The sequence below is a fragment of the Athene noctua genome, chromosome 3 (assembly GCF_965140245.1).
Source record: "Athene noctua chromosome 3, bAthNoc1.hap1.1, whole genome shotgun sequence".
In the NCBI taxonomy this organism is placed as follows: Eukaryota; Metazoa; Chordata; class Aves; order Strigiformes; family Strigidae; genus Athene; species Athene noctua.
The window spans coordinates 17669899-18717399 of record NC_134039.1 but is presented as its reverse complement, the minus strand read 5'-3'; the positions used below and the strand labels follow the sequence as shown (position 1 = coordinate 18717399).

At 42.7% G+C, this 1047501-nt stretch overlaps 12 protein-coding genes and 1 pseudogene across 29 annotated transcripts; 6 read left to right on the top strand and 7 right to left on the bottom strand.

The window, feature by feature from the left end:
• Positions 1-15431: 15431 nt before the first annotated feature.
• Positions 15432-118406, bottom strand: CECR2 (CECR2 histone acetyl-lysine reader). Of its 4 annotated transcripts, none has more exons than XR_012633381.1 (19): positions 118168-118406; positions 68512-68606; positions 47642-47825; positions 46743-46882; positions 46113-46217; positions 45447-45496; positions 42913-43082; positions 42084-42161; positions 37152-37308; positions 33234-33363; positions 32908-32945; positions 32712-32803; positions 32310-32436; positions 30525-30958; positions 29266-29394; positions 28326-29148; positions 24846-26253; positions 22723-23995; positions 15432-16912 (listed from the first exon to the last, which is right to left on the bottom strand). XR_012633381.1 is itself a non-coding variant. In XM_074902163.1 (19 exons), the coding sequence occupies exons 1-19, from the start codon at positions 118339-118341 to the stop codon at positions 23602-23604; spliced, it is 4446 nt and encodes a 1481-aa protein (XP_074758264.1). In that variant the 5' UTR covers positions 118342-118406; the 3' UTR covers positions 15432-23601. The 4 variants fall into 4 exon arrangements, 3 of the variants coding, with proteins under 3 accessions (XP_074758264.1, XP_074758262.1, XP_074758263.1); XM_074902163.1 differs by having other exon boundaries at positions 15432-23607; positions 23890-23995; XM_074902161.1 differs by having other exon boundaries at positions 15432-23995.
• Positions 118407-147499: 29093 nt separating this feature from the next.
• Positions 147500-170606, top strand: ADA2 (adenosine deaminase 2). 3 transcript variants are annotated; one of them, XM_074902160.1, is made up of 11 exons: positions 147500-147648; positions 148685-149010; positions 151929-152154; positions 159113-159323; positions 162365-162492; positions 163617-163707; positions 164006-164114; positions 165036-165193; positions 166062-166264; positions 167191-167330; positions 168187-170606. In XM_074902160.1, exons 2-10 carry the CDS (start codon positions 148698-148700, stop codon positions 167297-167299), a joined length of 1548 nt encoding a protein of 515 aa, XP_074758261.1. In that variant the 5' UTR covers positions 147500-147648; positions 148685-148697; the 3' UTR covers positions 167300-167330; positions 168187-170606. The 3 variants fall into 3 exon arrangements, with proteins under 3 accessions (XP_074758261.1, XP_074758259.1, XP_074758260.1); XM_074902158.1 differs by having other exon boundaries at positions 167191-170606; XM_074902159.1 differs by having other exon boundaries at positions 147500-147652; positions 167191-170606.
• A 5081-nt stretch (positions 170607-175687) lies between these two features.
• HDHD5 (haloacid dehalogenase like hydrolase domain containing 5) lies at positions 175688-185365 on the top strand. 2 transcript variants are annotated; one of them, XM_074902156.1, is made up of 8 exons: positions 175708-175803; positions 175948-176148; positions 176363-176475; positions 177628-177721; positions 178209-178242; positions 178642-178816; positions 179123-179311; positions 179888-185365. In XM_074902156.1, exons 1-8 carry the CDS (start codon positions 175708-175710, stop codon positions 180255-180257), a joined length of 1272 nt encoding a protein of 423 aa, XP_074758257.1. In that variant the 3' UTR covers positions 180258-185365. The 2 variants fall into 2 exon arrangements, with proteins under 2 accessions (XP_074758258.1, XP_074758257.1); XM_074902157.1 differs by lacking the exon at positions 175948-176148 and having other exon boundaries at positions 175688-175803.
• Positions 185366-189792: 4427 nt separating this feature from the next.
• Positions 189793-191697, top strand: TMEM121B (transmembrane protein 121B). The gene is made up of 2 exons (XM_074901158.1): positions 189793-190044; positions 190297-191697. Exons 1-2 carry the CDS (start codon positions 189796-189798, stop codon positions 191350-191352), a joined length of 1305 nt encoding a protein of 434 aa, XP_074757259.1. The 5' UTR covers positions 189793-189795; the 3' UTR covers positions 191353-191697.
• A 3770-nt stretch (positions 191698-195467) lies between these two features.
• Positions 195468-218998, bottom strand: IL17RA (interleukin 17 receptor A). Of its 2 annotated transcripts, none has more exons than XM_074901297.1 (13): positions 218877-218998; positions 210293-210317; positions 207711-207854; positions 206443-206567; positions 205278-205404; positions 203272-203319; positions 203023-203180; positions 201681-201758; positions 201173-201248; positions 201074-201088; positions 200157-200258; positions 199045-199086; positions 195468-198432 (listed from the first exon to the last, which is right to left on the bottom strand). In XM_074901297.1, exons 1-13 carry the CDS (start codon positions 218991-218993, stop codon positions 196922-196924), a joined length of 2568 nt encoding a protein of 855 aa, XP_074757398.1. In that variant the 5' UTR covers positions 218994-218998; the 3' UTR covers positions 195468-196921. The 2 variants fall into 2 exon arrangements, with proteins under 2 accessions (XP_074757398.1, XP_074757399.1); XM_074901298.1 differs by having other exon boundaries at positions 195468-198429.
• Positions 218999-220713: 1715 nt separating this feature from the next.
• On the bottom strand, positions 220714-712336 carry CACNA1C (calcium voltage-gated channel subunit alpha1 C). Of its 4 annotated transcripts, XM_074902149.1 has the most exons (50): positions 711821-712336; positions 638283-638606; positions 634596-634699; positions 429217-429356; positions 421390-421529; positions 398288-398449; positions 396215-396411; positions 376460-376563; positions 369688-369860; positions 346750-346840; positions 338197-338223; positions 336033-336193; positions 335004-335229; positions 328583-328790; positions 327633-327753; positions 325580-325694; positions 324353-324473; positions 324156-324225; positions 317613-317745; positions 315743-315872; positions 312047-312106; positions 311851-311910; positions 308302-308408; positions 306723-306810; positions 305585-305692; positions 304830-304882; positions 304577-304723; positions 303513-303714; positions 302900-303058; positions 299892-300002; positions 281887-281970; positions 281198-281281; positions 260967-260999; positions 257820-257948; positions 254099-254164; positions 250848-250939; positions 249867-250032; positions 248845-248972; positions 247120-247216; positions 242947-243049; positions 240640-240741; positions 239074-239201; positions 237809-237943; positions 236529-236881; positions 235638-235664; positions 234131-234259; positions 233545-233654; positions 231509-231612; positions 228358-228681; positions 220714-228089 (listed from the first exon to the last, which is right to left on the bottom strand). In XM_074902149.1, exons 1-50 carry the CDS (start codon positions 711948-711950, stop codon positions 227793-227795), a joined length of 6663 nt encoding a protein of 2220 aa, XP_074758250.1. In that variant the 5' UTR covers positions 711951-712336; the 3' UTR covers positions 220714-227792. The 4 variants fall into 4 exon arrangements, with proteins under 4 accessions (XP_074758250.1, XP_074758251.1, XP_074758253.1 ...); XM_074902150.1 differs by lacking the exon at positions 235638-235664; XM_074902152.1 differs by lacking the exons at positions 235638-235664; positions 281198-281281; positions 311851-311910; positions 376460-376563 and adding an exon at positions 376939-377042.
• Positions 698506-749360, top strand: DCP1B (decapping mRNA 1B). Of its 3 annotated transcripts, none has more exons than XM_074902154.1 (9): positions 698506-698830; positions 699797-699837; positions 702335-702462; positions 723828-723894; positions 726038-726173; positions 735802-735930; positions 736684-737517; positions 743894-744142; positions 746402-749360. In XM_074902154.1, the coding sequence occupies exons 1-9, from the start codon at positions 698678-698680 to the stop codon at positions 746444-746446; spliced, it is 1782 nt and encodes a 593-aa protein (XP_074758255.1). In that variant the 5' UTR covers positions 698506-698677; the 3' UTR covers positions 746447-749360. The 3 variants fall into 3 exon arrangements, with proteins under 3 accessions (XP_074758255.1, XP_074758256.1, XP_074758254.1); XM_074902155.1 differs by having other exon boundaries at positions 698506-698791; positions 745980-749356; XM_074902153.1 differs by having other exon boundaries at positions 745980-749356.
• A 14770-nt stretch (positions 749361-764130) lies between these two features.
• On the top strand, positions 764131-895764 carry CACNA2D4 (calcium voltage-gated channel auxiliary subunit alpha2delta 4). Of its 3 annotated transcripts, XM_074902143.1 has the most exons (39): positions 764131-764572; positions 769746-769827; positions 776423-776539; positions 778002-778061; positions 779502-779664; positions 781874-782005; positions 784097-784157; positions 784754-784904; positions 786497-786571; positions 787772-787861; positions 796592-796705; positions 797791-797869; positions 799925-800058; positions 802996-803073; positions 804365-804445; positions 806888-806962; positions 808358-808444; positions 811970-812041; positions 816144-816205; positions 816883-816950; positions 817086-817131; positions 818595-818692; positions 820674-820767; positions 822097-822192; positions 824396-824504; positions 825617-825632; positions 827739-827822; positions 869773-869834; positions 872479-872523; positions 873471-873533; positions 878352-878422; positions 879241-879316; positions 881109-881161; positions 882140-882195; positions 883608-883628; positions 888826-888943; positions 891788-891900; positions 892534-892616; positions 893334-895764. In XM_074902143.1, the coding sequence occupies exons 1-39, from the start codon at positions 764466-764468 to the stop codon at positions 893418-893420; spliced, it is 3279 nt and encodes a 1092-aa protein (XP_074758244.1). In that variant the 5' UTR covers positions 764131-764465; the 3' UTR covers positions 893421-895764. The 3 variants fall into 3 exon arrangements, with proteins under 3 accessions (XP_074758244.1, XP_074758245.1, XP_074758246.1); XM_074902144.1 differs by lacking the exons at positions 825617-825632; positions 883608-883628; positions 891788-891900; positions 892534-892616; positions 893334-895764 and adding an exon at positions 870743-870757 and having other exon boundaries at positions 824396-824523; positions 827742-827822; positions 888826-888947; XM_074902145.1 differs by lacking the exons at positions 825617-825632; positions 879241-879316; positions 881109-881161; ... (4 more) ...; positions 892534-892616; positions 893334-895764 and adding exons at positions 801713-801730; positions 870743-870757; positions 878726-879148 and having other exon boundaries at positions 824396-824523; positions 827742-827822.
• Positions 842105-866157, bottom strand: LRTM2 (leucine rich repeat transmembrane protein 2). Of its 3 annotated transcripts, XM_074902148.1 has the most exons (6): positions 864894-866157; positions 854161-854292; positions 852546-852707; positions 848283-848873; positions 845946-846437; positions 842105-844198 (listed from the first exon to the last, which is right to left on the bottom strand). In XM_074902148.1, the coding sequence occupies exons 3-5, from the start codon at positions 852610-852612 to the stop codon at positions 845983-845985; spliced, it is 1113 nt and encodes a 370-aa protein (XP_074758249.1). In that variant the 5' UTR covers positions 852613-852707; positions 854161-854292; positions 864894-866157; the 3' UTR covers positions 842105-844198; positions 845946-845982. The 3 variants fall into 3 exon arrangements, with proteins under 3 accessions (XP_074758249.1, XP_074758247.1, XP_074758248.1); XM_074902146.1 differs by having other exon boundaries at positions 842105-846437; positions 864894-866156; XM_074902147.1 differs by lacking the exon at positions 854161-854292 and having other exon boundaries at positions 842105-846437; positions 864894-866156.
• On the bottom strand, positions 884096-885158 carry LOC141958351 (uncharacterized; annotated as a pseudogene).
• Positions 895765-902399: 6635 nt separating the features above from the next.
• Positions 902400-949589, bottom strand: ADIPOR2 (adiponectin receptor 2). Of its 2 annotated transcripts, none has more exons than XM_074902141.1 (8): positions 949480-949589; positions 926075-926310; positions 911977-912099; positions 910150-910321; positions 909303-909489; positions 908053-908240; positions 906647-906840; positions 902400-905146 (listed from the first exon to the last, which is right to left on the bottom strand). In XM_074902141.1, the coding sequence occupies exons 2-8, from the start codon at positions 926240-926242 to the stop codon at positions 905015-905017; spliced, it is 1164 nt and encodes a 387-aa protein (XP_074758242.1). In that variant the 5' UTR covers positions 926243-926310; positions 949480-949589; the 3' UTR covers positions 902400-905014. The 2 variants fall into 2 exon arrangements, with proteins under 2 accessions (XP_074758242.1, XP_074758243.1); XM_074902142.1 differs by having other exon boundaries at positions 911977-912096.
• A 6686-nt stretch (positions 949590-956275) lies between these two features.
• On the bottom strand, positions 956276-1030638 carry WNT5B (Wnt family member 5B). Its single transcript, XM_074902140.1, has 5 exons — positions 1030363-1030638; positions 972673-972815; positions 971693-971940; positions 965218-965510; positions 956276-957798 (listed from the first exon to the last, which is right to left on the bottom strand). The coding sequence occupies exons 1-5, from the start codon at positions 1030366-1030368 to the stop codon at positions 957340-957342; spliced, it is 1149 nt and encodes a 382-aa protein (XP_074758241.1). The 5' UTR covers positions 1030369-1030638; the 3' UTR covers positions 956276-957339.
• Positions 993762-997444, top strand: FBXL14 (F-box and leucine rich repeat protein 14). Its single transcript, XM_074902139.1, has one exon. The coding sequence runs from the start codon at positions 993946-993948 to the stop codon at positions 995146-995148; it is 1203 nt and encodes a 400-aa protein (XP_074758240.1). The 5' UTR covers positions 993762-993945; the 3' UTR covers positions 995149-997444.
• Positions 1030639-1047501: the final 16863 nt, after the last annotated feature.

Here is a 1047501-nt window from a genome sequence, read left to right as displayed (position 1 = left end):
TGCAACTATTTTCTCTATTGTTAGTAACTATTAAATGAAATCACAGTAACATAACTATATTCATTACCTAATCTATTAAGTTTTACTTACTCCTTTGCTTCTGCAGGATGACTAGTATTGTTTCCACCTTCTGTGGTGAGGAACAGAAAAATTCTTGAGGTGACTTTCCACACTACAAGCCTCTGCCAGAATACCTTACTCTTCACCTAGTGCTCAATTCTGAGACTTGTTTCATGAAATAAGAAACTGTTCAAATGAATTACTGCTTGAATATGTTTTGAAATCATCTTCTCTAAATACTGCAGTGATTCAGGAATGGTAGGAATTTTACGTTGTGCCATGAAGAATACTTGCCAAGCTGCAGCAAGATTGCTTTATGCAGTGTTTTTAACCTGAGGCCCTTTCTTCTCAAGCTGAAGTGCATGCTCTCATGTAAAGACTCTAAATGCTAGATAAGCCTTTCACTGCCTCATTTCTCTAAAATGGAGATTGACTGCTAAGAAAGTCCTGATTCCAAATTTATTAAATCTTTTGACTTCCTCTTGCAAAATAAGAGTCTTTGGCAAGGTTAGGTTCTTTTTTTTTTTACTGGTTCTTGCTGTTGCATTTAGGTACTAGGTTTTGTTTTCCATATAGATGTTTATGATATTTATTCTTTTAATGCTTTACTTTTCTATGACTGGGTGTATCTGGACTAAAGTCCGACTCTTTCTGGATTTTGGATAACCATTACAGCTTTCATCTTTGCAACTGTCAGTGATCAAGCTTCCTGACTAAGCACTGGGCTCTGGTTTTGGGGCACACCTGTAGAAAAGGAAAAGCCTTTATGTGTGCATGTTTAACTGTGCTGTTTCTTGGTTGAGATAGTACTTTTTGGAACAGATCTGGTTTGGTCTTTTCTGATAGTTTCATCCAACTCATCAGTAGGCTGTCTACCAGTGCTTTGGAAATTCAGTTGAACTTATTTGGGTCCTTATTTTCTCTACAGCTAGGGCTAGGAACAGAAATTAAATGTTGAAATAGAACACATCATATGCAAATGAAAAATTGAGGGGTAAGACAAGAGGAGGTTACTAAGTGATACACTATGAGTATTTTCTCTAGTGCTCAGTAAAAAGACTTCAAACAGATCCTGGGATCATCTCTATAGAAGTGAATGACCTAGGTTTGGCCATCATCATTTGAAAGTGTAGCTTTTATGTTTTCCTAGTGCTACTGTTTCCCTTGGAAAAGTGATACAAGCCATGGTGTAATGCATGTAGACAGAATAAACTGAAGGCTGGAACACAGAACAGACAGATGGCTCTTTTGTGCATCACTCCACAGTGATGGACCATATTATAACATTATATTCAGGTACATTTTATTCAGTAAAAAAATTTGTATTAAAAGTTATCAAGACTTTCTCTGATACCAGTAACATAAGCATGCTCAGCTGTGACAAAAAGTGATTCTTTGTACAGGGTCTGATGGTCTGCTGCTTTCATGAAGGTAGCAGGAGCTTTACAAACCCAGATCTTGTATATTTCTGAAAAGCAAAATAATAACTAGTTGAGTGTCTGATTCTGGAGCTCATAGTGGAAGATACCGGAGTTGCTATTTACTGTTTATTTTCCTCTGTTAGTTTTGTATCTCCTTGTATCTTTCTGTGCAGGAAAGAGGAAGAAATAATCACTGGTCATACTTAGATAAAATTAGTGGCCTCAAGAATGTTTTTAGTGTTAGTCAGTCACTTGGGCAGCAGTGATTCAAGACAGGTCCTTTACAAATGGTCTGAACACCTTATGTGTGAAGTCTGAGTGGTTTAGTGCCCCCTGCCCCACCTACCACAAGGTACTTGAAGCACTTAAGCTTACTCAGTTTATTAGTGGAATTGTAGACACTTCTTGGCTTGAGCCATGTCAGCTGTGACAGGAACTTCCTCCTGCACCAGCAGTTCCCTGCAAGTGTGTTACAAGAAGCACTAGTTAATTTTAATCTTGGGATAACCACATGAGATAATTTAATTACAAAAAAATGGTGTCTGCATTACCTGGAACATCCTTGTCCTTCGTCCCAGATAATAGGGGCTGTTACCAAATTTTATTACTTTAGAGATGCAGATTAAAATGGGACTATCCCATCCAGGTTTACCCAGTGTAGTTAGCAATCCTGTTGTGTCGTCTTCTCTTTCACATTTGGACACAGGGTTTTACAAGTAATATGTGAAACAAAAGCAGCATTTCAGGTGGATTTCAGAGTTTCTACTGCGGTGTCATTGCAGCACTGTTTTATTATTTGAACTGTACTGCTGATTTAAGCAAATGAAGTAGAACACACAATTTTTTTTCTTACTGACTTACCTGATGACCTAGGGCTAATCAATGAGGATATTGATCTTTATTTGTCTTTGTATAAGCATGCAAAATATTCCAGTTGGGTATAGTAAACAAACCCCAAGCCAGGTCAGCACATTAAGAAGCTGGACAAATAGAGGGAACAAAGGAGTCATTAAATCAGGGTTCAGGTAAAAGAATTAAGTTGTGATGGGAGAGGCAAACACTGCAGATTAATGGAGAGTGCTGAGCTGGTTCTGTCTAGTGCTGGAAAAGGAGTTGGAGAAATAGATAATGTTGCACTTGATCTGCACAGTTGGCAATGGAAAATTTAAGAGCAGGTCTGACACTAAGTGATCAGCAGAGGACTTAAAATGTTACTGCACATCTGAGTCACAACCTCTTTTTTAGTACTTAGTTTTCACACCGAGAGGTATTAACGTTAATCAGAGAGACACATGCTGTATGAATGATCCCTGGAGGTGCATGCAAGTGTCAAGGTGAGAGAAAGGCTAGAAGAAAACAACCAGAAAGTACTGAGAACTGAGGCCTTGATGACTTTATTAAGCCAGCAGCAGTTGATAGAGCTATAACTTCTGAAAGGAAGCTCTGAGCTGGCTGTCAGGGGGTGAGCATTACCCATCAGAAAAGTGGTAGTGACAGGGTGAGCATGCTGCAGGGAGGCAGGTGAAGTGCCCAGCTCCCTGCTGAGAGCCAGTCTTGGAGGGAAGTGTGGCCATGTTTTCCGTAACAAGCTTTGTTTAAAAGCTGGCAATGAGAATCTGACTTTTGGGTGAATCCTGACGTGAAGGCCCAGCTACTGGCCTTTGGGTGCTTGCTGTCCGGAGAGATCACACATCCCAGCGTGCAGCCAGAGGCGAGCTGGAGACCTTGCTTGCTGTATGCCCCTGTCCTGACCTCCTGATGTCAGCAAGCAGTGGGAAATAAGTAACAGAAGAATATGCAACCCTGTTGGAAAGTTCTGGAAGAGTGTTAGGTAATACCTTACATAGACCAGTAGCGTATGCAGTACAGTGAGTCTGGAGCCATCTCCATAGACTCACAGCCTGTGCCTAAAATAGTCTGGGAGATTAAAAGAAAATTATCCATTTATTTAATTCCAAATAAATTGCAGTAAATGAAGAACAGAAACATTTGGAAATAAAAGCAAACTACCCCAGAGGAAAATTCAAGGCAAAAAATTTTCCTTGGTTAAGTGAACTCTGAGCTGCTATTCTGGGGAGCAAAGACTTGAGACTGCAGTAAAGCAACTTGGCAAAAGGTATTTAGCCCTGAGCGAGAGCGCAGACAGGCTGCAGCGTGGTTTGGCTATGTTTGCCATTTGATACAGGCAGCTCAGAGAGGCATGTGGGGGCCCCCATCCTGCCTCTCAGACGTGTTCATAGGGAACAGGCCATGACAAGAACGCCTTTCCAGGGCTGGGAAGCTCCTGCTGCTCTCAGCCACGGTAGAGCTGGCTGGGAAACCCCAAATCTGTCTTCCTAGGTGTCTCATTCAGAGCATCCCATACCGCTTCTTTGGCTTTGCTTTAGAGAAAGCAAGAAAAACATCTGTAGAGGAGCATTCTCAGGTTAAGAATTATACTGACCATGTGCCAGAAAATGTAATTTCCCAGCACGTTACATGATGCAAATCAAAAGCTGTGGAAATCAAGGCTATTGCATTGTTTTAGGTAGTTCAAGGCTGATGTGTTGTGAGAAGACTGCCTAGTGAAACTGTTAAGCATGGTCCCTCCCAGCATTTCTGAAGGCCCTTTCCAACCCTCTATCCAAGAGTGTTTGCATAAGGTCAGCTCCTTTTTTCAGACAGGCCCTGGCCACGCGTCCCTGGGCGTAAACACTGAATGACTGCACATACTCAACCTAGTACCAGCTACAACCCCTGGGGCTGTTCAGGATCCTGGATTTCATCTGTCAGTGGCAGAAACATCCTTGGTTTTCACATGAAGCCGTTCATTAGAAGCCTTTTAACAGAAGGACTGGAAGATCATTGGTTTCTGGGTGGCTTTGACTTTATAGCATGAACCTCTAAGATCTAAAAGACTTGCTTCCCAGACCAGCTGCAGGTTGTGCAGGAAATTCACATTTTCTTCTCCTTCCTCTCTCCTGATTGCTGGCTGCCAGCTGCCCATATCTTCAGCCCTCTGTAGTAGCAGAGCCATTTCTCTCCCCACCTGCTGGCCTTCTTCCCTTAGCAGGTAGCTGCTGGTATAGAGCTGCCACCCCTATGTCTCCACGATGCTCTCCGTTGCTGCAGGGTATCAAATGCAGAGGTAGCATCTTGATGTCTAGCTGGAAATGGACAGGAGCAGGAGGGAACAACTGTCTTGGCTTGCCCTAGCTCATGAGCTGAACACAAATAAGAGAGAGGAACACATTGAAGTATTTCTGGTATTTGGAGGGGTAGTTATCTTTTGCAGAACTCTTCTTTCATTCAGATATGCACAGCATCTACTTGGCTTCCTTGGGATCACTGCCTGCAGTGCAATTGTAACACTTTTCTCCCAGCAAAGGTCACTTTTACCCAGATGGTCACAGTAACCCTGTAGTGGGGACTCACCACAGACAAAACCTTTTTGGAACATTTTCTGAAGAAAGGCTGATGCTTTCCTCTCAGAGGGCTCCAGAAGGAGAAGGGAGCCTCACTATCAGCAGCAAAATGCTAAAAGTTAGTCCCAAAGCAACTCCTGAGTGGGAGCACAGGAAAATTATTAATCTGTCTAAAAATGAAATTGAGTATTTTTCCCCCACGCACATGATGTTGAGCAGTTTAAGTGCAGCTGCTCATTCCATATTTCTGCTTTCAGCTCCAAAGACTTTGAAGGAAGATGGTAGCATTCCTAACCAGGGCTGGGACAGCAGGAGTTGGGAGTCTCCTGTTTTCTGCTGCCTGGGTGACTTCCCAGGCATCCCTGGGCTCTGTGGGGTAAGACTGCACAGCCCTCACTGAGGCACAAAGGGCTTATTGAGTATAGTGCTTCCCCACACCAAAGGGATTCATGACCCAGCACTAAGCAACAGCCTGGATGTCTCTTTGTGCCTCCCCAGTCCAAACTGGGTCTCACCCCACCCTCCAGGATCCTGAAGCTGAATTTTCAGCATCATCAGGGGACAAACAAGTCCCCGCCAGTGAGTCCTGGCTCCTCTCCCAACCACAGCCATCTTGACTTTCTGCAGAGGACTGCACAGGTACGACCGCACCATGGGGACGCAGAGACATGTGTGCACACACTGGCACACCGACCACCGAATGCAAAGACACCACTTTCCCGGCCATACTGGCAGCACCCACCCCTGCCCCTGCACTCAGAGATCCTTGGATCCCTGCTCCCAAAATACACTCACCTGCATGCACCAGCCCAAGGCTGCTCAGCAGCAGCAGCATTTCTGGTCTCAAGAATCAAAAAATGGTCCTGATGGTCTGTATGACAAAAAGAAATTCCCTCCTCACTTCAGCTGGTGATTGGCTTTGAGTCATGATGCTCAAGATACTTCTGGGAAGGTTTTTAGCACTTAAAACTGGGGTACTATTTTGTGCTGCTCTTAAACACAGAGCTGTTTCCTTGTTCAAATAAAGAAATCAAGGGATTTCTCAGATATCCTGCAATGAGCAGGGTAAGTACTGGTTAAAAAAGTTTTATAATAGATGTGCTTATTGGGATCACTTGATTTTCTGATGCTAGTCTAAACTTGGGTGACAAAAGCAACTATTTAATAAATTTACTCTCTGATAGTTATGTTCTTAGGTCTAAATGCTGTCCAGACAGGCAAGACTCCACAGACCTTGTATGTATAGCCATCAGCCCCACACACTCCCTGCATGTTTGTGTACCGATCAGTGTGAATCAAACACCCTGGAGGGGTGATACTGTTGGATCCACATATGCCAGAGATAAAACACCCCCGATACCTACACACCATCTGCACAGCACATAAAGGTATATGCAGCTGTCCCCATGGCTGTACAGGCATATTTATGTCTATTCACTATGGCATGCTTATGGCGCCAAGACACAGATGTGATTAAAAATGCATGTGAGCAACTGCATACAAATGTGCCCCCCCCCCCCAGCCGTGCACAGCATCTGTGCGTGTAAAAACAGCACGTTCACTGCGCAGCCTTTGCTAAGTGGGTGCTGCTTCAGAGCAGCGGCAGCTCTCGCAGCCCTCTAGACTGCCGGTGGGATGACATGGTGGGAGAACAAAGTTTGGGTCAATGGCAAGCATCCCACAATGCCTGCAGCGGCCCCTTGGCTACCACACGAGTGCTGGTTGAAGTGGGAGAAGTTGCTACAGTGAAATGGTCACTGAGAAGAAATGCTGGTGGAGCAAGAAGGTCTCCTGAGCCTGCAGCATCTCTGGACTTGTGGAATGGGCACAGGAGAATTGTTAACACCAAGGACTTCCGCATCTCACCCATGGCAATAAACCACACAGAGAAAACACTGCCATGCTGTGTGCAGGGGGAACCATTCTTCATCACTCATGCTCTAAAACCTTTGCATTTTGAAATTTTCATCCCAGAGTAACAGCGACTACTGCTGCAATGCAGGTTAAAGGTGCTAACCTATTAAAAACAATTAAAAATGTTATTACTCTAGCCATGTCAATGCCAATTTGCAGCAGGATGCTCCTCAGCCTCATACACATTATGCTGGCAGGCATGAAGTGCTTTCTTTCATTCAACCTGAAGCATTTACCTTTCAGTTCCACTAAGTGACCTCTTGTGAAGTCATCTGGAGTTGTAAAGTAAATTGGAGCAACAATCTGGCTTTTTTCGTCACCTTATTTAATATATTGCTACCATATCTCCCTGCATCTCATCGGTTTTATTGCTCTGTACTAATCACTCCTTTTTCATCTTGTGTTTCCCTTTTTCATTAAGCACCAGCTACATGCAAGGACTGGAGGCAATGGCTGCATGTGCTAGTGGGGTAGCTGGGCTGGAGATGGCTCTTGCCTTGCTGCCGTGATGGGCTGGCAGGAGGCTGGTGTCCATCCCCTGGGCCAGAGCATGAGGCCAGAGACTCCTCATACTCCCTGCAGAGACAGGCTGGCCACGTGCGGGGGCACCCCGGGCACTGCCAGCGCCCCGAGCCACCAGGGAGGCAGGAGGGGCACGGTTATGCCTGGTGGCAGCCATGTCTCTGCTGTACCTGCTACGACTTTGCTTTCATCTAAAGCAGGCTGGAGAAGCATGGGAGGGGACGCACCCTCTGCATGTCCCCCCCGGCAGCTGTAACTATAGGTTAGCTATAGCTAACCAGCACATGTGATTCTAAAGTGATGGCTGGCAGGAGCTGGTCCATCCTCCAGGCAGGAGGTGGCTGTCCTGCACCGTGCACTGGGGACATAGCATTTCTCTGAAATACAGGTAAAAAAAATAAAACCCATGACTTTTCTGCAAGAAGAGCTAGGCAAGAGCCCTGTCTAAATTATTAATTACCTTCCAGCTCAGGTGGAGGGGAGACCTGACACAGTGGGAAGATGGGGAAAACACGTTCCCCCCACCATGTAACTCCAAATGGGAATCCTCCATCTGCAGCACCTATCAGGGAGGTTTGCACTTGCTTTGGCTGTGTGCCTGAGGTCCCCATAAGCCTCCTGATCCCTCATGAAGTAACAGTGGGGGAAAAGAGGAGCGGGGAAAACCCAAAGCTCAGCTGCTACGTTTTTGTAGAGAGGTCTCCACGCTGCTGAGTTGCTGGCATTCAGGCATCCCCTTGTGCTTTGATTTTAACCTTTTGGCTGGTAATAGACCAGGAGTCTCCAAACTTTTTTGATTGTGCATCCTTATTACTAAAAGTAAATACATATATTGGGGGGGCATATGTCCCCGATATATATGTTTACTTATATACATGTACTACTGTACTAACATTATGTACGTTATAAAATGTAAAAAAGCTAAAAAAAAAAATAAAAAAAATCTGTTTTCCTCTGCATTCACCCCACTTTGGAGACATGTGATGTACCAAAAGGGTTTCTGTGCCGTTGGGTGTAGCAACCCCTGTGCTAGAGGTGTTGCATTGCACTCAGTCCCTGGTGCATCTCCGAGGGTCTCAGGGTTTCCCGAGAAGCTGAGACTGGGTAACCCCCACAAGACTACTAAGGAATCAGAGGGCTGTAGAAATTTGCAGAGAGAAAAGGTGGATATCTCTGGGGGGATTCCTGGTCACCATGTGGAGCTGTAACACCCCTCAGCTCTCTCAGCTGTGTGGAGTGGATTGAGAGGTGCAAGGGTACTGCAGACCCCCCCCCCCCCCCCCGGGTGACAGATCCCTTCATCTCCCACCCCAAGAAGTGGCAAACCCCAGAGGCAGAGAAGCAGAATGGAAAACCCACAAGGCACCCCCACACACACTGCTGGATGCTGTTAGTGGGAGCAAAGGGTGCCTTTCCCTGCTGGAGCGGCCTGGGCTGCAAGGAGTGCCAAAGATGAAAGGGGATTTGGAAAGCAAACAAAGGAAGGGAAGGAAAATATCTTGGACAGAAGATAGAGAGCATAAGTTATAAGTCTTTTGGGAGGCGCAGGGGTGTGTGTGTGCACACATGAACGGAGGATGCAGTGAGCAGCCACTTTGATCTCCCAGGACATCTGGCATGTGGGCATCCGCCATACATCTGCCTATAGGGCAGGCCCAGAGACATGCGTGACTGGGAGAGGAGGATGAAAACCCAAAGCAAGATGCTTGCTGTTTCTCATGCTCCATGCACCCTCTCCTTCAAAGCAGGCAGGCAGCATCAGCCCCAGAGAAAAGGCAGGCACTGGCAGAGCCAAGTGACTTCCATCCCCATCTCCCCACTGTTCCCATGACTGCCAGTGCCCTGGGGCAAGTGCTGCAGTGCCCAGCCTCCACCCCCAAACTGCTCTGGGCAATGTGGGAGCTTTGGCCACGGCACGGAGGGGCTCCTGGGCTGGAAGGAGATCAGCTAAAGCAGGGCCTGGGGAAAGCAGAGGGACCTTTGGGGCACGTGCCCTGGGTTTAATTTCAGTGAGGCCTGAAAATGGGCACTCTGAGCCCAAATCGCATGTCCCCTGGGATGGGCACAGGGTGCTGGGCAGGGTGGTGAGGAGAGGCCTTGTTTGGTGTTTTGGTGATGACAAATCCTGAAAGCCAGCAGGCCCAGGGCCAGTACCCAGAGTAAAAAAAAATCCCCTGCACAGCAGCCTGAGCCCACAGCTGCTGGCCCTGTTCAGCTGCAGCAGTGGTCACTGCATGGTGGGATATCAAAGATACTGAGCCCCAGTGCTACTGACTCAAGCGCTTTTAAACCCCGCCCCACCCTGAGATATTTGCTTGCAAGGGAAAAGGGTTTATTTCCCCTTGCTGTGTGAGCCAGGAAGGTATTCAAGCTTTTCTTTACAGGCAACATTTTTAAATGAATGATGACTGTCAAGTAACATCACCTGCAACTTGGCAAACAGAAACCAGCCCTGCCTCGACTTGTGTCAGAATCACAGGCTTTGGCAATAAGCACTGGTGGCAGGTTTCTGGCCTTTGAGGGGGATGAATTGGGGTACTTTTGTCCCTGCTGAGAGGAGCAGCCCTGTCCCTGCAAGGCCACCAGACCAGGGGAGCTTTCCCTGAACTGCTGCAGCAGAGCTTGCCCCACTGTGACACCACCCCCACCATGCTGCCAGATTGCAGGTATCCCCATTGCACGATGCCCACAGATGTTCCTGTCAGTTGCACACATGGGATGGCAGCTAGCACACGCACCTGTGCAGTGGCCACCGCCTTCTCCTCCCCCAGACCTGACATCTGGCTCGTGGTGGGTTGCACTAGCAAAGCAAGGACGCTTCCAGAAGAGCTGTTTCAGTCATAGGCTTTGCTCCTCTCCACCTGGAGAAGAAGCTGCCCCTGACCCTGCTCAGGGCATCCTCTTGATGATGGATGGGTGATGGGAGACTTAGCTCTCTCAGGGGATGCCACCACCATACTTGGTCTGTAACTGCCTCTCAGCAGCTGGAAGCAAGCAATGAGATGTTGGATGCGCTTGAAGCTGTCTCACATCTGGGGAATCTCACCAGGAACCACTGGGACCTTCAGGTCAAAGGGCAGGAGGCAGGTCAGCCAGGGGAGGGGATGTGGGCCAGGGAAGGGACTGTGGGATTTGGTGGGCTGGGCTGGCTCTCCGGGAGCTGGGCACCGAGCCAAGTGTTGGGGACATCCATGCGGACAAGGGCAGAGGTTTGGGTTTGGTGCGAGTCAGGCAGCAGATGCACAGGTGCAGAGGGGAAAATCAGATGGGGAGAAGAGGGCTGCAGAGGAGAAGTGGTGCTGGCATCCAGGCACGCAGGCTACAAAGCATGACAGCAATTGACATAGGGGAGAAGGAGGATGCCTACAAAGATTTCTGGTTCTATCTACTATAGACTTTCTGGGGGACTCATGCATGCCTCCCTCTTCTTACCCCTAGTCCATGGAGCTACCTCCCCCAGCAGAAGGTTTTCAGTTTGAGGTGTAAAAGGTCTTTCCCTTCCTTTCTCCTCCCTGAGCTCAACAGATCCTCATGAAACAGAGAACCAAGCAGCGCAACTCTTCGCATCATGGTCTGCTGTGCCTGGAAATTAGCACACAGCACCTTCCTAGGAAAAAAGGTAGCCTGGTTCCCATGCAAGTGGTTGGGTTGGAAAGGATGGTCTGGGTGTTGCAAGGCCATGCTTGGTGTTACACAAGGGTGCAGGTGACATATTTCATCCCTCCTTTTTGACCCAAAACCTAGGGGCTCTCCAAGGGCTTGACCAAGGGGGATTCATGACAGAGTAACTTCCCAAGGGAATCTGTATTTAGCAGCAGGGAAGTGCAGTAGGATGTGTTTCCCTAGGGAAGCAGAGATGGGAGATCAGAGGGAAGGGAGCTGGGGGCAGGCAGCCAAGGGAAGCGAGTAGACTGGTATGCACAGGTTGCATTTCCTCGGGGGAGATTTGTTTCATATGCAGGTATGTCTTCAAAGGGGACACCCGACTGCAGGGCAACATGTGCTCCTGGGATGAATTGCCCCCCTGGGAACTTGAGTGGAGAGACAGATGCCTATGAGAGCCGTTTCTCATGGGATGGTTCTGGTTTGCTGCTGATTTTCCTAACAAAATGCAGTGGTACAGGATCTTCCAAAAACCCGTGCAGCCTGGAAATGTCAGGGACTATTAACAGCCAGGGCTTTAGAGGTGGCAGCTCTGCTGTCATTTCACATTTTGTCCAAGCTCCTGCTAAAAGTGCAGTCCTGATGCAGCTGGCCAGTCTGCACAAGCCCTGCAAGACATCTTTCCCCACCCTGCTAATGCAGCAAATTGTGATCCAGCATCCCTCTCAGGAAAGAAAATTAAAGCAAACTCTCTCAAATCTCTCTAGCAGGAGTGTATTGTGTGCCACACGTGGTGCAGTTTCCCTCACTGAATCCCCCATCGGGAAGCTTGAACTGGCAGCTGAGCCAAGCAGTGAGGTGTCCCGCCTGTCTCTTGACAAAACCCAAGGGGCAAAGCAGTGTCCTTGTGCCCCCTGCCCCTTGTAAAGGCATCCCCCTCCACCGGCCAAAGGCAGCCCTCTCCCTCGCCCCTGGTGCAGTCCAGGCAATTGATGGATTGCAATCCTCCTCTGCCATGGTCAAAACAAAGGTCATGGCCTGAGGAAATTGCTAACAACTTTTGCCCACTGGCCCCGGAAGAACGGGTACATTCATGACAAGGGGGTGAACTTTTTACGATCTCTCCACCCTGGCAGCCTCTTTGGGAAAGGAATTTTAAAAAGCAGGCAAGGAACATGTGGCCTCCCGGTGCTGACAGGGGAGGAGGGGACAGCCCTGAGATGCTGCTCCAGGCCCATGGTGAGTCCCTGCTCCTTCCCACCTCCTCCTCCTCCTCTGTCAAAGCCACTCTGTCTCCTCTCTGCTGGGCATGCGCAGCGCCCTTGGGGCTCCCCATCTGGGGGCCAGCCTTTAGGGATCTCGTTATGGTCCAGAATAAGATTGCATTTTTTTGTTAGTACTTGGGAGACTCTAATGTTCGTTCTGTGTGTATAAATATATATACACAACAACAGTGCACCCTCAGACTGAGCTTAGAGCTGGAAGCAAGGCGTTCAGGTCTCTTCCCATCTGCCAAGGACGTGGACTGCCCCATGAGGCAGGCAGCTTTGCTTCGACTTTCTGTAACTGTGCCTTCTTCACCAAAATATTTCAACTTTAACGAATGAAGGAGCTATAGGGGAGGGTCCCACTCCTCAAGATAATCCCATCCGCATGAAGAAGTTGCATTTTACATCTCAACATGGGACAAAAATCAAAATCTTGAAATTGTGAGTGGATGTATTTTTTCTAATTCCTATAACTAAACATTCCTGCAAATAGAAACCATTCATTTTAGCCTAAAACTGAGTCCTCCTGAGCTACCCCAAGTGCCTTAGTAGTGCTTTTCTGTGTGAGGTGGTTTCTCCCATGCTGAAGTGTGGGAATTTTAATTACAGGTTTCTTTATTTTTAGGGAAATATACAAAACAAAAAAAACAAACCCTTCTCAAAACACTGGTGGGCGCCAAGGGCACTCCAGTTCTTCCCTTGCTGTTAGGCATGGCCCAAAGATGCACTGTTCATCAGCTCTAGAAAGCCTTCCTGGAGTCAGAGATCCCCCAGGGTCTGCCCCATGGTAAGGGTGAGCGGCTGCCATTTATTTCCATGCCCAAACTGGGCACTAAACTGGTCCCCATTGAAACCAATTTGTCCACCTGTCCCTGCTTCAAGCTTTTACGGATTAGTGAGCTGTTCTGAGATGGCTGGATAAAAAGCTGGAGGTGGGAAGCATCCCAATTCTCAGGGACAAGGAGGCTAGAAAGGAAGTCAAGAATTTAAAGCCTAAGAGATGAGGAAAGCTCTTTCTTGGTACAAGCATGTAGCTTTGCCATCCCATGGGCAGAAGGACTGAGGAAAAGTAACAAAAATTGTGGACAGCAGAAAGAAAGAAGAAAGGTAAAGAACTAGGGGGACACATGGCCTAGCTTGACACCATCTGTTAAGCTCACCATAGCATCTTGTCAAAGTTAGGATGTTGCACTTCCTATAGGACAGATAAGCTTTGTCTTTGCTTGGGCTGCAATGCAGCTCTAAAAGCAGTGACTTTCTGCCCCTTCCCCAGGGCTGGTTCCAATTAGCCTCAGCTCTGCTCAGTGCCGGCTTAGCTTTAGGATTAGAAATCTCCCCCTGCCAGTCCCCTCTGACCCAAACGCTTCCTGGGACTGATGGGGTGACCAAATTCCTCCCCTTCCTAAATTGGACAGCTTGCTCTTGTCACCCCGAACTCTGGCCCCGATAGAGGGGAGAGGGGGAAGGGGGGATACGTGACAGAGAGTAGCTTCTCACCTACCCCCAGGAACAACTCACCTCGCTCCAGCTCAGCGGGGCCAACGCCCTCAAACAGCCTTTGCAGGGCCCAGAGCTGTGGCCATGTTGGAAGCACTCACTAGGATGCCTGGCATCACCCGCCTGCCCAGGCAGCAAGGGCAGCTCTGACACCCGGTTGGGGTTTCGGGGTGCTCAAGGTGTCAGGGTGCAGCAGATCACATCTCAGGCTTCTCCAAATGCCCCGGGCTGAGAAGGTGCCAACATGGGATCCTGTGGGCTTCTTTGTGCATAAAATAGGCAAGTACGTGGCAGGATAAGTCACTCTCAGAACAAGCCATGGAGGGTGAAGCCAGTCCCTGACTGGCCCCAGGAGGGGATGTACTGGGGATTTACAGTCAGCTCTTGAACAATTCATTCACTGGGGCTCATTTACCCATCTTTGTAAAATGCTGGGAGCCTGACAGGATGAACTCGCTGCTTAGGGTGCACAGAGGGAAAGAAGAGCTATGAGGACAGGACAAGGCCCCTGGCTTAGACAGCAAGTGTGGGGTCTTGCATTACAGACAAATGTTTTTTGAGCATCTCCTTGCAGAGGCAGCTTTGGTGCCAAGAGCTGGGGGAGTACGCTGGGCTCAGGAGCAGCCCCGGCCCCGCGAAGCTCCTGCAGGAGGGGCAGATGGAGCGTGTGGCGTAAGCAGGCTACGCTGCAAAGCTGTTTTGGCAGGAGGAGATGTGAGCAAGAGCATCTGTTATCAGCCCTGGAAGAGACAGAGGGAGCTTTCACCAGCTAGAGCAGGGGAGGAAAGGGAAGGGGCATGCAGCGTGCTCCTGGGAGCCTTCATGCCCCCAGCCTTCTGCTGTTCATCCCATGCCTCCTTTTGATGGCCCCAACTTTTAAGGAAGATGACCTTGATTTTGTCCTGATGCAAAGCTGCTGAATCAGCAAAATTGAGCAAGTTACTTATTCAGGGACCAGCTGAGCAAAGGGCCATGTGCCAGCTGGACCTACACCAGGCACCTTCCCACATGAAACAGTATGACCGGTTCCTGGTTTTGCTGCTGAAACTCCTGTGAGGAAAAGCTATGTTGTCTCTAAACAGCTCTCTGCTAGGAGGACTTCAATCACTGCCCCATCTCACATGGGAGATTTAATAAACAGCTGGCAAGTGCTGTTTTGGGTCCAGTGTGGATTTGCACCACTGCACATGAGCTTGAAAGGCTTCCCATTCCTCGAACAGCCCCTGGGGGCCATCATACCCTATGCCGCTTAGCATTAAAGGAGCACAGAGGGGGAACCACATTGCCTGTATCTGATCCTCCTTTATAGCAGCATCACTCCCTAGGCTTTACTCAAGGGCAGAGAGGTTCCAGGTGAGTGCGGGGGAATGGACCACCTGCACCCCAAGACCACATGGTGTTTTGGGGAGGAAGGCCAACTTTCTAGTACACCTGGGCTGCAGAAAAACCTACAGCTCACCAGGGACATGGTGGGGAAAGCAGTGACACCATCTCATTTCCACAACTGGGTTGTTCCTAGACAGACAGCTGTGTTTCGGAAGGGGAAATGATCCCAATTATCTTTCCAGGTGCTCTCTTGTAAATGGATATCAGGTGGTACAACCATGTCTGCAGTTCAGGGCTTTGCCTCTGAAAAAAGCTCTGTGTTCCCCTCCCACCCCCATGCGCTCCCTCCTTACAAAGGAAGAGGGACACCATCCAGGAGACAAGAAAACACACATACAGCAAGGGTGATTGCTATTTTAAGAACGTACTTTATACAAAATAACCAATTCATATGGAAATAAAATCTACAGACCTCCAAGGATCAAGCTTTTAAAAAAGTTCTTTAAAAAAATTACCCAACACACAGTATTAAACTAACTATTGAGGTAACTGTCGCTCTTGGGGAACAAAGGTAATCAGCAGACCAAGACAAAATATACACAATATAAAAATAAATAGCATTCCCCTTTCCAGTATTGACCAGGAAAGTTCACACAACTTTGCAGCAGCAGGAGAGAGAAGAGGATCCCTGACACTGTGCTCTACGGGACAGGGAGGGAGGCAGGGGTGAGAGCTGGGGCTCCTGGGCAGCAGGTGATGGGGATGCAGCACCCGAGCCCCTACTGGGAGAGAAGTGCTGGGGAAAGCAACATCAGCATGAACTCCTCCTTGCACTGAGAAATTTAGGCTATCGAATCCAACCTTGTCTAAACAGCATGGGCAGCCAGCCAGCTCAGTTTCTAACTGAGCTGAAGACAGCAGGACCAGCCCTTGAGCATAACACCCCAGCACAGAGCCCCATGCAGGTCAGATTCCCCTCACTGAGGGACACATGCAGGGATCATTTTCACAGCTTGGTGTGGGAGGTCTCTGCTGCAGCATCAGCTCACTCCCCCGTTGCCCTGGGACAGTTACAAGCAGTTGACAAGGGCCAGACTTTTGCGCCCATGGCTGCCAACCCCTCCCTGCCCAACAACAAACAACACAGCAACATAAGAGCAGCCTCACCCAAAACGAGAAAGGCCCCCGTTTTCTCCTTGTGCCCTGACAGACAGATTACATTCTTTACAAACTTACAATAATACAAAAAAAACCCCAACTGTGTCACCCAACTTCAGAAAAATGGATGTAGTGGCATAGGTTCTCCTGCCACCTCCCCCATCAATGCTAAGTGAAGCAGCAGCAGGATGCTCTCCTCCCCCTCAAAGGCATTAAATCAGTGGTGAACCCACCCCTTGCTCCAGGGCAGCAACAGGCACCTTTTCCATGTGTTCTGCTTCATGGAAGAGGTTCAACTTTACCAACTTGCTCCCTTCCCTTTTTACTTTCCCAAACGGAAGCAGCAACCAGCTCTCTCCTGGCTATCTAAATCAATGCAACGGTTGCTGGGAAAGCAGGAACATGGTGTACATAAGATGCAGGGCTGCAAAAAGCACCTTACATGCTGTGAAGCCCCCCAGCATGTTTCATAGCCATCTGCTCCCTGAAACAATATGGGAAGGTCAAAGTTGCACTGCTGCACATTATTATTGCTCAGAAAAAATGAGGCAGCGGTGTTCAGTGATCTATCAAGGAAGAGAGGCAACAGTTTTCACGGTTGTACACAGTATATATTTTTAACCTAAGCCCTCTTGGAGGTAGACATGCCAGGATCACATGCAGGAATCCTGCGCCAGGGCCAGGAGCAAATCCTTGTGCTGGCAGAGGGACAGACATTGCTGTGCCAGGGTGGCAAACCCTGGGGGCACACAAGAGAACACTAGTGAGCCATTGAGGACAACTTAATTTCATAAGGAGAGTGAATGTGTACTCCCCACCTGCTTTCTATATGCATGTGCAGAGGAGGCAGATGGGAAGTTCAATCTTCTGCCCTTCTACTCGCGTGGGCAGTGAGCTTTCATCTCTGCATTTGACAGCAACTGACTGCTGCAAAGTGAGCAGAGGGAAAGAAACTTGAAAGCTAGAAAGCAAGGAGAGGGGAAGTGTTGGCGTATGACACAAGGGGATCAGAGGACTTTCCAGACTAAAAGTTGAGGCCTGAGATCCTGTAGCTGCCCGGCTGGCTTCAGAAAGGGAGCTCACTCTTCTGATGTATTCCAGAGCATTTGAGTGCACTAGGTGTCTGCTTGCCTCTTACCCATTTGAAGGCCAAAGGAGTCCCAGTCCCTAATGGCCATCTGGTCTAACCTTGTCCGCAACAAGGGAATTTTGCCCACACAGAGTCAGTTCTCCTATTATTTAAAAGATATTCCAGTTACTGCCCTTCTGCTAGTGAGCCAAATGTTTCTAAATAAAAGAGGCAAAGGACAGAGGGACTTGCTAGAGTTGGTGAAAATCTCAATCAATCCTCAGCCCTAATTAATCCTTCATCCCCTCTTCCACTGGTGGATGTGGCTCTTGCTCTTTCCTGGCTGCGCTGTCCATTTTTGACACCCATGTTTCAAAAAGAGGAAGACCTTTGCCTAAAGAAATCTTGGCCACTGCTGCAGTTTAAGGAAAAAAAAACCTCAGTCGATGCAAGGCCAGCAGTGTTAAAACTACAAAATGCTCCATGGTCTGTCAAAATACTGCATGTGAGCCGAGGCAGGAGAGTAATCAAAAAGGGAACAGCACCACACAGCTTGCTACACCTGTGCTTCAAAAGTACACTTGGATGTTACTATGTAGTTTCAAATACATACAACCCTGTCCTGAATTCCCTTGACTAAGGGTGGACTGAGCCTTGCTCTTGTCATCCCAGGAGCTCCGGAGACAGCTGGAAATGGGTCCTTCACCAGCTTTTTCAGAGAGGGAGGTGGGCAGCAGAGAGTGAAAACCAGAGCGCATTGTTCATTATGTGCTGGTTAAAAGCATTTTCCTTCCGCATGGGCGGCAGGGGTCCTGCCAAGCCCAAATGTGCTTTACCTCCATCTGTATGTTAAACAGGTACAGATGGGGAAAGGCTGGAAGGTCAACATTTGAGATGCTTTCTCAGTTACAATAAGCACATGCTCTTAAAGCCTGTCACATGGCCTGCAGCTGCCATGCTACTTTCATAGCCTGCTATCTCAATCTTGGCCTTACAGAAAGGATATGGTACTCACACACCTGCTCTTCAACCACCAGTGCCAGACTTAAAATGAAAGAGGAATCCTGCAAGAGCAAACTCTCCACCAATGCACCGCAGTAAAAACTTTTTAAGAGGTTGCTCTGATTAAGCGCAGACCCAGTGGCACAGTTGCTTTGCAGTGATGGTAACCAGGAGCAATCACACCATCAAAAACTCCTATTTGACCACACCATCACAAACTCCTGTTTGTCCTCTCCAAGCCACTCCTTGGGATGGCACTTCCCTGTCACTCAGTTTGGCACCTTCTCCAAAATTCCACAATGCATATGGCAACACGGTCTCCTCAGAAAAGGAAAGCGGAACAAATCCATCCAGAACAAAGCAACAGCCCTGGCTGAACACATTGATGCACAGAAGACTGACAGAGATCATAGAGGGAATAAAGGAAGGTTGTTTTCTAATTATACTTTCATTCTAAATGAAGAAATGTTGGGGTGACAAACTTCAGGAGAACTGACTCCGTCAGCAGAATGAAAGACAGCCTCTATGACTAGCTTTCAGATAAGACATCAAGAAGCTGATAGCTCTCCAAGACCCCGAGAAACCACACTTACAAAAATATACACATGAGATTTGTTTCGGAAAGTCTGTATGGGAAAGGCATTTGGCAGATGAGAAGGAATCAGAAGCTCTTCCAAGAAAAGTGTCTCCATGTACTTTAAAGTCACAAATCAAACCAGTCAAGCCTGGAAGCTTCAAATTTACTTTCCTCTTTTGTCCTTCTCATTGCAGGCTGTTGCACTGGATTGCTACAGAGTGGTTTGGTGGGTTACACCATGGAATTTATAGACTGCAAACTTCTGCTGGACACAGCTAAAAATCACTGGGAAGCTTCAGTGACTGGCCTTCTTAAAAGTACTCAGTTGAATTGCCAGTGCCTGTAGTACTTAAGATGCCAAAGCTTCCAGAGTCCCAGGAGGAGTTTATACAATGGCATTTATAATGGCAACTGAACATCTTGGGGGCTTGGGAACACCACACACCACTTGTAAAGAAGGTGGCAGTGGGGAGAGCAAGAGGCTGAACAAGCCAGAGGAGCGTACAAAACTCTTCTGATAATACTGGAAATTTTTGGCATGCCCAAGCATGGTCAACATTATATTTGTTCTACATATTACATACTTTCATTTAACATGCAATCCATAATTATAGCAAAACACATTCTCCATATGCAAAAAGTAATAGCTACAGGAAACTTTGCAAAGTCACTAACTCAGGATGCTTTCTGAAAAAGGACCAACTGGTAATGTATTATACTACAACAATGCTGGGGGATGAGAAAGAGGGCTTCCAACCAGAGGCTAGAATTTCTCTCTGTTGTGTTAAAATATTATTTAAGATAGTAACACAAGTATGGCACCCAAAAGTCAGGATATTTTAAAATGCAGCTACATTTCCCCTGCATTGCATGCCAACCCATGGCAAAAAGTACCACTCTGTAAAAAAAGAGCTGCCATTTTACCCTCTTCTGAAGCCTTCCTTAAGCCTGTCTCTTTTGCAATATCTATAAAGCAGCCCTGTGTAGCATGGGCTGGGAAACTATAAAATTTGCATTTTCTGCTCCTCCCTGTACATTTCCACTGGTGTTCCACCCTGGCAATCCACTCTCTGCCTCATGCCCTCTGAGGGGTGCCAATTTTCTGAGATTTGCTCTGATTGTACCTAGAGGAATAGAGCTCTGATTTTTGGGGCATCCCTAGATGTCATCATAAAAAGGAAAAAAACAACAACCAAATGCTTATGAACAAAGCATTTGAAAATCTAGTAAATCTTAGCTAAGATTACGCAAGAAGTTTGATCTCTTAGCACGCCCTGTCCCCAGGATAGCCCTGTACCTGTAGCCCAGACATAGTTCCCCCAAAGCCGTATTAGTACTTTTCTAATATAAACCATGTGTCCTCACAACAGCAGCTTGTTAGTTGCTTTAATAAGAATTACTGACTACATCAGAAGGCTTTTACCTAGAAACCCTCCCAGGAGGAGTCAGCTTCACTAATCTGTTTTGTCTACCATCTGCAAGTCAAATCCTTCTCCCAGATTTGCATTATGTCAGGTAAGGGATAATATCTTCATGTTGCACATTCCATATAGCATCCTCAGGGTGTCCATCACTGTCTAACACTCCACTATGCTCTCCAGGCAGACCACAAGCAATTCTTGTCTTTCTTATTTGTCCCCTGTTTTGATCTGGGCTTGGTACTCATCCAGATACCATGACCACCAGAACCATATTTTCAATGCCAGTTCCAGCTGAAGGCCGAGTGCTTCAGCTAGTTGGTGTTTTGTTTTGGTTTTTTTGTTTTGTTTTGTTTTTTCTTATAGCTTCTGAAAACTTCCTGTTCCACAAAGCTCACAATGAGCTGAATGAAAGGCACTTCAACTATCTGGGTAACTGTCTGTGATACAGAATACACAGGCTGAAGTTTGTTTGCAGAATCTACATTCACATTTCCAGAATTTTGAAAACTTTCCTACAAGTTATATTTTACAGTTCTTGTATTTTAAAATGTGCTATTTCAAATTATTTTTTTATCTACAATGAACTAAAGACTGCTTTACAAGAAGTAACTGGTTTCATTTGTCCCAGGTTTATTGTCTTGAAGACCAGTTATACTTGCAGTTTTTCATAAATACCTACTACTGCTTCAGAACCTCCATTCAGTGAAGGATCTAGACCTGCACTTCCGAGCAGTTGGGGCACCTCTGAAAACCCACTTCCAGCTGACAAACCAGCAACAGACCATCAGATCTGGGACAAATTTGGATGAGCCATAGCATAATGTTCTTGGCTGGGGAGAGCAGTTACCTGCTTCTCAGTCGATGGACAACCTTCAGGATCATCTATTCCAGTTACTACCAATCCACCAGTGACAACTGCTCCCTGACAGATGAACACAAATGAAGAAAAAAACCACCAAAAAAATCTCCCTTTCATAATATGTCATCTATAGATAGATATTGTAAGTAATTCACATAATACCGAAGTCTTCCTTTGCAGAGCAGCCAGCTGTCCCAGGCAACTCGCTGGACTAGTGAGTTGCTTAGTCACTAGACTAAGAAGACAACAGCTATAGTTCACAGGCTAGCTGCAGCAGTGGATAAGAACAGCATTTATAAACAAGCCTGTGGGAATAGCATGAAGTTTAACTTCTGTTAGGCTTGGAAAATGCACAGTTCATCAGAGGCAAAAGTACTGTAGCAACAGACTCACTCATAAGAGAGCACTAATGTGGTAGTCCTTCCTTGTTCTATTTCCAGAAAGAATATTTCTTATCTTTTAGGCTTTTTGTGCTTCCAAAAGCTTAGGAAGGAGTAAGGCTCAGTCAGATGCTACCTGCAAATTGCTCAAACAGCTTTGCCAGTACATGATAGATCTACACAGCAGGACAAAGGCGGTGCAGTTGGACATGTTAGTGCAAAAGATGGGTGATGGCACCATCCAAGAAAACAAAGCAGCCAGAAAAATCCTCCAGGAACCTGGAAACAAAGACCCTCCCTTAGTTGGTACCACAGACTAAAGGGCATGCTGCTCTGTCTTCACTTCCGCTGCCACTTGTACTTTTGCTAGCACAATTTCTACAACACATTGGCACATCCCCCTTTTAACCATACTGCTGTCCCCCAGGGCAACCAGCACTAGGGCTGTGGTCCCCACAGATCTTGCTGCCCCCTCTTGTCAGGTAGCAACTCCACCTTGTTTTACTTCACCTCCCCCAAGAATAATCAGCTGTATTTCCTTGTTAGGTTTAAGATGTGAAAAACATCTGCAGACAAGAGCCCTACCCAACTCCTTTGTCAAACCTGTATTTGAATATCAATGCCTGGTTAAGCACTGGTGCACAGGGCTTCCCCAGTGCAGTACTGCAACTGGTGAGGAAAGCCCCTGCAGACTGTGCACAGCCTCCAGGTGAAGCTGCTACTAGCCCTGTAGGACTTGCTGCTCTGGCATCAATGATGGCAGAGGTAAACCAAGTCAACTCGAGCACACGGTCCTCTTGTCCTCCACCCCTAAAGCCATGCCACCTCAACATCTGATTTTCAATCAGTGCTTTCTGATTCACCTGCAGCTTGCAAACACCAAACCCAGCTCCACAGGCCAACAAACAGCTCACGCTGCAGCAAACCAACTGTTCCCCTAAAGCAGACTCATGCTGCTCCTTCACAGCAATGAGGAGTGGTCAGGAACCCTGGGGTACCTTCTGTTTTGCTGCAGCTAAGAAATGAATATAGCCAAGGGACAGAGAAAGAAAGGTGGGCACTTGGCTCCACTCCTTGGGCAGCAGGGCAGTACAGATTTGCACAATATTTGTTCTACTGAATAGATGCTGCTCTACCGGTTTCACCGAAAGAAGTACAAGATGACCAGTTATGCCATTTTCTGTTTTCTAGAGCTTACATTTTTCCTATCAGAAAGGCATGGAGAAGGGTACTATACTAACAGAAAGAACAATGTCATGAGTGTCCTGTTCTGGTTTCAATTCCTGGTCCTGGTTTCCTTGTTCCCCCACGATGACAGGAGCTGGAAGTGCACTCGGGCCCCGGATCCAGAGCGGCAGAGATGGGGGTGAAAGGGGAAGGAGGAAGACAAGAGAAAGAGGAGGACACATTATGCTCCTGAGCAATTCCTGCTATTAAGTCAACCAACTGTTGGGTCGTGTCTCTGTTGCAGATGACAGGAAGGAGGACAGCAAGTCATCCATCACACATTCCCTCACCTCTCCCCACTCCCCCAAACCCTCACCCTATCCTGAAAGATTTCAGTGTGATATGATTGTAAACAGTAAAGGATTCCTCCAGTGCTAAGCCCACTACAAGCTGGGCCCACCCCCTCCCCCATTATGTACAATACATTCACCAACAACAGAAATTTATTTAAAAAGGCAACAGGTTAAATTCTGTAAACTGGATCCAGCTCCAAAACACACACATTAATACTACAAGTAAAATTCCATCATCATCCTCTTCCACCCTGAAAAATATACCTGAGTTTAGCAGTCAATGAAAGTTTCTGCCCCCACCCCCGCCCTCCCCACCCAAAAAAAAATCCCTCAAACCCTGAACAAGACCGCAGTCTCCAGTCACAGAAAGCCACTAGTTTGCAACGCCCGCCCTGCGGTGGCGAGACAGCTGCTCAGCTGGCTGGGGCCCAGCACTGCTCCAGGTTTCCAACACAAAAGCCGCCGTGGCACCATGTTCCACGGACCCAGGAAGCTACATGCTGCTTGGGCGAGGGGAGGGTGGGAGGAAGGCCTGCCCCTCCTCCCCCTTGTCCAAATCATGTGTGGCTTTCGTCTTCATGAGGTCCTTCCTTCCTCGGACTAGCTCTGGAAGAGGAAGAACAAGAGTTGAAGGCTTTAACTGGAAGCTTTAGAAAGGCATAACCTTGTGATTGCATGCACCTAGTTCAAAGCTAGCACTATCGGTTTGCCTAGGTTATGTTTTACAGCCAACTAAGATTACAGAGACATCCCCAACTCCTCTGCATAGCAGTAGTTCACTTCCCAGCTTCCTCCAGTGCTTCCCACTCTCATTAAAGACTTTACTCCTTTAACCAGTGGGAAGAGAAAGACTCGCATTTCAACTCTGCTCTCTCTAGCAGCCCTTACTTGATCCAGAGGCAACGCTGATGGTTTTTGTGATGTCAAATCTTCCCGGGACATGGTTGCTGTAGGCATCTTCGGGAAGGGAACTTGAGCCTGATGCATTTGCATTCTGAAGCCATGTTGAATGGAGAGAGTTTTAACACATGAACATCAAGAGCAAATCCCATCTACTTTGTTGAATGCATACACACAACATTCTCATACAAGCATGCATCTTGTACTCTTCTTTCTGTCTTCCCCAAAAAGCACCAGCTTTAATCCATGCCACTCCTCCAATGGCTTAGCTGTAAGCCAAGCTCCCTGAATACTAGAAGAAGGACTGTCATACTAAGACTATGACAAAACAGTAACAGTCAAAGCACATTTATAAAATCTGAACAGGGAATGTTTGGAGTAGCAGAATTTTCCACTCAGGAATAAAATGTGATATGTATAGTAGTCACAGTGAGAAGGAATTTTCTGTTTAGGGAAATTTAAGACAGAAAGGAAGGGGAAATCAAGAGGAGGGGAAAAAGGGGGCAACATTAAAGGAGTTCACAACAAGAGGCTAACTCTTGTTATGAACTTTTAAGTCAGCTACTTTGCCACAATATGAGAAAGATGCAATAAAATTCTTGCAGAGAAAATGGGAAGAGTCCATTTGATTAAGAGATGCACAACCCTGGATGACACATTACAAATCATGGTCAGATAAAACAAAGCACTGGTGTGGGGATTGGATGGGACAGTCTAATAGATCTGCATGATAGCAATTGCTATTTGTTCTAAGGAGCTGCAGTGAGACTCTCTCCAACTTAGGTGACTGCTTACTCCAAGGGTCTAAGAGTTGCCTTTCAACTTCGCTTGCCATCTCCTCTGACTTCAAGCCATACATATCCTTTCAAGGATATCCAACGCTTATCGCCACCCAGGCATCACCCCCCTCCCACCTTGCCTTCTCGCAGAAAACATGATCTTACCCCGAGGGTCTATACAAGTCCTGGGGTGGCCCCCCCATGCCACCTCCACTGCCTCTCTGCTCCATCAGCAAGGCCTGAAAGTGACCTATGTTCTCCTCTCGGCAGCGGTACAGGGGTCCCTCCTGAGAGAGGCCGTTGGCCTGGTTGGAGGCTGGATGATGAGACAGGTGAGCATTCATGGGTGATCCATATGTCCTGGGCTGGAAATGACTGGCAGGATGCCGGGATGCATAAGGAGAGCCAGTCTGTAGCATCACCCCGTGGGGAGGGAAAGCCGATGGGCCAAATCCCATCCCTGAACCCAGGTGCGGTGGGGGAGCTCCATAGAGGAACTCCCCCGCTGCCACCGAGCTTTGCCTCTTCGTGGCCGCGTTGTGGTTGTCCAAATCAAGAAACTCTTTGGGACTCTCTGGTCTTTCCTGCGACTCCTCAGACTTCTCGTCTTCAGGCCCCAGATCCTGGCCGTCACTCGGAGAAACCTCTTTGGCACTTGCTACGTCCATGCGGCTGGGAGAGGCCAGGGCGGCGCTCAGTGCCTCACAGCCCTGCAAGCCACTGGTGGACCCCCGGTCCGGGAAAGGGGGTCTGGCCAGGGATGGGTGGGTGGTGGGGTGCCCACTGGGGCTGGCCTGGGGGTGGAGAGGCCTCTGCCAGTCTGAGTAGCCCTGTGGACAGGCGTAGTAGGGCGGTCGCTGGTAGTGGTGGTAGGAAGGTTGAGGCTGCGGCTGGTAGGGGTAGGGCATGCCCTGGGGGGGCCGATACCGGGGGAAGACACCAGGGTGGGCACTGCTTGGCTGGAAACCCCGCGGGGGAAAATGCTGGGGGTGGGAGGCAGGAGGAGGAGGCTTTGCCCCCATCACAGGGCCGAACCCCTGCAGGCCCGGGTTGATGTGGTACCGCCCAGCCGAATTCGGGTATTCCAGACCAGGCATGTAGAGAGGGTGGAACTGGTTAGGGGCAGCCCCCATGGAGCCGGCATCCACACTAGGGAGGCTGGTGCCTTGTCCCATGCAAGGCACAGCTGCTTCAGGCAGAGCCTTCCCCCCACTGCAGAGGGGCTTCTCAAGCAGGTTGGTGGCTAGCCCCTTCCCCTCGGTGCCAGCTGCTGGCCCCTCCCCTGCTGCTCCATTCTCAGGCAGGGGACCCCCTCTCTCGGAGGTGGGCACCAGGTCCCTCACACAGCCTGGGCTGCCAGCATAGCCGCTCTCCACTGGCCACGTGCCTTTGCCCTGCCCTGCCTTCAGGTCACCCTTCACGCTGGAGCCGTCCCCCTCCCCGTCTGGGGGCAAGCTGCGCCTGGTGCACTCCATGGGCAGTGGGGGCTTGGGATGAGGTAGGAGTTTGGTGTAGGCCCCGTCGGGAATGCCAATGCACTGAGCCTTCTCGTCTATGCCTGTCGGTGGCTCCACTGGAAAGAGAGGGGGGAAAAGTCACACATCGGTGTAATTTCAGAAATCAGCCCTCCCTGCTTCACAAATACACATCCCTACTCATGCTCACCCAAAGCACACGTCTAAGAGTAATTCCTGCCAGCTTAATTAGGTCTACCAAAGTAGCCTCTCAGCATCCTCTTCTGTTGCTGACGCAAAGTTGCTGGACAGCCCTGCCTGAAAAGTCCCTAACTTCTAGGTGGAGAAAGCATTCCACTTTTGTGCGAATGGAAGATAAAAAAGAGTGACTTTCTAAAGCCATGAAGGTCCTTCCATTGTAAGTACTCCAAAGCCTACAATGTGCCATCCCCTAATCAAACCTCTCTACAGGACTGTTGGAGCATGGCACCAAGACAACTGCTCTTCTGCAGGGCTGCAGCCTCAGTCCCACATCCATCACGCAGTCTTTCCTTCAGAAACGTTTAGCAATTCTGAAGTGCATTTTTGCAAAGTTGGGTGCTCTTTACCAGCTTCTTTTAAAAGAGCTCTTTTAAAAAACTATTCATGAGGTTGCACCTCTCCTGGAAAGGTGGAACACGTGGATAGAACTCTCAGGATACAGGCACACTGTAGCTTAGAAGCCACCGATGAGTCACACCTCTACTGGAGTAACATTGCACTCATGGGTTTGGTCTAAGACATGGGTGTGCAAAGGCTACCTAATGGAGAGGCAGAGTTGGAAAATACAAGAGTGGGACCCACGTGACAGCAAGATGAGAAGCTGGGATAATGGCAGTTTTATTTCAGGCTGTGTTGCCCCTTCTGGTCTGCAGATTCAACTTGCCCACAGCTTGGGCAGAAGTGCTACCACACACTAAGATGCTGCAGAGCTGATTGCAGTCATATTTTAACCAACTGTGATCTGGAGATGCAGCTACTCTGCCCTGCAGTCACTCAACATCTTTCCCTGGTCTCTGTTCTATATCCAGCACAGCTAAATGATGATGACTTTTTCCTTGTGTGGCATTGCTTAAGAGTTTCCTCTTAGTGCAAGGCACACGAGGGATTGATAAAAGAAGCAAGGGTTTTGATCTCTAGTTTACCAGCTAGAATTAATGAAAACAAAATTTTTTTTTGATCTCTGGGGTTTTTTGATCTCTACTTTAGATTTGTTTTATTTTTAAGTTTTTTTTTTTTAATCTTTAGTTTGCCAGCTAGAATGAATGAAATTCAACTAGAAGGAAACTTGTGATGACACACACAACATGCTGCCATCCCATCTGAACTGACTCAGCTGGTCAGAAGCTTTTTCCTATTGTGTGAAGAGTTTGAGATGTTGAGAGTTCACAAGGCACATGTGCATTTCAGAGGAGAAGCCATACTCAAAGGAGTATATTTAAAGCATTTATCCACATAACATCTTCTTTCCTTGCCTAACTCTTTGCAGATCCAATTTTTCTATTAACTCCAAGTGAGCTCTAGGAGCATCACAACCTATGCTTTGCATTTGCACCCCATGGCAAACTGAAAACTTGCAGGTATAGCTGGAACAGAGGGGACCTCTGGCAGGCTACAGTGAAACAAAGAAAAATCTTAGAAAAATCTACGTGATGGCTGGAGCAGAAAATATATTCCAGTTTAGAGTAAAAAAGACATGCATAAAAGATCTGTGCCCCACAACTATTTAATCAAGAATTTAATTATTTTTCTAGAAAAAACTCTTCTTTTGTTGCTGAGTCTCTGCCACACTTTAAGACTGACTCTGGTAAGCCTGAAAGTCCGGGTGTATTTTCTGCTTCTCTAGCGGCACAAATCCAAATAAAGCCACAGTTTTAGACACAGGTTCTGTGCATCTGCAAGACAGTTAAATCTGTGACCCTCTGAGTTTGGAACCCAAGAGCAACAACACTAGCCTGGGGGTGCTCCCTTGCCCCCCTCACAAGCACACACCGGCAGGCAGAGGGTCTGCTCTGGCCCAGGAAATGGTGGCGCTGTGCAGCAGGCGGGAGGGATGCCTGGCAGCAAGAAAGGGCAGGTGGGCAGGGGGATGCAGGTAGGGGGATGCAGGCAGGGAAGGTCAAATGCTACCAGCAGGTGCTTGAGGGGTTACCTTGGTTGCTCTCTGTCTCCATGGTCTGACTGGTTGGATCCTGCGAGCTCCCGTTCCCCACAATGGGTTTCGGGGGCTGCACACCAGCGGTGGATGCAGCGTGAGCCAGCTGGGGAAAGGGTCCAGGGAGGTGCGGGGGGGGCGGCTGGCGAGGGTGGTAAGGCACACCCGGCGGGCACACGCGGGAGGACAGCTGCTGCATGGCGATCATCTCTGGGCTGTCCATCATGGATTCCCCGCCCTGGCACCCTCTTTGAACCTGAGGTGGTCCCCCAAACAGAGCAGCTGATGGCTGCTGCATCCTCTGGCCAGTAGCTTTCCCGGGCGGTCTGATATACCCTGAGGGAGGCACCCCATGAGGTAGGAAATTTGATTGCTCGGTCCACTGGCTGGGAGGCAGTGGCGGCCTCATGGCCCGGGGGTCCATCATATGGCCCAGGGTGCGGGGCTGGAGCGAGGGCCCCGGACCCATGGGTGCCTTCTCCTCCGGCCCCATGGTGCCCTGGCCAGTGGGGCCATGGCTGCCATTCCACAGTGCTGGGTGTGCACGGTTCAGGTACTTGTAGGGCCGGTACATGTGCCCTGGTGGGACCTCCGAGCCCTCCGGTGGCCGCATGGGTGGCCCGTTATGCCTTGGGGGGAGGAAGCCCTGCTGGAACTGGGCTGGTGGATAGACGGCATCGGGTGGGGGGCCACTCATGCGCCCCAGCTGCAGGGCGCCAGGCCGGTGGCCAAGGCTGGTGACGTGGGTCTGTCCTGCACATGCCTGTTTCTCCGGGACGGCCAGCCTGTGCCCGCGGTGCTCGCTCAGTCCCACGCTCGGCTGGGGAGGAGGGAGAGAAAGACATGGTGGGTCTCAATGAGAGCCATTACACCACGAGGAGCAGAGGGGGCCTTAATGTTCCAGGGTGCTGGATCCCTTGGCTGCAGCACTTCTTACCTGCATGGCAAAGTGCTGGTGCTGCTGGACCGGGTCTCCGGGATGGGGCTCAGGCACTCGCGGCGAGCCGTATAGCTTCGTGGGATCTGATCCACGCAGGGGACCAAAGGTTCCTGGCACAGCTGGTCTCTGGGGGACGGGGATGGGTGCGGGAAGGAGACATAAACCATTTTGTGAAGTGCAGAAAAGCAGCAGAGCTGCTGCAGGCAAGAAGAAGCCAAGGCTGAAGGAACGACACAGATGAGCAGATGGGCTTTTTGGAGATACCATGAAAAACCTGTAGCCTCTTTCCTATGAGGTGACACAGCTCCCCTGCCAAAGCCACTCTCTCACACCCCAGCCATGCATCCCTGAGCTCAAGGTTGTGATACACTCACTTGCCACCTGAATGCCTGGGAGCATGCGAGAGGACTGGGGGGACCAGTGGTTCACTCCAAGGAGAGGAGCAGACAAGAGTATGCAAGGAGGACAATGGGTGAACATGCTAGATTTATTCCAAAATACTCATTGCCTCCAGCTTTTCTACTGCCTCCCACTATCAGCATTACAAGAATTGCTCTAAAAGTTTTGTTTGATCTGTAGCTAAAAGGGTGAGGGACAGCCTGGATCTCAGAGGAGCACCAGATACACCACACCACAAGACATCACTGGTTAAAACGGAAAAGGCAGTGAAGAATGAGTGAGGAACAGCCCAGAGGAGAGGCAGGACAGGTGGCATTCAGAGAAGAAATGTTTGGCTAAAGGGAGGTCACTGCTGCAGTCCAGGGTGGCCTGCTGTTTGATTTTGTTTACTGCTTTTATAAATACCCAAGACACAAAATGCAGTAGTACACACAGATGGCACAAAGTTACTAGGCATCTGTAAACAACTGATACAAAAGAAGAGCAGCTTGTTCAGCATCATAAACTGGAGGCTGAGAGAGGAAATGTAACCACTTTCCTTGCACAACAGGGTAATTCTCCAAGGAGAGAAGAGAACTGAGAGAGTCAGGGCTGGCACAAGCCCACACAGGGACATGCCAGCCTTGGGAAACGTTAGGAGACTGTTCCCAGCTAGTGTCACAAAGATTGAAACTGTACCAGTTTAAATCTAAGGACTGAAAAGTTTCAGTTGCAGAAACCATAGCCCTGAACCTTATAATCTCTGGGAAAGGGTTCTTGCCATGCACTAGGAATTTCACAATAGAGCGCTTCATTCCCCTTTACCTCCCTCCCTCCGTGGGCCTGATGGGTGAAGAACAGCAGAAATTGCTCCTTACCATCTGGCCGGGATGTGGCACAGGGCTGGGCATGCCACCATACTGCAGAGAGCGAGGGAAACCTCGCCCATTGGAAGGGCCCACTTCTCGAGAAGGCTGCATTGCGTTGCCACTTGGATCCTCTGCAGAGGATGAGGAGAAGGAGGAGGAAGAGGAAGAGGAGGAAGAAGCAGGAGCCCTGGAAGTAGCTCGATACGGTGGAGGTTTTCCTCCATTTTCCAGGCGTTGCTGCCTTTTGCCTGGTCCATCTGGGTCTCGTGACCGAGTCCAAACAGTGCCTGTGCTGGAGCGGCCAGTCCGCCGACTCCTCTTCTCTCGTCTCCCATCTTCTCTGATCCAAAACTCTTCATCTGTGTCTCCATCTTCCCCAGGGAAGTGCTTCATCATTGCTCGGTGGAAACACCTCTCCAAGTTGTAAGCCATCTTGGTATATTCTGCAGTCAAAAAACCCCAACAACATCAGGGACACAGTCTTATAGTGAGAAACAATTAAGCAACGTCAGAATTTCCCCATGAGATAAATAATCTCCCTTCCACAAAGTTTCTTTGAGGAAGACTTTTGTTTCTAGCTAGTCAACTTTGCTTTATGTTCAAGCAGTGCAGCATCAGATTTATTCAGTAACCCCACAAGAGGACAAGCACATAGGCATGACAAAGTACCATTAGTGGCACAGCCTGCAGAGTCAGCATTAATTCAGCGTTCCAGCATAGCGCCAAGAATTACATTACGAGAAGCACCACTCTGCTCGCAGAGATGTGTGACCTGCACAGTTAACCAGCAGAGAGTGCTAAGAGAAGAAATGCGAACTTCCAACAATGCCATTTGATTACATTCAGAGACTTTTCTTGGACTTGTTCAAATCTCTGCTGTATGCTACAAGACAGAGGAAAATCAGCAAATATATTTATCCATGTACAGTTTCTAAAGCACTTGCTAACCCTGAAATGAAAGCTATTGCCAACACCAGCGTGTCACTTCCACAGGACAGTTCTGCTCAGAGGGGTTCCTACTTTTCATTGGAGTGGATAGGAAGGGAAAGACATGTGAGAAGTGTTAATGATAAGAGCTTGAAGCAAATGATTTTCCAGTTGTTTCCACTAAACCAACCCTGAATTTCCTCAGGAAACAGCTCTCCCAGTGGACTTTTACTTGCAGCCCAACAAGCTGGGTAGCTCTATTTTCCATTTCAAGGTGGTGCTGGTGCAGTGATGACCCAGCACACGGGAAGAGATTTCTTATGTAAGCAACATGCAGAAGTTAATTGGCATGGCAATTAAACCCAGTTTCCCATTTGCAGACTCATGTTTATTCAATGGGCAAGAAATCTAAAAACTACATTTTCCATCCAGAGGACTATAAGCCTAGTTCATTTCTCACTTTTCTGTGATACCCAACAAACAGTGTGAGCTAACCAGACTCCAATGCTTTTCAAAGTCTGTGTTAGATATTATTAAAAAAAGGGGGCACATGGAAACACACAAGCACATGACCGAATGAGCTCAGAAAGAAACAGACTTTCTTTTTTTTATGTTCTGCTTTCACCACCTACCAACATGAGAGTCCCTTAGTATGTCATGCCCAAACTCAACATGACCAAATTGTTCTAAAAACCTTGCTAAAACCCCAGGCCTTACTACTCAGGAGCTCCTACTCTGTCACCTGGCCTACCAAAAATACCCTGAAAGAAAAGAAGCACAAATCAAGTACTGGTGAGTAGGAAGAGATCATTGCTTGCTTTGACTGAGCACTGCAAATAGAAGAACTTAGCATCTCACTGCTCTTACCACTGCCTTCACCATTGTACTTAAGACAGTTCCTGAACATGGTCTTCATATCGCCCACAAACTCTTCCTTGGTGCAGTACTGACCTCCATTCAACTTCTTCTCCATGCTAGAGATGTCCATGGGTGCCTGAAATGCAACAAAACTTCCCTTCAGTTACAGTAAGCTTACAAAGTTGCATAGCTAGCTTCCTCACAGATTGGGGGTGGGGAGTAGAGGCTGCTTTCCTGAGAGACAGCCTCTCATCTTCAATTTGCTTGACTCGTAAGGCTGGAAGGGACTACTGGAGTCATGCAGTTTGACTGCAAGGGTAACACAGCCCACAAAACTTCAAAACACTTCCAAAAAACTGCATCCCAGTCAACAAAGTGCATCAGTCAAGATGGCTGGACCACTTTCCATACCTTAATAATCTGGTAGTAGTTGGGAGCATACGATTCATCAACAGGCTCCAAGAAGGGCCAAGAATCCTTGTGAGCCTTCACCACATCTAGAACTGTCAGTAACAAAAGAAAGGTGAATGGTTACACACATATACATCCAGGGGAGGATTTCACTTTAAGAAAGTCATGCAAAAGGGAAAAATGGGGCAGGACTAACCTTTGTACATGGCTGTGAACTCATCATCCAGTTCAAAGCTGTAACAAAAAGTGCAATAGTGAATGTGCAGACTGAGGACATATAAGACATGCTCTTGTATTTCATCTTCCCCTCCACCCCCATGCACAGTGCCATAATGCTGACAGATAGGCCTCATCACAAACACCCCTCTAGCCTGGACCAAATTCAGATGTTTCTCAGCTTACTGCTTGCTGTTCTCCAACCTCATGTCTGCCTCCTCATTCCTGTGAATGATCACACTCCTCTCCTTCCTGTATTCACTACTTCAATGCACTTGTGTGCTGCATGCCCAGCTGCATACTCACAGATCCTTGGTCCTTCGCTCTTCCCTGGTAGGGGAACTGGGATCCAAGTGGGAAAGCTCAGGGGGGAGCTCCTTCCCCTGCGCCAGCAGCCAGGCCCGCTCTTCGCGAAGCTTCCTCCTCCTGGCCCGTTCTGCAGTGGGGAGGAGGGAGAGGTGAAAAACCATTCAGCAACAACCTTGTCAACAACATCTTGCAGAGAAAATGAAGGCAGCTCCTGCAGCTCTTAAGAACTCCAGTGAAACCTTTCTCTTTCAGTAAAAGCAGCAAAAGCACAGAAGTAGAGGAGGTGAGAATACAGTGCACCATATTAACATGCCTCTTCATTTTCCCTTGACTTTACAATCATTGATTTTGAAGCATTACTGTGATACAGATGCTCCCCTAGCTAGCTTCCAGACAAATTCCTGACCATGGTGTGGTGCAAAGAGAGAAGTTCAGTGCACAGACCTAGGCATAGAATAGCACTATGGAAGGAGCTGGCTTGTTAAGTTACCATCCTTCAGATGCTTCACACCTCAGCCAGGTGAACTCAAGGCATCTGATTTTGCACTGAAATGGATGAAGAGCAGTGCCAAGGGAAGGGTGAAGTTCTACCAGCTGGGTGTTGATGAGTAACTGGGGTCATTAATATCCTCCACCACCATGGCTAGCTTTGGGAAGATTGCTCATGGCTATCTTCACGGCTAGCCTTCATGGCTAGCAGCCAGAGCGAGCAAGCTGCCACACAGGAGGGCCACTGGGACAGCTTTGGTTTAAGAGCTGAGAGACAGGAAGAAGCAATGTTGGTAATATAAGCTGTGGTTTGCAACCAGACAGCTGGCTAACAGATTGCTTCATAATAGAAAGTTTATGGGCTCTTATGAACCTCATTTCCTTTTTCTTATAGGAAATCTGAATTCATTTGACTTGCTAAACACCTGTGGTTGTACTAACTTTCTGTAGGAGTAGATTTCTGTGAAAGTAATGTTCAATGAGAGATGTCATAGGGGTAAGGCCCCAGAAAACATGCCACATCAGGGAACACCCAGAGTGAAAGAAAGATGGGGGACACTTGGCTAATCCGCTCTAGCAGAGGCTCCATCTTTGGAAAATGCCAAAGACTCAAGAAGCACCAGCTCTGGTGGAAGGGTATTAATTTACTGTCTTGCTCTCTCAGTCAAAACCAATCAGGGTTGAGGGCACAAGAAAAGCTGGAATAGCTAGAAGGTGGGTATATCCAAGGAGGTTTGTGGCCAGGCATGTCAAAGGCTGGTAAAAGAAAGTCCAAATTTCCTGTTAGAAGACTCTGGGTAGCACTGAAGTTGGGAGGACAGGACTTGTATTTAAGATGTCCTACAGAATGTAACAGCATCTATTACAACATTTAATGATGGTAAGTCCAACATCAAATTGCAGTTAACAGAGATTATCTGAGTCTGTCCAAGCACATCTCAGTACTTCATGTTTATTCCACAAAATTAGCATCACTTAGATGACATTGTAATGGATGCCTAAAGTGAGAAAGCTGAGGAAAACATAAGGCAATGATTTGGGCAGCAAAAGGAAAATCTCAAGACAACAGCAGCCAAGAGGTAAGGTGATGTAGATTTTAGAAATCCATCAAGGCCTACCAAGGATCTGATCTGGTAAACTGAGGAATCAGGGTGTGCTACCCCGGTACCAGACTGGAGCTCAGTCAGGATTAATGGCAGGTCCCTCTACCACAGCCAATGATTAATAGAGCATATGAAAGATCACTGGCAGAGCTTGTTGTCATGCTTTTGGCCTGGCTTGAGTCCTAACTAGCAGCTTTCAATGCCCTGAAAAGTACTTCAAACAGCTAGAAAGTTTTATGTGTGAGAGATAATGTTGAGCAGCACCTGGGAAGAGAACTGGGAAACTCTAATCTGGTGTTGTGGTAGAAATCTAGAAAGCTGCTTTAACTCATAAATTCAGGAAAGTACAGATGGGCCCAGCAGGAGGCTTGCTACCTGGGGTGTGCATTGGAGTGGGGGAAGTGAAATCCCAGACTGGAAACAGCAATGTGATCTAAAAACAGGCATACAGTCCAAAAGTCAGAAGGAGGTGAAGTGCTGATGAATTTCATCAGATAGATATTTCACCCTGTGTTTCATATCACTCTTCTACAGAAGACCTTACAAAATGAATGTTAAATACCAAACAGACTGAAAAATACAACAAAATCTTTGTTACCATAAAAATCTCTGTGGACAGATGTCCAGTTGTAACAAGTCTGAACCAGCAAAACGAATTACTTCATTTTAAAATCACTTTCTGTTCATTGTAAGAACATGAAAGTAAATGCTAATAGAGAGAGCACTTGGCAAAAAGGAAAAAATAGGTGAGAAGACAAGCTTTTACCTGGATAGATGAAAAATACTTCATTGATTTAACTGAACAGGTCAGCCATTTAAATAACCTCTCCAAACAGCTTTTGCACCAGCTTAAAAGGACACTTCTCCTGATTTAGCCTAAACTGACCAGGGACAAGTTTAAACCAAACTGAAAGAAACTGCACAAACCAAAATAAATGCATCTCTGACAAGTTATCATGAATGTATGCTAAACTGTCTTAAAACTGTTTACTGCCCAATCCCATGCCAATTTCTTTGAGTAGCTCTGGTGCCTTTGCATGAGACAATGTAGTTATTGTATTTACCCAGAAGACATGGCTTATACCAAAACAAGACCTTTGTACAGGTACATTTATCTTTGCAGCTCTTCTGGAACTTCAAGATTAATTTTGTCTATACAGATGGAGAATTGAAGAATATGCAATTTGCCAAGGTGAAACAGGTACCTGTGGCAGATATGGAAGCTGGATGATTTTCCATTTAAAGTGCCAGATTAGCTAGGACTAGCAACCAGGAATATATGAAGGCCAAGCAAGTAATTGGATTTTCTAAAGGTTAGAAAGGTAAGCAGGTAAAAGAGACTATTCTTAGATAACATCTGGTCTGCTGCCAAACATCTGGTAGCAGACCGTTTCATCTTAAAAAGTTTACAAGGTTTGCATAAGCTTAAATCTTTCTTCCTTTTCTGATTCTTTATCCACTTAAGGATTCATGATACTGATACTACCACACATTACCACCACAGTTGTCTGAAGATGTTCAGCTTTTCCCTGGAACTGCAACAGTCCAGGCAGCCACTGCAGCAAAAGTAGCAGAGAAAAAAATCCCCATAAGGGAGGCTGACAGAGAGAAGGTGGTCAAAATAAAGCCTGATCTTAGACACCAGTGCCTACATGTACTGGCTGAATGCCTGCTGTCTGTACCTCAATCTGATGTATTAAACACAACACGGCTGTTTCTTGCAGAAAAGCTTAAATCAACATTTAATTCAAAACCATGAAAAAACAAGACCAACACCTGAAGTTGCTACCTCTGGTGCTCTATTTAGCCTGGTTCCCTCATCTTTAGCTCTCCAGCTGATAAGGCCAGTAGCAATATAAAAATACTACTCTTGCTACTCCCATGTTGTCCCCTTCCCTCTCTCCTCAAAGGAAATCCTTCTTTCGTCATGCACTGGTCCAAAAGGACCAAATGCTATTCAGCAAGAGCAAGGTCAGCTAATCCTGCAAACAGGGAAATCCATAAGAAGGCCAGTGGGGAAACAGGAATTGAGAAACACCATGAATAGCTGGGGAAAAAAAATACAGCTTGGGTAAAGGAGAAAATAGGCATGATTTGAGGAAGATGACACAGTTAAAGGGTTCACTAGAGAACAGTCACCAACACTGTGGGAGACAAAGGAAAAGAAGCTACAAGTCAGACCAATTTATTCAAGGTAAGTGCAAGAAAAGATATTCCCATTAGCAGGTCTGGAAGAGGAGGAATGCAAATGGCAGATCTTAATTCAAGCCCTCAGTGTTGACTTTGAAAGCTTCCAGCCCTGTTTCACGTTGGCTGCACATACCTTCCACTGCTTTGACCTTCTCCTCCATCTCTCTCTTCCTCTCCTCCTTTAGCAACTGTTCCTGCTCCCTCTTCTGCACTGCTATAAGGATTTGGCGCTCCTCCTCTTCCTCTCTGCGCCTCTGCTTCTCCATTGAGCTTAGTACGTTTGGGTTTACCTGTGACAAAATGGTGCACCAAAAACTGTAATGCATTGGCTTATTGAGATTTGAGCAGAGGCAGGTTTACTTTGAGCAAGTATTAAAGCATACCTACAATGAATGGCTGGGGGAAAAAAACAGGAAAGAAAAAAGGATTTGTACATATGAATTCTTGGATGAAAAGAAACATGTAAAGAAAAGTTATTTGTCAAGCAATGAAATCCTACTAAGACAGGGACAAAGGAAGGAGAAGCAATGGGTTAGACAAGCTGCCACTCTGCCAGGGATGCACCATGTGTATTTCCCTTCCAGGCGAAGGATTCGGGCTGTTCACACACCCACACAACAACTCTACCTCTTCCAGTTAGCAGAGTCCAGAGCTGCAAGCACGAGTAGAAAGGACTACTCTACCGAACCTGGCTCTGCTATAAAACACAGAGTACTTAGGATAGGAAAAGAGACTGGTACAGCCTTGCATCAAGGTATCGTTTGGAGTGTTTTCCTGTTCAAAATAAGGCCTGCCATATTTCTGTGTGTTTATCTCCCCTGAACCAGCCCTTGCTTCTTTGTCTGGACAGTTGTCCTGCTGGGTCCCCCAGCCAGTTTTCTCATTCAAGGATGCCTGGCTCTTTATTGCCCCACTTCCCCACCTCCCCACTGCTAGCAGGCTGCAAGGCTGTGTTTGATCTTACTTAGACTGCAGGCTTCCCAGACCAGGAGATCGCCTGCTCCTGTTTCTCCAATAAAGTATGAGGTATATATATGGCAGTGTGGAATTACCTTTATTAGTTTTATTTAATGATAAGGCAAATTAATTGGTCATCCACCAGCCACTCCCACCTCTTTGACTTCTGCAAGAGCAATATATGCGTGCCTTATCGGTAGGGAATATCAACTATATCAACTGCAAAAGAACAATGTGCATATAGTTTTCTTCACCTTCATTTTCAGGGAATAACCAGCAACTACCACTTAGGCAGAAGGCATTTCCTGAGGATTAGCAATCAGCTGGGGTCCCTCGGCTGCTGCTCAGACCATCAACATCTCCAGGCCCATTATTAATCTCCAGAAAAAAATCTGGCACCATGATTACTATTTCATCCTTGTTTCATTGCCTAGAAGTAGAACCTGAGGGTGTTTTGATAAACACCTAGAAATGTTGTCTGGCTTCACTGCACATTCATTCCCCCTCTGTCTCCCCCTCCCTACACAGCACTGCCCTAAAATCTCCCCCTGAGGTTTTACTCTCTGTAGACAAGCATTGTGTATTATCTCCCTGTCTCCAGCAGCAACAATAAATTAAGAGAATTACACTTCAACCACCAACAGCCAGAAAAAGTGTCTAAGAGAGGGTGATGGTACTATTGACAACATTAGGACTATATCCTACATCTAGGGACAAACTGGACAGCAAAAACACCTATTCTGTACTGATCTTTTTACGTGAAGTCCACAGCACAATCTCATCACAAAGAAACTCTTCCCATCTTCTTTTCAGATCTTTGCCAAGCATTAGTAATACACTCTCCTAGAGCCTTTCTAAGGAAAACATTCTGTGAGTCCACAAGTGTTTAGCTTAGCCAGCTTCTCACTTTCAGTCTAAAGTTAATTTCTCATCGCCTCATTACATCCAATTATTCCTAGTTACAGTCTTCTGGCCAAGCATAAATTCTTCAGCCACACTTCAGCCTTTGTGGGCTTTCTCAGACACTTACACAAAACTCCTGTGTTGTCTCTCTCAGACCTTTCCTCCAACTGATCAATATCTGAACACCAGGATGCCCAGAACAAACTGCTATGCCAAGTATGAAGGGTCAAGAACATACAGAACTGGGGTTTACATTTCCACTTTTGATTCTTTTCAGATCCCTTTCCCATTTGCTCCACCATCCAATTTTCTACTCATACACTGCAAACAACTTCCTTTCAGGCCTGATCCTGTCCATTCTCATACAGTTTTCCCCTTGATCAATCTTTACATTGCAGTAGGAACCAAAAAAGTCAGGCTCTGCAGCAATCAGAAGAGAAAGAGGTGAGCGGGAACCAGCCACTGGCAGCTGGTACACCAAGATATTTTATTGGGGATGTGATCATCAGCTTTTAGATTCTCCAGCCAGTCACTAAGTTCACTATGCCAGTTTGGTGTGCCCAACTAGTTTCTTCAACTGTTGGTGCACAGGTCAGACCTTCCCTTTCCCTGGATTCATATAGCTTCCACCATTCACATCCTGTGGAAACATGAACACAACATCCAAGCCACCATGCTTGCACCAGGACCTCTCCAAGCCTGCAGGATGCATTCAGCACTCTAACGGTGTGACACAGAATCCATAGCATGTTCCAGATCAACCCATCACAAATATGGCATTGAAAAAGCAACAGCACAATTTTAAGCAAAGGAGAGTATGTCATCCTAGCAGATCTAGGAAAAGAAGAAAAGGGAAAAGCAGAAACCACAAATGCAGTGTAGTGAGCACCAAGGACTGCAGCAGACACCTACTACTGCACTTGGCACTTGCAGGGCAGCAGCAGTGTTGGCATGGGTTCTTTGATACACTTCAGATGCAGAAATAGCCTGATTTTCAGATGGACCTACTGCTTCATGTCACATTTAAGCCTATTGGGGATGAGTGTGCTCAACTCAGGGTTAAAAAATTAAGCAAACATGAACAAGTAAACTCCTACTAGATGTGATGGAAGCAGATGCCTATTGGAACAATAAAAACAAGAACCCAACACAAGTTAAACTTTATTCCCGACTGAAGATGCGGCAAAGCGACGTTTCTCCAGCTTCCTCCCTGCTTGGAGGATAAAAAACAAGCCTTGCATGTGTGACCATGGCATCACCACCTCCTTCCCTCCGCCAGAGAGCACTCCAGGACACAACATTGCTGCCGTCCCCCTTCTCCAGGACCCTGAAAGGTCCAAACGTCTGTCTTTTGCTTTGCTCTCCACACAGTGGGTAAGAGACTTCAGGAGCAGAAAGCCAGGCGGTATGGGTGCCCCAGGCGCCCTGAACCCCTCCAGCCATGCGCCCTGGCCTCTTGTCCTCCAAACCTTCCCTGCTCCAGTTTCCGTAGTGCTTCCCTAATGAGGGTGCTGCTCAGGCAGTGTTTTAATGAGGAGCTAATCTGAACCACCTGTTGAGAAATCCCCCGCAGGATTAGGAGCCCACAGAGCAGTTCTATCTCAGACCAAATTGGCATCCAGCTTGTCGGCAGGAAGGGGTCACCCCTGTACTGGGCTGAGGTTTTCTCGCCCAGACTCACCTGCTGCCCATCCCTCCCTCAGCAGACAAGCCATCAGACATGCTGGCACCTTCCCCAGCTCCCCTGTGGCAGGGATGATGGTCACCTCCTGCTGGGGAGCCGGCGCAAGAGTTGCCACCCTTGTGCTGGCTGGCTCCCTGTGCCCTGGCGCAGCGGGTGCCGGGAGGGCCCCCCGCTTGCTAGAAACGTTTCACTGGCCCACAGGCAGCAATTAACAGCCCTCTGCCGCCGCAGACCTGGAGCACCTGCGGTACTGATTAGCATCATTCAGGCTCCATGTGTTTCCCGCTCCCCTCCTCCTCTGGGATTTCTGCTGCCTGTGAACAAACACGTGTCACCGCGCTTCCTGCATGGTGGGCTTTGCAGAGAGTGATTCTGGGCCCAAACTGACCATCACTGGGGTCTTATTTTCCTCTCGGCAGGCTTTTATTTGCAGCATGATGAGAGGTTCTTCCGTCCTTTTATTTATCTGTTCTAAATAATTATATTTACTGTGGGGAACTGTATTTTCTCCTTTGTTTTGTGGGAACTGCTGACCCTGGCTCACATAGAATATTCCCTGCAGTTTAATTTCCCAGAGTTTGACAAAACACCAGGTAACTACGTTTTCATTACATCTACAGTAAGAGATTATGCCACGGCCTGACAGAATTAAGCCAATTTTTCCCTCCAAAGCTAATTCCATGTTGCCTGACTGATTGGCTTTGGGTAGCAGTTGCCAGTTCAAAGACTTCCCATCTCCACCATACAACGCCTCTGGCTGTGCCAGCATGACTGCTGGGGGCTGCATGGTGAACTGGATCGGGAAGCTGATCTGTTAAAAATAACCCCGACCAAAGAAAAAGGTTGTATTTAACTCCAGTCATTTTCCTGGGCCTGGCTCACTGCACAGACCTGCAAGCAGCAGCACTGTTGCACTGATGGGGTGGAGAGGAGACGAGGGTGAAGAGGCACGGAAAGAGCTGTTTCAGCCAACAAGGCTGCAGTTTGATAAGCATTTCTTTAAGAAGCCTAAATTGTGACTTCCATTTCCAGCTGACCCCCTCCTAGCTCAGCTCCATACGACATCAGTCATTCTTCTCTTCCTCCACACTATCTACACCCTCATGAGTTTGCAGCCTCACGTTTTCCCCTTGGCTGAATTTCTGTCATTTCCCTTTGTAAGCTGGTTCTTCTAGCCCTCTCATCCTTCTTCAACTTTTCTTTGAACTGCCTCGAATGTGCCAGCACTTTCATTGAAGTGGAATTCCCCAGACTGAGCACAGATTTCCATATGCAGCTGCACCGGAGTCTGCAGCAAGGCCAGTTACCTCTGCGATCCAGAGGGCAGCACCTCCCTGCTCGCCATAGAAACCCTGAGTGTCAGCCTGCCTTTGACAGGCATTACCACCCATCTCTCTTTCAGCACAAGCACTTTCAAATGACTCCTTCCCACTGAATAGCGATGCTGCGGTTTATTTTTTCCCCCAGGAGGCATCTGCTCTTGCCTCCCTCCGTCGTCCTCCCCCTCGCACCCCCCCTCACCTCCTGCTTGATTGGTTTGATGGGCTGATGGTCAGACATCCACCTGGGAGAAAACTCTGTCCGCTGCAGACGCTTCTCCTGAAACAGGGTTGAGAATTGAGGGAAGGAAAAAGAGAGTGGAGGAAATTAGGGCACATTGGTGATACTGGGAGGAGAAACTCTGGGGGCTAGAAGTGACCATGAAATCCCTATTAGTTTTACAAGGGTAGAAAACAAGCAAGCTGAACTCAATCCAAGAACATCACACTGACTGCAGAACCCATTTTACAAAGCCATGTAGCTGAAGGATCCCATTCCAAATCTGTCTCATCTGAAAACATTCAGTTGATGGACAATACCCTTCGGAGTTTTGGGGCTCTGACATACCAGCTCAAGCAGACTTAGCTAGGACAGCTAAAGCAGCCACTGCCCCTTCAGGAGAGCCAGCTGAGAAACAGCAGTAAAAGTGGAATCACAGGCAGTTTGCATAGAAAAGCTAGGCTGTAAATCGCAGCAGTTCAAAAGCAGACAGAGATTCCCTGCTAGCAGAAAAGGGACACAGAACATGGCTGAAGACAGTAACCCCTTCAGCCATCCTACCTACACTGCCGTGCAGTCATGAACCAGATCCTTAAGTATCAACTCTAGCCCTGCCACTCCATAGGGGGAGAGTGTCTCTCCCCATACACAAGCTGAACAGCCCCCGCATCCATGACACTTGCAGGCTGGAGGCGGGGGGGGGAGCAGGACGGAGTGACAGCTGCTTGGATTTAGCTCTCCTTCAATCAGCTAACGTCCAAGCTCTTAGAAGCGGTCAAAGAGAGGTAAACAGGATGTCATGACTCCTCACCTTCTGTGCAATCATGTTGCAGATCTCCGGCAGGAAGTCTTCACTCAAGAGTTTGTAGAGCTGCCGCTCTCTAAGGGAAGTCCTCTCTCTGAAGCTCTCTGTGACCTGCCTCCACTCCTCTTCCGTCTGACACAGCAGCCACCATGTCCCACGGCCAGGCCCTTGGGACCCTTCAACAACATGAAAGGATGTTATCTCCACAGCAGTTATGACTAAAAACTTTTCTTCATCCCTTCTCCTCTCTTCAGGGCTCAGGAAGAGCGAAGGTATGGCCAATGGCCACTCTTAAGAGAAACATACTCTTTGCTGTAGACCCAAAGCTCTCTTGATCCACCAGAAGTGCTGCTACCTTCTCTAGCGACACTGAAAGCGATGCCAAGACACAGAGGAAGTATACAGGTGAAGAAGTAATGGTAGCACTTTGCAACACATGGGTAATGTGACATCCCTATAGCCAGCCAGTTATGATGAACCAGAGAAAAGGATCTAAATTGTTTCTTGTAATGGAGGCTGTCAGCCAGAGCAGGACATAGGGTAATGCAAAAGTATGACTTAGTCTGGCAGCAGAATAAAACCATTGAAATTTAATGTATTTGAAACAAGGTGCTTTTTTTTTTCCTTTTTTTTTTTTTTTTTTAAGCACTGCAAACCTTTGCTGCGGTGAATAAAACCTCCCATTCTCCCCAAATGAAACATTTTGTTTGCAGGCACTTGAAAGAACAGAAGAGGAAGTGAAGGATGGGCTTCATCGGGCTGCCAGATGAGGGGGAAGTTCCAAAAGTTCATATCCCATCCCTGCTCAATACAAAGTGGGATCTGAAGCAGATCTCCCACCGCTCTGAGGCATGTCCCAACTACCAAGATACTCTGAGCTGTTCTGCCTTGTGTGAAACATTTGAATATTAATTGCGAAGGAAGGACTCTCTCACATGGTGGTTGGAACACCCACTTGGAGGGGGAAAATGTGGTTCCTGCTTCACAAATGTTTACACAGAGCAGAGAAGCCTCATGGGTTGCATCTTGCATGCTTTTGCCCTGGGATGCTCTCAAAGCAACAAATGTTGTGACTCATTTTTGGGGAGGGGGAAGACATTAGTTCAAACCCCTTCAAGCTGAGGGGTTCTCAGCTCCCTCTAGACTTTTCTAAAGCTAACCACAGGCTACTGTAAAGAAAGCAATGGTCACCACCCCCACTGGCAGATGTCACACGGCTTCTCAGAGCATTTTCAAGCAAATTAACTATGGAAAATTTAAAGAAGAAGAAAAAAAAAAAAAAGAGCTGACCCTGGGTCGTTTTGTGGATTTAAGCTGCCAGCGGCTCTGGCACACAAGCTATCAGGTTGCCCCAGGAAGACTGAAAAGTTGCAGCCTCCTTTCAGCCACCTGCTCTCTTGTCAGAAACCTCCATGCCGCAGCAGTGTCACAGAGCAAGAGTGTGCTAGCTCCAGGTCACAGGCCAGCCTACAGCTTAACCCACCCTTGGCTTCAGCTCCAGTGAACGCACTGGGGACTGGCAACTGAGATGGTGAAGGACCAATCACGTGCTGGTTTCTGCTGCCCTGGTTATGTGAAGTTGTCCCCTGCCCACCTGCAGTGGGGACCTTACCTGCATGCTGCCCCCAGAGCCTGCACCCCTGTTTCCCCTTCCCTTGCCAGCTGCCTATGGGTGACTCATTTCAGTAGCAACCAGGACTAAGGCATTGCTTTGTGCCACCAAAAGATTACTCTGCAGCTGAAGCAACACAATTTGCTGGAAGACAATGATATGATATGACCCCCAGTGCCTCATGTGCATTGCTTCAGCTCTGCTGCCCAGCTCTGGAGCAGCCACCAGGAAATCTGAAGACAAAGGGCAAAGGGAAGGAGGCATGGGAAAGATAATGCCACCCTTGCCTTTTACTATGGGGCAACAGGCAGGCTGAGCCCATGGGTTATGTGGAAGCCAATGGATTCACATGTATGACAAATGAGTCCCAGCCCCCTTGAACTCACTTTCATGTTATGTTGCCAACTTGCTTTTTCTGCTTGCCTCGTTAACCCTTAGGTGAGCATCCCCAAGATATCATTTACTGAGCTCAGCCACCTAATGGACACCAGGAAAGAGAGGCGAGCAGAATCAAAATGGTTCTTCCTTCCCTATCTTGGCATCACTGACCCCACTCTCTTCCCAGTCTGAAAAAATGCACCCACTCCAGACAGGGGACTGTGGTCACATCATTCCCTGAGGAGTAAGGGCCATTCACAGCCCATTTCCATCAACTTTAGTAAGTGGGTGGGCCCCCAGGACCTAGAGTAACCCAATATCTTAGGTTTCTTCTCTCAAACTAATCCATGATAAGATAGGAAGCCTGCGCAGGTGCTCAGGCTCCCAGCTGAAAGGCAGCCTGTAATGCCGACCCCTCCTTCCCAACTCTGGCCCCAACCACCAGCAGGAAGACTCTCTCTTTCCTGAGAAAGGCATCTCACTGGGCTTTGATAATTTAAGAGCCATGTTAGCTGATTATATCAAACCTGACCCCACAAAATCTCTTTACCATTTCTTATCTGAGTCTCGCGGATTAGCAAGTTTTCTTCTGCCTTCTCCCTACCAAAAAAGAAAGAGAAGGAGTGATACAATAAATACATTACCTCACATCACTGAAATGCAGCTGCTTCTGAGAAGAATGGGGGAAGCAGCAATTGTTCAATGCACAGCAGAACCATGAAAAAAACACTGTGCAGAAAACACATTTGATAGATATTTTCACATAGATATTTATCATAGCTTCATAAAATTTTGATAAGTGAAGGGTGCAGGCTGGAGTTTCACAAGGACAGTATTTCAATTCTTATAGGAAGCATCCCAAAATCTATACTGACTCAAATGGCCAGGATTTTTTGACTTCAACTGCTACACAATGAACGTGCCCTTTATCAGGAGTGTATCCCCTAGCACCGCATGGAGGACAGGCATTCGAAGTGAAGCGGTTGGAAGAGTGATATCTACTGTTTCACCAAGTTTGGCTTCCAGCTCAGTCAGAATTTTCTTTGGAGAGTGATCAAAGCATCCACCAAGTCTGAGCTTGCTTCACTTCAGAGATGCATTGAAATTATGGCTGCATGGTATATACATACTTATTGGGGGAACCCCAGAAGTACATCATACTTCCCCCTGGAAACACAGGCATTTTACATCTATTGCAGGAACAACCTTTCCATACCTCAGCAGATTTTCCTCCAATAGTTTTTTCCGCTTTGGGGGTCGCCCTCGTCTCTTGCCTGTTTTCCCAGGAGCGTTTGGGGTGTTTGTCTGCCCCCCACATCCCCTGTGAAAAAGCAAAACCACCATGAAGGATCTGCTGAGCAAGGGAACTGTGGCTGGCAGGATGGGAGAAGAGCAGGGAAATCAGAACAGCTGCTAGGAACCCAACCAAAGGAGGGATTAAAGCAGAGCAGCAACGGGATGGAGAGGGGAGGAGAGGAGGGATTCCCACTGGCTGGGAGCCTGATCTGGGAGCCGCCGGCACGATGCAGGGCAGACGGGGAGGAATGTGGTGGGGCAGGCAGCATCGCTCCCACAGCAGGCTCTCCTGGTGCCACAAAGGCTGCAGGCTGGCTCCGACACAATGTGCAACACGGGGCAGCTCGCAGTCTGCTTGGCAACTCCAGTCTCGCCCCGCACCGCCCCAGCCCTCTCCCAGGCCCCCCCCGCGCTGCCGCATGCTCCCCCCTGCTGCCCCCCGACACAACAGCAGTCAGGCGGAGTCCCCTCCAGCCAGGCTGGCTGTGCTGTCCCCCGCCTCGCCCCCTGCACCCAGACACGAGGAGGGGGGATGTATGGGGGCTGTTACCTGTCTGAAGCCAGCTCTCCGTTGGTTTTCCCCTGCACTGGGTCCTCCTTGTACATCCGTGTGCCATAGAAGTACCAGTACAGGGCACCGCTGCTGTCCTCACCCAGTGGCTCCACGCGGAGGCTGTCTGCATCCAAGCCCTGCGCCCACCAGGAGCCCCCCGCCAGACGGTGACAAGTTGAAAAGCGGCCACATTGTCACACAAAACATGATGACACCCCTCTGCAAACACCTCCCTCCCTCTCTCCTCCCCTCCCACCATGCCACAGCAGCAGTACAGCTGCTCCTCCGACCGAGCTGGGAAAATGTTACTCCAGGGGGAAGGCAACATTCGCTCTCTGTCCAGGGAGGGATTTAGATTGGCATCTCTAATTTGAATGGCCTCTCTCGTTTTAACATTTCATCTCTGGTGCTCCTGACAGGGAAGGTCTAATTAGTGCTGGCGACAGTCACGCACAGCCCTGAGAAGCTCCCTTCCCCCTTCCCACCAACACCCTTCCCCCCCAGCCTCCCCAATACACTTCAGCCCCATCCTTTCATCTCACACCATCCTTCAGCAAGGCAGTCTCAGCTCTCACAGCCCTGCCATTACTGTTGGAGCATCTCCAAATTCATTCTTCGCAGGAAGAGTAGCCAATGAAGCAAATTTACTTAGCAACTCTCGTGCTATGAATACATCTGTGCAGGACAAGGGCCCCATGAGACGTTCTGAGCACTTGCCTTGGGTCCTCTGCAAGGCAGGGGAGGAGATGGGGATCTGCCGACCCATGCACCACCACTGATTACCTGGCCTTAAAATACACTTAACAGCATCAACCCTTCTCTTCCCAGGAAGATTCACAGATCTGGCCCAGCTCCTGCAGCCACACCATTTCCCCCTTCCCTGCTGCCCAAAGCACCTTGAGGAGGTCGAAGACATCATCTGCATCGAGGCGGTAGTCACAGAGGCGGTGCAGGATCTCCACCCGGGTACGCAGGGGTAGCTCCTGGAAGGTGGACTCCCGCAAGGGGTTGGGTTTCCCTTCCTCCAGCTCCCAGCGGTAGTTGATGATGTCCTCCAGGTAGCTGTGAAATGTCTGGGATCTAACCAAGGAAACAAAGTCCCACACGCTCACTGTAGTTCACCATGCCAAAACCACCTGGTGCAACCAAGAAACTAGAACAAACACAAGACAGAGACAGCTAACACTTGAAGGAAAACTGTGCCCCATGACAGCTATGGTTAGGTGCAGCTCTGTAACTCAGGTTCCCAAAACACAGCAAGCTCATTGCAACACCGTGGGATTTCACATTCTACACATACAGCTTACAGGACTCTGCATTACTGTTATTTCTATCCAAGTTGAAAGAACAAGCTAAATATGATGCCAACTCAGCCTCATCCCCTTTCTCTCCCAACAGGCAGTGCCTTGTGCTAGCATCAACATCAACCCTTTACTAAAATAGGATGCAAGAAGCCAACAAGTCTGATCCCCTTCCACTTCTCCCTACTTCATGTGGAGACCCTCTTCTTCAGCTTTCCATTTGCTCCTCACATCTGCCATTGTCAAGCCCTGCTCTTCTCTCCGCTTCTTAAGTATTTTCCATGTCCTGGCTCAGTGCCTTGAAACTTCCCATAGTCGATTGTCTCCTCCCCACTTTGCTGTTGTATGCTTCCCACACTCCTGTTGTGGCCCCTGTTCTCCTCTCCTCCATCCCCAAAGGTGCTGTTGCTTTCTGCCTGTTCCTCCAACCAGTGGCTCTGGCAGGACATCTGCACAGCCCAGTTAATGCATGCAGCTTGGACCCTGCCACACCGCGAGCCTCATTCCCAACATGCGTGTACCTCCCAAATAGGGTTCAGCCCAGAGGACTCTCTCCTCTCTAGTCTCCCAGATGATCAAGCTGAACACTCAAGCTCTTCATAAACGCTGCTACTAGAACAATCTTTCTCATTTTCTAGCTGGGCCACATTGTCTCCCTTTCATCCCTAGCAGTTCACTGCATAACCCAAGGAAACACGCATTTCTTACCCTTATCTGGAATTGAGGGTAAATGTCCCCATCTGACACACATTAGACTGTTGATGGAGCTTAAGGCTAAAAGAACTCCTGTCTATATTTTAATGAGACTTAAGTCCTTATTCAGACTGATGAAAATTTCAGAGCAGGGAATGAAAAAGGGTTAGTGAGGCTGTGTGTCCTTAAATGTAAAACTTTCTTAAGATCTGTCCATTTCACTTGGAATCCTGAGACTTGCCAGGCTCTCAGCCTGCTTGAGTTGTGTACCCTGAGCACAGCAAAGGGGGACCCCCCCATGCCCCAGTCATTCTTGCACACACGGGAAGTCCATATGCCAGCAAGAACACCACTGGGTACACATTCCCACCAGCTCTCAAAAAGGCAGCTCAACTTGATAGGTTTTTGGCACAAACAGATTACTCTATATGATTAATGGAACCATGCCAGCACTACAGAATTACATTTGCCTGAGAAATTGCTAACTACTACAAAAGCTATTATTTTTTAACAAAGAGATAGAAGAGCACATCCAGCTGAAGACAGATCATTAAAAGTCAACAAGAAGTTAGATATTAGGCGGCTTCATGTGTTTGGTAAACACTGGATGTCTTTGCATGGACCATAACTGGACAGTGACTGCAAGAATGAAGGAACAGATGCCACATGATTCCTTAAGCCATGTCCACCTGGCAGTGTTCCCCTTCCTCTTTGAGTGGAGAGAAGTTGATGCTACCACCCTGCAGATCAATCCCCACCAGCCTGCTTCCTTCTGACGTCAAATGCAAGCTGACCTCTCAGAGAGATCTCCTCTCACCGGATGAGTATTACCATCTCTCTGGCTGTATGTAACAACAGATACTTGCAGGTACCTGGAACTAGTGCCTCCTGCAGCCTGGAGTTTGTTCTCTTGTGCATGACGCAAGAAAAGCATCGGTATTTCCAAGTATCATTGTTTTGCCACACTATATCAGCTATCAAACAAATGCAACTTGAAACAGTCCTCTACACTGACAAAGTTTACTCAACAAAAGATTGTTTTATGAAATAATTTCTGTGCTGCCTCAAGTACTAATTTTAGTAGATACAGCAACTATCTTTTAGACACAGCAACTACCTTTTCTTAAAATGAAATGTGGCACACAGTACACCTCCCTGAAGTAGCTGTGCATTCCCACATGTCACCTCATATACCTCAAGACCTAAGCCAACTTCCAGCAAGGACTTCAACTTGGCAAAAAGTGAGATACTAAATTCTCTTTGCAGACTTTTTATCTTTAAGAGTGTTATTTGATCACACAGTTTAAATGTTAGATGCTTACTGAAGCCATTGGATTAAAACAAAAAGACAGACAGATATAACTAGTTTTCAGAACAGAAATAGTGATGAAAACATCTTTTCCTGAAAGCATGAAAGCAACACCTATATTCGGATGCTTAGTCCATTGCAGAAGGTGTAAGCTCTCAGAGAGCATCCAAGTTTCAGCCCCTCAAGTTCAGTTGTTCAACTCCGTCAGAGCTCAAGGCAGGAGATTATTTAATCAGATCTGACAGAAAGGCTCTGGATATTTCCAGTAAGATTGACTGAAAAAACAGTTTCCATAGGATCCTGAAAAACTAGTGGGTGACATGGGATTCCAGGAAGAAGCAACAAAAGTAACAGGGTTTTACCAGATCCCGTTTTTCTGGCTAAATGTTTTTCTACCAGAAAAAAAAAAAAAAAGGCATGGATCAGACAGATACTTTTACTGCTTGCATGAGTTCACTTACCTTGCTCTACCATTTTGGCTACTCTCAAAGAAAACTGATCCAGGAAGTCCCTCAATTCCAGAACATCATCTGAAATCTTTGCCTATGTAACCCTCATTTCCTCTGGGGACTGGGTCTGTTGACTTAACCAATTTGGTTTGAGTCTGACTTTCACGTAAGTGGCTAACATCTGAAATTTCCGCCATCCACCCAATGTTCGATACATTACAAGCTCTGTTCTCAAGAGTACTTTGAGTTCCTACCCCCATCAGTTTTCAAAGACAGCTACTGTGCATTTGTCGCTTTGAATAAGGATAGAAATGAGAACTAGAGATGGGAACCAGATGTCTCAACGCATTCCCAATCACTCTCAATCTTACCCAATTTATATTTTCCCTTTTCATGGGGGCTAGCCTCTTTTTTCCAGACAAATGTGGGGTGCTCGTCTTCAACCTGTCTGCTACACCTATGGTTAGTCTCACTTAGTCTGTCACTTATTAAATTTCCCTTTGAAAAAGGTTTCTGAAACAGCGCCCTTGGTTTGGAGAAGAAAATCTGCAGGGAGCACAGTAGTCTGTGAGAACCCTGCCCTTAGGATTTTTCTTTGTGCAAAGCATAAATGCACAGGACTGTTTAGCATTATCCATAAAATTCAAAACCAAGAATCAGACAGACAGGGTCCAGGAGTGGAATGACCTGGATGCAGTCTATCAAATACCCTTTTTTTCAAGCTCACTAATAGCACAGTGAAACACCTGCAGGTATAGCAAGTCCTACAGAGTCTCTGCTACAACTGAGAACCTCTGAAAACCCTTTTTTAGGTGGGAAGGCAGAAAGGAGATCACCAAGCTGAGGACACAGATGTATCTCTTCTCCTGAGGCTCTCAGCATCACTGGGACTTGTGAAAACACTCAACCAATGGAGGCAATGTTAAGTCAGCAATGTCCTTTCTCTACAAATCCGAGTATTTCCAAGGAGGATCAGTTGGTACATGGGCACATTCTGTCTCAGGGCACATATCCAAACAAAAATCAACTCTCTCCTGAAAGTAAATTGGGGGTACTAGAAACAATTTATAAAAAAGTGTCAGACCATGGGCCACAACTGTCACCCTATCTCAATCACTTCTACCTTCCCCTGCCATACAGCACAAGCATCTTACATACAGCTCATTAACCAAAATATTACAGAAATCACCTACAAGAGGTCAGAAAAGTTACCTTAGAGTGCTCTGCAGCTGTAAAACTTCATCATTCCCACTGTCTTGCTCCCCATCCCAACTTCACTAGCACCATTAATATTTCAGAAAACTGAGACAAGTTTCCCTCACGTGTCACAATATCCCTTATCTTGCAGTTGCCACTCCATGTGCAAAGCAATTTGGATAGCTGTAGCATGGAAGTGGTGGAATAGTACCCGTGTATCTATGGATACATTTCTAGTGAGCCCAGTGCAATTCATAGCCTTGTCTCTGGCTGTGCTCTGAAACCACAGGGTTGTTGTCAGAGGTCCCTAACTTTTTTTGCAACGATTAGAAAGGAGGTCAAAGCTGAATTGTACCTGTGGTTGAAAGTTTTAATCATAAGTTGTGGACCTCTACATAAAATGAAATCTGGGGTACAGGGAAGGACACGACCTAGCACGTCAGTGTTAAAGGGAAGGAATAACAGCAGACAATCCACAAGAGTACCAACCAGTGAGGTTGCAGCTCAAGTTGCCTGTGATAAGTAGCAGCTGCAAGAAAATCATGGCATAAAGAAGATGGGAGCAAGTCAAAGGAGGGGCTCCACTCCAACACGGGTATCAACAGTCAGAGAAATGATACACCCCCTGAGAGCTCAGTGCTGCAGCCCGGCCATCTGCTGCCCGGCTGCCTCCCAGAGAGGGAGGTTTCTCTGTGCTCCAGGAGAGGGGAGCTGAGGACTCCTCCCCCTGCCTGGCGATCCCAATCAGCAGTCTGCCTCCGCGGTGGCTTCCCCTGCTCGCAGAAGAGGCATCCTTCCCATCGCCCAGGGTTTTAATGCACAGAGCCACACTGCTGTCGGAAATAGAAGCTTGGCCAGCGAGCCCCCATCCCACTGCTCAGCACTGTGCCCAGTTTCCTGGAGGGGCTCCTTTCAAGACCTCTGGAAGAGAGGGTGAAAATTCCACAGGGTTGACAGGATAGATGGAAAAATTTGGCCAGAGCTTCTGGTGAGCACGCTTGGAAGGGGACAGCTGCACCCAGAGACCTCAGCCCCACAGGGACTCTGTCAGGAAAACTCAATGTGAAATGCCTTCTGAGCAAACCCAGCATCACTGGGGCTGGAATTACATGTAGACACACACACTTTTTTTTTTTTTTTTTATCCTCATGCCTGGAAGAAGCAGAGCCACTTGTGCTTTTGGTTTTAAAGTCTCCAAAGTAAATCAAATCTTGGCTGGGAAACTGTAAACAAAATCAAGCCAAAAAAACAAAAGCAAAAACAAACACTGGCTCAGTAAGAGAGTCCCTGTGTCAATCTGCACTTCCCACAGGCAGGGTGCCACAGCCTGAGTGTGGAATTGCTGTCACAGCACACTTCTCTATCTGGTCTGTTGCTGCCAATTTTGTTACAAGCCCCCGCCTCCAGTCCCCTAAAAAAAACCCTAAAACCCCCCCGACAAAACTCCCAACTCTATGAGAGTAAAAACTGGATTCAAAGAAATGTTAGGGCACGCAATTGCAAATATTGGAGATGAAAATCTCTCAAGGATGCTCAGATACTGCTGGCACACATAGATAAGTCTTCTGAAAGTTCAGATGCCAAATAATTGCCTGGACCCAGTAGCTAGAATATCTATCACACTGACAGTGTTTTAAGTCTCTCGTTTCATTTAATTTACAAAATGCAACAGAAGAGTAAATACTGGAACGCTCTTGAACTAAAACTGCTAGGAAAATGGCAAGCCTGACCTGTGTCTAATCCCAGACATTATATTGTTCCGTACTTGTGATTAAAACCAAGAGCCCTGAGAAAAACAGAGGATGACGGAGAACAGGAACAACAATAGACCTCCTCCACCTCCTGCCCAAGAGCAGTACGTGGGAGGAACGTGGAAAACCAGACCTGGGAGAGCTCAGTCTTTCCTTCAGAGATTATTTAAACAGGAATATAATTACTGTAGTACTTTTTAGAGTTGGCCAGTAAGAATAATAATAGAGGTGATACTTCTGTCTAGTAGAAGCTTTAAAAGCTGAAAAAGACTTGGATTCCCTCCAGCCACCAAGCACAAGCATTGCTTTTACAAGGTTCTCAATAATAAGTGAAAAAAGACTTCTTGGGCATCTAATTCACAGCACACAAGAGAACTGTTTTTGTCTCTGTGATCTCTCTAGTTAAAAAAAAACCAACAACAACAATCAAGGTCTTATCAGAACAGACGTTTTATCATGTAATTAATATTATGGACTGAAGATATTTCACCTTATGGGCTGGCACCTTTTAAGATCTGAATTGGCAAAAAGACACCAGCTTGATGTTGGGAGTCACTCAGGTGTTAATGAGAGCATTAACTGACAGATGGCATTCAAGATATTTCTCCCCTCTCCAATGAAGACAGCTTCTTTGCTATAGCAGAGATCAGAAAAGCTTATTTCTTAACAAGCGTACAATGCTTTGGCACAAAGGCAAGCCCTCTAGAAGGTAATAGGAAGGATTCAGGGTTTGCTGGAATGACCTCAGTCAAACATCATTAACAGGGTCAGGAGAAGCAAAGCCTATTTCAGAAGAAAAAAAATAATGTAAGGGCCCCCATGATCAATCTATCGTGGCTTGTCACAAAGAGAAAGCTTAGGCTGACCTTAGAAGCAATATGAGTTACTACTACCAGCCTGACCTTGAGCTCTCATGTAACAATGGAGAGGGGTTTTTTTACTGTATTAATGAGCTTTCTTATCTGAGGTGGGGGAGGAAGCCTTATGAACCAGCTTGTACTTTACCTTCAAACAATTTACCCTACTGAGAAGCTAAGTCAGGCATGATGAAGGGGGAAAAAAGATACTACCTCATCCTTCTGGGAGAGAAAAGGGTTGGATAAGTATATTACCCATTTCCTTCCAAGCCCTCTGTGTGCAGCTCACTCAGAAGGTGTGTAAGCCAACAGAAAGCATGTATTCCTCAGACCATGGGCCAACTTGTCATCAGGGCAATCAGACTGGCAGAGGCTCAAGGACAACAAGCACCTTGAAGGGTCTCTCCTCAAAACACTTCACTGCAGCGGAGCAAAGTGACCAAGAAGCTGGAGATCCAGGGATCGTGACCTTAAATTTTACCATCCACAATCTGTTTCCAATTCAACTGTCAGTGCCACTAGCTGCACCACTCTCCTGCTCCATTGGTGGGGACAGACTTCACAAATTCCAGCCAGGGTCAGTCTTGAGAAAAGCAGTAACTCCCGGCCACACCAAACTGGTGACAGACCTCGGCAAGGTCCAACCCTGGCAGAGACCTTGTGATGGAGGAAACAAACACCCAGGCTCATCCTTCTTTTTAGTGCCCTCTTCTGATTCATGCCTGCAGAAAACCAGCTGGCCTACAACTGGCTGTAAACAAAAGGAAGACAGCTGACACTAACAGACCCTGAATGAGATCACAAAATGGGAAGAAAAAAAAGTAATCAAACTGGACGGATCAAAGCTCCAGAGCAAAGTTTCTCCTCCCAGACAGATGAGATTACTGGAGTACAAGACCACCACGAGGCATGTACAGCCCTGCCTCTTGTCCTCCACTGCTAGCGAGAACTAGTTTTCTGAATGCAGACATTACTCAAACCTCAAGTAATCCTGTGGCTTACTTGGGTGGCCATCACTGCACTGCACTGGCAGTGAAGGGGAGGAAAAAGACACCTGAAGAATTGAGCGGGTGGATTGCACGGAGCTCTACACACAATGACCTTTGTCTTCATCATTGCTGAACACAGGAAGACATTCTTTCTACATTGCATCCATGGTTTTGTTTCAAAGCATAAGGAAGAAATAGCCAGTTAGCAAATGCTAAGCAGTTGCAGGTCTTCACCAAAGTAGTAGTCTAAGTCCTGGATTTCACAGTCTGAAACATGAGTGATCAGAGGTTTCCACAATCGTGAAAGACACACCCAAGTCTTCCACAAAAGTAAAGGACAACAGAGTGATTTCAGCACCCTAGTAATTCCTGGTCCCTGTCTCTCACTTATCCATCCCATAACTTGTTTCCAGAGCTCAAATGTGGCACTGAGATGATCCCCAAGAATATGCTGAAGAGATGATTAGAGAAGACATCAGGGTTCTGAACCTTTCATCCCATATAACATAAAGTTAGGACAGAAGGTTCTCCAGCAGAAGGGCTGCTTGATCTTGCTAAGGAAATCTAATTTACACAGTTGGATGCTGGGGAATACATCACCTTCCCAGCTGAACTCCTAAAGTGTTCATGTTTAGGAGAAAGAAAAAACAGCTAAGAATAACCAAGGCTGTCAGCAGCTAAGAGTACTCCACTCCTGCTACTTGTCTTCCTCCATCTTACCTCAAGTGATCTTCCATACAAGAAGAACTGGGGAAGCTGAAAGGGGAGCTTGCAGATATGCTATGTCCCACAGAGAAGCAGAATAGGAACAGCTATGGAGAGAGGCAGTGTCTCCAGGGATGCAGAGAGAATGAAGAGCTGATGTGGGCTGTCTAGTCTAATAAGGGATCACACCACAGGAGCATGTGCTGGCTTGACAGAAGCAAGTGCAGCCACTTAACCTGGGTATGACAGCTGAAGTGGTAGCTTTTCTTTGCTAACGCCAAAAAAGGGGATCATGAAGGAAGAAAAGGAAACCACGAGGTCACCACAGCTGCCCACCCTTCAGGGAGGTTCCAGGTCTGCTCATGCAGACTTCTTCCTCCAGCCACAGCGAAAAACCTGAGCAACAAGCAAGTTTCCAGGTTGGGCTTCTTAGCTTTACTAGACCACACTCACCAACTCCTGAATTAGATGGAGATGCCCTTTTACCTACTGTGAGCTGATATGTGCTGCCTTCCACCCCTTTTCTTTCACACAAGGAACAGGAGGCAGTAAGTCCACCCCTTCAAAAGGGGATGCCGGCTGTAGGAGCTGAACTCATCTTACGCGCCAATGTGGCAAAAGGGCATGCACGCTCTGATCTCCCCCAGCTGCCTATGGTCCACGCTTCTCCTGTGATTTAGCTTTTATCTAGCAGCCACCCTACACATGACACAGCTACTGGGAGTGGCTTGTTTGTTATTTGGCTAAAGGAAGGCAGAAAAGCAGCAGAGATACTAGCGCAGATACAGCACTGTCCTGCATTGGCCTCTTCTGGAAAGGCTCTTCCCTTAGGCTGGCAAATGCCAGGGACAGGCAGGAGTGCTGAGATAAGTGTCTATTTGATCTTCTCTCCCCCATTCACCCTGGATTTTTTCACTGCTTTATGCTCACAAAACGCCAATGCAGCTAATCAGTGCTCTGTGACCCCTGTTAATTGGGCTGTGTGAGAGAAAGACAGCACTGGCAGGAGAAATCACACATACCTGCTACTTTGAACTGTCCTGTCATTTTCTGTCTCCCTGCTTGTAGAAGCTCCAAGCACCCTTCTGTGAGCCAGGGCTGCTCTATTTTCATCGCCATCCCCAGGATCAGCAGGAGAGGCCACAAGTGTTTTGTGTGGTTGTCCTACCTCTAACACCTCAAGGTACAGGAGGGCAACAAAGGCATGTTTCTGATTCTCCTTCCACGTGAGAAGGTGAAAGTGATTTCTGGTGAAGGAAACACAGTCTGAAAGCACTGATGGTCCTTCTTCCACCTATGTCCAGCTGCTCCTCGCTGACCTCATCTTGTGTCTCTGCTACTCTCCCACCCCACTCCACCCCAATACCAGGAAGAAGCGAGCAGATGCCCAGCATCCATCTCCCCGTCTCAGGAGACCAGAGCCTATTCGGCCAAGTAAGCCAGAGGAAGAAAGCAGTTGGTGTGAAGATGTGAAGCACTGTGGTTGGATTTGCCAAGCCTAGTGGATTTATGCAGTACTTGAAGGATGAGGAAGATGCATATGGTTAACTAGATGCACACTGGGTGTGGGGGCCTGCATTTGATTTTTAGGTAGGAGCAAGGGCTGCTGTGTGTCTTTGTTGTTTGATTAGGTAAAGGAAGAAATAAGAACATGAGCAGCAATAAAACCAAAGCAGCCAGAAACATCTCAAACAATGGCCAAAGGCCAAGGTACGTAAGGTACCAAAGCAAGATAAAGTCCTGGGAGCAAAGAGGATGAGCAGGAAGATGCATACACTGCCCAGACAGATTCAGAAAATATTAATGGAATTAACATAAAACTTAAAACGTGATGACTACCTGTTTGTTTTTCAATGCTAGTTCAACCCTTCCTTCAAACTCAGTGAGTCTCTGCACAGTCTCCATGAAGGGAAGATTTGTGCTCTCTATGCATGCAAGATTTTGGGGTAGTGGTGTGGACAGAGAAGCAGGATCCCCTTCCCCCACTACTGATGCAGCAATTTGTGTGAAAACTGATAGTGAGAAATCAACGAGTTGGATAACTGGATTAAAATGGGAGAAAAATAAGTCTGGTAAGAGATCCTGAGACATCACTGTGGTGAGTAAACAGTGTTGCTATATATATTTGTGAAAACATCAACTAAGGTAGCAATAGATGAACAGCAAGGATGAATACAAAGAAGAGACAATTTGAGACAGTTTAAAAAAATTGTATTTTTTCCTAATTGTAACTGCATAAATGCAATTAATTGTGATTATGCTATTTTCTACAGGCATTGCTGGGTTTGTCTCAGGATGACCGTGTTCACACCAAAAGTGTGTTTAAACACACCCGTCCAGCTTTGCCAGCATACTAACCCCACAAATAATCTGTACTTCACCTTTTATTCAATTTTACACTTAAGACACTACCCTGAAACCATTAATCAAAGGGCTCAATAACAAATCAGTTGCCTTCAGCGTGAAGTACAACCCATGAGAGTAGCAAGGGTAGGTTTAAATTCCAAGAGGAAACCATCTCTGTAATCAGCTACTAACATGCTCTTCCCACCTACCATCATAGGTTAAAACATGTACCACAGCTCCAGTATGGAGGAAGGCAGATGATATTGCAACTACTTTTTTTCTTCTTGCCTAAAACCAGAGACCTCAGTTCCTTGAGACGTGGCTGAAATTGTAAAATATTGGCAATCTGGAAATATATAGGAATTTATACAGAAAAGTCCTGGTAAGACTGCCTGTCAGACATTCTGCCTGTCTGATCAGGAAGACTTGAGTGTCTGTCAAGCAGTAAGTGGTTTCTGCTTCTTTGATGGGGGTTTCACTAGACAGTCCATCAGTCATAAAGGAGACAAGATCCATGCCCCCAGCAGTGTCAGCTGCTCTTTTCCTGCCTTGAGGAATCAATCTGTTGAGCTGAGGGAGCTCATGAAAGAGGCAATATCAGTTACTGAAGCTTTACCCAGAAAGGGAGGCAGAGCTGGTCAGAGAACAGGGTGGTACCAGTGCTGATGCCATCACTCATTATGTGTGAGGTGGAAAGGACCAAGGAAAGAAGCCATCTCACCCCAAGCACCTATGATAAATTAATGATTGAACTGAAAATGTCTCTCTATCACACCTAAAGAAATTTTGGTGTCAAGCTGGCATGTGATACTGTGGGAGGATGCAAGGGGGATGTCTAACTGTATATCACCTCTTGATGTGTGATGACATTGATCTTGCCTGGGGAAGGGCCAGGGAAAATGGCTTTCGTTAAGCAATAGCACCATAGTGAATAGGATCAGAGAGCTGAGGAGAGTCGGAGCCCAAGAATTCCCTATCCAATGGGATCTATCACTACAGCTAGACTAGGAACATGAATTTTTCCCTGAGAGTATGCTCAGATCAAATGGTAAGAATGTCCAGAGACCCTGACGTGCAGTTTTCTGTCAGGCTCAAAATCAGAAAATGAGTGACAAATGCCACTGGCAAAGGCAGAATGGCAGGAGGCAGAAGGGAGGTCCCAAGTTTCAGAGCCAACACCGGGGTGTGTACTGAAGGCTCTGGAGTGTATGCTGGTACAGGACAGGAAGATAACAGTGATGAGATGTCATGACGATCAGTACTTAAATTGGTGGTCCTGGTGCTCAAGACAGAGGTGCGGAGTTGGAGAGCCAGCTGAAAGAAGAATGCAACTGACCTGCAGGGCACAGCTGGTCCCCTGATGACGCATAAGATCACTAAGAGAAGATTAAGCAATACGGATGCCAAACAAGATTTTACAGGCACATCAGCAGGCAGCAGGCTTGATAACACTGACAGACTTAATGGTATCAGTAAATTATGTCACTTTTAGGATGCAACAGAAAAGCAAAGAACCCAGGTTCTCCTCAGAGCACGTGCTCATGAAGCAATAAATCCGAGACACAGCAGTTCCTGGGGTCGGTTTTAGAGACCAAGAAGCAATTCCTGGGCCTCAAAATAAAACCTGCCTGATCTGGACATTTCTGAGCACAATTTAACAAAGGGAGGTACCTTTTTCCCCACAACACATAGGAAGCCAGATTTTTGTCAGCCTTGTAAAGACAGGAGGGTCCCTAGGTGGGGTGAAATGCTGATTCTGAAAAAGCCCTGATCAGCAGGTGAAACTCCTCCAGTCCCTGCATGGATGGATGCCTCCAAGCACCCCTCTGGAATTTCGAGCACTGCATTTTTCTCTGCCCAGTTCTTTCCCAAGGCTTATCAGACAGAGGATGGGAATCACTTATAGGCATAACAATCCCACAGCCAGGACAGCGTTTGAAGCCTGGGGGCTTCTGCATTGCTTCTGTGTCAAGTACCTTGGCTTTGAATAATAAAAGGCAATCTCTTGAAGGATCAAAAAGGAAAACAAAAAGAACCAGTGTTAGAACTATTTATTAACTAACCCAAGAACTAGTAACAGGTCGTTAGACACAATAAAAAGGGAGAGAGAAGGATCTCGGTGCTCAAGAGGGAAACAACTACCTTGTGGGAAGTCAACTGTCAGTAAGTGGGGGGAGATTTGTGTAATGCTGGTGTGAGGTGAGAGGCCTGGTAAGAAGCAGGCTGCTGACTACTGCTTTGAAGGGTTCTGCTAGGGGAGACCGATTCACGCATGCTGGGTGCATAACCAGCACACACTGATCTGACCTGGGAAACCCATGCAGGGAGATGTTGATGGCCACACAGACAAAATGAAGTGTGAAAACCACCGCTGCACTCTCAGCTCTTGCTCCATGTGCACACTTTGACTCTTAAGGCATGGAGTTTTTCTCCTCTTGTTTTGTGTCCTGCTCTGTGTGACCCTGACAACCAACCACACAGTGTATGCCCCAAAAGCCACTCTGAATGTAATGAAATGAAGATGAAGCCATAGTAGCCTCTATTTCTGGAGGTATGAACACAGCCTTCTGGATGGTCCAAAATTAAGGAATGTATCTAGAGCCCAGCTTTCACCTTCTGAACTGATGTGGTAAGAAAGCAAGGGCTTTGGTTGGTCTATTTCACCTCTCCCATCAATTACCTTTACCTGCATCTAATCAGGCTTCAATACATGCTTGCCAATTTTCATCCACGTGTTTTTTTCTTTCTACTACTGTTATTTGACGGTGAGAAGCAGCAGATCAGCAGATCAACCCTTGGGAGTTGGAGGTGATTAACTTACAAAACACCCAAATACAACTCCTATATTCTGAAAGAGCAAATAGGAATGAGGCTTATTGTGCTCCACATTCAGACTGGAAGAGGATCATTACTTACTATTCATTCCTGGATCCTTGAAGAACAAGTGAAGCCAGCTTAATGCTGCATTGTTCATTCCTAGTGCCCATCAACAGAAAGCATGCTCCCGATTCATAGCCATAAGGAAACACAACAGTTTTGCTGTGCCACAGGCTCTCGAGTGTTTAGGGGCTGCAGAGAGTACCTTAGGGTATTACAGTGATGATGAGCACTGTGGGGAAGAAGCTAGTTATTGTCTTGATGACGATGATGGGGAAACAGGACACATGCATGCATTACAGCACAAATCCATATGAACCAAGCCTTTATGTGCCTTGCTACTCAGAGAAAAATATGCTTAATGTGGGAGAAGAGAGCCCCTTTTGAGGCAAAAAAATACCTAGCATGGGGTTGACTTGAAGCAAACAAGCTTAGCAGATTCATTACTATGAACCAGACCCACACATTACAAGTTTCTGGGGAGAATGGATAAACACAACTTTTTACAAATAAAAAAACGCGTCCTAAAGAAGTTCCTTTGGGGATTTGTTTCAATAGGTCTTTATACTTCGTTTCTCTAAAGCTTAAACCACTACACTGGTTGAGACAGAAAGAAACTGAGTGAGGAAGAATGGAGAGTAAAATGAGAAAAAAAAAGTATAGGTGACTTAGAACAGAGACTGATATGACACACCAAATTATCATAGTGGCTTAGCAGCTGGCTAGCAGCTGCCCCAGCTGTTCATCAAGCTCACTGGGGCTAAAAGGTCCAAGAAAATAATTTCAGAACTTCTCCAATATTCACCCTTGGACTAAAAATTGGTTTCTGAACCTGGCTGAGGTGCTGGGAGGTGGCCTGCAAAACCAGCTGTGCTGGAGCAAAAATCCTGCACCAGTGGTTTGGAGCATCACTACCTTGAAATGCAAGTCTCAAAAGTGAGAGCAAAGGTTTCACGTGGAGAGAACATCTACATCTTGTTCCCCTCTCTCCCTCATTCTTTGTCTTCTTCCTTCAAAGGAGAAGATGTTTTCAGTTGCCTTCTCAATTTCTTTCTTCATGATTGCTTTCTTCCTCCTCTCCAGAGTACTTGATTTGCAACATCAAGAACTTAAAACCACAGCTGTCCATTTCATATTTCAAACTCTGACATTGGCATGATGACATCACTGCAGTTTCCAAGACTCTTCTCTATTCATCCTTTTAGGTTTAGCCACCTAATTGCTCCCTGTCAATGTTTTGCGTAACTCCCTCTGCCCAGCTATCCTATTTGTCTCTCATCTATCTGCTCTGACAATAACAGCACAGCTTTCATGCTTTTTTTCTGCCACCATTTTCCGTCCTTGTTCTCCACCACATCTATGGAATAGCACTTCCAGAACATGCTACCGACTTTTCTCCAAATTCTTCTTTAAAGATTCATTTTATCCATCTGAGAATCAAAGACATTTACTTAGCTTTATTTATACTTGAACTCTATAATTTTATTCCACTGTGCTTCTCGTTAATCTCTGAATGACTGTGTTATTTTACTGCTGTAATCTCATCCTTCCTTTCCCAACACCTGCCAGCTGCCTCATTTTCAAGTTTTACCCTTTAAAAGGCTCACCTTGCATAGCTTGGCTATTATCATAATAAATATTAATATTAGATTCAAGATGACCAATGTAGCCACTTCATCTCCCTTGCCCCCTTCATGGTATCTCCTGCACCGATGATACTGAGTCAATTCCAGAGGCCATTCACCGATCTCCATGACGTATGCATGGCAGCACTTGTTAAAAAGTCAGACTGTAAACAATGCTCATCTTGTTGATATTCACTTGGCATTCGTGAATATGATTCTGAGTTAGTGAGGTGCTTTGTGGCTGGGCCACTGAAACAGTTGTTATAATCAAGGTTACTGGCACAACTGCAAGAGCCAGCTGTTAAACTCTTTCTGAAAGGTGGTGGTCCCTAGGTCTGCTGTGACTGAAGCCGGGGCTGGCTGCCCCAGATGTTATGGCACAGACTGAAGTGTTGAATTCATTCAGATTATTTTAGTAGCTTGGTTTAGCTGTTCCACAGCCCAGTTCACGACAGTATCTATGAGACTGAAAACCTGGCACTGGTTTGCCAGCTATCCCAGTTGATCTGCCACTTTATCCCAAAATAGAGGTTCTTAAAGGACACAGCACACAGTCACATGCAGAGGGGCAATTGCAAGATGTTAAGCGCTTTATTGAGGTCACTTTTACCAAAACATGAGATCTGGGATAACCCCCAAAGTAGCCTGTAAAGAGACAGTCTACAGAGAACAAAAGACAAGGATAGACAAAAGGGACAAAGCAGAAGGAAGAAGCAAAATACTCAGAGCTATTAAACACAGTCCTCAGAAACAGGCATTCTGCCCCAATGGGTTAGAAGATTTCAGACTACCCCTTATGTCTTTCTGATGGAAACTCAAATAAGCGATTACAGAACAAGTATTAGAAAATAAGCATAACAGGGGCAGTATTCTTGATTGGTAATTCAACAAGTAGGAAACAGCTCTTCAGATGCCCTACTGGGAGTATTTCTCAATGCCACCACCAAGGATATGAAAGAAATAATTGAAACAGCTGCAGGAGAGGGAAGAGGAGTTAAGGAATATCCTCTTATTATTCATATTAGAACAAATCACATGCAAACTATAAGCCAAAGTCTGCAAGGTTAGTTTACAGATCCAGAAAGAGCTTAAGGTGGGTGCAAAACAGATGATCCACTTGGGAAGAAAAAATTCCAATGCACTAAGGGAACAAATACCAAAACAAAAAAATAATTGAGGTTTCTAAGGAAGCAAATGCTGTCTGTGGTGCCACTGAAGTCAATTAGATAGTTTTCAGCTACAGTGATGGACCAATCTCTTAGGATAAAAAAAAAAAAAAATCTCATGGGGCACAGGCAAGGGCAGAGATACTGGTTTTGTTTCTCCTCACTTTCTGGCACCTTTTTCATGTTGAAAAAATAAAACATGTTATAAGAAAAAGCAAATAAAATGGTTTTTAAGAGACAATATCAGCATGAAAAATGCTTTCCAATGAGAAATATGAGAAAGTCATTGAAACTTTTTGTGCCATCACTTTAGAAAAATAGTGAAATTGCAATAACAGAGCAGTGAAGAAATGAACTTCTCCCAAAGAAATGCTGCACAGCAGGAGCTTTTCTGGATTATTTTAGTTGAGTGTACACATCCATGTCACACCATCATTTCTTACTTAAAAACAGCTGCAGAAGGCTCCTGCTGTGGCCGCTGCCGTTAGCTGAAGCTCTGATCTTCCTGTCTTGATACAACTCATCAAGTCGCATTTCCTGCTGGAATTAGAGTGGCAGCCCCTAGGGACTATGCAGCTGCCCAATTTATATCAGAGAGTCTAAAGCAAGCACTAGTATTTTTTCAAACTGCCTTTTTTTTTTTTATTTTTTATTAATCCCAAATTCTATTAAGAATTTTCTCCCTCTCCACTTTCCAGGCATTTACATTTTGAAACAATTAAAATAAAACATTCAAGGACTGTGCACAAAAGTTAGAGGCAGGAGAAAGTATAGCTAAACTCACTGGCATCACACCAAACCATGGCTATAGCATAAAACTGAGCCAACAGATCAAAAAGCTTCAAGAATATTAGTTATTACATCACTAGTAGTTAGATAGTAAGGATGGTATATGAATACTATGAAGGGTATTTATAAAACAACAAAAGCTGCAGATCATGGCACAAAAGTATTTAGCATCAGAGCAAAAAGAGGAGAGCAAGAGGGAAACTGTCCCGGCCAAGTGCTCAAACCATCTGCTGCCAGGTAAGGACAGCTACAGGGTCATCACTAAAGATGCTAGAAGCCAGAAATGCATATTACCATCTCTTTTGTTCTGTACTTCTACAGTGCTTAACAGAGCAAGAACCAAATCAGTGAAGAATCTTTCTAACAGCTATGATAGGTTATGATAAATAAGAGTTTGGAGAAGATCATGTGACATTCCATTAAGTAGTCTCCGAGTTAAACACAGATATCCGTAACTCAAAGAAACTCAAAGAAAGTTACCAGACATTCAACACTCCTTAACCACCAAGCAGTGTAAAAAACAGTCACTCTCTTGTACGTGATTCTTTTTTTAAAAAGGACTGTCACAAAGAATATCAAAACCAAGGCAAAGTGGCTCTACTTCAAAATCAAGAAACACAGAACCCTACAAAAGTATTAATCTCGTATTTTTTCAAAGAATAAAAAGCAAATCAAAGTAGAGTATGTTAAATTGTGCATTAGAAGGGCTCTCAGCTAGGTTCCACTTCCAAAATTACTTGAGAGCACATTATAATTAGTAAAGGTACGTGACAGTTTTATACCCCTCTATGATGCATGATTAAAGCCAGGCAGCCCAGCTCTGCCACAAGTTCTGCACGCCGTCAAAACAGATGTGACAAGAACTACAAGCTGCTCCCAGACACTGTGAGAAAGCATAGGCAGATAACATTTTGGCCATCAAAGAGGTAAGACACGATACAAAACTAATTAAAGCTCAAAACCCCTTGGAGAGGTAGATAAACTGTTTTATATGGGGTTATATGATGAATCTTATGCCTGTGCCGCAGTGCTCCAGCTGAAGAACAAGGATGAGAACAAGCTCCTACCTTCCCCTCTGAGGTGCAACTGGGAGCAAAGTTTACAGCCTAAAGATTAACAGATCACAGCCTCAGCACCAGGATGTGGAGCACAAATGACTGGAGAAATCACTGCTGTAGTGATCTGTGAAACTGCTGATTTTTCCCATGCAAGACAGATACCTATGATCTGTCTGCAACAGAAAAATATGGAGTCTTGGCTCATCATGATAAACCAAATCTAAACTCCACACAAATTCTGCCTCTTACATTTGCACATCTTTGTCCACTGAGCACTCAGAAAATCAGTTAGGGCCTCAACTCCTTACCATTAACTGTGAACAAGCTAGGTACAGTTGGGAAGCCATGCATCAGTCAAGGCCTATGCTCCCTGAACTCAGGTTAGAGGGAACAAAGGTGTTGGAAATAAACGTGTAAGGAGCAAGGAAAATTTGGTGCTCTAAAAACACACATTTATTTTGGGTAAGTATTCCATAACTGGTTTGTAAGCATGAAACAACAATGGGGCAATTTATTTATGAGAAGTGTATCATTTTAATTCTCACTTACCTACAGATTTCCGTATTTAGACTACATCTTAATGCTTCTTTCTTTGTGACATCCCTCTGCATATAGCACCGTTCCCTCGTTTCCAGATAGCTTCCCCCACTGCTTCCTCTGCAATGATTAAGAGCCCACCTCTCTAACACACCAGTGGCTCCAGGCAGTTTTCCAGATATAGCCCTTCAGCCATTTCCACCATGCTGCTCCTGTTGTGCCCTTTTCCTCATCTCCTCTGCAGAAATGACTTTTCTCGTTATTCCCCTGCCCACGAGGTAGTCCCCTTCTACAGGAGGTGCTGTAGAAAGGGTGCAACTGGTTTCTCCTTCAGGCACCTCATGCCTTCCTTAGCACGACAGTTTGGGTGAGGTATAAGTTCTCACAACTTTACTACGTGACTTCGCGATCCTCCGTTTCCTATAGCACCTCTTGTACACGGACAGACACACAGCAACAGCTACGCAGGTACCCACCTATGCCTCATACACACCCTGACTAGGCTGTGCAAAGCCTCAGTTGGGTTACCAGCTCTTCCTTCTGCTATGATGTTACCTCCCTGCAGTTTTTGCATCTCAGAGTTAACCAAAGCTCTATTTACACAGGCACAAAGTGAGAGCTACATGCAACACTGAATAACTACACACTGTTGAGCTGCCAGGTATATACATAACTATGCATGAATGCACACGCATGTGTAACTTTCCTCAGACAGACAACTTGCCAATGCCTGACTCACCCATGATTCATCCCTGAATTTTCTTAGATAAAACAGCTGAGAGAGGGGAGGTAGTTAAACTGTGCAATTGCTAAGTGAACACTCTTAGATCTGAAGAGTTTAGGAAAACCTCACAATGTTGAATTTATGAAATCTATCAAAAACAAAAAATTTCCACTGCTTCTACAAGGGTGCACTGGTTAAGGTGGGCAAAATATTTAAGCCACTACTTTCTGGTATGAAGAAATAAACTTGTTGAATATTTATAAGCAAGATTGTATTCCTCTGTGGCTATGTTGATGAAGGAGGTATATACGATTGCAGTCCCTTTACAATCAAGCTTCTCATCACATCAGTTTAATTCAGAGACAGTAAATAAAGTGCAGCTGCCTGGTTCAGGTCCTGACACCCAGTTACGCTGAATGTCAATGCAGCAAAGCAAGAGAACTTAAGTGGCATATATATATATATCTATTTATATATATATATATATATGAAAAACTCTATACAAATTTTGTTGAATATAATCAGATAATTAGAAATAAGAGCTTTCAACGCAAACACCTTGGTTATGCCTTTGTACAAGCGTAAGCCTCTGCACAACAGGGAAATCTTACAGAGCAGGACTGTTTAACACCTCTTCTAAGCAACTGCAAGTGTTGCCAAGCTGTCTCAATCTTCACAATTATGCTTTGCTATTAACATGATTCACAGAAGAACCAATAAAACACACTGAAACAAGCCTTTGTTATCACTGGGAGCACATTCCACTGCAAGAGCAGCAATCCTCTAAAGAATGACATTCTACAGATGTCCACCAAAGTAGCCTCCCAAATTCAGACACTAACAAGGTGTTTCTGGATGTTGAAAGATCAACAGAATGTGCCAAATCATTTTCCAACATCCTGGAGGTAAACTGATTTCAATACTCCTCTTATTTCTACACAAATTACTGTCCTTCTGTAAAGCAATGGGATCTTCCATACAAGTGAGGTGGCTGCAGAGCAGCAAGTTTTATTCTATGCAATGCATATAAAATGTTGAAAACATATGTGATGATTTAACGACTTAATGTGATATCACTAATTTGACCAGAGTGAAGAGCATAAGAGCAGATGTGAATGTTCATTGTATGTCCTAGTGCTACAGCAGAGCATCAAACACATTTTCATGGGATCTGAAAAAAGAAGTTTGCTTAACAACAGGTCTGTAAAATTAAAAACCTGCAACCAACCCAAGAAGAGCTGGAGTTCCCTTCCACTCGGTGAAGCATCTGGCCTGATTGCTGGTGGCTGCCGATCACTACCATGTCATCACTCTAAAGCCGTGAAACATCCCCGCAACCGCGTTAATTAGCTCCCCTTGCAAAGCGCTTAAGCCATAGAGCGAGGTTACTCACGTGATGTCTCTGCGCTGATAGCAACCTTGAAGAAGGCAGGCGATCAGGTCACTGATAAACTCCACATCATCCCTGTGAAGAGCAGCTTCCAGTTCCTAATGAGCAGAAAGGAGAGGAAAAAAATTCCAACCATCAAACTAATTCCTTAAAATTTACTGTTAGTTGATCAGGACTGAAAAGACCCAAGCAGCCTCAAGTACATGTACAGCAGCAGAGCATACACTGGGTAAGCCGACCTTCCCCATCATTAAAAATACTGCTACTACAACCACTACCTCTTCATTGCAAGAGTTTATGGGAAGACCTTGAAAGGTTTTTACTGAATGTCACTCTCCAGCCAGATGACTAATGTTTTTGTCTGGAAACAGAAAAATAGGGTTCAGTGAGGCTGAGATATTGCAGCCTAATAAGAAAGCCATGATTTCTCCCATGTTCAGCTAATGGGCAGGAATCAACAGTTTCATTCTCCTGCTTTGCTTTCCATTCGCTAAGGCTCATCAGTTCATTTAAAAGATGCGCTCAGAAAGCATGGCCCTAAAAGCCACTTACACAGAGAAATAGCAGTTTCAGATGGATAGCCAGAAATGGCTGAAAGCTAGCAAGCAAATGCCTCAAAGAAAAGTAGTCATTTGATTATTTAACTTATTTCTCTTTGGGTTTTTTATAGCTTTCAGTAAGAAAGAAAGGATGGTGGGATGTCAGAGACCTCATGACCCAAAATCTCAACCCTTGATGGAAGGGTGCAGAGTATCATGGCTTATTTCAGTATGATGGAGTTCACGTAAATGAGTGATGCAGGAACTGATCCACAAAAAGGATAAACTTCTAAATGTAGTTATTACAAATTTTGCGTATGTTGTGAGAAATATCTGTTTTTCAGCTAGCAATTTCAATCTGTGTTTTCAAAATATTACTAGGTTAACTCCAGTTTTATTTATATGCCAGAAAAACATTCACAGTAAGAAAACTCCACTTCCTATAAGAGTTATCATCAGTAGTATACAGCACTTAACAAGATTTAATATGGATAAACAACATAGGCATAAGAAGATATTCTTTTTGGGTTTCAGAGTAAATAATGGATTGAATACAAATTCCTACTTGAATGTTACTCGGCAGACTGTTACACAAATGGCTAAGCTAATGGCTATAGAATAAAGGTTAATGGCCAGAGAATAAAGGATAAACGTTTTGGCACTTACCCAATAAAGAAGAGAAAGTGCTTTTTTATTAGGCCACAGTAACTGCGGTAATAAAATTATTGATAACAGATTGCAGATTAAACGCCACTTGTAGTTTTTTATTGGAAATGTATTAATGGCATATTTTCATTATCAACACCACTCTTCTTTACCTCTTGTGCAACATCCAAAGTGCTTCACTAGTGGAAGCTTGACACTTGCCTTGTGAAGAATGTAATAAATGCATCTATTATACCTGGGGCAAGGAAAGGGTGGTGGGCAGCCAAAGCCTGACACAGCAACTCTGCTGCAGAGCTAGGAAAAGTCCCAAGAATCTCTGTTCTGGCCTCTACACGACTACTCTGTTTAATGACAAGTTAATACAAAAACTGTAGTTGCTGCTTGCCATCCCTTGGAGAGAGTGATATTATTGTACAAATAGTAATCACACTATATAAATAGCAATTACCAAGTGAATACACATGGTAAGCAGTTAGTATTTTGGAGGTGTTGATTTATTTCATTTGTAAATTACTTTAGTGGACATCTGCCTTCTGAGAAAATATACGGGGGGGGAAGAAACCCAACAAAGTGTGTGATGTGGTAAAACATCCCAGGTGTGTTACCACAGTAAACTTGCAGATTGTGAAAAATGATATTACGACCCAGAATAAAGGATGGGGGAAAGTAAGTCTTCAGGATGTTCCCCCACATTCAGCCTTTCCCTCATCCACATACACTCGTGCACTGAAGCTGTCAGTCAGCAGCCTGCCTCTGCTAGGATTCAGCAGCCTTTTGCATGAAGGCGTATTTAAATTGCTTCCCGAGAGCCTTTTCAGAGTGTTAGATTAAGCAGTGACTCTGATAGCCCCTATCTGCAGACATTGTTTTCCAGGCCTGGGAGTGACCTTTACATTTTAGGAGCAAGCAAGTCACCCTAAGGATCTGGGGAACATTCCTTGGGCACTGGGCAAGGTGTTGTCTCCTCGGCAGGGACCCACCAGTCTTCCCCAAAACACCTGCCCACCCCCCTTGCTGTTTCCTCTGTCCCAGACAGGTGATCCTGCTCCTTGCCTTCATGGCAGGTGCAGCACCAATCTGGGGACCCAACCTGGCTGCAGATAGATCTTGCAGCCACTAGCTAACAGAGGCACTGGGCATGCAGACTGACGTGGGGCTGGGTGCAAAGTCCAGGTGCCACACTGGGTTAAGGGACTCTGGTATAAATCAGGATTAATCAGCACACACATAGCATGGGGTTAATGAAGATCCATCATTAGCAGGCATGAGGCTGTCAGCACGTCTGTAGAAAGGTGCTTGCATTGCACTCCTCAGTGCCCTGGGTGCTGCCCACTCTGGTCCTCTGGTCCCTACTGACAGTTGCACCCAGTGCCAGGGGGTGAAGGCACTGTCCAAGTATTACCATGATTATTTGTTTTGGAAAAAAGATAATGACATTGTCCTGTAAAGTTTTTGTCTACTTTTTTTCTGTCATTGCTTGTGATAGGACAAAACAGTGAGAGGTGCTTTAATTTCTCAGGGCTGAGTCCCTTGGCCCTGTTTAACTGAATGTCACAATTTTCTATCCCACTGGATTCTCCATTTTTCTCCCCCCAGACACCTAAATCCTGAACTTTTCCCACATGCCCCAGGTGCTGTGGAAATGTCAGGGACCAGGAGGACACAATACAAATCTTAACATCTCAGGACCACAAATAAAGAATAAAACTTGTTTTTCCAACAAAGGGACAGCTAGTAAAGCGTCACGGTGGTCAAGCGGTGCATCTGAACAGAGGTGGCCGAAGTGACGCCAGGGATTCCCAGGAGAAAGAGGCCAAAATGTCCCTGGTCCTCAGAGCAAACCCTGCCTTGGGCAACTGTCCCCACGCTCCTCTGGCCTGGCCAGGGTGAGTGGCAAACGTCTGGGCTTCCTCCCTGCCACCATCCTCCCCACGCCTCCAACCCTTTTGTTTTTCCCCTTTTCTCTTTGAGCACTGAGCTGTGAGCACAGAAATCTGAACCTTGCCAAAATGCTTTGGGGACGGCACAGAAAGGAAACAGAAGAGGCAGCAAATCAGTGGAGGAAGGGGGACACACACACATCTCCTCCTCTAGCTGGAGAGAGCAACAAACAGGAGAAAAGCAGGATTCTCCCCCTCTCCAGCTGGCGTCACACCTCATTAGGGAAAAGCCTGTTTAACGTCTTTCCCTCCCCCCAGCCCGGGACTAAATCCCCCGAGTCAAGCAAGGGCTGCAGGGAAGAGGTGGCCGCTGGAGCAAGGGTGACCGCTCGCCCAGGAGGAGCACTGGCCTGAAGCAGGGTTAGCCGAGGAGGGTGACAAGGCACCATCCTGTCCCTCCCCATTCCCTGGGAAAATTGCTGATACGGGTGGGCTGGGAGAGAAGTTCTACTGCCCCACTCCTGCCTACCTACCCCAAGCCAGACACTTTGGCAGGTATGGTTAACTCCAGAGGGGTGCTGCTGGCCAAGGGTTGAGTCTGAAACAAGCACTGCACCCCTAGAGCTGCTTGGAGCACCTGCATTTTGTTGCCACTGATACTTTGGTCTGCTCTTGACAGCACCTAAGTGCTGTCACATCTGGATGCATGGTGACCCAAACACCATGCTGCCCAAAGTATACCCCCCTTCTCAATATCTGTGCAGATTTTTGAGAGGAAAGACAGTCAATTTCCCAGGTAAAAGTAAATGAATGAGTCCACAACTGTGACAGTAGTGACACCACTGTCACCAACACAGAGGTGACAGCAGGGCTGCTGCATGCACTGGCTTTTTGAACTATGGAAAGCTGCCAGTCAGACTTCAGCTCCTAGAAAGCTGTCTGCTTGGAGGGTGGTGTCACAAAGTTTGGGACCCTTGTTTCTGAAGACAGGGTCCTCTAAAACTGCAGGGAAGCCCAGCATGTGCAAGAGCCCAGTGTGAGCAGGCTGGGTGCTGAGGTACAGGGCTACAGTTCAAAGGCTTCCTCTGTGCTGGAGCTGAATCATCTATAACCGAATCTGATGGACATAACTAGTTTAAGCACAGCTAAGCCTTGTCCAAGTTAGCCATCAGTTAAAAAACCCTGATCCCTTCAGCTCTATTTCCATACCGCTGCCATTATCAGCTTTCCATTGCAATGCTTCCAAGTGACTCAACAGGCTTTTGCAGAGGCTTTAGGAGATCACCAAAAGCTACCAGTGAGCTGTGCTGAGGCAGCCCCAACCCATGCACTGAAATTTTAAATGAATTTGTCACTTAATCAAGTCAGGACATCCTTTTCCCCACACAGATAATTAACAGGTACCTGGGCAAATTAATGCAAAAATGTACAGTTACTGGGATTGGGCAGGAAGATGGGAAGTCAACTGCAAATCTGATATCCTTCCAACAAGCACCATTTATCCCTGTGTTGCATGAAGCCAGTGTGTGTGGTTCACATCTCTGGCTAGGAGCTCCTGCTGTCCTCCCCACCAAAGAGCCAGCTGTCCCAGGAGGATACAGGGACTTGTCGAGGGACCACTGCTCCCCCCATCACATCCCAGAGAGTAAAGTGTGGCACCCTCCTTTTGGCTGCAGAGCACAGCCAGCCAATTTACCCAAAGCAGCAGCATAAGGTCAATGAAGTGAATAGCAGGACATGGTCCTGGAGCTGAGGTGACAGGATCCAGCTACACCATGAGCCAGTTGCTCTGCCAACCCCCACAACTCAGTGTGTCAGTCTGTACGTGCACTCAGCCCCTAGGACATATGCAGCACGCCTGAAGAAACCATACCCCCACCCAGCAGCCAGAGAGCTTTCTATAGACCAGTACCACGATCTTCCTGCTTGTGACTGTTGCCATCATATAGAAATGTTTTTCAAAATATGAAACCTACTGAGAGTGCCTCACTCTGCATGACAAGTCAGAAGGGCACTGCAGGGAGTTAGGTGTATCCCTAGGGCCATGATACCCAAGGAGCGCAAATAGCAGTGGGTTTAGATGGCTGCCATAAAGTCAGAAAGAAGTTATGGCTCCTGATCCTGATGGATTCTCCCACTCATGTTATCTTAATTTTAAGCGGCTATTTGGAGACACCACTCATTATCCAACTTTGCAGCTGGATGCGCCTCTCCCAGCTTCCCCACAGTCCTGCAGAAGCCTGTATGCTGCCCCCTCTCTCCAGGGCTCTGTGACTTCCTGAGCCAACTGGGCCCTGCCTTCTTCACTCTGCTCTTCCACCACAGGGAGAGCGGGTGCTGGACAGGAGGGACCAAGTCAGCAGCTCTCCTCACAGGAACACCATCATCTTCACCTCACCCTCTGGGGACCATGAGCTGAAGGGAAGCCAAGCTGGCTTTCTACAGTAGCTTCGGGGGCACAAGGCGAAGAGGTTTAGTGACAGACACTTGGCACCACAGTGGTCCCAGCTCTTCTCTGATCTGCCAAACTGGTGTGTGAGGTCAAGGGATGAAGAGCAAAAACACCTGAGCGAGGAGAAAAGCTACTCTGTCAGAAGGGGACTATCATTTGTGGAGGGGGAAAAACGCAAGAGAACGAAAGGTATTCCCTTTTCCTGTTTCTTCAGGTTATCCGTTAATGTCTGTCAGTGCCTTCTGAAATCTCTACCTCCCTTGAGTTTCTGTGAGTAGACTTTGAAGGCTATTTCAAGCACATTGTAAATAGGGGCATAATGTTACTCCAGGGCTAAGCAGAGGTGTGACAGACAGCTCTGTATAAGGGAGATGGTTATAAACAGAAAGCCAGAGAGAATGTGTCGTATTGCCTCCACATTATGACTGTTTGCAAAGAACAAATCCCACGTGCTCCCCTCCCAGTTCCAGCAGCATGATGAGTAATGTCAGCCACCCTCCCCTCCAGCTCCCTTCAGCGATGAAAGGGGATGCACAAACAGTGAATTCTGCTCAGTTCAGCCCAAGTAGGTTTGAAAATGCAGACTCTTTCCAACATCAGTGGACAGTTTTGGTCAGGCTAGAATTTTCTAGGGTTGTTTTATAAGCATACTCCAGTTTTGTCCTTCTTTAGCCTATCAGGATGCTTAAAAATCAGAGACTACCACGCTATCTATCTACCACCTATCCCACTCATCTGAACAGTTGTGGCTTCTTGTTCTCCATCCATGTTAACCTTTGGGACAGGGACCCTCTCCTGTTTTTCACAGCATGCTACTGTTTGCTCTCCAACTGGAATTTTTCACTGCTGTGTAATACAAACAAATACGAGTAGCTCACACTAGGTGGCTAAACTGTACTGAAAAGAGATTTCAGTCTGATCAATCCAGTCTCCCCCATGCCCCATAGCACTGTACCAGTGCTAATAAAGCTTTCCTCTCCTAGCTCATCTTGCCTGCAGTGCAAGAGATTTGGGACAAGAACTGCATTCGTTAAAAATTTTATGCACTGTCAGCACTTAAAAGATGTAAAACTGTTGCTCATTCTGTTTCTTCCCCCTGCAAAGTACCTTTGCAGATGGACGCGGTACATCTGAAGCTCTGAAGTAACAAGCGATTAGTTTCTGTTTAATAGTTAGACATTAGTACTTTATGCCTCTAGAGCAGCTTTCATCCTAGAGCATCAAAGCATTTAAAGAACATTCACTAAAGCCTTGCAGCACCTGTGAAGGAAGGGGAGGCACACACCCACATGCAGAGCAATTTTACAGATGGAGAAACTAATACAAGCCCCAGCATCCATACCAGGGACATGCTTCACTCAGTGGCGAATGAGAAAAGCCATAAGGCTTGATAATCAATGCCACTGCAATCATCTTTCTTCTTCAGCAGTTTTATCAAAAGCATTTAGAGATCTTGCTATTTCTCTCCAAAGGATGTTTTCTCCCTCTAGAAATAATCCCCTCTTCCTTCAAAGCAGACAATCTACACTATTTACCATAAACCAGTCATGCTGGCTGAGGGGCAAACATCGCACTGGGCACTGACCTGGCTTTACATAGGAGAGAGACAGAAATTTCAGGCTCAGCAGAACCTGTGGTTTGCAAGCCTCTTGCAGACCCCATGGAAGACTTCCAAGAGGCCTGCGAAGGGCAATTAAGAAAAGCAAGCTTAACACCAACCAGTCGTCTTAAATTTCTAATCAGGGGTCCATGACTTTAAAGGAGAAGTACTGGGGTTGCGCCCTTTAAAAAAACCAAACCACAAAGTGACTGACCGCCACAAGTTCAACTCCAGCTGAAAATAACCTCCAACACAACAGTATGAGAGGAAGCACAGTCTGCTTGAATTGCATCCTGTTTACCTCACCCTCAGAAAGATTTATTATCACCTAGAAAGGATCTCTTCCAGTAGCTGTGCTTGTATGGAGTATCAGATGTATTCAGATCTTTGATCTACTTAAAGATTGTGCTGGTTTAGGCTTTTGGGGTTTTTTGCTGGGAAGACAGGCTGAGGAAAGCGGTAAGCAGAGACTAAAGATTGTGGCCATTCTGAAGCTAACCCATAATACCATATAGATTATATATTGTTAAACTCTCACAGTCCCATGCCAGTAGTACCTTGCTGGGAAAACCAAACCAGCCCCAAAACAACCCCAAACATGCTGGATTTAGCATTCCCATTTATGGACTAATTATGACCAGCAACTAAAGACTAAAAATTTTAGCAACTGGTTTACGTAGCATCTTGGGTGAGCACAATCACGTTGGTGGGGAACAGCGTCAGCACAGCTCTACCCATTCTTGATGTTGTTTCTGGAAACAACATCACCAGGTTAGCTATGGTCCCTCCCCAGACAATTTGGCTGCACAATAAATAAAAAACAGCTGATCCTGCCGTGCCACCATCTCCTGCGGTAAGAAGCTTCCTGGGTACCTAGTGGGAGTTCTGCTAAGCTTTTAAGCCCATTGGCAACGTGGGGAACAGTCTGTAGCTCCAAAGCCAAGAGGCTCGAAGTAATAATCCGATTTCAAAGCTCCTCCTCCTCTCCAGCCAAAGGCAGCAAGGGAGGATGAGATCAGACTGTAGATGCTCTTCATTTTAGGTCTGGCCATTGCACTCATCTGCTCAGCATGAGCACAGAGAAGGGAAAGGATGAGCGCCAAAATCTGGAATGGATTGCTTGGCTAAAGTTTCTACAAAGATTTCAAGACTTACTGGGAAAATAATTTTTTTAAAGGGATTTTCTCCACTCTCAATATAGCCAGACTGTCCATCTAAGCCAGCCTCCATTTTTCTAGTTCACGCCCTGGCCAGAACTCCTGGGGGATTTACTCCCTGCCATCATGCACTGCTGATGCAACATGGCATGCAAGCTGTGCAGCTGGTTTGTATTCGTGCCATGAAACTTCTCCAGTAACAGAAACGAGTGGTGCTCTGGCATTTACATCGCTCCTGCCCTCCAGGATGTTATTAGCTGCCAGATGATAAGTAAGCCATGAAAAAACTATCTTCATAGGCATCGAAGTAAACAGAAAGCCCAGACTGCCCCTTAAGGATTCAGGTAATTCCCTTACATCCCTTCTGTCCCCCAAACAAAAATGATGACCTGGTTTTGAATGGTGGAAGAAAGGTCCCTGCTCACCCTTGCCTGAAAAAGAGGGACAAAACAGTAAAATACATTAAGATAAAAAAAGGCTGTAAAGCCTTGCTTTTTCCCTTGAGTCTGATCTCCACAGCCAGCCATTCTTCTGCCTCCCCTTTGGATGCCGTGTGGAGCGCATACCCACCACAAACAAAACCCGGCTGGCAGCTCAGCGGGGAGATTGGCCTTAAAGTCCTGTCTGCACTAAAAACTCTTCCTCCTCGCTCTGGGTCAGACAAAAGAAAAGCTGTTGGGAGAGCCTGCAGCCACACACAGGTACACCATGGGTTTCTACCACTGCGCGTGCCCAAAATGAATGGTGGGTGAATTCTACCACAGGACTACAGTGAAATCCAAGTTCCAGCATTTTTTTTCTATTAATTTAGCAAAGAAGAATTTGCAAAAGTATGAAATAGCTGCCCATTGGTATCAACCCTGATGATGGAGCCAGCCAGCTGCTCAGATGCTTGAGCTGCCTGTTTGCACCAGGCTTAGTCTCAAGTCCAAGAATAAGTTTTAAAAACACACATCTACTCCATGGCATAACAGCTTGTGGAACCATAACTAATAGGTCTCTTCTGTACTCTCAGATAACAGTCTGCACTATTCTGGATAACCAGAAGCATCACCTTTCTTACCTATCAGACTATCTGAGCTTCTTCCAAGCTTATACAGTCCAAACATACTTCAATACAAAAATTAATGGCTTTTATAAAATTTTTAAAATCATTATAAGAAACACAGACACTACCACCCTAATGCAAAATATATGCACTAAGGGATAGCCTTGTCATAGGAAATGGTGTTTCAAGTCTGTCAAATATTGTAATGTGAATCACAGTTCCTTGCACAGCCCTGGCTTCATAACGCATGTCACTGCAGGATCCAGTGTCAAAACAAACACAAGAAGTTACCTCTTCCAGTATTCATGCTCTACCGTCAGCCCTGTCCAAATAAAATCTGTATTTCATCAGATATGTGGAAAAGTCCTCCAGAGCTTTTAAAGCCTGGTTGGGGCTCAGAGCCTCCACCCACATCGACTGCTATCTAGCACGCCTTCCCCAGCCAGCCTCCACACTTCCTTGGCTGTCCTGCTGAACACACAGACCTGCCCTGCTCTGCCGAGCCGTCATCTTCCACAGGATGCTAGTAAAACCCAAACACGACCTAATAGGGTTGCCTGGTGACTGATGAGACTACTCTCATGGCTAGGAGCTGCCTGAAGATGAGCAGCTGGGAGCCCCAGGGAACTCCCATCTCCTTCCCCACAGCTGGAGAAAGGCAGAGGGGAGAAGGGTCTGCTCAGAAAAACAAAGCAAAAAGCTGGCAGTCCCAGGGTTTTTAGGCTGAGTAAAGTGTAAAATCTCAGGAGCTGCTTCTTGTGACATACTGCAAGTAACTTGACATTCACACAAGCATCAGCAGTGCAACCATCCTGACTGAAGCCCCTCAGCCAAAGGTGGCCATGAACCACCAGTTCCATCCGCGTGCAGAAGGAGCTCAGCTCACATGTGTTTGCCAAGGGAAAATATACAGAGCCTTTTGTATGCTTAGGAGATGGACACTCCATGTTTTACTCCACATCTGGCAATGCTGCTCCATAAAAAAGGTGATGGAGTGCTTGTAGCTCTCCTTAGAGAGCACAGGATCAGTATCTTCTTCAACACATATGCTATACAGGAATTTTTCTCTAGTTTAATTTAATGTCATCTTTATAGTCAATAAATTTGCAGATTGCTACAAACACTTGGCTACTTTTGCAATATCATCTGCCAGAAACAACTAATTATTATTATGTTCATAAATGTTAATGCCAACTACACTCTTAAAATACATATTATAAACAGCATTGTAATTTGAGAGGTGGGCAGTAAACTATTGCCCAGACACAGAGGAAACCAGGTCTATTGCTACAGACATTAGGTGGAGTACCTTTTTCTCCTAAATTCTTTCCTGCCATCCAGAGTAAGAAAGAAGAAAAAACCCCAACTTGTTTCATTACATTTAAAAAAAACAAAACAAAGTTCTGTTACATCTTGTAAACGATAATAGCCTGCTTTGTTTTGCAATTCAGCGCAGAAGTGATGACACTGGATTATCCAAAGATCCGTACAAAATGCTTTGGTTGGATGAAATAGCTGATCTGCCTGAAGTGGGGAAAAAAAATAAAATGGTAACAGATAATTATATAACCAGCTTGTAAAAGTGTTATTAGTAGAGCATGGGATCAGGAAAGCCTTGGCTTTCATTCTCACTTCATGCATTCAGTGATGAAAGCTAAATCTCTGTCCGTCTCTCTCCTCCCCCACCCAAAAGTTAGATAATCTTTAGCCAAGCCTGTAAAACACTTGCAATCTTTGAGAAAAAGGAAGGCTTAGTTAATGTACTGCTACTTCTCTAACATTCAGATGCTGTGTTCTACCTCGATAACAGAAGAAAACTGGAAAAAAATTTCCTCTGCCATTCAGATAAGGTAGATCGAGGACTCAAGGGTAAACTCTAAAGTTCAACATTTTAGTTTGAAAGGATATTTCCAGTCATTGGCTACTGGAATTCAGATCTTCAGATCTTGACTGTATGATAAAATACAATAAAAAAGAGCTTTGCCAGAAGGTATCTCTTTCTTTCAAGGAAGGAATGGGAACATTAGCCATTCCGTACATTAACTAAGTATAGCAAAAAACCACACGTGGACCTTGTTTTCAGTTATCCACAACTGGATGTCTCTGGAAATCTTTCCTCAGGAGTACAGTTTTGCTCCTGCTTTTTCAGGAACAACAGAGGCAAATCCAAACAGGAGAAAAATTAAACTGGTGGCAATGGACCTTGAAGCGACCTGCAGCACTAAGGTCTTTGAAACTGCTTTCATTTGCCAGAACATAAATTAGATTCCTCCCTAGGTATGGCACAGGGGTTAATGGGAGCTTTATAAAGCCTTCTTTGAACATACAGATTATCCTTTTTGAAAAAGGACTAATCTTGTGGTTTAAAGTACAGTATTGGGAGCCAGGAAACCTATTCCCAGCTTTGCCAGGCTGGGTGACTTCAGGCAACCCACTTGACTATTCTCTGCTCTTTTTCAATACCCACGAACTAGAGACAAATACCTAAACCTCCCATGAGGCTTAATATTTGTAAGACAATGAGAACCAGCTTAACTATTCACAGATCCCTCAAAGTAGAAGAGGATGTCAGGCCCTTTTATATGCAGGTTCGTTCAAACCTCTCCAAACAGTAAGTCCCACAGGTAGCAGCAAAGGACACCTGCACTGGGCACTTCATACAGGCCAGAATCCCAAATTATAATATTACCAATTACATTTTTTTCAGCAGCAAAGGAAATGTCTCATCCTGTCTGGCATTTCTGTCCAAAGGAGGTGCTCAAAAGGAGCAAAGCTGAGAAACTAAGAAAAATACAAGTTTAGGGAGAGCCATGCTGGCTAGGCAACTGTCAAAGAACAGCTTTCCTCTGCAGAATCCAATTTCACTGCAAGAATGTTAAAAACAATTTAAAGACAACAAAATAAATTCAATTTTAAAAGTAATCAAGCATTTCAAAGGTAAAATAGAGAAAACTCCCCAACTGCCAGATGACACAGAACATTCAGCACTGGGAACAAGGATCACTGTTTTCCTTCCAAGAACAAATTCATCCTAGACATCTCCACTGTGAAAACCAATACTGGCTTAGAGTCTTCTCTCAGAAGGTGCCTGTCATTCCTCCCAAACTGTCACAGTTATATACTCTCCATATTTTAGTTTCCACATATTAGTCTCCTCCAAACTTTTAAATAAGATGTGTATAAAATATTTGGGTATAAAACAATCCCATGATTTCCAAACCTCCTTAAAAGACTGCACTCAGAGACTTACTTGTATTATGAACTACGATGCTTTAAAGACTCACTTCTTCCAAGACTGAGCACAGCTCTTTTCTGCACACCCCCACATTTTGATTGATGCATTAATATGCTGCTACTGTTTGAGACACCTACTTGGCCCATAAGCACAGGTGACTCTGACGTGGTCACTCCCCAAGGACTCAGTCCCACTGTGTTGATGAGTGGTATAATTTCCTGTGACTCCACCTCACTAATAAAGCTTTAACAAGCAGAGCTCCAAAGACTGTTTGCCAACTCCTTCCCTTCTAGCATGAAGAAAGCTCAGGAAATAGTTTTAAAATAACCTCCATGCCACTTCCAACAAAAAAGAAGAAAAGGCAAACAAAAGAATCATGTCCTATTCCACAGACTAGAAAATTTGTTCATTCCAGGGCTTCTTGCACAGAAGAAAGTTATCCAACCACAACAGTGTAATGTCACTTTCTTTTCCTCCAAAATAAATTTTGGTGTTGAAAAAATTCTACCTATGCATTTACCATGGGCAGCCTCAGTCAACCAGGAGCACATCCAGAGCCAACAATCAAGGAACAACATTCAGGACTAACTCTGTATCGATTTCTAGCTGGGGTGCAAAGTTAGGAATTTGCTTTTTTTCCTCACGATCTGTCCTTTGATCTGAGAAGAAAGAAAAAAAATCCAAAAATGCCCAGACTCACTTTCCTATAAACTGAGGTATCATAATTATTTTTCAAATAAAAAGCAAATTATTAGATCCTAACAGCACTTGCAAAAGAGCTAGAGCAGTTTGATCCATTGCTATTCATGCTTTCGAACACACTTCCAGTCCTTCAGTCACTCTGCGCTTATTGGCTATATGGAAGGTAAAGCAGCGAGGAACACTAAAGGATTAATTCTCACAATAGCGGGAAGCAGGAGTCCGGGCTCCTGGGGAGGGTGAGTGGGGGAGAAGGATGAGTGGGTAGGCTGCATCCCTGGTCATTGGACTATCTTGCCATGATTTTATCTTCTGCTTAAAGCTATCTGAAAAGGGAGCTACCACTGAAAGGGTGCCCCAATGACTTAAATGTAAAAGGTGTTATGGGAAGGTTATATGTGAAATAAATGCAAGGCATGGCTCAGTAGGGAAGGGAATAGCTAAGGCACAAACTGTTTGTACTCTGTCTGCTGGGAGCCACACGGTAGCTGAATAGACTTATGATTCAGATGTTTTAGTGCTGGTTATCAGTGATTAGCTCAAACTCTTAGAAAAACAGAGAAAGATTAAGCTTTTGTCCACTCCAGCCCTCATCCTTCCTTTGCCTGGCAGCAGGAGTTACTGATTGTTTCTGTCCCTTTTTTAACATCAGAATGGCTCCAAAGCCACTCTCACTAAAGAAGCAGATCACTCTGCCAATATAATCACAAACATTGGATTCAACAACTAATCATTTAAGTGAAACATCACTTACTCAGGTACAGCCTATGCAAGTATATTTGTAAGATTTGGATATATTGGAACTTTTATGTGTGAGGCTTTTTCCAACCATGGAGATCATCTGGGACACAGAAGGGGCTGACAAAGAGAGACTGGTTTTGATAACTATCTTCCATCTTTGTATAAGCCCAGTAACATATACACAAGAGGACTTCATGCATCTTTATGGCGTTTAACCTCACAACCACCATGTGGGCTTCTCATAGATAAGCTAAGTGACTTGCCCAAGATCACACAGGAAGCCAAATGCAGAGCACTAAAACTGAGCATAACAACTTTCAGACTAGACCTCTGACCGTTGCATCATTATTCCATTCCTAGTTTAGTTTAACTGAACTTAACACTCAGCTAACAGATTTATTCCAACCCACTGTTACATGGTGTGGAGCTATACATTAGAGGAAGAGATTCAGCCCTCTTTGTGAGTCACATCTCCACATGAAATGTAACGATGCAACCTTAAGGACAGAGCCATCCTCAGCACCTCCACAACTGGGGAACCTGAAAATGCTGCTGACCTTCAAAACCACACTGCGGCTAAACTCTGTGGTTGTGGAGAACAGGGGAACAAGGAAACATCCTGCCTCACTGCATCTGCAGAACAATGTATACCCCCAGCTCAGACTAAGGTTCAAAATTTATATGGGAGCAACTGAATACAACACTCAATTTTTCAAATTCTCAGAGCCCGTAACAGCCCCTTTTTGTTGAAACTGTAAGGGACTCTAGACTTTTAGGGGAGAGAAGGAATCAAGGTAATTTAATAATCTGTAATGGTAATGTAGCACTATAGGTTGTACTGCTATAAAAACACAGAGATCCCCCATATTGCCTTGGTTGTGGTTAAAACACACAGCAATACTAGCACTTGCACAGGAAGGCACCCAACAGTAGAGTCCTTTCTTACCGATCCAGCCAGGACCACGCATACAGGACAACTCTGGACAAATGCTTATGTGCTGACACAGTGTATAAGTGTAAGCAGCAAATACAACGTGCTTGGTACGTTTCCAACCTCACACGTATGTATTCACCGCTCACTGAGTCCGTCTGTGTACAGTCCAACACGTCTGGAAGGCAAACAGGCTGCACATCTGCACATCAGCAGTGCGGCGGGTCCAACACAGAGAAGGAACTTCAGACTTATTATTCAGAACTTAGACAGATCATCAAAGTGATTTCTATCCAAAAGCTCCCAGACAGGAATAGAGGAGGCCCCAGATGTCCCTGGACTGCTTCTTAAAATCTTGCAGTGCTGCTTTCCTTGAGATGCTGTGCATGGTGTGAGCAGATTAAGCTCTATTAACGTAAGACACTTTTAAACAGTGTAAACTAGAACTAAACTTGAAATTAACTGGACTGGTGTAAAATTATACCTTTATGCACACAGAAACAAGATTAGAAGACAGATGGTGAAGAGGAAAGGAGAAAAAAAGAAGAGTGGATTGGATATACATATGTGGATTTACATTCTGTGAGCTTGGCACACATCTTGGAGGCATTTTTTACTTCTAGCATAATAGAAAGTTGCCTGACAGTGCTGGTACACTAGATAAGGGGGAAAAAAGAGCAGATGCTTTTGAAGGCCTTTGTAGTACGAATCTTCACCAGGAATTTAGAGATCAAGGTGGATAGGAGCACTGGAGGAAGCAAGTTCTTTCAGATATGGTGGAGGCATAAAAAGGGAGAGCAAGAGGAAAAAGGAAATTCTGGTGAAGTAAGAGTTAACTGCCACTGTCCAGGTCATAAGCAAAAGTGCAAGGGAAATGCAGCAGAGATGCAGCTTGTGCATCAGCATGCAGAACCCTGAAAGTAGAAGCAATATAGTGGAAGCAGTCAAAAATGAATTAATAATAGTAGGCATGGTAAGGAAAGGAACATGAACCATCATTATACCTCTGTATAAATGCAGAGTGTATCTATACCTTGGACATGCAGTCGTAGTCCCCACACTTGGGGAAAAAAAAAAAGCACAACTGAAAAACTGGAGCAGGGTGACAGTGTTCAAACACATGAAACAGCTTCTGCAGGAAAAACAATTATGCAAAACAGTAAAAGACTACAACTAGAAATGGCATGGAGAATGAGTGCCTTCATCAGTCCCTTCTGAAAAAATAATGGATAGACATCAAATGAAATTATAAGGATAAAAACAAACAAAAGGAGACACTTCCTTGCACAAGCAATAATTTATCTGCGGGTGTCTTTGGCACAGAATATTATGGATGCTAAAAGTGTACACAGAGAAACAGGCAAACTAACAGAAGAGGGTGAAAAATAAAATCTATCAAGGGCTGTTAAATACAAAAGGAAGTTTCTGAGTTGCACATATGAGCCAGGGGCTGGGAGCACAGCCTAGGGAAGTATCATTGCTTGATTGCCCCGTTCTGACACTCTTCCCTGGGTATCCGCTGTACAACAAGAGACAGGATGCTGGGCTAGACAGACCTTTGATGTAACCCTGTACATCCATTTTTGTATACAAGGCAGAAAAGGGTTTGTATTCCACGCTGAATCAGGCTGGGGATAGTAGAATTCAAACAGGAAAGAATGTGATTTAGGTAGCAAATGCAGAAAACACTGGTTGCCTAGAGTTGACTGTTACAGAGGAGGGAAAATGTGAAGAGTCCTAAAAAAAAAAAAATCTTGTTACAGCATTAAAACAGAGGCTAGAGATTAAACTTTCAACAGCAAGTATGTGTATGAATACAGAAAACTGCATTTCAGATGTAGAAGGGAATAGATACTTGGTTTCACATGACTTGGGATGTAAGAAGGGAGGCAAAAAAAGAGGAGATAAAAGAACAGTACTGAAGAAGACTCCCAACATGTAAAAACTCCACTCTCCTCCAATGCCTCAAGCTATAAACAGAGGCAAGAGAAAAGAGATGAAAAATGCAGTTTGACACGCTCATTCCACTTCAAGAGATGAATTTGAGATGAGGCAGTGAAGATGATCACGTAATTAAGGTACTGGGCAGACATGGAGAGATCAGAGTTCGTTTCCCAGCTGTGCCACAGACTTCCTTCATGATGCTGGGCATTTTGCTTTGTTGTACCATAAAACTGAGAAAATATTTTCTTAATGTATAGGAAAGCTGTAAGGCTGAATTCTTTAAACATCTGAGATGCACTGTGGTGCCTGAAGAAGCACAGTTAGGATAGCAAATTCCAAACACTTGTATGCCAAGGACATCTCATGGGCTGCTGGGACCCACCGCAGCATGGGATGTAACAACAGGGACAGGAGAAATAATCCCATCGAAACAAATCGTCTTAGGGAAATTAATAAGGTGTGAGGGGAAGAGGTTTTGAAGCCAGCCAAAATATAAAATGTGGAAAGTGTGTTTAAGGAGTCAAAAAGTTTGCAACATCTCTGAAGGACAGCGTTGTGAAGTATAGGAAGGAATCAGCATGACACTACAAGGGTGGGAGATATATAGGATGACTTGGTATATAATGTGCCAAGTACTGCAATATCTGAGTCTATATCCAAGATGCATTTGAGTGCTTAGAAATAAAGAAACAATGCTTAGCCTAACATTTTCAATGCTTTCTACTGTTTTTTTTTTTCCCCCCCTGTGATCAGGAGTATAAACCTTAAATCATTTGAATATAAACTGTATCACTAAAGGAGATATAAACAGGCTTCGACTTAGGATACCAGCACCAGTGCAAAATCTTCAAGAACAGCAACATGGGATGTTCAGATACACTGAAACTTTACACTCAAATACTAAAGCTACAATAATACCTTTAAAACTTATCTAAAGCTAAACTTGAAATTACTATAACCAGTAACAGCTGAAGCTTTCTTTGACTTTTAATCAATCATTCAAATTATACTTAAAAACATCCAAACCAAATATTTGCCAAGAGGTGTAAAACGACTCCCAGATTGAACTGGCAGAAAACACATTAGAGCCCAGAATAGACCTTACTGATAGGATAAATTGAGCTTTGACATGTGTGGAGCCCATCTGCAAGCAATGAAGAGTATGCGCTTCATTTCTGTTTATTCCCTTCACCCTGGATGAAATTTCATGGGTAACTTTATAGCAACACTGCCAGGCTGGTGCCCAGCTCCCCTACCTGCATCCCCACTTCCGCTTGCTCACAGCTCTGCAGCAGTTCCTGGGCACCACTGATGACCAGGCAAGCTTTAGCATTAAAAATCCTAAAATCAGTTAGCTGGTTGAGTTTTCTTTGTTGTGTTATTTTACAGATGGATAAGCCTTTCTCTGCTCATCTCACATTCACTCATGGCAACGCACAGGGGAGGACACAGATCCCACCAAGCTCCTACCTACGACCTGAGCACAGGCCTTGGTGCACAGGGGAGCACTGATCTGCAAGCTAAAGATCTACTTTCTCCTTCCCATTTCTAAATAAAAGCCTTTATGCAAGATGCTGAGATGTTGATTTCATAGAGGCCAGACTAACTGAGAATTAGAAACCAACCAGACCACAGTTGTGTAACTGCAGTAAATTAGTTCTAGGTGCAAAGCATCTAATTTAACACAATTTAATACTAAACTTCATCACTAAACAGTTTTAACAGTTTTACTGCATTTTTAAATTCATTTTTTTAACCAAAAGCACTTTAATACAGATCATAGGTGAATAGTTTATTCTGTAAACAGGAAGAAAGTTATGATTTTGTAACTTAAAATATTAAAATGAATCCAAGTAAATGTACATTAAAGCCATAAATTGCTTAAACATGTATAGAAAAAAATACCTAATTGAATGTAAGGCTGAATTTGGCTGTAAATCACCAGATCATAGCAAGATCAAGAGATAATCCAACTTTTACTAACATAAAAGGCAAAAAATATTAAAATCATATTTAAATGATGATTTATGTCTTGCTTGTTTGAATTAAAAAGTGAAAATCTCCAACGTTAACAAACCTGTTTAAGCTTTCCAAAAGTTTGAGGGTAAGGGGTTGTCAAGATACTCAGAAGAGCTTTTCAAAGTGTATCTCCCGAGTGAGAGGCTGTGCTGGCTACACCCAACAGATCGGTACAGGAGGGCACTGCTGCCACAGAGAGCTGAACCCTGCAGGAGCCCTTGATGGGCACCGGTAACGAGCAGTTCGAGAGCAGGCGCTGTAAAAACCCAGGGCAGCCTGCCACTGATGCCTGGAGTCACATAAAATTAATTTAAATTGGAAACAAACTGGCCTGGGTAGCACTTGCCCAAGTTTTGAACAATGTTAAGAGTGAAGCGGCATATTATGTATTTTGCTGGCAGCTCGATCATTAAAATTAAATAGGAAGTGGCAAAGCTGCAGGGCAAGCAATACCATACATTCATGTATAAAAAGCAATGGTGAGCTTTGGAATTACAGACACTTGTAAACCTTACTTTAGTACCTGGTAAAATGGCTCAACTAGGTAGCTATGAAACTTAGATTAATGCCATGCAGGAGGCACAGATTAGCATGGTATTTCCATAAGAAAAATGGGCACCTCCGTATTTTCTATACGGAGAGTCAAGACAGCACTTAAAGAAAAACTGGTAGATATAATTAATTTGAATTTTCAAACAGCCTTTGGTAATATTAATCACCACAGCCTATTAGGGAAACTAGTCATGGGGTGAGAGGTAAACATCTGTCAATAGATTAAAGCTAATTTAGAAAAAACGAGCAGCATGAATAAATGGCCAGTTTTCAAGAAGGTTAATGGGGGAAGTCCCAGAGGTGGATACTATGATCAACATTTAATATATTAAATGATCTGGAAAGGGGCATATACAGTGTGAAATAGAAAAAAAAAAAAAATAGTTGATGATACTGCTCTATGGGTTAGTTAAAATCAGCTAGAATTAAAAAAATAAATCTGAAGGATCCACTCAAGTTAGAGCAAATAAATGTTAGTAGACATGAGTGCAAGATTATGCAAATTGGCAAAGAGAGTTTGAACTAATAGTAGACATGGATGGGTTCCACACTAATTGTAACCATTCGGAGAAAGATCTAAGTGCCCTTGTGGACAGCACAGGGAAGACATCTGCTTAGTTTCCAGTCATTGTCAAAACCACAAACCAGATGCAGGGCTTTGTATTAGAGAGAGATAAAGAATAATATGGAAAACAAATTTCAGTCTCGAACATTGTGTTCAACCCATTTGTCTTTGTAGCAAAACAAAATATCAGAAATTTAAAAGTCCAGAAAGAGTTGATATAAATTAGAGCTCCAGCAAGATGCTTGTCTAAGAAGTCAGTTACAAAATACACACATTACAAAACTCAGACTTGTTGAACCCTAGTTAGCATGACTTTGGATGGCCCACAGTCCATTAAAAAGTTTCCTGAATAAGAACTCTAATGATCTTCAAATTTCTGGGCTAAGTTCAAGGAACGATAAGTAAGAGGTGAAACGATCCAACCATATGATACATAAAACAGACAGAGAAAGGCATCTGGATGCACTTATTCTCCATTCCCACCCTCTTTTTCTCCCAATAAGACAGGAGCAAGGAGTTGTCCAACTAAATAAAAGACAATAGATTTAGAAGTGATGAAATAAAATACTGCTGCACCCATACAGACAGAACTTACCCACAGAACTCTTCTCTGCAAGCTATTTATTGAAGCAATAATCCTAGTAAGATTAAAAATCACAAAACATCAACAATGTCAGCAATTGGGAGTCAAGAGAATTCTGCAGTTTTCCCACTTGTCTTTGCATGATTTTACTCTTCCTTCCAAGGTATGTAATATTAGTCATGACTCAAGACAAGAAACAAGAACAAGCCAGGCCAGTGGCCTCATTCAAAACCTGCTCAGGAGGTTCATTCCAAGGAGGTGGACAAACCCTGGGCATGCAAGTAGCTCAAAATGAAAGAGGAAGGCAGAAGGGAAGACATGATTTTAACTTCATTGTGTGAGTTGCGCTCAAGGAAAAAATGGTTTAAGTCACCATAAGAATAGTTGAAAAAAATGCTGAGAAAGAGCTTTTCATGTCTAAAACCTTCAGCCTTCTCTGAAAAGTGGTAGGAGGAAACATCAATGCTACAGTTACTATCACCAATCTTCCATTCCAACCAAATTGGGAGGGTTTTTTGCCTAGGTCTTGCCCACACTTGCATATCCATTCAGATTAGAATGTGGACTTAAAAGTAGAATAGCTGTTGCTGAATTGTAATATGCACAGTCAAAACTTGGAGTGGACATTGTGGCGATGCTAAAGGGGAGCAGGGCTGTGCATCTCCCCTGCAGGTCCCATAATGTGGCCCACATCACATCATTTTAGGTCAAGAGAAAGGCGGGTATGAGATTACCAACCTGATGGGCATCCACCGCTGGAGGAAAAAACAGTGTTTGAGGAGATGCCAATTTTATGTCCTTAGTGCAGAGAAACATCTCCATCAAAAACTAATGAATGAGCATAGCCAGCTAGACTCCAGAGCATGACTTGCATAGCAAGATCATTGTATGTTTGCCATCTAATTCCTTCTTATACCTTCCAGTAAAACCTGAGTCACTTGTTTAGTCCAAGTCTGCCAAAGGAATGCACGTCTGAAGTGTCCCCACTCTCCTATTTTGTCAAATAATCCTGATACAGGTTACTGAGATGAGCCCACTACTGATTCATGATACTAACCATCCTCTGCCTTCCAGTTTGCTTTATTGAGGATAAAATTCAAAGGCACAAAAGGCATATGAGATCCTATTTCTAACCCTAGACTATTTGGTGGATATTCTCTGCCACCCTCCAATCTATTTGTCTAGTAGAAGTGTTTCAAGAGCAGACCTTCCTATTCCTGCTTAGGAGCCCTTCCTTGTGCTCAGAATCGTTTTTCTCCCCTTCCTTTCTCCTGTTATTTCTATCACCCGATTTCATTGGCTCCCTTGGTGTCTGTGTCCTTTAGATACAGGTAAATATCCAATATATTCAGACCTTTCAATCTTTCTTTACAATAGGACCATTCTCCCACTGTTACTCTGGTTGATACTCCACGACTTCCACACAATTTTAAAATCTTTATGTTATTAAGGTGTTCAGAAACAAGGTTACACAAAAGAGTAGGGGTTACTGCCAGTCTTAATATGTGTTATGGTCTCACATTCCTTTATATGCAGTCAGTAACTTTCTTTTGTATTAACACATGTTTAAGAAGAAAACATTATGCAACATTATGCTCTTATAGCCTCTCTTGAACAAGTGGTTTGCTTTGCTCTCTAAACAGTCAGAGCAAGGTGTTGGGCCCACAACAAATGACCTACAGGATTCACAACATTTTTAAAGTTATAATAAACACTGGGGTCAATTTGATTCTCTACACTGGGCATATAATTGGATCATACTTTCAAAGTATCTTCAAGAACTAAAGGTTCAATTAAAAGTTGAAATACTGCTTTTGGCCAAGTCACAAGACACAGCACACTTGTTCTCACATCTCCAATGTTTCCACCAACTAGCTCTTGTTTAGATGATTTATGTCCAGACATGATAACATATGCTTTCCAATTTGAATTTCTTTACCTATACTTCTAATCTCTCCCCTAGACTTTTGCACTTTTGAGTAGTACTTCTTTAGCAATTTTAACATCCATGAATTTAACTAATACACTGCCTATTTCCTTCACTGAATCATCAGTGAATTTGAAACAGGAAATACTTCTGGTAGCTGTGGCACCCTCATACATATCCTCTCACAGTGCAGTTTACAGTTACAGGCTTGCCCAGGTAGAGAGGGAGGACCTGGGGTTTTTTGGTTTTTGCTTTTACAGTTCTCAATATAAATTAAGCAGTGTTATTGAGATAAATAATTTTCCAGTAATAATTCTTTTCCAGTAGCAAAGTACCATGCATTATCTACCTTGAATGACAGCACTTAATACAACATCATATTAACAGTGCTTCACTTAAATTTCTGAACCAAAGGAAATTGCAGGAAACATAAAACTTAAGAAAAGGCTAAAAGTCAAGTTATTTTCCATCTGAAGAATTATTTTATGTACCTACATGCTATCAATCAGCATTAAGTCTCATTTTAAGTCCACTTTAAAAGGCACTGTGTTTTGAATGTACCAGACAAAGCAATTGGCAAATGAGGGTAGGTTACTGGAAGATGGGACTCACAAAGACACAAATTTTCTGGAAGTACATGAAGCATCTGGAGCCCATCCATGATCACTGCACCATGCACTCTGCAGAGCCTCTCATATGTCAGCAGGACAGTGGTTCAGCAACCCAGTTACCTTTCCTTCCCCACTGTCCCATTTCCTCCTTGTGAGCCCAGCAGAAGATGCTCTCTTCTGCCACCAGAAGACCTAGTATTGATCCTGGTTTTTGCTTGCAAAAAAGGGACACTGAAAAAGTACTCCAAAGGGCCACACACATCTCTACATGCTGTCAGCATTTCCTTAGCAAAACTGGGACGCCGCACAGACCAAAGGTCCATGGAGCCCAATATCCTGCCCAAGACAGCAACTAGCAGCAAATATTTGGTAGGTGTGCAAGAATAGTGCAGGCATCCCCATAAGACTTCCCCCCCTACCAGCTTCCAGAAAGATGTGGCTTAAGACTTCCTGTACCAGAGATTGTATCTTTGTGCTTAATTGCCCTCGATGAACTTCTCTTCCATGAATTTGTTTAATTGCTTTTTGAACCTATCCCGACTTCTGGCATCCACAACATCCTGTGGCAATGAATTCCATTTTAATTATGTCTTGCATGAAAAAATACTTCCCTTTTGTGTAGGAAATTACTTCCTTTAAAAAAAAAAACAAAAACACACCAAACAAAACAAAACCCAAACCAAAAACAAAACCCAAACAAAACACAACAAAAAGCCTCAACCAGCAACTATCACTATGTAAGACTACAGGTTCTGGTAAAGTATTGCAGGGACTTTAAAAGAAATCATTGCATTTAGTTGTCCTCTCTGGCCTTCTGCAGAATGTTACTGCCTGGAGTACTAGACAAGGCTGCTGGTGAAAAAAGGTGAAATGCTACATGATGGTGGTGGATGATGGTCCTATATTAGTTGCAAACTTGCAGTAAATGAAAAACAAACGGGTTGCCTACATTCCTGACCATTGTATACACTTGATACAAGATTTGTTCACTGCTAGACTGCAAGAAAAGGTCTGTGTTCTAAAAACAGTGTTCCTGTGTTACAGTTTTATAACTTAGGTGTTGCAACACAGTACAGATGATCAAATAACATAATTCTTTGCCTTGCCTGTACTATTATTAATTTTTGTAGGCTTAGTGGTGATTTATTCCCACTGTTTTAGATCCACAAGAAAAAAACTTGTAGATTTTTTCAGATCCACAAGAAAAAAACTCTGTAGTACAGAGAGAAAGAATGTAGAGATATTATTACATGAAAACTTCTTCTACTCCCCGCTCCTTTCTCAACAATCCAAATAGCACAAAGAGTCTTTCTATACGTTGGGTTTTTCTAGTACAGACAACTTTGGTAAACTGTATCTGCTTTCCAAAAGTGAAGTCCAAGGGAGTTATCAGGGCTGACAGATAGCTCTGTAACAAACCGAAGCACTGATTATCTTTGCAGGACCATGAGGCATGGCCATCAGCAGTTCCTCCTTACTACTACGTAGAGCATTAAAAGGGTTGACTAATTCCCTATCTCCTGTTCTCCTAATCTGCAACAGTGTTTGAACCTGGCCACTCTACATTATAAATAGGTCTACGTAACTCAGCAGAACATCATTTCACTTAACCTAAAATGAGTACAAGTGGCTACCCTGCAGAGTTATACACCAGTTGCTGGATTCTTGCAGGGGCTGATCACACTAGCACTTCCAGGGGCATTTCTCATAGCTCACATGCCGTGTGTGTAGCTGTTCCAAAATCATTTTCCTATAAACTCCAGGGGAATTTGTTAATCTTCTGAAGACACAACCCAACGCTTGCACTCACTGCAGGTGAGCCACCTTACCCCATCCCAAAGCACTTGCAAAGATCATCACAGTCCTTGGGGCAGGGGCACAGAGGAGAAGGGGAAGGGCAATACCCAGGGGAGATCAAATTCTCTGGTGAAGACATGCTCATCACTGACAGCTGGTCAACAGTGCTTTCTGCATGTTTCAGAGCACTCCTCCTCACAGGTAGCCCCCACATTTTATCTATTTTTGTTAACGCATATTGCCAATGTGCCCCAAGAGCAAGGCTTCTCTTTGGATGGGTGACAGCAACCAGATAACCAAAAAATAAAAAACCTCAGCATTTAGTTCTCCTGAAGCCAGGCCCTTCTTCATCAGCTGAACACAGAAGTGCACTCAAACCCCATTTTATTTATTTATACACATCGCCATGCTCTCTATTCCTGGCAACTGGTGCTCATGACATAGTGGCCCGCAACACACTGGAACAGGGCTCTGGGTCACCTTGTAAGTGGTGGCAGCAGCTGCCTCCAGGATCAAACGTTTATTAACCAGCAGCTCAGGAAGACTCTAAATTAAGTTCTCTGCTCCGTTCCCACAGAGGGGGAGGGAGAAAAACACACAGCCACTGAACCTCTATTTTCTTCCAGCAGGACTCACTGAAGTTTCCCCACTGCTCCATCTTAGCCTTGCTGTGATAAGCCACCCAAGCCCAGGCTTCTGTTGGCAGCCCTCCTGACTAGAGGGGACTGCTTGCTATTCCAGCTGCCATGGCTTTCTGTAAACTACAGAGACCTTTTTTTGGTTGGTGGCAGAGGCATGTGGATTCTTTCCTGGCACAGATCAAGGCCTTGGACTGCCTCTGCGATGCCTGCACAACACCGTCCCTATAAATCCCAGTGGCAGAGGGTTGGGCACCAAGGGTGCTTCGGGCCCAATATCAGTCATTTGGGAGGGGAGACTGTATAAATAGCTGGCACACACATACTCTGGAGGAGCAGCAGGGGAGGGAGGGAGGGGGATCTGAAGTGTTGGGCCCCAGCTGTGAACTCCTCTTGTTTTTGTTTTAGGGTAATTAATGTTCCCTTGAATAGAGCCAGGGCATGGGCTCCTGTTTCTGCAGCTTTCAATGCTATCAGCAGCCCTTATTGGACTGGGCTGGGAGCGGTGGGGGGAGGTTTGTATTTCCTGCCATCCCCATTAAATGAGGTAATGCGAGTGCGAGGCTGGGTGGCTTGGGGGGCTGGACGCAGGGTACAGGCAGGGGGAACCCACCCGAGCCCCACCAGCTGGGGGGAGCATGTCAGCCTGCTCCTGAGAAACCCCTCTGGAGAGCCACCCCTGCCTTCCCACTTCTGCATGCTTATTAATTTTGCTGCCAAGGCCAGGGACCATGTACCCCCATCCCATTACCACTCTGCCTGCTCCCCTCTCCCACCCCAAGCTTCCCTCATGCCTGAATTAGATACATTCCCCCTCAGCTCCCAGACGTCTCCATCCCCTCGTCCCCTGACAGAGCAATCATTTATCAAGTTGTTTCACGCGTTGTCGGGGAGGGGGGCCCCGGGGGACTGGGGTTTGTTTCGTCCCTTTGTTGGAGCTCCACAGGACCGTCCAGCTTAGTCTCCAGCCAACTGCTGAGAGTTGCCGGAGTCCGGGAGCAAATGTTAAAGGGGCTGCCTTTCATCTGCGGGCTGATCCTGCTGCCTTTTCATTTTATTATTCCAGCTTCTGGGATGTTACTTGCTTACACGCCCCCACACCCACCCTGCTATCATTCCGCATGCATGTCTTTGAGGAAGCAGGAGAGCTTATTCTCCATGTGCTTGTCTCTTCTCCCCCCTCAGCAGCTTCTCCTGTCACCAGCCCACTCAGCCTCTGGAGTTGTTGGGAGTTTGTTTGTTTGTTTGTTTTACCATTGGCCTTTTTCTCATCCTTGGATGTAAGATATCATAAACCAAATTTGATTTAAAGGCAAGTCCTGCTCCTGTAGCCCATATCTTCCCTGCATGTGCTTTGGTGTATTGCAAGCTTTCATACCCGTGCTCTGTGAGCCTGGGAGATGAGTAACTACTACAGCATACCACCATCAAAATACAGTATTTTAAAAATAAGAAAAAAGGAGAGACTGTTTGGCAAAAGAACTAAGTAATGCTAAAGAAAAAAAAAATAATGTTTTGAGTGCTCTCATGCTTTAAGTGCTCTTGTGTTTTCCACATGTGGGGCTGGAAGACAGATGATCTGATTTGTGCTGCAGACAGCCCAAGCTCACACAGGAAGCTTCTGGCAGGTCACCTAACCCCTCTGCACCACACCATGCCTCACCTGTGAGACCAGGATGCTGCCTGGCTCCTTTGGATACTGCTTGCACTCATTAACCAGCTGCTAACACCCTTAGGATTCCTGGGTGGAAGGAAACATGGAAATACAGAGTGCATTAAAGCAGGGATGTATACCTGCACCCCAAAGCAAAAGTTCTTAGTTAGCTGCTTGGGAACAGCTGAGTAACAAGAGGGTAGCCTAAGGAGCTGTGAATCCAAACACACCATTTCCTTTGTTTACCAAAGCGCATATGAAGTGCTTGCAAATCTTATGGCAGCATTTATTTTTGGACAATATAGTTAGTTAGTTTTCTAGCAAGCTGTCAAGACTGTGCTTATGTGTGAGCATTTCCTAGCTATAGCTTGTTGTAGTCCTTAATTTAAAGGATGGACATAACTTAAAGTCCAACAAAAAAAAAATTCTACTTGCTTATTAGCAGCTAAGTAGCCAATGTAAATTCCACACATCTCACACCAGAGAGGGCAGGAGCTGCCTGAGATCTGATGTATTCCTCTCGCCACCTTGCCTCCATAACTCTGGCTTGTGGAGGAAAGCTGGATTCATTTGCTTCCCAAGTCAATCAACAGAGTTCATGAGTCAGCCAAGGGAATGCAGAAAAGCAGGAGGGTATGCTCCTGCCCCCAGGAACTGATTACGGTGCCTCTTAATTGTTCCCAGATTCTATTATCCCCGAAGAGACAGAGCAGCACCAGCCAGCTTGTTGACAACATCCACTCCATACAGCCTACCTCATCAGACATACAGAAATTTGCAATTTTGCAAACCACGGATTTGTTGAGACTACAATAGACAGGTTGTTAAAAAGGAGGTTAGGTCTTACAGAAGTCTATCAGAAAAATCATCTGTCTCCTGAGTCAGAGCTGCATATCCTACAATTTTAAGTTTGTTCGTAATCACACAGTCCAAAAGCCATCTAATACCAGGGAAGTTCAAGCCTATAACCAGTAAGGCACTCTTGCATGTCACTGATCCAGACTCTCTATTCTAATTTTCTACCAGTTCCAGTAGCCTTTATGCTCATTTTTTTCCCGTTTCCCCTCCAGTCCTCACCCAAACAAGGACACCCAAAGCTTTATTTCATTATTCACTCATAGTTAACCAAAGTATTTTGGTTTTTACACCACTGCATGTCCTCACTTATTGGTACTTCTTTCATATCACACATGCAGACTGTTGAGATTCTGTAACGGTTCAGGGGATGGTGTATGAAGAAGGAAGTGCTACATTTAGGACTGTAAAAACAACCCCAGGTCTGTGCCATTATTCAAAGCCTTTATAATAGTTATTAAATGAGTAATCACATACATCTCCATTACACTTCATTCAGTACATGGGAGTATGAGACTAGGAAATAAGACAGCTGTTCAATATTGATTTTTATCCTTATTCTTTATGTATCCCTATGCCTAATTTGCTACATCACTTCCAAGCCTGGCCACCAAATAAGCTATTAATCGCTTCACAGACCTTTTTCTGTGGTGGCCTCCATGTAGCATCTCAATCCAATAAGCATTAATTATTTTCTCAACCTATTTACAAGTTAATGATTTTTAATCTAATTTGACAAATGAGAAATTGGGGGGGGGGGGGGGAGAACGACAAACACTAGCAAAACTCACCACTCAAGCATCCAGTAGTTGCACCTCTATTTGAGATTATTCCCCCCACTCTCCAAAAGAATCCCACAAGCCCCAAAAGAATCTCACAATGCCACTCAGCAGTTTTATGGCAGCATTTTAAACACAACAGAATTTCAATTTAGTTTTACCAGGACTACAAGAAGGTGGGTAGGTAGCAATACACCCCAGAGGCAGAGAAAGCAAGGCAGAGAAAGGTCCCTTGACCAAAGCTGCTCAGAGAACCTGTGGCAGAGGCTGGCTCTTCCCTGCAGCATTGTTATCAATTTCAACTTCAGCACCAAGCTCTCAGCACATTCTAAAGCTAAAGTTTGGCAATAAAGTTAAGATAGCTTCAGTGCTGAACCAGAAATGTCAGAGCAATACCAAGCATAAATGCAACTCCACAGTTTAGCTCTGTACTGGCTGGCACCCACAGCTGTTCCTCAGCTGGCTAATTCAGCAAATGAAAAACACATCCTTAACTGAATCATCTGGATGACCAGCAGCTGGGAATGGAGGTGTGTGGAAAGAACCAGGGCCCCAAGCCAGAGCTCTGGAGCCCAAATGCAGGGTGAGGGAGCATTTGCCCTCGGTGCTTCAGCTGATGCAGTAACTTACAGGGCCTGTCCGTGATGCAATCTGGGACTTCATGCCAGTCTCCCTTAGCTTCACCTATGCTCTTTCCCAGCTCCCACAATAGCTTGCAAACAGTTGTGTTGCCACAACTGTGGAAAAGAATATGTACCGAGCTGCTTTGGGGGAGAGCAATGCCACGAAGATGGATAAATGAAGGTTTCTTGTGAGAAATAGGGTGTAAGGAACTCACTCAGAGCCACAAGCCAGTCTGGGTCTCTGCAACAAAGATAAGTGCTGAGACTGAACAGGCAACTCTACATCAGTATGCTTCTGCTGACAAAACCTGTCCTTATTCCTACACCTCTTCCACTCATTTGAGGCCTTCATTTTAAGACAGGCAACCAAACCAATTTCAGTTAAAACCTCAAAAATGTAGCTTCTGCAATCTGGATCATTCCTGCCCCCCCCCCCCCCTTCATAAGCATGGCCCCACAAAGGTGAACTGTGGATGAAAAGGGGCTGTACTCTCTTAGGGTAGAAGAGGGGAGAGCAAAGGACCTCACATCTGCATTGTCACTGGCTAGACAGACATGGCACTACACCCTCACTTAACCAAAAGACATCCTTTCTTTTCCTGTAACAGCTCCCATTTCTCATGTCTTGCCCACCTTCTAACTTCTTCAGCAAATGAGGTGAGAACCACATAGGCAACAGCTTCGTTCGGTGCACACCCTTGGTTTACACTCTCAGCACCATCTGCCCCTACAGAGCAAGCACTGATATTCTCCTATAGAAAAAGCATATGATCCTGTAATTAAAAACAATCATCATCTGCAGGTACAAGGTGATGGATTAAAGGTTGCACAGGCAACAGCAGAACTATAGTTTACTCTCAAGTAATTGAATTTTGTAATCATTTAGCATCGGTTTCCACACAGAAAACAATAACGTACAATAAAACCATTACTAGCATGTCACAACAGTGGTTGGAAGCAGCCACCTTCTCTACCACTGCTGCCACTTGAGCTTAAGTACAAATTACATTGAAGCCCTCACTGCAGGACAGAAACCCTGAAAAGCATGCAAGAACAGCCCAATTTTATGGGCAGCCTACCCAAAGGCAAGCAGTTAAAAGTGGGTTTTTTTTCCCCAGAGCTAATAGTTAGCTCTTCAACCAGTTACATTATGGTTAGCAGTTGGATTTTCATGGTATCGCTATTGTCACAACTGTCCTATTAAGATATTTGGGATTCTGTTTTAGCTGGTGACATTTTCTATATTTTCAACAGCGCTGAAGGTGAAGCACTATTAACATTAAGCATGTGATATTTTCATTATTAAAATACAAGAGCAAAAATATAGGTTTAAGTTTGATGTCTTGTCTGAGCTGGTGCACTCAGTTCCTCTCCATCATCCACAGAGAAAAACACCTTCAGAGTGATTCATGCCAGGCTAAAGTAGACTCATCTCTCAAAGATCAGTTTCTTTCCACTGACAGTGATGAACACCTGCATGATCAGTCTGACATGACAGTCCACTTTGAACACTATATTATTCTTGCCCCTTTTCTCATCCCCACCACTTATTCCAACTTCTACGCCACGGTATGGCTCGCACAAGTGTTTGCCGGGCCACTCTATAAGCCAGCTCATTAAACTAATCCAGGCAAAAAATAACTGGAGGGAAGGGGAGTTGAGGTGTTTGGGTTTTTTTTATTCCACCAGTCAGATCAGATCCCTGACCTATTTCAGTATGGCCCCACAGAGAGTTGTGCTGGCACACCCGAGAGAGTGCTGATAGAGATGCAGGGACTAGAGAGTCACCTAGCTTTCAGACACACAGAAGCAGATGAAATGAGCTAGGTCTTAAAAAATCAAAGGCTAGAATTCTTGGGCTATCTGTTCTCAATAATTAAAAAAAAAAAAAATCTTCTGGTCTGTTCTAAAGTGTTTCTGGCAAGGCAACAGTTGCTATTTTGTGTGTTCCTTACCCACAGGTCCCATTTGGAGTGCTTGCATGACTCCTGAAGCACAGGCAACAACTATCCCTCAAAGGCAAACTATTCCATAAGAATGAGAAAAAGAACTGGTAGTTTCCAACCTTGTCTTATTACCAGTCACAGTTCAAGTCAAATTTCAAAAAAACACTAGCAAAATGTATACCCCCTCCCTCAGAACACCTTTGCTTCCCAGCTCCCCCCTTCTGATCAAACTGAATTTCAGCATTTTTAGACCATACATTGCTAAATGTTCCCTTAAAACAACTCTTGTGACAACTCTGCTCTCTTTTTTGGGGGGAGTGGGAAAAGGGAAAAGAACTGAGAAAAACATTATGCATTCAGACGGTGGTTAACCTGACCTACTCTTGGCAACAGCCTCAATCCAATCAAGAGGCTGGACTAGAGACTTCCAGCGGTTCCTTCTGACTATATATTTGTGATTCTATATTGGGGCTTCCTTACCAGTCTTTGCTGAAATCAAGTCCTGACTGGCTTTCCTTTCATAACAGTCTTCACAGATGATTTACACCTTCAGGGTCTTAGCCTCCATTTAACATCATGTCTCTGTTCAGATGCCTTCTTTCACCCTGTTCTCCATGTATGGCATAGCACAAAACCAGGTGCACGCCACGAATGGTCAGGTAAAGCAACAAGCAAAGCCATTACACCCAGGGCAGGACACCAGTGCAACAATACTCCATCCATCATGATGAAAGGAATATGATGGTGCTGGATGCATGTGTCTGTATGAATGCTAGGAGGACCACACAAAGGTATGGTTGAGCAATGTTCAACACACCTTGGATCTTTTGATGGAAGGAAAACGCATTCATGTACCCAGGGTAAAATGAACCCGTCTCCAAGCTGCTGCAGGTGCCACCTCCCATCCTGCTTCTTACTACATCTGAGAAAAAGTAGAAAAATAGATCAAGGAATCAGAATGGTTCTTTACTTCCCTCCCAGCCGTAGGGGAAAGGCCAGCAGAGGAGAGGATTCCTTCTTTCTGGTTGCAGAGGAGCAAGCTACTCTTGGGGTGCCACAGGTCAGACCTCATACACCGCCCCTACAGGGGAAGGAATGGAGACTCTCACTTGCACTCTTTCTGGACAGGAGTCCCAGACTGCAAACAGGAGGCTCTATTTGGCAGCTGGGTATTTGTCCTACAAGCGGGCTCTGTCCTAGATAACGTCAACCATCTGCCTGTTAACCGGAAAACATCATTACCCAAGTACATCAGTTCCTCAGGTCCTAAGGAACCCAGAAACATCCCCACGCAGTTCAGCATTCCCTACCATCCCTGGCTCCTCATCCTGGCCCTGCCAAGCCACGAGGCTACGCCAGGGCTCACAAGCAATGTGGTAACTTTTGTACAGGACACCCGGATAATTCCTCAACATCCAAGCACATTGTCTTGGCTCAAGTGTGTGTAACCCAGCTGATTTTTTCGGGTAGCAGTGGGGAAATCAGCACGCAAAACGAAAAGATGGAGAACTTGCAGATCCCCTGCCATTTGTTTAGCTCAGACACAAGCACTGCTGCAATTGTCTAGAAATCAAACAAGTGGTTGATAGCACCAATTAACACCTTCCAGCATAACAATACCTTCATCTCAACTCTCCCCATTCTCTCAACAGTTTAACATATTGGCACCCTGAACGACTTCTCTCCCAGACAGCAAACAGCAATGTGGAGGGGGAGCGAGGACTGAAGGTGTACACAGTAACTTAGCATGAGAAGAGAGGCAGTACAAAGTACTAGCAGTTATAAAATGTTATAATAGAATAAAAAATTAGGACTGGACTTGAGACAGCCAAGAACGTGAAACTAGGCTAGAGAAATATTTTTACTCAGATTCAAAACACTTTTTGTTAATAGCTACAAGCTGAGAAGATTTTTTTTTTTAGACTGACCTTTCACTAAAGAATACAGTGCCTTCTTCGCACAGGGGGTGAAAAAAGCCACACGAGCAATTTAAACTGGGGGAATATTAAAAAAAAAAAAAATCAGAATAAAGATGCAATAAGGACAAATAAGTTCTTATGCTTATGTTACTACTTTAAGCTTCTATTGTAAATGTAAGTTTGCATGCTCAACCACATGCAGCAGTCTTGCATTACAGAAGCACGCAAGACTGTTCCTATAGCACTCCATATTCAGAGTACAGATTGGGTACCACGTGGAGCAGCAGTCAGCTCTAGTTAACAGACAGGGGATATCCCAAAGAGAAAACTTTGATTTCAGATGAGACTCTGCTTTCTGTGATTAGAGCATAAATCTGGAGTACATCGACTTCAACCCACTGGACTTGCTCCAGATTTACACCACTGTGACTGAATACAGCATTATGCCTGACAGGGAGAAGAAAAGTTGAAAAAGCTTCAGTTTTGTTCAACACACTGTTTTATTAAAGTAATATGACCCTGGATGCGAGATTCCCAGGATTAAAGCAAAGGCAAGTTTGTGGACAGGCAACATCAGATTAGAACTGGAAAAAGTAAGCAGCTTCTGGATACAAAGCTGTTTTGTGTTTTTTTCCAGAACTTGTGCTACCATTTAAAACACTAAAAAAATTATTCTTGCCTGAAAAGAAGGCCAATTACCCTTCACGGTGACACTGCCCATCCACCTTAAAATTCAGCTGGAGGGGTAGCTGCAGCTTGGGCCCATTCCCAACAGGGAGAAGCCTCAGGCTTTGCTCCTCAGCAGACCCCGGGGAAGGATGGCTGCTGGGAAAGAAGCCGTAATCCCAAACCGGCTAAACCAGGCCGCCTTCCACCACAGCCCAAGGGCCTTCGCCTCCAACATTGAAATGCTAATCTGACTTTGTAAACCCATAAACAAAAACAAAGAGGACACAAGAGGTAAAAAGCCTCCCCTGAACTCCATCCCCACACCAAATCTCCAGCATTCAGGCTCTGTCCTGTGAAGCATGATTTTACCCACAGGAGTGGGTCCCACAAGCTCCGATATCAAAATTGCTGGCAGGCAGCATCTTTATGGCCAGATGCATTTAAATGGCCACTTTCACCACACACTAGAATATCCTTTGTTTCAGAAATCTCCTCAGAAAATAGCTTTTCACTGCAACAACAGGCCAGGCACAGACCGACTAGCCTTACTTATTGCCCTTTTACAACAAGACACCATCAAATATTAATAATACTAAAACCTAACTGGCTTCTCCAGCTGGGTTCAAGCTTGACCCTGCATGCACTGAACATACTTTCCCCGCCTCCCCCAAACCCACAATTTTAAGACCTATGCCTGCTCAGTTGCGCACAAAATGGGGGCAGCACCTTCCAGAGACCCTGGCTAGGAGTTGGAGGTGGGAATCATAGTTCTGAGTCTCCCACAGGATAGCATGGGGCAGGAAGGACAGCAAAGGTCAGCTGGTGGAGAGAACAGGTCTCGTGGCTTCCCTTGGAAGTGAAGATGCTAAATCTCAGGGATCTATAAGGACATGCAACCCCAAGGCTCACTGGCCCTTCTCTCTGCTTACTCTGCTCTTCCTTCAAACCCTGTCAGCATACCCACATGTTCAGAGAGTCAACACGGGATCATTTCTCACCAGCAAACGCTCCCTACTGGAAGGAGCACCACAACCATCTAAATTACCTTGAAAGCTGCCCTTTTGTTTTCCCATCCTCCCTGTTTTCTTCCGTCTCCTGACCTGTTTTTGCAGGCATTTTGGGCTGCCAGTCATGTGGAAGCCAGATTTCTAAAGACAAAGCAGTGTCTCAGATATTTATGTCTCCACCGAGGATCAGCTGATTCCAAGGGCACTGCTGCTACCGCTGACTTCAGGGGAGAAGAGGACAGATCCAGCAACACGGACCACAGGTAAGGGGAAAGCTGTACTGCATACCACAAATGGAGGAATGGCAATTCCTTACTAGGGTATCTGAAGCCAGCCATGGTTAACTTAGGCCAGAAGGTCCAAGGGCTCTTCCCTGCCAAGTTTAGTCTTGGATGACAGTGAAATGTGCTTAATTTGACAGTTTCATTTTAACATGTATGGGCAAATTCTAGAAGGAGACAGTGGCAGCAACAAGGGAAATGTTGGATTATTATAAAGTAGCTTTTCCTGTTGCCTCAATCCAGTGCTTCTCACAGGTTATAAAAATTAGCCTCTCACTATAAATTTCATCCTCTCTGCAACACCTCTAGCATTATGGAAGCTGAAAGCTTGGGCACAGCATTGGGGCTGGTAAACACAGGGAAACTTTCTGCTTATTACTCTTTCCTTTATTATAATTTTTTTAAATGTGAAAAGTTATGGCATCTATATTACTTCTATGTCCTCTTCAAACTATAGGAAATACACTTGCACATGCTCATAGGCATACAAAATGTAGTTCCTCAAGCAGCCACCGAAGCAACAGAAATAGGTGGTCAACAACAAATTTAATTGGTGGAGTCCTGTCAAATGCATGGAAACAACCTGGCTTGTTTGGGGTTGTCTGCCAGTGGGGATGGAGAAGAGTGCTTCAGAGGTACAGGAGATCTTCTGGTCTCCGCTTGACTTTCTCCTGAAGTAATGTGAAGTGCACCTTTCTCTGCGAATACTTTGCTCTTCATTAGGTGATACAAAGACATCGGCTGGTTTACAACATACGCCTGGGCACCAACTTCCATAAGCCCAGTGCATCCTCTAGGCTATTTGGGGACAAAATAGAGAGCATTGCCAGACATACTGATCACCCACCAAGTAGGCCAAACACCAACTAAACTGGGTGGTATAATAGTATGTCGTCATCTCCTCTCTAGGCTCTTGATAAGAAAAGACCACCTTGGCAGTCCAGCACTGGCTACTTCTTGACCATCAGCCCCCCTTCTGCTCAGTCCTCACATTGGGGAAGTTGCCCTCTCTATTTCACACAAGTGCACCCCAGGCACGCAGGGCAGTGAAGGGTTAATTTAATTAGTTCTCTGTGTGCTCAAAGAATTACAGGCAACTTCATTTAATTATTAAGTAGCCAATCAGGTAATCTCTGTATCTGATTAGCACACTAATGAAATAATATCTTCCAGTTCAAAGCTGTCATTCCAAATCAGGAGACAGCCCTTCAGCTAGAAGGAAAAGCTGGCCAGGTTTCCATGGGCTCAAGGCTTTGGATTTTGGAGAGGGGATGGGAGCAGGGAGTGGAAACATTTCTGTCGTCAGTGCCTCTGCACAGAACAGGGCGGCTCCCCCTTCCAGATGGGTGGGCACATTGGTTCCAGAGAGGCTCCCTGATGCTCCAGAGGCAAGCATCCTGTGTCACCACCACCTCATGTCCCTTCTCTTGCACTCCCAGATGCCCAGGAAGACTCCAGTCGACCAGAGCCTAGAGAGCGCCAGGCGGTTAGGGTATTGCCTAGACGCTGCCAACTGAGAGATCTGCTAAATATGTGGGGCATGACTCTGCTATGGTCCACATGGGAGAAGTGTCACACAGCAAAGCCATTATAGCACTAAGAAGAAGCCAGAAACCCTCCTCCCTCCCCCATGCCACGCTCTGCTCCTGTGTCATATGCAGTTATTTCCAGCCTGGGGAAAAGTGCAAGGCGGCAGCTGTCACACGAGGAAAGGACTTGCCCCTTTTAAACAGGGATTTCAGGACTAAATGACCCATTACAATTAACACAGCTGCAGGAACTGGGACATTTCCACACAGCCTGAGAAGGGCTTTGGGAGTGGGGGAGGAAAGGAGACAAGCAGAGGGTTAGGATCATACTTCCAAGACCTGGCGTGGAGTCTCCCCACCCTTCGGCTTTTTAAGTATTAGCTCAGCTGTCCCCTTCCAACTGTTACTGCTCAGCCTAAGCCCAGCGAGGCAGCCGAGCTGGGGCGTGCAGCCCAGCCCGAGCCCACCACACCACCTCCTCCATTGGCCCCCTTACTCGCATGACCACTCCTGCTCAGATCCAGCTCAGAAACTCCTTTCCCAAAGAGCAGTGCTGGCTACTCCATTACGCAACCGCAGCACGGCTGCTTTTTGCACAGCCACGCACGTGCTAACTTCTAATTAGCTAGCCCAGGTTTATCAAACGAGCTGCAGCAGGATGTGGTTCAGCATGACAGAACCATCTCAGCGTTTATCCGAGGAGCCTGGCAGATGTTGCTGTCCAAGCTCAAGGCTGTGCTGCTGCCTCTGTACTTCTGTGTGTCCTTTACTGCCAGTTTAAATGCTAACTCAGCTCCAATTGCTGCAGCTGCCAGCATGTCTTCACATTTCTGAGTGCTGGATCACCTTCCTGGTGACATTTCCCCTCTCCCAGAACATTTACCAGGAAAAGAGTGGAGCCTCCAGGATGCTCACACCAAACAGCACTAGTTTTAAGTCACCATGCTGAAAACAAATACAGAGACAATCCCAAGAGGAAGCAGAAAAATTGTGAGCAGTCCTCAGCCGGCCAGGCAGCCAGCTGGCTTTCTAGGAGAACGCTTAAGTGTTGACACTTTTTGTCGACCCTTTTTTTCCTGAGCATATCCTATGAACAAGAAACAGCACTGCTGAGAGGGAAGACTTATCTCCCTCTCTTCTGTCTGCTGACTACAGCCATTCCAAATGAAGGAAACCGGTTAGATCAAGAAATTCAGGCTTGGACAGCACAATGAAGCATCCACTAATAATCAATCCCTTCACAGCAGCCTTCCTGCCAACTGGCTACGGACTAGGCAATAATTATAAATCGCAGTTATTCCTCCAACAAAAAACAACACAACATCCTATGGCAGTCCATGTTCATCCTTTAATTCTGAAACCAGTCCCAGTTACAAAAAGAAGACAAATCTTTCTAACTGCCTGTCCTGAAAAAAACCTCAGCCCTGAAACCCAAAGCTGGGTTCATCCCAACTTGTGCTTCACTAGTCACAAAAAAAACCCCACCCAAAAATGATATTAAATTTAGCAGAAAATTCTAAAAACGCTGTGGGGGTGATATTGCCTACCAAGATACTGTTGTCACCCTCATACTTCTGGCATCCCACTACCTCAGGAAACACACACAGGAGAACCTGCCGCATCAGAGCTGCCCCAACACTTATTAACCAACACACAGATGCAATTCGAGCCTGACTTAAGCACAAGGACTGAAGTGGCCACCTGGGGACCCGCATTCCTTGACAGCTCCACCACCCTGCACATTCCTGCCCTCTCATCCCCCTGGCCCTGAAAGCAGATCAGGGAGGCACAGCATGACCTGATCTCCACCTCTGATAGCACCAAGCCCTGTCCCATCCCCTCTTGCCACAGCCAAGCCACATGCACCACCTCCCCCCTCTCCATGCAGAGCAAGGATACAGATACCCATCCATGCATCTGAAGGGACTCCCTCTCAATGCCACAGCTATTTGTGGATCAGCCATCATCCAAAACTTCCCCAAATGAGAAAGTCCGGACATTTGACAGGTCAAATGCTTACTACAGTGAGTAGTCTGTTCTGCCAAGGGACTCGTAACACCCTCCCAAATTACACATTGCCCTTTACGGGATGCTGCAGCAGCTGGAATCATCTCCCTTCTCACATTCCTTAATAAGCACTTTCATCAGAGAGCAGGGTGGATGCAAGGCATCAGCTGTAGTTAAACATAACCAAGAGCTGGGCTCCCCTTCCCCATCCTCCGCAGCACTATCTGTGGTCTAAGAATATCCAGCACCACCCGTTCTGTTGGGTCAGTGGGAGTCAAGTGGTCCGAGCTCCCAGACATTACAGGTCTCCCTGCTACAGGAGACTTTCACTCTGCCTCCCCAAAGCAGCAGCCTTCAGCAGGGCCCCTCGATAGCTGGTTGAGATCCTACAGATCATGGAAAGATAATCCATTGCACTACTAATGCACTACTGCAGCTGTCCATGGAGAAAATCCCCTTTCAACCAAAAAAAAAAAAACCCTCAAGCCCTTTGATCCTCTCCAACACACAATTATCTTAAGGGCAAAATAGTCTTCTGTGCCTCTGCACCTTGTATCAGGCTGAAAGAAAGGAAATCAAGACTGCTATTCCCTGTTTATTCTACATGGCTGCCCTGTCTGACAAGGCAAGCTGCTCCCGCCTCTTCAAGAAAATCCTGATGGATAGATACCTGCATTGCTGGGTGACCAGGGCCTAAGGGAAACTTTTTAGAGGAAAATGGCTGGGATTTTGTTTTTTTTAATAAAAGCCTGAGTTTCTGAGGAAAATTAAATTTTGCACTGTTTTGGTTTTGTGTCAGCTACAATGAATTTTAACCAATTTCAACTGCATGTTTGGGTCTGACTTTGGAGGGAACAGTTTAAAGGATCACCATCAACTTCTATTTAAGTTTTTCTAAACAGAATGTTAACTTAAGAAAAAATAAATATAGCAATATAGTATCAAAAAACAACCCCTAAAATTCTTTTACAAAGGCTGATTAGGGTTCTTTCCCTTCCTACATGACCTCTTGTTACCTGTGCAAGTCTCACTCCACCTGCTACCCAGGGCTGCAGTGTGATAAGCATTTCTTTCAGCAGAAGGGTCAGCTATAAAAAGCCCTTCCCCTCCCTGCTGCTTGTTTCCATTCCCATGCCACTGCTTCAGTCATGCTGGTGCAACCCTTTTGTGGAGCTGTGGAAGGAGCCAGCTGAGGGAACTGCTTCTGGTTAGATGTGGCTCACTTAAAGAAAAAAAGTGTTGTGGTTTTTAATCCAGGTGAGCAGTTTTACTGCCATCCATGATGAGTGTCAGGAGCTGCCGTGGGAAGGCAGCTTGAGAATTTATGTCCTCAGTTTCCATCAGACACCACTCGTGAGTCCACATGAACAACACAGGGAGAATGGCCACATGATGTCAAACTCTCCAGTGGAGAATACAAAAATAGGAAATAAAAAAAGCAACATCTCTAATGCCCTGAAATCCTATTAATTTTAGAGGTATTCACAACTGTACTTTATATAAGGATTTTTAGAAAATTCATCTAGAAATCCCAGCAAACTATTACTCCCTTATGCACATTTCTCCATCAATCACCCATTAGTAAGTTTTGAATCCTTGGATGCCTCAACCAAAAGCAACAGGAGTGCTGGAGTCTTTGACATGCAGTTTCTACAGAGTGCTCACCATACTTGGCCCCTGCAATCATCCCAAACATGCTTACATGCCAAAGCACACACGTGGCCTGGGAGCTGCATACGACAAGACATGAACTTCACAAAAGCAGGATGCAGAAAAGAGAAGTAAAGAGAAGCGGTGAGAAATATCAGATGCAAGGACATGAAGGGCTGCCATCCTTCATGGTCAGACTGGAAACCCTTCTGAAACCAAGACTCACTTTTACTTGCAAGTACAATATAGTTTGCATTTGAAAATGCATTTCACTTTTACAGAGTGCCCTTAATGTTACTTATTCAGGGGTCATGAGGCAACTTATGTGCTGGTCCATTAAGGGTTAGACCTAAGTGAGGTCTGAAAATAGCTCAGGAAAGCACAGAAGGGTCTTGCTTGCTGTTTTGTTTTGTTTTTTTCCTTGCTTATTTTTCAGCATTTGAACCTTCCCAGCACACCAGAAGAGGGAGCCTTTGACTCCGCTTCCATGTTCATTTGTTTTTTTATTGGCAACAATGACAAACTCTAATAGAGTCAAGCTCTTTAAGTGAAGTCTCACCCTTTGCCTCCTAAAACAAACAAAAATCCCAAGCAAGAAAACACCCCCTCCAACCCTCTTTGGCTTGTATTATGGATAAATATTTTTGCTGCCACACAACTCACTGTATACTGGGCTCAACAGAAATGAGAAAGCCGGCTCTGCCTTCCAACCCTTTGGCTATGCAAAGCTCCAGCCCCCTTAGGGCAGGCTTAGCTGCAGGGAAAAAGTCAGAGAATTAATGGCTTTGCCAACGAGGAGGAAAAAGACCCTCCAGAGTTCCTTTTACATCCTCTGCCTCAGCGACTGGAACTAAACTAATGCTAAAGTTTCAAGAGCCACAGCGGATTGACCCAGCAGCTTGCAGCCACCAAAAGCATGAGGTCCTCCTCCCACCACAGGACCACAACACACCCCTCCCCAACCAAAAGCCCAGCCAGGACCCAGCAAGCAGCTGGGCTGGCATTGGGGAAGACCACAAAGTCAGAAGCATGGTTGGGGTGAGGGCTTGAAAGGGAGTGAGATCTTCCTTCTGGCAGACCCCAAAACCCAAGTTTTGGGTTTCACTGCTCCCTCAGCAGCACATGTGCCCTCCTTCCCACTGGGCTGAGCAAACCTGGTCAACCACACTAATGTAAAACCCAAGGACTCCCCAACCACCACCCTCTGCTGCTTAACTAAGCTACCTCAATATAGGGAGGAGCTGAATCAGTAGATCTACGGTGAAGAGCTTGCACTGCTTAGATCAGTCCCAAAACTACATTAAACTGGTGGCCTGGCCCAAGGCAGAGGTGGCCTGAGGACTGTTACACACCCCTTATGTTTCAAATCGTTTGGTATTAACTTTACACACTGCCCTCTCCAGCCAGACCTCAGTAGCCCTACCCTGGATGATACCAGCAGCTTTGTTTTTTTCAGTGGAAAGCTGGTGTTTTAGCTAGGCATTTACAGTACATAAAGAGTTTGTCAAGAAGTTGAGACAGCTCTGAAAGGAGTTGCCCCTTTGGGCTGCAAGGCCACCTCAGAGCAAAGCAAAGACCTTGACCACCACCAGCCCCTAGCATCAAGCTATTCCCCCATCCCCGGTAAAGGCAGACTTAAAATTCCCCAAAAAAGCAGAAAAACGTGTTCTGGCAGTAAGTAAACTACACTAGGACCACTTTTCCCCATCAGCTGTTTTCTGTGCCTCGCACAAAAGGCCACAACAAACCCCTCCTAATTGCAGGAGCCCTCCACCTAACAGACCCTGCTCTCAGGGCCCTCCTCCCCAGGAACTGGGGGAGAACTGGGGCACAATAGGAAGGAGAGCAGCTAAAGGGAATAGATCTGTTAAATTAACACATTTTCTGTCAACCAAATCAGCTGCCCCTAGTGCTATTGTTGGTGAAACAATGGAGACCCCAGGAATGGGCACCCATTAAAAGGAACAAGCCTGCTGAAAGGATACACTCTGAGGCACAGCCTTGTGTGTTTAACAGGATTCTCTACTGTAAGGAAGGAGGAATCACTAGGCTGCATTGTTCCCACCACCACAGCAGATGCTGTTGCTTCTAGTAACGAGGAAGGGGGGAAAAAAAATAAAAAAATTTCATACCTACCTACAATAAGGTTTACATGACAAACTTTTAATTTGGGAACTTTTAACTCCCTGGCTGTTGTCATTTCTGCCTATAGCCCTTTTCTTGAGGAGATTTTTGCCTGAAAGAAGGCTATGAAAGCATCCATTGCCATTACAAAAGTTAATTCTTCACCCTTCAGGCAGGCACTTAACAGATGCCAGGGGCAGAATGGCACAGCTATGCCGGCATTATTCGAGGGGAGAGAAAGACCGCAGTTAAGCAGGTCTACATATAAAGCTGCAACACTTTTAACGGTGTTACTTTTAGCTGGTTTGGATAGAGCAATTTCCAAAAGGAACAAACTTTTGAGGCCTAATTTAGATGCGCTATGCAGAGGTTTACATCAGCTGCACTGAACTGGTGCAGGTTTGTGGTAGTGAAGTCTTTGTAAACAAAGCAAACTGTGAAGACATATTTAATCTACTACACAGGGTACCTCCCCCCCCCCCCCCCCCCCCGGGGGGAAAGACTTGCACCAGACTTTTTTAAATTGGTTTTTAAACAAATTCAGCTTATACCATTAAACTTGTGAGTGCACAAACATGTCAGCTAACACCAGGCATGATTTTCAGGGTCAGTTGTGCTAGAGGAAGAGGCAATTGCCTCCAACTAACACCACTAGAAAATCTGTAATATTAACCTTCACCTACTCCATCCAAATCTCAAAAATTCTGATCGCGTTCCTTTTTCTCTTCTGCCTTCCACTGCTACAGTCACTCCCCAACTCCCCTGTCACCTAACTCAGATCCATTCAAAGTGTTGCTGTCAAAATAACCTTCCTCGTCCATTGTTCAGACACCCTTTGGCTGTGTGCAGTCACTTCTTGTTTCTTTTCATAGGCTTAAGGTAATGTTTTAACTCACATATCAGCCTCCTGAACTACCTATTCCTTCTTTTTGTATCCAATTACACTAGAGTCTCATTATATAAAATGTAAACACTTGTTAAAAAGTTTAAGATCTACGGTTGGGAAAGATGTGACTTGCATTTGAAATGGAAACTGATATAATGCTTTCCAATTTGCAGACCACTTGAAACAACAGCTCTGAGAAGTATCTCTCTGCCTCCCCCTCCATTAATCTCAATGAACTCTAGAGCCCAATACTGACACGTAGAGTGTTAATGATTCTATTATGAGCAGAATAACTAAGGCACCAAAAGTGAAGACCAGCAAAGTAGGATCTGCTGCTGAAACAGACATAGGGAAAGGGATGGGGCACTGCCAAAGCAACAAAACCAAACAGTGGATGGGACAGGTAAAAAGAACAGTCAAAACAATACTAAACCTCCACTGCATTCTGTTTTTTTTAAACTTGATTTTCAAGCAACAAGCCTGCACGGTCTGCTCGGATTAGGTCAATGCTGCCTGGGGGAAGCAGAGTCACTGTGGTATATAACCCGAATTCATACACCTGTCCATAAATGGGTCTCTCTGCACAATGGGGTTGACACTTTCTCTTCAGTATGTTTGAAATCCATCATTTTTTCCAACTGTGTCTACTCACCGTACAGCACCTCTCCCTGCACTGCCAATTACTTTACCTTTCCTCAGACAATTTGCTTTTTCTAAAGCCAGGCACTTTGCGCAAGAGGGAAGTTTTAGTGAGCAGATCTATTGTTCACTCGCATTTCAGATAGTCAGTGCCCACTCCCTTCCACTTTAACATTGCCTACTGCCAACGGCAAAAGGGATGGACATACTAACGCCTGAACTATTCTACTGAAAAGGCATTTAAACTAGCTCAGACTTACCCTCTATGAGTAGAACTGACCTACATGAATTCACTGATATTTTGGTCAGCCTGCTGCACCTGCTTGTCACATTGATCTTAATTAGATTCTAAATTATTCTGATCAGCAATTACCTGGCCATCTCAGCCATCATACAACATAACAAAGCACCAGTAGATGTTGTACATGCTACTGTAATACAAATAATAATGCAGTACCAGACCAGAATAGCTATGGAGGGGTGAAGGCTTAGCACTCAGGTACTGTACCACACTACCTGTGCAATTAACTCCATACAAACCACTGACAGAACAGGAAAGTTGTGCCATTTTGGTGTCACAGATCACAAAGGACTCACCCAGGGGGCACAGAGCAGTGGGCTCCACGGAGAAATTGTAGCAGAACCTAACGTGAAGGAGAGTGGAAGTTCAAAGCATATTTGGCCATCCTGTCCTCACTAGGAAAAACACATTTTTCAAAGTATTAAAACTAACAGTCCTGGAGTTTAACACGTTAAACAATATTTTTGCTTTTAAAGCTCCACCAGGTTCACACAGATAGAACAACCCTTTATTCTTTGCTCTCTCCTCCACACAACCACAGCACAGTTCTCCCTCTTTCCACACTCTTCCTCCTCCTGGGGGATTCACAGGAACAGTAGCAGCTGCTGATTTGTAACAGCCACATAATATTTCTGACAGAAAGAGCCTGTTCAAGAACTGACACAGCAGATACCACACTACAGGAGGAAAAAGGTGGGCAAGAGCAGCGGTGCCCTGTCTGTGGGTGGGAGGATCGTACTTAAAAGGTAGAGCCAGAGCCCAAAGTGCTAGGAAGGGGCAAGAGGCAAGGAAAAGCATCTTAAAGCAGTAGTGAAGTTAACAGCAGAGGCAATTTGCCCAAAGGCGCTTTTAAAAACCACAGGAAAAGATTTATGTTTTCCCTGTGTAATGTGGCTTTTCCCCCTTTTCCAAATAAACTAAGTTAACAACAATGTTTTGACTATTTTCAAGCAGTTCTGGAAAGTCACCTCCCCTCGGCCTACCCAGGCAGAAGTTCCTAAATGTTTTAGTCCACAGCTCCTGAGAGCACATGCCAAAGAGCTGGGTGGCCATGCCACACTAGCTTCTGTCCAGTGTTTTCACGTTGTGCTGAAATACGGTTGAAAACATTAAATATTCTCCTAATATTTTTGATACAAACAATCCCTACAGCTGGCAGGAGGATATTTCAGTTGCAGCAGAGAGGGCACAAGGCCAGGAGACACTTTGCTACAAGGTGTCCCACAGTAAAGTCAGACCTGAAGAGAGAAACAATTCTCTTCCTACCATTGCCTGCACTAACTTGACTGTGGAAAGCATCCTTCTTGTCATTCAAGGCAAAGGCCTACCGAAAAATGACATGCCCCATACAGCCAGACCTTCTCCCACTGGACTACTGTTAGAATAGGTAGGGACAAACCTTCTCAAGCCAGATTTTTACAAACCACCAAGAAAGAAACCACAATAACCAAACCAACACAAGTAAAAGTCCACTTTTGAAATGACATGAAAGTTTTCTACAGCAGATGGCTGACAAGGCAGCCATTTAAAGGGGGGGGGAAGAAAAAAAATCCACCCCAGAAAGCAGAAGCACTCTGTGCCATCCTCAGAGATCCACGGAAAAATGGCATGAAGCCAACCGCATCCTGGAGCACCCGCTTCTGGCCCACTGAACTTTTGACCCGCTGGCAGTAGCTGAACCCCTCCCGAGTCCATCGCCAGGCGATGCTGCGGCAGAGATTTGAAAAGAGGAGCCCCGCGCCTCATCAGGCGCCTGCATCTGCCAGAGCCAGCATGGGGGCTGGCTGCGCCCACCCCCTCCCCGAACAATGCCCAGGGCCCGGCCTGATGGATGCGCTTCTTTCTTTCAGTTTTGGACACCCCTTCCCCGTAAGTCTCTGGCTATGCACTGGTCCAGCAAAAAGAAAAACAAAACATCTGCTTCCCAGGTTTCTGACATCCAGCTGCTGACAGCAGCCCCACATCTGGAAGCTTCACTTTCTTTTGGACCAATAAGGAGAGGGCAAAAGGTTTGCATTTAAAGAGAAGAAAAAAGAAATTTAAAAAGCTCCGTGTTGCCTCCCTGTACTAAAGCCCCCAAACTTCTCAAATACCATCAGCAAATCTGTTCGGCACAGGAGGGACGGGTCCAGATGGCCTATCATTACAGAGCCTTCCAGCTAGCTATGGACAGACCCACCAGAAGGAGAGAGAAAAAAAAATTTTCTGTGAGGAAGGGGGGGGGGGGGGGGGGGGGGGAGAGAGAGAGAGAAAAACAAAAGATAACTACAGCTTAAAAAAAAAAACCAAACAACAAAACAACACAAAAAACATATTGGAAGATCAGGTTTTGTCTGGTTTGGGGACTCAAAGACTGTAGCAGTGAAACCTTAACCTCACTACCTGCTAAAATCAGAGAGAGCAGGGGATATTTGTTCCAAGCAGAATTAAGATTTGTTTAAAACTTTCCCTTTCTGCAACATTGTTGTAAGAGTTTAGCACCAAACTCCCTTCTGGAGATACACCAGTATCAAGGAGAAGAAAAAAAAAAAGCTACCAACCAGGATTTAACTTAAGAGGAGCTCAGCCCTCCTATGAAGAAGAGAATATACTCCAAGAAGAGCCCACTGCATCCAGAGTTAGGCCATCCCTTAGAGATACTGGGAAGAATCAGACAAACATTTGCTGCGAAGCTCGAGGAGTCTGAGCACAACCATCCTTCAGCTGAAATCCTCTGAGGCTGAGATTTCAATATCTGCTCCCACACACAAGAAAACAGGTTCACTGAAACCACCTGTTTTACTTTGCATTCAAATGGACCAGGGCACTCACCCCTGGGTTACCCAAGAGGGGCAGTAACTTTTGAGGGAAGGGACAGTAACGTCTCAAACCACTTGCATTCGGCCACAAAGCACACTTCCACACAATAACCAAAGCTAAAGCAAGAAAGTATCATTTATAGATGAGCACCATTTCATTCACTTTTTGATAGCTCGCTTAGCTTTTATTTCCCCCTAATATTTGTCTCAAGTCTTAGCATTTGCCCAAAATCCTAGAAGAACGATCACCTCTGTTTTAATCTGACACCCCTGAAATGCAAAGCCCATCTCAGAGGCAACAGTGAGATGGCCAGAATGGGCATGGGCACTCCCAGGTCCAAAACCAAGAGGGGAAGCCTTCTTTAAGCAGCCAAATAAAAGTACAAACCAAAAATCACACAGAGCAGTACTCTTAGAAAAAAGATCAAGTCCCATCGCTGGCCATCGTTTTCACACCACGAACTGTTTGGGCAAGGTCTTTGTGCAAAGCACAGTTCTCAGTGATCCTCAAAACCAGTGACGAGACTGGAACAACTACACCCAGGCAAGGGGTAACAAGATGGTGAGCTTCAAAGAACAGCAAGTTTTGAATCTGCCTGTGCTGGGCTGCTCACACCATGCCCAAGAAGGATGTTTTACTCCACGTGCCTGAGGAGGCCGAGTTCTGACAGCTGCATCCGTCCTCTCACAGCATCCCGATTTTAACCGCGACTCCCACGGTCCTTCAGACAAATGCCATCCTTTAAAACCCATTTCTGCCAAACACTGCAGGCCATCCACGCGCACAGAGGTTTTTGGTGACGTTTTCAGTGGCCTGCTTCTGCTCTGCAACACCCCCAGAACCAACCTGCACATGCTCCTCATCCCAGGCAGCCCCCCAAAAAAGTAAGTTAATTTGTTCCAAGTGATGTTAACTCCCCCACCCTAAGCGTGCTCCGGGAACCAAAGGGGAGCCCACATGTACTTCATTTGTGAAGCAAGCCAGATGCTAATTGCCTCCAAAGGTGAAAGGCTAGTGCCTTGGCCCTTTTATCATTGTAAATTCAGGTTGCTTCAAGACTTTGCTGATGCTGGGCCCGGAGAGCCTCCCCCTTTAATGGTCTGGCATCAATAGGAGGGGGAGGGGAGTTCCCTTTCGCAAGAAGTTGCATCATTGAGAGACCTTATCCCCTTTCAAGATTTCGCACCGCATAAGGGATTCCCCCTCTTCAGAAATTCACATCCTGCTAGAGGAGTTTTACTCTTTAGGGCTTCGCGCATCCCATTGAACTTTTAAGCATCTTTGGAATTCGCATTCACGGGGCAATTACTGTCTTTAAAAAACACACGCCACCGCGTTATTCACCCGGTTTATTGCCAACGCGCTGGCAAGAATAGCTTTTCACAGCAAGCACAAAAGATATCCTACCAGGACACACTTTGTTTGTAACATTTGTAGCCGGAGCGCAAAATATTTACGGAACATTAGCCACGCACACAAAAATAAGAATTAAAAAGACACAAGAAAGTTACAGTGGAAAACGGGTAAAAAGGTACGAAAGCCGGGAGTTTTGCCTACGCGGGGGTCAGCGGCGGTGGGGGTGGCACCGTGGCTCCCCCGGAGCCGCCGCGGAGCCTCACAATGAGCGGCGCGGTGCCCCGCGGGGCCGCCCGGCTCGCTGGGGCTTGCTGGGATGCGGGAGAAAGACCCCCCCGCGCCCCCGCAACGACACCGGCCAGGTGGGGACCGCCTTACCCCCCCAACAAAAGGGGCCAACTTGAGCACGGGCTGAGCAGCCTGGGACCGCCCCCCCCCCCCCAACAGCCGCGGGTACCCCCGGGGGAGGTGGGGGGTTACCGGGCCGGGCCCGCCTCTCGCCGCCACCATTTTGGGCACGGGGGACCCACCGCCAGCTCCGTGCCGAGCGCGTCCCCCCCCGCCACCTTTGTGTGCGGACACCGGCCCGGCGGAACAATGCGGCCCGGCGGCGGCCGGCCCCGCTCCGCTCGCGGCTGCCCCCGCCGTGCGCCCCGCCGGGTACGGAGCTGCGGGGGGGTCGGGGGGGGGGGCCGGGTCCTCCCCGCCGCCTTCCACCGTCGCCCCGAGACGGGCGCGCCGAAAGTTTGCGAGCGCGCCCGGGAGGGCCGGGGAAGTTGTTGTATCTGCCGCAAGCGGAGGGAAGACCCCGCGCCGCATCACGCCGGGGTCCAGCGGCTCACCGTGAGGGCGCCCCCCGCTCCACCGCCCGCCGGCGCGGGGCGTGGGGAGCGGCGTGCGGGACCCGCCGGGCAGCGAGAGCACAGCGGGGAACGGCGCCGCGGCACGGAAACAGCCCCGCGGGGCTGGGGCCCGACCGGCCGGCGGGTGGCCGGCGGGTGTCCGGCGGGGCGCGCCTCGGGCGGGGGGACGGCGGCCGCGGGGCTCTCACCTCGATCTCGAAGTCGGGCAGGCGGAAGGCGGTGCGGAAGAGGGAGCAGAAGTGCGCGATGGCCGGGACTTCCCACCAGGAGCGGAGCTCGTCCAGCGCCACCGCCGTCTCGGGGCCGCCGGTACCGGCCACGCCGCCGCCGCCGCCGCAGCCGCCGTCCTCCTCCGGGCACATCTCCCGCGGCTGCCTGCCGGCCCGCCCGCTCGCTCGCTGCCGCACTCCGCGGGCGGCTGCGTGCCGCCGCCGCTCCGGCTCCGCCCGCCCCCCGGCGCCACGCCGCTCAGCGGCCGCCCCCCGGCGGCCCCGCGCTGCCCCCTCGCTGCCGCCCGCGCATGGGGCGGCTCGGCGCCGGCGCGGGGGCGCTAGGGCCGGCGGGGGCGCTGCTGCTGCCGCTGCCCCTGCCGCGGGCGACCGCCGCTGCGCGGGCCCATCCTCCTCCACCGCCCCGCGCCGCCGCCCGCGCCCTACAGCGCTGCCGCCGCGCCGCCGGGAACAGATGGGCCCCGGGCAGTGGGGGGGGGACACACGGGACCCGGGAGGGGGGCGGGGTCCCGCGCGGGAGGGGCCGGGCTCGGGGCGGGAGGGCGAATGGGCAGGCGAGAGCGGGCGGGGAGAGGGGCGGGCCGGGCCCGGCGGGGCGGGGCGCAGGGAGTGGACAAAAGGCGTGAGGGCGGGGCGGGCGGGGCCCGGGCGGGGCGGGGGGGGCTGCGCGGCGGTGCACGAGGAGGGGGCGGAGCCGCCGCTCATCACAACAACAGGCCCCGCGCCCACCCGGCCACGCCTACCGGGGCGTGGTCACCACGGGGTGGGCGGGGCCGGGCGCTGGGCGGGCGGCGGCGGCTCTTGTCCCCTCGCACGCGGCGGCTCCCGTGCCGCCCCCCCTCACCGCGCCGCGGAGGGACGGGGCGCCCCGGCCTCGCCTGGGCGCTGCCCGCTCGCTCCTCCGCCGGAGCGAGGCGAGACGAAGTGCCCGGGACTGAGCTCATCGAGGAGGTCTCGGAGAGCATCCCCGACGACCTGGGAGTCGCTGCCCCTCGCCTGCGGCCTGCCCCTCGCTTCAGGGGTCACCGGCCTTTGTCCCTCGCCGCAGCCCTCCACCCCGCCTCGGTTCTCGCCTCGGGCCTCGCCATTGCCCGGCCTCAGCCTCTTTCCTCAGGCCAGCTGGATGTCCTGCTCCGGTCCCCAGGGCACTGGGGCTGGCCGCCAGGCTGCACAGAACAGTGCCTCAGGCCCGGTGCCAGACCTGCATCCCCCAGCCCAGGCTCTCCGGCTGGTCACCAGGGGTGGCTGCGGCTGCTTGGGGTGGTGGGGAGCTGCTGGGTGCAGTGAAGGAGGATTTTTCTTCTCACTTTGTATTTTTGAGAGAGGGAGCCCAATGGGCAGCGATTCTTCACATGCTGCTGCGGTGAGGAGCCAGACACCCTCCGCTGTCCCAAGGCGCTTTAGTGTCTCACTGTATGCTCAGTACTTACATTTCTCCTGGCCCTGAAACAAAGAAGGTAACTCTGCCCTATTTTGAAATCTGTTATGGAAAAACACATTCAGCAACAGATAGGTATTACCTTCTCATGGGACTGCCCTAATGAGGCACAGAGCTTCAGTGAAACAACAGGTTGCTATAACTTTGCATGTTGTCACTGCATCACCTTACAACCTCTCCATTTGCCTCCATAGCCCAGCTTCAAAACAGTTGCAAAGTATGACTGTGTACAGCTGCACCAGCTTAGGGTCTTAACCTCCAGTGAAACCATTGTAAAGCTGGTGTTTAACCACAGTTCAGAACTTCCTTCCTTCCTTCCACTCCTTCCTACCTTAGTGGCCAGGGCCATTTTTGCACTAGTCCCACTTTTCCTAGCCTTTCCTTTATTTGGATACCTTTTTCATTTTTAGCCTCTCCCCTTCACATCCTACATTCCCTTGCTGTTTCCAGTGCCATCTCCTCCTGGCTGAGGGTGACAGGCTGCTCCTTGTGAATGCGCGGGCTCAGTGGAGAATGGCAGAGCAATGATGCACTGAGCTCAGGCTGGGGCTGAGGACAGCTAGTCCAGAACTGACTAGACTAATCCCATGGCCTGGTTATCACCAGCCCAGATGCATGGAAATGCCTGAGATGGGGTGGGAGGGGGAGCGGCACCTCCCCTTTCAGGAGCAGCCTGAAGAGAAGCTGGATTAGACTGAGGGAAAACCTCATTGCAGATGTCCTGCTCCATCTCTGACTTGGAGGCATCAGAGAGGGAAAGGCCAGTGACATTAGTCAGCATCATCATATTGCTGCTGAGTTAATACCAGCTGACACAGAGCAGTCTGATTTGAGAGTCTGCAACCTCAAGCATGTACTTTTGAGACTTTCAGGGTTTTTTTTCTCCCTGTTTCTCTTCAAAATTAACTTGGCAACAGAGAATAAGGGGAAGGCATAAGCTCAGTGCTGTGCCCTAGGCCACTGACTAACAGCCTGACCCAGGAAAACATTGGCTCAGGGTGCGAACAGCTAGTTTAGAGAAGAAAGAAATCAAGAAACAGCAGTGCAGCTCAGCAAGAATGACAAGCTCTAATTTCATTGCCCTTTTTTCATATTGCAGGATCAAGGGATACCCAGTGAAATTGGAAGGAAGCAAATTTAAAATGGTGCAAGGAAATATTTGTGCTAAGTGTAATTAACACATGGCGTTTGTTACCATGAGGTTTCATTGAGGCCAGGAGATTAGCAGGGTTAAGAAAATGATTAGACATTTATATGGACACTGAGAACGTTCATGGTCATATTTGACAGGATATAAATAAATTTTAGAAGGGACATACACCATCAGACTTCAAGGCACAACATAACCACTAATTGATGGTGAGGGATTAGGGAGAAACTTTCCTTGTGGGCAGGTTGTTCTGTAGTTGTCCACCACAGAGTTTATTGCACCTTTCTTTGAAGTATCAGAGAGGGCAACAGTTGAAATGAGAAGACTGAATCAGGAGGGCTACTGGGCTGATCCAGTACAGCAACTGCTTGCTCTTCGGAGACCTATGAAGGTCGCTTGATAAATGGAGTGGCAAATAGGATAAGTTGTAAAAGGTAGCATCAGATTTCTTATATCATTCCTCAGATGCAGACCTTGTTCTCCTTTGCTGTAAACTTCATACACGTAGCACAGATTTCCTAGGCCTTCACTACCAAGGTTTTTTGCAAAATGTACACCACATAACTGGTTTATTAGTTACCTATCTAAGTAAAGTGTTCGCATCTGTTTTCCCCAAAAACCTTATGACTTAATTGATTGTTTGCAGGAGAGCGATATGTTATACTGAAACCCTGACTGTCTTTTCAAGGCACAATGACTCCAAGACTTGATCTTGAGCAAAGCAGTATCTGATCTCTCATGTATTGTACTTACCTGCCCTGGATTAAACAAGCTCCAACTACAACACAGTAACTGCTAAAAAGGAGAGTGCAGGCTAATTTACAGTACTTTGTTAACATATAGGATCACTATAAAATACCAGTAGTTCTGTGTGAGAAATCTTGGAGTGAGAGATCTTAAGACACAGTTTCCTTTGGGCCAGTTATAGAATTCTACAGTATTACTTAATGCCTGATTCTTCCATGCAGCATACTTTTTGTCCTCTGGCCATGTAAGGGGAGTTTATGTTGCGTTTCTGTCTTGCTCTATCCTGACATTCCTCCCTGAATTCCTGTAATGTCCAGCCATGGCTTATCTTACTGCTGCATCTTTGCTTGTTCTTGACACTAGGTCAAATAGCTTTGTAGTATTCCCACTCTCTATCCTACTTAGACTTTTGTGAACCTTAATGAAGACTCCTAATCTCTCGTTTTGTCAGAAGAGCTACAGTCCCAATTTTGCCTAACTTTTTTTGGAATTATTTTGGCTCCCTCTATAGTCCCCGTTATTCCTGTTGGGCTGTGTTTTCTCTTATATTGTTCTTTCTATGCTAGGATGCTGGGGGTTGCCCATGCTTACTTAAGGCTGCTAGATTCTTATGCTGTTCTTAAATCCCTTCTTTAGATTAATTATTCAAGCACAAAAATCTCTGCTCTCCCCACTGCTGTTCAACAGTAGACAAAGACTTGGTGAATACAAAACAGCATTTCCCCTTCTTTGAGAAATATCTCTGTTCACAAATCCATGTGCTTCTCCCCATCCAAGCCACTTTTGGTTGTGAGTTTCCTGTTCATAACTAACAAAACCAAAGCCTGCTCTGACCAGTGTCCTTTCCCAGTATGCTATATTCTTCCTCTTGATAATTTTTTTCTAGGCTATTGGTAAATGAGGTGAAAATGAGGGTGAAGGTTTTTCTGGGTGGTGGTGGGGCTGAGGTCATGAAGGCAGCTGAAGAGATCACAGAAGAGGTGTGAAAGCAGGTGAGAAACTTTGCCTCCTGTACCTAAACCAGGAGAGTCGAGAGAAGAAAGCCATGATGGGTTTTGATAATTATTTTGAGCCACTAGTTGTAATTTTATAAGTAGAAACAGCACACAAGTGGCTGAAATAAGATGCATGAAAGCCAACAGGAGTGGAACAACAGGAAAAGTCCTGTTTCTTTGACCAGAAAGTGCTGAAGGAGAGGAAAACAGATTTGGAATAGAGGACACTGGTGTATTCAAGAGACTGTGTAGGATGAGAGAGACACAAGGGAAGCAGGGAATGAGAGAAACTGGTAAATACTGTGAGAGGTGGGAAGTGGAGGAGTCTATACATCTGCTTCCTAATTAGGAAGGAGTATGGAAAAGCCTGCAGTAATAAACACATGGGGAGTGGAAGGAGTGTAAATGCTGTGAGGAAAAAAGGGGCAGAGCAGGGAGTGGCTGAAAGAGGTGGTATAGACAGGGAAGGAGAAGCTAAATAGAAAAAAAGGAAGAAATGCAAAATGAAGGCAAGGTCAAGCAGGAGGCTGACCTAGTGAGTGAGGGTGAATAAGACGGTGTGATGCGGAAGGTACAAAATGTGAGGTTTGAGCAGCTTAACAATGTGAAAATTTAAATTATCAAGAGAAGAGATGAGGGAGTCAATAGAAAGGAGAGCCAGATGTTAGGGCAGGGAGTGCATGGGGAAGAGATGGATAGGCACAGACAACAGCTGCTGAGCGGAGGCATGAGAGGGAACAGGGTCTGCCTGGACAGTGCTCGAAAGTGTGAGGGACAGGAGTCGGAAACAGGAGAAGCACAACAAAAAAATCGGCATTCTCACTTAGCACTGCACTGCAGTGAACCAGCTTGCACATGGTCTGTTGCTAAAGTTGGGTCTATGGTATTGGTATATTTAAAATTCAGCTAACATAAACAGGACTGCAGATTTAGCTGGGACACAAACATGTCTCTAGCTTTGAGTAACCAAGAGGTTTTCCATGTTTCCTGCAGCCTGCATCATGGGTGATGTAGAGGCTCATCTGCTTAAGAACCTGTTGCTTGGTCAGAACATATCCTCCAAATTCTTACATGCAGACCTGAACCTTTATGCCACAGAGGGTGAAATTGCAAAAGTGTGATGCACTATTTGTTTCATATTCTGAACATACACAACCAATTTGCTCAATGTACAAGTTAATGTGAAAGCAGTCACTCCTGTGAACCTGACCTAGCATCTGAAAAACTGATAGATGCTCTTTGTAATTTCCCAGATATTTACTTCACAACACTATTTTAAGCTGAGCAAACCATTGGAAAGTAGGAGTAATTTCATGTTGCTGAAGTGTAGCCACTCTTTCCATGAAGCATACCAGCAGTCACACACATCAACATTGGTCTAGGCAGAAAATTAACAACATCGTGCCATTTTTAGCTTGCATTGACTCTGTTAGTCAAAAAACATCTACCTACTGGGAATCTGTCTAGCACTGATGTGGCAAAGCATCCTCCATCATGGCTCCTCTCCTGTGTGTTTTACTGAAGTACATATCAAACCAACAGATCTAAGACTTAGGTCTCAACAGATTTTCTGCTCTTAATCCATTGGGGCTGAAAACCACAAGTTGTAACTCGATGTTTTGTCCCCTAGAGAGCAATCAACAGGCAAATGATAATTTGTGGCAATGGATTTAAAGCAGAGAATCTGGATCTTTCCAAATCTTCCCCGAAGAGTAGCACTGAGAGGGCCCCACTGTGTGTGTGTTTGTTTGTGGTCAGCCACGCTCACAGCTGCTGCTGAGCACTGGTCCGTACATCTGGCAGAGAGATGAGTCAGACATGGGCTGGCTTGAATGGCCTCAAAACAAGATGGGGAGCTAGCAATGTGCCCTGGAAACCTCAGTGGGAAGCAGAGCGGAGAGACACGCAAACCCAAATGCTTTCATGTCTCTCCAGGTCTGTTGTCTCTGCTGTCGTCCTCAGCTATTCCACAGGCAGCAGTGCTACAGTGTAAACAGAGATATTTTAATCGTTTCCAGACCAGCGGTTAGCAGTGGTGCTGATATGCGTACTGTGCGCTCCAGTACTGGTTCCTGTAGATTGCCTCCAGACACCCAGTGAGAGGCTCATTGGGATTCACCACCACAGCCTGAGCTTGTTCGACTCAGGTGCAGCGTGCTGTGGAGGCAAGGCACTCATGGGCAGAGAACAGCCCCAGATGAAATGCAGAGGATGTTTCACAGCAGGGCTGTGCTCCATGCGTAGAGGAGCTCCCCATCAGTCACTCCAGGAAAGAAAAACTATGTTCCTTGAGGGGAATTAAAAGACCATTTTGCTTACAACCCATAATGATTCGGTTCTCTGTTCAACACCTTCTTAGATGGGGATTAGATGTATCAAAGCAGCTCTGGCAATGCAGCTGAAATTGCCTTTGTTGTAACCAGTCTTCCGTAGTCTGGACCTAAAGATGCAATATGAGGAGCTTGATTTCTTATCTAAAGCCGCTGATCTCATGCAGATATGAGAGGTTTTGCTGCGTACCTACCCGTGCAGAGCAAGAGGGTTCCTGTTCAGAACTAGTGCCAAAGCTGTGCTCTCCATGGAGGTTTCTGGGCCAGATTCAGTGTTAATGTAAACCACTAAGTCCATATAAATTAAAAAATGGTTAGTTGTATGCAAACCAATTACTGCAGCTGGGGCAGGGGTTGGAAAGGCAAGACCCAGGATGGTTTAAGCTAACGCAGTCCTTTCCAACACTATATTTGACACCCACCTGTTAGTTGCTTTTCCTGCTACGCTACTTCTGCGGTGAGTGCAACTCCCGAATGCTAACTTGTTGTGACTTCACCAGCATCCATTTTCAACCTCACCGATTAGGAAGCATTTCTTTCCAGAAGGGGTTGTTAGGCGTTGGAATGGCCTGTACAGGAGGTGGTGGAGTCCCCATCCCTGAAGGTGTTTAAGAGTCGGGTCGACATAGCGCTGAGGGATATGGTGTAGTTGGGAACTGTTAATGTTGGGTTGATGGTTGGACTGGATGATCTTCAAGGTCTTTTCCGACCTAGATGATTCTGTGATTTTGTGATTCTGTGATACCTCTGTTTGTTGCTGCTGCATTTGGCTAGGGAGATACTCAAATCCTATTCCTTCCATAGCAGTCAAAAGAAATTAGAAGTAGTCTATTTCTAAATCATGCAAAGAATGGGATACTAGGTTACACTGACACGCAGGTCTAGAAATAAGGCAGAGCCTCACAGAGGGCTGAGCAGCCATACAAACATTACTATGACTGAGTTGTGGTTCCATTTTTTTCACTGAATTGCTCTGTGTCTTTGAGTAAATCAATTCATATATATTTTCCTCACCTATAAAATGGGAATGGTCGTATTTAGATATCTCAGGGAAGTTGCAAAGCTTAATTAGTTAATGCTAGTGCCTTGTCAGCTCTCATTACCATGGTATCTCAGTGTTTATTGCTTTGAAATTGTAAACTGCTAATGTTACATGCTAAACATTATTATTTTGGGTGAGATGGAGAAACTTAATCTAGTTTCTCTGTAAATACCGAAGGCAGGGAGTTGACATTCCTAGTAATGGCTTCAGTATGAAGTCTGGCCTACTTGGAGAAAAGTTTCCCTGACATATAACAAAATTTATTTATTTCCAGGTCCCAGATGTAACTGTTCTTGAACCACTTTAAGCTGAACTTTTATTGGCTTACTTAATTCAGTACGTATAATTAAGCTCACCCAGCATAAACACAATTTAGACTGGTTTAGACACATCTTTGGTTCCAGTGCAAGAAAAACAGCAAGATCACTTCCTCTGGCATAAATAATCCAGGCAGGTCTCAATCAGAACAAAGTCCATGAAAGACTTTCAAAACCCATTTGGATGTCAAGTTGCTCAGAGAAAAGTGATTGTAGGCAGCTTGAAGTGGGAGATGGCTGGCAGATACATGGAGTGAAGGGATTTTAAGTGCCCAGCCTCAAAGGCAAAGAGCTGCTGACTAATCCAGTTAGTCATCTCCAGACCTTTCCCAGAACAGTCTTGTAACTAGGGAGTTTTAAGATACTCAGCTTTTCCTGTCGACCAGTTAAGGGAAAGCCTGGCTCTCCACAGGAGCACAGTCTTGACCTTAGGGGCTATTTCCTTTAGTGCCAAATGTGCTTAGAACAGACCTGAGATGCTGACAGCAGAGCTGAGGAGCTGCGTTCACCCCTGCTTGCCCCAGTTTCTCCAGTAGCTGTGTCTACTGAGCTGGAGTCAGGTGCCTGGCTAGCCAAGGAGTGACAGGCCAGAAATGGCAGGCTGCTCTTCCTACTGCATTTCCACAGGGACTGGGAAATGGTTTTACACTTTGCCTTTTGCATACACCAGCTTCATTCTCCCAAGGCACCAGCAGCACACACCCCTCAGCCTGGTACCCAGCGCAGAAGCAGTCCTCCCCAGGGTCTGACACAGCCTGAGCGCTGTGCTGTGAATGGGGGCAGGGGGGCTGCAGGGCAGCGTGGCTGTTACCTTTACTGTTGCTGCAGTGCACTGGGTGCACTGAGCAGTATGAGTAGTGATGTGGGATGCTACTGTCTCCTTAGACCCCCTGGTTCTCCCTTCCTCTCAGCATACTGCTTTGTACGTGCATCTAATACGAAATCCAGGAAACCTGGGCCACTGGTATGGTTTTTCATGTGCTTCTGCAAGATTTTGGCTCCAATCACCATGAAGATCAATGCCCTGAAGCTGCCCAAAGGATTGCTTCCCAGACATGCTTTGCATGGCAGTGGTCTCCTTACTGATGAAATAACTGTCTGCTGGGAAGTAACCCTGCCTGGCTGATGGAGCCCTTGTGTCCTCCATGGCAACTCTACTGTTCAGAGGCTTTCAGAGGTGTGGACTTAGGCCATGCGATGTATTTAAGACAGGCCACACAATGACAGCAGCTGGTCACCTCTCTTGGTCACTAGTCCAGTTTAAACCAGCAGTGTAGAAGTGGAAAGAAAAGACCTGCTTGAGCCATTAGTGACACTATCATCCACTGACTCCAGCTGGTTTTCATTTACTACCTTTCATCAAACACTTGAAGCTCAGCTCCGGGGTTTCCTGTGCTAATAGGATGTCAGTACAAGCTTCTAGCACTGCTTACAGTGAGGATTAGGCAGGAGGGATGCCATAGGCTCTTCAACAGAGATCTGATAAATGGATCACAGTCTTGGCCAGAGGAACCTCTAGCCTTTGGTTCCCAGCTCCCCAAACAGCTCTGTCAATGCACCTCCACTTTCCCCTGAATTCAAGATGAGGATCCTGCTGCAAAAGTGGTGGAATTGTGGCTCCTGTGGAAGTACCTATATTGTTTTAAACCTGTGACTTGATGAAAATACAAGTAAATATATAATGGAGAAAAGCCTGCATTGGCAGGGAGAAGGGCCAGCTGATTTATTCTTTCTTCTTCACTTAATAGCTTTCAAGTTTTGGGTTTTCCACATCCAGCCTTCCCAGTTCACCCTCATGTCTATGCCTCATTTTCCTGCTGGGAAGAGAGGGATATGTGCCAGCAGCTCTGTCTGTCCATCTCAGCCCCTAAGATGCTGTCTGCCCTGCTAGACCATGGCATCAAAAAAATACTGCTTGAAGTTAATGATGTATGTAATCACCTAAGATAAACAGTCCGATTTGCAAAAGTACTCGGCACCCAACCATCCTGCCAGTTATCTGAGTGGCTGTCTTTTCCTTGCCTGTTCCCAGGGGCCACTCCCAGACATATGCAGACAAAATAGGGTAAATTTGCTGGCAGCTGTGAGGGTGACCCCACTTTATGCTCTGGGTGAGGGCATAATCTGCTCCTGAGCCCCAAAAGGCAGCAGCAAGGCTTTGATTTATACATCTAACCAAAGCCCCACAGGGAAATAGCTACATGGAAATAAAAAATATTATGCTTTACAATTAGATAAGGAAAAAGGCTTGAGGGTTAAAATATGAAGTGGTCAAGCTATTAACCTTCTCATTTAGAAGCAATGGTCACTAAATTACAGGGCATGTCTCCTTCCTCCTCCTCCAAAGAGTGGGCCTTTGAAGATGATACTGGTCCGTTATGTGAACAAGCAATAAAGCGTAATTAATCCTGCTCTGAAAATATGATCAAATACTGGCAGTGAGTCACAGCTGAGCCTGAGGGGGTTAAGGAACTTAAATCAGAGGGCCAGCATGTCAGGCAAATAGCAAATCCTCCCACTGCCTCCTGTCACCCCAAACACCCAGCTAGGGCTGTCCCCATCCGTGACATGAAGCATGCTACCTCACATGGGCTCCATGGGGAAAAGCTCATTTCGTGCAAGCTCTTGTAAGGTGGGCTGGCTCCATATGGGATGGCAAGCCACTGAGGGAGACCCAGGAGAGCATGAGAAGTGCATCCAGAGTCAGTAATCATCCCTCTGGATCACAGCTGCATCACAGTGCTGGTGGGCGGGTGTATGTTTGGGGAGGGAAGGGGGACGAAGTTTCCAGAGATCCTATCTTTTAAGACATAATATTGGATATAGATCCTAGCCAGTCCTGGTGGTTAAAAACCCCTTGGTAGTGTTTGGGCACATGTGCTCTGGGCACATTGCAGCTTGAGCAATAGTGTTTTGCTGGTCTTAAAGCAATTCCAGACAGTTTCAGCTGGAAGAAAAATTAATCTTCCCCTTCTTTGGTGAAATGTGCCCTGCTGTTGCATGGTCTATGCTAGAGACAGCTGGACTACTGGGAGGAGGAGAATTGGCTTGTTAGTACATACTGTGGAGAGGCTTCTGAATGGAACATGCTTTGTAGTTTTGATCAGTGTTCAGAATGGACAGGGGAAAGTCTCCAGAGACAACACAGGTCCTTCAAGCCCCAACTCAGGGAAGTGGAAGTACATGATGTCCCAAGCTATGGGACAAGATATGGGAAGCTATGATGTCCCAAGACATGTAGATGGGACAGATCATCTTATCCTGGCCCACTTGTCATCCAGTGCCTGCTCTTCTCCAAATGCACTGCTTGGGCACATGTGTTCTCTGTGAAGCAATTAGATGGGAGAAAACACTTGACAGTGTGAGGGAGACGTGTCAAAGAAGTGACCTCTTGCTCACCATGGCCGGGAGATATATGGCGCACAGTTTACACACCACAAGATCGTGCCCATCACACTGCTCTTCTGGTCAAGACTCTACAAAAAGCAGAGAAACAAAAGCCACCCTTCTTTTTGCAGAGTATCATCTGTCAAGAAGCATTGCCTAGCTGCCAGTCATACTTCATGTTTAAGTCCACTGCTCTTTGATCTGGGGGTTGTGAAGAGGCAGGAGATGGGCAGGTGGGTTTTGGGTGTACATATTGAGCCATACTCTGCTCAGGCACCTCCCTCCAAATGCCTGCGTGTGTTCAGAGTGAAGTGGGATGGGGAGTGCGTCTCCAAGCCAGCATGTGTAGAGCAGCGGTGAAGAGGCAGCAGTGTAGGCTTTATCACGAACTGGACCAGCCCACATGAATATGTATTTGGTTTATCAGTGACAAGTGTCCCCACTCCTGTTACTACCCAGCTGGTGAGCTGGCAGCTAGTGTGGGTGTCCCTGCCCTTGCCAGAGTCACTCTCATTTGACTGTGTAGGCACACCTGATGTCAGCGGTCTCCAGCCTTCACCGGCCAAAGGGCACAACAAGTAACATACCACAGGCAGCACTGTGCTTTGCTACCTTTGTTGGAAGTGGGAATGATGCCAGTGGAGGATGAAGCATTGCTCGTTCCAAACACCTGAAGAGCTGTTTTTTTGTGGGACCTATTCGAGCTTTTTGGTTGGGATGACAATATACAATCTTTTGGGTGTTCTCTAATTTAAGATTCTAAGCAGCCACTGCATCTCGCAGGAGTGGGCCCTCTTCCCAGCTCATCTCCTCCCTAGGTCCATCAGCTGGTCCACTGGCATATAACATTCAACTTTAGCTTGTGCTCTCCCATCAGCCCTGTGGCCGTAAGGACCAGGTTGCCCATGAACTCTAGGCTGAGGCAACCACCTGAATGACTTCTGGTTCTGTGTGCTCAGCTTTCCAAGGCCTCAGAAAGGGGCCCCACATAAGGCCACCATTTCCTGGGGAGTCTCTTTGCTTAGAGAGGCAAAACTTCACTAATTTTGTTTTTCTTTTTCTTTCCCTCCCCTCTCTTTCTGATGTAAATAGAGTCTCAAAATACCTATCACAACCCTACCCTCATCTTTCTAAAGCAAGCGCTTTTCTCAAATGATTTCTCTTTCCTGTGAGAGAGGGGTACCATTGTTCTGAAGTAGCATCATAGGAGTCAAGTTGAAAGCAAAACCAAGCAAAAATTCATTTAGCAAAACATTCGGCTACCATTACGACATCGATAATAAATATAAACCAAACAGACAGTCAAAATTCCCCTGCAGTCTTTCCAACCTTGACTTTGAAGACTGCTAGAGAAGATTACAAACAGAAAGAGAAGTAAGGATGACTTGAAATAAAAGAGAAACCAGCCAAACTAATTCCTTTGATCCCGCTGAGAAAAAATACAGGATGGAGAGAACTAGCATAAATAGTAGCCCTTTTTTTAAATGCTATCAGTTTTAGTAATCCCAACTGCTGTTAGAGTGATCACTATGCCTCGAGATCGTTGTGTGTGAAATAAAGATGTTAATATATAGTTGTAGTTATATGCAATTTTATTAACAGGTCTTTGTTAAATGCTCTTAGATGCCATAGGTGGAAGACTATAAAGGGAGGCAACAAGTGCTGTAATGAACTGCCAATGTGTCACTGTTTGCTACAGGGTCTGCTTACCTCTGTGTTACAGGCTCCATACCATACTTCGGCTTTATTGCCTTTGTTGATAGCCTGCATGGTTAGGACAGGCAAGAAATTCCTACAGTGTTATTAACGTGAGGAGGCCTGTGTGTGCATGAGCACATATCTGTGTATGTAACACGTGTCACCTATATAGACTATGCCTTTTTAACCTTTCTGCTTAGGAAATTGCATGGAAATCTCAAAGCTGCTGGGTGAGGAACTATCTAGCAGCTCATGCCAACTGTTTGGCCCTTCATCTGAAGGAGCCTGGGAGAGGGCAGCAGTTGGAGAGGAATGTTTTACTTGCTGGCTAAAGCCAGAAGGCTGCTAGGTAGCTTGGGTCAATGGCTGTCAGCCTGTTACATCTATTCCTGGTATCTCCATGTTGGTGATCAATGCCGTGTGAGAAATGGTCCTCAGAAAAAAAAAGTCTGTGAGCAGTAGCTAGGGGATGACTTGAAGTCACTGGTCACTTGCTGACTTAGTGGCTTACTGCCATACTCTCATTTGTGTAGACTGCCCTAGGGGGTCTCAGGAGGGCTCCCTAACTGTTCTGCCCTGATTGCAAAGGATGAATGAGAGACAGGATAACATATTTATGGTATATCCAGCTTAATTCCCAGTCCTGGAAGGGGTGTCTTTCATGCCAGGCTCCACCACTGGCCTTCTATGTCCCAAATTTCCTCCTTTCTGTGAGGTGGGGGACACAGGAATGCAGAACTTCTCTTCAGCCTCAAGATTTGGTCAAAGTCCTGAAGTATTTTAAGCACTCTCCATCCTTTTCCTGCTGCTGGCTGCTGCAGCTGCTGTGCCCCATGCTGTTTCTTTGTACCAGATAGAAGGACAGAGGCATATTTTCTTTTCAGCACTTACTGCTGCTCAGTGTTCTTCACCATCTTCTGCCTGCAGGTAGAGCAGTTGCTCCTATTCCTCTCTTGTCCTTTCACAGACAGATGCCTTCTATGGTTTAGCACATTTCCTAAAAATAATAATGAACTTTACTGAATAAGGAATCACAGACATTTCTATTCTCTGGCTTATTCCGCCTGTCCATTTTGGGTGAATCTAGTGTGTAAGCGCCTTTACTTAAATGATACAGACAGCTTGAGGCAGTGATTGATTTGTCCCACGTGTTGTACCCAGCACCCTGAGCTCTAGACTGATGCACTACCACAGCTGAAAAAAATACCTGATCTGAGAGAAGCCTTGACACAGAAGGAGACAAATACTTGTATGATAGCACAGGGAATAGTTTTGGTGCTCACTTACCTCTTGTACCCTAACTTTAATAAAAAACACATCTAAGATTGCTTTTCTTTATTAACCTGGCAACTGGCATTGCTTAGCTCTCTTAAGTTATGGCTATGAAACATCAGATAAGTGCCAAGCCAAACTCTGTCACTGCAGTTGTACCCAGAATGCCAGAGCCTCTCTCCATTCCTACACAGACATACTCTGGGAGACGCTACCAGCAAAGCACTGATGGAACAAAACCAGCAAAAAATTGCAGCACTGTGCTTTGCAGCGTTAGAACAAATCTCTCCCCCTCTCAAAGTTCCCCTCCAAATCTGCAACTACTAGCACCTCACAGGGAGATTGGACTCTGTGGAGGAGCACTGCCAGCTCAACCAGCCTCCTCCTTGCACAACATCCTTACAGACACTGCTCCTGGCACAGCCACCCCAGCCCAAAGGCACCCTGCTCAGGGGCCAGGCTGCCTGAGGCCCTGCTGCCCAGACAGGCAGCCACAGGGAATGAAACTGCCTCTCACTTATTTATTCTGGAGCCATGTGGGGTTTAATGCTCCTCTTTCTTAGTTGCAGAGTGACCCAGGTGGGGCTAATGAGTGCTTGCCTTGCTTAGCTAATTAAGAGTCGCAGAGAGCAGCAGACTGCAGTTCTAGGCGTGGGGTACTTGCAGAGGGAATATAGTATGTGTGGGTTTTATTTCCAGCCTCTTTTTTTTGGGTCAGATAAAAACCTCTGGCAGGACTACCACAGCACAGATGGGAAAGAGCAATGAGATGAGGCTCCACAGCACCCTTCTCACCCTCCCTCTTCTAGTTTGCATTATTCTGGGGTTTCGGGAGGAGGCAGGAGCAAAAGATTAGGAAGGCTGGACCATTTGTTCCCCTTCAGTATCTGATCCAAATTAGCACAGTCCTTTGGAGTCCAGCCTAAGTCTCCCCACTTCAACAATTCACCCCTCTGTAGGGTCTAGCAGAGCATGCCATGGTGGCACACACAGCCTGGCCAGTTGCAGCCCTTGCAGAAGCCAGTCTCTGACCAGAGGTGTGTGAAGCTCACACCTTGAGCTTATGGTCCTCAAAGTGCTCTGCAGGCCAGTCAGAGAGGGCTTCACCCACCCTCCCTGCCTGCAATGTGGCTTCCCCATGAGTGGGGCTGCCTAAGGATGGTGAAGGAGAGCCTTCCCTCTCAGAAATGGTAGGAGAAACCAAGGAAGCCCTGATATGGCTGCCGGGCTCAGCGGCCCTGTCCAGCTCCTCCCGTTTGCAGACCCCGGAGCTTTTGCCACCGGGGCGCAAGACCTCTGACCGACAGCCAGCCAGCATGCACCGAGAGCCAGCACTGCCACCCGCTGCTGCCACATGCAGACTGACGGACAGGTCCAACCCAGGCCCCACCAGGGACTGGGTCTGATCTTAGTGGGGCCAAGGCTACCAGGGGCCACCCACAGCTACCCTGTGGCCTCACCAGGACATCCGATGCCCAGTCTGGGTTTTCCTTGCCCTGGCAGTAGTGGGGCAGAAGAGCTGGGGCTGGGGGCAGGAGCAGCCAGCCGCTGGCGGGAGGTCCGCAGCATGGACAGTGCCCACTTGAGCCGAAAACCTCATGTCTGGGAGGGTTTTGGTGTGTGGGAGCCTGGTGTAAGGGATGCTGCTTGCCCCGCATGTCTTGGCTTTGCCTGGCAGGGAGGTCACAGCTGGAGCTGCTAATGCTGCTCCTGGCCATCCCACTTGTGGCAGTGGGCTGGCCAGCACATGACAGCTCAAAGGGATCTGGATTTTATTACAACATCACCTCTATCATAACACACCCAAAGAAGGCCCTTATCTGCTGATGAGCCTGCCCTGTGCTCACAGGGTTGATCTCAGAAGTTGTGGTCTGAGCTCTCTTTCCCTTGCCTACCCAACCCTTTACATACGAAACGGAATAAAAAACCAGCTGCTGCTGAAAGGTGCTTACTTTTCCTCTCGCTCTTGCAAGCTGCATTTTCCTTGCCTCTTTCTAGCTGTTATTTAGTTCTGTTCATGTTGTTTTCCCCTGGCTTTTCCTTTGTTTCTTTCCTAGGGAAGAAGCACATCATTATGGCTGGTCTTTCTCTAGAGCTCTCCTAGCTGAGGTCATTACTTAGCTTGTGAGATCCAAAAAGGTTGCTGTTTGTATGGCTGTGAGACCTATGAAAAAGCAGCTAATCAATTCAGAAAATCATCTGGGTGGTAACCCCACTGTCAGCTTATTTTCTTCCCTTCCACTTAGACATCAAACTGGCTGAAGAGGGCTCTGGGGAATGAGGCAGGCACTGAGAGCTGCTCCTCTGCAGACACATCTGTGTCTTTCATCAGCAGGGCTCAGGGAATACCACTAACTGGAGGGGGGAAAATCTCTTTGGAGCTGAGATGCTTGCGGTCTCCATCCTCTCTCTCTGAAGAGACCCTACCCAGTGGGGAAGCGATTGTTTGAAAAGTGGCTAATGCACTAACATTGTTTGGCAGGAACTGTCACATTATAGACAGAGTTGGGGGAGGATGGGGACAAAACACACAGCAAGGAGGGTGGCGTTAGGATAGCCTCATGTCAGTCAGCAGACCCTGGTTGCCAAAATAGGTCACGATGGCTAAGTGGAGTGGCAATTGGCCACAGCACATACAAACGGTCTTCCAGCGAATGAACTTACTAATTGTTGCACTTTGCTTTCACCCTCTCTTTCTCTTGTTTTTGTCTTTGGGGACTACACCATAACAGTGCACAGCTAGAGCGGTAAAGCCTTTACCGCCACTGGGTTTAGTAATTAGAAGTATAGATGCACAGCACCTCGTACACTGGGACTCGGTGGTGTCACAGCTCATTCAGAGAAGATAAGTCACATCTGAAAGGCATTCTCTGGCAGACCAGCTAGCCCTTTGAAGGGTGGGGGTGGATGTGTGTGCGTGTGTCCTACCCACGGATTTGGCCAGCAGGCTGGAAAATGTCAAGGTTAGGAAAGGTTGAGCTTCATTTGCTTTTCACAGACCAGGGTAATGAATTTTTTATTTTAAAGTATTGTTCTACCTTGAAAAGTGAGTCTGTAGCACTGTCATCGTGGGGATTCACATCTGTCTCTTAGTTGCTCCAGACCATGTTTGCCCAATTTACTAAACAGGGAATTTTTTATGTTTTGCAACCCTGCAAACTAAAAAGGAGGCCTGAGGCTTTAGTAGGGTTTCTTCTTTATATGCTTTTATCAACGTGGCAGATTTTGCTTGCTAAACCTTTATATTAATCTCCTATGCTGGTTTTGCTTCTGCAAGGAGACCAGGCAAAACCAGGATGCAGGAAAGGGAAAAGCATCAAGAACTTACTTTTGTCACGAGATAAGTACTTTTAATTCTGAATACAAAGGGGAAGCAGAACCCCAAAGTAAAAACAGAGGCATTTTCCTCCTCAATCAGGGTTGAGTCAAAGTCTTTTTTCCCCTTCCTTTGTGGCTGCATCTTGATAAAACTCCATAAAAGAATGAGCAGCTCAAAAAGATTCACCGGGAGCTCATCTCCCTGCTTCATTGTGTGAAATCCAGAGATATTCAATAACATTAGAAATCATATCAGGACAATTAAAGGCAATATCTTTTCACACTTGCTTCTGCCATGTGTGATGGAGCCCAGGGGTCTTAGCAGGATTCAGAAAAGAGTTTAGCCGGTCTCAAACATTTTTACAGATTATATTAAAAGCTATAATTAATGTAACAAAAGCTTCTGGTGATGTAAGCCATGCTTACCAAAGCTGAATTCAACCTTTGCCTGTGGAGTTTAGGAAGTGTTTCATCAGTAGGGAAGTTTTTGGGCTCCTACCTACTGGAGGTTTTTGTGTCCCTGCCCATGATGCTGACCCCTGGCAAAAACAGAGCACTAGAAGAGAGGAAGAGTTAGTCTGATCCAATAAAAAACAGTTCCTCTGTTCCTACTTAAACTGCCGAGCACTGCATATGGCCACTGTAATACTAACCAGTCGGTCCTGAGGGCTGGCTTGAGGGTGATGCCTGCTGGGTTCTTAGTCCAGTAAGGCCTTGTGCCAGGGGCTTGTAAAAAGGTGCAAAGAATCCTTTGCCTTAAACAAATGTCTTGGGGCAGTGAGTTCCACAGCTTAGCTATCTGCTCAGGTGGGAATCAAACACGCGAACTTCATTTTTATCAGTTTTATTTCTCTATCAACTGCTCAGGTGAGAAGCAAAAAAGCAAACTTTCCTTTTAATCAGATTTATTTCTCCCAAAAGTTGGCTTCACTGGCTGTGCTGCAGCACTGCCATTTCCAAAGAGAAAGTTCCTAAATGTTTTCTCTCTAGAAGTGTTTTACCTGTTTTAAGCATCCCTGATGGGTGCCCGCATCACACCAGCAGTGTGTGTTTACCAACTGCAGTCATGGAAGGGCTGCTGGCAGCCAGAGCATGATTCCCCCATGTCACTGGCTGCTCTGAGCTGCAATGGAGACCAAGGATTTACTAGCACCCAAAAAGGGACCAGCCTGGTGCCTACTTGATCGTATGAGAACACCCAGAGTTAAACCACCATATCCACACAATTAGTGGTGTTCACACATGCGATGGCCTGTGGCAAACCAGTGGCTACTGAAGTACAGCAGATGAGCAATGGGGGAGAAGAGCAGCACCCCGGCCATGGCAGGACCACAGAGGGAAGCACCAGAGTTGCAGCCTAAGCAAACGTGAGCGCACACTTAGGGACAGTTCTTAATAGAAGCCACATTTGTGAGCCCATTGTTGACTAACCATGAACATCTCCAACAGTGGACGGACGACTGAGGCATCCTGTTTGTCCCTGTGCCTTTCTCCTGCCCGTTGCTGCCTGCCCTGCCTGACTGCACAGGGAGGAGGCATGCGTGGGGCTGACTTGCCCACCCTGGCTTGGCCAGCTGTACTTAAGAGTTTCCTCCCAAGGTGCCCACTCATTTCCTGGCCACTGCATGCTGCTTGATCAGCCCCATGGCTGCTGTGAGGGCCTGAGCCCCCCAGAAGGAGGGTGCAGCCAAAGGGGCAAAGCACTGAGTGTCCCTGGGGTGACTGCACATGGGATTTGGAGGTGGGGAGCAGGTGGCGCAGTGCTGAGCTGCTCAGCTGTTGTGTGGCTGGAGAGAGATGGACGCAGCTGGGCAAGGGAAGGAAAGAGCTCAAGGTCTGGCAGTCTTTCTGCTTTACAGGTCTGTAGCTGGCACAGAAGTGGAGAGCGATCCAGCTGGGATGCCAGGCCCTGGGTGCTTATGAGCCCATGAGGGGCTGTGCTGTGAAGCACCCTCGCAGCGGTGCAATGTGCACACACGGGGTCTGTGACAACCTCATCCCAAGGCCCATGCTGCTTTGTGCCTGGGCAAGTACCCTGGCAGCAGCCCCTGCTGCGTGCCAGCAGGGGCCTTGGCAGCAGTCTCTGGGGCATACATTTATATCTGCTCATGCAAATAACCTGGAAGTGTCCCCCGGAGTGGGACAGCTGGTCCCCGGCAGCGTTTTTGGGAGCATTCTTTATGTGCCCATGTAAGTACCCTGGCAATCTCTTTTGGGGCTTGCCAGCAGGGGCCCTGGCAGAGGCCAGGAGGCAGTGCCTCAGTGGCTGAAGCCATGCCAGCTGAAGCTTTCCAACAGCAAAGCTTTCTTCTGGCCCAAACAAAGAGCCAATGTGGCTAGTGTCATTGATCTGTTTCATGCCTTGCTGCTTTTAACGTGGCAGGAAAAGACCGAGAGGAGTTTTAATTTGCCCAAATGGTTTTAGACAAGGTTAATACAACTCATCAATAAATGCCACTTTTTATTAAGTTTTAATTACTAAGTCATTTCAACAGGCTGGACGTGTCCTGTCTCCTCAGTGTAGCTGGTGGGGTTTTTCTATAAGGTGTGCTTCCTTGAGCTTCAGTGATTAATTTCCATTGCAGACCTAGAAGCTGACAGGCTGCTGGAGAGCCTGGCTGCTTCAACGAATTCCCCTTGGCCCCAGTCCCCATGCTGGCAGTTATAGCTTTATGTCAGTGCTGCAACTGGCAATACATGCTGGGCTGGGACGGTAGCAGGAGGTGAGCTGGCAGTGTCAGAGACATTAAGATATCCACAGACTAAATGCAGTTGTTGGATCTTTCTTCACACTAATGGAGATGGTCCCTTCCAACAAGCTGCAGCCTGGCTGTGTCTCAGTGCCTGTGGCACAGGCCTCCGTATGTTTTATTAAGCTTGATTTCTCATACTGCAGTAGGGCCTCAATGGGGCAGAAGCTGGGTGCAGAGTTTAGACCAAAATGTTTGAACGTATCACACTGCTGTCCCTCCTACATCTATACCTTCGTACATCTTCATCCTGGTCTTAGAAAAGAGTTCAAAAGGGACACTGGTGACTGCTAGCCCCCTCTTCTCCTCAGGGACTGAGGATGGCATGAATGGTGAGCATTTCCTCTTTCCTGTTGCCTCCCAGAGGTAGGTTTTGAACAGCCAAGAGAGATGCAGATAAGATCTGGTTCAGGTTCAACTCACAACAGGGTGAATAAACAGAAACTACCAGAACCACTGGAGTCAGTTAGAAGTTCAGCTTGGCCTATAGCTCTTCCTCTCCAGAGCAAACTGTGAATTCTCTTAGCTTAAGAAGGTGTGTGCACACGCATGTATTACTCCTGAGGCAGAGTTCCCTCCCATGCACTGCACTGCTTTCTATCTCCAGCACTGTTTCAAAAACTTTGCTAAAACACAGTTATGTTTATGTGGTTGGAATTTCTCTATTAATTCCCTTTTTTTAACAGCAATTTACCACATCCTTTGCAAGCAAGATATTTGTAAGAGCAGAGAACTTCACTGTGCAGAAGGCACAGGGGTGCCAAACGCATCCTCCTGCCCTCCACTGCTCTGTACCTTCCCAAAAAGCCATGGAAGTGGCAAAGGGCACCTTACACAAACGGACAGGGAAACTAGAGCTCAAATTTGTAGAAAACTCACAGGGATGGAAAAGAAATGGCAGCCAGCCTTAGGTGGAATTTGATGTCAGATCAAAAGTAAGAGGGTAAAAAAGTCAGAGACAAGACTCAGTGGAACCACAATATACAGATACTACTTCATGGTTTGCCTTGGGTTGTATTATGCCAGGGCTTGGTGGTGTTCAGGGAAGCAGAATTGAGGATTAGACTGCTATATGGACACCAGTTATAACACAAGTTCATCCCAACCAGGCAGAGAGTTTGGGATACAGGTGAGGGGTGTCTGGTAAGGGTTTTTTCCTTTAAAATGCCCATTGCCGTTACCACGGGCATTTTTGGTGGTATGGTGCTTGATTCTGGAGATTGGCAGCAGATTATATTAATCCCTGGCATCTATACCTGCCTTGAGAAGGTTTACACAGTGTGGCAGCTAGTGTCAGGGCCCTGAACGCATCCCCTGGGGGGTTGGCTCCCTGGGTTCAGGGCTAACTTAGAGAATCATGCAGGTGTCCAGTGTTGAAGAGGTCTTTGAGAAAACTCCACTAAAAAGCCTCAGTGAGGGCCTGTTCTGATATTCACTGGCAAGGTGAGGATCTTGTCCTGGGTCCCCACCTGGACTACCTCGCAGTTGTGTTGCAGCCATGCCTATGCCATGTACTCAGTTTATATAGACCTTGTCCTGTGGACTTCAGTCCCTGACTTGACCTTGGATCTGTCTTATCATCATGGACTTGCCCAGCAATCACTGGACTCTTGGCTGAACCTGGTTACCTCTTACCAGACCTGTTCTGTTCTTCTTGCTGGGGTATTGTGAGACTGTGCCTTTGCCAGTGTGGCCACTGCCCCGGCCTGCCTTGTTGTTGCCCCCAGCCCCTTCCCTCATGGAGCAGCTGGCCCTTGCTGCTTCCTCACAGATGACACACAGATTGATTCCTACATCCCTGATGTTGCTGTCACCAGCAAAGTGAAACCACACTGGGAAATAGAGTTGTCCGTCTGCAGAAGATGTATCGATCAGGCAGAATATTAAGGAAGCAGCTCTCGCATATTATAATGCAAAGCAGCAATGGGCAGCATTCCTGCATGTCTGTGCCACATATCAAAATCTTAATGTGTGCTAGAGCCATGAGAGCTGTCTTAAACTGAGGAGAGCCACAGAAATGGGTAATTTTAGGCTGGTGGTGATAATGGCTTCCCAAGGCTCCTAACATGTCACTTTGGAGCGGGCTATGCTAGACATGGAGTGAGATCCCAGGATAAACCAGAGGGGTTGGGCCCTGCAGCCATGTTGTCTGCCACAGCTGATGATCCGGGTTACACAGTTGACTTCATAGCAGCACATTCCACGTCCTGTCACACAGTATATTACACAGGAGCCATTCTCAGAGCTGTCAGTGAGGTTCAAGAGCCAAGGCTTGTTCATCAGTGATTGAAAGAAGGTGGGCTTGAGCTATCTGTTCCCAGGGGGGGCTGAGAAGTGGTTGTATTCCCATGACTACCGAAAGGCATGGGCTGTTTGGTTTGAAGACCCTACAAGCCATATCCTTGAAGCCTCTGTCTGTGCCTCACTTTCTGAGGTCAGTGATGATATTGCACCTTGTTGCTAAAGGGCTTACAAAAGTGACACTTACTGTGTGCTTCATGCTTTTCTTGTCGCCCCCCGGGTTGTGGGGGGTGTGCACTCAGGGCTTCTCTGCTTGCTGTGTTGATGCAGGTAGTGCTGTAGTACTTCAGCGAAAGAGCATCTCTAGGGGTGATGAAGCGATTTAGGCAAGGATAAGATTGCACCTATCACTACCTGCAGGACAAGGTTGGGAGGTGCCAGGGGACAAGTGGCAAAGTGTTATGGGCTGGGCTGAAATGCCTCTGAAGAACTGGATGAACAAGTCTGAGCATGCCAGAAATGCCCTGAGCTTTTTCTGTAATGATCTCAAGTGGCTGGGCTCTGCTGTTGTGTGTGTACCCTGGGCAGGTGACTGTTGTGATGAGCACCCTTCACCTTAATTTAAGCTCTGTTGCTCAGGTGCTGCTAGAGTTGATAGCAATATAAATCCCTGCAGAGCGCAACCCTGCCTAAGAAGCTGGGTAATGCTTGGGGGATATGACTTTTTCTGGCAGTGCTGCTAGCACTAACTGGTGTGAGGCTAGTGTCTGCATTTGCAGTGATGGTTTATGGAGGTACCTGTAAAGGGAATGAGGCAGAAGCCTTGTTTTGACATCTCAAGGCATTAATAAAGTTTGGAGGTTTGCCTAGGCAGGATGACACTTGGCTACAGGACAGACACTTCGAAGCAGTCATGTTTTAACTCAAATGCTCCTCACTACTGTTAATTTTGTAGTATAAACCCATTCTAAATACTGCCTTGCTTGCTTCATGCACAGGAGGAAAAGAAACCACACACAGTGGGGGTGACTTCTGAGCAGCTGAAGGCTGGGTGTACCTGCCAGTGTGCTCCCTAGCCTTTTCTATCCTCTCTTCCAAAGCATTCCTGGAGCCTTAGAGTATAAGATATATCCATAGTTCTGGGATGCAGAGTAGCATGTGTGTCTTCTGGTGGGACTTCTGTGAAAGCCCAGGATGAAAGAGAGAGAAATCACGGTGCTATGCCATTTCAAGGTCTTGTACTTCTTACTGATTGGGCTTGAAGTCTATATGATGGTGGAGCAACCTGGATGATGTACAGAAAAATGGAGAGAGAGCCAGTGAGATGAGGAAATGGTTGATGTGGAGACACAGGGTGTCCTGGCAGAGGTCACAGGGGTGCTCACAGCTGCAGAGTGACCAGGGATGAACTCAGATCTTTTGTATCAAGGAGTGATGGACTCCCAGCGCAGAGGTGGAGGCATTAGGGCAGAAATGTGTTTTGCTTTAGATTCTAGTTGGGAAAATCAGGTGGGTGGAGTAGGAAGCTGTGAGTGGGGGGGATGCTTAGATGGAATATAGTTTTTAGGAACAGGAATTTTGCCCTGCTTGTTATACTAGGGCCACCCCCCTCCAAACCATGCTGATCCATGAGAGCCACCACAGTCTAGTGATAAATAGACACCACAGGTTAGCCAGGAAACCTGATTGTGACTAATGCAAAAAACAAGAAAACACTTCCTGCAGTGGCACTGGGCTTCTTCCCTCCCTAAAGTCATTCCCTAGAGAGAGTGAGTCAAGTACTTTTGCTAATCCAGGATATTTCAGTGTCCTAGTTTGTCTTCATTTTTGCTCCTAGTAGATAGGAGAGGGAGAGAACACAAGAATACAAATAATAAGCTTGACACTTCGCTAATACTCTCTGGGAAACTTTGCACAAAAACCTCAGAAACAGCTTGGGACCTGCCCTAGATGGCACCAAGCCTCTTCCCAAATACCCAGGGCTCTCAGCTCCTGCCCTGGTAACCTTGCCAGCCTGCCGTTTGCTCCCAGAGCAACAGGGTGCTAATACACACCGGCTTGCTTTGTTTTGTCCTTCCCTTTCCCAGCCCTCCGCTGCAGGGTGCCAGCAGCAGGGAACAACGCGGGGAGGGGGGTACGATTTTGAAGGATACGATGCAGTTTGACTTATTTATTTGCAAGCTCAGCGCAGCGCCAGCCTGGCGTGTGTGCGGGCTGCTGCTGGCGAGCACAATAGGCTCCACTTTTTAGAGGGCAAATGCCGATGAAGCTGTCGGGCTCTTGAAGCTATGAGCCTTGCTCTTGTGAGTGAGACAAATTTGAATTTTTGCAGGTGTGCTGGGAATAGCCCAAAGCACCTCGTACAGTCCCTGGTCAGAGGAATTCACGGCTATTATATTTGGGAGCCAGGCAATGATTACAAATCAATGACTCCACTCCCAGAGTGATTGATTCATCGTTAACCTGGGAGTTTAGCTCTTTCCCTAGCTCTCTCCATCACCAGCTCCAGTTCTTTTAGCATCTTAAGTGTCTTACTCATTTTAAATCATCAGGTAGCCACGGATGTAGCCGAGGAGGAGTGGAAGGACAGATGCATGGAGGCATGGTTGAGCAGCTAAGGGGAGGAAGGCTTTCTGAAGGGGGATGGAGGACCTCGAGGGTAAGTGGAGCTGTGCTGTGGGCTGGAGAGGAATGCTGCCAGCATGACCTATGGCAGACTGGCGTCCCCTCTGCTGCAGGGCTCCCACTGACCTCCTTGCTTGGCTGGTAAATGGCTCATATTTTTGCCTGGCTGGGCAGAAAGTTTGGGGGGGTGGGAATAAAAAAACCCAAACCTGTGTCCAGCCAGACCAAAGCAGAGGTTATTTAGCAGGCCAGTGGGGAGGTTTTAATCATCTCAAAACATCCTGGGCCAGTCTATTCTTAATAATAATTTATAGCACTTAGAATTTTTACACATTCTAAGCATTTTGCAGGCCTTAAATGGGGGCTGGGATGCCAGGACTGCTTTGGAGCAAGGACTGGTACTGTGATCACACCCAGGCCTAGCAGAGAGGTAGGGGTTCAAGGAGCAGGCTTTCCACAGTCTGGCAAACTTTCCACGGGTCATAGGCAGCCTGCTCTGCCTGCCCACCTATGGCAGTCTTCCAGCCCCTTGTCCCACCTCAATTTTCTTCTCAAAACAGGAGTATGTGTCTTATGCAGACTTGCTTTAAAACCACAGCCATCTAGCCACTGGCCTGGGAAGCGTGGCTATTTCACCAGCAGATACAGTAAATAATCACCACTGTCAAACAGGGCAGCTGTGCAGAGAATTGGTCCCATTTCACAAATGAAACAGCTGGCACTGAAAGGATGGCTGACTGGTAGAGCTGGGAACATATTTCCCAGCTCCAACCCTCTCTTTCTGGCCTTATGGTGATATTTCCAGAGCATGGTTTAGACTTCAGCGTGTTCAGAGAGGCTAGGGAGCTAAAAGACACCCTGACCCTCTGTACTATCAGAAATGCTCCTTGGTTTGGATTTGGCTTGTGCAAAATGGGTTGTCCACACAGGAAACACAAGCGGGGCTGCACCTCACAGTGATGGATTTGTCATCACTGTAGCTTTTGCTATCATCTACACGTGCTGCAGGGCTTCAATGTGGGGCTGGGATCTGCAGTGGCACACAGCATGCTGATCCTCCACACAGAGGCTGCTGCAGAAAGATGGACTTTTCAGGACACTATAAAGCACTGTGTGAGATGCCAGGATGAAAGTGAAAAATGCATGTCTGCAAGCCTGATGCTGCTGCTGCCTCTGTGGTCCTTCCCCTTTCCTGCACCCCACTGCTGGGGACTGCATGCATGCTCCCCTTTGCACCGCTGATGCTTCAAGGGATCAAATGATGGGAGCAGACACCCAGCTGGGGCAGCATGGGGAAGATGCAGAAGGGAGAGGTGAGGAAACGTGCTGGTGGAGATGGTAGCCATCACCTCCAAGAAGCTTGAAAGGTTTGAAAAAAACTGGTTCCCATGTGGAACTGAAACTGAATCAAGGGGAATTAACTGAGAGCACTAAGTGGTGGCCACCAGCTATTTAAAGCCTCACATGCATCTGATGTGCAGCTGGGCATAAAGAAAGGGTGTGCCTGCAGCTTGCACAGACATACCATGACAGTTTTAAAACAGGGCTTTTGAACACTGCTAAGTACAGCTGCAGCAGCCAAGAGGTCAGCATGGGCTAGAAACCACCCAAAAAAACAGAGAATATTGGAGCATTTGATGAAGGAGCAGGGCATGGCTGGTGCCCCTATGAGCCCTAGTTAGACAGCAAGCGGGACCAGAGTCAAGGAGTTCAAGATTATTTCAGAAGCCAGTCAAGACTGGACAGGAACTGGAATTGTGGTCTTTGGACAGACACACAGAGCTATTACACAACCTCCAGACAGGCTACCCACTTCTCAGCAAGAATTCAAACTAGCTGAGAGATGTGTCGGCATGGAAATGACCCCTATAACATTCCTTGTTGGTCTTTTATACAGGACAAGTCTTCCTATACATGCCTTGATTCCCAGGGAAGTCTGAAACCAGAGCTGTGAATGCCTACAGGCACTAGAGGAACCAAGGTCCTCCCACAAGTAGGGCTCCTGGCTGGTGCAACCATGCACTGGCTTGGGTTGTCCTGATCTCCCTCCTTCCACCTACCATGTCCAGACAGATCCTGCCTAAAAGCAGCTGTGGTCTTAATTGACCAGTGCTGGCCTGCCATGATTTTTTGTTTTCAGAACATAGAGCACATTTTAATAGTGAGCAAAGCATCTCAAACACCTTTTTATTTCCTAGTACAACCCTTGCAACATCTGTACAGCACTCTCCTGGCAATAGCCACAACTGTTTACACGGAAAAGTCTCATTAAAGAAGTGTTTTAGCGCTGGACTTTGGTTTTGATTTTCAGACTCAATTTGACAGGATGAACCAGTGCTGCAAATCTCTATGGCCCTCTTGCAGACATTTCCAAGACCCCTGCCTGGCTCTGAGCTACTATTTGAGGTCCTTCACACAGCATTTTAACCCCTCTCAACACTCCTCCCTGAGAACCTGTCTCTAGCACCCTATTCCTGACTGCAAAGATGGTTTTTCTAACTGCCTAGCCTGAATTTGGTTTTATGGTCCTAATGCCAGGCTTTACCACTCTGAGATAATTAGAGCAATTCCCTTACTTTGCTTATATTGTTCCCTTTAAGGTACTTGTAGGCAGAATGCTTGTCCCTACTGAACCATCTCTTTTCTACTCCACACATTTCCCTCTGCGGTCCCTCCTAGTACCTCCCATCCTCTAGTTGCTTTCATCAACTAATAGTTGATGCAGAGCATAGTTAGGTCATTTTCCACTCCTCTGATCTCTCTTTGGAAGCAGGATCATCTCAAGACTCAAGAAAAACCCCATCCTGCTGAGGAGCTGGCAAGGGGCCGCAGCCACCCTTCTGACACACTGCCCTGGCTGAGGCTTGGAGAGCATTGGGGAACCCTGGCTGATCCCTGCATGGATGCTGGGACTGATCTTGGTGACAGCAAAGAGTGAAGAGACCAGGAGAGAGGAAAAGCATGTCCAGCTGGGATATTCAGGGAGGTCTGTCCACCCCACTATCAATCTATTGCAGTGGTGCCAGCTAATGAAATTTAATGTATTATTAATCAGATTCTACTTTATCTGCCTTAAAAATGTTCTTTGTGACCGCTGCATGATGTTTTCAATAGCTCTTGGCTTATGAGATCTTTGGGGGTTTTATTAAAAAAAATAAAATCGTTAAAATTTTGATTAAATTAAACCAAATGGACTTTGTTCTCCACTGGAAGCTATTTATAAAACATCAGTTTTAAATAACCTTAAAACTCAGTCCATTCAACTATGCAAAATAAAAAGGTGAATTACAATATTTGTTGTGATCTAAAAAAAAAAATATCTGACTGTACCCACCTCCATCTGATTAACTCCCCAGGCACAAGCTTAGCCCTGTGTGCCCAATGCAGCCCTGGTGCGGCTGCTTGGATTGATGTCTGCCTGGTTCGCACAGCTGGCGAAGACTAGGCAAAATTATTTTAAAATTCTTTTCCAAATTACTTTTCTCAGATAAAAAAAACCCCAAAACATTAGTAAGTAGAGTTTGCAGTGTTGTTGGCATTAAATGCATGGTGCTCTACATCAGGTTAGATACCCAAGCTCGTGCATATTCCTGGGACAGCCTGAGCAGGCTTAAGAGTTTCCCCAGGAATGCATGCCTAAGCGTTTCTTCCAGGATATTTAAAAGTTGCATATGCATATCAGGGTATGTGGGAGGGCTGCACAGACAAGCCCCTGATCGCCTCACTAGCAGTCAACGATGGGTTAAAGTGTCCTATTCTGTGTGGGAGCTGGAAGTGTTCCCATATGTGACTCCACTGCTTCAGCGCCCCCGGTTCCCAGCCAGTTGCCCTCAGCTGCCTGCCTGGGCGCCTCTGTCCTGCTTTCTCATAACCTCCCCTGCCTCCTCCTTCTCTTTATATATTCATGAAGCGGTAGGGACGGGGATAAATAAAAGCTGAGCAAGCTGGAGCTGCAGCACAGGAAGAGGAACTGTGCATGCTGGTGGGTGCCTCGCTCTGCACCGCTGGGACGGATCCTGCCTCTTTATCTTTGCTGGGACAGTGCCGGCTTGCAAGATAGATAACTGTTCCCTGCTCTCTTGGGCAGCGGCTGGATGAGCTCTGGATGCAAGGAGGAGGAAAGTTAAAAGTAAGTGAGTCAGTCTCACCAGGGATAAGATATCACCTTATTTAGGATGTTTCTCTCTCTAAGTTCAGAGCCAGGCCTGACATGGGGATGCATCTACCTCTCCTCTGTTTCCAGCACATTGCTCCCCCAGCATGCCCTCATCTCCTGGGATGGGGCTGAGGGCATCCTGGTGGACCCATGGGTGAAAGAGAGACTGGAAGCAGAAGACACATGCTCAAGCAGGAACTTACTGCGTAATTCACATGGGACCATTTCAAAATGTTGAGCCTTTCTATATCCTGCTTTGCTCTGGAGAGACTGGTGTGGAGGGTCACTAGAGCCTGGTGTTGAAGGATTATATTGCAGCTGTGCTTTTTTGGGAAGGGCAGAGTTCTCAGAGTTCACATGTGCCTATCTCCTGTGATCTCTTACTACTCCCATGGTCTCCCTTCTGTCCTTTTTTGTGGAATTGCAAGGAAGGGACACACCTTTGTCACAGCAGAGGAACCTGTGGGGTTTTCTGCCTGTAAATTAACCCCTCTGATAGCTGGAATATACTATAAGGGTGCAACAAGGTCTTCTCTTGACTGTAAGGAATCAGGATCCAATTAGCTCAAGTAAAAAACAAAATCATCTCAAGTGCTATGGCCCCCTGCTTCCCTCCCTGAGACACTAGCAGCACGGCCAGCACCCTTTATTCTGAGGGGGCTCCATCCCAGCTTGCAAGCCAGAGTCCTGACCTCACCAATTCCACATTCCAGGGCTAGACTTTTGCCATATTGCAGATCTGTGTGATGTGCTGCCAGCCTGATCGGGGGAGGAATATCTCTTCTCCACCCTCCCCACAGTCTTGCTGTGTGCAGTCAGCATTGTGAGGAGTGTGCGAATGCATAGCCCTAAATACAGGGGACATTGGTACCAGATGCTCCCCCCAGTACTGAGCTCATTAACCCATTACTTCTGCAGGATGGGCCAACAGTTTAATATCCCAGTAGGTCATTGCTAAGGTATCACCTTCTGACCTGTGCTAATGCTCCAATCTTCTCCTCCTGCCTAGGTGCAGCTCTAAGATGAAGCCTCCATCTAGGCAAGGCATAAGGCTGGCATACCTTCTTCTGAATTTGGCTTCCCTCTGCCTTCCCACCCCACTCTGGAAGGACCGGGACTCCCTAATGCAGGACGAGAAAGCCCGTCAGACTGGCAACAATTTGGTGCTGAGTAGACAGGAACAGCAGCTCAGCACAAAGCTCATAAACCTCAAGAAGGAGGAGGTTGCAACAGCCATAACTACAGGACAGTTTCCTCCAAGCATGCACTTCTTTCGGGCAAAAGGCCTCATTGATCAGAGCATGGTGTTCAGCATCTTAAAGCACATGCCAAAAGGTAGGCTTGGCCTAGGGCTTGGTTGTCTTATTCATCCTCCTCTCACCTTTTGCTTTCTATGACAGAGCTGGGACAAAGCACAAGATGTGGCAGACAAGCTTATATGAGCTGTAAATCATGTTTGCTGGGTTCCAGGAAAAGCCCTGCCTCTGAGCCTGGGGACAGGGGGAGAGAGGAAGAGGGGGATGGATTGGGTGAATACACATTTCCAGCAATTGTAGCATTTGGTATAGCTTACAATATGGATCCTTCAGCCTTTCAAGTGTGGAGAAAGGGCAGAGGAAGCAAAGACACAAGACGCCACAGACATCCATATTTACTCAGCACATTCCAGCCAGGGTCTTTCCTTTTCCTACACACACATACCACAGACACACTACTGACCTTGTCTTAGCCCACATCTTAGCCAAAAATGCTGTATCCCCCAATAAGTCTTTCTGCAGGTGGTTCTGTAGCAGACCAGGAAGTCTACTGGAAAGTCTGGGGGCACTAGAGGAGAGGAAGGTGTTACCTCCAGCACTGCAACTTTATTTACTTGTTGAATGCAAGTCAAAACCTGTGTTGATGTTTGATACTATAGAATACAGTATAAAAACTACTGTATTAACTCAGTGTCTCTTCATCAGGTTTTGCTCTGTGCACTTATAGGAGACCTCTGCTTATAAAGGCCAGCATTTCTCCTCATATTTAGAGATGTTGTTTCTCCCGTGTTGTGCACCAACCTATGTTCTAACGGGCTGCTAGGCCCTATACCAAGAGGGTTTCTATACTCTGCAGGACACACGTAGTTTCAAAGGCATTTGGACCATTTTAGGTTAGCTAGCGGTGGGAGATTGTCAGGTGCCTTCACCGCACCATCCTGTACATCCTCCAACAAGCAGGTGGGACACAGCAGCATCTGAAAGCTCAGTATTCCAGGTTGCTATGGAAAGTGGGAGAGGATATTTTTAGCCAAGGTGAAATCCAAACTACCTAGGCTGGGTAGCAGAAAGCCTAAAGTCTCCATGTGCCTGAGCTGCTGACAGTCCAGCAGAGAGGCAGGGGGGTAATCATAGGAGAAAGTCTTTGACTCCCAACTGGTTTCTCCCTCTACATTTTTGGTTCAGTAAGGAAGTATCTGAACAAGGTGTCTTCTTTAACTAGAGATATGAAACAGCTGCAGGGAACATTGTCAATACTCCCGTGATTCTGAAGAATGAACCACCTGGAAGGGTGGGTGTCTTTTTTAGATTCAGAGTCCCACGGCCTTGCCCATGTGGCTGCCTGGAAACAGGTTGGCTTTGGAAGATTTGGGTGTCAGCTTCTCCACCTGAGTATTTTTCACTTGCAAGGCTATGACACTGGCATATGGATAAGAGCCATCTTTCTCACTTCCCAACTTCTCCCTCCCAGCCTCTGGTAGGATGAGGATCATTGGCTTGCAGCATCCTAATCTGTTACTGTAAATGATTGGTATGTCAGAATTGTCATTATCCTTTTATTGCTGGATTGAACAGTAAGGAATTCAAAATTAGTGCCCTCTTCACCTCCAGTGGGTTATCTCTGATACCAAGGAAGAATCAAAACAAAAAAACCCCATCCCACACTTCTCCATCCAGGAGATTTTAAAATGGGTTCTCAGAATTTTTGCAAGAGTGATAAGCTCTTAGGTCCAAGATCACAACCTTGTAACTGCTTGAGTAGGACCTACTTTTAGAGGCTTCAGTCTCAATCAGAGCCCCTGGGAATTACTGTTGTTTAAAGCACTATTGTAGTTTCTATTGCTGCTCCTATAGGAAAGAGGACAGTATTGCCAGCAAGAGGAAGGTCAGCTCTAGACAGCTGTGGCATGCTTATTCTGTTGAGGGCAGCAACCAGTTTCTCAGTATTTTAAGTCAGACACTCTGTAATGGGAGATCATAGACATTAGAGTCTATATTAGGTTAGCCCACTATAAATTATAGTCTTGAAGCTTGTCTAATGTCACATACATACCAGTCTTTTGTTCCTGCTACTCATGTTTTCCCTTTACCCCTAAGGACATCAAAGCTATTTTGACTATGAGGTCTCCCCTAGACTAAAACATATCTGTAAGTCTTTAGTGCTCTCAGTACTTTACAAAGGTGAAGTTTAGTTCAAGCACCAATAATGTAAGAAGTCTCTGCAAAAGGAGAGATTTTTAGCAAACAAAAGAATGGGCTGAGGAAGGTAAACATGCAAAGGATGCTTCCTACGCCAGGAAGACTGGCAGTTGCCAACATACAGCACAATAACAGAGTATCCCAGAGGCCCCTTTGTGCTGGCCAGCAGCAGATGTACAACGTAAGTGAGCATGATTTTGATAAGGCATAGAAGTAGATGGTGCTTCTGCATCTGAGTACAATTCCCCGGTGTGTCATGGTCTGGCATTTTGGTATACATCAGAGTTTCAAAGAGATAAGAGACACAGACTAGATGCAAAAATTGAGAGTAGGATTCAAATAGCTTAGATACAGAGGCTCACTTCAGGTCTGCCAGTCAGCTAGCACACCTTGTAAACCGCTGCCTACTGTGCAAGTTCCTCTTTAAATCAGTAGGGCCTGAGCCAGCTCACAGCAAAGTCTGTCTGAAAGACCTTTAATAACTCAAAGCATTTTCCATCCCAGCGGAGAAGCGGAGCTCCCTATTGATTTCCTCCCTCCCTCCCTCCACTCCCAGGGGGCTGTCATGCTCTGTCTTGCCCCGTGTTTGATGTGGAGGGGGCCATATCTCCCAGCATGGGGGAGCCAGAGCAGCTGCACAGTCTCTGCTGGGAGAGGTCACTCACAGCCACCTAGAAGCATTTCCAGATGCCCCTGGATGGGCAAACTCAAACCATTATCACATATAAACCTCTGTCCCTTCTTCTCAGCTCATTTTATCTCGCTTATCTCATTAGGATATACTTTTCTTCCCACCAGGTGCTGTCTTACACCTGCATGACTATGCCATCCTGAGCGTGGACTGGCTGGTGTACAATGCCACCTACCTCCCCGACTGTTACATCTGCTTCACTCACACAGGCACGGTTCGGTTTCGCTTTTCCAAGCCTAAACCTCCTCACCCAGTGCCAGCCCAGTGCTCTCAGTGGGTTTTGCTGGAGAATTACCGGAAAGAGCTGCACAATGTGACTGAGTTTGATAACAGGTGAGTGAAGAGGGGTTGCAAGCCCGCAGGTACTTCATGATAGCATTGTGTAGCCAGCAGCTTTCCCATTTGCTTCCTGCTCTGAAAGTGAGGAACTCCATTTAGGGCTGCATACACAGAACAAGCAAGTAGCAATATAGGAGCTTGAAGACTGCAGCATTAAGTACACCAGAAGTAAGGACCATCAAAATTGAAGTTTTCTGTGCACCCTCACTCTTGTTGATTGTACAGATATGTTGAAGACAGTGGTTTAAGTAGATTTATGTCACCTGCCCCCACCTCTCCTCAGCACCCAGGCTGCATGTACTTCCAGCATGGGACACAGGGCTGCATAGTGAAAGACCTTGCCTCGTCCATTAAGATACACAGGGACAGGGTGAGGAAATCAGGTAGCTGATGAACAGGCTCTCCTCAACAGCAGAGAAGACATTTGTAAAGTCATTGTCTTGATTCAGAGCAACAAGTTCAGCAAGCTACTTATGTTAGTTACTACACTAGCAAAAAAAAAAAAAACAAGACACCATAAAAGAAAACCCAACCTCTTTTTATGAGGACTGTCTTTGAAACCCCACTGGTACACACCACACTGAAGCATCAGGCACTTGTTCCCACCAGGAACCATGACTTGCCCTCCTGCCCTCAGATAAGGGGTTATGTATCAGCCTGGGCACAGCCAATGAACCCTACACAAAAGTCCTCTGCATTGTAGCAGTCCCCCTACCTCAACACCCTCCTGCTAACACTGCTTCTCCCCTTACAGGTGAGGCCTCCTATAACTGTCCAGGAGCTTACAGCTCAGATAGCGCCCCAAAGCCTCACCCACTCTCTCACAGGAGCTCCCCTCCTTGTAGACAACTCCTACCTTAACTGCTGGCAGCCTTTTATCAGGACCAGGTGTTAGTTGGCTGTTCAGCAGCCACCTACCATTTAATCACTTACAGGTGGGTGAGAATAGCCTGGTTCCCCCTCCAGCTGGTGGTGACAGGAAGAGGGAGGCCTATCTCCCTATCCAGGGGCTACAGATCCCAGGATAAAACCCTGCCGAAAAGGCCAGGAGGAAGTGTGTAGTTTTGCATGGCATGTAGGGGGGCTGGAGAGAGCATGCTAAATAATGCATGAAGTCAGACACTGAATGATGAGAACAAAGGAAAATATTGAGTAGCAATCCATTCAGAGGGCACCACCATTCACGGTGCTAGGGGGGCTGGGGTCCCATGGAAAAAAAATAGTATGGGGCGTCACGTAATTAAAGTCAACATTCCATACTAACACATGAGGCTGGATTTAGGTGATGTGGGTGACCCTAATTACAGCAATTCCTAAATGAAACTTGATGGGTTTTACTGTAGTGATCTTCAGTGAGGGTGTGTGCTTTTAAATAGAGACCTAACCCCTCTCCACATGGAAGCTGTCTGGGCTCTGTGCCCTACAGATCTGTGAGAGAGGTCAGGTTGAGAAGCTGCCAGACCTTTGGCATGGTATTGCCTTCCCTCCCCAACAACAGCAAGGGGCAGGGCAGAGGGAACTGACTCTCAGGGGCATCTACCAACTCTCTTCTACAGAGGTCCAGAATGGAAGGAGAAGGTAGTGCCAGAGCCAGGGCTCTTGACCTTTTATATCCTGAGGCTCAACTGCCCTGTCACATGATGGAAGAAATAAGATCCAGTGAGAAGTCACTTAGCTGCGTCTTCCAAAGAGAAAATTGGTTCCCCATTAGCTCCCTTCAAGTTCTACAGGGAGTGATGAGGAGGGAAAGACCACAGCACCAGCTCACTTCAACCCCACCAGGAGACCCATAAATAATGTACAAGAGATTGGATTTTGAATCAGCTTCACTTTCTTAAAGCCCATGCAATTGCACTGGGTATTTCAGAACTGTCTCAGGAGCAATCCTTCATTGTATTTGTTTTTGGTTGTGTTTCCATAGCATGACATCCCTTTCTGGCTGAGGCTAGAGGCCATGGCATCCTATACACCTAGGAGGATGGAGTTATGCATTATATGGTTCCCTATGTTCCTGTTTGGGAACATGACTTCTTTTCAGAGGCAGTGTTACCACATTCCTCTTCTTTTGTATGAGCTGTCTGACATCATCTAGTAGCCATAAGTCAGAGCAGGACTTCAGAGTGACAGGCACTAAACAGGGACACAAGACAAACCCTGCTACTGAGGGTCTCCCCAAGGGCAGAGGGGAAACTGAGGCAGAGATCACCGAAGTGATTTTCTTCAGCAAATGTGTGCCAGAGCTAGGTACAAACTTGGATCTTTTGCATCCTGGTGCTTAGACTTACTCATTTGAGTTATGTTGTCCTTCATTTCTCGCCCTTCTGTGCTCATCACCACAAAATCGCAGAGGAGCCATTGCACATAATGTGCGAACACACGAACAACAGCCACATTGAGGCGCTTCCTCTCCTATTTTAATCTAATCCCTGGGTACTAGTATAGGGGTTAGGAATGTTTTTTGGCCGTCTGGAAATAGGTCTCTAGCCAGGAATAGGCCCCAATCTGTTCTGCTTCTCAGTTTCTGGAAACTCTCCCAGTCTCTTGAACATGTGCATCCCAGGCTACCTCTTTCCTGCACTCCTCTTTGCCCTTGAGCACTGACAAGCTGAGAGAAAGCAGATGTCAGAGGAAGGAACGGATGGATAGTTGGGTGGTTTCAAGGAAGTATCAAGGGAATATGGCAGCAGGGAAGGGCTCTCATGCAAGACAGGGTGGATCAGCAAATGTGAAGGGAACAATGGAAATGTTTCTGAGACGCTGCACCTCTTTCACCTTACTGCATTCCTGAACATTTTTGCTGTTTGCATTTTCAAGTACATATGCATTCATATACATGTGTGTGTGTGTGTTTTGGAAGGAAGTCTTTTTGTTTGTTTCCCTCAAAAGAAGGTTTAATCATTCCTATTCAAAACATATATCTTATGAGCCAAGACCCTGAAGTATTCTGTTACTGGTAAGCTTCCAAAAGGGTGCTATTATGAGAGCCAGGAGACCACGGGACAGGAGATAAAGAAAGGAAAGGAATTTTGTTTTGAGACTTAAAAGAAAAAAAAAATCCTAACTTATTTATTTCACAATCAATTATGATATAGGAGAATGTAATTTTTTTCCTCAAGATGCAACATAATGGCCACTGTCTCTAAAGAAAGAGCATGCCCTTAGATATTTAGGGAAACAATGTTGACATTCCAGATATTTGTAAAATACCACCACACACAACCCCTGCCAGCAGCCCGAGGATTAAGGCCGTGCCCGGCAGCGCAGCTCCAGTGGCCCGGCAGAGCTCTCTATCACCAAGATGAAGTCATCTGTGAGGGAGCTGACACCATGGCCAAGGCTGCGGGAACAACTCCCCTGGGCACTAACGGCTGCCCAGACTGCCATCACCTTCCCCTCCGTGTCCTCCGCCTGCCTTATCTCACAGAAAAGTAGGGCAGTGTGTGTGTTACAAGGGGAAAAGAAGAATAAAAATCCACTACACAGAAACAAACCACTCCACTCCCTCTAGAAGTCTCCCCTTGGGGAGAAGAAGAGGGGACGAGAGAGAGAGAGAGAAAGCGAATGAACCACATGTGACAGATGTTAGTCACACTATTTAATGCACCACTGGAAGACATTCAGATACTACGGTGAGGAGAGGGGTATAATTACCCGTTGAGAACAGAAAAAGAAGCAGGAAAAAGAATCCCTTTAAAAACAAGGCAACAAAACCCTTCGCTTCTGTATTATATAGCACAAGAAAGAAAAATGGGGGGAAAAAAAAAACAAAAGAGAAAGCAAAATCACAGTTGAAAAGAAATAATCTTTAGCTGGTCATTTTAGCTGTGCCCCTTTGGGCATATGCATTGCTATAGCATTGTTCAGTGCATATATGACATGACGTGGAAGGCTATTTGTAGTCTGCACCTGATCACTGACGAGGGCCCATTCCAGAAAAGAAGCAAAAAATGTATTTACGAAGCTTTGCTTCATCTGCATGAGCTACTGATGGCAAAAGCCCCTGAACCCTTAGGAGATTATCCAGTTATCAAGGATGGATTACTATTACGCAATAAATCTTCAACATTTATAGGGATCAATAATCAGTCTCAAAGGGAAGGGGATTATAAAAAAAGCACAATTTGATTTATGTGCTTTTAGGAGCAGGGCAGTGTGAGGATTTATTGCTGTTTCTAGCCCAAGAGCACAGGCTAAGTAAACAACCACAAGTTTGTACAGCTAGATTTAAAGGCAGGGAGGGAAGCTCTGCACGCCCGTTGCTGGAGGAGCCGAGTTCTCACAGGACAAAGGGAGAAAGCTGTGGGAGCCCAACTAACCGCCCATCCTTATCTGAAATGAAGCTGCACGGGGCGCGAGAACGGGCTTGCACAGCCTTTTGATCCACCGGGAGGTTTTTCCCTCGGTGCTTGCAGGGCTGGTGGGAACAGCTCCGCTCGCCTCTTGGCTTTGGGCAGGTGCTCTCAGCTGGTGCACAGGGCTGACAGGGAGCTGCCCCTTGGCCAGGAGGGGACTGGAAAAGTCTCTTTTCCCCAGCTCTTCCCACACGAAACCTCCTCTCCCCTCCCTGCTGAGCTGCAGTGCACCCTCTCCGCCGGCAGCTGGCCTCCACCGCAGCTCCGGCAGCTGGATCAGCGCCTTCCAGATGCCCTGGCTCCTGCATTCCTGGTGTCCAGGGTGATGCTGTGGTGTATCCTGCTGCTGCGTGCTCCCCACTGCCCACCCCTGCCGTGGTCCAGCTCGGTCCCCTTTGGTTGCATGGATTACTGAAGAGTAGCCGAGGTTGCCCAGTGTCTAGTGATAATGGCAGCAAAGCCCCTATTGTAACGCACAGGAGAGCAGGAGGGTAGAGCCAAAGTTGCTGTGAAAACCTTAACCCTGAATTTTTCTGACTGTTGAACATTTAAAATCTCATCTTTAACGTGCTATGAGCGTCTCTTTATGTACAGTTTTGCTTCTAAAATTGTTCCCAGCAAAGAAATTGAAAGAGTGAAGAAAAAATGAAACTGCAGCCCCTGGAAGAGGGTCTTTAGAGCATGAAATGGCAGGCAAACACTGGCAGAACAGTCTCCATTTTATGGGCAGGATAGAGGAACTCAAAAGGGATGTAGCTGCCTGGGATGTCTTCATTTATGAGTTTGGACCAGATCACATTTTACATCTGTAGGAGGGAGGTTTTTAATTCCATCCACAGAAGCCTCCTGGAAGAAAGTAAGAACACAAATCAAACCCACACCTCCCATATAACTGAGCAGAGCACTGCACGAGGATGGGGGCCATGACATCAAACACGAAACAATATTAAAGACCAGTAGCTGTTATCAAGGGGAAACAATATACTTGGATGAAAGATGAAGCATGGTTGAAGGTTTTTCTATCTGAACCTGCTTAGCCTTTGATACTAGATAAGCATCAGGCCTGGCCAGACTGGTAAGCCCACCTTCCTGCAAGCAGAGAGCTCTGTAGCTTGATGCAATGGCTTCAGATTGTCCACACAGGAATGAAGTTAATCACCCCTGTATTGACATTTAGACTTTGCCCACCAGCCTGAGAAATTTATTACAAACTCTTCTTCAGGTGGCCACCAGCGGAGGGAAGACAGCTGTTGCCAGAGGCAAGGCTTCAGGTGGGATGAAGGCTATCAACTTGTCAGAGGACAGTATTGCAGCACAACGCTCACCCTGTCCTAACTACAAGCTGTCACCCACAACTAGATAATCTTGCAATTACTGGCTCCCTTAAACTGTGCTTGATTAAACTACCCACCGCCTCTCTGGATTTTTGAAAGAGGCTTATACACCAGCTGAGCCTATGGAGGAAATAAATACGTTTCTGTCCCACGAAGGAAAAGTCAGGACCCGCAATTCTTATCAGTTGTTTCCCAGCAGATGAATCTGAAGAAGGTATCAGCAAAGCAGGCAGGATATCAGGTTTGCTCCACTGAGGGGAAAAGGATTTCTGATTCACAATCATTTTCCCCCTGCTTATATTAGATGACATATTTTGACAATACGAAGGTACCAGGGCAAGTTCCAGGCTTAGTAAGCAGGTTGATGGTGGCCCAGTACATGGCATCTCCTGGAGACTCGGTCTGCCTTTAGATGGTGAACAAAGGGCCAGGTGCCATAAGTTTTTACATGCATTGAAGATCTTTGGGAGGATATATTGTCTACAGGAGTGATGTAATAGCCTACTTTTGGGTTAAGGATAAGGTGGTGAGGCCCTGGCACAGGTTGCCCAGAGAAGCTGTGGCTGCCCCCTCCCTGGAAGGGTTCAAGGCCAGGTTGGATGGGGCTTTGGGCAAGCTGGGCTAGTGGAAGGTGTCCCTGCCCATGGCAGGGAGGTGGCACTGGATGATCTTTAAGTTCTCTTCCAACCCAAACCATTCTGTGATTCTATGATACCCCTGGGTATTCTTATGATAATCAAAACTTCATACTTGCTTTTGTAACTCTATTACTGCTCAAGATTTTGCCCTCAAAAAAGAAAGGGACAGGCTTTGTACACATAGTCTTACCCTGCTTGTAGCTCAACATGTGGCATATGACCTTTTACCTGTCAGCTATTATCTGTACCAGCAATTAGAGGGGTAAATATATGTGGCAGAAAAATAACCTGAATGTTTCCTAGTTGCACCAGTCATTGTTGCGCCTGTTGTATTGCAGTGCCAACAGGCTCTGAGTTAGATCTTGGGCCCCTATTGTGGCAGAAACGGCTTTGCACCTTTTCTTGGTCCTGCCCAAAGAACACATGCCTCCTTCAGCACAGCAGCTGCCCTGCTGCACCCTGTGTCACGTCCACAAAGCTTGATCTCTAACAATAAAACCCACAATATGAAACCTATTTCCTCCTGTACTGAACACCCAGACACCAGCCAGTGACTTTTTGCATGCTGAAAGCCAGTTGTCTTGTTTGTTATTCTCATTTTCCCTCTTCTCTTTACCCTTTTCTACAGCTTACTGAGAAACTTGACCCTGGTGACGGATGCCCCTGAGCTGGCCTACCCTTCTCAAACTGTCATTTGGAAAAGATTTGAAGAAGTCTTTCTCATTGCCTCTGGACTTATCTGCTATGCACCTGTGTTCAAGGCCTATTTCTACCAGGGCCTGCTGGAGCTCTATGAAGATAACATACAGTATGTCGAGATAAGAGCTATCCTGCCTCCGGTACATATTTTTTGGCTTCTCTAGTATTCTTTTAAATCCTTATTTCTCCATAACTTTTCTCAAGCCCTATCTTGAATTTAGTTTTTGGATGTTTGCATACTTCCCTTTCTAAGGATGCTGGCAAACCTTGATCATATTCAAAGGTCTTTGTTGGAGATTTGCATAGGCAAGGGCTTGAAAGCGAGAGATACTTTGTTCTTCATGGCTGAGGAAGATACTGTGGCAACAGCACAAAACTGCATTGTAAATCTGACTGGGAGTTGTGTTGAAATCTTGCTGGTTGGGGAGATGTGTATTAGCTTTGTCTGCACCAGAACCACCTGTTCTGTGGCAGCTCTTCTGGAACAACTTCCCATCTTGAACAGAGACTTATTCTGGAATAGTTATATTTTAAATCCACAGCTTATTTCAGAATGATTTCTCTGAACAGGTTAGTAAACCAATTGGCAAAACATAGTCTTCCATAGTTTGCAGACAAAGTAAAATTTTGGCAAAGTATGTGAAGTATGAACGGCTCCTTTCATTGCTACTAACACTAAAATCTGTTGGTAATAGTTTAGGCCTTTCTCCCTGCATGTCACCTGGAGCTGGTCAGATTGCCCTACAACCCCATGCTGCCACAATGCCTTTCAAGCACCAACAGAGCCCATTGCTGTTCTTCAGCTGTAATGGTTCCCACTTTCCTGGTGGCAATTTCAACACTTCAGGAACACCTTTCCTATACAGTTCTCCAGACCAGCTCCAAGAGGGGCAGCAGGGGGGTGAGAGCTTTGTCAGCCTTACCAAAACAAACCAACTGGGGCTGCTGCTCCTCACTACACTGCCTACCTCTATGTTCTTAACAGTCCATTGCAACGGGAATGAAATTGCTGTGCAAGGTCCATCTGGCAGCACCTGAAGGACCAGGTGGTGGTGGGTTGTGCATGGGAACGCCAGTGGCATCTTGCTGCTGGCACCACGGCATCCAGTGGATGGAGCTGCCATGCTGACATCCCACTGGGGGCCTGACTCCTAAATGTGTCTGCCACAACTTCCTTAAATCATTGCTCTTGCATGCAATGGCTGGTGGGCTCCAGCCAGCTGCAAATAAATGTCAGTGCCCCAGCAACAACTGCGGCTGCCAGACAGGTCTCTATAGCCACCCCATCAGCAGACAGGAAGGTGCTGTGACAAATTTGGAGGCTGATCTGGTTTTGTGCATGCCTCCACCCCAACAGCTGGGGAGCAGGGCTGCTAACCCTGCCCTGTTGCATCTTGGGCTGGCCTCGTGGCAAAATAGGGCTCAATGTCGGGGCTGCAGGCTGGCACTCTGTTGTGCCTGAGATGAGAAGGGTGTATTGAAAAGGAAGGAAGGTAAGGGGAGAAGACCACACAGCTTGTACGTATCTTACTTTGCTGGGCTTTGGTCATGAGCCAGTTGCTCTGAACTCAGTCACCATCTGTCTTTGGGGTACCTGGAAAGAGAAAATAACAGCAATGTCAAAATTCTTGTGCTGTGAGACAGTGTGAACACTGGCATCCCTCCAGGTCACATAGGTTTCCGAGCCAAGAGTATCTGCGATGGTACAAGTGCGTGGGCCTGACTGGAAAATACCCTGCGTTTACCGGCAGCCCTTAGACATGGTTGTAATGTCTTTTGAACAGAAGCTTGGCAGGGAAGAGTTGCTTCCCATCCAGCCTCTAATGGTGGCTCCAGGCGTGGGAGCCTCCAGAGCCCCAGGACCTACAGGCACCCGGCAGCTCAGCGTGGTGTGAGGTACAGGCAGTCAGGCTGCCTGCAGCCTAGGTTGTTCTGTGAGGGCTGCAAGGAGCTGCGAGTGCACTGGGCCGCCAGCCCTGATGGGCAGCGCAGGCAAGGGGGATGAGAGAGAAGGAAGACACTTTGCTGTGGAAGTTGAGGTGAGCAGGGTGTGTCAGGAATAGCGACATGCTTGTGTGGCTGGAGTTCCTCTACAAGGTTCAGACAACAGTGCTGACACTCTGTAAAAGCTCGTCTTGCAGCAAAGCCCGCCAGAAGCGGCCCCTGAAGTAAAGTAAATGAAAGTCAGGATTTAGTGTGAAACAACAAACATTGTGGAAAAGCCCCCCAAACCCAGCTGTGTTTGCAAATTCAGCTATGTAAAGTTTCACATTCCCATGGGCTGTAGCAGGGGAAAATTCCCGCTGAGCATTTGTGGCTGCTGGTGTCTGCATGGGGGACACCATGGTGTGATGAGGCACAGGGGCTTAGGAAGGGGCATCACTGCAATGGGCAGCACCAGAGGGGAAGTAAGAAAGTGGGGTGGACCAGAAGGCTGAAAGAGGAAAGAAAGGTGAGGAGAATGAGAACGAACAGAGTGAATTCAGCCACTGTTTGTGAGTGACTCCTGGCAGGGTGTTTGCAGGTTAATATCAAGTGGGGCATGCAGAGTCTACACATCTGCTGAAATCAGGGCAGAAGCCCTGCATATAGCCCTGGTAGTGAGGAACTCACAAAGTTGATGAGACAGAGCATGCCAAAAGGATTATTTTTCCCACTTTGCAGCCAGAGAGCTGGGAAAATGTGGCAAGACTAAACAACTGACTCAAGGTCACAGAGCAAACCTCTGGCAGAGGAGAGCAGAAGCCCAGCCCAGCTGGTAGCTTATGGAGCCCGGCCCTCGTGTGCCTTGGGGCTGCCTTGGCTGACAGACTGCCACCACGAGGCACAGAGCGTGTGAGCCGCCAGACGGCTGGACAAAACACCCCAGCATTTGATACAGACATGAGTAAGAAGAGGTCACAGTCTCCTCTGGGTACTCAAGGGCACTTGCTTGCCATGTCTGAACATGGAGAAACTTGTTTCTTGTACGACACAGGAGGGAGGAAAACCAGTCTTTGGTTCTTGCCAGCTTGTAAAGGCTTCAAGAAGAAAATGTTCTGCACAGATTTAACTGGGTTTTTTTCCCTGTTGCCAGGACCGCAGCACATTGCTGCTTCACAGGTTTTCTTCAGTTCATTTCTCCCAACCTCCAGCAAAACCTCTTCCAACTTCTGCTTGTCATGTGCTTTTCATCCTGCAGGTGTATGAACTGGATGGCACCCGGCACAATAAGTCATGGTCCGTGGCAACCTATCGGGAAGTGACCAGGCAGTTTGTGAAGGAGCACCCTGACTTTCTTGGAGCCAAGATTATATTTACAGCACACAGGTAGAGGCTGAGCTGGGCTAAGAGTGGCTGTGTGTGGCTGGCTGTGCTGAGGTGGAGGCAGCAGTGGGTAGAGAGGAGTCCAGGCCAGGAAAAGTGATGCTAAGGGCTAGGCTGAAGTGCCACAATTGGTTAGCAATGCCCATGTCCATCATCAGGCCCAGGGTGTTGACTCCTGAAGCATTTCCTGGCACGTGTAAAGGGCTAAGGATGAGAAATCATCTATATAAGTCCTCATATATGCAAAGTGACCAAGGTTAGCTCATGGTGTGCACTGGAGAGACAAGTGTCTGTGAGCCCTGGGTGATGGAATGAGCAAGGGGAGGGCTGCTTGCATGCGTGTGTGTCCAAGCCATGTGTGCTCTCTTCCCAAGCCTGGACATACTGCCCCTCTCTGCGGAACCTGAAGCAACGACAGCATTGCCTGAGTATGGGCAGTTGGTATTGCAAAGGTCCTAGTGGGACCCTGCAAATGCTGTTCTCCTGGCAGCCTTTGTATGGTATGTTAGTTCTGCTGTTTGCAGGCAGGCACAAGGCTGTTCTCCAAGTCAGCCAGATGCCACGAAGTCATGTGAGGTGATCCTGAGCAAATATAACAGACCTCTCTCAGCGGCACTTACTTACTCCGGCTCGGCATGATGCCGTTCCCAGTTCAGACCTGGCTTGCCTCTGGCCAGCTTGGGTAGGGACAGTCCGTCTGCAAAATGCACCGTGATTTTTAAGTCCAATAGGGCTGGAAGAAATCTAAATTTAAAACTCTTGAAATGAAGCTACTGTCCCACCTCCCAGCAAAACAGTTGAGAAGAAAAAAAAATTTAAACATTTTCTCTCCATGCTGTTGTGTTCCCTGCTTGGTAGATGGGAAAGCCAGTGAGTCAGACAAGAATGTCTCAACTCCAGTGACAGCAGGGTCTAGCCAGGCATTTCCTGGTCATTCAGGGGTTTCCTTTCATAATATCAATTTTCTACTGCTGCTACTCTGGAGACCTGAAGCTGGTTGTCAGGTTTAGGAGCAACTTGTGCATTTTGGAAATCCCCCTGGGGGACCCATTTCACAAGTCAAACCCAAAGAAGGCAAGCCTTCTGGGAGTGAGCCTCTGCACTGCTTTCTCTCTCTTGCTCTTTAGGATGCTGAATGTTTCCCAGATTAAAGAAGCCATCGTCACTGCCATGGCACTCAGAGCCCAATTCCCAGACACCCTGGCAGGCTTCGACCTGGTAACTGTATTTCTTCTGTGGCTTTGTGTTAACCCCTAGAGGTGTGATATAACTACATGTATAACATGGAATATGTTTTATGCCAGAGCGAGATCCTCTGCTGTTGTACTGAAATCAGTGTAAATGAATTGGAAATCCTCCAGCTAAGGATTTTGTTGAGGGCAACTGACAAAATCACATCAAAGAATCAGCTCCCTATCCCACAGTAATTCAGTACACTTGGCACCTCAGTGATATATAGCTCTCAGTCCCACCGTCTTCCAGAGCGTGTTCAAAAATACCTTCCTCTTTCCCCCAGGTTGGTGATGAGGATGAAGGTCATTCTTTATGGGACCTGAAGGATGCTCTGACCATCCCGTATTCTCTGGGGGTCAATTTGCCATACTTTTTCCATGCTGGGGAGACTGGTAAGCATGAGGACTCAAGGCCTGTTATTGCTTGCAGAGGCAAGAGGTGGTCTTGCAAAGCACAGAAGCAGCAAGCCTGGCTGTATCAAGATGATGTGTGTGCGTGTATACACATGTATATCATTGGTTTTCCCTATGCTTCTCCCCATATCAGCTTGTTGCTGTAGCTTTCCTACATGGCACCTTCCCTTGTTCACCTGCTCCTTGCTCTTGACTGTAGGCATCATGTTGCTCAGTGTCTTTGCCCTGTGGTGACACGGAGTCATGCTGCACGAGTTATTGCTGGTAGTCATTTCCTCCTCAGAGCAGCACTTACGTCCCATCCACAGTGGCAGCAGAAATCCCCAACCATTATTTTACATTTTAAGGTGAAGGAATGTCTAAGCCAGCCTCAAGTCTTTCCTGAATACACTCATCAAAATAACTGATCATTACCCTTCATTCCTGGGGCAACGTATTATTATTTGCAATATATTATTCAGTCCACATGGGTGGGATTTATCCTAACTATGTATGACAGTTCTAACTTGTGTGTTATGCTTATTGCATGTTGATATCTACAGAGATGTCTACATCTGAACTAGTTACCCTATGCTCCCTTTATACATCTCATCCTTATGCACAGGCTGTTCCCCAGAAATCACTAGTTCTCTCCATTGACTGTGAATGGAGACCAGCATGATTAGCTTAGCTGTAAGAGCAATACTGTGGACATCTAAAGCCAGGTGAGATGAGTGGCTATCTCTATGCTGGGCAATGTCCTGGGCAGATTTGAATCCCTGTTTCACTGAAATTGGGAGCTCAGAGCATGAGCAACTCTCTCACCTTGCAACTGGGACATTTTTTTACAAAAACATCTAGCAGTTTGAGAAGATATGTTTCCTCACAGCATTGCAGTGATTCTTACCTGTCTTTTCTTAGTCTGGCACGGCACCTCTGTGGACAATAATGTGCTGGATGCATTGCTACTGAATACCAGCCGGATTGGCCATGGACTTGCCCTCACTAAACACCCAGTAGCCAAAAGTTTGTCTCGGAAGAGGGATATTCCTGTAGAAGTCTGTCCCGTCTCCAACCAGGTATGTTGGTAAAAGCTTAGATCTTGGAGCTGGGACACTGGAATGGGATTTACCATAGCAACTAGGAGCAGCAGGGAGCTGGGGGTCAGCTAGACATTTTATTGCACCCAGGTTGGCTCAGTTACCTTTGCAGCACATTACACTGCAGTTTGCTACGTAGACACATGCTGTGTATATATAATGCTTGCAATGCCAGTCAGGTCAAAATCATTTAAATTCCTATCTAGAGGAACCTGGGAAGGCAGTCCTCGCTAGTGGAGATGAGGCCCAGAGCCAGGGACGTGCCTAAAGACACATAACGGAAAATACTTAAGTCAGGATGGCCAGAGGCTGAGAAGCTGGGATAGTAACTGGAAGTCTTTTGGTTTTGTAGAAGTCATAACCAGGGGGAACTCTTTTGCTACACATTAGTGTGGTGCATTTTGTCCCCTGGGTGCAGCAGAAATGATGCTCTGGGGTAGAGATGTACCGGTGGGAGCCTTGAGGAAGAGAACTCTGATACCAGCTCCAGATGCCCTGGGCTAGGCATCATGGCACATACATAACCACAAGACTGTTTCTGAAATGCTCACAGTCAAATTGTTATAAATAAGCAGAAGTTATTCACCCCAGTGGCCTTAATTTAGATGTTTAATTTAAGAAACCAGTCTCCTTGTATAGTCAGTGGAGACAAGTAGGCTCCTCCTGCAGCAGTTCAGAGTAGAACGCCTAATATGCTCTGAACAGCCCCCTGGAGGCTCTTCCTCCCTTATGACTAGCTGTTGACACAGGCAGCTATAGCAGGTATGCAGTGTGAAGGGTGCCATAATGTAAACACGGCTACAGCAATAACCTGATGTGGTGCTGTCTCCCATCCTTTCCCGTGGAGGTCCTACTGTTGGTACCTGACTTGCGGAGCCACCCTGCAGCTGACCTCATGGCCGAAGGGCACCCCATTGTGATCAGTCCTGATGATCCCCCTATCTTTGGGGCAAAGGGAGTCTCCTATGACTTCTACGAGGTGTTCATGGCCATCGGAGGGATGAATGCTGACCTGAGGACCTTAAAACAACTTGCACTCAACTCCATAAAGTAAGTTCCTCACCTTTCTCACCTGGCCATAGTAATGTTAAGGAGACTATCAGCTTGCTTCCTGGAAAGCCACTGTACTTGGGTTTTGGCTGCAGGGTCTCTCCTCTGCCACATGAACTTCTGTTAATCCAATGTCTCCTCTGTGTCTCTTCCAAGGGCAGGATACATGGACTGCAGAGGCTCCTCTGCCTGTGCTCTTGAATGCCTTTCTCTAACTCAGTGTCTCAGTTTATTCCCCCTTTTCCATCCTCTGAGAACGTGCAACCAGCACCTGTTTCTGCCTATGGGAGAAATCTTATGTCTTTGTATCATTTGTCTATTTCTGCCAGAATTTGACTTGCTGCGTTGTTTGCCATGACCCAAACACAGGAAAACAATCTACCAGCATATAGTCTGCGTTTGTTTAACCACTTTTTCTATTTATCTGGACAGCTCTGAATGTCCCAAAATAGGGATATGGTGCCCAGGGTCTTTCTGTACTTTCCTAGACTCTTGTCTGTTTGCCAAATCCTGTGTCAATCCTCATGTCAATCCCAAGACCCACATGGCCAGGGAGACAACAAATACTCTTATTTCCTACCAATTTGGACCAAGCCCAGGGCACATCTGAAAGCAACAGCAGTGCTGTCTCTTCTTTCCTAGCCACTGGGTGCTGCCCAGTGAGCCTCCAGCTTATGCAGACTGAGCTGTTTGTCCTCATGGTGCAGGACTCAGTAGCTGTTGATACGGCCATTATGCTTCTTGTCCCAGCATGAGCCCAGTGGGCAGGAGCTCAAGGCTTTTTACACTATGTTAGTCTGTGCGGTGTAGGAATGTCTTGCAAGGGTTAATCTGTTGCTGCTTCCTGCCTTTTAATTTTGGTCACTGAACTTGAAATAGCTGCCCCCTTGTCAGCTGTCTGATACTGACTTTTCTCCTCCTCACAGATACAGTACCATGCTACCAGATGAGAAAGCAAAGGCCAAAGAGGTCTGGCAGAAAAAATGGGACCAATTTGTGGCTGACCTCTCTGATAGCTTTTTGAGGGAGCTTTAGAGGGGAGGAGACTCATCTCAGAAAACATTTGGTGAGCCAGAGTTAACTTATTTCTAAGAAGAAGACTGCTTCTTCCATGTCACTTGAGTGTATGAATGAACTTCAAAGTCTCACCTGACAATGGGTGATTCTGGTAAGGTGGGCTTGTTGGATTTAATGCTAAGAATGAGCTGTGCTATGCTGTGAAAGTCATGGACCGGAGGTGAAAGGGAACAGTGAGCCTTTATAGCAACAACGAAAGAACACCCTGCTCAGAATAGTCAAAACAATTAAAAATTGCCAGCGACCAAATCCTGATGTTCTTATTCAGGAAAAACATGCTTTCTAATTAGAGTTAGTGGGAGATTGCCAACGTGAGGATCTCCAAATTTCACCTTATTATTACAAAATGCAGACCTTTTCCGGAAACAGCTAAGACAAACATCCAACCATTTGGGCCACTGACCTTCAGGAGAGCAAGGACAGAAAATGACTCTTGTTATGTTTAACCCTGGGCCTGCTGCCAAAATAGCACTGCTAGGTTGAAGAACCAGTCATAGGTCTGATGTCTGCTATTTCAGGATCCACCATGGCTGGTAATGAGCTGATGGAACTTGCTCCCAGAACATTTAAGCCTGGTTGCACAGTGATCATAAAGCCAAAAAGAGGTGCCTCAGTTGCCAACAGGTTTTTGTTTTGTTTTGTTTGGGGGGTTTTTGTTTGTTTGTTTTTTGTTTTTTTTTACTGAAAAATCTTTTCCTGTCCTCTGGTCACAAGGAAGCCAAACCACTTTGCAGCTGAGAAAAAACACCATGGCTTCCAGATCCAGCTTAATTAAAACTGTCCCCCTGCACTGGGCCATGTTAACACAGGCCTGTGCATTTATAGGAAACACCTTTTGGTTTCAGGGGTTTCTACTACCAGCCTTTGTTGACTAACTCAGAGTGCAGTTGTGCCCTTATTCAGCCTGTCAGACAGATTTTCACCTTCACAGAGAACTACTCTCACACCTGTGGATATCCACAGTGTTCACTTGGACCTTTGTAGCTTTCAGCTCTTTGGAAATATGGTATTGCAGAAACTACACAATAAATAGAGACTGGACAAGCAGATTCCCTTTCTTAACATCATCAAAAATATCAGAGGAAGAACTAGTTGCAGGGAGATTAAAAAAAAAGAAATCTTAACCAGGATGATAAATAAATTCAGCAAAATCCTTCGGCACTCATACCCCAAGCCCACAGCCAGAATCAACCAATATCTCTCCCCGACTTCTGTACAATCATGCTGGTTGGCATCAGACAAGGCAGAATTTACAAAAGTTCCTGCTTAAAGACGTCTCCCTCCTCTGAGTCACAAACTTGCAAGGACTGTTGTTTCCTGATCTGACCAGATTGGGAAAATTGGCTCTTTTTATGTTTTCTGCTAATTGTCTCAAGCTGTCTGGCCATAGTGTTTATTTCCATTGACCTTGGTTAAAACACCTTAGCAGCAGGCAAATATACTTACTACAGAAGTGGATCAAGCTGCGCAGCCTGTGCGTCCCTTGTTAAACTGCCCATGTTTCACAGGCTGCAAGTTCATCTCTAGTTATTCCAGGGAAAAGAAACCCCACACTACAAACTCCATAACAAAAAACAAATAAACCCACAAGGTGTATGAAGGTGCCTGAGTTGCAGAAGCCAGAATCACAAACCACAGAAAGCAAAAAGTGAGAATGCAGTCACACACCTTGCTAATTGAGAGGGTTGAGTGCCTCACACCCTTTTTCAGCCACAGCTGCCTTAACTCCATCTCTCTCTGCCCACATGCTCCACACCTTTCTCTGAAGCACCAGCAGCTAATCTTTACAGACTGGCCTTTCCTGGGCTGTGATAGAGATTCGATCCTGGGATAAGCTTTATACTGGAGGAGGAACTAGAGTAGAGCTACTTTCCCTCCTCCGCCATGGGTGTTGCATACAGAACTCAGTCTAAAGTCCCCAGGGTAGGCTTTGGTCATGGTCAGATTATAAATGCTGACTTGGGAAAAGCCTTATTTATAATGCTGCTGAGGAAAACTGCTGCAAATCGGTGAAATGGCTGCTAACCAGTGACCCAAAGCCATGCCCCTCTGGGCTCCCTCATCTTTCAGCTTTGCTGTATGTGGATGGACAAAGATATTTTATTTGCCATTAGTTGATTCTCCCTTAACTGAGCTTCTTTGCTGCCAGAGTGAAGCTAATCACTACAGAGCCTGTGTGGGAGGAGCTAAATTCCTCAACACAGGTTAACCCATGTCCGTTCCTTTTCTGCTGCAGTGCAAAGGTTTCAGCTCTTCCTGCACATGGTCTCTGGAGGGCTTGAACCACCAATGGCCTTTTGGTTACCTGTAGTCCTCCCTCCTCATTACCTGCATTAGCAGCAGGGCTAGATCTTCTGTCTGCCAAACACTTGCTGGGACCAGTTTACCTGTTGTGTCCAGTTTGTTCTTGCCTTCCTAGGAAAAGCTTGTTGTTCATTTGGCCATTTACCTACTTTGCATCAGGAGCTGTGATGTGATGTGGCCCAGTGAGTGATGGTGTTCAGGATTACAGCACAGAAATCACTGGGGATTTAAAATTGTACAGATCTGAGGTGATCTTCAGATGAAGCCCTCAGAAAAGTGAATCTTGACTTTATAGGTTTATGTCTGCATTTGTGACTAGCCTAGTGATTCCACTTCTGCTGAAAGTATCCATCTTAGGGTTGGTCAGATAGCAGAAACTTTTCTGTCCTGATCACATTATGTTTAAATGTGAACCTGAACCACACGGAGAAGCCTGACTCTGGTGGTGTAGCCTTCCTTGGATCCCTCCTTGAACAGGGAATTGCGGTGTGTGGTGACGGGGGCTGTAGATGGGCTTCAACAACATTTAGGGCCTTAGCGAGTGTGACAGAAGGAGGGCCAGCCTGCTTTACTGATGGGGATTAACTCTTCTTAGAGCAGGCTTTAGCCTGAAGAAAGGTGCAAATTGAGAAACCCAGACTGCATCCACATCTCTCTAACTCTAGGTGTACAAAAAAGGAGGGATTTAGGCTGGATCACAGCAGTTAAGAAAGATCAGTCCATTCAGATATCCCCAAAGCTTTGGGTAAATTTGGCTGTGGGGCTTCACTGAGACTCAGCTCTTACTTAGCATTTGCAGTAGCATTTCAAGGATTTTGCTGTCAGCCTGTTCCCTTACCCTTAGTACCTTGGCTGCCTGCTCACATTCAAATACACATGCTCAAGTGCAAATACATTGCATATAATGCTTTCTTGCCTGTCTCTTTCAGAACATAGTATATATTTAAAATTTTAAACCTGTTTTAATTGTGGGATTTGTTTTCCTTTTTCTTTCTGTTAAAAATACTGGGGATACCTATATTTGATATAAGGTTTTAATCTGGAATGTGCAGTGGAGGGGGATGTTTCACATCACTCAGCCTGGAGTACAATTATCAGGGAGTCTGAAATGTCTTCACAGCATGCTGCAAAGGGCAATTTGATCCATGGGACTAACACGCTGTGAAGTCAAGCCCAAGCCACCTGGCAGAGACACGACACAGGTCCTCCAGCCCCCTTTCCCCAAACCACATGGTAGCTGCATCCAGCTCAGGGCTGCATTTTCATACAGAAACCACACAACGTACATGATTTGCTTGTGCTACGTCTTCTCGTGGTACAGTTTTGTACTGTCTCTGTGGTGGTTACAGCATGGGAAAGTGAAAGGAACTACTGAAGGTCATTTTACCTGCTTTTAGCATGCTTTTAACAGAGGGAAACAAGGAGAAGAGTAAATGCTGCATGACAAGCCCATTCTTTTTAAAGCTGGCAAGTGCCTTGTGGACCACCAGCTAACTACATGGTACATGTTGAGGCTCTTTGCCCAAAGTACTGGTAGTGGGCATGGGAAGAAAGGGTCAGCTAGAGAACTTGAAAACCTGAGATGAAGGAGGTATTTGGACAAGCAGGTCTGGAGGCAGCCACAAGAGTGGTGGGAGGCTGAGTAGGGCAGACCTAAAGGGGCAGAAAGAGCCCCCCCTTCAGTCTCTATCCAGACTCAGGAACAAGGAATGAGAGTAGAAAATCCATGGAATTTTCTATGATGGTCACTTCAAGCATCCATAGGAATACATCAAGCCTTATGCCAGTTATAACCCTCGTCTGTTTCTCCCTGTGGCCTCTTCAGGTTCAATTTGTTCAAATTAAAGGTGGATGGAGCACACTGTGTCACAGGTCTAGGTGTCTTGTTAGAAGCAGCTTTGACTGCCTTTGGGGCACTTGAGTGAATGAGATGTTTGCCTCCTGGCTACTCACCAGCAGGAAATGGCTGATCCAGCACTAGTTGTTGCTGTCAAAAATCATGCCGATAAAAACAGAGGAATAAAGTAGCTGGTTGAAAAGAGAGATAGGCCCAAGTGAGCAGCTGGATCTATATGTCCTGTGAACCTCTATCACTGCAGTGGGACTATGCAGATGCCAGATGCTAAGCAAAGCCCTCTGGCCATAAAACAGGGCTACAGATGTGTTGTCCACCAGCTCCCAGTGCTCAGCCTGCTCCAGGTTTTTCCTCCTTTAAGTCTCAGAATTAGTCTCTTCACAGGTAGCAAGCAGAAGGACACCTCTTTGGCCCGAAACTTGTGGCTCTAATTGGCTCAGTACTTAATTTCTTTTTTTTCCAGGCTTGCAGCAGTTGCAATCATGGCAGGTATATCAAGTGTTTTCTATCTGCTGAGGGACAGGCAGGTGAAGGGTCTGGCCCTTAATTCTTCTGGCTTGTCATTTTTATCAGGCTGTGTCCTCCCCCTTAGTCATTACAGGATAAGGCAGGCATTTTACCATTTTTTCTCAACCTTTAGCTTGTCCATCATTCCATGAGCAGGCTGCAGCAGAGAAAGAGATAAACCGAGGGGGGTGGGGATGCGTTGGTTTAGGCCATTAAAGCCTCTGCAATAAGAAAAGAGATGGAAAATATGGCTCCTTCTGAGGGGCATGTTAGAAGGTCAGGAAGGAGGGGGTAATGATGGGTCTCTGAGTCCAGGGAAAACAGAGCCGCAAAGTTTATGTAGGAACGCATGGGAGAAGGCTGTGGGCAACTGCCTATTTGATTGTGCTTAAAGGCAGCTATGAGAGGGGTGGGGGAAACATCTAAATACAGCATAGACAGGGGAAGAAGGAAGAGGGAGTCTCCTGTGGGCTGGTGTGAGAAGGGCAGACAGACCATCTCTAGGGGTATTAGGGGATATGGCTGTTGCCAGGTGTGCCTGCAGAAGAAATCATAAGGCACATCCATGTATAATATGCAAAATGAGATGCTCCTAATAGAGTCGCAGGGAAAGTCTCAACTTGTGAAGGGAAAATTACATGAGTGGGCATTTAACAAGGGATGATGGGCTAAAGTCTGCCTGCTGGTGCTGGAAGGAAGAAGGTTCATCAGGCAAAGCAGGCACTGCAGGGTGCGGTGCTCGGCAGCCGTGCTGCCGTTGGTCCCTGCTGTGCGTGCCAGGCTCAGCTGCTGCCCGACCGCTGGCAAACTCCCTCCGTGTTGGTTTAAAAATAAGCGCTTCAGCCTGTTGGACAGACTTCCTTGTAAAAATAAATACAGCAGCTCTGTCACCCTGCTGGGAATGCTCACTGGGGTACACACACGCTTTGGGGGGCACCTCTTCATCAGTGGGTACCCTGGCTGGAACCAGCTACCTTTCCACCAGTCCTCATGTGTTGGAGGCATGGTGGGCACAAAACCCCCCAACCAACCCCAGGCCCTCCCTCCAACAAACCACACCAGTGCTTTTCTGCTACATCTGATACACAGGAGGAAAATGTTGCAAAGCACACAAAAGGTGTTAGGGGGGCTGGCACCTCATCTGGGGAGGGGAAGGTTAGAAACCACCTCTCCGTTGCCCCACATCTCCAAAGCTGGCTTTGGAGCAGAACGCCGCTGCCACCACCACCATCTCCTCCTCCACCACCACCACCACCTTCTCCTCCTCCTCCACCTTCTCCTCTTCCTCCTTCACCACCTTCTCCTCCTCCTCCTCCTCCTCCACCTTCTTCTTCTTCTCCTCCACTTTCTCCTCCTCCTCCACCTTCTCCTCTTCCTCCTTCACCACCTTCTCCTCCTCCTCCTCCTCCTCCACCTTCTTCTTCTTCTCCTCCACTTTCTCCTCCTCCTCCTTCTTCTCTTCCTTCTTCTCCTCCACCTTCTTCTCCTCGCCCACCTTCTCCACCACCTCAACCTCCTTCTTCTCCTCCTCTTCCTCCACTCCCGTCCCCTGTCCGCAGAGATGCTCCCCACGGAGCAGCGCCGAGCCTTACCGGGGGGTGCGCGTACTCGCAGGTGAGCGGGGCCGGCCGGGCCCGGGCGGTGGAGCGGCGGGGCCCCCTGCCGGGCTCCAGGGGAGGTGCCGCCCCGCGGAGCGGCGCGAACAAAATGAAGTGAAAAATGCCCCCATCGGGGTCGGGGGAAGGGCGGGTTCGCCTCCGCCGCGCTTTCCCTCAGCGCCGGCCATAAAAGCGCAACAGATTTGGCTATAACGGGGGGGAACCCACCCCCCCAAAAACCCACACTCGAGGATATTTGGATACGCTAAACTTTTTTTCAATTAAAACCCCTCCACGGTAAGGAATCGGCTAGATTGGTCTCACAGCTATTTCGCAAGTCTCAGGAATGGGAAAAGGGCAAAAGTACCCTTACAGTTAAAAAGAAGGGCCTGGCAGATCCCGGCAACGCAATTTGGTCAGCCTGACTTCAGTGACGAGAGGCGCTGAGATCAGTGACCAAACCAACCCATCTAACTTGCAAGCACTTGTATCATTAAAAATCCATAAATTCACATTAGCCAATACTCTAGGCATAAATCACAGTAAATCAATCAATTTTTTTCTCTGTTAGGAGCAACTGCCGTGGATCGCCAAGAAACACTCTTGTGTTTGTCATTATTTAAGAAGTCTTTGCTCCTCTGACAGTATTCATCAGCAGCAGAGAGGAATGAGGGTTGGAGGTCCCTGGTTTGTAAGGGGGTGTGTAAGTAGTTGAGAAGTCACACTTCAAAGTAGCTGCAACCAGCTCCCTCATACTAGTGGATGAAGGTTTGAAGCCCAGTACTGCAGGGATCTAAATACTTTCAGTAATGTCTCCAAGGCCAGCATAAATTTTGCCAGAGCAGCAGGAGCTGCAAACACTTCTGAGAAATTAAAGTGATCCTGGCAAGTTGAGGAAATTATGTAAAATAAATGGTAGGCAATTCAGTTAAGGCAAAGGCATTTAAGGAGGAATAACCATCTGTACATACGTATAACCTTGAGTTGCCAGTGTTTTAATAGCTCTGTAGAAAGGGCTCTGGGTGTTAAAGTGGGTCAAAAATGAATTAATGTTGGTGTTCATGGCAATGGAAGCATAAAAACAAACAATTACACCGTTTGCGTAATTGGTGCCTGAAGTCATCTGTGTTAAACCTGCCATATCATAGCAGTCAGGAGATCTGAAGCCTAGCCAGAAAGAAAACAAACATTGTTTCGTCTCCACAGAGGTGAAGTGAACCTTTTGCTTTCCTCAGGTCTGGAAGGACCTCAGCTTAATTCAGTGTCAAGATTTCTGTCCCGTGTCACGGAAAAGAAGGAACCCTGGGGACATAGTCCATCAGGGAGCAAGAAAAACAACCAGAGTTTTAGAGAACTTTATGATCTGTGGGAGAAAAACCACAAGACTTGGGTTTGCATAGAAAACACTGAGCAAAGGCGGGGCAGCCGTTGGCAGGGATAAAAAGTTGCAGGGAAATCCTTTGTGTGCGCATTGAGGGCAGGGTAAATTGTAACCACCTTAGGCTGGAACCAGGCTGTATCCTGGGGTCGCCGTGAGGACGGGGCTGTACCGCACCGGAGCAGCTTCACTCGCGAATCTGAGAGTCTCCAGTTCTTTGATTTTGTGAACGGCTCGGATGAAGCCGGTGCGATTCCTTTGGAGGGGTCTGGGCCTTTCGCTCCCTGCCGCCCTCGTCTCCCCGGCAGTGCCTCTGCACGCCTCTCCGGCCGCAGGGCCGCTCCTGCCCGGTTCTCCAGCGCGCTCACTTCCCCTCCGCCGTGTCAAGCCCCGCCACCCTCGCTGCTCTGTCTCCCGCACCTGCTTCCGCAACCGCTCGCCGGCCCGTTTCTCTCCCAGCCATCCCCAAACCTGCCACCGCTTGCTCCGAAGCAGGCAGGACGTTGCACCCCCGCAGCCGACACCGGCCGCCCCCCTGCCTGCGCCCGGCGCCGCGGGCAGCTGCCGCCGCCCCGGCCGGGGTGAAGGCAGGCGGGCGTCCGCCGGGCCCCCGCCCCGATCCCGCCCCGCCGGGCCCCGCGCCTCGCTGGGAGCTGTAGTCCGCGAACTACGAGGCCCGGCGTGCCCCGCCGCCGGCCCCGGGGCCGGGCCGGGCGGGAGCGGCATGGCGCTGCGCGGCTGCCTGCGGGCCGGGCGGGGGCTGGTGCGCGCCGCGGGGCCGCGGGGGCCGCCCGCCCGCGGGTGCTGCGCTGGGGGCAGGGTGAGCGGCGGCGCCGGGGGCGAGGGGCCGGGCCCGCCGCCCGCGTCCTTGCCGCGGGCCGGGAAGGGCACCGGGGCCATGGGGGGCGGGAGGGAGGGAAGGGCCCCCGGCGGCGGGTGACCGTCCCCTCCGCTCGCCTTGCAGCCGCCGGCCTTCGGGTTCCTCTTCGACGTGGACGGGGTGCTGGTGCGGGGCAGCCAGGCGGTGCCCGCCGCCCGGCAGGCCTTCCGCAGGCTGGCGGACGGTGGCGGGCGGCTCCGGGTGCCCGTCGTCTTCCTGACCAACGCCGGGAACTGCCTGAGGTCGGCAAAGGCCCGAGAGCTCTCCCAGGCGCTGGGGCTGCAGGTACCGGCGGCGGGGCAGCGATGGGGGCGGGAGGGAGCCCACCCGGCGCGGCTTCCCCGGGAGGGGTGAAGGGCTGGGGGGCAGCACCACCGAGCGACCGGCCCTGCCTCGGACCGACGGGATGGAGGGTGGCAGCCAGGGTTAGGGATGGGACCGGACCCGACCCGACCGCAGGGAGAAGGGGGGGAAATGCAGCCTGTCCTCCCTCCCGCAGGTGTCCCCGGAGCAGGTGATCCTGTCCCACAGCCCCCTGCGGCTCTTCAGCCAGTTCCACCAGAAGTGCATGCTGGTGGCCGGGCAGGGGCCCGTGGAGGAGAACGCCCTGAAGTATCCTTTGCTGAGAGTGCCTGGTGGTGCTCTGCGCGTCCCACTGCAGCTTCCCAGCTAAACGGTGCTGCTCCTGCCCTGCGCTCACTCACTCAGCTTGGAGAAGTGTAAGGAGACAGAAAGGTCACTGGTCTCAACGGATGAGGAGGCATCCTCGTGGAGAGGCTCAAATGCAGGCACTGTTGATCTCCATCTCGGTTACCTCCTGGCTGTCCTTGGTCTGTGTTTGGCTTCTCACACTGATTACCTCTCCTGTGAGCTGCACTGCTGTTCCTGCAGGTCAGATGTCACTGTGAGGACTCAATTGGCTTTGAGCTTCTCTCGTTTTTGAGATAAAATTGTGCTCCTTCCCATTCTTTCTAATGCAGAGTCCTTTAGATATCGCTCCCAACTCTCCCACAGCTAAGGTTTTTCCCAGGAATCTGACAGCAATTGAAGGAACTCGAATATCATTAGAACCGGAGCGTCCCAGTACAGGGACATGGTCTAAACGACAGTTATGTGTATTGCCTGGCTAAGATGAGGGCACAGCAGGTCTGACGTACCCTGTGTCTGCAGGGAGGTAAGAGCTGCCTGCAGGGCTTGCGACATCTTGGCCTGTGCACACACAGTCACACCTTGTACTTGACATTTCACTTCATTTGTACAACACCTTGGCCTGTTTCTGTTTCCCCAGGAGCAGCAGGGCAAGCTAAGGGCAAGATGTTCTGCAAGTGAATGCAATTCATCCTTTGCTTGTATAGTTTAAGAGCACAGACCATTTTCATTTCACCAGCTGAGCTGACCAGAGCTTCACTGATTCTGCTTCTAGCCCAGAAGCCTGGCCAGCCCCCTGCACTGCACCGATATAAGAACCCTGGCCTTAAAGATCTCCTAAAACACATCCATTCTGTCTTGGAACTCTGCCTATTTCCAGGGATTGCTGATCGTAAAGTAAATCATCACAGTCTGGGTTTTTTATGTAAGCTTTAGGGCCACCTTTAGGCTGAAGTACAGCATGCAGTTTGAATGAAAGCCATGAAGTTATGCATTACCAGGTTAAATAACTGCTCTGCTACTAGGACTTGTTTTTCTTAATCCTGTAGATGCCTTTGCACTTAAAAAATAAAACAACCAACAGTCTCCACATCTTTCCTTGATGGTATGAAATAGCCTGGGATTCAAGCATGTGGTCACCATAGAGGCACTGAGGAAGGCCTATCCCCTGTTAGACATGGTGGATCAGAGCCGGAGGCCAAAGGAGCTGGTAATTTCCTCATGGGTGGTAGAATGGGTGGTCCGGTGTGGTGGCCCTTACAGCGTATAGCACGGGGTGGAGAAGCTGCAGAGGCACAGAGCAGCCTGCTGCTAGTGACCTGCTTTAGCAAGAGCTTGGGACTGGTACTAAGCCATCAGCATCTCTCTGCTCTTTCCAGCGTTTGCTCCTGCTGGAAGGGAAGTGACTTTCTCCTCTCCTTTCTTATGCCATACTCGTCCTTTGTTGCTGTTCCTTGCAGCAAGTGGTGAGATGGTTTGGTTGACATCTCCAGCTCTGACACAGGAATGTATGATCTGTGAAATCCAATCTGGGATGGGGGATGGGGTAGGAGAAATCTGTCTTTGGGATTCCGGGTGGCCTTGCCCTGCCTCTCTATGGAACTGTCTTGGCAGGTTCAAAGGAAGCAGTTTTAGTTTTGTTTTGGAGACGGCATTAGGTTTTGCATTACTAACCCAGTCTTTGTTTTTTCTGGCAGCCTCCTCCAACCACTGGCTTCCCCACTATAGAAGGTAAGCAATAGCCTTTGTTTACATATGAGCAGCAAGCAGAAATAACAGGCAGGCCAGCTGGGATGGGAGCTAATGATGTGCTGTTAGCTCATGGGTATCAACAGGCAGCTTATTCAGAGGATATGGTCAGGAGGTAGCCTTGCCACCCTCACACAGCATGAAGCAGAAGCCGATAAGTGCAAAGCCAACTTTTCTCTGTGCCAGCTCCAACATCTGGAAGCAGCGGTGCATGTGGTAGAGTGATACGCAGGCTGGAGCTCTGGCACAAGCCATGCTCGGGCCGTAGCTGTATTAGCCATTGCATCCCAGCAGAAGGGTGCTTTTGCTAGCGGGTAGCTTTTGGTAGTGGGTCTGTACTTGGATGCTGTGAGTTTCCAAGCGTCTCTTGAAATCTTCCAGGGGTGATTCTGTTCGGTGAGCCAGTGAGGTGGGAGACAAGCCTGCAACTTATTACTGATGTACTCTTGAGCAATGGGAACCCTGGGACAGAGCTGCAAGATATACCATACCCCCATCTGCCTGTCCTTGCCTGCAACATGGATCTCCTGTGGATGGCTGAAGCCAAGATGCCCAGGTGAAAAGCACGTGTGGTATTTGTTTTAGGCTACTTCATACAGCTCTCCTGCAGATGGTCTTTTCTTACTATATTCTTTAGCATTAAGACTGTATGGCATAATTAGCAGCAGAGATATGAAAACTGCATGAGAAGCAAAGACTAAAGCTTTCAAGAAGCAAAAGCCAGACCACTGCTTATGGGTGGGTAGTTACCATATCCAAACTAGGCAGTACCCTGGCTACAGCAGATGGTTCTCCTCACTGAGGAGGGTTTGCTACTTAAGTGGTGTGACTAGGGATACTGATGACCTCCTTTCTGGAGCAGGTTTGGCCATGGCACTTTTCTTCTGTGCTTGGAGAACATCTACAAGAAAGTGACAGGCCGGGAGCTGAAGTATGAGGCCTTGATTGGCAAACCCAGCACAGTCACCTACCGCTATGCTGAATACTTGATAAAACAGCAGGCAGAGAAACAGGGCTGGAAGTCTCCCATCCGACGCCTCTATGCAGTTGGGTAAGAGACTGTTTTTCCTACTGATCTCCTTAGGGAGTTGCATACTGACTTCTCCCAAGTGTTTTTCTGAACAGAGATTTCGAAAATGAATACCAAAATCCCCATGGTGTCTCTGGACCCTCACATACTAGAACAGAGGCTTGCTAGCTTTTTGCACCCTACATTTTTAATAATTTGGAGGGCCCTGTCAGCCTAGCAAGCTGTTTCCATAGGATGCAGAGTGCATGTAGCATGACTGGATTAAAGGAAGAGTTAAGAGACCCAGATGTAATACCATTAGCCTAGGTAGGCCAAACACTTTGGGATCATAGGGAATACATTACAGTAATGGCTGGGACTGCTTTGGACCTGTCTTTTCCCCTTTGAAAGATGTTTGAGAAGCATGTGGCCTTCACCACAGCTGAACAGGTCACACCAGTAGGTTGACTCACTGGCCCAGTCTGGGTGGTTCTCTTGATGTTAGCAAACATTTTGCACCCCATCCTCCCTTAGTGCTGCCTTAATCCTAGTCTGCCAGAGCCAGAAATTGATGCATGGGCTAGTTTCTCATTTCTGTTTCACACTGACTTTATCCAGGGATAACCCTATGTCCGATATCTATGGGGCAAACCTCTACAACAACTATCTCAAGTCAGCTCACCAGAACCAGGCCCAGGCTGGGGTGAAGAGGAGCCCGCAGGCAGCCAGTCCCCAGACTGTGGATGACCTCCATCTGAGGAAGGACTGCAACAATTCAGTGGAGAGTTGTGAATCAATTCTAGTCTGCACTGGGGTCTACCGCCACAATGCAGGTGTTCCCAGTAAAACAGAGGAGTACACGGCAGAGATAGTATTCCACGGCCATCGGGACTTCTGCTTTGACCCCAGCCTGGTGGAGGCATCTTACATAGTTCAGGATGTGAATGATGCTGTGCAACTTGCTTTCAAGAAGGAGGACTGGAGCTAGAGTTAAGACAGGTGTGCCTAAAGACCTACCAGCAGGGAATTTTCTGTACTGGAAAGGGAAGAGGGGAAGGACAGGGAGAGACCTGGGGTGCTCTTCTAATCCAGCCAACATGAAAGAAAACTCCCTGTCTCAGGACTAAAAGCCCCTTACTTTTACTGATACTTCTCCACAATCCTGACAGCTGCCAGCAGGCTTTCAACTGTGAACGTACGTTGCTCCTAATAATAATTGAGCCATAATGGAAACAGGGTATAAGGAGGAGGCTTTTCCCGGCAATCCCAGTTTTGTTCAGCCATCAGAGTTTGTTCTTTTCCACCCTTTGTGCATGAAGACAAGGCAAGCTCATCCTCCTTTTCGCAGCGTGTTTGAGGATGAAGCTCTTCCCTGTGCAAGGAGCCACCATCAGCTGATGTACCATTCGTACAACATACTATCCGTCCAGTCTGTGATGTGAGCACACCAGAAACTGTGTTGGTGGCACTGTGCCAAGGGAAGGCTTTTAAGTCTTAACATTCTCCTTATGAAGAGTAAGTGCCTATGGATTTTAACAAATTCTGTTTGCTTGGAGATTTGCCACTGCAGTCTGAAACAAGTCCCATTTTGCAGTTGTCCACCAGCTATGGAGAAGGGGGGCCCTCAAAGGAAGCTGCAGTAGACAGAGCAACATGCTGCAGGGCTGAGTGAAAAGTTACATTATTCTGTCCCTCTAGCATTCTGTGAACACTTCTGCCTTTTTGCATCCTGCCAGGGAGTCAGCAGCCTGCTTTCAATAGCAGAGGAAACCAGAGAGTCTGAAATTCCAGACTTGGCTTTGCCCAGAACTCAGTGCTGCAGCAAGAGGGTGTTTCAGCACCCACCTTGATCCCAGCTGTTGCAAGGGACATGCCCCTAGCCCAGCTGGCACAGCTTCCAAAGAGGGGCCCTTCTTTGAAACAAGGGCCAACCAGAAACAGTCACAGTCCACCTTCGCTCCTTCCTTGCATGCAAGGATTGAAAGAGGAGATCATCAAGCCAGGATGGTACCTGGGCCCCATATCCCCAGTCTTCATCTTTAAGAGTACAAGTGGATCTGTCCTTCACTTCCTTTTTGCCTCTTTTCCCTCCTATGGTTTGCAGCTCAGGAGTACCCCATATGGTCTGATCCCTGTTCCCTCCTTTTCCTTTAGCATGCAGGTAGAGTCCCTCCTAACATGAAGTAGTAGCTGGGACTTGCCTGCCCAGGAACATTTCCATATCCCTAATGACATGCACCTTCTGTTGCCTCTGTTCCCTTAATTTGGGCTATCCAGAGAATGATCAAGACCTGTGTTTCCTTAGACAGTCCAAAGAAGCTAAGCAAGCATTGCTTGAAAAACCCCGTGTGAAAGACTGGCTCAGCAAGGAGTGTCTTCATTCCAGAGGAGCATTGTGATTTTAGAAGCATAAATCAGTTTGTGTATGTGATGGAAGACCTTTGGAGCTAACACAACTAAGTTGGTGTTCCTAGTTATACTCAGCTCACACCACACAGAGATCAGAAATAGGTCTGCTCTGCCTCCTCTTTCTTCCTTCCTGCTTTACCACACAGCTCCATACACAGGGTACAAACAAGATGTTCTGCACAGAAGATTGAGTTGTTCTTTATTCATATCTCAGCATCCATGTGCACTGACATTCTACTTCAGCAGCTGTCCATCCTCTTAATACTGATTTATCTCCCTAGGAAGGTCACACTGCAGAGCAGGCTCTGTTCTTACGCCATTCCAGGCTCTGCGTCTGAAGGGGACTGGGTGACCCAAGCAAACAGGTCATTCACTGTGGCTTCTTTCTCTATACCTTATTTTCTGAATAGGAGCAGCAAAACACCTCTTTGGGCGAATTTCCCTCCTGTGAAATCCATAGTGGGAAGCAGTCACTTCCTCTCTTAGCGCTAGTGGGGGTTCTTCTTTGTCTTATCATGACAAGAATCGCTTGGCTGCTTCTAAAGGCAGCTGTAATGTGACACAATCTTAGATTTTAATCTTTTGTCTTTCACTGGTGAGAAAAAGAAATTACCATTTCATATACTTGCACAAGACAAGGGCTTGTCTCCAGTTTCCAGAAAAGTACAGGGAAGGACTTTGCATATAACAGGGAAGGTCCTTTAGCTTTCAGCATGTCTCCACTGTCACAACTGTGCTATGGACCCATTGTAAAAGGCCTGAAACTGGAGGTCCGAAACCCATTATTCATAAACAAGCTCCAGTGTCCCTCAGCCTCACTTTCCAGAGGTGCCATCCAGTGCAGAAAGGAATTCTCCCTTTCCTTGCAGTATTCGCTAACTTGGGTGGTATTTTTCACAGGATTAATCGGGAACGGTCTTCTAGGCCATGATTACATAGACCTCAGAGAGCTGGTTGCTGGCAATAACTGCTAGCCACACCCTCAATTTGGTAGGTACTTACTTATCTGCAGAAATACTGTCCGTCTGTCTGTGCAGTAACGTTTGGCAGAACTCTTTCTTGTTAAGACTGTGGTGCCAATTACTCTAAGACAAGGTACTGTAGTGTTCTTCAGGGGATTTAGTGCTGCTGAATCAGCTGTCCCAGGTGGAGCCAGATGCAGTGGCTGCTGCTCCGATGATGGTGGTGGATTTGTGGTAGGAACGTGCAGAAGAATTTTGAGAAATCACAAGCAGTTTCTAATTTCATATCAGCATGCACGGCACATCTCAGCCAGAAGTGAGGTAGGTAGCAAGAGATAGGAGATAGCACCTCCTTCAAGAAAGGAAAATGTTTGCATTTGCAGAAAGAGTGAGCCAGGCATCTCCATCTTTGGAATAGCAGTGGAGGTGAGCTGACTGATGTGAATCTGCTTCAGATTCCAAATCTGCTTTTAGCTCTAGATTTGTTTTTTTCACCATGTTAGCATTGAAACAGTGCTCAGGGAGTCTTAAAAATGAGTAGGAGGAACTTCAGTGGTAAGGCATTTAAGAAATGCTTCACTTGTGAGTTGAAATTGGACAGAAGGGAGAAGGAATCTAGAAGAGTTTTGTACCCTTTCCCAGTTCTTACCAAGTAAGCTTGCATAAAAGGCTCTGCTTGTTAGTCTGTGCACTAATAAGTGAGATGGGCTGTCCTTAGTCTGAGCAACAGAGAGACCTTTCCCTCTTCCCCTGCTCAGCGCCTTGAAACAGTGCACTTTGTCCAAGTCACTGCCTAGGAATTGCATCGACATGGTAGATGGAGTTACGAAATACAGGTTCTCCAGCTGCTGTTGAATACCAACTTGACTGTGGAAGGTTTCTACAGATGAAAGTGCTTGCCAAGTCTCTTCTGTTCCATGAATTTTGTGCTAGAGTGCTGTGCAGGCTTCTAGCTCATCTGCAGTTCATTTATTAATGGACCTCCGTTATTGCTAGAATTCAGTGAAATCCTTTTACCTTGGAATTGCAGCTTCCTGGAATTAGCTTCAAGTGTGGCTGAATCAAAACTTTTCCTTTGTTCCATGTATTGCTCAGAAATAGTATTTCTGAAGCTGTATTCCTCTTATTTGGAACAAGCATACTTCTGTGCAGATTATGGGACCAAGCAGGAGAGGGGACTTCACTTGCTGATCTAATTCCTTAATATTTATATGGTGCACTGCCCTGTACAACAAACACGGTGAAGACCTGATCCTAACAACTCTTGTCTTCCACAGATGGATGGGATTTATTTAGTCAAGCCTAAAGGGAGTATGCAGTGAGGTGAGGCAACTGAGAATAGCAGGGAGGAACTGGAGGAGGGTTAGACCTTGTTTTGGATCTGAAGCAGAGAACTTTTATGTCATGCAATAACATGGTGGCCAAAGAGGTCAATTCCTTTATTCCACAGGACATGTGCAACTACTAGCCTGGCATTCAGGGAGTCATAAAACACTACTGTCTCCTTTCTTCCCACCTTAAACCCAGTGTGTCTTTTTCCCTCCAATAAATGGGTAATGTTTCAGATTGTCGTGTGCACTATAGCAGAGTGATTATGTATCATACAGAGAAATCAAAAGCTGTGATTATTTTAGATTTCATATTAATTTCAACACAGTTCCAGAGTTTCTCCTTTGATCTAGCATATACATAAAATAATAAAACATGTTTTCTTTGAAATAAATTTTAACTTGCTGTGTGTACATTTCAGGAGTATTACTCTCATCTCTTTCACATTTTTGTCCTAGAAGGTTATCAGGACAAATTCTGTCTTTTGTTCTGTTCATCAAGCCATTCTTAGATTTTCTTGAGGGAACCACCCTGAAAGATACCCCTCCAGCCGTTTGTTTGACCAAGCCAAACTGATTCCCTGGAAGCTCCACATCTGCCAGTCACATAGGATGAGTGCAACTTTGACCATTCCTAGTCTGTAGGGTGAAAAAAAGGACACGTCACAAGCTATGATGCCCTGACTGACTGTTCACAGTCAAGACTGGTTTTGGGATGCCACCTGTGTATGAGATGCTTTCAGGGTGAACATTTAGTTGTGACCTGACCTAAGCAACTGCACTTGTAATTATTGCATCTGCTGCCTGGGGAAGCCGCAAGCTAGATGCCACCAACTTAATCTGCTATTGCAGATGAAGAACAAGCCTAAGGACATAGGAAAGCCATCCTTACCACTAGAAGCTTACTTGACTCTGTGTAAAACCCTTTGTGATTGCAAAAGAAACCCAACTTGTTTGACAAGAGCCATGCCCTGGTACCTTTTGAAAAAGGTGAGTGGAGCTAGGGAGGCATGCTAACTGGCAGGCTTTCAGATTAGAGCCAAAAGCTTCCACTGGTTTCAGCAAATGGAATATTAAAGATCCTGCTAGGTGGAAACCGTTAGCTTTAATGATCTAGAAACAGCCAATTCACTTGCACTGTTCCTATAAGATATTCTACCAGAAGGTTTTTCATCTACAAAATTCACAGCTCACAGGAGGCACATTAGACAGCAAAACAAAGCATGATTCAGAGTCCTGAGAACTTGATGTAGAAAGGAACAATTGATAAAGCAATAAAAGCAGTTTTGGAGGTACTGGACAAGAATTCCCATTCTCAGCAGAAAGAGGAATCAAATTGTATTCTACATCCTGGACCTATAGCCCTGACCTCTAATAAATAATAATAAAAAGCATTAACTAGCCTTGTCCTTTTATCCAGTATTCCGGTAGTTGGAGCACTTGCCCAAGATAGGGTGTATCAAGGTTTAGTTAGGCAGAAAGAGATCAAAACCTGACTGTCTCAGATGAATGCTTTTGATCACACTATAGTCAAAGCAGAAGGGCATCCTAGGGTTAAGGTGTCCCTTGTAGGAGACAGCCTTAGCTGGAAGCTAGAGTCCCATAGAAATCCTTAACCAACACAAGGAGCAGAGTTAAACACTGGCAACATGAAACACTGAAGAAGGAACAGCTTGAACCAGAGGGACTGAGCACCCTATTCAAGTTGGAGTTTGTTCCCAGGTAGATGCGGTGAGAAATGCCTACCAGAGTAAGCCATGAGAAGTGCTTAGCCTATAGATTCTGGTGGGCCTTGAACACAAGCTAAGCAGTTACTTGCTCACCCTGGTGCAGACCTTAGACCTTCAGGGGCATGCCCAAACCCTTCCTTTACCAAATCAACCTAACCTCAGTGATAAAGCACAGTGATAAAGCACAAGCAAGGATTTTTGCAGCCACGTGCTCCATTTCCTGAAAATTGAGCACTTAAAGACCTTTACTGATCCCGGCTGCAAAAGTTTAAAACTACACACCAGCAGGGCAGCTACATGTTCTCTAGGAGCCAAACAGTTCCATCAAGAAAGCTCTTTTCTCTAATTCACTATAATAAACCAGCTTTTCTCTTCCAGTCAGTTCTGCTACTAAGAGCTTTCACTTTTTCCTCAGTTACAAAACACACTGTGTACTAAGAGTAAATGCAAAATACTTACAGAAAACCCCAAATCCTCTTCACTCTCCAAACCCCTACCCTGCTACAAGCATGAAAAAAATCTCTTTGCGTTTTATGATGGCATCAAAAGCTCTTTGAACTGAAATGTAATTACAAGCGCTAGATTTTTACACTTTTACGCCCTTTTGAAGACTGTTCCCCAAACCATAGTACTGGTTCAGCAGTTCAGTCACAAAGTTCCTGCATTTGGAGGTGGACAAACCAAGGTGTCTTTGAATTTTGGTGCTGGCTAGGTGAAACTTTTCTGCACTTGCCTGTAACTTCAGCCCTGAGCATTTGAATGGATTAGAGAAGTGCAGTAAGAAACATGTGTCAGAGAATCCCAGACCCTTCCTTTCCCACACAAAAGGCATTTTAAGTATAGCTGGAGCAGATTATGCTCAAACTCACTGAGATCAGTTTTGCCTCCTTCCCTCCCACTGCTGCCAGTTTCTGACAGCTTACTGCAGGGTATAATTAGGGATTTAGTTTCTGATCTTTCTTTCAGGCATATATTTGCCTCCTTTTTTTCTTCTCCGAAGAAGTGGAGTAATTATTTTTGTTTCCTCTTGAGTTCTGCCCTCAAGAAAGTTGTCTTTATTCTTGAGGGTACACTACTTGTTTCACTAGTAGTGTAAACTAGAAATGGTAGCATTTTAGATATTCAGTATGACTACTTCACAAATCTCTGTTGTCTGCTGCTTGCCTTTAAATATATGTATACACACACACACACACACACACATATCTATGCATACACATAAATACATAAAGAAGCCAGAAACATAGCTTTGGAGCTGCTGAAAAGTAGAAGCTAATTATAGTTTAGCCTTTAAAGTTTTAACAGTAATGGTTAAGCACTAACGCTTCCAAGGGCTGCACATTGCATTAACTGGATCACACGGGAAGCATCAGCTTGTCATATCTCATCCTACAGTGTGCTACAAAAAGCTCTTCAGTGCTTTCTCAAGTAGAAGACATTTCTTCTCTCCCATTTTAAGGTACAGGCACAATTTCTGCTGCCTTCCCCACAAACAAGCTCTTTTCTTATTCTCACCTGTTTGTTTGAGTTGTGTTTTCCCTGCTGGAGCTCATGCTCAGCCCAAGGAAACCCTTGAGCTTCTACCCTCCTTCCCCGTGCTCCCCCATCCTTTGCTCGCAGCTCCCCTTGCCCTATAGCCACAGGTCCCTGTTCCCACCTGCCTACCTTGGATGCAGGTACCTTCCCAGACCCAAGAGGGATCCTTTGGTCTCTGCAGAACCGTTTCCATAAGGGTCCTCTTGCCCTACTCGCAGAGACTCAGCCCAGCAGGACCATGCTCCCCAGCATACAAAAGGTGCAAACCCCTTTGCCAGAGGCCTGTGAGCTGCCCAGACTAAATGTGAGCAGCACTGTACAGGGCTGCTGGGAGCCTGCTGTGAGAGGTCCTCAGCCTCAGGCTGCCACGGAGTCACCTGCTGGAAAATAAATGGCGACAGCCCTCTTTGGACTCACCTGATTTTGAACTTGTGAATGCCAGTGACGCTTGTCACAGTTACAAGGCTAGCAGTGCTGCGTCCTGGTCCCTCTGTGAGCATCTGTGTAGGTGTCCTGCCTGTTTTGCCCTGGGGTGAAGCCTCATGTCCTCCATCCTGGCACCAGACTAGGATACACCAGCCCATTCACTGCCCTCCAGGCTGCACTGTTCTTCTGAACACTCACGTTTCTTATGATACACTCTAATTACAGACCTTCCTAAAATGAAGTGTTTTTATTTGCTAATTGAAATGTGGAATTAGGGAGAAAGGGTCCTCAGACAGCAAGAGCGCACACGTGTGTTCAGTCTCACCCGATGCTACATACCATAAAAAGGTGTGTTAGAGGAAGGCAAAGAACACAGGTAGCACTGATGCAAGGTTCAATCTTGGCAAGTGTATCCTAGTGTTGAAAACACAATGTGAGGGTGGCAGAAAAATAGGTGTTCCCCCATCTTAGCTGTGACCCAGCCATGGAGGTAATGGCAGCAGAGATGCAGCAGCACGGACTTTAAAGCAGAATAGCAATCAGCCTGGGAGACCATGGGAATGCCTGAGTGTTGCTATCCCAGTTTAAAGGTTGTACCACTTCAGTACCGTGCTGTGCAAGTGCCTACATTAAAGCTTGCATAACCTCCGGTTAATCTTCCCCCGCCCCCCCCCCCCCCCCCCCCCCCCGTTTTGACCATGCTTTTAGAAAACCGATTTATCCATTCACAGTAATGCTTTTGCTGTGGTTCTTCTTCCCATTTTTCCTCTTTATTGCTATGTGTCTAAAGAAATCTTTGTGTCAACCCACCTCAAGTTCTCCCCTTTCCTTTCTCAATTATTTATTTGTTTCAGGTTTAAGCGTGAATTTTCCTGGTACCCCAGACTAATTTCTCCTTGTTGTCAAGAGCAGCCAGTGACATTCACTGGAGCAGGGCTCCTCAGGGAACCTGCACCAACATCTATTAGGCAGCTGTCACTGCTGTTCTGGATGTCCTTTCCCAGTACTAAGCACCTGGGTTTTGCTCAACCCTGTGTGTTGATTAGGAACACCCTCAAAAGTCAAGCCATTTTGGATCTTTATCACGAAGGGTAGTTAATACAGACATTTGGTTATGAGCTTGTTCATTATGCTTCACATCATTGACAGGCAGCACCCGGCTCATCACCAGAGGGCACAGGTAGGAATGAGGGACTGGTGATGCCATGCACCAAGCCACCCTGATACACGATGTACCATCATTAATGCTGGTGCTGTGACAGATCCATCCAGCCAAGCTCAATTCAAGGCCTTTATTAGTGGGTCAGTAATACCAATGGCCCCGGCTGGTGCTTTCAGTAGAAGTAGGAACTTTAGGGCTATTCACATCAAGTTAAGCCACTGTCCCATCACAGCAGGCTGGGCAGAGCCCTCAGTATGTGGCTTGGCTCAACTCCGGAGATGGAAGATCAGTGGGATAAAAGCCATTTACTTAGATGTGTCATTTACTTTGAAGTTCATTTACTTAGAACAGCCTGAAAGTCTGGACAGCCGAATGTCCAGCACCACAGATGAGGAGCCACAGGTGGGTGCTTGGCCGTGAGCTGTGCGCCAGGCCACTGGCCCTTGTCTTGCTCAGCCAAGAGAGATGAGGGGAGACTGAAGTACTTCCGATTTTCTGGAGTGGGTGCCGGGGGGCTGTGACATGTCCAGGCCCGGCTGGCTCCATTCACGGGGGTCTGGGGGGCAGGAGGCAGCCGTGCCGTGCCCCCGAGGTCTAGCTCTGTCACCGCCCCGGGGACAGGGAGGGGGGCGCCTTCCTCCCCCTCCCCTTCTCGCCCCCCTCCTCCCTCCCCCGGCCGCACAGCCGCGCTCCGCTCCCCCACCCCTCCCCCAGCCCACCCACCGCCGCCAGCGGAGACGCCCGCTCCGGCTCCGGCAGCTGCTGCGGTTGCGGCTCGGCGCCGCCCCCGGCCTCCCCCGCCGCGGCCCGCCGGCTCCCGCCGCTTGGGCTCTCCGCACCGCTGCCGCCGCCGCTGCCGCCGGTGCCGGTGCCGGTGCGGCGGCGCGGGGCTCGGGGGGCGGGCCGGGGGCGGGCCGGGGGCCGCGGCGCGGCCGTCGGGCCCGGCGCGCCGGCTCGGGGGCCGGGGAGGACCATGCACCGCGCTGCCTCCAACCAGCGTTCGGTCTCCTCCTCCTCGGGCTCCTTCCAGCCGCCGCCGCAGCCGCCGCCGCCGCCGCACGCCGCCGACCGGCAGCCTCTCTTCCTGGGGGGCTCCAGCAGCGGCGGCAGCCGGCGGGGCTCGGGGTCGAGCTTGGACTCGGCGCGGGCCCGCCGCCCCCACAGCCCCCGCAGCAGCACCGAGGAGGAGGAGGAGGAGGAGGAGGAGGAGGAGGAGGAGGAGGAGGAGGAGGAAGAGGAGGAGGACAGCATCAGCATCAGCAAGCCCCTAGTGCCGCCGCCCGCCGCCCCGCCGCCCGCCGCCGCCTCGCCGCTCCCCAGCAGCAGCGGCAGCAGCGGCAGCAGCGGCGGCGGGAGCCCGGGCCGCAGCATGACGGCGGCGGAGCTGTACGGGGCGGCGGCGGCGGGCGGCGGGGCGGCGGGCGGCGGGGCGGCGGCGGCGGGGCCGCTGCCGGGGCCCGGCGGGGCGGCGGGCGGGCGGCGCTGGGGCTTCCAGGCGCTGTCCCTGGTGCTGCTGCTGGGGCAGGGCGCGCTGCTGGACCTCTACCTGATCGCCGTCACCGACCTGTACTGGTGCAGCTGGATCGCCACCGACCTGGTGCTGGCGGCCGGCTGGGGCATCTTCTTCTGCCGCAACAGCCGGGCGCGCCGCCGGGAGCGGCCCCCGCCGCCTCCTCCCCCCGGGCCGCCGCCGCCGCACCCGCTGCTGCTGCACGGCCCCCCCGGCGGCCGCGGGGCCGGGGGCCGCGGGGCCGGCGCCCCCCCCCGCGGCGGCGACTTCGCCTACGCGCACCTCGCCTGGCTCATCTACTCCATCGCCTTCACGCCCAAGGCGGCGCTGATCCTGGGCACCTCCATCCTGGAGCTGATCGAGCTGCGCCTGCCGCTGGGCACCACCGGCTTCCGCATCACCCTGGCGCTCTCCGCCCCGCTGCTGTACTGCCTGCTGCGGGCCATCGGCACCGAGGGCTCCGGGCAGCTGCTCCTGCCGCCGCAGCCGCCGCCGCAGCACCGCGCCGCCGCCGCCTTCCTCGCCACCTGCCTCGACCTGCTCGACAGCTTCTCCCTGCTGGAGCTGGTGCTGCAGCCCGGCCGGCCGGCGCCGCTGCCCGCCCCGCTCCGCTACCTCCTCATCGCCGTCTACTTCCTCTGCCTGGCCTCGCCGGTGCTGTGGCTGTACGAGCTCAGCGCTTCCCGCCCCCCCGGCGCCGCCCGCCTCGCCCTCCACCTCCTGCTGCCCGCCGGGCTGCTGGACGCCCCGCTCCTGGCGCTCCGCTGCCTCCTGCTCCTGCGCTACCAGCAGCCGCTCTCCCTCTTCATGCTGAAGAACCTCTTCTTCCTGGCCTGCCGCGGCCTGGAGGCTCTGGAGACCTGCTGCCTCCTCCGCCCCTCCGCCGCCCCGCCGCCCGCCAAGTACGGCCCCGCCGCCGCTGCCCCCGCCGCCGCCGCCCCGCTGGCCCACGGGCTCTCCGACGCCGACGTGGGCCCCCACGGGTACGTCAACGCCTTGGCGGTCACCGCCCAGGGCTGAGCGCGGCCCACCCGCCCCTGCCCCGGGCCGCCATCGCCCCCGGAGGGGCTCCCGCCAGAGTCTCTCTGCGTTTCTGCTCAGGTTCCCGTCGCCGTGGCCGAGCCGGGGAAGGGGACGCGGGCGGCCCCGTCGGACTCCCGCTCCCCTCCTTCCTTTCCCGCGGACAAATCCAGCAGCGGAAGCTCAGCGCAAACCCGACTACCGGCAGGAGCCTACGGCTGATGCTTGTCCCCGGAAAACGCACCCTCCCTTCACGACGAGTCTTCTTCTAGTGCTTCTGCCTCTCCACGCTGTTTGGAGGGTCCCACTCTTCCCCTCCCGCTCCCCGCCAGGACACCACGTTGCTTTGTGACCATAAAGGTTTAGTTTTTATCTTTTCCTCCTAAACAACAGGGACCAGCGGATTTTGTCCCCTCCTTGAAGAACTCCTGCTGACCACAACGCTGAGATGTGAGAGTGGCCTGACCAGCAGAGACGTGCCCTCGGGGTGTGGGCTGCCGAAAAGAAGCACGCTTCGGTTTCGCTAGGACTTGCAGAGATGCCACCTCTGTTTCCCAGCAGCAGAGCTGCAGAGGGCCTTTGCATACCAGCTGGGGAACCTCTGGGAGCACGCCAGCCATCTGGTCATTTCAAGCCTAGGAGCCACTTTCTCCAAGCCGAAAATGTCTACCTCTGTGCTTCAACCTTTTGCATCTTCTGTTGACTTCACATGCTAAAGAAACATAATCCAGGGGCTTAGTCCCCATTTCACTACCACTGAGACATTTACTTCTGGTGAGAACAGGGTTTACAGCAGCCTACTGCTTGCTTCAGAGGGCAGCACCCAGGTGCCGGGGCTCTCAATTCTCTGTGAATATGCATGTTTATGGGATCAGTGTTGGTTTTCTTTTACACAGAGCATAGGATCTCCCTTTACATAGGCCAGAAAGGCTGGAAAGATTTCCTCTGGCCCCCTTCCGCATCTGTTTGAGAGCAGCGATGGGGCAAAGCCTGCAAAATGCCCCTGCTCAAACAGTGGGGCAGAGGATGTCTGTGCTGCGGGCCCTGCACTCAGTGAACCTCACTTTTCAATGCAGAAAGCAAAGTGCTGCAGGAGCCCTCGAGGCAGAGGGGCTCCCGAGCTTTGCTGAAAGCCCACAGACCAGCATCCTGTCCTCCATGTGCATGTGATTAAGGGTAGGCGGGGAAAAAGTTTATTGTTGGTAACCTCTCATAGAAACACAGTTATCTTTGGGTTTAAGCTCCATGAATGTTGGGTGGGGGTTAAGGCCTGCTCTTCTGCCTGGCTACAGCTGCTCCTGACACCAGCCAAATGGAAGCAGGAGCACAGAGGCCACGATTGGAGGAAGGACTTTGCCCCTCCCAGGATTATATTTTGTTATCTGGGCAAGGCTGCGTTCACTGGGAAAATGCGTTTCCTGTCCCGAGCCTTTTTTCGAGCTGTCCTGAGGGGAAGGGGAAATGAAGCACAACCAACTGCTACCCAGAGCCAACAGCAGGACTGCAGGCACAGCCCAGACTTCTGCACTCACATCCATTCTCTCCTTCAGGGCTCAGGCTTCAATGGGACTGAGACTGTCCCACCTCCCTTTTCACAGAGTGGGATCAACTGCCTGCTCCAGTGGACTGCTACAACAAAATGTTTACAGTCTGGTAACTTCCAGCTCCTCCAGGGCAGAAGAGGGGGTGCCATCAGGCTCTTCTCCCCCAGCTCTTGGGTGGCTGAGGAGTTTCAAGGGGCCAAAAAAGCCCCTAGAAAAGATGGGGCAATAGCACTGTTCAGAGCTGCAGCTAGGATGGGTGACTCACTGCTCTCCCCCACGCCAAACGGAGAGTCAGCAAAGGCTAGGCTTAACTTTCCCACCAGTGCTTTATTTTTAACCTGAGCCCTTATGTGGGCAGTTGTGTGAATTTTGGCCAGTGGCCTTTCTCTTCAGTAACTTCTTTTTGTCTGGACAATCTTGGTGCTGTGAGTGACTGTGATTGTAAAACTTGGTACTGTGAACTTTTCCTATGTGATGTAAGATGTGTTGAGGGGATGCTAAGTTCCTGGCCAAAGGAGGTGTGATCAGGTATATTACGCTTGTACAGATATTTATTTCCTTACACCTTCCTTTTCCATCATTAAACAGAGAGTAAAAGCTCAGAAAGAACAAACTACAGTATTATTCAAGAAAGAATGAGAGGATACCTGTACCTAGGAGTACACAATGCTTTCATCAAACAGCTGAAGAAAATAGAAAACAACAAACAACTTTGCCAAAAACTAGGTGAAAGAAAAGCTATTCACCCTCAACTATGTTCTGCTGTTCCTACAGCTAAGTTCACAATAGCACCAAAGCATGTAGACAAACATCCCTTATACACCGAAATGTAAGCATAGTTGAGACACTAAAATCACAGCAGAATTACTAAAAAGTCTTACTTCAGTACCCCTTCAAAGCACATAACAAAGTTGCTGTTTCAGCAGCAAGTGCCTTTTTCCATTTAAGACATTATTGAGAAAATGGCATATTTGAAATTCATCTAGCCATGGCACATTTAAACCATTGACAGTGAAATCACAGTTCAAATTTTTCCATGGATGCAGAGGTTGCCTGGGTCAGATGACCCTGCAAAATGATGCTTCTGTTGCATAGAATTGCTTTGTAGAAAAAGTTGTTCCCTGTAGTGCCATGGTTTCTAGGTTGTTAGTAAACGTGCTGTTTGGAGAGTGTAAAGCTCTCAGAGTAGCTGGCTGTCCAGAAGCCCCCTTGCAACTAAAAAGACAGCTCTCCTACTACTTCAGTTACTTCCTACAGAGAAAGATTTAAAGCTCCTCAATGTCTTGTTTATAAGCCTGCTCCTCCTTTTGAATTCCCTTCTTTGGTAATTGAGCTCTCACTTCCATTTAAACCCTTCTGCCACAGAATAGATCCCATCTGCAGAAGAGAGATAGTGGTACCATTAAAGTGCAAACAATACCTCACCCAATGCACCTTGCACACCTGTTGTATATTCTGCCAGCATTAAAATACTGGTCCAGGTCAATAACACTTTGCTAAACGAACTCATGCCATACTAAGACATACGTCCCTTGGGATTCTGTTACAAGCCTTGTAACACAACTCAGCTATTTAGCATTTTATTGCTCTCTGCTATCCTGACAAAATGACTACTCCCAGGAGGGGAAACTGAAGTGAGAGATAGGGCCTGTGGCCAGTAGACACTTGGCATCCCCCTGGCATTAATCAGAACTTGTATTTTTTAAAAAGCAAGATTGTTAAAATAAAATTAGAAACTTGTGACCAATTTTGCTATTTTTTTCCCCTCCTTTGAGTCTTGCTGGGCTATTCTATTTTGCATTCAGGGACCAGCAGATGCATTAAAGTTACTGGATTTCCTCATGTTGGATTACTAAAAGTGTCTAGATTTTTCCCTCAAACAAACTTCTTGCAAATGAAAGCGAATTCTAAAAGCTGTAACACCAAGGGAGTTATCTGATAAGGGAATGACTAATGCAAGAAAATCCAGATGACACTTCTGAGCTTCCGATTTAAATGATTTCTGGGAATTCATACCACTTGAAAAAGGCTCATGGGGAAAAAAAAAATCAGATTTACATGTTAATTGCTGTAAAATAAAAGAAACTAAGAAATGGGATCATCAAGATGACATTCACATAATCTGAGAAATGGGTTCTCACTGGAAAAGCGTTGAGACTGAAGCTGCTGGGTTGGAGGACCTGTTGGGGTGGGTCCTGTACAGACAGGAAACAAAGGTGGCACACAGCCTTAAGTCTGGATCTGTGCAGGGACTGTCCCTTTGTTAGTCTCTAGGCATCTGGCGGCAGAGAAAGCAAGCTGTCTTAACAGTCCTGCCTCACTGAGCAGCCTTGCACAAAAGTTACAAACATTCCCCGTCTTTTAACACCCATTTTGAGGGATCACCCACTTCTCACACGAAGGTCATCAGCCATATCCAGCTCAACTGGATACAGCTGCACCACTTTGCAGGAATGTTGTGGCAGTTGTCAGCCGGTTTAGCTCTGGCTCTCAGTTTTGCCTCAGATTACTACAGGAAATACTAACATAAGGAGTTAGAATTGAGGCTATAAACATGTTGGAGTAAATATATCCAAAAGTATTATTGTTTTTTAATTTAAAGGAACAAAACACAAGTTATAAACAAATACAATTATAAAATAAACATAATACAATATTGGTTGCAAGTCAGAAGAACAATTAACTTCTGAGATACCAGATTTTTAAAAAGCTGAAATAAAATTAAGATTTTTTGACAAGTAAACTTGAGAGAAAGATGACAAGCTTGTCTGAACACAAAAGAGAGAGAGAGAAGGTAAAGGCCTAGATGTACTTACATGTCAAGCTGTTATCCAGTGGGCCAGACTGCAGAAATTGTGACAACAAACAGCATAAACACCAGCCTCATCTAGTCTGCCACCTGGTCAGTACTAAATGGGCCAACATGCAATCAATCACAGGCATCAAGCTCACTTTTTAACAAACACTGGAATTGATACCATCACTGCTCCTGGAAGATGAACTCCTTGATCTGTTTTTCACAATGGTTAATCTGAACTACATGTGCTCAAGTTTATATCCACATAAGTTTTACACACATTTTAGCTCAGCCTCTGTTACAATTTCTAATCTAAAACAGCATCTGCTGAAGCTACACTTTTTTCTCCTCCAAAACAGTCTTTTTCATTTCCTTAATTGCTTGTCACTACCTACACCTTCAGTTCAAGTCTTCCTGGTGCTAAGATGTCCAAAAGCAAACAGCGCTGCAGCAGTGCATTACAGAACACACCAGATTCCCCTGATTCAGTTAATTCTGTATTCAGCCCTAGATCCTTCTTATAATTGTACAGTAAGTCCATTATTCCTCTTCCCTCCTTCCTCCTGTTGGTTTTCAAGCACATATCTCCCAGTAGGGAGAGAGATATGAAGACTCCTCGTTTACAAGTTTATCCCACTCAGTTACTGAATGGCCACGGAAATGCAGTTGCAAATGAATGAATGAGTGGCAAAAGAAAAAATTCTTCAGATACATCTATCAACCAGATAGACAGCCCTATCCTAGCTGAAGTTTAAGGCACATCTTGTAACACAGTATTTGCAATAAAAAATTTAAAGTGTGTATTAAAATGGCAATGTGAATTTTGCCATGTTATCTAAATTTATTTTCCAAACCCTGGCCATGACTTCTATCCAGTACAGTAGAACCAGTACAGCTGGAGGGCATTTTGAAGGCACAAGTGGATGAGCCACAACAACTTTTTTGCCATCCATCAGTGAGGACTCAATGTCATACGTTTCCGCAAGGAACAGAACTATTGCCTGTTCTTTCACAGTGGTGGCTAATATTCATCGCTTCTCACCACATAGAGTTGCAGTTGGAAGCAACGTTACCAGTTTGGTGGGCAATCCTGCCTCCTAGCAGACAGGACGATCCCACCAGTAAGTCACTGATAATACAAGGATGGTGTTAGAGATGCAGTTTCAGCACTGCACATGGTACCACCTTCCATCCCTGTATTTCAAATGAAGCAGGTCCCAGATGGAGTCTAGCAGTCCTCCAAAGCTTGGCCAGCGTCCATCACCTCAGCTCGATACCCCCAGTCAGAGCTTCGTTGAATGTCCTGGAAAAACAGCTGCTGCTGAAGACTCTTTAGACTGTTCAAGACCTCTGGAGAGAGTTCACGGAAGACCATCTGTTTTTCCTGACCCTCCTCCTCCTCTTCCTCCTCCTCCTCCACAAGGTCATCAGGAGGCAGAGGAGAACATCTAGAGATGTAGCCCTGGTCTGACTGCACTGACTGTCTTTGGTCTTTGCACTGGTCATCAAAGACCAATTGGTTTTGCTTGTCAGCCTCCTCTTGGCAGAGAGATGGCTCTGAAGGAATTACGCTCTGCTGATAAAGAGAGTACATGAGCCCATTCAGATGGTGTCTCAGTTCACCTGAGAGATTTGCAGGACTCTGGTCATCTATTGCTGAAACTTCAGAGTCGTTGTGGAGGATGATGTTATTCCTCATTGGAAAGCTTGTCTCCAGAAAAGGAACTCCTTCCATACTGTCCTCATTACTCAGCACATGATGACCAAGTATATTTGCATCTTCCGTGGAAGAGACTGGCTCTACTACCTGAACTAGAGGAGCCTCATCCATAGGAAGTACCATAGTCTGAGAAGTCGGATCCCCACATGGATTAAGTCGAGGTTGCAGTTTACAGCCTCTACTTTCACCTTCATGCATGTGGAGGTTGATGACATAACAGCAGTCAGGGTCAGGCTCCCGTAGGTGCAGCTGGTGTTTCACAATTCCACCTGATTCACTTAGCAATGAATCCACCTGGCTCTCTCTGTTTAGGGACTGCAACTCCTCATCATTATCCAAGCAGACAGTTTCATTCTCAAACCAGTCTGGGTGCTCTGTCTGCCAGTTCTTGAACTTTTGTATTGCCTCTTTCAACTTCCTCCCACTAGGGGTATCGATGTAATTTTCAGCTGTGATTTCCTGGATTCGATGGATGCGCCCAGGTTCAAACTTCTCCAAGTCCTGAATCCGAAAATAAATATCCTCAAATTTATCCATCAGTTGGTACCTGGATGTGACATTGAACAGATCAGGTATATCTTTCTCACTACTTATCCCCTCAAAATAGCAGACTATATACATTCCAAAACAGGCTGGCTTCTTGAAATCTGGCAGGATCAAATTCAAGGCTGGGGTGAACAGGTCACCCATTGGCTTTTGCTGATCTTGCTTGAGACACACAGGCTCACTCCCAAGCATGGCCTGCCATTTGGCCTGGGTGCCCTGTGAACATAAGATGATGATCTTTGAAGACAGGTCTTCCATTTCCTTCTTCTGTCGAGTAAGCCAAGGCAATGGCCCTAACTCTGAGATCTGATGATCTTCTAGCAGATCTAAGGCTACAGCAGTGCCACAGACGGTCATCAGAAACTCAGCAAACTTCAGCACCACATCCACGTACAGCAGGTGATCAGCAGAGTACACAATCCAAACCTTTCGGGGCTTCAAGGGTGGCAGAGGAAGGTCAGTATATGGTGCTGCTGAAAGACAAAAATATTTATCTCAGCTACATGCTCAAATTGTAAAGGTGCAAGCCAGCAGCAATCAGCATAGGAGAATATTAACAAAAGGTTCTAGCAACTACTAGTTTTGAAGCTATTTTGGCAGCATAAGCAGACACCATCTCAGTGTAGAAATTCAATACCAAAGTCCAGACAGTGGAGCTATAATTTACAAAAATGCCCAGATGGTTCATGGAATTTCACAAACACAAAAAAGTAATATACCAGCTTTAAGAGGCTTGAAAGTGTAGCTATATTCTCTGCTGGAGAGCTGAGTGCACCCACCACCAAAAAAATCTCCTATTGATATGCCTTAGACAATTAGCAAAGGTTCTTCTGCCAGTACAGCCTCGGCTGGGTCAAAAGCCTCACCACTTTACAAAGCAATTATCTCCCATCTGGCAAATACGGCATTCCAAATTCCATATACAGAGTTTCTTTTAGCTAAACAGGAGGTTCCTAAGGCTACCTTTTGGTTTTGAGAAACACACTACAGAATAGGAGAGCCTAAGAGAGCCCCTTCTGGACAACTGTGGGAGACTTCCAGAACACATTACACACGCTTGACAAAACACAGGCAGGACATCTTACCGGTCTGCAAATCATTGTGGTTGCATTTCCCTCTCCAACGTCCTGGAAGAGAGAGAAAGTCAGTCAGTTCTAAAAACACAAAGTAAGATTAAACCCTTAAAATGACAACCCCTTCCAAAGATTGGGTTAAAAACAAAATCTTTAACTGTGCAGGGATAAAACCATGGGGAGGAAGAAGCCTAATAAAAAATGAATAAATGAACAAAGACTCTTCTACAGCCACTTTTGCTATGTATTTCACTACATTTTTCCTTTGAGAGAAGGAATGCACTCAAAACCAGTTTTATCCATCTTCCCCACATCTGGCCAGCCTTAAGTAGTACAGAACCCCAATTGTTCTGCTACCTCCTCCTTAAGGAGAAGAGGCTTTATTAAAGATAGTTTTTTCTTAAGAGGCTTCTCTGAAGAGGTGACTAAAATGTCCCTAGCTACATGTTATCAAAGGTAAGTTTGATGTTAAGAAATTTTCCAAAAGATTTCCAATTACTCCTCTCAGGTAAAAAAAAAAAAACCAAACCCAAACCAGTGAGTTTCCCTATGATAACTCCCTCATAGTTGCAACACAAAAGACTAGAAATTAGTTCTCAAGTACCCAAATTTTCAACCTGCTCAGTATCAACCTCTGTGTCCTGTTTTTCTTCTTCCATCTTAATTGAAAAACATTATTTAAACTCAAAATAATATAAAAATGAATTTTGTAGAGACTTTAGGGGACAGAGGAAAGACTAGAGTCTGGACAAACAGGAAACTTCTGTCTTGCAAAACTCTCCTGCAACGCAGGAGAAAAATAAATGGAAAAGATATCTGTAGCAATCTGCAGGAAATAAAGGGGCTGAACTATGAAGTTCCTTTTTCTCCTCATGAACTCTGAAGCTCTATGGAGTATCAGACAGCATAACCAGTGGAAAGCTTTACTTAACTAAGTGGATGGTATTAGGATGTTACAAGTTGTATGATGTGAAACAGAAGGAAGTGTTTACCTAGGCATTATCTCAGTGGCAAGACATCAGAGCAGCAAGGAAGAAAACAGCAATAGGAACAGGTATAGAAGTAGGAAAAACCCCCCCAGTTTTAGCATTGAATCTTTTCTTCCTAGCTGGTATGAGTCTTACCTGCTCTTTTTTTGGTCATCCAAATCACACCTGCTATGACTGATCCCACCAGTAACACACAGATCCCAGTGATACACCAGTAGAGCCATATAATCATATCACCTGCAGTACAAAAGTAGTGCTCAGATATTGCTTTACACAAAGAGTTTCACCAAAGAACAGAAGTCTCTTGAGCAGTAGGAGCCAAGGGAGAAGGACCCTGGCTCTGCCCAAAACCACGGGTAGTCCAGCATTTCCCCCTTACAACATACCACAGTCTCTTCTCAAAACAAACTCCTGCATTGATGATGATGCTCTACATCATAAACTTGCTCCACAAAGAACCATATGTGCAGCACACTGAAAACACAGATCAATAACCTTCCTCTAAACAGCAACATTTATCTGCTTTGACAGGCATGCTGCCCATGACCTGCCTGTTCATGTAATCTGTCTTAAAAAAAAAAAAAAAATCACTATTTTGGGTGATGTAGATTTTTTCAATCTACAGGTGTGTTTTTAAATCTTGGGCAAACTAGCCCCTTACGGGTGTTGTGCAGCCAAAAAAAGATGTAAAATCATTGTGCATATGATTTATCTTGACATTCATAAAGATGAATATATGCAAGCTATTCTCTCCAAAAGCTGCTTTATATTATGCAAATTTTTTAACACTGAGCAAAGTGACAGAAAGTATTTTATATTAAGACTCTTCTTGTCAAAACTGTTTCTCAGAATTTTATGCAAGTGAAGTATCTCTAAAAAAATTGCTCTTTAAGGTTCACACTGCATACAAATACTTGCCTCATTAAATGATGGTGAAGTAACTCTTAACACAGTTCATTCTGAACTCAGTGTTACAAGGGGACATTTCCTGCCCATTGGGTCATTCCCAGGGAGGATTGTTAAATTTTCAGGGTACTGGAAGAACTTCTTACCTGATGGGTCTGTACCTGCAAAAGGCAAGAGATACATTACATATTCAGCTATCATCTGTAAGACAACAGGAATCTAATTTACAGAAAAGCAGTTCTCACTTGGAGCTGACGAACATGGGATGAAAGTAGAATGTCTCAGACAGTCTGTGCCACAGTTCACAAAGAATGGCTGAATCTGCAGTCAAAAAATTCAGAAAATAGAAGCTATTCTTAAAAGCAATTTTGTTCTTCACTTTATTTCCCCCCCACCTCGACATTCCCCGTATTTTAGCACAGGGACACAGAATTCCCATTTCCCTTCAAAAAACAAGATTAAACAAGGATTCCTACACTATACATTAAGGTGGCAGTGAGCTCCTGAGGTGGCACACTTGCCATTCCTACTCCATGTTCCCTGACTTGGCAACCCTATACTAAGGAAAAAACACTGTCTACAGAGAATACCTATATAAAAAAAATGGTCAGACATAATCATTATTTCCCCGATGCAGGTAACAGAGGTTAGCCAAACTCAGAACAAAACACTTTGCAAAACCCTGTAACATTCTTAAGCTGCTCCTTGCCTTGTTGGTGAAGGAAGGACACAGGGACAGCAGTGAGATTCTACCTGTATTTTGTAGTTGCAGCAAGCTCTTATGTTCTTCTCTATTTTGATTGTGACATTCACTTGCTGTTGCAATCCACCCTGCAGAATCCGATATGCAAATTATAAGGGAAGTAAGAAAATGGAATGAAAGCAGGAAAAAAGGAGCTGACATAAGAATATGGAGTGTTCTAAAGAAGCAGATTTTTTTTTTTTTTGAACAAGCACCCCACAGAGAACAAAATGGATAAATGGCCTGGCCACCATCACTGCAGGTGTCCTGTGCAACAGACATGGTAATACAATTAAGACAGCAGGCTAAAGTTGCACAGGTAACAGGAAATAATTAAGGATGTATGTTATATAACTTCAAATGTGTTAACTTAGTCTTACAGTTTCTTAACAATGTAAATGTCTTCAGTTATTTAATGTGTAAACATTAACAAGCTTCCTCGTTTAATTAAAACCAGCTGTCAACACTGCTGCTTCTGACACTAGAACAGACAAATAAATTACCCTTGTTACTTGTTGTATACAATCAATATGAAAATCTAAATACATTCTTTACAGTGATTAGCAGATACATACTCCAAAATGAGGTATATTCCCCCCTACCAGGGAAATATGCACACAGCCATACCAGCTAGTCAGTAGTAACTTAATACATATCAATGCATGTAGTACAAAGGGTTTAAGTATGGAAGGAATGGAAAGATTAAACAAACTGAATGCCAATATATCTGCCCTCCACCCAAGGAAGGGTGGGGACTGCTACCAAACATTCGGCATTTATCCTCCCTCGGATACCTGAAGGGGAACATTTCTTATGTCAAAAGACACTCTGGATCTACTTTTTGCTCTCAGCAACACAGGATGTTAAGACCTACAGGAATTGATTCTCACTTTGATGGATATATCTGTTACAAACCCACCCATTCTCTTGATCTAAAAACAATTTAATCAACACCCCCCCCTCCGCTATCACATTTGATAAACTATTTCAATGATTTATTGAAACTTTGCACTTCTGTTTTGGTCAATTTAGTCTCATCCCCCAGGCATTGGCTTGACAAAGGTAATAAAGCCCAGATAATCAAATACCAATTTTTGGTTTTTCTCTGCAGATGTTCACAGACTGCTCCATGCATTATAAAACCTCTTTCTGATCTTTTATTCACCAAATTCCTGAAATAAAGTTCCTCTTTCCAAAGGCAATTAAAAATCTATGAAAAGGACAGCTGTTTTCAAGGAACTTAAGTGCATTTGTTACGTCTCCTACATCATGGCTCCAAGTCCTTGTTTAGCAACCATTAGAGAAATCTTTGCTTAAATTACCACAGAGGATATAATTTAGGAAGGTAATTACCTCAGTGAAATCACGTGTGATCATTTTACACTTCTTCTCATTCAGGAAACTGGCCACATGAATTTGGTATCGGGTTGACTCCATCCATGGATTAAAGCTCACGAGCAGAATTGTATCATCTATAACTTTACCTTGGATCCTGGGCTCCCACAAACTGCCTGGAATTAGCGCAGATATTCCCAAGTTTTTCAACTGTCAGAAATATTTCGACAGAATACCCATGTCTACATGACTCAGACAAATTTTTACCTGTCTTTATACATGGGATGGTTCTTTTCATCAGAGAGTCCTTGCAGTCTGCAAGAAAGACCATCAGTGACTAGTCAGGAACATTGTACTTCCATTTTGAAAAACTCCAATTTCTTATCAGAAGCCAGACACCTAACCAAGCCCTCCTTGATGAGACGAGACTTTTGTTCAAAAGCAGCAGTAAAATTCCGCAGCAGAACAGTACTAGTTTCCAGTATATAAACTAGCCCCTCCACTGATGTTACATTTCTTTTTTCCCAGAACAGTGATAATAAGACAAGACTGAAAACTTAAAATACTTATTATAATGAGTAATATTTGACAGCCCTTGCTAATGTAAGACTTGTGCAGAGAGGGTCATAGTGGAATTAAAACTTCATATTGATCTCTGGACCTTGAGAGCGCCACAGTGATCAATTCCTTCAAAAGCATTCTTTCCCAGGAAAACTAGGAGTCTGGAATGTTTCTTGATCCCAAAACACTCTTCCATATTTATAATTCTCTTCACTTAATTTAGCAGATTGGCCCTGCTGTTTGCGAATTTCTTCAGTCAAATCCAGAGTTACATATTCAACATTTACCAATGTGTGATTTACAAGCCTCAGCCTACATTATGTCTCTCCTCCAGGGTTTGGACAAAGGAAAAGGAACAACTCCCTGCTTAAACAGTTGAAATAAAACATTGCATATCTTACATTTCCAACTTTCAAAGTTGGAAAATTTACAGTGCCCCTGTAATTCACGTATAAGTTCTAATCAGCAAAGTTCCCTGCAACTGCTGAGCTTCACACAATCCATGAGGTTTCTGAAGAACAGTGGAGAATAAAAGCCAGGAAGTTCTTAGAGCGAGCAGGAGTAAGAAAGGATAAGAGGGCTGAAAACCAAGTGCCCCCTCTCCTTTTCCAGATCACGTTGACTGACACACCATATACTTTGCCATTTTATAATGACAAAGACATGTTGACAACTGTAAGCAAGTTAAGAATAAAATTATGAACCAGTTTTAAATCTCTGTATTGAGGGTCAAATATTTATAAACTAGTCAATGCAGACAGGGCACTGCAGATGCTCAGCATCTTTGGGAAAAACAAAGATTCTTTTCAGTTATGGGAAAATTTTTACATACATAAAAAAGGGTCAGGCACTCAGCTCTATCAAGTTTCTTGGTAAATTATACCTAAGTGTGCCTTTGAAATCAAACTTCACATGTCTAAAAGTCAATATTAGAAACCAAATTTTACTCCTTTCAATGTGGGAATTCTGATCAGTATTTCCAGCTTCCACAAGTAGAGTAGCAACTTCGTAACACTTCAAACTACGTAAAAGCAACAGCAACAGTCTGCAGAAAGAACAAAAGATGACTCTACAGCCCCATTCATGTACATGAAGTATCTTTGCACCTGTTCCACTGATGAACATTTCAGCAACAAAATCCAGGAGATGTACCTTACCTTCAAACAACCCCTCAGAGGGGCATCTATATTAGTTTTCAGGTTTAACTATGAATTTCTCTTTAGCCGTAGCTGTAACAGAATTCTTGACAAGCTACAAATGCAAGTTCTCAGAAATTAGAGGCTCAAGTCCAAGGCTTTCTCCAGCTTTCTAGAGAGCATATGAAACTTTTTATAGCTGTATCTTCCATGTAGGAACTACAGTCAACCAGAATCAAAGGGTCTGTCCTTCACAGAATAGTCCCTCCAGATTAACCTTATTCTGAGCAGAGATCTGATAAACTTCTGGACACAGGATCCCAGAAACAAGGATAGTAACTTGTAGCACAAATGACACATGCATTTTGGATATATACCACGACAGTATTGTAGATAAAGCTAGCACCATGGACTTTCTAAACAGCAATACTCAGAAAGGACCACAGGTTTTTATAATACTGCCACCCTACCGCCAGACTTGCTCACAGTTCATGGATCTGGTCTGGACCCACCTGCAGGTCCACAAACCATCACAGTCCTAAGCTCAAGGCCTAAGTGAGCAAGAGTATCTCTTACCAGGCATTGTGACAGACATGGACTTGCAATTGTAGTCTCCGTCCACATCCAGTTTGGGCAGGTGGTAGACAGTCACTTGGTAAGTCTGGCCAGGTTCCACTTCAAAACGGTCAAAAGTGAAATTCCACTGAAAACAAAACACATTTACAAGGACTTAAACCAAGAACATTATTCTATAAAGGCACTGAAATTAACAGCTGACTTAGCCTTGTTCCACTGTGTTTCCTCATCCCATATGACCCCTTATTCTGAAGCTTGACTGTTAAAGAAGGATTTAAAGTGTATTAAATATACAGTCCCTTGGTCTGTCCCAAATTATTCTGTTTGTAATGAGAAATGTACAGTTATTTCTTGGGATCTTTGAGCTGATACAACAATCTTACAAACAACTGTGTGCAGTTTCCACTAAATTACATTGTGAACTAGAAGGAGATTAGACTAAAATATGCAGGTTTGAGTCAAGTATGAATCTTGCAGTCCAGTGCAAGTGCATTTAGAATTGCACTTATACATGTATAGTTCTGTACTTGGCCATGACATACACATCTTAAATCTATACCGTTTTCCACATCAGCAATGCTGTGCAAAATGCTGGAGAGGCACTGGCTCCATAGGGTAAGCTAACTATGGCCAAATTCTGTGTGGTAAGCAACGAACTCCAGATTCCTTTGTTCATAAAGGGAGATGTGGATGCTCAGCATTCTTCTGACAAGTTTCCTAGACTGAGTGTAAGCTGAAGGAGCATCCCCAAGGTTGGCGCTTGTCTCTACAGCAAGAGTACAAGAAAGAATTGGAAGTAAAAGGAAGGCTTGAGTTAAAGAGGCTATAAATGTCACTGCTGTCAAGCAGAATGCAAAAACTCCTACAATTACTTGCTTTAAGCAACATCCAGAATGATGATGTGCTAGGTATTGAGAGCAACAATTCTTAAAACCTGAAGGATGGGAAGGCTGAAAGAGAAGTCAAGATAAGGAAGCAGCTTGTATGTAATTACACACAAGTGTAAAACAAACTGGAAACGACAGCAGGTCTCAAGCCCAGTATCTTGTTTCACCAACTCTTCCAAGCAGTTTGTACTTTTTAATCAAGAACCTTGCTGTAAGACAGTGAAAGCAGAACTAAACCCATGGACTAGAAAAAGTAGTTTACAGCCCTTAGCACTCACCCGTCCTCCATCTGGTCGGACCTGAAGCGTCAAGTTGTTCTGAAAGTCAAACCGTGCGCAGACCTGTCGATTGCTGTTCACCTGCATCACAGCCAGCTCTGCCCCTCGGAGGTACCGGATGCTAGCTGCAGACACAGGGACAGAGAGAGATGCCTTTCTTTTCCTGTCACCTGCACATGTAGAGGTTGTAACCCTCACAGAGATTACCACCGTGCCTAGTCTTGTCACAGTCTTACTCCTTCGAAGCACTGAGGATCCCAACACAAAGATAACTGGACATAAAGAAGTGAGTGTGCAAGGTTGACTAACATGACTTTCACCTTAAAGATTGTCCTGTATGGCAAGAGCTCTATCTGGGCAAATGAAGGGGCAGAGTAGAAGACAACTTCATTCTTCTGGCATTTCCACAGGTTCAGTGTTGTGTTTAGCTCTGCCTCTTAAGGCTGCTTCAGGCAGTTTAGGCATTAAAGCAAATACGCTTTTATTTTGGTAAACAACCCCTGTGAGAAAGTTTATAACCATAGCTACACTAAATGGCTGGGTTACTTGAGTCACACCTACTACTTCACTACTACGGCTATACTGAGATGATAACTTTGTACAGCCCTCAGACAGGCCTGCAGAAGAAAGAAATGAATATGTTTAATTCTGTCTTGAATCAAGTGTAAAACAATGGACAAGAGCACACAAGGGAAACATCATACACTAAGATATTTGGAGCATGAGAAAATCTGACTTACTGGTACTCATTTAGGCTCCAGCAATGAGATAATTACTCCTTTATCATATAAGAAACCTAAGTTACAAGGACTGGATTACCTGAAATGGGAAGAACTTGCACTGGGTGCAACAGTGCAGAGTTTGTGCTCTCAAATTAATTCTCATTTGTTCCGTTTGTAAATATAATTCCCCTGCATGGGGCTGCTGCAATCATTACTATGCCCTGAAAAGGTGACGCCTGCAGTGCAAACCTCCTTCCTCCCTTCACTACCATGGTAAAGGAGCAGACCTCTTGATTCATTTTAAGCTGCTTTTCCCATTTTAAATGTCACTATCCCATACTAGTGGAAGCACTTTAAGCTCTTGAGCACCCATCACAAAAAGACTTGATTCAGTCATCAAGAGAAAAACATCCCCCAAACCCCCAAATTTCAAACATTTCACAAGTAGATCAGTGAAAGACTTCAAGTTATAATTCTCTTCTGTATCCTTTCTAGATCATGCCTAACTCCTCTACTACACGCTCACATTAAACAACCACCACTTACCATCAGTGGCCACTTTCCATTCTATCCGAAGCACAGGGAGCAGTTTTCCATCCAGCTGACGAAAAACATCAGAAGAGACATCAAGACTGCTTGGAGCAGAAGGAGTCCATGTGGACTGGAGCCAGCTTGCCTCCATGCAGGTACCTGTCCAGCAAATGAAACCCACCATTTAGAATGAGGCTGAGGAAGCTCTGCCAAGTTGCAATTATGGTCTGTCCTTTGGCTCAGGATTACCCAGAGGGCAAAACTAGATGGACTGTTTCACAGTTCAGAATGGCAGTTTTCAGCATGCAAGTACTTTATAAATTGCTTGTAATACTCTGAACTCACTCGTTCTAGTAACTTACACTTCCTCTTTTCCTTAAAATCCATTAGTAATTATCGCAATCAACGTAGGCAGGCTAAACAGGTCACACAAGTTTTCTCAGTATCTCCTGCAACAAGTCCATATCTTGCTGCTGAAACAGACCTATGTTAGAAGGCCTGTACTAATTTCCAGCCTTCCAATTATAAGAAGTCTGTCAGATACCCAGGGAAATTGTTCCAACGGTTAATTACTTTCTGTTTAAAAACTGCTTTCTAATTTGAATTTAGCTTCCAACAACCGCTTGTTATGCCTTTCCTAAACTAATGAGCTCTCTGGACAGAAAAATAATTTCTGCTAGTCAATACAGCATTAGGGAAAACTGGTTCTGTAATCTCACCAGAAAATGAAATCAGGTGTGACAGGCATTAGATAGACATGATCTACTTAGACTTTTGTAAGACATTTGACTTATCAGAGCGTATCAAAAATAGCTCTGCTGAATATCAGTGAAGCACAAACACAGGAAGAACTAGGCTGACAAATCAAGGAGTTTTAAGTGGGAAATCATTACTGTTTGAATGTCTTAAATAGCTCTGTGGGGGTGAGTGTAGGCCTAATGATATGTATTTTTCTAAAAATATTAACAATCTAGAAGAAAATACAAAATAACTTATGATACAGCATATGATAACTGTCAGACTTGGGGGGAGGGGAAAGCAGAACTACCAATAAAAACAAATCTGAGTCACTTTGTATACTGGACCCATTCAGACAAAACACTTTTGACACACTGTAATAAACATCTAAGCACATGTAGTAGGCCATATTTACCTAATGGAATTTATAACAGTATTTATTTATAACAATACTGCTAAAAAACTAGCAGAAAAACTATTGAACATGAGCTGAGTCATGCAATCTATGAATCATATGAATAGACCAGTGTGATCATGTAATACATCAAAAAAGAAGAAAAAAAGATTTAAAACCATTATACAGGCTTTGGAGAGATCACTATGATATTCTTTAACTACTTGTTGCATCCACACTAAACCACTGTAATACTGGAAAAAAAAAAACAAACAACAAACAATGAAGAGCAAGAGAATAAATTTGTGGGTTGAACTCCTCAAAAGCGGAACATGTTTTGCTACCAGTTTCAGCTAATAGAAAACCATGCTGCTAATGAAGGGTTTATTTTATATTTACTTTTCTAACCAAACCTGGTAAGACTGAAGTACTTTTCAGAAAATAATCTTTCCCCTAGAGCAGAACAACATAAAGAGAACCATAAGGCAGAATTTAAACTAAATATTCAAATAAGGCAGCATTTTAATGGTGAAACTGTAGTTTGCCTTAGCTGTGTTGTCAAGCTGTATTCCAACTGCTGTCTGCCAGAGGGAAATATGATCTGATGCCACGCAATCCCTCTCCTGCCAAAAAAATTTAAAATCTGGGTATTTTCAGGATAGTAATCTCCCTGATCTGGCATGCCAAGCATGGCTACAAAAATACTTGTGCCAGTACGATACAGGGTTGGGCACTGAGGCAGAAATGAGCCTGCTTACAATGATGACTACATAGAAAGGCCAATAAGTTCTACAGCACCGTCCAGATACCTCCATGTACCAAACGGACAAATGCAGAACACTGCTTGGTTTTTTAAGAACATTACCCATAGTGTTTCAGATGTGTGCCATTGCTAAGACTTGAGCCCTTATATCAGGTATGTCCAGTATATTTGTTCAGTGAGATTTACAGTAACTCTAGTTTCCCTTTCAAAATCATAGAATCATTTAGGTTAGAAAAGGCCTTTAAGATCAAGTTAATTCATGAACTTTATGCTGCAAAATTTACATTACTCTCAGCTGCACCCCTTTATGCCCCTTTTCTAATTCTAGTTCATATATTAATTTTTCAAATACTATCATAGATATAATAGCTTGAATGAACATTTACTGACAAACTTGTCCTAAGATTCCTATTTCTTTAAAAATTGACTGTCCCAGCTTTAAATAGAAACTAAACAAGTTGGTTCCAACCACCCCACCCCCCACCCCCAAACTCTATTCTGAAAAATACTTAACTTCCCATTCCTTTTTTAGCTGGAGCTGATTAAGGATCAAACCAAAAACTCCTAATGCAAGGCATGATAGCAGTGCTTCACTTTACATCTCTCCGACTCTAGCAGGAAGAACTTGCTGTATGAACCCAGTTTAAGAAGAAAAATGCTTGGTCTGCTGAGAACGCAACAAGGAAGAAAAAAAATACTTACTATTTCTTACGAGGCAGTTTAAATCCTGTGGAGGGAAAAGAAACAAGAATATTACTCTCAGAATAGAAACTGGATTGACAGTAATTTGCTTCTGCCTGGTGGCAGGAAGAAAGCCATTAAGTCAATAGGGATGCATACAAACTGGAAGAATTAACCATCAGGAAACGTTGTACAAACTTGTTAACCAGAAAACCAAAGTACACAGGGACAAAACCTGTGCACACCTGAACTGCATATCTGACAGTAATAGTTGCAATAACAGAAAGAAATTAAAGAGAGGCATAAATGCAACATGATGATGGTAAAAATCTTCCAGAATCCAGGACTGTGAAAAAAGAAACCAACCTGACATGAAAGACTGCTTGAAGTAGATGGGTATGTTTTTTAAACGCCATTGCAACGATCATGCTGGTAAGACTTGCAAGGTCTGAGCCCATGTGACTGGAAGCATGAGCTCTCTGCAGCTCGACTTGCCGCTGGAGTACCCACAGCCTACAGCAGGGCACCCCTGAACAGAAAGGCTGCATCAGTCACAGATGGTCTTTTTCCTCATGCCACGTAAGAAGTAGGGAAGGGAAAAGACAACATTTAGCAAGTGCCAGGCTTAAAAGTAGGATATGGTGATTTTACTTTCTAGAAATATATTTGAGAGGCAACCCATGAAGAAAAAAAAAATTAATCAGAATTGAACTCTTTCATGTTAAGGATAAAGATGTCCTGAACGTAAAGAAGCAACCAGAAGTTATGTGGTCTCTGGTTTCTCCCTGATATCTTCCAGGTATGTTTTGTTTATACTGGAAGACCCCATGGTCACCAGGAAAAAGCATGTAACCTTGCTTGGTTAATGGGATGCAAAACTCTAGCACTGTCCTAAACCTCCCTTCACTTACATGTCAGCACTGCCGCCGCCCTGTGCTGGCACAAGCATGCATGCGACCATGCAGGCACCTGGGCTCAAAGGGAGAAAGGGAAGTCAGTTGTGAACCAGACCTTCTGCCCTTCTCCTCTGCTACGCCTCTGTTCCTGCATGTATGCGAGAGGCTGGGAACAAACCACCAGGCCTGAGGAAGAAGGTAGATTGTGCTGGCTTTTGGCTGTTTATAACAAGACAGAACAACATCATGCCTTTAAAGGAGTCCTAGTGAAGACAAAACATCACAATAATTAATAAGCTTTCTATTATTTGAAGGAAATATAAAGTATAAGCAATTGGTGAAATAAGGTATCACACAAGCTGTGCTGAGCAACCGATTTCAAATGTGAGCAGAGTCCTATTAAGAAAATATTTCAGACATTAATGCTTATATTTCAGCTAATATTATCTGTGTTCCTACAAACCTTGAAGGAAAGCAGGCAGATTTGTCATTAAGCTCCTCACGCTTATATAAAAAACCCCAAAACCTGAAAATCTCTACCAGGCTTTTGATGTCAAGTCAAAACAATACAAAGGTATAAATCCAGTCTTCAGGCACCCTTCACAATAAATATATCCACACTCCAATAAGCAGTGCTACAAATGCACGCAAGATATAGGTATACTGAAAAAGATTCAGTGCAACACCCAAGTTGTGTAATATTGACCAACTTTATGATCATTTAGGAAACATTTAAATCAGTTCAAAGGAAGGAATTTGCCTTATTGGCCACCCTGAACTTCTAAGTATACAGAAAACTATATAACACTTTGCTTGAGAACTGAACTTTGGTTAAGACTTGTTCTCCTACCAGCTAGCTAGCAACATAGTATTTTTCAACATGAAATCATCTTTGGTGCACTAAATTAGGACTAAGGCAACATCCTATAGTTGGAACAAATATTCTGATTAGTTTTCACTGTTAATAAAAGCTTCTTTTATAAAAGAGGAAGGAAGGGAGATAAACAGTGACACAACGTTTCCTTGTCTTTCTCCCATCCTGTTTTCTTCCTTCTTTTTACTTCAGACTCCCAGGTGTTGGCAGCTCATCTGCAGAAATCACCTGCCTTCCCCCTTCATCTTTGCTCTGGATCTTCTTGAAGTTTTCAACTCACTGTTGGATCCCCGGCCTCACTGCTAAGCTGTGGCACTAACAACTCTGGAAACACCCAAACAGGGTCTGGCTAGATGGAAGTCTTGGGATAAGCAGCTCCAAAAGCTGTGTAGCAGTGTCCTGCATGGGGCAGAGGAGCTCTAACATAACCAAGAGCAAAATAAACCTATGGACTTAATGCCAGTATCTAAGTATGTAAGAGGTACTTTTCACTATTTTTGTTGTGCTCAAAAGGTCAAACCAGCCACAGCTAGGGGAATAAATTTGATCAATCTGCATATACATACCAGTTTAGTCTGAACTGTACTTTCACATTACACTGCACCTAATTATTGCAAGACAAATCCTCCATTGAATCTTTAGAACCTGTCAGATTTTAAAACTGATTACAAGTGTAGTTAGTAGAAATGTTATTGCAACTTTTTACCTCACAAATCAGGTTTCCTCCTAGCCCCTCCCTTCCCAGAACACTCCCATGTAGTGTCTAAATTCTTTGATAATGGGAAAAAACCTAGAAAGCAAGCAAGCAAATGCTGATTAAACCAAACCAGAACTAGCTAAACTACAATCACTGGAAAAAGAAAAAAAGAAATTGTAACTACCAGTATGGAAAAGCAGATTAAGCTATGGGAAAAAAAAAACCTCCTAACACTTCAAATGCTTAATCAGACTTTCTTAGGTAAATTATTTAACCTGACAATGCTCCTTGCATAAACAGGTGTAGTGGTTTTGGTTGGGATAGAATTCATTTTCTTCACAGCAGCTGGTATGGTGCTGTGTTTTGAATTTGAGACCAAAACAGTGTTGATAATACAGGGATGTTTCAGTTATTACTGAATAGTGCTTACACAGTATCAAGGCCTTTTCTGTTTCTCGCACTGCTCCCCCAGAGCGCATGTGGGCTGGGGGTGCACAAGAATTTGGGAGGAGACACAGTCAGGACCACTGACCCCAACTGACTAAAGGGATACCCTAGACCATAAGATGTTGTGCTCAGCAATAAAACTGGGGGAAGGAGGAGGAAGGGGGACAGGCATTTGGAGTTACAGGATTTGTCTTCCCAAATAACCTTTTCATGTGATGAAGCCCTGCTTTCCTGGGGATGGCTAAACATCTGCCTGCTGATGGGAAGTAGCAAATTAATTCCTTATTTTGCTTTGCTTGCATGCATAGCTTTTGCTTTACCTATAAAACTTATGAATTGAGATAAAGACAGTTTACTTGCTTTTGCCCTCCTAATTCTCTCCCCACCCCACTGCAGGAGAGGGAGTAGCTGCGTGGGGCTGAGCTGCTGGTTGGGGTGAACCCACAACAGGCAACAAAAATAACTGGCTACTAACCATGGTTTTTTGTTTGTAATTTAATGACTTCTGTTAAAAACTATCACTTAATATTCAGTAATTTTATCCTTGTTCTGTTACAGGTATCAGTAATTATTGTAAATCACATCATGATAAAGCCCTTATTTATATAAGGCATTATTTGCCTGAAGAGCAGCAACACCTGCTTTCATTTAGGTGCTGGTGTTTCTGTTTATTAGCAGATAAGACACAGTTAAAAGAGGAAGTGCTGCATTTCCCCTTTTTTGATTTACGATCAATATGAATATTGAACCAGCACAGCATATAAACAGATTCTCTCTTCCTCCACGTCTATTATTCTAGGTAAAGTGTTCACAATGACGTTCCCAGCATTGATGAGGTTGTGCCATTTCTGACATTCATTAAAAGGCCCAGAGCTTAATCAGGAACCATCAACTGGATGATGAGGATTCAGAACTGAAACTTGACAATTAAGATACCTCTTACCTTTCAACACTGGGTTTCTATGGGGACAAATGACAAGTTTTTCTGGTGCGTCACTGTTACCCAGTCCTACTCAGTATTTTCAAGGGGCTACCTACATATGGTTTTTTTCCTACCCCACACTAGCCCATTTACCCACCTTTTTTATACGGTGGAGTATTTTAAGCCACCGCCAGTTTGTCAGTAATTTAGCAGGTTTACCACAAGAAGTGGGGAAGGATTCTCCCATCATAGAGCAGCCTGCACCAACTCAATTGTTGGTCGACCCCCTTCCCAGTCCTCAAAGCACTAAAAGGATGACCTAAAAGCCAAAAATGCTCAGAAGAACAATTCATCCAGCCAGGAAGTCCTCACTATTGTCATAAGGAAACAAATATAACAGAAGGAGAAGATAAAGCCACAATGCAGGTGGAGGTATAACAACCCCAAAGGTACCTAGAAACAAGTCACCATGAAAACCCTCATCTCATTTTTGGATACTGCCCAGGTGAACAGGACTGGGCTGGGCTGCAGCTGAGGGCATGCTTATATCAAGGAAGCATAACTCCAGAGAATGATATCCAAAAGCCAGGAAGCAATCAAAGAAAGACAAGTCAGTTTTTCAGTAAAATAAGTCAACTACTTCCAGGTTTCACTGGCTACCTCCTCAGCACCAGGGGGAACACATGCTGCTTTTCCCTTGTTAAGGTTCAGCCAACACAAAACCTTACCTGATGCACTAGTTCATTCAGAGTGCATTAACAAAGCTGTGGTCAGCAGAAGTACTTAATGATTTCTCTATGAGAGCAAGCACAAATTTAGATGATACAACAGAAATAAAATTACAGTAATGATTGTTTTGCTCACCCACATAAAGCTAGAAGATGTAAGAAGCGTTGACAGAACTGAGATGTGTGTCACAGACAAGTAGACAAATGGGAGGAGAAAGAACAAAAATTAAGAGCTCTGCAAGAAAGCTGAAGATGGAGACCACAGCCAGATAACATGCCTTGCACATCATTATAGAAAAGGTGTCTCAAATTCAGATGTTCTCTTCTGACCAGCTTCCTATTGCCTTTCAGGCCCAACAAGTAAAGTTACAGACACAGGAGGTGTAAATATGACAAGACAGTTGTGAGGTGATGCCTGAAACTGTTACCAACAGAAGAGGACAGGCACAGTCAATTCTTCATGTTTACTTGACATATAACCACAGAAAGCTAAGCAACTGTTTATTCTGCTCTTTTCCTCAAGATTTTTCTTGCTTTTGACATAAAAAAAGAACAGACCATATGCCATGGAGAATCATATGAATCTGAAAAACAACCCAGGAAACTAACAGCACCATGTCATAACAATTCAATTGAATTAATAGGAGGCCAAGATTTCCCAGCAAGATGCTGAGGTAACTAGCAAGAAACTGCTGAGCTGGGCAAGCATCCAGTTTTCCTTTAAAGAGTGGCTGCTAACCAGGAAGGGCTCCAGCTTTCCAAAATCTGCCTATGACCCATTTTACGTATCTTCTGAGGCTTGGCCAATTTGAAGTTTACTGTAGTTTCCCTTTCCTGATTCCTTAGTTAAAAGAAGCAGAGATCAATAGGACAGAATACATTACAGAAATAACTGATGAAAGATGATCTGTTTAAGGCTGGTAGGAAACAATCTTTTACAAAATTATTTTGTTTTTTAAAGCATTTTTCTTTATAGTTTTTCCTCTTGCCCTCATACAAATTTTCAGCAAAAATCAAGTACAGACTCAAAAGTTGAAGTTTCTTCACAAAAATAATTTTTAAAGTTCTCTTTATCATATTTTCATAGTTTTGACACTAACCCTTCTTGTGCCAAATAGTCCACAAATATTTTAGTAGCACTAAGTGTGACCATGGTTTATAGTAACATCCTACATAGCAAAAAGATAACACAGAGGGGAATAAGAGAAGTCAGTCAATAGCAAAGGTAAAGGAACACATTCGTAAAGGCGGACCAGGAAAAGTCTTCCTTCATGTGCACCACCACCACTCACCTTCATGAGAGATGTTACATCAATTCTTCTCCAGAGACTTTTAGTGAATATCCATCAACCTGGCAAGATAGATTTCAACGACCAAACCCTGTACACCTATCCAGCCCCTTAAAGACGGCAGGTTTATAAACACAGAAGACTGAGGCATGACATGTCATGAAACAGTTACAGCCCTATGACTGAACACAATGATTAAACACTTGATGGTGAACAATGAAACAGGTATTTAAGCAATGGGATGTTTTTCCCCTGTGCATGGAAAAAAACCCAAAACCAAACCTGAATCCCACTTCCCTGCAGATGACATGTTCAAATAATAGTTACTAGAATGAATTAGATTTGCAGCTGTGCTATTCAGCCTTACAGCTGAGCAGGTTTGATGGAGTGGTGGTGAATAAGGCCCATTAAACATATTTCTTGGCATTTTAACAAGATGAGCTCTTAATGAGCATTTAGTTTTACTTTAACAATTTGTAGGTGTCTACCAATACCAATACTTTCTCTCTGCCACTCCATCTCCTAAACAGCCTCTGACACATGAGAGTTTTGCTGAAAAAAACTCCAGTTGTTGCTCACCCCGACCTACTATGAAGCTCAGCAACAGCAGCCTGAGTGTGGTGTGTTAGAAGAAGGAAGTGGGTCTCACTTGTGCTCAGCAACAGCTTCCCTTTTGAACCACACTCACTCACTCATTGGAAGGGTTACTGAATCATCCTCTGAAAACAGTGCAACCGACAGGAAGGGAAGGGGAAATTGTTTTCAACTGCCATAACTTCAGCTGATGGTACTTCTTCCTATATGTATCAGCAGCTTCACAGTTGCTTCCTAACGAGGCTGCTCATGGGCTTAAGCCATCCCATTTTTCAAAAGTCTCTCAGCACTTTAGAAAACACCTTACTGAAAGAAAAGGCTAAAGTAGCAGGCTTAGACATTCACTGATCGATGAGCACCTCCAGAGTGCAGGGCAACATGCTTCCTCAGTGAAAGTCGGTGATGAACTGGTGAACCCCCCCTCAAGTTACTGTGGTTCATGTTCCCTAAAAAAAGAGGTACTGCCAGGAAGACAAAGTCAGTCAAAACATCCAAGGACTCACAGAAACTCTCAAGCTCTGTGTGAGGACCCCCTAGGGTTATGTTAAATGCTTAAGCAATATTGTAATGTCCTATTCCTCCTTTAGTAAGATTTTGCATTTTGTAACTCCAAAATGCCTAGCCTAAAGTAAAACTGAATAAGTGGTCTATTTTCTTGGAGTATTTTAAAATAGGAGTGAAGACAGCAGAACAGAGGTCAGGTAAAATAGGGGTAAGCATATGGTCAAACTTTAGGAAGGGAGGCAGAATAGAAAAAGGACAGGAAATGTGTACAGGAAAAATTATAGAAGTTTTCATCCGAAAGGACACATTTTGGTTTACGTATGTCTATAGCTACACTGACTAGCCGCTTTCACTAGACTACTGAGAGCGCACCATGACATATAAAACTTTCTAGCTTAGAAGACAGCTGCCTATTATCCTGTTCACGCACACACCACTATTGTTCACAGAAATAAAAAGCAAAACCATAACTCTTCACCCTTCTACACACTCTTTACGTGTATCTCAGACAAAAAACCCCACCCCAAAACAACTCCCCAGAGAGAGAGACCAGCTAAGTGTTCATACTTTGTGGTGCCAAAGTTAGCTCAGGTTGTTTAGTTCACTTTTTATATAGACACCACATCTGCACCTCTCAAGCTCTATCCTCTCTGGCTGGTTTCACAGGGAGAAAGACTGACAAAATCTGCCTTTGTAAGTTTTCAAGTACATATAATATTTGTTTACTTATTCCTTCAGCAGAGATTCTCTGCTTCCTCCCAAAAATCCCTCAGCTGCAAGGAACAGGTTAAAACATTTAGGACATTAGGCAACCTCTTCTATGAGCAAAGAGTCACATCCTGCCCAGTAACTTCAGGCAGTTTTAGCAAATCCCAGCCACGGCCCCTTACAGATGTTAGGGACAGGCATTTCCTGGCAGCCATTACACGGCCAGGCTAATTCTGCGGTATTTATAATTCTGGTTTAACATTAAGTTAACGCAGATGTGCGGTGTACAGCTGCTCCAACACACACAGCCCACGTCAACCCCAATCAAGCCCCCAAGCCCTGCAAAAACAAGCACCGGGTCTTAACTGAGCAGCACAGCGTGACACGAGGATGAGGTCAGCAGCAGGACCGTAACCGCCACCGACCTCGGACGGGCCGAGGGCACCCACCGCCAGCAGCGAGGGCTCGGAGGGGAGAACCCGCCCGCGGCCATCGTCTGAGCCTCCGCCTGCCCGCAGCTCTCCCCGCTTCTAGGCTCCGCTTCGGACCGGCGCTGGCCACCAGAGCTCCTCTGGCCGCCGGGGCCGCGGCTGGGGGCGAGGCAGCTCCGGGGCGTCTGCCCCAGACCCCTCGCTGCTCCGGCTCGGGAGGGAGGGGAAAGGGCCCGGGCACCGGCCGGGGGCACCGCGCCCGTCAAGCCCTTTCCCGGGAAAGCGAGACCGCGCTGAAGCCCGCACGACCCACAGCCCCTGCAGCCGGGAAGCCGCTCCCTCATCCCAACCTCTTCGGCCCGCCGGCTCCTCGACCCTGTCCGCACCCCGGCGGTGAGCGGCCCCGTAACACCGCAGGAAGCGGGAACCCCCGCCTCCCCGGCCCCGCCACCGGTCCCCTGCCCTGCCCGGCCCCGCCGCTCGCAGGCCGGCGCTCCCGACCCCGCCGCGCTTACCGGCTGGGAGCAGGTGAAGGGCGGTGCGGCGTCCAGCAGCGGCCGCAAGACCGCGCCGGCGGGCGGGATGAAGAAGACGAGGAGAAGCAGCAGGCGCAGCTGCCCCGCGCCCGCCATAGCCCGGCCGCCAGGGCCTCGGGGCTTCCGGGCTCCGACCTGGGCGCGGGGCGGTGCCGGCCCTCACCTGAGGAGGGGCCGCCGCGGCGGGGCGGGGCTAGGGGCGGTGCTAGGGGCGGGAAGGGGCGGTGCTAGGGGCGGGAAGGGGCGGTGCTAGGGGCGGGGCGGGCCCGTCCACCGCCCGCTCCACGTAACCGTTGGGTCGGGTGTTTCGGGGGGGAGGGCGCGCCGTGCCGGGGGGTGCCGGGGGGTGCCGGGGGGTGCCGGGGGGTGCCGGGGGGTGCCGGGGGGTGCCGGGGGCGGGCCGCGGGCCGGCCGCGGGCCGGCGGTGGGAGAGCTGCTCGGGCTTGCGCCCAGGGCAGGCAGTGGCCTCCCCGGCCTGCTGCGAGCCCAGAGTGGCTCTAGACGGGAGGTCCCGCTGGAGGCAGCCCTGTGGGGGCCAAACCTGGCGTGTCTTCGGTTCACGAGTGAACGAACAGAGGGGTTCCCGAGGTCTGCGCGCTCATCCTCCCCGCTGCACGCCTCTAGCTTCGGGTAGATACCATGAGCATTACAAACCGACCCCAGCAGCGGTCTGCAACGACCCAATACAAAGCATTATAGGTGTGTGCTTATTTTTCCTGTTGTGGGGCTATTCTAAATACATCCGATTCACAGGGCTGCGCAAGCCTTTTACTCGTTTGTGATGCTCACTGCGTTTCAGCTGTCTCACAGGTTTCTCTCGGGCTTTCACACTGTTCTTGACGCTGCAGCACACACAGAGGCTTCCACTTTTTTTTTTTGACAGGGTTTTCGTACAAAGCTGTAGCCTGTCCCCAGGGAGCTCAGACAGGTTTCCAGCCCATCGAGCTCTTCTGCAAAGCCAAACCGTTTGCTGGGCTTCGATTGACAGCCAAGAGCACGGTGGTTTCATATGGTTTTGTGGTGGCAAACATCTAACTGAGGGCTGGTCTGAGCCTGGAGACAGCGATGGTTCTGCTGATCGTTCTGCCATTCCAACATCTCACACGGATGACATCCACAGGTTTTATTCACTTCTGGGGTTTTACCATTTTGTGACACCACAAATTAATAGTAGCAGCAAAGTCTGCAGTTCTCTCATTTGTGTGCATGTCAGGGAATAATATAATGGAAGTTTTTTTCGTTAGACATTGTTTTGCTCAATCTTATACCAATGTAATTGAACCGAGTACAGTGGTTTACAGTGCTGCAACAGGAAATACAGTGCTTAGTTGGCATTGCAGCGTAATCGCTTGATAACCACGGTAAAACAAATTTGTTCAGTCAAAAGAAAATGAGTGGTATGTTACTTATTATCGTTCCATTACCTTAATGGCTTATGTATTTACTAATTACACTGTATTTAGGCTGCAGGCATTTATTTTTTGTTGCATATGCTTGGTAAGAAAAAAATCCTGTGCAGAAAATACTGTGTGGTTATGCATGAGTCACACTGTGGACATCGTGACATGGCAGAATTTCTGTAGTGACAGCAGTACAAAGAGCAGTTGGATTTCCTAATTTACTGTTTAACAGGGCAGGCTGTGACTGTCCAAGACAGTCTGCAACCCCTTAAACACGGAGATAGTCCGTGAATGGCAGTGGGACTGATGATGGGAAATAAGGGGCTGCAGGAAGCTGTCTTAATTTTCAGCCACTGCTGAGAGAATGGAGCAATGTCAAAGCAGTTCTGATAATATTTACAATATTAAACAAATCGACATTGTTTAGAAATTTATTAGCAATTTTAAAATAACATCATTCCTTAGATAAAAATGCAATCTTACAGGAATATACATTTGTCCCACACAGAGATGACCCTATAGTTCACTGGCGGGCCATTCACTCTAACTTTCCTCTGTTGATTTTAAAACGTGCGAGAGGGCAAGACGGACTCTGGCACTGATGACAGGCTTACATGACGGTTACAAACTGTACAGCATTATTTACAAAAGCGTTTCTGTGGGTTCATGAAAACTAGATATAAAATTGTGGAAGGAGGTAAAGAATTGAGACGGGAAAGGGCTTGGGTGGAGGTGAGAGGGAGGGCTGCGAGGGTGGTCAGGGAGCGCAGGGAAGAGTGGGAGAGGAGGTTTATATCTGATTTATACTTGAGAGAGATCATTTTACAGCTCCGGGCAATTCAAATGAAGGCAAAACACTTATATTTATCAATATTTATAGCTGATGATCAGAGCAGGAAATGGTGCTCCAGGGCCTGAACTTAAGAGGTGCTGAGGAACCCCATCTTCCCTGAAGTCACTGCAAAACACAGGTATGCAGTACCTTGCTGGGCCAGACCCAAATCATGCAGATGCAGGCCAGATACAGTACCCCCCAGACCTTAAACGATTTTGATCCTGCAGTGCTCAGTCACTGGTACTGATGTGAATTCAGACTGAGAGATCAGCTCCTAAATTACACTTCCACTCCTGAAACTGGACTAGATTCCAACCACTTCTTGCCAGAATTCACCCAAAGCAACTCATCCCTTGCTCTACCAAGTGGCAATTGTTTTGAGGGAGATTTCATAATTCAGAATTGATTTTTAAGGCAGTTTTAAAAGTATCTCCCCCTTTTTTGTGTGTGATGCAGCAATGTTTGTCAAAGAGATATATACAATCTCACTCCTCCTCCTCTGAAATCTTCCCACATTCAAACTGTCAAGACTGAATAAGCCTGAACCAATCACTTCTATGAACAATCATAAAGTTGATGATGTTTAGGTAGTATTGGCTGCCAGTCTACCTAGGTGCTTGAGATGGGTGCAGACTGGCATTACAGCCTGTTTGGGAAAGAACTTGCATTTTGCCTGGCTGGGCAAAATGCAAAATGCAACAGAAAAACACAGGTATTTAATTGTCCAAATGATGAGGCTAATGAATGGTGTCTGGGTTTGTGGGTCTGTCTTGAATAGGTAAAGGGGCTGTTCAAACGCTGGCAGAAAAATATGTTGTTGGGCGGAGTGACACCTGCTCTTGCCTGGGCTTGCCTCGGCTCCACTGGGCCTGGGATGCAGCTGTTAACCCTGGCCTAATGTAAGGGCTGGGCAGAGTGCCATGAACTTCAGGCTGCAGGAGCGGAGGCTTGTCTGCGTGAGGTGGGGTAGAAAACCAACAGCATGGGACTGTGGAAATGAGCTCCTGATCCAGCCTAAGCCCTTGGTAATGCTAATGAAGATTCCCTTATTACATCAGTCGTTGGTGCTGCTTCTCTCAATTAGCCCTTTAGAAAGGGACTTGATTAAGTTGCCTAATTGTCTCCTGCCGCATGAGATCTTTGCCATCCACGTGGGGCTGGTGGCTGTGACACCAGCCCTGGGGAAGAGTTGTGCCTTTCTGGACCAGCTGCTGCAGGCCAGGCAGAGTGCTGTAGGGTAGCTCAAGTGGCAGTAGATGCTCGCATTTAGGCAACTGAATCGAGCCCTGTGCCCCTAAAGAAGGCCTGTTTTTTATGCTCAAGTGTTAACAGTTAAGTCCCTCATAAGGGGCAGGGGAAGAATGGAGAATTTAACTAGAATGCCGAAGTTTATATCAGAAGAGGGTTTTTTCCGTTCCAGTGTGATGCTACTGTCTTCTCTGAAAGCAATTGGAGCCCAGTCTGTCTTCAACACAGGACATACCTCTCAGCTGTGCTTCTGCCCTCAGCTGCCCCATCTCAGGGCGCTTTAGCAGCAAGGCCATAGTGGTTTTGGCTGTCCGGAAGCAAAGCAGCAACAAAGCTCCATGGACTGAGATCCCATTGGAAACTTTCTGGATCCCTGGGCTTGCTGACCCAGAATAAAACTTTTAAAACTTTGTAACATTCAGAAGAAGAAAAAAAAGGAAACTCTGTGTGGCTACTGAAATTTATATTCCTTAGACTTCTTTGGAGAAGAGAAAAAATGGAGGAAAGATATAATCAAATTTTTCTGGGCCCAGTTCTGTTTTCCACATTCTTTGCATGGATACAACCTCCTTGGCCTCTAGTGCCCTCCAGCCTCACGTTAGCAAGATGGAACTGGGGCTTCTGGCGGCCTGGAAAATTTTCTTTATATGCACTACAGTTTTCATTATGGGAACTGAAAAAATCTCACCACTACCAGAAGACCCCAACTGGATCCTACTTATTTGCTCAGTTTTGTTGTGCTCCAAATTCCCCATTCAGTGTTCCTCTCCCCCGCCCTGCCCCTGCCAGGGGGACAGTCACAATGGAACTATGCATATATCAGGATACTCAGTTCTGTCTCAGTAGGGCTGCCTCACTTCAGCTTACTGGACCAACGGCTTTCTCATCTACACATATGAAACAAGGCCTCCAATTTCATCTATGGCACAGGTGAACAACCTCATGGGCTCACAGGCCATCACCTCATACGATTGTGTCTGTGTGCAAACGCGCATACATTTCATACAATCTGAAACTATCAGGCAGAAAAGACACAGGAGCCTGGCTGAGACCCATACAACTGTTATATTGGCGTCAGTCTAAAGAAAGCAATGATACATTGCTTTGGAAATTATCAAGAAATGTAAAAAATGCATTTGCCCTTTTTTTGTTGTTGTTGATTTCATCATTGTTGTAGTCATCAGGGGGCAGGGTTCTGAGTCAGAAAACAAAGCAGAAATAGATGCAGTTCTGTACATGGCGCCTCTCTGGCTGTCCCTCCGTGCTGGGGTGTGGTGGGCAGGGTAATAAAACAGGCAGGACCCCTGCAGTAGCAGCAGCATCTACACCATCATCGTTCACATGTCCAGCTGAAGAGGCAGATGATACAGAAAAGGTCTGTGGATAATAAAACTCCAGCTCTGGATCATGAGTTCTACTTTCTTCCCCATCATGTCAGCCACACAGAAATAAGGAAGGAAAAAAAGAAATGCACCTGGTGTGGCTGGCCCAGTACTGCCTGGAATAATGAGCAGGAGTGATACAGGGAGGAGGTTTGTTGTTTTATAAGAAACGTCTTTAGTCTGCAGTGTACTCTTGCAAGTTAGAGATGCTCAGTGGCAAACAGCAGGTCATTTTTCCCATTCTTTCCTTTCCTTCCATGCCACTCCTCAGCCATCAGTTCCTTCAAAGCTTCCATCCACAGCACAGTGATTGTACCCACCATCCACTCCCATACACAGGGAAAGAAGGATGCTCCAGGAACTAAACCTGCCCCCGCCTTCCCACCATCCCCCAGACTCTACCTCACCTGAAGGAGGCAGTAGCTCTTTGCTCAGGCCTGTCACAATGTGCACATTGGAAGTACCTCAAAGGAATTAAAAAAAGCCACCCTCCCCAGAAAGAGAAATTTGCACACCTGGCACCAGCAATTACTAAATTTAACTCCTGCCCCTTAAACCACAAAAGTTATCTGCATTCTCTGCTAGCCATGTGTTTTCCACTCTGCAAGACCTAAGGGGTCTTCCAGCAGAGAGTGGGTTTGCCTTGGCCATTGTAGGCTCTGACCCCTGAACCAGTTGCAGCTATTAGATGCATGGGGCATCCTTTCCACCATTTTCCTTCCCATCAAGAAAAATCCTAAAAGATGACATGGGCTGTCAAACATCCAAAATGTCCATCGCCACCATTAGATCAGTACTTTGTTTCTCAGGAGCAGAGAACACCTCTGTCTCCCATGGGGAGGGTCAGATAGACTTTCTAGTGGAAGAAAACGAGATAGGGAGCTCTTACACTGATTTCATTTTCAGAAACAGCCAGGCACAGCATTATTTCCTTCCAAGTAGCTTTGGAGCACATCAGCGCTAGCAGCAGCAAACTTTCAAAGGGAGACAACGCTTGTGTGCCCATCCTGATAGTCATGAGGCATGGAAAGGATAGGACTGACTGACATCCGCTGGTTACTTTCCCCAGGGAAGTCTTGAATTAGGACTTTGATGGCAGATGGTTGTATAAATGGACGCATATTTCTCTAGTTTAAAATGATTTGGTTTTTTTTTCAAAGTATCTTGAGCTGCTACTGGCAAGTTCAAAATGACACTGAAAAAAGTGCACTGTCAAAAATACCCTTTGCTATTTCTGCTTTATGCTCCAGAGAATCAAGAAGAAAACCAAGGGCATTACAAAAATAATGTAATCAACATATGCAATAAATTATGTTCTCAGACATCTGCAGAAGCTCAAGATTTGAATGATAGTTTAGCTCTGAGTCAGATTACACCTCCTAGCTCAGCACTGATCTGCAAGTTTGTGAACCATCTTGAGAAGGGAGAAAAAACAGCAGTAGTCTAGACAAAAATCAGTTCCATAAAATCTAACAATGCCTGCCTGTTTTTTCAGCCTCTCTCAGGGGTTAAGGCCAAGTATCAGTGTGAGGAAAGTCAAGGGAGGTTCACACTCACTAGTAGGGAAATATGACTGGGACATGCTGTGCCATCAGATGTCTTGTGATTTAAAATCTAATCCAGCCACTAAAGTTCTGGGAAGAGGGATGAGACCGTGTATAGGAACGCAAAAAAGTCACTTAACATCTGCATCTTGACCAGACTGTGGCAATTCTCCTAAGAAATGATCCAGAGCTCTCTCCCTCACTCACCCTCTGCTTTCAGTGGTCTGGACTGAAAGTTAAATAATTTTACTTTGCTGATGATTCAGCCTCTTGCATTTGCTTATCCCAGGATCCTGCTATAATCAGTCAGGGTTAGCTATCTAATAAAAGAAATTTGAAAGCAGATTTTTTTTTTTTCCCCCGCTCCTTGAATTGCTAGTGCCAGCTGAATACATAGGATGGATCTGTCAAATGGGCTTGGGTGTCTTGCCACCCTTGAGAGAAACTGAGCAAAAAGAAAGAGAAGAAAGCCTGAATAAAATGTCCCAGTCTCGGGAAGAAAGATTCTTTACCAATAAAGTCATCATGCATGTTTAAAGGGAGTGAGGAAGAAGGAAAATGAACACAAGATATGCAAAATCAGTAACGTTCAACCTGTCAGTGGATTGCAGAATAGTTACTTACACCAGGTACACTTTGTTCATTGTACAAATTAAAAAAGGAAAAAAAATAGTACCCCTTTACCCAACCACACGTAGAAAAGCACTTAAAAGTTCAAAGGTAAAGCTTGGCACATTCCAAATACGAAATGATTCACCTGACATGCAGCAAAATATACAAGAAGTGATTGTTTTTTCTTTTTTTTTTTTTAAACAAACTTAATTCAATTCATTATCTTTGCTTGGCACAATTGCAATTCATCTTAAAAAAATATTTGAAAAATACTGAAACTGACCTGAATTCAAGTATAACGGTTTCTTCAACAGAAACATTATCAATGCAATAAAACATCACATGGAATATATCGAAGCGTAACGCCTTCTGGTTTTGTTTGTTTGTTTGTTTCCCCCCACCCCCGCAATTTTTCTTTATACAGTTTTAATGCCAACACAACTTACAATTGTATTTTTAAATTAATATTATTGCATTGTTTTTGCATATCTTGTGGAACAGAAAATGCAAAGAGTTACTGATTCCCCTTTCAAAAGCAGAGACAGTGGTTCGTTTTTGCATTCAAATGGCCCCAGATACAGATCTCCTGCAGCTCAAACCAGGATGTGGAGAACTGCATGCACTTACACACACGCGCGCGCGCACGCACACTTGCTTGGTATCGCTCCCACACTCACAGATATACTTAGTACTAAAAAGAACCCAAATCAATCACTCAAATGTGCAAGACTATATCAAGTGCATTGCCTACTATCTTTAAATTATAAAACAACAACAAAAAAAGGAGGTTTCAATTACTAGCAAATAAAATTACAAATTGTCGGTGTACATAATGGTTGGTAAAACTCATCTATCATTATACTTCTACCAAATTTCAATGGAGAAAAAAACCCAGTTTAAATAATACAACATGATCAAACCAATGTAACATTTGCAAAGGTGAAAATAAACCAAACCAAAAAGGTAGGTGATTACAAAATGTTGTAAACACTCCCTTCTCCCTCCAGAAAAATAATAATAAAATAGTCAAAATAAAAACTGCAACATGCTTTCAAGAAAATATCAAACTGCAAAACAAGGAGAGATCTACACAAGCCCACCACCCTCAGCAAGTGCGGGGCAGGTCGGCTCAGCCCCACCGCAAAGCTTGCTCCCACTCTCCCACTGGCTGGCATGGCTGGCTGTCTGAGCTCTGATGGGTCAGCAGGAGAGAGACTGAGCTCGGATTGGCTGGCAAGTGACTGCTTGAGCTCTGATTGGTTGGCAGGAGTGGCTGCCTGAGCTTGGATTGGTTGGCAGAGACCGCTGCCTGGGAGTCTCGGCAGGGTTGGGCAGCGCTGCCACCGGCCCCTCGGGCGCCCTCGGGCTTCTTCTGCTTCCTCCTCCCCTTCATGGTACGGGAATCCACAGCAGAAGAAGTCCTCCTCTCCTTCCGAATAAAAGGGCCTTGGCTTTATGGAGACGGTGAGGCTCATACAGAATATGTGCAAAATGATTTTTACAAGCAAAGTTGAAAGACACCCATTTGATGCAGGGTCCTTTTGGCTAGGGCCATCCACAGGAAGCTGAGGTTCCCCTTCGTGTTCTGGAGGCAGTCGTTGTTCCTTGTGCAGGGACTGGAAAAAAGAGGGAGCTGGCTCTCCTCTTCCTCCTCCTCCTCTCCTCACTCTTCCTTCACGGACACGTGCTGGGGTTATATCTGCTCCTGAAAAGCTTTCTTACACCACCCAACTCTGCGACTCGTCCCAACAGAAATGAATGAAGAACGCTGTTCCGGTTACTCCAGGTCACGAGAACAGTGAGGCACTTCTGAAACAAACCCATTAGGAACATTGAAACAAATAAAAAACCAGCATCGCTTCCAGCCCTGGCAACTACAGGCTGCTGATATATATCCTGCTGTCCTTGAGCTCCTCCTGACTTTTTCTACAATCCGGGTTCTGCACCTCTTCCTCTTCCTCTCCTGCACTGTCCTGCCCTGGGTCCCTGCAGTTAACAAAAGGCAAGAGGTTGCCATTGGGGCTCTGCTTGCTGTTACCATTGAGAATGTTGTCTGCTGCATTTTCCATCTCTTCTATCGTCATGTCACAGGCATCTGCGAGCTCCTGGGTTGTGACCTCAATGAACTTTGGATCTTGAGCAAACTGCATCAGTCCTTCTGAAATCAAGACCTTCAAAAGCAGGTAGGGAACCAGAGATAAAGACATATGTTAGTACTCTGCATCATCAACCCTGTCACACCCCTAACACAACTCTCTTTACTACTGTATTTTCCCCAGTGGTCCTCCTCCCATTTATGGTGCTAACCCCTGCTTAGAGACGGTCTTTCCTACTCCTGGCATTGTGGGCAGCAGTATATCTGTTTCCCCGCTCTTCCAAGGGCTGCATTTCTAGTTGGCCTTGACCCTGTCCATGTCCTTCGTGACTCTGCAGTCTTACCGCTTCAACCAGGCTGCCAGCGCTGCCGTGAAACTGCCTGCTGCTCCCTCCTGTCTGGCTGGGGACGGTGAGAGAGACCGGCCTGGCTCTCCTTGGGCTGCTGCAGCCGGTGTTGTCAGGGTACCGAGATCCGCAGTGTACTGATGGGAAGCTGCTGTTGAGCTTCTCACTGGACTCTGCCCCGTCGAGGCGCAGAGTCGGGATGGTCTGCTGCGGCCAGCCACGGCTGCAGGGCGTAGCGGGGGGTGTAGCACACAGCCGAGAGAACATGGTGGGGGAATGGCTTCGCTGGAGGAGGGGACTCAGGCCGGCCACTGCTAATGCCTGTGGACAGAGGAGGAACAAGACAAGTGAGAGCTTGCTCTTAGCAGCAGGGCTGAAACATGATGGTTCTGGAGAAACTACCCGAGAAAAGCCTGGAGTGTCCTGAAGCTTGGGTAAACAGCCACCAGCTCCTGGAACAGTTTAGCTGTTTCCTGTGAACACATTTTGCAAGCTTTCCTTTAAATGGTGTATCTTGCACTAGTGCCAAGCACCAGACTGCGAACTTTCACGACTGCAGTTCTTCAGCCTTGGAGCCATTGCACCGACAGGAGGGATGCAGCTCTGCTCCCCACAGCCTTGCCAGAAACACCACCTCTTCTCCAGTGAGCGAGACAGCATTCATTTTCCCACCACTGCCACCACCCATACTGCTAGGTTTTACTGCCAATTGCTGTGTTTTCTCTAAGTGTCTGGTGTGGAACCTGTATAAATACCAGATGTGCATTTTAGATGTGTTTGCAGTTGGCAATAACTATAAATCCACCACTGGATTTTAAGGCATCTGCTGTTGGTGGGAGGATCAATATCTGATGATTATACTTCAAGTCATCCAGTCCTTCTGTAATCATATACACAACCTCTGAGTCATCCAGCCTCCTTTTATAACAAATTTGGTTTTGCCAAGAAAGGTTGGACCAGATGATCCTTGAGGTCCCTTCCAACCTGGTATTCTATGATTCTATGAAATTTCTTAAGCAGCTCCTTGTTGTACAGGGCTGATCTGATGCCTTATTCATGGTGACTGCTGCCTTGTTCCACAGGCAATGCTGTCAAAGTCATAAACTCATCTCACAGAGGTCACTGCTGCCTCAGAAGAACAAAGATATAAATGCATAGAAAATACAAAAGCATGTGGATTGTGTTACAGAGAATCCTCTTATTTGAGCTGGGGTTAGTTTCACACAGTTTCAGCTATCTGGAGGCTCTATGTTTAGTCTAAACTGTGTAGAGACACCTCTCTTTGGTACCTGCCTGAAAATGCTGTCTGGAGGATGAGACTTAGACAAGACTTATACTTGCCCTTTGGAGATGCTCTTTTCCTCTGTTGACCACAGTGGGACTGAACTGACTATTTCAAACTAAAGAGCTAACTTTAAGATATCTACAGTTCAGTGGAGCTTAGTCCATCTGCCACTGAAATCTCTGGGAACTGACAACCATGCTGTGCTGATGAGTTCAGTGACAGATGAGCAAAGTAATTATTAGTCACCTACAGAGTTCACCAAGATTTTCTCAGGAATTAGATGTCAGTCACTTACTAAATTTCAGTGAGGAAGAAAGCCTTTAAAAATTCATCTGTATAAGTCATGCCCTGTAGGCTACGATGGCCTCAGCACATTCCTAAACCTACTAGGACTTCAATGAGAGCCCTAGATCTGTCAGGCAGGACAATTGAGCCGTTTTTTCAGCTTGTTGGCAGAAACATATGCATATGTTTTATCCAAAATGTAAGGTTCTGAAGAAGTTAAAAGAAGCTCTTAGGGATTTGTTTGGGCTTCAGCTGCATATATTTACATATTGTGATGTATGAATATTTTGTGAGAATACCCCTTCAAGCATTCACAAGCAACCGACTCCATTGCACTTAGCAGAGGCAACCTTTCCACTTTATGTTCTTGTTTTAAGCACTGTTGAAGGCTAACATTTTTGTAACCATATGAACACTGCTGATTGTTGCCAGCTGGAGGCCAGATGCCTATTTCAGGGTAACCTTTCAGTCTGGGTGAGTGACACTGGGGTGCGTAGATCCCCATCCCTCTAGGGTTGGAGTTGTATTCTGGGATGTGGAAGGGTGAAGTAGCTCCATCCTCTTTGTACAGGTTGGAGGGAGGTGATTCAGCTAGCTGGGTGGTCTGAGAGGGTGGGAGGCATATGTCTGGTCTGGTGTGGGAGGGCAGGAAGCCTCAGGAGGGCTGTTGGTGCTGTGGGGAATGTGGGAGGCTGTTTTCTGCCCACTTCTCCCTGACCAAACACATTTGCAGGTTGTCCCTGCCACAAAACTTGACCCTTAAAGGATAACTGGCTGGGAGTCGAGGTGAGAAAAGCCAGGGAGCCTCAAGTATGCTTATCTTTCATTCTTCTGCTCTGTCTTCTTATTCCTCCTGTCCCTGCCATGGGGCATTTTCGACCCCAGTGACAGCCTAAGGAGGTGTGAAGGCCATTCTGCCCTGTCCTAGGAGACTGCACAGAGCAAGATGCCTCACTTGCAAGGCTGGTGCTACCATCTGCACTTGTTTTTTTTATGGTGACAAAAAGTGGCATCATCAAACTAAGAGACACAAATCTACTTTGGACTATGACAGCTGGCTAATCATCTAGGTACGTGCCTTAGCATACATTTGCTAGGCTGCTGAATACATTTACAAATCAGCTTAAGAAGCTGATTAATTACATGTAATCAGTTTAGGTTTTAAAATGAATAATTACAGTTACTGGTTACCTTTAATTAACATGAAAGACACTGAACATTTTATTCCTATGTATGCTACCATCAAAGCCAGTGTAATTTCGCTGCAGCGTGCAATTTGGGCAGCTGTTTTTATCTTTTAGCTAGCTTTTTATTTTATTCTTTCATGGACATCAAAAAATGATAACTCTGCTGAATCGAAAGGATGTGTTCCTGTAGCATTCTTCTGGGAATGATAAAAATCCCGAAAGCAGGAATGAGCATGATGGCAAATACAATTTCTAAAAATTGAACCTGTGATATAGGTGAGAAACTACCCCAAATGGTTTTTAAAAAGTTGGTTGGGATACAATGTGGAGGCACTGCAGATGGTAGGGTCTCAGTTATATTGCTGGGCCCTTTGTCGTTATTAATGCTTACCTGATGATGTACCAGATGCAAAGGCAGAACAGTCTTCTGAGAAACATCTACGCCCTGGTTCTTCTGTCTTTTCAAACACTCTAAGTGAAAAGATGCTCTTCGACCTGAAACAGCAATCACACACAGCTGGGTCCATCACTCATAATACATTACAGGTAATCTGTTTTCAATTTCTTTTAGTGCAATCACATTGGTGATACAGCAAAGACACCCACATTTCAGGCTCTGTCCACTTTCCCTCAAGACTTTGCCCATTTCCAAAGCATTTGTATTTAGAAAAAGCAGTCACCCATCATGGACCAACTAGCACTACCTTCCAAGCAAGCGCCAAGATAAAATTCTGGACGATGATTTTTATTTTTCCTCTTTTAAAACACTGTCCTAATAGATACCATGCAGCTGATTTCCCTTCTAAGCAGTGGAAGTGTTCTCAGACCTCTCTGGTTCAGGTAAAGCCTGCAGTGGGACTGATGATGGCAGCTGAGGCTCTGGTGCTGTGCTTGGCTGTGCACAACATGCAGGAGGGGACATGAGGCTGCTCAGGTGACCTCGGCCTCCCGCTTGCATGTGATCTGTGTCCCTTAGCTGCCAGACATACCACAGTTTATGAGGCTGTGTCTATAGCAATGTCAAGTGGAAGTGAATTAATCAATGGTTGAATTCACTGGTGAACAGAAGACATGAAGCATTTTCAAAATTTGGAAAGAAGGGAAGAGAAAAAAGCTTATTTTCTCTTGGAAAAAAAAAAGATTTTAGGGGGAACTATTGAAACAGTTGCATTGTTTACTTGCTATAAAATTAAACTTCTGTAAATATGAGAAAGGTGCTCCCTATGCAGGAATTTAAAAGTACTGCGAAGCATGTTTATGAACAAGTGCTTTACTTCTAAAGAATGGTAAATCCAGTATTAAAGATAGAGCTGCACAGTACACTAAAATATTTTGTCGACTTCTTGATCCTCTTGAAATTTTTCTAAAGAAGGAAAGAAAATTAGAATTCTGAAAATAGTAAGTATCTATAATATTTATTTGTTGAGAAAAGGCCCTAACCCAGAGAAAGTATGCCACAATGCAGATAAAATGTATTTCCTCTTTCTAGACAAAAAACCTAGTAAAATGAGTATGACAGCACTGTATAAATATTCACTAGAATCTAGTTAATGAAGCACTGTATCAAGGCCTGCAAATTTGGCCTTACAGATAGATATAGGAATTGTCATTGCCTAATATTTTAAGTTTTGAAACAAAGTAAATGCTTTTAAAAAACTCAATTGTACAAGCATCCTGAAGGATTTGAGTGAAGATTCAGTAGCCTCACTTTAAACATTATACTACCTTATCTGTCATTTTTGTTTTGTGAGAATATATTTTATGTACAGGATTCATTTTAGTTTCTCCCCCAGATGTCCTTTTTCTCCACACCAGTACTCAGGAAAAAGGGTGAAAAATATTCTACATAAAAAAAGCTCATTTTCTTTCAGACTCTCACATTTGTCCTGCTTCTTTCATAAAATCTTGTGATTCATGGATTTCACCTGAGCGTAGTCTGCACACTCAAGCAACTGAAAATCTCCAGGTACAATTAAAGCAGAAAGCAAATGTGTATTGTATTAACTTAATCTGAGATTCACTGTTTTCCTCATAGTGGACAAAAGACAACCTCTCCTTTCTCCCTGCTGAACACACAGAGAACAGAACACCATATACTCAAGGCTAGTCCATTCGGTGACTCCCTGGTGATTGTTTGGAGAGTCTACAGTGCACTAATAAACTCCCCTAATTCACAGGAGGGCTTAATCAAACAGATCACAAGGACTATCCAAACAGCCACAGATTCATCTATTGACTGAGCATAAAGTCAGTAGAGTCATGTGCATGATCATGATCATATGCATCCCGTGGGATTCCTGGTCTCATGAGCTAAATGCAGCAAACAGCAACACCCGTGCCCACACACGCTGGGATTCCTCCAGCGAGATGCGAGAACTCAGTTGAGGCAGAGGAGAGCACAGCCTGCATGTCGTGCTGGGAGGTTACCTAGTGCTGAGGAGCACAGAAACCCTTTCTTCGGAGAATGCCGGGTGTCCTCTCCTTTGTTGTTTTCTGGTGGAGTAAGTTGTCTGTTTTCATCATCTTGGTATGAGAGCCTGTAAAAGGAGAACAGAGGGATTCTACAAAAGCAGCTGATATTGGGCAGAATAACCCCTCTTCCAGCAGGGAAGCCAGGAAGATCATGCTGTCAAATGGATGCAATAGCAAGCTAGCTTCAAACTGTAACTGTTCCAGGAGCAGTTACAAGAGACCTTGAGACAGAGAACGCTCTAAAGATGAGATCTGGGAACGTTAGATGATAGAAGTGAATGTGGGGGGAGGCCCTCCAGATCCAGATGTCTCATTCAGGGGAGAGGGAAAATCCTAGGTGAAAGATATCCTTTTCAATGTTACTTCTCAGTGCTGAACTTAATTTATTAAAAATTATTTTCTGATATCTGAGTTCTCCGACTAAAGACCTCTGGCCTTATCCCACAAATTGAAATATTTGTAGAAAAATGTCACCTCTTCCCACCTCTCCCCCTTAATTAAAGAACCACCCAACCATCTTGACTAAAGATGCAAAGCTCACATTTCGGTAGAGAGCAGACTTGGTTCACTACAGTACTCAATGTCTTCATTCAAATTTTCATCATAAGTCTCATCCTGAGACACTTCCTCTTGGCAAACAATTGCCAGCTGGCTGTCTCTGGAACTGGAGCTAATGAGCAAAAAAGACAAGTAAAGATACGGAGATGGTAAAGACAACCTGTTAAAAAGACAAGAATGACAGGCTCCATCTGTCTCAGTTTATTATAATGCTGAAGAGCTATCATAGAAAAAATCAATGTCTGAACAGAGCTGCAGAGTTCACAAATACAAAGCAACAACCTTTGTCTGTGTCCTCTTTCAGAGGAAGAGTTTCTTAAATCAATGCTGAACAATACTGTAAACGTATTATTGTCATTTGTGACTACATGTACTCTATAAATATGCACATCACGCTGACCACATTTCCAAAGATGTAACTCACTGAACTCGAAGTGAGTTACTCAGAAATCTGAGATGGGCTCTTGAAAATACAGCTTTTTCCCTTGTTGCAAAAGCCTTGGTTACAAATTTCAGAGAAGCCTCCTAGACACTAATAGTAATCCTCTCAGCTCAGTGGTGTATGGTCTCTGCCTCCTAAATCCATTCCTCTGCAGCATCTCTCCCCTCTTCCTCCTGTTCACGCTCTTGTTCCTTGCTGTCTTTTCCATCTTCAGTCCCCTTTTTCTCATCACTAACCACAGAGTGCTTCTACTGAATTCAGCAGGATCTGTTCAAACCCTTAAGTGTGACAGCCCTTAATTTCCTGCTTGTCTCATCTTTGTCCCTCTGTTTCACATGTCAGCCCTCATATTTCACTTAATTCTGAGTTTGTGTTTTCTGAGGAGTAAAGTAAAATCTGATAGTAGTATGAATCTTTGAGATACTGACATGGAGGTATTGGAGCCAATGTCAGTCTGTTACTAGCATTTACAGAAGAGAGCAGTGTGACAGGGTTTTTTTCATCTTTCGGGAATTGGATAGGAAACATTATTTTATTATTTGGTTTAAGTAAAAAGCATTGGGAGAAATGTGCATATGCATGGTATAAAACAGCCTGTAGGACAGTGCTTAAGTGACCTTTCTCCTGAGATGGGAGGCAAGTAAATCTGCTAAGGTACAGAGGGAAGAAAAATCAGTACATGGCAGCTCCCCTTATTCAACACTTTGTGTTTAGCCAAAACCATACAGAATTTTTGTATTAACACACCAGGGTGTACTTCACTGTGCTGTGACCAGAGAGTGTCTAGATGTGTGAGCCCAGCTAGAAACTAAAAAAACTCCAAATATAGAAACCAGCTAGAAACAGTCCATACACCTGACTGTGGGCAGAAAAGCCCTGAATTGGGAGTATTTTCTGGAGATGTTGTGGTGATCATTACCTCTTTTTCAGCCTGACTGACACCAAAAAGAAACTTTCATATTCATCATTAATAGGGATTTGGATTTCAATGGGATGAACAATGGGTCTTACACCCAGAGAGCATTAGAGCATGAGGGAGAACACATACCGTCCCAGTGTTTCGTAGTAATGCGTCCTAATTCAAGGAAGGTGTCCGAAGAAGCAAGGAGAGAAAAGAACATCATGTTAGCAAGTGTCACATCAGCACAAGTAAGCAAGCAGGAGGGTAGATGGTAACATACATTGTGCAACTCCTGTGGCCTCCCTCAGGAAGGCACAAAATAGAAAAACCACTGGACTTTTTATTTGGGCAGTTCTGCATGCACTGAATTTCTGCTGTCTTATTGTTCCATTCTGTTCTTTGCTGAGGCAGCATTTCTCTACTTTTTCACATTGTCCACACTCTGCACTGAAAAAATTTTTCCAGCTCCTTCCTCCTGTTACTGAAAGGGTTATCCCCCTCCCACCCCACAATAAAAATGATACTCCTTTCATATTAGTCATCTGTGTGTAGACATCCTGAAAGCTGTCCAGAGAAGGGGATGTTCTTTGCTTTGCACAGTGTTGCATTTCTGAAAACCTTGCCTTCCTCCACCCAGAATGCCTTTGGTGACCTTTGTAGGGATGTGACCCACTGAATGAAAAACGATTGACTTCCACAAAGCTCCCTATCAGTCTCTTTCAGTTACCAGTTGATAAAACACCTCCCTGTGAAGGAGGGATAAATAAGACTCCTTTTGGTTCTTACAAAGGTTTCTTCATGATAAAGCCCAAAGAAAGCAAGTGTATTGGTCAGTAAGAGTGCTGCTTCTTTGCAGTGGTCAACTGATGCATATCTGTTGTACTGTGGACTTTGGCACAAGTGGAGAACGCGAAGGCTCAATCCAGGCTGCAGGCTGGGCAATGTCTGCTGGGTGACTTCAGCTCGGCAGCAGTGCTCTGGTGTTTGCATGCATGTTCCTATACCTGGTCCATTGACTCACTCTGCTGTGAAGCTTACCTTTTGGAAGGTAGTTTCCAAGGAGCCTCCTGCACATGTATGGTGGGTGACAAGGGGGTCCCGTGGCCTTCCACTGTGCTTACAGTGCTTGGGTAGCTGGGTGGGCTGGGGAAACGGCACAGAGCAGTGTTGTTGGCATTATTGATGTTGGCATTGGACCCTGAAGATGAGTAGCTGCTGGGAGTGAAGGTGGAGTCCACCAGCTTCTCATGAGACGGAGACTCGGTATCTCCCTGGTTGTTGCCAGATTTGTTGATGTGCAAAGGTCGCTGGGTGGTGAATGTCTGGGGGAACGCACTCCTGCCATCACTTTGGTAATAGCTGACATGGTTTCCAAACAAGCCTCCGGCTCTCTGTCAGAAAAACAGGAATGATTTTCCTTTCATGTGTGAGAAGACCCAAGTGTGAGGACCATGCACACCTCTTCCAGAGGATAGTGCATGGACTTCTCTGTCAGACTTGGTACATGCTTTAGCTTCCTAAAATATTTCAGAGGACAGGCCAGGTGCATAGGTGAGGCAAAGGTGTCTCTACACCTCCCACCAGTCTTGGGAGTGCAGGACTAGGTAGGGATGCAAGAACCAGGTAACTGCTCTCTACTTTTCACAGTGCAGTTGCAAAGAAACATTTAGACATGAGAGGGAATTTGAGAAGAGCATCAGAAACTATTAATGACATGGAGGAGCAAATGAAGAAAGGTTTAATGAGCCAGTTATGATTTATATGGTTTATATGATGAGTGGTGAAAGGAATTGACAGCATCTTTCTATAACACAAGGAGGAAAATGCCAAAGGAGACGAAATATTACCAGAGGAGACAATTACAAGAAAGAGGTATGAATTAAGAAAGAGAAGATTTAGGTAACTTCTTCAGAAGGTTTCCTCCTTCCATAGGAGCTCTATTGGGTTTAGGTGTCCTTTTTGGAAGGATGCTACTTGTGCCACTGAAAGAAGGAGTAAACAAAACCCTGAAGTGTGCCTGGCTGCTGCTCTGCAGACTGTAAGGTGGCTGAACAAATCTGTTCTTCAGACTCTTTGGCCATTCTCATTCTGATTTTATTTAGGTTTTATGAGGGAAACTTCCTTTGAGAAGAAAATGGGATGAAAACTGTGCAAAGATCTTGGGACTTGGCACCCTGAATCCACCACTGTGTTTTTTAGTAGGGTCTAGAAAGCAAGAAGGATGGACCAGCTGAAATATAGAATGCATGAAAGAGGAGGTAGCACTCTGAGCTCAGCCAGTGGTCTAGTCTCAGCTTGCAAATTTATTCAGCACCTACCCGGAAGATATCATCTTCAGAGGCAGCAGAAACAGCTTCTTTCATGGCCTTATCTAGCTCTTCTTCAGCTGTCAGGTCTCCAGAAATTGCTCGTCGGATCTCTGGCCCAATGTCGTGAAGTGTGCGCAGACCAGCCTGCAAAACAGCAAACTATAGAGCTTCATATCTCCGAGTGGGTACAGGAGAAATAAATGCAGTGCTATTTCTTCCTAAGCACGGTGAAGACCTTTTACTTAATATAGCATCTCCAGCTCCTAGAAAAACACCAACAAATCTCCAGTTTAGAGAGGGAGAAACTTCGCAATCCAACCCAGGAATGTTTGTTGCTAGTCCTCTGGCTTCATCACAACAGGACATAGACATAAACCCACAGGCTTGACTAAACAAGTCTGCATGCTTTCAAATTTGGATTCTCAGATCCACAACCAGAAGCCCTAGAGCAGCCACAGTTCCAGCTGAACCATGTATTTCATGCCTCTGGAAGTCTTGCCTTTTTAATCAGCAGCTTAAATATGGATTTAATAGCTAAACTTCTGGCATCTGGACCTGGACAGTCCTCAAACCCCTCAATGACTGGAATCTGCTCCAGGGAGCCCATCCAGGAAGTAAGCTGTGGGTATGCTGAGACCTCAGTCTGTATCTGTGCCTGTGTCACAGCACTTTTTAGCCTGCTGGAACTCCAGAGTCACCCTTTTTCCTTACTGTACTCTTGAGAGACATAAATGGTGCTGCTTGTACATTAAATTCAGCTTTCTCATTCTTTCACACAGCTTGGTAGTCCACCCAGTGAACATTAAGCACAGTGGTGAACAGATCCCAGGTTTTAAAGCCTGATGCCCTGCCCATTGGATGGCCCTGGCATCCAGGTATGCTTTTTGCCCTAACTGATTTTGCCTCTTGGCAACATGCTCTTCCTGACCCAGTTAGAGTTACTCCCCTCAGAAAGAGTAGAATGAATCTGTTAATAAGCAAATCTCTGCTTGACACTTCATACTAGTTGTCTAAAAGGAACCCAGGTTTCAAATATTACTAGCAGATTGATAAACTCTGGATATACCTCACTTGTGCCTTCCACCTCCAGAGCTAAGAGGTGTGGCTTGTGGCACATACATGTATATCCAAAAGTATTGATGTGGTAATTCAAGGGGTCTACAAGCTCCTTTCCAGTGGGGATAGCCCATTACAGCCCCCAGAATGGTTGAGAGGAAAGTGGGGTCAAATGCCTCTACTGTACCACCCATGTTTGTCCTATTCCCGCTTGTCACCTGCAAGGAGAGGGCGTTGCGCTGGGAGGGCTTGCCCACCAGTCCCTGTTCTTTACGTTTTTTGAACTTCCGGAAATACTCCTGAATCAGGAAAGTGGCGTAGAACTTTCCGACGGTCACCTCGTCATCTGCAAAGGGGTATTAAAAATAAAATCGAGTAAGCAACTGATTATAAATAGTGTATTTGCTAATGTGAGCCTTGTGATTTGCAGCAGAAATGCTAGGCACCACAGTACATCTCTGCTTTTTACAGCATCAGAATGCAGGGCTGAAGGAAGGGATTGCTCCACAGCCAGAGCTTGCTGTATGTAGTCAGGAGCAGAGGTGCACATGGCATTTGGACAGACTGGCTCTCCTGGCAGAGAACCCCTATAGCTATGCACCTCTGGATGTACATCGTTTATGGTGAAGTGCCTCCAACTTTTGCAGTCTCTGGTATTGTATTGGTTTACCAGACAGGATCTTACTGTAACAGCAGCCTCCCAGTCTGGGTCAATGCATGCTGCTCTGTCTTATGATAGCCTAGGGTAATGCGTACTCAGAGTCTGTGCTCACCAACAGCATCTGACTGACCATCCATCCCAGACCTGATGTGGCCCTTCTCCGCACTGAAATTCTGTCTGGTTGTGCCTAGCATGGGTGTGAGCAAACCAAAATGATCACCTTTCCCCAGAAATGCAGTCATTGCTGTATTCTCACTCAATACAAACTGTCAGTCAGCCAAAATACGCACTAAGTTTTTAGTTTCCAGGTAACTCTCCTCCCTTCTCCAAACCCACTGCAAATTTTATAAGACATGGTCCACTGACTTCAGAGCAGGCTGAGCAAGGTTCAGGATCTGTCTGCAACTGTTAACTAACTGCCAAGTGCTTTTTTGTGCTATAGCCCCTGGAGCCACCTGGAAGGTCAGTGAAGGCCACACTGGATGCTCATGTACCTGGCATCCCAAGAAGCCTAGTAATTACACTCTACCAGGGACGCTGCATAGACACCCACAGCAGTCTGTACACCAGTTCAGACTGGCTGAGGAATGTCCCTAGGTACATGAGTCTTTGACAGGTATCATAGCAGAAAGCAGTTATGTGAATAAAAAAAGTGTTATATGCTGTAGTAGAGGTAGTTTTGCTAAATATGAAGGGGTTATGACATGGGGCTGCATCCTTAACTTGAGTGTAAGGCCTTATCTCTTATGCAGTCAGATAAAGTTCACATCATCCTCCACAGGAGCTACTTAGCTCTGCTCGCTTCCTTTGCCCCTAGCAAGCACCAGGTAATGTCCAGAGGAGCAAATGCCTACAATCAAACTGGGACAAGATCTAGAAATAAAGGTTTCTAACTCCTATTATGCACCTTTTCTTCCTTCTGTGATTTCTCAGCAGTAAGAACAGGATATTCATGTTAGTACAGGCAGAAAGAGACGTCAGCCTGATGAAATACAGGTAACAGCTTGTAGAAGAAAGCTTGTCCCCCATATTCCACCTAATGATCATGAGGTGCAGCAGGACATGTCAGGTGGGGGGAAGAAGACAGACAGATTCAGACTCTGGGACAAGATCCTACACTCACCACCTGCGGGGGGCACCACCTGGTCCAGCAGCTTCATACTGGTGCGCTTCCAGATTTTCTTAATTATTGCTCTCAGCTCTTCGTTGGCTTGCTCCAGGTTACCTGCAGGGTGAAAATCATCAGAGACAGGAATTAAATGGACCCTGCAGAGGAGCAATTTCATGTCTAGCATGGCAATCTTGGGAGAAAAATACCAGAGCTTTTTCAGTAGTGGAAAGTTTGGGGCAGAGATGCTCTGACCATTGCTAAAGCCCCCTCAGAACAAGAGGTCTTCTTCCTGAAAATGCATAGTTATCTCAGGGTAGGAAGGTGCCTGTGTTACTGACTGATAGTCTGCAACAGCCAGAAACAACACAACCATAGTGCCACTTCATCTCCAAAAGCAATAATCTCACCTAACACTTCAGATTTTAACTGAAATCCAGTGAAGACTGAATATGATAAGAATAGAGGTCAGTTAATGGGAAACTAAAGCTTGGGAAACACAAATAATTGGTGGTAAATATGCATCTAGAAATCTGAAGACCTGGGCCTGCTTGCAGTACTTCCCAAGAATTACCTGCAGCAATCCCTGCCTTCCAGCAGACATCAAGTTCTTCATACGGTGCCAAGAGTCTGCCCTGGAGAGCCTGCACAGTGCTGTGACAGGGCATTACAGGTGTGTGTAAGGCCTTCACTATCTGACTCAGAGGACTGTCCAAGGATACTTGTGTTTGCTGTCTGAAGAACAGCAGAGGCAATAACAAGCCTTTTATGTAACTGTCTGAACTTAGATTTTACATGTTCCTCCAAGGGACTCTGAGCTAAACGAGACATTAATCAAGCCACACTACCCCTCTGAGAGCATGTGAAGCAGATTTGTTTTATATCCTTTCCTTCTTGATACCCATTTCCTCCCAAACGACTCAGCTTCAATTTTATTTCTTGATTTATGTACATTCAAACCCCTTATAATTGAAGCTTTCTTCTCTCTCTAGGTGTATGAAACCACTCTCTTGTCCTCCTAAAGGTGCTGTTCCTGCAGATTTTCTTATTGCTCCCCAGCATTAAGGCTCAGTGTGCTGCACAGGGCTCTGCATGGCAGTAGCTCTCTTAATAGGATGCAGTGAAGTTAGGGACACCCAGTAACTTGTTAAGGATGGAATAGGTGGACAGCATCAAAGGCAGAAATCTGACTCAGAAGGACTAATTCCAAACTCCTGCCCCAACCACTTACAAGATACTGCTAAGCCAACAAAGCAAGCAAGCAGTTTGAGGCTTTAGGTGATTTCCCAGGAGTTCACTGGCAATGACTGTTTGAGGCTAAAATGGACAAGAACACTGAGTCCTTCTAGGGTCTCTATTTCATAAGACACAAGATGTCCTATGGGGGCTGTGGTTGGCTTTTTCCTCAGGAGAGCCTATTTGGCTGCAGTCAAATTTTGTTTAGCACAGCATTCAAGGCCTTAATATAATTTTTAAATTTTACCACTTTTTTTAGCTAAACTATCAGTGTAATCCTGGCACAGCAAGCTAGGGTTCTGCTGGTCTCTGCTTTCCTATGCCTGAAATGTAACACAGCCACTCCTGAGGCAGAGATGTTTAGCTGTGAATCATAGACCTGCATGCTCTTTTAGACCATCTCATCAATACAAAGCCAGGTTTGGACTCAGGACCAGTATCTTTCATTACAGCAGGCAACAGAGTGCAACAAAGGGGACAAGCTGAGCCCAAAATCCTGCCTGCTTTCCCCAGCTATACATGCTGGCCCTGGAAAGCTATTAAAAGCCCATTTGCTTCTCATCCGCCTTTATCCTACAACATTACTGTCACTACAATGTGATATTAACTCATGATGTTAACTGCTAATGGAAGCACAGGAGGAGTTTTAGTGAAGTGAGACCCTCCAGTCCAAGCTGTTTTGCCTTCCTTGGATTAGAAGATCAGTGATAACAGCAGTCAAAAAGTGGCCCAGCTCTGCAGCCAGTCTGCACAAGGGGAGGCTTCTTTTCCTTCCCCCTCATCACTATTTGAGCAGACACTGATCTAAAACTTTTAACTTTGAGACCATTGTAAAGAACATGATCAATAATCTGAGATGATACTATGGGAAGAACCAGCTTTCTAGGTAACTGGAAACACTGTTCTCTCCCTAGAAGATATTATTCCTCCAAACATCTTTACATGGCTTTTTGTACCATGTGCTGCATATGAGTAACTGAGATAATTTTACACAAGATGTCCTTATTGTTGTATTCCAGCTCAGCACACTTAGGTGTGAATACCACTCAGCTACCTTCGTAGCCTTGCAGTCAGCAAGCTTCTTACCTTCTGTCTTGATCCTCAGTGCTGTTCTGACCAATGCAAAGAGAGTGGCATTGAACATAACAGTCCCATCACTGTTCAGTGGCATATTCATGGAGACAAGGCGCTGTGGAATAAGAAGAAAGAAAACAAACATAGTGCCAACACATGGACTGAAGCATGCTCTTCCTTATGCCCTCGTGATGCCCTCCACACCTGCCACCCCTCTAATGTAAGCATCCATGGCCTGTGAATTTAGTTACACAATTATAAAAGTACTTATCATTTCCACTGATGGTCCCAACCATGGTGTGCTTGCCCTGCAGTCTCTCTCCCATTGCCAGATACCCTGTTTTCTTCAGTGTGGCTGTCACTTTCTAAACTTTGTTTTGCCCAGGAGCCAGTGGGCATTTGCCCACACTGTATTACATGGACAGAGATTTGTTCCAGTCCCCAAACCATTTGGCTTCTAAATGACACCTTTTTTCTTATGAAGAGAAAACTGATTTCTTTAAACCTTGTGAGGCACTTGCAAACTCACCTGCACTAAAGCTGTGCCTGGTGCAAATGTAAACAGAGCACCAGAATCTTTCAAGTGACAGGCTTAAAGATAGGGGATTAATGAACCTGAAAGCCAGTCTGCTTTATCCAACTATTCCCCCTCTCCCTTTTAAAACAGAATCACAAAATCACAGAATCATCTAGGTTGATAAAGACCTTGAAGATCATCTAGTCCAACCATTAACCTAACACTGACAGTTCTCAACTACACCATATCCCTCAGCGCTATGTCAACCCAACTCTTAAACACCTCCAGGGATGGGGACTCCACCACCTCCCTGGGCAGCCCGTTCCAACGCCTAAAAACCCCTTCTGTAAAGAAATGCTTCCTAATATCCAGTCTAAACCTTCCCTGGTGCAACTTGATGCCATTAACTCTTGTCCTATCACTTACTACTTGGTTAAAGAGACTCATCCCCAGCTCTCTGCACCCTCCTTTCAGGGAGCTGTAGAGGGCGATGAGATCTCCCCTCAGCCTCCTCTTCTCCAGACTAAACACCCCCAGTTCCCTCAGCCACTCCTCCTACGACCTGTGCTCCAGATCCTGCACCAGCTCCGTTGCCCTTCTCTGGACACGCTCGAGTCATTCAATGTCCTTTTTGTAGTGAGGGGCCCAAAACTGAACACAGGAATCGAGGTGCGGCCCCACCAGGGCGGAATACAGGTGTGAGATCCCTTCCCTGTGCCTGCTGGCCACGCTACTTCTGACACAAGCCAGGATGCCATTGGCCTTCTTGGCCACCTGAGCACACTGCTGGCTCCTGTTCAGCCGGCTGTCAATCAACACCCCCAGGTCCCTCTCTGACTGGCAGCTCTCCAGCCACTCCTCCCCAAGCCTGTAGCGCTGCTGGGGGTTGTTGTGGCCCAAGGGCAGCCCCCGGCATTTGGCCTTATGGAAACTCCTCCAGCTGGCCTCAGCCCATGGCTCCAGCCTGTCCAGGTCTCTCTGCAGAGCCTCCCTACCCTCGAGCAGATCAACACTCCCACCCAACCTGGTGTCATCTGCAAACTGACTGAGGGTGCACTCGATCCCCTCGTCTAGATCATCAATAAAGATGTTAAACAGGAGGGGCCCATCGTGACCGGCCACCAGCTGGATTTAACTCCATTCACCACAACTCTTTGGGCCCGGTCATCCAGCCAGTTTTTTCACTCAGAAAAGCATGTGCCCATCCAAGCCACGAGCAGACAGTTTTGCCAAGATAATGCTGTGGGAATGGTGTCAAAGGCCTTACTGAAGCCAAGGTAGACAACATCCACAGCCAACAAGCAGGTCGCCCTGTCATAGAAGGAGATCAGGTTTGTCAAGCAGGACCTTCCTTTCATAAACCCATGCTGACTGGGACTGATCATCTGGTTGTCCTGCATGTGTTGTGTGATGATACTCAGGATGATCCATTCCATCAGTTTCCCGGGCACCAAAGTCAAGCTGACAGGCCTGTAATTTCCCAGATCATCCTTCCGACCCTTCTCATATATGGGTGACACACTGGCTAATTTCCAATCTGTCAAGACCTCCCCAGTCAGCCAGCACTGCTGGTAAATGGTGGAAAGCAGCTTGGCAAGCACCCCAGCCACCTCCTTCAGCACCCTCGGGTGTATCCCATCCGGTCTCATAGACTTGTGTGTGTCTATGTGATGCAGCAGGTCACTGACTATCTCTCCTGGATTGTGGGGGGGTTGTTCTCCCAGTCTCTGTCTTCTGGCTGAGGAGGCTGGATTCCCTCTGTACAACTGGTCTTGTTATTAAAGACTGAGGCAAAGAAGGCATTAAGCACCTCAGCCTTCTCCTCATCACTCATTCCCATGTTTCATCCTGCGTCTAGCAGGGGATGGAGGCTCTCCCTCGTCTTTCTTCTGCTGTTGACATACTTATAGAAACATTTCTTTCTTGTTATCCTTGACTGCTGCAGCCAGATTAATTTCTAGCTGGGATTTAGACCTCCTGATTTCCACCCTGCATAGTCTCACAGCCTCTTTGTAATCACTGTGAGTGGCTAGCCCCTTCTTCCAAAGGCTGTAAACTCTCCTTTTCTCCCTGAGTTGCAGCCAAAGCTCCCTGTTCAGCTAGGGTGGTCTTCTCTGGCGTTGGCTTCTCTTAGAGCACCTGGGAACAGTCTGCTCCTGTACCATTAAGACTTCCTTCTTAAAGAGTGTCCAGCCTTCATGGACCCTATACCATTCAGGACTGTCTCCTAAGGGATTCTGTCAAGCAGGTGCCCAAACAAGTCAAAGTCAGCCCTTTGGAAGTCCAGGAACTCGGTTCTGCTGCCCCCTCTCCTGGCCTCTCTAAGAATACAGAACTCTCTTATTTCATGATCTCTGTGCCCTAGTCGGCCTCTGACAGCCACATCATCCACGAGTCGTCCTCTGTTCACAAAGAGGAGATCCAGCAGGGCACCTTCTCTGGTCGGTTCTCTCACCAGCTGCATTAGGAAGTTATCTCCCACACATTCCAGTAATCTCCGGGACTGGTCCCACTCTGCTGTGTTGTATTTCCAGCAGATGTCTGGGAGGTTAAAGTCTCCCATAAGAACAAGCCTTGCAGTAATTCTGTAAAGCCACGTAAGACAGAGAATGAGAGCTGAATACTGTTGCAGCTGCAGGGTGAACTTCAGTGAGAACAACAACTGAATATCTGAGACAGATGTAGCAGAGTCACCAGATCATACATCCTCACTTCTGTCTCAGAAGGTAAAAGACACCAGGGATTTGGTTTGGACTCCTATGCTTTCAGGGGTTGATTCTGTTTGAGTTCTGTTTTCTGCCACTTTCATGCAACAGGCCGGGTTCAGTACCAGATTGGAGGGAAGCATGTCATCCCCCCATCACTACCACTGCAATCTTAAGACTGGGGGGTTTGAACCAGGTCGAGACAAGGAACAACTGTTAGACAGCAGACTGAAAGGGATCGGCAGTAGGCCACAGAAGTCATACATTTCTGTCTGCAGGCCCCAGGCTTTGTATTTTGCTGTGAGACTGATATAAATACAAGTGTCACTCACAAACTCTGGGACTTGCAAGGAGATGAATGAAGAACTTCAAGTGAAGGAAGCATAAAGGTTATAAACATGTCATTGTTCACTAGAGAGAGTCCTTTTTCATAGTTGGAATCTTACAACCAAAGAAATGAGTGAGACATTTTCACAGAAAATCTGTCCTTGCCCTTTGTGTATTTTAATGCCACACTCACTTTGCTGTTTAGTATCTGTCAGTTATTTAAGGAAGAATGAGAGGTTAACACTAGGTTTCTGGTGCACTGCTTAGTCCCAAGAAAGTCTCAGAGATACTTGCCCTGTTATTGCTGTCTGTCCTAATCTCTCTTGGGATACGTGTTTTATACTGCAAACATGTGTGTGGTTGATTCAGCGCTCAATATTTGAGGGCTGTAGTAAGCATGGATGTTCTCTCCCAGCTCGAGAGAGGGCTGGCAGTGTGCTGATGCCTCTGACTAGTGGACACCCCAGCTGGGGGGTGACCCCCAGCCCTCAGTTAGGTTGTAGCTGCCCAGAGGAGCCGGGGAGGTGCGGCAAGGCAGCCAGGGAGGGGCAGTTCAAACCCGTGCTGTTGCCACAGTGGGGCTGCACAGGCTGCCTCTCCCGCCCCGGCCTTTCCCCCAGCTGCAGTGTGCCTTACTTTGCAAGCCACCCGGTGAGGGCAGAGCTTCCCGAAACCCAGGGGAGGCTGGATCCGTCGGAGCAATGTCACCACATCCAAGTGTTTGATCCGTCCCCTAAAGAAGAAAGCACAGTGAGGGTCGCATCCTCAGTTTGGGTCAACCTGCTGATGCGCCTGCAGAGTGCGGATGCAGCTAGAAGTATCACTGAGATCTCTATGGCCCCACAATGCACTCCCTGTAGCCTGGACATAGCTTCAGGTATTATTTCAGGCCTCTTGCATTCCATGCATTCCTCAGGATTTGCCCAGCACTTGTATAACTCCTACTAAAAAGCCAGCTGTCAGTCATACATGAGTCAATACTTGCAAGAATTTACTTCAATCAATTAGTGCATGAATGGACAATTTGGGTTGTCCTCTCACCACTGACCTGCTCAAAATCTATGCCTGCTTCTTTACTTGTAAGTCTTAGGGCTATAGCAGGCAGAGAGGTGCAACAGCTCTCATTTTTCCTGGCACTTTACCTCCCATATATATAGCCCCAAGCCACTGTCTTTTGATACTTGTTTATGCTTCAGGCTGTCACTGGAGCCTGTGCAGAACAAATGCTGAACTTCCTCCATAGCAGCAGGTGGGTTTCTTTTAAGTTCTGTAAATGGCATCTCAAAAGACAAACTCTCTCACGGAGGGAGGAGACCTACCAGAGCCAGAGGTGGGGCTTCAAGCATGGGACATGGATAGGGAAGACAAAAAAAAGAGCTTCTCATTTATAGATGGAAAGGAACAGGATGTCATCTGGACTGAGAGGCTATCTATTATATGGCTTCAGCCACAGCAGTCCTACCTTCAAACAAGCACAAATAGTAGCATCTGTTTTGTTAGGAAACAGTGTATTTATTAGAATTCTGTGCTTATGCCCTATCCATATTAAAAGTCTCTCTGGGAAGTCACCATGGATGGGAAGAAGGGTTTCAATTTATGTATCACTCTGATAATGTGACATGGCTTCACATATTGCAGAACCTGAGCCCAAATTAATCTTGACACTATGTCTCCTAAAGAGATCTGCTTTTAGTTTACACCAAGATTTCTTTCCACAGTTTTTGCATTATGAAGGGGGCTTTGCAATTACAATTGTCAACTGTACTGTAATACCAAAAGGATCTAAATGCACTTTAAGCCCGAGCATGTGTCAAACAGAGCATATAATACTGAATGTCAGTTAAGCCCTTGTGTGAGTTGTTCTTGTGTAACTTTAAATCCCTGCAAGTCTGCTGATATGAATAACCCTGCAGACAATGTAAAACAGCCATCTGAAGGTACAGGTTGTGATGGGCCTATATGACTTACGACAAAATGGAGATTTGAGCACAGCAGCTCTGCTGTGAGTAGAAAGTCAAATAGAAGAGTCACAGCTCAATATCCCTAACACATGCAACAATAAACCAACCTTACAACCTCCTTTGCTTAACTTCCTGCTGCCCCTCCCTAAACAATCTACATCTCCAATGTCCTGCCAGGTAACAGTTCAGCTTAAATGATGAGACTTCTGTGTGTATCCTTGCACTGCTGGCTTATGGATTGGCCACCAGATACCTTGTGAAGGTATCTATTTTAGGATTTTTGTAGAAAAAATAGTGTTCCTGAAGGGGGAGCATGGCGCTTACTGCACTGGGTCTAGAGAACAGAAAATAATGGGCCTGTTCTCCCTGGGAGCTCTGATATCCAGGCTGGGTTACTTACTTGGCTTCAGGGTCATACTCTGCCCAGATCCTTTTAAACTCATCCAGGTGGTGTGGTCCTAAAATGGACCAGTCCCGTGTCAGGTAATCAAAGTTATCCATTATAACAGCTACAAAAAGATTGATGATCTGCAAACAAGGAGAGAGATGACTTGATGGTTGAGGCAGGTAATTGTAGACTTCACTGGGTTCTCTATTTAAGGTCTGGATTTGGATTTATAAAACTAGGAAGCAATTGTGAGTGATTTCTCTGTTCCTCCATGCCAACCCCCCAGTTTAAATGGGAAGATCCAAGAGGCCAGATATTCTCAGCTGGTCACATTTTTCTCTTCCCTACTAAATGGATGAGGCCCAAGTTTGCTGAATGCTTAGACGTGCTGTGATGGCTTTTTATTCACCTGTGTCGTTGCCTGGCAGAATAGGATAGTGGTGGGACAATCTGGGATTTCTCCTCTATAGGCAGTGGGGCTGAGATAAGTCTTTTCTTCTGGCCCAGGACCAAAACTTTTAAAATGTTGCTGCTGTTCACTGGGAGAGTTCTGAGCACTGATGCCAGCTGTAGAGCATGTGCTGTCGTTCTAAGCAATGCTGCATTGCCAACATGGAGCAGATGCAAGTGGGATATGTGTATTCTCACAGTCATTACTGCTGGCAGGGGAGGAAAAACCTGCTCAGCAGCCAGAAGGAAGGTAGGAGGGAAGGTGGGAAGTGTGGCTGAGGCGTTGCTAGCCTCAGCACAGCCCACAACGTGCTAATTTGGTTTTCTCATCGAGGGGGAGGGGGAAAGAGTGCTCCTTTGCTGTGCACAAAGGATTGGGATTGGAAGCAGAGCATCCCCCAGAGCTGGAGGGAAGAAGAAATGGCAGTAATCAAGGGGGTGTGGTCACTGAAAGGGTGCTGCTGAGAAAAAACCCATGGGGAGATTTTCTCTCTTTGAGATCATTCTTCTGCTGTGCAGTGCTGATGTCTGGGGAGGCAGGGGCTCAGTCTGAGGGCAGGTTTTGGTTGCGGGGGTGAACTCACCAGGAAGGCACAGAGCATGTAGAAGCTGATGAAATAGAAGACGGCGAAGCTGCTGCCACAAGAGTGATCTGCTTCGGTGGAGTTGGCTGGCTCTGACTCTGGGTCGCACTTCTTGTCTGGGAGACATGCCAGCATGATTTCCTGCCAGGCCTCACCAGTGGCACACCTAGGCATGGCAAAGGGCAAAGGAAGACAGCAGTGACCTTTGATGTGACAAGGACTGGCACATCAGCAACCCATTCCTGCTCCCATGAACATTAATGGGAGTTTTGCCACTGAGGTCAGTTAAAAGCAAGTTAGGCTGATGACTCAGCTTTGACACACATTGGCATACCCTGCTGCTCTTTTTAGCTTTGTTGCCAAAATCAGTGTGTTGTTACTGACTGTCTTTGGCTAGTCTGGGTATGGGGCTATTATGTTCCAACCAGCCAGAGTCATCAAGACGTGTATGACACGGCTATGGATTGCATGAAAAAACTCCTTGAAAATGAGGAGAGAGCACTGAATTCGTGCCAACTCCCCACCTTGTCAGCACCCCTCCCTGGTGCCAGCACATCTGGCCACAGCTGGAGCAGGATGATGTGCTAAGCTCAGCTGGGCAGAGCCATGCCAAAGCATGAGTGGGAGTTTATGTCCCTTTCCCTGCTAAAATAAGCTGGAAGTCATACTGGCTAGGTTTGAACGGAAGGAGTTTGTGATGCATATCAACATTTGAGAGCACTGAAAACTGGCTACCTTCTTTCTGAGTAGGAGGACTTGCCTCCCTCCCCAGCACTGAGTGTTGGCCAGTGTCAGCTGGCAGGGTACAAAGCTTAAGGGACCAGTTGTTTCATCTGATGTAACTTCTAGGCTCCCCCGCTAAGGCACAACATGTTTCTACTCACCTCGTGAGCATGACACAGTAGAAAGAGATAATCTGTGCCCAAGAGCAGAGGAATCGTGCTCCCAGACTGACACAATCCAGAGCTGTCAGACACCCACCTGAAAAGCAGCAGCACTGCCTGGGGGAAGGTCTGGAAGTTGTTGTTGCGGTTGATTTCTGTGGTATCGTTCAGTGCAATTTTACCAAACACCTGGCAGAAAGCAAAGGTCTTTTCAGGTTAGCCCTGCAAAATCCCCAAATCTCTTGTCAGCTGTAGCTCTTGGCCTCACCCTGACTCTGATATTTAACAGAATCTGTTCTTCTCCTAAAAAAATTGTTCCCACAGGTCTTTCATATTTGCTGTTGCCTCCCTTGCTTGTACTTTATCACCAGAAAAGCACTCATTTTGTAGCAAGAAGCACTTTCTGTTAAAACAAGACATCCTTCCTTATTTCATATACGCTGTGAATACATGATACGGGGCCTTATTTTAACAGGTACTCATATGGGGAGGGGGGTCCAGCTCAAAGAAGTCAATAACACAGAAGAAAAGGCTCCTTCCTTCATTTCTTATCTGTCCTCACCAGAAGGAAATTATAGCAAAAGACCAGCAGCTGCAAAGCCATGAGCTTCCAACTCTGTGGGGTGCCTTGGATCTTCCCAAAACAACTGAAGTACATTGCCTTGTATCTGGATATTGTCCAAATGCCTGCCCTTCTAGTCTCCATCCTTGTCACCAGCAGGTGTCCCAGGCCCCCTCCTCCCAACTCCCCCAGAATGCAGCAGTGTGAAGATAATGACTAGATTTTCCCAGACAAGGATGGCTTACAGCTTCCTTCCATGCCCAACGAACCACTGCTGCACCAACTAGCTTATCCAGTCATAGCACAGAGCCTGCAATGATCACCAAACCCTTGTAGAGGTCTGTCCTTGGATGTGAAGTTCACTGTGCAGCAGAATTTCAGGCTTCTTTGGAAAAGTCTGATATAGGTTTGAAACTTTTGGGCACTGGGACTGAGAACTTAACAAACCTTGCCTGGCAGAAAGGTCTCTGCACAGCATAGTCAGTCAGGACTATATATTCCCCATCGATAGCAACGTGACAGAGATCTCAAGGACCAAGAGCTGTAATCTTGTAGCCAAAACAAGTAGCAGGAATAGAGCAGCTCTGAGAGAACATGGAGCTTCTTTTCAAGCAAATGTCACTGATAATTAATACCCCAAGAGAAACAACGATGTGAAATGAAGCACAGGGACAATGGTGGGGAGGCCATGGCAGGTGGGAGGGAGGGTCTGTACATGGCGGCTTTCTGCAGGGTGCCTCATGGACATGTGGGCCTTCCCAGCCCCAACCACCCCCACGCCACGGGTAGCAGTGACAGTCCCAGCTGCCCTCAGGAGGAGTAGGAGGACAGTTTAAATGCTCAGAGGCAGTTTGAGCTGAGGCAGCCCATATTTTTAATTTCAGCCAAGCGTAGGCAAGGGAACTTCCCATGCTGGAAGTCTGATTTTCCTTTCAACCCTGCAGCTCCCCTCACACACGAGGCACTGGTGGCAGCTACCAGGGGTGCTTTGCATCAGGCACCTATAAGGAGCTGTAGGTAGAGGTTCTCTCATATGGCCTCTCCAGTCTGTGCCTCCTGGGCCATGATGTGAGTGGCTTCATCTATCAGCATCAGTTTGGATTTTTCCACTTGAGCACATTAGGTAGTGAGGCTTGAATGTTGTTATGCTCCAGGTCAGGGTAGTAGCTGAGATAAAGTGGTAGGTCTCCTTTATATGGGAAATTCTTATATTTTCATCAGCTCTGGTACATCTAGTCTTTCAAGATAGCTGCTTAATGGAGTGAGGAAAGATTTTCCTTCCTACGTGTCCCTGCATGTGAGGGAACTCTATGTATAGTCAGCAGGTTCAAGAGAGCAGCACACAAAACGTCTGAGATGCTTTTTGGACAAAAAGTGATGATAATAGGTCTGTTGGCTCTAAGCAAAGAGGGAAAATGAGAAAAGTTGGCTTTCTCATTGGAAGACAGGAGGGCAGAAAGCAAGCTAGTAATCTAGATCAATGTGAAAGACAGATGTATGATCTTCAGGCTGCTGAGATGATTTAAACAGAGGCTTGAATGTAAGCCAAGGCTTAAATAGCCAACTTAGAACTAGCTGACAGAGAAGGGAATAGAATTACAGAATAAAACATCTAGCCCTGAGTGCCCTGGTCATTGTAGACCCCATCCACATGGGTGCTTGGAAGACATTTTTAATGCTTTGTGTAGCTACATAACACTAGTGTAATAGTCTCAAGTGATTTTCCTGTATAGCACAGGTAATCCTGTAAGATCTTGGCCATTTGAACTCATTAGGTATCAAAGGCAAAACTGTCAAGTTTACAGTATTAGCCTAGTAGAATAAAGGACAGCTGTAATTACTGGAGGCAATTGAGATAACCTGTGATAATTAAAAATAAAGTTTAGTTTTATTTTTCAAACTGGGGCAGAGCAGATGAGTCTATGAAAAGATATGATTATAATAACAAGAAACAAATTAAAACAAGGTCACAGAGGTCAGATGATTTTTGTCACAAATTCTGTCGGCATTGTGAAACCAAGAAGATTGTCACGTTTGATGACCTCTGGAAGCAATCACGCCATGCCTTTCTATACTTTAGTCTCTGGTCCCAGGTGGCTGACTTGTCTGAGATCTTTAATTAACACAGAAGTGGAAAGTGAAGCTTAGTTTGAAAAGCAGCACAGCAAATGAGGCTGAGACTGTTACAGACTGGGCCTATATCGCATCCATTCTTCACTGGTCTGTATGCAACAACAGTTCCTTGCATAGGTGAATGCTCAGGCTGGTCCCAAGTTCATATTGCAAACTGAATAGAAAATTGTATTGATGCAACTTCCTGAAGAACTGGCACAAACACAGTGTGTCAGTATGATGGGTTTGATCCCATTTTTACCTTCACAGGTGTAAATCAAAAGCTGCTCTTTACAACTCAGCAGAAGTTACGCCAGTGTGAAAGTGATGGGAAAGAAAAATTGGGTTTGTTCAGTGCAGCATGGCCATAAGCCCACTGAAACAACTACTTTGAACCAATGAGTGAGGCACAGTCCTTTTACTGTTTGCATATTGCATTCTGCCATTAAATGGGTTGTGGCTTTTCTTTTTTTTTCCTGGAGTGTGTTCTGCTCCTGTTGGAAGTGGATAGGCAGACAATGTTTTCCAACAAAGTTATCTGCTGTCTTACCTTAATGGGTAAAACATTCTTGTAAGCCCCTACAACCACACATTGATCTAGTTACTTTATAAGTCAGTTAACAAAACTCTAACGGGAGAAGACAAACACAGATGAGCTCTTTAGCATCACTTACCTGCATCCCGATCACGGCGTAGATGAAGAACAACATCACTATTAAAAGAGCCACATAGGGGAGAGCCTAGAAATGAAAGAAAAAAGAGAGAGCACTGTGTCTCTACAGAGCCCGACACACTGGAGCCTGGCTCATGCTCCTGGCTTTGGGAAACTGGGCGGAGGCTGTCCCCAAACATCGAGCCTGTAATTTGGCTAGATAGCCACTAGATGCCTCTACAGGCCCACATTTGCTTGCCCTCCCAGCCACCACGTGCTGCCACCCAGCTCAGGCAGGCTCTCCCCCTGCTCCCACTCCTGCCGGTGTAGCTCTGCTGCCTTCACGTCAGTCCTGCCCTTGACTGAGTGAGAAAAGCGAGGGCAAAACCAGTGTGTCTACATATGCTTACCATGAGGAGAAAACTCTGATAACCAGCATTATTCTGGCACTATAAGCAATGTGATTTTTTTCTGGATCCAGTCTGATGAAATAATAACGGCAACAGCTGCTGAGATCGAAATTCAAGGCTTCTGCTAACAATGCCTGGTACCTTCCTAAGTACCTAAAGCAGCATCTCAGCTTTGTTCCCTGTTCAGTGTTAGGTGTCTCCGATGGTGTCTGCAAAGCACTAAGTGTCTGTGATCAGCTGCTGAAGAGGAAATGCGGAGCCCTGATACGCAGAGCTGCCTCATAAGGAAGAGGCCTGTACAAACATCACTGAGTGCTATCAGTTTCCTCTGCCACTAGAAGGAATCAAGGGCACAGCTCAGGACCTCCCATGTTCAGGCTTTTGAGGAGGAATTTTCTACTCTGTTGCTTCTGAAAAATCTAGTCCTGAGACTAGAGATTTCAAGACCTCACTTCTGAGGTGATGGGCAGACACATCCTGAAAATGAGAGTACAGCCCCTGACCTGGATTCTGAACACCCCATTTCACAGAGCATAAGAAGCCTAAAACATGATTATTTTTTTTAATATAAGATTATTTACACATTTTAAGTTTATGCCTAAATTTAACAGGGCTAAATCCTATAGGAAGAATTGAGGAAAAATTTTCACTGATTACTATGGAGATTTTACTAAGATCTACAGAAATCATCTCAAAGAGATCTGAATATTAAAATGGCAAAAATTCAAACCTTTAAACAATGTCTGTAATCATGATCTTGAGGCTTAGGGACAGATTCTTGTGTGTTTTATGGGGTCAGACAAATCTGTATGGTTATCTCGCAATGTCAGTGGAGATACACCATGCTTCAAACATTTTGTGATGATCTATTTGATACTTAATACACAGAAGTACACAAGACCCAAGAAATGCTCCTGGGATAGTGTCTGGCCAGGACCTGAAGTGCATAACCTTACCAGTTCTTCTATTTTTTAAATGGGGATGGGAAAAGTGTTTTCTCTCTTGGCCATCTGGCCCTCCACTTCCTTTCCATGTTCTTCTCATCCTACTCTTCTCCACCGATGCACCTCCCTACTCATCTCTGCCACTTATTCTCCTTCAGCTCCCCACCTCCTGTATTCCACTCCTCTGGCTTTGTTCTCCTCTGTCTCCATCTTTCCCTGGCTTTACCACTTTGTTCTTGTGATTCCCACGGCCTTGCCTTGCCCTCAGCACCCCTCTCACTTCCTACTCCTCCCACTCACCAGCCTGGGCTATGTCGCTATCTCTGCAGGCGGAAACACTATTGAGCATTTTCCCACCACACACTCCTCTGACCAGTGCCCCAACTTGTATGTGAGCACTGTGCTCCATGCCCAGGGCACACGGGAATTACAATGGGATCTGAACGCCAGCAAAAGTTTGTTGCTTATTAGGCTGCCCTGTGTGAGCAGACGCTTCCTGGAAGCATGTGAGGACACAGAGGAGAGCCATGCCAGACAAAGTTTGGGGGGGATCTCAGATTTTGACAGTGGGAGTGGCCGAATTAAGAGCTCTGCACAGTGGCTATTCTTAGCTACTAGAGGAGCCTCCCAGTAGTCGCAAGAGGAGGAGCTCTGAGCAAAGAATACCATGTTATAAATGGCTAAAGGCTCTCAAGGGAAAAGGCACTTGCTTGCAGTGCCTTTTTTTTTCTCTCTGCTGTGGAAGATACCTCCCTTGATACTTTCTCCCATCACCCTACAACCCTGCCTAAAAGTGACTCTCCAATCAAAAAGGTCTGAAGGTCACTGGAGGGAAGTACCAGACACTCCCTTTCCCATCCATCTCATCCTCTCCAGCCAAGAGTAATGGCAAGCTGAGCTCAGGGTAAGAGTGAACTACTGCTAAAGAGGCTGGAAGGGCACAGGGGCAAGGGGAGGAGAAGAAGGAACTGGAAAGTGTGACTCTGTCCCCTGCATCAGGGGTGGCTGAGCTATGCCAAAGGAATCTCATTCCTATGCAGGCGTTCAAAATGGTTCCCACTAGAGCTGCTCAAATAACAACCTGGAAGTTAGCAACCATGTAAGCAATGGGAAAAGCTGATTGTGGTACAGATGTGTCGGAATACTGCTGTGCAGTATTAGATCCTCTGGCAGTCACGGAGTGTGCAAAATGAGAGCCCTTTGCATGAGCCTGGTGGTCTGGATACCAAGACCACCTGAGAGCTGCATCAGAAAAGATTCAGACTGATCCCTAGGGTACACATGTGCTACTTCTGCTGACAGAAACAAAAGTTGTGGGGATTCACAGCACTGCAGGCTTTGGTCCCAGCTTGTGTTGTAGCTGGTGAGGTTTAAGTTTTAAAGCGTAAATCAGCTCCTTTCCCATTTGAGTCAATACAAATGCTATTGACCATTTAAAGCCTCAGTCTGAGGGATATATGGCTGTTGTTTCAAGACTTGAGTGTTGCTTTTTCATGCTTTTTTCCAGTGGTGTGTCCTGCATCTTTTCTCATGCTTAGACCACAATATGTATTCCTGTGCTGTCTCTCCTTGACCCTTCCTCCAGACCTGCCCCAGCTAACATCCAGGTTATGCTGGCCCAGTAAATCCAGGTCAAGTACTTGTAAAATGCAGGAATATGCTATGTTTCATCTCTAACTACCATTTTTCTATAAATGGCTAGGTTAGGGTCTGGTTTGGAAGCAGTTTTTCTAGCAAATAGCTATCTCTTGGTGTTTGTTTTTTCCCAAAGGTGATGATTTTTATTCAGTCTGGTCTCCTTTGCCTTCCCCTATCCACTCTGGTATTTTACCTATCACAAAAATGTAACCTCGCTCTGGGGCAAAAGCAGCAGCAATTTAATAACTTGGCATCATTACCAGGGCCAAAAGTGTGAGGCCAAAAAGGTGAAATTCTTCCTGGATGAAAGCATGGAGGTCACACATCTCTAATACTCACTGGAAATCCTCAAAACAAGGCTTAAAGGAAACTTAATTGAGACCCAGGCCTTCCCCATAGCTGTGTATTTCGCTTATAGCAACAGATATGATATACAGCTAAAATAGAAAAAAAAAAAAAAAGGAAATTGAAGGGTTATAGACAGGTGGTAATTGAGTTGAACTGAACTATCAAGGTTGTTTAGGAAGGTCTCAAGCAATGACTCATGCTTTAAAGATGAAACTCATACCCAGGCAGCCATCCCCTGCAAGTCCTGTTTACTTGACTCTCATTCGTGCCCCCTGTCATTGGTGCATACAGTCCTGACCAGCATCTTTTGATCTCAAGCACTTGGGTGAAACCCATCCCCAAGAGGCCATCAAGGGGAAATAAAAAGAAGTTAGGTCTTACTTAAAGATAAGAAAAGGAATACCTGGAAGGACTTGATGAAGGTCCAAAGCAGTGTCCGGATGCCCTCCCCTCGGCTCAGGAGCTTCACAAGACGCATCACGCGGAAGAGTCGGAAGAAGGTGATTGAGATACGAGAGTTTTCCTCTGCATTCTGGAAGCCATTGGCACAGAGGCAGGAGTTACAACAGCACGGGAGGAACAGGGGCCCTGGGCCACAGAGGATGCTACGCTGAGAGCTCACTGCACTGTTCCTTGTCCTTGTACTGCTCCCTGGGCTTGCACTGCCCCAGCACGCCAGGGATGGGCCAAGGCTGGTCAAGCCTGCCCTCTCTCCCATGGCAGTGAGGCTACTCTATGAGGGCTCTTGAGGCCATCAGCTTCTCCCTTCACGTTGCCTGGACTTTTGGGGATTAGGGATATGTTATGGTATAAACCCCTCCATTACATCTCCTCCTCACATTTGAAAGATGCAATTCTCCTTTGACATTGTACTGGAGGAGAAAGACACTTCACTTTTGACCTGTCTTGGATGTTTTACTCCAGTGGGTGCCTCAGCCAGCAGTTCTGGTGAATCTGGTATCGGGCATCAGCCATGTGTCACTTGCTCTGCTGGGAAACAGTAGCAGGTCCTGGGTCTGCTCCAGGGTGTGATACCCTTTTGGGGCATGGCATGCACTGGCCCCTGCCCAGCTGCAGCTGTCCCTGGCACCTCGCTGTCCCTGTGCTGCTATGGCCATGCTTCTGGGGGCCAGGCCATGGTCGCTCACTCCTGCTGCTCTGTGTTCGGGCCTTTTGCTTTTCTCATGACCCCTTTGTACTTCCCACAGTCTGTGCACTGACTTCTGTTTTTTAAAAAATATTTTATTTTGGTTTCACTGCTACTGTTCAAGTGTGCAGTATTTTAAAATAGTCTTTCTTCTAGCCTGTTTTTTTCTCACAGCATCTGCTTTGTCCCTAAGCATTTTCCCCTGGGCCTGTAACCAGCTCTGACGTTCCTCAGCCTTCACACATGTGAAGGCAACATCCATCTGAGCACTGCTGTGGCCGGAGGCTCACCTGGGCCTTGGCAGCAGACCCTCTGCCTAACTCGAGGGGATGCAAGGCACAGAAAATGTTGTGTTTCCCAGTTCATTAACCCCCTGAAATACTGTGCAAAGCCTGGGGAGCTGGTGGTTTCTGCTAGCAGTACTGTGGGAATATGACCTTCTGTCACAGGGGGAGATAACACTGTCACCCTGCCACTTGAACTGCTGTGGAGCAAAGAAGTGCACAGAAACGCTCTCTTTCTCCCCACCCAGCCTGCAGAGACTGCAGTTTGCATCTAAACACCACCGGAAGAGCAACATTTAGGAGGAAGAAACAGTGCAGATCACCCCTGATGTTAACTACTCACCACTGTGTAAACCAAGAGAGAACAGACCCTTTGGATTTCCTGTCACCGGGCAGTGAAAACAAGCAGCTGCTTGCCTGTCTGCTCCTGATAAAACCCCAGGCACAGGAACCACCTGCATGTATGTTTCTGGGATTAAATGTCCAGATGAGGACACATACCTGTGTGCTGTGTGTGCTTCTGTTTCCATCCCAGGATGAGCAGACTGACGCTCAGCCCCTGCTTGTGCAGCCGTGGGGGCAGGCAGGGGCCATAGCTGCTCGCTAGTGTGTGCAAACCCCGCTTGCACAGAAAGCACAGCACTGTATGTGCAATAGTTCAGGATTACACTCCAGCTGCAGTTTGTCTTTCTGCCTGTCTGTGGTGAATCACCAGCAGTTATTTTGGGTAGCTTCTGCCAGTCTGCAGCAAAGGCTGATGCTTGCTACCCGTGCAGTAACTGGGTGAAAAATATTAGGGGAACAGGCTGTGACAAGGAAAAGCCTGGGTGTTCCCTACATCTCACATCATTCCTGTTTTCTGACTTGGACAACAGGCTGAGGGCTTCAACGAATCAGAGGGAATTGCTCTGAGGTGAGGATGGAATGTGACTCCAAGAAATCAAAAATCATAGCATTCAGTACTCTCAGCACTACAGTCCTAAAAGGCTAACTATAAGGTCACCCACCTCTCCCAATCCTGCAGAAGTCCTATGGCCTCCCTTCCACTTTCTCTAAGAATCTAAACTCAAATAACACGTAAAAGAAAGCCGAAGTCCAAATTTAAAAGTTGTGTGGATAACAGTACTGCTCTGGTTGTGACCAAAAAAAAAAAAAAAAAGAAAAAAAGAAGTGTTTTCTTATTCTCCCTGCTGCTGCTCTTGTTAGCTTATCTTTGGCTCGCAGCAAGCTCAGACATGGGTCTGGACAAAGGTTTTAGCATTCCTTCATCTTTTGCTGAGAGAAGTCAGCTACTATAGGCAGAAAATTATCCCTGTCCTCCTAGGGTCCTGGAGTAGGCAAAGTCTAAGCAGCAGATAAACTAGAACAAATTCCTCCCTGATGCAAATCTACAGTTTACTGGCATCTAAACCACTTAGCCAAAAACAGTGATGCCTCAGGAGATTATGGTCATTTTAAGACTAGGTGGCTACAGATTAGCTGGTGCTTGAGTAGCCTTGCTTGCTTTCTGCTGGCTTTCATGCAGCTTTTCAAGGCATATCCTTGTCAGAGGAGGGAAATTCTGCAAAGTGGCAATCAAGACACTGGAGTTACTATAACTCTATTGGGGTGGTGTGCAAACTGCCTTGTACACCAAGGCAGCAGAATTTGTGTGCACCATTGCACAGCATACTCTTTTTTTGTGCAATGTACGAACTCAAATGTTACAGTGAATCACCTCATTGAAGAGTAACTTCAGAGTCCCAATCCTTTCTAGTTTGGCCGCTTGCACGTGAAGTCACATTGCAAATTTATTCAGCATCACATTGATAGAGTCACAGCTTGTTGCTAACAAGAAATCTTACCAGGTCTAGTTCTCTCTTGGTGATTCATTAGAAGGCAGAACGACAGTTAACTTGACCAAAGGAAAGCTCAGGATGCACAAGAAATACACATGTGCAGCATATTCACAGCTCATGTGAACACCAGACTCACACCAATACACGACATGGCAGCTTCATGCACAAATAACTAGGCTGGGCTTGGAGAGAAAAGTCGTGATCACGGGGAAGAGAATAAAGGAGTGTGTTAGAAAGAGTGTCACAGAAGCTGGGAGGGTGGTCTGTATTTTTGGTCTTACCATAGAGGAAGAGCATTGGGTATGTTCAGCTGGCTTTAAAGAAAGGCAGACAGAAATAAGCTGTAATAAGTCTCCAATCAAGAGCCCTAGTAAACTAGGTCTTGGCTAACACAGGAGCAACAAAATCGTAGAAGAGGGCAAAAGGGAGTTTCAAAGAAATGCACAAGAGGCTGGGCTTACTCCCCAGGACACCCAGGATCAAAGCTGGCCATGGCAGAAGTAGGTACAACTCCCATTGAATTTGAGGTAAGCCGTACCTGCTATCACCACATGTGAATTGCACCCAGTATCTCCAGTGGAGGTATTGATATTATTAAAATGTTTCTTGTATCACTAGTATCATGTTCAACACAGGGACTGATTTAGCTCCTCAACTCAAATCCAGACCATGTCTGCATAGGGACCAGCCAGCTTCTAGTGCATCAGTCTGATTTGTAAACCCATAATATCCCAGTGTTGAAGCAACACTTTCTATTTATGTATCCCTATTCTCTTACAGATAATTCTGGGTCATAACATTGCATTACTAAGACAATGGGTTGGGACAGTCTAACCAGCTCTTAGCAACACTACAACACCCACCACCAGCTGTGGAAAGTGAGCTGGTAAATCTGGTTAGCTTGCTGTACCTTCACCTACCTCACAGCAAAGCTCCAGGGACCCAATGGATGTGTCCCTGAAGGCCAAGCTGAGCTGAGCCAAGCCCTGGTCATGCCTGGAAGAGTCTAGTTGCTGCAAACACTCTGCCTGACATTTCTTAATTAACTTCTGTGGCCATTTCCAATACCGAGAGCAATTCTAAAAACCACCCAAGTCTGCAAGTACCCTTAGGCATAAGAAGCAGAATTGAAAATTAAGTAAAACCAGCTTTATTGGGAGTCCTTCAGTTCAATAGTATCATAATCCTTCAGGCCTAAGCTCTACCATATGCCCCATTTGCCAAACCTGTCTGTCATTACTTCCTGTGACTACATTAGCAAAGCTGTAACTGATGTATTTTTTTTTCTGCCAGTGGCAGAAATCACCTCTAGTGCCATGGAAGACTCCTGCAGTATGCTTCTGCTCTCCAAGAGAACTGCACTAACCAAAATAAAAACTGTAGTTTGGATGCACAGCCTATTTGGTTATATAGGAAAATGACAAAAATTAAAAACCCAAGGTACACCTAAACATCTAAGTCTTTTGGGTTAATTCACTGGTTTGGTAGTGTTGGCTTTCATTACCTTTTTCTTCCTCTTTCACATGTTTGCTCTTGTGTTTTCTTTTAAGATCACATACAGGCAAAAGTTGACTTGAATACCAAAAAAAAGAGTGGTGCCTATAGAGAAATTTCTTACAGATCAGGCATAGGTTTTGATTTCATATTGCTGGGCAAACATCTCCTTTCCAGCAAAGAGTTTCCCTGTCCCATCCCCCTTCCTCTTTCTAGTTTTGCAAATCATCTTTTCTAACAATAGGAGGACCCTTATTCTGCTAGTTGCTGATCTTCAAGATCCTCTCCAACCTAGTTGATTCTGTGAAGGTACAAAGCCCCTTCAAACTAACTGAAGGAAGCCCAAAAATTTTCAGCACCTTTCAGGATTCTCCATCCTTCCTGGCTGACAGTGCTGTGACTGACTGGCTGAAGAAGCCTTGTAAATTACTGTGGATTATTATACGTCAACTGTCATTTTGATATTGTTAATATTTAATCAAAAATTGCAGATAATAGTAACATAACAGAATAAAAAAATCTGTATAAAAGGATATGACATAAGGCAGTGTTGATATGGGATGCTCAACTCGGAGGAGTTGGCATCATGTTGAAAAACTAAAAACCAAAGGTTCTGAGTGTCTTTGGCACAGTTAAGAAAGTAAAGTAGAGGTTGACTTACTTTTCTCTTATTTCCTGAGCTAACTAGCCTGTATTTTAAGAGGGGTCAAATATGTAGCAAATTATGTCACTACCTACACTAAAGGCTCAAAAGCAGCATGGAAAGTTTTTGTTAATGCTGACAGGTGGCATTTGTACAAACTGTAGCACTGTGGGCTGAAGTTCCTGATCTGCTTGTGCATACAGTATTTTATGCATGAACATATGAGGGGGAAATCAACCCCCAGCTGTGGGTTACTGAATAAATTTTCTGATATCCACGAAGTTTTCAGAGAGAAGTCAAATCCTGCCATTTCCACCTGTGTCAAAAAGTCACCATACGGACCTGAGCACAGATATCTGAGAACCTGTTACTGGGACTTCCAAGGGTGGCCAGTCCTAACTATAAAGCCAAGAGAGCTATTGCTAGATTTTCTGAGAACCTTCAACCTTGCAAGCGATGTGGGTATGCCAATTTTAGGACAAAGACAGGCACCTGGCACCTGAGAACATATTAGTCACATCAGTTCCCAGGGATGGAGGCTTTATGATAGGTATTTGGAATTAAAGCCAGTGTCTAATGCCCATCTGAAGTGGATGGAATTTCATTTCTACAAATCTCAGAACAATGTACAAAAGCAAATCCTCCTCTGTTTCATGTCTTTGAAAGAGCTTTTCGAGAAGCTACACCACTTAACAAAAGGTGGCCTTGACTGTACTCTGTTTTACTTGCAGCCATGTCTCCTCCTGCACGTGGTCGAACCTGCAAAGGAACTTCAGGTATTCTACCCTGCTCTTATCATTTGGGGGCTAAGTAGCATACACATAACTGAATAAGAAAGGGCAACAACAATAACAGTGCGATCAGTCAAGAGATGATGCTCTTGCACAATTTCTATCATAGAGAAAAGGGACGTGAAGTGTAAATCAGAAACAAGACCAGGGGCATATTAAGAGTAATGTAGAAGGGAACTTGCAGGCTAAGAGTGGGAAGAGAAGTATCTGAGGCAGGATGCATCCATGTAAAGACCCTCAATGGGGACAAGTGCAATGAAACTGCTTCGGTCATTACTTTTTTTTTCCCCCTCTTGATATTACTATATTAAAAAAGGTAATAGAGATTCGAAGGAGCAGAAGAGGTCAAGAAACAGAAAATCAGGTTCTAGAAGCCAAAGTAAAAATTCAGTAGGATAAACACTGAGGGAACCCTGAAGCATGTCTGAAAAGCTCCTCAGAATATTGTTGCCTGTATATATCTCATTTTAACTATGTTCAATGTGTACCAGAGCAGCAATATTTTAAACAGATGCATTGCTTGAGCTGCTGCTAACCTGTGTGCATCCTTAAAGTCCCTTCAGGCACAAAAATGAAAGGCACAGCTTATGCCCATCATGAATTCAGGATCTCCGATATGGAAGTCTCTGGGAAAGAAGACAGGTTTATTTAATGGAGAAAGACTTAAAATCTCAGAGACCACAGCACCAAATACGGTAACTGACAGTACTGTGTTCCTGATAATTGTGCTCCACCTGTGTAGGCGAGGCTTACTGGTGGCTACTTCCAAAGAACGTACCACCTCCATATGGGTACATCAGAGCCTCCTGAACCTCCATACTGACTCAAATATCAAACTTGGTGTTTGATCTTGCCATCAAGTCAAGGAAATAGTTTTTAACAGGTTGTGTTTATGGGTTTCCAAATCCTGATTATAGCATGAATGCTTTGGAAGCTAGGAGAGGATAAAATTTACATTCCAGGAGAACCAGTTTCAATGTTTCAAGAGCAGTATGTAACAGTCAATATTGTATGATGTTTATGCTGTAATATAATCCATCCTGAAATTCTGAGAAGGGATGACTTGGTTCTTCAGAGCTGTAAAGACAGGAGCAAAAAAATGAGCAAAAAGACCAAAGAGTTTGTGCCATCATGGTTGTATCAAAGCCCCCTGAAATGTCAATGGCTTAGAATATCTTCTGGATAGGTAAAGATTTGGAAATAAAAAAATAAGGTGTGTTAATAAATAGATTCCAGTGAAAGTTTCAGTGGAAAAATCCTGAGAAGAGATATCAATCCCACCTCATCCCTGTAGAACAATGGAGATGGAGGACCGTGTTGAGAGGTTTGAGTTCCCTGGGTGGTTTGCCGACAACTATAATGGCTATCCAGAGAAGCAGCACCTTGAAATGCCTGAAGAGGAGCTGCATTAGGTTTGTACAGCATATATTTAATATATCCAAGGAGGCTCCTTGACCTCAGTAGTTGCAGAAGCCTGAGTGCCACTGAGATGATGGTACAGGCAGGTGTCATTCCCATTACCAGCACGGTTGATGGTAGTAATTTTTTTTACACCGAAGGACACACTGAAGATGAATTCAGCTCCTTCAGAGGATCCAGTCTTTGCTAGGAAGTCTAAACTATCCTTTTCTGATGTTTAAGGAGTAAAACTTCCTTGCTAATAGTTGTTTAACTTTCTAACCAGACTTCTTCCATTCGTAGGCAAGACAGAATTCAACCTTTATGTTGTGGAGAACTTTGGTCTGGCTAGATCTGGGGAACATTTAAGCAGCCAAATGCACAGTGTTATTATTGCTTTGTTAGTCAGAGTTGTCTCAGTCAATAAGGTGGTACAATGGCAGACTTCTAATTTTGCCTGGTAGCCCTAGATTTGAAGAGATGAGAGGAAATCTGTGTTTGCGATTTTGGCACCATGATATGACAGAGTATCTTCATATTTCTCAAGAAAACAAATGGTCAGGTGCTTATGCTGCCTTTTGTGACAAACAATCTATAATGATATTTCTCTACTGAGGAAAATATGGCTTGTGGATGAAGTTCTTAGAGACCACCTGCAGTACTTTGTTGTTAGTGATGGATGTCTGCTAAGATGTTTCCTTGATTGCTGTTGACATTTGGAGAATGAAAAGTTACCCATGACAATTCCACATCTGTTGGAAATTTGTCCATTGCTCTATTAGCCTTCTGCCATGAGGAAGAGGGTGATAGATGTTCACTTCTTGCTTTTTTCTACTTATTGCAGGGAGGATGCCTCTGAGAATCCACACTGCAGAGTTCGCCTGAGCAGGGTGCAGTGCTGTGTAGCTCCTTTGCAGTTCTAGGATATCGGTCTTTTCTAGCTCAAGCTGTTTGTATCTAGATGTCCTCTAAGAGTCCTGCCTACTTCAGCCAGACTGCATCTGTGACCTTCTTGGAAACAAAATGAAGGGCAGAAAGAGACATTCTAGGGAAATTAACTCATCATACAAACATAGGTAAGATTTTAAGGGAAAAAGTTTCATTAAGGGATAGCTGATGAGCAACGGTGATTTGATTTTGTTGCTACAGGGAGCGAGAAGTAACTGAAGGGCTGTTGCAGCTGCTTGGCCCCTTCACCTTGACTGGATGTAGAGGGCACAAATAGGGCAATGACAAGCCAACAGCACTACTGTTCTGGAGATTTTTCTTTCACACATGTGGGTCACACTGAGATGGGATCTGCAAGGACATGAGCTTTAAGAAGAACATGATTTTAGCAGAGTATAGGAGAAAAAGATGTTTAGAAATTATCAGTGCCATCATATAAGAGAAGACACCAAACTTTCTCTACTGTTTGTAGTGTCTAAAGTCTGAAGTGACCTCAGGAGTCTGGCTGAGTAACACGTCTTTGTGGAGAGCTGGAAAAAGTCAGGGTTTCAAGTCAACCTGGCTGCTGGCAGGTAATAGCCTGCCATTATACTGGGGAGTTACCACAACACCTTCCAGAGTCATCTGTCTGCCACTGCTGTGTGTGGTTTTAATCACAGGAACTCGAGAGATAATCCACCTGCCACCAAAGTCTGTGAAGTTATTATAAGACCAGGCAAAAATGTATCTGGTATTTCTCTGACAGGGAATACTACTGGATTGCAGATGGCATAATTCTCAATTCCCACAAACTTACAGTGAAATCAAATAATTAGCAGGAAAAAAAACCCAAATGTGCCAGACAGGCTACTCAAACTCTGGATTCTTCCATTAAGTGTGCAGTACTTTGAGAATTTCTGGGAAAAATTTGAATAAAACTAGCCAGAATTTTGATTTTTTTTTTTTTTCAACAAAAATATCTTGTTAGAAGTATGCTGATGCTGAAAGTGAAATGTTCTGAAGAACCACGTCAATTTTGAAAAAAAGCATTTCAGAAGTGTAAGATTGAAATCTTACATTTTGTCCTTGCACATTTCAATTTGAGTTTTCATTTCCATTAGAAATGTTACATAACTACAAAACTCCCCCCAATATTGGATTAAACTGGTTTTACATTACTTAAGCAAATTTTTTAATTTTCCTCAATTATTTCTATTGGAATGACCTTTTAATGAAAATTTTGCAATTTAAAATTTTTATTCTATTTTAAAACAGAAAAAAATGTTACAAGAGGCTTTTGTGAAACAAAAAATCAAACCCTATAGCTCTAATCTGGGTTAAGCACCAGAGGCTTTCTGGATCATTTTCATAAATTGAGGTTTAGTTTTAATGTTTTAATGCCTATTAGAAAAGGGCACTGTCTTACAGGAGAACAGGAATCAAGGTGTATGATGTTACCTTTTCTGGGACAAATAGTGAACACCTTGCTGATTTTCCTGGAAAAATCCCTGACCTGTCCCAGTGCAATGTAACATACTAATCCTCAGACAGCTCTGCGGAAGAGATTAAAATCTCTTGCACTGGGAAATTAAAATTTTATTTGGTGCAATAGGGGAATTAGGAAAAATGTGACACTTGCAATGATGTTTGCCATTACATTTCTGCCTGCACTAACCCATATGGGTCAACAGACATCAAGTGCTAGCTCATACAAATGCAATATATATGCATTTATACTCGCATAGGTTCTACATGATCTTAGATCTCAGGGGAAATATTAGCATATCGGTATGCAACAAAAGCCTGTTTTGAATACAGTTAATAGGTCAAGGTAACTTTTAAAGCAAATGAGTCCTGCAGCTATCAGTTTTTTTCTGTTAATTTCCTATGTGTTCTACAATTTTGAAATTCTAGAGCTCACTTTTCTAATTAGCTTCAAATATGCAAATCATACCAATTTGAATAGCTTATTAATTAATTTAATATATATATCCATGAAATTGTCAGACAGTAATCTTATGGTTCCAAGTGCTTAAGGTAAATATAAGGAAAGTCAATTGTTTTAATTTGGTTATGCAGATTACCCTAGACTGACAATTACTGGACAGTTAATGAAAGAGTCACTTTTTACACAGCTGAAAACTATTTTTTTCCATGACTTTCAGAAAAGTAGAACAATTGGTAAAGTATATCTATGCAAATTAATCTTAATTTTCAGGATGTTTTAATAATCCTTCTCATTAGCTCTGGGTAAATGATGAGTTCAAGTCTTATGGTAATCAAGCCTGTGGGACTCCTGAGAAACAAGTAGATATTAAACACTATCAGAGATGTAGTGCTCATCTTCAGGTACAAGTAGTGGTCTGACTCAGAGAAGCAGGTGCAGCTTGCCTGTTTTATAATTTGTGTTTTGTGGGACAGGTAGTCAGAAAAAGCTCAAGAACATCTAGATAGGAAGGCTTTGAAGATAAAGCCACCCATGAAAATAAATGTTGAAAACCTACTTGTGTGCAGGACATTTTACTTTTTTTTTTTTTTTTTACAGGTGGAGTGACTTTAAGGATTTCCTGGTTTGAGTATCAGCTGAGGAGAGGTTTTACTGATTTCAACACTCTGCCAGAAGCCATGTGTGACAGAGCAGACTTTTTTAATTCACCTTGCCTTTTCTCTTGACCAATTCTTGATCAAAGGCAAGGGCAAGGGCTTCCCAAGGAGGTCATCAGGCTCTCCCAGACAAGAGGAGACTGAGGGGGATGACCCTGGGAATACAGAACTGAGCAAGATGGAGAAAGAGAAATGTGAAAATTTAGAGTTCCCAGGTCTCCAGCTTTCCTCAGCATTATTACCATCCATGCCAGTGGTTTCCTCATTGCTACTCCTAAGTAGTCCAATGTGCTGCCTTTCCTATGGCAAAGTTAATATGGCTTTTAAACACCAAACCCAGCAGTATATTTATCACTGCGATGGAAAAGGCAGTCTTCTTTTCCTCCACCTCTTTAGGAAGATTTCTGTTGTCTATAACATTGATCATTATTGTTTTTTCTTTTTTGTTTTTGTTTTTTTCATTGTCTGAGAGGGACAGAGGGAGGGAAATATGTGGGACTGGTTTTCCAAAAGGAGCACAGCCTGTATCTGATTTTGACTCATTCTACATGACAGTTCTTTTCATATCCATGTTCTCCCATCCCAAATACCCAAATAAATCATATCACAGAATCATAGAATTCTGTGATCATCATCTTGACTTCTTATCTGTAGCAGTGTTGTGAAAGCACAGCTGCTCTAGAAGACTGCAAGTAGAGAGATGATCTCTGACATGGATTGGCCTGCAAAGGTTCTTGTGTACTAAGACTGTGCCGCTGATTTTGGTCTTGCAGTGAAATAGAAGAAAGACTGTTCAAGGCATTCATATCAGTCTTAGTTACTCTAAAGACACACTGCTGTGCACTGTATAAGGTATTGATTTTTCCATTTCTTGTAACATCCCACAGCCTGTTTTGGAAAGGATAATAGCAGCAGAGTTATTCTCTAAGATGAATTTTCTGAGCCATGAGTAAGCAGGAGCTTTCCCTGTCTCCAACACCTTGCAATACTTTGTTAGTACTGAAAGCGTGAGTATCATCTACTGGCTTGAACTTCTCTGGGGGCTGATGATTTGAGAAATTAAGCAAACTCCCAGAAGTATGTCTTCCTTCTGTCATGGCTGTGCTTGTGCACTGAACATCTGAGCGCTTCTACGCCTATTCGTTAATTACTTATTAATTAGCTGATAGGATTCTATAGTGTGGGAAAAAGATAAGGTAGAAGGAAAAACGAAGAACAGATTGAAACTTGGTGCCTTCTGTGTATTGGTGTTACTGGGGTTTCTCTGGGCAGCCTCACCTGCCTAGGGCAGAAAGGAGGCTGGAGACCCTTGGACTTTGTGGGGCTTCATCTGTGAAGAGGTTTGCTGGGAGCTCAGTATGAAGGGTTTACTGTCATGTGGTTGGCAGGAGCACGTGAATGCGGAAGGAAGATTCAGCAACATCTCAGCAACTCCCATATAACTGATGGGGAATTACACTGGTGGTGCTAAGGTCAGAAGCTGGCTTGCAGACTGCAGCAAAATGCCCACTCCTTGGTATGATAACTCTTCTGGGGACTAATGGAGCCAGATGAAGACTAGATCATGAGCAGGTTTTTCCAGGGAGGAAGGTGGACACTCTACCAGCTCAAAGACTCTGCATGCAGTATTGCCAGGATCCTTTGTTTGGCAAGCTCAAAGGCTCTGGGACAAGGTGAAGATGAATGAGCCATCTTATGCTTTGAAGAAGGTGCTGAAAGAGACTGCACATGTCATTGAAAACAGGAAAAAACCCAGTCTGCCTCCATTCAAATGCAGCAGGACTGTGGATTGCAAGAGACAGTAGATACAGGTGAACTAGCAGCCCCTGTTACTTTTGGGTAATGAATCTCTGCTCAAGGGAGGACAGCCAGAGATACCAGCAGCCCAAAGCGAGAGTTAGTTGTGGACCATTTTCATGTGAGATTTGTAGCAGGTTAGTATTTACTTCTCAGGCTGTGTCTTTTTATTGCCTTTTAAATTAGAAAGTTATTTAATGTTGATGCAGAATGTTTCCTAGAAGAGAACAGCCTATAGAGCCATACTGGATTTCTGTATGTTAATATGGGATACAATAAAGCCTAAAAGCCATTCTGGGATTGGAAATGCCAATCACATGCATTATCAGTGCACGTTACAGGTAGTCATATGGAGACGGCAGCTAGCTGTTACAAAGCTACTGAGCAACATTTTTTTTGCAAGAATAAATGATCATTGATTTGATGAATTATTTGGTTAAAAAAATAGTAGGGATAGTTTGGATGATATGTAATGCTTACTGTGTGTGATTTACTGTATTCAAGTCTGGGCAAACAGTTGAGCCTCAAAATCCCTAGTTCTAAATATCAATTTGGTTTAGTGCCTTTCTATTAACAAGTGTTTCTTTACTGCTGAGGCATCTTTGCCTTGATGTCTGTTCAGTTTATAAAAAGATGTCACTTGATCTGGATTTGGTTGACACAGATTTTCTCCCAATCACTCAGAGAAGGCTCAGCAGACAGCACTGCTGACTGGTATCTGAGTTTAAAAGTGGATTTTGAGAGAGCGACTGGGATGTGACCAGCTGGGATGTCCCATTACTCTGCAAGAGTTTTACTAGCAAATAGAGCCAGAACCACATTTTTTGCCATCAATCAGCTGACCATAAGCAGCAATCCAGTCACTACAGCTAGGTTATCTGGATGCAGCAGGGAATGGGGCCTATTTAGCAGATGTCTAGGAAGATATATGAAGCAGAAATCATTTTGATGGCATGTTGTGGCAGACAGTCTTCACAAAGAACAGATCAGCGAGGGAAGGTAAGAGCATAGCCGTTTTAAAAACAGTTGTCTAGTGAGAAATAAAAAAACCCCTGTGTTTGCCTGGCTGGTATGTATGAGTGTAGAGGGAGTGGGGGAGGAGTAAATAAGGGAGATACACTGACTATAATAGAACGGGTAAAATTAGTTTATATGTGTTTACCTTTGATTAGAAATCTAGCTGGGAGGCCACATTCTCTTGCCTTCCAGCAAAAAACCCACAATCAGGCCTATATTTAATGGGAACCTCAAAAATTCCTGTTAGTCTGTGCATCTGAGTTTGCAAAAATCTCATCACCACAATGAACTGCTGCTGAATGCCTGCCACAAGAACCTTCACAAAGGGGAGTAGCCTTTCCCTTGGACTGAAGGTATCTTGGCTGAAGACAGACAGTAGGTGGAGGGGAGGTAATTACTGTCTTGTTGAAAACTACTACTAGTGCTCCTGGGAATGGGAAACATGATCTCTGCTACCCAAGATTTCAGCAAAATTTGGAGAAAGTCACTGGGGATAAAAGGATGGGGGAGAAGAGAAAGTTGAAGAGGAAGACAAAATACTTCTGTGTGTTTTCCCTTCTTCCATCATCTTCATTGCTTTCATTGCAACTGGCAGTGCAATCTGGAGCCCGTTAGCAGATATCTAAATATGCATAATAGTATGAGATGGTGCACGCAATGAGGTCTTGGAGTACCGATGTTAAAAGCTCTTGTAATTTGGATGAAGAACAGAAGCTTTCACATCAAAACTGAACGAGTGAAATACAGGGGATTGTGCACCCTTTATTACTGCAATCTGCATGTGTAGAGCAGTGACGCCAGAAAATTCCTTGGGCATTATCAACAAAGTAGGTCTTAGCAAAAGGAGAATTAAATGCCAGAAAACATCTTTAACTGCTTCGAGGAACTGCCTTAGATGACAGAACTAGCTGGATTTGAACTCACCTGAGCACCTTTTTGACCATCGAACTTACAGTGCTTAGGGAGCTATCATTAATTAACATAAATATATTCAGAGACTAAGGAATTGGAGTCAGAGATTTTTCTATGGATTCATATAAAGATACAATCTCTATTAGAGTTCAGGGAAAGTTAAAAGAAACTTTTGCTAAGCAAAAGGAATGATTTATCCTGGCTAGCAAGCCAATGGAAAATATAAGCAGCTTGAGGTAGTTCTAATGGTTTTTATTATCTTTTGAGCGTTTTAACTAGCTTTGTGGAAAAACATATTGGAATTAAAAGGAAAATTAAATATAACTGTATTATATCACAAATGTTGATGTCAGAATATCGTACTTTTTTTTTTTTTTTAAACTGATGTGATAGAAAAATGAAAAGACAAATACTGGTCAGAAAATTTGGATGTAGGCTTTTTAGAGCTCTTTGTATTGAAATCTATGTCACACATTTTAGAACTGAACCAACACAGGACTAAGTGTGTAGTGCTTTGTGTTCCTACTATTAGCTATCATTGTTATTGTAACAATAATTTACACTCAAATAAGAAAACAGGACTCCTTCACTAAAAGTCTTAAAACCTTCCAAGGTTTTGGGTATGTGAAAGCTTTCAGTAACTAAAAGCACAATCCACTTCTCAGTGCAGCCAGTGAGATGCTGTGCTCCACCATTTCAAAGACAGCTCTAAACATTTTCATTCAGAAAGATTACAGACAGGTTTGTGCATTAAGTCTTGCAGCTATAGGGCTATCTAGCTTTCTTTTTGCTGCTTTTACAATTAAAGAATTTGTTCTCCTGGAGTTTTTATCTTCTGTTTCTCATGTTTTAATTAACTAGCATGTGTGGTTGAATTTATCCAGTAAGGCAAATTTATTTTTATGCTAGTCTTAAATCTTCCCTGCATTAAAATATGTTCTGATTATTCCATGCTCCTGGAATAACATCAGAAGTCAAGTACAACAGGTAATTTTGTGGAAATCACAATATTGAGCTATTTCCTCAAAACTGGATAGTATGGAGAGTCTTTCAAAGTGGGAACTACATGCTTTCTTCTTATGGTGATAATATCACTAGTCATCAGCAACAGCTCAAATACTCAGGAAAACTGAGGAAGAAGTAATTTGCATTTACTATCTCATTTTCTGCAAAAAAGACATACTTTTTTTTCTGTTTTTTTTTTTTTTTTTTCATATAGATTTTCTTATAGAAAAAGTTGTGTGGTTACCAAAGTCACCTCCTTGAATGGGTAAATCACATTATGAACCCTGGAAATGCACTCAGAGTACCAACCTTTTTAAGCCAAAGAGAAAAAAAAAAAGAGGCCCCATCTTCATGACAAAATTATACATGAATAAAACAAAAGTAAGTCTGTTCAAACATGGTTGTGGTCAGATAGTCTTATCATACTTCTTTCTTACCAACACAGGGTGAAAAACATGCACTAGAATTGCTGATTAGCATGGGAGGTGATCAAATTCAAATCAATCTAAGCCTAATTTGGCAAAGAGTTCAAGGCAGCTCTCCTGATGTTCACTAAAGGCAAAATAAAGTGCTAGCAATTTCTACTGCTACGGCTTACAACCATGCTTCAACATGGCTTCCTACACACAGAAGCTGGGGCCACCACCGGATATTTTAAAAAGCATATTAAATCTACTCCCCCCCACACCCCCCGCCCCCATCAATTTCAGCAGTAGCTTTTAAAAAAAACCCCAAGTCATATATACACACATATACACGCACACAGGGATAGCTCAGGACTACATTCAAGTTCTAGGATGGCAGCAGTAAGGGTATAACAACACAAGATGTCAGAAGAAGCCACTGTGCTTCTCCTGCCCTTTGCTACATAATTTGGAGGCCTCTGCTACCCAGATGGCACTTGAGAAAGAGAGAGAGAAGGAGAGTGGGAGGGAGATGTTTTCTGCCTCTTCCAGAAGGTTTGGGTAAAAGAACTTGCAAGTTCTTGGACCTGCGAAGATTTATGTCCAGTGGCAGCTGATGGCCAAAATCTGAGCAGCAAAGGGCATGGAAGCAGACAAAATCAGACAGGCAGAGACAGAAAGACGGACAGACAGACGCAGCAACAGAGATGAACGCCAGTCCCAACTGAGGTGCAGGCTAGATGTATGTCGTCCTTCCACTGATCCTTGCTCCCATTGCGGGGGGGTGTGTGTATAGGACTGTGTCGCAGGGGCTGACTGCTCCAGTCCTTGTGCGGGCAGAATGCCCTGGGGCAGTTCAGCCTGAATAAGGACTGCAGGATTTAAGCCACTGGTTCTCTGCCTTCAGACACATTCATTGAGGGTGAAAATGAACTTGTGAGGTTTAGTGTGGCTGGAGACAAGGGAGAGGAAAGCAAAGGAGAAAAGGAAGAAAGGCAGTGGGTGGGTTAAAAGGGAGAAGTGTAGGAGAAGGTGAGAGGGAGACTTGAGTATAGGCTGTCAAATATTCCAAAGAATGGGAGCAGGAGCCCATGACAAATCATATGAAGCCTCTTGACACCAAAAGCAAGATGACTGTAAGGAAAGGCCCCATGCGGCTGATTTAAGCCTGAGCAACTTTACTTCAGAAATAAAAAAGGCTAAAGGAGAAATCACTGTACAGGTCTCCAAGTATTCTTGGGAGCTGAATGCTTTGGTATCTCTTTGGCCTTACTGCATCAGTACTCAGGAATCAACCAAGCTGCAACCCTCTGCCGACTTCCTACCAGAATTTTAAAACCTTTTCAGAAGTGCAAGCTGTAAAGTACTCAGCTCTCCTGAATATCAGAATATCTGATAGACAAACACCAAACCACTACCCAGCAAACCTGGGCACAACTGACCTGACCAACATTTTCTAGGGGAAGTAATAGAGCAAAATGGGTTTTGGGTTTCTCTAACCTTCTGCATAGGGGTGCTACTTCCTGAAGCACCCAGGTCCTTTGTCTCCCAGATGCCACCATGGATCAGATCACACACAACATTGTACTTTCCTTTTTTTCTCCTTCTGTCACCTCTCCCATTAAAACTCCCACCATTTTCACCAACCCTCAAACCAGTTGCAATACTCGTTCTTCAGAAAACATGTACTGCTACAACAGGAGCGCAACTTACGCAGGGAGATACTCCATTATTTCACAAAACCCCACAAGTCACCAGTTCCCTATCCCTGACAGTTCTCACCTTGTATCCATGCACACCCCCCTGGCTTATCACATCTGTGGTATCACATTGCGTACCTGTCACGGGTACCTCTCCTCCTCTGCACCTCGTGTGGTGGTCACAGACACACTCAGATACGCAAGTTTGGTCACTCAGTGGAATAGGCAGGATGGATACCAGTCCAGATGGTTTTGTCCAGTCATCCTCATGCGCTCCCAGACACAGCTGACAAACACGGGGGTACCCACACATGCAGACACACTCAGAAGCACAGGCAGAAGCCCCAGGTGACAGGCTGAGAGGTAGGTGCAAACCCTCCCTCCCCGACGTCCTTTCAAGACAGACAGACAAAGACACAACATCCCACTGTCACTAGTCCCTATGCTGGTGCTCTGGAGACACACATGCTCCCACCTGAACACGCCTCTGTAACTCTCACACATCTGCATGCCATGAACGGCCCGCTGCAGCTGGATGGGCCAAACTCTTGGGTGGCCACAGGGACTCATCCATCTCAGTGGTCACTGCTGTGAGCATTGTTTTGCTGGCAAACAAAGACTCAGCCACAGTCAATCTTTGGTCTGACACCAGCAGCGGAAGGGTGAAGGAAAAAGGACCCTATGGACCAGAGAGGTGTCAGCTTTTCTCTCTGACTGAGAGAAAGGAAGGTTAACATTAGCAGCTTTCCCAGTGACTCAGGGTCTGACTGTTTTTCTTTCATCACTTTGGGCACCATAGCACAGAGCACAAATCAAACTTGATTTCCCCCTTTGATACAGCACAACAAATAGTAATGAGCAACTTCTTTTGCCTGGAGGAGGGGACAGCAGGCTGTCAGTCAGCTTCACAGCGCTCAACTCCAGGCTGTGTCTGCTGATGTGGAAAGGAAGGAAATGCAAGTCTGCACCTGGGGCTGCTTCTGGGAGAATATATTCCAAGTTTTCTGGTTTTTCTTCAACTCCTATAACATTTTCTTTCCTATTATTATTGTAATAGATAGTAATAATTTTTACCACCTTAATGTTTCTTCTAAGGAACTTAAAGTGTTTTGTAAACACTAATGACAATGCTTTCTTAATGTAGGGAATAATAACAATCTCCAATTTCCTGATGGGGAGACTGAGGTTTAGGGATCTAGTCGAAGTACAAGGAATACAACCCACAGGCCCTACCTCCCAGGCCCCATATATTACATCATCTTTCATCTTATTCCCCAAAAGACATTCTTGGTCTTAGCATTTAAAGAGAATTGACACATGGTAGATGTGGTCTCTGCCTCAGAAATTCTTTTTTTAGTAGCAGATTAAGAAGTCCCCTTCCTCTTTACTTACTTAACTAAAGTGGCTTAAGAGTGGCCCAAAATGTAATAATGGAATATTTCCAGAAAATTTTGAAAAAAATCTTCATTTTGTGGCTCGGAAGTTAGTTGCGTGACACTAACTGAGAAGCAAAGTTCTGAAAATGCCCCTTGAAAGTAAGGCAATTTAAAAGTGAATTTGCCAGAAACTGTGCAACTCACTGAAGTTTTCAAACCCACCAGATTTTAATTTGCTTTGTGCCTTTTGCACTCACTCAGTTGTGTGAGATACATCTCAGCCTGTGGAGATAGTTGAGGGGACCTGGGAGATGTTCCCAAGCTGCAGTAAGCAAGTGGACCTAACGTGATGCAATTGGACTTATCGCTTGACAGATCTCCACACCACGGAGGTGCTTTATCTGGAGGCTTCCTAAAGGACTCAGAAATGTTGAAGGCAACCTGAGGGTGTGCCTCATTAGTACATGTCTTCTCACTACTTTTGAATTCACAGCCATGCTAACAAAAATATGCTGAGCTTGACATGCAAGTGTACACTCACCCACAGGCATGCAGATGAACATGCCTGCATACAGGAAACTCTCAGATATAAACACCCACCCATAAGCAGATCAAACTTGCACAGTAGGATAGCCACACTGGCTCAGAAAACACGTTCATAGACTCAGTTACATACACAACAACCCATGTGTCTCCATGAACAACCATTCACAACACAAGTAAGTATGAAATACCTACGTTAGCATACACACTCTCTTTCCCCCACACATAGATTTGTGCCTGTACACTCTCACATGGATTTGTAGCCCATACACAGGCATCCCAACACATTCAGGAACATACACTACAACCAATGAAGTGCACACACAGAGACCCACCCATGCACACTCACATATATCTTAACGAAGGTTTTGGTCTGGCAAATCCCTTTTTAAGAGACAAAAATAATTGTCAAAAGGAAAAAACAGAGCATGGTGAACTGCATAGATGCAAGCATATACACACATGCACACTGTGGAGCCTGTCAGTCAGGGTTCCCACCACAACTACAGCTATTGCATCTCAGGACCTGCTGGGTATTCTTCCCCTGACTGCAAATGTCTGGTGAACTTCACGGAGATTTCAGGCTTACATGCCTATGGCCACATGTCAAACTAACCTGTGACAGGTGTCTCCATCTTCCCTAACTGACCACAATGAAAACTGTCCCTTAACTCCAAAAGCAGCACCTTCCAAGGCCCTACCACAAAGGTTCTTCAGCTTCTAAGGGCTTGGGCAGAAACATCTTACCTGCACCTGACCAGGCTAAACATCTCCAATTAGTGGAGTTTATTAGCATTTTAGGTTTTTTTTTTTTCTTTCTTTTTCAGACTCCAAGTCTCTTGGAACAAGACAAGACAGTGTACAGAAACACAAGGCAGGGTTTTCTCAAACCCACAAACAGCAAGAAAGCAACAAGCTCCTGAGAAGGGGAGAAGTGTGTCTGAAAAACTGTCTGACACTGCTTGGGAAGATGACAACTGTCCGTCCAAGATGGGCTTCCACTTCCAAAGCCCATTTGCTACAGATGTAACATATCAAGTGCTGCTAGCAGGAAAGGAATCTGACAGGACAAACCAACATACAAAACATTCTCTTATTCAATACAGGTTATAAGTGCAAAGGGATTTCAGAACATTTCAGAACAAACTCCATCCATAGCTGCTGCTCATTTATCAGTGCATCAAAAGATTGTGCAAGTTTTTAGTAACAAACATTAGAAACTAGTAGCAAAGGACTTGCCTAGATAAAAAGAGAAGATTTAAACATGCCAGGTAACAAAAAGTCATGTGCGGAAATCTGTAAAAACTGTATAGAAGGAAAGGATTCTTTAGAGGAAACAGAGGGACCATCAAGTAATGCTCTTCATAACCCTTACTAAAAGAGTCAGGACCGCTCCTGCTGCCTCCTCAACTGAGACAGGTGATGGTTGTTTAGACAGAGGCACACCCTCATTTTTCATAGACTTCTATAACCAAAAACCAGATTCTGGGCCTTGGCTGACATGAACTTGAATTTAGACAGAGAATGGAAAAGAAAGGGAGCCTTGTCAGTGGTAATTAAGCACACCAATATGGATAGCCCTGGAGACTGAAGATCAGAATGTAGCGTAATTATCAGCAGCGTGACCTTCTCAGCAACATGCTGAGACTGAATGTGATTTATCCTGCTTAAATTTAGTGTCTGAGAGTCCGGTGTCTAGACAAACCTAACAAACCTAGACACTCACCAGTCACTGGATGCAAACCTCCAAAGAGCAGTTCATGTCCCCTGTCATAGACATGTACAGGGAGGCACCAGCTGGCCTGGGGAGGCATGCATTTCTCTCCACTAAGAGGAGACCTGGGTGACTGTCTTCCTTTCAGATGACTGAAGTTTTATGAGATGTATATCAAAGTGTCTTAAACCCATGATGGAAAAAGTTCTTTAATTTATAGGAAATTACTGTGAATTTCTTCCAAAGGATGAATTAGATTTTCCCTCCAGTACAGGTTTCTGACTATGATAGACCTCCACTTATTTATCAAAACACAAGGATCTCCCTCCTTTCTGCTTGGAAGACTTTTATATGGATTCAAATACATGTCAGGGAAAGCTTGTTGATAATAATTAATCTCCAGTTAACTGTACTTATTTCCTCAATTACCATGTACAGTTCTGCCTCTACGGATGAGAACTGAACTTTTCCACAATCTGAAGGCTATTGCCAGGCTCCCCATTTAGTTTTCCTGTGACAAGTGTGGCATAAAAAAGGCTTTCATTTAAGTCTCTAAAATTAACAACTTCAGCCTGCTGGTCATTGTAACTTCCCTCTACAAAGTCAGCCCAATCCCAACACGTCTCTACTAAAAGGGTAACCAAAATTGTTTACAACATTCTGGGGGAAATGTTGTAAGCAATTTTTTTGGGGTGTCCAGACAGGAGGACATTTAAGAGATGTAAAATAAAAGTTCATTTTCAGTTAGAAACTGTTTTCCATTCTCTCAAAGGACAACTAAAATAGACCAGTGTCAAAATATTTCATTTACTTTAAATCAAAATATTACAACTTGGATAAATGAGCCTGTTTCAGAATTAAAAAAAACAAAAACAAAAACAAAAAAAAAAAAACCCAGAAATTAAACTAGAACCAAAATATGAAAATTTTTTTTTTTTGAAAGTTCCAAGTAAGGCATTATGATTTTTTCAAAATGTTGCCTACATTTTTCCCTACACACAGCACAGAATTAATACTATGCTGTCACTTTTCTGCTTGCACTGGTTTGCCTGTACAGTACACAACAATTCTAAGCTGGAATGTTTATTCAACAGCCCCATAATTTTCAAATTAATGATTGATTTACTCTTCATTAACATATTTACAGCAATTTTCTTTCTATCTTTCTATTTTCCTGGCTTTGATAAGTTGGATTTTGCAGTGCAATTTTTGTCAATGCTCATAAACCCAGTGGGTCCTTCATAGTCTTTGTTTTGGAATCTGTGTGTTTCCTGCCTGTCTTTTGTCTGTTTATCCTTCCTGTAGTTTATCCTCTAATTTTATACCCATCCACCTCCAAAAAATGACAGAGGAAAAAGTTTGCCTGATTTGATTTACTCCTTGAACACCAGCTGCTCATTTCAGTCTCCGTGGCTCATTCAATCCTTCACCTGTCTGCTGAGATGAGCACCAGTGGGGCCAATCAGTGTCAATTGTGCTGGTGGAATTTGAGAGATGGAGTAAACTGGGTTGCAAACCCAAAAGAATGCATTGAAACTCTGGCGCTTTGTTTTCCCTTTGGGCTTTCTGTTTTGTTTTTATTTTATCTAGCTTTTTTTTTTTTTTTTTTTTTTTTCAGATTAGAAACTGAACATTAGGAGCAGGTTCCTCTAAACAGAGATGATTTGGTCTTATTTCTTTTGGAGGAATCCTGGGTGAGGAGGCACAGGGAGGATTCCTGGTTTGGTTCCCACAGTTCCACCTCGAAAGAACTGACCTTCAGATCTCTGTGGGGTGGAGAGTATTGAACTGCCATGAGAAGCAAAGCATAACACTGGATAGACCAAAGTGCTGGCCTGGGACTATTCTAACAGCTTCCCATGGCACAAATAGCTTTTGCACTTACACTCCACATTTCCCATCACTTTTCCTGCTATACAGTTTAATTCATGCGAGGCGGATTATGAAGGGAAGAAAATGATGCAACAGTCAAAAAGTCCTTTAAGTTGTTCCAAAAATTAAAACAGAATAAAGAGAAAACAAACCAAACAAAAAGTAAAAAAAGAGAGAGCTTCATATCTAAAAAAAAAAAAGCTCTGAAAACAAACTCAAAAGAAAGGAGGAAGGGGAGGAATAAAAACAAAGAACCCGGGAAAGACAAATGAATGTTAGAGCAGGCACAATCATGGACAGACGCCAGCTACTTACGTTCACCTCGGTGATTGCTATATCAACAATGCTACCCACAACAATCAAGGCGTCAAATGTATTCCATGCATCACAGAAATAGTGCTGCATGTGGCAGAGAAGCCAAGGAAAGAGAGAAAGGAAGAGAAAGAAAGAATGAGAGAGAGAGAAAGAGGAGGGAGAGAGAGAGGGAAAGGGAGAAAAGAGGGAAAATAAGTAAAAAGTAAAATAAAATAAAATAAAAAACAAAACAATAGCATGAAAGAGGGAGAGAAGAGGAAAAAAATAAGAAAAGAAAGAGGTTACGTGGGCATATTAAATAGTCTCTTACCACTCTACAGTATTGGTTGCTCAAACCTCTGTAACGTTTCACATGATGGAGGGTATCAACAAAAGCCTGGTTAGTCAGAAAGTTACACTCAAGCATGTCTACCTTTTGGAGGGAAAAAAAGCACACACACCCCAAACTGTGCGCTTTCACCAGTCACAGCCTTGGGGCCAGCTATGACAAGTGAAAAAGAAGGAGGCATTTTCCCCCTCCTTTTTTTTTCCCTGGGAGAAGGAGAAGGACGACGGCAAGTTCAATAAAAGCATGACTAGAGGAAAAAAAACCAGAAAAAAAAAAAGAGAGAAAGAAAGAGAGAAAGAGAGAAGGAACAGCAGAGGAGGAGGAGGTGGTGGTATCCTGGGAAGGGTAGAGTAATACTCACATTAGTTTCACTGAGAATGACGTCTATAATGCTGCCAATTACGATGAGGAAGTCAAAAACATTCCAAGGATCACTAAAGTAACCCTACATAAGGAAGGGGCAGGCAGGATGGGGATTAAAAAGGAATGTTAGACAGACAAAAACAGTTCAAAATTACCATTAGAATTACTGCCCTGATACATCAAGGGGCTTTCCTGTTAAGTCTACTTATTGCGTCTCAAGCTGTAGCCCAGTTCTGGGTTCCCTGACTTGTGCGAGCAGCCCCTATCCAGCTAACACGATCCCAGGGCACCCACCCCTCCCCTCCGACTCTGAGCCAGGGAGGGCAAAGGGAAGCCACATAGGTCGCTTTGAGCATGGCGGCTCACAGAAGTAGGGCTTGCAGGGCCAGGTCCTCCAGACATCTCCAGTTCCTAGCAACACAATGCCCTTCCCCATTTGGCTTAGATTTGGCTGGGGGAAGAGTACAGGAATGGTGTCATACAGTTCTCTCAAAAAATTGCTCCCCTTCTGCCAGCATGAATATCAATTCACCAGTCCATGTTCCAGACGTAACGCTCTGTGCTGGCACTGGGAATGACTGGCTGCTGCATCACAATGGAGCAGAGGGCACAGCTGAGCTGGGGATGTGCTACTTAAACCTCACTGGTTGTCACCTTTATCTTTACCCAGCCATAGTGAGTATTATGACAGTCATTAGCCTAACAGTTTCTGTTACTAATACTGTAGATCCCGTCTTAAAACTACAGAGCACGACTGGTATTTCTGTTACTCTGAAAGCATATCTGCACCACAAAATGAAGGTGTGAATATAGCATGTGCTAGCACATCCCACCAGGAAGTGGTAAGAATGAGAGCAAAGTTGGCTTTAGCATGTGCTCAGAGTGAGACCTGTTGCTCACTCACACTAAAAATAGTACCACAGCATCACTATCACATTAGCTGTCTAGGACAAGCCATAGCAAATCCACTAGCATGTGCTAAACTCATACCTTCACTTTGCTGTGCAGAATCACTTCAGGGGATATCTCAAACATCTCATTGTTCTAAGCAGAGCTCAGATGCTAATCATCACTGCTTACTGTCCCCATCCTGCATGACTTCTGGCTGGATAGGCTGTAAGGATACAGGACCCTTTTGGCAAAGGTTCTGTTCAGCCCAGAAGATGAGCTTCTGTATCTAAACTTCCTGTACTAGTCAATGTCATGATCAAAGAAAACTTATCTTGGCTCACTGAACACCTGTGCCAACTTCTTCCCCTTGTTCTGCAGTCTTCAAAGGAGGTGAACATACAAAATCCCCCATACTCCTTTTACATGTTTGGTTTTGTGAGCACGGGCTAATCTGACCTCCCTGTTTCCCAGCTGCAGCATGTCTCCAGTGAGACTGAACTCAAGTTGCACTGTGACTGCTATTCTTAGCCAGAGAGTCAGGTCATGGGTAAAGTGTGAGTCTGTGTTCCCAGGCAGTGTAGCAGAAAGCAAAAAGGAAGAAGAAAAAAAAAAAAAATCCCAGCACTGGCACTGCACAAGCCAGGCTTGGGAACCTGAAATTACTGTGGCTGTAACCATCACATGGAGAAAGCACTGGCAAGAAGTGTCTTTCGAAATGCTAAAACACTGCCTTCAGGATGCTTTGAGACTCACAGTTATAAGCTGCATTATGCTTGGGGAAGGGGAAAAAAATAAATAAATGAAGCAGAGAAAGCCACTGCCCAGCTGGTTCCATACCAGTGAAGGGAGCTGGTAGAGTGGATTTTAAAATTTTCTCCTCAAAAACCACAAAAAAACCCCTTTATTCTGCAGCCTAAAATAGGCAACTCTTAGCAGATCTGCACTGGAAGGAGTAATCATCCCATGGCTACACATTACTACACAATTAACTACAACAGGGAGGAAGGAAACAGGAGCAAAAGCAAATTCAGAGAATATTATTATTCAGCGTCCAGCCTAGGAAATACACAACAAATATTAGAATGAATTCAGCGGTGATGTCCGGCATCATTAGCAACCAGATGGACCTGGAATAAAACTGTAATTAGACTTTACCAAGAGAAAGGGGAGGGAGAGAACAGCAGATTAAATTGTAGAGGCAAACGCATTGTGAATAAATAAAGGACAGGCACAGATCATACAGAGTTGCAAAAAGTGCCTTTGCAGCCTGATGCGATCTTGGCAGACAGTACACTTGCAGAATCAAAGAGAATGAAGTAGAAGACAACAGACCCAATCCTCCTGCCCCTGTTCATGTGCACAGTCCCGCTGAAGGCAATGGCACTGCTCACATGCCAAATGAATATGTGCATTCAATAGCATGGCTATCTTCCATTTCCTTCTCAAATTGCATAGTTTAGGAACTATTAAGGATTTCAGCAGGAACCCAAACAACTCCAATAAAACAGAGTTTGTTTCTGGGCAGCTGCCAGGGTGAAGATACAAAGCATGTTGTTCAGGTTTTGCCCATGAAAATGATGACTATTTTAAAATCTGTGGTGATGGTTAGGTGGTTATTTCTACTATGATTGGCATCATACTGCAAAGAATGGTTTTGGTGTACCCAAATTCACAATTTCTTTTTCCTGAGCAATTTTTCACATAGAGCCCAATAGCCATTGCTGCTGGCAAAACAACATTTGCTGTTGGTGTAAAACCCAGGGGACAAGCAGCATCAAATCCTGTCCTCAGATGACCACTGAAGCCAGTGAATTAAATTTTGCTTCCAGCTGCAGTAAAGCAACCTCACTGGAAGCAATTACACTGCACTGACACAGTTGGCACATCTCAGAAGAGATTCAGGTCTGGAAAGAAAAGGTCCCTTTTTTCATTGCCATCACAAATAGCTGCTTTGGACCTTTGTGACACCACAGCATATCTGGAGTCACTCTCCTAATTTTGGTGGTGTTGCTCCAGATTTACACTGAGTTCTTTCTCCCAGCATGCTCTCCTGAGTCTCACCAGCCAGCTCCTCGCTTGAAAGCCATGGGCTGTTCTGCTCTGGGATCACAGAAAGAGCATTATCATAGTCTGCTATTGTGTGGCTGTAAGGTGGACTCAGAGAGCTCTTCTCTTCCTCCTGTACCTCTTAGATGAGTGATAGAGAGGAACCAAGGATATGAATGCAGTTTTACTCAACCCCACATCCAATATGCCAGTGTTGATTCAAGAAAACACATGAATTTTAAAACCTTCCTTTCCTCCTCACCTGCTCCCTCTGTGTTTCAAACAGAAGGATGAAAATAGGAGATATTATTCACAGCAAGAAAGCTCAAAGAAAACAGAGAACATAGATGCTTCATTTGTGTGCAAGGTAATGGATTCCTTTCCTTAAAAAGCCACCCTCTTTAGAGACATTTACCTATGAACGGCCATGTGGTTACTTAGCTTTGGATCAGATCTCATAATCTTGTCAGGAGTTATGGGTACATATTGAGAGTGAATTACACCCCTTTGGGACTTGCCTCTTGCAACCTCTAAGTACCTCTTCAAGCCACGTTCCTCACTGGAGTGTACCAGGGTGGCTAATGAAAGACAAGCTGAATGAAGGAAGAACTTTCACTCTAATAAAGAGGTTGTATTTGCAAACTATTTTTCCCACCAGAAAGTTCTGTGTACTTTTCCCAAGGGGGTGGAGGTCTGACTGGAATTGAACTGATGGCACTGTTTGTTTTTGCAATACAGGAATTTAGAGTGTAATACCATATTTTACCCTTAAAGAGAGAAGCTTGACCCTGATTTAGATGTACAATTGCATGTCACATAATGGCAGCCTCAGGGGCCTACTGGGGAACAGTAATCACCCTCTCTTGTGGGATGTCTTTGGAGATCCATGAAGCTTTTGCGGAGAAAGGAGGACAGAAAGAGACCAGGAGGATTGGACTGAATATTCAGGAAGCATGAAATAGCCCCACCATTAGAGCAAATTTTTTTCCCATTTTTTCATTTCCCCAAAAGTAGCAAAGGATAGTGTATCATCACATGATCAATAAGTTAATGAAAGGCTGAGCATAAATACGCAGTAGCTGACTGGAATGGAATCTCATTTGTGTGGGGGGAGCAGACATCATAGCATTCAGAATGAGTATGCCAATCATTTTTAGGTTTCCTAGTTGCTAGCTGTCAAAGAAGGTAGGGTTTGTTTTGGTCCTCATGGAGCCATTGAAATCTCTAGAGACCATTTCTTTTACTTTTTGTGAATATGAGATCCTAAATGCAGTATCTAAGAAGTTTCACTAACAGCAGGGAAAACTGCCCACAGGAGTCTATCTGAAGGTCTGAGTTCAGAGTCACCTGGGGCCCATAATAAGAACATGTGGTGGCCAGAGAGCTATGTATCTACACTGAAGCACAGAAATCCTCAGGGGAAGGGTGCTGTTGAGTCATGGTACCAGCTGGGTTTTGAGCATCCAGCCCTGTGGGAGCTGCAGGGTCGTCTGTGTGTTAACTGATGTGTGTTAACTCCGTCTCTAACGAGGTGGCTGGCAAAAGTTAACAAACCCCTCTCGGAGCAAAGTCTCTAAAGATGAAGAGCACAGCAAAGGTCAAGGCTATTCACTGGGTGGGATTTGAATGTAGGTCAGATGGTCCCTAGTGGAAGAAGATGGTGCAATGTCATAGGAAAAAAGGGAAAGACATGCATGCATGTATGAATACAGAAATGAAGCATCAAGGAGGAGAAACTAAGACATACAGATAACTACACAGCCTAAAAGAAAAACAAACTACCAAAGAACCTTGCTACTATTTTTCTGAAATAAACCTGCATGTTAAAACAATGAAAAGAAGCATAAGTCTTAATCAGTTAGAAAGAGTATATAGGAAGGAGAGCTGATACCCTGATACTCAGTGTGATTTCTTATCCAAAATATCCTGTTGATTGTAAAGGGCACCAAAGCAGACTTTGCTGGGGATTTGCAAAATGAGATGAACTGCTGGTTTGGCTGATAGTTGCTTAGTATGTGAATTCATTTCTGAAAATGCTGCAGGCTATTTGGAACTGTGAGAGTCAGTTCTCAGACTTCAGTAAAAGAGGCTTCCCCTAAAAGTATTTTTTGCAGAAGAGATAATTTCATTGGAAAACAGTATCGAATCAAATGACATTTACACAGGACTGTGACTCCTGGCATAACTTCTCACAGCAGATTTGAGTGATTTGCATGTTTCTTGAACAATCTTACAATGCTACAATAGCTCCCAACATCAAATGGAGATCTGTGTCAGATGCAAACTCTGTTATGCTAAGATACCACTTAGCCATAACAGCAATCAGGGAAATTAGCAAAACCTAATGGAGAAGGAATAAAGTGGAGGATGCAGCTGCTTGGAACTCCTGACAGGGTGTAGGAAAACAGCATCTATTTGCATACTATCTATCAGCTCTCATCCATTGATGGATTAATTCTGAGACACAGAATCCCTGCAGTTCACCTACCAGTCGCTGTAATGAGTCACTGCTGCAGGGAATTGCACAAGGCCCTCCTGTACTCCGTCAAATCTTTCCACAGACAGGGAGTGAGGAGAGGAGCTTTTCAGCTCCCAAACTATTCCAAAGGTCTGGTCAGTTCTGAAGAAGCCTCCTGCCTCTCTCTACTTAGTCCATAAGAAAACAAGACCAACTTGTAGACCAAGACAGGTGCTCAATAACTTTGATGTTTTCCTTTACCCTCTCTCACTCTTACATGCTCTCTCTCACAATGAGAACACCAGTGAAAGCAGACAGGTGTCCTGTGGGGTCTGAGGGCCTGCCTGGACATACTGAAGACTCTGCTTGACAGAAACAAAGGAGTTGGAGGACTTGAATGGCTCTGTGATCTGGAAAAAGACCCAAATGCTTATTTCTAGGTCACTGGTATAAAACTGGAGTACCTTGTTACTGGCTGAAAGTGGCCACCTTCTGATTATTTTTTGAGAGCCTGTAGGTCCTAAAGCAAACTACAGGTATCACCTGTGCTTCTAGTGCACAAAGATCTCCATCATAAGAAAAAACCCAAAAAAACCCACTGCCTGAATCAAGATCCCCAAACCACCATTTGACAAACATTTACGGAGACTGGAACTATATAATTTCTGGCATCACAGCAGACCCTTTTTATGCTCTCCATACCTACTGATAATTGACACTATCAGGGGGACATGCCTAGAAAAGTCTTTATCATACATTTTCTTTGAACTGAGAATTCTCATTTCCAGATCCTGCAACCCAGTTCATTCCACCAGTATTGTATTTTCTAGATGGTCCCATGATCCCCTCCATGCCTCCCTACACGGTGGTACATTTGTCTTACTTCTTCCCATATTTCATTTACTGCAAAGTGGCTAGTAGTACACAAGCACTCAGCCATGTGGAAGGCTTGAAGTGCAATGTTATGGACTCAGGTCCTCCAAAGACTGGGAAAGAAGCATGGCAAAGGCAGTAAGGAAACATCTATTATGGAAGCATCTTTTAGAGGTGACAAAGACTGTATTTTCAAGGCAACATGCTGAGAAGGCCTCAGGAAATGATAACAGAAAAACATGCTGAAACTGGATGATTCAACTAGCTGACCCTGATGTCATTTTTAGCCTGGAATACTGTCTTTGAAGGGAGGGTGAGTAATGCCTCAGAACAGTAATGCCTAAGGCCTCCTTGATATAAATGCATGAAAATGGAGGCAGAGTAACAGAAAGCTCTCTTATAAATTCTGCTGTCCACCTAGAAAAATAAGATAAACATTCTTGACTTTCCTACAGGTATGTTGTCACAATGATACCCTGTGAGGAGTTGGGTCCTTTAGTAATTACATAGTGATCATTTAACAATTACTGCCCTGCAGTCAGAAGCCAGACTTGTTCTCAGCGAAGAGAAACAAAACCAACACCAGTCTTACTGGAAAGACTGAAAAGTGATTGTGATGCCTTGCTATGTCTAAACAGATCATTTATCACAAAATGCATTCTGTGAGAGTTTTGCTGTCAAATTCCATTAGAAAGAAGCTGTAAATGCTCAAAGACTTTGCAAGGTCTAGAAAAAGCTGGTCTGGATGAAAGCCAACAAGTAATTCTTGAAAGCAATAAACAAAACCAGCAATATGAAACAGTCCTATGAAAAAAGCAAAAGGATGGGCTTTGCTCTTTAAGACAGTCTGTCTTCTAAAGTCAGACTGACATCCAAGCCCAGGGAAGAATGATTCAAAAGTAGTAAAACTCAAACTATAAGAACAGAAGCGGCATATCTATCAGAGAGAAGAGCCACTTACTGTTGTGGGAAGATAAGACAGTGGTAAGTAATGGATGAAGAAGCATTCTGAATATGGGCTTCCCTGTCTTCATATGCACCATGGGAAAAGGCTATGGACTGCTCTGATCTGGTTGCTGCGTGGACAGTGGATACTCACTGGAAGGAAGGCACAATCTTCTAGAAACAAGTCAGTAGGTATGAGCAATAGGTTTTTGAACAGTTTAATTTTTTTTGTCAGTTATCTCAATTGTTCAGAAAAGGCTTGATTTTATATGGATTAGAGTAGTTAATAAAATAATGCTTACTTTTGTGTAATCCATCAATCATAACTTTCCAAAAGATGATGGTTACTCTCATTTTATGCTTAGGGAAGCAGAAATGTAGAAAACTAAAGTTTCCAAGGTCCTACAAAAGCTAGATGCATGCTAGAGAAGAGAAATCAACACTCTTAGACTTCAGCCAGGTGACCATTTGGCAGCAGAAATTAATTTCCTAACATGATTAACAGTTATTAACAGGGGCTGTATCACAGTCAATTATCTGGTATCATTGTTATGTGAAGAGAAGATTCACATCTGTGAGAACTTTTGACTCTTTAAAACAACTTCACATGATGTGATAGAGGGTTAGGATTTTTCTTCTGAGAGTGAGAGCAAGTCACTTTTCCCTGGAACTGTTCCCTTTACATGCTGCTGATGCTGTCAATGCTGTTGTGAATGAGACCCCAGTTCCCCATCCCACTGGGCTTTTAACACTGTGTGAATAATTTTCTGTATTAAATAATTAAGTGTAATAGCTAATACAGTACTTCCCACACTGTTGCATTGTGTAGTCATATCATTATTTTTGATCATTTATAATGACATTAAAACCCGCAAGTGCCAGATTGAAAATAAATCTGTCACAATGTTGCAGCAATATGCAAATTTTCTGGGTACGTTTGCTGTGAAGGAAAAGGTCCTCTCTCACTGAAGCTCTTATACAGCTTTTTTAACAGGTTTTTTTGCCTACTGAATTCTCCACTGATCCTTCAGAAAGCTGGATGATTGCATAGCTCTGGCTGATCACTGTTAGATATTTCACACATTCTATATAGTAATTAGAGGATCTAATTGCGTGCAGAAAACCGGCCTGGTCCTCCAGGAATGAGAACATCCTGCATTTACACAACAAATGCAACATGGGAAGCAGCAGATCAAACAGCCTTTTTGTCCCTCACTAATTGCTTTCATCGCGACATGAAAGGACAAGTTTTTTGCATGAAGAGGGAAGTTTGTTCTGTTCATTTCATTTTTTGGGGGACCATCAAAGAAACCAATTGAGATCCACTCTGCTCATGCCTTTCTTCAGCATGTATTTTCCACAGGGAAATGGGAAAGAGACCAGTATACTTCATACAGGATGTTAACCCGCATTCAGAAGGAAGACACCCATGTTTCCTGACCCAGATTCAACTAGAGGTATGAGCTAGGATTTCCATTGAGAAATTCCATCTCACATCATCCGTCAAATTTCTTCTGTTACATTCACCTACCAAATGTTTTTCACACTGCATGACTTGTTTAGGTGGAGTCACGCCTATGCCATCTCAGAATACAAGCATATGCACAATAGAAAAACTTTAGACTGGCACTTTCTTCTCCTTCAAAGTGCTGGGAATGGCCAGACTTCCCCTCCCACACACGCTCAGGAACTGGTGAGGAACTCAGTGAAATCTAGAAGTATCAAAGAGTATTCCCTGTACTTTCACATGACAGAGGAGGCAGTTATTTGCTTGCTAACTCCTCATTTGCAGAAACTGTTGCTAAATCAACCTCATCCTTGAGAGTTCTGTTGCAAATTTTCTTCCTCCATGCTAACTGGAAGATTTGTTGTCTGAAGCTCTATATTTACAACAGGTGTACTGTTTAACTTGATGGTCCAGCACTGTAAAACACCAGGATGCAGTTCCTCTTTCTTTTAATGTCACTGCCCTGTAACATGTTGGCAGCACAGACTCATGAGTAGTTTTGAATGAAGACCTGGAATAACAAAAGCAGCTGTTTTGGCCCTTGGCTAGTGGGATGTCCATCCATGTTCTGTGAGAAAGTCTCAACGCTGAGCTGCTGTGTGAGTGCTGTGGCACAGAATGTGCTACAAGAGGCTCAGTTACTTTCTTAGCCTTTCTTCTCTTTCTCCTGGACATACTGGCAGATAGAAATTCTGTCAGGCAAGGAGCATCCAGGAGCAAGTCTGTCTGATGACTCTCTGTTCCAACCCACTGATGGGTATAAAGGACTGGGATGACCTGATCATCCATGTCCAGAATAATTATCCCAAGTATTTCTTCATATTAAAGTCACCTGAACATGCTGCTCTGACATACACTACTCTTAGTATTTACTTTTTCAGAAAGGGTTTAGAAAAGAGACTCATTCTTCCTCCTAGATCTGTGGACATGAAAGACCATATGGTCAAATCTCCGCATGATATGTATGCTATGTAAAATACACGAAACTCCTGGCAGACAGGTAATTGTGGTTAACAGAAAGCAGAGGAGTGAGTAAAGGGGGGTTTTCTAGAGTGTTTCTAAAACTCTTGAGCCTGATTCAGAAATTCCTTGAGAGCTTCAGACTAACTGCACACATACACTGCAGTGTCTGGTCATGCACTACAGAGATGTCAGGGATTCTGGTCATATGGCTGCTGGGCTTGTTGGAGCAGCTGAGTTAATTCCAGCTGGGCTACCAGCTGTACAGGAGATCCAGAGGAATATATAACATGTTCAGACTTCACCCAGGAAAAAATTTGTGGTGAAAAAGGAAAGCATTTCTGGAATAACATGCTGATGCATTTTTCAACAGGGCTGAGATTAATCCACAGAAGTAGGGAAATATATTTCACTCAATGGTTATTGTAAGTTATTCTGATTAGAAAGTACACAGGGAGGCTCTGTGGCTGAGACACTGATGTGTTTGAACATGGAGACCTGGGATGTCTGCCAGGGAGATTCAATCAAATGTAGAAGCAAAAAAGACGTTCAGTAACTTAAAAGCTACGGGTTTTAATTCAATTTTTAATTTTCTAAAAATCCCTTTCCATATTTACTTTTCCTTTCAGCTATGCTTCTGTTTTTATTTTCCTTGCATCATTTTTTCTCCAATCATTTTTTTCTCCATTCTAGTAACACTTTCCTCTTTCAAGGTCTTTGGTTTATTTTTTTTTTTTCTTTCTGCCTTGAAGGATATTCTGTCTGTTCCCACTGTCCATTATCCGTGTATGGCTTTTCATCCCCTCCAGGTTTGGTTTCTCTGTCTTTTCCTTACAGATGTGGTTCTTTCTGTTTGTTTAGTTCTATCACTTTCTTCAGTTCACACACTCTGTTACCTGACTATTTCCTAGTTCTTTCCATGCTCATATTTCTTACCGAATGTGCTGGGTTTGTGTGGTGGGGTTTTTGGTAGCAGGGGAGGGGCCTAGAGTGGTGGCCCCTGCAAGAAGCTTCTCCAAAGGTCCCCTGGCTTGAAGTCAGACCTGTGTCTGGCCAAGACCAAGCCAACTAGAGGTGGTGGCTGCACTTCTGTGATAATGTATTTAAGAAGGGGAACCTGAGAGGGGGTTGGGACTTGTGAGGAGGAGCTAGAAGAACACCTATGTGAATACCACGGTCAGTGGAAGGAGGAGGAAGGGGGGGAAGTGTACCAGCGCAGAGAGCCCCCCTGTATCCCTTGGTGAGATGGCAGGGCCACCCCTGACACCACAGAGGTCACTGGTGGAGCAGAGATTCGCCCGTGGTCTGTGGAGGACCCCACACTGGAGCAGGTGGCCGCACCTGAAGAAGGCTGGGTCTCCATGGGAAGAAGCAGCCCCATTGTTGTAGTTTGGCACTAGGAGGACTGCAACGTGTGGGAGTGACCCTTGTTGGAGCAGCCCGGGAATGGCTGCAGCTCACGGGAAGAACTCATGACAGAGAAAGTTTGTGGAGGAATGTCTGCTGTGAGAGGGGAATCACATGGAGCAGTAGAATAATTCAGAGGAGTGCTTCCCCCCTCCCCAAGAAGGAAGAAGCGGCAGACTGACTGAAACCCCCCTATTCCCTGGCCCTGCACTGCTGGAGGAAGGAGGTAGAGATCAGGAACAAAACTGAGCCCAGGAAGAAGGGAGGGGTAGGGAGATGTGTTTTTAAGATGTGGTAACACTCCTCACTGTCCTACTCTGTCTATTAAGTGCTGGTTTTGTTAGTGTTTGAATTAAAGTGATGGAGTTCTTTTCTTCCCCTAATGAGTCTGTCTTATGCCCGTGACCATAATTATTGGGCCACCCCTTCTTGTCCTTATCTCAATACCTGAGACTTTTTCTTCATTTTCTCCTTCTCAGCGCTGGGGGCGATGGGGTGAATGAACAGCTGCATGGTGCTTATTTGCCCTTTGGGCTCAAACCATGACACTCAACATCACGCAGAGCACACACTTCTTTTGTGTTGAATAAGGTATATCTTTTGCCCACTCACAGATCCTGAAACATATTAGCTTTCTCACTGCTTCTTCTGCCTTCTAAAATACTTGTTAAAACCAAAGGCAGGGTGGTGGTTGGAGACTGCTCTTTCTACTGCGCTGGGTAGATGACTCAGTCAGCAAATACTCCATATCTGGATGCTGCCCCTCCAAAACAGCAAAGGAAAACTGAGGAGAGGAAACAATTAGATGACTACTTAGGTTAAGAACCTGTCAAAACCAGCAGCGAAAATATGCAAACTAAGAGCCATTTGACAAGCAGAATTCTGTGGCCAAACTCCACGAGAGGGAGGCAGCTGCCTGCACCATGGGCTCATGTATACTTTTACACAACCTAAACTACTAATTTATACCACCATACTTCATCCCAGACCATGTGATTTTTAACTGAATGTGATTCCTATGTCTGTTGGATGGACCTGAAGCGTTTTTCTGCACTGAGAGAAAGACCACTCAACAGTAACCAGTTTTCCTGACATTTCTCTATCAGTGCAGAATGTCTTTACTTTGCTTTCTCTGTATAAGATGAAGAAATAATACACTCTGATGAATGATGCCGGGGCAGCATCCTAAGCTATACAGGTATCTAGAGGTACTAGAATGAAGAAGTACAGAAAACATTAAATTTCCAAAATTAACCAACCTTGTTTCTGTGGTGCAAGGGGATAGATTGGACATAAATTTCAGTTGTGAAAATGCTGAAGCCTCTATCCTGACGAAGGAATGGCATATTATGGTGAGAAAGAAGAATGCAAGTTGTATGAAGCAGCCAGTGTGACTTTAGGAGAGACTGCTCAAAGATCTGTTTATAGGCATAAATGTACAAGAAATGGAGTAGTAAAAAAAGAACAAAACCAGATGAGTCATTTTGCAGGTTTGAGAAGATATATCAGTGCATCAAATCCACAATAAATGCTGACTGAGAGGAATAAAGAAGGACAAATGCATCAGGGGAGAAAGAAACACTGAGGACACATAGATGCGTCTGTAAATGGAGACCAAGAAATAACCATGGGCAACACTCATGACTTCCACTACTCAGAGGGTCATGGCTCTTCCTGGGATCACATATCTTGTGCTGAATGTGAAAATTGTTTGAAACAGTGCGCAGAAGTCTGAACTTTGCTACATGAAAATGACATTAAAAAATGGCAAGAATTCAGAATAAAGTAGCAGTGATAAATGAGGCAATGAACTAAGTATCTGAGGCAGGACAGATGGCGGTGTTACAGGCTGCTTTAGAAGTAACATCCATAAACAACCAGAGAAAAAAGGTGCTGACAGTGTCTGGTAAATGGAATAGACTTGTGATCTGTAGCCTCTCTGATAGTCATAATTCCACAGAGGAAATCCCCAAGATTCCCTTTCCACACGCAGACCTGGATTTGACAAAATACATGAACATGTGCTCTATTTTGTGCCTGACAGCAGTTCCACTGATTTATCTTCCCTAGTTTGAGATGACAGGGACAGCAGTAGAAAATTCATAGCTCTTGGATTACTAGTCCTGCCCTAGCTAATAAGGGGATAGATGAAATGTCTCCTGAAAGAGAAAGTAGATGTGGTTCATCAGTAAAACAGCCCATTTCAGGGAACTGGAAGATCTGAAATTCCTGGAAGAATATTCATCCCCATGGCGCAGCTTCATATGAATAGGAATTTCAGTCATTGTCTTTGAGTTGAAAAGAAAAATCCCAGGCAGGTTTTGTAGAGCAGCTGAACCTTCATAGATTGCTGCTTGTGGGGATTTCTTTAAGAAGCTAGGACAGTGGTAGCTGTGAGCACCTCTCATTCGCTTTAGTAGTTTTCTCTGGGAAAAGCATGAAGCAGAAGCAGCTTTCTCCATGCAGGAACTGGAAAACAGCTCACCAGACTGGCTGGAGAATTTATAAAATTAGAAAAACAAAGCAGCAAAAGGCCTTGGCTCAATAGCGTTACTTTCAGACTGTCTGTCTCTTTGAACTAACTAGTCCTGAATCAGTTTATGAGCATCAGCCAAGACAAACACTCAGCTCCACTTGGGAGTTTTGCTTCAGAGCAGCACATTAATACTCTGTAAGGAGATGCAGGACATGCAGTGGATGTTTTCTTTATCAGCAGCCCTAATCATCCTAAATCTCTCTTGCTCATTGTTTGCACACCCTCCTGTCAAGACTGCATCAGACATAGATGAGCTGTCTTACACAGTGCTTAGATTTATCCTGAAAAAAACCTAGGATAACTGATCCTCTCCTCCAGAAAATGTGCCACACAGAAACACGGGGTCTCTCAGAGGCTGGCCTTGTCCCTGCCTGGCATGCACTATCTGTACAAGCAGCAGCTGCTCTAGCTAATGCACCCCTCTTCTCTATAGCCTCCCTGGAGACTAAAGAAACCAAAACACTGTTTGCAGAAGATGGCCAATAAAAAGGACAGGTATCAAAGGAACTTACTGACTAGAGCAACCAATCTCAACAGTAACAGTATGTTTAGCTGGGAAAGCCCTTGTCTTTCTATCCCCTTCACATACTTTCTGTAAGTGTTAGGAGATGAGCCCTGACTCAGACTTGGCTCCTTATTCCCACAGCTGGCCTTTCAATGAGTAAATCCTTGCTCCTGCCACAAGAACTAGTTGCAGGGCTGGATTATCCATGCTGATTCTTTGCAGTCAGGCACATATGTGATCCTACTTAATGTCTGTGCAACTGACCATGTTTACTTTTTTTCACCTTTACTATCAAGAGCAGCAAATAAGACTGCCACCTTTTCTATTGTTATGCATGCACAGGTAGCACTGTAGCACATTATATTACTTCACATAATAGCAATTGCCACGTCACTGCCTGCAGCAGGAATTCTGCATATTAGGCTTGTGCCAAAGCTGTTCTGAATGGATACATCTCTATGGTGACTTCTGTAAGAAGCCAGGGTGACAGCAGCTAGGGGACAGAGATCTGTTCCAGTTCCCTTAGTAATTCTCTCTGGTCAAGGTATGAATAAACAGTAGCTTGTTCTACCTTGCACAGATGGAGAAAACCATAATCTTCTGTTGCTGATGCAGACTGTTCATTCCAAGGTGCCTTTAGGAAGTGGCTGTGCAAGTTTGTGGCGGCTGCTTCAGGCTTACAAGTCAGTTACTGTGTTGCTTGCTGTAGTTGAAGGTTAGCTGCAGCACCCACTGCTGGGTTAAGCACTGCAAAGTTGGAGAAAACACTTAATTTTGCCAGTTTCAGTTCTGTGCTGAGTTCTGTTCTGCCACATTCTCCGGGTGCTTGTCGCTAAGGTGAAGACAAAACACCTTCAGCTAACTAAGTTTCGTGTTTTCTTGTTAGTCATAAATCTTACAGTTCCCTCATTTTAGGGTACTCTTCAGATAGAAAAGACTGATGTTTGGGCATAAATTCAAAATGAAACAGCATCTTAAACAAAGGCTGGTTCGTGTTTTATTGTTCAGGAAATGGCAAACAAATCTGTTTTCAGCAGAGACTTCACGAGCATTTAATCTTGCCATTTTACATCTGGGAAACTCTAATATCACTTAGTATCTTATTGTTTTGTCTGGGGGACTTGATTGGTTAGAGAGTAGAGGATGATGGCTGTGCTGTAGTAATGTTCACCCAGGTGACAATAAAATCCTTTTGGACTTTTTCAGCTGGTGTTCCTGGAGACAACCTCCATTTGCAAATGTGGTTTGTTTTTATACCTTGAGTGATAGGAGGACAGAAGATCTGGCCAAGCAGTGGGCTGAGATAATAACTTTCTCCATGCTGGGACACTCCCACATCAGAACATATTCTAGGCAAGCTCAGCTTCAATCCCAGTGTGCAACCTGAAGAGAAGCAGATTGTGCCCTCCACTGTTGGTCCACGTCAGTCCAAGTGGTAATCTGGGAGGGGGGGTTTCCTGCTTCGGAGAGCAGGTTGAGTCAATATGGAGCAGGGAATGAAGGCTGCAGGCCAAACACTTGTACTGAACAGACAATTGCAAGTTACACAAGGAATTTTGATGTTTCCAAACTCGAGTCACTGAACTGGTACTCAATCCAGTGTGAATAAACTGCTGGAGGCAAGTCTTTTTGCTGTATTAATTGTTTTCACAAGTTCATTCCTGTTTTTCTTCCCTGTAAGTCCTGTGTTTTCATTTTTTAAAAAATTGTTTCTTTTCCTGAAGGTATTTAATTAAAATAGCAGTTTAAGACTTAGTACTATTTTTGGCATACAGGCAAGACTAAGATTTGAAACAGATTTATTCTTTTTGTGGGCTATTCTTTCAGGATGGGCAGGCTCCAACTTGAGGTTGTTATCTGATCGTTAGCTGAGAAGACTTTACTAAGACTCTATTACTCTGGTCACAAGGAAAACTTCTTTTATAGTCTTAGTTTTACTATAGGTAGTAGCTGGGGATATATTTTGGAAATAACAGAATCATGGAAAATTGGGCTGAGAGGGGCCTTGTGAGATGATCTAGTCTATTCCCCTGTCTCAAGGCAGACCATACATTCCTAAACTGCTTCTAATGAAATGTCCACTTAATCTTAAAACCTCAAATTATGGATATTCCACAGTCTCTTTAGGCAATCTGTTCCAGTGCTTTGCTCTCTGGAGGATACATGTTTACCTCAGCTGATTTTTTTTAATACTTTGTTGTGCAGAAAAACTTGAAAAGGAGATTGAACACAGGAAAGTAAGACAAAGTAGAAAGGATCTCCAATATTGTCAATGCCAATTCCTTAAAGGCAATCATGTTAGGTAAAGCCTTCCTTGTATATGTACAGAGCTCAATATTTGAATGGGTTGAACTTTTGTCCTAAATGCTCAAAACATAACCTTATCTTGCTCAAAGTCAAAAATCTCCTGAAAAGTAGAACCATGAAATCAGAAGAACATCAGAAAGCCTGTGAGATACATTTGTGCATATACAGTGTGCAGATAATATTCTTACAAAATGCCAGAAGATTTGCTTGCTAATAGACATGGTGTAATCTCAAAGTGAAAAGTAGATTCCTCCTGAAAATTACAATCCTTTCTGAAGCAGGTGATGATACTTCTAAATTTCCCAAGACAGTGCTGGAGCTCTCACAAAAAAAAAAAAATCAGTCCTTCACCAAGACCACACAAGATGGTCCTAACTTTCAAGAGAACTACATCTGAGATAGGATAGTGATATTTGGCTCAGGTAAAAAATAGAATTGTGACTCTTCTAAGAAGAAGCCCTAGAAAGGGTGGAAGAAGGAGAGAGAGACTAGGTGGGAGTAAAGACAACACAGAGTTAACAAGTAAGACTGAATTCAGTAGAACTGGAGAGCAAAGTTTCTGAGCTGAAGATGAGGAAGATGTTAGGTTAGAGCTAGGAGGACCTCTTAACCTCAGTGATCCCTTAAATGTTTAACAAGAAGGACAAACAGGACTGTCATATAATGTCATATTACCAGTGTCATATCTAATGCTTCAAACAGTATTTGACAACCCCAATGTGTCAAGGTATCCTTAAAAATACAACCTCATGTGTCAAGGTATCATTGAAGATATGAAATGGCATGAGGTACCTCTGTTTAGGTATCTGGATTCCACCCCTTACAACACACCACTGAATTTAAACCCCTAAGAAGAAAGTCTTGTGTAATCTTAAACTATGTGAGGTCGGAATCTTTGTCTTTGTCCTGCAGCTGTGCCAATTTATTTGGAAGAGTTTGTAGGTTATAATTGTACCCAGCCATACTAGCAAAGAATGCCATGGCCCAATGGACAGGACAATACTTTCAGACAGAACCTGCTGGAGTACTGAATATTATCAATGAAGTCTTAAATTCAAAACTAAAGGAATCTAAACCATCACTGAAATGTAACCAACCCAGAAGAAACATATTTTTTATTCAAAGCTCATAACTCAAGTGAGTCATGCTTGATTAACTTCACTTAGGCCAGGAGACTAATCATGGGATGCTATTTCTAATTTCTTTAAGGAAAGTCAGAGGGGGCATTAGAATAACATTCAGAATTGAAAATATGTTATATTCTTACCACAGTGTCATTATTATAACTTAATGAAAACAGAGAACTAGGAACCTTCTCTATTAGGAAGTGTTGCTTGCTTTTATTTTTTTGTTTTGTTTTGTTTTGTTTTGTTTTTGTGTGTGTGTCTACTCTCCAGTGAAAAAGTTATTAAATATCTGTGAGACTCCAATCCAGAGAGCAACTGTCCAGCTCAGTTATTGGTGGGGTAATAGATCAGAAAGTTTCACCTCCTCCTTCTCCTCACAGCTGCCCCGCACACATGCACACACACACAGAGGCCAGGAAACTCTATGCCTATAGCACCTACCTTGGGTTTGAAGGCGATTAATTTCAGGACCATCTCAACAGTGAAGAGGCCAGTGAAGAGCATGTTGAGGATATTCATGGCTTCCTTGAACATGCAGCTCTGACCGTAGTGCTGAAAAATAGCATCCCAGCAGTAGCATGAGGAACAGACGTATCAGCTAGTTCGGAATCCACAGGGCCCCTCTTGATCTCTCTTTATGTTGAGGTTCTCTAAAATAACCCCAGCACACTCCATTTTTTCAATTTAGAATTCCCATCTCCCTTCACACATAAGTATTTCCATACCTCTAGCCATTTTTGCCATCTGGCTCTGGATCTCCTACATTTAAAAAAAAAAACTTTTTGAGTGTGGGCTACCAAAATCACACTTATCATTCCAGTTGAGGGCTCATTATAAATTTACATTCTGATACAAGATAGTCTCCAGTTATGTTTGTTATCTCACCCTTTCCTAACATTTGGATTACTTTTCTGTTTGACTGATATCACAGAGTGAACAGGGGTTTCACTGAGCTGTTCACGATACTAAGCTATTCCCAAGTCATTACACTTAATTCAGAATTCTGCAAAGTATACAAGCAGCTCAGATCATATTCAGATCATATTTTTCCAATAAGCATTATCTGGCATTTGTCAACTCTGAATTAAATTTGCAATCATGCTGCCCATTCACTTAACTTTATTAAGATCTTATGAAGTTACTCTCTGTCTTCTATTGATTAATTCAAGTAGCGTCTTCTGCAAATGTTGCCACCTCTCTCTTCATATCCTTATTTCCAGATCATTATACTTGAGACTGATTGCACTGCCTTAGTCTAAGGTCATCTTCCAGTTCATGATATAAGACCCATTTGTAGTTTCTTAACTCTGATAAACTTTAACCAGCTGGGATGAATTTTCATTTTCTGTATTGGGTCAGGGTGATATATTTAAAGGAGTTTCAGTTAAAACAGTTCAGCTGCAGCTGAAGGCCAGGCCAGGGAAGAATATATTGAGGCATTTTCAAAATATTTTGTAACATTTTCCTTGAAAGACTGAAGTACCTGCAGGACTCTCTTTAAAAACCTGGAATTTTACTGGAATATGGCTTTTGTGTTTGCTGTCCATGATGATGCTTGACCCAAATCTGGCCACAGTATAAACTTTTGAAAAACTGCATGTTTCTCAAGATGGATATAGACTTCCTAGAATCTCCAGAGATGTTGTCCTGCCTATGGGCTCACAAACGTCTCATGGCTTCTAGCTCTACCTGCTCTGGCCGTGCGCCATTGTCACAGCAACTGATCATGCTTCAAAGCTTCAGAGTGAACATAATAGCCCCAATTTATTGGTCAATGATAGCAGGGAAGTAGATAGTTCAGCTGAGAGCAGAGCACTTTCTTGTGCTCATGATGCCTCAATCCTTTCTTTGTACCTTAGGCAAGACAGCAGGGAAAGCTTTTCCAATGGGGATGGGAATGAGCTAGACAAGATGAAGAAAAAGTAGGGAGGTCAAGAAATCTGGTGAGTTTGGACTGGAGACAGTGAGAGAAAATAAGGAGAAAATTGATGGTGAATACAGACTTAGACTGTTAGTGAGTGATAGGAAACTGAGGCTAGTTTTGAGGGGACGCTGCGACTGGAGTAGTGGATTGAACCAGTGGAAAATGTAGTGGTGGGATACAACAGTCAAAAAGGAAGTTGGTGTAGGAGTTCATGGAGAGTTGGACTTGAAAGGAACAGAGCGTAGCAGATGATCAAATGGAAAGGTCAGAGAGAGACCAGAAAGGAAGTAACTGCAACTGGGAGTCTGTGTAGTGAGAAGAGAAGGACTGGTTGAAGAGTAGGGATCTGGACTGTCTGGGCCACAGACCAGAGAAGAGAGTTCAGAGACTGACTGGGTGAGGAGGAAGGATGGGTTTTAGGGAGAGGAGTGACAGGTAGACTAGCTCTTAAGCAGACAGAGTGTAGAAGACAATGGGGCTCGAGTGGCCAAGGAAACAGAGTGCAGACATAGGCTTAGCAGGTGGAGTCCAAGACTGACTGAAAATGAAAGTAAGATGAGGGAGGCCTTGGGCAGAGACAGAGTGGAAGGAACAAGCCAGGAAATACAGACTTGGGGAAATGTACAGAACAGTTTGCGTCTGTGAGACCCCATTTCCTGACTGAAATGAATGTAAGACTTTTTTGTAAGCTGCTTACTTAGTAAAGGTTTTGACTCCTTCCCTTTTACTGCTGTTCCACCTGCACATGGTAATTTACTATGTCTCTTTGGTATTCTTGTAGATGGCAGCTGCAAATGTTTCTTTGGTGGGTTCACATTAGGTGTTTGGAAAACCTTCTCACAGTAAGGAAAATTAATGCACAGTGTAGTGGGTAGTAAGGCAATCAGTAGCATCAGTAGTGAAGCAAGTTAGACAAACGCCTATCAAGAAATGCTTTAGGTGGAGCTGATCCTGCCTTTAGGTGATGGGATAGAGAATATGGCCTCTAGAGATTCTTCCTAGACAGTTTCTATGGTTCCTATCACAGACTAAAGGAGAAACTAGGGACTTCCTACCCCCTATTCCCAGTTTCCTTGATTGCCTTGTTTACCAAAATATTTGCTCTCTACTTTTAACACAGAAAAGCCCCAGATTTAAAATTTAGATCTCAGGTGAGTGCCAGATCTGGGCTTATTGCTGCATTTCATAGAAGACAAGCCAGAACTAAGAAGTCACTTGTTATTATAGTGGCCACTGAAATGGTCTGTGATGTAACTGTTGGATTTTTTTCATTTGTTTGTTTTTAAGGAGTTAAAACAGAATTGTGTTGAAAGCATCAGATATTATCAGGAAGGGGACGAGAGGCAGATTCCTCATTTTAACTAAATGTCATCAGGAGAGAACATGGTACAATTGTTTCTATCATGCTCCTGTCCCTCTCCCTCAATACATGGTGAAAGTAGGTCTCAACCTTGGTCATTTCTACATTTTCCCCAACAAAATCTAATCATTCATCACCTGCAATGTTTTCTGCTTGCTTACTTACTTGCATGGCCAGGCAGATGGTGTTCAGCAGGATCAGAACGAACATCAGGTATTCAAAATAGGTGGAGTTGACCACATACCAAACTTTGTACTGGTACTGATTTTTAGGGATGTATCTCCGTAGGGGCCGGGCTTTCAGGGCATATTCTACACACTGGCGCTGTGAAAGAGGCAGGGTATATTTAAAAATCAAAACCAAAATACAGGGTTGGTCAGCTACCTGCAAATATAATAAAAATACAATGTGCTTCAAGTTTTTTTATTGGAATGAAAATTATTGGTAGAAGAATTTCTTTTAGGTCATAATCTGAATGTGCATATTCTTCCTGTTGAAGAGTTCCATATGCATTTACTTTGGCCATACAGTGCTGTCACACTCATCTAATCTTAGTGAACCGAATGGTACATCACACATTTTTAAGTAAATGTTGTCCCTTGAGCAAATCTTACAGCAAGATTTTTTTTACCTGACTCCTGAAAATAGCAATAAAGCCAGTTTATTGTTTCATCTTGTTGGCAATCTTCACATGTTCCTCTCTGTATGTATCTCTCTCTTAAATGCTTATTCTCAATGTATTTTCTATCTTTAGTGGCAACAAGGTGTTGTAATTTACCTGGTTTTTGTCCAGCTCACAGTTCTTGTACTCTTGTTCTCCTTGTTCCTGAAATGTGACGATGACGAAACCAACGAAGATGTTCATCATGAAGAAAGCAATGATGATGATGTAGATAATAAAGAAGATGGAGATCTCAACCCTGTGATTATAGATGGGTCCCACATCCTCCATGTGGGAATCAATGGACCTATACAGCAACCTGAAAGCAAACAGGAGCCAAATGCAGAGAAAATCTGCAACTGTCTTGAGGCCTTATAGGTGATGTTATAAAGTTTAACTTTGTGATTTTCTTCTACTTGTATCAAAATTAATTCACTCAGATGTGCAGACTTGTACTGATATGAATGTAAACTCTTGCAGACGAGAAGACATGGCTCTTACTAACTTTACACATTTGAACCTGTTCAGGGGTGAAATGCTTTCATAGTTAAACAAATAAAATTTAAAGAAAAAGCATACCCTTCAGTTAACAGAAGACAGGTGAATGTTGGTGGGAACTGAGTTTTGTGAGAAAAGGGGATCTCAACACTTTTAACATTTGTTAACACTGCTGTTGGCATCACCCATGACACAGGTTGGGGACAGCTCCCTGATACCTTGCATGCCCATGTCACTGACAGAGTGGAGCTGTGGGAGTCCTCGGCCCCTGTGGCACAGACAGCACAGCTGGTAAGACATCCCAGGTCTGCCCATACTGCTGTGTTTCATATTACCCTGCTGGCTCCATCAGGAATATTGCTAAGTGCCTGACAGGCATTTTATATCCATTTATATACATAATATTTGTGACAAATATTGCTATCACTGCTACTATTGGCAATCATTTTTTAAGAGCTAGAGACAGTGTTGTGCACTGTTTACAAGTAAAGGAACAGCAATTCCTGCAGGCCCTAAGAAATTTACGAAGTAAGTAATACTGCAATGACTGCTACTATTGCTGTATTTGATGTTTTAGACATTTAAATACTTAGAATGGGAAAGACTATGCTCTGCATTTTAATTTTCTCTTTTGAAATGAATGAGGACATCGCTAGTGTTGCACCAGTCCATAAAGCACTTACTCTGGCCAGCCTTCAAAGGTTGAGACAGTGAAGAGGGCCATCATGGCAGTCAAGACATTGTCAAAGTCAAACTTGCTGTTCTCCCAGCTCCGGGGCTGTATCATTGGCTGGTTGACCTCACCATCCTTGTACGTAATGTAGTACCCTCTGTGGATGGAGAGCAGAGAGAGAACATGCCAGAACTGCACTTCCAATACGAGGCCCTGAGTTTGGTGGCCGGTGAAGGGGCCTATCTGGGAAAGGTCAGACCCACCTGCATTCTGCTGCTGTCTGCTTGGAGCTGTCAGTGCAGCTATACAGCTTGCCCTTGAAAAGGAAGAAAGAGTAATGAAGTTTCCTTTCCTGACAGTGTAAGGGTTAGGGCAGATCATGCAGCAAGGAGACTGCATTTACTACTTGCTTAACCAACTATGAGTATGTGTACATGCTCTTTTGCAGGTAGATGTAAGCAAACTGGATTGAGAGTTGCCTGCATCTGGGTAGTTCAGAGCACAGGCTTTCATCTGCTTGCACAGTACATTTATGTGTATGTCCTGAGGTGCAAGACCACTGAGTGTTTCAGAACACTAGTTGTCAGAAGGTGGAAGGCAAAGAAATAAAAGCAGACATAAAGAAGTGAATGAATAACCTCCTGTGATTATCTGGCATGCCCCTTCCTCTACAAGATGGGGGGTAGACAGCCTGCAAGGTCCAATCATTTAGAACAGCCCCCTTCACTTCCTTGGCACTAAGTCATGCCACAAGCTATTAGGGAACAAGAAGGTTACTGAGGTTACTAATGATTTCTTATGATTACAGATGAAGGGCAGGAGTTCTGAATATGCCTGGTCCAATTCTGGGGAACTGCCGGTAGCAGGGACATAGATAACACTGATGGTGTCCCAAATGTTTTGCCTTCCACACAGAAGACTCCATCTCCCCTTCCTCAGGCTTCTTCATGATATTTTTCTTCCCACCCCATAATAAAGCTCAGTGTAATGGATGAATGAATTGGCCCAATGGTTTTACCTTAAACAACTGAACTCCAATGCAGGCAAACATGAACTGCAGCAAAGTAGTGACAATCACAATGTTTCCGATGGTTCGGATGGCAACAAACACACACTGGACCACATGCTGCAAATGGAAGATAGAAACAAAAGTAACTTGCAGGCTTTGTTCTGAGCTGCTCTATCTAAGGAAGAAGCCCAAGACTGAAAATACAAATAAAAGAATTTAACTATTGCCCATTAAGTATTGTTTCAGAGCTCAGCTCTCTGAAACTTCCAGCAGCACTGACTTACATATCTGGGCACCCACCAGTCCACAGGAAAGAATTTATCTAAGACAGCAAGGCTATATTAAAATAGGCTTGTGAACCCATCTGTAACCCAAGCAAACATTTAACCTCAGTGGTGATGCTGGGCCACCCAGCTGGAAAGCAGCTTGGCAGAAAAGGACCTGGGGGTCCTGATGAACACCAAGTTGAACATGAGCCCTCGCTGCAAAGACAATGAATGGTACCCTGAGCTGCATTAGGCAACATACTTTTAGCAGGTTGAAGGAGGTGATCCTTCCCCTCCACTCAGCCCTGTTGAGGCCACACCTGGAGTACTGTGTCCAGTTCTGGACTCCTCAGTACAAGAGAGCCGTGGATGTACTGGAGAGAGTCCAGCAAAGGACCACAAAGATGATTAAGTGACTGGAGCATCTCTCCCATGAGGTAAGGCTGAGAGAGCTGTACTGTTCAGCCTAGAGTAGAGAAGGCTTGGGGGGATCTTGTCAATGTATATAAATACCTGAAGGGAGGGTGCAGAGGAGGCAGAGACAGGCTCTTTTCAGTGGTGGCCACTGACAGGACAAGAAGCAATGGGCACAAACTGAAACACAGGAGGTTCATCTGAACATTGGGAAACACTTTTGTACTGCGTGTGTGACTGAGCATTGGAGTCTCCCTCCTTGGAGATATTCAACAGCCATCTGGGTCAACCTGTTCTTGGTGGCCCTGCTTGAGCAGGGTTGTTGGACAAGACAATCTCCAGAGGTCTCTTCCAAGCTCAACCATTCTGTGATTCTGCTGAAACACTACTTAAACCATTGCAGAAGTCCTTGTAGCCTGAAATAACTTGAATTTATAGTCTACAGAATACATTGTGACTCTTCTAACCTTTAGTCCTTTGGCTCTGTTGATGGCCCTCAGTGGTCTAAGGACTCTCAGAACACGTAGGATCTTCACCACATTGATGGCACTGGACCTAGAATAAATTATTGGAAAGTTTGAGAGGTACAGCAGTATAAGGGGTGTACTGCGAGGGCAGACAGATTTCACTCACTCTTTCTTGTTTGAAATCCTACACAGCCTTAGACTGCTTAGGACAGTTATAGAGTCAACTCTTTGCTATGGCACTTCAGAGGTAAGGAAACTAGTCTCTGATATTATGTTTCTAGATCTTGCTTCCTGATGTGGGCAGGCTCAGTATACATACTCCTGATTTTCACCATCTCTTCTGTATTAATGAAGGGAATGAAATATGAGCAGGGCATTTTTTTAAGCAGGGTAAGCTGCTAAATACTCTGTAAATATCTATGATATGGAAATTGTGCCAAGATGTAGTCATCACAAGACATTTTCAGATAAGGCTCAAAGAAACACTTCACTGAAATATTCATAGAAGAGTGGAAACTCCAGGTGACTTCAACATTAAAGGTATACTGTCCACTTGGAGTTTGATCCTGCACTGTGTTTGGCCTCTGATCCCCCAAATCAGTTAAGTGTGTACATAAATTTAAGGATATGGAAACTCCCCACTGAATTGATTAGGATGACTTAGGTACTTAATTTTAAGTACGGAACACAAATATCTACTACAACAGAGCTCTCTGCATCTTTCAAGACTGAGAATCTTCTCCATGCTGTATGACATCAGGCCCTCCTACTGATTCTGGGAACAGGTTTTTTCTAATATATTAAGAGTCTAGTTAGGTCTGTAAGAAAAAACCAGCAGGTCAAACTGAGCACTGAACCATTCTTAAGACCTTGACTGAAAGATGAATGGATCTGAGAAATCCTTCTGCTTGACTTAGCTCTGGAACATAAGTGGGCTGCTAACCTGTAATAGTAACAATTGGGAGCTTATTTCTTATCAGATGTGACACTACTGAGGAAATACCCTACCTGACACAGAGTTCCACATAGTCAAGTAAATCTATAAACTTACTAAGCAAATTAACATACCAACCAACACAAAGTGGCATGATAGAAGCAGGATCAACTGTCACTGCCACCAGTACTCTGAGATTCTCACACAGCTCTTCAAGAGCTTGATGGTCTTCCATTGACCAAGATCCGCAACATCTTAGGAAGTAGCAAAACATTATCACCCCATTTTTCAAAGAGGTTATGAGACCTCCAGGAAGGAACAGCAAATTGCTTAACTGTCCTGAACTGATACAGTGAATCTGACATCTTGGAACAAAGCTAAGCATCATGATTCCTAATGGACCAAGTTTCTTGTTGCCATTCGCTCTTTCTGGAAGATCTCCCTTCCAGGTCACCAGTCTAGTATTTCCCAATTATTACCTCCCCTTCTGAAGATAAATTTTAATGGTCTTGAATCATCTGAGAAAAATACCTCCAGGTTCATGAGAAAAATCTTAAGACAGATAAGACAATGAGCCTGAGGTATCACCTTCCAACCCAGCCCTACAGTCCCCAAACCCCAGCAAGTCAAAAATAGCTCACTCACTGGATCCCAAAGGAGATGAGAGAAACGCTGACCACCAGCAGGTCTAAGATGTTGAAATAGTTTCTGCAGAAGGAGCCCTTATGGAGGAAAGCCCCATATGCGGTCATCTGCAGGAAGGCACATGAAGACACAAACACACTTTGCCATTAGCATCTGTTCAGAAATCAAACCCATCTGGTTGTGCTCAGACTATGTAATTGGGGAGGGGCAGTATTTCTAACATAGCAGACAATTTACCCTCAGACCCCAAAGGAGAATCTAAGTCCCAATTGAAAGAAAAGAGAGTGAAGAAGACAGTAAGATAACTATGAAAGACCTAACTAGGTAAAGACAATACTAGGTTCAATGAGGAAAATACGTGCTTTGAGTGCACAGAGAACATAACATTTAGAATCGCAAAGCAGCAGAATGACTGTTTGCAAAAACTACTCTTTGCAATCATATGCTTATCCTTTTTTCTTCAATGGCAGAGGACACTTGTGAGTACGATGCTTGTATTATATAAAGGCCTCTTTAGCTAAAACGAATTAAAAAATAAAAAGGGCTATTTTCTAATGTTTTTCAATGCTCAGGCCAGCTGCCATGGACAGCTGAGCTCTCTTGCCTCCATAAAGAAAAAACAGAATCCGTCAGGGATTTGATGCTTTAGAGCTGAACTGAAGCAACAGGATGAATTCCTGCTCTCTTCAATTTGCTCCTTCTGTTCAGCTCAATCCTGTCTCCCTTTTCCCATCCCTACCCATACTCCTCTCTTTTTTCTTCTAGAAACAATTGCATTTTCCCCTTGGTTTTCCTCACAAAGCCCAAGGTAAGATTCCTTGAGACAGAGTGGTTTTTTTGTGGAGGTAATCATTATGAACATCACCCAGCAGAGGAAGGGAAAAAATGTACATATTTTACAAGGGACTCTCTGCCCTGTCTGGGTTTGAAGGGATACTGAATACTTGCTGGCTTTGAGGAGGATGTCACAGCTCCAGAACTGGATTTACAGTGTAAACAGAAATGGGTCTCAGCCACCATGTCAGACCTAAACACTTCTGAGCTCAGAACTTGAATTCTAGACTGAGCTCAGTCACAGAATGGGACTAAATGAGTCTGACACTATTAAAGAGGGTGAGGTGATGGAGGTATTTGTACCACCTACCTTAAACTCAGTGAGAAATCTAACGTAGCTGCTTTGAAGAAACCCCATCCCCACAACTGCTAATGTCCCTCCATTACCTGGGTTAGGAATACAGGCTTCTAAATCTGGTCCTCTGTATCTCATCTAAGATGTCTAAAGTAGCTTGAAGCAGACACCATGAGACTGTTCCTCAATTATGAGCTTTAGACAGACTCCCAGCTGAGAAGTGTGAACTAGAAATTCAAACTGGAGTTTTCTGGCTTCTGCTAATAGCTCAGGATGGCATACCTGCTAGTGGTTTCCAGCCATGCCTACCTGTCGCAACTTTATTCACAGGAGGGTGGAAGGGCACATGGTATATCAGATTATTTTTTCACCAAACATCCATGACATCAGGGAACTGACTATCAATCAGTCAGACAGAACTTAGAAGGGGAGGAAGTATAAACTCTTATCTTGGCTTAGAATTTATACTTATAGACACATTAAACTGGGGAAGTGGGGAGGGATTCTTGCCATAACAAAGGTGGTAAAGATGCCCTTTACTGGTTAGATTTTGTATGGCAATCTTGAAAGAAAGTAGACACCATTGAAATCAGGAGGGGAAGCTCTTCTGAATTCTATACAAACTGTTCTCTCAAGTCTGCTAGGAGACTTTGTTATCTCAGAAGAGACTCTCACAGAGCATATAATCTATGTCTGTCTTCCATCTAGGGCATTGAACAAGCTTTTAGGATGCCAATTAAAAAAACCTCGGTGGTCACCTTGCTGACATTCACCAGACTCCACCATGGCAGTGTGGGGCTTGCAGGTGTCATCAGCAACATAAGGTCATATTGTTTCTCTACAGCCTTGAACATCCTATGACCATTTAGTCTTCTGTTTCTTACCATTTACACTAACTTTGCTGTTGTGCAAAACATTGTGCTCAGTGCAAGACAGCAGAGAAACATGTACTGAGAAACCAAGCAACTTGTGAGGCATGAACTGACATGATAAGAACATAAGATTTTCTTAAACATTTGTAGTCCTCGCACTCCTCTCCCACTTGAACCCAGAGAATATCCAGGGGTGTTGACACAAATCCACTGAAGTTAACAGAAGGACATTGGGAAGGCTCAGGTAATATGCAGCACACTCCCCTGATGAAAGCAGAGCAATAACACCAAGGGGTTAGGTTCTGCTTCCACTGAAGTCATTAGGACTGTTACTGTTTGCTTCAGTGGGGACAGAATTAGTAACTGTAAGTTCAAACAGGTGCCTTGAACTATTGTTTTATTTTTAAATGTTGCTGTTGAAAAGTTTTCCTTTTTTGACAGGCCTTTTTGATCAGCCATTTGGTATGTGCATGTTTGGATTTACTGTGTAAACACAGATGCACAAAAGCATAATACTTGAATCTCTTTGGAGAACATTATAGCTTTGGTGATTTTAAGTCATATCAAAAAGCACATTTCTCTGCAAAAATATGCAGGGGTCACCCTGCTTGCCAGCTTTCAGTATGGATACTGTTATTGGGGTCCTGAGCTACAAGATTTGAGCAACTCTAAATGCCTGCCAGCACTCAGAACTAGCTTGCTGAGGAAAAAAAAAAAAAAAAGCTGCCAAGTGAACCTAGCATTTAGAAAACCAGAACTTTGCTCAATTACTGTTATTTAAATTATTAGTTTACCAGTTTGGGAAAATTAGAGTTAAGAACAAGGCAGCTTACTTTTATTTTCTTCCAAGCTAACTAGTCTCCTGCATGTTTCCCTTGGTACAGATCATGTTCCTGGGAAATGGGAAGCCAGGTTTCAAACAGGCAATGCAGCAATTTTCATTTGCAGCTACAGTCCTTGGTGTTTCAGTGATTTGTACTCTTGGTTACCTCTCCACACCTAAAAGTGATCTTCTGCACTGCACTCCCTGTCTCCTGCTTGACTGTGCAGCCTGTAACCTTACAGAAGTCATCGGCTGCCCTCTGGCTCGGCCTCATGACTTGTGCAGAATGAAGACCTTCTCCTTGCATTGTAGCATATGTAAGATGAGGCGTATGTGCTCAGGGTTCCTTGCACAACAAGGAAGCAAATCCTGGTTTTGAAAGACTGGCCAGGGTAGAGAGAGAAATTTATGGGGTGATGGCCTTTTTCTTGGCCCCTCTTACTTTTCCCAACAGGACTATCCTTTTACTGTGATTCCCCTAAAAAGCATTATTTTGATATAGGCCCTGAATTACAAGTTTGAATATTAAAATTTCACAGAAGACATTTTAAGCAACTATCAAACATTAAGACCAAAAGATAAACAATCCTTCGTGTAGAAATAAAAATGGGGTTAAAAAAAAAGAAGAAAAAGAGAGCAATAGAAAGAAGGGAGGGAGGGAGGGAGGGAGGGAGGGAGGGAGGGAGGGAGGGAGGGAGGGAGGGTTGGTTGCTCAGATTGGTTACCTTAAGAATAATTTCTAATGTAAAGATACTAGTGAAGACATAGTCTGCATTGCCTAGGATCTGAAAAATAAGCACAATCGGGTTAGTGGTACTGAGCGTGACCCAGGAACAAACAGGCATGTGTGTTAGCAATAGATAGTGGCAGAAAACTAGTAAGATTGTGAACAAGTAATGGCAGAGAAGATGGGCACTTTACCTTCAGAGCAATTTCAATGGTGAAAATGACAGTAAAAACTATATCAAAATAAAAGAGAATCTGTAAAAACAAAAGGGAATAGGAGTGGGAAGGGTAGATCAGTGACTGATCACTTCAATGGGAAATCATGGTTCAAAATCAAATACATATGCCTTTTAACAAGGGAACAAAGAAGACTATATAGGAAATGGTTTTATAACGACGTCCTGTTGAATGCAGTGAAGGTCCTGGCAGAGTGTACAAAATCCGCATTACATGAAATCTGAGTCACAATCTAGAGGCAAAACAACTTTTTGGTGGTTGTTGCAGGATTTTTTTTTTTTTTTTAGATCTGATAAGGAACAGATGATTCAAGGGTTTTCCCAAATACACTCCCAAACTGAGACTACAAAGATGCCTGATCTCTCAGTGGAAAACATGAGATTCCTTCTTATTAACTTCCATTCAGGCTTGTTCTGTGACTCTCACAAAGAAGAAAAGCAAACCACAAATTCATGCTCCAGCTATTTTTTCCCTTCTGTCCTGATTTGCCCTGTATTAGCATGAATAACAAAGCCTCTGCCAATTGAACAGAATCCCGGCTCTTGTACTGAAACCATAAATTGGTCGTGTGCTAAACATGCCTAACTTAGATCTTGCATCTTTCTATTGGCATCCTGGATAACAGGCAAGCTGAAACACTCATCATTCCCACGAACTTAGACCTGGTGATGGGGATACTGGTGGCATGCACAGCAGACCATAAAAAGTGGCCCTAGGGTGTCACAGAAGGCAACAGCAAGTCTGGAAGTGTAAAGTGATTTTCAGAGTAACAGCACCAAGGACAGAAACATCTTTCACTGCCAATCAATTGACATCCCACAAATGCAAATGGGAACTTTCCCATTGACTAATGGGATCAGAATTAAACTCTCTTTGTTTCCAATGTATTCCAATATCCCAAGCCATTTCAGTGTTATCCACACTACAAATGGTGAAACTCTAAAGTATCATGCCCTTGGATTACTGTTGTTTACTACAACCAAGTTCTAAACCAGAAGGCCAATATATGGAAGCTGTAGAAAACTGATCATTTGTGAAATTTAAACCTTTACTACTAAAACACTAATAAACATACAGCAGTAAACTGCCTTTTCCCCTCCCACAGGTGTTTATTGTATCTCAGTGCCCGTACTGTAACTCAGATTTATAAGTGGCTACATTCTTACAGCTTGGTATGCCATGGGAAGTGGGGTAGCTACTGCAAATTACAAAGTTATTTTAGATTGCACTACTTAAGCATCATCTGAATCTGGACTAATTTGCGGACACTAAATGTCAAATGAGGGGATGTATCACTTACTATTACTGTGTAACTTGAAATTCCTCAGGTCACTGCTCAATTTTCGACCCCAAGTTGTTCTCACTTCTTCAAGGCTGTCTTGGGCTCTATCAAGTTTTGTAACTTAGAGAATTTTAAAAGGCCCATTTCAAGGATGGGCAGATCTCAATTGCACCCTATATTAATTTACACACATTATAACTGGAAATGTCCCCTTGCCTTTCTGCCTTGTAAGTCCTGACATTTGGTTATTATATCAATAGAATAATTTTATAATCAATGGGCCAGATTCGTGGGTAATCTCAGGCTGCTTTGCATGACTCCACCAACATAAAGCAGCCGTAAACTTGATTAAAGTGAATGATTAAGCTGTACCTGCAGCTGCTTTACATCACCAGAGCACTGCAAAGCAGCTAGAACTTGGCCCCAAAGCAACTAGTAAAGATGTCCCTTACAGATCATGCCTAATGAAAATGATCACTGCTCCACCCATGCAGGCAGTACCATTTATCAGCAGGCATATTTATTAATATCTAAATATGAATTTACTTTAGAATATATTAAAATGAATGAGCACCTTTCCAAGGTGCAAATAGGAGAATATTGTGAGCACACAAAGTCTTAGGACTTGCTTGAGCTTTAAAGGCTGATCAGACTGGGGAGGCACTTCCAAAAACTTGCTGTCTGAGCCCTGTGTTACACAAGAAAGATGCAGCCACTAGCCCGTCCCAGGATAGAAGCAGTGTCCAAGCCTTTCACTAGCCCTTGCTGGGTTCTCTGTTCCTGTCTGCCTGCTGTGGGACAGTTTGTGTCAACAGCAGCACTAGTCTGCATGAATTCTTGTGCACAGGTTAATGCCTAATTATGTTGTCCCAGAGTGAAGGCAGAGGGAGTTAGGTGACTTTCAGCTTGTTTGCTTACTTTCCCTCACAGGCCTCTGTGTGGGAACAGGGCAGGACAAAATCTTACTGTTCTACTGTCAAAGTGGAAAGGCATACCACATTTGCAACCCAAACATCTTGTCAGTGTCCCCTTGTATGAGACATTTTAAACATCTGTACCTGGAAAAATTAAACACAGATTTTCATGCAACATCAATGGCTTCGAATACACAAGACAACACTTGCTCCAAACATTCAGCTCTTTTATCCACGACACTCAGCTTTGACTCCTTTTTTTCTCACTTAAATCTCTGCTACAGATTCTGTGGCAGCTTTCTGTGGCATGTCAGAAGCCCATATGCCAGCTGACATCATGCTGCAGCACTAATACATATTGACATACATTTATCCCTACATGGTGGGCACACTCAGCTGTGCACGAGTGGGTCACTGGTGGTGCAAGTTTGACTGTATTATTTAGTACCCTCCCTCAGGACAAAATCCAAAGCAGCTCTAAAATAAGCTCAGGAATAAACCTCCATTAACACCTTCTCTGCATGCACATAGGTGTTTAAATGCATACTCAGGCCAGGATATTTCAGGGATGTAGAATAGTGAGTATGACATTAAGGTTTTATTATTAAACAACAAAAAATATTGTCCTGCTCTCTAAGCCTAGAAAGCTCTTGCAGCATAAAGGCACCAAAATGCCACTGCAGACAGCAGAGATCAGAAGTCTCACATATGACTGCTGACTTCTGATTTTTGCAGTGACCCCAGATTAATGGAAACAACCACTGGTAAAGTTAAGGGAGCACTGAATGTTTCAAAACACTAACAAGAATGGTCAGAAATGAAGCTGAGAATGTATCTCCATGCTAAATGCCTGTCTCTCCGTCCCCCAGGCTGGTGAGGAGAAGAGCACAGCATATTTTCTGAAGATTATCTCAAATTTAATGATAGCTTTGCAGCTTGTGTTCAAATAGTCTGATTCTAACCTTGATGACACCAATTTCCCCCAGAGTGACTGCATCAAACTCAGCAATGTTACTCCTGATTTACACCAGCGTGAATAAAGTGAAAATCAGGCTCTGGGCTTTTTAGTTCAAAAGAAAGGATATGGCAGGAGAGCAAACATTCCAAAGGGACTCTGAAAAACTCCCCAAATTAGAGTTAGCTGTATCCCAATCAATATTTCTACAGTCCCTTTCTAATGTCTTAATCCCAGGGAACAATAATTTTGCTTCATCTTCCTGTCCTTCCTTCCCCTACACATGCTTCTGAAATGAAGTACAGGCCAAATTCTGCACTGACTCATGTTCCCTGCAAAACTCAATGATTTCACACGCAGCCTACAAAAGGCACAAATCAGGGAAGAGAGTCACTCCCAAAGCCTCTGATGCAGTCTTTTCTGAATCTTTCCTGGCTTCAACTCACGATCTGCTTGTACCACACTTTAAATACACAGTGAGGGAAGGAGGATGGGAAGCATACTTGGTTCCTAAAGGAGAGGTGTCGGACAGGGTCCTCAGCTGCCAGGGAGATGCTGCTGAGCAAGATGAAAAATAGGATCAGGTTGGTGAAAATGTTATCATTAACGATTCGATGGCAGTGGACACGAAACCTGCAAGAGAGAGAGAGGCACAACTTTATCTCCCGGAGAACTGGAGGACATGGGAAACATTCCCCCTTTCTCTTTTGCCAGCAGGACTGGTCCTGGAGGATCGTTCTGCAGAGCAGCTTCCCTCTGCCCCAGTGGCAGGAAGAATGACAGGCCCAGGCATCTGTGCCTAGTCCTGCTGGGGGCTGGGCAGCCTTGGCTCTCCATGTCGTGCACACCAAGTGCTTGACTGCCTGCAGGACCCATGCTTGCTCGGTGCATTTGAATGGAGAACAGTCACGCCCTCCTGACAGGGCCTTTTGTGATTTAGATGTGGTCTGAAACCTGTCAACCCAAAATTATATCCCTTGCTTTCATTCACAGAACCATTCCCCATTCATTAGGGGGAAAGCAGCATAAACAGGCTTCAGGGTGGCCACTGTCTTTCTGAGCTGGGGCTGGAGTGTCACTGAGCAGGAGCTGTGGGGGATTTACCTTGCTAATAGGACACAGACCTGGCCAAACGGATATAGGGCAGACTGGCATTTGGAAAGGGCTTCTGGGCGGACATCGTGCCATGCAGGGCGTCTGCCAGACATTAGCCAAATATGAAGTGCTTGGTGCTCTTAGTGGGAAACTAGTAGGTAAAGAAGTAGCAGTCACCCAGCAGAGAGAAGCATGCTTACTGGAGACCATTACAGCACCTTCCATACATTGGTATCAGGATATGAGGAGTTAAAACTCTTAACAGTCCTATGCGTAATTCTATAGGCGCTTCATTAATCTATTTAGATCTACTTTTGGCTCTTAAGCCTCCAAGCCCCTATTATAGCAATTTTACAGATGATTGTAGAAGTTAATTTACTTCTTCAACAAATGAGAGTGGGTGGGTGGCAAAGCTGGCATTAGAGTCCATGAGTCCCAATCATCATCAGTCCCTCCCTGTTGCACATACCCAAGGAGGAATGACACAAGCCCTGCTGTGAAAAGAGTGGCTCTGAATTCAGCTGTGCTTCTAGCACCCTGCCTTATTCTGGGGCTGTGTTTGGAGATCAAGTCCCCAAGGGAGATGTTGGGATACATGGTACTGCACAGACCACTGGGCAGCTCATTTCTGCACCCTTGGAAAGATATATTCCCCTGTGTCATAGCTCATTCCTCCACTCAGAGTACTGGACTCACCCATCTGTGTTGGAAAGATAGGTGGGACAACATGAAGCCACATTGCAGAAGCCCAAGGGAAGAGTGTAAGAGAAGAATTATTCTCCTCAGCTTCCCTTCAGCGCTATGGACTCTCATCCTCCTCCTCACTCACTTTTCTTCTATGCTTATTCTTGACATGTAGGAATGAGCAGAGACACATGAAATCCCTACTGGGAGTGGATTTTGATCAGTCATTAGGACAGGAAGCTCCTACCTCATGCTTGACTGATTGCATGATGGCTTGCTTACAGTTTGAGTATGTTGGGGAATTCCAGTTACTGACTTGCCTCTAAGTCCCTTATTTCCAAAGCTCTTATGATTTATGTCTTCATTCAGCCTTGAAGGTGCCATGAACTCCCACTGAATATTGTCATGGGGCTTCCTACAGTTGTGCTTTTATGAGGATTTCATGCCAGGACCTTTAAAGTAGAGAGTGGGCAAAGGAGGTCTCTGATATGAACTGCTGGAAGGGAGCTCTGCACCACATGACCTTTGGGACCCAGAATGAAAGGGGTACCTGCTTTTTGCCTCCTTGTTCCAGCTAAGCAGTCTCTTAAATACCTGTTGTTAGGACTGAAGATGAAAAAAGCACTGGCATCAGGCATGGGCACAGCCTTTTCCTTGAGGTGTAGCTCAGACATTGGTCGAGGCCGAGGGCCGACAGGCATCTCAGGTTCTTCTTCATCTTCCTCTGCTGCAAGAAGCATTTTTGTTTTTTAATGCAAAATACAACCCATTCTGGAGTGCAAGGGCATATGTCTCTGTCACAACTGGAGCTAAAAATCTAAGAATCATTGAAATAGGATGATGAAAGCTTGTTCACTTGTTCATTTTCTTTCTCCAAGACAGCATCTGCTGCTCAGTGCTTCCCCTGGCAGACAATGATCTAGTCTCTCTCTAAGGCCATTAATGCTGGTAAACCCATAATCCTCACAGCAGTCTCCACAGATGTTTCACTGTCCCTTTTGCTAAAAAAGCTTCCTTCTAATGACTGACTTGCATCTTTCTTGCTCTAGTCTAAATCCATTATCTATTTTCGTATTTTCCATGGACAAACAAAACGGAGAATTCCTTTCCTCCTGCAGAAGGCTTTTATTTATATACTTCAGGACCATTATTATGCCACTGCAAGGATTTCTGGTTCCTAGGGCAAAACAACAGTCATTCCTGAGGGGCTGTGTTCCCTGGGTTTCTGATCATTCTTGCTACTTTCCTCCAGATTATCTGCAGGATTAACCTGCAGCTGAGGTTTCACTCGTGCAGAGGAGAGCTGGGTTACTTCTTACATCTTATAATACTATCTTCCTGTTTAAATGGCTTTCATGGGCACTTATTTTCATTACACTCTGGCATTAATTTGCCAGCAGTTTCTGATTTGCACAAAGCACAAATTATTATTTCTTAGACTGTCACTCCCCCTCTGCATTTGTGCTGCTGACTATTCCCAAGAGTGGGACTTCGAACTCATCTTTATTGAACTGCATCTTCTTTTCTTCAGACTATTCCTCCAGTTTATCAAGATCTGTTTTTCTCCTCTTTGGAAGACTCTCCATGGAGCCACTGCCACATCTGGGATTGTGTCTGGATGAGAGCATGTATGCCACATAGTGAACATGGAGCATGGACACTTTGATTTACACCAATCAGAAATTCTTAAAATTGTCCCCTTTCATAATTCAGTGGGCGGAAGATTGAAAGGTGAGACAAGCTGAGACTCTTGAAACTGATGCCTCTGGAGCAGATGTCTAGGCACTGTGCAGATCAGCGAGCATACTCAATGAAAAAAATGCAGAAATGGGGGCTAAGTGGTATGTGAAAGAGAACCTTCCACTTTTGAGGACTTGTACCTGCTGAAGTCAGATGCTGTTTTGTAAATGACATGATAGGATTTTATTATTTTAAAGTCCCAATCCTCTCACTTAATCGGCAAAAGAAAATATATTTTAAGAAAGGAGCCTGACAGGTTAGATGCAACTGATTCATCTTCCAGACAATGCAAAGGAGGAAGCTCTAGTTAAAAGGTTTATCTTGAGTCCATAAAGTGAGATAAATTCCAGGAAGAGTCTGTTCCTTTAGGGTCAGGTACTGTACTTGATCGCGTAGTGTACACATCAGAAAGAACAGATGAATCAGCATAGATCCTAATCTGGATGTCAGAGACAACAGAAAAGTGGCCTTTTCAATGCATGCCATTATTACATGCAAATAGGATTCTTTCTTTACACTTCCAGTAGCAAAAGTACAGCTCAAATTCACTTGACTGATTTTTTGCACAAATGTTTGAGCTAGTACACAGTTTGTACTTTTTAAACCGGTCTATTTTTTAACAGCTCATTATTAGGTTGTAATATAGTCTATAATACTCTTTCTACGGGCTTTATTAGTTAAAGAAACATTCTTTCAGAAGTACTTTTATGCATAGTACTTGTAAAATTGGTGTTAATGTTTATATTTACATAATATTACAACACTTTGCACTTGCACCTTTTATCTACAGGTTTCAGAGTGGGCTTACTTGAGTGAGGTAAGCAAATTCTTTTTTTTTTTTTTTAACAGTCCAGAATACTAAGGCCCATGATCACATAGGATATCTGAGACTCTTACTTAAAAAGACTAGTATTCTGAGTCCCTGTTCTGTGTCTTCACTATTAGATCATTCTTTTTCTTTTACTTGGAGGAATCTTAAAAAAACACTATTAAATGGGCATGGAACAACATCTCAAGTAAGTGGACTCAGCAGAAAGGTCAGCCCAATGAAGTCTGTAAGGAACATTGTTCCTCTCCTCTTTTTCTTGTGTCTGCCAGGCAGCAAGAAATTTATTAATTATTCCAGCAACCACATACCATCAGACTGGAAAGCATGTTCAGTTCCTCAGCCATAGAGAAAGAATAATGTCCTAAATATTTTTCATTTAAAGTAGACTCTAGGACACAGAAGAAGGGAAACATGCCCAAATACACAAGGAATAACATGATCGCAGACTCAGCTCAGGCCACTACCTAAGTCACCTATCTGCATATAGAAACAGTACGTTGCACAGTTGCCAGCATTCGCAGAAGCAAAGGTCAACATGGTGTTCACAGATGGGCTGGGCAGAACATCAGCTGTATTCCAACACTTGTTCTTTGTTTTCTATACCTAAGGTATATTCGATTTTAAAAAGTGACCCTTCTAGTCACATTTGCCACAAAATCATATCAAATAATGACTCAGAACTGCCAAGTTCAGATCTAGGTTTGAACTATCCTAAAGTTCAAGGAAATTAAAATCTGGGACTGTCACCTTGAATTATGCTTCATTAGAATGGTGCTGTCCTCTGGTTGTGAAGCCATAAGCACACATAGGCTACAGTGCAGCATCAGTGAGAAATTCAATGATGAAGAATTTTTTTTAGCGTACAAAGATAAGAACTCTTGTGTAAGAACATTGCTTTGCTTCAAGATCCCATGAATAATCCCAAGATTTTACCTCCATTTGACGTTCTGAATTCTTTCTGTTTCTGTACTAGACTGCAAGACTAGCTCCCTGTCTTACTATAATAAACATCTCATCATAATAATCCTAGTGTACACAAATCTCTGGAAGAACTAGTCTCTCCTTCCAACAAAGTGGATAAGTGATCTGATGAGCCGCAAGTACACAGAGTATTCTGGGGGATAAGAGGAACACTGTGTAGCAAATGGAGTCAGAAGAGGTTATTGAGAAAACTAGTTGAGGCAGCAGAAACAAATAGGAGACTGAGTGAGGTAGGTTGAAAGAATAAATGGAGAACAAATGAAGTGACCATTTCAAATTGTTTCTAAACACTGGGTTAGGGTGAAGGATGTTTTCAGAGGATGGAATGGTATACAGGCATGGAAAGGTCACAGGCATTAACGGCTTAAATCATAAACAGAAAATAGGTAGAACAAGCTGATTGCATTTAAGAAGCAATGCTTCACTCAAAGCACAGCTGAAGTAGATCCACATGCAAGCAGCAAGAAAAGGTGTGTTCCCCGATGGGCTGTACATGGCTGTACAGCATCTCCTGTACCACAGTTGGACTAATCTGCAATCAGCAGGATTCTGGACTGGTCAGATGGCCACAAGGGAACTGGACAGGAGTACATGTGGGGATTGAGAAATTCTTGCTTGCTAAAGCCGGGGAAAGCCTTGGAGCCTTGTTCCCCATGACTGACTACACAAGACAGATGTGACATGCCATATCAGCTCTGATTGGGCCTTGGAGTTTCTGAGCTTTATATAGCAAAATGGAATAGATGACTAAGGTAAATCTGATCTAACAAGGGATTTACAAAATTACTGCATCTGAGCCTTATGGTTGACTTCCATGAACTCTGAAAGAAGTGGTCAGGTAATTTTGTGAGCTGTTAGCAATCAACTTCACTCTTCACAAAGAACTGATAAACAATTCAGGGAATAGGCTTATTTAGAAATGGCATCACACAATGACAAATAACCAAGATGCTGTCCATTTGCATTTCTAATAGGAGATGGGAGAATACCTGACCACCCATTCAAATTTTAGATTCTGTTCACAAGTATGCCAAGTCAGGGATTGGCACCCCAGTGCAGGAATTACAAGTGTTTTTACTTAATTTTCTGCACTCCAATCCTATGCACAGCTGCAGATAAAATGACCATAACACAAATTATAGATGCAGTTTTTCTCCTATAGTTCACATGCTGAATTATTTCTAAGCTATCCACAGAATGTAACTAAAACACAACTCTATTATTCTATTATCCGTAGGCTTAAATTTGATATACAGGTGACCGTACCTTCACCTGAAAAAAATGTAACAGTCTGCAAATTCAAGCCAGCTGAGAAACAGAAACAGAACTGTATCAACCTGTTTTAATTTGTGCTTCTGGATAAAGACTCCCACAAATCCCTTAGCAACTGAACATGTGTGTCCACTAAGTGCCTGTGCTTATAGAGGTGTTGGGAAAATTAAAGCCAGAGTGATATGCCCCAGGCAGTGTTAAAACAGTATTGCATGGTGTCAGAACCACACTCTATTCCTGATAGATGGGCTATAAATATGGATGAATAGAAGTATAGCAAATGCAGAGATTTTTATAATGAAAATCAAATACAATCAACAGTTTTCCTTTTTGCTTCTCTGAAACCCCTGTCTATCTATTCAAAATGAACTATTGTGTCTTTCTTTACCCTATAAAATCAACCTATTATCAGACTTTATTAGGAATCATGGAATAGAAGGGAATGTGTTTTATTCCCTGTTACAGACTGTTACACAATCACAGAAATGCAGAAGAGCAGAGCAGGAAAAGGATCATAAAAGGCCCTCTGGTTCATGACTCTGCTAAGTGAGGATCAACTAATTATTATATCTAAACTTTTTCTAGCAGATATTTTTCTGACCTGTTCTTAGTAACATCCAGTGATGCTGGGCTCCCACAACCATCTTCATGATCTTTTCTAGCTTCACCATTAAAAAATTCCCCCCTGGTGGGAATCTTAAATCTGTCACTTCTTCATAATTGAGATAATTCCCCTCCTACCTGTAACAGACTTTTATGCATTTGAAGATGTTTGTCCTGCCTTTCCTGGCTCAAACGACCACAGTTCTTTCAATCTACTAGCATTGTCTTCACCATGCTCTTCTACACTCCTTTCAATTCAGCCTCACTTCTAAGCAGAGCAGCCAAAATGAGATACGATACTCCAGCTGAGATCTTATCAATGGTGAACAAAATAAAACAATTGCTTTGCTCTGTTTAGCTTTCACTGGCCAATTAGAAGAAACCCATAACTGGACTAAAGAGTCACATTTTCACTGTTTATAAATCTCACTACTTGCTTGCTTTCTGAAAGACAGCAAAATGTTGTTGATACCTGTTGAGCTTGTGATTACAAGATTCAAATTATTTTCTCAACGTCACCTAACTAGCTGTCACCTAGATCCTTTATCTGTGAGTTGTTTATTCCTGTCTACGTATAGAGCCTGGCACTTTCAATTTTATTTAGACTATTTATCCAGTTCCTCAAGAGCTCTTTGAATTCTAATGCTCCCTTCCAGCATGCTTCCTGTCCTTTCTAACTTCATGTCATCTGCAAATGTGATAAGCATACTTCCTCTTCCATCATTCAGGTCATTAACAATTAACTGAACTGAACTCAGGACAGGCCCCTGGGTTGTAGAACCTCACTTGGGCCACCATTACTCTCCATGTAAACAGTCTGACCAATTTCTCTCCCAATCATCTAGACCATGTTTTTCTAGCTGACATGAGAATGTTACAAGAGACATCCAGAAGCCTTAGCAAAGCTAATGAATATGACATCTACTTCTTTTCTCCTGTCTAAAAGTCTTGTCAGCCCCTTTTAGAAGAAAATAAGGGTGGTTTGACATGATTTGTTATTGGCAAATCTATGTTGGCTGCTAGTAATCTCCTTATCTTGCAGTCATATACTTTGTTTAATCATTTGTTCCATCACTCTTCCAAGAATGGAAGTTGAACTGACTAATAATTCTTATGCTACAACCCCACCTCCCATTCAGGATCTCTTGGAAAAAAAAAACTGCTCGAAGTTCTGAGATTTCTTCAGCACCTGAGGATGAAGTTAATTAGGTCTGACTGACTTGAAAACTAGACTAACTAATGCTCTAGTTTGGTTTTTTTTTCCGGTTCTAGGCTGAGATCTTATACCTTTGGAGTTACGTTAGTGTCATACTGTCTTTTTTGATTAGGAAAACAGTGCAAAAAGGCTTTCAGCACTTTATCTTTCATGAGTACCTGTTGTGAGTTTACCCTGACCACCGAGTACTGAAAAAATAGACTGAAAACAAAGTGATATGTACATTTTCATATAAGAAGATTTGTACATGATTTGTTTTGGTTCTATGCAAAGCTCTGAGCTTTACAGAGAACCAAATCAAACATGACTAATTTGCAGTACAGAGATTGCAAAGGACCAAGTCCACACCTGTGCAAACACAGTCAAGCACATCATCCTGTACTGTCACGAAAGCATTACATGTTCAGCATACCTGCTACCACAACTTGGCTTTATGTGCATTAGCAACTGGAGCTTCTCTTTGTTGAATCAGGGATAAAAGGAAGAAGATATATACCTGGTGCTTCTGTTGTGGGATATGGGCTCTTTTCTTCGTTTTCGTTGGGCTGATAATCATCCACATTGATCTGACAGAAATGGAAGGAGAAACAGCAAAGCCTTTATCAGATGAGGCAGAGGGTTTTCATTCCCTCAGAAACCCAAGCTGTTCATGCCATCACTGCACAGAGAGTGTCTGCTGGCAGCAGATTTTACCTTGGTAGCAGGCGGGGATTCTCCATCAGCAGTGATTGATTTCAGCTCGATTTTCTCCTCCTTTGTCTCCTCCTCCACAGCTGTTTTTTCTATCTCCTGTTTCTTTTCGGGACTAGCAGTCCTAACAATTTCAGAAGATAAAAAGCAAAGTGTTACAAAGGTGAAAAGCTGTTCCCTTTCAGGAACTTCATGTAGTACAGCACACATCATGAGACAATCAGCTGACTGGCACTTGCATTCTGAGTCCAGCTTACATATCAGTGGCTCCACCTTGTCCTCATCTGCAGACAAAGGCAGAGACTCTCTTCTAGTTCTGTACAGCATCCTTTTTATTTTATAGCTTTCTCAATGGCATGTGTTTGTGTGTGTGTGTGAGTGTGCATGCACATGTGGGGGAAGTATCTGCCTGTGTGTTTGTGCACAAGTGTATTCTAGTCTGTCAGTAGGGATCTCTTTGTTGACCCAATGAGAAAGGTATGAACCATTTTCAACCCATATCTTGTGGATTTCCACTAGGTTGCCTATGAAGTTTTGCCCCTCACTGCACTCCCAGAGCCAGGGAAAACTGCTGACTAGCATGCAGGACGAACAGAAAGATCTGCACAGGAGATTCCCTCCAAGCAGCCTGGAAGACAGTGAATACAAGTAACCAGTAAGGTAAGGCTTCCCTGCTGTTGGCAGCCAGGAATGACAGAGGAGCTCTACATCCAGCTGGTACCTTCTAAAAGTCTGCAGAAACACTAAAAGAACTAGCAGGAGAAGAACAGCATGTGGCATCAAAAGAGAAGGAAGTTGCTGAATCTTGTGGTGGAAATGACAGTCTGAGAATATGCCCTGTGATCCAAAGCAGTCAGAAGGTAATAGGGAGGTTCAGATGAGATTGTAACATTGACACCATTTCACATTCTCTGCTGATGCCCTGAAAGCTCATCAGTCACTCAGACTTCCTTTCCTCTGCTCACATCACTTCAACTGTGGGGACTCCCAGCTCATGACACCTTCTTGTCCTTTAGTTTGAATTCTTTTACATAAAAATTTCTATATACATAATTCCATATATAATTACATTAATCACATATATATAATCTATACACACCCACAGAGAAGTTATATATATTACATATCCTCACATGTTTACATGCATACATGTATGTGCATAGTGTGTGTAGTTATACTCACAGGAATGCATGCATATGACTGTAGATAGGTGTATGCAAATGGATTTACCTAGCTAGCTTTTTTCTTTCTTTTTCCTCTTCCTCCTCTTTCTGTGCAGATGTTAAACTCTCAGCATCAGCAAGGTTGTCCACAGCAATGGCCAAAAATACATTTAGGAGGATATCTGTTTGTGTGCTACTTAAAGAAAATGGGCTTTGAAAACTGCAGAACATTATACCAAAGGTTTCTTAATTGAAAATTTTTAGCAACCTGTCATCAGATCTCTCAGATTTTCCAAACTTCCATTTCACACAAATGTTCAGGATGTCCACATCTGGCACGCAAAAACCTACACTTTCCATCCAAATGGCTAACACTACGTGTGGGGTTTCCAAAATTTCACAACAGAATGACTGATAGAAAACATTTAAGTCCAGACATATTTTAGCTTCTGATTTCCCAAAAGTCTTGTTTTGTGCAACAAATCCCAGAAGGTAAGGGGAGTCCTGAACGCTTTGCATCTTTGTCAGCTTAGGTCACTTTTCTCAAACCATTCATATTCAAGAGCCTCATACCATAGGGCATCTGGACTTCCCAGTTTTGGCCTATGTACTTCAGTTGAACAACCTCATTATGGGTATTCCCACAGACATGAGTGAATTTTATGGACAGCAAGCATAGCACTCTCATTAGCATTTCTGAGGCAACCAAAAAGAAATTAATTTAGTCTGGGCATTGTAGGGTTGAGCTGACAACTCTGCCATCTTCTAGTGGAGAGTCCGTGCATGGCCAGCTGTGCCCATGTAGCTGAAGGGCAAGCAAGCACAACTGTTTTCATGTCTTGGCAATGATTGGATCTTGTGTTACAAACCTGAACATCAGCTTCTCTTACAAATTTCTTGAGAACGGGTCTTATCACACCATGATAACTTTTAAGTAAACCCCAGTTCAAGGCTTAGTCTGGAAATACAGCCACTTGCCTCCCTGGGCTCCAAGATCTAATGGTTCCAAAGTCAGCCAGCACGTAGACCTGGCTCACAATTTCCTCTGCAGTTCACAAGGAGATCCAAATTATAGGTTTTTTTAAGTTGTCAGGCGGACTACCTACCTCGACCTTCAGATTAGTGGAATTGCACCATCTCACTTTGAAGAGAGGGCATGCAGGTCAACCAAAATGTCAAATAAGAGGGTTTGAGAGATGTGAATTACGAGGAGAGGCCAGAAGAGCTAGGCTGACACTACCAGATGGCTTTACAGAAGAATCAGTATAGAAAGAAATATCACCTCTGACATTTATTAGGGAAGCAGAAACTAAACATGAACAAATTTGGAGCAAATTGAAATATGGAACAGAACCATAGCACTATGTTATATGCAAATGCAAATTCCTGTGAAAAGACACTCACAGCCTGATCATGCAATGTGGTTTGTACCTCCTGAGATATGTACAGTGCCCTCACTTCACCTTGAAGCCAGAGAGAACTGAAGTTACTTAACACCAGTGCAGGCTGGAAGATAGCAGAACACATGATTTTCTGTTTAAAGAACACACAGATTGCAGTAACTGAAATGGAACATGGTTTCTGTTAGTTTATACATGAATTAATATATGATCTCACATAAATCAATTATGTCAAACATGTTACTCCTATTACAGCATTTGTATATGGCATATTGTAGATTATACATATTTTTATTCCACATAAGGCTGGGATGAAAGCACTTGGAATATCTTACTGAAAAGGCAATTAAAACAGAAATATGCAATAAGTACAGTAGATGCACACAGAGATTAGTTTCTGGAGAAGACAGGAAAAAAAAAAACAACTATGAGACAATTAAGAGGAATGAAAAATAAAAACACTAAACATGTAAAGACACTAAATAAAAGCCTGCATGCAGAATTGGCATGTAGCTGGCTCGTAGAAATGTTTATATGCCCTAGCACTAGCTAAAATTAAACAAACTTGTTTAACTTTTGGCAGTGCAAAGCCAAAATTCAGACCCAGGGAAAAGGTAAAAGTGTAAGGTATGAAATTCATTATTTTCTGACATAACGAAATAGTAAAGGGTGGCTTTAAATTCAGCCCCACTTGGAGAAAAGAGTAGCATCAAAGGATACAATTTCCACAGATGAAGAGGATGATGAAGTAAATACAGACCAACATTCCTGGAAAAGAGGGGCCGCCATAAGCCATGATCCCATCATACATCACTGAATTCCAGTCCTCCCCAGTCAGGATCTAAATGACACATTCCCACCAATAAGGGATAGAGTGTTAGACCACACAGATAATTTGAAAACCCCATTAACACAAAGATACCTACTATCCTAGAGAATACCCCCTCCCCCGGGATGGTTGGAGACTCTAGCTGTGTCCATCTAGAAAAGGAAAAAAAACCCAAACCAAAACAGAACAAGAAGAATGCAAAGAGGGCCTGTGCTCACAGTGTAAAAAACCACCAGGTGACCCCTTGAAAATGACAGCTGAAGCCAAACAGCACTCCCAGACAACTCAGTCTCCCTGCCTCTCCCAGGCATTTGTCTCCCACATGTCTCTTGTTTCAGACAGGCTGCACAACCTATAGCACTGAAGACAGCCCTCAGCACAGCCCTCTCTGCCACTCTCCTTCACCTTGCATGTGAAATCATGATCCTGATGCTCTCGGTCAATAATTCCTAAAACTGCAGTTGCTTAAAGGCCATTTGATTACTTCTCTGGTGCTGTGAGTTGGTATTTGTTCCCCAGTACCGCAGGAGGCAGGAGGACAACTGCAGGGTTGGGCTCTGGCATGCAGGTGCTACCCTGGGATGTGGCAACGACCATTCTCTTGTCCTATCCTGCTAAGATCTGGTGGCCTTGCCACACACAGGGGTTTAGCTTTGGTTTTCCACTTTGGGAGGGAATACCCCTGTGCTGGCAGCACAGTGTCACCTTGCTCCTGGAGTTGTTAGTCTGATATCCAGTCTTAGGGACTGTCAGTCTGTAGGGAAGGTTGTGGGACCTGCTCTCTGTCTCACCTCATGTAAACACAATGTGTTGGACCCGTTGGGACCACTCTTGCCCTTACCTGAAACACAGTGAGGAGGGACTGAGGGAAGTTGTCGAATGTACTCCTCCTGGTCTGCATCTCATCAAAGTTAAACTTGCCCCCAAAGAGCTGCATGCCCAGGAGTGAGAAGATGATAATGAAGAGGAAGAGAAGCAGCAACAGTGAGGCAATGGAGCGGACTGAATTCAGAAGTGAAGCCACAAGGTTACTCAGGGAGTTCCAGTATCTAGGAGAGAAAATAGAGGCAGTTAAAATTCCTTCAATCCAAGACAGGTGCTCATGGACTGCAGAGGATATTGGTTCAGGCTGCCTTATGCATATACCCAGGCATTTCCAAACAACCTGTTAAGCAGTGAATCATTGATGTACTTCCCCAAGATAATGAGACCTACTGCAGCTAATGAGTAATTTTACTACCACACGTGTAGATACACAATTCCCCCCCCCCCCGAAGATTATTGCAGCACTCTCCATCAAAGGCTCTGCAAATCTTATATCAATATATGGTGATTAGTTCTTGCTGCTTCAGTGAGTTACATTCTAACAGATCTCATTACAACACTCACAGATGTTATGGCAGCCAGAATACCTCACTCCAGAGAATGGCCTGCAATAACTAACAAGAGCAGATGAGGAGACACTTTGGATGCAAATACAAACTTGTCCAAAATCTGGTGTGTGAGTATGTGCTTGAGCTCACTCACAGATAGAGGCTGCTTTCTGGGACTGAGAAAGATATTAAAGGCCTTTTTACATGAACCCTAAAAGAGACTCCAGATCTACCTCCATAAAGTCCAGAGTTTCCTTTGCTCTTGAAAGGCCATACCATCAGTGCCTTTCTGGGTATCAAATCCACTATACTTCCTCAAACATGGTGCAGAACATTTTGGAAGGGCTTCATTCATGACAGAGCATGGCTAAGACCTGTTCCCCAGTGCATTCAGGCTTGTACCCAGATCAGACTATGTATGATGCAGAGGAAGGATCTTTTGCCCTTGTGGACCCAGTTTAAGGTTCAAAGAGATGCCAGTAGCATGCTCTGCTGCAGCATGTCAGTCTACTTGAATTCTTTGCCAGCCTGCAGGGTAGCAATGTGTTGGAAAAAGGCTTTAGAAGAAATCGTTAAAGAATCCACCACATCACCCACAAAGCAACTTCCACTTCTGTCTTGCATCTGCTCAACCACTCTTACTCTACTGCTTAGCTGGACATAATGTCTTTTATGCAGTCTTGAGTCTGACAGAGCTTTCAGACTGGGCTGAAGCTGTCATCTTGCAGTCACCTTATTTTGAATGCACATTACTAGTAAGCTTCATCAGTTTTCACAGGTCAGCAACCCAGTAATGTTTGCCTGTGATCTCTAAGTCTTCCTTCTACCACCATCTCCTGCGGCCTACCACCATGCTCTTGTCCCATGGAAGACAGAAATTCTTGAGCAGCCCAGTCACTTTGTGAAGGTTAACAAACTGATCTGCAGAGGGACATTGCCACGCCCTCTGAAGTTCAGCAACTGGTTCGAAGAAAGCTCTGATGTTTTCCCTCCAGCCCAGCTTCAGCACTTCAGAGAAAACTAGAATACTTTAAGGTTTAACTGCAATTAAAGAAATGAGAAACAAAAATTTCAGAGCAAAGGTAAGGGCATGGAAGCTGCGGGCTTAGTGCCACCAAATATCCACACTGAATGTGCAATGTAACAGCTCACTGTATTTGCATTTATGCTTACAGCTCACATACTTTGACACTTTAGGAGAAAGGGAAAGTGACACAGGCAAAGGGAAAAAATAATTTCTGATGAAACTCAACCGACTTTAGCATCCTTTAAACAGAAATTGATGGTGTCCAAAATATCTCTCCAAGTCCTCCAATGTCAGCCAGGACACACATTTTCTAGGTCTTTCTAGCAGTGCCCTTAAGAGGCATACAGTAAAGCTGTTACACACCTGAAAAATCTCAGTGACTCACTTGAAGCTTAAATATCTTGCTATCTCAGAGTGCAACTGAACAGACTTTTATCAGCTCTGTGTTTCTTACAAATGGCTCAATATCTGAGATTCAGTTTATGTACCTCTCAAACTTAAAGCAATTAACTGAGATGACCTGGTGATAAGATTAGGGCTGGTTTATCTGTGTACAGAGTGCTAGCTAGAAATACAGCACCATTACAAAGTAAACAAGCCAATGGTGGTGGTGGGGGGGGAGAAAAGGAAAAAGGAGAGGATAAGGAATGCTTGACTTCTTGACTTGACTAGGATGTGAAAATAACAATTGTCTTATCTTAGTGTTCTAGAAGCCTGACCTGAGGTTACCATCTGTCACATTAGGTGGTTGCAGAAGTAACATGAACATCCCCTTAAAGTGAGATCTGGGGTTACACAATGAAACACAAGGCTTTTAAGTCAGGAACAGTTGAAGTCCAGGCAAAGAAAAAGTCTCTCACTGCTTCATCCTCTTTGGTTAATATACTGCAAACTAAAAACAGTTACAATAAATCTTATGGCATGGCTGGATGGAATCAGAGGTTTTGGACCATGCAACCTATAATGGGCAGTACAAGAGAAAGCACTGCTGCTGCCTCAGACTTATAGGGAAATGAATGTGGTTATATCTCCCACTTGCAGATCTCAGACCCTTGAGGATGCCAGTGAATGAGGCACTGAAAAAACCCAGTGAGTAGGACATGATTATGATCCCTGTTTCAAAATAGAAGAATAATGCAAAGAAGTTAAATGGTTTGTCCAACATCTCATACAAAAATCAATTGCAGAACTGGATTTCAACTTAATATGTTCTTTTATCCTCTTCCCTCTCCTCTCCACTGCCTTGCACTATGTCTTTATGATAATGGCAATCACAGATTCAGAGCTTAAAACAGTAGCAACAGCTGGCAGTCTCATTGTAGGAAAGCTTCCCACACTGTTCATTCAATATGAAACCATTTGGAAAGCAGGTATAAAAAAAAAAAGGTGTCCTGTCTCTCCTCCCTACAGTTAACAGTGACATATCTAGTGGCAGGATTAGGTATAAAATATCAACTTTCAGTATGCTGTTGCAAATAAATTTACTTTGTAAGTATAAAGGATTAAATATAGCAATTTATAAAGCAGTAAAGGACCATTAATGAAGAGAAAATAATTTGCCTTCTCACAGCAAAGGGAGATATTTCTGCACAGCCTTATAAAAATTAGGGAGAATAAAGCGAACAGATTATATTGTCTGCTTGTCTAATGTACAAAGCTAAATGATTCTGAAGAATATTTATAATTTTGGAAGAAATGTTTGCTCTTGAAATTCTAAATGTGGTTTCTAAAATGACGCATTGTTCATCTGATGGTGTCTTTATTTGTTTCTATTATATTAGGGAGCTGTATTTGTATTTTTCCTAGAAGTGTATCATCTTGATGCACCCAGAATTTGTTTGTGCTTGGTGTTTACCATGGAAAATCCATACAAATATATAAAGATTAGGCTACCTACTCATACAGTCTCAGAGTAATTTTCCCGCTTTGTGTTTTTTAATACCGTTGATTATCACTATTTCCATCTCAACTGTATGTCTCTATGTCACTGTTCATGAATATATATGACATAAAACATTACACTATCATCTCTCCTACCCTTCCCAGATTTCTAGGATTGTTTCTTTCTGTATTATCATCGCACTCAGGTAGTGTATTCCACCACTACTGATAATGTTATCAATAAATCATCATTGTATTTAGAGCTGAGTGAATAATGGAAAAATCTGTATTTTACTGGAGAACATCAGAGGTAAAAGTTTTGCTTTAATGCCAGAATATTTTCTCCTGCAGTAAGACATGAGTGGGCCTAAAATATTGCTTTGGAGGCTTCTGCTAGGGCCTTCCACACGAGGGTGAACTTCACCTACAGAGAGGAAAAATTATGAAGAAAATTATGAATAATTAAAAAACATGAATAAATCCAATACTACTGCAACCTACTTGTCAATATTTTAGGAACAGGAAAGAAGGCAAAATCCGATTAATACATTATTCATAATGAATTATTCCTCAGCTCTGTGCTTTACACATAAAGCCATGTACAAATTGCAGGAGATGTATTCCAGGTAACATTTGTTTCCATGCAAAACTGTATTTTAGTTCTGTTGAAGAATGAAGGTAAATATAACTAGTCCTACTTCTGGTTGGTTCCAACATTACATCTCTGACAGAAACTTTAGGAATATTTGAGTACTTCAATAGCCCAAACTTCCTAAAGTATTAATGATATTCTCTCAGCATTTGCCCTTCTATTAGAGAATTCTCTCAGCTATATTATGTATTTTATGTAGGAGTGGAGAAATGTCTTGAAAAAACAATGACCTCTCCAGGATGCTATGTAGAAGCTTATGCTTTTATAGCTATTGGTATGTTGCCCTGGGTGTATCTGATTACTCAATGCCTGAAACAGCTACTGGTTTCCTCAGAAACCAGGCCTGGGACTCAGTGATGATAGCTTTCAAACCCAAAGATCCAGGAAAAACAGTCACCAGACCAGAGATCCTCACTATTTCTGAAAGGGCAAAGATGCCTTTCTTACTGGAAACTCTTGTTAGCTGGAACATTCTTCCCTCTCTACGATTACAAGTTTAAACGGACCACCTTTTTTTCTTTTCAATAGTTGTAGGCTTTCTTTGGCCTCTCTTGCTGAGACTATAAACTGATTTTCTGTATCTGCCATCTGACCCTGAAAACTATCCACCCTGCCAGAAAGTTGAGGCTCAGAAGCTTTAAGGGTAAATCTTGTATGATGCAAAAGTCCAAGTCCGCTGTTCTTTCTGCTTTACAGCTCTGCCATCTTGACTGTCTTCCAGTTTTGGTCTTGTTTCTCTCATGCACTGTGTTTTTTATCTCAACTTTGTCAGAAATTTCCTTTGGGGGAGTTTATAGCAATTCTAGTGATTTTTTCACAGCTGAGCTTGCAGAAAACATACTCTTCCACTGCCTCAGTCAAGCATTTTATGCCCACATGGGAAAAGGCAGATCCTGTGCTGCTTCGGGTGAGCACTTGGATAGATTTGTTCCAAGAGCTCCCATCTGGGTAAGTTGGGAGCTGATCTTACAACCTCTCCTCAAACTGAAAAACTCCTGCCAAACCAAGCTGGTGTTCTGGAGGTACCTGACTGCAGGAATCAGTGACTGTTTAATAGGCAACACTGTTATGGAGAGGGAGTGGACAAAGAAGGAAAAGGAAAAAGAGGGGGTCTTGAAAAGTCTGGTTTCTTCATAAAGCTGCTGCTTCATGCTGGACTTGTCTGAAGGAGAAGGCCTGGCAACATCTTTTGTCTATAGCTACCAGTGTTGACCTAGCCTCTCACTGAGGCCACATTTGAGTCTACCAGAGCTGGCATAGGCACTCAGCCAAGTGTTGTTTTGGCTCAAAGCAGTCTTTCAGGCTCCTCTCTGTCACCATAAAGCACCAGAAAAGATCACAAGGCTATCTGCTGTTTTGTTTTCACTTTGTCTTTTGAAGGGAACTGTAAGAGCCCAAGCTCAGCTCACGTTATCCCTCCAGATTTCAGTTCAACAATCTGCATGGTAGCAAGTGTCTCCAGTCCCCTGTGCCAGACTCCTGTTTCGCCAATTATTAGGCCTAGCATAAAGGACACAGCCAGCATAAAGATGAACCAATAACCAAATTGTATTGGATACAAAAGGGTCAGTACATGGGCGAGTGCTGGGGGTACAAACAAGTCAGTCAGATTATACATAACCGACATCAATCCCACTGACCTCAACAACAACACCCCACGACCAACAATGGGTGCAATAAATTGTGAAATGCAGCTTCCCATAGAAGGGACGGGAGACAACCGAGTCAACAAGCCAAATACATAAGACCAAGGAAGCCACACACTGAATCTCTACACAGCCCATGTTTACAAAAGCCAGACCTGACTGGAGCCCAGCTCCAGGGAGGCAGGAGGTCCTTCCCCAACAGGAAGCTCTGCAAAGCACATCCACCTCACAGACAGACACTGCCCCTTCCTGCAAGTGGTCCCAGCTTTTATCCCCAAGTGGGACACCTGACCTTTGTTTACTTCATGCGGGACACCTGGGGCTCATTTACCCAATGGCTCTGTCTGCCAGGCCGGCACCACCCTGGAGGGAAGCCTAAAGGCAAACACATCACCCCTTGGTGAAGGGCTGTGGGAATCACCATATGTCAACCTTAATTTGGAGCTTGGGGTTGAAACCCCAGTATTTCAATTCCTCACCCATCCTTACCTCTCAGATCAGGGATATCCAGTCTGTACAGCCCTCCCCATCCTGCCACTTCAGAAGATGAGGACTGTTAATTTAGTCCTCTCGCTACCAAAGTAGTGGTAGAAAAAGTGAGAAAAAAGGGATGTGACTTGTACCTATATATGTTGTGCATTGAGCAGTAGCCCTCCTTCATTCCCAAAGAAGCAGAAAAGTACCTTGTGATTTTAAATATTCTTAGGAGTCGAACACATCTCAACACTGAAATGCCCAGTGGTGACATGATCTTTGTCTCAACCAGAATTGTTTCCAGAATTCCTCCACACACAATGAAACAGTCAAAGCGGTTGAAGAGGGACACAAAATAGGCCTGGAGACCAAGGCTGTACATCTTCAGCAGCATCTCTGCCGTGAAAAGAGCTAGCAGCACCTTATTGGCAGTGTCTCATGAAAAACAAACAGAAACAGATTAATGTCAAAACAGATTAAGTCAAAAGATCATCACAGCTAACCATTGGTCCTCACCTATAAGAAACCATTTCTGAGATGAGTCTGAAAGGTTAACTTCATATAAACTTAAGTCAAAGAATAAACTTAAAAAGCATGAGCATCTCATTCACAGAAGAGTTTTACAAGATGCTTACAGCAATTCTTATGTATTGTACATACAGCTGCAATGCATTACACAACCACACAACCTCCATGGCAGGGACATGCTTTCCTGTGCACAACCTCCCATCACACTTGTCATCTGCAGATGAGAGTGGGAATAGAAGAGCTGCTGTGCTACCTACTGTTGCTTAATTAAGCCTTTCAGCTGCTCTCACCTCCAGTGAGGATTCAACTATTCTGCCGACAGAAGAACTTTACAAATCACTCTTCCTCACCTCCCTGGTATCTAGAATTTATCATAAATGCCATTTCAGGGAAAACCTTGGAGAACCTGTGGCTCCCAGTAGCTACTCATAAATTGGAAATCCAGTTGCTGCAAATATATATTTAACATAAGCTCTTGATGTCACCTACACTCAGTGGAACACTGATTTGGTGGAAATGAGGAACTTATGTTTTCCCTAAAACTTCTCCCATTGTACGCACATATTTTGTTGTGTTATTTAAGATCCTCCACAGACAGTTTGGAGATGTGTATGACCATTTTACATTGTGTGGTCTAATGCATCACCTCCTCCCTCAGCCCCCTTTTTTGACACTGACCACAGTAAATGGAACCCTCTGCCTCTGCTCACCTTGGACCTCTGTCAGCCAGTCTGGCTGGTTGTAGTGTTCAGAAGCAATGGTAAGGGTGTTGAGAAACACAAGGAAGATCACCAACCAGTAGAAAACATTGGACTTGACAGCGGCGCGGCACTTTCTTCTGCAGAATCGATTCCATCGGCGCCAGTAGCGACTTGAAAAATTGGAAAAGGAAAAGTTCTTTTCAGATAGGGATCTTTGGGCTATTGCAAATCTCTGTCAAGAGAGACTCTAGTGTTGATTTATTGTTCGAGAGTAGTAGAGAATAAAGTTCACCCTGAGAAATGTTCTCTCATTCTCATCTGAATTGTCAGTTGTGATCATTCTTCCTTTAGCTATAGGAATAAAGTTAATCCTAAACCAATTTGCAACATTTAGAGGGGAATACACCTCTTCAAGCAATGTCTTAATCTGATTAAGAAATCCATCACAGCTACCATAAGAGTTTTTTAGCCAGTTTCCACAAAAATAATTATTCTTCTTGTATTTCATTCTTGTGGCCTGCAATGGGACCTACCCCAGCCTCGGGATAGTCAATGAAAAGATACCCACTATATGCCATGGACCTTTGGATTAAGTCCTTGGAGAGGTAAGGCCAAATAAAACCCATGGAATATTTTCAACATTCAGCAATGTTCAGTAGTAAGCCCAATATGAGGGCTAACTCTGAACAGAAAATAAAACCTTAGGGGACCTCAGCATCTCACCTTCAAGCCTGGAACTAAGGATACCATTTGCTAATCAACAGATCTTTTAAAGTTTTCCTTCCATGAACACATCCCCTTGTGTCACTGATTTCTGAGGGTAATTACTAACCACAGAAGATATTTAAAGCTAATTACACACCTCCTACTCTTCAGAATTTAACTTGCATAGCAACCAGTTTCCAGGCAACACTTGCCACTGTATAATAAATCTAATAGTTTTATATAGATATTATATACATATACATGTGTGTATGCATGTGTGAGTGTCTCTAAGGAGACACACACGTACACAACATTACAGGAGGAGAACTTTTCTTGGCTAGTCTTCTTTTATGTACTATTTCCAGTGATAAACTATAGCCATGCTTGAGGTCAGGGTTCAGCATCTATATGAACTAAAGCCAGGCAATGTGAACACTGCAAACTTATAATAAGGGTTGTGTGTTTTGCAGTGGACTTGAGACAAGAAATGATCTCCTCAAATTTCAAAATGGGTGCAACATTTAGACATTCATGTTGCCATTAAATCATCAGCAATCCCTCACACTTTGTGTATCCAGGTACAAACGTGTATGCACATGGCCATGTCATGATACAAGTCTTTTTTTGTGCTTACACATACATAAAAGCAAATCCATGAATTGTAGGAATGTGATCACATGTGCAATGCTTTGCAGAGAGATGCATATAGGCAATATGTAGCATATGTGCATTCCTGAATTTACATTACTGTGCATTATTTAGGTAAGCTGAAGGACAGAATTGCTCACTTGTTCTGGTTATTTTGAAAATTGTTTTATTTTTTAAATAAAATTGGCTTTGAATTCAGTCTTATGGATGTAGCTGGGCCCTACTGAAGGGGTAGATACAGACTGGGACCTCAACAACCAAGCTACATGAGCTCAGTCAGCCTTTCCAATGGAAACTCACAGATGACCACCTGGGGACTGCTTCACTTTTGCAAAAGCTTCAAGTCAAGAGAAGAACAAATACCACCAGAAAAACTCCACACATCCCATGGCAAAAGGGAGAATTTCACAAATAAATGCAAGCCCCATCAGCTGAAAGATTTACAATCAACCAAAGCGGAGTAGTACAACAAAGTGCAGGAAAGAGAACCTTGAGCTGACAGGGTTGACACTGATGGATGTAGTATAATTATGTAGTTGAACTTTTTTTTCTTCTGCTTTTATATTTTATGGCTTGAGGTATGTAGGTAGCAATCAGATAGGTACTTCTGAACAAAATACTGTCAGTAGTCACTGTGCCTTCAGTATGAAACTAAGAAAAAGGATCTTGATTTGTGGTGGTTGAGTGATTAAAATCTGGCAAGTTTGGCAATATCTCCTAGAAACACCATGGTCTCCCACAGATGTAGGAGTAAACCACTGCACAAAGTAAGGAGAAAAACCAGTGGACAGGAGGAAAAGCAAAAGTCAGTTTTACTTACCTAAACTTTGATTTTGAGATCCGATGCCTGAAAGATAAGAATTGCCATTAAAATCTCTGAAGGTGTCCCACACCTTCCAGGTTTTTATGAAAATAGCAATACAAATAAAGTTAATTTCAGTTAATTTTTTTAATGGATGCTGTTTTCCTCTTGAATCCCATGTAAGTCAACGTAGGCATTGGGCATGGCTAGAATTCCCTGATATACAAATCTTTGTTTTTTGGTGGGAGTCATGAAGCAGGAGTCATACCATGATGGGATTCTACCACGTACAAACATCAGTAAACTATCTCTTCTCATGGGTAAAAGGTTGGCCTAATACTAGGGGCACTCTACATCTGCTACCAAATTTATTTTTCAACTATGACTCTTTTTTAGTCACTAGGTTTTTTTCTTATATTAAAATATGTATGACTTTATACAGACAGACTTGTTGCTTTCACGCATCACCTGTCACTTCAGGATACATAAGCATATTATGAAACCATGGGGAAAATAACGCTTTCTTTTTTTCCAGCAATTGAAGGAAAAACAGTGCAAGGTGGATATTTTCAAAGTTAGATTCTAACACTATCTGTCTTTGTTATCTATGTAAATGGTTTGAATTCAAAAGGGTATGAAGAATAAGAGATTCTGTTACTATCAATGAAATTTTGGGAATTAAGCATTCCTGAAAATTTGGCCATGTTTCAACTATATATGTGTTTAAATATCTATTTCCATGCACTTGGATTTATGTACCTAAATAATCTCATTAGCCTTTTATGAGAAGTCCCAGGCAAAGCTAGAGGTTCCCCAGTTCTCTAACCACTACCTTGCTCTGCTTGACACATGTCCTGTAAGGCCTTCGAAGTCTTTGACTGTCTCTTAGTACATACATAATGGTGCACAGAGAGAAAGGTATGTGAATGCAATGACATGAGTCAGAGGTGGTTTAGGAGGCTGCAAAATCCACTACCAATAACAGAAGAAATGAGAGTCTGGGGAGTGACTATGACAAGATATTTCTGCTGGGTTGAACCATTCCTTAACGTTCCCTCTATGATAGTGAAGTGATTCATTGTTGACAACAGTCAGCAAAGGTCTTAGTGTACTGACTTAAAAATGAATTCGCTGTTAGTAGACATGGGACAAAATAATTCTCAAAGCATCTAACACTGTTTTCCTAGCAGTCTTAAAAATGATCATGTTCCTGTTTGAGGACATCAGTCACTGACAAGTAATCAGTGATGGGTCAGTTTCCTTATGTGGAAGAGATTTTAGTGATAAGAACATTTCACCAGCAGATGGTCCAAGCAAAAAAAAAAAAAGCCTTGCACTGAATACATCATTCCTGCTGTGTCACAGGCAGCTTGTCTAGGCCACATACTAGGCAGCAGTGTGGTTACAGACGCATGCAAGAACTCTTCTGATAAAGAAGAAATAATGCATTGGCTGAACAGAATGCGAAATTATGCTGCAGAGACAAAGCGAGCTTTAACAAGGATGATGAGTGAAGCATCTGCAAAGCACATTCTTAATGTTAAAGCTATCCCAATTTCTCACTGAGAATTCTTGCTTGATAAGTGCTACCTACAAACTAATGGATCAGATTTGCAGGCAACAGGAAAGAAGGCTCAGCCAAAGACAGGGGAAGGAAAATGAAGAAAAAATCACAATAAAGGAGAGAGCTGGGCACTGAAAACGAGATGGTGAGGACTTTCATAGGAAAAGGTTGTGGGGGAGGAGAAAAGAGAGCAAGAGAGATGTCATGGGGAACCTGCCCGGTGGAAGGTGAAGGACAGGTAGTGTTAAGTCCTCTGGTGACCTCTCTGGATAATGCTTTCCCAGTAAGGGAGCTGTGTGGCATTTAAGGAATCTTTTATTTATTTCAGCAAAAGAGATGTGGCAGGTGTAGTACTCATCATGCATGTGATAATTATATCTTTGGAGCAGCAGCCAAGTGCATTCAGTGCTCCCACAGGTTAGCTACAGCCTTCCCCTCCCTCGCCTCACTGCTATGGCAGAAGGCTTTATCACATGTGGGTGTGCTATATATATAGAACAGGACAAGGAAGGAGGAAGAGATTTATATTTAGAGGCAGAATCCAAGAGTGAAATGGAATTTTGGAAACACAAATTGTACAATAACTGATTCTGAAAACATTATGCCTGAATCTGAAACATATCTCTCAAATGACCCTTATGATCAAGAATCTTTTGTCTTTCAGAACCCAGGGTTAACTAAGTCATATAAAAAAATGCTTTTATGGCATCACCAGGGGCTGTCAAATAGTCTGGATGTGAAGCTTGCCATGGCCTCTTTGTGACACTCCAAACTGGCGCTTGCCAGGGGTTCAGGGTAGACCGGATTCTCTGCTGAGTTTAAACATGGATCTCCTGCAGCCCTGGTATCCTGGGAGCTTTATGTCATTGGGAGAAAGAGAGTGTCCCCATTTGTGTCCAGCTCTGGAATGTATTGAGAAACTATTGTTTAAAACCATAGTATAGGAGCCTATAACGAAACCCCCTTCAGATCACTACTGAGTGTTTTTATCGCAGGAACTATGTAACTCAGATGACCTTTTAGAAAGACAAACACAAAAATCAGACCTCTACTGTTTGACTAGCTATCTTTTAAATTCTCTAAACCTCTTTTAACCTTACAGAGTTATATACTGCATACAGTTAAGACAGTAAAATGTAAAGATTTTATCAACATAAACTCAGGATAATCAGCATAATTCAAATGCAGTGAGATATTCCACATTCTGAGAGATAAAGTCTTCATTTCTCTGTTCATGGTGGACACCAGAGAAGAGAATCTATACCCTTGTGAAGGATGTGACACTCTTGTATAACAGGGATTAAGGACTTTGTGTAATTGTACACACAACAAACAATTCTGGAAAAATCTTGTAGGTCTCCAAGCATGACACAAAGGCCATGTTACAGCTGTTTCCTGGGTGTAGAAATTACTAAACATGAACATCAAATTATCTGGCACGCTGGTCACAACTACTTTTATGCTATATGATCACCCCTATAGTCAACTATCTTCATGAAGACTGACAAAAGCCCTTGGATACTCGTAAAAGCTCTTGGAAAAGTAGTAATGCAGAAATTTACTTACTATGCCTCTAGGTTATACACAACTGAGGGGAACATCCAAAGAGCTGCACTGTGCATATCTTACAGATTTTAGAACTATGAGAACACAGTCCTGGTGTGATACCAACTCTGTTTTGGTGCAATACGGTGCATTCACGTAGTTACTGGTCAAGCAGCACAACATTTTTCCCTCTCTCTACTCTTGATGACATTTCATTACTTCTAGTCAGGATGCTGGCATACCTGAGAGAAGATGCCCACCCTAGGGTCCTTTTTCCACATATTACTGGGACAAGAGCATATAGTGACATTACGTTTTCAGGAATGTATGCTTGTACCCAATAATCTCTCACCCCAATAAAGTGTTAGGGCTAAGTTCTACCCTCAGCTATGGCTCTGTGATCCACACTGAAGCAACGGGCCTCCATCCTTCTGCCCGCTATCCTCTGAACAATGCAATTAACACCAGGGACATGCAATAATAATTTCTCATTTCTACCATTAATTAAAAGCTTCCAGCAAAACAGAACAGATGACTGGCCCTGGAGGACTTGAATTCTGATGTGGACTGAGATACTCCTGCTGAGGTAATCACAAATTTCAGCAGAGTCCACACAGTGATGACTTTCTCTCTTTTTACATTTTTGCCCTTCTTGCAGAAGCAGTGGAGAACATGCTGACCTGACGGAAGCAATGCTGATTTTAAGAGAGAGGTGGTTGTTGGCCAGCAGCAGTAAGAATCTACAGAACTTAAGAAAACTGGACATGTCTAGCTTAAAATTGAGCTGGTTTGCTATTCAACAGGCTTTCTTAGAGGCTGCGAAAATAGGCCAGCACTTCAGCATTTCGTGAATAATCTTGCTCTCCCTGTAGCAAGTCACAGACGGGGCCTGTCACAGAATCTGAAGTAGGAAGATAATTCCTCCTCCACAAGGGCATGCTGTTGTCCTTTAGACACATATCTAGAGCTGACTGTGAATATCAAAAGCACCTTGCTCATAATAAATCGGAGAGCAGTAGCTGAGGCTGACACATAAGGGTCAGTCCTGTGTGTTTCCCTGCTGAAGTCAGCAGTGGTTTCAGAGCTTCTGGCAGACTTCTTGCCACGGCTCCTGATGTGATGGGGACTTTGGTACTCACAGAAGGAGGCTATCTTTTCATTAGGTGAAAACCGGCAGCAACTACAGTGAACCTGCAAGCAAACTGACTCTTTTGCTTTTACTGCTGGTTCCTATACTGATTATTGCAAGAACTGCATAGGAATTACTTTCCCAGCCAGAAAAGCACCAAGGGAAAAATCACTGATGGTTCAGCTGCCAGGGAAAGCTTCCATTGTTCATAATATTTTCAGGACACACTGTTTTCAGTTGGAAAGCCAGTGTAGGTTGTTCGTTTTTTTTTTTACCCTGTTTTATTGTTTTAACCCTCTTTGTTGGAAAGCAGTTGAACTGCCTCCCAAATGTATGGAAATCCTGGCCAAGGTGAAAATGCCAAGTGGCTTATTGTTTCAATGAAAGCAGATAATTTTAAGCTGTCTTCCCCTTTGAGCTCAAGTGCTTCACTTTTCTGTTGAGGCTCTACGGAACATTAGTTTCCACAAAGGTCTTTTTTTTAGCTAATACATATGTATAAAAGCAAGCTCTACTGTGGCACTCCAGATCTGTATGGCTGTATCAGAAAAATAACATTCTGGTTGTATTGGAAGATTATATACACTGACATTTTGCACAGAAAAGATTACTACTGATTATGAGCGATAGCCTGTCCTCAGGAATCAAAGTCCTGCACAGCAGTAACCACAGAGGCTCAGGGAAATTACTCACTATTGGGAAGTCCTGGGTATAAGGCTATCCTGTAAATAAAAATCCACTGCTCCTAGTCCTGGGTTTATCCCACTGATGCTTGCTGCAGAGGAAATATTTCTTATATTACATTTATATTATGTTATTATAGTATGGATCCTATAGAAAGAAAGCTTCTTTGAGACAATGCATTAGTAGGAGATATCTTGTGTTTTAAAGGCACTCTCCAGACTGCACATAGCATGTATCTCTGTGGAGCTGAGAAATGCTGTCAGGGAGGATCTCCTATTCCAAAAGACACACTTGAGCCTGGCTTCTTAAGCATATCTTTCTGTCATTCACAGGTCCAGCTTTTTGAAGCTCTACAGCTTTTAGAAGAACAGAGAGAAGAGCCAGTAGTTCTAAGTTATCTTCAATAAAAGTGCTTTTGCTTTCAGTCTCCTGGGTACTTTTCCCCTTTTATCGTGAGTGCATTCTGATGGCAAGCTCAGCCTGTAACCACAGTGGTGGTGCTGGGGTGGTTAAATGCCCTAGCATTTAGTGGTCTGATGCCACTAAATAAATAAATATATTGCCTTTGACTTGAAATCTCCCTGTTGCTTCAGTTATGTCTGGTTGCAGCTTGCCCAGTGCAGTCTCTGTCTTCCAGGAAAAAAAATGTGTTTATAGCAACACAATGGGGACTCATGGCCACTAGGTGATTTTAGCAGGGTGGTAAAAATGAAGACTCATCTGCAATAGATGAAACTCAACAATCAAACAAAAAGCATGTCTAACCATTTCAACTGTAAAAACAAAATCCAGAGGGCAGATGACGGCTCAAAAGTCTGGGCATAATCTTCAACTAGAGTAAATCGGGATGGCATGACTATAATTATTAATAATTACTCAAAGTCACTAGTATTAGATGAGGAACTTATCTGAAAAGCTCAACCGACTTCCCACATGAATTATCTCTATTCTTGAACACTGGGCCAAATTCCGATTCTCTTAGTCAGGTTCAAAAAAAAGAAAATACTCATTGAAATAAATTCTTGCTTACATTTTATATGTTCCAGAGGAATATTGGCCTATGGGGGTGTTTAAATGAGGGTTCCAGTGAGAACAGGACTTAATACTTCTTGAAACCAAGAAAGCTGATTCCTCTCTCTGCTTGAGTGTGTGATGCAGTAACAAAACAAACCAGAAAGGATTCCAAGCCTCCGAACCAAAGGCAGATCTGAATTCACTCATCACTAAAGAATTTGCAGCTCCACAAGCTTGAAACAAACACGTTACAAAAGAGGAAGCATTGGCAAAATTTGTATCTCACTCCTGAATTTCAAATACAGTGATACAGCCATTCATTTTCCTGGATGAAGGAGTCTATCCATCTCTTAGAGATTAAAAGCAATCTGAGTGAAGCCTTGAGGATCTTAGCTATCCTTGGGAGAGAGGTAAAAAACCCTTCTCAATAACAGACTTCAATTCCCCTACTATACATCACCCATTTTCAAATGAAGTGGAAAGTGGCAAGGAAACTGTTTATCTCCCTGAATCTTACACATTCTGCTCTGGTGAAACTTAGGTCTCTGTTTTAACATTTACAACATGGGAAGAAGAGATGAAGCTCTGTTTTCCTGTTGTTTTCCTACATCTTCTTCCCTAAAATGTGTTGGATGTAGCCATACAGTGATCACACTGCCAGACCACAGTACTGCCATTCTCCTGTGGGAACGTTGGACTATTTTAAGTAAACTCCATTCTAAGTCACGATTATGTTTAGAGTTGGGTTTAACTTCAGGTCTTCTGGCCACACTCCAGCTAAGATAATTATGTTCTGATTGCCAAAATTCCCATGCAGCTTCAGTGCAAAACAAGCTGTCCTTCACACATCTCTTTATACGCTTGTGTCCTTTGTTTTTAAACACCTGTCACATTTTACCCTGAGGGTGGCTGAACTCTAATGTTGTGAAAACAATCCCTGCATTTACAGTTCATAGAGTGCTTTAGGATCCTTTGGGATTAAGGACATTAAATGAAAGTAAGCTGTAATATTAAAAATATATGCATCTTTATAGTAACAGTTGCCACTGTTGTTGGCACTGTGTAGCACCAGAGGACCAATTGTGTGGGGAACCATAACTGCAGAATAGGGATAATTCTCCAAATTGGATCCAGCTGGAAGAAGTGGTCACATATCCAGCTGCTGCTTCCTGTAATGTGACAAGAGCACAAGCGACTCAGTGGGGTGCTAAAGGAAGGGCTACAACTGCCTCAGTGCTGTGACCAGATCTGGCCTGGTTCCTTCAGAAAAGAGTTCATAATCTAAACTAAAAGATTCAGCAGGTAGACAACAGCAGGCAGGTGAAGGAAAGCTATTACAAATAATTTCTTCTAGGGTTTGTAAGTCACTGGCTGACACTTACAGGAAAGTAGATTGAATTTACAACATATTCCACATATCACATCTTGTAATGAGATAAGATCTCCTCCTCTTCAGTTTGCACAGGAGAGGGCCAAGGGTGTGTGTGGGAGATACAATCAAAGCTTGCGAAGTCATGAAAGTGATAGATAAGCTGAATATGGAACTGTTGATCAACAAATCTCACAGTATCAGAAGGAGAGGATGTTGACTGAAAGTAGTAGTAGATCAGCTTAAAACAGATAAGAGAAAGTACTTGTCTACACAGCAGGCAGTGAACTTCTGAAACTTGTTGCCACAGGAGATTGTGAGGGCAGACAGCCTTAGTGGGATCAGAAAAATCCATGGACAACAGGTCCATAAATGGCAACTAAAGGCAAAAAGCGGAAGTGTGCACTCTAACATCTCTAATACAATAACTATGAATTTCAGAGCAGTAAAAGGGGACTGGAAAATAGGAAATGGCTTGTGCATTTCCCTCCTGTCACTGTCAGGACCTGAACACTGGGCCAGATGGACCACGGGTCTGACAAAACAGAGCATTTCTTATGTACTTACGATGAGCATTTGACCAACACTGAAGGACTCAAGGTACGTGCAAGAACAGGACAGAGCCTCAAAATACTCTAGCATGGTACAAGCTATAGCACTGATATGCTTAGCCCATCTTTTACAGAAATTCTGAGGGATAACACACTCCCCCCCCCCCAGCATAAAGTCCATTCTTGTTCAAGTCATGCAAAAATGAAGAAAGGAATTCTCTTGCCTATTCTTGTTCACTACAGTGTTGTGTTTAGCATTTGAAAGGTGTACTTCAGGTTGCGGGATGGGAGTTATCATCCCTGTATTTCTATTACAAGACACTATAAAGTGTACAAGAAACATTAGAGAAATTAAAAAAGACCAGTTATTTCCACTCTTTAGTCTACTTATACTGGATATGATTATCTATCAGCAAAAAGGAATTTTAAAATAAGAACACTGTTACTCATCAGTTCTTTTAGCTATTATGCAAAACCAGATCTGCTTATCCTGTGCTTTATTTACATCTGTGTAAACCCAGAGGCTCTCCACTAATGTCCAGAGTGAATTTACATTACAATTAAGATGAGAACCGGACCAATAGATCTTCGACACCCTCTCCTCTCACCCACTGTGGGGTTTTCTTCCCCTTAAAAAGCCTGACATTTGTCCTGGCTTTAACTCACCAAGCTCAATCCAACCCCTACATACATACATCTGTGTATATGTACTCACGCTAGCCTAGCACCGCAGTTTTCGCCTTCAATATCTGCTCCAGGGACGTTGTCTGTGTTCACGGACTCAGTCTCACTGGTGGGCATGCTCACTGTAAGAGTCAAAGGGAAGAAAAAGAGAGGGTTGGCCATTAGAACCTGTCACATCTATTAATGAATCACATGAGTGAAGGAACTGGTTTAATGAAAAGATCCTCAGCTGCAGCTCCTGAGAATTAAGCAATTCGCTGAGCAAGTCTAGTGCCTCCCTGCACAGGCCAGGTTGGGCAGGTAGACTTCAGGAACATGCACAGGTTACTCAAATGTTAAAGAAAAGGGAAGAAGCAGCTGCCTTCTTTCTTTCAGAGTCAGTTCCTGGAAATTTTATGAATGAGAACCACTGAAAACTAGAGAACCCGCCAAAGACAACAAGAAGCTTTTGTTTGATTCAATGAAACACTTAAAAAAAATGCCCCTTTACTTTTATCAGCCCAACCACCTCACTGCCCTCCCCAATCTGTCTGACAATTACAATATAAACAAAAAGTACCAGATTGACATGTATTCAGACAAACAGCTTCTGTTAGCCTGATAGCCACATAAATAATACTGATCGCTTATCTGTCATATACTAACCGTTAGTGTGAGTGTGTCACTTATAAACTCGACCTATAGGGATAAGAGAGGAATTCAGACACTCTGACCCATTCAGATATTGCCAGCAAAGGAGCTAATGAATATGGATGATGGTGGAGATTTTATGTTGACACTCACCAACTAAGAACTGTACAGAATATCCTAGGCTTTTGCAGAAGTATTATGGAAAAAATATCAAATGAAAACAACCTTAAGTGTGAACCTATCTTACCAGAATTCAAGGACCTGTCACATTTTCTATCTGTTATCAAACGTCAATATTTTATTTGCTTCTACAGATCATTAAAAAAAAATATCACCATTTCCATTCCACCAGTTGCTACCAGCTCCTATATGAGCTCTTGTAACTCCTTAATGTACAATCATTTAACATAACTCAGGGCAATGGATAGGATCTAATATTTGTTCTCTTCCTTCCTTCCCCTTTTTCAAATGTACAAAACAGATAAAAAATTATACTTAAAACTGAGTGATGGTGGAGTTAAACAGATCTTTCAGATGCCTGGTAGAACTTCAGAACATGACCTGTATTTGTTGTTAGATATGTATCTCAGATGAGACTTGAAAGCATGCACTATCAGCTGTTAGAGAGGCTTCTAACAGCCTCTAAGAATATGTTACTCAGTACTAAGAACATGGAATAAATATGTTCCGCGTGTCAATTAGGCAGATTTAATGGGCCATAGGGCCAGGTCTTCTTTCAGAGGACAGAAAGATGTCAGAAAGTTCTTCCAAAAAGATCCTGGGTTTTCGCTTTGAAAGAATTATGGTAGAAAAGTCCCTCAAAATGAATTATCTTTCCTTCATCCCATCCCAACAATTCATGTGCCTACAACATATGTCTTTGGAAATCTAAAGTTCATGTGCTGTGTTCTTAGGACCATATGAAATAATGGACTCTAGTACTCTTGATATAACTATGAAATATGGTGCTCTAATGATGCCTGTTCCTTTATGAAGACCAGGAGTTTTAATAATCTTGTCTATTTGGAAAGACAAATTAAGGAATCAATTGAATTTATATTTTGATGTACATGAAACAGACACGTAAGCTGTAAGAAAAAACAACATTCATAATTAAAATTTTTGGTCCAGACTAAGCCCTTCAGGAAAAAAAACCAAAACATGGATAAGTCATCTCTGAAGATGAGGTAAAGCACTTTCAAGACATATTTGAGCTTATTTGCAAATGGAAAACTATTTTGAAGACATTAGCAAGTGATTGATTTGCAGAGCAGCTTATTATCTTGAATGTATGGAGAGGACGCTGCACAAGCAATAGAAAAGAGAAGGCACGCACAAGCAGAGATATACAAATTTATATTATATGACACTCTGTATATAGATATTATATAGACATACACACAGACATATGCAGTGTGGACACAGAGTGCAGTGGAACATTACCATGGGTTTCTGTGGAGTGACTAAACCAAGCAAACTTTCCCTTATTCTTATCAGGCAAGCCATCTGGAGTGCTTCCTTTCACAGACAAGATGGTCAGTGTCAAGTACCAGGAACAAGACATCAATAGAGAACATGCAGCCAGTGACAGGCAAAAGAAAAAAAACGGGGAACTCAGCTTACACATGACATCCACTTCTGTCTGAAAACTTCATCATGTGAATTAAAAGTACAAAATGAAAAACAAAGGTATACAGAAGTATGAAATATCATAATATATCATCAGAGAATAACTCTTTCTTACATCCTGCTCTTTTTTGTATCTGGCTTCTGAGAACATGAAATTGCTGAATTTAAGTTTATGAATCAAATCCGTTTTCCAGTGATGTCAATAGCAAAACTTTTCTTGTTTGACTGACCTATCGAAATTGATGAGACTAAGACAATCACGTGTCCCCAGGTTATCCCCCGATCCTTAGGGGCAGAATCTGAATTAGCATATCTTCGAATGAAGTTCCTTGGCTTTCTTCCTAAACTGCTCCAATATCTAGAAACTCTTTCAAAACTGTCAGGAGCTACTAAAGGAAAGTTGTTGGGCTAATCACATTTCTCTGTCTTTCCCCATCTCTAGAGATTAACAGACTTCATCAAGCACTCGATTATACATTGCCTTACCCAAACTAGGATATCCCTAGACTATGTCTCATGATTTCCCATTGAGTTTGAATTTGGCATTCACCAAAAGCATTGGCTTTTCATGGCATTACTTAATGTTAATCCTCTGCCTATTAAGCACAGAGGTCCTCAGCCCACACAGATCAGAGGTGCACATGCAGAGATGTCTTAGAATGTATGTCACACTTCCCTAATCTTACTGTTGCAGAAAGCCAAATATAACCAAAGTGAGGGATGCAGCTGCAGTGGCACACAGGCTGAAAAGACTCCTGTGGTCCAGGCTAGCTGGCTGGCACTAGTTCACAGGCACTTATTACACTGCGCTGATGGAAAACGTTAAGGATAATAAAAAGTATTAAGATGGTATCAAGTATTAGAGAAATGATGGCCTAGAAGTCAAAGGTCAAGACAGACAGACTATTATGACTGCACTCCTCAGTGCGGTATGCTCTCAGCAAAGCAATCACTTACTTCACCTGGCACCTCACATCATCTTCAATATTGGGATAATCATGTGTGCAGATGCTGTGAGGTTCATTTAGGCCAGCTAAAAAATCCTGAAAGCAGAAGATGCTGCAGAAGATCTGTGTATAAACTGGGGCTGAGTATGAGAGGTAGTAGACCAAATAATGCCCAGATGGCTTTCTTATCTGGCTCAGTTCTCAGAGACACACACCTTGTGCCCACACCCCGGCTCCAGTCTGAAAGCAAGATAGGCATTTTTTTTCAGTCCGGGTTATTAATTACTGGAACCATGTAACAAGAGTGCTGGTGGTAAATCCACCACAGGAATGTTTTAATCAGGAAGAGATGTTTTTTCTAAATGGTGTGCTCTAGTCCAGACCAGTGTTATGTTTAGGACCATCGTATACAGACTATGCCATCTCAATGGCCGCTTCCTCCCTGTAATCTTGGGAGCTGAGACAAAGGCAAGAAAGAGGCAAAATGTAGACTTCCTCCCACCTGGGCCCAAAGTGACTTAGCAGTGGAAATCCTGGTGCCTCACGTTCTGTGCATGTGTGTTCAGTGACTTACAGGAGTGGTTCCCTGTCAGCTTCAAAAAAATCCACTGCTTGTAACCAAATCAGAGATCCCCAAGGGGCTTGTTTCTGCCAGAGGTAGAGGCAGCCCACCTCCCCTCTTCCTGGTCTTCAGGTAGACCATTAAATCTTCCATCTACCACATACTTTGCATTGAAGGCACTTCAGTGTCCAAACTGCAGCATGGGCAAGGCAGTGATTGATCACTGTGTGTACTATTCAACTGCCCACCTAATACCCTAAGGCATTAGGTCAAGTGACTAAACACCATATGGGTGACTTCTTGACAGTAGAAAACAACTCTGTCCCCACCCCTGTCCATCCTCAGTGACAGTGCGTTGTTAAATGGATGAGAAGGCATTTCCATCAGGCAGTTTGCCTTTGCCCAACTACACCAGGAGCAGCAGTCTAGCTAACAGGGCAATGAGTACACAGAGTGGGCAGCTCCAATCAAACCAGCACAGTGAACCACTAACAACAATAGAGGGACTGGTCCCATAGAAGATATTACATATTTCACAGAATCATAGAATGGTTTGGGCTTTAAAGATCATCTAGTCCACCCCACACTGTCATGGGCAGGGACATCTGTTACTAGATCAGGTTGTTCAAAGCCTCGTCCACCCTGACCTTGAACACTTCCAACGATGGTGAATCCACCACTTCTCTAGGCAACCTGTTCTAGTGTACCTGTTGCTGGTGCAAATCACGGTGGCTTTGCTTATATGGGAATCTCTTTTTTGGGGTTTATCATCACATTCATAATTCACTCTGGTTGATGAAATCTCCCATTAGTTACATATTCTCTAGACAGCAATAGCATAGCAATTTTTTTAAAGGGAAGTGAAACAACTTTTTAAAGACATGCAAAGTATCTCATGATTTCAACACAGTGCAAACCACAAGGAACAGCAGGTTTTATACTCTCCCTACAGTTGCTTCTGAAGTCTTTGCACTTACATCTTTCCACAGTGTGGCTTATCTCTGAATGTAGACTTTCTCCTGGACTACCTAAACTCCAATTTCACATTACATACATAGAATTTCTGCAGCAGCTAAATCAACAACAAAAGCAGTGTAGCAGCTTGCTTAAAAATAAATCTGAAAAATGCTTCATGTTTTGTTAATTCTAGCTCTGAGACCCAACAGAGAGAAATCAGGACAAAAAGTCTGCAGTCTGTGACTAGTTAGACTGACAGATGTGCAAGACCCTTTGAGACCCTCTGTTCCGTGTCACTGGCATCAAGCATTGATACCAGCTCTACTCTTGCACTAACATATGTCCCTCCTCCAATGAAATGCCCCATGGACATGCCATGAATTATTAGATGGCAGGTTGCCAAAAGACAGCCAACCACTATAACAGAAAGCTGGCACAAGCAAATACCCTTCTGTGTAGCCCTGACATAATTTTTCCTTTACACGCTTGGAGAATAATATTTGTTCCCAGTTCAGGAATATCATTACCACTATTACATCTTGCATTTATGACATGTTTGTCATCTTGTCAGTGGAAGTAATTGTAATATTCAGATTTATCCCCGTGGATTATATAATGTTGCCACACTTGTTGTTGAATCTCACGTTAATGCTGTGACAATTTAAGATCCGGAGAAGATCATGCCTCGGCAAAGGGTACCCAGTTCCACATAGACAAAGCATAAACTTTTCACAGATTTTAATGGGACATGTTACTACATGACTTTCAGATCTGGGCACTAGTTTTAGAACTGGATATGTCAGAGGCTATTCACATTGCCAGACCATGTCTCTGATTTAGCTGTTTGAGAGGCAGATAGACACCTATCACAGGTTTTCTGAATGCCATACTGATACCTGCCTCAACTGTATGGACAGGCTGAGTATTTACCTTATGCCCTTGGCTTGAAAAAGTGTGATTATCTAACAGTACATTCATGCATATTGAAAAAAACCCATAGTGAATTTTCAGACTAAGAAAAGCAACATTGATGGTGTTTTTTAATATGCTCACTTAGACTTCAATTTCTCCAACACTCCAGTTTCTACTGGTATTGAATCACTTTGCAAAATATTTGTCTAAATCACCCCTTTGGCCCATGTTAGTATTTGAGGTCAAGAGGACCTGATGTCACCACCACCATTTCACCTTACTGTGTCACCTTAGCCATATGACCAAATCTTTCAACGTATCTGTTCAGTTTCTCTAAAAGGGGGATTATAATTCTACACTCACCTTGCAAACCTCTCTGAGATCTGCAAATGAAACACATTACAATAAGTGCTAAGTACCATAGTTATTACTGATGCTAACGTCTCCCAAGCGGGACTCTGCAGAACTATAAAGTAAATCTAAAGAGCGAAGAAGTCCTGTGAATTCTCCAGATGGGATTTAAGATTTCTTTTTCCATCAAGCACAAGAATAAATTGCAATATCCACGCTACTTCCTGTACCAGAATCTGCATCAAGTGAATGACTTTGTCTTCAGTAAAAACCCTGCTTGCCGTGGTGCCTCTCATGCCCATCATTTCAAGAATGAGTTTATGGGCAGCTGTCAGAATATCAGTTGACTCTATAAATTTTTTTCAGTGGAGAGGTCTCATTTTAATTAATACAGGAATATTACCTGGCTTCCCTCTTCTCATTGACTGTTTTGGAAATACTGCAGTCATTAATTTTATTCATTAATTTAAATAAGATACAGCTTTCATTCTTCTACATGCATACAATGGCTTGGGAAAAATCAGTGACTATGTTCTTAAATGCAAGCAGCATAAGGAAGGTAACTGTGCAGAGGTAAATGATTAGTTTTCTCTAGATCTGATTTTGTTAGGAAAATACACAAGATATGACTGGAGAACTCTTGTGTTTTCTGTTTTGAAAAAGACTTCTGCAACAGGAAAGCTTCTACAGGAGAAGAGGAAAGGGAACTTAAACTATAAGTAGGATCTTGGTGGTTACATAACTCCCAAGTTAGACAGAATGCATCAGTGAATCTAGCACAGTAAAAAATCTCCAGAAAAATAGCGAAAATACTTGGAAAATGCTTACCAAGGGTTTAGAGGCCAATGCTCATACACACAATATTATACACACATTACATGAAATACATGTAATGTATACACTTTGCATAACCTAATTTTGGGTTACATGCAAATGACTGCAATTGCAAGGGCAGAGAGTTTGATTTACACTTTCACTCAAGGTCAGCCACAGAAGCTAAGATAGTAATAAAGACCCATAAAGTGATAGTAATTTCTATTCACTTCAGTCAAAGAGAAAAAGGCTTTCAATAAAAAGACCTTTACACTAGTGAACCAGCAGCAAAGGTGCTGCAGCTAATGTGTAGTAACAAGCCTGTCATTACAGTAAAACCGGGCTGGGCATTGTACAGCATCAGAGAAGACTGATGCAGTGTACCACTGTTCTACTAAATGGAGCAGTAGAAAGTAGGAACATTGTCAGTACTGAGATGGAGTATTGTATTGTCAAACATTTTATTAATAGGTAAATTATATATTTTACAACATAAATTGCAACGTATATCTTTTATACAAAACCACGTGCTTTTACATGTCCTTCTACCCTTCCAGAGTGTCACCGTATGCACATATGTCTCCTACAATGTTGAGGGCATATAGCCATGGGCTAAGTAAATTTATACCATGCACAAAGAGGGATAGGAGAGATAGCGATACATATCAATTGTGCAGGCATGTGATTAAAAGATCTGTCATTACCACATGCAGATCACTGCACACCTATGAATGCACTACCTTGCTACTAATTAATCTTCCTGGGACTTATTTTAGTATAACAAACTCCTCCTACTTTAAACAGCTGCCATTTTTCTTCTTTTTATAGTGTTATTGACAGTAATATGCTGAGTTCCACAAGTATTTGTTCATTAGTTCATTTCAGCCAGTGAGCGGAATACACATTGCACAGAGGACCACATAACGGGCAGAGTCAAACTCCTGACCCTGCCAAGAGACAGCCTTTGCAAGCCTCACACATGTTCTGTTCCGTGTTTGAAAGGAAGAACTTAAAATCCTCTTTGCATTTCCGTACCTGAAGGGCAAAGGTATTCTTTGCATAACCTGTGGTATCTCAAATGAGGGAGGGAGGGAGGGAGGGAGGGAGGGAGGGAGGGAGGAAGGAAGGAAGGAAGGAAGGAAGGAAGGAAGGAAGGAAGGAAGGAAGGAAGGAAGGAAGGAAGGAAGGAAGGAAGGAAGGAAGGAAGGAAGGAAGGGAGGGCAAAACAATTGAGGATCTATGACTCTTTCAACACTACTTTGTAGTGGTGAACAAATCACAACAGCAGATTCTGAATGGTTCTGCAAGATATCTGTCATTCTTTATGATTTTTAGCAGAGGAAGGTAGGACAAAGCAGCAATGCCATCAAATCTGAATCTACCCCACAAAATACATGGGTACAACAAGCAGGAGCATCTCACTTGAAAACCAGAAGACATATTATTGTAGGCTGGTCTGGCAGGTGTCTTAGAAATGAAGACATGAGAGCTGCAAACACTGTAGATAATGCATTGGGAAGTGATACAAACATTGATCATGAACAAAATAACTAACCACAAACAAAGTGCCATCAAGACAGTAAAATTAACAACTAAAAGAAAAAAAATCCCTCCTGCTTTGATAATTTTTGTGCTTTGATCATTTTTGTCCCTCTAATAGTCATGATGCTACTCATACTTCGCTCCCTAATGTTGTTATTAATGAAAATTACATAAGTTTCTAGCACAAATATGGTTTTAAAGCAGGTCATGTGTTTCCTGAAATTCCTGTGCATGGGGGAACTTCTGCATCTGCCCACCTGTACAAATATACACATGGGTGGTGAACCAGTAACTTTGATGAGGATCTCTATTTCAGCAAAAGCATCTTTTTCTTTCAGTTCACAATCCTGTGAATCCATTTTCCCTGCAGAGTCCAGGAGAAGCAAAAAAATTGCAGAAGCTAGTTCCAACTTGATCGGCTTAGGTCATCAGAAATTCTCTGGGGAGTGTTGCTCTGCCACCTAGATTGCTAGTCACTTCAAAGTGACTGAGATGCAGCTCTGGCTGTTTTATGACATTTCTGCCTGTCACAAGCCATTTCAAGGTGGGTGATGCTGGAAAACTTGGTGAGTGGCCTAGAGTTTGTGAGCTAGAGCACATAAGAGGATATGTCAGGACAGCAGGGACTGTTTGGATGGTGCAGCGGGTGCGGAATCGTGCCTTGGTAGCTCGCAATGGACGTCTTTCCCAGAGGGAGCTTGCACAGCTCCACAGCCAGGGAACTTAGATAGGAATTGTGCCAGTGAGAAGATAGGTCTCTCTGATGACTGTATCTGGTATAGAAGAAGGAAACTATTCTCCTGGAGGCTGGCCCTTCTTGGTAGAACACAACAAAAAAAGGAAAAGTGAATGTGAGGGAGAAATTAGGCTGTATTATTTCAAGGGACAGGCAAGGCAACTGGGCAGAGGCTGGGCCACAGGTGAAGGGACTATGAGAAAGAACAAGTCACTGAATATTTTAATCTGAAATACCACTCGCCAAGCTTTAAGAGTCATGCATGCTTCCTGAATCTGGGAAGACTTAATTTAGGAGTGACTTGCTTAAAATATATAAGTATTAATATTATAAAGAAAAAAGAGCAGCAACGCCCTGTCCATCTGAGCAGCCCCATTGCACTGGCACTACCTGACAGAGATTAATTCTCAGCAAGTGCAGACATTTTCTAATAGTAGTGTTCATGGGGGATATGTGAGAAGGCTTCTGGATGATGCCTTCCTTGATGGTAAACAAGCAATTCAGTTCACTGATCGACAGGTACAGCAACACACACATCAGATCTAGGTCACTTTGGAGCCAGGGCTGTGTGAAAGCACCGGACCCCTGTGGTTGCATTCATGGATCACACTGAACAGATTCTATTCAGCTTCATGATCTGAAATGGAACTCACCTCTTCTATTCTGAAATACGCATAAAATGCTGTTTTGAAACCCTAGTCTGCTACCATTCTTCTGTACCTAGTAAACAAAATGCTTGTGATTTTGTGTGCTGCTCCCGCATGTGGTGTTCTTTCAGACACTTTTGCTAACATAATGACTAGTCTGATACTAGACACTATTATCACAATATCATATGAGTCAGAAGCATGAGACATGCTAGCTGGGCAGGCTGTGTGTTACTGTGCAGCCAGGAGAAAAGCAAAGAATTGAAGTTAAATAGTTTTGCCCTTAAAAGTCAGCTTGTCAAACCTGTAATTAAAGCATTTACATCTCTTGAGTAGGGCACTGAGAACAGGTCAATTACCCCGAGCAAAGAAACAGACATTTTATAGTGGCCTTGAAATAACAGATTCCTCGTTTGCAAATACTTCTAGCATGCAGGAGAGTGAGGGACTGATAACAACAGCTTGAGCTAAGCTTAGTGTGGGCAGGTGTTATGCAAGCTTCCCTCACACAGCTGTGTTAAAGCAAGTCATTCGTGACCTGGCATAGCCCTGTTATTCTGCTCATGTTCTTCAAACAGCTAGATAATACACTTACATTTTGATCTGAACATCTGTGAGGATCCACGCAGCTCTGCCACTGCATCCTTGTTGTGATGCTTAACCCTTCTGCTACTTCAGCTGATGGATTTTAATATAGTTGGCAACATCCTCTTCTTGATGTCCAGTGACCCCTGTGTCATCTATCCTTGGGTCCACTACAAGACCTCTGTAGTTTGCACTTAGAGGGACATGTCTGACTGCAGTCCTTCCTCAAATGGACAAGAAGTGAGATGCATGACACCGTGGTTTGTGAACTTTGTAAATGGAAATGAGGATGTGAGCAGTACTACAAACACCCATGGACCTTAAAGATGAATTTGAATTTAGGCCTCAAGATCTGAACGGCCAAATCTGTTGACTTTTCTCTACAATCCTGCTAGCCGGAGAGCTGCTGTAATCAGCTGACAGACTCAGTGCCACAGCAATTTTCTGTTCAGATCCCCAGTTGGAAACATTTTCTTTCCCTTGTCACCTCTCTAGGCTTGATGTTGTTTATGAGATAACAGATGGGGAGACCTGATTTTCTTCCCAGGAGCAAATATAAGTGAAGATTTTTATCCTACCAGCAGACTGTACTGGAGTGGATGGGAAGTTTCTCACCCAGTAAGTAGAAGTGAGTAGGCATAGTGCGAGAGTGTGACTGCTGCTCCCTCAGAGCCATGCCTGTAGTGGGGCCCTGCTGCAAGCTTCCCAGGCTTCCCACCAAAGCGCTGAAAAGGGCTGGGTGCCATTCACAACTGTCAGTTCTTCTCAGCCATGCCATCACCGGCTATCAATTTGATAACGCATATACCAGTTCAGCTGACTAATGTCGCCCAGACTCCTTGTCTCTGAGCTCTGCCACAGGAACATCACAGTGCTGCAGACCTCCTGTCAGCTACAGCAAACTGTGCTGCTCCACTGCACTGCCTTCACAACAGCAGGGTCAGCTTTCTAACCTCGTGTGCATTTAAAACAAAATAATATTATCTTTGTCTTCTTGTGTGTTTGTTGTGAATTGATTTAAGAAAGTGAAGGACTACTTAAGCTACCTTGCAGTCAGGGGCAGGGAATGTGGAGGATATGACAGTTTCCCCAGGAGAGCTCTGATAATGCACCTCTTGCCTCCCTCAGTTTGCCCTAGTCTCTTAGAGGCTTTCCAGTTTGAGCCCTTACCACACAGAGCTCTTGGTCTGGGTCAAGGAATACAATGTCTGGGCCTCATTATTTATTTTCCTGCACATGAATCTTAGTTATAATACAAAATACATAAGGGAGGAAAAAGGTATAGGTAGATAGGTCATGATGAATACACACTTAGACCTAGGGGGAAAAATGCTCATATCAGAATAACTGCAGTTACAGTTGATCCTATCACATTCTTCTATCTACCAAGAACACTTTTAAGATATTCAGCTTACAAGGTATGTATTGAAGATTCTAGCGGTACTAAACTTTTCCTACATGTCTTTGGACTAACCACACTCAGTTGCCTCTTCTGAGGCACTGGATGGCATTTTTTGACATCCCACCTGGGATAATACCCTTCCCACTATCACACCACAGGAGTAAAAGCCCTTAGCTGCTATACTTGATCTGTCAGTCCACAATGAAGGTCCTTGGTACCATGAAGTGTCTAAATTGGCATTAGATGAATATGTTTACACAGCTGAGCCCATCTATACTAGCTTTTGTTTCCTACAGAAAGGAAGTACATACGTATATTTTTAATTTTTGTATATAAAGTGCCAGACACACTGTGGCTTTGATCTTGGCTGTCATTACTGTAATACAAATAATTCTCACCCCCAGCATTGTTTCTAACTCCATACATGTGCTCCATGTCCCTCAGCTACCATTACTGAACACTACAGCCTCTCTCCTGACAGTTCTTTATACCACATTAAAGAATCCTCAGGGTTTCAGCTGCTATCAGTCTTGCTCACCAATGCTTTCTTCTCAATGAAGAGACTCTTAAGGCTACATCTGTAATTATAACCCATTTTCAGACACTGATCATGGGTCATTCTCACTGCCTTCAGCAGGAACTGCTGAATACTCCACAGTTTTAAAAAACACTTTGTAAGTGCCCTCATAAAGATTTAAGAGCACTCTTCAGGCAGCTACTTAAAAAAAAGGTATGGCCTTGCTGTATAACTACTCAGCTTGGGGGTTTGTGGCATTTCTTCCTAAAATTTTCTGTAGAGACCCTGGGACTGAATGCCTTCTATGCCTCCCGAACCATGGGATATAAACCATACTCAATCCATCAGAAGGTATGGCAACAGCAGTTTTCTCACAGACTGTTTCCTCTAATGCCCTGTCTTGAAAAGTGGAATCACAGTGTCAGTGGATAAAACTTGACAGTTTCAAGAAGTACTTCCTAACAGGGCAGATGGAGATTAATTTGTTTGCACAAAGGTGTCTTCCCCAGATATATAAACAATGGATTCCCTCTAAAGCTTTACCTTCAAGATATTTCTCTGTAACATATTAGTACTGTAAGAGAATTCCTATATCAACATGTCTCTCTTCCAGAAGGCAAAACAGAGGTGTTATCTCACCAGACAGTCTTTGCGAGGAAAATAGCTTTTATAGTAGATAAACTTAATGCCCCATCAACATTAATGTCAGCTTCTATATGCTGTAGCTGGTCACACATCACTGCTCTAGTAGTTCTCAGTGTATTGTTGTTTGCACTCCAAGTTACAAGTCAGGGAAGGGAAAAGCTGGAAAAAAACATAAGGTGAACAACACGAGGCAGATCCTCAGGTGGAAGAGAGCAAGAGCATGTATAGATCACCACAAAACTTTCTCAGTCACAAAAGATCATATAGGAAGAGTTTTTCGTAGAAATGAACTACAGCAGCCTGAGAGCTTATCTAATTTATGTAGCTTTTGATGCCTGCAAGGGAGTAAGAAGAAAACGAGCCTGCGGGCAGAAATTAGCACAGTTTTGGAGTTTGCTCTCCACACTGCCTTCCCTTCTTCCACACAAAAGCTGCAGCAGTGGCGCACAGATTTGGTAGGTGCTCACCGCAGTGACCCTCTCAGGGTCAGTTAATTATCTCGGAGCTGTCACTTTTCACCAGCACTCACTCAAGAAGCTGGCTGCTGGAGTCAGACACATGCCTGAATTTGGCTCACCCTCCCCAAACTGAAGAGTTACTCTGCTCCACTTTCCAGAAATGCTTTTCCCACTTCACCAAACAAAATCAAGGCCTTCAGGCTATGTTGGAACAAACTACTGCAGAATTATAGACTGTAACATTGGCCACAGCTTTGTCTCGAGGCTTCCCGAATACCAGCAGCTGCTTCTTTTGGTCTCCATTCAAACAAAGGAAACAAACTGTTTTCTCCATACTGTACTTTGACATAAAATGCAGGCTTGAGCTAAACTGCTACATTTCATTTGGTTATATGGGATTTACCTACCCACAGCAGTAAATATCAGCAGAGAAGGAAGGGAAAGAAGGTTTTCAAATGGATGCTTGCTTTTTGTTTTATGCTCAAAGTTTCCTTTCAGCCAGAAATAAACTGGGAAGTTGTGAGATCCACAGAACAATGAACCTAAAATGCTGCTTTTTGATAAAAGCTGGGTTGTTAAATTATATTACTAATAAAAACTAAACCTGTCAATAAACAGAGTGAACCGTCCATACATTCAGGCAAACAAGAAAATTATTTCTATTAAAGTGATTGAGATGATTATGGTGAATTCCCAGAGAAGGAAAACAGTTCAGAACCACCCAGATCAAACCTGTAAATGCCTTAATATGATACAATCCAAGGTCAAAATTCTGGTTTAGAGGGCAGAGAATGGTGTGAAAGACTCTGGCACTGAGAGGGAGGTGACCTTGAGAACATCGTTTAGCCTTCCAGTGTTGTTTTTTTTAAATTAAACAAAAGAGTCCTGAAAAACACTTCTCATCTCTCCAAATACTAACCTGCATTTATATCTTAAAGAATCAATGTTGTATATGAAGCATTTCTAAGCATAACTTAAACCCCAAGGTTTTTTATTTCACTTTGGTGAGAAAGCTAATTTTTTCCTCTATAAGTATTTCTTCTTTTCTCTTCTTGGAAATGGGAAGAAAGATGAAACAATCAAGGATAAAACCCTACTGCTTCCTTGCTTTTTCACTCACAATAAAAAAAGAAAGCAACATGTGAAGAGAGTCATGAGGGAGGTCTACTCTCAGTTTTGGTTTTATTCCAATAGGAAAAAGTCAAATGTTGGCATCAGAGTTCTGTTGACATTGATGGAACACGGGACAAAAGTGGAAGCAAAATCACTCTGAACAATCTTTCTTTTGTTACTTCAACTGCACAGAAAGTCACACAATGAAAATGACACTGAAATGGCAGTTTTACTTTGTCTCACCTACAGGGCTGGGTATCACTGCCCTAGGTATTCTGCTACCACAGCTACCTCACAGGGTCACTATGAAACCTCACAAACACTTTCTCATTCTTCTCTGATACATGCTGTTTTTCTTTTTAGGATATAAAAGTTCATTTGGGTACAATCCCACATTTCCTTAAAGTACAGTTATGGAAGCAAAATGCTTGTAATGACTGCAGGTAACATTCATGCCAGATACAACTGCATTTTAGCCAGTGGAATTATGCACAGGGCAAACAGTACTATCTGGACCGTTCAGTCCCGTAAGTGATTTCAGATCCTGAATATCCCGCTTTCCCTTTGGTGGGTGACAGTTACACAATACTGAAGTCATGTGCAAGCACAGAGAAGCCTCTGGCCTCAAGACCTCACACTGGGCAACATTTTCAATTGCTGACACTTGTATGTTTTGCTATTGACCTCAGATGAAAGAGATTGGGGTCCAATTCCTTACCCAGACAAAATCCCCAGCAACTTCAGTAGGATTTCTGCCTAAGGACTGCAGGAGTAATTCAGCCTAATGTGAGAACTAATGTCCCAGAAGCTTCTTCTAGGCACCATGCTAATTATAGACACAAGCTTGACATCTGTAGCAGAAACCCATGCAGCCTTTTGCAACCTGAGCTTCTCTGTGAAGAGAACAATGACACAACAAAAATAAAGCTGACTTATCATTTACAAATGCCTTTTAGTAAGTGTCCTCATACTGTAGTATTTATATTAAGAGCAGTGTATGAGCTACTTCAAAAGATGGCAAGGTAGAAAAATGCCACTAGGACTTTCTACAGAGCATTGGGCACAGCACACAGCTGGGAGTTACTGTCACTCCTGTCCAAGCAAACCATGATCAAGCAAACAAATGTCCAAGCAAGCACTCCTGTCCAAGCAAATCAAGCAAACCAGCTCTCTAGGTTTTTCCCCTAGAAGAAACTGGTGGTGCAGTGAACACCAAAAAGCACTTCTTTTGTCCCTTTGTCTCCAGGTGAAAGAAAATAAATCTACCACAGCTGCTAAACTCCTTGTGAAACACCTGTCAGGTGCCCTTGTGAAATGCCTACCATTGTTGGCACTGCAGCTAATCTTTTCTTAGTTATTAGATTATTATTTTCCACATCAGTGGACAATGATAAAAGTAGATGGCATTGTGCTTTCTTCCTCTTTAGATGAGGTTTTGACAGATAATAAATCATTTTACAACACTGGCTTTTATTTCCTTGTATTTACACATGGAAAGCAAAATGCAACCAGGTTGTATGATAACACTCTCAAATTGCCAACTGGTATTGGAGGAACTAAACTCATAAAGGTTTCATTTTCCAGTCTGTGCCTCTTACAGCTTTTGCTTAGATGATCTCAGATCCCATGCGAGCATCCTGTGGTGTTTTTTAATCGCTTTTTGACAACAGGCATCAAGCCGTACATGCCTGTCAAGGGGTAGTTGCCCATGTTCTTCTATATGTATGTGAAACACATCGGGAAAAATTCTGCAGATGAAACTAGAATAAACCAGGGTGAACTGACTTGCTGTCAACAGACAAGTTCTGGTGTGTTTCAAGTGTGTTATGTTAAACAGGAGACAAAAATTAACTCAGTACACCATCTTTTTGCTCATAAAGTAAGAAGACATGAGTTTTAAGGCAGTGATGGTGAAGACTGAATTTAAAATACAGATCTTGTAAATATACCCTTTCTCATTTTACCCTCTGCATCTGCCATGTTAATTCCCTAGCTGTGCACTTCCCCATTAAATTTCATCATAGAAAATGGACAAAGAATTTTTTAAGGCCACCCTGAAATTTTAGCCTGTAACCAAGTCTTTGAAAATCCTGTCATGTACTTTCTACTTTAGACGTTATCCCACAGCACAATGTTATTTTTTCAGCTTGAAAGTTATAAGCTCCTTCCTTGTCAGTACACTAAGTACATGATTTGGAGGTAACAGAGCAAGTTGACATATGAAATTACTAAATGTAAAAATTGAACAAGTTTGTGTTCTTTTATCCTGGTATCCTGATTAGATCTGTATACAAAACTCTCTCTAGCCAACAGCTTCAAACCACCAGCTTACCCAAAGGGTTGCACTAAGATCTAGTGACAGCTTTCGTTAAAGTCAACAGAAAATATTTGGTACATAGCCTCACCGAAATCAATGGAGTCTCCTTGTGGCATGTAAGTTGGCTTTGCAAAAGAAAGTCGAACCAACAGGAATTGGATAGATAAATCATAAAATCCTTGAACTTTTAGAGGAAGGTGGTCATGCTTTTATCCCTGTTATGTAATAAAGTCGAACTACTATTGGAGCTCTTGGGACTAAAACCCTGTTTGGGTTGAAATTACTGAGGCTTTTATTTCTAGACTTCTCGAATTCTTCTGTTCTCCTGTTTGAACTACCATCTCTCCTGTTCTTATTTCTGGCCTGATGTTCACAAGCACAAAGTGTTTCCATGAAAGACAGATTTTCCAAAGGTTCCAATGGTCCCAATTTCTTCTAAAAATTTTACTTTTGCAGCTGAAAACTTCTTCCCTGTCTCAAAATTATTTTCACCTAGGGAAGACTCTTGTAAGCCTGTGATTAAATGCACTCTACTGCCTAGTTATGACTGGTGCTGTTCACAAGTAACTGGTTGTAGGAGACAAAATCTGTGGTCCACCAAAAAGTTAGGTTGCAGTTGATTCCTTAGAGGCAGCAAACTCAGATGTTACAAACATTTCCAAAGGTCACTACAAGGCTCTATGATAACTGCTCTGAAAGTGAATATTCAAGACTCCTTTTTAAACAGCTTAGTTTTTTACATCTTTTAGAACCTGCCTGTATTTCTGTACTTTTTGTCTTCAACTGGGCACTTTCTATTCCCACTTTAACTGAGGCATAGTCCTACTACAATAGAGCCCTGGAGTACGATTAGACTTTAAATTTTTGTAAGGGAAGCTACTTGCAAATCAGCTCTTGAATTTACAGTACTACCTTGGATATGAGTTAACTAGAAGAATGAGCTGTCTTGAAACACAGAATGCCTTTGTTATCAGATCTCAGGCCAAGCAATGGGCTCTGTTACTCTTAGGGACGCTGCTGACATTAATGTGGTCATACTGACACTGCAGATGGCAGCACCAAATTGAACTGGAATAGAAGGAAACAGAGGGAGGGTAAAATCTGAGCAGTCAGAAACATCAAATTACTTCTCCCTGCCCATTCACAGCTTTTTTCTGACCCCAGTGCAGCCAATGGGAGTTTTGCCAATTAATTTCAATAGGAGGAGAATCTGTTGAATTGAGGTTTCCTGCTTCTGCCCACAGCAACACAGATGCATTCCAGACCACTATCAGAAAAAAAAAAAAAAAAAAAAAGGGCAAATTCCCAGTTACTGTCATAACAGAAGGGACAGTTCTCTTTGCTATCATGTAATTTTGAAATTCAGTAGCTATTTTGTGGCATGACATGTGTTTCTCTCCTCTGTCAAATTAATGTTTTCTTCCTGTGTGGAAGGCCCATCAAGGAAAGAGCACAGAAGAAAACCATCAACACAAACAGCCCCCAGAAGACTTTTTACATTTCCCACCTCACATCTGCCATAATAGCAAAATCATGTTTGAAAACAACAAGGAAAAACTGCCTTAAACATGTACTTCCCAAAACACAGAAAATGAATTCAGCCTGCTCTGTGACTGCCCCTCAATGCATGTGAGAGACGACTGGTAATAAACTGCCTCAGAAGGATGCCAAGACCTCTGCTATGGAGAGCGTCAGCTAAAGGCTGCACAGATCGTATGACTCTGCCTGCATTTATCTTCCTTTCTTACCCTTTCCTCCACTAAGGTCTTTGCTGTTGTGGTCCTTGGACTAGCTGACCATTTTTTTAAGGGCTGTAAGTACCCACTGAAACTTAGGGCAAAGTTTGACAGCTTCAGGAAAGCAGTGGCATATACAAAACAAGACTGATGATGTCCTAAGGACTAGCACAAGCAGTGTGTAAGCATGCAAATAAGGATGCAAGTGACTTTCTCTTCCCTTTCACCTTGTGTTCTCGTTTTACAGGAGGTGGTTCCCATGCTAACAGGCAAGTAGCCCTCTCTACAGAGTAAGAAGACAGCAAAACCTGCTTCTGTAGCCAAGGACAGAGAAGAGACTGAAAACATATGTTCTTTGTGTTTGGGATGATTCAGTTTAGGTAGACTACCTGGGTCAGAGCCCAGATGGTGTAAACTGCTGAATCTCAGAGTTTACCTTAGTTGAGACTCTAGTTTAATAAGTATATTTTCATTAAACTTCTGAACTCTTCTGATATTCTTTACAAAAACCCCCTAAACCTCCAATCTCCAGGGGGAAAGAAGGCAAAAACTGATGTGACTTCTTTAAAGTAATGGTGGAAGTTACTGTCACAGTTCAGGCAGAAGCCCACATCTTCTGAGCATCAGTACAATATAACTGATGCAAAGGCAACCTCTGAAGTTTATTGAGCTAAAACAATAGCTTAAGGAGGTCTGAACTGCCCTGTGCACTTCAGTGAATTGTTATCTGAAAGGCTCAGGGCTGATACCTTAAAAGTCAACATTATTAATTAATTAATCATTGAACAAAGTGTGCTGGAAAGGGGCGGTAACACTATTCTGTGGCGTTCAGGACATTGTACTAGAGACAGAAGGCAGTGAAGAGAGCTTTGAAGAGCACTTGACAGAAAAGTACACTGAAGCCGCATATGAGGCAACGGAGGTCTTTCAGCAAGACTAAACACAAAACAAGGGAGATATTGGAGCATCAGTAATGCAAGCTCAGCACTGCTAGTAGGTGGGATTCAAATGTTTCAGGGCACTCAAATCAAAGGGATTCCTGAGAGCATTTACACTGTGCCACCTGTCCCTTTTAGTTGGAACTTATTTTGTAGACGGTTTTTGGAAGAGAATTAATACCATCTTTCTCCCTCAGTTTAACCCTACTGGTGATTGACTGTTGGCAAGAATACCCAAACATTCAACACAACAGATAACAAACAAAAAATCCCCCCAAAACACCCAAGCAGAACACCTTGTCATGTACTCATGGTACTTTTTCTGTGGTATTTTCTTCAGCTGAAGCCATTAAGGGAAGGGCTCTCTACTTCTCAGCTTGGTTTTGTTACACAGTATTCATACAATGCATTTTCTAGCACATCTATCAAGCCCCAAGACGAGTACACCTGCAATGTGACTCAGCTTCAGGAGAGCAGATAGACCTTGTCAGAGCTGGTTTATAAACTAGTCTCCAGCACCTGAGTGGGTTGAGATGGTTCTGCAGAAGGTATGTTCATAGGCAGGAGGAGAAGAAAGTTGTGGAATCACATACACAAGTACAGTATACCAGGAGTTTCTTCCCACGTAACATAGGTGACAGATAAGCATGTTAGCCAGTGAAGTATGACATATTAGTAGAGGACTGCAAGCTATTTCGCTTTCAAAGTACATTCTCACGTGTCATGGGAATAAAGACTGAAATTCAGAAACATCAAGAAATACAACAGAGCTTAAACAATACAGTACCTGCAATTGTACAAAAGTAAATACAACAGCCTACTGGAAAAGAAAAATGAAGGCGATTTATGAACTACAAAAGGCCAGAGTGTAAGCTCCACAACTCTGCTGGGTGCGGGCCTACATCCAGGTATTTTCATTGGCTTCGGGGTGAGGGGAAGGAGTGTTGCTCTCTGCCGTCTGTACCCAGAGGCTATTTGCTTCCTCACCAGAGGATGGCAGCACAGAGACCCTTTACTTGCATAGTCAAAAAGCCTGTGGCGGGAAGACCAAGGTACAGCACTGGATAGTACACCACAACTAGGAGAGGATTAATTTGGCATTCATAGATGCAAGCAGCAGGTGCTAAGAAGAATACTACTATCAACAGCCAGCTCTAGGTGGGGCACATATGCCAGAAGAATAGACAAATAAGCTTCATGGAGTGACCCCTTTGCTTGATCTCCGCTGTTCTCTTGTGCAGAGACTTTTGCTAGTGTGACCACTGCCCCTGGTAGATGACCAAAACCAGTCCAGAGCCTTTCTTCACATCCTGAGAAATTCCTCTCAACAGAGGTGTAATGCTACTGTTTAGAACTAGGCACTGCAGACATTTGTTCCCAAGCCTGGTCTGCCATGTAAGAATAACTGATAATGAGACCCAAAGCCACAGTGTCACAGAGAATGCTGTGCTGTGTACTAGGGACTAGTCAACAGCCACTGCCCTTAGACCCAGCACTTGGAACCAGTGGCATTGAAGATACTTAGTAATTAGTCATTAGTAATTTGGAAAAGAAATAGGTAGCAAATTATTTTGTTAAGTGTATGTAATTAACAGACAACTGTGAGAAACTCCAGACTTGTCAGATATAAGAGGACTAACTTTATAAACCATGTCTTACAAAACTCATCTTATTAAACTAAACAGGAAGAACTGAAAGCAAGCTGAAGATAGATAATCTTTCAGTTCTTAACAAGCTCCTTTTATGGGTGGTGATGTTAATTCAACTGTGGATTGACACCACCCCACAGCACATGCAATGAATCTACAGCTGACATATTCCACAACTCTTTTACCAAAGCAGCATTAGTTTTGTGTTAATTAAAATGGAAAAGCTTCAGATCTGCTAGTAACCAAGGCAAGTTCTCATCACGCTACCTTACCGCTATGGCTACACTTTTCTTTAGCAGGCATGTCACTACGAGAAAATGTGATAGACATGACCTAATTCCCACTGAAGCCAAGGGAAATTCTCCTGGTGACTTCAGTGGAGTTGTCTGAAACCCAGTGCTTGGCCTCCCCACTTGGATATTGTGTAAGTATGCCAACCAGAGTCCACTGTGGTAGTGTTTTGGTGGGTGTTTGTTTTTTGTTGTTTTGTTGTTTTTTTTTTAAATAGGGAGTTCTGTCTACAAATGAATTAATTTGGATCACCAGACATCATCTTCCGTGTATTATATGCCACAGAGCATCAGATTTTGGCCATGAATAAATTAATTTCTGAGTGATTACTGAGGTCGAATTTATGCCCTATGAAGACACAAGCATAAAAATCAAAATAACCTGATTTGGGCAAAATCTGAGCAAGTCACCCCAGTGACTCCTTCAAGTTTGGATACCTAAGTATCATTTGTATAGCCTGATATTAATGACCCCACATTTTTTTTCTAAAAGAACTTAAATGTTCTGGCAGCAACAGGGAGTAGCACTTACTCCCCAAAATATCATGAGAAGATACAAGACTTGCTTTACTCTGTAGGTACAACCCTCCCGTGTCCAATCTTCCTATTACTAGAATAAATGTTTCTGACTGGATCATCCCATGGATTTTGCTTGTTTGTTAGGAAAGGTGAACTCCAGGGAAATATTTCACGTCTTCCAGAATCAAACTAGGAAAATGCACATTTCTGTAATGAAAGCTAAGAGTAGCGCCAGTGTCCATTAACTGTGTAACTGTCTAAAGGTTCCAACTCTGACATTTCCCAAGTGCACAACCTGCAATGATAACTAATAGGTGTTTCTGAAGTGTTACGCAGCCTGTATTGGTGAAAGAGATGGTAGAAGGAGAAGATTCAATGAAGGTAATAAAACGTAGGGAATCGCTGCTTTCTTCAAGCCCCTCCTTCTTCAGGATTTCTAATAAGAAGAGATAGTTAGTGAATTCTCACTTTGCACAAACATCTTCTCAATTCCAGAATAGAAGAATCAGAGATAATTCCCTTACAAGAAATGTCTGAGAGCTTAATTCCCATCTGGCAAAAGCAAACATAATTCCACTGATTTCAATGGAGTTACAGATGGCCCATTTAATCTACAACAGGGTTGATCTGGCCCCTCTCCCATACTGTAGCACTTCTTTGCCTAGAAACCTTTGCTTTCAAAGTAATTAACCATGTGTAAACAGCCTGCAAGACTAAACTGCAATTAAATAAATGAATAGGAGTCGGAGGTATATTTTGAAACTTATCTCAGTAGTAGACTTTAACAGGAAGTATTGATCTTTCTTCTTTTTAATATCAGGACCTCATGCCAGTACCACAGACAAGAAACAGGATCTGCAGAACAGTATCGATTATTGTACACATATTTCTCCCTTCCACTGTTTCCTACAGGCTTTAAACTGGAATCATGTATAAGCATAGTGAGAGTCTCAGGAAGAACTTGTTCTTCCTTAGAAGCCATCTCAGCACTACAGCAGGCAGACACAGGCTCTCTTGCTAAAAGCAGAGAGAGAGAGAGAGAGAGAGAGAGAGAGAGAAAAGAAAATTGCTTACTGTTTCGAGGCTTCTCCTCATCCATGCCTTCATCTTCATTTTCTGGGTCAATATCTTCTGCTTGAGTTATCCAGTCTAAGTATCCCTTCAAATCCTCCTCTAGCTGTTGTTTTTCCCGTAACTTCTGGAAATCGCCCCGAGCCTTAGCCTTCTCTCTTTCTTTGGAAAACTCCCTAGCCAGAGGGAGGGTGGGATAGGACACAGGAGGAGGGAAGGAAGAGATTGAAAAACAATGGGTTAGATTGATTTCTACTAGAAAGTCTCCACATCCTCTGAAGGACACCCAGCTTTCTCTATTCTTTCAAGACAGACATATGAATGAAGTATCCTTGATAAATACACGTGTAAAATAGCTGGATGTCCACATTCTTACCAATGCACAGGAAAACATGAATACCTTTTTAAAATACTTTCATTCTCAACATTTGATTGACAATTCAAATAAAACACATATGCAACATTTATATACAATACCATACACTTTCTAATATTATTTACCACTTGATAGTCTCCAACAGTTATCCATAAATATCTATATGAATAATGGCTAATTTAATTCAGTGATGAACTGTTTGACAATAATCTGACATCTGGAGAGTGAGATGGTGGCTCTAATTTTTAGCCAGGTTTTAATTGGTCTTTAAGATTATAAATGTAATCACAAGTAAATTAGGCTAATTGTAAGTGTAATTAATGGTACTCAAAATTCTGTATACATTTAATTATGGAAATTCCACCCACAGTACTGGACAATATATTTAAAAACTCAGATCTCAATGTTTTACTGCAGACTTTCAGTATTCAGGGCTATTATCTGACATAAAACATACTTTTCAAATCTTGAATTGGGTAAACAAACATGATAAATTATGGGTAGACAAACATGATAAATTATGAGTCGACAAAACTAATAGATTATGCCAGAAAGTGAACTTGGGTAGACATTTGATAGTTTTGAAAGACCACTATTGGGAATATAGGCTTAAAACAGAGGGTATAGGAACAGGAATTTCATGTTGCTTAGTTCTGCACGTTGAGTGCTTGTTTTGCCTTCTTTTTGGCTGTGGTGCTTTCTTCCTCTCTTTCAGAGACACCTATACTGAATTATTTTTTTCTAGAAATGATGACCTACCTCTATTTAGAGTCTCTCCTATGGTTCTAAACCAGGTTTTAACACTTGTATTTTAAAAAGTAAGTTTAATGATTGTGAAAAGTGCTGGACCAAGAGTACTTAACCATTAAGTCTTATATCTGCTGAAGCATATTACTACATAAGGCACACATAGCAGATGATATGGCCCACTGTTTCTAGAAATGAGAGGTAATTTTCTCCAATGCATTATCCATTACCCTCGCTGACGACTGTCAGCAATGAGCGGATGTTTTTTAAAAAACTCCACTTAATATTTGTCTTCGGTTTGCTCCTGCAAAAACAAATAGGAAACCTACCACTAGCTTTGGTGGGATAATATTAGGATTATGAAAATCCTATCCAAGATAGTAATGAATGCCATGTGACGTGTCCTCAAGCAAGTGAGGTGGAGGTGACTTTCTAACAGTGGTGGTGAAGTACTTCTCTTCTGTCTGGTCCAAAACCCACTGAAAGTTTTCCACAGACTTCACAGGATTTGGATCAGGTTTTCAATATTATGAGCTGTGCATGAAACCAGCACTGCAGCAGAATGAAAGGATGATGTATTCATTTCATGGAATCACAGAATCATCAGGGTTGGAAAAGACCTTGAAGGTCATTTAGTCCAACCATTAACCTAACACTGACTGTTCCCAACTACACCATATCCCCCAGCGCTATGTCAACCCTACTCTTAAACACCTCCAGGGATGGGGACTCCACCACCTCCCTGGGCAGCCCATTCCAACACCTAACAACCCCTTCTGGAAAGAAATGCTTCCTAATATTCAGTCTAAATTTCAAGCTAAAGTATATGACAAAGAATGCCTGTGTGATCTTCACCCCTGTCACATTGCTGAGGGTCCAGACCATCTCATGAAACTGTGATAATGAAGGTGGAAATGAGGAGAATTATTGGCTTCTCAGGCCTGAGGTAGATCACAGTCAACACTGGGACCAAACTTAGCCACAAGGCAGAAACAGCTATTGCAAGCATGGCAAGAATGAAAAATCAAATTTTCTCATGCTGGGAGAGATATTTTGCTATTTAAAATGTCAAAAAACCAAACAACCCCCCAACAATACTAACAAAAACTGTACAAAGAATTTTAGAAAAATGCAATCAATAGCATTTATATTTTCTACTTCAAGAACACCTTTCTTCTGGGTCTGACACAGTGCCTTATCCAAATTAATGAAATAACTCTCAAAAAACTCCACTGAATGAAGCTAAGTATTATTAAGCTGTTTGATAAATCACATCCCAGTATTTCAATTGCTCGATTTTAAAACGGTATTTTAGAATCTAAAACAAATGGGTCCAATTTTGAAAGGGACTGAGCCCTCAATTCTAAGTGAGAACTACTCATATTTGCATCAATATGACTTGCAAGAGACTAGTTTAGAAACCAAAGTGGAAAACGTCATGAAACGGCTCAGCTTACAGAAAGCAAAATTCCTACTGTGCACTGAAGTGGATTATTTATGTTAGATGCATCTAAGCTGCATGCCTACTTGGGTCTTTGCAGTCCCCTCTTATTTCCTCAAATGGGACTGAGGCTGGGGAAAATTCTGACTAAATCAACATGAGTTATTAGCATGATGTCTTTACACTGACTGTTTGCATAGGAGTGAATTTGTTACCTAGCTTTTTAATGGCACAACTGAAAACACTGTGACTGACTAGTCTAAACGATCTGCAATTGCATGTCTCTTTCCTTTGTACAATGTATAATACTCTACATGTTAGATGACTCTCCAAAAAAGACAACTTATTTAAATTATCTTAATTTCTATGCTCTACTAACATTAAACCATTGAGAACAGGTGGCTCATGAAATTGTTAATGCAATTCAAACCACCTCCCATGTGGAATGCCAGCCTGTACTCAGGCAAATGTAGTTCACGATCAAGAATTACTAGCAATGGTCATTTACCATCCCGTGTGAAATGATCTGGTGACTTCAGTCCAGTTTCTGTTGCAGGCAGGCGTGCATATTACCTCTGCCACCATCGCAGTTGGCAATAAATGGTCACTGTTTGCAGTTTCAGCAGGGAGGCAAAGGACCAAATAAGCTTTCTGATGGAAATGCCATCTTGAGTCTGGAGGTGGCCTTCTTAAAAAAGATTGCACTATCATGTCAAGACAAGGTTGACAAAGGCTTGCAGAACTACCAAGCAATCTGTCTCTTCTCAGTGAATAAGAGAACATCAGTTTAAGAGTTGGTGAATCTGGTGGTTTTTACCAGAATTCATTTTGCTTCACTTTCCTTTACTGCTCCCAGAAAAGTATGCCTGCCAATGGGAATACCAAAAAGCAGAGTATTTGGGAGAGAGATTTTCTCTGTGTGAGGTTAGAGTCAAGATCATAAATATAAACACACAGCTCTGTATCCTGCGCCATTCCAGAAGAAAATTTCACTTGACCATCCCTGATGATGGAATATAGCTAATTCTTGTCTATATCTGATCTGAATCTGATTTCTCACATTTAGAGGAGTGATGGAAAGTGAGAAAAACAGCAGAATTCTAGCAGGTCAAAACTCTTGATTACTACTAAAATTACAGCACAAGACTCCAAATAATCTACCCTGATAAATACACCAAGGAATGGGAAGGGTTGGAAGAGGGTGCAGAAGACTAGAAGAAAGTCCTGAAAGGTCACAAAAACTTACTCCAGGAGGAGCTACAACCACAGCCAGCCTCCCATTCACTCAGACCTCTTCCTCGGCAGTAAAAGCACCAAAAGCAGCCAACTGGGTTTTCTGGGATCCTCTTAAAGCAGAAGAAACAGTTGTTCTTCTGCCCTCCATTTGCCCTAGGCAACTGTTTGTTTGGCCTGTGTCCTGGGATTTGGATCACTACTAGGCAAAATTGAAAAGAAATGTGAATATATATGCTTAGGTATGCAGGTCTGAAAGTTGAACATACACTGCCATTTCTTTTCCTTACTAACTGACCGAAACAGATAACAGACATGAACAGATCTGATCTCAAGAGACCACTAAGAGGGGCTTCACTGCTCACAGCAATGATGTGGAATCCTTTTGCCTTGGCTTGAGGAGGTCTACCATGTAAACTGCTGACTGGATATTTCCTTTGGAATACAAGAATCTTATATTGTGCTCAGTCAAGACAGGAAGAGGATTATAGCTCTACACATGAATACTCTGTCATACTATTTAGCTTGGCATGTAACTAGTAAATTAACCAGAAAGACCATGAATGGATGACATACCTGAGGAAAAACAAATTACAAATATGCTCTTTTGGTAGAGCAGAACTCAGCATTTGATTTTGTAGGTGCAGTCAAGGTGTCTTTGTGAGTACAATTAATTACACTTACGTATTCAGAAATTATTAAAAAAACTAAGCTAATATGGCATTGATGAAGTCTGCCTACACAACATGTTTGGTGAAGTTCCTGAAATAGATAAATGGGAAGAAATCAGAGATGCCCAGAATGGATATACAAAGACGCCCAGGAATGTTGTTTTGTATCTGCATAGAACGGACAGGTGAATCTTTTACATAGATCAGTAATAGCAAGTCTCTAAAAAAACTGCTGAATCTGCAGAGTGAAGACACTCTGCAACTCAGCAGAATTTAGAACTGGTTTAGAAAGTTAATTGTTTAAGACCTGCTTATTTAGCCCAAAGAAAATTTGGAACATTTCTCCCATAATTTCTATGTTTTTTCATGGATGTAAATTCCTAAGTCTCTTTTTACTTTTCTCCAGTTGGAAAAAAAATTACAGAAACAGTGCAGCTGTCACAACACTGTGAACACAGCCAGAAAGAGTGACTCACAGCTTAAACAAGGTGAACTTCATCTTTGATTTCAGTTTTCTCTACAGACTGTTGCCATCTCTTACCACTAACTGTGGTGGTCTAGATGCAGTGTGTCAGGAGGTGGAAGATCTAGGCCCCAAAACACTTTCTTGAATTGAAAAATGAAAGAGAGAGGAAATTCGATTTTTAATTATGTACAGACACAAATCCAAGTGTAGGTAAATCGAATCAGCAGTGCTTCAACAGTGTGCACTCCTCAGGCTAGGCTCACAGGCACTGTTTATCCAATCAGATACTATATAATCTTTAACCACTGTCCTATGTGGTTCTTGAGCCCACCTCTGATACAACAAATCACTTTCCATCTGTCAGATGGTCATCATTCTCCACTAATGCTGACATCCTTACCTGTTGATCAGAGTTATCTACCTGGAGAAATGAGGAGCTTGCATTTTAAAGTTGTACCCAGAGTATCACTCTCCAGATATCCAAACACAGACTATTGCCTGACACTTCATTACTGGGGATTTTTTCTGTTCCCATTACTGCTTGGAAACACTTCTCTTTGCAGCAGCTGTCTTAGAGGCTTGTCTCCTTCAACGGAGTAATGAAGGTAGTAGCAATACCTCCTGTAGATCTGCTATTACCTGTCTCTTTGCAGGATGGCCAATGGTGGATCTTCTTCTTTGGTCCTACTACTGCCCTTCCTATGTTGTTGGCACAAGTACTAAGGACATAATTTCTGTGAGGCATCAAGTCCTCTCTCCTGTTCAGAGATCATTTTCTCTCTCCTTTGATCAAAAGACAGGGGACTTCAGGGCTGCCCACTCAGGCAACAGGTACATGCTCTGATCAAATTAATTTAGAGCTCATTAAAGGAGGCAGGATGTTAGTAACAAAGAAAGAGAGGATCGATAGAAGTCCTCATACCATATTTATCCATGTACATAAAATGGCTGTAGGCACCTAATGCCCAAATATGGAATCAGAGCCCAATTCTAAGAGACTTTTTAAAAAAAATCTTGTGAGGAATGTTTGTTGGTTTAATTCCTCTAATTATGTGTCTCCCCAGGGGTGGTAAAACTTTTAAACTACTGAGGACAATATCAATTGTTTTTAATCAAAGCCATTAAAATGATGTTTTGCAGCGAGGGTTACACTGCAGAACTGAAATACAGCTAAATGTCTAGATGTCTTAGGAATACTTAAACACTAGAAGGAATTATCCTGCTTCTCTGTTCATCCTTAGAAAAGGTCAGAGGGAAATGATCTTTTCTCTCTGCATCACGTTAAGCTTGTAATCTGCACAATAGAGAAGATGGACTTATTGAAGAAGAAATGTGCCCAAGACGCTCTCCAAGGAAAATGATCTCCCACTAGGCTGTGCTTTAGAGATACTAAGCAATGTGAAAATTCATGTGAGAAGACATAATTTGGCAGGAATCTCATCCCACAAATGTGAAGGGATTTGTCTCATGCCCTATTCCTCCTTCAGTCCCACTGACTTACAGAAATTTTACTATAATTCCCTTCTTCTATGGTCATGTGTTTCGCTTACAGGGGAGCATAGAGTTGTCCTCTGCCCACAGAGTACAGGTAGGGATTTTAGGTAGAGGAACATGTTACAGGCAAAGAGTTACCTTGTATTCCTTTGATTTAGTCAAAAGACTCCTTCCATGCCATTAGGAATGCCATATTTTGCTACTGGCACAGCAATAGCCTAGGCTTTCTATTACGGTTCCTGAGATCAACCCACCATTGCCCGTTGTTTTGGTAACCAGAGAGTAGGAATAGAAATACAAATTTTTAAAAATAAACAATAATAAAACATTTTCCTGGTACTGCTTACCCGCTAAGTACACCGAGAACCAAGTTAAGTACAAAAAATGACCCTATGATGATTAGTGTAACAAAATAGATCCAGGGCCAGTCCCTTCCTATGGCATCATTGACCTGGAAGAGTGGAATGATAATTAGTGAGACAAGCTCAGATTCTGAGCACTGCAAGGCTCCAGCCAAAGAGATCCCAAGTCACCAGCAGTAAGACTTTCAATAGCCAGTTTTCTGGAGATTTATGACAGGTTGACATTAGCAATTTTGAATGCCCTGAGGTTGAATTTCTTTGTCAGAGAGTAACACCTCTTCTGTTACCTGTATTGCTATTTGCAACATTTGAACATTTTGTCAAAGTATTTGAGAGCTGATATGAAGCTTCCCTGGATTCAGATTTTTAATCCCTCTGAAAGAATCCTGGTGACAGGGAAGAACCCTTATTATGGAGTCTTGCCCTGTAGCATTGGAAAAAGGACACCAAAACTGTCAGCTTACCCGCTCAACACACCAAGAACCAGATTTAGAACGAAAAAGGATCCAAAGATGACCAGACTGACAAAATACACCCATGGTAACTCATAGCCCATAGCGTCCTGCATCTGGAAAGACGAAGGAAAGTTAGAAGACAGAGAGGGAAAGCAGAAATGATTAGGCAAAGGAACAGATGGAAAGGTTTGTACACAGAGCCTGTGGTTGGTTTACACATAATCATAGCAAGTGTTTCTGTATGTTCTTTCTGATATGACTGCTACTTTGATTGCTTTCTTCTTCCTAGATGTTTCCTTACAGGCAGTGATTAATACAGGCTGAGATACAACCATGTGCTGTACTGGCATGTCTTTGGATGCTCAAAGTTGTGGACTGTCACTTTCTGGAGTTTACTTACAGCACCACAAAGGCGCATCTGAAGACTTCTAAACTTCTAACCACTGCACATACATATGATTCTTTGTTGCCAGGGAAAATATTGATAGTTTTTACTAAGCATTGTCACAGTGTGTTGTCAGATCATGTTTACTTCCCATGTGTAGCACAGGTACACATACCTCAAAGAAACATGTGTTAACTGTGGGCAAATACTGATCTTTTTCTGGAAATGCTCTGGTAATCTTCACAGTTTACTACAGCAAGGGCAGTAGCTGTACGCTTTTGAGGAAGATCCTTTCAAGGCCCACCGTGTTCTGACCTGGTCAAGTGTTTTCTAAAGCCGTCTTGAAAACTTCTTTTTTCTCCTTTAAGAATTAATCTTTCCTTCAAAATGTGATTCCTACACAACTGAATACTCAGAGAATTTGAGACTGTAACCTGAATGACATAAATGTAGGTCTGGCTTTCACACTACTACAAGCATCTGCAAAAGAAGCAGGCAGACTACTGTTTTAGCACCAGAACCTGTGTCATGTGTAGAGCAACTCTAGCACATAATAAGATATTGTATATACTCTAAAAGCATCTAGTACATAAACACTCTTTTATCTTGAAGTCTCCTTCAACGTTCAAAATTATGCAGTTTTTGGATACCTTAACAGAATCTCACTTTCATGATGGTATCAAAGAGTCCCTTTTTTTTACTTTTCATAAGCATCTCCTGAGCCAAACATAGCATCATTAAAGAAACAGATGGTGGTTAACATTTTCAGGAGCACTAAAATGATTTATGAATGTAAATTGCAGACTTGAAAGTACCTAAAGGCATAAAGCGGCTTAGGTTCCTTTGTTTTCCTTGCTTTTGAAAATTTTACCATACATTGTCCCCTCTTTTCAGGAAAACGCTCTCTCCTTTGCAACTTAATCATTTGTTGTGCTCACAGAAGAAATATTCTTCCATACATGGGCACAGAGACACACTTCAGGGGAGGTGATCTGACTCAAGATTCATAACAACTCAGGAAAGGAATTTCAGACCTTTAGTAAGACAAGGCAGGAGAGTAACACTAATATAATCAGTTCTTTATGGACTGAAGTCCATTATCAATTTTTCTTTCAAAGTACAGTCACTGAAGTCCTTGTTTAGTAATAGTCCACAGTCAATGGGCTGATCCAGAACTCTATCTCAGGGCTCCTTCAGCTGCGACTGAACTGAAGCAGACTCATTAAAAAATAAGCTCAAAATCTGACTCTGTGAAAACAGTTCATCAGCTCCTTTCTCATAGGATTAATACATTTGGTGGTCAAAAGAGAGTACCCAAACATCTAACATTCCCTAATGCATATTACCAGCTTCCCTTTTAATACTTTTGTAGAATTATCCAGTTAGTTTGTAAATAATACTATTATTCTTTATGTTTGCAAGCCACATTTCATCCTACATGACCAAAAAAGTAGACACCTCTGGTGTGAAACACATCAGTGCTTTAAAGAGAACAAAACATCACGGTATATAAAGATTGAAGCAAATATTCACCTGAAACCAGAGTGGAGAAATCATGCAGGCAAAATGTAACTGCCCAAACTGGGATTAAGTAAAGAAATGAGGCTTAACATCATCTCCTACAAAGAACACCACTATCTAAATAAAGCAGTCCACACAAACGAGTATGGATGACTTTGAAAAACTGCCACAAGAATTTACCAGTGCAGGCACAATGATGACTTGACTTCCCTCTAATTATGATAGATGGTGATAAAAAAGCCTCAGCTGTACAATATTTATCTTTTGGCAGTTGTGGGCTTTTTTGGTGTGTTTTTTTTGGTTTTGTTTTGGTTTTTTGTCAGCTGAGAAAGTCAGCTGGAAAAATAGAACTTCTCAAAGCCGTGATACAAGTGAATCCTACATAGCAAATGCCAGGGTGCTGGGTACAGAATTCAGGTGCATGTCAGGGTGCTTTTTGTACTATTCTGGCACGAAGAAATTGCCAGGATGGCAAGAAGCTTCCATCATGGCCTGGTAAAGTATCTAAGTAGAGTATAGTGTACTTCGGTTATTCCCAATGCCTGCACAATTGCATAACAATTGTAGCAACTAGCATCAGCACAAATTAGTCCTGAAAAATAGACCTGCATTCTGGTACAACAGAGAATTTGGGACTTCTCAGGCTGAACACTTAGGAGATGAGCTTTTCCTCTCATTTTTATTGCCCAGTCATACACATAACAGAGAAGCTGAGAGTCAGAGACAATGATAGCTTCTCAAGTGTAGAGACCATCAGTATTTGGCAGACAGCTGTCTGTTGCTGGTCTCCCTAATGTTTGGTGCTCTCATGTCTCATTTGTTTAGTAGAAGGCAAGATTATTCCATACATTGTGGGACTGAGCCACGGGTGACAGGAATGTATGTTATATGGTGATATAACATTAGGTATTTGGTAAATTATGTTAAAAAAAAAAAAACCTTGAGAAGGAGACAGCATACTGTGAGCTTACTACTGGCTCTTGAAAAACATTGGCAGGAGAATGCTGAGATATAGGCTGCTTGGCAGATGTTGGGGGAAAAAAAGGAAATCGACTTACTCCAAACAGTAAGAGCAACATATCAGCATTTAAGAAACATTAAATTCTTGGCTAGGATTGTATCCTTCCAAATATCTGGAAATGCTTTCTGCAAAAATGGAAGTCCAGGATGGACTGTCCTCAACTGAACAATGCTGCCATACAGTTATAATTAAAAAACTTGCACCTGTGTTTGCGTGAAACTGCTTCCTGGAAACTTATCATCATTCTGCAAATATGTAGCTACTAATCACATGTGTATGCATACACATGTCCTGTTGACTGCAGCTGGAGGCTTTCACTGCAAGCATAACTTAGGTGGTAGAGCTGATTTCTTCCAAATTATGCCACTGAAGTGGAGAAGCTGCAGAGGGTCATGACAAGATCAGGAGTGTTATCATCACACTACTGAGTGCAGAACATAAGGTGTGCAAAATATATTTTGTACTGTTGTCTACAGTGAACAGAAAATGATTCAGTTATAGGTTACCTCTCTAGGATGGACAGTACAAATTCCTGTACATGGTTCAGCTCTCTGGTCACTGAGTGTACTTTTTCTCCCCAAGTGTTTATTATTAATCATATGAATCTCAACAGAAAAGGTGGATCATCTAAATTTACAGTCTGAACAAAGACTAACAGACAGTGTAGGTCTGAATGACAATATTCCAGCTACAGTAGTCAAGGTGACTGCAACCTGATGTCCACTTAAGCATGTATGGGACAACTACTGTTAGGTCAGTTGGGAGCACAGCATTGGTGGGAATCTGCAGATTGTCATTTATAGAAATAATTCCACTTTCTGAGTCAAACTGCCTCACCTTTCACAGCTCACATCTCAAAACTCACATATCGCTACTCACAACAGTGAGAAAATTGGTACTTTTCTGAACATTAAAGCATCATCTCTCATAGACCTCAGAAATAAGGATCTCAGATTCCTTCTCATGATTTGGTACATACCCTCTCTGGCACCAAGGGGACATCATTTTGATTCACTATTCTCCAGCTTTCCAATCTGCAAAGTGGGATACTACCTTGCCTCCCTGGGTACTGTCAAATAAACCACTCAGCATCATGACGAGAAGAGAGTATTTCAGCATATTTGAGGTCTGATGGACCATGTGTACTGGAGAAGAGCTCTTCATTGCCAAGCATCCTTAATTGCTGTCATGACTATAGCACTTCAACGTCCAGCTGAAGGCTTTTCTCTCAATGATACAGATAATGTCCTAGAAATAACACTAGGATTTTTAGTTCTGTAGTTTGCTGTTCAGAATTACAACCAGCAGTTTCAGCAGGGGCCAAGGAATAAAAGTCTATTAATCTCTATAAATAGCCTTTGTGCCTATGTTTTCTAGTTCTTCAGAAGACATAGATGAGGACATGGGTAAAGCTGCAGGAGATATGCATACTTTACTTGTTTAGAGAATTAATTTTTTTTCCCAGGGATAATAGTCTGGCACATTTTGCAAGTATCTCATTCATTACACAGGCATCATAGTTCAAAGATAATGTCAGAGGCATATTATCTATTAACATAATGGTTAAGCATCGCCAAGCACATAGTAGAGGTCCTTCAGTCACTTAATGGGAGGGGTAAACACAATTCACATACTGACACCCTGATGTTTGTGCCAAACGTCTTTCAAAAATAACCAAAAGTTACAAGAAAAATTTAATCCATCATGGAAGGACAGCTGTCACTGGAAAGCAGCAGGCTGAAGAAAAAAATGAAGTCTGTCTTGTTCAGTGCACACTACAGGAGAGCTGCAGCTTAACAGAAAGTCAGTTAACTAGGGCATGAAGGCTACGCTTCTATTGAATAAACTGCTGATTTCTAATGACTATAGAATGTTATGATAGCCTTTTTTAAATACAAGTCAAGTGTTTCAAGTATTTTATAATGAAGTGTATAACCTTTCACAGAGTAACATTAATCAAGAGGAGCAGAATACTCAATAAAATTAAAGGGCAGTAAATTCAGAAATTTTGTGTAGAAATGCTATTTTATGCAACATATCTGTTGAATTCACTGCCTCAGGAAATAATCCAGCCAAAGGTTATGGTTATGGTCAGTAACAAGGTCTCTAGTTGAAACCAAGTCTTTCTTGTAAGGATCTAAAACTGGAGAATACTGGAAGCAGGAGATAGCAGAAAGAAGAGGTAACTGTTGTCACTGAATATATATTCCTGTTTAAATCCTTCATTTTGAAACCCATCTTTTCCAGAAAAAGAACTTAAGCACCTTTATAACTTTAAAGATGCATGGAAGTAATTTCCTCATCTTAGATCAAAGATCAAATGGTAGCCTACTGGCAAGCACAGCTCAGGTGAGACATAAAAGGCCATGCATATACTAATGTGAGATTTAGATATTTAGCACTGATCAACTACGAAGTAAAGAGGTTTGGACTAAAACATAAATTTTCCTTTTCAACTCCCTCTTTCCTTCTCTTCCCATGAATGTTTTGGTGAATGCAATTCGTTCACACATATGGTCATGGAGCTACAACTTTAAACTCTGCTTAAACAACACTAGAAACTCTTTTAATAGGATAATGCACTGTTTTGCACTGTGAGAAAAAAATGTTTTTCCCCAAATTTTTTAGTCAGAACTCAGGTACAAAACCAATTAGAACAAACATAGGATGGAACTTCGCCCTTCACAGCTACAGCTGTGTGGCAATATTAAAGGAAAACAAAAAGAATCTACATTATAGACAGTAAATCCTACATCTCAGGCAATGGCTACGTGGCCTATAAAAGAAAGTACTCCTACTCTTCTATTATTTTTTTTGGTTTCCATCATATCTTCACATTGCTTTCATGACAGTTAAAGCTTTGCTTTGTTTCTGAAATGTTCATCATACTAGATATATTACATCAGCAGAAATAGCTGAGGAACAAAACTCTTATCCCAAATGAGAAAAAGGTTATTGCTGGTAGTTCCTGAGAACATCCAGTTAACAATTATAACTAGTGATAGCATGATTTTTGAGGCTGCTCTGCAAACAAAAAAGAATTTTTCCAATTAATCATTCTCTTCTGTTTAACTGCAGAGTTAATTTGGGCTTAAGAACACTTTGGCTATGCAGTACTTGCAGTCTTCGCATTGAAAGCTCTTGCTGGCAGGCAGAGGACTTGTGATGTGAAGGTCTGACTCCTTTCTTTCTCTCAACTTCTCCTTAGAGATCTAAAACATCTGGTAACTGTCTCTTTAGTGGTCATGCTCTTAAACAACTCGTAAGTAGGTAATTGGACTGTGATTATTTAGACTGTGATACAATAAACCAACCCCTAAATATGCAAAAAATTAGTATTGTTGGTTAGCTCTGTTAACAAATCCTGCACATTGCATTTTTCTCTGATCTCTAAACAGTACACTGCTTATGTGATACTGTTTTATTTCATGTAATACTTGTGATAAATATATGAATTGTGCATTTTGCAACTTATTGTAAGCCCCACTGCTCTTAGTATTGCTGTTAACAAGGAAATTATTAATTGTTATTCAGAATTTCTAACTCTTCCACAAAACTATAAATGCTTGAAATAAGCCCCAGAAAGATTTCAATGAGGCGACACAGAACTAAAGGTACAGTAAAAAGGGACACAGTACTAAAATTGACTTTCTATGTGTGTCAGGCTCCGTAAGCACTTTTTCCAGCCTGTGGGGCAAACTAAGGGATTGCTTCTTTAGCACTGAAATCCTATACATCATGAATCTGCTGATTTGTTTGAAGCCTGAATGGTGTGAGGCTGCTGCATGTCCTGTCAATAAAGACATGAAAAAGCACATTTTTACCGGAGAAATTACTGGCTGGTCTCCACATACACAGCATGTATCCATCTGACTTCACCATTAACAGAAGAAGCAAGAAAAGGATCACATTTCCTATTACCCATCATATATCCTTAAAGCTGGATTTAGACTTAGTACATTATTATCCTAAGGATGAAGATTCCACCTTGCAGATCCTTCAATATTAAAAATCTAATTAGTTGTCTTTTCTCGGTTGGTTTTTAAACCAGTACTCATGTATGTGCATAATTTAAAGGATATGAATAATTCCATTGAAGTCAGTGGTCAATAGTATTGTTACCAGCAGAAATTAATTCAGATGCATAAGTACTTTGAATGGGATGGGGCACAGGATTGTGAAAAATACATGATAAGGAACTAATTTTCTGAAATTCTCTGGGAAAAATTAAAAGTTTAATGCACATAGTGACTAAAAAATGAGAAAAAGATTTAAGCATTTCAGTCTAGACATTCTAATGCAAGATGAGAAGTCTTATCATTTATATTGTCAACCTAAAATACTCTTTCAGCCTTCCTGAGTCTTTAAGACAGGTGATAAGGGATGGGAATTTATGGTCTCAGAGTTGACTGAAGGCAAAAGGACAGAGATGAGGGTAAAAAAATATAAAACTCCAAACCTTGTAATAAACAAACAAACAAAAATCCTAAAATAAACTAGACTTACTTGTATGGACTTAGGAACAATGGAATAAAATTGCTTCTGAATGGCTTAAAATATAAGCAAAGGACTCAAGACGCCTTTGCTCTTATTCTGGGTAGAATTTCTTTCTAAGCACCAACATTCTAAGAGTCTTAGAGGGACTCCAAGCCACAGTTGGTCCTTACAACTGTTCTGAAATAATCCACATTTTATAACTGGCACTATCAGATGGATGCAAAGAAGAGAGTGGAGAGTTCAACCCAGTTTCAGTCTGAAATGACGATACTCAAAGGAAGAGTAGCACTTGATCAGTTGCTCCTGTTAATTTTTTTTTTTTTTGACAATCGCATTTCATTTCTTTTGAAGTACTGAAGGAAAAGGCAAATTTTAAGCTCAGTTGTTCTCTCCAAGTACTCGTGTTTAAGGCTCTTCTTACTGTGTTACCTCAATTATGGAATTTCACAAATTCCATATGGGCATTCTATATGTACATATAGACATCTATAACCTTTTTAAAGTGTCTTCAGCACAAAGGCAAGACAGACCTGAATGAAGACAAGTGCACAGGGATCATGAACCAGGACAGAGAATGCTCCAGACCAGTTATTCTGCTATACGGTCACTGTAGGATAAAAGTGAATAACGAAGGCAAGATTCATCACATGTGGGCAGTGGGAAGAATAGTAAGATTCCTGTGTATACCTTGGTTCCCCAATTGTTCAGTATGCCCTGTAGTGATGGAAAGAGCAAATTAAAATTCCTCTCTGAGCTAGAAATATTGGCAACTTGTACAGAACTCTCTGCAGGAGCTAAATGGAGCCATTAACTGAGAAAAGACTGTCTTGATGAGGACAACAGATACTTCAAGGGAAGAGATTAAATTGCAACAGAGAATCCTTGAGAAAGAATCAAAGAAACTGCAGCAATGGAAGATTACTCCAGAAGGGAGAAGGGGAAGGGGCAGACACAGATCTGAGAAGATGAAGTCTGCAGAGGTTGCTTCTTCATCCTTGCTAACAAAGACTATATTAAATCTGCTGTTCTCACCCAAGTACACCTTCTCTGGTCCAGGTGAACCACAATTCCTGGTTTATTTTAGAAAAACTTCGGGTATAGCTAGAGTTCATTGCTACACTGCCTGATCTCCCTGACAAGAGGGTGAAGTCTGCGTAACTGACCTAGCTTCCCACATGTCACTATAGAGAAGACAGGTGAAAGAAGTGCTGAGCTCAACCACAGTCATGAGAACACACACTCCTGCACCAGATACACTGTGACTGGCTTGAACTTTTTGGGGAGACTGTGTGAAGGCAGCAGTCCTGCAGAAGAGACCTACCAGGCTGCTGCAACCTGTGTAAGAACAAGGCTAGAGTGGAGATCTATAAGCACTGCCTTATAAACATGTCAGCTGCTTGATCGCAAAGTGAAAACATCTAAAATAGCTGTTTGACCTTCTGTAAATTTATACAATTGCAGTGGAATGCCATTTCACTGTTATATGAATTCCCTTCAATGAAGAATACATAAAATATGTGAAGCAAACTGTATTTACTTTTTGTTGCATGCAGTATGCAGGAAGTGCATTGCTACCAGTAGAGTTTGCCAAACTTACTTCTTTATAACAGCACCGAGTCATATTTTCATCACTCATTAAATACTGGCCCCACCTTTTCAAGGATATGCATACTTTCTCAGCTGGGAAAGACTGTGTAAAGTCTAAGACACATGTTAAAAAAACAACTTTAAACCACCTAGCCCTGGTTTACTGATACTGTATGCTGACACTGAATCCTTCCACTTCTATTTTTTGGCTCCCAGTATATAACCACTGGACTCCACAACATTATTTTTCTCTTTGGTAAAGTTCTATGTTCATATTTCAGATGGTTTTGGTTTGGGTGCACATTGTTTTTATAGTCAGCTGTTCTTTAACAGACTGAGATATTATGGGAAATATAAGGTCTCTGTCTGAGAGTGGGAAGAGAATTGAAACTTGCGTTCAAATACCAGCAGGTCAAAATGTCTGTGGTGCAAAATGATTGAGCTGAACTGTTTTTCCACTGCAAGCTATTTCTGTTGAAAATGATTACTGATCCATACTTCTATGGCATGGTAGTTTGTGCTTGCTCAAGAGGTAAGGGGGCAATCTTGGTTTGGATGTGTTTAGTACTGTCTTAATTCAATCTGTAATTTTAAACGGTGTTCACACAAGTTGACGGTACAACTTCAAGTGATGACAAAGGCATTTAACTTCATACTTTTCAAAATAGAGGGGAAAAAAAAGTTAGGCTCTCCCTTGACTTAAAGAAAACATCAGTTTTACTGGGCTTTGTTTTCAACATTTATTAGCACTAGCAATGCTCCAAAGGGACATTCATTACCATGGCAAACTGACTGTCTGAAAAGTGGATTTTGTTGACAAAATCTCAGCATATTAAATTTTGTTAGTGCAAGTACCACTGGGAAATTCCTATAGTCAGCTATATCAGGGGAGAGAAAACAGGAAGCTACCCTTTACACCTCCTCCCATCCCACCTATACTCCGTGCTTTTTTGTGGGATTTCTCTATTTTTCTGTGAAAACTGGAGGGGGCTACATACTTCTGCAGCTTGTTTAGCCATACAGGGATTCTGAACTCCTACTGAAAACATTAGTTACACAGTGAGAATTCCTTATATCAAAGACAAATTCTGAGCTCCAGGAAGCCTCCTGCTTTCCCACCTCACTTTCTTTCTCCAGGTTTAATATGTAAAAGAGAAAAAAAGAAATGTATTTCAATTTAGTTTAGCATAGAACATGTTACCCAAAAGTGAAATATTGAAATTCATTTATTGCTATGTGATAAAGCAATTCACATCCTACAGCATGCTGGAACTGCTGCACTTTGAGGATGCAAATAATTCCCTTTAAACTATTCCCTCTTTTTTTTTTTTTTTTTTTTTTTCTCAGTACTGTCTAAGGTCACTCTCTGTCTGCACTGAGCCTGAATGTGTCATAGAGACCAGCTAGGAAAGAACAGACCATACACTGACCCAGGCAGAGTTCTTACAGACACTAGGTCCAGCCTGAGCAGGTCTTCAGGATTTTCCAGAAACATGGCCTGGAGCCCAGTATACCAAGCCATTGTTCTTGATCCATTCTGCTTGTTGATAAAGATGACTGACAGTCCATTTTCCCTAGATCTTCCCTATTCAACAGCTAACATCAGTAGTGACATTACTTTTGCCTTCTTATCACATTACTATTCTTGGTCCCTGAACAGTAGATCTACTTAGAGGAGACTCCTGTCATTGATCCATCTTCAGCGTTCTGCCAAGCTCAGGTCCCTGTACAGGTTACAGCACCCATTAAGGCTCTCCATTCTCTCACGTGACTGATTACATGATGGGGTTAGCTTGTTGGGTGAACTTGCAATTTGCAGAAATGCCATGTAGTGACCTCCAAAAATTATTTCCAATCGTATGACTTAATCAGGATTTGAATTCAAGTCTCCAGAGGCAAAAGTAACAGAGCTTTTTGTGAGTTGTCTTGTTCCCACATAAGTGTGCATAGTTTTTTCTTCCCCTTAAAAGGAAAAGGTTGATCTTTGAAAAAGTCATCCAAAAGCCCAAAGGCTATTTAGCCACAGGGCTGATAGTTCTCTCATTATAGCTGCTGCAGCAGTTTTATCTCTTACTGCTGCTCTGTTATTTAAAAACCTTTTCATCTTTTAAAGGCTTTGGAAATTCACTCCAAAAGAATAAAGTGCTGATTTCAAGCATGAAAATATCCCCTAGGATGGTGAGTTTCCAAAATGAAAGATTTTATTTCATTTTAGAATTCTGGGCTATCCCTTCCTGTCTCTGTTTATTTTGTATTTACATTTGCATGGCTGGTTATCCAGAAAGGATTTTCTGCCTGTTTTACTGTATTGCTGTTTTATAACTGCTTCTATTTATCTCAGTGCAGACTGATAGCAAAATCTACTACATCAGAACAGCACTGATCGCTGCATGCACAGGAATACACAAGCACATACTGTTCATTGATTTACATAGTCAATTAAGTCCTTAAAAATAAAGATAATGAAAAACAGTACTGTAAGCTGTAGATAATCACTACCTTTTTTAATAAGTGCAGGCATGACTGTCAATTCTTTTTTTGCACTTGATCAGTATATCAATTTCCTTTGTAGCCAGTTCCCTACCTATGATATTCCTAGAAATCCATTCTACATTTTAGGTGATGGATTCAGCTTTCAGGTGTGAAATCACACCCCAAATTCTCAAATAAAATGTACAATATCTAGAACTTGTAGCACACAGCTAATAAATCTTCACCTGATAGGCACAGTAGCAATTCACAGATATTGTACAAGCACTAGAGCTTCACTGGAGAAACTACTATCAAAGAACCTGAATAAGTTCAACTGCATTATCGGCAGATAAAGACTGCTCTTCTTTTTCTTGTGAGTCTTATCAGCAACACCAAGTAGGCAAGATCAGCATAATGTTCAGGCCTGATTTCTTCTAGATACGCTTTAAAAGTCTACAGCGTGGACGTTATGTGGTAAATGTTCCTCTGACTGAGTCCTAAACCCCTTAATTTTCTACTTCTGGTCACTTTGTATCTTTAGGGAGATGTGCCCAGTATTGCTTTTAGGCCTTCAGTTCCGGTGCAGTTAAGAGGATTGGAGTTAGAAGAAGACAGTTCTAGAGGAGGCCATGGGCACAGCTAAGCTACGTGCTCATGATGGGATGACCACCCATCATACTGAGTCCTCAAATCCAACTCAGGCAGAAAGCCCACTGAAATCAGTGCATAAAGCCAATATTGGTGGACAAATTCTCTTTGTAGGCAGGAAAGACTAATTCACAGTAAGACTGCTAAGGGTTTAGTAGTATTGCCCTTTGTTGGTAAGGGTTTAGTAGTATTGCCCTTTGTCTTGAAACAAATTAAACTGAAAATAAACATGAGTTTTATAAATGGTCACTTATAGAACCACCACTTGTTTTCTGACCTTGGGCATATTCCCCTCTCTGTTTTTTTCCCATGGTCTAGATAATGAACCAGAGTCTGTTATTTGTGAATTTGTCTAGTGGAAATGGGAAGATGATTGCTTCAGAAGGCAACGGTCATCAGTTCTAAAAAAAAAATGGTAGTAGGGCCCAAGCAGTACACCCACAAACAGAGGCACTCATAATCCTAAATAAGTGCCCCAGTTGCTTAGCTCTTAATTTTATAGCTCTAGGAGAAAAGATTAAAGATTAAAGAGAAGAAAAGACTCTGTTGTTATTAGACAGCAGCAACTAGGAAACAGTCTAAGGAAGAACAAAAGAAGAAAGCATAGAGAAAGGGCAATAGAAAAACAGGGCTAATAAAGAGGTCCTTTCCACGCAGGAGCACTGGGCAGAGGGTCTCCATTAACACCTCCCCATAACCAACTTGAAGAAGCTTATTTTTAATGGGGAGTTTCTTTACATATAGAAGAGGACTGAGAGGTCCAAAGTTGAGGTCTGAAGGGCTCATGAAAACTTCATTTCACAAAGTAAGTGCCTATTTTGCACTGAACAAACGTTCAGCGACAGGTTTTGTGGCAGGTGTCAACTGGCAAGTTACTGCTGTTACTTTCAAGGCAGCACAACAGGCAACCATGACAGTTGCACATGCAGTTGTTCATGAGAAAAAGGAAAACAGATTTAGGTCAGCATTTATGCAAATTAAGTGTGGACACTGGTTTTTCAGTGCATTAGTGCTCTGGCCCTTCAGTGCTCTGAACTATGGGCCCCCTCCCCTTACCCACCACTGCTACAGCAGACGGAGATGAAATAACCTCTGCAATAAGAGATGGGTTGCTTATACTTGCATGCTTATTCTTTGTAAATTTTTCACATCCATGCAAAACCCTGCCAAAAAGATGATTAAAAAACCTCAACCCCACAACAATAAAAGCCCAGCATTTTCTTAGAGGGGTAGGGGTGGATGGGGAATAAACACCATGGAAACATGTAGACAGATATATTCTTAGAATCAGATCATTCTTTTGTGTGGAAAGCCTTACTAATTCTAGCCTAAGTGCTGCAAGAATAAAGGGTTAGAAGGAAAAACACAGCTGGTGAAAATTGGGGGGTGCAGCTCTGCATTTTATGTCTTCCACTTTGTGGCAATATCTCTGTATTCCTCACATCATCTTCTTCATTGGCTGCAACAGGCTGTGGAGGGATGAGAAAAGCTCAGAAGATATGTCAGTGCTGTCAGCAAAATAAATTATACCTGTTGTCCCGTTTTTTCCATTTTCATTTCATGATGGAAATTGTAAGGGTGACTGTAAGCTCTGTTTTCAAGCTCATTTAGTGACTCTTGGAAGTATGATCTCACAGATTTGGAGATGAAGGGATCTTCCAGGACAGCCTGTTTAACCCACTGCACCTGTATTTGCTACTCTATGCTGTCCTTGGAGATGTGATGCTCCTGAATGTTTCCACTGATTCAATCTCACTACATTATGGTCGCTCTACTGCACTGTTTTACACTACTAAAATGTTTTCTTGCCTAGAAGCTGGGCAAGCCTACCAAGGACTGTTCAGTTAAATCTGAGGGAGTCAATATATAATGTGTCAGTTCAGGCGTCTCCTCCAGGGACAGGTTAGCACCCTGGATCTCATCCAGATCTGGCTTTAGTCCATTTATAATAATACAACACACTTTAGTTTACAGTCAGAGCCTTGAATTAAACTGTCCCTGGAGGCACTGCATATTATTTTCAGAGACTCAACCAAGTATTCTGAAGTGTTGTCCAAATGACGCGGGACAAAGCTGATACTCCAAAAATCATGGTAGGCTCAAGTTTTCTCATTATTAATAATCATTAACCAGATCTAGTAGAATTACTCAATCCTAGAATTCAAGATGTAATGGGCAAGCTGTATCCTGATCTCAGGATCAGGTTCTCCACTACCCAGCAGTGTGAATAGCCCAATGCAACAACATATGGTTGCGTTTGCACTTGCTCTGCATTCTGTTTTCATTTATATCTATGATTGCTTAGATGCAGGGAAGTGGAGAGACCGGGCACTTGAGACAGGCTGCAGTGGGCAGTTTTGCATGCAGTGTCACAGTGCTTCAGCTGCAGAAAGCACATTTCACGCAAAGATGAAAGCTTTTCTAGAGACAGGGCACTGTCCAATTTGTATAAAACTCAGAAGTGAAACTTCTCCTGCAGGACAGTAACAAACTGATTAAAAATAATTAAACAGAAGCCCCATTAGGGAAGGTTGAAGTAACTGAATCTGCTCAGATTAGAAAAAGATTAAGGAAAGACAACAACTGCCTCCAAATACTTAAACAGGATGTTACAAACTGCACAGGGATTAATTCTCCTCCTTAGTCAACAAGACAATAAGAAATAACGGACTACATCAGAGACTGATTACAAAATACCAAATGACTCAATTAGCAACATTTGGATTTGCATCTGATGCTGGAAGTTTCCAAGACTGAGGGGTCTTCAGAAATGGGTCTTGGTGCCTGCTCAAGGGAATGAGCTGCTAATGCTGGCTGATCATACATTAAGTAGCTTTGAGAATAATAAGCTCATCTTTTTACAATGCATAGGAAAGATTATGATGTGACGTATCATAAGAGGTGCCTGTCTACTCAAATGATTCTGTGAACTGACTGCATATGAGATAAAGCCACCTGGCAGTTTTACTGGGACAAAGTAAACCTTGTAAGACTGAGGCAGTATAGGAGATGTGCTCCTATAAACACCTAACGCTCCTTTCAACAAAGATCAGTTCTTCAATGAAGAGTCAACAAAGTTGTTTTGCACAGATTTTCAACCTGTCCAATATAGTTATTTCACTTTAAAAATGTGGCTCCTTGTAAGAAATTATCTTACCTGCCAGTATAGCAGTGTCAAACTGTTTTCCCTACGATTTTTCTTTCACATTTCAAAATAAGCCAGTCTACTCACAAGTCTCATCTGCTGAGTGAGAGAGGAGACTGGAAAGTGTATTGATCTCATTGATGTCCAGTCCTTCTAGGGAATAAAAGTTTACTGCTTTCCTGTCTTTGATTATATTTTTGTGAGAATGTGGATCACAGCTTGCGAAACAGTACTACATGAAATATGAGACAGGCTTCACTACAGAGGTGAAAAGCTGGAGGAGGCATGAAGCATGAAGAAGGAAGCAAGAAACTGAAGGTAAAATTTGAAGAGCTAAGTGGATTAGGAATCCAGGACTTGCAGAAGGTCATACAGCTTTCTAACTTTAAAACATGCAGGCTTAACCTTGAAAAGTGTAGCACAAGACAAGCATAAGTTTCATGAAATAACTACTATATTTTTTAGGGAACATGCTGCAATGTGCTAGGACCCCTCCATTCCCACTGAGAGGAATGCAGAGATTGAGGTATCTTTCAAAAGCTATTTTTCAGTAAATAGGAAGGTATAATTGAAAAGCACTTATAGAAAAGTTCAGACCAAGGGAATTGCTTCATTGTCTGAACTTTTACAGCCAAGTAATTCAGCCCAGAGCATTATCTGTTGTTCTGCTGAGTTTTAGGTCAGGCTCTTCTTTTCAGATTTAAGGAGGGAGCAAAGAAAACTCATACATCCACATGTATGTCCTTCAAAGACTATCACAACAGACACCAAGGCCCTGATTAGGCATCTGAAAGTCCTCGTAATGTACACATGACTGCATGTGGAAAAATCTCAATAGCATGATTAAGATTTTACAAAATAGAAGGTAAGATCCTGGCCTTTTGAAATTAATTGGAATTTTGCCATTGACCTCAGCAGGACCCCAGATTCAAACCTAGGTATCTACCCTGAATTGCAGAGGAACTAAGAACCTATCAGTTTGCTTGAACTTTGAATGCTCATCACTTTTAATATTAACCTATTAGCTTACACCATTAAGTTTAAAGAATGACCTCTGAAAATTATCACCTAAAACTTTCAGCAACAAAATTGTCTGACTTGCGGACAACATTTTCTTATACTATTCTTTAATCTGTACTTTCAGTATAAAATGGACAACCAACTGTCTATCTCAGGATGTGGTTGGATAGAGAGGATCTTTAAATCTGAATTTCTAACTTAACTAACTGCACATTTATTTCCTAATAAAGCAAATTTTAACTTCTATGACCTCACTGTGGATCCAGGAAATCTTTCAAAGTATTATCTACTTGAGAAGAGAATAGCCTCTATCTCTGCACTCTTGTGGTGATACAGCCCCCAATGGGTTGTCTACAACAAGTCCACTCTTCCTTGGCTGAAAAAGCAAAGGCCAGGGAGTAGAGTTATATATGAGCCAGACTTCACTAAAGAAACAGTGGCTTGCACTCTCAGAAATTAAAATGTTGCATCTTTTTGATTCTTTACTATCCAGGAGTAGTCTTCCTTTTCATCTGGCCAGCTTAAGATAGAATGCCCTTTCCTTGAACTATAAAGCTTACTACATAAACCACAGTAGATATGGTTTGAAACACCCACATATGAAATTACAGTGTGAATGTTTAGAGACTGTTTATATATATAAATATTAAAGCCACAGTGTTTCTCATAGGTGTGCCCTGTAGTTATCGCCCAGTCAACATCTGCTCCCAGAGTAGCACAGATCTCTCTGCAGAAGGAAATATGTATTGCATCTCAGATACCTTCTTCACCATATGGCAAACACTGATCAGATCTCACTTCTATCCACTTTGTCAATATAACATAGAGGCAAAAAGTCATACAGGACAACAGTACTCTTAGAATTGTTTACAGCAGCTTAACCAAGTATGTCTGTCAGCTCAGGTGTTCAGGTATTTACTCAAACTTTGTATTTCATAGCCTTTAAACATAGGTGATATGTTTTTTTCTCTACCGACTACATTTCCTCCTCCTCAATTACTGAAATTTTATCTGCAGTGCTAACTCTTATCTTTTGTAGACTTCTCTAGGAATAACTAGGAACAGATTATAACAAATATTTCTTTTGTTTCCAAGCGTTCTATTAAAGCCATAATCTAAAGGGCTAACTATACAGGTGCCCCTAAAAATAATGACCATCAATCTGTATTACTTTTGGGTCTCAGTTCACCGTACTGTCTCTGAAGAGAAAAAAAAACAGCTCAGGAAATCAGTGAAAAAAGCTGTCTGAATACGAAACAAAAGCCAACAGCTGAAATCCAGGTTGCTGCAGGGACACCATAAAAAAACCACCTGCAGCAGCTATGGTAGGAAATCATTTAGTAGTGAGTTTATGGTTTTGGCTCCTGTTAGAAGATACCTGATAAATGAGTTCTGAATGATTTGCTTCCAGTCATGCAAATGACACAGGGACCCAAAAGTGTGTCGATTGGCAGGGTCTTTCATAACACATGCCTTTACAGAAAATGATAACTTGTGGATAGGTTTCACAATACTAAATGGTATATGCTGCCAAAACTATTTACACGTTTATTCATGACACCTTTTACTCTCTCCTATTTCCCCTGAACTACCTATAGATCTCTCAATCACACAAAGACAGGAGGAATGTGAGCTAAATGTGGTAAGAATACAGGTTTATTATATATAGCCATAGTTGAGCCATTGAGTAGTTTTGCCCAACTCCTTTTCTGAGTTAACTTCTGTTCTTTGTTATTTTATTAATCTATACCGTCTTTTCAACTAAAGGCAATTTTTGTGCTCCGAGACCCATACTCCTCTTGTGGTACAATCTCTGCCCTTCCTTAGAAGGAAGCTAGAATCACAATTCTGATCTTAATTTATGAGGATAGAGACAACTGCTAGCTGTTCCACATAGAGACTATCTATTGCAAATAAGCTAAATCTTCAATGGGAAACCTTGCAAACTAACTCACTGATGGCTAGCAGGCAGCTTCAGGCTCGTGTTTAAGAGAGAAGTTGCTGTTGATTAACAGTCCAGGCCTCAGTCCAAATTATCTTTTTGTGTGCTTTGGGTCCTCTTGAGTTAAATTCCATTTTGCACTGTAGCACACCCTACCATCTTGGAGAACCAGGTGTCATAACATGTCAGTCTTCAAAGTTAGTCAGAGTCCAGGTTAGCCTTATACAGACAGGACTGAGCTGTGTGTGAATTAAATTCCTGGACAATAACATAGTGCTGCAAAAGTTGATGGTAAGAGCTAATCCAGAAGCATGTTTATATCTAGTTTACAGGTGAATGCTAAATCTAATTTTAATTCCAATAGTATAATTGTATTGCCACCAAAATTCCTAACACATTAGGAATTAAAAGGTAGAAAGTAAAACTACTGAAACTTTCAGAATTAGCTTAAAGGACAAGATGAGACTGCGTTTAGATTAAAGATAAAATCATGTTTCAGCTAAACATATAATCATGATCAATATCAATATCAGAGTTAGAAGAATTTATTCTGATACTGTTATGATAAAAGTCATCATCAGGAGTAGTACTGCTATGAAAAGGGATTTGTGAGACCTTTCTTACAAAACCTACAAGCTGATCAGCGTAGTGCCTTTGTAAGGTTAATGCCATGGGTAGAGCATACAGGCATCTGCCACAAATACTTCTATATCAGTAATCTGGAGATGTACAAGGTATTTCACTCCCGCAGAGAGGGTCTTTACATGACATTCTGCTCAGCGAGGTTACATTGCAAATCCTCAAACCAATAAGCCACATGCCATCTTTCAGTATTAAAATATCAATGGAAAGTCAACATTTACATTTGATTTAACTGTGCCAGATAAACCCTCCCATTTTCCTCACTAATATTCTGAGTTAATTAAGCTCCATGCTAGCAATCACGCCTTCACTATATAGAATAAGCAAGAAAGATAAAGCCCTGAAGTTTCAACATAGCTGTAACACATAAGCAGGCCTTGCAGTTTATCATTTTCGGATACGTACCCAGTACAGTACATCTGTCCAGCCCTCCATCGTAATGCACTGAAACACCGTCAGCATGGCAAAAGCAAAATTGTCAAAATTCGTAATGCCGTGCTTAGGTCCCTCCCAGCCTGCCTTACACTCGGTGCCGTTCTGACACTGCCGCCCGTGCGCAGACTGGGGGGCACAGGGAGATGGATCATCTTCTGCAGGTGTATCTTAAAGGAAAGGAGGGAGAAAATCAAGATTAAGAGAACTAATTGCTATTTGACATACTGATAAGCATTTTATCAAATACATTTTGCAGTGAATTTAACAGATTTCTCTAGGAATACACAAGAAACTGTACTAATTTTAATGGGTGGAGGGATGTTCTGCTGTGCTTCACTTACTTCATGTAAAAATAACGACCAAGTTGTCAGATTTTACAGTCAAAACTAAAATGCCTTTCAACATAAGAGGGAACATTAGATTGGCTATTACATTTCTTTAAGCTGCGTTATGACCAGTGTTTTCATACCACAGTCACCTGGCATCTAGGTTAATCCTGGAAGGGAACTGCAGCACTGACTGGCACTCCACTGAAGCAGGCTGAACCCCTGCAAGCAGACAGGCTTCAGTGCTCTGGAGAGAGGTTGACACAGTGCTGGGTCATGGCTAAATTACAGCAGAAAGTCTCTGGAGCTCTGCTCTTTTGGAGTGTAGAAGCTGTGCAGCATTTTATCAATAGCCCAGTGGCACTCAGAAGCTCTGTAAGATTACTGCTTGATTATCCACCCCTTATTCAAGTGTACAAGTGTTTCCAAAAATCTGAGAACCCATACAACAAGTCGGCCTAAATGCTTTGGTATATGAAAAATGCTACATAAAACATTTTATAAGCACAAAAACTCCTGCAACAGTATTTTTAAAAAATATATGGATTTCAGAGCTTGGTGCTACATTTATAACAGTTGTAGGTATGTATGTATGTGTGGAGGAGCAGGTAATTATGTTTGTTTCTTATCTTATATGGCAAATAATGTGATTTTCCAAAAGTTATGATCACAATCTGATCATTAAAGCATGCCAGAAATAGCAATATTAGAATCAGATGCTGTACTGTAAATTATTCCAGACAGTATGGAGAAAGATACATACTTTAAATACATAAACCAGACTAACAATTCATTATACTTCTAGCATCAGTTCCAGAAAACGACATCTGCCGACATTATAAAAGCAGAAAATATAGAACTTCTGAAACTATTTCCTGCTGTACAACATTTTCTTGGTTACAAACTGAACTGGGTCCTAAACACTGGCACCCACCCCCACACGGGAAAGCACTGCTGTTCAAGTTCAATAAATCAAATGAAAAAGAGCAGATGGTTAGATGAGTGAGTGACAACACAATTGAATTATTCTGAAATTTGAATATTACTTTCTGTAAATAATTTGAAAATTTTTCCCTGATGGATTTGGTGCAAAAATTTTCCTCTCATTAATATAATTTTGCTTTCTTCCTAGCTGCACTTCTAAGCATGGTTACAGTCTGTGATTAAAAAAAGAGGCCTCTATTAGATATTAAAAAAACCTGGACCTCTATTAGATATTGCTTTACAGTGATACTGGTTTAAAATGAAGATGGATTTGTGTACAAGGTTAATAATAAAAGAGTTGTTCATTTCTGTGAAGTCATCTCATTTGTAGTTCAGTTCGTTAGTGGTGAAATCATCACTGCTTCAGTGTTGCTTGAGCCTCTGGGAGTTGCTGAACTCAAGCTGGATTGTAGTGCTGAAGGTCCACGTTAAGAAGTTCACTACTGTGTTCATCAGGAATTGACAGTTTTGCATGTAGCCTTTACAGACAGACCAACAACTGAGCACCCAAGATGAGCAAGCTGAACTGTCATTGTTAGAGACAGTCTCTCCACATCAAAGGTGATTCATATCCAAGAAGCAGAACAGAGGAACCACCACTGTGAAACCCTAAACAGGTACACAGCAGGGAGAAACAGCCACTCATCTCCTGTGCCAGCACAAATGCTCCATTATATATGGGGAAAGCCCGCCTCAGAAAATCTTTGTGCGTATGATACAGTGTTCCCCTTACCTATCAGTCCCCCTTGCACATGGTAGCAGGTCTTATGCATCTTCCCCATGAATAACTCCAGTCCAATGATGGCATAGATAATAATGACAAACAGCACCAGCAGGGCAATATGCAACAAAGGGACCATGGCCTTGATAATTGAATTTAGAACCACCTGGAGGCCTGCAGAGAAAACAGAAGGAGGCACTTACTGGCAAGAGAACAAAATTTAGAAAGCTTATAAATGTCACAATAATATGTCATTTTTATTTCATTCTTCCTCACCTGAACTCATTATCTTGATGATGTAAAGGTGTACATTTACAGATCACCTTCCTCCAGAAGATCCCCAACATTTCACAAATTTACCATCACAGCCTAGATCACAGACTAAAGTAAAACAGGTATTAACTTACCTGTCACCAAAATACCACCACTCTAGGGAGGGAATACATTAGCTGTTTTGCCTGTTCTTGAAAGCCAGACCTAAAGTGTTCTCCAGACAGTATTGAGGACTGATTGACGTTGTTCTTGTGGGGGACTTTAACCTCTTGGGTATCTGCTGGGAATACAACACAGCAGAGGGGGAACAATCCAGGAGGTTCCTGGAATGTGTGGAGGATAACTTCCTCACACAGTTGGTAAGTGAGCTGACCAGGGAAGGTGCCCTCCTGGACCTGCATCTTGTGAACAGGGAAGAGCTTGTGGGAAAGGTAAAGGTTGGAGGCTGTCTAGGGTGCAGTGATCATGAGATGACTGAGTTTTCAACCCTTGGAGAAACAAAGAGAGGGGTTAGTAAAACTGCCACCTTAGACTTCTAGAGGGCTAACTTTGACCTGTTCAAAAGACTGATTGACAAAATCCCTTGGGAGGCTGCCCTGAAGGATATGGGAGTCCAGGAAGGCTGGATGTACTTCAAGAGAGAAGTCTTAAAGACACAGGTGGAGGCTGTTCCTGCGTGCCAAAAAACAAGCAGGCGGGGAAGGAGACCGGCTTGGCTAAACAGGGACCTTTGGCTGGATCTCAGGAACAAAAGGATAATCTATTGCCTTTGGAAGAGGGGGCAGGTCTCTCATGAAGACTATAAAGATGTAGTGAAGTTATGCAGGGAGAACATTAGGAGAGCCAAAGCACAGCTAGAGCTCAACCTGGCTACAGCTGTTATAATAAAAAATGTTTCTATTAATTCATTAACAACAAAAGGAGGATTAGGGAAAATCTCCCTCCTTTATTGGATGCAGAGGGAAACATAGTAACAAAGGATGAGGAAAAGGCTGAGGTGCCTACTTTGCCTCAGTCTTTAGCAGTGGAACTGGCTGTCCCTGGACACCCAGCCTCATGAGCTGGGAGATGGAAAGGAGAAGCAGATCGAGGTCAGCACAGTTAAAGAGGAAGTGGTCAGAGACCTGCTACACCTCTTGGAAGCACACAAGTCTGTGGGACCGGATGGGTTACACCCAAGGGTGCTGAAAGGGTTGGCAGATGTGCTCGCCAAGCCCTTTTTCATGATTTACCTGAAATCATGGCTAACTGGGGAGGTCCCATTGGACTGGAGGATAGCAAATGTGACACCCATCTACAAGAGAGGTAGAAAGGAGTATCTGGGAAACTATAGACCTGTCAGTCTGACCTCGGTGCCAGGGAAAGTAATGGAACAGATCATCTGGAGTGCCATTACAAGTCATATAATGGACAACTAGATGATCAGGCCCAGTCAGCATGGGTTTATGAAAGACAGGTCCTGCCTGACAAACCTGATCTCCTTCTGTGACAAGATGACCCAACTACTGAACGAGGGAAAGGATGTTGATATTGTCTACCTGGATTTTCGAAAACCATTTGACACAGTTCCCCATAGAATTCTCATAGAAAAACTGGCTGCTCATGGCCTGGATGAGCGTATGGTCTGCTGGCTCAAGCACTGGCTGGATGGACGGTCCCAGACAGTGGTGGTCAGTGGAGCTAAATCCAGCTGGTGGCCGGTCACAAGTGGTGTTCCTCAGGGCTCAGTGTTGGGACCATTTCTGTTCAGCATCTTTATTGATGATCTTGATAAGGACATAGAGTGTATCATCAGTAAGTTCGCAGATGACACCAAGTTAAGTGGGAGTGTCGATCTGCATGAAGATAGGGAGGCTCTACAGAGAGACTCGGATAGATTCAGTCGGTGGGCCAACGTTAACGGGATGAGCTTCAACAAGGCCAAGTGCCAGGTCCTGCACTTGGGCCACAACAACCCCATGCATGGCTACAGGCTTGGGGAGGTGTGGCTGGAGAGCTGTCTGGAAGAGAAGGATCTGGGGGTTCTAATTGACAAGCAGCTGAACATGAGCCAGCAGTGTGCCCAGGTGGCCAAGAAAGTCAACGGCATCCTGGCTTGTATTAGAAATAGTGTGACCAGCAGAAGTAGGGAGCTGATAGTCCCCCCGTACTCTGCACTGGTGAGGCCACACCTCGAGTATTGTGTCCAGTTTTGGGCACCCCAATACAAGAGAGATATTGAGGTGCTGGAGTGAGTGCAGAGGAGGGCAACAAAGCTGGTGAAGGGTCTGGAGAATAAATCTTATGAGGAGTGATTGAAGGAGCTGGGACTGTTTCATTCAAGGAGAAGGCTGAGGGGAGACCTCATCACTCTCTATAGCTACCTGAAAGGACATTGTAGAGAGGGTGGTGCTGGTCTCTTCTCATAGGTCATTAGTGACAGAACAAGAAGGAATGACTTTAAACTGCAACAGGAGAGGTTTAGACTGGACATTAGGAAAAAAAAAATTTACAGAAGGAGTGGTCAGACAGTGGAATAGGCTGCCCAGGGAGGTGGTGGAGTCACCATCCCTGAATGTGTTTAAGGGTTGTTTAGATGAGATGTTGGGGGATATGGTGTAGGGGAGAACTCTGTAGAGTAGGGCTGATGGTTGGACTCGATGATCTCAAGGGTCCTTTCTAACCTGAATGATTCTGTGATTCTGTGAGGAGAGTTAAAGCATAGGAAAAACAAAGAACAATCAGAACTGAAGCAGGACAAAACCAGTGAGACACACAAGAGAGCAAATGTTGGGGTACCACAGAGCTGCAACCCAGAGCATGGGAAGAAGTCATATTCTGGGTTCTTCCAGAGGTCCAGCCAGTCTCAGGCAGAGCCTGAGCTGATGAAGGACCACCAAACACATACTGACTGAGAGCTCCTGGCCCTCTTAGAATCTACCTGTACTCCAGATCCACCCCACCTTACTTCAGCCTGAACAGAGGGGGAGTCAGAACCAGCAGTGCTGGTTTTGCCCCAAGATTTAGGGATCACTCTATAACAGAGGTTGTCCAGGTCCCTAGAAAGGGGTATGAAAAAAATATTATTACATGGCTGTTGTTAAGGCATGAGACTGGTATAACTCCTAATCAAGGGTGAGCCAAACATTTCCAGAAAGGCCCAGGAAAGGTGACTTGTAGCCGAGTTTGCTAAAGCACTAAGCAGCTCAGATGCAGTTAACTCAAGATGTATATTCATGGGCCAGTCTAGTCTCCTTCTCCTCATTTGTAAAACCAGAATAACAAAGCTGGCCTCACAAGCCTTTAGTAAAGATTTGCATTTACAAAGGTCTTAAAGTATTATCACTGGTGGCAATGATGACAACCACTGTCACTGGCAAGTTATTAATGTTGGAAGTATTGAGAGACCTCTAGAACTGTAGTCTACAAATAGCCAGGTCAGAACAATTATGAGGTCATGATTTTGCAGTGACTGAGTGGCAGAAGCCACTGTCTTCTTCAAATTCTGTCATCCCCTCAGAGAAGTTGGTATTAGCTGTGATTTTTGAAAAAAGCAGTTCATGAGTTGTAAATGTCTGTTATACATCTGCCAAGAGAGTTTGCGGTAATTTAAGTTTTAAAATTTATCATCTAAGATCTTAGATTTTCATTTTTATTACTTTTTAAAACTAATTTAAATACTTTCTAATAAGGATGACACATCTCTTGGCAAGGACTTTTACTCGTAGGCAAACCACTTGTCAATTCACAGCTAAGGTTGAGACTTTGTGTTTGCTCCCTAGCCATGATGGAATGCAGCAGAAGCAATATCAAAGGTGGCATCAGCTGCCAGGCCAGCAACATCATTCACTGCCTTCTAGTCATCCAAAGCTGGCTACTGGCATCCCTCTAGTCCGAACATTTTTTCAGGTGTCTGCAGTCAGTTCAGTTTTCTGTTAATGGTTCATGCTACTATCCAAAGGGAGCGATATTCAGCATGAAACATTCTGGCTTTCACAAAGAGATCTTTACATGAAGTACAATACTGAAAGGATCAAAACTCATACCATACAAGAGTGGCTCAGTTGCTGCTGGATTTTTTTGGTAAAAAATATTGCCGTGATTACAGCCTTTCCCCTTATATGCTAAGCTCATTCAGTCTAATTCTAAATATATACAGAAAATGAATTGCAATCCACATCAACATGACTCCAATACTTTACAGCAGGTGAGAATGTAACATTCACCAGAAAATTAAAACAATGTCCCGCCTTCTCCCAAACAATGTACAATACAAGAAAGTTAAAAGACTACAGACTGCTACAAACCTTAAAAAAATATCCACAAACTTTGCAGATTAAAATATATGTAGCTTCAAATAAATCTACATAAAAGAAAATAAAGACCTCCATTTCTAGTGATTTTAGGAGACTTGTTAATCCAAAATGTAGACAAGATTACAAGGTTAACAGTTCTAATACCAGGTCTTATGTAATTTACCCTTAATTATTATTATTAACTGATTTAATATTCATCATAGGATATACACAGTGGTCTTTGAGAGTGTAATGAGGACAGACACAACGATGAACAAAAAGCTCTCTCATTTTAAATGTAGTTTCATTATCACCCATGCCATGAAAGTGCTTCAGTGTACTACAGTTGTCCAGAGAAGATAATACCTGCACAAACCAATGCACTCGGTGTTAACAAAGCAGTGCCTGTGAAATCAAAGGCTTGCACTATAAACATGAGATGACAAGGTGCTTAGACAGTCAAGAGGAACATGTACCACCAGAAGATTTACAGAATCTTCAGCTAGCTTAATTAGAGAAAAGCTTCTTGAGGATAATAAACCAACTTTGAAGAAGAGATGAACTACTGAATAGTGTTAGTATGAACTGGTGTGTGTGCTGTGCCCTGTTAGGGCAGTCTGTTTTTAAATCCAGATGTTTCCACTAATTAACAAACTTACATACATTACCATTAAAAGTATTCAGAGAGTTTCTAAAAGTTTAAAACTGTGAACCATGCAGCAACTTCAGAAACGTCCTCTCAGAAGATGTAACAAATGTTATTTGTAGAAGGGTATATACACATCATCATGCTTCCTGCATTGTTGCCAAACCTACTGCTGCTAGTAAACTACCTTATTCTCAGGCAGCCACTTGCAACATGAATAGTTGGACATGCAAGGTATGGCATAAGGAACCAGGCCCAGACAATCAGAAAAGTCAGCGTAGTAGCAAGGGAGAAGAACAGGAAGAGCAGATAAAGAAGGATTAAAGGACTAGGGGAGAGTCATAAGTAGGTGTACCAGAGACACTTTTAAAATAAAAACTCCACTTGCTTCAAAACACATCAAATCTGCGTTCTGAAATCTGAGACACAGATCAGTGTCTGTGGATGATCAGATGCATTTCTGATCAGGGTAAAGCAAGGTGAACCATCCCCTTACATGCAGTCACAAAGCTTTTTCTAACAATTGGTGAGAACTTCTACACACTTTCACATGCTCTTTCCCTGTGCAGAAAAAAAGACAGTTGAACATAAAAAAAAATTCTTTCTCTGTTCCAACTCATGCATGCTCTTAATTTTTGCAGACTGTGACATATCACCTAACGTGGGTGCTCACAATACAGGGGCAATACAGTTCCACTTACCTGATGCTCTGTAATATACCATTTCACACCTTTGGCATTTTCTCCCTTGTGCAGGTAAGGCTTGCACTAAGTTGTGCAGTTTATAATAATAATTAAATCAGAATGCCTGGTGGCCTGATCAGACTGCAAAGTCAGCCTCTGGATTTCAAGTAGGTGATGCCAATAACTGCCTTCCCCCAGCAGAGTGAAGAGCTGCATTTTTACACTGCTTTACAAAGGCTGGCAATGCTATTGTTGGCCAACCATAAATGCAGACTCCTAAACTTATGTCTTGGCAAGTAAACGTAAAAACAAACGGTTTTCAAATATTTAGCATTCTAAATGTACTTATTTATTCGTAAAAGCTCTCCATGTGCTAGACACTCTCCAGATATCTGTGAAGGCACAGCATCTGCCTTGAGGAGCTCACTCTAGGCTGGACAAGGAGATAACTGCACAGAGGTTAGGGAAAGTGACACAAAAGGGACTGCTTGCACTTTTTCGGCTCGTGCTTTTCTTGTGTTAATAACTTAAGATCTTAAACAGCTCTTAGTATTTATTTTAAAAGCACTTCAGTTTACCTTTAAAAAAAACGTCTTGGCTGTATTCTTTTGGCTGACACTGACTCCATAAATGTTTCAGTAAACAAAACATGTTAATGCCATTCCCTGAGCTTACAGAATTTAGCATTTGTTTACACTGATAAAATATTTAGATATTTATTACATGGGAACAATACTGATTTTTATACCAGGACAAGCCCTTTTCAGCCTCCATTCATCCAAGAGTTTAGGGCACAACTGGGGAGTAGAGGGAATGGGGAAAAAAGAAGGAAAAGAGCTTATACCAAGCAACATTGATTTTTCTCAAAGCTATGGGAAATATACTGTTAGGGATGCTGCAGATGTTTTAGAGCTATTATATGATGCTGTATTTTTCTCTCAGGAAGACAACCATGAGAGGGGCTGGTTCTTGTCTCATCAATTCAGGCAGTTATTGAAGAATGTCCTTATCCCTAAGCATGTGAGTGTCTGCACCTAAAGCAATGGGATTACCTACATACCCCATTGTGTACTTACAAGGTTTTTTGGATTTCAACCAATGCTCAGCAAGATGGCACAAAAAAAAGTGCATGAGACCAGCTTCTAAAATGCACTTGGCATTGTTGTGCTGTGGAACATATCCAAAGAAACTAATGGTAGGTTGGTCTCAGAAAAAAACATTTAGGCCTTTCCATGCAGAGCTCTATCTCATATTTTCATGTGTCTTCAATTTTGGATCAAACTTGGACAGGGTGTTTTCCTGTTCTTATCATATTAGTAGTCCAGATTTTTGCAGAAAGCGTAGCCTGAGTCTACTCGTTCATTGGTTTTGCAGGTCTATATTTTGCCTACACCTCAGTGTTGCCTGAACTAGGAGGATGAGTAGGCACAGTCTATTCCTCCTGGGAATGAGCAGGAATGAAAGAGAAAGGAGAGGACTTTTAACTCCATCCATCCCTCCTTTGCCTCCTGATACACACACAAAGACACAGAGATTTTCATGCTTAAGCCAGTGCCAAGGGCGTGGGAAGTAATTATTTTTCTGCTAATATAGTTCAGAAGAAAACTACTATTTCTGCAAGCAATGAAGAAGCAAGGGAGAATTTGTGACTCAGCACAGTGCCTGAGTCAGATTACTTCTGGGAACCACTCTTAAGTGGTAGAGTTTATTCACCATATCCAATCACAGTTATTTCTGATGACACACTAAGAGACTGACACTACACTTATCTCTATTTCCAAACCACAAGCAATATAACCGGTAATATTCCCCCAAATGGATGTTTATCATTTAATAAACATAGGCATTGGCTAAGAAAATGGAAAAATATTAAATATTCATAAATATGAAAGGTTTTATACCAATTTTAAAGGAACCCTGGAAAACAACATTTTTGTCACAAAACCGTTCACAGTCATGGCAAGATATCTTAGATAAGTACATCTGCGACGGTTTGTGAGGGAAAACATTAAGGACTTTCTTCATCAGTGCTGTGAAGGGAACTCATATGGCACAGTTCAGTTAAGGACAGCTGCATGGTAACAATTTGGGGAGGTAGTCCCTTACTGTCTTGTGGGAGTCTCAAAATATTAGTGGCAGATTGCTAGATAAAGCAAATTCTGTGGGTGTAGTGTAGCGTTCTTGGGGATGCAGATGTCACTTCTATTTCAAGAATAATAGAGAAGGTCTTGGAATAGGAAGCAAAGACATGACACAGGACAGAAAACTAGCAAAGTGAAAAGAAAAAAAAACCAGGAAAGATACTTTTCAAGTGGAACAGTGATTATTTGGAGTAGGTAATACTATTTAAACATATATGAGCATACAATTCAAAACCATATGCTAGAATGAATAGAAAAAAGAAAGTTTTGGCATCTGCTCCCAATGTTCTCATTCCTCCATTTCCAAACCATTCTTTCATTGACTTCTCAAACTGAAATACACACACACAAAAGGAGATACATACAAGTGGGCCTGTGTATGCAAGAACAATTGTTTTATTTTTAGTCACGTCTTGCAATACTGCTCTTGCCTCATCCTTTGAGGCGAGAAAGGAACAGCAGAACAAACCAAAAAGTCACAAAAAACCTCTTGGATCCAGCTCTTCCTTCTGGATCCTTTTCTCTTGGGAAGCAATTTGTTTTCCATATTCTCTGCTTGTCAGACTGACCTAACTTAAACAGTCAAACAAGACAGGTTGCCTTCAGCATGGTGGCCACACAGCCCCAGTTTTTGGGTGCCTGAGCAGGATGGTTGGATAAATGTACAGATTGCCTTAGGCTCTTTGCCTCTCTCCTGGAAGAAACCTCTACTACCACTCATAGAAGCATCCCCTTCCTGGGGGGCTTTAACGTATTTTAATAGCTCTTTGTTCAAAGCACTTATGAAGTTGCTTGCTGATTAGAAGACCTTGCTCATCTTTCCAGTCCCAACACATTAGGTAGCTCCTACAAGCTCAACTTCATTCTCCAGTCATTTGAAATTGGCTCAGTTCATCCAGGCAAGACTTCCAATGTTAAAAAAAAAAAAAAAAAAAAAAAAGGTGAAGTGTCCCTTCCATGCAGCTACCTGCATATAGAGGACGAGTATGGAGAGGAAAATGGCAACTAACTGCCTACTGAAAACTGTACATTATGGAAAAAAGACCATTTTGAGCAAAACCACAATTAAGTTCAGTAAGTTAAATTTGAGGCAGTTTTGAACAAGGACTGCAGTGCACTGGAGAATAGTCTTATTCTGAGAGGAGATGGGATGAGGTCAAGTATTCATTGCTCGACAGGGATTCCTAAAAATGGGATGAAAGTAAGGTACATAACAGGCATGCAGGATCCCTGGCAGTTTGTAGGCCAGCAAGGATCAGCTGTCATGCTTTCCTAGGAAATAGCTTTGATTTTCTGCTGACAGAATGATCATGAACTCTCTGAGAAAACTGTTCTTGGGCTCATTGTAAAGGTTTTATCTATACTTAATCACTGTACAGGATCACAAATAGATCTTTTATTCACCCCTCTCTCTGCAGAGCTATGGAAAGCTATAGACAGTCTGGCCAGAAGACTGCACCAGTTCTTAGTGAAATGATCCATCATACTTTCGCTTTTTATTTTAATTTCTTCATGCTCAAGCAGAGAACAGTCTTTCAAGCTCCAGTACAGGAGCAAATTTTGGTCTAGTCCTGTGCCACTAGATTCAGTCAGAAAACTTTTATAGGAATGTGTCAAATGCTGTACTGTCTTTGGTCAAGTGAACATAAAAATCCCCAAACCAATGCAGGGACAGGGGTGGGTGAGGGTAACCTCTGTAACCCTCTGAATTAAGATAATGATGAAAAAGCTTTGTTTCAGAATGCCAGATGCCATTTGTACACAGCTCTGAGGAATGACTGCACACATTACTGTGTCCTAAGGTTGTAGTTTCTTAAACAAGGAGTTATGGACTAATATGTAGTTTTTTAAGTTATGGAGTTATGGACAAATGTAGTTTCTTAAACAAGGAGTAAGTACTAATGCATCATGGTGAGAGAAACAGGCTCTTGAGCACAAAGAAACAAAAACAAAGCACTTGAGTCTCAATCATGAGTGTACCAGCATTTAAGTGGTGAACTAATGACTGTTGGTTTATAAATGCCTTTGTAAAGTTGCCAAAATCTTGGGAGTCATGAACAGTGTTATTTTTAACTGTTTATTGTCATAGTTCCCCAGGTAAGTGGACATTAGGTCCTTTTGTTCATTGTTAAATAATCCCTTCTGTCCTTCAAATAAGAGTCTTTTAGTTGGGGCTCCTTCTTCTGATGCTTGTTCTTTCTAACTTGTCACTCATGTACAGGTTTAAAATGGTGAAAGCTAACAAGCTAACAAAAGTTAGCTGCAAATGTGAAAAAAAGGGCATCTAGGGATGATACTAGTCTTGCAGTACTTGAAAAATATATTTATGACAAAAATTGATCTTCTCGCAGGTTAAACGCTCCAAGCCTATCATAACTGGCTTACCTTGAGCTACACTAAGTTTTTTCTTCTCATGGTAGAAAAAGTGAAACAAAATACTGGATAAACCCTAAAACTTTCTCTTTAGATGACTATCTATGTAGAAGTGCAGCATTGTATATGACAGACACAGGATATATAGCCTTGGAGAAGAAAATTTGCTCCACCTCTTAACTTTGAATAGCTCCTAATGGGCATAGTTTGGACTAAGCTCTGGAGAGGCATAACATGACGTTTTCAAAATTGCTGTCACAGAGGGTTTTCAGGCGTATTTTGGGAACCTAAAAATAGAAAGTTACCTGATCAAGTAATGAAAGGATTTATGTGAACCACACAACGTGTTATCACTTCTGTTACTGAATACATGAGATTTGTTTTCTCTTTCTAAACTACTAAAAATGTGGTTAATAAAAACTTGGTACAATGTCAAAATCCTTGAAAAGACATGGCCAGACAAATCTGAACAACTTTGCCTCTTAGTTTTAAGAAAAGAGTTTGGATTTAGGGACTTGTCTATTCAGTGGTTAATCAGTCCCTTCTCAAAATACCTAAGTAACTCCAGGTTTTTTTCTTTTCCACACTAGTAAGACTTACTTTTGATTTTTATGGATTTGATTAGACTGAAAACTCTACTTGCAGGCATCAGATAAAAAAACAGCTTTAGGGGAGAAAGTGCCTTCTGATATAATAAGCAAACCCTCTTTTAGCTCACTAGGTAGCTCCAGTGTGTTTGGACAGAAAAATTAATGGTTGCAGTTTTTGCAAAGATGTATTTGTCAGATGAAAGAATGGTTCTTTATTGATATTTACTTTCATTGTAACTTTCTTTATGACTTGCATAATTCAAAAGATTTTCATAAAGACTGTGTATGTATTGCTGGAATACATTGGAACTAAACATTTATTTATTTTGAATTTCCTTTTACATATAATAAGCTGTCAAGAGGGAGTCACAAGGCTCTCCTGATGCAAACTGAACACCTAAATTAAATTCTTTACAGATACAGAAATCTACAAATATAAATCTGAGTGGAATTTGGCCCCCTCCAAAGTAAAGATTTTGAGTGAAATAACAATCTCCACACCGGAATGTAAAAAGTTTTTTATACTAACAACAGAACTGTTATATTTAAAACAGGCCTTTGTAAAGCTTGTGTATATGGATACATAGACATATTGGTTTGATTTTTGACCAAGACATCAAACCTGATCAAAAGGAACTTTATCTTTCGGTAACTTTCAGTACTTATTAAAAACCAATGCACAGCAACCACTTATGAGAAAACGTCAATGGCAGAAATGTGCTGAAGAACAAGAATCAACAGTTATTGAAGAAAAAAAAATTAAAATCACTAAATCCAACAGCCAATGCAAAACAAGACAGATGTGACAGCCACACGGCTAGTTTAATGTGTTAAGAATAATATAAAAGAAAACAAGCCAACAGATTATACTTCTAAGATATACAGCATTTGATATGTCCCAGTGCTCACACCAGGTACGTACTACTGTCTTCAAAAAGGGGAGCCCTCTGCAAGAATGGTATCTGGTTGAAAGATGAGACACTTGAAAATTTAAAGAGGAGGTTTTGTAATCTGATAATGAAATTGAATTTCTATAGATCTTTTCATTCCTAAAGAAAACAAAATTTAGTAACCCTTATGAAAATGTGACCAAAATAGAATTTTTATTATTTATTCTATTTCTTTTATTCCATGAGCTATTTTCTGTCAAAAATGCCTCTGATGTAAAAATATTCAGCACCTTCAGCGTTACTGAAGTTGAAACAAAGATTCTTTGTAGAGGGATAGCAGACGTTTTCTGAATTGTGATAGATGTGGCAGGCCAAACCAGGAGAAGATAATCTAAAACTGAAAAAATAAGAGGCATAGCTATTCAGACAACTCAGAAAAAATAGTTGCAACAAAGGGCAAAACACATATGGGATACATTATTGTTACATGTGTTAAACAGGAATTGGATTTGCTTCTGGGAAAAAGGGATGTTAAGAAAGTTGTCTGATCTCCTTCCCTTTTCCCTGGCAGAAAGAAAACTGATAAAATGTTAAGAGATTGGGCATGTTAGGTGGGCTGCAGTTTGCCTTTGCTTAATACTTTCCCATGATCAGAACAACGAATTATTGGTTCCATCAGTGAACATCTTAAGCATAGAAAAGTTTATTAGGTGTACATATCAGCCAGTATTCCTGTGTTCTCAACTAGCACAGTAATATGAAGCAGACATACCTCAGACAGCAGTTGCTGATTCTGGAGAAACTAGAGTAAAGAGAAGAAGGAAGGCCTCCAATAGATTTGTGTAGCTACTGACATTTTAAAATATATTTCCTCAGATATTCCTCCTCTCAGTTCAGTTTACTTTGTTGTTTGGTTTTTTTTCTCCTATAGCACTTGTACAAGATGCAATACCGTTACAAATTCAGATCACCACTGAAAAAATTTATGTGGAAACTAAACAGGAGACTTAAAATGTACTCACTTGTTGAGAGATCTATCTGACTAGTCCACTGCTCTGTGCTTTCTTGATATTTCAATAATGTTTTGTGAAAATCACAATGACCACAGGTATCTAAAAATGCCTTTGGAAGGCTGGGACAAACAGAATTAATTCAAACGATGTCAGAGTCACAGAGCATCCATGTACCACCTTGTGTTCTGAGAAAAACCTTCTTCTATGAACTCTTGTGTCCCACTTCTGAGACAAATGCTACCCAGTGTGTGTTTCTGAGAGAGGATAAGAAAGCTTTAGGCATGTTAAAAAGTCTCAACAGTTCAGTAACAAATTAGTAGACATACATTCACCTTAAGAAAATGAACAAAGAACTTCAAATCTTTCTGTACAAGATCCTAATATACAAAATTTAGCTTACTAGAATCAAAGTATGAAATTACATTTGATGTAAGCTTGGGATGATATCAGATGCAGTAGAGATGTCATCTGGGAGAGGATGCAAGAAGAAAACAGAGTAGATGATATCTTTACTTCCCTTGCCCGTCATGGAGACAGCAACAGCCAGCAATTACAAGTGAACAACTGGGAACCTGACACACTCCTGCGGATACCAGTTATCTACAATCTGTACGTATACTTCTGCTCCTTTATGGTCCAGGCAAAAGCATATCTAAACAACAACGCAAACTGTTCTTAGAAGACAGCAGATGGCATTCTTAGATTTTCAGATGCTTTAGGACAAGCATCTTGATGGCATAGGCTTTCAGAGCTGTGCCCTACACACATTCTGAATGAGAACTCGAGGTATTACTGAAAGAGTGAAAAGAAGGTGCTAGAAAGAAAGTCTGATCCATCCAGAGCACTTCTGAAAAACCTCTCACTAAGCCAAGCTAGGATTTTTTTACCATGTCCATGTCTGCTCTTTGATGTCAGTGTGGGTTTTAGTTTTCTTCATTTGGAAGGGACTGCCTACACCCTGATGTGGTCCCACATTATGGCATTGGGATTTTTTGTTTTGTTCTGTTGTGAAGACATGTTGAATAATCATGCCAGCACACAGAGTAATTGGTAGGATAAAGGCTGACACAATTATTGGGTACATTCATAATTAGCGCTATTTTTAAAAGAGCTACATCGCCAAGATCAAATAATAAATATTTCCCTGTTTTCATTGGCATTCCTTAAATATAAGACAAATCTTTATTACAACAAGAAGTCTGTGCTCTGTGAATAATCTTCCTTACCAAAACAAACCCCTTTTTGCTACATCAAGTTAACCTCTTCTTCCATAAATGACACCATTCTGCAGGTTGAGGTACCACTCAAGGAAACATGCCTTAGGTCCTGACTGTGTAAGTCCTACTCACAGGAATGATCCTTACTTACAGGAGATGCTACGCTAGAATCAAATTACTCCCTTGAGTATTGGTGACCTAAGTAAGTAAAGGACTTGCAAGCATGTCTAGTTTTAAGTTAACCATGAAGAAATAAGCTTAATGAGGATATCTGGTACAGACTGTTCTCTCCTTTTTTCTCCACTGCCTTCCCACTTGTAATGAAAGCAAAACAAATTGGCCACTTGAGATTAAAAACAGTTAGGCAATGACATGGGAAAGGTGGTGCAACTTGTCCTCATACAGTGCTTTATGTGCTGGAGAGATGGTACAGATGGTTGAGAAGTCTTGTCCAAGAATGAAAGAGAATGTAAGAAATCTGCTTGAGAGCACGTTTCCTACAGCTTTTAGAGCCCAAGACAAAAAAAAGGAACGGGACTTGGCAAAAGCTGACATTATTAAATGTAACAACAATACAGTTTAAGGCAGAATTAAGATTTGGAAGCCAAATTTTGCCCAAATGTATTTGCAGCAATTCCCTGTTGTCAATGACCTTTATCACATAGGTTTGGTGGCAGTAAACTGCCAAGTGTGTTGTCTACTCTAGCTTACTCTACCCTTATGTACCAACACAGAAACCTCTCACACTTTGGAAGCTTTGATCAGGCCACTTCTATCTCCTCACATTGAAGGCTTGCACTGGTATGCTGCTTATACTATAAACTCATATGCATCAGGAGGGTAAATTTAAGCCCCTATCTCCACCAGTGACAGTGTATAAATGCAAACCATGTGCAAAACAGATGACTGTCAACTATACTTTGCCAGAAGCATACACATTTTGAAAAAAAACAAACCTGTCTTTCTGACTGCCAGTTAGTATTTGCTTAAAATTTAAGACTTAATATGTGCTATTCATCATATAGAAACAGGCAACAGGTCACATTTCTTTGTTATATTCCAAAAATGCGTGGTTCTCAAAAGAGATGTTTTGGATTTCTTGAATCCTCTGTGTTTATTGGCTCAATTACATTATTTCCTCAACTATATAAAGTGGTGTTAATTTTCTTGTGCTGTGCAGAAAACAATGAGAAATTACAGTTGAAAATTTTGACTGTGTACTAAAAAAACCCCACATATCCCAAATGCAAGCCAAATAACTGCACTGGGTGTGTTTATTTCAACGGCTGCAAAATGGAATCGTTGCAATAGATTGAGCTGCGCTGTCTCAGTAGCTGGGAAGAGCATCGCAAGCCCAAGCAGGACAGCAATCACAGGCCAGACAGTCAGGTGCCAATGATGGAATAAGGCAAATGTCACTGCTGCACAATGAGATATAGAAAGAACTAACAATATGTAGCATTGCCCTAGGTCCTACGTCATCCTCCAGTAAAGCGGCTTGACACACCAAAGTTGACATGATGCTACAAAAAGAAACTAGTGAATTTCCCCTGGGAGAGAGCATAGGGTATTTAAAAATCACCATTTCATTCTCCCTGCTTTTTACAGTATAGGCAGAATGTAAGGTTTCAGGAGCACTGTGCCTGCAGCAGGAACGGGGCTCTCTGCATGGTGCTTGGTCCTTATTTACTGGCCTAGCCTTCTCCATGCACCAGGTAGAATGGCTTCAATTACACCTGAGTTCAATTTGGCCTCTAGACAAATTCAGCTTTACAAGGATTACACAAGAGAGAAAACATTATGACTGTTCCCCTCTGGTTAGGTACACTACCTACAAATTGGGTGCAGTTGAAGACTAAGTCTTCAGTATAGTACTAGTTTCTAGCTCCCAGCACTAAGATGCCTTCTGATAGGCAACAAGCATCAAACTCACAATTTTTATAAATCATTCAAGTGCAAATTCAGGGTCCTGAAATCTAATATGAGATTTCCTTAGTCTTACATTAGGAGGATTAACACGGTGAGTCTGACATGTTCCTACTATCTTAAACTCTCTAAGTTACTTTATATTTTGCTGTAAAAGTCCCCTCATATTTTCCTCTCAGTGGGGGTATCTCTGAATTATGAGATCATACAGGAAGAATTCCTCTATCATTTGAAATTATTAGATTAAATCCTATTCCTTAAAAAAGGGGAGGTAAAAAAAGAAATATTGCCAGTCTTTGAGTTCAGAACAATCTTCAGTGGAAAATGGTAGCATTTGAAAGGCTTTTTCTCTTACTTGTCCCAAAAACCTGACTGTAATTTAGTATGCACAATGTACTTAGGCAGTGTCCCACACAGACAAAAACTCAACAGAAAAAAAAAATCACCCCTCAGATTTTCTTGCTTCACTGAAACAATATAGCAAATTAACAACAAACCCAGCTGGATGACTTTGCCAATCCAGCATCTCTCAAAAGGGCAAAACTTTCTTCATGCATTATTCTTCTCATAGAGTCTTCAGGAGCTTTTTCACTTGTCATCTTCACTGCTGTATGTGGTGAATATGGCATCATATATATACACCTGAATTGCTCACATCCATCAGAACCTTTGCAAGTAAAGACAGAATACTTTCCTACATACTACAAAGTACAAAGAAACCATCTGATTAATGCCAGAGAGTTTGGGATAAGGATGGAAGAAGTCTGTGGTAATGAGAAAACTCTGCAATGAATATGTGGTAGAGAACATTGCTGAGACTGAGAAAGCTCTCTAAGTTTTAACAGAGAATAGCATCTCAGAGGAAACGAGGACTAATGGTAATAAGAAAGACCAAAGTCTAAAAATGTCTGAAGTTTTCATACACCTTGTCTGAAGGTGCTCAATTTTCACATGAACTCAGAGCAGTTATGGACTTCAGCAGCAGCATCATTCCAAAAAATTAGTTGCTCTAGTTAGTTATTTAAAGGTAGTAATCTCTAGACATTCATGCATGAAAGTTTTGGTGTTATTTCTATTTAACTTAAAAAAAATATACTCAGTTACACACTGCTGTTTCACTGACAGAAAGACTGTCATGAGGAGGGTCTGGTTTAGGTTCTTCTGCTTATACTTTCTGTTTCCCAGTTATGTGATTGTTGCATCTCCAGTAGACCCTGTAAGTACTGGTGCTAGAGACCTACCTATACTGCCTTTGAATATCTCTCTCCTACTAGGAGGTTCCAGTGAAGCCAGAACACATCACAGGCTTAGTTTTTTGCGGTTCTTTTTAAAAAATAAGAGAAAAAGATGGCAAGTTTTTGTCCTAGTGGAACAGTAAAGTTTCCTCTCTACCTTTGTCAAGGATATCATGGTCTTCTGCCCACATAAATCTGGGTGTTCAGCAGAGGATATCATTGAAAATACAATGAGCACAACAACTATTCAAATTATATGGCTTTTGAGTTATCTAGAAGAGTTTATAAATTGAGTTTGGCAAATATCAGATAGGCAATAACTAGTGGCAATAATGCAGTTACATGAAGACAAAGTACAACATAAAGAGGATGAACAGAACGTATGAGGTGGTATAATTGTGCAGCATGAATAAAAGTGATAGAAATGGAATTTAATAAATTAAATAGGCGTGAGTTAGCATGCGTAGGAGTAACTGATTGTCCTTTGCAGTAGTCAGGAGTGCTTTTCTTGTTTAATTGGATCATGCTTCTTCATTGCCAAATTGGATGCTTCTTTTTGCCCTCCTCAAGCACAAAATGTTTAAACCAAGTTTTTAAATATGTAATAATATGAAATGGAGGTAGAAGAGTAACAAACAGAAAACTCTTAATACAAAAGGGCTGACGATTCTGTCCCTAGAAAGCTTTGCAATGCATTACATTCCTGCCAAAGGAGATACTGAGTAACAGTTTCCAAGACACTGAAGTGATTAAGTTAAGGTATACATGCTGATTTTGCACTTGTCTACTTATGTCTGTCAAGGGAATAGTTTTTCTTCTCTCTCCTTTCTCAAAACAATATATTGATTTTAATGCCACATTAAGATGGGTGCTTTAAGGCACATGTGAAGGTTTTTTTTTTTTTACAAGGAGACTGCTTTGGTATACTAGCAGCACAGTTATTTCAGCAACTGAAATAAAGTATGCACTACAAGAATTATGTTAGTATGACAGTAACAGCATGATTGAACGGTGAAGTCTGACCTGTGTATCAATGATATAAAGTGCTTATGTCTAATTTTCAAAATGTGAAACCTTAATCAGCCATGGGCTTCTGAAAATATTCACTATTATTTTGCAAGTTAATGCCAGGTTTAAATTGGCATTATACTAGGAGAGGATCATTTTTTCCAGAAAACAGTATGACTTTAAAAAGAGTTAGAATTTTTAAAAAAGAAAAAAAAAAGACATTTACTTAATTATCCCTTTTAAATTTTATTTTGTTCACAAAGCAACTATCAGCACTGGGATGAGAGCTGTGGGAAGTATCTAATTCACCACTCTGCCATGCATCTCACAAAGTCACAACAAAAACTGTACTTCTCGCTCCAAAAAAAGTTTTCAAGAAAAAAACTCAAATTGTTTTGTCTTTTTTTAAAAAAAGCCCAAATCAATCCCTATTGCACTGCTTGAAAACATGTAAATACTTAACACGAATGTTTGAAGGTGTAATGGGAACACAAAGCCATTAAATTTAGTGCCTTTGAAGGCTTCTCCCACAATGCTACACCTGTTTTAGTGACGGGTAAAAAATGTCTGTCTCATCTTCTAAACAAAATATCTATCTCCTTCCTTATGACAAGTGGTCTTGTGAATGTCCATACACCACAAAGAATAAAAGTATAATCTGTTCTCTTAAAGATTATAAAATATTTATGTGCCCATAACAGTCATCAAGATGTAGTCTTCAGGCTGTCTTGAATTCATGACCTCAAATCCTTCTGATTGTAGGAGGCACTAAAATAATTTGGAGCCTGGAACAGTTTGATCTTAACAAGGATTGTCAAAGGTATCTTTCCTTGTCTGCCTGGGGGTGAACAACTGCTTGCTGATGAACCAGTGCTTGCAGATGAACCAGTGCTGCACAGTCCCTGGATTTGTCACTGAGATACTTTCTGGCAAGAGACAGCCAAGTCCCAGGAACTAAGCATGGATGAGACTCAGAGAAAAGGGATTCTCAGCTCTGAAGCTAATATCCTCTATCCATCTATCTGAAGCTTTCAGATACCCGTGTTGACCTAGGTGTCTAGCACTGGTAGCCAATATAAGACATATAGAATTAGAAGACACTTCTGAAAGTGTTAAACCTTGAACTTTTGCTTCATTATCTCCATCTGCAAAATGCAGACACTAGTAATTTCCTTTAGAGGGCAATTCATATGTTTTTCCCCTACTTCTAATCACACTTATGTGGAAACTCTCTATATTCTCAAACAAGTCTTTAAATGATCAAACCTGAACACAAAAGATGTCCCTCTCAGATTGGATTCTTTCCTACGGATTGAGCCAGAGAGAAAAAAATCCATGCAAAATCTTTTGACTCAGAAAAAATGATCCCATGCTGTAAGCCAATCTCTCCACCTCAGACAACCTATTTCCCAACTCAGTCCTGATGAGTTTAAGATTTGCATGCAAAAATTCACCATGTGCTTCATAAATTTGGTTTATAAGAATCATTGTGCTTTACAATTTTTTCCAAATACTGGTAGCTAGATCTGGACCTCAAGCCAAGAAGCAGATGTTGGGATTTCCACGTAGAAGGCAGCTGCCAATGGTCTAGAGAACACCCTCTTACTAACGAGATGCTGCTTCCATATACTTATAGAGTCTGTTAAACGAGAAGAAGTTGCAGTACATGTTACATTCATACAATTTTAGGGCAAATCTGCACGAGTTGTCTCCTCACAGTGGAAACGTCTACTACGTTTTGGAAGGGGAAGGAAGCAAAAGGCATTTATTTATGGATGGCAACACACAGCAAGTGTAATGTCAGTAACTCACCCACTGGTGTTTATGATGTCTCAGGCACAGAACTTGAATGGAACCCAGAGATTTGACTTCTAAACCTCTGCACTAACATTATGTAATAATGTAATCCTCTAATGTACTATTTATGGTTGGCTTAGGCAATCTTATTAAAAGGCCTCATAAGAAAAGTTACGCTCTAATACATATGGATGTGATAACATCTATCTAGGCTAATCAACAGGCATTTGTACAATTAAAAAATACCTAGTGAAGATTGAGACTGTATTAGCTACAGATCTCAGTAGGCTTTCTAAAAGCCACAACATCCCCAAAGAAGCCTGGTTCAATAAATATATCCCTAGTCAGAACCATAAAGACTAATAGAAGATGCATGTCAGGTCAAGCTGATGGTTCTCCTGCTTCACACTGGACTGGCATTTCATTTAGATGAAATATTTGTTAGCATGCACCAGGCTTCCTGGTTCTGTTCTGGTGTGAGTTAAATACTTCTCTTGATGAGAAACCCCAGAAATGGACCATTAGACAGTCCATGCTGGGATCAGGATCATATATGCATGTGGATACAAACTGTCAGATTTGGCTCTCTCAGTTTCCTCTAGTCCTCTATGAGCACTATTCAAGAGATTTGAACAGTAGTAACAAAACCCCTTTGCCTTGTGGAACACATGTTGTTCTCCAAAACAGCAAGAGCTATAAGCACAGTTAAGCTCAACCTATGTCAGAACAACTCTCAGAACAGGTCCCAGTATAAGCAGCACCTGACTGAGAATTCTCCACTCCACATGTTTAAATTTGAGTACCTTCCCCTTGCCATACAATGGGCCCACAACCAGAAAGTGCCAAAAGACGTAGATCAGAGAAGAACTAGGAAAGAACTACAAAAACTTAATTTACATCCAGGAATTAAGTGGGTGCCAGTGCAGACTGAAAAGCACACACAGAATACACTTTATCACAGAATCACAGAATCAACTAGGTTGGAAAGGACCTTGAAGATCATCTAGTCCGACCATTAACCTGGCACTGACAATTCCCAACTACACCAGATCCTTCAGCACTATGTCGACCTGACTCTTAAACACCTCCTGGCATGGGGACTCCACCAGTGCCCTGGGCAGCCCATTCCAACACCTAACAACCCCTTCTTTAAAGAAACGCTTCCTAATTATCCAGTCTAAACCTTCCCTGGAGCAACTTGAGGCCATTCCCTCTTGTCCTGTTGCTTGTTCCTTGGTTAAAGAGGCTCATCCCCAGCTCTCTGCAACCTCTTTTCAGGGAGCTGTAGAGGGCGATGAGGTCTCCCCTCAGCCTCCTCTTCTCCAGACTAAACACCCCCAGTTCCCTCAGCCGCTCCCCGTACGACCTGTGCTCCAGACCCTGCACCAGCTCCGTTGCCCTTCTCTGGACACGCTCGAGTCATTCAATGTCCTTTTTGTAGTGAGGGGCCCAAAACTGAACACAGGAATCGAGGTGCGGCCTCACCAGTGCTGAGTACAGGGGTCAGATCCCTTCCCTGTCCCTGCTGGCCACGCTATTGCTGACACAAGCCAGGATGCCATTGGCCTTCTTGGCCACCTGGGCACACTGCTGGCTCCTGTTCAGCTGGCTGTCAATCAACACCCCCAGGTCCCTCTCTGACTGGCAAGAGACAAATCTGGCCAAAAGCAGAGCTGCATACTGCATGGACTGAAGGTATTGCCTGGGACATGATTGTCTGACACTGCAGTAATCCTTAACAGAGGTGGCATGAATAATGAATGTTAGTTCTGTATCAGACAAGAAGGTCCTTAGCTGCCTAATAGACAGCATTTACTTTAAAATATTTTCTACTCACTCACTGATGCCCAAAGTAACCCCAAGTTGGGCACAAGCTGAGGCCTTGTAGACAGGTTACCAAGCATGGCTTTATGTGAAAACAAATAGTAGTGCTGTCAATTGCCCCAGTAAGTTTTGCTTTTATCAGTGCTTCAGATCCTCCCACATGTTCTCACCTTTCATTTAAAAAGTTTCAATTGTGGAGAAAAGCCTGCAAACATGGCTCTCATATAACCTAGTGGATCAGAAAACAAGTCAAAGAAAAAGAACTTCTTGCTTTTTTTCCCTAATAAATAAATCATGATGTTTAAGATGATTTCACAGAGTTTATGTTAAATTAAGGTTTTTGAATGACTAAGGTTAGAAGTACTTCAAGATACCAAACTAGCAAGCTCCCCAGATAAAAATAAACGAAGTCATCTCCACAGCAATTCTGAAGAAGATTAACTCCTTTCCTGCTAACTATATCTCTCATTGCTATAAACATGGAAAACAATGACAGCTTTCAATTAACCCTCTCTCCAAATGGCCAGTAGGTCCCATCTATAATAAACTCTCAAGCCAAATTATACATTCCTCCCACTCTGTGATGTCCATATTTCACCTCCACAATAGAATTACCAGAGTTCCACTTACTGATACCTTCACTGTAAATAAGAAAATGTTAGACTATCAAAAGCTGCTTGAGGACTTTCTCAGAGGCATTACAAATAATTTAAGTAAATAAGACTAACAGAGAACATGACTGTGTCATTGCCCTATGTCCTGTAGGTTCTAAATTTTTTCCAGTGCTGTTGAACAGAACATCACATACAAAGACAAAAATGCAATTTTAATGAAAAAGCTCCTCTCTCTCCAAAATCAACACAAATGACCATACAGCATTTCTATCAAGGTTGAGTAGCTAAAATACCAAAAATGCACTGTGACTTCACAATTATTTAAAGGTTCTTTTGCTTGAAATAATGAAAATCTTGGTTTTCCCACTTTCATTGTTTACAAATGTTGCATGATCAGACTGACATACCATGAAACTTCATTCCCGTTCAGCTCTGGTTTGGTTGTGATTAATACCACATTTATCATGAATACATTAATTTGAAAAAAGGCCTCCCACACACACCAAAAATAATTTGCATCATGCTCCATCTTCAAAATTGTTACACAAATTACTCCTGACCCATGTCACCCCACAGACATACAAAAAAGAAAAACAGTTACGTTACTTACTAGGAACTCCAGATACCAGCCTTAACGGACGTAATACTCGAAAAGCCCTCAGTGCTTTAACATCGAATCCGGCACCTTTTCCTCCTATTGAATTCCCCCCATCTGCTTTGGTTGCTTGTTCTAAAATTGCACTAAAAAGCCTGCAAAAAGAAAGAGGAAACAATCTGTAGGCAGACAGCAAGGCTTGGGCTAAACAGGAACAGAGATCATCATCATCATATCACCCAAGCTATCTCACAAACCTGTGAAGAGTATCACACATCTCAGTCGACATTCACATATGGTGGAGAGACAGACTCTTCCCATATGCAATAGCCTAATGGTGATGTCTATACCATTTACAAAACACTTGTTTCTGGAGCAGACATAAACACGACATGCTCCTGCTTCAGCTTAATGGCTCCTTGCAGCTAGCTATAGACTACCCCAGCGAACAGCCTGACTGGTGGCACATGGAGGTGTGCTCCTTGCCCTGAGTGCTGGGGCATGCTGGGTGTTTCAAAATGGCCATTCTGGCAATTCTTTATGCTGAATTTAAAGGGTCACCACCAGCAGAGAATGTGGGCCAGGTTCTGAAGGCAATCTCCAGGCTGTCCTTACCAGACAGTCTGGACATACTCTGTGAGCACTGAGCAGAAAGGCAAGAAAGCACAAATCTTAGGTTTTGCCCTTTCTGCTGCCAATACTTTGCTGTCCTTATTAACCAACAATCCACTTTGGGGGGAAAAAAAAAATCATCCATAATTAATCCAATCATTAATTATTTGTCATCCATTTTACAAGACATTAAGATTCACCAAGGTCACTGCAGGTAGAACTTGGTATAAAACATAGAGATCCGGCAGGGTGCAAATTTTTAGATAAGGGAGTATGCTCAGCTTATGTGTTTGTGTATCTGTTTGTAAATCTCCTGATGCATTAGCTAGGGAACGCTGAAAACTGTAGGAGTCTTATTATTAGAATGTTTTATTATACCAGTCAATGTTTTATCCTGCCTAGTAGGAGTAGCTGCTTTAAGAAGAAGATATCTCATTCAGTGCATTTGAAAAGGCAGAGCAAGGCAGAAAAGACAATGTTCCACTGTGAAAGAGCTGAAGGCTCACCCTATGTGCTAATAAGAACTTGATTTAATAAATTAGCTTTCAGGAAGCAGCTTCCATTTTTCTGGTAAGACATTAGTACCTTTGGGGGAGGATGGATTCCTCATGAATTTGCTAATGACATTGCTTTCAGCCTTGAAGTCATCAGCTTGAACCCAGCCAAATTCAGTAGAGATTAAAAGTGGTTCCAGTCTAAATGGACGTTTGGCGGTCTGTAGAAAAAAATAGCCTGGTGGCAGAGACCCGTTGGCCTGTAGCATGCCATGGAGGTACCAAAGGTAACTTTAAAGAAGCTGCCTGGGATGCCAGAAACAAGCTAGTTGGAGTGGCCTGGATTCAGCAGTGGCCGATTTCTCTCTCCAGATTTGCAGTCTGCAGTGCCTCTGTCAAGATCTCATCTATACACCCTGACTGGCATATTCCACAGAGAGCCCCCAAACTGCATATCAAGCAGAATCTGAGCTGCCTGATTGCTTTACAAGGAGCTCCAATCCCTGCAGTCTGCTGTTAAAACTTAAAGATAGGGCCACAAACATACAGAGCTTGCCCTGGGTAGAAAAAAGAGGATTCATTTACTAAGCATCTAAACCAACACATTTTCCCAGCACTAAATCCACACAAAAATGTGGATTAGAGGAGTGAAAATGCAAAGTTAGTTTCTTAAGCAGTTTAAAAAAAAAAAGTCATATAAAGAGTCTTATAAAACTTGTCAGCTGTGACTGAGGAACTCCTAACTGGATCTATTCAAAGCCTCAACTTCAAGCACTGCAGAAAGATTTAACAACTAGGTAACAAGCGTGGGAAAAACTGTGTGGGGAGGTTGGATGCTGAGTTTGTAGGTGTTGCAGACTAAGAAGCAGGATGCAAAGAAGACAGAAACAGAACCTATAAGAAAAACTGCATTGACCACAGATATCACAGAGAGAGATAAACAACGGCTGATGCAAAGAACATGAATTATTGGAATGCATGTATTTCTTGAGCTGTGTACACAAATTATGCAGCTGCAATTTTCTGCTGGTCTTCATAATAGAAACACTGTAGGTCAAATTTGGCCTAATATATTTTCAGTAAGCTAGTGATTAAGCTCTACAAATGTGTTCTATTTCTTATTCAAATGTTTCTATCTTCTTAGTCAACAGAATTCCTATACTAGATGATGACTGACACACCTATACAACAGTTCCTGTCTCCTGGGATCCTCTGGAGGAAAAAAAAATCACTGCAGGAGGTTTCTTATGCTGTTTTTCATCTCTCTTGCAATGTTGAAGTCAAGAAATCTCAAGGAACTCTGAGTCAGCAACTGTGCAAAACTGAGGGTCTGTTCTCCTGGTCCCCATTATCACTGGGCTCCATTTTTTTACCAAACAGCAGCTCTTGGCAGCTGGCACCAAGGGCATTTCTCCTGCCACTCATGCATTGAGCAAACCATGGGTTGCTCTAGAATACTGCATGTTAAGAAAAGCTATTCATGTCCTAAATTAATTCAGGAAGAGCAGAAAACACAACCAGTAGGACAGTTCACTCCACTGGAGCTAGAACCTGCCTTCCCAGACTAATGCAGTTTCAACTGCAGGCCAGTTGGCCCTGTTTGTGTGCTCCACCTTTGATGTGCTGTCTTGAGGTACCCACAGTCATCTGACCACTGTATTTCAGGAATAATTTGCAGTAATTCCTGCTGCGCCTTATTTAATAATTTACATTTAAACTTGAATTGCATTACTTCTGCTAATCCTGCTTTAACGCATTTACTCCATGCTCTCCCCCTGCACTAATCCTACATTTTACTAATGCAATACAACTTTTTCTTTCTCTTATTTCACTCTCTCTCCTTTTTGTATTAGGGTCTAGACTGTGCCAAATCTGATCTACTGAATCTCTACTCCACTCTCCAAATTTATAGTACATCTTGCCAATCCTACTTCATTGTCCTTATGATCTCCTGTGTTAGGACATGGGCAGATATCTATGACTCAGAGACTACAACTACCACACGTTTTTTTTGGTTGTAACTGATTATGACCCAAAGGGGAGGAAAAAACCCCAAATAATAAAATGTGCTGTTCAGAAATAGCACCAATGGTCAGACACAGAAGAAAGGTAAGGGTTTTGACTGTGCCTTTCATTATCCTCTATTAAGAAAAACCCCACATATACAGTTTGTAGTTTCTATGAGCTCTATAGACTCTTTCTAGTTTTCAGCTAATTGTTTTCCAATCCTAAAAGAGATGGATGTATGTTAAGCTATTCATATAAAACAGGAGGCCACAGTCCCTCTACCCTATATTTACATGGGAAGACATGCTCTTTGATGAAAACCTGTGTGAAAAGCTTACAGTAGGTATGTTGGAGGGAGGTGCAGTTCTTTACTTTCTTCTCAGTAGGCGAGTTAGCTGAAATGCATGTTCCACGCATGGTGTGAGAATACTGTACTGACAAAGAAATCAAAGTTTGGATAGTATAAAAATGCAAGAGGGCTAATCTCTTGTGGTCACTGAAAATTTCACCATTAAAAAAAAAAAACCCCAATACAGAAATCAATCTTATTTCCTTCCAGCTAACTAATTTCTGTCACCCTAAATTCATGCTCCATTTTCATCTGGATGTAGTACTTTCCATTGATGAAGCACAACTAACAGAATCTTAATTTCTGAATTTCATTTCTGACATGACTACACCTAAAGTCTTTTCACACCTGTGAACTATAAAGTAGAAAAAAATTTTCTATCCCACACATACATGTATGGACACACTGCACTTTTTTTTTTTTTTTACATTTACTTGTAGGTATGAAGCTAGTCTCACTGTTTTCCTTTCTTACAATTTTCTTTTTACCTTTTGATGTATGAAATATCAAAAAGGTTTTCCCTTTGCTAGATGACCTCAACAGCAGCGTGATAAGGCTGTAAAACCTGCTCTACAGCTCTTCATCTCTTCCTCTGTGGGGAGGGCACACTGGTTTTTACAGCATAAAAAAAGAACTTGTCAATGGCCTCCAGAATATAAAGAGGAAATAGAGGGCTTGATATTTCTAAGGCCAAATATCAGCAGAAAAACACAGCTGAAAGAATCCCCATAGGTATAAAGAAACAGTAAAGTACAACGACTTTTTTCACAATGTTTTACAGTTCACCTGTGATTTGTGAGTGTGAAAGTGTTTGGGTCTGCCCTTTACAAACTCCCCACAGGCCTTCAGAAAGACATACACTGTGACCACATTTTCCAGTCTGCTCTGAATTTCACATCCTTTCCAAATACCTTCACTGCTTACCTTCCCAAGAAAGACTGCCTTTCAAATTACATCTCTTTTCTGCCAGAAGTTATGGGCCCTTAGAGAATGACTGTGCTTGGCAAACAAACACAGTATTGCCAGGAAAGACAGATATTCTTCTAGCACAACATGGTCAGGTTAGTCTTCACTCAAGAGAAATTTCCCCAACAGCCTGTTATTAAAGGACATGACTGTTATTTCTGAAAGTTTTAATGTTTTCCAAAAAAGGAACAGTAAAACTGAAGGAAGCAGGATACAATTTGACTAATGGTTAATGTTTGTGGGTTGTGCCTCATTAGGCAGCTTAGGGGTGTGATCTCTACTCTTAACTAATAATGTTCTTATCCACAGTGTCTCTGATTATACCCCCTCTAGACATTTATCTTAAAAAAAGATTTTAAAGCAACATTTAATGGTGCTGCTACAGCAGGGTCATAGGCTATTTAAAGATAAGATAGAATCAAACTTTAAGAGTCTTAGCTGATGAATAAGCAGATTTCCCACACTGCAAGAACGATAAGCTGTTACAAGTCTACAGGTCTAAAGTGCATCCTTTCTCCAGTAAATGTAGCAGTTGTGTTCAATGATCCCCTCTGCTGCTGCTGCTGCATATTCCTGTGGCCTTGTTGGAACCACTGACTCTAAGATCCCTTTGGATACCAGGGGACATATCTTCAGAAGGCAAGGGAAAGTATACAGGCACATTTTTGTAAAAATGTTTTATAAAACTGACACTTCCCTCTAGACTTTATGCTTGGTCCTACACATTTGTTTTCCTCTTCGTCTATTGACTTGTATGTTGTGATGTATTATCTCTTCAAGATACATGTGGTGAATAGTGTATCCTAGGTGGATTTAGAGACAAACAAAGGATTTAAATTCTTTTTTTTTTTTTTTCTTTTTCTTTATCTTCCAGCTGTACTTGAAGAAATACTTCCCACCTAGTCTTTCCACTTTTTGTAGCAAGGACACACATCCTTGAAAATGAAGATGATTCCTAAGGCAGAACAAGCACGAATGGCAATTACCAGAGTCATTTTGGGACTTGATGCTTCCAGTATGAATCTCATACTATCCTTTGCCCCATGTAACAAATAATTCCCTCTGCCCAGTGCTAAATGTGTGTCCAAATTACACAGCTTTCTCCAATAGCTCCATCAATAGGCTGAAAAAGGCATCACAGGGAAATTTTACCAGCACTTGCTTTCTTACTCCTCTCTCTCTCACAAATTTATTTTAAACCTTTTCCATGGGACTTCCTCCCTGACAAAATATTCAAATATGCTGAAATTTAAACATAATGTCATTGAGGGGTTTCAGACAGCCCCTAGGAAAAGATGACAGGGCAGAACAGGAACAGATGGTATCACCATGTAGATTTTGCAGAGGGGTTGTGGAGAGAAAAAGCAGTGCACCAGCCTAGGCTGTGGTACCATACGAGTGAGTTTAAACAGATAAACATCAAAGGAACCCATCTGGCCTTGAAGTGGTATCTGTCACTTGAGACTGTTACTATTTAACAAAGACCTTGGGGTCTTGGCCATGTTTATTATACTAGTGTAATCCCTCCCCAGTTACATTTTTTGTTCCCCATCTAGTGACTGAGAACTGCTGGAGGCAAGTACAGATAGAAAAGCTGAGAGCTGCAGCTTCTGTCACTGGCAAGGGAATTAATTTCAGTCTGAATATCATCTTGCTGATTAACTGCCCTCGTAGGAAAACTGAAAAGGACTGTACTTACACTAGATATAATGCTGCCCTGTGATTTCTGGAGCCCTGCCCTTTCACATTCCAATGGAAGAAGAAGTAGTATCGTTTCCTCTCTTTAAAAAGTCTCTTTCTCATAAAAATGAAAAAGTCATAATCACATTCACGGGACTCTTGTTCTCCAATCTTTCTTCAATTTAAGCAGCAATTCCCAAGCAGGTGAGATATCTGAGGACATGCAAAGGAAGAACCAGCTATGGAATTGGACATCAGTGCCAGGAAGGGGCTGGGGATTTTTCAATTTCCAATTACTAATTTGCTGTGGAATCCTCTGGCTGTGAGTAGGAACGAAGGAGAAAGACAATTACAGCACTGCTGTAAGGAGAAGCATTGTGCCCATGTGGAGGCAGAGAGGTCTTGGGACTAAGAATAGGTTCCATCTTGCCCTCTCTCCCCCTCACTGGGAATTCTCTTTCCACCCACTTTTCCCCATGATATGGAAAGTGGGAGGGATTGGGTAGCACACAGGAGTTTGCGGATGTGGGGCCACCACAAAATGGTCAAGAAGCTAAATGGACTTTGGTTTGGGGCAGAAATTATGACGGGGTTTTGATGACTGAGAATATCCCTATGATGTTTTCCCTAGAAGCTGATGCATGGTTTCCTTGGTAAAGAGGTAAAAAGACTGCAAGTTGTTGTGGGCGATTAAACTCTTTAACAATGGAGTGGTGGGAGGATGGGACAAATTATTCAGGTGAAGAAATACTTGTTCTCTTTGTCTTCAGGGGTAGTTTATGCTTCACCTCTTCCCTTCAACAACTACAGTTCAAACTCCTTGCTTATCTCTTACCCTTAGGTAGAAAAAGCAGAAGGTGTTTTATTTTGCTTTTATTCAAATAAATTAAATGCCAAGCTTGAAAAATACAGAGAGGAATAAGGGGATTAGAAAGGTTGCAGCTCAGAGTGGCAATTTGATCTACAACAGTAAAATTAGTCTTTAAAAAGGTTAAAGCATTAAAAGGATCTAAATCAGAAGTGTTGAAATCACCAACAGAACAGTGCAATTGAACTGAAGAAATTATTTTTTGTTTTAAATTTGAAAATCTGGGTTTTAAATTTTTCATCCATCTTTGAGAATGAGAAAAATCAGTTCACAACACAGTAGAATTTATTCATCACCCAACTCTAACCTTAATTAATAAATCCCACCTAAATATTCTTTTAAAATATTCATACAGATTCACAAACAAAAGTATTTTCTTCCAGTTAAGCATATTCAGGCATTTGACTTTGTGTCCAATAGCCTTGCACTGATTCCTCTTCTCATCCCTGTTCCTAAAGAGTAGTTTAATTCCCATGTCTTGCAAACCATTGAAAGCCTTGGAAAAGGCTAAGCAGAAAGGGATACCAGACAGAAAATGTCCTCCAACCGATTGTCAATCCTTAATATTTACCTCAAGGTATATCATTACTACAAACTGAAATAAGCACAAATCAAGTTAAAACTGCAGAAGACCAGTGAGTTAACGGTATTTTTAGGTTACGCAGTAAACCCTGGTAAAACATGTGGAGTCTTAGGGCGTCTAACAAAGGAGGAACAAATGGTGGTTGTAGGAGGAACATGATGGGCAGCAAACTTTAACATTACCCATACATAATGTACCAAGCATTCACCCAGCCTCATGCTCCCAAAGGTTGCAAGTATCCCCATGTGTGCAGTCCATTCAAAGACAAAATGTCAGTACTCACCCTACTACCACAATTATAAAATCTAGTAAATTCCAGCCATTGCGGAGGTAAGCGTTGGGGTGAAAGAGAAGTCCATATGCTATTACTTTTAAAAATGCTTCCACTGTAAAAATTATGAGAAAGAGATACTCCACTCGTTCCTGGGGAAGATAAGAGAACAAGAGAGACAATGGTTAACATGAGTGACAAACCATGGATAAGGACAGTTTTTTCTGTCACCATCCACCCATACAGCCTCCAGTGCACTGACTCGCCACTCGGATACACCTAATATACATAGCTTGCCAGAGGCCTTTTCTCCTCACACTTGCACAGTCTGCAACAAGTCTGGCAGGACAGTGGCCGTAAATTTTGGTTAGGCTCTGAAATTTGCTGCCTTTGCCTTGGCAGGGTCTGACCACTGCACAGACCTGTGCAAAGGAGGAGAGGAGAGGGTCAACAGGCATGTTCTAGCACTCAGCTCTCTACAGAGTACATTGTCAAATATTGTCTAGCACTCAGCTCTCTACAGAGTACATTGTCAAATATTGTCAGCCATCACAATGAACTGCATCCAGTCTCTTTCTGGCTCTGGAGAGAAAACATTGCTGGATACCATGGTGGGGAGAAATAAAGGGGCCCACCTGAGACTGATGCATGTGTCTAACTATGCCTTCTTTGGGATTCCCTTTTCTGTTGCTGGGGAACAGATAGGCTGAATATTGGTGATAAATGATTTACAAATCAGGCTGACTAATGCTAAAGGCTTTTAGTCGTTCCATCAGAAATGTCTATGTCCCTGTGAAATGCAGTTTGCAATTAAGCACGTGCAAGCAAAGTCACTTCCAGTGACAGTACAGTTAGATTCAGGACAAGCAAGCAGGCTTTTGGAGTTAGTACACAGGCTCACTGTCTCTCATCTCTGGGGTTTTTAGCCCCAGTGTGGAATAAGCATAGCAGTATTGCAGAAATGGTAGGGACCTCCACCTGAGTAGGAGGGAAACTGAAGCATTAGGTAATCACTACAAAAGTGCTGCATGGCAAGCTGAGTGGGAAAGAAGTACGTGCAAAGTAGATGACAGCAAAAGAAGACTAGGTTCTTGCAAGGTCAAACTACAATGTAAGTTATTAAAAGTTCACATTAAAGAAATAAAAAGCCAAGAAATATATAAATTAAAACCCCTAGGTATTCTTGGTCATATCTTATTAGGTACCCAGCAATACAATCAGAGAGGTCACTACTCTATTCTTCTTTTCAGCTCCAAACTGCAATTGCCCTGTTCCTCTGTCCAGCTGAATACATGCATGACACTCTCATATGATACAGCAATACAACATATGCAGGATTACAAAAAAATCACTTCATCATTTGACTCAGCTGCCCTCGTGAATCTCTTCCATTCAGCTACAGGTAATTAACAAGAACTTATGTTGATCAAAAAAGTCAGTTTCCAGATCATCTGCATGCTTACATTAACATTTTATTTTACACAACTGAGAAATTCCATCTGACAGTAGCAGGCACATGTTTGTGCTTTAAAATATTGCATTTTCCCTCCAACAATGCTTTCACAATGCCTGCAGCATTATTCCCCAGTGTTTAGTAATGGGAATACCTAAAAAAGAAAAAGTATAATTCTGTAGTTATCTGATCCAGTTGTAAAGCTTTTGAACATGCCCACAGCACAGAATGTCTTCATTGTTGTCCCAGATGGACACAGGTCAGCACACTAAGGACTTTCCTCCCCTTGAACTAGAAGAAGGAAACAACAGCATACAATACTAGTGACCACTGTGTCCCCAGCTCTACAAATAGTGCATTATTTTATTTAGCACAGGAATTGGCACATAAGTGCTAACAACCAGGAGTCCAGCCATGGGTTTGGCCACAAAAAAGAGCTCCATAATGGCTTGCACCCTCCTAGAAGGGATCAACCTGGCATCCCTTCTTCCACTGCTGATGGCAGCTGAGCAAGTACTAATTGATAGACAAAATCATAGTTAAACAGACCCAAACATCAAGCTCTATGCACCCATTTGTATAATAAGACGAGCTGTCACAAAACCTCTTAAAAAAACCCAAAACAAACCACAAAATGATTGTGTGATGGGAAATCTATGCTGTGCCTTTCTGATTGCCCTGCACCTTTGTGCAGCCACATGCCTCTTCTCAGCACAGCACAAGGCCAGACACCACCCTGCATAGACAGCCCACAGTAGCCCTGTCTGGGAGGCAATGCCCCACCTCTGAAAGGATTAGGTAAAGCCTGTGTAGAGGCTGGAGGAAGATGGAAATGGACTCTGTAGGGGGAAAAAATCTGCCCTGAATCAAAGGTGGGAGTAGTGAGTGTTGTGACTGGGATGGACATAGCCTCACTAAATATGAACGAACATCTTCTAGGATGGAAGCAAAGACCTCTCTTGCTGCAACCCAGCCCAGTGAGTCTCACTCCCTGTTTCAGCCACCCACTTTCCACAGTTATGGGCAAACTCTCCTTCCCTCCTGCAAAAAGGGCCACAGTAGGTCAGAGACCACTCTCTCATTCAGACTGTCTCTGAGGTTCCCCTCTGCACTCAATTCATCTGGCATCCCCCTCTGTAAACAGAGTCACGGGCTCATTGAGGAAACCAGCCTTTCCCTAAAACTCTGCTTGGTAGTCACAGCCCTAGACTGGTATCAAGAGGATGCTGAGGAGCTCACCCTCTCGTTTAATAAATCCAGGTCCAATTTGAAGCAAATTGGCAGTACAATTGAAGAGGAAGGCCTAACACTGATCCCATGCCCAGTGATTTAACAGCAAACACTGTCCTTGACCTCCGGAGAACCTAGGACAAATGCTGCTGCCAGCTCTGTCTGGCTTTGTGCTTCTTCTGTGGCTGCAGTGCGGTGCAGGCCTGCCTGGCCAGAAGAGTCTTTCCACCCCATTACATTGAAATACCTGTACTAATGCAATCAAAAGTCCAAGAAAGCAAATATTTGAGAAAATTCAGGAACAACTTTTTTTAAAAAAGTATTTTTTTAATACTGTGCAGAGTAGCCAGTATTTCAACAACTAACAGGTTCCATTTGGTTGGGTTTAGCAGCCTTATGTATTTTTGCCTGCAAAGATGCCTATGGGACTACAGACTCCTGTTTTGTTATTGTAATAGTGCTGTTTGTTGAACTATGTTATTGAGGTAATAATATGCCAAACATTACACACACATGCACATATACACTTAAACTTAGATATATGCATATAGATATATATATATATACACATATACAGCTACAAGCTGTTTGAATAAATTCCTTACAATGCTCTGGCCAACGTGGAAAGATTCATAAAAAATGAAACTCTATAAAAGCCTCTGAAATGAACATAAGATACATAATGCTAAGCAGAGAAGAGAAATTTTATGATCATCTGCACTTAAATTAATGATTTCAGGATCTAAAACTAGAGGAAAAATACTGCTGAGTTTGAACAGCGCAGCTACTCCAAGACCATTTCAGGAAGCTACTCCTGCTTAGACTCAAGAAGAATTTGAAAAGCCTCCTAATTAATTTGTGTTCCCTTTTCTCCTTATACAATAAAACTCAAGAGCCTTTATGAACACAGCATAACTCAGTAATGACGTGGCATAACTGGGTTCCCAGGAACTTGGGTTGCAGTCCCAGTTCTGATGCCACCTTGCCTGGTGAACTCACAGATGTGACTCAACCACCTCCTGCCTCAGGTTAGAAATGAGAGGAGGTCCTGTTGTCTTCAGCAGCTGCAAAATTATTAATTTGCCTCTGCTAAATGAGCATTTACACTTCTGGCTAGTCATTTGAAGCTTTGCTCTAACAGCTTATGCAGACTGGGCCCCAGTGTTTCAAGCTCCCAAAAGTATCTATAACGCCACTCCTCTGAGACGCCAATTTGGTGCCATTTTAAAAGAAACCAAGCTAGACAAACATTGGCATTTCTCTTTGAGAGCTCCCTGCTGACAGGGAGAGAAGATGCCCACCACCTTTGTGGGAAGGAAAGGAGACAGCAACAACATTGTCCCTTGAAACACAAATCCAAACCACAACATCGAAAGAGAAGGAACTTACTTTGGAACTGTAAGAAAGAGGGAACAGTATTTTTTTCATTTTGTCTTAGAAATATGAATCATGCTGATATAGCTGAGACACATGGAGCATATTGCAGATTGCAGAATTACAAAGCAGGAGCTTCCTCCTTGGGCAACAGTGGTGAAAACGTTTCAAAAACCAAAGGAAAACCCCAACAATATACAAGTGGAAGAAGAGGAAGGACAAGAGTTTTAGAAAACTGATAAATCTCTGGAGCATACACAGATGTTTTAGGACTGTCTCTACCACTGGGGGTTTTTTGAGTTTGTTTTGGTTTTTATAGACACAGGACATGAGCACCAGCTACCCTAGCTGACAGATCAGCCAGCACTAACATTGCCAAGAAACAAACTGTACATCGTCTTACTCTTAACAAAGAAATAAACATTAACTTACTGTTAAGGGTCTAAAACATATTTCCTAAAGAAGATTAGTGTATTAAATACAAAACTCCTCTAATCCCACGTGCCTTCCAAAGACACCATATGTTTGTTTACAGTTTTTAAACTGTACCTAATGACATACTGTGTTCATAAAAGGAGAATGAAAACAGGAAATTCAAGGAAATTACTGTAGGATGCCATGAGGCTTTTCTTCTGTCAGGAGAGGAGTGAGTAGACTAGTGTTGTTTCTGAGAAATGGTCCCCAAAATGATTCATTGTATCTTGATCCTAGCTCTCCAAAACCCATCCACCCAACAGCACTACTAGGTTATAAGGTTTTGCAAGATTTACTCAAGGTTCAAATCACAATCAGGTCACCTCATCTCATACACCCCAGTCTAAAGAGTCTGCAATCTTAAATTCAGTCACTAAAGGTTTTCTCAGATTTTGCTGTCTCTCTATGTTTGCACTCTGCTCGGTTTGTTACAAACCATGTTTCAAAAACTAGAGCTTATCTATTTGAAGTAATGTGCAGCAAGCCCTGCACAGCTAGAACCTTTACAAAGCTGCCTGTTTGACCTTAGACCACATTACGTCAGTGTCTACATTATTACTCCCTAGTGCTTCCTTAAACATAAGAGAATACATTTCTTCAGTAATGCAAATACTCAGCAGTCCAAGGAAAACCACAGTATTTTAAGGCCCTGTCATGCAGGATGTTTTGGCATTAACTGCATAAATAGGCTCGGAAAGATACAAGTCAAGAGTGGAAGCACACAGACTTTTTCCTAGTAGGGAAAACAATATTTTTCTGATGGATGGTAAGGAGACTAAACTGCAGTGCTGGGAAAGACAGCCCAGAGGTTTTATGAAAAAAAGCTCTATGTGTTTGGATTACAATTTATCATCACATCCGAGATATGGATATTCTCACTGTGAATAGGCTGACCTGAAGGCTACTATTAGCATTAATAACTTCGACCTTCAGTGAGGAAGAGCCACATGTGTGCACTTAAAGGATCAGTTCAGAAAGGAGATGTTAAGACAGGTTTGTTGACAGTGAGTTACTTTTGAATATACTCAGTTATTCAGGAGACATTTTCAGCTAAATATGTGTGAAAATAGTACACAAGCACATGAGGGAATAAAACTTAAAGGAGAGATCATGTTTGGACTCTTTTTCTTTCTTTATCCTTAAAATTACTGCCACTGCAGAAACAAGTGGTCATATCCATTTACTTGATAAATAGAAAGGGATGATAAGATAGCATACTGCTGAACATAACTCCATTTGCTGTTACTGCGGGTCCTAAAATACAGTGTCCATTCTTCTAGCTGTTCCCCCAAAAGAATATTCCCAAAAAATCAAGTAAAAGAACACTATCTGATTTTACCTGTCAAGGATAAAATAAGCCCAAAGAAGGAAGTGGGTGACTAGCACTAAACTAAACATAACCCACCGTGTTGGGAAACAGAACAGCTTCTGAAAGGTTAGATTGTCAAATATGATCAGCACTGCTTTCCCTCCACTCCAAGTGAAGGCAGTACCTATATAACATCAGGCTTTACAATGAGCAGAGTTAAGTTCACACCAAGCACTGCAGAAATACCACCTTTTAAGTTCTTCAAAGGTGTTCAATGACAGAAGAATAAACCAAAGACAGAATTCTCACTAATCTGAAATGAGCAATTATAAAACGGGAATGTAGTGCAAGCCAGACTTCAGAACTTCATGGTAATTAATAACATGCCCTTGATGCATTTAAAGAACCTCCAACTGAAATGAACAGAAGAGAGAACATTAATAGTTTTGAACGATTACAAACCTGATACACATGCCCTATGTTCAAGAGTTCCTTGGCAAATCAACTAATACTTCATGTTACATCCTACTACTGTGGGATCTAGTCTAAACTCCTTATTTTTCTTACAGCACTTTGGCAAGGATGAACTTGCATTTATTTATAGGTTCAGTGGAATTACATTTTTTGTCAGAGTCCAACTGTAATACAAAGCCAAGGAACGAGGGGATCAATCCCCTGTGCTAGCTACCTTTTACAAACACATTTGCCCTTTCAGTGAACCCTATATTCCTTATTCACTCAACCCAAAATACAGAAGATGAATGCCATTACTGTTCTGATTTACCATTATTTCACCTACATTTTCTACTAACGATAGGTGGAGAAACAGGCTCCATCTATATCAAATACTGTAATTATTTTTCATCCTACATTTCAGAAGGGGTTGACATGCCAATATCATTTGGACTACAATGAGAGGAGAATTGTTTTGAAACCTTTATACTAGAGAAGATTCTGAGCCACTCAATTTCATTTTGAAGACAGCCCTGCTTTGAGTTGGTATTTGGACTAGACAACCCACACAAGTCCCTATCAACCTATATTTTTTCTGAGATTCTATATGCATATTTTATCATTCTAAACACACCTCCAGTCCTCAGAATAATCTAACAGATTTGCTATTTCCTTTCCATTGCACATCAATGCTTCCCAGTGGGATGCTTCATTTTTCACAATAGAGATGGTCAAGCATGTGCCTTTCTGGATTCATATAAAGGATTATGCATCCGTTTGGACTTAAAATTTGGACTCTGGTGCTGATTAGATAATGTCTAACCTATATAAGATTTTTCTTTACTGTTTTTGGCTAGCAATAGCAGAAATCTCTTGGGTGTTGTTTCTCAAGGTTTCTTCTTTTTTTGGACTGAAATTGAACAATAGGATCCTGCCTATATAAAAATTAAATCCAGAGAATATGTTCCTTATGGGCTTGGTTTTTCTTTGGCATGACCAAGAATTGAAGCCATCCGTACAAGCCATATACAAACATTCCAACTTGAACAGCTCTGAAGAGGTAAAGAATGTTGTATCCTAGTTGCTTTTATTTTGGTCCACTATTCTGATTAAATTGAAATGAACTGTCACTTTCTATCCTGATCCGACCAGTAAGAGATTACCGTTCTAGAAGGCAGCAACATTAGGGAAGGCACCATAAGTTTTATGAGTGAGAGCACCTCATTTCAGATCTCTGTATAGAAATTAAAAGCTAGTTAGGTGTTACATTGTTACCATATCTATGAATGAAATTCAGCCCTAGAAGAAAGCTTTTACTAGATTCCTTTATGTAGTTTCAGACGCAGTGAAGCAGTGCAGTGTCTTTTCCCAAGGTTAACACAGCCATTTGAAACACCACAGCCAATTGTCCATCTACCAACCGCTGATTAAGGACAGGGTACCAGAAGCATCAATTTAAATCAGAGCAGCCCCAGTATAAGAGCTATATCTAATAGATCATCACAAGGCATACCATGTCTCATCCAGCTCTCAAAATGACTTAAATAAGTTAGCAATTGGTTACTCACCATGCTCAGGTGTTTGAACTCAATCATGTATGCAATGACATATACAAGTCTATCAGCCATAAAACATCTCAGTGGTCCATTGTATTAATATTTTTTATTATAAATATTAAAAAACCAGACCCCTCTAGCATAACCTAACCTTTCTATGCTCAAAACCATGTTAGTGTTAAATATTAAGTATTTTGTTGCCAGGCAGAACAGCAAACACTTAGGAGGAAAAAATTTCCACTTTAGAAGGAATTCTAAAAAAACTATCTAATTAAATATTAGTGCATTAGGACAGTTTCTAAAATGTCTTCTTCACAGAACATCACCTAAGCAGGATACAGAAGCACACTTGTGTTTGGAAACAACCTACATGACCTCAGCAATAACTCTTCTAATGATTTTATTGTTTTGCACTATCTATGGGTTAGTTCCTGAAGTCACAGGTCTGGAGTTCTCATTATATCGTTTTAATCTGATCATTATTACACAATCAGTGCTTTCAGTACCCTATTTTTCAACAACTCTCTAAATGTCTTAGTGGTAGGGAAAAAGCTTAATAAAAGTGAATCCCAAGTGTCTGACTGCTGAAAAGAAGTAACACTGTCCCCATGAGATTTATTAAATTTAAGTCAATCACATGATTTCAGGAGTTGATGAATTTTTAACTGCTAGAACCAACATTATGACAACTGTAGTTTGTCTGCCTTGTAAGCTTAGACTGTGATACGGACTGGCACACTGAGGAACAGTCATGTTCATATTCAGTCATCTTTTTTAAGAGATCACTGAAAATTGGGCCCCAAAATTACGGACTGAATTTCCAACAGAGCTCAACATGTGGATAGCGAGTTCCTTTGGAAATACACCCATAATGAGACTTTCTGTGTGCCAAGGCTTTTTATAATTCCCTCATGGATAAGGGGTGTGGAGGAGTTGCATTCCATACCCTTAATTTAATGAAGCATCTTTTCTCTCAAAAAGCTTTTTATTTTTCTTTTTAAAAATGATCTGATCCTACAAGGTTTTCAGCAATTCTAGTACATGTCAGGTTAGCCTAAAATATAGCCTAAATCAGGGAGAATTTTGCTACTAATTTTAACATGGAAAGTATTATCCTCTTACCAGATAAGTCAGTAATTGTCTACAGGCTGAGTTTCCCATTTCTCTTCATCCTCTTTATAACTTCTCAGGTAACACTAAAGAATTAGAAACCTTCCCTAAACTGCCTTGCAGGCAGAACCCCAATTTTAATGGGGCACCACCACATACTGAGCTGACAGAATGACTGGCACTGCCTCTCTTGTGCAAACCCTCGACATAGGCTATGTTTTTAGAAGAGAACAGAGCTAGTAGGGGCAAGATAACAGCCAAAGAAAGAATTATTTGAGCAGTTAGCATGGGATCAGATGTCAGCAAACATGGGCTCCTCAAGAAACCACAGCCACATCCAGCACAATTTATGCCCTCTGTGGATTACTCTCTACTACTGAGCTAAGAAATAGAGAGCCACAAGAGACCTCCTGCAGAAATCTGGCCCTGAATCTTTGTTTAAATAGGCTGCTGAGCACAGAATTTTCTCTGACTGACCACCCAGAAGAGCTCATCAAACCCACATTTAAAACATTTCTGTCAAACGCATCTTAATCCAATCACTCTTGTGCATTTTATGATGCTCTAATTTATGGTTTTAATCTACTACAATTCTTTTATAATTGTTTGTGCAGTGACGCCTGAAGCAGGGAATGCTTTATAAATAAATTGAATTTATGACTATTTATAACCTCTCCCTCTTAAAGTTTCTAAGCAAATAAATTGATCCCACAGTTCAGTGTTCTAGGGCTGGGGTCTCTCTGTACACATTCATACAAACGCACAATATACACACATGCATGAAAGAGAGGGATATGGAGTATGCACGTGTGTGTGACCTTTTCTTTCCATGAGTAATTTAAGGGCATATTTAACATTCTGTTCACACTGCTTATGGCAGACAGGAAAAACACAACTGAAGGGAATGAAAAATGAGAAGTCTTAGCTTCTTCTCCATCTCAGCCTCTATCTTTCCTTTTGTGGGGCAAAGGTTTGCAGTTTTTGTTTACTACCCCTGAGTAAGTTTCTGTTCATTTGCTTGCTGTTTGAATGAACAAGGCACATGAAATGAGGCAGCTATAAGGACCTCTGACAACCAGCACATAAAACTCATTTTATTTCCTTAATGGATTTCTAATTGGTAATTAAAAACATGACTGTGACCTGTGCAGTAGCCAGAAAATAGAAATGGACTTCATTTTAAACAGATAAAGCTCACAAGGCTGAAGCTCTACAGAGTAGCAAGATTTCTTCTGGGCAAGGAAACGTGTAACAAGTGCTTTAGTTTTTAGCAGGTTTTGTTAATTCAAGCCAACCAAAACACCCCAAAAACCTGACATTCTTTGCCAGTTCTTCTGTCCCTCGACTGACTCTCACCAGTCACTCTGCCAACCCTCACTGTAGTCGCTGCTGATGTTGAAATAGACCGAGGGACAAGAAGCTGGAAAATGCAATTTGAATTTTTGCCCTCCCAGTCAGACTAGGGCATGTATTTTCATTTCTTGTAAGATAAGCATGCATTTCATTCTCATATGTGTACACATTGCAGGGGTAAGGGGCAAACTAATAATCTTGCCAAATGCCACCACCTTCCATCCAGTTAGGCAGAGGCTATGTGTCAAGTTGGTGTAATCTTAGCCTGCAGGACACTAGATCACCCTCAGAAAGCCCACAGCAGCTCTTGGGTGGGTGCAGAGTAATGCAAGGTCACGTCATAATAAAATATTTGGATTTGCTTCAAGCAAGCCAAACACATGGATATGGGAACGTTAAAACATTTTTTTCAATAAAAATGTTTAAACATAATGCTTTGTTATTTCTACAATGAAACTCTCTGAGGACTGTCATTTAGGGACAGTAGAGAAGGGGAATATGACATATAGAATACTTCAAACTTTTCATTCTAATATTCAACAAAATCAAGTTTTGAAATATTGGAATTTCCCACACAATGCCGAGATTTCCATCAGCCTGACTGGCAAACCATCAGGATGGAAAATGGAAAGAGGAGAAACAGCTCTGAAATGGGTTAATGCATGCTAATGAATTTAATTCGTTTAAAACAAGGAAGAAGGATTTCTAATGAAGTTCAGGCATTAGTAAGGAATGAACATTGCACCCATGCCCCTTTTTGCAAGTGAAAAGTCTGTAAAGAATTGTAGTGAGCTACTAATTTTCATGCCAGAGGAGAGGCAGCCAATGTCCCTGTGTTATCTCTTACTATCATAAACCCTTAAGACAATATTTATTCTCACGTAGATAAACTTAAAAACTAAGAAAAATGTTAGACTATGAACAGTGAAAGGTGAGGAATGTTATTAATGTCCTATACTGCTTTTTAATTAAATGCAGCTTGATTAGCTTCTGGCTAGTTTGCAAAAAGGCATAGTCTTCCTACATTCCCTGGCTTCAGGAGTGCTTTATCTCCTGCAAGTATTGCAGGATGCAGGAGGATCTCTGTCTAAAGGGAAAATTAGGTTTCAGCTGGCCTGTCTGAAAAAAATCTAAACCCCACCCACAACCAGAATTCCCTTTCATCAGTTACAGTCAAATCCTTATGACGTCCATCGCTCAGGAGGTCACTCCCAGTGAAATGATCTCTAAAAACTCAGCCAGATTTATTCTACGTCAGACAGACTATCGCTCAGGGCTGACAAGCATTTTGCCAAATGGACTTGGATTTCAAAGATTCTGTGTTTGCTTGATGAAAATAAGATGTTACATACTTTGTGTTTTCACTTACTCTGTTCCCAAGGCTTCCTCTTTCTTCAATCACCCTCAGGGTCTAAGCAAACAGGATTCATATTGATCTGCCTGAAAATTATTTTTAATGCTATTAATATTATAGGCTGCTATATTGGATGTTTTTCAACTTTTTCATGTCGACTAGTTGTTCTGACTGATCTGTAATATACTAAACCCATTGCTTCTGCCTTGCTGCTGGCCAGGTCCCAGCTCACACCACAGAAATAAAAGACAACCAATGACTGTATTTGAACTTCAGTGGGGTGTGTTTTCCTGTGCTCAGTACATACTCCTCATAGCCTCACAGACTGCACAGTGTCATCGCATGACATTTTCTGGCTATTTACCCCTCCATTCCCCCACGCTGCTTTCTGTACATTTTAGGTCATGAATAGTAAAGTTGGGCTCATTGCTGCCAGTGCAAAAATAGCAGGAGTTGGACACTGTTTTAAAACAATTATTCTCCTATCATGTTGTTATCTCCCAGTCAAACATGCAGTAAGTACTGTGTTTAACTACCACGTTAAATTCAGAAATATCAAATCAAGCTACATATTTCACATTGCAGAAAATAATACCTTAAATGAATGGCATGGTATTGCAGGTAAAACTTTTAAGATACATTGTATAATAAGTTTAGACTCACTTAAAAAAAAAAAAAAAAGAAAAAAGAAAAAAGAAAAAAGAAAAAAGGAAAAAGAAGAGGTTTAAAATTTTTGCAAAGAATTAAAAAATCTCTCAGGGAACAGATTTTAAATGAAGTCCTTATTTGGACATAATTTCTGCCAGCTTCTAGAAGGTCTGCATGAGCAAGAAGTTAATAAGTACAGTAGGCTTTGGCCAAGTAATATCAGAAATATTCTCCTATAGTAACACTAAATCGAATTGCACAGACTTAAGGGATTTTAGTGTTTTCTTTTAATTGTCTACGAACTGTGCTAAGGCATGTTGTGCTAATGTTTGAACTCAGTGGTGGAACTGATTAAAAGCTATAATTAAATGGAATAAGCTGCTATTATTTACAGAATAGCAAAAAGGGTGAGAAAAGGAACAAACACAGAAAGGGTGAAAAATAATTTCAGTATTGCTCTTCATTCTGTTTTGCCTATCTTTGGTACCATGAGTAACACATAAATGGAAGAAGAACAATTTTCACAAGTAATAAGCATTGCTCAGTCCACAGTTTATTCTGACACCTTGAAAGACTTCAAGAACAAACACAGCAACCTAAAATTTTTTCATAGACTATTTTATGGATGGAAAAGGACCTCGTGATTAAATTTCTGCAAGTGCATATTTGTTTTGCTGAAATCTTCCCATTTTAGTCAATCAGTTGAAACTAAAAGTTTTCAAAGTAGTTTTTTTTTTTCTCTCATAACAATTCCCTCCTTATAGGATCCATCAGGATTCATGATGATGTAGAAAAACATTAGTAAGATAGCATGTCAGAAGGACTTGTCTCAAGCCCCTGAGCATGACTACACAAGCTACTTCCCACAACTTATCTTCCATCCATGTCTGTCACTTCGACATCCTCTGTTTCACTCTGTTTTATTTCAAACTCAATTTGTTTTCACAAGGAGATTAAAAAAAAAAAAAAAAAAGCAAGGAGGAGTAAGAATCTACTGGCCTATGGCAAAGGCCATAAAATAAAACAAAATTAAAGAATTTCTCTTAATTAATTACCCTCCTTTCTGCAATGATACTCTTCATGAAAAGTTCAATTATCAACAACTGATGCCATTAAATTCACTGTACTATATTATGTTTAGTTGTGCTGTTATACAGAAAAAGGAAATGACAGTGAAATCTCTTGTATAACTTGCCAGATGTGAAACTAGTAGGGTTAAATTAATCCCACAAGTCTTCTAGAGCTGACTGAAAGAATGAGATTGCCAGGGATAAGTTTGTCTCATCACCTTAGTGCTTTAGATCTTCAGAAAAGGCTCCAGGGGTTATAGTCAATCACAGACTGAATATGACTCAATGTCATGCTACTGCAAAACAGAAAAAAGCAAACAACATGCTGGGATGTGTAAACAAACGTACAAACCACAAGACACCAGAAAAATCCTTCTGCTGTACACAGCAGGGGTGAAAGTTCTGCTCAAATTCTGTGAATGAAGAAAACCATGGATGGACTGGAGAGGGACCAGGGGAGAGCAACAAGGATCTTCTGAAGGGTAGAAAAACGACCTGAGAGAGAAGGCTGTTGTGAGGCGGTTCAACGTAGAGCAGGCAAGGCAAAATAAGGCTATAGACTGCTGCAGAGAGGTGGTGAATAACTCGTTTGCCTGCATTCACTTTGGGTATGGCAGGAAGTAATGGCTTTATGCTGGCACATAGAAGGTTTAGGATGGACATCAACAAAACCCTTGCTTGGGATACCAGTAGGGCTGTGGTGGAGTACACTGTCTAGGAAGTTACAGACTTTAAATCACTCTTGTGGGGCAGAATGACTAAATGGCCTTCCAGGGTATCTTCTAGCCCTACCTTTTGTATTATGTAGGCTTTAATAGATGTTCATGGCCACAAGAACCAGCCAGGTTTCCCATCAGGGAGGCAGCTGTCTATTAATTTTGGACAGAAAGACACCAGGGGACAGTACTTCTGTATTCACAAGTGAATAGCCTTTCAAACTGTCTTTGACACCCATACAACTAAGGCAGATCTATGCAAGAAATCTGTTAGTTTGGGATTTCAAGGAATGCCTCCATGTGTGATCACTTGAAAAAGGAGTTCAGTATCTCTCTTGGGGGAAACAGAATTCAGGCTTCTCCCAAAGGCTGATCAGTTTAGAAACACTATTGCAATCACACTGAAATGGAATAAGCTTTTCCTGGTTTTATGGCATAGTTTCAGGGTTTTCTAAGATTGTGTTGTAGTGGCTGCATTAATTGGAGGGATCTTCCCCTCTCTGAGAAGACTCTCAGGCATTATCATTCTGATCGATTCTCATCTGGGCTGGTGATATTTATGGCAGAAGTTTCTCTTCCTCAGCGGATCTGCCTCTGAAGAGCATTTGGGAACACAAACTTGTAAATGTTTATTCTTCTTTTGATCTCTTTTGCTTCGGGTCCACAGAGCCCCTGTAGCAGAAATCTATGAGCTTTGCTGAACATATTTTTAATTAACCCTGGATTTAGAGAAATTTGGGGATTAGTGGATTGCTGAACTCTGGAGCAATGCTGGAGTTTCCTTGTTACAAGCAGCAGAGAAAGTGTCAAGTGTTGTTGAGAATTTGGCTTAGGCCACTGAACCTACTGATTTCCATAGATCAGAGAAGTCTCCAAAGTAGCAATACTACTAGATTGAATTAATACAGTATCCTTCATTCAAAGGTTGCTATAGACTTCACAGACAGTAATGAATGAATTAAAATATAAATCACACCACACAAGCAAAAGAGAAATTGCCTCCATTTCACAACTGGGAAAATTGATAACTATATAAGATAAAGGTATTTGAAGATTTGAGGTCTTCCTGTTTCTAAGTATCCATTTTAGGACAATGACAGCCTGATTTTTTTTTTCAGACACCAAGTGGTTTGTTGACTAATTGGAGCAATGATGCCTCTAGGGATAGGAGCTTGGCACACTGACTTGGCTGACTTAACCAGCTAACAAGCTAATAGCAATTTAGAGAAGATGAACCTCTGACAGGCATGAAAAGACCTTGTCTAAATGTTTAGAAATCTTTGATTAATTCCTGGTGGATGAAAACTGAAATGTTGCTGTCTCTGCCCCTCTCTTTCCCACTCAGTTGCTTCCACTCCATCTCCTGCCTCCTGTTTCTGTCATCTTTCTATCCTTTTGTCTCTTCGTTGCTTTATTTTGCACGCCACTACTCTTCTCCTTGTATACAAGGATTTCCAGAGGTTCAGCTGAAACTGCAGGTGCCTGGTTTTCCATCTCCAAAACACAAGCTGTTCAAAACCGAGAGACAAATTTGGAAATTGGACGTACCTGATTACCAGATTATGACAAAATCAGGAGTCGGATGGTGGAATTCTGGGGCAATACTTCGCTGTTCCACATCATAGACAAGACATACATACCAGGCAATGTTTGTGAGGTGCCAAAGAAACTTCATTACTTGGGTCACTTCTGTAAACTATATACAGTGCTATAGCAACACAGATGTTATTTGGTGACATTTGCAGTGTAACATCAAAATGATACCAAGATATTGCAAATGCAACCTCAGCACCAACAGGGACCAGAAGTGCCAAAATTCTCACTGAACCAGCACATTACAACTGAGCGAAAAACCATCAAAAACAGTCTAGCAGCCTTCTGTTGCCACACTGGTTAAAAGCAGGGAGGATATGATGTAATATATCACAGCATAATGAATTTACTGTATTGTAGCTGGTATGCAGTTTCATTTGCTAAAACCTCACTGCTGTTTAATCTACAGTTGACTGCTGACTGGGGTCAGCAGTGTGCCTCACATGGCAGACATAGGCTGCATTTATGTTCGCCAGAGAGGGAGCTGTATTACTTTTCAGCACTACAGAGTTCTGCTGCTCCGTTTATAAGTCCTGACCTGAACCAGTTGCCAGGGTCCTAATGAAGTTGAGTTAGACCCTGTACATCAACCTGTCGCTCCTTCTACCTGTTGCTGTGGTTTTTTTTTCCTCTGTGAAACCAAAACATCCTTTGCAAAATTGTGATGCAGTCAAGACAAAATTATGAGTCAGCATCTGACAGGATGCACTCTCCAGGGCTGCAGCAAATAATGCAGTAGGCCTCTGCTCTTTAAGACACAGAACAAAAGCCAATTATATAGCAAAGCAGTGCACCTACTGAGTGCACAAGGCAGTGTACATCTTAGGTATCTCTTCAGGCACAGTATAGCTCACTGCTGAGGCCATGGCACTCCTCCTTAAAAGCAATCAGAAGAATTCATGCTGTGGGTAGATTGATGAAAATGGAGATCTGAGATCAAATTCTGAGCATGTCACAAATAGAAGGAGATAATATTGGCTTTCTGTTGACAGTAAGCATTCTTCCCTAACATAAACTCACCAGACTCCTTACAAAACTGTACCAGCAAGCTTTTGGTAAGGCTGGTGCTCTGGGTGTTGCAAGGTGAGCAAGGAAGTCCTTCACAAGGCGGGAAATCAGGGCCTCTAGTAACAAGCAGTAGGTGCACCAGAAAGACTGGTGGGACCCCAGAAAGAGGGATGTAGCGCTGTTCCAGCCCCAGGTGTGCCCGCAATGCCATTCCTTCAACAGGGATCCTACTTTGTACTCTCCCAAGGGGAGCTTTACGGCCTTCTAAAATAATCTTTATGGGGCTGTGTTTTACCAGGCAGTAATTTCTGAGAGGAACACTGCTTGAGAATATGTTGGTGTTTAGGAAAAAAAGAACCCAGGGGTAACAGGTACTATCAATTTCTGATTTTCAGTCTTTGAAATTCAGCTCAGTTAGGAAGTAAAAAAACCAACGTGCTGTCACACACACAATCCTATGAACATCAATATATTTTAATGGATACATTTTTCTCTTATATCTAGCCTCTGAGTTTTTCCACCTCTGAGCAAGACCTAAAAATGTAACACATCATTGGTACTGCTCCATAATCTGAAACTCCAACCCTCCTTAGCAAACTTTCCTTTTAGAACAATTTAATAAGACGTGATATTAACATCCCAACAGCTTTTCCCTCATGAGTTAAAAGTGTCACTCTCTCTGTTTTGACTAATTTCTGCTAGATAAATACAGCCTATTTCAGTTAGAGAAATTCTCATATTCTGCATTTTTTTCACTGGTGAGGCTTTCTTTACTTTGCACCCTGAGCTCTTAAGTGGCTTTGCCTCATTTAAAAACTGTATCTCTGACCAGCATGCCTGCATTCCTGTGGAGAGTTGCTTAATCCCTCTGTATACTCCCAATCTGCCTGCAAGGAATGCAGAGCATTCCCAGATCTTTAAATGGAGGCAACACAAAAATCTATTTTCTTTTATTAATGGAAAAGAATCCCTGTACTATTTTTAAAGGAAGACCTAAGCCCCCTTCTTTTCAGTATTATCCTTTTTTTCCTGCTTTACTCAATTATAGATGATTGGTTAACTGCCATGACATATGAGTCATGCAGGATCTAGGACACAGGATGTGTTCAGAGTTGCTTAATCATGTTCTAATATTTAACATGTACACTTGTTTATTAGGTAATAGAGTTGTGCATGATATTTACATTGTGCTATATTAATTTGGGATGTTAATGCTAGAAGGGCCAGAGAACAATAAACAAAAATGATACAGGCAAATGGGGAGGAAGAAAGAAAAGCTAAACCAAAGCACAATGAGAAACAGATTCCCAGGGCATGGGAAGAACAAACTCACATTCAGATTTTTCTGCTGGGGCACTTGTAGGTCTCCTCTCAGTTATACCAATTTAAGCTCAGGGTAACTTCCTTTTCATGGTGTGTGTCTAGTTTTACCCTAAATTAGTCAACATTTCCACACCTCAAATTTTCCTCAAAAATATCTAGCTCCCAAATGCCCCTAAAACTCCTTCAGTATATGAGGACAGCTATCTGCACCAAATCGTGATTTTTGCTGCCCGTTTTGAAGTGTTGACATCTGCCTCCAGTTACATAAGGAAAGGAAAGGGACATCCTATATGAAAACATATTTATTTTTCTCCTTTCCCTCTCTCATTACAGCAGTTAGCTCTCAGCACAGCAGACACAGGTTTTGAAAGAGCACACAGAAGGAAGCCAAGCTGTCTCAAGGTGAAGCAGATGACTGCAGCATTGTCTTCAGTGGTGGGGCATGAATGTTGATGAAAACACAATTTAGCCTGAGGGTTCCACTCTAAAGAATCACTACCTTTTTCGTGTGTGAAAGCAATAAAAATCTAAATAAGATTACTTGGCTGTGAAACTTATCCAGGAATGACAAAGCTACATAGACAAGATTGAAGAAGAGAACAGAAATAAGATGTGCCTAATACAAGCAAGGCTATCTGAACTCAGGATACTTAAGGAAGATGAGGAATATGTGAAAGCAAAAAAAATGCTGTTTGGCTAACTTCTCCTGGAAGCACTTGACAGCTGAATGTGGTTTTGAAAGGCCTGAAGGCAGTTTACCGCGGGGACTGAGTCAAAGAAGCTTTGCATGAGAGAGGATGATGGCATTCTGCAACACACAGAGGATAGATGCCTATTTTAAGGAGATGGTTTGCTGTCTCCAGAGACCCTTGATGTGGATACAAGACAACATGGAGAACTGCAGCAAGAGCAGTCATAGAAGCAGAGTTTAGCTGGGAAACTGTTTTACAAATTAATTGCTTGCTACTTCAATTCTTCTTGGTTTTTCTTCCTCATACTCGATGGCTTTTGTCTCTGTTTCTCCTTCCTGTGACTTCTCCCGTTTTCATCCCACTTTATCACCCCTATTTTATTTTATTTTTATTTTTTTTTACTTCTGCTACACTCTGTCCAAGTTCCCAATCCACTGATAAAACACTACAAGCACTTTATGGTCATGATGTTTGTAATCCCTAGATTAGTTTTGTATAATGGAAAACTACAAGAAAATATGTTTTCTTTAGAAGTCATCAGAAGCTGACAAAGAGGTATGAAAAGCCCAAGCAAGACAGCACCAACAAAACATAACATACAAAGTCAGACTCAACTTGGGGAAAAACAAGTGGTCTGAGGATCGGTGGTGCTCTTGCTCATCTTTAACAGCATGCAGGGAACACAGATGCTGGTCTTGCAGCTCATTTCTAGTTCTCTTGATTTGCAGAGAAATGCTGTGACGATATCATGCTATTGTTCATAAGAGTTTTGAACAGAGCGTACACAAGAGCTGCTAAACTTGACCTGTATTATGGACAAAATTACTACCTAGCAGTTCCCAGAAAGCAGAACCCAAAATCCTACAGCTGCATTTCCTCATGCTATTACTAGTCCTGCAATGGGCATAACAGTGAATCAGAGCCAATATTTTAAGACACCTGTCCAAATTCTGGCTTCTCTGTCTGTACCAAAACACCTGCCAACATTTCCTGAGCTATTCAGTAGCTCTCACTCTCTCCAGCAGGCAAAGGAACAGGGTTGTGTTTTCCATGTAAGCAGAGTTTTGTACTTTGTACACCAAATTTTACAATTACTGAACTTGTGGCAGTTACGCATCTTACTCTTTTTAATCCCCTCTCGTGCCTAATTTCCAGCAGCAGTCCCAGATTGGTCCACTTGGTCTTCAACCCAGTATTTCACCTGGCTGCTTAAAAGCTGCTGCTTGCTGGGTGCTCTAGGGAAGACTGCTCAATTCTGCAGGCATCTCTCAAGTCTGAGGTCTACTCCCCATCCCTTTTTTTTCCCATTTTTTCTCTTTTTTTCCCTTAGTCACCAAGCAATTTTCTTGTTAAGTGGTCTCTAAACAAAATGCACATTTCCTCTTCCAACATTACAAACATCTCAGTGACATGGCAAACCACACCATGATTAAGATATCACCTCGATTTATTGCTGATTTCAAGTTATCAAGGCCCATACGCTCCAGACAGTTCTCTCAGAAAATGGAAACTGAAGGGCACAAAACTCATACCTCATCTCTACAATGCCTGTCCAGATATGTTACCACTTTAGTACATCACAAGTGATCATAAAACCAGCAGCACCTCCAATACCAAAATACAGAAGAGCCTTATAAAAATTAATTAGATTTAAGGGAGGAAAGACAACTGATAGATCTATGTCCTCTGCCAGTCTGCTAAGGGAAAAAGAGTAAACCAGACTGGTTTACAACATTGGGAAAGAATTAATCTGACTCATCCAATTACTAAAGGACATTTGTCTCCATAACCCAGTAGGCACCTGCATTTTTCACCCTGTTAAAAAGTTTTCCAACTTCTGCTTTCTTTGCCTTATTAAAAAGCAACAAGACTAAAATGGCTATTTGTTAACTATTATCCAACTAAAAAAACACCCAACCATGAAATAACCAGAACATCTATGTAGGATATTTGCTACATGAGGTAGATGATGGAGGGAAGACACTGAAATCCCCTCAGCCTAACTACTGCAGGGAAAGAGGAGAGAAACACTACTGTCTTGAAGCTGAAATGCAATGTTTGGTTACAAGAGTGGCAAGGGCTTTAGAAACAGAAATTAAGGAATGTCACTTTGGTATGCCTTGAGAAATAGATACTAAACTGACATAACATTTTGAAGCCAATAGAGCTCCTTGTAACAAAACACTTGTTTTATAGGTATATCAAGAGTACCCAAATGAACAAATTTATCTATATGAAATTACATGCCAGCAGGTGTTTCTCAAGTTATGTTAAAAATGAGGCAGAGGGGAGGCTCGGGATTTCTTCTGTCCTAGACGACAGATGAGTGAGGGCTCACCAGGCAGAGCAATGTTTTATACGGGCCACTTGGCCCACAGCAGCAGGAATTGGGGCAACTACTCTGTCCACAGCAGGAAACAGTATTGCAAGACTGGTTTTGTGAGTATGCCTTCTGCAGTTTTTCAGGCCCACTCAGAAGCTCCACACAAATGTGGAATTTGTTGCTTAAAACTGGGCATTCAACAATGAAAACTCCAACCTATATGATTTACTCAAATTGTACACAGTGAGCTGAGGCTATCAGAGGGCACAGCCCAGAACTGCCCTGTCAGTCCCCTGTTCTGCTAACACCATCGGCAACGTGCACTGCAAAAGTGCTGAGAAAGAGGTAAACATCTTCTCACATATGGTCGTCTCTCAGCTAAACAAACATACTGGTTGGCTTCAAACTGTGGATATTGTCACGTTAATTATTGCTGTCAATTTAATTATTGCTGCTGTTCTTATTATTTTCCACCCATCATCTCTCCTGTAACGATTCACTAGCTTCCTCAGAGAAAGATGTGTGTCTGGGGGTAATGATTTCAATGCTTTTCTTCCTCTGCCCGCCTCTCAATTGCTGTTTTATATTGAATAATCATTTATATGGTAGTTTAATTAGCTAATTATGAATGTGTTTGGGTATTTTAAGGAGGAAGAATCATTGTTTACTTGCTAGTAATTAAGTGGGTTGCATTTGATTTTGGTGTCAGGAAATTTATGAGTATTATTTTTCTGGGTGACAATACCAAATATTAAAAACATAATTATTTGCTTATATCTTGGTACACTGAAAGGGGAAGTAAATTTCCATGACTATAGTCCTTTGGCTTCTGGTGGATTTTCATTAGTATAACTGATCTGGATATACTTATTAGGATGTAGAAAAGAGCAGTCAAGAAAGGGACACTAGTACAGACAGAAAGCCTCACTGCACTTTGAAGGCTTTGCAGAATACTCAATTCACCTGTCTGCCATCAAAGCCAGCACAAACAGCTTCCAACTCCTTCCTCCCACTTCAAGGGTATATGCAAAAAGCAAGCATAAAAATGGGTCTTCTACGGTCCTTGTGATCTGTATGCAGCAGCTGTACTTGAAAGTCAACATTCATCTTATGAGCCCAAGAGAAGCTCTATGTACAGGAAAGCTCTGCTTGATTCTCCTGACATTAACAAACAAGACAAGTTGCCAGAGAACATCAGCAAGCCTCAGTGGAAGGAATGGGCAAGAGCAGTGGGAGACATAGACACTGACAGTCAACTCCTGCCTTTCAGCATGATCCTGAGAGAGGGACATAGTAGCGCATCTGCAGCAGTTCTGCTCTGCCATGAACAGCAAGTGCTCAGATTTCAGCAATCCCAGTAAGACATTTTAAAAATGCACAGACTATGAAGCAGGACTAAAGAAAGCCATATGACCCTCGTCATGATGTACCTCTGAATATTGCTATTAATTTCCCAGGATCAGGTGCTACTTGTGGCACTCATCCTTCCTTTCCAATGAGGGACAGCATGGAATGAGATGAATGACACAGAAACAATACAGTATATGAAAACTTCAGCCTCCTCAGACTTTTACTCCATTTCTCAACCTCTCAATCTGAGAAACATACATTATTCAGACACTCTAGCTTGGTTTTAAGAATTTGCCAGGTCAGCAGAGCAAGACTTCTGTCACAGGTGAAGCCCCTTTCAACATCCATACCCCATAGCTCACACCATGAAAGCACTTAGAAAACAGCAACAGGAGGAGTACTAAAGGAGCAAAACATTTAGTGTATTGATTCAGGTTGAGAGAAACATGTTCCTGACAGTGTACTTTATGCAAGAGCAGCTAGAAAGAAGAGATACCTGTAGGATATCTTGGGTTTGGTTCTCTCCCAATGGCTGACTCCTGTTCCCAACCATGAGAAAACCAGCACAGTTCCTACAGTTTCCAGCAGCACTGCTTCCAGCTTCATTATTGGATGATAAGAAGGATAATTTATTTTTAAAACAAATAAACCAACCTATACTGTAATGCATCCTCTATTTTGTTCATTTTAAAGCAAATTTTAGGGGAGATTATAAAGCAGCTCTTCCATACTCCATTTTGAACTTTCTTGTATACTTCTCATAATTCTTTTCAAATGTATTTTTGCTATGAACTCTGTATCTATTTTCAACTAGTACATGCTATAACTAACAGTAAATAAACATGCAAATCCTGAACTTGCCTTAAAAGTACCTATTAAGAACAGTGGTACTGTGTTTATAGTCATTTTTCTCTGATTTAGAGTCTCTGAGACTTTACTGCACATTTTCAAACTTTACTATAAAAACTATGCAGGCTAGAATTTACTGTTTTTCAGCCCAAAGATGAGAGCAACTTAACTGCAGAAGACTAGGCTATCACAAAATAATCAACTACTGTGAAACTCAAGGTAAAATTGTGAGATTTAGCAAAATATGCAGATTAGACTAAACATACTAGTAACGCCCATTGTATCCGACCAGAATTTATCCATTCCCAATTCCTATTTCCAAAGGTCCCCAAAATTAAATCCATCTTGCAATGTGAACTGAAGGTTATTAGAGATGGGTCCAGCCACACCAGCAGGAGAGTGAGTCCTGGAGTCAAGGACCTGGGCTAAATATAACCTGCCATCAGCTTCATCCTGCCTTAACCTTAAATCTATTATGAAAGCATTCCAGTGAATTTCAAGTGCCTTGGCATCATGTGAGAAGAAAGTTGCTCTCAGGTATTCTTATCACTGCAATTCACAGCATCGCAGTTTATTAATGACATATAGTGAACTTAGATGTATGAGACTCAAGCTTCCATGTTCCTACACCACTTTCACACAAGTATGATTTTTCTTTTAACCTGGAGTAAACTACAAATAGAGAGCAGAGTTCATTCCAGCATCTCATCATTAATATCTTGGCCATATGAACAAGACTTTACTGCTTAAACACTTTAAAAAAACCCTAGTTTATATACTTTTTCATAATTTGACAATAATTGGTTTTCTCTCAGCTATATGTACATGTGAACTGACTAATGAATATTAAAAGACTTTATGAAACATCTTGATGTCATATGTCATCAAGATCTACAGGACTGTCACAGCTGCTAAAGTATGCAAACTACATACATGTACATCCAATAATATGGAGGTATGCTCACTGAAGAGCTGGCCGGCCAGATTGCAGAGCCACAAAAGACTACTGCAAGCTTACAGTTGGAGTTTTATTCACATTTGGTGCAAAACCCTCCAAAATTTAAGGTTTCTTGGAATCAAATAATGACACTTGCCTTGTGCACTGCCCCTGATATCTGCAGGCTCATTGCATTTTAAGTCAGTAACACTATTTGTATGTTTGAAACAATGACGTAATTTCTCTCTCAACAACATATGTATATGATCAAGAGTCAAGAAGACTCTTAAGTTTCATGATACAAACTTTTAAAAGCTTCACTTTCGTTAGGAAAGTTTCTTATTCTGTCTAATCAATATAGCTACAATGTCCCTCACGTTTCAGCCCAGGTGTTAGAATCATTCTGACATGAGATTCGTGGATTTATCTCAAGTTTCATTTCTTATAGATATTAACACTAGCAGCCAAGGACAGTGAAATTTTTACAGTGCCCTTTTAACCATTGTTTTCCAGCTTCAAAACCACAAGAGAATATGCTGCTGAGCACAGAGGCCCCACAAATGCTATATATAAAACTTACATTTCAGTTCCTATTGTTGACAAAGAGTAGGGGAGAATGAGGGAGCAAGGGGAGGTGGAATGCCTTCAGAGACGCACAGAGAAAAGAAAGAGATAGTACCTATTTTTTCACCCCTAGCCTAGAAGGAATGCCGTTTTTCTCGTTTGATAGTTAACACCATACACAGACACGCACTTCCTATCTTGGCAGAAGCAAAGCTACTAATAGCACAGAAAGAAGTCAGAAAAATTTTAACAGTTGCAGATGAAGAAATAGGACTGAGCTCTACAGCATATTCTTCCCTACAACGTTCATTCTACTTTTATTATGCTTACATTATACGATGGAGCTTCCATTACTTCTCTTCCAAGCCTCTTCTACAAGCCAGGCAGCCTCACAGTTAGAATGTTTCATAATACTTGACTCATCATTTGTCAAATACTGCTAGTTTTTACTCCACTTCCTTTCTCGAAATGAGCTTTCAAACCTGAGTTCTCTTTTTAGTCTTTTGGGAAAAAAGCACCAACTAAATGCTTTAGAAGTGTGGCATTTTTTCTGCAATAAGAAATCAAGGGGCTTTTTTTTTAAAAAAAAAAAAAAAAAAAAAAAGTCCAAAATAGGATCAGAGATTTTTTAAACCGGGGCAGGAAAGGGAGGACAGATGCATCCCCAGAGTATGCAAAATAGAAATGAGACTGAAAAGTGAATTAGGCTCAAATAAAGTGACCTTGATTCAAATTACACAATCACACACTGCAGTAGCATTAGAGATGTGGCCCTGTGATGTCCAACAAGAAGTTACCATTCCCTTACTAAGATGGTATGCTTCCCTGCAAAATAAACCTATAACCAAAAATGGATATTATATTGGATGTACTAACATCCCCCAACTAGTGTCCATACAGGCAATCTGAAGCCCAAAAAGGACATGCAACTAGGTGGGCCAGCTGAAATCTTATCAGCCTGATAGGCTACAGCAAACAGTGCAGCTGCCCCCAGGCTGCTCAGAGAGGCAGCCCACCTCGAAGTAAGGAGAGAGAATGTCATTTCAAGGGAAGGCCTCAGTTTTGTCCAAGCAGTGGGGCAGCAGGATGGCATGTTGACTCAAGGTTCATCAGCTGGTGTAAGGATGAAATCAGTGACAGGATAAGCAAGACCAAAACACAAGTGGTTTTGCTGCTGCAGCTGGAGGAAGCTAAGCACCCTCCAACCACAGGGCTGCAATCAAGACAGAATAGAAAAGCAGCACATAATGCTTGATCACTGGGCTACAACTAAATCTTGATGCACTATGCAGCACACCTCAGTCTTCTGGTCCCCATCACATGCCATAATTGCTCTCCCAGTGACTAAGCCCAGATTTCCTTACAGGGAAAGTCCACATGCTTCCATGCATAGGGTTTGGAAGCAGCCAGGAAATACATTTAGACCCAAACAGTGCAAAGCACACTTGGACCTCACAGTTTGTTTATAGCTGGAGCGAACACAGGGACGGATGTGCATTAAGCAATGCCCTGAGGACTGGGATTCTGCCCAGTGCACTTCCCCTCTCCCTCCCTTTCCCAAAAGGACGAGAGTGCTTTGGATCAAGGCCTGTTATGGAGTCTGGAGTGATGGTTATGCTAAAAAGTATTTCTCTGTACTTTTGCATGCTAAGAATGTGTTATTTTGGGTTATTCCTAAGTGGAAGATATATAAAGCTGCAGATAGAGCTTGCTATGTACAAGATTTTTTATGGACAGATGAAAACAGTAGTTTATAGATAAGTGCATCAACCTTATCAAGCCAATACCTCCTCTTCAAAGACTGCAGGAGACTGGGCCTGGAGGAAACAAAGAGCATTCTCTGAGGTGGGCAATATGAGCATTTTAAAATTTTAATGAGTCTCAGGTACACACACCTCACAGCTTGTGCAAAAGGACAGAAGATGCTCAGGCTGTAAAAGAATGCATCTTTTCCATGCATCTGTCCATCATAAATTTATATTAAATCCATTTAATTTGGGACCTGAAGAGTAAAGGGTTGGAGAAAGTTGTACAACTAACCGCAGTGATTTGGAGACTGCTACTGCTGTATTGGAAGGAGATTAAAATGGGCAGGACTCAGTTATTTGGCTTGTCTTTAGCCTCTCCAAGCTGAACTGGTCTGGACACTCAGTAAACAAATGAAGTAAGAAGCTGGATTTAAAGTTGTTACGGCTTCCAGATGGGGGTAAAAATGAACCAGAGAAGATCGGTATGTGTCATTTGCACAATACAGGGGGAATACTTGCAGTGACACGAAATTTGGTCCATTTGTCAAAGGAGTGCAGTTTCCCATGACAAACTGAGGCATCTTGTACACAACTCTGAAAATGGGTTTTGCCTGGGAGGCTAAAGTTTACTTTGTTTTCAGCTGAAACACTGCGTGGTTTTTCAAGGTTAAAAGAAGAGACTATGTGAAGTCCCACATGTGAGGTCTCACTTAACCTAAGGACTGTCAAGAAAGTTGGAAACTGCTGGTCTCCTGCTCTGTGGTCACATTTTCTGAAATGTGTTCCATGCAAGTAGGCATCCACATTAACTGTCTCACCAACTTCAGTAGGTGGTGTGGTGGCGCTTATTGGCAAAAACTGTGTGTTGGGGGATTTGGAGCCTCTGAACTGACTCTCTGGGGCTGTCACAGCTGATGAGCTTATTCTTCAGCATGGCCTGGCTACAAGTACGTCTGTTCTCTCTACGAACATGCACATTCGCATCAACATTTTCTTAATAAGCAAGATTATTTCTAATAACTTGGCTTATCACCACAGCTCCTGATGACAAAGTGACCCATATGGAGGACAGCATGTTCATCTGTGACCTTCACCTATGTCAGCAGGAGGGAGGACAAAATAACCAAATGCAAGGACAGCAAAATGCAATGTGCAGAATCTCTAGACAAAAAGTTGCAGCCTGAAGCGAGGGAGCTCAGGTGATCTAAAAGCAGCACAAAGCAGAGACAACCTGGACTTTCCTCTGGCTCATTGCTAATGCAGCGAGTGCCAGCAATTTAATCCTGGGAAAGCTCCAAGCCAGGCTTCACAGAAAGAGATACCAGACCCCAACAGCTGCACTATCAGAATGTGCTGGCATGCTGTTCTCCTTTTGCTGTCCCAAGGTGGCTGGGTGAATGGAGTCAATCTTGTAACAGAGGGAATTTTCTCAGGACTATTCAAACAGATCTAGGACATTTCATGAGCCAAGCTGTTTAACTCCCACCTGCCTGATCCAAAGCCAGTGTGTGACCTTCTCCTTCAATAATTAATCCGAGACAACTCAGCCATGTCCAATGTTGGAAGGTTTCAGATCAGCCTTTAGATAGTAGCGACCAGGCAGCTGCTTGACCAGAGTTAGGTGCACATTAGAGAGCACCAGTTATTCCCTCCTTCCCAAATCCTGACTGTCATGACGAGAAACCAGCTGGTACAGGGGCAAAGTATCTTATGAGGTAGCACATAAGCAAAATCAAGATCCTTTTCCAACTGCAGCTTTGAGACCACCTTATTGATCTGCTTCTTCTTTGCTCCCTCTTGTTTCACAAAAGGCCCCTTTTCTGTCCTTCCCATAATATCACATGCCTATCATTACAGTACCCTTCTCTGCAGCTTCAGCCAACTGGAAGAGCTATCCAATATCTCCCTACTTTACTGACTCTTTGCATATCATAGCTCAGTGAAATATGTGCATGAAATAGTGAAAGTTAGGCAGAGAGAGAAAATAGTGTATAACAAACAACTAGAGAAACTGGCTTACTAGTGCAGAAACAGCAGATGAGAAAAATTTCTATCAGGGAACTTAGGCAAGTGGGGCAGCTGCTAGTCAGATGTAACCTGGGGAAGTATGGCTCTTTCTGTCAGTGGGAACTCAGAAGGGGTTGAAAGTTCAACAGGAGAGGACGCTAATGTGAACTAGATAAATCTCTCAGGATTGCAGTAACAGGAGCAAGAATATAAAATTAGAGATACCAGTAGGTGAAAAATTTACTCAGAGCAACACAGGCCAGCAAAAAATAAGACAGGCATTCTGGTTCTCAGCTGAGGTCAGCTAACCAAGTCAGAGCCACGTAAAGATACTCTTTATGTGGCTATCTTATCTGCCTTCACTTGAGAAATAATTTGTGCATTATTAGTATTAATGGAAGACAAAAATATGCTAAGAAATGTTTTTCTTCGTGTCCCAAAAGTTTATCATCATGGTATAAGATTTTTTTGCTTATCTAATTTATTTTTACAACAGTTTTCCTAGTCAACAATTTACTGATATTTGTCCTAAACAGAGATTTAAATAACTAACATTAATAGAGAGTTTCACTGACTGTTCTTGTGAGAATATGTAATGAAGAAAATGAGAAACTACAAAGTATGATAAATCTTACTTTATTCACTTTCAGGAGATAGACCTTGCAAAAAAATCCCTGTCTCGCTTGGGTGAAATGGAATAAAATATCTACTGTAAGTATGAATACGGGGGGCGGGGGGGGGGGGGGGACCAACACACGGACGGGGACAGGACACGGACACGACGACTGTATTCATGTTCTGCAATGTGAGAATTTAAAGAATTTTTTTGTCGAAATTACGAGGAAAACACACATTCAAAAAAAATGCAGAGCATGTAGAAAGGTGTAAGAAAGCAAAACTTCCAATGCATGAAGTTTCTCGTATTCATTTCTAGAAAAAGTAGAAAAACAGACCAAGAGATCTTGTATTCAAGCTGTCCTGCTTTAGTAAGGGATCTTTTGACTGAGTAACGTGATTCCATAGTTTCAGGAAGCATTTTTGGAATAATCGTATTGATCTGGGGAAGAAAATGGAGAATGTGTCAAAGCCAAAAACGAGTAGTGAAGAGTACCTACAGTTTAGGGGAACCTACGTCTCAGTGCCTCAGCAATTGTCTCCAGATAAGAAAAACACAGAATCACCAGAGTGCATATTTCCTTCCCTTTACCTGTCTCCCATCTAGGGATCATAACACTGACTCTCTGCAAATCTTCACTCTTGTGTCTGTGCTAAAAAAGGATCAAGGGGAAAGAGGAAGATGGTATGAGGCAGTAAGTATTTGGGAGGATAAAAGATCCTCTCCATGGCTGGAGAATAGAGGGCATGAGAAGGGAAGAAACGACCTGTGGGCCCCTACACAGAAGGAAGGAATGCCTCAAGTGCTGGCACAGAGAGAGTAGAGGAACAACCTGGCCTCTGAGGGAACCCAGGGGTGCAAAACTACAGATATAGGAAGAAAGGGTACAGAAAGACGCACAGAGCTTGTGGCAAGAAGGGAACAAAGTTGCAGAAGTGAAAAGAGATGGGCAGGTAACACAGGTTGCTCAGCAGGGCAGGAGAAAACAGAAATGCAAGAAACCCTTTGAGTGTGCAATGCACTTACACACCTATAAAGCACAAGCTGTGTAGCTGCACTGATGATTACTCCATTTTGTTCTGTATGGCAACAAACTGGAATAGATCAAACCAGGAATTTTAAAAGAAAAGAAGAAACAAAAATCACAAGGCCAAGGACTGCATCTCACCAGGGAACAACAGGAGACATGTAAGCAAGAAGAACTGAAGGCGGAAGGTATCTCCAGACCAACTAGCCGGAGGCCAGGACAGTGGTTCATGTTAACAGTTTTCTCTACACTCTAGTCCCCCAGGAAGAATTATGTAAGCCTGGCAACACACAGAGAAGCCCCTCTATGCATAAAACGCCTGGAACTGCAATGACTCCCCCAGATAAGGCCGTGGGAATAAAAAGGTGTGGAAAAATCCTTTGTAGCTCCCTGTGTACATCTTCAAAGGCCAAAGAGATGCTGAGCTTTCTTACTAGAGCATATAGTCTCTTCTGGAAGGAGGTCAACAGTTTAATGCTAACTACTTAAGACACAACACCCTTTCTCTTGCTATTATACAGATTACTTCTCCTTTTATTGGTGATCACAGTCCTGTAGTAAATAGAACAGTTTATATACATAACTAGTATTAAGAAATGTGTTTAATGTAGTCCCTGTAACAAATTTAGTGTCTAGGGGAAGAGAATGCACTTTGTGACCAGGCAATTCTTTGCAGACCACAAGAAACACAAAACTAGGGTTTGCAGAGCACAGTCAGTCAGCTCTAATCTACAAAAATATAGAAAAATTTTTTCAGCTGCATTAGTTTCTAAAGAGTAAAGAGTGCCAGAAAAACATGAGTATCTCTTACAGAATTGTAAAATTAGTGGCTGTAGGGAATATAGTATATGTGATGTATTGGAATTGCAAGCATCTAACAGAGAATCTCAGGAATTATTACTCACAGAATTAATTCACTTCAATCTTGATGGGAACAAAATTAACCAAAGAAAAACCAAACTGAATGGCAGTAAACAAAAATCAGGTTTTGGCACTGCATCAAGTTTGCACACTTATCTTACTGGAATACTATAGGAAAACATGTTAGTCCACTATTTGCCTAAAACCTTCATCATTGTTCCAGAAAAAATAAAGTGTCCATTAAGAAAGAATGACATGCTTATAAACTAAAAAATGGTTAGAAATATTAGTCAGATCAGAAATCAGAAAAAGAGAAGAAAGGTAGCTTTAAAGATTGGAACCACAACTGGAAAACATGAGACTGAAATGAGCCACTGTCACAGGCTGGCCACGAGGATCATACCTGGTGCCGCGGATTGCAACAGTGCAAAAATGTCACTGCCAGGTTCTCTTCTACCTATCTTGCAAGAATGTCACTGTCCCTCTAATATCCTTGAAAAAAGGCTTCAGGGCTCAAGACATGCAAAGTAACCCCAGCATAGCTGAGGATAAAGTAGGGCTGTCTTAAGTATTTTGGTGGCCCACGACGCAACTATGATTAAACATCTCTACAACTCCAGATAGACACGTGCAGACAGCAAGTCTAGCTATGTTCACACAGCATGTGACAGAGTTCAGATGAGTCTCCACACTAAATTCAATGCACCAGATTGTTCTACATGCACAGAGTGTTTGCACAGGTATATCAGCAGCCTTTGCAAGCTGTGAGTGCTAGCTTTCCCAGAAATAGATGAAAAATTATGTTGAGTCCCTTATTACATAAGACACTTTATGTATATGGGAAATTCTGTAATAAATAGGGTATCTAGGAATTCCCACATTGGTTCAGGGATCTTTTGACCTTCTCACAACCCCATGCATTAAAATGGTTTTGCATTTGGGGCCAGCATATCAGAGAACAGGGAGACTCAGTCCCTATTTCTTGAACACTCAGGGTTATTTCATTCATTTTGAAACATCTCATTAACTAAACCAGAAATCTAGCTAAAGCAGAAGCAGAGGAGAAACAAGAACATCTGGGGGCTGATTTAAAAGGAGACACTAAGAAAATGAAACACACAGCCCTTGGCTCAGAGATAATAAAGGAAAAGAATATAACAAGAAATGACAAATACTTTAAGGCTATAAAGACCAAGAAAGGAGAGGAATTTTGAGTTGTGCAAGCAGTAGTAAACCTATGAGTAATGATATTAAATTAAGAAAAGATAAACTTTCATTGAAACATCAATTTGTCTTCACAAGTAGCTCTAGTATATCAAGCAGTCTTCCAACAGAAAGTTGAGAAGATCCATTGCTTTGGGTATTTAGGAGGATTTTGGACAAATAATTTAAAGTGCTCTGTAGGGAAAATATTCCATACAGAGAGCCATAGAAGCTGCATGATTTAGTAAGTTTTTTTCCTACTGTGACTTCTCTGAATATCTATTTTGAAACAAAACATTAGAATGAGAATTTTTAACTCACGAAGATGGTGAAAGTTAATTTGTCTTCTCTAATGAAAGAAGTCCTGCAAATTATAGAAGTATTATACGTTGATTATTGGATACTGTTTGACATCACTGCATCTAAACTCAGTGTAACCCATTTAAAAGGAAAGACTGAGAAAAAGCTGAATATACAGACCTTGGCAAAGAGACAATGAAGAACTCTACAGATATATCTGTTTTATATCTGAAGGATATAAACCACAAGGAATCAGAGATGTAAACACACTCAAGCAATGACAGCTGAAAAGACTTCCTCAAAGTCCAGAACTAGACAGTGGTGAAGCCAAGAATCGATCCTAGGGGTATCTCGAGAAGCTGGGCACTCCGGATTTCCTTCTTCAATCAATGGGACGTGTCACAACTAAAAGCTCATTCCCTCTAAAAGCAATGTACTTTAGGTAAATCTAAGCTATAAGAGGTACTAAGAAGCATGCTAGCAATCACAGAAAAGGAAAGAGATGCTCAGCTCCAAACCAGTCATGTAATGAATTAGACACAGCTGTATTAATGCAATGTGACAACTGAAGCACAAACATTTTTATATTAAAAGCAGTAACAGCACCTTTCAAGTGAACAGGACCTTTATAACCTGAAGGGACAAAGTAACAGAATTATACCTCTTATGCATGACCAAGCTTGAATCCATGAAGCACGTTCTCATTCAGATATTGAAAATATCTGGGTGATTTTTGTACATGATGGAGAAAGAAAGACCTTTCTGACCACAAATGAGGTAATTTCTGCTTTGTACTAGTGAAAACAGACTAAGCGCAGCTAAAAAGCACTTCCCAAACCTTACTTTCATAGAGAAGAGATACTATGCTGGCATATGCAGCTGAACGTCAACCATGTCTCATTCTGCTAAAGGTTCTCCTGCCAGTGTTGGCAACAGCTGCAGATAATCCAGGCAGCTAGACTTGGAAATCTTCTTTAGAAGCCTAATGATTAATCAAGTCCGGTTTTGCAGTATTAGTAGTCAGGGGTCACAGGCAGGCTGATGAGAAGAGTCCAATCCCTCAGAAATTAATTCCAGTCCTTCTAAAGGGATGAAGCAATTGCATCACCAATGGAAACAGAAAGCATCAGCTGGAAGTCACTGCTCACTGATGGAAAGGAAGGGCAACAGCTGGATCCCACTGGATCACTTTGTATTTGCCTGCAGCTCTCATGAAGGGTTTAAGTCTCCAGGGTAAACGTGATGCTGTGCAGGTACCACTGCTGGACACTACTGAAGCTATCTATGGCAGCGTAAGGTGGTGGACAATTAATGCAAAATCCTAAGGAAAGGGCAGGCAAGGTAGACACGATCCAATTGTAATCTTACCTAGGAAATAAAACTTTGTGACTGTATCTCTAATGGTAAAGTGGTACTGTGCTCATACTGCTGGTGGATACCTGGCATAGTGACCATATGACTGCCAGCTCAGTGTGGCATAGGCATTTCCACAAGATGAGGCTGTCTATGATTGCTCCTGCAGTCAGCACAGCAGCGTGGGGGCAGTGCCTCTCCTTCACACCTGAGAGATGGGAAAGCACTGCCATTTCACAGGCAGACATTGCTCCCCAGCCCTCCTGTCCTGGCATGAGACTGAGAATACAGGGGAAAGCATGGTTGTACTGGCTGCTGCCTGAACAGGGCCTGAACAGGAAACTGCCTGCAGTTTCCCCAGAGCCCATCCTCAATAGTGTTCTTCCTGCTTTGAAAAGTAAGGTCTTCCAGGGAAAGAAGCTCTGGCCTTCAGCTTTAAAGGTTTTCTGGTCTCTGCAAAATCTGCCTTTTCCTTCAATGTAGCACTTTTTACAGGGAAGCTTAAAGGATGGGGAGCGAAGGGAGCAGCATTATTTACATCTATTGTATAAAACAAACAAACAAACAGAAAATGAAGTATCTGAGCTGTTGTAGTCATTAACACACCAGAGCCCAGGGCTGGCAATGGGTGTGTCACACAGCTTGCCTGCTCTTTTTTGATTCCTTCTTATCTTGTGCTCATCCTCAGTTTCACGTCCACATCATGCACATTCATATATGTTCTTTACACTGCTGTGGGGCGAGGGAGGAGCAATGCTGAGCCTGTAGGAGAGACTAGATCACTGCTTTTATTTCATGCAGCTGCTCCAAGGTGAACACGCTGAAAATGCATAGCCAGAGGAACACGCTGTAAATGCACAGCCACAGAAACTTCCCTCCAGCGCAGACCTGACTGGGGTAGCCAAAGTCCAGCTCAGCTTGTGGCTGCCTGCCAGGATACACCCCAGGGCCATCCCAGGCAGCAGAAGGGGGAGCAAGGTCAAGGGAAAGAGAGCTGAGGGTGGCCGTGGTTCTCAGGTGAGCCTGTGTGCAGAGCACAGCCCCCCTCCCCCCGAGTACAGCACTGAAGTTACACAAGAAGCTGGGTGCTCTGACTGACAGGCAGGAAATATGGAAGTTGCTGTCTTTGTCACTCTGTGAAAGGACGCTGGGAAATGACTGGGCAGGTCTTTGGCCCACAGACCTAATTGCACTCACCAGCCACCCCCGTGACCTAGCTCACTTCTCCTTCTCTCCTCCCCACCAGAGCAACACGCAGCACTGCAAGGGTCAAGGGAGACAGGAAGGGAAAAATGCAAAGTATCACTTTTAATTTGATAGTTGTACCAACTAAATGCAACAGTCTTTTTAATGAAAAAGCTGAAAAAGGCTCAAGGCTAAGCCTTGGCCAAAACATGAATCACCATAAAACTACACTTACAAAGATCCCCATATAAGGAAATCTAAATAATCATACCGAGATCCCTGCACCTTCAGATACCCTTGAGCTAATGAGCAAGCCAGTCTTACTGATCTATGTGTGAGTATTCTTACACACATGTGCCCATTCCTGGAAAGTAATAAAAGACAAAAACAGAAAAATGAAAGAATGATTTTGGGCTGGAGCAGCAAATCAACAATAACACTATATTCAAACAGAGAAGTTATCTACCCGTCTTGAAAAAACTCTGCAGAAGTAAAGATTATACCCACCAGGTTTCTTTGTAACTGTGCTGTACTACTAAAAGCAGTAGTATTTGAGCTGCTGTGACCCCCCCGGGCTTCCTCCCCGCTTTAGGAAAAGTCTGTATTGAGCTCTGCAGAGCCGTAATGCAGTAGATTACAGCACTGTGCACACACAGAGACTGAACACAGACGCTGTAGAATTTCTGACCACTTTCTTCTGAAAAGAAGATCCCCATATAAGGAGATCTAAGACTTTCCCTTTGGGGCTCAAGCTGTGGGTGGCTGTGGAGGGATTACACTCACACACACACACACACACACACACTCATACCATGCAACAACATGTTAACCTATTCCTTAGTGATGTGGATTTGAAACTGCTTTGCTACTGTCAGTCCTGGGGTCGAGGAGGCAAGGGAGGGAAGCAAACGAGGAAGGGGCTGGTGGTGCCTCATAGTAAGTGTTGGGCTCCTGCCCGCTCGAGGACCAGGTTGCCCTGACCTTGCTTGTGGTAGGGCTGAATACACACCACACTTGACACAGCCACCTCAGGCAGCCTCCACCATGTAACAGAGCCTATACACTTAGCCAGGCAATCAGAAGAGCACCAGCACTACAGCATTTGAGTCATACTCTAAACAAAAGGCAGACGGAAGGAAGAGGTACAGAGATGCAGTTGATTCAATACAAACAGCTATTATTGGAAGATGATTTCATTAATGAATTATCCCAACTGCAGCTTAGCTAGTGGGCATGTGAGAAGCCCAAAGTTAAAGCTGAAGTGATTTTCTTTTGTTCTGTAATTTAGCAACTTGAGAGGTGTCTGTCTCCCAACTGTTTCTAGTCACACATGTGTATATTGAGTTCACTATACAATCCACATAGTAATTTCAGCACACAAACTGAAGGTGCCTCCCATACTCCAAAATGCCTTTCTGACAGAAAGATGACAACATGGATAGAAAAGGGAGGACAACCACACTGAAGTTGGAGAAGGGGGAAGACATGAAGAGAAAGTGACATTGATAAGAAGGGAAAAGAAGGGAAATTCAGAAAAAGAGGAGAATGAAGGGAAAACTAAGAAGGGAGGGCAAATAAAAAGACAAAGACATTAAGGAAAGAAATACAGAATTCAAAGCATTCAGGCAATGTAGACGTACTAAAAAATGCTAAAGAAAAACACATTTTAAGGATGGGTTTCAGTTTCTGAACAGAGACGTTTTGAAAAAATTGAATTTTCTAAGGCACCTGTGTTGATCTGACACAATATAATGGAAAGCCAAGCTCTTCTCTAGGCCAGGCAGGATATTCTGGGTACTTAAAACCGCACAACAGGCTTAGGCAGCTGAATTGCAAAGACCACAAGGTACAGTCAGACACCCAGTGAGAAAAGGAGAAAACCAGGATGATGGGGAACAGTGGCAGAGTCAAATCTCATTCTCCAACAATCTCATGAGATAAAAAACCCTGAACTGCATGGAAATTGGTAGCTGCTACTGTACAAACGTGGGCAACCCATCAAAGGGTGGGTCAGAAAAGTCAGAATCACTGAAAACAAGAAAAGATACACACTTATATCAATTAGCTGCCACGTGAGGTTGGGTGTATTATAAAAATATCAGCTCAAATCAGGAGCAGTCATCACATTTTAAATTAGATGGTTCATTTGCTTATAATAGGAGTAATACTTGAGAGAAATACAGACAATTTAGGAAAGAAAAGACAGCAAAACCACACAGCAACCATACTAGGCTGCAGTTCAATTAAAGATCTGCCTAGACCCTTGTCCTGGCTCTCACTGTGGCCAACAGCAGCTGCCCAGCTGAGTCCAGGATGAAGGCAAGCCTCCAGTGATACTTCTGCAGAGCAGCACTTCTTGTAGCACTACAACCTTAGCTGAGGGACTTTCTAAGCCACAAGTAGTATCTTTGCACCTAATGGCCTTTGGTGCTTTTCTGTTCTGTAAACGAGCCAGGTCTCCTCTTGAACCTCTGTGAACTCTTGATATCCACAACACCCTGCATGTGACGGAGCTCCACAGAGGAAATCTCAGGACATGTTAGAAGCCAACTTCTTTTGACTGCTTTGAACCTGCCCTGTCACTTGCTAGTTTCACATAATCCTTCATCTTCCACAATCCACACACAGGAAAAGATGTAGACAATTATTTTCCTATATTCCCACCTGATGCCAGCTGTGATTTTTTTAAAAAAAGCACAGTGATTCCACAGAGCAGCTCTGGTGTTTATCCTACTCATGCTTCGCTTGTCCCCAGCAGCTATCCTGAACAGAGCATAAGGGAAGAGCTCCTACTAGCACTGCCAGGCAAAGGACATCTTCTTCAGCTCCAGCATTCGCACCTGCCTTTTTCCTGCTGTGGGAGAAAAGTTTTTTTCCTGCATCTTGGGTGGGAAGGGAAAAGTATGATTTATTATTAACTGAGCCGGCCCTCTGCACTGAATCATTTGCTGTCTGGACATTCCTGGAGGAAATATAAAGGGCAAACTTCATGCCTGTCACCACATCAACATACATGTATTTCCAGCTCCCTACAGCAGCATTGCTCCCTTAGTCAGCATGGATTGCACTTTGGGATGAATCCTACCAGGCATTTGTCTTTTCTGCACATCCCTTCTCAGAGAACTACAAAGAAGGAATATAGTATTTTCCTGTGGAAACAGAAGAGCAGAGACTAAGATGGGATGTGCAAACATTAATTAGGAAGAACTGATAGATCAAGGGAGGAGAAGAAAAAGAATGGAATGGAAAGGAGGCTGAAGAAAAAGAGAGAAAGGGAGAGAATTGAAAGAATGGCTGCTCATGTGATGCAGCACAGTGAGCATTTTTAATTGGGTCAGCTGTATGAGAAGGCAAATGACAGTGTTTTTACTGTATAGTTTTGAACTTATGTAACCTTAGCACACTCCTTTATTACAATACATTTTATTGTTAATCGCTTCCATCTGCAAAACAATCTCTTACTGAGGCAAACTCTATGCAGCACGTTGGAACTGAAGTTACGGCTGCTGGTCTCATAACTGAATCTGGATTTTCTTGGGATTAGGAAAGCTGATTAGGTTTTTTGCATTACTAGGAAAAGAAATCCACAATTTTAAAATCACTTTAATAACATCCATCAGGAGTATTGTTCAATGCCTGTATTTCAAAGTTTGGAGAATTATAGTAGAAGATAATTTTAAATGCTTTTACACCAAGGCTGGGTGTGAACATGCAGCAACATAAATAGCCTGAGAGTTATAAAACAAGACAAAAGTATATTGTTATGCACGCGCAAATACATATGTACATAAAGGACAACCCTCCCCAGGAGACAGTGCTATATCTTTAGTCAGCTACTACTAGTAATATAAACAAAACTCAAACAAACATCAAACACTCTGTGGGAGACCTTTTAAAATCATTACATATGCATGTAACAGTTTAAAAATCCACATGGGCATAAAGTTTAGATTTTGACTGCACAGAAGTCAAGAAATGTGGTTGTGGCAAGATGTGGCTTATTGGCTTTCTCTAAAGCTGCTGACCTCGTATAAACTGACATGAAATACCCAACATTTTTATTAAAGATATGAATGATGAAGAAACGTATATGAAGATATACTTTTACCATTGAAATCCTTAACCTACAACTACTCACATTTGAACCTATTTTGTTGAGCTAAAATAGCATGTTCAGTTCCACTGACAGCATCATTAGGGACCTGTATGTCCCATCTGCACTTCCGTCTGCTTGCTCAAAGCATTCCTCATTTGAAATAGCTGGGACAAGAAGAAAAAATGAACTTACAACACATGATATGACTATAGGTTGGTGTTTCACCCCAAAAAGAGTAAGAATGAAAAGGATTATCCCCACTTTAAGGCAATGTTCCTACACAGCTCTCTTGGGCAACATTCATTCCTCTATATCACACCAACCCAACTGACATCAGCTTCGAACATTATTTTGGTAGTAAACCATGTCAGAGGTCTCCCTGGATATGTGTATTAATCTAAGTGGCACCTTTTCATTTCCTGATGGGCCATAAACTGCTATGTGCAGTTTTTAAGAGTTTGGCCAACAAAGAGAGCCAAACTTACCTAGAAGTATTAAAAAAAAAAAAAAAAAACAACATATTTTCCACTCAGTTGCCTGCAGAATCTATGAAATCTCACAGCAGTTTATGCAGCGTAACTCTCAAAAACACAGTTCAGCTGTGATTGAATGCAGCTGTCTACCCAAATTACAGATTACCTCCTTTTGCACCAATATAAAAAGCCAGGCAATGGCTGTAGACATGAGAAACTGAGAAAAGTATTTTCTCTTGCAGGAATATGCTGTTGCTATGCGGGGGGAGAAGGCAAGTAGCTCCTTATATAGGGAAGGAGGCTGCAACCTGCAGCTAGGTCCTAAAACCGAGTCCCATGTCCTGAGGTTTTGGTGGTTAAACTGCCTCTAGCCACGGCAGGAAATCTGCCTAATTAAGGACCACAACAGAGAAAGCTTGTTCAACTCTACCTAACACCTCAGGTAGGAAACAGAAAAAGAAATATCCCTGACCTGATTACAAGGTCTCTAAGCTCTTACAAATCTCATCTGACATTAACAAAGCTGTAGGTGATCAGGTCTTTAGTAGCAGCAGTTGTTTGCAGAGAGGCTCACTTCATAGCTCTCGCTAAATGGACTAGCAGCATAGTTTGAAAAACAGCTGCCTAAAAGTGAGATGCAGTAAAAAAAAATAATGAGTCTGAATTAAATATGTTTATTAAAATACAATGGGGAAGGACTTTTACTTGCATCCTGAAAAGAAACTGTATTCCTCCGTATCTTAAGTACTAGCAATCTAACTGTTAATCAAGGTCTAATTGTGCCTCAGAACAATATATTCTACTTGAACCAAGAAGAGCCCAGCCTGGCTCTCAGATCACATTTTCAGAACTGGCTGTTATGTCAGAAACAAACACATTTCTCCACTTATGAATCAGAAGATTTGATCTTGAGTAGGGACAGTATACAACCCACACAATGCAACTTTTAATCCTTTTCATTTTATATGCAAATACTACCCAATGCTGTTCCTTCTCAAAATACAGTACAGAGCATCAGCAGAATAGGGACTGAATGTCAGTTACTGGGAACCAATAATTCCTAATGACTTTGGAAAAATTGCTACTGGCATGTACTGTGCCCAAGTCAGTTCTCAAATCTAAGAAACATGATGTGTACATAAACGGTGCCAGAAGAAGGCAGCAATGGTAAATGCACAACATAACTTGAATGCCTTCAGTTTCCCCATTAGGATTTCAATTGCAACTTGCTCTAGGAAGTTTGCAGAAGAGTTAGAGTTGGAAAGCAGCTCTACAAGAACCCAGACTCTTTTCTTAAATGACAGCTATATTAAAAATAGTCAGTTGTAGGGAAAATGTGCACAAGATTATTAATTAGGATGGAGGGGGTGAAACCATCAAGAATAAGAACTGGTTTTGGCTCTTGGATCAGCCCTTTCATTAAGCAGCTAAGGCAAATTCTGCTCTGTTCTCCCCTGCACACTCCTGCTCTGGGACTTGCTTCTCCTCGGGAGCCAGAGAGGTGTAGAACCCACTTGCTGTGGCCGACACTTGCAATACTCAAGGATACTTACAACAGAGGATAACAGAGAAAAAGATTTTCAATACAACCTCCTAAGCAGAAGAAAAATCTGAAAAACTATGAATTCTTACTGAGCTTTCATAGAGACAGAAGATATAAACACAATTTAGAGACGATGCTGTTGTCTTAACGAGGTATCTGAGATCACTTTCCTAAAAGCTTCCAGAGAATCCACTTTTTCCACTATCTGTAAACGCTCTCAGTTCATGCATGCAGAAATTGTCACTTGTTTACACCTACCTAATACCTGGAGAGACAGTTACTGCCTCTTCATGTGCAAATGTGCACTTGAATGCATTCATGCATTGCTCTGCAGGCGTGTTCATCCACTGACATTCTGCACAGTTTTAGCAACTACCTGCAAATCTGACTTTTAAAAGTCAGTGCCAAAAGCAAAAAATAACTTGGATCAAAAGGTCCAGATTTACATATGTGCTTATTTTATGTTCTGGTCTGTGTAAATTTGGGAAGTGGTTATGTATTAAGGGAAAAAGAACGGCTGACAATGTATCTAGAACTCCACAAGTACACAGATTTTTAAATCCACAAATTTGGTTGTGATTTATGCCCACTATAAACTGAATATTTACAATTGTAACTAATTTATCTCTTCACAAAGGAAAAAGGCAACTTGGAACGAGAAATGCAAAAAGAGGTAAAAAAGAATCCTTATGCCTGCTCTGTAAGTAGCACACCCTTCTGGAAAGCACACCCATTTCAACTCATTTGCTCTCATGTGGCAATTTTGTTTTAATTCCAGCTTCTTGGGAATTAGCACGTATAGTACCTCCTGGTACTTCTGTCAATACACCCACACGCTCCTCTCAAGCGCGGATGTCCCAGTGTCTGAGTGCCTCTAACCAACACATACAGCAACAGCATAGAAGCAAAAACCTGAAGACAGGCAGAAAGAATCCAGGACAAAACCGCATCCTTCGACTCACAGCTTCCTGAGAATTTGAATAAACATATGCTTAACCTAGAGGGGTTAACATTTCCAAGCAGGAAGGATGTGCAGGCTCTTAGAAAAGGCTGCAGCCCACCAGGAAAAAACAGAGGGCTCACTTGGCTTTTGGCCATCCCGGCTAACCTGAGGGTCAGCATATTAGGTCCACAAAACATCTTAGAGCACACACAGTTCAGTGAAGGATATGCTAGAGGAAAAAGCATTCCTGGAGACATACAGCCTAGCTGAGCTCCAGCCACAGCCAGAGCTCTGAACCTAGGTACAGCCTCACATCAGCAGGGAGGAAGGATTATCTGGCCGAGCTGTTGAGTCAGAAGCTGCGAGAACACTGCAGGGCATCACTGACTCCTGGCAGCAGGTGGGCTCGTCCCTTCCCTGAGTACCACAGGGAAGCCTTTACATAGATCCTCCCTAGAAATCACCCAAGTCTGGTAGGGAGCTTTGGGCAGGAATTTATGTTTTATGATTAAAAGGTCTGCATACAAAATATCAAGTCACAAAAAAGGGACAAATTTCAACACCTTCCCTTGCATTTAAACTCTGGGAAAGCCAGCTACAGCTGTTCACAGTATTTCATCTAGAACAGCATTATTGAATCCTGACATCTGTGGGTTAGGTTATTTGTCCATCAGTCCCACCTCTTTTCTAACAGGGGACTTTTTAACATGCAAAGTTGTGTCTCTCCTTTCATCTTCAGTGAATCAGAGTTAAATCCCACAATGAACTGTAAATCTTCCATACCATGACTTCCCACCCCAGTGCATAGAAAGTACTATTTCTCAATCAGTAGAAATTACACATATCCATTTAAATAATTCCTGGCTGCACTGTGCACTTCCCTGTAACCAGAAGATGAATTCTGTTGCCCAGTTCTGTGGCTGCAAATCGAGGGCAGATTATGAACAAGATTGAACTGGAGAGGTCTGAAGATATTCTAAATAAGGTCTAAAACATAATGTTACCCAGTCTGAGAGATAGTCTTGTCGCTGGAGCTATCTAGGAGGGAAAAAGAATGCTTTTAAGAAGAATTTATCATCAGCATAATTCCCAATTATCATTAGGGATCTCAAGGAATTTCACAAATAAATTAATCTAATTCATGAATCAGTGTAAGTACATTGGCATTGTAGAACTCTGGATACATTCATGGCAGAACCCTGGACGACTTTTGTAGGTGTCTGCAGACAAACATGCACAGCCATCTGGGTGTGATGTCTTAGCCAGTTCTTTCATGGTATTTAAGTGTTCTATTACTGTATATTTAAAAAACAAAGCAAAACCTCATATTTTTTGATTGGTAGTAGCCTTTCATTAATATTTTATTTCTATTCAAGCCCCTATTCAAATTCACACCCATTTCACAAATGGAATAAGAAAACCTGCTTGTTTATCTCAGGCTTACAGGCTTGAGACAAACAAACCCATAGAAGACTAATAGACCAAACAGTCTTTCAGAATGAAGGCAATTAGTATGACATGTGTAAAACACAAGTGAGAACAGAAATGAAACCCCTCTAAGAAGTCTCCCATGAGGCATGAGAAAACCCAAGATTTGTTCTTATAACTGACTACCAAATGACATGTTGCTCTAACATTCACCTCTGGAAAAGCAAATTGAGTATCAGATTGCAAAGAAATCACATGTCTGAGGGAGCTGTTTCAGTAAGGACAGGAGCTGCTCAGAATATCCCCAGAGAAGGTAATAAGCTGGGTGAGCATGTTTTGGCTTCAGTCCTGAGAACTTCATGAGCTTCTAAATCTTATCATTTGCCCTAGGCTGGTAGTTTGAGAGCTGAAGCAGCAGCTGCTAGAAAGTCTCAAGAGCTGCAACTAGTCCATTATCAGGTACCAATATGTGACAATTCACTGATCATGCTTTGTTATGTGCACCTACACCATCTACTACTGAAGCGGCTCTTCCTTCTCCTCCACATTTGGTTGAAAACATACCTATCAAAATGTACTACTTTGGGACCTGCGTGCTTCATATAACTGCATCTCCAGAGGAGGTATCACATCCAAATATGATTATGTGACTGTAGTATCACATAACCCCAGAAATTTCCTTGCTCATCTTAGTCATCTTTACACTGCAGCTCGTGCTGGTGTTGCTGGCACTCCCAGAGACATCTTAGCCTATAACACACCCTCAACAGAAGCAAAGAACTCTTGAATCTTCTCACACAAAAGTGAAACAAATAGTTTTCAGACCAATTAAAACCTTACATTCCAAATTCATCTTTTTGTTTTATATTGTATAACATTGATATAGCTGTTAGAAACAAAACAAACATTTCAAAATGAAAAATCAAAATATTCTGCTGCAAAAATCTGGAAATAAAATGTTAGAATGTTCTGCCTCTGTTCTTTCTGTGTTTTATTTTGTCTAAGTTAACACACATCTTTCAAGCATTTCAAGTTTGCTGAAATTACTTTTTGAGAAGAGAAATATTCCCAGAAAACATCTAACCACTTCCAGCAGCTGTGTCAATCACTAGTACTTGTTTATCTCCACACAGCTGGGTTAAGACACCCCATGAGAGGCTGTAAGCCATGAGTTTGTGCTAGTTATATTGGTAGCTGGAGATTAACTGCTGTTGATTAACCAGAGCATGACATTTAATTATCAGTTGATTTGACACAAGATGGAAACACCAAAAGAGCTGTTTGAACTCTTACTTCTTTATATCTATTTAGTTTGATTTTGCAGAAATACAGAACAAATTTCCAAGTGATATTAAATATCTTGTCTTTTCTGTTCATCATTGCATGGCAGCTGTTATCCTTGAAAGGTGCAATGAGTATTAGATTGATCGGCAAACATATTTCTGTATATAAAAACATCATGAACATTGAATTTTGGAGGAGGATCTGTTTAAATTTCAAAATAAATTACTCCCATTTGTTATTTACTGTCCTTGTCCTAATCATATAATACCAATGCATCCATAAATTGCCTTGTCAGAGGGTGACTGCTGAAAGTGATGAAAGCTGTCACTTAATCAAAAAGCCTAAATTAATCAAAAGGAAAGGAAAACAGATGCAGCACCACCATTAAGGTTTTTCCTGCACCACCAGGAATGACAGACATGACTGAGGGAGCTGCAAAGTTAACGGACAAAAAGGAAGAAGAAAACTTAAGAGTCCTCGATGCAGAAGCAGGTATACCAGCTGTCCCAGCATCTCCTCCAAAACACCTAAGTCTACCCTGCAGTTTTAAGCAAATTTGATCTTCACCTCATTTGTTCTCATTGTGGTAATAAAATCTTCTGCTAAGAACCACTGCATCCCACCACAAAGACAAGGCTTCACTTCAGGAGAGGACAAATAATCTTCCTATCTAGTTTAAACATCATTTCACAAACTGCTTTCGGATTCGCCAAGACGAGTAGCACTACAGAGGTGACAATATTTCTTCAGAAATTATTCTCTCCTTGAAGCTGCTGACAGGCCACAGGACTGGGTTTGCACAGAAGAATGACTCATCACTTCTGATTAGAGGAATGAAATAAACATGGGCTTTATCAACACTGAAAGTTTTAGCACTTCATAGTCTTTAACACACAGTTCCAAATTATAGGGCTACATTATCTTCTTTTGTAAGGGAACACATTTCCACTAATGCTGGGGTGAGTTTGGTATATAATCTCTTCACCTGAGGCTAGCCAGTAATAACATTATACTGGGAGGATGTAATTGCCTTCTATACACAAACCATGGTCAATATTAGGGGGAGAGAAGACCTATTTAAACAAAAGGACACAGTGTCTCAAGAAACAATGCATGCCTATGTTTCAAGCAGGAATTAGAAAAAAGATTTGTCACCAGAAAAGTAGTAAGGTTTTGAGACAGCCTCCCAAATGATAAAAAAAATATTGTAAGATGGGATTTGGTCAATTTGTAAAAGGGATTATTCTGTGGTTTACCTTCAGCACTAGGAGACTCGGCTTCAAGGATCAGGAAGGTCTGTGACATTCCCAAATTTTGCTTTCAGTCTTTCTTTCCCAAGAATAACAAATCAATACAGACAGAAACTCTCCAACAGCAAGGTCAGCTATTCTATATGTAAATGCAATCAAAGAGCTATAGAAAATCCAAATCTAAGTACTTGACCTCCACAAAACCTGAAATACCTTGGTACTGTAAACCAGTTACATACATGCATGATTTCTTTCTGATGCCAGATGAAGGTTCCTTAAAACACAAGGAGCTGACATGCTTGTAATCTTATCCACACCAGATTAATCAGGTTTTTTATTCAAAGTCCAATACAAGTCCAATCTTCTCTTAGTAACCTATTTGCCCATTTGTAACGCAGGTCAAATTGCATGTTGCACGGAAAAGTATCTTGCTTTAGTGTGTTAAATCTCCTTCTTTTCATCTAAACCAGGACATCCACGCTCAAGCCTCTCTGACATCAAACCAAGTATTTTTTAATTCAGGCTGGCACTGATGACACTGCCATGTGATGCCACGTGCCACAGAGAGCCAGTCGGTGTTTCAGGGCCCAGAGAATGGGCCAAGCTTAATCAAATCAGAAAGGAATCCAAACCAAACCCTCACAGCTCACCCCTTTCAGGATACTCTGCAAAATAAATCTCACACAGATGATAGCACAATTTCTGAAAAAGAAACAGAATGCTGGCAGAGGTGGGCCAGCTCTATGTAACGTTTATCTGCACAGGACGCTGTTGACTGCATGATTATCATGCACAATTAAGTGCATAAAACCAGCACTTCATTGTTTTAAACAATGATGTATTCTAACCTCCCTCTGAGAAATACAATAACAAGCAAATTTACTAATGAAGCCCACACTCTGTCATACAAATAATTAAGGATGTCCCAAACTTTCTATTTCCCCCTGGACATTTTTCAGCCCAGCATTTTATCTCCCCTAGCTGTTTATCCTCTTCTGTTTCATTCTGCTACAGCTTTCAATCAGAAACCCTTTTTCCTGCAGTTGCCTCAGCTATTCAACTACCTCCTTCATGAAGCCCAGCTCATGTGCTGTCCTCCATTTCCGCTTACATTGCAGACTCCACCCTAAGCCTGTCAGCATTTCTCAATGAGGTAGCAGCAATAGCACATAAAGAGCACTCCTTTTTCTTTTCATATGTGCCAAATACACACTTTGCTATCATAAACCTTGCAAGAGACTGATTTAGAATCCCCCGAGTACAGAGAAAATATGTTCGCTATTCTCTGCTTTCTAAAGGTGTCACCAATAACAAACAACATGGCATCTGCTATGTGTTTGTTGCTAACAAAGCCGATGGGCTACTACAGCTTAGCAATTTCTCCATACAGTATTCCAAATTAGCAACAATCCTCCATTTCCATTGATAAATGATGGATAATCAAATGGTTTGGTTTATTTTCTCTTGAAGATATCCTACTAAACAATTCAGCATTGTTTACAATGTCCATTCCACATCTACAAGCTAATGTTTGTTCACATTACAAGAACTGGGGGAAAAAAACACCTGTAAAAGCTGCTGCAATTTTCAAGCTTCAATTCTGGTACTGCTCTACTGTGCCTGTCAATAAACTCATACTGCTGAACAGAAAAAGGGAATTCTTATGCCCTTTTGGTTGACATGTCACTCGCTTTAAAGTTTCTCAACAGTCTGTCCCCCCTGCCCAGCCTCTGAATCTGTACTGCATATGACCTCAAATATCCTCCTAAGGAATTCCTACAGCTTCTATCATATCTTGTAACTAAGCTAAAAGGATCCCCTCGATTACAGGGAATTTGTGGCAAGTTGTCACTCAGTGTTGCTAAATCCAGAAGAAAGCCCTGCTACTAGAATAATCCTGACAAGAGAAGATAATTTCTGGTAGCCAAGCTACATGACTGAACCACCCAAACCACATTATTCAGGAATGACAATGAGGTGATTCATGACTCTCTTCATAGGAATTCAAAGCTACCTCCAAACCCCATTCTCCCTTTATGAGAGAAAGGCTGAAAAAAAACCAGTTTCTAAAACTGATCTTCCACACAACTAATGGATAATCTGATTTACTGAATGTATTCCTCTCTCCTCAGAAAGACATATATTGTTACTAATGATACCACAGCCTCTGGTAATACCAACAGCATAACTAAACTTTCCTTGTGGACTAGAAAGAATGTACAAAAGTAAAGGGGTTTGATTTTAGATTTGCAATGTATTCTTTTTTGAGAACACACCTGTCAAAAGATCTGCAAACTTTTTATTTTGAAAGAACGTTGTTTTCTGTTTGCATTAAGCCAGCTATACCAGACAACAAGAATCCACATGTCTTTGATGAGCTCTTTCACTCTGCCAAGCAACTGAGAGACCCAGGGAAGGAGGCTGCAAGAGGAGATTATTATGCTGTGGGTCATCTGAATTAAATAATCTAAATACTGAAAACAGTCAAGGCCAGACTGAGAAAGCCCTCAGTGTGGAGCATAGAGAAACAGCTCTGGAATGGGCAGTGTTGTAAAGTGGTAGATCAAGGCCCACGATATAGGGACACTCTCTGGCTGCAGATGACCATTAATAATTTCAATCAGACAAAATGTCAGTGGGCAATTTTTCTGTTATTTGGGCCACCTGCATTCAAAGTAAACAACACATGCGTATATGGGACAACTAAACCTAAAAATAAGCGATCAGAATAGATTGCAAATCCTCTTCCAGACAGATACAATTAGGTATGGTGCTTTCTTCTCCCAAATCTACCACTATGTGACAAAAAATGAAAAAGATTACTGAACAAGGTGGCCATTTCCACATTGAGCAACCAGATAGGACAGGTACAAAGACTCAAGCAACTGTTAAATAATTCACATTTATTTATTAAAGAGAACTGGGAGTTCCATAGCTGGCATAATGGACAAACGCACCTAACACTGAAAATACACCCTGAAGTAGCTAAATTTGGTGACATACATTAAAATTGTTTTTCAGTCAAAGAGCAAATTTATTTCTAACTAATAATTGTTGACAGAAACCAGAGTCTCTGCCAAAATATTTACACTCAATCTGATTACAACAATGATCACTGAGCATTGTTGAATTTACTGTGTTCGTTCAATTTTGGCAACAGCATCAGCACAAATATGAAATATAGCTCTCTCCATATCTTTTATATGTATTTAGTACATATGAATTTATATATTTATGGGTGTGCATAATTATGTGTGTTTTTATACATATTTCAATTTGTTAAATCTTTTCATTTAGCAAAGATAGAATCACCCCCAATGCTTCTGATGTAAAGCAGTAAGCATCTGTGGTAAATTAGCAATTCTGCACCCTCACTAAAATGGCACTAACCAGATCTGCACATCCATGGTTTTTGCTACTGCCTTGAGAAACAACACATTCTAACTAAATGTGAATTTTTACTTCCAGAATTGTGCTGGTTTTGGCTAAAGCAGAGTTAATTTTCTTCAGTAGCTAGTATGGGGCTTTGTTTTGACTTTATGCTGAAAACAGTATTGATAATACAAGGATGTTTTAGTTATTGCTGAGCAGCACTTACACAGAGTCAAGGCCTTTTCTGCTTCTCACACCACACCACACCACCAGATAGAAGGCTGGGGCTGCACAAGATGCTGAGAGGCGACACAGCTGGGACAGCTGATTCCAACTCACCAAAGGGATATTCCATAGCATATGACATCATGTTCAGCATATAAACTAGGGGGAAGGAGGAAGGAAGGGACGTTCAGAGTGATGGTGTTTGTCTTCCCAAGTAACTACTACACATGATGGAGCCCTACTTTCCTGGAGATGGCTGAACACCTGCCTGCTGATGGGAAGTGGTGAATGAATTCCTTATTTTGCTTCACTGGCTCAAGTGGCTTTTGCTTTACCTATTAAACTGCCTTTATCTCAACCCATGAGTTTTCTCACTTCTACTCTTCCGATTCTCTTCTCTATCCCACCATGGGGAGTAAGCAAGTGGCTGTGGGGTGCTTAGCTGCCAGCTGGAGTTAAAGCACAACAATATTACTGTGCAGATGTGTTTCAAGGTTATACTGTGCAGAGTAACAGAGTTTATAATAAACTAGCCTTTTGCATCTAACCCTTTCACCTTAAATCTATTTGAAAACCTCACTCTAATCCCCTCTGGAAAACATGGAGTGGGTGTTGTTGAGATAGGTAGCTCATGACCACACCAGCATTACCTGATTGGTGGCAGCCATCGCTCTAAAAATGGCCTACCATAGACCAGAGCCAGCTTTGTGAAGGAACTTAACAAACCAAGAATTTAGGATAGATTTGCTGCATTGCACTCAATCTCTCTTTGTAAATAACCCAAATACCAGAAATAGACTTTGACCGGGCGCAACTTGTTTGCTCTGAATTTGATGCAGGTGGAAGGATTTACCTGCCTGCTTAGAAGATGGAGGAAAGACACTGCTGTGTTGCTGCCCATGTTGCCCTCTGTTTGAGTTGGCTCTCACAACATGCCCGGTAAAATAGAGTCCAGACCTTAATCTCAAATGTTCCCTGATATCAGAAGTATGTCACAGTTAATTACTAACCTTGCTCACTTCTGCAAAATATTGTTAACTAGTACATCCAACAACCTTTGAATCAATGTGTACTTAAGTACTTAGAAGGGAGAAAAGGTGGGAGGATCAAATAAACCGTCAGGAAAGTGAAGCTCTGATAGTAGAGAAGCTTTTCTTTGGAGCTCTTGTAGCAGTCACAGAGCACTGTTGCAGAAATATTCCAAGGTACTGTGGGGTTTTCCTTCTTCATCAAATAGTGGCTGCCAAAACATCTACCTGGCCTCAAACAATTTGGTCATTAAATGAAGCTCTGGCATTCCTCCACCTCCACAGCAGACTAATCTTTTAAAGAGGATTTCTCACCTTGGGGTGCGTTTTCTGCTCTGTTTACAGCAACAGCCTGTTGTGAGATCCTTAGATTGGGGCCTTCATTTCTCATTAGGATTCTCAGCTTCATGGAGAAGGGTTTGAGCAGCAAAAGCTTCAGGCTCTGTGCATATCGGAATGGTTTAATGGCACATTAAATTCAAACACAGCCATAAACTGAGACTTCTCTTAAAGCCACTGGAGTTTCTATTAACTGCAGTGATTCCCAAGAAGTGTCTGTAAATGTTTCAATGTCTGTCTCAGTTCTTTTTTCTGGCTGGAAGGTTAGTATAGGATGACAGACTAAAACACCATGCAGCTTCAATAGCTTGCAGCAGAATGTTTTTTACAGTTACAGAAAAATAGAAGGAAGGTATGTATGTTAAGAAATAATAGCAGTACTTTACTGTGCCTCATATCTGCATAGTCCAGAACAGTTTTGAAACACTAATTAAACATTTCAGCAGCCTGGAAGATGAATAAGAATTATTCTCACTTATGGATGGTTAAACATAGGCTCAGGGAAGTTAGATGTCTTTTCCTACAAGACAAAGCCAACCAACTGCAAACCTGGACTTGATTTTTCAGTACCAAACTCTTGTCACTAAATTAATCTTACATCTCTTGGAAATAAGAGTGCTGTGATGAAATTGTTTTCAGACATGCCAAGTTGTGTGATCCCCTCAATAATACAGGAATCTGTCACAAGTAGGACCGTTGACAGACACACTATTGTGTATTGATGTATAATTGCATGAGGTGCTCTTCTACCTACTTTCCTGTGTTGTGCCACATGACGTCAGAATGAGTATCTTCCCCAACAAGATAAAATTTACTTCTACTGTATTATTCTATGTCTGTGCTTTAAACGTATTCCCTCTTGGGCTTCCTCTCATGCTGACTTCACCTATTCAGCGCCCCAACCACTTCCACAGCTCCCTTAACTTTATGAAGGCTTAAAGCTTTATCTGCTCTTTTCCCTGCCCCTATCACAAAGATTCTCACTGTACATAGCTTCTTGTACAAAGTTGCATGGAGAACTAAATGGAAAAACTGAAGGATTTGATAGGAAGAAGTTGTATGGGATTTCAGTTTTCTTATGTAACAGAGACAGCATGTCAAGACTAGCACTGAAGGCGCTATGCTGTGGAAATGAAGAGTAGCTGGTGTGACAGTATGAACCTCAGTATCACACCACATGCAAAAAAATGCAATACAGAAAACACTGACTTAGGAGCTTAGTGTGTCCTATTGTTACCTGCCATTGATGCTGCAATTTTGTCTTAATTTCATAAGATCAATGCAAATATACTACAGCTAATAAGAAAATGCAGACTAAACTCCATAAATCAAACTTGTCTGACATGGGTGAGGGAGCAAGAAGCTAGAATCTATAGCCATGATTTCCAAGTATACTGTTGAAAGAGGACTTCACAGTAGTTGTTTTCTCTTCTTCCTCCCCTCTTCTTTTTTCTCCAGTTCTGACTTTTGCTGTCACTCCTCAGCACCTCCATTTCTTTATCCTGCTTCCATGATCCTGGCCATGACTTCAGAACACAGATTTAAATCTTTATTTATATAATTAGTAGTCCTGGTTCATACAGGCTTAAGACCTCATGGACATTTAAGGAATCTATCCATGTACAACTTAATAATTCTGTAATTTGTGACTGATGGGTTGCTTCAGCACACAGAGTCATCTATACTGTTGTGTACCTCTCAGGCCAAGGAAAACAAAAACTCATTAAAATTCAATGCCTCTCTCGATGGGATGACTGACAGAAGCTTCCTCCAAACTGTGTACAGAATGCTGGGACAAAACTAGTGGTCAGCATACCCAAAAGGAGACAAAGGGATTAGAAACTGGGCTTTTATCTTAAATGTCATGGGGCCTGAGAGATATGCAAGAAATATAAAAAGACTCAAAGACTCCTGAGCAGGCCTGGACCCGATTTCATTGCTTAGAGGTGTCATGGAGCTAAGAAACCCACTGAGAAAGACGGAGTCTGGCTAGTTAGAGTGGAATGAGACCAAATAAATACAATGAAGAATCTTCACATATTATGAGAGTCTCTATGCTTCAGTTGTTATATGCCATTCAAAAAGCCCCTTTATGAACTGGCAGATATATCAAAAGTGGATCTACAGAAAAGGACATAAATAAGCATGAGTCATGAAAGACTTGGGTGGAAGACAGGGGTAAGTGCTCAGCACTGATCCTAAAGAGAGAAGGCAAATTAGTTGTACATTAGGAGGAGGACCAGTAGACAGCAAAATTCTGCCTAATAAGCATTGCAGAGCTCACAACTTCCGTTAGCTCTACATGAGGAAAAGTAAGAGGCTTTAAACAAAATGTGGGTATCATACCCTGGTAGGAAACTACAAGACTGAATAACCATGGTTTGATGGGCTAAAGAAGTTTCATATCTTGTAGCTTTGGAAAACTCAAGTCAGTCTTCACTCTGGCAGATACTACTTGAGAAGTATACAGTTTTGGAGAGCATAACAAAAAAAGCTGTGGTGTTTGCTGTAAGATACCTGAGTTCATTTAGAAAAGCTTTTTGCAGTAAACATTTGCACATCTTTCTGATGCTTATTTACTCTGCAGATTGTGAGCTTGTCTTCTGGATCTCCCATAGGAATTTTTCAAAATGTTAATATAATAGTATACCACCTTAGTCCACAGCCTGATAAGCACTCACAAAACACACATGGAATCACAAGTGGGGGAGAGGATAAAAAGGTTCTTGAATGCGTGTGCTGCAGTTATGGCAAGCATAATTACTGATTTAAGGGTCAGGACTGTTTCTAAAGAAAACAGATTTAGAACTATAAAAAGGCTAGTTATCTTGTGAGTGACTTGTTCTTTTTTCCCAGATCATATAGCTGCATAGAAAAATACTGCAGGCTTCTCCCTATGAAGCCCCCACCAAAACATGTATTCTGCTTCAATGCAGGCTTCTAGTTCCATGCTGGTCAGTGGCAGGCAACATCTGTGGCTGTGCAGAAATGTAACTTTCTGTCCCAGAAGAACTAGGAAGATTTAAAAAGTATCTGTCAAGTTGTTTAAAAGATTTTACACTAAAATCTTTAGTTTTGAAAATTTTAAAATTATAATTAGCTTAGCTTTCTAAAGGAAAGGTCATTTTGAAATGATAAAGCACTATTTTTAAATCTATAAAAGGTCAAAATGGATGTATTGCAAATTTGGAAAATTTCCACTCCCCAAAAATATTTGCCTTGAAAAATTAATCAAAACTAACTCATGACGTGAACTGGTCAGTTTTGATGAATTCACTTGCGCTGAAAAATATCATTTTGTTGGAAATATTAATGACTAGCTCCATGGTGTCACTAGTAGTACAGTACATGCTGTAATGTCTCACAGAGCTGAAGTCATCAGTCTCGATGGTCTCTGCTTTGTTGACATAGAAAAAAAAAGACTAAGATATTGGAAAATAAAAATGTTTTTGCAAAATTGGCCTCTCCCAATAAACTGAAAGGCTGCTTTCATTGAAATCAGTTGCAAAACCTCTTTAAAAGTACTAAGTAGACAAGACATTAGACTTCCTCTATATTAATTTGGTTAAAGCTGATTTCAAAACATAGTTGTAAAGTTGGACTAATATGATAAGCAAATTGATAAGCAAATCCTCAAAGCGAGAACAAAGAAATCTTGAAGCCCAAACATCTCTACCATTAAACGAAGTCAAGAAAAGAAACCACGAGCATTCTTAAATTCAATCAAAACATCAATAAAGGAGCCTTACTTTTTGCAATGAAAGATGACACAGCTGAACTGCAGATCATAATGAGAAAGGGAAAGCATTCTATTATTACAAGCACTCAAGAGGAAGCCAACCCACCTTCAATCCTCCTTAATTCTGCCATTGGATAGCCATGGAACCATTCTTGCCCTGTCAATAGTCCCTCTGCCATGAGGAAACAGTCCTGGTCCCTCAAGAATGAGAGACTACTCATTAATAGTTTTGGCAAAATAATCAAATTTAAGTAGCTAATAATGCAGGTTTCAATCTGAAGAGCCGAGTTAATTCTCTAACATTCTTCTGCAAGTTAATTGCGCTGCCCCTGTGACCCTTCTAGGCAATTTTTGATTTGAAAGAAACCTTTCAGCTTATATGGTGAGGAAGTGTTATAGAAGATGGAGAGTGAGAGACAGGCTACCAGGCTGTGGAGCACATGCAGGAATACTGTTCTGGGTGGTACCCTGATTGCAAGGTGGAAGGAAGGTGACTAGGTACAGGGTACAAAGAAAGTGTGAAGTCATATGTTGTCGCTGAAAGACTGAGAGAACTACAGGGCAAAGCCAGACTGTTGCTTTCCGGTGGTACAAAAATCTCAGATGTATGACAAGAAAGGCAACTATCCTTTTCTAAGCGTTTTGCAACATTCAATTAACTGTATTCTCTTGCGATGCACAAAGACAATCTGTCACTGCAAACGGTGCTGATTATTTTTCTTTTCTTAGATTGCCTCTTAACATGATCACAGTAAAACTCTCAAGGCTAAAAGCTTGCTCCATTTATGATAAAATGTGAATAAAAACTGACAAAGAGATAAGCACTCTTTTTTAAGACTTCCCTAAAAGGCTAAGGAATCTAAACAAGGGGGTCTTGATTATTAGCTCAGGACAACCTATCATCACTGCTACAAATGGACAAATTGCACTGCATGCCAGAGCACACTGAAGGCGCAATAATTTATCAGTCAGAATGCAGAAAATTGTACAGTGCATGGTGACTTTTCAGATCACATTTCTTCCCCACAGGTCCTCCATTTCTGTCTTAAAGAGATACTGCAATGCAGTGTAAGGCTTCAGCCTTAGAGGAGAAAGCCATCACATGGAAAAGTACCTAATTTTGATCACCAAACTTAAAAGCCTTAATTAGGTATTCAGTCTCCTTTTACATCCCCTAGAAAAGAGAGGGGCCCTGCTACATGGTGACTCAAAGCAAGAGTTGAAGTGGCCTGTGAATCACACTCTGCTAACATGCACACACACACACACACATGTGTATATATATATATATATATACACACACACACACCACCTCTCTCCATCAACTATTCCGAGAGCCTACAAAGACTAATTTCTGAACTTGGGCACCTGAGTAAGATAGGTGATGTGAATGAATACCTTCTTGTGTGTTAAATCTGGGACAATTGGAGGGGACGTGTACTAACAAAAACACGAACAGGAAAGTATCTGGTGGCATTACTTAAAGGAAAAAGCTAAAAGTATTCAGTTCTTAATTTTTCCACTCAACAACTTAGAATGGGAAGGCAGCATAGCAGAAGCAAAGGAATAGATCTCAAGGGAGTACACTTCAGTAATCCCAGAGGATTGTCAGGAAAGACCTCAAAGGATGGTCTAAGGAAAAAGGCATTAAGGAGAGATGAAAGCTCTTTAATGAAATAATGCTTATGGACTTATGTGTCAGCTGTTTCACTGTAGAGAAAAGACAAGCCACATTGTAACCTTGACTAGACTATGAGTTCCTCATTGACCTGAAGCATGAAAAGGAAGCAAACCAGCAGTGAAAATCAAGTCAGATTACCAAGCAAAAGTAAAAAACCCAACAGAATTACATTAAATTAGGGAGTGTTATCCACTAAGAGTGTCGAGTGTACAAAGTTGGATGTAACCAGCAAGAAACACCAAGAAATCATTCAATAAAGACGTTAAGAATAAAGGTAGGCACAAGAGTAGTCTGCCATGAAACAAAATGAAAGTTATTGATATATGATGTCAAAAAGGTCAAGCTGTTCAATGCTTTTTTGCACATTGACTGTCATGAAAGAACCTTTCATCAGGTGGCTATCATGACTAATTCCAGTCACAAAAGAGCAACATCTGAGTCTCTGAATAGAAGAAAACACCACAGATTAACAAGATTAGTTAAATTCAATTGTTTTCAAATTTCTCAGACCTAATGATCTTCACCCCAACCTAAACCTAAAGGTTTGGCTGATGAAATCTTGAGCTTTTAGCAGTTATTTTGAGAAACCAAGATTGGGTAAGGCATTAGACATCACATTTACCTTTCTCTAGTTTTTTATTTTTTAAAAGACATGAAAGGAGAAGGGAATTGGAAACAGTTTATCTTCCATTTCTGGAACAAATTATGAAACATCTGTAACTATATGGAAGGTAATTACTAACATCCAGCAGGGATTAGTTGTGAAAAAAAATCATGTCACACCAATCTAATTTCTTTTTAGGACTTGATAACAGGCCTTGTGGAGAGAAAAGAAAGACATTAGATGTTGTACAACTTGACTTCAGTAATGTATGTGCCACAAAGGTAGAAAACTAGACTTAGATGAAAATAGGTGCAAATTAGTAGGAACACTGTTTTAGAGATTACTTCCCAATATACCAACAATATTGATCACTGACAATGTAATATTGCTATATATAAGAAAGGTTAACATGCAAAATCATCCTTCTGAACAACTGGAAGGCTTTGGATCTGGTTTCCTCTTTCAGGATACCACACAGGGACTGATTAAAGTCCAAAGGGAGTAATGGAAACTACGAGACGACTCAAAACCACCATTCACACAGGACTACCAAAGACACTGATAATGGATTCTAAGTATCTTCCATATCAGAAATCTCCAAACAGTAACAAGTTCATCCTTTCAATACAGCGGAAGATTGATTGAAATACATGTAACACAAAAAATTTATCAGTCCAAAATGATTAGATACTGTCATGGCAGTGTACAATTTTACACTATATACATATGCGTGTGTATATATATAAAGATGTACATATATATGCATATATACACACAAAACAGTATAGGTTAGAATGTCCTCAGAATAAGCCTAATTCTTTTATATTTCTTAGAACTGTCCTTATCTATGCTGAACTATAGAGAGTTAGGCTAAAATAGCTAGATCAGATAAAATAATGACCTCACATGCTGCAGCCCAGTATGAGTGCTGATACATCCCATTAATAAGAACACATCAAATCCCTAGAAACAGGTTCTCCCTTGTCCCCTGACCTCTGCACAGTTAAAGGCCACTGCTGAGCACTAACATCACATCAACATTCATTCTGTGAATTCAGAGCTAGGGGACACCTCTATGTCCTACAACTTGCTATTCTTTACCTTGCTCTCTTCACCAGCTTGCTCATTACCTAGTCTCCATATCCCCATAGTCTTTTCAATTAACACCATCCAGTAGGGTTCATATTATTAAATTCACCATTAACAGTTATTTAAAAAAAAATACACACCTAAAGACTTTTGTTTCCTCATTAATTACATGTGGGATATGTTAAAGTGTTTTGAGATGTGCCCTTTCCGTGTTGAAAGCTAGACAGTGCCTGCCCTTTCAAACAACCTGTTGCCCATGGGAGGATCTCTGCCCTGGACAATTCCACTGAAGCCCTGAGCAGCCCTATGGAGGGCTGCCCTTGCAAAAGGTAGGAGAAACTTTAAAGGATTATGACTGCATTTGAAGATTCGAAGGCCTGCCCTCTGGGCTATCTTATGGCAATTTACACTTTTGACTGCTGCTGGACTTCTCATGATGCCCCCTCCTCTCCCCTGTAACAGAGTCAGATTTACAGACTGAAAAACTTCCCCTTTGTGCCCTCAGCTAATACTAGAGCTAAACCCTTTCTGTTTGCAGGATGACAACTCATGTAATTTCCTATATTGGCTCCAGCATGGCTCTTTACCCCCTCTCTGCCTGCACCCCCCCTTCACCACCACAGCAGCTGCAGAGTTGTGCCACCCCTAATTATTCCCAGCAGTGCCAAGCTGGAGGCTCCACTGTCACGGAGGATGGCAGCAGAGTGCAGAGCATGACAACAGCAGCAGCAGGTGGGCAGAGCAGAAAAGGCCAGATTACTGTCTATGTGATTACTGTCATTTATCTCAAGTCAGGCAGAAGGCAGAGCATGCTCTGCCTTTGCTTGTTCCTTCCCTCTGTTGCTACAGTACAAATCCTGAAAACACTGTACAGGGATGTTATGCATTTGTTAAGCACTGTAAACCACCACATTCAGAACAAGTATTAATTGCCCCATACAACAATCACAGGTTTCTTTCGAACACAAGTGGTATGGGAAAATAAACAAGGAAGCTTCCAGCATTAGGACCAACTTGAAAAGCTGTTGGATTTTTATAAGTGTATATACTTCTGTCTTTCAATGTATTGGGCAGAGTTACATCTGAAATGTAAACAAGAACTTTATCCTTACAGCTCTGCCTTCGCAAGGCAGCAGGACCGTGATGTTGTCAGGGCAGCTGCCTGCTGGGAAAGTTGCAGGAAAACTGCTCGACTCCAGTGCAGAATGGCTAGTGCACAGGTGAGAAAGGAAGCACTCCCCTCTAATGCTGGGATGAATCTAAAACATGCTCTTAACATCTGATTCCCATCTTTGCTAATTCTTCTCTCTTTTCTCCCTGATATTTAATCAGGTAATATTCTGTCATAGCTAAGCGCTTTCAACTCTGACTGTCAAATTTCTAAATGAAATCCATATTCTTAAAAGCATACGGATTTATGTATCAATGCTTTATACAAAAATGTCACTTCTGAATCTTAAAAACAGACTTTCTAAATTTAGCCAGAAAGCTTGACACCATCACAAATACAGTCTTCATTGCAACACATACTTTCCTCCTCCAAAACTGGATCCAAACTTTGCTCCTTGGCCTCACCGTTAGGTTAAGAACAGATGATAGAATAAGACTCAACTAAAGCCTCTGTCCATATGAAATATAAATCTATTTTGAGGACTAAAAATATTCCATATGCCCTGATTTTCATTCCATTGGTCTTGAACTAGAAACAAAATTGAGAAAAGATTTGACTGGGGGGAAAAGTTTTTCCTTTCTGCATTAAGGGAGCAGAAAACTCTATAGTCAAAATGAGGTTTAACAAAAGCGTCCTGAATAAATCTATGGGCCTCCTGAGTTTTTTTTTTTTTCAACACTCGCTCAGACAGAGGGAGGGGAAGAATAAATGCATCTCAGACGCAGTGGTTGCTTGACTCTGGTTGGACTCCAGGTGCTCACTGAAGCCGCTCTATCATTCCCCTCAGCTGGATGGGGGAAAGAAAATATAACAAAAGGCTCATAAGTGGAGATAAGGACAGGAAGAGATCATTCAATTACCATCATAGACAAAACAGACTTGACCTGGGGAAAAATTAATTTAATTTATTACCAATCAAATCAGAGTAGGACAACAAGAAATAAAAACAGTCTTAAAAACACCTTTCCACCACCCCTCCCTTATTCCTGGGCTCAACTTTACTCCTGGATTTTCTCTACCTCCTCCATCCCAGTGGCACAGAGGGATGGGGAATGGGGGTTGCGGGCAGTTCATCACACATTGTTTCTCCCCTCCTTCCTCTGCAGCGGGAGGATTCCTCACACTCTTTCCCTGCTCCGGCGTGGGTCTTCTCATGGACACAATCCTCCACGAACTTCTCCAGCACGTGTACTTTCCACAGGCTATAGCTCTTCACAAACTGCTCCAGTGTGGGTCCCTTCAACAGGGTGCAGTCCTTCAGGAACAGAATGCTCCAGTGTGGGTACCCAACAGGGTCACAGGTCTTGCCAGCAAACCTGATCCAGTGTGGGCTCCTCTCTCCACTAGTCCACAGGACCTGCCAGGAACCTACTCTAGTGTGGGTTCTCCATGGGGTCACAGCCTTCTTTGGGCATCCACCTGCTCTGATGTGGGGTCCCTCCATGGGCTGCAGGTAGAGATCTGCTACACCGTTAACTTCCATAGGTGCAGGGGCACAGCCTGCCTCACCATGGGCTGCCCCACAGGCTGTAGGGGAATATCTGCTCTGCCACCTGGAGCACGTCCTCCCCCTCCCTCCTTCGCTGACCTTGGTGTCTGCAGAGTTGTTTCACACGGTCTCATTCCTCTCTTCAGCTGCAATTGCTCTTGCCCCACAATTTGTTTTCTCCCCTTCTTAAATATGTTATCACAGAGGTGCTATCACCATCATTTGGCCAGTGGCGGGTCTGTCTTGGAGCTGTCTGGCATTGGCTCTATCAGACATAGAGGAATCTTCTGGAAACTTCCCACAGAAGCCAGCCCTGTAACCCTTCCACTACCAAAGCCTTGCCACACAAACCCAAGACAGACAGCTGTGCGAATCCAAGATAGTATGTATGAAAAATACAGGGGCATTTTAAATGTATTGTAATGCTCATTTGTCTACCAGGTACATAAGATTTTCAGGGCTGCCAGTTTAATATGAAGACAGTCTACTCATCATTGAAGGCAAAACTTACTTGCTTCTGCTGTTTGTAGTATGTTCTGCCATAAAAATAGGCAGTGGGAAATCTCTGTGTTACACTATTAAGAAGGAACTTCCTGGTAGACAAAACATTCAGAAATTACTAGTAACATGGGTTAAGCATTGGCTATTTTTAGTCAACAGTGTAACTAGAGAGGCTTCACCTCACACCACATACACCCACTGCTAAACAACTATCTTCTGTTTGCATGTGCCACTCTGCCCTGAAAGCACACAAAATCCCTGAAAAGATCAACATAAGAAGTTATCAATCTGTTCTGCAACAAGAAAATATTGCCTTAATTCCTGCTTCCATTGTTGGTCTTCCTCATCAGCCTGCTCTCTTAGCCATTACAATTTCAAAGTAAACAAGTAGTATATGAAACTGCATTTAAAGAAGCTCTGAGTGTCAGATTGTCAGAGCTACACTTCCTTTTTTGCAGCTCCAGCATCCCTTCCATGCTTTCCAGCAACAGGGCCTGAACACCACCAGCATGATTTTGCAAGACAAGCCTAATGAAGGAACAGAGGTGGTCTTTATTAGGGACCTTCCCTACATCACCCTATCTTCTGTAACAACAGTCCCCTGAACATAGCAATCTACCAGAGCAACACATCAATGCTTGTGAAGTGTGTGTGAAGGCAGGGAGAGCACAGGACATTAACAGTGCTGAGACTGCAGGTTCCTGCACTCTGCTTTGCCAGGGAGTCCTGGGGCCAGAAGAGCAAGGAGGCAACTTCTCCTTCCAGCCCCAGATTTCACAGCTACAGAGGGCCAGCTGTAACAGTAGTAACTGCACCTAAAGCTGTATCCTGCTTAGCTCCAACAGAATTAAGCAATTATGAGCAAAAAAATCCCATACAAGCATACACCACATCCTGCACAGCTGGACCCGAAAGGTAAAGGATATCGCCTGCTCCCTGAGTAAGTCATCCAGCACTTACATGATGAGTGATTTGAGAAAGTGTGTACTTACAGCATAATTTACCAATGCCCCCACTCTCTGTCATGCCCTGCTCACACTTGAAGGCCATACCCAACCACCCCCAAGCTGGGCTGGTGTGCTCCTCTTGCTGCTCCCAGGCAGGAGGAAAGTGCCTTGCCGGTGCCGTATCACAGATGCTGCAAGAGGAGGGACTGATGGCCAGAAGACACAGCTGCACACCGAGGAGGCTAATGGCAGGGTCCAGGGCATGCATTAACCAGAGCCAGAGCCAGCATTTAGCCAAAGCAGCCTGACTGAACATGCTGCATCCACCATAGCCCACCTCACTGCAAGGTTACCAAAGAGCTGCCTGAAGCAACCGGCTGCAAAGGGGTCTCAGAAAGTGCGTGTAGCTGTGACTTTCCAGCTCTGCTGGCTGCTCACCAGGAGGAAAAGGGGGAGATTCCCCCCATGCTGCAAGGCTGCCAGGAGCACCCTGCCTCCACTCACCCTGCCTGCCAGCTCCTGCCATTAGCCTGATTAGCGATAATTAAGAGACTGATTGAGTTTAAATCAGGGGGAAAAAAAAACCCAACCCAACACCTCTCTGGTAACGTATCTTCCCCCTCCTCGACATATTAACTCCAGATACCACAAGCTGCTGCTTTCAGTCTGCATAAGATAAAAGGTGCGACAAGCCGACCTGAGGTTGCCATGGAGACCAAAATCTTTCGCATTGCCATGGTAACTGACTCCAGGATGTGCTATGAAAAGCTGACTGCACACCCTAGTTGAGCTTCTTCATATTTTTAAACCAATTAACTGAGAGTTCAGTTAAATTAGTTTCTGCTTAAAGAAAGGCACTGTCAAAATGTAAGATATATTAGTTGGTATCTTTTTTCTTAGCAAAACAGAAGAAAACAAAACCTTAGGGATTTTACTGAGGTCCATTTGATTGTTTCTGAAACTCAAAAGCCATATCTTTTCACATAGGAAACTCAATTTTTATATATTTTTACTGAATTAGAAGGAGGAAAGTGTTAAGCAGCTCTAAACCAGCTTCCCTTAGGGCACAATGCTGTTATCCTTGCATGTCCAAGTCTCTGACATCACTGGAAATTTTGAATTGACAAGAAATAAGCTTTTAGAAAAATAAATAAAGTTTCAGTAAAACATTTAAGATAAACATCATAAAGCTGTGACAGCAGCTGGACAGGATAGAGCAAGCATCAGCCACATACATACCCAGGTCAGTGAGAATAGAAATTCTCAGTCAGCCCTTCGACTTCTCTGTGCCTCTGTTTTCCCAATTTAGTGAGCAGTGATTCTTCCCTCTCTTTACAGTATCCTGCAATATCAGTGGACCGAAAACTCCTTGATATTATCATCAGGTGTTTCAAGTCTTTTTAATTTTTTTTCACCCAGTTTTGAGCACATACATCACAAACATATACTCCTTACTGTGAAATGCGATGTCCAGAGCTTTCTGCACATGAGGCTAACTACTGATAAACCAGGAATTTCCAAGACACTGCTCCATCCTCTGATGACAAATGTGCAGTTGCTTCAGGTTAGTGAGCAAGGAATATAACATGGCTTAATCTTTCCCACGTGACTAGGAAATAGTGAAAGTGGACAGTCACAGGAGAAGTAATGATTCTACAATAATACATTCCCCAGGGTAATGCTGAAAAAGCTAAGCAACCCCTGGGGAATACCTGTCAGTGCCACATGCACTGTTTGCAATGATGACTCTGTAAACTGAGGTGAACAGAGCTCATGTCAACAGCCATGTTCCCATACTTCCCAGCATGGCATGCTTCCTAGAAAAGTCTGCTAATTCAGAAATTTGGGTTGAATCCAATGCATGTATTTTGGGGGTCAGAAATCTGGCCCTCAAAAGTGAGAAGAGTTATGAAGAAATAAGGATCATGTTCATTTCAGGAATGTAGGTGGCAGAGCTCTCCTACTGAAATTGTGTAAAAGACTGTCCTCGTTTGACCCAGTTGTAAGTGGATACCTGGTCATTTGTGCTGTGGTTTGAAAACTGGGTTGGTACAGTAGCTGTCACACAGCACTGCAGGTAATGAGAGGCATGAACCCAAATCTTGCCTCACTTTGAGGTTTGCCTTTTACTTGTCTGCCTGTTCTTCAAACTCATTTTTACCTCAGCAGAAGTTTCAGCAAGAAATGTCCCTGGAACACAGTAGTAAATACTGGACAGCCTCTCTAGACTACCAACAACTGTCATGAGAGAGGCCAGGCAGAAGGATACCGATTCTGGAAGTTTTGATGTGAAAACTGTCATTACTAGTAAACAGCTTGTAATAACTAAGACCATTTTCTCTGAGTTTAAAGTGAGCAAACTCAGGTTTCTATATAAGGCAGCTATTACATCAGGAGATGTACTTGGGTAGGTCTAAAAAAAACAGCCCTTAGTGTCTGTCTTTGTTCACAAGACAATTCCTCTCTTAGTTTTAGTTATTCTGCAATGAAAAAAAAAAATCCCATTGCATTAAATACACAGAAAGTTTATTTTGTCAGAATTAACATAAGGCACATTCCTGCAATATCACAAAAATCAATGCAAAGAGAGAAAGGGATCTCTTACAAAAGAAAAATACAAGGCAGATACACTAAACATGTTTCAATCACCATAGAAATACACCCCTAAAGTTTTTGACAGGTATTTAAACAGCAAGTCAAGGGTCTGGGCAAAAGACATACAGAGTACAAGCTAGAATTCACAGGTCTCCTTTTCCAAAAAGAGGGAACACTTGATAGGAGATAAATATTATGGACACTGAATAGAAAAAAATAGGTGAGTAAAGAGTACCAAGGAAGCAGAGAGAAGATATTTTGATGGCAACTACTAGAGAATGCAGCATTGGCTGATCATCAGCAGGAATCCATCTCAGAGTTTTTCAAGAGATGCTAAAAATACTCGTGAGATGCCAAACCAGCTAGCTAGTTGAGGAGAAGCAAGAACAAAAGAGAAAAAATCCCAACATGTTACAGAGGTGACCTACGAAGAAGCAGCCAGTGAGAATGCATTCTTATCTCCAACTGATATTCTGTTCTGCCTTTTATTCACTGCACAATTTATTTAGAAAAGGTTTTCTAAACACTCCACTGAAGATAAAATTGTGGAATAGGCATTTGGTGTTAGAACAGATTCTTCAAAGAGGTTCCATGTTGCAGAGACAAGTGGTCTAAACATAGGGTTTAAGCATAAGGCCTAAATATGCTTAAATGTAGTCTTATTTCAACTATTTGTACACTTACTCCAGGGACAATTACTAGTGCTTATCCTCTGTTACACATAACTACATCCTCAATTCTATTAAAAAAGTAAATTCTCATTCTGGGTGTCTTTCCTTTTATCTGTCTAGGATGCTAGTTAAGTTTGTCTTAAACCAAATGATTAATAAGAGATTTAAGCACATGTCAGACTGAAGTACAGATTGAAATATTGGCTGGGAGATCTGTGCTTCACTACAGAAACCAAGTCTTATTTTGTACCATAGATTATATTCCTTGAGATTCAGAATTAAATAACAGACGGAGATAGATGAAGTATGCCTGTCCCTGAAAATAGCTACCCATTCTTCTTTATCATATTGTAAAGTCAAACTTACTCTTCTGAAAATATCCTGCATCCTGAATTGCTGTAGTTATGCAGGGAATTGCCTGCAAGTTCTTTGTGTGCTGTGAATGTTCTAGAAGTGGAAGCTTTCTAAATTTAAGAGAAATGACCAACAAGGAGATGAGTAACAATAATAATAATAATAATTAAAAAAAAAATCATATCTCCATTTCCTCCTCTTCTAATTAAATGCTAATTGATGGTCAGGAACAGCTGGATGAAAATATTACTCACTTTAAAGCCACAGAAATTTCATTTTTAAGAGCTGTCATTTTGGCATAGGCAAACGCTGTCATAACCAGAAAGAAATTACCTGCACTTTTGCTCTCATCTAAAACAAATCTCAAAACTTCCCCAGCTATCTTTTAATCAGTCCGGAGCTCCACTTCTGTACTAATCCTCAAAATACCATGAAAAATGCTACTCTCAAAACACTTTCAGCCTGCTTAGAAAGGTGTGTTCCCAAGTTACTACAGGGAAGTGTGTTCTCTTGAGATTTCAAGCACAGTGCCACCAGCAGAAGCCTGTAACTATAGCCTCATCAGAGAGGACATTATTACCATTCATCTTTTCAGCAAAATACATTCAGGTATGGTCTGCCACCATTTACACCCAAAATCCCAGTTACACCCAAGAGCTCGGTCAGGTATGACTAAGGGTAGAATCTCCTTTGTAGTGTTTCATCAAATTAACCGACTTTACTGCTCTTTTCAGCTACTCTGCCATTTTACCTGTTTATACTAATGCATGTTAAGAGCTGTATCAACAGCAAAACGGTAATTAGCAGACCCTGTATTATGCATTAGCAATCTCTACCATCACTTTAAGCAAGCAAATGAGCAGCATCAACTAAAAAAAGAAATGGCAGAGGTTTTGGGTTCCTCCCCCCCCCCCCCCTTCATCTTGTGGTAGAAAAAAATCAAAGGAATGCTTTACAAAGTGATGTCCCGGAAAGAAGAAAACTTTCTTAAAGGCCTATTTGGTGAAAAAAATAGTACCTCCAGGTACATTATTATGGAAAAAAATTGTCATCCTGGGCTGCTCTCTACAGATCCAGCCAGAAATTAGTCATGGGCAAACCACAAATACCTTGAAGGTTCAGACGGGCATTCAGAATATCTGATACTTATCATAATCCCTTGTGTCTGCAGAATAGTTTTTATTGCAGTTTCTTGATGCTTCTGCACAAAGCGTAGAGATATGAAAAATATGGAGAAATAAGGCAAAAAATTGGCTGAACAGTTTTGAATTACAAAAAGAGATCCATCTGAATTTGTGGGAGGATTGCAGTTAGCCCCTATTTTATCTAAACTAGCTTATATATCCTAGACTGATATCATGGCAGGACTATTTGGAACTCTTAATCCTAAATTACGTGCACTAACTTAATCAGATTCTAACCTAATCTCTCAAAACTCTGAAGTACCATTTTTTAATATAGAAAAAAACAAACAAACTGCTTATTTTTGTGTGTGCTGACAGAGGGATTTCACTGATTTGGGAAAAAAATGTGACAAAATGTCACAAACAATCATCAGTTTTTTTACTTTTATTCCCAAATTAAAAGGAAATAGTAAAATAACAAGTCTTATAGCAGTGAATCAAGAGAAAGAACCACTGCTGTGTGCAATGCACTACAACAACTGATTAGATGAAAAATGAGGAGTAGTCAGAAAGACTTCTACTGCTTATAGCTCACTGCACAGGAACATGAAAGTGAATATAATAATAGCCATTCTTATTACACCATTCACATACTAAATTTCACCCACTGGACTATATTCAAAACATTAGTCAAGCAAAATAGGCTTCATAGAAACATACAACATGTGCATATCTTTCCATCACTTATCAAAACTGTAGAAGTGCTCATGGATCTGAGAAACAAATTAAAACATTATGCAAAATATGAGAGGATAACCATTAGTTCAGAAAAATACTTAAGCGATGAAAAAGAAGTCTCTAACCCTTACAGATCAGTCTCCTAGACAGACATATTGATGGGTATGTTCCTTGGGGAATTCCGTATTATGAAGATGAACTTCAAACCAGAGGTGGTGCATTGATGTATATTAACGGGGGAATAAAAGGGATAGGGAATTGAAGCAAATAAGAGAGAAAAGAGCTATCATACCGAGACCAATCACCTTCTCCTGAGAAAGTTTCTCATACAAAAAATGTCTATGATCTATTTTTTGTTCCACACAATGGAAAGAACAGTTCTGCTGAAAACAAGAAATGATTCCATTACTGTGTTTCTAAAGACAATCCCTGTATGAAATCACAGTGAAAGAGGAAATAAATATATGTGGAGCTACAAAAAGTTTATATAAGCAATATTTAACTCCTTGCATTAGCCCAGTACTAAATATACTTGCTCATCTAGTTTTGTATCTTCTCTGCACACTCCATTTATTTCTTATAAAAGATCTGCTGAGTTATCTGAAAATAATCTGTCTGAAAAGTGGGCCTGGCCTCTTGCTTTTTTGGAAAAAATAAAAACAAGAAGAAACAACAAATCAAAACCCCCAAACCCAAACAGTTTTAAATGATTCTTTATCTACACCAGTTCCTAAAATGACAGAATTTTACATGGAAAAGTCAGAAGAATTAAGAAAAAAATATCTGAAACACAAACACTGAAATCTGCTCTGTAGTTCTACTGGTAAAGTTGGGCTGTGTAGAATGCAGTGTTGCAGGTACATCCCAAATCCTTGCAGTTTATCACTATTATGGAACAAAGTAAAAAAACTCTCTCTCGAGTCTAAAATTTATGTTTTGAAGCAATAGTCCAGATGATGGCACAAGTTTAAAGAGAGAGAAATTCCAGAAAACCACAAACCCAAGTACTTTAAAACTACCTTTGAAGACATGATTTGCCTTTACTGTAATAAACAGTACAGTTTCTGATATGTAGAAAACTAACCAAAAAACAAACTGTGTGGTAGCACTATGCTGCTATTGGACATTTTTCTCAAATGGTCACAGAGTCTTTTCCTTCAGAACATACCTTTTCTGACTCATTAATAAAAAGGTTATACTCACTACAGCCTTTTACAGAAGCAGAAAATGCAGTCTGCAATACTGTTGAAATGCTTTAAATGTAATGGTACATTTTTTTCTCACACTAATTTAACATGAGAAACTCATATAAAGCTATTGTAAAACAGACAACAAATCTAGCTCTATTTGACAGGCAAAATGAAGATAAACATCTTGATACTAAATGCCTTTACTGAGAAAAGAATGACTAGCCTTTGTTTCCAAGCACCAGAAGTTTATGAAAAACAGCAGGAAAAAACCCCAAAGAGTCTGTGACATCAAGCCACTATGAGTTTGTGTAACAAAAGTTTAAGAGCTTTTAGCTCCTTGAATAGTTAATAGTCTACTGTCCCAACTTTGTGGGAGTTTTTCATGCTAACAGAGCAACTTGCAGTTTACTGAAGTTAAAAAAAATTCAATTTCCAGAAGAGGGGTGAAAAAACATGCAAATAAACTATTTTGACACCAACTCTATGAAACATCAGACACAGAGCTTGACTGCAAGACAGATTGAAAGAAAACACTAAACTCCAGTTATTTTGACAAGGATTGCTAAACCAGTGTTTCCTTAGCAGACACAGCTGCTCTACATAGAACGATCAAGAATAGTTTTGTCTCTTCTCTACACTTGTAGAATTTAAGTTCCATAAGATTATCTAAGAATAACTAAGGGCAAAATTTGGTTCATGCAGTTTTTATTCCAGCTGTCTGTAAACAAAAGGCATATCCAATTATAAATTCACATCCATTCCTACTTTTGTTGTACAGGAAATCCAAAAAGAAAAAAAAAAAAAACCAAACCAAAACACAAAACAAACAAACACACAACAATCTTTATTGTATTTGAAGTATGTGAAAACAGCTGCCCCAGACAGTTGAGAAATGGCCAAGTCCTGCATTGTTCAGGAAAATTTAATTACAAACAACCCAAAGACCCATTTAAGCCACATGTTTTGATTTAAAAAAATAGGGTAAAAGAACAGATATATTCTTCTTGTTCCTTCTTGCTTCAGGCCTCTGTATCTATGGGAATACAATTACCATCTGAGGGCTAGAATTGATCAGAATTTTTGTAATTACATTCAGCCCTCACAAATCAAGACACCTTTTTCTGTGTTTGGTGGAGGTTTGAATTTTATAATGTTACTGCCTCGATAGTCTCCACACCAGCACAAAATAGTGTTTTTAAAATAATTGCTACTAAATGGTTTCTTCTTCTCTCTCTAGTCCTCTTTGCTATGAATGCAGTCAGAGAAAAAATCCTATGTGAAGCAGGGTTGGCTCTGGATTACTTTCTGTCTCTTTCCCTCTGTCTCCTTTGATCAGTTATATTTTATTGAAAAAGCATACACTTGGCATCAGAAAAATGTAACACAATGAAACAGCAAGGGAGGTTTGAAGGCCTGTCTCATCACTAGGCCTTCTGCAGTTAAAACATTAATTTTGCTGACTTGCAAACTCATAGAAAGGCCAAGAAAAAGAGATTTTGTTTAATCTTCCAGTTTTCATTTGCTGTTTAGTGGCTTTTATTTTTAATGATTAAGAACTCATGTCATCCATATAATTCCCTTTTACAATGAAATATCCCTGGCCAGTTCTCCTGGACCAGGAGCATGCAGCGTCTAGCCTTATTAATGAGTAGAATATAGATCTTTAAAATAAATAAATAAATAAATAAATAAATGGTATAAGGAGACCGTGACAACCAGAAGTCTGTTCTAAGAATGGAAGACAGAATTGAATCCATTATTTACAAAAAATATGGAAAAGAACTAATTTCTAATTAGTAGCAACCTCAGAACTGTAGAAGCCAAACAGAGGAATACAATTGCCTTTGCTCCTTGGGTTGAGTGAGAGCCAAGACAAGAACAGCTTGGAAAGGTGCAGGTTTTAGGCTCCCTATGAATTCCTGAGATGCAGATCAAGTGAAAGCAAACGCATGTATGCATCACACTTGCTAACCGAGTGTTCCTGAACCAATAGCATATATTTTCTTATGCTTGCATATTGGTTCATATGGCAGTGTACATACCTTACAAAACAGTTTACAGCATTGAGTAGATACTATAAAAACACAAAAGAAAGAGGAATTCTTGGCTATTGTAATGGCCTGCACTGTCTGGAACACATGCCTGTAAACTGAGGACAGATAACTATATCTGCCTGTTGGAAAGCACTGGAACTTCCCCAACACCCAGAGCATACATAATTTCCCAGGTTTCTAGAACAGAGAAAACAGATTTTCAGATCCCTCAGCCAAATTTTCAAAGGTATTGAGAAGACTGAAAGGGCTAATAGAGCCAAGTGAGATTTTCAGACACAACTAACCAAGTAAGGTATACATCTCCCAGGTCCTAACTTCCTTAGGCACTTTAGAAAATCTCATTAGGCACATATCTGCTCTTCAGATACCTGTATGATTTGAACCTCTGGTCTCTTTTCTCTGACAATTCAACCTTTTATCCACTTGTTGCCTGTTCTTGCTTACATCTAGGCTTTCACAACAAGATGCAGTAGGCTTTTGACCTTGGAAAAGGGATCCTGGAAAGTGCTTTAAAGGAAGGACTAAGCACAGAATAATACCTCTTGAAATAATAGATTGAACAGTTGGAGTTTTTTTGTTTAACCAGCACAGCCAGAGACTACAGGGAGTTTGGTTTCCTTCTATAACAACCTGTCATTGTTCCCTAATACATTATCTCATCAGGAGGCCCCATTTCAGAGAGGCTACATAGACACATTTCTTAATAGCAGAGCTAAGTGGCAGCATGATCTAGTGGGTTAATTATATAACTGGCAACTAGGCTTTCCTAGTTGTAATACAATTTTAAATTTACATCTTTAAACCAAGTTTTTAGACAACTAAAAAGTGCTTGACTTCAACAGACCTGCACCTAGTTCATTTCTTGAAAAAAATATCATTTACATCTTTAAGAGCTGCTTTAAATCATGTTTATCCTCACTATACTCAGAAACTTTTGGGATACCACATTAATTTCAAAAGCAGTCAATACATTCCTTACAAATTTCATATAGGGAAGCAGAAGCCAAAATATATGAATTTAAACTAGACATTTGATAAAATTATTCTCATTAGTAAGAAAAAGAAGGAAACCAAAGCGGAATCTTGGAGTTCTTATCAATTTTTGCCTTCAGAAGGAGTTTGAAAACACCCAAGTAAAGGATTTCTATCAAAGTTGCACCCCCTTCCTGACGGGATTAAAAGCAGTGATATTCTAAGAGACCTTTGGGTAATGCTTTTCCTTCCCTACCTGGAAAAGCTTTACATTTTTTGTTATGAAATATCATGTGAGATTACACATTTAGCACACACTTTTAAATTTTTTCCATATGGTACCAATCCTTCTACAAATGCAGACCATGTGGCTATCAGGATTTATGAACAATGTATGGAAGCTGTGAGACCACTGAAATGGATTCTGAAATAAAACATGGTAGATAAGTAGATCCCATATGAATTCTTCCACAGGCTTCCTCTTTTTCTGAAATTTTTATTCAAGTTCTGCTAAGAATTAATGCAGAGAGGACTTTCTTCTGGAGTCAGAGCACCATATCAAATTATCTTAAGTGGGTTTGCTATCAAATTATTTTAATGCTCTAGATGTGGTTTCATACTGAGATTTATAAAGGCTTACAACAAAATTTCACATTTAAAACAATGCTATGATTTACCTTTGTACTGTGGGAATGGAAGAAACCAGAGGATAAAGTCCCACTCTGATTTTTACATCATCAGTTGTAGAGCCAAACTCAGCAACAAGAGCCAATCCAGTTTTGACAGCTGAAAGCTTTCATCCTGCTCCTTTCATCAGACATACTTCTTATATATTTGTTGATTCTGTTTATTCCCTTCCTCTCTGTGGAGGTTGAATACGATGTGCTTCTTTCACATCTCTCCTTGTTACCTGCAGCTTCCATCTTACACTCTCCAGATTAGTGACTGAGTAATAGTTGTGTTGATTGATATACATTATCTTTCACAGTATCAATTGCCTTATTTGGGCAAATTTACAAAATAAACTGATAACAACTACTCATGATCAATGTAGCTGCTGTCAGTCAACAAGAAACCCTTCTACTTTCCTTAATCCTAACCAATGCCTGTATATTCATGAGAAATATCTTCTTGGCTCCTAGCCCAGGCATAAATTAAGCCTAAAACAGATTTTGGATCTGACAAGGAAAGATCTTTTCCATTCCACCCGATTCTAATCTCATTTGCATTGACTTTTCACTAGCGTTAATTCTGCTAGTTTTATTGGGGGTGTTTCTAATCTTCACCATTGTAGATAAAAATCAGAACCTTATATTTCAGGTTTAAAGTTAGAAGTTTTTTTCCATCTTGAAACATTTGCAATTCACTCTACTTCTATCTATATTAGTGAAAATCTGGAGTAACTCCAGCTGGAGTTGGCAAGCAGATAGCTAGAGAAATTTAGCAAAAATTTATTTTGCTCATGTAACAGACTGCAGCTCCAGTAAAAGAAAATAGTATTAATGGTCATAACTGTAAATTCTAAAAACTTTCATCTCTTTTAGCATGGAAAAGAAATTATACATCATGATTAAAACCATGGAAAGTAGATGCTTTTGTAGTTAAAGACCAAATTGACATCAATCAAGTGATAATGAAACTTCCAGAAGATACTTTTGCCAAATCAGATTAGTTAACAATTTCTAAAGAACACTAGCACAGCATATTCAAGAGAAGCAGCATGAAATTTTTTAGCAAGAATTTTTATTATCTCATATAATTTATATGTCTATTAGGACTTGATGCTAAGTGTTGCACAATGGAGGGGGGGGAAAAGGCTAAAAATGTTGGCTTAAATTGAAAACCATCCCTCCCCCAGAATAATTCTAGGTAGCTAAGATTATGCACAGTATGAATTACAGGGTTAGTAATGTAATTTGAATAAAATTTAACAATTATCTCTGAGCTGCAGTTTGTCACAAAGTAACACTTGATGGACAGAAGAGATGTAAGAGATAATATTTAATAGCAAGGAATCCTCTACTTGTCTAGTATTTGAAAATAATGTGTTTGGTCACCTTTTCTTTAGCAGATATATTGGTTCCTATTATTATCATCACTATTCAAATTTCTTCCCTCTGGATGGAGAATATTTTTGTGCAGGGAACTTGTGGATGGTGGATTGGATTCAGGCTGCTGGCTACTGAAAGAACAGACAGTACACATACGCTAGACCAGACAGACCCAAGTACCAATGGGGTCCAAAAAGAAGATGAGTGAGCCTTAATCAGGGGTCCCCCCTCCAATTTCTTGAGTTGGAGTCCGTGCCCTTATTTTTCATGTTACCAGACCTGGTCTGAACACAATAATTTTCTTTTTCACTTCTCTTGTATGTCCTCCTTCCCTGGTTTTGGTTTGTTTGTATTATGGGGTTTTTTTTGCTTTTTTGTTTTGTTTTGTTTTGGGAAAATTTTTTCTTCCCCATGAAAACAAAGGGTTCCATGTTGTTGCCTTGACCTGGGTGTAGTGCAAGCTAGTGATGGCTCATTTCCATAAACTTTTCTTTCTGAATAGCCCAGTCACAACATGCAAGATCTTCTGGCCTTCAAGATGATGTTTCACTAACACTTTTTGCTATGCTATATCATGCTAGTATTAAAATTTGTTCGGGGATATAAACCAGCACCCTTGCACCTCCAACCCCCTGCTTTCATACAGTTCTTCTGAAGTACCAGTCCTGAACTCACTAACGCTACTTTCCCAGGCCTTGTTCAGTACTTCTGCTGACAGAAGTACACTTTTTTTTTAAAAAGGTACAAACGGTTTCTCTATTACAAAATCAAATGTTACTCCTATACTTAAAGCAACACAGCTTGGAATCACCCATTTATTGAAACACAGTGATACTACTCTGATTTTGCAAACCTACAGTGGCACACAGAATTATTACAGACAATTTATTCAACAAATTGGGCAGTTGTTATGAATTGTGCCCTGCACAGATCACAATATTTATCACTTTCCTTAATGGTTTAGTATATTTTATCTGTAGATAATTGGTTAACTGTTTTTGCTGATATGCATGATGATTCAATTTAAAGTTATCCTGACATCTAATATCAACTTGTGTTGCTTCTATTCCCAGACCACCTAGATTAATATTATAACCATATACTCAATGGTAGATTAATCTATTATTTCTGCTTCCACCTGAAATTATTACCATTGAAATTAATTTTAGCTCTGGATCCAAAAATCAGTTTTTTCAAATGTTTTCATGAATAAAATTTTCACTATTAAAAGAGTTATTAGTTTTATTTAATGAATTTATGAAGGTACAGTTTAGGAGTGAATATCAGCCAAACAAAACTAAATACAGACACCACAAAAGAATATTTCTTATAATTTTCTTAGCTTTAATGATTGTTTTTGCTTAAGCATGGCTTTAACATGGGCACTGTTGTGATTTAAGTAGCTTTGGCTTGAGATTGAATAACAGATCAACATGACAGCATCAATAGAGAGGTCACATGAATGCAATAATTTTGGAATTGTCCAGATAATTAAATGTCAGGCAAAACAAGGATGTAACTGGCGTCAGTGTAAAAGCCACAGGGAACTTTTAATACTTCGTTTATCAACTTCATTTCAATGGAATGTGAAGTCAGATGACACATTTGTGGTGAGAGGATAGATTGGTTGATCATTCACTTGAAGAAATGACCACTCAATTATGCAAAGTTAATGTCCTTTTATTAATCTCTGCATATCACATGTTGATTAATAATCAAAAATTGGCATCCCTTGTCTTAAAGAACTGAAATGAACTGATCTTTAAAGGCACTTTTCATGAAGCAAGTATGTGCCAAACCATGTATGTATTACAATGCACAGAAGTTCAATTTTTGGGAACAATACAGACATTGATCAGCAACTGTTGTACAGACTTCTGTTTGACTTAGCACACTCAGCAACATCTTCGTGAAAATGCTGGCTCCGATTAGGCTTCTTGACAAAGGCTATGCTTTCTAGAACTTTTGTTGAGGGGAAAGAGAAAACTGAAATTCAGATGAGCCATATCCAGTGAAGTTTGGATGCATGTTCCCTATTGTTATGTGGGAAAATACTAAACTTGGATAATTTTGTCACACATCTTGATGCCTCCAGCAATGAAAAACTGATGTACTCATTACCGTTTACAAGACAATGTCCTTATTCAGGCAGCCTTTCAGTTTAGACATTTCTGCATTATGAATTGCAGATGTAACTATGCTCTTGGAAATAACACCAAAGTGACCATGGCGCAGAAAGAAGTTACTCTTGAAGACACATTAAGAGCAGACAGCTCGCTCCAGGAATGCGGGTAGTTCAAACAGGTTTTCTTGCTAGTAAGAGGCTTTAACTTTTGGTCAGCCTTGAAGTGGTTAGGCAGTTGGACTAGATGATCATTGTATGTCCTTTGCAACTGAACTATTCTATTCTACTCTAATGTCCTAGCCAGGTGAAAGATAGTTGGCTCAAAAGAAACCGTGCACCAGTTCAAGCCCTAGGAAAGCTTTACAGATAATACAGATATTATGGACATGAAACTAAAGGCTAAATAAAAGGCCAATTTCTTTTATTGTTTGAAAATAATTAGAACTATTTTACTACACATTTAATTCAGTTCTGCTTCATCTACAGGCCACTACTTTTCTACATAGCTCCATGAGTTTGCTGTTCAAATACTTCATGAGAATTCTTTGTCTTGAACCAAATCTGAAGAGGACTCAGCATACTAAGCTCTCACTCAACTTCAAAGCCTGTGAAGGTCTTCAAAACTTCTCTCTAAATATATAGATATTAGAAAATGCATTTTCCTTCATCACTTAGTAAGTCATTCTGAAAAAGAGTTTCTGGATTCATGTGCTTTCTTTACCCAAGGAGTAGGTAATTAATCTTTATCCTATGGCTTTCTAATAAAATTGACCAAAAGGCAGCCAGCTGATGTTATTTGTGTTCCCATCTGGTCTAATTAGACATAAGATCATCATCCAATGTCTGTTCCTCTGAATACCACCATACCTTTCACAGTCTCTTGCGATTTAGATGGCTTTTAAACTTATGACCTTTGAATAATAGTATCCCAGTTTCAGTCCTGAACTGTTGAGCTGCCAAAGGAATGTTATTCCATTACTAAGCATTCAAGTGTGGATTTATATCTTGCATTACTAAACTTGATTCCCAGCTCAGAATCCACCAAATTTTATAGCTGGTTGGACATTTCTACCTTCCTCAGGAAAACTCTGCAGAGATTGGGGCTGAACATCAGTTTGTAACATTCATCTTTTTACAGGCTAATGTTACATACCTAAATTAGATGTTTTCCACTGTCATGAACAGATTCTGAAAGTTTCATGTATTAGCATTAGAAAATAAAAACTGAAATACATTGCAGAAGGAAACTTCAGGACAAGATAGATATACCCCTGCGTCTTTGCTGTTTTAATGGAATTTGCCCTTCCCAGAGAGACAACTTCAGAAGACAAATTTACATTATTATGAAATTCTCCCTGACCCACACCTCTGCTCTAAGTTTCTTACGTATTCCATCTTTTACTGTGGGAATAGCTATTTCACAGTGAGAGAGGACTTTGTGTCCCAGAAATACATTAACTAACCGATGGACAGGGGATATGAAAAGAATAAGGGTGACAAGCTATCCCTTTTCATACACGAATAGATAGAGTAGTAGGTAACAATTTGGGGAGAAGAGTTTCCTGGGAAAAGAATCCAATGTGAAGGGTAAAAGGATTTCTATTTATACATTATGTTTCCATTTGTATTGTTCACTAAGTATGAAACCTCCTTTTTAAATCTATGTCTCCTGGTGTCTTGAAGAAGAACAGACTATTCCTGCCTGTCTGACTCATGTATCTCTGGGCAGTCAGACCTTCTGACTCATTGGATAGTCAAAAATCTCAGATTAACAATAGTGCGTGGCTGCTAAAAATAGGAACTGTAGACCCTGGAATTGAACACAGGCAGAAATAAACACATTTTCTCCGAGTATGTGCAATCAGTGAAACATGAAGAAAAGTGTTTGCATTATGCTTCTTCACTTGCGTTTCATTAATTTTGTTAGAAAATCAGATCTCAAACTACCTCTGCAATTGTTTCAAAACATCAGTAGATGAGACATCTCAAGAAAAAAATGACCATGTATCTTTCTAACCTGTATACCTGAAAGTAACCTGATTATGTTTAGGAAAGAATGCCTGAAGTGCTAATGGAGTGATACCTTATCCTGCCACATAACCCTTAGTGCTTTTTACAGATCTCTCAGAATACACATACCAATGCTCAAACATATTAGAAGTATCTTTGCTTACTCTTTTTTTTTTTTTTTTTGGCTTTGTTTTGTGCCAGTAAATTAGCCATTCTTGAATTCATCTGAAGGACAGATTTCAGAAAGATACACTGAAAAAGATGATCTGTCTATAAAATTTGCATATCTTGCTGCTAACTTTAAGTAGTGTGATCATTGTGATATAAGGTATAAAAGCAAATTAAACATCATAACCTGGAACACATTCCTAAAAAGTTTCCAGGAAAATTCATCACAAAAGGCACAAAGACTATTCATATTGCCTTTTATCCTGAATCTGGTGCTGATGCTGAGACCGATAGTTAACTTGTCCATCAGCACAGTGAATTTGTATTAGTATTTCAATTACATTAATTTTAATCAACAAAGTGGCCTACCTGTATGACAGGATTTCGCAGAATGGAAACTGCCTTCTGAACTGATATGATGAAAGAATTCTGTTCAAATATAGAAGTGGGGCATGTGATCAGCAGTAACTCCTAAAGCTTAAACTTTTGATCTCCTCCATCAGCACATTTTCTTGCATAGCAATTTCAATATCCTTGACACTAGCTGCATGCTCCTACCTTGTAAAATGGCCCACATGAGTTAATTTGAAACTACCATTATCAGTGCCAAACTGCCTCCGAGTGATCAACTTAACGGCTGGAAAGGTTAGAGAATTACTATCTTCAAAGAAAAATTAAGTATAAGAATTTAAGTAACTTCTAAAGCATCCTATCAAACTGCCAGTCTTCGGAACTAAAATTTTAGGCTTGAAAAAGAGATTTTTGAAACTGTTGGAATCCAACAGGTAGCAGTGCTTTAATCAGCTACTATATTTTAAGATGTATCCTTAAAAATACCAAACCAAACAACCCCACAACCCAAACAACAAAAAACAACAGTAGAATAGAAAAACATTCTCCAAACATATTTAAACTTTTCCTTATTCTACTCTCACTTGTACTCATGACTGCCTCAGTTGGGCAGCCTTCTTTATTTTAAAATAGTTATTTCACGTTGTTTCAAGGAGTATTTTTTGGCTGAAATTAGAAATAATGATTAGAAATAATGATCTATCTGGCAACCCGTTTTTGCTAGTCCCTGGAGTAGCATTTTGAAGGAGGCTGGGCTAGAGAGAAAGAATGTGATCATGCACAGCCAGCAAGCTGGAAAATAGATATTGAAGAAAAGGTGGAAAAAAATCTGTAGAATTCTGAAAAATGAAATAAGATTGGCAGGGATTAAGCTGATGCAATGCCAGAAGAGTTCTGCAACCCAAACAGTCCAGTCTTTAACTGCTTTCTTAACTCCTGTCAAGTCTAGGCAACAATGCTGCATAAGAGTGGTGAAAACTCCATGTGGCTGCCAAAAATTATCAAAGATTGACTAACAGACTGAAATTGCTTCTATTCAATGCACCATTGAACTGGGTCTGGAAAGATGTTAAGTAGACAGCTATTTGGACATAAAACCTTTGGCAACAACAGAAGTTATTGTATTTATGTCACAAGTAACAAAAATTAGGTGCTCTTTCTTAAAGTGTTGGTCTACCCTAGGCAAGAATGTGACATTTGTAAAGAGCATTCATAGTTGATTACAACATCAGCTTTCCATCATCTTTAGATAGAATTTAGGTTGAAACTATAATCCTTCTGAATTAACCCATAATTTTATCAGAAACTCAAGGAATTAAATACAGGAATTCAAGTTTGCTCATTCTGGCATAGTCCTTGCTAACACTTGAGAGCATGTTCTCAGTTTTGAAACTTTCAGGGGGCCTGGTATCCAGATGACCTTGAAATATTTTTTTTCTTCTTTTCCCTTCCTTTCCCTCAAGTTTTTGTCTTCTGAGAAGACTCCGAAATTAAAGCCAAGAAAACAAGAGGAAGCACTTGTAGAAATTAGTAAGCAGTGTCAAATTTATCAGTTTAACATTGGTCGAATGAAGTGATGGGATGATATGAAAGACACAGGTACACAGATCCACAGAATATTCTTAGCTGGGCATTCACAGAAAACAAGCTGATGGCTGGAAACAGCAAGAAGCACCGTCATTTTACCAACATGACTCATACTGTATTTGGAAGAAGAAATCTGAGCTACCCTCCTATCATCATCTACGTCTGGGTCACGTATCAGAGAGATCTAATCTGTTACGCAGGGTTTGTCTAAAGAGGTATTACTATAAAGAACTAAGTTGAATTCTTGGTCTCATTTCAGTTCCTACCACACTGTTATCAGTCACCATTATTGCCAAGTGGCCTTCTTTCTGGCAATCTTAGCAAGAGACAGACTTGTTAGGCCAGTAATGATATTTTCTTTGTGATTTATGCTGAGGCAGTTTGTACTATTGCATACTTGCCCTGAGCCCTTCATCCTATCAAAAGCATATGTTCAGTGTGAAAAACTCACATTGAGCATTAGTACTAAGCATACTTCAGAATGTATTTTTCAAAAATATATTGATCTTTAAGGAATCTTACTTTTAAAAAAATCACTTTAGAATGAATTCTCCGCTGTATTTATCACTGTATTAGTATACAAATCCAAAAAATGACAGAATCAGGCCATTGTACAGATAAGATTTCCCAGAGAACTTCTTTGCAAAAGAATCAATCTAGACATAATTAAGCAAAGCACACCCTTATTAATAAAGACTCAAACATGTATCTATGAAATTACAAACCTTTTCTTGACAAGAATCAGATGCAGCTAAAGGGATTAATATTTTGATAGATGTAACTAGCTTCTATATAAAATGCAATCAGTTTATAGTCCACATGCCAGAACACATTCAACAGTTAAGACCTTCCTGTGTCCTACGACATTTAAAGCACCTTCTGTACCTTCAGTAGGACCATAGCTATATAGCATTGAAGAGATAATCAGTTTTTTGCCATCTCACTTCATTATCCTTTTTTTCTGTTTCAGGGAAAAAATCATGAATCTTGCATTTAAGGCAGCAATGATTTGGTCATCAGCAATGTGTCACACTTCAATGAGTACTTCCACCTGGGGCAAGCCCTGTGCAGCTTCTACACCTGCTCCAACTCCTTTTCAGCACATCTATTAGAAACTTTGACCCATAATTATCTTGGGCAAAGTCCCAGCTGCAATTAATTATCAATTTGCCTGTATAGGTGTGCACACATGAGCACACCAAGAGGGCAAGCCTAGCCATGCAGTGCAGTACTGCTTTGATTATTTCCCTGTTATTGATGCAATAAAACAGTGACAAAAACTTAATAGAAGTATAAATATATATATATATATTTTTTAAAAAAGCAGTTTTCTGCCTTCTGAATGGATATAAAAGTATCTTGCAATACAACAGAGAGGGGTTTTTTAAAATTTTGGTTCAACTAGAACTAAACTTTTTTCTTTCTCTGCCTAGGATAAGGCTGAAATTGGCATTACTAGGGCCTGAGCTTATATAAATATCTTCCACAGATGCTAAGCAAAAATACCTTATGGTAGGTATGAACAAAAAAGCAAAAATAAAGAACTCATTAATCAATTTTCTACATGTCAGCGCTTTTTTTTTTAGATATTATTTTTACTTTAGAGAAGAAAATTTCATCAGTAGCTCTATACAAAAATCTCTCCTGATTTCTGTGATATTTTGTGTATCAATACATCGAAAGCAAGTCATGATTCTTTTTAATGACCTACAGCAACGTTCAATCAATGCATCTAAGACACCAGGCCACAGCAATTCTTTTGTATGCAAAGGGATAAGCTTAGAAGGAAAAAACAAAACAAAACAACCACCACCATGCGACTTCTTAAACAAAGAAAAGAAAAGATGGAGAAAAAGGCAAAATATTACTTTAGATCTCATTTGAAAATATAATATACAGGCCTAAATAATAATGGTGGATCCAAACACCTTAAGTACTGAAAAAAAACCACAAATCTGATCTTTGTGCTTAGACCTATATAGTTTTCTGATCTTAGTAGCCAAATAAGGCACACTGAGGGATAGTGAGCCCTATATTTAGAAATATCTCTATGAACTTAAATTGAGGGAACAACTCCTGCATTGATTGGGGGTGGGGGTGTTGCTGTTGGTTTTGAGAGGCACTTGTCAGTACATCTTCTTAAACTCCAAATCTCTGACTACACCTTATGTAAAATATGAGTTGTACATGGTTAAGTATGAGATCAAAGTAAGTAGATTCTCAAAATAAATTTTTTTGCTGTGGTAGAATGAGACAACTAGACATTGATGTCTGGTGCTAAACACAGTCATCTCTTTACAAGGAGTCTTAATCATTGCACAATTACCTTGAAAACATTAGAGAATTAGAAACCTTTTGTTACTCATTACCTGGACACACAACCAGGCATGGCAGGTGTTTAACTAGCAATATGAATCACCTCACTATTGCCAAAGTGATCTAGATGCCATATTTGGAGGAATGATGTTCAAAATTAGGGAGAAATAACCACTTCCCTCTATTCAACGCATGTGAGGCTACAACAGGTACCCCACCAAAATTACTAGCAAGATACTGACGTACCAAGATTATTAGGGGGCTGAAGCAGATGATGTATGAGATGAGGCAGAGAGAACTGGGTTTGCTCAGCCTGGAGAAAGCTGAAGTTGCAGGGGAGGGTGCAGGAAAGATCTAGCTACTACCTTCAACTGCAACTACCTAATGGGAGGGTAGACAGAGGAGCCAGATCATACTCAAAGTTACACAACATAAGAACACGAGGTAATGGACACAAATTATAGCAAGAAAAATTCTAATATAGATTTGTTGTTGGTTGGTTATTTTGTTTGGAGTTTTTCAGTTGGGGTGTTTTTTGTTTGGGTTGTATTGTTTGGGTCTTTTTCACTGAGGGTAATCAAACACTGTATCAAGCATCTAGAGAGGCTATGGAATCTCCATCCTTGGATATAATCAAACCTCAAACAAAAGAAGCCTTTGAGCAAGGTGATCTAATTTTGAAGTCGGCACTGCTTTCAGCACATGGTTGGGCAAGATGACCTACAGAGGAACCTTCCCATCTACATTATTCTATGCTTTTGTTATAATATATAATTTCTTAGTTTTCCTTTTTCTTTTTAAGTTTTTTACTTACAAAAGCATATTTATTCTGCTGTGCATACATTAAAAGCTAGATGAGCCATTACTGTAGAACCCAGGTTTAAATGATGTGAATACATAGTCATTTCCTAATGTATGGGCAGTGGTTCTCACTCAGGCACTGTTCCACTAAATGAACTGACTAGTTCATGGTTCAGTCATGCACTCTACAGACATTTTCATTTGTATCTGAGTTTCAGAATTAGGAGCCTTCCTCTGTTACTGAGACTAAAAGGGAGATTTATTTATGGTAGATTTTCAAAACTTCCTATGTTCTGCCATGCTTCATTTTACACAAATGCCTTTGTAAAGAAATGTCTATAAAATATTTTATAATTATTTGTCCACAAGAGTGGGCTAATGTTTCCAGCCATTTTATAACTTACACAAAGAGAAAAATACAGTAGTTTTGCATGTCTTTCTGCAGAAACACTTTGAGTAATATATTAAAAAAATACTACAACTTTAAACATCAATGGCCATTTAGCTTAAATTTTGACAGCAATGACCATTACATATTTTTATCCATTAAAAATGAGTGTTAGAGATTAACCTAAATTGAAATCTGAATTTCAGATCACTCTGCTCATTTTGCTTTGCACTGCTCTAGCAGCAGTTCTGTGGGATCACAGAGTCAGAAGGCCAGGAGGAACCTTCAGAAGCCATTTATTACAATGATTTTCATCTTCTGAAAAGCACAACTCCCTTTTGGGTTATATATCTTCTTGCAACAATTATGTGAATAGGGGCCAGAAACTTCAAGGTCAAATCCTATTAGATGTAGCCACTGCTAACACTTTAAGACTCCTTTGAATTCAAGAGTAGCATGACCCGGAGTTTGAAAATTGCTAGTTTATTTCATCCCTTTAAGCATAATTTACTCCTTTGCCATGTTCCAAGGGAGAATCAAATATACTTACCTCATTTTTAACAGATGTTTGCTTAGTCTTTTGGAAAGCTTCCAATGAAAGAGACTCCACAGCCTTCTTTGGCAATGTATTTCAAAGCTTCACCATCCTTATTGTTAAAATTTCTTTCCTAATATCTAGTCTGCACTTACTATCTCTAGACTAAACATTCCTAAGCTGCAAGTCATGCTTTGATCATTCTTCCTCTGCATTCTCTGCAATTGATGCACACCTTTCCTAACATGTACTGCCTAGGATCAGCCTCAGTGTTTCATCTACTGTCTTACCAATGCTCAGTAAGATTGAGTTCTTTCATTTTTTTCTGCAGCTTGTTCTCTTTCTTGTGCATCCCAAGATTGCATCTACTCTCTTTACAATAGCGTAATGGGATATATAGCTCTGTGCTGGTTTCCTAATAGCAGCTTCCATGCTTTTCCTGTCAAAGATTAATCTTGCCTTTGCCTCAACAATTTCTGGATGCCAAAAAAATCCTTTTAGGTCCCTAGCCATCGGGGATATAATTTACTCCTGCTGAGAACTTCTTACACTGGGAACTAGTGCAGTTCCCAGCCTACACCACAATGTAGCTCTGTCCTCCAACAGCATCAGGCAAGCACAGTCTAGAATGCAGTGGAGGACCTGATCCTGAATGGGTAGCCCCCATCAACAGCAAAAGGCATAAGCAGGTTTCTGAGTACATTAATTACTAATGCATGTCCCTAGCTGCAAGGCAGATAAAATGGTAAGACATACAGCTCTGAGTTGGTTGAATCCTTCTTATATCTACAGTAAGCACATGCATATAGGCTACAGAATTGTCCAAAGAACAACTGTGTAACTTCCCAGGACTAATGCTTCAAACCTTTATTTTCTGCACTTAATTTCTTCTAAATTTGCTTTTGGAAAATTAAATACAAAAATCTAGGGTGCTGTAATCTTATTTTTCAATATTAAACATTCCCTTGCTAGGAAATGCAGATGTTAACTATGTTAAGGTAATTTGACCTTAACTACATGCCTTGTTTTGGATAACTGGTAATAAAGTGAAAGATACAAGTTTGTATATAGTCTGTGCTGTGCATTGAGTTAAATGTTATAACAGAAAACCAAATTTTTACATTTCCTCAACCTGCTGTATTCAGTTATGGAATCTTAACATGAACTTTGGCAAGATAGATGTATTGTCTTCCTTTTCCCTTCCTTGTTCCCTGCTCTGCTTTTTCTCTCTCCTCAATTCTTTCCCTTTATTTTTTCCAAGGTGGTGGAACAAATAAGTCTTTTCTGGCTTGTTGTTCTGAACAATATAGCCACTTGTTCAGCCAAGGCACGCAGCCCTCTCTTGACTTATATGGAAGAGGGGCTGGTGCTTTGCTTACCACACCTTTAATTTAGAGTAATGAAACACTGTAAATATGTGATTACGGGCTATAAAATCAGACCTTCCAATGCTTTAAATACCTGCTGGAGCCTTTTTATATTCTTAATACCTCTTAACACATTAAGAGGTTTACATGCAGCTCCCACCAGAAATGGAAACATTTCAATAGCCCTGTGCTGTCAGACTCTAGAATAATTTTCACACTGTGAAATGACCACATCATTATTTTTTAGTTTCTGAAAGGAAATAAGGAGTTGCATAGCAAGTAAACACCCTCATGGGAGGTTAGTGTATAGTGCATGAGGATCAAGAACATCTGCATATTGCAAGTAATGGTGGGAATCCATATTCTGCATTTTATAAGCAAACATGATAATAATTCTGCAGTTCCTTGAGTTGTCTAATCCTGTTCTTGTCACTGAATTTCATAGACACTAAAGGCAGATGCCTGAAAAACAAATGTTCCTTATGAGCTAATTCACAGGTGCCTGCCGAGATACAAGAACTCCAAGATATCCAATAGCTATAGCAATAAAGCATAAGAAGAAACACCATTCTATAATGTACATGTAATCTAGAGTAAATCTGGCAGTTACACACTTTATTCCTGTCTGCCAGGAGCTATATTCTGTCATTCTCCTTTCAAGACTCTTATTTATTTCTGAAAAAAAGAAAGCCTCATTCATTCTATACAATCCAAGGGACTATTTCCTCTTTACTGGTAACTTCCAGCATACAGGAAAATACTAGTATTGCTTCCACTAACTGAGTTTGGGTCAAAAATTACTTTCTACCAAAAGCCTTAAGACCTATGTGAATAATAAGTGCTATATAGCAGACCCAAAAATCAAAACAATTATTGTTCTCGAGGAAAGGTTTGGGCTTCCTTCTGATGCATTCATCAGTAGAAGAGACCATGATGGCTTTAATCCTTCCAAGACATCAATAAAGAAATCAAAGCTCTACATCTCATGCTTATTCCACGACCTTTGCTGGAGAGAATGAACAATGGTCAATACCAATATCTGTTTCCTTCACTTGAGCAGAAGAGGTTTGGGAAACTGCTCTTTCACTTCCAGAGTCCTCAAGAATCAGATCTTTCTTCCACATTACCCACTGTCTGTATGGAGCTGCTGGGAGAGCCAGTAAGATAACACTGTCGTGCTGGCAGTCTGTGAGCCAACCCACAGCTCTAATTCTCCTTTTTATCACATGTAAACATCACCATCCCTCATCTTTCTCAGTGCCTGTATGAAAACAGCATGTGGAGTCATGGTACCTACCTACAGCTGAACAACCTACACAAAACTGAGTAACATTGGTAAGAAGCAGCCTTTTTTCTCTCTTCAAAGACATTTGTCCTTAGATTTTCTATCTGGGGTTTATTTAGTCTCATCTGGGTTCCTTAAGACATTGCCCAAACAGTCATTGTAGTGCATTTCTAGAAAGAAACAGGATCAGAGAGAATATCACCTAAGCATCTGTAGACACTGTCTTGTTTATCTTGGAGCTTTATGCAGTTGGAAACACAAATCACAGAGGCATTTCCCTGCAATACTCTGCTTCCTATTCCAATAGTCTGCTGGATACAGAGGTGAAGGTCCCTGTTCAGAAAACACATCTTCTTGGGGTTGTTCCTGGCTATTGTCAAACTACCCTTTTCCCTTGTCCAGGCCTTCTTACAACACCTACTTTCCACTGACATGGTTAAACACCAACTAATGATGTGACAACTTTCAGAGCAGCTAAGCCTATCTTGTAAGATTACACTTACTAGAGAGAAAAATTGATCACACTCATTAATTTCAGAATGAATTTTTTTTTCTGTTGAGCTTTCCCTTGACAAATTTCTTCCCACCCACAAGCAGAAACAAGTGAGCAAATAACAACAAAATCCTGTGACTGAAACAAGCAGTTTCTTTCTCCAAACTGGAAAGGAATTAACTGAGACCATTAATTTTTAAACATTTTTGAGATACACAGGTATCACAGTTACAAAGGCTATACAAACACTTCAGTGGATATTCTCCTAATTACGCAGTCATAGATGAGAGTATAAAACCCATTAAGTAAACTGTGTGAGTCCCACTGCAGTAGTCCTAAAGGAAAGACTGGCCCTTACATCCTAGAGAAATCAGTTTATAGTAACTAGGTCAGATTAGTGGCTAGGAAGGGATTACTTTTAGAAACCTTATGAAAAACAAAGTTGTAAGCAGAGTGAGTGGTTGAGATTTATGCATCCCTCATGGTAGGGATAAGCAAAGCCTCCATAGTGCCCTTCATCTGAGAGTGTGTAAGCTAGAAAAAGTGGACCCAAGGAGATTTGCTGTTAAAATATTTAAGGAATGTGCAATTCCATAGGATCATGCTACAGTCACTTTCAGACTCAACCGTGCTGTGGATGAACTGCCAGCTACCAAAGCTTCCAAATAATGACTCAACTCATTAAAAGAAACTCAGTCACTGTCAAAACCTCTGAGTAAGAGCTCAAATATCTGAAGATATCCCTCTCTTCCTTGTGGCTTTCCAAGTACTTGAAGTTGGTTCATGGCAAACGAGGATTTGCTTGCTTGGTTTTGTTTTCAAACATAACACAGTTTAAACTATGAGTTAGAAAGGACTATACAGGTACAAGTCAGTGTATGCAATTTTGGCTTTTCCTGATAAGAAACAATCTGGTTTGGGGACAACTCTGTGGAAAACTGTTTTATTTATGACTGTTTCATGGTTATTGTATAAAGCCTTCTGCTTTTCCAAATAGGTCTTGCGAGAGGATTTTAATAATAGTGACCTCAAAAGGAATAAGTTACAGAGCTATTAATACATCAGAACATTAACATATTTCATGTAGCAATGGATATTGTGGACTTGTCTCTCCATAAAGTGCCAGCTGGGAAAAAATTTTAAGAGACCAGAAAAGAAACACATCACTGTTTTGTAACACATACTTCTGAACCCCCCCCGACTAATTTTCTCAGCTGTTTTTATCTTTTATAGATAAAACTATTTACAGATTAAAGTAATTTTACATAAATATTTGATGCTAGACTTCATTATGAATCTGGGTTTAGAAACAGAGACTAAGAACATTTCACAGAGAGCATTTTCCAATACAAAATCATTTAAGCATCTGCTGGCTGCAAGAATAAATGTCTCTACCAACTTGTCAGAGCCTGTCAGGCCTATAATTATGTTCTACAGCATTAAAAAAACTACTTTTGATTGTGTGGGTACGAATTGAAAAAAAAACCCAATATGAAATTACGAAGGCTACAAGCAGAACAGACTCAGTGGGAATGTGCACAATGTTTACTGACCAAGGGCTCTTTACTATTGCCCCCTCTGATGTGTGCATGGTCCATGGCAACTGTTGCCTCTCCTATATCATCCTACCAGAAAGGGTTTTTATTGCAAAGCTGATATGCACTTTCCCTGCTAAGAGGGACTCCAGAATCTCAGCATACCAGTGAGTCTATAGCCACCCCACCTGACACTGCTATATCACCAAGTCTTAAAATCTAAAGAAAGTCATATTAGGTCAGCTGCTTACTGGAAATCCTCCAAAGAACATACTTAGCATTGGTGATTTAGGAAGTGACAGTATTTTCTTTATATGGCAGCATGGTCGCCGTTGCCACTTAGCTGAATCCTCACCACAGCTGCAGCTGTAAATGGTGTTCAGTCTTACCTCTCATCCCAGACTCTTTGGTAACATTACTTTGTGCTGTTGTGAGCTTTCACATTCATCTTCATTTGCACACCAGACAGCTGGCTACATTTCAATAGTACACAAGCAGCTCCCTTATACCCTATTACTAACATAGGAAGGTAGGGTTACAAGTTTCAGTATTTACTGACTTCAAAGAAAAAGGCAAATACACCATTTAACAATGTTATTTCTAAACAGAAAGGATGCATTTCCAGCTCCCTAATCCAAAACACTGTTTGATTTCCAAACTATACACAACCTGAATTTCTCTCACTTGCAGAAAGCAAAGTACTGAAAGAATTAGCAGTTTTACTGCTTGTAATTAGCATGATTGTGATATTATAGATATTACCTATAAATGGTACAGTATATGCTAATTATATGGATAACAAAGCTACTTAAAAACTTAATACTAATTCAACTCTAAATACTTAATCTTCTAACCACTTGAAAAAACAAAACAAAATCAATTTCCTACATCAAAACCTTACGTTTTACCCAATCTCCAGAAATAAACACCACTTTTAGTCAGAAAAATTAATTTCAAAGCTATGCTGTTAGAACGTCTGTTGTCTATGGTTTAAGCACTTTAGAAAAACTAACCTGCACTTGGAAAAAAAACCCATCAAAACCAACACATATTAAAGGCTTACACTGTCACTTTGACACTGAATGACATAATACAATTTCTTTCTATGATGCACTTTTTAAAAATTACATAACACTATGTTAGGCAGCAGAGTTTAGTTTTGCCAACCCCCCCATGACACTAAGATAAGCAAAAAAAAACCTCAGGAAGTCACACCAGAAAAACCCTCCCTCTTTTATCTCCATCCTCAGACAGTCAGCTCTCCTGGTTCTCCTGCATAGAATTCAGTCAAAAAAAACACCAACTGACTTCAGTCAAAGTGGAATTGGGCTGCTAACATTCAAGACCTCACAGAGTAATAATCTTCTTTCAAGAGACAATTATCATTGAAGACTAGGTCCATATGGTCTTCTTTTATTACGATTTTGCCTAAGAAAGTTCTCTGTTCTGTTATAGAGTTCTTATAAAGAGATAAAAAATGGTTCTGCAGGTAAAACAATGTTTAAGTCAAAACTATAACCTCTATCCTGAAACAAGAGAAAAATCTATAAAAGTGGCTGACAAAATACACAGTCTAAGAGAAAGATTTTATTTGCTTGAGAATTCTTCCTTATTCTGTGCTGTGTTGGCTGTTTTTTAGTCTTGGTACACAGTCAAAACACTGTTCATGGAGACGTACTCACAATTTTGTTTTTTCTTGTTTCATCACCCACAAAAACCTTTTATGGCTTCATATCCTCCTGTAGCTGAATAATATGCCCTAATTATTTCTAAAAACCCCTAAGAACTAAAAAAATGACAAGGGTGTTTTAAGAAGCTACAGTAAAAACTGCTAAACAAGTCAGAAATCCATGACCAGCTTAAGCGAAACAATGCTTAAATGGGGAAGAAAGCTTTTGTCCATTCCTTTTAAGAACAGCTGAAGAGGACAATTTCATCAAGTGGTCTGATTGTTGTAGCAATCCATACAGCTACAAACTGAGTCACTAGTCAAAGGTCATTTGAATGGAAGCAGCCCTGCTCTTCCAAACACAGGCCTGCTGCAGTACAGAAATGTGCACAAGCAATCTGTAGGAAGCTGTCAATATTTTCTGTATTTCACTTAATGGAGAGATAAGCTCATAGCTGACCTGTTTGCAATCATCCAGCCGCCTATCTTCTCCAAAGGTACTGTGTTTCTTTTACAAGGAAAAGAAGGCCAGGCAATGACCACCAGTTTGCAGTGTAGAGAAGGGTCCTCCAGCCATGTGAGGAGAGCTCTAAGGACCATTCCTTTCCCCCTACTCACCCCTGCTCCATCCGCAATCCCTCCCCATGACATCTAATCCATCCTTTCCAAGCCTATTCCGACCTGTGTCAAGCACAGTCAGCTGCCAAACACATACCTTCCCACAACATTGCAGAGCTGTGCCACTTCTGCCAGTGCTGAGAACATTGGGAATGCTTGGTGATGCTATGAGGTGCCATTTCCCTTAGTGGCATCTGCCCTCTCTTTTTTAGTCTCAGAGCTGCAGCAGAAACAGCAACAGCAGTAGCAGACAGCATGCTGAGGCAGGCAGAGGGGTGTTTAAGTGCTCAGATAACATATTCTGCTCAAATGGCTATACCCTTGTCTCCCTTGAGTAAAATTTAATAAGTTGAATGAAAGTGTTTTCAACCAGCAATCAGGCCCGCTGGCATATGTGATCATAACAATTTCATTCCTGGATAGAGTGTTCTTCCATTTTCTCATAAGAGATTATATGAAAAGCATCATGAGATTCCCAGATTTTTTGATAGAGAAGAGAGAGGGGATTCATCTTTATTACAGGTCTGTTTCTGAGCTAGTCAGATTTTTTAAACTTTTTTTTTTTTTTCTTTAAGTTGGTGGCAAGTAAGAAACACTTCTAGGCTATCATTTAACCAATTATTTGAGACATTTACCTTCAAGTAGATGAATCTTTAGACACGGACTGCAGAATCCTACCCTACTCTTCCTTGACCAAGGCATCCATACTGAGTTCTGCTCTTTGTTTAGAGAAGGCAGCTGAAAGATTGAGATTTCAGTAATCATTCAGAAATGAGCCTAAGTGAATCAGCGGGGCAGCTAAATTTTTGTGTGTTAGCTTATTGGACAATTGTTCTATGTAAGGCTAATTTTCTAGAGAATTAGAAATAAAACCTTTAAATATATTACCTTTGGTTTTGGAGGGATTTTTGCTTATTTTAACTGGTCTCATATTACAGCTCAGTCAACTGAACTGTGAACTAGCATCAAAAGACAGTTTGGATTTTTCGGGGAAAGTTACTTTTAATCAAAACTCATTAAATGGCATGAAGACCACAGAAGAGGATCTCAATTTTACAACTGTTTTGCAGTCAAATTGACTATATGTGAAGAGGTGCAATAGAAACCAAGAATGAAACATGTATTTCTCATACTGTATCTTTTGGGTGTTTTGCATGGGACCTAGAAGCTGAATGCTATTTTGCTACTGCAAGTCTAATTAGGAAGGTAGAAAATGTTCCGGTCACAAAAAAAAAAAATAGCACCATCTGGGCAGAACTCTTACTTCTCAATTTAAGTGGTGGCAATTAAAGCAGAGATTGGTGACCTTGGCTGAAATATTTTACAACATGCAAATATTCAGAAAAATATATTCAGGAAAATGTATGACTTCAGCATGGAAGACTTACCTTTGGGCCTTTGGTTCATAAATACACATAAAGTGACAGACACAGAGGTTAAGAGAAATATGATGAAATTCTGTGGTGGGGAGGCAGGAGGTAAAGCAACAGCAGCTTGGTTTAAGAGCTATGAGAGATGATGTAGATAGCTTTATTTGAACAGATACATTTATGAAATGTTCTTCTCTGACTGAAGAGATCACGTGGTATAAGTCACTCACATGGGCACTCTACTGATGTAACATTGTACTGTGGATGCTGTCATGCCATTACTATTAGCACTTGCTATCCACTACTATCTGCTTACTACTAGTTGGACAATGTATGTATCCATCTGTTTCAGTAGGATTGGTAGGAGTATATCTAAATTATTGTTGACATATTAAAGTCTTAATGGAGTTGATTGGTGTGAAATATGGGTTTCTGTAATGCCATGGAGCAAACTGAGTAGCTTTGTTACACTAAGGCTGGAATAGTGTAAACAACAGCTAAAACTAGTCAAAAAAGGGAAATTCAGTACCGTCATTTGATATTTCAGCACTGTTTTTTATCGAAGAAGTGTGCCAAAACTCAGTCAAAAAGCCAAAACATCATGCATATTTTGTAGAACATGAAGTACCAGAAAATTTCAACTAGACATGCCAATATTTTTCATTTAGACATTAATGTCAAATTGAAACTCAAAGCTACACTTTGAATAAAAGCATTTTGTTTTGCATGGAATATATGAGTCTCATAATATACTACAATGGTCAAACAAAGGGTATCATAACAGAAAGAGCCCCATGGAAAGTTCTAACAGGCACACACGCCATCTGAATAGGAACACTCTCAACAAATCACAGCAATTCAGGTGAACAGAGATTAACATCAAATTGACCTGAAAATCTAAAAAGTCAAACGTAATTTTGAATTCCAAAAAGAAAAATCAGGGGGTATGGGCAAAACTGTAGTTTCTCCCATGAGAAAACATGTTAGTAGAAAATTGCTAATGCCTCAGGAAAAGAAATATGTGAGTGTATATATACATATATTTACATACATAACATGCATTTTATAATATAATCTGCCTACATAATTTATCATTTTCCCCAAAATCTACAGAGTAGAATAATTTCCTGATTGCAATAGAAATAGGTAGCAGAAAAGGGTCAAGCAGGGCTGGCAGTGATGTTAAGGGGGCTGTTGCATTCTCCTTCCCTACTACACTGCCTGTGGAGACACCCAACAGCTCACCTTACAGTGGAGGGGCAGCATCACCATGAAGTCTTAACCCAAACCACAGCTGCTGCCAGCTCCAGGCACAGCATCTTCCCCAAAGGTGGCTGTTGTCTGGAGCACCTCCTTTATGGAGGGTGTGACTCTAAAATTGCTGTTGCCAGGATTGTCATCTTCAAAATAGTTTATCTCCAGGCTCCAGCAAAACGGGTTTGGAATTTACTTTATCTGATGCATATTGTGAGTCACAGGCAGCTTATGTTTCCTCATGTAGACTTTCAGAAGCAGGCTGATGTTTGTTAATTAGTGCTAAACCCTGTTTTTTGTCAACATTTGTGTTCCATTGTTTTTACTAGATACTATTTTACCCTGCGTCTTTAAATATTTAAACTTTTTTTTTTTTTTTTCCTTCCCCTGGGAGATTTTGTGTTTCTTTTCTGTGGAAACCTTGTATTTTGTTTCCTCTGTACAAGACACTACTTGTTGGGATTGTGTAGGTCCCTAGCTAGATTTGATCATCCCTACAATACCCAATAGCAGGTTGTGAGCCCTCTCCCTCTGATGTTAAAGCAGAATTAGCTTTAGCAGTTTTTGCCCAGTTGTGGGCCCCTTAAATAATCTCAGATCATACAAGCCCACAGACTGAACGTCTTGATTTCATAATAGAAATGAAACATCTTAGCACTTCAGCTTTCCTCATGCAGCACTTCATCCCCAGTGTGCTACAGTCAAAATTATCATGGTAACAAGGAAAGAATGAGATGATTTTTGTTCAGACCCATGATAGCATATCATCAGTGATTTCCCTTCCCCTTGAAGGTAAAGGAACAAGTCAGTTGCATTTGTTCTTCTAACACTTTACCTCATTTGGTATTAACATCAACAATTAATTGCAGGCTTACAGGCCTGGTGGTGGTGGCACTAATTAAATCCTGTATGTGCCCTGCAGCAATCACATCGCAAAGCACCTTCAAGTTGGGCATGTGCAGCCCCAAATAAAGTTATGGTATGGGAACATTTGGGAGCAATACAGTCCCAGTGACATCTGGGAGACAGTGAACTCAGCCAAGGACATTTGTTGTTAGGTAAAGCAATTTCCTTTAGGAAAGAGGAATTAAGTTTTGGGTTCTTCCACACTCCACAACACCCTGCAGAAACAGGTCAGGAAACATGCAGATGTCAAAACCCAGGATTTATGCAATGAGTTGCAACCACTTCCAGAGTGGGTGGGTAGCGGGAACAGCAGCAGAACTAACTTCCCCCTCCCTCTCCTAGGTAGAGGGAAATAGAAACAGGGGTTAATATTCAGGACACATTTGCAGTGCTGGTCTTTAGATTTCTTCTCAAGAAACAGAGTTCTTTAAAATTATTTAGCTTAGCAAGACTGGAAATTTTTTGTTTTGTTTGAAATCTCTCCAACACTTCCCCTTCCCTATTACTTATTCTGTGCATGCTTGGAAACACTTATGTCAGGCTGGATCTTAATTCTGCCTGAAAGAAGCAGCACATGACAAGTAGTACAGGATCTGAGATGTCCTCTCTTTTCTCTTACTGGAAGCAGCAGTAACTCTCACACAATGCTCCATATCAGTGGAATTTTGGGAAGGTAGTGGTCAAATTGAAGGTATGTGTGTCAGAGCATTTATTTTATCCTTCTTTAGGGTTGTCACCAAAGAGCTGCTGAGGATATCTTTCATAAACAAGAGGAAGATGTGTCAGTATATTTTTCTTCACTTTAAAGTGCAACATATGAATAATAAAGTATAGCAAAAGATATTTCTTTAACCTAAATAGGCCAGGCTAATCCTAATTACAATGCAATGTTTCAGACATAAAATGTCATTATAGAGTGAAATCTCTGTTGCCCCTACATCATACCCACTCAGATCAAATTCCCTGGTTCTCTTGGGAATCTTGATCTTCAACAGTATACATAATCACACTGCAGTTATACCTAAGACTATCAGGAGCTAAAAAGTAGCAAACTGAATAAAACATAATGTATACTTTTAAGTGTTCCGTAGTTTTCAGTGGTCAGGGGAAAAAAGTTCCTTTTTTGGAAGCTGTAACTTTGCCTACACGAAGAGACTGAGCTACACTTCTGCAAAGTCAAATACTGTTACTGCACCCTCAACATCTTGTAACAACAGAGAGATAACAGTTATCCTATGTTACCAGAAATTTTAGTCTTGTACTTGAGACCAGAGTTCCTCAAAAGGTTTTAACCAGATTCTGGTTTTGCCTCTACCTCTGCCTCTGAGACAGAGAAACTCAGGAACATAAAATTGAGTTCAAGTGCAACCTCTGCTTCTCTGGACAGTTGGATAAAAGTCAAATTTGCTCTCTGTAGCCAAGCCTGAACTCCAGCACAGCTAACAAAAGCAATAGAGATATATCCATGGTTAAATACACCATGGAGCAACTCAGTGATCAAATAGCTGTATTGCAAAGTTTGTCAGCACAGTCATAGCTTTGCTGTGTAGCAGACATGACAAAAAAGAGCACCACACTCATTTATCAAGATACAGAGCTTATTTAAATATACACATACATATATATCAAATATGTCTCTCTTTGCCCAAGTCCTGACTTCCCTGCAACATTATTAATATATGATGACGTATGTATGTTTGTGAATCAGTGCTAGAACGTCATGCAACTATTATAGAAATAGATCTAAAATGCTCCCATGGTCTGTTTAAGAATGTGAAAGACAGAAACAAAATGGGTGAAAACATGATTCTTTCACATTTGAGAATATTTACTGAATAGTTTATAAATTCTGAATGAATCTTATGTAAGAGTCAACATGTTCAAACAACTAAAAATAGGTCTGAAAACCTTTGGTGAGCAAATTCACAATATTTCTTGGAATTTTATTCTTTAACCCATTAAAAACTTTGTTTTGCCTTCTTCCTGCAAGTTTTATTTACTGCCTCCCAGGAGTCTGGAAAAAGCCACTATTTCTAAGGATTTAAGTAGAATCCTAGGTAGAGATCTACAACTCAGTGCTGGAGGTATCACCTAACAATAACTGGATTATTTCCATTTATTTGAAAAACAAACAAAACTAAACCAAACAAAAAACCCCAACAACAAACCAACCAAAAGCCTCTACCAAAACATACTACAATGAAGTTAAGTAAGTCCCCGAAAGAGGCATTTAGCATCTTGGAGGAAGATGTATACATAATCTTCTGCTTATTCTCTCATCAATGTATTTCTTGAGCAAAATAATGGATTATACAGATACAGTAAGCTAGAATAAGAGGATGCCATTGGACATAAAAGGATGTTTCTTGCCCAAGGAAATGGGTGTCATCATACCAACAGTCAAAAGAGAAGCAAGATCAGAAGTAAAAAAACACACCTGTCAAAATCCAAATGACACACAGAATTTAATGTAAAATTTTGTGAGTAGTTTAGAGCCATTGTTTCTAGTTACGTTGCTACTAGTCAAGAAAAGGAATCATATTACAAATAGTCTTACAGGCATAAATGCATCTCATAGATGAAAAACTGAACAGTGACTAGACATGGAAGAAATAATTATTGCTTTAGATTTGTACAAATTTCAACAGAGGATTCAACCACTGTCTTGGACACTCTCCCTTTCTAAACTTTTCACAAATACCTGTGCCACAACTCAAATACTAAGGAAAGAAAAAAATAAAACCAAACCAACAAACACAACCACCATAAAATACTGAAGCGAATTACTGAGGCACAATAGATTCTCTGCCACTTGATGTCATATGTCAAGCATGAACTCCTTTCCTAGGAGGTACGTTCTAGTTTAAACCTGACTCGACAGAGGAAATCACTTAGCAAAATTCTGCAGCCCATGTAATTCTAGACGTCAGAGTAAATGTTCTCAATGGATCTTAAGCTTTTATCTGTGAATATATAAATATAATGAACTAACTTCCCCTCATGCAACTCCCAGAGTTCTGAACATCTGTGATAGACCTGCAAGTATTACTTTACCAGTGGGGGAAAAAAAGTTTTTTTTTACTCTGTGCACTGAAAAATAAGAAACCTAAAAGTCTAGCCATCCAAACTTCTTTATTTACTTGCTCCCTCCCCCTTTTCTACCATTGCTATGTAAACTAACAAAACATCACGATAAGAGAATAAGTTTCTTAGACAGTGGACCCAAACTAGAGAAAATTTCACAAAAACCATATACAAATATATCTGAAAACCAACAGAGTTTGGACTGAAGAGGACAGGGCTCTGAAATAAAAGCCTTTCCTGCCTGAAAATCACTGCATCCCCAAACAGCTTTAATATGTAGCCTCACCTAGAGTTCATGAAAGCAGACTACTCTCAAAGTGACAAAGACATTAGTAGACCACACTCCTCATCTTCTGTTTCTATTTCTAGCCCCACTAGCAACACTGGGAAGAGGAGGATTTATAGATATTATCTGAAAGTATGCAAGATCTTCTGAGAAGTACTGTTCATACAGAATTGATTTGCAGCTTAGCCAAAAGTGAAGAAAACAGATTATGAGGGATTCATTTTCCCCTAGGAAACAGTAATTGTACTGGATAAAAATTGGTGTGATGTAATGCCTAGACAGAAAAGTTACCAGTGGTATTTGAAAGAGAAGAAAGAATATTTTCTGATACCTTATGTTAGTAGTATGTTAGCTGCAGAATAAACAGCAGCTTTTCCTTCAAAAGATTTTAAATTACCTTACAAAACACACTTTCAGAAATAATTTCCTTCTTGCTTGAAATATATCACCTCTGGAGTGCAAAGTGACTATAGTAAAGGGAATCAACTGTATGTACACGAGGAGTTGGTTCAAGACAGACTGAGCTACACATTGTCAAGGAGGTCGATAACCTCATTAATATCACCTCCAAAAATACCTGAGATAATGCAAAGGCCATGTTCATGTTTAACCCTGTATGGAGCTAACCCATACACTACTCAGCTATCAAAAGGCATGGGAAGAGGCAACAAAGAAAGAGGCTACAGTAAGGTTTTAATGCAAAGCACTTGATCTTGGCAGAGAGCAGCTTCCAGAACACATTTACAGGGAACAGGCTGATGTCCCCAGACATTTCATGAGGATTCTTGTAAAATATGCCCCTAGGAAGGGGCAAAGAGGCTTTAAGAAGCTCAGGAAAGTTCAGTGTGTAGGAACACCTTAATTTCTTAAAAGTGTCTTCCTCTTACATTACACTTCCTCTTTCTTCATAAGAGTCTTCATTTTAGAAACATATTACGAACATTGGGAAGAGAAGGGTAGTAAATTCAGGAAATGGAGCCACAAAAGCTGTGTTGTGGTGAGTCTAGACAGAGGAGAACTGCAAGGTTCTCAGCTAAAAGAGGTTCAGGCATGGGGACCTTCCCAGGAATGGCATGCACTCAGAAGAGAGGTCCTGACCCACAAAACCACCACCAGGAACAATTGCTGTATTGCATTTTAGGACTAGAAGTGAATACAATATGCAGCTGTAACTTCACAAAAAAAAAAAAAAAAAAAAAAAATCAAGAAGGGAAATTTACTTTCCTGAATTAGAATGTGATTGGCATGAGTATATACATACAAACTCCTATCCTTGTGAACAGTTCTGAGGCACACTTCTGGCCAAAAACTCATCTCTGCATACTGCTAGGTCTCCAGCAACTCAGGATGTTCAAATGGAAGAGACACACTTAGTATTAACTTGAAGGTAACAAGAAAGCTGTTGCTGACAGAACTATAGCCAATGTACCAAGAGGTGAACAGTGTAATATTTTATTTTGCTATCCCTAGTGAAAAATATGGCAATCAAGTTATTATATAGTTTCTCATTCTGCTTAAGAGGACCGATTACCTGCCTGCATTCCATGCAATAGACAGATGAACACGACTCTGATTTGCTTATCTTCATGACATACGTTAACTATGCATGACCATTTCTAAACATTCTGAACATTTATTTGACACGTCTTGATGTTAATCTCAGTACAATTTATAAGCAAAGTGCACTTTCTGCTTGTATTTAAAATATTTACAAAAATTATTTTAGCCCACTAAGGATGTGAACTTGGACAATTTATTCTGTTTAGCCATAGCTATGTAACAGGGGAATTCCTCTAAACAGAGAATGAAACAGAACAGGAGTTAGGACTGCTTTACTGTACATGGCTAGAAATATCTTAAAACTAAGAAAAACAAATATTTCAGTTGGTACTATCTTACACTAGTATTTCTTTTATAAACTTCTTTTAAGCACAACTTTCTGGCAGGGAAACATGTTTGTACATGCATGTCGATGGGACTCCTGACAAAACCCAATAACTATATTACCTGGATTAAATTTCTGGTTCTAAAAGCACTACCTTCAGAATAGTTCATGAAGCTGGAAGGCAGTAAAATGTCTTGTCTTTGTTGCCTGCACTGCAGATTGTCTGACCCAATTTCTTCATTTCCATTAATGCTCTTTAAATCCTCCCTGACACCTGGATGAGCCCTTTCACTTGCCACTCACACAAACCATAATCTTATGGTATCCCTGTTAGCTCATCCTCTCAGGCTTCTTGGTAAATCTTTTTCACTCGTCTGAATACCTCCAGAGTAATATAAAAACATATGCAAAATCCACATGGATAACACATGCACACACAGCTTGCCAAATGTAGATGTGCTTGCAGGCTAAATCCTTCAGGTATAGATACAATGCTGTTTGACTGAGTCATGACATGCAAGTCCATAGGACATTTCCTTTTGGACTTTGACAAAAATATGACAGGTCAAATTTATGGTTTCAACAATAATACCCAACAGTTCAACTTGAACAGTCATACTGAGGTTTGAAATTAAGCCCAGCATAAAACAAAATCTGCTGATTTTTGAAAGCATCACAGCTCAGTCCACTGCAAGTCTTTTGCATGTGTGAGGTCAGAAGGCCAGATTCATAACTTCCCTTGCAACTAATCATAAAAACTAAAATTGTATCTTGTACCAAAAGGGTGTCCTGAAATTTGAGGGCAATTTATTCCTAAGAGAAAAAAAAAAAAAAAAAAAAGAAAGAAAAAATAGAGAGAGCATTCCTACAGTGATGCAGGGCCAGATTTCTCTCATATCCAGAAGGTGTACTGAAGTAGCACATTACATCAGTGCTCCTCCTTAGCCAAACCCCAGTTCCTCAGGGTTTGTTCTGCACACCACCTTCCTACCCTGGCAGGGGAAAGTGAGTAAAGCCTGTAATCTAAGTCTGCTGTCTGGGCAGTCTTTATGCTCTTGGAATAGGTGATACCATAATAAGAAAATCCTGTTATGAATGTGTAACCTAATAACAGTGTCTGTTTCTGTCAGAGACTTTATATTTGTCAGTATTAGCTTGTGTGAAAGCTTGCTGTATCTCTTTTATAACACAGCCAATGTGGCTGATAAAGCAAACAACTTTTAAACATGTCTGGTAAATGCTTCTTGTCAATAGTGCAGCTCTCTGTGCTGACAGCTAGGGTAATTTCCCCTCCTCACCTTCCTCATCATTGTGGGTAATTGACATTAAAAATTTAGACATGTCAACCATGAAGAAATAAGCGAGTTCAGAAAAATCTGCAAATACAATAAAATTTCAACTTGCCTGCATTACATTATCAACATTTTTTCTCTCAGCAACTAACATCATCTCTTTCCACTCCCGTTCGTTTCCTAGTTGCGAGATCACCATGCCATTCAGAAGTCATTCCTGAGAAGTATTGGTAGAGATTCTGGGCACCCTACTTGACACACTAGAGACTTGGGCTCTTTCCTCTGAGTTCAGAGCCACTAACTTGCATGAACCTAGCTTATACATCTCAAAAATCTTCTGAGAACAAAAGAATCTGACATTCCTCTTCCCAGCTTTGCTGCAGGAAAAATACTGGGCTCCTCAGCTGTTTAGGAGTGGACATTCATGGGTTGTTAGCTTACTTAAGCACCTGTCCTCAGATTGGTTTATTAATCTTCTCTAAGCTATGTAAAAGAACTTTAAAAAGACTAAAAATTATTTCTTCTCTTTGTCAGTCCTACTCTTTCCACTTTCTCTGCTTACCATGCGCATAGACCACCATGCCAGTCACAAAGGATAAAGATAACTGAATATTATATTTGCATACTGAAGCACCCGTTTTTCGGGCAAATGTTTCTACTAACTTGGAAGCAATCCCCTATTTTACTAAACTCTATTTCACTAGGCAAATAAGGTTTAACTAGTGAAAAGTATCCACAAGTTTCATCATAGAAATTACTGGAATAAAGGAATTTATCACCACTTGGCATAGAGTGTTGACAATGACAAAACAAATAAATCCATAAGCCTTATTTGTCAAAACTGTACTTTTAAGTACAACATCTTTACTTCTACATGGACAAGTACCTAACCTCTCAGACACCTGAGACTGACAACACTACTCCCAACCTTTTAACATTGGAGTTAGAGTGATTTCTTCATCTATTTGCCAATAAACTATTGCCATTTTTTGGATGCTTCACATACAGACAAGTGCCAGTTTTATCACCAATGAATAAATCAGGTGAGACAAATAGAGTAGCTCAACACAATCTAATCTTCTTGATGACAAAAAAGGAGTTTGCCTATTCATTTGTATTTGCAATGCCTTAGCTACCACCCGGACACACACATTTGTGTATGTACCCACACAGAGGCACAGCCACACATGCAGAGCTGCAGGTTGTTAAGCTGATTTTAGCACCCAAGACATACAAGTCCTATTAGCAGGTTATTCATGCCAAGCTTTCTTTTCCCTAACACAGCCAATACTCAGTTATCTCACCAGGATTACCTCTGCATTAAATTCTTTGCAACATCTCCAGCTCCCTACTGCATGTTTTTGACACTCTGCATTGCTGAAGTCTGCACTGGCTAGAGTTTCACTTTGGGAATATTAATGTTTACATATTTTACAAAGATTACTTCCATTTTTATCTCCATTTTCGATTTTAAAGCATGTATTAAAGGCAGCACCCGCTGCCAGGGACCAGCAATTTTGTGAGCTCATTTGGGCTGTACTGCAGAGGTATGCAAAGCCATTGCCGAGATCTCTGCTTTGCATGGTGGGACAGGGCACATGAAGGTAGTGTCTGCTGCAGGAGCCAGAACTGCTGCTTCACAGAACCACTTCTCTGCCTATGTTCATTACTATAAAAGGAAAGGAGCCACCGAGATATTTAGCAGAGCTAAGTCAATTTTTAACTAGACAATCTAGTGTTTCTTATGACTAGAAAACTCCAAATCGATGAAGCCAAAATTTTTCATAGAAGAGGGCTGGTTCCAAATGGATTTTTTTTAGGGCCTGGATGTAATTTCTGTGTCCCTGTATTTATTTGGGAAGCCATCTAATAACTTCTTAACAGATGAAGGAGAAAGATCTCCAGGATGCCATTTAAATTTATTTTAAGAAAGATAAAGGGGTTCTCTCTTTGGTGCTGAAACTATCAAGTTCAAGTAGCCTGTTTCAAAGTCAATTTAGAAATTCACAGGGATTAATATTATCCAACCCCAAATGACTAAATAGTTTTTCATCAGCTGTGAGGACCCCTATACAGAACGTAACAGAGGTAACAGACATCCACAGTTTGCAAAAAAATACATATAAACATGTCTGATCAGCCTCCTGCAAAAGAAAAAACCTTATTATCTGTAATTGGTATTAAAAGTGGTAACACTTTAGGGTCAGATGGATTCTGATTACACATTATCAATATTTAAAATAAAAGTTGGTAGGCTCTTTCACAAAAGTACTGCAGGGGAAAAAAGATGTCACAGTTCTTTTGTTAAGTTTATGCATAAACATAAATTTGGATGAGGTATTACTTAATATACTAAAAGGATGCATCTGAACATTTTTAGATATTAAAATAGGATTAAATAAGAAAAATATTTTCAGAAGTTCTGTCTCAGTTAAGTTCAGTGTCATTCATTTCAGGGGCAGCAGTCATGTTACACCTGGGATCAATGAAGACTGAAAAAAAAACCCCAACCCAAGAAAAAACACACTCAAGAAAGGTGGAAGGAAAAAAATCAAAAAGAAATTTTAAGAAGTTCACCACTTAGAGTGGGACCTCACAGACAAAATTCAAATTCATTTAAGCAGCAAGACACTAAACAAACTGCAGCAACTGGCATATCATAGACACAATTCATGGGATACGTTACCAAGGAGATAATGTTAATACGGAGGAAACAAGAGAGTAGGAGTGGAAATAAATAACTATTCTTTATGCCTTTTTGTCAGTTGTGTTCGTGTATATGGAAGGATAAATAATCTATTTTTAAAAAGAAGTGAAAAGCATAGCTCTTTTAAATATAGCTCCTGAAGGGCTAAAGCTTTAGGCTCAGCATAAGGGTTTTTCAAAGAAATCAGCTTAGGCAGGAGGGTGATTTTTTATTTTTTTTCCTGAATACCTTTTATATATGGGAAGATGAGTACAAACGGTTTAACAACAAAGCAAAAAAAATTTTTGGCAAAAATAATGGATGTACCAAGCTCTGAGTACTTCCTCACGTCCCCACAAAATGACAGCTATGGTATTAGTGTGCTCAGCCTGAGGACTTTCTAAACAGCAGCTTTACGTATACTCACAACATAAGAAAGCCCTCATGCTGCAGCAATGAAACCCTAATCTTTCTCAGTTCTTGCAACTAATTAAATTACTATATTTATTGAAAGACAGACTAAATGAAATAGCCTGTTAAAAGCTGTCTGTTTAGAGATATTTCATCTTCAAATGAGTACCCACTTTTTTGTACAGAAATTAACAGGCACAATTTAGATTTAAGGATTTCTCATCCAATAGGTGGTGCTAGCAAGTTCTCCAGTTATCTAAATAGCTGACATAAGTATTTCTAAAAAAAGACCAAAAAAAAGGAAAACCCACTAAGCAGAACCATACCCAGTATTCTGTCAATACCAGATTTCAAAACTACACTTACATTTAATATCTTAGAATTGTTGCTCTCCTTTGAAATGACTGAGGTTTTAATTAAAAAATTTCTCTAATGTTTGCAGAAAAAATGCATCTGATAACATCAGTCTGTGTGGCTGCATGTATGTATACCAATGAACAGCTAGTCTACTTTCAAATTTCTGCTACTATTTCATATGCCCACCTTTCCTTAAAGGGAATTTTATACTACTACAAAGTTTGATCTCTAGCCTGCTAAAATGATATTATATTTTCTCTTTCAAGGCACCAGATTTTTTCTAATCTTCCAGTTGTAACGTATTATTGAAATGGGAATTGGCTTCTTGAGGAATTCATAAACCAGGGAAAACTAGTACCCAATTCACTTATTTTAGATGTCTTCTCATTTTGTTCATCTTCCCTCCAAGAAAGGAAAGGTACATATTTATTTAGGTATGAGGCCAAGACTAAGGTACATCTTCATGTAAGCTGTATACCACAAGTGAAAAAAACTAACTCTGGTTTGCATGAAATTAGGAAGACAAGAAGTCAGGAGTAGAACAATTTGTGTCAAAATACTCTCTGAATAATTGGATTAAAACAAAGATCCCAACCCCCAACACACTGATAGCTGAACAAATAAAAAAATGTGATTATGTTAAAATGCTTGTGTTCAGAATAGAATGTTTCAGCTTCTCATTAAATTAAAAAAACCCTTTTAATCTAAAAAACAATTTTAAAAATATCAAGCCTACAATAAATGTAATGCAATGTTTTAGAATAATAAACTTTCCATTTTGGAGGAAGTCCAAAAAAGTGTGCTTTTTTTTCTTTTCCACCTAGTCATTATTAACCAAACACAAAACTACATCCTTCATATTCTTACTAGTTTTCATAATTTTTTCAACATCAGCTTGACACCTAAGTACAACTTCACAGAAGTCAGTGGAGTTATTTGTTTGTGTGACTAAACTATTGCCTTCAGTCGCTAAATTTACACACTGAAATTCTAATTTCTCAGAACTTTCATTATGAAACACATAGAAAATTCAGGAATTTTCTTAGGTACTAAGCAAATGAACAAGACTAACACAAAAGCAAGCACAATGCATGACACAAAGTACTTCAATAATTTATTTTCCAAGTGTCATTTATAGTGCTAGTTATTTATGATAATATTTCATAATGTAATAGTAAATGTCCTTTGGCATATTTTTAAAAGCAGTGAAGTCTTAAGTAATAAAAAAACCACTGCATCATTCTGTTATTACATTTTTGCTAAAAGGGGCAGAGAAACCACCATTTTTCTGTGAGCAAATTAGCAAAAGGTATGTTAGTAAGGTTTCCTGCATCTTCTAAGAGCACTCTGGCTTCCTACACTGCTTTAGTTTCAACAGTTTCTGAGTATCCTTGAATCATTAGCATCACAACACCTTCTGAGAAGCACAGAAGAGATGAAAAATAAATAAATTTTTAAAATCATTATTTCACCCATTGCTGAACCCCTCTCCACCTGAATTCAGGAAGAAGACAGTATTTGCAACAACACTAAAAGGCAAAATATGAACCTTATAGTATCCAGCCAAAGAGTGATTTCCTAAAGTTCAAGTAGTTAATATCCCAAATATTACAAAGAAGTGCAAGCCATGACGATAAACTGGTTGAATGCTGTAACTTTCAAGCTACTGTTCATGAAGCTTACTGTCGATATCTAAGCACATGCTGGTATCCAAAGCGGCAGACCTGCCCACTTAGCTCCTCATCCCCATACTCTTCCCATTCACCTGAGCAGGGATCAGCTCTGATGAAAACCAGTCATGGATCTCCAACAAGTTTAGCTTTCACCCTCATCTGACTCACCACAGAGCTGCAAAAGCAGCAAGTGCTGGCACAAGAGATGCAGCAGAATTACATAGAGGCAAGAAAAGGGCAGGCACACCTCTGTGGTGAAGACCACAGATGATCACTGAACCATGGTTTAGCTTTTATTTGTCCATTATTCTCAAACAAAACAAAACCCCTGCAATATCCAACCTCTCCATATCCCCAACACCCTGAAGGTTTTTTTTTTTTTTGTTCGGCATCTCAAGTTTGCCATGTACTGTGACCTTAACACTACTGTTGTAGAAGAACACCTGTCTTGATCTCTGCTATACTCCCCAGCAGTTGTGCACCTACTTGGCCGCTTCTGGGAGATTGTAACAATTCTCCAACACTATGGGGAACAGAAGAACTGTCTTCCTTGTAGTAATGAATTATAGTTCATACAAAGATTTGACTTTGCTTATAAATACAGGAAGCATGACCCAACAATATTATGCAATGAAGTTGCATGTTGGTGGAAATGGTGCAAAGTCACCAAATCAAAACAGCTGCCTTCAGTGTTTGCAATGATTTCCTTTGGGATTTGAAAAATACTGGCAGTAATTTTTTTAAATAGAAAAAAATAACCCACCCCTACTTGACACAGGTAAGAGGATAATGGATCTAAGACCTTCCAAGTTTAGCACATATTGCTCTCGGTTTATTCCATATTTCATTCTTTGCACAGCTGTGATGGCTCTAGCTACCTTATGCTGAGCAGGCTGACATCTTTCAAATGTTCTTAATAGCCTGAAACTGTCCCAGCAGCATTTTCAGACCAAAGCCATGAAAATGGGCTAGTATTTGTATTGCTGAAGAAGGAAGGTCCAGCAGTTATAGTGCTAATTAGAAATCAAGGACATCAAAGATACATTTTTCTGCTACACCAGAGCCTTCCTGTGCAACTCTGCTCGTTCACTTTCCCTGCTGTGTGTAAAACCAACAGTAGGACCATGTTAACCTGAGAATATCCTTCACGCGAAACACTGACGGCAAAAGTTGTTACCATAGTACAATAGGCATTTTGCTCTCTTATTTTTCTTCAAAGTTACTGGTAACAACAGTTTTTCAGAGCCCCTTCCTCTTGAGATTATCCGAGTTGACAATATGAGTCTTCCTCAAAGTTGCATGGTAGAGATAAAATATATTAAAATGGTCAGAATTCTGGACACCACTGTTAACGTGGGACCTGTGAATAACCTTGACCTTGGAAGAGCAAAGCAGAACAAAAAGTGTGTTTTCAGTTACTAATGGATTCATTAAATTCAGAAATGATGCTGTTGAATTCCTTAGACTTCCCTGTAATCAGCTTTAATACTATTTTGCATAGAGTCTAATTAACAAACTGAAAATAATTGGTAATCGCTTAAACCTGCACTTTCATACCACAATTAAAAATGCATCTATTACAGACACCCCCACTGCATTACCTAAAATCTATAGCACAGTCATACTTATGAAAATAACTTAGCAAAAGAAAACTACAACATTAGGTAGCCATGATCTTGTATGGCCCAGTCACGTTTGCACAAAGTCCCTGATGTCTATGAGAAATCACAGAGTTTACAGGTGGAAAAAAGACTTTAAATCAGGAGAGATCCACATAATGGTGGTCTTGCACCTCCAGTTCTCCACCTCAAGCACTCCTAACAAACAAACTGTACTTGTCTCAGTCTTTTTATTACTCAGAAAGCTTCAGTCTACCCATCACAACTCCATTCATTGTGGTATTGCCTCACAGGGCTGATGCGTTTAGTGTGTAATTATTCAAAGGTGCTGAATTTCAATAAACCATATTTTTTAAATGTATCCACTTTGTTACATGGAAATCTTTTTGTTTAACTGGCTATTTGACAACTTGGCATCTTGTCATTTTAATGAGCTACACAGCTTTTAAACAGAGTTTAACTAAAATTGTCTATACTACATACACTGCCCTGAAGTTTGTAGTATAGTTTTCAGAGCAGATGTACCTATTAGTACTACCTTGTGACAGTCACAGCTCTTCCAACCAAGTATACTAAATATTACTTGACAAGGGCTGTGAAAGCCACTAGATAGCAGCAAATCAAGCAGAGTGTTCATTAGTATGTACAGGATCCTTCCCTTCACCCGTTCGCTGCATACTCAAGCAACTGCGCTGTTAACATTCACTATGCAGCCTGTACAAAGGAAACATGGAACAAAACACATGAAAAATACAGGCCTTCCATAAACTAAACCTACACCAGAAATGCATACACCAGATAACAACCAAAGGCTGCTAACAGGCAAAGTATCAGCAATCTTGATAGGAGGAATACAAGCTGCAGAAAACATCCTAGCTCAGAGATTATCAGTCAGATGTCATACTCATATGGGTGCTCCTGCAGAGGAGCCAGGGAGGATTAGCAGCTGCTGCTCGGCAGATGCTTGTCTTTGGTGGAAAAAAACTCCTCTCTGCATAGAAAGGAGAGGAACCTCACCCTTATATCCCACACAGGCCCAGGGAGGACTGTCCTTTCACACCTCTAGTGGGAATGTACAACACCTGGGCAGCCCTCTGATCTTCAGCACAACAGCCTGAGTTGCTCCAGCCTGGGGGGAACCTGCAGGGGGAGCCTCCTCTCAAAGGCAATTTGCTTTAACAAGAGAAACCTGTGTTGACCAAATCAGCAAAAATTTCTGTGTTCATTTGTTTCATTAGAGATGAGTCAGGTTTTGAAGAGAACACACTCCTCTGAAGGTCACCCCAGTGACCTGTGATTCCTAGAACCAAAGAAACGAAGACAGAAGTTTCTTCACCCTGATTTTGAGTTCTGCTGCTTTTCATACTGCACCATGGAGCGTAGCAAGTGCACTTGCACTTTCATATTTGAGTGGATATCAAAGCTAGTGATGTGCTGATAGAAACCTTGTGAAACAAAGATGACCACAAAGATTGCAGTAACAGGCATTTCTTAACACATATGAACAAAGAATAAGTATACATAGGAGGGAGAATATAGAGTTGGGCAGAAACTTACTACAACTTTGGTACCAAAACCAGAACAAGAGGAAAAGAGGAATTTCACTGGCTTCTGTAAGAGGTTGTGAAAAGATTAGGTCAAACAAAGCCACTACAGTGATATTATGTGGTTCCTATTACCTTGTGTGGGACAGATGGAGTCAGGCCTGTCCACACAATCACTCAATCAGTGTTTTGTTCCTCTTTGTGACAACAGCTAAGGGGACAAGAAGCACTCAGGCCTTAACTTCCTTTGGTGGATAGGCTCCATAAAGCTTCAGTAACGTCAATACTGGTTTTGAAATCGCCAGCTATATGGCAGGCAAACCCAAAGGTGCACTTCTCCACTGTGGGGAGGAAGCAAGCTGCCAGAAAAGATCAATTAGGAATAAATTGTTTCCTGTTAGGGATGTTTACAGCATGAAACATTTAAGGCACTCAGACCATAATGGAAGTAACTTAATTAAGACTGACATATATTTTGGGAAACAGCAGTTCCTCACACCAGAACTTTGCTCTGAGCCTCTGTGTTGAAGACCACATTAGCTGCAAAGTTTCAGATCAGAAACAGTTTCTCCAGCTTCAGGGTGTGCAGAGCTGGGCTTTCAACTTGAAGCAGCTCTTTAGAATGTATCTTGAAAAAAAATCGTACACCATTATGCAAAATGATTGACAAATAAAGATAAGGAAGACTTTCTGGCAGTTTCCTCTTCCACAAAAACAATCTTGTGTGTGCTCATGGAGGCATGTTTGCTGTATGCAATTGGGCCTAAGAATACATGGGTGACTGTGGGTACATACAAGCAGGCAAGTAAAAGATAAGAAAAAGCTATTATTATCAAAGAAAACAATTTACAGATGTTTGTCAATAACATAGAGCATTATTAAAGAATGTCACATAATATTACAAATAAAACCCCATTAGCATTGTAAAAAGTGCTAGACATGGAGGAATGATGACAGTAATTAAACAAGAGTAGTGACTGATCTCTCTTCCATATACTATCACGTATCCATGTTCTTTAACCCCCCCTCTAGATAAATCACCTGATCAATTAAAAAGTTCACTGCCATTGCAGGGACCACAGACTCATCAGTACATGCAAGATAATTAGAGCTAAATTTCAGGTTACGCATCAACAGCAATCAGGCCACATACTGCAAATGCTTACTACTGAAACTACTGGAAGAAGCAACTGGCAAAGTTGCAATATGTCATATTCACAGCTTCATGAAATCTACCCTCAGTCTTCAGGAGACTAAAACAACACGTAAACTGAAATTAATCATTAAGTTGAGGATACAAATACATTCCCTCATGAACTCAAATCCTGAATTCAAAATGATTGATCAAGGAAAGAGATACACACACTGGGTAAAGCTTTTTTGATGTTCTGACAGCAAAAGTCCATCTGAGTCAGTCAACTAAAAATATAGCTTAAAAAATGGAAGAGGTGTGACTTACTGACAAGTCTTCTCACCCACTCTTTTATAGACTTAGAACATGATAGATAGAAAATGGAAAAACATTGTGGTAAATTGTAATTAGGACTCCGCCCACAAATTAGTAATAGAACAGTGAGGGAGCTCCTGCAATGCAACAGCTCAGGTCTCATCTAGGAAACACAGCAATGGGGAAGAAGATGAGCCAGAGGAGGCCTCACAGAGGGAGGGGACAGAAAGAGACTTGCTGGATCCTGCTTTACCTCCAATGTCAACTGTCCTGCTGCAGCACTGATCTGAAGGGAAAAAAGATCTGTTAAGAAAGCCTGAAATATGAAGGTGAAGCCTGAAGGACTAGGTCCACTCACATTCTCACACAATTATTTTTCCTTTCCCTCTTTTTTTGTTTTTGACAACTTCTAAGATACGGTTTTCAGAGCCACCCATTCTGAGACTCCAAATCTCTTTGAAAATCTCCACCTTGCTGTCTGCTTTGTTTACTTTAGCACACATTTCAATTGTCTCACTCAGAAGGAGGGCTAATAACTCAACCTCTTTTGCTCAAAGTGACTGAAAAGATGGGGTCCACTCAGGTGTTTCTGCTCAGCTTGAATATCTGGAGAGCTATAATATCAAAAAAGGACATTGTTTCTAAACTATCCTGAAGGATGATCTCATTCCAAATACCTAAATTAAATCTGATCTTTACATAACATATACAAGCACCAAAAGAAATTCTTGTCTATGGATTGAAGAGTTTCTCAGTCTCAGTCGCCCTTTTCCTCGATATTTAGGGAGGCAGAAAAAGTTCTTATCTTCATAATAGTCCATTTGGAAAGGAGTACAGTCCTGGTTGCCAAATTCTAGTTTTTGAACCAAGTATAGTTCACTGAAGGTGAAATCAGATCACCATGATGGTGAAAACTGTTCAACAACAGCTCATGCAAGAGAACTGGAAAATTAAAATAATATGCACAGAATCACTGTCCACATTGCACTGAAACAGAAAAAAAGCAAATGTACAGAACATACTTTGTGCTATCAGGAATCAGGACACCTAAGCCAGACAGGACAAATTTAAAACCAGTAGTGAAAGGCATACAAGACTGAAGGGAGGTAAGAAAATTTGACAAATATATAACCAACTCAGTAATACTGTAGTATGTGAAAGTCATTTAAGCTGGTTCATATGCTTTAGAAAGGGAACCATCCTATCTGCACCCATTGGTGTTTCAACATGGAGGCTATGCATAAATGTAGCTGAGCTAGCTGGTGTTGGCATCAGCTGGAAGCTGTCAACTATTCTCCTTAAATCTGTCTCCCTGAGTCCAAATAAGGCTACCTACTAATCCCATCTGTCATTGCAGCAGGTGAATTTAGCCTTTTTAAAGAGGACCACCGGACATCTTCTATGACTAACACCAGTGGGGTTATGGCAGGATGATGACAGATGGAGGTCACAGAGTTACTTGGGTCATTAACAGTGACCTTTTCATAGTTGTTAGTACACACGACAGGCAAATGCATGGCAAGCCGTGCTTAGTGTTCTCCCCCTTGAATACCAAGTGGGTTCACCCCTAAGCAAATCTTGATTGCATTTCTGGTGTTTGGTCAGCAGTTTTAACTTCGGACCAGAACTAACAAACAATTCTTAAAATGTAGAGAAAAATGTATTCTTGGGGAATTAGCAGTTTCATTCAGCTTTCTTTTTGTTGCCTAATGGAAAAGCTTTAGATCTGTCCCAGCATCAGAGTCGAAGAGTTGAATAAATGGGAGAACTAATTAATACACATTAAAAACTATGTTGGCAAGTATCTTAGGAAAGAGAAAAGAGAAAAGTCCTAAGAGTAGCTAGTCATTGAACTAACCACAAAAATCAATACACTAACAGCAATTGTGTGCTTCAGAAATTGCAGCCTACCTGCCAAAGCATGGTGGTCAAAGGGATTTGAATTATATTTACAGTCTTCTAATAGGTGTTCTAGTCTGTTGCAAGATTTTATACAGCAAATGTGGCTCCTCTTGCACTTATTTTTTTCATAGTTGACCACTCAGTGACAACCAAGAAGCATCTCTCAGGGACTCTAGTAGGTAAAACATGCTGAAGAATAAGACTTTAATAATTAAATATTTTCAGCAATTGTTTCAAATTACTTGGAAGATGTTAAAGAATGTTTGGAATTGCTTAACTATTTCTGTTTGACACCATCCATTGAAAAAAACCCTCTTTCTTCAAGTTTGATTTAATATGTGAACTCTTGCAACATGTCATATTGCCTCTTAGATGTGTTTCTGGTGTTTCATGTCAGTCACACATGACAGGCCATGCTCTAGGGAATACATCTCCCACGAAGGACACTTAGTATACAACCAAACAGGCTGTGAGTGTGTTGTAGACCAAGGCTGGTCCCTACAGGAGGAGGGAGGCAGCAGGTACCTCAACTACCTCTCTTGTGAGGAATTAAACCAGCTCAGGAAATTAACAGCAAATAAACTCAAAGGGAAGATGTTCCAATTCCGTTCAAGACAATGAATAACTTTGTTTCAGATTAACCAGACTCGAAATTAAATACTTTGTTTGCTTTTTCTTCCGAGAGAAAGAAACCACTGGTAAAACTTTTCTGAAGGAAAATGTAAGCTTTTAAAAAGACAAGTTTTCTGTTAAAATAACGTTTGTAGAAAATGTTGTCATAAATAGTAATACAAACTAAATAAATCTTCTGTCAACTGCACACTGCTGAAACTGTCTCAAAACCTAATCCTCTCAAGAGATATCCTGTTCCTAAACTACAAAACCAAATCACTTGTGTGATTTTCAAATTATTTTAGCTTCCAAATTCAAACCAGAATAACAAAGATAATTTCCAAATTGGAAGCTGTAAGGGCAAGCATAATCAAAATTTTAGTTAAACAGTATCTCAATTTTTACTCCTAAACTGGATCAAACATGTTTTATATGCTGTAAGAAAATTTCAGATGCATGTCTTATAACATGACAGCAACATTACTGTGTGCTCTTGAATCATGATTTTTAACAGCAGGCCCAAATTTAAAATAGAGGGACGTGAGATGCCCATTGCTATATTAATACGTGAGTATCAAAACAACTGTCCATGATGAAATATTGATGCTGAGACATCATAATATAAAAGAAACACAAAAATGTCATGTACAGAAAAAGAGCTTAGCTACTATGATAAAACTAAGTGGAAAAACTAGTCAAGAGATTTTGCAGAGGGCATGTTACCAAAAATCTTTTTAACTGTTGTGGTAATGGTTGTAATAAATAGCAAAGCTCTCCTTAAAGCTGCAGAAGGACAGGCGTACCAGGAGCCCTTTCATTTGCCATTCCTTATGCGAAAACTTCCACCTAATCTTTGGTTTCACACCTCTCGCCCCAAAAGAAAAGCTGAACAAAATAATATATTTTCCTATACATTTAGTGTTACAGCTGCCTTTTAGTTATGCACTCACAATTTCCAGTAACATAGAGGAAAAGCCTGCTATTCCTTCAAAAACAGATTCCACTGAAAGATGGTCCTCAGAGCCATGAGAACATTTATGGGTGATTAAAGTATGCTTCAAAAATTGTTTTTCTTGGTTTAGGTTCAACTTGGATTCCAACTCAGTTCCCATTCTGAAGGAAGGACATTACAGACCAACCACTTGAACCAAAGAAAACCCCAAATAAAGCTTGTTAGGAGTAGCTGTCTCTTTAGTTCAGACATTTTGACTTTAGCGTACTCACAAAAACAAGTTGTGCCAGACACCCTGGGTATAAACATTTCAAAATCAATCAAATCATAGTTTATGATAGGAGTTATAATAATATTTAGGTAACAGCATTATGACCAGATTAAAGGTTGACTGTGCATCTAATTTTATATTTAGCATGTCCCTTAGCTATTCTCACTTTTAGTGCTGAGGTAATAGGATCTTTCTGCTAATTAAATGTTAATATGCAACAAAGGAGAAGCACGGGAAAACAAATCCATTTTGGGGCTTCATATAAACAGCTCTTTTCAAATACAGTTAAAGTGTGAGAAATCTAAAGCCAGGCTTAATGTGCTAACGAGAGAGGCGATAAACCATAGAGCAAACTCCAGACCCAGTGTAACCTGAATGCCGGACAAGCAAACCTAATTAGCTTAATATCCAGATGCAGACCGTCAGGCCAGTAGAGCATTATTCTATAAACTGAACGCTTCCCATTTAAAAGGAAAACTACTGGTACAGCTCCTGCTGCAGCTCACCCAGGGAAAACAGTATAAACCTAGAAGCAGGAACAGGATTTGGGAATGCAGCTCTATCACCAATCACCAAGTCCCATCCCATCAACAGCCACATCTTTTTATTTCTCTGACTCGATTTCTCTGTTTATGCTGTAGAACTAAAAATATTTTCTAGCTTATTTTATAGAAATAGTGTGTCGATGTAACGTGAGTGTTAAATGTTGTTAGTACAGGACTAAATAAACGTTTGGTAAAACATGGTATTGCTAATTATTATTAATAGTACAGTAACATCCAGAGGTCTCACTGAGATTCAGACCTTCACAAGGCAAGACACTTCACAACACACCACAGAAAACCGTTTCTTTAAAAAAAAAAAATACAGTTCACAAATATATGAAAACAAATTGGTACAGAAAGGAAGGGGAATCATTGAATCATTTAGATTGGAAAAGACCCTTAATGTCAAGTCCAGCCATTAACCCAACACTGCTAAGTCCCACTAAACCATGTCCCTAAGTGCCCCATCTCCATGTCTTTTGAATACCTCCAGGGATCGTGGCTCAACCGCTCCCCTAGCAGCCTGTTCCAGTACTTGGTAACCCTTTCAGTGAAGAAATTTTTCCTAATATCCAAAATAAATGTCCCCCAGCACAACTTGAGGCCATCCGCTCTTGTCCTATCACTTGTTACTTGGGAGACGAGACCAACAGCCACCTTGCTGCAACCTCCTTTCAGGGAGCTGTAGAGGGCGATGAGGTCTCCCCTCAGCCCCCTTTTCTCCAGGCTGAACAGCCCCAGTTCCCTCAGACACTCCTCAAGACTTGCTCTCTAGACCCTTCACCAGCTTAGTTGTCCTTCTTTGGACACTCTCCAGCACCTCAGTGTCTTTCTTGTAATGAGGGGCCCAACACTGACCACAGTATTCAAGGTAAGGCCTCACCAGTGCCAAGTACAGGGGAGCAATCACTTCCTCAGTGCTGCTGGCCACACTATTCCTGATCCAAGCCACCTTGGCCACTTGGGCATATTGCTGGCTCACGTTCAGCCAGCTGTCGACCTACACACCCAGGTCCTTTTCTGCTGGGCAGCTTTCCAGCTGCTCTTTCCCAAGCCTGTAGCATTTTGTGGGGTTGTTGTGACCCAAGCGCAGGACCCAGCACTCAGCCTTGTTGAACCTCATACAATTGGACGCGGCCCATCAATTCTGCCTGTCCAGGTCCCTCTGTAGAGCCTTTCTACCCTCAAGCAGATGTACATTCCCACCCAACTTGGTGTCATCTGCAAACTTACCAAGGGTGCACTTGATCCCCTAAGCCAGATCACTGCTAAAGATATTAAATAGAACTGGACGCAATACTGAGCCCTGGGGGACACCACTTGTGACCGGCCGCCAACTGGATTTAACTCCATTCACCATGACTCTTTGGGGCTGTCCATCCAGCCAGTTTTTTACCCAGTGAAGAGTATACCCGTACAAGTCGTGAGCAGCCAGTTTCTCCAGGAGAATGCTGTGGGAAGATGTGATAAGTGAAAGCACAGTATGGCTGTAAGGAGACCTTATCATCACACTCATTTAGGTAAATACAAAAGGAATAGAGACATATTTTTAAGATGTGCACTAAAATATTAAGAGTAATACTTCACATCTACAAAGTACCCTCCCTCTGAAACTCTTCAAATATTTAAAGATCATAAAATGAGCCATCCCACCTTTGAGACATGAGAAATCACTATTGGTTTTAGAATAGTTAATGTATATAAAGACAATGGATTCAGACAAAGAAGCCTTTAGCTGTGTTGAACTCCGAAGTTCTCTCACCAATTTCAATTAAATCTGGGATCTCACTCAGCACTGTGAGGCTAGAAGAGACTTTTACAATAATCAGATCTGTCCTTCTGGATGAACTGAAGCACATTTTTCCATATGACATAATGATGACTTGCAAATCAGTGTGATTTTGGGATAATCATATTACTGAGGACAACAAACAGTGCTTTGTTTTGTTTCTAAGCTAGAGGCTTCACATTGCCATCAGCCTGCTGACACTTGTTTTTTTGATTCTTTTCTCTCTGTAGGAAGTATCTCACTGGTGTTTGGTTCATGCTTGAGGGGCAACCTGTATCAAATCTGGCCTTCAGCTTGCTCCATTTATTTGTCTGCACCCAAATGCCTGAAGCAGATGGGCATCTTTTCCAACAATCTTGTGGGACCACAGATCATACTAGTTGTTCTGACATGAACGGTATAAGGTCTAGTTCACTGCTTCTGAAAGTGTGTATGTGCATATATATCCATATAACATTTCAGTGTGTACTATAATGATATAGTTTAAAAATATATTATAGCTATAAAATATATTACATTTAAGAAATAAATCAAAATAGGAGGCTCAATGTGTCCTTTATTATTCATAGCTTTCTTTCTTAAAGAAATATTAAAGACTTATGCAGTCTTTCAGAATTATGCTCTATGAGCTGCAAAAGCTCCAGTATACACCTGAAGGATGATAAAATGTCAGTTGACCAGTCATCTAACAATCTTTAACTCCCAATCAATATTTCTAAGATCTTTTCCATTTTTTTAACCTTATTAAAAACAGGTTAAAGTCTGAGATTATATGCAAATAATCCCATTTATTTTAATAACTTATTAATTCTTGACATTTTCCTTTTTTAAATTACAGTTTTCAATTATTTGTGCATTCATAGCTCTACTCCTGCATTCCTTAAGAAAACTCAGAATCTGTGTGGCTTGAAACCATTATCCCATCCCAGGAAACTAGAATAAGATGACAGTTTCCTCTCAATGTATTAAAACATTTATCAGGATAAAAAGGATTTGCATTTGTTGTTGTGCTTAAACATCACAAGACCAAAAGAGTTAGTTTCCCTACTGAGACCTTTCATGTAGCATATCTGAAAGGCAAAGAGACTGGGATGGTATCATCTTAGTCTCCATTTATTAATTTTACAAACTCAGTATTTTAGACATGGCCTCAAATCCAAGTTCATGACAGGAATTGCTCTGCTAGAAAAGCATGGCTTGGGATGCACACTTCATCACTGTGGACTGTAATCAGGTTTGGCAGGACTCAACAGGAGTGACAATGTCTCTTCAAGTAAGGCCTATGATTCAAACAGCAAAGCTATTACACAGGTCAGAAGTGAAATGCATTAGGGACACTATGTGAGAAACTCTAAAAGGAACAGAAAAAAGCTTTTGCAGATCACATACGGTAGAGGTAATACACATATCTGGAACAGCAGAAATGAGGAAGGTTGAAATTGGAACATGAGACATGGTCACAGAGCTGGGTGAAGGTCATAGGCCTGCAGTAATGAGATGTTGCAGGCCATGGATGACCTGCCTGGGTAGCTTTATTTGACAGCAGCTTTGACTACATAATAACCTAAGTCATTGCAAAAACATATTCACCCTAAAAATGTCAAAGAGGAAAAACTGAAAATATTGTTAAGTCTCATAGTCAAATGATGACTGTTGAAAGTGACACAAATTCTACTTATAGAACATATGGCATAATTAATTCATGGGCAGATCAAAATAATTCAAAACAAAAGATATATTCAAAACAAAGTTATCAGCAAATACATTAAAATAAAACGATATAATATTCTCTCATTTCTCTTTTTTGAGGTTTTCTCCACCTAGACAGTCACTGATAAATACACCCAGCAAGCCAACTGCATACCCCCGTCAGAAACTTTAAGTAACTTTCAGTGTACTTAGTCATTTCAGTGCAAAAGTGTCCAGAGCAATACTAAATTACACCTCCTCACTCAACCACCCACTTACACAATAAGACATCCCAGGTCCCAGATAACAAATCTAATATTTTTCAGTATCCTAAATCATCGTATTACAGTATCTCCATAGTCTAACACAGTTTAAACAACAAGAGGGGTGAGGGGAGGGGGGTGCCAAAAAGCACAAGCACACAAGCAAAAAGTTCCAGTTGGTTTCTAATAAGAGAACCAGAGCTCAAGGAGTATACAACCTCCCTGTCTGAGCTGTCATGAATAGGGCACTAAAATCTCTGTGATAAAATTACATTTTATGACAAAAAGAAAAAATCCTTTAGATATGTCCTGAAGATGAAAGTTGATAAATTCTTCTCTAAGTATTGATAATATTTTAAAAATGCTTTGCAATAAGAGCTGAGGCATTCAATGTACTTTACAAATTAATTCCCCCCCTTTTAAAGAAGAAGCTGAAATAAAAGACTGGCAGGATGGAAAAAATTAGGAAGGAAAGAAGGAAATTTGCAAGTCATCATCGCACAAGTGACTCACAGATTATCCTTCCATCTTCTGACTCTTTTCTGTAAAATATGGCAGAAGAAACATTGCAAAGCAAAAGAACAGAGAGCTGAGCATGAAGCATGTCAGACCGCTGAAGTTAAATGAGGGGTCAGCAGTATTTCCAGGCTGACATGCCAAACTGCAATTTCCTTTTCTAAATTGGAGGTTAAGCGGGCCAGAAGAAACTCCACAGTAACTGCAAGATGCAAAGGAGGGAATGTAAAGGACAAATAGAGAAAAACTTATTTATGAATGATACGTCCAAGAAAAAGAATTCAGGGTGGCAAAGAGGATAGAAGATTTGTCTACAAAGAAACTTTTCTAGACCTTAATGAGTGCAGTTACTACAGAAGAGGGAATAAGACAGACTGAAGTGGGTTGTATGTGTTATCAGACAAGAAGAGGCAGCACCTTGGGCAACAGCTACAAATTATTAACTCCGTTTTCAGGTAAAGCAAAAGAAGGTACAAGGTGGAAATGGGAGGGACAGATGAAGTCACAGAGAAGTTGTTTAATTAGAGACAGAAAAGACCTGGACTGAGTAGAAGTGGTCAGAGGAGAAGGTACCATTCAGACAACATGGACTATTAATGCCTCCCTTTCTGAATTGTGATTGTATAGCAAAGTGCACACACAGGCAGCTGGTCTGGTCTTGTTGATTCCTCTCAAGCCACATTATAAATAAAGTAGTAATCCCTATTTCTATCTCTCTGAATTAGCATTCCCTCAGGGCATCTAAATTTTTTCTACATATTGAAGTAATTTTGCTCATTGCTTGCTCTCCAAGTTACTGGCTGGAGCATTTCGTAACTGTCAGTATTTTGACAGTGCATGAGCATTTAATTATATGCTGTCCTTACCCTAAAGATTAAACTCGCTAGCCTGCAGCACACTGGCCAAGGACTCACCAGGACAGCAAGGAAAAAATGGGTCAAAAAGTGAAGTAGAAAGAATGTTCCAGTTCACTGCATTACATGAATAAAGTCTGGAAGGGTCAATTCCCACTTTGTCTGAGCATTGCTGTCCACAGAGATGCAAAACTGTAGCTTCCATAAGAATTTTGCTTGAAGCTTTAGGTGTAGTCTCACCTAACTGTACATGGGATTGAGTTTATCAGTAAGAAAGGGGAAAATAACAGAGTTTGTGTGCCTTTTAAGAATTAAATCTATGTTTATATTCCTGGTGATAGAAGACAGGAAAGGTATACTCAGATCTTTGTGAGGAGAATAAAAAGCACGCTTGGATCTCAAAGAATGAGACCTCAAGAGTCCATGTATGGGTTTTAGCAGAAAGAATCTACCTTGGCCCTGCAAGAAAAACAGCAAGGGATGTATAAGTGGATTCCAGCAGAGCAGAACTAGGCGAACAGAAACAGAAATCACATGCCTGTATCCTAGTAAGAGGAAACTGATGTTCCACATCAAAAAAATGCTTTTCAGCAATGTCATTTACAGGTCATTTGTGCATGCTCCCCCTTACCTATATAGTAAATTATCCATGATTTTGGGCAATTAGGTGTGCCTCCACTGTCTGGCTGATGAGAGCCCTATTAATTTTAGGTGACAGAACTGGATTAGAAGTGTTCCCTACATGATTTAGGAAGTTAGTATTTCTTGACATCTCTTTTACACAGGAAACTTGCTGCATTTTTATAACAGGATTTTCAAACAGCTGATTCAAAAGGCCTCCCTTAGACAACAGCATAAACCCACTGATTTTTTCTGAAGGCAGCAATTTCTTCCCAATGTTATGGATTCCCCACAACTGAAGTTGTCAACCAGAAAAATGTTCTGTCTGTGCGCAGGGCTCTGACCCTTCTTCATTTCTTTCATTCAGTTAGCCAAGATTCAATATTGCAATTACCTAATTTCAGACACTTTGTTTGAAAATTCTGGAAAGTCTAATTTACCTGAAGTCATGGAGCAAGTTAGTTAGAATACTGATTTCTACGTTTCTCACACTTCTTGTACTGGAATACATTCTTCCCTACAGGGCAAAATACAATTTCCCATCTATTTCTTTAATACTATAATTCTCAAATGGAAGACACACTACTGATAACCAGCATATCAAAACTGTCACAGAAAAAATTCTGCCACTTTGTTTTGTAGGCTCATGTCAATGTAACAGTATAAGCCACTTATCCTTTAATCTTCTTTTCATAGTAGCAGAACACTCAGAAACATATTATCCTGAATTTCCTTTAAGAGGTGTTCAGTAGCAGCAGGCTCCCATTAAACCAGGCTGCCTTTTCTTCATGCTGTAACTGTAGTTGCACCAAGGATGAGATGGGAGCATCTGTGTTTCAATCCTGAATGACCTTCCAGAGCAGGAGTACTAACAATTACCTGTTACCACTATGAGCACTCCCACTAGGAAGACAGGTTAGCATTTTTTATGTCATTTAATTTTGTTTCATAGTGGCCTCTAATATCTGTTCTTTGCCTGCAGAGCTGGAAGCATGAAAGACTATCGTCCTATGACAATATTTCCCATTTTGATCTTCTGTGGCATACTTTATTTTCAACTGTCAAGCACAGCTCTAGAACGCAGTACAATATCTCATCAGGCTGAGGCAGAAAGAAAAATTATCAAGAGAATGGCTGGTGATAGTTCTATAACAAAGCTGAAAACCCACTGGTTCAAAAACTGCTTTCTTTGACTATGTCTACATGAGGAAGTTTGCTAACAAAACAGAAGAGGATCAGTAGGTCAGAGCAGTTGGTACTCAGCCCCCTACGTCTTATGAAGTTCCACTGTTACTTCAAGTTAAATTTAATCTGTTTTCCTGGATCAAAACATCCTCAATATGTATGTGGTGTAAAGCTGTCTAGCATACTGATCCTTGGTTCAGACCCCCATGCTCCCTTTAGGGTTTTAAGTCCTCAAGATACATACCCAGAACAGAGCTTTTAGTTGCAGTTCTTCTGAGAAGAATCTATTTAACACGAACCAAAACCACACAAGTGAAGTGTACCAAGAGGTGGTAAGTGGGGGCAATCAGAGGACTTGTTTAAAAACTGAACTGCTTCTCTGTAAGAAAATGCTAACATAGAGCCACCATTCATTTTAGCTGTAATGGGGTAATTAAATAGCACTGAAAAAAAAAATAGTTGAATAATGGGAATAAGTCTGGACTGGATATGAAACATAGAAAGGCGGACTTGTGAGAAGAGGGACTTACACCTGAGCACTATGATGACCACATGGATTTATTCAAATCACATGGGAAACCTGGGAGTCCATCACTTAATTGGAAGATATGGTCAACTTATTTTATCTGTCACAGCGTAGACAGTGACCTCAGATTTTTCTTTTGGCCCATTTTTTCACCTGAAAAAGTACTGAGGAGATGCATACAAAATTTCACAAATATGTCTTGCATCATTTTAGAATCAGCAAAGAGGTACTTCTATGACCTGAAAGTCTACCCAACTATTATAGTCCCCTAAATATGCTAACGGCAATATTATTTTCCTAGTCTGGGATCCAGCAGTTTTCAACCCTGTTGGTTTTCCACCTTGTTCATATTTTTTCAGCCCAACAAAGCCAATATATTTGCTAAGGGCATTCAACCCTGATGGTCTAAGACATTGTGGTATGTAAAAGCTAAATTATTTGACTGAGTTTTGGAAGCAATCTGTGGTCCTGGGAATGACTAACTGCCAAATATTTTAAAAGAGATGTCTGTACCAAAAAGAGTATCTATCAAAAATATTCTTGTTTGAAAAAGTCTCTTAACCTTCAGAGATATTACATTATTTCTTTTTAGAAATAATTGCAGCAACAAAGTGAACATGGCTTTTTGTTGTTTTTCAAAAAATGAGGTCAAGCTGGCCCTTTATTTGTATATTAAAATGTTAGTCAAGACTCCTGTTATCAGATTCTATCAATGGACAAAAGCTTATGTAAATGATATTCTTATACTCTTATACTCTCAAAAGACTGGCAGTGATTCTGCAGGATGGGAAAAATCTGATTCAGATGATCAGTGCTTAACACATCCTTCCACAGACGCAAACATTTCAACATAAAATTTAGATAGTTTTTAAATCTTTTAAAATTAACTCATATGTAGCAATGTCATTAAAGAGCCTACTGGAAGTGCTAATGCAAGTTTCCTTTTGAGTGGGATGATGAGATGAATTCCTTGTGTAGAAGCCTAGCATAAAGCTTGAGTCCTTGCACTTCCTTGCACTTCTTTAGCTCTAATACAAGCATTATTAGTGGGGTGGGTGTGGTATGTAGGCCTTAGGTTGGCTGTGAACACTGGCTGAGGAGATTCTTTAAGTCTGGTAGCCGCTTCTCTTTGGCTCATCAAAAAATCTGCAGAAGCCTGAAAAAAATACTTTCAAAAAGCACTGAACTCAGATTGACAGTTTTGCCATAATCAAGTCTATGCTTAACACAACACAGCTGAGTCATTCTGTTTATAGGGCACAACCAAATCACTAAACAAAGGACACTGTGGAAAATATAACCATAAGCAATAAAAATCATTACTACAGAAACACTACATTGAAATTTGCACTTACCACTGTAACACGACCTTCCAAGAAGGGGGAAAGAGGTGAAACAACAGAGTACCAAACTGTAAAAGACTATGCTACACTGTGGTTCCGGCCTAAGTTTTCTTATTCTAAGTTGTCTGGTCTACAACAAATGTTAATAAATTCTACAAGAGCTTAAAGGTCTCTAGATGTTAAATAATCTATCTGGTACCTATTAGAATTATAAACTGAAATACAGAGATTTAGTAATAATTTAAGGGCAGACAAACCAGTTCAAAAGTGAAGTCAAGAAGGGCACTGAAAGCAGAAGCATGGAACAAAGTATGCAAGTCTACAAGGAAGAAAGCCTACTAATCCAAATGCATAGTTCTGATCCAAACTGATCCAGATATACAGTTCAACTTATTGTATTGTGAATTAGAGGATACAGAGACAGGTATTACTTACTGCAGACATGAGAAAAATTAGAAGGAGCTACACAGCTCCTAACACCATTTTAAAGTCAAAGTTCAGTAAATTTAAAAGAAACTTAGTTGTATTTCCTCTTACTCTTTCTACACTGAATTTGAGAAATTAATAGTAGTGAGATGACTTTATCAAGTCATCCAACTACTACATCTGGAACAATGCAAGCTATTATCAGTGTTCAAAATGCACTTCTGTGGAAATAAAAGTCTCATTCTTCTCCCCAGAAAGATCACTGCATCCCTTGAATGTTGGTGTTTGGGGGTTTTTTATGTTCTTCTGATGCCTCAAATGATGGCCACTCCCAGGTAACAGTATTAGACTTGAGGAAACAACCTGGTGATTCAGGGTGGTAAATCCATCCATACCCTATGTTCTTCAGAAATTGCTCCTAATTCTTATAAAAGTAAATAGAAATCAAACATACAGGAGATATGAGATCCAGATCCTTGGCACTGGATTTGGTCATTATCTGTTCATCTAGAAACAATTATTTCTCCTCTTCTTTACCTTTCTCAGAGCTGCAGAAGACTTTTTTTAGAAATCCCTAGGATTGCTATGAGATTCATAGCAATATAACCAGCCAATACATTCCAGACGTGGGGAACACACACACAGTGTAGCCAGGATCCTATAAATGTCAAAGATAATTTGTGGTGTTTTCAGATACGTATTTGGGCATATTTTTTATTCTGGTCACTGCTTGTGGTGCTTATCTGAGAGTGCACCAGGTGCATACTAACTATGGGTAAAGTACTTCCAAGCTATTACGCCAAAGCAGCAGCTTGTTAGAACTTTCGTTTCATTGCTTTTATTGTTACTTGTGGTGATAGAAGAAAAGTCAGTGAAACAGCACGAGTCATTGCTTAGGAGGCTTCTGTACATTTTAAATTCTACAGAGATTAGGAGGGCATACGTGGAAGGACAAAGACTGTTTACAAGTGGCTGGGATCACAAATTCCCACTGAGGTGCCAATTTCCAATATACTTAACAGACAAACTGTTTTTCAGAAAGGAGCTTAAATTTCAAGGTCAAACAGGTGCCAAATCAGAAGCTGGGCCAAAAAATATAAGCCTGCCATAAAAAAGTCATCATTTGTTAAGTCTCCCAATTGGGAGTGTTTGTTAGTTTGTGTGAGCACATGTCTTTTGAGAGCAAAGTGAAGAGAAATATTTATTTTTGGACTCTTGAAAGGGCTGTTATTCTATATCCCTCCCTATTTTTCTGTTTCCTGACCAAACATTTTCCTTCCTCCTAAGAGAAACAGTCAAGCTTTCTTACTGAACTAAAAACGTATTTGAAATTCCTTAGAAACTTTCATGGTTCAGAGCAACAAAACTATCTATAGAGTCCATCATGTTTACACAAGCCATTGTTCATGCTCCCTCCCTGCACATAATTTCTATGTCATGTTTAAATATAAGAGAACTTTTCCAGTATCATAAGACATTCTCTTCCATCTTCTAACCAGGAGAGCTGGAAAGTATAAATTCCATTTTATGGAAACTTCTCTTTTTTTTTTTTTTTTTTTTTTTTGTGGTCCCAGATTAGAACAAAACACAGCCCCTTCCTGCAGCAATTCTTGTGATAAAAGGAGTCCTGTGCATTTGAGATACCCAGGCTTGAGTACATAGTCCTTAGCAGACAGAGATGGAACCTCAATATGTGGTTTCCCTCTTCTACCGTCTGGAAGCTCCATGCAAGCCTCCAGAAACCTTTTCCAATAAAGATGTAAATTAAGATGGACAAAATTAAAACAAATTTTATGACAAGGGAACATATGGCTCCCACATTCCACCCCTCAAGTTTTGTTTTAGCACCTAAGCAAACTGGGAGAAGATGAGTTCCTGCTCAGATGGCTATATAAATGCATGACCAGGTGCAAAGCTGTGTTCTACTACTTCAGTGGCATGAGCACACTGGTTCTTGGAAATTATCTTGAGCTCATTTTAATAAATTCTTAATCAATATTATTTTTACATGTGTGTAAAATGAAACCCTTAAAGGTGGGAGAGCACTTAGATTACCTAGCCCAAGGAACCATTTTATCACTTACTAAGAGGAGCATGCTTTTGATTCTGAAACAGTCCATACACAGAGAACTCCAAATATCACACAAGAGTGGCAGCCAGGCACTGGCACTTGACACATAGATAAAATGGACTAAATTTCAGAGCATTTTATCCTTTGGCAGCAGAATAATCAGGTTTTCAACATAACATAAGAGTATAAGACATAGTCACAAAGCTGTGTTAGCTATCCAACAAGAAGACTGCTTATAATGACATTGTTTTTAATTGGTTCTTAATGTGCATGTTACATCATTGCTTTCTCTTGAATAGAACCCAAATTTTTTTTGGGTGTGCAGTACACCTTCCACTTCTGTCGATATGAGACAGAGTCTCATTTAACTCGTGGTTTGTGCTGTTGGAACAGCAGTTGGTTTTACTGCAAGATGCTCTCAGCCATTACCATAAAGTTCTGATTGGCCATAGCAGGCACCAAAATGAAGACGGTGAGGATCTGCTGTGGTGAAAAATTTGCTTTAATGACTTCACATCCCCCACCAGCAGATGCCCTGCTGGTTATATGCATAACCATGTAGAGTTACATAGGAAAGCAGAAAGCATGGATAGATATACAAGGAAGGAAATGACAACAAGACTGGAAAACAGAGCTGTCAGGAAACAGTGAAGTTACACTGTGGATCTTGTATCCTAATTCAGATTTTTTCCTAATATATGAAAAGCAGACTTCCCCTTAGATCTAAACAAATGTTTATGTTTGGGTTTTTTTCTTGGGCATTAGCTGAATTTCAAGCTGATGAGAACTTTTTTTTTCCCCCCTAACAAAATTAAATGCTGAAAACTTATTTCAAATCAGGTGAAGTGTACCATTACCATTTTGTAAATCAAAATACATACAATCTGTTTTGAAAAGAATTAAATATTTTTACTTTACTTTTTCTTGGATTTCTTAAATTTAAAATGATTTACCAAATTCAGCACGAATACAAGTATATTTTTCAGTAGTTTGAACCCAGATTATTTTGGGCTAATATTGCCCCAGATTTCAATAACTTATTTCATTTCCTGTTTTCTCTGGTGAGCTCAGATATGGAAAATCCACTACTATGGCTCACCCATGTAGTGGGTACACGTTCATGGATACAGCCTAAAGACTCAACTAGTTCCCTACATAGAACTCTCTGGTCCCTCACTCCCCTAAAAACTGCTTGATTTCAAAGATCCATTACAAAAATAAGTTCATGGATATGACACCACTTTCATTGCAGCTAAATTAAAGTTTTTAAATGAGACTTTTTTGCATACCATTCTTTCATTGTGTGAACATTTATCCACCAAAGCTAAGACCCAACAATATACTTAATATCGTACAAAATATTGATAGAATGGGTGACAGTGAAAATGTTAATTCTCTGAAACAAAAGTTTAATCTTTAAAATCAAATTTCCTGACTTGATTTAGACAGAGGCCTTAGACTTCAGCTAAAAATAAAAAAAAAAACTCTGATAAAAAAAGAATCTGTTATTTTGGTTGAAAAATCTAATTTTATTCAGTGTGTTTTTAGAAAATATTTCACTTATATTTTTCACTTTTGTAAAGAGGGAATTTAAATGCCTTTTCACTATTTTTTATCAATTAACTTGATAAAGAAAATTTAATATAAGAAGAAAACAAGAAACTGTCAAACTTTCTTTCATCATCAGAATAATACAAACTGAGTAAGAGAAAGTAATTAATTTTCTAAGCTCTAAAATTTTCCCCTAGGTTTTTTCCACTGCCCAAGTATGGGGAGTTACCCATTCCCACCACCAAATTCCTAACCTTAGTTTTTTATTTCCTTCCATTTTCTCTGTTTTAGTCAAAAAGAGTGTCCAGTAGCTAACAAGGAAAAGGAGAAAACCCTCAAATAGTCCTGATTTTTATACTTGCAAATACAATTAAAATTTCAATTTGAAACAAAAGAATAAAATAATTTCACTTTTAGTTCTTTCAAATAAAACAAATAATAGTTTTTCAAAACCTTCTACTGTTTAGAATATTCTATAGCCAGAAACAACCAAAGACTTAAAAAAAAAATATATATATATAGCCAAGATTTCTTCTTGTTTGAAGTATTACCACAAAATTTCTCAGCAGCTTTGGCCAATCATCTTCATCATTCTGTTTCTTATCCTTAAAACAGAAGTAATAATATTACTTAGCTTTCTTAACAAGGATGTGATCGGACTTTATGTATTAAAGACAGTGAAGTATTGAGGATGTTTGTTTTGAAGTCAAACTGCTAGACATTATAGATAATTTGAAGAACTGCAAAGCAGTGCCATCTTTATTAAAAGGAGGACTAAGAAAAATGTTTTTATCACTGTGCTACATGTTTCAATAATCAGGTTCCTGAAAATAAGCTTCTAACTCATATTTAAATATTTAGAAAGGCAGTGTGGTTTTAAAAAGCACCGATCTCAGTAGCTCCCCATCTGGAATGATGGAAGATGCAGAAACCTAATTTCCATCACACCTTTAAACTATACTTAAGGCCCAGACCTAGATTTTCTTCTAATTATATCAGTTGAATTTTCCATCATCTGAGTATCTCAAATATTTCACTGTACATAGAAGTACAGATGAATGTTCAAAAATCAGTTAGCCTTTTCCCCCTTCATGGCCATAACACATTACTTTTTGACTTTAATGCAGTGGACGAGAAATATCATCTGCTGTTACTCCTCACCTCACAGTCCCCTTTCATGAATGTTCAGAGATCAAAGGCACAGCATCACTGGTAACTCTCATTGGACAGAGCAAGCCTGTGTGCAGATAACAGAATTTGTGCCAGTAAAACAACTCTCATTCATCAGGTTCATCCATTATGATCTATTGATCTATTTCCTATGTAGGATGTCAACTAGCAACATATATCACCTGTCAGTTTCTATGGTACCAAGGACCCAACTATTCACTTGCAGCTAGAAGCTAAATATATTGAGGAACGTGAGTGGAGGAAGGGCTTCATCTTTGTTACAAAGGAAAGGAAAGTTTTCTTGCTCATTGGCCATGCCATGGGGAAATGTTCCTTGGAAACAGATCAGAGACATTCCAGGCATTCCCGCATCATCACCACGGCTGAGTCTGCTCACTCTTGCACAGGCCTTGGACTAAAGGTGGGGGCCAGAGGAGAGAAGGCAACAAGCTTGATTTATTATTTCTTTCAAAGAAGATGGCACTACAGCAAGCGTGATTAGGAGAATATTCAGCACAAACAATCTGAGGAGGAATGCAAAAAGCGTGGATGATTATCCTGAAATGGAGACTGCCTGAGCCATTTTAGGTGCTTTTTGATTTTAAAATAGCTCAGGAGTGTTAAAGTCTAAATCTGAATCTTTCCTGAGACAGGATTGTAGGAGCTGAGCCTCTGTGAGTAAGGGATGCCCTGGTAAAATCTGAGAAGGAGAAAACTCAGGGCCTTATCCAGAGATGAATTTTAAAGAAGATTTCTATATTTTTCTGTTCCTTACTTTTGCACTGAATTTCAATAGCAGTTGCTTTTCTGAAAAATCAAAGGAAGATGAGGACAGATGGATCTAAAATAAACACAGAGCCCTTACTTGTTTGTGAAAAGTACACAGATAGCTGAAGGCAGAATCTGTACCTAAATTATTGAAACCTGTAGGTTTTAATTAATACTGTCACAGGATCCCATTTCAACCAAAGCAAAAACTACTTGGAGAGTTTGATATCCGACCACATATTCACTCAGCCACAAAGAAAGCGAATGCAGCTCTGTATAATGAAGTATCTCAATGTCCCGACATCAATATGATGCACTATCATACCATCCTGTAAAAAAACAGAAGCTAATCAATTCAGTGAGTATTAAAAGAACTGATTTGGAAAGCTCACAGTAAATGTTTTGGGACAGATTCTCTACCATCAAACTGCTTCTCTGCTGAGAAAAGTACTTAAACAAGGAAGCCACCAGCAGGCAGAGAATTGCCCTGGCCAGCATCCATCCATCCAGGGGTCTGAGCTGCAGCAAGAGGAGGGGAAGAAAATAATTGCAGCACACTATATGCCACATAGTGTGTGAGGGCTTACAAATCACAGCTAACAGGGTCAAGTTAGAGAGCAGCCTGAGAGCTGCTATACTGCCTACCAAGATTGCCACCGAGATTCAGGGACATAGAGAGTATATCACAGTATCATCTGGCTTGAGAGAAGTATGCAGGAAGCAGGGGCAGAGAGAGGGAGCTCACAAAGACAAACACACATGGAGGGCTGGGCCCAAAGTATGGAGAACAGAGGAGTTCCCTACTAATCTGAGCACTTGGGCAGACCTCTGCAGACAGGGTCCAGCAGCAGCAAAAGGTAGGGCACTCGGGACACAGTTTGCAGACCAGCTGCATTTTCAGCTATTAGTCTGACTAAACCAAACTGAACTGCTTCTGATATTTCACATTATCTGTCATCAGTCTGTTCTCCTTTTTTCCTTATCCTGTACTGCTCCAGGTGTCTCTGGAGGAGAAGGGGGATTGCACTTTGGCAGAGGCACCACTGCCCCAAGGATGATGTAGATGATGCTCTCCCTTTGACTTCCACAGCCTGGGAAGGAATTAGGGTGCCCAACAGAGAGCAACTGGACTGTCGTCTTCCACGGCTATAATACAGTTGCAGCTAGAAAGTAACAAAGCTGCACGGATCACTCACATGTTACAGGACACGGAATGAGATAATCATGGGAAACAAATAGTCAGTGCTTCCTATCACCACTCCACAATAGTGAAGCCGATCTGAATATTTTACTACCAGATGGTCAGGCCCAGTTCAGTAAATCTATTTTCCATTCACAATCTTTTCAAAACATTCCTATCAAATCATCACCGAGTGGCACACCTCTGGTCCAAAGGGCACTTTCCAGACAGATCTCATTATGTTCAACTTGGCTTCATCAGATCCCAACACAGCTGATTACCAGCATCAGACTAAGCAGAAAGTAGTCTGTTGCTGCCACTGATCCTGGTCAGCAGCTTTTTTAACAGTAGGAAAAATTTTGCAGGGAAGGACAACATGCAAGGTCATACGGAATAGCTGACCAGAAGCTGCCCACCCAAATAAAAATGATGGGCAAATTCAACAACTATTTTCAAACTACCTAGAAACTAGGTTCAAATTCAGGTGAGATTTGGTTTGCATGGTCTAGGTGATCTGTTTGCAGTCTAAGAGATACTAAGAATCCAACGCTAAAAAATTTAATCACCTCTTTTCTTGGAGAATTTCTTCAGGATTTACTATAGGGAGCTAACTTTACTTGCTGGAAGAAGCCTTCAAAGCATTTCTGGAGAAACGTCCAGATTTATTTTTGGAGGAGAACCAAGGCACAGAATGAAAAATCAGGAAAGCAGGGTAAAAACAGAACTAGACAAATACATGGGCTTTTTTTGTTCTGAACATTTCTTAGATTCACATGTCCTCTGCTAGCCATCATCCAGATATGTGTCAAACCCAGTTCTCATGGACTGTACATCACTAGAGGCAGGAAACAGCAGATGATGTCTTTTTTGAACAGACTAGCTAGGCAGCAAGGACAATGGAATAGTATTAAGTTCACAAAGTCAGACTTCATTAGGAGGCAAGACCATCTCTGGCTTTACCTCAGTGTGAGGACTGAATCCTCCCAGCAGCTCTCATGTAAATAATACTTAGAATGGCCTAATTTTTGGCTCACATTTGAAATATGAGCATGGAGTGATGTTCTGAAGGTGCAGCTCCAAAACAGGACTTAATTTCATTGTTCTTGGTAAGCACATCTCACTCCTCTTAGTTGTTTTTCCCTTTTTCATGTACAAACAGGATAAATATTTCTCAACCCTGCTATTCAAACATGGAGCATTGCAGGAGGGAATAAAAACTAAAATCAGCTGAGAAATATACTTATTTTAGTAAGGGAAATGAATAAGCTTTAGAGCCAGGAAGGTCTTGAATCATACTTGTAAAAGGAAGTTGGGATTTGAGATTTGTCACAATCATCAATGATGAAAAAGATTTTGTTGATTTCTGTGTCTGTAGCATTAGATGTTGTTTAATGGCATTTTTAGACTCTTCAGTATTCAGGAGCAGGACCTTCTTTCCATTTTATACTTGGCCTCAAATTTCTATATGTCAGAGCTTTGTAAGTAACCTGAAAGAGATCTTAGGATACATTCTTTTCCATTTAAAAATTTCTGTTCTTTATAGATCAAATCCTGTTCCTACTGAAAACATGGAATAAAACTCAATAATGTCGGTAGGATTAGCCACAGACCCCATGAAATAAACTTCAGAGGTCTGAAGAAACTTCTGACAGTCCTTACAGGAAAGCTAAAAAAAAAAAAAAAAAAAGAGAGAAATGCACAAGACAGATGAGCTAATAAATCACTGTTAAATCCCCCAAATGACTATGAATCTTTCAATTCAGTTATATAGTTTTCACTGTTTTAGCTAATAGTACCCCTAGCTGAATGAGGTGGGAATAGGTCACTTATGAATACAGACTATCCAAACAAAAATATAAAGTACTGCAATAATTGTTAGTGAATTAGTACTAGAACTTGGCTACATTTGAAGCCTTTTGTGGTTGTAGTTAAGGACCTCTTTTCAACAGCAGCAGGAGGCTTTGTATCAGTTCTCTGTCTCTCCTAACAAGCCCCATATATACACAGAGCATGTTTGCTGGCCTGGTACCCCAGCTAAATTCTAACCTAGGGAATTACTTCTTAACTATCCAATATGTCCAGAAATGTCTCCTCTAAAATTATTCTGTAACTGTGGGTACTTTAAAGCAATTTCACTATGGAGGGACCTTCACATGGATTTGTTTGCTTGCCAGACAAACCCAAATTTTGCGAACAGTGGTTAAGATAAGAACTTCATCGGGTGAAATGTGAATGTATGCCTATGTTGTCTTGGATTATGCAGGCCTGGGAACTGGAGTGGAGGAAGGGAAAAAAAAAAAAGAAGAAAGAAAAAAAATTTCTGATATCTTTGGGCTTAAATGCAAATGATTGCATGATGCTTTGCTGCCTCCCCACTGCATCTTGCACCATGTTACACCAGCCTGGGCTGACGAGTATCTGCATTACTCTGATTGCAGAACTTGGCAACCACTCACTTGGGGCACTGACGAGGAGCCGAAATGTGGAAAGGGAGGAGAAAGAAAAAAGCGCTTTATAAATTTCCCAGCTTGATACGTTGGACTGGCACGCAAACCACTTGGAAAGGTTGTGGCAGAGTCATCAGCATGAATACAGAAGAGAATGTTTACTTTAAAAGAAAGAAAAAACCAGAAAAGTGACACAGCTGTGTTGTTCCACCCATTAAATTACATTAACACAGATTCAAAAGGTGCACTCCAGGCCTTTGTTGGCACCAAGCTCTTTTATTCATTAATCTTCTTAATGCAGCCAATGAACTTTATAATAAAAGGATATGTTATGGGTTCTGTGATTCCTTGACTTATTTTTTCCAGCTCCATAAGGCTCTTTAGTTGACCACTATATATACACACATACTATGCACTTACACTACTCCAAACCTTTGGTAAGTGTGGAAGGTGTCAATTTGCCAAAGAAATTATCTTAACTAAAATGATGTTCCTGATCCAGAAGAATGAGAAATCAAGAGGCTGGAAATACCCCATGTTTCTTTGGCACACAAGATGCAGGTTTTACTGTTGGGACAAGATGGGGAAAAAAGCATACCTCATATATCAAAATCCTGCTGTGACTGCAGGCACATATGTTAAACCCAAAGTTGTTTTTTACATGGAAAAAAAGAGGGAGTAGGAAGATCAAAATAAAAATGCAATCTCCAACCTACTCTAACCTACATATTCACACACTCTTTCTCACAAAGATGCTTTTATTCCTATCTACCCCAGAAGGCCTCCATCTACTCACCTAAATACTATCCTCATCACCACTACTAGCACATATGCCCCAACACTCACATATACTCACTTTCTCTCTCACCCACATATACATATGTAACCCATGGGCTGTCTGTCTAATTGTCACTATGCTTTAGCCATGACACAATGATATTACAATAGCTAGAAGAAAGAGAAATGTTCACTGAATCTCAGAGCAACAGAGTAAACTCTAGCAAAGTGACTGTAGTTATTATTAATGTGCTAGGGGTCTTGAGCAGCAATCAGAAGAAGCTACACCATCCTTATTCATCCTATATGACCAGAGCCTGATAAATTCAAGGATACTGACAGCACCCATGTCCTTCATCTCCTGCATTAACAGCAAACTTCTCTGTCAGTGAAGAGTGAACCAGAGCAAAATGTAATACATAGAGAAGACCCAAAGCACTGAATTCCTTTAATGAGTATCAGCCTTACTACAGATTGTCAAGTTTCCATCAGATCCAACCTTGCTTCAACCAACATAGTAAGAGCAGCACTGACAAAGCTCTTCAAAAGTGCAAAAAATAGTTCAAGCAAGAAATGCCCCCAGCTCTGAACTTCATTGTCATCAGTGGGAGTCTGGCTGAAGAAAGTTTTACCTTTGAACCACAGAGAAAATGCATTAATCTAAAGTTAGGTTGGTTTGTTTTGTTGGGTTTTTTTGGGTTTTTTTTAAGTTCACTATTAGGAGATTTATGAGCAAAATGACATTGTTAGAGAAAAATACTATATTGAGAAATTATGATGCTTAGGAGGAGAACAATCAAGCATTACAACTGTTGGTATCATGTCTTCTTCGCAGACTATAGATGAAGCAGAGCAAAGAGTTATCATCCTGAGCTATTTGTGTTTCATGTAATAATGCCTTAATGATTCAATTAGCATTGATTCTTCAGCTGCAACAATATTTTCTGACTGATCTAGTAATTTAGCTCTCACTGTTGATTGATACAATTCCTATGAGTAATAAAGAAGTTTGAAAGAAATTTATTTAATAATTCACAAATCGCTTTAAAGATTTTTATTGCCTCTGCCTAAGATTTTGGAAAGTGAGATATTCCTTTTAACATTTTGGCATTTGTAATGGTGAGTCTTTCTTTTAAGAAGCCTTTTTTCCCACCTAGCATGGCTGTGATAACTCTGTCTGAGAATTTACCAGCCTTTAGGTGGAGATTAAGACAAGGATGGGTAATCCGAATATGAATGTGCATTGCATATAGCATGCACAGATCACGTAGAAACAATACTGGCAACTTATACAAAGTCAATACATAAAATCTGGTTTTGAATCTGAGCCAGAAATCTCATTAGTGATAAGAAAATTTTTTAATATTAAGTGTAATTGGACATTAGAGCAGATCTCCACTGTTACTGAAGGTGGTCAGAGAGAGATTTTTCAAGCTGTAAGACACAGGAAAAATTCTTCTAGTATGGAAATGGTAGTATATAAAAGAATTATAACATCCTCATAAGCATTTGGTGGGAAAACAACTGCTTCAGAACTTCTGTGGCAGACTTAACCAATCACAGCTTCATGGTCTTCATGCTTCCTGCTGCAGTAGCAAAAAATATACAAGGAAGACTTTATCAGCCTTTTGAAATATCATCCTCCCCATGATTTGTGTTTGCCAATGCTCTACAGTGCCTCATAAATTTCCGCACTGATAAGTAGATCCTGTCCAAATGAAATGCTCTTTTAATGGGTTTGTATGTGTCTTTTTGTGTATGTATTAATACAGACTTCTCATTTCACGATGGCTCCCTAAGCAAAATCCTTCATTCTGCTTTATTAATAGGCTAGTATTTCCTGGGGAAAGCAGACAGTTCTGGAACACAGAGATTTTTCTTTAAGTCATATTATTTGACATTTATTTTTAACTCAGTGGGGAACAATTCAACTGAAAAGACAATGTGAGAAAAAAACATTTAGCAAACAAAAAACAAATCAGAGAAGCCTATGTGAGGCTCTGAGTAGGATTAATCCTCACAGGGACATATCAACTTCCCTATTAATTTCAGTCTTTCAAGGAGGATGAATTGCTTCATGTTTAAAACACAGTACAGGGAGACTTAAGACATCAGTTCTCTTCCTCGCTCTGATTAAACTCATTACATAACCTTGAGGAAAAAAGGTTTTAGCTTGAAACTGCACTCAAGTTACCTGCATCTACATATATCAGCTCTTTACAAATATACATGTTCAACAGTTGACTGCTTTGCTATGAGATAGTGCCTTCACAATTTGGGGGTGAAATTCAGAGCCTTAATCTGCCTATGCTTTAATATCCTATCTTGCTCCTGCGTAAAACAAAGATAATGACTCTTACCTAGTTGTACTTCACATGCATGTTTTGTGGCTCCATTCATTCATACAGTACTCATAAAGCTTTCCGAGATCCCTAATAAAAGATTCTACATAGCTACAAATTATTATTTAATGATGGAAAATTGAAACATGGCACGTAGAATGCAAATGAGGGCGAGATATGGTGGTTTTGCTCTGACAGACTGAGGTTGCCTCCTTCAACTGCGTGTCAACCAGCATGCAAACATGAATGCAACAAAGCTGTGTCTAACAACTGTTCTCAAAAGCAGCAAAAGTTCTTTCAAACAAGATTGTACAAACAGCAATTATGTTATGAAAAAGAAAAACAAAACTGAGTATCCATTGTAGGTTTGTTTGTCCCTCTCCTCCTGGCAGCTAAGGAATTCACACACAGTTATGTTCCCGCTCCTTTATTTTGAATTGATGTTATTAATATATCTAGGTCATTTAATGAAAACATTCCTAGGGCAGGTGAACAGGACGTGACACAAAGAATTGGCTGCTACACAATTGTTTTCACATGTTTTTAGAATTAATGTAAAGTACAGAATACAATAAACATTAAATCTTGTCTACTCTTTCCTCAGTCTGCTTCTGTCCCTGCTACAGAAATCACTATTTAGCAATGGACAGCCTTTCATTCAGTCTTGCATTGTTTGATACAGTGTCCTGTGAAATCAGGATGTCCCCAATTTCCTGCCCATCTTTAACTACAGCTACCAACACTTGCCCATCCCAAACATTCTCCCTGTTCCTATGTAATTCCTCCACAAAGCAGGGCTGTTTTTCACTGTTCATTTTTTTCCCTCCTGCATCTTTCACACTTGACAGTAACTGGTCCTGAGCTTAGAGGCATCCTCAAACCTTTCTCCTTCTCTTTAGGTGAATCTAGGAAAAAAATTAAAGCACTGGAGTACATACTCACAGATTCACTTTCAGCTCCATCGGACTTGCTGAAGGGCAGGTTAAACTCCCTGCCCTTACCCTCTCCCTCCATGTTTGCCAAAACAGAAATCCCCATAAAACCCATAAAAAACCCTTTACAGCTGCAGTGGTAATGTGCACCTCAATACATCAATCATATCATGTAGGCATGATATTGGTAAGGCAGGTATTACTTCAGCCCTCAATACTGAAATGTGCCAGGTGAAAACACCTAGAAGAGCCCTTAACCCAGACACCAACCAAGACCATGGATTAAATGTTTATAGATCCAAAGCCCTTCCAACATAAAAAATGTTTCTTCCGCTTCAGAACTAAGTCAAGGGACGCTCGCTTCCTGAGAAGTGAGAAAAGCTGAATATTCACTCTTTTCTATTTAGGATGATCAACTCATGTTTTAATGCCAACTCAGTTTAAAAGAAAGAAAATCTCTTTGATACCATTATTTTTAATCACAGGATCTTATCTAATATTCTCTTATGAAAAGGTATGACCATAAGAGAGGTAAGGAGTGCTGTAAAATAAAATTTAAATAAGAGACAGAGTATTAGGTTTCCACAAGTCTTCTTCCAGGGGACTGTCTGTTCATGTAACTGTGATACTGAACTGTGTCAGTGCTTGGTTTCTTCAAAAATAAGCTCAGTGGCATACTTTGTATCTTTGCTTCTTGGGTTAAAATCATGCTATTATACCTCGGATCAGAATTACTTTGTCTTCTCTTGTTGATAAGTATCAGAAGTTCAAGGAGACTTCCTACCATATAATCCAGTCAAATCTTTTAAGAAAGAGATGCAGAACATAAATCTTTGCTGTATTATAATTTAGAGATCTTTAACATTATAGATGTAATTTTTGTAATATATATATATATATATATATATATATATATATGAACAAGAGAACAGATTTCCTTCCAAGCACTGTGACTATAAATCTCAAAACATACAATATCACAGAAAGGTAATTCCCTTTGATTTGCTATAAAGTTTTCAGAGATCATCTATAATTTGCCAGCTCTCTCATGAACTCATCCAATTGTAAGCCAAGCCACAGATTTTTCAGAAAGGCAGAGAATTTTGGTGTATGTTAAAATAATGATGATATCTTATAATCTGGTTTGAACTCCTCACTTTTGAATTTCACCTATGATCTATAATGTTCCTCACTCAACAAGGCCTGTGGTAGTGTCCCAAAAGAAGTGGCTAGCTTGGTGGCTAGCAGAAGGGAGAGGACTAGCAGGAAGAATGTGCTGAGAAGTGAACTATCAGAGTGAGTAGTAAGAATTAGTAAGAAGGATATCCTCAATTTCAGTAAACTGAGGCAAAGTAGAGAGAAATATTTTCTTATCAGACTTTTACATTAAAGACTTTCACTCAGCTATGTTACAACCTTAGGACTGGTTAACCTCATTTTAGCATGTCTCCCTTGCTGCACCAAATGTTTATTATTAGCATACAAACTCTCTGGACAATGACTGACTTCCCCTATATCTTTAGAATGTCAAGGACATTTTGTATACCAACAATTTTTAAACAATAAATTCCTATTAGTAAGAAGCAAAGACCTTGTCACTTGTATGGTATCTGCAAAATATGTGAACCTCCTCCAGGATAAAAACCAGTACTAAATACAAATTATTTTTATATGTAAGTAGAAAGGTACTTTTCCTTAGATTTACTCTAAGTTCTTACTCTTGACCTACAACTTCAATGTCAAGGACCATTAATTATCTTCCAACATGTTATACTAAAGCAAACACAATTTTCTGAAGATTTGCTTGAGTTTAAAAGGATAAACTAAATTAGCACAACTCAGTCACATAAAAAATGTATTCATTTGAAAGTGTCTTTTCCTCAGATAGCTCCACCACTCTCACTCTGTCTTGCCTGCAAATTAAAAAGGCCTTTTTTGATAACGCTGATTGTTTTCAACAGGTTAGTATTAGGTGATTCATGACTGTGGGATACTGACAGGAGGTTCAGGAAATATTAAGACCAATATCTAACAGATCCCAATGACTGCTTCCATACAAACATTCCTCCCTTCCACAGTTTCAGTGGGTTTTCAGATTCAGAGGGCCATATTTGAATGCTATTGGCTTCTTTGGAGCTACTTTTGAGTGGTTTACTAAAACTGAACAGGTTAGTGCATTTAAGGTACAAAAAGATAAATTATTACTGTCTATGCTCTCACTAGGTGCAAGTCAGCAGAGAGCCCTATGCCCTACAAGACAACCAAGGACAGTGGGTTGAATTCAAAAGTGTACTCTTTGAATGGGGAAAAAAAAGAGAGACTAATATTTGCTTTGATAAATAAGACAAATCTTGTTGTATTTATATTAAGTATAAACATGTTTAAGGTTAAATTAAGTTCACAATTAAGTATATTACAGAACCTGACAGCCCTTTTTAAAAGACTCATTACTGCATCCTTTCCATCTCCTTGAGCACAATGTCAAATTGTTCCCTATTGTACATTTATTAACATTTTGCCCAGTCTATATTTAAATGTGTCAACAATAGGGTTCCCACCATTTCTCTGATCCACAATCTATTCCCCTCAGGTCTAAAATTATGCTGTTATAATTTCCTGTCATTATATCTATTTAACCCTCTAGTTCCATCCTAAAAATGTTCTCTTCAGTGTTAGATTTACATCATTCTACTGTGTCCCCACCTGCTCTCTACTATTGGACAGACAAGCTACCAGAGGTGGCAGTACTCATCAGCAACATCTAGCTTAAGCCTGTTAAATGCCTCGTACTAGAAAATATTCTTTTCTACTGCTTATTACTGACATGTAACTCTCTTGCTAGAAATTTTTTATCCTGCCTCAAGCTAAGTTTGAGGGGGATATTTTTTATTTCAGTCAAAATAATTGTGCTATTAGCCAATGAGAAGATACTCTTTCCCCTGTGTCTAAGAACACTGGTGACTTTTTCTTTGAGCAACCCTAGCGTGGCAGCTTGAGAAGAGAAAATTGAAATATGAATAACCTTCTCTCATGCTTTTTTTTTTTTTTTTTTAATACACACTTAATTCAAGCAAAACTTTTTTTAATCTCTCAAGACAAACTCAGTGTGAAAAACTATACTTCACAGACAGCCACCTATTGCTTTCATTAGCACTGTGATTACCCTTCTGCGATCCCACTGCCTGAAACATTCACTTACGGGCTATCCTGCCGGGTACTGATTACCCTCAGCTTCCACTGAAATCAATGGAAGCTGAGCACGCTACCCATGACACAGAAGGCCCTCAGTCACTGACAGGAGCAGGTACTTACAGATTAGCAACATATTGAAAACATCACAGGAGCAGCTACCTGCTAATATTAAAACCATCCTTTAAAAAAAAGCTGAGGTCTTATTCCTGATGCAAGGAGAGCCTGCTGCATTTAGAGCATGTTATTAACTGTAGTGAAATATGGTTACACTGTTACAGCAGCAAGGAATTTAGGGGAAAAAGTGGAATAGAAGTGTGATATATAGCATGTGCTTTGCACGCTGCACTGACGCATCCATCATGGGATACAAAGTCTTCCCTGTTCATGCCCTCATAACTGCTATGGAAATCAGCTGCTATGCACAGGGGGAAGAGGAGAATAAGAGAAGGGGATTTAACAAACACGCATGCTTCAGCATACATTATAAAGCAACAGCAACAATGTGAAGTACCTCAGGACAAAGATCTGTCTCTATGGCCCATCAAGTCCAATTTAAGGCTTATTTGAACTAATTTGTTCCTTCCCACAGCTGAGTATGTCCTTCAGAGCACTGATATTATGTGGCTGTCTAAATATTATCTGATCTTCTGCTTGAGTAACTTTTCTACAGCTCGAAAGCTTGGATGATCTATTCACTGGGAGAGACGGGATGGACTGATGAGATTACTAGTCCCTCAAAACCAGCAGAGATGAATGAGTGTGAATATAAGACTTGTATCCAAGCCTTCCAGTTGATAGTTCATCTAAGGAGTATGTGTGAGGTTAGATATACTATGACGATTCCCACCAATTGTGTAATGAATCTCAGATAGAAATGAGAGTCATTGTCATTCCAAATTAAACACTCAAGGCAAACCACTATGGAGTTCAAATCTTGCATGCATCTAAACAGACTGAATACTATGAAATCTGCATTTCAACAAAAAATACCTTGGGATAATTATGCTTTTACCTGGTTTTGCTCTGGAGGGTAAAATAAGTGTCGCTCAACTTGCAGAATAGTTCAGGTAAGTGAGGTTTTTTGAAAGCATAGCAGTGAGATCTTGCTAGTGGAATTTTTGTGGGGGAAGACAAAACCACAAAACCCAGGAAAACTATGGGTTGTGATTCTCCAGAGTCTACATAAGAGCAACTATTCTACATTAAAAACTGTGATTCCCCTGTGGAGTGTCTTGATATTCTACTCACTCATTAAAAAACATGGGAACCACATAATTTGCAAGAGTTAGACATTGTTATGTTTGTTAATATTTTATTTTTTAAGAAATTATGCAGAACTGAACAAGAAATAGGAATTACAAAAGTAAAATTCGATGCAAAAGGAAAAATAGGAAACACTGCTGCAGTAACCTAACTCCTAGATGTTTACAGCATACCTTGTATTTAAAAAAACTTCTTGTAATTGCATAGAATTGTTTACACTCCCAATATCTAATTAAGGAAGACAATTAAGAATTCTCAAAAGACATAGAATAGAAAACTGGCTATTGGTTTTATAAGTGAAATGGAGATGCTCTATAATGTATTTCCATTTTGTAGGTACACTAAAGTCAATTAGATGTAAAAAGTCTATAATAACTGAATGATCTGGATTCACACCATGTATGAGCAGCAATGCTCTTCATTATCAGGTACTCCCTATGTGATGACAGGAATACCACGAACACATTCATTTGGAAGAACTTTGAGTTTCCACTACATGTGAGCTCAAAGTAACTGCAAAACGTTCCGACATATATTTCACAGGAGAAGAAACAAACTACTTTGGTTTTGGTGCGGACAACGAATGCATATATGGAAATCCCACTCCTAAGGTGGTGCTAAATCTATGAACTACATTTTCAGAAGTAGATACAATATATACTAGCTTCCGTGTATGCAGATATACACACAGCCGTGTTCACAGTTATGCCTGAATATAGATTACAGATGTTCAGCTACCAGAACGTCTCTGGAATCTCAGAATGCCGAACAAGCTGCAAAGCTTTCCGGAGAAGCTCAGAAAATACTTGGGCATTTAGCTTGAGTTGACTCTGTGCTGCTGTGATTAAAGAGCTATCGCTAGCCAATCTATACAGTTTTAAAGCTTGCTCCACTACTTTTGCACAAGCTGCTGTTATACATATCACTGTTCAGCGATCTGTCAGCTATTTAGAATAAATAAGAAGCATCTTGAGATTTATAATTCTCAGGAGTCTTCACATTCTGTGTATTTGGAAAATACTTTCCACTCTACAACCCTTAGTATGTGTAGAAACAGGTATTCTTTTCTTTAAAGCTGCAGGGGATTTGAACATATCAGGCCAGCACTTCAGTTTGGAACTAGACAATTCATCATTTCCCTTCCTCACTCCCTCTTTTGTGGTCATCCAATGTTTCACAGAAGCTGAAAGCAAGTGAGCTGATTTGGTTTTGACTCTCTTGGGAAAGAGATGTGAATCCACGATTGAACATATTTTTCCTGTTGCGTGGTTTGCATATGCTGTGCCCTTACTTATCCTACAGCAACTTCACATCAGCAACACGTGCCTTGGTCACCACATGGCTGGAGGTGCTGTAATTCTGTCTTTGCAGAGCAGCTCCGAAGCTTGTAACTTGTTTGGAATGGATTAGTCTGTCTGCTCTTCTGTTCAGCAAAGAGATGCCAGATTTAGCCTGTCCTGAGTGCTTTCCGTGGGCTGGTCAGTGCTTATTTTGACTTGAAGGTGATCTCATTAAGCTTTAAAGCCCCAACTGGAAAGACCCTATAGAAACCTCTGTACTGACTTGACATCATCCTTGTTCCAGAGATTTCACTGCTGTCTGCTGAAGTGGTGGGTCTCTGCACTTCATTGTGGCTGATTTCTTGACAGTGGAATTCACTACTCTACTGCACCCATTTCATCTTATATCCCTACTCATTTTTTATTAAAAAAAAGCCTTCAGCATTTTTTAAATATCAAGGGGATTTTAAAAATTATATTTATTTAATGATTGCTGTTGGCCTTATGTTTATTAATGCTATGTCTTTCCCAGCCTCCCTTCTGAGCTTGTGAACGTGTAGGAGAGAGGGATAGTAAGATGCTGCCTTTGTTTTTAATCTGTTTGTATTTTAATACTATGTTATTTTTTTAGTACTAGTGAATTTTTATGTTTAAATGAACAATTCCTTGTTTAAACAAACAGAATAAAACAAGAAATGGAGAGTGCTTTATAAATAAGAGCACTACTCTAATTCTGCTGGCATCAAAACTATAGTCTAGGCAGGATGGGGCTACTGTTCTTACAGATTAGCATATACATATAGTCACTGGTAGTGGCCCTAAGGCTCTGAGGCAAAGGTGAGTTTTTCCCACCAAGAACTAAATAGCACCTGCACAGAGCGACTTATTTCAGAGCTACAAGGTGGTCCCTAGAAAAGAAATGCAGCTGTTACCCAATCCAGGGAGTCTAGCGGTTCTCTTTAAGCTGTGGAACCAAATCTGCTGGGAAGCCCAAGGGAAAAAGAAGTCGATTCAAAAAAGAACAGGGACTTAAGGGGTGGTCATGGAAAGAAATATGTCTGACAGAAGGCCAGCATCACCAGGATCAAGCGGACAAGTAAGCACAACCAGAACTGAAAAAAAAGATGACTGTCTTCTGTAAGACTCATATTTTGTATGGAAGTGCCCAGGCCTGTACAGGCCATGGGTGGTGCAGCTTCCACCTTGGAGCTGATTTTGCAGTGTTGCAGGGAATTGTGAATGGGTTCCAGGGTTCAGAGATATTTTGCATTGAAAACTGTTTTGTGAGAAGGTTTCTTCATTTTCTGTCATACAAAAGGCTGGAGCTACAACCATACAGTATTTTTGACCAAAGTTATCTCATAATCTCATAAATATGTTTTCTTTAAAAGCAAATTTACAATACATTGAGATCTTTTTCAAAAGTGCATTTATGCTTAAAATCCCACCAGAACTTCAGTGCAAACCAAAAGGCAGGTGTACAAGTTAGTTATTTGCAATTATTTAATCTGTTTGATCTAGCCATGATTTAACAGGCACTGTCTCATCCATTAAGTGTTACTACAGCATTAATGCATACATATGGTGCACCCATGCTTGTATCCAGAAACATAGTTACAAATGTTTAGTCAGCTACACAGTAAAACATGCATAGAAAAAGGGAGTAGAGAGGACAGGCTTCCAAAATATCAGCAAGTCCTACTGAAATGATGCCACAGTAGCAAAACTGAAGAAGTAAACGCCTTGCTGCAACCACCCCTCTACAGCAGGTGCACTCAGCAGATAGGACAAACCTGCACACAAGTGTGGAGAACCAGCACCCTGTGCTCAGGCCCTGTGCTGTGCCAGCCACCACGAATGAGTTAAGCCTAGCATTGATCTAAAGGAATACCACACACATCTGTTTAGCACACACTGAGTAATTGCAGCGTTGGCAGAGCGTGGCGGGATGCCAGCCCCTGTGCTCATGCGCAATATGCTGGTTTATGCATTGATCTGCTTTTCTTGTGTGGGCTTTAAATAACCAGATAAGCCTGCAAAGCTGCAAGAAGATCACATCGATATATTTACCCCACAGGCTTCCCGCTCCCTTTCCCTCATTCTGTTATGTGTCTACCAAAGGTCTGTTGTGAAACAATCTCCTGAGCCCTGTTGTGTTGTAGCTTTCTCTAATGTTAACTGAATTTCCCTTGGTAACAGAGACACAGTTTCTCAGCAGTATTCCCACTCTCTTCTCTGAACAGCTTATCATTTGATAGTGGAGCTATTCAAAATGGCATCTAGTATTTTCTTTGTAAGACTTCACTACTGAATTATTGATAAATTAGAGTGTAATTTTAAAGAAGCTGCAATTTAGCAAAACAGCTGGGTAAGTGATAAATAGAAGGTTGGCACATTTGCTCTGTGTAAGTTTTGCCTATAACAGTACTACATCCAATTTCAAGGTCAGGACTGCCATTCTCAGGCAGCATTTAGCTTTAGGAAGAACATCTAGCAAGGCAGGAACATAAATTCGTTCACCCTCACAATTTCTATATGAGGCAGACAGGTGTTATGATCTCCATTACACAGGGAAAACAACATGTGAGAGACAAAGAGTCCTGTCCAAAGTCTGACTCTGGTCACCAGAGAGAACACATTTCAACCATAGTATCCCTGAAAGCTGGCTAAAGATTTCTGAATGAAGTATTTGTTTGGGGTTTTTTCCAGAAAGATGTTGATAAATTGAAGCCAAAACTTCAAATGAACAACTATTCTCAGACTCAAAAAAGGAGAATGGCTCAACCAGGCTCAATTTGGCAGTAAGATAAATCTAGATAAGAAGAAAATAACTTGTTATATTCTAATGAGAGAGGAAGGTTTAAATCTGCTCCAAGAAAGCAGAGACCATAACATGGAAAATGAGTGCCTGCCCTACTGCTCTAGAAGGAGCATCTTGCTTTACTTTGAGGGACTTGTCCATCTAAAGAATGAGTCAATATTTCAAATGCTGTAGCATCTCACAGGACAGGAGACAGTAATTTCTGCCCATTTCCAATTGCTTCAGAAGTCCAGATCAAATAATATTCATAAAGATTTGCAGAAAGATAAATGAAGCTGTCATGACTGGAAGCAGTTGTCTTGATATAAAATTTATCTCAATATCTTAGGAAGTTTATTAAAAGAAGAAAAATAAAATTGGCTTATTTCCTCTAGTAAGCATTCTGGCACCAGATCAGAATTAGAGCAAATTTTGCCTCAGTGTGAAGTGGGGTAGGACTTGTACAACAGTGAGGAAAGCATTATGAGCAAGGATTATTTCTGACTGATAATCTAGTTGTAGAGAATACAGACAGAATAGAGGCAGGAAAACGGCTGATTCAATTTCATGCTAATGTGAGCATACAGTACTGGAAATTGCAGGTTTAAATTTATCAGCATCTGTTTTTAAATTATCAAGAAATAAATACATTGTTAAGATTATTCTTCTTGATTAGTTTTCCTCTAAAATAGTTTAGGGAATATGTTTTAGTAAAATTTTGTATTTTTTTTCCCCTGTTTTATTTCATCCCTCATTTTTATCAACTTCCAGGAAGTCAGGTTTTGGGTTTTGTTTTTTTTTAAACTGGTTTTATTTGTGGATGAATTAGGTTGGAATAAAGAGATGGACTCTCTTCCATCTCCTAAACAAGTTCATTCTGTTTTTATTGAAATTGAAAAGATTTTGCAAAGGAATTTGTGAACTCTGCTTACTTATTTTTCTAGGAAAGAGAACCAAATGAGGAGATGCTAGCGTAGTTGCTTTTAAGCTTATTGTGTTAATAAAGGTCGGTCAAAATCAGTCCTGTAAGCTCTGACATTTGATACATGTGCCGTAGATTCCCTACTGATATCCCTGTGATCTGCAAATATGATTCTTAGTGTTGTCTTTTCCCTGCAGACCTTTGAAAGAATCCTGCCTGAATTGTTTTCTGATAATGTCACAGCACCACATCACTGGAGACATGTAACAAACATTTCTGTACCTCAGCTTCCTCAGTCTGGATTAATTTATCCAACTGTTTCTTGGCCTAGTTAATTCTCACTTGAAAAAAACAGAATTTTAATTTATTTTTACTTATTTGTTAATCTAATTCCAGATTATGACTCCAGTAAAAGTATGGGGAGAATGGCAATGGCAAAAGGAAATCTTTAAATAGAAAAATTTCTGCTAGCTTTAGATCCTAAGTTACCATAGCAGCAAATTCAACACACTACCTGTAGACTGCAGAGCAACAGATAAATAAAAGCTGGGAAAGATCATATTAAAACATAAAGGTCTGTTCAGCAGATTCTCTACTTGTACCCATGAAAACAAGCAGATACGCATGTTGTTTTGACTCCTGGTACCCATAACTTGACAGAACCGTGCAGAAGGTCTCCCTGGCCCTCATTTCCTGTGGCAGTATTCTGCAGGCATCCTTTGTGAATTAATTTCTGGTAGGTTTATATAATAATACAGCTCCACAGAAACCATCATCTCTAATGATGAATGAGTGTTTCTTTTCAGTTTTCCACGAATGAAAAAGAATGCCTAATCCCAGATGCTATCAACTCACTAAGAATAACCTAATCTTATGTGAGATCAGGTTGCTCTCTGAATTGAATGCAGACTGCTAATACTTATCTAATGACAAAGTGATTTGTGTTTACAAGTCTGTGAGGATACCTCATACATATTTTATATTTTACATTCATGCATATACAGAATTGAAATCTAGGTGATGAACTGTATAGGTGATGGTATTCAGATATGTCATTGATCTTTTACATACTGATCTATTTTGTTTTAACATTTCAAACCACTGGGGCCTTGTTTATATGGCACAATACATTTGGATGGCGAAACATCTAACAAATTACTATCATATAATTGTAAATTAGTCATCCATCAAATTAGTTAACCATGGTCATATCAAGATGCTGGATCTTGTAGCCTGCCTGTAGCCAATAAAATTCATTTTTGAAGTTCATAAAACTGACAGACTAATAGCAAAGAGGCATTACTGATGCATAGGTCAAACACAGTTCAGTTTGGCTTCAGAACAGTTTTTACCCAGCTTCAAAAACCTCCTCAGTGATGTGGAAGGATTCTTGCTTTAAGTTTGTTGTTTTTAAGAACTGATTTCCTCATTGTTATTATACTTGCTGGGTACAAGTGAACAATACAGGGCATAAATAGACCTGCTCAGATAAAATAAAGAAAATACTTAAACTGCATGGCTGGGATTCTGCTCTGCTACTAATGTACATGACAACTATCTCTCTATGCAAAATGGAAATCAGAAAAGAGATTACCCATTTCAGTTCTACAACAATGTTAATGAGATTTAGTCTCAGTGGGGCTCTCAGTGTTTGTCAATTATGCCACTTTACGTGTCCTTTTGGCTTTTATTTCTCCAGTGACTTCTCTGTACAATTTGCCAAATAACAAAGGATATTAGTAATGAAAACTTCTATTTTAATTCAGGTTTTCATTTGAAAAAATAATCACACAGCAACAGAGTATCATTCAAGCTCTGGATACAGAAGAGTGCTTAAGAATATGATTAACTTTTAGCCTGTGCAGCAGTCCTACAAAGAGACTGAAGCAAAAGCTTAAGTGCTTTCTTGAGTAGATTTTGCAGAAGTTTTAGTCTGAATGGTATCCTTCCATATCAGCTAAGATGCAGGAATTATTAATTTTCCTGAAGCTTTATCTTTTACTACTGAAAGTGCTTACAGAATTTCAATTCTCATCACTTCAGAGATCATATTTCTACACCAGCTGAGACAGTCGCTGTCTAAAAGATATTATGATGTTAAATGGACAAAGAAGACAAATGCAAGAGAACTGAGGGCAATAAAACAGTAACAGTAAGTAACCACCAACAGAAGTAGAACTAGGAGAATGTAAACCAAAGACACATAATATGCTTTCAACTGAAAGAAGAGAGTGAAGCTGAAGGATGCTAAAGGTGGGAAGGGAATACTAATCTGCTCTCATGCATTTCCAGTAACTTCAAATAAGGTATATCAGGAGTTTAGACTAAAATTCTGGCTTCTAAGTTTTGCTGGTTTGGTAAGTTAGATCTCCTGTCTTTAATACTGAACCATGAACTTGAATCTGAAATGTCCATTCAAAAGCAATGCTGTGCAACTGCTTAGAAGGAAGCAAGAATTTAACTTTTCTTGATGGATTCAGCTTCAGCCATTCTTAGTTAAAGTAAAATTTATGCAATTTTCTTGTGTGGAAATTAGTGACTGAAATATTTAACTAAATTAAACTGTATGTAAAGATACCAAAACTCATAAAAGATGCATTGAAAAACTCCTAAGTAAACCTAAGAGCTATCAGGACAGTAAAGGCGGGGGGGGGGGGGGGGGGGAAGCAGCTCATATAATAGAGGTCAAGCAATCACCCAAGCATAAATTTGTTCAGTCATCTAAAAGCATTGATGACTGCCTGGCAGCACTTCGAAAAGATATAATTGCCGACTAGTCCTAAATCTCAGTTTGTGCATGATTGCAAATTTGCATAATTAAGAACAGCCACCATAAAGCCCAAATGGTTATCAGTTTAGAAAAATCTCACTGCAATCTGCTAGAGTTTGTGTGCTAAAAAGAAGTGTCATAAGGATTGGCAGGATGGTCTCACAGTTTAAAAAGGAAGTTTGTTTGTGAACTTGGATATGCCTGCTTCATTTGAGACCTTTGACCTGCACTTCAAATACTATTTAATTCAATTTCTTATCTGCAGAGTGTGAATAATAATATGTGGCCTTTTTCGTAAAGCATTTCATGATTCTTGACTGAAAGGGCTTACAGAAGTGTAAACTATTTATTATTATGCAAACTGTTGCTGAGAATGACTCTGTGACAGCTAACCGTACTTTCTTCACTTCAAAAACACATCATCTCTTCCAACGGAATTCTCTCCTAATCCCAAAACACACTTTCATTGTATTAAATTACCATGAAGCAGTCTCCAGAGGAAAGTTACATTTTTATTTGTTCCTTCTTCAATGTGTAGTAAAGTGTCTGTTTAAATAATGACCAAGTCAAAACTGATTAAGGAAATCAGGACTGATGGAAGTAGCATTTTCCTGTGCACATGGAGGGGGAAAGGATTGACTTTCCTTAGAGATTATCTTTGTTATCATGCAATAAAATGGATTTGGTAGATTTTGATTACTCTTAGTTAAGAAATACACCTTGGCAGCACAAAATAGGCATTCCAGCATATTTTTACACATCAAATGTAAATTTTAGATAGGTTCTAAAACAGCTAAAATTATTAACTCAGAAAATTAAGCTTATCAAAGAAACACAACACATGGGTTTATTCTGAAAATCTTCAGGAGCATCTCTGGACACACTGATTAAAAAAAAGAAAAATCAAGATTCAAAGATTTCTGAGTTCTGAAATACATTTGGAAAAAGGACATCTATGTCAATATTTTTATGTTGTTCCAGTTCAGCACTCCTATCTGAAAAATCACATATCTTAACCACAGCCCCCTAAAGTTGATGAATGTCTTTGACTAAACTACACCTGATAGCCAGTCCCCACTGTCTTTCAAAGTCCACTTAAATTCAGAATTTTATTTGCAATATACAGTCAGCATTCCATTTGCCATCTCTCACTTCAATATAGAGGTACTGCTAAGCAGATGACAAACACTAACAATTTTGTGGTACATAAAATTCTGCTAATTGATAATTTCACTTTCTCTCTTGCCCGTTCAAATACTGTACAAGGCATGCAAAAATGCCTTGAATTCAACCCTCGCTCTACATGCACTTGGATACCCCCCCCCTCCCAAAAAAAAAGGCAAACTATACATCACCATGAAGTCTTTTTTAAGACATTCAACACTACAGCTATCAAACAGGAAGCAGCATTTCTTAAGAAAGAGCAGATCTCTGCAGAAGATCTTCTTTTCTATGAACAGTTTATTTCCGTTCATGGATGGCAACCAAAATTAAAATTTCAGGGACATATCATTAGTCTGAATCTTACTTGCTGGTGATTAGCAGAACACAACTTTTTTTCTATCATGCCTTCCCCATTGCTTGCAGTTTTCCATCTCCCAGATCCTGTCTTTCATCTTTTCATCTTCAGACACCAGATAGCTCTACATTTTTCAGGCATCTTCCATTAATGACCTTCAGCTCAACTTTCATTCTGGGACACCAGTTACAATCTTATGGTATTAAGTATAGCTTTGCTTAGAAATTTTACTAGGTAAACATCAGAATGTAATACACACATTTCAAGATACAACTCCTGTGAAAACATTTTCTTCTAATCTCCCTGTGAATACTGTCGTCCCTTACTATGTAACATTTCACTATGGTCTTAATTCCTCAGTGTCAGGACCTGTTGTTTTATTTGCCTGTAGAGTGCCACAAACATCTGTGATTCCACATAAAATCTAAAAATTCCTGAAAATACAATGTTCTTATTGCTTCTTAACAGGTTCTCATCTATCTCTCTCTCACCTATTAATGCAGTCAACTTGGAAGTCTATCACAAGGAGACTGACCTTTGCCTCAAGTTTTGTCTCAAAAATAGGCATGCTGTGTTGCAGAACAAGACAAAAACATTGCCCTGTCTTCTGCTGGTTTGCTATGTGGCAATGGCTCAGATGTCTCACTCTGCTATTTCAAGTGGTTAACTGCATTATCTAAAGTAAGCCTTGATTGTCAGAGCTTGAGCCCATATTCCTCCCTGTTTTATCTGAAGGTAATGCAATTTCAGATAACCAATTATTTCATCTGATGAGAAAAAAGAATGACAATGCTCTGTCTAATGCACTGAAATGATCTGAGCACTAATGTCTTAATATGCTGTAATGAACATTAAGAAAATATCTTTTCATCTTGTGAAAGGGAAAATTTTTGATTGCAAAAATGTATCTGTGATAGCAACAGTATACAGCATTGCATATTCAGTCCAGCCTGATGATGCTTACAGAGCACACAGTACAGATGATACAACACAGCAAAGCAATTTTCTTTCATTGCTTTTGGTCCTAGATTTTAAGGAAGATGTTCAAGGAAAGTGTAAGGGCAATATTTTGAAGTTACATAACACACTGTCAACCCTTCACAGTTAAAAATAAAAGGATTCAGGCTCTCCTCCATAATTGTAATTTACAATGAAGAGTTGCATAGACACATTCTCCCAAAGACTTTCAGTGTTTATTCCTCTTTTTAGCACTGTGAATCATAAAGGCCCACTGGCTTTCTCTTTAGGCAAGTTACACTCCCAGTGACTTTAATGGATAAAGAATTAAAAATATCAATCCCAGTGTATCCTGTTTTCTGCTTTTGTTGCTTAACCCCCTCAAAGCTACTGCTGGAATGCACCTCAGGTTCTGTTTCTGCCTAAAACTTTCCCACATGCTTCTCCTCCCTTAAGTGCTCCCCACAGTTTCAAAGTGTTTTATATTTGCAACGTGTATTTATATCCCAGCTGTGGTGAGAGGCTTCAGGATAAAAGAGGCAGAGTGGGACAAAGTAGAATTCAGAAAGAACTGGTAGGAAGCTGCAGGTGGTTGGCAGGGGAAGCTCCTGACAGAAAGGTACTGCCAGGCCTACAGAAATGAGAGAGAAACAACACATCTTATTTTTCAAGCATGCAGTTTCAAGAACTTGGGCTCAGTACAATGACAATTCTGAATGTATTTCTAAATGCCTGCCTGGACAACGGTCCTTCCCCTTGACAACAGTCCTATTTGTAATAGCTGTATTTTTCTATAAGTTTTTGAGGTTTTTATCCCCAAAGGAATGATGAACTACAGGCAGTTACTTGTAACAATGCTGTGATTGCAAAAAGAATTGTAGCTTGGATGTATTCGAAAACATCTTCCATCCTGCCAATAACTTGTTGGACAGATTATGTTATTGAGAGAATGAAGTGTTTACTATGTCAGCAAAGTAATTATATCTGGAAAAAACCACATGAACATTCATAAAGTCTCTCCCCAAAACTGAGTTTTGTGCTAAAATAAAGAATGATGGTAGTATGAATAATCTCAACTTTAAAATAAGTATCTCTTGTGAAGATCACAGCAACTTATCCTGACCTCCCTATTTTCCAAAAATGTCAGTCACCTTCTATCTTACCACTATGAACACAATGCAGCCCAGCACTGCCAACTTCTTATCCTGGAAGAGCATTTGAGTGATTAGAGGTTTCTCTTTTGTTTATGTATTCTTTCCGATACCCCCACACTCTTAATAGTAAAAGAGATGGTTTTTTTCCACTACAAAGTTTGTCTAAGTGCTCCAGTGACAACTTCTGCAGATACCAAAAGGACTCCTGATGTTCCCAAGCCTTATATTAAGGGCTTAGGCTGAATTCTGGAGTGCTGAAACTGAAGTAGATACAACAGAAATCATAATCTCAGCTTTTAAGTGTTAAAATGACTCTTGAAGATATCTAATGAATAAAATATGTCTTTAACATAAGATAACCTTAACATTTCCCGTGGCCTGAATAGGATCAACAAACCGTAAAATTATTACAGAGGACTGCAAAGGTCACCCAGTAGTTCCAAACTCTACTGTAATTTTTTGATCAAAAAGGAAAGGAATCTCTTTATAAATATTTGATTGAACCTTTTAAATTAATTTGCACTAATTATTTTTAAAATCCTACTTATTATGACTTCCACAAATACTATAGATGAGAACCTCAGCAATCTGCCAGTGAAATCTAGACTCAAAGATCAATTATTGATGGCATAAGATTGTAATGATTGCTATATTGCATAGCTAAGGAATTTACAATAACTCCATGCTTTCACAGGTTTTATTTAAAAAGCAATCTCCCATATGTAGATCACTATGTTAATTTAGGAAATCATTTCATTCACAGGGTTCAACAATGCAGAGCCCACCAAGACCAAGAAACTGGTTTTACTTCCACTGTGCTAAACATAATACTCTCAATCAGTGAGTATCAATCAGAATATTGTCTGTAGCTTTATAGCAAATCCTTTTTTTTAAACTCAATCCAAATTAGTAAATGCAGCTGCTTCTAAAATGCATATAATCATCAACATATTTCACATGTAACATAATACAGCATTTCACCCATGAATTACATATGTTGTAGAAAGCAAATAGTAAAAAAAAATTAGATCTTATAATTTCTTGTAATATATACACGCACATTCAAATTCCCCCCAAAATGTCAAATAATGAGATAACCTCAAAATTGTCTAAATCAAGACATGCATTCTACAAATTCATAACTCCTCTAGTTTGCACCAACCCAAGAATTTTAATCAAGTACAGAATTGAGCATTAACACCTGGTATTTTACTACTGTTAAAAGAGGTATGAGAAGACAATTACTAAAATCCAGGCCAGTCACTGAGTATTCTATTCCACTGACAGATAAGTGAAATGAGAATACCAATCAGTGCTTTTACGGGCAACTACAGGCCCTCAAAGTGATATGACAGGAAGCATATCTGGGATTTAATAGTGTATATTTGTGTATTGTTGGGTAAAAATGAAAAACATTTCAGTTCTACATTTGTCAAAACCCTCAAAGTGGTATTACTGAACCTAACAAATCATAACATTCAGAAAATCTAAGACATGAAAATGCAGGTAATAAAAAATAATAAAAAAAAAAAATCCCAAACCTACCAATACAGAATCAAGATGAGAAATTTCAAGGCAAACATCAGTGATCCACCTGCCAAGAATAGTGTATCAACTGGCATACTACTTTCCCAGGTAAGATGTGGAATATTTGAATATGCTGGTGGAAACTCAGTAGAACCCAAGAGACATGCTATCACTCACTTCATGAGTACTAGGGAAAGCTTCCCACTGAGTTCTGAAGGCAGGCCCTGGGAGGCATTTCCCCTCACAAATGTTTTTGGAGGGTGCCTGGTGTCCTAGATCTGTCTTTGTGCTGGCTCTGCTCTGTGCTACTTAGTACCTGCTGTGTTTGGCCATTAGCACACCTGCCATAGGCTGTTCCCTCTGCTCTAAGGAAGCCTGCTTCGTAGCTCCCTTACACATTCAAAAAGGCAGTGACAACATCAAAGAATTCCATGACACATTGTTTATTAATCAATTTGGTTACACTGACATCAACCCAAAAGGAATGGCAAACCAGCAGGTATTGTATTTAAATGAGGACTGTTTAGAGTAGCCTTTAGGTTCCCACAAACTTCCATGGGGAAAATCAAGTTTTGAAACCAGTGAACTTTCCAGGAAAACAGTTCTGTAGGTAACACTGATTTAGTTTTGACATAGAATGTTTAGCAGGTTCAGATTTTGGGAAAACCAAAAGAAAATCAGCTTCTGATTACCAGTTTAATGGCATTCTTGAATTTTCTTTTCCTTTTATTGTTATGATTAGTATGACCCTCTGTTTTCACACTACAGAGGAAAAAGCAACAACATGTTCCAGTCCTCAGGAACCCCCCCTATTGCTGTTACCTTTCAAAAATAATCAAAAGTGGTCTCACAATGACAGAGGCATCTCTCTCAGCTTTCATGAGTACATTCCATCACATCCTGTGGGTTTGTGTATGTACATTTTGCTTACATGCTCCCTAAACTGATTCTCCCCTACTAAGAGCAAGTTTTCATCACTCCAGACTTTCCCACCAGTCTCACAGGCCTGGGATTCCTGAAGGACAGTTTTACCAGTAAAGACTGAGGCGAAAAAGGTCTCTTCTTGTCCTCTATCACCTGACAGATCACCTGTCATATTCAGCATCAGGCCCATATTTACCCTCCTCTTCCTTTAACAGCTGATGTACTTGTAGACGCACTTCTTGTTACCTTTCACATCTCCCTCTGGATTCAACTCCAGGTGGACTTTGGTTTTCCTAACCCCATCACTTCATGCTTAGACAGTGCTTCTGTAGACTTTCTGGGTCACTTGACCCTGTTTCTACCTATTGTCTGCTTCCTTTTAAAAATCTGAGTTTTGTCAGAAGCTTTGTGTTCATCCATGCAGGTCTCCAGCCACCTTCTATTTCCTGCATGTTGAGGTCAACTGTTCTTGAGATTTGAAGAGGTGATTCTTGGGGAAAAAAACAAGCAGTTCTCCTGGACCCCCTCCTCCCCAGGAATGTCTCCCATAGGACTCTTCCAAGCATATCCCCAACCAGAACAAAGTCTGCTCTCCTGAATCCAGGATTTTGATTCTCCTATTTGCATTGCTTCCTCTCAGGATCTTGAGCTCTACCACTGCTGCAGCCAAAGTGGCCCCCAACTTTAACATCCATGACCAGTTCTTCCTGCTTTGCAAGTATGAGGTGCATCAGAATGTCCCCCTCTTGTTGGCTTCTCAATCACCTCTGGAAATAAGTTATCACCAATGTGTTCCAGAAAATTCCTGGATTGCTTGTGGCCTCCTGTACTGCCCTTCCAGCAGATATTGGGGTTGTCTAAGTCCCACACAAGGACCAGAGCCTTTGAATATGGAGCTTCTTTCAATTGTCTGAAAGGACCTCATCAACCTCTTAGTCTTGATCAGAGGGTCTGCATCAGACCCCTATTGCAAAGCTGCCCACATGGGTCTTCCCTATAGCTCTAACCTGTAAATTCTCAGCTGAGTCAACAGAGGCAGAGCTCCTAGGAGAGCCCTATGTACTCCCACTGCCCCCTCACACAAAAAGTAACTCCCCACATACTGTTCTGGCCCATCCTTCATAAAGAGCTTGTACCCATTCATTTTGGAGCTGCTCTTATATAAGCTATCCCATCATGTCTGAAATTCAGATGAGATTGTAGCCTTGAAACTGCACACATACACCTAATTCCTCCTGTCTGTTCCCTACGTTATGTGCATTAGCAGACAGACTCTTCAGATGGGTACTTGGTCATGCTGGTTTCCCAGAAAAGGTATGACAACTTTCCCTATAATGCTCTCCTGTAGGCACTTCCTTATTGCATGCATAGGCTTGATGTGTGCCCCCTTCAGTGTTGTGGATTAAGAGCTTTCTTCCATTTGCAGAATCCTGCATCCTTTGCTTATTAACTCAGTCCACCCCTTCCTCACTTGATTGCGGGTCATCATTCCTTCCCCTATTGCTCCTAGTTTAAAGTTCTCACCCAGTTGGCCAGCCTGCAAAGACACTTTTGACCCACTCAGTAAAGTGGATCCCATTTCTCCCTAGCAGTCCTCGATACTTAAGGAAGATTCCATGGTCATAAAAGCAGAATTTCTGTTGTCAAAAGCTGCTGTAAACCAGCTGTTCACCTGCAGGATCCATCCACTCCTCCTCAAGCCACACTGAGGAGAATTTCAATAAAAAACATTTTCTAATACAAAGATGCCAATCATTTCCTAATTATATCAACCTTGCAAGGAAGAGCAGTCAGGCCCGAGTCATACTCCACTAAGTTAAAACCAAGATAGGGAAGTTGTAGCAATCCAAATCTGGTAGCAAAGCTCGCAATGTGTCATAACATTCAGGAGAGTGAAGAAGCTTTGTCTAACGACTTTCTCTAGCAAACTTTCAAGCCAAGGTTCCAGAAAACCATAAGTCTTACATTTTGAGTGTTCAGTGAAATAAGTGTAAACAATAATAAGAAATCTCACCTCTGAACTAGCATTAATTATTGCATCAGTTACAAAAGGATGAATAGCTCTTTCTTGTAATGAGGTTAAACTAGCATAACATTAAATTACATTACATTAATTACACTAACCTCATTACATAAAATTCTGCTCTGGCTTACAATCTCAGCACTACAGTCTCAGGTAAAACTCTAGCATCAGTGACAAAACTACCACTTAGTGTCTTGCAGAAAGTACAATGACAGGCATGAACCATCTGAATGTCATCATGACATTTTCTAGCATCATGGGCTGGGTACCCCTGGCTGCGAGAAAAATTCAGAAACAGTGAAAGAACAATAATTTTCAGTAAGCAGAGTAAGGGACACAAACAGGTATCAGTGCAACTGCTGTTGTGAACTGAACAAACATAATGAGCGCATCGAGAGTCTGAATAATGACTCAAATGAGGTGATGAATTTCACCGGAATAGCTCACTATTTCCCCAAAAAAATCTGAACCCCAGGCAACAAGTTCCTTCCTTCCCTCTCCTTCCACCTCTACAGCAGTCAGGAGGTCCCTGGCAACAATGCAGCACCTTGAGTGAGCGAGCAGTCTGTCGGATTATGCCCTTCAGTGGCCATAAAGCTACGGAAGCTCTCTATCTGTCAGAGCGACCCAGACAGAACAGACAGGCTGAGCCTCACTCATCAGTGCAGCGTTGCCATGGCAATCAACTGTTGCCAGGTAGCCTGCAACTAAGAGAAGACTGAGAATTAGCAAGGCCTAAAAATAAAGATGTTGGGGATTTTTTCCTAGATGTTCATGTGTAACAGGCAAAATAATAATAAAACTCCCTCAAGGTCTCAGCAGTTACGGGGCGTTTATATTCTGCAGGCTTTGATCACCTTTTAAAATTAGCACATTTTTCTAACCAACCAAAACAACCGAAACATGGCAGTGGGAAGATTTACCAAAGCAATGACAACATGAGACTAAGAATCAGGAAAGGAGATAAACTCTTCCTGAATATTCAAAGGAACTGACAGATAAAAGACTAAACCTCTTCTAAAAATCTCTACATCAGCAGCGTTGGAAAGCATGGCAGCTCTGCTGGTTTACATTGTCTGTGTAGGGACTGTCCTGTAGTTGAGGGATGAGAAAAAATGGATTTAATTTCCATCCCTAAACATTACCTATGCATATGGACCTTATAAAACCAGAGAAAATACAGTTTAAAATATTGGGCAACCAAATACATAAAGTGCTTTGGTATTCCTAGATTGAAGACATGATGCAAATACAAGATATGCTATGTCCAACTGCAACAGGGCTTAATGTCATCACCAAGGAAGGAAAGGCTGTTAAAGAAAAAAATTCTTCAACAAAAGTTAATAAAAGAGCTCACCCCAAGGTGACATGTAAAGTCAGATCTGCAGCACCTTTCTTCCAAGGAGCCAAGTATTTTAGAGGAGAAAAAGCTGTAAGAGTCCCTATAAACCAAAATATCAGAATCAAGTCTGGTCATTGTGTTTTACAGTTATTGACTCCAAGATCTGCATGGGTTTGTGCTACTGTATTCCCTGGAACCATTCCTTGGAGGTTTCAAGGGATAAGCCCATGACAGAAATACAGCAGGGTTAGGCCAAACTTCTTGTCCAGCTGACTCATGTCACAGGAAAAGCTAGATAGAGAATGGAATATCAATTCTGAGTCCATTTTAATGTACAGAATAAACAATTCCTTTGTGTTAACTAAAAAAAGAGTATTACTTTTTTTCAAGTAAGGAAAATCTGAAGAAACATTTTTTTCTTCTTTTTTGTAAACTGAAAACAAAATGTGATGACAAACCAAAAAGGAATTATGAAATCGAAAGTAATTTCAGATTAAAATAATGTAAACTTTTAATGCTTAAGATGCTAAAATGAAACATTTGGTGGGTTTTGAGCATTGTTACTGCAGATTAATAACTTGGCAGCAAAAACGAAACTTCTAAAACATCTTGATGTTTCAAAATCTTTGTTTCAGTACCAGTAAAATCTAATCAAACTATTCAGTCCTCTTCTACCGCAAGCACCCAGCCAAACAGTATTTCCCCTCTAAATTCTATGCTGTACATGACCCAGCGTTCAGAAAAAGATAGCACATCAACTGCGCTTTGATGAAAATTATTCTCTCCCCCCCCCTTCCATGTTTCAATAAATAATATAACTTATTCAGTGTATATTAGGAATCAATGGCAAGTAGAAAATGTCACAATAAACACTTAATAGTGACATGGTGGATTTAAGAGGCTGGAATAACATCCTTGTGCACAAGGACATAAAGAAACTTGATTTACTGAGAATATTCTAAAAAATTATTTTTAGACACCCTACAAATGCACTAAATAAAAACAGCCAAATTTGAGTGGAAAATTACTTCAGAAAATGAATGTGAACTATACAAAGAAAGCTAAAACCAATGAGAGCTGGATTTCTTACTAGTGACTGTTTTCAGAAAGGACTTTGAAATGTCTCTTCTGGTTAGAAGAATCATTCTTATCCTCCTCCCTTTGTTCTGGAACTCGTCACTGAATTTTATACATTTTGACTTGATGAGTATCAGACAAGATTAATTTATAGAAACACAGCCAGACACATACAACACTTAATATAACTGTATCTTAACTCTGCTGATTTCAGCCTAGAATCTGATTTTTGTCCAGATGGGCTTCAGCTCTCATAAAGACACAAAGCAATTGTGACTATGGTGATAACCTTTAAGGAAGGCACAAACTTGATACTGAAAAAAATCTGACTTGATTTTTTCGCCTTTTGTTGCATCCCCTTGGGAAACACAAATACCCATTCAGGGATGGCTTCCAGAGATACAATATTTTCTGAAGTTCAAAAGGTTTATTTCAAACTCTTTCAGTTTCTTGGTTTTGTTTCTTAAAATATAATTAGAGATTCCTTAGCCTGAGCCAAGTTTTTGCATATATGGAGGTGCCAGTTAGCAGCTCCCCTGAAGAGGAGCATGAAGTAAAATGACTTTATAAAGACATTTTGTTCTCTGTGCCATGCACAAGACTCCATTTGTCTCTACAGAGCTTAACTATTTAAGGGGAAGTGCTTCTCCAATGAGTCTTCCATGGCAAATTCCTCAGCAACACTCAAACAGGGAGCCTGAACACTGCTTTAGGTACACAGAGTAAATCCCAGCCATGACTACTAATTACACTGGAACACAGTTTCTTCACTTGGTATCACAGAGGCAGTTGGGAGGCAGAAGGGAGAGGTGAGCTCTTATTTCTAGTTTTCACATGTACAGTACTGAGGGCAAATAAGGGAAGAGCCGTCAAGTGGTCTCATTATGTCTTTCTTATTTTACTTCTGCTACACTTCTGTTACTAAAAGAAAGATGTACTATAGGTATCTTCTAAAGATTAAGGGGAAAAAAAAAACACAGAAAAAAAGCCCCACAACAGCAGTAAAGTTCTCTTTTGCCTAAAAATAATTTTATCAAAATTGCAATGTTTTGCAGACACGTTGATATCAAATAAACTTTTGACAGAAAATTGTCAAAGCTTTCCCCTTCAGATGTTGAACACAGCAATTAATCTACTCTTTATATTAAACTATTAATTGTAATTATATATGTAAAAATAATATCTATTTAGTGAGCTAGTACAATATAAAAGTGGAAATTAAACTAATCAAAATGTTTTGATACCATTAAAATGATTGCTATATTTTGAATCTTCATTCAAAAGTGCTGGATGTTCCAACTTGAAAAACTCTTACTCAAATTTTGGAATTTCCCATGGGAGAGAACACACAGTGTTTTAGACACAAATGACTATCACATATTCACTGAATCTTCTGGAGAATACAGTTGCAGCCCAGGAGCGTTAAATTGATCACATTCAAGAAAAGGGGATTATATCAAATTACCTCCAGAATATTGGCATTAAAATACCATTTTAATTCAAACAATTCTGTATATATCCTTCTTCTGGCATCAAGAAGCATTTTATACTTACTCTTTTTTTTTAAACATATAATTATATTTTCTGGTTAAAACAACAGCTACCCCAGGTGTGGTGGTTTGACCTTGGCTAAATGGCGGGTACCCACCAAATCATTCTATCACTTCCCCCCCTTTCCCCTTGTTTTCTCAACAGGGCAAAGAGAGGAAAGAAAATAAGATAGACCAACCCTTGTGGGTAAAACAAAAGCAGTTTTAATATAAGCAAAGTGAATCAAAGGTCTGCACACGGAAGCAAAAAAAAAGAAAACAGATTTATTCTCTACTTCCCATTAACAGGCGATGTCGGGCCTTCTCAGGAAATATGCGTAGTGGTTGCCTCGCAGGACCAAGGGTGACCCCACCCCCTTCCTCCTTTCTCCCAGCTTTATACTGAGCAGATGTCATATGGTCTGGAATATCCCTTTGGTCAGTTCGGGTCAGCTGTCCTGCTTGTGTCCCCTCCCAAGATCTTGCCCCCACCCCCCATCCCACTGGGGGGGAAATGTCGGAAAGAGCCTTGGTGCTGTGTAAGCCCTGCTCAGCAGCAGCCACAACACCAGGGTGCTATCAACACCCTGCCAGCTCCCAGCATAAACCACAGCACCGTGAGCGCTGCTATAGGGGAAAACCACTTCCAGCTCAGCCAGACCCAGTTCACCAGGAAATACATGCAAAAAGCCACCATAACATTAACCTATCTCACTGTGAAACAGAAATAAAAGCTTTGTGTTAGATAACAAAGGACAGGAGAAGGGGAAAGCATCTGGTTGGCATCCCTCACCAGGAAGCATGCAAAACAAAACAAATGTCTCTCTATTAATCCAAAATTTAGAGACTGCACACTGGAGGAAGAACTGCTGCTGAGACCTGTAGCCAAAACAGAACATCGATCTAATTCTTGTGCAGCACTAGAATGAGGATGCACTGATCCCATCTCTCACATTCTACTAGACCATTGTTCAGTTTGAGAAAACTTCCCCTGAAATGCAGCGTAGAAGTCTTGTGCCATCTGAGAAAATATTTTTTGTTCCAAATGTGTTGGAATTGCCTCCTGCATCACCTTCGTTGTTTTGAATAATTAAGTAACATGACCATCTCTTACACCCTGAGGAAGGAAGAAGCACTTAGTCATTAGAAGGTCCAATCTCTTTAAAATGTCATCATTTATCTATGTACAGAGTATAAAGTATCAATTTAAGATAAAATAGGTATTCTGGAATACCTTCCCATGAGGACATATTTATCCTTTCTCTTCACTAGAATATTCTGTGGTTTTGCTCAGTTGTAACTAATTCAGTAAGTTACAGGAAACTCCTGTCATTTGACTGGGTAAGAATTGCAGAATTTCTGAACCAGAAGTACACATCCGAAATGGTTTTTACATGAACGCATACACATTTTGGTGTGAACAATTTTTTTTGCCAGTTAAACTCTAATTAAACCTACAACTTAGAGTAAAATCCTTCCTAGAATCATTGAATTGCAGCTAATTTCCACCAAAAACTCGTAAATGACTCAAATATACTTGAAAGATTCACAAATCTCTTTATGGTTTCTCCTCTGCAAAGTAATCCATAAAAATAATTCTATCAACATGAACACTAGCTATACAACACTGTTATAACTAATTGCCTTATGCGCTCCTTCGAATTTCTTTTTTTTTTTTCTATCAGTGAGGAAGAAAAGTATCTATCAGACAGGTTCATTTTTGGTTTATATATCAATTTATAAGTTTCCATTGAAGTGCCCCATCTGGAAGTTTATGGCACGCGTAAAACTATACTGAAACTATGTGCTTGTGTAAGTTTCATTGAGAGTCAAATCTATGCTGCAGAGTATTACTGGTGATGATGCACAAGTAGGAAAGAATCAGGCTTGTCTTTCTTCACAAAGTCTGCAAGGCTGACAGCAAAAATATCTGTAATCTAAATATATTTGATCTGAAGTTATATAGAGAGAAACATGACAACCTATCACATCTTTTTTCGTTTTAAACAAAGTCATATTTCTAAGAAGAACTGCAATTTAAGTAGTCTTTTAACTTTTGAGGTCTGAGTCAGTTATGAAAGCAGAAAGTGGGCATAATGAACATGCAGAGCTCCAGCAGGTATCTTTAGATTCAAGTCAATCATTTTCTATGCCCCTTGGAACGGTGTATTTCCCTCAGAGATATACAGAGCTGAGCAGAACTTTGTCCTTCAGGAGTGATCACCACCTCCCACCTCCTGGGAAGCTCTCAAAAATGGGCTAGAAATCAGCCTGTTGATCCATTGCAGTAGTTCTGCACCATTTTCCTTCTGAGAATTACTTCGTAAGGGAGGCCAGAAGACCCACCAGCCTCCAGCCACCCTTATTCTTGTCTCTTCACCTTACTGCTTCAACCTAATTTCTTCACAACACTCATTTTCACAACATTTTTTCTCAAAATGATACTGGGTGCTACTACATAGGGACAAATGTGTTTTGAAACCAGACACACCATTTTGAAAGACTAAGATCACAAGATCACATAGAGATCTATATTTCTTACTGCTTATTATTTTTTAATTATCCTAGACTATCTCATTGAAACAGGCTCATCACCTTCAAAAAACAAACTGTGTTATCCATATGGAATATGGGTAAGGCTGGAAGGAAAACAACAAATTTACATATTGAAAGTGTTTGAAGTTTTGATATTTATTTTTTTTTTAATCAGCAGATGAAGGACTTGATCACATATCTCCCACGCCTTGTGCATGCACTAATTTACACTAATCCATACCTGTTTTGCTGAAATTCTATCCAAAGTTTTATGTAACTGTCATTAAAACTGAAATATCTGACTTCTTGGGGGGAAAAGAAAAAATTTAATCAGCTTGAGTTATAACTTTAAGTGAGGAATAAACCAACATGAAATGATAAACTAAACACTGACTTCCAAGCACAGCCTCAAAGATTTTTAAAAGAAAAAAAAAAAAGGTAGCATGACACATGCTTATATCCTTTTACTTCAACTAATAAGAGACACAAAGGAAAAAAGAGATGTTGATCAGCATCCAAAAACATGAGGTTCTTGAATACAGATATTTTTTATTCTTTTGAAAGGTCTCTGACACAGCACAATTCTCTAATTTACAATCTTCAAAGAAAATTTGAATGTGACAAGCAAAACAGAGTTAAATTAAACCTAAAAATTATCTTCTTTCTCCATAATGAAGTCTGAAAATATGCACAGTATTTAAAATAAAACTTGTACAACTCAAATCTATCTTTGGGATGAGGACCTTTATGCAGACATGCAAGCGCTAAACCTCTAACAAAATTCAGCTCTACCTAAAAGGACGAACAGGGCACACACACACACCCCACCAAATAATAAAAGGAAACAAATGGCTCCTGAGGCAGGAGATCTAACAAAATCAAGTTTCCAACAGATTTATACCAGAGGTATTCTGCCTCCTCCACTTCCATGTCAAGAAGCTCAAATCACCCCATGTTTCCTATCGTACTTCCATTATATCTTCCATGTTTCCCTAGATACCTGCAATACCAGCTACGCATGACTTGTTCCTCCCCATATTTGCATTATTTCTCCATACTATTCTCAGCAGTCCTTTAACCCATCTCCTAGCAGCAATATTCTTCATTTGTTCCAAACCTCATTGACCTTTCTTGTTTGACAAGGCATAGCATGAGTTTTTCTGGAGCCACACATGCTCCTTCCTGATGTACTATTCATGTGCTCGTTGCTTCACTTGTACAGTTGTGCTGGCTGTCCAAATGGCTGTTGCCAACGTTGATGGATAATGGCCATTAACAGGGTTTCTCTCCTTTAATCAGCAACCCTTTTTGATAATTGTTTTAGGAACTTTAACACCTTTGAGATCTCTGTCTACATGTTAATTTTGATTAAAATTTGTCAACAAACTCAAAACTTACTAGCAGAAGACTGTCAGAAACTGCTATCGCTTTTTTCTTGGGGAACCTATGCAAAAAACACAGTTCATGGTGTTATTCTTTCTTTCACCACAAAACTCATGTCAGAATCAGTTTAACTTTTTTTTGTTATATTACACTATTTTCTTGACCAAATCAGCTAGACCTTCATATAGTTCATACAGTTCCAAGAAACTGAAAGGTGTTTTGCACAAGGTCATACAACATGCCATTCAGACAAGCGGGATTATAGCTTCTATTTCCCTACTCAGTCACTATTCCCCTTTTGTCCTACTTCGCTCCTATGCCAAAAATCTTCTATTTGGGGTTTGTTTTTTTTTTTTTTTTTTTAAACTGGAAAACACAAGCTCTGGCCCTGCATTGGTCGTTCTAAAACAATGTGAATTTCACCTTCTTTATAAAACAAAAGTAACTAAGAATATGTGGAAAAAATCAGGACAAACTTGCCTGAAAGATATTTAGTTCTAGCTATTAGGACAGTTTGTGAAGGGGGAGGGGAGGGAAAGCTTTTAAAATGACTGAAATGCTGCTGCAACGGCTTTGATGGGATTTTTCCATCCTAAATGTGACTAAGGTTTTTATTATTATTATTTTACCTTTAAACACTGCAACTAATAATTCAGTATGAATTTATAAATATACAATCAAGAATGCTGTTAGTTTTCTACCAAAACTGTCTGCAACACGTTAAAAATAAATGCAATGCTAGCTCTTCCAAATAACGGACTCCTGCTTCAACAGATGGAACATGCAGCACTGTCCCTTTTGATTGAATACACTGCACCTCAGAGTCTTGAATGAAGCCACACAAGAAGGTCATAATATTTCATACCCTTCCTTGCAAAACAGTCCACAACCTCATTCTTAAATCTGTTTTGTACATCAAATGCAAAACAGATAAACTGCAACAGATGAAAATACTCTCCTAATTTCATTATATGGGAGATTTATTTTGTGTGGTAAATACCTCATTTTAAATAGCTATATGGTTTCTAAAAAATGTGTTATTTAACAGCACTTATTGCAGTATTACATGTTGTCATTTCTGTTATTTCAGGTACATAACTGTTTTCTGGCTAGTTCTGCTCTCCATCCTTGTTGAATCTCCAGCAGTAGCACCAATAAGAGGTTTACAATGACCAGTACTGAAACCAGTGACTTGCAAACTATAATGTTTGTATTATTATACTGAACTAATGTTCCCTACAGACTATATGCAGAGCAGTTCCTGACTCAAGTGAAATGTTCTTTCTTCAAGAAGCAACACTTCATCTGTAAGGAATAACAGAAATTTTTTAAAATGTCTTTCCTGCCACAGGTGATTTTTAATATTTGGGATTTTTTTTGCCTTAAAAATGCAAAATACTTCAGATGTTTTTCATTTAGAAGGAATTGGAGTGGTATACTGTAAGATCCACCTAGGTACTGGGCAGAGAATGCCTCTGACCTGCAGAAAGCAAGAACTAAAATCCCTACCCAGAGCCAGAACAATAAAGGTTTTAATCCTAGATAGTCTAAACTCAGCTGAGGACTTAGCCATAGCAGTTCCTTTCTAGTGTCTCCTGTTTCGATAGTCTTATTTTTTATGAATAAGTAATACCAGGGACCGTAAAAAAGTCTTCAGTGTTTAAGAGTTTCTTGGGAGATGAGGATAACCAAGTTTCACCTGCTCACTGCAACAGAGCTGCACTTTTTCAGCAGTCAAACTGTTCCAGCTGAAGTCCAGTCCCAAAACGCCAGCAGGAAACAGCAGAGAATGTGAACCCATGTTTCCTGTGTCCCAAATGAGCACTTCATCCAACAGAACCCTGGCTATGCTAGAAGCACTTTCATCCGGGAATCCCATCCAAGATTTCAGAACCCCTTCTGGTTTAAGTTTCTTCAAAAGTGCTAGGTTCCTACAAAAGCTTTCTTTTCAGTGAACTCATTTTTGGATTGAAGTATTTAGCTGAAAAAAAAGTCCTGACCAGCCCTATTCACAGCTGTTAAATAACTGTTTGGGATTTGCAGACCCTTGTGAAAAAACAGAGACCAAAAAGCAAGCATTTATCAACACTTTGCTAAGCTTATATTTCCTTTGGTGCTCCTTTAACACCAGCTATATTTGTTCACAAAATGAGAGGACCAGGAAAGACTAATAAAATTTCAAAGTGACACTGAGATATTAGCACCTCAGGGATGCTATCATCAATCTCAAGGAAGGGGATACTGGAGAATACATTCAACCTGCTTTTGTGGAAACCTATATATCTACAGCATCTGTTAGATGAGCTCACATCAGTTGTGACCAATATTCAATTTACTCCAACCCCTGACAAACCAGCAAATCCTACTTCAAGTCACAGTTGCAGATGCAATGGATTTGGGACTCTATTAGGGTATAAAACCATAGCAGCTGTGTTGTCCATGATATTTGAATGGGACACTCCAAGTGTATGATATTATACTATTAGACTTTCTGCTGCTCTAAACAGAAATATGGACATCAATTTAATTAGGATAGACTGAAAATGTTGTAAATTTGTCACCACTTGTACATAACAGCAGAACATTCCTCAGTACTCATAGACCTGAGCTCCTTCCACTTCTCAAAGATGCTCAGCTCAGCCTCCACTATCCCTCTAGTACCAAGGCTTGTAGCAAGGACCTTGCATAACAGCGTCGTTTGAAACATGCATCTGGGGAAAATTCTGTTCCTGAGTTTGCCTAGAGTTATACTGGCTATTTAAGAGGGACAGAGGGAAGCACACAGCAGTATCTCTACAGGGTCTTTGCATAAAGACTCATCCATGATTGAACACATGGCTTTCTCTTACAGAAGTCAATATTGATAAATCAATAACTCAATGACTGATCTGACAACCTCTTAGAGGGTTCTGTGCTGTTGCTAACATAGGTACCATTTTACAGCTGAGGCTCTCTAGTATTTACAGTCACTACAGATCCCACAGTTCTACATAGAAGACATTGCTATTCATGACTGTTTGGGATATTACCTTCTCTGCTTCAAAATAAATGGTGGTTGTTTAGGTGTTAGTGAGGAATGAAAAAGATTGTCTATTTTTTCTATATAAAATCATGTACAAATTTAAAACTAGGTTTAACAGTGTGATAAATTATTTCCCCCAAAACATTACAAACCATTAAATTATTCTTTAAACAGAGTATTTTTCTCTTTGGTACAGATTTGCTGAGAACTTGCACGTAGTAACTGTACCTCCTCCTCTCCAGCTTTGTTTTGTTAAGGAGGACTAGTGAAACTACTTGATAAATAATGGTTTCCATTCTCTTACTTCTCGTATTACATCTTTCCCCACCTTCTTCACATCTAACATTAATGATCATCATCTCTGAAGTCCCATGTACTAATACCTCTTTCAATCTATTGGAATTCTATTGACTCAAGTAACACATTAACTTCCTTCTCAGCTAAATTACACTGTAAATTCATACTCATCCTCTGGTCAAATAATCCTCTCGTCAAACTGTATCTTTGCTTTTTCAAAAAAATGCTCCTCCAGATGATACCAGAAATTCTTCTTGCCAGCCCTTAAGGCATGACCTTGCATTTCATGCTACAAGAATAGATCTGATTTTTACTACTTTAGTGTAATCGAGATGTTCTCATATATCAGATCTTCTTTAACAGTAATAATGCCTCATAACTTTAGTGACCAGCATCTTTCCACAGCATATTATTATTTTTTAAACAAAGTCAGCAATAGTAAAGAAAATATTTGACAAAATATTAGTTTTCAGGCAATTTCCATAATGGGAAGCAATAACAAACAAAACCAAACTAAAACCCTCTTCTGGTTGCACGCTAATTTGGAGAACAAAGTGGAATCATTCATTCCATAGTTTAATCAAAATTTGCTGTAGAAATCTAGGGTTCTGACTAGCTCTGTGTACCTACATTAATATCCATACCTGTATGTACATCTAGTAAGACACATATGCTTATCATAATCATCCTGAAAATAAAAGCTTGTTGTTTTACCCCTTAACGTAGCAACAGTTTGCCTTTACTTTCCATCTGCATGACATGAGCTTGCTAAACCTGCCACATCTCCTAGGCACAGTCCTGCAGCCAGTTACTAACTCCTGCCTTGCATATGGTTGATGCAAATCATAATATATGAACCAGGGTATGTTATGCACTGTAAACCCCTGCTTGTCTCTAAACAAAAGTATGTTTAAGTATAAAATTGTAACAGACCTACGAATTCCACATGAAGACAAGAAGTATTTCCAGCAAAGAACACCTGACTTGAAAAACATATAAAAAGAGCTGTGGATATAATGAGCAATTTCCAGGGTGAAACAGACCTCTAAGGCCAGTAGAGCTCTACAAACCAATCAGTTATGTTCAAGTCTGGCAGGAAGAAAGGATTAATTGATACATCCATCTTGGAAGTGTTTTCCTGTTTTGCAGGTGTTTTACCATGGAAATAGTACCGCTCCTTAACTAAATCAGACCCCAAAGGAAGATAAAATTTAGATTCCCAAATCCAATTTTTGAGATCTCTGCATGTTTTCTTTATTGCCTACCCCAAAAAAGAATTCACAAAAGACAAAAACAGTAAAAGATTTTCTTGGGTCTCTTACACACATACAAATCTACTGGCCACAGACTCCTGCTAAATCTTTGATTAATGATGTACTGGCAACCACAAACATGCTAAAACATTCTAATTATGCTTGTTATTTCATCAAATCTAGATGAGACATGCATGTCCTTCTGCATTTCGGGGGCACATCTGAAACAGCCTTGAACAAGATTTAAGGAACTGACAGAGATAATGGAAGATACCGGAATAATTCAAGCTGTGAATGTATTTATGCTGAAGATTATGAGACAGTTTCTAACTATGAAATGGATTTCCTCACATGACCAGAATGCCATCATCTCAGATACTCTATTTCACACTATTGGTTCCATCTTCATTCCTAAAGCAGTGACATTTAGCATCATAATATTCTCCCTTCCAGGATCATTCAAACAACAAGCAGCTCTCGTCAGTTCCATTTTGAGGAAAAAAAAGGAAAACTATTGTTACTCAGAAGGGAGGAGTCCAGCATGTTCTGGACATGGACACTATCCAAGAACAATGGTGGCTAGGAACTGAAATAAAACTAAGAAGAAGTGAACACTTAGTTCCCTAAAGAAAGGGCAAAGTGAGCAGGCACATTTTAGCAAAATTAAGTCAGATAAAGCAACAGTAGAGGTGAACAGAGGTCAAATCATGGAGTTGGTGCAAAAGATGCTGTTTGGCTATAAGAGTCTCACTCAAAAAAACCAAAAACATGGAAAAAAAATCTCTATATATGTAAACACCTTTACTCCACAGAAAATGGCAAACACCATGAAACATTGTTAGAAGCCATCCAAAACACACAAAAAGGTAATGTTTCTAGTATTTCTTACCCATATGTGACTGCAACTGAAAATGACATATTCCTCTAAAACCTTTGGTATAAAAACCATTAAATAGGAATAATCTGAAATAAAAATTAAAAATTTGACTTCTAGCTTCACTGCCTACATAAGGGAGATAAACATACAGATATTTAATTCATGGCAAATTGAAAACATATTTAGATAATAAATTCCTCTCTATATAGGTTTTGCTGCTTCAGAGAACAGTATGATTTTCACAGGTATATACCAGCATAGAAATATTAAATCTAAGTGGTTTGGATTTTGTTCATCTTTTTAGTGCTATTTTGGGCCTTATATGTTCATAAAAAAACTCATGGTAGTGAAAAGGAACCAAAGTTTTCTTTAAGAAATAGTAACTTACACTTGGATGCTCCAGAGAAACATGCAGATGCTAAAGACTAGGAGTGCAAGAAAAAGCTACCTAGTTCCTAAGAGTTCAGACACCTTATTTGCTTTCTCTCCTAATGTTATGTCTAAAAATTATTTAGAATGGAAGTATTTCCTCTCCTTCTGTAACTACAGTTTGGAGAAAAAAAAATGAAATGGAATAAAAAGCAATTAGTATTGAAATGTTCCAAATGTTTGAATAAATTTCAGTTTCAAACTACCTATATATCCTTTCTATCATAGCAAGATGTAACTGAGACCAGACTTTACATATATAGAAACCCTACCACAGCATTTCCAACAAGTTATTAGTAAAAACACTTCATCACAAGTGTGGTCAAACTGACAGACTGTGGAAAGTCCATCCCTGAAGATGATCAAAACTCACGTTGGACATGAGCAGATTGATCAAGCTGCATTGAGCAATTTGATATAACTACAAAGTTCAACCTAACCTCAAATTTGGCTCTGCTTTGAGTGGAGGCTTAGACCAGATGACCCTAAGAAGTCCCTACAAATGTAATTTATTCTGTGAGTCTATTCTCAAGGTCAAGCTTTCCCAGTTAAGGACAGAAGCATCTTACAACTCTCACGAGTACAGGCTGCAGTTATGATCCTACTACAATAATTCTTCACTGAGTTCTACCCGCTGTTCTTTAACAAGGCCTGTTTTTAAAGCACATCTTACATTGCATGAACACCTCCCCCTGGCCAGCCATCATACAGGCTCGCACATCTTTCCAACCCCTCTAATTTTCTTTTCTTTGAACATCCATCATCTCGCACACCTTTGAGTCCTGAAGGAGGAAGGACCCTGATGGAATTTTGCCTGGAAAACGGGGAGCTTCTGTGCTTCTGTCCCATTCAGCCAATTGCATTTGCAACAGAACTGGGAGCAGAACAGAACTCTCCATGTCGTGGTTCAAATGGGTGATAGGTAGGTAGTCAGAAGATCGTGAGTTTTAAACTAGCTGAGGAAGACAAAAGCGAGTATGTGAGCTAAGAGACATCTACATCAAGAGGTAGCAATTATATACATAGGGCATGCCAATTGTTTCTTCAGCTTTGCTAGAAATTTTTATTTTCTTTCTAGTATTGAGGGTTTCATTATATGTAAGACAGTTCATTCTTGACTTTGAAATGACCAGTGAACATGATGTGACAGTTACCTTCCTACAGCTAATCTATTTTATCATCAATGCTCTAGAAATTCTATTAGTTTCCAATGATTAGCCTCATTAGTAAACAGCTTTAATTTCTAGAGAATTGCCTGCCAAAATGTTAGATAAGGGTGGGAAGAGAGAACAGACCTCAAGGTACACACTATCATCATAATAATAATGCAGACAATATTAACTATTGCTCCAAAGAATGTAAACAAGCTTTATTCTAAAGTAAATAATTTATTTATTAATTAATTTATTAAACAGCCAATGGGCACACAACTGCTAACCTACCTGTGGTGTGAGTTCTTTTTTTTTTCCCTGCTTGTTCTGATTTTTACCTGACTGCCCCAAATAAACTATGTTTGTAGAGTAAATACTGAAATAACATAATCAAAGCACCACTCCTATCATCATCTGTCACGCCACTCTGGTCTTACTCTCTAATTATCTTGAGCAATACATGGAAATAAAGTAGCATGAGGTGAAACAAAAAGTATCATGATTTTATTCAACTTCTTCCTAATGAATCAGTCTTCAGGTATCTCCAATGATTTTATTCTTTTAATCTGCCATAAGCAAAAAGATTATACAAGTGCAACCAGCATAGGCGTTGCTGCCACAGTTTCCTAGCCTCACCATGTGGATCACTGATGCTTATTAATTAGTATTTCACGAAAATGAAACAAAATTCTCATTGCAAGAGTCAGTATGATGTTTCTCTGTGGAACCTACTCTTTTTGAAGTTATTATGTTGTTCTAAAAGAATGCAGGGACTGGCTTTCTGACTCAGGTGCACTTGCATGCATGCACACAAAAAGAGACTACATTTTCCTTGGCACTGTTGAAGCGTCAGTTCTGGCTTTATTTTATTATCACTGAGGAATATGCTTCTCTGACTTCATCTGACCTTTAAGAGAGTTGTCTGCTAATGCTAATAGCATGCTACTGTGTCTGAAGCACACTAAAAAAAAAAAAAAAAAAAAAAAGAGACTGGCTGCTAGATATGCATAGTACACTCAAGCAAGGGAAGCCCTTTTAACTCCGAACAGTGACAGCCAAACCACTGAAGGCTTGAGGTTCTGTTAAGTACACCAAGTGGTTGATTACCCAAACCTTTACCAAACCTCTCTGGTCTTTTAATGCAGAAGGAAGTCTTTCAAGCGCAGATGTGGGAATTTTTGTTTCTTGCTTTGTTGTATTTTGTTGGTTTGATTTTATTTTTCCATGGGGAAGTTTCTGGTCCCTTCCAAGCCTGATCTGGCTGGAATAGCTACCTTTCCACAATGCAGATTTTGCACAAAGGGACATCGCTAGAACAAGGAAGTGCAGAGTGCATGAAAAAAAAAAAAACCAGAAGTGGATTGACTTTAATAGCTTAACAAAATGGAAAGATCAGAGTCCTGAATGAGTGATTCCAATTAAAATTCTGTGAGAGATTCGACAGTTACTTCAAAAGTAATCTGATCTAGGTTTAGTTCAAGGACTTGGTAAAGAACAGTCTGTTCTAATTTTATCCAGACTGATTCACCTATTTGTAATGGCTGTCCTATGTGCCCTAATAACACAGTCCTGTGGATTTTATACCCACACTGTTACATAGATGTCAGATTTTTAAGACCCTGAAGGTTTTTTCTCTGACAAACTGGCAGCTTGACCAAGCATATCTTACTAGTTCCCATTAAGTGGAACATATTGTGGAAATTCCCTAGGGCAAGCAGTAGGACAGCAGACAAGACAGAATGTCTCATAAGAAAAACTTAAAATAGCAACCAACTCAGAACTCTTAGAGTACACAACAGGTTTACTGAATCAAAGGTAAAGAAAACACCAGCAAGTGTTAGAACAAAGTAAAGAATTGCAGAACACATTTTCTGTGAACACCCAGAAATAGAACTACTACTGATACTATTGTCCATGCTACTGAAAAGGCAGCAGCATAACAGTAATTGAAACATCAGCCATTAGAACCGGAGAAAGTCAGGACCATACAGGCTAATGCCTTTCTTTACATTCTTCCACTTCATTTTTGTTGAATTTTAATTTGGACAAAAATGAAACCTTTATAGAATTAGAAATCAAGCAGTTTTACCCAAAGAACATTTGCAGCAATACTCACCAAAACCCCCAAATTTCTTGCCAATGTTTTTTTACATTAGCAAAGAGAAACTGCTTTGAAAGGCATTGAGGACAATCCTGCACTCCATCAATTATGGTCAAATATTAGTGTTGACTTTTCTGATGTGGGCACTACTGATGATTTAGAGAGAGACTATTACTGTAGCAGTGAAACATGTACTAGAAACTGGACTGGGGCCACCAATTCATTTCACACAAGCTATTGAAGCAGTAAAATGTTCTCTTGTGTCTTTACTAATTTGAGCCAAAATTATTTGGTTCCTTCAAAGCAATGTTTCTCATCAGCCTGCTTTGGGTTCAAAAAGGCTGCTTACAATTGTTGTGACTATTTATAAGGCTTTTAAGCACTTAGTTTAGTGTAGTTCATTAAATAAGGGTTAAAGTAATTGAAATATCCCACTGAAACATACACAGGACTTTTTCTAAAGTTTTTTTCCTGTGGCTATACACTTGAGGCATTCCAAAACAACAAAGGCAGTTTAATAACAAAAACAGTATTGCTGTTATTACTGGATCTCATCATTATTTTTGAACATTTATATGGGGAACTGCAAAGAGAAGCCAGCTAAAAGTAGTTTGGTACATAGATGCACATCCTTTGTCCACAGAGGGCCATAAGGAAAGAGCAGCAACAGAAGAACATACGTAGCTTCATCCTTTATTGGATGCAGGGGGAAACATAACGACAAAGGATGAGGAAAAGGCTGAGGTACTTAATGTCATCTTTGCCTCAGTCTTTAATAGTAAGACCAGTTGTCCTCCAGGTACCCAGTCCCCTGAGTTGGAAGATGGGGAGCAGAATGAAGCCCCCATAATCCAAGGGGAAATGGTTAGTGACATGCTACATCACTTAGACACATGTAAGTCTATCAGTCTGGATAAGAACCACCAAAGAGCAGTAAGGCAGAAGTGCTCACTAAAGTACTTTCAATCATTTATCAGCAGTCCTGGCTAACCAGGGAAATCCTAGTTGACCGGAAGTTAACAAATGTGACACCCATCTACAAGAAGAGCCAGAAGGAGGATCTGGGGAACTACAAGCCTATCAGTCTGATGTCGGTGCCAGGGAAGGTTATGGAGCAGATCATCTTGAGTGCCAGCACACAGCACAAACAGGACAACCAGGTGATCAGGCCCAGTCAGCATGGATTTATGAAATGCAGATCCTGCTTGACTAACCTGATCTCCTTCTGTGAAAGGGTGACCCACTTAGTGGATGGAGGAAAGGCTGTGGATGTTGTCTACCTAGACATTAGTAAAGTCTTTGACACCATTTCCCACAGCATTCTCCTGGAGAAACTGGCTGCTCACGACTTGTACGGGTATACTCTTCACTGGGTAAAAAACTGGCTGGATGGACAGCCCCAAAGAGTCATGGTGAATGGAGTTAAATCCAGTTGGCGGCCGGTCACAAGTGGTGTCCCCCAGGGCTCAGTATTGCGTCCAGTTCTATTTAATATCTTTATCAATGATCTGGCTGAAGAGATCAAGTGCACCCTCAGTAAGTTTGCAGATAACACCAAGTTGGGTGGGAATGTACATCTGCTTGAGGGTAGAAAGGCTCTACAGAGGGACCTGGACAGGCAGAATTGATGGGCCGCATCCAATTGTATGAGGTTCAACAAGGCTGAGTGCTGGGTCCTGCGCTTGGGTCACAACAACCCCACAAAATGCTACAGGCTTGGGAAAGAGCAGCTGGAAAGCTGCCCAGCAGAAAAGGACCTGGGTGTGTAGGTCGACAGCTGGCTGAACGTGAGCCAGCAGTATGCCCAAGTGGCCAAGGTGGCTTGTATCAGGAATAGTGTGGCCAGCAGCACTGAGGAAGTGATTGCTCCCCTGTACTTGGCACTGGTGAGGCCTTACCTTGAATACTGTGGTCAGTGTTGGGCCCCTCATTACAAGAAACACACTGAGGTGCTGGAGAGTGGCCAAGGAAGGACAACTAAGCTGGTGAAGGGTCTAGAGAGCAAGTCTTGAGGAGTGTCTGAGGGAACTGGGGCTGTTCAGCCTGGAGAAAAGGGGGCTGAGGGGAGACCTCATCGCCTTCTACAGCTCCCTGAAAGGAGGTTGCAGCAAGGTGGCTGTTGGTCTCGTCTCCCAAGTAACAAGTGATAGGACAAGAGCGGATGGCCTCAAGTTGTGCTGGGGGACATTTATTTTGGATATTAGGAAAAATTTCTTCACTGAAAGGGTTACCAAGTACTGGAACAGGCTGCTAGGGGAGCGGTTGAGCCACGATCCCTGGAGGTAGTCAAAAGACATGGAGATGGGGCACTTAGGGACATGGTTTAGTGGAACTTGGCAGTGTTAGGTTTATGGTTGGACTTGATGATCTTAAAGGTCTTTTCCAACATAAATGATTCTATGATTCTATATAAAATGGAGTGGAGTCACGTTTTATCTTTAACACTGAGACACCATGTAATACTCCATCTAGACCCAAACAACCTAATCTAATCATGAAATAGGTCTAGTTTCCTAATGCAAGAGTTTCAAATCAAGTGAAACAAATTCTTCTTAGAGATGAAGGTGTTTTGGAGTCTACAAGAAAATAAGAGAGCCCTCACCCATCTCATAACCAGTATCTCTGCAGCTGATTACAGCATTCATCTTGGGTTTGGGAAATCCCAATACAGATCTTTACTAGCTTATTTAAGGATGTGAATCTTAATTTTTTTTAAATAATGTCTTAGTAACTAGATTACAGAATTACTCTCTCCCAAGGTTTCCTGTTGGTGAAGCCTCATTATGTATAAATTATTGACTCATTGCAGACCAGGCTTGAGTCTCTTCTGCACATCTCTAGTGGTTGTCCTAAGTGTGGACATGGCTTCTGTCCCCCTCACTTTTTCCGCACTATATTTAATTATGTTCACAAATAATCTCTCTGACAGGTGAAAAGCCAAGAATGATACTGTTACCTGGTAGTTGGGGCATTTTCTGGGTTGAGGAGCCACCACTTAAGTTGCTGAGCTGTTTGAAGACTTGAGTCTTAATCACACCCATCAAGTGAGTGCCTTGGACACTGAGCTCTCAGTGACTGTTTCAGGATGTGTATTTTCTCATTTTAACTATAAATTCCACTCTGAACCTGAAAAGCTTTTCCTGCAGAAACTGGTAGTGTGCATTACTATAAAAAGTAACTATTGCGACACATGCACTAATCAGAAAATTCCAGTTTGACATTTATGCAACCTATATGTTGGAAATTTGTGTTTCTCTGGGTTGGATCTGAGTTAGAGGACATAATTGCTGGCTGTTCTCTGTCTTAAAAATGAGGCTTCTATCAAAAAATCCTCACCTTCTGCCTTAGTTCTCCATCTCTGCATAAATGGGCTACCACAAGAATCTTGATGTCCCAAGTAAAAACCTGGCACATATGAGGAATATGATGGCAAATATGATGATGCCATCTTGGGAAAATTTGACCACCTTCCTTCCACTCATCACTTTAACAAGAACACTCTGATGATCATGTTCCTAATCTGCTTGTTCTTCATGCAGTGGAACACACAGACCATGGAACTGCCAAAAGGAATAATCTCCTATCCCTCTACCATTAAATTCTTTCTCCCCTACAGCCAAACCCAGGACAGTAGACCATTCCAAAACTAAAGTTTTCAAGTAAATCAAGGAATATCATTACCTATATAATTTGAAATATCTATCAATTTTTTTTTAACTTGAAAGCGCTTCTGAAACGGAACTGGTACTTCAAAGGAAATAAACAAACACATGTCCCAGATGACCTTTTGCTGCCAGATACATATGCTTAATCTTTTAAAATTTTACCTAGGATGTGACTGAGCAGTAGTAAGTACCAAATGAATTACAAATACATACTGGCAGTACAGTGTCTGTGCATATGAGACAGAACGACCATTGGCTCAGATATAATGCACATGTATTCCTCATTGGATAAGACAGCCAGACTTTAATCTGTAACATTTAGTTTTACATCTGTAAGCATTAAATTTGCTTTAAAAAATTCCGAACCCTAGTTTTGAGTACAGTGTTTCCGGAAAGCGAATCATATATGAAACCCCAACCTTCCACCAGGCAAAGTTCAGCCACCATCTGAAAGAATATTTACAGAAGAACTTTTCTCATTCGAACACCATACTTCATATGACACAGGTAACACACCCTTAGTTTATGTTTGTGCTACATCAACCAGTCTCTGAGGACAATCACCTGAAATGTATTCTAACTGCACAAATAGATTTTGTTCTTTGGTATGATTATTAAAGAAAATATAAGACTACATAGATGAGGACACTGCAGGGAAGTAGTAAAATAAGGAAAGGCCAAGGGTAGAGGTTGTTCCCCACCTTCAACACAGTTAAGGTTTTTTTTAACATGACAGCCATGTTTTCAAACAGTTATAACCTAGTCCCATTGGAATCTGTGGAGTGACACCAGTTTACAGCCTAAGGACCTAGCTCCAAGATCGGTGCTTTTTTTAAAAAGATAAACCGTTTCATCTTCACAAATAGCTCATCACCGTAAGTGTCTCATATGGGCAAGAATGATCTCACCTCACCAGCTTCCCATGAACTGTAATTAAATAACTTATAGTAGGAGTCCAGAGGCTCCTGTCTGGTTTTAATTGTGTTTTCATTAAAGGAAGCATTGCTGTTGTCCAAGTGAACCGTGAGTTCTGCAGTGTGGCCTGAACTGCCTCTGCAGAACTTACCTGAACTACAAGCTCCAGCATACACTAGCTGATATATTATACCGTAAAGAAGTTAAATGATACAGCTAGCAATATAGATGATCAATTTTAAAGCTACTTGATTTAAAAGAAAGAAGCCAATGTAGTTGTTATTTCCTTTTTTTACTTTACTGCCAAGAGAAATAATCATGCTAAGCCACTACTGAGGGAAGCAGCCATATGCAAGAGACAAACAGCACTTGGAAATACATACACTAGTCTCACAATTCTGCTCAAGTAATGCAGGCACAATACCTTCCTAACAAAGGAAGAAAAAAGGATGATACTTGAACATACCTTCCAACTGAAACCTGGCAAAGAAAGCAAGTAGTTTGCACATAAGGTCTAGGCTATGCAGTTTCAGTTTAACATCTGCTACAAGAGTAGATTTTCCTCTAAAGCCCCTGCAGTTATTAATATTGAGAAAATAGGATTATTGTCTGAACAGCACGGAGATGAAAAACTGTTTGTATCTGCAAGCTGCCTGCTTATTTAGAAAGCATTCAAGACTGTTTCTCTTGATAACACATTTGAAGAACAATGAAAATTAACATTTTGGACTATGTTTTGATTTCTCTTCCTCCCTGCAGATGACCTGTGATTTTTTTCTCAGTGAGACTGAGCACACAAATTCTTGCTACCACATGCATGGGAAGGGTTTCTAAGAGATTAAATTCAAGAATTCCAAATCAGAATAATAAAGAATGATCTGGAGGGCTTCCCACCATGGTAAGCTTGCCCTGAAGTACATAAAATCAACTACTGCCGTTTCATACAGAGGTAAGCGTCTCTCAGACAGTTTTTTTTTCATCTCCTCGCTAGAAGAAACTAGAAAACACCTCTGAGGGAAAGTGGATGAAAATACTGACCCTGATGATGGTTGCTAGGCACCAAGCAATGCAGAGAGGTCTACAACAAGCCAAGTCTCAAGCAGATTTAGATACTGTCCTAACGAACATAGAGGGCCATTAAAAGACAAGAGCTGGTTTAAACAATTTTGCCCAGACTATTAAAAAAGGAAAATTATTTCATCTTGGCTTAACTCTTCAAAAACAGATAAAATATCCATGTAGATGAACACACTGACAGTTACAAACACAATTCATCATACTTAATTCTCAAATAAAGGAAGGTTGAATAGCATTCAAGACTCCTACTGAGCAGAAGCTCAGTCATTCACTTGCAAAGCATCTGCTGCAGGACGGGAATCCAAATCCTAACCCACTCATCCCCACTTCACTCCTGAATGCATTCATATCTTTGCAGCTCTTGGCTGTACAACCAACCATCTTGGGATCCTACCCACCTTGTGTTGCCTTGCTGAGGAGGATTGGGCCCACTGTTGACATACATGCCAGTCAGCACTCTCCCCTGAGATGGACACTTAACGTGTGGCAAGTTGTACCATAGAAAGAGGCATTTCCAGGGGAGCTGCAATGCCTTTGAGCTCATCTGGCACAAGTCCCGAGTAAAATGTACCCCTCTGTGCCTACTGTAAAACAAACCAGGGGGAGTCAAAGAATCATAAAACAATCTAGGTTGGAAGGGACCTCTGGAGGTCATCTGATCCAACCTCTCACTCAAAGATGGGCTCTGGGCTCAAATCTGTCTTTAAATAGATTGTTTCAGAGTCTGAACAGTTTGGAGATTTTTATTTTTTTTTAAACTTCAAGTCTATGATCACAGTTGTTTTTGTGAATGCATGACTGTAAATAAGATCCTAAATCATCCCAGGTTTTGTAATATAGACACAAACTTCTCACTTCCTGTTCTTCTGTACAAAATGCTTCTGGTGCTTTTATTTCCCCCCTGTATTCTGATTATTACTATAGACTTAAAGAAAAGATAATTAAAAAATCAGCCATCACACCAGTCCAAAAAACTTGAAACAATCCTGAGCCAGTCAAGGAGCAGATCAAACTGCAAATACATAAGACAACGTCAACTCTATTCCAAAAGCTTTATCTTCACTTGAGGCCACACTATATTTTCCTATAAAAAATACTTTTAAATGAACATTTTTCTCAGTATTTTCTGCAAAACAGAGAATTCTCTAGGTCATCTGCTACTAGTGCAGAAGCCACTGTTTATATATACAGTTATGTTACATCATATCTTCAAAGCACTTTATTTGTATTTATCTTCCTATCTTTTAATAAACATTATTTTCAGGTTGTATCATAACTTGTGCTCCAATCTACTAATGGTGTTTGGACAGGATTTCCATTTTTTAAGTTTTTTTTAGGCTCTAATGAATTAGTTCTCTTCTGTGATTTATTGTGTCAAACTTAGTACCTTTATTTTGTTATTCAATTTACTCTTGTAGCAAAATGCATTTAAATGGCCTTCTCCAGGATGATTTCATAGTTTAAGATTTCTCTTGGTTTTCCATCTTTCAACCACATTTTAACTATTTTTGTTCAAGTGTCATAATAATGAAAACACGTAAATTGCCATTGAAACACACCTGCTAATAAATTAAAGTTCCCTCAACTAATAGCTGAATTACTCCTAGCCCTCTGTAGAGACAGTTGATCTATGAATTTCTGCCATTATAAACTGATAAAAATTACCATTACTATAAGAAATAGTTATTGCCCCACTGCCACCAGCTCTTCAACCAGTTCTTTGATTAAGTGTGGTCCTAACAGCAATAGTATTAGCACAGGGAAAAGAAAGGTAATGGGGCAGTTGGGAGTAGCAGAGGGGCAGGCATCCCTTGGGACCCGCATGGACTGGAGCAACTGGAGGACAGGTGCATAGTGCTCACTGCTGCCCCAGGTAGGGAGGAAGAGTTTGATTTCACAGACAAAGCTGGAGTCTTGAATATGGCAAGAACTTGAATTCACCCAGCATAAAAAACATTGCTGCATCAAGCGATCTGCTCTGCCATTTCACACGACCGTAGATAACTGTCCCTGGAGCTTGGGCAGCAGCACACAGAGCATCTGCCAGTGATTCAGCAGCCGCATTTCACCAGCACGATTCCCAAGGCAGGTGAGTTTACCTTCCAAACTGAAATGGGTGGCCGAGGCACATTATTGCCACCATTTGGTAACTTCTATGATGCCCTATTTGCCACCATCAGTCCCAACAAGAAAGTTTTATGTCCTCCCTCTTCCTTTATGTGCTCCAAAACCAAACATTTACTATGTTGTAAAAAAGCATTTATTTAAATTATGTCCTCATGTGTTATTCAGTCATTTAATACTGGTTTAATTATAATAATTCCTTCATGCTTTCATAATATATTTTAATTTATTATCATACAGGTCTTTTCATTATTTTGATTCTAGCATGATGTGGTATACTTCTGCTATTATCTGTATTCACTGATATTTGTAATCAAAGCCAAGAATTTGTAAAGCAACTGCTTGAAGTTAGCATTCTACACCTATATTTAGTCATCTAAAACAGTGGTTTAATTTTCAAAAGCATACAGCTCCTATTTTAACTTTCAGAATGAAGTATAAAGGCCACTGAAATTTGGATATTTTTTTTTTCTTTTAAGAAAGTGTGGTTTTCAAAGTTTGACATGTTTTGCTTTTATTTTTCATGTTACAGCTAGAAAATTTGATGAGTGAAGCAGAAAAGCCTGACTAAATAAATAAAAGCTTTTATATCAATACTGGAATTCATCGCCACAAGAAATGAGGGAGTTCAGAACTTCAGAGGTTTTAAAAAGAATGAACAAGTATAAAATGCCTTTTAGAGCCTACGCCAACTGTTATGGGGAAAAATATTTTCCCTCTCAGAAAAGATTGCGCATTATAATGGCTTTTCCTCTTTCACTCTTCTATTCAGACACCATTACAATCCCCTACCAAAGGGAGGACAGTGAAAAAGCAAGCCAATATCTTTTGTAATGTGACACTGCAATGTTCTCATGAAGCACCCTAAAGCTCACTACAGCACTACTCTGTTCTTTTCTAAAATCCCATATTCTCATCCTGAAGTTCAAAAATCCCTCTTAGATTGCACGATATATGGACACAAAGATAGCTATATTCTCACTTTTTGGTCTTAATACCAATGTACAGCCAAGAGTTTATCAAGAATACAAATTTGGACATTCCAGATCAAAGACAACAATACTCAGACTACTGAATTCCAAGCACAAGCACAGGATGAAATCTCCACCACCTTTATACACAGGAAGTTGGAGAAGGGAATAATAAATTTAGGAACCCATGTAATGTCCAATACAGTCAAATCATGAATCAAGTCTGATAACCTGTATCGGTTAGTGGTCTGTTAGTTTCTGAAATTTCATAGGAAAGCACAAAATCTCCATCATACCCTTGAATGAGATTAGAAATTTGTGAACATGGAGGAAGCACAGAGATGCAAGGAACTTCACCAATTGCCACAGGCAAACCTCTTATGTCCAAGTACGTGACATAAATAAACTGTGATAGTCATTACATTATTGCATTGGAAGTCCAGCTACAACACTGTTTTATCAGTAAATCCTACAGTTTAACATCTTTATAAGTGTTTCACAAGTTTCTGAACAGTTACATGTAAGCAAAACAAAAATACTTGTGGTGCTAGCAAATATGTTTACCCTTAATACAATTATGTAAAGTCTATGGAAAACAAAATGAAGGTAAATCATGCTGGATGTTTTCTTCCTTATCCTGGCACAAACTAGAAGGTGCCCCTAGTCAATCAGTTAATTTTACCTAATGTAGCTGGAAGAGTGTCGGGCCTGTCAAAGAGACAGACATGCTCACACCTCTTCTCTGCCAGCTGCACAGTTCTTCCAAATGACTTGTTGTGCATGAAGAAAAGATGGAAGAGTCTGCCTTAATCCACTACTCTGTCAGAACACAAAGTCTTCAGGACAGTGACTCACTACAATGACTGAATTTGAATTATTACATTTTTTATTTTATTTTAATCACTCTGTATCTAGCAGAAAGCTCTCATTCTCTGTCCTGGTCCTACATAAACTTTTTAAATCATGTAAACATGTAATAACAAATCTCACTCTAAGTTTCAGACTTCAGGAATGGGATGCAGAATTTAAGGTGCTCTTTCCATCTAGACCACTTTCCTGATTTATCTTTAATTCCAGCACCACAAGATTAGAAACTTTTGGCAAATTAAAAAATATAACCCTTTGGCCACAGTTTCAAACCAACCTCTCACAGATTAATTTCAGAATATTGTGGCTGTATCTATGATTCTTAGTGCTAAATCAGTCCAAGTTGCAACAGTTCTCAAACATTAAATCACAAAAATTAAGGTTTGGGCACAAGAAGAACCTGAATACAGTCTAAGCAGAAATGTTGCAGGAAGTGGACTTGGTAATTATACTGGGAATGCTCTTCCCTTCTAAACTGTAGAGAGCCAGTATGGGGCTGGATACACAGATTATAAACACTTTCCATCAATGTAGCATAGTGGAGTCACATGACATTTATTGCAAGCAAAGGGAAAGGGTCAGTAAAGCCTGGGCAAAATCCCCCTTTATGGGTTGGGGTTTTTTTGTTTGGTTTAAATTTACTTTGTCCTCTTCTGAAAAGTAAACAGCATTTTTTCTTCCATAGTCCTATCATGTTGTCCTACTCATACATAAACTGTGTAAGTATGTAGAGTACTTCAAGGAAATTCTAAAATGAAAGCATGCCCAACTCTGCCAAAACTTGCTTCAAGCCAGTGGTCATGTGTATCATGCTAGCCTTTCAGAATAGTTGATAATTGGAATATTAAACATCATAGAAAGCACACAGGAGAGGATAATCCCACAAGTATATATCAGCAGTTTCAAAGCCCTAACTGCTGTATTCACAATGAGACAGGAGGAAACTCCTGCACATGCCACTGGCTGGAACCTCAGAAGCAACAAGTCTAACAGTGCATGGAAGCAATACCACCTGTCAAATCTCACCCTACTGCCTTAAATTTAAACGTGACATGCACAATACTTTTACTGTAAGGTATCAGGTATTGCAACAATTAAAGATTCGTCTTCTGGTGGGGAAAAAAAAAAAGCAGCGAAGTAATATTAAACATGCCCTGAAGATAACACTTTTTTTTTTTTTTTCTCTTCACAAAACAAAGAGAATCTAACGTGGCCTACAAGCTATTCTATTAAGAATACTATTGGAATAATATTGCATATTTTCCATTTAAAATATCTTCCCCTTATGTTTTGTCATACATTCATTAGATGTAGGTGAAAACATAGCTATCATAATTCAGAGCTAATTTTATAAAGAAAAAAAAATCCAGTGAATTCCAGTGACATTCTTATATTCTCATATATTTTGTTTTGAGACAACTACTTTATTATACTGCTAGACATGCAAGAGCCAACAAATACCTCTTCTTCCAGTTGTAGCATTTAAGAAAACATAGCTTAAAAAAAAAAAATATTACACTGAGAGATATAGTGCTATGACAGAGTAGTCCTAAATAACCTCCTCCTGTTTTGATAACTTTGCAGAGCTTAAGAAACTGAAAATGCTATGTAAACTCATTCATTCTTAAATATAGGCATGTAAATCAGTAAATTTGCTATGATACATGTCTCTTGCTTCAAGACAGCTCTTGATACTCAAATATCACCATGTATTGATATATATACATTCTCTGTTCCCATTCAGGAAAAAGAACCTAACACTGAGAAAAGTGAGTTATACTGGATTACTTCTTCCAAGCACTACACTGAAAGATTTGGGGCAGGGATCATCTTTTATTCTCTATAATGCCTAGCACAATGGGGTCTGGCCTACCAAGGCTTCTAGCAGTTTTGATTCTTTAAATGATTTTACTGCAGGCTAACATCATAGATGTCACAGATCAACCTGTGCACGACTCTATGCTGTTAATGAAAATGCTATGTGCTACTCCAATGTTATTTCAGTATGTGGTTGCACTCACCCAAGATAGCAAGCACAAGATGACAGTTTAAGACAAATCTATATTGAAGATATTTTCATAAGAATATATAAAGTGCTTCTAGAATCATCTCCAGCCTGTTGAAATTCAACCTACTCCTTCAATTCTGAAACCCCTGTCAGAAGCAGACAGCTACTATAGTGCTTTCACCTGAATAGCGATGACCATAGACTGACCTCCACCCTTGCAAACACACAGGTAGATATGCTGTCCTAAACAGCAAACACTGATATATGTTCAGAACTAATATGCCAGGCTAATCTTGCCAGCCATGCCACAAACGTTCATATCAGTAATGGAAGGGACACAGCACCTCTGAAAGCATCAGCATCACTTAAAAACAACAAACCAACCCACAACTGGTAACCATTCGAAAATCAGTATTTACACATTATCTTGATCATGTTATCTGATATAGTTCCATGCTGCTTTAAAAAAAAAAAAAAAATCAAATAAATATTAGTAAATGCAGCTTCCTTATTTTTTTCAATGAAGTTCTTTCAAGAAACAAACACATAATTTATATTGCTAGTGACCATTTTTCTGCTAACAACATAATTTAATTTGGAGAGAAAATAAAAACATTTTCTTCTGCAGTTTTAAATTAGTCTTTTAAAAAGCAGATATCAGTATTCTTACTCAGAGTCTTCTCAGAGCGTATAGTAAGTGTTATTCACATAATTTAGGTCATACATATTTTTACTGGGTTTATTTGTGCTGGTTGAATTAGAACTATCGGTCTGAATCACTTATGGGAAAGTTTCAACTCAAGCATTTTTATAACCATTTTATAACTCCTTTGTCCTATATACTATCAGAGTCGTTTCAAAAGTGTATAACTAGTGTTCCTAACAGAATTAAACTGCTTTTCTTCAAATCACTATATTAACTATTATTAAATGGACAAAGGCATTGTCATGATACATACACTTATAATCTACAAATGGAGAACACTGTAACACCTCACTGATCATACTTCTATGGGCTCCGTGACCTTCTCTTGATATTGTTAAAATTGTTCTCCTGAAGAAGTAAGTGTCAAACAGAAGCTGATGCCGGTCCTAAATCCAGGTACCCCACTCAAATGCTTAAAGTGAAAGTAAATGTGGTAAAACAATTACCATACTGTTCATTTCCTTATTAGTTGTGACTAGATGATTATTTTTTCAAGACAGTTCTATACTTAGGAAAATTGTGAAAATAGGAATTAAATAACAAGAAAGGTTCTGGTCAGATTTCTAGGCCATAAAATAATCCAGCTTCATCAACATTTTCACATAGTGTTTGAACCTGGGCTAAGTCCAGGAAGAGGATCTGGTGACCTGAAGAAGCATTATAGGACACTCTTAATCCCATGTGATATGTTCCCTATGTTTCTGTCCTGTTTTAAATCTGAGCTTCCCAAACGTTTACTGATCCAGAAAGTGGTTCATGCTAATCACCCTCCACATCTGCTGATACAGAGAGAACAATGGCTAATTAGAAATCAAGTAGATCCAACCACAGATTATGTAATGCAGCAGTTTTGCTTTGCCCATCTTTAGAAATTCAGAACTGCAATTCCAAGTTATACTAGATTACTTTAACATCCTTGGGAGATCAGCAGCAACCACTAGTGGTCCATAGAAGAAAACTTATCAATAAAAGATAAATTTAACAGCAAAATTTAAGAGAAGCATGTGTATAATTAAATGGATCTCAATTTGGAAATGCATCAATATCTGGATCCTAATGGCATCCTGGTGATATATTAGTGTGCTAAAAAAAAGCAACCAATATTTTCAGCTTCTTTTTATTGGCTCTCAAAATAATTTTGCTGAACTGTCTTCCTAGAGAATCTGAGAAATGCCAAAACCAAATGCAAAACCAGCAGGATATTTTCCAACATGGAGAGTCAGCATCCAGACCTTCAATTCAGACAACACTAGACCCTGACCTAGATCCTGCAGAGCTACAGTATGACCTCTGCATGGTTGGTAAACTGGCTAAGCCGCCTTAGAAAAATGTCAAACTGGTGCTGTGCTGCTTCTGCATAGAAAGTGAAAAGACTAAAAGGGAAGCAGATACCTTGTTAAAAATGGGTAGAATACCCCTATGTGATTAGAGCTTGCACTTACTGATACTATGTGCAAGTAATAGGCATAGCCTGTTCCTGTAAAGCTGTCTTCTAAGAAAGTTCCCTGGTCAGGAACTTTACTGGAAAGACAGAGAATTCTGTTCAGACAAGGTTTCTGAAGCCTTAGAGAGATCCGTTTTTCTGATATCTGGGACACTTATATCTGGACTCAAACTTGCTAGGGAATTGATGAAAATAGGGACAGTATCTAGACCGTGCTGCTAGGTCTGTTTTCCTTGGAGAGAGGCTGAAATGTCTTGGGTCCTGCCATCTCCTTTGTAGTCCTTATATGTGACTCTCCACTGAAAACTCCTTGAAATAAAGCTACTGAAGGACATCATGAATAGAAAAAAAATGTCACAAGTCTGACAGTGACTTGTCAGCTTCTTTGCGACGCTACATTGCTAAGGCTCTAATGCAGGATTCAGGGTGCCACATCACAGATTCCCAATTTCTTTTGCTTAACTGCAGTTTAAAAACAAAATTAGGTTTAAAAATAACAGTTCTGGATAGAGGGCTATATCACAAATGAACGAACCAACATTGTGATATTATCTGCCTCCCTCCCCCTCAATTTCTAGCTGATTGCCATCTCAGCGTAATATCACTCTTCCAACTCTCTGTACCACCTTGAGATGAAGAATTTTTGCTGAATACTCTTCGACAATTACTGAACTCCCCAAACAAAGACTTCTTTATATAACAGGAAGACCACTTTCACCTTCAGTGCTCTGGACAATCCATGCCACCCTGAATATATCTAGATTATATTATCTCATGACAAGAATCACTGGTGCTTACGGTTTACAAACCATGGCTTTGATGACGAATAAGAGGGAATTAAAGTGATGTTCTTGGCAAGGGATACGAAAGAAGAAAATTCTCTATGAATAGTTTTATCAGTCACATTCAGTTTTCATTTCCCAAACTCATTCAGATCTAAGTCCACAATATGCATGATGCCAAAGCAATTTAAGGTAAAAGTGCATTTTCAGATATCTACACGAGTTTGGTGGCTCCTACGTTACTGTCTCAGGATGATCTTCTGAGCTGACTACCTCCTTCCTCAGATTTAATTACAACAAGCCACAAATTTTCGGCTTCACTTACAAATAGGTTCTGTTAAACCAAATTCACTAAAAGGCAGACTACTGACCTTATAAGGCAGTTTCAGCACTATGACTCTCAGGTATTCAAACTACATCGGTTCTTTTTCTTTCCTGCCCCTCCATGACAGCAGAAGGTTGGCCACAAAACCATAAAACAAAAAGTCTTGGACTTTTTCTGGATTTTGAATATCAAAGTTCTGGTTTTTAGGTTTCCCCACCCCTCCAAAAAGGGTTAATCTAACTCAGTACTGTGCCTCCAAGTGTGATCATAATCAAAAGACAAATGAAGACCAACTACAGGACAGGAACATCTCCTGTGTACTCTCCCAGCCTTCAATTATTTTCAGCTCAGGGAATTTCCTCAGCCTGATGCAGTTTGTCTATTTATTAACCCTTAATGGACCTCTCCTCCAAATTCTTTTTCCATTCTCCCCTAGAGTTAATGTAAACTTTCTGCATTCTTATACATTCATACTTCAGACTAAAATTCTTGATTGTTCATGAAGTAATGTCAGAAGAGAACAGTACAAAGAATGAGTCATTTCTCTCTCCTGACTCAACTTTTGTCCAGGAATGCTATTTTTCTGTGAGGCTACAGGGAATAGGTGGAAACTACTGTTCCTTGCACAAGTCAGTCAGTTCCCGAGTGCAAAAATTCATTTTAATAAGCTAACAAAACAAAAAGCTTTACTGAAAGTCATAAAAGGCTTCTACGAGTTGGTAATTTTCCATCTTTAAAGTGTACAGACTTCTCTGTGATTCATTGAAACAACACTGGACAATGAACTTTTGCTCACTGAAACAAAACAACACTGAGTAGCAAGAAAATTTCTACCAAGAACTCAGTCTCTTTATCAGAAGTACAATCTAAGATCATTTAACATGAACTACCTTCTGTTGTCACAAGATTATGAGTATTTCAGTATGAAAAGATAAATTTAGGGTGACAAAAGGTCATCACAACCATCATACCCAATTCATGTTTAGCCCAGAATACATAATTTCAAATGAAGTTAGGAGTCTACTTCTTTTTCCCCCAAAAAGAGAGTGAGGCAATAGATTTTAATTTTTAAGTAAATAGCATCCCTGTGAGAATATGATGCCTTTTCTTCCCTCCTTCCTCCCTTCTCCCTGTTCTAGCACTCCGTGATAGAAGCAAAGACAAGTCTAAATCACTATATGCCATCAAGGCAAAATTGTCCCTGGGAGTCTGGCATCATGCCCAGGATTTTACTCACTCCATGACAAGTAGTGTTCTCTTCAGCTAGGATTTATCCAGCCTCGTCAATAAATACCTCGAGCATGGTCATTTGATGGACATGATGAGATTAGATTCCAAAACATTTGGGGTTGTATACAGTATTTCTCTATTGTAAAGAAAATGGCAAATATCCCAAAGGAGGAACGATTTCTTTTTCTGACATTAAATGTCTGAACAAATTCTTGTACAATCCTTGTTGGCCAAGCATAACATGAGGGCTTTTTAAAATTCATTTGCTGCTTTTTTTCTGTATATTATTCCATAAGCCATTTTCCCCTCAGTGTTTGCTTTACAATCATCACTGCTTTTCTCACTTATGTATGATGAGGGACAATATGCTTTCATCTGTGTCTTAAGGAAGCAAGATCTGGATTTGTTTACAAGCTTTCAGTTCTTGCTTTTCTGATTCAGACCAGGGAATCTAAAATAGTAGGTTTTAATATGGCAAGTAAATACAACAGACTGAAAGCCCACAATCAGTCTCTCTTGCTCTCTAGTCCAATCAAAATATATTTACTGATAGCAGAATAGAATAACTACATAATTACTTGTATACAATGTGGGGTATAGCAGGTAAGATGAAGAGAAGATGTAGAGATACAATGTGGGGTATAGCAGGTAAGAAAGAGAAGATGTAGAGACATGACAGGAGTAGCCGAACAGCAGAAGAAACACAACACATTGTTTGCAAGCTGTTTGAGTGAGACTCACCAATTGAAATCAATCCGAATGCTTCTTACTTTACTAAAACAATGCAATTTTATGAGTATTTATCAGACAATTGGGAACTACTGAACAATGTGTTTCAGCATAGCCAAAACCAGACATATGTCTGGGATCGAGGAATGTAGGACAAACTTATCAAACTGCCATTATATATTGAAGAGCAACAAGGTGGCTCCCAGATCATGTCCAAGGTCAACGAACACAGGCATCAGGGCAAAGCTTTTAGATAAGATGGTAATAAGATTCTAGGATGCCCAAGTAGAAAAATGGAACCAGACAAAAGTTATTAACTTTCTAAGCTGTGCTAGTCAGAGCATTATTGACATTATCTACCTCCGATGTCCATCCTCCAAAGACAATGCTGATGAGTATTTTCAGGGGAAAAAAACCCAACATAATTATCATCAAGAAATAGTGAAAACAGAAAAAGTTATGGTCCTTATAATAAGGACAATTAAGTCATGACTCAAGCATAATCTGTCAAAATTTACATGAAGTTAGGAAAGACATTTTCATTCTTGGTAGAAATTTCTATAGTAGTAGAAGAATGTCTGGAAGAATTGAAAAAACCCCTCTATCATTCTTTGGGTTACATTATTCTTAAGCAGCTTTCAATTAGAATTGAGTTTGTCCTTACAATTATGCTATTGATATGACTAGTGGTAAGCAAGACTAGATGCTTGAAATCACCACCTCCCACTTGACAGTATGGTCTGGTCTATGGAGTTTGCCTCCAAATTTGAATTTGTGATCACCTCTGGGTCCTCCTATGGTCTAGTTTATTTGGTCTCTCCCTAGTCCCACATGGTCAGATATACTTTCATGAGGTCATAGGCCACTTTATTTTAAGCATTTCATCAAAAAGGAATAATTTTCATCTCCCTATGGATTTTCATGCTTTCAAAAGGTCAAAGGCTCTGCTGAGCCCAGTTTGGCTTCTGGCCTGGAACAGTAAAGGCACATCAGTTTCTATAGCCAGAGGCACACAGAGCAACATGGCTATCACTGTATTTAGCTGTGTTCAGCCCTCTGTCCGTATACATAGATGCATCGATTGGAGACAATTTTCAACAGTCTCCTGATCAAAGCTTCAAACATCCATGGGAGAACAGGGAAAGGCCTTACCTGCTCTGCCACTATTTCAAAAGCAGAACAGCCTCCTCTCCTGCACAGACTGTCAAATGGACCTGCTATCCATCCCAGGGAGACGGGAGGGAAGATGCAAGGAAGAGGAAGAGGCACTCCTCCTACACATGCAGCTGCTGTGTCTGTGCCCAGAGGCAGGGGAGAAGCCTCCAGACTAGTCCCTGTTACCCTGAACACCTGTGTCAGTATGAGTGAGTGTTATGTTTGTCAGACAGGGACTGACAGGGACAAGACCTACCTCTGGCAATTACACAGCCTCTCAGTGGTGTCAACTGCTATAATCAACACCCAGAAATACCCATAACCCTGGCCCCAAGAAGATCTCAGAAGTGGGTCCTAGCAAAGGTGGAGCCATGCTCTTCATAAGTTCTGCTTCGATGTATTACTTCAACAGAGGCTTTTCTAAAAAGTCAAGACATAAAGAAGAACCAGCGATTCAAAAATCCTTCCTTGGAAATTATTATTCTTTTAAGAAAAGGAAAAATGTATAAGTTATAAGTTATTATCCCGTGAAATATTTGTTTATATTTATTGAAGAGCAGCAGCAGGCACACAGACTGGGAGCCATATTATTTCAGGTCTGGATGGTGGAGATGGGGGGAATGAACCACAAAACCCACTGTTTTAAATGCACTCCTTTAGATTCATACCAGAGCCCAAAAATGTTACCTGCCTACCATGGAAAATGACTTGAGTAACCAAGATGAATAGAGTAGAGAAGCATGTGAGCAGCAGCTTAAATACAAGCTGTGATCTCTCTTCCTCTGAAAGGGGGATCACTATCTCTGTGGTATCCTTTTTCAATACAGTATTGAAATATGAAAGCAAAGGTAAACATTTCCAAAAGGAACTATCAGCCAGGACTGAATTTGTTTCAGAAGATATTTATCAGAAATATTTCCATAGTTCTATCAGCACTTACTTTCAAATACTGCATTGCATTTTCCCTAGATTAGCTCCTGCTTTTTACACCTTTAAAAAGCTCTGTCCCTCATACAGACCTATCCTCTGTGACTGCTATACACATGGCTCAGAACTTAGCAGAATTAGACCTCAGAGTTACAAATATATTTCAGCATATATTTTTTTTCTCCTCTTTCTTTCACTCCATAAGATTTCAGTACAGAAAGATCATCCAAAAGACTCAAATTTTCACATTTCATAGCCTCTGAAAGGCTAAAATATTCAACTTTGCTTCATCTGCTTCTTCCTTTTTCCTCTATGAACTGTGAAATACTTGCATGCAACAGCCTGATGCTTCAAAAGGAACACAGAGTAGCAGCAGTACTGGCTTTGTCATAGGGACAATGAAAAGTGGAGACAAAATAGATTTGGACGTCAATAATTATATCCAATATGAAAGAAAAGAAGAGGCTGAAACTGGAATGTAATTTTTAAGTGTGTTTTAAAATGTATTAAACATTTAAGTAAAAGGTTATGCTGGAGTTTGAACTGCTATAAACAGGAATTTATTTATGTCAGGATGAAAGCATCGCACCCCTGAGATGGATAAAAATTACATAATTGTCAAATGAGAAGTAGGATACAGTGAAATGTTAAGTAAGATAAGAGCTATAAAAAAGTCTGTGACTTTCTGAAATTTTAACAAGCTAAAACTTGGCTCAGGCTGAATAAGATTGAATAAAGGAAGAAGGAGAAGGGAAGAATAAATCATGGCTAATGATTTATAAAAATCAGGATACAGGTTGTTTAAAGGAGATTTATCAGTTTCTTGCTGGTAGAACTCAGTGCAACATCAGGTGTACGCCACAGCTGCACATCCAGCGTATATATCTAAATGCAGATGCCAGCTTTTACTTATTGTTCGTCCTGCTTTGAAATATAGAACTGGATTTTATAGAAAACTCGAAATAAAAATACAGTACCACTCCATTATTATAGATGTACATGATTATTCAGTATTTGCACAAGCAAATGCTTAGTTAGCTTCTTGGACTCAGAAGACACCTGAAGCATTTAATAGAAGTCGGAAGCTGGAAATCCTCTACTTCGTTCCCTTTGTTGCAAGGACAGCAGTGGCTTTAAAGAGCAGAGGCAGCAGATTCCCTTGTTCTCTATAAAAACAATCCTTAACAGTTAAATGCCCCAATATCTGTCACTACAGTGGTACAAATTCTATGTGTGTTTGAGATCTTAGTTTGTCATTGTCATGATTTAGCATTAACAGTTAGAGGTGGTGAATAGGAGCTGTTCATTCTCCTCAGTGTTACTTCATCTTGCAGTCTTTCATCTCAGCCAACTACTCCTGAAGAGCATTGATGTGCCTTTTGTTCAGATTCAGACATTATCTTGGTGACCATAATGAGGAGAAGCTTTCTGTTTGTTTGTTTTTAAATACAAGTTTAGATTGTGAAACAATTATGCAACTAGATCTTTAAAAATATTTTGTGACCACATTTGGCTGCATAATCTCATTTAAACAGCGATTCTTGCTTTAAAGTGACTCTAACAAACAATAAGGCCACACAAGGATAACAGCACTGTAAGTAGTTTTCAATGGATAAAAATAAAAATAATAAAATAACATGCAAGTTGTGCTTTTCCGTGAGGTTTTGTATTTGAGGGTATATAATAGAATTAAAACAATTTAAAATGTTCACATAAAAAGCATTCACCATGCTTCAGATCAAAGAGTAATAGTAAAACATTAAGCACATTTGTTGCTAAATAGAAAAACATTTCAACATACCAGATGAAGATAATCATATGCAAAAGACGATTGCTTCAGTTTCTAATATAAGCTACTTAAATATAAATTTTACAAGCAACAGACAACAGCAAGCCAGCAGAAGAGGAAGAAATCCAAAACGCCAAACTCTCCATCAGTACAGGTTTATTAGGACAGCCTCAAAAACAGCTGCACACTTGCTAACCCAGCTAGCTGGTTAACCACATACATGTCACTTCTGGAAAGCTTATACCACTGGAGTTGAGCATCCTGCTTCTGCCATTGTCACATTTAGTGCATGGGGCTAAAGGTGTTGACACCACCTTTAGAGAGACTGTAAAGAAACCGTACTACCAGCAGTCAAAGAGCAGGTATGCTCCTCTGGTGTGCAGGTGTGCTGCATTAGAGCCTAAGGTCTGCATGGATATGAGCATCAAGACATCAATTCACATCATGCATGTATAAAACTTTACAGAAATACATCACTAAAGTGTCACAACTGACCAAAATATGCATTCCTTAGTGTCCTACAGACCATTCCAGGTTAAGGTTATAGCAAAAGGTTAGAAAAACACTGCAGTTCAAAGATGGTCCAGCTCCCTTGCCTAGGCTTAGGTGAAACAGAACTTGCTAAGGATGTCTTAAGGAGATAACCTGCTGTGCCAACTTCCCAGCATCTGCTAGAAATGCAACATATTAAAGAGATGTTAATGAACATTTCCTGCTACTTACTGAAGACTTCCCCTAACTGGTGAACATTCAACATCGTATTCTTAATAAAGAAATATCATCAATAAATATAGGCTCTTCATGGTTATTGTACAAGAAGAAGAGACTTTGTTCCATTATATTTCATACTCGTTTATAAATTATCCAGCATTTCTCAAAAGTGAAATTCAAGGATGGTCTTAGTTTGCTTTGAACAAGTATTCAGCCAGGAGGACTAAAGAGCTGCTATGACATGTGAACCCTCATATTTTAAGAGTTAGAAAACATGGGAAAAAATAGTAATTGTCCTCAAGAGGAATAGCCAGTCAAAACTTTGATGAACATACAAAACATATTCGTTTCCAGCAATTCTGCCCCTTGACAAGCAGCACATCCATTCTTTTATATCTAAGGAAATTATGAAAAATTGTTGGGCTTTTTTTCTAGTTTGCACAAGTATAAGGAGTATTGCTTTTAGAATCAATGATTTTGTAGATGTCAGCAAGCCCTATGTTCCAACAATTGTCTGTCAATAGCATGCACTAAATTAGTGGATGGATTTGGGTGACAGTAAACTCCAGTGAAGTAAATGGGAAGTTTGCCTGACTAAAAACCTAAGAATGTGATATAATACAAACTATACATAAAGGAATCTAAAGATCCTGTGTAAAACCATCTATTGATTTTCTAGATAGAAGTGCTTATTTCCTATCATTAAAAGGATTCTGATGAACTGATGAACAGAAGTCTAACATCCTACACATTTACAGAGGTGTAAAGATACTTGTACCGAAAAGACAATACAAAAAGTAACTGCCATTTTGGAAATTTCCATTCCTTTTAAAAGGCTGCATTACTTTTGTAGGGGCAGGAATTAGGCTGTGAAAACAACAGTACTTAACATCTCTTACTTGGCCTTCTTCCACCTTTTTCCTATCTTTCTGGAATGGGGGAAGGGGGTAAGCAAACTACAATAAACTTGAGGTTTGGTAAACAAGAATGATTATCACCTGAAAAAAAAAAAAAGTCTAAAACTATTGATAAGTGAGAAATTTAGAAAGCTTACACATAAAAAAAGGGAAAATGGGAATAAGAGCTGTCCAGAGAAATGGGATAAATGGCTTAATGTTTGGAGTAAACCAATAAATCTGTCATCAATCAGTACCAAAATATATAGTTAAAATTTCAAAATCACACAGAAACATACAACATGTAAATTTCAAGTTACTATTTCCATGGACTTGGACTAGTTTGTGTAAACTTACAGTCCTACTTACACAAATTATACTTACATTCTTACTGTAAGTGAATAGGAGTATCCATTTCTTTTACCAATCTTGTAGCTGTTTGTACAAAGGTCCTTCCTCTGCGGCTCCTCCAAACCAGGACAGCTCTTCTTGAATGAGCTGAATTTTGCCTCAAAGGATTTGCATGTGAAATATGTGTCTATCTGAAATCTACTTTTTCCCTTTGGTCTGTATCTCTTAATCCTGTTCTTTACTGCACTATATACTGCATAATGTAAATACTTGATATCATTACAGCATTATATATAATTATATCGTTTAATTCTGAAAACCTTTTACGCCAGTTTTCAATATCTCACTGATTCGGTGAAGCACCATGTTACATTTTAATATGGAAGATATTAATGGAGGTGAATGTCTATCATTTTGTTAAAGCTATGCAACATTTTCCATTATTAAGATACTGTTTTCAGTTGCTTTTAATTGTGATATTACCAGTCAATACTACAGTTTTTGAGGATGGTTTCTATCTCAGGCTGAATATTTGTGCACTTTTTCAGACAAAACAGTATAACAATATCCATTGATTTATCCCAGTTTAAAAAAAAAAAAAAATCTCAGCAACTATTTTCTTTAATTATCATATTCTTTGCAACAAGGTCATATGAACTGTCAGATTAATGGCCTTTGTGTCAGGGCTGCATTTTTTGTCTTGTCTACCCACTTAAGTTTGGCCAGATCGGCTTTTAAAAACCTCCGTTGTACAGGCTCCATAGAGACTTGCTAAGGCCCAAACTGTCACTGCAAATACTAATCAGGTATCTTACAGCTTCTGCAGACCAGAATGTGTGTCACATCCACAGAGCTGAGCAAGAGCTACAAAGGCTTTCAGGGACCCATGTAATAACTGTTCTCAACTGGTCTGAATCACGCTGCAATAAAGCAACTGAACTTCGAATTGGTGCTGTTCTCTCAATATTTCTACTGCTGATGTCCAGACATCATTGGGAAAAACACAACTGATTTCAAAAGCAAAAGGGCTAAGGCCAAACCAGGGGCAGGCTCAGACTGGAAGGCCAGTATGTTGAGAATAGAGTTAAGAAAGAAGCAGCTGGAAGGAGCACTGGGATTGTCTGACTACAGACACTAGGTTTAGGAGCAGAAAGGAATTTAAGACCAAAATTCACAAGAAAATTGGTCAGGGAGTTGAAGCTGAGTGAGGATAGCACAGAGATCAAATGAGAAAACGTGAATAACATATGAAACCGCTGTGGAAGGGAGACTGCAATTAGGAGGAAAAAGGGAAAGAAAAAGGCACAGATCTGATGAAAGCTGGACTGGAAGGAGAAAAATTACTTAGCAAAGATCATGAATTAAAAAGGCAACAAAAAATGGGGACATGCAGACATAAGAGATCTTAGAGCAAATCAAGAGATGGTAAACAGCAAGCACAGACTGGGTGAGAACACAGGGACCACTGGTAGAAAGAGAAGCAGAAGGCTGGGATTTGATTGGGACTCAACAGCAAGCCCTGTGCAGGACAGAAAACTGCTAATGAAATGGCAGAAAGGTAAGAAACCCGAGTATAAACCTTAAGTCCAGTAAAAAACAAACAAACAAACAAACAAAAAAAAACAAACCCCAGAAATGGCAGAAAAGAGTTATAGCTCAGACAGCTATGGCTGAGATGGGGGCAGGTTCAGAAGTAGGCATTATTGGAAGAAAGAGACAGAAAAAGCCCTTTTTCCAAAGGTACAGAGGAGCCCCTCAACTATATTCCTTTCCAGAGCTTGGAATAGAACACGGCATTCCTTTGTGGGCAAATACCTCTGAATCCCTCTGCCAAAGTTTTACAATCCTATCTCCACCTGGTCCACACACAGAGCCACCTCTTACCACTGCTGATTACTGAGATCACTCAAGTGGCAGAAGCCTGCCCAGGGAACTCAACAGTTTTGGTCCTGCTAGTAACACATATAGGTGTTAATCTCCACTTTACCAGTTTTGTCTTCACAAAGCCTAGGAAATTACACCACTAAGTTAAAAGAAAGATAGAAAGGCTGCAAATCTAAGCATCAAAAGTTAAGAGTTCCCCTCAAATTAATTCAACACACATGAGCAAATTGTGATGATGCAGTCCTACGCACTTCTCTGTGGAAATTAAATTCTGCCCCTACCAGTGCAAAGAAATAAGACCTCAGTCCTATTTTTACCCTTCTTGATCAGTTAGTGACCACTGGCTTGGAACTGATTGCTACAGATTTTATTCTTTTCTTGACAGTCTTTTCTACAGCATTCCTTGTAAGCAGTCTGTGTGATGTAAAGCATTGACTAATCACCTTCACCCTGAAAGCAGTAACCAGCCCATTTTACAGATGGAAAAATTGAGAAAGCAATTTACCCAAGGCCACACAGTTTGCCAACACCAGAACCAGCAGACAAGCTTGAATGTTTTCCTCTTAAACCCAGTTCTTATTCTTCCACCCTGTGCTTCGCTACTGCTACAGATGCTGAGCATCAGCCACTCCCTGCCAGAGGCAGGGCTTCTGAGGACTTGGGGAAATGTTGAGCCTAAATTCCATCATATTCAACTTCCTTAGCATCACACAGGTCAGTAATTTGCAATCTTTCTGGAAGAAGTCATCAAGGCCTTTTTGGAACAATCTCCTTTCTTCTCCTCCTCATCCTGATTTCAGTCTCTTTCCAGCCTCCTCAGCTCCCTTCTTCCAGCTTCTGTAGCTTACTCCTCACTTTTCAAATTCTGTAACTTCACCCAGCTGTAGCAGTGCTGTTATGAAGCCCTAGCTAATAAACCTATCAGAGCTTATTAGTTTGGTTTCCACTCTATCCCACCCTATACCTCACCCTTAATGTCAGCATATCTTATTACTGTATTTGCTTACTACTTGGGAACTGGCACACAGGAGGATGATAGCAATGGCACAAGGGAAACAAAAGTTTTTGTATAGTATTCTTCCTTTTCCTTATCTTTATCTAGAAAAGCCATCCTTTCTTTTCCTGACCCCCTTGCCCTCACTTTGTTCTCTAACACTTTCTGACTGTACAAGAAGAACCGAGAGACAGTTCAATATGCTGACTCCAGAATACTCCGATATAAAAAAAATGCTGAAGTTTGTTATCCTAGTATCTAGAAATGTAATACATGTGCAACCACATCCACGCCTATTGTGTCAGTCTGCTGCAAACGGAAAAAAATTTAAAACACTTTCTTCTTTTCTGTACAGGAATCACCTGCTCAACTGGATACTACCATAATCACCAGTTAATAAAGCAGCCAGGCCTTCCTAAAAGGCAAGCCCCCTTTCCATAGGCAGACATTCCCACAGACACTGGCTGGCACAAGCACTGACAAGCAAGCAGAAATCCCATCTTCCCTTTCACAGGGTCCTATTTAACAGGTTTAACAAATTAGTCTGAAGGTGACATCCCATTATAAGCTCACATATAAACACAAGAGATCTTTTTTTAAATTTAACTAGCATACAACAGGATTTCCTTCCTGTAATAAGGACAAGGGAGGGAAAGCAGAGATATCAAAACAAAACAAAGAATCTTCTCCTGCTATTTATCCAAAGCATAAACAACTGAGTCGCCTTCCACAGAATGTGTTGTAAACCTTGGTCTTAACCTCATTATGTTATCACCATGCTGTGATATTGACCAGACCTGTGCCATTTGCAACTGCCAGTAAAGTGACAGAAGCATTTTCCTGTCAGCTTCCTATCTTAGGCAGTCTATAGTTTTATTCCTAAATATACGTTATCTCTGCTCTAATGCATAATTACAGGGATAATAAGCAGAAAGCCTCCATATCAGTTACGGCCTCTCATGCAGGCTAACTTTAATTCCTCTCAGACTAGCTCCAATTTTCCTGACTGCATCAAGAGAATACATAACTGTTCTTTGCACCGGGTCATCCATAAGCTTTCTTTACTTGTACATTTAAGCAAAGTCTCAACCGAGTTCATTAATAAAAAAAAATTTGCTCCCAATGCAACTCCGCTCCATCTGTGTGAGTTCCATAGTTTTCCAGGGAACACACTGCAGAAGTAAAACAAAAACTGCTAAAGCCATTTTCAAGCATTTGTTATAACTACATTATCTTGTTCTGGCATTTTTCCTAAAGCCAGTGACAAAGACAATGCAGTGAGCATAAAAATATGAAATCTGGGGTTTAGTATAAATGCGCATTTGAAAAATGAAAGTGCTTCACGATCCAAGTTACCATTCCTACTCTTGATAAAAATGGCTTGAGGGTTTACAGGAATTATTATAGGAAGCCAGATTGCAGAGAACCAGTCAGAATATCCATGTGGTACTCGGCCTAAACTTGTAATATATAACAGCGAATCACAACTCACACAAAAGTGAAGGAATTATTTACTGGACTCTTCTCTATTTAGTTCCAATGTTCACATTAATTACTGTGGCATCATATCAAATAGGTCTTTCACCTAAAGACAAGGCTTATTAAATGGAGATAGGACTTCAGGTTACTGGTTTTGTACAAGCACATGAGACACGTGTTTCTTCAAGACTTCTGTGGAAGGCATACAGCAATAAGTATGCCCTGTTCGACCGATGTCTGATCACATCTGTGAAATTCACACAGAGCAATTATTTATCAAAACATTATTTAGCTATCATTTACGTACTTTTACAGAGAGAAGGATAGAAGCCACTCACACCATTCAGAATTCCTTTCTCTTCCGTCACCACCCTCTACTCCATTAGCTTGTTAAAAACAACTGATTGAAATTTTACCTCAGCCCCCAAAGAAAACATTGTTTGAAAAGTTATGATGAAACCTTAGAGAAGGAATACTAAAACCCTAAGGGAAAAGTGAGAGCTTATTGGAAAACTGTTGTTCTGTCACTTTGAGAACTTGTAAAACAGTTACTACCCATCATACATTTTCTGTAGATAGTTTCTTCATGTCTCAGGAAGTTAGAGATGGCTCAGCAAACCACAGATTGTGGTAGCTTTACCCCTAAAAAAAAAAAAAAGCAACTTCTTCTGGACAGCTAGGTAGATTCTGTATATATTCGGTCAGACCTACACTTCTGCAGAGTACACATATCTGTGCACGCTAGTAACCTATATGCACACATTTCAGACATACACTCCTTTTCTGTTTCAGATTATAGCCTTTGGAGCTCTAGACTTCATGGCTACAAAATAAATCTGATTGCAAAATACATGCTCACTGGTAGAAAAATAAATTTTAAAAAAATCAAGTGCATGAGCTTTTACAGGAGCATATTATTAACCCCCAGTTTTTTTATAGTCGCTTCCATGCACAGTTTGACTTTTTGAGAGTAAGGTCTCACTCTTCTGCAGTTCCTGCCATCTGGAATAACTTTCATTAAACTCAGTTTCATCTATCCTTTCATCCTGTTCCAAAACACAACTAACACATTTTTTCACCCTTACCTCACCCACTTGCCTCCACTTCCCCTCCCTATTGCTCAGTACTTTACTCACTAATCACAACATATAACTCTTTACAATTCTGTGAAAAGTTTTGGAATGCAACATATGACATATACTAAAAAAGTTTGTTTCTCAACAGTAGTATATACAGGCCAAGACATATGTGTATCACCCTGAGAAAACAAAACAAAAAAACCACCACCAAACCCAAAACACACAAACCCCAACAACCACAAACATCACAGGACAAAAAGCTACTGAGCATTCAGAGCTCCAGGGTTTGATCTATAGTCTAGAATAGCATCTTAATTCCGCTAGTGCAAGACCCTCCTGGTATACTAAGTATCCCGTTTTCCATTTTTAATTTTTTTCCATTAAGACCCAAATTGTAGTCAGACTCCACACTTTACTTTCTTCTCCCCTTATTTCTGTGAAACAGGTATTTAGATAAATTAGCAATGCCTCCTCAGTCTCAAGGCTATAACATTCCTAAACTTTCCTAAGATTATAATTCTTTCTTGGCTTTTTTTTTTTTTTTAAATCCTACTCACAAATAACATGAGTGTTTTGGTAGATTGACCAACAATGTAAAAGATGTCTTGGAAAACAGATACAGAACAGCAACTCAGCTCACAAGGTGTATATATTTTGTGACAGTAGAACAGTTTCAACATAGCTCATTCAATTGTGAATATACTCCCAACCTAGCACTAGCCAGCAGCCTAATCACTAAAATAAGGCAAATACCTATACCAAATTAAACTCAAGACAAATTAAGGGTCCTCTAACCTTCAACTCTGCTTCATTTTCCTCTTTCAACCTTAAAAGTCAGAACATGCAATAAACAACATACTGTCTTTTATAGCCAGAGAATCAATTGAATCTGCTTTTTAAAATAAAAGATATTAATTTTTGAAAGGTGACATCTTGACGTGTTTTAAACATACCACAATTCATCATTGTTAAACACTATTTCAAACTAACAAAGAGATAGCAGCAGAAGAGAAATAAGACCAGCTCACATGTTCTGTAAATATAGAGAATAGTTAAAAGTTAACAATCCCTTATCTCCTCTGGCTCCTATTTTTAAACTTCTTGAAGGAGTTACAGTGGAAAAGCAACAATTTTTCTTGTTTGTTTGTTTTTAATAAAAACCCACAAAAGTATTTTTCCAGCAAAGTCCTGAAGTTCAAAATTTGTTTTATATGACTTCAAGAGATATTTAATAAAATGACTGACTTCCAAGAACAGCATGAATCATTTTAATTACGTCTGTCAACCATCCCAATTATCCCTACTTTGGAAGTATGGCTTTTGTCTTCCTCTGTTGCTCTAAAATTTCTTACATCAGTAAATTTTATTCAGGAAATAGCATCCCAACTCTTAAACTCTGGGAGCAAGTTTTTATCCTTATCCAAGCAGACAAGTAGGAGATTCGTTCACATATTTGAAAGGAACAATTTCTGCTACTACAGTGAATTGCATTCCGGAGCTGTTGTGTTGTGCCCTTACTGAGCAGAACGCTTTGCTATGACTTCACGCTAAGCCAAAAGTAAAAACTTTCATCTTTTTATATGGACAGCTCTATCCCAAAGTACCAACATTAGCATCAGTGGTGACAATGGCAAAGCTATATTCCCCCAACAAGAGAGAAGGAAAATAAAACCAAAAAACCACTACCAACAACAAAAAACCACAAACATTGTTCAACCAAACACATGTGTCTGAAAAGTAATCATTAAGGTAGTTCCTAGAAATTAGTCATCAAGCTGTGCTCTCATGTATCACCTGACAGGAGGACAGTATCAATTTCACAATCGCGCTTTGTAAGACAAAAATTGCCACATAACCCATGATTAGAAGGTTTCTTCTGCAAATACCTGCAGTTTAAAACTTACCAAGCACTTTTGCAGCATGAAGAAATTTGTTAGCCAAAATATCACATATAACACCCGTGCAATTTTTGGAACATACTTTTCTAAAGCCAGTAAAACTGAAACAGGTGTTAACATGAATAAAGGACACATAGCACTCAAAAACAATTTTTACTTTATTATGTTCTCATCTTTGGTGGATATGTATATGTTCCCCAGCTTCAACAGTCTCTCTGGTTACTTTTAAAAAGGACTTTCAAAATAGTAAGACTATATATCATCAAGGACTTACCAGATTGGAATTGGTGGCATTGGAATCATCTTCTGGAAAGGGGATATAGATAGCTAAGGCCACACAATTGGCAAAAATAGTCAGTAAAATAATTATTTCAAATGGTCTGAGGAAGGGAGTTAAGGAAATTGTTCCAAAATGTACACACACAAATAAATAAATAATTTATAAGAATTCTGTTTAAAGAAAACATTCCAACCCCCTTATATTCTGAAAAGAAACATACGACTTTTTAAGTGCTTTTAGGAGTTCCCAGCCAAGAATCTTCCTAATATGTCAAAAGCAGTGTAGGCCAGTCGCGTGCCAGAGTAAACACAGATTTCTTAAAAGTTTTTTCTTCTTTTATTTAGTTAGATTGCATTTTCTCTATTTCTCTTCAAGTGTGGCTGAACTATTTTTAATTGCAGAAGCCTGTTCTAGAAGGACTGTCATCTTTATTCTTATAATTAGTTTCTCTTGGTCTTTTCCTTCTGCATTTACAAAACCTGACATAATTTTAACAAAAGTTTTTGGGGTTGGTTTTTTTTGTTCTCGTTATATTTCTTTCCTCCCCTTTCTCAATCTCTCTCTTGTATCTCAAAGTTAAATGCAAGGGTCGAAGAAATACATGTATACATTCAGTCAGAAGATGCTTAAATGATGGTAAAGATTGTTAAGGAAAAAAAAAAAGGCTTTGTCCAAAATGTGCTTATACTGCACAAGGCTGTGTATATTCGTTTTGCTTAAAAATTATTTGAAGGAGTATTACTTTTCTTCTGTTCGCATTCCATTTGGCATCCTAGGGAAAATAAATGTGCCTACACAGTATATGAAAGACATCAGGAAGCTAAGAGTTCCTTATGACAAAGAAATTAGCACCAATTTAGGGGCATTTCAGCTTGGCATCAACTTTGTTATGGGAAAAAAAAAACCCAAACTTTTGGGATGTTCAACAAACAAATCCTGCACAACCTTGATGCCTCGCTGGCTATCCATAGGAATCAAAGGGCATTTTTCAACTGACCAAGCTGCTGGCACTGTACTTCATCTACTCTGGTGGACTCCTTAACCTTAATTGCTCTGAAATGTCGACAAACTCCGAGTAGAGACAAGATTTACTTGCCTGTAAGAATATCCTGGAGGCTACCACTGAGACAACTTACCAGTACTCTGGAAAGGAATGAAGAGAAGGATAGGACAGGGAGAATGTCAAATATAACCTGTGCCAGAGAGTGCATTTGAGCATGAATTTATCTACCATGAGACTGGTTTTGCAGCGTTGCCAGATGTCAACACAGCATGTATGTTTTTGGTCAGCAGGTTTTAGCAGGAAAGAACTGGAGACTGGGATGTGCAGCAGGCTGAACTGCAAGATACACACAAATCCCAGGCACCTGACCACTGTGTATGCTCAGATATATTCTACATTTCACATATGAAAGAGTCAAAGGGTTCCAAACTTGCCAGACTATCAAACTCAAACCTATGAATAATAGGAGATATATGATAACATGGAGAAAGAAGAGCAGATCACGGTAGGTAGATTACAAGTGAAATCAGCAGAACTTCTCAGATACCTCAGGCTGTATACGTAGTTTTTACTGCATAAAGGCCTGAATTTCCATAGGCTTTCATTTTCTTAATCACTTTTTCATTAGACTTTGTTTTTGACAGGATTATTTTCTATTAACTTATCACTGTTTATGTGTATTTTATTTTACTTCTATTCTTACTTTACACTATAAAAATAAAATGGTATAAAATCTACAAATAGACTGCACACATAGCAGAAAATTAAATACACAGCTAAATCTTTGCAAAATAAGGTAATTACTTAATTTCACTTTTTCTTATATGTAATTACACCTTCAGGCTCTCAACACTATAATGTTTGAGTAAGAAACACCACAGAATTACCATTTGATATTTGTTTAATATCTATTATGCTTAGATTTTAGCAGTTCAGCAAATTAAGCTAAGCTTTTCTCAGTAGTTTTTAGCAATTAAGAAAAGTCAGAGTACAGAATAAAATTAAATCTTATCAAAATCCTTTGATATTGTAACTTGACATTGAAGTGTTTCACATTTATAAGTACTAGATGTCTAAAGAGAAGTTGTGATGGAAAAAAAATGCTTCCATCAACTCACCTAAAACCAAACAAAACCAAAACCCACAAGCATCAGCATCTTTGGATTGCTTTAATTGCATTGTTTGATCCTCTCTTGATCTCAGCAGTGCTGTATCCTGTTTTACAACACATCAATCCCATCACTCATTGTTGATCTTATTAATTTATCAAATGCCACCCTGTGCTCTTTCTCTAAAGACATGTGGTTACTAGGGTGCTTGCAAGTAAACCTATATTCAGCTTCAACCTGTTAGTCATCATCCATCATCTTATGCTTAAAGTATCAGAGCTATGCCAGAAGGGATAAAAAGTAGCAAACTTAATCAGAAGGACTAAAAATCAGCATCTGAAGAAGAAAAGAATAAGGAGGCAGGTAGTTTAAGGACATCTAGGAATTGACAGGATCATTTTTACAAGTTCTTCATCTGAAAAATATGTCCATGTCAGCAAGACCTAATATACTCATATTCTGTTTTCATCTTTCTAACATCCCACCAGACCCCCAATGGAATGATATTATCACGTTGTCTTAAATGCCATCATTCATTTTTTATCATATTAACTACTGCCAAGTTCTGTACTGCCTTCTCTTGACATGCTTATCTATCCTTAACAATGTGCTTTTTCTTTTGTATGTACTGAAGAACCCCATTAGCTTGTGTTTTACTGACAATTACTGTTCAGGGTTAGTTTTGGTTTCTCTTTGGGGAGGCGAGGGAGGTGTATTTTATTTCAACAAATTCTTCAATTCTAGCTTGTGCTGATCAGACTTGGGTGACTAAAAAGGCTTTGCTGACTTTCCAGGGAAGCAGCACTGACCCTTACATTCTGCAGCTCTGTGTCACTGGTTACCATCTATCATCTGTGTGACACAGTCTGTCTCTTGTTCAGACTACTAGATCTGGCCCTGTACTGCATTTGTACATGTTCCAGGATTAACTACCTCTCATTTTCCCTGCTTCTAGATAACCAGTATCTCTTACCATACACTAATGAGCCTTATTAGTTTAAGTGGAATTTCAATATGATTAACAGGCCTTACCCCTGTTTCAGGGTCTTATTGCATACATTCGGGGTTTTTTTCTCCTCCTTTTTGTCCCATTCTTCTCTCCATACTGTAGAAAGTGTGATACCAAGTGTTTAACAGAAAAGCATGTGATTCAAAGTACCAGAGCTGCTCAACTGGTGGCACCTCTAAGTGCCTGCAAAAAAAGAAGGGAAAACCAGCAGCTGCTATATAATCCCATAAAGTCAGTTCAATTCTGGCCTCAAACATCTTGCATATGTACCATCGATTTCAGCCTGGGCCACATGTTTTTGAAAGAGCAGAATTCAACCCCTAACCTTTATCATTTAAGCATGGAGTGGGTTCTTCCACAAGGGTATAGTTAAGGCTTCAAGTCCTGAATGTTTTTTTCCCAGCATAAGTGATCTCAGTTAAGACATCAAAACCTATTCATGTACTTTACGTTCCCAGTGGTGCCTTTCAACTTAATGTATTGATTTCTTCACACTTATGAATAGTGCCTGATGCATGCAAACAATTTGCTGTTTTCCAAATGAGAACATCAAAAAGGATATTTCCATTCGACGATGCTGATGCATGCCCTCCGAATGGGATTTTTCAGTGTTAAACACAGCAGTGCCCGGGGAGGACGTGTAGCTGTGGTGGTACCCTGTTTTTTCTGTTTCCCATACTGCTGCCGTTTTCTCTGTGTGGAGCTAGCTGTGGATATTGTTGCATTGCCAGCACTACCCATCAGTTTGGCTTGTCTGGCAGCATCAATCGCAGCTTGCCAGGACAGAGCTGCTCCTGGAGTAGGGATATGCTCTGGGGCAAGCCCTGCAGCTGCATTGGCATTCATGTTGGCATGAGCTGGACGGGGACTCCCATAGTTGGAACCTGTGAAAGGAAAAAAAACACCCAGATATTTGTGAAGACACTTTATGAACAGCAGAAAAGAGAAATAGTGTTTTTTAAAATCTTAAGTATCAGTAAAATCAAGAGCTCAAGTTAAGTGTAGGGTATCCACTTACTACCACCTTGTTCCTCCAGTTCAAAGTCTTTATTTTAAAATAATACTACTATGCAATCTTTTCTCTTGGAACAGTCTCCCAACAAGACCCAATAGACACTGAGCTGTTGTTAGAAGTAAGTCAAAGCAATACAATCTCCAGGGATTCACAGGAAGGAACCTGTCCTCCTTTTCCTTTTTTACCCACACATTTTACAAGTTGGATTGTTTGAAAGCTAAAAGGTGAGGATAGTTCTCATCACTTTATCACAGAGATGTGGCACTATGCTATTTAGTACATGGCAAAGCACTCAAATGAGATTCTCAAGTCTTGCCATAAAAATCCTTATGTTTTCTAGACTACCTCAAGGTAAAGTGAAACTTTAACAATGAGCTTAATTCTCTTTGCAAACAGTACATCTGTTTAAGCCTAAGAACAACCTGATTAGAAGGTACACTGAAGCAGAAAATGGAACACAAATGCAGGGTTCATGACTTTTGTGCTCTATAGAATGCTGCACAAATAGTTTAAGCCAACCAACATACATTTAGAAACTGGAACTGATTCCTTACCCTGATAAGCTGATTTTAAGATAGATGAACTATTGAAATCAATGGAGTAACACTTACTTTAAATGCATGTATTAACAAGAATGATAATCTCAACTTTTGTACCTCTTTTAGCCAAAACTGAGGGAGTATATGCTTTTGCCCAATCATAATAATAGAATATGTACATCAGGTGACATGTGGCTGATATTTAGGTCTTAACACTACAAAAGAAAATGAAAGTCACCCTTCCAAGCTAGTGCAATTGTTCCATCGCTTCAATAAAGACACCTATATCACATGGGCCTCTTCAATGAGACTTTTTCAGTGACACAAATTAAAACTTCAATCACTTCAAAAGGAGTGAATCTTCAAACTTCAAAACAGATTCCCTTACTCTGGAGTACGCTTCAATTGAGATGTGTGAGAACTTGTAAAAGATTAACTGAACTTTGCCACAGACGCTTCACTGATGAAAACATAAGCCATGTTAGAAAAGTGCCACATAAAATCTACACAAAGTCACAACAGCAAACTTTAATCAGGAAGAATGTCTTATTTAGATATGTCCTATATAAGATTTAAGAGACTACTTATCTTTGTTGTGGACTTGCGAGTTTGCCTGTGGCCTATACGTTCAGATACAGATAAAAGGAAATCCACATGGTCTACAGAGCTTATTCCTTCACAGGCTATGAAATCAGAGTTCAGTTTTAAAACACTGCAACTCAAGAGACTGTGTTTTCTGATCAGCAGCGACTATGCTTCAAAAAAAGTGTACATGCAAGGGGCAGAGAGTAGAAACCCAGTAAAAGAATTAGATCACCTTTTATTTTAAAGCAAGCACGAAGTCTACTATTGACCACGTTCCACTTTAGAAATATACAGAGCATAAGACACAGAATACACATACAGAAATACAATGTTATTAAGTAAGTCAGATGGGGTCCTATAGGCTACTGGACAAAGCAAACAGAAGACTATGTGACACTCTGTCTTCCTTAAAATACCAGATGAAAGACATGCAAAACCAGAAAACTGGCAAACTGTTCTTGAACAGAAATAATTACCCAAGATGCATATTTCATAGCTGGATGTGCAGTGCCAAGATACCACAGCAATGACTGCACTACAAATGAATTAAAGCAGGTAGAATAAATACAATTACACTGACACAGAGAGTGAACAGGATATGCCTCTACCTAGAAAGCATTCGAGATTTTAAAATTCTTCTCACTGAAATGCAAGAAAGAACATGATAGAGTCAGATGTTATTTTATGTCAGGCCTTGCCATAAGATTTCCAGGCTGTTATAGTTTCATTGTATAGCAAGAAAATCTAGAGCTTGTCTCTGCTCACTGAAAAACCTCCTAGTTACAAACCAGCCAAAGGAAGCTGGTGAGTAATATGACTCTCATACGTGAAAGGGAAAGCTGAAAGAAACAAGAAATGGGAAACAGTTAAGTCATATCCCTTAGATTTTGAAACTGAAGAAAAAGAGCTTTCAGAATCACACAGGCTAAGCAGATTTCCTCGATGAAACAGGCAATCAACTGGCAGACAAACTTAGTTTTCTAAAACTAAGCAAATTGTACACAGCACTACTCATGGGATACATATTTATTTTCAGCATAGATCCAGATGCAGTTTTTCTCTTTAGCATCTATTTGACCTCCCTAGCCTAAAGCATGCTGGAAAGAAAAATAAACAGAAAATTACTCTAATTATTCTCTAACTTCAGCTCTTCTTTAATACTGACCCATTAGTGTGGATAAGAAAGATGTTTGTGTTTTCCAGTAAAAGCAAACTTGCTGATCCATTGCCACCGCATTCTTATGCTGACTAGACCATGCGGTCCTGAAAATAAACAGCTGCTGCATCTTAATGAAGACTTTTCTGCAATTTGGGAATGTGTCAAGCTTCTTCAATATTATTGCTTATAAGTTAGGTTTCACATGAGGATTCAAGTCAATGCATTTTGACTTTGATGTGCCAGTGAAGTTAAGGATAGAACTTCTGGTGGTAACATTGTTTTTACTTTGACCATGATCACCAGTCCCATAATAAAGTGTTTTGCCTCAAATTAATTTTGAAAGATGAGTCAGTAATGAGAGATTTATATTAACAAATATTACAGATATTGAATTCTGATAAGGATCTGTCTCTTTTATGAAGCTCAAAGGCTGCAGACTTTATCTGAACTAAATAACTAATGGCAGTGACAAATTACTTGATCTATGGTTTAGAGAAATAAGCATAAAGAGTGAAGCTCACACAACTTCACAGAAAGTACATTCAAGAGCTGAGCAAAATATTTTTAAAGACAGCACAGCCAAAATTTCAGGGAGAATTAAATTCTACCCTACAATCTAAATGCTTAGTGTTAATTCCTACGAAGTAAGCAGAACACAATTCATACTGAACTTGTGCGGCCCCATGTTAAATTTCACCTATGGCACTCATTTCTCCCCTAACACAAAACTTTGCTGTAACCCGAGAGCTGCAGTTACTGGACTTGCTATTTTCATTTTGCGATGTAGCAGTTAAAATAATTCACTTGATTTCCCTCTACAAATAGTTTCACGATACATAAATCACTTTAATCATATTTGTTTATACTGTTATTAAGCTAGAAGTTGACCAGAACTGGGAAATAGATATTCAGCCCCCACCCAAATGCAGTAACTCCCTAAGCACTGTGATCCACAGCATCATCACTCTGCTAATCCCTACCACCCTTTAGCAAGAATTTGTGCTGTTGACTATGTCCAGCTGGTGCACAAAACGCAAGTACTTCTGTGCTATGGATCATGAGTTTAAGCATTTGAATAGTAATTAAACAGAAAAGTCCACATAAGTGAACAAATTTAATTACAAAGTTTTTGAGGACAGACTTTCATTTCTTGCACAAATGCAAAGTTGCAGAATATCTTCAAATGCAGAAACAACAGAAATACAGGTCTCAAAAATCAGAGATAAGTCAGAAAAGTAACAGTTAAGGTTGCTACTCAGGAAATGAACCATGTTGCACAAAATACCTGACATTGTAAGCTTACAATTAAGTCACCCAAACAGTCATCACCAAGCCAATGGTCATCACCAAGCCCACTAATACAGAGTGATGACCATTAATACCTTTATAGGTGCTATTTGCATTCTAATAACATCGATCATGCCACCTATTAACTATGTCAAAAGCATCATTAAAAAAACCCAAACAACTAAGTGACCATTCTGTATGCAAAGCAGGCAAGTTAATGACACAATGGAACTGCAACTTCTGTTTCTTGACTTCTTCTAGTTAGCCACACATTTATCTTATGGGAATTTTACTTAGATTAATTCTTTAAATGAAAATACAGCTATGCTGATGTGGAGTGCCACCATTCTTATTTTCCATCACTTTAAAAACATCAGAATCCAAAAAATGTAAACCTTGAAACTGTGTTGCACAAGTGTATTTTTCCCCAAAGCAGATAAGAGATGGGTACATTAAAAGACAAAACTGTTTAAATCGTAATGTCTTAACACTGTAAGTAAGCAAACAGAAGGTAGGAAACCGGTCACACTACTAAAATCATGTGTAAGACCAATACAAGCACACAGGAAAAAAGTTATAAAGACTGAAGTGAGAGGTGCCTAACAAGAAACATGAAGAATAACACACACACAAAAAAGTCAGTGTATGAGATCATCTGTTAATAAGAGGAAGAATGTGGAAAACATTGATCCATTAACCAATGGAGAAAAAAGAGCATTTGATAAGTGTAAGAAGGCTTGAGTGTTACATGACCTTTTTGCCTCAATTTTTACTAAAGAAAAATCCATCAAGAGCAGGTGACTAGCACAATTAATCCCCCATAACAGGTTATCATTTGCAACTAGAAAAGGCAAACAGCAAGTTAGAAAGTACTTAGATAATGTTCATGGTTTCAGCTATACTTAGGTGGCACACCCTAGAATACTCTAGAATATTTAAAGAGCTTTCTGAATTAATGTCAAAACTGTTAGCTGCTGGTTTGAACTCATAAAAGACAGGAGAGACCTCAGAGGACTCCTTCCAGAACTGGGTAACAGAATTCACAGGCAAGATAGAAGCAGTAGGTGCCATGTCTCCTGACTATTAATTGTTTGATGAGGTCTTGTATGACAATTTCACAAGGACGATAAGGACATATGGATAAGAAAAGAAAAACGTTATGAGTATGAAACCAGTGGATGCCTGAGAGCAGTTATCACTGGTACAACTGCCTAAATTGAAGGATGTGTCATATGGAGGTATCTGAGTAACTGTCCTAGATCTGATTCTGTTCAGTGTTTTCATTAATGATCTGGATGATGAAATGGTCAATGGTGTTATTAAACAAGCAGGTAATATGACACTGGGAGGTAAAGCAAATACACTGAAGGACAGAATTTGAATTCAAAATTAACTTCATGAATTGGTGAAAAAGTCTTAAAAACAGAATGGAGTTCAGCAGGGACAAAGGCAAAGTATTTAAGCAAAATGAATCATCTGCCAAAGTTATTTTCAAAAAAGCCTTGGGGGTTATACTAGATCCCCAACAGAACAGAAGTTGATATTGTTATACTGCCTTCTTCCCACAAAATGCAGTCATTGCAATGTAGTATATAAACAGGGATTAAAATCTACGTAGCACTACAAGTAATTCTCTTCAGCTCAGCACTGGCAGGGCTTCAGCTGAAATACAGTGGGCAATTTCGGGTTCTCCACTTCAGGAAAGATGTGGCTCAGTTCAGGCTGCCCAGAAGAGAACAAGGAGGTCAACCAAAGCCCAGAAAACTTGATCTATGATGCAAAGTGACAGAAATGGGAATGCCAGAACTTGGATTGCTGCTCCTGAGGATATGAGAGGGAGGAGGGTGTAACAATCTTTAAGTCTGTGTGTATATATAAAATACATATATAATAATATATATACACATATATATGGTTTTAATATATATGTCTAGATATGTGTGTGTGTGTATTTTATTTCAAAAAACACAAAGGCAATATCTATCACTATACTCACACAATAAACAAGCAGAAGCAATGGCTTTTGCCGTAAGAAAAATTGAGGATATACCTTAGGAAAACACGTTCTAATTGTAGTGACAACGAGGCACACCTATTGACCCCCAGGATTGGTGGGAGTACCTCCCACACTCTAAGTCTTCTAGACCAGGCCAGAAAAACATTCCTGCAGAATCACATACATGAAGAAAGATTTATAGTGAAAAGTAGTTTTTTCATTAGTCTAAAGCAAGTTTAACCTGAAGGAAGGCCTTTGCACAGAAATCTTATGTATTTCTTCCATCCCTTAATATATCAAAAGAGATCCCTCCAAGTAAACCCTGCTTCACTCAAACCTTTAGATCATCACAGCATGGTGTGAGACTTCTACATGCATGCTCATCACTCCATGGGGGGGGAAGGTGAAGGTCCTCAGTCGATTGACCTGGAACAATATTTCTTTGGTTTTAAAACCTCACTCTGCAATTTATTTATTTTTTTTTTTTAAGTCTTTCAGTATCCCAGGACAGTAAGAACCAGCCATATATAAAGTTTAAAATCTTGGAGTGAAATGAACACACTTATTTGTACAAAAACCCAGTCTTTTCTGTAAATCTTTATTAAATTTTCAGTTGACACCCCTGGAAATTTCCCTTAGTAAATGAATGCAGGACTGCACACACACAAAACTCACTTTCTTTAAAGCATGATTTAGACATTTTTCCTTATTTGCCTTTTTTAAGAAAAAAAAAAAAGTTGACAAGACATTAATTCTCAGAGCTCACTGCTAAAGTGACACTAGTTTTTTCCAAAATGAAGATTTTTTTGGAGGTAATTTGTAAGCAGAGATAGGAGTTATAATGAAAGCTGGATTGCAACCTATGGCTTTTTCTATAACAAAATTTATAATATACACATAAACTTTTAAACATCATGTCAGACTAAAACTCAGTGTGTAGTTGTTAGCTCAGATAAAAGAGTTAAAGAATTTTTCCTGTAAATTGTTTTGGGGCTTCAGAACACACAGATAAAAGATACATGATTTAAGACAGTTCATTTTCTGAAGTTGAGACTAAACATTTTTTTAAAATCTAAACAAAAAAATCCTATTCAAGAACCATGCTTCATTTCCAAGTAGAGCTTTGTTTTTCTTTACCTCCCCCCTCCAGAGATTTTTCTGCTGATGCCATTAACATAAAATGATGCAACGAGGCACTAGCAACATGAAAAAACAAGTCCATTTCAAGAGAGCAAGTGCACAGGCTCCTCTCACTTCAAGTATTGAATGCCACCAAGTTAAATATTTATGCTTGAAAATTAACTACTGATACTACATGGTAAATTATCGTACCTTTGCCAACACTATTTAGATTTTGAATTTTCTGAGAAAGGGACAGACTTTTATTCTATATTGGTAGAACATCCAGCACAATGGATTCCTGGCTCATGAATAAGGCACAAGAAGAATGCAAGCAATAATAATTCCCTATCAACACTGGAAGAAATCATGGGACAACACTTCCCTTAAAATCACCACATACACAGTTCTCTCTATGCAAAAAAAATCTTGTTTCAAAGTACGTTGGAAACCCATCGCTTCATAACTTCTTTCCTCCATATGCACTATCTTAGACATGCAAAAGAACTAGGCACCGTGATACAAATTTCTAACTCCCTTACTTTTCTCTTTGAAAATACTATGGCTTTCAATTAACACAATTCAGGTGTTTGGGGTAGGGCTTTTTTTTTTGCTTTGAGGCTTTTTTTTTTTTTTTTTTTTAAAGTGGAGGGTGTCTGGGTTGCAGTTGGGGTTTTCTTTTATTAAAGACACAATCCTGTACTTGTAGTAAAAGCAAATTATATTCTTATTTGCTGACAAATTTGGTTTTTTACAGCTCAGTCTACAACAACATAGTTATGTTGTGATAATGCAGCCTCCCACAGAACACAAAGCACAAAGGCACTTCTAACAGTAAGTGGCATATAAATTAAAAGCCAAGGTTCCTCACTTGAGACCATTTTAGATGCACATCTCACGGTATTGTGGATTAATACCACGGTACTGTGGATTAATACATCTTTTTAAAGTATTTTAGGGTACCTATCAGTACAAAAGCTTTGCAGTAACATGCATACACACCATGGTGAGTTTCTTGGAACAACGCTCTTCTTGGACAAACTCCAGTGACAGATCCTCAAACGGAGGCACAAAGAAAGAGTTTTCTTGATTAAATATATATTTTTGCACCATTCATCTAAATTAATGTTACCATCATTAAGGATCCTGGGATCAAGCACATCTTTGGTAAAACTTCCTTGACTTCAGCAAAATTCCTCTGGAGATTAACTGGAATTCAATAGATTTGATTTTTCTGACAAATTTGTCAACTTAACTGCACATCATTTTCTTACTGGTGAATGATTACACTTCACTTTGAGTAACCTAAGTGTAACTTCTTTACAGGAATGAAGCTCTTACAGATTTAAAATAATCTTTACTGTATTAGATGGTCTTCAGATTCTCTCTCTCCTGAAAATGCAGAGTGGGATAGAAATAAATACACAAACCTGTTAATGTGATTTGCCTCACCCTACCCAAACAATTTTAAAACAGGGATCTTGTCTAATCTCCCCCTATAGTCAGTGCAGAGCACCATTTCTTCCATTCTTAAAACAGATGTCTGAAATACAAGTGAAACCAGCTGCTGGAAGTTCAGTCTCTCTTCAGATTGTACAGAAGTAATCTAAAACATAAATTTAATTGCACATCAAATTTAAGTGCATTAAATGAGATTAAATGACTCCCACTTATGTGTGGGGAGTACATGCATGCACATGTGTTTGTGCACAAGGTACAGAGCAACTCTGTAGCTGCTTTCGGCCCAACACACGACAAAACTTGGAAAATATGTACAAATGTATGATATCTAAATAATTCAAAGCCTGCAATTGCAATGATTCTTCACCCTAGAAAAATCAATCACCAATCACAATTCTTCCACAACTCATAGTATTCTCAGTCCAGAAATAGCAGTCTGTTCCCAGTTACATCAGGTAGATGATGACTAAAAAGAACAGAGATCTCTATATAGGTCTGTGTCTGAGTTACAGACAATAGGAATTTCAGTAAAGACAGACACACACTCAAAACAAAGGAAAACAAAAAAACCCTTTAGTATCTAGATCTAAGTGGAGGTCAGCCCTGATAAACATTACACGGTGCAAATTCTTACAGGCTGCGGCTTTTTGCTTCCTCTTGCTGTTTATAGGGTCAGGGTTCAGCTGCACAAATCCAGACAGCGGGCAGAGTTTGTTGGAAAGAACTTTGCAAGTGTGTAAGAGGAGAGTGTCTATCTAACCTACCTATACAAGCCATAAGTACTCTCTGCCAGCCTTCCCTCACAGTAGCTATACCCACATCAGGAAGCCATTCATCCACATTATCACACAATAATGTAGGTTGAAAGGGACCTCTGAAGGTCATCTGGTCCACATTTCTCCTCCTTTTTAGCTCCCTTATTCAAAGTGATCACATTTCATCAACCACCTTGGCGATCCAGCACCATACTTTTCACCACTACTACTATGAGTCCATGGGTAGGGTTGCAAGAACTGACCACAGTAGGCACCCAGATCAAAGGTTCATTCAAGTACTGGGCATACAACTTGAGAGAATAGTATATACCTAACTTTATGAGGTATCTACTATCTTACACTTTGTGAAAAACAGACATTTATAAGTGTAAATTATATCATTAGCACCCACACAAACCAGTCACCTAAAAACTATTTGTTGCTTCTCAGAAAGGCAAAACTTAGAATTTATTTTAAATTGTATTTACCTAATTTTAGATTATGCATGCAATATCCTAATAAATTAAAGATGCACTCCTTTCTTTAAATGCAGGCAGTTTCAAAGGAAAAGGTATTAAAAAAATGTTTCAAGTGTCAAAACTGACTTTGATTTCAGCTATTAAACTTAGTGTTCTAAAAACCACATTTTTCTATTTTTAAAATTATTTTTTTCCCCTGCTGCTTGAAGTAAAACCAACAAAACATCAGAAAAAGCAACCAAAGAAGAAAGTTTTGAAACAGACTATGCAAAAAGTTCTACCAAATCCTAAGAATATAAGCAAGTGAAAATAGGTAAATTAAGGTTTTCTCCTAATTTCAGTCATCTAATTAATGTTACCTTCTTTTTGAATAATTTTAAACAAAATAGAAGTAGTCAAACAGGAGGGCTCTTTGTAACTTGGCACCATTAAGGTGCTAGAAAGAGATCATGCAAAAGATAGCCAAATTTGAACTGGGAGAAGAAAAAAAATTCTGCCTCAGTCCAATCCATCTATTTCCTTTCATCCACAGAATCCCATGAGGATGCTCCATATGCAACATGCTCTGCAAAGCAAGAAGGAAGCCATTGAACATCTCCATTAAAACAAACCCACAGAAAATTACTAACTGCATGAATATTAACCATGCTATACAAAGGAAAACTGGCTTGTTTCAATTTCAGGGTGATATTAAAAGGCAGTTAGAAAAAAACAAAACAAAACCAACCAACCAAAAACCAGAACAAACATACTTTTACTCAAACTAGATTTTTGTGATCTAGAGGCACTGCAGCATTAACAGATTTAGAGTCATACTTTTATAGCCACTTTGCATAAAAGAAAATAATTTTATTGAGTTATTTGGTATCTAAAGTAGTATGTTCTCTCTCTAACATGCAGACTTTAACATTTTTTATTTACTGGCATCCTCTTGGAGAACATTCCAAGTCTGAATATTAAGCATGTGCAATACCCAAATGCAAAACCAGGCACTTTTGACTTGCTCTGCTAAATAAGGCACTAAATCACAAGATTGCAACTGTGCAAAAAGGGGTGGGGGGTAGAGGTGAATAAAATAAAAGGCTGGAAAAATTAACAAGAGGCAGCCTTTTTAAGCACCTGTATGAGAAAAAACAGCATCTGGCTTACATCTTAGGTTGAGCACTGCAACATGTAGCTCTGAAATAGTTCTTATATCACTGGCTGTGACTGGTTAACAAACAATGTTAACCAGCTTCTCTGTGACCTTTTCTGCAGCAGATACAGGCAAATGTTTGAGACAGTCTTTATGGATTCTTTCTAAAAATAAAAAATCCTGCTTATATAAAAGCAGATTCATTGATCATTATTGATTTTACATGTACCAGAGCAAAGGTAGCAAGAAGAGATGCACATCAGGTTTGTAAAGCACTTGCTTAGAATTCAGTGGGCAGTATTTTACCACTGCCATTGATTTAGTGCTCTAGTCACAGCTCCATCTTTCTAGTAGTTTTAAGATTACAAGGTGGAGGTGAAAGCCGAGGTTTTTGTGTTCCTTTCTTGGGGTTCTGCACTTTGGAGGATCAGCATCACAAAAGACACAAAAAATTTCCTACGAACCATTTCCTCTGATAGCATCTGAACACTGGTCAAGAGATTCTGCATTTCTACTGCTCATGAGGAGGGAGAAAAAAACCCCAACAAACAAAAAACACAAAAACCCACAGACAAAAAGCCAAAACATCCAGCCTATTTACAAGGAGTGAGCATCTCATTAACTCTGGAGCTTGCCGTGGATATTGTGCCCTCCCTGTCTGGAGGCAGAGCACAAATGCAAGTTAACTCCTCTTTCATGACTGAGCTACTTTGTCCTGAGAAACAGTTGGCCTGCTCTAATGGTCAGAGCGAACCAACACACAGACAACATGGACCTCGGTGACTTTCAACATGTGTGAGCCTAAAAAAGTCCAGGAACCATGGCTGTACAGAGCATTACTATGCAACACAACAGCTCAGGCCTTGGTTCTAGAATCCACACCTCAAAAAGATTAATAAAATAGTTTAAAGACCTGAGAAAAAGAGGTACAAAAAATATAGAGTGGGATAATACCTTACAATGAGAGACTAAAGAGATCTAAATAATTAGTCTTATATAAGACAGTTAAAAAAATATTGATCAGAAATTATCAGCATGAGCATGCAAAAGATTTTTGACACCACATGACCCTTTCAACTAACTGGAATAACCCTTATACAATTAAATATTTGGTAGCTGTAACTAAGCAAACTCAGATGTCTAATAACAAATGCATTGCTAACAACGAGGAAGCCTAACCAGTGGAAAACTTAACAGTGAAATGTCAAGGGTCACTTCATCTCCCCAGGTCAGGCCTGGGTATTTTTCTAGTGTCTCTTTCTGTGCTCAAATAGCAGGATTCAGAAACTGCTGGGTGAGATCCTTCAGCTTCACAGATGTCCTCAAAAATCTATTATCACAGTCAGCCCAAGGACAGTAGGAAACACAAAGCGATTATGATATTTAAAATACATCAACTGGAAATTTCTCTGTAAAATGGTATGTTTTACAACATATTGAGGCCAGTAGTGGGATAAATGCAACATTTTTCAGACAGAGACTGGGCATCCCCATTGTTGTCCTTATTTCAGTTTATTTGCAGCACAATAGCTTAATCAGCAAAGTGGTGTTGCAAAACCAGTTATGTTATTCTAAGTAAATTACTCCCACTTAAATCTATACATTTCCTGAAACACTCTCTTGTCTAAAGTTTTGAGTCATTGTATCGTTACCAGGCACCGGCAATAAAAGAACATTCAAAAGCAAATGGTGAAATGATGACAGAAAGCATCACAGACAACCCTATACAAAATTACAAAGTAGCTTTCTATAGAGGTATAGCATATGTTTGTGATTTATATAGAAAGTTTAAACTAGAAGTCACTGATGGGAAATACTACATTTTAAAAGTTATTTCATTAACAATTCTGCTTACTTCCTATTTTCAAAATTCAGTTTTCAAATTTGAGTTCAAAAAGTATAATTATTTTATCAGCCCCTCAAAAGAAGGGCAGGTATCACTCTGAACTGGTCTACTCCATCGCAGATGACAATTTCTGTGAGCAGAATTTCTTGCTGATGCTCCTCAGGAAGCTTTAATAGTTGCTTCACTTATCGTAGCTGCCGTAGCCCAGCCTTTCTTCCAGGACACAGCAGGTGTTCTGTCACTATGTAGCCTATGCAAAGGGCAGCAAGATAGAGTCAAGGCTATAAATGCTGGAAAAAAGAGGCTCTGAAGATATAATAGGATGATACGTAAAGACTTCACATATCCCTGCTTGTGGCAGTGAGAGGAAGAAATTTTGAAGCGATACATGTTCTCTGAGATAATATAGTATTATAAAGATATAAAGAAAGTGTGTGTGCCACCCTTTATTTACAATGATAAAAGCTTGCCCTGACAAGACAGGTTAACCTTTTCTCCTGACGTCACCAGAATGAAATACCTGTCTATTCTTCCTCTGGCTGCATCCTGGAGGGACAAGGGCCCTCCCTCTGGTTGAAATTACAGATCCAGCACTCGGTACTCTAGGCTCTGGCAGGCAGAAGCCTATTAGCCAGCACATCCAAAGTTGAACAAAATTGCCAAGTTAACAAGACCAAATCAATTTTGCACCTCAATTTATCTTCTCTTTGGGACCCTGTTACTATATAAGTTTACAATTATTCCAAAATGGCACTTTCAAAACAGGCATGCTGTATTTGTTCACCCAAAAGCACAAAACACACAAATCGAAGAGTTACTGCAGAATGCTCTCTCCACATTGCTATTGCCTAACTGATCTTTCCTTGTAAATTTTGTACATTCCAGCCAGCCTGGCTAACCACACTCACTAGCTAGGAGAAGCAGATTTAATTGATTACAGCATGTTTTTTCTGATTGTCCGTTTTCTGGCATGCTTGCCATCCCTTTCTGACACTGCCTGGAAAGCCTCATCTCCTTCCTAAAGCTACCTATTTTGCATTCACAGTATTCACTGGTACTAAACATAGTCTTGGGAAAAATTAATTGTTCTCACCCCAGATGGAGACGGGGATACTCCTTAAGAAGCAGCTTCCCTAAATTTTCAACAGGGATTTTTCCTGAGTTATTGTCTTTCTTGTTATATATTTCTTTAACAATTTATTTTATTTTATGTTATGCATTCAGGCAGGAAGTATACATTTAATGTATTTGCACTCACACAGATCACCTGAAAGATAGGTGACTTACTAAAACTTATTATAGGCACATAACTCCTTTTCTCACACTACAGTTTTATTGTTGACAACCAAAATTAGAAATCAACACACATGCAGAAGGTGGAATTCATTTCGCTAGTCCTAGCAATCTAAAATCTAACATCTAGTCTAAATTAGTCATCAAAGCTTTATCTACATAGCCAAGGCACAGTTAAGTACCTCCAAAAAAGCAGTCCATACCACCTATTTTAGATATCTATAAAGTTCTGTAGCCATGGCTGCCTTCCTCTTTGCTCACTACACATGAACTCCAGATGATTAGCTTCAACTACACAATTTAAACACCTACAGTGAGGTAAAATGAAATCTATGCCAAATGATTAGTTTTACTATATGAAGAATGACAATCTGAAAATATAGACCATTTCTCTCTTATTTAATACTATTCTATTTCTTTCCAAATCTTTCATAACACAGCTAGATCCTTCCAATCATAGTCACTTATGCATTCTAGTCCACTAAGCAAATTATACTTTTGCCTATATATATACACAGTCATGTAGGCACAGTGCAACTGCAGACATCTCTGAGACATTCTAATGGTTCCAGAGCATAGATAATTTTTTTCCAACTATTTGAAAACAAAAATAAATATGCCCCATGATACACACACTGGAAGGATGGCAGATAAAACTAGAAATGCCTGTGTATCTAGGTTGCTATTTAAACACTGTTGGTGCCTACTGATAAGTACATGTAGAGTTGGGAGGAAGAAAGGCATAATTTTTCTTATCCATTAGCACCAAGTACACTGCACGCACCACATACTATCATGTGCAGTCCCCAGAGAGATACCAGACAGCAATCCCCTTTTCTATCAGATTCACATTTGATCACAGTAACATCTACATTCAAGAGAAGCACACTTCATCACTGCAACTTACATCCAAGAGTAAAACCACACACACCCTGATGATAAAGTATCTGGTTCAAAATTCATACCAAGATCTCTGCACTGACTCCTCATAAACCTGTGGATCTCTGACCAAACCTGCCTGATAACTTGTTCCAGTTACCTAAGATATTGGTCTCCTTCCATAACCATTTCATGTCTTAACTATAAAACTGCTGATCACCAGGGAAAGATTATAAGTACAAAGAATAGAATCCTCTTTACTTATTAATATACAGCACTCACTTGCTAAAGTTAAGACTACTCAGAATACTTAATATTCGGGCTGAAGGCAGATGACTTGGTCCTGGCCTGGATAACTGAACAGAACATGGAAAACTACTGGATATGACATGAGAAATTACCAGACATGACAACAGAGCGAGAAGGTGACAAGAGTTACAGGCAGCATTGTGAGGAAACGCCAGATTTCACACAGAGTTAAGGGGTAGTTGAGTCAGAGATGATCATACTTCACAGTTAGTTGAAAGGAAATACTGGAGTCCTGTTGGGAGTATTACAAGGCAAACAGTGCCCAGGTAATTGTGTCAGTAATGCCATATAAAGCCAGATTACTGAGTACCAGATTCAGAAACACTAAATTTGGTCATGAATGTAGACAAGCTGGGACCAGTGGGGGAAAAAAATAACTGGGGTGAGTTGTTTTTTCTGGAGAAGACTGGACAGAGAAAGCGAGCACAAAGGCAGAGAAAAGGAGAGTCAGCAGAACTGAAAAGGGATAATGCAAATTATGGGACAACAGTTGTATAGGGGTACCCATCAGGATACCCGCACTTGATCACCACAGATGGACCAGTACAACAAACCAACCTGTTGCTCTGACTATACCACAAGATTCAAACCTGCTTGAGCAGTCAGGAGGAGCAGGGCAGGAGTTACTCTCCCTGGTTTGCACCCAGACAGATGGATGAAGCATCCCAGTATTGACATGTCTGTTACAGGCTTGATGACATCAGTAACTACACACCATTTCATAACACTCATCCTCTTAAAATTAAATGCCATATTAATTCCTTTGCCTGTACCTCCCAGAGTAATACCTTCACATAAGCACACACAAAATAGTTAATGAAGAAAATTAATTTTCCAAGCCTATTGACCTGGCATGTTGGGAAGAGCAATAAAGTTTTTAACACTGGAAGACATTCATACTACAAGGATCATAACCATGTTAACAAATAAGAACATAGGTGGGTAACTTCAGAGAAAACATTTCTTGCCAGTCTTCCAAAAGGAAAGAAATATAGCCTTTGTGGAGGTATGATGGACTTTCTGAAAGTCTACATCCTAACACAGAAATAAATTAAAATACAGTCTGATCCTCTAAATGTCCGTACTCTAGTCTTTACATTAATCTCCCAAATAGCACCTGACAATCTGTCAAATCTCTCTGTTCTGTGTTTTGTAGCTGCAGAATCAGGTTTAGATACTTTCTATTGCTGTTATTAAAACAACTAGCTACATGAACTACAGGTTTAAATCCTAGGATGACAAGTAGGGCTTTCCATCTTCTACAGTAATTCTACCTTTAAATAATAATTTAAAATAGTATTTCAACACTGACACTGGGAGACAAGTAATAAAATTCACAAATATATTAAGCCATCTGGATGAGCTTACATCATATTCTTTCTGAAGTACCTAAACACTGCAGATATACGCTATATGAATAAATTTCCTACTCTCTGATATTTGTAGAATTGGCTCTATATAGGGTTTCCCAATCTCTATTTCTTGTACATAATGCATCCTCTGGCCTTACAGCATGCAGGCCAAAGGCCTTAGCAACATTCAGTCAAACCTAGCGCTGCATTCTACGCACTAATGTTGTCCATGAAAAGTCACCTTAAAGCACATCATACAAAATCTCAAAAAGGCATACCACAAAATAAAATAAAAAGTGTTCTGCTGAAGTAAGAGCAAAATTGAAGCAACCAGCAAAGTTCTGAACAAGAATACTAAGTACTAGAAAAATAAATGGAAAACTGCTGACCCATATATACCATAAAATTCAAATGAAAACTTATCTCAATACAAGCTTTGCATTAAGACAGCAGTATACATGTTCTAGTCAAATAACTGTTGACAGAAATACCCTTAAGTTGTGTAACTCACAAAGCACTTTAAGAAGATATCTAAGCATAATGTTCATAGGAAGCAACATAAGTTGCATTATCAGCATTAAATTATTTTTGCAATGTTTTGTTGAATTATTCGTATTTTAAAATGTGATCCCCTTTAAAGTGCTTCAGGTTTGACCATGTGCCAAGATACTTTCCTGGAGATTCTGCCAAGCACCTGTAGAGCTCCTTGCTTAAGTTTTCTGAAGCTTGCTATCTGACCCTTTTTTTTTTTTTTTTTTTAATTTTAAAACACTTTAGTTGTTTTTAGGAACTGCCAACAAGTACCTCTAGTTATTTTTTGACTGACTTCCTGGCATGCATAACAGCTTTTATCACTGCATGCAAATTAGAACACAAGCTTTCATCTCTTATGATCTTTCTTGACACCCTTTGCCTTAAAGCAGATAAAAGCCTTCAAGTCATGTTCATTGTAATCTTTCACTCTCTGACTTTTGCTATAATGGCTAAATTGACAAGTGATACTCGCTTTATTCCAGTCACCACTGTGTCATTGCATTTGCTTTCAAACCCAAAATTAAAATTAGACAATAACTCTTTTGGGTCATAATGTAAATTTTAAAAATTTTTTTAAAAATTAAGAATGAAGCTTCAATATAGTCTCTCATGAACTTCCCATGAATTCTGGTTTCCTCCATTTCTGATTTAAACAATAATCGTCATTACATTTAACAAATAATAAACAACTCTCTTCAAAGAAAACCGTAAAGAAATGTGTTTCAGAGTTCAGGAGTGCACTGCTACATACAAGACTAACACATCCCAAATACCTGCTAACAAACATGTAATAGTCACAAGATTTGTGCAATTGAGCCAAAACTGTGAGAATTTGACTAATAAAAGATAGAAATATAATATGCCATTCACTGATTTAAGAGATTTGATGCAGGCAGTATCAAAACTGAACTATCTGATCTCTGCAAATCTCAGTTTTTTCACTTAAAATTTTCATTTAGGTGAAAGTGATGTAAAAATTTCATAGAATCCACTCCTGCCTGTTGCCCTTGAATACAGTGATACAAAAGTTCCATTCAAACCACAATTAAACCTCATCACATTCAATTTTCACTCTATAAATGCATTTTCCTTCTCTCTAAAGACACTATTTCCAATTTAAATGACACCTGAAAACACTCTGTGCATTTATACAATTTATAAATCAGGAATAATAAGTGATTTAAGTATTGTATGGGACTTCCAGCACACAGGTGAAGCTTTTCTCCCTGCATGTAAGTCTATTTGTTTACAAGTCAGGGAAGTAATGAATACTATGGATTTCCTCTGTTTTCTTAATGGGATTTGGGCTTATCTGACTTAATTTGCTAACTTTGCTGTCAATGTGTTAAATTCATCACAAGGAAAACAGACCACTTCATACTTAACTAAATCTAAACTTCTAATATTTACATATAAGGTACGCATGGAAAACGTTATTTTGTGAACTATATGAAAGCTGCAAGATAAAAAACACAGCGAAGTTTGGCATTGCATATCAGTCTTAACTTTCAGCTTTCTGATATTTGTCAGTCTGTATCAGACTTAAACATGAAGTTCAACATAAATACACTGTGCAGTGTATTTAAGTGCAATAATTCATTTTTCCTCTATCTTCAGCAACCATCAGTTTTAATTCCCAAATTCACCTGGATTCAAGTGCTTCTCACACAGTCCTCTATTGCGTTTCTGTATCTAAAATTAATGAACTGTACTACTAACAGCTCTATCATACAAGTTTCAAGAGACACCAGTATTCTTTTTGTGTATTTAAAAGATTATTTCATCTGACAAAAAGTGCTGGAGGAACATCTGATGTATCAAAAATACATATTAAATTTCAAAAACTTGTCTTAAGGAATCTTAAGAAGTCTTACATCTAGCCAGCCATATATAAAGAATGGAATTATCTTTTTCTCCTTTGGAATAAAGAATACGAAATCTGATCAGTAACATGAATTTGTTCGTACAGTGCCTTTAGGAAGAAATGTTGAGTTAATTACTCAATTAGAGCATATTTACTTTGTAATTACAATGTCATGTTCAGTCATATTTAATTGTTTTTTCCAAAATACCCAAAGGCAACCATCCACATCATGGGCTAAAAACCTGAAAAACTTAAGATAAATAACAATTATCATTTAGAGAAGCATATTTTAAACATATGAATAAAGCATCCTTTAAGGTTCGATGGATCTCAGACAATATTTTCCTTAAAACAATTAACTCCTAAGATTTATGTATAAGACACAAAGAGCTCCCATGGGATTAGCCAGAATTTCTAGTCTCATTTCTGGGTCCGGTTTGAAAACCATTAGGTCTCCAATCACTCTTAAGAATTACCTTATTTTAATCTTCTCTCTTTGATAAAAGCAGCAAATTTTTCCTCCCTCTTAACTGTGCTAAGTTAGATGGTGCCCAGCTCAGGAGGCTGATGAATCTCATAGATTTCTTTTATTTCCTTACAGGTACCAGGTTAAATAACTTTTTTTTTCTTTTTCATTTTTCTCCACAGACAAGACTTTAACCGGTACTCTGATAACTCCTCCCAGCTGTTGAAGCAGATTCAACTTCCTGGTCTCATTTCATGGATTCTGAATGTTTTGCCTGGTGAGACAGCCACTGATATTTAGCATTTAATATCTGGGACTAAAAAAACTGCACACACAAAGGAAAAAAGGAAAATTACAGAAGTCCCCTACGAATCCACAGTCTTAGCATTCTTGTATAAGCTTTTAACATCCCATAGAACATCCATTAACAATTATCTCAATTTTGTGTAGTCACTAAGGGTAAAGGAATCTAAAGTTAGGACCCCAGTCCTGCTTGGATTCAAGCCCCTAGTCATCACTTCCATGGTGATTTTATGTGTGGGTATCCCAACAGTAAGTAATTAGATTCAGCTAAATGTTTGTAAATTATAGCAGGATTCATCTATTGACCTGATAAGTTAACATGTACTGGAATATTAAAGTGAGCCACTCACAGACTTCTACTACCTCATGTATCAAGAACCTTACATGTTCTCTGTCTCTAGTAACAATTCTGCATGAAAGCTACTGTAGCACAGTGCAGGAAAACAACCCACTTAAAAACTCAGTGTGTCTATCAGAGCAATTGAGACTCCAGGCTTGTCTCACATCACCTATAAGCTATGATAAGATTCCAAAAAAAAACAAGTAAGTTACTCTGAAACTGGTGTGAGGCATTGAGGCAAAAGTCCCTCAAGTCCTCCATCTGATGGAGGCCAACAAATGGGCACTATATGTGTCATTAAACACAGAAACATGTTTGTAATTTAGCTCTTGGTTGACATATGTAAATTAGTTCTACATCTTAAGATATAGATTTAAATATACTGAGTAGATACTAGGAAAAATGTGTTGTGTCTTTTTTGTTTGTTTTTTACCATGAGGGTAGTTAAATACTGCAACAGGCTGCTCAGTGAGTTTGTGGAAGCTCTGTCCTTGGAGACATTCAAGATTTAACTGAACATGGTCCTGAGCAACCTCACCCAAGTAGACCAGTTTTGAGCAGGGTGTTAACTACCTCTTCAGGTCCCTTCCATCCTACATTATGATTTTATTTAACCCCCACTCCTTAGAAATTCAATTCTTTGCAGTGAAACCAGTACAAGTGAGAGCAGTGCCTCCCAGAACTATCCTTTCTGGGAAAGATGCCTGGAAGGTGAAATACAGAGCAGACCAGCTTCAAAATCATCATCAGTGGGCTCCCCTCAATCTAAGCTTCTCCTGAGCACGAACCATGCTAATAAAGTCAGCTGTAGATCACAATAATTCAACCCTGATATGTGGACAATAAATAAAGACAAAATGTGATGCCGTCAAATTTTCTGTCACCTTCTAAGATAGATACTAATCTTTTCTCCTTCCCTCCCTCCCCCACCCCTGGACTGTCAAATTCAACAATCCAAACCATACAATCTCTAATGTTATATTTAGGTTTCTGGGAGAAATTCAGCAAGGTCTTTTGTTCTGGAAATCTCTATACACGGTAAAGAGACTCCTGTGACTCTTCCAGTTGAAAGAGAGCTACCCGGAATCCTTCTCAAGTTCTTAATGAAGTTTGTATCACTCTCATCACTATGTCCCATCCATGAAAACTGACAGAAACTCTTTCAAGGACTCTCTCAGACAAAGATTTATATATACTATAGACTACACCTTGATTTATTCCACAACAACCTTGCAATAGCAACAGGTGCTCTTGTGATCATATAAATTCATCACTGTATTTCAGAGCTCCCAACAGGACTACTCTACCACATAAAACTACACCTGCTTTCTGGCAAAAGCACCATAAGCCCATCACCATGCTCCTTCCACAGAAGGCTGACTGTGACTTCCTCTCCCATAAGAAAAAAAGGGAAGGAGAAGGAAAAAAAAATACTCAAGTAGCTTAAATGCACAACAATAGTTTTACTCCAATAAAGTTATCCTAAAATGATTTTTTTTAACTTCCATTGGTAAAATTACAAGAAAAAAAGGCAATTTTATGTTAAGTAATAGATGAACTATGTCAAAAGGAAAAGTATTCAGTGGTAACCTATATGTCTGAATGCTTAATATTGTCTTTTTTCTTGAAATTAATGATGCCGAAATGCAGTAGTAAATATCTTAATTAATATACTTTCTCTCAAATTCATGTCATCCCCATTATTTAAATAAAAAACAGTGTTTCAGATGAATGATTGACTCAAAATATATTGGATTTGTCTACAGTCTTAAAAAAAGATAGGCAATTGTACCATTTAATAACATTAAGGCTTGTAAAGCATATATCTGCCAATGGCAAAAGCTTTCCTCAGTGTTGATCTGATTTGTTGTTTTCAATAATTTAAGAGAGACTTTTACTGCACAGTCACATCTGTTATGTTGGTTGATAGACAATAAATTTAGAGAACATTTGCTCAGATCTTGTATTTGTTGTTTCTGAACTTCAGTTTGTCTGTCCCTTGAATTAATTTCCAGAAAGGGTTAAACAAGACAGTTCCTACCTAGTTAAACAGTGTCTATTCACACATGTGCACACACACACAAAAAGTAAATTTAAGAGTGATTGCCATTCAGATGAATCCTATTTTAAGCATGGATGTAGACCCATCTTCCATAAAACTGAAAGAGTGTAAGACAACTCTAACCATACATGACAATGTTGCTGTTATATGACATGTTCTTTAAAGTGTTTTGAGAAAACAAACCAAAAATATAAGGACAAAGAATTCAAAGTAAATATTTCAGTAGGATAAATTAATTCCACATGGAAAGGGTGGGTCACATCTGCTGCAGTGATTTACACATACGTAGCCCCAAAACCATACTTGATCACAGAGCTGAGACGCAACCAAGAGTGGGTTCAAAAGGGTGTCTTGGCTGCAGAGAGTGCACCAGCTAGGTCTTCACAAGTAAGTGTTTGTGATGGCAGAAACTCAGACTTCAGGAAGAACCAATCAGCAAAAACACTGATGATGACCTAACCCAAACTGAAGATATTTCAAACAAAATCTTTCAAAAGTATATTCCACGCCTTTAGCAAGATACTTAAATACTCCTTTTAAGGATAGGAAATGGTTGAAAACACTTAAATAGTTTTCGGAAGACCCTATTAGCAGCTTTCACAAACAAATGCAGTGCACTGTATTATGCAGAAAGTTTAGGTAGTTATTTAACATTATATTAAATATTGTTATATTACACTGATATTTCATATTACATTGAATTAAATGCTTAATACTGAATGTAGAAAATCATACTTTATACATACAAGCATTTATTGCTAAATAAGTGGGGGTTGGAATTTTAGTGCTGCATTTTAAAACAGTGGTTCAGCTTTTTTTCCCCAAAAATCTTGAATATAAGCTGTTTTCAACCCACTTAGAGGTATTTTCTATGCCCCACAACTAATGCCTATTCTGACAAACCATTACAGCAAAATGAGAGCACAATAACAAATACTCAAAGATGAAGACTCAGTTTGCTAATCTGTTCAGTTTGTCACCATGGAAAGAGCACGGTTTCTCCTACATATGAAAGCATTGCCCCCCCAAAAATGGCAGGAAATAAAATTGGCATTCTGAAAATAGAGCAGAAAATTAAAGAAAACAGCCGATATATTCTAGTCTGTATCTCCAATGGTTTTGTCTTGTAGCACAGCATGAGACAGATTTCAATCCCTCAACTGAAATCAGCTGTGAAGTGTACACAATCATCTCTGCATTTATACCTGCAAAGTAAAGGGGGATATTTGTTGGTTTGACCCTCACTTCAGGTCAGAAAATGCATTAGGGACTATGCTTGTGACTCGACCCTCTCACTATCAGCAGGCTTCAGAGAAATAGATATACTAATTAGTTCCTAATTTAACAGATTCAAAAGATACAAGGACTATGAAAAGAGTGTCTTACAGGGAAAGATTTCAAGAACAGATATGTGTGGGTTAGGAAAGGAGGTTGCAAGAAGACCTAATTATGGTTGACAAATACCTGAGGGGGTTCTTTTTTACAAGCAGCAGGTAGAAATCTGTTCAAAATACTCAAGAAGGACAAAGCCCAAAGGCATTATCTTAAATTGAAGGAAGGGTAGTTCAGACATGGTATCAGAAATGGCTTTCACTCGGAGGATCATTACTATATGGAATAAATGACCTACCAGGGGCTTTTCAATCCTAATGAATTTTATTCCGGGATAGATGCGTATCTATCAGTGCTGCATCTGGCCTTTCCTCCTGACAAGCAGGGGATGGATGAAGCAGACCTAGAGGTGTCTTCTGCCAAACCGCCGCCACGACTCCGGGCTCCGCGGCCCTGTAGTGCCACCTCCTGGGGGAGGCAGCACCGGGACCCCCACCGCTCTCCCGCCCACTTACCTCCACCTCATCCCTAGAGCCGAAAGACACAGCAAAACTACTGGGTTTGGTTCATTTCCTGGCTGGTCACCAAATCTCACCAGGAGAGATCCCACCGAAACGCAGAATTGCAAGTAGAGAGATTTACCTAGATGCTTAAACTACGCCTGAGATTCAAACGTGCAACACCAGAGGCCAGGTTGATTCATTCTGGTCCCTCCCTTAAGGGGCCTGTAAAATGTGCGTTTGAAAACTGATTTTCCATCTTATGAGAGCAAGTTTTCAAAATATTATGAGGGAACTCATTAAAGATGCCCATCTAGGATTCCACCCAGTCCCGCATGTGCATTAAATGTGATGTAGTTAGTCTTGAAAGCTTTTTCTGGTGCTTGTCAGGTGGGTTTTTAAGATTTTCTAGATAAACACATGCTTTATGGTAATAATGAATAATTAATTGGTATAAAAATATATTCCCTTGTGTAGCAAAAATAACATTGAAAAGCATCTCAGCATCAACAAATAATACTATCAGCTCTCCTTTCTTTGTGCAATAGGAGACTGCAACGAAAACACAGTAAACTCATTTTAACATCCAAAAAAAATGAGGAAATTCTTACTTTAGGGTGAAAGCTTTCAGTGTACAGTCATATTTAAATCATAAACCAAATATATTACAAACCTATCCCAAATAGCAGTGAAGCAGTCAACAAAGCACCTTCAAATACAATTCCTCTTCCCCACAGCCCTCACAATTTAAAATAAATAACGTATGTTAAGAGGCCATTAGTTAAGTAAGCCACTATTACACCAGCTCCCCTACTGCCCAGGCTCCAGAGCATAAGGCTGTTCAGGTAGACTGATAAGGGGCTAACTGAGAACAGACATGCAGAAAGCAACTGCAGGCAGAGGCCTAGTCATGTCAGTCATATTTGAAGACGAGACATAAAAATTTGTCTTGCATTGGTAGTACCTGACATATTTACCTTGCTACCAGTAACCAAAAAGGATAAAAGACTAAGGACTTATCCACATCAATCTGCCCTCTTGTAAGCAAGGAGCAGACTAGAATCACAGAGCCAGCTTTGCCTTCTACTCATCTTTTTTTTTATCTCTACCTTGCAACTGGGAAACTGTGGTTGCTTTAATTACTCCATTACACATTGTGACTGGTTTGCTCCCATCTCCTTACCACCAGGTTTTCTTGTCTACTGATCAATTTAACCTTTCAGGCACTGTTTGCACAAAATAAAAATAGATTGTAAATAAATGACAGCCCAAGCACTATCAGGAAGAGAACTTTCTTCCACCTGGCTGATTTTCTGTTTGCTTTAGAAGTTGCTCTTTCACCTGGGAGTAATGACAGTCCACATCAAGAGACAGATGCAAAACTGTTCCTCCAATTATATAATCACTGCAGCTGATAAGGAGGGAACTGGATTTAGGTTGCCATAGTGTTGGCATATTGCTATGGAGGCTGAGATCTTCGTCCACTTTATCAGCCCTGGTCCAGGAAGAGCAGCCCAATAATGCCTGCTGAATGCATGTGCTGTGGACTCACTCCCACTTGGAAGGAGCACTCTGAATCAGGGGCTGCTTCCTTTCCCCTCCCACCTCGTTTTGATAGAGTGACTAGAGGTGGGGGTGCAGGGTTGGGTCTTCTTTTCTCCTTTTTAATCTGAATTTAATTGGAAGGAGGGTGGTGTTCTCTCTGAAACCCACCACCCCTCCACCATTAAGGGCTGCCACAGCCCTGATGCACTTCCCCAGCTGCACCCTCGCGCCCCCCCTCTGCAAGGGGCTCAGGGGTAGGGGTTATCCGGGGAGCTCCCCGGGGGTGGGGGTCCTCGCTGAGCCGCTGGCTGCCCCCCGCCCGGGCACCCTCGCACCCAGAGCAGGTGTTGAATCGCAGCGGGCGGGGCACTTCTGCGGGCGGGCAAATTGGCCCCGGCCGAGGGAGGGGCAACCCCGGAGAGCAAGGTGGGGGGAGAAAGGTGGTGAGGGAGAAGTTGGCCGCGGCTGGGGGCTTCTGCTGGTAAGAGAGAGAGAGCCCGGCATTGCTCCTCTCTCGCCGAGGGGAGGAAATGGCTCTGCCAGCTCTGCAATACCGACGTGTGTGTGCAGCCAGGGCTGGTGGGGAAGGGAGAGGAGGGGAGGGGGTGACAGCATGCAGGTAACAGGATAAAAATAACTTCAGGAACGGCAGATCAGGGTTGGGCGGGGGAAGGGGAGGCCTCTGGAGTTTGGACAAACAAAGTTTTACTACAGGGAATAGCGGGGGACGTTTGCTAATGCCGAGGAGCAGCAGCACGGGTTGGGATCCATGATGCGGGCGATCCCGAGAGGATCTCAGCGAGAAATCACTGTCCCAAGTAAAAAACAACTTTAATTGTAATACAGGCACTCCCCGGTGTCCCTCATCTCTCAGTATGTGTGCGTGTATGGTGTATAGATGTGTAAATAGATAATTCCCCCTTCCCCTCCCCTTTCGTGTGAGAGATTAGAAATAGCGTAAGAGAAGGGAAGGGCTCCTCTCCTGGTGTTTAGGAAGGCGTACCCAGATAGGGGTGAGAAGGACCGGGACCACATTAACTGGGAAAAAATCCCCTTATTCCGACCGCACTGCGAGTTAATGTCCCTCTGATACGGAGGAGTGGGCTGCCCCGGGGCCCCGCTTCGCCCCCGGCCACAGCGCGCAGCCCCTCGCCGGGCGCCCCTCCGCGCCCCTCCGCCTCAGGCGGAGACGACGGCGACTTAAAGCAACTTTTCTTCGCCTGGGGTTTCCTATGAAACACCCGTTCCCCGAGGGGCTGCGGAGGTCTTCCTCCTGCAGCACACCCGGCCGCGAGCAGCCGTGCGCTCGGAATGGAAACCGGTGGCAGAGGCTGTCCTCTGCCCCGGCCCCGCCGCCTGCCGCTGGCTGTGGCAGCGCCCGAACTGAACCCCGAGATTACGGACAAAGGGTAGGGGGGGGAGAATGGTTGCCAGATCTTCGGAAGCAAATCTCAGGCTTACCTTGATGGTTTTCTTCTGGAATGTACATCCTCTTGTTTTCATTGACCATTTAAAACGAGTCCAGGTTAATCCCTCCGAAAATCGGCTTGGTAAAATTCAAGGAAGAATAGAGCCGCAGAATTTCCCCTTTTATTATTACCTGATTCCCATTATTGCATCAAACACCAAAAACTGATCCTTTCCACTACTGCCTCCTTTAGTGAAATTGCAATGCATCCTCAGTACATCCGGGCCCCTTCCAAGAATTTAGCACAGCACCTCTGGCTGTTAAACCATAAAAAAGAACAGGAAGGGGGAAAACGGGGGAGGGGGGGGGGGCAAAAAGGGAAAAACAAAAGCATCCAGGACAAACCTCCGAGGGTTGAATGTCTTTTTAAAATCCACCAACTACAAGAGTAAGGAAAGATGGGGGGGGGGGGTGGGGGGTGGTGTGTGGAAGAGAGATGTTCAAACGCTGCTGCTCCTCCTCTTCAAAGCCATTCTGAGCGCGTTGTGTTGGCAGGGAGCTGTTTCTGCAGAGGAAGAGAGCACAGTCCCAGCCCCTCACTCCCTCCCCTCCCTCCTGGGCGCTCGCTCTCCGCTCTCTCCCTCTCGCCGACAGACAGACACACTGAACGCTTCCAGATGTTCGAGCTGCGGCGGCTGCACGCAGCCCCCCGCGTACGGCGTTAGGAGCCGCCGGACTTGATCTGAAAGTTGAACACGCTGCCCGCCTTCACTGCGCCTGCCGAAGCCTCGCCACAGACATGACGTCAAGGAGGCGAGCTGGAGCCGGCTGCCTGGGGAAGCGGGGGGACAGGCGAGGGGAGCGGCGGCCGGGCCGGGCCGGGCCGGAGGGTGGCCCGGCAGCACGGTGGCCCGGTGGCCCAGCGCCGCGCCCGCCGGCCGCCCGCGCCCAGCACCCCGCGGCAGCCGGCGCCGCCGTCCTCCGGCCCCGCTTGGCTCCGGTTTCTCAATACTGTGGGCTCTGCCCTGCGGTGCCACTACGGAATGCGACTGTGCGCCGCATGGCAAAGAGGACGGTACCGCCGGCCGAGGCGTCACGGGCGGCATCGTGGGTGAGCGGTCCCAGCAACGGCAGAACGGGCTGCGGGTGTGTCTGTCGTTACGGGCAGCAAACACGGGCACGGCAGGCAGGCGAGGGAAGGGAAAGAGATACCCGGGGATAAGTTGCACAGACGAGAGGATGCACAGATGTTTAAACAGATTAATCAAGCTAGGATTTGCAAAATCCGTGGTGGAAACACCAAAGTGCTCCGCTGGTCTCCCACCCCTTGCCTTAATTGTGCCTTGTCATTCGGCCATCTATAATTGAAGCCCCCGCAGAGAACAAAAATGACTTCTTTAAAACGAAATGTGAACTGAATGCAGTACATGTTAAATGTGTCTGGACTCTCCGAGCTGCCATGTTAAACAAGAGATGCAGAGTTCAAAAACACCCATCAGGAACCACTGCAGAAACTGCCAAAACCTGAGAAACTAAACCACTGTAGCGTACGTGGAGGCGAACGTCCAGAATACCATGTCCTACGTGCAAAGCCCTGGCTGTAAACTCTCATGATACCAGAGTATCCATTTAACATCACATGCATGCACTGCTATTTGTGGAACTTAAAACACAGTGGTTCTTTCCTTTCAAGTGGTTTTCCATTTCAACTAGAAAAAGAGTATTTAAAAGTTGGTAATACCCCTATAAAGGAAATGCTTTTGAACGAACTTAGTGCTTTCCCTACAAATGGATTTCAGTGGGATGTATCAAATATCTGTCTCTTTTTGAGGCTTTCCCCCCACCACTTTAAATAAGCTGTCTCTCGGGTGGAACTCAAAATACAATAGAAAACAACACCACCTCACAAATTCAGGCAAAGAAACAAGAAAACAACAATCCACTCGGAACTACAAGAAAAACTGGAACAGATGTTAAGCACTTACCAAGAACTGGATGCAGCCAAAGCACTTGTCCTAATAAAAGGTCATTTTGGTTTCTAATAACCACTGATAATCACAACTTCTGCATAGGATGCTGTTCAAAGGGTAATTCACCAACAACATATTGCCATTGACAGCATGTAGAGATGCAGCTTTTATATCTGACTCAGGAGGAAGAGTTCCTCTGAGCAATTAAAATACTCTGTCCTCTATTGCCTAGTTTTTCTCTAATAGTGTCACATGCACTTACCCCGTTTAACTTACCAGAAAAAGCAAGATCACAGCTAGAGGTGGAATGGCAATATATTAGCTTTCATTTTCAATTGGAGTTGCCTTTTTCTTAAAAATAAATGTTCTCCCTTCACCATTATAAGGACTGAACAGCAAATCCTTCACTGCCTACATTTGTTGTGTAAGCATGCATTTTATTTTTCTCCTTGTGACCACAAATCCATGCCATTTTGGACTGTGCTAACTCAATTTTTTCCAGCTGCGAGTCAACCAAGAGTTGCATGATTCACCCTTGCATGGACATTATCTCTGGGAAAGTAATTAAGTGCACACTGATCACTCCTGTACAGAAATCAAACACCAGTGGGGCACCTGTAAATATTTCTTTTGCCCTTCTTGGGTCACATTCTCAGCTATCTAAGGATTTATATACAGTATTAGTTAAACAGTTAACATCCACATAGCCTTGCTTTATGCCAGCTCACGTATGCAGCCACATACACAAGCTGTCCCTGCCACCTACAAATCTTTTTCTCTGTTCTTTATCCCTCTGTCTCTGCCAAGCTCCCACAGTGGGACACAAGTTGAGCCAATTACCAAATATCAGATAGAGAAGAAAAATAGAACAAGAAACAAGAATATTAGCTGGCATTAATTTATTCAGCATAAATAAAATTCTACTATAACTCGAGGTTTCCTTACTCAGCAGTTCTGATGCAACTAATTTTCTATACAGAGAAGTGGAAAGAAACTGTGGAATTAAGATGGAAAGAACCTGCTAATGAAGGAGAATCAGGTGGCATAGAGTGAACATCACACATTTCCCTAAAGCATTTGTACTGTCAGAGTACACTGAGAAGATGTAGTCCATGAAAACAGGTTTGGTAAAGAGGTGAAATTTGAAGTAAAGGTGCTTGTAAGGTTTTTTCTTAATAACATGGTTACTGAAGTTCACATTTAATAATAATTCTCTCAGGAAAAAACCTGAGGTGTTACCCCCCACAGATATCAGGGAAATTCCATTGGCCTAAAATTTCTTTCTTTCCATTCTTTACACTTTCCATTTTTTATAGAAGTAGTGCAGAAGGGATTTTGTTAGGGATTCCAGACCATCAGCTTTGAGACTTCAGGGAGGACAACAGACCTTCCCTGCACAGCTTCTGGATCCTGAGTTCTCCAATCAGGTACGTCCTGGGCCAGGACTCTAAAGGCAAAGCATACAACGTAAGTGAATTAGAAGGCTTTCTATTACTTTTGAATGACTGATACTCTGAAAAGCTTTAAAGTTTTCTGAAAGGGCAGCACACTTAGTCTTCTTTAGAGTTAGATCCCCACACATGCAGCCCCAAAATACAATAGTATACAAGTCACAGAAAGATCTTAAGAAACAATTATGAAAAAATTATTAGAATCATAGAATCACAGAATCGTTTTGGTTGAAAAGGACCTTAAAGATCATCTAGTTCCAACACCCCTGCCATGGGCAGGGACACCTTCGGCTAGATCAGGTTGCTCAGTACTTTCAATACAAAAGCAATTAGAAAGTTCTGAGTCCCTGCCTGATATGGCAGCCAACAGATTTAGAGGTAGAATGGACAGTGTGATGATCAGTCACAAGGGTATCTCACACCAGGCAGAATCCATGCTTGTAGACTTTCTCTAAGCAGATGACTATAGATTGGAAAAATGATCCAATGTATGTTCAGCCTTAGGCCAGCTCTAAATTAGAGATACTAGTTTTCTTTGCCACAGAAATGCTACAAGGAGAAAAATTGTTCTCCGATTGCTCTGAGAACAATAGTAACAAGGGCCATATAAAGCACCAAGACAGAGATTTCTGAAAAACAGCTATTTAAAGTTACAAAGTGTCAAAGATGATTTGTAGAGTGCATAATGTGAACATGCAACAGTCCCTTCTGCATGTCAGAAATTTTTTGTTCTGTGTACAATGTAGTAGTACTCCTTCCCTCTAACTCAGCCATATATAGAGTATACTGGGCACAACAGCTTCTTCAGACTCCAGTATCAGAACCTACATCCATCTTCTTCAGAACAGAAATCACCCAGTTAGGATGCTCAGAATGGCTCCTTTATTCAAAAAGGTAGAGTTACTGTCATTCTGTATTTAAAGATGGAGCTAGAAAGCAATGGGATAAAAACAGACAAGAGCATACAATAACTCTGCATTGAACTATTTTTATAACTTATAAAATTACTTGAAAGGCTCTTTTAAGCAGTCTCAGTACTTTTTAAATGTCTAGGGTTTTCATCAGGCCTACTGCATAAGTTATCTAGCTATCTAATTGCAGTAAATTATGTTCACACTATTTTGGCAGTAATGCATTTTACTATAAAATAAGAAGGTAAATTATTCAAAAGTGGAAAAGAAATGTATTTATCCCCAGAAATAGTATTCAGGCTCACAATACAAACGTGATTCTTTCCAGGGTCAGCTCAGAGAAACAGTGCCAGAGCTCTTTATTACTTTGGTGAAACATATTTTTTTCCCTGCAGATTTAAGGTTTTGCGCCTCCGCCAACAAACAGAGAAGGTTTCCCATAAGAATCAGCACTCTATTGCACTGAAAGCTATGGGATTTTTTTTGTCACTGATTTAAATAAATGGGATCTAAACACAGTGCAATCTTTATATGAGGACTTTGACCTTTCCTTTTTTCAAAGGCTAACATGTCAATAATTCTGTTTTCTGTCTAGTGTCTCTTTCCTTCAGAGCGTTCAAACCTAAAGTGATAGCCTGATCAGTCCTGGGTACATTAAAAGAATCATTGAACATGAATACTATAATACTGTTAACTCCTGTCATTTCTAACAATACTGCATTGTTGGTCCATGCACAGTATAACAGAAATATTGGGCATTTGATGGTGTTGCATGACTACAATGTTGGGGTTTTTAAAATCAAATATTGGTGATATCAAATTATTCTTCTATTTCAGGACTGCTCTGTTTAGAATTGTTCCCAAAGTTATTTTTGATTCTTCTGAACTACATATAATCTAAAAATGTATCATACTCTCCATTTAAACTTCCTAGTTGTTACTGAAAAAAACCCAAACCTGTCCACATCTGTGAGTATGGATTTCTAAAAATGTTCTTTATTTGACTTTTTTTTTTGTTTGCTTAATTTGCAAACAGTTGATAGTCTTGTCTAAAGCTATTCAACATGTGGTCAGGAAACTGCAGACCTTTTAAAACTATCAACTAGCTAGAACACAGGAGACTTTTTTTTAAAAAAATCTGGGACAGAAGAGAAAAGGAAGGTTGATGATAAGGATTTATAGGTGATTTCATTTCTTAAAATCTGGAACAGTTCCATATGCACAGGAACTTCTGAAATTTTATAGAGTCAGAAAGATTGATTTTTAAAGTTGACTTGGAAAACTTAGCTGTATTTTTCACATTGAAATTAATAGGAATGGTTACTTGGGTTTCAAATTTCAGTCACTAGCTTTTATATTTACATTCAAATGTCAACAAGCAACTACAAAAAATTAGAAGGAAAATTATAAGATTCATCAAGATATTTGTATGGTCTACTCAACCATATTAAGGCCTAGTATTGGTAAACAATAGAAAACATAAGATCTAAGGGGAAAAAATGAAAGAATGAAATAATTGACAGCTGGTAGGAAAGTAGTTAATAATTAGAAAAAACTGTCATTAGACACAGGAGAGAAGGAAGTAGGTGAAATTGATGCCCTTTAAGTAAGTTTCTATTTTGTAGAGTGCAGAAGCTTCTAGAAAGTAACCTGGATATCTATCTGAAAGTGCTATTTTTTCCAAATATTGCTAGCTATCTTACCTTTCAGCTGTGATCTGTGATTTCAATGGGTGGTGGTTGTGGTGCTTTTTTAAATTCCAACTGCAGAAATGGAAGACCTTGCCATTTATCCTTCTAAATAGGTAATTAGTGTTTCATGATTACTAGGAATTCATGCACAAATTTGAAGTGTAGCAGCAAACAAACAAATGCTTGAGCACACTGAAACAACACAATAGACATCTATCCCAAGTAGAATATAAATGCAGGTATGCTTATCAGACTTCAGGACAGCTTGTGGCAGTTTTCACTATGCTGATGCCATCATGGATATCCGGCTACAGCACTAATTAGTGCACTGAGGAAGGTCTAACACCTTTGCAGAATTTCAATACAGAAGTAGTCTCTGTTCCTCAAGAAGGGAAAAGGTCAATTTTTAACAAAAAGTGTTGCATTGTTTCCATTTTAGATAAGAAATAATTGGGCCTATCTAGATGGAATATCTACTGATACAGAGAGATTTAAACTCAGCAGTTCATCACTAGCTACTGCCAATTAAAAAAAATCCACAACAGAGTAAAAAACAAAATAATTACTGTTAATAATAGTCTAAAATCATCAATCAATCAAAAGACATGACCTAATAATGTCTACAAGGAGATTTACAATTAAAAATGAATTTTTAATCCAATCAGCCTACACTAAATTATCATGCAAACTGTTAAGGGTATCTTAGATACTTGCCACTGCTTACACAACAAAAATAAAGAAATTACTACCATTCTAATCTTCTAACATAGTTCTACAAAATACTTAGGAATACTTAGTTTGTAGCTCATTCATAACTAAGTACCACATGTAAGTTGAGATTTAGGGCAAGTACAAAGATTTACTTTTTTTGGAAGAGATGGATTCTTCAAAGAGTAAATTTTTGCAAGCTGCTGAGGAAGACTTTACAGTGACTAGAAGGGCTACAGGATGTTGGCATTGGAGACCTCAGTGGATCTAATTATTAAACAATAAAAACTACACAAAGTCAAAATAAGAAAGCAATGCAGAAGAATATACTTAGCTAGTACAACCAATTCCAAGTCTAAAAGGCATAAGCTCTAAAAATAAAATCAAATTAAATGTAGGGGTAAGCTATAAAACCAAATTCCTCCCTTCTCTTCTGGTATTTAAAGTCTTAGAAGTTCTAAATCTGCTTTGTCAGCATAAAAAATTATTGACAAACTCAAGGAAGCCAACAGTTTGGAATTCTGACAGATTTTGGAGGAACTACTATCATCATTAATGAGATAAAATGGTCTAAAAATACATGGTCTTATGTATCAGCCACAAGAGAGATGATTAGATTAATTTCATTAGTCTGGTCGGTTACTGTGATATTGGCCTTACACACAATGTCAACATTTCATTTTGAACAATGAGTCTTTCTATACTGAAGGACTAAACTTGCTTAGTAAGTGTGTCTGGTTGTAATGCAATCTTTGTGGTGTTCTTCTGGCTTTTTTCATTATTCTTTCTTTCCAAAATGGAGAAAATCACAACTCACCCAGCAATCAGCTGCTGTTTCAACTGCAGGACCTTTATTTCATATAAACTTAAAATACGTTCTACAACTTGCAGTTTTCCCCTTGCCTCCTGGTAAAATGACTGGTAATTGTGTTTAGCTTAATAATGATTCTGTGGTCAGTTCACATGGGTGCTAAATTAAAGACAACTTCCACGTGTAGCAATGTTCAGTTTTAACCCCAGTTTCCAGAAATGTATGGTTACAGACTATAGTGAGTCCAGGTTTATCTCAGTACCACCTAAACGTTGCATTCAAGTGATCTAAAGCCCTTCTTTGCAAACCGCCCTTTAAAACAAAATTAGTTCCAATAGATTGCTCAAAATAGCTCTCTTTATTTCCATAAAAATCATCATCAAAACACCACAAGCAAATGCTACACATACCCTAATTGAATTGGTTATATAATCAACTTTAAAACTATATATTTCATTATGGTTCCATCTCAACTAATCGTTCTCCTAGGACATCTAAAAGCTCATTTAGTGGGACATTAATAAAGTCTTACAGAAGTTCTGGAAGTGCAAAACAAAGTGTTTCAAAGTGTATTTTGCTCGAGACATATTAAAGGCATCCTGGAGAGCTTCCTAAATACTGTATAAATTAAATCCTCTCCAATTGCACAGATTTGGACTTGCATACAACAGTTATTCAAATAGCTTTAATTTTAAAATGGTTGTGTGGCTGTCACTGTGAACCCCACAACTGCTGCAGAATATTCCAGATACTTGGATCAATATGTAATGAGTGGTTTCCTGAATATGTGCCCTCCAAAGCTTCCTTAGCTGTGGTGGAACCTTGAGGGAACAGAAGCAGTAAAATATGTGAAGTGACAAGCAACAAAATTGAGAGCATTATTTGATATGGGGGATAATACAGTAAGGTAGGTTCTGAATCAAAGTGCAAGAAATGTTATGTTTCCAGTTTCTCAAAAAAATCTGTAGCTTTAGAAGCTGAGAAAAACTTTATACTGTTATTCAAACTACCCCTCCAGCATGCAATCAGAACAGTTTATTTATGTCTTCCCTTTCTTTCCATCTTTGCTTAAACATGCAGACAAGCAAAATTAAACAAATAAACAGCTCTAAGATCTTTATACACAAGTTCCATATGTTCTGAAGGAAGTATTTATATTTCCTTAACATAAGTAGTTAAGAGTTGTTATTTTATAAGGCCACTGATGTGTACACTAGTTTATGAGTTGCCTTTCAAGAACTCCATGAGACCAAAATGACCAAGCTAAAAGCTCCTAACACACACATACACACAAGGAGGAAAAAATCAGGCAAATCAGGCAGCAGTTTTATCTAAAAGAAATGTATCACAAGAAGTAACCTTCCCAGATCAGGTTTAATATCATATTTGATTTACGGTAAGAGTAAGACCACCTTTTGCTGGCACTTAAAATAGTAAATGGTTTTACACTGAGGGGAAACTTGTTGCCTTCTCACCAGGTAATCAAGACTACATTATTCTTCAAACAAAATAGGTAGGTTTCAGAATAGGTTACATCACTGGCAAAGGCTGTTTGAGCTGTTACTCATAACTCATCCTTTTTCAGAACACCATGGAATTTTTCAGGCTTTATTTAATTTCCCCTTTTACACTATGGTAAGAAAAACATCAATTTTTAATAGAAAAAATGAAATCAAAAGACAATGGAAAGCACATGCCAGTTAGACATATAGCAAGCACATGCAATTGCATCATTTCATTCCTTGCCATTAGCCCTCCTTCCTGTCCTCCTCACCTTTCTGCACTGTTTTCTTAAATCAGAAAAAACAGGAGTTGTAAAGACCTTAATCCTGATCCACTATGTATTCCTGATAGACTTTTGGGAATAAACGTCTGACCCAATGTTGCACAAGCAACAAGCTGTAAGGAGAACAGAAGAGGATGCACTTTCCACTTTGTTCTCCGATTGTCTTTCCAGGAGATGTCCTGGATTTACTTGTGTTTCCATGAGACAGTTTGAGTCTTCTGACTTCTGAAGAAGACTGGGTAAGTGAAAGCAAGATGAATATCTCAGGCCTGGCTCCTTAATAACTAAATCCCTGAAGAAGTCTATCTAGTTCCAGTTCTAGACTCCTAGAGGAGTCTAGTCCTCTAGACTCCCAGAGAAAAACAAAGCCAGGCTCTTTACAACAGATACAAGTAACAGTGGTCATAAACTAAAATGCAGGGTGGTCCAACTTGACATAAAGAAAACCTTTTTCACCCTGAGAGCTGTCAGGTACTGGACCAAGTTTCTCAGAATGGCATCACCTGGAGTCTTTCAAAGTCAGCTGTACAAAACCCTAAGCAACCTGGTCCCTGTTTCAAGCAGGAGGTTGGTGACCTCCTGAGGTCTGTTCCAACATAAGCTGTTCTGTTTCTAAGACTGAAAGGGGTAAAAAATGCTAATTTTTTAATGAGACTTTGCTGGTGTTTCTTTTATTGTGATCAGTGTAAAACTGATGTACTGCAATTATGAAACAAGAACAGGTGAAACAAAACTGTTCATTCACTTTCAGCTGTACCATCTTCTTTAGTCTGGAGGGTACTTCTCTTGCATCAAGGGAATACAAAAGGCTCAAAATCTTAGTTTCATCTGCATCATCATAATTCAAAAGGCTTGATCATGCTCTTATTAAAATGAGTAACCGTTGGAAAGAAATAAGGAACATTTTTTTCTCTCTTCAGTCTTGCAGAAGAGTCTCTGACTTTTTACATTTACTGTGTCATCTACTGCCATCTCCTGAAGAAACACAGCTTGAACTTTGAAGAAAGACAGAATAATGGAGGTAACGACTTTCTGAGCTTTCTACTGGTCAGTGTTGCCTCTCGGTCCCAAAGGAAAAGTGTCATCTGCAAGTTCCAGGTTGGTAGAATTTGAGAATGTAGCAAATCAATATATAAATAATACAGGACTGTTACAACCCTCTGAATCCCTTTCTCTTCCATTCAAGTTTGTGGTGTTTATGGCAATTGCTACCATGTGCAACAGGGGCTGTTGGTTTTCACTGCACCCTGAGGAAGGAACTCTTTATCAGCACAAGCACAACAGTGGAGCTTATGCAATATATACCAGAGCAAATCCACGGTACGTGGGCTGCACAAAAAGTACCTGATTTAATAAGACATGTGACCGTTGTTCTAATATGAATAGACGTAGACTTGTGCCCAGGGGATGGACTGACACATTTCAGATTTTGAGTATCTGTATTTAGCTGTACATTACTGTACTGCTGTTTTGCAGCCTAACTGATGTCTAGAAGTGAAAGACATCAATTAATTGAAGAGGGAAGAAACTAGAAAGGAAATTCCATTCTCAAAATAAAATAAGGTTGAAAGAAGAAGAATGCTATGGAGAAAAAAAAAAACCACACACACACAAAAAAAACCCCAAAACAAAACAATACAAAAATACAAACCAAAAAAACCCCCACAAAACCCAAACCAAAACAAAGCCTCCTTGGCCCAGTGACCCGAAGACATCCCAGTAAGATCATCCTGACCACAGCCCAAAATGACCCCATATCTATACTTACATAAATTCTCTTTTTTGTACTACTCTAGTGTATCAGATAGCTTCAGTTTACCAGAAATAGAACTACACAAATAGATCTATAACCATATATAAACATTTTTTTCTTCTGTGCTCCTCCAGTTTTTAAAAATAATTTTTAAATCCTACAGCTATTTTTAAACTGGATTTTTGCAGCTTAACTAGCCTAGCATATCAAAACAATGTAGTCATCAAGAGAGTTACAAAGATAGAGGAACAAGCACACTATGAAAGAATGGCAGACGGCATTATTGTCAAAATGGAAGTGAGCTGGTGGTCAAGTCTAATCATTCATTGAAAGCTACATCATGCCTGAACTTTCACACAGGAAGAGCATATGGCTTAAACTTGGTCAGTGAATTTATTTTACAAATATTCTACTGGTGAATAGTAGCCAAAATCCAGACATGCTCCCCAGTTCATGGGAAATCCACATACTTTTCAAGGGAATTGAATATATGTATTTGCTAAGACCAAACCTATTTCTAGTGAAGCTGTTGAACCTGACAAGATCTCACACAAGAATTATACTGATGTAGGTCAATCAGTTTTACCAAATTACTCCCAACTTACATTATTACAAATGAGATCAGGATGCCATTTAGTCTTCAGTGGAAGTAAAATCTAAACCATAAAGATGCATCTGCACTCCAGTATTCAGCAAAACGAAAGTGATGAATCACACTCTTGCCCTAAGAGTGACACAAAGGAGCAATCAGCTTGAGCTGATGTTCTGGCACTAGTTAGGAACATACTCGTGACTCCTCGTGTTCTAAGTTTCTCAGTCCTTAAGATGAAGCTCCCCTAGTCTGCAGCAGCATCAAATACAGTCACTGATGATTTTCAGTGTGCCTTGCATCCAGAAAAACTTCAGAGCACACAAAAATTTTTTAAAAATAATTTTAATAGTCACAAAGATAGAATTGACATTTGAGTTGAAGCTTCATTTTGAATTAACACTGCTCCATACTTTGAGACTGGAATGAAGAAAATGCCATGTGAAATTATTTAGCTACTGTAAGAAATTTGGTCAGAATATAATTATAAGAACAGGAAATTAGCTTGGTCCTCTAAACTTCACAAAAAAGTTCAGTGTGATCTATAATCATAAATTGTTGAGCTATCAGATGTATCAGTTACAGAAAGGTAGCCTATTAGGCAGCACAGTGAAACCCAAAGCATACAGTTTTGCTGGCTCAGTACTTATTCCAGAAGAAGAATGCAATCTGCTCACTAGCTTTACTACATCTGGTGTCACCCTAAATTCTACTTGAAGTCTCATTCAATTAATAACTATAATTGATTTTCCTTATTTTGCAAGAGTTCAATTCCTGGTAGTATGACAAGCAGAGCAATTAAAAGCTGGACTACACTAGAGTGAAGAAACAAATTATAATGCTTACATAGCATTTTTAACTCTTTAAAGCATTGTGAAGCATGGGCTAAAATTTTTAGAGCATCTATGAATACAGCAAATAAGGTCCTGTCCTTTATGCTCAGATTCAACCACACTAAATTGCAAGGATCTTGGAAACTTTGCTTTTAGCAAATCCGTACTTATGGAGGTAAGAATGTATTTTCAAATAAAACAAGGGTTTCAGGTCAGTTATGTGTTAGGAAATAAAAAGGTGAGTAGGTGGCTGTCTAGCAGTATTCTTACTCTAACCTTCCTCTCTCTGTCCATAAATACCTCTGAGAATAAATGCTAAATGGACCCTCACAGAAGAGTATATTCTTTCAACTCTGTAGTTAAGTTTTTTAAAAGGAAACTTAACGAGCTTCCACCTATTTTTTGTTTTTCTTTATATGCTTAGTGCTCTAGTATACAACAAATATTCTCCTCTTAATAGATCAACCAATAGAGTTAGATGTATTAGGTCTTTCAAAGGTAAAATGAATGGTAGACCATGGGGAGTCAAGAGTAAGGGGTAAAAGGTAAATCACAATGATACTTCCAATTAATTTGCTGTTTCCTGTCAGCTGTGACTGAAGAATACAGGCCATAATTTCCAAGCTGGTTGAGCCAGATGGTGTGATGTGATACAGTTAATATTAATGGTTGCATGCTGCCTTCTCTTGACTAATCAAGAGTGCTGCTTCACACTAGTTTTGGGAAGAAGGCTGCAAAGCCAAGAAGATCTGTCATTCTAAGGAAACATGAAGCAGGAATTTCTCTTTTTCAGACAGGCTTTGGTTTCTATACATGGTACCCAAAGTTTCAGGCATAATTTTTTTTCTTCAAATTTTTATTTAAGAGAGCTGTGACAGTACTGGGAATATTTTCAAATATTGAACAAAGTGAAGCAAAACCCGTCTTCAAAATGCATTCAAATTTACATTTTTGATTTGGAGCTGTGGATCATTGCTCCAAGGACACTTCTCTTCCCCCCCAAGTGAGCCCTAAGATAGTATTTGAAAAGTCAAAGCTGTAACTCACATCAGTCATTTATTTTACTCCCTATCACAATTTAACATTTTACAAGAATGTGGAAGAGTTTCTTTAACTGAGCTGAAAACCACCACAACATGCTACATTCTTTGCCTAAGCCTTCAAAGAGAAACACACAATGCTTTTTTACTCCTTCAATCCCATCAGTATAAGATTTTTCAAATCTGGAAGTATTTCCAAATGACCCAAATTTGGATACACTTTTGATACTAGAGCACTAATGATTGCCACCACCTTAAATTCAATTGGACCACATCCTGCCGTACTTGACATTCATTCAGGTAAAATGCTAATCTATCTAGAGACTTCAAACCAATAATGACTTCAGAAGTCCAGGTACTGTTGCTTTTCATTTTTATTAAGGGTGGATTTTGAAAGCCCATGTAAGCTTTCCTCACAGGCAGTTAAGGAAACTTCTGATCCTAAATAGTCCAGGTTTTAATTTTAATTTATTTCTAAAACACATTTTCATCTTAATTTATAGCACTTCCTTGGTGATAGGTGGGAATCCCATCTTCCCATAGTAAGCAAAATTATTTTTCTAATATCACTTGCCTTTGTTTTAATTTGAAATATCTGATTTCTAAGGTGTATGTTCTGATACTTGGTATATTCTCTTCTTTAATAAACAGTAATTCAGTTATTTGTCTGTGTAATCTCTAACTGTAAAAAATTCAGAATAAATTTTTTTTTCTTTTAGTAACACTCCAAAACCTAGACTGGAAGAAAATATTTTCAGTTAAATTATATTATCAAATTTCATGCAATTTCTATTAATAATATCAACTAAAATCTGGTTTTGTTTTTCATACTGAAGTGGTACATCTGATCTTCTCAGGCACAAATGCTATTTTTAAATATAAAAACTGCTTCTATAAATATTTCAGCCTTAAACACCCATAATTCAGTTTCTCTTTTTTTACATCTAGAAGTGCAGCAGGGCCTTGGAGAGGTTAAACAACTACAAAAAACCCGAACATCCACATAATGACTGCTAGTAGCATTTCCCCATGTTCAAAGCAAACTGTCCATAATTCAGAGGACAAGACAAGGTCGCTAATAAACATCAGTGAACTGTGTCTGTTTTTGCAAGTTCCACATAAAAATAGTGCATCCCTAGGAACACAAAACAGACATAATAGATTGGTTCACATCAGAACACACATAAACACAAGAAACTAATCATCTTTTGATTGCAACAGGCTCTGACTCAATTATTTTGCAACACTAGCAGCCCTGTCTTTTGTATAGGGTTAAAAGAAAGGAAAAGAGCTGGGTTTTTAAACTTTAGACAATTAGAACTAACGCCAGAGCCAAATTCATAGACAAAAGACTGTATTTGGTCTGTTGTGGTCTGCACATCTGGCAGAACTGGGCCTGAAAAACTACAAGGCAAATCATGAATGCATCACCAACTGAATTATCATCTCCCACCCAAATCTACATACGCAGCAGGGTAGGAACAAAGATGTTTTCTACCACCTTATTTCTTCTAAACGTAAGTAGTGATTCCAGGAGGGACTGAGAAGTACCACTTACCTGCAGCTATCCGTGTCACAGAATATCTGACAAAGCAAAAAGCACCCTGCACTCCCCTCTCTAAGTGAAATCTTCTATCTTCAGGAAAAAAACACCCACCAAGTGAACTGAGCCATAGTTATAAGGTGGTGAGAAAACTACTGGGTAATCATGAACTCACTGAGTAAAATGTCAGCCTATGAAGGGCCAACACATGGAAGTTACTACAAGTGGTACATAAAGAAGGTGCTCGCAAATAATTTACTCTCATAATAACAAAATATTGAGGAAAAGAGTGTTGTCATCCTTAATATCCAAGTGACAACGACTGTTGAATAATCAGAGAAAGGTCAATGTTCTCTGAATTACTCAAGACTTACCTTTGTTATTAGATACCTTCTCTTATTCAGTAGCTTGCTAATCACACAAAAACTGTTCAAATTCCAAAGGATAAGCCAGAATATAAACTGTATTTGAATAAGAGATGTACCAGCTGTCCTTCCTTCCCTCCCTCAAAAAAAAAAACAAAACACAAAAACAAAAAACAAAAAAAAGGAACACAACATGAAACATTTTTTCTTGTTGTTTCTTCAGTACTTGGCACTATTTAAGGTATCATAATGCATTGTGTCTTCTGCATACTTTCTTCTTAGTTTTTCATTCTTATCCCTACTTAGCTTTCTGGATTCAGATCATATTTAAAGTCTCATAAAGAGAGAAAAACAATTTCTTCCTTAATATTAGTTTCAAGACATATCTTGACTTAGCCAAACGGTCATGTCCTCCACCCTTTACTTCCCAGCTACTACATCCAGTTAGTAAGGATGTTTGTACTGACATCTTCCTGTCTTTCCCCTCCATCTGTGAGGCACTGTGGAAGCTAGTGTGTTCCCAGCTGGGTGTGGGAGAAGTAGATTTGTAAGTGCAGGGTATTTTATTATTGAAACTTGCAGGAATGGAAAGAAACACTTGACATCGCCTTGCTAACTTCTAGTCATATCTCTGCCTAGGTATACTCCCAAGATTTTTAGCATCTTGTAACACTATGAATCAAATCAATCTTTCTCTCTCCTCTATGCTCTGTGTACCTCTCCCAAAAGATTTTGGTCTCCACATTTCACAGGTCAAGAGAGCACCAAGGAGACACAGTTACCTGATGGAACCTGATCATGGCCATGCATGTGGCTTTCTATGACTAAGCCTAAATTTTGCATGAGGACATGCAGTCTTCCTGCTAACCTCAGGCAGAAAAGATTTGGTTCACAGTAAAAGTTTTGTGGATTTTTGGAAGTAATGAAAGATCTAGGAGAACACAAGGCTGCAAACACTTTTAATCTTCAGGCAAATTTCCTCATGACAGGATGCAGTGTGTATTGTGATTTCTTTGTAATCCTTTTCCTATCCACCCATCACTTCATCTCACTCTCCGAGACTGAATTTTGACTTATCTCTTTCATATATTTTGCTAATATCACCCAGACATTTGGATAAACAGTGACAGGGGAAAGCTACATACGGGTATGCTTCCCTTTCTCAGGTTAAAAAACTAAGAATCAGAAAATAAATTTTTCAGGAAAGTAACACATCCTAAAAACTTCTGAAGAACCCTGAGGATGATTCAGGAAAAACAGTGTACATGCGGATCATGATAATTCACTAACATCTCAATGAGGGAAACTGCATCATTTACATGCAATACTAGTGGTATTTCTAGTAGCAAACTTTCTAAATACTGGAAATAGTTTTTTTAAAAATACTCATTATGTTTTCAGCAGCAGAAAACTGTCCAGACAGATGAGGTATTAGGTACCCTCAGAGGTATTTCAGTATTACGCGCAAATCCTTGGTTGTAAAGAGGTTAATAACTTCACCAAGCTACATGAGATGAAGAACTACTGACTAGTGTATTAGAAATGAAAGGTGGAAGTGATTACAAGTGAAGAATGATGCTGACCATTGTAATAAGAATGAAAAAGAGAAGATAAACAGTGTCAGCACTGAATTTTTAAAATTACTCTAAAAGATGAAGGCCTATGGCTAAAATACATTAAAATTTTTCCACATACAGATTTTTGCTTGATAGTATCCATTTAACTTACAGTCAATAGACTTTATTTAAAGACAAAGCACCAAGAGAGTCCTCTATTAGGAGCTATCCAGAATTATTTCCAAGTTAGTCTGCGTGTTGACAAGTGCTTTTCTAGACAACAAAATGTCATGGTTTTGCACCAACCAGGCCAAAATGATGGAAGTGACTATTTAAAACACTTGTTGATTCACTGACCAGGCACCTGGGCAGGATGTGAAGAGCATTACCTACAAAGGAACATGGCAGCTAAAAAAATACATAGATTCTTGTCACTAAGGAAGATTTTGTGACTGTGCAAGCAACAATAAGAGACCTAATTCAAAACTTACTGGAGTCAAAAAGTCACATTGACTTCAGTGAGTAATGTAGCCATCCTAAACAAAGATGGAACTAAGTTTTTCCTAAAGATCCTTTCAGAAGAAAGAACTGCAGTTTCAAAGTTTAACAGAAAGGACTTGGTAAATTATTTCATTTCTAACTTCAAATGTATCTAGCATCTTTACTCATATTGACCAGTTGGAGTCTTTTCCCCCTTCCCCTATTTTCACTTAAAAATACAGTATTTCTGCATCTCACTGAGATACTATTTGTGAAGTTATTTGAGATCTCGTAATGAAAGAACTGAAAGTCCATATTAGTACACATGACCTATGGTGTTACAAAATGGCACCCTGTAATGTGATTTTCATTTTAAAATAACCCTCTTTTACACAACATAAGTACAAGGCAACACTTCTACAAGACATTCTTTTCAGTTTTTTATAACAAAGTTTTAACTGTTTAAATTTCTCAGGTTGCAGGCTGAATTTATTTGCAAGTTTCTGGGGAAAAAAAATCAATCATTTCTAAGAGAAGGGTAAGAAGCACTTTTTCTTACAATATTTAAAAATTCATATACTAGAAATTCCCAATAAAAATGGATAATAAATGCTTCTTAGTTAGGACTTGCAATCTGACAAGCAAAATTGCCCAGATTTCAAGGCTTTCTGTCATGTACATGAATTCAATCTTGTCAAATTAAAGTTCAATAAAAGAATCATGGCTTTCATATGCTCAGTATGGAAAAAGATCAAGCTATAGGGCCAGAAACATCCCAGACCACAGGAGTCACTGACTTCAGAAGTTAGATTAGAACTTCACACCTGGGTCTCTAGCATTATTCTGCTCTTTCACATCTTCTGCAGGTGTCGTCCCCGTTTTCTCTCCAGGGCTGGCATAACAGTATGATCACCTACACTTGTTATCAGTCACTCCTGGTCTCCAAATGGCAAAACAAAGGCTACGAATAGAAATGTTTCAGCTGTTTTAATAAACTGTGCACTAATAACATTCTATATATTTATATTTTGGTGTGGATGAAAGTGTGTGTTTCAGGAGATGCATAACAAGAAAATTATAATCAAAAGACTATGTGAAAGAATCAAGAATTAAGCCTGGCTGAGTAACCTTGTAATTCTGTTTCCATAGAGTTGTGTCTTATTTATGTTATGTTCAAGTACTACTTTCTGACAGAACCACTGGAATACCTTACTTCTGTGATATAGATTCATCTTTATCTTTGGGCCCAAAAGAATGAGGAAATAGGTTTTATTTACTGTAAAATCTCTGCCCCTAGGAAAAAGGCACATCTCTATACTTCTGTAGCAACAGGCAGGAGTCACAGTCTTTGCTGATGTACAACTGGGAAAGAGCAGTCTGAACACAGTTGTTTTTAAACTATGATGTCATGGCTATTTAGAGATAGCCACCTTATCATTTGGTATTTCAAATCAAGATGTAATTCTTCTTCATAAACAAGAACTTGTTGACGGTCCAATGAAAGTGACTAATAAAAATTAATTTTCCATCAGTTATAGTGGGACAAAGACTGTTCTTGCATTTACATTGCTAATAGAATGTCTTGATGGCCAAATTCATTGAAAGTTGAAAAAAATGGGAGTTTGGGGCTTGGGATGCAGAACTCAACTTTTACAATCATCCTGAAAATGTGATTTTTCAGCTGCAGACTACCAGCTCTTCTTCTGAGATACTAAATACCCCAATGAGCTTCGTCCTTCAATAACCTCATTATTCAGTCTTATTTTTCAGTAATCTGCTGTTTTCCGTGTCCTTTGGTAGAATAAGGAAACATCCTACTTTTTGACAGTGTTTTCATGAATGACCTATCCTCCAAACGGGGGGGGAGGGAAAAAACAGCTATGTGGAATGTAGGAAATACTTCCAATCATGAATCTGTGCCTATGATCTGTAAGAATGCAGATAATGCTGTCCCCATTTTATAACTTGTTGCACTTTCATACTTGTAACATAACAATGAGTATATATGTTAATTATAACGTTGAATATCTTGAGATTTAATATTCAGTGTAAGAAATAGCATTATAAGATTGATAGGGCTGTGTTAAGTGTACTCTGTGAGATCAGCAAGTTTTGTTTCTGAAGTTTTGCATTATTTCAAACATGCAATAGCTTGCACTATATCCTAATTTAATCTCTAAGGATATGTATATGTATAGCTGACTTGTTTTACCACAGGACAACTTTCTGGTGTTCTAGACAGTCATAAACTTCATGTTTTTTAAACGCTCCCCCCCCCTCCTCCCCATTTGCTTCCCTCCACTTTGTTTAGAATGAGTAGGTGTATAAAACTGGTCATTTCCATAATGTATTCCATTAAACACATGTTTTTGAATAAGAACTATATATGCATAAGAACTTGCACATGACCAGAAAACCCTTTTCTAACCTAATCTGACAAAGGTTACTAGCTGCTCTGAACAGACATGTAGAATAGGACATTCAAATACGTGTACAAGATTTCTCGGAATACTACATGGAAAAAAAATTCTTAGTGTTTGGTTCCTTGGACCTCTCCCCTCTAACGTGCATATCCTAACAGCATGCTGGGCCTGCATTCCAAAAAGTCATCTGGATAGCTTCTTTTCGTCCACTTCCCTGGAATAACACCCTCTGATACATGGCTCAAAAGTATGCGCTTGCCTCCCTGTAATGGGCAACTCAACAGTCTACAACATACAGTAAAGTCAGTTGACTTCCACAGAGCAAACAGTGACACCTGATCTTATCAGCCTTTTCACTCTCCTGAGAATCTTTATGTAATGTTGCATTAGTAGCCTTTACTAAATTAGAAAACCAAAAGGGAAGATAAATCAATATGAATGTACGTTTGCTGATATTGATTTTTCCCCTCATAGTCAGCATGGGAATATTGTGGTTCATATTAATATAAGGAGTGGGAGAGCTTTAAACGGTTCTGCCTGGATAATTACCCAGTAGTTTTGGAAACTTCTTTAGCCTGTAATTTTGATCTAGACATTTCATGAAATCAAATCCTTCTCATGAATAATCATGTTAAGATGTTGACAATTTCTTGATGCAGATTATCAACAAGATGACTATGAGAGACATTCAACCTGTTACTCATGAAAAAGGATGAAGACTTGCGCAATGTGAAGGTCAGTGGTAGCCTAGGCTGCAGCAAACATAATATTTTGCCATTCAACATCCTGAAAGAAGCAAGGGGATTACTGGAATCACAACTCTGGAATTCAGGATACATTTCAGCTTGTTTAGGAATGTGCTGTGTGGGATCCCACAGAAGACAGCCCTGCAGGGCAAAGTGGCCCAGGACATGTGGTTGTTCCTCACAGACCCCCTTTTCAGTGCACACAAGCAGGCCATTCTGATAGGCAGGAATAAAGCAAGCATGGCAGAAACTTAGCAGGGATGAACAGGGAACTCCCATCTGAGCTCAGATGTGAAAAAGGAAGTATGGAGAGGGTAACAAGAGCAACCAGATACCCAGGAGGAATACACAGACATGGCCCAAGACCACGGGGATGGAGTCAGGGAAGCTAAAGCTCAGAGGGAGTTGGAAATAGTGGCAGATATGAAAGGCAAGAAGTGCTTCTGCAAGCACATTAGCAGTAAAGGGAAGACTGAGAAGAATGTGGACTCACAGCTTCGTCTTGCAGGGAATCTAGTGACAAAGAACATGGATAAGGCTCAGGTACCCAATGCTTTTTTGTCTTACATTTTTGTTTGTATTTTTTCCTTCCTAGTAGAGTTTGTCTTAGGCCTTCTAGGTCTCTGAGCCCCGTAGCAGTCTGTGGGAGTGGAGCACTTAAACCAGTTGGACATACAGAGATCCTTGGAATGATATGAGCTGTATATGAAGGTGTGGAGAGATGTGGCCAATGTCACTGCAAGGTCACGCTCTCATTTTTGAAAGGTCATGACTATCAGAGGAGGTTTCTGATGACTGGAAAGACAAACATCACATCCATTTCCAAGACTGAGGACTTAGGGAACTGTAGGGCAGTCAACCTAGCCAATTCCTGGGAAGATTATGGAGTAAGTCATCCCCGAAGCCATATTCAAGCGCACAAAGGACAAAAAGGAACAGCCAAACTAGATTTACCAAAGGCAAAACATGCTAGACAAATCTGACTGTCTTCGATGGTGAGAGGACTGGCTCTGTGGACAGGAGGAGAGTAATGGGCGTCACTTACCTTGATGTGAGCAAGGTGTTTGACAGTCTCCCATGCATTTTGTAGCCAAATTGTATCCAAATGTGGACTGAATAAGTAAGAAGGTTAAAAAATTTCCCTGGACAGACATGTTCAAAGGGTTGTGATCAGCAGTGTAAAGTCCTACCGGTGGCTAACTGCTAGTGGCATATGTCCCTCAGGTATTGAAATTGGGGCCAATACTGTGCATCAGTATTAATGAGCATGATTATTGGAGGGAGTGCACTGTCAGCTAGCTTGTGGATGATACCAAACCGGGGGAGAAGTCAATATGCTGCAAGGCAGGGCTACTATCCAGAGAGACTTCAGCAGGCTGCAGAAATGAACTGACAGGAACCACATGAAGTTCAACAATGGCAAGTGCAAAATCATGCACCTGGGATGGAATAATGCACCAGTAGAAGCTGGGAGACAGCTTTGCAGAAAAGGGCCAAGTGTCCTGGCAGACAATAAGCTGAACATGAGCAAGTAGCATCCCCTGGCTGCGACCTGCACCATGGACCTAATTAGCAAGAATGTTGCCAGCAGGTCACATTCTGTGAGACCACTACTGGAGTACCCCACCTAGTTTTGAGCTACCCAGTACAAGACATTGAAATACTGGAGGAAGTCTGGAGCCTCTTAAGAAAATTAGGGGGCTGAAGCACATGACATTTGAGGACAGGCTGAGAGAAATGGGCTTGTTAAGCCTGGAAGAGATGACTAAGGTAGAACTTGTCTTCAGGTGTGCAAGGGGAGGGTATAAGAGAAGTTGGTGTCAGCCTCTTGTCAGAGGTACATAGTGAAAGGATGAGAGGCAGCAGACAAGTCACAAAGAAGGAAATTCTAATTAGACATAAGGAAAATAAATTTCATTATGAGGGTGGTAAAAGACCAGAACAGGTTCCCCAGAAACACTGTGGAATCTCCATTCCTGTTGCTATTACTTTAGCCTTAAATCAAAGATCCGTTCAGATCTTGTCCCTTTAATGGAAAAGGAAAATTTGGAATATTTTTTTTTGTTACTGTAGCAGCTTAAGTACGGTATTTTCATTCACAGAACAAAGATCATATTCCTCAGTACTGTAGGACACCTGAGAATCAATGAAACTACAAACTTAACATAGTTATAATTCTCTCCTAGCATAGCAAGATGAATTTACCATCTTAAAGGAAAAACCCATAAGCCAAGCCATTTTATTCACTTGCACTGAATGAAAATGGAGTCATCACTGATGGAGTTAATGCAGATAACTGAATGCTAGAGGAAATAAAACTTTTTTTAAACATCATTTTATTACTTCATTTTCAAGTAAAATGAGCCTCTCTCCCCTTTTAGGCCCTTTTTTCTTCTGTTTTTTTTTTTTTTTTTGTGTGTGGTTTTTTTTTTTGTTTTGTTTTTTTTTTTTTGTTGGTTTTTTTTTTTTGTATACAAACACACACACATATACTACCTAAAGCTCAGACAAAACAGCTTGGTTTATATAATTTTGCAAATAGCAACATCCAAGACAGAATGTTAAAAATAGTACCCTACGCCTTTTCCTCCCTCTATATCCTAAACCACATTTCAAACAGCAGTCTCTGTTGACATACAGTTACTTTTAGGATGTAACTGCTATTTAACAGTTGGAAATAACGATACTAAGACACTTGAAAATGGTAGACTGTAGCATATCTCTTGGAACTATACAGGGGGCTTTTACATCTTGTGGCAACTGTTGCCAAGTAGTAGGGAAAACAGCTATGCTTTCTAGCAGGCTTTATCCTTTCATAAATGCTTCCTCAATCATTACAACATTTTTCTTGATGGTCAACCAACTTCTCCTACCACTCCTAAGTCTATGTCCCTTTCTTCTTCAAGCAGGCAGAGAAAGTGCATGTTGTTCTATATCCTTCAGAGACAAAAAGACAGAAAATATATGTGATGCTGTATCTGCTTCCTAATTGCTCAGTGCTGCATGAGGAGAGACTCTTCATATGTTCTGTTCCATAACAGCAATCACTTCCAACTAGGTCATGTCACAAGCAGCGATTAAAGTGACCTAAAAAATGGTTGTGGCAGAAGGGCAGTTTCCAGTAATGATGGCACACTGTTTACCAATCCTTGTGCTCAGCATTTCATTCCATCAAAACCTCAAAACAGTCCTCCGAGTCTACTTTCAGTTATAAAATCTACTTGAATTTCTCTGGCCCAAGGTATACACAACTCTGTCCTTTCAATTTCATTTTATTCCTAGCAGGTGTCCTATTCTGGCTGCAAGCCTCCTTCAGTTTTGCCCCCATGCTAACCCTGCCTTCCACTCCACCATGGCAAGCCTTGTTCCACCTCAGCTCTGTCTCTTGTACTCCACCCCATTCTTCCTGGTTCTTCTGTCCCCTCATCTCATCAGTTGCGACTCCACATGCATCCTGCTTCCCCAGTCTGTATGCTCATGTATTATATCAACAACACAATACTATCACTAGTTCTCTTTCAATCCTTATCTCTCCTTTAGAATCCAATCTACAAGTTGTGTCATGCATTTTCCACCCCCCCACCCTTTTCTTTTTGATTCAGAGATAAAACCAAACAAACAGGCTGTCTTTTGCATCAGAAAGAAAAAGGAAATTGATATTAATTAGAATAATGACTAAAGGAGTTAAGATGTTAAACTCCCATTTAACAGAGTGCATCCTCAGCAAGTTGGCAAATGACACAAACTAGGAGATGTGGCTGATATACCAGTCATGCCACCATCCAGAGCAACCTCAACAGGCTGGAGAAATGGGCCAACAGGAACATCAAGAAGTTCAACAATGGAAGTGCAAAGTTTTGCACCTGGGAAAGAACAACCCGATTTGCCACCCAGCTGGAAAGCAGCTTGGCAGAAAAGGACCTGGCAATCCTGGTGGACAGCAAGTTGAACAAGAGCCAGCAATGTGCTCTTGCTGCAAAGAAGGTGAATGGTATCCTGGGCTGCATTAGGAAAAGGATTGCCAGCAGGTCAAAGTAGGTGATGCTTCCCCTTTGCTCAGCCCTGGTCAGGTCACACCTGGAGTACTGGGTCCAGTTCTGGGCTCTTCAGTACAAGAGAGCCGTGGACATACTGGAGAGAGTCCAGCAAAGGACCACAAAGATGATTAAGGGTCTGAAGCCTCTCTCTCATGATGAAAGGCTGAGAGCTGGGACTGTTCATCCTGGAGAAGAGAAGGTTCACAAGGATCTTATCAATATATATAAATATCTAAAGGGAGGGTGCAAAGAAGGCAAAGCCAGGCTCTTCTCGGTGGTGTCCAGTGACAGGATAAGAGGCAACAGGCACAACTGAAACAGAGGAGGTTCCTACTGAACATCAGGAAATTAAATTTAAAAAAAACCAAAACAAAACAAAAAACAACCCACAACTGTGGGGTGACCAAGCACAGGCACAAGCTGCCCAAGGATGTTGCAGTATCTCCCTCATCGGAGTATCTAAGGTCCTGGGCAACCTGCTCTAGATGCCCCTGCTTGAGGGGATTGGACAACATGACCTCCAGAGGTCCCTTCCAATCTCAACCATTCTGTGACTCTGACAGCACCATGAAATACATTGTATTATCTGATCTCTTGATAACTGAACTCCCTCAGAAGCCATGTAATACTGTTTCAGAAAGATCCTTCCTTGAGTAAATAACAGAAGCACCTAAGAAAAATGTCCTGAACTTGTCTTAGTTTTACATGGTCCTGTCAGGTTTACTAGTGCCTAAATAACATGGCAATTTCACTGTAGATCACAAAGCAAGTTCATCTGAAATTATAATTAGGATGATAATAAAATTAACAGATTTGGACAAACCAGCAGGAAAAATAAGAGGAAGAAAGAAACCTCAGCCTGTTACTGCTTATGAAAGTTTTTCTTTGAAAAATCCATGTAGTTCATGTTTCTGTCAAGAAAGGTAATGTGCCTGTAAATTTAATCTGACAGAAGACATAGCACAACATCACCAGAAAATGACAAAATCAGATTGTAGGAGAGGGACTGCCAAACACCTTCATAGCTCTCAGAATTCACTGGGGGAAACAAATTCACACAAGTGTAATAAACCCAGACTCAGATACCCACTGGAGGTTTGTGCTGCTAATACCTTTAGTTTCCACTTCAAAATCTCAGTCAAAGTGCTTAAATCTTCTACTGGTTGCCTTCTGGAAGATGCCTTTGCCCAAATCCATCCCCTCTAAAAAACAGAGATAGATTGCATTCATTGTTTCCAAGGGCAACACTTCAAGGGTTATCAAGTTTTATCTTTTGGTACTGTTACACAAATCTCAGCTCCTTTTTCTACCTAGGCCTTTCTTCCCATATCTGCAAACCCTAGAGCAACACAAATAATAATCAAAATGAAGAAATAAAATCAAAATGAAACATTCTTAAGTTTTGGGAAGAAGCAAGTAATTGCATTTAAAGCACAGAAGTAATTGTGGATCCTTATTGCAACATGCTGTGTAATGAAAGAAAAAAGTCAATATTCAGTTTGAAAGGAAGGTTACTTAAAACAAGTGTGTCATTGGTATTTCCTAGCCAAATAAAGCCAGTAACAAATAAAAATGATCACCCAAAGTGTTATACCAAAATATAAAGATCATGCTATTTTAAGTTACGTGATCTCACATTAAAAGATAACATACGATAGTTTTTAAGCCTAACTTTAACTGCAGAAGATACATTTGTGAGAACCTTCACAAGCTCTTACCACCTGCGGGAGCAGATACGAAATAGCCATTTGCATCAAAAGAATTTCCCTATGGCAATTTTCATGAGAAGCTATCAAAAATGCAAAAAGATCAGGGGAATATTTGAGGCAGAAACCCCACTTTACTTGCTTGGTTATCTTAAGAATCCTTCCTTATATCATAATTTATCAGTTGTAGCTCTTTAGAATTCAGGATTGTTACAAACTTCTAACTTCATTCACTTGTGCTGTGTCTAATGCTATGAAATCCTTTATCAGTCTTTAAAAAACATTAACATTCTTCATTAAAAAAACCCAAGCAAAACAAAAATATTCAACAAAAACCAAGAAGATACTTCTGTCAGTTGAGAAGGCAATAATACACATTATCTTCATAGAGTAAAACTGTAACAGCTACAGGCATAACAGTTATTCAGAGCTTCTCCTTACTACATCATTTAACTCAAAAAAAAAAAAAAAAAAAAAAGCTGATTTGAATGTCAAAAGCCATTTTCATAAAAAGACACTTTAGTACCACAGGCACAACTCCCTATGCACCTCATCCCAGGCCCCTGACCAGACTCAGCCCAAGTACTCCTCCAGCCTTACTACCAGCTTCTTCACAGCAGCAACAGTAGCACATCTTTGTGATTTCCTTAATATGGCAAGAGCTTCTATGCCAGGTGAGGTGTAAAAAATGAGCTTGTGTCTTAATGTAATTATCTAATGGAACTTTTCATATTAGGAATTAATTAAATGAGGCCATCTTCTCTGTAACTTGTTGGAAAATAGCTCGTTCAGAGCTACAGGTGTTTGATTCTGCCAAATTAAATGGTGATTACGTGAAAGATGTGGTTGGAAAGACATTATCTTAGGTAAGCTATAATTACTATTACATCTTATTAACCTATGGGAAATAGCAGGAATGACCTATCCTCATCATTATTTTGGTGGTTTGTCTAGCCAATCAACTGTGTAAAGAATGAAGCTTATGATGGATCAAAACAGTTTATGGCAGTTTATCAGAATAGCAATAAGGTAATGGCTATCAACAATATTTTACTGATAATAAGCACATACAGTACTGGTAACAAAATTACTGAAGAACTCAAATACTGGCCAAAAATGGTTGCCTCCTCATAATAAAACCCAGTGTAATTTTTTTTTTTAACTGTAATTATAGTGAAAGTAAAGGAACTCATAAAGTTAAACCTTATGAGAAATATTACTGAAGGAAGAAGTGATTTCTCTTACATTAAATAAATAAAGGTTAAAAAAAAGCCAATACCATGTATGTTTAGAACATTATCAGCATTAGGGAGAGACTGGAGGATGTAATCTAGAATTTTATTAAGAGATCTGACAGAATCATACTTACAGTTGTATAGTTATAGAAGTCAGGCAAAATTTATGGATAAAGGTAACACCTTTTATTGTATCAACTTGTATAACTGGGAAAAAATATTAAATGCACAAAAATCTTTACATTTATAATTTTCTCATTTCTGCTCTACTGAAAGATAAGACACTGAAATCATATAGTCACTTAAAACATTGACAATCTAACACTGATAAAAATCAGATTTTTTACTGATTAAATTTACACAAGAAAGATTTTTTTTTTTCGCTATAACACTATAATTCAGTGCTCTCCCTTCCTCCTCCTGAAATAGTCTTTTCCTGGTATTAGTGGGTTTTTTCACCTCAGATTATGCCCTCTGAAAAGTGATTAAAGCTAAATCAAAAAGAATTTTTCACTCCAGATGAAGAATATCTACATAGGAAATTAGAAAGAAGAAAAAAAAAAGGTAGTTCAATTAACGATAGCATGGAACTTTCCTTTAGTTCTCCTGCAGATAGGCCACTGGCAGAAATTAGGCCTATAAAAAAGGTAAAGCTCAGTAATTTTCAACTAAACATACAACAAAAGAAAAAAGTGTAGAGTTACTATCAGAATCACTTAGCAACACGTAAGTCAAAGAAAGAAACAGTCTTTTGGTAAAAACCCAGGCTCTTACATGCAGAAAAAAAACCAACCTGCAACTGAAAATCATAGTAAATTATAATTTATTATTGCACACACAGTATGTATAATATCAGAATTTAAAAACCACAATGCCAAAGAACACTATCCCATTAACACTTAGGGATATGGTGTAGTTGGGAACTGTCAGTGTTAGGTCAATGGTGGTTGGACTAGATGATCTTCAAGGTCTTTTCCAACCTAGATGACTCTGACTCTTGTGTGGACTAGCATTTGCAGAAAATCTCAAAACCGTCTCATAAACTTCACCAGGGAGCAACATTACAAACACACATGTGCATGGTAATAACTTAATGTGCTGGGGTTTAATTGGGTCAGGGGGAGAGTTGTTTTGAGTTGGAAAGAAAGCAACAAGATTTAGTTTTAGTGCAGAGATACATTTTTTTAATAACTAGACCAGATGAAACTATATAGTCTGACCCTATATTCATTAAGGAACCTTTAGCAAGTAATAAATTACCAACAAGACTAAAATTGCTTTAATCATTAGGACTGGAGTTAAGAATCGATCCAACAGTAGAGCCCACAATTTCAACTTTTGAGCAAGAGGAAATCACTCTAATGCTAGCTACTGAGAGCCTGTAATAAATGTGAGCTGAAAAGACCGTACATGTCAACAGTGTCTGGGAAGGGATGCAGCTAGCCTCCAGCACAAACCACAGAGGCACTCGTTCCCAAGTGGTGAGAGCTACCATGCTGCAGAGTTGTGAGCACATCCCCAGAAATATGTGGAGCATGGGTAACCAAGCCTTGTGGGATCTTCCTGGCTCCGCAAGAACAACTCAATGTTCCCCAGGAAGCCGTCATGCTGGAAAGCACCACGTGAAGATATTCAAGTGGCCCTGAATAGAGTAAGAGGAGCTTATTAATGCTGCCTTAACACCCTTTCCACTAGCAGGGGCAGCGGTGGGGCTACCAGTCAGAGTGAGAAGCAAATTATGGCAGCCATGAGAAGGAATAAAAAGGAAAAGGCAACTACTGTGCAATAACAACTCTAAAGGGACTGGAGATGAGGAAGTGAAGCAAATGAGGTGCTCAACACTACATTTTCTCAAGTGATTACTGCTGTTTATTTAAAAAAATTGCTGCTCAGAGAAAGGACTGAATGTGAACAACCAGGAAAACAGTTAGTTGAAGCTGTGATCTCAGTGACAGTATGAACACTTGTTTTTTAATCAGCTTTTTTCCGCAGTCAGACTGGTTCACACTGTGGCCACATATGCACATGTGCCAGTACAGTACCAAGGTGCCAGAATGGCAGGACTGAATGGCATGGAATTTGGGACAGGGAGTGTGTATGCCCAGCAGTGCCACCAAATATATTCAGACCAAATCATATCCTCAGTGCTGATAATTTGCTGTAGGAGGCACAGCTTAGTCTTTACAAGTGCCATAGATTCTTGAATGCAAAGGCTTAACATCTGTTTGAACAATCCTTGTGAAAAGGTTTAGCCGAACCATCTTAAAGTTTATTATTAATGGAGACCTTAAGAACATCATGCTACATGGATTTTGCCTTAAATTGGTCTGGATATTACTTACACAAAATGCCTTTCATACCATGTCAAAAGCATAGGTGTGGGGTTTTTTAACAGAATAATATCCAGGTGGGTGGAAGAAAAACGTGTGACATTCTAATTATATACTTCATGAAATTATGACATTTTGAAAGCTAGAAAATTACTTTGTTTCATAAACAAATTACAATAAAATCATTCTCACTTGATTTGATAGTTATTGTCAACTACTGGATTACCGACTGTAAGCAAATAACTGCAGTTTAAAGAATCAACCTCTTTAGGCTGTGACATTCTTGCTAAAACATCCTTAACTTTTTAGATGCAGTGACAATTCAGTGTTTCTCTTCTTAACAAGATCTTGTTTCACTGGAAAATTTTTAGTCTACTATCAAGTGATCCCATAAAGCAGGGCAGAACTAATGGCTTTATTAAGTACCTTTACTTCAGGCTAAATGGAAGGAGCAATTACATCCCACTTACATAGCAGAACAGCTGGAACCAGCAGAATCTACCTCACAGTGCAACAGAAAATACTAAAAAGGCCTCATAAGAAGCTTGACAGTTTCACTGACTCAAAAAACAGAGCTAGGGAAACTGTCTGTCCAGCTATGTTAGAAAGGGGTGCAGTAATCCAGGAGGGAGCTAGTTCTAAAGCAGCATCCACAAACAGGGCACTGAAAAAAGACAGACAAAATTTTTGACAGGCCTATTTCAATATATTTAACCTCACAGCTTGATTTTCTTCCATGGAACTCAAGGAAACAGGACACTCAACAATCTTCCTATGTCAAGAGAAGGGCACAGGAGACACACTTGAAATGGTCAGTCTGTCTCTCCAGCATAACAAACATGCAAGGCTTCAAGTACTGGTTACTACTTGGCCTGATAAAAGGGGGAACAACAGAAAGAAGGTAAGTTGTATAAGTTGAAAGACACCTTATTTCTGTTTTAAACATTTTTTTCATTTGGGACAGGGCTGCAGTCCGTCTTCTAAATTTTGTATACTGCTTCCTTCTACCTGGTAACAGTTACGAGTAACTCTTTTCAGTTCAAATTAATAGCCTTTGAAAGACAGTTTCTATAACACATTCTTCCTTATGGGACGTTGCAATACACCCTCCCCACCACTACCAAAACAAAACAATAACACACACACACAAAAAAGCAGGGCACTTTTTTTGTAATTATTGTTGGAGGGAGCAAAGGCATCTGGAAAGATAGTAGGGCTCCAAGAGTTTGACAATTCTATGCCTTGGTGGCAAGCTGAGACTTCTTGTAAGCAGGGGAATTGCCAAAGAATTGGAGATGGTAATAGGAAACTAGCACATGAGAAAGAGTGTGATTAGGACTATCTGGAAATTGGGAATTGAAAACTATCTAATCAACAGAAAGAAATGACTGTGCATCTGTTCACTATTTGAGCAACATGAGTTATCTTTCCTACTTACTACTTTTTCTTTTTTTGACATTCTATTCTGATAATTTCCAGACCAAGAACAGCAATTTTCCTTGTCCACCATGAGCCCATATATCTTCCTTGCTGTTACAGGATCTGTAAGTCATTCAGAGCTTTGCAATAAAACTGCTTAGAGCCATTTTCCTACCATGAGTATATCAACAACACTTAAAACCTTCTAAACTCAAAAGCTGTGTTTCATTACAGTCCCAACTGAAACAAGGTGGCTTTAGAAAAAGAGGAACTAAGAGTAAGATGGTTTATAATAAAAGGGTATGTACAGAGGTTTCCTCTCCCACTATATGCTTGCAGAGCAAGCTGTAGGTCCTTATTCTTAGTAACGCAATTTTTAGTGGCCTTCTGGGCAACAACAAAACCTACATGTTCTCTCCCAAATCCCAAAGAACAGCCCCTCTTTCTGTCCTTTCTGAGAGCATACCCATTCCTCAGTCCACTTAAGAGACTCACTGTCCCTGCATTTAATACTATGACTTGCTGTCTCTCAGTTCTCTTCTATCCCCACTTCACATTATGGAAGCTTTTTCACCTGAGCTTGCCCATTTGCTCTTGGAGCAGATGCTACCGTTCAATGTCAGTCTTCATCCCCTATGTCCAGCTACTGCCCTTTTAAAAATGTTGTGTCAGGGATATTGCAAACAAACACGATAGCATCCATCACCTTTGCCTTTAGTTCTTCTAGGGTATCCCATTCTCTGGAAGAAAACATATTGACCTATTGCTTCTGTACACAGAAGGTGGTAACTCCTTCCAAAATTGCTACTTCAGTGGGAGGTGTTGAAGTAAAAAAAATTTGCTCTCGCAGGGGACAAGTTAAGCAGATCTTTTAAATGTAAGTACGTATTGAGTTTATCTTCCTGCCACATAAAGCTCATGTGTTTGCTGTAAACTGTTGATATCAATAGATTAATAATAAATATGTGTCTGACAAGAAAATATGGTAACTAAATTCATGGTCTTGTCCATCTGTTCCTCTGCTGTTTGTATATTTCCATATCATAGTATGCTTGTTTATGTTTCAGCTGCTTGTCACATGTATGTGTATATATATATACGCTAGGGCTGTATGATGGCTTAGTTTGCACTCATGTTCTTTTTGCCTTAAGTTCTACGCAGAAGTCTGTGAGTATATGCTAGCAAATACAGACTGTGTACATTCATCGATCTGAAACAACTTTTCCTGTTTGAGTGCTGTGCGTGCATTGCATCAGTGTAGTTTGAGCAGACAGGAAGCACTCACATCCCTACAGACACTTGTGCTTACAGGGACATGTGCTAACTTTGCAGTGTCTCACATGTACGTTCCCTCCACAGGCACACCTGTGCACACGAATGTTCCTGTACATATGTAAAGTCGAGCCTACGTGGCTTCAGCTCCACCTTGGCATGTGGCTCCCTGCTCTCCTGAGGCTGTGTTGCGGTGCGCACCACAGCTTCTTCCGCTTAGGCTAATGGCTATGTGGTGAGGGCGAAGGGCTCCCCGCTCGGCACAGCGAGCGCCCGCGCTCTGGCGGCACTTCCCGCCGAGCCTGGCCAGTTCTCTCAGGCCTGCAGCCGCGGGAACCATGTTGTTCCTCGGGCGTGCAGCTGCCCTTCTGGAAAGGAAGGCAGGCAGTGGCCTCCCCAGGGGCAGCGAGAAGCCCGAAAATGAAGGGTGCCGGCACCGCGGGAAAAGCAGCCAGCACAGGCGGGTCGCTGCCGGAGGAGGCGCTGCGAAGCCGGCTGGCCCTCCTCGTCTCCTCACGGCCGGGGCGGGCCCCGCCAGGCCGCCCCTCAGCTTGCCCCGTCGCCAACGGCAACAATCCTGAGCCGGCGGCGCTCGGCGCTCGATTGCGGCGTCTGGGCTCCGACTCCCGCTCGCTCTAACTCCGACTGGGCGGGCGGGGGGCGGAAGCCGCCACCCCTCCTCTCGACGTTGGATTGGTTGCGCCTACTAGGAGCCCTGTGTTGTTGTCGGAGGCAAAATGGCGGCGGCGGTGGCCGGGGCCGCCCTGCTGGGCAAGGGGCTGGACATCAGCCTGGCGGCGCTGCAGCAGCACGACCCCTACATCAGCAGCATCGTGGACGTGGCCAGCCAGGTGGCGCTCTACACCTTCGGGCACCGCGCCAACGAGTGGGTACGTGAGACCGCCCCTCCCCGCCCCCTCCGCCGGGAAAGGCGGGGCGGGGGGAGACGCGGCTCCGCCCACCCCTGGGCAGGGGGCGGGGCGTAGGGCAGGGGGCGGGCGGCGATGAGGCCCCGCCCCTCCCTTGTGCGCGGGGGAAGGGGAAGGGGCGGGTGCCGCCATAGCTGAGGTGCGAGGCTAGTGTCGGTGTTCTGTGGTGCTCCCAACGCTTATCGGGCTGGGTGCCTGGCTCAGCCTCTGGGGACTGTGAGAAACTGTGGTGCCTAGGAAATAGGGTTTGAAAGGCTCACAGGGCTGTAAAAGTTTTATCCGGCAGGGCAGGGCTGTAGGAGACTGGGGTTTAAACCAGGGCATAGGCTCAGGAACTCCTCTGCCATTCAAACATCTGTAACAGCACTGAAATGCATATAAAAGAGTGTTGGAATTACAAATATAAAACGCAGACTATTTAAGACTTTTAAAAAAATCATTAACATGAGGAATCTTTTGGCCATTTAACATTCTGGCTGTTTGCAGGCAGTTCTTGGCTTGCTCTAATCATGGAGCTTTCGGGCCTGTGTTTGAAGAACCCATGCATTTTGCCTTTGGTGTGGTTTTCCTTTTACCCATCCTGAGTGTCAGCCCTGAGGGAAGGCACTGTTTGGAAAATCCTCTGCCCGAATCTGGCCTGTGCATTGCCCTCAGGCATAGCAGAGGGTCAATCCAGTAGAGTGTTTAGTCTCATGGTGTTGAGCTTTTAGCCTTTTCATATCTTGCCATAGAACTTGGGTCAGCTGCACAGTGACCTGTAGTCTCTCACCACCAGCCAATGAAGATGGGTTTAGATATTTTTTTCATGGCTTAGGTGAGAGAGAGGTGTAACTGATGGAATTGGTGAAACAGAGATAAAGGAAGACTCAATAATGGCTAGCAAAATGCTGCCCTTATTTCAACTTTCTTAACTTTCCTTTTCTTCAGGAGAAGACTGATGTGGAGGGAACGCTGTTTGTTTATACAAGGTGAGGATGTTACATTTTAATGCCTGCAGGTGAAACCTGTGGATGTGGAAAAGCTAGCTGGGATGGAGCATGGTTGACTGAAGTAAAATGCTCCTCCTTGTTCAAGGGTGAAAAGAAACTGGGATTGGCAGAGGCAAATGCAAGGAAGAAAACACTGGGAAGAAGGCATCACTTTATATTTGGATAAGACTTCTACATGTGATTTAAATCTCAATGTGGGTAAACCATAGAAAACTGTTCTGTTATTTTAAATAGGATGTAGCTTTTACAGTTTAGAAGATGTCTGAACAAAAAAGAAATAGTGGAGTAAATAATGGTACTCCTTAAAGTAAGGGAATGGTAGATCTTATGAAGTATTGTGTTCTCTACTTAAGGAACTTTCATACCGCTTGTGTCTGATTATTAATTTTTCCATGCATATTTCATGCAACATTTTATATGGTTTTAATGCTTTATTTTAGCAGCAGGTCTGATTGTGGCTCTTCAAAGCATTGGTCACATCGTTTATTCTAGCATATACCTTAGATCTGTTGTGAAGCCTGCCTTGCATTTGGGTTTCCAAGTTAGTGCCCCAACATTTCCCTGTGACTAGTTAAAATCAGAAAATAGATTAGTAAGCAGATCTTGCAGTAGATGTTGGGATGGGACACCAAAGCAGAAACTCTTCTTCAACATTTATGCTGACAAGGGTCTGGTAGGAGGACTGAGAAAGCAAGAGATTGTTTTGAGAAGGAGAGAGATGCATGTGTGAAGTGACAGGGAGGCCCAAAAGACTGTGAGCTTTGTGTGAAGTGGGAATGCTGGTTTTAATCTTTTGAGCTCTTTTGTACCAGCAGTGGAAACACTCAATAGGAATTTTTCTAAGCTCCTTTCAGGTAAGTGGAAATAAGGGGCTGTTATAATTACCACAAGAGGAAAGAACTGGCCCTTAGTTGTGCTAGCAGTAGGTGGGGGTGACTAGTTGTATGTTGCAAAACAGAAGTAGTATTTTTCTGGTATGTTGGCTCTGAAACTCCAGAACTGACAGTGTGTAACCTGTCACTTCTAGCATCTGTGGTCCTTCACTGTTCTTTTTGTTGGCTGAGGAAATTTCTACATACAGCAGATTGCTACCCTGGCTCTCCCATAGGCAACAGTATGGAACAGGTTGTGAGTTGTGAGTAACATCGTACATTGCCCTCCCCATTCACTTTTAACTTTGATTTCCTGTGGATTTGAACAAAGTCATAAAGTTGTGGAAAAACTATTGCCAACAGACCATAGGCTGGAGATCACTGATCTTACTACTGTTGTGACAATGTAAAGTAATGTGACCATTTTACCTGAGCTGGCTTATTGATCACTTATCTCATCTTTGCAAATTCTGAGGAACGGTGAAAAAATCAGACTTTCAACTGGGTTAACACCAGTGGAAGTGGACTGTTTGTTTGTTTGAAGTACTGACTCTTGCCAACAAGGTTCCACACTTGTTTAATTTTCTGTTGACTCCAGTCCTGTAATGCAGGTTCCCGTGCTTTGGATTTCAATGAGAAATCCACCCACCAGCAGTTACCGGAGATGGCACTTTTCCCAAATGTTTAGCCATCATCTTTTTCTTGATTGTCATACTTCATTTGAAAGTACTATCTACTATCTCCTGTCAGGATCTTGATAGGTTTAACAGCTCACATTAATAAAAAAATATATAAGTGACTTGAAGTGTAATCCCCATGAATGAGCATAATGATTTAGTGTCATAGAATCACAGAACAGTTTGGGTTGGAAGAGACCTTCAAAGATCATCCAGTCTAACCCCCCTGCCATGGCTAGGGACATTTTTCACTAGACCAGGTTGCTCAAAGCCCCATCCAGCATGGCCTTGAGCACTGCCAGCGAGGGGACAGCCACAACCTCTCTGGGCAACCTGTTCCATTGTCTCACCACCCTCCCTTTTGTTCTTATGCTTTAGATTGTATGGAAAATCCTATTGGGATGACTGTTACTATCTGCAGTTGTTAATCAGTGTTAAAAAAATATACTTGCTCTGGCCCGTGACTGAATCATTCTAAGTGCTATTTTCTACTCCAGTCATAAACTATAGGGTAGATGGTGCTGGTTAGATAACATCTGGGACAAAGTGGTGTTTTGTAACATCTTGCCTGTTCAGAAGTTGTAGGCCTTATAACTTGAAGTGAAAACTGGACATGCAGATATGATTATGCTGTGACTAAATCATTGGACCTCAAATGGTAGTATCACAGATGTGGCATACTCTGTAGCTACTATGAGACTAATGGTGCTTCTGTTATTTCTCATACATAATATAGGGTTTTGACATAATTAAAAGAATTGCATGAAACACTGCAAGAGTCAATTGTTATTCCTTGGCAACAGAATTAGATTTTTGTAGTATCTCTTAGAAATAAAAAAAACAATTTTGGAGAACTGTACAACAAAGAAATTTTAGTATTTCTTTTTGTTTCTTGATTTGATGTGATTTCTACTTGATAATTTTCAGATCGGCTTCTCCAAGGCATGGTTTCACAATTATGAACAGACTGAGCATGGAAAATCGAACAGAACCTATTACTAAAGACCTTGATTTCCAGCTGCAGGATCCTTTTCTACTGTACAGAAATGCCAGATGTAAGTATGTGATATGTTGGGTTGAATACTGAAAAAGCCAGCTTCTCTTCAGAGTCTGTTCTTGGTTAGGGCAGTCTAAATGATTAGACTGCAGCTTTCAAGAGGCTGAAACTAGCTGGTTAACAGTTGCAATTGAAGGAATACATTTTGCTTTTTGACATGCTGGAAGAGAAGAGTTGCTCAATGCTTCCTAAAATGCCACTATTCTAAAGTATTAGCATGTGCTTAACAGTAATCTCTTCATTGAACTGACAAATAGTAGACTTTTATGGTTGTGTGTGTGTGATGGGCATAAAGACTCACAGGGATATTCTGTTGTGTTCTGAATATACCCCAGTCAGTGTTGGGAAGTCTCACCATAAAGCAGATCTACTGAGGGTTGGAGTAATATTTGTAGTCTTTGTTTTCTGCATAAAAATAGACAAATGCAGCCAATTCAAACCCACCTTCTGCTACGGCTCTAAACTACTGTCCTTATAGCAAGTTGGAAGGCAGGTTGCTTCTCGACTCCTAGGGGTAACTCTTGACAACATAGTGTTGAGACTAATTTAAACCCTGATGAAAGACAAAGTTGTTACTTTGGGCTCTGTGTTTATCTCGCATGATTATACAAGAATTAGCAAGTGGTAGGCAAACTCAGAAATAAGTGGAAGACATGAGAGCTGTATTTTTTACAGCGATGTATACATACAGACTCTTAAAATGTGCAATTATATGAGAATGAGCAGTTATGAACATACAGTTTATATCTGTACTTGAAAGCAGAGCTGTAGTGTGATCTATACTTTGTTTCTGATGCATAAAAGCAGATTGCAAAAATGTTTAATGTGAACTGTGATGCAGAAGTGTTCCCTCTGGATGAAGTAAAAGAAATTTGTGGCATACAAAGCAGCCTAGTTTGATAATCTGCTAGACCTTTTACTTCATAAACTAATTTGGAGTTGTAAAATATATCAAGAGGGAATCCTGTTGTTCACACACTATGTGGTAGAAACAATAGAGAAATAACATTTTTAATAACCTAAATAAAACTTCTATTTTTGGGAGTATTCAATAGGCTGACAAAGAATTGAAATTCCTAAAGAAACTGAAAAGAAATGCAGACATCTCTAGACTAACCTAGACTAGACCAGATATTAGCATTTTTAAGTACTATGAGACCTATTTATCCATCTGATTTTGAAGAGTTTTTCCTATGTTTATGTAATCTTTTTTTATCTCATTTTGAAATTCCATTAGAAGTCTATGTATGTATATACTAATATCTACCTTTTAAAATCTGATCTATTTTTTATTTTTAAGGCAATTGGTATAAAGAGTAATTAGAAATTGTTATAACTATGCTGATGTCAGTAAGACAGTCTTTAGTCTGATTACTACATGTAAACTGATTCATTTGGGTTTTTTATTAGGAGAAAAATTGGGAGTTTTGGGGAGTGTAAGCTCTTTTTTCACTAAGAGATGTCAGAATCTTAGATTTGCAGGGTCTCAAATGTAAGTACTAACATGTGCTTCTGAGCAGTGGGCCTATGTTCAAGTAACTTGTCTAGGGCTTTTTGGCTAATTGTACAACAGCAAAATGCAGAAGGCTTCTTTTCTGAGTTCCCGTGTCTAGGCAGTGGTTCTTTTAGGATAGTTACTGCTGAACTGTGCACAGCATCAGGAAACTTCTCTGTTTTCTCAGATTGCCCTGCCAGTGAGTAGGCTGGGGGTGCACAAAAATTTGGGAGGGGACAGAGCCAGGACCACTGACCCCAGCTGACTAAAGGGATACCCCAGACCATATGGTGCTGTGCTCAGAAATAAAAGCTGGGAGAAGAGGGAGGAAGAGAGATGATTGGAGTTATGTCACTTGTCTTCCCAAGTAACCATTACACATGATGAAGCCCTGCCTTCCTGGAAATGGCTAAATATCTTCCTGCTGATGGAAAGTAGTGAACTAATTCCTTCTTTTGCTTTGCTTTCACACACAGCTTTGATTTTATCCATTTCCTGTGCTTTTACCTATTAAACTGTCTTCATTCTTAACCCCCGAGTTTTCTTACTTTTGCCCTTCTGATTCTCTCCTCATCCCGCTGAGGGGAGGGAGTGAGTGGCTGTGTGGGGCTGAGCTGCTGGCTGGGGTGAACCCACACCACCTACACTTTGCCAGTGACAACATGAAAGTAACAACACCTTTCTTTCAGTTTAGGATCACTCAGACACAAGATCTGATAGATTCTTGACCTTGTGGCACTCTTTATCATTCCCTTGAGTGCAACCATGAAAAAAGAAAAACAAGATTCCTAGCCAGTCTACTGCTGTTTTTATAAAGTCATCTTTAGCCTGGGTCTGTGGATCTGATTTTCACCACAGTTAGCAGCTTTGTTTAATCTGAGGATTTTGTTGTCTGAGAGAAAATTCATGTTTGCTCTACTAAAAAAAAATCTTTTAGTTTAGGATTTCAGTTAGTATCAGATATGTTCCAGGTATATGTTACCCCTAGTTACTTAACTTTTTAAGATAATCTTACAAAGGCTTAAGCAGTAGTTATTCAAGAAAACTGAAGGTCTTGGTACTTCACAGGGAAACTGTTGTTTTCTCAGATTTTCATGGAAATATCTGTGTTTCCAGAGCAAACTGGCATTACAGACCCATAGAAGAAAAGTTATTTACCAACTCATTTGACTTTTCCAGGTTTTCTTTAGGCTCTTACAGATTGTTCATGTGGCAATTTCTCCACTGAGACGCAGATACCTCTAGCTCTTTCTTCCTTACTGTGTATTTCAAAGTCTTCGCTACATAAAGGAACCTCCTCAACATTAAGTATCTGTTTTCACCAGGGTCTCATCTAAACGTGATTCTGAATATCCATCTTGAATTTTCTATATGAATATTATCCTTGTGTTTTGCTTTATCATACAACTTGCCTTTATAATTTTTGCAAAACTAAGGCTTCACGCTTCTTCCTTATTAAATAGAGTTTTCATCCAAACCTGGGGTTTTTAGGCCCTGATCTGACAATACTATTTTTATCTTCTGCTTCCAATTACTAACAAGGAATACTTAGTAACAGCTGTTTACTTGGCAAAACAGTGGAGAGTTTGGCAGTAATACTTAGCTGGATCTGGAGTACAACTTATCTTTTTCTAACCTGTTGTTTGACTTGGTTACTTCTTGCTCTATTTTTAATATATATCTTCTTCTTAGATATAGTAAAACTAGCAGAATTTCCTCTGTTTTTCTAATTGGTTTAGTTGCTTTCCCATATAACAGGACTTAGGTTTAGGTTTTGTTACAATGTAAATTTCAGAAAAATACAAAAGCAAGCATTTAGAGGAATAAAGAAGTCCTGCCCAATGTTTTGTTTCTTCCAGTATTCTGAATGCTTGTTGAAACCAACTTCATTTCAGTACAGCTAAATATCTGTGGCTGAATATCACACCAGTCCAAAGTAAATGCACTTGGCAGCAAAAGGTCGTACTAGTGTACTGGACAAGTACGCCATTATTTTGTCATATTATAGCTATCATATTGCAAAGATTGCTTTGCATCCAATATATGATTACAATAGAAAAAGCTGTCCAGAAGTATACAGAATAAATATAAATATTATGAATACTTAAAAAAGGAATATCTTGATGTTACTTTTTACTTTATTGGTTTTCATATTTCTTCTGTTGTTCCATATGACTGGTCATCTAAAGTTGAAACACTGTCTAAATACCACGTTGCAAACACCTACAGTCTAATCCCAGGATTTTTCAGGCTGGATTTGGGATCTATGCCAGTTAATGTTTGCACTGATCCACTATTTCACATGAAAGTTTAGTTTGGGAAATCTGTTAGGCTAGCGTTAGGGTTATTCATTTCAAAGCCAGGAGAGAAGCTCAAATTGCAGTTTTTAATGCCAGCAGAAAACCTTGTCCACCAAGAAACAGGTTTATGGATCAAATAGGTATTTTCAATGTGATCTTTAAACTTATGTAGTCAACTGCAATTTTAGATGCTTGCTTTCTGAGAGCAAGACAGGAGCTTTATTTTTGTTTAGAGCATCTAAAGTTATCAACGGTTTTTAAAAAATTCTTGGGTTCTATATTTGAGTAATCTTTACATAATTACTACTTTATTTCTTAATCTTTGGTGATATTTATTGTCCAAACCAATGTTTAGAGCCTGTTTCTTAAGACTTGATGCTGACTAATATGAGATAGTTCAGAAGAAATGCATAACTGTAAATTATTGGTTAAAATAACAATTCTTTCCTTTTAAGCACTGATCAGCCATATAGTAATTTACTCACAAACAATTCCAACTGTATATTATACCAGAGGTATATGGGTATATGCTGGGTCAGTGAATTATTTCTTGAGTTGACGGATTTATCATTTCATCACTGAATACTGTTTTTCATGTTTACAGGACACAGTGAATTTGGTGAATATTTAGTTGCATACCGTAGAGCTAGTTTCACCTTGAGCATTTCAGCTCCTTGAAAAAAAATGCAAGATTCTACCTCATAATAGTATGCTAATTATGGTGATGAGCTGATAACACGTTAATTGAGCGCTTTTCTGCTATAGCAAGTAGAGAAAGAAATTGTGTGACAGATCAGCAAATACTCTATATCTGACTAGATTCTATAACTGTTTAGACGTAGAATTTATTTTTCATTTATGTGCCACATTTATAGCAAGGCCTTTGATCATGTCATCTCCTAGGCTTGAAACTGAATGAAGTTTCCTAGTCATATGTGGCATATTCTACTGAATTCGAGCTTTTGCAGAGGTTCATAAGTGGTGCAAAAGCAGACCAGACATGCCTGGTTTTGGTAAAACTGTCTCAGCACACATAAGTACATAACCTCATAGTAGTTTCAGTTATCCAGTTTAACCTGCCACCATATGTCTGTCAGAACCCTGAAACTTTAGTATTATTTTCCCAGATCGTGCAAAGACAGCCAGATGAGATGGGATGGGAGGGAGAGAGAAGTTTGCCAGCTGTCCAAAGAAGTAGCATAAGTTTTGTTTTTTCTTTGTGGGTTTTGCTTTTTCCCTGTAGATCATGATTATTTATGTATGAAAATTCTTCCAAATATATGCTTGAGGGCAAGTGATTGTGAAATCTTTAGGAAAAGATAATGGTGTATATTTTTCTCAAGCTATTATTTTTCATTCTTAAATTCTACATTACAACATCCTAGAGCCTTCTCAAATAGAACAGCTCATCTTCTTGGATACTGATTGTGGCTCGTTTCAGTTCACCCTTCTAAGCAAATACATCCTCATTAAATATATTAAATGGCTAACAGATGTCCCACATCTAACCGTTTCTGAAGACCCATTGACCCTGCAAGTAGCATTTCTCTTGTAAAGAACATCCGTTTGAAGACTGTTAGAAGTTTACTTCTGAAGGGAAAGCAGGAGACAACAGTAATAGAATTTGAGTAATATGTAAAAATGAATATGTCATGAAAAACAATCTTCTTTTGGATACTGTAATGTCTTTTTTACCCTAAAATATGTTCTTAGTCTATACTACATTATATGTTCTGTAATTCAATATTTTAAATCTCTTTCTTCTGAAATGTGTTTTGATTTGAGAATGAAACCAGCATTTGGTAGTTAAATTCACTTATTTATATATTTAGCTTCAGCTTTCTGCATATTGACCAATAAACAACTACTTTCTCAATTGTTTCCATTGAGACAGGAAAAATAGATATTCCAGGCTTTGTTTTTATGATGTAACAGAGTTTCTGTTTGGTTTTTGGTTTTGGTAAAAATGTCAGTTTAAAATGGAGAGCCTTATTTATCAGCCTCCTACCTGCCAACGTACAGTATCTGGTCCAATAACTAACAACAGTTCAACAAGGATGAACACAGTAAATTGAAATGCGTATTCAGTTGATTGTTCCCCAAATGTTCGTTGGTCTTTTTGAATTTTGAAACAAATACCTTTAATGTTTTTTACTTCATGCAATTTGTATTATTTTTCTCTAAATTCAGTGGTCTGCTGATTCAGAAATATTACATGGCTTTCTGATGCTGCATCATTAAGCAAAACTCAGTGTTTTTGTCACAGTTGAAGAACTTAAAAACAATTTTTTTGAGGTTAAGTTTGATTGCAGAATTATTATTCTGGTCTGCTAGACCTGCCTGTTTTGTTGAAGAAAATATTTCTGTAGTTTAAGACTCTTTTAAAAATATTTGTCAATTTGAAACAAAATTGTTTGAAGAGTGAAAGCTCAAACTATAAAAATTCAAAGTAATTTTGGGACAAGGGCCTTGCCCTCACTAGAGGTATGTTCTTCTTAGCCTGTTGTTTGCTAAACAGATTCGGCTGAAGAGTTTTTTTGAAAGCCTGCCTGCAGTGACCACTGCCATTTGTTCAGAATACGAATGCTTATGGTTTACCTGAGGTTCTGTCCTTGGAGACATTTTTGTCTCAGAGAAATAAATAAATCACTCCTTCTTCTGCCCATTCCACTTTCTCTCCTTTGATCAGCATTATAAAAATTCATCTTGCATCGAGCAAGACAGAACAGCAGCAGAGGTCACGATTATCTTCCCTGGATGTTACTGACCTTAAAGTGAAACCTCAGTTTTGCTGAGAGTGTTAGAATGCTGTTAAGCATAGATACCATTCTCCTTTTTTAAATTTAAAAGGAAAATATACATACTGAAAATATATTCATGTTGTAGTAAGAGTTGATTCTAAACCCAGAAAATTAAGGTTGCAGCACAAGCTTTGTCATGTTGCATCCATTTGGTTTTGTTTTCAAAACCTGTTTTACAGTTTGGGTCGAACTTAACTATTTTACAGTTTGTCATGTGCAGATTTTTCTGAGAGAGGCAAACAGGCGCAGGGAGAAACTTGCTTATCAGATACACAGTGACGATAATTTCTTTTTTCATGTGAGATGGTGTCTAGTGCTCAGTTTACAGACTTTCTTGTACCTACACTCAGAAATTATCAGTCCTTAGACCAGTTTATAAAAGCATTTCCTACTACATTTCCCATATAGTTCCTCCCTTTGTGGTCTGTACTTCAATCTATTAATGATTTTAATGTGCTTAAAAGATGGTAAAAATTGCTTCAGAATGTCAGGAAAAATAATAAACTGCCCCTTGGAAATGGTATATTGATTTACATTTTTATGAATAAAAGCATAAAATATGTACATTTATACATTAGATTTTTGTGCTGTCTCATTTTAATTTTCAAGGATGCCTGAAATCTTTAATGCTTGCCTGTTGAGATGTAAAAATATTATTACAACTTGATGGCATAACTAAACGCTATTTTGCAGTTGCGTGTAGATGGACATGCAGCAGTGCTGGCTTAAGACAGGTGATTTTTAAGATTGGGAATTACAATCTTGCTGTCTTGTGGTTAGTTGGCTTGTCTGCTCTGGAGTGTACAACCTGATACGCCTGTTTTTGAAATCTGTAACTAAACGCTGCTTGAGTCTGTGGCAGCAGGATTGGATTTTTAACGTAGTAAAAGGGAAAGGTTAATTTGTTGTAAAGCAGTATGCATATATGCAAATTGACTGAAAAAGTGGCATAGAATATACTTTTCTGGGGTAACCTGTTGTTAATCTTAATTTCTTCTTAACTCTCTAACTGAAGCTAGCCCTATTTTGAGCAGAAGGCTTGACTAAATGACCTACAGAGGCCCTGGCCAAACTAAATTATTAATGTGATTCTAGGATTAGCAGGTACCGGTTAATTCTATTTTAGGGTGCTTGGGATTTTTTTGTGCTTGTTGTGGAGAGTAAACGTAGTTCTGTCATTTAGGTTTTTAGGGTTCAAAAAAACCGAAACCTTAGGAACTGTAATATCGCTTGTTTGTTCTTTTTAAAGCAAAATTGTTTGTACTAGTAAGTATTTCTAAATTAATTTTTTTCAGGGCTGCCTTATTATTCATATTTTCCATTAAACTAAATACGATATATGTTTTTCAGTGGAAATTTTACATGCCAGTTGTGAAGGCCTTAAGATTAAGACATAAGTTTTCATGTGTGAAACCATGTCCCTTGTCACCCCGCTCAGTTTGGCACAGATATTTCTATTCAGACTTTCCTAAAAGGGTATTTTTGTTGTTTCTTTCTCACCCTTCCTACCCTGAGGATTTGGTACCAGTTGTGGAAGTCTTTGGCTGAACAGAGCAAGCAATTTGGAAAGCTTTTCATTTGTAAAATGGCTTTTTTGCAACTATAACTGTGATGACTGCAGACATCTTTTTGCTCTAACAATGTGTTTCTGTTATGTGATGAAGATGGTAAAACGAAGTATAAAGAAAAGGAGTGCAGTAATCCTACCATAGGTTTTCACTTATGTGCAATGATGGAGTCCAGTCTGAAAGTCAGATGTCACGTGAGAAGAAACAGGCCAAGGAGCTAAAATAACAAAGCTGTGTAGTTTTTTGATGCTGGTAATTATTTTGTGTGTGGTGGAACTGTATCCCTGCCTGGCCAAACAAATTGGTAGGAAAAGTGTATGGAATAGAATTAAAACCCCGTTATCAAGCATCCTGCAGTTGTGGATGAGTTTCTGTATAGAACTGAAGGAGTATAATACTGCGTATATCTGCTAGGCGCAGTCTTTGTTTCCCATTTATGGATGTCAGCATATAAGCAACATCTTAGCTTGTCTGGATGTTTACTGCTGAGAGTGTACTGCCAGTACTGGGAATTCCGGACATCTTTTCAAGATAAGATAGGCATATGATGCAGTAAAGCTTGAGTTCAAGTTGGAACATATAAATATTTTTTTTAAAGATGTTATTTTCATGTGACTACCTGTATACTCTTTACTTCATACACACCTCCTTGTATAGCATAAAATGGTAGATGTTGCCAGATCAGTGTAAATAGGTACATGAATGCCTACATATTTCTGCTGCAAATAAAAATATTATGGCTATAGTTGCTTTTTAGAAATCTCTCATGTAACCCCCTTTTCAGATTAGCCCCTTCACACTCACAGACATGCCTCTTTGTCTACAAAAAAACCCTTTTTATTTCTTGTTCCTTATACTTACATGCTTGCCTTTTTTTTTTTTTTCCCCTCATGTCAAAGTGGAAGTGGGAAAGCAGTGTTCATTAGATGCTCAAAAGACAATATATTACCAAGGGAAGCTCTTCATCTACTTAACTCCACAGATTTGAGAATTACCAGAATTATCTAAAGCCTGTAGTAGTGTGATCACACATACAGGACTTCACAGTACATTATCCCCAAATATTACTGTGTTATTAGTGTAGTTTCATACATTATACAGACTGTTCTATTTAAATAGAAAATGAATATTTATCGCAGTAGGTAGATACCAGTACAGTTCACGAGCTGACAACTAGGTAATGTTGCCTTACCTCCAGGTTTGATGTAGAAGCAGTTAAGCTGAGTTTCATGCACCAGCTTCCCCTTATACTTCATTTCGGGTTCCCCTGGCTGGTGGCTGGGTAGTGGGTGATAAGTTTGCCGAACAAAGGCTTGAAACATTTTAAAATTCCAAGGAGCGTTGAAACAGCTGAACCTGAGTATATTTTTTATATATAGTAAAGGTAAATTCCTTTTGGTCAATTGTTTCTTACTTCAGAGTTATTTTATGTAATAGCCTTGTACAGAAGTTAGAATGTAAATGTAGCTTTAAAGTACTGACAACTCAGTCTTCTAATCTAGCAACTCTTTTCTAGCTCTTTGAAACCTCTGCAATATCTCTTGCATTATCCTTCCTTTCCTTGTTCTTCACTTCTGATCCTTTTCTTGTCCTCTGTGCCTTATGCTCAGTTGGAGCCTTCTCCTCCCCCTGTGGTTTTTCAGGAAAACTTGGATTGAGAAGTTAAGATAATGGGCGCCATCCACCCGTCAGCTCATCACCTCACTGAGCCATGACGATCTCTGGTTTCTGTATATCAGCACAGACTTCTCTGATAATATCCTCTTGTGTTTGAAAAAAAAAAAAAAAAGGTTTGTATAATAGGGGGTGGACTTCACTCCTGACATAGCCAGAAAACTTCTCTTGGAATGTGAGCTTGCTCACTTGTACTTTTTTATATGTGTGTGTATATATATAAAAATATTTGTAACCTTCTCTCAAAACATGAAAGATAAATATGTGAGCAAGTGTATCTCACAGTGCATATACAAGCTGCTCGCTTCTGTCTAGTATTGATTTAATACAAGCTCTTGAGTGCCTCATCAGCTCTCTCTTCGTCAAAACAAGTCTTAAATCGGCAGTAAACAATACTTTTCAATTACAGGAGGAAAAAAGAAAGAAACCCTTCTCAAGTGTAAGAGCATACCCTTTAAAGGACAAGGAATGTGTTCTATACAGAAACACGGTACAACTGCTCCAGTGGAATTCCACAAAGACTGCAAATGCAGTGTAGCTTTTTGGTCTTAACTGGCATACAAACTAGTAACAGCATTGGGCTTAATATTTACTATCTGCTGTGCTTTAGTGGTTGCGGCTGCAGCCCAGCTGCTGGTTTTGTAATGCAGAGCTTGCTTTAATAAAATTTAATAAAACATAAAGTCTTCATGTCATAATGTATTGCTTAAAATGATTCTTTAAAAAAAAAAAGTGGGTTTTACCTGCTAGTTTCATTATTTCGGACATACATACTCCTATGTCTTTTGGAGCCTGTTTCAGTAATCCTTTTGCATAGCAGAGATATTATTTATATGAATAAAAACAACCAGAGATCCTGTAGCCAAGGGAGAAAAAATCTAAGTGATGTAAGACACATGCTTCAGGTTAGAAGTCAACAATAAAGGGACTAGGAAGATTCTTCCTGTGAATTGTCTAGTCCTGGTCATTGTCTTAGACAGGATATGGACTTTCAGTATGATGAGCTCCACCAATTCTTTTGTTTCTGTCAAACAAACTACCTTTCTCTAGAATTTCAGTATTATTTGCTTAACAACGTACAGTGTTAAATTCTCTACACAGGAATGTGTGGCATCTCTCAATGAAAAAGTTAATGAAATTTCATAATAATTAGAAAAGGAGAGAAATAACATTGAATTTTTATGTAAGGTATCATATGCCTTCCTGCAGTGCTTTGCTTTTTTCTTTCCTTCTTGTTATCTCTCTTCTGTTTTCATTCTGGTTTTTCTCACATGAATACTTGGTACATCTCTCTTTCAAACAGAAAACAAAGGAGAGGTTCAAATTGCACTGAGAGAGTTAAAAGCTAAGGGAGGCGAGAGACAGAGGAAGCAGATGATGATTACTGTTATGTTTTATTCCTGAAGGATTATGCATGAGATAGTAAAATACTGCTGACTTCTGAAGCAAAATGAAATATGCACTTTTACTTTCTATGTGAAAATAATACAATTGCTGTAATGAAAATCACTCAATGCAAAATTCCAAATTTTTATTTGAATTTAAATGTATCTCAATTCTATATTCAGGGATTCAGAATTGCAGGGTACCTCCCAGTGCTTGCTATTGTGAAATGTCTAGCTGCTAATATAAAATGAATTTGATAAATGTGTTTTTTTCTGTTGGATTACAGGTTTAAAACAAGGAAGTGCTTACTGCTTAAATTGTGTTTTCTTGGTGACAAACTTGATCTCAGTAGTACGTTCTGTTTCTCTCTCTGTGCATATATCCAGACAAAATATCTTGTGTGCAAGAAGGCAGAAAAGTCAGTAAACTGCTAATGTTCTTTGTAATCTGAATGCTAACTTTATTAGTTAAATGTTTAAAAGATATACAAATATGTTAAAAAAATTACAGCAGTAAAAAAAAATAAGGTAGTTGAAAGAGGTGGTATTTGTATCCTCATGAAAAAAATTACTAAATTGAAACTATCACAAGAAGAAAGTAGGTAATAAAATATATTTTAAACATTTTTATTAATACTTTAAGATTAAATTTAACGATCCTTCTGTTTTTCAAGCATGTAAAAATGCAGTGGCCATAGATGAATGATAAAGCGTCCAAGGTGCAGCCATCTACTGAAATTTAGCTTGTGAGCACAGCGTGAACCTCCTTGCAACTGAAGTGAACTTACTACTGTTTGCCTGTCATTATGTGAGAACAGTGAAAGCCCTCTCTGTGCCTGCGAAATTGTATCGCTAAAATGTGTACATACTTTAAAATTTCCAACAGCAGCTCTGCAGATAAGCAGATGTTATTGAAGGCAATGTAACAGCTGAGTTACAATAAAAGAAGGCATGGCTACAGAGTAGTAGGGAACTTTTAAATATGTTGCATATAACATGTTAACAGGCTGCGGAAGATCAATAAAACCTAACATATATGATATGCTGTAAATACAAACTAAATTTTTGAGACTTTGGGAAGAGTAGTTGACTTTACCTTTGCCTGTTTCTCTGGATTTTTTTATTCTTTTTCTAACCATTTCAGAATTAGAGATGGTACAGGAAAAATGAAGAAATTGACTGCCTCCAAAATGATGGCGTGTACAGAGCATACAAATGGAAAAATATGAAGGTTTTTTTAAATTCATTTAATCTTATGTACTTCTTAAGTGTCACTTGTTACAAGAACAAGTGTGTATATACAAGCAACTTAGACTTTTGTTGTTGCAGGGTAAGAACTTAGTCCAGATCTGCAAATATATTTCCATTACTTGGGTTGTGAAGGTATGCAACAAAGAAATAAAAGATGAGATCACAACAGTCAGAATTAGAAGCATCATCTATAGTTAAGGTGGCTTATTTTCCTCATGAAGCCCTTTTTGAAGTTGTTCATACTTTTGTGGGAGTTAAACCGTTTGGGGTGACAGCTCATCAGACTGATTATACTAAAAATTCAGGTTTCAGAAAAAAAATAACATGAGATAACATACTGTTGAATACCTATTTGAGGTTAAAATATTCTTTCTTCTTTTTCTTCTTCTTTTCTGTATTACTGAAAAAATGTCATTGGCAGAGTTTGGAAAAGAACTTGACCTTGAACTTAACTATAGTTCTGGAATTGGAGATGTACTTTGACCTTTGAGAGGTACCTCAGAAATGCACTTTAAAAAACATTGGGAACATATTCTTAGATCTGAGTAAATTATAAATGAAAGCCATGGTGTTCAAATACTGATGAGTCCTCTGCCAACCATGTATGTCACATACAGTAGAGCAGACTTTATCCCCACAGGACTAGAAGAGGAAATACTCCACAGGAAGCACAACAGAAGCTGCTGCTTTTCTTAACCTAGTGGAAGGCAGGATGCAAATTGTCTGGAAATTGAGAAGGTGAAGGCAGCTCTCCTTCCTTTTTAAAATATACGCAAACTTTTTTTTACCTCCAGGTTGGAAAGGCAGCATTGTCCCCTTCTTCTTGTTTGAAGAGAGTTCTCATGACTTTTAGCTTCTAGGTATGATGTGATGTGCACAGAATCAATGAAATAGTGTGATTTCTAGTTTAACATCTTCCAGTTATGATATGTTAGTGTAAGCTTTTCTGCTAATAGAAGTTGTGAATATGTATTTAGCCTAGATTTGTGTAACAGTATGTTTGTGCTATGTTCATATGATTCCTGTAGATCAGGGCCTGGCCACATTTCAGTACATTGAAGACATGTTTTATGGTTTGCTGCAGAAAGCTAGCAGAGAATATAGAGCACTGATAAGCTAATACAGGTAATAGTTTGAGAGGCGGAGGAGTTACTTTTTGTTGACTCAGGATATTTGGGTTTAGTTTTCAGCCTTGCTGCAGACTTCTTCACTTACCTTTCTAAAGACAGTGTCTTATCATTCTTCTTATATCAAAAATGGAACAGTACTTTCACCCACCATTTGTTTATCTTAATACCTCTTCACTTAGCTTTTACACTCCTTATGTGAGACTGTTTAGTTATTTCCATTACAAAAGGTGGTGGAGCTCCAGTCTGATGTGGACATTTCAGAAATCTGTTGTGAAATAGTAATGAGAACCACTTGTAATTTAAGAACAACTTACAAATAAGAACAATAAAGGATTTATTAAGAACAACTTGTTATTTATGAAATTTATAGTCTGGCATCTACAGACTTCCTGCCTTAATTTCAATGTCACGTGTCATCATGATTTAAAAATTATTTGGAACTGATGATGCAATGGTAGGGGATGTGACTGAAAAACCAGTTGTGGGGGGCAGGGAAATAAATGCACTAAGCCAGATGGATCATAACATGGATGCTATTCCTGTGTCGTGACTAAAAATTTCTTGTAGCATCAACAGAATACGATTTTAAGGGAAATCTTGCAAATTCAGTTTGCCTTTGGGCTCTTTTCCAAAAAGTAAAGAACCTGCTGATGGACTCTTACATCTGCTGAGCTTTATGGAAATAAATACATCAATGGGCTTTGAAGTTCCCTACAGTACTAACATAATTTTAGCTTCCAGGCTAAGGGGCGTTCCAGTGAGCAAATCTTGTTTATATCTGCTACCAAGTTGATGGGGTTTTTAATAAAGAATTTCTGATAAATTCTGATTAAAAATCTGCCTGAAGTCAGGCTACCACAGTAGAGCCACAGACATGATTTAATAAACAATCCACCATCCCCAAGTTGTCCCTTTTTTGCCTCATGAAATCAGAAATATTTGCTGGCTCTACCTGGAAGTCTGCAAATTGGTCACCCAGCTTTCATGAGTGGTAGATGACGGCAGGGATATTTCAGGGTCTATCCTATTAACAAATTATTGTTTCTTGTGTTGGTTTTTAAGGCATAGTTCCAGGCACAATTAAACAGATGGTGGTGAGGAATTTATTCTTTACTCCACTAGTGTTGCCAATCATTTCCCACACTCAATCCATCTGCTTTTGGGGAAAGGGACTTTGAGGGGCTTTTGCATTTTGTTGGGGTTTTTATTGTTTATTTTCCTGTTATTTTTGGGTGGATTTTTTTTAAGAAAGTTGCTTGAACAAGTTCCTGACTTGGATTTGACTGGTCAAGTTGAAAGACAGCTTTTTCGCTCTCTGTGTGTGATCATCAGTTTACATTAAGATGTCTTTCATCAGGATTCTTTTCCCTTTAACAACTGACTCCTTTTCCTTCTTGTTCATACATAATGTTTTAAACATTTAAAATAATGGGAATACCAGTCATCATTTTCCCTGTCTGTAGTAAAAGTTCCCCAAGTAAGTGGATCAGGAGCTTTATTAACCTTTAAATGAAGAACAAGTGGCTGATGATTTAACAGATTGGTTTTTATCAGCATCTTTTTAGGAATTTAAGTTAAGCTCATATCAAAATATAAGATTTTGTTGTTTGAAAAACTCTTACCTTGCTTTTGTTTCTTGGCATTTCTGTGCCTGGGACATAATAAAAATTTTGGTTCCCCTCTAACAACTTCCAGAAATAATAGGATATATCCAAGTTTGATTTATATATATTTTGTATTGTGCTGCTTTACACAATGTAGAGAAGCTAGAGACCTAAAAGTTCCAGTCCTGTTAATGAGCCACATCACTATCAATGTGATATAATAGGATGAAAATGAATTTTTTCTAGTGTTTTGTTTTTAAATATCTAAATAGCTAAGCAAAATGTTGTGTTTGAAATAATTTAAAGTCTGTGGAGAACTAAAAGAACTTTTAAGGGTCCTAAACTAGCAAATACCAAATTGAAGGCTGCTTGTGCAATCTCTTTTTGCTTATGGAATTTTAAATTATGTGATCATCTTCTTTTGCAATGAGGACTTTGCTTCAGTTATCAAATAGTCTGAATGGCATTCAAGTAAAGAGCAGCCACTCAGTATTCTGTTTTCTCCTTATTACTGATATGTGGGTCTCTTACTTTGTTATATATCGCTGAAGTTCAACACTAGGGACGGAACTATTAATTGCTTTTTTCCTTGTTTTCTGTGATACTAATCAGCATAATAGCTGATAACTCATGAATAAGCTGAACTGTTGTACCTTGCTCAGATTAGAAGTATTATTCTTCCCACTTTACAAATTGGGATCCTAAGACAGAGTAGTTATAATTGCAGAGATCAGTTAAATGTAGGGTGTCTGACTTTAAATTACTCAGGCCTAATTTTTCAAATATATTTAGCATTCATATGTTCAAAAACATTTCTTACAGACTTCAACTGTGATTATAAGTAGCTGGTGTTTTTGCAGGTCATGCACTCAAATCTTACACCCAGGTCTAGGACCTCAAATCAAATGCTGGGAAGTGAAACATGCACCATCAGTAACAGCCACTTAAGATGACATTTCACAACTTGCGTATCATTGCATAATATCTCTGGGGCAGCGTCAGAGACAGAATTCAGCTTTCCAAGATAGCGTGCAGCTGCCTTAGCTGTAGGTTTTTTATATCTTCTTTCCTTTGTTGCAGTCCTCTCTTGCTTCATGCTGCAGAGCAGGATATAGAGCTTCAACAGGCAAGTCTCCTTCACTACTTGAGCCTGAGTAAAGCGGAAGGAACATCATACACTTGCATCATAATTGTCAAGACAGTATCATGCACAAAGAGATCACATTTGCATTGGAGTAGAAGAGCACAAAATTAACATCACATGCTTTAATTCATGTTTTAAGTAAAGAACTCATAGATTGAAAAATATTATTGTTGATATAACCTACTCTTTTTTTCATTAGGTCCTGCAAAATGGAAGCTGCAATATTCTAAAAAGTACTAGAAGAAGAAATGCATGCGTGGATAGTTTGCTGAATTACGTGAATGTTAGACAGCAAAGAGAACAGATGACCAGCATAAAGGTGTCTGTCTACCTTGTAAGATATATTAGAGGAACTGCTTAATATAGCGAAGTGTGGATTTACATATTCAGGAGCAAGAATCTAGGCCATACATAGGGAGTAAAGTACCTTAAGAAGCATATAAAGAATAAAACATGAAAGTTGAAGAATAATTATTTATAATTACTACCAGCAAGTGTAAAACAGTTTCTAGGTAGAAGGGAGTCTCTAGTCAGTAGTTATGATATTTCTGTGTTTCTTTTTACCAAGCTTAAATACTGTATGTAGTCTGTAGAGCAATAGCTTAAAAATGATGTATTGCAGGTTCACTGAAACCAAAACTTTGATAACAGAAATGTCTATCCAGAAGATAAAAACTTATAGCTGGAAGTTGAAGCTAGACAAATGAAGAGTAAAGTAAATAATACTAGAAAAATGCCTTCCTTTTTAGTAGGATACTTAGCATGAATTACGAAAGTTGATAGGAAGTTCTTCATCATCATAATAAATAAATAAATGTTTCAGATTTTGAGAGGTTAGAAATTGTCATCTATAATTCTGGTAGATAGCAGCTGTCAGCTTCTGCTTATAAATAGTATTGAGTGCTCTAGTGTTTGTGAGGACAGGAGAAGTCCATAGCCAAAAAATGAAAATTGTAAGCCGGAAGCTGTAAAATTGGCTCTAATGTTGTGATTAAAACTTAAATAGTATACTTCCTGAAATTCAATCACTGAGCTATTTTAAAAGAACTTCACAGATTTTGTCAAAATTTGTTTTGTTTTATGAGTAACTGACCTTTATCAAATTCTAAAAATCCCTTAATATTTAGTAATTTGAGTTAGATGATTTAAGTAATTTATTTAGCTTATTCCCATTCAATATCAACTGTATCTCATTGATTTGATAGCTGCATCATATCCTTTTGGTTTTATGTAATTTTGTTAACATCATAACTTTGGTGCCTTTTTTCTTTAATGTGATCAATTCATTACTAAATTTAATTTCTTTTAGTAAATTAACTTTGAAACTATTGAAAGTAGATGAATAGATGTGTACTGTCTTGTCAGTATAAAAGCTCTCCTTACTGGGCTTTTGTTAGCTGTTTTTCATGTAACTGGCTCACCTGGTTAGCAGAAGATGCTTGACTTTGATTTGTTTTTTGTTTTTCCGTTTTTTACAATAATCTCTTCTTGGATAACTTTATAGCTGAAGCTGGGCCTAAAAGTGACTTAATATTTCCTCTGTTGTGCGGCAGTAGAAGAATTTGCTTTGTGCCTCTGATGTTTAGTGATTCAGTTTTGCCTCTGCTGTTTCATGATTCATTTTTAAAACATGAATATTTTAGTGAAATTAACAACTCTATATATGATACTTGGATCAGGGTTTCTTCTTTATCAAACAGTCTGACAGAGATGGAAGGCAGATAAAAGTAATCTGTTTAGATGAGTCCTGATAAGACATGCAGTGTTTGCATGCTGGTAGAAAGCTTATAGTGAAGTTTGTATTGTATGTGTATTTAGTTTACATTAGTGGAGAGCGTGCCAGGTTCTTAGTCTGACAGTTACAGTTTGTAATCTTCTTAGGTTCTTTTGCTGTTCCTGGGTTTTTATGTTTTGTCATAGATATAATTATTTTTTTTTGCCATTTTGTGTTTATCATTAATCAAAAAGATGACCATTAATACACATCTTTTACCACTATTGTTTACATTTTTGTTTCCTTAAATGTAGATTAGCAGAATGTACTACTGTAGTATGAATTTACGCCATGGTTACTCGGGTGATGAGCACCCAGTATGAGAACATACATTAGTGTAAGTTTGATACAAAGTACCTCAGATTTCCACCAAGTTACTGCCTTCTCACTGGTACACTGTTTTTCACCAGTATGCTGTATTAAGTAGCTGAACCATTTTTAGCTATATAGAAGACAACACATGGCTGAAAATTTTGGGAGGAAAACATACATTAGTGTAATTTTGATACCAAGTACCTCAGATTTCCACCAAGGTACTGCCTTCTCACTGGTACACTGTTCTCCCATGCATGAAAGAGCTCAGAGTACGTTGTGCCGCAGCAAATGGAATGTCTCTGTGATTATTTCTCAGTGTTTTTCTGAAGTGTTCCCATATATCCAGAACAGATGAAAGAAGTGTGGAAGGAAAAAGAGGAGATTGTCCACTTCTCAAAGATTTCTCTACTGAAGGGGTGAGCTGTAAGCTCAGAGGATGTTGTGTTTTGGTTTTAGCTTGCTTTCAGCTGTACTTCCTAGTCTGGATTGAAAGTATCATTTAACTGAGGTGCAAAAAGTAAGTGTGGGTGGTTGGGTTTGAAGCTGGGCTAACATCTAGGCTAAAGGTCACTGGATCTGCAATATCCTGACTTAGAGCTTCAATTAAAATGTGATATATTGTTGGGTGGTGGTTTGGTCTGGTGGGACAGGCGGTGATTACTATCCTTATTCTGTGATCTGACGTGGATGTGCATTTGTTTGAATTGCATTTCAAAATATTAGTTGTAGTTCTGTAAAATCTGAAATGGTGTTTTATACAGGTAATCAGACAGTTTACTTGAGTTGTCACTGAGTTGAGGTATACTAGCTTGATTCCAGTCTTTCAATTTTTAATGGCCAGAAGCACTGCAGTATTTTGATAGAACTGTCAGCTTTCAAATGTATTAGATATTCATAAATAGTCTATGATACGTTTGGTCAAGTGGCCAAAAGATGAAGCTATTCAACCTGTCTTGCATATTGGTGATGCCACCAGCTGTGGCAGACATAAAAAAATGAGAGGACGAAGCAGATGACCAGAGTTTCATCAATACTCTTCTGCATTCTTTTATAACAAAGAAGAATCTTGATTAAAACAAATTGGACTTGTTTACAGTCTGCTTGCTGTATTGTTGCATTGAAGAATATAGGATTGCTTGTAATACAAACAAGTTTTCACATGTGTTTTGTCAGAAGGCTGTGTAGTTTTGCATAATAGGTCAGTGAATCTTTTACACACTTTTCTACAGGTTTGTAGTTTATTGTTGGATACCTTTACTGGAATATGTTAGAATATTAATGTCTATTTAAAATGCAGATTTTAATATTAATATCTATGTTACAAACCAGAGATTATTTCTGCAGTTCAGATCAGCTCTTACGTTGCACATTTGTAGAACCACTGGTGCATATTATGATACTTGTCTTTTTTTAGGATAGAAATCATCATCACACTTTTCAAAAGTTAATCATAAAAAGGACTGTACCTATTTTAAAAGTTATTTATTGTATGTATACAGGGTGGGTGTTCGTTTTGGGTTTTTTTTTGGTTTTTCACCAGTATGCTGTATTAAGTAGCTGAACCATCATTAGCTATATAGAAGACAACACATGGCTGAAAATTTGGGGAGGAATGGAGATAAGTATTACACTTATGTCTTACAAACAGCTGTATGTTCATTTTCTTTTCAAACATTAACAAAGCCAACTTACACTTCATATACCATGGTTTTGATTCTGTGGAATTGAAGAAGCGATTGCTTTTGCATTCTGCTAATACAAGGAAATATACATGATCATGATCGGTGTTGCAATAGTTTTTAAACAGGTACTCAATCCATTTATGCCCCTTTTAAATAAAATCTAGCCCCTACTAAATTTGAAGACATCTTAGGAATTGCCGTTGCTTAGTGAGATTAAAGGAAAAGTTACCCTGCAGTATGGTAGGAGAGGTAAGGGGGAAGGAACACATTGGCTACCTATTTGCTACATGTCATGTGAAGGAAACATGGATGTTATGCAAGTTGCAATGATACAGATGGGAAGATCCATGTTAAGCCTTTAAGTGCTTCTCCCTTCTCACAGCAGATTTGTGCCTGGGTTTTAAACTAGGACAGTTACCCTCACAAATGTGGACAGATTGTTTTAAGACTATGTTGTAGATGTATTCCCAGGCTGTTTTACCCGAGCTATATAACATGGTTGTGAGCGTAAAATGATCTCTGTTTATGATGACTGTGGAACCTGCACTAACTACAGTTCCATTATGGCTATTACGATCATGATGGTTGCATTAGCAGTGTGTACATTTGAGAATCTTGAACTACTAGTAAATTTAAAATCTGTTGTTGCTGGGCAAAGCTGCAGGCATCTACTTTACTGGAGGTCTGAACTTAGATAAAGATTTTCTAATCCTGGGGTTGACTATAGATAATTACTTCTTTGGTGGCAAAAATAATTGGCAACATTATAGGAAATCTACAGGGAGGCAGACGTGCGTTCGTACTACTCTAACAACTTTGATGATATATAAGATGTACCTGAATGTTGTTGAAAACTAAACAGATCTTTCTTGCGTACATATCCGTGCAGCAGTACCTGCAGTATCTAACCACTGGAGTCTAATGGATATGATATGACAACTGAAAAAAAATGACAGAGGAAGAGGTTTTGAAGAAAAAACCTCTTGTTTAGTGTTTTGAAGAAAAGGATCAAATGCCCGTGCTTTTGTTGAAGGTTCAAGAGCATGTAATTTACATCCTTAGAGATATGCCTTTGATCTTTTTTGATTTTGGAGGAACTGAGGTGTCATGTTTATAGGTGGGGAAAACATAACACAGAAATAAATCTTAAAATTCCTGTACAGGTCACTTTTAAATATCTATCAGGTAGAATTGCTGTTTGAGAAGATGCTCATAGTTTGTGTTTGATGTGCATTTACAGTGTCCATATATGGGATTTGGTTTTATGATAAGGAAGAATGCCAAAGAATTGCAGAGCTCATGAAAAAGTAAGTGATGGGTAAACAAGACTTTTTTAATGTATGTATTTCTGTACATACATGCACATTATATTACTAGGATGGTCATACCTTTATACTGTAAACCTATATTTATAGACTTTGTTGCAAGTAAAGTTGTCATGCCTGCACTTTGTATAATCAGGAATAAGTCACTGTATTGCAATACATTTTCATAATCTGTTATGCAGCTTTTCAGCTATATCAGAGAATAACAGTTCATCTGATTTGTTTCCTGATGACTCAGAGATCTGTTCTGAAGAATGTATTCTTTGGGGTTTTGATATATTTTTCAGTTTGGGGAGATCTTCTTTTTTCATGTTGCTGTTACCTTTTTTCCTTATATCAGTGGAAGTGAAGGCATACTGTAATAATACAATTTCTGTGGTTTTTATCCTATTTCTACATCATGGCTGAATTCCTGCTTCCTCATTTCTTAGCAGTATGTACAAAATTTGCTTTGTTTTTGGAATATAAAGACAGACTTTAATTAGCTTTGAATTCATTACTTTTATGTATATAATATACATGTTATACAATCTCTAATTTTGCAATCAAGTTGGAGATTAAAATTTCAAACAGAACTGTATTCTCAGTTGTATTTTAATCTTACAATGTCATAGTTTTTTCACTGTCATTGCTTTCTTCACATGTCCAGGATAGACAAGGCTTGCTCTTCTGCTTGGCCTAATGATGGACTTGTTTACAGTGTTCCCTTTCTCATGACTATATTCTGCAAGTTTTCATGTTTGTTTGGAGGAGGAAGGAGCTGAAGTCTCACAGATTTTATCAACATCAGCAATCTAAGTTTTTTAGAGGTGTAATGTGAAGGATATAGTGAAGGGACCCAATAGCAACAGGCAGAGATTGGATATACTGGTTGCCTGTGATATATAGTGTTGGACATATCATCGTGTCACAAATATTTGAAGGGACAGGAGGAGGGATGACATAGAGTCAGGTCTTTGTCATCCCATGAAAATCCATGTGCAGCAGATACAGTAAAACTGACGGCATTAGGTACTAACAGAGCACAATGCAAAGGCACTGTCAGACCTTGAATCTCTCCTTTTCAAGTCATCTGTCCCGTTATTAACAGCTTCTGTAGCCAGAAGCATGCTGAGGAAGTGACGTCAGGTTTGATTGCCAAAGTTACAAGTGCCCGAAAGCCCATTAATGTGCTCTGCAGTACAAGTCCAAACAAGGTTTTTCATTGCACATCTCAATCCATAGCAAAGTGTATTAACTCTTCTACCACTATGTTCCAGATAGGATTTATTATAAAATGCTGGGTGGAAAGGTAGTCGTGTTTCCTCTACATCTCTTTTTAAAGTAATACCTGCTGCTTTTCATTTTGCAGTGACAAAACATTGTGAAACACAGACTGTGACAACAGTGGGGGTTTGTTTAGGGGGTTTTGTTGCTTTTGCTGTATATCCTACAGCTCTAAAATGAGTCAGTTGTGACCCAAGAAATAATTGATGGGGATGAATTTACAGAAATAAGCAATGAACCCTAGGAAACCCAGGGTTTTGACAGCTAATTTTAGTTAACTAGCTCAAGTTTCAGTTGGTGGTGATTAGGTACTCTCTAACTGCTAATTTACTACAATAAAAACTAGTTTTCAGAGGATTCATGCAATTGTAAACCACGTGTAGTGGTTTATAATAGCAGTGTTTTATATAGATAAAAAATGCCCTGTCGCTCAGCCAATTGGCTGTGTGTTTTCATTCTCAGCATTCTACAATAATAATAAAACAGCTGGGGCAGGAAATTGGTCATTTGCTGGTAGTTAATGACTGATTTGTGTGTGTTTGCCATCCTCCGCCACCAGCAGAACTGAATAACACTATAAATTCCCTGCTCTTTCTGAGTATAGAAATTGTGAATGAGTTACAGAAATTCTAGTCTATGGCCTAGTGTATTCAAGATTGGAGAAAATTAATCTCACATCTGATCAAATTATGTTTTAGTGTAGGACTTTTAATAGAGTTTTTTTACACATTTTCATGTAGATGGAGAAAAATGAAAAAATCTAAGTTTTTAGTAATTATCGTAAAGTAGTTCTGGATAAACTTTCTATATTTTACCTGTTTTTTGTCTTGTATATTCTCCTCTCACCCCCAACTTTCAGCCTAACTCAGCAGGAACAATTCAAAGCACAGCAGGGCACAGGAACAGGAGTGTCCCCAATGATCATGAATTCTGCTAATAACAAAGAAGTGGATATCTTACGGATGCTTACCAAGGCCAAAGATGAGTATACCAAGGTGAGACTTGCTGTCTATAAAAAGGGGACAGTTCTTTTTGGCAATACTATGATGCCAACGTGCTCACACTTTACATTATAAAACATAAAAAGTTTGGGTTTTTTTAAATAGTTTTGCTCAAAGTGAAACTGATTTGGGATAGAGTGCTCTCTCATTTTGTGTAAAGTGGCTGGTAAAAAGTTTTGTCAGAATTTGTTAAACATTCAAAATAAATGAATGCCGTCACTAAAAACTTCTGCAAGAAGAACACGCATATGATTGATTATTTGTTGAATGCTAGAAGGTAGGAACAAGTATAAATTGGCTTTCATACTGACCCTTAGAGGTCCTGTGCTTATTGCTTATTGTGTAGCACCTGGTAGTTGTGTCCTCTTTCTGGGTGAAGTATTCAAACCTGCTGATAGTTTCTGTGGTTTGTACAAATAACTTCCTTCAGAGAAGACCTTTAACAGTGAAATTACTGTATTTAATTGTGATTCTTAGCTACTTTCAAACACTAATGGAAGGAAACGAAAAGGTTGAAATGTAGTATGATTTAAGCCCATGTGCTGCTTTGGTCTTCTGAGGCTTCTAAATAAAGTAGTAACTAATGGACTAATAATGTTCTCTATTATTGAGCAATCAAAAACGTTTTACTTCAGGGAATTAAAATCTAATAATTTTAACTATTCATATATATGCTACAAATTGTTACAGAGCCTGCAGGTTCCTACTGCTGTTTCCTGTATTTCATATGTGTTGTCATGCAACAATAAAGCTCCTAAGTGTCTGAATCTAGAAATATATATTTATATATCTTAAACATAAGCAATTTAAAGAGAAAAAGTGATTTTTCTGAAATGTGGGTACTAATAAGATCCTCAGAGAGATAATAGCAAACTGTTTGAGTTATGGTGAAATGCAACCCTTTTTGTTGTGGTATAGCCTCTTTTGAAGCTTAGGTCCTTCCTATTTTCTGTAATAGGGATTTAATGTATTATAGTGGACAAAAACCTCCAAAACATAGTATCTTTTCTGTGTTTTAATACTGAATCAGTATCTAGTCTTGGCATAAAAGAGTGTGATTTGAGATTATATGAAATGTTTAAGCAGTTTTCATTAAACTACCTTAAAAATACTGTAAATGGAAAACTGGAAAAATATTAGGCTGTCTTCAGGTTCTATGACAAAGAGGTAATAAATCTAAAAAAAGTTACTTCCGTTTCTGCATTAGCACGCAAGAAAATCAAGACAAAGGAGAGGAAATTCTAGAAGATCTGTTGTTTAAAGAAGTGTTTTGATTTTTTTTCCTGCAGATAAGATCTTTTGAAAATTTGCCTCTCGCTTCATCTTTAATCTTTTTGTATTTAAGGGGTTGCTAAGGAAATAACATGAAAACTTCCTTTTCATTTGGGACATGATTAGTAGGAGTATCTGACCTCTTAAGAACTGAATTTGTGGGGGTTTTTTGTTAGTAATACAAAATTAAGAAGGGTGTGATAAATGCAATGACAACCATTTTTGTATTTAATGTCAATATGTTTCAGAGCAGTCATGTTTTTTGGCTGCTTTATGATATCTACTTCCTTGGCAGTGTATCTTATGACCTAGAATGCTGATGTGCTGAAATCAATTATGAAATATGTTGTTCCCCTTTGTGAGTTTTGTGTGGTTTTGGACAAGAGGGTGTTTTAAAATGTTGGAAGCTGTAGGATAAGAACAGGAATTTTCAAAGCGTCTAAGCAATTTTGGTCAATTTTTAAGTTATGATGAGATTTATTTTTTTTAAAGAGTGTAACTAACTTCAAAGGGTATATCTTATTCCCAAATTAAATTACAGATTTGGAGGTTACATGTAACCTGATGCAGGAGGAAATTTGGTAACAAATGATGAGGAGAAGGCTGAGGTGCTTAATGCCTTCTTTGCCTCAGTTTTTAATAACAAGGTTAGTTGTATTGATGAAATCCAGCCTCCACAGCCAGAATACAGAGACTGGGAGAACGACCCCCCTGCCATCCAGGAGACAGTCAGTGACCTACTGCATCACACAGACACACACAAGTCTATGGGACCAGAAGTGATACACCTGAGAGTGCTGAAGGAGCTGGCTGGGGTGCTCGCCAGGCCACTTTCCATCATTTACCAGCAGTCCTGGCTGACTGGGGAGGTCCAGACTGATTGGAAATTGGCCAATGTGACGCCCATCTATAAGGAGGGTTGGAAGGATGATCCGGGAAATTACAGGCCTGTCAGCTTGACTTCGGTGCCCAGGAAGCTGATGGAGCAGCTCATCCTAAACACCATCATGCAACACATGAGGGACAACCACATGCTCAGGCCCAGTCAGCATGGGTTTATGAAAGGCAGGTCCTGCTTGACAAACCTGATCTCCTCCTATGACAGAGCGACCTGCTTATTGGATGAGGGAAAGGCTGTGGATGTAATTTACCTTGACTTTAGCAAGGCTTTTGACACCGTTTCCCACAGCATTCTCCTGGCAAAAATGACTGCTCAAGGTTTGGACAATCAGACACTTCGCTGGGTAAAAAACTGGCTGGACGACCGGGCCCAGAGAGTTGGGGTAAACAGAGTTAAATCCAGCTGGCGGCCGATCACGAGTGGTGTCCCCCAGGGCTCGGTTTTGGGGCCACTCCTGTTTAACATATTTACTGATGATCTGGACGAGGGGGTCGAGTGCACCCTCAGTCAGTTTGCAGATGACACCAAGTTGGGTGGGAGTGTTGATCTGCTCAAGGGTAGGGAGGCTCTGCAGAGAGACCTGGACAGGCTGGAGCCATGGGCTGAGGCCAACTGGAGGAGTTTCCATAAGGCCAAATGCCGGGGGCTGCCCTTGGGCCACAACAACCCCCAGCAGCGCTACAGGCTTGGGGAGGAGTGGCTGGAGAGCTGCCAGTCAGAGAGGGACCTGGGGGTGTTGATTGACAGCCTGCTGAATATGAGCCAGCAGTGTGCTCAGGTGGCCAAGAAGGCCAACAGTATCCTGGCTTGTATCAGAAATAGTGTGGCCAGCAGGGACAGGGAAGGGATCTTGCCTCTGTATTCCGCACTGGTGAGGCCGCACCTCGATTCCTGTGTTCAGTTTTGGGCCCCTCACTACAAAAAGGACATTGAATGACTCGAGCATGTCCAGAGAAGGGCTACAAAGCTGGTGCAGGGTCTGGAGCACATGTCCTATGAGGAGCGGCTGAGGGAACTGGGATTGTTTAGTCTGGAGAAGAGGAGGCTGAGGGGAGACCTCATCACCCTCTACAGCTACCTGAAAGGAAGCTGCAGAGAGCTGGGTTTGAGCCTCTTTAGCCTAGCAGAAAGCGACAGGACAAGAGGGAATGGCCTCAAGTTGCACCCAGGGAAAGTTTAGACTAGATATGAGGAAGCATTTCTTTCCAGAAGGGGTTGTTAGGTGTTGGAATGGGCTGCCCAGGGAGGTGGTGGAGTCCCCATCCCTGGAGGTGTTCAAGAGTAGGGTCGATTTAGAGCTTAAGGATATGCTGTAGGTGGGAACTGTGCTAGGCTAACGGTAGGACTAGATGATCTCCAGGGTCCGTCCCAACCTAGATGATTCTGTGATTCTGTGAAAATAAAATACATAGCCTCCTCCTCCTTTTGTTTTTTTTTTTTATTAATGTAGCTCTAAGCTGCTAAACCACTGAAGTATTTTTTGAAAAATATACTTCTTGCACACTTGCCTTCTCTCTTGATCTCTGGTGAGAAGAAGTGGTGTTAGATGGTTTCATTATTGTTAGGGAGATAAACAATTGAATTGCGGCTAAGGTACAGAATGAAGCATGACACAATGTCTTTCCCTTTAACCACTGTGCCTTGTCTTGTACTACAAGACAAGCTCTGGTTTTAGCTCTGTGCTGCACAGTTCTTCTACAGCATCTACTCATTTACTACACCATCTTTGATCTATTAAAGGTCAGATTAGGTGGATGCCCTTTGTCTGGTTGATGTGTCCAAAATAACTGAAGATTTCTTCTTCATTACCAAGGACACGCAATCATTTGATAAGAACATAATTTCTGGTAGTGAGGAAGCATGGCCTCTGGACTCCTGTTGCTGTCCTTTGACTGCTTCACTGTCCTTCAGCAAAATGTTCCAATGGTACTGCCTTGCCCAAACAGGAATACAGTTTCTAAGTTTTCAGGTGCCTTAGCTTTTGATTTGTTAACTGTGTGAAAGACTTGATAGTAGGTTCTAAAAGGCCTAGCTTTCCTCTGGGCACTCTGCCATACTCAGCCTGGATGATGCAGTCTATGCTATTATTCTTGAACAGTCTGAATTCATTCTGTATGTCTCACTTAAGCAGGGGTCTGACTGGAAATCCTTGCTGCTAGTGCTCTTTGAGACAGTTCTTGTCCTCCTTAGTTCCTCTTTTCTGCTGAGCACCTTGTATACCTTCATGTGACTGTTCATTGATGTAATCTTGTGGCTGCTTTACAGCATAGAGCGTAGACATTTATCTACAGAGCTCTTTCTAAGTTCCTTCAGATCTTGGCTGACCTTCTTTTGTTGTATCAGACCTTCTAGCATCTTCTCCTTGTACTTGACAGGTCTTGGCAGCTCAGTCAGGCATGAGATTGGAATGTGACATTGTATTTTCTTCAGGAGAACTGCAATACTGAGCTACCATGTTTGTCCATTGTCTGCTTTCTTTGACAATGTCCCATTCAGCTTCATGTGTACAGGTGGACTATGAAATCTCACAACATAGAGCAGTTATTTGCCTCAGATGTCTCTGACTACACCAAACTTGCCTAAAACACTCTAGGTGATGGTCTTGTTCTTTTTGATTGACATTCACCACATTTGTCTATTTTTTTTTCCAATGTTGCTTAGCCTTTTGATTTCTTATGCATCTCTTTTAGGAGCACAGCTTTGAACAAGCCACATGACTAAAGGACAGACCTATGAAGCAAGATGTAGTAATCGTCAAATGTTGTAGTTGATGAGTACTCTTGTCATTCTATCACTAAAGAGCACAGTGACATTTCTTTCATGCTTCTTTTTGCTGTTTGATGATGATGGCATCTGATATCTTCTTTAGCTGTCCACCTGACAGTTGCTTAAAATGTCATGCTGGTGCTCCTAACTTACTCATCAGCAAGGCCATGCTACCCATCTGCCAAAATGACCTTATATTCTGAGATCCAATACTTACAGATTTGTTTGAAATCATCACAGGCTTTTTTTTCCTCTTCAGCATACTTTATGATACCAGTCTACTAGTCATGTTATCAAACCATGGGAGTGACACCAAGTCATGAAGTCATGTCATTCGCTATAGGCCTTTGTATGTACTGCTGTTCATTTTGCTGAGGAATTTGGTCTGAAGAATGCTCATATAGTGATAACTCTACTGATTCTCACCTCATTTTTGTATGCTTAGTTCTGTGATCATGCAGAGTATGGCAGTGGAATCTAAGGTACTTGGGGCTTCTGAAGAATTCAGCCTATTAAAATACCCTAGTGAAATAAGGGGTATTATTTAAAATCTGCAGAACCCATTGTGAAATATACAAGAATATGTTATCCATCATGTTAAAGAAAAAAGTTGACATACGTGCTTACATGTTTTGTTGTCCAAAAAGCTATGCTGAAAAATATCAATAGGAAGGAGGTATATTGAAGAAAAGGCAGCATCATTAGAAAGAGATCAGTTTAGGAGAAAAAAATCTTACTGAAATGTGGTTTTGGTCTATGTAGTATTTGTAGGATCTGTCCAATCTAAAAAAGAAAATTTTCTTCACTTGTCCTGGTATAGATCAAATAGGGTCTACAGGAACTAATATTTAGACTATGAAAAAACTTTGATAATTAATTAGGTAAGATGCTTAACTGTCATTAAATTAATGAGAGGCAACGTAAGTTGCCAGTCAGAAACTGGTGGGAAAGTGATTTAGGAATAATTCAGTCATTTGTCCTAGTGTATTTAAAATTCTTAAAAAGTTGATGAAGTTACAAAAGGCTCCATACTAGGGCATTGTTGAGAGTCCACATGAACTACCTAGAAATTATAAGAAAAAGCTTGTAGAAGACAACAAAAAATTAAGTTACTCAAATTCAAGGATAACAACGGGTAATCTTGGAAGAACCGAGGAAAACTGTTCGTTTGAGCAGTGCATTGATAAATTTAACTCAGAGCTAATGGAAAGGAAACTTTTCCTTAAGGTAAAAGCTGTAGTTGTTATGTTAGTGTTGTAGGCTTGTCTTCTACACTGTTTTTTTCATAGCAATCCATTCATAACTATTTTAAATATGAATTGCTTAGCAAAACTGAAACTTCAGTTAAGTGTAGATTTCTGTCAAGTACTTCCATTAATCAGGCTTTGAATCATAGAGAAGGGAGATAAGCATGGACTAACTTTAAAAGAAAATTGTTTTGCTTACTATGAATAGTTGTTCAACTTAGCTCTTTATTTGAATTTTGGGACATCTTTAGTCATCGAACTTGCACTGCACTGTGAGGTGAGTAGCAAGGGTCTGGGTGAATGAGATACCACATTCTAGTAAAATTATTTCTTTCCTTTTTTTCTTTCTAGAGAGGGCAGAAAGCATAGCTGAGTTTAAATATATTTACATGTTGAATGTAGTATACTCAGATTAGCCATGAGACACTTCCTATGTGGTTTTATATTTAACTGAAATTCCATTTTGCTGTGAAGCTCTGCATTACTGGCAAAGTCAGTACTTTGTTCTTCATGGTTTTTCCAATCTAGTGCTTGAGGAAGTTTCTCACTTTATCTAGTAGGGGTATAGCAGGAAAGAAGAGATAGGTGCTTGTTCTTTCTTCAAACTGAATAGCTAACCACCCTATGGCATGATTGCCTGTGCATGCTTTAAAGTTATTTCAAAGAGCAACATTTGAACCAAAAATTGTCATACAACAGGAGGCAGCCAGATACATGAGTGGAAGTAGACTTCTACTTCAAAAGATCATGTCTTCAAAAGTTCACTGCAGAAGTCCTTGACTGTCCGAACACCCACAAGATGTTTCTTCAGCAGAGACTGTCAAAATCATTGAGATTGGAAAGGACCTCTGGAGATAGTCAAGTCCAGCCTCCCTGTTCTATGGAAGTATCAGCTAAACTGGGTTGCTCAGGTTTTAAACATCTCCATGGTCCGAGACTTCACAACCTCTCTGGGCTACCTTTTTCAGTATTCAAACATCCTTAAAGTAAAAAAGGTTTTCTTAAGTTTAAACAAGATTTTGTATATTCTGTTTTTTTCCCTTTTGCCTCTTCACTGGGCATCACTGAGAAGAGTCTAGCTCAGTCGTCTTTACATCTTCCCATCAGGTATTTATACACATTGATATTACCCTTCTTCTGGACATTAAGCTTCTCCTTGCTTGACAGGTGCTTAAATCAACTTCATAGACTTTCAGTTTTCATTTTTCCAGCCTGTCAAGGTCCTTCTGAATGGCAGCACAATCATCTCATCTTTTAAGTACACATCCCTGTTCTATATTGTCTGCAAGCCTGCTCTGCCCCCTCATTCAGGTCAGTAATGAAGATGTTAAACAGTATTGACCCCAATGTCAAACCCTTGGGTACACCACTAGTGACTGGTCTCTAGTTGGAGTTCGTGCAACAATATTTTGACTCTAGCAGATTGGACAGGTTTCTATCCACCTTACAGTCCATTTACCTAACCAGCATTTCTTCAGTTTTGAGACTATTTGAGACTATATTTGAGACTAGCTTTGAGACTATTACAGGAGACAGTGTCAAAAGCTTTGTAAAAGTCAAGGTAAACAAAATCCATTGCTTTCCCATCATCCACTGAGCCAGTCATCTCACTGTAAAAGGCTATTGGGTTGATTAAGCATGATCTTCCCTTTGTAAATCCATACTGGCTATTCCAAATAACTTTCTTGTCCTTAATATGTTCAGAAATGGCTTCCAGTAGAAAGCCATTTGTTTCATCACCTTCCCAGGGATCGAGCTGGGGCACTGTCGTGAAGTTCCCCACATCCTCCTCCTTGCCCTTCTTGAAGATAATACTGCTAGTTGGTCTTCCAGTCCTTGGAACCTTCCCCAGTTGCCATTACCTTTCAGAAATAAAGAGTGGTTTCACAGTGAGTGAGGCACCTCTCCCAGCTCTTGTGAGTTGTATCCCATCAGGTCTGATGGACTTGTGTATGTCCACTTTCCTTACATGCCACCTAACCTGATCCTCCCCTACTGAGGGTAAGTCTTTATTGCTCCAGACTTTCCCACCAGCCTCAGGTGCCTGAGATTCCTGAGGACAAATGTTGCAAAGAAGTCATTGAGTACCTCCTTGAGAAGGAGTACTACAGAATACTCCATTGAGTTCCTTGAGAACTCAAGTTCTGTTTTACTGACCAGCCCTGGAACCAGTGTGTCTTTGTTTACTGTTGCAGTAGATGTCACAAATTGATTAAATGATCAGTTTTGTATATTTAAGAGTGGGATTTTTTTTTCTCACCTAACACATTTGCATCCTAAGGAGTTTGTCTCAAAAAGTTCTGGAAAGGACACTGACATTTTCATAATCACACAGCAGTGGCTCTGCTATGTGTCTGTATGGCAGTCTGTCCAGTCCAGAGTTCTGTCCTCAGTAATGCACAAGACTGGTCTCTTTGGAGGAGGAACCAAAATGAATCATTCCTTACCCAACCATTAGTCCTGCAGCATAAAATTAAGAGCCCATCAAATTCAGGTAATTAGCTATAAATATTCTTGTTAGATACTGGATTAACTTTTTGTTAGATAATTCTTCAAAAAATCTTTCCAGTTCCTTGGTTTTAACTGTATCAAGCAACAATGACTTCCAGTATACTGTTTTCTTTTCTACTGACAATAGCATTCCTTGTATACCCAGTGCTTTTTTTAGTTTCATTGACTATATTCTTGGTTTTTGTACAAAGTAAATAAGACTATCTTACTCACCTTTTCCTATTCCATTTAGTATTTCTCTTTAATGCAGCATCTTTTGTGCATTTTTTCTGAATTAAATCATGCCCTCTCTCTTCATGTCGGATATTCCATGTCCTTGATAATTTTTAGTCATCTATCTCTGCTCATCTTTTTATAAATATGGTTATTAATCCTGTCATATTTAATAAGAAAACATAATGATTCTACAAATTGATTAAATTTTTAATTATTTTTCTGTGCAGGTATATGCATCCTCAAATTCCCCACAATGTGGAATATTTATATTGAAGAGTTTGAGTTGTAATTCCAGTTTTTAACAAAAAGCATTTTTAATGTTCTTTATGGGCACATTCATGTATTTAAACTACTTCTAACTGCCTACTGATGCAGGAAAAGCATGTCTGTTGCTTGGTTTCTAAGGTCCTTTTTAAAAATTACGGGTGTTTAAGTGTGGGAAAAGCAGAAGATAAGAAATAGAACTGAGATTTAAATTAGAGGGAAGCCTCACACTTGGGAGATCTTGGAATCGGTTTATTTTTACATATGCTTTATGCTTTTAGAAAATTAGGTTGCAGTTATTCAATAGTATTATATTTCATAATCAGTACTGTAACTAGTATTTTTGATTACTGAATACCTGGTTATGTCTGTATTTTGCTGTAGCGAAGAACTGAGGGAAAAGATACTGTCATACTTACTAAAAAATAGTTATTTTCTGTTGCAGTGTAAGACCTGTTCAGAGCCAAAACAAATAACCAGTTCCTCTGCAATCTATAACAACCCCAACCTAATCAAACCAATTCCAGTGAAGCCTAGTGAAAATCAGCATCAACGAATATCTCAGCAAGGCAAGGTAAAATGTTCTGTGTGTTTTTTTGACTAGTGCTGCTGCAATCAAGTAACCATGTAGGAATTTTTATTTGTGTTGGAAGGTCAGTGCAAGAATTTGAGGTGGAGCCACTGTAAGGGATGATTTTAATGCAAAATTAATCTGTTTTATAAAAAGCTCCCCAACCCCCACAATATGGTGTGGAATTATGTAAATTAGAGGCATACTATCCTGATGCAATGAAGAAATACTAGTCTTTCAAATTGGAGATGCTGCTTTGATCACAAGCTGGTCTAGTCAATTGCTGGACCACAGTTCTTATGGTTTGGTGGGGGGTTTTTTAGGTGAATTGAGTTACTCTAAATAAAGAAAAGTCTCTTGATATATCTTCAAGCTAAATCACATTGCAAAATCCTAAAAGCTGAATTCAGCTCTGACAGGAAGATGCACAAGAATGGCTCTACTTCATACATGGGGAGATCTATGTCTTTTACTAATATTGTACTTATGGCTGAAAGGGAAGGTGCTCTTTCATGGTATTTAAAGTGAAGCCACTGCTATCTCTCAGATTCACTGATTTTTCTCCCATATTAGCAGCTTGACAACTGTCTTCTTGCCCTTCCTATGTGAGAAAAATATTAAAAATCCTCTTGGGAGAAAAGAGCGTAGCAATTTTCTCACCTTTTCCTTTAATACTGCTGACTAAATATTGTTGCCACTTAATGTAACTTATGCGTGAGGGAACTATGTTTACTTTTTTCCTTTGTCCCCTCACAGAGTGTGGATCCTGAACCACAGCACTTGTCTTTGACAGCACTGTTTGGAAAACAAGAAAAGACAGATGTCTCAGAACCACTTAATAAACAACATCAAGAGAATCTTCCTGTCAGGCAGGGTGTGGTACGTTCACTGTCCTATGAAGAACCTAGCAGGCATTCGCCTTCTGCAGAGAAACAGCTTTGCCCTGCCATTCAGAAGCTTATGGTGCGTGGGACAGACCTTCATCCGCTTGCTGAGTTTCCTGAGAACCGACTCTGTGAAAATGGCAGTATCCATCCTGTAGGTGAGACTTTCACAGGACTTTTCCAACCTGTGACATCTCACGGTATCACAACATCTCATGTAGTTCAAGATACTGCTGGTACTCAGAGCTTATTACAGAAATTACAGAGCCAGACAGGGTCAGTGACTAAAATGGACCCCAGTGCAACAGGATCTGTGAACTCTACAGCTTCTGTGTTCAGCCGGACTCCTGCTGTTGGAGCACCAGCAACAGTAAATAATATGAGCCAGCCACCTTTGGTATATTTCAATGGTTCCCTACCAGGCCAGACTTTAGAGTCTCAGACACTTAGTAAAGAACAATCCAAACTTCCTAGACAGCCACTTTCTCTCTCTGGCAATCAAGCAGCCAATTCTGGGGTCATTTCACCTCAAGAGTTATTGAAAAAACTCCAGATAGTTCAACAAGAACAACAGTTGCATGTATCCAGCAGACCAACCTTGGCAGCTAAGTTTCCTGTTGTTGCTCAGAATACCAATACACTGAAGCCACTGGATTCCTGGATAGAAAAGGCACCAGGGACAGAAAAGCAGAGCGCCCTCTTTCAGGTAAATGGGAAACTTCAACATTTCATAATTAAATAAATAAAAAACTAGTAATTTTTTGAACAAGTGTATTGTAAAGTTAGTCTTTGTTTCATTTTGGCCTGTGTATTCTTGTTACTGTCTTACCACATGTTGCACATCATTCATTTTGCAGGTGATAATTTAACATCAAATAACTTCTGATTTACCAAGCTGTGATACTGTAAAAACTGAAGGCTACATCTCTTGCACATCAATAATGACCAAAAATACTGCAGTCTTGAGTTTTTCCAGAAGCACTTTGAATAGTCACCTAGCTTTCAGTTGCCATACTTGGTCTCATGCTGTTGTGTGTAATTGATGGTTTCTGAGTGTAATATTTTGGGTTTAACAATTTTTTTTATAAACTTAGTCATAGCTTTCTCTGTGCAGGTATACATTCCTTTGTATGCCAGTTGCTAAAGGTGCTTAAAAGGTCACTTATTTTCAAACAGCAGTTTTCTGAAGTATTTGTATATCAATTATTACCTTATACTGTAATGGATACTTCTAGTTATTCATTAGCTATTTTTTTTATTTGCTATGCATTATTTTGAAAAAAGGCCTTGCACCTGAATGCCTTCAAAAAACCCAAAACCCTTAATTCTGGTGATTGTGACCCTAAAAGTCAGATTAGTATCTTAAAAAATGCAGGCGATGCCAAGAGACTGTCTCTCGTGGGCACATTTTTCTGTTTATCAGAAAAGCATCATATGCAATTGCTAAATGTCCCATCCTGGACAACTACTGTCTTTGTTAACAACTTCATTTTCTGTAGGAACTTCTACACTTGAATGTCTTTAAACATCATGTTTGAGGATGCATCTGAGCCCCTTTTAGCTTCCTTTATTATGGAGAGACTGTTCACAAGATATGTGCTGTACTGAAGTCTGATGTATTGTAGTTGAGAAGTTATTTATCCAAATGAAAAAGCATTCACCTTTTCAGTATAAAGTTCAAACGCTGATTTTCTATTGCAGCTTCTTAAAAACCTGAATAAAAGACTACAGAATACTTCAGCATACTCCAAGAATCCTCCTTATTCTAGAAAGTTATCCTACATGTGAAGAGGCTGAAAAACTCATTTAACAATTAAGGGCCACATCTGTCACTAACACTGTGACAGGTCAAGATTTCTAATTCTATGAGAGGTCACAGGAAAATGAATTTGATATAGCAAATAGCCATCATTATTATTTTAATTAAAGCAGCATGACTTTGAATCTGTGGAAAAGAGTTTTGGGGGGATTATTCATTGAAATTCTTCAGGATCAGTTGCTTACAGATAGTAATCTGACTTTCCAGTGGAGTGCTAATGGATAAAAGAGAGGATCCAGGTCACAAAAATTTACTTCTCTTTTCACTGGGAACAGAACTTGCTTGCTATAAATGAAAGAAATGCACTGGTAGCATGGAGACTAAGACATTCCTTCTTTGAAGGTAAAAGTGAAATGAGGCAAGTGCCAGGCTATGTATTATGAATCAGTATGCATATATAAAAAATGGTAAATATGCTGATATATTTTTCAAATTTAGATGCCGGTATGGCTAATGATTTTATTCGTGTATAATTGAAAAAGAAAGTGATGCCAGCATTATTTGCAAAATGGAAAGGGAATTACTGAGGTCTGACATAATACAATTTCAATAATTTTACTACTTGAGTACTAACAGAACAGCACCTTGTGAGAATAGAAAAATCTTCACTGGGACAAGTCTCATTCATTGTGATTATTGTTGCAAGTATGCCTTTAAAAAAAAAAAAAGCAACTAAGAAGACTCTGAGTCTCCCTTTTTATGGCTGCGAGCAGACCCAAGTAGATTAGGCTGCCTAGGAGTGGCTTCACGGACTGACACAGCTACAGCTGCTCTCAAAACAGTATTAGATAGAGTTCTTCTGACACATTTAGTATTGCCTATGAGATTTAATACATAGACTAAAAATGATAATGAAAGTATGACTAATTATTGTTTAGGACACCTAAAGCTCTGCAATCTGGAAGAAATAGCCTCTTTCACATGCAGCAGATTGCCAAAAAGGAAAAAGGGGGGAGGCTAAAAATGAAGGAAAGTGTCTGTATTCCTGTAGAATGCCATGAATTAGCCACATGAAATATACCTACTTTTGAAAAAAATTGGCAGATAAAAATTTGAAACAACTTTCAAAACCAATGTTAATCTTTTTATAATATCATCCTTGCTGTAGAGCAGAGGCTTTAAGTGCTGCCATGCCTGCAGACAGACATTTGAGTGAAATTGAATTGGCACAAATATATCTGCACATGCTCATGCAAAATTGATCAAAGCAGATTCTGACAACAAATGCAGCAAAAGGTTTGTTCTCTGTAATTATTTATCTGTTAGTATTGCCTCTTCTACTACAATCAGGTATACAGAAAAATCAAATTCTAAGAAGTCTGACAGGAATAGAGAGGTATCTGGACAGTGTCTGTTGCTGGAAAAATCGTATTAAAGGAACACCTTAAATCCATCAGCAGCACCAAGAGAATGAAAGCAATAGTCTTTTCCACAACTGACACATTACAAGTCCAAGTTTAAGCTGGCTTCTCCTGCATCTCCATATGGTGTAAGAACTGTGATTTCCCACATGGAAAAGAGACCAGTTACCAAAAAAAAAAAAAAAAAAAGACGAAAAAAGCAAAAGCTGAAGAATAATACTTGGAAGCATTCGGTTTGGTCTGGTGCCAGCCCTATTCTGTGAAGTATTCCTTACGTGGACAGTGAGTAACATGTGCTTAAGATGCAATAATAAAGCATTAATCTGCAGTGGGCTTTTAAGCATATGCTTATTGTTAGGCATGAGTTATCCTGATTATAGATACATGCATGCTTAAGTGTTTATGTTAATCAGAATTATGGTTTTAAAAGTGCTTACAATAACCTTGACACAGATTTATCTTTTCTTCAGAAGGCCTCCTGCAGCCCATTTTTCTCATTTCTTGGAGCATTTTCCATCAAGAATATATTGTACATAGTGTTATATCTTACGAATATGTGCATAGAACCTAGTATTTTTGGTGTGAGCATCTCACCATTACCTTTCAGTTGTCCTGACTGCAGTTTCAGCATGAGATTGTAAACATGCACAGGAGGAATGCAAATAGATATATTAAACTTATTTTGAAAAGTAATTTAAGATTCTGTAGTTAATTAAAAAATTCTGAATTAAACTTGAAAGACTAAGCAATGTTAGTATAGTAGCCAGCTTTATTTTAATAGTAACTGTCTTTAAAGTTCCTGAACCATTCTTAGATTAAATGTTTTCAGTTTTAAGTAATGCCACTAAAAACAGTTAGAGGCCCACAGCACCCACCACGTGCTGATGTTCCAGAGAAGCATTTGATGCATGTGGGATTCTGCATGTGTAGGAAGCAACAAAGGGCGCTGCCAGTTTGCATTACAGGAGATCCAGTGCATTCCTTAGTTCAATGTTGTTATGTGAATTTGCCCGCTATCATGTCATCTAGCTGCCAGCAGCCACACGGAATATCAAACAGATATTTTAGTGAGCATTTGTGCTTCAGAGGAGTATTATATGCTGCAATGATTATTTTGCACATTTTTCATTGTCTTCGTTGCTGCACAACTGACAGTAGACTCCTACTCTCTTATTAGTGACTCAGAGATTTAAGTGTTGACCTGATAAAACTGGAGATAATTCAGTAGAGGCTGGATGAACAAGCAACTCAGGTTAGATTCTGTGGAAAATAAGTTGATCAACACCATTTTGGAAGGGCTGTTATGACTTCTGAGAAATTACCAAAAGCTAGAAGATTGACCCAAAGGCTATTAATGTCTTTCCAGAGCATTTTAAGCACCTTCAACAAAAGCATGGCGCTATAGGAATTGCACTAGTAATGCCAAGATCAGCATCCTATTTTCTGGTGGGTGTCCATTGTACCAGTGACTGAAGGTGATCTGAATTAATTCTAAAATGAAAATTGTCTCTATGTTTTAAAAAAATCCATGTCGTTTATGTAAAGTTTGATAAATATCAAAAGCTTTGAGCACAAAATGTTAGCAAAAAATACATTTTAATGTTTGCATACAGAAACAAATGCTATGCACTGAAAAAATGATACATGTATTTTCTATTCTTCTGACACAAATATTTTAAATTTTGCAGTAACCTGTAGATATTAGCTGTGTCACCAGTAGATGGCAATATTGCTTATTCCATAGTTTCCATATGCTTGGCAAGTCCTGCCAAAAAGCCATTTCTAGCCAGAAAAAACAGATTATTTTTCATATGTCTTTTAAGCCACAACGTGTATACATGTTTGATAGTAGTAATTGTATATTATAAGGAGCACAGTTTGTCTTAGATTTTGTTTATTTGTCTTGGACTCTAGAGAGAAATGTCTTTTGATTTCAGAGGACATGTCATCTAGGTCTTTGACATAGTGTGTCATAGATTCAGCTGTATTAGTGGGACAGTTTATCTCCTCCAGCTGCTCACCACCATCCCTTTGCTGGATGTTCCTGCCCTTGGAGAGCAGTTTGTATATGCATTCTTTAAATCACATTAGGAAGAGTCATCTGGTTTAAGCAAACCCTGCCAGTTTTGCTTGAGGTAAATTAAAGAGAAGTTCCTTCAGCTGCATGGATGAGTAGTGCAGAAGCATTGCAATACGTGTCTGGAGGTAGTCAATCTTCCAGAGGCAGGAGAACAATCTTATCACAGGAGAGTATCTGTGCACAGTCTGAAGGTCTCGCTCCACCGAGGAATGTCAGTTTGGACTAACATTGGTTTTCTTCTAAAATGAACGTTGCTTTTCAAGCATAGATGCACAAACACATGCACTACCTTACTGTCTGAAGCAAACCTACAGTGAGTTGGGAATACTTAACTTATTCGGGAGCTTGTAACACATACCTGATGATTACATGCCATGGGGTAGGAAAAAAGCTGTAGGTCAGGAGTTTTGTTTTTAGGTAGTACTCTATGTTTGAGAAACAAAACCAATAAACCTAAAACATCAACTGGGAGATTTTTGCACTAGGTACATATTCATGCTTTCTATGAATCTTTTCCGTGCATAACCATGAGTCTTTCCTGACCTTTAGTCTTTTTGTTCCTTAAATTTTGCATAAAACAGCATGAGATCTCAGTCCTCCTCATTTCTTTCTATTTCTCTTTGTAGTGTAGTCTAACTGAAATTGTTCAGAAATCTTCTTGGGTAGAACAATCATAACTAGGGAGTAAGACAAGCTACAAAAATATGAGTGTTCTTCAATATTAAACTGCATTGTTTTGCATACCTAGGGGATAAACCTCCGTTTTATTTTTTTAATTTTAATTTTTCTTCAAAATTGAAATGTAACTCAGGACAGAGTGGAGTGACTCACTAGCCTTTCACCTTCATACAGTAGCAATAGATCATGATCCAGTCCAAAAGAGAGGAGCTTTGTTGAGCTTGTATCAATTACTTTTTATGTTCTGTACTTTGAAAAAAAGATCAGATACTTGAATAGCAAGGAGGTGGCTGATTAGGATTAAGATTTATTACTAGAATTACCTGGAGAGAGCTCTAATGTCTGCAAACTGCGTGAATAAACTTTCTATTATGTTGTATATTTAGTCCTACATGTTTTACAGTTCCAAGATGCATTCTGAAATTTAAAAGTAAAAATTTTTTGACACATATCTTTCCAGGTTGGCATGGACATAATACTGAGGGAACTTGCAGAACTACTGCAGCATAAGGTTTTCCTTCTCTTGGAGGGCCTTTAGGATTTTGTCAACTGTGTATTGGTTAGGAGTTGGTTCTGTTTCTGACAGTGCCACCAGCTCATGGTGGCTCTTTAGATAAATCACTTAACCTGTTTTCCTTCCCCTCTCCTTAAGTAGAAAGAGAAGAAAAAAATATGTAGACATGTATACATATTTATAAAGTAATTTGAAAGTTATAATTGGAAAATACTTTCTAGTATTAGGTACAAACATTAGTCTTTAATAGTGATATTTTCATGTAAGTATATTGTCAAAGATTAAACATAATGATTTACTGTCTCTATGTAAAATACTTTACAACTGCATTCCATAAGTGCTGATATTTAATAGTAGTCTGATTTCTGTAATAAAATGCTCTTGTCCTAAGATCATTTGCCTATCAGACTTAATCACACTTGAATCCACTGTGCAATCTCAGATTGGATGGAATTCCTTTTAATCTGGAAATAGATCATATAGGTGGTCCTGAACTGGAGTTTCATATAACTGTATTGATCTGCAGCAGTCTCTGTACCTGCTGCCAGTCAGTCTGCAGATTACATCATCTTTATTCCCATAGAATTAAGTAGATAGGTTTAGTTGATGACTTTCTTTTTATATGGACAGGTAATTTCACCTCAACGCATTCCTGCCACTGTGACTCCTACCTTGTTGATGTCCCCAATGGTGTTCACTCAGTCCACACCTGCTCCACCAAAAGCCAATGAAAGTGGGCGATTAGCAGCAACAAACCAAGAACCTTCTGCTAGCTCAGCCAGCCTTCTCCTGCCACTGCAAACCCCAGAGCCATCCATGGTCAACAGCAGCTCAATGACAAAGATGCAGCTGCAGGAGACACTTCTGCACCTGATCCAGGTAAAGTGCCAAGAATTCTACTTTCTTTAAAATCATTATTCCTATTTTGATATAAGCACCCTGTAATCAGTTGCACCTCTCTGTCTAGAGTGTAAATGAATAATTAAAATATATGTTTGGAAGTTGTGCTACTCACAGCTGCATGTTAACAGAGTGCTGTGGCGTAGACTGGGGATGTGATAGCCTCTCCTTGCCCACTGCTGGCTTAACTGCGTTTTGATTAATGCATCTGATTTTGCGTTCAGGAAAAATCATAAATTTGATGGAAAAGAACAAAGATCATGAAAGCTTCATAAGGTCATCTTATAAGCAAGAGAGATATCTATTATGTTTTTAGATAAGGATAAATAATGGGTGATTATCCTAACTGCCAAATATTTGAGATGTGTGTTAGCAGTAAGAGGAATTCAGATGGGAAATAAAAATTGCAGGACAAGTGTGAGCAACTTCAAAGTACGGGTTAGACAGATAACCTAAAAATATACTAGTTCAGTTTATTGAATGTAATTCTCTAGTTCAAATGCTAAAATTCATTTTGCTGCAGCTTTTCAGGTTTAAATGTGAAAAATCATTAACATTATATATAAGATGATTGTTTACTGCTCTGGGATGATATGAGTGATCATGAATATTTTTTTCCTTAACTTGACATGTGATGAATATCTGAAGAGTAGAAGATGAGGAGAGATTATGTAACTAAAGACCTAGCTACAAAGCACAAGGAATAGCAACACAGTTTTAAGGGTCCACTTTGGAGGCCAAAATTATGTGCCTGTATGGCTTTGGAATAAAACCAAAAGTCATTATTGGAATTTTGAAGTTACTTAAAATGTGATTTAAATTATAGACCCAGGGGAAAAAAAAACAAACAGTATCTTTAACAATTTAGAGGCTTTTCTTACTTTTTGCTGTATTTTTAGTTTGGGATTAAAAAATAAAAAATTATCCTGTCTTTATACACACTGAGTATCTGGATAGTAGTAAAACCATATATGAAGTTAAGAAGGAAGCTAGTCAAGGAAAATTGGATTTTACGCTCTGAAATTGTACTTGTAAAATGTATGTTTGACCCTACAGTACTTGGTGGTAGTTAGAATTAACTGAGTTTGCTGGAAATTACTTACTGCCCATTTCTTACCTTGTATTTTCCATTATATAAAACTACAATCTTGGATGCTCCTAATTTTCCTCAAATAGAATCTTGATTTTAATTATCCTCATATATTTATGTGAGCTACCTAGGACGTTCCTTCCTAGTGTGGGCTGACCCATTCTTGAAAATGATCTTCAGAAGGAAAAAGTTAAACAAGCATCAGAGCAAAAGGAGCAGCATCAGTTAGGAGTATTAAGTCTGAAAGAGCTAAACAAGATGCAAGGATTTTCCCAGGTAGCATTTATTATAGGATCAAAACCCAGAGCATTTCACTGTTCCTTCAGAGATGCTTGGAACTACCATTAACCTAATAGAGGAACCTACTTAAGGAAATACCTAGGTAAATGAGGGCAAAGAGAAGAAAGTACAGGGTTGTATCATCACCACGTTGTCATGCAAGAATAGTGGACTTAAATTAAATCCCCTATGAATTTGGAAAACCTGTTTCTGTGTACTCATTACTTCTTATAGAGATACAGTCATGTTTGCTACAGTAAAGTTTATCTTCACATCCAATTCTTTGAAGGCTACTGGTAAGGCTTGGAAATAATACATGGTTTTGATAAAGGAAATAACCTTCCTATTGCTCACTTTTTAAAATAGAGCAAGGTTGAAAAGTATCTGGTCCATGAAATTACTCAAAACACCTATCATGCACTAACAATTACCTGTTTTGTTTTTCAGAATGATGACAACTTCTTAAATATTATTTATGAAGCATATCTCTTCAGTGTGAGAAAGGCAGCAATGAAAAAGTCTATGTGAAAGATTATTTTTAAATTCCATTTTTGTTGCTTCCTGAACTCCAGGAAAAAGGCTTCAAATTTTTCAAGTACATTTATGTTTAAAGAAATGAACGGTCTTAGGCATTTTGAATAGACATAGATTTTGCTTGTTGGCAAGTACATGCTATACTAAGAAGTGAATGGTTTCGGATTGTGCCTTTAGAGAGGGGAGTGTCATGATACTGAAGACTTAATAACAGAATATCTTAAATTATTTTTCTTATATTGGTCCATACTTAGAATTGATTTCCCTACATAAGAGCTTAGTTCTCAGAATTCAGTTTCCTTTTTTACTTGCAGTGTGGTTATTCATTGACTTAGGTATCTGTCATGGATTTTTCTCTGAAAGACGTCATATGCAACTGACCCGATGAACATGCCCATCTCTGACCACATGGTGGCAATGTTGGACTATTTATAGGAACGTGAAAATCCGGGTGAAATCTTGGACGGGAAAGTCTTGGGAAGACTGATCTATCATCGTACTTAGTTGTCTGCAATTTAGATGAAATGTCGTGACTTCCCCAAAATTTTTGTAGAAAAATCTTTTTTCTATTTTCACAAGAATATTTTTACCTAGCTGTAGAAATGGGACTCTGCAGGTGTTTGAGGAACTGGGGGAGGGAGGGTTTGTTTGTGAATGTACTTGCTATCAGCATAGCTCTGGGGTGGCACTGGATTCATGTTTCTATTATTCCAGATCCAATCTGCATTATTATAACCAGTCTACAACTTTGTTAAGGGGAAGGCTACCTGGTGTAAAAGTCCTATTAAATCTTTTTTTAGTGTGTTCCTGGAGCACCATGATTTAATTGATCCATTTCTAAAGAAAATAAAATGGATAATCCTACTATGTGCTGATTTCATTTTATTGTACCATGGACTATGTATTTAGAATCATTGGGTCACTTTTGTTTGTATGACTTAAAAATGTTTTTACACTTGGCAGAAGACACATGAGGTTTTAAATCAATTAGAATAAATGACTGAAAGGAATTTGATCTATATTTTTATTAGCATCTGCTGCTGAAGTGCCAGTTTACTATCCCAAAGTTGTTGCTGAGAAGGCTTTTCTTTGTGGGTGCAGAAAACCCAACCTGTAATCCATAAATGAGTATACACTCCTCTTTACTATGGGCAGTGATGTAGACACAACTTGGTAGCCTCATCTGTGAACGTTTTTCAGTGCAAATTAGAATGGAGGCTTCAATTAGTATGGTTGTAATGTTTCAAACAGTTCCCCCCACCCCCATACATCTGGCCTTTCTGTAGTGTAAGAGTGTGATTTGCAGGGGCAAGGGTGGGGGATTTGCTCACATTCCTTGGGAAGGGCTCTAAATCAATATTATTAAAAAAAAATGTCAAGACCTACTTTCTTTATACACAAGTGAATAACCCGAAGAGACTCATGCCTACAAAACTGCTAGACTTTTCGTACACTAAGTAGCTTGTAGAGAGCAAGCTGTATTCTAGTTCCATTTTGTTACCAAATTGCTTACAATTCTTGCAGATTCAGTGAAAAGAACGTGTTGAGCAGATACCAGGAAGGGCAGACTTGAAAACAGCAAGTCCTAATTCTAATCCTGTAGCCATAATAATTTATGTAGCCATTATAATTTATGGGATTCTGCTGAGTTAGTTGGTATTATTTCTGAATGAACTGATATGGAATAAATTGGAATCTACACAAAAGAGTTTGTATGAAAGTGAATATACATGCGTAATTGTCGTCTGTGATGCTGGAATATCTCAGAGCGCAATTTAAAGATCATGGGGACACATAGTTAAGACCTCATTTGACATGTAGAACTTCTGTAATTGGTGGGTGAAAATAATCCTTAAGCATCTCAAACTGTGTTTGTGATAGGTTTTCTAGCCATGGGGGAAACATTTTTATTTTCAAAAAAGGTGTTATAAAGTTTAAGAACATTGTTATTTATTGCTTTGTCAGAGTAATGTATAATTTACAAATGTTAAAGGCATACTTTTTAAAACCTCTTCTGTTAACGCTTGATGCTTATGACAACAATAGTATTGGCACTATGCTTGACAAGCTGAAGCTTATCTTAAAGCAGACGATAGAGCTAATGCAGGGTTTCTTCTCGCTGCCTTCTCCTGATTACATCTACACCAAGTAACATTGAAAGAGTTGGATTTCTCTCACTGTATTATGCTATAAGAGATTTCTGGGATTGTTCAGGAGGCATAAACTTGCCTTTGGTGGAGGGAAGAAGAGAAGGGTAGTTCCTAAAGAAGGGATGTGCAGTTTTAGCTGACTTGCATGCTTACCCAAAGCAACAGAGGTAAGAAGATAGAACAGGCTCAGAAAGAAACTCTGAATTTTATGATAGTGAACAGAAGAGGAAAAGTAATGAGAGAATTCTGTTGAGAAATGAAGCTAAACTTCTTGTCTAGGTTTCCATTTCAGATGGCAGGATTCGCTTCTTCAGAAGCATTTGAGAACTGGAGACTGAGCTTGGAGTCATACCACAGTATATAACTGTGCTGTGCCCCTTTCTCTTCTTTCTACTACAGACTGAAGTATCTGTCTCAGAAAAAGGCTTTTTCCAGAAATACAGTCAGAGCCTTTCAGCACTGTAGAAAAGCTGGAGGATCCTCACATAATACTGAAAACTTAATCTCTGCCTTTTGGTATTGTGGTTTTTTTAATAGCTTTTTTATCAGCTGGGACTGTCTCTTTATGCATCCAGATCTGTGCATGATACCAAACCATTTATTTTGGATTTGATAGATCACCTCTGAACTAGAGTGGATCTAAATAGTTGGGTTCCCCTATTTAATTTTAATTTTTTAAGACACTGTTAGAACTAGGGAACCATTAAGCTAGCAAGGCCTTTGGAGAGGATAAGGCCACAGCAGTTACTATTGCCTTTCTTTGGGCCTGTTTTTTTAATCTGAAAAAGGAAAAAAGGTAGCAAGCAGAAACTCAGAAGGTATGTAAGGATGACATTAACTCTGTTTTAGATGCTTCCACAGTATTTGTGTAATTTTATCTGTGTATTTCTTAATATACTGCTGATTTTGGGTTGTGGTTTGTTTTGGGTTTTTTCTTCCAGTAGAATACATGCCTTGTAAATTGGGGCTTAGCAAGAATTTCAGAAGTTGCAGCAGTGCTTTATGCATTAATCCTAGTCTCAGCATTGAATTGTTACTAGTTTTCAGTGTAGTTCCACCTAACCACTATTCACTTCCTTAGAAAATTCCACACCTATTAAACTAGAGTGAGAGGACAAGGAGTGGAAAGTCAGTGAAATATTTGAAGCATGATCTCTGTCAGTGTATATCATGGAAATCTGTAATATTCAGTGAAGGCATTCAAATCATTCCTCAGGCCCTTCTCACAGAAAATTCAAATCCTTAATTTGATTTTTATTCATTAGCTCTCTGTTGCTCCTCTATTTACTCCTCCTTGTTGTAGTTGCAGAGGGGATAATTAAAATTGTACAGCAAAATAAAATTTTCCAGGAGCAGGATGCAGCTGAATAGGCAGGATGCTTCGTCTCCTCTGATAGCCTATTTAGAACGTGCTGAGCTTTGAATTTCAGTCATAAAAGCAGTGAATATTCGAGATATCTTTGTCCCTTTAGGATATTAAAATCATAATTTAATATCTTAGCAAACTTGGAGATCTTTGGGGAAAAGACAAAATTAAAAGATGTTTTTCAGTAGGCATTTGAGGCTCTAATGTAGAAAATGTTATGAGACAGCAGCTTTACCCGGAGGGATCCCTTATACCTAGAAAAAGACAAAATTCTAGTCCTGGAGATGAATAGAGCACTAAAAAATTAATCCTCAGTCAACCTACAGTAAACTTTACTGCTAATCCTAAGGACTTTTAAGAGACTCTTACAAGTCCTTTCCTTTTCCAAACTGCTACAGTTATCTCTAACAAGCTTGTTCTGGCCTCTAGACATAAATCTCTGCACAGCTGAGTTAGGAATATAGGAGGAGCAAGCTTGGCATATAGAGACAGGAGGAGGAAAATGTGATTCTGCAAGACATTGAAGAAACAAAGGCTGTAGCTTTATAAACACTTCAAGCTGACTCTGCTGCTGAAGAGGCAGCCTGTCCCAGCCACACACTCCTAGCTGCTCATCCCTGCTCCCACACCAGCCTTTCCTTTTTCCTTTATTTTTCTCCTTTTTTATTTTGATTAAGATGGCTACATGATAAAATGTGTGCAGCACAATTAGTCCAGGTTAAGACTCCCTCCATGCCAAGGTTGGTTTTAACCTGGCAGACTTCAGTGAGCAGCAGCCCAGGCACCTGTATCAGTGCATGGACAGGGGTGTGTGGCCATGTGGATAAGTGGGTGGGATGTGGGGAGAGGGCAGGAGACTTGAGTTAGCAGCACTGCCTTAAACTAACTTGAAGCTTTTGTGAAACTGTGATCTAAAGGCCTTTGCCTTTTCGCTGACATTAAGACTCAGAAGATGCCACAAAAAATCAAAATGTGACCTTGTTGTTATCCCCTACCTTGGCTCCGTGTGGAAATCTGTGAAAGTGTTTGCAGATACCACCACAAAGAGTAACTACTGTTCATGAGCCTAATCTCTCCAAGCTCTCTGCAGAAGTGGAAAGACGGTGTCCTCTTGAGGGAAAGACTCAGTACAAACCTAATTTAGCTTGGGAGATTAGATTGACTGGGCTAAAGTTAGCCTTTGCAAACACCTTCCCCACCACCACCATCTTGTACTGAACCAGTACTGACATCAGAGTCTGACTCTACTTTTCCTCACAATACAGCAGATGTTTGGGTGAATTTTCACTTCCTTTTTTCCTTTTTATTTATTTAATGGAGATTGTACCATCAAACCTGAACAGAGTGTTCAGATACAAATCTGCCCAGCATGGAAGTGAATGTGAAATGCAGGAACCAGATTGCTTTTGTGTGTGTAGCTGAAAAAAAGTACTAAACCAAGCAGGAAATAAGCACTGGAAAGATAAAGGGTAGAGAAAAAGATTTTCTTTTTTAGGTCATTTTAAATAATAGCTTTTGGAGAAAGTATGTCCAGTATATGAACACCTTTACTTTATAGGTCTTACAGAAAAAAATCAAGTTGCAAGTAATTACCATCCTTCTTCCTTTTAAAAGGTGGACAACATCATAAAAACTTCCAAAGAATGAATTTAGAATAAATATCTGGTGTACACAATAGTAGATCACTGCACATTTTTTGAGAACAGCAGCTTTAGTCATACGTGTAATAAAAATAATTTTGGAAACCATTTTGGGCATATATTAAAGCCATTTTTACTGTTTGGACACAGATTCCACAAAAAACAAAGTAACCTCTGAGTCCAGAACAATGTGTCTTCATGAACACCACTAGTCAATAAAGACAGAAGAAAAAACCCTGTAGCATGTGGTGGCTAAATGAAAGTCAAGAATAGAAAGGGTGACATTTTACTATCAGTACGAGAGTAGCCTGCTTTCATGCCATGAGGGAACTATGGGAAATGATGGCAAAGTCCTACAGCTGCTACCGTGTACATAGAGGGATGCTAATCCCATCTTTAGATCCTACATAAATATTAATGCTTCTCTTGCCCGCATACTGCCACCTTGCTCCACAGGCCCTTGTGCTGAATGCAGAGCTGCTACACGTTGCCTTGAACTGTGCTGCTGCACATCTCTGTTACAGCATGTACCTGCAGGTATAGCCACCGGTACTGTATTTCTTCACCTGATACATGAAATCAACTTCTGAAATGTACTAAACCAGAGAGATTATTATTATGTCACTTCAGAAACCTACCCACCCATGTGTTTTTCTTCAGCACTTGCCTGTAAATACAACGTTTAGATGGAGAGAGGAAAGGAGCATGCAGGCTCTTGGCAGCACTCCCAGAGTAGGGCTACTCGGGCTGGGAACAAAGCTCTGTTTTCCTTCATTTTTACTGCTGCTTAACAGCCTGGCTCACTAACAACCGCCTTCTTTCCACTTAGAGCAGTAGCCCCAGACCTACCACTTAGTAAAAGTGCCTGCATTTTGCATTCATCTAAGAAGGTTGGGTTTTTATGCCTGAGGCTCCCCTCTCAGGTTGCTGTCAGGGAAGTCCTGCCTCTCCTGGCTTTTCCTATGGATGCAGCAAGCTGTAGTTGAGAGTTTGAATTAGACAATAAGTCAGGCTGTAGTATCATAGCATAATTCAGGGATCCTGCCTTCTGTTTGGCAATAGGGGTATAATTCCCATCTCCTTTAGAGCTATGTTTGCAAGCAGAATCAACCGCTTGTCCCTATTCATCTCACCATCTTCTGATACCCCTTCCCCTTCCTGTTTCTACACCTGAAGGCCAAAACCTAGTGCTTGCAGGCAATCTGTATCCTCTTTCTCATCACTACCTCAATTCCTATAATCCCCACCTCCAGTTCCTCCAAAGCAGCTGCTTGCAGGGAGATGTTTGTCCATATCTGCCATGTAAGCAAGCACAAGCCATCACCACGAACTGCTTTCAGGGGGATCACATCCCACCAAAAATGCATGCCACAACTTAGGAATGTCTGGACAGGAATCAGCAGGATCAAAAATGAAGATGATTAATTCTATAGCAAATACATTTTGTTATCTTTATGAAAAATCCCGACAGGGATCATAAAACATGAGCTTTGTCAAGGGAAGTGTAGAAGGAATGAGTAGAAACAAAGAAGTCTCCAGTTAAGTCCTTTAACTAGAGGTATGAAGAAATGCTGGGTATATACTCAAGAAAATCCAGTGAGGTCTTTGAAAGATGGTGAATAATTCTAAACAGAAGTGAAAGCTGGAAAGTTTCAGCTCACCTGTAGGGACAGAAATGAAGGTGTAGAAATTGGAAGAGGAAGCAGGAAGATGGAAAAGTACAAATTAAAAAATGATTTTGTTCAGGAAACTTTCACTTTGTATAAAAGCAGAAATTTATACAGTGTTAAAGTTCAGAAGAAACACTAAGCTAATCGCTCACTGCAGGAGGCTGCTAAATCCAGCAGACCAATGTTCTTCAGTGTCAAGTACATTGAACCAGCTGGATGACCAAAGATGAAGACAGTAAGCACTCATTTCTGAGACACTGGCAGGCAGTCAAAGCAGACCTGGCTTTGCAAAGCAGTGCACTCTGCGGGTGCTGCTGTGCATACCTTGAAGAAACCAAATGATAAAATAGGAAGAGGTAAAATACCAGCTTAGGACATGATAGAGAAAAGTTGGGTGCTTTTCTTGTCATACCATAACAACTTGTTTAATTACACTGGTGCTGAGGGAGCAGGTCTAAGGTAGGGGAAGATGGGCAGGTTCAGGTACAGAATGGAGGGACACACTGGTCAATATTTAACCTAAAATGATATGATCTTTCTTTGGAAGTGGTGGTTTCATAATCCACTAAAACATCGTTGAATGAGAACTTTTACATGATTTTAAAGGATTTCTATTTCTTACATAAATTTGCTCTGAAAGTGCTTTTACATGAATAGCTAGATAGATACAAAGTCTCTAGAAGTGCTTTTTATACAAATTACCGCTGCAAAGGAGAGAGCAGGAAGTACTATCTCCATTTGAAATGGATGTGAAGAGTGGTTCCATAATGGATTTATGGAGGTCACAAAAGAAGTCAAGAGGCAAAGAGAGACTAATGCTCAGTTGTGCCTCACTGGGGCTTCGCTTCTTTCTTCATTACTTCATTTCTGTTTGCAGCAAACAGAAAAATCCCTCAGTCCAGGGCAAACTGCTCTGTTTCCCAGGTGCAGCACTTCATAAGAGATCAGCATGTTGTGTAGGCAGGGAAAACTGGAAAAAGCAAGGAACAGATAGAGGTAACAGCAGCAGCCTAGCGACCAAAAATGAGTCCTGACAAATGCAAGATTTCTGATGTTATATTTTTTCCCTTTGCAGGTGCTATATGACCCAGCAGGAATCTCTTCCCCTCTCCCTTTCCCTGCAGCATCCCTCAGGCTGGCATCTGTCAGCCTGGTGTGTCCTGTGCCTGTCATAGGCCAGACAAACGAACAAAGCCAGCAGGAATGAGCAGAACAGCAACAGTATTTCCATATGCAATTTCTGTATCAGTCAAAAAATAAATTACTGTTGCTCCAAAATTTGCTCTCTCCATCTGTGTAATAGAGGCCACACTAAAGAGGCCAGTTGGTGCAAGTTTCCCATTATCCTTCCAGTCCCATTAGCATCTGCTCTTCCCTTGTCTCTTTGCTCAGTCTCTGACGTGATTTGCAAAGTGCTGCTGACAAAGCTGCAGTTGCACTTCCTCCTTAGAAATGTTTTTCTTCTGCCAGATGACTGCAGCAGCTCAAAGGGAGCCTTAAAGGTTTTTTGATGGTCTATCCAGAGGTGAGCAATTGCTGCTGGCATTTCAGGAAAGATCAGAATTAACAGAAAGTCCATTTTCAGTTGAAGAGGAAAAGGAAAAACCTCCCATGTGTTAGGTACTTCCCCACAAACACAAGTTTATCAGTTTACTACTGGACTTTCAAAATCTGTTTTTGCCCCTGTCCTTTGCCATCCCAGTCTTCATGTTCCAGAGAAAGCTCACGGCCCAGCATAGCACTGCTCAGTAATGCCGAAAACCACTGTGGATGATAAAACATCTTTCTGACTGCTGAACACAACAATTTTTCACCTTGTCTACACAGAACTGCTGTACAGAGCTCAAGCTCACCATGTGCTCTCAAGCACATTATCTGCATTTGTTTCTACACCTTCTTGGCCCTGAACTGCCATACACACAACTCACAATTTCCTAGTGCTAATAACAATTTTCTACTTGGTTAACATATGCGGCATCATACTCAATCCAGCTAACATGTGTCCTTTCTGCCAAAAAGCAGGAAAAGGGCTCCATGGCTATTCTAGCCCGTCAGCTTTCCTAGCCCTCCTAAGCAAGCAATTATAAGGGGTTTTAGTTACCTCAACCGCCTCTGCTTCTGTGTTAGGTTATTTCTTTTTATCTTTTAGCCTGGGTATGACCAGCAGCATGCAGTATTTGAAAGCCTGCTGGCCTCCCCTCAGAATTTTGGGAGGACTGTGAAAGCAGTGAGCTCCTTTCTTTCTTGATCACCCTCGACAGATGTTTGTGTCAGTGAGATGAGAAAGAACAACACCCTGCTCTTTGCTGCTGGAGACCATCTTTGGAGGAAAGGCTCTGGAAGTGAATAAGCTTTGCATTTTCTGTTTCTGCCTGGATAGATGAGGAGAAAGCCGCTGTTGGTAGATGTGAAACCGGACATTAGCACACAGAAAAAGAAATCAGCAGAGCTCTGGAAAACATCTAGAAGACAAGTGGAATCTTATGGCTCTTTAAAGATGAGACAAAGCTGGCAAGAAATTGAGGACCGTGGCAATAGCCACAGCACAGTTTGGAGGTGGCCCAGCAAAGGGCTTGTGAAGTCCTGGGCACTGTTCACATGTCCAGGGTGTGATGAGGAGTGTTAGGTCTCTGGCCTTGCCTACCACTCTGCAGCAATCAGTCTCAGGAATTCACCTCCTAAATGAGCTGGAGCTTGCAAGGTGGAGGTGCAAGTTGCGTAAGGGGAATTTACTGGAGCAGGAGAGCAGGTGGAGTGTCCTGGCAGAGGTGGCTGGCCCCATGTCTCAATGACGGAGAGGGGATAACTGTAAGGCTGCATAACAGCGTATGCTGTAAAACCCAGCTGTTCTGTTTGGTTGTGGTTTCCCTCCTGCACTGGGCTCCACATGGGTCGGTGATACTCAGCAGCTGGTAGAGTCTTATATAGCTGGAAAGTGCAGGGGAAAATTTGAATATGACCTGCCTGATATAATAATTTAGACTACATACACCAGTAATGCCAAAAGGACAGGTCCCTGTGCAGTGCAATGTGCCACTGCTGCAGAGTCACAGCCCCCTTCTCACAGCTGTGGCTGCTCAGCTGGGAGCACTTGTGCCCTGGCCTGCAATGGAAATGTCACCTGTGGCTGCCCAGGGATCTCGTGAGACATACCACCAACAGTGTGATGGGTACCCCACGCTGGCAGAGACTGTTGTCCCTCTCCCTCCCAGTTAGGTGCAGCTCTCACATACCCTGCAAGAGCCACCACAGGGACCTGCGCCTGCAAACCGGTGTTTGCCAGTGCTCCTGGGGCAGCATTGCTGGAGTGGGTTTGCTGACTCCATCCATCATGGCCTCTCAGACGTGGTCTTCATTTCTTGCAACATAGTGCTTTGAAAATGGACAAAGACATCACGGTCTAATGGCTGTTTTAACTGTTCAGAGAAATGCTCCACCAGAATTATCAGCATGCAAGCTGCAACACACATCTCACTGCTGCCTGCTATGATATTTTAGCCCCTACACAGCCATAAAGTCACTTAGTGGCTGTCAAAGTGTGAGATTGTACATTAGATTACAGGAAGAGGCAGGTAATGCTTTTTCTTTCTAGGGGATTTATAGGCCTGGCAAGCAGACTAGATCTAGGTTTAAACTTCAGCTAGAGAAGGGAATCACTCCAAACACCAATTAACTCAGCATCACTTGAACGAATTAAGCTAAGGTCAGAGCTGCAGCAAGCAACCATCGCTAACGAGATTTCAGTGCCACTCTGCCTACTTTATGCACATCAGATTTCCTGCGAAGGAATCCCTTGGGGCACAACTGTTTGGCTTCCATCTGAAACTTCAGGAGCCTCTGGCTCAGAAAGATGTTAACTTCAACCTCGACACTGCACTAACCAGAAGGCAAGCAGCTGAAGTGCTTCTTTAGCAAACAGCAGATGATTTTAGACTTGGAATTCAAATTTTCTTTTTTGCAATATATGCATGCATTGTTTATTTATCTGCAGCTCTGGTAATCTGAAATTCCACTTTTTGCAGTGGACAGTGAATGTAGTTCTTAGTTTTATTTCAAGCATGCTGCAGACTGTTCTGTCCCTGACCCAAGCAAATGGTTTGCCAAGCTGTCCCCATCTCTCTACTGACTGTCCCACGTGCTGCCCAGATGCTGACAACAGCAGAAGGAAGCAGAATAAGTGAGGCTGCTAGAAACTGATTTTTTTTAGACATATACTTTGCACACTGTTATGCATTCCAGCAGTAAAGGAGAGATTATTTCCTCTCCTAACATACCCATCTAGACCAGGCTAAATCTTATGAGCCACTCTGTCCTGGGGGATTGATGTTCTCCTCAGCTGGCACCCATGTTGGGAGGAGATGGCTGCAACCAGAGGCTACTGGCTCCATCATCCTGTGCTTGATGGGGGTTAAAAAACATTAACAAAAACCACTAGCAAGAAATGTGCTGGTTTGCTTCCTCAGCTAATTTGTGCTCCTTGAAAAAAATCAAAGAAGGCATTTAATGATCCTTCTGGGCACAACATGATTTGTATCTTCATCCTTTCGGGGCAGGCTCATGGCATGAAAACCCCTGGGGTAGAGGGGGGGAATCTCTTTGAAAGCACTCACTGAGTGAGATGCTGTCAGATGTTGAAGGGAGGAAGAGTGAGTGTGTGCTATGAAAGTTGGCAGGTGACTGAGCTAATTACAGACTCGGAGGCAATTTAGGGTGATGGGAATTGACTTGAATTTTAACCAGAGGTTAAAAAAGTTTAAAAGGAGACAGTGCCGGTGCTGCCGTGCTCGGATGGGCTAAAGACCATTCCCCACCAGCCCATTGAATAGCCGTGGGTCAGGGAAACACCTTTCATACTCGCTACAGAGTAACTGCAGAGCAAAACGCAAGCTGCTGCAAAATGGTGTTAATCGGATGTGGAAAGCCTTGCAGACCCTTCCCCCACTCCTTTCTCTTCTTCAAAACTGTCAGGGTATTTTTAATAACAATTGATGGGTGCCTAAAATCACAAAACATGTTTTCATTAATATTCATGAAAGAATGGACTGTTTTTATCTACACCTACAATCAGTGTGTGGTAAAATGTATCCAAAGCCCAGCTTTTCTCTTTAATCACACTGAAACTGATCGCCTCTGATTTTTGTGGGGAAAAAAATTAGTCCTCTTTTCAAAGAAGAAAAGCATGAAATGTTATAATTTGTGACCTAGAATTTTGGCAAAGCTGCTCCCTTCTGTGAAATCAAAAGGAAGGAAAAAAATAATCAAACCTTTAAGATTTTTAATTGAGTTCTGAATATTCCAGAAATTCTGATGTGCACTTCTACAACAGCTTTTGCCTGGACACTCACTATCAGCAGTAAACCAAATAAAATTAACAGGAAACTTTTGAAATTCTTTTTTAAAATATTTTAAAAGTCTTTCTGCCTAAACTTTGCCCTTTATTCATGCTATAGCAGCATGCAGCAGCTTCCCCAGGGATCAGGCACAACTGCTGTATATATTGTGCAAACCGACAGCCGCAGAGCCCATGACCCACAGATGCTACACCAGGGACAGTCAGCTCATCTGTATTGATGCCATTTTTCCTGACAAGCAGATGTTTAATGCCCGGATCAGTACAGAGGGGTCTGCAGAGTGCTGCAGACCAGCTCTGCTGGCTCCCTGACCCATCCCTATCCTTGGGGAACAGATAAAACCACCTTGTGGGCTCAGTCTGACCCCGGACCACAGACAGTGTGATCTAGATAAATCAGGGGAGGGGAAGGAAGTGGACATGTTTGCTGCTTTGCCCAGTAGATCATTTACCACGGGAGAAGATGGTCCTTGGCCCCAGTCTATGCTGTCTCTCTTGTGCAGAGACTTAGAGAGTGCTCTGTATTTCCAAAGCACCCTATAGCTATTACCTGGTAAATCCTCACCAGTGTCTCAGCAAATAGGTGAGGCAGTAACATCAGACCACTAAAACAAGTATCTCTGTGCCCTCCACATCTGCTGACCCTGACAGAGGAACACATGGGAGGAGGCACCCTCCTTCTTTCTAGCGCAGTCAGGCTGGAGGAACCCTAATTTGGCCCAAATACCCCTGTCCTGATACCCTTGCAAAATCCTGAATCCTTTTGCAGCTATTTGTAATGTCCTCTGAACAGTGTCATTGCATCAGGCATTTAATACAAAGGATTTGGCAACATAAATAATGTTGCTAGACATGCACTGAGTCAAGTGTCTTTGCACCCATGGAGACTAACAGAGTAAGTGGCATTATTTATTTAGTCATCTGATGCACCACAATTCCTGGGACTCCCCATGAAGCAAAGCCTCCTCCCTCGAAAAAGCTGTTCTAGTGCAGCCACTTTATCACAAAACACTTTAATCTCTTATAAAATGGGGTTTCCCTTCCTCATAATCAAGTTCCTTCAGGTCATGTGGACTTGAAATTGAAAAGATTAGGTTTAACCCTTTCAGAGCAGAGAGATAAGGGTAAAGCTGACTTTCACTCTGGATGCTTTTGTGACAGCACCTTGGAAAGCTGCATTCTGCTCACAGACCTCCCTAAACTGAGCACCTGCTTTCTCTTACTTCTCCTTTTCCTTAGTTCTTTCTTCTTCTTGCCTTGCCTTCAGAGATGGTGGGAAGATGCTTCGGTGCTCCTTGTCTCTTGTGCATCCTGCTTCTCCCTTGGTGTCTCCCTCCATGCCCTAAATTTCCTGCTGCTCAGAATTCCGTGCCTGATGAAGGTTTAAAATGCTACTAGGGGAAAAAAAAAAATCATCTTGGAGTATTTAAAAAAATCTAAATTTAGAGCAGAGCTATGGGAAAGAAAAAAAAAAAGGGGGGGGGGGGGGGAAGGCAAAGTAACCAGCCAAAGGCATTAATTACTATGACACCTATTGGCTGCTTGTATAAACAACAGGGAGAACATGTGGCTTGCAGGTGAATGGGTCTGCAGGCAGATACTTACAGAGCACCCAGGTGGAATGTGGGGTCTTGAAGGATACGTTTGGTCCGAGTCATCTTGCTGACATCTGCAGGCCAGATATTCATCTATTATTCGCTGCCTCTGAGGTAACCTGAAATTAAGAAAGTCAGTGGTATAACACCTTCATATGCATCAGTTGGTGTACCTGTATATTCCCCTGTATATCCCCCCTGTGTTACACCACGGGTGAGTCTGTCCTACTCCAGAGAGATCCTAATGAGGTATCAGGTATCCAAGTATTAATTGCATTCCTATGGTAAACAGGCTTTTGTGTGCCTCCTCTATGGAGTCATATCAGGGCCTCCTTGTGACCACTGGCACTCATCAGCTTGGTCGCAATAGCAGAAGAACACTTCCATGCACAGCTTCAGACTATCAAGCACTTCCCCTGCATCCAGATGGTGTTAAAAGCAGCTAATTTAACCCAAAACACACCTGGGAGTGAGTGAGGTATCATTCTTCCACAATGGCTGTGGTGACAAAGGGGCACTTACAGAGACTGTGCTCACCCAGCACCACAGATCTTTCAGGTCTCATCAACCCAAACTTGCCAGGTCCCAGACACACTGCCAGTCACCTGGCCAACCCAGTCCTAGACCAGACAGCATCTCCCTGTTGCCCTGGGGCTTGCCAGAGCTCAGCTGGGATTTCACAGGCCCTGATGCGACCAAACAGGGACGGAGGGCAGCACTCAGTCAGCTGTGGGGACACCTCTCCAGCCCAGGGCCTGTCTGCAGCATTAGCACTCAAGCAGAAGCGAGCCTGCACCCCTCTTTTTCTTTCCTGCTCAGCTATTAAATCCAGACCCCCACAAATTCAGCTTGTGAGTGCTAACTCTCTACAGCACTGAAACCTCCCCAGAAGAGATTTGCATGACCAGCCATTAAAACCACAACTAAAAGTGTTTTTCCATTGCTGCTTCTGGCAAGGGCCCCCTCCTCCTGGCAGCTGCTGGGACAAGGAGATCAGATTCTCTAGTATTGGCAAAACACTGCACTACTGCTTTCCAAACCACCCTGAGAAACGGTTAAACCTACTCAGGCCAGAGACATCAACCTCATATCTCCTGAACAGGACACAAGCTCAAACACCATTGAGAGAGCAGTTTCACAAGCAGAATGTTTGACCAGGATAGAAAGGAGCTTCTGTACCCAGATACTTATCTAAGGAGTCCTGCCAAGAGATAATGAGAGGCACAAGATTATAATCTCAGATAAATGCATTTGCTGTAAACAAGAATGCATAGTTTATTCCCATCATGCCTTGTTTTAAGTTATTTAAAATTGAAGCAAATTATTCTTATTAAGTGATTATGTCCCAGATGTTTTAAGTTTAGGATTATGATAGAGAAAATACTTGCTTTGAGGTATGCAACAGTGATAGGCACACAGAAAGATCCCAGTGTCTCCAAAATGAAAAACAAGTCAGTACTGATCTCTTGCAATCTCTTCCCCAGTCCTGATATCTACAGTGCAAAAAAAGACCCTGATGCTCTCTCCACGTAGGCCCTGAGACATTGGTCCAGAGTACCCAGAAAATAGGACAGAGCACCCCCACCTCACTGCATGGGCCAACTGGGAGATCAGTACCACTGGTGCTGTGGGGAGGAAGTGTCTCTGGTGACCAGCTTCAGCCCAATAAACCTCTTGGCAACAGGAGTAGTATCACAATGAGCTTGATGCCTGAGGAAGCTGAGACACCATCCCACCTGCTCCTCATCTCCACAAAGCCTCATCTTTTCCTCTTTGCTGTGTTCAAGGTTGTTGCCATATCCCCTGTTCCAGCTGATTTTCTAACAAAGAGACACTTAGCTGCTACAAAATATGCCTTATTAACCAGTACTGCATTGAGAGAAGTTGCCTCAAGAGGTTGTGCCATGCCCAGCACATCTTTCTAATCAGATTTCTCTGATTCTTAGTGTAGCGTTCCCTTATTTTGCCCCATTCTCCTTACATTTATCCCACTGTAAGACTACAATTTAGTCTGCTCAGACATATCCACCTCAAGGTCACCATATAAATACATTAAACAAACAAGGATTTCTACTGCCTTTAATAAACTCTCCTCAATACAGTCTTACCCAGTCTTCTGATGACATTTGTTCTCTGGCTGGTCTTGACATTTGCCAGTATATTCTCACAAGAAGATAATCCAAACTGAGCTCAGGTCCTAGTCAAACCAGAAATTAATAGTGCTGGCAAATCTTCCCTCTGCCTGTGAATACAGCACAAAATCACCCTGCATTTTTTTATCGCACCATGGTTTTGCAAATTTAGCTCTAATTTGCTGTACTTGCTCGCTCCGTACCTCTTGCAGCCTTAAATGCTCATTCCTTGTTATGTGTTTGCTTTCATTCTTTCTCATAGGATTCCAGACAGGGAAGCCTGCCACCCTGGATGCCACCCCTCATTTTTAATCCTGGTAAACACAGAGAAATGAGACCTTGATGATCAGTTTTCCTGGCTCTTCTAAGAGCAATGTTCTCCTCTTTTCAGGCTGCAGAGGAAGGAGGGGGCAGCAGAAGTCCAGCCCCATGGTCCCCATCCCAGCAGCGTGAGGCCAGAGTCAGGGGAAAGGCAATCAGTTTCGTCTGCTCCCATGGGCAACACACCACACCTCTTGTCTGCAATGAGCATATCTGGGAGGAAGACGTTTCTCTGTACTGTCCTCAACTCCAGATTCCCCCTGGGACCATCCAGGTCTGGATGTACCCCTTTTCGGGGTAAGAGCCCCCATAGCACGTTTTGGCTGCTTGAGAAATGCATTACTAAGATCCAGATCTGCTCTGCCTGTTGCCTTCATATGCTGACTATGGCATTTGCTGTACAGCCATGTGGTACCCTGAAGGCACTGTCTCTAGAGTGTTTGTGTGTGCAGAAATTGATTTTTTTGTAGATTTTTATGGTCAGAAAGAACCATTTCAACCTTTCTGTGTAACCCTTTGCATAAATTTAAGAACATAATCTGGAAATTTCTCCCCTTCAGGCCCACAACCTCTGCTTGAAGAAGATTCTAATTTTCAAAAAGATACTCAGTCTTGAATAAAGATTGTAATAAATGATGAAACCATCCTATCCTGAGGTGAGTTATTCCTGTAATTACTTAATTTCTCACCCTGGGCTTTCTGCCTCTTCATCATGCAATTTAACCTCTATTCCACATTTCACAGTTTTATTCCCTTCTCTGTATTTCCTCTGCTACTTCTGTTATCCTATTTAATGTGTGGCACCAATGCTGCACTCAATAGCACATCTATAATACTTGCCTTAGTTTTACTTTAGTGCTTTAATAGCCAGTTTCCCCCTCCACATACTTAAGAGAAATCTAACAATCTAGCGTGGCTTTGCATTTTATATTAAATATATAAAGCCATTTGTAAAGGTGCAAAAGATGATTGGAAGATACTCTAATAAACAGGTTAATTCATAGCCATAGAGTCAAGCTGTTCAACGGGTCACTCTAGTAATTTACAGTCTTTCCACTGCTGTATCTGTAATTATTTATAATTCATACTTCTCATGATGATAATGAGCTTATATAGCGTGCCCCTTATCTGAGCGTGCAGTTTGCTACTTGCTGCTGTTTATCAAACTCAGCTATTGGGGTCCTTTGATTCATTGGTCTCCAGACATAGATGAGGGGATAGCAATCTCAACTGAATGTTGCCTGAATGAAGAGGTATGACTATTAATAAATAATCACTCACATTAAGAAGCAATCAGTTAAACCTGGCAGAGTCCATTTTTTCATGCCATTTTTGCTTCCTGCTGCCCATTTTCCCTCCTCTCACCTGTGTGAGGTCCCCAGACATGATTTAGAGGACAAGTGCTTTGACAGGACCTGCACAGAATGCTGCCAAGGCACCAGCTCTGCCCAGCCTCATCAGTCCTGTGCAAACCTCAGCACCAAGCAGCAGCACAGCATGAACCTGCTGGTGCCTGTAGGAGCCAGCCACATGCCCCATGATCCTTGGACCCAACCCCAGGTCCCCAGTGGGGAGGAGACAGTGCTGGGGTGACCCGCTGTGGTGATCCACCACCATCCTGCAGCGTGACAGGGAAGCCCTACAGGACACAGATCAAAGACTGGGGGGAGAGGGGGGGTCGGGGGTGTGGATGTGACCCCTTTAAAGCAGGCATGGCCTGACCTTTGGCTGGAGAAGCTGAGACCTGTCTTCAGGAATCAGAGTAATCCTGGGTGATTTTATCCCACTCCACTTCCCTAAATCTGCGGCTGCTGCTGCTTGGCAAGAGGATTAAGGGACTGGTGGGGGATTATGTAGCCACTGCAGCTCCCAGCACGGAGCTCCCTCCCAGCACGGCCGCTCCTCAGGGTGCAGAGACGCACCGCACCTGTGGGTGCCCACTGCCGAGGGCTCCCAGCAGGTTTTTGACCACCTGCCCTGTGCCGAAGACCCCTGACAGCACCCAGCAGCAGGAGTGACATTCCCGGGGCAGAGGCTGCCGGGGTCACCCTGGGGCTTGGCCTCACAGCAGCAGGGCACCCAGCTTGGCAGCATGGCAGGGGCTGCGTGGGACCCTCCCCAGGGCAGCAGGAAGGGTGGGGAACCCCCGCATCCCACCGGCCAGTGCCCTTGCTGATGGTTGGCACATGGAGGATGGGGCCCTGGGCTGTCCCGTGGATGATGCTCTCGTTCTTCTTCCTCCTGCCCTCTGTCAGGGCCCAGACGAAGATCCCACTGGAGACGTAAGTGTTTCCCTCTCTATGGCACGGGGCATTTCTGGCATGGAGTGGGCAATGCTGTGGGCATGGGCAGGTGGGTGGGAGGACGTCCCTGGCAGTGGCAGGCACTGTGGATGCAGGCTTGTCTGGAGGGGCATGTCGCTGCAGGGGGGGTGGCGTTTCCTTACAATGGTGGCAATGGCTCCTGGGAGGGGTCACAGGCACGGGAGTCACAGATTCAGTTCCCAGGTCTAGTGCAGATGCAATGCCTCATTTTCTCCGTTCGTCAATGGGGATGATACTCATCTTCTTTAGTTAAGCACTTTGACATCTATTAATGCTCTGCTTAATGCACTGGGCGGCAGAAGGCAAAACCAGTTTAAAGGCATGTTCATGAAACCCCACCGCTGGTGCAACTTGTGGAGATTCAGCCATGGAGGCAGATGTAAGTGGCCTGAGTTTAGCAGCTCCTCGGTTTAGCGGTGGGAGGCATACACACAGGCTGTTTGAGCTAAGATGCGTGTCTGATACACATGAGATACGGATTGTGCAGTGCAAGGTTAGCAGATCCTAAGCTCTGATCCCTTGTGTTGGTCTAGTATGCTGACAGCTGAAAAAAGCCTTCATATGCACTTACACAGCCTGGGTAATACACACACACATGTTTATTCATGTGTGTGGATGTCAGGGGATGTTAGTAAGGAGAGGCTAAATAGAGGAAAGAGGCCACAGTATCTTTTCTTGCTTGCTCCTGCTCCACCTTACTACAAAAGGCATAACAGCCCTTCCCACAGCTCTGGAGCACAGGAATTAAAAGCTGAGCTGCACTACAAAGCATAAACAGTCATGTTTTGTGCATTTGGGTCCAGGTGCTAGTGCACATGCAGGGAATCTTGATGCAGCTTTTTGAGTGTGGGTTTGCAGGGCACCATGCCTGCATGCACGTTGGCGTGCGTAAGTGGTTCCTCCAGCATAGTCACCACTGGAAAGCTCCCCGCCAGCGGTGCAGCCCACCCCAGCAGCCCACCCGGAAGCTAACAGCGCTCAGCAAACCCAGTTTATAAAAACTTCACCTTGTTAAATTTAGGCAAGTTAAATCCTTTAGGGATTAAAAATGTCAGCACCACGGCTGGTTAAAGATGTTGTGGGGCAGCTTCTCTGGAGCTGGCATAGGTCTGTCTGCACAGGACAGCAGGTTGGTCTGGAGAGGAGACAAGACTGCCATCCAATCTCAAGAGGAGATATGTCTGATAAACTGATGAATCAGCTCAAGACCTTTCCTGAGATTGAGAAAATGTTTTATATTAAAAAATTGCCAGTTATACCCTTGCAGATGTGCTCACCAATTCAGCCCACGTGATTACCAAGAGTTGCACTGACTTTATCCAGGGTGATCTCAGGAAACTTTGCCACCAGTTTTATTTTTGGCTGCACTATCAAGCCCTTCCTCAGCAAAGTGTCTCTGATTTGGGTTTTACAAAAAGGATGCAGAGGTTACACAGAATAAAATCCAACTTCTGATAATTTCAAACTATGCAAAATAAAAATCAACTTTCCATGCCTAGTGTAAATACTGCATGGAAATACATTTTGGCCTTGAAATCTGTGGCATTAAGAAGCCAGCCTGTCCTTTCTGCTGTTTCCGTCACGGAATACAAGTGCAAGGATTAAAGGCAGGCAATCTCTGATCAAATCCTTTTCTGATGTGTTTAGTTATAATGTGAAAGCCCTTTACTACTGAGAAAAGGGTTACGTCACTTTGCACAATTTAGAACTTATTCATGTACAAGAATGAAGAATAAACAATAGAAAAAGAGCTTTTCTCCCCTGATGCTGAAACCAGACCAACAGCTAAATTAATCCCTGGTGTTTCAAATCCACTCATGAATTTAACTAAAACACAAAAGTCGCCCTTTACAAAATGAAATTTCAGTAGAAGAACACAATGGCCAGAGGGCCAAAGGGAGTAAAGCATCAAAAAATGGACCTACTCCATAGATTACACAGGGATGTTTTGGGGACAGAAAACTAGAGTCTTGAACACCAGCTACATTCAATCACCATTAAGTGACACCAGCCTAAGTCAGCCTGTGCTGATTCCCCAGGTTGTGCCTGGTTTTGCTGCACTGTGCTCAGTTTTTTGCCAACTTATTCACATCTTTGCAAAGCTCACTCAGCTTTAACTCCAGTGGTGCAAAAATCTGCTTGATCAGTTGCTAGCAGTGCTTCTGGGGTGCAAGTTCAGCACAGAAACCACCTTCTCTTCCCTCCTGGCCATGACTCTGCTCATCAGCTGGCCATGACATGGACAGAAGTTTTTGCAGCTGTGAGGATAGTGAGGATTTGGCACTGGCTGCTCAGCCTTTGCTTCTTGAGGTTCTGGAAACATTGAGAAAGGCTGGTGGGAGAAACAAAGATCCACATCATATGGCCTCTCTAGACTGCCCCTATTGTCTCTATGCATCTACTCCTGAGTCCATGGAGCCAGCAGTCTTAGATGGAATTTCTCTGCAACCTGATGAATTTTAGACTGACCTTTTCTCTCACTTGTTTATAAAAAAAATAAGGAAACCTATTTAAATTCAGCAGGCTAGGGTTTCTTCTTTACCTGGCAAATAATTATCTTTTAAATATATTAATACCAGCATATTTCTGCCCCTTCACTTGCCTCCTTTTCAACTTCTATGAAATGCCACCATATATTTTTACTTACCCACCCCTCAGCCCTGCCACACAGGCCTTCAGGACCTTTGTGCCCTCTCATTCTTCTGTGCCCCCCTAACTTTCCAACCAGCCCTTCAAAGCTGGCACTCTCTGGCACTCACTCTGCTCCCCCTCTGCCTTTGCGCCTCCTTCCTCCTTTGCTTTGAGACCAACAGAAATATCAGCCCCCAGGTCAGAGCAGCAGCTCAGAAGTGGCTGCTGCCTTGGGTGGGCTGGGAGAGCTCTCCTGGGCTGAGCATCTGACACAGGGCACCCACATAGAAATTGTGAAATTACACAAAACTTGGCCTTTTTTTCTCTCAAATTCTGCTGTTACTGGAAGTTTCAAGGTTCGTACATTTTGGTGCTTTTTTTGCTGCACTCTCCAAGGCTAAAATCCAACCTTCCCTTTCCTGTTTTTATGAAAGTGGAGAATCCCAAGTCATGGTGGACTTAAGGACTTCACTAACAAGCAGATCCACAAGCAGTAGGGCTGGATCTTCTATGAAACTGTCTGTGGCTGGCTTCTCTACTGACTGGTCATTGCTAAGCTTGTATTGTGGATGTTTACCTCGATAATAGCATCTTTCCACTGAAGCTGCCCAACCGCATCCACTAGCCAGAAATTAATATCACAGATTCTTCCGTGCTGCTGGGTTGAAAAATGATGAAGGCTGGAAGGAATAGGGGCACATGCATGGCCACAGACACAACACAAAACAGAAAGACCAGAAGCACACACACCTCGTTTTGGGGGGAGGAAAATAGAGTAAAAATAAACCTCCCTGCTAAAATTACTATCCCAAACTTCATGTTTAGGTTCTCTCTTTCTACAGTAAAATGTGAGGAGACTGGAGAATATTAGTTAATACCAGCACAAAATATCTCATACATAAAAGTTATAAAACCATCAGTAGCAGATGGACATCGAGTTAAATGTTGATTCAGACATCCTCATACCTGACAGAATGTGTTAGTCACTACATTAACCAGGAAAGCATCTCATGGTGTCCTGTTTCTGGTTTCCTCTTTCATTCTAGGCTTGCTAGAAGAACTCTGATATGGAGCAATAAATCCTAGCAAGTACCTGTATTATTTTTTCTTTAAGAATGAAGAGATTAAAGTTCTGACTGTCAAAATAAGATGCAGAGCACAATGCAAAAAAAAATAAAAAAGGAAAAAAATTTTAAAATCCTTGTTCTTACTGACTTCTGCTGGTGCTAGATCACACTCAGTGGTTAGAAATGAATGCCTCATTTCCAATTAAGGAGTGATTAAAAAAAGGCACTCACTCTCATTATACTCCTTTTATAGGCAGTAGAGAGAGGTATAGTTCAGAGCAGAAGCCTTATATGTGCCAAATCATCCTCTATAGCTGCCTATCTGTCTCTGTTTTCAAGAGGGGAGCCTAAACAGGCTTGTCTAGGCTAAAATTAGCTGTTGTGATTATTCCACCATTGCTCTGCTGGCTTTACTCCAAAGTTCATCTTTAGGGTGGTGTATTACTGTGTCACAAATGTGGTGTAATGCACTGGGAAATAAGGCCCTAAAGTTAAAGTCTGCTTAGGACTAGAAGAAATCTACTGGAAACCATAGGTAAAGCTCTGCACCCCATAAATAAGCGTTCTGGTAAGTGGAGAAGGCTGTTTATTTCATTAAATAAATTTCTCCTAAGTGAATCCTTGTTGAAGGAACTGCATGTAGGTGGAACTGCTTAATGTGAATCATGTAACAGATTTCTGATGAAGTGCTCTGTCAATTATGAAAGCCATCTATTTTGATTTGGATGGCTCAGTATTCAGGCTGCTCTTCAACATCCTTATGTTCTCCATGTGGTATCGCTATCATCAATTATTTACAGGATGGCACAAATGTGAGTAGTGTATTACAATGATGAGGTGCATAATCTATTCTGGTATTATCAAGCTATAGTAACTCCACTGAGAGCAGTGAATTTGTCTGGCTTCTTAGTCTATATCCCACACAGCTCTAGGAACTGAATCCAAGGGGTGAATCTTGACAATTTCTTTCAAGTCTGACACTTATTTCTCTTCAGCAGCCTTGACGCTAGGTGTCTAGCCCTTCACTCCAGGTTCTGTCTGCAATCAGTGAAGACAAATAGGTGTCTGCAAGGAGCTATTTATTTCACATGGTTAACAATAGAGGAAATCAGATGATATCTAAGACCAAATGTACAACTTCTGAAGTTAGGTGAGACAAATTCCACTCTGAGTCAAAATGTGATGACCAAGACCAGTAGAACTGAGTGTTTCACCTTGCTGACCAATGTCCTGGGCAGAATGTTCAAGAACAGCACTTGCCTCCTGCTTGGTTGCTTGTCTGGATAGCAATCTGGGGAGAAAACATTGTCATTATAGTGGCTTAGCGAAATACAGCAGGGTCCATACTCAAAAAGACGGAGTTTTCCCTGTCTAAAGAAGGAAGCAATTCTGCTGACTTTGAATTATTAACACTGATATTGTCTTTTTTTTAGGGTGAAGTCTTGGGCAGACGCCTTCGGTGGGGAGCTGTACTCCATTGTGACTAAGTATTCAGGCTCTCTCCTGTTGCAGAAGGTAGGCAAAAGCTGCAAGGGTTCCCTTGGTTTCTCAACATCTCCCCATGTGGCCCCCAAGGTTTCCTCCTTCCTGTTGAAGGAAGTAAAATACACAGGTCTCCAGCTAACTTTCAAAACCATGCAGGTCCATATTCATAAGTACAGAGTGATGTCCTGTGACCATTCTCCCTGAACTGGAGAGAGGGATTCATCTAATGCCTTTCCTCCTTTCGTTAGCCGTGGCTAAATGCCACCTAAATTGTCTCATTTTAAAAAAATACTCTTTAATAGTACTCCTCATGTTTCCCCTCTGATGATGATTTCATGCCCTTCCATAATTACCCTTCACTCCTCCCTTCCTAAGTGTATCAGTCCCTCTCCTCTTGTGCATCACTCACCTGCTCATTGTCATCTCATCATCACCTCCTGCAGCTCTCCAGCTGGCACTTTTGTTTATTTCTGCTTCCTCATCTATCTTCCTCCAGTCACTCATAAAATCTTTGAGTTGTGCCTTTAAGACTGTTTGAACAGGATCTCTGAGGCAGGTGCCCGGGAAGCTGTGATCTTCCAGAGGTGCAGAACTTTGCTTGGCTTAGTCACCAAACAACAGGCACTGTAGCACTGAACTCTCTACCAGTGTTAAAGGGTGTAGCTCCAGGGGCTTTAAATGACTGGTTCCATTTGCAGCTGTAGAGAAGTTGTCCTGTTTCATCTGAATTTCTTAGGTCAGAGGTGAATGGCTGCTCCTCTTTCAGGTTTGGTGGGCTCTGCACTGCGGCATCAGGGCTGTGTGGATCAGTACCTCCCCAGTGCTGCTCAGGGGGACTGGTGGCTGCTGAATGCATCGGAAGGGATGCAGTCACTTCTCCACCTCAAGTGGCCATCTGCTTCCTTTTCTTTACTCTTTCTCTGATTCTTCTCCTCAATACAAGCTATGCATTGCCTTTTAGGCCTTCTAGGTGTCCAATTTCTGTCCTCGTGTTATTACAAACACTCATATTCCAGTGCAAAAAAGGATTTGGATATCATTTGCCTTACCTTGCTGATGAGCCCTCTACTTCCCTCTCCCCACAGTGCTGCTTTCTGGAGCAAGGGAGCATCTCCTGCAGCATCACCTTTGCTAGGCTTGGTCAAGAAAGGCCTTCAAGGTTAATTGCAAAGGTCTATACTGTTCATCAGCTCTTCTTATGTGCAACAAAAAGCTGATGGCACTGATATAGGTACTTCACGTCCTAATCATGAGGCAGCTGTGGTGGAATATAGATGCAGGCAAAAGTTTGGCTTTTAGCAGTTTTGATGATGCTCTTGCATTGCTTATTCTTCCATGGGGTCCCTAAGAGATAATTGCCAGAGGCAAAGTGACATGCTAAGGCATCTCTGATGGATGCTGGAGCTCCATTGGGCAGGAGTTACAGATTGGGGTTATCTGATAGTCAGGTATCTGTCTCTGATGCTGTATAGGTGTGCTTCAACACACCAACTTGCACTGCTTCTGTGGCTATTTCTAACAGATTAAGTGAGTTCATGTTCCTTAAGGGTCAAAAGTCAGTGGGACTAAGGAGAACAGGGGTTAGATTGAAAATAACAGTGTAGTGAAAGTTAATGATGGAGGCCAAGAATGGCAGATGTGGCACCAAGGTGAATGTCAAGACAGCTGTGCTGTCTTGCCCTCTGGAGATGTTGAGCCAGATCACCTCCCTCTGTCCACACCGTGTTTTCTCTTGGGATCTTGATCTCTTTGGGGCAGGGGGTATATAAGGCCTGTAGATGCTAGTGTAGTACCACTAAAAGTGACAATCATGGCAACCAGATCTTGAACAAAAATCCACAACTCTATCAGCTTTTGCTGTAATTCACTAGAAGTGAAGAAAACTATTTTCTGATTAAAAAGAAACCTGAATGTAACCAAATCCAATCTAGCATTCATGTCAGGGCAGAGCTATATTTCCCTGGTGGTCTGACAACCTCATAAAATAATTGCACTTGCCTGTCCCAGTCCATGTCCACATGGTTTTCCTCTTGGAGAGGGGAAGGTGTCTGGTTTGCTCTTGTGTGTGTTTGGGCTTGGATACAGCACAGACCGATTGTATTTTGCAGTCTCTGGACACCCCTAAGAGGGACAGTGTCACCTGGGACTCACTGTCACCACTTCCAGCAGGGGATGCTTGATCCAGCCTTGCTCTCTTAATACTCCAGCAAAGGGTCATCTCCTAAATGGACATCCTATCCTGCCCTAACTTTATTTAAGCACTTTAAACAGCTGAAGTTTACCCTTCAACCCTCAAGTCCCACTTTTTGAGCTCCTTCATTTCGCCTTATTTCCCTAGGATTAGGCAAGTAGTCTCGGGGATGTCCCCCTGTTTTCCTGGGACTAAGGAAATAGGGGAGGACCAGCCAGCACCTACTTCTTCAGTTCTCTCAGCCTCCATTTCTTTAGCGAGCACTGGGTCAGCCACCTTCTTGCAAATCAGCATCCCAAAGCAGGGACCATCCTAGACGGCTCCCTCTGTGTCCCTGACAGTGCTGCAGGACAGCTTCAGGAGGAAGCAGATGGATCTTTTACTGATATAGTACTATTAGTATTTAGATTACTATTAGGCAACATTTTCATGCCCCATGAGATGCACCTTGGCAGACCCCAAATAGCTTTATGTAGATCACCACACCAGTGAAGACTGTGGCCAAGTCAGGCCTGAGGAGCCAAATGCACTGAAATCTGGAAATCCAAATGTGTGTTCTTCAGGCACCGTCCTCTTTTTGGGTCATTGTCTCTCTTTCACATTAAATATTTTTCTGTGTGCATGAATATGCACAGATCAGCAGAAGGGTGGGGTGGGGAGCACAGTGCAGAGGGCAGACAATTCCTTCCTTGGTGCTTGTTTAAGTCGACAGGCATTTTACCTTTGAGGAAATACAAACTGAGAGATAACAGCACCTTTCATATCTTACTTCATCTCCCTTGTGCCTAATAGGCTTGAAGTAACCATCTTATTGTTGTTTGGAGAGCCATAATTTTACAGTTACAGAATGTTTACTTTTTTTTTTTTTTTTTTGGCTTGTTTCCCCCAGAAGAACCCTAATACCATGTTGCAAACTCAAATGGTCAATTTCTTACTAGGCTTCATTGTTCCCATAGACCTGGTGAGTCACCAGACATCTCTTGAATCCATAAAGACAGGTTCTCACCCTGGATCGGAGAGCTTTGAGGAAGCTCCCAAGCAGTCAGGATATCATCAAATTAAACCTTGCAGAGGTAGCAAAAGCTGAAGAATGGCTTTGGTTTGATGGCTGAAACATTTATTGTATTCTCTTGATCATTATGCAGCGGAGATTAAGATAAGCTTGCGCACTTAAACCTGGTTGAGAGATGATGGATCTGTATTAAAATGCTGGCTGGGCTCTAGGACAGATGTGGGTGATACAACTGGAGTAAAGAGGCAATGTGAAAGGCTGAGTAGGGAGAGGGCAGTAATATCTCCCAGAGCTAAGCAACAGAAATTTTGAACCTGGCTTATTAGGTCTGTTTGCAGACAGTGACCAAAGGCCTGGGGCCACCAATGGCAGCCATGCCAGGAGGACATCATGGTGGTTCTGGGCTTCTTGGGGCTTGCCTCTGGGTGACAGAGACACCATCAGCTTCAGCAGACCCAAACCAACTTTTCTTCTACCGTCTTAACTGCATTAGAGGTGTGTCTGAGTATTAACCCCTGCTTCCTCCTGTGGCTGAGATGCCGATTGCCTTCTCTTGTGGGTATTGCTGAGAAAGGACATCAGGGCCTGGCTCCAGCTATGTAATTACTAGAAAGCACTACAAATAACTACATAGCAAAGAACAGATGAATTAAAGAAGTTCAGTCAAGACACTTTCCTGGGTGAAGATGAAAGGAATGTCTTTCACACTCTTAATATAGCTTCACTAGCAGTGATTAATGCAACACTGTGTACTTCAATGGGCTAAATTTCATGGAGGTGGGAACAAGAAAATCTATTTGGTGTCATATCTCTGTTTGCAGATAAAACTTAGGGTACTGAATCCTGGATATTTCACTTTTTAAATCACCACCCCCATCACTGTGGAAGGAGAATCTTAATGAATTGCTCCTGCTGTTTTAAGGAAATACTAAGTACTAGCTGAATATGAAAAGATTTTCTGTTAGATAAATTAACTTTTTGGCCCCTTTTCAACATCAGATCCTTCCAGCCAGTCTTCCTAAGCTTGTAGCTGTTTAGTGTTCTGTAAATTATAATGATCTGATAACCTGAACCCTAAACTCAGGTTGTGCAGGTTAACTTTGGTCAGCTACAAGCACCTGTGTTGACAATTGCTGTGTACTTTCAGCCATGGTATACATTTCAACCATGGTGATAACAGTACTGAAATCACAGGTACTATTCCAATGACCACCTTTAAGAACTCTTGCAGTGAATATTCATTAATAGCAGTAGATTTTAGTGATGAGAATGCATATACAAAATGGTTTGGTGCCTTCTTTTTGTAGGGAAAAAAAGCTCCAAGGGCATCTGAGCTTAAACCTGGTGTATTCCTTGCAGCCTGTTGAAACTTTGCACAAAGGTTCTGGGTTTTTTTTTGTCTTCCCAGCTCTGATGAGTTCTCGGGGCAAGACGTGTGTATGGTATTAGCAGACTGCTCATGATTGCTCATGATTACTTTTACCCTATTAACATCTACTTGTCAATGTGTCAAAAGCACATTAAAAAGTAATTGAGAAGTAAAGAGCCTGGTTTTTTTTTAACTGAAGGTATGACTCAAGGTAACCGATGGCAGGTCACTTTGTAAAGCGCATGCTTGCCCATGCTGGTGTGGTCCCCCCCTTCACTAGCTTTCCCAGAAGAGATTACCCTCCTCCCTCCGAGGAGGGCCTGATTAAAGCCTAGCCTGGCAGAGATCACTTCCCTCACGATGAAACCGTGACATGGAGCTAAATGGGACAGGTTCCAGCTGGGATGTGTGCTGTGGTCTCATCAGCAACCAAGGACCTTGGCTGGGGGGGGTGGTTTTTGCACATCCCTCTTCTGACAGCATGGCTACACTAACCTTCATGTTCAACCAAACCTCCTCCTCCTCCTCCCCCACTCATCCCAGCTACCCAGCTGCAGCAGAGGGGATGCGAGGCCTGGCATTTTTAATCCAATAAAACCCTTGCTGTTAATCATGCCAGACAGAGTGAGCAGCCTCCCCACCATGCCTGCTGCAGGCTTGATGCTGCTGCTATTTCTGTCTGACCTCCTCAGCTTGCCCCATGCTCAAGGCATTTCTTGCTCTGCCTGTGCTCAGCTGCCCTCCTGGATGGTCAATAAGCTTCTTGAACAAAAGGAGCTCTGCTTGCTCACTCTAAAGACATGCAAAGTCCCCCTTCCCTGACCCACCCCACCATTTTCTTCTAATTCAGAAATGCCACTAAAAGCCCTGCCATCCCTTTACCCTGTTCACCACCTCATTTTGTACTGCCACAGGGAGTCCAGCCCTGGCAGAGATTGCTGCTATGGTGCTAATACAACATGAAGACAGAGGGGGTGTGTGTATATACTGTGCAGAGAAATGATGATGAGGGACCAGGGAAATTCAATTGGTTGCCTTTGTGCTTCCACATTACTGAGGAAATAAGGCTCTGTCTTTTCTGAAATAGGTTAATTGTCTTGTGTCCTATTGCGAGTTTTCTTACTCTTTCTTTCTGCCTATCTCTGTTAGCTTTTTGATTTTTTGAAAAAGAGAAATAAAGGCCATTGTATACAGTCTTGAAAGGGCAGATTTAGGGAGGCAGATTACCATTACCCAGTTTGGGAGTACTCTCAGGTTTTTAATGCCTAGATCATATGAAACATGGTCAGAAGAAACTGGTTATCTCTAAAGCTGTCAGATCCTGATCCTTCTCATTACAGCATCTCTCCCAGTGGAGACAGCACTAAGTAGCCATGTTTGTGATTCCTACTTTCTGGGAATTGCCTCTGTGCTTCTCTTGGCCCAAAGCATGCTCATGAATGCTGAATAAGAAGCATCATAATTGTCTTGCTGTCCTTTCCTTGGCAATCTCCCACCTAAGCCCTAAGCAGACCCTTCTTGCTGCAGACCCGACAAGTCACCCTACAGATATGATGGCAGTGTGGGAGGACAAGACGTGCACTAGCATGACATCTTTCCCATTAGTGCCCCAGAACACATATGACATAGGAGGTGAATTAATGACAGAATACAGCTCTATTACCTTTCCCTCCTCTCTGCCTCAAGTAAATTTCAGGTATGTGATGCATATAATGTTAGTACGGATGTAAGCACAATGTATATTTTAGGTTTTTAAAACTCTTATTTGTAAGCACTAATAGCTTCAGGTACATTGCTGTTTTCAACATCCACAAGCTCACAATTGGATCAGTTGCTTTTACTTAGTTAAGATGCTTTGTGTTATGGCCAGTGATCTGCACACACCCGTATTATGAGGCAAAAAGGGATGAAAGGCAAAGATGGGAAGTGATAAATAAGACCAGTTATTTCAGCACATCTTTCTTTGCCAAAGACAATACCTAGCTAGCAATAATAGATTCACCCTTCTTGAGAGCCTTCTGCTCAGCAGGATTTTCTGCTTTTCCTTGGGTAGAAGTACAAAGATGTGGAGCCGACTCTGAAGATCAAAGAGGTGGATGGCTTAGAGCTGGTGAAGAAGTTCTCAGAGCAGATGGAAAGCATGCTCCGCAGGAAGGTTGAAGCTGTTGAGGTATGACCCTGGGGCCTAGGGGAAAGAAGTCCTCTCCTATCAGCCCCAGAGCAGTAGATGCAGGCCTCCTGCCTATACTAGGAGAGTGTGGGCGCAGAGGCTGTGCAAGGACTTCCTTGCCCAACCAAATGCCTGCTGGTGCAGCTGGCTGCTCACTCTGAGCTTTAAATAGACACTGGTGGGAGGATGTGGGTGTTCAGACAAGGGAATGCTGGCTTCTCCCTCAGCCCAAAGTAGGAAATAAGATAAAAACAAAGTCTAGGAATAAATATGAGGGAACGAACACTCTTTTAGGAGAAAATAACTGTTTAAAGAGAAAAAAAAACCTCTCACAAATGAAAATAAAGTTTATCTCTGTGTAATGCACTCTGGCCATCAAAGACTAGTAGCTTGTTTCAGCTGTGTGTGTGGCTCAAGGGAAATTCCTGCAGCCCCTGAACACAAGCTGCAAGGAATGTGCTTGGATTTCCAGCTGTGTACATGGGGAAGCATGGATGAGGTAGCAAGAGGTCTTTAGCTCTTTCTGTGTTGGACATCAGAGCAGGTAATCACTATGGCCCCTCTTACTGCTTGCATCTAAGTATCTATCATATACCCTTATATTTACCTACTGTGAAAAGCATATTTCTGCAGTCACAGTGCCTTGACTATATAAGGCGTCTAATGTGGAAAAGTCATCCAGAAACACATAATTCGAATCTCAGAGTGAAATGTGGGCATATTTAGACCCAGAGCTTTGGCCCATAACATTAAATTCATAGACTTTTCCATTGTTTAGATTGCCTTATCCTTTGTGAAGGAGCAAAAAGTAGTTTTGCTGAAACTGTCACTGGTTGTGCAACTCTGAAAACATGTACATGTTTAGCTGGATTCCCTCCTAGTCTGTACCAATTGATAATTAGTGTCCTGAAGCAACATATTGGAGAATAGTAGTTGATCATATTGCCTTCCATAAATGGTAAGAGCTTACAAATGACTGCAGTATCACTGAACCCTTTATGAAATCAAGTCACGGTCTTTGTCTCAGTAACAATACCAGACTGAGACTCCCACAAGGCCTTTTCCTTTGATGAAATCCTGACATCAGGCTGGGTCTGAAATGCCTTTCCGATGGCTTTTTGGAAGGGTTCATGGAAAATGAAATTAAATCTCTGGCTGTTGTTTCTCTAAATGAACATGTTTCTCTTTGTATATGTCCTATGACATCTAATATTGCTCAGAGGTTTAGCAGGGGCTCTGGAGTAAGTAGATGTGAATATACTTCCCAAGCTGTAAATTGCAGCACAGAATGATGGATCAGCAGAAAAGGAGGGAAGTTTATAGCCCCGTGCCTCTGTGTTGTGGTGGAGGAGGCAGTCATGTGTCTTTTCACTAACTGTGTAAATGGTTGATATAGCTGGAAGAGCTTCTGGAGGGCTTTCCACCACACCCACTCATCTTTCTTTCTGTGCGCTTGCATTAGAGGTTGGTGGAAGCAGCAGAAGATGCAGATCTGAACCATGAGTACAACTCCTCACTGGAGGTAAGTTTATCCCTGTCAGTGAAAAAATGTGACACACATCCTCAGAGACACTAGCCAAAAGGCAGGCCTAGTAGCCCCCAGCCACTTCAGGCTCATAGACAGGAGGTTCCTTGTCTTCAGGACACTCAGCTTGTCTAGAAACCAGTGTGATTAAGCGATACCAACGTTGTCACTGTGTGACATGTTAGTGCAAATTAGCTGATGCTTTGTGGGTTACTTGACTGGAAAATGAGCTAAAAATTGTGTATGAGCAATGAGGAGAATGCTGTTACAAATACCCACAGAAAACTTAATACTAATGAGCTGAGTTTCTCATCATCTCTCAACAGCTCCCATCATCTTTAATCTACCCTGCAGACACTCACTTGTCAAGACTCCCTTGTAGGTGAAAGCTTAGTGCTGTTCAAGCAATTTGGACAATTGCCTTTCTGTTAAAAACTATAGCCAAGCTACAAGATTATTGCTGGTGAAGGGAACTGGAGAGAAAACTGATGAAGGAAGACTGCTCTCCACAGTACAAGTGCAGAGTGCTTAGCAGAAGTACAGGCTACCTCTGCAAGTACAACTCTCCGCGCTGGGAAAGAGTAGGACTGAAAATGCTTCTTGAAATCAAACTATCTACCAATTTCACCTCTACCTCTTTATTTAAAATCACATTACAGTCATGCTGGATGGGTCAACTGCATTCACAGTAAGGGTCACAGGTGAGTCAAGGCACATGACCCTGTATTTGCACACACAGTTCACACTGAGTACTGTTAGTGCTTGAGCATAAATCCTTAAATAACCTCTGCTCTCTGATAAAGTCAGCAAAAACATCTTAAAAACATATATTATTCAAAGGTAAAGAGTGTCCTGAAGATACTAAAGTGACCATGGATGCTAAATCCCCAGTGGCCTTCGCAGGGAGAAAACTGTGCTGCCTTTGAGCACCTTCTGCTCTATCCTTTGCTCCGACAAGTGCTTGCTGCTTGGAGTGAGGGGATAATCCTAGCTGGATGTACCTCAGAAGTTAACTCTAGTAAATGACAGCTGTAGAGACAGGGCACGTAAGGTCAGCATTGGCATGCCCTCTTACAAACCTGGGAGCTAGACATAGTGAGACACTCTCTGGCTAGTCACTTAAATACCTCTGAGGGACCATGGGAGTCTGCCACTGTGTCCCTTTGCTCTCAGGTGGCTCTTCTGCTCATGGTTATTGCCATGCTTTCAGTCATGGGGGCATCTGACAATAAGAAACCAGGCAGAAACCATCATCTGGGCAGTTTGACACTCTCCAGTTGGTAACAGAGCTTGTTTGCTGATCATCTTGATTCTATTTGAAGCCTGAATTCTCTAGATATCTTTTTTTTTTTAAGGAGTGTTCTTGGGGAAGGCAGTACTGGTAATTGTCTTGTTCTCTCTTGTTGCCTTTCTCTTTTCTGTTGTCTTCATCAACAGTTTGATTACTACAACTCTCTCCTGATTAATGAGAAGGATGAAAATGATAATTATGTGGAGCTCGGAGATGAATTCATTTTGGAGCCAAATGAACATTTCAGTAACCTGCTGGTGAACACCACATACAGTGATATCCAGCTCCCCACCAATGTCTACAACAAAGGTAATGGCCTCTACTGGCCTCTACTTTCTTTCTACTGGTAGGTTGCTGTGGAAACTACCCGTAATAATACTGAAAGAGAGGATGGGAATAGAAAAAAAACAACTGACAGAAAACAGGACTGTAAAGGTATTGTCCTAAGGCATGGTCATGCATGTATAGTAGCCTGTCACTGTGATAGGGCTTAGGTATAATCTGCTCTTAGAAGACCTCTAATGATAAACAGGCCTCCATCTTAGGCAGGCAGTATAGTCTCCTACAGTTTATATACCCAACTAAAGACACTGTGAAGCAAACTGTGATGTGAATTTATTGGCAGTTGTTACTCTGCACAAAGGGTCAGATCTTTGGGTGTCAAGGATCTCATTGATTTCAGCCAAGAATTTAGACCCCCAAATACATTTGTGTTATGAGGCACTAACATCTCATGGGGACACTCTTAATTCCCAGTGAGCATATACACTGGGGACTGGGGGTAATTCACAGATGCTACCAGGACATGACTGTTGTGGGCTATTTTCCATTTTCAGCAAGCCTTTGGCACTTTAGCAGCTGCAGGAGCTCAGGGAGGTACTGAGGCTCACATGGCTTCATCTCTGCCCAGACTGTGTCCTCCTCCCCTGCATATTTACACCACTCCAGCTGCACACCAGAAGCCAGTCCATCTCCAGGCTGCTGCCAAATCTGCAGGCTGAGACACCAGCCACAATTGTTCTAAGTTTACTGTTCTTTTTGTCCAATGTTCGAAGCTGTCTGAACTGGCTCCTTCCTTGCCTCCCCATCAACTCTTCCCCTTGCATATGTTTAGACAAGAAAAAAAAAAAAAAAAAGTGTCATTACTTCTCATAAATGGAGCTTGTTTATGGTCTTCAGGACCAGAAGGAGCAGGCGCTCATAACTGTGCTCACAACTGCTACGTTATTTGGAGGGACAATAGAGGGAGTTCTATTTCTCCCATGATTTTAAATTAATTCCATCTGGTCTGACAGACACAGACACTAAAGTTTTGATCACAATAGAGCCACCAGCAGAGCTGGCTGTGGGTAGCTCCAACAGCTACATGAAGTAGGTTGCTGTGAACAGCAGCATACAAAGAGGTGGACAAATGGCCGCTGTCAGAGACAGCCAAGAGGCACTTCCCAGATAGCTGATTTCTTGCTTGTTCAGCTTGACACAAACCATCCAGCTGCTCCCACTATAGCTGGAGAGTGAGCAGCAGATGGAGGAAGAGGAGAGCTGCTCCCATGCCCAGGGCTCCTCCCAGGAACAGTACCTGGCAGTACTCCCTCTCTTGCAAGCAGCAAACCTGGCTCTCCACAGCTCGTCTGGTTCCCTTCCTGCATATGTTACTTTGGCCTCATCGCTGGTGTGCCACAGCTCAATTTTTCCCCTATTTTGACCAAACCCGCCTTTACTAAAGTGACTAAACAGGAAGTGGTAGGTCAAAGCCCCATTCCTTTCAACATTATTACAGTTAATCCTACAATGACCAGTTTCTTATAATTCCCTGCTTCTATTGCTGCTGCTCTGTTTCGTCTCCTGAGGAAATGAGTCAACAAAGACACCAAATATACACTGCATCTTAACGAGTTCTTGCAAGTCTGCAACTTCCTGTTGATTCTGATGAGATCAGGGGCAAGGGAGGACAGCTCAGACTTTGTGAAAGAGGGAAGACAAAGAAAAAAATAAAGAATTGTTGAGGAAAGAGAGAGAGAAATTACATATAAATCCTAGAGCTCTTCTGTCTTAGGTAATCACATCTAGCATAAATTTAAACACTTTTTGCAGAAAGGCTGTTCTGCTCAGTGGTGAACCAGGCAGTTGCCTTACAACAGACACACATCTCCTCTTAGGTAGCAGCCGTATCCTGCCTGTGTGGCATACTAGTTTTGCCCAGCACCGTGCTGGTTTTCCTGGGTCTCTTGGAGCCCTCTTCCAATCGGACATAATGCCCAAGGGCAGACAAGGCTGGTAGGAGAAATGGAGATAATAGCATATGATCAAGCTGAGATCACCTGTAGTACTCAGTGGTGACCTGCCCTCCAGGATTTACTTGAATGCTGCCTCCAATTCCCTGCCCAATGTCAAAGCTTTGGACAAGGCTGCATTATTCCTGGGACTGCCTTCGTTCCCACCCACTCCTCCATCAGGTCAAGGGTGGGTATCCTCCCCTCTTTTGCACACTTTTTTTCCCATCTTCTTTCCCCCACAGACCCTGACATCCTGAATGGAGTTTACATGTCAGAAGCCTTGAATCCTATTTTTGTGGACAACTTTGAAAGGGATCCCACATTGACCTGGCAGTACTTTGGCAGCTCCACTGGATTCTTCAGGCTCTACCCAGGTAAAAGAGCAGAGATCAGCTTCACTCTTTCAGTGTAATGCAATAGTCTTGCAGGACAGCATCCGTGTCATGGAAGAGCCCAATCTGGCAAAGCTGGGTGTAGTGTGGCACTATGAAGGAGGGGTGCAGTGAGCAACATATTCAGTGCATTGGTTACTGCTGCTTAGGCTGAAGGAATACAGCTACCTGAAAGGACATTGTAGAGAGGGTGGTGCTGGTCTCTTCTCACAGGGAATTAGTGACAGAACAAGAGGGAATGGCTTTAAACTCCAGCAGGGGAGGTTCAGACCGGACATTAGGAAAAAAATTTTCGCAGAAAGAGTGGTCAGACAGTGGAATAGACCGCCCAGGGAGGTGGTGGATTCACCATTCCTGGGTGCATTTAAAGGTCGTTTAGGTAAGATGTTGGGGGATATGGTATAGGGGAGAACTTTGTAGAGTAGGGCTGATGGTTGGACTCGATGATCCCAAGGGTCTTTTCCAACCTGAATGATTCTGTGATTCTATTAGTGCCCATGGCAGGCATAAACCCCTTTTTCCCAAGTGGATCAGTCCCCCAGGCATGTTATCCTTGCAACCCCAGAGGAATTTGCTTGCCGGGATGTGCCTTGGGCAGGCTGCCTTCCAAAAACCTCACAAAACACCATGGCAGGACCTGTGAATCTTGCAGGCAGGGTGCAGAGGCTGCAGGAGGGCTTTCTGCCTCATGCTCCCCTGTAGTTTTTAGTGGTGGCCACAGCCCCTCTCCATTTCTGAAGCCACACTTGGCAGATGCAACTGGTCAACTTGACTTCTTGTTCACTTGCCAGCTGCAAGCAGCAGGTAAAGTCACTGCAGAAGAGGGAGGCCCTGTGCACAGAGAAATCCATGAGATCCTCTGCAGCTGTAGTTTGGCCTGGTGGCCCCTTTGTCAGATGGCTGCATGTCCTTGTTCTGTGACCTGTCACATGTTGTGGAAGGGGAAAGCAGAGATAACACAACATAGAACAAATACAGGCTGGGTGATGAGTGGATTCAGAACAGCCCTGAGGAAAAGGTCTTGGGGTGTTGGTTGAGGAGAAGCTCACCATGACCCAGCAATGTGAGCTCACAGCCCAGAAAGCCAACTGTATCCTGGGCTACACCAAGAGAATTATGACCAGCAGGTCAAGGGAGATGATTTTTTCCCCCCCTCTACTCCACTCTCGTGAGACCCCACCTGAAATACTGCAGTTAGCTCTGGGGCCCCCAGCATAAGAAGGACATGGACCTGTTGGAGTGAGTCCAGAGGAAGGTCACAAAGATGATCAGAGGGCTGGAGCACCTCTCCTGTGAAAACAGGCTGAGAGAGTTGGGGTTGTTCAGCCTGGGGAAGAGAAGACTCCAGGGAGAACTTACAGGGGCCTCTAGTACTTAAAGGGGGGGCCTACAGGAAAGATGGGGAGGGGCTTTTTACAAGGGCATGTAGCAATAGCACAAGGGATAATGAATTTAAACTGAAAGAGGGTAGGTTTAGATTAGATATAAGGAAGAAATTCTTCCCTGTGGGGGTGGTGAGGCCCTGGCACAGGTTGCCCGGAGCAGCTGTGGCTGCCCCCTCCCTGGAAGGGTTCAAGGCCAGGCTGGACGGGGCTTTGAGCAACCTGGGCTAGTGGAAGGTGTCCCTGCCCATGGCAGGGGGGTTGGAACTAGATGATCTTTAAGGTCCCTTCCAACTCAAAACATTCTGTGATTCTATGATAATTGTGACCAGAGCCTTTAGCAGGGAATCTGCAACATATTCCTGTCAGTGCTGCTGCTTTTTTATGCTCTCAACCACCCTTGGGGAGAAAAAGATGTTGTTGACAACTACATCAAAGTGGCAGAAAGTTCAAAGCAAGTGCAGTTGTTCCCCAAATTCCGTCAGATTATGCCTAGTACATTTTTTAATAGAAACTTAATAAATGGTTCACTGAGAACTGCCGAAGACCACACAGCTCTGCTTGTCTTTCTGCAGAATGTAGGGTAGCTGGGTCTCAGCAGTGAACAGCAGAAGTGCAGGTGCCTGGGGTGTGGGGAGCAGATGCCTGCCTGTCTGTGTGTGTTGATTGCTCCTTTTGCTGCTCCCTTCAGGAATAAAGTGGTTACCAGATGAGAACGGAGTTGTCTCCTTCGACTGTAGGAATCGTGGCTGGTAAGAGATTTGGAGAGACTTTGCCAAAGCACCTTTCAGTCTTCCCCTCTCCCTCTTTTCCAAGGTGACACCTTAGTGGCTGATCAGCAGTTACTGATTGCTCCATGCTACTCCTGCAAGAGATGAGGGGTACATATGAAGGCAATACCAAGTTAGGAAGCCCTATCGCCTGTCAGCACCAGAATTCCATATGGCATCTAACAAATGCTACATGGAAATTGTCCCCAGCATGTCCTTTCTCTGTCCTATCCTCCTTATAATTCTGCAACCAGAGGGATGGGGCTGTTCAGACTCTAGAAATGCAGGTCATTTACTCAGCATGGCTAAAAAAGGCTTTAGCAATTGTCACTCTCAGTTGAATCTGGACATATGTCTGCAGCAGGCACAGCACTTGCCAATGTGGGAAGTGAGATGCTGGGGCCCATGAAAGAGGCAGGCTGGTAGGAAGGGACCCATCAGATGCCCAGCCTCACTGCTGGATAGCTGTGTTCATGATGCATGTCATGCTGCGGGTAGCAACATGTGACAGCAGCATGCCCAGCGTTCCTCCTCCCTATAGGCTCACGCTGCTTCCTTGTATTCTTCTTTTTATAAAGGTACATTCAAGCGGCCACCTCTCCCAAGGACATTGTCATCATTGTGGATGTCAGTGGGAGCATGAAGGGCCTGCGGATGACCATTGCCAAACACACCATTGCCACCATTTTAGATACTTTGGGAGAAAACGACTTTGTCAACATCATTGCAGTAAGTTATCTCTCATTTCCAGTGCTGAATTGTCATTTTGTGCCTCACACCAACACTTCAGTCCCTTTAGCAAACTACAGGCATTACAGTGGCATAACTACAGTACTTAGTACCTATGTTGGATGGCGGATTAAAACTAATTATCCTTGGGAAGTCGACTTCGAGTGGTCAGCAGGGTGGCTGCTAAATCATCTCACCCCCCTCTATGGAGGATGTTATCTGCATCCTTTTGTTTACTTAGGGATGTGACTACAACAGAGATAACAAAGTGCTATGGATGGACACCTGAGCTAACAGGCACCTGAGCTAATAAATTCACCCAGCATAGCATAATACTGTATTTGGGTCCAGCAGCAGTATAATCCTCAGGGTAATGTTTTCAGGCTATGAAATTACCACCATATATGTTTTTGTGCACCAGCATCCTGCAAGGCTGCAATCCAGTTCATAGTCAATCTGCACAGGCCTGCATGGAGTTTGGTCAGGTTGCCTCGGTGTTACTCTCTCCCTTTTTAAGACCTGCTCAGGATAAGGAGCAACCGGCTACCCCCAGAGAACCAGCACCACTGACCACAGAAAACAAAACTTTTCTGTGATCCATGGGAGGTTGTTACCAAGTTAAAGGCAAATGGCAGATTACCTCCTAATTTTCAAAGCTAAGTCAAGCACCATCCCTTTCCCCAGGCTGCTTTCTATAAAAGCTTGTCAGGGCACGGTCACTGAGATATAAAGTCTACTTTTTGTTGATGGCTTTTTATTTTGTAAGATAGTTAGAAACTGCAGAGCTGACAGCTCTGTCTTTATATGGCTGTATAGATGGAATAGTGAACAGTGCTGGCAGAAAAATGGAGGGAAGTCATTAAGGTGTTTGAAATATTATCTATTCTTCAAAAATAATCCCAGAAAGGGCATATAATATATTCCTTTACTATACGCACACCAAGAACCGACCGCTCAGATGCATTATAGCCTGAACTAAGCTCCTATTGATCAGCTGAGCATCAGTGGCTTCTTAGCCATGCTCTTATGAATTATGCTCTTCTGAACCTTGCAGGAAAATGTTTACACTAGTATGATTTATCTCATGTATTTATTGGGCTAGAAACATACACCTCACTAATTATCACAGTTTGGTGGATATGTGGTAACTTGATATGCTAATATTCAGCAGTGTGCCAGAGGCATCAGACATTAGGCTACAGAACCACTTGCAAGGTTCAGCTGGTGACTGGGAACTCACAGACTTTCCAGAAGTCAAAAGTATGCGCAAACAGTGCTAGAAGCAAGTCCAGGGGCACAAGCTAATAGAGTGTGGAGAAAATCTCTACAGTGTGAGTGGGGGAAAAAAAAAAAAGTAATTTTGTATGTGTAGATATGTCCAGACAGAACTCATCAAAACACCATGATTAACAAATTATTTAAACAAATACAAGATTTATCAAAATTATAATCACTACAAACAATTCTTGAGGGAAATATGTATAACATGGCACAATGCTCCATACTGCTTTCTAAATATCCACCTAGGACATGAACTCGTTTTATGAATTTTCTCCCATTACAAATCCTTTCTTTTCATTTTCTCTTTGCAGTACAATGATTATGTTCATTTTGTCGAACCCTGTTTTAAGGGTATCCTGGTCCAAGCGGACAGAGATAACAGAGAGGTGAGTACCAGGTTCCTACCAATGTTATTCAGGTAGCTCTCTTAATGTTAGAGGTACGTGGGGTTAGGATGTTGTGACATGAAAATCCAGGGACAAGAAACAACCATCTCCCAGAAGGGTTTGCATTTCAGAAACAAGCACCACTTCAGTGGTGTGTGCTGGCTCCATGGTTCATCTTTGCTTACACAAAACTGCTGTAAGACTGGGTCAGCTGGCTGGCTAAACAGCAGTAACCAGCTTCCCCTGTGTCCCCATGCTACCAGAGCACAAGTGGACCTAGCCCAGACTGCTGTGTAAAAACCGTGTGCCAGAGGGCAAAGGTTCTCCATCTTTGAAACTCTACATCCTCAGCCCTCAGAAAGGAGAAAAATCAGCCCTTTCCTGGTGAAAGCACTCTCAGCCTGGCCTGATCCTTTGCCAGGGTGGACTGCCAGCAAGCTTTTTCTGATGAGGGGTTTTGCTGCTCTGATCCAGGAGGGCTCAGCAGCCCTGAGGTAGTCAGCCTGCATCCAGCTGCCTCACCACCCTCTGGGCTGACATGTATTTTTAGCTCTTCTTACTGTTTTTCTTCCTTTTTTTCTATTAATACCACAGAGGCAGTGCATCCCTGCATGTCTTCAACTGGATTTCTCTCCAGATTTCTTTCCCAGCTTAGCCCTAGGTCACAGATTATGACTCAAAAGGGTGATGTCTCCTGCAGTGTTTCCCAGAGGATCACCAAGCTTTTTGGACACAATTTTGTGGAAAGCACTCTCGGATCAATGTCTCCGAAGTAGTAGACAACCATTCAAATTTTTTCTTTTTCCCAATCCTGTTGCTGTTGCATGCACAGGAATGTTTTCTTGGGGGGGGTTGTTTTTTTTTTTCCTGGAGGGGTGGATAAGGGAAAGTCCGATTTCTAATAGTTTTGTCCCTTGCATGATGTCTCGTGAATTGCCAATGATTCACAGCACACAGGCTGAGAAATGCAGTCCTGCTGCGGCTGTGTTGGCAAAGGTGCAGCACAGTGGCACTGTCAATGGAGCAGCCTCTTGACCTTCCGACCTCAATCTGTCACCATGTTGTACTACCCTGCCAGCGGTGGCAAAGGATCAGGAGCCCAATGGCACAGACTTTCCCAGGTTATCCTTTCCTTCCTCAGTCAAAGGGAGCATCCTGCCTTCAACTCATTGCTGCCTTTTTCCCCTCTCTTGTTGCCAGCACTTCAAGCAACTGGTGGATGAACTGCAGGCAAAAGGAGTGGGGACGGTGAACAAGGCTTTGACAGAGTCCTTCAAAATTCTGAGGGAGGTAAGAGTCAGTGCTGATGCCTGTGTTGGGCACAAGTGTCTCTGCCCACCCCTACCTTCCCCTCTACATCTGACTTGGCACACCCTCACGGTGCTGCAGGGGGGAGGTAGTATGAGCTGATCTCAAAGGCCCCAAATTTGCAACAAGCAGTGTGCAGGAGTGACCCAGCTTTGGGAAGGTGGTTTGTGCGTGATGCTCTGGGGCTCCTGATTCCTGCCCAGGAGGTATCAGGAGCCAACAAGGCTGTGGCCCTGTGAGTGTTTCCTTAACAAGCACCACAGCTGGGCATTGCCCAGGCACCTTAGTTACAGATGGTGTCAATAAAACATAATTAATTAGCTGAGTGCAACAATTCTGGTCTTAAGTAACATTATTAGTGAGCCTTGGTGAGTAGATCACGATGAAGACATGAAAGATTATTCTCAGGCTTCACATTTATTTCAGTGTCACTTTGCTGAATATCAGTGCTTGGGGAAGAAATCACAGGTACAGGAGAATTAATCAGTAATTCTGATCATGTCCTGTGATCAAAATTGTGAATGATTCATTGCCTTATGTGAACAACTGGGATTTCAGTAGCCTGGAGGTAAACACAAGACTTGACTCTGTTTCTTAAGGAATGTTAAAAAAGAACCAGCTGACCATCCCCATCTCCTCATGGCGCTGTCTATAGTGGGGTCAGCCTAAAGATGCCAGTGCCTTTGGTGCTGACAAAAATATGTACATGGTACAATGCTAGTGACCATAATGATGGTTTTGACATTCAAGGTAGTGTGCTAGAGGTATTGATACCCTGGGAAGGATTCTCCACTCTTATTTTACAAACAGAAAGTATGTTAGCTATGGTAATGCTGTTCCTAATTTACGCCAGTGCAAGCGTCTTCGGATTGAACCCAGGGATGGTGGTAGCTGAGTTGACTTGTCAGTGGTAATAGAAACATAATGGTTTTCATGGCAACCCGAAAAGAGTGTGGTGTAGATTTGACAATACAGTAATAGGCTGGAAGCAGTCCTAGTAGTAATGGTTCAACATTTTTGGAGAAGATAGTTACTGAGATGACCAGGGAAGCAGTAATGATGTAAACCTAAAAGAATTACATGGACTAGATGCCTGCTAGATTTATCTACATGTATCCTTACACTTTATGACCAGATCAACTTTACCTTTAAAAGCAAAGATCCAGAGCCTATATAGGCCTGTGTTATATAAGTCAGAATATTTAAACAATTTTTCCACCAGAAGAAAAATGATTTCTTACTATCTAATGTAGCACTGGTTATGTACAGTGACAAGAGATTAAAGACCATCAATGCAGTACAACTGCAAACTCTCTTAACTAGCACAACTTTGAAGGTCTCGGTGGAGAATAATGGAGCATAACCCTAAAGAAAGTTTGCTTGCCCCAGCTGAAATAGCAGCCTGTCATGCCAGGCACAGATACCAAAACTGGTCTGGTTCCACTAATGAGGAGACCTCACAGCCCCTTTCTGACAAGTATGGCTCACCCACTAGACTAGGCAATCCTTAAGCTTTCAGGAGACAGGATCTTTATAAAACCCTACATGTTTTGAGCCAGGCATGCCATAGGAAATAGAAAATACATGGTGGAACAGCTGAGACAGAAAACACTGTCCTCCAGTGACATAACTGGACCAAAAATACTTCTGGAGAGTGATATCCATGCAGCCTAATGGACTAATGTAACTCCACTGCAGTAATAGAGAAGAAATTCTTTGGCAGGTAGAGAAGATACATTTTCCTCTCTATTTGACATCAAAAATGCAGCCAACAGTTCAAGTAGTCATCACTTGTCTTGATCCTTGTTGATTCTCCCTTGGCTAATGAGCTCAGAACAGCTCTGAGATTGCTCTTAGACAGTACATCACCCAGTGGTGATAAAACCTTCTGGTGTTATTCACTCAGAAGGTGAGGTGCTGCTTCCCTCATGCTTTTCATTATCACCTCAGATCTGGGGAGAGAGCAACTGACTCAGGCATTTGATCATCTTTCCTTTGAGTACCCACAGATGAGGAAGTGTGGCTGTTGTCTCGGTGACTGCTGATGTTGCACTTCTCTGCATCTTGGACATTGCTGTCCATAAAACAGGAGTTCAGAAACAGTAACTTTGTTGTCAAAGAAAGGTGTAAAACAGGGCTATATATCTCTACCACCCAGCTTTCCTTTCCGAGTAACACCAGTTGCAGCTTTCTCACAGTATGTCATTCAGTGTTGCATGGACCATGATTGCCTCTTCTTTAATAAAATGGGACCTCGGTCCAAGGTCACTGAAGCCATCAGCTGGGAGCTTTGTTCCCAGCTGGCTGTGGGACAGCTGCACACGCAGCAGGAGGCGTGTGGAACCTCCTGCAAGTCACTTTGCAGCTTCATCCCAGGACTTCTGTCTGCCTGGTGGCATTCAGAAGAGACAGAGATTGAGTCTTGGTGCACACGCAGTAGTGCCAGAGGCTGCACATACATAGGCATGCAAGTGTGGCAACATGCCTGTTGTCCTGCAGCAGCCTTTCCCAAACTGGAGTTTCCCTGGTAAGAGCTCATCTAGAAAGTGCCTTGATGTCACCAGTCAGAGAACCCCAGGCTCTGCAAGTACCACAGCTTAAGGCAAAAGGGTACCACCTACCAAGTGCTCTTATGCTTTAAGGAGTCTCTGAAATCTTCTCTTAGAGCTTCTTAGATCTGTATCAGCGATAAGGGAGGAAGAGGATTTCCATCAGTGTGCCCTTAAACAAATCTGTGCTGCTGCAGTCATGCAGGCAGAAGAAGGGAGAACTTTGGTGAAAATGGCCACCCTCTTCCTGTCAGACAAAATTCACATTCTCTGCTTGTAGTCATAGCCATTTCTCACAGACAGTCCTGTTGTTCACAGGAGCATACGCAAGAGAATGAAAATTAAAATTGCTACATCACACTGATGAAACAGGCTCTGCTGATTACAACAGACAACCAGTAATAATATCTGTAATGAAAGTGACTGCAAAATTTCCCTGGTAATTTTCCTCAGTCCAATTGCTCATAGAATTAATAGCCCAGTAGAGATCTATTCAATGAGGTATGAGTAGCAGAGAGGGGCTGAAGAAGAGCACAATCTCTCCCTGTCTTTGTTTTCCTTCATTATCTTCTGAGGTAGACAGGGTATATTTTAATCTGTGACGCAATTTGCAGAACAGCTTCAGGAGAACAGTTAGCCAGAGCCTCCCCTGCCCCTCTCTGCCATGTTCAATAAACCACTTAAACTCTCTATTTCAATTTATCCACAACACCAAGTGGTTTCAATAAAATGTGTCCCAGAAAAACCATGGTCTTAAGCATACACTTATAAGGTGCTTCACAATTCTCAGGTGCTATCTTTTGAGTTCCTTTCTTCTTTATCAAGTCTTAGCTAACTGCTATCTTCTCTTTTTGTTTTGACAAGCTTGGCGCATCTTGTTCTCTCACCCTTTTACTGTAGGATTCATACCCCTTTGTTCTGGCCACTGCTCTGCTCATGGCTGCTTCCAGGCTGCCTGCCCTCCCTGAAACACCACCCTCCCAACAGTATGTAAGTGCTGCAGCTGAGAGCTATCAAATGCTAAGCAGAGCAGAATAATTACCTCCCTTGTTTTACACACCAAGTCCTCTTAACACAATGTAAGGCAACAGCTACATTTCTTCTGACACTGTCATGTTGTTAATTCCTACCCAGCTGATCTGCCTCTGCAGTATTCCTCTCCAGCCAGTATTCAGCCTCCTGTTCGGTCTTTGAGTCTCTGACTATCCTTCCTAATGTACATCAATTGTAAATTTATATTTTTATAGACATGCCAAATATATGTGTGTACATATATACATATGCAAACACACTCCCTAATCCTAAGAGTCATATATATTCATATATTTGTGATATATGAATCTTTTAGGATTAGATAGTATAAAATCTGTGACTCTTATAGGTCCTTCTTCCTCCAGATCTGCTCAGAGTAAGCAAGTAATTTGAAAGCTAATATTTTCTGACCCTGGAGCAAAAGAAACCCCAATTTCTGCTTTCTGAGGCCACCTTGGAATAATGTCTCCTCTTAACACCAAGCTGGTTTAATGGTGCCTTGATTTGCTGCTGAACTCAGAAATTACATAAATTTTTAGGTTAATTATGAGTAAGTCACTCCAAATCAGCTATAGGTAGAAAAACATGGTGAAACTTGTAACAAACTGGATTTCAGTGAGACATAAAGTTCTGTAACTTGAGCAAAGTGGTGTCATAAAAAGAATGAACTTGTCTGCTGATGTGAGTAATCAAAGGAGCTTGTGGCCTCTTATGCCCTACCCGTGTGGAGAACCATTTTATTTGCACACTCACAAGAGGACTGTGTTACTAATTTTTCTAGTAATGTGCTAGATATTTAAGGACAATTTAGCCACCTAGTTTCCTCCCTTGTAACAAATGTTTTCTGTTGATTCCCTCTTTGTCCTTTGGGATCTCATATGGTCCCAGTCAGGTCTTAGCCTATGAGGCAAGTAGTTCAGCAACACCTTCTGCAATTCTTTCCCTTCCTGCTGAGCACAGATTATTCAAATGCTTTTAATTAACTTGTTGTTTAACCCCACCACTTTGTGACCCTGCCTGTATTTCATTCATTCTTTTGTTTCTTATTACTTCAGTATGCACCTAGCCATTACAGTATTGTTCTTTTGATGATGAAGTATGGAGGCTATAAAGAATCTCTGTCTGACCATTTGCCTGTTTTTTTTAACCATCCGTTTTTTTATCATCTGATAACTCTTTTTACTCCATTTCTTGTGTCTTCTCTGAACATTTATAAATATTTTCTTGATTCTATGATGCTTGCATTTTTACAGACCTGGATTCTGCAGCATATTTTTCAGGATAGGCAAAGCTCAGGATTTCATGTTTACCAGTTTATGCCATTTTGCTTAATGCCATCTCTCGTTTCTTATTCACTGGCTGTTTCCTTCTCTACTGCTCATTTTCTACCCATGAGACACCTTACACCAAGTTTGAATTGTCAGTAATTCTGGAGGCAGGTCTGCATAAGAATGGGGCAGAAGAGACAGAGAGGGGCTGCCCAGTCATCTGGCCAGATGTGTACACAATCAGCATGTGTGCCTGCGCATCACTGAGCTATGCTGATGTTCCTATTGCTTCACTAGTAACTATGTGCCGGGCTATAACTGCAAAATAAACGGCAATGAGCGAATAAGGGAGTACAAGAGACTCTGACACTGAATTAATTAGATCATGCATGATACTCCTGGCAATATGACCAAAGTTATACAGGAGAATACATTGCTCCATACCTCATTCATCAACCACAGCTCTAGACCGCATCTCTGCAGATTCCTGTTCTGTGAACATCTTGTTCCTCATCTCCTTTTCTTTCACATTCCTGACACTTCAGTCAGATCAGGGAATTATGCTCACAGCTTGATGTGAATGCTGTCAGATCATTTGCTACAGCTGCAACCAGCCACAAAAGGACCTAAAATTCAGGGATTACCTCTTGTTCATTTGTTTTCTAAATCTGTCTTTTTAATCTCTATTTCTATGACACTGATGATCTCATTTTCTCTGTTGAAAATATCATCTACTCCTGTAATTAGGAGATTGCTGGTTCTGATACAGCATCTAATTTCTCAGTATCTCAGTATTATGAGGTCTGAAGTAAGATATATGAAGAGATGTCTTAAGTAGTTTGATGAAATGGTGGGTGACCTTAACTAAGTGTTAATTCAATAATTGTGTAAACAAAACATGTTTTAGATTGCAACAGTCTAGAATAAGCTGCTTTCATAACTACAAGGTTCATGCATCGTGATCTGAACCTCATTCTGATAGCATCTCCCGCACCATCGTAACCCTATGCCTCCCTAATGGATGCTCACACTAGCTGTTCTCGTCTCCTAATCTGCACACAGCTGATCTCTCTCCTAGGAATAGCTCCCTTGAGACTCCTTGTCTTTTTCCTACCTGATGGTCTGCAGCAGAATCCCATGTGGCTGTCAATTGCTTTTCCCCTTTCATTTGCACTGAAAAGCATCCTATGCTTGTTCCTGTTGTGCACCCTCAGCCTTTGCCCTGAGTCTTCTTGCTGAGCAAGGAGCACATGTGCTCTGACCCCTCCTGGCGCTCCAATTACCCTGTAGCTGGTGCTGATGGGGTTTTTTCCATGGTACGAGGTGTAGAAGCTTTCTGGACCACTGGAAATGTCAGACCTTGGGGACTCTATAGAGAAGGACATGGGAGATCCCCACTGCTGGGTTGGCATGACCACAGCAGCAGAGTTACAGTCTGTCCCCCCTCTGAATGTGCTGCTCTGGTGATATGAAAGAGGAACACACCCAGAAACTTCATCCTGATTCAATAATTCACATGGATGCCTTTCCTTAGAACAGCTAGTTACAAATGACCCTGTTACATTACCCTTCTCTCTCATCTGTACAGGTTCTGGTCAGTGATACAAGTAATGGGATTATCATGAAACAGGGAGAGATGGGTTCGTACATGTGGTCATTCAGAAGCTGTTGAATCCATGCTTACTGCAGTAGAGTAACGGGTACTTCAGTGATATTAATAGTGATGTTGAAGGAGGCAGGACTGATAACATCAATGCTGGTGGAAGGAGACATTATGGTGATATTAGGATGGAACCTGGTAATTTCATAAGGGGCAATCACAGAGGTAATTGTAGGACTGGTGAAATGACTGGGGAAATCTGGACTTGCAGTTGGCTTCCAGGCATCAATGGTCATGATGATAATCTGCAGTGGAACCACAGTATCATCTGTGTCGGTAAAGATATTTGCCTTCTGTCCTAACATAGCATTACCAAAACAGAAGGGACTTGTGAATTGAACCCTAAACCATCTAAAAAGTCCCAGTTCACACGCTGTGCTCTCACTGTCCCAATCCAGTGCTTGCTTTCTTTTTATGCAATTAGTCTTGCCACTTGGATACCTTTTTTCTCATAAGATATAACTATCCTTTCCAGTTTAAATTTGCTGCTGTGTTTGATATAACCTTAGTCGTCCTTCAGTCTCCTGTATGCTCTCCATCTCATGCTGTTGCCTCTCATTACTCTCTTGCTCAGAGTTGCTATATCTTCCTCTTTCCATATTTTTTTTATTCTGCATCATTTTCTGTATCCTCCTTTGTTGATTAGACTTCTCCTTGCTCAGAGCATACAAGCCACAATATGCTTGTGCAAGAAGTGCATACTGACCCTGAGCTAGGAGCTGCAACAAAGTAGCTGCTCATTTTTGTCTTGATGTTCTCTGCCACCTCCTCTGGTGACTGCTAACTCAACACCTGTGTTGATGCTGCGTAAGTGAAATGCTGGGGTTTCAACCCCAAGCCCCAAATTAAGGTTGATGTATGGTGATTCCCACAGCCCTTCACAAAGGGGGGGTGAGTTTATCTCTAAGCTTCCCTCCAGGGTGCTGCTGGCCTGTCAAGGAGAGCCATTGGGTAAAGGAGCCCCAGGTGTCCCACTTGGGGATAAAAGCTGGGACCCCTTGCAGGAAGGGGCAGTGTCTGTCTGTGAGGTTGATGCACTTTGCAGAGTTTCCTGTTGGGGAAGGACCTCCTGCCTCCCTGGAGCTGGGCTCCAGTCAGGTCTGGCTTTTGTAAACATGGGCTGTGTAGAGATTCAGTGTGTGGCTTCCTTGGTCTTATGTATTTGGCTTGTTGACTCGGTTGTCTCCCGTCCCTTCTATGGGAAGCTGCATTTCACCATTTGTTCCACCCATTGTTGGTCGTGGGGTGTCGTTGTTGAGGTCAGTGGGATTGATGTCGGTTATGTATAATCTGACTGACTTGTTTGTACTCCCAGCACTCGCCCATGTACCGACCCTTTTGTATCCAATACAATTTGGCTATTGGTTCATCTTTATGCTGGCTGTGTCCTTTATGCCAGGCCTGATAACTGGCTAAACAATAAGGCACTTGGTTCTCTAGAGCTGGTGTACTTGAGGGCGTGAGAGGCAAATGGCTCTGCATGCAGAAGCACTAGATAAGTGGCATTTGAAGCCTAGTCTTCCTGTCTGAATGGGCAGGGTCTGGTTTGCCCATAAGATCATGCATGTTCAATGCCTGCTTCTCTATGTGTCCTTGGGAGTACATCCACACTTGTATCCTAGTGTACTTCCACTCTACCTTAAGTATTATTTCTGCACAGATAATGGGTTATCTGTCACTACAGTGTATGGCCTTTCTGGCACATTCATAACCTATTTCAGCTCTGATGTCAGTAGCCTTTTTTCATGTGCTCCCGCCTTTTTCTACTATTTTTTGGCAGATTGATGGATTTACCCTGAAACGAGTCTGGTTTCTCCCTCCTCTTATATTTTCTGCCATTAAAAGTGACAGTTATTGCTGTCAAATCAGAATTGCAGTGTTTATGGTCAGTCTATGGCTTTTTTGCATAAATGAATGTGATTGTGCAAGAAGTGAGGCAGCAGGGAATCATACCCTTCCTCCATAGCACTTATTTTCTCATTATTTTACTTCTGTAAAGTCTCCTGTGTCTACACATGCTAGAAAGGGCTGCATAAATTAAAAAAAAAACACACATGCAGCCTACAAACACAGTCCTTATTTAAGCAGAGCTCTTGCTGAGCACAGCATGAGGTCTGTAAGAGGAAGTCAGGATCTGGCCCACCATGCATAAATAAGCTGCGACTACATGAAATGGTCTAATTCTCTTCCTCTCTGTTTGTAGTTCAGAGATGCTGGTCAAGGAGGCTTGTGTAACCAAGCTATCATGCTGATCACAGATGGAGCAGTAGAGGATTATGAAGCTGTGTTTGAAAAATACAACTGGCCAGATCGGAAGGTTTGTCTGGGAAGTGATAAATAGAAAGGGTGAGGAAAGGTGCTATCCTGCTATGGTGGGAGTAGAAGAGCGTGAGCCAGGATATCAGGCAGAGCTGAGCATTCACATACTCTAATACCCGTGTGCATCTGGCTGTAAACACAAAACAAAGCAGTCAGGCAGTAGCCTGTTGTGGTGATTTTATAGGTGGTAGGATCACAAATATCTGTAGGTCAATGAAGATATTTTTTTCATGCACTTTGTTTTCTAAAGGTATGGGCAATCAAAACATTCTCCTGAGAAGGTGATAAAGACTGCTGACCTGAGTATTTTAAAATTAAAAAAAACAAACAAACAAACAAATCAAAACACCTTTTACAAATAATTTTAATTCTATCCAGACCTGTTTATAATTGGTCCTGTTTGGGAAAGGTTTACCAGTTCTTATGGTGGGCAGGCTGTGGCCCAGACAACCTCTCTAGCTGCCTTCCAGCCCTATTATCTTTGAGGTCCGTGATTACAGGCTTGCGCTAGCAGAGCAGACTGTGAAAGTGGAATAGACCATGGCTCATCCTAAACCCTCCCAATTTATTTATTTACCTCAGCCCAGCTAGCAGCAATCCACAAAGGGAGAGAAGCAGCCTACTGAGAGACCAAAGCATGGGGCTTATTTCAGGATTGGCTCTTTTGTTGTTGGTCAAACACAAGAGAAATGGTGAAGCTTTCTCTAAACGATTCATGCAACCAGCTGTTCCCCTGGGTAAAGGATTCCTGTGAGCTATAAACCTCTCTGCGTGTGGTTGCTCAGTGCCTAGCAGAGCTGGTATCATAAAATCAAACAGAATTTGCACTTCTGCCTTGTTATTCATATGATCCCAAGTGCTACTTGGCTTTCAGGGCTTATTATAACTGGAAATTAAGTTCCAGCCCACAAAATGCAAAATAAATGGAGTGAGAGGCTCCTGTCTCTGTGTGAAGGCAGAGCTACTGATATGCACCACAAACAGGCATTCACACCAGTTTATAACAGGATGTCAAACCTTGTCCATTTGAATTTGGCAGAACATTACAGCCTAATTCATCTATCTTTCCGTTCTTGTTCCCAGGTCCGGGTTTTCACTTACCTCATTGGACGGGAGGTCACTTTTGCCCCCAATGTGAAATGGATCGCTTGCAACAACAAAGGTGATGTATGGGAATGTTTCATCAACCCCCATCATGCATGTCATATGTGGACTGCAGCTACAGGTCCCTGGACCCCTCTAAGGCTTACCCACTACAGCTGGGGCCTGGGAGCCCTTGGCTGAAAGACAGACTAAGGAAAAAACAGACCCTACTTGTCCACATGAAATGTGCCTGTGTCTAACACAAGTCCTCCGTGCTGAGCCACCACATTTTCCTGTCACAGTGCCAAGGGACACTATGACTGAGATTTATGCTGGCTGTTGTTCACCTAAATCCCTGTGCTTATTGTGTCCTAGTTGCTGGCTTTTGACAATCTAAAACTCTGCCAGAAAGCCTGACATTTTTTGGCTGAGGTGTAAACCAAACATCTCTTCTTTAAAGATTTTACAGCATTTTTCACAAGGTCTGCAGGTTAACCCCTATATCCTTGCCAAATTCTTTGTGTGCCAGTGGTTTCACTAAGGTACCAGAATAGCTTGTTAATCCCGCCCCAAAACCTCTAGCTGGTATGAATATTCTCTCTAGCTGGCATGAAATGGTATGAACGGGAAAATTCATTCAGGATAGGTGAGTCACCTCTATGCATTTGGGGGCCAGTTAAAAATTCCAGTTAAGTCCTATCAGAGTCTGCAAGGGTAAGGGAATGCCGAGGGGAAATCTTCCCTGTTTGGGCATGACCTGGCCTCAGCGTGCCTGAAGACAGCTGTGCTTGCTACATCAGTATCGTGCTTGAACAGGAAAAGGAAGGGATGGCTCAAGCTGGGGGCTGACTAACTGGGTATATCAACTCTTTTCTTGTCTGAGCAGTGGCTCCAGCAGACTATGGAATGCGTCGGTATATTTTCTACTAAAAATAATTGACAGACAAGAGTTGCTGGCCTGCAGAATGTCTGTGAGCTGGGGGTGTTCAAGGCTCAGACATTCATCTATTAGCACTATGAATCACATGTAACATCTTTAGTTTTTGTTAGAGAAAATAAAAACCTGGATTTCAGATTGCATTCAGGCTGCATTTCAGACAGCCATAAGATTATTGACAGGGAATTCATGGTGCTGTTAGTTCACCATAAAATGTGGGAATGGATTCTCCCAAATAACCAGAGAGCAAAAATATGCTCTTTTCACTTGAATTCTCATGTACCAGACTTGAGCTCTGCAGAAGGCTCACTGATTTTTGGTTCTTCTGATTCAACACTTTGTATTGCTCTTGTAGTCCTTGTTTTCAAGCATACTAAATCTGTTTCCACACCGCAAAGATCATGTGCCCTTTCACAGGGCATAGTTTTCTTAGTGATAACAAAAGTTTTCCATCTCTCTGACATACTCTATCCTATACCAAGTAGAACTAATTGGTTCCATGTGGTGAGAAGCAGGACAAGAGTTCTCATGACATTACGCTGCATTAGCATTTCTAACCAGTTAAGCAGCTGGTTTAGAGAACCTTTTGATAACTTGAAAACCTTCTTCCCCTGTAGACCTTGTTGTAGTGTTAGACTGTTACGGGTCCATCACAGGGACGAAGCTCTGGAAGTAGGTAACTTGCATTTTCTTCCAGTGGGTAGATGGAAGTAGTCACCATCCTTAGGTGTAAAGCTTGGCAGACTGAAGAGTAGAATGCTAGAAAAATTCTGGAAGACAATTGGCAGTTTAGGTTTAATATAAAATTTGGCAGGGTGGAATACTTTTTTTTGTATATGTTGGGCCTTCAGGACTAAAAGCAGCCTTGATTAGTGGACAGTTTTGCCTAAGACCCAAAACAACCTTTTACATCTGCTTGGCATGATTCTGGTTATATTAAGACTCTGGTCTTGAGTGTTGGTCTAGTATTTTGAGAAGAACAGAGTCAGTGCTTTGAAACTCCAGATTTCCACAGAAACATGTGTCTGCAGAAGCTTGTGGGTACAAAGCATGACAAGACACTTTTTTTAAAGAGCAGATAAACCATCTGGGTAGATACAGTCTTTGACATCTAGTTTTGTATCTTCACATGGACACTTATTTAAAAATATGAAGACTTGTTAGCAGAGCGACTCACACCTCTGTTTCTCCATGAAGGCTACTACACTCAGATATCCACGCTGGCGGATGTCCAGGAGAACGTGATGGAGTACCTGCATGTGCTCAGCCGTCCCATGGTCATCAACCATGACCATGACATTATTTGGACTGAAGCCTACATGGACAGTGCGGTAAGGACTTACAGCACAAGTCTTTAGTCAGTAAACAGTAGGGCCTGTGGGCCAAACTGGCAAAGGTGCTAGACACCCAGTTAGTAAGTTAGGTATATAATTTGTTCCAGCTTCCCATCTAAATATCATATGTGTATCAGAATCTAAATAATGTCCTTATTATGTAAGGTCCTTACTTATGTAAAACCAGGAGTTGGTTGATTGATAGAAATTACAGCTTTCTGGTTCTGCTGAAACAGACAATATTTATTTTCTGCTTACTCCTGGAGTTGAGATGTGTACGCAGACTCAGGTCTGAATCTGCAGTGACCCAGGAGCCCAGGACTAATCACACCGGCACAGCATGACTTAAGTAATGCTTCTGTGAAAGCAGGTTACCTTCTAAAGGATTATTCACAGGAAAGACTATTTACAGCTTAGGATACAGGTCACAGAGATTTATTTCTTCCAGCCCAGTAGCTAACTGCATCCTGCTTGCCACTCATAGTTACAGATCTCAGTTTGGGAAACAGGCTCGCTCTTTCATTCCTAGAGCTAGCAAGACTACCACGAGCAGATGCTATGACAGTGTTGTGTTGCCAAGTCAGCTTTGAGATTCCAAGGAGTGAAGGCAAGGACAAAGGACTAGAACACTGAAGGAACCTTCTCCTGCACTTCCCCAAATAGAAGACATTCCTCAATCTCTGTCTCCATCCCTTCATACACTGCCAAAAGAAAAAGTTACACTTCTCTTGGGGGTCTCTGTGCTTTCAGGGAAATAAAGTTTTTTTCCTACCCTGGACTCTTCACCCCAGAGAAGCATCTGCACAACTGAGATAGTTAGAGCTAAACAGAAGTCAGATTTCACTCTTCCAGAAACAAACCTGAGGTCTCAGAACTGTTTATACTGTCTGAGAGGGAACATCTAGAAACATTGAGATTGTTCCTCTATACAGTCCCACTGTGGGACTGAAGTTATTGACTCGGATCTGGCCAGCAGCAGTTTTAGGGTGTCTGCCACAGCCCTGGGGAGAACCCACAATTTTTGAGTTTAAGATCCATGGTGAGAAACCTGAACTCTCTGGGTTGGAGTAAAACTAGGGGTACTGAGCTTAGCTTTGTAGCAGGAAACATGGAAGTTCAGGTCACGTGTGGCAGTGCTCAATATTGTGCTCAGAGTCAAGACCACACAAACCCCAGGAAATACCTCCAAGGCAGCCAGTCTTGCACCATCACGGTGCATAGATGTTATGCTCAGGAGAGTCTTGTAGTAAGGAACTGTCCCCCACCTCTGTGCTGTGGCTGACCATTGAGGCTGCAGCCATGGCACGCTAGCTCTGTGAGGGTGACATGGGGATGTCTTTTGCTGCAGGAGGTGTCCTAAATGAGAGCTGGGGACATGGTACCTAAGTGCATTAAGCAAAACCTCCAGAAATGCTACTCACTACCCAGCACGTTTATTCTATTATCAGGCATGACACCTCTGACACAGATGCACGGTGTCACGCTTCCCAAGGCAGCCAAAGGGATTCGTTTGTTGCACTTGTTTTGCTGTATCTCTTTTTTGTCTCTTGGCTTAGCTTGCCATTCTCTTCCTCCATCCCAACCTCTTCCACCTTTGCTTCCTTCCTCCATTCATGTATTCATTCATCTGTTCATCCATGCCTCTCACTAGCTGCCACAGTCTGAGGAGGTAACTGTGCCCCTGTGTTTTGTGAGCGTGCTGTTTCCCTTGTGCTAGTTGGTGTGTCAGTGCCAGTGCTCACAGCCACAGCTGGCCTGTACATCTAGGGGAGTGTGGGGGCTGCAGCATCGAAGGTGCCCTCTTACACTAGCAAGAAGAGGAGAGGAAATGCTGGATGTACCGGAGAGCTGTGCTGTGCTGTTGGTTCAGAGTAGGTAGGGGTGTCTGTGTTGTGCTGTAGCTTAGTTGACCAGATTTCTTTTTCCATATGTCCGATAAGTGCTAGAGAAGTTTATTTGCTGTGTGTTGGTGTGAGTGTTGCTGTGCATGCGAAATTTCCACATGGATTCATCCCGACCAGTAATTCAAGGTAGTAGGCTCAAATCTCCATCAAATAACTGCATAGATTATTGACTGTCTCCTTTATGGCTCCTAGTGTGTACAGTAATAGAGAGAGGAGGTCATTTCTTGCCTTGCTACTTACTTGACCAAATGAGAGATGGAAGGGGAATGCTACTGGCATTGAGGGATTAGGTCCTTTCAATACTTAGGCATGTTTGGGAGACTCCTTTGCATGTGTCTCGCCTGTTTTATCGCCTTTTGTATGTGTTTTTAGAGCATCTGTCTTCTGCAGTACTAGGAGTAACTGTTACTCCATTACACGTGCATGTCCTGGATCCCACATAAAGACAGCTCACCATGTTGTATCTGTTTGGATCATGATTTTTGTCTCTGTTTTTCCTAAGCTTAGATGCTTGAGTAACAAGTATACATAAGCAGGGTCTGTGTGTATTTGTGCCTTTTAAATATTTGCCTGTGGTGTTTCTCTTTTGTGATATTCATGTGTTTGCGATATAAATGATATCTTGTTTGTGATTTTTTCATATTTGTGTTGCTTTTCTCTATTCTGTACTCCTTGTGTTGGTGGTTTTTATACTTCTTGCATAAGTGCTCATGTCTACACTCCCAATGTGTATTGGGTATAAATTGTGCCACCACTTCTACATGTTCCTGTCTCTTCATTAAAACAGCTCTTTAATTTCTCCTGCTTCAACACATTTCCCTGGCTTTCATCCCATCCAAACATCCATCCCACGATCTTCTCGGATACAGAGTATTGAAAAGTGCTGCCATCTGTTTTAAAGAGGGGTGTGGGAAGCAAGGAGGTAGCTAATTGTAATCAACATCTGGGGTCTTTGGGAATTCCAATGCTTTTCATTCGGGTTATCTGCAGTATTGTATGTGCTAACACATGGCTCATTGTTCTGTGGCAGCTCTTTGCATCTCAGGCTCAAAGTCTGTTGCTCATGACAACAGTGGCTATGCCAGTCTTCAGCAAAAAGAACGAGACGGTGAGTGTAATGTGGGCTTCACTCTCCTTCCAGCCAGCAGAGGTGAAAGCATGAGCAGACCTTTGCGGGTTTTTAAAGCAAATGGGTCTCTGAAAGAAGAGCTGGCCATTAGGGACTGCTGTAGACCTCTGGCAGGACATGCAGCTGATAATTTATCTGACAAAATGATAGTCTGTCATTTCCTCTAAATGCTTATTTCTTCAAAATACCCCTTAAATATGACACTTCTTCCTGTTTTATCCCTTCCATTTTCAAACCTAGCCTAATTTGCAGGCCCATAAAGCTTCAGGGCGGAAGAGATTATTACCTTGTCTAGTCTGTGCATTTTATTGCAGACCTTTACATTTCATATAGGTGGTCCTTCGTGAGCCCAATAACCTGTGTTTGGCAAAAGTGTCGTTGAAGAAAAGCACCCAGCTCTGAGCTCTCCATTGCAGTTTCTCTCTCTCTGTTAAAAACTGGTGTCTAAATTCCACTTTCAATTTGTCTGACCTCACTTTCCTGTCATAATGGATTTCTCTGCTAGATTAGAAAGCCTGTACGTTTTGGTATCTTCTCTTGGGAAGCATCTTCTATGCTGCAATAAAGTCAAACCTGCCTATCTTTTGATAAGATGAAAAGGTTGAATAATTTAGGTGTCTCATAAGGGCATTTCCTTTGTGTTTTGAAACCCTTTAGACACTTTTTCTTATGATTTCTAGTTTCTCAGCATCCTTTTAAAATAGTGGATGTTACCTTACCATTGCTGTACAAGGGATAAACTCTTCATCCAAGTCCTACAAACACTGTCTGCTTTCTCCATCTGAGTCTGGCCTTTATCCATATTAGCACAGCACTGCAGTGGGAGCCTGTGTGTCATTTTTCCATCAAGCTCCCCAGATGCCTGTTCAACAACCAGCTCCCCATTTCATGAGGGTTTCATGCATTCCTTTTTCCTAGGTTAACAATTTTGTATTTGACATTTGGTTTAGTTGCTGTTTTGCATGACTGCCTTGCCCTTACTATTATTTACATATACTGAATGCAGGGGTTTGCCCTCAAAATTTGTCATGATTTTATGTTACTTCTGAACCATAGAAATGCTGACTAGTATTGGGTAGAAATGTGCCTCTCCATGAACACTGGAGCAACTCCTTGAGACTTTTTGAGGTATGTTAGTTGGTTTTGAATTAATATATTCATACAAGCCTAGAGAGAACGTGTGAGAGACTAGTAGGAAGGCAATAATGTGTATTCAGTAGAAAGCTACCAAAGTTTTGCTTCTGAAAATGGATTCTCCTTTGTTTCTAAGCGATCTCATGGCATTCTCCTGGGTGTGGTGGGCTCCGATGTACCACTGAGGGAGTTGTTAAAACTTGCTCCACGATATAAGGTAAGACTGAGGTAATCCAATTTGTTAATCTGCACAGCAAAGTCGCTAATTATTTTTCCATGGGCCTTACTGAAAAATGATTCCTCTGCCTGTAGAAAGAGCTATGAGCATAAAGCAAGAGATGCTGGATGTCGTGATGTGTGGTTTTCTATATAGCACATGAGAAATCATTCACCACTAGAAGCTCTTAGACTGCTTCAGAAACACAAGGAGTGGATGATCCTGTAGACTGGCAACAGGTCACGGAGCCTTTGCATCTTGATGGTCACCAACCTAGACCCATCAGAGATGATACAGATCTCACAGCCTATCTCAGAAGAACGAAAGTTTTACATTCAGTTCCTAGTGGACAAAAGCTGCCATGCCAGCTTGTAAAAGAACCCCATAGTTTCACTGTCAATGTTCTTAGCAGAAAAACCGAAGACTGAATGGACTATGGAGAGCCAACTTTTCTGTCGTGCCTGGAGGATCCTTTCTCCAGAGCAGCATGAAGATGTCTTGGCAGGACAGTGTACAAGAAGTTGGCTCTCACTAGCTTGTGCTGTACTTAGATAGGCTATTTGCTCACCAGAATTTAGTGCAACTTTCCATTAGCTCTATGTTCAATATAATTTTAAAAAAATATTCATCCATAGGAAACTCCCCCAGAGGTGTGCTGTTTAGTTTGGTTTCTGCTGTAAATTCTGTGCAGTGACCTTTTCTTCAATCAGTCTGCATACCAGGAGACAGCAAGCACATCTGAGGATCACCATGAAATCAGGCAATTTGAGCCATCATTTCAAGTCTTCTGTTTCTCTTAAACAACTGTCAGATGACTACTACCGGTTAGGCAGTTGTCCAAAATCTGATTGCTGAAGACTCACAGGACTGAAAGAATTGTCAGAAGCTATGAATTTGTGTGGCGTTTCCAGACATGGATGCAGGGCAGACCATTCACATGCAGCTGTAGAAACTGATCCTTTGGGCAACCCAGGAACTATGAGTATTGGGGTGCATGCACTCAGCATGCAAAAGCTAGCTGGTTTGGGTCTGGGGGAACCTTGTATAGGAGTTTTAATTTTTATACACTTTCATTTTCTCTGTAAGACTAATACCATTTCATCTTCCCCCCTCCACATCACTCGAAGGCCATTCGTCACAATAATCTTTCTTCTGAGCCAAGAAGGGACACTGTTCTTTCCTCCAAGAAGTGCAAGGGAAGGAGGGAAAATTATTTGAAGGATTTCTTTATATCAGAAGCAGGTCACCACTTCCCAGAAGCTCTTCCAACTCTAGACCAGTTTCTTAACCTAGGATCATCAACTTGAATCCCCTGGCATATGGGTTACAAACTTCCAGAGTTACAGACCTTGAGACCTCGCACATTTATGATTGCACTTACTGGGCTGGGAAATTTCAGCTTTAATAGGCTAACAAGGAAGCTTGCTGTAGTCCTGAACAAATGTTTTGGTTTCGTCTTGCCATGCTGAGCTCAGCTCAGTGGGCTTTGCAAAAAACTGTTTTGCATAGAGAGAGTCCAAAGTTTTGATCTGGGATGTGTGAAATACAGAATTAATTCCATCCAAAAAGGCACAGACAGATTGTAAATTACTTACCTCCCCACCTCCCTACTGTTATTCCTTCAGGATTGTCTCTATAGGAATATTAAGTTGCAATATTTTTTTGAAGATAGAAACCTTAGCCATTCTTGTTTTCCTTGAGACAGCTCTTGTTTTGGCAAGCACAGGCTATCAGCAGGTTTTTAGCAGCTCAGGGTTTAGCTGGAATTTCTGTTATATATGGCCTTGATCTGAGTAATTGCTCTCTTGGAAATCTCTTGCAGATCAGGTCAGCTAGTGTCTGCTCTTGTTAGATTATGCTATTCCTTAAAAAGCATTTTAAGAATACGGGCTTGTACAATTGGCCTAGGCTAGGTCTGGTCTTGCCAGCACTGAAACATAATGCAGAGATCCTCTGAAGGCCAACTGGATTTCCAGGGAAGCCATCTGTGAGATTCATACTCACTTGTTCATTCACTGTTGTGCATATGTAGTGATGGGTATACAGACCTGTTACCACTATTTCTGTACTATTTATGACATTCCCTATCGATGCCCATTTTATGTGCAGCACTGCTGGCCCTGCTGTGGAGAGCTTATTTTGCCTCTGGGTAGTAATTGTCCACAAGGACAATCAGACTCTAGGAGGGCATCTTTTTATGAAAATGTACACAGATCAAGTACCTGCCCATCCTTTTGTGCATCCAAGCATCGTCAGCCTGCTCAGATGAAGTGGCCAGAGATCAGGAGGTAAATGGTTTGGGATGCACCCTATTTTCTGCTGGTCAATACCTTTAAAAGGAAAATACTTCTGAATATTGGTAGTGCCGAGTTACCAGTGGCATCCATTAAACAGCAGTGTTTCTAGCTAAAGTACTAACTATTCTAACCCCTCTTTCTTCAGCTGGGTGTCCATGGATATGCCTTTCTGAACACCAACAATGGCTACATCCTTTCACACCCAGACCTCCGTCCTTTGGTATGTATAGCTGTGAATTTGAGAACCTTTCCTTACTTGGAATCAGTGGCTTTCAGGGATGCTCCTGATTTCTCATATTCTATTGAGCTGTGAAGTCTAATAGACTCTGGTATATAGGTACCCAGGAGCATGAGGGCCAGAGAAATCAATTCCACATAACGTGTATATGCACACACGTGTATGAAGTGTAAGGCACCCTGCCTGTCTGTTTTCCATAAGAATGTATGAGGGCTGTATTTGTGTGCACTTGATGTACTGTGGGTGCATGTGTATCTGCATCCATGCAAGGTTTCACTGCCAGGCTGAGGAAACACTTCCCCTTGCTTGGGCAGATCTCCTACGAGAAGATTCAGCATGAGTAACACCCCAGTAATAGCTACCCAGCAGCTGTAGTGTTGGATATTTTGGCAATCTGAGGCTAGCGGGGTTCAGTACCACAAATCTTGGTAACATGATAAATAAAAGACAATTTAGAGACCAGTAGGCTGCAAAGACCTTCTGGGACTTGAGGGAGTGGACACAAGCACAATGTTTCTCCCTCATGGTGCCTCCTGGAGCTCCAGATTGCACATCTGTCTGCAAACACACAGCCGGCCTCGTTACTCAGATACCCAGGCATGCAATGATTTTACATTTAATACACATACCTGATGGCACAAATCCACCTGCACACATCTGTAAGTGTTAGTGTGGTTACTAGCAAGAGAAAGTGCCACCACAGGGCTTCACAGAAGCTGTCTTCAAAAAGGTAGTTTTGCACAGGCAGACCGCAGGCACAGCTAATTCTGCTTCCATATGTGAAGAGAAGGGACACATCGTGTCTCCAAGATGGGTCAAGGGCACTGCTTTATCCTCCACCTGAAATTGGCCTCTCTTAGTTGGCTTCAGACCTTTTCCTTAGCCTGGAAGATTACAGGGAAATAGCTCTTTTGCATCAGATAGCCCTAGGTGAAAAACCTACGTTTCTATCAGTACTGACAAAGCCTAATTCCCAACAGAAAAGATCTGCTGCTGGTATTATAGTGTTAATGGATTACATTCTTAGCTGTGGGAAAAAACTGATTTCCTAGGGGCAAGTGTATTGTACTGATCTATTTAGAATACTTTCACAAAGGAGGTCATAGCCTTTACCCTGCAATTTTACCTGTGTTCCTGCCCATCCCTTGCTCCTGGATCAACCTCTACCACTTGAACTCTCCTAGTCCCACACTGTCCACATCAATACATACATTGCATGGGACCAAGAAGGCACTTGCATCCAAAAGCTGCCTTCCTAGTCAGAGAATAAATGAGACACGTCTGTTTTTCAAATAACAATTATTAAAGGGTTAGTTTAGGAAGTTATCTAGCTGCTTATTTGGGTATTTTTCTTTTCTTTTTCTTAACAAATGTCAGTATAAAGAAGGAAAGAAACTGAAGCCTAAGCCGAACTACAATAGCGTAGATCTCTCTGAAGTGGAATGGGAAGACCGGGATGAAATAGTGAGTATCAGACAGTTAATTTAGCCTTTTTTGTAGCTCCTTTCTCTTACTTTGTGTGCCTGTATGGAAGGGGCAGAAGAGTAGCAGGCACTCCTATTTTTTTCTGTGTCTGACTGAGAGGTTGGCAGTCTACAAGAGGTCAAGGATGATGCTCCCCTACAAAAGTGCTTGTCTTCCTTCCCCAGTATTAGTTTTCCTTCTCATGGAACAGGGAGGGAAAGTGCTGGCAGGAGTAAGGAAGCACTTTGGAGGGAGCTCCAGGGAGCCAGTCTGTGTGTACATGGCCCAAATGTTGCCTTAACACAAAGCCAAGATAGCCTAGGAGTTGGGCAGTGTGCCATGATGTTACCCATACATGTAGTAGGTGAGATATAGCTGAAGCCACTCAATGAGATCTGCAACGAGGAAGAAAGTACATTCAAAAAGAGACTAAAGCTTCAGTCACTATTAATAACAGACAAAGAGAATAAGGTACTTATACACTTGAGAAAAACAAATTTCCAGAAACCACCTTATTGCACAGGTGTGGAGGCACTGAAAACAACAGCTGACCAGAGGGAAAAGATCAGAAAATACCTTTCCTGTGGATTTCTGAGCAAAATTATTAAGAAGTGATAAACAAAAGGCATCATGCACTTAACAGCTGCACATTGCTGCATTGCACAACTAGGAACCCAGATATAATGAGAAGGTAGACAAGTTCCTCTGTGAATGGTTTTCTTTTACTCAGAAGAATTAGGAGAGAATAGACACTTAAGTTACTAGGATAAGAACTGAATTTGGTAAGATAGAATTACCTGTGGGACGCATGCTTCTGGATTGCAGGGGAGACTGCTGAGATGAACAGATCTGATGCTATAGATATCCACTTAAACAGCTAGGACAAAGGAACTGCCCAGCAAGAGGATCAAAGTAGTTACTGCTGCTAGTGCAGGCCAGCTACAAAGGGCCACACCAAAGGAACTTGGGAAGTGAAAGAATGGCAACTTGAGAAAGGAAACACAGCAGAACTGGGTATAAAACATAGAAAGCAAGACAGAAATAAGAGGCTTTACATGCAGTAGAAGCACGAAGATGCAGGTTACCAGTGACTTTGTGTGGGTTCACTGATGTCTTATAGGAGCTCTGCTCCCACTGTAGTTTTCTCTCTCACTGGAGCCACTTTTAGAGCTGCTCCTCTTTACCCAGTTAGCTATTTTACAATAACAACAACAACAAAAAAAAAAATTCAGGAAATGAGAGGACTTTGGTTTGCTGTCATATTTATTTGGTTAGCAGGTTCCTGTCTGACAAAATAACTTTGATACTTGAATGTAAATATATTGCAAAATGTAAGGTTTCTATCTGTAGGCAATCAGAATAAAACCATCCAGTGGAAAAAAAAAGTCAAGAGACATAAAAAACAAAGCTACTTTGTGTTCATGTACTGCACCTTTCAGAAGAAAGGTTGCAGTCACTAAGGGTACAGAGACATTTAGCGACATGAACAATATCTGCAGTGTGACTTCAGCAAGTCTAGAGACTCTTGAGATACACCCACTGCAGCAGAAAGCTGCCAACATTTCAGCACTCAGATATGCAGCTATGGTATTAGATCAATGACAGACTCAACATCAGTTGCAGTATAATCTCAGCAACTCTGATAAGCAGCAAATCCAGACTGGAAAAATATGCTCAAGTGCTAATGATGTGTAATACAGCCAGCTGCTATAAAGAAATCTAGGGGAAGATGGCACTGTCTGGAAAATACCAATTGATGCACAATAGTACTATCTGCAACTAGGCAGGAAGGAAGTTTGGGCTTGTTTCTAAAGGAACACAGGGATGTTCTCAGTGTGAAGGGAAAAGGGAAGGGGCAAGCGATCCTCCCCAGAAGTCTAGGAGCTGCCACTCAGATTTTCTTCAGCCTTGACAGAACCAGTGGAGAAGAAATTAGTCTGCAAAGATGTTGAAACTGAGTGGCAAACCACCTGAGTGTTGTGAGACCCCTCAGGTAAATTGTATGTCTGTGGTGGTTTGAAACAACACAAAGCAGATGGGGGAGGATTCAGCAGCACTCATTACCAGTGATGGGGACAGCACAGAGTTGCTGCCCTGGAGCAAGAGAGTTTGCTGTTTGGGGTGTTGGGAACAAGTGCTTCAGTGTGCACCAGACTACACCACCGTACAAACTCTGCTACACATTTTTCAAAGTGGAGGCCAGTTGTTACCAAAAGTGTCCTGCCTTAAAATGACTGAGCATTGGGGTGGGGGGCAGGCACCAGGACTGTAATTGACTTCTCAATGCAGGAAAAGCTATTGAGGAAGAAGCAGCAAGTCAGGATTGTGACACCAACCTACAGCTACTGTCACCGGGGGGCTGGGCACAGGACAAGTAGCCTGTGTGCAGACTAGCTGGAGCTGAGAAGATCCAAGGAGATGTCAGATACCCACTAATTTACCTCTCCACTGCGTTATTGGGGCAACGAGAGATGCCTGATGTTCACGAAGATATGAATGAAGCAACAATATCTGAACTAAACTCAGAATCCATAGAAAATGCTGCAGGTTGTCAGACCAGAACAGACAGTATGCCGTAGCTCTGGCAGGAGGTCAAACACTCTTAGCCAAAAAGGAGTAATAGTCAGTGTTTTGATTTCCAAGACATGTGTCTTGGGAAACTACAAACTTTACATTCAAGGTCTGTAAATAACCCACATCAAGCAGCCATAATAAATAGAACTGTGGCCTTGTAAAGCAAATGCACTTAAGACTGGCCAGCACCTGAATGGAGGCCTGTCTCTGAGAGTACAGAAGCGATTTGTGTGAATGAATAGGTTACTTCCCACCTTTTTTTCTATTCAGGCTGAAGCAATAGGCTGATATGCTCTGGCAGGCTGGATATAAAGTTAAAGCCTTTGCAGTTGTGGAAAAATTCCCTGGCTCTTTCTTGCACAAGGCTGGGAGTCACTGTGAAAATTATATTTTGCCTTTGAAACCTGGATTGAATAAAGTGGTCTTCTCGCTGCCTACCCTGCTATCATACATTCTTGCTTTGCTGTGTTAAACAGCTGCTTTGCTGCACCTCAGAAGTGTTGCTGAATACAGCCTATAATTTATAAATCACATTTTAAAATGTCCAAGATCTTTGGAATCTGTCTGGGGGAGTTAGTGAGTTTCTCAGGTGTCTACTCTTCCAGGCTCTCAAAGCACCATGCTAATGACTTTCTGGCTGTCAAATGGTGAAGACTGAAACTTGGACTGGCAATTTCATAGCTTCCAGATCCTTTCCTTTCACTAAAAAGACATATCAAACAAGCTTTCAGTATAAGCCATTATTATTCTGTGTCACTTATCAGCCCTGACTGAACAGGGATCCTGACCACTGAGAACAGCTTTTCAGTTTAAAAGAAGAAAGAGCTGGGGGTGTGTGGAAAAACAGTCAATGTTTTCTGCCAGCCCCTGTTCATTAATGACAAGTAGCTCTATTAATTCCTCACCTGCCCTGCCTGGAGACACTAACACTAATTTTCTTCACCTCTGCAGCTGAGAACTGCCATGATCAATGGGGAAACGGGCTACCTCTCTATGGATGTGAAGGTCCCTATGGATAAAGGGGTAAGAAATTATCCTTCTGTTCAGGTCACACAAGAGAGGGGATGGGAAATGGATGCCGAAGAACCACAAAGGATGTGGCTTTAATGCTCAGCATTTCTGAGTGTGAGGATTTTATTGCTTCACTACAAATATAACACATGTGCAAAAGACATAAAATAGAGCATCGTTACAAGTGCTCTTTATACCTATCGACATTCTGCTCTTACAAAGGTATTGGAAATTACTCTTAGCTCCCTACTTTGTTAAAGCCAAAACCCATGTTGTTCATTGTTTATAGGGCTATGAAATGGACATCTTGAAGAGTTTAGAATGGGGAAAGACTATGCTAGGCTGACCCAGACAGAAGGAGGTTTGGAGGCTATTTTGCAACTCACTTTAACTACCTAAAAACACTCATGAAAACTTTGCCCCTCACTCTGTCAGAATGTGATTTCATTTATTCAGGTCTTGGATTAAATTTCTATGCAAATATTTGCAAACATTTTAGGAAAAGTCCTAGTGAAATGAAGACTTTTGCATGTTCCCTACCAGCTCTAATGTAAGGTTATACATCTTCCCTTGGAATCATGCAAAATTGTCTTGTAGGTTTATATTTGCTGGTACTTTTTCATTCAGGTTTATTTAAATCTCCTAAAGATTTTGGCTTTTATAATTTCCTGTTAGGAAGTATTCCAGAGTCCTGAAAGTTACACTCCCCAGAAGTCTTCTATATTTCAGGAAAATTTTCCAACTTTTATACAGACCATTTTTTTCAGGCTGGCTGAACTGCTCCCATGCTAAGCCACAATCAGCACCAATTCCAACAAACTGACTGCTCACAGCCACTGCTGAAATGATGCCATTTCCTAATGAAGACACCCCTCTGCTTCCTCTGAATGATTGTACTGCTGGATCTTGTAACTAAATTATCTTTCTCTATTCTCAGTGTCTGCAGCTATCAGGTACCTGTCGATGGCTCTACTCTTCCTCTCTTGGGCATTGCCAACATCTGCATTTGAAATATTGCACACTTTTCAGTCCAAGCAGTTCAAGAATTATTTTTGCTCCCATTGTCTCTTGTATATTTCCTGGTATACAAGTACCAGGGCTTCACTGAATTATTTGAGTACTGTTTCCCTGTTGCTCTATAGAGAGCATCTATTCTCTGTAACAGGGTATTTCTGAACAGGAAGTCCCAAATCTCCTTTCTGCTGTCCCTTCAGTTTTTTCTCCCTCCCACAGCTGCACGGGAACAGCTACCTTGGTTTCTGTGTTTCTTAGCTATTTTTGCCAGTTGCCATTTTTCCATATGAATCCCGTTCCTTCTTGTCCAGTCTTTCTAATATTTAGGGCTGTTGGGACTTTTTGTCAGTGCGAAGAGAAATGTTGTTTTATTTTGTTTTACAGATCTCTTACATAAGGGCTCCTAAAACAGCCTGTTTCTCTCATTAGATGTTTTTCCCTCCATGCCCTGTTGTTTACTGTTTCTTTTTGTTTACAGTACTGCAGCTGATTCTCACTCCACATCTTATTTAAGCCCACTTCAACTGATTCTTTAGCATAAAATTTCATGAGAAGCTGTTTCAAGCACTTTATATAAACCCAGACACATTGCATGTCCTTTATTCATCCATTACCTTTGTTATTCTGCCAGAAAAGCAATCAGGGTTTTCCAGCAAGATCTATTCTTTGTAAGTCTAGATTGCTTATTTTGCTAGCTTAACCTCTGCCTCTGTGCACCCTCAATAACATTTCTTCTGAGTCATCCAAAAATACCTTTTTAGTTCAGTATTTTAGGGATATCTTTCTGCTCCTCTACTCAGGGAAAAAAAAGATAATAAAAAATAGCCTTGGTAAGAGGTATTATCTGTTTTATTCTGCTACTCTGCAAGCATTATAAAACATAATAGGAGACTGAAGCTGAGTGACAGTTTTACTATTATCAGAACACACATGGAGCGAGGACCAGAAGTGAAACTTAGCAATTCCCACTTCTGCTCTGCTAGCTGATGAAGCAGAGCAGTGTTGAAACAAAGAAAGTGCTGACAGAGCCTTGAAACAAAGAGAACGAGGCAGTCAGATGGCAGAGAGAAGGGCTGAGTGCGGGCAATAGAAATTATTCTGTCAGCCATGTAAACGTTGATTCCCCAGGCTGATCTCAGGAAGGTATTGTGAATGGAGTGAGATAGGGAAAAATAAGGACCAAAGACAAGGGGTAGTTATTAGAAAGATCTAGTGGCAAAAAATGCCTTTGCTTGCATCTAGGATACAAAGGTTTGTGACTGTGAAAGCAAAAGAGCAAGGACATGAATAGGAGCTGTGGCAAACCACTGATAATGGTATTAGCCAGGACTGGCTGCTTAGTACAGTGACAATACCAAAACTGGAAATATATGTGTTCCCAGACCACAGGTGCTGGTAGTCAGCCACCCTATCACTGTGCCCACATGCCCCTTTCTTGCCTTCTCCCTTACTCTGCGCTGTGTAGCAAAGTCGTGTCTGATCATCCTCAGCTCCTCTTGGCTCAAGGGTGCCCCTGCTTCTTTTCCTTCCCATGGATAAGGGGTGATACCTCCAGCTGTCCTGGGGAGGGATGGCCACCCATCCCCTCCTGTTGCCCAAACAGAGGCTTGCCTCCCTCCCACCAGGAGCAAGTGCTGAGTGGCTGCAGGTGCAGAAGAGGGGCAGGTCAGGGGAACAAAGAATGAGCAGAGCAAGCCCTGCTGAAGGAAATGGTCTCAGAGTAGTGGTGCCCCTGGGCCATTTTCTACTGCATCCTTTTTCCCAGAGGCAGGCCTAAATCCCAGGCCTTCCTCCCTCCGTGGTCAGATCAGACTGGCAAGGAAAGGGAGGCTTAATACCTCTTGTACCTTCCCCACAGTCACCAAACCACCACCATTCTATGTTCCTTGGGGATATCACAGCACTTTGGAACATCTTGACTCAGCAAAAGGTTTGCACCCTGTGACTCAGCAGTACACTGAGCGACCATGTCCATGCACGGAGAGGGAAGGGAAGGGCTTGAGCCGTCCCCCACCTCCTCACCTAACAACACCACCCATCCCCATCAGCCCATCCGCTGTGCACACACACACTGTGGTATACTGTGGAGCTAGTGCTGGCTCCCACTTTGTGCCTCACTTCACTTCCCCTGCAGCATGGCTTGAGCAGGTTAGAGCAGGCGCAACTTTCCCTGGGGAACACTGAGTTTTCTGTGTTCACTCCCTGTCTCCCACACACATCCTCTCACCTCGTTTTCAGACAGGACCTGGGATTTTAAACATATTAGGGTTCATATACTGGCATAAGGGTTGGATAGAAACTTTCCAAAAACTTTTCTCCTTTGGAAAAGAATTCCACTGAAATCAACACTTTCCTACAGGAAAAGGCCAGTCTGGCAAACAGCTGAAGTTCTGAAGTAGTTTCAAAAGCCTGAAATGTCTTCAGTTGAAATGTCAGTCTAAAGAAAATATTTTCATGTGAATCAAAATGGCTTGGACTTGAATTAGCACTTTTTAAAAATTTGAAAATGTAATCTTTTTAACTGATTTTTTTAAACAAAATTGGAATATGTTAATATTTTGTCCCAATTTGGCATGAAAGCAAATTCAGGAATCAGCATTTCCCACATGAGTGGGGAGACTTGGCCCTGGCTGCTCACCCACACAGTAGGTAGGTTTGTCATCCTGCCTCTCCTCCAACCTCACCTTTCTGTCCTACCTGTCTCACTGAGCTGCTTAGGATGATGATGTGCAAAGCCATCAAGGTTGCTCTGAATAGCAGGACAGCTGCAGGGCCGCAGCACATTGGCTCGGAGGGTGTGAGGGGGAGGGCAGCTTTCCCTCCATGCTTTCCTGCAGACTGTGCAGGAGCCCTAGGAGCAAAGAAAGGTTTAACTGAAGCCCTAGATGGAACGACAGAGTGCCTGTCTGGATCCCAAAAGTCACAAGTAGCTGAATATGCTGAATACTGAACATTCATCCCTGACTCCAGCCAGCCCTGGCAGGGTGTGAAGTGTTGGTAATGATCAACTGCTTTTGCTTAGTCTTGAGGAGTATATCCCAGGTCCCCATTATCACTATGCTCTTGGTCTGTCAGATGGTCTCTCACTTTCTTATTCCAGAAACGAGTTCTCTTCCTCACCAATGATTATTTCTTCACGGACATCAGTGGCACACCCTTCAGGTGAGCAAGGACTCGCATGACACCGATATGGTCTATAAGTCGTCTGCCATCAGGGACAGCAAATCGGTCCCATTTCTTCATAAAACTGGCTATGACTTATGAGTAGAGCAGTGTGAATAACTGACTTCTTCGTTCCTATAGCCATTAGTTTGCGGTCAACTCAAAAGTTATGCTTTATCTGAAGTTCAGAGTCCTAAAGCTATACCTTAGGTGAAGTATGTAGTTTCATTTTATAGAAATGAGACATCTTCAATTTTCAGTTCCTCCGAATATGTTTTATGTTCTGGCGTATGGCTCTAAACAAAACATTGTTATAAACTGAAAACTATAAAACATCACACAAGAAATCAAGCAAAAAAAAAAAAATTGTGTTTTCTCCCCAGCTGAAATGGTTTGAAACTGGCACAGGTTTGAAAAATGTTATTGTTAACCTGAACCTACAATGTTGGCCAAAAGAAATGTCACCAAAAATGCCTCATAGCCTTACAGACGGATTCCTTAGCCTCTTGTGCTGAAGTCGGATCTCACTTAATCCTCTTTTGATGATGTTCTTTTCCTGAATAGCTGTGGAGGGAGTTAATGTCTTTAAGGGTTATAACTGTAGGGAACGCAGTGTCATGTTTAGGGATTACACCTCTCCTTGCTGACAAGTCCTCTGTTTTCCTTCTTGCTTGCAGCCTGGGTGTTGTGCTGTCCAGGGGACATGGGGAGTACATTATGCTGGGGAACACTTCAGTGGAAGAAGGTAGGTTAATCTGAAATGGCCATGCAGTTCTAACGGACAAGGTAGCTACTCTGAACTTCACTGCCTCACTTCTTCACAGCCTGTATCTGCCTGTCTGCTGCCTAACTGAATGCTCTATGTATTATCTGTTTTCAGGTTTGCATGACCTGCTCCAGCCAGACTTGTTTTTAGCAAATGAATGGTAAGTGGAGGAAATCCTGTCAATGACACAGGTCTTTGTCATGAGATTTTGGCAAAGTTCCCAGTAATCCGGCTTGAGTTCAGGGCCCTCTGTGGCCTAGAGAAAAAGCAATATTGTTCAGGGGCTGCACCTGCAGAGATCTGGTTGTCTCCAGTCAATTCAGTTCCACCTCCTCCTTTGGGAGATCCCACTAAGGTCTGGCACAACCCTCTGCTAAGAGACACCTCCTGAAATTTATGCTCAGTCTTCTGTGCTCAGACTTACTTTGTTCCTCCTCATGTTGCTCAGAATTGTGCTACAAAACCTACAGTATGTCAGACCTGTCAGGAAGTTTTGTTGCAAGCTTAGCGAGAGATTGAAATGCTTTTTAAAATCCTAGTTTATTTTTGGTTGGCATTCTTCTGAACTGAGCCTAGACCTAGCTTCTAGTGAACATGGAGGTGATTTATGATCCCTCTTTCAATACCAAGCATAATTTATGGTTTTGCTTTGTTTGGGTTTGAAACGGGGTGAAGCATGGTACTTTCCATTTATTGCTGTGAGGTTTGGGATTTTCATGAGCCCAACATTCAGTTACACCCAGGCACATGAACCTAGCCTATATCAAAGCCAAAACAATTATATTCAAGAAGCCCTGCTGCCCTTCACACCTCTCATTACATTGTCAAGTTTCATAGGCAGCTCATTTGAGACACAAGCAGTGACTGCTCCTTCTTCCACTCCTAACTTGGGGTGTCAGTTTACCACACTTTACATATTCATTTCTTTCAGACTTCTCTCATAAATCACTCCTTTCAGCCCCTTTATGAGTTGTAATTCTCTCTCATAACCCCTTCCTCTCCGTTGTCCTGACAATAAAGTGGTCCAAATTGGAAGCAGGATTAGAAGACTGGTTTCTTTTATAATGCATTTGTAATACATTCTCCCACTTCTCAAACTGTGTCCTGAGGCTCTTGAAGCTGTGTCCCTTTGGGACAGCTTTTGTTGCCACCATGTAATACTTTAAGCTCGTTCCTCGTCTCACATTTTTTTTTCCATCTTTTAGTTTATGTGCTCCCAACCCAGTTTTACTCACATTGCATGTGACCCTCCACTTTTCAGGTCTCTCCATCACATTGTTATTGTTTATATAGACACAGCTCTACATCTTAAACAGCATATAATACTGATAACTGCTGGAAGGTTTTGAGACTGCTGCATTGCATTGTGAGCTTATGCTGGAGAACATAACATCAGCTCTATTAAGCACAGAACTCAGATAAATTTGTGTTTGGTTTATTGGTAGAGTTTGACTTACAGCCACATTGTTAGATTTTTGAGTGGGCACAGCATGCAGCAGCGGCAAAATCTTTGCAGCACAAGCGCTCTCGCTGAACTTTTGTTTTCAGTTGTTATTTTCCAGGAGCATTTGCTTGATGTGGTTTCTCTTTGTCCTTGCGGGCTTCTTCTCCCCTCCCCACCAGGATTTACTGCATCACCGACATTGATCCAGACCACCGGAAGCTCAGCCAGCTGGAGGCTGTGATCCGTTTCCTCACTGGAGAGGAACCTGACCTGGAATGTGAGTTCCTGGCACCAAAAGGGCCCTGATGGGGTTTTCCTGTACCCATCACGGGGGAGAGGGGACTGTGACAAACTGATTGGTGTCAGAATGAGCTCCTGTGGCACCTGCTCATGCAGGCAGGACTGAACTCAAGCCCAGTTTAATTCACATGTGGAAATGTGCTGAGGATCCACTTCCTTGTCTCCATCAGAAGATATTTTTTTCCATTCCAAAGCTATCACATAACTCGGCCTTAATGAGGTCTCAGCATAGGAAATACTGAAAAGTGAAAGGCTTGAATGGAGCTTGTTGGAGGCTGCACACCATGTTTAAGATGGACTGACCAGCTGGCCTACAAGTGGTGTTGGCAGGAGGAGCCAGGAAAGCTGCTGTGACTAGTGACTACTCTGCTCCCCAGGGTCAGCATCCTCCAAGGGCTGCATGGTACTACCTAGACAGATGGGTTCTTTCAGAACAAGGATTATTAATTTTGTTTTCCAAACACAATTGGTAATTGATTTTGGGAAAAAAATGTTGCAGACTTATTATCTTTCCTGCTCCCTCTGCTGCTCATCCCTTGCACCAGGTCCCATTCTCCAGGCAATGTGTAGCCATACAAACAGGTAATATAGCACTGCTATGGAGTGGGATCTCTGTCAGGGGGCAGAGGTGGGAAGCTGTGCATGGGAACTCCCTCCAGCATTTTAGCTTTAGGATGTCCTTCAGCCCACTTCACTCTCCGCAGCTTCAGACCCCTTAGTTGTGCCAAGTACAAGCTTTTGCATGTAATGCTCCACCTCAGAGGCATAAACTGTTGAGATGAGAATGGGAATCTCTTAAAATTAAACCCAAATGTAATCCAACAATTGTTCATCTCTTGCACAGTGTGAGCAGACCCCTGTAGGCTGTCTTTGGAGGAGGCTGAAAAGAGGATATGTATGAGTTGAAGAGGGCAGGGAGGAGGACAAAGAAAGTTTCAGGAGAGCTGACTGTGAGAAACATGCAGATTTGGAAGTGCTGTGGATGTAAAAAGGAATAGGATTTGGATACATCCTAAATATGTGGGGTCTGGGAAGGGAAAGATCTGCTGGCGAGCTCTGGTTTTGAGGTCTGAATGACAGCAAGAATGGAGAAATGGATTCTGACAACTGTGACAAAGAAAGAAAGTTGTGAGAAAATATCTGGGGAGACCTGTGACCTCAACCCAGTAAGTGGAGGCAGAAACACTGAAATGGGGCGGGGGGGACACTCCATATAGAACAGCATTGAAGGGCATATTATCAATATGATAGCCATCACATTCTCACAGCATGAAATGAATGCAGGTAGGGCAATACAGAAATGAAGCAAGTCAAATAAATGCCACCTTAGATTATACCATTTAGCCCATGGCATATCCAAACCTTCCTAAATGCTTCTCAGTCCCAATCCAGGCTGGGCTAGACTTGTAGCCTAGACTGGCTTGAGCATCTGGGGGGAACCAGGACAGGACAGCGTTTTGTAAGATTTGTAGGAAGGACAGAGAGGTAACAGAGAAACCAGTGAACACAATGACAGAGTGGAAGCCATGAAAAAGTCACTAGGGGCTTTGAAGAAACTTCTTGAGTGGAATGGGGTGTCTGGTGTCCTTCTACATGGCACCTAGAAGAAATGTCAAAGCAGGGATTTGAAGCAATGGTTGTGGACAGTCTATTAAATGAAGGAGAAGGTTGGAGTGAAGGCCTGATGAATAACTTAATTTGAAAGCCTCTCCCCCACACTTTCAAACCTGAACCCTTCCACTGAGTTTCCAGGGGAATGATCTTAGATACGACATCTGTTCTGTGCTCTCTGTCATCCAGGGTGGTAGGTCCTGTTCTTAGCCCTGCAAGGAGAGGCCTCTTTTTGTGACATTGCTTCACTGCTCTGGGCCAGGCAGATGCTCCATAATAAGGAACTCTCTAAGACGTGTAGGGAGGGACCTATTTCTCTCCTGATTCTTGTTCTCTCTTCTTCTTAGGTGATGAGGAGTTGGTCCAGGAATTGCTGTTTGATGCAGTGGTCACTGCACCCATGGAGGCTTACTGGACAACACTAGCCCTCAATATGTCCATGTAAGTCTATGAGAAATAAATAGGAGCAAAACACCATTGAAAATGTATCTCCAGATGCTGTGGGTTTATGCAGTGCCTGAAACAGTCACAGATCCTTGCACAGCATAAAAGAAACTTTAGAAATAGCTCAATAACTTTAAAAATAACTCAAAAAGTGTCTCTCAGGAAGTGGACTCCAGCAGGCTGGGCCTTCTCAGGGGAGCCTTTTAGCTTGGTGAGTTTTTCTTAATACCACTGGATGACAGCAGTGGTTTGGATGTGTTGCTGCAAGGGGTGTTCAGCACCAGTTCTTTGCAGCACCTAACTCAGATGCACTGCATTTGCATCTGTAGTTCACAGAATTTGGTATCTCAGGGCACCTGAGGCCATTTCAGTTTAAAGTTATCATGAGTTATTTCCACATGCATCAGTTATCCCTTTGAATGGCTGCAGCGTGGTTTGGCTTGACTTCCTATATGACTGCAGCAGAAGCTCCATCCTAGGTGGCAAGGAATTTACTCCCTTACCAGCAGCAAAGAAAGGGTGTTTGATCTTGTCTCTCTTGGTGATGCCTTCAGATTAAGCCTCAGGAAGTGGGTGTACAGGCTGGCTTAAGCAAACTTTCTACTTTATTATTTCCAGAGAGGCACCTTTTGCTTGTAGTATCTAATATCATGTCACACAGATCTACTCTGAGCAGACAACATGCTAGTTACACAGACATGTGGCCACAGGACTCCTGTCCATGTTTCAGTTATCGGTATCCCTACCACTAACAGAGCTTGAGGCAGTCGCAGTCATGCTGTGACACTCAGTTATCAGCACATCTTTAAACAGCTACATGCACCCTTCACTTTAAGGCTACCACACTGCAGCAGGCTCTCTGCCATGTAGCTGTCCCATCTGTGCCCTTGATTCCTCCAGGAAGACATGCCTGAATCAATCTACTGCTTCAGGGTCAGTCTGCTAGCCTGCCCATCCCCTGCATCCCTGAGACAGCTACTCTCTCTCTGCAGGCCCTCTCCCTCCCTTCAGCCTCATGCAGGCAGCCTGGAGCAGGGCTAGCAGAAGGGGAACTTATGGTCTACTTAGAAAAAATTAAATGAGCAAACGTCAAAGGTGTGAATCTAGGCAGAGGTCTAAGCCTGCCAACTGTTAGCCAGCAACAGCCTGTTGCCATTAGCAGGTAGGAGCCAGTGCCACTCCTGTACAAATGAGTTATATTGCAAATGAACTTGGGACCACCTCTCCAGGTGTGGCTTCTACTTTGAAAGGTCCTCACCCTGAGGCAGGGAGGTGGCTGTTCTTCTGAGAACTGTTTGCTTCTGCTTTTATGTTTCTGTTCCACAGGGAGACTGAGGCAGGTGTTGAGATGGCATTTCTGGGCACTCGAGCGGGACTCATGAGGAATGTCCTATACGTGGGCTCCGAGAAAATTTCCAACAGGTAAGTCCCTAAACCGCACTAAGGGTTTCTCTCAGTGACTCTGAAGGGGCAGCACAAAATCACCACCAGCTTTAGAAATGTATTTGGGGAGACAGAAAGGAAAGGAGCAACACCTTGGCGGTATGGCTGCTGATTTACAGAGTTGGGATAGTAGGGGTCCTTTGTCTTCTTGTCTTTTTGAGTTTTTCTTAAAATACTGTCCCAAAGTAGTTTCATTTCCTTGAAAACCTTCAGCTACTCCCTGACTTCAGTCATCTAACAGAGGAAATGTCCACAGTTACTATATATCCCCAGGACCATTTCGCACTTCAGAGGCTCTGCACTCCAGTGCCCTGATGACATTCCAGCTTGGCTAGGTTTGATCTTTTGGTCTCAATTCCTCTTCCAGGTTTGTTCTGTTCTGCCTCTTACATTGCTCACATTGCAGTAGTATCCCAGTGCCTTCCAGTGAGGCATTAAGTGATGTGACTGACATCTGTGATATATGATTCATTCTCTTGTCCTCTCCCTCAAGGCAAAAGTGTGTGTTCAGGGGAGGGTTTTGACATGGAAAGGGTATAGTTTTCATTTTTGTTGTGTTTTGAATACGCAGGCAGGTGCACGCTGCTCTAACAAAGGACAGCTCAGAGGCACATCAGCAGATGCAACAGAAGGGGACAGTGTTGGTGGTAGTCCTTAGTTTCTTGGCAGCTCTTTCCCTGTCTCTGAGTTCCCCAAACATGAGTCATACATTCAGGGCAGAGAGCTCTGCTGGGCCTGAAAGGTGACACTCTGTCAGCCACACTCTTCGTGGTTTTGAGGCAGTCTGGGTAAGTCAGAGTAGGCAGGCTCTGGTGACAAGGGAGAAAATGATGTGTGCTATAGGAGGCTGATAGGATGATTCCCTATCCCACACTGCTCATCAGGAGCAGCGTTTGGTGCTTTTAAACAGCCACAGTCACCACACTGCAGTGACAGACCCCACACGTCACTCAAGAGGCACCTTTGGAATCCCCTGAAAGGAAGGAACCGTATAAATGAGTAATTATCGTTTGCCAAAATATACAGCAAAACGAGAGCCTGAAAACAAAGGGGATTCGTCAGGCAAGACATAGTGACCTCCAGGGAAGCCAATGACCTGATTTTCACAAGGTGTCTCCTGAGCATGCACTGCCTGTGTTGCCATGCCCTCAGGACCCACCCTCTTGCCTTCGGGGCACCCATTTCCTCAAGTACTTCATTCCATGCATCTCTAGGAGTTTAGAATTTAGCCACCGAAGCATGACCTTCAGGTTGATTTTTTTGTTTGTTTTTTGTTTTGGGTTGTTTGTTTGTTTGTGGTTTTTTTGTTTGTTTGTTTTTTGGGTTTTTTTTAGGAGACTGTCTTAATTCCCTTTTCTCACCTGCTCCCCATTCTTCTGCAGTAATTAACAGCCTTAAACTGGCCACAGGCCAGCCTGGCTTCCCTCGGCCGCCCGTTCGTGCCCGCCGCGCCTCACTTCTCAGGCCTAGCCCTGCCCTTTGCCCCTCACGGCGTAACCTGCCAGGCCTCCCGCGAGGCAAGAGGAGAAGGAGGTGGACATCTTCCCTCCCTCCACAGGCACTAAGCCCCAGAGCCCTCAGGCAACCGCAGCAGCCTCAGCTCTGCCGCCGGCTGGGCCCTGCAGGCCCGCGGCCTCCCCCTGCCCGCCCTCAGGGCGGCCGGCGGCGCCGCTGAGGGCCTCGGCCGGGGCAACAGCGGCACCTGGCGGGCGGCCGGCGGAGGCGCTGGCCCCGGTGCGGCGGGGAGCGGGGCGGGGCGGGGGCGCAGCCGCCGCCGGGCCCCCTGGGCGCTGACGGGAAATGGCGGCAGTTGTGCCGCGGACGAGGTCTGGCAGTCAGCAGCTCAGCCTGGCCCGGCCCGGCCCGGCCCCTCCCCTCCCCCGGAGGTCGGTCGCTGACCCGCGCCTGCCGGGGGGTGTGAGGCACAGCTCCGTGCTTCGGTAGTGAGGGAGACCTCGCAAACGGCCCCGGAGTCCCCGCGGTGAGAGGTGCACCGTGAGGGCCCTAGCGCTGGCAAGTTTCGGTGCCCCGGGGGTCCCCGGGCTCCGTCTGCCGCAGGGGAAGCCCCAGGTGATGAGGTGCCCGTGATGCGCCCAGCCCCAGGGCTCCCACTGCGTTGCCCCGAGGAGGGAGGGCTGTCGCTCCTCCACACCAAGGCTGCCCCTGAGTTTTCTCCCGGCAGGATATTCCTGACACAGAAGGACAAAGAAAGTATCTTCACCATGGACCACTTCCCTCTGTGGTACCGCCGGGCGGCCGAGCATCCCCCCGGGAGCTTCATCTACAGCATTGTCTCAGAAGACGATTCAGGTAATCCCAGGCTGAATTCACACAGAGCTGAGGAGAAGGGAAGAGAAAGCTTTTCACATCTTGCATCCCATGCCATCCTTGTCCTCATTTATCACTGCCTCCCACCTAGTGGAAGTGCTAAGAGCTGGCCTCTTGGTCTTATCTTCGCACTGGCATAGAGACAGAGGGGATACAGCCAAGGTACTGGACACAGCAGAAAGACAAACCTACAAGCTGTGGGGAAGGCAGTAAGAGCTGCATAACATGAGGTTTCAGAGGAGGTGAAGGATACATGGAAATGCAGGGTCTGGGAAGACCAAAGGATTTAGGGAAGCCGGGACATGGGTGATCACATTGTGCTTGTGAGGCCGGAGAACACATGAACCATGAGATGGGGAAGGTGTCACAGAAGCAATTAGACAGGTATATGTGACCAGACCTGGGAGGGAACATCATCAGGAGAACTGGATGAAAGTAGCAGCGAAGACTGATGTGGTGTCATCTTTTTCCATCACCGCTTCCCATGAGAGGAGAGGATGGGTTTGTTATAGAAGATAGTGGAGAAAAAGGGAGGGTTTTTCCATGGCTTGCTCTTCATGAGGGTGTCTCATTGGTCCCCCATCCAGTCATACTACTATGGCAACTCTTGCCCAGCTAAGGAGCTCAAACATGAGAAGTAAGCAAGGAGTGGCTTTTCAGCCTCATGCTTAGGGTGTCTGTTCCTATGAGTTCACAGGGCCAGCCAGGACCTACTCAAAGGCAGGAAGAGAGCAGAAGAGCCTAGAAAGAAACAATCAAAACAAAATACTCATGTGAGACTCCTCCACAGAAGGCAGAAATCCCCTCTGTGCTCCTTCCTGGCCTCTAGCACTCCATCTCTGTCACAGAGCTCAGCACTTTAGCTGTTAAAGCTTTTTGTGGTGCAGTGGTGGGAGGCTGGTGGGTGGGAAAGCAAGTAGCAAAGAAGAGAAAATCAGACTGGGAGGCAAGAGATGAACCAGGATGTAAAGGGAGAGGGATGGAAAGAGAAAATACTTGAAACCTTCCACAAAAGCCTCTCTCTGCCCAGCACTTGTACATCTCACTTAAAAGGCAAGTGTGGGAAGAGGAGGAGGCATGGCAGGAGGGACCTTTTACTGCCCTGCATGCCATGGCATTTGCTCTTTGGAATAGTGCATGGATTAGAAAACCAGGCAGTGACACCCTGTGGGGCTTCCTAGAGCAGCCATTACGCAGGCCCTAGTAGTCACTCCTGGCTAAACATTGCGGCTATGGCTTGATATGGCTTTCATGGAAGTTACAGGTATTTTTGCATGGATAAAGACAGAAGACAAACAGCTGCCACTGTTTTTTGTATTATGTGGCTGTTGGTCAGAAAATTCAATCAAGCCTAGGACCCCATTCACCTGGAAACCCTACAGGACCGTTGTAAGAAGTAGTAGCTGGCCCTGAAGACCTAACTGTAAGGGAGATTATTAGTCTCTTTAGAGATGAGTAGCTGGGTTTAGAGGGACTGTGATCCATGAGATCACACACTATGAATGTGAAGAGCCAGGAAATAATACTTGGCGCTTCTGAGACACAGTGCTTCACTGTCAGAACAGAGTCCAGGCCCTTAACCTTGACATCTGATGAAGCCGAGGTGCCCCACCTTTTGGCCAGAACAGATCACCCTGATAATTACATGCTGAAGTCCCTCTTTCCTGCTTTTCACGTGACTCAGTACATGGCCACCCTGTGATAAGGGTTTTTTGTGGCAGGTGTACTTCTCACCACGTAAGAAGGAAGAGCCCAAAGACTCTGTTGGAGAGGAAACCAGCATGGAAAGGCTGCAGATTATCAGAATAATTTATCCAGGGCTTCTCCTTCTAGTGTCCAAAAGTCCCAAAGAGAAGAAAACAGCAGTGAAGGATCTGCAAGTCAAGTAGAACTGTTCTTGTAGCTCAGATCTCTCCTGTGATGGGTGTTTGGGTTTTTTGCTTTGTCGTCTTTTTGTCTTTTTTTTTTTTTTCTAGCGTTGCTAAGTGTTTTTTGCTTATTTGTCCCATCCTAAGGAGAGCAAGAAATCTGGGGTTCACCATAAAGGCAGGCTTAGTCTCAAGTCATTTTAGCATAGATTGTCTGGGTATTTGTTTCACAAGGTCTTTGCTATTTTTGACATCCTTGAGCAAGTTAATCTGGCTTCAGTCCAAAAAAAGTGAGAGAGAGACTCCAGGCTAAACTGTGGTAGACACAGAATCATGTTCAGGACACACTGGGTACCAACAAGAATGATGGAGGCAGAAATGGAGAGCAGTAACGAATGCTGGGGCTCTTGGAAAGGAAAGAATCCGTGACCCATCTGTCTGAGGAAGACATTTCTATACAGCATGCAAGGACAGAATCACTTGCAGGCTAGATCGATCATGCTGACCTTCAAACTGTCCCCTGGCAGTTCCAAAGGAGGTCCCTCAGCTGAAGCTAACCTAATCACTTCAAAAAAAATACAGAAATGGAATTGGTCACATGGACAATTGCAGGCTGAAACAACTGCACTAACAAAGAGAGGGGAGGTGGAGTTCAGTTGCTTAAACCTATCCAGCCATGCTATTTTAAATGCCCAGTGGGAGCTAAGAGATCTGCACAGGGCTGACAGATGTGACATAGGACCTACAGGACGTTAAAGCAGCAGCTAAAGGATAATCGGGAGACCCTGGGGCATAACAGAGTTTAGGCAGCAAAGTCCCAAGAAGACTTCTGTTTCTAAAATGGCGCGCACCCTGGAGGTATCTGGAAGCACTGCGTCTGTCTCTCCAGTTTATAGTGCTGGCCTGGCTTGGGTAACAGAGCTAGGTGTAAGCCTGGCCTTTTCTGTGCAAGAGCCAGTGTTAGAATTGCCTGTCCTGCTTCTCCTTTGTCTACAGAGTTTAGCTGGTGCATGAAGCAGAGCAGCTTTCTCGCCTAAGAGAAGCTCTATATGCCTAGAATTGAGGAGGCCAGTCCTTTAAATTTTATGCTGAGGATGCTTCTTTTATCATAGGGCATTATCTAGAAGAAAAAACAAAAACAAAAACAAAACCAAACTATTCATAGCCCCTTAGGTTGCTTATATATCTTGAAAGATACAGTCTCTCTTTCAGGGTTGGGACATATGTACACACTGGCCTGGACAGGGAAGAGTGTGAGCAGACTGCTCCCACTTCATTTTACTCCTCTCTGGCAGTAAGCTAACCAAGCCTGCTGTATTTGTGTCTTGACAGAGGGAGGTGGCCTACCAAAAGTGGTGACAGTAAGCACAGCTGTGGCTGTGGCTGTGGATGGGAAGATGGGCATTGCTGCAGGTAGGACATTCTGGTTTTTCTTTTTATCTTGAATGAAATGGTTTCATCTTGTATTGAGAGTGGGAGCTGAGACCTATTAGCTTGTCATTCAAGGGAAATGACAGGAGCCACAATAGCTTGTGATGTTGAAAACCAGGCTAAACAGAGAATATTAGAACAGGTACTGAATGGCTGATAGGCTTTTGAAAGGGAAACTGACTGAATGGAAGCTTCCCATCTTCAAGGCTGGTAAATTAATGGATTGAGACTCTTTCTCTGGAGCAGGAGCAGGTTGAGAAGTTCCTGCAAGTTCTGAACTGATTGCAGGAGGCACTTCTGGTTTTGTAAGAACGTTCATGCATTGCCATTGTTATCTCAGCTGAAAAATAACTTTTGCTGATGGAATGGGCTTGCTGCTAGATTTCCAACTCAGACAAAAACATTTGCAAACTTACCTTTGTATCTGAGCTTTAAACCCGTTTTGGGAGACCTTCATTAGTCTATTTTTGGAAAATTTGTATAGCTCATTATTTCTAACAGAACCCCAAAGCTTTTGAAGCGTTACCATTTTCTGCAGCAATTCCTTCAGCCTTTACGGAAATACAGTAAACTCAGAAGTGAAACAGCAGCCATTTAACGAATGCAACATTTGTCAATAATGCTGGCATCATATCCAACTTAAACACTCTGTGTTGGAGTATTGGGGTAAGAGATGATGTAGCTCAGCAGAATTTTGTTTAGACCTTGAAACATTGACTAAGGGAAGAGGTTGACAGAACAGGTAATGGAGTAATTATCACCTGAGACATGCTGAGATGCAAAGCTGCTTGTGAAAGAATGGTTGGTGTTAATGGAGTCCTGTATTCCTTCCTGGTGGAAGGAATGACTGAGTAGGATAGATACCAAACAACTTTGTTGTAAGAGTATCCAGTAGAGAGAAGGCCATATAGCAGATACCTTCAGATCAGAGAGGATTGCTTTTGCCTAGGCTGGGTAGAAAAAAGTGAATTATCTTCAATATTACTCATCAGTAAAACTATGGCAGTTTAACTTCATCTGATGAAGCATTCTTTAATTTCCAGGCTTTCACTAAGTTCCAGCTGAGAGTAGTACTCTTCTAAGTATCACCTGGGCAGTGAGAACGTACTTAGAAGCTGGAGGGGTGTTATGAAATAGCACTTTTCACTACTATACCACCATTTCAAGCCCAAAGCCAGAAAATTATTATGAAGTCTATCCTGTGAAATAGAGATAGTTTCAGTAAAGTTCATGTTAAATAGGTGCTTGGGTCATAGAAACTGCTCTCAAAACTGATACTAGCTGGCACTATTATGAATATACCGAACAGAATGAAATGGCACTGAAACTGTACCAAGGGTCTCTGTGCAGAACTGGAGCATTTTTCTAAGCATGAATTTGGAAGGAGAAAAAACATTTTTTTTTTAAAATATTGTTTTTCATGGTTCTTTTTCTTCCCTTTCCTGACCTGTGAGTTACTGCAGAGACACACAAGCAGTTCAGCTGGCACTCAGCATAAATACAGGAAGGAAACTTCTGGGTGGAAGAGCTGGAGCAAGAACAAGTGGCAGGAGGTTCTGCCCCTGACAGAACCATTTCTCTTCTGTTAGCAGCACTTTCCACAACCCATGTGGAGATTTCCACCCCCTCATTTATGCTGAACGCTGCATCGGCTGTCTGTGTGGACATGCTGTGAAGGGACAGGATTCTCTGCAGAGGAAAGAGGGTGGAGAAAGCAGTGGAAGACAGGGAAAGAAATCATGTTAGTAGCAATAAGGTAAAAATTCTGACATTTGTTGAAATGATACAGAACAAACCAGTATCCTCACTGGTAACCACAGAAGTTGAGACACAGAAATAAATTCTCAATTGCTTTTTTTCCTTAAAGGTACCACAGTCCCTTTCACTAGCACGCACGTTAAGTGACCTGATCACAAGCATCTTCTGCTTACTTCCACACAGCTGGGTGTTATTCATTCCCCATTTCTTACGCGTTCATGAAAACTACCCATATTTCATCCAAAGTATGGACTGCATGACAGCACTGGGGGAAATAGTTTCTTCCAAAGGGTCCAAAGTCTGTCAGGCTCCCAGCTGTAGCCCCTGTGGACTTCAGTGGGAGTGCAAGGGTTTGCCAAGTTATGTCACATCTGCTGGCTTGAGTGTAAGTTTACACCATGTTTTGGGCATTTTAGGGAGCAAAAAGGCATTATATCTCTATTATAATTTGCTTTGTTTCCAGTAGTGAGTATGTTTATTATCTGAATCTTTCATACCGTTTGTAATTTAAAAAACTCCAACAGGAAATAATTGTGGTCACACTACCTATTTGTTCTTGAGGATAGCAGCTCTGAGAAATAGGAAGTAGGTCTCTCCTCATCACCCCTCACAGTAATACATCACCCCTCACAGTAATACGATCATCCTGAGTGACTAGGACCTGATTCTGGAGGACTTTACCTCACAGCAGAGGCTGCAGCACAAATGATGTTGAGCAGTGCTGCAATACTATCCTGGGTACAGGAGAGAGGAGAAGGAAGGAGAGTGAGTAGAGACATAGAAAGAGGCAATCAAAGCAGAATGGGATGCAGATTGTTGTTATTGTAACTCTGATGGCATCAGCCCTCAGTGGGATTGATACTGGGTTCATTTAGAGGTAGGATACTACCAGAAGTTTGGTATGCAGCACTGGATCCCAGAAAGCCAAATATCTGGGTAGGCTTGTAGTTTCTGAATAAATGCAGTCCTAGTTCTGCAAAAGAGGAACAAATAGAGACTTTTTAAGTGCCCCTATAAAAGTGCAAGTGGTACAAACTGCCTTGTCATTCTGCCACTGATCGTTACTGTCACTTGTTTGACTTGAAGGTGCTTGGGGGTGATTTGTAAGCACTCTGAAATGTTCACTATGCATGCAGTGAAAAATTAAGCTCTAGGATTTACAGCCATGCCTGTGGGGAGGGAGTATTCCCTGTGCCCCTATGGGGAGGATCCCAGTGACAGGGAGCGTTGGGCCCCTTTTCTTCTGGCACCTGAATGGCAGTCCCCAGCCAAGGCAGAGAAAGGCAAACTGATAAAATCAAATGTGCAGGAAGATGACACAGGCCTGGATGCTGTCAGGGCATGAGGGATCAGTCAGCTGGGATTAGAGAGCAGCCAGGCTAGAGGGCTGAGAGCAGAGATGGAGGGGGAGTACAAGGTCTTCCTTCCTCCCATTTCAGTATGGCACTAGGGAATCCCAGAATGGGTTTTGGGCAGTCTGAGATGCTTATCTCACTGTTAGAGATGCTGTTCCACATAAGAACAGGTGGGTAAGTGGCTGAATTCAGAAGGAAAAGTGGTGTCCTCTGCCCTGCCCTACCCTCTCCCTTTTTCACCCACCTCTCCACTTTTCCAGTAGGCCAAGCCCCTGTAACGGGCATGCAAAGGGTTCAAGGTACCCACAAGTGTCTCAGAGGACATGGTGGAGCTAAGGCAGGGTCCATTTGTGTGAGCTGAGTTGGTGTGGCCTCTTTGGTGGGAGGCCACACAGGCAAACTTACCCCTGGCTTGGCTATACCTGTTTCTTCGAATTAATAATATCTACCTGCTATATTGTACTTTGGCACTTCAAAGCACTATGCAAACATTAAGTAATGCCTGGATGATTAATTATAATTAATTAGAAGGCAGCCATTCTCCTGGGATGTCAGTACGGTACTTTTCACGCACACTAACTTTGTTGGCAATGAAAAATAAGGAATTGTGATGGTACTCTCCCCAAGCCAAGTCCTGCCCCAGATAGCACTGTCATCTGCTCGCTCCCATGAGTCAGTAGTCTGGGGCTTTTTGGTCCTCAGGGGGTGCACAGCAGAAATCACATGTAGTTGCTGACAAAAGCTTTTAGTGATTTAAAGCCCCAGTGAAACTGCTGGAATATGTGCAGGAGTTTAGCTGTCTCTTTGGGCTGTGTATGACGTCTCTTTCGCTGCCTGACCTTCTCGCTGTTCAAGTTATGTAGTTATCAGTTGGCTGCCAGTCCCAACAGGGGCAGGTAGGCATTTTTTCCCATTAGGTTCTTTGCCGTGTTGTCATGTCTCAGGGATGGGAGACAGCCAATACCAACAAATCATGGGGCGTGCACAGGCTCTGTGGTGCCCAATAAAACAATTCCAAATGGGCACTTGAGAGATGCATGTTTATTTTATATGATACCTCGCTCCTCTGTTTATATTCAAAGCTACTGTTAGTTCTTACCTGCAGTGACTGGACCACAGTGAAATTATTATCCTACGACGATGATGGTATATACAGGTGTATTTGGGGAGAGTCCTAGGCAAGCTCAAAGAAAAGTGAGAAAAGAGAAATATTGTCTCTTTTACAGAGAGGGTTTTGGGACACTGAGTTATTAACGCCAGTATTTTCAGAAGAGCTTTGTAGTCACAGCAGGAGCAGATTTTCAAAAAGGCTTAGTTTTTTTTTCAAAAGTATTTGAAATCAATCAGTCTGAAAAATAGATAATGGGAAGTAATTTTGCCATTATACCACTGGTTAAAATGCGACCTCTATCAGCCTGATGGAAGCTCTTCATTTGAAAAGCGATTACAGGCCAGCTTGATGTCTCTCCATCCTCTTCCTTGGTCCCCAATTTTGGCTACCTGCTGTCTGTTACCAGCAAGCAAAGAGGGAAAGTGCAAGTGGCTTTTTCACCAGTTCTTTTGCTGTGGCATCTTTTCATACTAATCTACACACAATTCTGTATTTCCACAGTTTTGTTGCTAGGGTGGATAAAGCATTTCAACTCCTCTCTAGAAAGTGACAAGTTGCACCTGTAGAAGCTGCTAAAATGCATAGAAATAAGATACAATAGCATAAGCACCTTTTACATGGGAATAACTGCTTTCAAGCTGGAGAATTAAAATTATTTCACTAGACTGGGTTGGAAACCAGCATAATGTTACCCATACAAAACTTGAGAGCAGCTGTTCTCTTGAATGTGTTCTGACATATTCAGAAGGAATGCTGTCCCTCTTTTAATGCTGGAGGTTGTGCCAACACTGGCCTGGTGCAGGGACTTCTGTGAGCTCCTGAGGCATCACCTGGATGCCTTTATGGAAATCCCGGTCTCCCCTGCACCCAGAGGTGGCACAGGTAGAAAGAAGGAAAACTCAACTCCTTTTCAACTCTCACCTGCTACATCTGATTTCTTCCTGATGCCATTCCCTCCTGACAATTCCTGTAGTTTCCCAAACAGTTTCTCAGGCATCCCTTGGATCTGACAAGATGAGAGATATCTGAAGGGGCCGTGCTTTGGCACTCAGTCATAGAAAGTGTTAGGGGCACTCAGTAAGGCAGAAATGCTGATTGTTTTAGTACTAACAGCAGCCATGCCTTCTCGACCTCTCAGGACATCTGTCTGGAGGCCATTATCAGTCAGTATACATTTGACTGGCCTAAGGGTTGAGCCAATACCCCACAGGCCAGGATATCAACATTACACAATGCCACTGATGTGCCAAAATGAGTGTTTCTTGCATCCTTCGTCCATCCATATGCCTGCCTACCATCCATTGCATTCTACTTTACATACTGAGCCTTGAGGGAGAGACCTGTAAACAAAAAGGCTGCTTTTTAGGGTGTTTCTGGGGCAGACATAAGCTCTTCTAGGAGCCAGTCAAAAGTAAAGCGGTTGCCTTATTTTGCACTAGCCCTGATGTTATAAACTCTGCCTTTCACCAAGGTTTGGTATCAGTGCTAGGGCCACATGGTTCCCTGTTCAGAGCAGGTTATCTTCCAGCCAGGCCAGTGAACCAGGCAGAAAGAGCAAACATCTGCCTGCAAAAGGCTGTATAGATGTCTCCATGCATAGACAGTAACTGATGACAAGGTGGTCAATTATGTTTATTTTATCCTCAAAAGAATGCTACAAATATACATGTGAGACATCTTCCATAGCATTCTGCCTACCCTGGCTGGGCATCGCAATTTGGTTTTCTTCCAAGGTATCTGCTGTCTGCATAGGGTGTAAGATCTTCAGCACAGGGATTGTGCCTCCTCCCTCTGTGTGTGGACATTACTTGTTGCCTTGGGCATGAGCCCTTGCCTGAGGGAAAAGCAAAAACAATAGCCAATTCTCTAGAATAAACATTTCCTCGTAGCCTTGGCTGAGTGACAGAGTTTGTATGCTGCAGCACTTACCAGAAAAAAAACCCCAAAACATTAAGTGCAGCAGCCCATGTGGACATCACTTCACCCAGCACAGAACCCTCACTGTGCATGGGTGCCTGTGTCCAGACCCTGCCCGGATCCTGCTCTCACCAGCTGTTTCAGGGTATTTTCTCAATGGGACACCATAACAATTGTGAGCAATGGGATTCTCTTGTGGGGTCTGGTCAGGCATCTCTCTAGGACATTCCCAATCCTGTAGCCTGTTCCAGGCTGGAGCTCCAGCCCAGGAGCCCATTCTTGCCTGTGTGTAGCAGAAATCTTCTAGCCTAAGGTTATCCATCACTGCCACCTCTGTAGCTCCTCTGATTGCCATGGTTGTCACGCCTGAAGGGGAAAGAGCTCTTGACACTGGCTCAGGAGAGGCTTGCATATAGCTGGATTTTTTAGATTGGCACCCGGCGCCTTTGCCGTGTTCCCTTTGCTTGCAAATTATTTGATATCATTTTAATTCTCAACTGAATTAGAGCAGTGCACAGGTTGTCATGGCAACCATTTCCTTGTGCCTTTTGGTCTGACTCATTGCAGACAATTACTCTCGCGCTCCAGGATTCACAGATGTGATAGGAGAAGAATCATGTGCTGGGGTTTCAACTTTTTTCTGCTTTTAATTTCCTTGCCAGTCTTTCTTTTATTAACTCCTACCTAGCCAGCATCAACAGGGAGTCTCTGCCCAGGGCCACATGGGCCTGTGGGAGTGCATTACATGTAGAGTATCTGTAGATGCACAATGTGTGAGGGGTTTGTTCATACATGTGTGTATTTGCCTGCACAGTTTCTCTGCAGCACACTGTGTGGCTGTGATATCTGTCTGCATCTGTAACGGCGTGTGCACAGATGCATATACTCATAGAACAATTTGAATTTATTTCTGTCTGTGGTGAGGCTACATACTTTCATGTGTTTTCTGTGTATGCAGACAGGTACGTCTATGAGTAATCTCTGTGGATGTGGAAGTATACCCAGTGTGTAGAGTCTGTCAACATGCAATGAGTGTTCAGGGGGACTGACAAACTGTGAGGGTCATGAATGGGCCAGGACCTTCCATTCGGAGCTGTGTGAAGATCCACAGGCTGCCAAGCAAGTGGCTTTAACACCTCTGACCAAGCAGGGTGCAAACCTAAATCTTGTGTGATTGAAAGGCCAGTGCATCACCTCACTCTCATGTGTCTCCACAACAGCGCACATCTGTGCATCTAGAGTACATAGAGGAAAGCAGTATTGTCCATGCAATGTCCGTACCTTTAGCATAACTGATGTCATGACCTGTGTTAGGACCTACAGTTCAGCAGACGAGCAAAGTCATGCAAGAAGATGCTGAAAGGGATCACAAAAGCAGTCTGTAGATGTAGAAATGAAGGTGGTAAATATTGCAGCAGAGGAGGTTGTAGGAAATGTCTTGTAAGATGGTTTAACTTAAATTCAGACAAGGCACAAGCAGACAAGTTTTGCAGGGTGACAACCACAGAAAGTTAGCAAACCTGAGAACAGCTCCAGTGTACTCCTAAGATACATTCCTTTTCCCACCAAACTCAACCTGTTTCCTTCCTGAGTTCATCTTCTGCCCTACCTATCCATCTAGGGCACAAATGCCCCCATCATAAGGCTATGTAATGGGACTCCTACTGCCAGCTCTTTCCCCTCACAAAACATTTTTCTTCTCTTCCTTTCCTTCACTGGGATAGAGAAATCCCACTCATAGGACCATACAATAATTCTGGTTGGAAGGCACCTCAGGAAGTCTCTAGTCACCCTTTTGCTCAAAGCAGTCAGACCAGACCAGTTTGCTTAGAGCTTTATCACATTAACAGTCCCAGAAATATTTCTTGTTCCTCCCTAATGCTCTTACACGGCGGTCTTACCATCTGTACCATGCAGAGGCTGTACTGATAGACATTCTGTTTTTCTCTCCCTATTCTTGAGCTGTATGAGGACCATCAACAAATCTTCATGGCTCACCAGGGACTGTGGAAGTGCTGAATGCTGGATGGTTTTCAGTAGGTATGGGCCCGGTGTTAAGTGGTGAAGCACAGAGGGTGCGGGAGGAAAGGAAACAGTGGAAGGTAGTTGCCCTGTTTCTGCCTACTGGGGAGCTTGGCTGGGAGCCCTTGCCTGGAAACACTGGGAAGCATCAGGCTTTTCCAAGGCCACGGGGAGGCAGGGGAGAGATGATGTGTGTGCAGGAGATAGGCAAAATGTGGACTACGCTACTGCCTAGGGCGTGTGGAGGGGTGGTCTGCTGCTAGCTCTCGGCACTGCTTTCACAGGAAGCAGTGCAAAGTCTGGAGTATGGGGAGGGAGCAGTTCAGCTTTCAAGGATAATGTGGAGCCCACATTTCTGGGAGGAGACAGTAAATGGCAGTGGCTGATTCTGTTGTCCTCCATCTGTCTGCCACCACAGGCAACTGCTTAGGCTGCTTAAGCTGGCTCTGCGTAGAGCCTACGTGGAAGGAAAAAGAACAGACAGCAAAGAAAGCTGTGTCTTAGAGGTCAGAAAATGTAGGGATGAAGTGAGGATTGCTTACAAATCAAGCAGAGTTAGACCTTGCAAAGGAGATTAAAAACAAACATCAAAAGTTTCCTCAGCTATTTGAGAAAAAGAGAACACAAAGTGGGGCCACTTCTGGGCAGTAAGAGTGAAGTCAAGATCAAGGAGTCTATAGTCTGAGCCAAAACCAAAGAGGTCTCTGTACCCAAGTTATTGATAAGGGTAGCAATATTGTTCTTGGGGAAAGAAACAAGCTGACTGCTGGGAATAAGCAGCTCAAGCTGCTTAGAGCACTCACAGTACTGGGCCTGGGTGCTCTCTGGCCCCAGGAGAGCTTGCTATGTGTAAACACAGGCTTATAGCAAGGATATTTTTTTCAACTCTACCCGCAGTGGTGACTCCATGCAGGCTGGAAAAGTGAAAATTCAGGATTTAGGGTTAAGGAAGGGGGAAAAATAAGTTTGTCAGTTTCAGACCTGTAAGTGTGACCTCTGTAATGTTTGTACCACTTTAGAGGAGACCTTGAAGGGAAGTGTAATTATTACCAAGTGGTTAGGGGAAAAGAAAGTCAGGCAATATGAGTTTATTGACACGAGACCATACCAGGCTAACCCAATAGATTTATTTCAGATAATTGTTTTCCTGGAAAGCAAAAGAAATTTCAAAGGTCTCATCTCTGTATTTCAGTAAAGCACTTGATACAGTGTCATATAAGAAACAATTAGTTAAATTGGAGGAGATCAGGAAAGGCAGAGGAGTTGTGAGGAGCAGGGAGGTAGAAACCAGTCTGGGAAGCTGCAAGATCACCTATCAAAGTCTAGCGAAAGGTTACTTGTAGCACTCCCCCATGGTAAGCCATGTGATTGTGTTTGCTAACATTAACCTGAGACCCTGACTCAGAGAAAATGTCCTGATGATTCAACACTAGAAGGCATTGCTGGTACAGGGAAGGACCAGAATATTGTAGAGAAAGCCTTATTTGACCTTGGCAGGAGTACCAGAGACAGAATGAATTTCAGTAGTATGACAGACAAGGTATTATGCTTGAGAACTAATATTAGAAATCTTCTGTAAACTGGGAACTCTGTGAGATCTGGCAGAGAGCACAGTGAGCAGGACTAGAGGTAGCCCTTGTCTTCTGGGAACTGTTGGGCCCATTTTCCCAAGTGTCAGCGAAGATCCTCAGTGTAGTCTGTGTTGCCCTCGATGCCCACATAAAATTCAGGGAACCTTTGTTTTGTGGCAAGTTCTGTCCTGAGATCCTTGTTGAAAGGCAGCCAGGTAGACTCAGTGGTAAACATATCCTGAGAAAAATGATGAGAACTTCTGTGTTAGGTGATGGTAGGGTAATGGTGAGTGTTAGTGTGATGCAGTTGTGGACAAAGCAACCATTGTCCTAGAATGTACCTACAGAAGTGTTCCCAGTGGGGATGGGGATGCGTTGGTGTTCTTACCCAAAGTCCTCTTCTCTAGTCTGAGTTAAGGTTTTGGCCAAAGGAATACAGGCTGAGACAGGTACAGACAGGACAGAAAGATGATGAGAGGCAAGGGAAGCCTGACTTCATGAGAGGAGCCTGGGAGAATCCAGCTTGTTTAACCACATGCAACCAAGGCTGAAGCAGATAGGATTGCTGTAATAAATACACCTTGGAGGAAATGTTTAAACTAAAGCACATGGCTTGTATGAAGAGAGTGTAGTATAGATAGGCCATAGGGTGGAAAACTAGAAGAAGGCTTCTAGCCATTAGGGTAATGCAGCTTTAGCAAGAATCTGAGGTAAAAAGACAAATGGGTTTAAGAGCTTGAAAAGTCTATAAGAAGGTGGTGGTGCCTTGAATAGGAGATGAGACTCTGCTAGCCTGCAGTCCCTTTTTCATCACCAGGGAACAGCTGAAGTCCCTTGTCTCACCATACTACAGCACAATTACCAGCAAGCAAATGAGCCACGGGGCAGTCACTCAGGGCACTCTGCATTCACCACAGCACTCCCTTTGGGTACAAGGCTGGACCTTTTTACCATGTAATTCACACACTCCATGATTTTAGTAACAACAGAATAAAAATATGCTTTTTGTTGCAGCTGAAAGCCCCAGCACAGCACCTGGAAGGCCAGAAGTTAGGGTTGACCTAAACCCCTTTCTCAGCCTTTACAGCGTGGTGGTTTCTCTTGATTTGGGTTTTGCAAAGTAAAGTGAGCGGAGAAGCCCCTGCTTATGATAACAAGCCTTTAAAAAGCAGATGGGGATGTGGGGGCTGGAGTGTTTTGTGGCAGCTGAGAAGTGACAGCTGAGGAGATCAGAGAAGGGAGAATCTGAAAAGCAGCTGGTCAGAGGCACTTACTGAAAAGGGGATGATCAGTCACAAGAGAATGAAAATTGGGGGGGAGAGAGAAAGAATAACTGAGGAATCAAAGACATTTATGTCCAGTGAGAGAGATGTGAAAGATAACCATATGAGACCATGAGTGGATGAGAAAGTGGAGACTGCTAGAAGGGGACCATCAGTTTAAATAAAGGTCTAGCTTTTTATCTTGCCAGGAATTACATGAATCTGGAGATCCTTGTTTAAAATTCAGTGAATTTATACTACTATAAAGTGTTTATGAGTAGGATCAGAACCAGTTTCCCATAACTTGACTCCCACAAAATTACTTGCTAAGGTTTTGCCCTAGCATTTCCATGTGCCTCCATCTTTAAAGTAGGAACAATGTTCACACACCTTAGCAAGTGTGCTGTGAGATGTTGTTCACTGGGGAGAAGTAAGGAAAGGTGGTATTTATTATTGTATGGTAATAGTCAGGTAGTATCTACAATGCAGGGCACAGATTTTGATAGATGAAGAGTATACTTCTAAAAGGAGGAGGAAAAATTGGGAAGACTGCAACAGAAGGTTACAGTGTGGTTTCAGAGGTGAGGAAGTGCTTTACAGTGAAAGACTTAATGACCTCAATCTGCTTATTTTACCAAAAAGAAGATGGAGAGATTATTTGATTAGAGTATAAAGTACCTTCACAGGGAGACATGCTGGTTACTGAACATTTGTTTTTTAAGTCTAGGCGAGAAAAACATAACAAAAACCTGTGAAAGGAAACCTAACAGATTCAAATGAGATATTAAGCATAAATGCTAACATTGAGCATGAATAGTTATTGTAGTAAGGTACCGAGAGAAAAGGGGGTTTTTCATCTCTTGAGTGTTTTTGAAATCAAAGATAGATGCTTTTCTGGAAGATTCGCTGCATGTAAACACTCACTGTTGGACTTTCTACAGGAGAACTCTGTTTTCTGTTTCATAAGCTAAACAGATTGAGCTCTTTAAGCCTTTCACAGCAAGGCATTTTCTGCCACCCTCAAATGTTTGCGGTTCTTTTCCACACACTTTCCAAGTAGCATGCAATACGCAGAAGGTCAGACTGGATGATCTAAAGTCCTTTCTGGCCTTTATACTCCCTGAATCTCTGCCTCTGTGAATTCATTAATGTTTGCAAGCTCCCAGAGAGCTGCCAAAGGCAAGCACTATAGAAATGCAAAGCATCATTGTTACTCTGGATATTTCCCTTGAGCTTTATACAGAGCTGGTTGAATATATCAGTGTATCATATTTCTTCAAATGAAATACCTGCATTTGTTGCTTGTTCGGTGCCCTTTACAAGTTGATTTTCTGCAGCTGTTCTAACAAACAAGTTTATTTCCAATTTAGGGCACAGAAAAAGCAAATGTGAAGGGCCAAATCTCAACTTGGAGCCTGGAGCAAAGAGTGGCGTGTTGTTGTCCTGGCCCAGAAGCTCTATGCAAGGCAGAGTTATTCTTAGCATCATGCTTTGCTTTCTCCTTGGCTCCAGGTGCCCTGCATGTGGCCTCTGCCTGGCTGCAGCACAGTGCCACTGTGGGAAGGAGGGATCTAGTCTCTCTTTTGGTTGCTTTTCCCCCATCAACTAAAGGGAGAAAATCTGTGAGGATGCTGCCTTGTCCCGATATTTCCAGGGCTGCCACCAATGTGGAGAGCTCCCCAAAATAGCACAGGAAATCATTATTTGCTTACACTCCATTCTATAACCATACTCATTAGGGAATGCTTATTCTTTTGTCTGTATTGCATAGTATTCTCAGAAGGAAGGCTTTTTGGTCCTCAGAAATCTCATGCTAGGATTTGCACTTACCTAATCAGAGGATAGAAGCTGACCCTCTGACCTGTGCTTCTGAAGTGCTAGCAAACGCTGTTCAAGCCAGCACAGCAAGCTGCTGCTGAACAAGATACTGAGGAGGAATTCTATTTTGTATATTTTCCCTGTATTATATATGCGTAATTACATGTTTAAATATATGGTGTTATATGTATGCATGAGTAGATAAGTGTGCAGGGCAAATACATTTGCCAATATCAAATAATCAAATGATAATCAAATTATAATAATCAAATTACAGAAAATCACAGCCTACTCCCAGATAATTCATGAATTGAAAAAAGCCTAGAGTCATCAGATGAGTGTGTTGGCTTTGCTTTTTTTTTTCTGCTCTACATTTCTGGTATTATATGTACTGCTTAGTATCTGTGTGCGCTCCCCTACCTACATGGCAAAATTAGATTAAACTATGTGTCATAGACACCATACTGTTAAACAATAATGGTGATTCTCCTGCGGCACATACCTTTTCAGCAGAACAGGTGCCTCAGCTGTTATCGGATTAAGAGTATCTGGGTTCTGCTCCCAGTTTCTCTCTGAAGATCAAACTGAGTATAAAATGGTAGCCAAGTAGTGTGAGTATGGTGGCACAAGGGCTTACGTGTGGCAGAGTTTAACATCTTTTGTGGTTTCACATGCATCAGGATGAACTTTTTCTCACAGAAAGAGTATGTGATGAATTGTGTATGCTTAGCACTGAAAGTGAAGAAGTGGGGAATTTAAACTTCTGAGCTGTGTGTGATAGGCCTAGCCAGTGAACAGCTGGTGGAGAGACTCTTTTAGCTATAGGGGTAACAGCTTGTGTACTTGGGGGTACAGTAGGTTTAGATAACAATTTCCATTCATTTCAAAATAACCTTGCTCAGGAGGGTCAGGAATCTAGAGATAGAGGAACCCATAGCTCCCTATTTGTTACTGTAAGTTTTATTGAACATTATGCTCTAATTAAAAAAAAAAAAAAAAAAAAAAAGGCAGCTTTTGGAATCAAATTTGACCTGAATATAACTCCATTTGCTTCTGCGTTCTTACACTAGGGATTAATTTGGCCCTTTCTACTTTTATGTAATGAGCTGATTGCCACAGTATCTTATCCTTGTTACACAATCGCCCTTGTCTGGCTGTGTTCAGGGCACATTGTGTGTGTGTGTTTCTAGATCTAGGGTCTCACCTTGACTGGTGGTGTATTTAGTCCTATAGCCTCACCCTGAGTACAGGTACAAGCTTGCCTAGGATTTACACTGATACACTGTATGTGTGTGTATATATGTCCATGTTCATTCCAAGTTCAAACACTATGTACAGACAAGTATCCACACATGTGGGAATTCAGGGGCTTTTTCGTTTGTCTGGCTGTGTTCCTGCAGCATTTGCTTTTGCAGGTGGTAGGGGAGAGAAGGAAGGTTACTATCAGAGATCTCATTTAAACAAGAAGGAGCATAGGAAAATACATTCTTTATTATTCTTCTGTAACAACAAGCCAGAAATATAATATACCTTTAAAAATTTTCTGTCTCGTGCCAAAGAAACCTCCATTCAATCATTTAGAAAACCTTGTTGCTCTCCCTCAAACAGTAATGAAAAGAAAAAAAAATTACAAAGTGCCATCTGTTCCCTGCAACAAATGTGCCTGCCTGTACCACGGCGGGTGTGTGGCGAAGGGGAGAGCTGGGGAGCAGAATGGGTGTTTCTGGTGGCCTGCCAGCCCCTACATCGGCCTGGCACATGCCTCCCCCAGAAGACCGTTTTCTGAGGGCAGGCACCTGATGTGGCATTGGTACACCTGTCTGTAGCAAAGAGTGTGTTCAGGGGGATTCCCCCTATGCCTAGCCATGCCTGCAGGGAGAATGGGAGTCCCTGTTCCCACACACCAGAGGAACCCATTGCCTGGGTACACAAGGATCACTGGGTCTCGTTCTATATCCAGCATCCCACAGGAGAACTTTGTTTCTGACCATGCTGGGTACCATGTTTCCCAGAGTGTCTGCAGGCAGTGCAGCAGCTCAGTCACACTAGGGCAGCCTGTTTTCCAGATGTGCCAAGGAACAGAGTAAGAGCCTGTTTACAAACAGTGGTATAAAGAGGGCATTTCCCAGTGAACCTTGTTACTCTGCTTTGCGTGAAAGAGGACAGGTCCTTGTCCTTCCAAGCACAGTATTTACTTTCCGGTGGGATTTCCCATAGCAGCCAGCCTTCATGTTTCTTAGGAACTCTCTTTTCTCCCCTTTCCTGGGTGGGTTTCTAAACATAGCAGTCCCTTCTCTAGGATTGAGATGAATCCAGACTTTCTGCCTTATAAATGAAAACAAAAAAGAAAGGATGGGTAAGGTCATCATCAGCCTCACAACACAAGATATAGAAAATATTATTAGCAACAAAGAAAAGTTGGTCAGGGCAGGAGGAGATCTCAGGGAAAGTGCAGGGAAAGGAGGATTTGACCCCCTCAACACCTGCGTTGTCCCCTGCTTCCATCCCATTCTTTTTACCTCTAGTCTATCCCCTTGAAAACAATCTCTCTCTTGCTCACTCACACGCACACACTTACACACATACACACACACACATATATCGATCTCATTTGTTTTGTGCAATATTTCACCATTATTTGATGCAAGTAAAATATAGATCTATAAATATACCACTCTGACTCAAGTCCCATTTCAAGTATGATTGAGGAGTCCAGTATGGTAAAGGGAGAAGTTCCCCTGAGAGGGAGGTTAGGGAAAGGTTTGGATCCAGCAGGCAGAGTATAGTCCTGGCTTGCTGGGAATGTGGAGCAGCAGTAACACGCATATGGAGTCTGCAGTGCACCAGTTCTGCCCTTCAGAGAGGGCTACAGTTGCAGCAGATGGGATGGTTGGAGCGGCTATACAGTGCATGAGAGAAGAGTCCTTCCTCCTCACATCTTGCCAGCCCCCCTCCTCCTCCTCCTCTTCCCCACAAGCAGTGTGCTGTGAGTGGGGGTACAATGTGTGCGCACACTTGTGGGTGGACTGCTTCTCCCAGGCTTTCTTCCAGAGCAGCCTGATCTTCTGCTTTCTGAGGAACATCCTCCCCTGTCCTATGCATCCCTGTGTCAAAGGGAAGTCATGATAAAACAGTCCAGAGTATCCTGTCTCTTTGCTTCTGGTGGCCCTGGGTAGACCAGAAGGGATTTTGCCCCTCCATACTTTGATGAAAGACTTGGCATTGTGTGCCCATGGGTCAGTACAACCACCTGTCTGGGACCAGAATGGTCTGAGGAGCCGGTGTGCATCACTTCCACAGGGATCCAGCAGAAGCAGCGAGCTGTCCGAAGGCATCGGGAACCAGCTGGGGAAGGGGGAGAGGTGACATGCCCTGGCAGGGTGCACCTGCAGTACGTGCTGGGCTCCGAACACAGGTTGCTAGCAAAACACCCTGCAAAGCTGGGCTGACTGTCAGCTTGTTTCCTGATGGCAGGGATCACACCATCCACAGGCACTGCGGATGCACGACCTCCGGTGTCATCTTCCTCGCCCAGGAATACCCACTGTGACGGGTTAGAGCAGGTTACCATGGCAATGTGCGCTTTCCCCTGGAGACAGCATTTTATCCCACTTCCAGTGATACAAAATGAGTCCTTATGTTGAGTTCCTTACTTTTTTTTCCTCCTTTTTTAATTTTTTTTTTTTCCTGTCAGGTCAGAAAGAGCTAAAACTAATAGGAGGCACTGCAATCTGAGGGCTTTAAAATCTGGTTGGGGGAAGTCACCCTGTGTGACAGTGGCAATGTCCACAGCTGTGTGTGCAGGCACACTCATGCAGCTGTGGGTGGCAGTGAACACAGCAGTGATGGTTAGGGGAGCGTATGTGGGGCATGCTGCCTACTTTGCTGGACCCTTCCTGGGCTCTCCCACCTGTGCCACACTGTGGTCCAGGCTTCAGCTTTCACCTCAAGACGCTCCCAAGAACTGTGCCCCTTCTCTTCAATCACCCAGCTGTATAACCCAACCCCATACACCATGCTTGCCCCTCTGCCAGCTGTGCCAGCTCTTGGGTTGTGTGTTGTCTTCTCCTGCCACCTCTCCCTAGGCTCACACTACTCCTCAGCATGGCTTACACTACCAAGGCTAATAAGCCACCTCCCTCCTCTAGTCTTTCCTGATGACCCACTTCTGCTCTGCAAATCAAACATTTCCAGATGGAGGCTTCATATCCTTACCCTCTCCATTTATCAGAGAAAACATAAAGTAGATAAGAATACATCTTACTTTTTCATGCTCTGGACCTATTTCCATAGACTTATGCTGTAACCTTAATAACTTTGCCCCTCTCCATCCCCTCCTGCCCATTTCCACTGACTCTGCAGTATGGCTGAGATGTTTTTGTTAGCTCCTCAGTGGCAGGGTGCATGTATTTTGTCTGAAGCAGAAGGTGCTATGCACTGTTATCATGAGAGTAAGATAAAGTTGCTGGATGTATTCATGGCTGCACGCAGAGGGCAGATCAGCATGGGCATGTGTGTCTCCCCATGTGCAGGTGGGGTGCCTGGATGTCTGGAGCTGGGGCTGTCTCTGTGTGTGTGTTAGGATCCAAATGAGTCAGTGTGGATGTGTACAGGAGGACGGCTCTGTATCTGTAGTAGGTGACACGTATGTCAGGTCACAGATTTGGACTTCGCCAGTAGCAAAAACGGGGACATTGTGCTCCCTGACAGTTAGTTTGTTATAGTGATACAGGTATCTCTCCACCTTTAAAAGTGAGAAGGCAAATCTCCCCCTGACTGTTGTAATCCCCTAAGGACCTTCCCTCCCTTCTGAAGTGCTCTTGGCAGCACTGACTTGTAGTAGGGTGGGCAGTGACCCTAACAGTGAGGCATGGACACTTCTCGTGTCCTGCTCCTCAGACAAGCTTTCACAGAGCTATGCTCTCTGTTTGCAGAGAGGTCTTGAGAGGATACAGGACAACTCAGGACAGAAGCTGAGAGGATGACACAGGTTCTCAGAAGGTGCCAGCTGCCTCCACAGCAGGCACGCAAGGGAAGGTCTGTGCTAGGGCATGAGGCACAGCAAGCACTCAAGGTCTGACTCTACTTTATTTGTCTGGGAGGGACCAAGGGTGAAAGGGCACAAAAATGGACCTGGGGCAGAGGAACAGAAATTGAGCCAGGTGCCCTGACCCCCCAGAAGCATGCTGTACTACTTGGGTGAGTGGAGCAATAGCACAGTCTGTCTGTCTGTCTGTCTGTCTGAGAAGATGTATTTTGGGGGGACCCTATGCTTGAATGCTCTCAAGTACCTTTGTTCATTGCTGTCCCTTCCTTCCTAGAAGAGTTTCATGCCACGGAAGAGATTTGTTTTTGCTCTTCATGTTCACCTTCTGTATCACCCATGAGTGGCTGCCTCTTCTTCAGCTCCCGGTGATACTTGGCCATGAGGGAGGCATAGATACACCCATAAGCAGCTGCCACCACCATCATGATGCAAACAATGCCGCAAACCACCCCTGCGATGATCACAGTGCCAATAGCCCTGCGCACGCTCACAGGCCTGTATCGCTGTTTCTGAGGGCATCCCACACTCGAATCCACTTCTGTTTCTGGGCCTGATTTAGATTTGGAAGGAGTGGGGCTTCCTTTAGTGCAGGGTGGGCCCGTATTGTCCAGCACTGTAGAGCTGTTCTCATCATCCAGCTGGGAGCAGTAGTTAAACATTTCCATGGGCACCATTCGCATATCCTTCCCTTTCAGCTCCTTGGGCAGGGTGCATGCCAGCTGGTCGATTTTCCCACCTGTCCCAACAGAGATAATAGGAGTGAACCACAGCTTCATCCTCATACAGTGACAGCAGAGCTATATCCTCAAGTGGAGTAAGTTCCTATGACTCTGTTCATACCTGCTAAGGATTTGCCCTACAGAAGTCAAGCATAGCAGCATTATGGTTATCAAATGGGGAACTGGTTATAGTAGTGAGGCTACAAAATTCAGTCCCTCATGTGTGAATGCACTGCTGAGTAGAGTATTTAAAGAGCTTCTCCCATCCCCAGAAAGCAGCCATGATCTAGTGCAGGTTGTTTCTAGAATTTAAGGGTGACACTGAAGTAAGGAGGTGTTGCAGACCCCCAAGTACTGCCAGATCCTCAGTGATTGTCAAAGGTGGAGGGAGGAAGGAATGGCTGCCCCTCCATGCACTGGTCAGAAAGAGCACACATGGTACCCTTCAAAACGATTGTTTTGCCTAATTTGGAGACATTTTACATGCCTTAGCTCTCCACAGCTGGAACAGCTTCAACCATGGCAGCTGGCTGGGATGCTTTTGCCTAGTCGGATTTGACAGTAGAGCTCATGGTGCATGATATCTTTCAGGCCAAGACATGAAAGCCCTCTGAAACCATCTATTAAGTCAGCTTCATACTGTGTAGTGAGTTATGTAAGTGTCAGTAGAACCATTTTAGAAAAGGAGAAATTAAAGCAAAAAGATAGGACCAGGCTGTATCTTCTCAAAATAACAACAGACATACAGTCCCATCTTCTAACAACTAATCCCTCCCCGCTCTGTGAAAATAGTGACAGATGTTGAAACAAATGCTTGAGCGAGTTTGGGCAATTTCTTTGGAAGGGGGAAAAAAAAGCAAAATTAACTCCATGTGCTTTCCATCAACTCTGTGATATGAGAGTCAAGAAAGAAAACAAATGGAAAAAAAAAAAAAGAGAGAGGAAAGCGGCTCTCATATGCTTGTTTGATTCTGCTCACACAAATGCATATTTCAGACTGCAGTGTAGCCATAGGCATAGATAATCTCTTTACAGCATGACTGTGATCAGCAGGGATGTGACAGCTGACTGTTGCTATCCACATGATTTGAGACCCTTTCCTACTCTTTGGCTCCAGCGACAGAAGGTCAGGCTTTAAGTCGTCATTCCTGTAAAATGTGCCATCTTTCCCGAAAGTGTGCCATCCTGTTGGCATTCCTGCTGAGTGATACATACCTTTCCAGCCTTCTGTATTTCGAGGAAAAGCTGGAAATACAAACTGGTCAAAAACTGCTTCATTTGAAATGATGGTTTCATAACCAGTCTGACTTGGGGCCTGGCTTGTTAATTTGAGCTTTATTTTGGGTTTGCCAATATTAGTTGCAGTATTTTCCTAAGTGGCACTGTTTTCTATAGTTCTTTTGTTGAAAGCAAACCTGATGCTTTACAGCCAAATCTGGCTTTTAGCTCTCCCAGCCTGAGAAAGAGAATAGGATGGTTATTTTCAAGTGTGGAAAGCATTTCTTCACTTTAGACAGAAAGGGTAAGGGGAATTCATAATCCTAAAATTTTGTTGCTATTTAAGGAAAGTTCTTTCCCAAGAAAAAGAAAGTAATCTTTCAGATTAGAAACAAAGCAAGGAAATAGGTGATCTGGGGCTGCAGGGGACTTCTCAGCCTGGCAGTGTTGCTCTATGAAGGTGCAGTGGCACTAAACTGTCTCTTAGCATTGTAGCACAGTCCTCATGCTCCTTGTCTAAGATATGGCATTCAGGTCAGGCTGACCTGCCGGATATATCTGCTCATGTTTCTTCCCTGCCTGCCTTTGCCTTTCCAAGGAAGACTGGCACTTCTGCACTTGGCTCCCGCTGCGCAAGCACCTACCTCTGTAGGAGAACCACTCCATCCAGTGCTTGAAGTCTCGGAGGTTGCAGTCACATTCCCAGGGGTTATCCCCAACTTGGAGTTGCTGCAGGCTAGTTAGTGGTTCAAAGGTCACCCTGTCCAGGCTCTGCAGGCGATTAGACCTGAGAGAGAGGGAGCGAAGAGCAGGCAGGTCATCAAAGATGCCCGAGGGTATCTGGGCCAGGCCATTGATGGAGAGATCCAGCTGGCGCAGCAGGGCCGTGTGTTGTAGCAAGTCCTTGTCCAAGGCCCGGATGCTGTTGTTCCTCAGCTGGAGCTCTGTGAGGTTCCCCAGGTCACTGAAGATGTTCTGAGGGAGCTGGTCCAAGAAGTTGTTGGATAGATCCAGCCTCTGTAGGGCAGAGAGGTTGGAAAACACTGCTCCCGGCAAGATGCTGAGTTTGTTGTTGAGAAATAGGAAGGTCCTGGTGTTTGTGGGGATGTCTGAGGGGATGGAAGAGAGGCCCAAGCCACTACAGTCCACTTCCAGGTTGCCACTGTTACACTTGCAGGAGGAAGGACAAGCAAAGAAGGACTCGGCAGCACATAGTGACAGCCAACAGCCAAGCACTGGTAGGTGAAAAGCAAGGGAGACAGGGTGCATGTATTAGAGCAGTGCTTTCCCATCCTCACCCATTGCTGCCTTGAGCACAGCTATGGCTACAAAAGGGCCCTTACAGCAGGACTCTTCGCCACAATGCCCCACAGTGTAATGAGTTTCCTCACAGCTACATCTTTTTACAGCTGGCCTGCACTCTGACAGCATGACTTTCCTCTTAGCCTTTTTTTCACGAGCAAGCAAGTAAATATCCTTCCATTTTCATAAGGAAGTTAGAACAGTGCATCCCAGAGGACTTTGCTGCCAGGTACTAGCGCACTGGAACCTGTTAGAGGAGAATGGAGCAGAGAGTGATGGGAGGTGTCACCTCTGATAAAGGACAGCTCTTTCTAAACAGAGTAGAGAGAGGAAGGACCGGTATATATTTAAGAAGCTCTATTTTTTCAGAAATAGACACGTTAAGAAAAATAAAACCAAAACAGCCTACATCGCAGTTGTGCTCCTGCAGTTTGAATCCTAATCTTTGTGATAGATCAGACTCAGGTCTAAGTTAGCCTCTAAACCAGGGTATCATTTGCTTTCCATACCCACAGTGTGTTGCGTGGGCCTTGTGGCAAGAGGCTTTTTAATGAATTACATTACATTACAAAGGGATGACCAAGAAAGCTGTTAAAAAGTAGAGACCCTAAACCACTGGACATCTGGTACTTGCCATTGCTCTCCAAATAGTTTCTGAATCCCACAGGAATAGCCCCACAAGTATCTCCTCTGACCAAAATTGCCTATAGCAATGGAGTTGAGGAAGAAAATAGCATGTTGGTAGTTGAAGAAGGGGGTATTAGGAAAAGGGTTAGCACACACCCTCTTTCTCCTGCAGTGTCTTAAAGGTAAAGTTGGACAATCCACAAAACAGCATTTTTTAGAGTTGTTGTGGGATCACCATTCCAGACGTGGGTCCAGAGTCTGTGAATGGTGTCAGGCATTAGTTACCAAGCCTCCCTGAGAGCCAGTGGCGTTTACAACTCTCATTTCTGTGACAAAGAAGCATCAGCAGCAGGAAAGCAAGCTTTCTGCCTCCTGTCATTAGAGGAGTGGGAGTTATGTTTAAGCAGACTATGTAAAACATTTGCATCCCTCATCTTCATTCCTTTTGTGGAACTGAGATTAATTTCTTCAATGTGGGAAGCAAATTCAGCTCCCTCGCTATTTTTTAAGGTGACGAATTTGAGCATTTGACTAAAACTGAAGCAGGTTTGTCTGTACGTCATGCCCTGTCCTCTCCTTTTCTCACTTTTATTCAGAGAAAGCAGTCACTTGGGGTTGGTAGCGTCTTTTTAGGGATGAATGGTAGCTAAAGTGGATGCATTTATGGTCTCAACATTCTTTTCTGGACTGGAAACCAGGTTCTTCTGTCCTGATTTTTTCCAAAGAACCAACAAGCAGGTGTTTTGGTTTTTAACCCCAGAGAAATTATGAAAGGACTGCCATAGGAGAAGGAGCTGGTGGAGAGCGATGCTCTGGAGAAGCTTTGCCTGGAAAAGCTCTGCAGTCAGACATTCTCTTCCTCTCTTCCCTCATGCTACTGTCTCTAGAGTTTAGTCTGATCCCTAGCCTATTTTTTTTTTATATCAACTCGTCTTGTGTCAGAGATGCTGCCTTCATACTTAAACCCTGTCATCCTGCATAGGGCCTTTCTGTGTTCCCAGTGATTCCTGTGAGAGTTGGCAGATTTGTGGACTGGTAGCCTAAGAAGAACTACACCGTTTGGATCCTAAGCTATGTGACTTCATTAAGGACCAAGGAATGTGTTCAGAGAGAGTGTCTCAGCACTTTTATTTCAACCATCTTTCACAATTTCTTCAATAATTTTTTTCTGTCCTACTGTTGAGATCTCAGGTGTACCTCAGCCCAGGCTGTGTCAATCTGTGTACTCTTTTAGTGATAATTATGGATCCTTATGGTGAAATACAAGAGACATCTTTACCCTAAGCACTTCTGTGCTTTCTTGTCATGCAAAGACTGGGGTCAACAGCAGAGATGGCTATGAAAACAGATCATAACCAGTGGACTGGCACAGTGCAGGTACTGTCTTGCTGTCTGATATTTAATTCCATTCAGAATACATTGCGCTCTTGTTTTAGGGAGAGAATTAAAAGAATGGGAGCCAGAGTGGGGAAGGGAGGGAGCCTGTCTTTTCCTGGATGCTTAACAAAAGTACAGTATTAATAATAGATTGACAGCTGTGATGATGAGATAACAGCTGCTTTGTACACCAAGAAAGGCAAGAGCAGACCGTGTGTAATGCTATACAGGTGGCATTCTGTTCAGGGCTTATCTCTCAAAATGCCTACCCATCACCTGCTTCAACTAGGTGGCTGCGGGTTTCCACCAGTAGTATGTGTGCTGGCAGTGGCTGGTGGGAACAAAGTCTCAGGCAGCTGGCTGTGGTTATGTTCAGGAACTGGATTTATGCCAAGTTTCTGCAGCCATGTAGGATGTGCCAAAAATGTCTGTTGTTACCCATATATTGCTTTGTGCTCATGGAAATATTTTACTAAAATCATGGAGAGGAGAAGGTCTGATTTCATCTGCAGTCCCTGCACGAGGTGCCTCCACTAGGATGTGAGCTGAGACCAAGGAATTTATTGCATTGGTTAGGATGCAGCTCTGTGGGGAAGAGAGGCAGGGAAGCAATAGACAGGACTTGAAGCTGTTTTCCAGCCCTGCAGAAGGATGAGTAGTATGTGTTTTTGTGTTAGGGGAAGATGGAGTTACTTTGTGGGGTGTTTGGTGACTCTAGCAGGTGACAGAAAGCTGATCCAGGTATATCAGATTAAGTCAAGACTCAGTAATATTCATTATAAATAATTTATACAGCAGTCAAGTCTGTGAGGATGGATTACAAACAGGCCTGTTTTCTGGAGAAGGAAATAATTCCCCCGGCTTCTTACAGTGGCAGCCCCAAATTTGATCAGGGGGCAGGAACAAGGAGACCTTCTCAGCGCCTGGGCATGCAGTAGTGATGGACACTTCTCTCCCTTTCCTCTGCTGCAGTCCCCAGATGCTTCTCTCAAGTGCAGGTACATTCCCTGAAGCCCCACATTACCCTATCAGTCTCTGGTCTCCACTCAGGGATATTGTAGCAGATGCCCTGGTCCACTGGGAAGATGCACAGGCTGAACTTTTACAACTTAATTTAGAAGAGATTTTCTTTATTTACTCCTTGATTTTCACTACATGTGGCAGTGCCCAGTAGGAGAATTATGCATTCACATCCTGCATTGTCATGACTTCTGCTGTGAAGAGCTGGGAGCCTTGCTCAGCAGCCTATGTATAAACCCCTACCACAGAGAAGAGTCTGCATCTTATGGAATGTCAATCTGAGAAATGTTCGGGGTAGATCTTTGTGTGGTGGTATCTGTCTCGCTGTTTCTCACCTGCCAGGCCCACTGGAATTCAGAAGCAATCATCACTTGCTGTCCCACTTAAAGCCCATCTTCAGCTTTAAAGTCTCACTCTCCCTCCCAGCTAGCCTGGCCTCTAAAGGAATCAGGAATTAGTTCAAACATCTCCATTCTTAGCTGTCCCTCTCCCCTATTCTTAACCCTGATGTGACCTATTTTCTTTCCACTCCCTTGACAAACAGGATCATTATACTTAGCACTTGAGTAGGCATTACTTACGACAAGCCTCTTGCCACCTCATGAGGAACCTGCTCCTCCATCGGTGACCAGCAGTTGTAGGCAGCATTGTTGTCTTCTCCAGCGTGTCTTCACATCCACCAGCCAGCCTGGCACACGGCCCCAAAGGGAGGAGGAATGACCTTGTAGCCTGCCTGCCCAGTCCTGGAGGAGGAGAGCAGAGCGAGGCGGGTGAGGTTCAGTTCCCTGGGTGCAGTATGTGGGGCTGGGCTCAGTGTTGTCCTTTCCCCTCCCCAACTAGAGTTTTGCCTTTGAAGCATCAGGTCCGTTTTGAGGAGAGATGGTGGATGTTTCAGGAGGTGCAGCATGACAGAGGCGCGATGTTAATTCACTTTGAACCTTGCAGTGCAGAAATAAGTCCTGATTCACCTAAGTGCTGAAGAGACAAGCCTGTGCTTGAATAGCCTGCTAGAGTTGCTACATTAGCCTCACACTCAAGGTTAACCTGATGAATTGCTGAGGTGACCCTGCCAGGGTAGCAGACTCCAGCTCATTCCCTCTTGCCTCCACTCAGGCTGGTACCACCTGTGCATCCTTTGCTGACGCATGGCTCAGGCTCACTGAGGTCTGGGCACCAGTGGCTGCCAAGCCACTTCTGTCTGCCCTGTATTCCCTGCCAGCACTTCCTTTCTGTTTTAAGGTAAAATGGATGTGGTGGCTAGAGCAGGGCTGAGCAGAGCACAGCTTCAGCTTGGGGATTTCACACTGCAGCAACTGCAGGAGCTGAAGAGCAAGTGAGCCCTAGAGGAGAAGGGAGGACCTGGGCGGGGGAGACTGAGTGGGAGTGTTGAAAAGAGAGGAATTACATCTTAATTAGAAGAAGGAAAAATGCTCAGTCTAATTAGAAACCCAAAGACCATAAACTCTCCCCTGACAATAAGTGACTGACAACAGGTTCCAACTTCCCTCCCGCTTCCCTTTTGGAAACAGGCAAGCAGGAAAAGGGGAGACACCACGGACTCTTCTGGCCCCCTGCTTGCTCTCTGACGTGCCACCCACAGTCACAACAGCAGTTAGATGGACACATTTCAACCAGGGTACAGGAATAAACCATCCTCCATCCCCTCTGATGGGCTCTGACAACATCCACAGCCGTTATTTTATCTGGGCAATGCACTCCCACCAGGACACTCTCCCCACACACGTGCCAGCTGCTTCCCCTCCCCCAGGCTCCCATGACTGATTTATTTTATATTGGAATGTGAACCACCAGGAAATATTTAAATTAGCATCTAGATGAGCAAGATGAGCAGGTTCAGTGCCTGGACTAGTACATTTTGCAAGGCTATTTAGATCATTTACCCAAATGCCAATACACCAAATAGATTAACACCTCTCACAGCACCAAAACCAATCCAACCTCCACCTGCTGCAGTCCCCCACTCCCCAAACCGAGCTGGAGCCCTTCCAACTGCAATCCCCACTGAAGAAGCTGCAACAAATAGCTGTCCCCATTTGGTGCTTGCACCCACCCTGGCCAAGGAGGAGACTTTCAGCCTTCCCCATATCAGTGTCTCCATCCTAAATGCCACCCCTGAAATCTCCTGTCCCCAGCTGTTGGTATTGATAAGGAGGATGAAAAGCTGCAAGCACTTACCTGGAGGGGCTCTGCCCGCAGCCACTTCCACCTGACTCCCCAGGCACTGCCCAGTAACAGCCTCTTCCTTCCCTCTCCCTCCTTGACTTTCACTCCCCAGCAGCAGGCTTTCCGTGTGCTCTATTTAACTCCCTACAGCACAGGAATAAACGGCAGAATTAAGCTGACAGCCACAGAGCCTTATCTGCCTGCTGGATAGCGGGAGTCGATCAGCTCCAAATCCCGTTGCTGAACGATCACGTCCTTGCTCTCGGCATCAGGGGCTGCCTGCCACGCTCTGTCTTTCCCTCTTCCCCACCTTCACTCCATCTAACTTTGTCAGGGTTATAGATAGCTCTGTTCCTTGTGCTCTTGCCTTTTGGCTCTGTTTTGTAACACCCCATCTGTATCAGCTGGCTCAGCTCCAATCAGGGGGGCTAAGCTTTTAAAAAAAAAAAACAACACAGCTTCCTTGGGTGCTTCGTGACACGGCTTCCCTCTGCAGTCTCCTCTGAGCTCAGGCCCCCGCTCAGGCCATGGGCTGGTGTCTCCCCCACCCTGCTTGCTGCTCTGTGCAGTTCAGCCAATGCCATCCCCAGGCGACAGTGGGGGGCTGAGAGCAGGGCCAGCATACCCAGGCAATCACCCCAGGTGATGGGATCAGGGTTTCTACTCCTATCTCCTTCTGCTCTGGCAGGGCAAGTCCAGCTCTTGCACTCATTTCTGGTACCTCATGGGCACCTCTTTCTCTCAGACAGCACCAAGGCTCAAGCACAGAGTGCAGGGTGGGAGGAGCAGCCGTGTATAAATAAGCCCTTTCCCTATGTTTAGAATTTATTACAGTGCATAGTGATTAACACCTGTTCCGGCTTTAACGCTGTCTCCTGCGCTGCAACATGCACAAAGATGGAGGCGCCCTGATAAACCCAAGATAATTTTAAAAGCATGTCACATAAACACAACACTCCCCGCCCCATAGATAGCAGCCACCCTTTGTGCACTCATACACATGTTTCCAAGACTTAAAAGCAGCTATCTTCATGTACATATGCACATATAGTCACCAACCTAGTTTACATTTACAAATGTCTGCACAGAGTTGGGCTTGCACAAGTACCAGGGACACTTCTGTGACCCATATTTATCAACATCCATGTCTTGCACAAAGCTGCCTGCTTCTCCAAGCATAGCATATGCTCAGGTGGCAGAGCGGTAGATTTGGAATAGGTTCCTGACTGCTGAAGTGCAGTAGGCAATGAGCTTCTGCATTTATACCTTGTATAATTGTATGTTTATGAAGAAATTTTAATTCCAAGGATCCAGAAAACCCCCATTTCTCCCACGCATCTATTGCCCATAAGCACATTAGACCCTTAGTGATTAATATTCTGCAGCCAGGAGAGAGCAAGGAGGCAGAGAGGATTTTTGAGAGTTTCTTTTTTAAAGGTTTTCTCTGACTTGTCTTGAATATTGACTTAATTAGCTGTTTTACTGTGGCCCGAGAGATGCCTTCTGCTCTGCAGAGCATCAGGCCAGATGCGCTCATTGCCAACACAGCTCTGGGAACCCTGTAGTCCTCGGGCAACTAGTACCTGCCCACACCTCAAGGCTCTCCAGAGCACCACCAAACAGCCTGACAGCCGGGGACTTTTCCAGCAGCAAGGACTCTGCCAGACCTAGGAATAACCCCCATACACCCCCAGCCCAAGAGGAGAGGCACCGTGCCATTCATTCAGAACTAGCATGGCATTGCCTGGGTTTGGGGGCCCAAGGCTGATCTGCATTGCTGGTGCTTGGAATGCTCTGAAGTCACCCAAAGACTCCACAAACCAGCCATTCATCTTTCTTCTAGGCTTACTAGATGGTTCCTTCTCCCTGGAGCAAGATGTCAGCTAAATGCCCTGTGATCCATGGGACACGGTGTCCAGAGCTTTATTCCACGTGCTTGGAGTTGAATCTCTTTTCCAGATTCTGGAGAAATTAACAGGGTAGCCTGTGGGGCTGGTGATGGCCTTTTCTTCTTGCTGTTTGATATAGGACAGTAAAAGACAAGTTTCAGCTCAGAGCAACAGAATGAAATAATCCATTTCTGGCCCATGGACTCCAGTGGCCAAAAATACACTGAGCTGAAGTGACAGTTGGACATTTGGCCTGCTGTCAGACTCGAGAGGACTCTCTAATGAGGATTCTCCTAATTAGCTTGAACAGGGTGCTTTCTGCTGGGGGGAATGCTGAGGAGATTGTAGTGAGTCTGCAGCACTTGCCAGGGCATAAAAGCTACAGCAGGCACTATCACTGTCTTGTGCTTCCCATCTCCCTGCCCAGACACCAGTAATGTTTGCAGTATCACTCTAAAGCCTTAGCTTTCATAAGTCAGGTCCCAAGGAGCTGATATTGTGAGGGTGGGGAGGGTTTCAGTTTACTGCATCCACATACTGTTTTACTAACACTTCCCAGTTCTGTGACACCTTCTATCCAAAGCTTTCCATCTGCTTTACAAACGGCTCTTACCGTGGTTGTAGGTGTTGTTGTTGTTATTTTGTATTTAATGACCTGCAGAAGTAAGGCTGAGGTCGTAGTCAGTAGTGCCTCTGCTCTCTACTCTAGGTAGGTGGATAAAGCTATCCCATTTTCCAGATGAGGACACTGAGGCTAGAGAGACAGGTGACTCTGTCACTAGGATGAGTCACAGTCAGAAACAGAGCCCAGCTACCTCTGTCTGATTCTCTTCTAGTCCTTTTCACTAACTCTTGGACCATTGCTCAGAGATCCAACTCCATTAACATCCTGGCTTACGACCGTTGGCAGGGCATGTGGGTGACCTATATTACAAAAAGGTAGGTAACACAGGCTGCAACAGATGCCAACGATAAATTATCAGGAAGTACATGCAGACATTTGTCCCTCCCCCACACTCTCGTTGACAAGTGATGGCAAAGTCCCCTTCCCCTTTCCAGTGCTGAATTGCTTTAGCCTTTATCAGAAAAGCAGCAGGGGCATGGAGGACACTTTAAGAGTATCTTTTTTCCCTCCCCTTTCCTTGTTGCTTTTAGGATTCCTGTTTATTACCATCACCCATAATGTGGGGGGACAGTGGTACCCCAGAGTCTAGTGACTGAAGCATGTTGTTCTGTGTTTGTTCCTACATCAACCCTTGGGGGAGAAGAATTGGTACACAGAGGGCAGGGAGTCTCAGCAGCCATGGGGTATGATCGCAGCAACTGAAAGTTCATGAAGTAACCTGTCTGATGAGCGCTAGGGGGAAATCATGCTCCTGACAGTAAATCCACAAGTGGGTTTAGATGGCATGGAGATGATGCCCATTCTTGGTCCCCCAACAGACCTAGGTCAGTCTAGCAAATTGTTGACCACAAGAGGTCACCTTGTCTCAGCAGCAGCTCCTCATCTGTTGTTTATTTGGACTGCAAAAGCACCCAGAGGTGGCCGCCATGCTCAGCAGTACTGTAGAAACATACAGTGTGTGTCGCTGCCCCAGTGAGCTTCTAAGCTAAATAGCTAGGGGCTTCATTTCCAGCACTTGCTGATTTATTAACACGTGTTCAGGATTCATTAGCGTTGTGCTGTCACAATCAATGGAAAGCACATTCTAAATTCACACTAGAAGCCCAGCTGCAGAAGAAATGGTGCCATCTGACTTGCAGTGATTGATCACAACTAAGTAAAACACCTCATATAGAAAGCTGTAAAGTAGAAAGTGTGGAAACCCCACTCAGTATTGTAAAGGACTCTGCCACATTCCTGACTTGGTGTGAATAAAAACCTCACTCTATTCTCTGGGATGTGAAGAGGTCAAAAAGCTTCTGATCTTTGGAATGACATGTGTAGACACCTCTGAAATGCAAATGTGATTCGTGTTAAAAAATGTTTCCTCCCCAAGCCCCTCCAAAAAAAATGAACTTTATCCCCATTTTATGGAGGTGTAAACTATGATAGAGGTAAAAATGGCTGCTGTGTTTGGCTGACTGAAATTTCATCTGCCCAGCTCTTGATACCTCATCATGAGTCCACATCAGATCCCCACCAAGATTTTCAAAGCTGCCAAGTCCAGTACTTGCACTGGATCACCTGGGCTTGTAAATGCTCTCCTGTACTGCAGAGATGATTTGTAGGGCTTATCAAAGTTACACAGAATAAAGGAGTTTTGATGGGGCTTTCCCAAAGTTTCCTGATGGACATGTGACAAAATCAGGAGAGAAGCCAGTTTTCTTGATTTCTCTTCTCATACCTTAACCAGGAAACATTATTTGTATCCCAAGCCTCTGTGACCAACACACAATAACAAGACTGGGAGATGTTGGAGGGGCTGGAAATACCAAGGTCATCAGGCCCCATCAAACCCTCTGAGAAAGCACAGAGCATCCAAAGGGGACCCAGGGCACATAGCACTGATGGGAAAGACCCAGATTGCCATGGAGAAGTGGGTTTCCTTGGAAAGCTGTGGAAGCAGGTGGGGAGACCGGGATATCCGACACGGGAGTGACAGGAAAGTCCCAGCACAGAGAGAGTGCGGCATATGGAGGAGGCCCATAACAGCAGCAGGAGGAGAGCTGAGGGGGCAGTTGACAGGAAGAAATCCAGCCATGTGTGTGCCAGCATCTTCCCTGAGTATTATTGAATGCGACAGACCACGTGCATGTTTCCTCCATGCAAAACGGAGGCAGCTGAGAAGGGAAGCGGGTGAGGGAGTGGGAGAGGGACTCAGAGGAGAGACACGTGAGCTGGCTACCCAGTTTCCTCCTCTTTTTCTTGCCACAGAGTGCTGTTTTTGTTCTTCTCACACTATTGGCAAAAATTGGTAAGCGAGTGAGATGTGGAGGGGGGTTCTACATGAACACTGAAATAACATTTTCTGATCCAGCCAGGAACAGTTGGCTGTGGGTGGTGGCTTGTCACCAGCTCTGCCAATTCTAATCCAGATCCCAGTTTTTCTCCTTCTCTCAGCTGTGCAATGAAGAGCCTTCTCTACAACTTTAATTTCCTGCAGGGGTTAATCCCATGGTCAGTAGTAGCTCAGGCCCTTAATCCTTCCACTCAGCCCCTTGACAGAAGGACTGCAGCTGCTCCTGACTGATTCTGACCTGGCAGGTCTGAAGGACACACCCTTCTGCTCACAGTTCCTCCTTTACACCCCACAAGCATCCTTCATCTCACTGGCATTTAAAATGCTGCTTCAGGCGTCCTGCCAAGCCTACCCCAGGAGCGTGGGTGGGTGGCACACCCCAGGAAGAGGCTCCAGGCAGAGAAGGCAGTTTGGTGGGAGAATCCTGGTTCTGTGGTCCTCATTCCCCTCCCCACCCCACACACAGGTATTTTCCGCACTTCTTAGTTGGGTGGTGCTCCAGATCCCAAAATAATCTCTTGTTTTCATTAGGGGGGTGTTCAACAAGGAGTGTATGTATGTACCCACATTTGTGAAGGATTCTGAGATTTCTCAGAGATTTTGAGATGACCCAGTACCTTCCCTGGGTCTCTTATTAGGGACAAAGGATGCAGCAGATCCATAAGAGGGAAGATGCTACCCTGTCTGAGAGGAAAAATATGTTTATATGCACAGAGTAGTAGATGGAGGTGCATCCATTTAGTAGCAAGATAGAAAAATGTAAGCATTTTTATCAATATAAGCTCTCAGTTCAGAGTTTTGTCCCTGGAGTGCTAGGCTAGATGTCTTTCAAACAGTACAACCAGACTGCTAAGTCAAGACATTTCCAGATCAATACCAAGAAACCCATGTTATATCTTATAGGGGCCAAGGCACTTCAGCCATAAGCCTTTCTCCTTGTGCTTCCTCATTCCTAAAGTCAGGTGAGCTTCTGCAAGCGTGGGTACCAAGCACATAAAATGTCCCACACCTGCTTGTTTGCCATCATTCATGTCTGCATTAGCTCCAGAACTGGCTTTGCCTCTTTTCATAGTCTGTATTCTGAAATATGCCAGGACTCCAAGCTCACTAGCCTTCCTAGTGCTTGACTCTTGTTACTTTTGCTTTTGGTGGAGAAGCCAACATGATGGAGAACTGCTGCCACCTAAGATGCTGAGTGAGAGTCCTTCCCCCTCTTCCTCACCCAGCACCCCTGGCTTCCCTTCCCCAGCCACAGGCCTCTCTGAATCAGACCACAGTCTTCAAGGATAGTGGCTTGCCACTTCAGCAGTTGGAGCAGGATGAGGGAGAGGAGGTAGAAAACACAGTGGGACATGGGAATAACTTCGCTACCATCTCACTTCACAAGCCTATGCCCTGGGCATGTTCACAGGGGCGGGGATCATCCATGCATGCGCAGTGGAGGGGCAGAGCACAAGATGCTAGCAGTAAAAATACTCTCTGCTCTTATCGTAAAGGGATCAGTGACCCAGCATGCACACAGCTCCTGGCAAACCTCCCAAGGAAAGGCTGACTCTCATTGTTAGCACATGATGTGTTTATACTGAACTCTGAAGGAAACCTTCTTCTGCCTTAGTGAGTTGCATAGATCTGTTTCACTTGGTTGCCACTGTGGTACGAGGTCAGCAGTGCTGCCTGTAAGAGAGAGCCTGGAGCTCTTCTTTCCCTTCCCCATCACCCCTCATCACTTTCCCAGAGCATCCAAGAAGGGCATCCCCACAAGTCCACACAAACTGCACAGGGTACAGGATACTGCCTGCAGCTCCAGAAGTGCCTGAGGATCTCTGGGACACACACTTTTCACAAGCTGGGAACATTGCCCATAGCTCAACAAGATGTGGTGACAGCGCTCACAACCCAGAGCTCCAGCCAGGATCCTTGGATGCATCTGAGTTAGTACACACATCACAGCTGCATGCGGCAGAGCTTGCTGAGGCTGGGAAAGGTCTTCAAATCTGATGTGACTTTTTTTCTGGAGGGTTTGCAGCCACAGAAGAGATACAGGCATGGCAGTGTTCACATCCCATCAACATCACTAGATGCAAGTAATGTGGAGAGCAGGGCCCACCATCAGCTCCTCTGCCCCAACACAAGGCACCTCACAGCAAAATCGCAGCAGCAGCACACTGTGCTTTGGGGAGCACTGGCAGCAGAGAGCCTCATCAGGAGTAGAAAGAGAGCCCAAGTGTGAGTGCTAAGTCAAGTTGCCTCTAACAGTTCCTCTCCAGACTCAGGATGTGGTCCTACATTTTATTCCTCATGTGAGATCATGGTCCATGGGGAAGGAAGCTTCCCAGCTTCCCAGCCTTCTTGAAGTGACGAGGAGCATGGTAGCAGGGCCTGTCTTCAAAGTAACAGCCTTTGCTTGCAGTCAGTCATGAAGTTCAGACTTTCATGGCCCTGCAGTAAATTTAGGTCTCAGTCCTTCCTGTGATGGGTGTGAAGTGTTGCAGTGTATAAAGAATGGAAAGTCTCTTGTTTTCCCATTCATAAAAAAAGAATCAAGAAAGCATCATTTTCTTTTTTTTTTTTAAAAAAGACATATGATAAGATATGCCATTTGGCTTGCAAAGCCGAGCACTTGAATGTGAGTCAATACCTGCACAACCTTAATTCAGCCACTTGCATATATACATTATAACACAGCCTGCTTACCTGAGCAAGTACTGTTTCTTTTTTTCACAGGACCTTGTTCCATACTCAGTGCAAAGAACACATGATACTCAAGCTAACAATGAGGATGTTGTAATAAAGAAAGCTATTTTTATATGGTCAGCATTAAATATTAAACCACAGTTTTGGCAGGTGGCCCCAGTCTATACATTCCTAATTTTTTGGGTGCCCAACATGAGACCCTAGGGGCCATTTTGCAGAACTGCTGAGCACTCACCCCTGTTTTCCAAAATGCTGGCATCTTAGCCAGCAAACTGGTACAGTTTTGAGGACTCAATGGCACTCAGAGCCAAGAGACCCCAAGCTCTGGTCCTACACCTGCTGCTCCTTCCCCATGTGGCTAAAGGGGAAGTCTCTCTTCTGTTCAAGAGCAAAGAAAATAACCACTCTCTCTTGCCTCATCAGGAGCATAAATTCTCTGTTATCACCTACAAGGCAACTGTAGCAGTGAGCATCTCCAGAACACTGCAAGACAATGAATAATGATGTATTGCCTGCAGGGCTTGGATGGCAGGCAGTAAACAAGTAAAATGGGCACACACTTTGCAGTACCAAAAAAAAATCAAACCAGCCCTCCGCTTCACTCCCTGAGCACCATGTAGCCAGTGCTCTGAATGAGGTAGCTTATGAAAATACAGCTTGTGATCCTACCAGTCAGGACTGCAACCCAGTGCAGATGGCATGCAGCCCCCAGTCCCAACATTTCCTAACTTTTGACTGCTTGTTTTGGCAATGTGAATAAAACTGTATTTCACATAATCCCACCCTTCACAGTCTGGAATTGAACTGGTTTATAGAAAAAAATAATTCTTGCTATTAAGATACCCTCAGCCACACAAAGCATTTTTGTGAGCCAGCATTTTGGTAATACCACAGCAGGAATAAGGTATGTATTACAAGGTATTTCCATGCAACAGGGACAGAAACATCCCAGGACTCCAACTCCAGCTTCTTCTCACCAGGAACTGGAGTGTGTGTCATGGTGTAGCAAACTGGAGTATTACTCAGCTGGCAGAAGCATCCCAGTATGGTCATTTGAATTATGGCTTGAGCCACCCAGGAGTGGGACAGATGTCAAGCGGTGTAAGCAGCAGCTTGTAACCAAACATGGCAAGTGAAGGAAACTGCCTGGTCTCTCTTCTGAATCAGCAACAGGCAAGTGCTGAAGAGTCACTGAAGAACTGCCCAGAAATGCCCTCCCACACGCTTGAGCCTGTCCCCATTCTGTTCCAGCCTCTGCTGCTCCCTGGATGCTCCTGCCCAAGAATCCTCATGGCCCTGTGCTGCTGCAGGCCCTCCCTGCTGCATCAAGGCACAGGTCAGCCTTCATCAGGCTTTGTGGTGCTGAAGAGCCTAGAAAATCCTTTCTGCATCAGTCTTAGAAAAGCCAGAGGAGGGGCAGAAATCTGAAGTAGCTCATGAAGATATCTGAGCTGGGAGTGCACCTTGCTGGCATGTGGCATTCACTTTGCTGGAGGCAAGGGTAAAGCTATGATCTGGTATAAAAATTACATAAGAAGGCTTCCCCCCTTTCTCTTTGCAAACAGCCCCTATGCTCAGGATTTACCATAATTCCTCCGAGTGGGCAAGATACACTAACAGAAGCTGCACTGATGTCTGACGGGGAGACAACTCCCGCAAGCCTTTCGCTCATGTGGAATAATTCCCTTGTAAATGTTGTTTGCCCACAGCAGTTAGAGGAAGATCTCCCCCCACCCCCAACAGACCCTAGTGGCAGAAGAAAAATGGTCTGCAATTCTGGAAAGGCACCCCCTTCTCCTCACTGCTAGAAATGTCCCCTGCTTTGTGACAAGCCCCTGTGTGCCTTTAAGGGTCCCCTTGTCTTTTAAGGGTTTCCTTCTTTAAACCCTGCAATAGCAGCTGCTCCAGCCCTTCCCCAAATGAGATTTTCATTTCTCCCTCCATCCTTGGGTGGCAGATCAGGCACTGGCAGCAGAGCAGTGCTGTACCCCACTCACTACCATTACCATAGAGGATTTGTTGGAGGTGGCACATTCAGGTTACCTGACAGTCCACATGGCAGGCTTGGGGCCCGGCTCAGTCATGACCTGGTTGGAGCAACAGCTCCAAACATTCCCCAAACCAGGAGACCTCAAATTTTACACGTCTCTCTTAATTATCATGAGATACAGTGACAGTAATAAACTGGGCAGGCAGAGGGAGAAGGCGGGAGCAGAATGCCCTGGGTGGGATGTATGTGTGCACGTGTCAGTGCATGTGTATATATGCACACGTGTATATGTGCACACACACATACATATATGTTAACGCTTACGTATATACTCCAATCCATAGAAGGCTTCACATCAACTCATTTGGGACTTCATTCTCCCCCTTTCCTTCCAGGCAGGGCTGGAAAAGGCTGTGAAGTTTTTCTGTGCTGTGTTTCACCCCCACCCTCAGTGCTGTGCCTTCCACCCAAAAGTTCAGAAATGTCAGGCTCACCTTGCAGGGATGGTGGAAGCAACTTGGGATTTATTTTTGGCTCTACTTGTGATATGGCATCCTTCACTTCATGTCCTATGGTCCATGCACTTTGTGTGTGAAATTGTATATGCGCACACACACACACACACACACAAAATATACACGCCCTCATCTTAAAGCTGTGTATTGAGTGCCGGACCTGTCCAATTTTGGTCCTCACTTCTCCTTTACAGGTTGTTCCTACTAAGACAGCTGAGACCAAAACGATACCCTGCAAAGCCACCACAAGTCAGGTGTGTGGCACCTTGCAGGCTGTCCCCTCTCCCAGCCCACGGAGGGGACATAAGCCAGGGCTCACTGGGACCTGCCCAGTACCTGGTGACCACAGCACCAAACACTTTGCTTCAAAGCTGCACCTGAGCTGCTGGTGCTGCAACACAAGACACTGGTGCCATTCACAGCTGGAAGAAGTTGCTCCTATCTGCCTGCACTGAAACTGGACTGGAACCAGTACCACCACCCTCCATGGTGGGTTTGTTGTTCTGACCTATAAGGAAGACCACTGCCCGTCAGCCTCACACAACTGCGACTTCTGCACTGTGCCATCTGGCAGACAGTGCTGCCCCCGACCACTGCTCTCCTCCCTGGGGAAGCTGGTTCCTGGGGTCAGCTTCACTGATCTCACATAGCTGGGGATGGGGGGAAAATGCAAAGGAGAGACATCTTTACTTACCTCTCTCGGGCTGGGATGAACCCTCCTGTGAGAATGGCAGCTCTTCCAGCAAACCTGATACAATCCCGAAGCAAATCCAGCAGAAAGTCCCTCTGTTGCTGGCTGGGTTCTTGGTGGACCCTAGCTGGCAGGAGCCCCTCCTAGCCAACCACTCGCTCTGTGTGGAGGGCAGAGGAGCTGCACAGTGAGATGGCAGCGTGGGAAAGGGACTGTAATCCTCCGTAAATAATAAATAGGGGGAGAGGGAAAGAGAGAGAGAGAGGCGGGAGAGGGAGCGATTGCGCGCAGCAAAGTGACAGCTGGGGGTACATCTGTGATGGCAGGAGCACACGCACAGGAGCGCGCACAGAGTGCAGAGGAGTCACCCCGCCAGGCAGGCAGGATCTGCTTTGAAACACCCAGAGGAAGGAGCTCAGGAGGTTTTCATTTCTCTCAACCCATCCTGGAGAAAGAGCAGTTGCTGTCAGTCCCTCTCCCTCCCTCCTCCCCCGCTTGCTGTCATCCCTCTCCGGGTGCCGGGAGCCGAGGGGCACGAGGAGGGGTGAGAAGATGCGGGGTGGGGGAAGCTCCCCACAGCCCCTCAAGAGGCAGATTGGTCAGGCACAGGTTCTGAGAGGAGGCACCGAGCTGAACGCCTCCTCCCCTCCCTCCATCTCTCCCCTGCCTAGTATGGCTGATGACAATAAACCTGAAGAAAAAGGCGTGAGGAGGGTTTTGTATAGGGGTGAGGTGAGCAGCTGCAGCGAGGGAGAAACCAGGGGGGTTGGGATCAAAGCACCCCTTTCCCACCAGTGCTCCCGAGATGGCAGGGGGCAGGCAGTGCATCCAACAGAAAGACTTAACTGAGAGATGCCCACGGCGGGCTCGTCGCATCCTGGTCAGCCACAGCAGGCATCCCCAGCAGCCAAGCACACAGGCTGCTGTAATGCTTCCCTGCTTGGATGCAGCACGACCCAGTGTCTGTTTCCTTGGGGATTCAGGAAAAACTTGAGGAGTGCTGGTAGGGGGTAGTTGGGACAAAGGTGAAAGAGAGGAGCATTTGTACCCATGGTTCGCTCCCCTGAATTTGTTGTGCAGTGGGGAGAGTGTGTTCAGCCAATATGTGCAGAGCAAGTGTCGGGTGCAGTTACATCCACGCAGTGACAGGGGCATCCCCTGCCCTCCCCAACACAGCCTGATGGTACAGGGGTGCAGTAAGCACCCAAATCCAGCCCAGTGCCTTTGTCACGCTTCCATCTGTGCTTTCCCACAGGCTCCTGCAGCCTGCCCTTCCCCAAAATCAGACCCTTCTCTTGCCTTCCTCCAGCTTGCTGAGGACCTTGGTAGTTCACATTTGCAAAAATTACTCTTTTGCTGATACACTTGAACTGCCTCTTCTGTCAGGTGCAGTATCATAAGAGGGCTGCTCTTGGTTTGGACTTTTTGTTAATTTTAATTTGCCTGGAAGTTATTTTTCAAGAAAAGTTTTTAGGGGATGTCAAATAAAATTTTCAGTGGGGCAGCTCCACTGCTGGCTCAAGAGGGAAAATAGGAATATTTCAGAAATAGGGAATATGGAATGCAAATGGGCAGTACTGGCAGGCCTGCTCTGCTGCTCTGGCACCTTCTTCCATTTGAATCGCAGGTTTTATTTAACCATTGGAGCAGCTGCCATGAAAACAGGTTGTGAATGGCAAGGTAAATCTTGATAAGCACTCTACAGGATGTAATCTTGCAACTCCTTGTTATGCCTTTTTGTCATGTGGCAGGCCCAAGAATTATATCTTAAGGAAAACTCCTTATGAGAACAGCATATAGATAATTAAAAAGAGAAGCCAGTGAAGGCGGACAGAGAGACAAGCAGAGGATGAGCTAATGAGGCAGACATGCTCAATGGAGGGATAAGCAGGTGGAGGGGAAGGCTTTTATCTACACAGTGAATGGCAGCACATGACTCTGGAGAAGGCTAGCCCCAGCCGTGCAGTGGGCACAGCTTGGCATTGCAGGCAAGGTGTCTGCTGGTGGGAAGTTGTGCACAGCTCTGGGTAGCTCGTCGACATGGTGAAGCAATATCTAACTATGCAAGGTGTGCTGCATTGCTTGTCCTCATGTTTTATTTCATTGCTGGGATGCCACAGTTGCACGAGTTGTTTGCACATTACTAGTAATAAAACTATTAGCCACGGTCTCTCCAAGGACTCTATGGTTGTTGATGTTCTGCACACCAGGGCCACTCACCATTTCACAGACCTTGGATCTTCCTGCTCATGCAGCATACTTTTTGCCACCAGGGTGAAAAGCTCATTAACAATCAGTTATACTTTGGAACAAGCAGAGAGGGTTTTATTCCAGTTGTCTCCCTCTCACCTGAGCTGTAGCATCATCCTTAGCTCAGACTGAATCACTGCTTTCCTCCTTTCTCCCTGGCCTCACCAACAGCCTGAAGGCACCCAGGCAACTATTTGTTACTAGCACCGGGAGAGTGATTGTGACCTGTTTGTCCTCAGCTCCCATGTCTTCCTCAGGTCACCTGAATGTGTGGAAGTTTCTCACAGTTCTTGCTGGGAGCTGCCAATCCACACCAACTGGTGAGGAGTGGTGCTGCCAGGCAGAAGCCTAGAGCAATCCCTCTCGTATGGTTCCCTGTGATGGGTACCATCCATCCAGACAAACCTGGCTGACAGGCAGAATAACCCCCAGCTTTGCCATGGTGTGAGGAGGAGAGTGGTACTCACCACAGCTCCATGGGGAATAGCTAGAAATGTGTGCTGGACCTCTGGGAAGGAAAGAAAGGGATAGTGCAGAGAAGATGAGTAAGCGCCTGCCCTACAGGGAGGCTAGAATTGCCTGCATCCAAAGGACAAGGCTTGCTGACAGATGGCACAGACAGGTTAGACATGGCTGTGAGTGATGTGGAAAGAGGAAGAGAGCTGTGAGACTCTGCTTTCTGTCCCAACCACCAGCCACCAGTGCAAGCCCTCTCGTACTCTCCTTCCTCATGTTGCAGGCAGCTCTGTCCAAGTTCAGTACATATATCCCGGGCAGAGGCAAGGATTCGCAAACAGGAGCTAAGTTCCCTTTGAAGAACAATTTGAGGCTAGATGTTCCCACTGGCAAAAACATGAGCCATTGAGTGAGTCTCTGCATGGCAGGGTGTTATGTAGCTATCAATTCCTCTTCAAGTCTCATAAAAACTGTATGTCCTGGGTAATGCTCAGTCCCATTGATGTGATCTGCTGTGATAAGGGGAATAACTCTTTCTTGAGATGATTTTAAAGGATAACTATGAATTTATTTAAAGCTACATACCAAATCAGATGCGTGGGCCTCATTGGACTCAGCAGCAACAGCACCGTTTGCCTTCTGTCACAGACTGCCGATTAGTCAGTGTGGGCACCAAGCCAAACCATGCCTGAGATAGCCCCGCTGAAGCCGATGAATTTTCACCTGGGCTGGACTCAGCCCTGTCCTTCCTCCTTTGTTTGCATACTTTGTCTTGTCTGGTTTGTGCTCTGCAAGACTTAGGGCAAGGCAGCTCTACCAAATCATTCCTTTCCCCCACGTACAGGCAGTCAGATTCAGTCTACAGCAGGGAGAGCTGGATAAGAAATGTGCCTGTGAATGGGATTTTGTAAGATGTACCAGCAGTGGGAATGTGACAAGGACACTGGTATAAAAGCTAGAGCTGATGGTAGGTGCTAGGGTCTCTTGTACCTGCTGCAAGAAAATATGCCATTGCATACTCCAGTTTTAATTCATACCCATCTGAATTAGAGCATCAGATCATACTGTTAAGTTAAAAGCACCCACACGGCATGATTCAGATTTAAAGGATCTGTTCCCCCCTTTGAAGCTCCTGCTAATTCAGAGGAAATCTGTAGAAACAGCAACACTTCATCCGCCCGATATTGGTGGTTGTGAAAAAAGACTCAAACTCTCCCTCTCTGTACTTCTTTTTCTCCCTCACTTGCACTTTATATTCTATTTCAAGGTCCTGCTTGAGGCTGTAATTGCTGCAGAGCTCTTGGATTCAACTAGTTGTCACACAGCCCTGTTGTTCCCCGTCACCATGCTAGGATGTGCATGACTGCGCTGGTTTGCTTGTAGGCAACCCGCCTGGGGACAGCTAGGTTATTCTGTCAGGGAGACCCTGCACCATTTCTTCTCCTGTGGCGCTAAGCCTTACTTCAACAACATGATGCTGGGAATAGAAGAGAAATTAAGCCAAGAAATTAGGATGCACTTCATTAAGAAGCACACACACTTTTGCTTAGCCCAGTGTGCACTAGGCTGGGACCGGGTACCAAAGCACTACTTCTAATCAACACTTTTCTATCAAGTGCTATTCATATTTTTGTGCTTTTGTAGTGGCTTAGGAGAAATCTAAATTGTTGTGGTATCCCCTTGAGACAGGTGGATTTTTAAATGAATCCATTCCTCACACTGGCCTACTTTATTTCTGATTGATGCTGTGTGGTGCAGGATTTGAGGCTGGGGTGATCAGAAGCATCTGCTCTGGCCTGGCAAATCTACAAAAGACAATGATGAAAGGTCATGCGCTCACTCTCCTTTTTTTTTTTTTTTTTGTGGGATTTTTGTTGTTGTTGTTGCTGTTAATTTGTTTGTAACTCTGTAGTGTTTAGTGGGAGGGAGGTGTCAGTACCTCAGTACAGTCACTGTCCCCTTTTCCTCTACCTTGTTAAACCTCTGACTCTCACTTGACAGCCTGACTCGGCACTGATCCCCTAATACTTACCATTCACACTTGGAAGCATGTTGCAATTGTGATTTCCATCCCATCACTTTGGACAAATATTTACTCCTCCTTTCTTAACTTGTGTTTGTCTTTCTCTCTCTTGCACATTCCTCCTTTCATCCTCTCCCCTTTTTTTTCCCTTAGCGGTGGGTGTACAAATTAAGCTGGAGTTGCTCCAACACAAGTTTTGGATGGCCACACAACAGGTAGGAGCATCAGCAGTCATGCATAGAGACAATTTAATACTCTTCATCAGCTAGGTCGATGCTATGTTACATCACATATGATGGCATTTTGCTGAGGGCTTTTGTGAAATTCATATTAAAAGATTTATGAAGTAGATTAGTTTGAAATCACACATCTCTGTAATCCTTTGACAGCACTAATGCCATGTGAGCTGTGAGTCTGTTTTGCAAATGCCATGTTGACAGTGTCAGCATCCTGGCCTGGCATTAGCTCTGCTGCATATGACACATTTAATTGTGGAAATATGTTTGTGCTCATTCAGCCTTTCAGAAACCTCATGGAAATCTGCAATTTTGAGCACACATAAAAACTATCTACTGCCCTCTCTTACATCTTGATAAAGGTAACAAAATGCTACCAGCTTGCCAAAATAAAAATTTGCTCCAGGGATAAGCTTTCAGTGTTATCCTAATTTTGGGCACTATTGCTGGAAAAAGCAAGAGGAAAAGTCTAGAGTTTGCCTCAGGGGCAGGAGCATCCTTGCACGTGGGAGATCACATGAATTTAACCTGAGCTAAAAAGACTTCTGCAAAGCATGTGAGCACATCCTGAAGCATCAGCAGAGAGCTTTGTTTTTAAAAATCTCCTGAGGGCCATACCCAGGCAGTTCTCACACAAACAAGCCCCCATGGGCATTCAGTGAAACTGGGAAGATTTATTAAAGAAGCTGAAAGGAGACCTGTGTGCCAAGTGCCTGCATGTTGCAGCCCTGGTAGGTGCTGGCATGAAAAAAGCCTGCGTATGGTTTCCCAGGACGTGACTGCCGTTTGACAGAGGAATGACTAACAGATTTTGTTTTCTCTCTCTCTCCTGCTTCACCACATGCTGTGCCGCTCTGGATGTCCACGCTGTGCCTCCCATCTCCTAGCCCAATGACAGTGATGTAAGTAGACAAAAGCTGGGGATAGGGAGGCATCCCAGTGTGCCTCGCCACAACTCAGCTTCGTAATTGTGTCGTTTGTGTGCCAGTGTATTTTAGGCACTGTCCCTTGTCTGTAGTCACTGGAGACAGTCCAAGCCTGTTGTAGGCTGTGTTTGTCTTCACAGTAATTAAGTGTCTTTGGCAAAGCTGAAAGAGCTCTGGGTCACAGCATTTCAGAGACCTGACCAACAGCAGGAAGAAACTGTGAGGTAGGCTGGTCTCTGAGGAGGGAGCTGTGCCATAAGGCAGTAGATATGATCTCAGAGCAACTGGGAAGCTCAGGTTCAGCTCTGCTCCCCTCCACAGGGGCTCCCTGCAAGCTGCCAGTGCCCTCAGACAGGGCTCCTCACCATGCTCCCACTGCTGCATGGCCAGTCCATTACCAGGCACTGCTGGAGCTTCTCCATGTCTGGAAGAGCAGTGGTGGAGAGACTCAGTCCTCACACTGCTGAGGAAGATGCTGTGAGACACGGGCCCTTCTTGTGAGAAACCACTCTGGTTTACCTGGGTTTCTGCTCTGATTTCTGAGCTCTGGACACTGTATTGGTTATCCCCCAAGGTGATAATAGTGGTTCATTGTGACCATATTTCTCTGCTGACCAAAGGAAGAAACCCACTAGGGTACAGGGCCTCCTCTGTACGTTACATCCAAGGAGACAAAACAACCCAATGCTGCTTTGTGGTGAGTCAGGGGTGAGATGATTCTTGCAACTGTGGGTAAAGGGATGTTTTTAAACCATCATCCCTAGAGCCTCAAAACAAGTCAGGGTTGGAGCATGAGCAGGCAGTATCGTGAAGCCCCAGGGCTTGAAACAAACACAGGCATCTCCAAGCCTCCTCTGAAGTTGAGTGGAGGGATAGAAACATGAAACTCTTGGTTTTGTTCTGCAAAACTTAAGAGGAGAAACAAATTCCAACTGAAAGCAATGATCTTCTTGTGGTTTGATATGGCTAATTCACCTCTTGTCACTGAGAATCATACAGAAAGGGGGCTGAGGCTTATGTATAAGGGTTTTTCAGAAATAAAGGGCAGCTGGCTGAGAGTAGACAGGCTAGTCCACATGTCAGTGTCCTTCCCTGACCGCAGAAAACCTCTGTCAGGAAAGGGACCCTGTGTACAGAAATGGCAACACCATGTCAGCTTTCTTCCCTCCACTACTAGGGAAAATAGCATTAAAAAGAAACACAGGGAGAGAGACATAGGCAGCCACAGCAAACTCAGAACAATTATGAAATTAATAAGCACCTGAAGGGCTTTGTTACTCACCACTTAACCCCTCATGTCTCCACTCGGTTCAGTGTTGTGAAACACATGTCAAGTTCAGTACACAGAAATCCTAAATGAAACAAATGGATGGTGCCTTGGGCTACATGAGCACCATTCACATCCTATTTATCATTAGCTGCCTGGAGAATAAAGAAACAAACAGCAACAACATAAAATCCCTGCCTGAGTAGAATCATGATCTAAAATACCATGCCATGTGTTTAGTCCAGATACTAGCAGATGCTGAAATGCATGCTAGCTTCTCACTGGTGCACACTTTAGAGCCCATCTCAGTGGAAATGCCAGCTAAACTGCAGAGCTATGGGATGCTGGAGACCTTTAGCTCGTCAGTCCCAAGGTGGAGACTGAAAGATGAGATCATGCCCATGGTTAATTCCCTGCTTTTCCTTTCCAGTGCAGTGCCTTGGATGGTGCCTGTCCACTAAGCTGTCAGGATGATGTAAGTTGCCCAGATTTCTTCTCTGTACCTGTGATGGGTGTGATTGACTACGTGCTCTGTGGAGATCTCTGTCTCCCCCCCAAAAATGGTATTGTCTGTCATCTCCTCAGAAGAGGTTGCACAGTTGGGGCAGGACCTCTTGCTGTTGAGACAAACCTTCAGTTTAGGTCCTTCCCTCAGCTGTGAGATGTCAGCAGGGGCATGGGGATTCCAGCCAGTGACTCTCAGGAGAGTCCATCTCCTCTAAGGCTGTCTCACTGGCATCCCAGCTCTTCCAAAGAGAGTGGCTGTCAGCATGACGTGTGCTGGACACTCCTCTTTGGATTTACATCACTGCTTCAACCTTGGTCTCAAGCGTATTTGGGACAGGAGCTCCTCTGCCCTGGAGAGTGGGATCACCAGAGAATTTTCATTATGTATTCGTATAGGGTTCCCTCTGCATCCTAATTTTTACCTATGAGACTTAAAGGTTTTCATCTAAACTCTGCCTCCATTTTCTGCTCTGCAAAACAAAAATAAGACAGCACTGATACTCAGTGGTGAGGAGAGGGTTATTTCATGAGTGGTTATAATACCCTGAAATCTGATGATGGAAAGCATTAGATACCATTTTATTAAAGACAAGTGCTGTTCAAATATCCTGTCTCTTTCTGCAGAATGCCTTGTCTTCTTAAGTGTGGCTAACAGCCTGCTAGGCCTGCAAACAGCCCTGGCAAGAGACAGTCTCTGTCACAGGCAGCTCACAAACTAAATACCTCATAATGGAGGTAGAGGGAAAAGTCAGTTGTGTAAAACCTGTAGTAGCTGAGCTGTAGGGCTAGGCATGGAAATGCCGAGGCTGTTGCCATAAGCACAAGCCCACACCACTCCATCCTGCACACAGTGGTACATACCAGACAACCATGGGAAAAGCTGTCTTTAATGTTGCTTCTCTTTCATCTCTGCAGATTCTGAATTGCTTCCTCATTGATAATAATGGCTTTATACTCATTTCCAAAAGACCTTCAGAGGTAAGAGAGCATAAGAGGAGGAGAATGTGCTTGGCATGTTCCTAAATAACCCTCCAGAGCTGGTTAAAACAAATGAAGTTCAATTGTGTAATAAGGGTGGCCGCGGTGTAATTAAATTCAGCTGTGTGGTGAGGGGGAAGCCTCCCGGCAGAGTGACAGCACATCCTAGGTGAGGAAGGAGTTTGCAGTGATAAGGAAGGAACTAGTCAAAATATCTTTTTATCAGAAATGAGGAAATTAGACTCCTTTCCGCTACTGAAAGATGATCTGAGACAATCCCAGAAGACAGGCGTTGCCAGGGAAGGGAAGGGAAGGGAAGGGAAGGGAAGGGAAGGGAAGGGAAGGGAAGGGAAGGGAAGGGAAGGGAAGGGAAGGGGAGAAGTGCTTTTGAGCACGTCTGAAGTCAGAGCAAGCATTCTTCAGGAAAGGAAACTGAGGGGATGGTAAGAGCAAAATGCCAAAGGCAAAAATGAAGATGAAATAATTTAAGCAAATTGGAAACAGGAGCACACTTAAAGAACTGGAGGATTTACTGAACTTGCAGACATGAAAAGAGTAAGAAAAAAGACTCAGAATAGTAATAAAAATATAAGTAACAAAAATTTCTTCCTTTCCTGCTGCTGCCAGCACCTCCATGACCATTTCTAGAGAGCTGAAGGGGCACAGTTTGCGATGTGACATCCAGTACAACCTGGGAAAAGTCAGCACTACCACACACTGCATGGTTTAGCTATACTTTTCTGCTCTCCGGTAAATTCACCACAGAGCTATTTGTTTCAAAATAATAAAAGGCCATGGATGTGGATGTCAGAAAGTGATGTGTTGGAACAGTCTCATAAAATACAAAGCAATAAGTTAATAGCTAAAGTGGGCTTACAGAAGAAATAGGAAATGAAGCAGTTTTGTTACTGACAGAAGTGTGGAGTTTCATTTAAATTGCTGTAGTACTGGAGTTAACAAATACTGTATCTGTATTTCCAGAAGGCAGTAGATCTGATCCCAGAAATTACTTTCTTGAAGATGTGAGAAACAGGTTGAAGTGGAAATTAAAAATAAATTAACAAAACACCAAATGGATGTGATTGGGACAAGCAACCCTTCTATAAGGGAAGAAAATTTTTATGAACTGTAATTCTTTGAAAGTGTAAGTAAATCAGGAGATAAGGGAGAATGGATGACCTACTACATTTCAGTTTTTCTAAAAGCCTTGTACAGAGTCCCTTACAAGAGGCGGTTAAAGAAGTTCTGTTTAAGGTGTGAAGTGTGAAGTAGTGTCATTGATCTCAAAGTAGCTGGGGCAGAAAAGAAAGAAGAGGAATTTTTAGATGGATATTTAGATGGAAAACGTCAGCTATATGAGTCCCATGGTTTCCCATCTGGACTTGTGTTGGTTAGCATATTCAGAATAGGCTGGCAAAAGAAAAAGGTGAGATAGTGAATTCTGCAGGCAGTGCACAGTAAGTTCAGAGTGGCCAAGATGAGAACTGTTGAGACTCACAAAGCAAAATGAATCAGTGGCACCAGGGAGTGATACAGACAGATATCAAGAGGGGGCATACTGCAAGGAATAACTAACCTCTTTTCTGTCACCACACTGAATATTCCAGTAAAAGTGGCCCTTCAATGACGTGGTATGCCAAAAAAAAAAAAAAAAAAAAGCAAAGAAAACTTGAAAAATAAGGGAGGAAAATGCTGTAAAGTTGTATTGGCTCCCTGCTCTAGGAGGCCAGGTCCTTTTGCATGTTCAGGATGTGCTGGTAGTCTTAAGAACTGCCGTTTCCTCCTCTGACCCCCATGGCATTTTCAAAGGTGCTTTACTGAGGCCTATGGCATGTGTCCATACATAAAGGCAACTACACCCTTTAGCTCCCACCTCTACTGTTTGTTCTCAGCACTGCCCTCCTGGGCTCTGTCTCTGTATTTTTCCTGCATCTTATGGAAAATGGGTTTTTCCAAAAGCTCGTCTCTGAAAGACCTGACTAGCAGAAACATGGCATTATAGTGGATTTGTGTAAATTATAAACATTATCCACATGCCTCCAAGATCAGGTATTTTGGCAGGCACCAAGGCTGTCATTTCCTCTAGCTGTTACCTCCCCTGACCTCAGAGAGTTCACCACTACTTTTCTTCTGATTTCTTTATCTTGTTCCAATTACAGCTTTTATTTGCCAATGGCATCATGAGTGTCCACACTGTTAAACCCTACAGGGAATTCAAGACAGCAGCAGCATTAAATACCCTGCGTTTCATAGGCTTGCCACCTGGATGTTGCTGTGTGGTCACTTGCTGCTACGTGGCCTTCCCTGCCCCATCCCACACTCGTCCCTCAGAGCATCCTTTATCATAATGCCAAAAAAAACCCATACCTGGATTTTTATGGATATTTTGCCTTTCTGGAAAAGTGAGCTAGTTCACTGCCCTCCCTCCCTGCCTCATACCAGACACCAGGGCCAGCAAGAGTGGCTCAGCTGCCTGGGTCAGCGTTTCGACTCAGATGCCTGGGTAAGCGTAAACCTCTTTCTCTAGGACTGCTGCCTTCTCTATGAGGCATCATGCAGGGTATGTCTGCAAGCTCTGCCCAGGTGGGACTCTGGGGACAGGGTGCAGGCTGGCAGCTAAAAGACCAAGATCCTACCAGGGCTGAGCAGAGGCTGTGGAGAAGCAAGGCCTGGCCTTGTTTGAGCCATGCAGTGAGGAGGCCACCCAAAGCTTGGCCCATTTGGCAGATCCCATTTGTCTATAGCTTTTGTGCGTACCAAAAGTGCAAATTGCTGTATGAGCCAGCAAGGCATGAACATATATGTGTCTGTGAGCAGTGGTGTACCTTTTGAGGCATTTGTGTGCTCCAGGATGTATCTCTTTCCTGTGAATAGCCTGCATATGCATTTGTACATTCCCAGCTACAGGGGGATGTGATACAGCATGTGTCATGCAAGATGTCAGAGGCGATGCTTTATGCTCTGAACGTCTGAATTAGCAAGGGCCTGTGGAAACCTGTCCAGAGCAGATTTAGGAGAAACACAGCAGAGGGATGTCTGGGAGAGTAGCAGCCAGTCACTGGAGGAAGCAGGTTGTAATGAGAGCTGCTTTGCAAAATATCACTTCAGTAAAGGACTCTTTGGTTTCTGCCAAGTGATGCTTTCCTGTGTTACTACCTGCACAGCTACTTAAAAGAGCACCAAGCTTTGAATGTCTGATTAGGTGTTAAAGACCAGTTTGCCAATGCTTTTCTGAACACATTCCCTAGGCCTTCCTCTCAATTACACTAATAGCTCCTCATACTTGTACCTATAGGAATGACACCGTACCAGGAGAAATTCGGCCAGATATCAGCATCTTTGGACAGAGCAGACCCCTCCCCTTGTCACACCAGCTGCAGTTTGCACTGTGTTAATCCCACCACTCCGGCTCCTGCTGGCACTGCAGGCTGGATTAAATGGAAGCAGCTGGCCTCCTCACCACCCTATCAGATTGAAAGAGCAAAGGAGATGAAAAAAGTTACCGCTTGCTCAGACACATTTGACTATGTCTGAAATGATTACAGCCTAAATGCTTAAAGGGGAGTTTATGTTATGTATCGATTTATACAGTGAAACATTTTCTGAAACCTGTTGGGAAGAGACTCATAACCGAGTAACACTACCGTTGAATGATTACCGTATGAATTTAGGTAAATCTGCCTAAGGTGTTTGTGTTTTTTTAGTGGAAATGCCCTACTCAAATAAATGAAGTCATTTGTCATCTGCGGATACATGCTAAATGACTGCTAGCCTATCAATTGAAAAGTAAAATGTCCCCCCAAACTGCGTGAATGCTTCCATAACATATGTGAGCTATTTACTGTCAAGACCTCTGAACCAGAAAAATAGATGGAGGACAGCTCATATCTGTGCTTTTATTATTTATGAGTATTTTATTTACTTGCTTGCAAACAAAGCAGTGGACTTGGCCGGTTTGAAGCATTTTTTGCAATGGATTTGTCATGGTTTAGTAATCAGGAAAGCCAGAACTGTTGTTTGTTTGAAGAAGTATTTAAAGCAGTGTTCCAGAATTGGATTCAGACTGTGTTTGATGTTATTGACTCCAAAACATACATGGGAGCAGAGGGCCACAAGCTCTGCTTTTAGTCCAGGCATGCAAGTGGAATTTTGGGGTTGTTACTCCCCAAATGAAACTTTTGCTAGAGTGGAGCTTGTGCAACAGCTCTGGCTGTGCCAGTTCATGGTGTGTAAGCTAAATCGATGGACTGTTTTATGTTGCGTTGTTTGGGTTACTGCCTGCTTGGAACTTGCACAGCAGTGAGTTGTAAAATTGCATTTGCTACCTAAATAAATATGTACAGCACACTTACACATGGTGGGTCAGTTTGCCTAGGGCAGCAGGAGAGCAGAGGTTTCCAAAGCCACTGCAGCCATGGGCTAGCAGAGAGGCTCAAGCAGAAGAGACTCAGGTGTTCAGATCCAGAGAACGTGGATTCACAAAAACCTACAGGGGAGCCCAGGCTTCCAGCGAGTCAGTGTGCCTGGGTCTCTGCAGCCTGAGAGTCTGCCTTTTTTTTTGTCACAAGCTGCAGAGACTTAGGTGGCTAAATAATTTCCAAGCATGGTAGGAGCAGTGCAGGATGCCCAGCTGGTGATAGGGGAAGTCCTCCTTCAAGCTTTCCAGCCAGCCAAAGGGCAAAGCTCAACATTACCTCCTTATAAAACACTTGTTATATGTAGTAGGCCTCCAGACAGACTGAATTGGCTGGAGCCATGGAGCATTTAGAAATTTTCCTGTTGTCAGTTTATTCTGTTTTTTCTTTCTTGTGCTCGCAGATTGGAAAATTTTTTGGTGCAGTGGATGGCTCAGTAATGACCCAGCTGATAAACATGGGCATGTTTAGGCGGTAAGTGGGGGATCTCCACACTGTACTTCTCTTTCTTCAGCTGGTGTGTGGGTCAGAGCATACTGGTCCCCATAAACAGCACCTGAGCAGGGGAAAATGCATGTGCTGATGCATGTGACTCTCTTATTTTGATACAAGAGCTCCTTTAGCTACCTTGACCTCCCCTGAATCCCTCAGCCATCATCACCACACACCTCATTTCTCCTCAGTTCCTGCTCTTCCACCTGCTGCAAAGCACCAAAAGAGACAGTAATTCCCCATCTCTATGTGGCCAGAAGGCAGCTGCTCCTCTCTCTTTTCCAGGGCAAGATGCTATGGGGAACTCTTCTTGGCATTTTGGATATGAAGTGCTTCAGTTCCTTCTGCCACTTGGAAAGCCTTTCTAGGGCAGTTGTCTGAGAGCACCCCAGATGTGGAGTTGCAGCTGGACAAGCACATTTCTCTCTCTCCTAAAAATACCTCTGCCCATCTCAGTCCACTCCCCCAGCCCATGTCAAAAGAGAGTTTAGAGTTTCAGTGGTTTGTAAACAGGAACTAGGGGGACCTGAAGTAGTTACGATTGTAATTGTCCTGTTTCACAGCCTGCTTTACTCACCATCTGAAATCAGGGACATTATTTCCTCCTGTACTGACCCAGTTACATGAGTCCAGAGTTGGTATTTCCTGCTTTGCAAGATCCAGCACTGGCCGAACAGCAAAGACACCTGTAAGCAGGCCACAGCTTTAGTTCTTCCATACAGGAAATCTTTTAGAAAAAGCTGATGTCCCATAAGCAGTTGGATCGCTTGTTTTTGACTCCTTGCTTATTTTGATTGCAGAGTGACCATGCATGATTATCAAGCGATGTGCAAAGTACCCTACCACCACCACAGCGGTGCCCGGCCTCTGCTCAGCGTACGTATCTGTTGGCACGCAGCTCTCTCTGAGCTTGGCTGCAGAGGCTTTCCTCTAGGACATCTCCAACACCTTGATGTAGTACATTCCCCAAAAGAGTAGTAGATGTTTGCTTTCAAGTGATGGGAATGTCCAAACTCGTCTAAGGTAGATTTCTGAGGCAGTGATGGCCACTGACAATGGTCCAATTTGGCTCTCTATTGGCATATAGGATCTCACTGAAAATTGGAGGGACCAGAGATAGGACAGGAACTAGACTATGCCAGGATTCTCCTAAAATCCAAGGAAGCAGCTAGCAGCTGAAATGAATAGGAATACTTTTATAGGTTGTGGTTTTATTCAGTAGCTCAAAAAGGGGAGTTGCACTGTCAGGGAACAGAGCATCTGGGAGAAAGCTGTCAGCCATTCAGGGAAGCCTGAGTGAGCTTGGAGAAACAGAGGGGTTAAAGCTGCTGAGAAATGCTGATAGCCCAGGGAACAAACTATCAGAGTCAATAGTTTTGCCAGTAGCCAGGTGCATCCTCTCTTTAGACTGATACAAGCTAATAATGTAACCCCACTCCACCTTCCTAACCTCACCTTGATCAGGCAGAACTAAGTAATTACTCAGCACTCAGGCTACTTCAAAGTAGTTGAAGCAACCCTAAACAGGGATGTGTTTATTACTGTTATGATCATTTTTTGATACTTTAAAAGGTGGTGCGCTGGAAGTACTTCTTACAGCATGACATTGTAATTTTTTCCAGTAAAAGAATTTTCAACAAAATATTAGTTTTTAACAACATGTTACATTTTCAATAATATGTTCCTTGCAATGGCTATACTTAAGCTGGATAGATAAAATACTGTGATTGTAGTGAAAATGCTTTATCATATCCTCCAATCCTGATTCCTGAATGAAATGTCACAAAACATGAGCTGCTAAAACTGAGGTGAATTGGGAAGAGAATAAAAAGGTGAGCATTCAACCTCCCTCTCTCCTTTTCCGTGGACAAGAAAAGTCCATTTTTTGTATACATACATAAAAATCAGTCAAATCCCCAACTATTATACATTTTACTATTTGCTGACTTATTTTTGCTGACGATTAGTCAGTTAGCAGTAATGGAATATTATCTTGTGTTCTATGACTGCTGCATCTGTTTTGGGCTTGAGGATACAGGCGTGATTATAAGAGAGAAAGATGAAAATTAGACATGGTTACCAGGAAGAAAAGAAGCAGCAGGATCCTCTGCAAATGAATTGTCCCTGGGACAATGCTGGATTTCTAATTTGTAGCTGAAAAGAAGGAAGATGATAGAAGTCATGCCATCTTGAGGAAAAGCTGGATGAAAGGACAGTTAAACAATCAATCAATGGCAGATAATACTAAATCCTGGGCAATGCTGTCACTTGTCCCAGAAACACCACTTGCTGTCAGAACATGAAAGCATCCTAAACTGGTGGTGTCCCATTTAGCTGTGTTTCTCTCCTGCTCTGAGCTCAAGGTCACCCATACTGGAGAGAAATCATCAAGCAATTACATCTTCAAAGTCTTTCATACATTTGTGATAAACTCCCTGACCCTGACAAGGAGGGGGTGAGAAGATATTATTAGTAGCAAGGCAGCTCTGCGGGCTTTTGATGTATTTTGAACATTTTCCAGTGATGCCCAGACCTTGAATTTCCAACCTGTCTTCAAGAGCTCTGATCAGTGGAGGGAAGTGGTCTGAAACATGGGGTTCTGCATAACAATTATAAACTCTCTGGCCATATCCTTATGGTATTTCTCATTTCTTCTTTTGTTCTCCAGCCAATTTATGCCTTTCTAGCTACGGTGAAATGGCTGATCAGTGATTTCCTCATGTGAGTATCAAAAGGTGGGGGTGTTTGGGAGGCTCAGACAAATGGGGGTGAGAGCTGAGAAAGCTGCAAGCAGAGGCTCCCGTGCAGGGCATTGCTCTCAGCCTTCTCCTGACATTCAGCTCAGCGCCTTGCTCCTGGGAGACAGAAAGCTATTACTATTCCCATTTTGAGAGGCAGAGGCCCATAGTGGGTCTGGGATTTACCTGAAGTCACTCAGTACAACGTGGTGGAGTCAGAAATAGGACTCAGGTCTCTCGGGGCCTCGTGCAGATCCTTGATGCCGAGTCCTTTTGCCTGTCTCCTTTGCCTGTGGTGAGTGAATGCACACCTTGATTTTGCAGGGGGCAGAGGCTGAGGGAAGCCAGAGAGCTCAGCTCTGAGTGACAGGCAAGGGAGGAGAGAGGCGAGGCCTTTGAATCAAGCTCTAGCTTCAGGCTCACCTCAGACTGCTGGGTGGAATCAGAGTTCAAGCTCAAATTAGGATGAAAGTGCTGCTGCTCAGTTACTGGGTGTGCAAAAGGGAAGGAGTGGAAAAGATCCAGCTCCAAGGGCTTGAGAGTATTGGTACAGAATAATTCAGTGTGACGTACAGCTACCTCTGAGTAGCCAGAGTACAGGCTCCCTGATGGCCCTCTGTGCCTGCTCCTAAGGTGGGTCTCATGGTGACTGAATCCCTTCCCAGCCTCAGGGGCTGCTGTACTCATTCCTTCCTTCACTAGTGAAGCCCCTGCACAGTATGTACTTCAAGAAGAAACCCATTCATATATTCCACAGTACAAATCCCATGATACAGAGCTACACTCTATCACGTGGAGAGGAAAAAAAAAAGTTTAAAAAAAAATCTCAGACTTCCACTGCCAGCAAATTTGTAGTAAACATTTTAGAACTGATACTCACTGGGCGACGGGGCCATCTCCCTGACACCTGCATCCTTCCAGGCAGCTGAAAAAGCATCCTCTGTTCTTGCTCTTTTGACAGCTTCCTGTTGGAGTTTAACGTGAGTAGCTTCTGGCACTCAGACAACTTGGCAGATGGTGAGTATACAAGAGTCCAGCCACCCCATAGCACGTGAGTGTTACCACCACTGGTGGCAGAAGAAGCTGTATGGGGAAGGCTGCCCTCATACGAGGAGCCTGCCACCTGCCCTGCTACCTCTCCTTGCATGGACACTGGAATCCAGCTTCCAGGTCCCACCATCACCCCACCTCCCCCTATTTCCACCCCCATTTATGGCTACCACAGCACCAGAGCAGTCAGGGTGAGGTGTGTGTGTCTTGAAGCATGTTGCTTGCTTTCCTCAGGGTAGCTGCCAGGGCCAGGTGAGGCTCTTCTTTCCGAGGACCCCCACCCTATGTGCAGTGGGATGAGAGAGATAACAGCTGCAAAGCCTTTCGGTTGGAAAGACTCCCTTCCAGTCTTTCCTGAGGGTGGTCTATAGGACAGGACAGAGCAGTGCTGGAGCAGCAGGCTCTCCAGAACCTAGCAGGGGTCCCAGGAAGCTAGCCAGAAACCTGTAAGGTTAAATAACACATTGAGGGACTTCACTTGTCCACTGGACCCTCTCTGGAAGAGAGAAGATGGCACATGGTATTGCACAGCAGCAAAGTGCAGCAGAGGGGTATGTCTGGCTTGAAATCCAGTGACCTGCCCTGCAGCTGCAGTGCTGCCTGCTAAAAACATCCCGGGAGTCCTCTGCAGGCCCATCTCTGCCCCTTCAGGCAGGGGGGTATTAATGGTCCTGAGGTGACCCAAAGGGAAAGGTGAGGAGTGCTCTGCGCAGCCACATAGGTGCCATTATTACATCCCCCCTAATCATTCAGCACTAACAGTGCTTTTAGTGGAGACAGTGGTACCTTCCCTGCTAACTGTGGGGCTGAGTCTTCTGCACTGTTTGAAGTCTTCTGGCATAATGGGGAAACAATAATTTTTAGAAAGCAAACTTTCCTTCTAGTCAGAGAACCATCCCAATGTCTGGGTACTGTTTAGGTCCCACTCACCTCCTCCAAAGAGGATCACCAGAGATGGTAGTAACAGTTGCAGCTATCCTCTATGCAGCCCTGGCTGCTGCTTAACATGCATCAGGATAATGGGAGTGGTTCCGTGCAGAAATTAGTGAGGAAGAGTCAGATGAGCAAGTGGTACTTGTGGCAGTGCAGGTGGGACTGCTTTTGCTGGAGGACAGGCGGACCTGGTGTTCCTGCAGGCAGCTGGGGATGCTAGATGGTTGCAGTTTGATTTAGCCTTTGCTTGAGGAGATGCAAGGAAAAAGGGAGGGGCGTTCTCACTGCTGCCCTGCTTATCGCCATTTCCTTTTGTGTTTTCTTCATCTCTCTGCCACATCACCTTCATGACTGCTATGTGCAAATTCATCTCTTCGTTGCGTGGCCATCATGTGAAACTATGAACCATCTTCATTGTGTGTCTGTGTGTCGTGTGACTCTTCCAGCCAAGGCTGTCTTCCATCACTGTAAGTAGAACCACTTAATGGTGAAAAGATGATTTATCTAGAAATCCCAGGCTAGGACAGTCTTTTTTCCATCTTTTGGACAATGGTGAACTTGCAGAAAGGTGTGACAGGGACAAGGCAGTGCCTAGCTCAATTTCCTGACACTGCAGATTAGCACACAATGCTGTTGCTCATTTAGTTGGCTGAGCTGGTGATTGAAGGTCTGTCACTGAGAAGTCAATAAAGAGGGGACACACCAAACTCCTCAGGGACTGCAGGCACAGACAACACCATCAGTCATGTCATAGATGGGCCTGTAGCCTGTGTACCATGGCATGTCCTTGACTTTGCTTCCCAGCTGTCCTGTTCTTTTCAGTTGTTTTGCCAAAACCAAAGACCAACCCGTGCCTTCTTGCAGGAAAAACTATACTGGTCTCATAGACTTCAGTTATTAAGAGGCAATTTAAGTCTTTTCCATACCCCATGGCTTAGCTCCTGATGAATCCCAGCTTGGTTCTCCAGGATAATGCAGAACTACTTCCAAGCAGTTCAACTGATAAGTATATGCTCTAGCTCATAAATCCACTCCTACAGGCAAGTTAGAAATCCCTGCAAGACAGAGTCCAGACTGTGGCTGTGTTTGTATCTCCCTGCTTCCATATCTAGCTTATATTTGCCAATTTGCTCTCTGCCCAGCAAGACGTATGTGTGAGACAGAGGTAGAGAAATGAGACAGTTGGAATGTGTTTTACTGTATGAAGAAGAGGAAGAGAAAGAAAGGGTGTCCACAGATGAAAAAAATTAGTGTCCATGCATGGGTAGGAGTAGCAGGGTGAAAGAATAGTATTGGGGCTGAAAGAAATGGATCGCACATGTTGTTGAGAAGGGGCTGTAGATTTTTGCCAGAGATGTTAACGTTTTCTTGACTGCATGCCAAGGCTGTTGTATGCAAAAAATATGAAAAGAAGGAGACATTTTATGAGAGAGAAATTGAGCACACATTTATTCAGGGATATATGCAGAGGAATTAACGGCTGGGGTTCTAATGCTCACCCTTGCCTGACTGTGCAACTCTGGCTCTGCAGCGCTGAGCCTATTTCTGCTCCCAAGTTCTCTTGCTTTCTGGGAAGGCGAGACTTGCTGTTGGAATATGGACATAATATATTCAGACTGCACTCATCATGCAAATCTGTTTTTCAGAGCTGGTGAGAAGACATGTTTGCTTCCACAGATTTTTCACTGCTTTCAGCATCTCATTCCTCTGTGTTTATAAGGACTTCTGCTTTTATGGACATCACCACAGGTTTGAAAGCTTTTAATTAAGCCAAAACCACTTTCAGCCAAGGCATGCAGCCTAGAAAGGACTATTTCTAGAATTCTCTATCCCACAAAAGTTTCTTCTTGAGTGCATGGTAATGTACACAGAGGATACTTTACAAGATAATTGATTAAATTCTGTGGGTTTTTATTTGTAACTAAGTGGTAGATTTTTGTCTCATGTCCCAGAGTAAATCCACTGACCTGGGTGCATGATTTATGCTGGTGAGAAAAAGTTCACAATCTGGACTGTATAGTTCACAACAAGGCGCAGTGACTGCCTTTGCTACTCAGAAGGATTGGTTGCCAAATGTCTGACAAAGTCTTTCTGGAAGTGCAGATGGTAGCAACGACAGCCTGGAATTAACTCACTCTTTGCTATAAAGTTTGCAATTTGTTATCAGCTCCTCTGACTGTTTACTAATCCCTGACCACCAGACTCTCAGTGTGCTGATAACATTTTGATGTCCAGAATGTACATGCCGAGGCTCAGCCCAAGCATTTTGTTGATGATGTATATGCTACTGGGCTTCTCTGAACTTCTCAATACTGCTGCAGCTGCATTGCTTCCAAGCAAATTAAGTGGCAGTAGGCTTAAGCATAATCTCTGTCATAGGTCTTTGTGCAGAAGTTGCGAGATTTTAAAGTGGCTTCTTTTCATTTAGCCTGTGCCAAGAAACTGATTTAAGATGGTCTGTGCAGGGGACTTAAGCCAATTTAGCAGAGTTTAAAAATACAGTTGGTACACATGATGAAGTTAACCCAGAGCAAGTCAAATTGCAGATGGTCATGAAAGACTCAAACAGAAATGCAGCTTCTGTGAGTGACTTAGCCATACTGCCAGTGGCGAAAGTGCTCCTGAAGGGACTAACCCTGGTGCATTTCCCACTGCTTACCTCCAGATATACTGCCTGCTCCTGAGTGCCACCACAGCATAGTTTGGCCCAGACTGCCCACTCAAGCGTTGCCTCTCTACTCCTGTGTGCAGAGCTCAAGTGCAGCTCTTGCCCATGTGTGCAGGTCAGGCCAGCAAGCAGTGCTGGCCAGGTGTATCCTGGGTGTGGATTGTACAGTCTCTTTAGTTGACTTAACCCCTTGAAGGCTCAGTTCTCTAAGCCCACCGAGTCCAGCATGACAGCTCTGATTCAATGCTGGCTGAGGCTGGGAGGCCTCAAATCTCCTTCCATCCCATATTTTCCACACCAATGGTCTCATACACCCTCTCTCTGCACCCTGACCTTCACACCACTGGTTTTTATATTGCTTGAACTCCATCTGCTTTGGTGACACTACACCAGGAAGCTGGAACTAGTGATGGATGTAATTCTTTATCAGGTACAGGGGAAAATTGAGGACCTTGATGAAGTCTCTACTATGTCACGACCCTTTGCCACTCCTGACAAGAGCAATACACTAAATTCTTGCAAACAGTTGTGCCCCAACTTTATCAGGTCATCTTTTCACCTTTGTGGTCATCGCAGCTGTTCTTCTGAGCAAGAACTGGCACAGTCCATCACCAACAGCTGTGCTGCAGTGACAGCCCTGGTCACTCAGTGCTGTGAATCCAGGGGTAACACAAAAGAACTTTGATGCTTGGTGGCTGAGGGACCAATGTGTGGTCTTGCCACGAGCATGTCCCTAAGAAGGTCTGTCCCTGGCACAGACTACAATAGTCTGGCCACCCATTTCAGAGTTCGGAGCTGTTTTCCCAGCCACTAGTGAATTAAGGCGGAAGGAAAGTGCTTCCGCTCTGTTCCTCAGACTCCTTTAGTCCATCAGGGACTTCACTGGCTAGAATACAGTTACCAGACCTGGAGCTGGTCTGAGCTGGAAAGCATTTGCAGCTTCTGTCCTTACCACAGGGATATTCTGCATGTTTCATCAGAAATGTCTAAGCCTTTGAAATTCACTTCAGTAACAGGATCTTCTGTTCATCTTGAATGTCCTCAGGACTGTTCATACTGTGACAGGTACTAGTCAGAGGCATTCTCCATTAGCAAAAATGGGAGAGGCTTTTCCGCGCTTCTGCAGTGTGGGGTTTGCACAGAGGGATGGCAAGTGGTGACAGAGCACAGCCAGGCATCTCCTGGCTGGTGACAGAGTTGCTGCTGGACCCTGAAATGATGAATTTATTTGATTAATTTAGTGTGAATCCAGGGTGAATGCAGAACAAAGCATCATACTGAAATCAAATCCTGTGTGCTTTTGGGTCAGTGCAAAATTAACCTAACCAAGATACTAAAAGGTGGGTCCCACAGTCTGGGAGGATTTAAGTAGGAGGCTGTCTTGAGAAGGACTTTTTTGGGAGTTCATAAGAAAAGCACAAGGCTCAACTACCGGGGACTCTGTACTGCAAGGAGGAGTTTGAGTACCCATGATGTTCACCTGGGAAAGGCACCAGAGGGGAGATTGGGCTGCAGTTCCTGGTTCTTAATGGATGTCTTGTGCCGCTGGATCACCATGGTGGAGAGAAAAATCAGAGAAAATCATCCTCTCTCTCATGTAATCTACATTGTTTGGATGGCAAGCTCTGCAGAGTGGTGCCTGCCTCTTTCTGTGTGCTCCAGCATTGTTGGGGGAGAGGAGACCATAGCTCTCAGTGAGGGTTTTACAGAGATGCAAATTACCTATCAGAACCATGGATACCCTCTTGGTGCCTTCTTACCATGTATTTACTGATTAAAACCCATGTTGCTGCGTTCTTCTATAAATCTTCAGCATCGCCACTGGAAGGGATAAACTGGTCATCCTCCACATCAGGACTCTCTTCCCTGCCCCACCTCCCCATGCTGTGTGCGTGGAGGGCTATGGAGTGAACCCCAAAGCTGATGCAGAAACCGTCTCTCATACTTGTTGCTGACTGAGCTGCAATCACCTCTGCCCTAGCAACAAAGCTTTGCATTTCCATCACATTCCCCTGTGTCTTACAGAGGCAGGAGCTGGCTTTGCTACCTCCAACTGCAGAAAATAATTGCCAGAAGGGCCCAAGGCAGTAGTTTCAGGCAAGGCAGACTTTGCTGAACTCCTAGAAAGGATGCCTGTGGAGGGAGCCTCAAGGGAGGCTCAGTAAGGCAGTTCAGCTCCCACTCATCCCCAAATTAGTTTGGGAGTCCCACAGAGTGTGATTGACAAGTGATAGAGCAGCTGCTCCCTGCCTCTGCTGTGCATTAGCTGGGTCTCTGCTCGTCCTCGAGAGCTGTCATCTGCTTTCCTGTGGTGTCATGCCAGATCTGTTTGCTGGCAGTGTTTTCTTTTTATTGTGACACATACTCAACCCCTGTGGTCTCACTCTGTAATGTTGGAGGGCTCAGAAAGGATTACCAGTTGATAGAGAACCCCACCACAGACACGCAGAGTCCCCGCAGGGACACATCCCCCAGCATAGGCACTGAGGACCAGCCCAGTCACAGCTTTGAATGTTTAAAAAAGTGTGTGAACCAGGGCTGGGTTAGGTAGGAGGGATTCTATTTATGCTGCTGGTTCGGTAGACCCCCCCCCTCCTTTAAACGCAGAGGTACCAGTGCCCACATGTCCCTGCCTAACTGGCCACGGGGGTCCCTGGGGTGCTGCAGGTGCTGTGGCCCTACGGCGGCAGCTTTGGCAGGATAGGTTCCAGGTTTGCTTGGGGAAGGCGAGTGGAAATAATGGGCGCATTTCTCACATAGGCCGGTTTTCCCACACCACCTAGTGGGAGCAGTGATCACTGCCTGGCTGCTTTCTGCAGCATCTCCTTCCCCTGCTTCTCCGGTGGGCACCCGCTCTTGGCTGCTATCGCAGCGGGGACACACAGGGCTGCTCCTCCAGCCTACCTTGCCAGTCTTAAATGCTTCCATCTCAGTGCAGACCGCTTCTATGGGATCCTCTGCCCTTCATTTCTCACCTTGTCTCCTTACCGTCGCAGCTCACAAGCACAAGAAGCATGACACCTTGCAGCCCTGTGACACCGAGTACCCTGTTTTCGTGTATGAGCCAGCCATCAAGGAGACCAACGGGCTGATCGAGTGTGGAGATTGCCAAAAGTAAGAATTGCAGCTTCCCTTCCATTTGGGGGCTCCCCAGGTTGTGACAGCATGCAAGCCTTGTCACAGAGCCCATTGGTGAGAAGAGTTGCTTGCTGCTGTGCCTATGGCATGGTCACCGCTGCATGCGCAGCTCTGGCTGCAGAGCATAGCTAAACAGCCACGTTGGACAGTGAGGAGGTGAAGTGACCAAGTTACTGCTTCTTGATAAAAAGAAAAAAAATTAAAATAATTTGTTAATAAGTAGAGGTGGCTGTAGAACGAGGGAAAGAGCATTTAAATATATATACATATATTTCTATTCCACAGATTTCAGAAATGAACTTTTTCTGGTTTTTCATGTGTCTGTCAAAGTTTTCTCCTTAGAAAATTTTCCTTTTTGCAATGCTTTCAGCTTTCCTTTTCCTTTTTTTATTTTCCCTCTTTTCTGTTTATGTACCAAAAAAAAAACCAACACCAAAACATCAGGGAGGGGGGGGGGGAAAAGACAAGTGTTAAATTAAAACACAGGTCCTCTTTTTTATTTTCCATTTTCGTTTTAAGAGAATAAACAGTCAAAAATAACAGAAGAGTCATTGTGAAAAGAGGCTGTTTTCAGCAATTGTATAGTGCCATCAGCAATCACATGGGGAAAGGTGACAAGGATGAATTTCCACTGGTCCAGATTTTCCTAACATGAGGCATTCAAACAGGTCTGATTGGAATCCCGCTTAAAAAACCAAACAAACAACAATCCTACCTAGTCTGACTTCAGTCTTGGATCAACTGCAGGAAAGACTTAAATGTTAGGAAAACAGCCTGCGCTAGGCAGTATGACTTTAGGAAAACCAGGCCTTGCCAAACATTGTTTTAGAAGAGACTGCAGATTTGGTGACAACAAGGTATTGTGTAGGCACAACAAGCTCTTGGCCGATCCAGAGGAGCTGAGTGCCCCAAACTGACCTGTTTGGCATTAAGCTCTTGCTGCACAGAGCTCTGCCACCAACGCAGCCTGGGGCTGACCCCTCCTTGCTGGAGGCAGCACCTCAGCAGTGCAGTCAGCTGCTGTGTCCTGCTCGGCTCCTTCATAGTTAAAGGCATAGTTGCAGCCTCTGAACCTGGGCACATCTCCTGTGCATCTTTCATGCAGTTGTTCTGGAGAGAAACACACCACAACGCTGTGGACCGTTAGTCAGTGGCCTGCTCAAGTGTGCAGGCTTTCCGGATCACGTTTCACAAGCCCAGCTGGTTCCCAGTTGGTGGGAAGGTAGGCTGGGTGTTCCACCCTGGGCAAAAAGTTGGCTTGAGGATTGGTGCGTGGGGCACCTCTATCCTAGTTACTGAATTTGTGCATGGGTTAAAATCTGCTTGTCAAAGCAGTCATCAGCTAGGAATACTAATGAAATGGTCGTGCTGTAGTGTTTAACATACAGCACCTTTAAAAGTGAATACAGCAATCCCTGGATGCTAGAAGACAGTGAGACTAGGCAGCGAATAACCAGGGAGACAGGACAGTTCTCCAGGGGGAACATCATCGCAAACCTGTATTTCCAACCCAGAAGCCCTCTCCCTTGGCAGAGATTAGGAAGACCACTGCAGCGTTGCAGCCCTGCCACCAGCACAGGCACACCACGCCTGATGTCCCTGGCCTTCCCAGTGCCCAGCAACCCCAGGCCAGCCTGCAGGCTCCTTGCCAGGGCTGTACGGCCACCCAGCGCCTGGCAGGCTGCAGAGGACAGCAGCATGGGCAGCTCAGCCCTGCTTCAGGTGGCTGCAGCCTCTGTGCTGGCAGAGGGCAGGCAATGCCCGTGAGGCATCGGCGGGGTGTGTGTGTGTGTGACGCAGGCTGGTGAGATGCCCAGACATAATGCACCTTGCGGTGACACCGGCATGCGTACGCTTGGACACACACCCCCCTGCCACTCCCCGTGCTTGCCCAGGGGTGCCTGTGTGCACGTGCCGGTGTGCAAGTCCACAGTCACAGGCACATGCAGCCTTGTAAGCTCAGAGACATGTCTGAGCTGCCTGTGCAGATGCGTCACACACACACACACAAAACCCTGCACACATCTGAACCACATGCCTGCCCTCATCCCGCTCTGCCCACACAAGCCTCCCGCCGCCTACACAACCAGGCAGCAGCCTGCCACAAGCCCGCATGTGCACGTCCTCAGGCAAACCCTTACAACTAAGGACATCCCAGCTGGCAGGTGCCTGTGCTCACCACCAGCCCTTTTCCATAGTCTGCTTGCCCAACAGGGAGGTGAAGGGGCAGGCAAAATTGTGGCTGCAAACTGAAGCTGCATGTTTTTGTGGCAGTAGGCAGGACCAAGCACCAGTTGGTCAGTCCTATCACATTGACATAAATGTGCAGTGCTACTGGGATCCTCCTTTTCTCACTCCAGTAACATCTGCTTCTTGCAGGACCATAGTGCATACTTCCTTGCACTGTATAAGCATATGCATAAATATATGTTGAATGGGCACTGTCACACCTCTGGATGAAATCAAGCCTTCTCAGGTGTCAGCTGCTGTGACATGCTGCCCCTTTTGGGGAGGGCTTATGTTGGGTTTTGTTTGTTGGTTGGTATTTTGGTTGGTTGGGTTTTAGGTTTGATTTTGGCTTTTGTGCCTAGCATGGAGTTGTAAATCTGAGCCACTTTGGAGCTTCCTGAGGCCAAAAAGGTGTGCTAATGCCACCTCCTTCATGCATACAGCTCCTCGCCTGCTTTCTGCTGGCACTCCATTTCTGATGATCTCTGGTTTTGTTGGATTTTTTTGCTGTGGGCCAGGTGATGCTGGGGCTGCTGCTCTGGCACTGCAGCAAGAGGGATGTGCTTTCTCCCACCTACTCTTTTCTTGCAGGATGTTTGTGGTGCAGCAGATCGCCAGCAGTAACCTGCTGCTCCTCATCACAGATGCCACCTGTGACTGCAGCTTCTTCCCACCCGTCCTGCTGGATGTGAAAGAGGTCAAATATATCCTTCCATGCACAGCAGGGACACACAGCTCCACGGGCCCCTTCCTCTCCATTTTTGCTAGGGTGGAAAACATGCTCCCAGGGCAATTGCCATGGGGGTGGAGGGCACAGCCTGACTTGTGGGACAGCTGGAGAGTGAGACATGGAGCAGGTAGAGTTGTGGTGTGGTGGAGAGGAGGTAATGGTTCTGCCTTCCAGCTCCCTAAGAGGAATCCAGGCTGTCAGATGCACTGTATGAGAGTGAGGGTGGGACAGGCCAGATGAAAGGATCAGTGGTGGGGTGGGTGCAGCTGGGCACTGCTCCCAGGCGCTTCTGTAACTCATTCCTGCTGGGTCCTCATCCCTTGCTCTTCGTAAGGGCAGTGACGTGGTGCAGCTTGTCACTGTTAAGCTAAGCTGTCTCCAGGCATTTTGGCCACTTTCAGCTGTCTGTGATTCCTTCACATCTTGCAGGGATTGGCAATGTCTCCAGACCATGCAGGGGGACCTGCCCTTCCCTCATCCTACCCACTCTGTCTCCCAGGTTGTGCAGTAACACCAAGAAAACTTGCATCAGGGCCCCATGGGTTTGCACGGTGCTCGTTCCCCTTTTTCCTGCCTGCTGCTGCCACTGACCTTAACATCCTCGCACATAACGCTTCAGTGAAGTGTGAACGGATGCGGTCCCAGAAGCTGAGGCGGCGGCCAGACACGTGCCATGCGTTTCACCCTGAGGTACCCTGGGGCAGCACGGGAGGAAGGGAGTGCACGTGGATGGGTTTCACCCTGGGCATGCCTGTACCCCCGTGCACGTGTCTCCTCTTGCTCCCCTGCGTTGTATGTATCATGTGCCCATGCTGCTGGCTGGACCCAGACACAGCGTGTGACTCCCCAGGAGGCTTCCCGTCACGCTAGTGACACCTGGGAAGGGCTTGAGCTCAGACATTACAGGGTTGCTGGGCTTCTTCGGGGTTTCACCTGCTGGAAGAGCCCCGATTCTTGTAACCAGCCCTTGCAACCTGGGCTTAGTGCCTCCACGCAGCTTTCCCACCTGCCAGGCAGGCACCTTCACACAGGGTGCAAGGCAGCCCAGCTGTCTGTCCCTGCCCCACGGGGCCAGGAGCAGGCACAGTGACCCACTCATGCACAGGGGATGCTGGAAGGAGCTGCAGGAGGGAGGTGCAGGCAGGAGCTGATCCTGCTACAGTCTCCAAGGCTGAGGGATCAGTTTCAGGGTGCAGGGGGAAGCTGAGAAGGTGAGTGGCTTCCCAGCTTGCAGGTGGCCACCATGGCCCATGGGTATCAAACTAGCCCCTTCTTTTGCCCCCAGTGATCCTTCCTTTCAGCCACAGGCATTGCTCCCCCTTCCAAATGTGAGGGATGGGCCCCCTTCCCTCTGCCAGCAGCCACCCTGGTGATAAGCAAGCTGACGCCCTCTCTCCCATCTCCCAGGAAAATGCCCAAGACTGTGGCGGCACTGCCGAGGTCTCCATCTCACCGATGCTGCTCCTCCTGCCTCTGGCACTGCTCCTGCAGTGACGCTGCCTGCAACAGTGATGCTGCCTGCAATGCACCTTATGAGGCAGACACCCGGGAGGATGGGGCTGCTGCTGGCCAGAGCGGCGGAAAGGGAGGAAATGGGGGCACAGGCTCTTCTGGGAAGCCCTCTGCGACTCCCTGGGGAAACAAGGTGTTAGCAATGTGGCACAGCACATCCTGCATCCTTCACCATGAGGTTCAGCATGGTGCCAACGGTGGAAGCTGCTCCCTCCTCAAAAGCCCACAGCAAAAGGCCTCTGCGAGGACCAACAGGGTCGTTCCCACCATGCTCCCTATTGAGCTTCTCCTGCTGGCCATCGGCTCACAACCAGGACAGCTGATGTTGTTGGCATGGCTGGCGTTTCAGCATCACCCTGCCTCCCACGGAGCCACTTTAGGGTAGCTGGCCCCATGAGGCAGAGGGCTTGGTGGGGCAAATCTGGCCTTAGGAGAGCAGGGGTGGCAGGGGACACTGTCTGCCTGTCCCTCAGTGGGAGCTGCCAGGATTTTGAGCAGCCAGGTGTGGAGCAGCCCAGGCACAGCCCTGCGGGAACAGGGCCCATAGTGCTTCCCAGCAGGGAGGCAGCATTTCCTGGTCTTGGGGGGTGGTCCCTGGCCAGGACCCCAGTGGTAGGACATGGCACCTAACCTGAACTGCACTAACTTAACACACAACTGACAATGGGAAGTAGCACAGCTTGACTAGTTAGCTGCAGCTACACCAGCTCTGCTGAGGAGACCCCTCCTAGTACTGCTAGCACAGCATCCAGCTTCTCACCTAGATGTGGCTTTACCTCTGGGAAGGGGTTATGTGTGACCCACCAAAAGAGGGGGTATGTTTACTGGTGCCTGCTAGTTTCACTGCAGAAACAGCTAAGAAACGGGCACTCTTCCCCTTGGAGCAGCACTGCCCTGCTCATTGCAGCTGCCCTTGGTTGTTCCAGAGCAAGCAGCCCCCTACCGTGAGCCTGGCATTCCCAGCTGGTGGGCATGGGCCATTTCTCACAGAGCTTTACGGACAGTAGGTGGGGAGCATCCATTTTTCCTTTTTTTTTTTTTTGTATGAACTGCTCCATACCATCTCGTTAAAAACAAATATATGGCATATTTTAAATAGAGACTTAAGCTTCAGCATGTCATGTTTGGTGCTAATCGCAGTCCTGCACTACCTCTCTGAAATGCTGCTCCCCACTGAACCCATGGGGGGTGGGTGGAGGAACTGCAAATGCAGCTGTGGAGGCTTGGCCATCAGACATGTGCCAGCAGCTCATGGGGATGCCAAGAAGTGCTCCTGGTCGCTGCACCGCTGTTTTTACTGGAGCTCAGGAAGAATAACCTCTGGCTGTGCAGTGGAGCCTTTGAACCAGCTAGTTCTCTGAGGCAGGGTGGGGGTCCCTGCACCAGCAGGGTATGTGCAGGGGCAGGGGTGCCACAGCCAATGGCTACAGACAGAAATAGGGTCTCACTTTGAGCTCTGCACTGTCCCCATCTGTAGCCACCCTGGCCCCCGTGGGTACACCGTGGTGTCACCAAGGGAGCAGGCCAGCAAGGAAGCCCCCTGCACCCCTCTGGCCACCTGAGGACTCGTGGCTTGTCACACGGAGCTGCCACCTCCTGCAGGGGAAGCACCTCCACCCTCCTTGCTCGCTGCCTGACAAGCAGTGCTGCCCACAACGCTGCCCTCCACCCTTGCTGGCTGTGAGGCACTGCGGTGCTCCTCACTGAGCCCACCAAGCCACCTGCTCCGGCAGCCGCCACCACCAGGGTTGGACCCACACGCAGCTGCTGCAAAGGGCAGTTTTATGGGAAAGGGCTTTCCTCTTCCTCACAGGACCACAAACACATCTCAGCATCAGTATGGATGGTGCTCCTCTTACCCCCAGCACCACCCAACCCTAAGGGGACAGTACCATCCACAAACAGGTCCTGGTGGGGACATTTGAGGACGTTACAGCTCTGGCTGTGGAAGTAGAATGAAGTAAATCTGGAGGTAGAGATGGTTACCAGGCTTCAGATGCAGTGACCTTATCAGAGCCAAAAGCAGCTGAGGAAGATGAAGGCAGTGCAGAGGGAAAAGGGCCTGCTGTCAAGGCCAAGAAGTCAGGAGCTGCTTGCAGACAGAGGAGCGACCAGCTCAGGGCATCCCCCGCTGGCTGGAACAGCTCCCCCAGCCCCTCGCTGCCTGCCTGCCTGCCTGGGGCACCACTCTCAAGGGTGACTGCCCTGTCAGAAAGGATTAGCAGTCCTATCTCCACTCAGCTTAAAAAAGATATAAATACACATTCCTCTTCTACATATGAACCGTGTTTGATTTTGGGTGCATTAATCTGCAATAAACATGGGCCTGTGAAGAGACTTGCACTGAGAGAGCGAAGACAAGAGTTATACCTGCTTTAGTCAACCCAGCAAGTTTGTGCATAGGTTGCCACTGGAGGGTTGCCACTGGAGGGAATAAGACGGGAGTGAGAACTGGATTATTTCTTAAATCAAAAAGTAAGAGGGAAGGTTTGCCCTAACTTAAAACCCGAGCACACACTGGGAACAGGGCTGTGGTGTCACTTGCACCATTTGCATGCCACAGCGTCGAGCAGCTGCAGTGAGCAGCAGGAGGACGGATGTCTCCCTCCAAGCAGCCGGTGCTGGGGTGCAGCCGGCTAAAGCAAGAGGAGTTGCTGCCGGAGCTGCCAGGGCTTCCCCAGGCACCTGCCAGGCAGCAAGAGCCAGGCTTTGGGCACAGCTGCCCATTCAGCTTGGGCTCTGCCAGGGCTGGCAGCACACACCAAGCATTCACCTCAGCCTGTGCCGCCTTAGTCCCGCAGATCGCATCCCAACCCGCGAGCCCATGCTGTTGCCTCCAGTGCTCACCAGCCCCCCACCCCGAGTTCCCCACAGCAAACCGCTCCCCTCCCACCCATGCTGCAGGGCTTGAGCTGGGGCTTAGGGGGTGAAACTGGGTGATGACTAAGTCAGGAGATGCTCTGGTCTGTCTCCAGAGGAGAGTGGCTCCTGGGAGGGGATGAGGGTGAGGCATGACCCCACAGACCCACCACCACCTGAGCTGGGGCCACTCTGGGGGTGCCCCACTCCTGCAACACAGCTCCCCAGCCTCTGGCTGCAGGGCCATGGGGGAAGATGTCTCCTTATACCCCTCACTGGGTTGCATCGCCTGCTCCCACTGTGCCCCCGCACTTGCACTCAGTGTTTGATAGGGATGTCCTAGGCATCCCTCCTCGCCCGAGTCCTGTGTGAGAGGATGAAGGAGACCCCAGGGTCCCTGGGAAGCTCCAGCAGCAGCATCTGGGCAGTGCCAGGCACCCCTCTGGGAGCACTCCTTGCTGCCCAGGGAGGGAGTGTGATTTATAGACCCACTCCCGTACTTGCTGTGGAGAACAAGGAAGAGGGGAACTTCCCCACACACTGCCCTCAAAACCCGGGTGTGTGTGCTTGGCCACATCGGGTCCCGGGGGCCATGCTGGTGCTCCCCAGAGGAGGCAGCACACGCACACTGCAGCACCCAGTTTTGCTACTGAAGCTCCTGTTTCTGTACACGAGGTCTGTCTTAGCTTCTTACTAGGAGACAAACACAGCTCTTTTCTTCCCACAGTGCTGCTGATCCACAGTGGGATGAGCTGCATCTAGGTATTGTTTTAGCTTTGGAAGGCAAATGTCTGGCTTGTTTTTTCCCAGCAAAGCAGATCCCAAGCACACCTACATGTTTCTGGTCTCCATGGGGTTAAGCAAATTCCACAAAGTGCTCTACTTGCCTGGCTTGTTCATGGCCCTACAACAAGAGAAGAATTCCCAGAAGGGCAGCTGCTCTAGCTCCCAACTTCTTCAGCCATGGCTGGGCACAGCAGATGAAAATAGGTCAGCAAAAGCAAATGGCGATCTGATGCCAGAGGATCCGAACAGCAGTGGAGCAGCTGTGAGAGGAGACATCTCTCACTTGCAGCTGAGCAGCATCCTGCTGCCATCCTGATACAGCATTATAAATCGCAGCTGTACCTCTTGCAGTATCATGTCCACCTCCATAAGCACACAAACTGTAGGCATGAGGGTTTATTCTGTTAAGGCAAGACTCAATGGGAGAAAAGTCACAAGTGGTGCTCCACAGTGAGGGGTGTCCGTCAGACCCGCCCAGCCACATCTGATTGCTGCACAAATCAGGGGCTTCACGAGCCTTAAATCTGCAGTCGATTTCCTCCCAGGCAGGTGGAGAGAGAGCTGGGAAGGGACCTGAAATCTCTGTGTTATACTCCTTACAGGCTTCAGAAACACCCCACTGCTGGCTGAGGTAATCCTGGACCCCTCCAAGTGCTGTAGGGGGCACTGAGGGTGTCCAAGCTGCGGGCAGGGACACACACCTTGAACAGTGTCACATACACATGCCCTTCCTTGACTCATGCCTTGGGACAGAGCAGATGGATGACTAGACCTTCGAGTATGGCCAGACAGAGATGACTTCATCCTACAAAACAGGAAAATGAGTCTGAGATTTACAGCAGCTGTTTGCATTTGGGAGTGGGCACAAAAGCAGCAGCTCTTCAGCAGGCTGGCGTGAGTTGGTTTATACTTACCAAGAGCCTGGCACATTCCAGGCTAGGGATGGCAGCAGCTGCAGCAAGGAGCTGCATGCTCCAAGTGGGTTAAGGAGGTGGTGGGGGTGGCCTTCTCTGCCAAGGACCAGTACCACAGTCTTGCTCGGGTTTATGTGTGCCTCAAACTTGAGCTCCTCAGAATATTTTCCAGAATGCTTTTTTCTGCGGATAAAACCCAGTGGTACTTTAGCACAGAAATCCTGGGCTCTCCCAAGCCTCTGCTTGCAGGGGAGGGGGACTGAGGGCAGCCAAATGCAGCACACACTTTTACACAACGCAAGTTTTCAAAAGCAAGCGGGGAAGGAGCATCCAACTCCCATGAGCTGAACAACTCCATCACCAACTGGACCATCACTGGAAGGGGTTGCTGCTCTCATCCCCCCTGGACATGGGGGAGCTCCCCATACCTTGGCACAGGTTGTTCCCCAGGGCCTCTGCCCTGCCCAAACTGCAGGTTCTCTTACACCACCTCTGCCTGCACTTGAAAGGAGCCTTTGTCAGCAAACACCGCTGTCATTACCTCCCATGACATCAGCTGCAGCAACGCAGCTTGTCACTGGCACATGACGCAAACTGTACTAGCCCCAGTAAAATGCCACCAAGCACGTTTCTTCAGTAAATACCTCATGGGCCCTCCCTGCAGAAAATTTCATCAGCTCTTCCTGCTTTGCTTGCTGCTGCTGCCTCAAATTTTGGAGTCCTGTCACCCTACCCTTGCCCAGACAGGCCCCCACTGGCGGCAGGAGAGGGCTGTGCACCAAGCCCTGTCTTTACACTCCTGTGAGGCTCCTCTGGAGCCAGACAGCCTCCGCTGTCCTTCCCGCCGGCATTAGGAGGAGCAGCGCCGGCGCTGCACAGGGATGTGCACAGGTGCCTCCTCGGCCCTTCTCAAGGACAGGCTGTGGGGACAGTGGCAGGAGGCTGCTGGCCTTCCCAGAGGCCACCGTCACACCCGGGCCTGGCCTCTCACAGGTAGCACAGAAGGCGACAGGGAGGTGCTAGAGAAGCCCCCACATCAATTCGTCTAAATTTCAGCCAGCAGTGGCCTTCTTCAGAGCCACGCAGCTGGCCCTTCCAGCAGCAGGGGCTGGAGCCTCATGTCACCCCCCTCCTGCCCAGCTCTGAGGGACACAGTATCGCTTTCAAAACTGGCAGGAGGCTCCCTGGCAAAGGCAGCAAAGCCAGCCTGGCTGCTCCTGCGGGCAGTGAGACGGGGAAGCTGGGCCAGAGCCAGGGCAGAGCTCTGGGCTGGCTACAGCCAAAAGCAGGCAGGGAGGTGGTGGCAGCGGCTGCTCTCTCCCAGGAAGGACGGCTTCCCACTTCTTCCCAGTAGCAGCTGCCACCCCCCTGGTCCCAGCTACTCCTGTTGCAAGCGGTGGGGAGCTGTCCCAGCCTGTCTCTGCCCCATCAGCGGCTCCAGGCCAGCCCCACAGCCTGGCGTCAGCTGCAGGGAGCAAATTCTTCAGTTTAGGGGAGCTCGGCTCCAGCCAGCCCTAAGGCAAACCTCAAACCACATGCACAGGTTCGGCATGGTTAGAAATAAAAACAAAAGAGAGCTACTGGAGCCTCTGTTAGGGAAACACATTGTTGGTCTGGGAATCAAGCCAGGCCCATGATTTTCCCATCTTGTTTACAACTAGACCAGTTCAGTTTTTATGCCAACTGTGAAGAGCCTCTGTGCCCAGCTGTGCCACTATAGAGATGAATCTGCCAATAAGCGAGATCATCATGAATCTCCAAGTGCAAACATCTCAGCTCAGAAACAGGAATAGCTCTATTGTTCAAACATGAATTTTACTAGAGGAGAGAATGGCAACAGTGAAGCTCCTGGAAATGCCACAAATTAGACCAAGCTGGCTAAGCCTCCCCTTGCACACACACAGGAGCGCTGGGCTCACATCCCTTATCCTCCCCAAGGAGCCTACCTTCCCGACAGGGAGCAAGATGGTGAACAAGGGACCAGTTGCACTGCGATTCTCACAGAAGCTGAACGGCAGTGCTGCCCAGGTGATGGTAGGCACAGGGTTTCCTCATGTGCTTCTACATTGCTCATTGTTAAAATAGCTGAAGATAATTGGGTATGCCACCTCGATGTTGCCATGATCTCAAGGCCAGTATTCCTTCTTCATAAAGAGCAATACAGACCTCAGTATTAATACACATCCTCTTCAAGGAGCTGATCTTTTTAGGGAACATGTGCTGCAAAGCATATCAGTGTTCAGCATTCCTGGAAATCAGTCTGGAGAATTTCAGCTTGGGCACATCAGACAAATATAAAAGCACTGACCAGCAGGAGAGTTTGGTTCAAACAAACTGCTTGATGCCACACAGAAAGCAGGGGAGGAAAAAAAAAGGAAAAAAGAACTCAGTTTTGCAGGGAAGCTTCTAATAGCTTCAACTAAACCAAACTCAGCTCCTCCATCCTAATCATATGCTTCATTTCCATTTCCTTAAAAACTTAGGCAATGGCCTTAGATGTTGCTGCCTTGATTGCAGTGCTTTAATCCATACTCAGGATAAGTTTGCCCTTTACAATGAATGAAGCAAGTGATTCTCAGCACAGGGTGAAGGATGGCCACAACTACATGCAGACACACAATTTTAGCCTGTCCAGACAACTCTGAACTATCACTCTGATTTCTGAAAATAGAATAAACCCAATTTATACTCAAACATGGCAGCTTTCTTTAGCATAATTCACATGTAATCTGATGTCAACATTCTCCACACTCCCTGAATTTGCTTTTCATTTAAAAAAAAAATATCCATCTTGAAACCTCAAGCTGTCACAGGTCATTCACTGCAGCTGGCTTTCTTACAAGTCACTGCAAAACCTGTATCTTGAGTCAAGTGACTGACAAAAAGCAGAGCCGTAGATGCTGAGCCAGTGTGAGCCAACTCCAGAGGAGGATTATGCATATCTTGCCCAGGCAGCTCACAGATGTTTGCTGACAGCCAAAGAACAGTGATGAAGGAGCAAAATGCCCCACTCTAGGTACAGGGCTGTTCTGGTCAGCACCAGCCCCACCCACTCCTTCCCACCCCCAACAGCCCCTAAGCCTGCATACCCAGAGGAGAGGCATTTCCCTCTACACCAGGAATTTGAGTCCAGGCCTTCTGAACATCTCTTCTGAATCTCAGCTCACCTAAAAATTTGCTCGCAACCACCACAATCTCCAGCACCCACCAATGTCTCCAGCACACACCCACCTTCCCTCCCAGCTCTTGTTCTTTGCACCCTCAGTCCCTTCTGACCATTTTTCTACTTGTAAGCTCTCACACCTCAGTGCTTCACCTTTGGCTTTCCAATACTGTCCATAAATCAGTTTCTCCTCCTCCATCACACTCCACCCAGTCTGACTCCTTGGCCTGGTTGTTCCTTACCCTTGTTTGCCTGTTAGCCCCTGGCACCCTGCCTGCAGTGGTAAAATAAAGCCCTTTTAAACCTTGGAGCAAGGAAGAGGCAGTACACATGCAGTCTGCTCTAAAATCTACAAGATCAGGAACTGGAAAACTGAGCCACTGAAAATAAGTATCTCTAAACACAGAAAAATAGATAATCTTTGAAATTATAACTAGTCTAGATCCAGATGGAGGCTTGGGGGATGGAGAGAGACCCCTGAAATAGGCTAGCCAGCCCCACAACCACCCTGCAGCTTTATGCCCTCACTCCAGAGTGTGGGTTCAGCTAAGCTTTCCAAAACAAAAGATGAAACTCAGCGGTAACACCAATCCCACTTTGTCCTCAAGTTACTTTAAAAATATGGCAGCAGTCAAAAACAAGCAGACATGAGACAGGAGACACGTCCCAGGCTTTTCATTCTCTGCAAGTTTGGAATAATTACATGTCAGGGAATTCTTATGAAAAGCATCTTCGTGAAGTGGTGGCACCAGACACACCTAACCACACCTCCTTCCCCCATACCACTGTCAGCCCTGTACTACAATTGGCAACTCCAGTGGGCATTGAATAAAGGTCTAGATTTTGGAAAAACAAGTTTCCCTTAAGATTAGCACTGTAAGAGACAGCAGAGTCTATGGGCACCCTTGTCTGCTGTGATGCTTAAATGCAGTAGACAGTATTCAAATCCTATGGCAAGACCAGGCACATACCTGATGTGTATTACAGACATCGGGAGGATGCCAAATAGCAGAACTAATGTTTCAGTTGCACAAACTCCCCCACCCACTGGCTTTAGCTCGAGGAGGCACACAGCAAGCATCAGTTCAACTGTAAACAAGTCTTTAGGCATCAGGCTGGTTTCTGCACCAGAAGTCTTCTACCTACAATGCATTGCCTGTAAGCACTGGGAAGGAAGAAAGTGAGAGCGACTCTTTCAAGCCTCACACACGGCACAGAAAGACTCAAACTAGACAACGATCCATTTGGTTCTTTTATTAGCAGAAGTTAAGAATACAGCAAGTAATAAGATCCCATCTTATATGGAACCATCACCGAGTCCCCAACCATCAAAACCCCAGAATGTGCTTCATTGCTTCCAACAGTAAGCAATTTTTAAAAAGAAATATACTGAACAAGGCCACTATTTAATGGGGAAGGAAAGAAGCTGTAGGTCCTAACTATTCTATGGCAATAACCTGCACACAGAGCAAGCAAGCCTCTGACTGCTGAGAGTAAGGCATTCAGGTGCCAACCTGGGAAGAGTTCTCAGCAAGAGCTACAGAAAAGTGCACAGCTAGGTTGTTTTCATTGGAACACACAAACTTCTTGAACAGAGAGACTGACTGGGTTAAGAATAGCAGGTGGAGTACTGTGTTTTTGTAATAGTTCTGTGCTGTGTAGGACCAGGTTACAATCACCCTTCAAGGAGTGAACGCAGGATGGAGACTGCCACTTCTGCTGGTACTGTCAACAGAGGTATCCCAAAGCACCCTACAGACAACTCTGATTCCAATATGTACCACGCTTTCCTCAGACACCAGTATACTTCCTGCCAGGCAAGTCTACATCTTTACCTGGGATGTCAGTGCTATTAGTCCTTACATCCAAGTTAATACTGCTCTTTACTTCATTTTAGTACCACACAGACCTGTGATAAACTCTTCTGGCCCTACAGGCATCCGGGTGTAGTGATCCTACTGAGAACACGTCCCTGTAAGCTCGCAGACTCTGCTGCAGCAGCTGTTCTGCAGCTGACCTTGCTCTCAGAGGCTTTACAAAGATTTGAGGGGTGAAGCCTTAATATCCAGTCACCTTTAGGAAAGCATTCTGCTTCTACTTGACTCCATTAGGCAAAGTAACTCCCCAAAACACACTCTGTGATATCCAGGGTCCGGGAAGATCTTTGCAATCCACGTTTTTCTCTTCAAGGATAAAAATACGAACTTGCAGGAGTCTTAAAAACAAAAGAAAAACCCCAACCACACAACAAAAAACCCCCACCCTTTACTTTCCTTGCGAAATACAGCATTTTATGAGCTGCTTAACTCATCTGTGAGAGAGGTAATTGCTCTGAATTTCCAACTAAACACTCCAAGCAATACCTGTGCCATAACAAACAAAACATTCAAGTTTCATCTTACGACTCCAAAGATTCTCCTTGCGTCTGGCTTCTGACTGGGCTCCAAAGATCAAGCTACATCAATTATACAAGTGTATATGCCTCCCCTTATATAGGAGGTGCGCCTGCTCCACAGCAATCCAACTGAACTCTTAGTTTTAGGTTTAAAAAATACCAGCAGTCCCACTGCTAAAAAAGCACAGATGGGAAGCAGACCTAAGGAAAAAAAAATAATGGAACTGCATTGGGTTGATTGCAAATTTTTCCTCTTAAAAAGAAAAACCTGCAAACTCCCTTGGCATATGGAGCCTGACACATGAGAAGGTAATGTGCTTGAGGTCTGCAGTAACTGTTAACTCCAAGTCCTGGAGCACAGTTTCTTCCTTCCAGTCCATCTTAACCCTACCTCTGTTTCCTCTCACATGCTCAACTACCTTCTGACAAGTGTATTACCATCATTTACTCAGACAAAACAGAGCAGGCCCACAAATGGCAATCATCTACTCAATGGGGGCCTTTGGGTATAGGCAGGCACTGATGGAGTTGGACTGTTTGCCATTTCACATGCAGTTATCCCATCATGTTCTAACTGATATGATGAGGACCAAAACAACTAACTGTAAATCCCACTATCCAAAACTATACAGGCCACACAAGCTCGGAAGGCAGCTGTCCCACACACTCAGGCAGGGCTCAGATGTATCTTTCCAGTAACTTGAGTAAACAAACTTGCTAACACTGTGACCTGGATGACAACATGATTAATCCAGCCTTCACAACCTTTGTGTACATGTACTGAACCTACTCCAAGTGCTGGCCAGGACCCTACATTGCCCAGGGCATACTGGCCACCAGGAAAATTTGCAGGGCCAACATGCTTCACTCCTGGGAATTTTACCTGGTCCTCCTGCAATCATTATTTTGTGCAAAATTGAAACAGTGTGTGGTACTTGCATGTTGCATTCTTTACAAAAACCCTTTTCCCCCCACCCATTGTTTAAAACATTTATATAAATTTTATTTAAACAGAAAGTTAGAAATCTTATTTACAATTTGTTTTTCTCCCAAAAGAGCATCTAAAATCAACTCCCAAACCCTCCAAGAGGATATAAATTTAACCTTGATTTTTTTCTTTTTTTTTTTTAAAAAAAAAAAAAGGAAATGGCTAAGCTATCCCTCCCCAATCCTACAAATAAATATGGCATTGAACAGAAGCCGATTTAGAAAGGGTCCTCTGTAGCTCAATCTGTAGATCCCAAGAATAAATTAGGGTTTCAGAATTTCCTGGTCTTCAAATTGATTCATTCCATTGCTTGAGGTATAAAATTTATCTCGGTTAGTCAGAATCCCCATGAAGCTCCATGCTCCATCAGCTGAAACGTGGATTCTTCTTAGGTATTCACTTCACTAGCCTGTATGCTTCAACCGCGCTTGCGATACTGTTTTGGTTACAATCTTGGGCTGAAGTCTGGTTTTACTGCATCCCATCTTCCTCTGTGCAGCCTCCTCCAACTGTGAAACGGAATTCCTGGAGGTTCGAAACCCCATGGAAGTGCACGAAAGCGCCAGCCACTACAAAGACGTGAAACAGCTGATGGGAGTGGAACTGTGGAAAAGAAAACACTCTTGTTCAGCCGGGATACTTTGGGTTCTAGTGCTACCCTGCCTTCAAAAAAGCCACACATTCAGCTGAAGTACACAGTAACACGTAGCAGTACCTCAAATCACAAGCTGCAAAGCTCTCTGAGGTGTTTATTAAAGACCATCCCTCTCCCAGCATTAGCAAAATAATCACATTCTACACCCCCCCCCCCCCCCCCCCCCTTTCCTTCAGCCATCTTAATCAACAAATATACTAAATAAATGCTATAGCGCATCTTGGTGAAGGGACAAGGATCATTTCAGAGCTTTGGATGAAAGGCTTAAGCAGGACACTTTTAAAATTAGTTCCTCCACAACACACACTGGTGGTTTATTGATAAAAAGGGCTCTCATACAGCTAACAGATGTTAACTCTGCTCTAGTCACAGGCATAAGATTTACCAAGTGGATTTTGAACATTATTTTATTTCTCTGCCACAGAGAAACAGAACAGAAAAAAAAATGGTATTGTATTAAAACCTAGAAACAACCAGAGGTTCTGAATGAATGCCCAGGATGCTACTGATCATAGTACAGCAGAATGAAAACATGAGGGAGCTATGTGGCAAAGCATGCCCTTGTTTGAGGGAAGCCATACCAATATGGATAACGCTCTTGAAAAATTTCCACAAATATGTATTTGCAGGCTCCATAGGAAGCTTGGAAAAGAGTTGGCAGTACACCAGTGCTTTTGGAGCCTAGCTCGTTATCATAACAAGGCTCTGTTCAGCCATTTAAGCAAGACTAGCAAAATGGTGCATTGCAAAAGCCACTCAATCCAAGCTTCATTCCCACTTCTAGTCTTCTTTAGGGGCCTTAAGTTATCCTAGTGGAAGTACAGTGGACTCCCAAAAGTCCAGCTCCCTCTCATCTCTACTCTTGCTCCACTCACTTTCTTACGTATTCCCCACATATTTCCCCTCCACAGTCTTCATGGTCCTTTTCCTCATACCAAGCTTGTCCCACCCACTCACTTGCTCACCCCACTTTCCCTTCTTCTGAGCCAGAGATCCCTACAAAGTCTACCTTCTCTAACTAGCATTTTCACTGGCTGCACGAGATGAGCCATACATGGTAAAGACAACACACTAAACATCAGAGAAATAACCACACACTATTCTGCACAGAAGCAACGTAAGATGTGTGTTTGCAGGATCCTCAACATACACGCACACAAAAAGGTTTGCAAAGTTGCTTACCCAGCTATTAAAGCTATCTAGTACACGTGCTGGGGTGAATTTGCACACCATCAGTTACCTCAGACTAGCTAGTTTGTGACAACTCAGCAAGAGAGGCATCAGGTAGCCATGCTCAGAGAGCCCACGGCTGTTTGCCCACTTAAGACCTATGCTTCTGGTGCAGTGTTTTAATACTTGCAATAAGAAAACATCTACACAACATCCTCCAGCCTCAAGGGGAACCAGTTTTCATGTTGTCTCCTCATCCAGTCATTCTGTAGACTCACCCAGATGTCACACTTGCCAGGGAAGAATCTCTCCGGGATGCGGGCAGCATATAGTGCAGCACCAGTGATGTACAGGCATGCCATGAGTGCCAGCCAGCCTATCTGCCCCATTGTGGCTGCTTTCAGGAGCCCCTCAGAGATGACAAAGTGCAGGGTGGGAATAACCCCACTAAGACCCAGACCTAGAAATACTCCTGGGAGGTAAAGAAAATGTGGGAGAGTCAGGTTTGAACACAGTGGCGGTAAAGGGAGACAACGAAAACACAAAAGCTATGGAAGGAAAACTCAGAAAGGTGACAACTCTTGAAGCTGGAGGTCCCCGTAAGAGATTTATTGGAAAGGAAGTTAAAGAATGCACAGACTTCCTTCACATACCAGAAGCTACTTAGTTGTATGTTCCAGCCGATACTGAAATACTTCATTTACTGATTGCATCTGCCAGCTTTAATGGATGTTAAGCCAGTTACACATCTCGAACTGTAGAGGGCACTGAGACTACATGAACTGTGTCCCACTTTACCATAATCTCTCAAGAGCAAGCCAACAAGGAGAGGCAACAAAGAGATTATTTATTATATACTGTACAAGTAGGCCTAGGAAACAGGAAAGTAGCATCTGCGGCTCATCTGATCTGCCATATACAAGAACATGGTTTATTCATTCAGATTTTAGCAACAACTACAGAAATCTTGTAAAAAAAAAAAGTGCGTGGGGGAATAATCATGTCCCATCCACAGATTTTAAGTTTGAAAGGCTCAGTTCTCTGAAGGTACGCCCATAGCTTGTCCAGGAAATCTAGATTTACTGCAGACAGCACGTGCAGGTTAAGTAACAAGAAATATTACTATTCAACCCAGCTGTGTGCACATTCCATAGCTGCCCCCTAAAGCTTTCTCTTTCTTCCTACCTCAGAACATGAAACCAGATCCGGTTTTGTTCTTTTGATCATGTGAAGAGAAAAGCTAGACTTTTTGTCTTAAATATGTATTTTATCTAGACAAATAATTCAGATTAATTCAATCATTCAGTGATCTGCTAGTGTCTGAGCCTAGTATTAAAAACCAAGACAAACAGTAGAAGTACACATACACACACCAAGCAGTCAGTCATTTCTTGAGAGGACAAAGTTGCTAGCTATAGCTAGAAATGCTTTGCACTACTTTTCCTACTGCATGTGTTACTGCCCATTTCAGGAATGCACTTCCAAGGACTTGCACCAGCCCTTATCTGTGCATTCAGCTGGCTATAATAAATGCCGAAAGAAAACCCATCAAGCTCCCAATCCAAGAATATTAGCTCTCTGTAAAATTAAGCTGTCCGAAGTCTTTCCAAGATGGTTTTTCCAAGTGGCAAGTAGGAAGAAGGAAAAGTAGCCAAGAAGCAAAACAGTTAACTTCAGGTCTTACCTGCCCTTACACCCCGGTATTCAGGGGTTGCAAACATGTCCCATTGTGAGACAATTATGGCTGCGATGCCCAGGACACAAATCACAATCAAGTAGATGAAGCAAGGCTGAGGGTTGCAATAAAAGGAGTAGTACAACCATGGTACAAAGCTGCCCATTATGAGAAGTGCAATGCCAGAATAATCCAGCCTAGAAGGAAACAAAAATCAGTTTGATAAGAAATGTGAACCTTTGGAAGTCCTCATGCCAATACCAACACTCTTCTTTAGTAGACCAACTGTCTACATCCCACTGCAAAATGAAGTCATCCTTACTATTGCAACTTACTTCCTGATGGCAACTCTTCCACCAATGCCCTCCTACAGTAATGGATTACCTTGATAGGTGGCTACTAAGGCCATTTTTGGACAGTCATCAGCAAGGCATACAGCAGCCTTTACACCAAAGCTTTCTGAAGAAAACTCAGATTTAAGCTTCAGATGAGGAAAAAGCAGCACAAGAGTCCTCTGAACACACAAAAAAAGGGCACTCAGTATGTTCTGGGAGCACAAGCACTTTAGTATCTGACAAGCGTGAGTCAGGCATCAGCTTAAGTGACCACTGGGGAATAATGGCACAATTTTTCAACCACAATGTTTTTCTACAAACCAGTGAAAAAAAGGAATTCCTACAGCCATTGCTTTTCACCACACCCTGGCAAAATGCTCCTAACAAAAGATGCAGTTAATTTTACAATAGGGGATTTTAATTGCTGGGTTACTTTAGAGGTGGTCTTGCAGATTACACAACCCTAGGCTGAGTAATCTTAAGAAATATGAAATATTTAGCAGCCAGCCAAAAAAGAACATGTAGTAAAGCCAGAAGACCAAGACATCATAATACACATTGTGGAGCTGTCTTATGTAAATTTAAGATTCAAAGTTACTCAGAACAGTTGAACAAGAAGTGACAGTTGCATTAAAAATTCAAAGTCTTGCAACTAAGCTCTAGGTATATTACTTACAGCAGCAAGATGCATGCACATTCCTGCCAAACAGCTGAAAATGCAGGAATTTTAAGACTAAAACGACAGCACAAAAACTCATGCTGAAACAAACAATAATTAGAAGTAGCTGCATCGAATCTCTGATTAACTCTGTTCCAAAGTACACGCGGTCATGCAACAAACCACCCCTACACTGGGGCTCCAGGCATAAACCCCAACCCTGTTTTCCCACCTGTTTGCTATTACCCTGTCCTCTAGGCACTTACTTGGAGAAGAGCCGGGAAACACCTTCTGAGTGGCAATAAACTGTGTGGAAGAGCCATGAGAAGGAGAGGCAGAGTATGGCTCCCAAGAAGAACAATCCAACAACCACTTTCTCCTGCACAGGTGCTACAAAGGACATGTTTGGCCGGAACATGTAGAAGATTCCCAGACAAAGGAAGAACACACATCCTGAAAAACAGTAAGGCAGAAAGGTGTCAAGTTCATGCATACCAAAAGCTTTTCTTTCTAAAAGCATGACATTATGTACAGAAGCTCTAAACATAGGAGCTGCATGACAACCAGACACACACATGCAGAATAAAGTACTGCCCTATTTCAGTTATGCATTCCAACCACATTTGTCTCACACTGATGCAACACAGACTTGCATGGATTCTGTATTTTTCCTTGTTTTGCAAGATGCCTGACAGCTAGTTGAACATTCTAGAACAATAGAAAAAAATCTGCTGCAAAATATAAAGAGAAGGGCATAGTTCAAAGAAACCCTTTCCCTTCAAGACTCCTTCCAAGTTGAGAACCACTCATACAAGTGTGTTCCTGTGGCAAGAAATGCAATCTCAATTAACACCTACACACTTAGTAATTAAAAAAAAAAATCTACCAGTAATTTATTAATGATTAGGAAATATTTTATTCATTCATGTTGAATGTCATAATAAGGAAGTCCCATCCAAACCTGGTGGGTAAAATTAAAAGAGGGATACCAACCTGTTAATTTAACAGGTTACTAGTAGAATGATAACACCGACCACCACACCCTGCTTTCTATCTTGCTCTCAAAGAAAGAGAGCAATGAAGCCAATTCATGTTAGAGTAAGCTGAAAATACCTAGAAGATGTGTCCAGATGTTACCAGTCTCTGTATGTATTCTGAAGATACTCTTGAAACAAGCCCGGAAGGAAGGCATGGGTGGTCTGTGTCCATGCAACAGGTAGTCGTTGTCCTTCAGCCAGTCAGGCAGAACGTCATGGGGAATGACTCTCCATCGGCCCTCCCATACCTAGAAGTTAGAAGATTTTAGTTAAATGCAGGTACTTGAGTTCCACTGATGTGTGGCAGAAGTCTGAAAACCTTTTTTACGGCTAATGAAGGGAAAGCATTTCATTTGTTTCCATGTTCTGTTATTTTCAGAGATCATCCTTTCTATTTAATTGAAGCAGCCTACACCGAATTCTCTCCAAGAAATGAATACATAATAGCCTGTTCTTCCAATCACAAGCCAATGTGACTACATATCTAGTAGCATTTGGGGCAGTCTAGCAATAAAGCTACCCATCAGCACTAATATGGGCCAGAAAGCATGAAGTGGGAAGAATACAGTGAGAAGTGTCCAATCCATTATCCAGGTTGGAAGAAAATGCTTCCACACTCCCAAAATAAATGGTGACAGACCAGTTAAGGCAACAAATCCATGATTCTCAATTCCATCAGATTTCTTCTTTAAAGGGGGAGAAAGTGTATGTGCACACATCTATTCTTGAAGGTGGTTCCAAACGAAAAAAAGTGTGCACAGGTGTTCTTAGCACTGCTTCAGTAACTTAAGATACATGCGGTCTTCAGTCTGGCATCAGAGGCACCACTGCTAAGCAGAGGGGTATCAGAGAATTGCTTTATGTACCGGGGTTGTTTCTGCAGTGTTCCTTGCATTTGTCGTCTGGCTAGTAACACAGGAGTGAGCCTGAAGAATCCTGAAACACTAAGTTTAAAAAGCTACATTCTTATTTCAGTTTCAACAACAAGAGCCCAGAGTTTTAAAATCAATTCACAATCTTTCACGAAAACAAAACTAATCAGAATAACCAACCCAGTTAGACTGGTCCTTAAATACATTAAATAAGAAAGTAACTGGTTTACTTCATGAACCAAAATTTGAATTGAGGTAGGAATAGCAGGAGGGAATTAATTTTACACAGTCCACCTTACAGAACATCTAAAAAGGGGAAAAGATGCATAGTAAAAATAAAAAAGCACAAAAAAAAACCCAAACAACAAAACAACACCCACACAAAAGAGCACCAACTAACAAGTGTCCTCTGTAAAAAAAAAAAGTTCATAAACCCAGCAGGAACAAGTATATAAAGGGTCAGTACTCCTTTCACCAAGCAAGGAGGGCCAGAGACTGCTACAGCCCCATGGCTCTAAAAAGTAGCAAAAATTGAGATAAGGTCAGTAATTACAAAATCTACAATGGATTTGTTTAGATATAGTCTTAATATAGCCTTGTTTTCTTTTCAAGTAAGGGACAAAGCTTATTCTACAATGGATGCAAATGGTGCTGGAAAAACAAAATATTTGCAAATCTGAAGATACGTAGGGAAAAATTGACCATCTAAATTAAAGTGCCTTGAACCAGAAGGCTTCTATTCTGATTCGCACTCAGAGGTATTTCTCAGGAGAGACTCCTCAGTTGCATGATCAGTTTTAGAATCTCATTTGTAATCCCTATTGTTCCGTGCTTTACCAGTTACTCATTTATGACAGACTGAGATCCTGAGAAGCTGCAGTGTTACTAGTTATAACAAGAGATGCTCATTCAGGGACAGCGTGTACCTGCTCTCCCTCACATTAGCAGCACAGTTGCTGCAAGTATAGTCTGTTGCCCACTGGAGCTTTCTAAAAAAGGAAGCTACTTCAGCAGTTTCCACATGTTCTTACCTTACACACGAATTCTTCCATTCTCTCCATGGCATGGTGGGCTTGTAGAAGAGGTGACATACCCATAAACCCTTCGTCTTCTTGAGGTGACTCATCATTGTCTTTATAATCCTCAGAACACTGCTGGGGAAAAAAACCAAAAAACACAGAGAAAATGCTTTGTAGAAAGATGAACAGAGAAAGATGACATTGTTTTACATGCAAAACTATGATTTGAGGTCTTGACAAGTAAGTGTTCTTTCCCTGCACAGCGCTGAGGAAAGAATTCAAAAGAACTAGCAAAAAAATTATTACATTCTTAGATATCTGAGAACAACTCAGATGTCTAATCCATTATCTATTTTGCACATGTTTTTACCAGGTCTGGAAGAAAGCAGTGTTCTTCTTTAAGTTATGCTTCATTAAAGCCCAGATACGGAGTCTGAGGCTTGCAGCCTATCCACCTCTAGGGAAGGATTACTTCCTATTTTATGTTTCAATGTCACTATGCCTGCCTTAATGCTTCTATAACATATCTGGCATTTTAGGATAATAAAAGGCAAGCTAAGAAGAGGAATCCATTTACCTTGTTCTAAGTGCTTCATCTCAACTTTTAGTTCAAATCTGAAGATCTATTCTGCTTAACTGACACTTCTGTTCAGCTCATAATCCAGTAATGTACATCTACTTATTTGTTTGACTTTCAAGGTATTTCAGAAACCGGTATGAAACTTTTGCCAGTTAGACAAAGGCAAGTTATCAAACAAAAGCAGTAACAGACATCAGTTTTAAGCAAAATTCAAGTAAAGAGAAACATCCATATCACCAAGTTGTACCAAGAGAATTATGAAAACAAAACCAAAAAACCTTAAGCCTGGATATTCAGCTGGTACGCATCACCACTAACTTTATAGGCATGAGGTTTGGTAGTTGTCTAACCTATGTTGACTTATCACATCATTTACATAATATAATACACTCTAGCTTTACATGTAGGAAAAAAAGCAGGGGGGCCACAACAGTTCTACATTCCTGTTTGCTTACTACAATGTTCATGACCCATCAGAGACTCCATTCAATGTTTCAACTTCCAAGGTAAACAAGTATGAGAAAGCTAGAAAAGAGAATGAAGCTTTTGTACCCTTCAGGCTTGATGTACAAAGCTGCCATGCACCTCGTAACCAAGCCAAGAAAGCCCCACAATCTGTAAAGACTGGCCTCCTCCATATTACAAGCCACAACACTTTTTCTCCTTCCTATTCCCCTATCAAGGTTATCAAGGATAACAAGGTTATCAAGGTTAACAACTTTGTTAATGTGCATTTGTCCCACATTAGAGATTCTCTTAAGGTAAGGCCTTATTAACTATTTCCCTCAAAAGTGAACTGAACAAGTTGCTTAAAACATTGATTTTATTTTTTTTTTTTAATAAACAAAAGGAGACTTCTTCCAACCTGCAGTGAGCTATCTAAATTCTTTAATATTTTGGGTTTTTTTTTTTTTTGAGAGAAATGACATGCTAATACATGCTTCTGTACCCAAGTCTTGCAGTAGGCACTGAAGCTTCATCTTTTAAAGAGGTCCCCCCCACCATGTAGTTCTTGACCCAATTTTGTTTATCCAGAATGGAGATTTTTGCTATGTAATGCATAGTATATATCCTTCACGTTTTATGTATGATTTCATATTTGTCCACACTAACAACTTGATTGACTAAATGGATCTTGTACATATCTGTGTCCCCTGTACTGTTTACTCACCTTCATTTATTATTCTAGTCAACACCCCTCTGAGCAAGTCTGGGCAATGATTTTATATTTAAATCAGATGATCGATATAAATATTGATCAGCTCTAGCCAGATCCTACAGCAGTATAAGACAGTATTAAATACACTCTCACTGCCTAGATTATCCCATTAACTCTATTGAGAAAGGCATCAGGCAACATCAAGATGTAAATAGGATTAATATCCATCTAAAATAGGCACATGTCCTGTTGGACCAGAAGGCACATTAACACAAATTTGGCTTCATTCTGACTCTGCAACATTCACTGACATTATTTCCCACACTGTCCATTTTACTGTCTTTTTCTACTAATATCTCTGTTTAGGATTCTCAGTTTTCAGCATTATAAATAATTAACTCAAGGTCACAGAAACATAGATTGTTTTGCATTGGAAGGGACCTTTAAAGATCATCTAGTCCAAGCCCTGCCATGGCAGTCTGGATAAGATATCTGGCTCATCTGCACAGTCTTACAAACCAAAGAAATCTTGTTTCCAAGAAGACGCCTTACAGAAAAGCAAGGCTGGTGTTTAAGTTCCAATGTACTTGATACAAGAAGCACTGCTATGCCTTTTAGCTACTGTAGAATTCCCTTTCCTAGTACCTCACAATGACCAGCTGGAATGGGGTGAACAATTAGTAATCCTCAATGTATAAAACTGGGTGGACTGAAGGAAAAAAGGTCCCTTATGGAATCAAAGCCTGTATTCATTGCAGTCTGCCCAGTGACTCAAAGCCAAAAAAATGTTCATTTCCCCCTCTCCACATACTTCCATTTCTAGAATGATGGGAAGGTTTAAATTTGAACAGACTGTAAAGCTTGAAGAGCACAGCTATTTATGAACTAGTCCAAAATCTCTGCATTTTGGCAATGTGCCTACAAACAAATCATTACTGAGCTTCTTTTAGTGATAAAAAGAATTCATATCATATATACAGTCCAGATTAGTGCCAGAAAATGGAATTGATTTTACTATCTCCTTCCTGCCATTAAACTGCAAAATTAGCATTCAAGGAAAAAAGCTAAAGCTCAGCTTCTTAGTCCTTTTCTCGCTAAGGAGGCAAAAAATGAGGTCCGTTCTAGAATGTCTGTCCTCTCTCCTTCCTGTAACGTCCCATTAGAAAGAACAGTAAACTGTCCTGGAAGCTGGAAATCTATAGTTGGAGTGCAACACCAATGCCAATTTTCATTTGGAAATCTGAAGGAGTCTATTGACCTTCAAATCTTCAGACAGTGACTGAAGGGAAAAAAAAATTACAACTTTTCTGTTCAGAAGGCATATTGTTGTAAAATTTCCACTGTGACAAGTTCCTTTGTATCTTAGGATTCCAATATTCTCTTTTCTTTGGCTGACTGTATTAGAGATTCAAGAATAATTCTAGAACATAAGACAAGCATATGCTTTAGGACCTGTTTTGAACTATTTCTAAATTCTGCCCACAGAATCACCTTTTAAAATGGGGAACACATTGAGTAAATAATCTTACTTGCCTGAGACTGTGCAAGAAATCATAACCCAGAACAAAACTCTAATACTTTTAATGAAGTATGGTATATTCTGAACCAAGTGCTTCCAGAGTAGTTTTTGCCTTTGTACTTTCTAGATCGTTGGCCAAAAGGCTTTTCACTCAGTTAATGATTCAGATGTTCTTTAATGTCACCAAATTTACCCAATTTCTTTTAAAAGCAATCTTAAATTTTGACTAAGTAATTATGTGAAATCTTTAGAGCATTTAAGAGTATCTTAAAACCCCTCATTCGCTTGTAACAAGCAAACTTTTTGCAATCATCAGCTGTCATTATTCTGCTGCACATATGCAGCAATGCATAGAATCAGTCTTTCATATAAATCAGAAATCATGGCTTCTGTGTACCTACACTCTAGAGGGTCTGGACACTTAATTCTATGGTAATGACAAAAAACCCTTCCAATTTTAACCTTAATCCCTTTGCAAATTCATAGTGCTAAAGCTATCAAACACAGTACAGTTACCTAATGAGTATCTATAAGTACAGAAGTATAAACACATGCCAAGTTGAATAATAGTACCAGAGAATAAGCTAAACCTGAAGGCCAAGTGACGACAGGAAGAAAACAGTTTTACTGGTTTATCCATATTCACTTTATTTTAAGAAGCTTTCCAGATTCTTTTGTGATAACAGTGATAGAAAAGAAGGTAAAAGAAAGAGGTAGAAATCAGACTTAATGATACCACTTTGTACAGAGTTCCAGGCAACACACTTACAGGAACAGATCATCTTCTAAACAAGAATTTCTGAGTGTACTTTGGTAGGAATAGAAAAGGTTTAATGCCAAAGCCAAGACTTAAAGCAGCAAAGCAAAAAAAGCAAGAAACCCAAGAGCTTAGTTGCACAGTACCCATCATTAAATAAGTTTAAACATTAAAATCTCAGTCTTTTATAGCAATGGCACAAAAGTTTAAGAAGTTTACATTTAGTAGAAGACTTTGTTGCCTGAATACAGTCCAGAAGTCAGATCACATAGTTAAAGACCCTGTTACAGAGAAAACTGCAGTAAAACCCGCTGTAGTAAGCGTAATATACTTCTCTTGTCTACTGCAATAGTTTAACCTTCTCGCATAGATTAACAGTTTTTATACTATCACTCTCAAATCTGTTAACACGTGCGTGGTTTATTAATGCCTTTACTGAGGCATGTCAGAAATCAAGTCACAACGGTAGAAAAAGATTCCAGAAATCTTTTCCCACTTTTGAGAAAGTTGTATTCTCTGTACTTCAAGTGGTAAGTGTAGTTTCCTGAAGTCTATAGTTTCTTGATGTCAGTTGAAAGATGTCTAGAAAGTTTGAGAGTTTGTACATGACTACTATTAGGCTGTTTGGAAATTAATTTCCATTTTGTAATGTGATTTTCCTTGTATATGTTTCAGGAATAGCACCTTCTCGACTGGTGTACTGTTATATATTTTTGAAAAGCTCATTTATGAACTTTCACGCTGTATAATTAAATTATAATATAAACTGCATTTTTGACAAATTTTGGAGGTTGGAAGTTCAGATGTCAACAGCAATTTCGACAGATCTACTTCTACGAGTTCAAACTTGGACGTAATGCAGTGCAAGCTGCTCAAAACATCAGTGAGGTATATGGCCAGGGAAGTGTTAATGAACAGACAGTGCAACTTTGGTTCCAAAAATTTTGACGTGGTGATTTCGACCTTGAAGATCAAGAAGGTTGCGGACATCCTTCTGCTATTGACAACGATGAATTGAAGGCTCTGGTGGAAGCAGATACATGCACAACTGTTCGAAAACTTGCCAAAGAACTCGGGGTAAGCACATCAACTGTTTCTGAGAATCTGAAGAAGATTGGAAAGTCAAAGAAGCTCAACAAATGGGTGCCACACGAACTGAATGAGAACCACAGAAATCACTGTTTTGAAGTGTTGTCGTCGCTTCTTTTTCACAACCGGAATGACCCATTTCTTGACCGAATTGTGATGTGCAATGAGAAATGGATGCTCTACGATAACCGGCAATGATCAGCTCAGTGGTTGGACTGTGATGAAGCTCTGCAGCACTTCCCAAAGCCAAATCTGCACTAAAACAAGGTCATGCTGACTGTCTGGTGGTCTGCTGCTGGTTTAATCCATCACAGCTTCCTGAATCCGGGTGAAATGATCACAGCAGCAAAGTACGTCCAGCAAATCAATGAAATGCGCCAGAAACTTCAATGGCTGCGCCCAGCGCTGGTCAACAGAAAGGGTCCAATCCTTCTCCATGATAACGTGCGGCCACATGTTGCACTTTCGATGCTGCAAAGGTTGAACGAGCTGGGCTATGAAACTCTGCCTCATCCACCGTACTCACCAGACCTCTCGCCCCCTCACTATCACTTCTTCAAGCATCTCGACAGCTTCCTGTGCGGGAGATGCTTCAGAAACCAAGGGGAGGCCAAAACTGCCTTCGATGACTTCATCGCCTCCAATTTTAAGCAACCGGAATAAATATGCTCGTTTCTCGTTGGCAAAAATGGGTTGAGCTGAGATATGCCACTTCAAACATACAGGTTGAAATCGGCAATTAATTTCGGAACAGCCCGATACTTGCACAGGTGACAAGCAAGTTCTTGTTCATCACTTCAGACTGCAGTTTTGCTAGAAAACATCATTAATCTATGTTCATTAGAGTGTGCAAACTGAAACATCAATCAGACTTGAATCTGACAAAAGCAGAGTAAGTTTCTTGTCCCTCACCCCCACCTGCCTTTACATTGCTTCTGGCACTCCCTCCGATCCTCATATTTTTTGCTAGGTGAGCTTCCTGTTTGATAATAAAGTTGGTTCAGGTAACCAAGGGATTTTAAGGAGTTCAAGCTAGTGCAACAGAAACAAAGGGAGCATCATCTCCCATTTTACTGAGATCCACTGCAGAATACTTTCTGTGGACCATGTGCAAGGCCAAGTTTCTTTTCAACACTTATCAGCTGGATGTCAAATGATCTCCAGTCCCCCTTTTTGTAGTGTTCACCAGTCAGAAAGGAGCCCAAGAACTTAGCTAGGCATGGATTAAGGGAAGTTAAACTAATGATCACTTCAATAGACTGCTGTATTCATGAAACCTCCAGCATCTTTCAGGACTGCACTTTCAGAAACTTAAAATTTTCACTGGTTGCATGTATGGTATTTAATGCAGAACCAGAAGTGCACACATTAACCAGTAACACTAGTAACTGCAATACAAGTATCCTAAACCCCAGAAAGGGCAGAACTCATTCTATGGTATGGTTCCTTTTTAAACAGAGCCATCACTCAGTTACTCAAGGGCCTAACTGACCATGCACATAACTAGGTAGTATTAAGTTCTGGAGTTAATGAAGTCCCATGTCTCAAAGCTCAACTGTCTGTGATTGGCAATTCTCTATCAAGATGACACCAGTGCCCTAAAGCTACCATCACAGGAACTGCCAAAGTGTGATGCAGTCTGAATCTCTTCTAACATTCTTGCTGCTTCCTTCAGCTGTTGAGAGATGCTCCCCTGGTCTTTTGATCTGTGTCCTAACAGAACTCTGCCTTGGTACATCATTGTAACATAGGCAAGTTCAGAAAAAGTAAATATCTTGATTAACACTGAATCATAGGATATTATACAACTCAGTACTTATATACAATTCTCTTCTTAAAATACAAGTAAGAAAACATATGTCACTGCATTTACAATACCACTGTTATCCCCCATATTAAACTGAAGTCAGAAAGTCTAGACACGACTTGGAGTTTTTGCTCTTGTTTATCTTGATCTCATCAGATGAATGATTAACAGTGTTTAACATGACATTCAAGTCATTTAATGTTTCTTGGGGCAGCATGCCAGATTCAGTAACTTGAGAGCATTCAGCATAATGGCCGAGATGCATTTTTATATTATGGCCTTGTATGTTATTTTTCTAATTGCAGTCCTGTAACATCCTTTTCAGCTAGCCAGATTGCTTTTTTTCAGCAACTCTTCTGTGCCTGTTCTGTCAACTGACCTTTTATCAACTGGTCTTTTGTAAAAAGAAAGCAGCAGTAGGTGGTGTAATGCCAAGCCATTTCTCCTAAGAGACTGTTGTACATTTTTCAGAATTTCGTCAGTTTATGTTTTTTGGATTGTAAGTAATTAACTGGAAAAGCACAGCACCTTAAAACTTTCCCTGACTTCTCCTAACTTTTGCATATACCAAGTTATTCTAAAACAACAGCTTTGTCATTTAGAGTTTACATTCTCTCTTAATATGACAGGCTTGTAAACACAGACACACCACAGTTTCCAAAAAGCTAACTACATTCACTCTCTAAGCAGCGTGTGCAAAGATGGTTTTGCTGTCACAGGACCAAAAAAAAGAGTCTTTCATTAGTGCTGTGCCAAAGACCCTTTCAGTCTATTGGTCAAAATGCTAAGTATTTGAAGGTTCCTGGAGTTTAGTATTTTTCCTTTGTAGGTCACCTTCTTATAAAAGTTACACTCCATTTAATACAGCACTTGGAAACAGTTTTATACAACTGGTCATGGGTGACTGCTTGCTGGCACTCATTAAAAACAAGCACTAATATTTAACACTCGTTTAGGAAATAGTCCTAGGACAAAGTCACATTTTGGCTTCAGCGACTTTGCTAATACACCCTTATTAGAACTAGCTCCCTTCTTAAATATCTTCAGATGAAAATGGTCTGTTGAATCTCTAAGCAGTAGCAACTACTGATTTTCTATCAACGTTGAGTACTTGATAAGGACCAAAGACATCAATGTCCACATTGTGTTCCTCAGCACACTTTGGGGAAAAGCCTGTAGAAATTAGCTTCTAGTACAGATGATTCTCATGTGCCATTTTCTAGTCCTCTGTCATTGTTAAAAACCTGACAGCAGAAAAAGAAAACAAGCATGCTTGGTTTACAGAAAAAAAAGTTCTGATAAAAAAATAAACAAAGAGACTGAAAGTGTACTGCTGAACTTAAGAGCAGAGTCAGTCAATCTAAAACAGAGTAAGGCGCAAGTTAACCCACCACTACAACACTATTTTCTCCTGTATCACTGTGAAAGGCCATCACGTTCCCCATTGCTGTCCAAATAAGGCAGATACAATCTCTAGGAGAACAAAGGCAAAAACTGTGGAATCTAACCCTTGTCCAGGGAAACAGCTGTGCCAGTGAATTATAAACAAAAGCACTCCCTCCCTCTCCTAGTTTCAACACATAGCACAGCAAGCAATGGTTACAAAACCAGCTGGCAGGCAGCAAACTCAGCAGAGCACCAACACTTCTCTCAAAGAGCTAAGACTCTCCAGACTAATAGGAGACAGTTGAACCCAGTTGCAAACCAATAAGCCATAACCTATTACAACTTTCTTGTTAACTCACATGAGACTTTTCTGGGAGACAGGGCAGATGCAGAGACATGGCCATTTCCCACATAATGACCCTTCTGGTTGACTAGGTCACCAGTTTCTGTCTTTTCTGCAGACACTCAAGCTCTAAAAGCCTGTTAATAAACCAGGCACATCAACTGTTAATGAAGGATGTATCAGCATTCAACCAGCTGAAGCCTGTGGAGCCTGGAAACCATCTCCATAGACATATCACATGTCTTCATACTGTTTTAAGTGGGAATACTTGGAAATACTCTGCTCTGTGTATCCAAAAATGCTTTGTTGTACAGAGAAGAAAAAAAAAAAACAAGTCAAGATACTAGAGTCAAGCACTTAATTCAGTGACTAGCAGTCTGAGTAAAATACGCATTACTTCCAGTGCTTAGAACAGTAAATGAAGGGGAAACTCAGATGTTAAGATCTTTTGATCTGAAGTAAAATGCCAATTCACATGCTTTCAAAGACATAACATTCTCTCCTGAGAGTTGCAAATGAATAGGTGATAAAGAAGTCTACAGAATAACAAATTTTTAACATAAACTGCTTTAAAAGAAAGGCAAACACGTTTTGGTGAGACCTTGAATTCTGTTGTTATACCAGACCTCTCCCATACACACTCAGAGGACAATTTCTACCAATGAAACCTATAATACAATGCAGGAAGAAGGCAAATACATAAGTAGATGCCAAGTTTTTAATCATAACTTCAAAGTACCAACAGTAAAATGCTACACTGAAAATAAAGCTACATGGTTTCAAACTGAGCAAGACACTTGCAAGTAAATCTATAAAGGAAAAAATCTAAGGCAATCAGAATTTCTGAATATCAGCTACAGAAAGACTATTAAGACTCAAATGTCTAACTTTGGCCTTCAAGACTTCACCTAAATCTTTTTCACTCAGATAGCATGCACCATATAAAGACATTTTATACGCACCCTTCTGTCAATGCCAAAACTATTATTATAGTCTGTTTCTGTAGATAATATGTACACACTTCTGTAACAGAAGGGCTTCGAATAAGTTCTATGATTCAAGCTAAAAGCCTCGAGTCATTTGCTCGCCTTCAATTATTCTAAAACTTTTCTTTTGTACCTGGGAATCTCGTACATCCTTCTGCCTCTCTCCTTCAAGTCAGTTCAGTATCTATGCTCTAGAAAGACTCTTGTAGCTACATGTAGGTATTGTGAAATTTGTCAGTGGTCAAGTAAGTTCCACTTGAAGTCAAAACCCATGCTCCCTGAGAAGCACTCCAGATGAGTATTTGCCCAAATTTCTTCTGTCCATTCAGATGACTTGAGATCTACACATACCTCCTCCCAAACCCTCACTGTAGGTTATCATACACTTTAGAGCAACTAGTCTCCACTTCATAGGCGTACTGCAGTGCCACAAAGGACAACTGCACAAAGCAGCTCAACTGCATGAAAGGAATCATCATTCAGGAACATGAAAGCCTGAGGACTGGAATAAAGGCAAAGAAAACGGTTCTTTTGTTTACCTCCTGTCACTGACAGGTTAAAGCATAAAACTAAAGAGTCAAGCACAGGTTTTTAGGGCTGCATAAAGAGCCCATTCATTAGGTTATAAGAAGTCACATGCATTTGATTGTGTCATCTTAACAAAGCCACAGTAAGAGAGACTTGTTTAGGAATCATTGCTGCTGGAATTACAAAGGCAGTTAAGACACAAACTCTAGATGCTGTCCCACAGGCTAGGCAATCCAGCATGCTACAGGAGGGAAGCACCTCCTGAAAAATGCCTTATCAGCACATACACAGTGTATGTAAACTAAAGAAAGGAAAAAAGTTTAAACTGCTGAAAGCATGAGAAGAATTATGCAGCTTGCCTAATTCTTTTCTCACAACCAAATCCTTAACATTCAGATAAACAGTCACTATTTCTCTAAGTTATAGAAGGTACACCATTAATCTACCACCACACTACTTGCATGTTTAAACAAGATAGCAAGATGTGCATCTCTTTTTTGGAACAGATCCTTGGAAGAGTGAATAATCTAAGAACATATATGCACTCTAGGACAGAGCACAGTTATGGGATAGAATACAGACTGAGAGGTTCAAGTGTAAACGGATATTGATTTTATATGATCCAGATCTTCTCATAAGCATTATTATAAAGCTGGCAGAAGGATGCAATTTTATTATTATTTTGGAAGCATGCTCAATACAGCTAATAAATCCTTGCTATGTGTATTCAGTGAATGTTACGGTTTACAGAAAGTAGGACCTTTAATGTAATTTTTAGTTCACAGCTATGCAACCACTCAGGTAGATTACTAGTGCCAGGGACAAAGGCCTCAGAAAAAACTTTTAGCACTAAATTTGATTTCTTAGTATCACCTCCTTTTTTTTTTTTTCCATGAAGATGCAGTATTTCTGAAGGGGACCAATATTTTGGCCCATCAAAATGAGAAATACATAGTATACAACGCAAGCTGTGGGGGAGATGGAAAATAATTCTGAACAATACAATGGTATGCTTCCACATTATCTCCTCAGAAAAGGCTATTAAAATAATTCAAAACCAGCTACTACCTCTTAAGAGCTCGAACTGCTTCCTCCTATGAGTGGAGCAGAAAGACATACAAGTAGGTAGAACAAAAGGAATCTTGTACAGGAGAGTTTGGGGCAGATTTTATATAAATGAAAGAGTTGCGATGATATAAATAAGGTAATAGGAAGCAACAGGAAAAGTAAACAATGCATTTATCACAGGATAAAAACATACACATTTTTACACTAATACCTCAAAAGTCTTAGGCCCAGTAAATATTGCAGAAGTATTGTATTTATTAGAATACATCTACATAATGATATTCAGGAAAGTCAATATGATTAGCTTGAGCTTGTCATAAGTAGAGATATTTAAAAGCAGATTTCTAAAGGCATATTAAATGACCATGGTTGTTCTACCATCAGGACACTATATAGCTCTCATTCACTTTCCTTCTTCAGCATAGGAATTCCTGATTGTTACCACCAGCTTCAACGTGGTTGCATTTAGCCACTAGAATACTAATGTAGTGGGAACCATCTGAGTCCTTTTACAAGGCTATGTTTAGCTTGTGTGCCCAAGTACTACTGCCATCTACAGAAGAACAATAACCTTATATCACTGTCATATAAACAGCCTCTTCAAAACCAGAGGAAAGCTATGCTTTTGAACTAATAAGTCATCTCTACTGAGGCAGTTGCATGTAGCCAGAAAGTACAGTAGAGCAGAAAAGTGAATCCTAGTTGGCATTTGAGCAACAGCTATGCTGAGGCTTATATGAGCCAGAGGAAGCTATATAGCATAATGTTTTTTCCATATTATTTCGAACACTGCAGTATGTCACGTAATAAAGGCTGTTTGGCAAGCTAATACTGGTACTTTTGACAGCAGAGTGTTTTGGGATGATCCATCTAAAGCATCAATTATTCAACCTTTAAGAAAAAAATTTAGATACCACAGTATTAAAAACAAGAAATCACAGGGGACAGGAACAGGCTGGTACAAAAGTCAAAAAAGCAGAAGACCATATAAGGCAGAGAAAGTGATGCAGTTCAAGATCAAACAACAAGGCCTAAATGGCAAAAACAAATCTCTGTGGCAGCATTTTAGGACACTGGGAAGAGAGAAGACACCAAAGACAAGAAAGCTAAATATTTGTAGTGAGCCAAAACAAAAGAAACAGATACTTTTGCCATAAGGATGAAAGCAAATAAAAAAAAAAAAAAAAACAAAACAAAAAAGAAGACACATGATAAGAATGCCTGAAAAAACAGGAGAGAATGAGTGTACTTTAACCTTTTTATTTTCAAAATTCTAAAATTAAACACTTTGACTCATCCAAATACTTCCTATTTAGCTGAGCAAATGTACAGAAAGAATTATAGATCATAATCAGTTATGGACTTTTACTTCAGGCTATTCCATCTGCAAGCAAGAAGTAACTCACATTATTCAATGTCAGAGACAAGAATGAAAATAGTCTTCAAAAAAGATGGTTCCAAACACACTGTCAGATAAATATGTGTACATTCAAATTATATGCTAGTACAACTCAACTTTTTCTTCTAACGTTAGCAAATTCAGCTATTGGCTAAGACTTTGCACCTTATACACATGCTTTACAACTTTCCACATAACGCAAAGAGAAAGCCTAAGTAATTTCTTGTTTGCATGATACTGAGAATGTCCTACAGAAGTTATAGCAGTGTACAACTTAACGGTGCATTGGTTTGGCTTATTAGCCATGAATGCCTGTTCTGACTTCTCATTGCAAGGACACTTGAAACTAAATTCCGTAAGGGCTCACACTAATCAAGTTAAGACAACCTAATACAGGTTCTGATGTCAGCTGAACCATGACAGTGGTCCATGCACACACCCAGAATCTGTGACAAATGCAATTACAGCAACAGCTCAACTCTTCTGCACAAGAGGCTACATTAAGGAGCATCAGCATGTTTTTGCTGCTGGCTAAAACCACAGACTTGCTGTAACCGAGTTGATACAGTAAACTCATTAAGCCATGATAAATTTAATAGTGAGTTTAAGATTAATGTCTCTTCCACTTAACTGTGCTGATATCCATCTGTATATATCCTGGGAGAAGCATTAATTACAGTTCTGAAACTCTCTAACCAGAAGGTACTTTCCAATGCTTGGACATTACCTTCATATAACACCTAATTTAAACTGTGGGATGCTTTTTCCACAGGATGTTGTGGCTGCTGAAGTTTACAAAGGTTCATGCACCAAAAATTCAAAAACATTGCCACTGGCTCAGATCTGTGAGCTACTGATTACTAAATACTGGGAGAGTGTTCTAGTGAAGTAACACAACATGCTTCCCCATCCTTGTACTGTTACTTCTAAGCCTGTTACTGGCTACAGTCCAAGGTAGGATATGGGACACTGTGGATGTTTGGTCTAATCCTGTATAGTCATTCTTCCAACAAGAATGCTTGTAAACAGATTCTTCTGTCCTAATCTCTAAAATTATAGCAAATAGCAAATTAGATTACTTATCTGAAGTAATAAGATTCAGATTACGTTCAACCAGAGTCAATATATTTTCTCCTTTCACTTATAATTATTTAGAAGTTACAGAACAAAAATGTTTTGATATGAGCAGTATCTCAACAGAGAACAAACCAATGTTTGTTCTCTGCTGAGATACTGCTCATTTCTTTGAGAAGGGAATAAAAAATATAAAAGTTGGTAAATTTACATTTATGCTCCATATTGTCACTCAAGTTCCCATTCATTCAGCTGAATATTTCCAGTATCTTCCTGGTTTTATTACAATTATTTAGCAGGCATAAAGAGGTTGTTGGTTCATGGTTCACATTTCCAGAACTTATTTCAAGCACTGAAGCATTTACAACAAAACTTATTTTTCCCAGAAAACCTAACAGATAATCATATAACTTACCTTTTCCTGGTCAGAAGACAGAGGCGGCTCCACTAAAAGAAGCCTCTGCTCAGAGCTGTCCTCTTCAAAGGCTGCCTGTATTGTTGCAGTGTCAGACATGTGTCCTTTTCTGAGCCGTAGACCTGGCTCTGGAGAACCAGCATTATCGAGTTCCGTTAGTTCATTCATGAGATGCTGGGAGACTTCTCAAATATTCTCTTTCCTCTTGGTTCGGTTTGGCTGATTATGTGTTGTCTCTGAAAGACAAACAGTTTGTATAACTGAACCAAAGTTAAGAGTGTTAAGAGTTGGCTGGAAGAAGAGCATGCTTAAAAGCTACCAAACAGTATGACAAATGCTTTTATATGTGCCCAAACACCCACTGGATCAATTATATAAACTTCTACACTGCTGGATAATGAATTCTCACCTTGTGTTAGGATATGAAAGTATCAGCGGTCACAAGTTAAACAAAACTCTGAAAGATGACAGAAAGTGAGCTCCATAAAACTAAACCTCCAGTTTAGTGCAGTGATGTTTTTATAAATTATTTTTATTTTTGCAAAGTTACAAACACTAGGCTGTTAATACTGTTTACAAATACACTACTTATCACAGCACTCTATAATTACAAGCTTTTTGTCAGTATGAAGTTCATGCTCAATCATCTGGGCTAGGTTTCACCAAAACTAGGACACCGGTACAGCTGCGCAGGTAATAGCAAGCAAACAGAGTTTCAGCAGCAACTAACTTCAGACAGACTACAAGGAAGGCAACAGTACACACAGTGATTATGTTTCCCTTGCTTAAATTAACATGTTCACAATTGCTGCTAGTAATGGGTCTGTACCTTTACTGGTATAAGGAATTAGATCAGACAGAATTAAACTCCATTCATTCCATCACAGCAATAAGAAACAGATACTTCCCCCAGAAAACCATAATCCATGTTTTCTACTCAGAAAAGTAACTACATTTTACACTTAATACTGCAAAAAGGACTGGAGGTAAATTTAATTCAGAATGCTATAGATTTGCAGAAAATTACCTAATGACAACCTGTTAATCTGAGCCCTCTGAGCCCTCATCCAAGAATATGATTGGTTACCTATTTATCTTGTTCATCACTGTGTGGTATCACTTCAATAGCTAGCCAAGAGATAGCTGTTTGACACTGGTAGTCTTGGGAGGCACAATTGCCAGAGTACTTTGCAATGAGAGTGCCAGAAAACATCAAAATGAATTAGCGCTCAGCTGAGGCTTCAGGATCACTTTGAATGAGAATCTGTTTTGCACTAATCACTTGGTGTCATTCTATTACTGTAGCATCCAAGTCCTTAGATGTGACTAACACATAACATTACGATAACCCATCTAACAAGTTTTAACTTGCCAGGGTGCATAATTAGATTGGAATTTTAGTGCCCAATAAAAGATGACAAACTTTATCATAATGTAGGAGGGCAAATTAAAAATACAAGATGGGGGATTGATATTGGCAGTCTTATAATAAAATGTCATCTCCAAAAAGCCAACAAACAATATACTCCTTCCTTTTAGGGACTAACCTAATTTACATATGATCACTGCAAGATAATTCTCAGCTCTGACAAGTGTGCTATAGATAATTTTTCTGCAGCAGTTTGTAATATTATATCCCCTCAGCTGTCTGGCAATCCCCAGAGGACAGAGCTGCTAATGAGTAGGTAACAGACTTTGCAGAACTAAATGATACCTCAGTTGTTCGAGTTCAGTATGGCACCGCTTTAATCACCCAAGAAGGTAAGTTTACAATATGACAGCAGAGCAGATGGTATGCCCACCTTCCTGCTAACTCTGTTACAGGGTCAGTAACCTCCATCTGAGAAGTAACATCTAAAATGGCCACAGCTGTTTACTTGGTAAACACAAGAGCCACAAGAATATTGCCCCATGAGAATTACACTTACACATTACACAGGAAGCCCAGTGAAGAAATTGAGCAAGTGGATTTTATGACCAAGAACAAATATTTAGAAAGCCACAGAACAACTGAAATTGACTGTTTTGTTTCAAACAGCCAATTCACAATTCTGCACGAAGACATTGTCACACTGCCATTTGGCAAACTGATCGAGGGAGAATGAAAAAGAGTATGCAACTAGAATTTCCTGGGGTTTTAATTTAAAAGACAACTTAAGAGACATGTCAGTACAGTACACTGTATCAATCTGAAGCTGTAGCTAAACCAAAAAAATACAAGCAGAGCAGTTGTTTGTAAACAACAGTTACAAGCACACATGCACACACCCCTACCTGATATTCCACACAATATTTCAAAAAGGTAGTTAGTTGAAAAAGCCATACTTAGTTTCATGGATTGTTCAATTTGCATTAGACATTTAACCAGCAAGTTTTACTAGTTTTTCCTTCTACCAGCTTTAAGCAATAGAATTGCCATTGTGTGTTGCATTACCTGCTATATTACCTAAGAGCATGCCCTTACATCATCTCTATTACATTGTGGGAGCAACACTCAAAGAGACACAGTAACAACCAACACAACAGGCTTAGCCACATTTGGCTAAGATGCTTCTAAAAGGTTTGCCTAATACAAGAAGATACAAGAATACCAAGAGACTTCTTAAATCAGGCCTTGAAGATTTACTTCACCAGCACTCGCTGCCAAGCAATCACTAAGGTTAAAAATAAAAGCTGCATTTCACCTCCAGCAAGTGAGATTTGCATTCATCGGCAGAGCTGAACTGTAGAACTCTGAATAAGCAGCACTTAATGTTTCTTGAAATTATAGTAGAGTTGCTCAGTGAGCTAAGATGTTTCCATGTTGTCCTTCATGCAGGATCCTTTCAGTGCTAAATATGCTTGCCCTTACTGAACATGCAAAGGTAAGCAAGCCAAAAGATAGTCCAAAAGCATCACTACTGGTTTTTAGTCCTTTTAAAAAATACACTACAAAGGCCAAAAATGCATACCTGAATACAACACAGATATACCAACAGAAAAGTGCTAATAGCCAGAACTATTTGTTCACAAGTGAAAAAAAGCAGTCTGAGATTATGAACAGGAAAGGTATAGTCTTTAATTTCTATTATAAAGTTCCTATGACTCCACAGTTCAGTGAAGGGTTTGAGTAACTAAAATGACCTTTTCCTAGGAAAACAGTAAGTATGGTCAGTAGCATCTAGCCAGAAGACGATGGCTGAAACATTGTGAAGATAATTATTGCCCCATTCTGTCTCTAAGACTAGGCAGTTCATGAAAATAAAAACTAGAAATTGGAAAGCTATGGAACATTTCAGGTCTTCGAAGAGATTGTTTTGTGTTTCACTGAGATTACAAATCTTGTATCCAAGTCCTTTAACTTTTTTGTAGCAGACAACAAACGAAAAGATTTCATTAAAATTAGCTTCCATTTAAACTTAAAAATCTACTTAATGATTTCATACATAATAAGCATAATAACAGCATCTCAATCAGTGAGTTCCTGCTGTGTTTAAAATCAGCTGAGAAAAGCATCTACAGAGAGTTTTGTTGGGTTTGGTTTTTTAATATAGAAAACTTCTAAAGGCTAAGTGAACTTTAAGAAAGGACTTACCAGTTTAATACTATCGTAGTTCTAAACACAGTCTATAAACACAAAATGCAACACTATTAGTCAACTTAATATGCTGTCACCACAAAACCTACAACAGCCTAAGTGGTCATCACTCCCAGCCGCTTGTTCCACCCCAGTTCAGAAGTCAACCCCACAGCAAGGAGAGTCAGTGCTAGTTTCAGGCTGTAGACAGATACTTGTCATCTTTTTGAAGACAGAATCAGAAGACAATACTAATTCAGCAGTTCACCGCAATTGTGCAACGTCAGAGGAGTCAACATCCACAATTACAGCATATTTAGGACACTGCTTCACTGCTTAAGATGACAAAGAAAGAGTAGTTGCACAAACTTAAGCACCACAAGATGATGCTACTATTCTTTGTACAATCTTCCCGATATTCCTCAGGATAAGTGATACAGAATTCACCTGGCATGAGGACTGGTTTTTGACCCAAGCTAAACAATGCCACATAGTAGCAAAAGAAAAAAGCACACTAAGTATAATGTTTGTAGTTAAATTTAAGAGATCTGCCACTCCCTTTTTAGGATAAAACAGTGCCAGGGTGGTCAGACTACCTCCCACTACCCCTAAGCAAAGCAGTCTTTCCAGCATTCAATTCTTCTCAATATGTTCCACCTACAAGCAGCACAAGAATGATCCCTTCAAAGGTAGTTCATTCTGTTTGTAGCTGGTATTTGGAAGAATAATGAAAATTGCATCCCCCTCCATTCCCTTCTCTCACTGATCCAACAGCCTTTCTGACAGAAACTTTCCTTTCAGGAGGGCAATGGCATCCGCTGCATGCTCTTTCCTTGCTAATCTTCTTCAAAGCATCCATTAAACTAGCATAAGCAATTTATATACACTGGATGAATCTTCATAATATTAGCTCATTCTCTCTAACAGAGCTTAGCTGTCAAAAGAACAAAAAGTCAACCTGAAAATTTCAGGCTACATTGTTTCTCAGAATATTAATTAACATTTAATAAAGGGCTCGAGTGCCTGAAAAGTCTTTTAAGAGATACTATCCCAGTCTACAAACTTTGCCTTTCTTGTGTCCATGTACAGCTACAACAGCATCACTAGTTGGCTAGCTACATCTGAGCCAGCCGAATGGCAAAGCAAACTGAACCATGAACCACCTAGGGGTTGAACAGCTTTACCAAATCCAAAGTTGCTTAGACTAGGTCTTAGTAACAAAACAGGCACAACTCTATTTCCAGAACTGTTAGCATAGGTACAAATGACAAAGCACTTTCAGTACAACCCATGGGCAGATTGTTCATGACAGGAACACAGCTTACATAGGGTAATGGAGGGGATTTTCTGTCTATAAAATAGTTGATTCTAGCTACCTTGACTGAAATAAGGTATACTAAGCAAAATATAGCGTTCTTGGCACATTGTATGTCTACTACTACCATCTTCTGGCAGGGAGGTTCTGTCACAAGCAGTCCCTCCCAAATGATGTAACACTACCTACAATATTCAGTAACATCACACAAAAGCTTAAATTATTCTCAGGCGACACTGGCATCATCCTATCACCCATCTGGTTCCCTTACTCCCTACCACCCCTACTGATGCTCAGCTGAGATAAGAGTGAGCTGTTAGCAATACGGTTTTCATGCTTCGGGTTTGTTGGTTTTTTTTGGGGGGGGGGGGGGGGGGGGGGGCGGGGAAAGGCCATCATCTTTGACTTTCTGCCTACATGGCACTCTGGTCCTTTTACCAGGGAAATTACAATACGAAGCAGGCATGTGCAGTTCAGGTAAGGGAAAGAGGAAGAGGAAGTCAGATAGCAAGCCCTGTGTCACATGAGCTAAGACTGCTGTTGAGTGTCACCTACACATGTGGCCTAGCTAACCCATGCTGGGTCCCTTATTAACTATATGGGGTATCCACTGATTGGCTTTTTTCATTATGCATAGAGCAAAGCATAAAATATAAGAAATCCCTACATTTTAAGTAGATTTAAGAGTATAACTTGAAGTAAGAGATTTTAATCTTTTTTTTCTTATTTTTTCAAAGATTGAGCTGCCTTTTCCAATTAAAGAGTTAAATCATCACAGCAATATCCCAAATATTCTCCAAAACTACAGTCAAAACCAGAACAAACAAGTGTATGTATGAACAGGGGAAGGAGGAAAAAAAATCACATAAAACCTTGTTTTCTCAATTGTACCCTAAAGGAAAAGTATTAATCTGGCTGTAAAAATTCTTTGGAGGTCATCTTTAACAATGAGGAACAATGAGGAAGCAATCCAGCACGTCTTCTCTTAGATGTAATTTCCCTAGATAGAGCACATCTACAAAACAAAGATTAGACTCCTGCAGAGGGTCAGTGGCCAAAAAGCTGTCTTTGTAACTTGTAAACTGTCACTGGACACTTCAGCCTAAGCTATTTCACAGCAGGCTGCAGAGGCAAACAATCAAGCACATTCTGATGCATTTGGATCCAAAGAAAGGGAACAAGCCAGCAGCCTGCCTACATTAACGAACTCCTTCCATTTCAGAGGATCCCATTACATTGTTACAACATTTGTCCAATTTGTACTGCAAATTGGACCCCAGTTTTGTAACTGGGTTAAGCATTATGTCAGAGGTTGGCCCACCCCCAGTACACAATGTCCGGTTGTTATAGACTGGATGACTGCTGTAAATTAGTTTTTCTCTTCAATAAACCAAACCCAGAGAATTATCACAAACACAGTACAAAACAAGGGACGGAAGTTCAAGTTCTTTCTGTATCACGTTCCACAAAAATCCACAGCTCAGACCTGGAAAACTTGCTTTTGGTTCATTTTTTACTAAATGGCTCCGTTTCTCTAAGTAAGAAACATTCCATCTTTGTGCCCTTTTATGATTTTACTTCTATGGCATTTCAGTAACTCACACCAACTTACTTCACTGTTGCCAACAACAAAAAGATGCAGTTGTCTTTTGTTAGTAACACTTTGGATCACAGACTGTCTCAAAGTGAAAGACTTAAATTAGACATTACTTTCCTCTTAAATGAAAATTTAGTATACATCCTTTTAACAACTGCCTCAAAGACATCCAATTCACAGAACTGTTGGATGAAGATGAAGAAACCAAAGTCCTTGGAGCAGGCACTTAAATACAGCTAGACTACTAAACTGAAGTTACATTCATTTAACCCCTCTAGGCAGAGATCTTTGCATGAGAATGTAAACAGCACCAAGATCAAAGGCAGCAATCCAGAGAGCAAAGTTCCTCTACCCTGGCAGGTACAACGCTCTCCTAGGAAGCATAAATTTCATTCTCTCTAGAAACTGAAGTCTTTTACAACTCAAGAAAATGCTCTATGGCCTGGAGCAACTATACAAAACCAAACACTACCACTTTGTTTTTAAAACCAATGGGAATACACACGTTTTAGACTGCAAACTTCAAGCAGTAAAGCATTTAAGACAGTTGCCTTCAGTGCTTCTTACTGGCTTGCTTAGACATCTCTTTACTTAGATGCCATCACTGTGCAGATTTAGAGGCTGGCTGGTGCCAAGAGGTGTATAGCCCCACTCTTCCCTGGGTGGGCAAACAGCCCCACTTCTCTGTGGCTTCTTCCAGACACCACCCTGAGGCACTCCAACGTCTGTCATAACTCATTTCAGGCGGCAGTCTGGAAAAATATTAACCCAGGGAGGAGAATGAGATAATCATTTACTATCTAACTAGCAAACTGAATTGGCTCAATACACTGTCAAAGAACCAGTGTGGACCACATGACAAAAAGGGTAGGGCCACACACCCGAGATTTTCATTCTCTTTTATATGCAGTATATTTCCAACTTGTTAAGGACTGACAGTTATCTGTTTGCCCAAGCCTTTAATTGTCATTTAGGTACATATCATAAGCTTTATCATCACCTGTTGACCAGCTGCAGACCACAACTGCCATAGCAAACCAGACACCTTACCAAGATTACTAATTGTAACACAGCGGTCAGGATTTCGGAAGCTTGGTTGCAAATAGCTGACCATCACTCTTCCCAGTTTTTGGAAGCACCTACTCTCAGTTTTGCTGATAATCTTAGTAAGCTTTATTCATGAGATTGTGAACTTGCTTGTCAGTGTTTTATTTTGTGGCTGACAGATTTGGTCTACAAAATATGTTTGCATTGCCGTACATGTAAAAAAATAAGAACAAAGAAAACTTAATCCTTTCTTTACACTCAATAGTATTTCTTCAGTTGAAAACAACATGTATCCCTCTCCTCAAAAACCATAATGTTGTTTTGCCACAAGTCAGGTAACTCTAAAAATTTGCTGCTTTTCTTAGCAAAAAATATTACAAGAACACTGTAGGAATAATCAACATTCACATCCTCGGCATTGTATCAGTCTAAGATCAAAGTGGTGCAGCATCTTTTTCAGAGTCTTTCTTAACCACCAAAACTCAAGCAAGACAGACAGATCTACTGTAACTAGACTGCACCTAATTTCTGTCAGTCAAAAGCAGATTTAGTCAAATAGCTTAAGTTCTAGCTAAGATCATATGGATTACATATCATAACTTCCTTAATGCAATAGCCAAAGAATAATTTGCTTTTTAAAAGTTATAAATGTTGAAAGTTGAGAAATAAGCTGAAGTGAACTTTTGGTATCTTCTACCATTTAGTGACACTCTTTCAGATACACATTTTTCCACTGTTTGACATCATCTCGAATTCTGAAACAAGACCAAGGACACTGATAGCACAATACATCACTGATGTAATTCAAAAGTGGAAATGTTAAGTAAATCTTTTACTTTCTACTGACCTGTAACAAAGGACAGATAGTAAAACACCCACAGTCTACTTATGATACTCTGTTAGATTACTGCTACAATAATAAAATCAAAATTATATCTGTATACATGCAAGCCCTTTATGTAGGGATGCAGATTAAACTCAAAAGACATCTACAGGACCCAGACCAAGTCACTCGCACAAGAAGCCATCTTGCTGTGGTTTGTTTTACCATCTTGGCATAACACTTTTTGCTAGTGTAGCTATGTTCCCTACAGAGGTTTTTGCTAGTGTAGCTGCAGCCTGCAGTCTACTCAGCACAGCTATGCTAGTATAAATTTTAAGTTTGAAACAGTTTGAGACCATAAACATGCTCCAAGTTAATTTTCAAGTAACCATGAAGCATTCAGAGAATATACATGTTAAATATTTTGCATGACTTAATATCACTTATTGATGCATTCAAATAGTCATATAGGGGTAGGGGAGGTTGATCCATGTCTCTTCCAACTCAAAAAAAACCAACCAAAAAATGCCCCCAAACACACACTGGAATTGTCTGTAAAAAATGCTGTAAGTGAGGGCAATGAGGAACACTTCACTTCTACATACTCTCAGTGAAAAAATATACTGTCCCTACTTTGGAGCATGTAATTGATACCACTGTTTGGTAACAGAGCTACATTGCTTGTTCAGTAAAACAAGGACTGGCTCTAACACTGGATGAATGACAATCAGCATCATTAAAGGAAAATAAAGATTATTTTGTTATGTCAAGCTATTTACAGTAGGTAACCCACAACAGAAGATAGTGACAGCAAGGAGATTAAGTAAAAAATTCCTCAGAGGAAATAGACACAATATTTACATTTATAAAAATATCTTATTACAAAACAGGAATAAAATCATAATTTCTCAAAAAACAGGAAAAATTGGAGCTAGGCCTCCAGAGATAGAACACATCATTTACTGTAATTATAAAATTCATAAAAGAAAACACAAGAGTATTACGTGAAGCACTTACACTAAGTAACAGTGGCTGTATCTCACAATAAAGCACTACTGGCTACCCTCAGACCTACACAGGTCACCACAAGGCAAGAAAAGATAGAAAAGAGAAGATGCCTTAATGATCCTTTACTCTGTCCTGTTTGGGAGTCTGAGTCATAAGAGGGTTTGTAACACCATTCCTGGACTTGTAATAGGCAGGATTTGTAGACATCGAATGGGGCAGGGAAATCATCACCATGCAGCCCTGTAAATACTGCACTACCAGTGCTACTAGCAGGCCATAAGCTTTCATACTGGGCCACAAGGCCTCAAGATGGAGGCTTGTCAGGCTTGCTCTGTTTGAACTTTTCTTGACCTGCCTTTTACACAGTTTAGCTGTGACAGCAGCTTCTCTAATTGACTATATGTCTACAGCTAATTTATTTTAGTTTTGTTTAGCTTGGTGTGATATAACCTCCACTTACCCTCCACAGAAAGAAGTAAATACAATGATGTCAGGAAATATTGTCCTAGCATGACAGAGGCCCTGAGAAGTAGAGAGAGGGGAGGCATTACAGAGGGCTACAGGCATGGGATAAGAGGTGGGGCACATGCTTGCCACCACAGACCCCATGGCTATAAAGAACTCACTAATGGTCAGTCAAAAACAAAAACAAAAAACAACAGACCTGAAGCTGGACAAACCTGGCTTTAGGGGTAACCAAGAAATAGTAACTAACATACATAAAGGGCACTCAGACACAACCTGGAGCTATAGACCAGTGAAGAAAGAAGAGGCGTAAAAGTATGTCAGTAAACATACAAAAAAACCCCAAGTGAATCCTAGAAGGAGGAAGAAGAAACAGGCAACATCAACATCATACTCCTCCAACAAATGACTCCCAAGGCTGATGACCTCCATTTATCCTCTCCAGGAGTCCAAAGATACTCACTTAAAGACCCAGAAGAGCCGTGGAAGGGTGAAAGTAACTTCAGGAGAAGAGACAGAAACCAAAAGATAATCGTGCTACAATTTTAGCTGCATTTGGCAACATTCTCCCATATGCAAGTACTCTAGCTGCAGTATTCTTAATTTTTCTTTAAGAATTAAATCTAGACTAACTATTCTTGAGTCAAATTGTTAAGATTTCCATTATACAAACAATAAATTCTTAGCTTTACTTACACATTTTTTTTACATACACAGAGAAGGGGTGCTTCCTCTTTCCCCATAAACAAGAAGGTAACAACATGGATGGAGTCCTCCATTCCTTCTCCCATTTTGCAACTCTCAAGAACATTGTTAGTCTTTAAAGTGTTACAAGAAAATTACAATATAATAACAGAGTCTGAAACAGCCTCAGGAAAAGCAATCAAATGAGCTGTCTGAACTTGTAACACATTCTTTCCCCAGAGGGAACTCTTTGTGCCAGAGTGACCCGGTCAATCTGTTTTGTACCAAAGGGCTTTCATACATGTATATATGCTCCTGCAACAGCACCTAAACACAAAAACCAGTGAGCTAAGCAGTCACTGTCTGCACTTTATGTTTGCAGAAAGAAGTTCTAGACATTATAGAAGATGCTCAATTTCTTTAAGAAACCCTAAGAACAGGAAGGAAACACGGCCAAGTTGATAAGCATCCACACTTTTAAGAGTAGGAAGGGTAGGAATTTGGGTTGATTTCCTGGACAAGGGCCCAGACAGGAGGAACATGAGCAGAGAGCAAGAACTGGGTCAGCAAACTACCGAACAGTTATTTGTCCTAGTTTTCAAATACTCACTGAAGGTACTCTTACTCCAGCCTAACTGCATCTGTAAGGGATGTTAATACCCGTAGAACTATTCAGATAAACTATTCTGGAAAGAAGAAAAAATACCTTCTGCTGACACACCTACTGTCAATGAAGTTATCAAATAAGGGATCTTGTTCTAGTATAAATCTGTTCCCTTGCTGTAAGAAGAATAAGTTATCTAGTACAATTTTGATGCAAAGACTAACTTCCATGTCCATGGCTGCGACTGAGAGGCAACACAGCTCTTCAGATTCATTTGATGTGCACAGACCGACAGCGATCATCAATAATGACAAAATGCAGGCCAAGCTCCTCAGTAGAGACCAAGTGCTACACATAGGAGCCAACCGCTAATCTGAATGCCAAAGATGTACTTGGAAACCTAGCTAAGAACTCTATACAGGGGGTCAGCTGTAAACAGAGCATAAACACTGTCTTAACCACTTCTAAAATCCCTAGGTATACTATTAGGAAAATCATGAAAGGTTCTTCCAGTATTGACAGCACAGTAGTGGCTTTCAGAAAAAAAAGCAGACACCAACAGATTCCTAAGTCCTAAGAGAAGTCCATAATAAGTGTTGTGAATTTAATACATTAGAAGAGAGCAGAAGTAAAATATTGGAGGACAACTGACCTGCCCAGATAACCAGGCAAACCTGATCTATGTAGACAAGCAAGCAGCTATAGCTAAGGAAACAAGAATACGAAGTGACACAAGCCTTGCATCATGAAATACAAAAACTGGTTATCTATTTTTATCACATACTAGTTAATCAGTAATATTTCAGAAGTTTTACATTACATTTCACACATTTACTAAATGATCTGAAAAAGGATTTGCTCTGCAATAACAAGGAAATGTTTTTTTTAAACCAGAGCTGACCGCTCAAAATTGCAGCAAGATTTTAATACAGCACAAGGTTTTCCAATCTTCTTGTCTACAGCCACAGCACCACAACCCAAACCAACGAGAAGTGAAAATACCAAGCACCACCAGTCAGCCAAGGTAAGGTCACAGAATTAGCAGATGGTGACCTCAAACACAGAAATAGGTTGTTCTTGACAAACAGATAAACCTTGGAACTCCTTGCTGCAGGATGAGGATTCACAGGGAAACTGGAGAAACTCACAAGATAAATACATCAAAAGGTGTTAAACACATGAAGCCACCTCTAGCTCTAGAAGCCCCTAAACACCAGTGCGTGTCTATCATATATTGCTTGTATATTGATGCTTAGAAGCTGTTTTCTTCCTTAGGGCATGGGCATCCTTACTAAAACTTTAAGAGTCCTCTCTGAGGAAGGACAACAAGGGGCCTAATGAGTGAAAACAAAACAAAACAAGGAAGAAAAATGATTATGAGTCAGAAATTTAAAAATCCCACAGAAGAGAGGATGAGGGTTAAAACAGAAAATTTTTCAGGAACACCAGGCAAAGCACCCTAACAACACCAGTAACTCCCCAATGACATCCAAGAAGCGAGTAGGCACTACCCTGAGATACTCTGGCCAATGACTTATATAAGAGGACAAGAAAACAGAAAAACCCTATAGCTGCCAGAATCTCATTTGCCAAGTTTTCTCCTCCTCCCCTGAATGGCCAGCTTGGCTGGGACCTGTAGGTGGTCCTGCAACTTGGCCAGGCTTCAGACTCAAAGGGTATAAATAGAAATGCTAGGCACAAAGCACAGTTAAAGCCTCAGTAAGAGGTGTTGCAACCTGGCACATTTGGCATATACACGTCAGGATTTCACGCTGCAGCAGAGGGACACATCCAGTGAACCATACCATGAACACACCCAGAGCACAACCCTCACACTACCCATCAACTCAACCTCAGTGAAACACAGGATCTGCTGAGCACAAGCCAGCCCAAAGCTTCTTGGTCTCTCCACTTTAGATAGGAGGTCTTGTCACTTTGTGCATGGGTGGGACACAAGAGCAAGAAAACTGAGCAAGCGGAGCATGAGAAGGTAAAGATGTTTCTGGTAGCATGGCTTGGAGGCAGGCCTGGTTTCTCGTCTCTCACAGCATTATCACACAGACTACTTGGGTTACGTACAAGTGTGTGGTCAAAGAGTCTCATGAGGCAGAAGCTTAAGCAGGAGCTCCACAATGAAGGTAGGATCCTGAGAGTCAGAGGAATTTCTAGTTCAACCCAGCCTGGTTTATGTTATAGCTATTCTGGAATTCCAAGTTTCAATGGAATGACTCACCTTTTTCCAGAGACTCAAGGAAATCAAAACACTTAGCATGGCCCAATTTTTACTCTTACATACAGATTAGATAGAATCAGTTAACCACTAAGATTTTTACCTTCTCCCATGAATAGTGTTTAAACTGTCACACAGCAATTTGATGTCATTGATTTCCATTGCCAAAGTCAGAACAGTAAGAGCAAAGGTTTAAGGAAAAACTAAAAAAACCCACCAGACACCAAAACACAACAATAAAAACAACCACAAAACAACACTCCAAAACAAACACTACAGAAACCTGAAAAAAACACAAAAAACCCCGCCCAAAAAACCAGCCCTACCAAATACCTGATACACTGCTAGTTTCCCTTCTGCAGTGGAAAAGAAAGACTAGGTTTAAGTCCTGTCTCTGACTGGTTTTTACTCTCATGCATGTACCTAGCATTCACCTCAATTATCAACCCCAATTTGAAAGACAAGCTTGTCTCACTGTCACCTCATTTCAGAAACACACAAATTTCTTGTAAGCCCCAGTCCTGAGAAACACAACTTAGAACAATGAAATAAACAGATCTTGCACCTTCCCTGTGGAGTAACACACAGTAGTTATCTTAACCACTAAAATACACTTCCCCAAAACACCCAGTATTCCTAATCTCCAATTTGTTACTGCTCTGACAAATAGCTGTGCTACTTATGAGGAAGCATAGATGAATTTCTCTCAAACTTGTCACTGGTTCTTGATGTTTGTATTCAAGCTTGGGAAGGTTACAAGTTCAAGATTCCTACAAGAAGGATGTGAAATCAACATGAAGGTTGTTTCTCCAAGTTAACTTAAAATTAAATTTATGCAGGGGGGGGAAGAAAGAAAATCCTTAAGAGTATGTGTACTATACAGCAGCTATTAAACATCTACAGTGGATGACAAAATGCATGAATTCCATTTAAATTAGAATCCTTTGATTTTTGTAGGGTCGCTCACCAAAATAACAAATTTGATCTAAATTTCACAGAGTTATAGCTAAATTGTATAAAGAGGCATCAGCACAAAATCAAGGAAAGATGTAAATTTAACCATCACAGCTACATCATTCTCCATAAAATAACGAATGTAACTACAGATATCATATTTTATTCAAACTCTCTGCCAAACAAATCTCTACCTCAGTACTTGTTAAAACTGATTTATTACTGTCAAATACATTAATCCACATGTTAATCTGCCTCAGGTCACAAAGTTGGTCAGAAACGACTTTTATCAAGCCATATACAATGTTGCTTTTGGTCCACATGGGATTTTGAAAGCAGAGCTTGGGAGAGATCCTCTACGACATAAATATCACAGCATGAAAACAGCAAGGAATGCAAAAGACTTTTCCTGTAATCCATTTACATTTTCTCTGCTTCACTTCATGGCATGTTGTTAGAGCCTTAAAATTTCACTAAATGAAGGCTGAGTTTATCTTAGGATCTTGTGTCACTGGAGTTGTAAAGCATACAGCACTCACATACCAGCTTCAAACTGACATTTCATTGCACTCCAGCGGAGGAGGGAAGCTTCATCCATACTGCAAGTAGTACACAAAATAGAAAAGCTGGCTCAAATGTTAGACTTATTACATTATGTACAATAAGTGCTGGTAATATTTCTATACAAAGTCTTATAGCCAACAGTTTAAAGCCTTCCAGTTGTACAGCTTCCTTATTCAGTATTTCCAACAGAAAGCAGAATTGGTTTTCACTAACAGACCACTTGCCTCCTAGTATAACCAATTCTCTAGACAACTTACCAAATGATCCAAGATTTTCAGCACAATCAAATCAGAAGTTCAAAAACGAATAAAGGTAGCTGAACAATCACGGAAGAGAGGCAGTTTTAGCACACACATCTTTCATGTTTGCTTAGCGACTGGATGACCATCAGCAGAATATGCTGATAGAGGTGTTACCTGTCACATCTCCTGAAGAAGCAGTCTCCAATACAAGCAGCAGTAATGCATATATTCTACACCTTTCCTTTTTATGTCTGCCTAGTAATTAATTTTAAATGCCAGTAATTCTCAATTACTCCATCATTAGTGTGACTAAACGTCATTCTACAATAGGAATTATGCAACTATGCTTTGGTCAACCCCAAATACCACCACTGTTACCTGTGATTTTGAATGTTGTAACAAATAACATACTTATAAACAGTTCATTTATTACAAAGACATTACTTAGATTACCACCCAATTCAGGAGTTCCTTCAGCTTGAAATGAGAAAGTGTTCAAATATTCTGTTACCTCAGAACACAATCTCCAAGAAGGGAGCACGAAGTTTTAAGGATGTTTTAATCACTACATAGGATAAAGCTTCTCAAAAGGTAATGAGATTTCAGGTCGTGCTCCAAGAACTACTGGATACATCATACTTACTGCTAAAAGAACAGGAATGTGGAATTGTACCTTTTCAAGGATGACCTTAGTCTGCACAAAACATTCATGTGAGTCTTGCAGGCAGATAAGCCCTCGGGCACTTCCGTAACAATGAACTATTGAAACAGAGCCAAGACATGAGTTTTCAGAGGAAAACAGTCATGGGTTCTGCAATCATGCTTTGTTTTTCACAATGACTTCACTGTGATGTGTAACAAGGGGGCATTTGAACCGGTTAACTGATACAGAAAAAGTCAGCTGGAAAGGGCTTACATGGAAGAATGAAAAACTAGTGTCCTCCTGAGAACATCTTGTATCACTTTTCCAATAGCATTTTAAGACTCTGCTGCTCAAAACCCAAAGTGGACCTAGGTTACCCAGTCATGCAGAGCTGTATTGTTACATCAACCCTGACCTTATTTGAGTATTTGAGATTTTTTGGTATCGTCTCCAACAGTCTTGTGTATCATCTTCCTTTCCCTACGCTGACCCATATATTGGAGTCCTTCCAAATCAGTTGACATAACTGGCATTTTCAACAGCATCACGCGATAGTTAGATGTTTTGGACAGAAATGTTTATGCAAGTGCTGTGAAACTTGGTCACCCTCTCTCACTTTCTATCAAGGACCAGCTTAACTTGAAATTCTGAGCATCTTCATGGCAGAAGACAGGAAATAGCCTACCTTTAAACTCCAGAGTACAGGATCAAGGCCAAATTAGAAGAGCTTTACAGACACAGTAGCTAAAACCAATATGCATCTTCACAATTATTTTAGCAACAAGTCACCTCCTACTGAAACAAACATTTGCTTTTTTGTAACCCAGAAAGTTTTAATTTTTTATAACTTACCTTGTTTCCCTGCAGTCCTGGGTGATATAAGAATGCCAGAACGCCTATGAAAAATTCTATTAAAACATCATATCCTTCATAAGAGTGAAATAAGTTATTCATAATTACCAGGTGTTCAGAGAAATTTAGTATTCTTCTTCTAAACCAAAAATGTATTTGAAAATGCCCCTTAAGAATATGTCACAAATCAAGTCTAAGCTACCCAGCAACTTCCTTCACTGCATTAGTGAAGCTCGCAAAAAGGAAAGGATTTTTATAATACATCCAGTATTGAACTGTTTTTGTAATGCTGTAGAATTCATATGGTTGCCAAATTATTAAAAAGTCACAGAGCAGGAAGCCAAAGAGCAGTTGCACTTAACCATGGACATTAAGATCATCAGGACAGAAGCCTTTTTGCAACATCCTCCCCTTAGCTTGGACTATATAAAGGTCAGAAAACCACTAAGTAAAGCTTTTGTTGACTTTGTTATGCTTTTCTCAACTCTCAGGACACCTACCTCAGAAAATAATCCATTTTGTTCCCCACTGAAGGTACAGTAGGCAGAAAGCCAATAGTTGGCACTTCGTCACATATATACTTTAGTAAGAATTTTGAATAGGGTCTTCCTTTTATTTCTACAGTCATGTTCTACTAAAACAAGAAACTATTTGCCTAAAAGGCTGAGAACAGCAGACACTGGCATTATCAGCCTCGCAAGGTTGCTGTTCTAGAGAAGACAGACACACAAATAAATGCTTAAACAAATGCAAGTTGAACACTGTTCTTCACAAGCAAATGGGTTGTATCATCCTATAATGTCAGAAAGTACCAGATTTCACCACCACTAACTTACCTCCACAGCAGTAGCATTTGTCTAAGTAATACATGCCCACAAATTCCACCGGTCATGGAGATCAGGACATAAGTTAAAGCATTAGGAAGGAAAACAGAAAATTAACATCCTTCAGATTACACCACAGAATGGCAACCACTAAATCTCAGGAGCAGCGCACTAGGAAATGCAGTGCAGTAACCTTCATAAGAAAAGCATACCTAAACTGGCAGCCGAGAAAAGCTGAAATGCATGTTCGGTGGCTCTTCATCTCAAGCCCTTGTTACAAATGCTAAAAATCCCTTTTCCTGCAGGTAAAAGCTTGCCAATATTCTCAGGACAGAGTATAGCCAGTCTCAGCTATACTTATCTTGGTACTGCATGGCTTTTTAAAACAGCTCCCACTGCAGACTGGGAGACAGATTTAAGTATTTCTAGTACAAGCAGGAGTTAAAGATTAGCTAAAGGAATTTTACCATTAAGATTAAATCTAAGAAACCAGAGTTGGTATCTAGTCTCAGAGTGCAGCTTTTACTGCCTCAATTCAAATACTCCATTTTCATCAGAAGTTCTGCGTTTTACAAACAGCTCAGAAACAATGTATGTTGTGGACTTGATGTTTTTATCATGGTAACAGTACCTAAAAGCTAGTATGGCCCATCAAGTAGTTTGCACAAGAAATCAAAAGAGCACAAATAAGAGCCTTTAACAAAGTCTGCAGAATTATGTGGAGAAAAGGTTTCATACAGCATGAAGGTCCGTGGCATGTTCCCTCCAGACAAACAGCCTGTTTATTCAAATATCCATAAGCATCCAATTTACTAAAACACACTTATGACAACATTTTGTCAAAATCATACTCGTCAAGGAGCACACACATCCATGTTAATAAGGAGCTAAAAACAGGAATCTCACCAGAATGCTGTCATTAAAACAGAGAAAAGCCCACTAAAGGTTCCTACCAACAAAATGATCCTTACCTAAAAGCTGTAGAATTGCTGAATACATCCAGTGATCTCCTAACAAAATCTGTAGCAAATCAATTGTCACCCTCTAGACCTAAACAAAGAAGTACAATTGACCTCGACTTCAAACAAGGAATGGCAATCTTTGCAATCCTCTAAGCAGATAGAACCAAAGAGGTTGGGGAAAAGAGCATTTACTTTGGTTAAGGAGAGAAGGAGGAAAACTGGATAAACAGATATGAAAAATGGCTTTGGTGTACTCGTGGTAAGTCAGCCTAGCCACACCTTACCTTTGAATATATGCAGTAATCATAGCTACATTCAGAAAAACAACAATTCACATTGACAAGGACAGCTGGCAAAGACAGCTAGACTTTTACATGACCTAGTCAAATGCAGGCAACATTATATGACATCTGTATCTAGTATAAGTTTAGTTTTCAGCATTAGATGGAGAAACATGAATGCTAACTATTCTGAGATAAAATACTGCCAGAAAGAAGAGAATAAGACAGGGAAAAATAAGGAAGGTCTCAGCAGAAGTTTGCTATGTGCTTAGATCTGCTGGCAGAACACCGCAATACCCATTTCAAGTATTCAGACTTGACTTTCCACCCATTCTGCAAGTAAATTGTCTACTCTCGCTTACTGCTGTCTAAAGGTACCTTAGAGCCAATGATTATAGCTCTGCCTGTTCCAACACTTTCTTCCTGTAAATAGTGCCTATTTTCTGTTCTCACAAGGGCTTAATTAGTCCTGTTCACAGAGAGCTACAGCAGCTGGCACATCCCAGCAGACTCCATTGCATTTTCACAGCTACTGAAATCCATCTGAACCATGCTGCAAATTTTTCTACACTGACAATTCCATGTCCTGTGAACCTTATGTCTACCTATACATTTGAAGGCACCTTCAAACATTCGCTGACACACACACAGTTCACAGAAGGCCAACAAATACTGCATGGCCAGAAAAAGAGACACTCTCCTCCACTCAGCAGCAGGGATCTGTAATTCTAGAATACAACAGTAATCATGGCTACATGCAACAACAAATACAACTGCCATCTATTTTTATTTTATACCCATCATCCCTACAACATATTTCATTTGCTCAGAGACAATTAACTACAAATAAAAAAACCCCAAACCTAGACAGTAATTTTCTTCCTAGCCTGGCTATATCAGAACCCAAACAGATGCCACTTAACAAAAAAACAGTAAAGGACAGAGATATTCCCATGTGGTTCTGAAAACTCTAAAGAAGTTATAATTGAAAATCATGTTAAATCAGAGGGCAAATTGGTATTAAACATAGATTTCCTCTTCAAAATTCTAAGCACCTTAATTTTGCCAGCACCTCCTCGCTGCTACTTTGGTAGTTCTTGCTAGTTCTTTGCTACTTCTTAAATCAAGCAGCAGCAGTACAAGCTGTGGCACCTTCTTTCCTGAGGGAGGTTGTCTGCTTATCACCACACCAGCTGCCACATCACAACGTGTTGAGCAGTTTCCTGTATACAAAAAAGATTGTCACTGTGTCCTGAATGGAAACCATGAAGTTCATCTTCAAACTGGACCAAGATTTTTTTTTTTTTTAATGTCAACCACTGAGACAAACTGACAAACTTTCCAGAAAAGGTATGTAATTACTGGGCAAGTTAAACTCCAGCTCAGTTTTACAGTTACCTGATGATAAAAGCCTGAATCTCTCACTCTGCCACACAGGTCATTATTTTCAAAGCACTGCAACAGGGAACTATGTGGAAACAACTCACCTCCTGCTTCTTTAGTTTATATACTGATACACAGCATCCTACTTCAAAGGTAAAATGTTCTGGTAGTAGAAGCATATTCAAATAAACAAGTGAAAGTTTTCAGAAGTCAGTTTTCTGAGGAAGCTTGTTTGTCTCTATATTCTTAATTTTCTCTATTTAACTTGTCTTGACAAACATACTGCTTTTAAAAGCAGGAGGAGCTGGTCACATTAAGTAAAACCAGCTGAAAAACAATGTCTTATACAAAGGATAAGGCATTTAAAACAAGTTTTTTCAGGGAACAATACAGTTTAAAGTAACAGTCTTCCCCTTAAACACTGTCCCAAATACTTTTTCATAATCACTACCATTATCTTGTGTAACGTCTTTTCAAATCTACCAACACCGTCTGCCAGAAAATTCACTGAATGACTCAGACACAGACACTTTCAAATCATAAATACTCAAAACTGCTATTTCCATTTCAGAACTACTTCTATTTAAGCGTTTGAATTTCTGATGGCATAATAATCCAACAACCTCCTGAAGTTTCCTTATCAAGATTTTACTCATGTACAGACAGCATCTCTACTGACAAAAAGTGAGCCATGTCTCTTTGCAGTGTCTTGGACAATACAGTTCTACAACCAGAAGCCCTTAAAACTTGCAAAATTTTTAGCACCTAATACTGAGTATCTTTTGTATACGAATGCTTGGCACAGCTCCTTGAACATGCAACTGAGGACATAAGATCATAAGCAGAGATCCAAGCATTGAAATCACTGGCATTACATGCCCTGCCAATTCCCATTAACTTTCCTTTATGACAAATCAACAGGAACTCTTGCCTAAAGCAAGCAGAGGCTTTTCAAACTCCAGCCTTTTTATCCTGTATCCAGGAGTCAGGCTTCAAGTCTGAATCTCACCCACATTGCCAGAACCACCACTCACTAGTAATTTGAGCAAACTAGTAGTAATGCCACCAGTTCAATAACACTGATACAACTCTACTGATGCAGAATCGGGCGGGGGGGTGATAAGGGAGAGCCCTTTCTTTGTGTCTGGCTGTCTTGAAGTCCTGATGCAATTTAAGCTCCAATACTCATCACATTTTATATTTATGTCTGAAAGCATACATATAACAGATAAGAATCTGTTGAAAGAATTTTCACCATGAAAGGTTTTGCTTAAGTAGTACGCCAAAAATACACTCTTGTCCTTTACACTTGATTATTTTTTTGTATCTGATTTATACTGAGAAAGCATCCTTTTGAAAACCTGGACTGAGTTGGGATGTAGCTTTTAACTCCTCCATCATAATTATGATTCAATTTTCCACATTAACAACCATTCTCCATGGTTTTCACCACGAAGCTGCCAACCACCTTATCCACAGGCTTATTTAACCATATCTAGTTGTCAGCTCAGACAAGGGAGTCATTTCCATATTTTATCACTAATCTCACACTTCCAACACAACAATGAACTTCTTTCAAGTTGCCTAACACACTCACAGTCTTCATATAGGATTAAGCATCACAGTACAGATGAAATTTCCACATAATGAGTTATCCCTATAATGTAGGAGCCACAGTATAAAATCTTCATAACTGGAACTGGCTAGTAGCCCTACAGGAAAAGGCAAAATAAACCCAAACCACAATAATTTCCTTTCTTGTATAAACAATATTAGCTCATAGCTAAAGATAACGAGGAAAACAGGCTGTGTATTATGACTGTGCTGCACCCATAATTCCATGACAACATCTAATTCTGTTGATCATAAACGTATTTTCCTCTGTCAGAGCAGCTACCACCAAATTTGCAGTAGTCTCACTAAGGTGCTGTAGAAAGCAAACACCTTGCTACCACAATAATGCAAAAAGGCCTCTGAAAGCTGAGAATTTTTACAACAATACAGAGAGGACTGTGCAGTACACAGCTCTTCAATGACTTCCAGAACAGATCTGTGAAGATCACAGCTAGGACTGAACCAGGAATTTAATACTCTGTGAGACTGACCATAGCAAGGGAGTGAAAACAAAGAGTTTAAATTACACATTAAAACTTCAGCTCCTGAAAACCAGATTAGGCCCAGAAGGGTTTGCCCAGAGGACCATTTCGGTCCATTTTAAAAATACACAACACAATTACGATACACAAGACCATCCAGCTGCCTGAAGAACTTCACTGCTGCACTAAGAACAAAAAGTGTCTTTAAACAAGGAGGAATATCTGAAAGCTTTTCTGCTATGTGACAGGTGCAGTAGTTTACATACACAGTGACAGAGCCTGTTTCCCAAAAAAGTTGTAATATTAATGGTTTTCTCAAACAAATGCCAACACGCACATCTACTAAAGCCACTAAATTAACTGACTTGTAAGGCTAAGACAGACACAAAAAACCCACCCAGTACTGCTTGAAAAGCTCAGTACGAACAACAACTGTCATATCTTCTTTGTCTTCTAGTTGATTACAATATGTTTCAGTGTCTTTGTTGCTCATCTTAAGCAAACAAGAATAACTGATTCTCTCGGGAAAAAAAAAACAAACAACACTTAAAAAGTTTATTTAACTGTCACTGGAGAATACCCAAATTGTGGTGACACTAGTGTCGAATATTTACATTATCTCCTGTTGATAACTCCAGTGTTTATAGATGCATACACATAAACACACAGAGTGCTCTGCAAGCAAGGCAAGATTCCCATATCGTGCAAACGAAGATGTTATTTTTATCGTCTCTCTAAAGAGATTTTGGGAGCAGCAGCAGAGTTCCCTGTCCTGACAAGCAACAAGTGTACAGAAGGCTACAAACAAGACCCACTTACAGCCCTCTTGACCCACTTAGAGCGAGTGCTTCACTGGCCTAAAGCCTCCTCCAGCCGAGCATTTCCAAGTGCTCCTTCGTGCCCCCAAGCAAACACCCTGACCACAAGCCCAGCTCGCTTCTGCCCCCGGCCAACCGCCCGCAGGGGCCGCTCCCCGGCCCCACCGACACAGCCCGGCCCGGGCCGAGGGCAGCGCCCGCCACCAGCCTTCCCCCCAACACCCCGACCGCCCACCCGCGCCGGGGCAGCCGCGGCCCCGACACCCGCCCCGCCGCCGTCGGCGGGGAGCGGCGGGAGAGGAACCGTCCTCCCTGCCGCGGGGGGCTCCCCCCGGCCGCCCCGCCGAACGAGCGGGCGGATGCCCGGCCCCGGGACCCCCGAGCCCCGCGGGGCGGCGGCCAGGCCCCGCAGCCCCTCCGGCGAGGAGCGGAGCGAGCGGGCCCGGCGGGCGCTCACCTGGCAACGGCCGGCGCCCGCCCCGGCGCCCGCGAGGTGCTGCCCGCCGCCCCGCGCCGCCCCCCTCCTGCGGCAACCGCTGCCGCCGCCGCCTGCCCGGCCCCGTCGCCTCCTCCTTGCCCTACAGCGTCATCATCGCACGAGGCCGCCGCCGCCAATGCGGGACACCCCGCCGCGCCTGCGCACGGCGCGCCGGAAGGAAACGCGGGCAGCAGGCCCGGCGCCATCTCGGGGGATGTAGTCAGGAAGGGGCCGGGGCCGCCGCCGGGCCGGGCCGGGCCGCGCAGGCGCACGGGGCGCCCGCCAGCCGCGGGCCGCGAGGGCTGGGGGGAGGGGGGGTGCGCCCCCCCCGCCGCGCCCGCCTGCGGGAGCCGGCCCCCATTGGCTGAGGGCGGCGAGTGGCGTTTGCGCGGGCTTTTGTTCGCCGCCGGTGGCCGTGGCCGTGGCCGTGGTCGGCGGTGGGGGCTGGCGGCCCCTCAGAAGGGCCGGGCCCCTCGGGCATCCGTCCTGCCTGCTGCGGAAGGGTGGGGGCGGGCTCTTAGGGAGCGGCGGTGCCTTCTGCCCCCAGCGACGGGCTCCGAGGGTGGCGGGGAGCCCTCCCGTGACACCGCTTCTTCCGGGCCCTGAGCAGGCGGCAGAGCGTCACCCTCCCACGGAAAACGGTGTCACGGGAAACCCCGGGCCGCGCAGCCCTTCCCGCAAGGCGGGATGGAAAGAGGCCCGAGAGGGGCCACGCGTGGGGACAGCACGGAGCCATCCGGGCTGCGAAACTCCCAAGGGCGGAGAGGTGCGAAGCGTCCGCGGGGGCCACGGCAGCTGCCCACAGGCCAGGCTGGGGGGGGACACGGCCTCACGGGACCAGGGTTTAAGCTGCGTGCTGCGGTACATGGAGTGGGGTGGGGAGGCCGCAGCCAGTGCAACACCATAAAGATGAAATATCAGACAGCGTTACCAGGCCTAGTGCTGCTGAAGGCATCTGGGAGGGTTGGGTCTTGTGACAAGGCCTGAACATCAATGTCTGATGTAGAGGCATGGAGAAGGAACACCAAAGAGAACAAGAAGATTGTTAAATAATGGGTAGTCCAAACAGCAGGAGAATCTATATGACATGGAGATCTCAGCTTCTGAAATCACATCCTTGGGGAAATTGGTGGAAACCTACACCTGCATGTTGTACAGTGAGGCTAGTCAAAACACTAAGAGAACACTGTCCTGTTAGAGGACAATCTTAATTGCCAAGGAGAACAATTGCATGATCAGGGAGGACATGTCTGTCTGTAATTTGAGTGGCTCTACCCACTTTAGTGCTTTGCTGAGCCACACTCCTATCAATATGCTTGTACCCACATCCATGAATACTGCCCATTCCTTAAAACTCTCCTTAAAACTACAGTTCCCTATTGTCTCCTTTAAAATATGTCCAATCTCACACATTCATTAAAATCTTTATTTTTGTGATGGGAGCAAGGCAGTTACTGAACATCACAGTTGCACTATTACACGTTTTTACAGTTTCATCAATCAAAATGTATTTTGACAGCCGTTGGGCAGCAGCATGGAGAGTAGCAGCTGCAGCGCCTGCTCCAGCTCCACCCCGAGCCTGTTAGATGAAGTATTTCCTGCCCTGTCTTTCAGTATTTCATCTGTAAAATGGCGCTAATGATTTTAAAATATTTTGAGCTCCACCACCAAAAAATACATGCAAAAACTGCATGTCGTTTTTGTCTGTCATTTCCTGTCACCATAACTTAATGTACTCAGCCCGTTAAGAGGGAAATTGAGATAGGAATACTCATTTAATAAAAGGAATTAGGGGGGTTTATTCTGGTTTGAGAGCCTGGAAATCAAAAAGGAAATCTGTGCTCTGCCATAAGGGCAAAGTATTTGTTCAGAAAGATACATTTTAAAAAACTGGGTTATGTACTTCCTGGGCATTTATAATTCCTAGAAACCGTAGCATTAATATAAAACATCCATTGCCTTAATTCCATCTCTGACAGTTTTTGTCCTACATACATAGCCCTGTGCTTTTGTGAAATTTGGCAGGTCATTTGTTAACTCCATTGTGGTTCCCAAGCAAGAGAGAATGGATTTGCCTGGGGTAAATGAAACTGAGACTGGCCAGAATCATCACAGCCAATTGCAGAGGGCGGCCACTCTATAAAAGTGGTCTAGATGTTTTCTCAGCCCAAGAAAGGTCATGGCTAAGCACTTGTGCAGCTCCTTGGGGCTCTGAATGAGGCAGGGCTACAATTAGCTCCAGCACAGTGACTGACAGTCATCAAGTGACACTGGGTCTACCCCACATTACCCCCACACACCCCTAAAGCCAGGGGTTAATGTGTTTTTCCATGACAGTGACTCATCCTGCCCATCCTGCATGATCATGATGCTCTTGCAGTCATGCGAAGGACTGTCACAGCTATATGGCACTCTAGGAAGAGCCAGAAGACAAATTATGATTCAGAATAAAACTGCCTTAGGGTTAGGAAGATCCTGGAATTTTTTATTTTTTTTTTTTTTTTCAGGATATGCCTTATTGCTGCAAGCCTTTAAACAGCTTCATCTCTACTGGCAAACATACTTAAGCAGCTCCCTTCTGAATTCCCCATGTTAGCTGCCACTATGTGACCGCACAATGGGGCAATTGCTAATGGAGAAAGGGCCTGGGGGAGGTATTATAATCTCCCTGCCTCCCAGTAAATCAGTGCCTGCTCATTCTCTCACATTTCCTTCCATATCAGGGTCTTCTCCCCCTCCCAAATCACCGAGGGCCTGACCCTCACCACACACTGTCACACTGCCGAAGGCTGGTGCTTGCTGCAGCAGCCATGTTCCAAACAGCCAGGACTGTTGCCAGTAGCACAGGGCCATCAGACCCAGCTTGCCATGGGTGGGCAGAGTGGAGAGATAACTCTGAGACTTAGGGCAGGTGTCTAACTTGAGTGTCACAGGGCAATATTTAGTACTCCATTTTATGGCTGCTGCATTCTATCCCTGCTCACAGGGATAACTGCCGACCCTACTGTTTTTTCCCCCCTTTCTCTCTTTGAGGAAATGTTATGAGTAGGTTATGCCTTTCTGAATCCTAATGTAAAAAAAAAAAAAAAAAAAAATTAAAAAAAAAAAAAATTCAACTGTCATTTAAACAGAACTAAGAAACAAGAGGGTATAGTAACAGCTTCAGGCCCTGCAGGAGAAGACTGATGGATGGGAGGCGTGGATGAGTTGTGATCATTGTATTATACTGTGGATCTTACATTTACAATGGTTGTTCATGATTCTTTTTGTCCTTTCTGGTATGTGTGCTGTTGGCCATGGAAATCTGTTTTGCTTATCTTTGAGGCTGGTTATATTTAGACTTTAGAAATGGTATGGTTACAATATGGCCCTGTTCCAAAGGCAGGGAGTCAGGACATGGCCAGGATACACATCTGGACCAAGGAGATGAGATGCATCTTTGAGTCCCATGAATTAGACACAAACAGAGTCTACATTTGAGGAGGATCCAATGTTATGTTCACATCTGCTTACTCTCTGTGAGCATGACAGTTCCTTCAGAGCCTGCCCTTCAGTGAACCTGATTTCATAGAGTATCTTCTAGAAACTGTTTAACTTGAAATGTAGTTAAACAAAAGGTAAATGAAAGTGCATGACCATATAAGCAGCTGGTTGTGGGAAACCTTGTGACAGACACTTGAGAACCTTTGGTCACTGGAAGGTATTTCCCAAGGTCTCCTTGGAATGTTCTGTGTCTGCATCAGCTGATGAAAATACTGTCTATATTTCTGCAGCCACAGGTGATTAGGAATTGCTCCCACAGCATAATTTAAACCTACTAGGCTTCTCTTTGGAAATGGTCAAGTAAATAGCATGAGACCCTTGTCTATTTGATTTTATATGACTGAACAAGAGCTGCTTCATTTGTGCTTTGTCAGGGCAACAAAACTTGGGTCCATATAGAAAGTGTAACTTACACTCATGCTGCGTGTCTGGGTTCAACTTGGCTGTTTCCTGGATTGCAAAAGTCTCTCTGTTACCTTGAACTCTGGGTAGGCACAGACTTTTTGGGGACAAAGAATGGGAGCCTTCAAACAATGTAAATGGCCTAGAGTCCGGTAGTGTTAAAAGGTCAATTTAAATCTTCTCACAACCTTGCCACTATCTCTTCACCATAATTGATACAAAATGAAAGTTTCTGTTTGTTCTGGGATCTGCTATTGCTTTGCTTACCTTGCAGCAGAACATACTAAGGCCTCATTCACTCACATTATAACTTATGTATTACTAGCCAGTTGGAAAATGATGACAGATTTGCATCCTGTTCTGCTCCGTTTAGGAGCTGATGTTCACTGACTTGCAGTAACCGTATATTTGCATAGTGCCTTTAACTCCAAAATATTTTAGTTTTACATGACTTACAGGTGGTCATTTCTATCAGTCTTGAAGTGCAGTGACTTCAGGGTTGGAATGTGGCAGCTGGTTACCAGTACACACTATATAATAGTGTATTGTGTGAATATCTTATCCATATGAACTGCAAACAGAATTTGAGCGGGCAGGTATTTGATTCAGAGACCAGGCTAACTTCCCTAAGCCTTACTGTTGCTACAAGATATTCAATACCCATAAATAAACAAGCCCCGAGTTCACCCCTCTTTTGCAGAGCAGTCTTCCCTCCAGTGTTGTGCTGGAGTGGAGCTTCACTGCAACAGACACTTCGAGGTTCATGCTGAGCACCCCCAGCAACGACCTCCAAGCATCTGACCCTCCAAGGTGCTGCTGAGCCTCTTTGTCCTGAATTGAGCATGTCTCCACACAATGGGGATACAGCTGTCTGCCTGCCACAGTTAATGAGCATAGAGGGTAGGCCTTCAGTTGTGTTTTTTTCAGCCATATTTCTCAAAGAGATTTACAGATAAAGCAGGTATTCTGCTCCTCATTTTATACAGGAGGAGGCTGGAGGCTAAAATGCAAAGAAATTAACCAACATTGAAGATTACATAGCAGATAATCGGCAGATCTCAGAATCAAGCTTAGCTCCCCACCCCCACATCCCTCTACCACTTTGTGCATCTACAAGGCAAAACTTAGAATCCACCATTTCTTAACTGTCATGCTAAAGAAGCAGTTCTGCTACAGCTTTCTGTTTGACTTTGGCTTTGCATCAAACCAAACTCAGTGTGCTCTTACACTTACTACCACCCTAAGGAGGTTCTTTTATGCGTGGGTGCCATAGAAATTAAGGTTTAAGCTAGAGTTTAGCAGGATCAATTTTTTTGATACAAGACTGAAACCCAGGTCTTGTAAAAAAGGACAGGGGAGGAGGGAAAGAAATCCAATGGTCACTTCCCTCCTATTGCTATATGGTCCCAGTCCAGTAGGAACAACTGGCTCCAACCAGGCTGCCAGAGGTCAAGTCGTGAGACAAAAGGCCAAAAATCATCTTTTTTCCATCCAGACAACATATTAGGGACATATCCAGGGACACCCAGATGAATAGTATCCCTAACAATGCCAATTTTCTGCTCCCAAAGTTGTTTACCCCCACAAAATTGATTGTGGTGCCAAACTGCAAGAAGAGTTGCGACTCCTGTAAATGTGTGGTCTTTATTGGGAAGGCCAAATGAAATAATTTTGAATTATTAGACATATTAACAGTGCCTGAGGGTGTCATATACAAATAGCTGACACGTTTAAGTACTGATGCAATAAGGATGGACAAGAACATGAGGTGAGGGTGGTGGGAGGAAAGGTCTTTTTTAGATGTATCCAAGGTAGAGTAAGTTTTATTACTGGGCTAGAAACATATAGTATCCCAGGAGTGAATAGCTCACACATTTGATCCAATCTTGGGCTCAGTCCAGCTCCCACTGAAGTTTAATGGGAGTTGGATCAGGCCACTGCACTCACATTTTTTCCATGCATGGAAAACTATTTCCGTTACTTTGAATTACAATACCACTGGCTTTGGATTTTATATAATAAAATAAATCTAGGCCACTGTTTATATTCCAAGAAACTGCATTCTGGGATGCCAGCAAATATATTGCCTGTTGGATTAAAAAAAATAAAATAAAAACTGGACACACTGGTTTAAAAAAACAACAGCTCTTAATTATTAAACATAATTTTTCTTGCTTGTGCTTTTCTGGAGTCCTCAAATATTTGAAGTATGAAAGGTACATATAAATTCTTCTCCGGTGGTTGAAATGGTGGAATCTGTAGAGCTGCAATGCTTTATAAGAAACAGAGGTTTAATATAAAAATAATAATCTTCATGACTGGCTCTTTGCTTATTGGCATATTTTGCACATTTTAAAATTTACGGTAAAAAAATCCAAACAACACCCTGGGAATGTCAGTAACAAAGGGGATGTATATTAACAAACCCTTGTATTTTGGGGACTGCTTCTCTTGATTGTTCTGACTGCAAATGAACTCTGCAGATGCTGCAGCACAGGAAATGTCTTGTGCTGGGAGCAGCATTTGTTCTCTGCTTTATGAATTGGATTCTACTAAAATCCCAATGTGGTAAGACTGATTAGCAGACTTTGGTAATGCCTTCTGCCCTAGTACAATTTTATTATACTCTTTTATTACCAATGAAAAACACAGAAAATACTTCCATTGGCGAATATATGCCCACATTCTGTGAGCTTATGTATCTGTGGTTAGTTTATGCTGGGGAAGAGCATGGCCCCTAGACTCTGAAATACTGAGCAGCAAAATAAGACACCCCACCAAAAGAATAAAACAGAGACACACATATACACAATCAACAGAGGGGAAGAAATGTCATTGAGGGGTGTTTAATGTTAAAGAGAAACTATACATCTGGGATGGTGGTGAGGAGGATTTAATAGAGCTGAACAAGGTGACCACCTGCATCCACTTCAAAGAGGAAAACCAGCAGCGGTACGAGGAGTGCTTATGCAGTCAGGTGCACATGTGTGCATGCAATGCTTCTTTCTACTGATAAAATATGTAGTATATTGCCTATGATGTATATTGCCTTTGCAAACATCCCTGGGCACCGGCAGCTTCTCCTCTATACTGACAAACTAAGTTTCATCATGGGATTAAGAGGAAAAGAAAAACAATCACCTTCATGCACATAGCCCTATAGTCCGAGCTGGACAGATTTCCCCTTTGCCCAGGCGGTACAGAAGAGCTAGGCGCTGGCTTCATGGGGACTCCCAGGCTGTGTGCTGGTCAGCCACAGGTCACACCTTCCTTCCTCACAACAGCAGGTTGTAAACCTTCCTCCACCACACTGTGGTCTGTGCAGCATCCAGGAATAGTTTACAGGACTCTGGATTTTAAGCCATATTCTTGTAGAGGAGCCTTGGCTAACTTTCTCTCTTAATGTGACAAAGCCCTTTAGAGGGACCAAGAATTGATTCCAGATTCCCCAGTGGGTTTAGTGGGGTGGCGGGGTTTGAAACTCAGGTATCTAGGACTTGCCCACATCTGGCTGTAATTTCAGATGTGCAATAACTGTGCAAAATGCTGAGATTTACCGATGAGAGAGCAGAAAGAACCCACTCTTGTCCTCGTTGGCCTTGTTTCTGTAATGAAATAGTATGTGCTTGTGTGCAGGGGGGAGTTCATTTTGTCAGCACCTCCTCAGCCTCTTCAACTTGACTGAAACATCCAAGGGGAGATGAACCCAAAGACAAACTCCCCAGCAGAACTGAAGGAATGGCAAACCAGCTGGCCTGATGGGGGAAATTTCAAAACCAAAATGTCTCTTAAATAAGCTTCTTTAATTATTATCATCATCTGTTTATTTATACAAATATAAAATATATTTATATAGATTTATATAATATAGATTTGTTGCTTTGGTGGCTCCTTTCATTTACAGACGTACTGGTCAACGATCTCTGTGCACTTTTTACACTTGACGTAACAGCACCAATGGAACTTGCAGTGGCAACGCTCCACCTGGACACTCTTGAACTGGTCATAACCCCGTCCGCAGCACATCAGCTCACACCCATCCATGCCCTCTGACGTCTTGTTGCACAGTCGGCCCTGGGTGCCCAGAGAGCCCGTGGTCTCATTGCGCAGGCAATAGTCCGGGCTGGGGTCGACGTAAACCAGGTCCTCTTGTGTCGGCATGTTGAAACGGTTGTTCACCAGCTCCAGCTTGCCCTTGCGGCTGATCCTCATAGCAGCAGCGCTGTCGTACTTCTCCTTCAGCAGGTCGCCCACCTTGCGGAAGTCAGCCAGCTGCAGCCAGCAAGTCTTGAGGCTGCAGGAGCCCGACACACCATGACACTTGCAGGCCACGTCCGCCAGCTTGTACACGGCCTGCAGGAAAAGAAATACAATCAGGCAAAGCTGTGTTAATTCCTGCTGCACTGGCAGCTGGTTTAATTACAATTAATTCATCACGCTTTCATAACTGCTTTGATTATCCCACAATTTCTGTTGTTTCACCCTTCAGAAGAGACAAAAGTCTCCTCTTCCTCCTGTCGCAACTGCTGCGTTCCTGTCCCTAAATATTTCTATTTCTGGGCACATTGCCTCAAAACATGACTTTGTCACTACACTTTCTTATCCTCTGGCAGATTTCTGACTTGACAGCAGGATCAAGACCAGGAGAGAAGAGTCCTCTCCACGTGGACTCTGGAAATTCCCCCAGTCTCACGGACCACGGTAGTATTGCATGTTTTTCCCTTCAGAGCTGTGAAAAGGGAAGACCTGGAAACACGCCCATTTCCTACCACCTGCACCAGGAACTGACAGGGATACATCTGCATCCTTTTGAAATGAATCCATGGATCCACACCCTTTCCCTCCATCTCTGCCGAGAGGAACTCATTCAGGGGCAGTGTCCAAAGGAGCCATTGCTTTCCGGAGAGGAGCAAGCAGGGGTGGCATGGTGATGAAAAAGATGAACACCTCTACCCTGGAACAGAGCAGTTCACCTCTGCTCGAGGTGTTACCAGGCGCCCTCCTTGAAGAGCAGGGCTGAGCTGCAAGCCCTAACTGCAAACCTGCGCCATCTTGTGTCCAGACATTTCCCTGCACCAACAGGACTGTGGCCACGCAGAAGGGCCCACGATTTAAACAGCAAATGCAAGCTCTCAGGCCTGTCTTCTCCGAGATAATATCAGCTATGTTTTCAGGAGTCTGCGGGGGCTGCAGATGCATCATACCTCTGAAAATCGGCATCCAAATTAACAAATAGTCTTGAAAATTCAAGTCAGTGAGCTTTAAGCCCTGAGCAGAGCAAGTACATGATGTAAAGGATAATGGTGGTCACTTTCCTCCTCCCCACACTAGCTGGGAGAAGGGAGAAATATTGAAAAATATTCTAGAATAACAAACTTCAAAATAAACTGAAAATGCAGGTTGCGTTTGCTCTTTCCATTCATTTCAAAGACAGGTACAACACTGCATGCTGCATGAGATCCTGTCATCACACAGGCGCTGAGAGAGTTTGCAGAAAAAAGACCTGGCGTCCCCACATGATCAGTAACCCCGCGTTACAGCAGCTTACCCCCCCAGCCCTTGCTCCTCACGCTCTCACCATCAGGCTCACATCTGCTCTCCCATGACCATCCTGCATGTTCGCAGGGCAGTACCCCTGCCAGATACTATGTACCAAGAAGAACTGTTTGACATTCGCTGCCAAATTACAATCAAGGAACGTGTGAAAAAACGAGGATGTTCTGAAGGAGATGGCAGTATGTCTTCTAACCAGGTTTACTGCTGAAGAAAGCAGCCAAACACTGAAGTTTCTTTCTGTCTCACTCACCAACACTGAAGAAAGCTCCCCAGCTCTCTGCATTCGCTTGCCAAGGAGTAGATGATTAAGGCAATTGACCGTACTGCAAGCAAAACCTTCTGCCTATGACTACGTCCTGGACCAGCAGTGAGAGGTCACAACTGGCTGCTCCTGGTCTAACTAATGTCTAGTGCTTTTGACAGCTAGTGAAGATCCAATTTGGCTTAATGGCTAAATCACATGGAGGCTGATCCAGCTCCCAAGAAAGTCAGTGGAGTGAGTCCTTAAAACAGAGAAGCTTTAGTTCTGCTCCCTGGAGCTCAATTTACTGAGGCAATCTCTCAGGGCACAGTGTAACAGCTACAGGGTGGGAGTTAAGCACTTGTCTTGGATCGGACTACAACTGCAGAGGACCAACCACACCATTACTTAAGGATTTCTGCTGTACTATAACCAGACAGAGCTACAGCTAAATTTCCCGAGCCCCAGACACTTACTATATCCTCACTGCATTGCCAGCCTGCTTGTTATAAGCTTGTGTTAGCACTTTTTGGTTACAGTTCTATCAAATCCCAGGCCACTCGTGCCTCTCTTGCCCTTGCATGTGTTTTTATAAAGTATTATGATTCTTCCTAATCCTGGGCTTTGTTCCTTTAGAAAAACACGGCAATTTGATCCCTCTCAGTGAATGTCATGGGACTGAGTTCACTCCAACTCAGCTTTAAACAACTGATGCTCATAACATCTGGCCCATGTGGGTAGTAGCTGTGCTGGGGAATGTGAACACTACCAGTTATCACAGGTAAGCATGGTGCTACTCAGCCCCCTGCAGCTCCCACTATCAATGTCCCATGAAGGTAACCATAGCTTCAGCTGCTAAATGGCTCTCCCACTCTCCCCTTTTGCTGCCTGGATGGGGAGAAAGCAGAGGGAATTGGAGAATTCCTCTCTAGCTGGGCTCAGGTCAAGGTAAAGCGTAACAGACCCCACATGAAGTTCTGAGGGCAGGGTCTGATCAATGGCCATGCCACTTAAACAGGTTGAAAACACCTCTAATGGAAAGGCTTAAAGCCCCTTCCCATAAGCCCAAGTTCTCTTCCAATTCTTTTCTTGCAAGAACAGGAACGGGAAGAGAATTAATGGGGAATTCCTATGTGGTCAATTAGCCAGGCCCCCTTCCAGGCTTCTCTGGCAGTGGCTTGAGTGACTGATGATTGAGGCCTGCCATATGCTGACTGGGTAAACAGCACGGAAGGACTGACTGCCACAGTCTGCCAGACAGAGCAACAGATAAGGAACAGGGAGGAAATAAAAGAGGGTAATGGAGACCAACTGGAAGAAAAAGACAGATGGAAGGAAAGGACATATTGAGATAACAGCCAAAGACAAACAAACAAGGGCAATAAAGCTAGGAGCCACCACCACAAGGACTCCGACATGGAGTGAAGGGTGATGGGGTCAGAACCGCCTGCAAGATAAAAGACTTCTGGTCCCTTCCTGCCCCTCTCAGCTCCTTCTCAGAACCATGGGGAGCAGAGACAATCTTCTCTTCTGCCACCAGAGATCCTCGGAGTTCAAGGAGAACTTTCTCACCCACAGGAAACTGAGTGAGGGGACATGACAAAAGTCTGCCTAGAAATCAGAAGACATCAGTTGGAAACACTGTCTGGGAAAGTGGGGCAAGGCTGTATGTGGGATGGCACCCGGTGGCTACTCAGCAATGCTCACTGCCTTGTCTTCAGTACTGCTTTCTTTCAGCATCAACTTTCAGGAGTATGGAGTTACACATGCACCTTCCTACTTCCAAAACCAGAATCTCAGAAGTGAAAACTTAACATTTAGGAATGCAGGACTAGATGGGACCTCCTCAGTTATTAAGTAGGATGTCTTGCTATTGTAGGCACTGCTTCAAATAATATTTTCCTTAAATATATAGAGTGCTCTTTTAAAAGTAATTAGGTTTTCAGCCACTATTATTCTGATCACTATTCCAAAGATAAAGTATCTTTTTCTAATTTCCAGCCTAAATGTATTCACTTTATGCCCATTTGCTATTGTGCCAAATTGGCCTTTTGCTTAAAAAGTACTTTTCCTCCCCTATTATTTCTCCCACGAACACAGTCATACCCTCTCTCAACTTTCACTTTGCTTCGCTAAACATGGCAAGCGATTCTAGCCCCCTTTCTTAAGGAAAGATTCCTATCCCTTGGGTCAACCATAAGAAGCCTTTTCTAGTCTGAGGTCATTTTGCTTGGGAATATGAGAACATACAGTATTTTGGGACCTCACAAGAGCTTAACACAATGGCATTAGTATTCCCTCATGCTTTATGAAAAGACTTTCCCTAGTACATTATAGGATATTTACCACCTTCTGAGCCACATTACATCTGCAGTAATCTGCAGCTGACTGCTGCGCCCAATTCTTTTCTACTCGTTTCCTAATGACTAAAATGTTTTTCATACAAGACCTCAAATGATGGTCTTAATGTAGGTTTATTGGACGTCATTAGCTGCTGTACAAAATTTGGATTCTACCTGCCACCTTTGCATCATCAGCAAATTTCACCAGCCCATTCCTAATTCTTGTGTTGAGGCTGAGAAACAAAAATACTAAGTGTTGGTCTTCAGGCAAGTCCTTGAAGAACTGTGCTAATTAAGCTGTCAAAATCAAGATATGTCCTTTCACACAACTTACTGACATCTTTCCTTGAACCAGTTTCTTGTCTACCTCATAGCTGCTGCATTTTTCTTTATCCTTCCCAATTTAACCAACTGTTTCCCATGTGGAAATATATAAAATGTCTCCCAGATGTTCAGATAAAAGACACCTATGAGATCTATTTTGCTTTTTAGGAAATCAGTGATGTTCTAAATGACTGTGTGATCAATCTTTGAGAAATTCTTCTCAAATTATTTCCCATTTTGCCTCATCCTCTGAGATATCCTTTCCCTCAGGTCCTACTCTAAATGCTGCCAAGGTCACACTGCCTGTGCTGCCAGGTGCCAGCTCTTTCAGAATGCCAGGAAAGTAAGTGGGCACTCCTTGTGAGTTGAGCGCTTTACGTTACCTGAGTTTTGCCTCCACCTTGGTTGTAATAAATTTCCATTTCCAGTCTTTCTCCTTTACTCCCATGCTAATATATTTCTAAGAGCCAAGAGGAAAGGTGTTTGCCTTGTACTGGCCAAATACCGCCCTGACCAGACAACCCGGGAAACTGTAGCAGTGCCAGCTCAGAGCCACCCCAGGTCTTATCTCTATCCAGATCCTTTCATATTCATCTCCTTTCCCAATCCTGGCATCTCCATTCCTCACTACCCCCAAGTCCTCATCCACTCAATCCATCCCAAAGCCCCACTCCCATTTACTTCAGAGTCCTCCATTCTCCCAAGCCTTTGCTACTCAGCTTCTCTTCTTCTACCTGAGTGAAGAGTACAGCTGCCCCCTCATGCCTTCCTCATTCCCACAGGGTGCCAGCACCATTGCCCAATGCCTACTGTGACAGACCTTCCCTGCTCCTAGGGCACCCTGCCTGGCTTCTCCCAAAGAGCACATTCCCAGGGGGATTTAAAAATCTACACTACAAGCACTTACTCCCCTCAGCAGAAATGTTGAGGACAGAAAAAGACATCATTGTGCAGCAGATATATGGTACTCCTCCCCATGAGTAATGCCCCCCATTCCAACTTGAAGCCCTAGGTAAAGCATTCACTTACTTTAGGGACCAGAATTACTCCATCTTTAGACAGTCCCATCCTCATTGAGTAGCCATCTCCTTTCTTCCAATCTACTCCAATTTGCAAAGTTTTAAAAAATTTTACTCTTTATTTTACTACCCATTGCAAGGTCTGACTCAGCATGATTCTTTACTGTTCTCACTTCATCTTTACGCTTCCTTGACCTCTAAGACAGAGCTTTTCATTATTTATTTGCTATCAGTTCTTTTTTTTTCCCATTCTTACTAGGCTCTCAGTCTATTCCTAACAGCTTCTCTGTGGTAATTATTCATTCAGTGAGGTCTGGATATTCTTCCTACAAGCTTTTTCCTCTTGCTTGGCATGCAGAATTGTAATGGCTTTAGCATCTTGGACTTGAAAAAGTTCCAGACCTCCTCCACATCAAGTTCCTCAGCTGAGTTTACTAACTGGCTCCCTTAGTTTATCAGTGTTTGTTCTTTGAAATCCACAAGCTTAATTACACACTGGTTTATACTTGCATTTAATTTAATCTAAAATGACTTGTGTTCATTTAATATAAGGTTATTTTCTACAGCCATCTGTTCCAGTCTACAAAAAACAAGCTTGAAATAACATTGTCTTTTGCTGGCCCCCTTGGAAAGCTTTTGACCAGGTCCTGTGTTAACTGGAGACACAGAAATCGCCTTGAGAGCTTGTCCGTGGAGTCCAAAGAAGCATGGGCACTGTAGCATTCCAAGAACAATTTAAACAACTTTCTTCACTGTAGTAAAGGCAGGACATAACTGGTTTTAGCTCTGTCCTTAAAGCAGGACAAAGCTTTCTTTCATCTAAAACCGTATCCTCATCTGAAATCACAACTCAGTGAGATTCTTGCCCATATAACAAGAATAACAAGACAGGGTGGTGTTTTACGCATGCTGTGGAGCAAGGATCTTCTGACTTGATCTTCTAATACAGATGTTACTACAGTTCAGCTGGCACCTCAAACTGTTGGCCATATTCTGTCTCTGGATCCCTCAAGGCAATAGGACTGGCTCTTAAAAAGTCTCATAACATATTCCCTCTGTATTTTAGGCAGGGTATTTATTTGTAGTAATCCAAGTTCATGACTCCATACATATAAGATGTTTAAAGCATGTAATGCAGAGAAGAATGTAACTTTCAGGCTACTACTTTGTGGAGGAATGACACCCCTGCCCCCATTTCTAAGCAAATGCAGACCCTCTGCCCTTTCAAGACAAAAAACCCAACCACAAACCAAGACCTACTGAGTTCTACAGTTTTTAAGTCCACAGTTTTCCACCTACTGCAAATTTACCCCAGTTTGGTTTTGCAAAAAAACCCATGGAGTATGTGCAACGCTTCAACCTAACACGCTGATTTCACAATCAAAAAAATTGAGCAAATCTTCTTTGGTGGCAAAATGAAGCCCAAATTGCATGCAGAAAATACAGACATACATGGGAAAGGGAAAGATAATTCAGTAACAATTAGAAGTAAGAAATGGGAGAAAATTGATAAGGAAACTAAAGATATAAGTTAAGAATGTACAAAAGAGCAAGGCTAAGTACACAATAGGATCTTTTAATATGCGTTAGAAATAACATTAACCGTAGAAAAGTTCACTACTAGGGAAGAATGATAAAAATTTTAAACACCCTGTGGAAAAGGCACAAATGTTCAAGTAAGTATTCCTGTTCTATGTTTGGAAAGAGGCAGGATTATATAGTTGTACTACATATGATCAATGCCACACCTTCCAATCACAGAGGAATTGTGTAAAAAGCAAGTATGCAAATTATTTATTTTGTCAATACCAAATAAGTTTCAGAGGTAGCCAGGTAGCCTGATTCAATATTTGCTTCTGGCCTTACATTCCCAAAAATCTGAATGATGGCAGTAGAAGAGAACTTCACATGCCAACAGATTCTTCTTTTCACCACCCGCCTGTCACTTTGGCAGCTCTGAGTAGCCAGTTTCTGAGATGTAAACCTTGAAAGCGGGCCATGACAGCACCTAGTTTGTTTGGAAAGGGCTTACATGTCTGCACACATGTGCCATACAGTACCTCAACAAACTCAAAAACTCACTGGCTTTAGCAATAGAAGCCTGCCATTAAAGCTGGAATATAATACTGTCAATATTGTGTGTGTTGACAAAAATGAAGAAAATGTGACCATACACTGTTACTGGGGCATCATTGGATTATACCTTGTCAAACCACCAAGTAAGGTGGTATCTAGCTATCTCAAGCCTTCTGAATCAGTCTCAAGAGGAAAGGGTAAGCATTCAACTTACCCTGCGACCAGCCTCGTTGTTCTGCAAGTTCATCAGCATGCGAGCCTGCTCCTCTGAACCTCTCACGTAGTTCTTCTCCCTCTCCTTGGCATCCACAAACTCCTTGGCAAAACGATATCCATACTCCACGTTATCTCCGCAGCCACCCCACAGCCAGTCTCGGGGCAAGTCCTTGGGCCGGGCCGTCCGGCTGCAGCCACAGCTGGAGAGCTCTCCTTCACGGCAAGCCCGGCTGATTGCATTCACCACCCCGGCAGCACTGACAGCATAGGTGAAAGCCGTCTCTCGGCTCCCTGTGAGAGAGATGTGAGAAGCAAATTAACAAAAGACAGATCTTGTTTAACAAACGCAAGGCGCAGCAAGGAGCAAGCAAACGGGCTCCAGACAGTAGGTCATGGTGTGCTGAGAAGGCGCACAGAATTAATTGGAACAAAAGAATGGGGTAGTCAGGCGCAAGAGCACCACTCTGCTGGTAGAGGGGGAACGGTCCTAACTCATGCCTGCATCCCGTTTTTGCTTTCGTTTCACAGTAACAGCTCCAGTCAATTGTCTGGAGCTGGCAGTTTCTTTGTAACCAGGATCAAACCCAAATCAGATTCTCTGACACACACCAAGGCACAGTCTGAGATTCCTGCTGTTGCCTGGAGGAATGCTATTGGGAAGAGCATGTACTTCATGAATTTGTAGGTGTTGCTCCTCAAGGGTCACTATTTTTATTACACCTATGTTTGCCCATTTAAGAGCCCTGGAAACTCCAGTACTTCCCCCCCAAAAATAGCAACACTACAGGCAGGGACTGCTCTGCTTCTTTCCCCTTCAGTATCCTCTCCTTTTAATGTGGAGAAAACTCATGCAGCAAGAGAGTTATTCACTTGCTGAAAATACAGCTGCTGCCTTAGCCACTGAATTTTCAATAATCATTGGGAACAACTAACGAAGTTGGGTCTGTGCAAAAGGAGTGTTCCAGCTAAGACAGATATCACTCTGGAATGGTTTTCATTCAGTTGAGACAAGCATTGTTTTATGGGCTCCTCAGTTCATCAACCTTATTTTCATTTACATAAGGCCAGCTGAGGATTGTTTTGAAACAAACTGAAGGTAACCCATTTTTACACTAAAGCATCAAGGCAGAGGCTCTCCCAATGCCTACAGAACCGCACTGCTGGAGCGAGTAAAACTTTCCCATGTAGACAATAATAAATGAAAAGACTTTCCATTAGCAGGTTTACTAGAGACTGCTGTGCCTGGAGTGTATGCTCCATACAGCTCAGAGTCTGAGCCAAGCAGATGGATCAGGTCTCCAGCTCTGTATTCCTGGCAGTGATTCAGCCCCAATTTGACCGGGGCACCAACGCAGCCAGAACACTGCATGACGCCAAGTGTGCTGCACCAGCGAGTGCTGTGGGTCTGAAGGGCACGGGGGGTAGAGGGGAATGAGGAGGAGAGGGAGGCAGTCCACACCTGCACTCTTGCCACATGGTGTAATAAACGACACCTTCAGAGTAATTGTGTGCATCACCAAACTTTCAGGTGATAAACAGAACAACTGCCAAAGCTTCATTGGGCTAAGCAATCTGATTGTGAAGAGCTACCTACACCAAACCCCAGCAAGATGCTCTCAAGCTGAGAGCCCAAGAGGGCAGATCCTCCAAGAACAGTTTGTCACCAGCCCACGAGGCTCTCTGTGCCAGCTCCCTCAGCAGGACTGAGCTGATGCTTTTGGTATGCTCTTGTTCCAATTTGCATGTGCTGACAATCTGTAATTAATAGCAGCTTATCACCAGCTTAGTGGTAATGACCCAAGACAAAGGCAAGGCTGTGAATGGCATCCACCTTGCAGAACAACTTGTGATTTTTTTCCCCTTAAATGTGAGTTGTTTCTCACAAATTGTAAGGGTTTCTGCTCTGGAGTACAGCACAAGGCTGATAAAATGCTACAGGATACATTAGAGAAGGGAGGGCTTTAGTAGCAGGTCACAAGAAGAGAACTATGCAGCTCCAAACCTCCCTGGTCCGAGAGTTAGAGAGGAATGTCTCCTAGGTAAGGTTAATTCAGCAGAGCCTGCCCCATGAGGGAATTATGGTCATTTTTCAGCAACCAAAATCAAGCTTTTATTCATCTAGTTTGTTTTGCATGTTACAAGTATTTTAAGGTAAAGGTCCAATGCGCAGTTTTGCTCCTACCAGTCTGTGCTTGTATGGTGAGAGCCCTGCGGACACACCAATCACCCTGTTAAGCAGAGCACTCCCTGCGCCTACAGAGATAAAATACATACAAGGAAAGGACCTCCCTGTGTTACAGCTTGTGCAACAAAGCCTGCATGACTCCAGGTGCATAGCACCCTTACAGCTTGATCGAGATCCCTGAAAGCATAGACTGGTTTTATTTACACTTTTGCTGTCCATGTTTTAACTATTTCCACATTTCAGATGAAGCAGCTCAACTTGACGTGCAGCCCCTAGAACCGCATGAGGAGTTTAGGCTGCTGAGGATGGTGGTGGAAGAGGCTGAAACGAGTCACAGTGGCGTTTTTCCCTCCCCCCTTGCTGCTCATGAAGCAGAACAAACCACGGTGCTCACTGGATGTAGGTTTGGTAGACTGCAGCTTGGTTTGGGAGGCAGGATCGGACATGTGCATGAAACCCTGTGCTAATACAAAGCAAATTTGTAGCTGGCAACTGTGAGCTTATACATCCCAGATTCCTCTGCTCTCCTGCCACACCTTCCAACCTTGGAAAAGTATTTGAGGTTTCGCTCATTATCTCAAAGCTCTCTCCAGTTCCACACCTCTGTGCTGTCATCTCAAAGGACAGGGGTGTTATTCCCCAAATTTGTGCAGGCGTGAACAGAGGTTACAGAGGTGGTCAGGCAAGTTAACCCCCCTCCTGCCCTCTCCCCCGGCCATGCCGAGCCCTCCCGGGCCACCGTGCCCTGGGCAGGCCTGGGACGATGCAGGGGGTTGCAGCCCCCGGGAGGCTCTGCCCGCGGGCGCGGAGCTCCACGGAGCTCTGCTGCCCTCCTGTGCCCGCCGGCCACCGGCCGCAGGACCGGGAGCTCGGGGCTGCGGCTGCTTTCAGGGGGCACCGTGATGCCAGGGTGAGCTGTGCCCAGGCAAGGTGTCAGTCCCCAGGGCCTCCTCTTCGGGAGCTCCACAAGAAGGAGATGGGAGAAGAACTGACCCCTGTGGGGAGGCTGACGCAGAGATGATAAAAATGTGTCGCTCTAACTTTTTTGATGGAAAAAGTTTTGTTTTCAACTGATTTTTTTTTTAAAGGATCTCTATAAAGTTTGCCGACCTCGAAGAAAAACGAGGAAATATATTTCTCTTTGTTCTCTTCTTTTACGACTCTTTTTTTTTTTTTTTTTTTTTTTCTTTTCGCATTTGAAAAGGCAGAAGAGATAACATCTTTGGCTCCAGAAAGGACTGGACTGACCTGGAAACTCCAGCCTTGCATTTAGGATTGCACCGATGTAGATATACTCTCTCCTCCCCTGAGGAAGTTCTAACCCGACTTTTTGGGGTGCTCTGTTCTCTCCCTCATAAATGTAGAACTAAGGAATGTGTCTATATATAGATATATAAACAGAGAGAGAGTCTAAAATCTGTATTGACAGAACAAGAAGCAACTTCAGAAGGATAGATTTTGTACAGTGCCAGATATCATTATTGAATAAACCACATTTAAAAGGTAAGAGCAGTTCTCACGACAACACAAACACTATAATAAAACAATGCTAAAAAGCAGCCTGCTTCAGTCCTGTGGATGCTTCTACAAATGCTTTGTATCACTGGACTGTCTCACCTCTAGGAAATGCACAAAATGAAGGTGTAATGATTAAACACAGAGTGACTGGGTCTCCTGTTTCGGAGCTGAGCCAAGTTCTGCGAGGAGGAAAGGAAACGAATCTTCCAGGTTTCTGAGTGAACACTCTTGGGAGGCTCTCCCAGGCTTTGGACTTGGCCAGGGCAGGTTCTCCTTGCCTCTCACAATCTGTAGCAGCTCAAGAAATCCTATATGCCATGCCTGCATCGGTGGGTGGGCAGCTGAGGGTTGCTGGCACACTACACACCCTTCTGGGTCCTTCTTATCCCTTCCCCCTCTTCCACAACACTCTGGCATGCCTCTGCACTCTTGCAGATATTCTGGTCTCTAGAACCTTTCTCATGCCATTGGCACAGAGTACAGAAAAAGGGCTGTGGTCCAGGACTGGGGCTCAGAGCTTGAAAACAGGAGACAGGCACACAGTATGAACCCAGAGAAGAATGGCTTTATAGTTGACACAATCTGAGAGATTGAAAAGCTTTGTTTTCTTCCTCAGCATGGAAAATAGATTTGCTGAAATGATGAGCAATGCCTCATTACAAAGTAGGAAAAAGTAAAAGCATAAGGTGGAACTAAGAGACAAGAGAAGAGGCAGCATCCCCCTCCACAGCAGCTTATCACTGACTGGACAACAGTGATGAATCATCATAGATCCAGGCCACCTCTGATGACATTTTTCTTACTTCTGTGCTGTGTTGTGCTGGAGTATGAACATCTGAATATGTGCTACTGACCAGAGAATCTAAAGGAGATAGGTTCAAAACTCTTTGTTAGGATAGGTTTTTAAACAGCAGACAACTGCAGGCAGTCACCTCACAGACACTACCATCAGCAGATTCCCACCAGAGATACAACAGTACTCCTAGCAAACAAATGCACACACACACAAACCAAACAGCAGCAGGACTGCTGGACATGCCCATCATACACCCACACCATCTCTTTCCTCATCAAAACCCAAATCTACTCCCAATCTAAACTAACAGAATCAAATTCATTTAGAGAGGAGGAATCTTTCCTCTTCCACTATTCACTCCAGTCCCTTCTTCCCGTACACCCTCTGATCCTTCCTGACAGTTTTTCATCCTTCAGCTCTGATCTTTGCTTTCTCTTAGTTCACCCTTACTTCTTTTCTCCAGGTCTGGACTCACACACTGGACCAACCCAGGACTGAAGGAATGTACCAAAGAAGAGGTGGTTTGCTCCAGGAGGGGAGATTCCTATTTTCTTGTGTCCTTGTGGAGTCACTAGGATCAATTCAGGGATCTAAAATCTACTCTGTTCTTTGGGATAAGTTACATGTGAAGGAGGGACACCAGAAGGGAGAGATGGAGGTATATTTTCTGTCCTTTCCCTTTGGTGGCTGAAATTTCAGTTTTATACCCCAAAGCAGAAGTTTTAACAATCTGGGATTGCATGCAGCCTCATCCAGCCACCACCCTTGCTATCAGAAAGCGAGAGATCAATGATGCACAGATGCCTTGGATGTATGTCAGGAGCTGAGAGCATGTGTCAGGAAATAGCATTTCCCCCAGAGAAGTGGGGACTTGTTGGGGTATGAGCTGGGCAGAAAGGGAGGAATTAGAATGGCTCTGATGGGCTGAATTAGGAATCGTGAAAGGTTGAGTAACACATGCAGAAATATCTCTAAAGTTCTCTAGGATGACACATAAGAATTTCAGGATCAAACCTAAGGGATCACAGAACTTGGTTACTCTGCTGCCCTATCGCCTTGACACCCCAGAGGTATTAAAAATGCATCTCTTGGTGTCCTGCTGCCTATGTGGGTTTTTTGAGAGTGAAGCCAAAAAGGTGCAAGTAGTGCTGGGGGCAGCTGGGGGTGCAGAGGCTGGAGGTCTTTTTCCATCCCTCGCTAAGTGACCTCACAACCGAGAAACAGTACTGGTTCTTCAGTGTAAATGATCGGCTTTGTGGATGGGAAACAAAACCTTTTCACACGGGGGTTGGAGAGGTGCTTGCATGTGTGTTCGTGTGTTTGTGTGAGTGGCTGTTTTAACACCTTTTCTTTATTGTCCTGGCTGTCGGACACATCAAACCCAGCCCGGATTTCTCAGTTTCTTGCCATCAGATGATTGCATTTCAAAAGGAGCTTGGACAATGTAGCTAGGTCACACCTCAATTCAAGTGCAGCAATGGCCTGTCAATGTGCCTCTTAGGGCCAGCAGGGCAGGAATTATAAAAATCTCTTAGGTTTATACAGAAAGTGGCAGAACAGAGAGGGGGGAGATCCCATACCAGGGGAGTCCATATTTCCCACATCTCAGGGCTACATTCGCTGTCCCAGGGCACTCCAGATGTTGGGAAGGATAACACGGGTCCATTGTTCCTTTCTCCAGCTTCTTCCCTCTCTACCTTTAAACAAGCACACAAAACAAAAGCAGCCCCCCTCTTTCTGACCTCGAGAAAGTGTGTGTGTGTGTGTGTGTCCCATCGCCCCAGCTAGCTCTTGCTGTGGCTCAGGTACACTGCTGCCACCTGCCCAGGGAATAGAAAAATCTCGTTAAAGGCAGCTTTAGGAACCGTGCTAATGGGGCTCATCACTCCCGCGTGTGTATTTAAAGAAAGGGAGAAAGCTACACAGGGACAGCCAGCCTGCGCCCAGCACCTGCCCCGTACCGGGTGCTCCTACCTATTTTCATGACCCGCCCGAAGACGGAGGTGTTGTCCACCGTGCTGCAGTTCCACCGCCGCTGCCGAAACTGGTACTGGCACTCCTTGATGGCACTGCGGGCCCCTTCCCCGATGAACACCATGTGCTCCTGGTAGAGCTGGCAGAGCTTGCGCTGCCCGGGGGAGAGCCCCGGCAGTTGGCTGCACACCGGCTGGGCGCCGATGATGTACATCTCAGGCCTCTGGATGGGATTCATGGCCAAGGACCTACGATGAGAAAAACATCCAAAGGAGTCTGGAGGGAGAGGCCCCCTTCGCAAAACGCCCGGCACCTTTCCCCGCCAGCCCAGCCCAGTCCAGCCCCGCTCCCAAAGCCCGGCCGCATTTCTCATGTCAGCTGCCTCCCTCTACGGCTCTGCCAGATGCGAGGCTTTTCCAGGGCTCTAGCGGGAGAAACACAGCTCGTTTGTAACCCGAGTTTAAACACAGAAGACACCCGGGATGGGGAGGGGGCAGAGAGAAAGCTCAGCACTTTCTCTAAAGAAGAAAGCGAGCTGCTTTTTTTACAGACGGCCAAGCGGGCGATGCCTGCCCGCAAACCGGGCTGTTTTCCGCTCTTTAAGGGAAGGGGGCTCGGCGGCTGCTCCCCGGGCTTTTGGTAGCGGGTAGGAAACCTTACCCACCCCCTCCTTACGCTCCCCCACAGCCTAAAGCCCGGACGGCATTTCAGCACGCCCGTCCAAAAGGAGCCCAGAGATGCCTGGAGGAGAGGGGCTGCGTCCCGCGCCCCGAGAAACTGGGCAGGGACAGCGGGCGGGGGGCACCTCGAAAGAAGCGAGCGGCTGCGAGAGAAGCCTGGCAGGCAGGAAAGTTCCGGCGGGGAGCGCCGGGATCCCGCTCCCGCTCCGCCGGTCGGCCCCCAGCCCCGGTCCCCAGCCCCGGTCCCCGGCCGGCGGCGGCGGACAAAGGCGCCGCCGGCTCCCCCGCGCCCTCACTCACCACCAGGAGTTGGCGTCGGCCACCGGCGAGGTGCAGCTGCAGAGGAGCGCGGCGGCGAGGGCCAGCCTCGGCCCGGTCATGGTGGGCTGCGGGCGGCGGCGCTGGGGCAGCCCCCGCAGAGCCGGCCGCCGGGACGGGGCGCCCTGCGGAGAAACACCGAGGAGGAGCCCTTGGAGCGGGGCCTGCGTGCGGCGGGGGCGCGGCGAGCACAGCCCGCCTGCCGCCCCCTCCCACCCCGCAGGACCCTCCCCCGGCCGCCGCCTCACGGGGGCTCCGGCGGCGGCCCAGACTCCCCCCCCCGGCTCCCGCCCGCCCGCCCTCGGCCCGGGGGCAGGGGCCGCGCCGCCGCCAGAGCCTCCCCGTCCCGCCCCGGGAGGAGTGCGGAGCCGTGTGGGGCTGGCCTCGCCCGTAGGGGCGTCGGGAAGGGCCTCGGGCCGCCCTCGGCTTGGCTGCCTTTGATGCGCCCCCTGCCCCCCCGCCGTGGTCCGCCGGTGCCCCCGCGGGCCGGGGCGCGGAGCCCCGCGGCCGCAGGTGTGCGGGTGCCGGCGGGGACATCAAAGCTCCGCGCTGGCCCCGCTGCATTTGCAGTGCAGGGCCGGCTCGGAAACGAGCTACCTCCCTCCCCAAAACGGCCTCCAGAAGGGCCCCGCGCCATGGCCCCGTCCCCGAGCTCCGGGCGAGGGGTCTGCGAGGCTCGGCGGGGCTGCCGGCGGCGAGCGCAGACGGGGCTGGCACCAGAGCCTAATGGCTTTAGGGGCCCGGGAGGTGGACAGCAGAAAAGCTTCGAAGGCTCCTCTGGTCCAAACGCCCCTCTCCCTTCCCCACTCGACCCATCGGGAACCTCAAAGGCGGGGGGTAATCTGGCAGCTCCTCAGCCCCTTCCCCTCCCAGACACCAGCAGAAAGCAACTGCGGGTGTCCCGGAGCCCTGTGGGTACTTGGCACAAATGCTCCTCACACCCTGCATCCCTCACGCCGCAGGGAAACAGCCACCTTAGCACACCCTCGCCACTGCTGCTGCCACCTCCATCTCTACACATCCTCCCACCACCTGACCCACACGGTCCCCACCTGTGCATCATGGACAAATGTACCCCCCCTCACCGGGCCTGGCGTCCCCCTGCCCCTGCCCCTGCGGCAGTTCTCTTCATGCAGGTGGCACATGCAGTTCCTCCCAGGTTGTGGCCACAGAGCATGTGGCCCAAGGCCTGCAAGAACCCAGCCTTTCACTCTGTCTGCCTCACGAGCAGCGCCCGAGACATGAATCACCAGACTCGGCAGCTCAGACCACTGAAGTATATTTTTTATTGAATTCCTTGCACCCGCCACGGTGGACTTGCTGTGTTTGTTTGCAGCACGCTTCGCTTCCTCCCCCATCCAGATGTGCTGTACCTGCAGCTGGCTGCCCATCTCACCTGGCAGGCAGATGTGGGGCTGCAAGTGCCAGAATTAGCCTCAGGACAAAAAAGTCTTGTGTGACCCAGAACCTGGGCGGGAGGGGAGTTTTACTGCTTGGGCACAGCGGGATCCATGTCTGAAGAAAACAGGGTGAACTTTATTCACATCTTCTATATCCTCCCTTTTCCTCCCACAGCCCTGAGCGTGACGGAGGGACAGCGAGGTGTATGTGTGTGTAGCCACGCATACATGTTTTGGGTCTGTTTCTATAGGGAATAGACAGAATGGAAAGTTTATCTCCAGGAGTCTGGGGAGGAAGGAAGTTGTGTATGGATGAATGGCTTTTCCATGACAAACAATGAGTCTGCACAGACATGGTGTGATGTCACCTAAAGAATTTCCAAGCCAGCCTCAGATCAGAAAACCTTCTCACTGGCAGAGATGAAAAAGTCCCACCTTCCCATCTCACCATAGCCAGAAGGAAGAACTAGGGCAGGGAAAAAAAAATAAGCCCTCACTGTCTCACACACGCACACAAGGCATGTAAATAGATGACACGATGGGAGAGGTGCATCTCCAAGCTTCGCCCTCACCAAGCCTACTCGTAGATTCTGAGAAAGGAGTAAACCATGGTGGCTTGGTGCCTCTCCCAGCCAGGAATGTGAGACAGCACCAGCTGATGAGGCACTTCCACAAATACAGGTGATGTCGATGTCTGTGTTCGTGTGAGCTTCCTCGAGCACACGTGCGCAGCCACAGCACTCCACGGGGCAACGGGGGTGTACCACCAAGCAGTGCTGGACTGGTGGTCCACCGCTGGCACTGTGGTCTGGTGCAAACAAAAACTTTTCCAGCTGGTAAAGCCTCGGACTATTAATATTTGAAGGCAGCCAATGATTAATAACAGCAAAGTGTTGTGAATACTGCTAGTAGCAACCCAACAACCAACTAACGCAAGCAAGGCAACGATCTTATTTTGAAACATGAGACATAAAAATTGCCATATGGGATAAGATCGCTTACCCGGCCAACCTAATATCCTGTCAAAGGCAGCAACTAAAGGGGATGCTTCAGCAGGAAAGGTCTGAAATTCTGAATTCTACCTAAACTCTGCTGCTGGCAAAAGCGACTGCCATAGAGTTAAGATGTCAGCTATGGAAGTGAGTACTTTTTAAGGTGCTGTAAATAATTTCTTCACTAGCTGTGTTTATGACTTCAGATAAAGCAGTAATAGCAGGTGAGGCATTGTTGGAGGGATTTAGCCTCAGCCAGCAACTTCCAGACTGAAAGCTGCAAAGCACTTGGCTGGTGGTTTGAAGAACACCATCTATCCCTCTTCCTTGCGTCTGTTTCTACTTGCCACCAAAATACTGAAAGCGAGCTTTCAATTTTGTAAATAAAAAACTTGGGTTATTTTTCAAGCCCAACTGCAGGCATGGTTCAAACGGCTTTGGTGAGTTTGTTTGCCAAAGCAGGGCTGGGTGGGAGAAGTCAGTGAAATTTTCTGAGGATGAGAGGTGGAGCGAAGCGGGGCTGCTGGTGGGCTGGGATGAACGGAGTTAGTGAAGCATCAGGTAAAAGAGGGAGGTAAGAAGTGGCCAGTAGGTAATCCTGGACGACCAACTGGGATGCTGGCAGGGTCATCAGGACTTTGGGTGTTCAGGTGAAAGAGGCTACTGAGCAGGATTTTGGGGTGGTTCCACACGTGTGACATGAGGGGGGTCACTATGCTAACAGGTATTGGGAAGGCCCTGGAGAAAGCTGATCTCACCTGCCTTTCTGTTCCCTGGCTAACTCCTGTCTCAGATCCATGAGAGCCCAACCTCACCTCAAGCAGACCACCTCTCCTGGCCATCATCCTTTTCTCACTCCCGACCACCCAAGTGACTCCCACTTTTAGCCCAAACCATCCCTCCCCTGCAGCAGCCCTCTCACACCAACTCACACCACTTCTGCTACATCAGGGGAAGAAGGGGCAGTAGAGAGACCTCCAAAACCAGGGGTTGCTCTTTCTTATACTAAAAAGGCCCCACCCCAGCCCTTCCAGTGTGCCTGGGTCACTGAAACAGCCGTAGTGAACCCACACTGTGCTCAAGCACTGCAGGTCCCATGCTTGCACCCAGACCACTGAGGATCACCTGGGCCAAATAGGGAGATGTTGCCTGAAAATGGGACATGAATCTCAACCCTCAGATGAAAGGTCTAATGCTCCCTTCTTAAGAGGAAAGAGCAGCGGCAGCAAGCCTGTGTCTTCGTAAGGCCTTGGCATTCTGCTGCATTCAACAGTCTGCTGCCCTAGGCAACTGTCTACTGTGTTGCCTGGTTGACTAAAATTAGTACCTGGTTTGCCTTTGTTCGGTTTTCAGAAGAGACAACTGTGCACGAAGCACAAATTTACACACTGAGTTTCCAAAATCACAGTGGAGCAACTAGAGAGCTATCACCACTTTCCCAATACTGTCCCTGCTGTGTTTGCTGGAGGGAAGCTGCAAGACTCCAAGAAGGGGAGATCATGTCCATGAGATCATTTGCAAAGATTTGGCAGAGTGTAAAAAAAATTGAACCCTGGCTGGAAGACAGCCCTGACAAATGAGAAAAGGAGAGTTACTCATGCAAATTCCTTGTCCTACCCTTATTGTTTTTCAAAAATTTGGGATGTCCCCAAGTGTGACACAGATCTTTATAAAGTGCTATAAGGAATGCTGAAAGAAAACATAGGTCTCTTTCCACATAACTCCAGTGATTCTCATTTCTGCAACTTGTCTGGTTTCTCCTGGACTGGGGGGAACTGGACATACATGCTGCCTGTAATGATCAAGAACTTCTTTCAAGTTCCTGTTTATTCTTGCAACTTGACTGTAGTTTAATGTTTGTTTTTAATGCCTTGCAATGTCCAGTGCATCCAGAAACTTTTATTGCTCTCTCTGACATAAGACACTTACTCAAGACAGGAAAAATACTCACTGAAGTAGAGTCTTCTCTAATTGAAGCCAGTAGAGATGCATTGCATGTGAAGGAGGGTTTACATGTGCTGCTTGAAAGGGAATCCCTGCCCTGTGGTTCTGTGCCAGGGACCTTCTGGTTGACAGCACCAAGGGATGTACTGTAATGTCCTGCTATACTTCTGCTTCTGGCAGCCGGGCTTGGTTTGAACCACAGTTCTTACTATGACTTCAGGAATTTAATTAAAGTCACATACTTGCCCATTCAGCTGAACCAGTTTTAGAGGGAATGTAAATTTAAAGAAGGAAGGAAGGAAGGAAGGAAGGAAGGAAGGAAGGAAGGAAGGAAGGAAGGAAGGAAGGAAGGAAGGAAGGAAGGAAGGAAGGAAGGAAGGAAGGAAGGAAGGAAGGAAGGAAGGAAGGAAGGAAGGAAGGAAGGAAGGAAGGAAGGAAGGAAGGAAGGAAGGAAGGAAGGAAGGAAGGAAGGAAGGAAGGAAAAGAGTAGTCCCTTGAAGCTAAATTGCTGCCCTCACACAGAAACCTAAATCATCTTTTGTTCCATCACCCCCAGAACTCATTTGGTCCTGTGCTTCTCCCCTGCTGCCATCCTCTCCCTTTCTCAGCACCGTACCACCATGTTGCTGGACTGGTGTCAGCTTTTCCAGATCTAAATGTGTTATTTTACTGGTATTGTGATTATTACTTAAACAGCAACTGGCTCCACCTCCATAGGTTCAGATCCAGTCGGAGTGTTAGAGATGTAATAAAAACTTCTCAAAGTATCCCAGCACATTAGTCCTTCATGTCCTCCTCTTTTGTCTTGATGTTGCCTTGCCTCGTTGAGTTGTTACACAATGTCTGTCTCCACTGGAAGGGCAGATTACTCCTGTTTATGTCCTGCTTGTTTCTTTTGGTACTTACAGACTCAGTTTTATCTCACGATGTGCTCATGTGCTACCTTTTTCTGCATCTCATCACCTGTCACCCCTGCTGACAGATCCAGATTTCCTTTCACCACTACCTTGCTCTTTCATTTTTCCATGACTTCCCTGGCCAATGACATCTAGTCTCACTGTCACCAGGGCATGTAGCACAGCAAATACCAAGATATACCTGCCAGTCTCAGCAGACCCAGTGACAGCTGTCCCTAAAGCGCCTCACCAAGGAGAGCAAGAATGAAGGAAGGTTGCAAGTAAAGCATAATAAGTATTAGAGAACAAAAGAGGCCAGATACTAAATATTTTCACCATTTAAAACCAGAATAGGTATAAAAGATAATGATTTTATGAATAAAACAGCTTCACATTAGTGAAAGATACAGAATAAAGCCTTATGAACATTGTCTTGCATGCCACAGTATTTCACATGACAGGAGCTTACCTGGAGCAAGACCACCTCATCTGCTACAAAAAACCAGAGCAAGCTACAAAGATAAACCAGGACATGAGCCTCCTCCCTCTCAAGGTGATTCAGTGGTAGTTGTACTCTTACAGCAGATTAAATCCCAGGTTGAGCCAAGCTGGTCCTCTGAGACCAGTACCAGAAAGAAAAGTACAAGAGACTCAGCACAACCTGTGGAGCACCCGCAGAAGCTGCACGTGCTGAAACAAAATCCATTTCAATTTTTCAAAATCAGGAAGGAAGCAACATAGACCCATCCCTGCAGGTACATTGATCCCTAGAAACTGTCCATATTTACAATATTCCCAAGGACAGATCCAGGCCAGCCAGTTCCCTTTTCCATGGGAACTCTATTTGCATTGCTGAGAGCTGGAGACCTGAACCGGGACATGTCTGACCCAAATTTTGCACTTCTTCTTCCCACAACAGGAATACCAGGGTTTCTGGGGCTGCAGCAAATCATTCGTAATCACAAACTGAAACCTTCTCTGTGACCTTTATTTGTATGGGCAAGCCCTACAATAAATTAGGCCAGCTCCACTATGTGCAGTCATGATCTAACAAATAACTAAATGCATATATTTGAAAAAAGTACCAAGCATTATCCTCTGCTGACCATTCAGTGGCTTATTTAACATGCTCACGGTATCACAGCTTACTTGCCAGACAGACACCCTATCTACTTAATTTCTTCAGAAATTATTCCCCAGACCCCCTCGAATAAGCCACAGGAGGTCAGGTTGAAACACAAGCCCGGGCAGGGTTAGGAAGCCCACGCTGCTGCTCCAACATCACAGGAATGAAAGACTCCAACACTTAAGACCATCTAGCCAACACCTTTCCCAAGTGTTGAGTTTACATGGAGGATTAACCATCCTAGAAGGGAATAAGGCACAAGGAAAGTGAAAAGAAGAAAGTACATCCCTCTTTTATTTGTTTTCCAGGGGCCAACCCTGGGAGCTGTTTTGTTACCTGCCATAGCGGACCGTGGCACAGACCCTTCTAACAGGAGGGCAGCTCTCATTCTGCTAGAGAGCTGATGCTGGCTACAGGAGTTGCATGAGAACTCTGGACTCAGATTATGGTGGTTATTACAAGCACATACAAGCATGTCAGCCCTCCTTGAAGATTAGGAAGGATAAGAGGACAAAGTTCTCTGACAGTATGAGCAAGGAGACAGTGAAAGGCAATCCAAGTCAAAGCAACTTCCCTGCAGAGATTTCAGAGCTGGCCAGGGAATGGAAACAGCTGGATGAGTTTAAGTGTTTTCTTCCTTACTCTGATCTTGCAAAGCATGGAGCACCCTTCAACCTCCCTAAAGGAGTGTCTAGCTCCCCCCATCCCACCGGTGTCATCCCAAACCAAGAAGATTTATGTCTGCATCTCACGGGCCTGGACCTCATTTTTGCTCCGAGTATATATTCCTTTTAGTTTGTTCCATACTCCGTAATAATTACATCAACTGGCAAAGAAAGTCAAATATTTAAAATACAGTTAAGCTGAGGCTGCAGTGGTTCTTAGCTCTCCAGGAGTGAATGACCGGGGGAAACGGAGAGATGCACGGTTACTGCTTTGTCTTGGACATTCAACACATTGGTGTAGGTCACAGGGACTGGAGTTAGACTGACTTGGATCAATAGGCTCCTGTCAGTTAAATCATTGCCAGCAAAGCTTGATATGTACATTTCTAAAGGAAATAGTAAGCCATGGAATAAATTCAAATTTAATTTAATTTCTCTCCTTCAAAGATGTTCTTATAAAGTCCAGTTTAATGAAAATAACGTTAATGAACAGCTCTTCTTCCACTCTAGAATTGCAAAGCAAGCACATACACCCCATATATTAGACTCCACAACTCTAACTCTATTTTCCCCTTACCTTACAGAAAGGGAAAGAGAAGTGCAGGAAGGGCTAAGTAACGGGTTCAAAACAGTAAATCTGTGGTGCAGATTTACCTCCATTCAGGAAAGCATTAAACCAGATGCTTGAAAGTAAGCATACACCTACTCATTTTTGCTGAATCAGGATCAAAATTAAAATCTGCTTTCTTTTTCCATTCTTTCGACCACCAGATACTTCTGCCATCAATTAAATGTTGTTCCTGCTCAAATAAAGCGAATTCAAAGTGCAAGTAATAAACAAAGCATTTGGGAAAAATGCCCCAGTGTATCAAGTGTTATAATCTACATAGTTATCACAGGTAGTTTCCAAACTAAAGAAAAAACATTTTCCAAGCACGCTTATTACATTTCAATATTAAAAAAAAATATATATAGAAAAGTCTGAAAAACTATAAATAAAGCCCTGTCTATATCAGAAGATTACACCGATTTAACCAGTTTCAGACCTTATCTTCTATACTGTCACACTTCAGTGAAGGAATTTCCTGTCAATTCTGGATACAACAGATGAAAGCAAAACCTGTTCAAACTGTCTGGGGAATAAACTGCATGTAAATTTGTACCAGAAAGGTCATTTTATATCTCACCTTTATTCTAGCACTAATCACATATGTGCAATTCTAACTGCAGAAAATAAAGTATCCTATTTTAGATCGTTTGTAAAATGCTATTACAACATTATTACCTGTGTAAATAGTTTCCAGATACAAATTTTCAGCAAAATGTCCATTCATGCAAACCTAATCTGAGAGTTGTATCAGTGTATCAGTGTTGTATATGTTAGTTACCCTTTAAACAAAAAGTAAAGCCTTCAAAATCAAGATCTGCACTGATTTAACTAGACTGTTCAGTTAAATCACTGCATTTTTTTCTTTTTAAGTAGATAGAGTCTAATATTAGGAACAAGGGGTTGTGCCTCTTTTCAGTGACACATCATCTGATCCCATATATAAACTCAGTGAGCATCCTGAAAGCCGTAATTTATTTGGGGTCCCTACTCTGTCTGCCACCTCACCATGCAGAAAGCTGTGACTCTTTCTCTAAATTTCCAGTCTAAATTTATTCATGTCAAGCTCATGCCCATTTGTTCATGTGCTAGCTTGTCCCTTAAAGCTCAGGATGCCAAACCTGAGGCCAGAGTCTGACAGTATGGTTCTGCTGGCAGCATTACCAGGGTAATAAAGACCTCCCTCTCCCACCCCATGGGCTCATCCCAGCCCTGTGCTGCAGGACACTGCTCTTTACAGTTGCAGTCCCATGATAATATAAGCGTTTAAAAAGATGATATGATGACTTGAAAAGATTCAAAATTAAATTTACAAAAAAAAAGACTGGGTTTTATTTATTTAACTGCCTGAACTGGTTCATGTGGGAATCAGAAGTGCGGCAGAGCAGGGCAGGAATGTGCTGCTGGAGGGGGGTGAGCCACCTTCACCTGAGTTCAATTTGCATGGAGACGCACCAACACCTCAAGAAAGTTGTATTCCTGGAAGATTTTTTGATTGTGGATCCATTCCCTGACCGATTTCACAGCTCACGGCCACAGGTTGAGGACACAGCTACTCAGAGGGTGAACATCAGCTTCTTGGACAGGAACTACTTACAGCCATGTTGCTGCCAAAGCCCCTGTGTTATGAGGGCAAAGTCTGAAGTGCAAGAACATAGTAGTAAAAAAAAAAAAAAAAAAAAGTAATTTAAATCTAAGTTTTAAAAAATTAGTAAGAAAGCATTAATTTGAAAGATGCTGCTGTGTAAAATTACCTGCTTTGGAACAGATGAGTTTTCCAGTTATAGCAACTAGTATTTGCTGCTTTGTAAATCCTTCTCTGAGCAGAAAGAAAAAAGAACTGAAAAAGTAAGTAAAATTGCTAGTGCATTTTTATTCCTTTTCAATGACTTTGAATTTGACTCAGTTTTCAAAGCATATTATATAGATATTTTAACTGCCAAAGCTATCCAAAAGCTTTCCAAAAAAAGCTATGCTTTTTTTCCTGCTTCTCTCCTCAACATGAACTGTAATGTGACATTTTTGCTACAGCAGAACAGACACTAGAATAGCACCGATCTTCTCCTCCCACAGCTCTGCTTGCCCAGCAGGACTAACAAAAGTCAAAACTTGCTTTACACCAACACAGCCAGTTCAAGTTGTCACCAGATGGGCTTTCCACCCATCATGAGGTTTTCTGAGCACAACCTGCACTCCACTGGTGGGGACTTTATCTTCCGAAGAGCTCAGCCCACACCTAGGCTACAAAACGAGGAAACAGATTTCAGAGGTGCCTGTGGAAAACGGCACTTTTCCTTTCCTGCTTTTGACATGCAGCATGTTGTAACCACCACAGGCATAACTCCAAGGGGTTAAAATATCTGGGAAATGTAGGTGATTATCTAACACCTCATCTACTCAGAAAGTAGTGTACAAACCCATGAATGATGGACACCTGCGAATCTGGCCCTAAGCTGTTCTGAGAGCCCAGTTGGAAGTATCTACATTTTGCAGCCCTTCAAATACAGCTTTAAAAGTCACCGTTCCCACAGCAGGTGCAGCTGGGCTGGATAAGGGTACCCAATTCAGATTATTATAATTCTGCAAATTTCAGAAAGGCATTTGGATATTCTGACTTCTAATGCCAGCCAGTTTTTCAATCCAATTTGCTACCAAGAGCTGAGGGAGGGCAGGATTGCTTCTTTGAATGCAATGTGGGTTGATGTCATCTTTGACTGATAACACACCTACAGTGTCACATGGCATGAGATTGTCACCAGGTCTCAGAATCACACCTGAAGAAGGAAACAACTACTGAGTGATTCTCATTCCTGGTGAAAATTTAGGTATGTATATGATTATGCGCCAATTTATCAGAAGGAAGAGTGTTTTCCTTATTAAAGGTCCTCAGAAACAACCAAATCTTGACAGATGGAGGCTAAAATCCTCTCCTGTGGATAAACTTTACTCTGAGCACAAAGTGGACATCAGGTCAGATCCCCTGCAAGGACAGCCTGCCTCCACTTTCCCAGTCACACTGAGGTTGCATCAAACCTTTATGCTAATGGTACTCTCTGGCCATATAATGCGTGGCACTTAATTGCACTGCACTGACATTTCCAGCAGGGAGCACGTACAGAGCCGACGATTTGGCATGAACAGTCGTCGCCACGGTGGTCTGGAGCTCTGCTGATCTAGGCAAGGTGGGGATGTGACCCTGTGTCTGGTGACTACAGCAAGGGCTCAGGTCAGGACCTTGTCTTCCCAGCACTGCTGCTGATTTGCTTATCCATCTTGTTTTGGTTATAACTAACTGAGACTCTAAAATTCATTTTTTTCATCTGCCAGGGGGAGGTAAATTTATTTTAGGACCTGTATCGTGCTCTTGCCTATGGATGCTGTGATATGTTACAGGCTCTTATGCATTTAAAGATCCTTCAGTGAAAACATGTAAATACAGTTGTTACTAAGTCCATGTTTACAGTAATACCTCAGGCAGAACTTATCAAACACAAAAGAACAGTCTATAAGAGACGTCTTTTTTTCAAAAAAAGAAATTTGTTCATTCTTCCCTTGAAGCTAAAGGGAAAACATGTACCCAGTGGGTTAAGTTCTTCCAACTGGCACTCACACAGAGAAAATTAAAATGATCTATTTTGTACTACCATCCAAAAGGGCATTTACACTACCGGAGATTTCTTCCCCATTATCTTGAACACATTTATTCTCTCTGGCAGTATGTTACTGAACATGTTGACAAGACAGTACTGGGGAATTTCTGGAGGGGGAACAGCTGTACATATGGAATGCAATCTTGGCTTTTTTGGACAAAGTTCTTGCAGAAAAAAAAAAAAAAAGTGTTTGAAGTGTTTGTCCTGCAAAAATCAGTGTATTTGTAGAGAAGGTAAGGATTGCTCATCTTGGAGTTGAGGGAAGCATGCTGCGTTGCATGGAGGGGTTACATGTGTGGTGTCTTCCCCACTTGCTTGAAGGTACGAACCACAGAAAGCTGGTGCATGAGGATATATGCAACCATCCCTGCAGAGAGCAAGGTGTAGGAGGAGAGGAGAAACTGCCTGAGCCTCTATATTGCAGGGAAAGCAAGAAAACCTATTAAGGATTTATGCTGTTCCAGCAAAATGACTTACTTGAAGCAGAAGCCAGTTTTTTCATTGTCTTTACTTCACTCATGCTGACAGCATGCAGTTCTTTGGTCAAGCCCAGTGCCGGTTTTGTACTGAGAAATTCATCACTAGGAAACAGGCTGTGAAGCCTCCTAGCTTCTATTCCTGCTCTCGGTCACAATTTCAGTTGCCTCTGAGATGTATTTCCAAGACTTTGCATGAACAGTCCTCATATTGCTGAACACTCATAGTGTGAAAGCAGTTACTTATTACATGAATGGGTTTAAAAATATAGTGACATGCACATTCAAAAATATGTTCTAGAGAAGGCATGCATGGGAGATGTCTGAGAAGACATTTGTGCACGATATGTAATAATTCTAATATGTTTTCATTTACACAGTATTTCCTCCACACACAAGGGAATATAACAAAATGTAACTAAACCCACATATCCTTACAAATAAAGGGAGAGAGGGTGTTTCATACAAAGGTTAAACAAAAAAATCTGTTTAATGTCACTTTGGGGATTAGAGGAACTGGAGTAAAACAAACATCCAGCACAAACTTTGAGGGGTTGCTTCAGGAAAAGCACGTGTGTGAGTGTGTGCCATCACATCTGCATATTCAATATGTCTTGCTGGGACAGCTCAGGGAAAATAGGAAGCTGGAAATTTTCAGTGTGGGAATTAGATGGAAGAATGTGAACCATTCTAAACAAAACACAGTGAAGTTGCCAGCTGACTTGCTAAAATGCCAGTGCTCTCTAGGATCCCTTGAAATGGAGCTGAGGACTGGCCTTGCTGTTCAGGCAGCGGGTAGGGAGCCAGGAGATCTGGGCTGTATTCCTGGCCCTGCAACAAACCCAGCATGTGACGCTGGAAAGTCATTCAGCCCTAAGTTTCCAAAAACTGATTTCATGCCTATACTTCTGGGCAGCTAGTGAGAGACAGCGTGTGCCCAAACATCCAGGATTTCAAACAAGTTAAGCAGCAGGTACTAACTTCCCATCTGTGAAGAAGATACATTTTGGAGCTCAGTTTCATCACAGAGGCAACAGGGCTAAAACCCTGCGAAGCAACCTGAAATGCTAGAAAGCTGCAGGTATTACATGATTACATAGACCTCTCATTTTGCCAAATGAGAGGTGCTATGGATATGCAAAGGAGTATTATTTAGTTGCCTGTTGTTTCCCATGTCCTGGCAGCCATTGCCATTCTATAAATATTTTCACAGGTTTTGATACCTCTGATACATTTCAATACATTGTGTTTGCTGCTTCAGGGCATTAAAGAATAGTCTTCTTACCAATGGATTCACTGTTCCAAAAGGAACATAAAGAATACAGATCGGGATTGCTGGCAAAAAGTGTGGAACAACAACACCGACAAGACTAGGAAAATACTCGATCTCAGAGGTGAAATAGTGGAAAGAAAGAGGCTTTTCCACATAGTTTAGTCAGCATGTATGCTGGGGGGAAAAAAGGAGTAAAAGCAGTATTTCTATCTTACGTTTTCTTATGCACATACATTTAAAAAAAAATTTGGAACCATCTGGATTAAATAAATTTGTGTTCTCATTGTACATGACAGGGTCTGGTCACATAGAATACTGATGTACATTATACTGTAGGCAAAGGATTACTGTATTTTTATTTTTTTTTTTCTGAATAGTGCAGAAACAAGTTGGCAGAACTAGTGTAAAACACAGATCTTGTTTTACCCATTTATACTTCCACCTCCACATGATGAACTCTGTACTGTCTTCTCACCCTGTTTGCGTCTGCCCTTAATTTTACCCCCACATTTTCAGAGAGGATTTTCAAGATTTTTGCCAAGCACAGGTAGATAACAAGTGTTGGTGAGTTTAGCAGTCTGAATGAGGTTTTAGAGTGTCCACATGTGCCCAAGAACAGAAACAAGAACAAAAGCAGTTTCTGAAAGGTACCTCCTTTTGCCTCCACTTCTCTTTGCATCCATTGGAGTTGCAGCAGATAATGTTCAGAAAATCTGGGTATTTAGCACCAACAGTTTTTGAGGTTACTTTTAGGAACAAGATGTTAAAGTAACCCTCCTTTGGCCAGAACCAACGCAAATCCTCCATTAAATATAAAATTGTAATTTGTATCTTTATCCTGCCTTCTATGTAAAACTATACTTTGTAACTCTCACCTGCAGCTTGTGCTGGGCCCTAACTGTGACTGATTTTCACAGCATGTTTTCAAAACAGTACCACCCTATTTTTCAGTTATCCTCCAAGAACTTACTTCGGAGCCGAAGCTCGTAGGGCAGGTGACATAACTTTACTCAATTCTAGTGAACTGCCAATTTTAGAATGCTATTTACTACCTGAAAATGTGCTGGTGGCCACAGTCCAGAGAGGGAGGATTTAATAAAGTAACACTGCAGTAATCCATGGGTACAAAAATCCTGTGTTTTAAAAACCACACAGCTACATCTGTACATTCCCTGGGCTAAGCTTACCTTCTTGTGAGGTTACCCTAACTCTTGCTATAGCAAGAATATATCAATTACCTGTCCCCAGAGCTCACTCCTGGGGCTCCTGGCAAGGTTCAGCTGAAGGACAAGTGCAGGTACTGTTGCCTCTTCTTCCTTGGAGCTTCTGACATAGAGGACAGCAAGAAGCTTCCCTGATAGCCAAATAACCCTTACTTGCAAGCGGGCCAGTATTGCTACATCTGCCCCGACTGCGTGGAAACCTTCAGTAGAGGGGAGGCTGCACCTGCTCTTCTCCAACCTCAGCCAAAGGCGAAGAACATCTCCTCCGTCCCAGGCTGAATATGCTGGCTGTCAGCGGAGCTACATACACAAAAGTGTACTGATCTCTCTACTGAGTTTTGGACTAAACAGCTAAACAACTAAACAGAGGAAGATTTCACAAACCTGCTGCTGTAACAGGTACCACACAGCATGTTGGACACACATGTTACTGCTGTGACTGCAGGGACTGCCCCTTTTAGATCGAGCTGTAGAAGTCTCAGAGTTCAATCCCCAGGAATGGCTTATGAAAGCAATTACTACCTGAAAGGTCTCTTTGTTTTTGTGCCACTGCTTTTAATAATAATGTTTACATCAGACATTTTCTGCCATCTTGATCTTCTTTGGTACTGCTAATAAATAAATGACAAACCCCGACACTTAAAATAGCACCTAATGCAATGAACTGCAAGCGCTGAGGTTTGAGATTTTACATCCTGCCCTCCCAGTACACTCTCCCTTTGGTGATTTTAACCATTGAGTACTGAGCTTCATATAAGCCACAAAGGGTGTCACATGCATGGCGGAGCCAGAGAATCGCCTGCGGCCAGAGGCCAAGGTCCCTGGCTCTAACCACCAGACAGTCTTGTCCCACAAGAGCGGACGAGACATACATAATATGTACACAGCATCAAGTGCAGTTGCCTGGACCATAATATAAGCGATCCTTTAATTTGTGCTTGGTTCAATCTGCTACAGCAGCAACAGTTGCTGGCCAATTTAATGGCAAAACTGGGAATATAATCCAGACGTCCCATGCTTCACATCCTCTGATCATTCCTCCTCTTATCAACGTAGTTATGTTCTTGTCAGCTATTGACTGACAAGTAAAATAAAAACCTGAAGAAAATACCCAAATCCCAAAGATTTAGAGCTGGAGCCTGCACTGAGACAGCAGCTCTGAATTTCACCCAGCACCTAACCGTATATTCACAGTATGCTGTATTTTGAATAAGCCACCCTCAACACCAGGAAACACACAACAGATCAGAATTACTTTGTGTGGGAGAAACCAAAAATAATCCTAAAATACAGTCTCATGTAGCACCTATTAGAGACATGATACTGGCAAAGTACAGGCAAACCACCAGTTTTTAAGGAAAGCTCCATAGTGACCAAAGCTTCACAACAAAGCTCTGCATGCAGGAGGATCCTAATGTTACAATTCCCAAATAATCCACTGATTAGTTACATTTTCTTTATAATCTCTGGTGAAAAAAAAAAAAGATCATGACCAGCATGAATCCCAAAGGGAATCCTATCACTTAACAGCCCTATCCTGATTTATATATGTGTATTCTGCCTACACATCAGTGTTTAACTCTTAATAGAGATCTCTGTCATGTAATACTGGTTGCATTCACAGAAGAGTTCTAGGGGATCATTTTTGCTTTATGTTCAAGAAAGGAAAGGAACCTTTAAAATACCTCAGCACAGCTTCTCTGGCACCTTGCTAAGAGCAGAAAAGCTCTACAGTAGACGTCAGGAGTCCACTCAGCATGAAACGCTGATGAGCACAAAGTTCTCTCTATGACAAGCTGGCACCCTCATTTTGCTGAGCCATGCCAGAAGATGATGGCTTAAGTGTCAGCAAAGCAAAAAGACCGTTCTGGTCTCATTTATACACAAAAACCATTCCCCAAACTGGCTTTTAAGAAGTCCCACTAAACCAACTTTAAACCCAGTTTAAGACCAGGCTTAGCTGACTTTTTGTGGACACACTTCAAATCTGATGAAGGAGATCTGGAAGCCAATTTGTGAAGGACAACTGCAGCCCTCTGGAGCATGACTGACAGAATTTGAATCAGTCCCAAACCAGCATTAGTCAGTTGCATTTTTTGGAGGGGAGAAATTTCCCCACTGTAACTTAGACTGTGGTGAAACACTTTAAACTGAAAAGTAATGTAGTGGTGGGCTGGACAAAAGGACTGAAAACCCAACATTAGCCAGTCACAGGAAATTAGCTAACAGACTGTATCAGGCTACACCCCAAACACCACCAGCCTGCAGCCTCTGCAACAGACAAGGCAGGCTGAGGCCATCCATGCCTTGTTTTTTCCGAGGGTGGGAAGTAAAACACCACCATTTAAAATGAAAGCCTACTTCTCCAGTGCTGTCTGCATGAACAAGGACATCACTGGGCTCCTACCTGCCTAACAGCCCTTTGATCATTGTAGCTGTACCGAGAGGAGCACATGAATCGGAACTGCCTGTTTTCTCTGCTCCCGCGGATGAAGCCGCCTCTCGTCCCTCAAGCCCTGAGATGTAGGACAGTGCAGTCAGGTGGGGCAACGGGAGCGATTAGCGACCACAGGGCATGGGAGAAGGCCGTTCCTCAAGGAGCCAGTTCAGGGAAAGGAGCACAATTAGCTAGGCAAGGCAGAGAAATCTGTTACTTTAGGAATTAATTTAAGGTTAAATGGGTCAAAGGAGAGAGAGTGAAGGGTTAGTGGACCACAGGCTTTATTGTTCAAGAGGTTTCATGTCATTTCTATCCTGCAGTCCCAGGGGCCACTGCCCACAAGTAAGAAAAAGCCAAAGGCCAAGCAGGTTCCTGTGAGTAAATTCACAAGTTTTCCATTCCATGGCTGAAGCTGTAAAAATGCAGAAAGCACAGGAGCAGCGTGGCAGAAGAAAAGGAAGGGTAAGGAAGGACTCCCTATTTGTTATCTCTTCAATGATTAATTGGAGCCAAAAGTTACCCTGCAAATTGAGAAGCAAAAGAAATAAGTAGGGATAGACTGAGATGGGAGATGCAGAAAGACCTGGTGGACGTTATGCCCAATCATGGAATAAAAGATCCAGGATAGACAATGGTGCAGCTTTATCAGCACGAATTACTTCTAATTGCAGAAGCCACAAGTGAGTTAAGTGGATCCTCCTGAACCCCTGCCAAGCAAAGCTGTCCAGCCTCCACTGAACACCAGTGTAAATGGGGAAAAAAAAGAATGAAACATTTATCTGGCAAGTGCCTTCAAAAAGAGAAAGTGGCTGTTGGGAGCTGCTCAAGGGGCTGGAATGCTGGAGATGGTTCCAGGGGGATGGATCAGCCATCAGGGTGTATATGAGGCAGGCAGGGATTTTTAATAAAATGCAGTTTATTGCACACTGATTACCACCTCCCATTTATACCATATGAGATCATGAAAAACATGGCACATATTTCCTTACTCCTGGAAACACAGAATCAACTGAACAACCATGTGATAAACTGGCCCTTTTCATGCACTTTTACTTTGTCTTTCTAAACTTCTATTTCCAAACATCTGTCACCTAGATAAAGTGAGCAATAAACTACTGGAAAAATACTTTCTGTGCCCCACCCTCCCCCCAACCAACCCCACAGTAGATTAGGATTATGAGTCCAAATTCCAGGGCTGTTCCATTTAACGTGTTAATCTTAATTGTTCACAAGGAAGCGCAGACTCTTGAATTATGTAACGTGAGAAATGGAACTTCAGGGTCTCCAGAAAATGCATCATCTATTTCTAACCTTTGCTGGTTACACACAAAAGGTGTTACAGACACAACACGCTAAGACATAAATAAAAAAGTATTTCAGGTAAGCTTTTATGCCTTGGAGAGCACACCTCTTCCCGCTCCCCCTCAAATGTGGCTCGAAGGTAAAAGGCTTAGAGAGAGGAAATTCCTCATTATTTCCATGGTAAGATTCTGCAGTCAAATTTGGGATAATACAGTAAAAGACTTCATTAGCACTCTTTCAGAATGACTTGTATAACTTGCTTGTAGTTTTGCCAGTTATGAGTAATGCAACAATCACTAAGATACACCAACACCACCTTTGTACCACATTTCCTTCTCATGTTGCCGGATGTCTACTGGACTCAGCCTTCTCATAAGTGATCCCACTGTCTTCAGCCAAGCAGTCCTTGCCGAGGCAGGCCCACGCGGCCCACGAGACACCACACCTTTCACCTGCTCCTCACTTCACGGAAATTCTGCTTTTTGGTTGCAATGCTCTACAACTGGTCTGAGCACAGTAGATCTGCAGTGCAAGCTGCTCAGCAAAATCTAATCCCCCTAATAATTTTCCTATTAACCTAATGGTTAACCACCCCTCCCCCTGACAGCACAAAGTAATAATGCTGCAAAGATAAGTGGTGACATTGGGTAACTGGGTGACACCCTGGTACAGTGTCTGAGTGGGGCTGTGGCTCCACAATCACTAAAACCAGGTCTACACATTGTTGGATCACCCAGGAGTACAAATTTGGTCGGGATCAGGCCAAGGCACGTGATCACACTTCTGCTGAATGAGCCAGAGCACACGATACGGAGCCAATGCCAATTTTATGCTGGCTATATGCCAGCCGCAGGGGTGCAGACGATACCTGATCCGGCTGGAGCTGTGTACAGTGATACCTGATCCAGCATAAAGTCCGCTAGTAAAAAGTTAACCTGTCAAAAACTTCTTGAATTAACTTGAGCAGGCAGAGCGAATGAATACCAGGTCAGCACTTCACATCATGCAGCCATCCCAGTTTTGAGCCAGTAATAGGACTTGTACTGCTGGCTTTTCTGCGTTGCCAAACCACAGCCGATAGTGATGCTTATACGCATGGGGATCTCATTGCAGGATCAGGGCCTCAAAGTCCTTTAACTTGTCTTGCCTCCAACTTAAAGAAAAAGGCAGAATGAAATACAGACATTGAACCTCTAGGCAGTCAACAGAGTCCAATATGGAATCTGTATGTGAAGATGGAGCCACAAGCGTTTCTGCAGCAGATAAATTTAGATGATGATTAAAATAGCGCCTATTCCTTCAGGTTAGTGAAAGGCTCAGTACAGCAAACACGCCAGTAACTAGGCTGATTTTTGTCATATTTTAGTAATCCAAACAGTATTAAAAATGCACCCTGTTGTGTTGAACAAATGTGAACTTTGTATTTTTCTTTACAGCTCCTTGGCACAGATGGACAGTGCTGCTCTTTTGAAACTGTTTTTAAAAGCCTTACCTGATCTCTAGTAGAACTTAACCCGTTTTTAACACTGGTACAATACTGCCCAGTGTTGAAACATGCACAGTTACCATTACACGAGGCTACAGCCACGTAGGAAACGTGGATTTCAAACATTCTTCCTTGCAATTGCTGGAAGACATTAGAAATTGCTTAGTTTATGTGAGCCCTTCAACTATTTTCAGAGGTAGTTCAAGGAGACCATTATCTGAAAGCCATTTTCAGAAGTTTTTCCATTTCCCATCACAGAGGCCCTAAAATAATCCACCTAGGAGTCTAAGCAACCTTGACAGTTACCCAAGTCTCCGACCTATTTGTAGCCACACTCCAATCGCTCCTGCATGGATGCCTAGACAGGCCGCTCCCAAATTTTGGTCCTCAGGGCCATCAGAGCGACTCAAGGCAGATCACCGCAGATGGCCGCAGCCCCCTCTCCAAAGGCCAGCGGCGAGGCAGGCCCGGCTGTGCCCTCGCCGCCCTGGGCAGCAGCACGAACCCCCGTCCCTCCTCACGGGCCGGGCGGCCCCGAGGGGAGCGCAGGGGGCAGTTTACCAGCCGGGCCATGGCGGCCCTCGGCACGCCCCGACGCCGAGGCGGCCCGGCGGCAGAGGCCGGGGGCTCCCCTCCCGGGGAGCGGGTGTGCAGGGAGGCCTGAGGTGAGGGGGCTGGCGGGACGGCGGTGCGGGGCCGAGCTGAAGCGGGGCTGCCCTCAGGGAGCGCCCCGCCGCCCCCGCCCAGGAGGCGACAAGTCACCTGAGGGTGACAGCGCCGCGCCCCGCCACGGCTTCCCCGCGCTGACAGGGCGGGAAGGGGGGCGACGGCCGCCGGCGGCGCTCGGGGGGGGGCCTCGGGCGCCCCCGACGGGCGGGGCACGGCGGCCGCGGCGGCGGAGCGGCGGGGGCGGTCGGGGGCTGGCGGGGCGCCGGCGCGGCGCAGCAACGGTTAACGGCGGGGCGCAGCGAATGGGCCGCGCTGTTGCCAGGGCGACGGCTCGGAGTGTTCCGGATCGTACCATTGCGCAAGTGGCGCGGGGGGGCGGACACGCGAGCGGCGCCGCCGCCGCCAGGCCCGGCCCAGCGCCGCCTCCTCCCTCCCTCCTCCACCCCCCCGCCTCCTCCCCCTCCCGCCCGGCCGGAGCGCGGCGCCGGGGCCCAGCAGCGAGCGGCGCGCGGCGGAGCAGAGCAGGCGGCCGGCGGCGGCCGGGCCCGGAGCGGCGGAGTCGGTACCGGCGGCGGGGCGGGCCGGGCCGGGCCGGGCCGGCGCGACCCTCTGCCCTCGCTGCCTTCTCGCCGCCGCCGCGGGATGCGGGCGGCCCGGGGCCGCGGTCTGTGAGCGGCGGCAGCGCGGAGACAAAGGGAGGCGGCGGGGCTCGGCGAGCCGGCACCAGGAACGGGGCGCGGGGGCCGCCGCCGCCGCCGGGGCGCACCCGCCGGCCCGCCGGGAGGCGGCACGATGCGGCACGGGGCGGCGCGGCCGCAGCAGCGCGGCGGCAGCAGCGGCGCGGCCCGCCCGGCGCGGCGGTAGAGGCGGCGGCCGCAGGGCGCAGGGCCGGGCTGGGCCGGCGGTCGCGCAGCAGCGTCTCCCGCGGGCCGGGCCGCGCCGCCCGGGCCGGCGATGTGAGGTCGGCGGCGGCGAGGAGGAGCGGAGCGCGGCGCGGCACGGCGCGGAGCGGAGCGGAAGGCGGGCGGGCCCCGAGCGGAAGCGGGCCGGGCCCGGCGGCGAGGAGGAGCGCGGCGCCGGCGGGGGCGGCCGGGCGCGGGCGTGCGATGGAAACGCACATCTCGTGCCTGTTCCCCGAGCTGCTGGCCATGATCTTCGGGTACCTGGAGGTGCGGGACAAGGGCCGGGCGGCGCAGGTGTGCACGGCCTGGCGCGACGCCGCCTACCACCGCTCGGTCTGGCGGGGCGTGGAGGCCAAGCTGCACCTGCGCCGCGCCAACCCCTCGCTCTTCCCCAGCCTGGCGGCGCGGGGCATCCGGCGGGTGCAGATCCTGTCGCTGCGGCGCAGCCTGAGCTACGTGATCCAGGGCATGGCGGACATCGAGAGCCTCAACCTCAGCGGCTGCTACAACCTCACCGACAACGGGCTGGGCCACGCCTTCGTGGCGGAGATCAGCTCCCTGCGCTCGCTCAACCTCAGCCTCTGCAAGCAGATCACGGACAGCAGCCTGGGCCGCATCGCCCAGTACCTCAAGGGCCTGGAGGTGCTGGAGCTCGGGGGCTGCAGCAACATCACCAACACCGGCCTCCTCCTCATTGCCTGGGGCCTGCAGCGCCTCAAGAGCCTCAACCTGCGCTCCTGCCGGCACCTTTCCGACGTGGGCATCGGGCACCTGGCGGGCATGACACGCAGCGCGGCCGAGGGCTGCCTGGGCCTGGAGCAGCTCACGCTGCAGGACTGCCAGAAGCTCAGCGACCTCTCGCTCAAGCACCTGGCCCGCGGGCTGGGCCGCCTCCGCCAGCTCAACCTCAGCTTCTGCGGGGGCATCTCGGACGCAGGGCTGCTGCACCTGTCGCACATGAGCAGCCTGCGCAGCCTTAACCTGCGCTCCTGCGACAACATCAGCGACACGGGCATCATGCATCTGGCCATGGGCAGCCTGCGCCTGTCCGGCCTCGACGTCTCCTTCTGTGACAAGGTGGGGGACCAGAGCCTAGCTTATATCGCACAAGGCCTGGATGGGCTGCGCTCCCTCTCCCTCTGCTCCTGCCACATTAGCGACGAGGGCATCAACCGCATGGTGCGACAGATGCACGGGCTCCGCACCCTCAACATTGGCCAGTGTGTCCGCATCACCGACAAGGGCCTGGAGCTCATTGCCGAACACCTCAGCCAGCTCACAGGCATCGATCTCTACGGCTGCACCCGCATTACCAAGCGGGGCTTGGAGCGCATCACCCAGCTGCCCTGCCTCAAGGTGCTCAACCTGGGACTTTGGGAAATGACTGAGAGCGAGAAGGTCAGGTGAGAGGAGGGGGGTGCCCCGAGACCTCCATCTCCTCTGGAGGGACTCACTGACTGACTGACTGCTGCAATGGAGGAGAGAAAGAGAGAGAGAGAGAGAGGGGCACGCACAGAGCCATGCTACACACACACCCTGGCACTGGAGGGAGGAATGTAGAGAAAGAGTATATCCTTGGCCTTTCTGTGCTTGCCTACCTGCCCTTGCTCTGGAGGAGGAGAAAGCGGAGGCAGGAGGAAAGAGAGAAAGCACCTGTCCTTCTTCCAGGTCATGCCTCCAGCTCCACACTGGGGAGACAGAGCTCCCCCTTCCCCCACAGCATCCTTCCCTGTGGAAGAAGTAGAAGCCCACACTTATGCACTGGGGCTAGAGACACCCCTCTTTATCCCCACTCCCTGATTCCATCCCCTCGTGCACTAAGGATGGATAAAGACAGACCCTTGTTATGCCATGTATTCAGAATAGATTATTTTTGGTTTATATAAAGGAGAGTGGGAATGGAGATGGGAACAAACAATAACAACAGCAGAAAAGGCTTCCTAGCTACACTTATGTACCCAGCCACCCAGTCATCCTGCGCCAGGCACAGATGCAGCTTTTGGTAGAATAACCATTCCACCTCTGTGCTTGCCACTCCCCTGTCAACTGGGAATTGTGACAGAAATACTGCTCCCTAGGTACATTGATGAGTGTTTTTTTTTTTTTTTAATCTGTTTTCAATCTCCAGTTTTGTGTTACTCTCTACTGTGGGCGGATATAACCTCCCACTATTCCAGTTCTCCACTGCACTGAGACTAGGGATAGCTATGGCCTCTCCTTTTGTCAGTATGTTTCCCTGTCATCCTGCACTACGGTTAATGAAAAAGCCTAGGCACTCCATTCTCTCCCCCCATCTCTGCTGGAGGTGAAGATACTATTTCTGCCTTTTCCTGTCTCTGGGGACTGGACATGGACCCCAGTCTCTTAAGCCTTCCTGTGCACCGGGGGACACTGAGAGTTACCAAGACTCAGTCTTCCCTTTCATCATTCTCTCTTTTTCTCCCCTCCTTCTTCTTGGCAACAGGGATAGACATATCCAGCTACATATCCATTCCTCTTTGGGTCAGGGGTGAGCAGGTAGAAGGGATGGCTAGCTCCCCTCTACCCAGGGGACTTGAAGAAGAATCTCCAGCTTCATTTGAGATACTGTGATCTGTTTTTATTTTGAAATGCATAAAAAAAATTACTGCTACAAAAACAGCCTCTTACTCTCCCATCTATCCCCTTGCTTACGTCCTGTAACTGATCCCAGTTTTTCTCACTCATTCTCTTTACAGTATTCGTTTTCTCACATGGTTTTATTTTTTAAAGACATTCGAAGTTGCTGTTCTTGTGGATTTTTAAGTACATTTTTTTTTCTGCTGAATATATTCTATATATATAAATATATATATATGATGTCTGGCTACCTCGTTTTAATTTGTTACTTTTTTTTTTTTTTTTTTTTTATCCTCCTCAAAAGCCCTGGAATTCTTACAGGAAAGAGATTTTGAGACTGAAACATTTTTGTGCCTAGACTGGAATAATGCCCCTTGGGTTTTTTCTTCTTTTCCCCTGCTCCTGCCCCCACCCCCCCTTTTTTTTATTTTTGTTTTTATGCTTACCCTGCTGTGTTTCACCTTCACATTCTGGTTGTGCCTCTCCCTCCCTGTTCACTGGGTACCCAAACCGTGCTTCTGCATTTTTACTCTTCTAGCACAAACATGTAATGTGAGAATCCATGCTGAGGATTGGGCTACTGTTAACAGAAATGTGTAAAATGCAAGTTCGTTTTAAAAAAATTTATATATATAGATATATGCAAATGCTTTCACCTCCCCTCCCAAATCACCTACAAAAGGTCACTATGCCAGGCTTCCTGTTTGTAGGTGGAGAGGAGCAGAGCTGGCCTGCAGGCCCCAAGGCTGCAATGTGAAGGGGAGGAGACTGAAGTTCATCTGTCTTATCTCTGTTCTGTCAATAAAATGGAGCTGGGTCTTTTTTTTTTTTTTTAATTATTATTTCAAAGAGGAAGAGTAAGTTGGGTTTTGTTTTGTGTTGGTTTTTTTTTAAAGAAAAATATCTTGGGTATTTTTTTTGCTCATCTGTTCAAAATCTCAAATCCTCCACAGTAACAGGCCAGACCACGGAGTTAACGCAAACCCAGAGACCCCTATGGATTAATTGTACTGTTTGTGAATTTGTATAAAAAAATAACAAAGATCCTCTTAAAACATTTTATATTCTTACAGTAAAAGGTTAAACATATTTATATAATAAAAGAGGAAATATGAAGTATGTTTTTGAAAAAAAAAAAAAAGACGTATCTGTGTTGTTTGTGCTTTTTAAAGACATGTATCTATCTATCTATCTGTTGGGTTTGCTAAGTATGCCGGGTGTTTGGGACTGCTCATTCTTGTTCTAGAGTGACGAAGGAGGAGAAGGAAGGAAGAGAGCCTGGTGCCTCCTGTGCAGGATGTTGAGTAACATCATCATGAAGGGTTTGTAAGGAAGGGCTTTGGTAGGACCAGCCTTGTCCGCGAGGGCGCTCACAGCGTCCGTGGGGAGAAACTGAGTTCAGCTGCCCATCGGTAAGTGTTGGTGCAGTTTGAGGTTAGACAAACCGCAAGTGCTGAAGCTCACTAGCAAGTGAATCGAGTACTCTGTGGTAGAGGAAGACATCTGGGAGGGGACACAGAAAGGCTGTGTTTCTGAATTTATTAAAACTCCAGAGTTTAATGGCAGAGGTTTTTTTTCAATTTAAATTGAGGCCCACCCTGAGTGGAAGACCCATTAACTAAAACCAGTTTCCAGCAGTGACAGCCACCAAAAACCGTGCCCTCGCCAGCACATCAGGACCTGGGAAATCCTAAATATCTTGGTTGGTTTCCACTGCCCAGGCAAACATTAAAGAGGAAGTAAAGTGGGAATGTGTTAAAAAAAAAAAAAAGTTCAAATAGTCTGAGGTGTCCTTTGTGCTGTACCATAATCTTTCTCCTCAACGTATGACTTTTAACCTGCTGGGGTTCTTTTTTAGCCTTCCACGATGTGGGTGTTTTATTGTTGGAGATGGAGCTTAAGCAGTGTTTATAGGGCAGCGACAAAGCCTGTCTCCCCCCAGCCCGGCGGCGGGGCTCACTCGCCCCGCTGCCCCCTTCCTGCCTCTAAGGAGGGGGAATGTGAAATGGTGGAAGAAGCCGGAGCCATTGTTCAGGAAAGTTAAAAGAGGAGCTGTCCTTGCTTGCTTGCTCAGTCATGCATACTCAATCTGGCCGGGCCCGGGTCCCTATGGAAAGGAGGAGGGCGATTCTTCCCCTCTTTTTAACATTCCTCTCCAGGCCTGGCTGTATTTAAGCTGCTTTCCTCAGCGCCGAGGAGGAGGGAGGGGGATGGTCTGAAGTTCCTGTACATTTGCATTTTAAGCACTTCCAGCGCTGAGCAGGCCACTTTGTTCCCCCCGCGCTGCCCTGCTCCAGCAGCCCGCACCGGGGTGCTGCTCCAGGTGGAGCGATGCCCTACCACAGGAGATGCCCCCCGCCTCGGAGCCGGCCTGCCCCGGGTGCTTAGCCTCTGCCTCCACAGGTATTTTTGGCTGAGGCTGGGCTAGGCATACCTCTTTGTTGCCAGCTCTAACCACCTCACCCCTTTTATGTCAGTGCTGCATTTCAAAGGGGGAAAATAGTGCTCAATTCTGGACCCTCCTAAAAAGAAACACTACCTCCTCCACGTCCTAAGGACCTGGACTATCCCAAGGTTTGGATTTTGGGGTGTGTGGTTTTTTCCCTCCTCCTTTCCTAGACTTCCAAGCTTTCTGCTGGGAGTCCATCACAAAAGCCGCATTGTTCGCTTTAAGGGAAAGCCACCACAATTGGATCTAACTGAGCCTGACACTATATCCATCTTCCTCTACTTGGAGGGAGGTGTGGGGTCGGTCCTTCTTGCATTAAGAAAAAAGTTTACAGTAACTTCTTGACAGAAAAAGAGGATGTATGTATCAGCATTATAAACAATGGGAATTCCAGATCAGGCTCCCATTACTGCTGAAAATATAAATGTTCCTGGGGTAGACAGCAGTTCCAGCCAGGGATGGGGAATGATACATCTCTCATAAAGTAGGTTTGTTTCTGTTAGATTTGAGTGAAAAATAGCATCTCCTTATTAAGCCCCATGTTCACATGGGTAACGGTGGGACATTTATATCTAAATATAACAGGTGTGCTCATAAGTTCAGCAATCAGAACTAGAACAGGATTTTTTTCCTAAAAAACACCCCCCAAACTTCCTCCTCCCACTTAAAAAAAACCCAAGCCAAAAAGCATTGCCCACATGGCCTGGTATGCTCTTTAAAGGCAACCCAAGCCAAAGGAAGCTGTAGAAACCAAAGTCTCCCTGAAGCCCAGGATTCAGACACCCTGGGCTGTTCCCGGAGATGGACCAAGTGCTCCTCATGCCTTTCTCTCATGCCCCAGCATGACAGCACCTCCTCAGGCACAGATGCAGGCCTCCCTGTCCAGCAGGGCCAGGGCTGGGAATGCATGTGTTTACTAGTAAAGAAAAGGGTTTCTTAACATAAATAATCCATTGCCAACAACCATAGACCAATTACTACATGACTTCTCAGGGTAACAAGGAAACTTAATTTTCACTCTCCAGCCACACTTAAATTTTTGAACATGACTCAGTTGGCAACTGGGGTAGAAAACCATAAAAAACAAAGAACAAAACAAAAAAAAAAAACCCACATCCAAAAAACCTATTTGCAAGTGAACTGGAAGTCTCCTGTCTGTGTCATCAAGCCTGCAGTGCCCCAGTGGTGGCTTTGGTGCCAGCCTTCACCACTGAGCCCAGCAAAAGTGCTGCCAGCCCATTCAGCATGCCAGCTGGGGCAGGAGGGTCCCTTGGCTACACTGCACAGGCTGGGGCATGGAGGATAGACCAGGGACACACTTCATGGACTGGTGGCTCTGGGGAGCAAAGAGGCCATGTTCAAGAGGTGGTGGCAGAAAGTGGAGCAGAGCAGGAGTGATGTGAAGGGGGGATGAAGGGACTGGGAAGAAGAGGAGGTGGCCGGGGACCGAGGGGCAGTGGCAGGGAATGCCGGCTCACAAGCTGCAACAAAGTCCTGTGGTGTGTGTGGGGGGGTCCCTGCTTTGCTGCAGCAGCTGCTCCCCTAGCCCAAGCTGGTGGCTGGCTCCTCTCCCAGGGAGATGGGGAGGAAAAGGAGGCTCCACCTGGGTCCTACTGCCCTTGGACTGGCATACGGGAGGTCCGTGCATGACAGATTTATACCTTCCCGCCCCATACTGCGAGTTCAACTCAATCAGTTTGTCGTGGTGATTCTGGGGTCCTTTGTTTCCCTGATAATAAATAATGGGGTCACAGGGCAGCTGCCATGCAAACCACCTGGGGCCTGTGCTAGGATGAGGTGATCTCTGTGCTAGATAGTATAGAACTTAGCACTGAACCTATTCTTTGGAGGTCAGAGAAGAGTTAAAATGAGAACTGGGTGGCCAAGACACCCAAAGTTTTTGAAATCAAAGCTAGAAGTTAGCACAGGCTGCCATTAACAGCTCAAGGTAGGTGTCGCTCGGCTATGGCAGCCTCACTACATACATATGCAGGATGCTTCTAGCAAAGTGGACCCTTTTTTGTTTCCTCTCTCTTCCTCCTCTACATTAAATCCCACTCTTTTGGCCAGCAGCTCTTTAATAGTGCCTTCTGTGGCGGAAAAAGATAATCTATAAACTCAACTGGGTAGCATGGGCTGGATGTAAGGACCCCTCAGGACATCAGGGAGGCCCCATGCCAGGGCTGCTGGCTGGGCTGCATGATGCTCCCTGCCGTGGCCAACTAGGGAGGCCATCCTGCTCAATTCCCCAGTCCCAAGCTGCATGGAAGAAAGAGCTGAAGAAGGTTTGTCAGGCTCCTGTGCCAGAACTTAGACTCCAGCCACATTTGGCAGGAATGCTAATGCTTCTTCCCCTTCTTTAATTAAATCTACCAAAGGCATTTAGCTCGATGGCAGCCCAACCTGAAATAGCACCATGGAGATTTCAAAAGATCCAAATCCAATCTGTCCTTATGACAGAAAGATGAACAAAACTGGGATTTTCCTAAAAGATTTCCTAAAATCTGTGGCATGTTCTGGAATGTCAAAGTTTAATACCAGGGCCTGGACATGTGCCCTGAGCAAGTATTTCCACATGAGAGGGTTACTGAGACATAAACCAAACTTGTCTTCTGCTACAGAAACTAAGCTGGATCTGGAAACGGGCAACTCAGTTATTTTCTTTCCTTTGAGTCTTGTGTCTCCAAGCTCAGTTTAGTGATTTGAAGATGAAGCAATTTCCCTTCCCAGCTTTAAAAAAAAAAAAATTTTTTTTTAAATATATATATATATAGCTGAGGTTCATCTTCTTCCTCCTTCTCCTTCCCCTTGTTCTTCCCCAAAATGTCCCAGCTTTATAACCCCTGGGCACTTAAGGGGCTTGGCAGGTTAGCACTGAAGGTGTACAGATGGCACCACATGGGCATGCCGATTGCGGCTCTGCAGCCAGTGGCCTCTCTCCTTGTTTGGCGAGCTAAAACACCAAGAACTCAGCAGCAATAAAACCCTGCCGTTACCTCCTTTTGTAACAGCCACAGTTGCATGTCCAGTGCCCCAGCTTTAGCATGAACCACACGCATCCTTCAGCGCTGTAAATTCCTCCAGCTGTTAGGGAGAAGCTTGTGCCACAGGTGACCTTGTTTCCTCTGCTCCTCCAGCGTCGTGGGTGCGGCTTTGGCAAATCTCCGTCTGCTTGGCCAAAGCCCCCCCTGCGTGCCACCAATCCCTATGTGGGTTTGCCAGAGGTGAAGGGGACAAGATCCCTTGGGCTGCTTGTCTGTCAAACACCCAGTAAAACCAGATGGGGACAACACGGCAAGACAGAAGAATGAACGATGCCTGTGATACTGGCGGGGTTTCCGTGTTGGCGTGGGCTGGGTGAAGCATCCCCACCCCCTACATCCCCACAGCCAGCGGCAGCCCCAGATTTCTCTCCCCATCTCGCAGCACCTCCGGGGACCCGACGGCTTTCTGCTGCCGCCGCCGATCCCGGGCCCGGCTCCGCCTGCAGACAAGGCACCGTTCCGCCAGGCGGCAGCGTTGCCCGCCGAGTGCTGCCGCTCGCCCGGTTACCGGTCAACCCGCCGCCCCACAACGCGGGGAGCCGGAGCCCGTCCGGGCACCAGTGGAGCCCCGGCTCACCGGCGAGGGGGGCGGTGTGTTGCCTCATCCCAGGCCGATGCTCCCCACCGCCCACATTAATTAATTCAAACTCCACACATTAATGAATTCAAGGGTTGCTGTCCACATCAGGGTACGTGTGTCGCTCAGAAGGGGTCACCAAGCAAGCAGGGTGAGAAATCGGATGGGCTAGAGGGCTCGTTCTGCAACCGTGGACCACGGCCATGCAGGCACAAACCAGCGTGGGATGGCCGAGATCGAAGCTACAAAGGGGTGGTGAATGCTGTTGCTGCTCATCATCATCATCACCATCAGTATTTGATGGGTCCTAAGGGTTTGCACCATAAAGAAAAACGAGAAGCCACAGCTGGTGTAGCTGGACCGGTGGGGTGGTCAACACACCCCACTGTTGTGCGAGACCCACACACCCCAGCCTGAACTGTCTGCCTTCTGGAAAACATCCATCCTAGACTCAATACATCATCTCTTGACACGTATAGCTTGACACTAAGAAAATACTTTTTTTTTTTTTTTTTTTTTTTTAAAGCATGCAGGCATGAGAATGGTCAAGGAGCAGGATTGAATTTAAATTAATGCTTGGATTATTTTAGTTCCGTTCTGTTGTACAGGGCTTTGCTACATTGTTGGCACAGTGACTACCCATGGGTTACCACTGTAGTGATTAAGGTATCTATATGGAGCTGTATGTGCATGACCTTTTTAAGAGCTAAACTTGAAAAGATTTTTATCCACTTCTCACACTGCAGCTACAGATACAGTGACGGTGTCACTTTCAGAAGCAGCTATACCCGATAATATTCTAGAATTAATAATCAGCTTCTGCATAGCTCATTACATGCACAGACATCAGAAAGGGAAGTATCATCGTAATGGAGAAAAAAAGGTGGAAACAACTTGACTAAGGTTACATCCCAAATATGTAAGTGGCCAAACAGTGCCTGGCATCCATCTCTCCTGTCTCCAGTCCCCCTACCTTCTGCCATTCGGAGCAGCAAAACCTGAAATAAGTTTTCCAGTCTGAGGTAGCCCTGGAGAGGGAGGGTCAGGACAAAGAAATACTAAGAGCAGAGAACATCTTCCTACTCTACCCACAGCAGGCTCTGCCACCCAGAGCCCCAGAAACACTGGTGTGTGGGCTGTGGAAGTGCTCCCAGCAGCAGGAACCGCTCCAACAAGTCATCTCTATCTGTTCAGGCTCCTCAGCCATCACAGCTTTTATTTCAGGCAATAGCAAGTCTCACCAAACAAACACAGAGCTGACAGAAAGTGCGGCCTTGACAGCCCTGAAGGCCGATGTCCCGTCACAACAACAGGTACAGCTCGGATTGCAGCTCTCCCAGCTGCTCTATCTACATCTTCACCAGGACTGCCCCTGCAGTAACGCTCAGGGACCACCCATGTAGATCAAAGGCATGGGCAGTACACGGTCCTTAAGGCTGCAAATGCCCCTCTGGTTTTGCTTCCCGATAGGCACCTGTCCATTAGCAAAAACTAGCCCAGACCACACCAAAGACCAACCAAGCGACAGCAACTTTTGGCTTCCAGACCCAGACCACACGGCGTGAGGACTTGTGCCTGGCCTGCCCGCTCCCTTCCCCTCACCTCTGCTGGTTTCAGATGCAGCATGCCTGGGGGACATCTGGAAGAGACACAGGGGGACATCATCTCCTGCACACACCTGTCGGGGAGTCAGCAAGATGGGGAGGCTGCATGTGAGCGGCTGGGTGTAACTTCCACCCTGTCCCTAGTGCCAAAAACAAGCATGTTAAAGCTAATCTACCCCTGTCTCAGCTCAACTGCTTTTCTGTGACTAAGCCCCTTATAATGGTTTTACTAAAATCCCCTTTTGATGGAAAAAATCCCAGCTGGAAGTTTCGGGCAGCGGCACAATGTGCAAGTCTGCGTGTCCCTTTCCCCAGCTTCACAAAAGCCTCTAATCGAGTGGAAAATTTGCTGGAGGCCAGAGGTTTAGGCCTGCAATTATTTTTTAAGGGATTATCAGGAGAGAATGGGGGTACTTACGACCCTCCCTCTCTTTGTGTTTTGCTCTGTGCCACTTTCAGACAGACTCAGCCAGAAACCTAAACCACTGCAGCTGGATCCAGAGAAACCAGGGCTCAGCTGGGCAGCATGCCTCCCCTCTGTCCTATGGGACAAACCCCAGCCTCCAGGTTAGACGAGTCCCACTCCAGCACCATGCAACAAGCAGGAATCTTTTTCCACAGAAGCAACAGTAGAAGTTTTTCTTAAAGAAAAACTTGAGAAAAAGCAACCTATTCCAGTTCCGTGAGCCTTGCTGAACTCAAAAAAATAAGGAGCAGGCAGGGCTGTGGTCCACTGAACAGGCTGGGCTTTGGCTCTGCAAAGCCATTATGTAGGCAGTCTTGCACAAGTTACTTGCAGCAAGCTCCAAAAAGAGACTTGGCGCCAAAGATGCATGCTCTGAAACACCCAGGTTTTAAGGGCCTTGCTCCAAGGGTGGATCCTGGGGTTAGGGTCCTCAGTGCTTTTGCAGCCTCTGAGAGGAGTCAGACACCACTGAGGCTCCAAAACAACTTCTTGCCAGGCATGGAGCCACTTACTGTCAGCATGCTTAGCATGGGCCGGCCAGAGGAGAAATGCCACTGGCTCGCCTGCCTGAGGAGCTCCATACCTTGCTCAGAGCTACTAGGTGCTGCCTACGCTCACACATGACCCAAAACTAGGTGCTTCTCCTCTACCATCAAATTGCCACGCTCCTGCTTGTGTACAAGCAAGCCAGCCATACCCAGAGGAAGCAGCAGCGTGCCTTGCTTTTAAACAGTAGTCTAAGGAAGTGGGAGACCTGCTTTAATTCCTCCCTCCATTCATGACACTTCAAACCTACTCCTCCTGGAGAAGGCACTAACCATCGGCCCTCAGGTGAGGGCAGGAGAAAGGGCCACTCTTCAGTATTCCCATGTAAGCTGTGCTATGGTGCGGATGATTATTCCGGACTCGGTGCAGGAAACAGAGCACATTAAGGAAGCAATGGCTGCAGACCATGAGAGTTTACTCTTGGGCCAGTCTCTCCTTCTGAAACCTCTTAGTTTGTTGCATAAAGCAGCTGTTGGATAAAACTGAGAAGCAGGTTTTGATCCCTGAGCCTTCCAACCATTTGGCTGCTATATAAGATGTATCAAAATAAAGTGGCAGCTGTCAATCGGTTTTTGATCTTACTGTGTCTGTATATGCTAGGTGTGCTCTGAAAGTGCCTGGGGAGGCTGAGGGGCCAGGGTGCTTTCTTTCTGGATCATGATCAGACTCAAGCACTTTTGGGCAGGCACAAAAGTACAACGCTCAGCACCGAAGGGGTGTTAAAATAAGAATAGTTTTTAAAAACCCAGACAAACAGAGAGAAAAAGGCAAATGAGGCATTTGTGGAATTTAGATGCCTCCGGGAGCTAGGTGGTGCCTAAGCCAGGGATTTTGATTTTGCAACTTTGAATACTGCCTACATGTAATTTGTTCTTTTTTTTTTTTTTTTTTTTTTTTCTTGGATCAGGTCTTTTGCCCCTCTCTACCTCATTCTCTCCATCAACACAGACACTGTTTTTTCAGAGTTTTAAGACAGTAAGATAAAAACACAAATGGCCTAGCCTGTTCAAAACTGCTCATTAAGGCTGATGTTCTTTAAGATACTCTGTACATACCTAACTCCTGGAAGATGGATGAGTCTGCTCTCCAAGACAGCTCGAGATCTTCGGTATCCAAAAATAAGGCATGCAGAATCACCAGTATCAAGTAGTGGAGGATGTGACCTGTACGATTCACTAGCAGCATTAGAAATGTATGGTCAAGTGAAGAGTCAGCTCCAGCTCCATCTTCTCACCCTAATAAACTGAGGGCCGGGCATAAGGCCATCCTTTCCTACTTCCAAGGAGACAGATCTTTCCCCCAGCCTGCTGTTCCTGAGTGCTCTCGGTAAGCCTCGCTCTTGGAGTCCAGAGTCCTTCTGTTTATACATAGCCTGCTATCCACACATAACCTTCAAAAGCCCTACTTACAGTATCACTGAAACACTGGGGACTTCCAGAGATCACTGTCCAAATTCTGCACGGAGGCAGGACCAAATATACTTCGATCATTCCTGACAAGGGTTTATCTTAGCCATTCCTAAAACTCTCCTTAAAGACATAGCCTGCAGCCCCCTTGCCCAAACACTTCCAGTTTACTTCTAACAATTTTTCTTCCTATACACCTTAAATATTTTATCTTTTCTTCCAGATTAGGCTGTGTTTTTAATGCTCTCCACAACTGGAAACATAAAAGAATTGAGTTTTTTTCTGTTTAGGGCAACCTCTTATGGTGTGGTCCACAACTCCTTTCCCTTGGTCCTCACACACAGCTCCCTGCAGATGCACCTTGGATGCACCATGCTTCTCTGTGCAGGGTTTGCCTTGTGAAGAGCCCAATTATCATGCTGCATTATGCAGGTGGATTTCTAGATGTGTGATAAACATGTCTAGAAACTATTATGATCCTTCCCAATGTCTGTGGTCTGCAAGTCTCAAATCCAGAATCCTGGCAATGTGAAGCGATTTGTTCACTGGGATGTTATAAAGATTTTGTATTTTACAATGTTATTATAATATATACCATAAAGATATTATAAAGATACAACTTGCCACTTGTAAATTGTTAAGGCTTCCTAAGACATGCAGCTAACTTGGTATTTGCCATCTGTTCCAGCGCTCCCATTCCTTTCTTCTATAGATACCTGCCAGCCCCACTTCTTTAACCTCCTTATGGATGTTCTTTCATACCCCTTGATCTAACAGCTGTGTTCCCCACAGGAGGCAACAGAGACTGTATGTCTGTCCCCTACCCAGGGGCCACTGATGGAGACATGAGGGATGTGCTCAGTTCAGTAAGACTGAAGATAACCAGCATTTCACATGCAGCTGCACGAAGTAGAAGGATCTTATTTTTCTAGCGCAGCTTTACAGTGCAAGTGAAAAGAGAGGACTGACAACTGGAACCACTCCTGTTCAAGAAGCACTGCTCCAAAATTATCCTAGCATGAACATTACAGACCTTTGAGCCTCATGGGCTCTTGTCAATTCCATCACCACTACAGGATGTCCCACGTATGTAAACAGAGCAAAATAAATCCCTTTCCAGTTCTCAGCGGAGTAGTCGCGCTGTCACTGTACTCACAGAATATATAGTGCACAGATAGGGGCTTGCTTCCTGCTTGCACTATCACTACTATTTTCAAGACACATTTTCAAGCTCATCACCAAACGGAAGTGCCAAGCTACAACGCAGTGCAGAAATAAAGTTGCTCATCCAGGAAATTACAACTCCGTGTCTTACACTGTGTATTGCCCTTGTGTATAGCTATGCAATGCAGTGGGCATCAGCAGCAGTGGAGTGAGGCAAGTGACAAGGTTTATGGCTTGAATTTTTAAAAGTCTAGGCACTCAGATGTCCCAGAGTGACATGGGAACTTCTGGCAACTTCCACCTCTCAGGCAAAATGATGGAGTGGATTATGTTCTGGGCTCACTGCACGTCCTGCCACCCCTTTGCATCTCAGCTGTTTCGTGCTTAAAGTGAGAGTAGTATGTACCTATGAGAATAGAAAAGCTTTTTTTTTTGGAAAAAAATACTTGAGACCTCTGCATGGAAGTCATCAGAGAAGTCTCAGACATAATCACCAGTATTCCTGTGCCCAGGGCACAGGACAGGAAATTTGTCAGAGCCTCCCCACAACACTTGAGGAGGCCCCAGTGCATGTTCATGTCTGCTCCCTCCATACCATTTCCCTGAAGAATGGGTCTTGTAGACAGAAGGGTTTCAAAACACAGCTTGAGTGCAGTAACTGCAGACATATTGTGTCAGACAAGGGCTCAGTGTTGAAAGAACCGTCTATATATTCAGCTGCATATTGTTACAAACATTTAAAGAAGCTGCTGCATCCAAAAAGGAAGGACAAGTTCTTATTATTATGAAAGCTGGGGGGTTTCCAGGATTGCTGATTTGCCAGCAAACAATTCAGAGCCAGGATAGATAATCACGGTAGAAACGATAGGAAAATCTACAAGCGCCTGTGGACCACCTACGCAACATCTGCACATGTCTCATAAACCAGGTGTTGCTCCCTGAAGCACATAATCTGGGCACTCATTCAGTGTGCCGCTCCTACCACCTCCTGGCTCCCACCAGAACAATGTCACGCACTGCCTACAGCTACGTGCAAAGCGAGTAGCACCAACCCCAGTTCAGAGAAGTCCGTCATTTACCCAAGGATGTGTTATGTCAGTACAAAACTAGCCCACAGCTGGAAATTGGAAGCAACATATTTGAGGTATCACACTCATAGAAGAGGAACAGAAAAACTGCTTTGCCCACAGCTGCCCAAAAGCAGCTGCAGCAGTTTAAGTCAAACACTTAAAGGGAGGCATACCGAGAAGTCAGGCTCCAAGAGACACACAGATTCACACTCCAGAAAACAGACTACAGAGCACTAAATGCAAAGAGGAGTTAGTTTATCCCAGCAGCAAGCTTCACACTGTGTACAGATGTGCTTCCTTTACAGAGGTGAATGCATCTGAGTATGCCCAGCATCTAGGGCAGCTTTGGTTACTTAGTCCATGGATCCAACCACACTTCAAGGATGGGATATCTCTCCTTCATGCACTGGCTGTTCTCAAGAGCTAAGGCTGAAATCCTGGCAATAGTTCCTCCCTCTCTTCAAAAACAAAAGAAAAAACCCAAAACAACAAAGAAAAACCAAAAAACCAATCCCTGGTCAGGAGCTTGCTATACCACAGAATGAAAAAGTGCTTACTTTTCTTCAAGAAGAGATTATATTTCTTAAATCAGGTTGAAGCTGGTCATGGAATGGGGTTCAGCACATGGATGCAGTTCTGGAGGATTTTAATATGCATAACTCCAGGGGGAAAACCTCTGTCAATACAAATCCTATGGAAAATATTGCCCCTGTAGACAGAAGAGAGACCAGTTCTGTTTGTGTATTCAGGCACTGTATATATGAAGATATTTTAGAGGCCTCTATACTTAGCCATTGTGGTTTCAGTCTTTCCCAGGACAGAGGTAGCTGTGTAAGCATATAGTCAGCACTGGCTAAACAAGTACTTTTAAAACCATACTATTATTACCAAGTTAGTTAAAGAAGGCTTTTTCTTCTGTTTTTTGTTGGTGAGTTTTTGTGTTGGGTTTTTTTGGGTTTTTTTTTTTTTTTTTGGCGGGGGGGTGGGGGGCAGAAAGATCTGCAATTCAAGACAAAATCATTTTAAAAAATCTACCAAACAAAAACCCACCACACTTCTACCCTTCTAGCCCTTAGAGATGTGTTTTTTTCAGTATCTCTTCATATTTAACTGCAGCCAGACCACTTCAGGTCATGACTTAATCTGATCTCAGCAGGACAGCAGTGCTGGGTCTCACTGATACTCCTGTGGAAACTAGGGTCCCCCAGGAAGCGATGCGGATGACTCAGGCAGCGGAGCTCCTTCCTCTGAGTCAACACTGACCCAGTGTTTCAGCATCATGCCGGAGGGCGCTGACCTGCTCTGCGTGTTGTCTTTCAGAGGAAATAAATGGGTGCCTGACCACATTTGTGGTTATTAAGGACAACATGTCACTTGACACAAACATTGGCATTTGGCTACGTGACCGCTCCCTATGTGCGTAATTACATTTCTGCCCTCCTCCACTTTCTGTCCTGAATTGTTTCAATAGCTGCTGTGTTTCAGTCAGCCTAAATGCACTTCAACGGTTGGGGGAATAGTTCCAGCAGAGGCCAAAACTAAGAACCTGGAGCTATTGCTGACTCCACCTTTGGTTGGCTGTATAACCTAAGCATGTCTCTTCAACCTTGCCCTCTCCCTTGCTTTCTCCATGTACGAATGGGGGCTTGTGAGAAGAATCTCTTCTGTAAAATGCATTGAGAGCTACCAATGGAAAACCCCATGTAAGAGAGCACTGTGAAGATTTATTATGTGAGAATGCACTATTAATTAGGTATACTGATTAAACATGCTGGGATTTTTTCAGTAGAAAAGGTGTTAGGGAAAATAAGAGAGCTATATAAAGATAGCAGTGAAGTCTTCTGCATTTGATATAATCATGACCTATAATCTTTCTTTAATCCAAGTGTGCCTTGGATTACAGACCAGATAGGTGCTTCCCACTTCAATGCAGAGGAGTTCAGTGATGCCTCCTCTACAGTAAGTGCTCTAAAGGTGCAGAGCATTAGCAGGATTTTTTTCCACAGGCAACTCAGCTGCCTATAATTAACTGAAGAAAAATTCCTCCTCTTCTTCCCTAATCCCAGTGCTCTGATCACATGCTACGTTTGCTCTGGGGACTCAGTTTCAGAGCCATGTGACATTTACAACACACAGTCCTAAAAACACATGAAAAATACACCTGGTTCTGGGATTTGGCAGAAACTCAGCCCAGGTTCACCAAAAGGTTTGTGACCCTTCTGAGCACAGCTGGGACCAAGCCACAGTTTTGCACTGTACCTTGTGGCTTGGACAAGAAAAAAATCTGATCAAACTTGAAAGCTTTGACTGAGAGGCACTTGGTGAGTTTGAGTTCGGTTTAGGCATAAACTCAATTCAAAACTCAGAGGCTGGAAAGTACCTTGAATGGAGAGCGGTTGGAGTATCTGCACTCACCTGCATGGAAAAAAGGATCAGCTTGACACAGGTGACAGGGACTCAACAGCAGACCTGACCACTGCCAACACCAAGACAGCCATAAGAATGGTTGTAATTTAAATAGGGATTCACTTCTGAAGCAAAGTCCCCATCAAGCCCACTACCCATGTGGTGGTTTGCAAGTTGGAGCTGACTTAGAGCTTGGTAACTGCATTCCCTCTGGATGAAACTGCACAGGAGACCATGCTTGAGGAGGATACCTCACATGCCTCCATGCCTCACATGCCTCACATGCATGGGACCAGACAAGAACTAGTTAAAAATAACACCCCACAATGCTATTGTGTGGGTGCCAGGTCTTCAGCACTAACTTTTCAGCCTCCAGACCCACTCCTCCTGGCCCACTCTGACTGCTAATGTGGCCATGGCCACCGAAAACTGGGGCTCGGCCACCAGAGAACTGGAGTGCAGAGGTACCAGCAGTACCTGATTACTTGGGATATCTGTTTATGAGCACCCTCTGCTGGATATTACAATTTTTTCTTCCCTCCAGGCCAGTGATGCTAGCAGGCTACCTCTGCTAAACCAGCAAAACACTGGAGTGTGGAAGCAGGGAGCCTGTCCTAGTTATCCCCAGGATGCCCCAGACTACAGCAAGCCCAATGCACCAGGGGAGTCTACTCTGCACTGGTACATCTGCACCAGGATAAATCAGTGCTCCCTGAAAACAATCAGAGCCCAAAGACATACTTGTAACAAAGAAAAGTCAAACCCACCAGAGGCCTTCCCCACATGACTAAGAAGCCTACAACTCACTTCAGTCTGAACATACTGCTGAAAAAAAAGATGCCGATGTAACACCTAAAACACATTGTTCTCTGAGAGGATGGGAGCCATTCAGGCTCTGATGTAACATTTCCTACTGCAGCTCAGACCTGCAGAGGTCACCTAACCACCACAACACTGGGGTGGATGATAGCAAAGAGGTAATTGAGACACCTCAGGTGGTGGTTTGACAAGATGGATAATTGTTATCTTGAATCTATAGTCCAGGAGGACAGCAACAACATCCTTATCATGAACACCTCAGCCTTCAGGTGACTAGAAAGTTGTGGTCACCTCTGATCCCAGCCACATTTACATTTACATCATTTGACACGGAGATGTTTGGAAATGCAAGGTTCAGGCAATGACTCCTCTAAGCTAGCACCTACTGTCAGATGTTTCAAAGGAAGGTATTTGAGGTTTATGGGGCCAGGAAGAGCATTTAACCAGCTGCAGCTGGAAGACTGTCCAGGAGCAGGAGGCCTGATACCTTCTAAATCAGCTAGAATAAAATTCATAAACCATGTGTAAGACTTATTCATATATACGTCTTTCCTTTCTGCATTCTACTATGTTCTTGGTCTCAATTATTTATGTTCTTTAAGAAAAAAAAAAAAGTTTCAGCTATGTCAGATGTTTTATTTCTGTTTCATTGAAAACCTTGTATTACATAAAACTATACACAGGAATGCCTGGATTACTTCTCTGTACCTCTAAGTTTATATACTTCTGTCATGTTGCTTTTTATTACTCTTAACTCTAACTAAGGATGCGTAATCTTTTCAGTCTCTCCACACCTCTAATCATTTTCATCACCTTCTTCTGCTAAATATTTGTAAAAGCGATCAGAAATGAATGTATGATATTTTATTTTTAAGACCAGAGTCCCAGAGAATCACTCATCTTTCCATCAGAGATGCAGCAATGCACATTGCCAGCAGCTTCCTCCTCCTCACCCAAAGCGAGAGAAGCAACGAAGGAAGCAGGGCTTGTTACATCAGACCCTTTGACACTGCAAAATCCATGAATACTGGAGGAGTTATGTGCTCCTGTACCGTGGCAGCCAGCATTGGCTGTGGTAATGCAAACGAAAAGGCATTAACCCTGTTCCCTGCTAGGGAACAAAGTCTCCCACTCATTCCTTAAAGAAGTTAAAGGTACTCATTTCTGAGGAACTTGTGGGGTGGGTAGATATGCTCACTACAGTTCTCCAAAGATAGCTCAGAAATAACCTGGGAGGATCCCAGATGAAGGCTGGGTGTCTTCTTACATCTGCTTGGTTTGGGAGATGGAGTGTAAACAGTGGCACATTAGCTTAGATTAATTACAGACTGCGGGTTATTTTGCTTTCATGTAGTGAGCTCCGGGAACATAACACTGCTGATAATTAAATAGCACCTTCCATCAAAAGGCTCCAAACCACCCAGCAAACCAGCAGAGCTGTTAAGGGAGGGCTGCTGGAGCAGCACACAGCAGCAGCTTAACAGGACATAGGAACACAGCACGCTTGTTTAGGAAATGAAAAATTTCTACTGAAACTACAGAAGGAATTATCACGTGGTTTACATTATGTACTGCACAGTAAAACCTGGGCAGGATTAGCATCAGTGCCAGGAGACCTTCACTGATCAGACACAGAGTTTTATATCCCATGACAACACCAGATTATCTTTTTTCCTAGAACATTGTCTCAATAATGACTGAGGAATGATTAAAAAAAAAAAAAAAAAAGACATCTCCTACTTTGTTTTCTATGGGGTTTCTTTGCAGCTTTCCTACACAGAATATGAGCAACGGTTTATTTGGGACATGAAAACCCTCCGATTAGCAAGGGCAAGAAAATACAGAACAGGAGATAGACTCCAACAGGGAAAAGCTCACAGTGGTGGAGTTAATCTTCTGTATTAGCACATCCCCTCCCTCACCATCTCCTTCCACACACACCACTACCCTCCAACTATGTGAGATTTTGTGCCAGGGTCCCCAGCGTAGTACGCCAGTGCAGAGTCAATACTGGGAGGTGGATGATCAAACCTGCACCCTCCTTCTCATGGGCCATATCCCAGCTGGGTTACCACATGCTCTCTTCACTGTTCATTTCCTTTTCTGTCCCTGCTCTTTCCAGTCCTGAGGCTGCTTTTCCCTTCTTGGCTCCCCCTCCTCATCCCCTTGCAGTCAATGCCCACCAATGTCAGGGAAGCTCACGGTTACTCCAGCTGGGACGGCTGAATGAATTGCTGCTCTAAGGCCAGGCAGCTCCCCAAAACTGCAACCCTGAACTTGTCAGCTGTTCTCCCAAGGGCACCGAAATGAGAGCCCCATGCAGAAGCCAAAGGGAGAGCAGGAGCTGCCAGGATCTAGCTGCTATTTTACATTCACACTTGCAACCAGGAGCAGAACTGGTGGAGAGGTGCATATTTTCCCTGCCCTCCACATCCTCTGGTACTTTCTCGCATCCCTCTGCAGGGGGCAACTGGGAACCTGCAGTTCGGGAACTCAATTATCTCAAGATCAGCTGTCCTTTGCAGGCAGTTTCTTGCCCTGGAGTTCCAGGATATAGGGACTGAGGACATTAACATACTGAAACACAGACCAGATCCCTGCAGCACTCCCAGAGTAACCCTCAGGAACTCCAGCTTGAGCATCAGCAGCGTTACCAATGGGCAAAACCACACGCTGACCTCACGAGCACAGCATTATTGCTCGTCCGTTTCACACAACCGGCCCTCAGTGCAGGCACAGAGACCAATTCAGCCGATTTCACCTTCCACAGTTGGATTCAAGGCAAGGTCAGAGATGCTCTTCAAAAAGCAGATACTTGGGCTACAACCTGCCCACCAATACCAGAGGGCCAAAGTGCCCAGCTGGGAGGCCATTCATAGTGATAACAAGAGTAGGGAGAAAGGCTTAAGGAGAAAGAAGGAAGGGGGCAAACTTCATACAGGAGCAATGCTTACTTTTTAATGGTTAGTTACATGTTATTATGGTTTAGTTAATAATCTGAGGTGAACTAGAGAGAGACACATGTTTCCACCCAGCACCTCCTCACCTAATAGAGATATCTTTCTGGCACATTGTACAGACACGCTTTTCACATAACATTTTAATAAAAGCTGTGAATATTAAGTCTGGAGCACGCAGCTGTGGGACAACTATTTGTGAACTCTGCTTATCCCTGTTGGAATAAAACCCTTCCCCAAACCATGCCATCCCATCACTGAAATCCCAGCTACAGTAGCTGTACCAACTCCTCAGGGCTGAGGCAGTGGTACTGGTGGAGGGGAAAGGGGAGGGAACGGATCACTTTACATACGTAAAGCACAACGGAATAAAATACAGGAAAGCCAAGGAGATACAAAACTACCAAACTTCTACTACAATATCTGCTAGGATTGTTCACTTACCTGCCACCTTCCTAGGAACTACTGGACAGTCAAAAAAGCAGGACCAAATGCAGAATACATTAGTGAAAAGTAATTCCCATTTGCTCTCTCAACTTTCCTGTATTACAGAGAGAATAAACTACACCTGGGTAGGTTCAAATGGTCATGGTAATCCTCTGCACTCTCTGCTGCTCACAGCCATCAGCACCCAAGTGAAGTCCATGAAGGAAAGGAGGCACTCAGGCTTATCAGAACTCACAGAGCCAGGGTTAACCCCAGAAATCCCAGTGCCCAGCCCTCACCCTCACTACTGAATCTTCTAAGAGAAACCTGGAAGATTTTATTGTCATTAGCATGAAGTGCGCATCCTGGAGCTCTAGGATTCCTTGGTGTAGACCAGGACCCCAGTGTGCCAGGAGCTCTATGCTGGCAAAGCTGTACAGCTTTGTACAATGTGTTGCTTGTGCCACAGTAATATTCAGAGGCCCCAATGTGCTAGGCATTATAAAGCACAAGACAGAAATTACTTCACATCATCATTATCCCCCTAGATAAATATAAAACCTCATACTGAAGAGTTTTCTCATCCCCTTTTTTAGTAAGACAGCCAGATAGTGACACTGGGATTCCTCTCACTTATAGTGGCATAAAGAAGAAGAGAAAAAAGTGTATTCAGCAGCCAGAGATGCGCCTGCAGCACATTAGATGTGCAGGCAGGCGATCCTAGCAAGCTTATGAAGAAAGAACAAGGTTTTTCCCCCATCTGTTTGCCTGGGTAAGTCACCGAGAGTCCCCAGCAGGTTTGTGCCACCAATGCGGCTACACTTGCCAGGCTGCTGTTACTTATGTGTGGCAGAGACTAAAGTGAGCTCAGGTGTGCCTCCCTGTGCTGCATCCACCTCTTGGCATTTCCATGCTGTGGGAATACCTTCTCTTCCCATGAAATCACTCCCACTGCACTAGGAGAAACAGCAGAGGAAGACAAGCCAAAAAGCAGGACTAGTAACTGCAAAATCAAAGTCCTCTTTAGTCTCCAAGTTGCATCTGTTCCTCACACATTTCTTGGAGGTATACATTTCTGTCCCAACACCAGCAAAAGCCCAAGGACTCCAGTTGTCAGCATGCTGCCAGTGCTGGGGTTCTTTCTGATATATTTAGAGCATGCAGCATCAGACCAACTTCTCTACTCATTAAGCTGTGATATTTGAGCTATGATTTTTTTTTTTCTTTTTTTTTTTTTTTTTAAGGTGACCTATCTGAAGAAGCTCTTGGATTGTAAATCTGGTTGCTGAACAAGAAAAATATGGTTGCCCCAACGTCATTTTGTTGCTGCAATTAGTTTGGCTTTTTATTTAGAGAGTAGGTTTTATGTCTATCTTGCAAGGACAAGATCCTGATTGAGACTAAAATTCTAGGTGAGACAACTGACCAATGCATCTGACCTAAGGCTGAAAATAAAAGCTGGCTTCCCACCTTAGTTTCCAAGTAAACTCCACCAAATGACGCAGCACCCCATACTGCATTTCACAGGCAGCGCAGATATATTTAGCCCAGTACACCCCTCCCAAAGCGCAGCGTGGGGCACAACTGGCTGAGCACAACCCAGGGAGGAATTCAGGAAAATGAACTGGCCAAAATATCCTCTCCTATTCAGTAGTGTGGCTCTTGTTTACTTGCTTTGTTTAAAACAAACAAAAACAAAACAAGGAAACTTCACAAGAGGAGTTTTATTTTCAGGTCAGGCAGCAAACTCAAGAGCTGTAATTAGGTCCTGAAAATTAGAAGTTTAATTTATTTGTGTTGTCAGATGTTCTTTGTGTTTCCATCCCATCGCCAGATGGGAATGTAGGGGATGAGAACAGCATCTACCCTTTCTGCTCAGGCTTGTTGTGAGAGAAAATGGTGTGTCACATGAGCGTCAACCATATGAACATGCTGAGACTCCCCTGTCATGGATGTGAAATAAGGGGACAATAAACCACTTGAACAGTGATATTTGGGTGCCTGAAGAAGCACACCAGTTGCTTTGGGGATCTAGAAAAGTGCCTGAGGGAGATGAATTTCAGCAGTGTATAGCCAGCTAACTTGCAAAGACTTTGTGCATTTCAGCAGACACTCCCCAGACAGATGCCTCTGGAGGTCAGCCCAGGGCTATGTGCTGTGCAAAGAGAGCTTAGCTCTAGGAAGTCCAGGTTTTTCCCTGAGGGCCCTGGGAAGTGATCTACTTCTCAGCCTCCACCATATCAGATAGCAAATAAATCAAATTATGGTGATCAGAATGATAAAAGGCAGTGGCTGCTTAGAAGCACCCGCCAACCTGTTGGGTTTTGGCACCAGCAGGTTGTATGTGGTGGTAATGATCTTCCACCCAGAAAGCTACAGGAGGGCTCTCTGCCTTCTCCAGAAGGGCTCCCAGCTGCAGCACAGGAACACAAGGCATCTTCTTGGCTTCCATGCTGCACAATCTCCTGGCCTCAACTGAAAAAATTACACACTGAAGTCTTAGTTGTAAGGCACTTTTTTTTCTTCTCAAATCAGGAAAATAATCCCTTACATACTAGAAACGAAACAAGAAATCAGGGCAAAGCCTAACAACTAGGTTGCATCAACGGAAGTATCCTATCAAGATCCCTAGCCTGCGGCTTTCCCTAATATGGCTGGGTTTAGTTCAAGCCTTTGGGAACCTTTCACTCCATAGGATGAACTTTCAGTTCATAGTTGGACTAAGCAGAGTGTGATTCATTAGGGAGACCTCAGTGCAAAACAGAAAGCAATTTCTCTTATTATTTTCCTCATCCCCAAACGGGAGGTAGGACAGGGTCAGGGAAGGTTCACAGCCGTGAAAAGTCTTTAATGTCTGAGTAACACTACAAGCACAAAGACTTTTGATTTCTCAGAGTTGTACTGCTTCATCCTCTCCTGTGACAACTTAGGAGGTTGAGTGGAGTAGCTCAGGTGTCTCCAAGGATTTCCCGATCTTTCACTCCTTTCCCCTAAAGCGTGCTGTCTCAAGGCCTCCTTTACACGGCCTTCCCTCAGTCAAGAAAGGCCAAGTACAGATTTTTGCTTCAAAAACGTGTTAACACTGCCCCAGGCCAGCCAGCTAAGAGAGAAGACTATTATTTAAAGAGGTGCAGAGAGGAACTGGGATATGATCATAATCACTGTCCCCTGGGCACCCTACCGCACAGGACCACAGTGTGCTGAGACGTGAATAACCCTCCTCCTGTGGGAAAGCTGGGCACTGCTGCTATGCGTGACCACGATCCAAGAGCTAACCAGCTTTAGAAACTCCTGCACATTGGTGTCCTGTTTCACAGTCCTGCAACCACAGAGACAAATAATAGTTTATAACATACAATGAAAGGAAACCTCTTTTTCTTATCTGATTTTTTTAAAAAGCAATATAAGATTTTTCTATAATTTGGTATTAAAAAATGTTTATAAAACCTTCCTGCAAGTAATTCCTGTCCTGTAAGTTGCTTGTGTACATACTGCTGACAACATCTGCTACCTGAACTTACAAGAACGGCAGGCATTATCCCCGACTGGGTGAACGTAATTCCTGGAACCAAATTTATGCTGCAAATATTTGAAGTTAAGATGTCAACATTTAGGTCCCTTCAATAGCATTTTCTTTAACATGCTAACACTGTATCTGTGAGCATTTCCATTATGAAAATTATTTGTTAAAATACTCACAAAGAGTGTGGAAGGCTCTTCAAACACATTCAAACACCATTTTTCCTCCAAATATTGGCAATACTAGCCAAAAATTTTAAAATATTTACCTAGCTCATCATTGTTCCAGTGACATAATGTTTGTAACAGTCCCGCCAATGCTGTACACAAGGGAGGTTTCTGTGAGAACCAGTATTTTCTCCTTCAAGAATATGTCTCCTGCTCGTTTAGATTAATTGATTTCACACACACAGTTGTTTATGTGTGTGGCCTCCTTGATTTTCTGAGCTCTCATGGCTCCAAACAAAACAGCTTAGGGATGTAGATGGAGCCAACTGCATTTTGAAATAGGGGAGATAACACCTCAAAGCCAAACAGAAAAGGACATTTCTTGCTTTAAAGTATTTTCTCTGGATTATGCTTTGAGGCAACTTGACAAAAGCATGCTTCTGGGGAACACCATAAAACTGCTTCAGAGACACACTGCACAAAGCCCGGCACGAAAAAGTTCCTCACAATGGTGGGAAGGGGAAAAAGTAACTTCTGAGTAGAAAGATACAGGGCAGTCTGTGAGACTATAAACAATAGATGACCAAGAAGCTGTCTCAAATTTTAAAACATCCCGATTGCATATAAGAGCTCACAGCTAGACTCAGAGAGCACCAGAGTCCTCATTTGTGCATGGAATATGTATCAGGCAGCTGCACAGTGCACTACCAAACACTGGTTCAAAAGGAAAATTTATCTTGGGAAAGAAATCTCAATATTAATTTGAAAGCACAACACAGAGCAAGAAAGATTAACTGCCCTCAGCCTCTCCAGACCAGCCATGTGGACTTGCCATGGATTCAATCTGCAGTGAATTACAAGTCATCACACACAAAGTATGGAAGTAGCCGGCCAGCAAAACCAGTGGAAATAGAGTTTTGTGGATCTGGTTGGAGAATGGAATCTCTGTTCCCCAAGAAGGGCTGGGATTTCAACATTTGCTTGCATCTCAAATAAGGATGAAAGGTCAAAATATTATACTATTTCATGCCATGAACAATTCCAAACACTTTTGATTTGAAAATGCGGGGGGAAAAAGCCCAAGATATTTTTGATGGAAACAAAACATTCAGAATGTCTTACTAGCATTTCCTCTGTCTTTACCAGCACTGTCAGGCCCCAAGCCTTGGGAACAAAAATCGAGGTTGATGCAAACACAGACCCAGCATCAGTGAAGGAAGAGTTGGTATGTGAATTACTACAGGAGCTTGACCCCTGCAAGTCTATGGTCCTGACGTTATTCACCTGAGGGTGATAAGAGAGCTGGCTGATGTTGTGAGGATGCTCTCCATAATCTTTGAGAGTTGTGGAGATCGGGGGACGCTCCAGAAGACTGGAAGAAGGCTAATGTCACACCCATCTACAAGAAGGGCTTAAAGGAGGATCCAGGAAGTTACAGAACCAGTCTTACTTTAGTCCCCGAGAAAGTTATGGAACGAAACCTCCTGGAGGCTATCACAAGTGAAATGAAGCACATGACTGGGAACAATCGTCACAGATTCACCAAGGGCAAATCATGCTTGACAAACCTGATCGCATTCTACAACAAAGCAACCTGTTCAGTTGATGTGGGGCAAGCAGTGGACATTGTCTACCTGGATTTCTCCAAGGCTTTTGATACGGTTCCCCACAGCCTTTTCCTGGTGAAACGGGTGTGTTATGGTCTAGACAAGAGGTCTGTGCTGTGGGCGGGGAACTGGCTGCCAGGCTGCACCCAGAGCGCGGTGGTAAATAGCTCCTTTTCAAACCTGTCACAAGTGGGGTCCCCCAGGGATCGATATTGGGCCAAATGCTGTTTAATATCTTCATAAGTGATCTGGATGATGGGATCAAGTGAACCCTGATGAAGTTTGCTGATGATACCAGGCTGAGTGGGGAAGTGGACACTCTCCAGAAGGGAGAGCCACCCTGCAGGAAGACCTGGATAGGCTGGAAGAGTGGGCTAACAAGAACCTCATGAAGTTCAACAAGGACAAGTGTAAGGTCTTGCACTTGGGAAAACATAATCCAGGAGTGCAGCACAGGCTGGGATCTACCTGGCTGGGGAGCAGGTCTGGGGAAAGGGACCTGGGGGTCCTGGTGGACAACAAGCTCAATGTGAGCAACCAGTGTGCTGCAGCAGCAAAGCAAACCAAGAGGATAATGGGTTACATCAACAAGGGCATCCCCAGCAGAGATAAAGAAGTCATTATCCCACTCCACTCAGCGCTTGTCAGGCCAGACCTGGAATACTGTTCTCAGTTTTGGTCCCTGCTATGCAAAAAAGGTGTGGCCAGGCTGGAGAGGGTCCAGAGGAGGGCCACAAAGATGATCAATGGACTGGGAAGCCTGTCATGTGAGGAAAGGCTGAGAGACCTGGGTTTGTTCAGCCTTGAGAAGAGAAGGCTTAGGGGAGACCTTATCACCACGTTCCGGTATTTGAAGGGTGGCTACAAAGAAATTGGAGACTCCCTTTTTACAAGGAGTCACATGGAAAAGATGCAGGGTAATGGGCACAAGTTATTCCTGGGGAGATTCCAATTGGACACAAGGAAAAGTTTTCCCAATGAGAACAATCAGCCACTGGAATAATCCCCCCAGGGAAGTGGTGGATTCCCCAACATTGGACACTGTTAAGATTCAGCTGGACAGGGGCTGGGCCATCTTGTCTAGACCGTGGTTTCGCTTTTACCCAGAAAGGTTGGAACAGATGATCCTTGAGGTCCCTTCTATGATTCTATGAAAATGAAATGTTGATCCAAAATGAGAGATTTTGGTACGTTGACCTCAAATTTAAACTTGTTTCAGGTTCAACTTAATATGACATTTAAGTCTGAATGTCAGTTGGAAACAGAAATTACTAGGTTTTAAAACACTACTATGGAAAAATAAGTTTTTCTTATGAAAATTTCGATTTAGACCAAACCATGTTTTCTTACGAAAGTCTTTATTTTACCAGCTCCATGTTTGGTTTTTTTGCTGCTTGAGGACTGGGCATTTGCTCCAAGCATATGGATGTTTGCAATGGGCATATCCACACTGGTGACACACCAGAGATTCCTTATAGAAGTCCAGGAATTTGGCATACCTGTACCCAGACTTGTTTAGGAACCTGAAATATTACAGAGCAATTAGAGATTTTAATTTAGGGTAGAGAGCCCATGGCGCCAGACAAGTACTGGACAAACAGAAACTTGCTTTGCACACAGATGAGGAGTGGGGTCTGACAATATTCCTAGATGCCCTACAAATCCACATTGCTTCATCAGCATACAAGATTACAGATCCCTTTCCAAAGGCCAGCTTTGCAAAACTTGGAAAGGAAAAGGCAGATGGGCCTCTGGAAACACAAAATTACCTCTAATCACTTGTTATTTATTTAATATTATTTTTGTTGCAGAAAAACACAAACAAAAGCCTAACTCCAACTCCAGGAATCCACAAAGTTTCTGAAGACATCTTTAGGCAGATATATGACTACCAGCAACCTCTGCCCCGCACAGAAATAACCAGCCAGAGTTTTCTGTGGAAGAGGGGACAATGAGAGAAAGTAGCATATCCCAAACACAGGGTTGTAATCTTTGACAAGGCAATATGCCACTAATGTCTGCTGCTTAGGACACGTGGGAAGATGGCTAATAAAATGCAAGTCTGCACAGCACAAAAAACGCACAGCAAGTCAATTTATGGCTACTAGTCACAGCTGCAGGACCTCGGATTACGTGTCATCAGGACTGTCTGGAAGATCCACTCAGCGCAATGCTGAGGTACACCAAGAGAAAGCCCTACCAAAGAAAGACTGCCAGGATCAAGTGATGAATTTGACATGATTATGTTGGTATTAAAAGCCAAAGGCTCCTGCACATTTGGGCAGAGAAGCTGAAGGGAAAAGGAAAATGTATTATTTATGTGGCGTCACAACCATAACTGAGCAGAGCAGCAACATCTGCCTGCAATCCAAACAGGAATGGATCATGTTCAAGTGACTCTGTGGCTTGCAAAATCAGACCAGCACCTGCTAGACTGATGGACCTTCTGGGTGACAATCCATAGCTTGGGAACAGATGTTGCTCTTTCAATCCCAGGCGGAGTTTAGAAAGCTATGTTCAACCTGTGGCAGCCTCTGACACCTGTTCCAAGATGCGAATGAGCCACAACTTCCACAGGGCGTACGTCCTGCCCTATCCCTGGTCCAGCTCCAGCATACCTTACAGGTCAGCATACACACGTTCTCTTGTGCACAGGTCTGCTGGATAATCCTTCCCTGTCTGTGGACAAAGGTTTTGGGCTCCGTGAAGATCACCAACTTTTTTACCAGGAGAAAGAACGAGTTACTGGACTGGCTGGGAAATAAGAGGATAATCTTCCATGTTGCCTCAGGGAGGTACAGGAATTGGTACAGGTGACAGGCAAAGCTGTCCGTGCTGGCTCAGAGGCACGCTGTGATGGTCACCTTCCATCTGCTCATCTTGGGATCTGCTGCATGAAGCTGATTCACTAACTCAGTTCTCACACATGTTTACCAAAAGTGGCAACCGACTGTCTGAACCTTATCTCCAATGCATTTAAAATACATTTCCTAGTTCAGACTTGTCCATAAGTTAGTCTTAGCTAACACAAACTAACCGTCTAGATGTAACCCCTTCTCCTATTGCTTGTAGTTTGATTTTATGCTTGTCTTAGAAACATTACCTGGCATCTATAAGTAGGGCAATTGCATTTTGTACTTTGACAAAACTCCCAAACAGCTTGTTAAGAATAGGTGGAAATAGGCAATAGTTATAAAAACAGAAAAGAAATTGGTACAGGTAATTGATCATAATTGACAGGAGCATTCACTCTGCTCTACCTGGTCAGCAGGCTGTGAAATCTCCGCAGGTGGAATAACAGATGCAGCCAACTTCAAGGCTGCAGATGTCGGTAAGAAATCTGGTTTGTACACACCATGCACTGGAGCAAGAGCTTACGTTCTGGTCCAGAATCAGAAGCTTCCACTACAGTATGTCGAGTAATGGGGCTACCCCGTGAATATCTGAATTGTCTCAATACACGACCATAAAACTCCAGTTAGTTTTCAAAGATGCAAATCTGGGCAGAATTGACAGTGATGACAGCCACAGGATACCCCAAACCTTCCCAGCTGTGACACAGAAATGATAATGGCAAAATATTTACTAAACAAAACCCTCACATTCTGCCAGGACCAATATTTACAGTAATTATTAGCAAGTCTGGGCTATGGAATACAATAAGGAGACTTCTAAAATTGTTTTAGCTGTAAAAAGAAGAGGAAACAAAAATTAATTTTGTACAGTACCAATTTTTTATGATTAGAGACAACTTTGGAGTACTTAGGAACACCTCAGAGAGTAATGAACCTGACAGTCACAGAATTATTTTTTCTGAAAAATGTTCCATTAATGAAGACATATGTGGGCTCATATATTTCTCTCGCCATTCTTTGATGCATAACAAAGCTCAGAAACTTTTTCACAGCTAAGCAAGGGAGATTCTAATTGAATTTGCTTTAGAACTCCTACTTGTCTATAACAGAGGTGCTACAATGCTTCAGGACTCAGTGAAACAATGATACCAAACCAGCCAAGGAGCTGAATAGAGAGTAACTGGAAAAGGAAGTTAAATTTAGGGAGACCACTGAAATACTAGTATTGGTGTGATTTTTGTTAACCCTCTGTCCTTAACAATGAATAAACCAACACAAAACATGCACTCCACCCAACCACTTCAGTCTTCTTCATTTCCAACCAAGATGGGAGAGTTTACAGAAAACATATTTTCCCAAAAAGCTTCAAATAAAATATACACACACACCTCTCTATATCTAGATATATAAAATGACAATGCTGCTCTTTTCTTTTCCTAAGATAAAACTATCAAACCCTTCAAACCTTTCCCGTGTTTTTCCTATTGAAAACCACAAATTAAACTAAACCAAGACCTATTTTTCAAATCTCTGCACACAATACTGCCATGAGTTCTCCAGATGCAAACTGATTTCCACTCTAGGAAGAATCACTCCATTTGAGTATCCCTGCTAGAGACCTACAACGTGCATTATTTAATTTCATTTTGTTTTGCCTAATTCTGCTCCAGATCCTGAGAAGGTTTGCAAAATGGACTTAGTCATTTTGAGTAATCATATCCAGACTACTTAAGCCTGCCCAAGCATCAGAAATAGCTGAACCTCGGAAAAATATCAGGACCTTTGACAGCATTTCAAGTCAGATACCCCAAATCACTAGTCATTGCTGAAAACCTTGGCTTTCGTTACCTTTCCCCTGAATATGAGAGTATTAAACACAAGGCCACCAGCTTAGCTCAAAGAGTGACAGAGAAGGCCAGGATTCAAACCATCGCTCTCATGTGGTAGACCACAGCATTAGCTACATGACAAGCAAGCATGCCCGGAAAAGCAGAGATCAATTAGGGGTCTCTTGCAGGGTTATGCAGGACATGAATGGTTTGATCCTGATGGTTTTATTTAAGTGAAGGCAGCTGCCAGGTTGGGCCATATTTACTGCCCCAAACTCTGAAACTAAAGAAAGTGAATTCTGTCCTGTCCAACAGAAAAATGAGCACTCCTTCTCCTTTGCTTCTCCCTCCCTCCAGCTCCCCTGAAACCAAGGGGCACATCACGTTATTCCCACACAAACTGGGATGAAAGCAAGCTCGGGGAAGCCCAGATCTTAAAGTGAAATGAGAAAGATGCCTCCGTGGAGAAGTACCTACCAACCCCACCACTGGGGTCCCAATGGGGGCAGAAAGAAGCACCGTCCCTTTAGAGATGGCCAGGAGCTCCTCCGCAAGCTTGGTCTCCATTTGGGAGCAACCATAGTCAGAAGGAAAATGGCTGTGGGCTGTAGCAGGACAAGGGGAGATTTCCTGAAGCCCACTGAAGAGTAAATACTCAGAGCAATCAGGCATGAGAGAACAAGGGACCCTCTAGTCCCGAGGGCTGTGTAGCCAGATTTAAAAATAAACCTTCAAGCGGGGAGGACTGGCTTGCTGGGGACCTCGAAAGAGCCAGCATCCGCCAGAGAGAGGGAGCAAGCAGCAAACCACCAGCCCGAGGCAGCCAGGAAACGCTGCAGCAGGAGCCAGACCCACAGCTCAGCCACAAGAGAACAGGTCAGCTTAGGATGGATGAAGCCAGCTGGGGAGTTAAATTTAGACAGGTAAACATACCAAGGGGAAGACATGGGGTTCGCACAACCCTCACTGTCTGCTGCTGCCAGACCCTGGGGAGGACCCCCTCTGAAAACTGCTGGGGGGCTGTAACTGTGGGCTGAGGCACCTCAGAATAGGGCCACTGGGGGCAAGCAGGTAGGGGAGTGCTCAACTGCATGGGCAATTTTTCCCCATCATTTGCTCCAAGCACCTCCCTGCCAGGCAGCATCCTCAGGAAGTGGGAAAGCTGTTGAGAGAAGCATGAGGACACCACAGCGTCTGGAGAGCAGCAGTCCCGGGTATGCATGGTGCACAGGGACAATGCAAAGGAAAGGAACCAGGGAAAACCCAACTAGAAACACAGGGGTCGCAGTGTCGGTGTGCCATTTGGGTGCCAGTGACCTCCTGAGCTCCCTTTCTGAGGGGAAAGGGGGTAAAAGAAGAGGCTTGGTGATTGCTCATGACAGTTAATGCAAGAACAAGGAGTTAAAGTCAGATTGTTAAAGTCTGACTGAGTTGTCCAGACTCCGAGGATGATGGGGGACACACAGCACTCCTTTCCTCATGCTGCCTGCAGCCCCGCTGCAAGCCATCAAACTTCAGTGCCTGTTTCACAGCTCCCAAGGACAAGTGAAGGATCTCCACATATGGACAGCCCACCATCTACAACAGGCTCCCCTTGCAAAGCGCTTTCATGGAGGGCATCCCTACTTTGTGGAAACTGCTGTGCTGAAAAAATGACAAACTACTTTCAGCGACCCCATTGCTCTACCTCACGCAGAGCAGGGGAAAGCTTGCGTAAGCTTTATCAAGGTCTAAGCCAAAGCTTGGAAGGGGGTAGCGAATCACAGGGTCTGATCTCGTCTGTAATTCTGTCCATACGGTCTCAGCCAGTTATCTCTGCAGTGAGCCCAACAACTTGTGCTCCAGTAAAGCGTCTTTTCCAAAAAGACATTCGGTCTTTATTTGAAGATTTTAAGAGCTGGAAAAGCTAACATTGCCCTTCGTCGTTTGTTCTGATGGTTAATCACCCTGCTGTTAAAAACGTTGCCTGTTTCTAAGGCCAATCAATAGAGCTGAAATGCCCAGACACATGCTTTAGGTTCTCCTGTTGAATTAGAAAGCTCTCCAAGTACCAGCTACTTTCAGTGCCACTGAAAGCACTCAGGTATCACACCACGCTACCTCTTAATTTTCTGTCTGAAACACTTCCTAGGTCCACATTCCTTAAATCTTACATTAGAAGAGGATTTTTTCCAGTCCATGAAGAATTCCTGTGACTCTTCTCTGCACTGCTTTCAGTTTTAATGAAGTCTGTGGGCCTTTTTACAGCAAGCGAAGGTCCCTTTCTATGCAAAAAATGGAAGCAAATCAAGGACTGTCCTGTCTTACGTGACAACAGGCCTTGGCTATGCATCTTGATTTTAAAAGTACTGTGTTTAAAAGTGTCTCTTAAGTGCTTATTGTGTGTGCGTCCAATTAGTTTGGAAATGATGAAATGGTTTTCACTTGAAAAAACATTTGATCAGCCATTAGAAAAAAGATCTTATGAATAGGAACAATTTATATTCACTCAAATGAGCAATCATGCAGTTTTCAGAAAAGAACTGGTTTCCCTGCACGCCTTGAAACCCAAACCCAACAACTTCAGGACAAAAGACTCAAGATCTGAAGCAGTCTAGAAAGAGAGAGGCCTACTGGGCTAGAGGGGGGAATAAATAGCATTAAAGGTGACTGCACTGATTTTTGATTTTTTTTTTTTTAATTTCACAATATTTGATCTCTTCCTAAAAGTCTAAGCTCCTGGAGACTTCACTACACAAGAATGTGACTTTTTCTTTTAAAAGGTGTGCTTCTGATCTTTGCGGAATAAGTCTGGAAAGTACAATTGGGACATACCTTACTGCCTGAAAAAAAATAGGAACCCCCAACTTTTTAGACCCAGCTTTTTCAAAACTTCCTCTTTTTTTCAACTGATGTAATGAATTTTGGCAGATTGGGAGGAAAGGGGCCAAGAGAGAAGACTTCTCACTGTTGTTGGACGTGCACTAGAGACAGGGGAAAGTACACAGGGGCTGCTTACAGCTACTGAGAAGAGAGTTGTGCTAATACTGAAGTCACAGAAGGAGCTAGGGAGGGACTCCTTCCAAAAGGGAGGAATCATTTATGGACCCTCCTGGGCACAGAAACGTGAGTGAGCAAAGGGAGCCTGGGAGCAGAGGAAACCCACAGTTGGAGTAGGTCCAGCTCGCCTCCCCAGCTCTGCCTCCCACCCCACACTTGCAGTTCAGCCTCATGCTTTTCTCTTCATATCCTCGGCTAATTTCTTTAAGGAAGGAGGAAAAAGAAAGTAGTACTTGGGCTAGCTTCACTGACACATGTGGCAACTTATCCTATACATTGGATGCTTGGGGCAAAAAAATTCCACCAGAATTCCTGCAGTGCCCAACCTTCACCTTGGATAAACCCAGCTGTCCATGCATAGGACACTGGTTTAAGCAGAGTCTGTCTCTCCTGCCAGCTTTGAGAAAGCCTGCGTCTTCCTCTTTTGGGAAGAAGAGCATGTACCCAACTTCACTCTACATTCACAACAGCATCTGTGTGTGCAACAGAAAACAGGCAACCACAGGTTAAACTTGCTACCACCAGAAAAAAGTGGTCACTTCATCTCCCATGTATCAGCAAATGTAGGAAAGACAGGCAAGGACAGACTTATGCCTGAGTGCCGGTGCCCCCCTGCAGACCTCCCACCTGCAGGGGAAAGTAGGGGAGACATTAAGAGATACACACGTACCACAGACAGTCTCTGAAGAGACAGACAAACAAAGATGAATGTAAAGGAAGGAGTTACCTTGTGTGTCCATTATATGTGTGTGCCCGAGGCTGTGTGGACAAAGCCCAAATAAAGGGCAACACAAAAGAGCCCTCAACATGTAGGCAAACAAGGAGGCATGGGCACAAAAGACAGTCCATGTGTGCAGGTGAAGTGTGGAAGAACAAATTATATTGGAAACGTGCAGGTGCACACAAGGAATGTGATGTGCATGCACCTGAGTTTTTAGCTATGAAGAAAATTAAGTGAGAACATAAATGCTGGTACATGTGTGAGAAACAGCTCCATCACCGAAAAAAAAGAATGCCAAAAATGAACAAGTGAGAATGTGCGTAACAGCACACGAAAATATGTTTGGGGAATTAATTTTACCCATTTTGCAAGAGAAGTATTACACCACAGTTCCCAGAAAAAAAAAAAAAAAAAACCAAAACCAAAACAACTTTCATCAAACAGTGTGTCTGTTACAAACATAACTGGGATGCTCACGTCCTGGTACCGTGAGACAGGGCACACTGTTGCTACTTGTCTGTGTTTCCATGCACACAAGCACCTTCTCCCACGCCACATGCCGTGGCCCGTGACAGCACATGTTGCCACACCGTGGGCATGTGGGTGAGAAGGACGGTGTGGGCCTGGGTGCTCTCAGGAAAGGGGCTGTGCTCACGCCCCCCGAAAAGGCCCTCATCCGAGAGTAACATCCCTCTGCTCAGACTAACATCCATCTTGCCAGAGTAGCATCTGTTTTGCCAAATTCACGTCTGTCATGCCCGAGGAACATCTGTTTTACCAGCACAACGTCTGCCACCCCAGAGGCGCATCCCTCGCACCCCAGCAACGTCCCCGATGCCAGAGTACGGCCCCTCACGCCCCAGCAGCGTCTCTCCTGCCCGAGCAGATCACTCCCACCGCAAGCAACACTGCAGCCGGCCCTCGCCCCCTGCTCCGGTCGCTCCGCTGCTGCTCCGTGTTGTGGGGGCTCACCCGGGAGCTGCCCCGACGGCCCCTTTCGCCGGCCGGGGCCGCCTGCCGCGGAGGCTCTGCGCAGCCCGGGCCGCCCTACCCCCGCGGCCCCCCGCAGCCCCTGCCCTGCCCCGCCCCGCCCGGCGGCCGTAACGGGCCGGGGGTCGGCGGCGACGGGCGGCCGTGGCTCCCGGGCCGGGAGAAAGCAGTGGCCTCCCGGCGCTGCCCGCGCCGCCTCCCGCCCCTTCGGGGGCCGCCCGGGGAGGTGTCCGGCCCCGGGACGGGACGGGCCCGGGGAGCCGCACCGCCCGGCACGGCGAAACCGCTCCCGCCCCCCGGCCTCCTCCCCCCGCCGCCGCCGCCGCCCTCCCCGCCGCCGCGGGCCGGGGCCGCCTCCTACCTGCATCTCCCGAGCGCCGCGTCCCCGGGCGGCGGCGGTGGCGGCAGGTGAGCGGGCGCCCGCGGCGGGAACGGGGCTCCGCGCCCCCCGCCGCGGCGTCACGGCGGCCGGAGACCGCGAGGGGACGCACCTGCCCCGGGGGCCGCGGCCCCGTCGCCGCGCCGGGCCGAGCCCCCCGCCGGCAGCGAGAGGGGAGCGGGAGGAGTCTGCCGGCGCTGCCCTCCCCGTCGCCGCGGCGGCGCTGGGCTCCGGGAACGGCGGCACCGAGGGCGACTCCCGGCCGAAGTTGGCGGCGACGGCGAGTGCCGGGCCCGGGAGGTGCCGGCGGATCCCGGGGGCTCCGGCCGCCTCCGCCCCGCCTCCCCCCGCCCCGCTCCCGCCCCCCGCGCCCTGCGCCCGCCCCGCCGCGGGCGCCGCCGCCGCCGCCGGGATGGGGCTCGCTGGAGTGGGGGGGGGTGCGGGCGCGGCGGCCTCCCCTCGCCAGGGCGGCCCCGGGGACGGGGCAGGCGGGAGGCTGGCTGGGGGGGGCCGGGCTGCGGGCCCGCTGCCGTCGGGGGGGGCCCCGCGCCGGCGGCGGCGGCGGCGGGCGACGTGGGGAACCGTTCCCGCGGCGGCCCTGGGCGGCACAGGGGACTGGCCTCGCAGCCCTCCGGTCCCTGCCGGCCCCCCGTGCCCGGCAGCGCAGCTCCCGCGGGGACACTCAGTCACTCGTGGGTCGCTGCCTGTCACGTCTGTTCCTTACCCCCCGCCACCCTCCCGCCGTACATTTCCCACCGTGGGTGCTCAGGGTCACCCCGCTCAGGTGGCCCCTGCGCGGGCAGTGGGGTTTCTGGCTTCCGCCAGAGGAGGGGGTTTGACCTGGTGACCTGCTGCTTCACTTCATCCGAGCGGGGATTTTTGGCATCTGTATCTGTCTCCCAGCGTGGGCAGGGGGGTGGCTGCAGGGAAGGTGCGAATGAGGCAAAGCCTGGTTCGGGATGCAGTTAAAAAAGGCTGGCAAAGTTTGGCGGAGGAGGCAGCGCACGGCTTGCATGAAGCTCTTGATGGGGCTGGCTCTCAACAGGCACCTCCATCCCTTGCCTGCAACACCAGGAATCACGCCGGGGGCTTCCCTCCACCCCTCCTCCCATAAAACTTCACAGATGCACGGCCAGATCCAGATCCCGTTCTCACTTTTCCTGGCAGAAGTAGGGAGTAGCTGCACAGGCATTAGCAGGATCACCACCAATTTATGTTGGTGTAACAGAGTGGCGCCTGGCCCTGGGGATCGTTTGGCATCTCAGTGCACAGAGGCAGGATTTACATGCCTGGCCTCCAGTCTTGGTGGCAGCTCTGCAGCAGCCAGTGAAGCCAGGATTTACACTACTTGTGTCAGGATCCCCATCTCCAGGGCCCGCCGCATCAGGCATCCAAAGTCTCTGCACAGCAGGAGCTGCAGAGCCTTGCGCGCAGTGCAAAGGAGCACCTTGCTGCTCCGGCACACGCACAGCCACGCGCAGATGAATATCCAAAGGCAGTTACCTGGGGGAGGCATTTGGCCCCCTGTAATTACTCAGTTTGTACCAGGTTGGAACTTGGTGCAGCTTGAGGCATGCGCCCCTGCACAAGTGCCTGGTTTCAAACAGCTCTGGGCATCCTTTCAGGTTCGGAGTGGAAATACCCACGTGAGCATTTGTAGAGGAGCTGGTAAATGTTTGCATACAGGCTACACAGTACAAATAATTGAAGGCTCCGAGTGTCTTAATTTATGACCAACTGTTCCAGTGTTTCCCATCACTGTAGTCATTAATGATACTTTCTTTTAATGGGAATAGAAGATAGAGGAGGTACAGCTGGAGGTAAATAGTAACCCAATGTTTGTGGTAGGAAATAAGGAGCCATTGTCCCCTGCACTATGTAACTAGAAAGATAATAGTTGGTACAGCAAATGCCAACTAATTAGAGGGCAAAGGCAGTCTTGAAATTGCAGCTGGCTGCAGGAAATTTTATGTGCCAGCTTTTTCACTCCAAGGTAAAGCTGTTTTACCATATGGGCTGTTGTTCCCTGTTTGTTGAACTTCTAACTTGCATGTTAAGGCTACGGATGGCAGGGGCAGAGTGGTCCTTTGGGGACCTATCAAACAGCAGGATCCCCTCTTGGGCACCTGGAGGTGTGAAGGGGAGCATCACAGAACCAAGGCTTGGTAACAAATTGCTTGGCCTGTTGAGTAACAGGCTCTTCCACTTTTGGTGCTACAAGGGACAGCTGGCCACAACGGGTCAGCAGGCCAGAGATCCTCATCAGTCCTCACAGGAATCCTCCTGGGGCTGGTGCCGCTTCACATCCCAAGATGGTGTCTTACATCGGGGATAGAGGTGGCAGAAGGGGAAGGCAGGGCCACTGTAGGACTAACAGCAGAGATGGACAGGCAGGACTGGATGCACGTGCTCCTTAAAACCTCCAGTTATGAGCTGTGTGGATTATTCAGAAAAGAGCCCAGTTCATTGAAAGACCATGCTGGCTTCCACATAGTCCATGAGGAAGTTGGGACTTCCTGCATCTTCAATCCTTCCTTGATGTCTCCACTCCTGCTTTGGTGGGACAAGAAGAGCCATCAGGAGGCACGTAGACCTGTTTCAGTCCCATGGTGGTGCTGGGTGCCTGGAAGGGCAGAAGGGACAGCTGGGGGTGCGCATGTCAGCAGTTGGGTGGGAGTGGGCCCCTTGCTGGCTGGCTGAAGGAGAGGAAAGAGGTCCTCAACCAGCAGTAACGAGGTGCATGGCCCATCTAGGAGGGTGTGTATCTCACAAGGGGGAAGACTTGGAGCTCCTGCCAGTGCTGAGGACAAAAACCACAGAATGAGTTAGTCATGGTGCTGGTGTGTGTGGGTGAGGACAGGAGACCACCTATTGCTTTTCCTCATTTTGTCCTCTCTGCTGAAATGTCTTTGATGTTTTTCTCCTGGAATAAGAAAAGTTGATTGCCTTGATTTCTTCTAGTTTCTCCCACAAGTTTGCTTTATCCTCCACCAAAACACTACCCTATGAATATCATACCATAGTTTTTGCTCACTGAAGCTATTCCTCCATATACAGAGGATGAACAAGGAAAGGGCACTTGTACCTGGCCAGGGGTGGGCCTCACTGGTGCCAGTAGGAAAGGCTGCTGTCTAGTCTCAGCTGCCAAAGATGTCATCCAGATGTTCTTTAGAAGATGTCCCAATATGATTAAACCTCACTCATTTAATAATGAGCAGAGTCTGCAGCTGGAACTGGGCAGGGTGTGAACTTTACTCTGCAACCAGAGCCTTGGATGTGACTAATATTGGTGGGAGATACTGTCACAGCACACCCAGGGAAGATGTTACCTCTGGTCAGTTGCAAAAAGTGTCTTAACCCATGCAGCCCCCTGGATACCACAAGTAGTTTTACTTCAATTCACTAAAACATTTCTATGGCCCCAGTTGCCCTCATGCTCCTCTTTCCCTTCTAGGGGACTCTCACTTGGCTGGCTTCTGCTGCTGGTGAGCAGGAAGATGGTGGGGAAGTGCTCAGACTCTTTGAGATGTGGAAATACTCAGCTCACTCGACAGAGGAGAAGAGCAAATTCAAATATATAAGGAATGTAAGTCCCTCTCAGTTAATGGTATCACCTTGCAGAATACATTCAGAAGCAGGAGACCTTATCGCTAGAAAGTCAGCCACGTGGCTCCAACTTTTCTTAACGCAGATGTAGACGCAGCCTAGCATTTCTGTGGTGCTCGTAAGCTCTGATCACTTGGGAAGATTCTTCTGTTCCTGTTGCATCTGCACAATAAGCTTCCACCTAGCCAGAGGGTTCCACATCCTCTCTGCATGCAGGGCAGAACCGGGGCTGAGATGATGCCTATTCTGCAACAACCTTCAAGGAGTTCTCACTATGGTTATTTCATTGAGATGGACCTTTTTTTTGTCCCACTTGCTCCACGCTCCTGTGGTGAGATTAGTAGCACTAGTAGGAGCAAGTCAAAGGGAGTGAATTTGTTGTGAGGAACTGGACACGTTTCCAGCAGTGAGATTTTTATGAGTCAAGGTGGAATTCATGGAATAAAAATCTGAAAATGGAAAAAAAAAATCCTGAGCTCCTGCCAAGGAGGGCTCATTCCAGATGAGTTACCTGATCTGAACTGCCTCGCAGGTGTGAAAACCTTCATTGACCCATCCCCATGTTCTCTACCTGCCCCTGCAAACACTGAAGGAAACCACCACCTTATTCCTGGCCATTACACTCATGGGAAGCAGCCAGTTTCCTCGAGGCGTAAAGCTCATGACCTGAGAATTTGTGGCACTCCACAAAAGGAAATATAGGCTAAACTTCTGAGACATTTTCTAATGTTGACGTCTTTCAAGCAGTGAAATTGTCTCCCCAGGGACATGTGGATGCTCCACTTCTTGAGTCAGGGAGACAGGACCGGACAATGCACAGGGAGACATATTGTTGGGAACCTTACTGCCCCCATCCCTGGGAGAGACAATGAGGGGAGAGCGAGGAAATAAATCAGATGACTTGAATCATTTCCAGCTCTAATTGCTATGATCGTGCAGTAGTTTCCCAGCCCCAAGTATAACATTAACCATTGAAGCACGATTTCACCCATGGTCAATTAAACCGGGTTTCATCTGGGCTGACATCACCAAGTAAAATCCATCCTGGACTCAGGGACACTCCACTGAGAAGAGACAGGAACCAGACATGGGCTCCAAAGGATGGGCAGAAGCTGCTCCTTTGGAGGTGGACATCTCCAAGCATGCTCTTCCCCTTTGCCAGCACAAGTCAGAAAGGGCAATACAGCAACTGTATGATGTGTGTGTGCCTTTCCTCACCTCAGTGATGCACTAGTAGGGTCCCTGGGAGTGATCCTCCCCATCTGGACAGTGCTGCTGGCTGAGGAACTGCTCCAGAGGTCAGAGGGAGACAGCCTGCAATGCTGGCTGATGTGTGCTGCCCTGCCAGATGGCAGGCTACCTCTTCACGTTCAGTGGCTACAAATGTTATCTTCTGTCCTCCTGGTCCTCCAAAGCACAGCTCTGGGAAGCCTGTCTGGTGCCCACAAGGGGTTCAGAGTCTGGAGCTTCATTTCTGTATTTCCATCTCCACAGGGTAGAAGGCAGATCAGGGTACAGCTCTTCTACAGCAGATCTCCCATGGCAGCAGCCCTCCTCCTTGCAACTTCTTTCTCTTCCTCCCTGGTCCCTGAACAATGGGGTGAACAGAGCCATTTACTAGGTTTTGAATAACAAGAAATAATATAACAAGACACCCCTGTGAAGACACAAGGACGTGGCAGTAACCAGACAGACCTGGCGGCTGTGGTGGGATGAAGTCCTGACTTGCCTGGTTCCACGTAACCCAGTAGTGAGGCTGGGGAGAGCATGCAGAGTTCATGCCTCCTCGTTTAGCACTTTAATCATTAGACAGGCACTCCCAACAGCGGGCTCTGTGGGCTGAGTTAAACTGTAACTGCCCTCCTCGGCGGTCCCCAGCAAGGAGCCCCAGCTCGTGTGATCAGGGCAGGACCAGCCTCCCACCTGAGTCCCACGAGCTCTCACTGCTGGCTCGAGCAGAGACACAGGGTCAGCTCTGACTGTGGGCTGGCATGGGGGTAGCTGCCCTGCATCCCCATGGTGGCCATGAGGGTGGACCAGGACCCTGTTAGATTTTGTCCCATGGAGCTGTGAGAGCATCCCTCCGTCCCTCCCATGGGCAGAGAAAAATCACCTGGTCCTATGGTGCTGCCAGGTGAGAGGGACAGGAGATGCCTGTGGGGCCAGCCTGGGGTACCAAGCTACATGCCCTGCCGCTAACAAGGACCATGGCTACATGGTTTGGGGAGGCACAGGGACACGGCCATAGACAGACGGTGAGGTAATCTGCCCCCCGACTCCCTTCCTCTCAGACCAACTCTCTTGGTCTCTTCTACTTGGCTTAAACCCCGAGGCGAAGAGTTGTACATCCTTTCCAAAATTTTTATCGGCATGAATTATGACAACTCTGGATATTCTTATTGTCTGTTCAAATGGCCGATCCCATTCTAAAGTCTTACTTAATTCTTGGCCTCAGCTGCTTCCTGTGGTAATGAGCTCCACAGCATAATTAGACATGGTCTGTGATAGCAACCATTCAATGGGCTTCACCAGCAGCAGCAGCAGCACGCGGGTGTGCATGTGTGTGTCTCTGTGTGCATGTGTGTGTGCAGGCTGGGGTGCACAGAAGGTGACAGGGCACCCCTGCCCGCTTGCAGGCAGGGCAAGCATTGCCTCGCAAGGACAAGGGCAACCCCAGGGTGCAGCTGGGCTGGGGCACAGGGACACTGAGGTCACAGTGCTGGGGTTGTTCATTCTGGGTGCTGTGACAGATGACTCGCCCCAGTGCCAAACTGTCAGGGAACGATGAAACGCAAATTCCTGCCCTGCATAGTCAGAAGGGAGCAGATGCTCCACCAGCCCCCTCCCTCCGGATTAGTGGAGAGGTGCTGAAGTCCTACAAACCTGGCAAGGTGTTCCCAAACAGCTGAGCATCCATGGGTGGTTTTGGGGAAAGTGCATGCAAGGATCTAGCTGGGATCTGTCAGACAGACGAGCCCCGGCATCGCCCTCTCCTGAGGTCCGAGAGGGTGGGAGGCGATGTGTGCCCTTCCCTGCTGTGCTCCTTCTTACTGCAGCAGAGCCCCTTCCCCAGGGTGGCACCAGGGGAATTCTGGCTAATGCTAAGGGTTTACCTCACTCCACTGCATGCTCCCTAATTTCTCCATGTAATCTCTTTCTTTTTCTTACCCCCCCCCCTCCCTCCCTGCCTTCCTCCATCCCTTTTTCTTCCTCCCCAGCTTCTTTCTGATCATCTCCCTTTGTAATTTCTTCACTTGATCAAATGTTCTTCTGTAATTTCTTTCTTTGAAAGCAAGACAGGCCTCTGGCTGGATTTGCCACTGACAAGGTGAAAGGGGATTATTCTCCTGCTAATCACTGAGATTAATACCACAAAGCAATTTCAGCTAAAGGAGGAAAAAAACACAAGTTCACATATTACTTCCAGCTTTCTCATGGACCGTGCAGATGAGTGGGCTCACACTGATGGGGAGAGGCAAAGGATGGGCTATCAGGGTCAAGCCCCCTCTCCCCTGCCTGGCACTGCTGTGGATGGATATGGTGGGCAGAATCCCCCAACCCTGACATGAGAGCTTCTCCCTGGGCTTCCTCGGTGCCTCTCTGTGTCACCGCTGGCTTGGGCACTCCTGGCTGTGGGGCCAGCCCCAGGGGCACTCAGGTGACACAGCTGGCTTCTGGGGCGGGTGGCACACCCTCCACAGCCTGGCAGGCAGCAAGGGAAGGGGATGAAAAGTGCTGAGACACCAAGCCAGGAGGGTGTGACCAGTGCCACCCTGCCACTTGTGCCACCCTGCCACCCATGCCATATTGCCACTCTGCCACTGGGGAGTCAGGACAGTAGGTAGAGGCTGGATGGGGTCTGGAATGTCACTGTGCAAACCAGAGGGTGGGACAGACCTGCCAGGACTGCAGGGCTGCTGAGGGAGGTTTAAGGCAGCACGCAGGGAGGGATAATATATATGATATAATGTACATCTGCCAGGCTTGTGATTGCTGGTGCTGCTGCCTGGAGGTAGATGCTGCCCTGGGACAGATCTCACAGAGCCTGGGGACGGTCGCTATTTACAGCTAGTGAAACCACAGCACATTTCCTGCTTTTATGTCTGGGTCCCACAAAGCCCAGGGACAAACTGAAGAGTGTAAATGAGGCTTAGGAGGGGCTCTGCAGCTCCTGGACGTGCCACTCACAAATTCTCCTGCAAACCAAGCCGGTGACAATACAGCCTTTGTACGAAAACCACCATGTTTCAGAGGTTTCAAAGTGTCCTTTGATGACAAATGCCTTTGCTTAATAGTCTCACCTTCACAGTGCAAGCTGAAGGGAACATAAATACAATCCTTAGACATCATGGCTTCTAAACAAATATATATAGCATGGCTAACATATGGGCTTACACAAATATCAGCATTAAAGCATGCAAAGTTGGCAGTGAAGGAAACTATAATAACTGCACCAGTGCAGTCACAAGATATGAAGAGGGGAAAAAACCCACATGGCAACAGATGGTTTTCTCCTAAGGCAGATGCTGAGTATGGTCTCAGCCACCAGACAAAAGGATGCACACTGATACTGATGGTCCAGTGGCACAAGCAGCCCTTGGCACATTTCAAGGTCTTGTTCACAAAAAAAAAGTGCCTGTGTATGTATTTACATGTGCAAGAAACTCAAGATGTATAAACCAATGAGTTCTGGTTCAGATTGCTGTCATGTACTCTTGCAAAGGTAAAACATAGAGTTCCCCCATTTAAGTGTAATTGTGTATGTGCTCTGCATTTTCTGTGGTTGACATCCTTAAGTCATGACTGAATTTTCAACTTGAGAAACTGATTTTCCAGCATGTGCAGAGAACCTACCTGCTAACACAACCTGTGGCATCTGAAGTTAAGCCAAAACACTAAATGCTTCAACACATCCTGGGACGGTAATTATACACACCTGCAAAAAAACAAAGAAAAACTCCCCCCAAAACCCAACCCCCCAAAAAAACCCACAAAAACTGGAGACACCATGATTCATGCCCCAAAACGTGTTTGTTCACATGCATAAGATCTTGTTTTTAACTCAAGGGAGGCTTTTTTTGCTGGATTTGATTCCTGTTTCTGAGCCTTTAGTGTTCACTGAAGCTACTTTTTCCTTCATTTCCCTCCAGCAATGGGAGATGGAATTTCTTTATTCTTTTTTTTTTTTTTTTTTTTTTTTTTTTTGTAAATACAGATGGGGACCCTCTTTCCATCGCAGGACTTCAGGGGCTGTGTTTGGAAGAACCAAATGTCATGGAAGATTGTAATGTTGTGTTCAATGCTCTTCAAGATACAGCTTGTATACAGTTCCTTTTAAGGTAGCTTGAATAACATTTTGCTCAGAGAGCAAACGAGCTTTTGTGTGGTGCAGAGGGGCCAGATACACCTCTCTTGATCCTTAATTAGTATATAAAATTGGGCTTTAAGGGTGACCACATCATTCATTGTCAGTGAGTTATGGCAACCTTCCCAAGCACACGGCAGCTAAACCTCTAGTCATCAGTAGTCTTTTTAGAGGCCTGAACCGCAGCTGGTACATGCTGACAGAGCTCTGCTGAAGGCAAGTGGGGAGCTGGCCTTCGACATCATCTTTGGTTGCTTTGCTCTCTATCTTTTCTTACATTTCCTTGTTGAGATGTTAGTAGTTAATGGTGTCAGTGCTACCGTGAGGATGTGCTTCGAGACACCTGGTTGGCAGGGATCCAGTTAGGTTTGGCTCTGAGCTGGGCAGGAAGTGGTTGCTACACCACTGACTCCTCACACGTCCACAGAGGTTCCCAAATGATCCACGACACCCTTGCTGCACAGCGCCAGGCTGCAACACACCCTGCAGCAACACAACCCAAAGGCCTCCATCATGTCTGAACATGCTGAGATATTATCTTAAGATTGCACATGTGATGATGAGCATAAGCGATACTGTTGTGCTGAATAAGGTCTCTTACCAGAAAAACAAAAACAGGGAAAGTTGGTGTCATCGTCTCTAACCCCTGTCACTACTCAGCTGTAAGCAAATGCAGAGGAAAGCTCTGGGTCAGCGTTAGGCTGCATGACTTTGCTGTATAGATCTAAGACTGGTTTCCCAATGAAGTCATGCTCCGGTCTGTCACTTCACACAAAGGAAGCCTCTGGGTCATCCCTGGTGATATTTGTCTGCAGCTTTATAGATAGCTTTGATCTACTCTTCTGACAGATGAGCATAAATAATTGTGTTACTGCTCTTGTTTTCAAGAGTCATCACTTCATTAACAAAGGGACAAAATTAAAATCTCCAATCATGAGGGCTAGGAGCAGCCTTTTGCTGTCACCTTGAAGTCATTGTGCCTAACTTGAGCTACTGGGAGGAGACTGTAAGGACTGATGTTGCATTAGGTGCACTGCATCTCTGACATCCACTGTTAGGCAAAGTGCTAGTTCCTGGAGCTCGGCACAAAGCCAGCAGCCACTGCCTCTCCCTGGCACACTGGGCTCATGGGCTGGGTGATCCGTCAAACCCCTCCTCAGGTCCATGAAAACCTGTGGGTTACAAACAGAGAGTGGGTGTTCGAAGACATTAATCCCTCCCTGACACCCCAGGGTGGCTGTGGACATGGATTCCCAATGGAAGTTTGTGAACTTGTGTTGTATTTTGCTGACAAATCCTGGTTCTGCTTTTTCCTTGGGATTCCTCCAGGCTGTTATACCTCTCCTGCCCTGCGTCTAGCAAGGGATCCGTTCTGGGTTCAAGGCATTCTGTGGCTACCAGACTAACAGGAGAGGACCTCTCTGAGGGCACTGGTAGGAAGCACAGTTTGTGGTGTGCAGTCATTGTGGTGATGAAGGATTTTGAATGCTGGCCTAAACACACCAAGGGGAAAGAGTTTGCATTATCTGTGCTCAAAACAGTGTTTCACTTTTCTCATGTCATTTGGGCAGGAAGAATAGAGAACTTACAGTATTGTGTGATTTGAAATGGTCCCATGGGAGTTTGCAGAATCTTGGGTGGATTGAGCAACTTCGTTCCTACCATCTCCTCTTGGAAGGACCAGCAGCACCCCGTGCTCTGGGGCCCCAGTTCCTGCATTTGTCACACCCATTGGGTAACTTTGCAGGCTATGCAATGTAACCAGCAAACCCCAGTGTTTAACAGTTTTGAATTAAAAATAAAGATAACAAAAACGGGTGTTGCTTTCTGAGACACATAGAAAGTTGACAGTACTGAATAACTGGGCACTGCTGCCCTAAAGCATTTTGCTAGTTTGTCATCTGAAGAGACAATGCAAGCCAATGAGTTACTACTGCTTAACAAATTGCTGCAAGTTAGCTGAGCTTTAGCAATTGGCAGTATGCATGCTCTTAGCTGAGCGCAAATCTAAGTCAAGTATGTCAGCTGAAACAGCAGCTGCCATCTACCATTGTCCTCTCCTTCCTTGATGAGTAGCTGAAAAACCTTGCCATGGTCATATATCATCCTCAGTGGAGATTCTTGGGTTTCCATACAATCTGCTGTTGTAGGGCCTCCTCTTATGCCTGTTGTAGGGCCTCCTCTTATGCAGACAATCAATATATCAGCATGAATTCCCACTTATCCTGGTTCATTTTACATCTTTAGAGCCCTGAGAGTCTGTAAAAATGCAAGTATTCACCAGTCATACCAGGCGCAGTAAAGAGGACATCTTGGGAACAGAGCCAAGCTCCAAATGAACCCCTTAATATCTTTGTTACCACTTCAGCTGCGTTCTTCTAAAAAATGTTTAAAAATAGAAGAAAACAGAGGATATCCTGTACAAACATCATTCTGCTGGATTTATACATAAGAGATTATTTCCCCAAATAAACTCCTCAGTAGAGTCAAAATTATACAAAAAAAGCCACTTGGTACTGCTGTTTTTTTCTGGTCCTTCTGCATCAGATCAGGTGAGAAAGCAGCAAGGAAGTACCATTTCTGGTACTGCAGAAGGAGAACCAAGCAATCTAACTCCCATCTAACTCCCATCTTCTTTCTACTGAACATTAGCCTTTAACAAGCTCAGCCTGTGCTGGGTATGCCCTGTACAGCACAGGCAGGGTCAGCCACCAACTGCTCCCTTTGGCACAAACTTTACATTGATCCCTACCCATAATAACCTAACACAAAGCCATGTTTCCTAGGAGGAGAAATATAAGGGCAGTTTCTACAGTCTGCTTTGGCTGAAAGTGTCTCTGAGAGGGTTTAACATTTAATATCAAGCAACAGCTGATAACAGGTTGTGAGCTGCCTGGGCCAGGTAAAGTGACAGTTTTATTGTACTTGCATGATTGATCTTCTCTGCTGTAAGTGATGCATAAAGCACCTTCCATACAAACATATGAGCTTGGCTTTGGTGGATGCCACGGGCTTACAGAGCTCCTCAGTGGCTCCAACCCTGACTGCTGCTGAGCCCCCATTCCCTCTGAAAACTTTATAGTTACCACTTGGATTGGGAAAACATATCTGAAGCCAAAACATGCTACTTTACAGCAATGAAGGATATCAGCAAGAGAGGCAATAGTTCAAAATATCCTTAATAGTTGCACCATTTGCTTTCTCAAATCTTAATGACTACCACCACCAGAATACTCATAGTAGCTCAATTCATTAATTCATAGCAGAATGACATGAACTGCTGATTGTAGTTACATGGAGATCAAAAAGCAAGATGCTGAAATCAAACTTACCTCCTTCTGTGCTTTGCACTCAGTCTTCAAATCCACGTGCATGTACTGCACATGTCCTCCAAGTCCTTAAGTATCTGACGTAGTATCTTGCAGTTCTCAGCAACTGCAGCCTACAAGAATCTGCAAACACATGCCCCTGCTGTGATATGCCAGTCACCCTAGCTGTCAGATAGAGTCTCATATATTTTATACAGGGCTTTATGGGAGCTGTGCTACTGCCAGGAATGACCTGGCTGGGAAAGTCAATGTGTTCTGTAGACAATAAGGAAGAACAGAGGAAGCACACTGCTACCTCCATTTTAATGTCAAACCATATCTCCCTCTAAGTCTTTGACTCCCTAGCAAGTCTCAGGCAGTCTTTGCTGCGTATGGTGTCTGATCATAGTTAATGTCCAGCTGTGTGTCTGAAGAAACAGGAGTCTTTGCTAGATGAAGATTTCAATTATCAAACCCTTTAGGCCAATTAAAGTTCAAAGATGTGTCACATGAGGACGTGCTGGCACACCCAGGGAGCAACAGCACAAGCTGCTGTCGTTGTGGTGCTGCTCTGTGTTTGGTGTAGGTGGGAAGGCAGAAGCGGAGGTCTGCTCACAAGCAGCATTCAATTGCAGGTGCTTTGCGGCCTTAAGTACCTTTGGCAGATGTTTTGTAGAGAAGGGTCAGATACCTCCGTCAAGGGAAGGGAACAAACACAGAAACAAGCTGAAGGTTTGGGCAAATGCAGGTGTGCAGCGAAAGGGAACTAGATTGCATTTTTATACATGTAAAACTAAACTGAGCCAAGTACCCAAACAGATGCTTGATGCACACATCCCTGGAATATCAAGATTTTTCTTGTCAACCTAAACAAAAAACACATGTACAGACAGAAGAAATGAACCCAAATTTAGCTCTGGATGTGGATGATGTATATGCATGCTGTGCTAGACCAAATCCCCTGCTCAGGGCACTTGTAAGCTATGGAATTTGAAGTCTGGGTCTTCCCAAATGCCAGCGTTTAGTTCATTTTAGAGACAGGTTAGAGCAGATATGAGCTCATGTCTATTGAAAAATATGGAAGGACTTTGAGATCATTCCTTATAGGAGCAGCCCTCTTGATGTCTAAGCAGTCACTAATGTGAGGGACAATTTACAAAATCAGAGTTAATGAGAGGCTTGCAACAGAGAACTGGTGGTCTCAGAAGAAGCATGGATGGCAGCAACGCTAGAGTATATGCAATTACTGATTTGAAGAATTCAATTCATTCTGCCCACTTAATGAAGGAAAGGTCCAACAAAAAAATAGTTACATAAATACATCACTGAAAATTGCATCGTGGACCTATTAGGTATGAAGTCATGCAGATTTTCTAATTTCCAGACCTTTGGCATTGCAAGCTTAGGATTCTTGAAACATGGTTTTCAGCATGCATCTGTATATATTTATATATTATCACACAGATGGGCACAGACAGATAGAGATACATGCATACGTGCACTTCAACACACTGGACTCCAAGATGGTACACTGTTTAAAGCTAAAAACGGTTTCTACGTGTTATATAAGAGAGTTTAAGAGCACTTATATACATTCCAAGACTTGTGGTTCCCCAAAATGGTGCGCCCTTACAGAAAATGAAGGGTTTACTCAAGCTGAACAAAAATCTTTCTAGGAGGGGTTTTGACCTACAGCAGCAACCCATCCTTTTTCCCAAGACATAAAGAATTCAAATGTTTTTTTACTTGTCACAAGGTTTGTGTTAGGTGTTCCTGGAGCTGAATTCCCGCTGAAGTAAGTGACGCCTTCACACAAAGGGGCTGCAGAACCTGGGCCTAAATATTAATCATTCATCTAGAACAGTTTTAATGTTTGCAGTTGTAACCACTGGGAAAAGCTACTGATCATGTGCTTAAAACCAGTCAGATTCAAAGCCCACACCCAGAGAATCACTTGCTGTAACTCCATGGCTACACCCAAACTGGTCCCAGCTGTTCTGTTTACATTTTATAATACATCATCAATATATCCAGAAACAAAGTCTACCAACATAAGGTGTGTCTCTGTATGCTTGATAAGCAAAGAAGTTGTTTACAATTAATTTTATTATATATGGCTACAGTACATTTAGTTTTCCAGGGCATATGCTCCTTCTTGAGTTTGAGAGTTTTTAAAGACAGTAAAAAAAGAGGACTTCAGCGATTGGTTCCAGATTTCTAAACATCTTGAAGCCCAGTAAGACGAGTGGCTACCTGATATCTCAGAGTCCCAGTCTAAAGGTCACTAGTCATATGCAGATCACTTCACTAGTGCCGTTGGTAATTACTGTTTTGGGTAATCCTGTGTGGTACAGCTGATGTATCCCTATAGCATCAACCCACATAAGCAGAAGGCACCTGTACAGCACAAGTGCAGCAGGTCCTGTTGCAAATAGGAAATCCTAAATACGTTGCTCTTTCCAGTGGATCGCTGATGTGGTTTCATCAGACTTGCCCTGACTGGTGTAATTTAGAAAAACAGGTTTTACAAAGTCATCCTGGCTAGAATACTACATACAGAAGGCCCATGTTTAATCAGGAGCCTGGGTAACACAGGGTCTCTGCACACCTCTATGAACCTATCTTTGCCATATGTGCAAATGAAAATGTTTTAAATTTGTGTGTGTTTGATCCCAGGGCTGACCATTTGCTATTTCCACTGCTGCCTTGCCTGTTCTGTGTCACAGTAACAGCAGTCAACACGGACAATTTTATTCAGATGCTGTTGTGTTTTACTGCACAATGCATAAAATGTAACCTGATAATGCACAAAAGGGATTTGGCATCTTCGCTTTGTAGTGGGAACAGTGTTATTGTTATGGGCCATCCAAAATGTGAGTCAGCCTGCGGGGATACGGCAGTGCAACACACCAGGCAGCCAGAGCCGGCGTGGGCTGTGGCAGCTCAGCTCTGCTCTGCCTGCAGATGTGCTGCTCTCCTTGCAGATGTGCTCTCCCGCTGGCAGTGGCTGAGACTCCTGCCTTTCACTTGTCCTCTTCTTTTGAAAGGACAAGCCATTCAGAAATGGCATTTGTACTGCTTTCAGACTGAAGGATAATGCATTGTACAGTATGTGGTTAAATTTATGTGGCATGTGGTTTCATTCAGCTGATCTGGACTGTGCTCGCAAAAGCCAGGCACACCCTGGCCTGATGGGAATCACGAATCCCCTTCTCAGCCAAAGACGCTCAAGAGAACATAAAACAGACTGGGAACCAAAAGGCCAATGGACTCTTCCTTTCAAAGCTCCTGAGACCCATAATCCCCACCTATCTTTTTTCCACATGCTGCTTTACATGCCCGATACAAGCCCAAGTGATTGAAACCCAATTAGCAGAGGAAGGGGAACGTCCAGGCACTGAGATCAGGATGCCCGCTCCTGTCAAACATGAAGTCACTCACATGGAAACAGTGAGTTGGGATCTTAAGAGCCCCTTGAAATGATAAATCTACAGAAAGCAGAAGAGACAAAGCCAGCAAGAAAGCCCAGAGAAAAATCAGCTGCACAGATAGGCAAAAGGAGAAAGAAATGGAGAGGGTCTGAGAGAGAAATTGGTGAGAAAGTATCCCAACTTGGGGAGGTCTGCTCTGCTAGGCTTCAGGATAGCTGCGGAGAATCTGGTGGAATGTGTTTAACATGGACATTGTTCTACCAGTGGGACCCAGTGTTGCAATGCTATTCTGTTTAGAACAGTTAAAAATGCCAGAAAAATAAGATTTTATAGTGACATTACTCAGACAATTTCCCATGTCCTCAAAATGTGGCTGGAGACTGGACGCTGGGTAGAGCCCGTTTCCTCCAGCGTTGCAGGGGGCAAGGCTTGTCTGACACCACAAAATGGTGACTTTCCTCTGCTCCCGTGGGGACAGGACCCGTGTCTGGTTCTCACCAGAACCACGCTCTGTAGGAGTCTCGCTGGCCTTTGCACAGCCAGTCTTTCCAGGCACATTAATCCATAAAACATGATCCTGACATTGACTCAATGCTGGATGCACATCTGGGATTCAGTCACTTGTTAGCAATGTTTAAGTTGCATTTACTTGGAAAACGGGTATGAGAGAGACAAAGGAAACAGCTGACTGTAAACACAGTTGTATATCCACTTATCTGACCTGTGAGGTCCTGGGGTAACTGGGACACTCCTGAGAGTGACAGCCCCCGGCCCTCACCCTGCAGGCAGCCCCACCTACACCCATGAGTGTTGCCAGACACGTGGTACCGCTGAGACTCCCCCGTAGGGTTGTTCCCGTGGCATGGGTGGGCAACAAATGGGACCTCCAGCCTGGTCTCAGCGAACTGCCACACAGTTGCCCAGCCCTCCTACCTGCCCTCTGATCCTGGGCATGCCGGAGAGGGCACCGAGCAAGACACACTGAAATTCACAGAAATGAAGATACAGCAAAGAACTTTTAAATAATTTTATAATTTCCTGATGAACTTAGTCTGTGAATAAAAAAAGAAAAAAAAATGAACAAAGTGTTTATATTATCAAGGCAAAGTTGAATATAACACATTTTCTTTGCAATTTCATTATCCTGTCAGTAACATGACTCCAGCAATAAAACACATACAAGTTGAAGGCAGCGTGCGCACTTGCATCACAGACATCAATGTCTCCTGCCGCTGTTATTTCAAAAAGGAATTCAAGTATGCTAGATCCCACCCCCAAAGCCTGTCTTCCCCCCCCTCCGCTAAAGTGCAACACGTCTCTTCCAAAGCAAATGAGGGATCCATGTCTGTGGAGTGGATGGAGCACCCCACAGATTATTTTCTTTTAACCCCACAAACGATTTGTGAAGCTG

What these genes read in the sequence shown, in the direction of transcription:
- ADA2 (XM_074902160.1), top strand. Translation starts at nt 148,698, where the DNA reads ATGAAGCCTCCATCTAGGCAAGGCATAAGGCTGGCATACCTTCTTCTG. An exon ending in TAAGAGCTATCCTGCCTCCG is followed by an intron (nt 159,324 to 162,364) that starts GTACATATTTTT and finishes TTCATCCTGCAG; the next exon opens with GTGTATGAACTGGATGGCAC. An exon ending in CCCTGGCAGGCTTCGACCTG is followed by an intron (nt 163,708 to 164,005) that starts GTAACTGTATTT and finishes TCTTTCCCCCAG; the next exon opens with GTTGGTGATGAGGATGAAGG.
- DCP1B (XM_074902153.1), top strand. Translation starts at nt 698,678, where the DNA reads ATGGCGGCGGCGGTGGCCGGGGCCGCCCTGCTGGGCAAGGGGCTGGAC. An exon ending in CCAAAGATGAGTATACCAAG is followed by an intron (nt 726,174 to 735,801) that starts GTGAGACTTGCT and finishes TTTCTGTTGCAG; the next exon opens with TGTAAGACCTGTTCAGAGCC. An exon ending in AGCAGAGCGCCCTCTTTCAG is followed by an intron (nt 737,518 to 743,893) that starts GTAAATGGGAAA and finishes TTATATGGACAG; the next exon opens with GTAATTTCACCTCAACGCAT.
- CACNA2D4 (XM_074902143.1), top strand. Translation starts at nt 764,466, where the DNA reads ATGGTTGGCACATGGAGGATGGGGCCCTGGGCTGTCCCGTGGATGATG. An exon ending in GAACACTTCAGTGGAAGAAG is followed by an intron (nt 816,951 to 817,085) that starts GTAGGTTAATCT and finishes ATCTGTTTTCAG; the next exon opens with GTTTGCATGACCTGCTCCAG. An exon ending in AACATGGGCATGTTTAGGCG is followed by an intron (nt 878,423 to 879,240) that starts GTAAGTGGGGGA and finishes TTTTGATTGCAG; the next exon opens with AGTGACCATGCATGATTATC.
- CECR2 (XM_074902161.1), bottom strand. Translation starts at nt 118,341, where the DNA reads ATGTGCCCGGAGGAGGACGGCGGCTGCGGCGGCGGCGGCGGCGTGGCC. An exon ending in TATCAGCGCAGAGACATCAC is followed by an intron (nt 47,826 to 68,511) that starts GTGAGTAACCTC and finishes TTCCTTGGTTAG; the next exon opens with ATCCCAGACATTTCACAGCT. An exon ending in ACTACTACCAGATTATTAAG is followed by an intron (nt 32,437 to 32,711) that starts GTATGGAAAGTG and finishes GTTGCATTTCAG; the next exon opens with GCACCCATGGACATCTCTAG.
- ADIPOR2 (XM_074902141.1), bottom strand. Translation starts at nt 926,242, where the DNA reads ATGAATGAACTAACGGAACTCGATAATGCTGGTTCTCCAGAGCCAGGT. An exon ending in GTTTCCCGGCTCTTCTCCAA is followed by an intron (nt 908,241 to 909,302) that starts GTAAGTGCCTAG and finishes GTTTCCTTCTAG; the next exon opens with GCTGGATTATTCTGGCATTG. An exon ending in CTGGCAAGTGTGACATCTGG is followed by an intron (nt 905,147 to 906,646) that starts GTGAGTCTACAG and finishes TCTTTTCCACAG; the next exon opens with TTCCACTCCCATCAGCTGTT.
- LRTM2 (XM_074902148.1), bottom strand. Translation starts at nt 852,612, where the DNA reads ATGCTGCCTACAACTGCTGGTCACCGATGGAGGAGCAGGTTCCTCATG. An exon ending in GAGGTGGCAAGAGGCTTGTC is followed by an intron (nt 848,874 to 852,545) that starts GTAAGTAATGCC and finishes TTCACCTACCAG; the next exon opens with TGCTTGGCTGTTGGCTGTCA. An exon ending in GGAGTGGTTCTCCTACAGAG is followed by an intron (nt 846,438 to 848,282) that starts GTAGGTGCTTGC and finishes CTGTTGGGACAG; the next exon opens with GTGGGAAAATCGACCAGCTG.
- HDHD5 (XM_074902156.1), top strand. Translation starts at nt 175,708, where the DNA reads ATGGCGCTGCGCGGCTGCCTGCGGGCCGGGCGGGGGCTGGTGCGCGCC. An exon ending in CCCAGGCGCTGGGGCTGCAG is followed by an intron (nt 176,149 to 176,362) that starts GTACCGGCGGCG and finishes TCCCTCCCGCAG; the next exon opens with GTGTCCCCGGAGCAGGTGAT. An exon ending in TGGCTTCCCCACTATAGAAG is followed by an intron (nt 178,243 to 178,641) that starts GTAAGCAATAGC and finishes GAAATCTTCCAG; the next exon opens with GGGTGATTCTGTTCGGTGAG.
- CACNA1C (XM_074902149.1), bottom strand. Translation starts at nt 711,950, where the DNA reads ATGTTTCAAGCCTTTGTTCGGCAAACTTATCACCCACTACCCAGCCAC. An exon ending in AGAATATTTAAAATCACAAG is followed by an intron (nt 328,791 to 335,003) that starts GTACTTTTCTGC and finishes TTTCTCTCCTAG; the next exon opens with ATACTGGAACTCCCTGAGTA. An exon ending in TGGAAACTACCTTCCAAAAG is followed by an intron (nt 235,665 to 236,528) that starts GTAAGCTTCACA and finishes TCCTTGAATTAG; the next exon opens with GACGCATTACTACGAAACAC.
- TMEM121B (XM_074901158.1), top strand. Translation starts at nt 189,796, where the DNA reads ATGCACCGCGCTGCCTCCAACCAGCGTTCGGTCTCCTCCTCCTCGGGC. An exon ending in AGGAGGAGGAGGAGGAGGAG is followed by an intron (nt 190,045 to 190,296) that starts GAGGAGGAGGAA and finishes GGGGCGGCGGGC; the next exon opens with GGGCGGCGCTGGGGCTTCCA.
- FBXL14 (XM_074902139.1), top strand. Translation starts at nt 993,946, where the DNA reads ATGGAAACGCACATCTCGTGCCTGTTCCCCGAGCTGCTGGCCATGATC.
- WNT5B (XM_074902140.1), bottom strand. An exon ending in GCCGACGCCAACTCCTGGTG is followed by an intron (nt 971,941 to 972,672) that starts GTGAGTGAGGGC and finishes TTCTCATCGTAG; the next exon opens with GTCCTTGGCCATGAATCCCA. An exon ending in ACAACGAGGCTGGTCGCAGG is followed by an intron (nt 957,799 to 965,217) that starts GTAAGTTGAATG and finishes CTTTTCCTGCAG; the next exon opens with GCCGTGTACAAGCTGGCGGA.
- IL17RA (XM_074901297.1), bottom strand. Translation starts at nt 218,993, where the DNA reads ATGGCGGGCGCGGGGCAGCTGCGCCTGCTGCTTCTCCTCGTCTTCTTC. An exon ending in TCCGACCAGATGGAGGACGG is followed by an intron (nt 205,405 to 206,442) that starts GTGAGTGCTAAG and finishes TTTTGTTTTCAG; the next exon opens with TGGAATTTCACTTTTGACCG. An exon ending in CATGTCTGTCACAATGCCTG is followed by an intron (nt 203,320 to 205,277) that starts GTAAGAGATACT and finishes TCTTTCTTGCAG; the next exon opens with ACTGCAAGGACTCTCTGATG.